At 41.0% G+C, this 985,102-nt stretch overlaps 3 protein-coding genes and 1 pseudogene across 11 annotated transcripts; 3 read left to right on the forward strand and 1 right to left on the reverse strand.

Moving 5' to 3' along the window:
* Window positions 1-25,612: 25,612 nt before the first annotated feature.
* PTPRM (protein tyrosine phosphatase receptor type M) lies at window positions 25,613-860,664 on the forward strand. Of its 9 annotated transcripts, XM_073331568.2 has the most exons (35): window positions 25,613-25,743; window positions 106,066-106,236; window positions 352,334-352,456; window positions 417,974-418,245; window positions 430,393-430,471; window positions 434,636-434,751; window positions 470,541-470,715; window positions 487,862-488,155; window positions 564,564-564,872; window positions 569,073-569,182; window positions 575,143-575,344; window positions 580,840-580,942; window positions 601,990-602,263; window positions 603,363-603,399; window positions 608,705-608,779; window positions 632,991-633,123; window positions 639,782-639,811; window positions 708,811-708,962; window positions 712,532-712,606; window positions 712,852-712,878; window positions 718,130-718,317; window positions 776,935-777,022; window positions 785,245-785,321; window positions 788,242-788,278; window positions 812,438-812,535; window positions 834,260-834,376; window positions 839,199-839,353; window positions 839,637-839,772; window positions 840,343-840,492; window positions 841,012-841,185; window positions 844,235-844,366; window positions 849,187-849,312; window positions 851,651-851,814; window positions 853,817-853,952; window positions 859,868-860,663. In XM_073331568.2, the coding sequence occupies exons 3-35, from the start codon at window positions 352,447-352,449 to the stop codon at window positions 859,919-859,921; spliced, it is 4,305 nt and encodes a 1,434-aa protein (XP_073187669.1). In that variant the 5' UTR covers window positions 25,613-25,743; window positions 106,066-106,236; window positions 352,334-352,446; the 3' UTR covers window positions 859,922-860,663. The 9 variants fall into 9 exon arrangements, with proteins under 9 accessions (XP_073187669.1, XP_073187668.1, XP_073187661.1 ...); XM_073331567.2 differs by lacking the exon at window positions 106,066-106,236; XM_073331560.2 differs by lacking the exons at window positions 25,613-25,743; window positions 106,066-106,236 and adding an exon at window positions 170,307-171,119 and having other exon boundaries at window positions 859,868-860,664.
* Window positions 29,222-30,118, forward strand: LRRC30 (leucine rich repeat containing 30). Its single transcript, XM_073331569.1, has one exon. It carries the CDS (start codon window positions 29,222-29,224, stop codon window positions 30,116-30,118), a length of 897 nt encoding a protein of 298 aa, XP_073187670.1.
* Window positions 426,661-426,929, reverse strand: LOC140906826 (small nuclear ribonucleoprotein F pseudogene; annotated as a pseudogene).
* A 45,626-nt stretch (window positions 860,665-906,290) lies between the features above and the next one.
* Window positions 906,291-939,911, forward strand: RAB12 (RAB12, member RAS oncogene family). The gene is made up of 6 exons (XM_073331575.2): window positions 906,291-906,627; window positions 921,169-921,229; window positions 932,612-932,750; window positions 933,301-933,390; window positions 936,172-936,276; window positions 937,761-939,911. Exons 1-6 carry the CDS (start codon window positions 906,390-906,392, stop codon window positions 937,872-937,874), a joined length of 747 nt encoding a protein of 248 aa, XP_073187676.2. The 5' UTR covers window positions 906,291-906,389; the 3' UTR covers window positions 937,875-939,911.
* Window positions 939,912-985,102: the final 45,191 nt, after the last annotated feature.

Consider the following 985,102-nt stretch of genomic DNA (forward strand, 5'->3'; position numbering starts at 1 on the left):
CACCAGTAGCTGTGGTAGCAGGAGACGCTGAGTTGGGGGGCGGGGTGTAAGTTCCATGTGGGGAAAGGTTGCCCAGCTCCTGAGAGGGTGAAATAGGGTAGCACTAGGCAGGGCTCAATGGGGCGCCTTATGGTCTCCGACGCCATCCGATGGTCCAGGGACATCTACATCGAACACATCCCCAGCCACCGACAGTACCAGGAGGTGTGAGCCGGTCCGACATCGTGCATCGACTACGAGAAAGGGACAGAGAGACTTTTTCCATTGGACCATATGAACTGGAACCATAAACTCACTGAACATTAAATCCCACCAAATGAGGGTAAATCCATCTTCCTCATCCTACCCACTGGTTATACTCCACACCTGAACATAGCCATTATATGAACAACATACCCCCATATCTCAATGTCTGTACTTTGACCCATTAACCTTTTACCCTCAATGGGGGAGATTGCAGATTATGTATTCCTTACGCCACCTGTTCCTAAACGAAACTTCACACCCCTTGATAATCTGTACCTTATTCCCTGATAACCAGAAGCGTCTATGCTTAAACTCTGTACCGTTTTCTTTTTACTTCAACATCTTAATAAAAGTGTCTGTAAGCCTCTAACTATTTAAGCTCAGCATCCCCTTTAAAAAAAATATATCATTTTACTCATGTAGTCAACAAGTGATTGCTAGTAAAATATATGTAATAAGTGTGTAACAAGGAGTAGAGTAATAAAGTTAAGAAAGGGGTCATTAAAGCTGAATATCAGAGAAAGCTTTCTGGCAATGAAATCTAAGGAACAGGAAATGGTGGAAACCCCGTTGTTTTCCACATGTAAAAATAGACTGGTTTCAGAATAGCAGATGTATTAGTTTGTATCCGCAGAAAGAACAGGAGTACTTGTGGCACCTTAGAAACTAACAAATTTATTTGAGCTTTCGTGGGCTAAAACCCACTTCATCGGATGCATGGAGTGGAAAAATACAGTAGGAAGATTATATACACACAAACGCACACAGAGAGAGAACATGAAACAATGGGTGTTATCATACACACTATAATGAGGTTATATAGACTGGGCAATGCAAGGAAGAATACACAGTGGAGATCAATCCTGCACTCAAAGGAAGTGATCTTTTCCATCAAAAATGTGTCTGACTCTTTGACTTACAGTACAGTGGAGCTCCTAACATTGTGACTTGTTTTCTTTTCACTACTTATTTTTTCACAAGATATGTTTTTCTATATTGAGATGTCAAATCAGTAATTAGGACTTCAGTGGTTTAACTACAGAAATATTCAGCTTAGTATCAAGATACAACAGGTCATTAACAATAGGACATTTAAATAAACTCTTTAAACAACATTAACATAAAATGTAACAAAGATGCCTTTATTATTATCATTATTAATAATAATTCCTAACATTTATGTGGCGATGGAAGTAATTTGAAGGACAGAACAATATTTTAAATATTTTACTATACACCTTTATTCTGCTGATTTTTAAAGAGTTTATAAATTAATATTTTTCTGATGTTCTTAATTTGGGACATTTAAATGGTCTTAAGTGTTTATTAGAGCTAGGACACAGTAACAGCACAGAGTTAAGGTTGCTAGAGCAGTTCCATTCTAAGACCCTGTCTTTCATTCATTCATAAATATATTAAAAGTTGCATTTTTGTGCTGTCATTTTTCAGGCATGGTCTCTGCCCAGGTGGAGAAATTCAGCCATTTTTAAAATGGAAAGGATATGAATAAATATTTTTTGCACATTACGAGGCTACTTTGTGACCTTTTATTGAACAGCTCTTGAGTAAAAATGGCAAGGTAGAAAAGGTTGAAAATGGCTGGGAGAAAATCCTAACTGAGAAGAAGACTCTTTGGGTATTGTAGTGAAAATCAGTTCAGATTTGGTTGAGCTATTTTAAAGATTGAAAATTGAATTTCTCAGATAGACAGTAATTAGGAAGTGATTCTTAGCACTTTTTATGAACATTATGCGTGAATAGTGGCTGAGCTGAAAATTCACTTATAAGATACCTGTTCAGCATGCACAAAACAGGACCTGTCCGCTAGTATACAGTTAAGGTGAGGTTGTGAGGGGTGTGGAAATATTTAACACAGCAGACTTTGCCTCCGTTGCAAATTATGTATTCTCATTGACAACCCAGGGTGGGTTACTAAGTAAAATAAGGCATAGTGGGAGGGATAGCTCAGTGGTTTGAGCATTGGCCTGCTAAACCCAGGGTTGTGAGTTCAATCCTTGAGGGGGCCATTTAGGGATCTGGGGCAAATATTGGGGATTGGTCCTGCTTTGAGCAGGGGGTTGGACTAGATGACCTTCTGATGTCCCTTCCAACCCTGATATTCTATGATCTGAGTTGCATAAGCAACGTCCAGGTTGTGCATGCATCCTTAATGTTCTCTTAAGAACATTAGGTGAGGGGGGGCATTGTAAGTGTGGTGGTGTTGTTGCTATGTTGTTCCACATTAATCATATCAGGCCATGAAGTTCAAGAATGAATCTTGCAACTTGTACAGAGTCCTTTGTAAGGGCTTGATCCAAGCTCTCCAATCCAAAAAGCTTCCCTTTTCTTACAATGTTACATTCAAAAGTATGGGCAGGTGTTAAAACATGTTCCACACACATCTCGCAGACTGCACATAACTTGGTCCCATTTCTATTGACTTTCATTCTTGCAGTGTGCCCTGTTCACACTCTCAGAATAATGGATGTCAGCTAACATTTTCCTTGGTAGGGTGACAGTATCATTGATGTTGTCATTCCAACTTGAGTTTCCAATCTTCTAATTTTTGCCAGGTCATCAGCTACAACACTCTCGTGTACATCAGCATATGATGGAAGCTGTTGAAAAGTCAATTTATTGCCTTGCTTTCTGATCCTCCAAGTCTCTTTTTGAATTGCATTGTTGAAAGCAGTCTGGTTTCTTCTAAAGTAACCAAGGACCACCACCTGCAACTCAACAGTTATTATGACATCCACCTCTATTTCCGCTCTGTTTATTTCTTGCAGTGCAGTGCGAATAGCTTTCAGTTCAGTCGTATAGTTTGAGCAGATAGATCCTGAACTAGTGCATTTTCTTGTATTTTCTCCATTAAACTGCTAGGTGAAGACACCACCATTCTTGAAAGATACGTCTGATGAACCATCAGTGTACATATGAATGAGTTTGCCTTGTGACTTATACTGTTGAAGGGTCTTTTCTACAATTTTCCTTTAGTTGGCAATCTGTGTGTTCCTTTGAACAAGATTCCAAAGGGAAAGATATTTACTTTTTTAAAAGCTCTTTTACTAAAGGTTCATGTGAAAAAATTACTGGTATACAAACTTCTTCACATACTTTACCTTCCAAATATCATCAAGTGCTTCTTTTTTCTTCAGTAGCCTTTACACATCTTTCAGAACAAGATGATCATTGCAGCCTTGATTTTGTTTTCCAGTTTCTGAGCAGATCCTGAACAGTGATGATATTCAGGTAGGGAAGGAAGATAATTTCCATATCAAATTAACTTTTCTAGGATTCTCAAGAGGTTGAGCATCAGACTCTTGTTCACTAATTGCTTTTGGAGTGGATCTTACAGCTCCAGTTATATTGTGAACTACAGACCTTGCACAACATCTTTCTTAGCAAGATTACTGGGAGCCTTATGTGACCATAGAGGTAAGGCATCTACAAGTATTGCGCGAAGTATCAAGCAGTATGTTCACATTCTAACACATGAACCCCAATTGGTACTAGCAATACATCACAGAAGATGTAATCTCTTCTTTGCTTTGGCTGTCATTTTTCTGACTTGTGGTCCAAACCTTAGTTCTGTATCCAAGGTCACTCCAAGGTATACTGGATTCTTCTCAATGGCAATACATTCTCCATCCAATGTCAGTTTCAAACTGTACTTATATCTCCTATGATTTGTGGTAAAGTAGTCTGACTTTGTTTTTGCTGGATTCAGCTGAAATGTATGTTCCTTTGCCCATCTAGTTACAATTTCTAAGTCTTCATTCAGTTCATTTTTCAATACCTCTATTTGACAACAAGTGATACGAAGCACAATGTCATCTGCATATATGTATACAGATGATTTCAAGTGGCATGACTATTCAGAGGAGGACAGCACAAAAATAAGAGACTTTAAATTGAGTCCTGTGGAATGCCTCCCTGAGTGGCCTTGTCTTTGAAAAAGGAAGATTTAGTCTATTATTTTCCCCAACTATATGAACTCTCTTATTCAAAGGTACATTTTACCACATTCTCATCTCACTGAGTTTAACTGAGAGCTTATCAAGCCAAACTCTATGAAATGCTGCACTGAGATTCAAAAAGACTATGGTGGCTTTTGTAGGAATCCATCAATAATAGTCTGACAGAAGGCCACCAATAGGCCTGTAATTAAGTGCAAGGGCCTGTATGCCATTTGGGTAGATTTTATTTTCCCTTCTTCTAAAAGCCACCACAGAAGCCTTGATTGTACCATTCTTTTCATTATTTTACAATGGTAACTGGTTAAAGATATAGATTGATAGCTGTCCAGAGAAGAGAGATCCTTGCCAGTCTTAAGAAGAGGAACAACCAAAGAAGAGGAACGGCTAAATTCCACTGATTAGGTACCTTCTCTTTTATCCACAATTTGTTTATGATGTCCAACAAGCTGGCGTTAGCCTTCTTCCCAAACAGCTTTATCATATGGCCACAGACGAGGTCCAGCCCAGGGGTTGTAAAAGGATTAAATATATATGTACTAGTGTAAACAAAGAAGATAAAAGAAACAGAAAACAGCATAATCATAAAATAAAGCTATTCATTATCACACAATATAGTGTACCCAAGATTATACATAGAAATGTTTAAATTCAAAACAAATAGGAAAAAATCAGTTCAAGGACAGAATAAAAGTATAAACAAAATTCCTATGCCTGCTATAAAATATTATCCAGGGCATTTAAGCCTAGGAATAAATAGTGTTCAACATCTGTCCATTTCAATAGACCAGTCATTTGCTAAAACCAGGAACGTCTTACATTTCAGTGCAGACATGAAGGAGGAAAGCAAAACATCCGTAGAAAGAAAAGTCAACAGATTTCCAGAAGAAAAGTGTCAAATGTCTTAAAATCATAGAAGCCAGGCTAAAGAATCCTCTGTGCAGGGCCATAAGCATCAGTTGGGGGCCAAGAACAAAGGACAAAATGTTGGTAAAGGAAAGAGGAGCATATGTGCAACATAAAGTCCCACCTGGTCACAATACTAAAATATATGTAAAATGGATTTAATCTTCTCCTCAAAATTCCAGCAGATTGAAGATTGATCTCTTAACAGCTATAATAAATGAGTCCCTGTTTCTTTCTTTTTAAGTTAATGGGCATCACAACATTCCAAATGAAGCTCGCTACTGCATATTGAGACACAGCTCAGAACAAAATTATCATACCCGTTACTGTTTTTTAACTAAGCATCTGTGTAAAAACCTTGCAACTGAAGAGTCCGGTTTGAATGAGTATATTTGTGTTTTTCAGTGTCTATTATAGTCATCTGCATAATACACTGATCCAAATCAAATTTCTCTTGAGCATTTAGCTCTGCTTAGATTAAAAACATAGCATGTTCTAGATCAGAGATTGGCAAGCTTTGGCACATGCCCCAGTCAGGGAAATCCACTGGTGAGCCGCCACGGTTTGTTAACCTGTACCGTCCTCAGGTTCAGCTGATCGCAGCTCCCACTGTCCAAGGTCAGACACATAGAGGAACATAAATTGTTGCGCAAAAGTCGACATGGTTTCTGCAAAGGGAGATCATGTCTTACTAATCTATTAGAGTTCTTTGAGGGGGTCAAACAAACATGTGGACAAGGGGGATCCAGTAGACACAGTGTACTTAGATTTCCAGAAAGCCTTTGACAAGGTCCCTCACCAAAGGCTCTTACATAAATTAAGTTGCCATGGGATAAAAGGGAAGATCCTTTCATGGACTGAGAATTGGTTAAAAGACAGAGAACAAAGGGTAGGAATAAATGGTAAATTTTCAGAATGGAGAGGGGTAACTAGTGGTGTTCCCCAAGGGTCAGTCCAAGGACCAATTCTATTCAATTTATTCATAAATGATCTGGAAAAAGGGGTAAACAGTGAGGTGGCAAAGTTTGCAGATGATACTAAACTGCTCAAGACAGTTAAGACCAAAGCAGACTGTGAAGAACTTCAAAAAGATCTCACAAAACTAAGTGATTGGACAACAAAATAGCAAATGAAATTTAATGTGGATAAATGTAAAGTAATGCACATTGGAAAAAATAACCCCAACTATACATACAATATGATGAGGGCTAATTTAGCTACAACTAATTGGGAGAAAGATCTTGGAGTCATCGTGGATAGTTCTCTGAAGACGGTCCATGCAGTGTGCAGCAGCAGTCAAAAAGGCAAACGGGATGTTAAGAATCATTTTAAAAGGGATAGAGAATAAGACAGAGAATTTCTTATTGCCCTTATATAAATCCATGGTACACCCACATCTTGAATACTGCATACAGATGTGGTCCCCTCATCTCAAAAAAGATATACTGGCATTAGAAAAGGTTCAGAAAATGGCATCTAAAATGATTAGGGGTTTGGAACAGGTCCCATATGAGGAGAGATTAAAGAGGCCAGGACTTTTCAGCTTGGAAAAGAAGAGACTAAGGGGGGATATGATAGAGATATAGAAAATCATGAGTGGTGTGGAGAAAGTGAATAAGGAAAAGTTATTTACTTGTTCCCATAATATAAGAACTAGGGGCCACCAAATGAAATTAATGGGCAGCAGGTTTAAAACAAATAAAAGGAAGTTCTTCTTCACTCAGCGCACAGTCAACCTGTGGAACTCCTTGCCTGAGGAGGTTGTGAAGGCTAGGACTATAACAGGGTTTAAAACAGAACTGGATAAATTCATGGAGGCTAAGTCGATTAATGGCTATTAACCAGGATGTGTAAGGAATGGTGTCCCTAGCCTCTGTTTGTCAAAGCGTGGAGATGGATTGCAGGAGAGAGATCACTTGATCATTACCTGTTCGGTTCACTACCTCTGGGGCACATGGTATTGGCCACTGTCAGTAGACAGGATACTGGGCTGGATGGACCTTTGGTCTGACCTAGTATGGTCATTCTTATGTTTGTCATTCCAGGCCAATAGGGGCTGCAGGAAGGAACGGCCAGCAAATCCCTCAGCCCACACCGCTTCTGGCATCCCCCATTGACCTGGAATGGTGAACGACAGCCAGTGGGAGCTGCGATTGGCCGAACCTGCAGACGCTGCAGGTAAACAAACTGTCCCAGCCCACAGCAGATTTCCCTGATGGGCCGCATGCCAAAGGTTGTTGATCCCTGCTATAAAGTTAAACTGAGAGACCAAGATTTTAGTACTGGTAGTGTAAACATGGCCTTCAGTGGCACGACTGCATAGACACTGCCTACATTGACAGAGGGTTTTTTCTGCTAAGTAGGTAATCCACCTCCCCAAATGGGGGTAGATAGGTCAATGGAAGATTTCTTCCATCAACCTAGCCAAGTCTGCCCCGGGGTAAGATCAGCTTATTACAGTGCTCAGGGGTGTGCTTTTTTTTCCCACACCCTTGAGCCATGTAGGCTAGGTCAACCTAAATTTTAAGTGTAGAGCTAAATAAGTGGCCTGTCTTTTTAAAAGTGCTGAGCACCCAACATCTCCCATTGATCTCAGAAATTTGGAAATCTTGTTTAGATTCTTGAATATGCATTTAGAAGCTTAATTTCATGCTTCTCGTCTTGAAAACTTTTAGTAATCAAATTTAAATTAAAGAGCCTATGTAATTTAGGGAAGAATAACATTCATAAGCCTAGCAATTTTTGAATTATCTTAATTAATGTTTCTGTGCAAAAAGTTCCTTGCTCTCGTTTAGGAAGCCATCACCCCCATCTGGCTTTTACCATTTCAACCTTTCCAAGCATTACGTCTAGAGATAACGAGAGGCTAACTTAAACTTCATCTAAAATTTAAAGGTTAAATTGGCTTCTCACAGTAAGGGGCAGTTCAGAGGTGCTGTGCCCTAGTGGGGGCTCCTGGAAACATAATTCCAGTACCAATGCTAATTCTGCTCCCTGTACCTCACTAGTTCTCTATATATAGGCAGAAGACCCTATCTTCCTATTCCCCCTCCCTGAGGTTACACCTGGAGACCCACTCATACCTCCACAGATCTAAGAAACCCTTGTGTGAGTCAACAGCTCAATCCAGAGGCCTCCTTGTACCCCAACCTCCCCCCATACTAGTTAGGCTCCCTTTTCTGACCACAAGCCACCCAAATAGGTTGGAATCCTCAGTAGGTTGTTCATCCTCCCTTGTCCACTACTCAGTCTACCTGTATCCATTCCTCTGATTTAAGCTGGATACCCCTACCCTAGAGAACAGTGGGGATTTTATTACAATGTAACAAAATATTGTCATGAATAGATACAAAGAGGCAGAGTTAAGGCTGGTGCTGGAACTTTAACTAAAGCTTTCTGGGTTTTTTTTTTACTTTTAACTTTTCAACCTTAACTTGCATTACTACAAGCTTATGATTGAAGGAATACTGAATTAAATACAGGTTGTCTGTAGGTGTATTAGTTTAGTAGTGCATTGAAGAATAACCTGATTGTCAAAACTGTAAAAAAATCAGATGTGTCCTTCATAGAAAATAAAAATTATGAGAACAGAGTTACCTACTACAGGACAGGCTCAGCAAAGAAAATAACAGAACGCCACTAGCCACCACCTTCAGCCCCCAACTAAAACCTCTCCAAGGCATCATCAAGGATCTACAACCTATCCTGAAGGACGACCCATCACTCTCACTGATCTTGGGAGACAGGCCAGTCCTTGCTTACAGACAGCCCCCAACCTGAAGTAAATACTCACCAGCAACCACACACCAAAAACACTAACCCAGGAACCTATCCTTGCAACAAAGCCTGTTGCCAACTGTGTCCACATATCTATTTAGGGGATACCATCATAAGGCCTAATCACATCAGCCACACTATCAGAGGCTCGTTCACCTGCACATCTACCAATGTGATATATGCCATCATGTCCCAGCAATGCCCCTCTGCCATGTACATTGGCCACACTGGACAGTCTCTACATAAAAGAATAAATGGACACAAACCAGACATCAAGAATTATAACATTCAAAAACCAGTCGGAGAACCCTTCAACCTCCCTGGACATTCAATTACAGACCTAAAAGTGGCAATTCTTCAACAAAAAACTTCAAAACCAGACTCCAAGGAGAGACTGCTGAATTGGAATTAATTTGCAAACTGGACACCATTACATTAGGCTTGAATAAAGACTGGGAGTGGATGTGTCATTACACAAAGTAAAACTATTTCCCCATGTTTATTTCTCCCCCCTACTGTTCCTCAGATATTCTTGTCAACTGCTGGAAATGGCCCACCTCACTACAAAAGGGGTTTTTTTCCCCTCTCCTGCTGGTAATAGCTCTCATTACAGTGTGTATGGTAACACCCATTGTTTCATGTTCTCTGTGTATATAAAATTTCCCCACTGTATTTTCCACTGCAGGCATCCGATGAAGTGAGCTGTAGCTCACAAAAGCTTATGCTCAAATAAATTTGTTAGTCTCTAAGGTGTCACAAGTCCTCCTTTTCTTTTTTAGAGTTCATATGAAAATCCTTTGTCACTTGCTAACGTGTGAAATTGCTATTTACACAGATTGGGGCTGATTAGCATTTTAAATTGCCTTTGCATTGGTGTAAATGAGTACAGAAGGTGTAGGGCAGTGGCCAGCCAATCCCAAAGTATATATGTCAAGGTTCCTTCCCACTCTGAACTCTAGGGTACATGAAAACCCCCCTAAGCTTATTCTTACCAGCTTAGGTTAAAACTTCCCCAAGGTACAAACTATTTTACCTTTTGCCCTTGGACTTTATTGCTTTATTTGCTTTATTGGACTTTATTGGACAAGCAGCTAACAAATATATAACAGGGAAAGAGCCCGCATGGAAATGTCTTTCCCCCAAAAAATCCTCCCAAACTCTACACCCCCTTTCCTGGGGAAGGCTTGATAAAAATCCTCACCAATTTGCATAGGTGAGCAGAGACCCAAACCCTTGGATCTTAAGAACAATGAAAAAGCAATCAGGTTCTTAAAAGAAGAATTTTAATTGAAGAAAAAGTAAAAGAATCATCTCTGTAAAATCAGGATGGTAAATACCTTACAGGGTAATCAGATTCAAAACATAGAGAATCCCTCTAGGCAAAACCTTAAGTTACAAAAAGACACAAAAACAGGAATATACATTCCATTCAGCACAACTTATTTTATCAGCCATTTAAACGAAACAGAGTCTAACGCATATCTAACTAGATTGCTTATTAGCTCTTTACAGGAGTTCTGACCTGCATTCCTGCTCTGGTCCCGGCAAAAGCAACACACAGACAGAGAGAACCCTTTGTTCCCCCGTCCAGCTTTGAAAGTATCTTGTCTCCTCATTGGTCATTTGGGTCAGGTGCCAGCGAGGTTATCTTTAGCTTCTTAATCCTTTACAGGTGAAAGGGTTTTTTCCTCTGGCCAGGAGGGATTTAAAGGTGGTTAGCCTTCCCTTTATATTTATGACAATATATATTCCGAATTGTTTATCAATTGAGTTAGAAACTATTATTAATTACAAAATTTTACTTGGGGGAGTGGGGGGAAAGCTTGAGAAGTTGTAATTGCATAGGTCCTAAATTGTCTCACAAGAAAGGACAGCCCTGTCCTTATAATGTTGTCAAAGTAAATATTACACAACTGATGGATGGGTTGATAAGATGGATTTACTCATTCATGAAGATAGTGTTTCCATGTAAACCAGGTTGTTAATTAGAGGCTTGTTCTGGAGAGAAAGATACACAATGGAATCAGTTTGAGGGGATAACTCAAGAGGTGGGTTTTCTACTTGGGGATTTATCAGTGATTCCATCAGGAGATGTCTGCAGTTAGACAAGTGAAAACATTTTCAGGTGTTTGTGAGTTATCTCTAAAGGCACTTGTCAGCTGTTTGTTTACCATGCAGAAATTCCTGTAACCTTGATCTTAGATAAAGTTCCTGGGTGTACACTTCTGATTTGCTCTGACAAAATCTGCTGCATCTAGGTGTGGAGGAGCCATAGGTGTTATCCTCAAGGCAGCAATTAAAATTCTTCCCCCTCTAAAAACCACAGCTGTACTTCCCTTGGGCACTTTTCCTTCCATCATCCTGTACATGAAATGGCCTAATCAGGAACATGGGAACTTCAGTTAAAGGGGCACCATCAACTTGAAAATCACACTTGCCTGAACCATTCTGTTCCGACTGTAGTTACAAAAATATTTTCTCTATTTTTTTCAGTTCACTTCCTTTGTGTATCTGAGAGCACTACAGACACAATCAGCTTCACTGTTTCCTCAATATAGTTAATTAAGCAATTTTTCTCTTTCTTAAAAGACTCTTATAAATATCAATGAGGAACGGGGGTTGGGGTGGGGAGAAAGAACTATAAATATTGTTACAGGAACCCAAAAAAGTAAGAACATACTAATTAAAGATGTTGGGTCAGACACTGATTTTTTTTTAAAACTAGTCACTTCCAAAATGTTCAAGTTGTTGTGATGTCAAGTTTATACAGTGGTTCCTCATAAATACTAATTATATTGTACACACTTTTATAGTGCCTTTCATCTTGAAGAATTACAAAATAGTTCATAAACTCAAACTGAAAATACCATAATGCATATAGCTCAATTAGCTGTTGAGAAATTCATCCACCACTGGGATGAAGCACAGCCAGAAACACAGGGGAGAAAGTAAAGAACAGTTACGTTGTAGAGATAGAAGCATACGGGCTCAACAGGTAGTGATCAATGGCTCCATGTCTAGCTGGCAGCCGGTATCTAGCGGAGTGCCCCAAGGGTCGGTCCTGGGGCCGGTTTGGTTCAATATCTTCATTAATGATCTGGACGATGGTGTGCAGACGACACTAAACTGGGAGGAGTGGAAGATATGCTGGAGGGTAGGGATAGGATACAGAGGGACCTAGACAAATTGGAGGATTAGGCCAAAAGAAATCTGATGAGGTTCAACAAAGACAAGTGCAGAGTCCTGCGCTTAGGATGGAAGAATCCAATGCACCGCTACAGACTAGGGACTGAATGGCTAGGCAGCAGTTCTGCAGAGAAGGACCTAGGGGTGACAGTGGACGAGAAGCTGGATATGAGTCAACAGTGTGCCCTTGTTGCCAAGAAGGCCAATGGCATTTTGGGGTGTATAAGTAGGGGCATTGCCAGCAGATCAAGGGACATGATCGTTCCCCTCTATTCGAAGTTGGTGAGGCCTCTTCTGGAGTACTGTGTCCAGTTTTGGGCCCCATACTACAAGAAGGATGTGGAAAAATTGGAGAGAGTCCAGCGAAGGGCAAAAAAAATGATTAGGGGACTGGAACACATGACTTATGAGGAGAGGCTGAGGGAACTGGGATTGTTTAGTCTACTGAAGAGAAGAATGAGGGGGGATTTGATAGCTGCTTTTAACTACCTGAAAGGTGGATCCAAAGAGGATGGATCTAGACTATTCTCAGTGACAGCAGATGACAGGACAAGGAGTAATGGTCTCAAGTTGCAGTGGGGGAGATTTAGGTTGGATATTAGGAAAAACTTTTTCACTAGGAGGGTGGTGAAACACTGGAATGCGTTACCTAGGGAGGTGGTGAAATCCCCTTCCTTAGAAGTTTTTAAGGTCAGGCTTGACAAAGCCCTGGTTGGGATGATTTAGTTGGGGATTGGTCCTGCTCTGGGCAGGGGGTTGGACTAGATGACCTCCAAAGGTCCCTTCCAACCCTGATATTCTATGATTCTATTCTATGATTCTATGTGACTTAAGAAATTTCCTCATTCTAATTTTTAGCTGCAGTTCAGTTTTCATTTTCTGATCATTGTAGTTAGGACAGCTGTGAAGAGTCTATTATAGTGTATTATTCTTGTGCTAGCATAGAATATTTTATTTAGTTTCACTTTCCAGGTCCTATGTTCTGTTTCTATCCACCCTGGAAATCTTATTAAGCATATAATTTCTGAAGATTTCGGAGTCTCATACTTAAAGAGTAAGTGCATTCTGGGAATGTAATTCTGCAGTTATTTTAAATGTCCACTAGATGGCACTACTAAACCGTAGCCTTAAAAGAACACTTCAAAATCTTTTTCAAAAGAGTACCTGTACCTGTTTTACTGAAATAATCATAACTAAATTATTAACATTGAGAAATTCCAAAATCCACTTACACATAACTGTCTAATATTGGTACTTTTTGCAGCCCGGGCAATGAAAATCAATGCAGTCAGCTTCATTTTTATTGACAGGACTACAGGATGTGTCACATTGGCCCAGAACCGTCTCGTCCAGTATTCTATACCTCATCTCTGATCGTGGCCAGTTCTAGATGCTTCAGAGGAAGATGAAATCATGCTAATGAAAAAATTATGAATTTGCTTGACTGAAGGGGAGTTTTCTCCCTACTGAACAAACAGCTGATGTCCTAAGCATGAGGTCTATAACCTTTGTGCGCTTTTTATCCAGTCTAATGTTCAACAAATGTTCTCAACATGCACATAAATGACTAAAGATTCAGAATTTGGAGCACTAGCTCCCCTTAGAGTGTCAGTCTTACTCCAAACGCTGTTCAGCAGGATTGCATCTTTGTAAGAAACTGTCCCGTGAAGGTGGGAGTAATGCAGATGGGAGGGGAATGTGGATGGATGTTGCAATTAGTGTACAAAACTGTCAATTACTATTTATAACATGGTTTCAAATAACATGCTAAAGCTTATGGAGATGCAGTAACCAGGTACTGCCTACCTGCTGGGCTTCATTTCATTAAAAGAAAATAGTGACTGCCTTCTTTCATCTCCATGTCACTTTACACATATCTTCCTGCATTGGTGCGGTTGTCATTCCCCAAAAACTTCTGCTCTTTGGTCCCTGCTGAAAATGGTTCTATGCACCATACTCAACTGGTATGTCAAGAAGGGGAAAGCTTAGGATTCATGGATGTAATTGCTTTGTAAAGATGTGTGTGGTTACTTTTGCATATGTCATGTATTGCTCACAGAGGACCCAATACTGCATTCCTTACTCCAGTAAACCTCCCAGTAAAGTGACCAGGAGTTTTACCTAAGCACAGGGTGCAAGATTGGGCCCAGAGTTGGTAATTATCACATGCCAGAATTTGCAGCAGTGATTTCAGTGAAGCCAAGAAATCTTAACGCATATTTTGTTTGAGATCAGAGCTTTCTGCTTACAGAAACCAGTTCTTATTTGTGCTAATAAAACCTCTCTGGAACCTAAAAAACCCCACCAAAACAAATATCAAGCTGTACACAATGTGTTTTTTCATAGATTATTTTTAAAAGCAAAGCTTGTTTGGTGGTGAACTACGTGAAATGGCCATGCAGGAGTGTCCACATCACAAAAGGCATCATGACAAGTGGCAATAATTGGTACCTGGGTTGAAGTTTCAGAGCGGGCAAGGAACTAAATGTAGATTAAATTACTCATTCACCCCTGATCCTCCTACATCAGGACTGAGGCACTTTGGAGATTGGTCTTGGGAAGCTTGCACTGCTGTTGCCCAGGCTGGACCTACTCTGTGGATAAATAGAAAAACTGAGTCTCCCATAGGTTTGCCAACTTTCTAATCACACAAAACCGAACACCCCTGAGGCACCCATTCTCCAAGGCTCCACTCCTGCCCATTCTCCGAGGCCCCACCCCTGCCCGCTCCATCCCTCCTCCCTTTGTCACTCGCTCTCCCCAACCCTCACTCACTTTCACCGGGCTGGGGCAGGGGGTGAGGGCTTCGGCTAGGGGTGCAGACTCTGGGGTGGGCCTAGGGATGAGGGGTTTGGGATGCAGTAGGGGCCTCTGGGATGGGGCCAAGGGGTTCAGAGCTCAGGAAGAGGTGCGGGCTCCGGCTAAGAGTCTGGGCTCTGGGGTGGGGCTGGGGATGAAGGGTTTGAGGTGGAGGAGGGGGCTCCTGGCAGGGTCCGGGGCTGGGGTGAGGGCTCTGGGAGGAAATTTGTTTGTGGGAGGGGACTCTGGGTTGGAGCAGGGTTGGGGTGCAGGAGCGAATTCAGTGTGTGGGGTCCTAGCAGCGCTTACCGAAACCGCCAAATCCCTGCAGCCCCTCGGTGCATGTGCAGCCAGGGAGGTTCTGCACATGGCCCTCGTGCCCGCAGGTGCCCCCCCTGCAGCTCCCATTGGTCATGGTTGCCGGACAATGGGAGCTGCGGAGCCGGCACTAGGGGTGGGGGCAGCCAGAAGCCTGACAAACCTAGTCTTCAGATAGGATTGCCAACTTTCTAATTTCTGAAAACTGGACACTACAGCAGGAGAGCCGCAACATCCCCTTCCCTATCTCTTCCCCAGAGTCCCACCTCTGCTCCACCTCTTTCCACGAGACCCCGCCCCGTCACGCACTGCTCTCCCCCTCCCTCTTCCTCCTTGCTCGATCCTGTCCACCTCCCCCAACCCCACCAGCTGGGCTCCCTCTGCTCCAGGGCGAGGAGCCTGCCTGCCCATGAGATGCAGGAAGGAGGTGGCCTCAGTTGAGCAGGGGCTGGTGTGAGTTGATGTCCCAGCCCCTCCTCCTTTGGCCTTGCCACCCATGGTAACTGGACTTTTGGTGTCCAGTCAGTACATGTGCCTGGACATGTCCCCTTTCAACCAGACTTTCCGGTTGAAGACTGGACACCTGGCAACCCTTTTCTCAAACCTCCATTCACTGTGTGGGATTTCCCTACAGAGAGGGGGAGAATGGCCAAGGAGTTGATTATGCTAGGGATCAGGGCCGCCCTTAGGTATATTCAGCATACGCGGCTGCATAGGGCACCTGAAAATTTGGGCACCCACTTGGTCTTAGTGTCCACACATCCACCTCTTCTTATCCCTGTTCTGACCCTCCTGCAGGCTCCCACTACAGCTGACTGCTGCAGCCTGGGGAGTCTTCCTCTGGAGGGGATCTAGTACTTAAAAGTGAAAAAGCCTTCCAGCCTGCCAGGCCTATTAGCACTGGTGCAGGGAATCTACACTAGGCATTTGGACCTGTGTAACTACCTGGATGTAGCTCAACCAATACAAATACCTTCCGGAGGGATGCACCCTAAATTAATGCTGACATTATCTGCCTTTAAGATAAGAGCAACCCCCAAGTCCTTCTCCCTTCTGTCCCTAGCACTCAGCCATCCTAGCTGTAGAGTCCAACATTTGTGAAGAATCACATGTAGGGCCAGCAGCCACAATGTAGTGGAAGTACCATTCCCTGCATGCTCTCTCCCCGGAACTGCCAGGTTTCTGTCTCCTTTTCCTACAGTGGTGAAGGAGACAATCTGGTCCTTAGTCAGGAGGGCACTCTTGATGATCAGATTAACCACTGAAGCAAGAGGTTGGTTATAAAATAAGAATGATTTAAATATAACAGTTGTTAAACTGAATACGCTACTGTATTCAAAATATGTTCGCTGAAAACTTACTTTCCCAGGGACCTGAATATTTTGTGTCTCAGTAAGTTTCCAAGTGGAATCATCTTTTGTAAATTGCAAGCTCTCAGCCACAGGGCAGATGACACTGACAAAGTTCAGGTTTCAGAGTAACAGCCGTGTTAGTCTGTATTCGCAAAAAGAAAAGGAGTACTTGTGGCACCTTAGAGACTAACCAATTTATTTGAGCATGAGCTTTCGTGAGCTACAATTTATTTGAGCATGAGCTTTCGTGAGCTACAGTGAGCTGTAGCTCACGAAAGCTCATGCTCAAATAAATTGGTTAGTCTCTAAGGTGCCACAAGTACTCCTTTTCTTTTGACAAAGTTCAGGCAACAGTTTTGGCCCCCAGGTAGCATCTCTTAAAGAAACAGTAAAAAGGACAATGTACACACAGTTCAATTTCTTAGATCAATTCCTCAAGCCAAAATAGCAATGAACAAAACAAAACTCATTGGGACTTGTGCTCTTAAATCACTCAGATGATATTAAACACCCTATCCTTAGTAACAGTCTGATTAAAGGAACTTTTAACTTTCTAATATTTGGGCAGTGTTCGAATTCTCCGACCTGCACTTTCCTCAATTATTTATTACCAGCTCCAAACCTTATTTCTTCCACCATGATAAACACAGAGCCATAGCTCTTCCTGAAAATGCAGATCATTGACATTTTAAACCATGTAATAATTATTCTAGATACAAGACAACATTATTAGTATCATACTTGCATCTTGTCATTAGATTATGTGACTGCACATATATTTTAGCATATGCAAGTAATTATTCTTAAATAATGTTTCACTCACTCCTTTGTGCTCCTCTGGGGAACTAGTGCTGAAAAACAGAAAGCATTCTGAAAGAAATTGTCAGCTCCAGAATTTCACAAATGCTTATGCTTCTACTCTGATGGTATCTTTTGCTTTTAAAAATTATTGAATAAGAGAGCATAACACTTTGATGTGATATTTACAATGACATTTTATTTCCTAGATTTAGTCAACCACCAGAAATTTTCAGTTAATAAATGAATAGCATAAATGCATAGACAAAATGGGTGAGGTAATATCATTTATTGGTCTATTTAAGCTTCAAAGCATGTCTCTTTCACTAACAGAAGTTGGTCCAATAAAAGATATTACCTCATCCACCTTGCATCTGGGACCAGCATGGCTAACACTGCAAGTAGCATAAACGAAATAAGTTTAGCAGTGCATTGAAATCTTCATCCAACAAACAGATGTGACTCATAAGCCCCTATCCTTGCAGTCTTCCCTGCCACACCAATTCAATGGGTGTTGAATAACTCTAAAATACTAAAAATATCAATTTTGTGTTAAAATAAGAGGAAAGCAGCTACACAGATGTGATTTTTATGTTATCAACAAACAAAGCAACATCCCCTTCTAGTGTCAGAAGTGTGGAAGTGAATGCTTATTTTAACAGATACCAATCTGATGACTTAACTGTAAGAGCTTGTGATAAAGTGCCTAGGTTTTTAACTTTGAGATTGTGAATGTTTTTTGAGATTCAGATCACTGGGCCAAATGTAAACAGGTGCAACTTGAAGCATCAAATGCATGATACCTGTTTACATTGGTTCTGAATTTGTTTTTTAAACCATGAGCCAAGTGGCTGTTAACTCAGGAATCAGAACACAAAATGCCTTAATCCAATGATGGAGTCCCCAGCCTACCTAACAGCCAGGGGTTATATTTAAAATAATAATAATAATAATAAATCATTGTTACTTTGTTCCAGTACCAAATACCAATTCATATTTTAACTTTCAGGATCAAGGAGAGACCTGGCAGTGATTTGAGTTTGCACATTAGACTTTTTCTGCTAGAGATATGGGTTCCCATCCAGTCTCAGACAAACAGGTGAAAATGGTTTAGGGAAAGACAGGCAGCTTGAATGTTCTCTATTCAGGGATTGGTGCAACCCCTTGCTTCACTGTCCCTACTCTACACTGATGTAGAATAGCCAGCATGCATATCTGCCTTGGCTATGCCTCATCTTCTTCCCTCATGTGGCCCACCTCTGCTCACCGTCAGCTTTGGAACATCTGAGGAGGTGACACAGAGAGCCAGAGATCTTTCCTGAGTCATTTTATGAGTGTCCTATGCATTGTCAACTTTGTCTAGGTCAACAACAAATCAGGCCTCTAATCTTTATTTTCCACATCACATAATTGTGAGTACCTGCTCAAGGTAGTTGCATGATTAGAGCAACGGGAATATTGTAGGTTAGAATGAAGGTGACCTAGTGGTGTTGTCTTGTGACAACATATATAACATATAATATAACATTCATAAGCTAGATCTACAGTCTCTTGCTTTCATGTTGCACTAAGGGCTTGCTTCTGAGAAGCAATGAGGGCCTCAACTCCCAGTGAAATTAGAGGAATCTAAAGTGCTCAGTACTTTACAAGAATACTTAGCATTGTACAGAATCAAGCACCCACTAGCTAAACAAAACACTTTAAATGTATGTTCAGTGACTGAACATCTGGAGACCTGGCGTCAAGCTGAAAAATGATGGAAAAAGCGAATGACTTTCAACAATAATGGTAAGGTCACAGTAACTGAAAATCACTGAATACAACAAGTTCTCACACCTTGCAAATTAGTTATAGCCAGCCAAATAAATGGTTAAACTTTCCATGCAGCACACATCTCATGTACTTGAAGCACTTCAGAAATATTGTTATTCATATTCTTTTTCTGTCAAGCACGCTTTTGGATTCTCGATGCCTTTCCATGCGAAAGGATCACACATTAGAAAATTTCTTGTAAAGAAACAAATACTTTTCTTTATCTGTGTTACTGAAAATATTTAGATGATCAAAACTGAAAAGTTTTAAATCCACTTTGGGTTTTTTATGCTTTGTTTATTCTTAAAATTTCTCTCTACTTGCACAATGAAAATCAGTTAAATCAGTTTAGCATTTTATTATTAATTACACTCTCAGCGTGTCATCTCAGCCAACATTATATTTCTTTAAAATGTGTAATTTAGAGAGAGAATTTCTGATGCCCTGAAGTCTCTCTAAAATTCTGCGACAGATTCTGCCACACTTACCTGCATGAGGACCTTATTATCCAACTGAACTACTTAAGGAATATGGCAGGGGTCTCAAACTCAATTTACCTTAGGGCCAGTGCCAGTCCTCAAATCCTTCCAGCGGGCCAATAATGTCACTGAAGATGGTGTTCAGAAAAGAAAACGTTTATATTGTATTTTTTATTTCGAATTTCTTAGAAATAATAAAACTGCCCTTCAACTTTCTACAATTCTTCTCCTGCCAGAGAGTTTTTAGCGTTTGCCAGACACCTGGCATCGCTTCAGTTCTGTCAGTTTGTTGATGTTTCGCCTCCATGACTGAGCAGTTGAAACCTTCAGGATTGTGTGTTCGGTATTTTGACTTGTTTATATTCATTCTGGAAAAAAGTGACGCTGCCTCCATGGCAGACTCTGCCCGGCAACTAATGATGCTGTCTCCATGGCTGATTCCCCCCCCAGCGACGAGTGATGCTATCTCTGTCCCTCTCCCCCAGCCAATGAGAGCTGCGGGGGCCGGCGCCTGCAGCAGACATTGGGCAGCGTGTCTACATGCATCTCTCCTCCACGGGCCATAGTGGGGGCTCCAGATGGCCTGCGGGCCGGGACTTTGAGACCCCTGGAATATGGCCCTGGAATATGGTATGCTTCAACAGGAGCAAAGGTATCAGAATCTTACAGGTTTCAGAGTAACAGCCGTGTTAGTCTGTATTCGCAAAAAGAAAAGGAGGACTTGTGGCACCTTAGAGACTAACCAATTTATTAGAGCATAAGCTTTCGTGAGCTACAGCTCACTTCTTCAGATGCATATCGTGGAAACTGCAGCAGGCTTTATATATACACAGAGAATATGAAACAATACCTATTCCCACCCCACTGTCCTGCTGGTAATAGCTTATCTAAAGTGATTTCCAGCACAAATCCAGGTTTTCTCACCCTCCACCCCCCCACACAAATTCACTCTCCTGCTGGTGATAGCCCATCCAAAGTGATAACTCTTTACACAATGTGCATGACAATTAAGCTGGGCTATTTCCTGCATAAATCTTACAGACACTCTTTTTGCTTTTTGCAAAACGAAAGGCCAAAATTTTGAAATGTAAGGAAATCTGACTGTAAGTAAAGCACCTAAATAGGGACATCTATGCATCTAATTTTAGGCACCCACAGTGGAAAACTTCAGCCTAAATTTCAGGCCAAATTTCAATGTATAATATAATTTTATGATGCGAAGCTCTTTTAGAGTCTTGCAAAACTTTTGGCCCTGCTATACTTATCCTATGTGTCTACTTACTGCTCCTGTCGCCTCTTAAGGAGTTAACAATTTACTGCAGCTTTTTCAAAATACAAACGTTTCATCTTATTGAAATGCCAATTCCAAGCCGTTATTATTGCTCTTGAGTGAGTTTAATTTGCAGGATAATGGTTCAGATTTCTATAGTTCACATTCACCTTTTCCCTCTCGTTCAGCTGTGCAATCTTGTTCAGCGTAAACATTCTACCGCTTATATAAGAATGAGCATATCCTTGACTTATCATCTATGATTTTTCCCTTGACAGGTGGAAAAATGTGAAACCCTATTTTCTTTAATGATTCCCTTACTATCTGAGGCTAAGGCTTTGTCTACACTGCCAATTGAACTACAAAACTTTTGTTGTTCACAGGTGTTTTAAAAAGGCCCCCTCTCCCCCCAAGACAAAAGTTTTGCCTTGGCAAGTGGCAGTGTAAACGGCTTGTTGTTGGCAGGAGTGCTCTTTTAAAGTTTTGCTGCTAAGATTTGTAGGCCTGAAATTAGACCTGTCTTAACTCTTAGAATGCTGGTGTTTGCTGGGCTGCTACCTAATCAAAGGGGGGTGTTCAGGATTGTGTCAAAGTGGCCTGAATAAGGGGTATGTAATGACCCCAGACTTAGCCCAGGTTCATAAACCAGTTCACCAGGGTTCATGAACGTTGAGCAAATCCGAATCCTGTTTTGAGTGAGACTTCTCTTCTCAGGGTTTTGAGCGGAAAAATCAACATCATTCTGTTAAGAACATCTCTTTTTGTCCTGTGATGATCTGTATTTGTTCAAACACAGAAACTAAAAGTGAAACCCATGAAAGGGGATCCCACACAAATCAACCAAATGTGCACATAGTGCTCTGTGAATAGAATCTGCTGTATTTTGCACAAGGAGGGGAGGGAGGAGTCGGCTTTTGTGTAGGGAGCAGGAGAGGTGGATTGGACTTTTGCCATGGCTGGTAAATTTTTCATGACAAATGCACAGGAGCTGCCACTAACACAGAGACTGGCCCTATTTTATCATTTCTGCTGCCAGGACTCCATGAAGTCCTTCTGAGCCTAGAAAACAAATGGAAAAGAAACCCTCTTATTTTTGTATGAGTGATTCATCCTTAGTTTTCCTTTTAAGCTGCATGTTCTTTCCCCCCTTTTGTAAAAAAAAACAACCCAAAACAAAAAACCTTGCCTTGTTGTTGGTTGACCTGGTTACAAGTTATAGCTCTTGAGACACCTATTTATTTCCAAGGCTGTTGAATGTACTCTTCCACCTCTGCTAGAATCATTAACTACAACATATCTTCCAAGAGTCCAGTCACGCTAATGAAACTCCATTGACTTATGCCACAGTTAATCATTTGTGCTGTTTTGCTGCAGAACAATTTCATATTCTATTTCCTCTCTTAGGAAATTGCTCATTTAGATGTTCTTAAAAAGAGAGGACCATTTTGGATAGGCCTTCCTTTTATTGTACTGGCTAAAGATGTGTTTGTTATTTTTCCTTTGATTTTTACTGTTCTTGCAAGTTATTTTTCACATTCTTAGGCCATAGTCTTTCTGTCTCCTTGAGGTTCAGAGTGCCCTCACCTCCCCTAACATACATGGAGAGTTAAAAACACACTGCACCTTGCAGGATCAGTCTCTGTATAATTTCATATAAGACCCTAACTCACTTCATGAGATTTCAAATATCAGTGTCATACCACTGACACTTAGATGTATTGGTCTGCTGATTCCTTTAGAACTTCTATTTGCTCATTCAAACCCTTTGAAGCCAAGTAGTCAATGTGTTTTTTTTAAGTTACAGCTCAATAATTTAAAAGTCAAGTTATTAACTATCAGCATTCAGTCTTCAAAAAATGGTGAAACACCTACCCTTTCATTTGATAGTGTCTCTGATAAATCAGAATTGAGTTGGTGGTATGCATTTTAGGGGATTTTAATTGGATTCTGTTTTGACATTTATTAAGCATATCAAAGTAAATGCATTGAGTTCCTTTTTATATCTGTAAAATGTGGATAATATATGAATCATTAATCTGGGATTAAGGTTCCACAGCAGTTTTGACTGAATTAATTTCTTGATTCTTTTTATAATCTTTGTTGTAATGTATTGGAATTGTAGTTGGAACTTCCTAAACCCCTTCAGACTGGGTCCAATTGATTTACAGTGCTGACTGCCCATTTTTGATCATAGCTACAAAAAAATTCTGGGGTTCTCAATTTGAAGAATATGCATTAGTTTTCAATTCAATAGCAGTCAGAACCAGATGGCTCATTTGGTATTTTATTTAATTTAATCAATTAGTTCACAGCTTTTTTTCAGTCCCTAGAGACAATACAGTGTGTGGTAAAATTTTCAGAAGCGCTTAAGCAATGTAGGAGCCTAAACCCCGTTTTCAAAAGTGATGTAGGCATTTAGCAGCTTAAGTCCCATTGACTTGCACTTAGACTACTAAGTGCCTACGTCACTTTAGAAAATGGAACATAGGCTCCTAAGTCAGTTAGGCTCCCTTGAAAATTTTTACCCCCATTCTAGTAAAATGAGTATGGTGCCAAGAGTTCTTGATCTGCAGTGTGGTCTTGAGATAGTTTCTTAGCGTTTCCTTGACTCGATTTCCCCATCTAAGCTACGGGGATAATGCTAGTTACCTTCCTCACAACGGTTTTGTAAGTTTACTAGTAAATGACAGTTTAACACATTGCAATGTTAAGTGTCGTTTTTGTGATGCCATGCACTTGTGTGTGAGGTCTATCTCCAAATATCAGCTCCAGCAATGCTATATGCCAAGGAGACCTATATCCCTCAACAGGAGCAGGACTGGCCACTGGTCAAACAGCATCTAACGTGAGCCAGCATTCAGAATGCACATAAAAGGCACTTTGCTCAAAATATTTATACTTTGTTACTATGAAAAATCTGAGTATAATGACAAGAGTTCTCCTCCTCCATAATGTGGAGTGGAGACTACTAACGAAGGCAACGATTTTCAAAAAGTAACTAATTGATCCTGAAGTCTTAAATTTTGGGATTTTCAACTTGAAACTCTTCAAAGGAGTCTAGTTTTCAGAGAGAGGGGCTCAGCACTTTCTAAAAATCAGGACTCTTTAAGGTATCCTAAGTTGGGCACCCAAATATCCAGGCCTTTGATACCATTACTTACTTTTTGCAATCTTAGTTGAAGATATTCTATGGAGCCCAGGGAGGGGCCTCTGCTGGGATCTTTTTTTAACCCTGTTATTTGGTGCAGCCTGAAATTCCTTTTCAAAAGTATTATAATAAACAGAGATAAAGCATCTATGGCGGGGATGATGTAGCAACATCCAGAGAATGAGTAACTATATCCAATGCAGGGAATTCACTTCAACGTTACCTTCAACTTGGTGGCCGAATTTTAACAATTGTGTCCTGGAAGCCCCACACCTGTAAGTTGGTAAGTACTTTGGAGTAAGATCTTTTGGTCTGGTTTCCCTGTTCCTTTACTTACTTCATGATCAACTAAAATTCTGTTAGTTCCCATATTTTAACAAGGAAATTGTTCCATCCCTATGGTATCTGTCACATTTTCAAAGCAGATGGGAAAACAAATAGTTCTAATGGCACTTACTACTTTTATATATTTATTGATAATAGGCAGGTAATATAATATAGTTTTTTCACAAATACGGGCATTCAGTTATTATAAATATTACTTCAGATTTCAATAGCTCTTCCACATGATGAGCTCAAATCACTTTACAAACAATAGTGAATGCATCTTCCCAGTAACCAAGGATGGGAGGTACTAATAGCCCCACTTTACATGTGAGGAAACTGAGGCATAGACAGATTAAGTGGTTTATCCATGGTCATGCAGGATGGGCATTGAACTCAGATCTCCTGACCTACTGGCAGTTTAATCTCAATTTTTTTTTTAACTTTTAAAATGCTATTTCAAATTTTAAAAATAGAAACAAAATGAGATATTATTCCCTGCAATGGAAGAGGCATTGTTGGTACCTTGGTTACCTGGGAGAATAGTGCCTTTGGCTCTATACAGAAACTCATTTGGATTTATTCTGTAGTACATATGTCCTGGATAGTCTGAGCTTAACTTCTGTAATATCAGCAAAAGATTTGGGTTGTCTGCCAAAGCTCTTGTTAAATGAGCCCCTACAAGGGAACTCATTCACCTCCAGTTCCAATTCTTCATGTGTCAAGGGAGCAGCCAACTTCCCATGGGATCTTAGTAAAACATTCCAGCAGGGATCCATAGATATATGGTTGTTAAAAGCTCTGAGCAGCACCACAATTAAAAACAAATTAACAGGAAATCTGAAATTGCCTTCAGAGTTGTTCCTTTTTTTGTGTCACCTCTCATAAATCGCAAATTGCCTTTGAAATGCGACTGAATATTCCGAATAGCTACAATATCAACAAACCACTGTAAAGAAGTCACAGAACTTGTGGAGGGCTGTAATTCCTTTTCTGGGATGTAAGACTTGAGGATAGCCTTGGCTGTAATGATTGTGTTGTGACTTAAAAAAAATTATTTAATGAACTGGAAAACAGGAGTACCGTGGTTCAGGGGTTGCTACTGTGTTTATTATGGACACATTCCTATTAACAATCATTGCTAGCATAGGCGTTCCCATGGTACAGCATTCCTAGTGGACCTGTAATGAGCAAGTAATGTTTACCTGAAAAATTCCACCTGTTAGAGAAAGCAGAGCCTGTTTAATCCTGATTTACTGAGGCTGGTGATCATTACAGCACCCAGATAATGAAGGAAGGTGAAAATGGATCTCTAGAAACAGAAGATCTAGAGTGTGGGCTGAACATTCATGAGGTAGGAATCCAGGAACAACTGAGCCTCTGGCAAAGGCTCAAGCTGAACTTCAGGTTATCTTATTAATGTATTTGTTAATAAAGCCCAGTCCAAGGAACTGGGTGAATTTTTGGCTTTACACAGCATTTTGCTTTACTTTGCTTCAAAGTAGGTTGAGAAAGGCATAAAAAATTTAGTATCAAAATACTACAGTGGTGGAGTACGGTTTTAGCACAAAATGTATAGTATTGAAATTTCCTTTAGAACATTGGCCTTTACTCAGTGTTTCAAACTCTCATCGTTTTATCATGTGTCTTTATCATGCTATTTAATGTTTTACTTAAAGCCCTGGCTCCTGCAGACAAGTGATTATGTGAGAATCTCAGCTTTCATTTGAAAACTAAGTACATTTTTAGGTCTCATGATTCCAAGAAAAGCTTGAAAATGCGTCTCAATTGCATGCTAACAGCTCAGAAACAGAAGGCAAAGAAAAAGAACCCAGCATTTATTTTTATTTAAAAACAAACCTAACTTGTAAGTCAGTCTCAGGATTTTTTGGGAACCTGTCTCACGATTTTTGAATGTTCAAGGTTGGCAATACTGCTTACTTTTCTTGGATAAAAAAACATATCCTAGTTACATACTACATCAGACAGTCCCATGATCAGGGATTGTCCTAGTATGCTCTTATTTGCTCTTCAGTTACTGAGATCTTTATCAACCTTTTTTTTTTTATCATGTTCTTACATCATAAAGATTCTCAAACCCAGCAAATTTTGGGACATTTCTTCCTCATGTGTTGATATTGTTGTTTAATCCAAAATCCACTATGGGCTAATTCCTGCTACCTTATTTATGCAAAACTTTCATGAGTGAAATTCATCCTTGTGTAGAGGGCTAGCATAAGGCCTGTAGGTCATTTAAAGTGTATTTTAAGAGGTGTAAATAGGTGTTAAGTGATATAGGCCTAGGGCTGGCCTTCTCAAGAGGGAAGAGTTTCACCCCATATGAGTATCCAATATAAGTAAAAGTATCCTTGCTGTTGATATGGAATAATGCATTCACCAGATAATGGGTGTTGAAGCAAAGAAGGGTTAAATTTGACCACATCTTTCTTATATTAATCCTGGAAAGCAATATGAAATTCCTCAAAATCTTTTGACTAGGACATAATAGTTTCCCTCCAATAGGAGGCATAGACTTGCCCCTTTCAAGCACTAACTTAACCATAATGCAGAGGAGGGGAACCAGGATCATGTTTGAACAAGAACATTAGGCAGGGGACAATTCTGACTAGAAATTCAGTTGTGGACAATACGGATGTGGCCATTGTTTTCTTATCCTCATCTCAAGAAAAGAACGTAATTCAATTATCTATGAGTTTCTTGTCTCCCTGACAGTGGGAGTGACAATTATCTATGATTCTGTTGGAGAATACAGGAAAAAAGATTATTATTATTATTATTATTATTATTGTGTTCAGTGGTTACATTACATTCAGAAGCAGGAACAGTGCTGGACAATGGAATCTGCTGAGGTGGATTCTTTTTATCCCTGCTGCTGCTGACTGAATAGTAAATAAAGGTTCATCAACATCCTGGCAGGAGTTATCATGGGAATGAAGTAGAACAGGGATTATAATGGGATTGTAACAGGATGGTGAGGTTCTTCTGTTAACCCACTGTGCTAGGTGGTGGTGGAACTGTGTGTGGAGATGCTCACTGAGCACTGCACGCTTCCTGGGCAGGTAGGTGCCACTCATTGGAGATAAAGGAGAAGGAGATGGTTCTCTGATCAAAAGAATCCATGGGGTAGAGCAGTCTTAGACCTGCGGAGGGAAGCTTGGACAGTACTTTGTGTTTGCTTTGTATTAGTTTTTTAATAAAGCCAAACTCCAAGAAGGGGTGAGTTTTGGTTCCACAATGTCTCTTGATTATTTTGAAGCGGGTGGAAATGCCACTTGCGTATACAGTTATGGGTTGCTGGTTCAAACTATTTGATTTGGGCCCAATTAGTAGTGAGGGAAAACTCTTATCAAATGGTTACCTGGGGATCGTGTAGAATTATGGAGAAGTTTCAGTCCAGTGCCTAGTGGACAAGTTTCCATATTACAAAATCACTACCAGGGCACCACAATGTTCATCCTCGTTGGCAGTCTCAGTAGAGAGGACAATGGCTGAGCAGTGAAACTGAACCACTCACTCGCCCCTTCTGGGGGGGTCCATCCTGTTCAAACTTCAGCACATTATTGCAACACTAAGAGTATGTCTTCACTACAGGGTTAATCCGGGCTCTTACTTGGATGTTGCCCATAACCCGCTTTGGTCCACACACACAGCCTTTCTCCCGAGTTCCAGGGTGCTTTCAACCTGAGCTACTTGGCACGGCTGGAGGTGTGGATTAGAGCTAGGCTTCACTTTCACTCAGGCTGATAATCCATCCAGACAGGCTAAATCACTCAAGTGTTGATAGTCCTCCAATGCCTTCCCACAATTCCTCCTGTATGCTCAGAGACAGACAAGTTCTCACATAATCTTCTGGGAAAGAATCAGAGTGGCTCAGCTTACTCAAGCACAAAAGAACCCAGAAGTCTTAGCGACACACATGGATGCATGCAGCACCAGTGACTGCACAGTAACTTGGGTAGGACTTTGACCCCAGATGTGAAGAGCTGTAATGCACCCAGGCTATCTGTAGTGAAGATATAGCCTAAGGGGCAACTCCACTTCTGCTATGCATTCTGTACCCTTTCTGTGGATAAAGAGAGGACTGTCATCATCACAGAGGGGAAATAGGCCAGTACCTTTCACAAGCACTAAATTCATTTTTAAAAAAAGCAATGGAAAGGAAAACAAGATATGAAGATTCTTCACCAGCCCTTCTGTGGAATGTAAAGTTTGCTCCAGGGTTCTAAGCTGCTTAATGAGGCCAGTAGGAGTCAAAATAACTGCTTTTCATCTGAATGAATTTGTTTGAGCTTTTCCCCCACCACACACACTTCTTGTTTGTTTGTTTATTTGGTTGGTTGGTTGGTTAGTTGGTTGGTTTTTTAAAGTCACTCTTGTTAATTATCCTGCATGCACGAGATATCCAAGAAAGCTGACATAGTAAAGTTATATACAGCATCTCGGTGACCTCTTTGCAATGAAGATAATATCTGTCCAATAAAGCCTTGACAAAATGACAGTGACAGCTGCATTGTGGTATTCAGTTTGAATTGAACAGGTCTGTTCAGCAGTGTTGGGAGCAAGCCTTTCATTACAATCTGCAGCACCAAGAAAAACAACTTAAACCCATCCTAAAAAAGTGAAATTTTCCCTCCGTGGCTGCAGAAGCTGGTTTGGGTAGACAGAAGCAGGTGCTTTTCATAGTCTTCTCCATATCTCTTTGGTCTGATCTTTCTTACTGTCTTCAAAAGGCTGCAATCCTCTCTTCACTACTGACTTTAAAAGGGAAGGAAACCTCACTTCTTTCAAAAGCAACTGCAGACTGGAGTGTTATGGGAGCTGAACACTCGAAGGACCAGCGTCCGAGAAGAATGCTTTTGCTGGGGAAAGGTCAGAGACTTCCTGCATGGGAAGAAGCTCTTCTCTCAGGAAAAGACCCAAAGTCACTGCTGAAGCGTGGGTTACATTATGTCAGTCTGAGCCTCATAATGAAGGGGATGACAAATGTGCCTGATTTTTTGTGGGGCTTGTCGGAGGTGCAGAAGCTGAACCTTTCACACAACCAGCTGATGGCTCTTCCTACAGCTTTGGGGAAACTAGACAGATTAGCGGTGCTGAACTTGTGTGGCAATCGCCTTAAGTGTCTGCCAAAAGAGACCGGGCTCCTCAAAAACCTGAAGGTTTTATTTGTCGATATGAACTGCCTGAGTGAAGTGCCAGCAGAGCTCAGTCTGTGCACAAAGCTGGAAGTTTTGAGCCTTTCACACAATTGCATCTCAGAACTCCCTTCAAGCCTCACTGATTTGACAAGCCTAAGGAAGCTGAATCTGAGTAACAATTGTTTCGTTCACATTCCCTTATGTGTTTTTGCATTGAGGGGTTTAGATTTCTTGCACTTAGGCTCCAACAGACTTGAAAACATTGCAGAAAGTGTCCAGTACCTGGTAAATTTGCAGATCTTTATTGCAGAAGATAACAATATTCGCACCTTGCCACGGCCTCTCTGCTCCATCGCTGCACTTGAGTTACTAAATGTAGCTTACAATTCTATTCAGACCCTTCCAACTGATCTCTATCTTCTGCACAGATTGCCAAAAATTGCTTGGAATCCAATGGATAAAGGGCTCCATATTTCACATAACCCATTGTCCAGACCACTGCCAGAGATTGTAGAGGGAGGACTGGATGTGCTCTTCAACTACCTTAAAGAGAAAAATCAACACAACTAAACTTGCACTGTGTTTGGGATTAACGCTGTCACCAAGACTTAATCAGTGGTTTCCATTTCAGAACACAGGGAGATGATAAAGACTAAAGATGTTTTTAGTAACATTTGCTGAAAGCAAGTGAAATCTGACTATCTAGTTTAACTTTGCATAGAGTGTATTTTCTAAAACATCCCTCTCTGTAAGTTTTTCAGTATTTGGTGTGTCTTTTAGGAAAAACTGTGGTCAAAATTTTGCTCTTTATTATAAATAAACAAATTAATGCAGGCCATTAGCATTGTAAAGGGTACATTTGTAATCTTTCAGCCTGCAGTAATATTAATATAAATGGGATTTACTGTATGTGGTGTGCATTTGCACTTTAATTCCTGTTCATTTCTTCCTACACAGATAAACCACTCCACAAACATGCACTGCAATCTAAGTGACTTTCAAGGGGGAACATTTAATTTATTCACAAAAGAGATTTGCTAATATGTCTCAAACTCTATTAACGGTCAGACATTACATTATTGGTGTAGTTCAGTGGTTCCCAAACTTGTTCCGCCACTTGTGTAGGGAAAGCCCCTGTCGGGCCAGGCTGGTTTGTTTACCTGCCGCGTCCACAGGTTTGGCCGATCGCAGCTCCCAGTGGCCGCAGTTCGCTGCTCCAGGCCAGTGGGGGCTGCTGGAAGCGGCGCGGGCCGAGGGACGTACTGGCCATGGCTTCTAGCAGCTCCCATTGGCTTGGAGCAGCGAACCATGGCCACTGGGAGCCGCGATCGGCCGAACCTGCGGGCACGGCAGGTAAACAAACTGGCCCAGCCCACCGGGGCTTTCCCCGCACAAGCGGTGGAACAAGTTTGGGAACCACTGGTGTAGTTCAACACCATATAGCTATTGACCAGGATGGGCAGGGATGGTGTCCCTAGCCCCTGTTTGCCAGAAGCTAAGAATGGACAACAGGGGATGGATCACTTGATTACCTGTTCTGTTAATTCCCTCTGAAGCACCTGGCACTGGCCACTGTCAGAAGACAGGATACTGGACTAGATGGACCTTTGGTCCGATTCAGTATGGCTGTTCTTAAGTTCCATTTTACAGCTATGAGCTAACCACTATAAATTACAGATAAAGTTTGAGGCAGTTGCGGGCTCTCCCAATTGTTTGGATCAAATGTCCTCAAAGGTAAACAAGTCTCCCACCCCACAACATGCAAACTTTCCCACAAAGGCTCCCAGGGCCCCTACACCAGTACATCACAGAAACCTGGCCTATCAGAACTTCTAGGTGGAATTCACACGTGCTTTCATGAGATGTCATCATTCTACCAAATGAAGATTGTCTGTCTGAATAAGATGTGACTAATATTACTAGACGAACAACTGCACTCATTTCCTTTCCACACTTCCCTACAATTTGAGCCATGAAGTAACTTTATTCAGGAGAACTGAATAACATTTTAGGTGAACTGAAAGTATTTTTCTATCAGGGAAGCACTATCCATGCCATCATCAGCCTGTGAGAGCCTCAAAACCAACTGCTTCTGTAATGTTCAGCATTAGCAGGGAGCATAAAAGTCATGTCTGATGTAGTTCTATATATTGATCTTTTGTAAATGACCTTCATTAAAATTTCATACTCAATAAGAGCAGGTAATACACGAGAGCTATTAAAAGCTGTTCAACCTAATTCTCCTGTCAAACCAGTTAAACAGGCTTAGCAGAATTCAATTTTAATTTTTTTAATATAATTTTGACAGAATATTACTTATTTTTAAGCATTTTTCAATTTTCATTTATTTAAATTTTCAGTTGCTGGAAGTTATGGGGGCATCAAACAATAATTATTTAATGACAGCAGATAGATTCAAAAAGTTAAAGCTTTATAACTGTTAAAACACAGATTGTCAACATCAGGTTTCAAAACATACAAGAAAATATCCTTAAACTCTAATACATTCACAAGTTCTCACTTAGCCTCGCTGTAAATATCTGTTATCAATGGAAATATTTTTCATTGGTTTGTATGTGTATGGCGCATTTGATATTTACTGATAAAAATCTAATCCTTCCAAGCCTTAATATAAATCTGGAGTAACTCCACTGAGGTCAGTGGAGACACACTGGTGTAAATCTGGTAAAAATGAGAGAAAAAGCAGGTCTATTGTTTTTTAAAAAATTAATTAAGAAAATACAGAAAACCTTTGAGAGTTTCACTTCTTATGTCAAATCTCAGAAATCACTGGTTCTCAAATTTAATTTGTTCTCCATCAGTAGTTGTGGGAGGTGGATCCTGCCCCCTCAGTGAAGTTAATGGAAAACAACTGACTGCTGTGAATAACCATTTGTTTTGCTGGCGGCAGGAACAGCCTAATATCAACAAACAATTAAATAATTTGTGGATAAACGCAATGTACTTTGTAAGTTGTGAAGCCAACAGCTTCAGCTGTTACTCTAGTGCTGAGGTACAAATGCAGTATTGAACATAGAGCTAAAGATTCTGCTAATTAAAGGGGTGAGAACTGGTTACCATACTTTTTGATGTTCGTATAGTTTGCATCTCACTTGGTTTTATTAACACAGGAATTTCAGTGCTATACTTAGCAATTGCAGTTTTCAAGTGTACAATTAAGGATTAAACCCTATGTTCCTAGCAAAGGGAGAAACCTTTCTAAAAGGCATTTCGGTTTGAGGAGTATACAAGAAAATGAACAAACCTGCTGTGTATCAGACAACAAAATGTAGTCATTACGAGATTTGTTAATGTAAAATAAGCTTGATGAATACGTTTACTGCATACCCAGGCTTTACACTTATTTATTTATTTTTACTCAAGTAACAGGATATATAGTAAGTTCTGCTTTTTATGAACTTTTATTGAGCATAAATTTGTGTTTCATACAGTGATAAGTGAAGCAATACTGCAATTATTAGTAGTGAAAGATAAATATAACCCCTGTTTTTATTTCAGGCATGGATTATTATATCTTTGAATGTCCATTTCACAAGCTCTAAATTTTCCACTGCATGTGAGTGTTGATAGCCATGCATTAGAGGTCTACAGGAAGGTTAAATGCCTGTGACATTAATCACCTGGAAAGTTTCTTCCTCCCCCTTCCCCCCCCATGTATCAGTAGGCAAGGATACTATGACACTAATTTGTACATGAGATGAATTGACTGGGATCACTATTCACAATAATGTATATGGAAGGTGGAGAGACAGGTCAAGATGATTTTTGCCTGAACTACAACTCCCATGAAGCATCACAGTGGCATTTCCAAATAGAAATTTTTGGATTTCAGCCAAAAGCTTTTAAATTTCAACTGAAAGGTTTTGAATTTGGGTTGAAAAATCTCAGCATTTTCTGTAAATTTTTTGTTTTGTGTTCATCAAAATTTTTCCACAGGAAAAAAATCATTTTCTGAGCAGCTGTAGTATAAATATGCAAAATCACATAATTGTATGGCCTTATTCATTTTAACCTGTGCTAAGGTATGAATAGCTTGCATTCAGTTCCAATTATTGTACTGTAAGTAATTTAATGAAAAACCAGTAAACAACAGACTTTTAGACTTTAAGGCCAGAAGGGACATTGTGATCATCTAATCTGACCTCCGGTATAGCACAGCCCATAGAACCTCACCCACCCACTCCCCTAGTAGGCCCATAACCTGAGCCTGAGTTACTGATGTCCTCAAATCTTGATTTAAAGAATTCACATTACAGAGAATGCACTATTCACTGTAGTTCAAAGCAGCAAGTGACCTGTGCCCCAGGCTGCAGAAGGTGAACTCCCCCATGACTTCTGCCAATTTGACCTTGGGATAATTTCTTCCTGACCCCAAATATGGTGATCAGTTACTAGTTAGACCCAGGGCATGTCCACGAGACCCACCAGCCAGACAGCTGAGAAAGAATTGTCTGTAGTAACTCAGAGCCCTCCCCTTAAGCTTATGCTCAAATAAATTGGTTAGTCTCTAAAGTGCCACTAGTACTCCTCTTCTTTTTGCGAATACAGAATAACACGGCTGCTACTCTGAAACCTATCTCCAGCTGTTGTCTAATTAGCTAATAGCAGTTGCAGATATATGGCCATATGCCATGGTAGGCAATCTCATTTTATCATCCCCTCCATAAATTTATCAAGCTCAGTGTTGAAACAAGTTAGGTTTTTCCCCCAACTGCTCCCCTTGGAAAGCTGTTTGAAAACTTTGCTCCTCTGATGGTTAGAAATCTTTGTCTAATTTCATGCCTGAACTTATTGATGGCCAATTTATATCCATTTGATCTTGTGCCAGCATTTCTCCTCAACTAAAATAACTACTCTCTCTCTAGTGTTTATCCCCCTGATGTATTCACAGAGAGCAATCATATCTCTCCTCAGCCTTAGTTTTGTTAGGCTAAACATGCCAAGCTCCTTAAGTCTCGCCATGTAAGGTAGGTTCTCCATTTATCTGATCATTCTAGTAGCCTTGCTCTGCACCTGTTCCAGTCTGAATTAATCTTTCTTAAACATGGGAGACCAGAATTGCGCACACAGTATTCCAGATTAGGTCTCACCACTGCCTTGTATGATGGTGATGACACTTTCCTGTCTCTACTGGCAATACCTCACCTGATGCATCGTAGGACTGCATTTGCCTTTTTCACAGACTCATCACATTGGCAGCTCATAGTCATCCTGTGTTGACTAATACACCCAGGTCTTTCTCTGACAGTCACTTCCAACTGAAACATCACCAGCTTATAGCAAAAATTCTTTTGTTTAGTCCCTAAGTGCATACCCTGCACTCCTAAATTTCATCCCATTTCCATTACTCCAGTTTTCAAATTGTCCAAATCCTCCTCCCTGTTGGCAATACCTCCCAACTTTGTCATCTGCAAATGTTGTTAGCACACTCTGACGCTTTTGTTGCCATGCTTTCCCATTCCCGCTGCTCAAAGGGGAGGGAGGGGTGGGTCACGTGGTATTGGCTCTGTGTTCCTGGGCTGCCCTGCTGGAGCCAGCTCTAGGGAAATTGCTCCCCTCATCCACCCACAGGAGCAGGGATAGAAGCTGGGGAGGGGGAGGTCACATGATGCCTCTACAGTGGCTGAGGGGGGCCTGTGTCCCTGTGCGGCCTGTCAGGTCCCTCACCCTGCGTGTGAGAAGAGAGGCTACGGGTGTACTGCACCTGCCACGGGAGCACACTGCTTGTTGTGTCCGGCTGCACCCCCTCCAATTCTGGCTTCTGGTGTGGGGAGAGTAAGGGCTTGTGAGGCCTTAGCCAAGGTACAGCCAGCAGGCCTGCAGGTGCCCGTTCCAGGAGCTGCTCAGCGGGACCCAGGCAGAACACCCAGTCCCTTCTGCCACATCCCTTCTCCCCCACCCCCTGAGGCAAGGCAGAAAGAGTCAGGGCACAGGTAGTAGGGTGCCCTCCTGCTACCGCAGGAGGGACCCAGCCCTGCCCTAATGGAGGCTGTGATGCTGGCAGACCAGGTGCCAGCTAATGTCCAGGCCCCTAGGCCTCACTGAACACAGACAAAAGCAGAGCTGCCACCCCATGTGTTAGTATTGTTAAAATAGATATTAGCGTTACGAGAATGTGGTTAGTGTTTAAAGTTTCAGAAGCTACCCAGAGCACATGCAATGTCTGGACTTGGAGACACCCTGTGGTGCATTGGGCCCACAAGAGGATGACAGCCGGATCTCAGTTGGGCTTCAGGACTGAAGCTGTTCTCGTTCAGAAGAGGCATTCAGTGGGATCAACCCATGTCACTTCTGCACACTCACTGACAGGCCAGGTCTGAGAGCCTACCCAGCCCTTGTGGCCAAAGCTAGAAAGAAAGTAAATAAGGGGTTCACCAAGATGTTCCTGGGAAAAGGGGATTCAGTGATACAGCACAGGGTCATTCATTACGATCAGCTAGAAGTTCTGAGGAATGATGGCATACACCTGTCAGATGGAGGTGCTGACGTACAACTGCAGTATGTGCAGGTATGGATGGGGCAAGTGTTGTGATACCAGAGAGTGTGGTTGGGTGAGAAGTGACCAAGCTAGTCGCTGGCACCTCCTGTGGTCGGTTTCCAGTGCAGTTAAGAGAATAAAATGAATAGTTCCCAGAGGTAAAAGACCTGGGATTTTGGTGATAGGCCTTGGCCTCATGTGATAGGGTGAAACCTTGTGGGCTTTGCCGGCCAAGGTCAGACCTTTTGGCCCTCACGGGCCGAGGTCCCCACCCTGCTGCACCCTCTGTCCCCCTGCTCACAGGGGGAGGGTGCTAGGACTCAGAGAGAACTGAGTCCTGGAGGGTAGGCTGCGGAGAGCCTACCCCACATTATGGGTTATAGGGTAAGGAGCTCTGCAACCCCTGCACTGGAACCAATTAAATGCCTGGCATAGAGAGTATGGGTGATGGGCAGGTAGTGCCTTTCCCTTATGTTACAGTGTAATGAAAGTTGCAGCCTGCCACTTAGCTCTCTGTGTGCTTCTGTCCTCATTTTGCTGCCGTGTCCACAATTAAAATGTTGGTAGTTCAATGTCAAGACTGGGCCTAAACCGTATTCAGTGCTGAATTCTGATGCCATTGAGTTTGCTGTATATTCACCAGTGAGCAGCAACCTTTCAGCACACAGTAAATTACAGAGAAAACATATCGTAAAACATAAGCAGTCTACATGCTGAGCTTACCAGGTGTCCCCATCTTCCATGGAGAGACTCTGGCAGGTTTCCAGTCCTCCAGGTGGTTGTTCTCTTAGTTACGCTTTCATGTCAGTTTGAAGATCAAATGTAGGATGCATCAGGTCAGGCTACCCTTTACACTAAAAGCCTGGTCTTTGTCTGTTGGGCCCCTTGACCGCAGTCTGAACTAGTACATGCAGTTCACCCCAGGGAGTGGTACTTCTCTGGAGCTGTTTAACTGTCCAAAGCCTTGCAGTAATTACCCCCCACTGATTTTAGATCTTGGAGGAAACCCTGTAGCCCTCCTTGTAGAGCTAGAATACAATCCCTAGCTCAAAAAGATTTTATATATAATGTAGCATTTATAGATACAAAAGTCTATGGATATTCCATGTCTATAGTGTCTGACACATCTCAGTATAATAGTCTATTGAATTTTCCATGATGCCAAGGTCTCACATCTGTCACAAGGCTGAAGCAGTACAACAAAATATTTTAGAAAAGACAATGATCTACTTTTTCACCACTGGGAAGGAGCAAAAGCAAGCCAGTTAGAGCCATGAGGCAACAGTGTCCAAAAAACCCCCGATTGCTGGCCTGATCTATGTGCTGAGCATGGTCTGGGACTTGCTCCCACCACCATTAGACACAACTCTGCCTTTGGCTGACTTTCTGCTATTCAAATAATGGCTTCTAGCCTGCTGGACAGGCAACCTTAAGCCTGAGCAGCTTTTTCACTCACACCTGTCACTCGAACATGCTGCTCAAAGGCGTTGCTGTGTATATGCTAGCTGGCTAACAGGCAAAGAAATGGTGCTGACGTGCAGCAAACCAAAATGGGAACCTGATCCTGTAAGCCCCTCAACCGTTAAACTCCCATTGAAGTCCATGGGTATTTAGTGCACATGGAGGGCATGGATCAGCGTTCATGTTGTGCTTCCCATCAGTACCCGGGCTGGTCCAGAAAAGCTAATGATCCAACCAGCGTACCAAATTCGGTGATGAATCCTGGTCACATGCCACCTGAGGCATGCTGTGCATATACTAAGAATAAGAGTGCACCTGAAGGGCTCCCAAGATTGGGCTCAAGGCATATACAGCACATTAAGACATGTTAGGAATTTAATTTACTCTCTCTGGTTGCCTGCTCATATCAGAGTCAAATGGGGCTGAGGATAGTGCTCTCATTAGCCATTGGTAGTCTAGTTGCAGTATGAATCTCACTGAGGTTGCATAAATCTAAGGACACTACCCCATAAAAGCTAGGTCAGATTTTTTTTTATTTTTTTGCACTTTGGGTAAGGAGAGAAAAGCTTCTATTCACACACCATGGTGAGACTTCTGATTTCAGGACCCTTTCAAGACTCAGAAATAGACCTGAACTGGTTATTCACTGTCAGCTGAATTTCCCTCCAGGCCCAAGAGAATAGAATACAAATTAAATCACTGTTTAATATAATAGAGGAAACTAAGGAAGAGCCATGCTACAAACAGTCTAGCAAATAGCATGACCAGAAGAGTAGTTTAATAAATTATAGCAGTAAGTTGGTAATTTGATGTCAAATATATGAAATATTAACTAAGATGTAACAATCCCTCCAGTAACGTAAAAATGATCACATATGTTAACCTAAAGGTTTCACTGTTAACACAGCGTGATGGTTCAACATGCTAGAAGGCTACTTTCTAAATCACAGTGTCCCCTGTGGTAAAAGAAGGAGGGATCTCAGACATCATGGAAGGAATGCTTTTGTGTTCTCCCTAGTGGCATTTACATTTTAGCCCTACAGCAGGTTGAGTCACTCTGCTGCCTTATCCATGATACTTCCTAAATTAACGAACACTACATTTAGGGATTCCTGGAAGGCTTATCTCTTGTCTAATATATCATTAGCTCAACATATAATTTCTGACATAATGTGCACAGCCCTTCTCAGAGAGCAAGTCTCCCACAGGTTAAATATGGCCTCATAGTGTAATTTTGTATCTGCCCGAGAATTACAGCTAAATACAATAGAAACTATTTACCTCAGGCCCCATCGTTTCTGTGCTTTCATCACCACAGGCTCATGGTGGAACTGCTGGTCCCTTTTGTCATCGTTTCTATTTGATACTATAAAAGAAAACACCCCCACCTTTCGATACGAAAGCTGTTATTTCAAAGTTAGGATAACTGTATCTATATCGAAAGCTCTTCTGGCTGTTTCATACACCTACCTTGTTATTACCTCCAGGCCAGTCATGCATCTCCATGTCCCTGGTCAGGATAGTGACAGGGAGCAAAGCAAAGAGAAGAGCTGCCGATAGAACAGTTCCCATTGGGAAATAGCTGCTCATTAATATGCCTTTAAAACAGTCCTATTTTGGTCAAAGGCATTTTCAACATTGAAAATCAACTATCCTTTCACCTCCTAAGCCTTTTCCACACTAGAAAATGTGACCCATCACTGATAAAAGATGTGAGCAACTGGAGCAGCTGAACCAGTACTGATGATGGTTGAACCACCACCATCGGTAAGTTGTGCCCAGCTTTATAAATCTTCCTTGAAACTTGGCCTGAGTTCACCCATTGCTCTGCTTCTGAAATAGAGCGATCCTGTTAGCACCAGGATGTCAGGCTAGATTCAGGTAACACCAGCTTCTGATGACTTAATCCCAGGCACAAGGCCATGGCAGCAGAAAGCTGTGTTTAGAAAAAAGCATCCTTTCCTTTCAAGGGGGATTCATGGAGGCCAGCACAGACCTTAAGGTGGCAATGCTGGCTGAGTAGGCATGGCTATAGTCATTCATCAAATGCAAAGGCAACCTCCACCATTGGGGTTCCTGTGGATATTTTAAGTTGCTTTCCCCTAGTAGAATTACTGGGGAGTGAGAGAGTGCAAAAGTTGATCCCTGATTAGTGGGGAAGTATCCATAGTCTGCACTTCCCAGCACCAGCAAGAGTGATTTGTCCATCGGCTATTAGGTTAGCCCTGGGTAAGAAGCCATGTCACCATCCCCTCCCAGCTGTTTAGCAATCAAGAGGCAAATGAGGCAAGGTATATTCTTTTATTATCTTTCCTGACTTACAGAGGAACATCCTTTTTTGGGGGGGTGGGAGGGGAGGGGAGGCTACCTTCCACCTGCAAAGTTTTTCCATCTGCTAACCTAGGTGACAAGCAAGCAAATCCATTTACAGGGCTTCTGTTACCTCCTTCATGAGTGGCCACCACTGACTTTATGACCATCTTAACAAAGACGTATTGAACTAAATTCGATCTTAGGGCATATCTACACTGGCAGAGTTATAGCACCAGGAGTTACAGCACCGCTCAGAGAGCACTGAAGGGAAACTGCTGTTGTGTGTTCACACTGTCAGTTACCTGTGCAATAGCGTGTTTACACTTGCGGCATTTGCAGCAGTCTTCAAAGTGGCGCACACTGGGCAGCTATCCCGTAGAGCATTTCTTCCTCTTCTGCCACTAAGAGTTGTGGGAAGACGGAGGAAGTCGTGGGGCATCCTGGGTCCTGTCCCAATGCCCCGTGATGCATTGCTTCGTATCCCAGCAATCCCTGTGCTTCCGTCCGCATTTGGCACCTTGTTTCAACAGTTTCTGTACTGCGCACTCTGCCTTTTCGGTCTGCAGGAATGGATCCCGAACCGCTGATTGGTATGCTGTTCGCTCTGAACAACACATCAGGAGTGGCAGTGGAGTTATTCCTTAAACTACAAAGGCAAGAGGAGTGTGACATTGATCTCGCCACACGTACTAGCTACACCACGAGATTGCTTGTGGTATTCATGGAGGTGCTGACCACAGTGGAACGCCGCTTTTGGCTCAGGAAACAAGCACGGAGTGGTGGGATCACATCGTGATGCGCGTCTGGGATGACTAGCGGCTGCAGAACTTTTGGATGAGGAAAGCCACATTCATAGAACTGTGTGATGAGCTCGTCCCAGCCCTGCCGTGCAAGGACATGAGAATGAGAGCTGCCCCGCCATTGGAGAAGTGTATGGCAATTGCACCGTGGAAGCTGGCTACTCCAGACTGCTACCAATTGGTCACCAACCAGTTCGGAGTGGGAAAGTCGATCATTGGACTCGGGTTGACGGAAGTGTGCAGGGCCATTAATCACATCCTGCTCTGAAAGACCGTGATTCTGGGCAACATGCGTGACATTGTGGATGACTTTGCACAAATGGGCTTCTCCAACTGTGGTGGGGCGATAGATGGCACACATATCCCAATTTCTGGCACCAGACCACCTAGCTATCGAGTACATTAATCAGAAGGGTATTTCTCTACGGTTCTCCAGGTGCTTGTGGATCAGCCTGGGCATTTGGGGGGAGGGATAGCTCAGTGGTTTGAGCATTGGCCTGCTAAAGCCAGGGCTGTGAGTTCAATCCTTGAGGGGGACATGTAGGGATATGGGGCAAAAATTGGCTGGATGATTTAATCGGGGATTTGTCCTGCTTTGAGCAGGGGGTTGGACTAGATGATCTCCTGAGGTCCCTTCCAGCCCTGATATTCTATGATTTCACGGACATTAATGCAGGCTGGTCCAGACTCATGATGCATGCATCTTTCGGAATACTGGCCTGTTCAGGAAGCTGCAAGCAGGGACTTTCTTCCCAGACCAGAAGATCACCATAGGGGAAGTTGAAATGCCCATTGTGGTCCTGGGAGACCCTGCCTACCCCTTAATTCCATGCTTATGAAGCCATACACAGGGCAACTTGATAGCAGCAATGGGCGGTTCAACTGACAGGCTGAGCAAGTGCAGAATGACTGTTAGTGTGCTTTTGGCCATTTAAAGGCCCACTAGTGCTGCCTCTATGGGAAACAGGACCTGGCCAATGACAATATTCCTATGCTTACAGCCTCATGCTGTACACTTCATAATATTTGTGAAGGGAAGGGTGAAAGCTTCACTCAGAGGCTCAGAGCCTGGAGGCTGAATTTGAACAACCAGAGACCAGGGCTATTAGGGGGTTGCAGCACGGGACCATAAGGATCAGGGATGCCTTGAGGCAGCAATTTGAAGTTGAAAGTCACTAATATTTGTTGCTATGCTCAGGAGTGCAGTGCTTGTAAGGCTTGGAGGTGATCGTGATTAGTGCAGACAATGCAATATGAAGGTTTAACATAATTATCTGTTGCTTTGCAGGGCTCTGTTTGCTTTCAATTCATAGAATAAAGATTGCTTTCAAACCAACATAATTCTTTTATTAAAAAACAACAACCAGAGGAGAGAGTCGAACAAAAAAAAACCTATCAGCAGTGAGGGGGACGGAGGAAGGGAAGGTCCCAGGAGGAGGTGGGGAACCGGGACGGCTAAAGATTTGTGTATGTCCAGGGATCATATCCAACCTTCTCCTTTGGATTACAATGCAGTGGCTACTGTATTTTAGCAGGGCCAAACTACAGAGAGATGGGTATTGAATGCAGTGGGTAGTAGGAGTACACAGTGCTGGACTGTGCGGGGGGAGGAGTTGAATGCTGCAGGTATAGTCTGGAGCCAGGAGGTTGATAAGAGTGTGTTGGCAGTGTCTGGAGGGCGCATGGGAAAGAGTTTTGCAACAGCAGCTGCAAGGGAGGGGGACCGCAGAGCTGCTCGGTTTGCAGAGATAGTATCGCCTGGAGCGTGTCCGGTTGGTGCTCCATAACATTTAAGAGCTGCTTCATTCAGGCGTGCCACATTCTCCTTTTGGTCCCTCTTCTCACTGTCCTGGCACTCCTTCAATTCCTGTTTTTCGGCCATGAAGTGCATCATAACATCGCACAGAAAGTCCTCCTTAGTTCTTTGTGGCCACCTTCTAATTCTGCTCAGCCATTCAGCCGGCGATAACAAAGAGGGAGGCTGGGCTCCCAAGGTCATCTCTGTGAAGTTTAAAGGCAACATTTTACAGAAGCAGTATTGTTTGCAACACACGGAACACTGATTCAGTGATTTAAAATGCAGCCAGTATTCACACACCTGTCACTAACTGGCTGACCCCAGGCAAGCACACATGAGCCACAAGACCCCCAAAATGGTGAGTAGCCGCAGGGGCAAGGTAAAACACTCTTCCCGGACCCTGCTGTATACTGGGCACTCTCTCTTGGGAAGAGCCAGCACTGTAGGGGGTGGCCTGATAATCATTCCTGTCCCCACATTTTCCACAGGCTGTGATCATTATGGAAGATATCTCGCTGCTGAGAGTGAGCAGGGAAGCAAGGGAGGGTCTTCTCCAAGGCTGCAGCTTCCACTCTGGCCCCATGCGGCTCTCCTGTGGCAGCAATGGTCCCACCCACACATACACGCACCTGTGACAGCACAGTGGCATGGGAAAGTTCCTGTTAATGGGGCAAGAAACAAAGCAGCTCTGCAGAGGAACCTGCGGCAGCGGGACTGCCCGGTATCTCCATGAGAGTTTCCTGGAGATCTCTGAGGCAGATTCCCATGAAGTGAAGGAGTCAATCAACAGCCTGTTCTGCTGCTCAGACTCGGCATGCCGTGGGAGACAAGCTGGTTTCCTGCAACCCTCCTGCCCCCAACAACTCGCTTCAGCGATTCCCAAAATCAAATCCACTTACCAGGGGCCTCCACTCCTGTTTGTGCTTCACCAACATCTGTTAGCTGAGACTGGCTAGCCTCCTCTGGGTTAGAAAAGAGCTCCTGGCTGCATGCATCTCTGGCCTCCGAGCCATCCTCTGCCTCTGGGTCCCCCTCCCACTACACATCCTTGTCCAAGATTTCCTCCTCCTGACTCGGTCCACACTCGACTGGCATGTGAGCCAACGAAGTATCCACAGTGGTCTTTGCAGTGGAGGTGGGGTCGCTGCCAGGTATCACATCCAGCTCTTTGTAGAACCGGCAGCTCCTGTGCACAGCACCGGAGCAGCGGTTTGCCACACATGCCTTGTGGTAGGCATTCCTCAGCTCCTTCACTTTTACCCTACACTGCAATGTGTCCCAGTCATGGCCCCTTTCTATCATGCATCGTGAAATCTGTTCATAGGTATCATAATTCCTATTGCTGGAGCTCAGCTGGGACTGGACCGCCCCCTCTCCCCAAATGCTGATGAGAGCCAGCAGCTCGTCATTGCTCCAAGCAGGGGATCGCCTGGTGCATGAGCAGGCATGGCCACCTGGAGAGATGCACTGAGACCACTGCATGCATCACTGAGCAAACGGGAGGGGACCTTTCAAATTTTCAAAGGAATGTACGGGGTGGGGATGAGGGCTGGTCACCTGAGAGCAGGGCAGTAGAGTTCAAAATCTCAAACCTCTGAAGATACCCACTACCAACAAAGCCTCCCATTGGAGACTTGTGGGGTTTGAAACATCCCCAAGTAAATAGTTGATGTGAAGCCTCAAGATTTGATAGCTACTTCAGTCTAAAGTCTTGTAAAGTACCAAGGAGTTAAAGAGACCAAGATATTGTCATGTGAAAGACAATCATTGGAGATATTTTTGGTACTTCCTGTAAGGCAACATATGCTGAGTCTTCATGTCAGGCCTTGTTATCCAGCTGATACACATAAAAATGGCTGTGCTGCTTCCCGGGGGTACCCAGGGTTGTGAGGCATCTCACTACTGTCTGCCCTTAGCACGAGGAAGCTTTCTCTGTGCCTGCCCTGGGTCAGCTCCCCTGACTCTCCCAGCCACAGGCAACACAAGCACCCCCCTCTCAGCCCATGCAGGCTTTGCTGTCCCTCTGCAAGTAAGTAATAGGCACACACCAACCCTGGAGCACTCTGAGTGTTTTTATGCCCTCCGCCAGTTGGCACTGGGTCACAGTGACACCATGAGTTAATGCATTAGTTATTATTACCTGTAGTGACCTTGCGTCAAATCCATTTGGAACCCAGATTACAAGTGAGTTTGATGGTCTTCTTGTTCCCGATGGCTATTTCTCTACATCACCTAAACTTCAGCAAAACAGTCTGCTTCTCCTCCAAATGAGGATTCAGTTTGTTCAAAACCTCTCCTGAAAGAGTCCTATACACAATGTGAGGCCTTTAAAGCAGTCATTGTTTTATCTCTGGGCAACTGGGGCATCATGCCACTGAGAAATTAAATTAAAGTAAAATAAATTTATCTTCATCCCAATCCTATGAGTCATTTGTAGCTATTCATTTAACAGTGTAGTACTTCTCCTATCTTCCCAATGGCCCATCCTGGAGGTCATTGCTTCAGTGTCCTAGACTGTGGAGTTCCAAAACACTAACTGAAGCAATGCCATGGGGGCATCCACACTTCACGGATGAGTCCAACAGCAAGAGAAACCAGAGAGGACACACCCAAATGACGGAGCAGACTGCAGATTAATAGAAAACTGAAGAACTTAATACTCAGTGGAAATATCTCAGGGCTCTTTCAAGTCTACATAATGAATGAGTGTGTGTATAACTGTTCATGGTAGCAAAAAGAGCAGGTATTGGAGGACATCTAGATTACATCTTCTGGTATCCCTTACAGTGATTTTTAAATAGGGCTGTCCAATTAGTGTGGGTAGTTTAGCAGGATCTATTGAGTTCAACACCCATTGTAGCCAAAGATCAAAACTATGCCTATGGGAGGTGTCTTTCATTTTTGGTTACACGCATTGAACCCTGTCCATGCCAGTGGAACTACTTGGGAAGAGGCTCAGGAGCTGGTTTTGACATTATCAAAACCAGCTCATTTTCCTAAGATTCTGACCAAATTCCATTACTCTTTGATCAGGGAGGTGGTTTAAAGCCCAGGGAAATGGGAAGAGTTGTCGTTTTAAACAGTAGGAAAAGACTGTTTGCAAACTTTTTTTTAACAACAGCTAAATCAGCTGAGAGTCTACACAAAACTAGTATATCTCATGAGTCTGGACAAGAGGAAAGAGCTCCTCAGGGATAACCGGCCATCATACCCAAAGCAATAACATGCTGGAGAAATTTGGGTATTTAAGCAAATCAAAGGGAGCAAGTCTCGTAGTGTTTAGAGCCCATGACTGGGAATCAGGAAGCCTGTGTTCTAGTCCTAGCTCTGCTCCTGACTCCCTTATACGATCTTGGGGAATTCCCTTAAATAGGCAGGGGCTTGAAATGAAACCCAGAACCCTACTCCCCTAGAGTTCAAGTCCAAGCCCAAATCAAATTTTGTGGCTTGGGCCAATCTCGATGTCTAACCTCCCCATGCCTTAGTTTCCCATGTAAAGTGATAAAACATACATTTGAGGAATGACGTGAGACTTAATGTTTACAGAGTTTGGATGGGCTGCAGGTAAGTATCATATTAATTACTAGTTATTTTATGTAGTTACAAGACAAAATAAGATTTTCTATAATTGTTTCAGGACACGTGTGATGGAGTGTACCCCTTACACGCTCCGAAGGGATTAATGTGGGCTTGAGAAGCCAATTATGTTACCTGGCTGCACCTAGAGAGAGAGAGATAGGGTTAACTGAACATGAACAATAGATCATAGAATCATAGAATATCAGGGTTGGAAGGGACCCCAGGAGGTCATCTCGTCCAACCCCCTGCTCAAAGCAGGACCCATCCCCAACTAAATCATCCCAGCCAGGTTCTCAACCTGTGGGCCGACTGTGGCCCAATCAGCACACAGCTGCGGCCCATGTGACATCCTCAAGGCCATACAGGTAGTACATATAGTGTGTGGATGTGGCCCACATAACATGTAGAGAGCTGCAAGTGTGGCCTACAATGGTAAAGAGGTTGCGAATTACTGATTTAGAGAATACTTAGTCCTGTCATGAGTGCAGGGGACTGGACTAGATGATCTCTTAAGGTCCCTTCCAGTTCTATGAAACCCAGCTAGGCAGGAACAGGCTGGTTATTATAAAGAGAGTAAATTTGGTGTGGATGTGAGCTGTAGAGAAAGGAATGGGTCTCTGGGAGCAGGAGGTGGTGAGAAGGAATCCCAGGGGAGAATAAGCCCTGGAATTCTAGCCCTGAAAGAAGGGTCAACTCAGAGAAGTTGTGGGGAAGAAATTCTGAAAGTGTGGGTAGGAAGAGGCATAGGGAAACAACAAGAATTTGGACTGTGCACATCTTGGTTGCTGGTTATAGGGTCCTTGGGCTAGAACCCAGTGTAGAGGGAGGTCCTGGGTTTTCCTACTGGGTGCTGGGAAAGTTGGCATAAAGCCCCATGATGTATGGGGATAAGGACACTCAAAGTCCTGAACCAAGAAGGTGCATAGACTATGGGACCCAGAGTTGAGTCTGAAGACCAGTTGTAATAACCTGGGACTGCTATTTGCGGAACTTTGTTACCCTGGAAGGAGAAGACCTGACCTGGCTGGAGGGCTGAGTCCTCACAAGGGAGTACCTCTAGCAGTAGAGAGAGTAGCTGATGGATGAGGTTGCCAGATGAGCTTAAAGCTAGTTTCCCAGAGGAGGCACTCCTGTGGTAAGCGAACCCCTTTACAACATGTAACATACATAACAAGTGCTCAGATACCATGGTTATATAAGTAGTTTTTATGCATTCAAGTAAAATACAGATCTAAAATAGCCCCAGCTTTCCATGGTTTCTGAAAACAAAAGCTAGCCCCTATTACAGAGTGACAGAGTTATGCACGTGGAAAGCAGTCAGCAGTTGTTTGGCTATTTGTGCTCTTGTTGGTATGTCTCTCTCTGAGGTGCTAATTTCTGGCTAAATTGTATTTTGTGAGGATTGAGAGGGTTTTTTTAATACACCTAGGGAAAGTAACTCGCTTCCATTAATAGATTATTGTTATTAAAGACACTTTTAAAATTTCCATATAGATTCAGCATCTTATAAAACTCCAAATGCCTACAGTAGGTGAGCCCAATACAAATTACTATGCAACTGCCGGTGGTTTGACCGTGCCCTGCAAAACTCAGTGTACTTTATTGCTATATCATCATGTCAAATTAGCTACTGTAAATGCACCCAAACTGTATAGCATAGCATTAAAATCTGCCACCTTCATATAAGATTGAGCAGCAGATGGTGCTCTTGCTTTAGGAGTCCTAGTTCATACTGTAACTGTGTTTTTTCCATTGTGGGAAGTTTTTCCTTTTGGGGTTTGTTTTTCCCCTTGCCTACTCCATTTTCTTTAATCAAGTTCATTTCCAATCCTACTGTAATGCTTTTCTCCTAGAATAGACAAGTCTTTTTTTGTGTGTGCATGTGCTTTTCTGTCCACAAGGCACTAGGGTAGAGATTCACTAGAGTGTTTAGCTAGTACTAACTCATAGTAGTTGCTTCATGTAGTGAAAACATATTTGCATAATTTATTCCCATTGGTTTCCTTGTATGCCCAATTTAATTAGCTTGTAATGTTTCAGTAGTGTTTTTCTTGGATGTTAATAATGTGCATGTTTCTGCCATGTCTCTTCCCCCCTTTCTCCCCCCCTTACAATGCTACCAGACATTTATCTGGTTCCACAATGTTGTTTCAGCACATTTCTTCATTTGGATTTTTATTTCAGAAGCTCCTGATGTTTATCTCCATTCACTTTACAATTCTTATGCACAATAAATATGAAGGGGGGAGGGAAACAGGGGCTAAAATTTCTATTCTTTATCATGAATTATTTAAATCCTAAATTAGTTTAGACTTTCTTTGGTGTGCTTTTTTATATTGGAGAGATTGGTTTTGTTTTATATTGATCACATGATCTGAGGTGGTTGTGGTGATCAAATACTCCATCCCAAAAGCTGTTGTGACCCCTAGTCTCACTAATATTAATGAGTGTTAGGGCACCCGCAACTGTCAAGATTAAACCCTTAATGAACTAATTAAATTGTGATTTTTGGTGTGGATTTTATAACTGAAGAGCCTAATCCAACAAACCCTTACCTTCACAGTCATTACTCATATAAGCGTACTTTGCACCCCAACAATGTAATCAGGTCATCCCCACCTGGAGCCCCAATGATTTCAAGGACTATACAATGAATGAAGCTCTGGCCAAGACTTGTAAAATTAAGCCAGTGGGGCTCTTCATGAGTGAAGGGGTTCACCTGTGTGGATCCAGTTGTGGGGACCAGAACCACTGACTGAAGTGGGAGTACTCAAATGATTAAGAGTTTTCAGGATCAGGCCTGAACTGGTAGAGAGCTGTGGTGCTCTCTTGGCAAAAGAATTCCCTGTCATTCTGTAAATTCTGTCCTTTTGTCTTTGAGTTAACTGAAATAGAATTTAGAGAGACTGGATGATCTAATTTCCCCATCTTCTTGTAAGTGCAGGGTTATCCATAGCACACAAATTGGTACATCTGCTCAACTGAAAGATTGTTCCTTTTGATATGTTTCTAATTAGTTCAGTCAGCATGGGAAGGGTTTCAAATGTGTGTGGTGGGGGAACAAATTACAGAAGACACATGAGGCCAAAAAGGGTTATACTGCGTTGAACAAAACTAACACTGTGGGTCAGGTGCTGCAGTCCTGACTGTCATAAGTAATACTATGGACTTCACTGGGACCTCTCAGATGAGTAAGGGATGGAGAATCAAGCCTGATACCTTTATAGATATGGTCCTTGATCAAAGAGTGGAAAACAATGCAGTCTTTAATGACATTTGTACGTTAATATAAAATGTGTTGTCTCTACTCCTCTAATATGCATGAAATGAGCACATCGGTCATTGAAATTAACCAATAACATCTTACGTGAACAAATAATGCAATGAATATATTAAAAAAGAGATTATGTCAGCTGGATAGAACTCTACCATAGACCATAGCCTCCATTTGTGAAACAAAAAAACATCTGTCAGTGCTGTAGCTGTGTTGGACCCAGAATATTAGCGAGACAAGTTGAGGCAATATCTTTTAGTGGACCAACTTCTGTTGGTGAGGACCTGAAGAGGAGCTCTGTGTAAGCTCAAAAGCTTGCCTCCTTCCCCAACGGAAGTTGGTCTATTAAAACATTACCTCACTCATCTTGTCTGTCAAATTGTTTGCTATAGCACTTTTGAAAAGTTGGATTCTGATCAGCTTCGAAAAACTTGTTCTCTGTTCTAGCCACTGAAACATCACTTAATAGGATTTTTATGCATTGGCTATACCTTTCTGACTAAGGTGGCTATTTAAGAAGTTAATCATGACAACATATGATCTGTCCACATCACCACCCGCTCATTTCATCCATAATGTCCATACAAATGGACTAAAATATTATTTTCAAGCCTCAAGAAGAGTTCTGTAATGTTTAGTTCTAAGGACAGGAAATAGTCTGGCTGGTTCTGATTTCATCTCAGGCAGTTTGCCCATCTCTTGTAGCAGGAAACGTTAATATTTCCATACCTCTCAAGCATACTGGATTTTGTGGGATGTTCTGTATTTTTGCTGAATCAGGTTACCGCTTCTACTTAACTGCAAAGTCAGACAATGTTCTGCAGAGAGAGACAGACTGAGGCCCACAAATTACCCTGTAGCTCACCTTAAGTGATCACTCTCGTTACAGTGTGTATGGTAACACCCATTGTTTCATGTTCTCCATGTATATGAATCTCCCCACTGTATTTTCCTCTGCGTGTATCCGATGAAGTGAGCTGTAGCTCACGAAAGCTTATGCTCTAATAAATTGGTTAGTTTCTAAGGTGCTACAAGTACTCCTTTCCTGTAGCAGAAGTAAAGGTACACTGGGCTGAAAGCCAGGAGAGCAAGAGTCTTTAAACCATTTCTATATGCTTGCCTTTTGTTGCAGACAAGAGCTTGTACCTGCAACCTAGAAGGCTGTTGGGTATTGCTTCTGATTTTACAAATAAATAGATTGCACAACGTTACTTCCAGCAGAGCTGGAAACGGAAACCTAACTAAAATTTTCAAAAAGCAATGAAATGACTTAGAAGCCTAAGTCCCATGGAAAGTCAATGTCTCTTTAGGCTCCTAAGTCACTTTGACACTTTAAAAATAATTTTATCCCATGACTTACATTTGACACATTCAATCTGAAAGGTAGTATGGCTGAGTGGATAAGATTTGGGTTTCCAAATGTATGTGTTTTGAGTATCCTATCTCTAGCTAAAAGACCAAATCTTCCTGCAGACCTAGGGATAGAACCCAGGTTTCTTGGTATCATGTAACTGTGCAACCTACTAGCAAGTATGTGTCACATCCTTTTCGAAGAGTCTGGTTCACAGTAGATAGCAATTACTGCTATAACTGAAGTGACTAAAAAGAAATTGTGCTAGTGATCTGAAGAATTATGGTTTAAACTGTACTGATGATTTATGAGGGGCAGGGGTTTATGGTTGCATATGTTAGAATTATTTTTGCTTTCTTTTTAAGAAAGTAGTTCAATTCATGCAGTGAGAACATCCTTTTAATTATAAAACCTGTTTTAAATCCATTATATCATGTGGAACACCTGTATTTTGTTGCATTGTGCACCATAACTTACATCAGCCATTTGTCTCACATTTTGATTGCTGGTGCTACACATTGGGTAAGCTGAAGGGTGAGGTGTGTGGCTATTTCTAATGTGGTAGGGACCTCTTTTCCTTCCATTTCTTAGACTATATCAGTTTGAAATGTCACTGGCATATAAGGTGTTCGGAGCATACTCTTTCATCTACATACCTAAAGAACAAAACAGTTTCGCAGTTACGATTTGTATACATGTAACTCACTTCAGGGATATGTATAGACTATATAGAATTAGATTCACAAGGGAAAACTAGGTTCCTAAAGCCAACATTTAGGCACAACTGGCATTCATAAACTACCACTCAGCTGCTGCCTAACCCTGTAGGCACCAAGGGACTTCAGGCACCATAGTTTTCACTATTTGTCCACGGAGTGGGGGCACCTAAATGTTAACAGCTAGGAATACACATAGCCAGCAAGTTCTGACACTGCCCTGCAGCTTAGTGCCTAACTCACACCTTAAACCCCAGTGAGATTTACAAATTGGGCATTTCCTCACCTATCTTGCCTACCGGGTCTGATCTGGTAGGTGTGCTGGGAGCATACCTAACTGTACATAAAGGATCTCAGAGGAGGAGCAGTCTCTCTAGTTATCTAGCAATTAGAGTTCTCGGGATGTTGGAGACCTTGGCTCACATCGCTGCTGTATATCAGGCAGAGAGGGAGTGGGGGGTTAAACTCAGGTTTCCCGCATGAAAAGACTAACAGTTGGGTTATTTGGGAGGTGCTATGTGAGTCCCCCAACCAGTGGGCTCTGGGTATTGTGGAGCAGACTTTTCTCATTTCTCCAATTGAAACTGTTCCACTGTATATAAAGAATTAATATTCATTGGAACAGGGCCTGGACCTGGGTCCCGCACCTGAATATCAAAACCACTGAGCTATAAAGTAATTCTCACTCTTTTTGGTGGAGTGAATAGTTAGTTTATACACAGTGGAACAATTCCAACAGGAGAGATGGAAGACAACCTATTCTAGAATACCTTATAGTCCAATGGTTAGGTCCTAGGAGATGGAAGAGATGAGTTCAAGTTCCTATTCCACAAAAGGGAACTTCAACGAGGCTTTCCCACATCCCAGGCTAGTGCTTTAACCAGTGGGTTATTGTGTATAACAGTGGGAAACTCTGCCTTGATTTCTTTTACCCACCAAAACCCCTGCATTTACTTGGTTGAAGGATCTAATTACAGAACTCTCACAGCTGTGAATTCTGAATGGAGCACAGAGCCTTTCTCTAGGCCAGAGTTAGGTGCCTAACCCTCTTTGAGGACAGAGTTTAGGCTACATCTCTGTAGATGGCATTTCTGACTGGCTACTGGAGGTGGCTCCCTGATCAGCTGGTTCCTCTGAATGCCTTGTGTTTAGGCTCCTAACTCTCCCCACGCCTGAGCACTTAACTCAGGATTGTTCCACTTGGTGACAGACTGCCTAAGTCCCTCTTATGAATCTAGACCAGGGGTGGGCAAACTTTTTGGCCTGAGGGCCGCATCAGGTTTCCAAAATTGTATGGAGGGCCGGGTAGGGGAGGCTGTCTCTCCCCAAACGGCCAGGCATGGCCCAACCCCCCCTGCTTCTCGCCCCCTGACGGCTCCCCCAGGACTCCTACCCCATCCACTGCCCCCTGCCGCCCCATCCAACCCCCCCCTCATTCCTGACTTGCCCCCCAGGACCCCTGCCCCATCCAACCCCCTTGCCCTCTGAGCCCCACCCCTATCCACACTCTTGACCCCCCCCAAATCATCTGCCCTCTATCCAACCTCCCCTGCCCCCTTACCGCGCTGCCTGGAGCACCAGTGGCTGGCGGTGCTACAGCCACACCGCCCAGAGCACCGGGTCAGGCCGCGGCTCTGCAACGGTGCTGCCCGGCCGCCCAGAGTGTTGCCCCAGCAACGCAGCGCGCTGAGGCTGCGGGGGAGGGGGAACAGTGGGGGAGAGGGGCCGGGGGCGAGCCTCTTGGGCCAGGAGCTCAGGGGCTGGGCAGGACGGTCCCGCGGGCTGGATGTGGCCCACGGGCCGTAGTTTGCTCACCTCTGAGCTAGACCTATAGTCTTTTCAGTATATTTTAATTTTTTCATAACCTTCAAGATAGCTTTCCTAAGCAATTTCATGATCATGTCATCCAGTTCCATCACCATCCTAGCGGATTCCCTGGCCTCTATTTAATGTTTGTCAGTCTAAAGTGACTCTTTTAGGAACTGTTTCCTCCACCATGCCTTTCCTGAGCTGATCCTTTAAATTTGGCAGAGCCCAGCAATTGCAGCCCTAAAGTGGCCATTTTGCAATGAGGTGTTGCTTGCTGCTACCCTCTCTCATTTCCAGGTGATATATACTTGTGCTTTTCCTTTGTTATTGCTGAGGAGATGGAACACTCCCAGCACTTTATGGTTAACTCTCTCCTTCTAGGTTGTCAACTTCTCCTATTGCTCTTGGTTAAAACTTTCAAAAGTGCTTGAGTAGTTTAGCAGGCCAAGTACTATTGACTTTCAAGCTCCTAAATGCCTACCTCACATCTGAAACGCAATTTAGACTTCTAAGACACTTTTGAAAAGTTTCCCCTTGTTTTAACTGAGTACCTGCCCCAAGGGGATACAATCTTAATTTTCCTTGTAAAACACGAAACAGCTGTGGCATTGTGTAAGAAATAACTAATAACCTTAATGTCAGGTTTTGTTCCTTTCAACTCACTTTTACTTTATCTTCATACATGTTGGGTCTGACTTCATTTGTAGTCAGATTATAATATTAACTGCAAAATGCAGCCTTGATTTGGTCCAAAGCCTAATATTATCTGAACAATTTTAGCAGAGAATGGGCAAAACTCATCCCATTAACTTCCATTGGCCTCCTGACTTTGCTGAGACTTCTTCAGCAATATCAGTGGTGACATTCCATTATGTCCTCTGCTTCTATGTATCTGTTGACTACTGTGTATCAGTTCTTTCATTATAGTCTGTAAAGGTCATAAATGAAGTTAATAATTATCCGAACAAAACTGGAATGTCTCTCATGCACCATGATGTTTAATAGTTTCTTTTTCTTTGAGTTCATATGTAGAGATGAGCCCACACGAGAATTTTGGTTCTGAACTTCCCCAAACGTTGGACTAGGCTCAAGATCAAAACTTTCCTTTGGGAAGCAATTTTCATGATGGACTAAAGCCATGAATCTTCTCCAAAGTTGAGTGGGAAGGTGGAGGAAAAGTTCAGATTCTAACTTCAAGGCTCAGGCTGCTACCTGTTTATAGTACATAGAAGTTTTGGTAGAAGGCAATGTGCTGCTGGAGGAGCTGTATTTCTACAGGATATAAAACTTGTGAACCTGTGGTCATTAAAGATGCTGGCTCTGTTGGCCTTGTAAATTTCCAACTAGGTATTTACAAGTGCAAACACCATACACAGGTGCTTGTTAGAATGAAGTTATTTTATTTAACAACCAGACTGAAACAAGCTTGCAAATCTGGGCTCCGGCATACACAAAGCATCTACTGGAAGCCCACTTAAGAGCCACATCTCTCCTGGCAAGGCCCCTTGGCCTCCTTACATTCCTGCACCCAAATCAAAAGGTAGTTATTCAGTGTTCCTGCAGTAACCATTTAATACTCATGTATTCTCCTAAATATTTGTTTGGTGTTGATTGTTGCCATGCACACACCAGACATGGTTTGGCATTAAACTGTAATATTTAGGCACTGAACAGGCCCACCACAGGCAGTGGCAGTGCAAGCTAGAAGTTACTTTGATTGAACAGTCAAACATTTAGTGAAAAGTCCCAGTTAACAAGTTGCAAATGTGTTTCTCAATCTTTTATCTTCACTACAATACATTCCGAGTCCATCTTTATCTACTAGGCAGCATATTTAGTTGCATAGTAAATTGAACTACTTTAAACTTTTGTGTGCCCTGGAGAGTTAAAGAAATATGGTCTGTCACCAAATGCTTGATGTATTAATGCCCTCTGGCTTTGACAATAAATTACCTTAAGTTTGGGCTGCCAAATGCTTGTTTCTCTTAGCACAAATAATTGTGTTCAATCAATGTGCTAATTTGCCTGTTTGTATAAGGCGCATTGCTACAAAATATTCTATTAGCTAGTTATAATTTTCAGAAATGTACATTAAATCAGGCAATCTTGGGGTAAAAAAAAGTGTTCTAAAGGGTTAATAGCTGATTGTACCTGCAATGGGCGTCTCCTCCAAGAGAAGACAGTTCTATATGAAACCTAAATGGCATCTCTGTAATTCACAAAATGTGAATTTTCATTTAAAGTATGTCCTTTCCTCTTATGTACTTCAAAAGATAATTTGACACTTAGATAATTTGGCATCTCTTCCTTAGCAGAAATAAAGGTCTAAGCGTATCAAAAGAGGCTGAACCCGAATAGTGATAAATTGAGTTGTTTTTTAAATTGCTCCACCAATGGACATCAGTGGAGTTCTACTTCATTCCTGTGTGAAAGTTTCAATCAATTCTGAAGGTTCATTAAGTTGTCCTAACACATTTTTTAATAATAAAACCAGTTGTATTAACATAATGTGCAAGATAATCCGTGTGAGTTAAGATGAGTCCAGAGTTCATTTTAGTTCATTAGAATCTGGAAATACATTTTCCACAATATGTTATATGCGTTAATCTTTCAAATTACCTATTCAGACCATATTAGTTCTATATTATAATTGTGACTTTCATATAAATATCAGTATAAAAAGGATTACTAACTTTCATCATCTATCACAAACACTGAACTGTACCTGTGGGAGTGATTATATTAAAGCTATTAAGCATATAGGGGCATAAAGATGCTTCTATTAAAATCAATTAGTTTTGCCATTAACGTAAATGGAAGCAAGATTGGACCTATGATCTTGGTAGGTAAAATGCATCCTTATAACTCTAGTTGTATTGAAAGGACACTATCAGTAGAGGGCCAATTCCTCCCTTCACTTAACGCAGATGCCACTCCCACTGAGGTTTTTTAAAAAATCTCTCACTAATAGAGCTAGGTGGAAAAACTTATTTTTTGATTCGCTAGCAGGTCCAAAAGAATCAATTTTTTTTGTTTGTTTTTTGGGTCAGTTTGTGAATTGAGAAAAATCAGGGGGTCAGGTGAAATAAATGGGTGGCTTCCCCTCTAAGTTTTAGCCTAGTGATTAAGGCACTCACCTGGGATGCAGGAGACATGGGTTCAGTTCCCCCTTCTGCCGGATGTGGAAAGATTATTTGAATGGGGGTCTCCCACATGGCAGGAGAGTGCCCCAACCATTAGCATAATCTGGTTTGAATCTTTCCCGTTGAAGTTGTTCTGTCTTCTATAAATCACTAAATGGTCACCGGAGAAGGGACTTGCACATGTTTCCTATATTGTAGGTGAGTTATTCTAATTCTCTCCTCTTTTCCCCTCCCCCCCCCACCCAATGACTATAATGGTCATTGTAAATGTTTATGTGGGAAGGGCACTCTCTTGTAATCAGGTAGTTTTCTGTTATCTTTTGCATTTTCTCTATTTTGGACAATGAAACTTCATTCATGTATTCAGTTGCCTTTCAATTTCCTGTTCTCATGCATTAGCACAATGATGCAGTGGTTGGATTTTTGAAGGGGATTTTCTTTTCTGAAAACAAACAAGAAAGAACCTTGCCTGTTTCCCCTGGGATTAAAAAAGAAAATTCATGGAAGTGTTTGTGTTGGTTTTAGACTCCATAAAAATAAAACCTCAATTTGGGGAGTAGTCTGGTCTAAAAATATGCAATGACCAAATGAAGAATAGCCCCATATTATAGATTCTTTAAAATAAGTGCTTGTAGGATGCTTAAGAAAAATCAACAACTTGTATACATTTGATGTTGGCATTTATATACTACATTTGTCATGTGTTTTCTGGTTCTATTCCCCCCCCCCTTTTTTTTATCCTGCAGGTGTCCCCATATATGTTGCATTATAAGCTGATAAATTTCATCCATTTTGGCACAAATCAATTTACAACTCAATTTGTTTTAGTATTATATTGCAAATCTGTTTTTCTGGGTAGGAAGGGATTTTAACTTGTTTTTCATCCCCCTCCCATCCCCCCAAAAAAGTTGCTTGCAGGCATATTTTCAGCTTTTAAACATATAATCATACATAGACAGGGACTTGCTATTTTTTAAAACCAAATGCCTAAAGCTGTCTAATTTTGCATAAAATTATTTCTATCTCAACTTTTGTCTTCTCCCTCAAAGGAGTAGGATTTAAAAAGCAAAAAGTATCATCTGCTGATGCTGTCTTTGTTTTCACTTCCTTTCTTTCTTCAAAACCATTTACATCTGCAGCTTGTAGCATCTTTATCCCCACCTTTCAGAGACTCTTACTGCTATCTCTGGAGGTTATCCCCAGTTTCACTGTGGGAGAGTTAAAAGGTACAGGAAATCATGTATCATTAGGAACAATACTAACTTTTTCTTTGCTGAACACTTAAGAAAAGTAAGACTGAGGGGGAGGATTCTCTCAGCCACTCCTCCTGATATCCCAGAAGAACAATGGAACATTATTGAACATAGACTGTACATGATGCATTCTAGTTACACTGAAAGCGCTGCCAAGGCATATAATTTTTTTGGCCTTTTCAGACCTAGGGTGTAAGTTGTCGATTATTTTTAGGAACAGCTTTGAGATATTTGGCAAATTGATCAAACCAACAAGTTGTGACTGCTGCTTCTGAGAACTGTATATTGTCACAGAGCTGCCTGTTTCATACTGGTGATGTACAGTAGAACCTTAGTTATGGACACCTCGGGAATGGAGGTTGGCTGTTAGTCTGAAAAAGAAGTTACGGACTTCAGCCACACAACGGGTTGGAGCTGCAACCGCAGTTGGGGAAATGGAGTGGGGAGTCAGGACTTGGGGGGAGGAGGTGGGGCTTCTGACTCTCTGGGCGGGGCGGGAAGGGAGGAGGTGGGGCTTCTGCCCCAGGGAAGCACTGGGGCTCAGCATGTTAGGCCTGGGGGGAGTGCTGGGGTTCAGGGATCCCAATGGCTCCACTCCAGGCTTCAGCAGGTGTGGAGGGGAGGGTCCCAGGGCTTGGGGCTTTAGTGCTGGGGCTGAAACCAGCACTTCCCTCTTAGCTAAAGCCCTGAGCCCAGCACCTCCTGCAAGGCTGAAACTGGGAGCAGAGCCACAGGCCTAAAGCCCTGAGCCTCTGTGCTCCCCCAAATCTAAACACTTGAGCCCTGGTGCTCCTGACCCTCAGAAGCCCTGAGCGTCCCTCCCCCACCCCCACTCAGAGCTGTGATTCCTCACCACCCACCCGGAGGCTGCAGCCCTGAGACAGTACAATATTTACTCTGATGTTTGTATCTTTGAGGGTATACTGTTTTGGGAATTTTTTGTTTTTTAAGAGTAGCAGCAAATCCTACAGCCCAGCTGACTACTCTGTGGAATTGTAACATGGCTATTGTCAGAACCAGGAGCAGGCTTGCACAGAATTCTTCCCCTGTTCTCACCACAATTGAGTCCTATGGCCATGGCTTTCACAGGGGCAAAAAGGCCAACCCCAGGAACTGTGAATAACCTGATATACATATTTATATTTTTAAGTGATCTTCCCATACAACTGAACACTTGGTTGGTTTTTTGTTTTCAAGATTGCCTTTGCAATGGAAAGGGCTAGACGCTAATTTAGATCAATAACGAAGATTCTCCTTTGTTTCCGCAAAATGGGGGAGAGGTGCCTACCCACAAGCTTTGAAGGCACCAAGAAGCCAGCTCCGGCTATTGTTGATAGAAGCCTTTGAAAACCATCGCATTGCTTTTTTTTGTTTTACTCTTGAGTTACAAAGAACATTGCCAGTAAGTGCCTTGTACGAGTGTGAATGTAGGAGAAACTTAGCAAGGCTGCTGTAAACATCCTTTTAAACCATAAAAGGACTCGGCATCATCAGGACAAAGCAGATCCATTAAGAAAGAAATGTCACTTCCTTGAAGTCCTAACAACATTAACCATGTGACACAAAAGCAATGTCCAGACAAGAATCTATTGTTGCAGCTGCTGCGGATACATGTGTCACTGCTCTGTTTGACTTGCATGTGGGACTGCAGCAAATTGAAAGGAAAATTGGATCAGGTTATGCCAAGTCAACCAAAGAAATGGATTGTCTCCTTAAATGCACCTTTTCTCGGTCCCACTTCTTTCTGAATAGTATCCAGAGCCTTTGTTACACTATCAGCAATGTCTATATTATGACTTTTGTAAGAGTCATGGTTCCATTGTGACATCTCATCCCTGTCAGGAACTCGGATGAAATTTAGCTTCATAAAGTTTGCTGCTTCTCTAGAAGGGGAGGTGAGTTGTGTATGACCTCTCCCCACTCCCGCCTCCCATTGGAGGGAGCTTTGATGGTAGACATTAACTTGTGCAGAGTATCATTTTATTGACATTACCGATATCTTTTCCAGCGACTATTTCTTTCATTAATCTTCTATGGTTCTTCTGCTTAATGTGACTTCTTATAGCTACTGTTTGTTGCATCATACAATCAATATTGGGAATATACAAAAGGCACATTATAAAAATTGTTCAGGTATTCCAAAGATCATTTATCTTCAGTCAGTTTCTCCAGTTGTGTACAGGGAATTGGCAACAGGGGATGGATCACTTGATTGCCTGTTCTCTTCATTCCCTCTGAAGCACCTGGCATTGGCCACTGTTGGAAGACAGGGTACTGAGCTAGATGGACCTTTGGTCTGACCCAGTATGGCCATTCTTATGTACAGTCTAGAGAATTTTAAAATGTAATTTCATGAGACTATTTTTAAAATGCCACTGTGGTGCAAACCGGGAATTGAGGCCCTCACATTTGGCTGAGGGAGCTGATGGTATGATGTAAGACCGAATCAGCTCAATAAGGAGGGGTAGAGATATGCAGAGGCTCGAGGGTTGCAACAAGAAGCTTTTGAATGCAATGCATTGCATAAAAGTAAACAGCAGACCAATCCTCCCCTGACAGTAAAGGCCCAGTTCTTCAAGGTGAGCAGCTTCCGGATCAAAGTGAGGGTAGACATGCAGTCTATCTTTTTTTGGGGGGGGGGGGGGGGAGAGATCTTGCATGCCTTGACTTTTGCCCAAATTAGACACCAGAAGGAGTCTGATTTTTTCCAGAAAATGCTGATCATCCACCTTCTCAACATCAGGTCCCTCCAGGCTGCGTCTAGATGGGGACCCAAAACATGAAGAACCTTAAGCTACAGGATATTTTTGAAAATCTAGGGTGTGCACGCAGTGGCCACAAGGAAATTATCTCCACCAGTTTGAAAGCTTTAACCTGCTTGAAAGATATTTCCTGTGTACATAAAATAAGGAATATCAGTGGCAACAGTAAAAACTTTCAAATGATGTGGTCTTTTGTGTCCACTGTGCAGGTGTATAATAGACAACACCGGCAGCGACATCTCTAGTTATGCTTGCCCAACACTGTCTGTTATGATACCGTTTTCAGTTACTATTAACTTAGCCAAACTTTAACCTTTCAGGCTGAAATTTTCCATGCCAGCTACCTGCCTCAGTCTGAATTTTTTTTTGAAATCTTCAGCTAAAACTGTTCAACTGTTTCCAAGAATGAGATCAGAGGAAAATGGCTTTGTCCACTGTAAAACAATTCTTAATTGTGAGGTTTAGAAGCTCTTGCGCCTCTGTGATTTGAAGCAAGGGCTTGAAACTTGCCAAGAGGCTCATTGTGGTGTAAGGGATGTGCCGTTTACCATCCCTGTGGAAATTTGGCCAAATTATAAGAAAATGAAGAAAAAGAAAAAAGAAAAGAAAAAAACTATGGAAAAATATCAATTTGTACATGCTCCATTTAGCTGCTGAACTAATCTATTCTTTACCATCTGAAGATGTTTCCAGTACGGCGCATGCTTCAGACAGACACTCCCTGCAATTGCTGCACCCAGTGATGAGCTGCCAAAATCTTAACTGGTTCCCTCCTCACGCCACGAGGGGGTCATTGCCCACCCCTGCCCCCTGGGACTCCTGCCACATTCAACCCACTGAGTTCCTTGATGCCCTTCCCCTGTCCCCTAACTGCCCCCAGAACCGGGCAGGAGAGTCTCGTGGGCCACCGTAGTGGGTGCCCACCCCGCCCCAAGAGCCAGAGGGACCTGCCAGGGGGCGAGGTGTGGAGTCCCGGCGGTGCTTACCTGGGGCAGCTCCCAGAAAGATTCCGGCAGGTCCCTCTGGTTCCTAGGGGCGAGGGAGCATAGCTAGCGGGGGAGCAGGGGGAGCGGCCACTCCCCCCACTGATCACATCAAAAGTGTGCCTTATGCGCTGACTCTGTGGGTGCTCCGGGGCTGGAGCATCCATGGGGAAAATTTGGTGGGTTCAGAGCACCCACTGGGAGCTCCCTGCCCCGTGCATGGCCCCAGCTCCCCTCACCTCCACTCTGCCTCAGCCCCTGAACGCACCGCCCCACTCTGCTTCTCCGCACCCCCTGCTTCCCATGAATCAGCTGTTTGGCGGGAAGCCTGGGAGGGCTGAGAAACAGGTGGCGGCTTCCTGCTCAGGCCACGGGTGGTGGAGGTGAGCTGGGGCATGGAGTGGTTCCTCGTGCTCCCTCCCGCCCCAGCTCACATCTGCCTCCCTGGGCCTGAGTGTGAAGCCGCCGCCTGCTTCTCAGCCCGCCCCGGCTTCCCGCGCAAACAGCTGATTCGCGGGAAGCCTAGGGGGGCAGAGAAGCAGAGCGGGGTGGCGTATTCATGGGAGGAGGCAGAGGGGAGGTGAGCTGAGGCTGGGGGTGTGGAGGGGAGGTGCCAGTGGGTGCTCTGCACCCACCAGATTTTCCCCTGGGGTACTCCAGGGCTGGATAACCCATGGAGTCAGCACCTAAGGCGCCACTTTTGGCCAGTTAAATTTAGAAGCCCTTTTAGAACTGGTTGTCCCTCATGGAACAACCAGTTCTAAAAGGGCTTCCAAATTTAACAACTGGTTCTAGCGAACCGGTGCGAACTGGCTCCAGCTCACCACTGGCTGCACCCCATTGACAGAAATATCTGTGGCCCTGGGGTGGGCATGGGAACTGAGAGCAAGGAGAGGGTCTCCTGTTTTCCCCAGTGTTCACCCTGCTGGCACCCAGGCAGCATGCAGGAGGTGGAAGCAACCCTGAATGCAGATAGTGTGAGGAATGGAGTGGGGAGGAAGGGTGAGGCTAGGAGCCGTGTGTGGGGACAGGACTGGGGGATGAGGGGTAGAAAAAAGCGTTGGAGAGGGGCAGAAGCCAGGGAAGAGAGATGGGAACATGAGCAGAAACTGAGGTGGAAGAGAGATGAGGGTGGGGGGGTTAGCAGTAGGATGATGGGAGGAACAGGAGGTGGGGACAGGAGCAGAAGAGGACAGGAAGTTTTGGGGTGGGGACGGACAGGGGCAGAAGGAGGTGTGTGTGTGAACATACATTTATTATAGAACATACATTTATTCCTTTGATATTCAACTTTATCTAGCAAATAGCTGTGAAATCTCTTGGCAAAGTGTCTCCGTCCCCCTTTAGTGTCCAAGTCACAGAAAGGATAACAGCCTTCTGCTGCTACAGTTACTCTGTTTGCCGAAGCAGTAGAGAACTATATGTTGGAGCTAAAGATCCCAACCCTGCGAATAAGACACTGGGGGGATAGGGGATGGTAATCAGTATGGCTTCACATGGAGGCTGTTTTGGTTTTTTGTTTGCAATGTTCGAGGTTTTTAAAAAACTTTTTAAAAAACTCTTAAGAACACTAAGGCTGCAAAGTCAAGCGCTCAAGTTAGAAAATGCCAGAATTAAGGTTGCCTGTGTAACCTTAATTTGGCCCCCTTGTGCAAATGTATAACGATAGTATGTGATCATGGATGAAAGATAATCTTTTCCACATGACCCCTGCCTTATTCAGCTCACAGGATGGAGAGTACTCATGGAAGGAATCAGGGTATGTGGTGAAGGAGACTGTTATCTGTGGGAGTCCTGCCTGGTTTGTTGCAAACGTTGAAAGATGTGGAATGAATGAAACTGGGGGCTGCAGGAGAAGAGAGGATGGCATTATGATTGAGACAGATGAATCCAGTTCTTCAGGGCAGCATTCTGTCTCTGCCACAGAGTTCCTATGATGTTGGGAAAGCCACTTAAACTTTTCACGGGCGGTCACTAATTGTGTCTTCCTCAATTTCTGATTTCTCCAGATTTCCAATTTGAAACACCTGGGCTAGACTTGCAGATGCACCAAGCACTTAGAGGTGCAACGGAAGTCAATTGGAACTGTGCTTTGAATGTATACAGTGCTATAAAAATGCAAAGTACTCTGAAAAATTGGGCCCTAGGCATCTGAATTTGGGCACCCAAAATTAATGGGCACTTGGCAGTTTTGTATCTTCATTTTCTAGCTGTAAAATGGGGAGGATAATACCATCTTATCTCACTGGAGTGGTGTGACTATAAATTCATATTTGTAGAGAACTAAGATGATGAGAGCAACTTAGAAAAGCCCATGAAGAAATTAATAATTCTGTATTCAGTGCACGGTTTGGATGGTGTGTAGTAAATAATGCATGGGGCCACGTATTGAACGATGAGGATAAAAAGATTTGTGAATAGCTATCCATTCAATGAGCACCAACAATCCTTTGCACTGAATGAATCAAGGGTCCTGTGGAAAAATAGTGTATGATCAAGTAACTAAAGACAGTAGCATAATGCAGATGCACAAGGGGGACTGAATTAAGATTGCAAAAACAACTGTAAAATTGGCAATTAACGTTGGAGTGCTTGATTTTTTTGCAACCTTTGTTTTTTATGTAACTTTTAATATAATGTATATACAATCAACCCATATTATTACTTCCTTGATAGATGGGTATATTCCTTTTTTTAATACAAGTATTCATCACAACCACTGAACAGCCCTGACCTCTGACTTTCAATGTCAAATGTAATAATCATTCAGTAAGTGTCCAGAACAGGGAATTTGGAAATTCTGTGCCTTCACCTAAGTATGACATAATCTCGTATTTGTCTCTCCTGCTTTTTTTCCCTGTGCTTTGTCATGACAGTCCTTTTAAAATCTGTTTACATAATATAATTTCAGCCTTCAGAACTCAGTTGCAGTCTGACCACTTTAATGCCATTGTTTTCTCTCTGGTGACCTAAATGTCATTAGTTCTTTTGTTGTTTTCTGGGTTACATTGCAAGAGGTTAACTTGTAGCCAGACAATTTTATATCTTCATAGCATCTCAATTCTGTTTCTTTTGTTTCCTCTGAGCCAGTACTGCAGTCATGAGAATCTTTTATGAAAACTTTTCTTAGCTCCATTAACTTGTGAGTGACAAAGAGGTATGTTGTGAAATATCGTTTGTTACTTTATGAATAATAAGCTCTTCCAGAAACAAATGGAGGTTGGTGCTCTGGAAGAAAAAACAATTTAATAATGCTTAGCACTACAGTTCTTAGACTCTCTTCATGTCTAAAACCATTCAGAATGGTACATTTAGAAATGCCCAAATGATTGTACTAACCACTTTGTGGTGTATTGAAAACTGTGTTAAAATTGCAAGCTCCTCAGGTTTCACCCTGCTTTTGCAGGCTAGCGGGTTCCATAGGTAAGCATGTGATCAATCAATCAGTTCTGCAGACAGCCTAGAATAAGATGGCATGAGTTCTGTTTTAGGGAGCAGCCTGGTTTTTCTCTTTTGGGTTCGTGTGTTCTGAATTCTAAGAAATATAGTATTACATTGACATCTTGTATCTTTAATATCTGTGTGTGCACTGTGAACTTAACACAATTCTCCAGAGATATTGTCTGTTTCTCAGTCTTCTCCCTAAGTACACATAGCATGGAATCCTTGGCAAAGTTTACTACAATAATCCTTCCTCTTTGACAGAAAATGCTAATCTGGTTTTGCTAGAGACAACTACTCAAACCCCTTTTAAATACCTTTCAATATCTGTTGGAGAAAACATGGCCAATCTCTTGTAACTCCCAGGATGGTAGGATTTCATGGTTTATAGAAGGCAATGTCCTGGGAGAGCCAAGGATCAATCGCATCTTTAAAATGACAATGTTTTAGCTGAGGTAGGAAAGATTGAACATTTCTTAAGGAAAATCAATCCTATTGAGGAGTGGGAAAGATTGATGGTGGTTTTTCCCAAACTGGGTATACATTAACAGCTTTAATACACGTATGTTTGTACATATTCTCATCTCATTTACCCCATATAATTCCAGAGTAATTCTAATTTCAGTAAAGTTGAATATACGCCAGTGCAACTGCGGGAGGGGGTGGTGTGTGTGTGTGTCTGTCTGTCTGTCTGTGTCTCAGTATCTCTCTCTCCCCAGAATAACAACAAGGATTACTTTAATGAAATGAAAAGGAGTACTTGTGGCACCTTAGAGACTAACCAATTTATTTGAGCATGAGCTTTCGTGAGCTACAGCTCACTTCATCGGATGCATACCGTGGAAACTGCAGCAGACTTTATATATACACAGAGAATATGAAACAATACCTCCTCCCACCCCACTGTCCTGCTGGTAATAGCTTATCTAAAGTGATCATCAGGTGGGCCATTTCCAGCACAAATCCAGGTTTTCTCACCCTCCACCCCCCCACACAAATTCACTCTCCTGCTGGTGATAGATGATAGATGAAATGATAGACAGAGTGCAATGTTTCTGATTACGCTAATACCAAACCAAGCGAAATCCTTCAATATCACATGTATATGAGCAATGGAACAACCTTTCTTACATGCATGTCAAACAGCAATTTCTTTCCTTTCTCTTACAGACAGGTTTAAAAGGAAAGATGATGAAACAAAATGACAGCTGAATCTGTAATGTCTGCATTACCCATCATTGCCGCAATGCCTATGCACTAGTAATAGGCATATTAGAAATGCCTAGATAGATGAGATGTATATTTGTCTGTTTTTATTTACCAAGTGCCCAAAACCATGCTTGGTACCTTATAAAAACAAGCTAAGGATGTGATTTCTGCCCCAAAGATCATCTAATTTGTGTTTAGGTACTAGAGTTCTGGAACAGTCTTCTAAGGGGAATAGTGGGGCTGAAAATGGAGGGGATGATATGAGATTTCCTGCCATAGCATATGGCCTATCCATGACTGCTATGAGCAAATATTTCTAATGGCCCAAAACAGGACACTAGTTGGAGATGACTGAGTTACAATAGATAATTCTTTTCTATGTGTCTGGCTGGGAGATCGCCATATTTGGGATTGGGAAGGAACTTCCCCCAGGTCAGATTGACCAAGACCCTGGAGTTGTTTTGCCCTTCCTCTGCAGCGTGGGGCATGGGCCACTTGCTGGTTTGAATTCAACAGTGGATTCTCTAACTTGAATTTTTTCAATCAAGATTTGAGGACTTCTGTAACTCAGCCCAAGGTTATGGGCCTCCTACTACAGGTGGGTGGGTGGGTCAGGCTCTGTGGCCTGCTGTATGCAGGAGGTCAGACTAGATGATCATGATGGTCCTTTCTGACCTTAAAGTCTGACAGGTGAGCAAAACATGTTGAGACCATTCACTTTGGCCTGGCGCGTGCCCCTTTTTGTGTTTGCTTCCTACTGATTTTGCCTTGGTATGGTGGAGCCTTACTCATACCACTTATAATGAATGTATTTTAAGCTTTCATGCACAAATATGTGCACTAGCAATGGTGTATTTTATATTGGATAGGAGATGGCTTGACACAGCAGGGATATAGGGAACCCAAATCCACTCACTAGAGTCCTTGCACAGGCAACTAAATGAGCCAGACAAGACTCTGATCATACCTCTTGCAGCCAGAACCATGTATTCCTATACACTTACTGTGTGCAAATACGATAAGACAAAACTAAATCCAGACTCAGCCAGTTAAATCTTAACACAGCCTAATTTTTCTAGAAATGATGCCACAGTCAAGGCTCATGTGTAGGGCTCTGTGTCTGTAATGAAGGTTGCGGAAGCCATAGATTCTGTGACTTTCCATGACTTCTGCAGTGGCTGGTGTGGCTGACCCCAGGGACAGCTGCACTGGCTGCTGCTGGAGCGGTCCTGGGACTGCTGAGCAGTGGTCCCCAAGGTGGCTGGAGCAGCTATCACTGCCCAGCGGGCCCCCTGGGCAGCCAGCCAGAGCAGCCCCCAGGCGCACCCCTCCCCCAAGATTTACTCACAGGTATTTTTAGTAAGTCATGGACAGGTCACAGGGAAGTGAATTTTTGTTTATTGCCTATGACCTGTCCATGACTTTTACTAAAAATACCTGTGACTAAATCCTAGCCTTACTCATGTTCCAGTAAGGAAGAGGATTGACACTGTCTAAAATTCCTAGAGCTTTGTTACTTGCTCTCTCTAAACTGGTAAGGCTTCTTTAGCTATTCAAAGCTACAGTGGCTTTTGTAAGCCCTCCTCCTGATTCAGATGAATTATGCTAATTCAGTTGTGGAATAGTAAATACCATGTGACTCGTCTGACCAATGACAGCTAACAGCTCAAACATGGGGTATCACAGCAAACTGTTCGTGATCAATCATGTGGAAAAATTTGAGTAATTTAAGGTAATACTTTAATTGGGGAAAACTGCAGTGTTTTTACAGATTTTCTGCAAATAGAAAAAGTTGATCCTGCAAAGATTTGTGCAAGTGCTTAACTTTATACACTTTGGGTAGTTCTTTAGAGTTGGCAAGACTATTCAGGATCTGGGCGTTAATTTATAAATTATTAGCTCATGCTAGATCTTAACTCTGTGCTGGTGAGAGAACAAAGACACTCTTCTTCCAAAGCCTGCAGGCTCTCCCCTTAGTAGTTAAGAGAATCAAAGGAGAGAATTGTGTAATGGCAGTCATCGCATTACGTCCTCAAACAAATATTGAGGATCATTTCTCCACCCCCCGACCTTGTGCATGTATACCCATAGCTAGCTAGTACGTATGGTGCAATCAGTAACACGTGCTGACAGAGTACAAGATAGAAGGTAGGTGGAAGTAAAGTGAGCTCTACAACATGTTCTATTACCCTGGCTGACTGAATTTCTTCACCAAAGGATGTACTGGCCAACATCTCTATTCTCCTTCACTGCAGAATTTTAGCTCACAATAATCACTGTTTGCATGTTTTATTACAATATTGACAGTAACAGTTCTATACAACTAATGCAAATTAGCATACTACACCATTTCTCTGTTTCTCCAAATTTCTTTATTCTCTTCCTGTACTGTTTTATCTTTCCTTCCATGTCTTCTTGCCTCAGTCATATTTTCTGGCTAATCAGTAAACTTTTTTTCTACAGTATATTAATGTCTTTAACAATGTCAGCGATTTTTCCTTCTAAGATTCTTTTCATTTCTCCAGAACACATTTCTCACTTCTTCTCTCCATCTCCATTACACACAGCCTCACCCACTTTTATTTTTCAATCTGGTTTAGTTAAAACTCCTCTTTTAGAGTAAAGAGGGGGGAAGTTTACCAGTCTCTGAATCTCACGTCTTTTCCATGCTCACTCTCTCTCAGCCGCCTCACAATCTTACTTTTAATCCTCCTTTCCCACTCTGACTTGCTGTTCTTCTAATAGGTCCCCATATCCCTTCTCCTTTTGTTCTGTGTGTGTGTTTCCAGACCACAATGTGCCCTTTAGATGGGTGGCAAAATCTTCTTGACTAATGGGCTGTACATTGAGTGCAGATTGAATTTCTGGACCATGACTTTCAAAGAAAGCTGCTCCCTTCTCTAGCGATACATTTTGCTGCTGCAGGTTGCTGCTATCTATTATACTTTTAATTACAGAGCCCCATTTGGGGGTGAAACAGTCTATCACTTCTATTACTTCAACTTGCTGTTTTTCTTCCTCTCTTGTGGCTCGATCCTGCCGACACTCACAAGCTTGTGAGTAACTGTCCTCATGAGTAGTCCCACTGAAATTAATGTTTGTACATCTTTACAGGATCTGGTGCTTGGCTACTTGCTCATGAAGACAGAAGATGCTGTTGGTCACAATCAATGCAGACAGAAGATCTTTGCTTCATGCAAATGGCATGGAAAAGATTACTTTTTAAAGGATAAACACAGACAAATGTAGAATTTACTCCCAGTACACATCTTACATGGTCACAGTACAGGGTTTTTTTGTTTGTTTGTTTGTTTGTTTTTAAAAGGTAAAATAACCTGCAAATCATTGACTATGCCCTTTAGCTTCTTTAGCAAAACTAATAAAAAATAGATTACCGGGAAGTCTCTCGAAGCTCTTGGACACTGAGTAATAAATAAATTCATTCAGTAATAAATGAATTAATAAATACATTAAGAACTGGACTAATGTATCCAATCGTTCTCAAACTTTGGGATCTGGATTTGTTGCTTGAGCCCGTCTCTATTAATAATAATTTGCACTTACATGGCATTTTTCAGCCAAGAATCACAATGTGCCTTCTAAATGCAATTCCATTTTACAGGTGGAGAAACAAAGGCAGTTAAAAGCTTCTCTCCGTATCAGGGTACATAGCATATCACAGTCAAATTGGACCCAGGACTCCTTTAGAAAAGACACTTTCACATTACCTAGCAGCCACTCTCAAATCTGTGCTAGCCAGTTCTGGGGGAACTGGGGTTTAGAAAACCCTTGAGACTGAGAACTAAGAGTTTGGCTAGTAATATAAATATGCTATTTCTTAGATCAGTTAACATTATTGATGATTACTTGTAGCACAGGAGTCTTTAGCTGGGCCTCGGTGCTAAATGCTGTACAAACACACATGAGTCTCTCTACCCTAGGAGTTCTCAAACATTTTCAAAGGGCGTCCCAGGAAAAAAAAGTTTGTCAGTGATGGCATGCCCCCTCCCCCTCCACAATACCATGCCACCCTTACTTCTCTGCTGCTGTTGGCAGCAGTTCTGCCTTCAGAGCTGCGTACCCAGCCAGCAGCTGCAGCTCTCCAGCTGCTCAGCTCTGAAGGCAGTGCCACTGCCAGGCCCACCGACAGCAATCCCAGGGCCCAATAGTCAGTGTGCTCCCACGCGCACACAAGCCGGGCCCACGTGCACAGGGTCTGCCTGACATTTTGGGCAGTGCTGCGCCTGTGTTGACCGGTGCCCATGCTCTTCCAGCACTGCCAGGGCTTCCACATGCCCACCCAGTAGGGTTGCCAATTGTCTAATCATGCAAACCCAAATACCCTTGCTCTGCCCCACCCCTTCTCCAAGGCCCTGCTCACTCCATCTCTACCCCCATCACTTGCTCTTCCCCACCATCACTCACTTTCACCTGGCTGGGAAAGCGAGTTTGGGTGCAGGCTGGGGCAGGGGGTTGGGGTGCAGGAGGGGGTCAGGGATCCATGCATACCTCCAGCGTCTCCCAGAAGCAACCGGCACACCCTTCTAGCAGTGGCATTGCTCCCATTGGCTGCAGTTCCCAGCCAATGAGAGGTGTGGCATCAGTACTTGAGGCGGGGGCAGCGTGCAGAGACTCCCCCTTCCTTCCCCCCAGGTGCCACAGGGACGTGCCGGTCGCTTCCAGGAGCGGTGCAGAGAGAGGTCAGGCAGGAAGCCCTGCACCCTTTTAAATCACCCAGGCCCCCAATCAGCAGGCCTGGCCGCTGCCAGCAGCAGCAGAGAAGTAAGGGTGGCAATACCATACCATGCCACCATTACTTCTGCACTGCTGCCAACATCAGCACTGCCTTCAGAGCTGGACCCCCCTCCACCCCACACAATACTCTTTAAACCGCTTTTGGGTTGGGGGCCCCTGTTTGAGAAACACTACCCTATCCAGAAGTGTTTACCATCTAAATAAAGGATAGTGGGAGGGGAGATAGGCACAGAGATTAACAGACTTGCCCAAGGTCATACACCACGTCAGTGGCAGAGTTGGGAATAATACCTCAGTCTGCTGTCTCCTAGCCCATTGTCCAGTCTACTAGACCTTGCTGCTTCCCCTAGAAATGCTTTATTTCAAGCACTCATTGTTTGCTGGTCTCCATGCAACTGACTGGGATGTAAGTGATTTTTTTTTCTTCTCAATGTTCTAGTCCAAAGAATCTCACAAAATAAAAACAGCTTTCAGTCCTGCGGCTAAGGCTTAAGTAATACACGGCCGTTATACAGAATGACAGCTTCCTGTACATGCATGCTGCTAAAATGTAAGAGTGAAAGATGACTTTGGAGATCCTCAGAAGGAGTAGCTCAAGCAGTTTGTGTCCTTCCACAGACAGAATGAGAAAATTACATAGTCAGGGACAAGGTGAAATCAAAACTGTTTTTTATTTGGCTCTCTCCTCTGTTGTTAGGATTGTCTCTACTGCCCTCAAACTGTAAACCTGGTTCTCCCCTCAGCCATGTCATTACAATGTTGGAGTTTTTTGTGTGGGGAGGGAGAATCTAACTTGGACAGAACAAAATGACAGACTGATATCATTGGTTTAAAGGGGAAAACTTCCTTCCTTTAAATATTATTTTCCTAAAATATACTGTATGGGGACAATCTAAAATTTGTGGTGGCTTTCTGGAATAAAAACAAGGGCTTAATTAAATATCTATCCTGGAACATATATTTGTTCCCTGCTTATAACAGTATAGTTACAGTGCTTATAAAAATATCAAGATGCTGTAAAAAGTTTCAGTTCAGGCTGTAATTTTTGTCCTCCCCACTCTGTGTAATTCCAGGAGCAGCAAAAACTGGCACTATGGTACTAAAGGATATTCATACTGGAGTGACAAGTTTAAAAACTATAATTAGAGACATTTGTGTGATAATATACAGTGAGTCCTACCAGCAGTGAAATGACACCTGAGCTTATCTTTGCTATTGATGGCAAAACCATATAAAGAGGGAACTTGCAATGTAACTCACCAAGGGTAAGATTTGACACTGAGAGCCACAAACCAAGCTGGCAACTTCATGGTCTGCATTACAGATTTTCTATTTAGCTGGACAATGGGAATCTGCTGTTACAATTATGTCCACAATTACAACACTCTTGAGTGTGCATTGCATTATAATGTACTTGTTTACTTTATCCTGTGCCTCTTGCTTACGGCAATAGTATATCAGTATGGCCAGGAGCCCAAGTCTAAGTAAATGGTTGCACCTCATTATTTGGTAGAGCTGTCCTTAAGATAGATGCAGGTGAGAGTCACAAGAATTTAGTTTCCCTTCTGAGATCATTCCACTGTAACTCATATACCTGTCTCCAAAGAAAATCCCCTTTCAGCAGAGCTCTATAATTCTATAGCAGATACGTCTGTACCTCAATCATTTAGTCTGTTGAGGATACTCAGTCACGTTTAGTAGCACAGTCATAAGCTACATAATGCAGCAGAACAGACCTTTTCCTCTCTTTATAGAAGATGAGCTGAGAAAACTACCAGCACATTCACATTTTTGAAAGAGGATAGGAAAAATATCAGCAATCTCTAAACAAAACTGCACCTATCCTAAGCACACTAGATAATCAGCTAGGACTTTGCATCTCTTAGCTCAGTTCAGCAGAAATGCGCCAGCTGTGAAATGGCCAGACAATCCTGGAACTTTAACGGGGAGCTCTTCAAAGGCACAAAAGGGATTCAGATTCTCCTCTCCTATGGAAAATCAATAAGAGCAAGACACCTAGTTCCCCTTTGTGCCTTTGAACATCTAACAGTTCACTTGTCCTGAAGGCTGAATACCAATAAATACATTGCTTTGTCCAAGATACAGTCTTGAAAATTCCACAAGACCTACAGAAAAGGAATGTATGTGGAGGGGACTTAGTCACTTTTCCCTTTGAATAGTAGTCAGCACCTCAAAGCTGGAAAGCCATGAAGTCCCTAATGAGACTTGATCATTGTGCTGAATTATTTATAAAATTGTGCAACCTTCACTTTGCTTAGTTCAGGTCAGAATAAAGTAGACCAGACAGGCCCTGGGACAGTAACAGGGTGGCTACTGTGAAGACAGTGGAGGTCTACAATGTGGATAGTTGCTAGATACAACTCCAGGCAAAGCAGTGGTTGGCATACCAGTGCCCCATTACAAACATTTTGTGAATATAAAGTGGTAAGGGGACCACAAGGTGATTTGGATGATCTGTTCCTCAGCTATAGAGCAGATCACATTGTGAGGCATATACTGTGACTATCTGTCACTACACAATAAATGTTAAATGACATTCTTATTAATGTTTTGCTAAGAAGTAATAGGAAAGTGCTGTTTTTACATAGTTGTATTCACTCTAAACTGTTACTTAATGTGTCATTAAGTCTGATCAAAAGCAAGTGTACATTAGTTTCCGTAACAGAGCTTATATTTGACTGAAAGTGGCTGGAATACACCTCCTCCCATCCAGCCATACCCGTTATCACTATTTTAGGGCTATTAATTCACTGCAGTATACTTTAATGTACTATAACACTCAAATATGGCACTTGGATGTGCAGTACTATTTTGCTCAATTAACTTATGGTCCCCCTCAGTGTGACCATGTTCAAAAGTAATATCATTATGCTATTTTCAAGTGACATTTTTTGTTCTTGCTGATAGGATGCCCTTTTCTCAGATATTAGTAACTCCCATTGAATCGTAATAACCCCTTTGTAGTTCATACACTATAATTCAGAGATGAGCCCAATCCCAACCTTACCTATTTTAGACCATACCGTGCTTTGCTGCACATTGGGCTACCCACATTTGCCATCCTTGCCTGTCAACTGCCCTTCTCTCCAAATCTTCCCATTTCATATTGAGGTGCTTGATGTCGTTCAGAACTGTTTGTTTCCATGTTATTCGCAGTCTTCCTCTCTTTCTTCTTGTGTTTTCTGACTTCCATTCAAGGGCAATATTTGGTAAGCATTCTTTTTCCATTCTCAGCATGTGTCCCAGCCACTGTTGTCTTTTGTAGATTATTTGAGAGGGTGCCTTGTCAAGTAATTTTTCTGACTTCATTCGTCTTCCTATCTCTATATGTTATTCCCAATATTCTTCTCAGACATTTGTGATGAAATGCATCCAGCTTTTGAGTATCTTTCTTGGTAAATTGCCATGTCTCACTGCTATATGTTGTGATGGCGATAACAATTGCTTTGTACATGTTCAGTTTTGTCTTGAGGGAGATCTTTTTGCGTCTCCTAAATGCAGCGTTTGCCTTCCCAATTCTTCTTCTTATTTCCTCAGAACTGGTACCATCTTGGCTGATGGTACTTCCAAGACACGTAAAATTGTCCACCTTCTCCAGTTTCTCTTCAGTTTTGATTTCTGCCCCAGTCCCAAACCCTTGATCAAACATCCTCAAACTCAAGTGTTTGAAATCCAAACCCAGATCCAGATGCCCATTTTCTAAATGACCCCTTTTTCTGTTTATAATGAACAAAAACCGACTACCCCAAATTTGGATGTATCAAATCTCATTCAAGTCCAAGCTTTACAACTTGAGGCCAGCTCACTATATATAAATTATTGGATGAATTTGACTATCTGTGGAAATGAGAAACCAAAGGGACTTGTTTGAAGCCTAGTATGGAGAAAATTGTTCAAGATTACCCAGATAATGTCAGTCTTAGGCAGCATACTCCTGATATTCCAAACCCATGCCTTTCCTGAGCAGAGACTTAGATTCCAAAGTATGTGGTGGTTTTGAAATCATCTTGATTTTTATGGGGAGTATACAGATTCATTTCTCTCATATCATTTTCTTTCTTTAATATTAATGTCAGCCTTTCATTACACGTACTTTTTTCGTGGACATCTAGAATGAAGAGCACAAACATGGTTACACATTAAAGCTTATCTAAAAAAAATACATAGAAAATATTTTTTTTACAGCGCAGGTGACAGAGAAGTGTGTGCACAATTGATTGATCATACCAGCCACAGATCAGAAAAATCTAGAGAGGGGGGCAAAATCCTGAAAACCTTTGTGGTGCTGAATGAAAGTCCGTGCAATGTGGTACACAGATGAGAGTGGTTTTCTGAATGATGTCAACGCATCATCAAAGATCTACAGCCTATCCTGAAGGACGAACCATCACTCTCACAGATCTTGGGAGACAGGCCAGTCCTTGCTTACAGACAGCCCTCCAACCTGAAGCAAATACTCACCAGCAACCACACACCACACAACAAAAACACTAACGCAGGAACCTATCCTTGCAACAAAGCCCGTTGCCAACTGTGTCCACATATCTATTCAGGGGACACCATCATAGGGCCTAATCACATGAGCCACACTATCAGAGGCTCGTTCACCTGCACATCTACCAATGTGATATATGCCATCATGTGCCAGCAATGCCCCTCTGCCATGTACATTGGCCAAACTGGACAGTCTCTACATAAAAGAATAAATGGACACAAATCAGACGTCAAGAATGATAACATTCAAAAACCAGTTGGAAAACACTTCAATCTCTTTGGTCACTCGATTACAGACCTAAAAGTGGCAATTCTTCAACAAAAAAATTTGAAAACCAGACTCCAAGGAGAGACTGCTGAATTGGAATTAATTTTCAAACTGGATACAATTAACTTAGGCTTGAATAAAGACTGGGAGTGGATGTGTCATTACACAAAGTAAAATTATTTCCCCAGGTTTATTCCCCCTCTCCCCATCCCCCACACTGTTCCTCAGACATTCTTGTCAACTGCTGGAAATGGCCCACCTTGATTATCACTACAAAAGGTTTTTCCTCTCCCCTCCCGCTCTCCTGCTGGTAATAGCTCACCTTACCTGATCATTCTCGTTACAGTGTGTATGGTAACACCCATTGTTTCATATTCTCTGTGTATATAAATCTCCCCACTGTATTTTCCACTGCATGCATCTGATGAAGTGAGCTGTAGCTCTCGAAAGCTTATCCTCAAATAAATTTGTTAGTCTCTAAGGTGTCACAAGTACTACTTTTCTTTTTGCGAATACAGACTAACATGGCTGCTACTCTGAAAAAAGATTCATTTCTAGGATACTGAATTCTTTTGTCATTCCTTTCAACAGCAGCTAGTTGACAATTGCCCTCTGGTAGGAGCTTGAAATTTAAGTAGGTTCTGTGTACTCAGAATATCCTGGACCAAATTCTGAACTCACTTACTCCTGATTTGAGGAACACCTCTGAGGTCAGTGGAGCTACGGACTTCACACAAGGGTAACTGACAGAATCTATCCCTCAGTAGATCTAATGAGCAAAATTTGACTCTTAGATCTACACACTGAATCTAAATTTTGATATTCTGCTCTCTCAACATACACTACTCTTGACACCAGAACAGAATATCATTGTCAAGATCCACCATGCAGTCTGAAAGGAGATTTCATCTGCAAGGATTTGAAACACAGGGGGTTCAACTCTGATCTCTCTTACGCAGGTATTTTAAATGCATGTCACTCCATTTACTTCAGTGGAGTTACTCCTAATGTCCGATACGAAGAGCAGAATCAGACCCAATAATTGAAAATATGTGCTCAATTGTTCAAGCATAACTCTTATTGAAGCCTATGGGAATTGTATGTGCACATCTAATGGCAGATTTTGGCCCAGGGTTTTGAGATCTTAATATTTACAAAACTGATTAAGTGCATGTCACTGACACAAATATATAGTTTTAATACTGCAGGGTTTTAAAAAATTATGTTCATGCATAGATGTGATATATCAGTAAAAGTGATAGAAGATCTTCCTAGTTACTGTGCTTATTTTCAGAGTACAATGACATCATTCAGAAAACCACTCTCATCTGTGTACCACCTTGCATGGACTTTCATCCAGCACCACAAAGGTTTTCAGGATTTTGCCTCCCTCTCTAGATTTTTCTGATCTGTGGCTGGTATGATCAATCAATTGTGCACACACTTTTCTGTCACCTGCGCTGTAAAAAAAATATTTTCTATGTATTTTTTTTAGATAAGCTTTAATGTGTAACCATGTTTGTGCTCTTCATTCTAGATGTCCAAGAAAAAAGTACGTGTAATGAAAGGCCAACGTTTATATTAAAGAAAGAAAGAAAAAACCATATGAGAAACATTGTCAGCAAAGTCTTGTTCGCTAGTACACATGTAGAACTCAGAGGAAATTCTGGGGTTGCATGGGTGTAACTGGGAGCAGAGTTTGGCTTAAGGGATTCATCCCATTACTAAGAAAACTAGAACGATTTGATAGCACAGATATGGAATATTGCATGTAGATGTGGAGATGCAAGATAAAAAGTGATAAGTAACATGGGGAACATGGGCGAATATCACTGAATGGCTGCCACATCACTCCTGCCTAATAGCAGGAGTAAGGTCCAATAGGGTTGTTGGTGATCCCTCGGAGTTCAAGGATGATTGTCTTCCATAAAATGATAGCCAGTTATCACTGGTGGATCCATAGGTGGCTAATGAGACTGATCTGGGATCCACAGATCTTGTCACAATTGGGGAAGACATTTCCCAATGGAAGGGGCAGGTCTCAGTTGTTGAGTTGGGTTGCGGCACGTTCTTTACTCCTTTCAAGTTTACTCTGTTAGATCTTGAAATACTGGGATCCTTGCCACAAGGTCCTTTTCCATTTTGGTGGGTCAAGGGCTTGGGTTTCCCATGAGTTTGTCAATATTGCACTTATTTGTGTTGGCTCTGAGGGTGTCTTTGAAGCACTTTTTTTTTTCTTTTTCTTTTTTTTTTTTTTTTGCCCGCTCCTTGTCCTTTGGCCATGCCTTTGGGAGTCAATTATCTGGCATTCAAAGAACATGACCAGCCCACCGGATTTGGTGATGGATGATCATAGTTTCAATCCTGGAGGTTTTGACTTGGGACAGAACATTGATGATAGTGTCAGTCAATAGGGTAATAACACAGCCAGATATCTCATTAGCATACGGATGATGATATTTAAGCCAATATGTCCTCAGATGTGCCTGATCTTTGGCCACTCTCCTCAACACTTGTGACTAAAGGGATGGGTACACTGGGATCTGGAAATTTACTTTCACTCCTTGTGAAGGACTATGCTCAGTATTTAACTTCACTTGTACTTATCTGCACTGAAAAACAACACCTTTGTGCACCATGTGAAGATCTGAGAGGAATCTCAAATTCCTGAGGTCAGATGGTCCTGAAGTTATGGCATTAGACGGGAACTTGGAAAATTTGGGTCCTAATGTATCGTGTGCCATAAATACTCTGGGTGATCTTGGACAAGACACTACGGGTACAGTTTTCTATTGCTCTGAGCCTTACACTCTATTTACATCAGTGCAAACTGAGTGTAATATACTGCCAAACAATAAAGGTAGCACTTTGCACTGATGACTACACAAAGTTCAAGACTATAATGAATGAGGCCCAAATCTATCTCTGCTTCAATTTCCCATTTCTCACATGGGGCTAATACGTCATGGTCTCTAACAGGGATTTAACATTTGTCATTTAGATAATATGGTGATGCGTGCCTTGGAAAGCATTATATATAATAAATTCCAGGGTCAAGGCTTCAGGATCTCATTTAACAGTGCCAGTCATATCTTTTTTTTTTTTAAATAGATTATGCATCTTCACATTTCTCATAACATCTTCATATGGTTTTTTTTTCTTTTTTCCCCTCAAGGTTCACTTGAGCTACCACCTCTCTATTCTTCCCTCTTCTAATTTTGTTCTCTCATCTCAGTTCTTTTTTTTTCTTCCCCCCTCCTTCACCTCTCCTCTCTTTTATCACCCACTCTTGCCTATGTCACCTTCCACGTCGCTTTTCCATTTTCATGCTTCTCTTCTTTCCATCACTTCATCTATCACTTCTCAAAAGCCTGCCTAATGTCCCTTGGGCTGGCCAGTGAGTTCCACAGCTCCAGGAAGGTGACCTAGCAGCTGTTAAATCTGACCGAAAATCTCCAACCAATGTAAACATGATTGGATTTGTGATTTTTTTTCTTTTCTTTTCTTTTTCCCCCTAAGGATCTAGGACCCAAGTCCTTAGCTGTAATGCAGCATACGTGTGTATGAAGAGGGCTGAATCTTCAGATAAAGTAATTCAGCAGTGTGCCCAAAAATAGTGTCTTAAACAGTGTAAAGTTATCTGTTTGCTAAAGTACCATAAGAGAGTATAATCCATGGATTCTGTAGCAAGTATAGATTTGAGCTCTCTTGGCTTATTGGAAAAAGGAGGCAGAATAATAGAATTTGTTCCGTCACAGAAGAGAGTCTCTTGTGCAGCTAATCAAATTCTGTGGCCAAACTTGCCATTGTGATCTGAGGCTTTAGCTCTGCCAACTCTTCTAATTATCTCTCTTCCCCTTCTCCTTTAGTAGCTTTTTCAAAGGATATGAGTTTTCACATTGTCAGATTATGTAATGCGGTGAATACCACACCATAAATACTTTACAAACATAATACAGCATAAATGTGTTACAAGTGCAGTCTCTTGCAATGGTAAGTGAAAGGAAAAATGTGGATGTTCTTAAGCTTCAGAGTTGTAGTTTCATGATGTAACCCTTTCCTCCCTTTTCCTCACAGGTTATGAGGTAGCAACAGTGCTTAATTTGTAATGAAAGAGATGCCAGGGCTCAAGTAATTAGGTCCCAGGGCTCAAGCAATTTTTTTTACATTCATACAGCAAGCTTAGAGGTGCTGGGGCTGTGAAGTGCCAAGCCTAGAGGTGCTTGGACTATGAAGCTCCAAGCTCTGGAACAAATTAAGCTCTGGATAGCAGATTTTGTGCTCTATGATTAGGTTAAGAACAATTAGAACATATGAGTGCCATCGTATCTTTTCATATCTTCCACTGACAGGTAGCACAATAATCCAAGACCAGTTCGAATACTCTTACCCTCATGCACTGTGTTATATTTCCCCGAAACTGCACTTTTCAGAGGCTCTACTACAGGGGTGGGCAAACTACTGCCCATGCGCTGGATACGGCCCACAAGCCATTTCAAGCCAGCCCACGAGCTCTTGCTGGAGAATGGGGTCTGAGGCTTGCCCACTCCAGCCAGGGCGCCAGGTTTAGGGTTGCACCAGGCAGCTCCCAGAAGCTACGGCATGGCCCCGCTCCAGCTCCTACAGACTCCAATGGGAGCTTCAGGGGCGGTGCCTGTAGATGGGTCAGCGTGCAGAGCCACCTGATCTGCACCCCCAGCCAGAACCTGCACCCCTTCCCCAGGCCTGATCCCCCCTCCCACCCTCCGAACCCCTTGGTCCCAACCCAGAACACCCTCCTACACACCAAACTCCCCATCTCCAGCCCCACCCCAGAGCCCACACCCCCAACCAGGGCCCTCATCCCTTCCCACACTCCAACCCCAATTTTGTGAGCATTCATGGCCTGCCACACACTTTATATTCCCCGATGTGGCCCTCAGACCAAAAAGTTTGCCCATCCCGCTCTACTAGATGTAATGGCAAAGCATCGGCCAGCAAACATATACAAGCATATAACCCAATTCTTCGAAGTTCTGGCTACTAGGAGCAACACTTTGAGGAGTAATCAAAATATAGCAGTACCCATGCACTGATGGTAGGTATCTAAGTACCTACTGTACCTTTGGGCCAGGATGTGATGGTATGATTGAAGGCACAATATCTGCTTTGACTAAAGGGGGATATAATGTATTTCTAAAAACTAAAACATGCTTCAGAGTTCTGTTTTATACATCACTGCAGCATAGCACTTGGGAAACACACAAGTAACACACTACAAACCTAAAACAGCACTTCTAGTGAGCAAAGAGATGATTCCCAAGAGAATCTGATGATTAGCTGGCTAAGTCAGGACATCTGCAGGATGTAAGAATAATAGAAGGAAGCTGGGGCTTTGGCTACCACGTTTATAATTAGCAATTGTAATGCTCTTAGTGGTGGTCTCCTGAAAGAACTTGAATATTCATGTTGAGGCATAGCATTATGTTTCAGTGCTTTTGTAACTATAGCCACTTGCATAGAGTCAAGCACCCACTCATATTAGGAAGTCAAAATGAGTGTTCCGAATGCTTCCTGTTGAAAATTGTAAGGAAAGTGGTTGTTTGTAAGAGGGGGAGAGAGCAGCATATCATCCAAGAGCTCATTTAGGCAGTTTGTTTCCTAAGTAATAGTGCTGTTTGTGTCCCTTTTCTCACTGTCTATGAAAGGTCATGCATTCATCCATCTCTTGTTGATTGGAATTTCATATGTAGCTACTTCTCATCCCCAGTTGAGATTATAGCTCATACAGGCTTGAATTGGTACCCCATTGAACTATGATCACTTAAAAAAATTGAAATGCCTTGTTTAGTTTTATTCCTTTCACAATTAAATAACATGCATATCTTGCTTCCTCGATCAGTGCCTCTGCCCTCTAAATTTGTCATGCAGGAGAGCAAAAGTGTACAAGACACACCCCACGCTCCTAACAGCAGCAGAAGGTGCATCAAATAGAAAGTACCAGTTGTGCCTCTGCGAAGTGGTGGAAAGGTTGCTACCCTATCTGCAGCTGATACACCAGCACTCCAAGTTGGATGCGGCCATGCAAATAGGAGTTGTGATTTGAAGGAAAAAGGCTGCCCTTCTTGAGGTCTTCTCTGCCATGTATAGTTTGTGCTCTCCTTTTGCCAAAATTGTATCAGGTGAACAGTGCTTTCCAGTGTGCTTGTCTCTTGTATATAAGGCCAGTAGACCCCAGGCAGAAGGTACCACAGCATAGTTAACTGCTACCATTGATGTATTCCTAACAGCTGCAGTTATGGTTGTCCATTGTTCTTATACTATTTATATATGTGAATTCAGGATATAGTACACCCTAAAAGAGGGATTCATTATCCGAGAATGGAAGGGTACCAGGAATCCACAGTGGCCTGACTGTGATGAAGAGGTATCTCATGCAGAACCACCCCACTTGTTAGTGCCATCTTCAGTGAGTGTTACTGGCATCCATCTCACAGAACAGCCAGGGTGAGACACATCTTACCAGTTGGCCATACTTCCTATGGCATTGTGAACCTACTGGTCCTGTATCCTGCACTCAGTCAGCCAGTAGAGGGATCTCCAGCTACAGCACTAGACCTATGTTGACACTATCTTTGGTCCTCTGTTGTCCAGGGAACTGACTATATTACTTGTGGAAACTCCTTTCTTTATCTTTATTTGACATGGAGCACTCTTGCTAGCCCATGCTCATGGAAGTCTCCATGCTTCCATTTAACTGCCAATCTGTATTTGCATGTCATGTTCATCACCATGATGTGAGTGCCTATCGTGCCCTGGGGAGACTATAAGGGTCAACTTCTTTAATATTGTGAGCATCTTTTTGTGTGCATCTTTCTCTCCTGGCTACATGTTTGCTCAAATGGATGAGAACCCAATATTTTGGACTCACTTGTTTTTGTCACAGTGAGCATCACTTGCACAAGCATCAATTGCAGACTCTCTTTTGCCTGTGCTGGGCCCTAATGTGAAAGCTGCTCAAGATGGGATCATTAAGCTCATTCCTTTAGCCATATTATTTATCTTAATATGCGTCTATGGATACTTGGTGGCAAGAGAAAAAATACCAAACGTATCCTCTGGCACCCTCTGCAAATGGTCTGACTCCTTCTGAAGCTATTGCCAATGATGCTTTGTAAACTAGACAGCCATTGCATTAGCTTTGCTGCTCCTCCCCAATTCACACTCCAGTCTTTGGTCTGAAGCTAATGGGCATCACCATTAGGATGCTCCTTAAGTCCCATCAGTTTGAGGACCAGAAATCTGAACGTCCACCCTTGCTCTGGGCTGGCCTCAAAGTCTACAGCATTGTGGTTCTTTTTACATTAGCACACAACATGTCTATTCTAAATCCCTCTGTCTTGCTCCAGTGAGTGCTTTAATGTCACAGGGATGGCTTTCCCCCTTGCCATTTGTACAACAGTATATTCTCCAAGATTCAATTAAATCTGAACTTCAAACCATACAGATACAGACAGTCAAACCTACTTTAAGTGAGGAAAGATCTGCATATGCAGAAAGGTTAATTAAAACCAAGACAACCTAACGACAGTTGAGGATGTTCAGCAACTCTGAAAATCAACCACGTATTTAAGGACCCATTTCAGCAAGTTACGTATGCACGTGTTCAGTTTTATGCATGTGAGCGTTCCCATTGGCTTCAAGGAGATTACTTGTGCTTAGTTTGCCACATGGGTAGATGCCTTGTTGAATTGAGGACCATGGTGTCCAACTGGATTTAGTTGCCCAACTTTAATTATCAACATTTTAAAATTTTTTGCTTCAGTCTTTTGAATGTTGGCTTGAGTAGGGATTATTTTTTTTAAAGCAGCAACTTGAAATCTGTAGCTTTACAAATCCACTTTTGAAAGTTTGGAAAGGACACACGAGTGAAAGAAGGCAGGGAAAAGTAATTTCTTTTTAGGAAAAGAAACTGTAGATTTTTATATGCAGGGAGAAAATGCTTTTTCTACAGTTCATACTTGTTCAAATTATAAACATTTGCAGATAAACATTAGCTTGGTGTTTGTTCAAGACTTACCTTTAATTCTAAAGTTAAAAGGACTTGACATTAAACAATATTTAAATTTTGGGTTGTGTTCATATATGCAGATTTGCAACAAGAGAAACAGTTTTCATCCTAAATAATGGGATGAAGCTGAAAGAGAGAGTTCAGAAATAACATGGCCAGATTCTCTATTACATAGAAGCTAACAATGTAAACAAATTAGGAAGTGGGATTTTTTTTTTCATTCAGATGAAAAAATTTGCACAGAAGAAAAAATAATCCGGAATTCTCATGGACAGCAACAGGCACGTAAAAAATCATTCTTGCTAATAACTCCTTTGAGGGCTAAGCCTAGCCTGTTGGGTGTAGCTGGAACAGCAAGTACAACTGCTGGGGAGACACTTCTTTCTCAGACAAATTCTGGCTTGGGGTTGGTGGAAGGAAAAGGAGTGGCATCCTGTCTGTGTGAATTTCCCTGAAAGTAAAGCAATGATGGCAGAGCCAGGAAAGATGCTTTTCTATGATAGATCCAGTGTTTATTGTTTTGTACAATGTGGTTAGGATTCCTAAACTCATCATTCATGCTGAAATGCATTGTCTTCTAGAAAATGTTAATACATGGATTTGAGTTGATAAATGGGTTTGCCCATGTGTGGGGGAGATGAAATCATTCCCAAAAGATGCTGTTTCATGTGCAAGAAAATAGTTCTAAACTAACACTTTCTATGTCATTTGTATCAAAAAGCTGCATAGTACTGTTGTGTGTACCTAAAATAACTTCACAAAGAATAAGGATGCATTTCACAATTCCAAATAACATAAAGACTGCAGCAAATGTGGTGTTAGATTCCTTTCTATCAGTATGAAACAGACAGTTGCCTTTTTGAAAGTATAGTATGCCTACAGGTTTTGTTGCTGCTTACACTCCACTATAGTTCAAGTTTGAGGAGAAAGGAAAGGCAAGGGAAAAAAGTGATGTCAGGGCCAGTTTGTTACGAGTAACTCCCAAATATTTGGATACAACCAAACCCTGCTTTGGCAACCCATGGATAGAGAAGTATCTTGTAAAAACACATACACACTACTTATATATATACAGACAAAATCATATCCTCTCTTCATTGGAGCTAGCTAAAACAGGATTTTAAGTTTGCAGGGAATTTTGAAATTTAGGTAGAACTTGCAATTTGTTGACAATTGGTTCAACCAAACTATTTTCATTAAATATTTCCCCCCATACAATAGCACTTTGACTAATGAGTGAAAGAGTGCATTGTGTAGGTAGGGACCAGGGGACATAGTGGTAGTACTCTGTGTGAAGAAGCAGAAGATTGTGCTTTGACTCCTGGGTTGCCAGTTTCTTGCTCCTTGAACTTGCATGATCTAGGAGGAAGAGAATGCAAAGGGAAAGACCATTTCACGTTGCCCAACAGCAAATTGCCTCTAAGTTCATCTGGGAGACTATTGAATAGAAAATAATTCACTCAATGCATTTACCAGTACCTATTTTTCTACCTGAAAACTGTCCACACAAAAAATCCCAAATTTTCACTTCTATTCAATTATTCAGTGAAGAACTCAGTGTGCAGATTATTCACAAGCAGTTAATTGTTAATTTTCCATATGTGAAATTCTAGCTGGTTTGATTGGGAACACAGATCATAGTATTTTTCCTTTTCTTGATTGAGCACAATCCTTTGAATCAGGTTTCTGTTATGAATATTCACAATTATGAATCTGAAATTTGCTTTCCATTAGGGTGACCAGGTAGCAAGTGTGAAAAATCGGGATGGGGGTGTGTGGTAATAAGCCCCTATATGAGACACAGCCCCAAATATTGGAACTGCCCTATAAAATTGGGACATCTGGTCACTCTATTTCCACTAATATTCTGCTATACTTGTGTAAAATACACGGTTTTGGCAAATGTTCCTGCCCAATCCTGTCAGAATCTTCATGGATGTGAAAACAAAAGAAATGCAAAGCAAACTTAATTTAAAAACTCAAATGTATATTTATGGAAAAATCTTGCAGTGTTTGCCTAGTTCTAGATTCCAATACTGTTCCAGGGTTAGAAGGATATTAGCCATGATGTGCTACTTTCAGGGAGTGGTTAAACACAGAACATAGGGAGTTCTCAAGGCTATGTCAGGGCAACAGCAACATCTATGTTCTGCTGGTTGTGTTGCAAAAATAGCTTTCAAAAGTAATGGTGTTTCATTTAATATGTTTTTTTTTTTTAATTCTAGCTGCTGTTCCCTGCATTTTTATTTTTTTTTACTGAAATAGATGTGGATTTGTTTCTGCATTTTAATTCTTTTGTATTCATATTGTCTCAAATAATACATTTTTCCAGAAGAAACATTTTAGAGAACTCTTCTGTTACATAACTGACAGTGAAGTACACTGGATAAATATCAAATTCAAACATGGGGGAATCAATACTCTTTCTCCTCTCTGCTCCATGTGTGGCCCTATGCCTAACTTACTCCACACTGTTCAAACCTTGCTCTGAATACAGATTTCTTGATCTTCATGGGTTTTTCTCTTATGCTTATCACTGTAGTATCTGAGTGTTAACGTTTGTGAAGCAAATATATTCTCAAAAACTCCTGTGAAGTTAGGGGGTGGAATTATCCCCATTTTACAGATGGGGAGCTGAGGCACAGAAATTAAGGTCAAAAGTGTTCCCCAATTTTGAATGCTCAATCTGAGAAATCTAGGACCTGATTTGTTTCAGAGTACTTGTCTTTATATAGCACTTTGTGTTCAGAGCACAGCTCCCACTGACTTCACAATCATAGCCTTAATCATGTATAATGATGCATAGGTAAAAGAGACCAAATTGGGCACCCTCTGTGGGGTAGCATATGCACAGTCTTCTCATGCATAGGAGCTGAGGGGGAAAAACTTGCCCCAAGCTCATTGCTAGAATCTCAATTCTTCAATACCCCCCCCACCCCCCGCAAAAAAGAGGCTTCTTGTCTCAACTCAATTAATAGCAATCTGCTCTTGTTAGTCTTTCATTCTTCTTCGAGGAGTCTTGCAACCTCTTCATTTCATTCCACTTTCTCTCACTCCTGAAGTAGCACATCCTCACACCAGGGAATCTGCACAAATCAATTTGCAATGATCCTCTTGTGGGCCATTCTGGCTGCTTTCTTTTGGAGCCTTAAAATGAAGTAACAGTAAAATGGGTGGTTATCACTACAAAAGGTTTCCTCTCCCCCCACCCCACTCTCCTGTTGGTAATAGCTTATCGAAAGTGATCACTCTCCTTACAATGTATATGATAATCAAGGTGGGCCATTTCCAGCACAAATCCAGGTTTTCTCCCCACCCCGGGATTTGTGCTGGATTTGTGCTGGAATGGCCCACCTTGATTATCATACACATTGTAAGGAGAGTGATCACTTTAGATAAGCTATTACCAACAGGAGAGTGGGTTTGTTTGAGGGGTGTGGGGGGGAGGGAGGGGTGGAGAAAACCTGGATTTGTGCTGGAAATGACTCACCTTGATTATCATACACATTGTAAGGAGAGTGATCACTTTACATAAGCTATTACCAGCAGGAGAGTGGGGTGGGGGGAGAGAAAACCTTTTGTAGTGATAACCACCCATTTTTTCATGATTTGTGTGTATAAAAACAAACATCTTCTGTATTTTCCACAGTATGCATCCGATGAAGTGAGCTGTAGCTCACGAAAGCTTATGCTCAAATAAATTGGCTATTCTCTAAGGTGCCACAAGTACTCCTCCTCTCCTAAATGTATCCTAAAGGTGTGAATAAGAGAGAATTGCCTGGTCTAGGATTCTGATACCATCCTGGGCCTGAATGGTCCTGAAGTTCTGAGTGCAGGGGGGAGGGAGAGGAAACCTCATAATGTTCTCACACCATGATTAGGGGGATGGGAGGAGATTGGACGGATTTTATCCCAAAAAGGTCAGTGTTAGAAGCAACATCACTCATTGTTCTGTTGGACAAGCCCCTCTTTCAGCTCACCCAATCACTGGACAAACAATAAAGAGTTCAGTAAGAATAAATGGCAGAAATGAACTCGTCAGTCAGGCCTTCCTTGTTCTTTTGCTAGACTACACAGTGATGAATAGCTGGCAGACCCAACACTTCATTTTAATTTAAACTTTTCACGGGTGAGTTTTGCTTGATGTCAGAACATAACTCCCACAAACACTATTCACTGTTATGTCTGGGTACCAAATATGCCCCTCACTGTCCACCAGATTGGTTTACTGCAAGAAAACAACATACACAAGCAATCTCTTAAATAGGGCAGGCTCCCAAGAGGGCTATGAATTCTCTTAACATTCAGAGAAACAGCATTAATAACCACCACCATAAACTAAATCTAAAAACTGCAGAAATAATAATAAAAAGATATTTATAGAGAGAATGCATGAGCTGCACTAGTAAAAGAGCCTCCCGTCAGATCATCAGCTCATGAGTTTTGTGAGCCTGAATAATGGGCACATATCCAAAATAATAAAATTTACCTCACACCTTCACGATCACTCGCTTTCCCCTGGCTTTCCTTAAAGGTGAATTGCATAAAGTGTACTATGTTGTAACTACAGTAGTATGTCTTCTACTACAAAAGGGAGTGAATTTCATAATACTGACTGGAAATCATTCCTTATTTTAAATTAATTTTAAAAAATGGTGATGGCAAACGGACCTGCCACGGTATATAGACAATAGCATGGTGCTAATTGACACAGCACCACAAGAAGAAGAATCTGCCAACAAAGGTGTCAATAACTAACTGGCTAACAGTGCCTCCACAGTCTTGATTGGTCATGAATCCTGACCAAGAAAATATAATAAGAGTACTTAGCAGTCTAATCATCAGCTTTGTATAACTGAGATTTTGTGGAAGCAAATATTCAGATCCCCACTTTACCCTCGCTGGTCAATTGCTCTTTAAGTCTTGTGAATTAGATGCATTGAATGCCATGCTTTCAGTTGGGACCTTAAAAGCAGACATAAGGAGCCTGATTCACCACTGATTGCTCCTTGCATAGTCATTTATACTTGTGCAAAGTGGGTGTAAAATGTTACTAATCCACATTCTTCACTCCCACCACTGGTACCATTTTACCTCTGCTTTACACAGGTGTAGGACATTAAAGTGTCAAGTAGCTGAAAACCAGGGCCCTTTTGTTTCTGCTGGGTGGACATTAAAGACTCCATGTCACTTTCTAAAAGAGTAAAAGGCTTTTCACTGGTATCCTTGGCCAATGTTTTCCCTACTTCCCAAAATTGTAGTGAGGTTTACAGTTAATGTTAAAACGCATATTACTGTGATGCCTAGAGGGCCCAGTCAGGATCAAGGCTAGATGTTTTACAAGCACATTCAGATCACTGTCACAAAATTTACACTCTAAGAAGACGAAATATGTGAAGAAGGGGAGAGGAAAGGGAGAGAAAGCAGTAAAATCTATAATCCAAACAGTTTGTGTGCATTTATCATCAGTATCATAAATAGACAACTATGTATCAGCTAGCTCAACCTGGACATCATTAACTGGATTTCCTGTAAGTGTCATGGTAGAGGTGAGTCTTGAGAGAGCTGAAGGCAAAGAGGGTAGGGTCTACCTGGTTGCAATCCTTCTGTCCCAATGGTCAGAGAAGTTGTCCCTTAATATTTATTGAAGTAAATGGAGTTTTGCCATGGATTTCATGAGCTTCAAGTCAGGCCCATAGTTCGTAATGTGTTTTGGGATGAAAGGAGCTATAGAAATGTCATTACCGTCCTTTCTGCTTTCTATGATTCTGGGAATCACCCAGCACCAGGGGGAGCTGGCCCTGGAATAATTATCATTAAACAGGATGCAGTTTAGATTTTAAAATGTAAATTGCATTAATTGCCAATAATGTAAGTTTTGCTGCCTTTGATAGTAAATTATTTAAAAAATAGTACACTTCTACCAGCGAACAAGTCCTGAACTTTGGGGTCATTCAGATCCAAGATCTGAACTTTGGGGTTTAGGCCTATCACCAAATAACACTAAACAGAAGGTAAAATAACACTATAAGCATGAAAGAAATACAAAAACAGCAACATATGGTACATAATGCAATTACAAAGCAGACCCCCACAAATCCCTAGTCTACCCCAATAAGAGAGCCCCAATTGACCTTTTAATAACGCCACAGTGAAAAAGCGGATATTTTGTCTGTTATTTACTTTGAGGACCTCAGGGTTTGTTAGTAAATCATCAAACAGAAAAACCATTACCAACACTTGTAAATCTAAATGTAATGGTTTATCTTGTTTAATGCTGTAAGTTACTATTTGTAACACCATATACAGTTCTAGCTTAATTCCCAAACTCAGACCAGGCAGTGTGGTCAAATCAGATGTCTGAAGAAGTTTGTCTACTCCAGTGCATTCAAATCATGACCTACGCTCTCCTCTATGAGTATATAAGAGGTGAATTAGAACAGCAGGAATGCTGTCATGAAGGATTTAAGAAGGTAACCAAGAATTAGATAACCAAAAAGGGAAATGAGTATTCATCATTTCACATTTTATAACACTGTATAGTACCAAACTGTAAAAATGTCAAACTTAGACAATCCTTCATTTGACATTTCTTCACTCTGTTCCCTTGTGAGGAATCTATCCCAGCAGGGACTTAAACCTGAGCCCTTTAGATCTCCAAAGTAGTAGTTCTACCTGCCGTGTTAAAGGAGACTCTTGGTTAGCTAATGACAGTGGAAAGTGCTGTCATCTTTTTTCAAACGTCAGGCCATAATAAGGAACAGACCATTACACACACATACACGCCCCTTTTTCTTCAACTACAACAGCAGAATGTTGCACTTTGCTGCAGCTCATGCACTTTATTGGTCCAGGTCTTCATTTGCTATTTTCTTTCTTTGGTTAACATCACAATTTACAAGCAAGTGCTAAGGTACAAAGTGAAAAGGTAAGGAGAGTCTGTGTTCTTTGACACTGGGAGCAGTGATCAGCATCAGTATGAGTTGCAAACTCTATAGCAAATAGACAACGTGTTTCATTATGGAGAAACACTAATTCTCCCTTAACTAAGGTTGCAGCTAGGATCCATTATGAGCCCAATTTTGAGCCACCTAACATTTTGGCTAAAAACTAAACCAAAGTGCCTGAAACTCCATTTGCAAGATCTCATGCCAAGGTAGAATTTTTGTGGAAAATCCAAGGTATTTTGGAGATGAATTGGAAAAGCAATATCACCATGCAACTTTGAACATTTACCTTTGTGTGTTTGTCTTAGCTGTGAATAGCCTGACTAATTTGTTTCAAGCTGCTTGCCTTGGTAAGGACTGGTATTTCTTGGGATGGGGAGTGGTTCAAGGTAGAATTATTTAGTTCTTAGGTAATCTATACCAAATTTAGGAGCTTTACAGAGTTCTCAAATCCACATATTAACTCTTGGAGCTTAGGCAGCCGAGAGTAGCTGAATGCAGGCTTCCTGGTTTTCTGTGATGATGCATGCCTCATTTTGTCTAACTTTACAGTGATGAAATAGCACGTCCAAACAGAGATGTACATAGATGCATTGTTTTTCTTGCATAACAAGCAAGACACTGCAGGATTTTCAAGATTCAGAGCTGAGCAGAGGGTGGTGTTTCATGACTGACCACACAGGAAGTTTGGAACCCTAAGCTACCACATATCTCAAGATCTTCATGGATATGAGCATGCCTTTAGAGGCCCATTGACTTCTAACAACTTCCCTCCTGGCCTCTTTCCCCAGGCAGCATGGGTCTTTCAGTAGCTAAGCTGCCAATAATTGCTTGCCCATGCAGCTATGCTGTATCACTTGCACAAGGAATATCTGCAATATCTTTGTCAGTATTACTGGGGCAATAGGAGTCTCAATCCTAAATATGTAAATCTCCAGTGGCCAGAAGGGGACGGGCACAGGCATGGAGATACATGCTGCAAAATGGCACTCATCCATTCCAGTCCCTCCAGCTGGATTCCAACTTCTTTGTCTCTCCTCTTTGCTCACAGAAGCAGAGAGGAGAATCTGTTCCACAGAGACCTGTGAGAAAGGAGGACAGAATACAGCATTACTTATGAGCATACTTCTCCCTACCCCAGCACTGGAATTTATGGGTCACTGACCCTTGAAATAAGGAATACAATATTTCCCGTATCGTGCCTCTGTTACTCACAGATGTCTCCGCTTTTCTTTTCTGTGCCTCCATTAGTCCCATACCTGTGCCAGGGGCCTCAGCGGTTTAGAAGCTCTCAGGTTCCCTGACTCTTGTGGGGCAGGTCCGAAAGAGAAGAGACATGGGTAGCAGCAAAGGTGGGTGCAATCTAATGGAGGGGGTGAAGTGGGAATATGGCCCCTAGTAGTCGTCCTCTGGGTACAGCTGAGTGGTGGCACAGAGGAGTTTTTCCCCACTGCTCTCTACTGGTAGAATGGAGCAGGAGACATTTACCCATGTTTTCCTGCTCCTGACCATCACTGCTACCCAGCTGTAGGTGATATTTGCCTGTCTCCACTCCAGTTCCCACTGCTGCTGTTGCCCAGTGATGGAAACTTAAAAAAAATACGTGTCAGTATGCACTGATGGCATCTGGAACCAGCTATACAAATCAAGTTCTGCAAGGGGCCACCACCAGACAGGCTAATGTTGACAGATAGTTGGATTCAGTATAAACAACGCAGGCAGAAGGTCCAGAAAGTAAACACATGTGCTCTCCTGCTTCATGTGGGATAATTGGGAGTACTCTTAACTTGAGGTTTTTTTACCTTGGAAAATCAATAGTTAAGGGCTGTGTGAATGGTTGCAGTATTGCCTTGTGCTTCCCTTGACTTACTAGAAAACACATCTTGAATAGCAAAATGAAGTTAGTGAGTGCTCTAAGACCTTTGTATACGTTTATAAGGGTGATCACTGAAGTTGTGTCCACTCTAAGGAGGAAGAATCCCTCATCACTTTGAATTATGCTTATTTTAGGCCAGGAGGGTAGGACTTGTTTTGGGCCTGGGCACCTACCAGTTGCTGTAGAAGAAACTCAGATCCCCGAATCTCTGCTTGGCAAGTAAATATGTGCAGTTGCTGTGTGTTTATGTGCCCTCCAGACACATCAGGCTGAGAAGCAGCGGGAGAATGGGTCACAAGTTGTCCACTTATTATTTTGCTCCACTCCAAAGTGCAGTGCCCCACTCCAAAAACAGGAGCCGTGGATGAGGCCTTTGGGAGGGTTGGTTTTAGGGGCCACCAGGGCTGGTTCTATGGTTATGCATGTACATTCTCATTTCAGTCACACTGGTGTCAATCCAGAGTAACTCCACTGAAGTTACCCTGCATTGTCACCAACGTGACTGAAATGAGAATTTGGCCCTCCGTTAGCTCCTCTTTTGAACCACTTTCTCCACAATTTCCAAGATTCGGCTCATTTTGTTTTAAGAGGTGATTTATTATTTTAAAATAAGCATATATAGTTACTAATTTGGCATCTTAAGTAGTTTTATAACATTTTTAATAAAAGCTTTTCAGTTTATCTTTAAGCAAAATCTTAAATTCCTTTTTGAAAGGATCAGTTTGTTTTATTTCTTCTTTGGGCTTGCTGATTATTTCTGGTGATAGCTGGTTATTAGCATTAAAATAAACTTCAGATACTACATGTATTATATTCTTTATCAAGCTGTTTAATCTGTACCTTAACAGCTACTCACCGGCAACTCTTTAATAAAAAATTTAATGGAAAAAGTAGCATATTAGTCTACATTAACGCTATTAGAAGAAATATGATAAAACTGAAAAACACAGCAGTTGTGTACTTAAAAGCAATTCCATAGCTAAGTGAAAAATAATTACATTCAACTATATTAAAGTTGTGCAAAGAGCTAGCTCTTCATATGTTGTGTTCTAAATACACTAATACATTTTTGTGGAGTTAGCAGTCTGGAAATCAAAGGTATTCTCATTTACTTTTCTGTATTTATACGTTTAACTCATCTGCAGACTTGTATCTAATTGAAGCAAAAGCAGAAAAGCAGTTATGCTGTGAATAAAATTGTCTCCACTACCCATTCCAGTGGTAAAGGCCTAACACAAAAAATATTACACAACAGTTGTTTAGAAAATATCTTATGTGCATTGCTATAAACCTGACTTATTTTCCTTGTATAAAATAAGGAATGTGATCTTAGTTGTCTTTCACAACACTGGATAAATGTATTCAACTGGACTTCAATGTCCCCCTTTAATAATAATCCTGTTGCTAGGTAACAGACCCCACAAGCCCTATCTCTGGGATTCTATTCATACTGTACCCAAAGCCCCTGCTCTGGCATTTGTGAAATTTTGCTTCCATTTTTCATTGTCTTCACTGCTATTTTTCACCATTTGTTTTTGCTTACAGAATCCAATTTTGCAAATGAGGTGGTACATATCATGTAACTAACCAGCTGTATAAAATGGAGACTTCTTTTAAATTCATAGCCTTGGTGTATACCAAAAGGTATTGCTGGAATAGCTTTTTCTTTCTTAGTATATGTCTCAGAGTGGGTGTTAGTATGTATGTGGTTGCATATGGTAGGTCACCATGTGTTAAGCATTTACATACATTGTGGTATTCCTGTGTAAAATTGAGTCCCCCTTCCCTTCATTTGACACATCAGGTATTCAGTACATTCCATTTATTGCAAGGCTGTGCCTAATTGACAACTTTTATTACTTTATCTGATGCTAATTTAGATGATTTCACTGTATGTGTGGATTTATTAGGGAGAAAAAAAGGAACTCTGTTCTCTTGTTTATTATGACTGTAACTAGATTGCACAGTATCCTGGAAAAAAACCTAGTAAAACCAAAATGATAATTATACTTTTATAATTGTATAGCTATGTCCCTAGCTGAGCTTGTTATTGCCTCTCAAATATAGAAAAAGATGCTTTAGAATTGATGAGTGTTTTTTGGTATGGCTTGTTTTACAAAGCACAAGTAACTAGGTTCCCTCTATAAGTCACGAAAGGTGGTAGAAAAGGTGGATTCAGCATTCTGCTAAAGGAGCAGTTCTTCAGTATCCTCCAAGGAAGTTTCTAAGATGCAGGATTGAGATTTAAAAAAAAAACAAAAACAAAACAAACTTCTACACTTACCCTGTTTAACCTTTTACATATCCCTGATTCATCACAATCTACAGAATGTTACTGGGATGCTTTTCCCTTACAGTATCAGACTTCTGACCTTGCAGTTGTTATAAGTCAATCACTATGACATAGCCTGATGTACCATGTTATAAATAAAGACGACTTGCTCATCCACTGTCAGAACTGCCAGTACCATTTGCCCTGATCGTGCAGTTCTTACCTGGGCAAGATTACTACTGAGTTGTGACTGTTTATCACAAATGGCCTGATTCTCCTCACACTGACAATGGTATAAATCATGACTAACACCAGTGAAGTCAATGAAATTACACTGGTACAAAAACAAGTGTGAGTAAAGAACCAGGCCCCTAGCAACAAAAAAAATGAAAGGACAAATTATCTGCTGCTATAACCCTGTTGACCTCAGTGGTATTCCATCAGCAGAGAATTTGGCCCCCAAGTGTCTGCTATCAGTGGGAATTATGCCCGTGAGAGAACTACAGTATTGGTTTAACTGGCAGAATTCCTGAAGAATTTTCAATCCTAACCTACCTACATTGTACATGATGTTGTTTGGTTTGTTTTTCAGTGCTGTATGTTGGTTCCTTAAACTATGTAATATTACATTTAATTGTATCACAGAGAGGGCGTTATTCAGGCCTGTAACAGCTCTTCTTCCCACAAAGAAAATTCCACTGAAAAGATATAGTTTTGAGGCAACACCCCGATAGCTCTTGCTATGGGAATGTTCTTATTATTTTGAAAGCAGGATCCTGATTTTTCTATTCCTGGTTATGGGCCTCAGATTAATCATTATTCAGAAGCCGAAAAGTTTGATTTGTATCACTAATAAGTATGTACTTGTATTGCTGCCAATGCGTGCTGTTCAGAATGTACAGTCGAGAGGCTGTGAATTGATATACACAAACTGTAGATCATGGTGAGTTCAGAAAGGGGACAACATTGTAAAACAAATCCATATCCCAGAGTGTGGTGCTGATATGCAAATCCCAGTGACAGTGATAACGGCCCTTTGCACAGTCAAAAATTGCCCAGCGAGTTTCCTTCATCCACTGGTTGATTGACTGGAAAACGCAAGCATTTTGTCAGATCTTGCAAACAAATCAAAGCACCACCTGAAAACCCTGGCTTCAGAAAAGACTAATTGCTCCACTGATATGGTTGTGTTTCGGTGAGGTTGTTGAGGTAGCAACATATTTATAAACCAATTCAAATACAGATTTAGGCAAAGTTTTTGTTTCCCATGGAAGGGCTGATCACTTCATTATTGGAATTAGTTTAAAGGTAGCAGCCATGTTAGTCTATATCTGCAAAAAGAACAGGAGTACTTGTAGCACCTTAGAGACTAACACATTTATTAGAGCATAAGCTTTCGTGGGCTACAGCCCACTTCATCGGATGCATAGAATGGAATATATAATAAGAAGAAATATATATACATACAGATAAGTTGGAAGTTGCCATACAAACTGTGAGAGGCTAATTAGTTAAGATGAGCTATTATCAGCAGGAGAAAAAAACTTTTGTAGTGATAATCCAGATGGCCATTTAGACAGTTGACAAGAAGGTGTGAGGATACTTAACTTTAGGGAAATAGATTCAATATGTGTAATGACCCAGCCAGTCCCAGTCTCTATTCAAACCCAAATTAATGGTATCTAGTTTGCATATTAATTCAAGCTCATCAGTTCCTCGTTGGAGTCTGTTTTTGAAGCTTTTCTGTTGAAAAATTGCCACCTTTAAATCTTTTACTGAGTGGCCAGAGAGGTTGAAGTGTTCTCCTACCGGTTTTTGAATGGTATAATTCCTGATGTCAGATTTGTGTCCATTTATTCTTTTGCATAGAGACTGTCCAGTTTGGCCAATGTACATGGCAGAGGGGCATTGCTGGCACATGATGGCATATATCACATTGGTAGATGTGCTGGTGAACGAGCCCCTGATGGCGTGGCTAATGTGATTAGGTCCTATGATGGTGTGACTTGAATAAATATGTGGACAGAGTTGGCATCGGGCTTTGTTGCAAGAATAGGTTCCTGGGTTAGTGTTTTTGTTGTGTGGTGTGTGGTTGCTGGAGAGTATTTGCTTCAGGTTGGGGTGCTGTCTGTAAGCGAGGACTGGTCTGTCTCCCAAGATCTGTGAGAGTGATGGGTCGTCCTCCAGGATAGGTTGTAAACGCTGAAGAGGTTTTAGTTTGGGGCTGAAGGTGACAGCTAGTGGTGGTCTGTTATTTTCTTTGTTGGCCCTGTCCTGTAGTAGGTGACTTCTGGGTACTTTTCTGGCTCTGTCAATCTGTTTCTTCACTTCAGCAGGTGAGTATTGTAGTTGTAAGAACACTTGATAGAGATCTTGTAGGTGTTTGTCTCTGTCTGATGGGTTGGAGCAAATGCGGTTGTATCTTAGAGCTTGGCTGTAGACAATGGATCATGTGGTGTGTCCTGGATGGAAGCTGGAGGCATGTAGGTAAGTATAGCGGTCAGTAGGTTTCCAGTATAGGGTGGTGTTGATGTGACCATTGCTTATTAGTACAGTAGTGTCCAGGAAATGGACTGCTTGTGTGGATTGGTCTAGGCTGAGGTTGATGGTGGGATGGAAATTGTTGAAATCATGGTGGAATTCCTCAAGAGCTTCTTTTCCATGGGTCCAGACGATGAAGATGTTATCAGTGTAGTGCAAGTAGAGTAGGGGTGTTAGGGGATGAGAGCTAAGGAAGCGGTTGTTCTAAGTCAGCCATAAAAATGTTAGCATACTGTGGGGCCATGCGAGTTCCCATAGCAGTGCCTCTGACTTGAAGGTAAATATTGTCCCCAAATTAAGTTAAGTATCCTCACACCTTTTTGTCAACTGTCTAAATGGGCCGTCTGGATTATCACTACAAAAGTTTTTTTCTCCTGCTGATAATAGCTCATCTTAACTGATTAGCCTCTCACAGTTTGTATGGCAACTTCCAACTTATCTGTATGTATATGTATTTCTTCTTACTATATGTTCCATTCTATGCATCCGATGAAGTGGGCTGTAGCCCATGAAAGCTTATGCTCTAATAAATTTGTTAGTATCTAAGGTGCCACAAGTCCTCCTGTTCTTTTTATGGGAATTAGTGTGACTGTCATTCATTAAAATAGGAGGACCTGCTATTTCACTCTGGGCCAAGTGACAAGACTAAATAGCAGCATGGAAAAGAACTATGAGAGACACTCCAGCTGTCCCTTGCAGCTTCTCCCATACTAAATATAGCTCTTCAGCAGTTTGTTTTAGTTTTCAAAAAGAATAGAAAATGCCAAGCTTTACATAGGGTGAACAAATTTAACTGGCAATTAAAAAAAAGCGTGGGGGGGAGGCAGTCTTGAAAGAGGTTTGTTTTCACAACACAGCACAAGGTACAGCATTTAAGAAGATGCTTCTGTGCAGTGAGTTAGTAAAAAATTTTAAAGACATAATTCAAGAAACTTTCTTTTCACTGTCCTCTTTCAAACCCTCTGTGTGATGCCTACAAAAACTTAACAGTTAGGCTGCTGGTATGCTGAGGCCACTGCCTGCTATTTTGACCAATATAGTCTCATCATGTCCTTATACTCATCCCTCTGCCTATCCATCTGTTGTCTCTTGTCTTATAACTAGATTGTAAGCTCTTTAGGGCAGTTACCATCTTTTTGTTCTGCATTTGTACAGCCCCTAGCACAATGGGTCCCTGACCCAGGGTAGGGCTCAGAAGCACTGCAAGAACACAAATAACTTTTATACACCAACCTCCCGTTGACTTCAGTTGAAGCTTTGGATAAGCATGAAATGCAGGATTTGGCTGCTGGAAATTTAAAATTCGACCTGTTTGTGTTGAGGGTTTCCTAATTTGTAAGAAATTATAATTGCGTTTACCAAAACAAAACTTTACTTTCTGCAGGGCTGACTAGTTTTAAGGTTCCAGGACTGTACATGTATCCTGATTCCAGTGCATTGTGGGTGTGGTGGTGTTGCCTCCTCCCAGACCTTACTGAATGAGCAGCTGTGCTGATAACGGAGCCACACAGATCACCAGTTCAATCTGCAGGGGGACCCCGTGCCTCCACAGCAGCTCCAACCCCAGGTGTTCTTCTGTTCACGCAACTCCACTGGAGCTGCACAAGTGGGGCTCCCCCTGGAGGGAGGCCCTGCATCAGCCCACAGAACTGGAGCTCTGTGAATCCATTGCTACCTAAAGGAAAAGTCTCGTATACTTCATGGTCAAGTCCCCCCGATTCCTAAGTTCCTGTACAGCAGGGGTCGGCAACCTATGGCATGTGTGCCAGTTTTTAATGGCACGCTGCTATCTGCCAGCAGCATGCCATTAAAATTCCTGCCCTGCCCGGCCCGTTCTTTTCCACCCCCTGCCCACCGCTCTCTCCTTGCAGGGCAGGCAAGCTTCCCCCTCCCCCAGCCTCTTCCCCCAGCTTGCTGGGTTCCTGCTCCTCCTCCTCTCCCTCCCTGGGGCCGATCAGCTGACAGGACCTTGCTACGGAGGGAGAGAGGGAAAGCGGAACCACAGCACGCTCTCTGCTCCGGGGACCTTGGGGAGCGGGGTGGAATCAGGACATATCCCCCCCAGCCCCCTGTCATGAGCCACTCAGGGCAGGGGCCTGGGAGCACCCCCACGACCCCAGCCCACACCCCCAGCCCTCTGCCCTGACTCTTGCATCCCCTCACACACACCCCTGCCCTCTGCCCTGACCTCTGAAGCCTCCTCACACAAATCCCAGCCCCGTGCCCTGACCACTGCACCCTCCCACAACCCCAGCCCTGACTCCGGCATCCCCCACACATACCCAGCCCCCTGCCCTGAGCACCAAACGGGAGCTCCTGCACACACACACACACACACACACACACACACACACACACACACACACACACACACACACACACACACACACCACATTCCCACCTGCACCCCTCACACCAAATGGGAGCTGCCCAAGTAAGCACTCCACACCCAAACCTCCTGCCCCAACCGAGAGCCCCCTCCCTCATTTTAGCTCCTGGCCAGACCTGCACCCCAACCTGCTCCTTCACCCCCAGCCCTGGTCTCAGTCCACTCCCACCCTCAGCTCAATGCAGAGTGAGAGGAAGAGAATGGGCTAGAACCAGGGAGAAGGTAGGTACCCATTCTGTGTGGACAGGGCCGGTACCCCAGACCGGCAGCGGGCTGAGCGGAGCTGGCAGCCAGGACCCTGGCTGGCAGGAGCTGGCGGACGGAACCCCAGACCTGCAGTGGACTGAGCGGCAGCGGGCTGAGCTGCTCAGCCTACTGCTAGTCTGGGGTCCCAGCCGCCGGCTCCACTCAGCCCACTGCTGGTCTGGGGTTCTGGCTGCTGGCCCCTTGCCACAGGCCCCAATCAGCCCATTGCCGGCCTAGGTGAATGGAAACCCAGGCCGGCAACAAGCTGAACGGGCCGGCAGTGTAAGATTTTTATTTAGCATTTTAATTTAATTTTAAATGAAGCTTCTTAAACATTTTGAAAATCTTGTTTACATATGACAATAATTTAGTTATATAATATATAGACTTATAGAGCAAGACCTTCTAAAAATGTTAAAATGTATTATTGGCATGCGAAACCTTAAATTAAAGTGAATAAATGAAGACTCGGCACACCACTTCTAAAAGGTTGCTGACCCCTGCTCTACAGCAGTTGGGATACGTTGCTGAGAAGGAGGCAGACTGGGAGAGGGAGATGAAGGTTTAGTGGGACGTATTCCATGGGGAATTTTTTGGAAAGCTGATCTGGTCAGAGGTTGTATCAACTTCCCTGCAGAGTGCCCTCTATGTTATGGCTCCTCCCAGAATAAGGCCCCAGGGCTCAAGGACCCAGGCCTGCAAAGTTCTTAGGCAGCTAGCATCTCCATGCCGCCACCTAGTAGCAACTGTAAGTGGTTTGTGCACCACTGCCCATGACCTGCTGTGGACAGAGACCATGGGAAGTCCCACCTGACAGACAGCAGCCCTATGGCTCCTGATTGGGACCCCGCTTTACATAAACCTAAGGGGTGTTCTAGGAAGTATCCAGGCAACAGTGTGGATCACTGTAGCTATCATGACCATTTCTTGCTCCTAAACTCCTGATTTTGCCTTTGGCTTGATTTTGACTTTGCCTTCCAATTCAGACCCTGAAGCCTGAGTCAGATGCTGGCCCTTGGTATCAACCCTTGCCTGGAGCCTCACTATGCACATCTCCGCTACTCCCTGTCTTAGGTTTGTCCCTGCTCCGACAGTTGATCCTAACTGCCTGTGTTGGGATCCTGACATCCAGGCAGAGTCATCCTAACAGTGTAGATCTAATGAGGTTACATTGTACGGGAGCTGAAGGATGGTCAGGGAGTCGCAGACCCTGGATGAAAGCACGGGACCTATGTGCAGATGGCCCTGAGATCACTGGAATTTGGGGAACGAATGCTCCTGATGGGAAAATGCAGAGGAAATTGCCAGAGGAACCGTGTAGTCACCCTCTTCTGAAGCCTTTTTCATAGGGGCATGAACTAATGCTGGAATGGTTTGCAGATGTCTGCACTGACATGCCACCTCTGTCATATTTACTCTAATAAAAGAAACGTGCATTCCCTGTGACTTTACCCTTAATTCTGGTGAGACTAGTTTTCACTTTCCAAAATGATTATAACTGGGAGGTTTCTGGTCCTCAACTAAGCCAAAGTGTTTGTCGCTGAAAAGGTATTAGGGCCAAATAGGTTCTGCCTTAAGATTTACATATCCATTTTTCTTTTCCACATTGCTTTTCTGGTAGTACAGATTCTTCCAAGAACCCTGCAGTGAAATAAATACAGGTGAGAGCATCAATTAATGCTGCTTGCAGGAGTACTAATTTAGGCAGCATAATTGCTTAGGGGTCTGATGCACAGGAAGGTGGCTTTTCTGCTTTCCATTCCTCACCTTGCCTCCAAAACCCTGAAAAATCCAAACTCCATCTTGTACCTGTATAGGATCTGTTGCCCTGTCAGGTGGGGGTGAGTCAATTAAGCCTGACCTTCTCCTCCTCTGATCCCCTGGGCTAGGATTCACCTCGTCAAGGAGAATCTTCTATAAACCATGGATCCGACTCGTGAAAGTTTACTGGCTTGTTCAGTGGACTATTTTTCTTGTCCAGTTAATTGTTCGGCTTTACAAAATTGTATTTTTGGTTCTACAATCCTAATTCCCATTTCTTTTGATCTTTACAGTCCTTCCTGTTATGAGCCAAATAGTAAAGATATTAAAAGCTTTTCTTCAGCATTCAGTCATTGGGAGCTTTGAATCTTATAGTGATAAAAGAAATCAACACAATATAAAATAGCCTCTTGCTTTTGCCTCTTGGTTTTCTCAGTTGAATAACCTATTACTCAGCAGTAGAAAAGGAACCCCTGGCTTCTATCTTGGCATCTATACTTATGTAAACAGCCCCTAGGACAGATCATTAGATTTTTTACTATCTTGCTGGCTGTTTCACTATCAATTTGTCACTTCATCCAAATTCAAGGGAAGCTGACCAGTCCTGTTTTCACCATGAATTCAAAGCTGATTACCTATTCAGGGTCATCACAAGCTACAGCTCTGAACCTGATGTTTTCCTGGAGGTGGCCTTATTTTTTTCTTGGAGGCTTTTTGTGTGTGGTTATTACTTTGGCAGACTTAATAAATAAGAGCCATCTGGAGGCATGGTTGACCGAGTTTGCACCTGCGTCTACATCTGCACTGTCTGGCCAAGTCAGGTGACTGTTCACTTAAAAGATCTCTGTTTGGAAAAAAAAATGAAAAGAACAGGAGAGGAAGGACATAAGACTCTTATTACCACCTCATTGCAACAGCAGGTGCACCAGATGGTTCACAAAGTAATTAGGGTGAAGTGGGAATGTCAAGACTTTGGGTGGTGTGGTCTGTAAATGATTATCAAATCAAACTCTTCATCAAAGATGGAGTTCTCTCTCTATTGGCAAATCAATACACATTTAAACTGCACTTCTGATCCGTTTCCTTACGTGCAGGAACCTTGCAGCCAGTGAAATCTGGTCAACAGACCACACTTACTAGGCAACCATCTGTCTTAACAGCCAGCCCCAAAGTACCTCCAGGCCTATTGAGTTCAATTATACTCCACATTTACGAGAAGACCATCTCTACTAAGTAACATTTTTTTCAGTTCCTTATGTGGTCAGTCAGGACAAATTTCACTGTACAGTATTTATGGTAAACTGAACAGAGCTTTCTAACAACATAGTTATATAGCAACACAACATAAACCCCAGCCTAATTTCCTCCCCAAGGTTTATTCTTCCTACAGTTTCCCTGTGTGTCTCTTTCGAACCTAACAAAGGTTAGTCAATGTCCTGCTTGGAGCCAGCTGGACCCACCTGCCAGCAGGCCAATCTCAATGTAAGGTTACAGCATTTCAGCTTAGGATGACTCAAAAGAAGTGTCATACAGAACACTAGTCTGCCACCCTGTTACAGGCTGATGCTACACAGATATCAAGTGTCCTTTCCCATATCCCGCCTTTTTGGGGGAACTCACCCAAATTAACTATTCTAAGCCATTCGATCTTCTTACTTCTCCCAAATGCTCACCTACGCAGCCCATGCTGACTTTGTCCCACATTTCAATTCCTCCATCACATAAAAGTCCCTGGTGCCTCTGCCTTACCTTAGAGCCTGATTCCTTCCCTTGTGGCAGTAGCAGCTAGAGCAGAGCTACCTGGGCTCCTAGGTCCCCAAGCATTACTGGAGGGTTTGATAATAGACCCTAGACTCTTGAACACTTTCATCAAGGAGATCAGAAAGAGCCCAACCCTTACTATCTGCAGGTTATGTTCTGGGACATAACTCTTTGCTAGAGTTTTCATTGAAAAACCATGGTAGAGTAACATCACGCTCAAAAGTAGCAGCCCACATGTATGCCTAGAATAGGAAGGAGCTCAATTTCTAACACTATACTCAGAATTATCTGCCCACAATTAGATACCGAGTAAGATGGAGCACCGTCTGCCCACCTGGGCACCTCTCATTTTGTTTTTTTATAGCATGCTTAGGAACTACTATGGTAGGTGCTTTAGAAAGACTTGCAGATAAATAGAGAGAGAGAAGTTTTCATGATGAAAATCATGTCTAAGATGAATGAACTATTAGCCTGTTGATATTTAATACAAAACTTCATTATTGAAGATGGTTTGACTGTCAGCTTACCTGCCAAATGGTCTCTTGCTACACTGCACACAGGAACACGGCACTTGTAATAGAGCAGTTATATGGTCTTGCGATTTACCTTGCCAAGTTCATACGCTTTGCACAAGCAGAATATAACAGCCACCAAAGGTACCAGAACCCTGTCTGCTATGAGACCTTCTGAGTGGGCCAAGAGAGGTTAGACATCTAAAGGTTTCAATCGGCTTACCCCTTACTCCATGCTAAAAGATACTTTAAGTGGATTGTAAATGGATTCCTATGCTGTTAGCTTAATTATGAGCCCTATACATCTAAATTAAAATAAAGGCGTAAGTCTCATTTCCAACTCCTTGCATCTATTCGACTAACTGCTCATTTCTGTGTAATTATCTAATGCCCTAATTAAAATTTTAAGTAGGAAGTCACATAGGTTATGCCTGCACACCTCCTGTGTGCTGGTAGCTATCCACTGGGATGCTTTTCTGCTACAGTCTAATTAAGTGGAGCCAATTTTCACCACAAGTACTTCTAAAATTCCCTTTGCAAACTCAACCCAAGCAAAGTCTCTTTTTTTTTTTCCAAAAGTGAGTAGGGATATAAGATGCTTTGTGTCCCATAGTTACTCATTTTGGATTCTGCACCAACCACCAAACAGGAGTCATAAAATGTTAACTTGATAAAACAATACGTTCTTTGAAATGTCTTCATTCTCATTTCCTTGTAAAATATGTCTGAGGCAATTTCTTCAGTCTCTGTGAACCAGTTTTTGAATAATTTTTTTAGCCTTTGTTTGTGGTATAGTCATAGGAACTTGAAAATACAAATTTTCCCTATTGCTTTTGACTAATTCCTTTGTAAACACTGAAGTTTTATGGGTTTCTGATGTAACAGAAGCCAACGTGACTTCCTGTCAACAAGCAGTATTAGTGATGTCAGCAGAAGGGGAGCATAAGCAACACTGGGAACAGTGTTTTTAGTCATCTATGGCTACTGAGAAGAAAAGGGAACTCATACATTACAGTTATTAGTCAGTGTAGATAAATCTGTAGTAAAAAGTAAGAAATGGGCCAAACCTTAGATTCAAATTAAAATTGCTTAACTTTTGGCTTTGTTCCCTAAAGTTAACCTAGGCTGACTTGTGTCTTTGCACCTCTTTGTTCTGTATAATTTTTGTTTGTGTTTTAAAGGTTTGGGGTTCTGCTTGTTCTCCTACCTTAGATATAACAGGAATATCAAATTTTAACTTCCATGGTTTTTTTGTTGGGGAACCCCTGGGAATACTAGAAAACTGGGCTGGGAACTATTTCATTACTCAGTGGAAGAGGCATGGAATTTGATTTGTATTAGCCAGGATGGGCAGGGATGGTGTCCCTAGACTCTGTTTGCCAGAAGCTGGGAATGGGCGACAGGGGATGGATCACTTGATGATTGCCTGTTCTGTTCATTCCTTCTGGGGAACCCGGCATTGGCCACTGTCGGAAGACAGGATACTGGGCTAGATGGACCTTTGGTCTGACCCAGTATGCCTGTTCCTATGTTCTTTTCTCACAAATGTTTGTTAGGAGTCTGAGTTAAACAAAAGAAGGCTAGATTCACTCTAGAATGCATGAGTGTAAAAACTGCAATCTGCAAACAAATGGGATGAATAAGTTATTAATAATGAAATATTTCACTTGGCTCTATTTGACAATATCTCTTCGGAACACACGATTTAACTAATCTATTCAATATGTTCCTACTTTGTTGGGGTCAAATCTTCCTACCGATGCTTAGATGGCCCCATCACTATAGTATCTAAGCACTTTAAAACACTCATGAGGTAAGAAAGTATTATTTATCTCCATTTTACAGGTGAGGAACTCAGGCATAGCGAGAGTCAGATGCCCGCACTACAAATATTTATGTATTTGCTTAATGTCACTCATGTGAATAGTCTCACTAAATTCAATGGGACTTCTTATATTAATAATGTTAAGCATACAAATGAGCCTTTGAAAGATCAGAGGCAAAAAGACTTGCCTCAGGTCAAAGCGAGAGACTATGGAAGAACCCAGTGAATTCAGGTCTCCTGAGGCCCAGTTTAGTACTTAAACCATAAAACTACCCTTCTTCTCTGACTTCAATGGGAACCTTTCCTGAGTATGGACTGCAAAATCAGGTCCTTATAATGTTGAAAAATAATTCCTTTACTAATAACTGAAAAATGTAAAAATCATATTTCCTTTTTTTCCTGCCCAAGGTCCCTGTTTGCTCTGCATACTCCACCTGAAGATTCTGTACCCTGTATATGTGTGGGACCGGACAAACTTAGCAGTGGGACAGAGCTGATGCCATTGCGAGGGCTGATTGAATCAATAACAGCTCAGCAGGCCAATAGAAGCAGAGCTGATGTAATAGAACTGAAACCCAGGTAACTACCCATCAGCATGAGACCTAGGGGAGACACCAGTTCTCTCTGGGGTGAAGCAGGCTAGTGAAGAAGGATTGCCACTCCTTGACTATCACTGTGTTAATTAGACCTGGGAGTGGGGCTTGTGGTGTGACAAAGCGCTCTAGACCTCAATAAACCAATGATTATTTCAACTGTGGGGCTGACCCAGCTCCTGATGAACTGCTTGGGTTTTTCCCCAAATAAAATTATACTTGTGGTTCCACGTTCCCAAAGTCTTGCTGAGTGCTTATGAGTAGGGAAGAATCACTGCAAAGGTGACCAGGGAGGTTTTGTTTCAATTTCCCATAGTTTTGTTTTTAAGTACCTGTATTGGACCTTGCCCTTGTTGTTTCCATTGACACTAGTCAGCAGAGTTGCATAAAAAATATTTTGAATTTTACCTCCATTTAGAGCTTCCTAAATGTTGTTATACTATATCCAGTATTCTCTGTCTTGGTTATGCTGATAGGTGGAGGGGAAAAAACGTAATGTTAGTTATATGGTTCTGGTTTATAGAGTAACTATTCATGAAGAAAAAAGCCTTGAAGCATTTCCAGAACTGGAGGCACACAATTTATTGTTCCTGCTGGAACCCAGAATAACTACTGCTTTGTGTCATCATTTTATAATGCTTATGTCAATAAACATAACTGTGGCTAGCAATAAAAACGATTCAGGCTCAGTCAGGCAGTGCTATTCTGGTGAAACAAACTTTTAAGTTGGTTAATATTTTTAATCATATTACAGAGATGACCTCAAAACCCCAACCATTTATCTGACCCTCTATCTTCTTGAACACTGTGTTGGGTTGGTGGGAATTCAGCTAAATAGAACCTGTATCTGAACTGGGCCTGGTCTTGGTTTGGGACTTAGAAACCAAAAACTCAACCAATGTGACTTTGCAGAAACTGTGAAGCTGCACTTGTACAGAGATGGGTCAAATGATATTGCAAATTTCAGAGACCTGTTCACATGACAACATAAAACCCAGGAAGTATGTCATATTTTTCCAGCCTGCACATCAATCACATACCACTGATGGTCCAAATCCCTCAGAGCACTAATCCAAATTGACTTTTAATATTGGGGGGACAAGATGGGTGAGGTAATCTTTTATTGGACCAACTTCTGTTGATGAGAGAGATAAGGTCCATTCTGTTTACACTGCTTCAGAAACTTCTGAAATTGTCTGGTCTACAGTATCTGTTACACATACATGATACACTGCATTTTTACTTTTCACGCATTCTTTTTATTGTTTACTTGTAAGATATGACAATGGCACTGACTGCTGATTAGTTCCATATTAGTAGTTCATGTTTGGATTATTAATTTTGGTAAAGATCACTTTTTAGTACTATGTGTGTGTGGTTACTGTGGAATGCCAGATAGTGAACAGGTGTTTTGACTTTTGCCTCTCCCAATACAAATTTGACTCTTAATAGCATGTGATGGGAATAGGAGCTCTTGGGCAATTGACAGGGCACATGCTTCTGCCTTGTTTTCAGTGCTGTGTCTAAACTGCCTAATCTTTGTAAAAGGTGTTGAGATGTGTAAAGGCTACCAGCTGCTGCTTAGGAAGGGCAATTACTACTGGAGAATTAGGAAGATAAACATATATGAACCCTTACAGTTCTAAACCTCTGTCATATGGGTTCCTGGGAGATGAAATCCAGTTGGAGTTCCTCCCTTCCCACATTGTCTGGGTCTGGGAGGGCAGCTGAGGTTAGTCGGTAAGACAGCTCATCAAGACAGGTGGTCTCTGCTACATTAACAAGCTCATTAAACCAGCTTCTAAAAATAAAAAGGGAGTGGGGGCACAGGGACAACACAGTGGCCAGATCCACATAGGTATTTAGGCTCCCAACTTCTATTTGTTTCAATAGAAATAAAGAGTCTAAATACCTTTGTACCTCTGGGCAGTCTCAGCAGGTCCAGCGGGTTGCCTTGTTTATGAAAATCAGATAAGCAAATCTTGTAAGAGGTTCCACCATTTGCTTTACTACTAGTTCTTGTTTGATGCATGAGACCAAACGACCCTCTTGACAGTCATCCTTGGAGTCATACAAGAAAATAACTGAAGCCCAAAGAAGAGATTTTTTTTCCCCTCATCTCAGCTATTTGTACAGTATATATGTTCTTGGACTCTGACAGAGACTATAACCTTCCACATTATCTCGGGTAAGCAGAGTCAGGATGAGCTCCACCCTGGATGTGGCCCAATTTGCTGGGGTGGGTCTTTGCTCATGGTTTGCTTGATGAACCCTAGTTGTGGTGTTTCCCCAGTTTAATGCTGATGTCGTTTACCTCATGTTGTTAAAGATTCTCTGCTACACCGAGACTCTGTGCTTGGGAGAGGGGAAGTATTGCCTCTTTGAGGCGCCCAGGGGTGTGTGTGTAAGATTTTCCCAGGTCACTGGGTGGGGGCTCGAGCCAGTTTTGCATTTGCTTTGATAAGAGGGAACCCCCTGTGTACTGAACCCGGCCCTTGCTGCTATCAACTCGGCCTGGCAGAAGGGTTACACTTATAATTTTTATTAGACTAAGTGGTATTAGGACAGGCAGAATGAAATGGTGCTTTTTAGAGATGGTGTCAGTTAATTGGTGAGGTTTGTGATGATTATTTAGGAACTGGGGTGTAATTGTCTAAAGTGATGGATAATGGAAGATTACCGGATACGTGAAAGTATATTTAGGTACCTGGTCAGGTGGGAGAGATGGATTGAATTTGAGCATTCTTGGGGCCTGATTTTTTATTTATTTATTTTTTACAGTTGTTAAAGACTTGCAGCCACCAATGAAGTGAATCAGAGTTGTATGTGCTCATCAGGTTTGAAATTCAGGACAGAAGATTGCTTTTTAGGCTGTTAGATGCTTTTAGCATGTGTATTAAAATTAAATATGGAACCAAGCAGGCTGCTGTACATTAAATTAGATTTCTGTGACTTTTTGTAACTCATAACTCTTTATGCGTTGCTTAAAAATGGATAGGGACTAAACAGCATTCACTAGAAAAATTAATGTACCTGAAAAAGTTTTTAAAAACTAAGTTTCCATTTCATCTAGAAAATTAACTTCAGGCAAATAAACATTAGGTGTAATAATAGAACATCAACTATAGCAAGAATATATCATTAATTTTTAGTAATTATAATGTCTCTCTGGGTTTGATTTGGAAGAACCCTTATGAGACTTAGGAGATAAGATACCAAGTTTTAAATGGGCATAGAAGAAAGACACACCTAATTAGAGATGCTATAGTCTGAAGTCTAAGGATAAACAATCCTACATTTTGTTTTCTTACACTACTGCAAGAAGGAGGCCATGCATGATTTTAATCAGTCATGATGATAGGCTAATACAGAGCAATTGAGAATCCCTGCACTTTTTACCCCATTTAATGAGCAGGTAGGCTAGCAAAGAGAACATAAGAATGGCCATACAGACTAAAGGTCCCTCTAGGCCAATATCCTGTCTTCCTGTCTCATCATATAAACTGATGAGTTCTGACTTCTTAGTCACTGTCTGAAATTAGAGACACTGTCAATTTAAGCTTATGCTCAAATAAATTGGTTAGTCGCTAAGGTGCCACAAGTACTCCTTTTCTTTTTGCAAATACAGACTAACACGGCTGTTACTCTGAAACCTGTCAATTTAAAAACATACTTCTATCTGAAAGTATTTGTTTTCTGAATCTGAGAGCGCTTTGTGTATCAGTTTCACCATTTGCTCTGTATGTTCCCTGTTGTTCGTGTGGATTTTTCACATAGAAACAGGAAGGGGGTGGTATTAAAGAAATAGGAAAACTTGATTGCAGAAACACAAAAATTTAACCAGTGGGTTTGGTGATGTCTCTTCAAGAGATAAGGGCTCTTATCAATATCACTTTTTGCTCTGCTGGCCCCTCAGAGCTGAGTGGGGGAGCAGCCAGAAAAGGGGAAAAGGAGAGAACTTTCATCACTCTTATGGCTGCCATTCTACATCTGCTTAAAGCCATGCATGCATCATACATACAGTCTGGACAAAATGACTGATGCAGTTTTCTTCAAAATCTGTTCCTGAAAGAGCAAACATTTTCCCAGTTTGCCCAGCTTCAGTTTCAGGGTGAGTTTCAAGTCTTACCCTTGCACATTTCCCCCCCTGCCATATGTGCTTTTCCGTTTTCCTTTTTCACTTGCTAGATCGTTCTTTGTTTTCTCCTTTTGAACATAACAGTAGTGCATTCAAAGGAAAAAAAAGCAAAAAGAGTGAAGACACCAATAAAATAAAGAATACCTCATTGAGTTTTTGCTTTTCGTTCTGTAGAACATTCCTTTTCCTTGTGATGAAAGCTTCAGAATTAAATTGAGGAGGACCACAATCAGAGTGTTACTGAGCAGACATCCAGCTGGAGACAAAACTCAACAACTTTATACATATACTGATTCAGGCCTCTGGTACATGAGCTCTGTCTTTCCCTTTCCTGCACAATGCATGTAACCCTGGCTCTTGTCACACCGACTGACCCAACAGATAGCTTGACGTTCATTTCACAAAATGCCACCTCCAAAACATATTTTCAAAACTTTATTTATGATTAGAGAGGAGAGCTGAAGACTTAACATCTGAACCAAACTAAATAGCTCTTTACTGGGTTTGCCCTCAACTGTCATTGTCGACAAATCTACGAGAAGAGTCACAATGGGTAATCTGAGGGAGTCCGTGTGCTGCAGGTTTTATGCTTCTGCAATGTCTTGCACGCAGTTTAGAACTAATCTAGGGCATCTTATTTTTTTAAAATAAATTAATGTCCTGTGGAATGTTCATTCCCTGAGTAAGTTTAAGGATGGAGTGATAGTTATGGAGTCCCTGGGGCTATGCATTTAACAGCAACAGTGCCAAAAATTTCATCATGTGGCTCTGTTCATGTGCCTTAGTCCCAATATGGAAGGACCTAGGCTAGATGTGTGGAAATAGTTCATCCTTCAGACCCATTTAGACTTTGACAGGAAGCTCTTGGTTGAAACTATTCTTTGTGAGCCGGACGCTTCCACTCAGTGCACATATATTCAGTTGAATAATCCACCATTGATAACTTGTTCTCTTCTGGTCTGTGCTGAATCTGAGCCACTGACTAAAAAGTGAAGGGTTACATAGTCCACAACTAATCCCTATTCTTTTGCATGAATACCTTTGTTCAGAATTCTGTACAAAAGATTTTCAAAACTAGGCTCCTAAATCCATATTTTGGTTCCTAAATGAGTGGCCTGATTTTAAAAATTGCTTAGCACAGGGGAGCCAGTGTGGTCCAGTGGATTGGGCACTGCACTGGGAGTCCGAGGACCTCGATTCTATTTCTAACTTTGGCATGGACCGATTCTGTGTCTGTGCCTTGGTTTTCCTTTCCACCCTTTGTCTGTCTTGCCTATATTGTAAGCGCTGTGGGTCAGCATCTGTCTCTTACTATACATTTGTATGGTCCCTATCATCTTGAGGCCTTTAGTTGTTACAGTATTACAAATAATAACTTAATTAGATGCTTAACTGTGGGTGTAAAAACTTAATTTCAGTTCATGATTCAAATTTGTCAGGGAATGAAGGGTGTTACACAAAGCTTTGCCCATCTGAGTTGGCAAATGAGATGCTTGCACTCATAAAATACAATCATGCATGCTACTGTCTCACATGCTTTCATGAGCGTTGAAATAGTTTACAATGTTGATACTTGAAAATACCATCTTTGACACCAACTCCACAGCTTTCAGAGCCATAGTTTCAGGCTTTGAGGACTCAGGTACATGTTACTGCATTTAGTTCACATTTTCAAGGTTTTCTTTGCAACAGTAACAACTAGAAGACTTTCTTGAAAGCTGAGATTCTGGAGCACAAGGTGGCAGAATGGAAAATGTGTCAGTATCCCATATCTGTGCATAACAGCCCAATTTGATCCCAACTTGAGTTTCCTATTTTTTGTCAGATATTGGCCAATAGCTTTAAAGATTGTGTTACAAATTAATACATATGGATGCAAATATTGCAACTGAGGTAAAATAATCCAAAACAAAAACTGATGTTCAAAATCATAATCTATATTCTGGATACCTTAGAGCAATAGTAAGAAACATCCTAATAAGAGAGGGGTATGCTCACACATAGAATTGATGTAAATGGAAACAATATGAAGTTGTGTATTTATACTAGCAATAACAATTTGTATACTGGAGATATTCACCATGGAAAAATTAAAGAAGGATGCATTACCATTTAACAACCAATGGTCATTAAAATATAGTATTCCTGAAAGGTTTTCCTCACAGAATGCTGGCAATTTGAGAATGAGGAAGAGAGGAAGGAAATTTTTGTATGGTTGTAGGCATAAATCAGTGTTCATAAACACACTGTAGCTATTAAATGGAAGAAAAGATTAATAGTTCTAAAATGGGAAATACATTTTAAATGAACTATAATATTATGTATGAATTTATTTCTAAATGCAAAACGGAACCATAGCATTATAAACATTCTGAGGTCTCTTACTACTACAGGTCATCTTGTACTAATAACACTGCTTAGCATTCAAACTCTAGTCAATATTTACTTTCTGTACCTCTAAAAGTACCAGCAAGTGACTGTTTTCTGTGTATATCTCTGGAGATTTATTTTTAACAGCAAACCCCATTTCTACAAATAAAGATTACCTAGTTGCTCCTTACATAGACACTCCAAATATGAGCAGTCATGCAATAAGGTGTTGTTTTCTTGGTGTAAGTACCATTTAAACGTATATTGCCTCTGAAGAGACTTCAGTTACCTTTTTCTCCTTGTAAGATAACCTTCTAATTAACTGGATGTTCTTTAAAACATGATGCTAAGTGTTACCAGACTGCAAGGCACATCAATAACAGGCATCTTAAACTGAAAACATCTGTTAGTCTTTAAACAAAAATAAAGCACCCTTCATGGTCATCAGTGCTATCAGGTGCTTGTTTACAGCTAAAAGAAAAGGAGTACTTGTGGCACCTTAGAGACTAACCAATTTATTTGAGCATAAGCTTTCGTGAGCTACAGCTCACTTCATCGGATGCATACTGTGGAAAGTGTAGAAGATCTTTTATACACACAAAGCATGAAAAAATACCTCCCCCCACCCATCCATAAGGAAAGCTAACTGAAACCTTGACACAATGATGGAAACTAAAATAGAAAATTGACTAGCTGCCTTATTTCATTTCCATTCTAAGTGGCTGGAGTAGCAGCACTATTCAAAGTATCTTCCTGTGTGAGATGGTCAAAACTTAACAATGGTGCATGTGGAAAACATTTAAACAATTTTTTTTTTATAGTTTAGACTATATATAACCATTCTAAAACAACCATGTTCAGCAATTTGTTCTTTTTTGGCAGATCTTTTAAAGTAAAGTTCAGTAACATGCCTGCAGCGTTTCAGTAGTACCTCAAAAAAATTTTTGGGGGGGGGTGTTTATGCTCCTGGTTTCATTTTAAACACAAGGTCATATGAAAGCAAATTCCTCAATTATCTCTTTTCTCAGTATTGAAGGAGAAGCCAGGAGGAGAAAGATTGTCAGTTTAAAACATTGGGAGAGTGTTAATGTCATTCCTTTACTTGTGTAGCGAACATCTGGAACATTAGGACTCTAAGTATTACATTGCAAGAAGATCTCAAACAATTCAGTGAAATGTCTATTATAGGATACTGTCTTTGGAGTCTCTACTGTAGCTGTTTGAATTCCTGAGTGACTGACTCAATTATAATAATCCTGGTGGTATTAATCATTGAAAGGAGCAAAGTAATTTTGATAATAAAATGGGCTGTGATTTATTGCCACGCTAATGTGTAAGGCTAGTTCGGGGATTCGTAGGGTATGTGTCGCTACACGCTGCAGGGAAAAGCAGGCTGCATCCACAATGGGATGTGTAGCTACATATATCAGTAAAAGGCTCTGGCAAGGGGGAGGCTGAGCCTTTCCTTGCTGCCTCCCTCCTCCCAGAGCCGTTCTCTGCAGCCAGAGTCTTTACCAGCCGCAGGGAAAAGCTCCAGCACGGGGGAAGCAGCTGGGAAACCACACAACTAAAAATTGCAGTGTACATAAGAAAGCGTGGCTTGGGCAAGTAGAGAGCTGGGTGGGCTGTGTATTCAGCTAAATATCCGCCCCCTTCAGGCGTATCTGTACTCTACCGACCTAAGCTGTGCTTCACTGTCTACCCAGCTACTTAAACCCATGATAGGGGAGCTACTAGAGTACACACTCTCCACACTTGCCAAAAGAAGCGTGCAGTATAGATGTAGCCTAAGGGATATTTTGGTTGGTTTTATATGTATATTTAGCAGTAGAGGATCAGATTGAAGGACGGATTTCTGTAGGGGGCTGAATTTTGTTGGTTGTCCTGAGATTCGCGGTCAGTATCTTTTGTTGTAATTTATGATGAGGCGCTAGTGTTTGAATAGGCACCCCAGCTTTTTTCCTATACATCAAAATAAAAAAATAGAAGTAAATGGGAGCTATGCACATACCTGAGAGAATAGAATTTGGTCCATATTACACAGACGACAATTTAAAATATACATGGTGATTACTAGAATACCTTTGGGTGTCACACTGAAACCTTTCACTTAAAAACTGGGAACCGGTATAGTGCTCAAACATAAGGAAGGAAAGCAATCTTCACTTAATGATATACATTGTAAAATATAATTCGAGCTGACGAAGAAGCACTAACTTAAAGACAGCAGTGTTAGTGAGTATTCTGTTGGGTGCTGTCAGAAGATGGTGATTTTGTGGAGTATAAAATGTGATGAGGTTAAATCCTTCTGGTCTTACATGTGCAAAATGCCACTGATATCAAATAGGAGGGTTGTCTGAGTCAACGAAGCAGAATTTTGGCTGGAAAAAAGTAAGGACTTCTTGCTTCCACTGAACGTATATTGACTTCAGCAAGAACAGGATTTGGTTTTAAAAAAAACAAGCCACAGCTGGTTAAAAAATAAAGATACAGAAGAAGCAATTTTTGCCTTAAAGATCACATTTCTTCAACTCCAACCAAATACTTTATCCCAGTACTAAGATAAAATACCCGCTAATCTGTCTAAGCAGCTCTCCATGGTTTAACCTAAGCCACCTTTGAGTATGTAACATGATCGTTACAGTTCTGTAAACAATAATAAACCAATACAAAATGCTTCTCACCGGGATACATAGTTCACCTTAACATCACTAATCAAAATGCTCAAAGCAGTTTTTCCTCTCAGTTTGAAAAATTAAAAAGCTGTTTGCTGTGTTCTTTGGTTCCACACACTCCTTTAGTGTTTTCCTCTGGTTCTGCATGCAGCAAGAGCTTCCTGCATTGCCAGCTCTACTTTAGGATGTGTGCAATGAAGCTGCAAGTTCCCCTTGCAATTTCTGACCTTAATACCATTCCTGGCATTGAATAAGCGGTTTGTAACATAAAGAGAGGGAAGAGTCCAGGAGTGGATGATGTTTGGCCAGAATATCTCAAAGCAGGGGAAGATACTCTCTTCAAAGCATTGGTGCATCTACATCAATAACAAGCATGTTCCAGATGCATGGAAGAAATCAAAAACAATACTATTGATGAAGAAAGGAGATCCAGAAGAACTGAGCAACTACCATCTGGTCACACTCCTCTCACAAGTGTATAAAGTCTTCACCCGCGTCCTACTCAATTGGATTAAGAAGGATCTTGAAATGCACAAAAGCATAGAACAAGCTGGTTTCCACTAAAGGTATTCAACAATTGATCACATTTACTCAGTTCAGCAGCTCATCGAAAAATGCAAGGAATACAAAATACCATTGTGTATTTCATTTGTCGACTACAAAAAGGCATTCAACTTGGTAAAGATTAACCCTGTACTCAACATGCTCAATGAAATCGGAATCGACCCGAGGTACATCAACCTGCTGGAAGAAATTAACCACAATTGTTCAATGGAGATAACATTATTCAATGTCCCCTGCATTATTACTCTACACAGAGGAGTCAAACAAGGTGGCACAATCTGACCGAAGCTGTTTGCAGCAGTACTGGAGTCACTGTTCAAGAAATTGAACTGGGAAGAAGGAATCAGAATTGACGGAGAACAGTTAACGCATCTTCTCTTCAGTGATGACTGTGTAATACTGGCAAATGACACAGCAGAACTGGAGAACAAATTGTAGCAACTACAAACACTTTCGTATGATATTGGGTTGGAAGTGAACACGTCGAAGACTAAGTAGAGCTGGAATGAGCATTATGCAGAAGGAATCATCACTGTAAACAGGAAAGAAATAGAGGAAGTTGACAAATATATTTACCTGGGTCAGCAGCTGAGCAGAGACAACTCATTCGAAGGGGAATGCAGTAGGAGGCAAAAGGCGGGGTGAGCAAGTTTCAACACAATAAAGACGTCTCTAATGGATGATGAGCTGCCCATGAAGAAAAGGAAAGAACTGTTTGACTCCACTGTTCTGCCAGCAATGATATATGGAGCAGAAAGCTGGTCAATGACGAAAGCAGAGGAAGAAAAATTTGCTGTTACCCAGAGAGCAATGGAAAGGTGAATGTGTAAGAGATTGCTCCGTGATCATATACCAAATGAGGAGATCAGAAGTGATCAATGTAGTCCAGGCAATGTATGGCACAAAGCAAAGATAGGCGGGTCATGTAGTCCGTAGGCAAGACAATAGGTGGTCAACCCACATCAGTAACTGGATCCCCAGAGACCACAAGTGACCACTGGGCAGACTGAAAATGCGCTGGGCAGATCCCATTACAAAACTCTTTGGCCAGAAATGGAAAGAACGTGCTTGTAGCAAAATGGAATGGTGTGGTGTCAACTTGCAGTTCGTGGGGGGACGGAGGGGGATAAGCCGGGCAAAGGTGAATGCCTTTCCTAAGCATTGGACTTCAGGCCTGGGAGATTGCAAAAATGGAATTGCTAGATGTTAACCCTCATTAGCCTTGACGAAAGCACTGACCTCCACTACTAACTTCCCTAACATGGTCATCATCAAACTAGACTCCCCTACCAACTGACCGAGGTATCTCATCATGGTCATTCCCTTATCTTCCTGCCTGCTTGATTCTTTAACTACAGTATACAAACCAAATATATACTTCCAACCTTCCAGGTTCCACTTTGCTGGTTCTGACACATTTTCTCTTTACTTATCCTGCCTGCTGTACCTCTTGAGACTCTGTTCTCTATAAAGCATGGGGTGGTTAGCATAAACGTTCTAAATAGTTTCTTGCCACCAAAGCTCTTGAGGCATTTTTCTGTTATCACATTAGTCAAAGTAGTGAAACAGTAGCCTCAAGGAAGGCTTTCTTTATCCTTGCATCAGCCATTATTTCTGCTGATCACTGATATTCTTTCTGAACCTGGCTTCAATATGCTGGACACTGTTCCTCCTGGCTCCTGTTTGTCCTTTGACTGCCATCTGACCGTGGTCCCCCATAGTTTTCAGCTGTGTTCATCCAAATGTTTTTTCTAAAATGTCAAATGCTGGCCTCCAGCCAGCATGATGTCTCTTACTTGTGCTATGGCCCAGACCTGAACCACTAAAGCTTCAACAAAAGCAGAAGAGCTCTGTCTCAACTGGAATAAAGTGTCAAAGTTTTCCAGAATGGAATGCTGGACCTTTTGGGGGGAAATCTTAACGTGTACTCTTTACCAGTTGAATATTAACCATTAACATTTAAAACAAGCTATGTTCATGGCAGGGAAGGAAATGGCTTTTGTAAGGAAAAATCTAAATAAACTCTAGGAATAGTGTGTAATTTTTTTTTTCTTGTACTTGATTTTATTTTATTAAAGCTACATATTTTTGCTGAAAGACAAAAGCAAATTATATTGTATATCTGATGGGGCGGCCTTTCAGCACTTTTTAGTAGTGTTCTGGGAACATGGCATAATGACAGCTGCTTGCACTTCAGTAAACACTCCACATGGCTTTTACTTGCAAACCTGTAATCCGCCGCCCTCCCCTGGCTCTCCAGGGCAGAAGGGGTTGTGAGTTCTTCCACACGTTTGTAAGACTCCTCTCTATGCAAAGATCTACATGCCCAGTGGAATGTCTGGCTTTTGCAAATGGTGCATACACAGTGGCAAAGTGTTTGCTTTTGAACATCAAAAGCAGAGCCCCCATTTTAACAAACTACTCTGCGATAAAGCTGTTACGCTCTGGGGAATCTGCTTCATAAAATCCTGTTGAGAGGGAAAGGAGGTTGAAACCCAATTATCTATGTGCGTATTACACTGTGAGATTTTGCTTGATATTACCATGAATTTACAAGTGGAAAAACTCAAATGAGGGGGGAGGTAAATTCTTTCCCTCACCTTTCGAAATGACATCTTTACTGCAGTATTTTTATATACAGTATTCCTAGCAAGCTTTTACAAGTATAAAGTGCTGCTCAAACATGATGATGATGACTATTTCCTCTCTTTGGCTCAGAGAAATTGGAAATGTAAAGGACCTCTGTTTGGGCCATTTACATTTACATGCTGGGGATTGGACCAGCGTGAATCCCTACACTATATGGTATATTAATTCTTTTTCCTCCCTGTGCAGTGATCATCATGAGTTCAATGTGAATGTGTGTACCCATGGGAGCAATAGGAGTGTGTGATGCATAGATTTTTTTCCTAAGGTGGGGGAAGGAAGTACTAGAGGTGATTGAAAGAGATGATTCAGGGGGAATTCATGGAAGAAAAGCCTTTCTATACGAATATGACATGCATGTTTATAGTGTGTGACATAGTAACATGGTTCAACTGGATGAATATGATTTAAAAGAATAGGTAGTGAATTTCTCCCTTGACCACTTTGAGAGAGGGAGACTGTTTTATGGTTTCTTCCTTTCCTTGCAACACGCTAATCTTTGCTACTTAGTTCTCAGAAATGTCTTGTTCAACATACAGTGGACCATAGTTTGTGAATCATTAGTACAATAACTAAGTTCAATTCATGAAAATACAATTAAATTGGTGAATTATTCCTTAAGATTTAGTTTCATATAGTGATTGTGTATAAAATTGGACCTGTTCTTTTCTCTTCCATGCTCTTAGATATTGTCCTATTTGATCCACTCTATATTTTATCTCTCTCTTGTATGGATTCTGGCACAAGCTTTGGAAGCTGCAGCTCTGTTGGTGAAGTTGATCTGTTGACTCCTGTATAACCCTCAAGATGTTCCAGTGCATCTTACTTAGCACCTTTGGGTCACAAATGTTGCTATTTCATATGAAGTTCAAGGATGATCATTAATGAAATTGAGGAACCTACTCCTGGTGCCAGGTGTCTAACACTGTCAGTGGATGAGGAAGGGAATAAATGTGTGGATAGGTGAGAGAAGATAGGTAGAGGACGAAACAGTTGGTGAGTGGAAAGGAGTAAGCGGGGGAGAACATAAAGAGAAATTCAGTGGGCAGAGAGAGACAAGGAATAGAGCTCACACTGAATAGAAACCAAAAGAGGAAGGCAGAGGATGTGAGAGCAAATCAGGTAGGGTACAGAACAGGAAATTGTGAAAATACACTAAATTAAATGTAAAGGCGTTGGGCCTGCAGGGACAGGCAATACATATGTGTCCACAGACATACATAAATATAGATAAAATGCATAATTTGTATTTGTATTAGGATATAGGTGATGTCTCTTAAAAAAATTATTGAAATGGGGTTATTTCACCTGAGACATTTTCAGTGGGAACCAAAATGTTCTAAAGTATATCTATAATATAGCATTTCTACTCCCTGAAATCATAGAATATCAGGGTTGGAAGGGACCTCAGAAGGTCATCTAGTCCAACCCCCTGCTCAAGGCAGGACCGATCCCCAATTAAATCATCCCAGCCAGGGCTTTGTCAAGCCTGACCTTAAAAACTTCTAAGGAAGGAGATTCCACCACCTCCCTAGGTAACGCAGTCCAGTGTTTCACCACCCTCCTAGTGAAAAAGTTTTTCCTAATATCCAACCTAAACCTCCCCCACTGCAACTTGAGACCATTACTCCTCATTCTGTCATCTGCTACCACTGAGAATAGTCTAGATCCATCCTCTTTGGAACCCCCTTTCAGGTAGTTGAAAGCAGCTATCAAATCCCCACTCATTCTTCTCTTCCTCAGACTAAACAATCCCAGTTCCCTCAGCCTCTCCTCATAAGTCATGTGTTCCAGCGCCCTAATCATTTTTGTTGCCCTCCACTGGAATTTCCAATTTTTCCACATCCTTGTAGTGTGGGGCCCAAACTGGACACAGTACTCCAGATGAGGCCTCACCAATGTCGAATAGAGGGGAACGATTACGTCCCTCGATCTGCTGGCAATACCCCTACCTATACAGCCCCAAATGCCATTGGCAACAAGGGCACACTGTTGACTCATATCCAGCTTCTCATCCACTGTAACCTCAGGTCCTTTTCTGCTGAACTGCTGCATAGCCATTCAGTCCCTAGTCTGTAGCGGTGCATGGGATTCTTCCGTCCTAAGTGCAGGACTCTGCATTTGTCCTTGTTGAACCTCATCAGATTTCTTTTGGCCCAATCCTCTAATTTGTCTAGGGCCCTCTGTATCCTATCCCTACCCTCTAGCGTATCTACCTCTCCTCCCAGTTTAGTGTCATCTGCAAACTTGCTGAGGGTGCAATCCACACCATCCTCCAGATCATTTATGAAGATATTGAACAAAACTGGCCCGAGGACCGACCCTTGGGGCACTCCACTTGATACAGGCTGCCAACTAGACATGGAGCCATTGATCACTACCCGTTGAGCCCGACAATCTAGCCAGCTTTCTATCCACCTTATAGTCCATTCATCCAGCCCATAATTCTTTAACTTGCTGGCAAGAATACTGTGGGAAACCCTGCCAAAAGCTTTACTAAAGTCGAGGAACAACACGTCCACTGCTTCCCCTCATCCACAGAGCCAGTTATCTCACCCTAGAAGGCAATTAGATTAGTCAGGCATAACTTGCCCTTGGTGAATCCATGCTGACTTTTCCTGATCACTTTCCTCTCCTCTAAGTGCTTCAGAATTGATGCCTTGAGGACCTGCTCCATGATTTTTCCAGGGACTGAGGTGAGGCTGACTGGCCTGTAGTTCCCAGGATCCTCCTCCTTCCCTTTTTTAAAGATGGGCACTACATTAGCCTTTTTCCAGTCATCCGGGACCTCCCCCGATCGCCATGAGTTTTCAAAGATAATGGCCAATGGCTCTGCAATCACATCTGCCAACTCCTTCAGCACTCTTGGATGCAGTGCATCCGGCCCCATGGACTTGTGCTCGTCCAGCTTTTCTAAATAGTCCCGAACCACTTCTTTCTCCACAGAGGGCTGGTCACCTCCTCCCCATGCTGTGCTGCCCAGTGCAGTAGTCTTGGAGCTGACCTTGTTCGTGGAGACAGAGGCAAAAAAAGCATGGAGTACATTAGCTTTTTCCAAATCCTCTGTCACTAGGTTGCCTCCCTCATTCAGTAAGGGGCCCACACTTTCCTTGAATTTCTTCTTGTTGCTAACACACCTGAAGAAACCCTTCTTGTTACTCTTAACATCTCTTGCTAGCTGCAACTCCAGGTGTGATTTGGCCTTCCTGATTTCACTCCTGCATGCCCGAGCAATATTTTTATACTCTTCCCTGGTCATTTGTCCAATCTTCCACTTTTTGTAAGCTTCTTTTTTGTGTTTAAGATCAGCAAGGATTTCACTATTAAGCCAAGCTGATCACCTGCCATATTTACTATTCTTTCTACACATTGGGATGGTTTGTCCCTGTAACCTCAATAAGGATTCTTTAAAATACAGCCAGCTCTCCTGGACTCCTTTCCCCCTCATGTTATTCTCCCAGGGGATCCTGCCCATCAGTTCCCTGAGGGAGTCAAAGTCTGCTTTTCTGAAGTCCAGGGTCTGTATTCTGCTTCTCTCCTTTCTTCCCTGTGTCAGGATCCTGAACTTGACCATCTCATGGTCACTACCTCCCAGGTTCCCATCCACTTTTGCTTCCCCTACTAATTCTTCCCGGTTTGTGAGCAGCAGGGTCAAGAAGAGCTCTGCCCCAGTTGGTTCCTCCAGCACTTGCACCAGGAAATTGTCCCCTACACTTTCCAAAAACTTCCTGGATTGTCTGTGCACTGCTGTATTGCTCTCCCATCAGATATCAGGGTGATTGAAGTCTCCAACGAGAACCAAGGCCTACGATCTAATAACTTCCATTATTCCGGAAGAAAGCCTCGTCCACCTCATCCCCCTGGTCCAGTGGTCTATAGAAGAGTCCCACCACGATATCACCCTTGTTGCTCACACTTCTAAACTTAATCCAGAGACTCTCAGGTTTTTCTGCAGTTTCATACCGGAGCTCTGAGCAGTCATACTGCTCTTACATACAATGCAACTCCCCCACCTTTTCTGCCCTGCCTGTCCTTCCTGAACAGTTTATATCCATCCATGACAGTATTCCTGTCATGTGAGTTATCCCACCAAGTCTCTGTTATTCCAATCACATCATAGTTCCTTGACTGTGCCAGGACTTCCAGTTCTCCCTGCTTGTTTCCCAGGCTTCTTGCATTTGTCTATAGGCACTTGAGATAACTTGCTGTTTGTCCTGCTTTCTTAGTATGAGGCAGGAGCCCTCCCCTCTCGCGCTCTCCTGCTCATGCTTCCTCCCAGTATCCCACATCCCCACTTACCTCAGGCCAGCCTTCCTCACTAGGTTAGCCAGTCTGCTTGCAAAGATGCTCTTCCCTCTCTTCGTTAAGTGGAGCCCGTCTCAGCCTAGCACTCCTCCTTCTTGGAACACCATCCCATGGTCAAAGAATCCAAAGCCTTCTCTCCGACACCATCTGCGTAGCCATTCATTGACTTCCACAATTCAATGATCTCTACCCAGACCTTTTCCTTCCACGGGGAGGATGGACGAGAATACCACTTGCACCTCAAACTCCTTTATCCTTCTTCCCAGAGCCACGTAATCTGCAGCGATCCGCTCAAGGTCATTCTTGGCAGTATCATTAGTGCCCACGTGGAGAAGCAGGAAGGGGTAGCAATCCGAGGGCTTGATGAGTCTCGGCAGTCTCTCCGTCACATAGTGAATCCTAGCTCCTGGCAAGCAGCAGACTTCTTGGTTTTCCCGGTCAGGGCGGCAGATAGATGACTCAGTCCCCCTGAAGAGAGAGTCCCCGACCACCACCACCACCTGCCTCCTTCTCTTGGGAGCAGTGGTCGTGGAACCCCCATCCCTAGGACAGTGCATCTCATGCCTTCCAATTGGTGGAGTCTCCTTCTGTTCCGTTCCCTCAGATGTATCATCTAGTCCACTCTCCACATTAGTACCTGTGGAGAGAACATGAAAATGGTTGCTTACCTGTATCTGCGTTGCTGGTACATGGACGCTCCCCTTTCTTCTTCTGGAGGTCACATGCTGCCAAATTTCTTCACCGTCCTTCTGTCCCCACTGCGTAGCCTGCTCTGAATCTTCAGAACATTGTGCCCGTAGGAGCATATCCTGATGTCTGTCCAGGAAATCTTCAGTTTCTTTTATGCAACGCAGGGTCAATACTTGTTTCTCCAGACCTTGAACCTTCTCTTCCAATATGGAGACCAGCTTGCACTTTGTACAGACAAAATCGCTTCTGTCCTGTGGAAGAAAGACAAACATGGCACATCCAGTACCATTTAAGAATATTACTTGAAGAATATTTCTTCCTATGATAACAAGATAAGAATGCCCTGAGAATTGTTTTTAGCAGCATTTCATTCAGTTCCTGACTGATAAAGATGCAGATGACATTCCCCATGGTACAACCTGGACTGTTGGACAGCTGTGTTCCCTTAACTCTCCAATTAGGGTGTCTTTAACACTGATTTGCTGTGAGAACAATCATTTCTGGTCTGTTTACACATAGCCTCTAGCATTGAAAATCACTCCCAGATGAATTATGAGTGCTTCTAGCCAGCCACTCCCAAATTATATTGCAGAGTGACACCAGCAAATTCCTAGTTCCAGACTTGTCCCCAGAAATGTGCATCTTCAACTGCCCAGCTCTTAACATTTGTGCAGTACAAACTTATAAAAGGTCCATCATTCCATTAATGGAAAATGATATGCACAAACCCTGTTATCTCAAATGGAGGTTTCAGACACTTCAGTCCAAACACACACTGGTTTAGATAAAACAAGTTTATTAACTACAGAAAGATAGATTTATAGTGATTACAAGTAATGAGGTATAAAAGTCAGAATTGGTTACAAAGAAATAAAATGTAAACACAAACTAATATCTAACATAACAAGCAAAGTGAATTCAAAGCAAAGATTTTTCTCACCAGAGGCTTGCAGCAGTCTTACTGGTTAAAAGTGTTCTAGCCAGAACTCTAACCCTCCCCCAGTTCAATGATGCTCCTTTTGTCTTTCAAATGTTGATGCTGTGAGTAGAGATGAGGGGAGAGAGATAATCTGTGTCCTCTGTTCTTCCTTCTTACATTATTTCTCTTCTTTGAGCATCATCTCCAGCTGGGGTAGAGGCAACAGCAAGTCTGTCTGTTAAGATGTAAATTTCTTGTTCACACACTTCCTGCCAAAGAATGGCCTCTCAACCCAATAATAGTTCAATTGATTATGTAGCTACCTGGCTGAGGTACTGGCTAACCTTTTGTCTCTGAAGAACTGGTTTGGGCTGCTTTTCAAAACTTTGAGTGTGTCTCAGCAATGTTATACTGAAAATCTTATAACCTTTCACAAAATGTTGCTACACACATTTTACCAGGACAATAAAGTTCAGTACATTGAGTTTTCAAACGATAACTTACAAGCCATATTTGTACAAAATGTATTAGTCTTGTAAAAGCGGTGAACATAGAGGTTCAGTCTGTCACACCAGAAAATTTATATGGAGTGAATTTTGTTTTGAAAAGTGGAAAAAGCTACATTCCTAAATACAGAAAACCTTTGCTTGAAATAGATGCTTTTGGCATTTGCAGGTGCCAAAGTTTGGCTCTTCTGCATGTCATAGTGTGCAAGTATCTCTGCCTTGTACAAGAGAGAATTTTCCACAAGGGTCTTCAAGAGGATTTTCTACTATCTAAAAATTCACAATTAGAACATGTGATTTGTCAGGGGCAAATAAAAATAATGGAAACAATTAAGATTTCCGTTATATTGTGGTCATAATACTTCCTTCTCCCAATTTTTTTGTTCTATTCACTAATACCGTCTTCTGACACTAGTTCCTCTCCTCTATAAAACTTTTCTTCTCATTTTCATATTCATACTGTTATATGCTGACTCATTATCTTCTCTGACCACACCATGTTCCTAATCTGGTGTGTTTTACTTACATAAAATCTGGCTGCACTAATAGGGATCCTTAACTAGATAATTTAATAACTACAATAGGAAACATGTCAAGTACAGTATAAACAGCACAAATTAATAACAGCATCTGTGGGGTTAAGTCTCTTAAGTCTATTTTCCAAGCATTTGATAATCCTTTCCTGACTTGGACAACATGATTCAGGAAAGTCACACCAAAATGCACGATAATGAGTTAGAGAAGGAGGAAGCTAAGGAAACAGCAGATTTTTAAAAATAAGGCTGCTTATGAATGTCATATGTTGAAAAAACAGAGAAATGTGCTAATCAAAGAAGATATCAAAATAACTATTATTCAGGGTGTTTCAAACATCTTTTTATAGCCACTCTTTTTCTACAGTGATTCATGTTTTTTTTCCCCTTTTGATTAACAGAAAAATATGTTCAGTGCCTCATTCTTGCTTATGAAGACTAATGCAATTAGATTTATTTAGTCACTGAGCACTGTAGAAGCATCTGAACACAAATGTAATGCTCAATTGAAAAGTAAGAAAACATATAGTTAGACCAGAACTAGATACTGTCCCAAAAAGCTTATCATTAATTCTGTATTAAACATTAAGAATAATATCTTTTGAGCTAGATTCTGGCATATGGACTCAAAATAAATAATAAATAAAACTGGTTTGTGAATTTTGACAAACTTTTTTTTAACCAAAAAAGTGCCACTTCATTAAAACCAAAATTGTTCACAAAACAAGGTCAGTTTTGATTAATTATACAACTAAAATAAATTTTGGGGGAAAAATGCTGAAACATCCTGTTTTGACATTTTTGAATTGGAAAGTTGCAGTTTTTCAAATCAAAAGGACTTTCCATTTTGAGATTTGAGTAAATTTATACTCAAGAGGGTTAAAAAGGGATCAAAATATTGTGTTTTGATTTTAAAGTAATCAAAATGACACATTTTGATCTACTGAAAGTGAAAATTTTGGATTTTCAGTTTGTGAGATTTTGACTTTTTTGTCCTGATTCAGGATGGGAACTTTTGATATCTCGAAAGTCTTCCCAGCTCTAAAAATATCTTACTCCAAAAGAAGTCCCACTAAATGTCTGGGAAAACTTGTGAAGTAAGGCACTACTCAGTCTGAATACTGTGGCAGAATCTGACCAATATTAGTAAAGTTTTTGGAGATGCTATTTTTTGGTAACTTAAAAGATACATAAAAAGAAAAGGAGTACTTGTGGCACCTTAGAGACTAACCAATTTATTAGAGCATAAGCTTTCGTGAGCTACAGCTCACTTCATCAGATGCATATCGTGGAAACTGCAGCAGACTTTATATATACACAGAGAATATGAACCAATACCTCCTCCCACCCCACTGTCCTGCTGGTAATAGCTTATCTAAAGTGATCATCAGGTGGGCCATTTCCAGCACAAATCCAGGTTTTCTCACCCTCCACCCCCCCACACAAATTCACTCTCCTGCTGGTGATAGCCCATCCAAAGTGACAACTCTTTACACAATGTGCATGACAATCAAGTTGGGCTATTTCCTGCACAAATCCAGGTTTTCTCACATCCCCCCCACCCCATACACACACAAACTCACTCTCCTGCTGGTAATAGCTCATCCAAACTGACCACTCTTCAAGTTTAAATCCAAGTTAAACCAGAACATCTGGGGGGGGGGTAGGAAAAAACAAGAGGAAACAGGCTATCTTGCATAATGACTTAGCCACTCCCAGTCTCTATTTAAGCCTAAATTAATAGTATCCAATTTGCAAATGAATTCCAATTCAGCAGTTTCTCGCTGGAGTCTGGATTTGAAGTTTTTTTGTTTTAAGATAGCGACCTTCATGTCTGTGATTGCGTGACCAGAGAGATTGAAGTGTTCTCCGACTGGTTTATGAATGTTATAATTCTTGACATCTGATTTGTGTCCATTTATTCTTTACGTAGAGACTGTCCAGTTTGACCAATGTACATGGCAGAGGGGCATTGCTGGCACATGATGGCATATATCACATTGGTGGATGTGCAGGTATACGAGCCTCTGATAGTGTGGCTGATGTTATTAGGCCCTGTGATGGTGTCCCTGAATAGATATGTGGGCACAATTGGCAACGGGCTTTGTTGCAAGGATAAGTTCCTGGGTTAGTGGTTCTGTTGTGTGGAGATTAAAAACCAGACATATTTCCTGGTTTTATGTAAGTGTTCTGGCCACTTGTAGACAAATTCATAAAACATACCTATGTAATATTACCTGGAGGCATGCAGGTAGGAATAGCGGTCAGTAGGTTTCCGGTATAGGGAATCAGATGTCAAGAATTATAACATAATTAATAATTATTAATTAACAATAATTTTAATAATTTAGACAGAGCAATATATATGATCTTTAAGGGTCTGATCCTGCACCCATGGAAGATAATGGGACTGTTGCTACTGACTTTAGCTGCGGCCTGATCGTATGTCCAATTTGCCCTAAGAGAAGGGCAATAGTGAACTCTGAGAACTGTTGATGGTTTAGGATGATCCTGATAACATAGGCAAAGCAGAGATGGAATGTGAAATGAAATTTAATATAAATTCATAGATATTAAGGTCAGAAGGGACCATTATGATCATCTAGTCTGACCTCCTGCACAATGCAGGCCACAGAATCTCACCCACCCACTCCTGCGATAAACCTCTCACCTATGTCTGAGTTATTGAAGTCCTCAAATCATGGTTTAAAGACTCGAAGGTGCAGAGAATCCTCCAGGAAGTGACCCGTGCCCCATTCTATAGAGGAATGCGAAAACCCCCCAGGGCCTCTTCCAATCTGCCCTGGAGGAAAATTCCTTCCCAACCCCAAATATGGCAATCAGCTGAACCCTGAACATATGGGCAAGATTCACCAGCCAGATACCCAGGAAAGAATTGTCTGTAGTAACTCAAATCCCACCCCATCTAACATCCCATCACAGGCCACTAGGCCTATTTACCATGAATATTTAAAGATCAATTAATTGCCAAAATCATGTTATCCCATCATACCATCTCCTCCATAAACTTATTGAGTTTAATCTTGAAGCCAGATAGGTCTTTTGCCCCCACTGCTTCCCCTGGAAGGCTATTCCAGAACTTCACTCCTCTGGAGGTTAGAAACCTTTGTCTAATTTCAAGTCTAAACTTCCCAATGGCCAGTTTATATCCATTTGTTCTTGTGTCCACATTGGTACTGAGCTTAAATAATTCCTCTCCCTCTCCGGTATTTATCCCTCTGATATATTTATAGAGACCAATCATATCTCCCCTCAACCTTCTTTTGGTTAGGCTAAAGAAGCCAAGCTCCTTGAGTCTCCTTTCATAAGACAGGTTTTCTATTCCTCGGATCATCCTAGTAGCCCTTCTCTGTACCTGTTCCAGTTTGAATTCATCCTTCTTAAACATGGGAGACCAGAACTGCATGCAGTATTCCAGATGAGGTCTCGCCAGTGCCTTGTATAATGGTACTAACACGTCCCTGTCTTTATTGGAAATACCTCACCTGATGCATCCAAGGATTGCATTTGCCTTTTTCATGGGTGCATCACACTGGTGGCTCATAGTCATCCTGTGCCAACCAGTATACCCAGATCTTTCTCCTCCTCTGTCGCTTCCAACTGATACATCCCCATCTTAAAGCAAAAATTCTTCTTAGTCGCTAACTGTGTAACCTTGCCCTTTGCACTATTAAATTTCATCCCATTTCTCTTACTCCAGTTTTCAAGGTTGGTCAAATCTTCTTGTATGATGTTCTAGTCCTCCTTTGTACTGGCAATACCTCCCAACTTTGTGTCATCTGCAAATTTTATTAGCACACTCCCACTTTTTGTGCCCAGGTCATTAATGAAAATGTCAAATAAGATTGGTCCCAAGACTAATCAATGAGGAATTCCACTAGTAACCTCCCTCCAGCCTGACAGTTCACCTGTCAGCATGATCCATTGTCTCCCCTTTAGCTAGTTCCTTATCCACCTTTCTATTCTTGTATTAAGTCATAGAAGATTAGGGTTGAAAGAGACCTCAGTGGTCATCTAGTCCAACTGCCTGCTCAAAGTAGGACCATCCCCAATTAAATCATCCCAGCCAGGACTTTGTCAGGCCAGGCCATAAAAATCTCTAAGGATGGAGATTCCACCACCTCCCTAGGTAACCCATTCCAGTGTGAAATAGTGTTTCCTAATATCCAACCTAGACCTCCCACACTGCAACTTGAGACCATTGCTCCTTGTTCTGTCATCTGCCACCACTATGAACAGCCTAGCTCCATCCTCTTTGGAATCCCCCTTCAGGTAGTTGAAGGCTGCTATCAAATCCCCCCCTCATTCTTCCTTCGGCAGACTAATTAAGACCAGTTCCCTCAACCTCTCCTCATAAGTCATGTGCCCCAGCCCCCTAATAATTTTCATTGCCCTCCACTGGACTCTCTCCAGTTGGTCCATGTCCTTTCTGTAGCAGGGGTCCCAAAACAGGACGTAATACTCCAGATCTGGCCTCACCAGTGCTGAATAGAAGGGAATAATCACTTCCCTCGATCTGCTGGCAATGCTCCTACTAATCCAGCCCAATATGCCGTTCGCCTTCTTGGCAACAAGGGCGCACTGACTCATATCCAGCTTCTTGTAATCCCCAGGTCCTTTTCAGCAGAACTGCCACTTAGCCAGTCGGTCCCCAGCCTGTAGCAGTGCATGGGATTCTTCCTAAGTGCAGGACTCTACACTTGTTCTTGTTGATCCTCATGAGATTTCTTTTGGACCAACCTTCTAATTTGTCTACGTTACTCTGGGCCCTATCCTCCAGCATATCTACCTTTCCCACCAGTTTAGTGTCATCCGCGAACTTGCTGAGGGTGAAATCCATCCCATCATCCAGATCATTAATGAAGATGTTGAACAAAACCGGCTCCAGGACCAACCCCTAGGTCCGCTTGATACTGGCTGCCAATCCGTTTGATACTGGCTGCCAACTAGACATCAAACCGTTGATCACTACCTGTTGAGCCCAATGATCTAGCCAGCTTTGTATCCACCTCATAGTCCATTCATCCAATCCATACTTTTTTAACTTGTTAGCAAGAATACTGTGGGAAGCCATATCAAAAGCTTTGCTAAAGTCAAGGTATATCATGTCCACTGCTTTCCCCATATCCACAGAGCCAGTTATCTCATCCTAGAAGGCAATCAGGTTGGTCAGGCATGACTTGCCCTTGGTGAATCCATGTTGACTGATCCTGATCACCTTCTTCTCCTCCAAGTGCTTAAAAGTGGATTCCTTGAGGACCTAGTCCATGGTTTTTCCAGGGACTGAGGTGAGGCTGACTGGTCTGTAGTTTCCCGGATTCTCCTCCTTCCCTTTTTTAAAGATGGGCACTATATTTGCCTTTTTCCAATTGTCTGGGACCTCCCCTGATCACCATGGGTTTTCAAAGATAATGGTTAATGGCTCTGCAATTAGATGCATTAGATCTGGACCCCGGGACTTGTGCATGTTCAGCTTTTCTGAATAGTTCTTAACCTGTTCTTTCACCACTGGGGGCTGCTCACCTCCTCCCCATACTGTGCTGGGGGCTGCTCACCTCCTCCCTAGTGCAGCAGTCTGGGAGCTGACCTTGTCTGTGAAGACAGAGTCCCATCTTCTCCAATTTAGCTAATAATTTCCCATGTGGGACTATATCAAATACTATACTGAAATCTAGGTAGATTATATCTACTGCATTTCCTTTATCTAGGAAATCAATTGTCTTCTTAAAGAAAGAGATCTGGTTGGTCTGGCACAATCTACCTTCTGCAATCCCATTTTGCATTTTATCCCAAATACTGTTTACTTCTATATCCTTAACTGCTCTCTTTCAAAACTTGTTCTACAACCTTGCGTAAAATTTGAGGTCAAACTAATGGGCCTGTAGTCTCCTGAATTACTTTTTTCTTCCTTAATTATAGGTACTATATTTGCAATTCTCCAGTCATAGAGTATATTCTATACACTATATTCTGTAGTTTACAGATTCATTAAAAATCATTGCTATTGGGCTTGTAATTTCATGTGCTGGTCCTTTTAATATTCATGGATGGAGATTATCTGGGCCCTCCAGTTTGGTCCCATTAACCTATTTGTTTGAGTTTGGCTTCCACCTCTGATGTAGTAGTTTCTATTTCCATATCCTTGCTTCCATTAGCACCCAACCACTGCTCCCTAGCTCCTCATTATCCTTATTTAAAACCTAAGGCGATGTATTCATTTAGGTGTTGGGCCATACCAAGACTATTTTTAATCTCTACATTGGATGACTATGAAATGGCATGTATCAATTAGCCACTGAGACCCATCCGGTGAGATGAACATCCTCTGAAGTGTTAAGTACCCTTAACTTCCACTGATCTGATTAGGAATTGATGAAAGTACCAGCACTTGAGCGATCAGACATGTATTCAGTTTTGTGCTTAGGACTTGTCGACCAGCCACCCTTTCTTGAGGTGTAATGTCTCTGCTCTTTAGAGATATAGCACCTCATGAACTGCTTGAGGAAAATGCACTTATAACTTTCTCTTCTTTTCAGCTTTAAGTGATGAGAATTGTGTAGATCTGGCATGTCCAGTTCGAATGCTGGGTGTAAGTTGTATATGCTTTTCCTTCTTCCCTCTCTCTCACTCTCTCAAATGTGCACACAAATTTCATGCCTTAGAATGTTAGTACAACAGCCATTTGTTGGTGGAGCAAAAACTCCATTAAAAATCTACCAATTTTACAACTTATTACTGGACACAATGAGAAAAAAAATAGTTAGCACCCTCTATAGAGCAGCTTATAATAACAAAATGGTCCTTGGCTGCACAGAAAGAAATAGAGGACAAAATACTAAAGCCGTCACTTAAAAATATAATAATTTTGCTAAACTACTGATCTTTACACACGCATCTAGGGGTAAGCAGCCTTAGCCACCTCTATAAGTACTTCATTAAATTAAAACAAGAATCATGAAGCCGAAAATAAATTGCTTTTGTTTATTTTAATTAAAATCAAAATCTTCAGTAGCAAAACAAAAATATAGAAGTACTGAAAATAAACGTAGACTGTTTTCTTATATAATTGCAACACTTTTTAAAAGTAACTTAAATAATGTTAGTATTACATGAAAAATGCCAATACAGTTTAAAAATCTGATTGCATTACAGATTTTTTTAGGCTAATAGCCACACTTAAGGGAACAAGTTCTGTAAAACTCCGTTGACTTTACTGGGACTAGGACATGACCCAGTGGAAGTTTTTGTTGAACAATGAATGAGTAAAGAGCACAATGTAAAGCTTTTGATTAACATATGTGGGAGAATGCTAGTTATCATAGCATAATTTTTAAAAACACTTCAAATATCTGCATATTTTATAAATGTATCTTTGTGTTCATTGCATTTCTTTTATAACAAGCACCATATTGCATGGTGGGATTGTGACGGGCTGGATCACAGAAACCCCCTTGGGGCTGCCAATTGAGGTAAATGCTGGTGCAACTTCCAGAGACTGGTCAACAGAGGGTTAAATGGTTTGCAGAATTATGCTAGGGCATACATAGATGACATTGCTGTATTCAGCAACACCTGGGGTGACCACAAAGTGCATCTGGAAGTTGTGCTATCAAAGCTCAAAGAAGCTGGGCTAACTACGAAGCCCTCTAAGTGCAAGATAGGGGCAGCCAAAGTCCCTTATCTGGGACACTGTGCGGTAAAATATCCCCCGACCCTCTTAAGGTGGAAGCCATTGTGAAATGGCCTGTACCCCAGACTAAAAGGGAAGTCCAATCCTTCATAGGCTTTGCAAACTATTACAGGAGGTTTGTGGAGGGGTTCAGTGACATTTTATCTCCAATCACAGACTTATGTAAAAAACATCAACCTAATAAGGTAATTTGGTCAGAGGCATGCCAGAAAGGCTTCAACAAGGTAAAAGCACTCCTGTCTTTGAAGCCTGTGCTAGCCAGCCCTGACTTTGATTTACCTTTTGAATTGTGTACTGATGCATCAGACACAGGGTTGGGTGCTGTGCAGATGCAGACAGGGGAAGACAGCAAGAAGCATCCGATTGCCTTCCTAAGCAAAAAGCTGTCTCCTGCCGAGCAGAATTACTCTGTCATAGAGAAGGAGTGCTATGCCATTGTGTGGGCCGTCAAATAATTAAGGCCTTACCTCTTTAATAGGAGCTTCAGAATTCTAACTGACCATTCACCTTTGGTATGGCTTCACCGGACTAAGGGCACAAACTCCAAACTGCTATGCTGGAGCCTGGTTCTACAGGAGTTTGAAATGGAGATTATGCATATTAAAGGAAAGGAGAACTGGATAGCAGATGCCCTGTCCAGAAAAGAAGAATTTTAGGTATACTGCCTTCACCATGGAGGAGTAAGTTCAGGAGGAGGGTGTGACGGTGCACCCTATAAGGCTTTATGGAAATATGCTTATAAGTGTATATATATGACATAACTGGAATATGTTTTATGCTACATATGCCATGTAACATCCCTATAAAGGTTATGATCTACTGAATCTATTCATCCTATTTGTAGGCATGTATCATCTTTGTATTTGAAGTTATGAATGTTGGCTGTGTACTTGCTTGATTTTTAAGTAGCCTTTGTAAAGCATCTGGTCAGCTTCTTGAGAAAGGAACGTGCAAATTAAGTGCCCAGTCAAGAAGCACTTAAGGGACAATGGATCAGAAGGTGCCAATCCACATAAGAAGTCTACATGAGGAGGTTCAAGGTAACTTTTGAACAAGCCTGTAAAAACGGAGTCATGCATGGACATGTGACTTGCCCGTGTGACTCAAAAACCCCATCTTGGAGCATAAGACTTTGCATAAGAGAGAGGAGGGGGATCTCCACCCACAAGAAAAAGTCTACTTAAACCCCTGGGAGACCCCTCCATTTTGTCTTCAGCTGGCTCTAGAGATAGCCTCTCCACCCCTAAGGATTCCTGTGTAGGACAGGGGTGGGCAAGCTTTTTGGCCCGAGGGCCACATTGGGGTTTCAAAACAGTATGGAGGGCTGGATAGGGAAGGCTGTGCCTCCCCAAATAGCCTGGCCCCTATCTGACCCCCTCAAAACCCCCAACCCATCCAACTGCCCCCCCTGCTCCTTGTCCCCTGACTGCCCCCTCCTGGGACCCCCCTGCCCCTATCCAACCGTGCTCCCTGTCTTCTGACTGCTCCAACCCCTATCCACACCCCCGCCCCCTGACAGGCCCCCCTGGACCCATCCAAACCCCCCCCACACTCCTTGTTCCCTGACCACCCCTTCCCAGGACCCCCGTCTCTAACTACCCCCCAGGACCCCACCCCCTATCCAACCCCCCTGCTCTCTGTCCCCTGACTGCCCCCTGCCAGAACCCCATCTCCTATCCAACCTCCCCTGCTCCCTGTCTTTTGACTGCTGCTCCCTGTCCCCTGATTGCCCCCCGGGACCTCCTGCCCCTTATCCAGAACCCCCTTCCCCCCCCATTCCCTGCCCCCTTACCATGCTGCTCAGAGCGGCAGGACAGGCTTATTGGAAAGTCTGGGAGATGGGCGGGCGCAAGCTGCACTGCCCACACGGCCGCATGGCTACGGGGGACAGGGAACAGCGGGTGAAGGGCTGAGGGCTAGCTTCTCCAGCCGGGAGTTCAGGGGCCGGGCAGGATGGTCCCGCAGGCCGGATGTGGCCCTCAGGCTGTAGTTTGCCCACCTCTGGTTTAGGCTGTAAGTTCATTAGGCCAAAGACCATGTCTTCTTCTCTATCTTGAACAGTGTCTAACCTGAAGCCAATGTTAAATGGTGTTGGCTGGGATTTTCAAACAGGTCTAAGGGAATTAGATTCCCAACTCCCATTCACTTTCAATGGGAGTTAAGCACGTAAATCCCTTAGATTTCCAACTGCTATCGTTATTAGTTGAGGGCTAGTCATGCTCTACAGTAGCTTAATCTGTGTAACTTTTGAAGTTAGCCCTGTGTAGTTCCCATTGCAGATAACCAATATGGAAGTCCCAAAGTGTGGTTCAATATGGGGTGGTCACTTACAAAACTTAGAGTAAAAGGAATGTGGGGCTTATAATGCTACCTGATTTTTCAGGTGTAAACGTAGCTCCAGAAGTAACCTCAGTTTGCAGAGATTATTACTAGTAAGGTAGGTGTACTCCAATCACAGGGGCAAATACACTTGTTATGACCTTTATGATCTCCCAACCAAATAGCATCACTTCCTCTTATCTAGACTGTTTCAGCCAGCTCACTCTTGTCCATGCTTTTATCTTGTCCAAGTACTGCAACAACCAAGAAACCTCACCATCTGGTCTGATATGGGGGAGAAGGAGGTGATCAGTACGCTGATGGTACTGAAGCCCAAATTGTCTCTGTATTCCTCTAGTGGCCTTCTCTGCGTTAATAGAAATCTGTGGGCCTGCAGGATAGGAAGGATGAACAATTGTCCAAAAACGTCTTTCTGAATTTCTTTCAGAATGGAATGAACAGAACCATTGATGCATGACTAAGGAGGGTGACTTAAGTCTATAAATGTTAGAAAGGTGTAAACGTTATGGAGGAAGATGCCCTAGCTATGACTGTAGTAGGTGGGGGATAATTTATATTAATTTTCTACGGTATTAATTTTGTATTTAATTTGTATAAATTTTCTAACATCAGAAAATAAGTCTTTCAGTTGGGACAAACCTAGAAGATTTGAAGGTGGCTTCCTAGCATTCCTTTCAGCATTTTGCGTTTTATTTTATTTCTTAAGATTGGTGTTTGAAAAAAACTAATCATAATTTTTTGTTAGTATCTTCTCTGTGGGAAGTATTCTCACAGTTCTTAGTGATCACTCCAGTCCTCAGGAGAGACTTGTTGGTTCATTTCCTTTCCCCAATATAACCTCATACTATTAATATTTGCCATGTAGTTCTTTAGGAAAATGTATATACAGTATACCTATTTATTTTTAATGGAGATCTGATTATCTTACAATTTCCTTACACAGCCTTCAATTGAAGATAAATCTAGTTTAAATTGTTTTTATTTCTTACAATTTTATAAATAGTATCAGTACAATATAAAAATAGAAACATAATTTATATTTTTCTTGCAATTGTGTGAAAGATTTAATCAAATTTCTTATGTATTTTAATTTTCCCCCCCATCATTCCCTTATTTTTTGAGAAATTAATATCTGATATACTTTAAATGGTGATCAATTAAAGGGAGATGCCTATTTAGAATCTTTATGAGTGCCGCCAATAAACTTATTTAATCACTGTTTGCAAAAAAATTTTGTTATAGAAATGTGGTTGAGAATAAATTAAGATAAACGGAATAATTGCATTAATTACAATTGAATTATCTGATGAAATAACAAGTGGGATAGATTTTTTTTTTGTTAAAAAGCCATTGACCTCCCATAACCAATTACTTTCCTGCTTCATTGTGTTCCTTTATTTTGTATAACTAATACCTTCTTTTATGATTATATGAGAAAATTATTTGTATTATCACAAACTTTTTGGTAAGGAGACTCTCTTTTTTATAATTAAAACATTGCTTTCTCTCTTGGAAAATCCACATTCTGAGAAATAATCCATTAACCTAGCTTTGACACTCATTCAGATATAAACCAGTGAATGCTTGGAACATAAAGCCTGGCTTTATGTTCATTATGGCATAGTAAGTTTGCGACTGGCTTTCTTTTAAAGCCATAATACTCCATCCTGTTTCAGATGCATTTGACTGAAATGTCCTATTCATGATTCATAAAAATGTTTCATTAACTGATTATAGATCTCATCTCTTCACAGGAAGAATGAGAAGTGCACTTCTTCTGACCTAAAACTCCCATTGCACAGACTGAGTGATACTCCAAGTGTTACATTCAGTAGCAACTGCACAGGGAATCGTTAGAGCTGTACAACTGAGAAAGGAACATTCCTTTTTAACCAAGAAACAACCATACTTTAAACAGAGGCTTTTTCCTAGTCCTCTTGAAAAACAGAAATGTTGGGATGTTTTTTAATGTACAGATTGCTATAAAAACGGACTGATTTTTCTAGGTAATTGCATTACAGAGCAAACAGATTTACATTAGTAGGGATGCTTGGTTATGAACCTCCCACTGGTGAGCAGCTATTCATATGTCTATTCCCGCTGAAGTCCCTAAAGGGAGTAAAGGGTTCACAGTCTGACACACATTGGACATTATGGGCTAGGCTGGGAGTTGAAACAACCCTGAGCAAGAGGTGCTAGCAGCACCAATCCAGGAGGGGCCCCAGGAGGTATTATGCTGTAGAGATACTCCTCTGAGTCATAATTCCTTCCCTGCTTTCTCTTTCTTCCCTGGGGTAAAGGGATAGTAATTTGCTGCTGGCCTACAGAAGAGGTAAATTACTAATCACCTAACATTCCGTGCTTGCTCAGTTATATAGATCTAAGGGCTTGGCTACACTTCCAGATGTAGAGCATTGGGAGTTAAACCAGCCTTCGGAGACTGCAGCAGGGAAAATGCTGCCGTGTGTTTACACTGTCAGCTGCAAGCATGGCCATGTTAGCAGCTCTTGCAATGCCACAAAGAGCAATGCATTGTGGTAACTATCCAAGTGTGCAAGTGGCTGCAACGTCCTTTTCAAATGGGGGGGGGAGTGGAGTGTGATAGGGAGTGTGTTGTGTGTATGTGGGGGGAGAGACAGTGTGTTTTGGGGGGCTGAGAGTGTGTCAGCATGGTATCGTCTAAGTTCAGACAGTCAGACCTTTCTCCCCCTGCCACATTCACAACAGCGGCATTCCACACTAATGGTTTGCTTTGTCCCAGGGCAGATAAGCATGCCGGCTGTCAGAAACGGAGCTCTGAAAGGGGATATCCAGCTGCCTGCAGCCAATTTCAAAACAATGAGAAGAGTGGCCACTTGACTTCAGGGGATTGTGGTACGTTCCCGGAGGCCAATCACAGCGCAGTAATGCAACACCTCATCCACACTGACACCCGGGCATTTTAGCCGGGCCACAGTAAGCGTTATGCTTCTCATGGAGGTGGATTACCAGGAGCGCTCCAGCTGCAGAGTCCAGGCGGTCTACGTGCCTTGCCAGTGTGGACACCTCAGGAGTCAGGCCACCCGGGGCTGCTTTAATGCACTCTAACTTGCAAGGGTAGCCAAGCCCTTAGTCACCGATGTAGGAGTATAAGCAGGGGCCAGGGGGAGAGGTTCTTACTCCGTTGTCTGTGTATGTAATCAGTCAGACTCTTCCCCTTAAAAATATATAGGGCCAGATTCAGCCATTCTTGCTCACCTTGAGTAGTTCCATTGATTGTCAATGTGGTTACCTGTGGGCTAAAATACTACTCAGCATGAGTAAGGGTAGCAGAATCTGGCCATATGTATGAAACACATATTGTATTTTTAATCAGTCCCATTCTCTGCTAAGCTAAACGCTCTGATACAACAAAAACAGCTGGGTCCAAAACGGTTGGACTTTACTGGTGCAAGTAGGCCCACTCCCTGAGTACTGAGTGGATTTGACCTTATTAGTAGACTTTTTAAAAACTAGAATCCAAAATCTAAACAGACAATAGGATCTCACAGCTGCTTATAGCTACCCCGATCTACAATACTGTGATGGTTTGTCAGCCCTGTGTTTACTTTAAAAGTTTCCTTTTAAGTTTCCTGCTCTGTTATATCACTGCAGCCCAGTTTACTTCAACAGAATTGGACCAGTGCAATTGAGACCATTTGACCAACTGTTACCAATTATTCTCAGGGAGATGACTGCAGGTCTTGTTCATATACTAAAAGTATGTAGCTTTTTCTTTTTTCTTTTAGAAGCCAAAGTGAATTTTAAAAATGGAATGGTTTCTTGGTAAATGTTTTGCAGCCCGTTGTGCCCTGATAAATTGTTAGGACCTTGAAGAAACTAGGTGAAACCACAAAAAGACAGACTATTCATTCTAATTGTTTCAGTTCCTGGAAAAATAGCTCCTAAAATGTTGCTTTTTTAAAAATCAGCAAAAGGGGAACTGAAATGTATAATATTATACAAAACTAAGCATTGCTCCTACCCTACGCAAGTAAGTACCAATTACTTTCAATTGATCCTGAATCAAATAAGGACTTCTCCTATATATCTCATGCCAAGAATTAGATAAGGTTTTCTCGGTCACAAGATCTCATAGGCAAAGTACTGTAGAAGTGCTTTCCTTCACAAAAAAAGGGACAGACAAGTTAAAACTGTGAACACAAGATAAAGAGGCTCATGAAAAAGGAATATATAGGGAATAGACATTAGGATTAATATCTATAAAGCAAGCAACCAAATGAAGTGCTAGTAATTAAGGATGGAGACCAGTGGTTACATATGATAAATTATTTGGCAGTGGCTATTTGGTTTAAAACACTCCCCCTTAAAGGGATGTATTTATTATTCCAGAAAGCTTATTTAGGGTCAAGGAGAAACTCAGGTTGAAGGTGAGATGCAGTGACTGGAACAGCTTCCTGAATGATTTATTTTGCAAAGGCTACATATTATTTCTAAATTGTTTATGTATATAGATTAATTTTTATAAATTATAATATAATCATAATTGTTTTGTTTATTTATTTTGTTTACAGTGGTTTCCCAGTTATGATTTAAATCAAATTCTGTTTGACTTAATTTTACAGATCGTTGTTTAAATTTTTCACTTATACAATAACTGTTTATGAATAAAGTGAAATATCAGATGGATCATTTGGCTGTTCCTACTACCTGTTATTCAAATTTACCATACTTTGAAACTGATTCAGCAATGATACATAAGACAGTCCAATTAAACTCCTATCCAGTTGCCAGAATTGTACATTTACTGAGCAGTTAGAAAGCATTCATAACTCACTAGGAGCATTTCTTTATCTTGAGATGACATCCCATTAAATAAGACTACTAAGAGGTACTTTTTTCATTTATATTGCAAATAAAGTTTGGAGGTATACTGCATCTTTTCATTGCTATGACTAAAACCAGAGTAAAGGTAAAAATATAAGCTAATATTTCCAACTGAGTTCACTGCCTCTTAATTCTATCTTTCAGTTAGGGAACAGGTACCTTCCCAGTAAGATCAATTTTAGGATACATTAACACTGAAAATCTCAATAAAACCATATTCAAAGTCTATAGAGGAAGCAATACTTACCAAAAAAGTATTGCATCTAATGAACTTCCAAACTGTGCATTTAAATACTTGTTCCATTTGTAACATTCATGTTCCATTATGGCTACATGTTTTCTCCCCCACCTCACCTTACAATCATTTCTCATATGAGAGAAAGGCCAGTTTCCTAATTGGGCCGGGGGGAGGGAGTAATATCTTTGTTGTTTAATCTACAGAAGCCCCTGATTGATAGTCTCACTCTGCATCTTGACTGCAGGTCAAGACTCACACCCTTACATTATATAGCAGCACTAAAGGCCAGCTTGGATAGGAGCAGCTGCTGGAAGAGGCTGCAGTAACTCTAAGAGGACACAGTGAGAACAGCAAAGATACATGCACCTGTATCTCCTTGACTCAAAGTGGCTTAGAGAATTTTTTTATCCATCTGTGCTCTCTTCCACAAGCAGCAGTTTTGGAATGCAGAGAGTAAAACCCAGGCAGCACCAGCCATAGCTTTCTCCCATTTCTGGGAGCGGGAGTCACAGCCTTAATTTTCTATAGAAATATATTTGTTAGGACAACACTTGTCAGCTTTCATTGCCTGTTTGTTCTTTCAACTTCTTCCTTTGTGCTGGCCCACCACAGCTGATGACATCCTCACTTGCTGGAAGCAGATACTTCTGTATTTGCCTCTTGACTGAGAGTGAGAATAATTTTTCCCTACAGTGCCTCTTGTCAGAGATTATAGGGTTTTTTCCTCTCTGGGATGTCGGCATGAAATTACTCATTCATTTTTTGATTTCTTTCATCATAAAACTTAATTTACAGACACACCCTAGATCCTCAACTAGTTCCATCGCTATTAAATTCTGTAATTTCATAATGGTTTGTTCCCTACTTCCTATAAATAAAACTAAATAGTTGAATAATTTTGAACATTTGGTTAATTAGAAAAGGGTTTTTTCACTTTAATATTCTGCTTTTTAAAAGTGAGGAGGCAGAAATTAATGTGTGTTTTGCTTTTAAAAATAACACGGAGCTGTGCCTAATTTTATGTGGCTGGCACATTGGACCTCAATTCTTTTAATTTTCTCTTCTCTTTGATTTTCTCTTCTCCAGTACCACATTCTGCAGTAAAGAGAAATGTCTATAGTAACATTTGTGAAAGAAAAGCTAGTCCATAAAAGATCTAAGAGTTTAGGCACCAGTTTCCCCTAGGATCAGGTCCCAAATTTACAAACACATTCTTATGCAGATGCTTAACTTTATGTATTGTGAGTAGTCTAATTCATGTGAATAAGTATTTGCAGGATTGGGTCCCCATCCTGGCTCTTGAAACTTGCTCCATGCTGGGAAAAATTTGCAGTAATGTGGCCTGCAGAAAACCACCCAGGAAATCATTAAGAGTATAAACCAGGGATCGGCAACCTTTGGCTTTGGTAAGCCCCCTGGAGGGCCAGGTTGGTTTGTTTACCTCCTGCGTCCACAGGTTCGGGCGATCATGGCTTCCACTAGCCGCGGTTCGCCACTCCAGGCCAATGGAGGCTGCAGGAAGCGATGTGGGCCAAGGGATGTGTGGGCCGAGGGTTGCTGATCCCTGGTATAAACTATTTAAACTTCCTTAGGTTTTTCTTTAACAGTCTCGAAAGAAGAAACTTGGGAAGTGAGGCACTGTTAATTTTTCCTTGTTTGCCTTGTTACCTCTGAAAAAATAGCTATCAAAATGTTTAAAATTAATGCATAATCATACAAGATGGAAAAACCTCTTAAAAACAAAACTGTTAAGGAATCCAATGTAATTCACCCATGAGCAAGGTGAAAGGTATTGACCCCCTTCCACATGATGTTAAACTGGGGTATATTCCCAGTTATGTTTTGTAATTCTGAGTAACCATTGCAAGCCTAAGTCTGAGTAGTACTTAATTACTGTAGGCTAAACTTCATCTGTGGATGTCTGGGTAAGACTCCCTTGGAAGTCAACAGGGAGCTGTGTTTATATCCAAAGGCCAAACTTTGTTTTAAGGACAGTTAGTTCTTCAGCATAAGGCACTTTGTGGTTTTAATTTCAAAATGAAGGTGAATATATGGCCACTGTAGAGATTTAATTGGTGGCTTTAATAGATGCAGATGAGAAACCAGCATAGCATACACTGTATAATTGTCTATATGCTTTTTGTTTAAAGCAGGAAAATAAGATGATACAAATGTAGCTACTAATTATTTTTCCAATAATTGAAACAATAAAATCAGTCTGTCTCTTTGGTGGTTAAGATGGATTTTTTTCTCTAAGGCTATATTAGTTTGCCAGGATGTACATCAAAAGAAGTTCATGTCATGATACTATATTTATAGATCTTATAAGTGAGGAGGACAGTCACAATACACAAGGCAAAAATCTTAAGTGAGCTATGATACCCCTTCCCCTTTCGATTTAACAGTGCAGATAAATATACTATCTCAGATCTCATCATGTTGAGAGTAAGATGTAAGTGCCATCTTTTTGCTACTGTTTTCTCACGGTAGCAAACCAAGAATAGATCACTATGGAAAGACAAGGGCCCTGGCTGCAACAGGGAAACTTTAACTTTCTTACAACACCATTGAGCGTAGATAGGTGGCTGATTTTTTTAACTGTGTATTTTGTAACGCTGTTCACAGAAAATTTATCTGAAACAATGGTAGCAGTGGCCTGCCTATGCTAGGGTTCTTAATGTTGCTAACATAGTAGAGTTGAACTGGTTTTAGCAATGGTGGGACGTTTCTTTAAAAATGTCCGTATAGCATACACAGAATCACAGATAAGGAAAGTGAAGATGACAAATAAAAAGAAACAGTTTTTTGGGGGGTGTTGAAGACGATGAATTAGTGCCCTCCATAAAAGGGATGGAGATTAGTCTTTCTGAATAATTGTATGTTTATATTATAGGTTAGTGCTCAGAAGATGTAAATTTTAAATCCATGGATGGATAGAGCATGTATGTTGTTTATACAGTGTTACTAATTACCTTATCCTAAGAATACTTAAAGAAAATGTCATAAAAATAACATAACAGTGATACAGATCAAAACAAGTAGATCCAAGAATTGTTGTTGATGATTGGACTGGAAAACAGGCCTTGAAATTTGAAATCTTATTATCCCTATCACAAGTTGTCCAATGCTGTGAGTCATCTAGAGCAATCTTTTTAATGTTTTTGACAATGGTGTTTTTGTCTTTGATAGTGCAGATCTGAAGGAGATAAACTAGTTTGGTTTCTGGTTGGAAAATGTTCAGGCTTAGTAAAAGGTGCACATCATGGTGGACCCTTCAGAATTTGCTTCTTTCAAAGGTCTTGAATCAAGCAAATGATTCCTCAGGAGCAATGCCCTTGGATCAATACAGCTTCTAAGAATGTATAGGGCTCTCTCTTTCCAGGGTCTGAGCAGACTGCCACCATAGCAAACCAGCTCTTGTCAACTAGGCACTGACTTCAAGGCCCAAACCTTACGACCACCCGTAATTGCAATTTAAAGTTTCGTAATCCTGACCATTTATTTTAAAAACTTGCATCTACATAGATTAAAAATACTAGAACACTAGGAATGAGACCCTTTACACCATGTAAAAGTGCCAGCAAAGCACAAAGAGCAGGGGCACTTCTACCAATTTTGCCGCTTCAAGCCGTTGCTGCCGAATTGCCGCCACCGCCACAGTGGCGGAGCTGCCACCCAAAAGCCACCACGGTGGAAAGAGCGGCGGAGCTGCCGCCGAATTGCCGCCACGGGACACGGACTGCCGCCCCAAGCATCTGCTTGGAAAGCTGGTGCCTGGAGCCAGCCCTGATAAAGGGGCCCTAAAAGAGCTGCTTGTAGGTTGGGAATGATTGCTTAGATACAAGAGCTGTGGTCGACAGCTGTAAGGCTGGCCTCCAAGGACCCGTTTGCAAGTCCTAGATGGTGCAAGGGTTGTGCCAGGGACAGAACCGGGGACAAGAAGGGTAGGTTGTGGCAGAGCCACCAGCACACAGTGCTTCTGAAATTCCGAGTGGTGCCGTAGCCTATATGGTAGCCCTGTGAGGATGACCCCAGGGCTTTAGTCAGGATTGGGATGGTTCAAAGTCGTCTTGTGTGCACTTGTGTGCATCCCACTTGTGTGCAAGTTCTGTGCTGCGCCTCTTAAAGGCGAGCACGGACTGTCACCCTTGGGCCCCAATCCAGCAAAATACTTAAATGTGCATAATTTAAAGCATGCACATAGTCCCATTGTCCTTTGGAAACTGTACAGTGGCCAGCAATTTATTTCACACAGACCACGAAACAAAGAGCAGATGATAGTATCTAAAATTCAGCCTAGACAAAGAGATGAGCCTTACTACTCTATTACCAGTTCTCTCAGCTCTCCAGTCCTCCAGCATCTTGTATGCTTCTTGGGTCCCTTTTTGATTCTCACATACTTTTCAGTATACTACTGTTGCAAAATGCTTTAGATATGATACATAATTTTCATTCTACAAATCAAATTCAATAGGCTGTTTGGCCCACAGGGCTTCAGACTTGTTGGCTATTTCCAAAAAGTATGTATAATTACATTCTGTCTCACTTTAAGCCCCATCTTACATATTCAGCTACTGTTGTCACATTCCTTTTCATCCACCACCTTCTTATCCCTTTTTCCTTCTTTCCCTTGTTTGTTTCTCTTTCATTTCCCCTTTTATTTTTTTTCCTGTGCCCTTTGATCCTCCTTATCCCCCTTGATCTTCACCCATCTTCTGTTCACATTCTTTTCCATTTCAAAACTTCATGTACAAACAACATATGTTTTCACACTCTCTCCTCCTTCAGCATGCTCCTACTTCTTTAGCTGAGTCAAACCTCATTCACATGGTGCCTGGTCCTGTTCTTCAGTACTATTTACACTGAACACTAGACACAGTATCTTAATGAGATAAATTCAGATAGAAGCAAAGCATATGGTTGGAAGGAACAGTGTGAAAATGTGGTTATGAAATCATCAGTATGAAAATTAAATTAATTACATTTTTCTTATCATTCTATCATCAAAATGATCATTTGCCTTGAGAATAACTTCCCCTCTGCATGTATTCCTGACACATACTTAATACAGAGGTTTGTGTCTCACATATGGAAAATCTTTGAGATTCAGCTAAATGAAATCAGAACAGCAGTCCACCAGCATTGCTTCCAGGCAGATGACACTAAGGCCTGGTCTATACTACTGCGGTAAATTGATCTAGGCCACGCTACTTCAGTTACGTGAATAATGTAATTGAAGTTGACGTAGCCAGATCAACTTACTACTAGTGCCCGCACTGTGCTGTGTTGACGAGAAACGCTCCCCCACTGACTTCCTTTACTCTTCTCGGGGAGGGTGGAGCACACAAATTGACAGGAGAGCTCTTTCCCATCGATTTAGCACACCTTCACTAGACCCTCTAAATAGATGCCGATTTAGCTCTGTAGTGAAGACATGTCCTAACAGTGAATGATCCTGCCAGGACTGGGCAGGTCACATCTATATCCATCTGTTTTGCTTACTCTCATATAATATGTATTTGTGCATGTGTATAATGTGAGAAATGCACACATGAATCTGTGTTAGTGCTGTTCATAGGTGTTACACACAACTAGCCCTATAACTCACTCTATGAGCACCAGTATGTTGCAATTGGACCCAGTTGCTCAAGCCCACTTGCTTCCAAACCAATTGGGTAGAGTCTAGTCTCTGTTCCTAGCTTAGGGACTCTAAGAAACACTCCTGGGCTGAAAAATCCACACCATCTGAGCAATGCAGTTAAATCGACCTAATCCCTGGGGTACACACCACTAGGTGAATGGGAGAATTCTCCTTTGACCTAAATAACCCCTCTTGTGGAGGTGAATTACCTATGTGTAGGGCTCTACCAAATTCACGGCCATGAAAAATGTGTCATGGACCATGAAATCTGGTCTCCCATGTGGAGTCTGGCTATTATAGGGGGGCTGGAGTACAGCCACCCTTACTTCTGCACTGCCTTCAGAGTTGGGCAGCCAGAGAGTGGTGGCAGCTTGCCAGGCACCCAGCCCAGAAGGCATCACCACCCTTACTTCTGTGCTGCTGCTGGCCATGGTGGCACTACCTTCAGAGCTGGATGCCCACCCAGCAGCCACCACTCTCCAGCCACCCAGCTTTAAAGGCATGGTATGGTATTGCCAGCCTTACTTCTCCACTGCTGCTGGCAGCAGTACTGCCTTCAGAGCTGGGTTCCCAGCCAGCAGTCACCCAGCTCTGAAGGCAGTGCAGAAGTAAGGGTGGCAATACCGTAATAGCCTTGTGAACTGCTATCAGGACTCCCGTGGTTTTAAGATTTAACACCATGGAATTTAAAATTTAAATATCTAAAACTGTGGAATTCAAGAATTTTAAAATGCTATGATTGTGAAATTTACCAAAACAGACCATGAATTTAGTAGGGCCCCACCTATGCTGATGGGAGAAGCCTTCCCATCGGTGTGGATAGTATCTTCACAGTGGTGCAGCTGCAGCATTTTAAGTGTAGACAAACCTTTCAACAAAGTGTCAAACCCCTTTGTCTGGAAGGCTGCATAATAGCCTTCCCTTGGGCAAGTCCAAACTAGTGCAGCCTCAATCCATTCTCTTCAACACGTAGTATAAACAGACTCCATGATTTAATATAGTTATACCTCCACCCTATCATAATACTACAAAAAATGTTTTCCATGTGCTATAGAAATCTTTTGTCCTGTTTATGCACTACTGACAGCCCTTTCTTAATATTGAAAGTAATTTTCTGCAACCTATTTTATTGGTACATGAGGCTGTCCATACAATTTAATTATTTAAGTATCTTAAATAGTTTGTATTTAACAATTTAATACAGTAATCAATATAAAATGAGTATTGTGCACCCATAACACATGATGGTTCATCTTTATGATGACCCTCATATTTACCTTTAATCCTGAGTGGAGCCAAGAGAATACCACTGGGGTATTTGCATATTTCTTTCACCTAAAGAACTTAGGGAATTCATAAAGAGAAATATCATCATCAGAGAACAGCAATCATATAAAGTTTATAAGCAGGGTTTTCTGTCCATTATGTCTGGCAGGGTGTTCTCTAATAATTTTTTCAAATGGTATGAGTTGAAAAGAACTATTAAATGTTAGGGAGGGGGGCAAGGGGAGGAATTATTTCAAAAATTATTTCAATTACAGTAGCTTCTAAATTGCATTGTTCTGTGTCAGTCACATCTGTTTCATGTTCCCACACTTCTTTATTCTAGGCCTTTGTTTCATTTCATTCATCCCTCTTTGATTCTGTTTCTGTCCCAGCTAGTTCCTCTGTCGTACACTCTTGCCCTTAATTTCTGTGATTCTCTTCCCCTGCTTTGTTTCTTTCTCTTTGGTCCTCACTTTTCTCTAGTTTCTCCATCTTTCCCCACCCCCACATCAGCTTTGTCAAAAGAAACCAAATCACTGAAAAGAATTAAGAAAAATGAGACAAATTACTCTCAAGGGCATCAAGAGCCGCCCAGAAAAGGTTCTCTTTCCTTGTAAAAACTAAATTGTTCAATGAATGTGAGGGACGTTTTCACTTACATTTATCTGAGATGGATATTACTAATATTAGTTTAGAAGGGCTCATGGCCATGTGACCAGAAACCGAATAAAGAAGCATAAGAACATTTAGGTAAAAAAGGCATTTGTAAAGATTAAAATGCAACTTATGTAAGCTTGCAGAGAAAAGTCTTGTATTTGGTTTGAAGAAAGTAATTTCCAGTGCGCAAAAATAATCTTATACTAGGACATAAAGTACAGGTTACTTGGTTACTCTTACAACTTGCAGAGCAATAGCTTTTTATTACAAAGCTCAATAGCAGCCATTATATTGAGTATGACAAGATTGTGACCTAAAATAATAGTACTTCACCTCCTATCTTATCAGTATTTTAAATAGTAACTGACATGGTGTCATATGATATACAAATTGGGCTAATAAACTATTAATCTATAAAATTTCAATCCCCTTCCCCAACTATTCCCAAATCCCATCTGATGAAAACATAAAATCAAAAATATCCATATACACACTGACAGGTTTCAGAGGAACAGCCGTGTTAGTCTGTATTCGCAAAAAGAAAAGGAGTACTTGTGGCACCTTAGAGACTAACCAATTTATTTGAGCATGAGCTTTCGTGAGCTACAGCTCACTTCATCAGATGTTTACCGTGGAAACCGGTAAACATCTGATGAAGTGAGCTGTAGCTCACGAAAGCTCATGCTCAAATAAATTGGTTAGTCTCTAAGGTGCCACAAGTACTCCTTTTCTTTTTGCATATACACACTGAAGATCATTGACAGGTATTTCTTGCTAAGTTGCTAATAGGACCACACACAAGCAGAATCTGAACTCAGATCTGACCAGATTTAAACAAAACCAGATGTTTCCTTTTGATATCCACATAGTATATGCTTAATAATGCTACTACAGCAAGCATTTTAAAACACTGAGCCCTTCACTTTGAAGGACATAACCTGTTTGTAAATGCAGAGAGGCAGGAACTGAGATGAAAGGCTAATGCAGACAAGACTCAGACGACCTCAGGCCTGCAGGGTTAGACAATACAATGATAAAATGCCAGAGCCACAGCCACATCTACATTAGAGCTACAGCCAGCAAACCTTCATTCTCTATGAATTATGAGTCTGAAAAATCCTAGAGTAGACAAGGTCTTATCCCACTAGGGGAAACTACACATGCAAGCATGAAAAAAGGAAAGTTGTCTGATGTTCCTTCTCAATTTTTTATAGTTTCTTCACCTCACATATTATGTCCATCTTTTAAAGCATTTAAGGAAACTTATCTAAACAAGAAGAAAGGTAGAAGCAGCTAAGTTCTGGTCCAGATTAGACTCTTCTTGCAGTGTTCAGCTCAGAGAACTTCTAGTTCAGATCCACTTCTATCTTGGAATGAAGATTTTTAGCTTACATTATCTGGGATCTGATTGTGACCCACAAGCACAGGTTGCCTAACACTTTCCATTTTAAAAATCCTTCCAGCTATATTCTGAAGAGCTCTAGGGTTTGCAGCAGAACCTTGACATTTGTCAGGGGGATAGTTCTGAGGTCAGGGAAGTGACTTTAAACAAGCAACCTTAATTGAGATGTTTCTTGACTTATAGATAGCTTGATTTTGAAATTTGAGTAGCATTCTTTTAATGTCTCTTTTTCTGTAATACAATATATAGTTTATAAATAGACTGGAGTTTATGGTGACAACATATTGCTTCTTGGGTATAGCACCTGCCACTCTCTGGAAATAATACACCCTTAGCTTATGGCTTCAGACAATAGCTGGTCAGGTTTTTAACACGAGGCAATAATTTTCCACAGTAACCCTTAACTCTGCTGAACATACCATTAAGAAGAAAACATAATTGTTTCATTTGCCACTGAGGTTCATCTCTCTGAGACCTGTAAATGATGGCAGAATTTGGCCCTTTGATTTTAGTTTGCAAAGGCTGAATGTATCTTAATAGATTTTCTTTATGCTGGTTCTGACACATGTTTAACCCTCATTAATACTGATGTGAGTTATACTTGCTTATCAAGAGGAAATCAAAAGACCTACCACTCTGTAGCCTTTCTGTGCACAGAATTCCCGTTGACTTCAGTGGGAGTTCTGCACAATAAATGGTTGTGGGATTAGCCCCAAGTTTGAAAAGCAAAGTAATACTTAATGATTTGCACATCTGCAAAGGCTTTCTGGCTTTTATTTGGCATTTTATAGGTGTTTGGTATTTTCTTTAGTAATCACTCTTGTTTCACTGGAGTAGTTATTTCAGATTGAGAGGAATCTATGCTAGCAATATGAGTTTTAGGGCATACATTTGTATCTATCATAACTCTTAATGTATAGTTAATAAAATAATTTAACAGTTATTATAAAATCAATTATTAAATAATAGGGTTTTTTTAGTATTGTTAGTACCATAGTGAATGCAGCAGGAGAGTAAATAGCATTCATGACCATAACAAACTGCAAGTTATCGTTCCAAACGGCTTTGACAAATCAGTGGAACAGCTGAATTCCTACTAGTTTTGTTATTTATAATTTGTTAAAAATTTTCACTGCATACAAATACCGTAGTTCTTCAACAGAGCACATTTCAGTTCTTGTCTTCTCCTGTGAAACATCTCCTTGCTTACTCAGGGACATACTATTTAAATAAACTCCCATTATTGTCAGTGGAATGACTTCCTATAGGGAAATATTTGTGTCCCTTCATTGGACATCTGCTGTTGGTCCTAAAGCAATCAAGGGGGGAAAATGACTTCATGAAGCACATTTAACTTTCATGCCTCTTCATCCTCCCACACAAGTGAACACCAGGCAGTGCTTCAATCAAAAGTATTATGGGAGGATTTTCCCTTCCTACCCTTAAAAAAGCAGTAATATAGAAAAGGAAGACAAAAATGGCATATATGATGATGATTGATGTTACATTCAGACAATTCAGTTCCAAAGAGCTTTACCCATCCTTCACTATTACCATTTTGCTTCCAAAAAACTAAGTACTTCCAAATGCAATGATCTTTTCTTGTCTACAAAATAGCACCTGACACAATTGGCATAATTTGAGAAAACCACAGGGTATACATCTTTAACCTCTAAATTTAGCCCCTCTCAACTTCATAAACCTTTTAAAATAAAATATAAAGTCAGTGCAGGTGGTGGGATTAAGGGCTGTAGTGACACCTGTGCTTCCTGCATTGCCTCTTTCATGGGCTTTGCATCACTGATGTGTCTGCTTGCTCTGAGTTGTTTTAAATTAGATGGTGGCACAGTGCTTTGCAATGTTATGAATTGCTGTTAATGTAGTGCTCATGGAAAAATCAATGTTTAATAAACGATAGGAACAAGATATAAAGTACACTTCCTTTACTGTTCAAATATAACAAAAAAACCACCTACTTCAAATTCCCATAGGACCCCATTTAATTACATGTCATACATCCTAAGAAATGATTGCATCAAACCAGCTTTAGAAACAGGTCTAACAGTGGTGTTGACAACATGAACCTAACATCTCTGGAGAAGTGTTAATCATGAAGAGATGGAAGTAACTTTCATTCTATTTGCCACAGAGTCAACTTTTTTAAACAAAAGAAAGAGAGACAGAGAGAGTTAGGAAGAGAAACAAAGTAACTGCATATTTTACATCTTGTATTTCCTAGAATTCTAATTAACCTGCAAGCTGTACTTTTTTGGGGGAAAAAACACCATCTTATGCCAGGCTAATATACAATGTTAGTTTAAAACTATAGAAAAAAATCTTTAGAAGTGGATAAATCCTAGACAAGTCCATTAGCTGAGCGCTAACTAATTAGTCTAGTGGCTGCTTAGCTAGCTACCTTCGTTATACATCTTAAATAGAATGAACCTCAGACACAGAAATATTTTTCTCCTGTCTGTGAAAGGAAACACTGCCTGAAAGTGATGGAAACCACTGCAAAGGTATCATCACTGTGTAGCGGGAACACAGATATTTGGAAAAGCAGTTTTCTTTCCGCACCTCTGGATTTTACCAATTAACGGAAGTGCTCCAGCCATTAGAAAACTGCAGAGAACTCCCCCTTAGATATAGGGATTTTTACTTGGAGATATAGGCTACTGTAGCTTTTGAGGAATAATTATGCTACTATAGTTATACCAGTACAACTCCCTGTGTGGGCACTCTGTTCTGGAATAAAAGTGACTCAGTTCCAAAATAATGATACTGCTTTGGAATTTTGAGAAGTCTGTTTATCTTATCGTGCTAATTTCCCAATGCTTTATTCTTTTCAGTCTCATTGGTTATGACAGTTGGAAGTAGAAACATTGTTAAGCAGTGATGGTGGCAAACCAAAGCTCAACTAAGCAGAAATGGGCAGAACAATGTAGAGCTTTAAATGTGGTGAAAAGAACTTAAATTTGTTGTGGATGGAGACCTGAGGCAGGGATGAAAAGAGGGGATTGATATGATCATATCAATAGGCAAGGTTATGACATTAGGGCCTGCATTTTGTATGGGCAGAAGAGGGGCAATGCCTGTGCTTGGGAAGCCAGACAGAATATTAGACTATGGTTCTGTGATATTTTTGAGACTGTAAAGGACAATAGACCAAGATTGGACTCTCACTCTGTGTCATGATAAAGTAGTTTTAAATAAAAAGTAAAAACCCACAAACCTGTTCAACCTTTGTAGACAGCTAAAGGGGCCAAAGAGTCCTGCCTTAAATGTAGGAGATCAGAAGGACAGAAAGGATTTGAGTTGGCAGTGGATGCAGCTTCCCTAAAACATATTCAACCAGGATCTGGTGTCAGGTAAATTTCTTACATCTTCATATACAGGGGTTGATTGAGACTACACTGGACCTGGATCAACCAAAAGTTTGCTCTGTAGCTGAGTTACTCATGAAAGTACCAGCTGCTGTTTGCTCACACCTCACTCAACCTCACCAAAGTTCTCTCAAGTCATATCATGAAAACCTGTGGGATGATGAAAGGGACTCTCTTGTTCCATGGTGCATTTCCTCTCTAAGTTATAAGCCAGCAGCAAACAAGAGTGCTTTGTACCACCTGCTGCTCACTGACCCACTCCTGCATCTGGGCCCTGTCTTAGGTCTGTAAGATGTTGATCTCCCCTGAATATTTCAGCTCTTCTTTCAGCTAATTTCTCCTCCAGAAAACTATGTGTTGGTAACAAGGAACTCCTAGGTTTCCAATGAGTCAGAGTTAAAGGTTGTTCCTCCTTGTCCTTTTGGGTGTTTTTCTTAAAGGGACCTCTATTTTTCACTTCAAGATTGAGACATAGTTTAAAAGTAAAGAAATGACAAAGGATTTTTCTGAAACATTTACAGGGCTTTGGTTTTTCATTAAAAACAAACAAACAGACCCCAATTTGTTCCTATCATCCCCAGACCTCACACTGCTCACATACCATCAAGAGGGAGTGAATAAAGAAAAGGACTCTTTGGTACAATTATGTCTTTCATTTTGCTTGCACAAATCATCATCAGTACCAAGAAGGCATCCAGTCATGTACACATGACAATATTTCAGTAGATTTAGAATCATAGAATCATAGAATAACAGAGTTGGAAAGGACCTCTGGAGGCCATCTAGTCCAACCCCCTGCCTAGAGCAGGACCAATCCCAACTAAATCATCCCAGCCAGGGCTTTGTCAAGCCTGACCTTAAAAACTTCTAAGGAAGGGGATTCCACCACCTCCCTAGGTAACGCATTCCAGTGTTTCACCACCCTCCTAGTGAAAAAGGTTTTCCTAATATCCAACCTAAATCTCCCCCACTGCAACTTGAGACCATTACTCCTTGTCCTGTCATCTGCTATCACTGAGAATAGCCTAGATCCATCATCTTTGGATCCACCTTTCAGGTAGTTAAAAGCAGCTATCAAATCCCCCTCATTCTTCTCTTCTGTAGACTAAACAATCCCAGTTCCCTCAGCCTCTCCTCATAAGTCATGTGTTCCAGACCCCTAATCATTTTTGTTGCCCTCCACTGGAATTTCCAATTTTTCCACATCCTTCTTGTAGTGTGGGGCCCAAACTGGACACAGTACTCCAGATGAGGCCTCACCAGTGTTGAATAGAGGGGAATGATCACGTCCCTCGATCTGCTGGCAATGCCCCTACTTATACACCCCAAAATGCCATTGGCCTTCTTGGCAACAAGGGCACACTGTTGACTCATATCCAGCTTCTCATCCACTGTCACCCCTAGGTCCTTCTCTGCAGGACTGCTGCCTAGCCATTTGATCCCTAGTCTGTAGCGGTGCATGGGATTCTTCCGTCCTAAGTGCAGGACTCTGCACTTGTCCTTGTTGAACCTTGTCAAGGTTCCTCCCCCACTCTGAACTCTAGGGTACAGATGTGGGGACCTGCATGAAAAACCTCCTAAGCTTATCTTTACCAGCTTAGGTCAAAACTTCCCCAAGGTACAAAATATTACCCCCGTTATCCTTAGACTGGCCGCTACCACCACCAAACTAATACTGGTTACTGGGGAAGAGCTGTTTGGACGCGTCCTTCCCCCCAAAATACTTCCCACCTTGCACCCCACTTCCTGGACAAGGTTTGGTAAAAAGCCTCACCAATTTGCCTAGGTGACTACAGACCCAGACCCTTGGATCTTAAGAACAATGAACAATCCTCCCAACACTTGCACCCCCCCTTTCCTGGGAAATGTTGGATAAAAAGCCTCACCATTTGCATAGGTGACCACAAACCCAAACCCTTGGATCTGAGAACAATGAAAAAGCATTCAGTGTTTTACAAGAAGACTTTTAATAAAAAAAATAGAAGTAAATAGAAATAAAGAAATCCCCCCTGTAAAATCAGGATGGTATATATCTTACAGGGTAATTAGATTCAAAAACATAGAGAACCCCTCTAGGCAAAACCTTAAGTTACAAAAAAGATACACAGACAGAAATAGTTATTCTATTCAGCACAATTCTTTTCTCAGCCATTTAAAGAAATCATAATCTAACACATACCTAGCTAGATTACTTACTAAAAGTTCTAAGACTCCATTCCTGTTCTGTCCCCGGCCAAGACGACTACAGACAGACACAGACCCTTTGTTTCTCTCCCTCCTCCCAGCTTTTGAAAGTATCTTGTCTCCTCATTGGTCATTTTGGTCAGGTGCCAGCGAGGTTACCTTTAGCTTCTTAACCCTTTACAGGTGAGAGGAGCTTTCCCCTGGCCAGGAGGGATTTCAAAGGGGTTTACCCTTCCCTTTATATTTATGACACGCCCCCCAAATCTCAGCTAGGGTGAAACACTGGCTGGGATTTCTTCCTGGAGCTCTAGGAAAACAGAGTTAATAAGACACATGCATCTCTAAATATACTACCAAGTACATAAAGACTAACAATATTTTCCACATCTCAAGGACGATTTTAACCAGTTGATTCTGGGAAACTTTCACGGGAGAGTGCATCAGCCACTTTGTTAGAAGCTCCTGAGATGTGTTGGATGTCGAAATCAAAATCTTGGAGAGCTAAACTCCACCGAAGAAGTTTTTTGTTAGTTTCTTTGACGGTGTGAAGCCACTTTAGTGCAGCATGGTCGGTTTGCAGGTGGAAACGCCGTCCCCAAACATATGGGCGTAGCTTTTCCAGAGCGTAGACAATGGCATAACATTCTTTTTCAGTGACTGACCAGTTGCTTTCCCTCTCAGACAGTTTTTTGCTGAGAAACACTACAGGGTGGAATTCTTGATCAGGTCCTTTCTGCATTAAAACTGCTCCCACACCACGCTCGGATGCATCTGTGGTTACTAGGAACGGTTTGTCAAAGTCTGGGCCCTTAGTACAGGGTCAGACATGAGTGTCGCTTTAAGCTTGTTAAAGGCCTTCTGACACTTTCCGGTCCACTGAACAGCATTTGGCTGTTTCTTTTTGGTTAGGTCTGTCAGTGGGGCAGCGATTTGGCTGTAGTGCGGTACAAATCGTCTGTAATAACCGGCCAAGCCTAAGAAGGATTGAACCTGTTTCTTTGACTTTGGGACAGGCCACTTTTGGATAGCATCCACTTTGGCCTGTAGGGGGCTGATAGTTCCTTGACCCACCTGGTGTCCAAGGTAAGTCACTCTGTTTAGGCCTATTTGACACTTCTTAGCCTTAACAGTTAGTCCTGCCTCCCTTATGCGCTCAAGGACTTTTTGTAGATGTTCCAGGTGGTCTGCCCAGGAATCCGAAAATATGGCCACATCGTCAAGGTAGGCGACTGCATATTCTCCTAATCCCGCTAGGAGACCATCTACAAGTCTTTGGAAAGTGGCGGGTGCATTTCGCAGCCCGAAAGGGAGTACATTAAATTCATACAGCCCGAGATGTGTGATGAAGGCTGACCTTTCCTTGGCAGATTCATCTAGCGGTACCTGCCAGTACCCCTTGGTTAAGTCCAAGGTAGAGATGAACTGGGCCCTTCCCAGTTTCTCTAATAGTTCATCTGTGCGTGGCATGGGATAGTTGTCTGGGCGAGTTACAGCATTTAGCTTACGGTAGTCCACGCAAAAACGTATTTCCCCATCTGGTTTGGGAACTAGAACCACTGGAGATGCCCATGCACTTTCAGAGGGGCGGATTACACCCATCTGTAACATATCCTGGATCTCCCGTTCTATAGCAGTTTTAGCTTGAGGAGACACCCGGTAAGGTTGGACCCTAATTGGGTGAGCATTACCTGTGTCAATGGAGTGGTATGCCCGTTCAGTCAGTCCTGGGGTGGCTGAGAACGTTGGCGCGTAGCTAGTGCACAGCTCCTGGATCTGCTGTCGCTGCATACGCCCAAGGGTCATGGAGAGGTTCACCTCTTCCACACCACCAGCACATTTCCCTTCGTAGTAGACACCTTCAGGCCACTCAGCGTCGTCTCCTCCCTGGGCTGTAAACTGACAAACCTTTAATTCTCTGGAATAAAAGGGCTTTAGAGAATTAATATGATACACCTTAGGCTTTCGGTTGGAGGTGGGGAATGCTATGAGATAATTAACAGCTCCCAGGCGCTCCTGGACCACGAATGGCCCTTCCCACGATGCTTCCATTTTATGGGCCTGGAGTGCCTTTAAGACCATGACCTGGTCTCCTACTTTGAAGGAACGCTCTCTGGCATGTTTATCATACCAGGCTTTTTGCTCTTTTTGAGCATCCTGTAAGTTTTCTCTAGCAAGGGCTAAAGAGGTTCGGAGGGTGTTTTGTAGGTTGGTTACAAAGTCCAGAATGTTAGTTCCTGGAGAAGGTGTAAATCCCTCCCATTGCTGCTTCACCAACTGCAATGGCCCCTTAACCTCACGGCCATATACAAGTTCAAATGGGGAAAACCCTAAACTGGGATGTGGTACAGCTCTGTAGGCAAAGAGCAACTGCTGCAATACTAGGTCCCAATCATTGGAGTGCTCATTTACGAATTTACGTATCATGGCCCCCAAAGTTCCATTAAACTTCTCCACCATGCCATTTGTTTGATGATGGTAAGGAGTGGCAACCAAGTGATTTACCCCATGAGCTTCCCAAAGGTTTTTCATAGTTCCTGCCAGGAAATTAGTCCCTGCATCTGTGAGGATGTCGGAGGGCCAACCTACCCTGGCAAAAATGTCTGCTAGTGCCTGGCACACACTTTTAGCCCTGGTGTTGCTTAGAGCTACTGTTTCCGGCCATCGGGTGGCAAAATCCATGAAAGTCAGTATGTACTGCTTTCCTCTGGGTGTCTTTTTCGGAAAAGGACCCAGAATATCCACAGCTACTCGCTGAAATGGAACTTCAATGATGGGGAGTGGCTGGAGAGGAGCTTTGACCTGGTCTTGGGGTTTTCCCACTCTTTGGCACACCTCACAAGACTGGACATAGGTAGAAACATCCTTGCCCATTCCCTCCCAGTGGAATGACCCCCCCAAACGGTCTTTGGTCCTGTTCACCCCAGCATGGCCACTAGGGTGATCATGGGCTAAGCTCAAGAGCTTGGCCCGGTATTTAGTTGGAACTACCAACTGTCTCTGAGGATGCCAGTCTTCCTGGTGTCCCCCAGAAAGAGTTTCCTTGTATAAAAGTCCTCTTTCTACAACAAACCTGGATCGATTAGAAGAGCTGAGAGGCGGTGGGTTGCTCCGTGCCGCCGTCCAAGCTCTCTGGAGGCTTTCATCTGCTTCCTGTTCGGTCTGGAACTGTTCCCTTGATGCTGGAGACATCAGTTCCTCATGGGATTGTGGACCTAGGCTTGGTCCCTCTGGAAGCGATATAGGGGATGGAGCTGTTTCTGTTGACTGTGAACCGCTCTCCGCTGGTGCACTATGTTGGGATTCAGGCTCCGGCTGAGCCTCTTGTGTAGGGTTATCGGCTGCTGCCAGTTCAGGTTCGGTGGGGCCCTCTGGTGTTGAGGTTGCAAGTACTGGATTCAGTGCTGACACGGGGTCTGGTGTTGGTTGTTTGGCTGGTTCCAGTTCTGGGACTGGTTCCGTCTGGGTCTCTGGGACTGGATCCACTACTGCTGTTGCAGACATTGGCCTGGGGTCCAGGTCCATCACCTCTGACTGGGTCCTGATAGAAGTTTCTGGAACAGAGCTAGGCCTCACGGCTTGTTTAGCCTGGTTGCGGGTGACCATTCCCACCCTCTTGGCCTGCTTCACATGATTGGCCAAGTCTTCCCCCAACAGCATGGGGATGGGATAATCATCATAGACTGCAAAAGTCCACATTCCTGACCAGCCCTTGTACTGGACAGGCAACTTGGCTTTAGGCAAATTGAAAGAGTTGGACTTGAAGGGTTGAATCGTCACTTGGATCTCTGGGTTGATTAAATTGGGGTCCACTAAGGAAGCATGGATAGCTGACACTTGTGCTCCGGTGTCCCTCCACGCAGTGACCTTCTTCCCACCCACACTCACAGTTTCCCTCCGCTCCAAGGGTATCTGGGAGGTATCTGGGCCTGTGGACCTCTGGTGTGATTCCGGTGCAATGAACTGTAATCTGTTGGGGTTCTTGGGGCAGTTGGCCTTTACATGCCCCAGCTCGTTACACTTAAAACATCGTCCAGCTGACGGGTCACTGGGGCGAGGAGGGTTGCTGGAGAACGGGGTGGTGGGACGATAAGGGGTCTGGAGGGTTCTTTGGGAGGTAGGTGGGGCTTTGGGCGGCCCCCGGTAATAGGGTGTGGTCTGGGGTGGTCCCTTCTGGTCTCCGCTCCAACTGCGACCAGTTTTCTTCTTCTCTGCCACCTCCACCCATCTGGCTCCAATCTCTCCTGCCTCAATTACAGTTTTGGGTTTCCCATCTAGGATGTATCTTTCTATTTCCTCAGGAACACCCTCTAAGAATTGTTCCATTTGCATTAGGAAGGGCAAATTTACTGGAGATTCAACACTTGCTCCTGATATCCAGGTATCCCAATGTTTTACAATGTGGTAGGCATGTCGGGTAAATGACATGTCTGGTTTCCACCTTAGGGCTCTGAACCTCCGACGAGACTGCTCGGGTGTTATCCCCATTCTGACTCTCGCCTTGGATTTAAACAGTTCATACTTGTTCATGTGTTCTTTAGGCATTTCAGCTGCCACCTCAGCTAAGGGTCCACTGAGCTGCGGCCTCAGCTCTACCATGTATTGGTCAGTAGAGATGTTGTACCCAAGGCAGGCCCTTTCGAAGTTTTCTAAGAAGGCCTCAGTATCATCACCTGCCTTGTAGGTGGGGAACTTTCTGGGATGGGAAGTGGTACCTGGAGAAGGATTGTTAGGGTTTGTTGGTATATTCTGCTGGGCCTTTATCCTCTCCATCTCCTCCACATGCTTCCTCTCTTTTTCCTTCTCCTCCTTCTTCAGCCGCATGAGTTCTATCTGTCTTTCATGTTCCCTTTGTTTTTCCTCAGCCTGAAATTTGGCTAATTCCAGCTGTAGTCGAGCTGAGGATTTGGCCATTCTAACCTCTCTGTTTTTAACTAACTTTACACCCGAGGTTTAGAAATAAACAAACAAAACTTGGCTGTAAAATTTTGCTGTGCTGGAATAGAATACCTATTCTCTGATAGTGATTGTCAGCCTACAGAAAAAGACAATTCCCTTGTCTCTGCTCTGGGCCCAAATTAAAGCAAAAAACCTCCAACTACTTGGAAACCTGCTTACCCAGCCCAAAGAAGAAAAAAAATTTCTTTTCAAACCTGTGTTCCTTGTAAAACAAAAAAAAAAAATCAAAATCCTAAAAAAACCCTGCCACTTTTGTCTCCAGGCAAATGGGTAGAGCACACACCCCCTATTTACTTTTAGGAAGAAAAAAAAAAAAAACCTCTGGGTTGGAAGACTGTGAATTTCCCTGCAGGAGTTAAGTACCCTGCCTCCAGGCAAAGAAAACCTGCAATTCACAAGATAATCCCCTTTTGTCTCTGCTTGGCCACAAAGCAGAGAGAAACCAAGCTGCTTTCAGTTTCAAAGCTGCTTCTGGACTTCCTAAAAATTCCTTTTTAAAATCTGTATTTCTAGTTCAAAAAATCTCAACTGGATCTCAAAATGATTTCAGGTTAATCCCACCACTGTGCCACCATGTCAAGGTTCCTCCCCCACTCTGAACTCTAGGGTACAGATGTGGGGACCTGCATGAAAAACCTCCTAAGCTTATCTTTACCAGCTTAGGTCAAAACTTCCCCAAGGTACAAAATATTACCCCCGTTATCCTTAGACTGGCCGCTACCACCACCAAACTAATACTGGTTACTGGGGAAGAGCTGTTTGGACGCGTCCTTCCCCCCAAAATACTTCCCACCTTGCACCCCACTTCCTGGACAAGGTTTGGTAAAAAGCCTCACCAATTTGCCTAGGTGACTACAGACCCAGACCCTTGGATCTTAAGAACAATGAACAATCCTCCCAACACTTGCACCCCCCCTTTCCTGGGAAATGTTGGATAAAAAGCCTCACCAATTTGCATAGGTGACCACAAACCCAAACCCTTGGATCTGAGAACAATGAAAAAGCATTCAGTGTTTTACAAGAAGACTTTTAATAAAAAAAAATAGAAGTAAATAGAAATAAAGAAATCCCCCCTGTAAAATCAGGATGGTATATATCTTACAGGGTAATTAGATTCAAAAACATAGAGAACCCCTCTAGGCAAAACCTTAAGTTACAAAAAAGATACACAGACAGAAATAGTTATTCTATTCAGCACAATTCTTTTCTCAGCCATTTAAAGAAATCATAATCTAACACATACCTAGCTAGATTACTTACTAAAAGTTCTAAGACTCCATTCCTGTTCTGTCCCCGGCCAAGACGACTACAGACAGACACAGACCCTTTGTTTCTCTCCCTCCTCCCAGCTTTTGAAAGTATCTTGTCTCCTCATTGGTCATTTTGGTCAGGTGCCAGCGAGGTTACCTTTAGCTTCTTAACCCTTTACAGGTGAGAGGAGCTTTCCCCTGGCCAGGAGGGATTTCAAAGGGGTTTACCCTTCCCTTTATATTTATGACAAACCTCATCAGATTTCTTTTGGCCCAATCCTCCAATTTGTCTATATTTGTCTGTATCCTATCCCTACCCTCCAGCATATCTACCACTCCTCCCAGTTTAGTGTCATCCACAAACTTGCTGAGCCAGTTTGTGAGCCGCACGTCAAGAAGAGCTCTGCCCCTAGTTGGTTCCTCCAGCACTTGCACCAGGAAATTGTCCCCTACACTTTCCAAAAACTTCCTGGATTGTCTGTGCACCGCTGTATTGCTCTCCCAGCAGATATCAGGGTGATTGAAGTTGCCCATTAGAACCAGGGTGTGCAATCTTGTAGCTTCTGTGAGTTGCCGGAAGAAAGCCTTGTCCACCTCATCCCCCTGGTCCGGTGGTCTATAGAAGACTCCCACCACGACATCACCCTTGTTGCTCACACTTCTAAACTTAATCCAGAGACTCTCAGGTTTTTCTGCAGTTTCATACCGGAGCTCTGAGCAGTCATACTGCTCTCTTACATACAATGCAACTCCCCCACCTTTTCTGCCCTGCCTGTCCTTCCTGAACAGTTTATACCCATCCATGACAGTACTTCAGTCATGCGAGCTATCCCACCAAGAATCTGTTATTCCAATCACATCATAATTCCCTGACTTTGCCAGGACCTCCAGTTCTCCCTGGTTGTTTCCCAGGCTTTGTGCATTTGTATATAGGCATTTGAGATAACCCGCTGATTGCACCTTGTTCTCAGTATGAGGCAGGAGCCCTCCCCTCTCACACACGCCTGCTCGTGCTTCCTCCCGGTATCCCGCTTCCTCACTTACCTCATGGCTTTGGTCTCCTTCCCCCGGTGAACCTAGGTTAAAGCCCTCCTCACTAGGTTAGCCAGCCTGCTCGTGAAGATGCTCTTCCCTCTCTTCGTTAAGTGGAGCCCGTCCCTGCCTAGCAGTTCCCTTCTTGGAACACCATCCCATGGTCGAAGAATCCAAAGCCTTTTCTCCGACACCACCTGCGTAGCCATTCATTGACTTCCATGATTCAACGATCCCTACCCCGGGCTTTTCCTTCCACGGGGAGGATGGACGAGAACACCACTTGCAGCTCATATTCCTTTATCCTCCTTCCCAGAGCCACGTAGTCTGCAGTGATCTGCTCAAGGTCATTCTTGGCAGTATCATTGGTGCTCACGTGGAAAAGCAGGAAGGGTTAGCGGTCCGAGGGCTTGATGAGTCTCGGCAGACTCTCCGTCACATTGCGAATCTTCGCCCTGGCAAGCAGCAGACTTCTCTGTTTTCCCGGTCAGGGAGGCAGATAGATGACTCATTCCCCCTGAGGGGAGAGTCCCCGACCACCACCACCCGCCTCCTTCTCTTGGGAGTGGTGGTCGTGGAACCCCCAACCTTAGGACAGTGCAAAGCTTGCTGGTTTGAGCATTGCACAGCCAAGTGAGAGACCTTGGAACAATTCCAATGCCAGCAGGCCCTGGTAGCAATGAGCAGGAAATGTGATCAGCCCTTGTGGGTGATGGAACATCTTGCATCACTCTGCTGAGCAAGGAGGGACCTTGGACTCTAAAAAGTGTTCAGGCTAGATGCTGTAACGCATTAAATAATATGAATCAGTAGACGAGAGACCTGAGACATTGTTGAAATCAGAGGGGTCATGCTTAAGTCTTAATGCAGAGGGCTTGGGGGGGAGGAGAATGAAAAGGTACAGCCAAAGTGGAATACTGTATGATTTAAGAGGGGTTCTGGGGCTGCTTTGCAATGGTCCAGATGCCCCAACAGCCTATATCCTTCATGCACAAGCGCGTGAGGTGGGTGGGTCTTTGTTAGAGGAAGAAGCCGCTGACATACTTCTTGTTGTTGTTGTTGACAAACTGTAACCTAACTGCACGTATACTACAGGGGCAACCTACTTCCCTTTTGACAAATCCCATACGCCTTGAACTCCATAAAAACCCACTTCAAACTGTTATTTTCAATTGACGTTTTATTTTACAACATGCCTTATTTTGTTCCCAAAACACGGTCTAACTTTTAGTGTTTTTTCCTAGCAAGATTTTGTAATTTGCTGAACAAATTAAACGTTCAACATTTTGCATTCAACATTTATCTGTTGGTTTGATGATTTCATCTAAAACGCTATTTGGGTCCTTGGCCTCTCTCACTTTGTCCACCAATTCTGCCCCTAGAGCTAAATCTCTATCTCTGCTCCACTGCCTCACAGATGCTGTTTTTGCTAACAGTGGCTTTGCTGTAAAAGCATGTTGTTTCAAATTGTCCTAGTTGAAAAATGACCAGTGTTAGTCTAAAACACAGGGGAAAATCTTTTTTATCACTATAAATTACTTTTATAAAGAGTTTGTCTGTGGTTTTAACCCTGGGATGGTTTCTGCATGCTAATTTTTTATTGAAACGCATGTGTAAAAGTGCTAAATGAAGGGATATGTCTTCATATAGGCTTGTGTTTTAAAATATTTATTCCTTTACAAGACTTAATATACCTTTCACTTGTATTTGTTTTATCTTTTAAATTTATCTCAGATTTTTTTATTCTTTAATAACATGCCAAACTAGTCCTTTAAAAACACCTCTCCTTACTAAACCTAACCAAAAATCTTTCTTTTCTTTAAGTTTATTTAATAACTTGCCTCTATTCTTTCAAACTAACCCTTTAAAAACAAAAATATTTATTTTTCTTTAAGTTCTCTCTTTCTAGTCTTTAATAACATGCCAAGCTAGGCCTTTAAAATCATCTCTCCTTACTAAACCTAACCAAACAATCTTTCTTCTGTTTCATAACCTTTCTTTCCTTTTTTCCTCTAAACCTAACTAAAGCTTTCTTTTTTAAAAAAACCCCCTCCTTTTCCTTTAAGTTCTCTCACTCTATTCTTTTAACCTTTTTCTCTAAACAATCAATCAAATGTATCAAAGCACAAGCATGCAACACACCCCCTATTCAAGCATAAAAAAAATTATAAAAAAATTCAAAATGGCTGATGGCACCAAACCTCGACACCAATGGAAACGGGAATGGAGGACAGGACAAATTGGAGAAAGTCCAGAGGAGAGCAACAAAAATGATTTCAGGTCTAGAAAACATAACCTACAAGGAAAGATTGAAATAATGGATGTTTAGTTTGGAGAAGTGAAGACTGAGGGGAACATGATAAGAATCTTCAAGTATGTAAAAGGTTGTTATAAAGAGGAGGGTGATAAATTGTTCTCCTTAACCACTGAGTTCAGGACAAGAAGTAACAGGCTTAAATTGCAACAAGGGAGATTTAGGTTAGACATTAGGATCAACTTCCTAAGTGTAAGGGTAGTTAAGCACTAGAGCAATCTATCTAGGCAGGTTGTGGAATCTCAGTCACTGGAAGTTTTTAAGAACAGGTTAGCCCAGGGGTGGGCAAACATTTTGGCCTGAGGGCCACATCTGGGCATGGAAATGGTATGGCGGGCCATGAATGTTCACGGTTCCCAGCCAATGGATGCTAAGGGGATGGTGCTTGGGGCAGGGGCAGCATGCAGAGCCCCCGGGCTGCCCCTACGCTTAGGATCCAGAGAGGGGACATGCCACTGCTTCTGGGAGCCGCGCAAGCCACAGCATGTGTGAAGCAGGGCAAGCTCCAGACCCTGCTCCCCGTCAGAAGCTCCAGGGCCAGATTAAAACATCTGAAGGGCCAGATGTGGCCCCCGGGCCATAGTTTGTCCACCCCGGGTTAAACAAACACCTGTCAGGTATGGTCTAGACCAGTGGTTCCCAAACTTTTTCTGACGCTTGTGCAGGGAAAGCCCCTGGCGGACTGGGCTGGTTTGTTTACCTACCGCGTCCGTAGGTTCAGCCAATCGCGGCTCCCATTGGCTTGGAACAGCGAACCGTGGCCACTGGGAGCCGCGATAGGCCAAACCTGGGGACATGGCAGGTAAACAAATTGGCCTGGCCTGCCAGGGGCTTTCGCTGCACAAGCGGCGGAACAAGTTTGGGACCCATTGGTCTAGATAATACTTAGTCCTGACTTAGTGCAGGGAACTGGACTAGATTACCTGTCAAGATCCCTTCCAGTCTTACATCATCACTATGATTTTATGTGCCAAGTTAGGTTAATTGTGTATAATTTGCATATGACTAGGGTGAGGTCAGAGTTAAAATGGTGTATCTGAGTTTGATTTTGGTTAGTCATGTGTTGGAACTGAAAGGGAGCACAGTGGATTGATTTAAATAATTGATTTTAATCATGAAAGCAGGAAACCTTGATTTAAATAATTGATTTGAATCTTGTTTTGCATTTGTACTTTTAAGTTATTTTCCAAAAGTCAATTTATTCTTTTTGGTTGTATAGCTATTAGAACATGCTGGTTTGCAATCAGATATAGCATTTACACAAAATTTGATACTTATTTTTGCAAACCAGGAGGATAGGCTGTATCTATACATATTTATTTAAGCAATTATATAGCTTAACATAAATTTATTCAGTTTCTTAGTTTTTACATTTTTATGTTAGAAAATAGTGAATGGTACATTTCTTATTTACTAGATGCTTTTAAAAAATCATGATTGGTATCAAGCTGCATTTGGATGAAAACTGGAATGAAAATTAAAAATTGTACAAAATTTTTTAAAATTATTTTATTAGTTAAATAAAACTATCTGAAATGTCCTGGATACATATTTTTTCTCTTATTAAAACCTATTTTCATTTAAAATTAAATGATATATTAAACAAATGAAATATTAATGGCAGTTAGTGAAATAACAGATTGTTTCCTGTCAACACAGGCCACATTTTCAAAGGTATTTTGGTGCCTAAAGATTGGCAATTCTGAAAATACCATTAGACCCTAACCTGCTTAAGTATCTAACTCACATTGAAATCAATGGGAGTTATGTGCCTAGACTGTTACAGGTCTTTTGAAAATCCCATTTACCACCTATCTGCATTTTTAGTTGCCTAAATATCTTTGAAAATCTGGCCCCATGTCCTTCAGAATTTTGGAATTAGTAGATCTGATATTTTCCCACCTGGTTTTAATTTGGTGCTTGGAAGAGAAAAACAAATTTTCATGGTTGTCTCCTCATTGGTTTCTTGAGTTCGAACTAGTCCAAATGAGTAAATAATTTAATCTTCACCTGCTGGCTAAACTGAACCCAAAAGTAATTAAGACAAAATCTTTTCTGCATAACAGAAAATGAAAGTAACTACATTTGGAAAAAAATGTAAATACCACTATTTGCTCCACTGTATAGAGTGAGAATAATATAATTAATGTAGTATATGACATTGTGACATTTATAAAGGTTGAGTAGACTTCAAAAGATAAGGTTTCTCTCTCACTCTGTATGTAACTGTATGTAAAAAACAGAACCCTTTAACTCATTACAATTTGAAACGGGGACTCATTGATGCAACATATTATTGTTTTTATTTATTTAAATGATTTTTAATAAATGTTAGTAAGTTTTACCCTTAACATAGGTTGTCACAGTTTCAAATTTAATTTTAAAAAAAGTACTTCATTGAAATTTTAAAAGTCCAGTTTAAATTTAAAAAATTGACTTTTTTTATATATCATCAATTTTTATCCACCCTGATAGGGAGTTTGCTGTAGAAAGGAGTAAAAGTGTGCTTGAGTATTATGAAATTAAAGTGGTGATGAATGCAAGTTTAGGTCGGTATAGATGAGAGATTGGATTAACAGGTGATTTCCTAGATTTTAGTGATTGGGTTGATAGCAAATGCATCTTGAGTGAATTTAACTGTAAGTTAAAGAACTTCTTTGGGTAGAAATGTCTCATTGTTTTCAAAAGCTATATACACAAATCAAAATACATACTGAAACAAGGCCAACATTTTCAAAAGGGGCCATTCCTTTTGGGTTTATGATGTTAGAGCCATTCAGTTTTTGGAGGTCAGAACAGACAGGATCTCTTTTGCACAACTGCTGAACTAAGTAGGACAGGTGGGTGAAAAGAACAGCGGTGTCCAGACAAATAGTCCAAATTATAGAAGCTACATGTGCTATTGCCAATTTGCTCAGAACCAGCCAAACATCAAAGTTTTCAGGAATGAACTGTCTTATTTTTTTAAAAGCTAGGAAAGTCCATACAAATAAGTGAAGAAAACACTCAGAATTCAGGTTTCAGAATGGTAGCCGTGTTAGTCCATATCAGCAAAAAGAATGAGGAGTATTTGTGGCACCTTAGAGACTAACAAATTTATTTGGGCATAAACTTTTGTGGGCTAAACCCACTTCATCAGATGCATGCAGTGGAAAATACAATAGGAAGATATAGCTATCTATATATACAGATATAAATATATAAAGAGAGAGAGAGAACATGAAAAACTGGGGGTTGCCATACCAACTCTAACGAGACTAATCAATTAAGGTGGGCTATTATGAGCAGGAGAAAAAAAACTTTTGTAGTGATAATCAGGATGGCCCATTTCAAACAGTTGACAAGAAGGTGTGATTAACAGTAGGGGAAAAATGAGCACGGGGAATTAGTTTTTAGTTTGTGTAATGCCTCTCCACTCCCAGTCTTTATTCAAGCCTAATTTAATGGTGTCCAGTTTGCAAATTAATTCCAGATCTGCAGTTTCTCGTTGGAGTCTGTTTCTGAAGTTTTTCTGTTGAAGAATTGCGACTGTTAGGTCTGTAATTGAGTGTTCAGGGAGGTTGAAGGGTTCTCCGACTGGTTTTTGAATGTTATAATTCTTGACGTCTGATTTGTGTCCATTTATTCTTTTGCATAGAAACTGTCTGGTTTGGCCAATGTACCTGGCAGAGGAGCATTGCTGGCCCATGATGGCATATATCATATTGGTAGATGTGCAGGTGAACGAGCTCCTGATGGTGTGGCTGATGTGATTAGGTCCTATGATGGTGTCCCTGAATAGATATGTGGACAGAGTTGGCAACGAGCTTTGTTGCAAGCATAGGTTCCTGGGTTAGTGTTTTTGTTGTGTGGTTGCTGGTGAGTATTTCCTTCAGGTTGGGGGCTGTCTGTAAGCGAGGACTGACCTGTCTCCCAAGATCTCTGAGAGTGAGGGATCGTCCTTCAGGTTAGGTTGTAGATCCTTGATGATGCCCTGGAGAGGTTTTAGTTGGGGGCTGAAGGTGACAGCTAGTAGCGTTCTGTTACTTTCTTTGTTGGGCCTGTCCTGTAGTAGGTGACTTCTGTGAATTCAGTTAAACACTCACATGCCAGGAATTTGATACAGTTAATGTTATTCTGCTGCCTTGTGATAGTTTTTTCAGTTAACTGCCTCTTCCCCTAAAATCTTAAATGCTACCCAGGGAAAGTACTGGACAGGGAATTTGTCAATAAAGATATACAGAACCATTAATTGTGATAATGACATTAGTTTATATATAAGAAGATGGGGAAAATGCAAGGTATCACACCTACACAAACTTGTAGACAAAACTGTATAATATATTAAATATTACATGAACATGTAACAAAAATATATTGTAACCTGCAATACATAAGGGGACAGTATTAAGGCTTCATCTGCAACCAGTGCCAGCCCTGCTAATTTGCATGTATGCGACAGTGAAGTCAAGTCTTTGTGTGAGTAAAATTATATATATGTGTTTGCTGGCTAAACCTCTGTGGCATTTTTGACTTTTTAATGCTTACCTGTGGAACCTTAAAGAATGTGTGTGAATTTAAATTTGGCACAACATTAAAATTTTGTATAAAGATAAAGCTTTTATAAAAACTAGGACCAATAAACATGTTTCCACAATAAAAAAAATCCATTTAAAAACATTTGTATTTAAACAAACATCTCCTATGCAATGTTTGAAATCTAAATAAGACACCAGGGAAAGTGAAACCGACTATAAACAAAATAAACAGACTTTCATTGTCAAAGCCAGAAATATGCAAGAAATAGAGAATGAATAGTGACCGGTAAATTGAATTTTAAAAATTCTTTCACTTTTAATAGTACCCAGTCTTGCAAACACTTAAGCAAGCACATGCTTAATCTTACTCTCATCAGTAGTCACACTAAAGTTAATGAAACTAAGCTCCTCGGAGCTGGAATGGTCTTTTTGTGCTGTGTTTGTACAGCATCTGGTGGTAATTTAAATATTAATAATAATACCCTCGAAAGTGGGTATTAATAACTAAAGTAAAGCAGCTGCAGAAATGATTGTAGGATTAGGAGTCTAGAGTTTTAGCAGCAGCCTACATAAAAAAATTTGTTTACAGCCTGGCATTTTTAGTGCATGGAAACACGTAAGACGTTTTAATATCTTTCTGGGAAGGACTGTTTGCTGTACTTAGAGGCTGGCATACACATTTGCAGTTTTGCTGTTTTTACATAAAAATGCGTGGCCTGGAACCAATTCTTCCTGCTGCCAGGATCTCCGTTTTTTAAAAAAAAACAATACTAGTTTTGGTTGCTTTTCTTCCACCCCCCCCCCCCCCCCCCCAGCTTTTGGTGGCTCGGAATCACACCAGCCCAGTGCATGTGGGGAAGGTGGAGACTGGCTCAGCTGTCAAAGGGCCAGGGCTTCAAGGAAACTGCGCAGCACTGCACGGGAGTGCGGATTAACTACTGTGTGGGATGTGTCCCCGACTCGTGGTGCGTTACGCTGTGTTAATCACCCGCATCAGTCAGTCTTCCGAGGGGGCGCTAGGAGGCACGAACCTCTCCGCACTTTTTCCTGGACGGTGCCGCGGCTGCCCTGGCGAGCGGCAGCCGAGGAGCAAGTTAATGAGGGTTTGGGGCCGTGCTGGACCGTGGGCTTCCCAATCCCACAGCTGAGGAGAACTTTTCAAGCCTTCTTGCCGGGGACCCAGGCGCACGGCAATCAACCCGGTTTTGGGGAGGGGGGAAACCCCCACGCCTTTTCCTCTCCGCCCCCCCGCAGCCGCTGAGCTCGCCGCCCACCCCCGGAGCTGCAGCCCGGGCAGCACTCGCCCTCTAGCGGGGGCCAGGCGGCGGCGGCGGCGCTGGTGGCTGGGCGTGACTTCAGCGCCGTCTTTAGCCCGCCTGCCGGGGGCACCGCGAGGCAGAGAGGGAGGCGAGCGGAGCGGAGCGCCGGGCGAGGAGGCTGCAAGGGCTGGGGCTGGAGGAGGCGGGGACGGGACTCCCAGGCGCGGGCAGCGGCGGGACTGAGAGGCTGCGCTGCAAGCCCCCTTTCCCCCCCCCCACTTCTCCCGAAACAGGAAAACAGCGCCCCAGAGCCAGCCCCTCCCCGCCGCCGCACCCCGCCCGGCTCCAGCCTGCCCCCGGCAGCCGGCTGGGCGGGAGTGGGGCGCCTGCGAGCTCCCAGCTGCTTTGCCCCTCGCGGAGCCGCGGGGGGAGACATGGGGAAAGTTGGAACTTGCCTGCTGACTTTGGCTGGACTTTTGCTGGCAGCCGGAGCGGAGCCCTTCACAGGTAAGAGGAGCCTCCCCATCTCCGCCCCCAGTGTCCCGCTGCCTGGGAGGCTGCGGTGGGGAGCTGGTTTGCCTGCGGGGAGTGAGCCCGGGAGCGGTGGTGGACGCGAGCCCAGCCCCGGGAGCCAAGGGAGAGGGCGGAGGGGAGCTCAGCGCCGACCGGTCCCGTTAGACCAGCGAGGGGAAGGTGTTGAGTTGTTTGGAGTCAAGTGGGACCCCTGGCGCACCGCATCTAGAGGCGGCGGCGGCGGGGGGGAGCGGGGTGTTACATTATTGTATTACTGGGGGAGGGGGGGAATCTTCTTTTCCTTGGAGTCTTTCCAAGTTTCCTGCCGCCCGAAGTTACTTGGAGGGGGCGGGGGGGGGGCGTGAGGGGAGTGTAAACGGGCCGTGTCTCTTCCAGGGCGCATCCTGGCCGGGCATGAGTGCTACGAGGTGCCAGGCAAGGGTGCAGCACGCGGCGCTTAGCGGAATGCTGGCAGCCGGCTGGGCTGGGGCCGGGCCGGGAGGGAGGCGGGCAGGGCTTGCTTGCGGAGTGGGTCGGAGTTACAATGGGCAGCCGAGCAGTCGCTGAAAATGTGGGAGAAAGAGAACTTTGGGTTTCCACCAGACAGGGCTGAGAGCCGCCCCCTACCTCCAGAAAACAACGGACAGAGGGGCAACAGCAGCGTCCCAGCACTCCCCCCTCTCCCCCCATCGCTCTTCCTCCTCCTCTCCCATCAGTTTGTCCCGTCATCAAAGCTGAAGCTTCATTATTAACTCTAAAAATTCGCACTGCGTTTAAGTGCGAGCGTGCAGTGACAGCGGGTGATCAGTTTAAAAAGCGGGGGACGGCCCCTTTTTAAAAGCACAGAAGAGTCTTCAGCCTATAGTGAAAACCCTAGGAAAGGGGGGAAACAGTGCGTGTCCTAGACATGCCAGGTTTTTACATCCATGGTGCAGCTCCAGAAAAGAATTCCTATTGATGCATGTCCTTTTTTGTTTTTAATTGCAATTTTAGGTTTGCCCTTCAGCATCTTCATTGGTCTGTGTTTTTCCTTCCCCATCCATAACAAAATCCGTCATATATTTTAAAATGTATATTAAAGAAACCTATAATTCTGGGTGGAAAGTTAGGTTGTGAAACAGTTTTGTACATTTATTTAGCAGGCATGAGTAACATCAGATCTTTTTTTATCTTGAAATTAGTGCATCTAAGACATCTGGTCTTCACTTCTTGCTAAATGTGCTTTCTGGTGGGGAGTAGTACTCTCTGCTTGTCTTATTTCTGAGGTTGCTGGGTGGTTTGTATTTTGTACCTTACATGTTGCTTGTATGCAGCACATAGTACAGCCAAGTTTTGTGCTTAAAGGATTTTTTTAAAAATAAACTTATTCTGGTTCAGTGTTACATTTCCCGGACACTGTATATTCAGGCTGTTTTTTCTCTCTCTCTTTTGAACATGTGCTCATAAGCCAGAGGGTTCCTTAGTGGGGGGGAAATGTTCCAGAGGATTGCATTAAGATGATATCTCTTCCAGTAATCTTGTTAGGATGAGGCTATCCTCAGCAGTGAGTTATAGAACTGAACTCATGTATATTAGTGCTATAACTCATTAATGTTGGAAATCTAGTGTTCAGACTTGATAAAATCATAGAAGTGTAGGGCTGGAAGTGACCTCAAGAGGTCATCAAGTCCAGCTCCATGCGCTGAGGCAAGACCAAGTAAATATTGACAAGAAGTCTCTAAATTTTTATGGTATCTCTAATTTTATTTTTATTTTATTTTTATATTTATTAATATAAAGCCATAATGTGCTCCCTACCTCCATGATCTTATCACAGTTTGTTTCAAGTTAAACTAGGGCAACTATCCTTTTGTTGAATTTTTAATTTAGTTGCATGCAAGGATGGGTTAATACTTGCATTAGGGTAAAAATTTAAGTGCTGTTCATCTTGCTTCAGTACAATCCTGCTTTAGTATTGTTGTAGCTCTTGGTTATAGTATTAGTTTACATTACCACATGCTGAGAAGAAGAGCTGTGATGTGGAACACAAGCAGTTCAGAAATGTCTTAATGTTGCTTTAATGTCCTATATATATAGTTAGTTCAACTGTATAATTGTATAACACTCTCTGTGAACTGGCTGGGTTTTGGAGTGTTGAATGAAACATGTTTTTTAAAAGTTTAATGGGCCAATATAACTGAGCACAGAATTTGGCCTACTCTGTATGGTTATTTTTTGTTTATATGTAAAGGTAATGCATAAATTACCATGCACTTGCTAAGAACAAAATTGATGCATTTTTCCATTGTGATACTGCACCATAGAAAGTGACTGGGGGTTATTTTTGCTCTTTGTATGCCCTGGGAAAAAATGGTTGCTGTTGCTTTTGTTAAAAGCTTGGTGCATCAGTCCCATTGATGATTTGTTTGTCTATGAGTTTCGTAGTTGCCTATCTCCTGCCACAGAAGTGAACTATGTGGTCAATGCTATTTAAAAAAGCAAAGAAACCATCTTTTAAGCAAAGAATAGCAATTGACTGAAAAAGTAATCTTTGCAAGTTATACTTTTATCTTTATTTTTGCACTGACTTATTTGTACAGAAGTTTGTTCTAATGTTGTCTTCAGGTGTTCATCTTCTTATCTGGGAACTAATCACCAGGAAAAAGCAGATCTTTTTGTTGTTTAAAGTCTTGACACTTTCAAGTAATCTTTTGATATTAGCTTAACAGTTAATAAAAATGGGGTTTTCTGTGGAGGTCTTAATTGATGAATCTGAAATTCTAGGTTCATCAATTCAAGATGACAATGATCTTAAGAACTAAAACTCAGGAAACAATAATGAAGATTTCTGATTAAAAAGAAAACACTGGTTATTTGGAGCAGTTGAAAACAAACCTAGGATTGTTAGGCAAAAGCATGATGTAAATGGTGTATTAGTCCTTACAGTAGTCTTTTTTGAGAAGCACTTTATTTTTTAAAATAATTACTTCCCTTAATAATTTAACAGGTTTTTCTTCTTCATTTTAGTTTGACTGTGTATTTAATGGCCCTTTATGAAGACTGATTTCTAAAATTATAAAAGTTTGTAAACGCTAAGATGTGGTTATATGAAATCCTAATTTGAATTCATAGTATTTCTTCTTTCATCTCTTTGGTAGATTACTCATACTAGAAAACACAAGCTATTTCTGAAAATGATATAGGTCAAGCAAAAATATGATGCAAGCTGAAGAGTTACAAGTGGTGATGTAAGCCTAAATGTCACCTTTTATATAAAATGAAAGGTCTAGACACGATGAGCTCTGTCAAATATAAAAATGCTTAATTGAAATTGAAGGTAGAGAGACGTGTAATAAAATTCAAAATCGATGCATTTTTATAAAAGCATCACATTTCTGATAAAACTAAAATACACGCATCCTTCTAAAATTGGTGCTTTTTGCTTCTAATGCAAGCTTGTCCTAGAGAGGCCTATTATTAGATTGTACAGTTCTGTTGTTGTTGTAGAAACTGACTGTAAAGTTGTATGTCAACTAACTTTTTACCTGTAATTGTTTTTTCACCTCTATCTGATGAGTCCAACTGCAATTTAAAACAACAACAACAAAAAGTCTGGCTGAAAGGTATGTGTAAGTAGGTCGGGGTAACTTATATGGTGCCAGTACTAACTATGGTTATGAGGAAAATAACTTGAAATAAAGTGCCTTACAAAAATTGGAAATTATTGCCTTTTATATCGTATTTTCAGTTCTTTGGGCAGGGACTATGTAAATAGGAATCTCAAATTTTTCACAATAAAATCTGCAACAATACACAGTAATCTGCACTCATAAGGGAACAGTTGGTTCACTGGGCTTTAAACTTCATACGGATAGTACTGGTTTGGTCACTGAAAAGATGGAAGGTATGCTCAGATCCATAGGTGCTCTTGTAGCTGAAATTAAAATTCTGGTACAGTGAAATATGTAGATGTTGACAGAACATTAACCTGATTTAAGATTTTTTGATTTTGTAAATTAGGCCAGGCCTACACTTGGAAGGCTTTACTAGTATGCTATACCTGCACAGCACTTCTGCTTTGGATGCAGCTTATACTGGCAAAATTGCACTTCTGCCAGTATAACTTATTCCAGTCCTGTGCCCGCTTGCCCCTCTTCCCATTCCTTATAGGGGAAATAAACTATACCAGCAAAAGTGTTGTTCTACCAGTGTAACCGTGTCTATGCTAAGGGTTTCTGCCAGCTCAGCTATGTCATTCAAAGATTGCATCTCACGACATACACCCTGGCCGACACAGCCGTGCCTGCAAAGGTTTGTAGCGTAGACCAGGCCTCAGTAAACCAAACCAAAGCCATTGCACTCTAGGGTCCTGCTGCTGTTAACATTAACTCAACATGTGTAATCTCATTGATTTCAGTGTGGCTACTCATGTGAGTAAAGTGGCAAATGTATGTAAGAATTTGGAGGATCAGGCCCCAAGTGCATAATTATTTTAAAAAAAATTGAAATCATAAACAAGTGATCTTGAGTGAAATAAACATAAATACATCTTTAGCTTCCCTGTAAACTGAAACAATGCTTGTGATGTTTCATATTAAATAATTATTTAGGTATTAAGCTTTAATATTTTACGTGAAAGAGGTATTTCTAGAAAAAGAAAGTGTTCATATTTTTCTAACTGTTATTGCCATTCTTACCTTGTGTGCATATTGTAAGTTAGTAATAAAACCATATCAGGCTAACTTTTGTGTTATTTATTAAAAATTAAAGCTTTTCTGTTAAGTCATTGATTAAGATGGTGGTATTAGTATGGTAATATAACGGGAGAAAGTATACCCTACAGGATATTACAAGGAGGTTATGACATTGAAAAATTCCTATAATGTCTCTTTGGTCTCACAATTAAATAATCAGAATCCATGGGAACAAAAATTACAGTTTCTTGAAACAAGCCAGCAGGATATAATATTTTTGAAAATAGTATTTTTAATGCTCATGGAAGCTGCTAGATTGACAGCAGTAGGGACTGAATCCTCCATCTAGCCACAGAATATGTGCAGGATGAATTGAGTAAACTTCTTCACACTCCTTCCTAGTCACAGTCAAATTACATTATTGGGATGTATTGAAGGTAGTTCATTTTCCATGCGTATTCATTATCAGCAGGGATAATGGATAAGTGTGCCACCCAGTTGTGATGCGTGTACCTGCCCTGCTCACTAGAAATTGGACTGAGACAATCAGCTCACGTCGCATAAATCATTGACCACGCATCTGAAGATAACTGGTTTGAATTTGATTTGGCAACCTGGAGAGGTAGTCTCCATGGACCTGATCTAAAGCCTATTGAAGTCAATGGGATCAGGACCCATACACTAGTCCTCTAGATCACTTGTAATTTTATATTAATGAATCATTTGAGAGAGTTTTTTTTAATTTAGGGGCTATTGGTATTGTCAAAATACTTATTTGATGTTTTAACAACCTTGCCTTGGGCAATGACAAACATCTAGAACTATGAGACTTCCAAAATGTGACATTAGCACTAAACAGTTTAAAAGATATAGCTTTGAAAATTATATTCATGGTAAGCTATTTGTGTATTGTTATAATAAAATTAAACCTTGATTTTTTTTTTCTTTTTCAGTTCACTGGTAGTATAACCTTACCAATGCATATGTTAAGGTCAAAATCTTTGACAAGTTTGGTATTCCTTTTCAAAAATAATTTATGTTAATAATAATAATAATTCTACTGTTTTACTTCTCCCACCCCATTATTTTCAGTTCCCCCCCTCCCTTTTCTGATTTCACCATGCAAAATTACTGGTAGTGTTTTGCCAGCTGTGATCTGTTGCTGATCACTAGGTGTAGCTGCATCTCTAAATCCACTTTTTCCAAGCAAAGAAAGATAAAGGATTGTAAACTGGGTTTTCTGAACAAGCTCGAAGTGTCGAATACAGTGTCTTTGTAACCATACAAAATTCTGATTTGACAGAAGTTTGCTAGCACAGGTTTGAGTTTATACATGTTAACTGTTGGTTTAATTTTGCAAAAAGGCAGCTTTCTTGGAGTATGCTCTAGTGATATTCTGCATTTGACTCAACAGAACACAGAGAATGGGGAATGAATGTGCCTGTGTAATAAATGCAGTGCCTATAATCAGCTTACAAAAAAATTCTGTTATTTGCTAGTGGCTTAAATGTAGTAGTAGTAACTGACAAGAATATCTTACATGTATGCCAGGGAAGTATTGTAAGGTTACATTTTATGCCTCCTGATTGATTCATAAATCCTTCTTCAATAAAAGTTTAAGTATTTGCTCAAAGTTCATCTTTTTTTTTTAAAAAGGTTGAGGTCCTGACAATTGAATTCTAAATTGATTTTTTTGGAATGGCTGTGGGGTGAATAGTGAGTGGTGTATGGGGTTTTCGTCATGTGAGTTCCATTAAGTTTACTAAGAATTGCATGGGTAAATCCCTGCCTGCACTGTGCTACAAAAAATGTAGAGAGAAATATATGTTTTTTGCTCATGTCTATGTCAAGGATTTTTTGCTGAAATTTCTAAGGCTAATAGTAGAGCAAATCCAAAAGAATATTTAAGCACTTTATGGAATTTGAATATCTGTTAGCTGCAGGGAATGGGAATAAGTGTCTATCACTCTGCAGTGATGCCAATTAAGGAGTGATGGTAAGGATCAGAGTCCTGTCCTGGTTTACTGATACAAAAGAATGGTCATGTTAAAGGGGAGTTCTACAGACTGTAGAATTAGAGTTATGAGGTGTGTGTGTGTGTGTGTGGGGGGGGGGGGGGGAATGTGAGATTTCCAGAGCTTTGTGAAGGAATTGGTGAGATCCACTGAGGATGAGGGGGAGGGGAGGGGAGGGGAGGGAAAGGAGAGTATAAAAGATCTCAAATATAAAAATATTATATAACAGCTAGGAAACATGCCTTGAAATGTTTCAGAGTAACAGCCATGTTAGTCTGTATTCGCAAAAAGAAAAGGAGTACTTGTGGCACCTTAGAGACTAACCAATTTATTTGAGCATAAGCTTTCGTGAGCTACAGCTCACTTCGTCGGATGCATACTGTGGAAAGTGTAGAAGATCTTTTTATACACACAAAGCATGAAAAAATACCTCCCCCCACCCCACTCTCCTGCTGGTAATAGCTTATCTAAAGTGACCACTCTCCTTACAATGTGTAGGATAATCAAGGTGGGTCATTTCCAGCACAAATCCAGGATTTAACAAGAACATCTTTGGGGGAGGGGGGGTAGGAAAAAACAAGGGGAAATAGTTTACCTTGCATAATGACTTAGCCACTCCACGAGCAGGAGAGTGGGGTGGGGGGAGGTATTTTTTCATGCTTCGTGTGTATAAAAAGATCTTCTACACTTTCCACAGTATGCATCCGATGAAGTGAGCTGTAGCTTACGAAAGCTTATGCTCAGATAAATTGGTTAGTCTCTAAGGTGCCACAAGTACTCCTTTTCTTTATGCCTTGAAATGTTTTTATTATACTTTTTACATATTTTTATTTTCTTAATTTTGTACAGACCTTGTCTTTTTCATAGTATATAAAATAGTCTTGAGGATTAGTCAAAACTTCATTTTGTGACAGCTTTACATAGTAGCAGTTGGTTGTTTTTTGCATGTGTCATGTGATAATGTTAATCATTAATGTGTAGAAAGCCATGAAAACAACGTCCTCCTTAAGAGCCTTATTTTCTGCACACATTTGGACTCTGTTTCTGAAATTTGGTGTCCTAATATGCAGCACCACAAGCTGTAGCTACATGAAGAGATTTTTTTTTCTGCATGCAGCTATTCTTATTATAACTGTCCTTTATGACATTCTTGTGTAAGGCAATAGCATGACATAGATATTACTTAGTTGAAAGCAAAAATACATAATTACTTGTTTCATCACCCTAGCCATCTATTTCAGTGTAATTTCTCCTACCAATTGCTTTATCTCTTACTATACTCATATATGTGAAAAATAATAACCATATGTATAATATATTAGCAGTTTGTACCATATTTATTAAGAGGGAGACTTCCTACGGGACTTGTGCTTCTAAAGTCCTTAGATGTTTTGGAAAATGTCCCTAATTTACTAATTTATATAATTCTTTGGCTTTATTAAAAAAAAATGGAGAGAATGGATTTGACTTTAAAGACCTTTTTGAAACTTTGGGCTGTAACTATACTTACATAGATTCCGTATTTATAATAACCGTTTGCAGTCATGCTGATTTTAGGGTAAAATTCTGCTCTTGAAATAAAAATAGGAAAATGTCTGAGAGAGTTTCAGCATACTTATGCACCCCACGAGAATAATGGAATTCTGCCCTGTGATTTTTGTCGTGGATCTGTTCTTGTGGATCAGCCTGTGGTAAATAATGAGGAGGACAGGTCACTGACTCAGAGCAATCCAGATAGTTTGGTAAACTGGGTACAAGCAAACAGTATATGTTTTAATATGGCTAAATGTTACGGACAAAGAATGTAGGGGATGGGGGATTTTATTCTGGGAAGCAGTGACCCAGAAAAAGATCTGGGGATTGTGCTGGATAATCATCTGGCCATGAGTTCCCAGTGTGATGCTGTGGCCAAAAGATGTTATCCTGGGATGCATAAACAGGGGAATGTTGACTGGAGTAGAGGATATTTTATCCTATATTTGGCACTGGTGCGATCATTACTGGAATTACCAGTTCTGATATCCACAATTTAAGAAGGGTATTTATAAATTGGAGAGGGTTCAGAGAAGAGTCATGAGAATGATTAATGGATAAGAAAACATGCCTCACAGTGAGAGACTCCGGGAGCTCAATCTAAATAGCTTAACAAAGAGAATGTTAATGGGTGATTTGATTAGTCTGTAAGTATCTACATGGGGAACAAATATTTAATAATGAGCACTTCAGTCCAGCAGAGAAAGGTAACACATGATCCAGTGGATCTGGAAGTTGAAGCTAGACAAATTAAGACTGCACAAAAGGTGTGAATTTTTAATGATTAGTAATTAACCATTTACCAAGGATTGTGGTGGATTCTTCTTCACTGACAATTTTTAAAATCAAGATTGGATGGTTTTCTAAAAGATTTTCTAGGAATTATTTTGGGGGAAGTTCTATGGCCTGTGCTATACAGGAGGTCAGGCTAGATCATCACAATGGTTCCTTCTATCTTTAGAATCTGATTGACTTTGACTGAATAAGTAATTTCCATTTCTAATACATATATTTCTGATACTTTATAGATCATTGTAATCCATACTCTGGTTGAGAGACTCAGATCTTCTAGAAACTGTGCCTGGTTCACGTTTTCCCTTAAGGCAAGCTTTTGCATTTCCCTTGATATAGCTGAAAGCCTTTTGGGTTTTTTGGAATTTCTTTGGTGGTGGTTTTACTTGTTTAAGTCGTCCAGCTAAACATCTAAGTGAGCTGATCCTTATAAATTACTTTATGGTGGTTGGTATTTGTTTGTGATCACAAAATAAACCCACAGTCACCAGTTTCAGATGATTGTATGAATACATCTTCAAGTTTTGCTGTAAACCGTTGTCTTAAGATCAAACCCAGGCTGTTTTTCAGGGTTTATCATATGGGAAAAAAGATATCCAATATTGGAGAAAGGCAGAATGCTGGCTGATGATGATTTAAATGCAGAAGTTGATATGATCTCTTCAAGATACATATTGTCGTCCATCTGCATTAGGACTCCCACTGATGTCAGTGGGAGTTCTGTACATTGGCTAAGGGTAGCATGCTACTCTCAGATGCGTAGCTGCTTCCAATTTTAATGAAGTGCAGTTCAGAGCTGACTGCACAATTTGGTGGCAAACTTCGAAGTACAGAATATTACAAAGGTTGATAGGCCCCTTTCTGTATCTGGATGCAATGCTTCATTCCAGATACAGATTTCAAATTACCGATTTCCTGCTCTGTTCTCTGACACATTAAAAATAAAATAAATTTTAAAAGGCCAGAAGCACAGCACTCACCAGCAACTCTACAGTCTGTTTATAGAGTGCTAGCAAAATCGAGAAAAAATATTTGTACAAGGTTATTTCTTTCACTTTGGACTTGCAGAGTGTTTGTGTACATACAGGTATAATTTAAATTATGATTACCTTGCTGTTACCATCAAATTAAGCACTAAAATGCAGTATCTAAAAGATTTTTACTACAGTTTTAGGAAGTTTGAAGTGCTACATGATGATAAATTATATAATCCCTCTTGTTTTATAGTTTAAGATATGATGTGAAATCCTGGCTCCATTAAAGGCAATGGGAGTTTGGCTATTTGCTTCAGTGGGGCCAGGATTTCTCACAGAGTTCTTAACTAATCCTAGACATTTTGTACTTGCATATGGGGAAATAGAAGAAGTACAGACTGAGGGTATGTCTGTATTACCCGCTGGATCGGCTGGCAGCGATCGATCCAGCGGGGGTCGATTTTATCATGTCTCGTCTAGACGCGATAAATCAAACCCCGAGCGCTCTCCCATTGACTCCAGTATTCCACCAGAGTGCGAGGCACAGGCGGAGTTGACGGGGGAGCGTTAGCCATTGACTCACTTCAGTGAAGACACCACGGTGAGTAGATCTAAGTACGTAGCTGAAGTTGTATAACTTAGATTGATTCCCTCTCTCTCCCCCCCCACCACCCCAGTGTAGACCAGGCCTGACTCAGACATATGTAGGAATTAAAATATTCAGTAGATTTGAGAATTACTCTTGTTTTTTTCCCTTTTACCTACCTACCCTTTTCTGAAATCTACTGAAAGAAAACTAAAGGGCTTTCCGCTGCTGCATTTGAACTGCATTTTCCCTTTGACTTCTCCTTCAGCAGTGGTTACTAAAACACAAGCCAGCCCTTCATTACAGAAGATGGATTTAATGGTGTCTTCTAAGGATAACTGTAAGGCAGGGATAGTCAATTTATTTTTTTTTGTCAAGGTTCAGATTTCTTCGTCAAGGTCCAGACCCCAGAGAAAATAATAATAATAATAATAATTAATAATACAAACATAACAATGATAACAATATGTAAATAGATTTCAGGGTCCATTCAAAAGTATCTGGATCCGGATTTGGTCTGCAGTCCTCCTATTGACTACCTCTGCTGTAAGGAGTTCTCCTGTTGGTGCCCTCTTTTATGTATCTCAAGAATGTCTTCTTTGTGGCATGCATTCTTTTCAGCACTGTCCCAGAAGACCCAACACAAGGTTGCTTGCACTTTTAAAACTGTTGGTTAGGGAGGTGCCTGCTAGTGGTTAACAAGCAAGTCATCCCCTGATGTCTTTTTAAAATAACAAACAAAAAACCCTACAATGAATGAGCAAGTACTTATTTAAAAACGAAAAGTTGAAAACGAGAAGTTTAGGGCCATAAAATGTATGATATGACTGTACTCTGTTTATGGTGACCGTATAGGACGTGGGTTGAGGACGGCATGCAAGGCCCCTGAGAGGTTTCATTTGTTTTTACTTTCAATATTGTCATTGAGAGTGGCATACATACACCTAGGGCAATAAGGGCTTTATGTAGATTAGTCTGACTTTTTCAGTTTTGGATTTTGAAGACGTTAATCTCTGCTTTGATTTACTCTATGGTGTTTTTAAGAAAAGGTAAGTCCTTTAAAATAAATATACTGTACATTCAAACATCCTGAGGTCTAGAAAGCCGTGGAGGATTAGCCACGGGGCTAATGGGGCCCCGGCCTCGGCCAGTTGGGGGGCCCCTGGAAAAATGGGTGCCCCTGCACCCCGGGCTGCTCTGCCTGCCCTCCTGCCAGGGAGTGGGGTCAGGGTGCAAGGGTGCTCCTGTTGGGGAACAGGGGAAGCCCCTGCATCCCAACCCCACTCCCTGGCAGGAGTGCAAGGCCGTGGAGATGGGGCAAACCCATGTACCCTGACCCCATTTCCCTGGCAGGAGCATTGGCAGAGTGGGAGGGGAGGGGCCCCCACTTGCTCTGGACCAGGGCCCCAGAAACCCCTAATCCGCCTCTGTCTAGAAGCCCAGGACTAATAGAAGTGTGATCTGGGTGAGTAAGATATTGGCTTTCCTGCCTGCTAGGCAAGGACAATAGGGGAGACTAGGGCAGGCTGTCTTGGGCTGTCTTGCCCATCAGGCACAGCAATATTTAGTGGGCCATTCAGAGAGAAGAGTGGTTGAAGGAGTGGAGCAGAGAATTGAGCTCTCAGGTATAGGAGAATAAAGGGCTGAGCAGAGCAACAGAAATTAGCTGCCAGTCAGAAGAACGAACAGGAGGCAGAAGGTCTGGGCAGAGCAATAAAATTGAAATGCCAGTCAGAGTAGAGGGAGATATCATATGCACATGTAAAGGGGGACAATAGGAGCAGGGCAAATGTGCTGCTGAGTATTCCTGAGGGAGCCTCAATTTCAGTGTGTTTTTTGTTAAATATTCACTAATCAGAAGTCTTTGGTGACTGGGGGAGGGGAAAGATTGAGGCTGGGCTTTCAGCTAGTCAGGTAGCTATCCTTGCCAGAAAGTTAAGCAAAAGTTTTAATTTGCTATCAAAGCTAGAGTAAGTAGTAAAATAAACTATCTGATTTCCTGCTGGTGCTAAACAACTGGATTGATTTTTAGGAGGGAGGTGTCCTCTTTCTAACACTTTATTACAGCCTTGCAACTGAAGACATAGTTGCTGATGTTTGTGCAAAAAAAGATTACTTTTAACATCAATCCTCAATTTGTCCACTAATTATCATACATGTTGTTACACACAGACTGTTTTAAATACATGTGTATAAAATGCGCTGTTGGATGATTTAAGAAATATTAAAAGTATTGAACAATGTTTGGAACATATCAATTTAACTAAACAAATATGGACTTGAATCAATGAAGGATCTTACTGAAGTCCTGCAAGGGAAGCATCAAGGGCATGACAAAGGACAATATGTGGGGAAACTTAAACATAAATGCATTTTCCACAATTAATGACAAATTAAATGTTTTATGTAATTTTCAGTAATGTATAGGAAACATGAAAAGCTTTCTGGTGTGGGCAGGCCTTTTGTAAGTGGATAGTACAATACCTTTAAAATTGATCCTTTACATGTATGTGAACTCTCTGCTGCTAGTGTGGCAGCAGAAAATTTCTTTGTCCACCTGAATCTCTTATGACTAGGTTGCTCTGTGAAATGAAACATCTGGAGAACTTAGTGTACAATCTTGTTTAAAACTGTTTACACAGTCACAAAATATGATTTCAGCTTTAGAGATTTTCTTTTTAAAATACTCTCCAATTTACAGAACACAGTTTGCCTTAATGGAGTCTGATTCAAGATTAACACCTATGGAGTGAAATCCTCTACAGTTGCTTACTATAGAATCTTAAGGCTTGTCTATGCTTCGAAGTTTACCAAAATAGAATCATAGAATACCAGCGTTGGAAGGGACCTCAGGAGGTCATCTAGTCCAACCCCCTGCTCAGAGCAGGACCGATCCCCAACTAAATCATCCCAGCCAGGGCTTTGTCAAGCCTGACCTTAAAAACTTCTAAGGAAGGGGATTCCACCACCTCCCTAGGTAATGCATTCCAGTGCTTCACCACCCTCCTAGTGAAAAAGGTTTTCCTAATATCCAACCTAAACCTCACCCACTGCAACTTGAGACCATTACTCCTCGTTCTGTCATCTGGTACCACTGAGAACAGTCTAGATCCATCCTCTTTAGAACCCCATTTCAGGTAGTTGAAAGCAGCTATCAAATCCCCCCTCAGTCTTCTCTTCTGCAGACTAAACAATCCCAGTTCCCTCAGCCTCTCCTCATAAGTCATGTGTTCCAGTCTCCTAACCATTTTTGTTGCCCTCTGCTGGATGTTTTCCAATTTTTTTCACATCCTCCTTGTAGTGTGGGGCCCAAAACTGGACACAGTACTCCAGATGAGGCCTCACCAATGTCGAATAGAGGGGAACGATCACGTCCCTCGATCTGCTGGCAATGCCCCTACTTATACATTCCAAAATGCCATTGGCCTTCTTGGCAACAAGGGCACACTGTTGACCGATATCCAGCTTCTCGTCCACTGTAACCCCTAAGTCCTTTTCTGCAGAACTGCTGCCTAGCCAATCGGTCCCTAGTCTGTAGTGGTGCATGGGATTCTTCCGTCCTAAGTGCAGGACTCTGCACTTGTCCTTGTTGAACCTCATCAGATTTCTTTTGGCCCAATCCTCAAATAGTTGTTCCATAATAAGTGTCCATGTAGGAGTTTATACCAAAATAACTTTTCTGGAATAATTGTTCTGGACTAACTATTTTGGTAAATTTTCAAGGGTAGACATGCCCTTAGGAATGCATACAGAAAGTTAAATGTATGACTGTTGGCTGATGGATTCACGAACAGATCTGTTGCTGAACAATGATCCGTGTGCATTAAATTTATTCAGGGAAGGAAACAATTATTTTCTTTGCTGGTATAGAAGACTCAGAGTCTGGGACAAATGATGGTAATACTGTGGGGTTGAAACAGCTTGAGATGCTGTGAACTTCAGAGCAACAGGGCCAGCTCTAGACCAAATGGCGCCCCAGGCGATGAGCGTTTTTGACGCCCTCCCTCAATTTGCTAAACTTTTTAATACCTTATTTTTGTATTACATTTGTAGCCCATTTCACAACTTTGATGCATGATTTATCCCTTTCATACAAGATACATTTGCACATTAGATCTGTAAATCTGTATTTATTCATGACATATATAAACAAATTAAAAAAATGTTTCCACTAAGCTTCTAGAAACTCTTTAATTTCAAGAATAACTGAAATGTACTAACATCAAGAATTTGAACTGAGCACTAACATTGGGTGGACCAGTGTTAAATAGTGTTATAGTAGGTGACAGCCTCAGAATGTTAAGCCTAGTTCCGTAGTTCAAAATGTTGCTTTTCTTGCCTTTGCCCTCATGAACTGAAGCACTGCATCAGAGAGATCCTAAGCAATAAAATAACAAGCAATGTCAGTCTCTCATCGGCCATCATCAATTGAAGATAGGTTTTAATGAGCCCGAGCTTCAAAAAGCTGCGCTCACCACTTGTGACTGTGACCGGCAGTGTGAACAGAATCCTCAAAGCTATCCACACATTAGGAAAAGTATCCTTCAGCTCTGCATCACGAATGAATTGGAGAACTTGGAATGGAGAGTGCTTCCTGTGTGGCAAAACATGATTGATGTTGTCCAATTTGTTATAGAAGTCTTTAGCACTGACGTCTGAACATTCCTCATGTGTCAGCCTCCGTTGAAGGTCTGTACAATTATTCAAGAGTGTTCTTCTGTCTGCTGGCAGCTTTTGAAGGTCATACAGTCCCCATCCCCCGGGTCTTTTCGTGGTGCTTCATTTAGCCAAATGTTTCTTCGATGGACACTCGAGCATTTTAATTTTTCTTCTGAGCTTCCCATCGCTTTATCTCTGCGCTTGTAACCAAACTGTCTCTTCTTCCGGTGAATACACATTTCCTTGAACACTGGCTCAACTCTTAAATTTTCTGTCATTTCTTTGGCAACAGTGATGGCATCTTCAACTTTGTCCCTATAGGCAACAATGAAATCAAGGCAGCTTCTCATCAAAGTAGTAGCGGTGCGATGACCATCAACTGAGTTTGTAATGCTTTGCTTACAACATTTACTTGTAAAGGATATCATGCCAAACCACAACTGGGACCAGAAATTTGAAGTCAGTGATCTGGTTTGCCAGGCTTTGTGCCTCATGTTAGATTTCGGCCTTGGCTTTACTCAGCTGCACCAGTTCCATCAGGGTGTCATAAACTTCAATCACTGATAATGCACTGGCCTTACGCTGGCAATGCGGCTTTCCCAGCAAGTGTTACTTAGTGGCTTCAAGGTCAGATTTGTAACCTTGTCTGTGAGTTATTCCACCTGATAGTTGATGCTGAAAAAAGGATGTATATACTTTGAAGAGAGATCCTGAATCTAAAGAAGAGGACGCTGCATCTGACACAACCAAGTTGAGGGAATGGCTGTGATAAGGCACAAAGAAAGCTCTTCGATTCAGCGCAAGGATCCTTGCCTGGATGCCATTGTTCATGTTCTCATCATTGTTGTAGCCTTGGCCAGAGCAGTCCCGAAGTTTTACCAAACCAAGGAAATTACCATTCTGTTCAGTGAGCAACTTATTGGAGTCCTGGAAAGCCAAATTATTCTTTGCAAGGAAGAGGGTAATTGAGATCAGATCCTCGAGCAAGTTCCTCCAGTGCTGGATTTCAGCATTAATAATGCAGTAGTTTTCTGCGTTTATTCAGCTTGAACCTGGACTTGACCTTCATCCATTTGGAGGAGGCTGTAAAATGTTCGGGTGACTTTTCATGTTGCTTCAGAGCATCAGCTCAATTATGTCAGTAACTGTTTGCAGAAAGCGGAAGGAATAATTTGACGTTCTTGTCAAATATCGTGAAACAAAACCAGAACACTTTGTGTTGGTTTCAAGTAAACTAGCTAACACCGATTCAGTTTCTCACCATTCTTGAGCACTCTTCCGCAGTGTGACTTCTACTCATTTACTGGAAATGTCATATCTGCGGGTTTGTGTTTTTTGTATATTTTTTTTGTGTGTTTTGCCCAGCTCATTCAAAATTGTATGATTAATATCAATGGAGTTTAGGATCGCCAGTCGTAAAGCAGGATCTGATGTATTGATTTGTGGTGTGCAGTTTTTCTCTCTGCTGTTTCTGTCATCATGCGAGACTAATTCTTCTTTATCTTTTCTCTCCTTTTCATGTAAACTAGATATTTCTTTGTCATTATTCTCCTTTTCATGTGAGCCGTGTTCTTCATCACTCTCCTTTTATGCCAACAGGAAAACTGAACGATTCTCCATCACTGTCTTCACATTGCCATTCCTTATCTTCAGGTAAATCTCTGCTAATTCGTTCGTAACAGGACTTCCATCATTTACACTTCGCTCCTCAATTTCTTCTGCACTGGGATGATCACTACTGCCTGAATTAACTTTCAGAATTAAACTAAATTGAATAAAGGCCACTTTAATTCTGATTAACTAACTGTGTTCCCCACACCAAGGTTTAATGCAGTTTAACCAGTCCCCTTCAAATTCACACCTTTAATTCAGATTCATTTTCCTGGATATATCTGTATAGACAAGCACTGTGTTTTATTTTGAAAAACTTTTTCATTTGTTTCTAAGTCTGAAAAGATGAGGGCATCTACAAACTCTTTCTAGTGCTCACTCTGAGCTATTTTGGAGGTGTCGGCCATGTCAGCTGCATTACTTGTTAGGTCAGAACACTGAAGGCAATGGCCTAAAAGTATTTTGTCTGTCAATCATTGTCTGGAATACATTGCAGAAACTGAGTCAGTAGCTGATGTAGCCTGAGGTAGGGATGTTGTTAAGAAGATTGACACAGGCATATTTGTTGATGTGTTTAAATCGCCATTGTGACTGAAGTCTCTTGATGTTTGAGGCTTTGCAAAAACTAGAAAGTGCTCTTCTGGAACTCACAGCAATAAAAAATAATCCCAGCCCTTATGTCTCTCAATTTGAAGGAGTACAGATTTCTGGACCTTCAGAGGCAAAGCTACAGAAAAATCAGATCTATATACTTTAAGCTGTCGTTAAACAAATGGATGCCCGATCCATCAGAAATCCCGATTCTTGTGATTTCAATGCTTTGACTCGACATAGTGGTCGAACAACAAAAGAAAGAATTGGCCATTATAGCAATCTGCAACAGGACTGTACGGTGGTTATGTGGTGGTGGTGGGTGTGAGGGAGGGTTGCTTCTAAAAGTGTGCATTAATACCATCTAATCCCCAGCAAATAACATCACCGTTAACCAGCAGGCCACCTTTTAAGAATATACTGGGTACACGTCAAGTTGTGTGCAGCTCAGTGTGTCTCCTATCTCCCCTAGCTCCCATTCCCTCAGTCTGTTCCCTTCTGATCTTCACCACCGTGCCAGCAAGTCATTTGTGCTGCTCCCTCCGTCTCTTGCTAGTTTGAATGTGAGTCAAGGTAACACTGAAAATAGAAGAGGCAACCCCCTATGCCTTCAGTGCTGGTGCTCTGAGCTACATTTAGCCTCTGGCAAATGGGAGGAACTGCAGGAAGGCTGTAAAGATCTCACATCCTTCTGAGTGCGTGTGTCCAGTGACTGCAGGAATGCATGACAGTACCGCCAAGTAAGTGATACTTGGCTACCCTAGTATCCCTAGTGAAAATAATGTTCTGTTGACTAATACCACAGTGATACAGCATGATTTTTCTACTATGAACTTAAATCAAACCAAGCACATGCAAGGATGTGATGCAGGTGCAAGAACGTATTCTTTATTATTTGTGTTCCCCTATAAATTAGGGGTTCTAGTCATAGACCAGAATCCCGTTGTGCTAGGATCGCTACAAAAGCAGAACCGAAAGATGGTCCCTTCAGTGTCTTCCATCCACTTCATTTTTTTTTAATTGCTTGAAAGGAACACAGCCCAAGTGAACACTGAAACCCAACAGCAGGCAGAACTAGTGGAGCACTAGACTAGTTACTGTAATGTATGACACAATCTACATTTCAGACCAGATGGACATTATTGGTGATGGTATATTTTCTTATTTTCTCTTGAACGTGAAATAAATGGACATACTGACAATTGACTGACGTGCAAACTCAAGATTGGTGGTAGTGGCATTTTTAATCGATACACTAAAGCAATCACAAAACTAAGCACATAAGACCCAAGTGAGAGTCAGACGCACTATAAACAGAATAAAAAAGTGAGGAATGCTCACAATAATCCTAAACAAAGCATGTGTAATGCATAAAAATGTCTCTAGACAATCACAGCAACAATATTATTTCATTCTAATATACCTGAGAGGATAACACAGACTGAAAATTCGGACAGCTACCTTTTGGACACCCACATTTGGAATCTTAGCTGCCTGTGAACAAGTGATCAATATTTTCCACTCTTCTCAACCTGCATTGAAAATTCAGTCAGAATTGATTTGAGGGTATGTCTGCACTACGAAATTAGGTCGATTTTTATAGAAGTTGATTTTTAGAAATTGATTTTATACAGTCGATTGCATATGGTCACACTAAGCGCATTAAGTCAGTGGAGTGTGTCCTCATTACCATGGCTAGCATGGACTTACGGAGTGGTGCACTGTGGGTAGCTATCCCACAGTTCCCGCAGTCTCCGCCGTCCATTGGAATTCTGGGTTAAGCTCCCAATGCCTGAAGGGGCAAAAACATTGTTGTGGGTGGTTTTGGGTACATGTCATCAGTCACCCCTCCCTCATTGAAAGCAACGGCAGACAATCGTTTTGCACCTTTTTTCCCTGCAGACGCCATACCACGGCAAGCCTGGAGCCTGCTGAGCTCACCGTCACCCCTGCTGTTTTGTCCTGGGTGCTGCTGTCAGCAGACGGTGCAGTACGACTGCTAATCGTCATCATCCACCAGTTCAGCTGCAACTCTACTCTCCTGGTGCCATGAATCCACCTTGCAGGTCCTCTCATCATTCTGTATAAATATCTATTCTCGTGGCATCCATCGTCATCCACTGCTTCCGCTGCAACTCTGCTCTCCTGCAGAAGCGATACCATGGCAAGCATGGAGCCCGCTCAGCTCACCGCTACTGTTGTGAGCATTGTAAAGACCTTGCACATTACCCTGGAGTATATGCAGAACCGGGCTAAGAGATGCCAGCACGAAGACGATTTTGATGAGGACATGGACACAGATGTTCCTGAAAGTACGGGCTGTGGTAATTGGGACCTCATGGTGGCAGTGGGGCTGGTTGATACAGTGGAACGCTGATACTGGGCCCGGCAAACAAGCACAGACTGGTGGGACCACATAGTGTTGCTGGTATGGGATGATTCACAGTGGCTGTGAAACTTTCGCATGCGTAAGGACACTTTTCTGGAACTCTGTGAGTTGCTTTCCTCTGCCCTGAAGTGCAGGAATACCAAGATGAGAGCGGCCTTGACAGTTGATAAGCGAGTGGCGATAGCCCTGTGGAAACTTGCTACGCCTGACTGCTACCGGTCAGTTGGGAATTAATTTGGAGTGGGCAAATCTACTGTGGGGACTGCTGTGATCCAAGTAGCCAATGCAATCACTGATGTTCTGTTATCAAGGGTAGTGACTCTGGGAATTGTGCAGGTCATAGTGGATGGCTTTGCTGCAATGGGTTTCCCTAACTGTGGTGGGGTGATAGGTGGAACGCATATCCCAATCTTGGCACCGGACCACCTTGCCAACCAGTACGTAAACCGCAAGGGTTACTTCTCAATGGTGCTGCAAGCACTGGTGGATCACAAGAGACGTTTCACCAACATCAAGGTGGGATGGCCGGGAAAGGTGCATGACACTCACTCATATCTTTAGGAACTCTGGGCTGTTCGAGCAGCTGCAAGAAGGGACTTGCTTCCCAGACCAGAAAATTACCATTGGGGATGTTGAAATGCCAATAGCTATCCTTGGGGACCCAGCCTACCCCTTGCTCCCATGGCTCAGGAAGCCATATATAGGCAGCCTGGACAGTCGAACGAAGCAGTTCAACTATAGGCTGAGCAAGTGAAGAGTGGTGGTAGAATGTGCCTTTGGACATTTAAAAGCTCGCTGGCGCTGTTTGCTGACTAGGTCAGACCTCAGCACAACCAACATTCCCATTGTTATTACTGCTTGCTGTGCACTCCATAATATCTGTAAGAGTAAGGGGAAGATGTATGTGGGAGGGTTGGGGTGGGAAGTTGAGGCAAATCGCCTGGCGTCTGATTTTGAGCAGCCAGACACCAGGGCGATTAGAAGAGCACAGCAAGGCGTGCTGCACATCGGAGAGGCTTTGAAAACTAGTTTCATGACTGGCCAGGCTTCAGTGTGATGGTTGTGTGTATTTCTCCTTGATGCACCCCCCCCCCCCCGTTGATTTTAATTTCCTGTAAGCCAACCACCCTCCCTGCTTCGAAATAAAGTAACTACTGTTTTGAAACCGTGCGTTATTTCTTTATTAATTAAAAAAAAAAAGGGGGGGGGGAGATACCTGACAAGGTAGCCCTGGTGGGGTGGGATGCGGGAGTTGGGAAGGACATGGCCACATTGCTTATTGTAGCCACACTACAAATCAAACTGTTTGAAGTACCGCCTTCTGTTGCTTGGGCCATCCTCTGGAGTGGCTGGGTGCCCAGAGCCTCCCTCCTCTTCCCCCCTCCCCGTGTTCTTGGTCATCTGGGTGAGGAGGATGTGGAACTTGGGGAGGAGGTCAGACGGTTGTACAATGGATGCAGTGGGGGTCTGTGCTCTTGTTGGCTTTCCTGCAGCTGCACCAGATGCTTCATCATGTCCTTTTGCTCCCCCCATTAGCTATAGCTTCGCGCTCACTTAAAGCTTTCCTAGCCTCTAATACTGAATGCCTCCAAGGGAGGACTGCATGAGTCCGTGGGGGGACTGCATGAGCTCGGAAAAATCACAAGTGCATTTTTTTTCGCATTCTAATCTGCGATAACCTCAGGGATGGAGATGATAGGGGGAGCCTAGAAACATTTGTACCTGTGGGGAGATAAAAAGAGAGAGTAAAATTTAAGATGATACATTTCTGAGAGCAAAAGGGAGACTCTTTCACAATGAATCAAGCAATTCACAGCAAACAGCACATGTGCTTTAGATACAAGGTCGCATTTTGCCTTTTATATTGAGCGCCTGCTGGTATGGTGACACATCACACATAGCTGGGCAACAGAATTTGGTTTCTGCAGCCATGGAAAGGCAAAGGGTACGTGGGGTTGGCGTCATACGCATAACATGTTGGAATGGTTTCAAACTGCAGCGCCATCCTTTCCCGTAGCAAGCAATGGGTTAAGTTTCACATTTAAAATGAGGGGCTGCGGTTTTCAGGTGGATGTATTCCCACAGTATTCTTGTCAGAAAGTTAAAGAAGTATGGGCTGGATGGATGCACTACAGGGTGGGTAGAAAGTTGGCTAGATTGTCTGGCTCAACGGGTAATGATCAATGGCTCCATGTCTAGATGGCAACCGGTATCTAGCGGAGTGCCCCAAGGGTCGGTCTTGGGGCCGGTTTTGTCCAATATCTTCATTAATGAACTGGAGGATGGTGTGGATTGCACCCTCAGCAAATTTGCGGATGACACTAAACTGGGAGGAGTGGTAGGTTCGCTGGAGGGTAGGGATAGGATACAGAGGGACCTAGACAAATTGGAGGATTGGGCCAAAAGAAATCTGATGAGGTTCAACAAGGACAAGTGCAGAGTCCTGCACTTAGGACAGAAGAATCCAATGCACCGCTACAGACTAGGGACCGAATGGCTAGGCAGCAGTTCTGCAGAGAAGGACCTAGGGGTGACAGTGGACGAGAAGCTGGATATGAGTCAACAGTGTGCCCTTGTTGCCAAGAAGGCCAATGGCATTTTGGGGTGTATAAGTAGGGGCATTGCCAGCAGATCGAGGGACGTGATTGTTCCCCTCTATTCGACATTGTTGAGGCCTCATCTGGAGTACTGTGTCCAGTTTTGGGCCCCACACTACAAGAAGGATGTGGAGAAATTGGAGAGGGTCCAGTGAAGGGCAACAAAAATGATTAGGAGACTGGAACACATGACTTATGAGGAGAGGCTGAGGGAACTGGGATTGTTTAGTCTACAGAAGAGAAGAATGAGGGGGGATTTGATAGCTGCTTTCAACTACCTGAAAGGTGGATCCAAAGAGGTTGGATCTAGACTATTCTCAGTGATAGCAGATGACAGGACAAGGAGTAATGGTCTCAAGTTGCAGTGGGGGAGGTTTAGGTTGGATATTAGGAAAACCTTTTTCACTAGGAGGGTGGTGAAACACTGGAATGTGTTACCTAGGGAGGTGGTGGAATCCCCTTCCTTAGAAGTTTTTAAGGTCAGGCTTGACAAAGCCCTGGCTGGGATGATTTAGTTGGGATTGGTTTATTCCTGCTTTCTGTAACTTCAAGGTTTTGCCCAGAGGAGAATTCTCTGTGTTTTGAATCTGAATACCCTGTAAAGTATTTTCCATCCTGATTTTATCGAGATGATGATTACCTTTCTTTTTTTTTTCTTTTAAATAAAATCCTTCTTTTAAGAACCTGACTGATTTTTCCATTGTTCCAAGACCCAGGGGTTTGGGTCTTTGATCATTTTGTAACCAATTGGTGAGGATATTATTCTCAAGCCTCCCCAGGAAAGAGGGTGAAGAGCTTGGGGGGATTGCTGGGGGAAGAGGAACTCCAAGTGGTCCTTTTCCCTGGTTCTTTGTTAAATCGCTTTGTGATGGCAGCGTTACTTCAACCCAAGGTACAAGGGAGAATTTGTGCCTGGGGAGTTTTTAACCTAAGCTGGTAAAAATAAGCTTGGGGGTCTTTCATGCGTGTCCCCACATCTCTACCCTCGAGTTCAGAGTGGGGAGGGAACCCTGACAGCCTCCTTTGTCTTTTGGTAGGCTTGCCTCAGCTCCTTAACTTTCACGTGACACTGCTGTGTGTCCCTGTTGTAGCCTCTCTCCAACATGCCCTGTGAGATTTTGGCAAATATATTTGCATTTCTTCTTTTTGATCGGAGTTCTGCCTGCACAGATGCTTCTCCCCGTACAGCAATCAGATCCAGTGTCTCCCTTTTGGTCCACGCTGGAGCTCGTTTGTGACTCTGGGGGTACTGCATGGTCATCTGTTCTGCTGAGTTCGCCATGCTGACCGAACAGGAAATGAAATTCAAAAGTTTCCGGCACTTTTCCTGTGTACCTGGCTAGTGCATCAGAGTTCAAAGCGCTGTCTAGAGAGGTCACAATGGAGCACTCCGGGATAGCTCCCGGAGGCCAATGGTATCAGTTTGTGTCCACAGTATCCCAAATTGGACCCAGCAAGGTCGATTTTAGTGCTACTCCCCTTGCCGGGGAGGAGTACAGAAGTTGATTTTAAGAGCCCTTTAAGTCGACAGAACAGGATTGGTTGTGTGGATGCCTTCATGTTAAAATCGACTTAACGCGGCTAAATTCGATCTAACCCCATAGTGTAGACCAGGCCTTAGAGAACTAAAGTGGTGGTAGGTAATATCTGTCTTATCTAAGTTTGGTATAGGTGGCCATTGTCTGGGCTCTATAAATATGGGATTTTTAATGTAACTTTTTATTTTTTCACAGAGAGGCTGGTGAAAAATCTAAGGTGGATATACCTACTACTTGTGTTTTAAAAATGCATAATAAATTTTGTATACAGACAATTAGAAAATTGTTACATTGTTACTTAGTTTTTATTTATGTATTTATTTTTGCAATATTACAATAGCATTTCTTTTAAGGCTAAAACATCTTAGGTTACTTTGGTCTGTGTTAGTAGTATGCCTTTTAAAACTGTTATGTCCGTTAGTAATACGTTCCATATTGCTTTTTAATTTGAAATAGACCTTTTTACAATATATATTTTGGCCAGTTCAAGCTGTTGCATTGATAGATGGGCTTGGGAGCTGCCAGTTTCCATGCAGTATAATCCAAACCATTAATGTTTCCCGTAATTACATGGTAAGTAGAGTAACAAGAGGAAAATATTGTTTCACAGTATTCTTTAATTGTAAAGATATTCATATCTGCCTGTGCAACAGAGGGAGCAATCTATTGCAGCATTCATGCTTACTCTCCTTTTTGAGAGCAGAAGATTTCCTCTTAATCCTCCTATTGGCTGGTATTTCTCTGGAATTATCTTTGCTGGAGTGTTAATGGACTGGTTAATTTGTGAGCTACATTACTAATTGTATTAAGGGTCTAAACCTTATTAAGCCTTTGTGTAGAATTAGATCACAGAGCTTTGGGAAGTTGAATACTGATTGGTCGAAGAATGGTGGAAAAAATAAGCCAGCTTCTTTTCTCTAATCAATGTAACAGCTAAGAAGGAGCATGAAGGGAGGTTGCTTAAAGACACTGCAGTGAAACCACAGCATAGAAACACAGTCTTGTTTTCTTAACTGAGTGAGTATAATGTAAATCTTCTTTTTAGGGAGTAGGAATGGGGGCTTAAACTGTATGGAAAGGGGTGGGGAAATGAGACACTACTATCCCTGAGGCTCCACGATGTTAAAGTGGAGCCTACACTGAAAAGATGCTATGTAAAAAATGGCACCTTGTGTATATTCAAGGTTCACTTTAATGATGAGGAAATTTTACTACCATATTTCCTGTAGAGGTGGCCCAGCTCTGAGAGAGCTAACTGAATTCTTTTGTTGACTCACACATTACTGACAAAAAGAAAAGGAGTACTTGTGGCACCTTAGAGACTAACCAATTTATTTGAGCATAAGCTTTCGTGAGCTACAACTCACTTCATCGGATGCATACTGTGGAAAGTGTAGAAGATCTTTTTATACACACAAAGCATGAAAAAATATCTCCCCCCACCCCACTCTCCTGCTGGTAATAGCTTATTTAAAGTTGTCATACATATTGTAAGGAGAGTGATCATCAAGTTGGGCCATTTCCAGCACAAATCCAGGTTTTCTCTCCCCCCCCTCCCCCCAAACTCACTCTCCTGTTGGTAATAACAGGAGAGTGGGTTTGAGGGGGGGAGAGAGAACCTGGATTTGTGCTGGAAATGGCCCAACTTGATTGTCATACACATTGTAAGGAGAGTGATCACTTTAGATAAGCTATTACCAGCAGGAGAGTGGGGTGGGGGGAGGTATTTTTTCATGCTTTGTGTGTATAAAAAGATCTTCTACACTTTCCACAGTATGCATCCGATGAAGTGAGCTATAGCTCACGAAAGCTTATGCTCAAATAAATTGGTTAGTCTCTAAGGTGCCACAAGTACTCCTTTTCTTTTTGCAAATACAGACTAACACGGCTGTTACTCTGAAACCTGACATTACTGACAGAATTGTAAATTCCAGTTGCAGGGTGACTTGGAATTACTTTCAAACTAAACTCTGTTTCCTGTAAAAAGAAAAGGAGTACTTGTGGCACCTTGGAGACTAACTTTTTTCTTTTGGCGGATACAGACTAACACGGCTGCTACTCTGAAATCTGTTTCCTGTGCCACCCCACAGAAAGCAAAAGGTTTTTCTGCATTTAACTGACGGCAAATTTTGAATATAGAAGTGTTGCACAGATGTCACTTGGGCAGTATTTGACCTGCAGAAGCTTTGGGCTTGTTCACGCACGCACGCGCTTTTGTGCAACTTTATGGATATGATTGTTCACTGCCTTACTGTGGTATGCAGTTACATCAGTACAGAGGTGCTTATGCTGGTATCACTCCCTACGGTAAGGGAAGGGAAATAATCTATATTGGTATATGGCACCTTTTATACCAATACGATAACTCCTCACTTAACCTCATCCCAGTTGACATTGTTTCGTTATTATATCACTGGTCTATTAGAGAACATATTAATTTAAAGTTGCACCATGTTTGCTTATAACGTTGTTTGGCCATGGGGGGCTTGGAACCAGGGTGGGCTGGCAGCTCCCCTCCACCCACTTCCCCAGTGCCTCCTGCCCACCGGTGGCCCCATGGATCGGCATCCCCCAGCACTTCGGAAAGAACAGCAAGAGCAGCAGCTGGATGATCCACCCTCTTTCACCCTATCATAGAATCATAGAATATCAGGGTTGGAAGGGACCCCAGAAGGTCATCTAGTCCAACCCCCTGCTCGAAGCAGGACCAATTCCCAGTTAAATCATCCCAGCCAGGGCTTTGTCAAGCCTGACCTTAAAAACCTCTAAAGAAGGAGATTCTACCACCTCCCTAGGTAACGCATTCCAGTGTTTCACCACCCTCTTAGTGAAAAAGTTTTTCCTAATATCCAATCTAAACCTCCCCCACTGCAACTTGAGACCATTACTCCTCGTTCTGTCATCTGCTACCATTGAGAACAGTCTAGAGCCATCCTCTTTGGAACCCCCTTTCAGGTAGTTGAAAGCAGCTATCAAATCCCCCCTCATTCTTCTCTTCTGCAGGCTAAACAATCCCAGCTCCCTCAGCCTCTCCTCATAACTCATGTGTTCCAGTCCCCTAATCATTTTTGTTGCCCTTCGCTGGACTCTCTCCAATTTATCCACATCCTTCTTGAAGTGTGGGGCCCAAAACTGGACACAGTACTCCAGATGAGGCCTCACCAATGTCGAATAGAGGGGAACGATCACGTCCCTCGATCTGCTCGCTATGCCCCTACTTATACATCCCAAAATGCCATTGGCCTTTTTGGCAACAAGGGCACACTGCTGACTCATATCCAGCTTCTCGTCCACTGTCACCCCTAGGTCCTTTTCCGCAGAACTGCTGCCTAGCCATTCGGTCCCTAGTCTGTAGCTGTGCATTGGGTTCTTCCGTCCTAAGTGCAGGACCCTGCACTTATCCTTATTGAACCTCATCAGATTCCTTTTGGCCCAATCTTCCAATTGGTCTAGGTCCTTCTGTATCCTATACCTCCCCTCCAGCGTATCTACCACTCCTCCCAGTTTAGTATCATCCGCAAATTTGCTGAGAGTGCAATCCACACCATCCTCCAGATCATTTATGAAGATATTGAACAAAACCGGCCCCAGGACCGACCCTTGGGGCACTCCACTTGATACCGGCTGCCAACTAGACATGGAGCCATTGATCACTACCCGTTGAGCCCGACAATCTAGCCAGCTTTCTACCCACCTTATAGTGCATTCATCCAGCCCATATTTCCTTAACTTGCTGATAAGAATACTGTGGGAGACCGTGTCAAAAGCTTTGCTAAAGTCAAGAAACAATACATCCACTGCTTTCCCTTCATCCACAGAACCAGTAATCTCATCATAAAAGGCGATTAGATTAGTCAGGCATGACCTACCCTTGGTGAATCCATGCTGGCTGTTCCTGATCACTTTCCTCTCATGCAAGTGCTTCAGGATTGATTCTTTGAGGACCTGCTCCATGATTTTTCCAGGGACTGAGGTGAGGCTGACTGGCCTGTAGTTCCCAGGATCCTCCTTCTTCCCTTTTTTAAAGATTGGCACTACATTAGCCTTTTTCCAGTCATCCAGGACTTCCCCGGTTCGCCACGAGTTTTCAAAGATAATGGCCAATGGCTCTGCAATCACAGCCGCCAATTCCTTCAGCACTCTCGGATGCAACTCGTCCGGCCCCATGGAGTTGTGCACGTCCAGCTTTTCTCAATAGTCCCTAACCACCTCTATCTCCACAGAGGGCTGGCCATCTCTTCCCCATTTTGTGATGCCCAGCGCAGCAGTCTGGGAGCTGACCTTGTTAGTGAAAACAGAGGCAAAAAAAGCATTGAGTACATTAGCTTTTTCCACATCCTCTGTCACTAGGTTGCCTCCCTCATTCAGTAAGGGGCCCACACATTCCTTGGCTTTCTTCTTGTTGCCAACATACCTGAAGAAACCCTTCTTGTTACTCTTGACATCTCTGGCTAGCTGCAGATTTATTTGAGCATAAGCTTTCGTGAGCTACAACTCACCCTCTGACTCTACTGCCTCAACCAAGTTCCACAATCATCCTTGCTGAGCACAGTATTAAATTGTTTGTTTAAAACTTCTACCGTATATGTATATAATGTCTTTTGTCTGGCAAAAAAAATTTCCCTGGAACCTACCCTCCTCCCCCCAAACTCCCTTTATGTTAATTCTTATGGGGAAATTGGATTCAATTAGCATTGTTTTGCATAAAGTTGCATTTTTCGAGAATAGAACTACAACGTTAAATGAGGAGTTACTGTATAATTGTGCCCACAGTTGGGGTTATACCAATATAACTGTTATTAATCATGCCCCTGTGTGTAGACCAGGCCTATATGAGTGTTGACAGTGCATAAACCAGAAAGAACACAGCTTGATTCTCAGTCCCCATGTGAGTTTAAAGACCTAGCAGCTAGAAAATACATTTGTATTTGATATGAAAATTATTATTGTGCAATATGTAACCTGAAAATGCCATTTTTTCAAATTTACTTTATAGAGTAGAACCACACTTAACCCACTGAAGTTTTTCTGAATTACTTTAGTTTGCATGCTAGAGATTTTACTGTACTATATGGTGCGCCTTACCATATGCTGCTTTGAACTTGAAAACAAAATTTTAGAATATTTTTAAAAAGACTGATCTGTACTTTCTGCATTTTGAAATAGCATTAATGAAATCTGCATGTGAAAATTCCAAGATCGGGGGGGCTACTGTGCCACAGATACACGGGTGTAACTCCTATTAATGGTAGGCATGCAGGTTATGCAAGAGGGATCAGTCGGGGCTCTTCCCTGTCCCTTTCTACAATTAACAAGTTAAGATGCAGCCTGAACAGTATCAGGCTTTATTAATGTTACAAAAAGATAGGAATATTCTATAACCTGTTGAGAGGAATAGTTCTCATTTACCTAAAATTATCTCTGTCCCACAAGCATTTAATACTTTTACTGTTGCAAGTTACTGAAATTAATATGTGGTGTCATTAAATGAAAATAATAAACAATGTAACTCATGTTAAATGAATTCCACATCTGCTTAAAGCTTCCTATAGTTATATATATATTTTTTGTTCTGAGTTTAGGCATCCCTACAGTGAGGAAGGGAAATGAGAAACTGCTTGCATGAAATCACTGGTTGGTTGGTTCACTTTGCCCTTGTGTTGGTTCTGTGAAATACATATAGTACATTTATACAACTGTAGGGATATCAGTGTGTTCTGGGAGCTCTGAACCAACTATCTTATGGCATCTGGCACAGCCAGCTTGAGCGAGGGCTTCACTAGGATGCCCATTTTGGATGTTCCTCAGAAGTATTTTGGAAGATGAAAGACTTAGAAATGTTGTAAAGTTGCCTAGGCTTAGTTGCTATTATTTCCTCTGCCAGCATGGACCACTTGCTGGCCATCGCTCTTACTTACGTGAAATGCCAGTTTTGGATCCAGTCATAGTCTACTAGCTTGTGGGTTGATGTAGGGTTGGGATCCTGTGGTGTGTGTGAATGCTTGGAGAATATCTGAATGTTTTAAGGCTACCCCTTACTATGTCTGCGTGAGGTATGGGTAGACTGTATAGTGAGAGTCTACCTTAATCTGATGTGTGATTCTCCTAGACAGGTGAACAGAGTAGAGCACATACTTAGTATGAGGAAGTCTATGGTCTAATGCTTAGACCGTAGACTAAGCCATTGTGCTAGAGGTGTGTATAAAAATAAAACCCTGTGAAGGCATGTTACTGTTTTTAAAAATACCCCTGAGATAACAGAAGGGTTTGAGAATTAATATACCTTCCCCAAGTGTAGTGAAGCTTTTGTAAGAACATGTGTTCTTGTTTTCTGTCTACCACACAAAGCACTGAAGTATCTTACCCAGAGAGCCTGCTACCTCATTGTGAGGAGGCTCTGATGGATCACAGAAGCTAGTTCTTAGGGTGACCAGGCAATGCAGATGACGCACACTTTCAGTGACTCAGGCTTATACAAAAGCAGAAAGAGACTCTTTCCTACCAGAAACCTTAAAAAAATTACAAGGTCTCTCTTCCTACTATGATTCTTAGAAATCTTGTTTATCCTTTATTCTTTTGGCTTATGATGTTAAATGTCATTGTTGAACAGTTAAATGTGCTTTTCAAGGCTGCAGATGAGGTACGTGCTTTATAAAGCATGGTGATGATATGATATTGATGTTCCTTGTGGTGTTTCACTATGGTGTTTATATATTTGTGAATCAAAGGGAGGAATACTTCTTCAGGAAATGGGATGAGCAGGCAGAAAGGGATTGCTAAATTTCCCCATAGAGAAGCATGAGGGATGCAGGCATCAATTCCTGCTGCTAGTCTCAGAAAAAGCAAATGTGATAGGGGATGCCATATGCCCATATTCTGTGGCTGTAGTGGAAGAGGAAGAGGGAAACTGTTCACTGACATCCATTGTCAATAGTAGCTGCTCTGGGCAAACAATTAAGCAATTTGTTAATTGATTTTAGCTCACTTCCTGATTATGTATGCTTGATTATCACATCATTGAGAGTGGGGCATGAAACTGCCTGTGGAACAGTAACGTTATAAGTTCTTTTGTATTACCCATCTTTGACATTTGTTAAAGCATTTCAGCTATGATGCATTTTACTCTGTAAATGTGAGACAGATTTGATAATGACTAACCTTGTGCTGAAAATGGGTGACACTTTTCTAGCACATTTGGATGAGGTCTCTCGGATTCAGAGGGAGAAATACTTTATAATTTGGACCTATTGAGTTTTTGAAATATCTTATTAATATATGCCCTAACAAAGGGTACAGGGGATAGTGGATAGCTTGAGGGAGACTAGAGGTTGTAAAGGACTTAAAGCAGTAGCTATATTAGAAAGTACTTGACTGAGGCTGGCAGAAGGCAGTGTTAGGCTGCTGTTACTGACTGTCTGTCTCTGCTTTATGTAGTGCTGTTATAACTATGTTGGTATAACAGGATATTGGAGAGACAAGGTGAGTGAGGGTAAATATCTCTTATTGCAGTTTTCAGAGTGGTGGCCGTGTTAGTCTGTATTAGCAAAAACAAGGAGTCCTCATGGCACCTTAGAGACTAACAAATTTATGCATCTGATGAAGTGGGTTTTTAGCCCACAAAAGCTTATGCCCAAATAAATTTGTTAGTTTCTAAGGTGCCACAAGGACTCCTCATTGTTCTTATTGCAGTGGCTCTCAACCTTTCCAGACTACTGTATCCCTTTCAGGAGTCTGATTTGTCTTGCATACCTCCAGATTGCACCTGATTAAAAAACTTACAAAAGTTACACTTACTTACAAAATCAGACCTAAAAATACAAGTGTGTCACAGCACACTATCACTGAAGAATTGCTCACTTTCATTCACAGCTCTCCCACAGGCTTCCTTTGTGACTTTGGACAAGCTACTCAAGGCCAGATTTCAAAAAGTGACACTGAGTTTGGTTGCCTCAGCTTTTGGCTGCCCCAAAATGGAAGTGCACTAAATAATATAAAAGAAAAGGAGTACTTGTGGCACCTTAGAGACTAACCAATTTATTTAGTCTCTAAGGTGCCACAAGTACTCCTTTTCTTTTTGCGAATACAGACTAACACGGCTGTTACTCTGAAACCTAAATAATATATTCCTTCATAGGGGATATTGAGGCATTAATGTTTGTAAAGTGCTTTGAGACCTTTGGGTTGAAGAATACAAAGTATTACTGTCACCATTCACCTGATACTATCTCATGTTTCATATACTCATGGCTCCTTTTGTGTTTGTTCTCCAGCTGAAGACTGCATTCTCTTTCTCCTTATTTACCTTTTAAATTTATTCTCTCTGGGCTTGTCTATGTGTTGTGTTAGTGCACACCAGCTGGGGTCATACATTACTGTGTCATACATTAACTGTCTGTGTGAACCCTGCTGATGCGCGCTAAGGGAAAGTCCACTAGGGAGTTTTTAGTGTGTGCCAATAGAGTCCACATGGGCAGTTAGTATGTGATACACTAGTGCCTACTAGAATTTACACCCTATGTGGTGTGCACTAATGCACTGTATAGATAAGTTTTCCCCCCCCCTGCTCCGCATCCTTCTTCAGAAGATTTTGCATTTTGTCTCCTCTCACCCTGGTTGAGCTGCAGCACTGACCTTTTCATCCGCTGAATATTTTGTCCTTTGATGACATCTTCCTTAAATTGAGGTATGATGTATTTCTCTTTTGCTCCCTTAAAACAGCTCTAGTGGTTTGGGAAAGGATATCCTGGGAGAGGGTCATCAACAACCTTCTCATTTGGCACACTGGTCTTCTGTGATGGCAGACATTCAGAGAAAGGGCATACAAAGTTTTTATGATAGCTTTGAACTGTTTAAATGTTGCAAGTTTGGAATGCAGCTGTTTAATACAGAGATATGGCTTTACAGAACTCTTTTAAGTGCTAGGTTTGGAAAATCAATAGTAAAATGCTGTGTACGTATTCCTACACTACATCAAATGGCAGACTGTTTCATTCATTGCCTGTAGCAATTGAAAGGAAAGAAGAGGAAAACAAAAATGCAGGCCATTATGGTAATTAAACTCTCCCCCTCCAAATTCTTTTTTTTATTTTTGGAGCTGTTTAAATTCAGTTTGGATGCTTGGCAAATATCTGTGTTAGAGGCCAATGGAAGAAGGTGAGAAGGTAATGGTGGTTCAATGGTAGATGTTGCACTGTAGAATATCTTTCTATCCACAGCCTTTAAATGGAAGTATCTTTTTGGTATTGCTTGAGGATATCCTGGTAAATTGTTTTTTAAAGATCATTACTGATACCCTAATTCATTGGAAGGGATATCCAATTACATAGGGACTTGAAAAAAAGGATGTTTTGCCTGTCTAATCTGATGAGGAAGGTGGAAGAGTAGCTCAAAGGTGTACTGCATTCACAGCAGGAAATTTGAGAGACCTGCATCCGAGGTAAATTCATACCTTCATTGAAAGTGTCCTGATCACACCTGTCAATTGTAATATTCTAATTACATTGATCAGTATTTTTAAGTGGATTGTTGGTGTCACCTGTAGAGCATACCGGAATAAATAGTTTTGGGTTTCTGAGTAGGTTTTTTAAAAAAATCCTTGTTTTTAACTCCATAATCATTTTTGTGTCAACCACAGCTGTGGGACAGTTAATGCAAATGAAGTAATCCATGGTTGCAGGAGGCAGTTCCTTCCTTGAGAATGATAGTAATGGTAACAATGGATCTGGGTTTATTGTGGAGGAAGCGATCTGATTACAGAGATGGAGTGTCAAGATTTACTGTGTTAATGCAATTTCTGAGCTGGTAAACGGAGCCCAAGAGAGATTCTGTGCTCTGGTTGCCATTTTGCCTCCATCAGGAAACTAGAATTTCATACCTCACTGGTGAGAATTTCAATTCATAAAATAATGTGTGGCCACCCAGTAACTCAGTTTTCCGTAGACTGAATAAATTTATCATCCCTTCAAACAAATACTATAAAAGTAACTGCTGTTCAGTTCCTTTTATGGAGGATCCCATGTCTCCAGCCTCATTGCAGATATCTTGTTACAGTCTGCTGACTCCATGACTCTTCTTAATCCTGCCCACACCATTCTCCTCCTCAGAATTGTAGCAGATGTTGATATCCTGGGTTGGCTTGCTGAAGGGCTTATTTGCCCGTGTTGCCCAGCATCTCATGGAAAGGGCAGGTGATGTAGATAGCTCTGGAGTCTGGTGGTTCTTCTCTTGGATTTGATCTTGTTCCAGTAATGCTTAGCACTACAGTTAGTGCTCAATTGCACAAGCTTCTTTGACACCACATTTTAGGTCTGGCTGCAGACAAAAGTGAGTTCCACCTGTGTTGTTTGAGTCGCTTCAGATCCCAAGCTGGGCTGTCGGATTAGCCAAAGATCAGTTTGAAGCTTGAGTCAGGTTTTTTTTTTTTTTCTCCACTGGAGCAGGTGATGGAGAAAGCCTCAGACAAGGCTATCTCTCAGAAATGGTTGCTGACAACCAGATGTACACTGTAGCAACCTGCAGGAGGCGCTGGATGTTCTATATTAGTAAGGCACTTCCTATTGTCACAGGCAGAATTGCCCCATGGGAAATCTGATGCAGAGCTACAGAGTGCTGAGAAGTCCTGACCTATATTGCTCACTACAGAATGCAAGGCTCTGAATTATGAGACAAAGTTAGAAGGACTGGCTGAAGCAGTGCTTCTGTAAACCATGAAGCTACACATCCATGATAGGGGAAAACCATTGCAGGCTATATTGATTCAGACAGAACTAAGCTAAAGTGTTTTTGTTCCAGGAGTTTTCCAAGAAACCATTATAATTTGCACTGGTGAAACCTAGGGACAATTTGTGTGTGGACACAAAGCACCATAGAAGCATTGCAAACAAATAGCTTTTCAGACTACATTGTGTTGTAGTGACTTTTTGCCTAATGTAGACATACTTATTAGTTTTTATCCTACGTTTAGACCTTGGGATGCTGAGAACTGTGGCCTTGGGAGGGAACAATTGTAAAATTTAAAAATAAATGGTGGTTATGCTAAATGACTTTTCAAGTGGCATTCCAGAAACAGGCATTCAGAGACCGGAATGTTTGGGGATAGAAGTGATAGTGCAGCGGAGCTGCTCCCTCCCCTTGAGGGCTTTGGGCAGGATGGAGAAGAAACAATGCATCCTGAAGCCTTGTTTATGGTCTTTCACTTACTGTTGTTAAAATGAGGATGTTTTAAAAGGTTTCCATAATTAAAATGCAATCCTTGAGTATGGCGTATGTTCAGAATAGTCTAAAAACCAATTGCCTTTCAAGTAGTTTAAATCATTATTTATAAGCAAATGCTGCAGTGGACTTGGTATTTTATCTCTGGTATTTTGAAGCTGTTTTTCATTCAGAAAGATGTTAAAAATGTTGGATAATGAAAATAGAACTTGTGGTGAAGCTGATAAGTGTACAAATTGACTGTTTAGTGACTAATTACCAGTGCAGAGATTTTTGTTGCCCTCTTTTTTTCTTAATTGGCTGAATATTTATAAATTCAGTTTATTTCTGAGACACAGCAAGCTTTAATGGATTTACGGAAATTTATCATAAAAAGCTTCAGAATTAACATAATAAATAATTATTGCTTCCAGGGTTTTTGTTGCTAAGATAATAAAATGTTAAAAAGCAAACCACTTGAGTAGAAAGTAATTGCACTGACAAGCACCACACAGCTAGCATTCACAATAAAGTAAACCTTCCCTCAATGTCAACCTGATTTGCTACCCACATAAATGCTTCCTCACATTATGGAAATGTGCTTTTCCTATCAACAGAAAAGAATAAAACTCCAGGCATCTAATTAATCTTGTCTGACATTTGATTTCATACCCAGGTTAAAGGCAAAAGGCAGGTGGGTCTGTGTGTCGTCTCCTGCCCTCTCCATGTGCATGACCACAGGCAAATCTCTCCATTAATGTCAAACTGCATCTGTGTGTCTCCATGTCGCTGCCACATGTCAGTCATTAATGCATTAGTGTTACTTGTATTCAATTCATATGCATCAGTTTTTCTGTCTGGAGGGCTTGGTAAATAGGGAACTACAAGCTGCAGTTATACATCACCTTGACTCTCCCTGTAAAAGAAGAGGGACTCTGCTCCTGAATAAGAGAAGGATTAGAAATTGTAATTTATGGCAAAGAAAACTAAGTTTGTGAGACTAAACAGAGAAGAGCAACAAAACCAATTTAGTTTTGTCATTTTCATTGTCTGTGTACATTCTTGTGCTGTACATGCTTGAGAACATTTTAATAATGGGTAATTCTGTATCACCCACAGTGTTTAAGATGTTGTTGAAAGGAAGGCTTTTATTGTGTGCATTACAGCATTGGACAACTGGTCAGATATAGTAAGGCTATTTTGTCATCTTCTGAAACATCAGTTAATAGTTGTTGTCAGAGGAAGGATACCAGACTTGAAGGGCCAGTGGTCCAACGTGGTATGCTAAAATCTATGCACCTCTGTTGTGAATTACTAGATATTTATTGTGTTATCTTAAAAGGACACTGTCAGGTAGGTAACTTCCAAATTATAGGCTTTGTCTGTTTAAAAACAAATCCTAATATTAAATGTCATCATGATATTTAAAATAAAAAAGCTTCAGTGATGAAGATTTTTTGCGTTAAAACATTCCCTTACAGCATTTGCAGCCCAAATGCTACAGTATTATGCTATTGCTTAAGAAATGTGAAAGTGACCTAGCAACAAACAGCTTTGTCCCATTGACTCTTCTGGATGAAATGCAAAAAGGAAGTGGTATCAGTTGTGAAAAGTAACTTAATTCTTTAACATAATTTTATTTGTAATAATCTAATATTACTCTCTAATATAGGTCAGAAAAGTGTATGCATGGGTATGTGTAATCTTCATCTTACTATTCTGCATATAGACACAATCGTATTTTGCGAGAAGTGTGTGCGGTCCCCTAAATTTGCATTAAAATCAGTGAGAACTGAGGGTGTTCAGCATCATGCATCAAGCCCTTACTGAATCTGAATACAAAGAGTGGATGTATGAGGTTGTCTTTGAAATGCTGTGAAGGTGTTGGGAAAAGGTATCTGGAGCTAGGCTAGGAACTGGTTTGCCTAGAAGGGGTGTAATGAGGAAACCAGGCAGCAGTTGGGAGTATGTGGAAGGAGGCGATGATTTATGACTATATTAGGGAAGATGTATGTGGGAGAGGGCATCTGAGGAATTTAGAGTCAAGCAGAGGTAGCAGGTGAGAACCATTAGGTAGGAAAAGGAGTCCCTGAAGCTGGGGAGGCATATTAGAGTGGAACTGGCCAGTGAGCTGAAGAAGATAGATGAACTCAAAGGTTAGTTAGCTGAGAGATGGAGCAGTAGGCTTGGTTTGGAGCTGGATTGAGATGACGGGGGGGTGAAGTTCCCTTAAGGAGATTTGAGAGTAAATGGCATAGCTAAAACGGGGTAGGGTTTTTTAAAAAAATTGTTCTATTTAAAAACAAAATGTATGGGAATCACATTCTTCTGAGAGGTGTCAAACTGAATTATGGAAACTAAGCCGCCTCCATGCAAGCTTTCCAACACTGCCATAGCAGTATGCTCCCTGGAGACTAGAGAATCACCTCTTGAGGTGAGGCTAATTCAGATTCAGTGACCATTACATTCTTCACACATCCGCTGAGATGGTCAATAAGAATGCCAGTTGTGGTGTAAATTTTTGTGGTGTAAACACCATGTCCCCTGAGAATTGAGACCGCCAGTTCATTTCACTGAGGCTATATGTTAACCTTCAGAGGATAGTTTCAGATCTCTCTTCTTCCCCCTCGCCCCCCCTTGGTTCTTACATGGTTACCTTCACCATAGTAACTGAGTGCCTCACTGTTGACCTGGGCTGTGTTTGAGCCTTGCATCTACCTAGAGTTCAGATTCTCTATCTCATTACCAACCCCCAGAACCAACTAGTGCTCACCTGTTTAGTTTCTATTAAATACTTATTCTAGTGTGAACACTTTTTAGTGTTCAGTTTTAGGACAATAAATCCATATCTGGCTTATTATTTCGATATAAGAAAGTAATATTTTACTGAGAGAACAGATTCCAGAGTATATTAAAGCTAAAAGTAAAAACCTCAAGGATTTGTTTGGATTCTGAGCATCTGTTGTGTTCAATATATATAGCAATGAACTCGTTCTTAATAGCTTTTTCCAGTGCTCATAGAATTATATACAAAAGCCCTAAAGGGTGCCAAAAAGTTACCTTTGAAGTTTATTTTTTCAGTCTAGTTTTGTTTGGCATAAATATGTCTGTACTAAAACCACCTCTTATAGCTTGTATTATTGTTTGAATAATGAATTGATGACGTGTCTTCTGTAAGAGAGTGTTCATTCCAGAAAGCAGATTTTAACTTCTACATTTTAAAAAAAAAAAAAACTTTGAGCTAAGACACATTTTTGCTTCTGAAGAGCAAGGATTCTCAGATGTGACTAATAGCAGAGTACATTCAGAGGACCACTCCAGAAATAATAATTTTTTGGAATACAATCTTTAATGGAGAAAAAATGCATTTAGAAAGTAAACAAGGAACAAATTACAAAACCCTGAAAAAGAGAAATATGTGCATGCTCCAGAGGAAAATTGGGGCATGGAGACCGTGGATTTCTGACTAATTTATTTTTGCCTCTATTACACAAAGGCAAGGAAGGAAGAGTTTTTTTTGGTCACTGTTTGCTTTGGGACTTCTACTCTGCTCTAAAAAAAAGCATTTATGGCTGTGGACAGGTTTTGTAAACAATGGTATAAATATATTTTCCCCTGTCACAGCTGTTCCAGTCAAACTAGATGTTGTTACACCATTCCCAAACACTTTTTTGTAATGTCATTAAATATTCTTGCTACAATTGGATTCTTCTCACTCCAAGAGCGAGAGAAGCCTAAACCTGCCTCTGTATATCGAGACCAGATTATTAAAATCCCAGAGGGGAAGGCCTGACTAGACTTGGTTCAGATCTGTGGCACACTGGAGAATTCAGGGTTACTAATTAATCTGGGGCTACTCCTCTTTTGTAATTTTTTTAAACGGTCTCCTTTCTCATCTACTTCCTTTTGTTACTATTTTCCTTCCGTTCACCAATCTCCTGGCTCACCTTCTGTAGTACGTTTGTTTCTCACCTAGAATGCATACAGTGATGGCACAGACTATGCACTTCTAGGGAATTACAGTTCACATTTTGGGAACTCTTCTTGCTTTTAGAATTATAGTCATTGTAAAAACATTTTTCTAGTAATCACTGAACAGTGAAAAGGTTATGGGTTATCCCACATTTAACTTAATTACCATGACAGATTTCTAATTAGGAGTTGGCATGGTAGCTGAGATTTCAGAAATGCATAAAATAAATTAATACAGTCTTTCTTTCTTCCTTTCTAGAAGCTCAACAGGGTCTGCAAAACAGACACATGAGTATCAAAACCTCAGATTCAGTCTGTTTTGCTTCTAAAATAATAAATATATTAAAGAAATGTAGGGAGGACACACCTCAAAACTGAGCAGTGCAGGCTAGTTTGTTTGTTTTCAGAGCTCTTTTAAACATTTTAAATTGGCTCTTCTTCCATCCTCTATCTCATGCTGCATATTTTAAGGGTTAGCCAACATTTTTATCTAATAAACATGTAAAATAGAGGTGAAATTATTACATGGCTCTACAATTTATTACATGGCTAGAAGTGTCATTGGGGTGGGTGAGTGGATGTGAGAAATTTTTATATTTACTTGACACAGTTTTGTATACGGTCAGTGCAGTGCAAAAGGAGATTGGTTTGGAATATGAATTTTATACTCTCAGATAAAGACTGGATTTTAAATAATAAAACATAAATTAATTTTAAATACACATTGAACTTTGAAGCAGTTAGAGTTGCTACACAAATAAGATCACTGACACAATTTTTTAATTTCCCTGCATATGTAGGTGTAAGCCATTTTACAGTACATATTCCCTCGTCCACCCACCCATAGGCACATACATTGCCATTACCAAAACTACAATACAATACTTACTGCAGCCTTAACTCTGCTTTCTTCAAGATGCCTTTCTCCAAACACCCAGTTATCAAGCTATCCTCTTTTAATGCTATTCTGGTATGTCTCCGCAGCAGCTGGGGGAGTGCTTCCCAGCACAGGTAGACACAGACAGCCATGAGCTCTGCTCAAGCTATTATGCTAAATATAGCAGGATGGCTGCAGGGGTTTAACTGCCTCATCTGCACCCCTGAATGATGCAGTTAAACCAACCTAACCCCTGATGTGGACAACTCTACGTCAATGGGAGAATTCTCCCGTCGACCTCGCTATCATCTCTTGGGGAGATGGGTTACCTACACCAACAGGAGAAGCCTTCAGTTGGTGTAGATAGCGTCTTCACCGAAGTGCTGCAGTGGCACAGCTGTGGTGTTTTAAGTGTAGACAAGCCATTAGTGTGGGAAGGGGAATAAGCGAAGAAAATAGTCAAAGTTGGTTGAATGTTCAAAGCAACCTAAGATGGAATGTCAAAGTTGGAAACTATAAAGAAATCCTTCAAAAAGTTATACTTTCTTAAAACAAAGGCAAGAGTTAGCTTCTGTCTTCAATGGACTCTTAGCCCAATTGATAAAATTAAAAGAGAGGCTTTCTGTCTTAATTTTTTCTGAGAGGTACTGAATTAATTTTTGTGTTAAATTTAATTAACTCCATTGTAGTAGAGAGCCAGATAAGTTGTGAACCATTGATTTCTTGATTTGGTCATTGAATTGTAATATATGATTAGTTTAGGGAAATAAGAAGTAAATTAGTGACATTTCTCAAACGTATATTTTATATTTGTTTGTTCTTTTAATAAAGCCATAAAAGCTCACTGGACTCGTTCTTCTCTCTAAATTTCAATGTGGGGAAAGAACCTATTTAGAGGTAAAGGTAAAAGTACTGAGTAGCTCCTGGCCCTGTATCTTAATTATTGGATTAAAATCCTATTACCACGGCAGCACTGTGAGGAAACAAACGTTGAAGACAATATGGGAAAATATACATCTCTTGTGTGGGAGGTGGGGGGGAGAAACTGAGTGAAGCAAGAAAGGAAAGAAGACCTAATCAGAGTAAGAGATATAATATGTTAAAATGCTATCAATTTATTAAACAAGTTGAATACTCTTTAGTCATAACATATTTCAAAGTTTGTACAGCTGTTTTTTTTTTCTGGTCTCTGTCCCCCCCTTCCTCCCCCGGAGAAGACATGGTGACATATGTATATTTTATTCTGGCTAGTAGGCTTAGTCCTGAGGCTAGTAAGTGTTAGGTCAATTTTTCAAGCCCTGGTCTACATTTCATTTTTAAAAGGCCATGTTTCATTATTTGGTGATATCTGTGCATGTTTGTTTTTGTTAATTTAGAATTATGGAATACCTTACAGAAGTCGGAAAATGGTTTTGATGCTTTTAAAAAATCCTTTTATGTTGGGCACACACTTTTTTTTTGTTTTGCCCTGACCAACACCCAAGTCGTGGTTTAACTGAGCATGAAATTATCATGGATTTCTTTACTTGCTTAGTTTGTGTCCTTCATGCTAACAATAAGTGTAATACAGCACTAGGAACAGATTGTGAGTTGACGCTGCATGTTTTTTTAATCTAGGCCCACCATAAACAAGAGTCATTGTCTCTTTTTTTTACAAAAAAGGGAAACATTTTTAAAGAAAAAAAAGCACTCAATCCTATGCTCAGTCAAATTGATATTCATTATTTACAGGTCAAATAGCTGATTTTTTTAATGGTAATCTGTCATTTGTGTATTTACCATTTTACTATTTGATTTCATAGAATCAAAAGATATTCTTCACTATAGCTAGTGGGAAAATGCCTCTTCTTGTGGGCAAATAGGAAAAAAAATTCATTTTCATCAAAATTTCCTCTTTAAAAATGTGAAAACCTGAAACTAACCCCCCCCCCAGAATTTTTAGTAATCTTTTTGGTTGTCAATTAAATTGATATTATCCCAATTTTTGAAAACCAAAATGTTTGCCAGAACTTTGGTTTTCAGCCTTCTTTTTAATCAAAAATTTTCCCAGTTGCAGTTTTTCATCTTCATTAAAAGTACTTTACAACATATTTTCTACCAGCCACACTAGTCTATTGTAATTAACCTGTGTGATCTGAAATTTTATTTAAATTAACTGCCACCTTAATGGCATCAATGAAAGACAGATGTCAGACTTATCTTTGAATTGTCTGATCTAATTCTTTTTCATAGTGTAGTTATTTTCCTATAGTTTTCATTTCTGACTTCATTTTAGTTTGGAATTTATAAATAGGATTAAAAGCTGTTTGTTTATGGAAGGTTATAAAATATGTGTACTACTTTCTGCCAAGATAAAAATACAAAATTGAGTAATAAAATCACCTATTGATATGCTTTCCGATCACAGGTTGTTTCCAGCCTGAAACAAGCTGTCAAACCTGAGTGAAAATTTTAGCAGAATTACATCCCAGACCCTCTAAAATGTAACATATAGTAAAAATGTAAAATACTGAAGTGGTTTCAGTTAGAATCCATAAAAATGTAGTGCTAGAAGAGACCTTGAGGTCATAGTTCATCTCCACCTGAGCTGAGGCAAGACCAACCATTCCTAGACCATCCATGACAGGTGTTTGTCTAACCTGTTCTTAAAAACCTTTAAGGGCTGCAATTCTGCAATCTTTGTTCCAGTGCTTAACTACCTTTACAGTTAGATTTCCCCACCCTCCCAATATCATGCCTACATCTCCTTTCCTGCAGATTATTTCCTGTTCTGCTCTTGGTGGACATGGTGAACAATTGATCATTTTTCTCTTTACATATTTGAAGAATTACATCTCCGCTCAGTCTTCTCTTTTGTGGACAAAAAATGCCCACTGCTTTCAACTTTTCTTCATAGGTCATATTCTCTAAACCTTTTCTCATTTTTGTTGCTCTTCTTTACACTCTCTTCAATTTGTGCACATCTTTCTTTAAAGAAGGTGTCCGAAACTGAACACAGTATTCCAGCTGAGGCTTCGCAAATACTGAGAAGAACAGGTCAACTACCCCCTTACGTGTGTCTTACGTGTGACACTCCTGTTAGTACATCCCTGAATGACACTTGCCTTTCTCACAGCCGCATCGCATGGTTGATTTGTATTCAGTTTGTGATCCATTATAACCTCAAGATCCTTTTTTGGAATACCACTGCCTTTCTATTTATTCCCCATTTTACAGTTGTGCATTTAATTTTTTCCTTCAGAAGTACAGTACTTTGCACTTACTATAGAATTTCATATTGTTGATTTCAGACTAATTCTCCTAATTATCAGAATAATTTTGAATTCTAATCCTGTCTTTTAAAGTACTTGCAACTCCTCCCAGTTTGGTGTCATTTGCAGATGTTATAAGCATACTCTCCACTCTGTCATACGAGTCCTTAATGAAAATACTGAATAGCACCAGACAGATGCTTGCATGATCCTACTTTGTGTCTTTCCACTTTGACAGGAAGCCATTGATAACTGCTCCCTGAGAACTGCCTTTCAACCAGTTTTGCATAATCTTTATAGTAATTTAATCTAGACCATATTTCCCTAGTTATTTTATGAGAATGTCATGGGGGACTGTCAAAAGCCTTACTAAAGTCTAGATATATATCATCTTCTCTTTCCTCCCTGTCAACTAGGTCGATTTACCCTGTCTAAGAAGGAAATTAGATTGGTTTGACATGATTTTTCTTGACAAATCCATTTTGGCGATTCCTTATTATCCGCTAGATTTGAACAAATTGATAAATTACAACAATGCAATTAAAGAGAGACCTATATTATTACTTTGCTTATAGTTTGTACAAGGCAAACTCAAGAAAAACTATTTCACACTCATGAACAACTGTATAAATCAAAGAAAAAACAACTTTGTTTGTATATATAGTCAGACTATGGATGCTGCCAGTAGCCCTTCTTGCATTGTGTAGTCTGACATAACAATTAACTTCTTTCTTAGGTGGAGTTCATATTTTCATTGTACTGTTAGCTGATAATATTGCTGACACTGAGTGAAACACATTTTTGGGTTTCACATAGATGACGGTGGAGTGGAAGTTTTTTTTTTACTTACTCTTCATTCCTCTGCAATGGCACATTAATCTACAGCGTTAAAACTAGTGTGTTTGATGCTAGTATGGTATTGTCCTTTTAATGGGTACATTTAGATGAAGTCAATTGGCAGGCAGCATTCTGTGTTTTGCAGAGTATCCTCTGTATATTTATGAATAAATTACCTTTTCATTTTAAGTATTTATTGAATACATTGGTTCTGCTGCAGATGCAATGGTACTAAGAGCAAGTAAGACTTATCTGAGAAAACTCCTCTGTGTGTATTTGTACATACTGCACATTCTGTTGTTTTCTCAAGCTTATCTTTATGATGCAATGTTAACCATACTGAGGTCCTGAAATACAATAAAATGCTCATACATCTCTTCCACATGTGCTGGCCTATCTCAAAATATTAACGGCGGTCACTGTTTGCACACACTAACTAGAATTGGCCTCATTTCCAGCCTTAGAAGAATCTTCATCCATACATAATTTTTGAGGTACAGATGCGAAATTCATATGTAATTCCCCTGTCACTAACATGTCTGTTCCTTTCTATTAGTGTGTTTCAGCCTGTGATTAATATGTCAAAAATATTATTTCCCCTTAAGATTGTTTTCAGACTGGTCATCTGCTCAGCAAAGAAAACAGGTGAATTTGAATCTCCTTGTTTGCTGTGACCTTGGCTTTGTTATTCACCAGGATAAAGATAATGCAACAGTTTCTCCTGAACACTTTCTCACCTTGTAGTTTGGCGAAAGTGGCCTTCCTTCCTTTAACTCCTGAAATGAGAGAGATGTCAGAAGGGCTTTAATCATGTATCAGAAAGTGACCTTAAACTAGAAGAGAGAAAAGATGGGTGAGAAGCTTTTGAGCCGCTCAGAGTTCTTCTTCAGGTCTGGGAAAGGTACTCCCAGCAACAGAGCATACTTTGAAAGGTCTCTTACAATGCCACTGGGAGTTCCTTTCCCAGACCTGAAGAAGAGCTCTGTGTATCTCGAAAGCTCGTCTCTTTCACCAATAAAAGTTGGCGCAGCAAACGATAATACCTCATCCACCTTGTCTCTCTAATATCCTGGAACCGACATAGCTACAGCAACACACAAACTATAAGGTGGTTCATGGGTACCAACAAGGTATTGAAGACTTCTAAGAGTCTCTGCTGAGTCCTAAGGATGCTGTTGGCATACTGCTATTTGTGCGGTGACAACTTCATGGGCTTAAAAAATGGGAAACCTTTCCCTAAGCCAGTTGTTTATGTATCCCTGAATGCTTTTTTTCTGTTACTATGGATTTGATGTGGAGGAGCTGTAGACCTCACAGACAGACAGTGCATTCTGGGGTCCATCAGGATTTCAGTTTCGTTTCATACTGTGTTCTGGGGTTTGGTGCTTCTGGTGGGGTTAATGCTGTCTGATACTGGAGAAAAACTGTTTATTTTCTGTATCCCATAATATAGCATCCTGAACATCTTGCTTCATTTGCTGTAGTGGTGGAAGAGCCAGGAACATCTTCAGTATTAGATTTTTGTAAAATATTTACTTTGTTTTCCTTATGCATTTGTGTGGGATTTGCTGATGCTTTGCAGCATATTTTAATAAATGTTTCAAACAGATTCAAAGTACTTATTTCATTTTATTGTGTATTTATTATATTCCACTTCACTTTTGCTGTTGTCATTTCCCACGAGGATTTGAATAGAATTTGTTGAGTTGGTCAGCCTGCTGGTTGTGGTTTGTCATGTAATAGTCGTCCCCCCCCCGCCCGTATTCGGCATTTGCTGGTTGGAGGATTGGCTAGAATTGTCATATTATGGGTGTCAAGGTTCCGTCCCCACTCTGAACTCTAGGATACAGATGTGGGGACCTGCATGAAAACCTCCTAAGCTTACTTTTACCAGCTTAGGTTAAAACTTCCCTAAGGTACAAACTATTTTACCCTTTGCCCTTGGACTTCCACTGCCACCACCAAACTTTATCTGGGTTCCTGAGAAACCCGTTGTTTGGAAACGTCTTTCCCCCCAAAATCCTCCCAGCTCTTGTACCCCACTTCCTGGGGAAGATTTGGTAAAAATCCTCACCAATTTGCATAGGTGACCACAGACCCAAACCCTTGGATCTTAGAACAATGAAAAAGCATTCAGTTTCCTTACAAGAAGACTTTTAATAGAAGTAAAAAAGAATCACCTCTGTAAAATCAGGATGGTAAATACCTTACAGGGTAATTAGATTCAAAACATAGAGAATCCCTCTAGGCAAAACCTTAAATTACAAAAAAGACACACAGACAGGAATATTCATTCTATTCATCACAGCTATTTTCTCAGCCATTTAAAGAAATCATAATCTAACACATACCTAGCTAGATTACTTACTAAGTTCTAAGACTCCATTCCTGTTCTGTCCCCGGCAAAAGCATCACACAGACAGACACAGACCCTTTGTTTTTCTCCCTCCTCCCAGCTTTTGAAAGTATCTCGTCTCCTCATTGGTCATTTTGGTCAGGTGCCAGCGAGGTTACTTTTAGCTTCTTAACCCTTTACAGGTGAGAGGATTTTTTCTCTGGCCAGGAGGGATTTTAAAGGGGTTTACCCTTCCCTTTATATTTATGACAATGGGATTTGAAGAAATCAAGTTAGTAGAAGTTAGTAATGATTTATGTTGCCAGAACCTCAGTCCTTTGGTGGAACATGCATAAACATTACAGAATACAGTCATTCTGTATTTTTACTGTATTAAATTAAACCTTCCAAGAATACTTTTTTCCTTCTTGATATTATGCAGTCCAATGCTGATCTCTTAAATTCATGTGCGATTAACTGGGATTAGGATGTACACCTCTTAAAGTACCTAGCTTTTATTGTACCCATTAGTCTGATCTTCAGATGTGTATGTGTAGAAATAATATTTTCCCCCTATTCAGTTTCTCTAAAGACCTCAGTGTTTTGTAAATATTAATTAAGCCATGCCATACACCTGTAAGGTACAATAACTGATCTATTACAGATCCAGAGATGGGGAAATTGAGGCACAGAGAGGCTGTGACTTGCCCACTGTTACACAAGAAGTTGTGGCAGAGCCAAGAGCAGCATCCAGGCCTCTTGCCTTCAAATCTAGCACCAAGTCCATCTGGTTTTTGCCACTTTTATCTGAGGATCTCAGGCACTTTGGCAAACATGAATTAGTTAAGCCTGTCATCATCCCCTAATATATATACATTGTTATATGGTCAAAGGTAACTCCTGCTTTGTTTCATTGACTGTGAAGAAAGCACACATCATCTGCATAATTGAAATGATTCTGTGTTCTGTTCCTTTATAAATGCATTACTGGATGCAAAGGAAAAATAAAACTTTTTCTCAAGATGATGATATGGGTCAAGTAGAATCTCCTTAGGGATCACTGCAAAGATCAGTTTCTAATTTATAAAAATAGGATTAAATTATCCTGGCTGTGCTAATATTAGTCACACCGAACTGCTGGTACTTTATGTATAGTTTTTAAATGTTGATACAAGCTGCTAAAAATAAGTGGTTTTTTTTAGTTCTTCTAGTAAACTGTGTCACAAGTAGCCACCACTGTGTTTATTCTACCAAATTCTAGGTTCTTCTTAATTCAAGTATATTAATAGGCTCTGAAGGCTCAAGATAGTTTATTTCAATTTCTAACTAAATTAAAAATGACCTTTCTCAAGCTTCAGGTACTTTTTAATTGAAAATACACACTACGTAAAAATGCAAATCTAGGATCCAGTCCTCCTGCTTTAGCAAAATTTAAACAAGGCAGAAATTTACCAATTGAAAATAATATATTCTCTTGGATAACAATACTTAAACATTCTCTTTCCCTCTCCCCGAATCCTCGCCTAAAACCTAGTGGAGACAGAGAGGTATCCAGAGGTTTGGGTGCTCATCTGAAAACCTGTGAAACCACTCAAAGGATTCTGTGATTTCTCACATGGACATACACATCCCCTCCTCCAAACAAGTGATTCTTGATAGCTACTGCGCTTGTGCAGGTGAAGGGGGCCAGTAGCCATCTGTATATCTCCAAATGGTTTCCTTAGAGGTGGGGAGCAGGGCCCATTTGTGCTTCTGGAATCTTTAGCAAGGATGGCAGGACTGTTCTCACTCTAGCATCTTAAGGGCCCACCCATTCTTTTTTCCTTATGTCTTTCCTCTAGATGAGAAAGACAGTTTGGGTATTCCACTAGCTCCATTTAATTTATTCTTTGTCTTGTTTCAGAGCTTCCATTTCCCTTTTCTTCCCTCATCTTGTCTCTGTCCATCTCTGCTTTCCCTACTTTCCGTCATTCACTGCAGCAGAGGAGGCATGGATAGTATGTGTGTATAGTTGTTTTTTCCACCACCCCCACCCCCGCCACTCTTCCGTCTGTGTGGTCCAGTTTTAGCCTCCAGCAGAGGACAATAAAGCTGAGGCAGGGAGAAGGGAATAATAATAATTAATAAATTAGGGCTATGATTTTTGTTATGGAAACTTTTAATACATTTTATGGCAGAGGTATGGGGTGGGGAAAGATGAGTCACTGAAATGGGAGGAGCAGCAGGCCCGGGGGGTGATGGGAGTTGGAGAGCGAGCTTTCCCTGCAGTGGTGGCTCCTGTTCTGCAGGGCTGGTCCTGGATTCCTGCTCCGGGTGTTACGATCTGGCAGGCATAGTTGGTCACAGGGCCGCTCAGGTTTAGGATGTCTGCCGCTACGTAGATGGAGATGCAGGTGTGGTAGGTCAAATTTGATTGGCATTGCAATCTAGCTCACATGGTCAGAGTGCCACTCAAATTTGGCCCTCTGTCTCCACCTGTGGAGTGGTGGATGTGCCAAACCTGAGTGGCATTGTGACCACGTGGGCCAGGTCACAGTGACTGGAGCTGGTCCCAGCTCCCCAGGACAGGAGTCGCTGCTGCAGGGTCATGGACTTTATTTAAATGATTACCGTAAACCCAGTGACCTCCACACCAAGAGAGGTAGTAATATTATTAAAGCTTGAACATCTTAAAGTTTGTTGTACCTTTCATCTTGAAAGTTCCAAAGCACTTGACAAACCGTACATTCAGGGCACATTTAGCTCTTCTGAGACACAGTTCCAGCTCAGGTGAAATAGGGCAGCTCTTTCTGTATTACAGCAACGTTATATTTATACTGGTAGCTGACCAGGTTTGGAGGAATTACAAGTGGAATATTATTACGAAGGTTATAAGATAGCCAGGACACAGGGGCTAACACTTCGACTATAACAAGGGATGTGACCATAATAACTATGACTGTAGACACTGATAGATCAAAACCACTTTCTGATTGGCTGGTTGGGGCTTCTTGATAATATTGCATTTATGCATAACCAGCAAAGCTGCACAGCTGGGACCTTATCAATGAAACATATACAAAAAATCTGTGCCAATTGAGTTAAATGGGGTTGGGGAGCAACTGTGATAATGGAGTCTGGATAATAATGCACCTGTAGAGTTGGGGAGGACGTACAGAGTAAAGGGTGGAAGGAAATTTTAAACATTTGAACTCTTTCCCCACAGAGTTCCAGATCTCAGTTTCAGCAGCAGTCTGTTGTTTGCCAACCACTTTTAAGCCACTTTCTAGTGCAGGGGTGGCCAATCTGAGAGAAGGAGCCAGAATTTACCAGTGTACATTGCCAAAGAGCCACAGTAATGCATCAGCAGCCCCTGCCCCCAACTCCCAGCGCCTCCTGATCAGCTGTTTCGTGGCATGCAGGAGGCTCGGGGGTGGGAGGAGCGAGGGCATGGCAGGCTTAGGGGAAGGGTCAGGAAGGGGTGGAGTGGGGGCAGGGCCTGTGCCAGAGCCAGGGGTTGAGCAGTGAGCAGCCCAGGCACATTCGAAAGTTGGCGCCTATAGCTCCAGCCTCGGAGTCGGTGCCTATACAAGGAGCCGCATATTAACTTCTGAAGAGCCGCATGTGGCTCCAGAGCCGCAGGTTGGCCACACCTGTTCTAGTGTAAGACCTAAATTGGAAGGTGGTCCAATACTCCAAATTTAGGATATTTTTATAAAACAAAATGCTGCTGAATGGGTAGCTAGATTTCTGGTTTTGGGGGGTATGTTGTGGACTCTAATGATGAAGACCTATAGAATTCTGTAGCATGGTTAAACACTATAGAAAAACTGTTAATTGTTATTTTCTATAGATTTTATGGATACTACTCGACTAAATTTCTGTAGTATCCTATAGTCAATATTCTTATTATACTCTATTGGACTTCATGTTATTGAATGGGGAAAAGGTCCAGTTAGTCCAGGGTACCTTTTTTTTTTTTTTAAAAAAAACCTGACAAATATATTGAAATAGAAGGATTTATAACCATTCCCCTGTTTTTCTTTCCCATGCTTTTTTACTAGAAGTTACTTTCATAGAGGAAGGTTATGTTGTATAAACCCTCTCAAACGTACTTTTATTTTTTAGTTTATGTAATGAATCTTGAAAATAAATGTTGTAGGTAGAAGACCAGATTTTATGGACTTCTGTTGTGTTCTGAGAACTTTTTTTGTGTGTGTGCTGGATTAAACTAGAAATTGTGTGGGAAGGACAGTGGTGGAATTATTAGTTTTGTTTTAATTGGACAAGTTGAGTTAAGTTGGATATAAGATTTTTTTTAACAAGCCTAGTCCAAAGTATTTTGCTGAATATTTTTACTCTCCACGTAGCTAGTGTGATTTACTAATCCAATATAATAATCATTCCTTATTGACAGAAAGTCCTGACAAAGAGATAACAAGGCTGACATGACTCAATAAGAGTGTTGGTTTTGTACATAGCAAGTGCTTATCCCATACTTACCTGGTGAAGTCCTGGTTTGCTTAAGAGGATTTTTCTGTTTGCTGAAGATAGTATACGAAAGCAGATACTTCTTGGTGTTGAACACATTCTAGAAGTTTTAAGATTTAAGTATTTAGAGTTGGACTTGATTAAATAATACTGTGGGCAAAAATACATTTTTTCCTAATATAGCTAAAGAATATTTCTTCCTTTCTTTTGTTCCTTGTCCCACAATATTAGTTAGAACAACAAAAAAAAGTTAAAGAATTGTTGGATTTATTTTCCTGCTGAAAAGGCTTGTGAGCAGCTCCCTTTCTACCTTAATAGAGCTCGATTAGGAGGTTGCTGAGGTACCCAAAGCTGGAGATGGCTGCTCTTTTATGTAGCTAAATCTGAGTAAAATAATAAATATTTCAGGAATGGCTTTTGAAGCCATACAAACAGGGATTTTCTCTTCCTCCCCCCCCCCCATGCATAGTTATTGGGATGGCTATACAAATCCTATAATTTGGGTGCAGTTATATCAAAAGTAACTTCATAGAGTACTTTCAGAAGGTCACGTTTTCTCTATTGCGGGAGGGGCTATATATTTTATAGAATCGTGGCAGGGAAAGGCTCCAGCAGCTGGGAGGCAGACGCTAACTACTAACTGCTAAAAATAGTAATATAGATGGGGAGGCATGGCTGGGGTGAATAGTGATTTAGTAAATTGTGTGTGTTTACTTGCCTAAGCCATACCTCACTAGCTACACTGCTATTTATATTCATGCAAGGGGGCTTCACACATATGTACACCACACGCACGCACCGCTGAAAGAAGCAAGCAGTGTAGATGTACCTTAAGTATTAACACCAGAAAATAATTTGTCTTTATTGGGCTTCTATATGAATGAAGATAGGATGATATATTACTAATCATATTTTACCTGCATGGAGAAGCACAGCTATTTTGTACACTTACTAAAGTCAACCATCAAGTTGTAGGAATAAACCATGTCCTAAATGGAAAAAATGTCATAAAGTAAAAAGGACAAGTGTGACTGTTTTGGTTTTTTTTGGTCAGGTTTTTTTAATTTCTTTTGGACATCTGAAACCTTTTTAATAAAGGAAACTAAATACAAATTATTAAGGCTTAGACTGGAAAACGCAAGACATCTCAGTGTTAGTTTCCACTTCACCCCATCATTTAATATGTGATACCTAGGTATTGCAGCACTCACTGTATGATTTATCCTAAGACCGCAGCAACAATTTAGCACAACAGCAGCAATATAAAACCTATATTTGGTCCACTGCATGAAGTAACACAGAACAGAAAATGACTAATTATTTTTAAGTGTCTTGACTTGAATAAAAAGAATAGCAAGTTTTCAGCCTATGTCTGATGGCTTAAAATAGGAAGGAGAAAATGCAGACCAAATGAATACCGGAGAAACCCAAGGCTCTCAAAGTTGCTCAAAGGTCTGTTGTGTTTTATGCTCAAATTAACAGTAAGCAATCGTTAAGAATGTAAGTATAACTATATTTGTAACTTGTGCATAGGTCTTTATAAAATTACTGCTTTAAATTCACTTTAAATAAAAGGCTACACAATGTTACCTATTATTTAAAAGAAATATAACTTGCCTCCCACTAACTATGGAAATTTCTTCAGTTTCCATGTTTATTTTCTTGGCCCTGTTTTGGATTATTAGCCACTCTCTTGTTGGGGAGTATTGTTAAAACGGCAGATTTCGCTGAAACTATTCACAGCTATGAAGAATATGAAAGAATGACAAAAAAATAAAAACTGTTTTGACAAGTTTGTGATCTGTGAGAATGAGCATAGGGTTGGAAGTCAGAAGGTCCTTTTAATCCAGGGTTTGCCACTGATTTGCTATCCACTATTGGACAATCCAGTACACTTTTCTTCAATTTCCTGAAATGTTAAATGGGAATAATTACCCAACAATCTCTCACAGAAGTGTTGAGCACGTTGTTAAATATATGTACTGTGCTTTGAATATGCGCAGTTCTGTATAAATGCTAAATATTAACTGCCCATTTCTGCTCTCTCCTACGTTCCATCCAGTCTACCATTGAAGTTAATGAGGCTGTATGAGTTGCAAGGGAGATCGGGATTTAGCCCTAAGTCTCAAGGTATAGCTAATCACTACCGTTTCTATGATATGTGGATATTCTTTCTTTTGTCATCTCAGGTAAGACCCTTAAGGTATCACCAGCAGTGTTTTGTCTTCAACACTGCATAAGATTATGGCAACATTGTAAAAGAATAGTTTTTGTAATTCTACCATGAGGCTTCTCTGGTCAATTAAGGCCTGTTGCAACAGAAAGTAATTATCCTCCCCCTCCCCCCCCCCAGTCAGTTGATACTTGTTCTGAACTCTTTCTTTAACATTGCTGAACTTTTGTTGACAGAAAATGTGGACTAGAAGATGAATATTCTTACGACATATGCAGTAGCTGTGTTTGCCATTCAGGGAGTGACAAAGTGAATGAATTCTTGAAAAAGCTTAATAATGTACATGGATATGAGTTAACATGGCAGAAAAAATTTTCACTGATACTTTCTAAAGCATGTCTAAAGATGCCGTCTTCAATCATCCAGTAGTTGATTTAACATATATATAGATTGCATAAAAGAAAAGGTTGGAACAACCATGTATGCAGTTGTTAGACTGGTGTTCTTCAGTGATAGGTCAGTTTTGTTTGATTTAAAAAGTTACTTATTGACCGAAAGAAACGAGGAATTGCTACTTTGGCTCACCTTAACCTCCTCCTAGGTCTCTCCCCAACATTACTAAACTTCCCGTTTGTGAAATCTCTAATGTGTATTATACAAAATATAGTTGTTTGCTAACCAGCTCCATAGACCTTATTAAGCTTTTGCTATTCAGCAGAGGCAGTAGCTCTGAAATACAGAAACAATTGCATTAAATCCTTGGCTGGCAATTCTGTGTGGGATTGAGTATTGAAATGCAGCAAAGCAAATAATGAAGGCATATGTTTACCTATAATTCTTTTTACCTTGGGAGAAGGATTAAATAGGAACACTTTGGTTGTTGTCAAATTCTTAACAGTTGCTTTCAAGCATGAAACAGTCCCCGGGCTCTGGGAGGATTTACTTAGCAGTTTGAATAGAGAGGTCTTTACTGCTAATGGAATTGAGATGGCAGGCTTAAGCAATGGGGTGCTTTATAGCCTCTTTAGCCACTTGAGAAGATGTAACATCAAATAGCTGAAATCATCCTGGTCTCCACTGGTGTTTGGGAAGTTGCACAAAGATTGTTGAATAAATAATTCAGAGTTGTAAGAATGTCTGGATGCCAGAATGTTGCAAGTATCTAAAAGCTTGATTCACAGAAGAGGTATTACCAGGGGACATGCTGTAGTTTTTACTTGAGCTTTGCCCGAGGGAACATTTACTGATTGATTTAAAAAAATGAAAAAAATACCCTCTGTTGGGATTGACTGAGGCTTGTACAGAAGTATTTTGCTGGGAACTTTCACTTTCAAAAGTGTTCTTCAATAAAAAGAATATTTTATCTTTTGTGGAGATTGCGGCCTGACAATTACTGTATTTTTCAGTTTTTATATGCTACGTATTCAGTATTTCCTTTTTTACACAAAGTATATTCACTGTTAAATTCCTGTTCTATATAATGACAAATGTAGTAAGCAAATTGTAATGAGCTCTTTAATAAAACATCTAGTAATGTAGGTAGGTAAACTATGATCAGGTATTCATCCCTGATACCATCTGGAAATCAGATTGCTACTTGTTTTAACCTTGCAGTTCCTTTTAAATATTTTTGTGCATACTTGGGGATCACAGTTCTGAAGAAGCTTGACTGCAGGAACTTGCTGGGCAATTAATTTGAGGTTACCTTGGCCTCCTATTTTTGAAGACTTGAAAGAAGGTTACATAGTCTCAGATAACCCCATCTTTTTCTACTGATAGTTCCTGTGTTCAGACTTGGATCTTATGCCAAGTGTATATTTTAGCTTCTCTGGTTCTACCCTAAAAGCCATCAGGTCTCTGCAACTGACTGGGGGTATTTCAGTGAGGCAAATATGTTGTTTCATAGGTTCATAGTTTTTAAGGCCCAGAAGGGCTGCTATGGTCATCTAGCCTGACCGTCTGTATATGTAGGCCATAGTATCTCGCTTAGTAGATTCTGCCTCTCCTTCATAACTTCTGTTTGAGCTGTAGCATATGTTTAGAAAGGTATTCAGTCTTGATTTAAAGACTCCAAGTTATAGAGAATCAATCACATCATAGGGAAGTTGTTTCAGTAGTTAATTATCCTCATTGTTAAAATGTATGCCTTATTTCCAGTGTGAATTGCTCTAGATTCTGCTCCCAGTCACTGGATCTCATCATGTCTTTTTGCACTAGATCAAGGGCATCAAACTCACTTAATATAATGACAGACCTGATCCAATACTCTGATTGACATAGGCCAGTGATCACCAACTGGTTGATTACGAAGGACTGGTCGATCCTAGAGGATCTCCCAGTTGATTACGATCTCCAGTGGTACAGAGGGGCTGCCGTTAAGGCAGGCTCCCTGCCTGCCCCGGCCCCATACTGTTCCCGGAAGTGGCCAGCACAGCCCCGGGGGTGGGGGAGGGTGTCTCCCTCTGTTTCCTGTGGAATGGGGAGCTGTGGCTAATGGGAACTGTTGTGCAGTGCTTGCAGAGAGGGGCAGCGCATGGAGCCGCAGGGGCAAATTGGCCCCTTCTGGGAGTGGCATGGGGCTAGGGTAGGCAGGGAACCTACACCATACACGCTACACCATGGACCGGGAGCCACCGTAGATAAGTGCTGCCCAGTGGGAGGACACACCCCGGCCCTGAGCCCCCTACCGGAGCCAACACCCCATACCTCTTCCTGCACCCCAAACCCTCTCCTGCACCACAAGCCCCAGCCCTGACCTCCCTCCCAGAGCCAGCACCCTGTACCTCCTCCTGCACCCCAAAACTCTGCCCCAGCCTAGAGCCCCTTCCTGCACCCAAACTCCCTCCCAGAGCTTGCACCCCCCACCCCCTCCTGTACCTGAACCCCCTGCCCCAGACTCAGCCCAGATCCCCCTACAACACTGTAAACACCTCGGCCCCAGCCTAGAGCCTGCACCCCCCACCCGAACTCCAACCCCCTACCCCAGCCCGGTGAAAGTGAGTGAGAGTGGGGGAGAGCAAGCGATGGAGAGAAGGGGGGATGGAGTGAGTGGGCTGGGGCTATGGGGAGGGGGCAGGGCCTCAGGGAAGGGGCGGGGTAGAATCATAGAAGCATAGAATACCAGGGTTGGAAGGGACCTCAGGAGGTCATCTAGTCCAATCCCCTGCTCAAAGCACGACCAGTCCCCAACTAAATCATCCCAGCCAGGGCTTTGTCAAGCCTAACCTTAAAAACTTGTAAGGAAGGAGATTCCACCACCTCCCTCGGTAACGCATTCCAGTGTTTCACCACCCTCCTAGTGAAAAAGTTTTTCCTAATATCCAACCTAAACCCCGCCCCCCCAACTGCAACTTGAGACTATTACTCCTTGTTCTGTCATCAGCTACCACAGAGAACAGTCTAGATCCATCCTCTTTGGAACCCCCTTTCAGGTAGATGAAAGCAGCTATCAAATCCCCACTCATTCTTCTCTTCCGCAGACTAAACAATCCCAGTTCCCTCAGCTTCTCCTCATAAGTCATGTGTTCCAGTCCCCTAATAATTTTTGTTGCCCTCCGCTGGACGTTTTCCAATTTTTCCACATCCTTCTTGTAGTATGGGGCCCAAAACTGAACACAGTACTCCAGATGAGGCCTCACCAATGTCGAATAGAGGGGAACAATCACGTCCCTCGATCTGCTGGCAGTGCCCCTACTTATACATCCCAAAATGCCATTGGCCTTCTTGGCAACAAGGGCACACAGTTGACTTCTATCCAGCTTCTTGTCCACTGTAAGCCTTAGGTCCTTTTCTGCCGAACTGCTGCCGATCCATTCGATCCCTAGTCTGTAGTGTGCATGGGATTCTTCCCTCCGAAGTGCAGGACTCTGCACTTGTCCTTGTTGAACCTCATCAGATTTCTTTTGGCCCAGTCCTCTAATTTGTCTAGGTCCCTCTGTATCCTATCCCTACCCTCCAGCATATCTACCTCTCCTCCCAGTTTAGTGTCATCTGCAAATTTGCTGAGGGTGCAATCCACACCATCCTCCAGATAATTTATGAAGATATTGAACAAAACTGGCCTGGGGGCACTCCACTTGATACTGGCTGCCAACTAGACATGGCGCCATTGATCACTACCCGTTGAGCCCGACAATCTAGCCAGCTTTCTGCCCATCTTGTAGTGCATCCATCCAGCCCATACTTCTTTAACTTGCTGGCAAGAATACTGTGGGAGACCGTGTCAAAAGCTTTGCTAAAGTCGAGAAACAACATGTCCACTGCTTTCCCCTCATCCACAGAGCCAGTTATCTCATCATAGAAGGCAGTTAGATTAGTCAGGCATAACTTGCCCTTGGTTAATCCATGCTGACTGTTCCTGATCACTTTCCTCTCCTCTAAGTGCTTCAGAATTGATTCCTTGAGGACCTGCTCCATGATTTTTCCAGGGACTGAGGTGAGGCTGACTGGCCTGTAGTTCCCAGGATCCTCCTTCTTCCCTTTTTTAAAGATGGGCACTTCGTTAGCCTTTTTCCAGTCGTCTGGGACTTCCCCCAATTGCCATGAGTTTTCAAAGATAATGGCCAATGGCTCTGCAATCACATCTGCCAACTCCTTCAGCACTCTCGATGCAGCGCATCCGGCTCCATGGACTTGTGCTCGTCCAGCTTTTCTAAATAGTCCTGAACCACTTCTTTCTCCACAGAGGGCTGGTCATCTCCTCCCCATGCTGTGCTGCCCAGTGCAGTAGTCTTGGAGCTGACCTTGTTCGTGGAGACAGAGGCAAAAAAAGCATTGAGTACGTTAGCTTTTTCCACATCCTCTGTCACTAGGTTGCCTCCCTCATTCAGTAAGGTGCCCACACTTCCCTTGACTTTCTTCTTGTTGCTAACATACTTGAAGAAACCCTTCTTGTTACTCTTAACATGTCTTGCTAGCTGTAACTTCAGGTGTGATTTGGCCTTCCTGATTTCCCTCCTGCATACCTGAGCAATATTTTTATACTCTTCCCTGGTCATTTGTCTAACCTTCCACTTCTTGTAAGCTTCTTTTTTGTGTTTAAGACCAGCAAGGATTTCACTGTTAAGCCAAGCTGGTCGACTGCCATATTTACTATTCTTTCTTCACATCGGGATGGTTTGTCCCTGTAACCTCAATAAGGATTCTTTAAAATACAGCCAGCTCTCCTGGACTCCTTTCCCCCTCATGTTATTCTCCCAGGGGATCCTGCCCATCAGTTCCCTGAGGGAGTCAAAGTCTGCTTTTCTGAAGTCCAGGGTCTGTATTCTGCTTCTCTCCTTTCTTCCCTGTGTCAGGATCCTGAACTCGACCGTCTCATGGTCACTGCCTCCCAGGTTCCCAACCACTTTTGCTTCCCCTACTAATTCTTCCCGGTTTGTGAGCAGCAGAGTCAAGACGAGCTTTGCCCCTGGTTGGTTCCTCCTGCACTTGCACCAGGAAATTGTCCCCTACACTTTCCATAAACTTCCTGGACTGTCTGTGCACCACTGTATTGCTCTCCCATCAGATATCAGGGTGATTGTAGTCTCCAACGAGAACCAGGGCCTGCGATCTAGTAACTTCCGTTAGTTGCCAGAAGAAAGCCTCGTCCACCTCATCCCCCTGGTCCGGTGGTCTATAGCAGACTCCCACCGCGACATCTTGTTGCTCACACTTCTAAACTTGATCCAGAGATTCTCAGGTTTTTCTGCAGTTTCATACCGGAGCTTTGAGCAGTCATACTGCTCTTACACACAATGCAACTCCCCCACCTTTTCTGCCCTGCCTGTCCTTCCTGAACAGTTTATATCCATCCATGACAGTACTCCAGTCATGTGAGTTATCCCACCAAGTCTCTGTTATTCCAATCACATCATAATTCCTTGACTGTGCCAGGACTTCCAGTTCTCCCTGCTTGTTTCCCAGGCTTCTTGCATTTGTGTATAGGCACTTGAGATAACTTGCTGTTTGTCCTGCTTTCTTAGTATGAGGCAGGAGCCCTCACCTCTCGTGCTCTCCTGCTCGTGCTTCCTCCTGGTATCCCACTTCCCCACTTACCTCAGGGCTTTGGTCTCCTTCTCCGGTGAACCTAGTTTAAAGCCCTCCTCACTAGGTTAGCCAGCCTGCTTGCGAAGATGCTCTTCCCTCTCTTCGTTAGGTGGAGCCTGTCTCTGCCTAGCACTCCTCCTTCTTGGAACACCATCCCATGGTCAAAGAATCCAAAGCCTTCTCTCTGACACCACCTGCATAGCCATTCATTGACTTCCATGATTCGACTGTCTCTACCCAGGCCTTTTCCTTCCACGGGGAGGATGAACGAGAACACCACTTGCACCTCAAACTCCTTTATCCTTCTTCCCAGAGCCACGTAGTCTGCAGCGATCCGCTCAAGGTCATTCTTGGCAGTATCATTGGTGCCCACGTGGAGAAGCAGGAAGGGGTAGCGATCCGAGGGCTTGATGAGTCTCGGCAGTCTCTCTGTCACATAGTGAATCCTAGCTCCTGGCAAGCAGCAGACTTCTCGGTTTTCCTGGTCAGGGCGGCAGATAGATGACTCAGTCCCCCTGAGGAGAGAATCCCTGACCACCACCACCCGCCTCCTTCTTCTGGGAGCAGTGGTCGTGGAACCCCCAACCCTAGGACAGTGCATCTCCAATCGGCGGAGTCTCCTTCTGTTCCCTTCTCTCAGATGTATCATCTAGTCCGCTCTCCACATTAGTACCTGTGGAGAGAACATGAAAACAGTTACTTACCTATATCTGCGTTGCTGGTACATGGATGTTCCCCTTTCTTCTTCTGGAGGTCACATTCGTAGATCCTGGGTTGCCCTTAAATTCAAAAAGTGATCTTGGGCGTAAAAAGGTTGGAGACCACTGGCGTAGGCCGTACTCAGCTGAAATATTAAAATGGAAATAGATAAACTAGATAGGTAATTACTTACTTATGTTCATCCTTGACTTATTTAAAATTTCCTTTTCTTTGACTTTGCTAGGTTGGGATATTGACTTTGCAGTTGGTGGGGAGATGCTCTTCGGAGCCATTTCACCTTGTCCACACAGATACCATTTTCTAACAGACTTATGCTTCTTCAGTGTCTCTTAAACACAACCAAGTGGTTCTACCCCGTATGTGAAGTTTTGCTGGATTGCTGCACCAGAGTCTGGACTACAGCGGTGTGATGTGCTCTAACCCCCTGTGTAGACTGTACTGGCATGCGCTAAATGTTCCTTAGTGCACATTGATGTAGTCCTGTTAGAAATATACTGCACAACAACTAGTGATAGTTAAGAGTCTGATGACTCCAGAAGTGAAGGGATTTAGGAACAACTCAAAATATTGAGCAGAGGAGTGATAAAATCATGAAAGTTGGGAACATTGTATCTGGCATAGGCACTATTCAGGTGTCTAACCAAGGCTACATCCAGTGTTTCGTCAGGCCTGGCTTGTGTCACCTAATGTGGAACTTTTGCCTGCTAACTTTGACAGAAATTGGAATCCAGTATCAAGTTCTAGCATCCTAACCTCTCTGCCAGGATTTATCCAGTTACTTTTTAGCAAAACTTACTTCCTGGGGAGCTGAAGCTGAGGTAGAATCTACAGTAATTTCAAAATTTTTCTTCCCTCTGAGAAAGGGCAATATTGCCTTAGGGGGGCACACTGAAGAAAAGGTGAATGGCTGCCTTAAAAGTTGTTGAAATCATTCATTTCTCAAATGTCCAACACTGCATGCACTTACGCTGCAAGGGCTCTGTCAGAATGGTAGGATAAATTAAAGGCCTCTGTGTGGGAGTGGGAAAATCAAGTCCTTCTTCCAGAGTCTGAGTCTCTAAGAAGCTTCTGCCTTTTTTAGCTTTTAGTTGCATTCATATATTTTGTGCCTAAATATAACCTTCCTTAGTGGCTTTTCACTGTGGAAGGGATGGCATCTTTGTTCAGGTCAGCAGACCTACTCCTGATATGTTGTTCTATTTACTTGCCTTTTTAAAAAGGAGTATCTCTTCAGGGATATTCTTGACCAAACTTTGAAAGATTTTGCTGAACCTAAGGATTACCTACCTACTGTTATCCAAGAAACCTTGTTCAGTGCATGTCGTCCAGTTACAAGCAACTTTTACAGGCTTTTCTTCTCATTGTAAAGATACAAGGGCACATTTTCCAGGTCAATTATTCCTTTTTTTCATCCTTTAGATGAGGCAGAGTCTTTTAAAGCTCACCAAGTATAAAATGGGACAGACTCCCTCTCCCTGAATCTTTTGGGAGCCATACAGTTACAGAAAGACTTGCCGCCTGCCAGTATTCCTGTAAAAGGAACAGGGTGAACTGCTCGTAATGACATGTGATACTATGAATAACAATCAGTTTGGAAGGGGATTGATAAATACTGGAAAAGAAATCCAGTTATAAAGTGGAGGTGGAGCAGGTCCTCAAGGAATCCATTTTGAAGCACTTGGAGAGGAAGGTGATCAGAAACAGTCAACATGGATTCACCAGGGCAAGTCATGCCTGACCAACCTGATTGCCTTCTATGATCAGATAACTGGCTCTGTGGATATGGGGAAAGTGGTGGATGTGATATACCTTGATTTCAGCAAGTTTTTGATACGGTCTCCCACAGTATTCTTGCCAGTAAGTTAAAAAAGTATGGATTGGATGAATGGACTATAAGGTGGATAGAAAGCTTGCTAGGTTGTGGGGCTCAAGGGGTAGTGGTCAGCGACTCGATGTCTAGTTGGAAGCTGGTATCAAGCTGAGTTCCCGAGGAGTCGGTCCTGGGGCCGGTTTTGTTCAGAGTCTTCATTAATGATCTGGATGATGGGATGGATTGCACCCTCAGCAAGTTTGCAGATGACACTAAGCTCGAGGGAGAGATAGATAGATATGCTGGAGAATAGGGATAGGGTTCAGAGTGACCTAAACAGCGCCACTTCCCGCAGCTCCCATTGGCCGGGAACAGCGAACCACAGCCACTGGGAGCTGCGAGTGGCCATACCTGTGGACGCTCAGGTAAACCAAAGTGTCTCGCCACCTGCCAGGGGCTTACTCTGAACAAGCTGTAAACCAAGTCTGGGAACCCCTGACCTAGACAAATTGGACGATTGGGCCAAAAGAAATTTGATGAGGTTCAACAAGGACAAGGGCAGAGTCCTGCACTTAGGACGGAAGAATCCCATGCACTGCTACAGGCTGGGGACCGACTGGCTAAGCGGCAATTCTGCAGAAAAGGACCTAGGGATTACTTTGGATGAGAAGCTGGAGATGAGTCAACAGTGTGCCCTTGTTGCCAAGAGCTGTAACGGCATATTGGGTGCATTAGTAGGAGCATTGCTAGCAGATCGAGGGAAGTGATTATTCGGCACTGGTGAGGCAACATCTGGAGTATTCCGTCCAGATTTGGGTCCCCGCTACAGAAAGGATGTGGACCAACTGGAGAGAGTCCAGCCGAGGGCAATGAAAATGATTAGGGGGCTGTGGCACATGACTTATGAGGAAGAGAAGAGTGGGGGAGGATTTGATAACAGCCTTCAACTACCTGAATGGGGGTCCCAAAGAGGATGGAGCTAGGCTGTTGTCAGTGGTTGCAAATGACAGAACAAGAAGCAATGGTCTAAAGTTGCAGTGCGGGAGGTTTAGGTTGGATATTAGGAAAAATTCACTAGGAGGGTGGTGAAGCACTGGAATGGGTTACATCCAAGGATTGCATTGGCCCTTTTGGCCACAGGGTTGCACTGGGAGCTCAGGTGATTATCCATCACGATGCCCAAGTCTTTTCAATCACCACTTCCCAGGATAGTTTATCATCCTGGATGTAAGGCCTATATTCTTTGTTCCTAAGTGTACCACTTTACACTTTGGATGTATTAAAAACACATATTGTTTGCTTGTGGCCAGTTTACCAAGCGATCCAGATGACTTTTTTATTGGTGACCAGTCCTCTTCAGTATTTACCACTCTGGTAACACTGTTACCTTTATCAGCCACACTTGTAAGCTCATTTAAAAAAATATCATTAGTTTGACAGGATCTGTTTTCCATAAATCCATGCTGTTATAGTAATAATATTATTCTTTATTAATCCAGTGCCTTATCAGCCATTCCATTACTTTGCCTGGGATTGATTGTCAGACTGACAGGCCTGTAATTACCTAGGTCATCCTGGGTTTACCGATGTAAAACATTTGCACTCTAGCTTTCTTCCTGTCCTCTGGAACTTGTCCCAGTGTTCCAACACTTATTGAAAATCAACACAGACACTCCAGAGAGCTCCTTGGACTGTTCTTTTAAATCTCTTGGATGTATGTTATCCAGACCTGCTGATTTTAAAAATGTGTAGTTTTAGTAACTCCTCTTTACAATCTTCTTAAATTACTATTGGAATGAAAAGTGTATTATCATTATCATCATAATATTAATACGTCATCTGATTTATGTAAGGTGGTTGTAACTTCCTATTAAGATTTTAAATGGAGGAAAAGATGGCAGAGCAGTTACAGAAACTAAAATATGATCTATAAAAACTAATTCAGTCTACTTTTATAACTTGGCATAGTGCTGTTACTGATGTTTTTGCTTTATTTTCTTTAATAAATTATTCTAATCTCTGGCTGTTAAAAATTTTTTTTGGTCAAATTCATTGGTCAAATTCTGACTGTATTTACACCAATGTAAATCTGAAATAATTGTATTAATTTTAGCCAAATTCCTCTGGATCAATAGTGCAGCAACTAAGATTAACTACATGGAGGTAAATGAAATTACTGTCCGGATTTATACTGGTGTAACTGTGTCAGAAACTGTAACTGGAATCTGTCTTAGTCTTATACCCTACTGCCACAAAACAATTTTACTTCTTTATTTGAACACAAAGGTCAGGAAATATTACGCATAATTAAGGATTATATTGGATGTATGCTTTTAAAATCTGTAGGATGAGAGCAAATTTGAGAGTTAGAACAGGAATTCTTTTTTTTTTTTCTAGGTTCTTTTCATATAAGGGAGATACTGAAGGTGAGATGCTGGCTTTTCAAAATCATGCAGTAGAGTTGTCTAGTCTTCTGATATCAAAGAACTCCAGCACTTCATTGTTTGTTTCATTCACAATTTTTGAAAATATATTTTTAATATTAAGAATTAATCAATGATAGGGACAAATTCTTAAAGCTCTCTGATTTAATAGATTACCATTATTGAGTTAATACCCTTATTTAAAGCAGATTATTTTTATGCCATGCTTTTTGCCCAAGATCACTTGCCCCAGGTAGTAAATTGAATATGATCAGTTGGTTCATCTGTCTTCTGTTTTTGTTTTTTGCTTTTAGCTCTAAATTAAAAAAATAGGATTAGTGAGTTGACAAAACATGTTTTTTATGGTTATGAAGGTCCAAATATCAATAGAGAAGGGAAGAAAACTAAATACACAGCAGCAGTTACATTGTTTCTTTTGGTCTTATCTTAGGAAAGTCTTATTTTGTGCATGTAAGGAAAATTTAGAAATGTTGATGGATGTGCATTTTTTTTTAAATACGGACAGAACTTCCGCTTTAGGCAGGAGAGGAAAAGGTCATCTAGCTTTGCTTCATAAATGAGTTATTTGGTGCCAGCAAGCTGGGCAGAAGCTGTAATGAAACTCTCGGATTAGCCTGAATTGGTTCCCTCTGTTTCAGTACTTCAGGTAATACTGAGTAAAACAAAAAAATTTGAGTTACTTAAACTGCTATTTAAAAGGTTAATATGTGTGGACCGCTACTATGCAGAGAGATCTGAGATGCCATAGCTTCCCACTTTACTTAGAATAGTAAATAAGTGCAGTGGCTGTGTGATATCAAATGGAAAATTTAGACTTTTTAATGGTGACCAATGTAAAATGCAGAGCTAAAACTCTCTGCAAGTTGCGAGTCAGACATGTCCAATACGCCAAAGAGATTACAAATACCTCTGCTTTGCTTTCAGTCTGCCATCGGCATGTCCATTCCAGTTCTTTACCTCGGAGAAAGGGGGGAGTAGCTGGAGTTTGCAATTTGAAGAGGCCCCTACACAAGGGGAATTCTCCTGTTAATCTGGCCTTAACTCCTAAGAGGCGTGAAGACGAATTCTCCAGAATACTGGATTCACTTTGTGCTGTTTTCGAAGTGCAAAATCATCTTAAACCAGCTGGAGATCCCACAGGAGAACTCTATCCTGGAGAGGGAATCTCTGCTGGTGTGAAGGTGGCATGCATTTCTTACACTAGCTTTCTTCTCCAACATCTCCAGTTTAAGCTGGAGGAAAGGGGGTGGGCATGGGAGCTGAGAGGGACAGGATTTAATGCAGCTGAACTCCAGTACATCAAATCTTATGCAGGCACAAGCTCCATTATGCCACTGGCAGAAGATAGAGTAAGCCTTCTCCTGCTCTAACTTCAATCAGGGTTGGGAGTCTCAGTATCAAGAAGCTACAACTGCCTCTGTGCACAGGCTACTGTCTGCTACTTCTGAGCACAGTTCAGACGTAGTGGCCACTTTCTCACCTCATCTGTTCTTTCTGTAGGTGTTCTCTTATCCACACAAATATAAACGTTTTAAACTGGTCGCTAAACTTTTTAAACTGAAAATCTACTGATTTAAGAGCAAGTTCTCTTAGAACTTTGCTAAGGGGTTGAAAAAAATTGTTTAATAGTATTCCAACCTTAATTCTATTCCTTCAGCTTTCTAAGCATTATTATAGCCCAAAACCACCACAGATAATATAGGGCAAATCTTTCCCACTTGAAAGGCCATGAATGTAGTGGAGTGGCTGATGTTCCGTTGAGCAGAGGGTGAGGCAAGATGTGGGGCGCTTGTGCAGGATTTTTGGTAGACAAGGCAACGCAAACAGATCCATAAGAAGATTCCTCCATCTGACCTCTGTGGAACTGCACTACATGCAGTCTAGGGCTCACTCAGTGATCAGGATTTGAACTGAAAAAAAGAAACCAAGTGGTGTTCTCTTGCACCAATATATGATTCTCAAAGGAGATACCAGTATGCAAAGTTAAAACAGCCAGGGATTACGTTCAGTACAACTTTTTTTTTTCTGGTTACCACAGTCTTGATTAGGAAATGGTTTAAAATAAAAGCACAATAACATTAGTAAATACTGTTTCATGCCAATAATGTTAAAGATACAACTATTTGCAAGGTTAGTATACTGTGAAACATATACATTATAGCAGTTTAATTTGTAAATTCTAATTTATAAAAAGCCAATACTTAAATGCAAAAATTAAAAAAATCCCTACTGAAATCTTAAAAAGTATGTAAAACTGTACAGAATGATGATATGATATATATAAAGGTTTGCAAAAAAAATTAATGATAGGCCTTATAAAAGTTCATGTTTCCTTGGTATACATTGAGAAATGTGAGCATATTTCTTAGCAGTTGCACTATGGAGTTGATCTGTTTAGATTAGTAGCTGTATAGTGAAGTATGTACTGTATTTTCCCCCTGTGTAATACACTCACACATAAACTACTAAAGCAGAATCTATATAATATAATAAAATAAAAATAGCTGTTGCCAAAATTCGTGTAAGTTGTGAGATGTATATAACCAGCTTTAGATACAAAATAGAGAACTTGCTGTTGATTCTAGAATATTACCCATATGCCATTTCTCTGCTTCAATATGCTGTTCTAATGCCATTTCTATTAAGGATGTACTGTAGCATGATGCATCAGAGGCTAATCCCAAGGTTTAAACAAATGATTCTCCATTATCTCTTGCTTTTAGAATGTGCTGCATCAGAAATCTGTTGCATTAATGAAACACTGCTACTGCTAATTGCTGACATAGGAGTTTTTGGGGCACTGAGGCAATCACAGGAATGGGAAAAAAGTTTTCATAGCTTCCATGTGCAGTGTATTTAATCAGTCATGCTAATTTCTAGAGTAAATAGTGCATGTCTCTTGTGAAAGATCTCTTCAAATTGTTTGCTCTCACTTGGTCTCAAATATAATATGCTTGTTCCACATTAAAGGTTGTTCAGGTTAACAGATGTACTAAGCAAAAAAATTGAAGCTTAAAGGGGGAAAAGGACAAAATGTTCTTGTGTCAGTTTCCTGTTACAGTATATTTAACACAATAAGAGTTATGCAGTGTAACTGATGAGAAGAGTCCTCAGCTGTAAAAAGGAGGGGCCCCGATCCTGAAAAATTGGGGAATAGTTGCATGAGTAAATTTTCAGGATCTGGGCATTGGTAACCATTTGTCCAGAGTAAACGTCTAACGTTTTCCATTAAACAAAAAAATGCTGTTTCAGTTCAAGTTGCATAGTTCTTGAAAGGCAAATGACTTTACCAAGGAGTGTAAATCCATATGAGCAATTTTGGTATTTTACAGGATCTTTTAGGAGAGTTTATATAGGGTTAAAGTACTGTGTGTGTGGTGTGTGTGCAAGCATGTACGTATATATGCTGCTTAATAATTATAGGCTAGGACTTTCAAGACAATAAGTGCCCGAATACAGGTTTTTCATTTAGAGTTGCTAAATTCCGGCTGGCACAAAACCGAGCGCCCTAGCCCCGCCCCTTCCCTGAGGCCTCGCCCCCCACCCACTACATTTTCCCCTCCCTCAGTGGCTTGCACTCCCCCACCCTCACTCACTTTCACTGGGCTGGGGGAGGGGGTTGGGGTACAGGCTCCGGGTTGGGGCAAAAAATGAGGGGTTCAGTGTGCGGGAGGGGGCTCCAGGCTGGGGCAGGAAGTTGGGTTATGCGGGAGGGGGTGAAGGCTCCAGCTGGAGGTGTGGGCTCTGGGGTGGGACTGGGGATTAGGGATGTGGGCTCTGGGGTAGGACTGGGGATTAGGGGTTTGGAGTGCACGAGGGGGCTGCAGGCTGGGGGGTGGGGCCAAGGGATTCGGAATGTGGGAGGGGGCTGCGGGTTGAGGCAGGGGGTTGGGATGTGGTAGGGATGAGGGCTCTGGGCTGTGGGTGCTGGCTCTAGGATGGGGCTGTGGATGAGGGGTTTGGGGTGCAAAAGGGGGTGAGGGTTGGGGGTGGGCAGAGGGATTTGGAGTGCAGGTTCAGGGTGTGAGAAGGAGCTCTGGGCTGGGGCAGGGGGTTGAGGTACAGTGGTGGTAAGGTCTCTGGGCTGGAGGTGCAGGCCCTGGGGTGCAGGAGGGGGCTTCAGGTTTGGGGCAGCTCTGGGCTGGGGGTTGGGGTGCAGGAGGGGGTACGAGCTTTGGGATGGGGCTGGTGATGAGGGATTTGGGGTACAGGAGGGGGCTCTGGGCTTTGGGGGGCTCAGGGCTGGGAGGTAGGGTGAGGGCTTACCTCAGGTGGTTCCCAGTCAGCAGTGCAGCTGCTGAATCTCCAATCAGGGAAGTATTGTACCCAGATTCTGATTGCATCTCCTCTTACACTTCGCCCACTTTCTCAGTACAGCAGATGTCACAAGAGGATAAAAGCTTCTAGCTTTTCTAAGGAGAGGTTTATCAAAGCCTCCAGTTCATCCATATATCTTCAAAATGGGCATGGTAATGGGCTGACCACTCCGTCTCTTCTTATAGAGTTCCTTCTCCCTCTTCTCACTCATGATCCCAGCCATATCCCTGCCTCCCTGGATCTTCAGAAGAAGGGTCATGTGCTGCATCACTTTTTGAGATAGGAACCATCTCTAACTCTGTCCTCCTCAAATTCCCCTTCTTGGTGACCATAGTTAGTTTGGTTACCCCTGCCGTGCGCTTTCTCTCTCAAGAGTTTAGATACCTCTTCTTCCTCTCTTGGGGGGCCCTGCAGAGGGAAAAAGGCCACTAGAGGTGCCCTTACCCACTGGATTAGAGTATTTATGCAGCACTATTCGTCTTTAGTTGATTTCCTGGGCCCAGAAAACCTTATAGTGCACCAGGGAGGTAACTACCTCCTGCGGGGAAGGCTTTTGTGATTTTGAACTTTGCTGTGTGGCCTTACAGAGCTTAGTTTGCACCTTCTTTAGACACTGCCAACTAGATAAATGCATGCTGATTTACATACTTTTTGGCTTCTATCACTTAATATTCTCCTTTTTTCAACTTTCCCACTCACTCAGAATGGTCATTCCAAGTCAAACCCATTTTACATTCTGGTGTCAGCATCATCAAAAAAGAAAACATTTCTAACGCGTTCTGGATGTTTTCTATACACAAGTATGTATACTCACCCAGGACATCCCAACTGATGCAACATGCTCAGGCAAAGAGGCTAGCTAGCTATGATTGTAGGGCAGTCTGACCAATTTTTTTACAGGTCTGGAAGTTGGATAAAGTGGTCTAGAGCAAAGAATTGGTTTCCTCCTTTCTTGGCTCCAGATTGGTTGCCACCTTTCTGCTAGATGAGAGAAGAGACCCATCTTGTACAATTATATGAATATACATAAATCCAAAATCTTGAAATTTTAATCACTGGAATCCTGGCATAATAGTTTTTTCCATTCCATGTAGAATTGACTGATGTCATGTCTCTCAAAATCCCTGATCAGCAAATCATGTATTTTAATTTAACCAGTAATTGAAACTTGGATCAAAATAGCAACAAGAAAATAAAGTAACAGCAGAATAGTTGGGTTATATGGTGAGAGAATAATTTTATTTCTAAGTTGCATCCAGGACAACTTCCTTCTTGAGTTCAGACTTCAGCTGCACTGGCTTGCAATTGACAAATTTCTTTCTCTACCACACAGAATGTTCCAGATGTTAAAGGTGGCACACTCACACAGTTGCCACAGTAATTAAATCTTAAATACCGCACTGCTAGTTCAGTTCCTCTATTATGGTTTGATATGGAAAATCTTCCTAATGGTGGTTTTTCATGACCAAAAATGGCTGAAATTCTTGGTCTTCATCAGTAGTAAATTACGTCTAATATTCATATAGTGGTACTGTAATACAAAAGTCTACTTTGGCAATAAGCACATTTTTCTGAGTTATATTTATTTTTTATATCAGAAGAATGTTGCAAAGGTCATATTAAAGGAATCTATTATCCGCTTTCAGTATTCCACAACAGAAACTTCATGTTACTTCTTAGTTTTTTTGAAGAGTTCTTCAAAGTGAAACAGATGAAGTGAAAATATCTGGTAACTTAACTCATCCACAGATGAAAAAGAATAAAGTACTAATGCAGACACAGAAGCCCCATATGTTGTTTTTCTCATCTGTTGACTTCTTTGTTGTCTTTGCTCTTACCATAAGCACCTATACTAAAATATTGCTTACATCTGTTTTTACATGTCTATTTTCCCATATTTTGCATTGTTCCAATAATGCAATCCCATTTGCTTGTTTCAATATCAATGAGATTTCATTTTAAATAATAGCTATTGCAGGATTAGAAGATATTGTCTCTAGATTAAAAAGCGAATTGATACTTTGTTATGAAAAAATGAGAGAGTACAATTACGTGTTGTGTGACTGTTTTTTAAGTGTGGACTGCTGTAGGTTGAAGAAGAACCTACAGGATTGTAACTTCATCAGGAATATTCTCCATACCAAAACTGATCCTTACATTTTTGTGTCGTGAAATATTTTATTTTCTTTTAAATATGGAAGTTTATGAAATCTCCTAAATGTCTAAAAATTAAAATTTGGGGAATTAATTGATGTTGTGAAAGCAATTTTCAAGCAACTAGAACTCCAGAAGCCCTACAGGTTGTAGTCCTGTTCTGCCAGTGAATAGTACCCCAGCAGGCTGGCTGACTTCCATAACAGGAGAATTGCTCAAGTGCCAAACCCAGTGAGAAATATTCCTGAGTTGGACACAACTCTGTTAGTGCATTCTAATCCTATTCACGCAGCACTCCTGAATACCAATCTTGAGCAGAGAATTCCAGATGTATGGTGGACTGGTGAAATGCTCAGTGGGTACAACAGGATGGCACTACTAGATCTATATGTCTGAAAGCAGTTTTCTAAACGTAAAAAAGAGAACTGAATGCACCACTCAAACCCTGGTCTGCCTTCTACAAAAACTACTATCCATGTAAGCTTGATTTATGTGATGTAATATCCAAAAATGAGCATTTGCAATCGATTAATAGAGAGAGAAGAATACAGTGGCATAGCCCCAGAAAGTGAAATAAACCTACTTGTCTTTCATAGAAACTTCTACTGTGGGCCTTTTTATCACATTTCTAACTAAAGTGTAAATCTCATAACTTCTAAAATATTGATAGTGCAGTTTTGTTAGATTAAATTTTGGAAAACTAGGCAGGAAATAAAACACAATAGTACACTTAAAAAATGCTGTGTTCTCTTTGGTGCTGCAGCATTTTACAGAAACCTGGGGAGGTGGCATGATCCAGTAGATCAGGCATTAGAGGGAGAGTCAGGGTGTGTGCGGGGATGTTTCCATTTTTTCCATTGACTAGTGATTTCATGTGTGACGTTAGGCAAGTCACTTGCCCTCACTACATGATAGGGATGATAATACTTATTAATCAATTTGTAAAGTGTTTCAAGATCTACAGCTGAAATGTACCATATATTGTTAAATATACTTTGTGCTGAATACATTATAAGGCTAACAACAGAGGGAGAGCGCAATTAAATAATATAGGCCAGAAGGAAAATATCTCTTGATTAGGATTTAAACAGGGATGAAAAGAGAAAGTAAGGTTCTTCCTTATGGCAGGAACCAGTGGAGAATAAAGACTCCTGCCAGCAATGTCAAAGCTGTGGAAAAGGATATTGAGGAGGCCCGTGCACAGTGGGGGTGGGGGAGAAATCAGATCTGAGGGGCAGGATCGAAGCACTACATGAAATATTTTATGGACAAGGCCAACTTTGAACTGGATTGTGATGATCATGGGGAGCCAGTGAATGTATTTGAAGTTGGTATGAAAAGATCATATTTCCTGATATGAGAAGCAAAAAAACAGTAACCAGGATTCTCCACATGTTGGAGAGCTGTCTTGGGCTGGTAACTTAGGAACATAAAATTAAGCATACTGGATCAGATCAGCAGTACCTCTTGTCCAGCATCCTCTCTCTGACAGTGGCTAGAACTCGATGTTTCGGGGTGAGCATAGGGACTCTACAGTAGACAGATGTGGAATAATCTGCCTCCCCTGACTCCTCAGGTTTCATGCTGATCTCTGGTAGTTACTGATTGGCATAAGCCTTGAAGCACAAGGTTTATATCCATTCTAAAGAGTTGTCCTTTTGGTTTTTGAGTATCGTTTGGCTACGGAGCAGGTGAATCACAGGCCATGGCTGAGCAAACTTAGTCGCTCTTCACAGGGAGTTTGCCTCAGTTCCTGGCTTCTGAACCCATTCAGTTTTACTAAAACTGCCAAAAAGGATGCTAGTTCATTTTTTGTATGTGATGTGGAACTGGGCAGAGAGTATTAGCTGCCTTCTCATAGGTCACCAAACAGCTTATTGGGTGTTAATAACTGTAGGTCATCACTGACCTCTGTCAGACTAGGTTTCCAATGGCCATTGTGAATGGTAACACACTTCTCAGGCCATACATCTGCTATAAACAGAATATACAGGCTGTCTGTCACCCACTTGTTATATCTGTCTGCCTAGAAAATCATAACGATTGTGATTGCAGTAGTCCAAGAAGTGGAGACGATTTGTTTCTGTTGTGTTGCCCTTTATTTGCAGATCCACCACTTGGATGGTTCTGAAAGGGATGTTTCAGAGTAACAGCCGTGTTAGTCTGTATTCGTAAAAAGAAGAGGAGTACTTGTGGCACCTTAGAGACTAACCCATTTATTTGAGCATAAGCTCTGTAGCTCACGAAAGCTTATGCTCAAATAAATGGGTTAGTCTCTAAGGTGCCACAAGTACTCCTTTTCTTTCTGAAAGGGATGTGTCATTCAGGACAGTGCTGTGAAGCAGTTTTGATGGCTGTTCAATTTCCAAACTCTGAAGAATTGGGGAGAAAAAATATAATAAAGTGTCTGGCGATATTTTAGATTGGGGTGGCCAGCCTGTGGCTCTGGAGCCACATGCGCCTCTACAGAAGTTAATATGCATCTCCTTTTATGGGCACCGACTCCGGGGCTGGAGCTGCAGATGCCAACTTTCCAATGTGTCGGGGGGGTGCTCACTGCTCAACCCCGGCTCTGCAACAGGCCCGGCCCCCTCCTGAGCCTGCCGTGCCCTCTCTCCTACCACCTTGCCCCCAGGGCCTCCTGCACACCATAAAACAGCTAATTGGGAGATGCGGGGTGGGAGGGTGAGGTGCTGATCGGCAGGGCTGTGAGTGGGTGGGAAGTGGGGGGAGGGGGAGAGCGGGAGCTGATGGGGGACTGCTGACTGCAATACTGTGGCTCTTTGGCAATTTACATTGGTAAATTCTGGCTCCTTCTCAGGCTCAGGTCAGCCACCCCGTTTTAGATGTACTAAGTATTTATTAAAAAAAAGAAATTGCTTATTAAGATAGTCTTTTGCACATCCAGTATTTTTTAAAAAAATGGGTGAAGTCCATCTCCAAGTGTGTTGGTCCATTTCCAAACACTGCTAATCACTTTAATAAATACATACAATGTACTGGACTATTTGTCTCAGAATTAGTCTCGTTCTGATTTTTAGAATAATTATTTTATCAGAGAAGATTTATTACAATTTGTTGCTGTGGGAACAATTATAGTGGCACAAACAGAATTATAACTTCAGTGCATGACTAAGCAGGCAGAGGTTCATTAATGGAGACAAAATAATTAGAAATTCTCAGGAAAAAGAATTAGAAAATACCTGAAAGAGAGATGGCCTATGTAAAGTGTCATTTAAATAAAAACTAGTTAACAGAGCAAAGGTATTGTAGTTTAGAGTACTTAATTAAAATGGGGTGCTTCGGTGCTTTTAGAAACTTCTGTCTCCTTTTTCTTTATTTTTCTATTCAACAAATAAATTAGATTAACATTCACAAATCTACTTCTGCATTTCTGGTAAACTTTCCATCTTATGTTGTTCTACTAATAATTTCAGCTAGAATTAGTATCCAAGCATAGGAAATTGCTCTTTGCAAATAGAGCAGATTTTCAAGGTTCTTTATAATTTTATTAAAACTCCATTATTTACCGTTATTCCCTTTTCAGGCTTTCTATCTTTTCAAACCATGCTCTAAGGGGGAAAAATACCTATTCCACTGGGAAACACTTTTATTAGCCTAAATCCAATTGTGAATACTGCCAGAAACATATTATTCCTTCTTGTTTTTAGTACTACTCCCAAAGAGAAATCATATCTCTTACTAAGATTTAAAATAGCTATTGGTAGTATAGTTTCTAGTTCCAGCTAGACTGGCTGCATCATGATTTGTAACAGCTTGTGAGTGGAATAGGGCCAACCCAATGTGGTTGTTCAGCTGTACTGAGCCAATAAATGTGCATGTGAGTCTTCAAATTTTTAGCCCACTAAAGCTTTTGAATTATTTAAAAATTAAATTGAATTTTTAGAGGACTTCTATGTAGTGTAAATCTTTGAATCTCTAGTTTTTGTTTAATTCTTTAAATTAGTATTGCAGTATTGATGCTTTCATTATTTGGACATCTGCTGATTTCTTGTTGATTTAGTTTTATTAATGGATGCATTCAGTGCCCCCAATTAATGACTTTTACTATTGACTCATTTTTTTTGGAGATGGTGGGCAAACCACTCACTGTTTTTTAGACTTCTGTGGAGCTTTTCTTTAGACTCTCATGCAAACTTACCATTCGCTTCTGTTTTATGAAATAAAAAAGTCTGCCCATTGCAGAAAAGAATATTATTCCTTTTCAACAGCAAATTAAACTGCACTTTTATTACTGGCACTTATAACCAGGTTACTTGTTTAATATTTTTTTGTTTTTTTGTCCTCTCTGTTCTGCCATTTTGGTGTTTACAACCTCATTTTAAATGTTTAATTTTTATCTGCCTTTTCTACTTGACATGCACATTGTATGCTGCTCTTGTAAATGTTATGCTGTTGTTACTGTCCCAGTATAGAGATATACCGATATACTTACAGTGATAAACCAGCTGCACTAGTTGGCGTTTGATTTCCAAGAGAAGTTTAAAATGTTGGTTCTGACCTGTAAAGCACAAAATATTTTTGTACTTGGTTACTTGATAAAACTCCTTCTCTTCCTGTGTAACTGTAGCAGGCATTTCTGTGGAGAATTTCTGAGTCTGCAATGGGTTGGGTTTCCAGAGCTCCAGGTTTGGTGACCTTTGTGAACAGCTGCAAAACACTCTAGTCCTCCCAGGCTTTTCCTAGGGAATGAGGGCTTATCTGGGAATAAGTAGATCAGTGGAAAGGGCTGTGCCTTTGATCTGGGAAAATTTTCTCTAGGAGTTCTGTCTTTATATGATTTGAGGTCTCTTTAATTTTTGTATATTAAATGTTTGTAATGCACATGAAATACTGGATAGGCACAACTTGGAATAAAGACGCTAAACAATCAGTAGCACTTTCTTCAAATTCTAATACAGGAAATATCCAGCTTTCCTAACGTATGGTTCCTGGAGGAACAGAGCTAGCCAATATACTTCCCTTGCTTTCACTGCCTTCTCCTGAAATTCAGCATCTAATCAGAAGAGGGAGTCTACCTCCACAAAGCAGGTAGAATTTAAGGATGCCTCTGTATATATATATCAGTGCATTTACTACTTGTACTCTCTCTGGTTTTAATGGGAACCCTAAAACAACAAAATCTGTGTAAATTAAATTGAGTGGAACCTTTCTTTAAGGTCTTTTTACTTTTTGAATTAATTGACAATCATATAATATGTTTCTGCCCCTTTTAAACCATTAGATTAGAAATAATGGCACCACTTCTACAAAGATGGCTGATGGGAGGCATATATTATTGTAGGGATACTCAAACTCCCAATCAGGATGTAATTGAGGTAGATGCTGTACAAATACTTCTGAAGATCCTTGTAATCTAGGAAAATGTGAGGTAAATTTGTGAAGGAAGTTTACAGTCTCCAACATAGGCCTCCTGGTGCGTCATCCAGTAGAGAACTTACATATTCCCATTGAATAAACAGGAGCACCTGTCTTATTCCAGACACTTCCCTGTACACCAACATCCATCACAATGATGCCATAGCTGCCTGCCTCAAATATTTACAAGAGAATAGATAACCCTGAGAGATCCACCCCAAACATTGCCAAACTCATCCATTTCATCCTCACCATAACCATTTTATATTCACTGGTCAGTATTGTCCAGATGTAATGTGTGGCAACATTGTATGTGAAGTTACAAGATTCCCCTGTATGATGTTATTAACACATGTTCCAAACCCTACAACCCTGAGCAAAAAGAAGTGGGCAAACAAGTCTGTCCTAAATAAAGGAATGTGTAATTGCCTTAATTTGCACTTAAGCAATAAACAGAGTCATCAAGCAGGGATGGAAAACAAAAAGTTCAAACAGGTGGGAAAAAACAACAGGGAGAATACCTTTCACATAGACTCTGTGTCTCTTGGGTCTCAGCTGGAAATGTTTTTCAAAAGGGGGACTGAAACTATAAAAAGGAGGGATAAACCTCCCAAGACACCCTTTTCTCTCTCCCTGCTATTGCATTCAGAGGGAGACAAAGGAAGCAGCCATTGGCTTTTGTGATAGGGGTCCTGACCTAAAGAATTTTGTCAATAAGACTGCTGAAAGCATATGGTGAAAGAACTTTTGATTTGAATCTAATGTAGTTTGTTAGGAACCTGTAAGCATTTTATCTCATTTTTCTTGTAACCACTTCTGACTTTTATGTCTTGTTACTTTTACTCACTTAGAATCTCTCTTTATAGTTAATAAACTTGTTTTATTATTTTATCTGATCCATTTTTTTCATGTTGAAGTGTTTGGGATCTCCACTTGGGGTAACATATTAATCCCTTACCGGACTCAGTATATTTGTATTGTGCAGGAGAGGGTTTGGCTGTACAGGATGTATGTTTCTGGGGAGAAAATCTGGGACTGGGAGTGTTAGGATCGTGCTGTGGTAATTTTTAAGAATGGTAAGAGCCAAGGTGTGGTTTGCTGGCTGCAGCATGCACAGACATAGCTGGGAGTGATTTACATGCTGGAGGTGTTTGTGAGCAGTCCTGGTTGGAAATTACAGCAGCAATGCATTGTAAAGGGCGCCCCAAGTTACAGGACAGGGCTGACCCAGCTACTGATTGGTCTGGATTGTACCTTGCTATGTCGCAGGGGTGAAAGCATTTCAGTGTTTTAAAATTAAATTTTCAGGGTTAATATACCAATTTTATTTCAACATTAAACTTTAATGATTTCTTCTGTTGTATTAGCAAGCTATAATTTTATTTATGAGGAGTTCCTGGCCAAGGCTCTCAGGGCAGTACTTAAACTTTTAAAAAAGTACAGTAATAATAACAACATAATTGAATATATTTTAAAAATCAGAGGGATGCTTTCCTAAAATCAGGCTAAGCATTTTAGGCTCTTGCAACCTACTCCTGCGAACACTTAGTGCTGTGCATAATGCTTATGCATTTCAGTGTTTTCAGGATGGAGCCTTTCTTTATAGCACTCGTACTGCTAGAGTCATCAGTTTAATTTATGCAGTTGCCATTTGGCATTTAAAAAGTGTGTGTGTTTGTATTTGTATTTTTCATGACTTATTCATGGTAAGAATGCTCCTTTGGGGCTTTCAGAGTGCTGGGCTGAATAGAACACTGGCATTTCTTATTAAGATTTCTTTTAAATATAATATCAGAATTAGTGAAACTTCTTTGCTTTCAAACCACTGTTTGTTAGTTTAAAAAATGTGAATTAATTTTACATGAAAAGAATTTTGCTGCCTAGAGAAAAATGAGTGGTATCCACCCTAATATTGCTGAATTTAGAAGGAACCACTGCGGAATTTGCTGCTTACTTAAGTCTTCTGTGGCTTTCATCTTCTTGTAAATTAATGTTGTCTTCTAAGATCATTGCAAGTTCAAATTATTTTAAAGCATTTTGGATGTGGTCAATCAAGCACGTGCTGCTGTTAGAGAGATACTGCTATGATCAGATAAGGCTGAAGCTCAGTTACTTTTGGGATGCCATTTATGCATGTAGTAATAATCCATGAAATGAGAAACAATTTTAAAATGTGCATTGAGAGTAAAGATCTCTCCGGCTAAGAAAATCTCTCCATCTCTTATGAATGGTTAATCAATAATTTCCTGCCATATACAAAATGTTCCATAAAGAAGTTTCCATTTTAGTAGAGTAAATTGAGAGTATTCCTTCTCTGATAGAAATTTTGTGTGATCAGTCTCCAAGCTGCTTTCCCCATTCCCCCATTTTGTTTCACATAAGACATGGAGTCAAGAAAGAAAGGAACTCTGAGAATATCCCCAGTTTCAGATTTTCCACAAAGGGGTATTGAGAGACAGTCAGGGAATCCTCTTAAGTCTCCTCCTATATAGCGGTACTTTTTTCAGAAGGGTGTCCTCCAGTTTGTAATCACACAATTTGTACCCATCTTTTTCTTTTCTGTTGTTTCAGTTTAGGATCTTATATGAGGTTCAGTTTGTCTCTTCAGACTGGGAGGCTGGGCCTGTCTGAAAGTACACACTTTTTCTTTTGGTCCGAAGAAAACTTCTATATTAACAGAGGACCTAATTTAACTAGAACTACTCCAGGATTTAAGATACTCCATTGCATGAGTACAGGTGGCAGAATCCGGTTCAGAGAAAGGTCAGGTTTACATCCTGTATTAGTCAATTGACTTATCTGATATCTCCCACTATAAACCCACTTGTTATTTCATAAAGGAATAGCAAAATAATACCAACATCTAGGAGTTATGTGTAAAATGTGCATCATTGTGTGCTGAGGCCCAAACTTTCTTACAGGTTGATGCCTGGGCCACACTTCAGGTCATCCAAGTTTGAGAACATGGTTCTCTGTATAATAAGGAGGTTTTTCAATTAAGTAAACCTCTTTTCCATGGAAGGTGATATGATTTTCAGCAGAAGCTTTTTTCAAGCTGGTGAAATGTAGCTTTACTTGTAATGAATTTATCTTAATCTGCAGAATCTTAAAGTTAAATAAAATATGTAGAATGCGAAAGGAAACTGAACCTGAACTCATCCGAATGCCATATCTTTAAGGAGGCACCAGAAGCAGCAGCATAGGTCTACCAGCCTTTCCAGGGCTTCCTCAATAGATTATTTAAAATTCAATAGCTGCCTCAGAACACTGTGTCCAAATGTGAATGTAGACAGCACAACATTCCTGCGTAGATCTTTATTTTTCTGTGTGGTGACTCTGGAGGAGAAACATTGGAATAGAAGATTTCATGTACCAACCGTGGGTCTCAAACTTTTTTTACTGGCAACCCATTTCACATCGCAAGTCTCTGAGTGCGACTCCTCCCCCACTAAATTAAACACACTTTTAAATATGTTTAACACCATTATAAATGCTAGAGGCAAGCGGGGTTTGGGGTGGAGGTTGACGGCTCGCGACTCCCCATGTAATGACCTCGTGACCCCCTGAGGGGTCCCGACCTTCAGTTTGAGAACCCCGATATACGACATTTGCTGTGGACTTGGAGTAGGTGGGATTCCTCTGTGATATGAGAGAGTGAAATTGTGTGGTCGGTGCTTGTAGGAACCAATCCCTGTACAACAAAGTAACCCAGCCAATCTCAAAATATGTGATGTAGTGTACAGTAAATGCAATGTAACCTGTAAATGTACATAAAGGAAGAGGTTTATTGTGTAACTTTAGATATATGGTATGTCCTATACCCGAGGATGGTATGTCCTGCTACGCTCGAGTCTGATCAACTCAACAATAGCCTTGCAGCATGCCAACTAAAAATGCCCGAATGACTATTCAGTCAAACTGAATTATTGGGAAGCTGAGTGGAAAGAGCTCTTGGAGGGAATCCCAACACATAGCCTATGATTCTTTAGCTGCTTGACTGATATCACCAAATAATAGGGATAAAATAGTTTGGGGAGAGGGGAGAGAGAATAATAAAATAAAATGTTATGTATTACCTCCCATTTTAGAATTTTGAAGCTCCTACACTTGAATATATGTCACAGATCCCTCCACTGATATACCTGTTTATAGATGAAACTCATTGTCCTTGTCTGTGTATGCCTGGACAAACAGTGCCTTTGGAATACTCCAGAAAGAAAGCCCAAAGAATAAGACAGTACTCCAATAACTATTTTAGCCCCTGTGTATTCATTTGGGGGGAAGGAGGGTGGTGGTTCATCCCGCAGGAAAGCATGCAAAAACATGACACGTCTTGTGAAGTGACCTGATAGGAAAAATTCAATAGACTCATTGGTGACAATATCAGATTTAAAGTGACTGCTTTTGCCAGGGTCACCTGTGCCAACAAACAATTAAGATTCTGGAGCCTATTCAAAAATCTTTTCTAGCTAACAGCCATAATTCTAATAACTGTATATTGGAGGCCTGTTGACTTTTGTCTGCCTGCCTGCATAAAACATCTGGTAATTGGATATGAATCCCCACAGCCAGAGCATTCATGTTTGTATTTTCAGCATCCATGTCACCTTCTTTGTTAAAGTGCCAGCATATGTTTGGGCTTCAGTGGGTTGATGTGAGATTGGAAGATCGCTAATTTTCCACCGGACTAGCAACCAGCTTAAAAGTGCCATCATCTAGTCATAAAAGTGCCATCTAGTCATAAATAAATGAAATGTAAAATGCAACATTAACACAATGAATGATTTGTGCATAGATAAATCTTAGGTGATTTTAAGTTAAGATTCCAAAGGCAGCCAGAATTCATCCCACTCATGCATTTGTAGGGTAGGATTTTCCAAAGCTACCAGTGTTAGCATAACTCTGCTTTCACTGATGTCTATGGGAGTTTTAACATCTCTAAGGTGCCACAAGTACTCCTTTTCTTTTTGCGGATGCGGACTAACACGGCTGCTACTCTGAAACCTTTCATTGACACCGGAGTTAAACCAACATTGAGTACTTATGAAAATCACAACCTATTTTGTATTGTTGCATATAGTGGAGACTTCTACACTTTGTGCACGTGTGTGTACACTGTATGTGATATTGAGCATAACTTTTAAAAATTCTTGCCCCTTCCGTGTTTAAAATGTCAAACTATGTATTTCTCCCTTCTGTATTTCCAGAATATATAAATTGATTGTACATTATGTGCATTATTTGCATGGGTTGAGTATGTATCCAGGTTTAATGAACTCACAATCCAAACTTTAAATCCAGTTGGACCTGTTGAGTTTCACCTGGCTTCACTTCACGTTAAAACCATGAGAAACTGCACATCTAGCACAATTTCAGTGCAAGACCACATTATGATCCAGAATCCTTTAAAAAGTTAGGGTCGGTATTTGGGCAACTTTTTGATGAATCTGGTTTGAAATATGAGTTTGTAACTGAAGATGAAAGCAGGTTAATTTCTCTTGTGTTGGTTATGATTTCAAATGGAGTAAGTGTAAGACTCACTATGTGTAAGAGTTACACATAGCAATACTTTATATGCCTCTTGCACTTAAAAAAACAACAACAAAAACCCCAGCTATAAAAAATGTTTTAAAACAAACAAAAACCAATAACACCCCATTCTCCATTTTTAAATCTCTCTTGTGTCTGAATAAATTGGATGTTAATCCACATCTTAGGGTGTAGGTTGGGGGTGTGTGTGTGTGTATGTTTTTTTCCCCCCTGCTCCTTTGCTGGATGTCCTCAGTAAGCTTATGTGGGGTATAAGAATTTAGAATTCTCTTTGGGGTGTCTTCTATATGCCATGTGCTCAGACTTCCTCTTCTTCCCACACCGTTTTTAAAAATACCTCTTCGGAATCACTAGACGTACCTAGCTGGGATAAGATGGTCGAGATACTGAACAAGTCAGTGCTTACATGATTTTCAAATGCTAGTACACCACTGGCTTTTTAATTAGCATTGTCTTGCTTCCGTGTGCTACAGTATCTCTTTGGACCATATAAAGCATACAATCCACTAGTTCTCCTCCAGCGTATAGTCTCTGTCTACTGCCAAGGAGACCTAAACTGACATGACAGCAACTTTACCTTGTTTAATGTCTCCTTTTTTTAAATCATCTTTAACTATGTCACTGTAAGCTTCTTTTATTCCCGTGCTATGGCCATTTCCCAGGGTGACTGCGAGAATGCTGAAGGCACTCCTGTTTCCATATTCTTCATATTTACATTAGGACTTCCTTTCACTTCCCAGACCATATTTTTATTTCATGGGCAGATGCCCATTTGGGCCAACCACCTCTGGTTAGTCTTTCAGCCATCACGAGTAGTTTTAAAGGACAGAGAAATGGGGCAAACCATACTCAGATATGTACCCCTCTCCCATGCTTTTATCCCTCTAGAAAATGCCTGTTCCATTGTTTATCACTTATAAAAGTGTATAGCCTATATTCTGAAGGCTACAAGTCACATCAGATTTCAATATCTGAATTTCACATTGACAGGAGGCAGATTGCAGTGAAGACCATAAACTGACAGTTTAGGGCAAGCATGCTGTTGCCTCAGGCAGTCAATGATGTAGCCCACTCCATCCATCCTTCTGACTTAGGACATTCATCCCTCCTGAGGTGCCTTGTCCTTTCTGATGATAGATTGAGAAAGACAAGCAGCACATGGGTAGACAAACACTTCACCCGGGCACTTGGTGCCATTTAACAGTTTCCTCCTGCTTTTGACATTTTCATTTCCCTTCTTCACCCCGCACATCACTAAATGTTTGTATCTTATTTTCTATGTACAGCACTAATGTAAAATGACAGAATACATATACAAGCTCCATTACTCATGTGCTTTATATTTTAACTAAATTACATAGTGAGTCTTACACTAGCTGAGCATTTTACAATTTTAATTGTACATTGGCTTCATGCAAGCATCATTCAAAATAAACTGACTTTTTAATAAAACAGAGCTGTTCAAAATATATACAGGTGTTCCATTTATAGCTTCCATAGCTCTGTTCTGATCTTAATTACTATCACAACATGCTTTATTTGAACACATACTAATCTTACAAGTTCTCATTCCCTTGTTTATTACGTGTAATTACTGTATTTGTATCCAGCTTCAGTGGGATTCTAATGGAGAAGTAAGAAATTGCAACGCAAAACAAATTCCTTGTACGACTTGAGACATGAGTGTGACTGGCTGGATCACAGAAACCCTCTTGGGAACTGCTAACTGATGTGCCAAGACTACTTCTGCCCCTGCTTTCCCTGCCCTCCCAGCTTGGGACTTCAGTGTCCTGCCTGGTTTGAGCCAGAGCCGCTAGCCTGCTGCAGACCCAGACCCAGGTCTGAACCACATCCCCCTTACAGCTGTAGGCTTAAACTGAAAGCAGCTTAAGAAGTGTTCCTGTCTTTAACACTCAGATGCTCAACTCCCAATGGGGTCCAAACCCTAAATAAATCTGTTTTACCTTGCATAAAGCTTATACAGGGTAAACTCATAAATTGTTCACCCTGTATAACACAGATAGAGAGATATGCACAGCTGTTTGTCCCCCAAGTACTTTGGGTTAATTAATAAGTAAAAAATGATTTTATTAAATACAGAAAGTATGATTTAAGTGGTTCCAAGTAGTAATAGACAGAACAAAGTGAATTACCAAGCAAAATAAAATAGAACACTCAAGTCTATGTCTAAGAAAACTGAATACAGATAAAACCTCACCCTCAGAGGAATTCCAATAAGCTTCCTTTTACAGACTACAGAGTTGCATCATACTGCATTTAACTTATGCGAATTCAACTATATACGCTCAGCAAAAAAAAGAAAAATAACAAGATACCTGTAAATAGTGTGGGCGATTCCACCCACCATTCCACTCAATGAACGTATGCCCCGGAGTGAGCATGAGATGGGAGACGTGAATCTGCTGTTCCCTCAGTCAGTCTCAGTTCCCGTGTGCCTCTCATCGAGTGAGCATCTCGCCACGCTGAGTGTGATTCTAGTGTTTAAAGATGCTTATTTTTCGTGCAACGTGGCCCCTAAATGCAAGCCAACTACTTCATCTGGTGCTCAACCGAAGAAACAGCGAACTGTTCCAATGCTGGAGGAAAAACTGGCTGTGTTCAACTTACTGAGAGACGGTATGTTGGTTTCCAATGTGGTGCGTAAATATGGCCACAACGAATCTAGCATCCGTGCCATCAAGATTCGAGAGAGAGAAATTCATCAAGCTGTGGCATCAAGTGCTCCCATAACTGCTAAGGTGACAAGCCAGGTGGTGATAAGATTTTAGTGAAGACTGAAAAGGCATTAAACTTATGGCTGGAAGACATGAACCATAAACGTGTGCCTATCGATGGCAACACGTTGCGAGAAAAGGCTCTTAGCCTCTATGCGCTGTTCAAACCTGCCACTGAAGAGGGACAGCCTTCTGACGAGAAGGAATTCAAAGCCAGCCAAGGTTGGCTTAACAGTTTTAGGAACCGCTTCAACCTCAAAAACGTGCCTACTACTGGTGAAGCTGCATCTGACAATGAAGAGGCAGCAAAAGCCTATCCCGAACAATTAAAGAAAATCATAGAAGAAAAGGGCTATCTTCCTGAACCAGTTTTTAATGCTGATGAGTCTGGGCTCTTCTGGAAAAAAAAATGCCCAACCGCACTTACATTTCGAAATCAGAAAGACAAGCCCCTGACTTCAAAGCATCTAAAGACCGTGTGACTGTGTAGTTTTGTGGCAATGCGGCTGGGCATTTTAATAAAGCCGGGCTTGCTCTATAGGGCTGCAAATCCCCGTGCCTTAAAAGGCAAGAATAAAAAACCCCTGCCTGTGTTCTGGCAATCAAATAAAAAGGCTTGGGTGACGGCAGCATTATTTCTGGATTGGTTCCACAACTGTTTCATTCCGGAGGTCAAGCAGTACCTCGAAGAGAAAGGACTTGACTTTAAAGCGTTGCTGATCGTAGACAATGCTCCTGCGGCACTCCGGTTTATGCATAATGACGTTGAAGTTGTTTTTCTCCCCCCCCAGTACCATCTCCATCCTCTCGACCAAGGCGTGATTTGCTGTTTCAAGGCCACGTACACGAGGCTTACGTTCTCATGGATACGTAGCACTATGGATGCTGATTCCAATCTTAATATGATGGAGTGTTGGAAGTCCTTCAACATTGCCGATTGTATCACTTATATTAAACAGGCAATGGATGCAATCAAGCCTGAAACAGTCAATGCATGTTGGCGAAACCTATGGAAAGAATGTGTGAATGATTTTAAGGGTTTCCTGACCATTGACAGAGAAGTGAAACACATTGTTCAGGTGGCCAGGCAAGTGGGTGGTGATGGCTTTGTCGACATCCTTGGGGAAGAAATTGAAGAATTAACTGAGAGCCATAGAGAAACATTGACTAACGAAGAGTTAGAGGAACTGATAAAATCGTCTGCAGAAGACGAAGATGATGATGACGAACAGGAAGAGCCAGCAAGTTGGAATCTTCATAAATTTGCTGAAGTGTTCCAAGCAGCGAAACACTTGAATGATTTAATTTCTTAATACAATCCCTCTATGGAGCGAAGCCTCAAAATCACATGTAGTATTATGGACGATTTGAAACCGTATCAAGAAATGTTTGAGCAGCTGAAGAGACAACAGCGACAGTTGCCAATCACCATGTTTTTCAAGGAAAAACAACCAGCAGCAGATGAGCCTACACAATCAACTTCTTGAGCTGAACCAGAGCCGATCACTTCGTCTATGACTCGCTCTCCGTCACTTCTGTTTCCCCATTCGACATCAAGCCCTGACGACCCCCTGTAATTACGCCCCTGTAATTAAAAATACAGTACTGTAAAATTATATTTTGCATATGTACTCTTTATATACTGTACATTACTGTATACATTAAACACTTATGCATATTACTGTACAGGGTTGTATACATAAAACCATGTACAGTATACTGTACTTTGTGGGCGATTTAAGGGATTTTCAAGGGTAATTTTGACTATATGCGACTTTCGCCTTATGCGCTGACTTTAGAACCTAACCCCCACGTAAGATGCAACTCTGCTGTAGTCTCCTTCTAGTCTGGGTCCAGCAATCACTCACACCCCCTGTAGTTACTGTCCTTTGTTCCAGTTTCTTTCAGGTATCCTTGGAGGTGGAGAGGCTCTCTCTTGAGCCAGCTGAACCCAAAATGGAGGGATCTCCCACAGGCTTAAATAGACTTTCTCTTGTGGGTGGAGACCCCCTCCTCTCTCCTATGCAAAATCAGTTCCAAGATGGAGTTTTGGAGTCACATGGGCAAGTCGCGTGTCCATGCATGACTCAGTTTTTACAGGCAGCAGCCAATGCTTACATACTACCTTGAACGTCCTCAGGTAGATTTCTTATGTGGATTGGAGCCTTCCAAGATCCATTGTGTGTTAAGTGCTTCTTGACTGGGCACTTAACTTGCAAATTCCTTTCTAAAGAAGCTGACCAAATACTAAGGTTTATTTAAAATCAAACAAGTATACAGCCAACATTCATAAGTTCAAATACGATGACACATGCATACAAATAGGATGAATAGATTCAGTAGATCATAACCTTTACAGAGATATGTTACATGGCATATATAGCATAAAACATATTCCAGTTATGTCATATATAATGTATATATATAATACATTCATAAGCATATTTCCATAAAGCCTTATGGGGGGCACCGTCATGAATTTTCAAATGTAACATTCTGTTGTGGATCACACTTGCTTTCTCTGAGGTCTCAGAAGATGTAATCTCATTTCAGTAGTTGCAGGTGTCTCGAAGAGCAGATTTTTGCATGTTACTTTTTTTTGAAAAGGTATGCATCTGTTTACTAACTTTATGTCATTTAAGTGGAACATGCAAAGCAAGGCTCAATATTTTTTATCAGCCATCTACTATCCGTAGACCATAAGAAAGGTGGTGGGCTGGGCCACCAACAAAGTCTAGGGACAGTGACTTGGTGTGAAGCCGATACTCCATAATTTTCTTAGGGGGTAGCTGCAGAGTGGGGGAAAAAACTAGTATAATTATGGTCAGTTTCACTGGTACCTACAGGGTTTGATAAGCAGCAGTAAAACTGGCTAGAGACTTCAGCTTCACTTTGCTGCCACTTGGGAAAGCCTTGAACATCAGCAGACAAACTGGAGGTATATGTTGATTAAAATCAGAGTGCCTCCGTTCATTCATTTCACATGTGGAGATTTATTTTTTCAGCCAAGTATGCTGAAATATATTTATTTTTAAAGGAAAGCTTAAATTCTGTGGAAACTGATGGTTTAGATCAGCACCCTCCAGAGAGGGTTTCCTACTTCACAGTGTTGAGGGTGTGTATTTCCCCTGCTCACCCTCCTTTTCTTCCCCCCCAAGTCTTGATCCAGAGACACACTGCTGCTGTTGGGAAAGAAAATAATCCTGATCATGGCTCAGAGTATTTGAACCACACTCCACAAAAAATTTCAAACGTCATTGGTAGTTGACCACTCATTCTGAATTCTAAGAAAATGCTTTTGATCCTGTTTTCTCTCTACTGCTCTTCTCTTCTTCTTTTGCTGAAATTCATACTGTGACAAAGTTTAGATTGTTATAAAATGTGACCATATATATTCCTGAAGTGTTTTAAAGAAGCTTGAATTAAGTTTCCTGCAGAAGCCTGGGGTGCCGAACATGCAGCCTGAGTGCCAGATGTTTAGTGTTGAGTCAAGATAATGGAGCAGATAATTAAGAAATCAATTTGCAGACACCTAGAAGGTAATAAGGTGATAAATAACCATGTCAAGCCAACCTAATATCTTTCTTTGACGGGCTAACAAGCCTTCTGGATGGGGGGAAGGGGTAGATGTGGTATATGTGGACTTTATTAAGGCTTTTGATACTGTCTTCCATGACCTTATCATAAACAAACTAGGGAAATACATCCAAGATGGAGCTCCATAAAATGGGTGCATAACTCCTTGGAAAACCATTCTCAGAAAGTAATTATCAGTGGTCCACAGTCAAACTGGAAGGTCATATCAAGGTGGGTCCCACAGGATTCAGTTCAGGGTCCAGTTCTGTTCAGTATCCTCACCAGTGATTTAGATAATGGCAAACTTACAAAGTTTATGGATAATACTAGGCTGGGAGGGGTTGCAAGTGCTTTGGAGGATAGGATTAACAAAAGAATGGCCACACTGGGTCAGACCAAAGGTCCATCTAGCCCAGTATTCTGTCTTCCGACAGTGGCCAATGCCAGATGCTTCAGAGGGAATGAACAGAACAGGTAATCAAATTCAAAATGATCTGGACAAACTGGAGAAATGATCTGAAGTAAATAGGATGAAAATCAATAAGGACAAATAAAAAATACTCGGTTTAGGAAGGAACAATCGGTTGCACACATACAAAATGGGAAATGACTGCCAAGGAAGAAGTAGTGTGGAAAGGGATAAAGGGATTCTGGGGACATAGTGGATCACAAGTTAAATATCAGAAGTGCAGATTAGGCCTCAGCTGGAGTATTGTGTCCAGTTCTGGGCGCCACATTTCAGGAAAGAAGTGGACAAGTCCAGAGAACAGCAACAAAAATGATGGAAGGTCTAGAAAATGACAATGAAGAAAGATTGAAAAAATTTGTTTTCTTTAGTCTGGAGAAGAGAAGACAGAGAGGGGACATACGTGTTCAAGTACATAAGAGGTTGTTACAAGAAGGAGGGAGAAAAATTGTTCTGTTTAATCTCTGAAGACAGGACAAGAAGGAAAAGCTTAAATTACAACAAGGGCAGTTTAGGTTGGACATTAGGAAAAACTTCCTAACTGTTAAGCACTGGAGAAAACTATGTAGGGGGGTTATGGAATCTCAGTCACTGGAGGTTTTTAAGAACAGGATAGACAAACACGTCGGGTATGGTTTAGATAATATTTAGTCCTGCCATGAGGCAGGATACTGTACTAGAAGACCTCTGAAGGTCCCTTCCAGTCCTACGATTCTATGATAAAACCCTCATTGTCTATTCCCTGTGAATGCAAGGATGAAGATGAAGCTGATCAGCTGCAGGTTTCAGATGCTGGAGAACTTAGTCAGTTTCTGTCCATCTTTTCAGGGATGATGTGAAAAAATAAGATAATTTTGTTAATTTATTTGTGTGTGTATACACATATATACATGTAAATAATATAATATGCATGTAAATTAGATGCATCCATAGGCCTCCTGCCAAGTGGGCAGTGTAGCTTTAAGAACATGAATAGCCACATGGGGTTAGACCAACAGTCAATCTAGCACATCCTGTCTTCTGATAATGGCCAGATGCCAGATGTTTCTGAGGAATTAACAGAACTGTGAAAATCTCAAGAGGTCTATCTTGTCACCCAGTTGTTGCTTCTGGCAGTCAGAGGTTTAGGGACACTTGGAGCAGGGGGTTGCACCCGACTATCTTGGCTAAAAGCCATGGATTAACCTATCCTCCATGAACTTATCTAATTCTTTTTTGAACCCAGTTATACTTTTGGCCTTCATAACATCCCCTGGCAGAGAGTTCCACAGGTTGACTGGGGATTATGTGATGAAATAGTGCCTTATGTTTGTTATAAATCTGTTGCCTACTAATTCCATTGGATGAACGCTGGTTCTTGTGTTATGTGAAGGGACAAGATGCATGTAGATACAATCATATACATTAGCTCATTTTCAGTGATGCTAAATTAATCATTGAATTAAATAAGAATGTTTTACCAACTTGCAAAAAATGATCAATGAAGTCTTCTTCCTCCATATATACCTAGACAGGACCAAATTATGTCAAGGCCTTAAGGAGGTGTTTTTGGATGAGAGGATAAGAAATATAATTGAGGTTAGTACATCCATTGCGTTACCAGTCATCTCTTACGTTGGTGTGTCTTTGTAATCCCTCTGCATGCTGACCTGCTTGGGGAGAGATTGTGAAAGTTGAGAAATGCTACAGTTAGTCTGTATTGTATAATAGTTTAGTGTGCCGGGAGGTTCAGATGTTAAACATGTGGATGATATATTCATTTATTTCTAATGCCAAACTCAAGAAATATTAGTTTCTCACTATGATGAAGCTCGTTTTGGTCAATATGGTATCCATTTTATGTTTCTTTAGAAATTGCTTGTAAGATTAAAATTCAACCATATTCAGAAGATGCTGCTAATGTACTTTTAGTATTTATCTAGAAAAGCTGCTTGTTTAAAGTGTGAGAATGAATGACTTGAATATTTACAAGCATTTCCCTATGAGTTAAAAAGGAGGGATAGATAGCAGGATTGCTTCAAGGAAAAAAAAAACTATTTGAAAATTATTCTTTTATAAGAAAACATGTCACTTATACGTTTTCCAATTTCTTTGCTATTTGGCTGTCCTACATTATTTAGAACATAAGTATTAATTTTAAAAGACTGATCTCTAGAGAGAGCCAACTATCCTTTCTAATAAACCATTGGAAGTACAGTGTGCCTAGCAGGAGTTTTTGCAGATAATATTTCTGATTTCATTAAAATGATTGCTGAGTTCAGGTAGCATTCATACAGACACTTGCACTATTATGTAGACATAAAAATCTTGCTTCAAGTTGAAGGATTTAGACTTCATTAACAAATCAACAGACATGGCTGTTTATACCATGGCTTATACCTTTACTCATGTTGAATAGCACCTTACTCTTTTTTAGCATTGTGTTTTATGGAGTAAGGTATTACTTGCCATGGATAAAGAGATCAGAATCTGGTCCTTAAAGAGGTCCTGTTAGCATAAGAATATTTGTAAGACCTTTTCCTTTGTTTTGTTACTAATACCAGTTCAGAAAATGTTTCTCTTTCCCATCAAAAAAGTCCCAGTGTTGACTTTTTCCTACCTTGAAATGTGTTTTTCTTCCCCACAAATATTTATTAAAATTGACGCAGCTTGCATATATGTCCTGATATTTGCCTATTCTTGGGTACTACAGTCATGGTCATGTGCTGCTCTAAAATCCTAGAGCATATGTACTCTGTCATTTTTCTCTTCCTTTTAGATTGTTAATGGAAAAAATTGAATAGTTGCTGTGTTTGATAAATTAATATTATATTTATAGTGTATGGGAAATATTAGCTGTCCTGTGGAAAATGTCTTCAGAAAAGACCCTTGAGGAAAACTCAGATTTTTTTTCATCATGGCGTTCACCCACAAAGCATTTGCTTAGGAAATTTGATGCCATCCTCCACCCTAGAATAAATAGCAGGTGCTAACCCCAACCATTGTGGATCCATCTAGATTTCTGTGGATATTGAACAATCCACTGGATGCTCTGTGCCGGCGCACCAGCATTTCTTTGAAATTCTGTTTCAGGGCCTCACCTGCAACTCTCTTTAAAGGAGGGTTCACCAGTGTGTAGGAGGCACTGTCCAAATATTAATGCAGCCTTAGTCCTTCCTAAATGACTCTCTGCCTCAGTTTAGGACTAGTGGGCTCTGGGTTCCTTGTGCTCCTTGGACTGATGGCAGGTGTCAGCCTTTAGCTTGTTGGCTGCTGGAGTTGTATTGGAATCATAGAATCATAGAATATCAGGGTTGGAAGGGACCCCTGAAGGTCATCTAGTCCAACCCCCTGCTCGAAGCAGGACCAATTCCCAGTTAAATCATCCCAGCCAGGGCTTTGTCAAGCCTGACCTTAAAAACCTCTAAGGAAGGAGATTCTACCACCTCCCTAGGTAACGCATTCCAGTGTTTCACCACCCTCTTAGTGAAAAAGTTTTTCCTAATATCCAATCTAAACCTCCCCCACTGCAACTTGAGACCATTACTCCTCGTTCTGTCATCTGCTACCATTGAGAACAGTCTAGAGCCATCCTCTTTGGAACCCCCTTTCAGGCAGTTGAAAGCAGCTATCAAATCCCCCCTCAATCTTCTCTTCTGCAGGCTAAACAATCCCAGCTCCGTCAGCCTCTCCTCATAAGTCATGTGTTCTAGACCCCTAATCATTTTTGTTGCCCTTCGCTGGACTCTCTCCAATTTCTCCACATTCTTCTTGAAGTGTGGGGCCCAAAACTGGACACAGTACTCCAGATGAGGCCTCACCAATGTCGAATAGAGGGGAACGATCACGTCCCTCGATCTGCTCGCTATGCCCCTACTTATACATCCCAAAATGCCATTGGCCTTCTTGGCAACAAGGGCACACTGCTGACTCATATCCAGCTTCTCGTCCACTGTCACCCCTAGGTCCTTTTCCGCAGAACTGCTGCCTAGCCATTCGGTCCCTAGTCTGTAGTGGTGCATTGGATTCTTTCATCCTAAGTGCAGGACCCTGCACTTATCCTTATTGAACCTCATCAGATTTCTTTTGGCCCAATCCTCCAATTTGTCTAGGTCCTTCTGTATCCTATCCCTCCCCTCCAGCGTATCTACCACTCCTCCCAGTTTAGTATCATCCGCAAATTTGCTGAGAGTGCAATCCACACCATCCTCCAGATCATTTATGAAGATATTGAACAAAACCGGCCCCAGGACCGACCCTTGGGGCACTCCACTTGACACCGGCTGCCAACTAGACATGGAGCCATTGATCACTACCCGTTGAGCCCGACAATCTAGCCAGCTTTCTACCCACCTTATAGTGCATTCATCCAGCCCATACTTCCTTAACTTGCTGACAAGAATACTGTGGGAGACCATGTCAAAAGCTTTGCTAAAGTCAAGAAACAATACATCCACTGCTTTCCCTTCATCCACAGAACCAGTAATCTCATCATAAAAGGCGATTAGATTAGTCAGGCATGACCTTCCCTTGATGAATCCATGCTGGCTGTTCCTGATCACTTTCCTCTCATGCAAGTGCTTCAGGATTGATTCTTTGAGGACCTGCTCCATGATTTTTCCAGGGACTGAGGTGAGGCTGACTGGCCTGTAGTTCCCAGGATCCTCCTTCTTCCCTTTTTTAAAGATTGGCACTACATTAGCCTTTTTCCAGTCATCCGGGACTTCCCCGGTTCGCCACGAGTTTTCAAAGATAATGGCCAATGGTTCTGCAATCACAGCCGCCAATTCCTTCAGCACTCTCGGATGCAACTCGTCCGGCCCCATGGACTTGTGCACATCCAGCTTTTCTAAATAGTCCCTAACCACCTCTATCTCCACAGAGGGCTGGCCATCTCTTCCCCATTTTGTGATGCCCAGCGGACTCTTAATGCACATTGGACTCTTAATGCACATTGTTGCTGCCTAGTTGCTGTGTGAATAAATTAATCTTTACAACCTATGATTTCTAGGGCTTGTAGAATTAAAAAGAATCTGGAACTATTCTCTCTCAAAAAGAAACATACTGCATCAGGGAAAAGGAATACTGTTAAATTAAAAGTTGTGCTAGGAATTGGGTAAAAAGGAGAAGATAGTTACTAAATAAACCCCACTATGATCATAAGACCTCCCTGACTAAAAATGTACCTTCACGTTACTGAATATAAGCAAGTGGTGAGGCTGGCAAACTCTCCTCTTCCTCTAGATATGGAGTCTGCGGGGGCTCTCCCTGTTGAGATGGGTTTGTGGCTGGTGATTGCTTGGATTCTCTCTCCACCCAAAGTCTTCTGCAAACAATCTGTTTCAACAGTAGCTACCTGGTAGGGACACTCCCAGCTGGGAGATAGAGGAGAATGAGCAGCATTTTGCCTGTAAAGAAGCCCAGCTGGCTCTGTGGAAGATGAGAGTACTGGAGTATTTGTTTACACAATCAGTGCAGGGATGGAATTTGCTAACCAGGCCATCTCTTAACTCTTCAGCTGATGAAAGATTTTAAGGCAGTCTCAGATTTCAAGCCCTTGCCAGGTTATGAGAGGCATATGCTGTTACTCTCTGCTTCTTTTGCAACCAACACAAGACTAGATTTTAAAATTATTTTATCTATGTGATGACAGATTGTTCAGGGGTGGTAGAAAATTGGTGTTCCAATGGCAAGCTTAGTACCATCAGCAAGCTTAGTACCATCTGTTTCTCTTGTCCAGCATAAGTTGGACTTCAGATGTTACATTTTCCCTTGCAGTTTCACAGCAGAATCAGGGAAATGTATACATCTTTTCTTGGCACAGATAATGCGGCGTCCTTCCTTTATGCAAAACTGAACTTTGAACTGCGTCTTGAAACATCCCTGCATCCCTTGCAGTGGATGGTTCTGTAGCTTTTGAGTTAATACAGAGCCTAGTGTATTGTTGGTACTGTGAAACAACAAATAATCATGTTTTGGAGAAGAATCAGGAATTTAGGTTTGATATCAGAATTTTTAGTTCTAATCTGAGATAATTTACTATTGTAATTAATAAATATTATTTCTGGGTATGTATGTTGTATCCAAATCATTCTGATTCTGCAGTGGCCTGCTATGGGTTCTGCACACCTACGGGTGAGGGCAAGGTAGCTTTATGCTCTGTATCCATTGGCTACTCTGAGTTTTATTGGTTTGAGCTATTGTTGGCTGGGAGTTTTCTGGAACACAGTGTTCTCTTGCCCCTTCTTGTCTTGACCCGTCGCCTATGCTACGAGGGGCTAATTACCAGCTGAGGATACCCCAAAGCATGGGGGAATCATCAGGTGCCCATTTAGCTGGGAAAAGCACAAAAGGAGGGGTCTAAGCAAGGAGCAGGATTGATCTCTAGTATGTTATGGATTTGCACTGGAACACTCTTCCTCATAATGCTCTAGTTGTCAGACTTTTGGTACTAATCTTGATCAATTTTTTCTTGCCCTATCTTGTCCTCCTCATTACCATATACAGCTTTGCTGTCTTATATCAGATTTGGGTGCATTCGTGTTGTTGTTGTTGTTGTTTGAGAATATACACTTTTTTATGTAAGTAGAATTTTTATCCTCCTTCAGTTTTCAAGCTTAATCTTCATTATGATTTTTCAGCATGTATGCTTCAGGATTGGGAGATGCATGCTTTGCCTTTTTTCAAGAAATGTGGCTTTGAATTAACATGTTTTCATGTAGTTCAGCTGGCATAAGGGCCCTGATTCTGCAACTAGTTTAGTCTGGGATGGGCCCCTAGAGTCATAATTTCTAACCAATTTAAGCACATGCCAAGGCATGAAGTAACAAATACTTATAAGATCAGATGTTTATTTGTGCAATCATTATCTTATCAAACTGGGACTCTAGTCCATTTCACAATCAGTGGAGGCAAGAGGGAACATTTAGAGGTAGCAGTCTTCCAAACTTGAAGATTCTAACATACCTGGAACTTTTATTTAGGATGAGTACCACTCCACACCCTTTCTCAGCAGCAATAGTGCTTCCTAACTTTTCAACTTGTTTGCTGTCTTGTTGTTTATAAAATCTAGTTTTTATTACATATTCAATAATTAAGAACAGCAGGACTGTGCTGCTCTGAACAAGACTCTTCATCTGATTGGTTTGGAATGTAGGCAAAACCATGTCTACTTAATATTTAGCTTCGTAAGGGGGCTTCAAAGGTATAAAGTTTCCCTACGTGGGAATCTATTTCAGCGTGAGTGGCAGACTGAGGTTGGGCCTCAAAAGGCAAGATGCTTGTCTCAGTCAGCCAAAATCCTGGGTAATAGCATGCTGAGGATATTCTGCTGGCAAATGGTATTACAGTGAGGGAAGAGATATTTGAGTTCTCTTTCCCCAGTTTGGATTGGCCTCATCTACTGCTTTCCTTCCTACATCCTGTGTTAGGGAATCAGGCACTGGGTTTCAGAGCCACTTCATCCTGCATGAAGGTGCCTGAATAGCAGCTCTTGTAAACAGTGTCTCTTGCACATCCAGGCATGCAATGAACATAACCTTTACTTGTTGTGTTTTTGGGTAGTTGCGACAAAAATCAACAACCTCAGTCTGAATTTGTTGATCTTATGGACATGTTGCCAGGCTTGTCTGCTCAACTGGACATCTTTGGAGGGCAGAAGCTGTTTTACTGGGATTTTTTTGCCTGTTGAGAAAATGAGGAGTGGATGGAGGAAGGAAAAGTGCTGCTGTTTTGATTGAGTTTTGTTTGTAATTTTTTTTTGAGCGGTATTTTAATTTTTATCAAGGACACCTCAATGCTTTGGAGGGGCATATTTTGGCATATGTAGCTTAAATTGAATAATACACAACAAAACAAATTGTAGGTATAAATTTGTTAATTTGACACAATTTGGAACCATAAATAGAGAATTTATACATGAAAACTTTAAATACAATGTTTCAGAGACTCTTTTGTCCAAGTTCTCTGTTTATACAGCAGTTCTCTTATGGTTAAGACTTGTTTACTTATGTTCTAATACAGAATATGGCCTGTTTATAAATATGTATGTTAGCTTTAAAGTAGAAGAATGTTTTTATTCCTCTTGTATACTTGCATAGTAACTCTTTTTTGTTTTGGGTTAAAAGTAGAACTCAAACTGTCTGCACTGCAGAAAGAGACCAATTTTCTTTTTAGTAATTGCATACAGTAAAATTTTGTAGCAAATGGGGTTTTCAATAGACAAATGGTATTAAATGGTTCTAATGAGTGTATTCATTCTGGCTGAAAGTAGAATATTGAAACTGATTCAAGTTTCTGTGCTTGAAATGATGCTGTACATTATCTATGTAAATAATGCAAAAATTCTCTGCAGAGCACTTTTTTTTTCAGCAGGATTGCTCAAAATAGTTTCAGATTTATGCTATATATCCTATTAAATCCACTGTTGGAAAAAGGATATTGTCTTTACCAGAATTCAGTTTTAAATGCCTCAAAAATGTAATCACTGTAAAGATCAATACATACAGTAGTTAGTCAATAGCTCCCAAAATGTAAAGGAAGTTTGGAGTTTCAGTACTTTAATGAATTATTGAATGGTACTTGGAGAGGCAGACTTAAATAAATTAAAATATTTGGCCTTTTTTGATACGCTTTTGTTAACTGAGTAAGACACTGAGTAAACCATCCGTAGGCTGGGAGGAAAAGACCATTTGCATAGAAGTCACTTACCAGGCAAAATGTGCCCCAGAATAATTTGGAGCAATAGTATAATAAATGCATGGACTTTCAGAGCTACATACAAACTGCCTGCAAAATGAATAATAAATGTATAATAAATTATTCATAACAGCCAAAAGGTATAATTATTCAGTGAAGTGAAAACTAAGAAAATTAGTTCCTTATTAATATTTGTTTATGGTGATGATTATTTTTATTTATTAATTTTTCTGCAAGATTAATCCTAAAATCTTTGGGGCCAGTTTGTACAGAGCATGTTCATAACTTACATGTATTCCTCCTCCGTGTTGTTGACTACAAAAACATGAAAGACCTATAAAATAGATATTCAACATTTTTGAACAAATTACATATTTTATTTCACTAGTACCCTGTTTAATCTTACATTTTCAAATAGCCACCTCATTTATCTCAAGTAGGTGGAGAATAAAGACTTTCCACATTCTGTCACATGCTGTAATGTGTAAGAGAACTGTAGAAAAGCAATAGGTGCAAAGGTTGATGTAAGTGAGGAACGCCAAACTGCAATGTATGAAATGTTAGCATAGTATAGGGAAAATAAAAAATCCTTTGCATAGACAAGTAGCACAATATAGCTTTAAGTTTTGAACCTATAAATACATATGCAGGTGAATAACTGACTGACATGAATAGTCCTATTGAATAACATTAATCACATGTCTAAGTGCTTGCATGTTGTGCCCTATATCATCCACATACCAAAAAAGTACATAATTTACTGTAGCGATTTCTCTACTGCATGTCAGGATCCTGGGTGAAGGTGGGCAGGACTAGTGGCAGGAGGTTGGTAGGCAGTTCAGAGTCAACATCAGGGTCAGTTGGAGCTGGAGACAGGTTGGCGATCAGGCTGGTGGTCAGTACTGTGTATGAAGGTCTGTGTGGGTATTGTGGCGTTCAGGTGGGACTCAAGGTCCAAGTCAGAGCTGAGGTCAATATTGGGAGGTCAGGAACAGAGAATGCACAGTGGTTGTGGCAGCTAGCTAATGATCTGCCTTATTGCCTGGGTGCTTCTTGGAATACCCATTGGGGTTATATAAAGGGGGAACCAATCAGATGCCATGTGCCTGCTGCTTGTTGAATTCCTTGAGATGGGACTTCCTGTGGTCTGTGTCCACAGTGGGTTGTGGGTAGGGGAGCACAAGCTGGTTCCAGCTGCTGCTGGGTGGCAGTAAGAAGGTGTTTGTTGCCTGGCAACTCTGCAAGCCTGAGTAGTCACTGGGATGCCAACCTGAAAAGCAGAAATTAATTGACAACATTCAAGGTTTTGTCTTAACTTTTTATGAACAAAATGTCAAACACAAGCAAGGCCATTAAACTCGGAGGACATATTGAACAAGAAAACATTCTACAAATACATTAGAAGCAAGAGGAAGACCAAGGACAGAGTAGGCCCATTACTCAATGAAGGGGGAAAGACAATAACAGAAAATGTGGAAATGGCAGAGGTGCTTAGTGACTTCTTTGTTTTGGTTTTCACCAAGAAGGATGGTGGCAATTGGACGTCTAATATAGTAAATGCCAGTAACGATGAGGTAGGATCAGAGTCTAAAATAGGGAAAGAAGAAGTCAAAAATTACTTAAAGAAGTTAGATGTCTTCAAATCACCAGGGTCTGATGAAATGCATCCTAGAATACCCAAGGAGCTGTCTGAGGAGAGGAGCCATTAGCAATTATCTTTGAAAAGTCATGGAAGATGGGAGACATTCCAGAAGGCTAGAAAAGGGCAAATGTAGTGCCCATCTATAAAAAGGAAAATAAGGACAACCTGGGGAATTACAGACCAGTCAGCTTAACTTGTGTACCCGAAAAGATAATGGATCAAATAATTAAGAAATCAATTTGCAAACATCTAGAAGGTAATAAGGTGATAAGTAACAGTCAGCATGGATTTGTCAAGAACAAATTGTGTCAAACCAACCTAGGGTGACCAGATGAAACAAAATATTGGGATACATGGGGGAAGCAAAAAAACAAAAACAAAACCACACACAAAAAAAGCACTGGAGCGGCTAAAGCCGCAATATCGGGACAAATGGTGTCCCGACCGATGCAGGACAAAGACCTAAAAATCATGACAGTAAAATCAGGACATCTGGTCACCCTAAACCAACCTGATAGCTTTCTTTGACAGGGTAACAAGCCTTATGGATAGGGGGTAAGTGATAGGTGTGGTATATCTTGACTTTAGTAAAGCTTTTGATACTGTCTCGCATAACCGTCTCATAAACAAACTAGGGAAATACAACCTAGATGGAGCTACTATCAGGTGAGTGGAAAACTGGTTTGGAAACTGTTCCCAGAGAATAGTTATCAGTGATTCACAGTCAAGCTAGAAGGGTATATTAAGTGGAGTGTCTTCATCAATGATTTAGATAGTGGCATGGAGGTACACTTATAAAGTTTGCGGACGATACCAAGCTGGGAGGGGTCGCAAGTGCTTTGGAGGATAGGATTAAAATTCAAAATGATCTGGACAAACAGGAGAAATGGTCTGAAGTAAATAGGATGAAATTCAATAAGGATAAATGCAAAATACTCCACTTAGGAAAGAACAATCAGTTGCACACATATAAAATGGGAAATGACTGCCTAGGAAGGAGTACTGCGGAAAGGGATCTGGGGGTCAAAGTGGATCACAAGCTAAATCTGAGTCAACAGTGTAAGACTGTTGCAAAAAAAGCAAACATTGTTCTGGGTTGTATTAGCAGGAGTGTCGTAAGCAAGACACAAGAAGTAATTCTTCCGCTCTACTCCACGCTGATTAGGCCTTAGCTGGAGTACTGTGTCCAGTTCTGGGCACCACATTTCAGGAAAGATGTGGACAAATTGGAGAAAGTCTGGAGAAGAGCAACAAAAATGATTAAAGGTCTAGAAAACACGACCTATGAGGGATGATTGAAAAAATTGAGTTTGCTTAGTCTGGAGAAGAGACGACTGAGAGCGGACATAACAGTTTTCATGTACATAAAAGGTTGTTACAAGGAGGAGGGAGAAAAATTGGTATCCTTAAGATAGGACAAGAAGTAATGGGCTTAAATTGAAGCAAAGGCAGTTTAGGTTGGACATTAGGAAAAACTTCCTAACTGTCAGAGTAGCTAAGTGCTGGAATAAATTGCCTATTGAGGAATCTCCATCATTGGGGATTTTTAAGAGCAGGTTGGACAAATGCCTGTCAGGGATGGTCTAGATAATACTTAGTCCTGTCTTGAGTGCAGGGGACTGGACTAGATGACCCCTCGAGGTCCCTTCCAATTCTATGATTCTATGAAGTCCTGGGTAGGACCGAGTTCTGTTCCAAGTTATGTCTGAGCAACTCTAGCTGACTTCACTGGTTTGAAACTCGCTAAGCCTTACGCTACCCAACAAAAGGTATAAAGAAATATTTCATCTTCATCAATATTTCATCCTCACTATTCTTTTATTAAACATGGGCCGAAAACAAGGCCACCATGTATTAGGAAATAATATTTAAAATTAATTTCAGACATTTGAATCTACAGTTTTCCAGCATGCTTTCGAGTCCTGGCAGTAAGCATGGGCTGTGAAATCTTTTCACATTTTCAAGTATGACTGAAAGCTAGAACTTTCTTTTAGATACGTGTCTCTACAAACCCAAGTTTTCTTTTTCTTTTTGTTTGTTTTCTTCTATTTGGATATAGCGTTCATCTGTATTTCATAAAAAATGTGCAGCATGCTGTTCTAGCTGAGATAAATCAAGTTATACATATCATAAGCATATGTATCCATTTATCATAACCAATTTTGATTATCCCATTCATTGGTCCTTTTGCAAATCAGTTCACTTCACTTCCTCTTTAGAATCAATATAGTCATCTCCAGTATCTAATTTATACGTAATATAAATAATAATCTTCCTTACACTACACAAGCCCTCTGAATCCATCCTAGGATTTTGGACTAATGCCGATCACTGCACTATCTTGAATTCTGTAAAACATAAATACACCAGTGCCTTTTCCTTTCCCTTCACCTCCATTAGCTTCCTAAATTGGTTAGTCTCTAAGGTGGCACAAGTACTCCTTTTCTTCTTCCTCCTCTGGTGGTTCTTAATTTTTTTGTGCACCAGAAAGCAAAAAGATTTAGAAGCTTAGCCTTTAATTATTATGTAATGTGTAATAACACAGTTGTTGCTGCAAAATGCCACAGTTGTGTGTTCATATTTGAGAATATTGAGTGATTATATATGTAATTACTCCAGATTGTCATTAACTAATTTGATCAGTATCACTCATAGTTGTATGTCTGACTTGCCATAAGTCACTTGTATAAATCAGTTGGATGAAGTTGCTATATCTGTTGGTCCATTATCATTTCAGATGCATAAAAAAAATCGTAAAGAATTTCCCTCTACAAAAATGCTTGTTTGTGAGATTTCAAAAATGTGTCTGAAACAAAGCAACTCATTAAAAATTTAGATTTTTCAACAACAAAAATCCCCAAATCTTACAACAACTTTGATTAAGATTCTGAGATGGGATTTTGGATTGGTCAGTATTGGTTGTCTCAGCCAACCCGGAAATGAAAATCACAGAGCCACAATAGCAGAGCCAATTTCAAGTCACGTCCTTTGGAAATGACCCTGTGCCCAGCTTTCTGCAGAAATAGCAGAAAGAGGGTAGAAGGATAACAGAAAGAGGGTTTTGAAATTTTCTGTCCCCTCTCTCAAATGCTGCCTCAGTGCCCAGCCTGGAGGTCACTGAAACTACTTGTTGGAACAGAAATCCATCACCAAACATATTAGATGGGGAAGAAGACTCCTGTTATTTCCCTAACTGACAGAGCCCCAGACATGCCGCTTCTACGCTGAGCTGCATGCAATTCTAGGGGGGGCTGCCACTACTACCCCACCCCTGTCCGTGGACTCCGAGGATGGGATACTCTCCACCATGGCTGAGGATTTTGCAGATGGGGAAGATTGAGGAGGAGGAGGACTAGCTTGGGGAGAGCACACAGCACACCGTTCTCCCCGACAGCCAGGATCTTTTTATCACCCTGACTGAAATACCCTCCCAACCCAACGGAGCCAGAGAAGGGACCTCGGGTGAGTGTACCTTTTTAAAAATATAATACGTGTTATAAAAGCAAGCGTTTTTTTTAACGATTAAGTAGCCCTGAGGACTTGGGATGCATTTGTGGCCAGTACTGCTACTGGAAAAGTCTGTTAACATGTCTGGAGATGGAGCGGAAATCCTCCAGGGACATCTCCATGAAGCTCTCCTGGAGGTACTCTAAAAGCCTTTTCAGAAGGTTTCTGGGGAGAGCAGCCTTATTCCGTCCTCCATGGTAGGACACTTTACCACACCATGTTAGTAGCAAGTAATCTGGTATCATTGCATGACAAAGCCTGGCAGCGTGTTTGCTGGTGTTTGCTGGCATTCAAGCAATATCTGTTCTTTATCTCTCTGTGTTATCCTCAGGAGAGTGATATTGTTCATGGTAACCTGGTTGAAATAGGGGAATTTGATTAAGGCGACATTCAGAGGTGGCTGTTCCTACTGAGCTGTTTGCCTGTGGCTGAAAATAAATCCTCCGCGCAGTTAGCCACACAGTGCGTGGGGGGGCACTGGTGCTGAGCTGTTCACGTTTGGCTAGCAGGGATCTTCCCGCAGTTAGCTACGCGGTGGTGGGAGGGGTAAAGCGATCATCCCAGAGAATTGGATGGGGGGAGGGGGTTAGTTTGGTTTCTGCTGCTGCACGTTAACAGGAAAACTGCAGCAGTAAATGGCCAACTCAACGGGCTTTGCTTGGTATGGGAAAGGAGGGGGCTGCTGTTATGAAGGTTGCAGAAGCCAAAAGACTATGGCTTACCACGGCCGCCTGCATGCCGAATTCTGTTGCCCAGCCCTGCATGTGTGATCTCTAACACCAAAGCTGCAGGTACTCAATATAAGATGCAAAATGCGACCTTGTACCAAAATCACATGTGCTATGTAATGTGAATAGTGTTGTTCACCGTGAAAGAGTATAGCCATTGTTCTGTAAAATGTATCTTTTTAAACACTTCACTCCCTTTTTTTTCTCCAGCAGCTGCAAATGTTCCCTTCTCCATCCCAAAGGCTATCTCAGATAAGGCGGCAAAAAAAATGCACGCACGATGAAATGTTCTTTGAGCTCTGGCACTGACAGAGCTGTGTGGAGGGACACAATAGCAGAGTACAGGACGGTGGCCGATGAACATGAGGAGAGGTGGCAGCAGGAAGATCAGAGGAGGCATGAGGAAATGCTGGGAATACTGCGGGATCAAACGGACATGCTCCGGCGTCTGGTGGAGGTTCATGAACGGCAGCAGGATCACAAACTGCCGCTGCAGCCCTTGCTTAACCGCCCTTGCTCCTCCCCAAGTCCCATAGCCTCCTCACCCAAATGCCCAAAAACGTGGGGGGGAGGGAGCTCCGGGCACCCAACCACTCCACCCCAAGCAACAGAAGGCTAGCATGAAAACCATGAAACTGGTTTTCAAAGCTTCTCTGATGCGCACCACTTCCTGTTGTGCTCTTCTAACCGCCCTGGTGTCTGGCTGCACGTATTCAGCGGCCAGGCGATTTGCATCAACCTCCCACCCCATCATAAATGTCTCCCCCTTACTCTCACAGAGATTGTAGAGCACACAACAAGCAGCAATAACAATGGGAATATTGGTTTCGCTGAGGTCTGAGCGAGTCAGTAAACTGCGCCAGCGACCCTTTAAACGTCCAAATGCACACTCTACCACTATTCTGCGCTTGCTCAGCCTATAGTTGAACAGCTCCTGACTACTGTCCAGGGTGCCTGTGTACGGCTTCATGAGCCAGGGCATTAAGGGGGTGGCTGGATCCCCAAGGGTAACTATAAGCATTTCAACATCCCCAACAGTTATTTTCTGGTCTGGGAAGTAAATCCCTTCCTGCAGCCGTTTAAACAGACCAGAGTTTCTGAGGATGCGAGTGTCGTGAACCTTTCCCAACCATCCCTCGTTGATGTTGTTGAAACGTCCCTTGTGATCCACCAGTGCTTGCAGCACCATTGAAAAGTACCCCTTGTGGTTTATGTACTGGCTGCCCTGGTGGTCCGGTCCTGAGATAGGGATATGTATTCCGTCTATAACCCCACCATAGTTAGGGATTCCCATTGCAGCAAAGCTATCTAGTATGACCTGCACATTTCCCAGAGTCACTACCTTTGATAGCAGCAGCTCAGTGATTGCGTTGGCTACTTGCATCACAGGAACCCCCACAGTAGATTTGCCCACTCCAAATTGATTCCCAACTGACCGGTAGCTGTCTGGCATTGCAAGCTTCCACAGGGCTTCTCAAGGTTCCTTCCCCACTCTGAACGCTAGGGTACAGATGTGGGGACCTGCATGAAAAACCTCCTAAGCTTCTCTTTACCAGCTTAGGTCAAAACTTCCCCAAGGTACAAAATATTCCACCCTTTGTCCTTGGATTAGCTGCTACCACCACCAAACAAATACTGGTTACTGGGGAAGAGCTGTTTGGACACGTCTTTCCCCCCAAAATACTTCCCAAAACCTTGCACCCCACTTTCTGGACAAGGTTTGGTAAAAAGCCTCACCAATTTGCCTAGGTGACTACAGACCCAGACCCTTGGATCTTAAGAACAATGAACAATCCTCCCAACACTTGCACCCCCCCCCCTTCCCCTTTCCTGGGAAATGTTGGATAAAAAGCCTCACCAATTTGCATAGGTGACCACCGACCCAACCCCTTGGGTCTGAGAACAATGAAAAAGCATTCAGTTTTCTTACAAGAAGACTTCTAATAGAAATAAAAGTAAATAGAAATAAAGAAATCCCCCCTGTAAAATCAGGATGGTAGATACCTTACAGGGTAATTAGATTCAAAACATAGAGAACCCCTCTAGGCAAAACCTTAAGTTACAAAAAAGATACACAGACAGAAATAGTTATTCTATTTAGCACAATTCTTTTCTCAGCCATTTAAAGAAATCATAATCTAACACATACCTAGCTAGATTACTTACTAAAAGTTCTAAGACTCCATTCCTGGTCTATCCCCGGCAGAAACCAGCATATAGACAGACACACAGACCCTTTGTTTCTCTCCCTCCTCCCAGCTTTTGAAAGTATCTTGTCTCCTCATTGGTCATTTTGGTCAGGTGCCAGTGAGGTTACCTTTAGCTTCTTAACCCTTTACAAGTGAGAGGATTTTTTTCTCTGGCCAGGAGGGATTTTAAAGGGGTTTACCCTTCCCTTTATATTTATGACAGGGCTATTGCCACTTGCTTGTGAACTGTGAGGGCTGCTCTCATCTTGGTATTCTTGTGCTTCAGGGTAGGGGAAAGCAAGTCACAAAGTTCCATGAAAGTACCCTTACGCATGCGAAAGTTTTGCAGCCACTGGGAATCATCCCAGACCCGCAACACTATGCGGTCCCACCAGTTTGTGCTTGTTTCCTGGGCCCAGAATCGGTGTTCCGCCACATGAGCCTGCCCCGTTAACACCATGATCTCCAAATTGCGGGGGAATGTGGTTTTAGAGAAAAGTGTGTTCATGTCCCCATCACCGCGCAGCTGTTGCCTCCTCGCCTGGTTTTTCAGGTGCTGGTTCTGCATACTCTGCACGATAATGCGTGAAGGTGTTTACAATGGTCATAACTGCTGTGGTGAGCTGAATGGGCTCCATGTTTGCTGTGCTGTGGCGTCTACTCCTGCTCGGGCAATCCAGGGAAAAGGGCGCTAAATGACTGTTTGCCGTTGCTCTGTCAGAGGGAGGGGCAACTGACAACATGGCTTACAGAGTTGGCTTACAGGGAATTAAAATCAACAAAGGGGGTGGCTTTGTGAGAAACTGAATGGCCGGCCCCCTCAAGGATAGAACTCCAAAACCTCAAGGATAGAACTCAAAACTGGGTTTAGCAGGCCATTGATTTCATGGAGGGAGGGAGGAGAAAATGAATACAAAACAAATCTGGTCTATTTCTTGTTTTGATCCACTTAATCTGTCTTTATACATCTTGCTGGCAGCAGACTGTGCAGTATGACCGCTAGCCATTGTCATCTCCTGGGTGCTCGGCAGAAGACGGTGCAGTATGACTGCTGGCCATCATCTTCTGCTGGCTGAGATTAAAAGACAGTGCACTGCCGTTAGGGCTGAATCGTCATGAGATGAAACTTAAAAGGGAAATGACCTGGCCGAGTCACTCCCATGTTTGCCCAGGCGCCCCGACCTCATTGAGGTCGGTTAAAAAAGCACTCTGGACTATGTTGACGACGGCTACCAGTCATACTGCACTGTCTGCTGCCAAAAGGCAATAAACTGTTGCTGTGTAGCAATGCAGTACCACGTCTGCCAGCACCCAGGAGACATATGGTGACGGTTAGCTGAGCGGGCTCCATGCTTGCCATGGTATGGTGTCTGCACAGGTAACTCAAGAAAAAAGGTGCAAAATGATTGTCTGCCCTTGCCTTCATGGAAGGAGGGAGGGAGGGAAGGGGGGTCTGACGGTATGTACCCAGAACCACCCGCGACAATGTTTTAGCCCCATCAGGCACTGGGATTTCAACCCAGAATTCAAATGGGCGGCGGAGACTGTGGGAACTGTGGGATAGCTACCCACAGTGCAACACTCCGGAAGTCAATGGTTGCCTCGGTGCTGTGGACACACTCTGCTGACTACATGCACTTAGAGCATTTGTGTGGGGACACACACAATCGACTGTATAAAAACGCTTTCTACAAAACCAACTTCTATAAATTCGACCTAATTTCGTAGTGTAGGGAAGGTCCAGGTCACAAAAGCATCCAAGCTCTTTCCAAGATTCCACATAGTTAGATTTACTTTTAGTTTGTTTATGTTGAAGCTGACTTAGAGTTGGTCTACTGGTTCTCAATCAATAATCAATTAACAATAATGGCCATTATGGACTTATTCTTGAATTTCCTTCCTTTGTGCTGTATAGCAGAAAATTCTGTTATGAAGTTATATATCTCCTTGTGTGGTTAGTGTGGGATCTGATGTAGATCCCTGTGATGCTTCTGGAGTTGGAAGCAAAGCATATGGAATTCTGGTCATTTTCATTCCCACACTAACCTTATCTCTCTCTCTTTGTTCATTTGTATTTGAGTCTGTGTATGTCACTATTAGAATTACATATATGATTTTTCCCTGTGGTATTCCGTCCTTCCCTGTTTTCCCTTCACAAACCAAATTGGCCTTCGAGGACTCCTGTTGCACTTAAGAATTAAGTTTGTAATGCAAAAAAAATGCAAAATAATTTCATGCTAGATGTGAAATTTGGAAGCACATCTGTAGAAATAGTATCAGAAACTTGGGTCCATTAAATATTACTAAATCCTAAATTTTGGGGACTCAAATGATATGGAACTTGTTTGCACAAGTAAATTTGCCAACCTTCATGGCAGTATTTTCGGCAACTTCAGCCGGCCCAAAATATCACGTCTAAGTTGTATAAATACCCCAAAGGTTCACTGTGAGCAATTTGTCATTTACCTTAATATCAGTGGTATTAGTATCAATAACTGGTGCTGAGTACCACCAGCACTAGAAAGTTGATGAGTGAGAGATTTAGTTTGATTCTGTGTCCATGGCTATGGTTACATGGAATACTCCATTCTGAACTCCTTTGCTTTTCAAGGACTGCCTTTCAGAAACAGTACAATAGTACAAGACTCTTTTCTTATCTCTTGACCGTTAGTCGATGTGCTGTTTTTTCCTCCTTTTCACCATTTTACAGAATTCTAAGTTTTTTGGTGAAAGTTCAGTTTCAGCAGCCTTTTGTGCATAATGCGCACCCAAGCGCACACACACAGAGTTGGATTGTATTTAGCTATATCTTTCCTAGTTTCTGTAACTCTTACTTTTGTTTTTGCGTTTAACTCTGCAGTGTAATGAATCTTGTTCCCTTGTATTTCTTATATCAGTGTAGATGGACAGCCTCCTTGGGAAGTTATGGAGTCAATCTGGCATTTAAAATGACTGCTTAATGCTAGACATATATATTTTTCTTGTCAAGGCTTTGGGGTTGTTTTTGTTTTGTTTTGTTTTTTTGCCAAGGGCGTTGTTTGTCATGCTGACTCTTTTGACAGATACACTTAAGAGTTCTATTGGGTATACCCAATATCAAACAGGCTCAGTGTGTTGAGGATAGTGTTGCATGATCGTACTTCTGTCAATTTTTCTTGGTCTTTCGGCTAAGATCCACATAGTACCAGTTCAATATCAGATTTTATTATATATAATATTACATTACATTACCAGGGAAGTGTATCCTCTATATTTGCAAGGGGGTGGACTCAATGATCGAATGGGTATTTTCCAATAAACTATTATGGTCTTTTGTGGCTCCCAAGAAGAGTTTTTAAAACATGAAAACCTAAAAATTGGGAAGCCAGGGTATACTGTTCTATGTGGGATATAGCTTCATGAAGAACTGTATTCTAAATTTCAGCCCTGTTCCAAAGTCCACTGAAACAAATGGGAGTTTTCCCATTGACTTCCTTGGTTTTGGATGAGACTGTTTTATGATGAAAAAGGGAATCCTCTTACACTTTATTTGAATTTCACATGTAACTTACATGTAATGTTAGAAATTTCACCTCTACCCAAATGTATATCTGTATGAATTAGGAATGTTCATTTAAGAACTCTGAATGGAACAGACTCCAAGTTATATAGAAAGAATGAAACCAATTTCATATTTTTTTCATAAACCAGAGCCTTTTAGGAAGAAAACAGACATTACAAAAGTAAAAGGTAAACTGACTGTTTCTAAAGTTTAACTAAATTTGAAAGTTCATCTGTAAGTCTTAAATTCTTACTATGTTGCAGTCTGGTATCTTTCATTTGTTGACTTATTTTTCTTTCCCCTTCACTTTAACAAGTGCGCACCAGCTAAATGTCTAATAAATCTCCAGGCAAAGCTGGGTTGTCTTGTGCGGGACTGACTTTAAAAATATTTGATGGAACATTGCTTCAGTCTCTGAATACTTGTCAGATTGGATTTATTACAGCTGCTCCCATTACAAAGATGTGCACTTTGGTCCTAAGGGATCTTTCTCTTTTGGTATATAGTCCTAGCTATTGTGGTGTCACAGTCAATCAATTATTCACTTTGACACTCTCAATGTGGCAGAACATTGTTAGAGTCACTTTTCAGAGTAACTTTACTTTCTTATTTTTTCTTGTATATAGAAATGTTTCTCTTGGAGCGGAGCCCATTTACATTTCAAAGTGGGTGGGTGCCTATTACACTGTAATAATTGGAAATGAAATCTCAAAGGCTTTTTGAAGAATCAGGCAGCGAATTTTGAAAGAAACGAATAAATCAAATGTCAGTCACTTTTTTAATACGTGTAATATCTAGGTTACGTTTGTGGTATAGTAATACTATGAAAATATTTTATATTTCAACCAGCAGTTCAGTTTTATGTCAGAAATATGAAATTGGTTTAGTAGAAGAAATAGAAAAATAGTGCCTATGACCATATTGCTGTCAGATCTTCAAAATGGAAATGGTTGGTAAGCAGCATTATGTTGGAGGTGAGATGAAACTCTCCCTGTTAAACTTTTCTCTGGCTCACAGCCCAATTATATGTACACACAGATGGCTAAGTATATAAAAATCATTGAGAGTTGGGTGAGGGGAGAGGTTGGAAGATCATCTAGAATAAATTATGTTAAGATCCAAAAATAATTTTCTTAAGGCGAGCTTGGCCTTTGCTTATGAAGATTTCAGCATAACATTTAGAATGATTCTGTGTAAAATTACAGCTAGTATGCCATATTGTTTTAGTAATTATGATTGTAAAACAATATATATATATATTTTTACTTTCTATAACCAGTTCCAAAATCTCAGCTCAGACTGATATCAGCAGGAAACAGCAGTTTTAGTCAAATAGGTGGAGTTGCCCCTCACAGGTGATTTCTCAGTAGCAAGCAGAAGTGATTGTATTCTTTGTGTGCGGTTACTTAATTAATGTTAAGTGACAAATATATACATTAAAATCTCCTCCTTCCACACACACTCAATGTAATTGTCTGTATGTGGAAAATATTTGCTCATTTCAGGGTGAAGGCAGTATACACTGTTTAAATTTAAAGCAACATTATTAACCCAAAAGACATATGGGAGCTTATTGATCTTTTGGTTTTTCTACACTGCCCCACAGTTGCTGTTACAGAGATCCATAGCAGTGCATACCAAAATGCTGCACTAACTTCCTCATGTGGACACTGTGGGTTCAAACTAAAAGGTTCCTAGTTCTCATAAATGTAATCTTGTTTAAAGAGGATTACATTAATGCAAACTAGGAAACTTCTAGTTTGCGCCCGCAGCATTCATACAGGGGAGTTACAACACAGCACTTTGGTGCACGCTTCCATTCCCACCCCCGTAGTCCAAAGTGTGGGGCTGTGCAGACACAGCCTCTGTCTGAAAAAAATAGAAGAGCTGATTTCATTTCAGTGTATCTATTGCCACATTTCATATCTTAGGAAGTCTCAAAACAAAGAGTCTGGGCATGGTTCAGGGTCAAATATGAAGTAAGCACGTTTGTTATTATCAGTAATAAAAAGGATATGATATGAGACAAATGTTACATAACATAGAGGCCTGTTTTACTTCCCCACCCCCACCACAAAATTCTTTTCTAGGCTTTTAGTCTTCAGAGTAAAGTCAAAACAGCAGAATCTTTTAGTGTTAGTGATCAGTGATGGTTTTTAAGGTTCTTAAAAGTGGAACCATGCAGAGCTGGTCATTTCCCAGTATAGACTGGACTGACTTAGCACTGTGAGGTTGGTCAAATGTTCTTTGACTAATTTTCTTCTGTTCCCTGCATTGGTGTAAAAAAACAAAAGTTGACTTCTTCCCAACCCTTGTCAGGCATATCAGTGCTGACAAGCTTGAAAGCAATTACGATCATGACACACAGCACTGAACCTCCTCTGCTTCATGATCAACTGCGATGTATATTGACCCACTTTCCCTTTGGATGGCAAATCCCTCATTTCCTGCTCATAGTCAGATAAATTGTTATAAATAATTGTTCATCTCAGCTTTACTAAATATTCATCAGCAAATATAATGATAAACCTAAAGCCCTCCAGCCCTCAATGGTCCTCATCCCAGAATGCCCGGGGAAAAATACTGATTTCTACATCATGTACTCTTGGCCAGAGCAACTATGAGGCTATCAAGAAGCCACACAGAACCTAGTGCATCTATGCTGCATACCTGGGTTTCAATGGTGGTTGCACTTCGTCTGTAAGGGGCACTGGTGTAAGAGCCACCAGCTCTTACAACTGCTTCCTACAACCTACCAACGCTATCTCAAACTAGTATTGATTCAAAGTTAATGTTGTTTTAATATGTTTGCATTTCTTTTTAAATTGAAGGAAATGCATGGTTGAGGCATTCAAATAATCTTAACTGTTCTGTAGTGATGCCATTCAATAACCATATGATTATAATTATGGCACTTTAGTATTTGTAGTCTGAGATTAGGTTAAATTATTTGCTGCCTTGATTTTTTTTATCCTTTTCCCCTAATAAAGTCACACCAGGGCAGAGGTGGTGTGGTTCTTAGTGCCTTAACTGTGTATTTCCATGCCTCAACATGTTTGGATTTCTTTAAATGTAATATTAACTTGGATAACACACACAACCCAGTAAATTCCCAACACACCTTGCTGATAAATTTGTTTCTCACCAGGCATTTACCCTTTTTTATTTGCAGTACCAGTTTCTAAGCATCTGTGGGCCAATGAAACTGTTGCAGTCAAGTTACATATACCATACGTAGCTGCATAAAGCACAGTGAACATGTTTTAAAACATCTCCACCTGCTGAACGGCTGAGGTTTCTCATATCCTCTATCTGTGATATTTAATGTAGATAAAGTGCTTGGGATAGGAGGGCAAAATTAAGGTTGTGTGGGCTATTAAATGCTTGGGTAGGGGAGGTAGTTGTTAGTTTGTTCTGTTTAAAAGTATAACCTTAACTTGAAATTTTCTGGTTTTCATATGTTGGTTTATTTTTAAAATAACATTCTATTAAGGTTATTTCCCTTACAGGGATATTGTAAACTTAAGAATCACACCTCTGGCTGCAAGTATTTTACCTACTATTGTTTAAAAAATAATGCCGTATTAAAATAATGCATTAAGACAAATATAATTGAAAGAGGTTAGAGAAAATTTTGTTCAGTTTATTTTGTACAATTAACAGCACTTTATATGTAGTCAGTCCTTTCGTTCGTGTGAGAGCTTGAACACCACAGTAGGGCACAGATAAAATCTTTTTTAAAAAATGATTGTAAAACCACAGAAACAGGCATTGAAAGTCAGGGAGAAGTGCTGTTGCCTAATTCTACTCTAAACTCATTTTTGTAATTTGCCAATTTTCAAGTTAACAATGACCTTCTAAATTATTGAGAGATTTACGTGCTGAACTTCATGTAATGAAATTAATCAGAAATTTTCTTCTTTTCTTTTTCCTTGTGAATGGTTGTGGGAACTAGGGGCATTTTGCTTCAAAGAAACTTTATGATCCTCTGCTATGCATAGATACACATTTTTCCCTTAGAAAGCTTACTTTGCCCAGTTCTAGGGCTGTCATCTTTTCTAGTATGGGTAAATTGCATACTTTGTGCATCTCATGTGGTAACAGGAGGCATTAAAAACAGAAGCTCTGCTGTGCAATTAATCAAGAACTATGTAGGCATATAGGTTTTCTTTCTTGCAAAATGATTTTCAAGAATGTTGAAAAACTCCTGTTTTTAGGCATGCCCTAATATTCTCAGCATAAGTGCTCCATATGTGGTAACCAAACATCAGACCTATTAATCAACAGCAGCATCCAAGAGGTTTTTTACTACTATTAAGTATATACTGGACTGACTCTTTTTTCACTGCTTACCCTCATAATTAATCTGAGATTAGAATATTTAGAGCACATTCTCTGCTGGAATGACTCATTAACTTCCTTGGAGTTACACTATCAGAGAGTCTCGCCCTTAGTTTTTAACTTTAATGGAGCATGGCATATCAACTTGAAAATCACACAGCTGAACTATGGTATGATGTTGATATTTCTACTGCTGTTTAATTTTCCATTACGATTTTGAATAAAAAGTTACACTTACTATGTTTTTGTAAGCTTTAATATTGGTCATGGTAAAGCTATGCATTCAAGCTCGTTCATGTTTTCTCTCAAGTGACCTTAGAGTTTCTGCACCATGTGATCATTCAGTATAGTGTTGATGGGTAAGGCTACGATTTTTGTCATGGATATTTTTAGTAAAAGTCGGGGGGCAGGTCAGCGGCAATGACCAAAAATTCACAGAAGTAGTGACCTATCTCTGATTTTTACTAAAAAACATCCCTGACATGGGGGAGGAGCTGAAGGGGGTATCCCGCCAGTGGTGGGGGTGGTGAAACTCCAGGGGATTTCCCCCCTCCCCCCCCCCCGTCCAGAGCAAGGAGCTGGGCGGGGGCACAGCATCAACCTCAGCCTGGACCAGTCCACACAAGAGATCCACTTCCTGGACACTACGGTGCTAATAAGCGATGGTCACATAAACACCACCCTATTACCGGAAACCTACTGATTGCTATGCCTACCTACATGCCTCCAGCTTTCATCCAGACCACACCACAGAATCCATTGTCTACAGCCAAGCTCTACGATACAACCGCATTTGCTCCAACCCCTCAGACAGAGACAAACACCTACAAGATCTCTATCAAGCATTCTTACAACTACAATACCCACCTACTGAAGTGAAGAAACAGATTGACAGAGCCAGAAGAGTACCCAGAAGTCACCTACTACAGGACAGGCCCAACAAAGAAAATAACAGAACGCCACTAGCCATCACCTTCAGCCCTCAACTAAAACCTCTCCAGCACATCATCAAGGATCTACAACCTATCCTGAAGGACGACCCATCACTCTCTCAGGTCTCGGGAGACAGGCCAGTCCTTGCTTACAAACAGCCCCCCCAACCTGAAGCAAATACTCACCAGCAACCACACACCACACAACAGAACCACTAACCCAGGAACCTATCCTTGCAACAAAGCCCGTTGCCAACCGTGCCCACATATCTATTCAGGGGACACCATCATAGGGCCTAATCACATCAGGCACACTATCAGAGGCTCGTTCACCTGCACATCTACCAATGTGATATATGCCATCATGTGCCAGCAATGCCCCTCTGCCATGTACGTTGGCCAAACTGGACAGTCTCTACGTAAAAGAATAAATGGACACAAATCAGATGTCAAGAAAGATAACATTCAAAAACCAGTTGGAGAACACTTCAATCTCTCTGGTCACTCGATTACAGACCTAAAAGTTCTAATGCGTCAACAAAAAAAGACTTCAAAACCAGACTCCAATGAGAGACTGCTGATTTGGAATTAATTTGCAAACTGGATACAGTTAACTTAGGCTTGAATAAAGACTGGGAGTGGATGTGTCATTACACAAAGTAAAACTATTTCCCCATCTTTACCCTCCCCCCCCACTGTTCCTCAGACGTTCTTGTTGACTGCTGGAAACGGCCCACTTTGATTATCACGACAAAAGATCCCCCCCCCGCTCTCCTGCTGTTAATAACTCACCTTACCTGATCACTCTCATTGCCGTGTGTATGGTAACACCCATTGTTTCATTTTGTCTGTGTATATAAATCTCCCCACTGTATTTTCCACTGAATGCATCTGATAAAGTGAGCTGTAGCTCACGAAAGCTTAGGCTCAAATAAATTTGTTAGTCTCTAAGGTGCCACAAGTACTCCTTTTCTTCTTTCGTCAATAAAGGTTCACGTTCCTGCCATTTCAGCATTCCACCCAGGAGTGGCAGGCCGCTTAGTCTTTGATGATGGGTTGTTTTCTTAAAGGAGTGAACAGGTTATACCCGCAAGTTGGGCAACCGATCCTGGCTTCGGACCTCAATCTGGTGCTTTCGAAGCTGATGGGGGGGCCCCCCTTCGAGCCCTTGGTGACATGGTCATTACTCTATTAGTGATGGAAGGTGGCTTTCCTGGTCACAGTAACTTCAGCTAGGAGAGTGTCAGAGCTCAAGGCCCTCACATCTGATCCTTGTTACACTCTCTTTTAGAAGGACAAGGTGCAGCTTCGGTCTCACCCAGCCTTTCTCCATAAAGTCGTCCCTCAATTTCATGCCAATCAGGACATTTTTCTTCCAGTCTTTTCCCCTAAGCCTCACGCTAACAGCTGGTTGCAGAGGCTTCACTCCCTGGATGTTTGGCGGGCATTTCCCTTTTACATCGATCAAATGAAGCCATTTTGTAAATCAAACCAGCTGTTTGTCGCAGTAGCAGACAGAATGAAGGGCCTCCCAGTGTCCTCTCAAAGGATCTCATCATGGATCATGTCCTGTATCCGAGCATGTTATTATTTGTCAAAGATACCTGCCCCCGTGCTGATGGCACATTTTACCAGAGCACAGGCCTCCTTGGAGGCATTCCTGGCCTGGGTCCTGAGCCAGAAGATGTGTAGGGTGGCGACGTGATCCTCGGTCCACACTTCTACTGCTGCTTATGCCATTACCCAGCATGCCAGGGACGATGCAGCGTTCAGCAGAGCGGTGCTTCGATCAGCGAGTCTATGAACTGTGACCCCACCTCCTATAAGGCTGGGGAGTCACCTGCTTGGAATCGACATGAGCAAGCACTTGAAGAAGAAAAAATGGTTATCTCTCAAACTGCTGTTCTTCAAGATGTGTTGCTCATGTCCATTTCAAGACCCACCCGCTTTCCCTTCTGTCGGAGTATCTGGCAAGAAGGAACTGGAGAGGAGGTGGGTCGGCAGGGCCCAATATGGGCACCGTGAAGGCACGACTCCAAGGGACGCCTGAGCTGACCCGATGGGTAATGCTAGGGAAAAAGCTTTCTGGTGACTGTGCAAGTGGCACGCACACACCTACTTGGAATGGACATGAGCAACACGTCTCAAAGAACAACAGTTACGAAAGGTAGGTAACAGTTTTTTATATGGACGTAAAAGTGCTTTTGCCAATAGAGCTTATTTCATTTGCTAAAATGGTATAAGCTATATCTGCAAAATCACTTTTTTGCTAGTATGAACTGAGTATACTAGGAGAGTTTTTCCTGTATAACTAAACCTGCAAAACCTTTTAAGTTCAAGTTAGGCCAAAGTGAGTTGCCCAGGATCATGTAGGAAGCCTGCGATACAGCAGGGAATTGAATCCTGGTCTCCCAAGTCCCCAGATAACACCGTAACTGCTGGACCATACATCCTCACCCTGGTTCTCTAAGTTGTTTGGCAGACCTTGAACCTCTGAGAAATGATGGTATTTGTATATAAAACAAATGTTTGTTTTATCCCTATAAACAATACACAGTCTTTCCTAGATTCATAGTGAAAAAGGAATTCTTTGGATATGCATCTTTCACCAAACTGTGAGATCTAAATTTAAAATCCAGTGCTCAAGGATATCATGTGGATTTGTACACTCTCCAGAGGATTGTGTTCCATAAAACAATGAAGAGATGACGCTTATCCATGCTTATTCCATCTGTGACAGATGGAATAGTAATAATATTTTTATTTAAGTCACCCAAGTATAATCCAATGCAAATGACTAATACAGTAGAAATAGTCTTCAGTTTATTTTAATATTTCAGAATACCATGTGTGAGAGAACAGAGCTGAATGGAAGTAACTTATAAAAATTAGAGGTTGTTGAGATAGCAGTGTTCGTTTTGGCATGTAGCATGACTTTCACTGAAATAAGACATGTCATAGAGTGATTCGTCCACCGAGCCATGTCACAGCCTTGGTGGCATGTCTGCCAAATAGTCAGCTTGCAATATGCCTTTTACTTCATACTACAAAATTTGCAGTGTTAACTACAAAATACTGTACAGTGAGGAGGGAAAAGAAAGGCACCAGACTAATCTCAGTTATCTCTGTATGAGAAATCCTCAGTAGGTGTATTGTTAGCATAGCTGTCTCTACCATCACCTCACCCCCAGTACACTTACCAGGATCGGACTCATGTTGGGGCAGGGAATGTGCCCTAGAGCACAATGTGCTCCAGCTGTCCTCAGTTTGCTGATGGCCCCTTGGTATAGTTTAAAACAGGTATAATTTGAAGCTGGGGTAGAACCCTTTTCTCCATATTTTGCTAGCTGTACATAACCGAGTATCTGGCCCATGGTATTTCTTGCTCATACATGTGTTTGGTTAGCAGGTTCAGCCAAAGATTTTTTGTTGGTAATGCTAATGTCAGTCACTATTGGTTTATGCTTATTTATGTTTTAGTCAATAAAGAAATAGTTTATAATCCCTATTTTGGATTGGAGCTGGTGGAGTGAGGTACATGGTGAACAAATGCATGTAATAGAAGAGTACTGTATTCTGTGTATTAGTTAAATATAGAGCATCTTAGACAGTGGTATAGGTACTGACATCCCATTATTGTTAGTGGAAATCATTTATTTAGTGTCCCAAATTTCCACATTGCTTTATAAACATAGTAAGACACATTTCTTTATCCACAGCAGTGTCCAGATAAAATGGCAAGATAAATTGTGTATACTGTGCTACTTTTATGATTTTAAATAATACATATTTTTCCCTTTTGATTTGTTTTTCTATTTGGGCCTTTTTAATTACAGAATTCAGATTTGAACCTTTAATTATGTTTGTATATTTTGGGAGTTTTGAAAAATTAGTATGATTTATAAACAATTTTTTCACTTATGGCTAATATTCTGATCTGAGAATTTGTGTGTCCTACTGTAGGTCCCTTGTAAGGGGATTATGAAAATGTATAGAGAATGCATTAAAATAATCCTATTTCTGTCATTTTGCAACAAAATATTTCTTTTTAAATTAACATGTGTGTCTAACATACATTGAGTTGACAGTTTATGGGTAAGCTATCTTCATGTAATAGCATTGTACCAAAAGCTGCTTTTCTTCATAAACCCTTATATTTAATCCCTTGAACCAGCAAGCAACATGCTGCCCAGAGAATTAACTTCAGATTGAAGATAAAGAAGAGGCCAAAGTTAATGACATCTAGAGAAAGGAACTGAAAGATGTAATATAATTCCAATAGGAGCATGACGGTTTTGTAAAGCAGATACTGTTTTGCAGAGAACAGCTAGTGTAGAATGAAATGTGTTGTTTACACTCATACAAAACCTTTTTTTTTTTTTTTTTTGTAAATCTGACCTTAACTAATGCTACCATGAACATATTTTGAAATCAAGTTATAGTGGTCATTCTGGGAGTGATACTGACCATAATGTTGCTGTTTGCACAAAATTGTTTAAACCTTATGATGCAATCTAAGGTTAATACAAAATAATTACAGTGGAGGGACTTATATTTTCCACTTCACAGTGTGAATTTTTTTTAAATAAAAGCAAAAAAAACCCCAAACTATAGCCTTCTGCTTTACTAGAGAAGTACAAAATAAATCTAACTTAGATTTGAAGTTTATGGTATCAGGTACCATATTATAAACACAAGAAAAATGTTAATATAATTGTCCCAAGAAAATATTCTAAGTTTTAGTAAGTATTCAGTAAACTATGGGAACTAAAATTTAAAACTGTTGTTTCATTGCTTTTCAATAACATTTGATTAGTATGTAAATCTAATCTCCTTTTGGTTCCCAATAATTGATCTGATGGCTGCAAACCTGCTAATAGATAAAGATGATAAATTGTGGCGGAATCTGCTATTGTCTTAATTGCTTTAGGAAATCTTCACAATGTTGAGTTTGTCTAGAATAATTTAATTTCAGCCTGATTGAAGTGGTATACATGTGTTAGCAACAAAGATGTTGAAGGATTGGCTAGAATGGCTAGCTCTTTCAAAATTGTTCATTTTAGGTTTGCTCTGCTCATATATATTTTCCCCAACTGTAACTAAAAGAGAACTTATTACATCTCTCTCTACTCTTTACCTTTTTTCATCCTGCTACATTTGATAAATGTATGTGATTCCACTGCTGCTGCCTGAGGAATCCAGAGCTGCATGTATCCTACAAAGTGTGCGAACAAAAACTTGACACCTGCCCGAAACAAAGTGCTCTCGCCCCTTCCTCTTCTTCCTCATCAGTCAGCATCACTTGTCTTATCCAGACTAATCTGTCAGTTTGGTCCCTTCCAAGTCTTCACTACTTTTAGACACTGAGACCCATTTATCCAGATGCTGGGCTATCTCCCACCTATTGTTAAGGCTAAAAACCTAAGTTCTTTGGACCAGGATTGTTTTTTATTCTGGTTTTGTGTAGTCCTTAGCACGCTGGGACGCAAACTGCTACTGGGGTTCCTAGCTGCTGCTGATACTATTAATCATACTGTCTTCTCCAAGTGGACATGTATGCAGAATAATAGAATGGCCCTCAGCTTAACTTTGACGTTGTCTGAGGAGGTTGTTGCAAGTCCAGGGAAAACTAAGGGCTTGTCCAGAGGTGGTGTGTAGATTGGTCTGCTTGGGATGGGGGAAGAGAGGAGCTCAGTCCTTCTCTCCCTGTGCCTCCCCACCGCATATTTGGCCGCTCTCCTTGGCAGCTGGGTTGGGAGCAGGACAGAACCGCTTCTGCCTGAGAGAGCCTGCCTGAGAGCCTCTCAGGCAGAAGCAGCTCCGTCCTGCTCCCCACCCGATTGCCAGAGTGAGCGGCCGAACGTGTGTGGGGAGGTGCACGGAGAGAAGGTCAAAAAAACTCTTCTTCCTCCCCTTCCCCCCAGGTAACGTGGGAGAGAGTGCTGCGGCCCTGGGCTGGGCGCACGGTGGGGGTGGGGGGTTCACTGGGCAGGGGAGACACATGGGGAAGTTACATGTCCTCCCCTTTAGCTTGTCCCTCCCGCCCCCCAGTATGGCAAGGCACCTGTCTGTGGGCTTGTCTACACTTCCCTGCAGTTTGTACGGGAGGGTTGTGAACAGCAGTGCATACCAAAGTGCTCCGCCGTAACTCCCCCATGTGGACGCTGCAGGTGTAAACTTAAAGTTTGCAAATGTGGGACCTTTTAAGATTGTGGCCAAAGCATTCGCACTGGGGAGTTAGTGCAACACTTTGTGCTTGCTGTTCACACCCTTGTAGTCTGAACTGCAGGACAGTGTAGATTTGCCCTAAGGTTGCCTTTGCAATACAGAGCTATTGAGAACCACTGAGAAAGGTCAGGAGTAAGACGGGCTACTTCCACACAGTTAGAAGTGGTGGTGTTTGTTTGTTTATTTATTTATTATAGCTGAGATGATAGGCAGAACAGACCTTGGTTCATCTCTCTTTGTTGTCTGGGTAGCCATTAAGGATGTGAAGGCACTTCTTGACAATAGTAGATGACGACTTTGGTATCCTGGAAACCTGCTTGACTGCTCCAGCTCACATATACGGGACTATGTGTGAGTTAAAGCTTTGGTTGATGTGTATTAATTGTGTTTTGCTTGTATGGGTCTTGCATTACTGATATCTGCTGTAAAGCATTGACCAGTAAAGCATTAGGAGGTACAATGAGTTTAAAAAGCACTATGCAAAATCAAATTTTAATTCTAAAAATGTGCACAAAATCCAGAAGTATAGTAAAACGATTATGTAAATACTTAAAAATATTAAAGTAATGCAGCTGTCAAGATAATATTGTAGATAGTAAGGCAAGAAAGGACACTAATATCATCCCATTCTCATTACTAAAAAAATAATTTTTTTTGTCCATTCAATTGTAACTCAGTACGAGAACTTGACCCTTAAAATACATGTATACCGCATTTAAACTAGAAATAAATCCTGTCTGTCTTCCCAATGGAATGAATAAATGGGTACTGTATTTTGGTAGGAATTGTCACTGTCAGTGAATGCTGTATGCTAAAGTGCCCACATTAGGAACATTGATTTTAATCTACAAAAATGTTACATACTTTAATCAACACCACCTAAATCTCTTTTGATGATAGATCTGCTACAATATTGAGGGTTAAGTAGGGCAGTTTATTAAAACACAGAGTAAGTGATCCATTGCGAGCTTTTTCAATCTCATTCAGTAGACTAGAGCTGGAATAAGTACTACACAAGGGAACAGTTTAATGACAGAATCCTCTTATCTGAGGAAGCAGGTAATAAAAATAGTTGTTGTCTGGATGCATCTAGTTTAGCCCTGCTGTTAAGTACCATGAATAAGAATCTGCTTTTTTAAAGAATAACTCACTTATTGTTCAATGTGATAGGTCCAAGAGAGTGGGAAAAAAGTGCTGCTTTTTTCTTGTGAAGGTAGCAGGGAATGCCTTTTTGGACATACCAGCAAATAGTTTATCAGACATTAGAGTGGAAAATGTTATGGTTTGTCTTAAAACAAAATTTTAAAAATTCTAAATATTTATATTGGAGCAGACCCCATTGTGGTAAGTGCTGTACAAGCACATATGAAGATATAATTGCTGCCCCTACGAGTTATCTCACAAAAAGCCCACTTGTGAAGTGCTGTATACCAATAGCACAGAAGTCCCCAAACTGTGGGGCGTGCCCTCCTAGAGGGGTGTGAATGAACGTTGGGAGGGAGGGTGCGGCAGGGCCCCTGTGCCACCCAGCTCCGCTCTGCCCCCAACCTTGGCCTCTAATGGCTGTCCAGCTGCAGCTTCCGCTCCTGCCCCTGGACCGCCATGGCTCTGGCCCCAGCCTTGGCCCCCGGCTATGGCTCAGTTCCGGCTTGAGACGAGCCCCCAGCTTCGGCCCCCTTAACCTCCCCGAGCCACGGCTCTGCTCCCCAGCCTGATTCTGTGGGGGGTCAGGGGTAAGGGGGAGCACGAGATGAGAAGTTTGGGGACCACTGTAGTAGCAGCATGTTATACCAGTGCTTCTGGGTCTGTAATAGCTGCCTATTTGTCTTTGGTGGCCTTGAAGGTAATAGGTTTTCGCTAGAGCTGGGTGAAATTTTTCAGACAAATAGTTTATTCACTGAAAAATGCAGTTTCGGATAAACTGAAAAACTAAACGTGAATTAGACACAGATTTGGCAAAGAGCTTTGGCCAAAACATTTGGAGAGGGGGCTAGGTTCACAAGGGAACTTAAGTGCCATTCGTGGAGGAAGAGGAGGAATTAAATATTCATTGGAGCAGGGACTTTAACCCAGATGTCCCCTAACCACCACACTACACAGTTATTCTCTCTCTGTCTTAGTGACTATTTAAGTATTTATTCACAGTAGAACAGCTTCAGCTGGAGAGAGAGAGAGAGACCTACTCCAGAATACCCTGTAGACCAGCCACTGACCTTGGAGGTGGGTGACCCAAGTTCCAGTTCTTGCTCTGAATCGGACAGAGTGAGGCTTGAACTTGGCTCTCCCACATCATGGGTGAATCCTATCCTGGGTCTCTGAGCCTTAATCCTTTTTCTTCTGTACCCCTTCCTCGCAACACAGAAAAACAGATTAGTAGAATATTCTGGGTTAAATAAAATCTTCCTGTCTCTAAAACGTTCCACACTTGCATGGTGATAGTAATGACAGTATGCATAGTACGTATTCTTCCTTCAGCTTGCTTTTAGGGACATCGTTCATGCCAACAAATTCCATAAGATTAGTAAAATTTGAAGTTTACAAAACTTCAGGCAATCACTCTGTCCATGTCCTCCTGGTTTCATTCTACTGGGGTAGCCAGTTTTTAAGGCATATCTGTTTTACATACACGAGTTACTCTCATGATATTTCTGTTTGATCTGGAAAACAGGAAGGCTTCCAGCACACAGAAGGGGAGCATGACTGGCACTAGGATCCAGGAGGTGGCGTTCAGCTGCAGAGTCAGCAGAGCCGAGATGCAGCCTCCTTCAGTGGGCAGCTCTGCGCTTGCAGAAATGAGGGCGGGGGCAGTGGCACATACCCCATGTACACCCCATGCCTTGCTTCTGGGGGGAACAATCCCCCCCCCAAAAAAAAACAAAATAAACCTACATCCATGTTCGTTCCCCTATAGTTTCCCTTTCCTTCCCTGATGTTTTCTGCGGGGGAAGGGGGAGGGTGTTTTCTGCGGACGTGCAGTCCCGCAGAATTCCTGCAGGTGTGATACATGTTAACCAAATGAACCTGTAGTTGCTCAATCCTTTTCATGTCTTGTAACTCTGTTACCTTTACATTAGGTATGCAACTGTACTCAATTGACATTAGATCAGAAGGCATGTTTTTAGCATTTAGGTGTGAATTTACTTAATGGAGAACTGTTTGGCTATCACATTGTGTTTACAAGACCTAAGGCTTAGGGCTGAAACATTTGATCTTCAAAGCAAGTGCCATTGGGACTTTTCACAGATTCAAGTATTTATTCTTTGTCAGAGGAAAGCACATGCGAGGATGGGTTTTCTGTGAAGACACCTGTCAGCTTGCTTTCTGTGTGGGAGAGTTATAAATATGGTGGATTCATGAGACTGATCCAACATCTCTGATTTGCTGAACTCTAAATGGGTGGAGTTTGAGCCAGTGGAGTGAGATCCACAAAAAAACATTTTGGGATGCGCTGAAAGGTTCATGGAGGGACGCAGAGACTTTTGGAGAATTTAGCAGACATTATAGCTAACAACTGGACTCATTCTGATTCCACAGTAATGTATTTTATCTGCTTTGACCTTTTAATAACTCTCATTTCTTTTCTTAGTTAATACATGTATAGTTTAGTTATTAGAGAATTTAGCTACAATGTTGTTTTTGGTGAGATCCTGAACATCCAGTGCCTGGGGTGAGTGACTGGATTTTGGGGACTGGAAGAACCTGATGTGTGGTGTATTTGGTTTTAATAACCTTACACCATAAAATCCAGTTTGCCTGAGTAATAAATAGGGGCTAGAATGCCAAGGGAATTGTCTGTATTCCATGGTAAAACTAGTGTAATGATTCAGGAGTTACACGTCCTTAATGGCTCGGAATATTCTACCATTAGATTCACCATCAGTTTGGGGTGACTGCCCTGTTTTTTGACAATCTGTCCTGAGTTTGGACATTCATTGTTGAGTCACTCAAAGCACCACAAAAGCGAAAACTGCGTGCATGTAAAGAGTGCAAAATTGAAGAGGTCATCATCATTGGAGCTTATCACTTCAAAACTGGAGCCAAAATCTGGTGGTGGTATTTGAGATAATTTGGTCCTCAGGAGTACAGGATGTTGACAGTGGGCACTGCATCAGGCTATGTTCAAGAGTTTGACTGGGCTCTCCACATTCACAGCTGGCATCATTCCTCAGCCTCCACTCTCCCTTGATTTAGAGTACCCCACTGTTTTTGTTTGAGGTCAGTGCATGGAGGGAGTTGTCCTAAAGGAACCAGATTCTCTAAGATCATTGCCATTTCCGACCATTTTGTTACTCTGTAGACTTCCACAGTAGTATTTTGGGGTAAAGGATTTTCAGAGGGAAAGCGGTTTCTGGACTTCAGCATCTGGATTTGTGGGATATGTCCAAGCAGTGGGTGTTTTGGATCATGTGCCTGGTTTTTTGTCTCACCCTTTTACTAAAGCATCGTGCCTCATTGGTGGTGGTGCAATCCCTGCAAGGCAGGATAGCAAGCGTGTAGGAGTCTGTTTCAAAGGCACTGTGTGATGATCTTACAAGATCAATTAAGTTCAGTATCAATTTTGTGTGCATGGCTCCAGTGTGACCACACTGGGGCACAGTACTCTGCAGCTTAGTACTAGTCTTGCCCTGTGTTACTCAACTGTGAAGTGCCCCAGTGTGGTCATGCTCCAGCCAATTAAAGAGGTAATAAAAAGGTCTTTATGAATTGGAGCAATTTCTATGCCAAATTTTAATTGTTAACCCAACCTTTTTAGTGCCAGAAAGTTTTTATTTTTAAAAAGCTATTAATTTATTCCAGGTCTCTCAACGATCTGCCCTGTATACTGTCTATGGAGGCATGTTGTTAACTTCAACGCTTTTTTAGGAGACATTACACTAAATATAGATGGGGGTGGGAGCAATACTCCCTTATAAGCAGTGTAAATATAGCTGTCATTTAGGTTCCTGTTATTCTAAACCACTTCTTTCATCTTTGGGCTTGATTGTGCTCCTTCTGAGGTCAATGGCAGAAATGTTTGTGACGGGCTGGACCCCCTGGGATGTCACCTGGTGTGCTGGGATGCCACTGAGGCAGACTATTCTGCCAGCCTGGACCCCCCTTTACCTGGTCTTGCTGGGCTAGGCTCCCCTGCCTATTCCAGCCAAGCACACAGGTAGGACCACACCCAGCTACACAGAGACAGAGATCCACTCTGAGAAGGCTCAGTTTAAAGGACTTGCCACAGCACCCAGATGTCCACCCCTCCCTTGGAATGGAATTATATGAAATTTGCCTCTTCCCTCAGTGTGGGTTAGAAATGTTGCCTCTTCCCCCGGGTTAGAAATCACATAAACTGGGTTATATTGTAAACCAGAAATTAATTTATTAACTATAACAGGTCTATTTTAAGTAGTTAAGGAGGTAGCGGACAGAACAAGGCAGATTACTAAGAAAATAAAACAGAGCACACAAACTAAGCTTAATACACTGGTTACATGTAGGTTCTCACCCTAAATGTGGTTCTAATAATCTTCACAGGCAAGACGCCCTTCCAGTGTGGGTCCAATTCTTTCCCCCAGTTCATAGAATCATAGAATATCAGGGTTGGAAGGGACCCCAGAAGGTCATCTAGTCCAACCCCCTGCTCGAAGCAGGACCAATTCCCAGTTAAATCATCCCAGCCAGGGCTTTGTCAAGCCTGACCTTAAAAACCTCTAAGGAAGGAGATTCTACCACCTCCCTAGGTAACGCATTCCAGTGTTTCACCACCCTCTTAGTGAAAAAGTTTTTCCTAATATCCAATCTAAACCTCCCCCACTGCAACTTGAGACCATTACTCCTCGTTCTGTCATCTGCTACCATTGAGAACAGTCTAGAGCCATCCTCTTTGGAACCCCCTTTCAGGTAGTTGAAAGCAGCTATCAAATCCCCCCTCATTCTTCTCTTCTGCAGGCTAAACAATCCCAGCTCCCTCAGCCTCTCCTCATAAGTCATGTGTTCCAGACCCCTAATCATTTTTGTTGCCCTTCGCTGGACTCTCTCCAATTTATCCACATCCTTCTTGTAGTGTGGGGCCCAAAACTGGACACAGTACTCCAGATGAGGCCTCACCAATGTCGAATAGAGGGGAACGATCACGTCCCTCGATCTGCTCGCTATGCCCCTACTTATACATCCCAAAACGCCATTGGGCTTCTTGGCAACAAGGGCACACTGTTGACTCATATCCAGCTTCTCGTCCACTGTCACCCCTAGGTCCTTTTCCGCAGAACTGCTGCCTAGCCATTCGGTCAGTCTTAGTTGTTTTCAGTGACATCTTGGGTGGGGTAGCAGGGGAGAACTGGTGACCTGGATTACCTCACTCTCCACCCTTAAATAGGATTCGCATAAGATGGGAGTCCTTTGTTTCCTAGTTTTGACATGCCCCACCCCTGCCAGCTTCTTGTGGAAAAGTACAGAATTCAAGATGGGTTCCAGTATCAGGTGACATGGTCACATGCCTCTGTAGGGCCCCTGTAGCCATTCTTCACAGCTGACCCACACATTCACAGGAAGACTAAGCTCTTTTACAGTCCATTGTGTCTTGCTGATGGGCCATCAGCAATGTTGGGCTTTTTCATTGTTGTACCTGAAGTGTTAGCAAGGGGCATCACCCAAAGTAACAGAGTTGAAATATAGATACATAGTCAATGTTCCTAATTTCAGATACAGAAATGATACATGCATACAAATAGGGTAATCATATTAAGTAAATTATAATCTTTCCAATGATACCTTACAAGAGTTAGCTTGCATAAAGCATATCTTAGTTATGTCATATTCCTACCACAAGCATATTTTCATAGAGAATATGGAGTATAATGTCACAATGTTGTTGCTTCATTTTAACGTTTTAAATGAAAAATGGCTTGTGCTGACTGGTAGGTTCTGAAAGTTACTATTTAATGCTTCGGTTTTATGTCACTGTGTTCATAATGAAATTTGATAGTCTAATTAGCATACTTGTGTAATTTATGGCAGAATTCACATCACTAGGTAATCATCATCATTATTTGATATCTTCACTGAAATGAATTAACATTGACAGGAATATTGACACGGCTCCTATCAGTGTTTAAGATCAATATGAAATACTGATTAATTTTTTAATATAAAATTAGTTCCTTTATACATTCTTTTCCATAGCCCTACATACAACGTTATTGATACATTAAAATTCCAGTGTCGGCAATAGTCTTATACTGATTTAATCATTTTAATGGTTAACTTTGACATTTAACGTGATCATTTAAATATCCTAGGAGAGTGTTTGATCTTCTTGAACAGATTTATTTTTCAGTCTGGAAACCATGCACATCTTTTAAAATATACTCTTCTGTGTTTGGCTAGCATAAAATCAAATCAATGAAGCTCAAGCCTTTTTTAATGAGAACAATTTAACTATTTTTTTCATAAACAGCTTTGAATATTTTAGTTTAATTGGCTTATAAAATTACTGGTATGTTTAGTCTGGAAGCCTGATTTTTCCTAAAAGAAATGTTAATACCCATCTTTGCTTGTCAAGACTTCTTGGTTTAAGACCAAAACTGCAAAGTTTAGTCTTTGATTTTTCAAAGCAAGAGATTTGTGTTCATATACAATACCACATGAGATTGATAACATTGGTAGTTATTTGAATTGTTTGTGTTTTATGGTGTCATGTTGATGATATATGGAAATATGTAGCTTCATCATCGAATGTAAGAATATAAATGCACTGTGTAGCTGCGATTTCTTTTTTCTCATAGAATACTGTATTTCCATATTTATCCTGTTTATGCTAATCATACTGTTGCCGTATTTTCATTTTAGCATATTTCTATTCAGTGTCCATACATGTGGCTGTTTTAACTCTGCAGTCTTTGTTCGCAGATGATCCATAGAAATACAAACAAGGCATTGTAGAGGCAGTATTTCATTACTAAAACTGAGAGGTGTCAGGCATAATTACTTAGACTAACATCTGGAATGATTTATTGTAGGGGAAAAATGCCAGGATGGTTAGCATATACAAAGCTGTATTATCCATATGTGTGAAGCTTTATAATTACTGCAAGTTAGGTGAGTATAGTAAGAAAAAAGGCATAAAAACTAGCAAAGGTAGTTTGAGTATGCCTGCTGCAATGATCTTTTTTTAGCTGAGCTCTGTAGAGTAGTTTATCAGAATCAAGGTAATAAGCATCATCCATCTGTAAAGGTGTTTGGTTAAAAAAGGTACAGGTGCACTTGTGCTTGCATTGGGAACTAATTTTCACAAGTTCTCCAAAGAGCTGCTACCTGTTCCTTTGGCCTCCCTTCATCCACTGGAAAAAAATAAGCCAGGTTTTACTTTCACAATTTTGGATGTGATACAACTCAGGACTCTGTTCAGAAGAAAAAAGATCTGCCGTCCGTGTGGGGACGGAGAACTTAGAGGTGAGCATCCCTTTGAATTAACCAGGAGAAAGCACCTCCATTTGTGGAGACATTTTTTCCCAGCTACATGATTGTTTACTGTACAGAACTTTTTGTGAGTTGTGGGGTCTGTTGCTAATGGGTTCTTTGACAACAGTTCCTTAGTGGCATGATCTAGAAAAATTAATTGACCTTTTTATAAATTCTGGCCTATACAACTCCAGACAGTTGTATGTAGTTTCTCACTACCAGCATGTGGGGACAAGGAAATGCCTAGGGATTCAATGTTAGATTGCAACAGTGATCCATCTTTTCTGTTTAATTGACACAGGATACGTGGGTATTGTCGCAGAGAAAGAGTGGAATGGTAGCCCATAAACAGTGTTCTGTGTGCCTAGCAAGGAAACCCTTTTTCTTTCCTGAATGAGATTTCCAGTCACTGAATCACAGAATTCTATGAACCTGAGTTTCTATTGAGCAAAGGCCTTGCACAGAAGTGTGCTTCTTTTCAAAATCAATCCCCAACACAATCAAAAATACGTACTGCCCTGTGTTCTATATAAGCGGTCTCTTCTCCCTTTAATGGCAAGGAATTCACATTGGCAACTCCCATTAACAATAATGTGATTATCCATGTAAATCCTCCACACCCCTAAATGTGTACTTAGCAGCATCTCTTTAAAGCAGTTGGATTAGGTTAATAAGTTATAAGTAAGAGCATTGCAGGGATAAATTGGATGTTTTAAATAATGCTGCTGTTTTTCCTCAACATTAGTTAAAAGATTTTTATGTTATCCTGCTTTATTTAACTCAATATTGTTGCAGGTATTCACTGCCTCTTGTGCTTTTTTCATTTGGATCCTTGGTCTGCAAGATGACAAACTGATTGACAGCGATGATATCAAGTACTTAGTGAGGTCAAATACTGCTTAAATAAGAAGAAAAAATAACACTGGCAATCTTCATTTTTTAAGTGTCAGCTCCATTCAGCTATTAATTAATTAATTCTCTTATTAAATTCTATGAAGTTTCTTTTCAAAATTTGCTAGTGACCGAGGACATGGAGTATTAAGTCATTCCTTTGAACTCACTGCAATACGCATAGTGTGATACTGGAATGTACAGAGAGATAAATTTCAGAGTAATATTTGGTCGCATGTGAATTTGCCAAATCAGCTTTCATAAAATTATAGAAAAATTATCTCCATTAATTTTTTAATTTGAAGTATCTGAAATATTCATATTATAATTTAACATGATGTAGGCTCACTGAGTATAGACCAAACATTTGTACTGAAACCTGTATATTGTCTTTGGAAGTTGCTGTGACTTAGCAGTTAAATAGTTGTCCCAGCATCCTCCTGGTTTGATCACTACTGTAAATGCATGTTTGCAAATCTGCCATAGCAGGGGTTTAATTATTAAGCACAAATATGTCACTGGGATAACTTCATTTATTCTATTGTATATGGAAGGGCTAGAGCACCACTTTGCAGTTCACTTAAGTTCCTCGCTTTCACCTGTTTCGCTCCCTTTAAATACATAATGGGAGTTTCAGTGGTTTTCCTAAGAAAGCATTTGTATTCAGTAAATAAACAGAAGAGCCCTTGAAAAATCTGCAGTCTTTCCAGTCAAAGACAAGAGTGCTTTCTAATATATCGAGAAAGTCATGTCTACATTATAATTCCCAAATACACAACTTCATTAAAATGGAATTAAGGTTGTTAATAGACCATTAATTTAAGACCTCTGTAGTAGAAAAGTGTACTGTTTAAAAAAATTGTCAGCGTCAAGAAATTCAAAGTCAAGCTTAAAAACCACAATTTGAAACTGAAGTACTTAAAAATATTCTCCTCTCCGCCCCCAACCAAAAAGCTAGAAACTCTGGACATAGACATTAGTTCTGCCCTGTACTCTTGCCTTAGAAGCGGGTGAACCCCCCCCTACTTGCCACATGAAGTAAATTGTCTTCCTTGTTGCATCCATAGATCATAATACTGTGGTCTATTTGATGAAATAATCCGTACTCTCCTGGCCTATATGAGATTTAGAGTTTCCAGGTTTTTCTTGCAGAGGCATGTTAGGCATTTCAGGTCTTCATGTGTCTATATTCAGGAAAGTACTGGAAAATTCAATCTGGCCTATATATTGAATGTGTTGTCTGAATAGTTTTGGGAATATGAAAGGGATATTTATCTATCCCTTAGTAGAATGGTGGAAAGGAGAAAGGTCTAGGATGGTTGTCACATTCTGGGGTGCAATCCAGACCCATGAGGCACCCTGCAACTGTGGTGCCTTCACTTTGCTGTTGTAGCTCTCAATCTGGGCTGCTCACAAACTTGTAGATTCCCCCCCCTCTCTCTCTCTCAGAGAGAGAGAAAGAGAGAGAGCGCACACCTGCAGCCCTGGTCCAGCAGCTCTGAACCCAGGAGCCTGTCAGCAGCACATCAGCCACACTCTGGCTTCCACCTGCCTTGGTCACTACTTGCAAGGTGACCCCAACACACCCCTAGTCTCGGATTTTCCCAAAAATTGTGTTCTGCACTATCTAGCCCTCTGCTGGGTGGTTCAGATATTAAAGTTCATTGCTCTTGTATGGAGTCAATATTCAACAGTTTGTTACTTAACTGGAGTTATCAAACAGTTCACTTTGAGCACAGCACTGGATTGGTTTAGATTAAAAAATAAAAATTTCATTAACAAAAGAGGTTAAGATTTTAAGTGAATTCAGGTGTAAGAGTTTAAATTAGAAACGGTTACAAGCAAATACAAGTGAAAACTTAATCTAGCAAATTTTGGTTCATTGCTTTATTTATGATGGTCTTTTTCTCTCCCATAGTCTTCCAGCAAGATGGTGACTGACCCTTTCCTTGGTCATGATCTCTTCCAGAGGTCCAAAGGTGTTGGTGCCTTTGTCTTTCTTAGGTCAAAGAGAGAATTTGGGGGTTTCTGCCCCTTTCTTTTATAGTCCAGTGAAGTTTTGAAGTGGATTTTTCTGAAGATTACTGCTCAAAGCAAACTTTATTCAGACAGTGAGGAAGGTGACATGGAGTCTAGTGATGGAGGCTTCATTGTCTTTCTCCCCTCCTGTGTTTGCTGAAATGCAAGTTTGCGCTGTCTCCTGCCATCTTTCCTCCCCTGCTGTCTTGCTGGCCATGTTTAGGATAGACCTATTTAACAGGCTTTGCCTCAGCAGGGCTGTAGTTTTGAACAGTGCTAATATCAGATAGGGCGATTTCATAACTTTACATATAACATTGCTACATACATTTCACCATGAAATTTTTGGCGAGGGAGTTATTAGTTTTCAAATGATACCTTTCAAGGCATATTTTGTACAAAGAGTATTGCAGTCGTGTGTAGGGTGTGAATACAGGGGTGCTTTTGGTCACAGTGGTTCATACAAGCAGGTAATATGTGTGGAGTAGAACTGGTGTGCCCAGTTTTTAGTAAGAAATACAGTATACATGAAGGTATGTGGCATTTTCAGTGTGATAGTGGTGCTCTGTGGTGCAGAGCTGGAAGTAAGGAATAGTTAAGAATACCTTTGAGATCTCCATGGAATATTTTCAGAAACTTTGATGTCAAGTTTTGTGAACTATGATCTGAATTCCTGCGAGTCTGAGAATTACAGTAGCTACATAATGAACTCTTGGAAGATGTTTATCAATCACTAGCAGAAAAAATGGGGGTATGGTACTATGGCAGTATCAAAAAGAATTCAGTGAAGACTACAGCGTAATAATTTGACTGGAGCTTCCCCTCTTTCAGTCCACGCAGTAGAAAAAGAATAAGTAGAATGAACCCTTGCTTTCAGAGCAGGTGAATCCCCTTTTGCTGAAAGGCTTTCAAGGATAAAAATGCTATTTCATTCCAGATGGGTGAATTCAAGGTAGAGACATAATTGATGGGTTAAAAAAATATTTTTCAAAAAGGAAAAAGTGAAAAAGTACTCGTACTATAATGGAACATTCAAGTGGAGGAAAAACAATCTGTGTTACCAACCAACCAGGACTGCAGTTGTTCTGAGAGCTGAAGGTAATATTTTTAGCCAGACCAGAGTGCTTTAAAACTTTGGGAAATCCTCTATGGTAATTAGGCAGAAAGGAGATAATCGTTTATGAATACAGTGTAACCTTGATTTTTACAAAGGTTTTGGAGGTGGCGTGGAATGAAACATTTATAGTAACACTGGTTTGGATAATTGGAATTCAGTCCTGTAAAGCTCTGCAACTTAGTTTAAGAGTTCCATAAGACACAGGCTCCTGCAGGAGAGGAGTTTCAATCATTGCAACCACAAGGGAAATAACTGACCTTCAGTTAACTGAAGAGTGGAAAATTAGAACTGAATTTTATGTCCAATTACATACTCCATTTATAAATAATCACAGCAGCTGTAAATAACTGGAATGCTCTGTCCCTAAAGTTGTACCTTTGTGGTGGGCAGAAGCAGATTCCCAGCTTTGGAATTCTCCTCTTTTCAAGGTGCACCAGAATCTGTTTCCTGGGTGGTGTTGGTTTTGGGTATGGTACAAGACAGATTTAAAAAAAAAATTGGGACCTGTTGCTGGGGTGGTGTGTGTACTTTTTCCATCAAGAGGTGGAAGTGCAAGACAACAGGGCAGACTTAATTTTGTCCTGTTGTAAATTTTTTAATCTGTTTTCATGTTTATAGTGTAGTCTCATATATCACAACCATAGGGATATCTTTCTTAAAATGTAGTATTCAGACTGATTTTTTCTTATATTTTCATTTTTTGTGTCTCTTTATTGTCATGGAAAAAAACCTGAGATTATTCTGTCAGGACAGTCTCCATGGACAAAAATGCAATCTATAATGTGGCTGTTTAGACTTGAATCTGTATTCTGAAATGGTACAAATCCAGTAAGTTTATGTTGCCCACAAATTTTCCTAGACAATTAGAAGGTTAAGAAATTGTTTTTATTACTTATTATCAAAAGTAAAGAAGAATGAAAATAACTCTCCCAAAAGCTTAAATAAAACACAATCCAAATACAAACTTATCACTTAAGCTTCCAAATGGAATTTAAAAAAACCCCTCTTTAATAACCCTCTTGTAATCCTTTAATCCTGTATCTTGGGCTTTGTTTATATTACCAGAGCAACTTTCTTTGATTACAGCATCATCAAAGAATAGCATTCTGATGTTCTATAGTACATAGGGGACATTAAGGAACGGGGGGGGTGTTATATTTATCTTTCTCTTGCTGTCTCTGCTTGGGCTCTTGTAAATAGTGGGTCCTTTTCAAATGTACTAGGAGGCAAGAGAAGAAGGGAGAAAGAATTAAGAATGGATGTTTAGAGGTATAGTTATGAGAATTTTGGGACTCGCATATCTTATCACTTCACCAAAAGGCTCTTTAATGTGGAATAGGATTGAGTTCTGGAAAAATGTCTTGTAAATCTAGTCTGTTCAGCTGTAGTCTGAGAGGTTTTCTCTTGGGTGTGATGGGACACAGTACAGTACTGTTGATCTGTACCAAGTTATTGGGCATGCTGATAGTTGGAGAAATGAGAACATTTTCAGTGAAATTAATGAAATTGTTAAGAGATGTTAAGAATTTTTTTAATGTGGAAACAGTGTGTTTATGATAGGTACTGGATATTTGGTACTGAATGCTTGTTTTAAGCATGATGGAAGCACTAGCTTTGTGACTATAGTAGATTGAGTTCCATTTTCCCCTTAAAACAGGGATTCCCTCTTTTTGTTCTGTATTGAAAAATACAGCACGTCCTGCCCAAACTTGTAGCACTGACAGATTATAGAATGAATTTTCTAATGATTCACAAGTAGACAACAGGATTGAGACCTGAAGGTGAGATCTCTCTGGGAAGAAGAGTAGCTGCCAATCATGATACTCTGGGACCTATCTAAGAGGAGACACAAGCAGCACTTCATACATAACAGTGTTAGTCACTAGTTGGTCTAACAGTATTGGCATGTATGGCCTGGCAAGATCATCCATCAGTGTAGCCAGCACAATCTCCATACCATACTCAAGTCTGAAGCCTGGAAGTGTTCTAAGATGGTGAGTGAGGTGAGGTGTTACTGAAGTTAGTTCAGTAGTCCCTTGTGTGGCACTTTCCTTCAAAGGGGATTGGATGCAGGATGGTTGTTAAGTATATTTAATGTCAAGTGGTGGTTTCTTGAGTGCCGCTTGGGTTGTTGTGTTTAAAAATGGTCAATAGTTTGCTTTCTTTGAGAGCAACATGAGCCTATTTATTTACTACAGTGAATGCATCGCTGCTCCTGGACTCCATACTGGCTTGAGCGAGCAAGTAGCTCAAGGAAATGGCTTCATTTCTTTCAGAACCCTAGTTTGCATTTCTGGGTTCAGCCGTTTCATATAGGGTGATAGGATTGTCCCCTTCTTTCTTGACTTTGTTTTATTGAAGCTAGAGAGACTCTTGAATTGGTTATTCTTTCTTGAGAAGAAGGTTGAAAGCTCCTCCTAAGGGGATAGATTTTTTTTTAAAACAATCCAGATTGATTGGGTCATTTGCTCACCATAACAGTTCTGCAAATTGGGAATTTTTATAAGTCTTAATAGAGGGGAATCCCTCCTTCACAGCTCTGATCTAGGATCGTACACTTACTCTTCCGTAGTATACGATACTCCGAGAACGTCTCACATTGTCTTTGTTCTATTTTCTTTCCTTCTGATTCATCTGTCTTAGGTCACTGTAGGGAGCATGTATGTTTTACTCGTATGTATCCTCTCCCTCTATCTCAGTGGCTGTGAACAAGAGATAGCTCTAATGTCCTACCAGCCTGTCAGTGAGGTACTGGTCTTGTGGTTGGACAGCTGTTTTCACCAAAGACTTCTGAAAATCCACTGGACCCAGGAATTTCAGAGAGCAGACTAGTTTCACTGTGGTTTCGCTTCCCAAAAGTGAGGGTGTGAAAGTCCTTACATCTGTTAGGGAAAAAAGTGATAGACTAGCAGGGGAGTATGATTGTGGTAACCCCCAACATCTACATGTTGAAAATATAGTCCATTGTGAGTCCAGCTGTGTATACTGTCCATCTAAGACAATCCCATGGCTGCCATTAAGGCCATGACACCTTCATCTACTGGTCTGAGACCTCATCCAAATAGATATTAAATTCATCCAAAGCAATGCGGGCGAGATATTCGAAGGCACATATGGTAATTAGGTGCCTGATGCTAGACACCTAGATTACTGACTGCCATTTGTGCCTTTTAAAAATCTTTGCCTCAGTGTTGGAGATTTCAGTATTAGGGCTTGTCTAAAGGTAGCGTTAGTGTATGGCAAACTGGGGTTGAAAATCTACTGCACGCTCGCCTGCCATTCACTGAGTGGCTGCGTGGATGCTGGACCACCTTCCCTGCTCTATACAGATCTGTGCTGTGCTCTGTCAGCTGGAGTGAACTGTGACATTGCAGGGTTTTGTGAGATGTCCAGCCAGGTGCTGGTGATACAAGCACGTTGTTCAAGATTAGAATATAGATGGTGCTTGTTTTATTGATTGAATAACCTTGCATTAATCAATGGGAGCCTAAGTGTTTTATGTTGTTCTCCTGTTGAAGTGTTATATGTGAAGTGGGAGGTGAATGCTTCTTTCTGCATCCTTGTCTGGGGGCTGCTCCCTTCCTGGAATGTCTTCCCATGCACATTGTGGCTAGGTCACTGAGGAGTGTCTTCAGTTCCCACTCCTAGAGTGTTGATCTCTTGGTCTGCCGTAGCCCAAATACAGGAAAGAGATACAGGAAACTTTTAAATTTTATTTCTCATGAACCTTTTTAGCAGTTGTACCCTATTAAATTGTATAAACATTTTATTTCCTTTCCTGACCCTTACAGTATCTGAAATGAAACAAAGTTTGGATTCCTAGGCTTTGCTTAGTATACCTTTATGGCCACAACTCATATACAGGATAACTGGCAGTAAGGAAAGCCCTTGTGAAAGTGAATATGCTTCAGACTACTTCATAATAAATTATCCTATTTTAAAAGACTGAAAACTAATCAAGTTATTTCTGTGTAATTTACTAGAGATTACAGTTTTAAGAGAATAACATCCTTTGCTAAAAGGCTTTTAACACATTGTTGACATAAAGTGCACTTTCCATCCTTTTGAATTAACGTTTCCAACCTAATGTTACCTTTTCTGGGCTTTTAACCTGTAAACTATTACAAGGACAGTGTAACAAGTATTGAAACTCATCCAGATTATTCAAAATGAGATTAAATTAACTGTGGCACCTCACTTGCCCTTAAGACGTAGGGAAAAAGTCATGTATTGAATGTCTGTGTAGAGCAGAAAGAATTTTTTCAATTGTAATAAAGCCCACATTACATGGGTTGGTGCTGAGAGTACAGTATGATTAGTTTAGTTCAAGATTAAAATAACAGAGATATTAGTGCATTTCTATGATAGTCTTTCTAGCTGGAAAATGTTCACTGCTGCTTTTTATATTTTTTGTTCCTTCATAATAACGTAGTAATTTTTGAGCAATCTAAGCTTATATTCAGTTTTATTGTCGCTAGTCAGTTGACCTTCTCCCCTCTTCAGTTTCCGTCTCAGGAAGAAAGGATGTAACGACTCTTTTTTTAGCATTTCTTGGCTCTTGAATTCAGCCACAGCAGAAGTTAGTTTGCTTAGGCGAACTGATGCAAGAAGGATGAAACCTTGCCCTAAATAACAATTGAGATAAACTTGCTTTGCAAGAACTCTGACCCATGTTATTTCTAAGCTATCACTAAATTTAGCACACTGTTCCAGGTAATCATTTTATTTGTTCCTTCACCGTCTGATTAACTTGTTGAGGATACTGGACCTTCAGTATCAGGGAGTAGGCAGAGTTGTAGTCCACAGTTGGATTTGGGGTGGGAAGTAACATAAATGTCACTCAAGAAGCAAAGAGAGAGTCTAGCATTTTCTGAACTTCTTCAAGTAGCTGTGAAAAGCAGGGATATGGCATATCCCTCTATCACCTACAATTTAAATACTGGTGCCGGTTACACAAGTGTGGTCAAAGATAGAAATGGTACTGTGATAGCATATCATCTTAAATAGTTAACCAGATCTGTGGCTACAAAACTTCCACACACCTACATTGTATGAGAGAGTCAGGTGTTGACTGGATTAAATGGAAAGTCTAGATAATGCCAGATGTTTGTCATCAGTCCTGTATTCTTCAAACAGTCTTGGCAAGTAAAAGAACAGCTTTGGCCAGTAAGCAGTTACAGCATATAGTTTGGAAAGCATTGTATTACAGGCTTGAACAGCAGCCCCCTTTGCTTGTTAGAAATTTATTCTCGGTTATTACTGCCAGTGGGGGGAAAAAAGTTGTGCTCATTTTGTCGGTAAAGGTTTACAGAGTAGCAATTTAAGCCCCCGTTTGGTCCTCAGTCTGCTTCGATCAGTGGCCCTCAGGATCCATCCATTAAACTAAATTGCATGTTCTTACTAACAAGCTGCTATATGTGCTGCCCCCTTTTCCCCTCACGCTATTGTTCTTGTAAAGCAAATGGTGAACTTGACCCTTTGTCTCATTATAACATATGATGCTCACAAGGGTAGAAGTATCAAATAAGCTTTGTAAGTGTTCTGTGTCCCTTAACTGGATGTATTTATCCCCTTTGATAGTGACTTATAAACCCATTACAGGTGCCAAGGGAACTTTAAAGTCACTATGACCAACATTAGCCTCTCAACTCTGAGTCAATGCTGTGCCTGAGCTCCACACTCCAGTTATCAAGCAGCATATTTGGAGTCTCTCTGTTCATGCTGCTCTTTATTTCCTGGATAGCCAGACTGCCAGGTTTCCTGGTGACTTACGTCCCAGTTGACAGTTGCTGCCTGTGCACTGAAATTCCAAAGTAAAACTTTGCTGCTAGCAAGTTTCACTTTGCCAGAGTCACCAGCTCTAAAGCGGTATGGAGGAGAGGAGCAGAACCATGTGTTCTCCTGTGCTGTAAGGCAAATTGAGACCTACTAGTAAATTACTAAATTTTACTTTGCAATCCCACTCTGTAGAAAGGCCAGTAGTCTGTATAGCACCTCCCAGCTGCCAATCAGCTGCCCACATTTCCCTTTGTCCATCTAATGGCTAAACAGAAAATAGATTTGGGGCAGAGGGGAGCGGCACACATGCATTTTGGGGCTTCTCTGATTCCCTGCTGTCCAATGAAAGGTCCATCCCTGCTAAAGTTGGTCAGAGGACAGTGGGAGGCTGAGGGAGTGATAGAAGGTAGTGGTGAGGTGTGGATGAGGGATGGAAGAGAGAAATGGGAGAAAAGGCTACACAGTTTGGGGAAGCAGGAGGAAGAGAGAAACCAGGCAGCTTGAAAATAGAACAGAGTGACTGTTGCCAACCATATTTCCAACTCCTACTGGTGATGTAGTGCCAAAGTGGGAAGTCAAATGCTGCTCTAAAAAGTGCCCTCTTAACACAACTTGTTTCTTTATTGACTCCCCACTCTGGCCATGTTGACCATTTTAAAATATCAAATACTATAGTGTCATAAAAATGCTCATATTTTTCTTCAGAGATGATTTTTTTTTTACATAGTTAGTATAGGCATGCTTGATTTTGAATGCATGTTAGCTATTCAGAAAAAACGGTGGGGTGTATCTCTTTTTTGACTTGAGTTTTTTTTCTCCCCCTAACTATCAAGGAAGTAACGATGACATCAGAAACATTTATAACAAGTATAGGCTCAGCTACTTAGGGTAAAGTAAAAAATGCAGCAATTTTTTGAGATCGCTACACTACATTCACATGTTGATTGTTCTATATATTGTTGAGGGACCTATTCTGTAGCATTTTTGGCCTTCGCCACCTTTATCATAATTGTGGGATGTCAGAATCCCACATTTATCCTTTATCATAATTGTGGGGTGTCGCATTGTTCTGATGGAGATTGATTTAGAACAATTGTTGATTGGATGTTTTTCATGAAACAGGGAGAGTGCATTGAAATTCAGTAATGTACATAATCCATCTATCATAATTTAAGAAGTGGAAAAGATGAAGACAAGTTGCCATCCATCATATCTATTTAACTGCTCTCCTGAGTGAATTAAATTGTATTTAACAACTTTTACCTTAACTGAGTTTGGGAATAATATAGAATAAATCAATTGTTTTCATCCACTTATTGCTTTCCGTTCATTGATTTACAGTGGAGAAACTTGTTACAAAACATTTCATTTATGGTAGGGTTTTAAAAAAAATTGTAAGTGTGGGGATAAAGTTTTTATATGTATAACTTATGAATAGCAGGAACAGAACATAGAAATCAGGAGCAGTGGTATTGTTAATACAAATAAATAATTGAGGGCATCCTTGAAATTTACAGAAGTTACTGTACAAAGATGAGGCTTTTACAGCTGTAAAGACAAGCATGAATTTTACTAGGCATAAGATAGTGAGCTTTACATCACATGAAAGCTTATGCTCAAATAAATTTTTTAGTCTATAAGGTGCCACATGTACTCCTGTTTTGAGAGTATATAGGGACCTGAATTCAACTTTTATTTTAAATGAAAAACAACATTTTAATTAAGGTGCCTTTCTCCCCTGAAAAGCGACAGTGTTTTTGTACCCAGCAGATCTGCTTCCATGAGTTTGCTGACAGTGAGATCTATTCATTTCTTCTGGGCAAAAATGGGGGATGTGGCCACCTGATTGGGTGTGGGGAGGTGCTCTACAGCCTTATGTGTTTTCTGCGGAGTGGGACTGAAAAGTAGAATTTAGTAATTTCCTAGTAAGTGTCAATTTGTCAGGCGTACACCTGGTTCTGGTCCTCTCCCCTGTACTTCCACTGCCACCAGCTCTAAAGCAATGTGAAACTTGCTAGCAGCAAAATTGTATTTTGGAATCTCACAGGGCAGGCAGCAACTGTAATCTGGGGAAGTAAGTAACAGGGAGAATTGGCAGTCTGGCTATGCAGGATGTAAAGAGCAGTATTAGGAGAGAGACTCCAGCTATGCTTCCTGATAACTGGACTATGGAGCTCAGGTAGAGCACAGTATTTATCTGGGAACAAAGAATGTAGGCCATACTTACAGGATGCAGTGACTCTGAAAAATATTTTGGAGGTCAGGGGGCCAGCGGACTATGAGCTCCCAGTGTGATAGTATGGCTAAAAGAGCAAATGTGATCATGAGATGCATAACAGGGGAAACTCAAAGTAGAAGTAGAGAGGTTATTTTTCGGGCTGTCAATTAATTGCAGTTAACTAAAAAAAAAAAGTAATCGCGATTAAAAAAAAGTAATTGTGATTAATCACACTATTAAACAATAGAATACCAATTGAAATTTATTAAATATTTTGGATGTTTTTCTACATTTTCAAATATATCAATTTCAATTACAACCCAGAATACAAAGTGTACAGTGCTCACTTTATATTATTTTTGATTAAAATATTTGCACTGTAAAACAATAAGCAAAAGAATATTTTTCAATTCATCTCATACAAGTACTGTAGTGCATTCTCTTTATCATGAAAGTGCAACTTACAAATGTAGGGTTTTTTGTGACATAACTGCACTCAAAAACAAAACGATGTAAAACTTTAGAGCCTACAAGTCCACTCAGTCCTACTTCTTCTTCAGCCAATCACTAAGAGAAACAAGTTTGTTTACATTTATGGGAGATAATGCTGCCCACTTCTTAATTACAGTGTCATCTGAAAGTGAGAACAGATGTTCGCATGGCACTGTTGTAGCTGGCGTCGCAAGATATTTACATGCCAGATGTACTAATGATTCATATGACTCTTCATGCTTTGGCCATCATTCCAGAGGACATGCTTCCATGCTGATGACACTTGGTTTTTTTGTTTTTGTTTTTTAAAGCGTTAATTAAATTTGTGACTGAACTCCCTGGGAGGGGGGGAGAATTGTATGTCTCTTGCTCTGTTTTACCTGCATTTTGCCATATATTTCATGTTTTAGCAGTCTCGGATGGTGACCCAGCTCGTTCTCCATTTTAAGAGCACTTTTCCTGCAAAATGCACAGAAGATACCAATGTGAAATTTCTAAAGATAGCTACAGCACTCGACATGTAATTTAAGAATCTGAAGTGCCTTACAAAATCTGAGAGGGATGAGGTGTGGGGCATACTTTCAGAAGTCTTAAAAAAACAACACTCTGATGCAGAAACTACAGAACCCAAACTACCAAAAAAGAAAATCGGTCTTCTCTTGGTGGCGTCTGACTTAAATGATGAGTCCACACTGATTTGGATAGTTATTGAGCTGAACCCATCATCAGCATGGATGTAGGTCCTCTGGAATGGTGGTTGAAGCATGAAGGGACATATGAATCTTTAGCGCCTCTGGCATGTAAATATTTTGTGATTCTGGCTACAACAGTGCCATGCAAATGTCTGTTCTCGCTTTCAGGTAATGTAAACAAAAAGCTGGCAGCATTATCTTCTACAAATATAAACAAACTTGTTTGTCTTAGCGATTGGCTGAACAAGAAGTAGGACTGATTGGACTTGTAGGCTCTAAAGTTTTACATTGTTTTATTTTTGAATGCAGTTTTTTTTGTACATAATTCTATGTTTTTAAGTTTGACGTTCATGATAGAGATTTTACTACATTACCTGTATGAGGTGAATTGAAAAATACTGTTTCTTTTATCATTTTTACAGTGCAAATATTTTAAATAAAAAATATTAAGTGAGCACTGTACAGTTCATATTCTGTGTTGTAATTGAAATCACTATTTTTGAAAATTTAGAAAAATATCCAAAAATATTTAAAAATATGGTTTTCTATTGTTTAACAGCGCGATTAATTGCAATTAATATTTTTAATCATGCGATTAATTTTTTTAATCGCTTGGCAGCCTAGTTATTTTACCTCTTTTTGGCACTGGTGCAACCACTGCTAGAGTACTGTGTCCAGTTCTGTTGTCCATAATTCAAGAAGGATGTCGATAAATTAGAAAGGGTTCAGAGAAGAGCCACAAGAATAACCAAAGGGTTAGAAAACATGCCTTCTAATCATAGACCGAAGGAGCTCAATCTATTTAGCTTAACAAAGAGAAGATTAAGGGGTGAATTGGTTACAGTCTGTAAGTACCTACATGGGGAACAAATGTTTAATAAAGGGCACTTCAATCTAGCAGAGAAAGCGCTAACATAATCCCGTGGTTAGAAGCTGAAGTTAGACAAATTCTGATGGGAAATAAAACAAATTTTTAGCGGTGAGAGTAATTAACCATTGGAATAATTTACAAAGGGCCGTGGTGGATTTGCTGTCACTGACGATTTTTAAATCAAGATTGGTTGTTTTTCTAAAAGAAAGATGCTCTAGGAATTATTTCTGTGGAATTTCTGGGAAAGTTCTGTGACCTCTGTTATATAGAAAATAAGTCTAGGTGATCTAGTGGTCCTTTCTGGTGTGTACAATGAGAGGATTTCTTATCTTTTCGATATAGGGCTTAGCTGCTGCCTCCTTTTCCCTTTTCTGTGCCTTGGTTTTCGTCTGCTCATACAGGAGTGTAGCTGTCTGGCCAAGCTAAGAATCCTTCCCCTTTCAGTGTAAATAGCGTCCAAGAGAGAACATCCCAAGCTAAATAGAGGGACATGTGTATCGGGTAGCTATTGACTATTTTTCTAGATTTGTAGAGATCCTCGTTAGATCAACATGTCAACAGGTCTTAGTTAAGGCAGGAGTGGGCAAATTTTTGGCCTGAGGGCCGCATTGGGTTTTGGAAATTGTATGGAGGGCCGGTTAGGGGTGGCTGTGCCTCCCCAAACAGCCAGGCGTGGCCTGGCCCCTGACCCCTGCTTCTTGGTCCCTCATTGGGTCCCCCCCGGGACCCCTGCCCCATCCACACACCCCCATACTCCCCATCCCCTGACCGCCCCTGGAATCCCCACTCCTGGCTGCCCCCCGCTGCCCCATCCAACCCCTACTCTCATTCCTGACTGCCCCCCCGGGACCCCTGCCCCCATTCAACCTTCCCGTTCCCTGCCCTCTGATCACCCCAACCCCTATGCACACCTCCGCCCCCTGACCACCACACCCTGAATTCCACTTCCCTCTATCCAACCCCACCACTCCCTGCCCCCTTACTGCGCTGCCTGGAGCACCGGTGGCTGGCAACACTACAGCTGTGCCGCCCGGCTGGAGCCAGCCATGCCACCGCTCAGCACAGAGCACCGGGTCAGGCCAGGCTCTGTAGCTGAGCTCGCAACCCCGCCGCCCAGAGCCTTGCGCCGGCAGTGCAGTGAGCTGAGGCTGCGGGGGACGGGGAACAGCAGGGGAGGGGCCGGGGTGAGCCTCCCGGGCCAGGGGCGAGCCTCCCAGGCCAGGAGCTCAGGGGCCGGGCAGGAGGGTCCCGTGGGCCGTATGTAGCTTGCGGGCCGTAGTTGCCCACCTCTGAGTTAAGGCATCTTCCCTTGTTCAGGCACTACAGAAAATAGTTGACACTAACAATAGTTACTGCAGTTTGTCACCTCTGAATCCTAGGCCTTGCTACATATATATTAATTCATGTATATTAATTGCAGACCACATCATCCACAATGGGATACACTGACAAGGTAGAGTAATACATACTATTGACAGGTTTCAGAGTTCTTTTCTCAGCCATTTAAAGAGATCATAATCTAACACATACCTAGCTAGATTACTTACTTAAGTTCTAAGACTCCATTCCTGGTCTATCCCTGGCAAAAGCAGCATAAAGACAGACACAGACCCTTTGTCAACATACTATTGAGAGGATACTACAAGAGAAAGAACCCGTATTAGCTCTGCTAGGCTGCAGAACAAACCCCACATCAGCTACTGGAGTTAGCCCAGCTTGTGGGCTGACGCACTAGAATAACATTGCCAACTACAGAGTTAAATCTTAATCCTGTGGCCATGTTAACAGGATGTGAAACACAACAAATGTAAGAACTCCAATGCTTTCGTCTTTAATCATTGGAATGCAACCCAAAGCTTATCTCTATGCTTAGACTTGGAGACCCACCCTTAATGAAGAATTTGAAGAGTCACGTATCTATTGGCACGAGTCTATACTTGGTATATAGGTAGTCAGTCAACTGAACACATTGTCATGAAGGCTAAAGTGTGATTAGACCAGGTTGTGTGGCAAAGCTGGTGACTCAGATGTATAATTTGTTCTTAAATATTAATTCTTGTTAAAGATTGCTTATACAGAAGTGAAAAAAGAAGGGAGATATGAGGATTTTTGTACTTATGTTTCAGTCTATTTCTGCAAGCCAGTCAGGATGGGATTATGGAGGTCTTTAGGCAGAAACTCTGCAGTGAAGCAAATGGAAACTGAGACAGAATAGCTGTAGGGATAATCCTTTTTTCTGTATTCTGATAAAGTTCCTCGTTTGGTGTTATAAGAAAGTGACTTTATGATATTTTATCATTGTCATGGGATAGATCTGCACCTGGAGTCATATTTTAGTTTGTATAAATCATATAGATCAGCATAGTTTCATGGGTTTCAGTGGATGACTGTGATGACTTGCACTAGCTGTCAATCTGGCCCCTGAAGTTCTAGGTGGAGCTATGTGTTCACCAACCATAATGCGCACAGATAGTTTTGTTTCTAAAATGCTGCAGTTGAATTGTGGAGTGGATTCATAAGCTATGATACAGTGCTGCAGCTCCTCCTTTACATTTTGGTCACGATGCAGAGCCCTCTCTACAAAACATACTAATTACAAGAGGAGAGAATTACAACTTGTGGGTATTTAAGTTTCAGTTTTTCTTGATCCTAACATTATCTCAATAAACTTGAATTAACATAATTTTGTTTCATCTTAACATAATAACACCATCCCCACAGACTTGCATTGACATCAACTTAGGGACTTTATGTTTTTGCCCCACGTCATTAAACTGAGTGCCAAATGAGCATTGCCATAATGAATATATCTGTATGAGAAAAGTGCCTGTGCATTTTCAGTAGATATTCGTGAAACCTCTTGTGGTGCTCTCAAAACATTTTTTCAAAACTTCAGGCTGTTTGTATTAAGAATCTGATCCTTCAGTATCCTGAATACGCTCATCTCTGTTACTGCAGTGGAAGTTGAGTGTTCAGCTCCTTGCAAGATCAGGCCTTGTGTACTTACTTTTTTTCTTTTGACAATTTAAATGTGCATTTAGTTACCATGAAAGGAACTGGATGAAGAACTCCAGAGTGCCATGCAAGCTTTTTGTTTCTCTACCAGTATTTCTCAAACCGAACCAGAAGCTCCACCATTCCAGAGGCTCCACCATTTCTCAGACCTGAACCAGAAGCTCCACAAAACAGAGTGTCCATTGTGGTGGTAATTTAAAAAAGTTAAGACTTGTAAAGGAAAATAGTTGTAAAGGTCTGCAGGAAACTTTTTGCCTCTCTAAAATTAATAAGCTTAATGGTTTTAATTTTTTTTCAAAAACCGATTTCAACACAATTTTTTGAAATAGGTTAAATATTACGTCTTGAAAATGTATTCCCATTTTACTCTCCCTGGGCTATTGTGACTGACGCCTCTCTTGGTCATGTACCTCTGTCCTTTTGCTCTCTCTCTCTTTCAATGAGTCATCTTATTCTCCTCTCCCTCTCTTCATAGGGATCCCATCTATAGTTCCCTTCTCTTCTCCTTTTACATCCTTTTCCTGGATGATCTCCTCTGCTCCTTCTTCCACAACTTATCTTTATGATGGTGACTCTCAAATCCATTTTTCTACTTCTTTCCTGTGTTCCTTAATCCAATCCAATTTACTATGGCCAAAATTGAATTCATTATCTTTCTTACCAAATCCTTCCCGCTCTCCACTTTTTTCTGTTGCTGTTGGATACCCCCATACACTGCGTCAGTAAGCCCTTGTACATAGGGGTACTCTTTGACTCTTCCTTACTCTTGTTGCATACATCCAAGCTATCTTCAAATGTTGCCACTTCCTCCTCTGTAACATTAAGATGTGATATTTTCTTTTTGGTCACAAAGCCACAACTCTCATAATTACTTCTCTGATACCCACATCACTTCTCCCTAGTCTGTTTAGAACTCTGCTGTTAAGGTCATCTTCCTTGCCTTTTGTCAAAACGATGTTACCCCTTCCCAATTTCAGACTCCTCCACTGGTCGCTCACTGCATCCAGTTCAGGCTGCTTCTCCTCTCCTTTTAAGTCCTGTCACAGATCTGTCCCTCCAACTTTGTCTCTTACTGCATCTCTCTAACTCTCTTCCCCCCGCTTCTTATCTGCCAGTGACGTTAGCTTTGTCTACCCACTGTTGGTCCACTTCTCCAAGATAGTCTTTGTGACTCCTTCCGTGCCCTGTAAGTATGGAACTTCCTCCCTGTACTTATCTTGAAGGACATTCTTTCAAAAACAAAAAACAAAAATAAAACACAAAACCTTCCTCAAGACTGACTCGTTTGTGATGTGTTGTGTTATATTTTATCCAACTGAATAGGTTGAGGGACACTCGTAGTGTAATAACTAGAATTAACAGAGCGCCTATGAGCCCTAGTCATGGTCCAAGACCCCATTGTGCTTGGTGTTGCATAAATAAAGAGAATGGTCTCTTAATAAAAGGATGGTCTCTACCCCAAAGAGCTTGCAAGCAAAGTATTAAGTTCAGAGACAACAGATGGGACAGTGGGAATAATGGGACAGTATTGGTCAGCATGAGAGGCAGTGATCTTAGCATATTTGCAGTCTGCTGTCAAGTTAATTGTAGACATCATGGCAAAGGAGAGTTTAAAGGAGAACAAGGAAGTGGGCTTTGCACTTCACCCAAACATGAGGTTAGGAATGGCGGCATGAGGGGGTGAAGGTGGTGTCGGGGAGAGGTGTGGGACATGGAGAGGGTAGGGAGGGAGGGCTAGGGCTCGGGCAAACGTCGCCAGAGATATGAAGGAGGGAGTGAGTGGATGTGAGATCTGGATTTGTACTGATGGGAGATTGGGATGGAGAGGGGAAGAGGAGTGGAGCTGTAGAGGGGAACACTAGAGGGGTGAGGGTAACAATGATGGGGACTTGGAACCAGTGTGGGGGAGGAGGTGGATGGATGTCATGATGCAGAAGAGGAGTGTGGTGAGAGCCCATGGGTCAAGGGTGCACTTGCACACACTCTCTGTGTCTCTTTCTCTCTCGTAGCTAGAATGCATTCTTACCCTGCTAGATAGGGCCAGTGGTATAGCTGAATGGATTTATTTCTTTAGAAAACAGCCCAATTTATATACATCTATGAAGTACATAAAAATTGCTCCCATTGTGTGCCTCCTTTCTACCCTCCATAAGTTGCTTGTTTCTTAGGGCATGTTTACACTAGAAATGTAAGTCAACCTATATTATTTCAACTTACAGCCACTGGAGCAATTACTGTGGTGGTGCATGGCCACACTACCCTCCTTGGGTTGGTAGAATGCGTCCTCACCAGGAGCCCTTCCACTGATCTAAGAGGGGCAGTTGAGGAGCTGACAGCTTGGTCTCTCAGCTCTGCTGGCAGTTCCCTGCTGGGAGACCGGCTGCCTCCCGCCGCTCCCCATTTCCTACCTTCAAATCAGGGCTGTAGCTCATGAAAGCTTATGCTCAAATAAATTGGTTAGTCTCTAAGATGCCACAAGTACTCCTTTTCTTTTTGCGAATACAGACTAACACGACCACTACTCTGAAAACTGAGTCCTGAAGGTATCTTAACAAAGGGATTGGTTTGTCCCCAGCTAAGATAATGCTGGTCAACTGAGAAAGCTTTTATGTATGCCATGACCAAATACAGCCATTGGGCTATTCCGTGATGAATAGGGACATTCCTCAGGTCAGCAAGGAAGAGCTGTTTTTGCCACCTATTTGTCTTAATATGTTTATCTTTATATTGGTGGTGTAAGATAGAGGATAGGGGATGGTATAAATACTATAGGTCGTCTTGGCCTCAGGAACAGATCTGTCATTTAAGAGCAGCGAAGGAGCCAGACATAGAATGAAAGACTTCTTTTTTTTCAAGAGTATTTAATATAGTAAACTTCTTACTTTAAGAAACTAATAGGTATTGGTGCAGTAGCAAGAACCAACTGAAAATGGACCAAAACACATACTTAACAGACTGGAAGGATAAAAAATGTCATGTGTACAAGGAAAGGATAATCAACATTAGCACAACAAAGTGATTGCTTCACCCTGTTGTCACTGTTTTTTTATTGCTGTTTGTTTACTTTAGTGCATGTATGACGGTTAAGTAAAAGTAGAAATGAGCAAGTGTTAAAACTCAAGGAGCCCATGAAAATATGGCTTTGTGTGTGTTTGGATTTTTTTTAAAGGCTCCCATGGCATCCTTGTGCTTTCCTATGAATAGGTCAGTCTACCTTAGACAGGATCTGTGATGATGCAGCACCTTCACATCTGTGAAGATCATAGATATGTTTTGCTAAATAGGACTTAAATTTATGGAATATTCTGTTAAAGTTTAAAGTACCACTGAGGTAGCATGGATGGTACTATCAGAACAAATAAAGTGGAAATTGGCAATTTTTCTGTAACTGCTTTTTTCAGTTTTGTAGAACAGAAACTTAGTATAAATCTCTTCTGAGGAAGTTCGCATGCAGAGAAGTTCCTGTCTGCATGAATGTCTGCTTAGTCTGTTATTTATTTTTAGTCAAGACCCATTGTAGTTCTGATGTTCATTGTTTGAAGCTCAGCACATTTATAAATAAATGTTTCCCAGAATATTGTTAATTCTTACCACAGATAAGTTGGTTGCGAAATTTTTTTTCACAGAATTTTTTTTGTAAAATGTGGGGTAGGGTCAAGAGGTCACATAATTTTAAGTAACAACAAATTGGCAATTGTTGAGATCAGTGGGGACATTGAATAGGAGTCACCTAGTTTGACAGGGACTGCATTCTCTTCTATATGCCCTCTGCTTTGGAACTTACTCTCCCCACCAAATCCCAAATTAGTTACCCTTCCAGGCATTATGCTACACCCTCTTTTTCCTGAGGCATTTTGGGAGTGAGTGGACAGACAGGTTGGGATGAAATGAATAGTTCTGCTCTGCTGTTTTGGCTGTTGTGTGGGTAGTTGCAGAACTGGTACAATTGCTAGTGAAATAGTGCCCAGTTTTCATATGTTTGAAAAATTGGAGAGGGTTCAGAAAAGAGCCACAGGAATGATTAAAGGATTGGAAAACCTGCCTTATAATGATACACTCCAGGAGCTCCACCTGTTTGGTTTATCAAAGCGAGGGATTAAAACCTTCATCACAGTCTATAAGTAACTACATGGTGAATAAGTGTTAATTACTTATGCTAAACTATGTGTTTGATCTTATATTTAGCTGTGACACTGAGCGTCTTTCCCAGACCTGAGGAAGAGTTCTTTGTGGCTCAGAAGCTTGTCTCGCTCACCAACAGCAGTTGGTCCAATAAAAGATATTACTTCACCCACCTTGTGCCTCTACCTGGGGAATAGAAATTTGATAGGGCTCTGCAGTAGACTAGATCTAAGGGGCACACCTTTAACAGTGAGGGTAATTAACCATTGGAATAATTTACAAAGGGTGTGATGGATTCTGCTCTGACGAACATAGAACAGCGATGTAATAATCTAAGAATACTGAGATGTAATAGTCTCTAAGGTGCCACTAGTACTCGTTTTCTTTTTATCAACACTGTGACCTGGCTGGTGATTTTAAGGTTCTGACTTTCATGTCTGGATGTTTAATCTGATTTAGTAGGGGGTAATTTGAAAAACAAGCAGGAAATGCAATAGCTGATGATAAATAACCTCCCATTGAACACGGCGGGGGCAAGTACAGGACATACTTTCAGGCCAAACTGATACTGTTCTGCCAGTGCTGGGAACGAAGAGATCAAACGGTAACAAATAGTTGAGAAGCCCAATGCAAGAGAAAAATGGGGGGCGGGGGATCAATTGTCAGGAGCTATTTAGGGGGCAGGCTGAGAGAGCGAGAGTTTAAAGAAGATGGGCCTTCTCACAGAGCCAAGGAATGGTAAGCCTTAGGTAAAGTGAGGCCTGAGTATAGACTAATTTATTATTTCAAGAAGCTTTCTCTGAAATTCTTTTGTTCTAAATATTTAGCTTTAAGAAGGCTGTTTGGTTACTGATTACCACTGCCATTGCTCCCAGAAGGAACATACAGGGTCTGAACATAAGTCAGGGTCTGAACGTAAGTCAGACCTGCTGAGGTAATCACAGTGGATTACAGCTCAGGACCCAGGCTAAGAGTGGAAAACCATGTGAGTCCACCCTGAGAGTGGTGATGGCTGAAGCCCAAGTCCTGAGTAGAGTGCACTCGGAGATGAGGAGGGGTTAGAGGTGCAGATAGCCTCTTAACTCTGACATCTCCATCATCTGGCAATTTTAAAATCAAGAGTGGATGTTTTTTCTAAAAGACAGGTTTCAGAGGAACAGCCGTGTTAGTCTGTATTCGCAAAAAGAAAAGGAGTACTTGTGGCACCTTAGAGACTAACCAATTTATTTGAGCATGAGCTTTCGTGAGCTACAGCTCACTTCATCAGATGTTTACCGTGGAAACTGCAGCAGACTTTATATACACACAGAAATCATGAAACAATACCTCCTCCCACCCCACTGTCCTGCTGGTAATAGCTTATCTAAAGTGATCAACAGGTGGGCCATTTCCAGCACAAATCCAGGTTTTCTCACCCTCCACCCCCCCACACAAATTCACTTTGTGTGGGGGGGTGGAGGGTGAGAAAACCTGGATTTGTGCTGGAAATGGCCCACCTGTTGATCACTTTAGATAAGCTATTACCAGCAGGACAGTGGGGTGGGAGGAGGTATTGTTTCATGATTTCTGTGTGTATATAAAGTCTGCTGCAGTTTCCACGGTAAACATCTGATGAAGTGAGCTGTAGCTCACGAAAGCTCATGCTCAAATAAATTGGTTAGTCTCTAAGGTGCCACAAGTACTCCTTTTCTTTTTTCTAAAAGAGTTGCTCTAGTTCAAACAGCAGTTAATTCAGGGAAGTTCTATGGCCTGTGTTATGCAGGAGATTAGACTAGATGACCACAATGGTCCCTTCTGGCCTTAGACTTTATGAATACCTCATAGTTTATTGCATATATATGTCATATGTTGGACTGAAACATAGTGCACGAATTGTCAGCACAAATTCAGTTTTCCAGCTCTTTCCATCTTCCACCATTTCTCAAATAAAGATCAGACAAAACCAAATTGTCATTAAGCTTTTAAAAATTGTAATAGGCGGAAAAATGCATCTCACTAACTTTAGATAAATTTTTGGAAAGAAAAGTTAAAAAACACTAAACAGAAGCTAAGGCAGGCAGAGAGGTATGCTGATGAGGCTTTCCGGGACCCTGTAGATTTGTCCCAGCTCCAGTCAAACAGCCCCTGCACTGTTAAGGAGGATGAAAGGCCCAGAGAAGGAGAGCAGTCACCGGGAGCAGAGAGAAACCTTCTCATAGTTGGGACCCTCCTTCCAGATGATGTTGGGGTGTCCTCTCTCACTGAGGTTACCTCTCCGGGGTAGAGAACTCCAGTCATCAGGAAAAGTAATGGGAGATTTGATCATTAGAAACATAGCTGGGTTTGTGATGACTGGGAGAGCTGTATGGTGACTTGTCTGCCTGGTGCACAGGTTGCAGATCTCTCGAGTCATCTAGATAGACTTATGTGTAGTGCTGGGGAGGAGCTGGTGGTCGTGGTACATGTAGGTACCAGTGACATAGGAAAGGGTAGGAGAGACGTCCTGGAGGCCAAATTTAGGCTGCTTGGAAACAGACTGAAATCTGGGACCTCTACGGTGGCATTCTCAGAAATGCTTCCAGTTCCACATGCAGGGCCAGGTAGGCAGGCAGAGCTTCAGAGTCTTAATTCATGGATGAGATGATGGTGTAGAGAGGAGGAGTTTAGATTTATTAGGAACTGGGGAAACTTTTGGGATAGGAAGAGCCAATACAGGAAGGATGGGCTCCACCTAAACAAAGTAAATCCAGACTGCTGGCACTTAACATTAAAAAGGTTACAGAGCAGTTTTTAAATTAAGAGATGGGGGAAAGCTGATTGCTGCAGAGGCGCACGTGGATCGGACAGAGACTTCTCTTAGAGGAGAATCTATTGATAGAGATTCTCTAGGTTTTAGTCAGGAGGAGAGGATGGAAGAGGATAAAGTAAGGGCCAGATCAGATGAGAAACATTCACATAAGGAATCTGACACATTAGAAAAGGGCAGACAAATAAACATTGAAAAGTTTTTAAAGTGCTTGTACACAAATGCTAGAAGTCTAAATAATAAGATGGGTGAACTAGAGTGCCTCGTGTTAAAGGAGGATATTGGTATAATAGGCATCACAGAAACCTGGTGGAGTGAGGACGATTAATGGGACACAATCATTCCGGGGTACAAAATATATTGGAAGGACAGAACAGGTCGTGCGGTGGGGGGGAGTGGCGCTATATGTGAAAGAAAATGTAGAATCAAATGAAATAAAAATCTTAAATGAATCCACACATTCCATAGAATCTTGATGGATAGTAATTCCATGCTCTAATAAGAATATAACAGTCGGGATCTATTATCGATCACTTGACCAGGACAGTGATAGTGACGATGAAATGCTCAGGGAGACTAGAGAGGCTACCAAAATAAAGAACTCAGTAATAGTGGGGGATTTCAATTATCCCCATATTGACTGGGTACATGTCACCTCAGGATGAAATGCAGAGACAAAATTTCTCGATACTTTAAATGACTGCTTCTTGGAGCAGCTGGTACAGGAACCCACAAGGGGAGAGGCAACTCTCGATCTAGTCCTGAGTGGAGGGCAGGATCTGGTCCAAGAGGTGACTATAACAGGACTGCTTGGAGATAGTGACCATAATATAATATTTAACATTCCTGTGGTGGAAAGAACACCTCAACAGCCCAATACTGTGACATTTAATTTCAGAAAGGGGAACTATGCAAAAATGAGGCAGTTAGTTATACAGAAATTAACAGGTACAGTGACTAGAGTGAAATTCCTGCAAGTTGCATGGATGCTTTTCAAAGACACCATAATAGATGCTCAACTTAAATGTATACCCCAAATTAAAAAACACAGTAAAAGAACTAAAAAAGAGCCACCATGGCTTAACAACAATGTAAAAGAAGTGGTGAGGGATAAAAAGGCATCTTTTAAAATTGGACATCAAATCCCAGTGAGGTAAATAGAAAGGAGCATAAACACTGCCAAATTAAATGTAAAAATGTAATAAGAAAAGCCAAAAAGGAGTTTGAAGAACAGCTAGCCAAAAACTCAAAAGACAATGACAAAATGTTTTTTAAGTACATCAGAAGCAGGAAGCCTGCTAAACAATCAGTGGAGCCCCTGGACGATCAAGATACAAAAAGGAGCACTTAAAGACAATAAAGTCATCGCAGAGAAACTAAATGAATTCTTTGCTTCAGTCTTCATGGCTGAGGATGTTAGGGAGATTCCCAAACCTAAGCTGTCTTTTGTAGGTGACAAATCTGAGGAATTGTCACAGATTGAAGTGTCACTAGAGGATGTTTTGGAATTGAGAAACTTAACAGTAATAAGTCACCGGGAGCAGATGGATTCACCCAAGAGTTCTGAAAGAACTCAAATGTGAAATTGCAGAACTATTAACTATGGTTTGTAACCTGTCCTTTAAATCAGCTACTGTATCCAATGACTGGAAGATAGCTAATGTAACGCCAATATTTAAGAAAGGCTCTAAAGGTGATCCTGGCAATTACAGATGGGTAAGTCTAACGTCAGTACTGGGCAAATTAGTTGAAACAATAGTAAAAAAAAAAATTGTCAGACACCTAGAAGAACATAAATTGTTGCGCAGAAGTCAACATGGTTTTTGTAAAGGGGGATCATGTCTTACTAATCTATTAGAGTTCTTTGAGGGCGTCAACAAACATGTGGACAAGGGGGATCCAGTGGACATAGTGTTCTTAGATTTCCAGAAAGCCTTTGACAAGGTCCCTCACCAAAGGCTCTTACGTAAATTAAGTTGCCATGGGGTAAGGGGGAAGATCTTTTCATGGACTGAGAACTGGTTAAAAGACAGGGAACAAAGGGTAGTAATAAATGGTAAGTTTTCAGAATGGAGAGGGGTAACTAGTGATGTTCCCCAAGGGTCAGTCCCAGGACCAGTCCTATTCAACTTTATTCATAAATGATCTGGAGAAAGGGGTAAACGGTGAGGTGGCTAAATTTACAGATGATACTAAACTGCTCAAGATAGTTAAGACCAAAGCAGACTGTGAAGAACTTCAAAAAGATCTCACAAAACTAAGTGATTGGGCAACAAAATGGCAAATGAAATTCAATGTGGATAAATGTAAAGTAATGCGCATTGGAAAAAATAACCCCAATTATACATACAATATGATGGGGGCTAATTTAGCTACAACTAATCAGGAAAGAGAGCTTGGAGTCATTATGGATAGTTCTCTGAAGATGTCCACACAGTGTGCAGCGGCAGTCAGAAAAGCAAATGGGATGTTAGGAATCATTAAAAAAGGGATAGAGAATAAGACGGAGACTATCTTATTGCCCTTGTATAAATCCATGGTACACCCACTCTTTGAATACTGCGTACAAATGTGGTCCCCTCATCTCAAAAAGGTATACTGGCATTAGAAAAGGTTCAGAAAAGGGCAACTAAAATGATTAGGGGTTTGGAACGGGTCCCATATGAGGAGAGATTAAAGAGGCCAGGACTTTTCCTCTTGGAAAAGAGGAGACTAAGGGGGGATATGATAGAGATATAGAAAATCATGAGTGGTGTGGAGAAAGTGAATAAGGAAAAGTTATTTACTTGTTCCCATAATATAAGAACTAGGGGCCACCAAATGAAATTAATGGGCAGCATAAAATTAATGTATTTTATTAAAACAAATAAAAGGAAGTTCTTCTTCACTCAGCGCACAGTCAACCTGTGGAACTCCTTGCCTGAGGAGGTTGTGAAGGCTAGGACTATAACAGGGTTTAAAAGAGAACTGAATAAATTCATGGAAGTTAAGTCCATTAATGGCTATTAGCCAGGATGGGTAAGGAATGGTGTCTCTAGCCTCTATTTGTCAGAGGGTGGGGATGGATTGCAGGAGAGAGATCACTTGTTTATTACCTGTTAGGTTCACTCCCTCTGGGGCACCTGGCATTTGCCACAGTCGGTAGACAGGATACTGGGCTGGATGGACTTTTGGTCTGTCCCAGTATGGCCATTCTTATGTTCTTAATTGTTGCCTTTTCTTGCGTAAAGTTGTGGGACCATTATAGTTAAGTGGAAAAGTCTGTGAGTTACTAAAAATCAGATGGTATAAAACAATGGAACTGTGCTGATTTACATCAATTGGCAATATGACCCTAAGATTTACCAAATAATCTTGTCTAGTGAGTGACATTTAAGAGCCCACATAGCGGGAAAGGTGATGGAGGACATGGCCTTCCAACCCCAGTGATGTCCTGGGGTCAGTGAGGTAATCCTGCACAACACCTGATTCTTTTACATTCTTGATACTCTCCTTGTCACCCCTCTGCGTCTTCCCAATAGTGTGGTGTAGTTGGGCAGTCTGTCCTGCCATGTGGGAGATTAAGTATTTCACTCCTTGGGCTAGCAAAAGTGTCAGTGTTGCGGGGAGGGTGTATTCAGAGTCTCAGGTTCATCTGCATCTCCCAGCTGTCCAGGCACTGTAGAAATATCAAGAGTTTCCTAAATTAATTCTTACATATCTCTCCAGCAGATTATAGATGAAGTAAAGTATAATTATTACCAGAGATAATGCATAAGAATGAAAAACCAGTGGCAAACTGAATTGAAAAATAGAATGTTATTTATACCTGCAGTGCTGTGGAAGCATGTTGTGCTGACTGATTTAACAAGGAGACTTGGAAATCTGGTTTGGGGCTGCTAGAGACTAGAGGTGGTGTTGATGTAGTGAACTAATGACCAGTGTGATGAAGTTGCCTAGTGGACTGTTTTTGACAGTTTTGTTGTTGTGGCATCTCCTGCTAGTTAATTCATTGAGTAGGAGAGGTTGTGGTGGGTGTCTGCTACAGACCACCAGACCAGGAGGATGTGGTAGATGAGGCTTTCTTCAGACAACTAACAGAAGTTTCTCTGGTTCTCATGGGGGACTTCAATCACCCTGACATCTGCTGAGAAGAGCAATACAGCAGTGCACGGACAGTCCAGGAAGTTTTTGGAGAGTGTTGGGGACAACTTCCTGGTGCAAGGGCTGGAGGAACCAACTAGGGGCCATTCTCCTCTTGACCTGCTGCTCAGAAACAGGGAAGAATTGGGGAAGTAGAAGTAGAATTGGGGAAGTAGAAGTGGGTGGCAACCTGGGCATCAGTGACCATCAGATGGTCGAGTTCAGGATCCTGACAAAAGGAAGATAGGAGAGCAGCAGAATACGGACCCTAGACTTCAGAAAAGCAGCCTTTGACTCCCTCAAGGAACTGGTGGGCAGGATCCCCTGGGAGGCAAATATGAGGAGGAAAGGAGTCCAGGAGAGCTGGCTGTATTTTAAAGAAGCCTTATTTAAGGCGCAGGAACAAACCATCCTCGTGTGAAGAAAGAACAACAAATATGGCAGGCGACCAAGCTTGGCTTAACAGAGAAATATTCAGTGAGCTTAAACACAAAAAGGAAGCTTACAAGAAGTGGAAACTTGGACAGATGACTAGGGAAGAGTATAAACAGATTGCTCGAGCATGCAAGGGTGGAATCAGGAAGGCCAAAGCACGATTGGAGTTGCAGCTGGCAAGGGATGTGAAGTGTAACAAGAAGGGTTTCTAAAGGTATGGTAGCAACAAGTAGGTGGTCAGGGAAAGTGTGGGACCCTTACTGAATGGGGGAGGCAACCTAGTGACAGATGATGTGGAAAAAGCCAAAGTACTCAATGCTTTTTTTGCCTTGGTGTTCACAGACAAGGTCATCTCGCAGACTGTTGCACTGGGCAGCACAGTATGGGGGCGAGGTGAGCAGCCCTCAGTGGTGAAAGAACAGGTTAAGGACTATTTTAAAAAAGCTGGACATGTACAAGTCCATGGGTCCAGATCTAATGCATCTGAGGGTGCTGAGGGAGTTGGCTGATGTGATTGCACAGCCATTGGCCATTATCTCTGAAAACTCGTGGCAATTGGGGGAGGTCCTGGACGATTGGAAAATGGCAAATATAGTGCCTATCTTTAAAAAAGGGAAGAAAAAGAATCCGGTGAACTACAGACCGGTCAGATTCACCTCAGTCCTGGGAAAATTCATGGAGCAGGTCCTCAAGGAATCCATTTTGAAGCACTTGGAGGAGAGGAAGGTGGTCAGGAACAGTCAACATGATTCCCCAAGGGCAAAGTCATGCCTGACCAACTTGATTGCCTTCTATGGTGAGATAACTGGCTTTGTGGATATGGGGAAAGCAGTGGACGTGATATATTTTGAGTTTAGCAAAGCTTTTGATACAGTCTCCTACAGTCTTTTTGCCAGCAAGTTAAAATATGGATTGGATGTATGGACTATAAGGTGGATACAAAGCTGGCTAAACCATCGGGCTCAATGGGTAGTGATCAACATCTCGATGTCTAGTTGGCAGCCGGTATCAAGCGGACTGCCCCAGGGGTTGGTCCTGGGACTGGTTTTGTTCAACGTGTTTATTAATTATCTGGATGATGGGATGGATTGCACCCTCAGCAACTTCGCGAATGACACTAAGCTGGGGGGAGAGTTAGATATGCTGGAGGATAGGGATAGGGTCCAGGATGACCTAGACAAATTGGAGGATTGGGCCAAGAGAAATCTGTTGAGATTCAACAAGGACAAGTGCAGAGTCCTGAACTTAGGACGGAAGAATCCTATGCACAGCTACAGGCTGGGGAAGAACTGGCTAAGCAGCAGCTCTGCAGAAAAGGACCTAGGGATTACAGTAGACAAGAAGCTGGATGTGAGTCAGAAGTGAGCCCTGGTTGCCAAGAAGGCTAATAGCATCTTGGGCTGCATTAGTAGGAGCATTGCCAGCAGATCGAGGGTGATTATTCCCTTCTATTTGGCACTGGTGAGGCCACACCTGGAATACTGCATCCAGTTTTGGGCCCCCCACTACAGAAAGGATGTGGACATACTGGAGAGAGTCCAGCAGAGGGCAAAGAAAATGATTAGGGGGCTGGGGCACATGACTTATGAGGAGAGGCTGAGGGAACTGGGCTTACTTAGTCTGTAGAAGAGAAGAGTGAGGGGGTAGCAACCTTCAACTAGGCTGTTGTCAGTGGTGGCGGATGACAGAACAAGGAGCAATGGTCTCAAGTTGCAGTGGGGGAGGTCTAGGTTGGATATTAGAAAAAACTATTTCACTAGGAGGGTGATGAAGCACTGGAATGGGTTACCTGGGGAGGTGGTGGAATCTTCATCCTCAGAGGTTGACAAAGCCCTTGCTGGGATGATTTAGTTGGTGTTGGTCCTGCTTTGAGCAGGGGGTTGAACTTGATGACCTCCTGAGTTCTCTTCCAACCCTAATCTTCTATGATTCTAAAGCCACCGGATAGAAGGAGATCTTGTCCTCTTTTCAACCAAGAGGTAAAGTGCTGTACTTAGAGGTGCTACTAAGGGAAGGTAACTTCATTCTTATAGGCCAGTTTGGATACCTAGAGTTGAGGCATAGGGCTGAATAGATTGGGATGTGCCTGTAGAAGCCCTTTAGCGTCACAGTCACACAGTGGAAAGAAACATACTTTTTAATTTAAAAACCAAAACAAAATATAAAATACCCCTCCCCCGCCAAACTAAATTCAGCCCTACAATTGGATAAAGAAGTTAGGGAGGGAACCTGTAGATTAAAAATTATATATGTATTATGCGTAGTCTATTTCAACAGGATTTTTATTTTATTTCTTTTGGTTTATAAAATTCTCAGATTGGCACCTGTTCTAATGGGGAAAGGGGATGGAGGGCATTCATACATTTTCACCTGTTCAAATACAATGGGCTGCTTAAAATACCCCCCACCTTCAGCAAAAACACTAGTAATAAAATATAATAAAATAACAAACATAACGGATACTAGTATTTACTGTAAACTTTGCTGATTTAGAAAGTATATTTTATTATATATTCTGTTTAAATTTGGACATAAGAAATATAAAATACATTATAAACATTGTGTATCATTTATAAAAGTATTTTAAAATTGTAGCACCCTGTAGCGCTCCTAAAATAGAAGGGGTTAAAAGCAGCCCTGGCGAGCTGATTGGGGAAGCAGCCATAGCTGGGCCATACCCCAATCAGGCCCCAGTTGGCCTGTATAAAAAGGCTGTGAGCCAGGGGCCCAAGGAGTCTCTCTCCAGGCTGGGAGAGAGCAGGGCATGGCTGCCTGCCTGCCTGCCTGCCTGCCTGCCTGCCTGCCTGCCTGCCTGCCTGCCTGCCTGACAGGGTACTGGGAGTGAAGCAGGACTGGAGAGGGCCAGGGGAGCTCCAGGCTGGCAACTCCCCAGGCTGCAGGGCCTGGTCCAAGACCCATAGAGGTACTGGGAGGAGGAAGGTAACGGGTCCAAACCCCCTTGCCTATGATGAGTGGCCTTCACACTGCAGTCTGCCCCAAGGAGCAGGGGCTTGGTGATGACTGGCATTAGCCTAGATTGAGGCAAGGTGGGGATAGTGGGTTTGGGGTTCCCCAGGATGGGGAGACCCAGAGGCAGAGTGTGGGGGTACTGCCAGGGGGCAGAACCCTAGAGAAAGGGGCACCGGGCTCTGTGAGGGACATGGTGGCCAGAGCTGTGTGGATCACCAGCCTGCAGAGGGCGCTCCAGGCTGGAAAAGAGCTAATTCCCAATGACCAGCAGGAGGCACTATGGGGTGAGTCCAAACCTTTACACACCCTTACTGGGGAAGTGTTTACTGTTTGTTTTTAATTGTAGAATAATTGAAAACCCTTAGACTAACAAAATTAATATTGCTTCTTTACTTAAGACTTGAAATGCATTCTGAAATGGTCTGGATTTCTCATCCCATTTTAATATGCTGTTATCTAACAGGATGCACTGAGTGTTCTTTAGCAACTGCAAAACTCATCAAGCAAATGGAGAAGATTACCCATGAAATCAAGCTTCAAACTTTTATTTTCTCACAATCGATAGGAGAGTAATGCACTTGGATTTATTATGATATCGAGATTGTCTGTTTAAATCCTTTTTAAAGTTCAAAGCATGAAACAGACTGTGTGCACAAGCGAGCCGCTGTGGAGCTTCTAAGCAGGGGCTTAGAAATTAGGTTAGTCTGAAATGCCCCCCCAGTCCCATATGGGTTTAACGGAAAGATTTCAGGCTCAAAAAGACAGGGTTTGGGGAAGCATCAGGCAGTGGTTTCAAATTACCTGAGATTGCTTTGTGGATTTTTGTCTTCTGGGAGACAAGAAGACAAGATACTCTTTAAAGATGAGCAGCACCGTAGAGGGTGACTTGTGGTTTTTAGCTTGAGGAGTTTAAAGATGAAGATATCTGTTTGAAAAGCTGAACTAGCAGATGATGAGAAATACTGCAAGATTTCTCATTGAAATACCTTTATATGTATATAAAAAGAAATTTCATACAATGTTTTTGACAACAGAAAAAAAATTTGATTCAGTTCAGAATGTCCTGTGTGCGAATGAAATGGCTGAAACATCATCTTGGATTTGATAGCATGGCAAGCCCTTAGTTCTTCTGTCTAGTAACTAATAGACAGTATTAACCTGCAATAAACATTGTGAAAGTGCAAAAACAAATCTCAGATCTCACACTGAGAGCTGAACTTTATCCAAGTTTGAAAATTCAGAACTTCTTTGTATCTCTTTTTAATTGATCTTGCACAAATAGATTGGAAATCTCCACTTTAAACATACGAAGTTGCATATTTTAATATAACCCACTGTACTGCTCAGTGAAGGATATGCGCCAATACATTATTTTAGCAGATCATACATTGTAATTGTTTTGTGACCACACGGGAACTGCCTGTCATTAATAGGCCATTTACCTACTACTGTGATGAAAGGGGTAAACAGAGATATTTTGACCTATAAAGTAAGATCTGTCTTGTCAGCTGGTTTTTAAACCCTATAATAAATTTAACTAAGATTTATGGTAAATCTGTTAAAGTAGCCCTCTTTTTCTTCAGTCAGAATAATTAGACACATGGTATGAGATCTGGCTGAAAACTAGTTTGTTGGGTGGAAAAATGGATGCCCAGGCAGAAGGCTAACGTGTCTCTGGTTCCGTATTGTTTATCATCTCCTTAGTCTTAATCTCAGCACATCCAGTGCAGCATCCATTGCATACTATGTGTGGAAAAACTGCACTTTAGGACACTGTATCTTCATCTCAAATTAAGTATTTGAGTGTTAGGTTTTAACAGTTAAATAGAAGTGGAAAGCTACAGTGTTACTAAATAGTAACTTCTCAAAAAGCAATATATTTTGAAAGAATTGTGATATTAGTGGTCGAAAGTTTATTTATATAACTTTGTGACTCAAGAGAGCATACTTTGAAAGTAAAGGAGGACTTGTGGCACCTTAGAGACTAATAAATTTTAAAGTGCCACAAGTACTCCTTTTCTTTTTGCGAATACAGACTAACACAGCTGCTACTCTGAAACCTGTTATTTTGAAAGAAGTTAGCCAGCGTCAAAATCTGAGCATTCTTTTTCACCATGCCCTGTTTGTGGAAAGCTATGGGATGGATGTGGTATATGAGTTCTTCCTGCTGCAAAACTTGCAGTCTTATTTATCCTGTGGTGATCTTAGAGAAGCATTATGTGGCCTTGTAGTTACAGTCTTGATTATTGTATTCTTCTGAAGTTCCATCGCCGAGTCTTAGATTGGGCAGGGTGTGGGAGGTAAGTGAGCCCTGATGTATGGTGGATTTTTGGATATGGGTTGTGTGTTTCAGCGCTACCTATCATTTTTAACAATAAATGGCTCAACTGTCTTCACCCCGCCCTCCCCCCAGGTATTTTTGGTTTATTCAGAGGCTTTAGTATGTGTAGCTTCCTCTCTCGACCGATGCCACTTTGACATTTCAGTTTCTCTCCCTCTGCTGCCAATCTTTGATGGATTACCCTATTTTATATTTTAATAATCTGTAGATTACTTTGAGCACCTTAGATGGAGTAGAAGGGCATAGGGTACACATGCTTTTGACTTATGAACTACTCATGTACAACCTCCAAGGCAGCTACTGGTGGGTGACGTGAAATTCGCCTTTCTACAGTCAGTCATCACAACTTCTTATGTCCTTCTTAAGTCTTATATTGAAAGCTTAATGGTGCATAGGCCTGGAGCTTGAATTTACTCTTTGCACAGGGTGGAATTTCACCTTGGTGAACACTAGTAAGAAACATCTTAAGTGTTAATTTTGGTCACATTTTGTTTTATCCTTTTTGTTATTAGGCCACTGTGTGCCTTCAGCGAAACAAAACAAGTTCGTGAAATGGTCAACTTATTATTTTGTTTGTATGTTTTCCTTTTTAATTCTAATCAGACCTACCTGCGAAGTGCATATTTTGGTGAAACATCTTTTCAGACAGTGAGCTGAAAGTAGAGACGGTGGTGAAATCAAAACCATAGCGAGAATGTGAGAGTATTCATGATGTAAATGAAAATGGCAGGACACTGCATAGGCAAAATGAATACCAATATTCAGTGGAAAGAAGATGTATGTGTATTTTGTCACTATAATTACTGAAGGACAAAGTGTTGTTGATCTCCACTTGAATATCATGACTGACTACTATATCTGACCAGAGCCTAACATGAAAGTTACCTTTCCTCTTCACTTTGCTTATAAACAGCACCAAAGAACAGTTGCACCCATATTGTACTTTGAGGTGAACACACTGATGTGCTCTTCCTAAGTAAGCAGGAGATGCAAATCGGACATGATTTTGCAGTTAAACACAAAATACATACATACACACACATTTTGGAAAAAAGAAATTCCCTTCACCTTTGTTGTTTTGATTTCTTTTCTCATCATTTTGGTTGGACTGTCCTTGTTGTATTCTGATTTTGGTGCAGCCACACTGTATTACGTAGGCTTCACTTTCTTTTCTTTCATTTGGCTTTATATACCTCATTACATTTTGGATGCAGTTACATTTTATAGAGTTGGATTTACTTACATTGTTCTTTTTCAGCTCTTAAGTTCTTTTGTTTCATGTCGTAATCATTTATGTGACTGTTCACTTTTGCTTTGTAAGCCTTCTTTATGATTTTCATAGTTCTTCTGATCCCAAAGGACCAGCCACCCACCCAGGTCAGTCTATAACTCAGGTCTTACCCAATAATCACTCTGTTGCCAATCCTTTAGTTTAAAAAATCTAAAGGTTTATTTATAAAAAGAAAAAAGGTGAGAGTTAAAATTGGTTAAAGGAATCAAATACATACCACAATTGCAAAGTTCTTGGTTCAGGCTTGTAGCAGTGATGGCATAAAACTTCTGGTTTAAACCAAGTCTCTGGTTACTTCTAAATCATTGGAAAGTCATCAGTCCCTTGGTTAGAATGCTCCCATTAGTATAAGTCCATAGTCCAGAAGTTTGAGCAGGAAAGAGGCAAAATGGTGGGGTTTCCAGGGCCTTTTATAGCTTCTGTCATGTGGAGGGAAATCGATTGTTTCAAACAAAGCCCTCAGCACAGCTAGTGGAAAATTACAGGTAAGAGATGGAGTTTGGATTCACATGGAAAAGTCACATGTCCATACATGATTTCACTTAGTCACAGAAGAAGCCATTTCCGATACCCCAGACAGAACGTTCATAGGATAGTCTATTCAGTGTAGATGGGTGTCGTCCATTGTGAGTTGTGTCCTTTTGATGAGCCACTTAACTTGAATAGTTCCTTCACAATGTGCTGGCTAAACACTTTGTTGGTGTTTCCCAGAACCAAACTCATTAGAAATACAGGTACATAGTTAATATTCATAACTTCAGATACAAAATGATACATGCATGCAAATATGATAATCATATTCAGCGAATCATAACCTTACCATAGACATCTTTCATGACCCATTTTGTACAAGGTTTGTTGCAATTATATAAAAGTAGTAGCAACAATGATCTATATAATCATAGTTTAATCAGATAATATCATAAGCTCCTAAAGTTAGACCTTTTTATATCAGAAGGTGCAGATAATTTGCATCCAAGAGGGGTTTTTTGTTTTTGTTTTTTTTTTAAGATTGGGCTGAGGAGTTCACTGCACTGTTAACGTTGATTTTTTTTCAATATGTCTTGGAACGCTAGGGAAGTTCCAGAAGACTGAAAGAAACTTCTCTTTTGCTGATATTGAAAAGGGGCAAATAGGATGACCTGGGTAATTATGAGCCTGTCAGTCTGATATTGATTCTTGGTGGGCAGTGGAGTGGCTGATATGTTATTGATTAATAATAAATTAAAGGAGGATAATAGTAATGTCAATCCAAGTGCATTTATGGAAAATAGATCTTCTCAAACTTGATTTTTTTGGATGAAATTACAAATGTGGTTGATAAAGGTGATAGTGTTGATGTAATATACTTAGACTTCTGTAAGGCATTTGACTTGGTAGCACGTGACATTTTGTTTAAAAATTGGAAAGACATTAAATGGATTAAAATGTGATTAACTGTTAGGTCTTAAAATGTAGCTGTAAACAGGTAATCATCAGTGCATGTGTGTTTTATCATTGGTGTCCTGTGGGTACTGGTTCTTGGCCCTAGACTGTTTAAGATTTTTATTAATGACCTGGAAGAAAACATAAAATAATCACTGACAAAGTTTGCAGATGACACGGGAATTGGTAAATAACGAAGAGGCTAGGTCACTGACGCAGAGCTATCCAATGAAGTGAGCAGTAGCTCATGAAAGCTTATGCTCAAATAAATTTGTTAGTCTCTAAGGTGCCACAAGTATTCCTTTTCTTTTTGCGGATACAGACTAACACGGCTGCTACTCTGAAACCAGAGCTATCTGGATTACTTGGTAAGCTGGGCCAACTAAAAATGTGTTTTAATACAGCTAAATGTGTACATTTAAGAACAAAGAATGTAGGCCATACATTAAAGAAGGGGTGGACTGTATTCTGGGAAGTAGTGACTCTAAAAGATTTCAGGGTCACGGTGGATAATGAGACAAGCTCGCAGTTTAATATTGTGGCCAAAGGGGCTGATGTGATTCTGAGATGCATAAAGAGGGGGATCTTGAGTCGGAGTATAGAGGATATTTTCCTCTGAGGCACTGGTGCAAATGCTGCTGGAATACTGTGTCCAGTTCTGGTGTTCACAGTTCAAGAAGGATGTTGATAAGTTGGAGAGGGTTCAGAGAAGAACCACAAGAATGATTTAAAGGATTTGAAATTGTGCCTCATAGTGATGGACTCAGGGAGCTCAATCTGTTTATCTTAACAAAGAAGGTTAAGGGGTGACATGATTACAGTCTGTAAGTATCTGCATGGGGAACAAATATTTAATAATGGGCTCTTCAATCTAGCAGAGAAAGTTATAACCTAATCTAACAGCTAGAAGTTGAAGCTAGACAAATTCAGACTGGAAATAAGGTGTACATTTTCAGTGATGAGAGCAATTACCCATTGGAACAACTCGCCAAGATCTTAGAGGATTCTCCGTCATTTAAAAATTGTCAGTCAAGGTTGGCTGGCTGTTTGTTTTGTTTTAAATATCTGCTCTGGGAATTATTTTGGGGATATTCTGTGGTAAGGGTGGGCAAACTTTTTGGCCTGAGGGCCACATCGGAGTTCCGAAACTGTATGGAGGGCCGGGTAGGGAAGGCTGTGCCTCCCCAAACAGCCTGGCCCCCACCCCCTATCTGCCCTCTCCCACTTCCCCTCCCCTGACCACCCCATCCATACCCCCCCTCCGCCCCATGACAGGAGCCCTGGGACTCCCATGCCTATCCAACCGCCCCCTGCTCCCTGTCCCCTGACTGCCGCCCGGACCCCCTGCCCCTTATCCAACTCCCCCTGCTCCCTGCCCCATTATCATGCCTCTCAGAGCAGCAAGGCTGGCAGCTGCACCGCCCCGCAGGAGCTCGCAGCCCCACTGCCCAGAGCGCTGGCGGCATGGTGAGCTGAGGCAGCAGGGGAGGAGCCGGGGGCTAGCTTCCCCAGCCGGGTGCTCAAGGGCCGGGCAGGATGGTCCCATGGGCCGTAGTTTGCCCATCTCTGTTCTACGGCATGTGCTATACAGGAGGTCAGACTAGATCATCCCCTCTGGCCTTGGAATCTATGAATCCATAAACAAGCAAAACATGCATGTTTACACGCATGATTTACCAGCTTAGCCTAAGATTGTAATGAATGGGAGAAGAGATAAGCACTAACCACAATGTTTTCCTTACTTTTCCTGTTTGTTAAAGTGAGATAACAGTCATGCACAATTGATGGAGTTAGGGAGTAGGAAGTAGTATTATCCAGTGGATAGATTTCCAGCTTGGAAATCTGGGTTCTGTTCTTGGCGCTGCCATTGACTCATTCTGTAATTTTTGTCAAGATACTTAATTTCCCTGCACCTGAACTTTGTACATCCAGGGGTAATATTTACCCATCTTCATAAAGCACTTTGAGATCTATTGATGGAGAGCTGCATAAGTGCTAAATATTAGTCAACTCAATAATTATTATATGAAGACTTCCCATAAAAGTGGAGGGATAAATTATATACTTCTGACAATAGCTTACATATGTGTGCATGAACAACATGCTTTTGTCATATATTATCTCCTGGAATTTGGTTGAGGAAGTTTGGCTTTCGCAGGAAGGGAACAAAGGAGCAGGTTTATGCGATGGGCTGGAGAGCATGATCCCTGATTTATAAGTTGTTACATGGGATTGAAGCTAAAGCATCACTGAAATGCATGTGTGTATAAATACAAATAGCAGATATGTAGTTCTTGAATTCAGGGAGCTATGAATCAAAATATTTTGTGGGGTTTCATTGTTCTTGGTCGCTTCATTGAAAAAAGATATTTAGGATCATCTTCTTGAGAAAATTCTTTTATAGGAACCATATAAGATCAGAGTCTTGCATGAGGCTTTTTTCCCCCCTAATGGCAGACTATCTTTTAACTTGTGAATTCTATTTTGCAGATATTGCATGATATTCCTCCTTCAGTTATTTGTAGCTTAGTGTTTTTGGTCTAAGCAATTGAAGCAATTTATGTAAGAGCTTTTTGTATCTGTGAAATATGGCATTGTCATTTATATGTAACAAACAAGATACAAAGCATAAGGGAAGCTTGACTTTGATTTAATCATTTTTGTAGAATATTTTTATCAGAACTGAATATTTTTGTAGTTTGGGACAATTCCAAAACATATGCTGATCACTTGCCTCCAGTTTGACCCTCCTATGCACGATTTTTTTTTTTACGTTGCCTACCTGTGTGGAGGGGTTTGTTTGTGTCTATCATCTATCTAATAATTATATTATATTATATTTGAAAGTTGATCTGCACCACCATCCACCCCCACCCTGGTGTTCTAATGGCATGACGTACCTGAGGATATTAACATTTTAGACAGCTTTCAGTCTTTGGCCATACAGAGGGGTTTGGTTCCTGATGGACTGCTTTGATAGTCATTTCCTTTGTAGAAAAGCATTTGCCAGTATATTTGTATACCTTCAAATCAGCGGCACTGCTATGGGCACCTGCATGGCCCCACAGTATGCCAACATTTTTATGGCTGACTTAGAACAACGCTTCCTCAGCTCTCCTCCCCTAATGTCCCTACTCACACACCACACACCAGAACCACTAACCAGGAACCTATCTTTGCAACAAAGCCCGTTGCCAACTGTGCCCACATATCTATTCAGGGGATAATCACATCAGCCACACTATCAGAGGCTTGTTCACCTGCGCATCTACCAATGTGATATATGCCATCATGTGCCTGCAATGCCCCTCTGCCATGTACATTGGCCAAACTGGACAGTCTCTACGTAAAAGAATAAATGGACACAAATCAGACGTCAAGAATGATAACATTCAAAAACCAGTTGGAGAACACTTCAGTCTCTCTGGTCACTCGATTACAGACCTAAAAGTGGCAATTCTTCAACAAAAAAAACTTCAAAACCAGACTCCAACGAGAGACTGCTGATTTGGAATTAATTTGCAAACTGGATACAATTAACTTAGGCTTGAATAAAGATGGGAGTGGATGGGTCATTACACAAAGTAAAACTATTTCCCCATGGTTATGCCCTCGTTTCCCCCCCCACACACTGTTCCTCAGACATTGTTGTCGTCTACTGGAAATGGCCCACCTTGATTATCACTACAAAAGGTGTCTTCTCCCCCCCCCCCCCGCTCTCCTGCATGTAATAGCTCACCTTTACCTGATCACTCTTGTTACAGTGTGTATGGTAACACCCATTGTTTCATGTTCTCTGTGTATAAAAATCTCCCCTCTGTATTTTCCACTGAATGCATCCGATGAAGTGAGCTGTAGCTCACGAAAGCTTATGCTCAAATAAATTGGTTAGTCTCTAAGGTGCCACAAGTACTCCTTTTTGCGGATACAGACTAACACGGCTGCTACTCTGAAACCTGTATTTCTGCTGTAGGTGTCATTTCTTGCAGAAGGTGTGAGGCTTTGATCACCATTTCTTTTCCTTATTGTTCATTTTGATTATTTTAGTTTGTATGTTCTTTGTTTATGTATGTTCTTACTGTGCTTTCTTTCCTGGTTTTTATTAGTCTCAGTGAGTTTCTTATTTTACATTTGTTGTGTATATTTTATATGTAAACTTAAGTTGTTTGGAGATCAATTTGTTTGACAGATATACTACTTTAAAAGTTGTAAAGGTTATATAGTTGCCACTGTATAAACAAGTAAAATAATTAAAATGATCTAAAGGAATAAAATTCTAAAAGGCTGTGGTGGCTTTTGTTTTGTACCAATAACTTATCTTTGTTAGTATTAACTTATAATTTTATTAAAAACCCACAAACTTATTTTAATAGCTAACATGATAGCCTTTCATACTATTAAGCCATAAAACTCTGAATAGATTCTGCAAACATCTGTTTTAATAATTCCTACAATACTAGGAAGAAACCCTATAAAGTTCTTTATGGATTTGAGGATCTGTCTATTTGCTTTGGTGCATGTTCTGAAAAACCCTTCATGGCTGACTACTTAGTATTGGATAGGTCTATCAATGGCTATTAGCCAAGATGGTCAGGGTACTCAATGCTCTGGGTGTCCCTAAACCTCTGACTATCAGAAGCTTGGACTGATGTCAGAGGATGGATCACTCAATAAGTTGCCCAGTTCTGTTCATTTCCTCTGAAGCATCTGGCACCAGCCACTCTCAGAAGACAGGCTACTGAGCTAGACAGATCATGGCCATTCTTGTGGCTGTAATATACAGCTTTACACACACAATTGTCAAAACAACTTAATAATTAAGGCTGAGAAGTCAAGCACTCAAAGTTGGGGAAATCCAGAATTAAGGTTGCCTGTATGCAAACCTTAATTTGTCATTCCTGTTCATAGGCATTCTGATATCATCTTGAATTATATGATTGCATATTTTTTTCCACAATAATTCTGCCTCATTCAGTACACAGAGCTCACGTAGTGAGCAGCCTTTCATCATTTCCTTTATCCTCAGTGTTCAGGGTATGGCCCTGTTCCTTATGTACAGCACAGTATTCAAACCATCGATGGAGAGGGAGGCTAGTGAACTGCAGCGTGCACTAGTGTGCTGCACTGTGACTCCCCCATGTGGAGGCTGTGAGCACCAACAAAAGGTAGCTAGTTAGCATAAACATAGTACTCTGTAAACATGGGGGAGTTACAGCGCATCATGCGACCATGCACAGCAATTCAAAACCCCTTTAATCTGAACTGTGGGGCTGTGTAGACAAGCCCTGAGTTAATCATTTCATTATGGGGTTTTCTGTGGCGCTGGTCACTACAATATCTGAGTACTTCACAGACATACATTAATTTATCTCTGCAACACCCTTGTGAGATAAGGTGGGGGGGCGGTACCAGCTAGTAAGCTGAGACACAGAGATTAAGGTAAAAAGTTTCCACTAATTTTGAGTGCTCAATTTGAGACCTGGTTTTTCAGAGTACTTATTATATAGCACTGCATATGTGCAAGGCACAGCTCTCACTGACCTCAGTGGCAGCTGTGAGTGCTCAGCACTTCTGCAAATCAGACTCTAGAGTATCAAGGCACCGGAAAGAGGAACACACTATTAGTGACCATTTCTGGAAAGTTTGGTTTAAACACAGGAACTCTGTGGCAGAGGGATGAAAAGAAACCAGTTTTCCTGAACAGCATTCAACTGTCTTAACCATGAAACCATCCTTTTTTTCTTCCTGCAATCTCTTACCTCATTCATTGCATACCTTCCAACTTGTGCAACAAATGAGGAAGGGGTCCTGCGTAGAAATAGCCTCCTTTATAACACAGCTCTGATTCATCACCAGAATAGATTCATCCTTTGCTCTGGGTGAGGCAGGAGTTTTGTGGGGAAAAATGCATACACACAAGAGGGCCAAATTAAGATGGCACAGGCAATCTGGAGGTTTAATTTCCTAGGGGTGTTTTTCCCCTTCCTAGGGGTTTTTCCTAGGTTTGTTTTTTAAGCAAACAAACTGATTTCATCATGGGGTATCATATTGGCATCCACATGGTTCATAAGAAGGAACAGAAACATTTGATTCACCAGACAGGCTTCTACCCCTTGAGATTATGGAATAACTGACAGCAGAAGTAGGTTGTTATCCTGTATATGGACCAACACAAGAGGGTAGTGAAATACTTCACCAGTGGGGTTCACAAATATTTGCTGATAGCAGGGGAATGGAGAGACTCAGGAATTTTAGTTTCCTTTTCCAGACACTGGAAAAATGTTTGTGCAGTGGGCATAGACTCTCCTACCTGTTTGCCCCAAGTCTGACCCCTTCTGCCCTGCTCCAATCCGTTTTCACGTCTTGTCTCTTTTCCACTCCTGGCTCTTTGTTCCAATCCCATTCTCCTGGCTTCCCCTAATCCTTAGGCTTCTTGTCACAGTTTCCTTGCCCAGCCAATCCTAGTCTCCCCCTCTGGGTTTCCTCTGAGTCCCAATCTCTCTTTCCCCCGTCCCCAATTCCCAGTCTTCAGGCCCAGCTAGTTGCTGTTCCCCTTTCCTGTCTCCCATTTCCCTCTCCTCACTGGCTCTCAGGCCTACTCTCCCAGACCAGGTGTGAGAAACCAATCTGAATCCAATCTGAGAATCCAATCTGAGTCTTCTCCCCAACCCCTTCTTTGGCTCCATCCAGTCTTCACCATTCCTGGCTCTTTGTCCCAGCCTCACTAGATTCATTGTTCTAGTCAACTCCATTACCTCCCCCTGGGTCTATTCTTTTGTCCACTCTGCGTTTGAATCAGACAGCTTCTTCTCCTATGCTGCCCGGATGCCAGCATGAGAGTCATTGAGAGCACAGGCTCCCTATTCTCAGTTCTGGGGCCTAGCCCACCCTGCCCAGGACAGCCATTACAGGGAAAGGCCATTTATAGGCAAAGGCCAGCTTCACCCTTGGGCTGGAACATGGCAGTTGCACTGTATTGAAGGTGCATTCAGTCTGATCAGCACTAGGAGCTGAGAGAGCATACTCGGTTGTTTGGTACATGCAGAGTCCAGTCAGCAGATGTGAGGGGATGAAGTATGCTTAGTGAGGGTGCAGTCTTCACAGATTTTAGTTGCTAAAACTCATGAAGTCTATGAGCATGTGCAAACTGATCTTTTTTTTGAAGTTTTATAGTAACTTGGACAAATTTGGGCAGATTTTCACAGGGGCTTTATAATTGGAACATTGCTGAAATATGGTGTTCCTTCTTAGTTTAAATGTTTTGCAGAGACATGTTGGTTTTGACAACATTTAAAAGGGCTGAGGGGGGTGTGTGTGGAGAGAACAGACAGAACAGCAACAAACGTTTGGTGAAAGTTCTGGGTTGTTTCTGAAGTGTCATCCAAACTTTTTGACCCTCTTCAATGAAGCATCAAAAATTGGATTCTCCACTCCATCAGCCACTGTGTGAAGCTGCCAAAACCTTTCTACAGCCTCAGAACAAGTCTGTGTCCACACTCTCCCACACACATACCCCAGTGCAACTCCCTAGCGTCTCCCAGCTGTGAAAGTCCTCCCACACCCCTCAGGCCAAAACTTTCCACATTGAGAACTGCATCCCAGGCTGACAAAACCCTTCCATGCACCTAGGACAGCTTTTTTCCCCACCCCACTCCTGCCTTTGTCAAAACCATTCCAAACCTACACGTATAGAATACGAAGAAAGGTGTCCCAATTTTTCATTTGAAAAATCTCCCCCCATATCCATATTATTCACTCACTATTAATCTAGAAGTAACCAGGTTTTTATTTTATTCAACAGATTTCTTTTCAGATTCTATAACAAGTAATTTATATTAGAGAATTGTTCACAACTCTGGACATGAGCCCATATTGCAAATTGAAGTTTTTGCATATTTTGAAACCACTTCTAGTTTGGGTTTATTTCGTTTCAAAAAGGATTTCTGCACATGCTTGAGACCTCTCTTGCAAAATGTTTATAAGGATTTTTTTTATGTTTACTTCATTGCAACAGCCTCAAATGTGCCAATACAACTGTAACATGTCTGCAGTTTGTTGTGAAAGCTATCTGTGAACTAAGACATCTGGAAAGTAGTTTTAACTTGATAGGCTATAATAGCACTGAAGGAATAGTTGTATCTTGTTTTGTCAAGAATCTGCATACAAAGAACTTTCCAAGTAGGTCAGTAAGCCACATACAAATACAAAAGTCTGTTGACAATTGCCCATTCATCTAGCCTTACTAGGACAATCTAAGGGCTATCATTGTCTTTGCAAATTTGACTAATGTAAATAATTTTGAATCGTGAATTTTGTCACCTCATCCCTTTCTCCATATCTTTAATAAATATATTAAACGGTCCTTGCAGAGAACCATGGGGCCCTGCACTGTTTTGCTATGTTGAAAATTGGTCTTTCATTTCTGTCTTAGCCAGTTTGTAATGTGTGACAGTACTTTACTTTTCACTCCATTATTGCTTAGTTTCCTAAGGGCCTTAGTTATTCTACAATTCCACAGTCACAGAATTTGCCTCACAGAATCCACCATATGTTGCAGAATGTTCTGCAAAATCTAAGATTTATTTATATATGTAAATGAAAGGTTCTAGTCCATTATGTGTGCAAATAACCCTCTAATTTTAAAAATGTCAAACAAATGTAAAGCAGTGAGTGCAGGCGCTGTCTTGTCTCCGTAAGTGGGAAATCCTAAACAATAACTGTGAGGTATGATTTGCCCTATTCTCTTCAGTAGAGCTTAATGATGGCACTTTGTCAATATTGTTAACTGTTTCCCTGCTGGTCATTTTAAATAAACTATTCAGTTAATGTTTGGCCCTCTTTGTTGAATATACTCGTGGATATTGGGACAGAGAGGAATGGGTTGCTGTCAGAAGTTGCTGAGATGGTATAATGGGGCACACTCACTTCTTGAATGCCTCAAGCTGATGCAACTGGTGCCCTGGGTAGGTTATCAACCTTCAGTGCTCAACCCTCCAGATGAGTCACGCAATCAAAATGCTTCTGGGGTAGCAAAAGTCCAAGAACAGTCTGTCTGCCCTATGAGGGTTTTCAGCCCCAGATCAGGCCCTTTTAAATTCAGCCCTTCACTCAAGCTTCCAAAACAGCTTGTCCCCTTCTCAGGCTTTACACCACATAATCAGTGGTCAGTGGGGTACACGGGGCTCACCCACTACTCCGGGTTCCAACCCAGGGGCCCTCTAGTCCAGTGGTCTCCAAAGTGGGGTGCGTGCAAGATGATCCATTGGGGGGCACAGCAGGAGGAGCGCCCCCAGAGTGGGAAAAGAAAAGGGGCGGCTGGAGGAGCGCCGCCCTAAGATTGGCCAGAATGCCGCCCCTTAGAGTGTGCCGCCCCAGGCACGTGCTTCCTATGCTGGTGTCCGGAGCTGGCCCTGCAAGTTATCCTGAGGGAAGAGTGGGAGTTCCACAACGCGGAGGTGTTGACAGTGGCATCCTCACTCGTTCATTCACTTTCAGCGTATTGCAACACGTTGCAGTTTACGTGTGCCCGGTTAAGTGGATTTACGGATTATATTATCTAGTTTTAACTAAACCAGGGTCTCAAACATGCGGCCCGCCAAGCTCCCTACACCCCCCATCTTCTTACTATATGTTACATTCTATGCATCTGATGAAGTGGGCTGTAGCCCATGAAAGCTTATGCTCAAATAAATTTGTTAGTCTCTAAGGTGCCCCAAGTACTCCTGTTCTTTTCACAAAAAAAGTAGTTCTTCGTGTATTTCATTATCGAAACAGGATCTAGCAAATACCATAAGCTGAGACATGTTAGAAACGTCTGTACTTTCATCCAACTGTATAGCAAACCTCCCACAATGCGTAATTTATTCTAATACTTGTTTGTTCAAATCTTCAGCAATGTTTTTTATACGTCTTCCAACAGTATTTGCTGACAAAGGAATGCATTTTAGTTTGTCGCCATATTGTGTTCTGTTCATTATTTCATCCACTTTTGCCGCAGCAGGAAAAACAAGTGTTTCCCTAATGGTATGTGGCTTTTTGTCTTTCGCTATTAAGTAAGAAACCTCAAAAGAGGCTTCTAAACGATTATCATTAAGTTTAGTGAAATTTTGTAAAGTACTGGATTGAGTATCTCATGACTTTAAACATAGCTGAAAAAATTGTAGAGGTTTGTCTTCATGTTCTGGATGCTTAGTTTTTAAATGTCTTGCTAATCGTGATGGCTTCATATTATCATTAGCTAATATCTCAAGGCACAATATACATTTAGGGCAAGGTTCATCATTAATGATAGTGGATGTAAATCCATATCTCAAATAGTCTTCTTGATAATTTCGAATTTTTTGGCAGACTTCTTGTCAGATCTATTAGATCGTCATTGTTTTTACCTCGTAATGTGGCTGACGAAGAGCTCGAATTAGGAGGAGAACTGTCAGCTCTGCCATTTTCTTGTTGTTCGCTTGTGCTCGCATTATTAGTATTATCTTCAATCCACTGTGTCTTTGCAGGACTCTTTTTAAGCCACTTGTCCATTTTGTGAGGGTTAGTTTAGTTAAAACTAGATAATATAATCCGTAAAGCCACTTAACTGGACACATGTAAACTGCAATATGTCGCAATACTCTGAAAACGAATGAACGAGTGAGGGTGCCACTGTCAACCCCTCCGCATTGGAGAACTCCCACTCTTCCCTCAGGATACCTCTCAGGGCTGGCTCTAAGCAACAGCATAGGGAGCACATGCCTAGGGTGGCACACTGTAAGGGGCAGCAGTCTGGCTAATCTTAGGGCGGCGCTCCTCCGGCCGCCTTCCCCCTCCTCCTGCCGCGCCATCCCAGTGGATCATCTTGAGCACCCCCTGGGGTATGTGCACCCCGCTTTGGAGACCATTGCTCTAGACAGCAGCCACATACTAAGCTTCTTCCCACCTGGCTCCTTTATCTTCACTCCTTAGCTCAGTGTTAAAGTTCTCAGGTCCCCTCTCTCTCTGTTTAAGCAAATGCAGCCAAAACCAAACTTTGGTTGTCTCTTGAGCTTCTGTGGCCAGCAAGGCACACCCTGCTTTGCCCCAATGGCCCTAGCCAGGAACTGAACTGCTTAGCCCCTGCAGTGCCTTTTAGCTGAGCCTGATGACCTCTGATTGCATCCATGCTGCCTCTCCAGGCAGGCCTGGAGGACCCAACTTTGCTGCTCCTTTCCTGGTGCAGGGTGTAGTAGGACTGTGGGGGCTGCAAGGGCAGGGGGCACCTGGTCACAGATAGGATTCCTTCTCCCCCCCCCCCGAAAAAAAAAAGTCCACTGGTCCTTCGCATCTGTCACTGAGGAAAGAGGAATTGCTTCCCCTCCTCATTACCAAAAGCCACCAATACCTCATGGGTGCTAAGAGCCCAAATTGCTTCCTATGTCTTCTCTTCTGCCAAAAGCCCCAAATATTTTTGAACCAGCTGTTAAAACCTCTGTCCCCTCCCCAACAACTCATATAGTGTGGTTATGTTTCGACAACACAACCATCTGTGCCACATTAAACCCTGAAAATTCGAGGACAACAAAATGTAAATTAAAATTAATATCAACTAGGACATAAATAATGCTTTACTTGTATTATTCATGTTCGTGTTTAATTCAATAAACTCAAAAACTGAGTTTACCTATCTCTGCCACAGAATTTTCTATTTGCTTTTCATAGAAGTGCTGCAGAAACCCAGAGGGCCTTATAGTAAAAATTGGATGTAATTTGCCACAGAGCATTTGCATTGCTGGTTATGGTGCATTGTATTAGCCTGCATACATTTCCCTGTCAAAGAAACTAACATTTAAGGCTGATACTCCTAGCCATAACATGTCCCGTTACCCTTACATTTTGTAGCATATATTTGGATGAAACACCACATAAAAATCTGAGATCCCTGCATTATGTAAACACAGCAGGATCAAGGCCAAGTATCTGGCTCAACTTCGAATTTCTTTGTCTTTGTTGGATTGTGTCACATTCCCAACCCAAATGTCTTTTTAACAGTCAATATTATGTTGTATCCTTTATACAGTAAGCCGAATGTAAAATAAATACCTTGAAAAAACGTAATTCTTGTTGGAAAAAATGAAGTCAGTAATAGCTTTCATTTTATCTTAACTTTCTGGCTGAATCCAACAACATATTCAAGATCTATAATAAATTAGCCATGTAAAAACAGAACATTTTTTTCTCAAGAAATAGAGTTCTACAGTGGCATAGAGTGAACTGGATGAAACACTACAATTACTGGGGACAATTTTATTCATTCTGAATGCCACAGCTTTTAATATCTACAAGAAATAATAGATCCTTTGTCCATAAAATTTTTCTCAAGAATCCACAAATTTGTATGAAAGCAGTACAAACCAGAGAACCTTAATGGAACAGATACATCCTATTTTCTTTAAAATATTTCAGTAAGTCTAGAAATAGTACTTTTAAAATATAGTTCAGCTTGTAGATATTTTAATGCCAGGGTAACATGGGAAAATTGCTTTGGTTGATTAAATTATATAGCTTTTAAAAGAATGTTTCTGCTGTGCTCAGTATCACTAAATGTGACGTGATTAAAGTTAGGATGCATTTTATACACCTTTATCATTTTTGTCAATTAAATTCAGAAGTGAAGTGAAAACATGATTTAGAGAAGGTGATATAGTCTGCATTTTAATTGTTAAAATAAACTCAGTTAAATAGAACAATAGTGATTTTAAGTAAAATGTATCAAACATTTGTAGCTGAGTTTAAACAATCCTCTAATTAGTTGGTTGTAAGCTTTTTTTTTTTTTTTTTTTTTTTTTTAGAACAGTGGAAGAAACATGAGGAACTAAGGTTGTTTGGGGATATTGATACATATTTTTCCTTGTTGTCTTGTCTATATCGTGTCCAATTAACTGAACATCAGTGCAGAAGGAAAGCATTCAGTTTTGATTTTGTGCAGATAGAAGCCAAGTATAGTAATAGCATTGTGCCAGAACAGGGAGTAGAAAGATGGAGAGCGTGACTAGCAATTAGTGTAAAGATATTGTTGTCAGCTGTTTTGGCCTATTTATGAACAGCTTTGCCACATTTCTAACTAAATTATATGTGAATATCAGAATTACCTGCAAACAAATAAAAGCCATTCAAACTGCCATGGTTCTTGATTGTCAATACTTTGTTCTCTCATTCTGTTATGCTCTCCAGCTGTTTCTCAAATATTTTCAGTGTTTTTAGTTCAGCTTATGAAACTTCCTGTGCACCCAGTATACATATGAGACACATTTCAGAGTAACAGCCGTGTTAGTCTGTATTCGCAAAAAGAAAAGGAGTACTTGTGGCACCTTAGAGACTAACCAGTTTATTTGAGCATGAGCTTTCGTGAGCTACAGCTCACTTCCGATGAAGTGAGCTGTAGCTCACGAAAGCTCATGCTCAAATAAATTGGTTAGTCTCTAAGGTGCCACAAGTACTCCTTTTCTTTTTATATGAGACACAGTTTTTTAATCTACAAAACACTTCCTAATAAGTCAATTTTTGTCTAGCTCAATTTATTAATCTGTTTTATCTTCTGAAAACCAATGCAGAGGTTAACATGGGTTGACATCTATGCTATTAAGGATCTCATGTACTTCAGTCAGTAGTTTTCTTACCTAACTATTTAAGGCTAGGCTATCTTACAGTGTGATAATCTGGTCACTGTGGCAGTGTAGAATGTAAAAGTCTTCCTCTTGCATATAGTCCATATGTGAAGATTAGATTAATTTAACTTTTAGAAGAGGTGTTATATATAAGGTGATGACATTCAAGTGTTCGATGGGTATAAATACAAAAGATGAAGAGCAGTTATTTGGGGAACACATATGGCCAGTAATAGGAAAAAAACAATAACAAAAGTTATCAGACTTCCTGATGTATGACTTTGCAATAGTTTAACATGAGAAATGATGGAAAACAGTAGAAAATATGTTGAGAAATGCTCCTGCATTGGCAGAAGAAGATGGCATGGATAGACTTGTAGGTCTTTCCCATCTTCTTCAGTCCTGTTTATCTATATTTCTGTGAACTTCATAACTGGAGAGAAGGGGAAAAATATCTAATGGCAATATAAAATTCACAAAATCTTCACTTTCACAAGTATTGGACTTTGTAGGAGCACTGTTCTTATCCTGGGTTTAGGAAGAACTGACATTTTTATGTGCCATTTCAATGCATAAAGACCTTTTCATAATGGAGAGAATTAAATTGATACACCATAAATTTTAACTGTAAACCCTAGCGTACTGCTAACTTTTTTTTTATTTGGTCATATGCATTCTTCCAGGATTTACTTTGTAAATCATCCCTTCAACCATTCCCTTGCTTTTCTCTGGATCTCTTTCTGAGGGACATTCCCTATAAAAATTCATGCATATTTTTCTCTTCAAATAGTGAAATGCAAGGTCAAGTCTGCTTTGTTCTGTGTCTGAAACTAAGCACCTAGATGAATTTTACTACATCAAGCAACATTTATGCAAACATTAGAGCATATGTCCTGCAAATGCTGCATAATAGTTTAAATCTTCTCACCACAAATGTTACAGATGTCGCTTAGTATGCTTTCAACAAATCTGTTTTATTTCTGAATTCGTTAAATTTGGTAAGAGTGACTTAAATCTGTTGTCAAGGTGAACGATTGAGTTTAGTGCTGTAAGTTCTTCAATGAGTTTTTTGGTACCCAGTGGACTATCTAATTGAGACTTGTACTCCTAAAAGTGATACAGAAAGATACAGTTTCCATTGGTGCTAATTTCCCTGGCATACCAAGAGCTAATGAATAAGACACTTCTACATGGCACAGTTTAGAACAGTGTAGGTTGACCTGTGCCTCTGAACTAGGACATACACAATATGTTAAGTGAGATTCACAATAAAAGGAAAGCAGATGGCAGTACTTGGGGGGGGGAGAGGGAAGAGATGCTTTATTGACTGTTCGTTAATGCAAAATGAATTTTATAGTTATAATTCTCACAAAATGTGTCTCATTCTCAGTTATGAGCCAGCAGTATGTAATAGGAAGGCAGTAGTGGGTTGTAGTAAGACTGTTTTGCTAATATTTTGGTTATTTTATCCATAACTCATTTATTTCCTTATAAAGTATTTTGGAAACTCTTTAGTCATGGATTTAATAATATTGTAGGAGCAATTTAGGGACTTCTTTTTAAGATTTTGTATCTATATTTTGTTTGAAGCTCCCTTTTCAGTGAAGCTTGGCAAATTTAGGTCTCTTATATCTGTACAGTCTGGTCTCAAAATTGAGGGTCAGCCCCCAAAGTTTAGTTTCATATGAACAAGTGCATCACCTGTTTTAATGTGGACTGAAGTATGCATGATTAGGGCTGTATTTTGTCCACAAAGTTTCATTTTCATGGAGTAAAATGACAGACTTCAGGAGGAAAGATAGCATTTTATAAACAAATTTTAGTAATTCTGTCCATACAGGCCATTTTAAGAATGCTTACATTTTAAGAATGAGGAAAGAAACAAAGAATTTCTATTTTCTTTTGTGGTTGCTGGACCCTTACTGTGTTCATAATGATGTATTCTCCAGGAGGTTGAGGAGTGACACTACTATTAACAAAATAAAGCTCTGGCAACTATAAAAGTGAGCAGACATTCTAGGTTTTCTTTCTTCTATATGCTTGATATTTTATTTTACTCTGCTCTGCCTTTGAATGGTGTAGTCCCCCGAAACAAGGATGCTGCTCTGATGATTGGACAACTGAGGAGAAAGGGAAGGAAAACACAGAAACAGTACTATTCCTTTTTGGAGAATTTTCTCCAGAGCCACCTGTTTTCTTCTCCCTTGCTTGCTCTCAAAGATGTGATCTTCAGGTTCAGGTCTGTTGGCTCCAGTCAGTGCTGAAGGAGTTCTCTTGGACTCCTTTTTTTGTTTGTTTTTTGTACTGGACGCCAAATAGTAAGTGAAACATTGACTGAAATTCTAAATTTCATGTTTGTCCCCTCTGAGATTAGATTTCCACAGCAAAAAGATTTCCTATTTTCTGTGAAGCTATCATGACTGTGACTCAAATTCAGCTTGGTATCCAAATGATTCGGAAAGGAAATAGAACTCATCATCTGATATTTGCTTGCTCGATTTAATTTGTACCTGTGCATTTATTTTACAGGAGGTTGTTCCTTTGATGAGCCATTTAGCTCCTGTGGATATAGTCAATCTGATGATGATGATCTTAACTGGGACCAGGTGAACACACTGTTAAAGCCCTCATCTGATCCGTGGATGCCATCAGGTTTGTTTTCAGTTCAAACTCCTTTTCTTTCATTTTGGCTTGTAGCACTGTGTGACAGTGCTATTGAGAGAACATTGCTTCATCTAAATCTTATTGCAATTGTAGTACTTAGCTCTTCGAAATGATTTGGGTAACTGTGTGACAGAACATTCTGCAAACTGAAGTTGTTTTTGTTATGCTTAAAACTGTAGGCAAAAGGTTTCAAACTTTGATACCTGTAATTAGGAAAGAGAGAAGAAAACTAGAATGAAGGAATAAAAATTAATATGTTGTAGTAGTAGTGGAAAGGAATCTTGTAAAAAGGAATATTCAAAGGGGAAAAAATCTTGGAGAGAAAACAATGGTTTTAAGTATTTTTTTTAAAACAAATTGAAAGGTAATACAAACTGTTTTGAAGAGAAACACTTTAAAAAAAAAAAAGACTAAATAAGGGGCCAGATGCAATATCTTAACACTTGCATTGCTTGCAGTACTACCTATCTCTTTCCTTCCACAAACAGGAAGTTTCCCAAATTTGGGGGTATTTGGACAGGTTTTTGCTGTCTACAATTTGATGAATGTACTTTTGAAGGTGTTCAGTTTCCAAGGATAAGAATCTAGTTAATGTAGGTAGTGTTATTGTTAGAGAAAGGAAAATGACTTGTGTGTAATATAATTTATCGTATGTCACTTGACTTGATTCTTTGTCCTCCTGCCTTCCTGTCAGAGTGGGAGATGAAAATCCTTGATGTTTTAACTTTCTGGTTATCTAGTTACATGGACATTTAATTTGGGAATAAATTGTATTGAGAGATTAGGGAGCTCTTTTCTCTCCATTCAGAAAGGAAGTGAAATGTTCTTGGAGTTCTGGACAAAGAACATGGACAATTGCTCTCTGATAGGGACATACATATGATGCTTTGAAAGGTCAAAAACCCCTTTGACAGCAGAGGAATTCTCATTTGACAAACAATAAAGACAACAGATTCAAGAGCAGAGATCCAGTCAAGTAGTATCAATTTTTCCTCTTCACTGGTGTAGACATTTTTTTTCTTTTCTTCTTGTTCAAATCATTTTCTTGACAATTTTAATTAGTTTTCAGTTAGCCTTGAACAATGAGTTATGAGAAACATTTAAAAAAATTGATTTGAAGTAGTTTGTCAGCAGTTTCTGAGCTACATATTTTAGAAAAACTAATTTCTGACGGTAATGAGTAGAACAACTTAGATTAATGGTTTGTGGGGAATTCTTGGCTTTCACAGCAAAAAGCTTTATGCAACAATATTAAAATACTAGACTAAAACAAGTACGCTCAGTTCAGTAGTCCCTTGGCAACAGCAAAATTAATGTATGTGACATGGCTAATTTTAGGCAGTATGCTTCAATGAGTGAGTTGATGTCAAAATGTAACATTTCATATTAATTAGGTGGCAGTGAGGGGAAGCATACCATTTAGTTCTTGAATTGGGTATTTGATTTATTTTACTCCACAGAGACTATTAAAGGTTAAGATAGCTCTACTTCAAATAGATAGCTGTGTTAGCTTTAAGCAGTAAACTATTTAAATAGGACCAAAAATAAGAAGTTTTATATGGCAAACAAAGAAAAAGGATTTTTAGAATGCCTAATATCTACCAAGATTCTTTTGTCAGATTTATGGTGTTTGTTGTAAGATCTTTCTGAACTGTATTAAAAATAAAAGCTGGAATAAACAACATCTAGCACAATGGAGTTCTAATCTTAATTGGGGCCTTGGTGTGCTACTGTACTGCAAACATAAATAATGAATTAATTTTTACTGAAAGAAATAGGAGCATCCACTGCCCTGTTTTATTTGGAAACTATCATCAATGTACTGTTGGTGTTAATCTGAAAATGCATAAGAGCAGACCAAGAAAGGAATGAAATTTTGTGCATTTATACACAAAATCATATGGCCTGAATATTTGTTAAGCCTCCACCATCTGCTTAAAGTGTTAAGAGTCAGGTGTATGAGGAGTCAGCTGGAATAAGCGGATAGTTCATTAACTTATTTCAGAAACGAAGTTGTTCACAGGATGAAGATCAATTAATTTAAACTGTAAATTTGACTTCACAATTACATCATTTTATTCCTGCACTTTAAAATGCTATAACAGTGGTGGCCATTCCTTCTTTCAAACCCTCCATCTCTCTCCTTACCTTTCTAAAGAACTTTTATCTTTTATAAATGATATCAGAAAAACAGATTTGATTAATAATCGTTAATTATGTTCTACTAACTGCATAGCCCGACTGAATTCCTTCCCATTGTTACTTTGAAATAATGGTACGCATACCTTAATGAAAATTATACAAAATATTAAATCCTGTTATAGCTGCAGGAAAACATACGAAGATTATAAAAAAAAATATTTTGGACCAGTGATCAATATCTGACCTTTTACTAGCAAACTGGGTTAGGAGCAGAGTTTTCGTTTTAGGTTAGTTGTCCTTTGGATGGGATTCCTGCTAATATGGTCCCTAGAGATGCCATCTCCTCCCCCCAATGCGTTTGTAATGAAATAACATTCTTTCTTCTACAGCCTTTCTTCATCCAATTACAATCTGGTCTCTGCCTGATCTCAGGCTCCATTCCCCTTCCCACACCCATTTACTCCTTTTCTCTTTCTTGCTTGTGTTCTGTTTTTGTCTCTCACATTCTAGCATTCCCTTTGTCCCCCCTCCTCCCCACCACCATGCACACCTTTAGTGATGTCCTGCCAGATTCATCATGGAGCCTCAGTGTTTGGAGCAAGCAGCTGTCTTCAGAACTCATTATCTCTGGAATTTTCTCGGAGGAGCCCCAGAGTGTATGGCATAATAATAATTCTAATACTTGGCCACTTTGTGGTGCTTTACATTATTGTCAAAGCAGAGTACAGAGATTCTTGAATTATCACATGCCCCTGACATGCATAGGAATGCACGTAATACATGAGATTTGTAAAGAGCAGCTGGCCCTGCAGTTATGAAACCTCACAATAACACTTGGTGGGTGGCCAGAAAAGTAGGAAGCAGGGGCAGAACTTGGATCAGGAAGAGAGAAGAATAGAAGAGGGGAGAGCAATGTAGGCATTAGCTGAATGGATAAAGAATGAGGGAAAGTTAGGATGTAGGCTGGAGTTGGGGGATCTATGTCAATAAGCTGACTATACTCAGACGGAGGAAGGGAAGCGAAGCAGGATCAGATTCTAGATCACAGGATTGAGAAGGAATTAGTAGGGATCTGGAGAAGAAGGTGGGATGAAAGAGAATATTCATATGGCTCAGATAAGAATCCAAAGTTGTTCAGGCTCTTCTGAATCAAATAATGTTCCCCTGGTATCAGTTTGCATGCTGCAGATGTGACTCTTGTCACTGATCGTGTTGTAGTGATAAATATATGTATAATTGTAAGTGAGAAATGGAAATATTACCAATAGTGTGCTTATGTGTTTGGCACTTCCTGTGTATAATTTTCACTGGTGTTCTTGTAATAAAACACTTAATTCAGTTGTGCGTCCTCCTTCACAGTCTGTCCTCAGTTCATTTCCAAAGTTTAGTGGAATCATTTCTTTTGTCTGCAGCAGTGGTTTGATGTTGATGAAAGAATGTAATTGAATTCACAGAGTGACTGACCCCTCTTTTTGTTGTGATTTAGGATTGCTTAAGATCAGTTGTAAATCATTCCTTTACAGGCTACCTTTTGGATACTCAAAAGGTTTTCGAAGTTTAACGACCCTCATGCTATTCATGAATGTGGTATTGGCCAAATATTGGGGGAGGAATTTTGTCTGTACCTTGTGAGATGAAAAATGTGATTTACATGGTTATATATAGTTTTGGATGTGGTTATATGCTTATTTGCATCATGTATGCATAGCACTGCTGAATGCATAACAATGCACATACAATTCACTGGTAAATTCACATAATGTTTGATGCAAATGATTATTTTAAGTAAGTGGCCTTTTGATGTACAGCTAGTTGATATTCCATAAAACAAGATAGTTATTACATTAAGTCTTTAATATTAAGGACCTTTAAGTGGTTAAAGTTAAAAATAAATATTTTTGTGTTAATTGTATTTGGGAATGTCATTATCCCTGTCTGGAAGGTGAATAAATCCAATAGAAATCAATTGATTAGCCTACTATTTTAAATCCAAATACTGTCTAACCATAAAATGGTTATGGTACTTTGCTTTGATTACAGGAACAGTGTTTTAGCATTTAATATATTTTCTCGGTAGGTTTTGTTTTCCTATTTAGCAGCAATGTTCCTGCTTCATTATACATCTCTTATGGTGAACTGTTTCTCCTACGTAATTTTAAATAGCTATGTTCTGAGGTTTGTTTAAATGTTATCCATAGAAAATGTAAATTAACATCAAAAGGTGGGATTTGTATGTGCCACATTCTCTTTGTTAAAGTTACATTTTATTTTTCATGGAATTTTTAAGATTTTACAACACAGGAAAATGAAGCATATTATTCTGTACATTAGTAGTACCCATGTAAGCTTTCCTGTATAACGTGAAACTGTGTGCCTTTCTAACATGCAGAAAGTAGTTCACTTTGCATATCTGTTCAATCTTTGGAGCCTCTGCTGAAACTGCCAATAAGGGTGCCAAGAACTGGCTGAATTTGTCATGTGATGACACACGAGTCATGAAGTATTGTTTTTGTGACCCTATCCAACACCTTCCCATTGTTTCCTCATTTATTTGAAGCTTGTCTACACTATAATTTGTAATCTGCTCAGGCCAGGACCCTCGTCTATCTGTTCTGGGACGTTTCTAGCATACTTTGGTCATTGTACAAATAATTAATCTTCTTCTTGTTCAGCCAATTGCTCAGACAAACACGTTTGTTTACATTTGCAGGAGATAATGCTACCCACTTCTTGTTTACAGTGTCACCTGAAAGTGAAAATAGGTGTTCTCATGGAACTGTTGTAGTCGGCATCACAAGATATATATGTGCCAGATGTGCTAAAGATTCATATGTCCCTTCATGCTTTAACCACCATTCCAGGGCACATGCGGCCATACTGATGATGGGTTCTTCTCGATAACAATCCAAAGCAGTGCGGACTGGCGCATGTTCTTTTTCATCATCTGAGTCAGATGGCACCAGCAGAAGGTTGATTTCTTTTTTGGTGGTTCGGATTCTGTAGTTTCTGCATCGGAATTTTGCTTTTAAGATTTCTTAAAGCATGCTCCACACCTCGTCCCTCTCAGATTTTGTTTTATTTTTATTTTATTTTATGTACAGTTTTTTTTACAGTTTTACATTTGTAAGTTCAACTTCCATGATAAAGAGATTTCACTACAGAATTTGTATTAGGTTAATTGAAAAATACTATTTCTTTTGTATTTTATAGTGCAAATATAAAGTGAGCCACTGTACACTGTGTTCTGTATTGTAATTGAAATCAATATATTTGAAAATGTAGACAATATCCAAAAATATTTAAAGAAATGGTATTCTATTATTGTTTAACAGCACGATTAATCATGTGGTTAATTGTGATTAATTTTTTTAATCGCTTGATAGCCCTAGTTTTAATGAGTCTGACTTGAGCTCCGAAAAGCTGCACTCAGCACTCGTGACTGTGACCGGTAGAGTGAAAAGAATCCTTAAAGCTGTCCACGCATTAGGAAAAATGTCCTTCAGCTCTGCATCATTGTCATAAATATAAAGGGAAGGGTAAACCCCTTTGAAATCCCTCCTGGCCAGGGGAAAGCTCCTCTCGCCTGTAAAGGGTTAAGAAGCTAAAGGTAACCTCGCTGGCACCTGACCAAAATGACCAATGAGGAGACAAGATACTTTCAAAAGCTGGTAGGAGGGAGAGAAACAAAGGGTCTGTGTGTCTGTCTTACGCTGGTTTCTGCCGGGGATAGACCAGGAATGGAGTCTTAGAACTTTTAGTAAGTAATCTAGCTAGGTACGTGTTAGATTACGATTTCTTTAAATGGCTGAGAAAAGAATTGTGCTGAATAGAATAACTATTTCTGTCTGTGTATCTTTTTTGTAACTTAAGGTTTTGCCTAGAGGGGTTCTCTGTGTTTTGAATCTAATTACCCTGTAAGGTATCTACCATCCTGATTTTACAGGGGGGGATTTCTTTATTTCTATTTACTTCTATTTTTATTAAAAGTCTTCTTGTAAGAAAACTGAATGCTTTTTCATTGTTCTCAGATCCAAGGGTTTGGGTCTGTGGTCACCTAGGCAAATTGGTGAGGCTTTTTATCCAACATTTCCCAGGAAAGTGGGGGTGCAAGTGTTGGGAGGATTGTTCATTGTTCTTAAGATCCAAGGGTCTGGGTCTGTAGTCACCTAGGCAAATTGGTGAGGCTTTTTACCAAACCTTGTCCAGGAAGTGGGGTGCAAGGTTTTGGGAAGTATTTTGGGGGGAAAGACGTTTCCAAACAGCTCTTCCCCAGTAACCAGTATTTGTTTGGTGGTGGTAGCGGCCAATCCAAGGACAAAGGGTGGAATATTTTGTACCTTGGGGAAGTTTTGACCTAAGCTGGTAAAGATAAGCTTAGGAGGTTTTTCATGCAGGTCCCCACATCTGTACCCTAGCGTTCAAAGTGGGGGAGGAACCTTGACAATCATGAATGAATTGGTGAACTTTGAGAGGGCTTCCTGTGTGACAACATGTAATGGATGTTGTCCAATTCAACATAGATGTCTTAATCATTGATGTCTGAATGTTTCCCACATGTCAAAGCCTGGTGAAGGTTAGTACAATTGTTAGTCTTTTCCTGTCTGCCAGCAGCTTACTAAGAAACCTCAGGTTTTTTCGGGTGCTTCATATGTCTGAATGTTTCTTTGATGGACATTCGAGCAGGGTCAATGAGCGAACAAAAAACTCCCTCTTGAATATTTCTTCTGAGCTTCCCATCACCTTATATCTGCCCTCATAACCTGTCTTTTCTTCTGATAAATACAAGTTTCCTTGAAGACCGGCTCAATTAGTAAGTTTTCCGACATTTCTTTGGCAGCGGTGATGGCATCTTCAAATTTGTCTCTGTAGGCCACTATGAAATCAAGGCAGCTTCTCATCAAAGTAGTGGAGATTGCGATGTCCATTGACTGAGTTTGTAATACCTTTCTTACAACATTTACTTGGAACAGGATATTGTGCAAAAACCACAGTTGAGACCAGAAATTTGAAGTAAGTGATTTGGTTTGCCAGGCTTTGCACATCTTGTCCAATTCCAGCCTCAGCTTTACTCAACTGTGCCAGTTCCATCAGGGCATCAGAAATCTCAGTCACTTGGTACCTTCCAAGCCTTACACTGTCAATGCAGCTCTCTCAGCGAGTGTCACTTAGCAGCTTTATGGACAGAGTTATAACATTGTCTGAGGATCTTCTATCTGATAGTTGATGCTGAAAACAGGATGTCAAGGTTCCTTCCCCACTCTGAACGCTAGGGTACAGATGTGGGGACCTGCATGAAAAACCTCCTAAGCTTATCTTTACCAGCTTAGGTCAAAACTTCCCCAAGGTACAAAATATTCCACCCTTTGTCCTTAGATTGGCCGCTACCACCACCAAACAAATACTGGTTACTGGGGAAGAGCTGTTTGGACACGTCTTTCCCCCCAAAATACTTCCCAAAACCTTGCACCCCACTTCCTGGACAAGGTTTGGTAAAAAGCCTCACCAATTTGCCTAGGTGACCACAGACCCAAACCCTTGGATCTGAGAACAATGAAAAAGCATTCAGTTTTCTTACAAGAAGACTTTTAATAAAAATAGAAGTAAATAGAAATAAAGAAATCCCCCCTGTAAAATCAGGATGGTAGATACCTTACAGGGTAATTAGATTCAAAACATAGAGAATCCCTCTAGGCAAAACCTTAAGTTACAAAAAAGATACACAACAGAAATAGTTATTCTATTCAGCACAATTCTTTTCTCAGCCATTTAAAGAAATCGTAATCTAACACGTACCTAGCTAGATTACTTACTAAAAGTTCTAAGACTCCATTCCTGGTCTATCCCCGGCAGAAACCAGCGTAAGACAGACACACAGACCCTTTGTTTCTCTCCCTCCTCCCAGCTTTTGAAAGTATCTTGTCTCCTCATTGGTCATTTTGGTCAGGTGCCAGCGAGGTTACCTTTAGCTTCTTAACCCTTTACAGGCGAGAGGAGCTTTCCCCTGGCCAGGAGGGATTTCAAAGCGGTTTACCCTTCCCTTTATATTTATGACACAGGACATACATCCTCTGCAGTAATTGGAAGAAAAATACTGAATCTAAAGAAGATGACGCTGCATCTGACACAACCAGGTTGAGGGAATGACAGTGACAAGTCCTGAAGAAAGCTCTTGGATCAAACTCAAGGGTCCTTGTCTGGACGCCACTGTTTCTTCCCTTCATGTTCACGCCATCGTCATAGCTTTGGCTGCAGCAGTACTGAAGCTTCATTTTACTCTCATTCAAAACATTCAGAACAGTTCTGTTAGGCATTTTCCAGTACTGGAAACAGATAGTGTTCCTTTACTTGGATACAGCCATCCTTGTTGTCAACAAATCTTATTTACTGGAAACGTCAAATTGTTGATTTTGCCCAGTTTGTTCAAAATTGTGCAGTTAATATCGGCAGAGTTTAGGGTCACTGGTCATAAAGCAGGATCTGATGTACTGATTTGTAGTGTGCAGTTTTTCTCACTGCTGTTAGTGTCATCATGTGAGGCTGATGCTTTATCATTTCTCTCCTTTTCACGTAAACCAGACTGTTCTTTGTCATTACTCTCTCTTTCATGTGAACCGCATTTTTCTTTATCATCCCTCTCCTTTATGCTGCCAGGAAAATTGGACTATTCTCCATCACTTTCCTCGCTTTTCCATTCCTTATCTGCAGGTAAATCTCTAATACCTTAGTAATAGGACTTCCATCGTTTACGCTTTGCTAGTTAATTTCTTCTGCACTGGGATGATCGCTACTGCCTAAAGCACAGTCTGTTTCTGATCTTTTACCATCAAATTTGCCCCTTGCTGCAAACTAGATTGCAACTGAGTTTTTTGCTTCTAATACTGAGCTCCTCAAGGCTTCTTCACGGGCATCTTTTTTTTCCACTGAGGAAAACAGACATTATTAGGAAGAGCAAAAGTCTTTGTTCCGCAGTCTTAGAAAGTCATCAGACATTACGCGTTAAGCATGGCAAAAGATTATAAAAGAAATACTGTTACTAGCTGTGTAAAGATGCCAGAGATATCTATTGAATCCCTATCATTAAATATGTCCTTTTATTAGTCACTACTTACAGTCTTCAAGTTGTAAAACGCAAGTACATTTTCCACAATTACACAATAAAACAAGGTTCACAATATCACAGCTGAGCTCTCACTTCACTTCAGTTCTTTCTTGTATCTCACTGACTGACTGGCGATGCTCCACCCCACCCCGCAAAGGCATGGCTGACAACCATCTAGGAGGTTTGAGGAAAATATAGTTCTCAAAAAGTTTGGGAAGTTCCACAAGATTCTAAAAAGGTCCATAACATTCTAGGAGGTTAGTGAAAAATGAATCCACATACAGAATACCTGAAACATGTTTCAAACATTCTATTTTCCCTTTTGTCTCTAACAACAAAAACAGTACCCCGAGCCTGGCACCCCCACCAAGTCTGGTACCCCTGGTTGGCTGGGTCATCTGTCCCTAAATCCAGCTCTGGAGCTCACGGAGCAGGAGTCACAGAACCTTGCATATTCAGGAGGGAGGAGAAATATCACTGTATTACCTGTTTACTAATTATTCTAGTGGGGAGAGGGGGGATCTTAATTCGTTGTAAGGCTTGTCTTTCTTTTTGCCACATTGGTTAGTCCCATTAGATTTCTTCTCATGGTTCCTTCCATTTAGAAATGAAGAAGGAATGGGCCAAAACCCTTCCAAACTAGATATGGCTGAAACTTGGGATTTTTGGTTTCCAGGAAATTTTGACATTTTGAAATTTCCCATGAACTGGAGATTCCATGAATTTTTCACTTTGTAAACACTGACACTTTTTTTTTCTAAAACTAAATATGCTCTAAGCCACCTTGGTATTTGTTGACTGAAATTGACATGATTCTTGTCAAGAATCATGTCAGTTTTAATCGGCAGCTGTCAGGGCTTCCAGAGTCTGTGGCTCCGAGGCAGCTACACTGTGGGGACTGTGCTGGGGTTCCCCGTGCTTCTGGGCTCCCAGGGCTTCCTAGCTACCCACTCTGTGGAGTTAGAAAGCCTGGTATGGGGGGGCTGCCCCAGAGCATGGGATACCCATAGCTTACCATGATTCCATCAGAAACATACCTGGTTTCATATCTGTGATTTGATGAAAGTTCACTGAACCGGAGAGGTTTCTGCAAAAATTCCTCACCAGTTCGATTCCTAACATCTACAAGTTTACTAAAAGAAGTGTGTAACATGACCCTGTACATTTCCACAGCTCAATCAGTTAAGACAGTTGTTCTAGATAAAGGGCATATAGTCAGTCCTAGTCATAGTCAAAATCCAGGTGAACAGAAGATGGACTCAGGCACTTTCCTTTACAAGCAATCAGTATGATTCTCCAGGGAGCCATTTCTTTGGCATATTATTTTAAGGCTTAGTGCAGAAATTAAAGAGGGAATTCTTGCCACAGTCAGATTTGTGGCTGATTAAAAAGATTTTGTTCATCCCTCTTTATAGCATTTAATGTGTTGATGGTTGACAGTATTTTGTTGGCATTTGGAGCTGTGGCTTTAGGAAAAGCAGCCAGAAAGTCCTGTGAGTTGAGGCAGAGGTCATTGGATGCTGCACCATAGATAGGCTAGGTAGAATTCCATTTTTATTTTTGTGTAATTTTGATGGATGGATAATATCAGTGTTTTTATTTTTAAACTTTTTTTTCTATTTTCATCTATTTCAGTTTTCACAGTTTTAGGAAATTATGGGTGGTGTCGTACAATGGGAGAGGGGCAAACAATTTTTTAAAGACAGATGTTGATATTCAAAAAGGTAAAGCTTTATAAATTTTAAAATGATTTTTCAAACATCTTATGTCAAAATATACAAAATAAATATTCTTAAATCAAACTCTAATTTCACAAGCAACATTTTTCTTTCTTTGCATATCTGTAAATTTCTATTATCGATGGAAATACTTTTTAGTTGCTTTGTGTGTGTGGTGAAATTGACATTTATCAGCACTTACTGATAAAAATCTAATCCTTCCAAGTCTAATCACAAAGCTATTTAATAAATTTGCCATTCACAGAGTGCTTCTTATTTTGGGTTGAATTTGATATTGCTTATCAGTAGGTTTCTATGTTCCCATTATTTAATTAACATGATTCTTTTTATTTGGTGTACAGTACCCTATATGATACTTTATACTCAGTAAAAATGCACAAAACACTATCTGTAAAGGGGAAAAATGTTAATTTAAAACATTTTCTTCACTTACTATTTGTGCATAAACAATATTTTTCAATTCCAAGTAATTGGCTCAGCCAAAATCACCACATTTAGGAGACTATATATATTAACTTTATAATATAATTATCTCACAATATCCTCTCTAAGCCTAGACTTCAAACTTTAGCTCAGCTCCCAAAGGCTTGATCATTAACATGGAAGTGTATCACGTTGAGTGTGTTCATGGTCTAGCTTAATGTTCACACAGAAGGGACCAATTTTGTATTAAATTTAAGTTACCTTGCATCTGAAACCAAGACATTTTCCAAAGTGACAAACTCTGAATTCCACTCTCCATGTTTGCAGAACTTCTCCAGTTGTGGAAGAAGCAATTAAAATGCTTTCCTGAATTCCATATGCTGAATTAAAGAGCTTAAAACTTTTGTGCTGTGTGTTAAATCAATGTAGTTATTTTCCCTGCAAACTGAAATAATGCAGTCTTCATCTAAAAGTCACAACATTTCTAATCAGCTGCATTTCAGTAGCACAATGGCAAGAAAATATCGTTTGGACCTCATGAAAAATGTAATGATGTACACAGCCATTTAATTACAGAAAAGCAGGTGCAGGTAATTATCCTAGTCATAATGTTGCGATAGTTAATAACGTTAAATATCTAATAATTCCACACATGCAATTCATATCCATAGTTCTGCTTCATGCATATTATGATACATGGCATGCATTTTTAAAAATGTGAGCAAATATGTATCTATATTAGAACACTGAAATTGCAGGTGTTCATTATAAGGATCAGGTCAATATATTATATTTCATTGCTGTGTGTGTATATATATGTTTGCATTTTTAACTATTAGAATTTTGAACCTATTTCAAAATCTCTGTATTTTGTTTTTGTTTCCCCCCCTTGATTTTGAGGGAAGGGACATCTTTATCTGTCAGACTCACCAGAGTCCTTTATTTTCACTCAATCCTATATTTCATACCTCTCTTACACTCCACAATCAACCATCATAACTATCAGATTTCCAGGGGAAGATGATTGGACGTGTTCTCCTTCAAAGCTCTTTAGTGCAACACTAATTGGCTAGTTTAATTGCTGTTGAGCTACATGAGGCACTCAGTTCTCCACAGCACTCCGAGTCCTTCAGGCCAGAAGAGAGAAAATAACACACAGAAATGAACTGGGGTCTCTGGCATTGAAGTGCAGATCTCTGTCACTGGGACGTGGTCAGCCTTTATCTGTTGTAACTGAAGCATGCACTGTTTCTGCAGACAGCTAAGGGCACAAATAAGCACTCATTAATTGAGCCATTGTGACGGAGTACACTCACCCTGCACTGGATGGGGGAGGGTTAACTCCTCACAATGGGCTGAGGAAGCCACGCACCCACATCCCTACTGGGCATGCTCGAGGCATAGCACCAGTATAAGATGGAGCAGCCCAGCTCAGTCAGGGCTGGCTATCTTAGAGGAAGAATGTATGCTGCAGGCTCCAGCCCGGGAGCTGCCAATGACCTGGACTGCAGGAGCCAGAGACACGGAGACTCAAGCAGGTGCCCAGATACCGCCCAATGAGCCTTCCTGTGGACACTTCAGCAAGAATAAGGGTAATGGCTGCCCCTGTGAGTCATCAAAGCATGTAAGGACATGAGATGCTCATGTGACCCTGCACTTCATTTTTAAGCCAGTAACTTTCCATGCACCTGCGCTGTGAGCTTTGTTTGAGCCGGTAAACTTCCAGGCACATAGCAAAGGGTATAAAAGATCCCAGAGACCATTCCATTTTGCCTCTTTCCTGCCCATGTTCTCTGGACCATGGACTTCCAATTAAAAGAATCTTTTTGAACTTTGGACTGAGGACCTTCCAATCTTTTGGAAGTTGCCAGAGAGACTTTACAAGCTAGCAGTCTAGTCCATCACTGATGGCTACAAACTTATAGAAACTTACGTATATGAACTTATATGAAACTTGAACTTATGTATATGATCTATTAACTGTTATTAATTCTCTTCTTCCTTTCTATTATTAATAAATCTTTAGTTTTAGTCACTAACGGATTGGCATTAGCATGATTATGGGTAAGATCTGAGTTGTATATTGACTTGACTGTGGGTTTGATCTCTTGGGATTAGAGGACCCTATATGAGATTAAATTGGTTTTCAGTAACCACTCATCATAGAGTCCAGTGTCCAGGTGGTGAGACAAGGGCTGGATGCATTAGGAGACTGCACCTTTGATTTCCTGTTAACTAGTATGGTGAGACAGAAGTTTACTTTTGTTACTGGCTTGGTATAATTTAACAATAGAATAACCACCAGTTTGGGGTGAGTCTGCCCTATTTCTCAGCAGTTTGTCCTGAGTCTGGTATTCTCAGCTGTGACCCACTGAGGCACAGAGACAGGAATGGGAGGTTGTTTTGAGGGATTACTTTTTGTGGAAGAACATCAGCAGAGGCATTTTACTTATTTGAGTTGCACCACATGCATCCGACAAAGTGGGTTTTCACCCACGAAAGCTTATGCTCCAATATGTCTGTTAGTCTATAAGGTGCCACAGGACTCTTTGCTGCGTTTACAGATCCAGACTAACACGGCTACCCCTCAGATACTTACCACATAAATAGTATTACTGGGAGCATAAAAAGTGGTGTTTCTCTTTTTTGTCTATTTAATACAGCAGAGGCAATAACTGTATAATTTAGTAAGAAATTTGTTATTTACCTAGTACTATTTACATAGAAGAAGAAAAAAAATATTCTGTTTTACAAGGAAGTATTACAATGCGTATTGAATTTAAAATATCCATACCGAAAAAGTCAGTATGTCTACTGCCAAGCTTATTTTTAAATTTAATGTACAGTGTTGGAATGACTGATCTTTAGGCCCTGTGTAAGGCTGTGGAGAAGCTGTTAGAAAATATCTTGCATGAGTTGTATGATGTTTAGTAAAATGAATGATTGGGATTATCATGCAAATAAAATTCATCTATTATGTTACATTCATATGAAGCACAGGACCTGAATGGCTTCTTAAAAACATGTACAGCACCATAAGTCCCAATGTTTTGGTATGTTAAGCTATAGGTTTCATTATGTGTGCACAACCCACCTCTAATTATTTACAGGAAGTGACTCTGAGTCACTTCCGGCTTTTCCAATAGAGGTGTCTCACCTCACACTAGCACATCCGTACTAACACAGCAGCAAGTAGGGTTGCCAGGCATCTGGTTGAAAAGGGACCCTGGTGGCTCTGGTCAGCACTGCTGAGCGGACTGTTAAAAGTCTGGTCGGGGCGCAGGGCTAAGGCACGCTCCCTGCCTGCCCTAGCTCCATGTGACTCCTGGAAGCGACCGCCAGGTGCTTGTGGCCATTAGGCACATGAGTGGCCAGGGAGGCTCTGCACGCTGCCCCTACTACTAGTGCTGGCTCCGCAGCTCCCATTGGCCAGGAAACGCAACAAATTGGAGCTGTGGGGGCAGCGCCTGTGGGCGCAATGGCAGTGCACGGAGCCCCTTTGGCTGCCTATGCACCTACGTGCTGCACTGCAGGGACCTGGCAGCCGCTTCCTGGGAGCTGCGGTAAGCACCACTGGGACCCTGCACCTCGAAACCCCTCCCGCACCCCAATCCCCTGCCCCAACTTCAAGTCCCCTTCTGCACCCAAACTCCCTCCCGGAGCCTGCTCCCTGCACTCCCCCAACACCCTGTCTCAGCCCTGAGCCCCCCTTCTGGACCCCAAACCCTCATCCCTGAGCCCATACTCCTAGCCAGAACCCTGCCCCTTCCCCCACACCCCTGTCCCAGCCAAGAGCCCTCTCCTGCACCCCAAACTCCTCGTCCAGAGCCCTCACCCCCGTTCCCCCAACCCCCTGCTCCATCCCAGAGCCTTCTCCCCAGCCCCACTCCAGAGCTCCCATCCCCAGCCGGAGCCCTCACCTCCCTCCCTCCAAACCCCCTGCCGAATCCTGGTGAAAGTGAGGGTGGGGGAGAGGGAGTGACTGAGGGAGGAGGGAATGGAGTGAGTGGGGGCAGAGCCTTGGGGAAGGGGCAGGGCAGGGAAGTTCAGTTTTGTGCGATTAGAAAGTTGGTAACCATAGCAGCAACCAGATCAGGAAAGATCTTTTCCGACATGGATTACTTTTTGAATGTTGTTGCCATGAACAACACATTGAAAGTTTATTCAATCATGTGCGTTTAAAGTTAGGATCCAGCTGCAGATGAAATACTTCGTAGTTAACCTTTTGGTTAATTTACCTTCTAAGTTCCAAGAAGAAAGTGGCCAAGAGTTTGTCATCTTTGCTGAAATACAGATAGGCTTTCATGAAGGCTTATTCTCCATCTGTTCTTTATTGAAACTGCAGAGCCACTCCTGGCACTAGAGCACTGCCATTTATTTGGGTTTTAAAACTTATAAATGGGACCAACACTGTTTCTTAAGGGAGCACAATATCTGTCAGGCAAGTGCATGGAAAGTACTGTGGTATAATCTAATTTTATTTTTCTTAAGAAGTCAAAGTGATTGAAATTATGTAACTAGAGGCAACTACTTTCTTTAGACCGTAGTGTGTCCTCCTTTAATGACTCCTTTAATCATGAAGGTACACATCATCGTCATTAAACCAGTGTCTTTTGAGAGCCAACTATTCTTGAGTGTTACAGTAAGGGTGATTATAGTGAAATCTAATGCAATTAAGAAGCCTAAACAGCATAGTCCTGTATTAGAGAGAAGTTTTCGATAAGAGATCCTAAAAATAAGAGCAGAGTTTAATTTTAAAAGGGCTATTCATTTTTATCATCTTCAGGAGTTTCTCTTCTCTGTTCACAGTTTACACACTTTCATGCTTCCTGAGAAGAGATATTTTGGCAAATGTTTCATGCTGTTCTCCATTGTCCATTTAAAAACCTGCCTGCTCTTGTGTGGTCAGGGCACCTTCGCAGTCTGGCTCTTGATTCTGCTGATTATGCTACCCCCAGACTTCAGTCTTTGCGTAAACTGTTATGTCTATTATTAGATACCATTTTTCTCTGCCTACTTTGCAGATTAAAGTTTCTTATCTAAAGTTTTGTGTTGATTTTCTGCATTTTAACATATCAATGAAATGGAGTCTAGGTAGCATGGACTGTCAAATTCCCTGAAGCATTCTGGGAAATCCCTGTTGGCTTTAGGTGGTTGCCTAAGCTTTGTTCTTGCCATTAAAATTCATCCCGTTGTTTCCCCTTATTTAAAGAAAATTTGATGGAACAGTCGATAAGACTAAAAAACCGCATGCATTGGTATTTATGGCTGTATGAATTCCAGCTCTGGAAAACTCGACTAATAATTGGTTGTAACTACACTGATTATTTTGAATATATCTGGCCATAGGATATTCTGAGCCAGATATTTGGCCTTACCCTGAAATGAACATGTGAAGCAGTTCAGCCATTTAAAGAGCCCTTACAGTTTCACTTTGCTTACAAATGTATTATTTACATTCGAGACAAACAGTGATGGTTTGTTTTTTGAAGGACATACTTCAGTACTCAGCACAAAGCTTCACAAGATGTGCTTGCTTCTGTGCCAAGGTCAAATTTGTGAACGGTATGGTTTTTAGTAACGGATACACTCTTTTTGCAATTTGTATTTAATTAAGTGGAAATAACAGTGGATAAGACTGAATTTTGTCCCAGGTCTGATATTGATTCTTTGTCTACAATGCTAAAGCTTATCTATGGCATTTTAATTGTACCATAATAATTAAAAGTATAATTACCGTTTTTCTTCAATGCATTCTTTGTGTGGTATCACAAAAGCATTTGCTACAGTTAGATATTCTCAGTCTTCTAAAAGAGCCAAATCTCGTTTTTGCGAGCAGAATTGCTAAATGAAAGTGAGTCTTTACAAACCCTTCCCCCTCCACTCCCTCGCAAAGGTAGGTAAAGCACTGTGTTGGTATGAAGTATTGTGGTACCATATTTTTTTCAAAAAAGTTAACTCTTCACAGGAACTAAAGAGTACCATAATATCCATGGAAATATGGAGACTTATACTTGAACTCTGTATGTTAATATTTCACTGAATTTTCATAGTACATTATAAAAAATTTAGGGCCCAAACCTGAATTGGGCTTACCGTCACAAACTGCTGTTGACTTCACAGGTCTTGATTATTGCAGAATCAGGCCATTAATTAATAATGCCAGAAACCTCAAGTACTATTGTATTTCCTTTTGTGTGTGTTGCTTCTACTATGTAAGAATGTACTTTTGTTTAATAGACCATGGCAAGGTGATACTTCTCCAGTAGACCCAAAAGCTAGAAAATAGACTGTTGTTCTGGGGTCGTGCTGGTTGTATTTACAAATCTGAACTGGACTTCAGACATGTAAATCTAACTTCCTGGTAGTAAATTACTTTTATAAAGAATCTTGAAATGTTGCTTTTTTGGGACTCACACAGGAGTATACTTCTCTTTTCATCTCAGTGACTTTGGGAAAAGGGAACTATTTTTGTTGTAGGTAGTTCTGAAAAGAACTACCCTACATATGTCATTATTCAGCATGCATGTCTTTTAAATGTGTCTTCTCTCTGCCTGTCTGGACAAGAGTATGTATTTGTTTGTTTTGACATCTTTCACATACCAATGTTGACACATGGGCAGAAATCCACATACTAACATTAGGACGCAGGGCAGAAACCAGTCTCTTCCCTCCCTCTCTGTCATTTGTTCTACAGAGTTGAGATTAACTATTCTGTCCTTACTGCTAATGGTCCTTCTTAAGGTTTCTCTAGTGCAGTCGTTCTCAAACTTGTTCCGCTGCTTGTTCAGGGAAAGCCTCTGGCGGGCGGAGGGACGTACTGGCCACCACTTCCAGCAGCTCCCATTGGCCTGGAGCAGCGAACCACGGCCACTGGGAGCTGCGATCAGCTGAACCTGTGGACGAGGCGGGTAAACAAAGTGGCCCAGCCCGGCAGGGGGTTTTCCCCATACAAGCGGCGGAACAAGTTTGGGAACCACTGCTCTACTGCAATAGTCCCCAAACTATGGAGTGCGCCCCTTTAAGAGGCACAGGGGAGCGAATGTCGGGCCCCTGGGCCAGCCCCCCGGGGCGGTGGAGAGGGAGCGCCTCCCAGCCCCAGCTGCACTCAGCCCTGTGCTCTCTCCACCTCTAGCAGCAGGTCTTCCCCCATCCCCAGTTCTGCCTCCAGCTCTGCCTTCATCCCAACCTCCTCTGCTGCGGAAGCTTTGGCTGTCCAGTAATGGAGGGGGGTGCAGACAGATTCCATTACTGGTAAGGGGGACAAGTCAGGTAAAGTTGGGGCATCACTGCTCTAGTGTGTCCTCATTTCTTCACAACCATTGGTTTCCATTTGATAGCTTCATGTGGGAGTCTACATGTTGACATCCAGAGTACTTGCCCCAGATATGTCCAGCACTTCCTTCTGATTCTGAGGGAAATGCGCTGGCTGATGATTTCTTTGATCTCTTCTTTGGTAATGAAGTATTTCTAACCACTGCCCAGAATTATTCATAGCCACTGATTATTGAAGGTGTCTAGTTTTCTGTCTGTTTTGGTAGATCTCGAGCTCTCACATCTCTATGTTAGCACTGAGATTACCTTTGAACTGAATATCTTTGGTTACCAAATGTTGTGGATGCCTTTCCTATCGTTGGTGTCACTTCCTTCTTGAGGTCTCTGTTGGCTAATATGGTGCTGCCCAGAAGGATGAATTGTTTTGTTTTACTTGATGTTTTTGCTGTCTAATATGATTTTACTGCTTGATGTCTGGGTTTCAAGAATATTTGTTTTAGTAGAACTAATTTTGAGCCCCACTTGGGCCAGCATTTTTGCCAAGTTGTCCATCTGTTTTTGTAGCTTTTCAGGGGTGTCACTCGCTAGCGCAATATTACTGAAGTCTAGTCTTCTATGTCTTGCCATCTACCTATGCTATATCAGTGTTTGTGTTTATAATACTACTTTATTATCCAGTCCTTTATTAGCCCTGTTTCACACCATAGTCCATGCTGAACCACTCTGTTTTCTAGTTGTTCACCCTTACAGAGCACTTCATATCCATGTACGTGACCTTGATGACAACTTTATCTGGGATTCCTTAGGACTGAAGAATATTCCATAGTGTCTGTCTGTTCAGATTGTCAAATGCCTTTTGACAATCAACTAAATTGATGAAGAGGGGAGCTTGCCATTCTATACAGTCTACTGTGGTGTTTCTTAGTGTGAATATCTGATGTATACAGAATTTCTTGGTCCTGAATCCAGCCTGTTCTTCTCTAAGCTTTGCATCCATTGCCTCTTTTATCCTGTATAGCATCACACTGCAGAAGGCTTTCCCTACAACAGAAAGTAATGTAACTCCTGTCCAGTTCTTACAGTTAATAAGATCGCCCCTTTTGGATATTCTGACAATGATTTCATGTTTCCACTGATCAGGAGGGGTCTCCCAAATTTCATTGACCAGCTCTGTCAATTTCATTACAGTGGTGATATCAAGTACTCTTAGCATTTCTGTTGTAATTTGATCATATGTTGCTGCTTCATTTTTTTTTTTGAGCTTTTCGACTGCAGCCTGTCTTCTGACATCTCTATTTAATGTATGTTAATGTCAAGTTGATCAGGGTCACGTGTTTAATCAAAAAGCTAAAGTGGGCCTGGGTCTATTGAAAACTTCTTTGACACGCTCTGCCCATCTGTTTTTCTGTGGTACCTCAGTTGTAAGCATTATTCCATCTTTACATTTTATTGACCCATGTCCTGTTCTGGAATTTCCACACACACAGGGTTTTAGTTGTGGTTTCCTATCATAGCAGCAGCTTCAGCTACTAGCTCTTCAACTTATTTTCATTTATCTTCCCTTGTTTTTCTTTTCACTGCTTTGTTTTTTTCTTATACTCCTCCTTTGTGTCTGCCAGTAGCTCATTGGGCTTAGAATTCAGAAGTTTTCCTTTCAGTTCTTTTATTTTCCTCTAGAGATGCCATGTCTCGTGGCTTGTCCAATTCTTACTCTGTCTATGCTGATATCCGACTGTGACAGCTTGAATTGCATTGTCTTTGAACACTGCCCATTTTTCTTCAGGTGCCGTCTCTCTCACTTTCCTCTGTCCCTGGCAGTGGCTTAAATCTGTTTCATAGTTCAAGTTGGAATTTCTCACAGTACTCTTTTTTTTGTTTTCAGTTCTGTACTGTTGGTTTTCTTTACTTCTTTCTGTTTAAAAATTGTTCTTTCTCAATTTTAATTTCAGTTTAGCAATGCAAAGATTGTGGTCACTGCTACCATCTGCTGCTCGATACAACTTTACAATTTGAATAGATTATCTGAATCTCAGGCTAATGTAGCTGTGGTCAGTTTGATTTTTCATTTTGCCAGTTGATGAATTCTGTATGAGGGAACAAAAGTTACTTGCAAGAATTAGGTTGGACACCAAGCAAAATGCAGTGATGTCTCACCATTTTGGTTGATGCTTCCCCTTTGCTTTTTTCCATTCCTTGGTTGCTACATCCTAATTTAGCATTAAAGTTGCCTATCACAAGGAATAAAGTCATGCTTAGGTATTCTTTCAGTCACACTTTGTGGAGCACATCTTTATCATCATCACTATGCTATATTCACCATGCTGTATTCTTCTGTTGGAGCATACCATGTTGTGATTGACACCTTTAGGAATCTCGTTTGGAGATTGGCATATATGATATATTAGTTTAATAGGTTCCCAGCTGATGAGTGATTTTTATTCAGAAACTGTCATAATGAGCCATGCTCCCTCTGAGTGTTTGTTTGTGACTACAACCTGAGTAAATAAGATGTTTCTTCTCTTGCTTGAAGCACTTCTTATCCTCACCTATCACTCTATCACTGTTGCCCAGGATTTAAAGGCTATAGTTGTCCATCTCCCTCATGATCTGCAAGATCTTCGATGTCTGAAACATTGTCTTCACGCTCCAATAACCAACTTTTTGACACCACCAAAGTTTTCAGGGTCCTGGCTTCCAGAGACTGGCTTTCACCGGGAGTCTTCACACAGCATGAGGGGTCAGCAGTGTTCATTTTTACCAGAATGGTAGCCTGGTTCTGTTTCTATTACCAGTGAGTGTTTTCATGACGGTAGGTGTGGCTAGCTGTGCACTCAACCTTCCCCACTTTATCTAGGCTTGGGATCAGCAGCCACATCAAGGTGAAGCAGGTGGGGTTATTGTGCCCCTAATGAAATACATGTCTCTTGTTCTCAGTTTAAATCAACCAATTTATGAGCCAATTTAGAGTTGCAGATCATCACTTCACACTAGTTATTGTCTCTCTCCTGACTGCAGATTTAATATTCACAGAGGCTCACCGTACAACTGCTCAAATGATATCTGTGCCCTATATTGTAGGGTGTTATGAGTGAGATTAATACATGCAGCAATTCACAGTGATTCAATAAAGTATTTCTTTTATTTAGCATTTGCATATTTGCTGAGCCAAGCAATAGCATTATAGAGGCCAAGTGGAGCTCTCCGCTGAATTTAGTTAGCGGGCACTCCTTGACAGTGTGTATCATTGTTTGAGCTGTGCCCACGCTGCAACTTGGATTGTCTCGAAGACCCCAACGGTACTGGCTCATTGCACAGAGGCCTTGACCAGTCCGGAATCGGTTAAGAAGGGCTCACTGATGATGTAGCAGGTTGAAGCCGGGTGGGCGAGCGGTAAGGTCTGTGACGAGGAACTGATTGGTAGTTGATGTTAAGCACCAGTCCAAACGCATTCTTATAATTCTAATACCTATTTTCACAATACTAACACACAGCTGAGCTAGACTGATTCCAGCTATGCATTTTTCAGCATTCAACTGAGGCATAGGCACCTTGGCATGAGCTGACACCTGGTCTTCCAACGTCATGCTGAAGAATTAGAATGTAACTAGTGTATCCTACTGTCAGGTGCCAAATACGTCCATACGCAGACCTTTTAAAAAACATCAAAACTTAAGAAGTAAAAACCCTCAATGGATTGTAAAGTTATTTTATAATTAAGCACCTACTCTGGCTTTAGCCACGATTACAAATTTAAAAAAATAATTAATATAGAATAAAAATCACAATACTGGAATATCTACTGTATATCCTATATGGTATAAGCAAACAGCAATGGTCCAGATCCTCAGCTATGTAAACTGGCATATCTCAGTGCAGCTATGCCAGTTTTCACTAGCTGAGAATTTGGCCTAGTAGTATTTGCCCACTACACCTATAAATACCTATGGGGCCATCCCATAGGGATGTGAAAGTATATTGAAGTGCCCTGTGCAGACAGATATGTGATCTTTTCTGCTGTTCCAAAAAAGCAAAACTGCATGGAAGATCTTCTTTGTAGAGACTTGATGAGATCTACAAGAGTCTTTCAACTTTTATAGAGGCACCAATAAGATGTTGAATTAAATTAAGTTATAACTTCTTTTTCTGGACATGGAAAAAAATATTGATCAGTAATAAAATTACACTTTCAGCTAAAGAAAGATTTACTTTTGGAGAAAACTACAAGTAAATATATTTGGTAGTTTAGGCATTTGAAAATGTTAAAAATGCCTCATTGCCATCCACTAGCAGGTCCACAGATTCTAGCAGTGGTTCTTTGGTCGCCCTTGCTGCTTTGGAGGCACAGATAAACTTGTTAGCTGTGGATACCAGCTTAGACCTTCCCACAGAAATACCAGGGCTGCACAGGACGTGATAATACACGTCCCTCTGCAGAGCATGAGGACCAGGAAGATTTATCCCCCCCCCCCCCAACTAAAATTGTGTTTAATTTTTACACTTGACTTCTAGGTAGTTTTTAAACAATGTGGCTTCAATTTCTGATGTGATTTTGTTGGCTTTTGAATTTCTTCATGGTGCTCCTGCACCTTTCCTTTGCTGCAGGAATGGGGCTTGCTGCAAATGGCAGACTTGCTCAGCAAGGAAACCAGGGGCAAAAAAGGCCTGTGTGCCGTGTAGCTTCTTGCTTTGTTTGCAACTGGGGAACCCTATCGGGCAGGGTACTGTTTTGACTCCAAAAATCCCCAGGTCTTGCTTAAGTCAGTCTCTTAAATCCTATCTAATGTGTGTGACTGATTGCCCCAAATCTGCCTACTGCATGGTTCTCACACCTTTCTCTAAAGCGTCTGGTGTTGGACGCTATCAGAGACAGAGTATTGGATTAGGTTATGATCAGGCTCCCCAACCTGTAGCAGCTGCCAGTGTGGGAAAAAGAGGCAAGTTGTTCTCAAACACTTCCCAGACTGTGTTCAAAACAGATCTTTTTTTCAGTGTAAGGCTTCTTAATTAACCATGTCATGTTGTAAAACACTTTATTGCTTAAGTGTGCAAGAATGATTGTAAATTACAAAACCAGCTTTTTTCTTAAGTGATGGAAATATTAATGAGATTACAAATAAAACATTCTCAGCACAAATACACTGATGTGACTTTACTAAATCAGTTCTCCTAATGAAACACAGGAATAATAACATAAGAACGTCCGTACTCATGAGATGAATAGTCCATCTAGCCTAGTATCCTGTCTTCTGACAGGGGCCAATACCAGGTAACCCAGAGGGAATGACCAGAACAGGTAATTATCAAGTGATCCATCCTCTGTCAAACCTAGGTAAGACAAACCTAGGTAAGAAAGAGAACTTGAGAAGGGAAAAAGGACAAAAGAACAGGTGCTCTGATTTATAGTCCATTGGTAGGTGGATGATTATTATTGTGAGCTTCCGGCCAGGATTCCGCTTACCCGAAGGAAGAGATCCTTTCTCCAACAGAAATCATGTTAGAAGGCTGGCTTGAGGATGCATATGTTTAAGTTTTTCTTTTCTCCTTGTATCGGAAATTAACAAATTTTGCCAGATGAGCAGACAAAGATCAAATTGTAGCCTGGTAAGGAAACATCAGGGTCTGTGGTCAATAGATTTAGTTGACCTATAGTTTGGAGTAGAAAACAAAGAAAAGGCAAATGAGTAGAATATAAGGCAAAACATCTAACTAAAATGGTGCTGAGACATTGAGTACTTGAGGTATTACTATGCATACATTAGTCCAAGGAAAACTACTAAGCTTTCTTGAGCAGCCCTTTTCAGGGTTTTCTAGTTGTTGTTGTTTTGTTTTTCTTTTAACTCAGATGACAGGGGCAGTGTCAAAATGTGTCTGTCTTACTGGTCCTGAAATATAATTTACAAACAGTCTGAAACCTATCCATGGAAGTTCAGTTTTCAAAACAAAGTTCCACAAGGTTCCAGTACGCGTTGGATGGTTCTTTTGTAATTTTACAAAAAGAATCACATTCTAGATGCTAAAATATAGGCTTAAATCTATTAATCTCTCTCCTGGAGGTAGGCCATGGCAGTGATAATTGAGCTACAATTAATTTTTAATGTAGGGAAGTTAAGACCGTGTTTCCAGAAGAAGATTAAGGATGAGCAGTTGCAGACTTCCTTCTTCAGTCTCAACTTTTTTGTAAAACTCTAGCTGTTATGGTTGCTGTGGAAAAGAGACTTAAGTTAACTTGAAGTTGTATGATATGAGTTGTTGGAGGAGGAATTATAGGATAAGTGTGGTTAAGCGCAGTTGTGCAATGGGGTATGTTGTGGTATGAAAACCAAATGAACATATGCTTCTAGGTGCCCACAGGCCTGTACTCCTGGACAGAAGTTCCACCCAGACTGCTTGTTGGACAGTTTTGGGGGTATTTAATTTGAAAGTCATCAGATGACACCTGTGGAGAGAGTGAGCAGTCACAGGGACGGAGTTAGACTGTGATCAGGAAGGGAAAGCACTGCTGGGCTTTTATAAGATTCGGTTTTCCCTCTGGGGTATGTCTACATTGCAGCTGGGAGGTGTAATTCCAAACTCACATAGATGTATACATGCTCTAGCTGGCATGCTAAAAACAGCAGTGTGCCCATGGAGGCATGGGTGGTGGTTTGGGCTAGCCACCAGAGTCCAAATCTGTTCAAAATCCTAGGTACGTATGCAGGCAGCTAGCTTGAGCTGCTGCCTGGGCAACTATGGCCACGTTGCTACTTTAGCATGCTAGCTTGATCAGAGCTAGCGAGTGTGTGTCTGTCCAGGCGGGGAATTACACCTCCCAGCTGCATTGTAGACATACCCTGGGAGTAAGAAGTAGAACAGTTACTGAAAACTACTGTTATATTTACTCTAGTTACATAAAAGTTTAGTGTTTTGTCAAACCCAGAAATTGCAGGTGTAGTCAATTGGTGGGCTTTAAATTGATCTGCAGGACCCTTGAAATAGAATTAGGAAAAAGCAGCCAGGATCATCTAATATTCACAGGCAAGTACCTTGAGAAGCTTAGGGCAGTGGTTTTCAACTTGTGGTCTGCAGCCGTGGGGGTCCGCAGACTGCCTAAGATTTCCAAAAGGGTCTGCACCTCCATTTGAAAACGTTTAGGGTCTGCAAATGCAAAAAGGTTGAAAACGACTGGCTTAGAGGGGAAAGAGGGCTGTACTGGTGACCCAGAGACACAGGTGTTCAACAAGGGGCGTGTCCAGGAAGGGGTAGATTGTGACAGTTGCAAAATTTTTGAAGTGTGAAGCAAGAATAACTGATGCAGAGGCTTCTGCGTAAGTTTGCAGGTGATCTGAAAAAATAGCTCTGAGCTGTGAACTGCCTTGTTCATTTCAGTGGGTGCTATCTCTTATTAATTTTTTCATATCATAGAATCATAGAATATCAGGGTTGGAAGGGACCCCAGAAGGTCATCTAGTCCAACCCCCTGCTCGAAGCAGGACCAATTCCCAGTTAAATCATCCCAGCCAGGGCTTTGTCAAGCCTGACCTTAAAAACCTCTAAGGAAGGAGATTCTACCACCTCCCTAGGTAACGCATTCCAGTGTTTCACCACCCTCTTAGTGAAAAAGTTTTTCCTAATATCCAATCTAAACCTCCCCCACTGCAACTTGAATCTTGCTAACTGTTTCACTGATATCAATCTTGCTAACTGTTTCACTGCTCATCAAGGCATGTAAAACAGGAGAGAAAGTATCATAATGAAGATCTACAATAGCATTTCCTACAGGTGGGCTGAGAAGATGTATAGGCCTTTAACAACACGTGGTGGGTTGTGGTGAGGGGGCATGATTGATTTCATTTTCTTAAAAAGGGACTCAGCTCCCAAAAGTATGGGAACACTAGGTTAAGGAGACAGTCCTTGGAGTGATTCTTTGCCATAGTTTCCACACATTTTCCACCCAAAATATTATACATGTGGTACACAGTTCTACAGCCATTCCATACCCCATTTTGTCACTTCCAAACACATATCATTCTTGCCTTGAAGTACCATATTAGATATTATTTCAATGGTAGTTCAAGAACTCCATTGTCTGTCTCAAAAAGAAGCCCACTTCTCAAGAACACATTCTCAGGGTGCAGCTAGATAAGTCCTAGGTTAATGAAAATTATGTAATCCATTAGAAGCTACATGCTCTTCATGCCGTGTGCTCTCTGTCTTCCACAAGTTTGTTTTCTAAAGACAGAAAATAGCTTACCTCCCTTTATTTTCAAAGATTGGTTATTTTACTGACAAGATGTTTCCTAGCAGTAGACCAGTAAAAGTATATTCTTACACCACACTTCCCTATAGTTGACATCTGTTCGACAGCTAAGGTCGTGCATTTCTTCTTGCAGCCTCTCTAATTTTAGGGTCATGCAAAAAAATAGTCAACTTACTGTCAGTACATTTAACCCTCCACATTAATGGTAGAGTGCATATAAACATCTCCTCTGACATTTTGTAACTTATCTGTCAAAGAAATTATAACAAGCCCTGGTAAATTGTAGGCTGAGAGGATTTGGATTTGTAACCGTACCATGTCTAAGCTCACAAAGGGTGGCATAGAAGCTTTTCCTATTCTATGTGAACTCTTTTTGACTCTTCTCCTTGGTTTTACAGTGAGACCTGAGGGCCAACAGCACAAATCTCTGGCCACATGTGTCTGTCTGTCACACATGTTCCTTTTGGTTTCCACTTCCACCATCACTGCCATTATTAAATTATCTCCCCCTGGCACACCAAACATCCAGTTAGTATTCAGAGAGGATAGTGCAAAATCGGGCTGTGCAGAAAGAAATGGATAAGAGGGTTTCTGATGTGTTTGAAGGGGGAAGTTTGGTAAAAGATATCCAGCTAGTCTGGCATCCCAAGAGTAGCAGAGTTAAAGTTGTGGTATGTGGTCTGTGACGCACAGTAATCATGGGTGGAGGAATAAAGTGTGTGTACTATTAGGTGGCTTAACTTATCTTTTCCTTGCTTTTGTGGTTGTGTGTGAGAAATGTTGTGTAACTATTTCATAACTAGTATATTAGTAAATCTAGAGGGTCATACTTTGTAGCTTCTGTAGGCCAAGCTCAGTGCACATACCATGGGTTCCTTGCATCTTTCCATTTTCCCTGCCTCCAAGCTCCCAATGTGCCATGTTCCCATCCCCCTCTCTTTAAGGAGTCCCTGCAAGTCCCCCAAGCTTCTCCCCGCCTGAGGTTCTATGTGCCCCCCATTCCCTCCTTCCCTCTAGGCTCTCTGAGTGCTGATCCTTTCAGGCTGTCAACATGTTAAACTATTTAGAGGATAAGAATGTTCTGCTGGAAGGTGTTAATGGGTGCCATAACCAGTTGTGGCTGTGCTAAAGAGATGATGGTCTCCATGTGTGCCCCATTTTTCCCACTTTTGGTTTTCTGATTTTCCCCAAATCTCTAGGGTTCTGGTCTTTGAGGCTTAGATAATTCCCTGAAATTTTGGAATTTGTCAGACATAGCATTCAAAAGTTGCAATGTTACAGACAGATGCCACCGAGTGGAGTATAAGGTCTTTGCCAGATCAGCTGGCCATTAATATGATTGGGTTGGAGTTAAAATGCACACAGAGTAGGAAACAGTATTGAGAGGGAGAAGCTGGCCAGCTAATGTTCACAAAGCTGCTCTTGCTGCAGTCCTGCAAGTGGAATTACTCTGGTGAATTGTAAGTTGTTCTGCTTCTGCTGTTTAATCCATCTTTGTTCAAATTAATGTCCATAAATGAGTGGCATTTACCCTTCTCACATAAAAGTTAGTCTGCATAATTTCCTTTTTTTAAGGAACTTCAGAAGGGCTGAGAGCAATGACGTTCACCACCTACTACAACTATTGTAGCCCAGTTCGTTGGCTCAGCAGTGTCTGCTGTGCCTCTGCGTATCCTTTTAGGGTGCTGAGGGCAATCAGTTTATGCATAAACACAGTCACGGTATCCCAATCCGGCTCTCTTCTAATTACCCCTTTTGTGATTACTCCAGATAGGTCTCCCAGTATTGCTGCTCCACCCACTCACCCACCTTACTCTTCTGCACTTCATTGTAGGGCTTAAATAGTGCCAAGGGTATTGTATGAGGCCAGTGAACCTAGGTGAATTTTCATGATATAAATGGACTACGAAAGACTTGAGTCCTGTATCCCCCTCATTGCTCTTCTAATGAGGAAATAACTTACTCCAGGAATCCAAACAATTCTTGGAACCTCATTCACAGAATGATCCATTTGGCATATCATTCACAGAATCCATTTAATATCATGGAAATTTTGTATTAGTACACTGGAATTTAATTTGACTCTTATTTTAATATGTTGTGAACATCTATCTGACGATGCATCAAATGATATGAAAATTCCTCTTCATAAGATTATTTGATGCTCTGTGGCATTTTTGATAGTATTGCATAAGAGAACACACAGTTTTTTCCTCACTGGAATTGCATCCTGAAGTGAAAAAGAGTTGTAAGGTTGTATATCGATATTGCTGTGTAAGGATTTATGCTTCAGCTTTAATGAAAAATATGTAGTGGATACATTAACTTGAAAATACAGTCCATTATTTATTTAGCTTTATCTTTAAAATAGCCTGTTCTCTTGCCCGATGCATATGTGTAGTAGAAATATAAACAAGTCATATAAAATAAGGCCATGAACCTTCAAACACTTACATAAACAGTAACAACTTTACAAATGTGACAGGTTTCAGAGTAGCAGACATGTTAGTCTGTATCCGCAAAAAGAAAAGGAGTACTTGTGGCACCTTAGAGACGAACAAATTTATTTGATGCATCCGATGAAGTGTGCTGTAGCTCATGAAAGCTTATGCTCAAATAAATTCGTTAGTCTCTAAGGTGCCACAAGTACTCCTTTTCTTTTTACATATGTGAGAAGTCCTACTGAACTTACATGTTCAATGTTTGAAGTAGTGGTCTTTTAATCATTTACAAAATACAAATTACATTTTTCGTTTCTTCCTATCATGATTAATAAATATCTCTTCTCTCCCCACTTCCCTATAATATCCATGTTTTGAGGAAAGTCATGTAAACTTTGTCATCTTGCTTTAGTAAATAGCTTTGTAAACTTTAAAACCATTAGTATTGTGTCTTAATTACTTTTGGACCGTTAAGATTCCTCTGCCAAATTTAAACATAAGTTTACTGTATTTTGAACAAATTAGACCCACACAGTTGAGATACTAATTCATTGTAGTCCTTGAGACTGATGTGATTTCTTGCATCAGCTTTTATTATTAACTATATCTAGTTTGTTTTTGGGGTTTTTTTAGACGAACAAACAGAAAATAACTAAAGCTGATGGTGACCATGATGATAACTTGGAATTAAACAGTATACAATAATATTTTTTAAACTTCTTTTTTACACTGAAAAGAACAGGAGTACTTGTGGCACCTTAGAGACTAACAAATTTAGTAGAGCATAAGCTTTTGTGGGCTACAGCCCACTTCATTGGATGCACAGAATGGAACATAGATACATACATACATACAGATAAGTTGGAAGTTGCCATACAAACTGTGAGAGGCTAATTAGTTAAGATGAGCTATTATCAGCAGAAATAAAAAACTTTTATAGTGATAATCAAGATGGCCCATTTAAACAGTTGACAAGAAGGTGTGAGGATACTTAACTTAAGGAAATAGATTCAATATGTGTAATGACCCAGCCACTCCCCAGTGTCTATTCAAACCCAAGCTAATGGTATCTAGTTTCTTAACTAATTAGCCTCTCATAGTTTGTATGGTAACTTCCAACTTATCTGTATGTGTGTATGGATATATATGTCTTACTATATGTTCCATTCTATGCATCCGATGAAGTGGGCTGTCGCCCACGAAAGCTTATGCTCTAATAAATTTGTTAGTCTCTAAGGTGCCACAAGTACGCCTGTTCTTTTTGTGGATACAGACTAACATGGCTGCTACTCTGAAACCTGTCTTTTACACTAGTATCTGTAATATTTGGTTTCAGTTTTTAAATAGGGAATATATCGTCTTTTTGCAAGGAACAGTAACTTTAGACTTGAATGTACCAAGAATGTAAGAATATTATATTGTTTTAATAGTTCTGGTTGTCCATCCATTTTTTTCCCTACTGATGAACCAATTAGAATGGACACTAATTGAAAGTTCATGTTCCACAGATGCCAGTGTCATTATTTAATTTGTCATGTTGGTCAGCTGGTGTCTGACCTTTCAGTCACACACATCACGTGGTTTTGTTTTTTTTATCAGGGTTATAACTAGTTTACTTTGCAAGTTGCCTCAAGATGAGTTTCAGTGATTAGTCTAGTTGATGTGCTAGTGGTGATCGGCAACTGGGGTTTTGAGTTGATTCTTGTACTGGTGCTGAGCAGGGCAGAAAGGCGCAACAAAGACATGGAAACGCTGTTAAATATCTGGATTCTGAAATATGATTTCACATGCAAAATAACCATAATTGGCACAACGTGGCATATTGATTGCCCTGTCATACAATAATGGCCCATCACATAACAGTCATATACTTAACACTTTGTATTTCTGTATTTGTCTGAGGATCTCAAAGGTGCTTTACAAAATTAATTATGCCTTAAAACAAACCATGAGATTCAGGTGTACTGTGCATGTGATACAGATGGGCTAACTGAAGTACACAGGTTAAGTGCTTGCTTGAGATCACACAGTAAATCAGTAGCAGAGCATGAAATAGAGTTCAGAGGTACTGATGCCAGTTCATGGTTCTAAACACTATAACACATTGCATCCCTCTCAGTTACAATGATGCTGTCATCCAGTGGCATACTGAACGTGATTCAGCAGTCCGTACTTCATGAAAACTCCCATTGACTTAATTGATCTCAGGGGAAGTATTGCCTGAGGATTGACTACAGAATTGGGATAATTATTTACTTGGTGTGAGAAGTATTTTAAAATAGATATTTTGCATTTACTGTTTGGTAATTACTCTCTAGAACTATAACAGAAATGTAACATTTAAATCTCGGTGCACAGAAAGCTTAAAGATCATTGGTTTGATTGTAATCACCTATTGATTGTAATCACCTATAATGGACTCAGATTTATTCTTGATTTACACTTATGCAAGATCAGAATCAGGCCTGCCTTGTCTTTGAAGAGCTTTTTTTAATTGCACTCTTGTTGTGTGAAATGGGATTCCTTAAATTGACACCAGAATAGACTGAGCTCCAAGTGAAATCCAGCCTTTCCTTTGGGGTCAGACATAAATCTTAATGTCCTGCTATCAGCTGCCAACAACACTTTGCTCAATCAGGATGTATAAGCTCTCTTTGAAACTTTAATGAAACAAACAAAAAGAAAACCACACTACATATTATTAATAAAATTTATTAATTATAAAATGATACTTACATAATTTGTTTTAAAATATAAAATAAGGGGTAACTTGTGCCATTTAATAACAATCCAAACTGAGGGGCAGTTTGAGCCACACAATGCCAAGAGGAGTTGCTTGCTATCACATCCATTTTGTGGAGGTATCTTCATGACCCCACATTTGTGACCAAACATTATCATGGGGGAAGGAGGCAGTGCAAATGCTCTGTTGTTCTATGCTGCCTTGGGGGAGTAGGACGAGAGAAGTCCTGGTACTTTGCAGGGTGCCCGGTCTGCAGTTCTGTTTGACCATTACCCTGGCCCACAAAATGTGAGGGGAGGCTCCTTACGCTTGTGCTGCACCATTGTGCATCTGTTTAAAGGCCAGGCAGAATCTGGCTGTAACATATGGCAATAGAGGTTTCCATTTTTGTGGTTTTGCAGGTCAGACAGCTTGCTATACTCACAGCCCCTTGCTCACACAAGGAGAACTTGTTAAAAGGCTAGAGAGTTACCTCTACTGGGATCTTCATTTTTTAACTCTCTCCTATCTGAAAGACTCTGCAAAGAGAAAAAGTCTCGAATCCTGCAAGTGACTCCATGCAGGTGGACACATGCACCAGTACATAGTCCCGCTGACTTAGTTGGTGCTCTGCACAGATGTAGGAATCTACCCATGTGGAGTCAATTAAAGGAGTGGGAGCCTAGGAGTCCTAAAAGAACATAAGGATGCATGGGAGACCAGGATATGACATACCTTCTTCCCCAAAACCTATCTCACCTCCTAAGTGAGTGTGTTTGTTTCCCTGGGTCATCTGACTGACAAATCATCCTCCTCCTACTTTTAATTTTTGGATTGTGTGTAAATACTAGAGCTGGGGTGGAGATTTTTCAACAAATTTTTTTCTGAGGGGACATGAATGCCATTTCGTCAAAACTGAAATGTTTTGTGGAAACATTTTGATGAAATTTCATTGGAAAGGGCATTTCTGCTCAGAATGAGAAAGAAAGAGAATGTGGCTTTCTAGCATACTGGCTAGGGCACTGATTTGGGATATGGGTTCTCCCCCACTGCCCGCGCCAATGCAGAACAAAACAAAAAATTTCAAAACTTCAACATGTTCTGTGAAATGGAATTTTTGTTTTCTAGCCAGGTCTGCTAGACTTCAACACTCCTTAGGAGGTTTTTAAAAAAGAGAAGGTGGGGTCTGTAGGTTGCAAACGCTTCAGGGTTGGTTAAGCTTGGGTTCTACCCAGGCACTAAGATATTAACTTGATGGGAGCCATATCAATACCATGTGAAATTGACTAGGACAGCTAGCCTACATGTATCCTCCTAACTGAGATAAATGGAGTGTAATAAACAATCAGCACAAGTAGAGTAGCAAATAAAAAAAATAAATTAGGCTTCTGATTTTTCTCCTGATTTTAATAGTATTATGTGTTGGGAAGGGAAGGTACAAGTGAGGGAATGTGTGGGTTTGCTTTTTTTAGATATGATCTGCAACCTAAATTCCCTTGTAAGGGTGACTAGGTATCTCAGAATATTAGTTACTTCTGGAGGTGTGTTTTTTTTAAATTGTTAACAAACATTGTTTCTATTGCTAAATGTGTGTAACATGGTTGGAGAGAATAAATCACTTCCCATTCTTTCCTTTCCTAATTAAGCAGTAGTGATCTATTCATGCTCTTTTGAGAACTCTTAAGCAAGTGTTCTACCATTTTCACCAAAATCTGACAATACACAGAGTCTTGAGCTTTTTCTGATGGATTGAACTGGTGAATTTATCTTTAAAAAGAATTTGCCTTTATCTTCCATAAAATAAAATTGATGCTATAAAGATTGAGAGCTGATGATTTTGTAGATAAATTACTATATTTATATGTTTCAGAAAGTCATTTGAGAGTCCAAAGATATGTCCAAAGATGGTCATTCTCTAATCCCTAGTAGAAAACAGGTAATCTAACAGATGTTTCATGTGTAGTTTAGCACAATTTATTGGTAGACTGGTAATTGATGGACTATGTGATGGGATGACCCACTCAGCACTAGGATGGCTTCTCCTTCTGGGGATTAGCTCGCAAGGTTGACACCCCTTCCCGTGGTTACACGCCATTCTCCATTGCTCTGTGTCTGCAGCTCCTCTCTCGCGACATGAGCAGCTGCTGCCTCTTGTGACTCAGCCTTCTGGCCAGGTCACTACACATGTTGTCCCCTTCTGGGGTATCAAAGACTTCCTTCAGCAATCCTCTGAAGCCTACCCGTTCACTGCCACATAGTGCCACTCTCTCAGTGGCTGGCAGGGGACCCTGGGCCTGTCCTGTATTCCAGGTTCTGGCTCAGGGACGCTCTAACCAGAAATCAATGTCTGTTCCCTTCTAGACCTTACTGCCTTTCCCCTGAGCCTTTCTGATCTTTCCCCACTCTGGGTTTGCCAGCCCAAACATACCTCCCGTCTCCCTGGAAGTGATTGTAGACTACCTTCCTGCAGCCCCCTTTCTGCTGCCAATTCCCTGCCTTTATAGCCCCAGCCCAGATTGTTCCTCCTCAGCTGGGCTCCCTCACTCAGTCAGGGAATAATTAGTCACCTGATTCCTCTCAGCTGCGGCCAGCTGGGTTATTTAGCCTCCTCTTGTCTTCATTTAACCCTTTCAGGGCAAGTGTGGGGTGAACACCCCATCACAGATTGTGTGTAACAGATTTGAACATTAAAGTAGTAAAAATCCTTTTCCTCCGGGGGCCATCCCTCCATATTTGATTTGGATTGTTATTTATTTTATGTTAAGCAGTGGTGCTCTGGTATTGTATAAAACGTACACTTGTGCCCTAATCACTTTCAGTGGGAGTTTACAGTTGAAGTCCCTGATCCTGCAGTCGACCTGCCCAGCTGTGTGTTTCCATTTGTGCAGTCTCATTGATGTTGGTTATGGCTTTCTGCAGTCTCAGGGGTTCAACCACATGGATCCAGTTGTAAGACTGGGGCCAAAAAGATGAATATTAAAGACACATACATAAGAGACAGATAGTAAATATAATTTTTCCCCAGTAATTTTTATGGAAATTAAGATGACAATGATAGATCTTGACAAAATCCCACCTGTTTTTCGCAAGTGGGTTTGATTTGAATAGTGAAGGGGACAGATAGTGGTGCACTGATATAGGCAATTAATTTCAGGCTTGGAAGAAGACATGAAGGTAGAAGTAGAGGGAAATGAAGGGGGAGTGGTTGAGTCTGGCATAAAAGGTGGCGTTAAAGAAGTGAGGTAGAATAGAGTATAAACTCCTCGGGACAAGGACCATCTTTTTGTTGTTTCTTTATACGGCATTTAGCACAGTGGGGCTCTGTTCATGACAAGGAACCTTAGATGCTATAGTAACACAAATTAATAATAATGTGCTAAGATAAGAATGATGATATAATGGGGAAGATTTGGGAAAGCAAGGGTGAAAATTTTAAACTTCTTTTGGTAAATGTAAAATAAGTGGCAATCTACATTAGAAATAAATACATTCAGATAATAAAATTGAGTGGGGAGAATGAAATACTTGGAAGTCTGATCCCACAAGCACTTTTTGTCAGGACTTGCAGAGTGTTTATAGGAACTTTCTTTTCCATTTCTGGCTTTGATTTTTGCTTTGAAGGATCTGAAAGTGGTAGTTATATACAGAGATGACACATTACCATAGGTGAAATGTTTCCCCAGGACTGTAAGACAGCCAAGACAATGGCCAGCTTTAATTCAACAGCAGTTTTTCAAATCAAGTTTAAAAATTTTTATATCAGTGAAAACTTATCTTATAAATTGTAGTCATTTTTTCATTCCAGACCTTCCTTTCACTTTGAGATGTGTGGCTGAGAAGAAAGAGAATTACAGAGAAAATGAACCAGTAAAATGATTATTCTAGATCTACTAGGGCTACACTGCAAAGGCATATAGAGTTAGTGCACTGACCATTGTTTAGAATGCATTTCAGTATTTTTTCCCCTTTGATTTTTGACAAAATATAAAGAGAATCCCAACACATTGCTCTCATTCACCAAAAGAGGCTGAAAGTTAAATTTTATATGAACAAAATAACCTCCACAGCTAAAGGAAGTGCAAGATGTAATTTTAAAAAATGTAATAAGAACTTGCCTCCCAGTGACATTTACAGTCATTGTCTTTTCCCTTTCCCAGTGTGACCTCTGAATTTTATTACTAAAATACAATAATAGGTGACAGAGCATTAGCAAAAGATGAGAGGAAGAGGTACATTTGTAAGACCAGTCTGGTACTCATTCTCCCTGACCTCTATTATAATAATTGTATCAGCCTGTCCACCCACTGAAGTGATAATGAAGTAGAAGTAATGAGGATTTAATAAAAATCTTATGTTTTTCTTTTAGCAAATTAGTGTAAAATTTTTAAAGCTCAGTGAGTTTTACCTCCTGTATCATGACAAATCTTATCAAAGAAGATGAGCACGGGTGAAAAAAAGACTAATTGCATTTAACTGTTAATTGCTCTTTGTGGAGTGAAGGCTGTGTGACTGCTGACTAAAAGTCTAGGAATAACAAGTTTGAAGTTACCTCCTAACTGGGGAGCATTCTTTGAAATAAGCATATTTTCAACTGATTCTAAAATGAACATCTGTATTTGTATTAGGACCTATACTGGGAAGTGCAAATGCAAAATATTTTTTTTATCAGGTGGTATTTGTTTATAAGTACCCAGGGTCTATGCAAATTTTACTATCAGAAAAATAAGATGTCTACATGTTTGCTTTTGTAGAAGATCACACATCTGTGAATAAGTGGGCATTCTGTACTGTGCCATTCCGAATGCTTAGCACGACAACTTCCATATCCCAGCAAACAGTTTCAGAACATTAGTTTAAAAAAAATCCATAAATATTAACTTCCTTTGGTAGTTATATGTAACAATATATTTTAAAGTATTTTGTATTTATTCTTAAAACCTAGTCACTGACCTGGGGGATTCCACAATCAACCAACAGGTTGCAAAGATTGCTGACATACCAAAGTGTGCATTAGGGGTGTCTGTGGCTTTTCCACTTGTGCTTGACAAGCATAAAGAGGGAATGTAGAAGAGGAGGAGTTGGAAAGGATGACAAGAAACAGGGTGGTGGCAGGGAGAGAGAGGAGAGATGGACACACAAGCATCCATAATTATTACAGGTCATTCTTTGAGACGCATCTTTCTTGCAGTGGCTGGCCCTAAGGAGCAGAACGCTCTGCTGCAGAGCATGCTGCTAGCAGGCACACAGCCATCAGTCAGGACCCAGCCATCTCCTTCATCCCCTGGACAATATGGGGCACTGGGAACACCAGCAAATGTTCCCTGTTTCATCCCTGCTGCCACCCAAAACTCAGTGCACTGAGAACAGTCGCACCCGGGAGCGGCGCTCTTTTAAGTCATTTGAGTCATCCCCCGATAACTTCACGCCCCGATGCTCAACACTGAAAGGCCCAAGAACAAGAAGAAGCAGAGGCGAGGTGTGTATCTGTTTGCAAATTGGAGCTCCCACTCGTTGCTGTGTTCTGCCTTCCGCTGCACTGTGTCACTTTAAAGCTGTATGTTATTGTTGTTTTAATTAAAGGTTTATTTCTGCTTGCTAGATAATAAATTGTTGTTTAGTAATAAAACTCATTAAATTGATTCTTAAAGAATTTGCAATGCATTGTATACAGAAAATCTGTGCCTTTTGCATAAATCAGATTTTTTACAACAGTATAAAAGCACAGACAAGATGAAATAAGAAGTGGCTACTTCTACCACCTTGTGAAGGTGTTGAATCACTTCTAGAGTCTCAATGGAGCCAGGCATAGCTGCTCTCGCTCCATCAGGGTACCTTCTGCTGACGATTGCTGCAGCAGTCAGTCTCTTCCTGTAACTTGGCCCTCCAGCTGGATCACTTTAAAGTCTCTTCCCTTTGGGATTAGCCAATGAATGGAAAAAGGAGAATTAACACAAATGAATTGTCCCAAAATTGGGTCAAGGCTCTCTTCCATCAGAGGGTGCTTGTCGGGCTGTGGCCTAAACTAACTTCACAAGTAACAGAGGGGAATGATTCTCTCTCAAGGTGGCCTGAAAGGAAGGGGCCATGTAGCAGTATTCATACCTTCAGTCAGCCCTCTTTCCAGGAGTGTAAGACTGAAGATCTCCTCTCCTCCTAGGTCTGCCATTACCTGAGCTGAATTTCTCCCTCTTAAACACCTCCCTCCAATTCTGACATCTCTGAGGTGCGATGTGGTAGAGACACCTGAGCCCATATTAGCTCATTAACCCTTTGTTGTCTGGTATGCGGTGTGTATACCCCATCACGTACCCATAAAAGCAACTTCAATGTTCACAAACCATTTCTCCACAATGGGATAACAGCTGGAGGTACAGCCGCACATTTACAGCCCTGAGACTCAAAGTGAGAGCAACAGGCATCCCTGACCGTACTGTCCTGGCGGTTTCCATTTTGTAGTGGACACCTCATTGGCTGCTCAAACTACTAAGTAGGTCTCTGTGGCCTCCCATCCATTGTTACAGCTTTCTTCTTTCTTCTTACAAACTCTATGCAAAATACAACATGCAACTATAATCTTAGGCAAGTTTTTTGCTGCAGCTTCTAACCTAGCCCATGGACAGTGCCACCTTCCTGTCAGAAGGCCAAATGGACACTCCAATGTCTTTCTGCAACTACTGAGGCAATAATACACAGTTCCTTCCTTCTGTCCAAGTGGCTGGTCAATGGCTTTGTTAGTCAGGGAAGCAGAAGCTAAGCTAGATTTTTCAGGAAAACTGAAGCAATCTCCACTCCATTAATATGGATATGGGGGTTTCATTAAGGTAAATAGAGCTGAATTGCAAAAGATCCTAGCATCATGGACCTTGCCAGACCACCTTGCATTTATGTTAGTGAACCTGGCAAGATGGTCAACCAGCCCTTGGAGCACCATGGAGAAATACCCCTTTGTTTATAAACTCCTAGCCCTGGTGCAGAGGGAAAATAATAGGCGCCTGGGTCCCATCAGTTGCCCCAGTGCAGTTTGGGACCCTATGCATACAAAGCCATTCATAATCTCCTGAGCATTGCCAAGTTTCATAACCCAGCGCAACATTATCTTTTGCATGGCATCACACGCCTGCATAACAATGGCCCCAACAGTTGATCTTTCTATGGTGAATTGGTTGGACTGATAACTTTTGGGGTCAGTTCCCGATGGCAGTAGCAACCCACTTCTCCATTAGGATAGGTCATTGCAGGTTGGTAGGCTGTCACTGCAGCTCTGGAGCCAGTTTAGTGCGGAAATCAAAATTGCCTTCACCATCCTGAAATTGTCCCACCACTGCTGATCACCCAGGTCTAGGATGATCCTGGTTTTCTGAGCTCAGAAACTGCACTGCACTGTGTGACGCTGCTCCAGGAAGAGCCTGTGTAGTAGCAGCTGCTCGGGGTCATCCTTGTCCTCCTTCCTCTGCTGCTGCTGGAGGAGCTGCAGACACATCATCTGCTTGGTGGTGCAACAGGTGAAGTCCAAACCTGAAACTGATCGGTGTGAAGCTGACAATTATTCACACAGGATTTTCATTTTCCTTTAATATTTGAATGTAGTCTGGTTTATTATGGCTGTGTTTTTCAAGTGACAGTATAATATTTTTTAAAAATTTGTCTTTCATCAGCATTTTTATACAGCTTATTTAGATTAGATGAAAAAGGCTTTTAAAATAAAAAGGAAAAAATCTACAGTATTTAGGAAGTTCCATTAAAATGATTTATATTTACAGGAAATGAATGGAGGTATGATGGAATTATGCTTTAAAGATCTTAGTTCACTCAAACTTAATAGACTAAATTACAATCAGATGCAGTGAATATGAATCAGTTGGTAAACTACATTTTTAGTTGAATGTAAAAATACAAAACCATTATTTGATCAATCAGTGGTGCATAGAGTGCATACTATTAAACTATTTTCTACATTATTTGTTTTTTATGGTTACCAGGATACAAGACTAAACTTAACAAGGTCTGCTTGTGCATAGCAATTTGTGTGTCATATTAAAGGGGGTCTGAGATCCAAGTTATTGATTTGAAGCAGCTGTTAATAATGAGTGACAAGCAGGTGCTATTAAAGAAAATTCATATTGAAAACTTGCTGCACATACCATTGTTTTGGTCAACCTTGAACTCTCTGGTGAAATCCATTGCAAGGGGACAAATTACTTGGCCACTAAAAAGGTTTCACACTATTCATCAGCATTTCAACAGTCATTACTTAGAGAAATTGACAGTTTAAACTACAACTTAAAATTCAAGCACAAGTTGTGGTTTATATTTAATGAAGTCTGGAATTGTTTATTAGTGTTGCCAATAGACAACAGCTGTTCAGTGGCAGGATACCAGTCCATCCATCCTTATGACCACAGAGGCTACTAAGAAATAGGAAAAATCCAAAGCTATTTGTTGTTCTTGTTGTTTGGATTCTCCTTGTCTCTAGTAATCCTGTGTATATTTTAACATTTTAAATACATTATCTATAGGCTAGGAAAAGCTATTTAACCCCTCCCCCCCTTTTTTTTTCAGATTTGCCCAAATCCCCAACTATTTCTTTTGAACCTAACGTTTTACAACATCTGAACTAATTAATTATAGAATGGGTGAAATTTTCAGAAGTACCTAAATACCATTTTCACCTACTCTATTTCAAATTGGAGCTAGATTAAAGTGCATTACGAAACTGTCAGCTGGGTGCACACAGGCAGTTAGTGTGGAGCCAGTTGGGATGGGGTAGATTCACACCCCAGTTTTCCATAAACTAAATCTTTGTGTAGACAAGCCCTAAGTGTCATTGGAAGTTAATGTGACTTAAGTTGCCATATGCTTAAGTTTCCTCTGAAAACGGGATTTAGGTTTCTAAGACACTTAAGCACTTTTGAAGATTTTACCCTTGATCATGATAATATTTAGTTCTGGAAAGGTTAAACTGGATGTGGAATTTAATGTTCCTACAACAGCTATGACTTAGGACCTGATTTCGGAAGCATCCCTGTTCAGGAAGGCCTCTTAGGCACATGCTTAATTTTAAGTCCCATTTGTGTTTAAGTCCTGTATAAGTCAAATAAAGCATGTGTTTAAGTGCTTTCGTGAATAGCATGTTTCACATAATTAAATTCTTGCTTCAGTTAGAGCCTTAGGTCTTGATTCATCAGAAAAAAAGCCTTTCCAACTGCTTTGCTGAACAGACTTCTTCAAAATGAATATATATCTTCAGGGCTCATGAAGTGTGGCAAATGAGTAGATTAATATCTTGCTGAATCATGTCCAGATTAATGTACTAAATGTGTTTTTCTCCAGCAAACTAGGACCATATAAATTGACATATTGAATAATATGATTGAGTTGCACAGAGAATAAGCCAATATGTAATCCCATAATGTAGATATTTCCATATCTTCATGTAAACTGGTTACATGATTTAGATTCCTCTTAAAAATATTTGTTCCATTAAGGATGGGCCCAAATTGATTCTCAGTGAACTGGGGATTGAAACAAAAGCATAACAGGATAAGACTCTCTAAAGTACTCCTGCAACGGCTGGGAAAAATCTCCCAGAAAGATTATTGGATGAGAAAACTCATGGTTTATCGGTACTCAGATGGCTGGTGAAAGCCTGGGATGTTGCCTCAATGGTGTAACGTATTATGTGAATAAACATATAGATAAAGTGAAAACCTGGACAGCGTTGATCATGTATGGTTTAGGAAATGATGTAATCTCTGCTAGATAAGAACCTGTAACATTTCATTGTACTGTAATGATTAAGGTATCTGACGAAAAAAAGAACAAATAGTTACAGGGGCTCTTTTTTCCATTTACTTTTTGTGGTGATGTTTTCTGTAAATAGATTTTTATGAAGTTTAAGGGTGACATTTCAGATTGTTGTAGAGTCTGGAATAGTTCACCTAACCTTATTTCACAATGTGATAACATCCTCATTTATTAAATTAATTTTTTCTCTCTATATCCTGTGCTTAACCCTTTTCCGTTGCATATTATGGCCTACATGCTGAACAACAACTAAATTTGTATCTTTTTACTTGCTGTATCATCTGGAAGATAGTACAGGAAATTTGGAATCTGAACTCTTGGTGTGTCTCCCAATCCCCCTTGTTGTTTTCCCTCTGCCCCATGAGAATACACACCCAGAAGGCACCTTGTGCATGTAGTTCTGCACTTTTTGGTATATAGAAAGTGGAGCCAGCTGCTTTTATGATAAAGGCGTCTGTACATTGGGAAAGATATAAGGAACCCCAGGCAGGGAGGTTAATTGTCTCCCCCATCCCTATGGTGGCATATCCAGCTATGTTACCTGCCCAGTTTCTTTGTTGTTTTGCATTGTAGTTGCTCGAGTGAGAGCAGAGTGAGGGAAGGCTAACTCAAGCTAAGTGTGCAGTGAAGACCAGCCCTTTAGGCTCCTAAAGTCTTCAGGCAGAGGTCCTGAGGGAGGCATGGAGGAATCTTGGTGGGAGGGCAGCACTGGGGCCACCTATCTCCTCCTCGCCCCCAGCACTGCTTGTGTCCCCAGCTGCCGTCCGCAGACTCGGTGTGGCCGGGGAGCCATTTCAGATGGGGGGTGGGAACTTTAACCATGAGTCCAGGGGCTACTTAGGCACCTGAAAACTCTAGAGGTTTTTTTTGTTTGTTTTTTTATAATAATAACTTATAAATTAGCTGATAAGAGCACTGTATCTAATTCCTATATTAAAAAAAAGAGAATTAAATAAATATTAGACCGCTGAGCTCGAATACTAACGTTCTCACATATTGTGTCAAGTCACTTAAAGGTTGCTAGTTAGGTTTAAAATTTTAATGTATATTTTTACTTTGTTACCTACTCTTGAATACAGTTGAAACAACTGTAGAAAAATCTAGATTACTTTCTATCATTTTTTTGCAGTTTACCAAGCTTGGATTAGATTTTTTAACTTTGAAAACATCCTACTAGGGTAAGGCCCCGTGAGTTTATACTGCAATTTCTCGCGGCTCTAGGGGTGTTACCTCACTACAAATAATAGACTAGAAACTAACCTTAAACAGGAGTGAAATGGACACTTTCAAATCACTTTCTCAGTATTGCCAATCCCAAATGTTCAAAAATCATGAATCAGGCTCACCAAAAATCATGAGATTGGCTTTAAACTCATGAGATTATGTAAAAATAATAGATTTGGTGTTCTTTTTATTTGCCTTCTGCTTTTTGAGCCTTTAGGGTACCCTGGAGTCACATTTGGAAGCTTCCTCTACAGCCATGAGGGTTAGAAACTTCATTTTTCTTTAAGGATGAAGGCTGATATTATCACATCTCCACTTGACTCCAGAAGCTGGGGCTTTAAGGAAAACAATAATTATCATGAGACTAATGACAAAATCATGAGAGTTGGCAACACTGCTTACTTCTTTTAATGGCCGAGTTACTTTTCAGAAGGCTCTTAAACACAACACTACAGTGATGGAGTTGCAGTTCTCACAGGAGAATATTTAAAACCACCCACCAAGAAAATTCCACATTTTAAAGTTTGAGAAAAAAAATTGAGACTTCTGAGGTATATCAGGGCCACTGCAGGCAGGAAAGGAAAATAAGCAGGCACAGGAACTCTGGGCAGCTCTTCCTCTTGAAAGAAAGTTGGAGGGTCAAATCTTCTAGACCTTAATGCAGTAAAACTTCTATTGCCATCAGTGCCTCCACTCATAGATATTAATGTGTGCTTAATAACTAAAGTATCTGAGCCATCTTGTACCAAGCTGTACTGGTACAAGCACATGTACACTGGTGTAACTGCACCCACACATTATGTCACACTGAATGTTAGTGTGACATAAGCTCATAAATCACTTAGTTACTTTGGACATTTTTATCCAATGAATCTTAATGAGTGTTTGTAAAGTGTTTTTGAATTTTTGGAATAAAAATACCATAAGTTCCAACTGAGTATTGAGTTCTATTAAGTAGTATAAAAGTTAGTTTAACTGGGAAAAATACTTTTACACAGTAGTCTAAAAGAATAATGCCTTTAAAAAAAGGACTTTACAGATTAATGTTAGTAATTGTAGAACTATGTACGTATCTAAGCAATATCTAACATAAACAACATATCTAAACTAAAACAATCCTTGTTTGCAGTGTTTCTGTAGCTATACTGGTCCCAGGATATGAGAGACACAAGGTGGGTGAGGTAATATTTTTTTTTTTTTGGACCAACTTCTGTTGATGAAAGAGGCAAGATTTTGAGCTACACAAAGCTGCTCTTCAGGTCTGAGAGCTGAAGGTCTTCTGGGTAATAAAACCACCACGGCTGGTCATGTCAGCTGACTCAGGCTTGTGGGGCTTGGGCTGCAGGGCTATAAAATTGCACTGTATTTGTTAGGGCTCAGGCTTGAGCCCAGGCTTTGGGAGCTACCCATTTTGTGGGGTCTGGAACCTGGGCTCAGAATGTTGACACTGCAATTATGTAGCCTTGCAAGCCCGAGTCAGCTGACTCTGGCTAGTGGCAGTGCAGTGTAGACATACACTCTGAAACACAAGAAAAACTCTGTGTAACGCAAAACTTTCTCCTTCATCAACAGAACTTGGTCCAATAAAAATATTACCTCGCCTATCTTGTCTTTAAAATAATCTTGACTTTTATATGCTAGTTTGGGGGTGGTGGGTGGGCAGGCAGGGGCTTAACCATGAGTATGCTCGATGTATCAGAAAAAAGTGGTAATTTTGGTTCAAAGAGAAGCGTTAAGCATTATATTATAGTCAGAAAACTAACACTGATAAAAACCTATTATAAATCTATGAAGCATGTTTTCATTCCACCTTATTTTTTAATAGATGGGGGAGATTTCTTGTGAGTTATCTTTGTTCAAACTCATAAAAAGGTAGTAAATTACTCCTGTATCAGAATGGCCCCTGAGGCTAATATGCTTATAAAGTTACTGATATATCAAACAAGATTTTCAGAAGGCTTTGTATAGTTGTAGGATTTAGTGCCACAGACAGCCATTGTGTTTTGTTCCCGTATTACAAGCCAGTGACAAACTGTCAGCTATTGAGTGCTTGTGGAAGTGGAATTCAAAAAATGGATGTCATTTTAATGTGCTATGTGTTGCAAATACTAATCTGAACAATGCCTTATTAGTAGTTTATACACCTGACAGTATTATGATGGCAGTCTGCCATTATCAGTAGTTGGGAAATTGGTAATTAGCCAAGTGACAGTAATCCTTCCATGGATACTATCAGCAGAAAGCATAATGACAGCCTGCTCCTGAATGAATAGTAACTTACTCCTGGGGTAGTTTGAAAACTTGAACAGTATATATAGATAAAATCATTAGTCAAATATTAACCCAGGAACCCTAAGCTGAAACAAAATTGAATTTCTATAAAAGTTGTAAAGCTCACTGTCTTCCTGCCTCAAGAAGCTTTTTGTATTAACCTCTGTGTTTAACAAAGCTTTCAACCTGTCATTGGGAAGGGAGGGAAATAACAATAGCACTTAACCCCATTCTTGAAGATGTCCCCTTTTAATAAGGATAACATGCAGCTTCATTCCAGGTACTTTTGTTATTTCCCCGAAGGTTGTACCATCTTCTGAAAGAGTGAGTTTGCCTTAGGAGCTCACCTGGTACATGTTAAAAGCATTTTGTTTGATTTTTCTCCCAGATGTATTGTTTAGTAAGTTCCTTGCTTGGATGATTTTCTTTTCTTTTCTTTTCTTTTCTTTTCTTTTCTTTTCTTTTCTTTTCTTTTCTTGTGAAGGCATTGTTATGATGGAACAATGTATATGTGCTGCCGCTAGGAGAGAATGTGAGATGGTGTAGCCTGCAGTATTACCATTATGCAGCGGGTAGTCAGCTCTACAGTATTTATCCTTGAAACAGATACTGGAGAGAAAACTGACTCATGTTATAAAAGCAAAATATATGCTGATTAGTAGGGGAAAACCTTGGAAAAGATGGGCAGGAATTGTGCTTGCATTTCTTATTCTGTGCGGTGTATAACCCACACAGGCCCTGAAAGGATAAATATTGGCCTGAGGGGCTAATCTTGCTACCTGGCTGTACTTGGAGAGTGGGCCAGGTTTAACTGCTGATACCTCCTCTAACGATACTTCAATCTGTGACAATTCCTCAGATTTGACACCTACAGAGGATGGCTCAGGTTTGGGAGTCTCCCTCAGCCGTGAAGACTGAAGCAAAGAATTCATTTAGTTTCTCTGCAATGACTTTATCGTCTTTAAGTGCTCCTTTTATATCTCGATCGTCCAGGGGCCCCACTAGTTGTTTAGCAGGCTTTCTGCTTCTGATGTACTTAAAAACCATTTTGTTATTACCGTTTGAGTTTTTGGCTAGCTGTTCTTCAACTCTTTTTTGGCTTTGCTTATTACATTTTTACACTTAATTTGGCAGTGTTTATGCTCCTTTCTATTTACCTCACTAGGATTTGACTTCCACTTTTTAAAAGATGCCTTTTTATCTCTCACTGCTTCTTTTACATTGTTGTTAAGCCATGGTGGCTCTTTTTTAGTGCTTTTACTGTGTTTTTTAATTTGGGGTATACATTTAAGTTGGGCCTCTATTATGGTGTCTTTGAAAAGCATCCATGCAACTTGCAGGGATTTCACTCTAGTCACTGTACCTTTTAATTACTGTATAACTAACCACCTCATTTTTGCATAGTTCCCCTTTCTGAAATTAAATGTCACAGTGTTGGGCTGCTGAGGTGTTCTTCCCACCACAGGAATGTTAAATGTTGTTATTATTACAGTCACTGTTTCCAAGCAGTCCTGTTATAGTTACGTCTTGGACCAGATCCTACGCTCCACTCAGGACTAAATCGAGAATTGCCTCTCGCCTTGTGGGTTCCTGTACCAGCTGCTCTAAGAAGCAGTCATTTAAAGTATCGTGAATTTTGTCTCTGCATTTCGTCCTGAGGCAACATGTACCCAGTCAATATGGGGATAATTGAAATCCCCCACTATTATTGAGTTCTTTATTTTGGTAGCCTCTCTAATCTCCCTGAGCATTTCATCGTCACTATCACTGTCCTGGTCAGGTGATCGATAATAGATCCCGACTGTTATATTCTTATTAGAGCATGGAATTACTATCCATCGAGATTCTGTGGAACATGTGGATTCATTTAAGATTTTTATTTCATTTGATTCTACATTTTCTTTCACATATAGTGCCACTCCCCCCACCCCCACACGACCTGTTCTGTCCTTCCAATATATTTTGTACTCCGGAATCATTGTCCCATTGATTGTCCTCACTCCACCAGGTTTCTGTGATGCCTATTATATCAATATCCTCCTTTAACACGAGGCACTCTAGTTCACCCGTCTCATTATTTAGACTTCTAGCATTTGTGTATAAGTTGTAGGGAGAGAGAGTCTGCAATCATTCCCTGGGACATAGTGATGAGAGGAGGAGGCCCAGGTGGGGAGAGTTAGCCCTGGGGACCTTGCTTGACTAGTGAAGGCAAGCAGCCAACAGAGATGAAGCAGTTGCTGGGAGTGGAGTAGGGCTCCAGGGGGGTAAGCCCTGATAAAAGGGCTGGATTTGGACTGACTGTGTTAGGGTATGCCACAGAAGGGCCCTGAGAGTCCTGGCCCAGAAAGAAGAATGAGTTTAGAGAGGGCCTGAGAGATGCTGAGTAAGAGAGAAGCCCAAGGAGGCAGCAGCAAAGATTTGTGAGGAGTTGACTTGGGCTTTAGGATCTCTGGGCTGGGAACTGGTCCATGGGAGGGCCTGAGTTCCCCTGCTAGCCTTGGTGGGAAAGGTGTCATGAAGCCCCCCTATATAAGGGGTAAGGACAGTGGAAACCTTGGGGAAAAGGGGTGCAAGGAGCATGGAGCACAGACTTTATAAAAGGACACTAGACTTTTATTTATGGGACTCTGTTACCCTGGAAATGGTGTACTAAATTTATGACCTGGCTGAGTCACAGGAAAAGGCGGTCCACCAGAGGACCAGAGAGGCCATTGTCGGGTCATAAGATGGGGAGAGATCTGCTATGCCACATCTGGCCATGAGGAGGCACTCCAGCTGTGAGTCCATCCCTTGGCTAGTCTTTGCCAAAAAGATTTACAGTCTCTGGATCATGCTGCAGCTAGCCTTCTCCATGGATTAGGGTTGCCAGGTGTCCGGTTTTTGACGAGAACATCCAATTGAAAAGAGACCCTGGTGGGTCTGGTCAGCACTGTTGACAGGGCCGTTAAAAGTCCAGTTGGCATGGGACTGGCAGGCTCCCTATCCGGCTCCGCACAGCTCACAGGAAGTGGCCTGCATGTCCCTCTGGCTCCGAGGCATGGGGCGGCTGCTGGGGCTTTGCAGGCTGCCTCCACCCTGAGCACCAGCTCTGCAGCTCCCATTGGCCGGGAACAGTGGCCAATGGGATCAGTGAGGGTGGTGCCTGCAGGCAGGGGCAGCACGCAGAGCCGTTGGGCCAGGCCTCCACCTAGGAGCCAAAGAGACATGTCACCACTTCCCGGGAGCTGCCTGAAGTAAGCACCGCCAGAGCCTGCAACTCGGAACCCCTCCCACACCCCAACCTCCTGCCCCAGGCCTGAGCCCACTCTGGATCTTCAGTTGGCAACCATAGCTTGAAGGTTTTTAAATCTAACATGGAGATAGAAGTTGAAGATTTCGTCTCCTGTGGACCTCACCACAGCAATCCGTGGCTGTGACCTTTCACCCAGATTTGTGTGTGTTCTACCTGGGACTGTCCTTGGAAACTTATTTGGAAGCTTCAGCTATTCCTGGGCTACTTTGAGCAAATAACAGCAGTGCTTCATAATAGGTGCTTACTTCCAGGTGTAGATTTTGGTGTGGTTATTGCCATAGTTTCAGGGTAACTGTACCTGTATTTCCACGCTTGGTTCCTCAAGGGCACCCATTTAAAGTTTCTGGCTTCCAGCTATCTCCTTTCTTGGGTGGAGACCCATGTGTGTCTCCCTCCTGAACAGGGGGTTTTAAGGCTGCACAGCTCTCTGCCTACACTGTGATATCTCCAGTCTGCCTGAAGGCCAGGGCTTGTGCTTTGCTTTCTCTCTCAGGTCTAGGGACAGTGTATTACCAGCAGTTACAAGTTACCAGCTCTTTCTGAACAAGCCCATTTATTCTTAAGGTAAAAGCATTACAGAAAAAACATATCACATCAAAACAATAACTGTTCTTATATGCATGATAAAAGCTCACCAGAGATTACCTATCAGTCTTATGGTGCCCTATTAGGCCAAAGTCTTTCCAACCCTTTTGCAAAGGGAGACCCTCCATTGGACAAAAGGTTCTGCCTTTTTTGCTGGATGAGCAAGAAGGCTCCGTGTCAGGTTAAGCTAATCTTTTTATACCCAAACCCCTTTATTTGTCTTCTAGTCTCTGAGAAATCGAGCTTTGAACTGGTATATGCAAACAACTCTGGGGGTGGTACACTAGGGTTTTGTAGTCTCGATGATGCCCCTTAATAACCTCCCACATTTTAAAGTTTCTGTTGGAGCTGTGGTAACCCTCCCCCATGGAACAGAACACTGTTATTGTAACTATTCATAAATGTAATACTATATGGTCTGCAAAGACTTAGCATGTGATTGCAATATCTGTCACAGTTATATATAAAGCCCTAAATGGTGCAGGAGCCAGCTACCCTTGAGAAACTCCTTCTCCACCCTGTTTTCAATCATATTGGCTGAGATCTCTTGGATTGTTACTACTGTCTGTTTCTGGAATTGTGCTGATTAGGACTGTTGGCTGAACTGTATTGACAGGGCTGATATGTCAGTTTCTGGAGGGGTAGTGGGAGGAGGTAGATCAAGTATCTAGAGTACTATGTCCTGCTTTGAACAGGTGGCAACTTTCTTGACCTTTGTGAAATCTCTGATGACATCATCATGTTTACTGCTTGCTATGTGATATGCTTCTGAAGCGGCCTGATGTCTGAAGAACAGCGTTGCTGCAGGGGGGAATTGAAGTCACATGCCAAACAAGACAGACACATCAACTGCTCTGCAATCTCTCCAGTGGTATTTTTAGAATTAAGATTTTTTGAAATCTATCTTTCTGCTCTCGTCTCCCCATGCTAAGACTCTGCATTTCCTGCATCCTGGGGTTCTCCCCTGTCAAGGAGCCTAGAGTGTTATGCTTCTCTTCCTCTATCGTGACTCCACTGAGAAATGTTTAGAACTCTTCTGTCAAAGATGTTAGTGCTGTGTAGAACCACGGGTAGCAAAATGTACAGTGAGGAAATTTTCTTTCTTCTTCCTGTAGGAGAGGTGAATGCACTCTAGGCCAGGCTCTGAAATTACTGAGTTGGCTGGATTGGTATGATGGTTTGCAGAGCAGTCTTTTGTGCCCTGTGAGAATCTCCGTGTAGATACAGTAATTCCACACAATGCAGCTCTCAGATACTAGTGTTCTGACTAATTTCCTTGTATCCGTAGGAAATGCATGTAGTTGTGTTGTCTAGATTTTGCATGGCAGGTTTATAGATTGCAAAATGCTATATTTTTTCCACTAAGTGTTTCCCTCTCTTCCCCATTGGGAGTGCTGTCTTCAGCTCTAGGAGAAAGATTACAGTTAAACTGGAGAAATTGGTACCCTTTGTTATTTGTATAAAATCACTGTGCTGAATTTTGATCACATGCTATATATTTTGGATACCATTTTCAAAGAATCAGTTGAGTATGCTTGTAGCATCACCTGTCAGCATGTTCTATGCCCCTAGAATATCTGTTGTCAAAAACTCTGCAGGAAGTGAGAAAATTACCTCTGGGAAAAAAGCATATCCATTTAATGAGAAAAATGATCTTACTAGAAAATTTTAAAGTTCATTTAAATGTGTAAATGTTACCGAGTGTGTATACATTGTTATGCTGGCAGTGTTGTTAGTTGCCAGCAACTGAGCTTTGATGTGTTTGCAGTTGCAGACTTCTTGAAGCTGATGGGTATGCTAGCCACTTTTCATTAAATGAAGGAGCATTAGATGCTTCTTTTTTATGATGCTTCTTTTTTTTTTTTTTGCCACCTGAAACAATAGAAGCCTCTGTTGAAAGCACTGGATCATTTGGGAAGGCCTGGGCAAGAACTAATGCAGGTAGATTAAGAGGGGTTCCATATATTGATAGAGTTTCAGGCCAGAAGGTATCATCAAGTAGTTTGACCTCTTTTATATCACAGGCCATTAAATTTCACAGTTACCAATGTATTGAGCCCAATAACTTGCATTTTGGCTAAAGCATATTGTTCAAAAATGCATCCAGTCTTGATCTGAAAATACTGAGATGGAGAAACTACCACTTCCCTTCCAATGCTTAACGACTCTCACTGTTAAGTGTGTGCCTTATTTTTAATTTGTCTGGCTTCCGCTTCCATCAATTGGTTCTTGTTTTCTCTGCTAGTTAAGAGCCCTTTAATCCCTTGCATTTTCTCCCCAGGAAAGTATTTATACAGTACAATAAAATCATGTCTCGGTGTTCTTTGTGATGAACTAAACAGATTGAACTCTTTAAGTCTCTCACTTTAAGGCATTTTCTCCAGTCCTCAAGTCTTTTCTGCACCCTCTCCCATTATTCAACATCCTTCTTAAAATGTGCACATCAGAACTGTACATAGCATTCATCTCACTAATGCCATATGCTGAGGTAAAATCACCTCCCAACTCCTCTTTGCTACTCACCTGCTTATCTAAGACTCACAGTACCCTTTTTGGCACATTATCACAGTAGGAGCTCATGTTAAATTGCTTGTCCACTATGATCCTTTTCAGAGCCACTGCTTTCCCCGTCCCCCACTCTGTTGGTATGGTCTGCATTCCTTGTTCCTAGATGTATAACTTTGCATTTGGCCGTATTAGAATGCAGTTTGTTTCAGAGGGCACAGATTACCTAGTGATCCGGTGGCTCCACGTGACTGCCCTCATTATTTACCATTCTGCCAATCTTCGTGTCATCCACAAATTTTATCGCCTGTGATTTTATGTTCACTTTCCAATCATTGATAAAAATGATGAACAGCTTCGGGACGAGTACCAATCCTTTGCTTCGCCACTGAAAACATCCCTATTTGATAATGATTCCTATTGCCAATTACCTTTTTAAGGTCCGTCAGTTAACCAGTCCTTTATCCATTTAACGTGTGCTTTGCTGATATTATGTAGTATTAATTTTAATCAGAATGGTGTCAAGTGTGTGACATCTACACCTGTAACCTGTATCAACCAAACTTTCAATCTCAAAGAATGAAATCAGGTTTGTTTGACAAGTCCTATTTTCCATATATAAATGTATAAATCCATGTATTAATACTAACACTATATGCTTTCTTAGAGCATCAATCTTATTGCAATCCTTCAAGATCATAAACATAAAGCATGACCTTGGGACCTCATTCTGCTCCTCAATACTACCCAGATTGAACCCTTGTAGAGGTGTTGTACTTCCTATCACTTAGAATAAGCCTTCTGATGGCTGTTATCGCCAATTAGATGAATTTTTAATTTGGAGTTTGGAGCTTTCTTTAATGCAGACCCAGAAGTGTACTTTGAATTCAGAGTGGCAGTCATCGCAGTTTTCATAGAATTCATTCCCTACGTAAATTAAGAAATATTCGTCCTTTGCTTAAGCATCATAGTCCAGACCTTAGGAACACTGAGGGTCTCAGGGCAGAGTAGTCATGTCTCCTGTACTGCGATCTGCTAGATGGCCACGTACCCTCAATACATAAGTTCATCAAGTTATATACAAATGCACAAAGCCTTGGAAACAAGCAGGGAGAACTGGAGGTCCTGGTGATGTCAAGGAACTATGACGTGATCGGAATAACAGAGACTTGGTGGGATAACTCACATGACTGGAGTACTGTCATGGATGGTTATAAACTGTTCAGGAAGACAGGCAGGGCAGAAGAGGTGGGGGAGTAGCCCTGTATGTAAGGGAGCAGTATGACTGCTCAGAGCTCCGGTACGAAACTGCAGAAAAACCTGAGTGTCTCTGGATTAAGTTTAGAAGTGTGTGCAACAAGAGTGATGTAGTGGTGGGAGTCTGCTATAGACCACCGGACCAGGGGGATGAGGTAGATGAGGCTTTCTTCCGGCAGCTCGCGGAAGCTACTAGATCGCATGCCCTGATTCTCATGGGTGACTTTAATTTTCCTGATATCTGCTGGGAGAGCAATACAGCGGTGCATAGACAATCCAGGAAGTTTTTGGAAAGCGTAGGGGACAATTTCCTGGCGCAAGTGCTAGAGGAGCCAACTGGGGGGGGCGCTTTTCTTGACCTGCTGCTCACAAACCGGGTAAAATTAGTGGGGGAAGCAAAAGTGGATGGGAATCTGGGAGGCAGTGACCATGAGTTGGTTGAGTTCAGGATCCTGACACAGGGAAGAAAGGTAAGCAGCAGGATACGGACCCTGGACTTCAGGAAAGCAGACTTCAACTCCCTCAGGGAACGGATGGCCAGGATCCCCTGGGGGACTAACTTGAAGGGGAAAGGAGTCCAGGAGAGCTGGCTGTATTTCAAGGAATCCCTGTTGAGGTTACAGGGACAAACCATCCCAATGAGTCGGAAGAATAGTAAATATGGCAGGCGACCAGCTTGGCTTAATGGTGAAATCCTAGCGGATCTTAAACATAAAAAAGAAGCTTACAAGAAGTGGAAGGTTGGACATATGACCAGGGAAGAGTATAAAAATATTGCTCGGGCATGTAGGAATGTTATCAGGAGGGCCAAATCGCACCTGGAGCTGCAGCTAGCCAGAGATGTCAAGAGTAATAAGAAGGGTTTCTTCAGGTATGTTGGCAAGAAGAAGAAAGCCAAGGAATGTGTGGGCCCCTTACTGAATGAGGGAGGCAACCTAGTGACAGAGGATGTGGAAAAAGCTAATGTACTCAATGCTTTTTTTGCCTCTGTTTTCACTAACAAGGTCAGCTCCCAGACTGCTGCACTGGGCATCACAAAATGGGGAAGAGATGGCCAGCCCTCTGTGGAGATAGAGGTGGTTAGGGACTATTTAGAAAAGCTGGACGTGCACAAGTCCATGGGGCCGGACGAGTTGCATCCGAGAGTGCTGAAGGAATTGGCGGCTGTGATTGCAGAACCATTGGCCATTATCTTTGAAAACTCGTGGCGAACCGGGGAAGTCCCGGATGACTGGAAAAAGGCTAATGTAGTGCCAATCTTTAAAAAAGGGAAGAAGGAGGATCCTGGGAACTACAGGCCAGTCAGCCTCACTTCAGTCCCTGGAAAAATCATGGAGCAGGTCCTCAAAGAATCAATCCTGAAGCACTTGCATGAGAGGAAAGTGATCAGGAACAGCCAGCATGGATTCACCAAGGGAAGGTCATGCCTGACCAATCTAATTGCCTTTTTTGATGAGATTACTAGTTCTGTGGATGAAGGGAAAGCAGTGGATGTATTGTTTCTTGACTTTAGCAAAGCTTTTGACACGGTCTCCCACAGTATTCTTGTCAGCAAGTTAAGGAAGTATGGGCTGGATGAATGCACTACAAGGTGGGTAGAAAGCTGGCTAGATTGTCGGGCTCAACGGGTAGTGATCAATGGCTCCATATCTAGTTGGCAGCCGGTATCAAGTGGAGTACCCCAAGGGTCGGTCCTGGGGCCGGTTTTGTTCAATATCTTCATAAATGATCTGGAGGATGGTGTGGATTGCACTCTCAGCAAATTTGCGGATGATACTAAACTGGGAGGAGTGGTAGATACGCTGGAGGGCAGGGATAGGATACAGAAAGACCTAGACAAATTGGAGGATTGGGCCAAAAGGAATCTGATGAGGTTCAATAAGGATAAGTGCAGGGTCCTGCACTTAGGACGGAAGAACCCAATGCACAGCTACAGACTAGGGACCGAATGGCTAGGCAGCAGTTCTGCGGAAAAGGACCTAGGGGTGACAGTGGACGAGAAGCTGGATATGAGTCAGCAGTGTGCCCTTGTTGCCAAGAAGGCCAATGGCATTTTGGGATATATAAGTAGGGGCATAGCGAGCAGATCGAGGGACACGATCGTTCCCCTCTATTCGACATTGGTGAGGCCTCATCTGGAGTACTGTGTCCAGTTTTGGGCCCCACACTTCAAGAAGGATGTGGATAAATTGGAGAGAGTCCAGCGAAGGGCAACAAAAATGATTAGGGGACTGGAACACATGAGTTATGAGGAGAGGCTGAGGGAGCTGGGATTGTTTAGCCTGCAGAAGAGAAGAATGAGGGGGGATTTGATAGCTGCTTTCAACTACCTGAAAGGGGGTTCCAAAGAGGATGGCTCTAGACTGTTCTCAATGGTAGCAGATGACAGAACGAGGAGTAATGGTCTCAAGTTGCAGTGGGGGAGGTTTAGATTGGATATTAGGAAAAACTTTTTCACTAAGAGGGTGGTGAAACACTGGAATGCGTTACCTAGGGAGGTGGTAGAATCTCCTTCCTTAGAGGTTTTTAAGGTCAGGCTTGACAAAGCCCTGGCTGGGATGATTTAACTGGGAATTGGTCCTGCTTTGAGCAGGGGGTTGGACTAGATGACCTTCAGGGGTCCCTTCCAACCCTGATATTCTATGATTCTATGATTCTTCAGTCTTAGTATTGCATCTTTTCTTTTGGCAGAAGTCTTCCCCTTGCCTTACTGCCCAGAGGAGTATAGAGGTCATGTTTCTATATAATTAACCTTATTTTTGGATGCCTACATTTAAAGGATGATCCTCCTTCTCACCCTGTAGGCAACACTACTGTGAAAATCACATTGTACTGGACCTGTGGCCCTTAACGTGAAGAAGAATAGGAAGATATAGAATCATAGAAGATTAGGGTTGGAAGAGACCTCAGGAGGTCATCTACTCCAATCCCCTGCTCAAAGCAGGACCAACACCAACTAAATCATCCCAGCCAGGGCTTTGTCAAGACAGGCCTTAAAAACCTCAGAGGATGGAGATTCCACCACCTCCCTAGATAACCCATTCCAGTGCTTCACCACCCTCTTAGTGAAATAGTGGTTCCTAATATCCAACCTAGATCTCCCCCACTGCAACTTGAGACCATTGTTCCTTGTTCTGTCATCCGCCACCACTGAGAACAGCCGACTCCATCCTTTTTGGAACCCTGCTTCAGGTACTTCCCCTCACTCCCCCCCAAAATGCCCCCTCACTCTTCTCTTCTTCAGACTAAACAAGCCCAGTTCCCTCAGCCTCTCCTCATAAGTCATGTGCCCCAGCCTCCAATCAATTTCATTGCCCTCTGCTGGACTCTCTCCAATTTGTCCACATCATTTCTGTAGTGGGGAGCCCAGAACTGGACACAGTACTCCAGGTGTGGCCTCACCAGTGCCGAATAGAGGGGAATAATCACGTCCCTCGATCTGCTGGCAGTGCTCCTACTAATGCAGCCCAATATGCTGTTAGCCTTCTTGGCAACAAGGGCACACTGCTGACTCATATATAGCTTCTCATCCACTGTAATCCCCAGGTCCTTTTCTGCAGAACTGCTGCTTAGCCAGTTGGTCCCCAGCCTGTATTTCCTCCAGTTTCTCTAGGTCACTCTGGACCCTATCCTTACCCTCCAGTGTATCTACCTCTCCCCCCAGTTTAGTGTCATCTGCGAACTTGCTGAGGGTGCAATCCATCCCATCATCCAGATCATTAATAAAGATGTTGAACAAAACCGGCCCCAGGACCGACCCCTGCTATTCTCCGCTTGACATTGAGCTGTTGATCGCTACCCATTGAGCCCAACAATCTAGTCAGCTGTCTATCCACTTTATAGTCCATTCATCTAATCCACACTTTTTTAACTTGCTGGCAAGAATACTGTGGGAGACTGTATCAAAAGCTTTGCTAAAGTCAAGATATATCATGTCCACTGCTTTCCCCATATCCACAGAGCCAGTTATCTCATCATAGAAGGCAATCAGGTTGGTCAGGCATGACTTGCTCTTGCTCTTGCCCTTGGTTGACTGTTCCTGATCACCTTCCTCTCCTCCAAGTGCTTCAAAATGGATTCCTTGAGGACCTGCTCCATGATTTTTCCAGGGACTAAGGTGAGGCTGACCCGTCTGTTGTTCCTTGCGTTCTCCATTTCCCTTTTTTAAAGATGGGCACTATATTTGTCTTTTTCCAATCTTCCAGGACCTCCCCTGATTGCCACAAGTTTTCAAAGATAATGGCCAATGGGTCTGCAATCACATCAGGCAATTCCCTCAGCATCTTTGGATGCATTAGATACAGACCCATGGACTTGTACATGTCCAGCTTTTCTAAATAGTCTTTAACCTGATCTTTCACCACACATGTCTGTGCTTACCTGAAAATTTCCTTTTTTTAGTAATAAAGTCCACAAATCTAGTCCACCTTGGAGGCAAATGGATTTTCCAGAATAGAGATGGAAATTTACATCCAAGAATTTGGGTTTGTTGTTAACAGATGGAATTTACCATGCTCTGCAGAAGGGAAAAATGTGCTTTTTACTCAGAGTATATTTAACACAATCTATAATTTAGGAAAGTAGATCTGAATAATTCTGTTTGTGGAAGTTACCTCAATTGGGAGGGAACTTCAGGAGGCAGGGCATTCTCCTGCTGGCCGTGACTCAGGTTTGTTTCTGATTCCGAGCTGCAACAGGTTGAAGTTATAAACAGACAGATTATAAGCCATCAACCTCCCCAGACCTGCTGGAAATGTAACTGCTTAAGTGCCTCACTAAAGACATAATTTGGGACTGATATGATAGTCCCATGTGGGCAACCCTCTCCGCCTATATATTAAAAGCACTCAATCATTCTGTTTAAAATCTTTGTCTTCAGTCTGGATGTGGGCCTGATCTATATTCCATCTCATCTTGCCTTATATGAAACAGTGTTACCGAGACAATGGAAAGACCTGCATCCTCCCCCAGTTTCAAAGAGTGGAGGTTGGATCTCTTGTTGAAATGGAAAAAAAAATCACCTACACTAGAAGAGCCAACCTGAACCTGTCCTCAGGGTCCTGGGAGATGGTGCAAGACATCTTCCCGTTACAAAAGCCCTACCAAGATCAGACAACATTTTAGGTTTGCATCTCCAGACTTGTGGGTCTCGTCACTTGCTATCCTTTCCCCGATCTCTTTCTTCTCTCTGATTTTTTTCATTTCTCTTCCACTATGATCTTCATATTCTTTTTTCATTTTTTAATTCTCACAGAAAGGTACGTTTTATTAATTGCAGATCATTAACTTTAGATTATGAGCTCTTTGGGGCAGGGACTGTCTCTTTGTTTATACAGTGTCTAGCGCAGTAGGGTCCTGGTGCCTGAGTAGGTCTCATCGGCATTATGATAATAATAAAAAATACAATACATTGATACTCTAATGTGAGGTACTCTTACTTTTTTGGGGGGGGGCACTACTAGAATTCTGTGTCAGTTTGAAACTTTAAATGCTTCCCTCTAAGTTTATCCACATGCTGTTATTTTCTTTCATAATCAGAGTCTTTGCACAGACTTTGTCCAAACTACTTTTTCTATAAATGTTTACAGTGTTTGACTAGAAGAATTTAAAATCCCCTTGGAAGGTAAAAGTAATATTAATGTCATAAGAAGCACTGAGAATGTAAACAGTCTTCAAAGAGTAAGGGAGGTACATGAAGAAAATAAAACAAAGGCTATTAATATAAACAGTGAAATTCTTTACATATATTGGAGGATTGAAGAAAAGAGAGATAAACATTGGATTTATTAAGATGGCAGTAAAGTAAGGAATTATTTGTTACTTAAAAAAATGACTAAAGACGTACATGGTCATTTCTCATTTGTATTTGATCAACATGTTAACAGTGCATTTATGGAAGATATGTCCTGTGTACTGTTGAGGATAAAATGGAGGAGATTGAGATTACTGGAAGTAGTAAACAATTATTTGGCTTAAAATCAAGATAAAACAATGGGTAATGATGGATTGCTTCTGTGTGTAGTATAAGTGATTCAAGATAAAATAGTTGAACTTTTTTAATTGTTTAGGAAAAGATTTAGTCTTTGAAAAACTGAAGGATGGTAATTTTGAAAGCTGGCGAGGAGATGAGTCTCAGCTTTGTAGGCTTGGTAATTAATATTTTAAATGTATTATACAAGGTTATAAACTGTAAATTTATTAAATAGAAAAATGGTACAAAAATAGGGGGTAGTGTTTAAGAATCAGATGGTGTATAAGTGTTTTACAGGATAACAGTGATAGAATAGGTGTATATGAATTGTACCAGGACAGATCTTGAGTGGAGATATACCAATTTAATCCAGCTGAGGATTTGCTGCACGGTATTTCAGTGGAAAGTTAAGCTCCTGAGTAGAAATAATGTCCAAGCTAAATATGATTTAAATAACACTGAATTAGTTAATACTTGTCTCAGAGTAACAGCCGTGTTAGTCTGTATTCGCAAAAAGAAAAGGAGTACTTGTGGCACCTTAGAGACTAACCAATCTGTTTGAGCATAAGCTTTCAAATAAATTGGTTAGTCTCTAAGGTGCCCCAAGTACTCCTTTTCTTTTTGATAATACTTGTCGTATTTCTTGGTGTGGAAAGGAGAGGGAGTTTCAACATTGAATAATTGTTTTGATTACACACTGCAAATTTTCTTTTAGATTTATGTTGTTGTGTTTTTTGTGTGTGAAAAACTGACTATTTAAGTGGCAGCTTAAACTTCTTCACTTACTGCTACCCTACATTTTGACCTCTGCTGTGCTGCTGCTAGAACCACATTTATTTAAAAAAGCTCTGTTCTGTTGTAACAAAGATCTTGACTTGAAATGCAGCAGTGCAGAAAGTTATGTTTTAGAACAGTGTTTGTTTTTTCCAGATGACAGTACATTGCATAGAACTGAAAACCAAACAAAATCTAACCTACCAGCTTCTTGAATCTAACCTTTTGTAAATCCGGGTCTCTGACTTGACTTCTCTGCAATGCCACCACGATGTCAGACATTTTTATTAAAGATAATAATGAATAATTAGTAGTAGTAATGCTATGTATTTAATGAAATGAGACCATTTTATTTATGTAATAAGGTAGCTCAGCATGCGTGATTTAGTAACATCATACTCACCAGCCTGATCTAGACCCTTCATAACAAAATATTTCTGAGTTGAAGTCCGTATATGAAAAAGTATCTGAAGACCAGGTCTGTTTCTCTGTTGTATTTAACACTCTTCTTTTAAGTATTGAGAGCCAAAACCATCATTTGATCATGCGTGAACAAATGATACCCTACTATTTCAGCTACTGCATCACCGTTTCAGTAAAATTATTTTTGCAGGGTAGATTACATGTATTGTCATGGTCCAGAGGGAAAACTGATCACTGTACAGGAGTCATGAAAAACCAACAAAGCAAATTTCTCCACTTAATAGGCATTTTTTTCTTGTGTGAAAAATGATGCTGCATTCAGTTTTATTGGACTTGACATGCCAAATATAAGAACTGTCTTTCAACAAGTTGATGTGACACTGTGAGAACTTGCAGAAGTGACTGAAAAATATCTCTTGTGCCATTGTCCATCATGTCTGTAGGCGAGTATATTACTATTCCAGTTGTCAGATTATCTAGTACAAACTAGACCCATTCACTGTTCTTGGGCTACTCCATCTTTTGGTCATACCTTTTTATGCAAGAAACTCAAGCTAAGCTTCTGTAAATATAATTTATTATTTATTACTTGGAATAGCTGGTGAAATAAAGATTACAGACAGGGTCTTTCCTTCCTTTGGTACTTCTCTCACCTAAAACTCCCATTGATGATAATGAAAGTTACAGGGATGTTTTGTGTCTAGAATAGATGCTTTTGTTTGCTCTTTCTTTAGTTTTTGTTCTTACATATCTTTCACCTTTTTGGAGGTAATATTTTGATGGTTTTCATATGAAACACTAAACTTTTCAGTGCTGAATGAAGTACCAAGTACTTGCTGAACTACTGCTGTATCATATGCATGTTTTGAAAACAATTAATTGTTCAACCACTGATTTATGTTTTTCTGTTTTGTGTTTTTAAATTAATCTATTATTTAATTTATTTAGACTCTCTGGTCAAAATGTTGACAGGGATGACCAAAATACATGGGTGACTAATATGTACACCTAAATAAAAGCAGTCTGATTGTTCACAGATGCTGAGCACTCCTGTTGGCTTCAGTGGGAGCTGTTAGTGTTCAGCACCTCTGAAAAGCAGGCCACTTTCATTTACATATAGGTGCCTAAATATGGATTTAGGTGTCTCGTACTAGAAACCACATTTAAACTTTTTGACTTATATTACCATAATAAACCTCATATTTAAACATGAGCATTATATCTAAGCAAATAATTTATTGTAAACCAAGCACTCTGTAGCTGTTGGCACATTTGCAATGTTTTTCTACTAAAAATGCACATTGAGTATTATATTTTTCCTTTTGGTAACCCAATAAATTTCCTATTTTCTTACAGGTGATCTCTTCTTAATAATGCATGTTTCTGTCTGGATGATACTGATGAGCAGTCACATTAATTTAATGCAGTACCATTCTCATATTGCATCTTCTGTATACTGTACAATATGTGATAAACCTTTCTGTAGAGCTGAAATGCTATCTCTCTTGCAAAGAATGCCATAATTTTTCATTCTTTGTAGCTGAGAAAGTCAAGACTGTTTTGCTTTTGCAGTCAAAACAAGAGTGTTTATCCACTAATTTATCTAATTTATCCACATGCACAATATTTATATAACCATCTGGCAGAGCAATATTTTAGCAATCAATGTAACAGATGAGAATACTAAAAGTTGATAGGGAGAGAGAGAATTTCTACATGACTTACCTTTGAAGATAAGTTGATTAGGTTTTGAAAAGCTTAATAGAAAATGTTTTAATGGGTTCAGTTTGCATTTGTCTTTCCCGTATACACTGTCTATGTTTTAAGAAAAATGTATTTAATGTTTTCTGTCCAAACTTTGCCAGTTTAATAGTATGAGATTATTCTGATGGGAGATGCAAGATTTAACTAGATATACTTATTAAGGACCAAACTCAGATGTGTTGTCCATGGTTGTTCTTGCACTGATTTCAATGGAGTTGCTTCTGTTTACCCCTGATTTTAAATTTGTTGTATGTCATTTTGCAACCATTGAAGGTGATTTTTTTCATATCAGAGAAGGTGCTGATAAAAAATTTGCACTGTACAATATCAATAATACACATATTAATAAAGATAAAGACCAGCTAACTGACAGATCTCAAAAAGTAGTTGGCAACTGGAAGTCATCAACGAGAGCTGTTTTGGGGAAGGGGGTTACACAGGGATTGGTACTAGGCCCAATGTTGTTCAACATTTTCATCAGTGATCTGGAAACAAATATAAAGTCATTGCTGATAACATTGGTGTTATCATGTCCCTAAACTCATAGATTGGCAGAATAGTAAATAACGATGACAACAAGTGATCTGGATTGCTTGGTAAGCTATGCCCATGCAAATAAAATGCATTTTAATACTGCCAAGTGCAAAGTCACATATCTAGGAACAAAGCCATACCTACAGAATTGGGGATAGCATCCTGGCTCTGAAAGAGATTTAGAGGTCATAGTTGACAAGCAACTCAACATACTATCCTAGTGTGATGCTGTGGCCAAAAGTGCTAATGTGATTGTTGAATAAATGGGGGAGTAGTGATTAAGAGTAGGGAGATAATTTTACTGCTGTATATATCATTGGCAAGACAAACGGGAATACTGTGTACGGTTGTGGTTTGCACATTTTAAAAAGGATGTTGAAAAATTGGAAAGGCTGCAGAAGAGAGACACAACAATGATTTGAGGTCTGGAGAAAATGCCTTACAGTGAGAGATGTAGAGTTCAATCTGTTTAGGTCATCAGAAACAATACTGAGAGGTGACTTGATTAGTGTACCTTCCTGGGGAGAAGATATTAAGTACTAAAGGTCTCTTTTATCTAGTAGAGAGAGGCATAAGAAGAACAGTCAGACAAATTCACATTAGAAATAAGGCATGCATTTTTAGCGGTTGGGTGATTACCCATTGGAACAAATTACTGAGGAAAGTGTTAAATTCTCCATCTCTTGATGTCTCCAGATTGAGACTGGGTGCCTTTCTGGAAGATAAATTTTAGTCAAAAACAAGTTATGCTTTAGTGAAACACAAGGTGTTTGGTGCAATACAGGGGGTAACTGAATGAAATGTAAAGGCCTGTATTGTACAGGAGGTCAAACTAGACAATCCTCATGTCCCTAAACTGTTTAAATCTATATAAAAAGTTTGCACTGTGAGTTTGTATACTGGTCCTTGAACAAAAAGATGGCTTCCCCTTCAAAGTTGTTGGTCATTAGGACCTTCACAGGTCGCAAATCAAATAGTCCCAAAAAACCCTTCTGAATCAGGCTACCTGTCATGGCTCTATTACACCACTTGTATCTCATTTCCTGAAACCGTTAATCAAACAATTTAAAAGGCTGAATTTATTTTATTCTCAGCTACTTCTTGCCTCATGAATTAGAAAGAAAATTGCCAAATATTTTTTAGATAAGCAGCTAAAACAGCTCATCTAAATGTCATACTATAACTTAATTTAGTTTTCATTAAAGATTCACTTTTCTTATAAAGAGAATCACATCCCTTATCTAAATGGAACCAATAGGATGACTTCTGTTTACTGGAAAGTTCTTTGTTGCTTGCTTTTTTCCTTTTAAAAAGTTGGCTCTCAAAGGTCTTTTTCACTATGGGTTGACAGTATCTCTCTTTTCTTAGTCCAGTGATGATTGTTCATGTGTTTCAAGTCATACATAACTCATCTACTCAAGCTTTGGAAAACTAAGTGATTCTAATGTAGTCATATAAGAGTTTTATGGTTCTTAATACTTGAATGTAGAAAACTGTGAAACTGTGAAATTATAACCAGATTTTTTTTTAATCCCAATGACTTCCATTCATGTTAATAAAGCAAACAGGCCTTGGCCCAATGTGTAAAAGTATTTACTATTACATGATCATATTATGCAATAATAGTTTATAAGGAGTCAATAATACACAATCAGTTCAGATCCCTCATTATTGCAGCTTATAGTAGTTTTTATCAACTTTGGAAACTGTATTCTTTTTGTCTAGGGTGAAAATGATTTGAGGATTTTTGCTTCCAGAATAGTTTAACACAGCTAGGAAACCAGGTTCTTTAATCTGTATATCTATGTAAGACACATGAAAGATCTGGAGTAAAGTTTCCACGTGTGCCTAAGTCCCATTTTCAAAAGATTACTTAAGGAGTCTGTCTCATTGAGATCAATGGAAATTAGGCTCCTAAATTCCTATAATCGTTTCTAAAGATGGGACTTAGCCACCTGATTTGCTTAGGCAAAATGAGTCCTAGTTTATTTTTGTGAAATTACTTGATCGTCCGTTTACACCTCAGAGTTTCAATGACATATTCATTTTCTTGTTTGGGGGGAACATAACGGAACTTAAATTATCTTAAATGATCTTCAGTCACTTTGTCCTCTACTCAGATTATTCATTCAATCATATTTGAAGTCCATCCTTGGAACAATAACATAAGTATTGGTAGACAAGCGTCCATGTAGGGTTTAAGTTTTCGTTTCATTCAGAAATATGAATTTCTGAAAAAAACATTGGTATCATTTAATCAAAGAGCTGTACAGCAGTTACAGTTCTGTATCTATTCATCACTAAACTGATCTCTTCCAATTTTTGCTTCAATGGAATGGGTTTGTTACTGATGAAATGAAGAATCTTTTTGCAGGGTGATTAAGATCATGTGAATGCTGTTTTAATTGCTTTAGGAGTGCAACCTTTACACTTTACTGATCTGTTAGTTAGTTTGTTTTTTACTTAGAAATTCAAACACAAACCACTTTTTTTAAAGCTTAATTAGCATGTCTGATCTTTTCCTTTCCACAGTCTTGGTAGGCCAGAAGCGTCACCTCGATGAAGGTCAAATTTCATCAGTCTCAAAAATGGCAGTGTGGTTTGGTGGTGGTTAGAGCAGGGGCCTGGGATTCAGGAGATCTTTGGCCTGATCATCCTGTCATTTGTGCATGCATAATTCACCTTGACTTCAATGGGAGTCATGTACCCACACATGATGCAGTGACTGGGACACTGGATTCTATTCCTAACTTCCATTGACTCATCATGTGGCCATGGGCAAGTCAGGTAGCCTTTCTGTGCCACTACCTGTCAAATCAGGAAGATAATACTTACCATGCTTCTACAATACATACGACACTTGGAAAAGGTCCTTCAGATCCTTGAATGAAAGGCCTGGTATAAATGCAAAGTGCTATGATTGGACATAGAGCAGAATTGTTATTTTCCGTATTTAAATAGGGGATGATGGTGGCAGCAAACAGACCGAACCTGTGGCTGAGACTGTGGCTGTTTGTTTTGCAGGATCTTTCATGCTGGTGAACGCTTCTGGGAGGTTTGCTGAACAAAGAGCTCACCTCCTGCTACCCCACCTAAAAGAAAATGACACGCATTGTATCGATTTCCATTACTACGTTTCAAGCAAGAGTGGGTCCAATCCTGGTTCTCTGAATGTTTATGTGAAGGTCAATAATGGTCCGCTTGGTAACCCCATCTGGAACATGTCCGGAGCAGCTACTGGCACTTGGAACAGAGCAGAGCTGGCAATTAGCACCTTTTGGCCTAATTTCTATCAGGTACATTTTATTTGTTAAATTTTGTTTCTCACATTGAACAGATTTGCAGCCTAAATTTACAACTTGCTTTTTGTCATCAGCAAGACTGAATGCAGGCTAAGATGACCTGATTAGTGAGTAAAAACGAATGTATGTTATGTTGGTCAGTTTGTTTTAATTAATCTGTTTTGTGGTTGATGCTAAATATATATTTGCATATTTTAATGTTTAAGAATGGATGATTTGTCATTGTTTTCAATGGCCCAGGATTTCACCCATTACCTGTACATCAGGAACATTAGAATTTAGTAACGGAAAATTTTACAGTGTTAGGCTTGTTTGATTTGTTTTATATTGATAACGCTCAACTGTGGCTCTAGAACCAGATGCGTCTGAGTTCACAGGCCTGAATTGCAATTTCAGTTTGTAATTTTAGTTTTTGAGAACACCTGATTACAGCAGCATTCTTCTGATTAGAGCCTAAGGGTGAAGTAGTAGGAGCTTAACATTGCCATTTCTTAAGATGCTACCCCTCTGTAGGAAAGTTTACCATGATTCCACAATCACACACATGTACACCCCACACCCCAAAAGGATGTCGGGGGAAGGGGATTTTAACAAACTTCTAATAAAATATTCCTGTACCATTAGGATGAAGCTAAAATGCCATGTTGATAGAGATACAGGCAATATCAGAAGACATTTATGTGCTCTCTCTATCTATATAATCTGCATCAAATTTCAGCTAATATATTTTAGCTAATTGAAGTCTGAGGAATCAAGACACTTCCAAATAGCCTTTCCCACTCCTCTGGGACCAGTTTAACAGAAGCCTGTAGCTCAGGCTCCCTAGATAACTGCAATCTGGCTTTTCAGGCTTGGTCACAGCCTATGGGGAAGATTCTCAGCTTTTGTAATTTGATGTAGCTCCAATGACTTGAATAGAGTTACTCTGATTTCACCAGCTGAGGATCTATCTCTCTGTCCCCAGCTGCTGCGCCATCTCCTGCCTCTTTGGTTGCATCCGCTTCCTCAAGGATCTCTGACACAGTCTCCTCAGTTTCCCCATCACAATTACAGTCTCCACAGCTGTTTCTGTACTCATCACTGCCTACCTTGGTCCCACTGCTCTTAAAGCTTCCCCTCTAATGAACTCCTTAACCTTCGTTTTTTGTCACAAAGTTCCCGGGGAATTGAGTCTTTCACATCCTATCCAGAACTTGAGTGTCTTTCCCAGGGACCACTTATTACTTACTTAGCACTTATTACTCCTCACAAGGCGTCAGCCATCTTCTCTCTGCCCCACTTCCTGGAAAGAATAGGGACAGGAAAAACCTCCATAGCAGAATGTGCAGTGGTCTTGCAACAATAGTGATGGAAGCCCATTATTTGGCATATATAAAAGATGATGGGACAATCTACAAATAAATAAGAACTGCAGGAAAACATCCTGCATTGATAGGGATGGACTAGGTAATGTAACAATAGTTTAGTTTTTTTGTTTTTATAATTGTAGCAATACCCAGCTACATGACAGTGCTATACACTTCCAGTCCATTAATAGGACACCCACAGGGTACCTACCAACAAATAAAATCAAAATGAAGACAGAAATATGAACACAGGCTACATGTTTTAACATGCTAGTGTTTTAAAGGAATGGTATTTGTACAATGCAGATCTCTTAAAAACATTTTTGAGTCTATTTTCCTGATGATCCATGAAAAATGTAGGCAAGTAACTCCCACTAATGCTAACTGAATAAAAGCAAGACTGATTATTGTGGAGTAAATCCAATTCTAGTCCAACATTTTAGTATTTATTTGGTATTTAAAGTGGTTTTATCTTGCATATTATTAACATAAACAGAGGCAGAGCATTTAAAAGATTTAATAATTAACATTTTATTATATTGTATTCCTATAGTTATTTGTGTTATTGGTACCGTTTATGTCAGGTTTCCATTTAGAAATGACTTTTTACTGTGCTCAGAGCCTGTACTTGTAATCATTTTAATACATTTTCTTTGTACCAGGTAATTATTTGTGTAGGTTTCACCCTACATGGCAAACTACTGTACTAGATATATAAATGGTTTCAGAGAAGCAGCCATGTTAGTCTGTATTCGCAAAAAGAAAAGGAGTACTTGTGGCACCTTAGAGACTAACCAGTTTATTTGAGCATAAGCTTTCGTGAGCTACAGCTCACTTCATCGGATGCATCATGCTGTAGCTCACAAAAGCTTATGCTCAAATAAACTGGTTAGTCTCTAAGGTGTCACAAGTACTCCTTTTCTTTTTTTAGATATATAAATAACATTGATAACCTGCATCTGCCAAAACTAATTGTAGGTTAATTACTTGTCATTTAAACTTAAATTGTCAAGTATTCTGATTATTAAGATATATTTAATTCCTCAATTAATTCTTGTTCTAATTGCTGCTACTTAAAACCTGCCCCTCCCTTAGAGCTGCACCAGTCAGGAAGTATTGCTTACGTGTTTTCAGCAGAGGGCAACAGAATAAAAGATCTGGTTTCTTTAAGTATATATGACCTGCTTGCTACCTCTTTAATAGGAGAAAAATCTGTTATTTCATAGGGTTATTTTATGTTGTCAGATCAGTGTGGAGTATTAAAATGTGCTTTAATTTTTTAAGCATAAGGAATTGTACAACTCCACAGATTGTGAGATACAATGCCCCTCCCCCTCCGCTGAGTTCAGGTTGGTGAGTTTCTCAGCTAACATTGCAAATTGGCAGTTAGACATAACTGCTAAGGCCTTGTCTACTCTATGGAATTTTGTCAATCCAAGTTACCCTGACAATCAAAAACTGGTATAATTACATCATTTGTTCATTGTATAGCGGCTAGCCGAGGCTCGACCCTCTCTGGGGCGGCGGGGAGCCACACCAGCTCACAACACACAGATAATGTTTGGAGAAATTAGTCCAGCCGCGGGTGTCTCCCTTGGCGGCCCTTGCAGCAACTGAAACAAGCACCGTAAGCCCGGACCCTAGGTCAAGGCAGGGCAACAATAAGTCAGGTGCTCAGGCCCTCCGGCAGGGGCTGAGCAGTAGCAAACAGTATGTAGAAATAGGCCCAGTATGTAGAAATAGGCCAGTAGCTCTGGCCCTCAGGTAGAGGCTGAGCAAACAGTTCAATAGTAGCAGGCCCAGGCTCTGGATCAGGGCGTGGCAACCAAGTCAGTAGCTCAGGCCCTCAGGCAGGGGCTGAGCAAACAGTTCAATGTTAGCAGGCCCAGGCCTCTAAAGGACCTGGAAGAAAGGGAGACTGCCACCCAAGGGTTGGGTGGCAGGGGGGACTCAGGCCCTCCCACTCTACTGCATCCCAGCCCGGGGCCCTAGCAGCAGCTGTGTCAGTGGGGCTCCTGGCCGCAACACACTGTCATAGGTTCTGGCAGTTCCTTAGCCAGACTATGGTCAGCTGTCCCCGCTACTTCCTGATTCCTCCTCTTGGGGTACCTGGGTCCAGATGGTATCCTCCAGGGCATCCAGTACCAGGGGTTCCTCAGGGTAATGGGCAAGTGGCAGGCCCGGCAACTCCTCCGGGTAGCGGGCGCAGAGCAAATCGGGCCAGTCCTGGCGTGCACCTTGGGCCGCGGGGGCTTCCCAGTCGCGGGCCAGGCTGGAGGCATCTGGCCTCCCCAGCGGCTGGGCCCCCAGTGAGCTCTGAGGGTGAGCTTTTATACTTCAGGTCGCTGCCTTACCCTCTGAGGGCCGGGCTCAGAGCTCCCTAGCTCTGCCCACTCCGGCAGCTGGATGGGCTCATCCCTCTCCAGGGTAGTGGGGAGCCACACCGCCTCACTACACGCATTTTTACACAACGTTCCTTCTATTGGTGGAGCACATCCATAGTTAGTGCTCTAGCGTCAACAGTGAGAACCGTGCACTGTGGGTAGCTATCCTACTGTGCTGCTTGCCACCTTCTGCAGCTAGGAATTGTGGGAAGGGAGAGTGGATAACAGTGCATCATGGGTGTGGGCTCAAAGTCCAATGATGCAGGTTTTTTGGTCCCATCATTCCATGGACTGCGTTTCATGGCATTTTTCAATGGAAGTGCACCCGCCATCTCTTTCTGAAAAGATGGATCCTGCACTGCTCTCTGCTGTTGTGGTCACTGTTATGAACACATTTCAGCTGGTCATACAGTATGTCACGAGCTCCAAATGTGAACAGGAATCAGAGACGCCTGACCTTCTGTGTACCATGGAAAGAAACAACACCAGATTACTTTTGGCATTCACAGAGTAGTTGCACACTGTGGACCGTCATTTCTGGGCTTGTGAAATAAGCACTGAGTGGTGAGATCGCATCATTATGCAGGTCTGGGTTGACAAACGGTGGCTGCAGAACTTTTGGATGCGGAAAGCCACCTTCCTGGAACTGCATGCGGTGCTTGCCCCAGCACTGAGGTGCATGGACACCAAAATGAGAGCTGCCCGCTTGGTGGAGAAGTGCGTGGTGATCACTGTGTGGAAGCTGGGGACTCCAGACTGCTACCAGTCAGTGGCAAATTAGTTTGGAGTTGGGAAGTCCACCATTGGGACTGTGTTAACACAAGTGTGCAGAGCTACAAAGGACTGTGACTCACAATTGTGTGAAATAGTGGATGGGTTTGCACAATATGTGCAACTGTAGCAGGACGATAGATTACACGCATATCTCAGTTTTGGCCCCAGACCATCTGGCGACTGAGTACATCAATAAAAAGGGGTACTTCTCTATGATATTGGATGGTTTGTGGATCACTGAGGGCGTTTCACTGACATTAATATGGGGTGGTCTGAGAAGGTGCATGACGCATGCATCTTTAGGAACACTGGCCTGTACAGAAAACTGCAAGCAGGGACTTTCTTTCCAAACCAGAAGATTCCAATAGGGGATGTTGAAATGCCAATAGTGATCCTGGGAGACTCAGCATACCCCTTACTTCCATGGCTCATGAAGCCTTACATGGGAAACCTGGACAGCTGCAAGGAACACTTCAACAATACGCTGAGCAGGTGGAGAAGGCCTGTATAATGTGCCTTAGGCAGATTAAAAACAGGCACTGCCTTTATGGCAGGTTAGACCTAAATGAAGAAAACATTCCCATGGCCATAGTAGCTGGCTCCATAATATTTGCGAGGCTAAGGGTGAAAAGTTTCCCCTGGAGTGGAGCGCAGTGACGGATCACCTGATGAGTGATTTTGAGCAGCCAGATACCAGGGGTATTGGCGGGGCACAACGACGGTGCTATTTGAATCAGGGAATCTTGAGGCACCATTATGACAATGAGCACCAGTAATTTGTCGTTCTCTACAGCACTCCTCCATATTTTGTTAACTTGCTGCCTTCCATGAAAATTTTGATGATTCCTGACCATGATATGTAGTCAGCAAATGATCAAATTGCAACTGCGTATTAATTTCAGCAGGAATCACCGTGTGTGGGAGACCACAAAGACTGGTTATCTTTCAGAGAGTATGTTTTTATTAAATACCAATTAACAGCACATACAAAAGGCTTGATGGGAAGGGAGATAACAATGAAGGGCAGTGTGGGCTCTTCCAGTTGTGTGTAAGTCCAGCTATCATTTTGGAAGCTGCCCGAGGGGGTGGAGTGAACATGGTACCAAGATGGGCTGGGAAGCTGCAAGGAATGTGTGGGAGGAGTTTGAGCAGGTCCTGGAAAGCAGTTCTGTATTGGCTGCAGGGGGGGCCGAGCATGCATGTATTCTGCCTGCAGCATGATTAGGGACTTCAACATCTCCTCCATCACTTTTATAATCTGCTCCTGGCCCATTAAAATTTGCTCCTGGCTCTCCTGTCCTGTCCTGTCTGTTTTATAATTTTCTTTTAAAGTGTCTCTCCATGCCCTGCATTCTTATCTTTCTACCTCTGAGGATAGAAGCACCTCTTGAAACGTGTCCTCCTTGTTCCTCCGTATTTGCTTCCTAATCTGGTGTAGGCACTTGCAGGTGTGTAGGAGGTTCCCCTAAAGGACACATCTGCAGAAACACAAGACACAATAAACAGAAGCATGATTGTTAGTGCACCTCTTTTTAAATATGAATCAGTTTCTCACTGTCCCTTGGTAAGCACACAGCTTGGCAAATGCCCTAAACGTGGTGAGTTTGGCCCGGGGCTGCCTCAATATAGGACAAAGGGCCTAGAAGGTTTTTAAAGAGGATCATTGCAGAAGACTAGGGACAATATTGTAAATTCTGCCACCATTTCCACAGGCAGGGGTCATTGAAACCGATATCTCATTCCTGAGGATAAGCAAGGATGCATCTCCTTATGCTGCTTGCCTGTGTGCCACTTTGGTCCTTACACAAGTGACTGCCAGTTGACACGGCAAAATTTCCTACAATGGGGGAAAGAACAAATCAGCTCTGCCAAGGAACCTTCAGCAGAGGATTGACAAGTACCTCCAGGAAAGTTTCCTAGAGATCTCTCAGGAGGATTCCCGTGAAATCTCGGTGTGCTGTTCTGCTGCACTGTTCTGCTGCACTGCTTAGCTGCACAGGGGAATGTGAAGCACACTCAAACACAGCTCGTCTTGTACATTTCTATCTCTTTACCCACCTCTAGAATATACAAAGCAAAGGACAGCTTTACCTCATATAACCAAGTAGCATCAACTCAAAAAGATTACTTACCAGAGCTCGCCTCTCCTGCATCATGAATGCCAGAGGTGGCCTGCTGAGACTGGCTAGACCCCCTCCAAAGTGGAAAAGAGGTCCCAACTTGCCACACCACAGGATGACCCTGCCATGTGCACTGCATTGTCCTCCAATTCAACCTCCTCATCCATGACTTCATCCTCGGGGTTGAGTCTGCTCTCCACTGTCTCTAGCCCCGATGAAGTATCCACAGGGCTTTTGGTGATGGAGGTGGGGTCGCTGTCGAGGAGGTGGACACCATGCTTTATAGAAGCAGCAGTCTTTGGTGCAGCACCAGAGCGACGGTTTGTCTTCCTTGCCTTCTGGTATGCCAACCTCAGCTCCTTTATCTTCGCACAACACTAATGTATGTCTCATTCATAGCCCTTATCCAACATGCCATGAGAAATCTGACCGTAGGTATCAAAGTTCCTATGGCTGAGCGGAGCTAGGACTGCACAGCCTCCTCTCCCCAGCAGACCCAATAATTCAGGTGTACTCCTAGCAGGAGAGTGTTTGCTGCATGGAGCCACCATGATCAGCTAAGAAGATTTGATGTGAACTCTCCACGCTGAGGAAACAGGAAGTGGAATTTCAGAAATTTCCAGGTCCTCAAAGGAGGAGGGGCAGATGCCTATGTACATGCTTGCAAGGCAGTGGAGTTTGAACCGCTGACCAGAGCAGTCAGGGTGGGCATTGTGGACACCTCCTGGAAGCCATTTATAGTGATATAATTAAGTGCCATGTCTACACTGTCATTTTGTCAATCTAACTTTGTCGCAAAAAGCTCTACGTCTCTTGTCAGGGTGGTTTTATTTTGTCAGCAAAGCGGTTTTGTCAATGGAAGGAGCATTGTAGTGTATAAACCGCTACTATTTTGTCAACAAAATTATGTAGGGCAGACAAGGCCTTAGTTATACTCACTGCCCTCTTTTTGAATGATTTGCTTTCTAATTCATTCAGTCTGGAAATGCAGAAAAAGGGCTGTAATAAAACTTGATTTAAAAAAACTAACAAACATCTTTTTAAAATAAAAAATGAAATTTGAAGAAAGATACAAAATATTTTTAGTAGAGTACACTTGTCTTTAGGCTATTGTACTTTATTTAAACATCATCTCTTAAGTAATTTGAAGGGCTGAGAGGGAATAAGAATTCTGTGGGAATTCTAGATTTCTTTCTAGTAACCACACACATGAGTTTGAAGGTATAACTTTACACGAAGTTGGCTTTTACCCTTTTTACTGTCCAATACCTTTCCCTATAAATGAGGAGTTTAGGGAATATAAACTACTAGATCCATCCTGTTTTTCCAAAACTGGCTGAAATTGTCAATCACATCATTACCTGAATGTACTGTACTTGGTGCTTGGGAATTTGGTTCAGACCCTGTACTTTAGAGTTTATCAGGAAGGACAAAGAGTGAAGTTTCTTGTACAGTAAATGTCACACTCACATTCACATGTGGCTTATATGTGGCATCGGTTGGGCTTAATACATTTAAAACTAGAAACTGATACATTTTTTAAGTATTGCCCTATGTCCCAGGGGCTAAAAAAAAATCCTTGTTAAATTATGTAATTTATTACTAGAAATTCTGAAAAAGATGCATCTCTGGCTGGGTCATCCAAGTTTTAAAAATTGCTTTGTTTTAAACTTTATATGACAGGGTCAGCCCAGATGGCTACAGGAGACTGGTGGGTTGTTTATTTTTTGTTGTTGTTGTTTTTTATGTGAAAAACTGATCTTTATTTTCGAGAAATCTACAAACTTATTCTGTCATCTCCCCATCATCATCATCATAATCATCTTCTTCTACTCCTCTGATGTACAGGACATTGATACATCTTATCAAAACTTCACCAATGTGTCCTGACAATGCACCATCTATGTATTCTTCTGTGTTTGCAAGCTGCATGTTCATGTAGCCGTCGAGAGACACCAGGTAGCCCTTGTACTCCATCCCCCACTTCAGCTTCACTATCACCGGCTTCTCTGTCAGCCCATTCAGGAAGGGCTTGGGTTCAGGGGCAAGCTCATGGTAACGCTGCCTGGCATGGGCAGCGGTAAAAACAAAAATTCCTCACAGGGCCGCATGTGCGCCCGCTGGAGTCTAAGAGAAAGGCGGGAGTGTTAGAAAGCAGATATATTAGTCCTAGATTAAGCAGGTCCATTTTCCCTGGGTAAGGTAACAGGGACAGTTCCGGAACAAGAAGAAACTTGCTGGAACAAATTCAGGTAGGCAGGCTAATTAGGACACATGGAGCCAATTAAGAAGCAGCTAGAATCAACTAGGGCAGGCTGGCTAATCAGGGCACCTGAGTTTAAAAAGGACCTCACTTCAGTTTGTGGTGTGCGTGCGAGGGGCTGGGAGCAGGATGTGCAAGGAGCTGAGAGTGAGAGGGTGTGCTGCTGGAGGCCTGAGGAGTACAAATGCTATCTGGCATCAGGAGGAAGGTCCTGTGGTGAGGATAGAGAAGGTGTTGGGAGGAGGCCCTGGGGAAGTAGCCTAGGGAGTTGTAGCTGTTACACAAGTGTTACACGAAACACTGTAGACAGCTGTGATCCACAGGGCCCTGGGCTGGAACCCAGAGTAGAGGGCAGGCCCGGGGTCCCCCAACTCCCTGTTGGATATAGGAAGAATTGACCTGAACTGGGGGTCTCACCAGAGGGGAAGGTCCCTGGCCTGTCCCCCAACCCACTAGTTGGACCTGCAAAGACTGTGGGGATTGTTCTCCTTCCTTTTCCCCATGCTGGCCAGTGATGAGATTAGCTGAGTGAACGGCAGGTTTGAGCCAGTAGCAAAAGTGGCCAAACTGAGGGCTGCCGTGAATCTCTGAGGCAAGCAAATCTGACAGTAAGCTCAGGATCCACCAAGGCAGAGGGGGAACTTTGTCACATTAGTTACATGTCCAACAGTAAGCAGACATTTGACCCAAGTCATATCAGTAAGATTCTGTCATCAACTCTGACCTCCTTCCCTTAAAATCAGAGTTGCTGGGCAATTGTCAGAGAAATAGGACAAAATAATCTGCATAAATACAATTAATTTAACTAGCTTTAAACATTGTAAGCCCCATTTTCAATGTTTGGCATGGAAAGACATCCTTATTTAGATTGCTCAGGTTGGCAGTAGGCACTTAAATTCTACTTTATGTGCAAATTTGGAAGCAGGATGGTAGTAGTAGGGGAGAGTGATGGTGTAAAATACAGTCAAAGAAGAGAGCTATGGGGAGAAGAGTATACTATATACATAGGGGAGAAGTGAGGATGTGCTGTAAACAAAGAAACCAATACCTGCCCTGGGATGTAAAACTAATAGAAATCTCTGCAAGATTATTGATTTTTTTCCTTCTTCTTCTATATCTTTACATTAAGTAGACTTAATATACTTTATTTCCTTCTCTTTTTCAAATAGATATTTTTAAATTATGTGAATTACAAAGTGTATATAATGAGGTACGGTCCACCTTTTGACTAAAAGTATTGTAATTTCTTTGTAACAACAAAGGCAAGAAGTGAGTAAGTGAGGTTATGCATTAGAGATAAAAATTACTTATTTCTTTTGTTCTTTGGAACTGGCAAGTTATCTCCAACAGCACATTTTCACTCATAAGCATTATGATGGTAAGCAAACTCCGTTTCTTTGTTCACATATAGAAGGGGAAGTGGCAGAAATGAAAAGTTAATTTTGCTCTTCACTGAAGCAGGCAGGATCAGGGACGGAGGGATGTTAAACCGCTTCACTATTTCCTGTTTGGCAGGCATCTGAAGAATAGCCTGATGTAAAATATCTCTCAGCCAGACATTCAGCATAGTGTTTCATGAGCAACTGAAATCAGTGTTTTAACCAGTTGTTTCCTGACTGATAAGGCAGCAAAATAATTTCCAAAGAAACAAAGGACTATCATGTTTAGTGCAGCTTGCTGCGCTAGAATGTTGTTTTATTTGGACTAATATACCTCATGTATTGTCTTCAGATGTTGTGTCAGCTGTGATGAAATGGAAAGTTGAGAGCCTAGAGTGAAAATGTTTACATTCTTCAGATCAGGCAACTCATCAAGTGGAAAATGATGAAAAAACTGTACATGGTTTTCACAAGAAATACAGGATGAAGGAGTTATAATCTGCTTCATGAGGTTTTTTATGTTTGTTTTTTTAAATGAGGTTGATAAAAATTCAGAAATAATTAGTAATGGTGTAAAAATACAGCCAAAGAAGGGAGCTAGTAGGGGAGGACAAGTGTAGTAGAAAGAATAGGGGAAGGGTGAGGATGTGCTGCATACAAGGAGAGCAATACCTGTCCTGGGATATAAAATTAAAATCCCCTACAATTACCATGCGGTTTCCATTCTGCATTCAGATTTTCACTTATGCATATAAAGCAGCATTTAAGTGTCAGGTGCCAATAATTGCAAACTTTTTAGATACACAATTTGAATACTGGGCCAAATTCTAATCTCAGTTACACTATTGTAAATATGAAATAACTCCACAGAAGTCATTGTAAATTTCCACCAGTGTAACTGAGATCAGAATCTGACTTACTGTGTTTAAACCTTGTCATCTAATGAAGGCATTCACCATCAAATGCACATGCATAACTGTGGAGTAAGCTGGGTCCTTTCAGTAGCTCCTTCACAAAATGACCCCCCAGAACATGTATGGGGGTACACTTGTGTTTTTATGGAACTTCTCCAAGGTCAGATATAGAGTATACCTGTGAAATGTCTTCCAAACTTTTTTTGTATGCTTCTTGAGCACAGTAGAGAAAAACAATTAGGGATAAATTTCCAAAGAAAAGCAGTATTTAAAAAATAGCAGGATTTGAGCTAGCATGTCCTGAGCGTTACTTTGAGAAAGTACCCATTAATGCCACTGGCATATTTTTTTCCTGTTCCGCAGAAACAGACTTGAGTTGTTCAAAGCAAGGGCTGCCAAAGTTTGGAGACATTTACTTTTGAATGCTCTTAATTCAGCTGACAAGAGCAGTCCATTTATCTTGTGACCTATTTATAGTCATCAAACAAACTCTAGCCAATGATCTGCTTTACTTAACATAGTACAGTAGGTGGAAGATTAAGAGCATGTCTAATGCACTCATGAAAATAGCCATGCATATGTCTGATACACTTCACTGCAGAAATGTGGCTATACCGTATAATTGTCATGTATTAAATATAAACAGGTTTATACTATAAAGGGCAGAAAATGAAAAGTTAATCTGACTGCTTTGTAGATCCAATATCTTTTGGAGTCTCTTTAGTGTGTTGTTTAACCCAGTGGGGAATAATGTTGTGAAAATGTTTATGTTCTGTTTATGTTCTGGTCCTAAATTTTTTGAAAGATGCATTCTTGGCTTTTTATTATGAGTTCTCAACATATTATTTAAATAAATACTTAGTTGTCTTATTTTTCCATAGTAATTTAATGGATATAAGAGACTTTATTTCCACTGTGTAATTACAGAGTTGTAAATTGAACTTCTCTCTTCACTTCTCAGGTTATTTTTGAAGTGGTCACTTCAGGTCATCAAGGATATCTGGCTATTGATGAGGTGAAGGTTTTGGGACATCCGTGCAGTAAGTGCCTATATTATTTTGGAACCATCTTTCTAAAATGTATTTGAGACAATATTCCAATATATGTCTGTCAAGGTTCCTTCCCCACTCTGAATTCTAGGGTACAGATGTGGGGACCTGCATGGAAGACCCCCTAAGCTTATTCTGACCAGCTTAGGTTAAAACTTCCTCAAGGTACAAACTTTTACCTTTTGTCCCTGGACCTCATGCTGCCACCACCAAAGTGTCTGACAAAAATAGCAGGGGAAGTGCCTACTTGGAAATGTCTCCCCTCCAAAATATCCCCCCAAACACTATACCCCCTTTCCTGAGGAAGGCTTGATAAAAATCCTCACCAAATTGCGTAGGTGAACACAGACCCAAACCCTTGGATCTTAAGAACAATGAAAAAACAATCAGGTTCTTAAAAGAGAATTTTAATTAAAGAAAAAGTAAAAGAAAAATCTCTGTAAAATGAGGAAGGGAAATACCTTACAGCGTAGTCAGATTCAAAACATAGAGAATCCCTCTAGGCAAAACCTTAAGTTACAAAAAGACACAGAAACAGGAATATACATCTAATTCAGCACAACTTATTTTATCATCCATTTAAACAAAACAGAATCTAGCGCATATCTAACTAGATTGCTTACTAACTCTTTACAGGAGTTCTGACCTGCATTCCTGCTCTGATCCTGGCAAAAGCATCACACACACACACAGGACCCTTTGTCCCCCCCCCCCCCCCTTCCAGCTTTGAAAGTATCTTGTCTCCTCATTGGTCATTTTGGTCAGGTGCCAGCGAGGTTATCTTAGCTTCTTAACCCTTTACAGGTGACAGGGTTTTGCCTCTGGCCAGGAGGGATTTAAAGGTGTTTACCTTTCCCTTTATATTTATGACCATGTCTAAAGCAAAGGAAACAGGAAATGTCAATAACAATTCCAGTGTTATAAACATTTGTTGACTGTCAAGCAACTATTGTAAGCATTAAGATGCTGTACATTATAGCTGTAGAGATGATTGCTTATTCAAGTTCTGTACAGTGCCTAACATGATGGGGCTCTCAATCCCTTATTGGGGCCTCTGTGTGTTACTCCAGTGCGAATAATAATAACGCTGACCCATGCCAACCCTGCTTATCAAAGATCACAGATTGAGGTATGTGGCTGCAGGTAGAGTAGCGAAGAAATGAACACGTGTGATTTCCTTGAGACCTTTTCAACCAGAACACTTAACTGGCTGTGGGTTTGTTGCTTTGTTATGCAACATTGCATAATATACTTTGCACAGCACTGTTGTTTGGGTCTATAGCGTAAAGTTCTGCACATTTTTATTTGTTTAAAATGAGTTTCCTGTAATATTCTTCCCCAGCTTAAAGATTTATAGTCCATACATATACGTAAGTGCTTAAAGAAAAGTGGCACTGTAAGAGTACTACAAATAAAATGCTTTATATGTAGTAATTTGTCATGACTTTCAGCAAACTGCCCAAGTAAACTAAAATTATTTAGAATTGTTAAAGCTTATTAAATTCAACTAAAAAAGATATATTAATATTTAATCTTCTGAATTGACGATTGTAACCTATTATTGTGCATAAGGTTGATGGGGTGGGAGACTGCATGTAACTGGCAAATACTATTCCTGCAGGTATCCTTAATGGTTTGTAAACAGGCACTGTGTCATTTAAAATAAAATGTAGTTTATTGTTGAGTATTGGAATGCCTCATAAAAATGGTTTTAGAGTTTAGTGGCAGGAAGACATAGAAACATCTTGAAATGTGAAGATGGCTATGCAGAATCAGCAGCTCTGTTATTTCTGATTCACTTAGTTCTAATAAACGTAGAAGGCTCTCATGTTGCTTCTACAGTATTTGTGCTTAAACTGCATTTTGAATTTGTATCTGTAATTCAAATAGGCTAAGTAGTATTTTGTCATGTTAATAATTTTGCCTGCAAAATATTTGAGTTTTGATCTGTGCGTTTATAGTGATCAATCCTCAAAGCATGAATGTACTTATTGTTAAAGCAGAGAGCAGAATACACCCCACAGTGTGCAATGTACTAGCATAACCAATGAAATTCATGTTGAAACCTAATTACTTTAATGAAACAATTCTTTAGTAAAGTAATTAATTTAGGATATGAAGAATTCATTATAAACATCAAAACAGTTATAGTGTATACTAAAAAATTAAAAATATCGTGTTAGAACTGTTAGTGTCTAAATTTTTTTGCAAAACCGATAATGCTGTGCATACACTCTCCCAAGTTTTACAATGTTGCCAAAATAAATAAACTAAGAGTGATTATCTTCAAATTTTTAAACAGTTCCCAGAGACCATGAGGAGAGGTACAGCCACAAGGATCCCAAGGACCCTGCTCCCCATAGAAAGTCCTGGCTTTCTGGTTGTGGCCCACCCTCCCCACTGCTTCTCTGCCTTCAGGCAGGTTTGCTGGGCTGCAGCAGGCAGGAAAGGCATGTCCCAGCGCTTCCTTTCCTGGCTGCTTCCTCGCAAACCTGCCTTCTGCTTATTAGCAGTAGCAGAGGCAGTAGCTAGACCGACGAAAGAATTCTTTGGTCAAACTAGCACTGTCTACATTGGGGGTTAGGCTGGGATAGCTACGTCTCTCAGGGGCATGGATTTTTCTCACTGCTGAGCAATCTGTAACTACACTAACGTAAAAATCCTAGTGTAGACTAGGCCTACATCTTTTCCTTTGAATTCCCCTCTCCACGCCTGACATTGGCTACACGTTAATGGTCCAGGGTCAACTGGGTCTAAAGGCTCTCTTTAATTCTCTCATTGCCCATGTGGAGACTAGCTGCCCCACTGGTCCCCTCATTGCTAGTGTGGGGCCTATCTGTTCTTTACCTAGTCTGGTTTTAAAGGGATGTGGTTCCACCACTTTGCTTGTGAGACAAGTGCTTGATCCTGCACCATTGAAGTCAATGGGAATTTTTCCATTGACTAGAATGGGAGCAGGATCAAATCTCCATTACGAAGTCTAATAGATTTCTCCATAGAGACATTTTTCATAGTATTCATCCAAAATTTCTCCCCATTATTGTATAATCCCTTGTGTGACCCTTAAATGAGTGTTCCTCTTGAATTAATATAGATCTTTCTTATATCCCCTGTTATGCTTATGGTTCCCCAAGTTATGCCTACAAAGTTATTTTAATGTTGTTTTTTAAGTTATCACCTTAATAATGTTGGTCATCTGGTAGGTCTCTTCAGTTTGTTGAAATATTTCTAGTACTGAGGTGAGTATAACTGAAAGCAGTATTCTAGGCCTAGTTCAACTACCACAGTAGTCAATGGAAAGATTCCTCTTGACTTCTTTGGGAGCTGGATTGTTTGGAACTATTGTCTTTCTCAGAGAGAATACTCTCTCTAATTTCTGGGTTTTTTTTTCTTCAGTGCAATTGACTTTTTCTAGTAAAAACAAAAAACAATATACTACATTTATCCAGGTAGGTGAAATTGAGATATTTCTTCTTTATATAGGTGTCTTACTGAAAGAGTATTTGCAGACACATTGCTTTTCTGTTATTGTGGGGTGATCTCCAAGTGTAAACTGGAAATAAGTTTTACCATGCAGCAGCTACTGTGTTTTGTTTTCCTACGCTATTCTTCAGAAGAGCTGTCTTTAAAGAACATAGCTCTTCTTGGTGGAAATGTTATGCTAGAACTTTAGCATACCAAACAATCATGCTAAAATGCGTTATCTACTCACATTGTATCTAGTTAAAAGGAAAAAGTAGTTTCCTTGACAACATAATTTAACTTTTCACTGTTCTGGTCTAGTTGCTGGTATAAATAGCTAATATGTTTTTGTTCAAAACATCAATTAGATTTCAATATAATCTTTATTAATATAGAAGTGTTAATACAAGAAGGCTGCTGAGCTAAGATAATTTGCACAGCAGGAACAATAAGAAAGCACCCTTCTCTTTTGTTGTATCCCAGATACATGCAAAAAGGAACAAAGCTCACTTAACAGTATATAGTATCTTCTACAATTAGAATCAAATATTTAGAACACTTGTTAGCATGTTTTTCTCAAATGTAAATTTATTACTGGAACATTTTAAAACAGTATATATGTAATAAACCAGTATGAATCCATCCCAGTCACACTGTGTGCTAATAACTCTATCCTTTTTTCTCTTCCGTCAGCCAAAACCCCACATTTCCTGCGTCTTCAGAGTGTGGAAGTCAATGCCGGACAGTTTGCCACTTTTCAGTGCACTGCCAATGGTAAAACGAATACAGGTGACCGGCTGTGGTTACAGGTAACTTCTTTTCTTTCAAAAATCTCATTGTACTATGAAAGTATGATTCTGTCATCCCAAGGAGTGGCACAAGAGGAGATATTATAGCTCCTGTCTCATCAATACTAGCCTTAATAATGGATTTGAACCTTTCCATGGTATTTGTTCTTTTGAAGTATCTGATATTTCCTCACACATCAATTATGAGTGGGTGAACACAGAAGGAGAAACACTGTGGTAGCTCTGTTACCACTGTGTGGTAATTAAGGGTAAATGCTCACTTTTTCCATAGTAACAGCTGTGCCTTTTGTCAGCAGCTGCTGTGACTGACCAAGCTGTAAGTGATGATGTTGGATTGCATCTTTTAACCAGAATGCTCTATAGCACTGTCTATATCCAACATAGGATGCCCTATGTTAAAACAGAATTACTTTGAATAAACTCATATATTTTAAGGACAGAAAGTACCATTATGGTTATTTAGTCTGACCGTCTGCATATCACAGGCCATATCTCCTCACCTCAGTAAACTCCGCATAAGGGTCATAACTTCTGTTTGATTTATAGTGTATATTTTAGAAAGATTTCCAATCTTGATTTAAATTGTGGACTTTTTCCTAACTTTGCTTTCAGTCCAACCAGCCTTCTCTATTTGTATATGTAAACCTAAGTCAAACAAAAATGTTCTGCACTTGATCTCTTTCTCTCCCACTGGGTTTTCCGAAGCTAGCTGTCTGCATGATGCCATACCTCCAGAATTGTCCCTTTTCTGCTTCACACATCAGTCTGAATTTGAACCTTGAAGTGGGGAAACACCAAAAATCTAAGTTACCTCAGGTCATAATGGCAACAGTGACACTCTGAGACCTTGAGTGCTAGAGGGAAAAGACAGTGTCTGAGATAATCAGATAAAATTGCAGGATGGGGTAGGGAAAATTAAAGTTATAGTCGATGGCGGGGAGAGAGATGAACTTCGGTTTTAGGGAGGTTCTGTCACCAAACAATTTCAAACCTTTTATGTTGTGTATCTTTAATTTATGAAATGCACCAAGTGTGTGGGGATTTCAGAAAAAATTAAAATGTGTGGAGTGTGGTAAAAAAGGTAAAACAATCTCAATGGAAGAGAAGGTTTTACCTGTGAGTAAATGGCTAACCATGGCTGACACCCAGAGAAATCAGTTAATTCGTTTTAAGAAAAGGAGTACTCGTGGCACCTTAGAGACTAACAAATTTATTTGAGCATAACCTTTTGTGAGCTCACGAAAGCTTATGCTCAAATAAATTTGTTAGTCCCTAAAGTGCCACGAGTACTCCTTTTTCTTTTTGCGGATACAGACTAACAGGGCTGCTACTCTGAAACCTTAATTGGTTTTGTATTTCTATCGGAGTGAACAATACTCATGCTTCTAGGGTTTGAGCCCAAGCCCCAAGAGCTATGTGATTACATCAGAATCTCAGCATTCATGACACAAAAAAAGAAATCTAACCCTTCTTGTTATGGGGAGAAGTTTGAAAGGATTACCAGACTATAACTGATGCAGTGAGATAGTCAACCGTGAGATGGTCGAGTTCAGGATCCTGACACAAGGAATAAAGGAAAGCAGCAGAATTCGGACCATGGACTTCAGAAAAGCAGACTTTGATTCCCTCCGGGAACTGAGGGGCAGCATCCCCTGGGAGAATAACATGAAGGGGAAAGGAATCCAGGAGAGCTGGCTGTATTTTAAAGAATCCTTATTGAGGTTACAGGAACAAACCATCCCGATGTGTAGAAAGAATAGTAAATATGGCAGGCGACCAGCTTGGCTTTTCAGTGAAATCCTTGCTGATCTTAAACACAAAAAAAGAGGCTTACAAGAAGTGGAAGATTGGACAAATGACCAGGGATGAGTATAAAAATATTGCTCGGGCATGTAGGAGTGAAATCAGGAAGGCTAAAGGACACCTGGAGTTGCAGCTAACGAGAGATGTTAAGAGTAACAAGAAGGGTTTCTTCAGGTATGTTGGCAACAAGAAGAAAGCCAAGGAAAGTGTGGGCACCTTACTGAATGAGGGAGGCAACCTAGTGACAGAAGATGTGGAAAAAGATAATATACTCAATGCTTTTTTTGCCTCTGTTTTCACAAACAAGGTCAGCTCCCAGACTACTGCACTGGGTAGCACAGCATGGGGAGGAGGTGGCCATCCCTCTGTGAAGAAAGAAGTGGTTCGGGACTATTTAGAAAAGCTGGATATGCACAAGTCCATGGGGCCGGATGGTTGCATCCAAGAGTGCTAAAGGAGGTGGCGGATGTGATTGCAGAGCCATTGGCCATTATCTTTGAAAAGTGCCGGAAGACTGGAAAAAGGCTAATGTAGTGCCAATCTTTAAAAAAGGGAAGAAGGAGGATCCTGGGAACTACAGGCCAGTCAGTCTCACCTCAGTCCCCGGAAAAATCATGGAGCAGGTCCTCAAAGAATCAATTCTGAAGCACTTAGAGTAGAGGAAAGTGATCAGGAACAGTCAGCATGGATTCACCACGGGAAAGTCTTGCCTGACTAATCTAATTGCCTTCTATGATGAGATAACTGGTTCTGTGGATGAGGGGAAAGCAGTGGACCTGTTGTTCCTTGACTTGAGCAAAGCTTTTGACATGGTCTCCCACAGTATTCTTGTCAGCAAGAAGTATGGGCTGGATGGATGCACTACAAAGTGGGTAGAAAGTTGGCTAGATTGTCGGGCTCAACGGGTAGTGATCAATGGCCCCATGTCTAGTTGGCAGCCGGTATCAAGTGGAGTGCCCCAGGGGTCGGTCCTGGGGCCGGTTTTGTTCAATATCTTCATTAATGATCTGGAGGATGGTGTGGATTGCACCCTCAGCAAGTTTGCGGATGACACTCAACTGGGAGGAGTGATAGATACGCTGGAGGGTAGGGATAGGATACAGAGGGACCTAGACAAATTGGAGGATTGGCCAAAAGAAATCTGATGAGGTTCAACAAGGACAAGTGCAGAGTCCTGCACTTAGGACGGAAGACTCCCATGCACCGCTAGAGACTAGGGACCGAATGGCTAGGCAGCAGTCCTGCAGAGAAGGACCTAGGGGTTACAGTGGACGAGAAGCTGGATATGAGTCAACAGTGTGCCCTTGTTGCCAAGAAGGCCAATGGCATTTTGGGCTGTATAAGTATGGGCATTGCCAGCAGATCGAGGGACGTGATCGTTCCCCTCTATTCAACATTGGTGAGGCCTCATTTGGAGTACTGTGTTCAGTTTTGGGCCCCACACTACAAGAAGGATATGGATAAATTGGAGAGAGTCCAGCGAAGGGCAACAAAAATGATTAGGGGACTGGAACACATGACTTATGAGGAGAGGCTGAGGGAACTGGAATTGTTTAGTCTACAGAAGAGAAGAATGAGGGGGGATTTGATACCTGCTTTCATCTACCTGAGAGGTGGATCCAAAGAGGATGGATCTAGACTATTCTCAGTGATAGCAGATGACAGAACAAGGAGTAATGGCCTCAAGTTGCAGTGCGGGAGATTTAGGTTGGATATTAGGAAAATCTTTTTCACTAGGAGGGTGGTGAAATGCTGGAATGAGTTACCTAGGGAGGTGGTGGAATCTACTTCCTTGGAAGTTTTTAAGGTCAGGCTTGACAAAGCTCTGGCTGGGATGATTTAGTTGGGGATTGGTCCTGCTCTGGGCAGGGGGTTGGACTAGATGACCTCCTGAGGTCCCTTCCAACTCTGATATTCTATGATTCAGTGATGTCTGCCTCAGTCTGCAGAGAGACTGCAACAATATCCCTGAGAGCTGTGAACATCCCCATTGAACAGTATGGAGGTTTAAGTCCAAAATGCCGCTGCTTTGGGGGGACGTCTAGCACGTGTGTGCACACACATAGTAAGGTGGCCACCTGGTGACTACATTTTAAAATTTAAATGTGCAGGTTTCATTAGTCCTTGCCATTGGAGGGAGGTTTCTGCATACTGTACTCACCCAACTAGTACGCAGAACCCTCCCTCCAATGGCAAGGACTAATGAAACCTGCACCTTTAAATTTATAAAATATAATGAAGGTGTGAAAACGTTAGCAGGTGGTCACCCTAACGCATATCCAAACAGAGGACTATACATGTAGCAGGAGGAAAGTGTAGCAGGTCCAGCTCCCACAAACAAGCAGATAAACCCCAGCCGTTGGGATGAGTACACAGGGCCTTCCTCCCCAGCCACTCTTCTGAGGACTAGGGGGCACTCTTGGGGTTGAAAAAGGGGCCTAATGCTACTACACCAGTCTTCTTGGGGCTATAGTGAGCTCGGGGCCATGGAGTGAAGCCAGTAGGACATTGTTCTTTGGTGTGCTTAGGCCCCAGTTTGCCTCAATCCAGCTCTATGTACTTCGCAATCTGTGCCAGACAGAGCACTGACTGGTGCCCATGACTCATTGGCTTGGCCCCTGACTGCCATGTTCTCCCTCTAGGACACACATGTTGTGTGGGCTGGGATGGTCTTGATGAACTAAGAGAGCTGTTGCTCACGGCTTTGCCTCAGTGAAAGCAGCACAGGAAGAGGAAGCAATAGCCAGGTCTGGCAAGGCAGAAAAAACAAAATATTGGGCACCTGGCTGTAGCAAAATGACAGATTCTAATGCCAAAAATGGAATTCTGTGACAATTGGGCAAAACAGACAAAAACGTATCCTTTTTAGAGAGAATATAGTTTGACAAAAAAGTTCCCATAGAGCTCTACAATGGATTACTATTATCATAGTTGATGCTGGCTGTACATTATCTGACAGAAGAATTAATTTCATTTAGCTATCTGACTGAAAATATCCTTCATTGTAACAGTACACTTTTGTTGTAATGCTTATCAGTCCTTAGGTTTGTCCCATATTCTGTGGCTCACACTTTTATATTTTCCTTTAAATACGGTAGAAAGACTTTTTTTACCATCATTCAGACTGCAATGGTGAATTTATTACTGCCATTTTCTTTAAGGCCCTGACCTCATAGAAATTTGTGCACATGCTCAGCTTTATGCTGTGAATTTCCTATTCGAGTCAGTGAAACCAGTCAATGGGTGGAATTTTTCCATTTATTTCAGATGGGCCAGGATTTCACCCCATACCTCTGCATCAAGTTGAGCATGTGCAGTCTTTGCAAGATTGGAGCTCAGTTCTTTATTATTTTACTTTGTCATAATCATAATTTCCATTCAATAAAATAGCATGGACTATTAGTTGCACTGGGGTAAATCTAGAGTAACTATACTGAGTTCAGTAAAGACACTTCTGATTTAAATCAGGAGAAGAATTTGTCTTCATATCCAGGATAAGAAAACACACCAGTAGGTCTTCTGCCTCTTATTTTCGAATGTCCTCTTTTCAAAATGATGCATGTCATTTAGCCTCAGCAGAAAACTGCAGTTCCTTGCTGTTGATAGATCAGGAATCATGTAAATTCCAAATGTGTTTTTGTATATGAACTTTACAAAGTTGACAGGAATATCTGAAATGTTTGGATTTGATTTTTGTGCTTACCTCCCAGCTTCCGTAGTTGCAGATCTCTCTGCTGCTACATACAATAACCATGATCCAAACGCAGTTCCAGTTCTGGGAGGCTGTAACATAGGCATTTGCTGTGTCATAGAATTTTTCACGTTACAAATTCTTAAGTAGTTAAGTATATTTATCATAGTACAGTTTTTCTACCACCACAAGATAGAAGGTCCCAAGTCTGTTACTCAGCTGTCACTATTTAACTTCTGATTGTGACAAACATTTTTAGATATTTCGAGTTTGAAAGCCGGTATATAAAAACTGATTCCACTTTTGCCTTATGGTATAGGAATGGACAAGGTGATCTGCTTAAGTAAGAAGCAATCCACACCTTTATCCCAAATGTTTTGTATGTATGAGATTTAAATGTGCTATTAATTTAATTAAAGATTATTCTTTTTTTCTGCTTGGTTCTGGCCAGAACTGAAAGTACTGCAGTACCACAAGAAAGGCTGCTCTTGGAGAATTTCTGGCCTGACTGGACTTGGGCAGTACCAAACATTTAATGAAATAACCTACTTCCCCTTTTCCTCTCCCCCCCCCCCCCCCGACTCAGTAGGCTAGGGTAAGATTCAGACAAACATCTACAGTGAAATCTTGGTCCTATTGAAGTTGATAGCAGTATTGTCATTGACTTTAATAGGGTTGAGATTTCATCCTGATACTTTTCCCTACTTATCCAAAATGTCTTAACGTTCACTCATTGCGAGGGTTCAGAGGTAGGATTCACAGGGGGAAATTATGAGTTGCAGTTCTCAGCACCTGACTGAGGAATTCCTAACTCTGAATTAGGTGCCCAGGCTCCAATTACAATATATGGGGAGAGTTAAGCCCCCAGAAATGGGATTTACAAAAGTTAGCATGCTAGGCAGGGAGCCGCTGAAGTTACTCAGTAGGAAATGCCAAAGAGAGCCCTAAGCCCTGCACCTAAAAAGGAGTCAGGTGCCTAAATCTGGACTGGAAGGAGATGCCTATCCACACTTGGATTCACAGCCATGAGCCCTCTCCTGGAGTTGTGCACCTAAGCCAGGTCAGTTGTTTTCAAGAAAAATGGAGAGGGAAGAAGGGGTGTCTACTGTGACAAAGTTCCTCCTCTGCCTTTGTGGGTCCTGCGCTTATTGGTGGATTTGCTCACCTCAGAGATTCACGGCAGCCCTCAGTTTGGCCACTTTTGCTACTGGCTCAAACCTGCTATTCACTCAGCTAACCTCATCACTGGCCAGCATGGGGAAAGGGAGGAGAACAATCCCCACAGTCTCTGCTGACCCACCTAGTGGGTCGGGGGATAGGCCAGGGACCTTCCCCTCTGGTGGGACCCACAGTCCAGGTCACCTCCTCTTGTCTCAAATAGGGAGTTGAGGGGAACGGGGGAACCTGGGCCCGCCCTCTACTCTGGGTTCCAGCCCAGGGCCCTGTGGATTGCAACTGTCTGCAGTGTCTCTTGTAACAACTGCGAGACAGCTGCAACGCCCTGGGCTACTTCCCCATAGCCTCCTCCCAACACCTTCTTTATCCTCCCTACAGGACCTTCTTCCTGATGTCTGGTAATGCTTGTACTTCACAGTCCTCCAGCAGTATGCCTACTCATTCTCAGCTTCTTGCGCCTCTTGCTCCCAGCTCCTCACACGACTCTCATTGACTGAAGTGAGGTCCTTTTTAAATCAGGTGCCCTGATTAGCCTGCCTGTCTTAATTGAGTCTAGCAGCTTCTTAATTGGCTCCATGTGTCCTAATTAGCGTGTCTGCCTTATATGGTTCCAGCAAGTTCCTGATTGTTCTGGAACTGCCCCTGTTACCTTACCCAAGGAAAAGGGATGTGCTTAACCTGGGGCTAATATATCTGCCTTCTATCACTCTCCTGTAGCCATCTGGCCCGACCCTGTCCCGCTACTTATAACCTTTAACCCAGTGGTCAGGGCACTTGCACAGGTTGTGTGAAACCTGGCTTCAATTCTGTCCTCTGCCTGTTGTGGAGGGGGTATTTGAACTTGCTTCTTAAACGGTGGGCTATCGGGTATTCTGGGGTGGGTCTTGCACAGTCTAGTCTATTGAAGCTGTTCCAGTGTGTGTAAATAATTAAATATCCATTGGAGCAGGGTCCAGAACCTCTCTCTCCCATAACCCATTGGAGTGCCCTAACCACAGGGCTGGAGAGTCATTCTAATTCTCTTTTTGGCCCAATAGCTGTTTATCCACAGTGGTTCAGTTCCAACAAGAGAGATTGAGAGACTATCCAGAAAATTCCACAGTTCTGTGGTTAAGGGAATTCCCCATGGTGGGGACAAGACCCAATTCGCTACATTAGGCAGAGGGGATAATTGAACCCATGACAGCCCTACCCACTGGGATAAAACTGTGTAGCAGGAGGCAGCACCTCTGAGCATGCTCTGAGCACATCTGGCTCTGAGCATGCCTACCACATCTGACCACACAGGTGAGAAAGGTTGGGGAAATGTCTTATCTGGGAATCCAGCTGTATATATAAATATATATATATATATATATATATCCAGCTGTAGATATAAATTAGGTGTGAAGCTGCTGGGTGGTGTTGAGACTGAAGTAGCTGTTTGAATTCCCAGCTGCCAAAGTGTAGGCCCCTTGGGGAATTCAGTGGCAGAAACTTAGACATAGGGACTTTAGGCACCTACAGGATTAGGCAGCAGCCAAGCAGTGGTTTTGGCACTTCAGGGTATGTCTACATGGCAATGTAAGCCCAGTGCTAATAGAACATGAGTTAGCATGCCCTGGGTTTGTTAGCCTAGGGATTGCATTTCTACAGTCATTTGTAACCCCAGGTTATGAAGTGTTGAACCCTGAGTCCTAACCTGGGGCTCCAGAGTCTACACTGCATAGCGTGGGCCAAGTCCAACCACCCATATCCCAGGCTTCCTAAAATGTGGCCACGCTAGCCCTTTGTTTGTGGTGCAGTGTAGGAAAACTTGACTGTCCAGAGGACAAAGAAAGTTTGGCCTGTAGAACTGTGGAATACGTTTGGTGAACTCCCAGAGCATAAGTCCAGTAGAGTTCTGTCTGCACTGCAAAGTAATAGGGCTTGAACCCTGGGTCCTAGCTTGACTCAGGCTTGGACCCTCCACCTCTGTAGAATCCTGGGTATGAGCCCTGGGTTAGCAAAAATTTGTCTGTAGACGGAAGGGATGTTAGGCTTGAGCCTGACTTTGTACCCTGGATGTATATTGCTGTGTAGACATATCCTGTGCCCCCCTTGTGACTCGGTCTCTGAGTTGTGTTTTCCACTGCTCCTGTTCCAGATTAGTATAATTTTGTCCTTCTTAATTGTCTTGGATTCTTTCTTTTTTGGGGGTGGAGAGGGGGGCTGAGGAGAGGCAGTGAGCTGCTTCTTTAGAAATAGGGATTATGTTTGTCTCGTTCTCTGTGTACTATTTTTGTTCGTCTTCTGAGTCACTTTGTTCTCCTTGGCTTTGCTCAATAGTTGCTACCAACTATGCTAATTGTCTCCAGTTAAAGTTCAACAAGGCTTTAGAGTACTCTAGTAAAATTCCTGGGGAACACCAGTTCCATTTAAAGTACACCTTGTTGATACGGGGTTTTATATTTTAGATGTGATGAAGGTGAGGAAAAACCTGGTGGTCTAGAGGATGCCAATATTTTTCATTCCATATTAATTACATTATGTCTGAAAGATAGGCTGTGGCCATCAGGTGACAAATACCCAAATCACAAATAAGAAATTATTGTTTTTGGCATTATGACTGTGTACTGAAAACAGAAAATGAAGAAAAACAACTGACCCAAACATTTGAAATTGAGATCCATATCCTCAGTAGGTGTAAGGTGTAGAGAGCTTCATTGAAGTCCATTGTAAATTGATAACTGGGGTAGTTATTATTCATGCACTTAATTTTTTATGGGTTATTTGAAAACATTCATAATGCGAACATTATTAGAACTGCAGAAGTCTTATATCAACTGTTCTGAAGAACTATCTTGAGATATTTTAAAGCACTTACTTCCACGCACAGTAAAAAAAATGTTTTCTTTAAAATTTCTATTAGGATGTCTCATATGGAGATAGAAATTCACATCACATAATGCCATGCAACCCCACATAAAACCATGCATGCCTATTACAGCAGTGTGTGGGAAAATATATATAGTACTCTTGTTAGCTGGTATGTGGGATGCACACCTAATTGCCCCTGCACCGTGCTAAAAGTTTCCTTGATACAACTCTCACATCATAGATAGTAAATTATTTCCACAGCTTGTAAATTCATATCTATCTTTGTTCACTGACTATTCAGCGGCTTTCTATAAGACTTTATGGTAATAGGCTGCCACTTGTGTAATAGCATTGATTGTGAAACAGAATAACACACATTGCCTTTTTTCAGGAAAATGCAGGGCATTGGCGGAAAGCAAATGATGCCCATTTAGTTTCTTAAATATGCATGCACCTGTAATTGTGGGGTTAAGTTGAGACCATATTTACACAGCTCCCTAATGTTTTGGAGTTAGCCATTGTTGAAGAACATTGGATTTCCTTCCCAAATCAGACCATTGGTCCCTCAAGTTTGTTTCAAAACACTTGCAGTGACCATCATCCGATGTTTCAAAGAAAGGGGGACAAAAAGCAATTCATGTAGTCAATTGTGCAATGATTTACATGAAGGAAAATATACTCATCCTGACCCCTTTAGAAAATCATCATGTACCCTGAAGCACAAGACTTTACTTGCTGTGCATGCAATCACGTGAAGATAAATTACGAGTAACTGAGCCAATATAACCTCCGGTTAAAGTCAAATGAAGGAAATCATGAATATATGGAACCATATCCAAGTTCCAATTGTTTTTCTTCTGTTGTCACCAGCATTTAGTTAAAAAGGTCATTGGCTAGATTGTATGCACTATGAATTAAATGTCCTCATTAGCTGATGCGTTGAATGTAAACGCACCGCAAAAGTAAATCTGATGACACTAATGAAGGAATGTTTATGATTAGCAGATGTGTCCCATCTGCTTACATTTTCTTTGTCACATCTGTGGACAACATAGGTTATTGCTGGTATGTAACTAGGTTTTTTTTGGCACTGAAAGAGTAAACAAAAATGTGATTCTTATGCATTCTATTTGAGATTATTTTTGTATTAAACCATTCTCTTTCAAAAGTGAAGACTTCAAGAGTTAGCACCAGAGTTGTTAGATATATGCGTGTAAAGCAGTAGGAGAGCCAAAAAAAAGGAGAGAGGGTGACAAAAGGAAGACATTTTTTCTTTTCCCTCTGCTAAGGTATATTTCTAGACTGAGGCAACGTTTCACATGGGGAAGAAATGAAGATGCAAATAGATGACAGTGAATCAAAAAACAAAGTACAAGTAGCCTGGGCATCATCTTTTGAAAAGTCTATATTATTATTAATATTAAGTAAATTGCCAGTAGAAATACCAGTCCTTATTGGGGCTGAGGGGTGGGAGACGTGTGTGTGTGTGTGGGGGGGGGGAGTTTTAGAAAATACCTAACATTTGGTGCAATCTAGCCCTTTCTAAAGGCATGCTTCTGCTTTCCAGAGCTACTTTTGAGACAGAAATGTAAATTTTAACTTGCATGAATGAATTAGCAGTAAGCACAAAAGGGGTTGTGTGATGGTGCCCCCTGTAAGGCTTTATGGAAATATGCTTATGAATGTATGTATATGACATAACTGGAATATGTTTTATGCTACATATGCCATGTAACATATCTCTGTAGAAGTTATGATTTATTGAATCTATTAATCCTATTTGTATTCATGTATCATTTTTGTATTTGAAATTATGAATATTGGCCGTATACTTGTCTGATTCTAAGTAGGTTTTAGTGAAGCAGTTGGTCAGCTTCCTGAGAAAAGACTATTCTCAGTAAGTGCCCAGTCAAGAAGCCCTTAAGCAAACAATGAACTTGGAGATGCCAATCCACATCTGAGCTTTCCAAGGAATGTGGGTTGGCTGATAAGGAATTCAGTCATGCGTGGTCATTTGACTTGCCCAGGTGACTCCAAAACTCCAATTTGTAGCTGGACTTTGCATAGGAGAGAGGAGGGGGTCTCCACCCACAAGAGAAAGTCTATTTAAACCCCTGGGAGACCCCTCCATTTTGTTTTCAGCTGGCTAAAGAGAGAGCCTCTCCACCCCCCAAAGATACCGGAAAGAAACTGGAACAAAGGACAGTAACTGCAAGGGGTGTGAGAGATTGCTGGATCCAGACTAGAAGGAGATTAGTCTGTAAAAGAAAGCTTACTGGAACTGGTGAGGTTTTATCTGTATACAGTTTGATTAGACATAGACTTGCGTGTTTTATTTTATTTTGCTTGGTAATTCATTTTGTTCTGTCTGTTACTACTTGGAACCAATTAAACCCTACTTTCTGTATTTAATAAAATCACTTTTTACTTATTAATTAACCCAGAGTATGTATTAATACTTGGAGGGGGTGTAAACAGCTGTGCATATCTCTCTATCAGTGTTATAGAGGGTGAACAATTTATGCATTTACCCTGTATAAGCTTTATACAGGGTAAAACAGATTAATTTAGGGTTTGGACCCCATTGGGAGTTGGGCATCTGAGTGTCAAGGACAGGAACACTTCCTGTGTTGCTTTCAATTAAGCCTACAGCTATTAGGGGACGTGGTTCAGACCTGGGTCTGGGTTTGCAGCGGGCTAGCAGGTCTGGCTCAAACCAGGCAGGGCACTGAAGTACTAAGCGGACAGGACAGGAAAGCAAGAGCGGAAGTAGTCTTGGCACATCAGTTGGCAGTTCCCAAGGGGGTTTCTGTGATTCAACCCATCACAGGCTGGACTTAATCAGAGCCAAATAAATCGCTACTCTCTAATCCCACCTTGTATTCAAACAGTGATAACTCATAGAAATTTAGGGCTGGAAGTGACCTTGAGAGTTCATCTAATCCAGTGGTTCTTAAACTTTTCCAGTCACATCCCCTTACCAGCAACAGAATCTGTCTGTGCCCCGTCCCCATTACTGCATATCCAAGGCTCCCTCAACAGTGGGCTGGAGGTGGAGCCGGTTTGGGGGCAGAGAGGGAATGAGCACAGAGCTGAGCAGGGGGTGGAGGGGAGCTGCGTCTGGCGACAGAGCTGGTCTTGGGGGTGGAGAGGGAGTGAGGCAGAGTTGTGTCTGGAGGTGGAGCAGGACTGGGGACTGAATGGGGTTGGAGGCGAAGCTTGGCTGGGGGCGGAGCGGGGCTGGAAGTGTGGCACTCCCTCCCCGCCCCCCGTGGGAGCAGGGGGTGCCGTTCTGAACATGTCTCTGCAGACAGGCCAAACCCGTGAAAAAAATGCAGAAATTGGGCTTGTTTTTGGCTTAATTGGCTTGTGAGTTGCTTGTTGGCTAGTTTTTGGCTTGTAGGTTGTGGCTAGTTTTTGGCTTGTAGCTTCTTGCTTATTGTAACTTGTTGCTTTCTTTTTTTGATCAGCTCCCAGCAAGCAGTGGCAAGGGGTAAGCAGGGACAACGGGGGGAGAGAGTCAGAGGTGCACAGTGGGCCCACCACAGTCCCAGACTGCATGGCAGGGGGATCTAGTCACATAAAATGTTGGGGTTCTTAGGGATTGGCTTGTTTTGGCCTTGTTTTGAAATGGGATTCGTTTGATTTTTGGCTTATTGTGAAAGTCAGGGTGCCTATTTACAGAGTGAAAGTTGGCAACTATGCCTACACCCCTCTAGGGGAGTGCACCCCACACTTCGAGAACCACTGATTTAGTACATCCTCTGTGCTGAGGCAGGACCAAGTATATCTAGACTATCCCTGACAAGTTTTGGCGGGGTGTGCGTACCCTGGACAGGGCCAGAAGGGGCTAACCCCACACTATAGGCGGAGAAAATCCCGGCTCTCAGACTGTACTGGGCATGCTCCAAATGCTATGCTAGTATAAAAGGGAGCAACCAGGCTCAGTCTGGGCAGACTGCCAGCGAGGGAGGACCTTTGGTGAAGGCTCCAGCTGAGGAGCCATCGCAGCCCTTGCCTCTGGCAGCCGGAGACCCCGAGATCTGGACTGGAGATCTGTGGCCAGCGGATCCCCAGGGAATTACCCATACCAAGTAGCCCATAGACACTGATGCCTCATGGACTGCAGCTTCAGGAAGCATTGTAGGAAGTGACCCAGGGAGGGTGAGGGAGTGGTATCTTCCACCTATGTGAGGTCAGCATGTTTCAGTGGGATTCCCCACTGACGGACCACTCCACCATTGTTGGGGCCAGTGGAGTCATGTGGGTCCAGGCCCAGCTACCTAGGCTGCCACCTCCCCCATGGCAGTGGCCCCTCGGCTATTGGCCACTAGGCCACGCTGTCCTGAACTCAAGGGCTGCTGTATTGACTCCGGCCATTAGGCCTCACAGCCCCAAACCTAAGGGCCGCTTTGACGCTGACCCTTGGACCTCAGTGTGGTGAAGCCCAAGACAGTCGGGTAGACGTTAACCACAGTATCTGCACACCCATTATCCCCCCAACAGGAGACGGGATGTGCATACACTGCCACAAAAGTGTTTGGTAAAAATCTGTTCTTAAAAACCTCGAAGCCCATCACTGTACTTAACTATCCTTTTAGTTAGAAAATTTTCCTAATATTTAACCTAAATCTCTGTTGCTGAAGATGTTCAATTACTTCTTGTCCTGTCCTCAGTGGGCACGGAGAGCAATTGTTCCCAGTCCTTTTCATAAAAACTCTTAATATATTAGAAGACTGTTTTCAATCCTACACCCCCAATCTTCTTTTCTAAAGATTAAATATGTCCTTTTCTTAACCCTGCCTCATAGGTCAGGTTTTCTAAACCTTTTATCATTTTATAAAATGTGTGCCTATGTCTGCGTATGTGTCTGTATGTAAAGCTGATCAAAACTTGGAATTTCCATTTCACAGAAAATTTTGATATTTCTAAGTTTGTTTTTGTTTCAAATTGGAACAAAAACAATTTTGGTTTTGGAAAATGTGTATAGGAATTTCAATTTTTAAATTTTTTTATGATTCTTACATTATTTCATGACATGACAGTAGTAACAATGGTGCACATTGTGCCTATTAAGAGCAGCTGCTACATTGTATTGTTTGGAAGATCTACTCTAGAGCAAAGGAGTCTTTGCACTCACTAAAGGAATTCAGGGTAACTCTCCACTTCCTGGGTATTGTGGCAAAGCTCTGTCCTTGTCTCACTGGATCCCGTGCTTCCTGGTGGATTTCGCTAGCCTCAGAGGCTCACTGTGACCCTCCACGTAGCCCTTCTCTCTCTAGAGGCAAGGGTTACAGCCTACTGAGCCATTTTCATAATAAGCCAGCAAGGGAGGTGAGGAGAAAACACCCTCCCTCACGCAGTCTCTGTTGTCTCCCAGTCTCAGTGATTAATTGGGGACGGGAGGGGGGAGCCTGGGCCTGCCCTCTACTCCGGCTCCAGCCAAGAGACCCTAATAGTAGCAGCTATGGTAGCTGACTTTTTGGAAGTAGGACATGTACAATTCCCTAGGCCACTTCCCCACAGCAGCCCCCACTCACTACCTTCTTCACCGTTACCTCAGGACCTCCTTCCTTGCGCCTGATATGGTTTGTACTGCTTAGTTCCTCTTACAGCTCCTGACACATGTGCCCAACTGACTAACTGAGAGGCTTTTAACTAGTTTCAGCCAGCCCCTAATTGGCTTCAGGTGTCCCAATTAATCCAGCTATCCTCCAGTGAGGAGAGGAGACTTCATTCCCTAAATGTGTGACAAGCATTGGCATTTTACCTGACGAGAATGAAACCCGTCAGAAAATCACCTAAACTATTCATGGCCATTGCAAAATGAGTCTGAGGTTAAGCTGTATCCTCTGACAGTGTCTCTAAATGGATCTCTGGTTGTATCCTACTCTGTTATCAGTTGGCAGAGCTCCCTCCACTACATGGTGCAAAGGGTCTCTCTACAAGGGCACAAGAGGCCTCAGTAACATTGCTTCAAGAGGTACCCTTGCTTGACATTTGCAGGGCAGCTACATGGAGTTCCATCCATCCATTCAGAATACCTTATGCGGTGGTCCAAGACTCTACTGCTGTCTTATCCTTTGGCACAGCAGTTCTACAAGCAGTTTTACCACCTGTATTCTTGCCCCCTCCTCTTCTCTGAGTCCCCCACAATAGAATGCACATAGGGACCAGCACTCAAAGAAGAAGGGGAAGCTACTTACCTTATTGTAACTGGAGTTCTTCAAGATGTGGGGCCCCTACCTGTATTCTAGTACCCTTCCACTCTGCTTCGAACCATGATTAGATATGTACTAGAGAAGGAACTGGTGAGGTGGTCAATCCACCCTGCCCCTATACCTTGGTGTAGAGCATGAGGATAGCAAGGGCATGGGCGCAGACCAACGGACACTGCTTGCAATAATTCTCTGGTTTCAGGCACATGGAGTATATGTGTGTTCACAATGGAATACAGATAGAAACCACATATTGTGAAGAACTCCAATTACAAGGTAAGTAACTTTCTGCTGCAAAGAATGGGGGTGCTAGAGCTTTTCAAATAAAAGGTCACCAAAATGTTTTAGCATGGACAAAATGTATTTTCCCATAGCCTCGTTCTTGGAAATGGCTGAAATCCCCCACCCCCCAAAAAAATAAATAAATTAGTGTGTGGCAGACACCTGGCATGGAAAATTTTATTCCATATAATTAAAGTTTACCAAGTATAAGCAACTGAAAACAAGGTCTTATAATGGGAACTTGGGGCAACTTTAACAATAGGCGGTAATACCAGTCCCACCTATAATAATAATAATAATTAATAATGGGATAATAGTGGTACATTGTTTAATGGAGGGGGAGGAGAGGGTCAGAGTCTTTCATGGCTTCTGTTTCACTTTCAGAACATGTGCTGCTTCCATAGTATCTGGGATACCAAGAACAATTTCAGTCTCATTTCCATTTTCTTACATTGTTTCCAAATAATAAATTACACATTAATAAAGGATTTTGCTTTCCTTTTTGCCTTTGCTGTCCCTCACCTCAGTTTTCAAATATCTAACACTTTCCAGTGAGGATGGAAAAGGATTGATATATTCTATTTGCATCATCGATAACTGCTATAGAAGTGTTGTTGTTGTTATTATTACTGAGAAGTCTTATGAACCATTCCTCCCTCAGAGATAGTTCTGGAAAGCAAATTGTTGCACATCAAAGTACACCAAAGATAGGTATTGAAAAAACAACCCCAGTAGAGTATAGCACAAGGGGTTCTTATCCTCCTGGCATATTACTAAATGGTGTGTGTGGGGAAATATATATGAATATACCCTGGTGCAGTACACCAGTAGAAGAAGCAACCACAAGTTAAATTTTCACAAGCATTATGTGCCATTCAAGTTCTGAATTTTCAGGTCTACTCATAACTTTTTGAAATGTTCATCCATATAGTTGAAATTTTCCTGGATCAGTCTTGAGACATCTAACCAAAACTGGTTCAACCATTTTTACTGAGAGAGTGGAACAATGCCATTTTCCCTCTTTATAAATAAAAACTTGTGCAATCTTTTTTGAACAGTTTAGTAACCCAAATGGGTGGCGACTGAAGGTTGAAATTTGTATTGGAAATAGTCATAAGTGAGAAGTTCTTTTGAAAATTTTAGTTAAAAAAGTATTTTTGATCAAATTTGATTTGTGTGCTGCACAGTTCTTTCTTCTCTGCTCGTAAGGTATTTAATCTTACAAAGTGCTGAGCACTTTTGCCTTGATCCAGCAAACTTTTCTGGATTGGGATCAGATTGATAAGCACCTTTCAGGATCCAAGTCCAATGTGTGCAGCTAAGGAAGGATATGCAGTGCATTGGGTGATAGCTATCTTTGCTGCATACCTGAAAACGTAGTGAATTTGTGTGTGGGGCCAGAGTTTTTGGAGATCATTGCCTTTGTTGGTGTGCATGGTAAATTTTCATAGGTTTCGTTGACTTCAATGGAGCCAAGGCAGTGTGTGTCCGTTGAGGATTTTGCCCAGAGTATATCCATAGCAAAAGTTCTGATTTCTTTTTCTTGTCTGTTGTTCAAAAGACCTGCAGTGGCTCCACTGTTGGAGGGACCTCTGGACCCATGTAGAAGTGGGGAAAGTTTGGGCCTAAGTGAATAAAAAAAGAGTGGAAATCTTAAAATTTTCTTAAATACTTAATGTTATTTCAGTTCAATTTTTGTATTTTATTCCCTCTGTTTTTTCAATGGATTATTCTATACAGTCTGTGTTTTTTGCATTCCATATGTTTTTCTATTGGCATCATTAACTACATAGTATTCTTATTGCATAATGAAAAAAATAGCTTGTTTACATTTGGGTAATAAATAACTTGCATGTAAATTAACACAATGCTACTGTGCAGTGATTATCTTTTAAAATGCAGTGATCTTTAAAATCAGTATTCAGATGCTGTTACATTTTATAGCGTAGCTGATAGGAAATAAGTATTTCATAGGGGTTTTTTTGTGTTTATGTGGGGGGAGGAATTTAAGAGGTTGGTTTGTTGCCTTTTCTCTCCCAATTTTAACCTGTCTGACTATCCTGCTGTTAATTCCTATTTGTGCCACTGCTGAGTGCTTTTACACCCTCTATTTCTTATTTAGTTTCTGTGTCAGACGCAGAGGGGAAGAAAAGGAAATGCTTAGCAATCAGAGCAAAAGGGAAAGATCAGCAAAGCAGAGGGGATAGGACTTGGCTATCAATGAACACTGACCTATTAAACCTTGGATCATGTTTGAATTTCAGCAATTTCTGTAGGAGAATAGAAAATAGCTAGGAAAGTTTCGGAAATAGCAAGGCCTTTGTTAATGCAGAAGGTACAGCGCTCTACTGAAACTGAAGTGACAATGTAAAAAGGGGAAAAAAAGAGTCACTTTCCTGATGATTGGTGAAAGTGAAATAAATAAGAACGATGAACAAGTATTTATGAAGCATTTATAGTGCAATGTATTTTATTATCTGTATATTCTTATTCCTCACTCAATTTTATTTTATATTTCAAATCATATCAGCAGTCACATGTAACAGTCTCATATTAGTTTTTTGGTTTATGTTAATGCAAACTATGATTGAGATTTTAAATGCACAAATTAAATGTGGTCAAATTACTTTCTCTGGTGAGAGTAACTGCATTTTCCGTTCTCTGCCCCCTCCAAGCCAAAGAGAGGTATAAAATAGATCAATGTAGCGGATCAAACACTTATATTAACATTATTGAAACTTCGTGTGGGTTTTTTTTAATATAAAGCCGTCACAAATTGAAATTGCATGTCTGTTTTCAGAATTTGTGCAATTGTTGAAACATTGGTAGTTTTATTTTTTCAATACATTGAGCTCTGAATGCAAGCATATGTGTATATTTGCTGAAACTTTGCACCTCAATAGAGTATATTTAAAAATAAATGAAAAGTCACATGCACTTGACATAACTTTCAAATACTCATAAAGTTACTTTTAAATGTAATTGTGAAAAAAGTCAGAAACGTATTCTTTCTTGAAGACTAGTGGATGCTGTCCTTGTGTGATGGAAGTCCTGTAATTATTCACAAAAGCTAATGCATGGACAGCAGCAATGCAAGTTTCAATATGGTGCCCTACCAATGTACCCAAATCTTTACCTGATTCTTATTAAGAGGAGAATCCAGTCTATGTTTAATTTAGTGTCTGTCTTCTCTACCAAGAGCCCTGGCAATAGAATCCATTTTTTTTCAGTTCTGAATGAGAGATTTATGAGACATTTGTGCATTAGGTATGCGATTCAGTATAGCTCATTTCATAGAAGCCACTAAGTAATTCTCAGTAACAAATTTTAGTCACTACCAGTTTGAGCTCTAGACTCGGGGCCTAATCCACTGCCCATTGAGCGAATAGAAATTTTTTGTCCCCTTACCAAATTTTGAGTCATTGATTCTCGAGAATTTGAAACCATAAAAATAAGCTGTTTTGAATAATCCACAAACAGTTTTGAAAAATGTCTTTATATATTTCTCCTTCATCTGCAGAAGATGTTGATGCTAACAACATTGGGGCAGTTATAATACAGTAAGTTCACCCTCTGTGGTCTTTCAGCCAAGTTCTAAACTACAAAAGGATAACCTAGACTCTGGTATTGTGGCTTGATACCAAGTAGGAAGTTTGGGATAACTTTTGGTCCCTTGTAGGTCCACTGCTGGGCTCTGACTCTGTATGAACTTATCTCTGTAATGAAACCCAGAACTCTCTTTGGCTCTGTGCCTCTAATATGTGTATCCTCAGGGTAATTGGAACCTTCTGGTTACTCTCCTAGATAAGAGAAAAGATTTTCACCACTTTAACATTTCAGTGCACCACAACTAATCTTTATATAATAAAATTTCAGGAATGTCACTCATATCGCTCAAAGCCTAAAATGTATGTATGTGTGTAAAGTAATGGAAACAGATACAAGCATGTAGGAGAGCTCTCTTTGTTTAAAATATCACCAGGTTAAATCATCATGGCGATTCATGGTCTTTTAGCATCCAATTTTTAAATTCTCAGCCATTTTCAGCTTTTTTACATGTGTCTTACAAATTACACCTGTGTGATAACACAGGCATTCAGCTGCTAGTTAGATTTGTATGTTCTTTGGGGCAGAAACCTGGTGGCTTGTTCTGATCTCACTATCATCAAATAATAACACTACCTTGCTTTCTCTTCAGAGACCGCTAACAGGTGTAATCGCTAGTTATAAGGTACCACACAATACTTCCTAGGCAAGCCGACTTAGTTCTTAAGGTCAAAAGCATTACAGAGAATACTTATTAAAACCTATAAAAACCTACACACATGCTAGTTAGCTAACCAGGCCTCACCCCAACTCGCACATGGGCTCAGGTAGGAGCAGTCCTTCAATACCCTAGCCTAGCGGTTTCCTCTGTGGTCACAGATTCATCACAGCCTCTTCTCAGAAGTAGCACAGTCTTATGGGGCCTCAGTAGGCCCAGTCCTTCCAACCCTTCCCAAAGGATTGGGGCCCTGGGGACTGCAGGGTAAGTAACCGTTTTTTCAACATTGTTACACCCTCTGTCTGATAAACCCCTACCAAAGTCCCATGGCAAAGCACCCTGTTCTTATAGTCCTTTTTCTCTGTTGAAGTCTATAGATTTTGCTGTGTCAGTTTCTGATTGGTTACTCCTTGATTGGTGTTAACATTCCAAAGCACCTCTGAGAGGGTCATCCTGTCCTGGTTTCGATTTAATCAATTGTCCTGTCTTTAGGGGTGCTAGCCTTCACCTCAGGGTCCTCAGTTTGCCCTTCCTTCATTATGGATGCGCATTGATGATTCTCTGGTGTCGTTAACTCTCTTTACTCCTTCTTCCTTGACCATCTGGCTATAACAATGGCCTTCACACCTTATCTTTTCCTGATGCATGCATTCCTCATTCACACAAACAATCTTTTACAGAGACCTTTGAGAATACAAATAGTGTCAGTTTATTTTGAATCTCCTTAACATAGACACAATACAAAATCCTGTCTCTTACTTACTAAACATTAAAACAAAGAAATGTATATTTAACTGGAGTGCCTAATTTGTAATACATATAGGAAACCATAGTAGACATTCTAATTTATCCTAAAACAAAAGGGTGACCATAATCAGTCATAAAGATTGTTGTGGTCTGTCCCTGCCTTAACATCAGCACAGACTCTGTCAGGATGAAATCAAATCGTACATTAATTCTCATAGTACAATTATAAAATCCTTCTCCTACACTATGATTATTATTTTTACAGTGCCAGCATTGTCCTAGGTATTATTGTCCACCTCTGGACCTGTCTTGCTTTGGATTAGTCAGACATCTAATTTGATAGATGGGGATGGAGTGACCAGTACCTTTGCTCCTTCCACTCCAAAAAGTCTCTTTTTCAGGAGGCAACTGGGTGGCTTACTGTTTCCCAGAATGTGGATGAACAGCATACTCCATATGTCTGATTTATCTTATTGTTCCTTGTACTACTCCCCGTGCCCCCACTTTGTTACATGAGAACCCAGTAGCGATTTTGATGGGTCAGCTACTCTGATGAGAACTTGCATATCAGAATATATTAAAAGGTTCGAATGTTCTCATCCCATCCCTCCTTCTCTTCCCAGGAAGTTAACACTTCTTATGTGAAGAGGCTTGGGATGTCAGGTGCACCACATTTTAGCTACCCTGTGTTGCACTTAGATGGAAGAAGCAGGAAAACATCTGCAATATTCTATTTAGCACTATTCTAATGAATGAAATCTTTAGCAGGAAACCCTTCCCTCCCCCGCACCCCCCCAGCCTTTCATGAAGTCAATATCTATAGAGCGCCAAAGAGGACAATTATAAATATTTTTTTATTTTATGCTCGCTTCCTAGACAGGGGCTGGTCCCAGTTCTCAACATTTTTAATAAGGAGGTGAAATATAATGTGTATTATATTTCAGAGAACCAGCCATGACTTGAAGTGTTGACTACTTATTAATGGCATTTTATTAGCTGAACAGATTTAGAAGTGGACAGATTATTAAACCTCAGAAATGTTTAAAAAGATTATATTCTGTTTCTGCTCCAAAGGTACAGAACTGCTGCAACAGTTTTCCTTGCAAAGAAGCACAATGCTTATCTTTGGGTGGGGGGTACTTTTACTAATTGTATAGTCTTTCTGGATAAGCTAGAGTTATTGACATGTGGGTTTACTTCTGTTCTCTCATGTTCTATTTAAAAGTGATGGAAAGAGGTTCTTTATAATTCTAATAAGCATTAAACATTTAAGAAGTTGTAACACTTTTCAGTTATACTGACTTTTTATAGACAAAAAATTTAAGTGCTTTTTTTAAAAAACACAGGGTAGTAATAAAAAAAAAACTGGCTCTTGTCAGCATGATACCAAGGAACTTTAGTACATAAACTCAGAGCACCTATTTTGTGGAAATTACACTTAGCTTAATGACTCCAGAAAATGCAAGAAAGCCCTTGATACTTTCCTTCTGTCTATTTAATTTCATCTTCACATAGGATGATTGGGATCACAATGTCGTCAATAAATATTTGTTAATCAGACTGCTAGATATGTAACTTGTATAGTATTATCTGATTGCTTTATTGAGCATTCATTTGCAGATAAAAAACACAGACTTACAGATAGCATTGTAATTTGAGGAGAAAGTTCAATGACCAAACATTAAAATGTTGGAATTTGAAATCTTCGCTGTATAGTTCCCCAAAATAATGTTTGTCTGAATATCTGATAATTGCACTTGCAGAATGCAGTTCCAGCTGGCATTTGAAATAGACTTACCCCAAACAGGACAGTAATATTTAGAATTTCCATCTTTCAAGGTTAGCCTCATTAGCTAATTGAAATGTATTTGTTAATATATGCATGTGGAATAAGCATGGAATAATCACAGGATCTGGTTTTTCTATCTAGATCGACAAACATTTGTCTTGGTTATGAAAGCAATTCTAGACATTCAGAGTTCCAACTATCTTAATTATTAGAATGAAAACAACTCTAGAAAGCAATTTCGCTGAGGAATTCAATTACTGCTTGATTTATATTATATGCATGGTTTAAACAAAATTATTTCCGGCACTACTGCTGTTAGTAGTGATCCCAGTGGTATGAATTTAATAGTCATTTTACAAATGTGCATATTTGAAAGAAGGATAATGCAGACTCTTTCTTTTATTAAATAAAGGAAAAGCTGCTTACTCTACCTGTATGAATATAAATTGATGACCTAGCTTTCCTTTTAAGCCTGAACTGGCAAAAGAGTTTATTAAAAAAAAAAAAAGCTTTGAGATTGATTGATTTACTTAAATTGCTGGAGTTATCATCCTAGAATGTCAATGTCTTTACATTTATTTCTCTGATTTTTGTTAAAACTTTCCGACAGGTTTAATGTATATCTTGTTGCTGGTAAAATGCTGTTCATTTACATTAATTCACTGCATAAAGGAGACTGTAAGTCTAATTTAACCATCAGACTATTTTGTCTCATTCTAGCTTGGCCAAATTGAAAATTGTGTGTGTTCCATTTTCCTTTTGTGTGACTTTAACATGTTGCCACCATTACATTTGGGGTTTCAACCTGTGTATGTCATAAAGTTAAATATGATGTTTTCCCACAACCATGAATACTAAATAATGTATGCTGGAGTATTTGGTTTAACAGAAATTCTAGTAAGTGACTCACCAGTTAAAACTTAGTCATCCAGGGTATGTCTACACTGCATTGTAAACCTGGGTTTGTAGGACCCAGGCTCCTAAGCTTGGAGTTTCTAAGCCCATACTTGAGCATCCACACTGTATTGTAAACCTGGGTTTACAATTGCTGGACTTGGCTCTCCTGGCATATTCCGTACTGCACTATGCAGACCTTCTGACTTGGGTCTGAAGCTTGAGCTGTGTCCACACTGCAAAATGACAGGGCTTGGACCCAAGTCTCAGTGGGACTCTGGCTCTGATCCACCCCTCCTCCCGCATTAGGGTCCTAAGACCTTGATTCTGAGTATGGCCCAATCAAATTCACAGCCATGAAAAAGAGTCACGGACTGTGAAATCTGGTCTTTCGTGTGCCTTTACCCTATACCAGAGGTTCTAAAACTGTGGTCTGCGGAGCACCAGTGGTCTGCGAGCTCCATTCAGATGGTCCTCGGATAGTTCCGTCTAAGGTGCGCGCCTGGGTGGCTGCACACGAGAGAATGAAGGGCCACCCAACTAGTTAGTGGAGCCGTGCAGGCATGTCTCTACTAATTAGGTGCCTGGAGAAGACGCACGTGTAAAGTGAGGTGGTGGCCTTGGGGGGAATAGGAGGTACGTGGGAAGGGGTAGTGGGGTGAGAAGAGGGGGTGGGGGGAATTTGGGACTTGCAGGGCCGCACCAGCCAGAGAAAGGTGACTTTCCCCAGCTCCAGAGCTGCAGCTGCTGGGACGAGACGGCCCTCCTTCCCAGCCCCAGCTCGGGGGCTGCCGTGGCCGGGGGAGGGAGAGCACATCCTTCACATTAGAAAGGAAGACTACTGATATTAAAATATGAGTTGTGTGCTTCTATCTGTAGAACAAAAAAAGTTAATTAAGGAGTTTTTTTATATATAGTGCTTTTATCCAAAGCACTTTACAATAGCTAGCTAACAGTACAAACAACATTTGGAAAGATCATTAAGTGGTCTGCTGAGACCCTCAGCAATTTGCAAGTGGTGCGTGGAAAAAAAAAAGTTTGAGAACCACTGCCCTATACTATACATGTTTCACAGGGGGAGACCAGCATTTCTCAAATTGGGGTTCCTGACCCAAAAGGGAGTTGCAGAGGGGTCACAAGATTATTTTAGGGGGGCTGTGATGTTGCCACCTTTACTTCTGCATTGCCTTCAGAGCTGGGCAGCTGGAGAGCAGTGTTTGTTGGCCGGGCACCCAGCTCTGAAGGCAGCATCCCGCCAACAGCAGTGCAGAAGTAAGGGTGGCAATACCATACCATGTCATTCTTCTACGCTGCTGCTGGCAGCAGCTCTGCCACTGCTCTCCAGCTGCCCAGATCTGAAGACAATGCCACCACCTCAAACCTCCCCCACCCAACCTTGCGATCCTCCCACAACTCCTTTTTGGGTCAGGATTCCTACAATTACAACACCGTGAAATTTCAGATTTAAATAGCTGAAATAATGAAATTTACTATTTTTAAAATCCTTTGTCTATGAAATTGACCAAAATGGACTGTGAATTTGGTCGGGCCCTAGTTCTGAGTGCTTACTGACCCAAGTCAGACTGATTTGTGTGAGGACAGAAAGGAGGCTTGGGCTCAAACCTGAGTCAAAGCCTGCATGTAAAGGACCAGGGTGCAGCCTGTTTGGCCTCGTGGTCATTGTTGGGCTGGTGTCAGAGTCAAGGACAGCCTTGAGGTGGTAGTCAGTGAGCAGGGATCAGAGTAATGGCCAGAGTCTAGGTGAGGATCAGGCCAGAATCAGAGATTGGAGATCAGAGATCAGGAGTAGTTACCAGGTTGAAGTGAAGAGGCAAGAGTCAGGCCGGGGTCAGAGACCGGTGATCAGAAAGTGAAGCAGGACAAGATCTGCAGTTCTAGCAAGCCGGAAGTCTGTATGGTTGCCCAGACTACTTCCTGTGGCACCCTCCAAGATTAAATAGTAAATGTGGGCCAATCAGAGGGCGACAGGGTCGCTCTGGCCCTTCTGGAGGTACTGCCTGTGGCACCTTGCCTCCACAGTGCTCCGTGGGAGGTGGCTCTGCGTGACCTCCCAGTGGCCCAGGTGCCCCAGGTTTTAGTCCCTAATATCCTTTCACCTCGCTTAGTGTGCAGTGTAGACATACACCGATTAGCTTAAACAGTGTTTCTGAGTGACATTTTTTTTATTGTGCTCTCTGAACATTTGTCCAAAAGGGGATCCTCTACATCCAGTGGAATCTAATTTTCACCACTTTTGCATCCCCTCCTCTCTGAAGTATTGTGTTATCAGAATCCGTCTAGCCTAATAGGGGTAGACTCATCTCCCTTTGGAGCCAGTCAGAAGTTGTCTTTCATTGCCCAAAGGGATTAGTACTCAGTGGTGCTGGGCCATCTTCCCCTTTTCAGGGGATGAGCATCCTGTCCCACCGTTCTCCCAATCTCAGTGGCATAGAGGACTGGAATCCTTGACCCATAGTAGAACCTGGATCTCCCACGTGGCACTACTGAGCTACCAAGTGAGATGAAAAGAAATATATTTATCTGGCTGGTGCTGCGGGAAGTTGTGTGTGAAAATTTTAGACAACACAAAGTTGTTGAGGCAACCTGTTATAACAACCTATTGAAACTCAATCCGTTACCTTAGTGTATCATTGTAAAATGTAAATTTATGTGAAATGTAAATGTATACAGTTTTATCAAAATGGGATTAGCAAACTACAGATTTTGTCATAATTTTCTGAGAGATGCTAAAAAGATTCAGATTAGGGTTCCATGCAAAAAATGTTTTGCCATTTAAATAAAGGCATTTATTTTAACAGGATGGGAGTAAAGCTATTCTCTAATGACCAAAGTGGTTTAACTTAAGTGATCTGGTTGTGTTTATTTGTGGGGTTTGTGACATACCAGGGTACAATCCAGACTAATGAGTAGCTGTGTCACTCCTGCCCTTTAACCTGGGGTGCCCTTTACAATGCTTTCCTGTTGTAGCCTGAAGCCTGGACTGCTCACAAACAGCCTCCAGCATGCCAGCTATGCCTCTGTATGTACAGCAACCAGCCAGCCACACCTTGGCTCTTACCATCCTTCATTAAGCTGCAGTGTGACCCCAAAACACTCCCAGTCTTAGATTTTCCCTCAGAAACGTATGTCCTGTACTGCCCAGCCCTCTCCTGAACAATACAAGTTTATATAAATGCTGTTAATTCTTTAATAGAAATAATGTGCGTACAACTTGCTATCATAAACAGAGTTTCCCAAACTCCAGTTTAAACACACTGGTTTAGATAAAAGAATAAAATAAGTTTATTAACTACAAAGAGAGATTCTAAGTGAGTATAAGTAATGAGGCATAAAAGTGAGAAATGGTTGCAAGAAAATAAAGGTAAAATGCTCTTGGTGCCTGGCTTAACAAACTGTATCAGATTCAAGCAAAGTTTCTCAGCAGTCTTACTGACCAAACTCTCTATGTCAGGACCCCTCCTCTCAGAATCCAATGAAGGTTTCCTCTGTTGCTTCAGGTGCAGAGAATCGATGGGCAGGGACAGTGGGGGTGTGCCTTGGGGTGTTTGTCCCTCCTTTTTACAGTGTCAGTCCCCCACTTGAAAAACATTTCCCACTGAGATGCAGGAGACAAAAAGTCTGTGGGTAAGAATATTTCCTGCTTCTTTTTCCTCATGTTTGAGCTTCTTTTGTTTCCCCTTCCTGCTTGATGACTCTGTTTACTGCTTCAATGCAAATTAAGCAGAGCGCACATTCCTTTGTTAGGACAGAGCTGTTTGTTGGGTGGCCAACTTCCTAGTCGCACAAAACCGAACACCCTAGCCCTGCCCCTTTCCTGAGGCCCAACCCCCCACTCATTACAGTCCGCCTCCCTCAGTGGCTTGCTCTTCCCACCCTCACTCACTTTCACTGGGCTGGGGCAGGGGGTTGAGGTACAGGAGGGTGTGAGGGCTCCAATTGGGCGTTCAGGCCCCAGGGTGGGGCCAGAAATGAGGGGTTCAGGATGAGGGAGGGGGTTCCAGGCTGGGACAGGGAGTTTGAATGTGGCAGGGGCTAAATGGCTGGCTGGCACCGTGCTGCATCCCAGAAGCAGCTAGCAGGTCTGGGGGTGGGGCAGAGACTCCATGTGCTGCTCTTGCCCTCAGGCACTGCTCCCCCCCAGCTCCCATGGGAGCGTGGACCCAGTACTTGGGGCGGGGGAAGTGTGTGGAGCCCTGTGGCCCCCTTCGCTAGGACCCAGACCTGCTGGCTGCTTCTGTGGCACAGCGCGGTGCCAGCCAGGACAGGTAGGGACTAGCCTGCCTTAGCGCCGCAGCACCTTTAACGGCCTAGTCGGCGGTGCTGACAGGAGCCGCCAGAGTCCCTTTTGAACTGGGTGTTCCGGTCAAAAACTAGATGCTCACCAAGCTGTTTGCCAACCTCAGTTTGGAACATGTGTTAATAACACCACACAGTGGAATCTTATCACTTCAGTGTTGCCACACATATTTTGAGGACAATATTGACCAGCAAATTATGAGTTTTCAAATGATACCTTTATAAAATCTGCTTTGTACAGAGATTATTACAATAGTGTGTATGGCGTGGGCGCAGGTACATTCTGTCATTGGTTTAAAAAAGTAACATTTGGGGAACTCAAGAACCCCACCAGAGCATTTAGTTTATTTGCTTTTTTCTGAACTGTGCTGAATGGAATATATTTGTAAATAACCACACAAAAAAAAAGTCTGCAGTGTTTTCAGTAGGGAAATATATTGTATACTTCATTTGTTAATTGTAACTAGAATATTTCAAACAGTCTTGGGATCCCATTGTATCATCATACAATGAAATGATTTTGGCTGTTAAAACTGAAATAATGTAATATGCAAGTGTGCCATACTGGGCCTGTGTTTAGCATTATATCTGGAAAAAAGAAATCTGATTCCTCCGCCTTTTCTTCAGGTTTCAAAATTAGGGTTAAATTTCCCTATATGAGTGACCACTGTGTTACCTGTACAGTTTGGTGATGATTTTGTGCAATGGCTAGAAGTGTGGCTCACATTTAAACAAAAAGGAAGAGAAACAAAATAGGGGCCCTGACCTGTCCATGGACAGTACAGTAAAAAAGGAGCCTCTTGTGTCCATGCACCTCTGTGTGAGCATCGTTGTTTCACAATTAATGTAAATCTTGAGTGAAGCAATGCAAAGCAAAATGCACATGAAAGTGTCAATGAAGTAAAACGTATTTTTGATTTTTAGCTCCTTTGAGAAGTAAGCTACTATATAAAATTATCCACTCTCAGATAAAACTCCTTTTCTCCCCTGCCCCCCCCCAAAGTAAATTCTGCAAATGAAAACAAGAAACTTAAAAAAAAAATGTATTGCATCATTGCAACTTGAACTTTTAACCCACATTTTTAATGTTAATAAAACCTGGAAAAGAGTCTACATATAAACGGATGAGTCTGTTTCTCCATATAATTTTCTCAGTGGGCTGAGAAACTTGTTTCAATTCTGCTGTAGTGAAACCTTGAAACAAAATGTGTTTAAGCCATATAAAGAAACTCTGATCACACTTTTGGACCTTTTCCTCCATTTTTGGTTGTTACAGTGACTGATTTTTGGCTATAGTAATAGGCAAAATGCCTGAAGGTCCCCCACAGGATTATGAAGATGTCTGTTGTAATAAGAAGAACTTCATGCTATCTTCATTTACCAGTAATGATACAGCATAGCTGTGCTAAAAGAGAAGAATGTTAGGTACAGCGAAATGGTTAGCACTGTCCATCGTTAATCTAACTCTTCTTTATACCATGTACAGAAATACTGAACTATGCCTATCCATTTAGCTGTTGCTGAAGGAGGGCTCTTTTCTTTTCTTTTTTTTTAATACTGTGGTCTGATAAGTATTTAACTCATCATATACTTTCATTCCTTACCAATCCTCTCTGTTCATGCTGCATTACACAGAATAACCCTCTTTTCCATTGGCTGTTGCCTCTTTAGGTCAAGGGTTGGGAGGCATAGGGGAGATTACTATCTCTGTACTGTACTTTTTCTTTGGATGACAGGAATGGTGTTCCCTGGGACATCAATCTAACACCATTCACTGACACTAAATTTCCTTTGATATTTTGATGATTTTTCTAAAAGGATGAAAATGAAAAAATGCTGGGAGGGGTTTTCTGAGATCTACAGTGGAATCTCATGTTAATGATTTATTTCATCACTGTTTGAGTTCTGCCAGTCTCACTAAACTGGTGACTTAGAACTAGAGCTCTTTCAATAGGAAAAAAAAGTAAAAAAAAAACCAGTTAAGGTTAATGATTACTAATATCCTTTTAACAATAGTCAATAACTGTCTTAATGTTCTTCAGTAAAGTTAGCAATAAATAAGTCTTGTTCTGGAAGTCATTTGTGAATTTTAGAGCAACCAGAAACAACCTATTTGCTGAACTCTGTATTCTTAAGGGAGCTGAAAATGTGAAGAATCATCTGTGGCAAAGGTGTGCTCCATTTGATAAGTTTCACGTATAGTGTTTATTTGAGCAAGAGAATGGACTAGATTGCACTCATGAAAATGTGCTCCATGTGCCTCTAATTTCAGTCAAGATTATTGATATAAGAATAGCTTTTGCACTATTCTTATATCAATATAGGGCTAAAAGTTCCCACATAGAATAGGGCTAAAACTTCCCACACGTGATCAAACCATTTTCCCTTTTTTGGGGCAGGAAGTGGGATATTAGAAATCAGGCAAATGAGCTTGTGTATGAGAACCCACCAGAGGCTTAAAGGATGGCAGGATCCCAGTGGAACAATAGGTTATAAGTTATAATAAACTCTGCAGTTAGTCTCTCAAATGCATAAATCATTTTAGTTTCTCATTTTACATATCCACAGAGATATCAAATGTGCCCTTTAGAACCAGATGTAAGACAATTTTCTTCTTGAACTTCCCATATTTTACTTTAGGTATGTCTGAACCACAAAACAAACAAAAGGTATGTGTTGTTGTCAAGGTTCCTTCCCCACTCTGAACTCTAGGGAACAGATGTGGGGACCTGCATGAAAACCTCCTAAACTTACTTTTACCAGCTTAGGTTAAAACTTCCCCAAGGTACAAACTATTTTACCTTTTGCCCTTGGACTTATCGCTGCCACCACCAAATGTCTAACAGGGATATAATTTGGAAAGAGCCCGTTTGGAAATGCCTCCCCCCCCCAAAAAAAAAATCCTCCCAAATCTTACACCCCCCTTCCTGGGGAAGATTCGATAAAATTCCTCACCAATTTGCATAGGTGAACACAAACCCAAACCATTGGCTCTTAAGAACAATGAAAAAGCATTCAGTTTCTTAAAAGAAGAATTTTAATAGAAGAAAAAGTAAAAAGAATCACCTCTGTAAAATCAGGATGGTAAATACCTTACAGGGTAATTAGATTCAAAACACAGAGAATCCCTCTAGGCAAAACCTTAAGTTACAAAAAGACACAAAAGCAGGAATCTACATTCCATTCAGCACAGCTTATTTTCTCAGCCATTTAAAGGAATCAGAATCTAACGCATATCTAGCTAGATTACTTACTAAGTTCTAAGACTCCATTCCTGTTCTGTCCCCAGCAAAAGCATCACCCAGACAGAGAGGTTTTGTTTTTCCCTCCCCCCAGCTTTTGAAAGTATCTTGTCTCCTCATTGGTCATTTTGGTCAGGTGCCAGCGAGGTTACCTTTAGCTTCTTAACCCTTTACAGTTGAAAGGGTTTTTCCTCTGGCCAGGAGGGATTTTAAAGGTGTTTACCCTTCCCTTTATATTTATGACAGTTGTTAACTCAGGTTAGCTAACCTGTGTTAGCTAATTTGGATTAAAATGACAGTGAAGACACAGCGACTCAATTCAGCGCTCACATGAGCAGCTTGAGTTAAAGCCTCTATGGGTATGTCTACACTGCAGCTGAGCAATGTGATTCCCTGTTCAGATAGACTTGTGCTAGCTCCACTTGACTTAGTGTGCTAAAAATAGCAGCGTGGACAGTGTGGTAGGATGGCAGCTCGGGCTAGCCACTCCAGATCAGACCTAAGGGTGGTTGGGTGGGATTGGAGTCAAGACGCCAACCTGAGCCACTGCCAGTACTGCAACATCCGTGGTGCTATTTGTAGCTGTTAACCCAAGCTCAAGCTGCTCACCAAGTTAAAAGATGAGTTGCCATGTTTTCATGGCTATTTTAACCTGCATTAACAACACACCTTTTTGTGCAGTATAGACATGCCCTTTGTGTATATTACGATCTAGTCTGTATTGCAGGAGGAATGGAGTGGCACAACCCCAGGAAGACCTCCAAGGGGACCTGTCAAGGGACAATCCTTTCCCAGTCCTGGGAGAAAGGGGAAGACTATGCAGTATAAACCACGCTTTTGCCTGGTCTAGCCGTCTCTCCTCTCTGTTTTCTAGCTGTGCAAATGGATGTGAAGGTTATGTAAAGTCATAGCGCCATCTCTCCTGACCTCCCTTTGGAGTGACTTGTGCCCTTGCAATAGGAGGGATTAGGACCTGAGCGCTACCAAGTACGGGGAATATGAATGTGACTTGATCCTCCATGAGGGCAAAAGGCCAGTGGTTGGGAGTTTCTTATGACCCTTCGCCCGCTTCACAGTTGCAAGGACAGGGTAATCTAGCCGTCTGTTTCTTCTCTACTCCTACCATCTAAAGTCAGTGAGTGAGTAAAATGTATTTTCTCCTCCCAGAGGCTAAATTGCCATCCTTTTGCTGTTTCTCCTGCAAAACAAACTGTTCATCTCATTATGCCATGAAGAAATACCATCATGTTAGCTAGAAATAATTTTCAATATACTTCAATAGTTCTGCAGTTCTGTTGTAATTGAGACAATCCAATAAACTTCTGGCTAGTCAGGACCATGAGTCTAAGCCCGTTATCTGCTTTACTCACAACGCTCGCCTACTCTTAAAGAGTCCCAAAGCAGTCCACAAGATGAGTCTTTCAGCCTGTTTTTTTTTGTGCCTGTCTGTCTTGTGTCTAAATTATATTTTTCACATTTTTTAGTAGGTTAGAAAGGAAGAAGATGTAGGTGCTGCGTACACAGAACTCTACTTGAAATCAGTGGCAACTCTTATTGCTCAGCAACTCTGATAATTAGGCCTAAATCACTGACTGACTTGTGTTAAAAATGAAATTAGTACTGCACTTCAAACATTATTAATTCCCTGAATTCCAAATTAAACTTATCTGCTAACTTCCTAGTCTTTGTGCCAGAATGACATCACAACTACCATAAGCAAAGGGAATGAAAATAATGGTTTGGCTTGAAATGGTTCTTTCTGAGCTTTGCTTATAGTAATTGTGATGTCACTCCGGCAGGGAAAAAGATTTCTAGGAATTTTAAGGAGCTGGTAATTGCCTCAAGTCGTGCTCAGATACGGGGATAAATAATTTTTAAACAATGGCTCTCTCAGTTTTCCACTTTGGGAATCGTACATACTTCTAAAATTTTAAATTACAATGCTGTCACCACAAATTTACATTTAAAAGAGAAATGACATTATATTACCGTACTCATTAAAATAATGCAAATCATTATTTTCTGTGTAATATCCTGCTACATTGGCATTAATACTGTGATTAACATTGACTCTGGCTTCATGAATTATGTACAATAACCAATTTAATGTGACTATTATTTGCAGCTTTCAATGGCTATTAACAGTATTTTAAGGTTACTTTCAATATGTTTCAGAGTAGCAGCTGTGTTAGTCTGTATCCGCAAAAAGAAAAGGAGCACTTGTGGCACCTTAGAGACTAACAAATTTATTTGAGCATATGTTTTCGTGAGCTATATATATTATATTAACATATATATATATATATAAATAAAAATTCTTAATAACATTCAAAAACCAGTCGGAGAACACTTCAATCTCTTTGGTCACTCGATTACAGACCTAAAAGTGGCAATTCTTCAACAAAAAAACTTCAGAAACAGACTCCAACGAGAGACTGCTGAATTGGAATTAATTTGCAAACTGGATACAATTAACTTAGGCTTGAATAAAGACTGGGAGTGGATGTGTCATTATACAAAGTAAAACTATTTCCCCTTGTTTATTCCCTCCTCCCTACTGTTCCTCATATATTTTTGTCAACTGCTGGAAATGGCCCACCTTGATTATCACTACAAAAGGTTCCTTCCGGCCCCCGCTCTCTTGCTGGTAATAGCTCACCTTTCCTGATCACTCTTGTTACAGCCTGTATGGTAACACCCATTGTTTCATGTTCTCTGTGTATATAAAATCTCCCCACTGTATTTTCCAGTGAATGCATCCGATGAAGTGAGCTGTAGCTCACGAAAGCTTATGCTCAAATAAATTTGTTGGTCTCTAAGGTGCCACAAGTACTCCTTTCTTTTTTCAATATGTTGACAACTAAACATGATAATTAACAAACTGAGCTCAGCATTTCCTTACTGGATCTTAAATTTTGCAACACAAACTACAAATTCCTAGGATAGAAAACAGAGAGGGCTAGCTGTCTTAGATAGTTCATACAGTTTTGTAGCCTGCTCTGTGTTCTTAAATAAAGTCACAGGAACATAACAAAAACAACAAATACAGTTAAATGGTATAGGCTGCTGCATGCCCCTCTGCAGAAAAAATGGCACCGAGGGCCTAAAACGCTACAAGATTCCTCTCTGGGTTTTCTGTGAATTCTTCTGCTAGGGGAATGATGTTTCCTTTCAATCCTGTAGAAATTCAGAATAAGAAAGGGTTCAGTTCTCAGAAACTGCAGGTCCCCCTCCCCCTGAAGCCTAAGAGATTCATTATGAGGCTCTGTGCCTCTGCGTCAGTCTTGAGACTCCAGTTCTGACAGGATCACTGGAAATTTGGTGGTAAGTGGGATGCTCCACGGTTCAAAGGAGCACATAGTATGGGGAATAAATAGTGCTGGGCAGAAAACAAGAATTCCATTTTGCAGAAAATGTTGAGGTTTCAACATTTGTTTTCATTCCAGATTGGGACACTGAATGCTTTTGACAATTTTCTCAAACAATATGACAGGCAGATACCTCCAGGGCCCTTCCCCCCAATAACCAGTAGTGTTAGAGCACTCACGTAAGAAGTGGGTATTGCAGTTCAAGTCCTTCCTTCCTTTGGAGCAGAGGTTTGAACTAGCGTCTCCTGCAGTCCAGGTGAATAACCTAACCACAAGGCTATTCGCTAATCTGCAAGGGATCTCTGTCTCTTTCTTTGGTTTTGACCAGAAATTCCAACCTGGACCTGGAAAGCCTTTCCATCTTTCCGATTACAGTTATGTTGAAACTGACACATTTCAGAAAAAAGTTTCGCTTTTGACGAATAAGTATTTTCTGGCAAAAAATGTTTTGTTGAAAAATTCATGACAAGCTCTAGTAATGTAGCCTGAGCCTGTATTAACTTTCTTGACAATTTCTTGCTAGTTTACAGTTAGGATAATCATAGAATCATAGGACTGAAAGGGACTTTGAGAGGTCATCTAGTCAAGTGTCCTGCAGTGGCAGGACTAAGTGTTATCTAAAGTTTAAACTATCCCGGATACATGTAATGATATGTAATGCATGTACCTTCTTTCACCCCAGTTGTATGGATACCCAAATCAAATAGTGGCTCTAGGCAAGGACAGGGCCATGAGAGAAGCTGTTTCCCTTACATGCAGGCTGGGGAAGATCCATGTGCTTATCAGCAGGTCTGGGGAAAGGAGGAAAGATTTAGGGCATATTGATTTGCACATCGCTTTAAAAAAATTCTTTAATATCTTGAATACAAATAAACCAAGCAAATAAGTGCTATTGCTCTTAAATCTGTGTACTCATTCATCTATAAAGAGTACAGACGAGCAGCCTTGCCAGTTGTTCCAGGTGAATGATTGCCTACTGCTGTTGTTTTAACCCTAATTGGAATAGAACAGAAATGTTATATGTTGGAAATGTCTTTAAATTTAACATTTTGTGACCTCTGCTTTTCCCCCCTCTTTTGAGAGAGTTGGAGAAATAAAGTTGTTTTCCAATAAATGTTTTTATTTTAAAACAACATTTTTACTTTTGTGTCTTACTCTAGGGCATTTATGTAAGGGATGCACCTTTGAAGGACATAAAGGTGTCTAATGATCGCCGATTCGTAGCTTTTTTTAACGTGGTGAACGCTACAAAGCGAGATGCTGGCAATTACCGCTGCATGATTCGCACAGAAGGAGGAGCTGGAGTATCAAGCTATGCAGAATTGATAGTCAAAGGTATTTCAGAATATCATATGTATTTATTTATAATATGTACATGTTTGGTGTATGAAATAAGAGCATGCAATTGCAATTTAAGTATGTCACCCATTGCCCATTAAAGTCAATGAGAGGCTCAGTAAAAAAGACCTGTGAATCAGACCATTTTTATGTAAATCTCAAGATTCTGTCCTGCTCTTACAGACTGGTGGGAAATGCCATCCTGAAGGGTTATTTATTAAATACTACTACTGCTTGTGTACGAAAAGCATTATTTAAAAATATATGTATTTTTAAATGTACATTTAGATGATTCTTCTGAAATGGAATGAATGTTCCTGGCAACCTATCTCCTATGTGGAGGCTGCATCCTAAAAATGTATTTAGTGTGAGGTATGAAAAAATAAAGGAAAACTCTTAAAATATAAATATTCAGCATATGGGAGGTTTTAAAAACGTCAGAAAAAGTTCAAAATGTGAAATGAATGTATACAAAGTTGACCAATTGCATCATAGAAAACAGTGCTGATACAATTATATTGCATTCTATTTAAATTACATTTTGCTTACTTCTTTTTATATCCGGTTTTTGAGAGAATACATTTGGGATCTTTTCAGAGAAATACAGATTCTATAGCAGCTGGTTCTTGGAAGCTCTGTGGGGTACTCTAACATGGAGGTTGATCCTGAGTCTGAAGAGTACTTACCCATAACAATGGCCATCTAATCTGTTCATGACTCCCACTTTCTAAAGGGAGTAGTCACAGATGAGGCCAAATGCTATAGATAGTGAACAGGAACCCAACAGCTAAAATGGGGTGGGGTCAGTTCTTGTATGACTTGTATGATATGCCATTAACTGATATGTTTTATAAAGCTCCGCGCCACCTAAACGTGTTACATCTCTCTGGCTGACAGCTCGATACTTAGCAGACAAGAAGAGGGCCTGAGACTGAAGACTGACTTATCATCTTTCTTTCCTTTCGCCTCCAAAGAAACTAAAATCTTATTTGGTGGGTGAATGGGGACATAGGGAGTGTCCCCCCACCAAATCCCCCAGAAGTTGGGATCAGAACTGGTGAGGGGAAAGGAACCCCAATCACAATAGCAGATTTTTAAAAAATAGCATCCTCTAAGCTAAAGAGGGCCCATCTTTCTCTTCTTTTTGAGTCAGTATCATAACTCACATGAGCTGTATGGCCCCAGTGTTGCAGCTGATGTGAAAGAAGAAGAAAAGTCCAGAACAGGGAGTAGTAGGGGAAGGGAATTTAATTTTGATAAACTCTGCTCCCTTAATCTGTGATCAGGGCTTTTTGGCCTTAAGCAACAGGTTAACACTTCTTCTGAATGGATCCACTAGTTAGTTATGGAGAAAATATGCACAGCTCTGTAGCTGTTCATTTGTATACTGCTCTAAACATATGTGGTACTTCACAGAACTTATTTAAAGACATACTCCCTCACCTGAAAAACTTGTAATATTTAGAGGAATACAATATGTGGCACAACAAATCAGACCTGGGAAAACATTTGAGGTTCAAGAACACTCAAGAGACCATGTTTCTGAAATCAGCATAGAAAGTCTATGCAGAAGACACTAGTTTTAAGGAAAAAGAAAAGGAGTACTTGTGGCACCTTTGAGACTAACAAATGTATTTGAGCATAAGCTTTCATGAGCTACAGCTCACTTCATCAGATGCATCAGTGGAAAATACAGTGAGGAGATTTATATACACAGAGAACATGAAACAATGGGTGTTATCATACACACTGTAACGAGAGTGATCAGGTAAGATGAGCTATTACCAGCAGGAGAGCCGGGGGAGGGGGAAGGGGAGAACCTTTTGCAGTGATAATGAAGGTGGGCCATTTTCAGCAGTTGACAAGAACGTCTGAGGAACAGCGGGGGTGGGGTGGGGAATAAACCTGGGGAAATAGTTTTACTTGGTGTAATGACCCATCTGCTCCCAATCTTTATTCAAGCCTAAGTTAATTGTATCCAGTTTGCAAATTAATTCCAATTCAGCAGTCTCTTGGTGGAGTCTGTTTTTGAAGTTTTTTTGTTGAAGAATTGCCACTTTTAGGTCTGTAATCGAGTGACCAGAGAGATTGAAGTGTTCTCCGACTGGTTTTTGAATGTTATCATTCTTGACGTCTGATTTGTGTCCATTTATTCTTTTATGTAGAGACTGTCCAGTTTGACCAATGTACATGGCAGAGGGGCATTGCTGGCACATGATGGCATATATCACATTGGTGGATGTGCAGGTGAACGAGCCTCTGATAGTGTGGCTGATGTGATTAGGCCCTATGAATAGATTAGTCCCCTGAATAGATATGTGGACACAGTTGGCAACAGGCTTTGTTGCAAGGATAGGTTCCTGGGTTAGTGGTTCTGCTGTGTGGTGTGTGGTTGCTGGTGAGTATTTGCCCCAGGTTGAGGGGGCTGTCTGTAAGCAAGGACTGGCCTGTCTCCCAAGATCTGTGGGAATGATGAGTCATCCTTCAGGATAGGTTGTAGATCCTTGATGATGCGTTGGAGAGGTGGGTTTAGTTGGGGGCTGAAGGTGATGGCTCGTGGCTTTGTTATTTTCTTTGTTGGGCCCATCCTGTAGTAGGTAACTTCTGGGTAATCTTCTGGCTCTGTCAATCTGTTTCTTCATTTCAGCAGGTGGGTATTGTAGTTGTAAGAACGCTTGATAGAGATCTTGTAGGAGTTTGTCTCTGTCTGAGGGGTTGGAGCAAATGCGGTTGTATCGTAGAGATTGGCTGTAGACAATGGATCGTGTGATATGGTCTGGATGAAAGCTGGAGGCAGATAGGTAGGCATAGCGGTCAGTAGGTTTCTGGTATAGGGTGGTGTTGATGTCACCATCGCTTATTAGCACTGTCGTGTCCAGGAAGTGTATCTCTTGTGTGGACTGGTCCAGGCTGAGGTTGATGGTGGGATGGAAATTGTTGAAATCATGGTGGAATTCCTCAAGGGCTTCTTTTCCATGGGTCCAGACTATGAAGATGTCATCAATGTAGCACAAGTAGAGTAGGGGCATTAGGGGACGAGAGCTGAGGAAGCGTTGTTCTAAGTCAGCCATAAAAATGTTGGCATACTGTGGGGCCATGCGGGTCCCCGTAGCAGTGCCGCTGATTTGAAGGTATACATTGTCCCCAAATGTGAAATAGTTATGGGTGAGGACAATGTCACAAAGTTCAGCCCCCAGGCCTGCCGTGACATTATCGGGGATAGTGTTGCTGATGGCTTGTAGTCCATCTTTGTGTGGAATGTTGGTGTAGAGGGCTTCTCCATCCATAGTGGGCAGGATGGTGTTTTCAGGAAGATCACCGATGGATTGTAGTTTCCTCAGGAAGTCAGTGGTGTCTCGAAGATAGCTGGGAGTGCTGGTAGCGTAGGGCCTGAGGAGGGAGTCTACATAGCCAGACAATCCTGCTGTCAGGGTGCCAATGCCTGAGATGATGGGGCGTCCAGGATTTCCAGGTTTCCAGTGTATATAAATCTCCCCACTGTATTTTCCACTTAATGCATCCGATGAAGTGAGCTGTAGCTCATGAAAGCTTATGCTCAAATAAATTTGTTAGTCTCTAAGGTGCCACAAGTACTCCTTTTCTTTTTTGCAGATACAGACTAACACAGCTGCTACTCTGAAACCTAGTTTTAAGGAGGGATTGGAAGGCCAGAAAGAAGGCACGTGATCAGATAGTATGGTAGATAGAGTCTAAATGCATGGAGTTGTATGAAAGAAGGATTGTAACCAAAAAAAAAGGCCAAAGAATCAATTAGGAGAAAAGATGAGGCAGAGAATGAGATAGGGAGTTTACTATGAGATCAGATGCTGAAGGTGAGGACCAGGAGTTTGAATTTAGGCCAGATGGAAAGGAGAAGTTGGTTGAGGAATTGATCAGCTGGACTATGAGAGGAGAGGAAATGGGAGAAGAGCATGTTCTTTGGTGGATCAGAGAGGAGTGGACGGGAGGATGTGGAGAGCTCAGAGAAGAGTAGGATGACAGTATTTGAAGTACAGATACCCTAGGTGTGGACCATTTTCCCAATGCAGGAATATAAACTGGAAAGGGGAAAGACAGCCTGAGGTAAGGAGGCTGCTGTAAGTGTAGCCTGTGGATAAACAGGGCACTTGTAAGATATTGTGTTGGTGGGTGCGGTATAAAACATATCTAGGTAGTTAGAATGGACAGATGGAGAAAAGGAAAGAATACAGCAGAAGAGGTGGGAGTCAGCACAGACATGTGGGATTGAATGAGCCCACGGGGGAAGTAAGTAGAGGAAGAAGAGGATGTGGCCTATAATGGAAATATGTAGGACTCCAACAAAGAGAGGGAGGGACTGGAGAATGAGCCCTGAAGGAAATGCTGAAAGCTGGGTCAGTAAGGTAAGAGGAAGTCATGAGAGTATAATGCCACAGAAGCTCAGTGAAGGGGGCATGAGGAGGAGGAAGTGATCAACTGTGAATGGAAAGAAAAGGGAAGGTGGGAAGGGTGTACAGGGCAGGGGAAAAGTGGATAAGAGGAGCATGTAAGGAGTGACACTTAGGTGAACAGATGGTGAGGGAGAAGGAGGGTGAGGGTTGGTGCAAACAGCCAATCAGCACAGGGCAGAGAAAATCCAGGCAACATTGTAGAAAGCTCTCTGAGTTTCCAAGGGTCCCTGTTTTGGCTGTTTCTGCCTCTACCATCTGGAGTCTGGCTCCTCTACACAGTTTTTTCCCCAGGCCATGTGGTGGGAGGAAGGCACCATCCAGGCCCTAGTGCCCCCAGAGTGGGGGAGTTAATGGAAAGACGACTAACTCCTTTGGGCTGGGGAGCCAGTCATGGGAGCACAAGAACTGGGTTTGTGCCTAGGGTTGCTAACTGTCTAATCTCACAAATCCCTGCCCCTTCTCCCAGGCCCCGCCCTGCTCACTACATTCCCTCTCCCTCCATTGCTCGCTCTCCCCCATGCTCACTCACTGTCACTGGGCTGGGGTAGGGGCTTGGGGTGCAGGAGGGGGCTTGAGGTGCAGGCTTCGGACAAGAGGTGCTTACCTCAGTTGGCTCCCGGGAGGTGGCTCAGTGGGGCTAAAGCAGGCTCCCTGCCTGTCCTGGCTCTGCACCACTCCCAGAAGCAGCTGGCATGTCCCTGTGGCCCCTGGGGGGAACAGGGGGCTCTGTACGCCACCTACGCCCGCAAGCGCCACCCCCCAGCTCCCGTTGGCCACAGTTCCCAGCCAGTGGGAGCTGCTGAGTCAGCGCTGGTGGCGGGGGCAACGCGTGGAGATACCTGCCCCTCGCCCCCGCCTCAGGGGCTGCAGGGATGTGCCAGCCGCTTTCGGGAGCAGCACAGGGCCAGGGCAGGCAGGGAGCCTCCTTTAGCCCTGCTGCGCCCCCAGACTTTCAGTACCTAAAACGTATGGTTTGGCTTCAATAGCCTCAGAGGTAGGGCCTGATTCTGGGAGACTCCTGGTGAAACAGGGAGCGTTGGCAACCCTAATTGTGCCTGGCCCATGTGCCGGGATAGAAAAGCTCCTTGCATCCTTACCCTAAACTTGTGTATCTGAGCAGAGATGGGTGTAATATAGCCTTTAGTATATGGGGGGGAAAGCCATTAAAGAGCTGCAATTAACCCCCAATGGTACGTTATTGTTGTACATTATTATTATGGTAAATATGAATATTGCCTGGTTAGTGAACAAAAAGTTTGCCATTAAATAATGTATCAGGTCTCCACACATCAAGAAGAAAAGACAAAGACTGTTGTTTGTACATCTTGTCTGTCTTTTATATGAAAATGAATAAAAGTATCGATGGCTTCATTTAAATGAATCCTAAAAGGAAACTTTTCAATTTACCTAACTGTTTATTCTGATGGAAAAGACTGAACTGAGTCAGTGACTTGTCATTTTGTGTGTTCAGACTACACAATATCCTCATCTGTTTGTCAGGGAATTGGATTGAAATGTCACTTTATCTTTGTCTAATGTGAGCCATGAAATTGGTCTTGTCAGATCACCTGCTTATTGTAAAAAACAACAGCTCTTTTCTAATAGGTGACATAAAAGTAATCAAACACTGAACAGAAAGGAAAAGAGTGGGGTGGAATTGATTAAGTGTATTTCGTAAAGTAAATTAGTCTTCTACATATGGTCCATGGGTTGAACTTTTCTAATAGTGGTCAGATCCAACATAGGTTCATTCTGTTCTCCTAAATTTAATCTTTCTGAGAAGGGCATCAGATTATTAGAATACAAACTGCTTATTGAGTTCAAACAAGGTAAACCTAGGTTTCAGACTGGTTAGAAGGAGATCTGCTGGGTTTTTAAGTAAGGGCATAGAAGGGAAGCCATCTGTACCATCGGTAGCTCTTATTTCTGCATTTTGTCAAATGGAAGATTTAGCACCTTGAATAGAGTTGAATGTGTTTTGGATCTTTAGAAGAAAGAGTGTGTTCCAAAACTGAGGGCAAAATCATTTTGAGACCAGGGCAAGATTTCAGAAATTATTAAAGACTTGTCATCAAGGGTGTCAACAGTTGTGAAATCGTGAATGCTTAAGTATATCTAAGTGTTTATATTCTCTTTATATGCCTGCCTGCCTGCCTGTGCCTGTTTTTCTCTCTCCCTGGCTCTCTTATAAGGAGAGCTGATAGCACTGCCTGACACTTTCCAGTATAAGACCCTGTCTTCAGTTGCTTATAACTTTGCCAAATGTTAACATTTTGAGCTAAAATTTTCCATACCAGTTTATTAACTACAAAGAGAGATGTCAGCCTCTGCCTCTGTGTTGATTTCTGAGCCTAAATCAGATAACAATCTAGAACCATTACCTGCTACACTTGATCCCAGAGTTGTTGGGCTGTATTGGGACTGCTCACATATTCATAAAACTGGATCTGTGGGGAGCTTAGAATTACTTCTGTGTCTGAAAGGGACAACCTCTTGGAGCCTTATGGCCATGCTGAATATTTAGTAATGCCATTTGGACTGACTAATGCCCCAGAGAGGATCCAACACTTAATTAACGATGTGTTACAAGACCTATTGGACCAGTTCTTGGTGGTATACTTAGTCTGAGAAGATCAATGTATTATCTATCTGGACCAAAATGCCACTCACATCCACACAGTTCTGGAGAGACTATAACAACATGGTCTCTACATTAAATTTGAGAAGTACACATTTGATCAGACCTCAACTGAGTTCCTGGGTTTCATCCTGTCCCTGGAAAGAATCAAGATGGACCCATGCAAGGTTCAGGCTTTCTGCGAGTGGATATGCCACCACAATGTGTTTGACCTACAACAGTTTTTAGGCTTTGTAAACTTCTACCGGAGGTTCATTTCAATTTTTTTGAAACAAGCCAAGCCCCTTGCTGCCCTATTCTGGAAAAACACCAAGTTCCATTGAGTGCTCAAGGCCTAGGATGCATTTGAGGAGTTGAAACTTGCCTTCTCCACTCCAATATTGACTCCCCCAGACGTAACGCAAGCTTTTGTTGTAGAAGCTGACGCCTCTAGTATGGCAAATAGGATAATCCTCTTCCAAAGGCATGGACGCAAGCTAATGCTGCACCCTATTGATTACTATGCAAGGATGCTTACCCCCGCTGGTCAAAACTGTGAGATCTTGGACAAGAAGCTCCTGTTAATTAAGACCCCTTCCAAAAGTGGTGACACTACTTGGAAGGGGCCCTCAATTCAATCCAAGTGCTTACCAATCATAAGAACTTGGAGTACCTGTGCAGGGCCAAGGCCCTAAATCAGAAACAGCTTTGTTGGGCCCTACTCTTCTCCCAGTTCAACTTTACCTTGACCTACTGTGCTGAAACTCTAAATGGAAAGGCTGACACCTTGTCCCAAAGATGAGGCTTCAGGCTTAGGGCAGCCTGCATTCTAAAGTCCCATAATTTCCTTAGAGCAGCTTGCCACCAGGATCTGCTCGTGCTCATCCATTTTGCCTTTGTCTCCAGAGTTCCATGCACATTGGCCATTATCAATTAAGATCCACACAACACTCAGGAAGGGTCATGTTCATAAGGGACTGCATCTGTGTTCTCTAGAACTTGCAAGATTGGCAGGTCTATAACCATGCCTTGACTCCACCTTGGCAGGACACTTAGGGCAACATAAAATCTAACAATCGATGTCCCATTTCTTCTGGTGGATTTGAATGTACTGTGACAAAGTTCCTCCTCTACCTTGGTGAGTCCTGCGCTTATTGGCGGATTTTTCTCGCTTCAGAGATTCACAGTCCTCAGTTTGGCCACTTTCGTGGCTCAAATCTGCCATTCACTCAGAAAACCTCATCACTGGCCAGCATGGGGAAAAAAGGAGTAAGAACAATCCCTGCAGTTTCTGCTGATCCACCATGTGGGTCGGGGACCAGCTCAGAGACCTTCCCCTCTGGCGGAAGCTCCTGTGTTGGGTCAGGAGTTGGGAAGTTTGGGGGGAACCTGGGCCCACCCTCTACCCCGGATTCCAGCCCAGGGCCCTGTGGACTGCAGCTGTCTAGAGTGCCTTCTGGAACAGCTGCGCGACAGCTACAATTCCCTGGGCTACTTCCCCATGGCCTCCTCCCAACACCTTCATTGTCCTCACCACAGGACTTTCCTCCTGATGTCTGTTAACGCTTGTACTCCTCAGTCCTCCAGAAGCACATCCTCTCACTCCCAGCTCCTTACGCACACCTCACTAACTGGAGTGAGAGCCTTTTTTAAACCGGGTGTCCTGATTAGCCTTAATTAATTCTAGCAGCTTCCCAATTGGCTACAGGTGTCCTAATTAGCCTGTCTGCCTAAATTAGTTCTAGAAAGTTCTGACTGTTCTGGAATAGTCCCTGTTGTTTTACCCAGGGAAAAGGGACCTGCTTAACCTGGAACTAATGTATCTATATTCAATCACTCTTTTGTAGCCATCTGGCCTGACCCTGTCACAGTACCCCATAATAAGAATATAGGAATGGCCGTTCTGGGGCAAACCAAAAGTCCATCTAGCTCAGTATCCTGTCTTCTGACAGTGGCCAATGTCAGGTGCTTCAGAGGGAATGAACAGAACAGGTAATCATCAAGTGATCCATTCTCTATCACCCATTCCCAGATTCCGGCAAACAGAGACTAGGGACACCGTTCCTGCCCATCCTGGCTAATAGCCATAGATGGACCAATCCTTATAAGATCGAGATCTTTGTAGTGTGACAGGGTCAGGCCAGATGGCTACAGGACAGTGATAGAAGGTAGATATATTAGTCCCAGATTCCTCCGGTCCCTTTCCCCTGAGTAAGATAATGGGCTTTTCCAGAACAATCAGGAAGTTGCTGGAATCAATTATGGCAGGCAGGCTCATTAGGACACCTAGAGCCAATTAAGAAGCTGCTAGAATCGATGAGGACAGGCAGGCTAATCAGGGCACCTGGTTTAAAAAGGACCTCACTTCAGTTAGCGATGTGTGTGTGCAAGGAGCTGGGAGCAAGAGGCGCGCAAGAAGCTGAGAGTGAGAAGGTGTACTGCTGGAGGACTGTGAAGTACAAGCATTACCAGACATCAGGAGGAGGGTCCTGTGGGGAGGGTAAAGAAGGTGTTGGGAGGAGGCCATGGGGAAGTAGCCCAGGGAGTTGTAGCTGTCATACAGCTGTTACAGGAGACACTGTAGACAGCTGCAATCCACAGGGCCCTGGGCTGGAACCTGGAGTAGAGGGGGGGCCCAGGTTCCCCCATCCCCGCAACTCCCTATTTGATATAAGAGGAGTTGACCTGGACTGTGGATCCCACCAGAGGGGAAGGTCTCTGGCCTGTCCCCTGACCCATTAGGTGGGCCAGCAGAGACTGTGGGGATTGTTCTCCTCCTTTTCCCCATGCTGGCCAGTGATGAGGGTAGCTGAGTGAATGGCAGGTTTGTGCCACTAACAAAAGGGGATTGCTGTGAACCTCTGAGCAAATCTGCCAGAAAGCGCAGAACCCCCCAAGGCAGAGGAGGAACTTTGTCACAGTAGCTTCCTGCCAGGTTTCGGCCTGCACCAAGATCTCATGCCAAAAACCTTGTGAACACTTCCAACCTCTGGGCACCCCATCTCTGCTCTGGGAGGCCATTTTATTGAACTTCATGGTGGTTTCATGACCAGTTTCACAGTAGTAGATTAGTTTTGTAAGATGTCTCACTTCATTCCCTGAACAGGTTTACCCTCCGTGGATTAAACCACCTGGCTTTGAATAAACAACATAATATATCTTCATGGGCTCCTGGATCACATCACCTATGACTGGGGGCCACAATTTACTGCCTGCTTCTGGCCTGAAGCCCTGCATTTGTGCGCACCTGTCCTCTGTCTACCATCCTCAACTGACCAGCTAAATGGGAAAAAATCAATGAGATCCTTGAACAATACTTACGATGCTACATCAGTCATCACCAGGATGACTGGTCTTCACTGTTACTCTATGCAGAGTTCTCTTACAATAATGTGGACCATGTATCTGCAGGCCACAGCCCCTTGTTTATCAACTATGGGTACCACGCCCGATTTCACCCACAACTACCCACATTCTCCCCCAACCCCTCTGACTCAGACCTAATACAACACATCCATAATATCCAAGAGGAGGAGGTGAAGGGACACCTTGACAAGTTGTAGGGGGAATACAAAAGGCACATGGACAACAGGTCTCCATCTCCCTCTTCACAGGGAAAAAAGTATGGCTTTCAACAGAACACCTCTGTAGTCAGACAGTCTCGGAAACTAGACTACCAGTTCCTTCGCCTGTACTTGATTTGGCTACAAAACAATATAGTCACCTTACAGCTCCAGCTCCTTCGATCCCATAGAGTCCACCCCATATTTCATGTCTTACTTCTAAACCTACGCTAAGAACACATTTCCCCATAGAGCCCACCCCCACTGTTACAAGTACAGGTCAGGAGGAATACATTGTTCACAAAGTCCTTGACTGTAAGATCAAGCAAGGAAAATTATGGTATCTAATTGATTAGGAAGGTTACAGCCCAGAGGAATGCTTGGGAGCCTGGTGAGAACGTTCACACTTCTGCCCTGGTTTGGGCCTTCCAAAGGAGCTACCCTGAGAAACCTGGATCCATGTCACCCAGAGGGTGCCCCTAGAGGAGAGGGTGATGTCATGACCCCTGGGTCACGAACCTGGACCTATGCTCCAGTCTTCCAACTGGCAGCCTATAGCTTGATAACTCTGCCCCAAGGTCCTATTGGTGGCATCCCATAGCGGCTGACTGGCCACTGGCCCTATTTAAACCACCGACAGGAACAGGAAGCTGATCGAACAACTGGGTTCCACTGGGCTCTGGACTGTGTGCCTTTTGCTTCCTGCTCCTGCTACCCATTCCTGCGACAGTCTAACCATTCCTGCTTCCCTGGCTTGATTTCCTGGCATCCCGACATGGCTTCACTTCTGGCATCCCAACCTCCGGTTTGTCTCCTACCTCTGACCACTTGGTAGACCAGGGATGCTGGAGCAATTTGTATAGTGGGAATGCTGAGAGCCATTGAACCAAACTGTAAACCCTGTATATAATGGAAACCACTTCAAACTAGGGGTGCTGCAGCACCCCTAGCACCTCTAGTTCCAGCACCTGTGGTAGACCTGACCTGACCTCATTCTCATTCTCACTTCATGGCTCTGATCTCCAGTTTGTCATCTGCTTCTATCCTCCTGGTATTCTGACAGAGCCAGCTCTTGACTCCTGTCTCATGGTTGCACATTCTGGCTATGACTATTATGGTATGGCCACCCACGGACCAGCCATGACACTTGAGCTGTATTTTTCTGGAAAATTTAACACACCACAGTTGAATAATTTTTGAGAATGAGGCCAGGAAAAATACATTGTTTTGCCCATGTTACAAAATTGTGGTGACCTTTTTCTTTGAAAAGCTGTAGCACCTCCAAGCTTCAGAGAGGGACTTGACATTTGGTGAGATCTCAGCTGAAGTATTGTGTCCAGTTATGGGCCACACACTTTAAAAGATGTGGAGAAATTGGAGAGAGTCCAGAGGAGAGCAAGAAAAATAAGAGATTTGGAAAATATGACCTGTGAGGAAAGGTTGAAAGAATGGGCAAGTTTCGTCTTGAGAAGAGAAGCTCAGGGGGACATAAGTCTTCAAATATGTAAAAGATTGCTATAATGAAGATGATCAATTGTTATCTATGTCTGAGGGTAGGACAAGAAGTAAACATCTTAGTTTGCAGCAAGGGAGATTTAGGTTAGAAATTAGAAAGCTTTTCCTTAACTATAAGAATAGTTAAGCACTGGAATAGGTTACCCAGGGAGGTTGTAGAATTCCTGTCATTGGAGGTTTTTAAGAACAGATTAGACAAACAGCTCTCAGGGATGGTCTTAGGGATACTTAATCGTGCCTCAGTGCAGGGGGCTGGACTAGATTACCTCTTGTGGTCTCTTCCAGCCCTATGTTTCTACGATTCTGTGATCAAGGTGAAAAATTGCAGGGCTCAGTGAGAATATATCTGTAATGTAGCTTTGACCACCTCACCTGCTCTCTACCTCCTGAATCATCTTGATGGAACTAACTCTGAAATTCAAATCTTTGAGCTTCTTCAACCAGTTGCTATTTAATTTTTTTAAAAAGCCTGTTTAAGCCCCAGAATGTGCAAGATTCCATACTGGGTAGTAACAGCTTCTCTTAACACAAAAGCGTGACTGCTTTGAAGTCAGATATCTTGCAGTCCTGGAACAAGCCGTACTAAGTAATCAACAGACAGGAAATGTCTGTTTTTAAGAGTGTGTAACTCATTTAAATCTGAACAAATTTTCATGAGGACAGAAAAGGCAACTCTCTGATTGCAAGGCTATTCTGCCTGCCAAATTTCAAGTCCTTATGGAAAACCAGGGAGGTGCTAGAGCTCTTCCAAAAATGTTCAGAAGAATTTTATAATAAAAGTGTAAGGCAGCCTAAATATAGGGATTGCTGCCTCTCTCTATGTATATGTAAAAAGTGCATATCTGTGCATGTATTTAGTATTTTACTTTTTTGCATGTAACTCCTTTAGGATAAGCAAAAGGCTACTTTTCATTTTGGGTGAACTGTTTTTTTGTTCTCATTTTTACTTTAATTGTTCCTTTGGTGTTGGCCACCATTATAGCATCTATCTAAAGCTTTCCATTGATCTGCCATCAATGGACATTAACTTCTGGTGCTGTAACAGGAGAGTGTTTGGTATTTCCTCTTCTTATTTGGACATGCCCCATCACCCTCACACCACTGGTTTGGAATGCCCCAACTGTTCTCATGTCCAGAGTTGTTAAACCATTAAATTTGCTCCATGAAGAAACAAACTTTCTTTATCAAGCTGTATTGATATTTTAATTTTAAAAGCCAAACTGAAAAGGGTGTTGCAGTATTGAATAGCTTGGTTTACTTTACATCCATAAGAGTTAAGTGAGAAATAACCTTTTCTAACTTAAACAGTTTTATTGCCCTGATATTGCTACCTACAAACTCCCCACACCCCACAAAATAAATTAGTGTATCCCTTCGTAAATATACATAATTACTACAGCCATTAAAAATGTATCATTTTGGTTAAGCCAACTGTTTTCAAATTAGGATATAGTGCACATATATGGCATAGATGGCTGGGAAAATATAGATCAGAAAATAACTAGGATATTTAGTGAGACCCTATTTGATGGCCACCACTAAAATTGCCTCCCAGGGAAAAAAGCATGCTGCTGCCAACTGTAACATATGCAGAGTATGGTATTTAATTGAATAATTGATCCAAACTCTTCATTGTCATACCTAGAAATACCCCTTTTAGTGAAAAGGAGGAAAAGCTAAACTATATGAAGGAATAACTTGGGTAAAACTATGGTCATTCATTATCAGTTCATTATATAAAGTTTAATATTTTACAATATGCAGTAATAATATAGCCATTTATCTTTCATTACAGTATCCTTGACTACTTCAATTATTTTCTATTACACTATATACTTAACTTCATGACCCTTATTTTTTAGCCAATTGTCAGTTAAATATAAGTGCAGTATGTATGATGATAGATTCGTTTTATACGTGTTCAATCTTTAGCTGGAAGATTACCTTCAGAGTAGAATCATGGTATGTGCAGGCTTTTGCTGGAACCACACAACTGAATTTAACCTATTTTGTACTTTGGTCATAGGGGAATGAAAAAATACCCCAGGGGATGAAAAAGCAATAAAATAATGTCTATTTCAAATACTTGTAAGACTTTAAATGAATTGGTGTAACTACTGACCTTTATGACCTGACTCCTGAGTTTGCATTTTGATGGCAGTTGAACAGCCATTACTAGCATTTGAAACTTGAAAGTAATTAACTGTTCTTTCAGCATGGCTGCATAAATGGCTTAGAATGCTCTATAAAAGTTCTATTTCACATCCTGGTTCAAGAAGGAGCCTAATGATTTAAATTGATGCTTAATCATTTTGAATTAAGTCAAAACTATTTAAAGATATACAGTTTCTGCAGGAAGCCATCGTTTATATATTTCAGAAACAATAATGTCAATAAAACTACACTAAATTTCTAATCCCCAGAAGCTGAAGCTAGAGTTTGTCCTATATTGATGCTGACATATAATATAGTTTTTCTTGATAAAAATTAAAGGTTTATAGGCTGTTGCTGTACTCTACATGTAGTAGTTTACCACTATATTTTAAACTGGATTTGTGTGTCTGTAGTAAGTAGTAATAATTAGTAAGCATCTTTGGAGAACTTTTGGACTGTTGTCTAGTTTTACCATGTTTTTCCTTACGGAGTCAGTGGGAATATCTCATTAAAGTGAAAATACGTAATGTATCTTGTATCTTCCCATGATGTGATGCCATACTTTAGCATGGCATTTACTATCCAAGTGCACTCATTGTTATTGGCACAGATCTAGGCCTGGCAGTAACATATAAAAAGGGGTTAAAGATTGATTGCGTCTATTCACCAATAAAGGTTTATAGATCTCTTGCTTCTCAGTCCATAGGAGAAAATAGACTTTTAGTATACTTAGTGTACATCAAGTGTTCTTCAGTAATAAATTAAGTATACTTATCTTACTTTTTGTAAGAGAAGTCCATGTTTGTTATCGGGGCCTCATCTACATTACAGTGTTAGGGTGACTAAAACACCTTATATCAGGCTAAATCTGTCACTGTCTTGATTCCACTGACATAAGTCACCCACTACATTGACTCAATAACTTCACGTCCATGAGAGGCGTAGCACTTAGATGAATGTAGTTAGGATGATGCTACTTACATCGCTTGTTGGTTGTCAGCCCCACAATCTCCCCGTGCCCCGGCACTAACAGCCCAAGCTGTGAGCCCCGCATGTGGCTCAATTTCCTAACTGGGAGCCTATGAGCAGAGAAATTGACATGCTTGTCAGTGTCACAGCTGTTGCTATTTCACATTTTGTCTCTGGCTCAGACTGTCAGACCCAGAATGAGGGTGCTCCAGCTGTGAGCCTGGTGTCAGCTGGAGACAAAATGTGAAATAGCAGCAGCCATGAAACTGACAAGAATGTCAATTTCACAGCTGGTAAGCTCCCTGCTCTGCAATTGAACCCTGCACCAGCTCAGGCGGTGGGCCCTGGGGCAGGGGAGGTCCAGCCGTAAGCCCTGTGTGGCTGTCAGTGCTCCACGCTCTAGCACTCAGTACTCCAGAATGCCCCATTTCAGTCGGTGCAAGCATTCATAGAATCATAGAATATCAGGGTTGGAAGGGACCCCAGAAGGTCATCTAGTCCAACCCCCTGCTCAAAGCAGGACCAATTCCCAGTTAAATCATCCCAGCCAGGGCTTTGTCAAGCCTGACCTTAAAAACCTCTAAGGAAGGAGATTCTACCACCTCCCTAGGTAACGCATTCCAGTGTTTCACCACCCTCTTAGTGAAAAAGTTTTTCCTAATATCCAATCTAAACCTCCCCCACTGCAACTTGAGACCATTACTCCTCGTTCTGTCATCTGCTACCATTGAGAACAGTCTAGAGCCATCCTCTTTGGAACCCCCTTTCAGGTAGTTGAAAGCAGCTATCAAATCCCCCCTCATTCTTCTCTTCTGCAGGCTAAACAATCCCAGCTCCCTCAGCCTCTCCTCATAACTCATGTGTTCCAGTCCCCTAATCATTTTTGTTGCCCTTCGCTGGACTCTCTCCAATTTATCCACATCCTTCTTGAAGCGTGGGGCCCAAAACTGGACACAGTACTCCAGATGAGGCCTCACCAATGTCGAATAGAGGGGAACGATCACGTCCCTCGATCTGCTCGCTATGCCCCTACTTATACATCCCAAAATGCCATTGGCCTTCTTGGCAACAAGGGCACACTGCTGACTCATATCCAGCTTCTCGTCCACTGTCACCCCTAGGTCCTTTTCTGCAGAACTGCTGCCTAGCCATTCGGTCCCTAGTCTGTAGCTGTGCATTGGGTTCTTCCGTCCTAAGTGCAGGACCCTGCACTTATCCTTATTGAACCTCATCAGATTCCTTTTGGCCCAATCTTCCAATTGGTCTAGGTCCTTCTGTATCCTATCCCTCCCCTCCAGCGTATCTACCACTCCTCCCAGTTTAGTATCATCCGCAAATTTGCTGAGAGTGCAATCCACACCATCCTCCAGATCATTTATGAAGATATTGAATAAAACCGGCCCCAGGACCGACCCCTGGGGCACTCCACTTGATACCGGCTGCCAACTAGACATGGAGCCATTGATCACTACCCGTTGAGCCCGACAATTTAGCCAGCTTTCTACCCACCTTATAGTGCATTCATCCAGCCCATACTTCCTTAACTTGCTGACAAGAATACTATGAGAGACCGTGTCAAAAGCTTTGCTAAAGTCAAGAAACAATACATCCACTGCTTTCCCTTCATCCACAGAACCAGTAATCTCATCATAAAAGGCGATTAGATTAGTCAGGCATGACCTTCCCTTGGTGATTCCTGGTGAGGATGTGCATCACTGGCAGAAGGAGGGTAATGTGGACACCAAAAGCCAATTTAATTACTGCAGTGGCTGTGGGTCAATCTAGCTTTTTAAGGCAGACTTCCAAATATGGTTTAGTAAAGATTGTTGTTTGAATGTTTTGGAAGTAGAAACAAATATTGGTAGAATAACTTTTTCCAATTCTTTTTGTTACAGAGCCACCTGTTCCCATTGCGCCACCTCAGTTGTCTTCAGTTGGTGCAACCTATTTATGGATAGAGTTGAATGCTAATTCCATCAATGGGGATGGGCCGATCATTGAGAGGGAGGTAGAGTATCGCACGTCAAGTGGAAGCTGGTATGACAGACAGCCAGTAGACTACACAAGCTACAAAATCGGGCACCTGGATCCTGATACAGAATATGAAATCAGTGTGCTGCTTACAAGACCGGGTGAAGGAGGTACCGGATCCCCAGGCCCAGCTCTCAAAACAAGGACAAAATGTGCTGGTGAGTACCAGAAGGAAGCCAGAAAATTGTAAACAGTTTGCTTGGGTTGAAACCAGCAGGCTACTTTACTAACAGTTGTCACTGTATAGCTTGAACCTGCATGACACAGAAACTAAGTCCAGAATACTTATAAGTATAAACCATTTAGCTTTTGTGAATGGTGACCTTGAAGCCAACCTACAGAGTCATGGTACATTAAATCATACCTGTTCGTGACTGGTAATAATTAGTGCAGAATACAGTGCAGTTTCACTTTCGTGATGTACAGCACACTGTTGGGCTTCATTTCATGATATCCTACCTGCATCAATGCTAGCTTTTTTTGTCCATTATTTTCTGAGCTCACATTACAAGCTATTTTTTGGCATCAGTAGCAGATTCATAAGTCTATAGATGATGTGGAAAAATAGACTTCATAATAGCAAATGTGTTTACTGTTGTGTCTCAATTAATATATGGGATTCAACTAAGGGCAGCTTTCTCAGATGGCTGTCAGTGAGTCCTTTTGTTAAATGAGGTACAGTGATTTATCTTGTTGTATAGAGAGTTTGGCTCTTATATTGTTAAGTGGTAATCAGTGGTGCTGATGTGCTTGTAAATGGATACAAAGCAGGGCTATCGTAGAAACACAATTATATATAATAATCCTGTAGAAAAGTAGCAGTGATATTAGCATTGTTATTAATTTGCTATTCAGCTGTACGAAGAATAAATGAAGGATTGTGAGATACAAAACATTTTTGATGTCAGCATTTTCATTATCATTTTTTATGGAACTTAAACATTTGTTTTAAAACTGAGGAGTTTTCTAGGGTGAAGTTAAGACTAGGGGGACAGATTTTGAGAATCAAATTTCCCTTTCAGAACCTGAATTATAGTAAGCAAATCTGATTTACACACGTTTGTTTCATGTGAACTGGACTACATGCAGATTTGCATATAACAGTATAGTGCCCCATTTGAGTTTGGCCTAGACATATTTCATATTGAGTCTCTACTAACACTGGAGATGAAGGAGGAGAGAAGGACATACAATGCAATGGGGTTTAAAATTTTTAATGTGAATTTCTCCCCCAACATTTTTAATCCCCCTCATGACAGTAAAGCTGGCAGGAGACAAAAAGAAAAGCTTCTGAAGAAAAGGAAATGAAATCATTGGTATGGATTAATTTATACTAGTCTTCAAAGAGCTGATGTATACATTGATCTTTTTGAAAAGATACGGAAAATAACTAGGCAAATCTCCACTGGACTTCGGTGATAGTTACTTCTTACATAACTGTCCAGGCACCAGCAAGTGATTAAACAATGTATTACAAATAGAAACAGTATCCAACAATGTGCAGATTATTCTGTATGTGATGTCAAATGTAGACATAGTGACTTTTTCAGCTTCCTAGTAATATGCTATTGTGTCCAAACTATATTGTAAATAGTGGCTGATTTGTTATTTTTTTATGTGTTATTTGTTGGTTTGTATGTTTTTTTGCTTAGAATGTTTAGGGGTTTTTTTTACAATCTCCCCCCCCCCACACACACACACAAAAAGGACTAAAAAGGCAACACAAAGTATCTATGTATTTCTTATTTCCGAGATTTTCCTCATTAGAATATAATGATTTTAGGACAGTAAATATTTTGGCATAAAATCCATTATAGAGTTCCTTTAACAAGGGCCTCTAGTCCAAGATGCCTTTCCTAAGTGAATAAAACATAATTATCTTTCCAGGTTATATATACTCCTTTCAGGCTCACTCCAAGTACTTTAAAACTAATCTATTTTTCTTTATATTTTGATTTCTTGTTCCTATGAGTAGACACCATAGTGTCAGATGAGTTAGTGTGAATTATTACCCAGAGAGTTACAGGGAGAATACAGAACTTTAATTACGTGTAAATTCATCATATGTTTTCTGCGGTCATTTCAGTGGTAGGTATTATGGAGCATTAAGACAAAAACCCATTCACATAAAATATTATTCACTGAAAGTGTTTTATTATCTGGTAAACTATTGTAATATATCCCTATTATTTGTGATTTCATTAAGCTAACCAGTAACCTGCTGCATTCCTTTCTCAAATGAAATGCATAAAGTGGAAGATGAGTGAAAAATTGATTTTTTTTATGTCTGGAGACACTGCTTTGAAGGTGTAGTAGTTGTTGGTTAACTACTAGTGAGCGACATGCTAATAACTGGTTCAAAGGGTTAAAAAAGAGATGCTGATAAACTAATAACAAAGTAATTAAATTGGGTAGGAGTGAAATGATGCCATTCTCAAACGTGTACCGTAAAATGAATAATACAGGAGGCTTTTAAGAGAAGAACCACTGTATCTTTGTAATTGCTTTAATAATTGTATGCTGCTTGCCTGTTCCCTTGGGGTCTAGAGTACTACTTTGAGAATTGAAGCCACATGTTAGACATTCAATAATCATAACAGTTCTCCAAAGTGCTTGAACTATGTTTTTATTTTGGCAGAATGAGATTTCAGGGGCTTATAATAGACAAGTGCTGTCTCTAGCTCTACTAAATAAAAGCATCTATAAATAGAATGGAAAGAAAATAAAGAAAAAAATCTCTCTTAATTTGGCAGTATCATCCACAGTGGAGCAGTATTGGTACACTTTGAAAAGTCCTTTGTTTCCTTGTGATGAAACAGAATATAAATGCAGATGATTTTTCTGTCAAGTGGGTTGAAGAGATGATGATGATGTTTGGACTTGGATTAGGGTTAGGAGTTCAGATTGGAGAAGAGCAATGGTGAGGGTTCTGGGTGTATGGCTCTGAAATCTCTTGAATTTCTCTCTCAAGCTTTCTACATTTGAATCAGATCCAGAAAAAAGGCCCTTGTTAGTTTTGGGTCTGACCTGGTACCAAAACCTATAGGGGTGAGTTTGGAATTTAAAACTTGAATCATAAGCCACCATACTCCAAAAATTTGACATGGGCGGAATGGTGGCTGCTGCTAAGAGAGCACCAACTATATTATTTGTGAGAACACTTCTGTTATACTGTACATCATTGATTATTCTCATGCTTTCTGTCTCTCTCTCTCTCTACACGTGCACACATACACACCCCTATACATCTATGGAATGTGGACCAATTATTATTGCCCTGAGAATTAACATTAGTTTTGTGCCCATATCACAGTGTTGAGGAAATTTAAATAAGGCAAAGTATAGTGAATTTACTGAAAATACATTGCATAATGACAGGTTTGTTAGTCTATAAGGTGCCACAAGTACTCCTTTTCTTTGTTCTCAAAATACCTGCACATAGTAAAGCAAAATATATGGCCACTAACGTTGCCCCTCATTGTGCTTGGATATTAAAATACATGCTATCTGTTATCCCTTCCTTGATTGCATGCTTTTTTTGGGTCCACAACTATAATATTATTTATACATGATTTGTTTTGATTTACTTTTTTACATGTTTGTTTTAAAAAGTGTTGTTAACATACAATATCTCCCATAAAACAGCAAAGAAATCCTAATTCCCATCAAATACTTAAGAAAACAAGGCGCATAATCATTACATAGCAACGTGAGCATATATTAGATTTTGTTTCTTTAGCATTGTGCCATATTGATTCTGTGTATTGAATACATTTGAAACAACAAAAAGAAACAATCCTAAAGAACTAGTTAAGGTTTTGGGTCATCTGTTTGAAATGAATCCCATAAAGTTGATGTCCCAGAAGGTCAGCAACATATAAAAGTTCCATGCTGATAAGCCAGATAGTTTAAAAGAGGGTAAATTTGCTCTGGTTCACAAAAGGGAAATGAGAATAAGCATTCCACTGGCTAGCAGGCTATGGGGTTTCTAGGCAGCATTTTCTCTCCCTTTTTGGAGGACAAGGGCTTGTGGCTTATTTTACAAATGAATAGTGAATGCAAGAAGAATTAGTTCTGATTTACAAAAAAAATTCTCATTTAAAAAAAAAGCTAAATTATGCACTTTGTATTTTCTGTTGCTGTTCTGTGCTTTAAGGTAAAAATCCACACTTCATTATCAGTGTGGGGAAATTATTTGGGTGCTGGGGAGATGCTGTTGGAAAGAGCGAAGGTGAGGAAAGAAATCTTCCTCCCTCCTCTCTGTGATCATCCTCCCCCCAGTATCTAATGCAGTAGGTGCTTTTAAGAGGCTGCTCCCCCCCAGTATCTAATGACCCTAACTTTACTGGTCAGACTCTGGGGGTTAGAGCCATTTTCTGTCCATTTCCATCTCCCAAGGGAGTAGAGAGGAACCAGCGTCTGCCCTGTGGCGCTCAAATTCTGCCTGGCCCTCATGTGGGCCACACAAATGTGTGGGGAAAGATTCCATGTGCCCTCTCCCACCAGTAAGCCTCACTTCAGTACCGGGCAAATTGGTTGAAACTATCATAAAGAACTAAATTGTCAGGCACGTAGATGAACATAATTTGTTGGGAAATAGTGAACATGGTTTTTGTAAAGGGAAATCACCAATCTACTAGAATTCTTTGAAGGGGTCAACAAGCATGCGGAAAAAGGAGATCCAGTGGATATAGTGTATTTAAATTTTCAGAAAGCCTTTGAGAAGGTCCCTCACTAAAGGCTCTTAAGCAAAATAAACAGTCATGGGATAAGAGGGAGGGTTCTCTCATGGTTTGGTAACTGGTTAAAAGATAGGAAACAAAGGGTAGGAATAAATGGTCAGTTTTCAGAATGGAGAGAGGTAAATAGTGGTGTCCCCCAGGGATCTGTACTGGACTCAGTCCTAGTTAACATATTCATAAATGATCTGGAAAAAGGGGTAAACAGTAAGGTGGCAAACTTTGCAGATGATACAAAACTACTCAAGATAGTTAAGTCCCAGGCAGACTGCGAAGAGCTCCAAAAGGCTCTCACAAAACTGGGTGACTGGGCAACAAAATGACAGATGAAATTTAATGTTGATAAATGCAAAGTAATGCACATTGGAAAACATAATTCTGACTATACATATACAATGATAGGGTCTAACTAAGCTGTTACCACTCAAGAAAGAGATCTTGGAGTCATTGTGGATAGTTCTCTGAAATCATCCACTCAGTGTGCAGCGGCAGTCAAAAAAGCGAATAGAATGTTGGGAATCATCAGGAAAGGGGTAGATAATAAGACAGAAAATATATTGCCTCTATATAAATCCATGGTACGCCAAAACCTTGAATACTGTGTGCAGATGTGGTCGCCTCATCTCAAAAAAGATATATTGGAATTGGAAAAGGTTCAGAAACAGGCAACAAAAATGATTAGGGGTATAGAACGGCTTCCATCTGAGGAGAGGTTAATAAAATGGGACTTTTCAGCTTGGAAAAGAGGCGACCAAGGGGGGATCTGATAGAGGTCTATAAAATCATGAGTGGTATAGAGAAAGTAAATAAGGAAGTGTTATTTACTCCTTCTCATAATACAAGAACAAGGGGCCACCAAATGAAATTAATAGGTAGCAGGTTAAAAACAAATAATGGAAAGTATTTTTTCACACAACACACTGTCAACCTCTGGAACTCCTTGCCAGAGGGGGTTGTGAAGGCCAGTACTATAACAGGGTTCAAAAGGGAGCTAGATAGATTCATGGAAGATAGGTCCATCAATGGCTATAAGGGGGGAGGGATAGCTCAGTGGTTTGAGCATTGGCCTGCTAAACCCAGGGTTGTGAGTTCAATCCTTGAAGGGGCCATTTAGGGATCTGGGGCAAAAATTGGGGATTGTGCCTGCTTTGAGCAGGGGGTTGGACTAGATGACCTCCTGAGGTCTCTTCCAACTCTGATATTCTATGATTCTATAAGGCAGGAATGGTGTCCCTAGCCTCTGTTTGCCAGAAGCTAGGATTGGGTGATAGGGCATGGATCACTTGGTGATAACCTGTCTATTCATTCCCTTTGGGGCACATGCCATTTGCCACTATCAGAGGACAGGATACTTGGCTTGATGGACCTTTGGTCTGACCCAGTATTGCTGTTCTTATGTTCATTGCACATCTGCATGAAGTCCAGGTGGAAGCTAACCCATAATTATATTAGGCTGATTACAGACAAGTGAAAAAGCTTGAATATTAAGAATATAAGTATGCAAATGTCAATTATCAAAGGCAATTGAATATGAACACAAGAAACCGTAGTACAGAATGTAAATATGGAATACTGTGTTAAGAGAAAAGTGTGATCCACCAATAGAAATAGGGCTGTTAATAAGGTTATGACTTAGGACTGGTAGATTCCAGAGCCAATGTAATCTTGTTCCTCAGATGATCCTTTTAGAATGAGTACATGACCATTCATCTAAAATATTCTTAACACCTAGATTTTCAAATTTATAGTACTAGCTACTGGTATCTGAGTTAAGCCACATTTTCATATCTAATCTCAAAGTGTCTTTGTAGCATCCTTTTTATTGTTCTAAGAACAACAGATGTTAAAAAAAAAATCTGAGTGTCTGCCCATATTTGTCACTGCGTCTCCTTAGCTGGATTAGATTTCTTGGAAGGGACAAATTAATGTAGTCAGGAAGTGTTTTGGGTTTGTGTAATTTGTTTGAGTGTTTTGGTCCAGAAAGGATGTTCTGGAAAATAAATAATGTTTACATTGGACTTTGTTAGCTGCTAGCACTACGTATACTGAGAAAATACATTTAAAACGAATGTAGTAACTATTTAATCAGTCTTGATTGGCATTTTGGATATTAAAATTAATGCATTGTGAAAATAAAAATCAAACTATGTGGTCAGCTGCTGTTAATTTTAACAATTTCTAGAGCGATTTTATTTGCAATCCCCTTTTTTTAAAAAGTCTGTTCAGTAATTCACTTCATTACTGTTGTACAGTGTTCATTTTTAAGAAGATGACTTGATGTATAACTGGCATGTTTGGCCACGTAAATGACAAAATATAACTTTTTATGACCTGTGCATAATTATGGATTGCTTTGGAATGACAACTGGCTAAACTTCTACTATAATTACATTTCCATTATAAAAGTTTCATCTTTTTATCTGACATGTATGGCTAGATTGTGAAGAACATTCATTTTTATAAGAGAGAGAATTAGAGAGCTATAATTTATAATTCAAGATTATCAATATAAGCATTTATTCTTTCAGAAGAACCTTTCACTGCCAAATACCACTCTGCATTGTTAGTTACTTAAAAAGGAAAGTGCCAATTCCTTAGGCATTTATTTAATTGATTATAAAAGCAGATGAAAAAGTATTGGTTGTTTAATCATGGCATACAGTAACTCAGAGTGACACTTTGCAAATAGATTTCATTTTTTTACGTGAGCCTGGTCTCTGTCCCTCTATCCACAATTAATGCTCTTCAACCAGAAGTAGAATCTCTGTGAGGGTCCTCTATGGAGGCTCAGGAGACCTGTGTTTCTACTCAAATTAGAGAATCAAAAATGTCTCCTTAGTCCAGACAGAGATTAACCTTAGGAAAAATTCTGATTCCAAAGATTGCATTCTACATTCTTGTCTTTTCTCCAGCATTGCAACCTCATGACATTCTTCCTTTGGAAGTTGCGTGCAAGTGGTATCTTTGGATAGACATCAAGTGAATATGATCAGGAAATACAGGCTCTCTCAGGCTACCGGTAAGCAAGGTGCTCTAGGACCAGGGATTCTTAAAAAGCTAAGAAGAAGTTTAAAATTGAAAAAGAGGTAAAAATGAATGACTACAGAGTATGGTGTCTTCGTATGATTATCATAGGATTTTTTTACTAGAGTTTTTATAGGGATTATATTTATATCCCTATATATAGAGAACACTACAACAGTGGGCATCTCAGATACATGGTGGGATAATATGTGTGACTGGAATATTGGTATAGAAGGGTACAGCTTGCTCAGGAAGGACAGGCAAGGAAAAAAGGGAGGAGGTGTTGCCTTATATATTAAAAATGTATACACTTGGACTGAGTTTGAGATAGAAATAGGGGACAGACTTGTTGAAAATCTCTGGGTAAGGATAAAAGAGGTAAAAAACAAGGGTGATGTCATGGTAGGCATCTACTACAGACCATGTAACCAGGAAGAAGAGGTGGATGAGGCTTTTTTAAACAGCTAACAAAATGATCCAAATCACAGGAGTTGGTGGTGATGGGGGACTTCAACTATCCAGAGATCCGTTGGGAAAATAAAACAGCAGGGCACAGATTATCCAATAAATTCTTGGAACGTATTGCAGACAATTTTTTATTTCAGAAGTTGGAGACAGCTTCTTGGGGAGAGGCTGTTCTAGATTTGATTTTGACAAATAGGGAGGAACTGGTTGAGAATTTGAAAGTGGAAGGCAGCTTGAGTGCAAGTGATCATGAAATGATAGAGTTCATGATTCTAAGGAATGGTAGGAGGGAGAACAGCAAAATAAAGACTATGGATTTCAAGAAGGCAGACTTTAGCAAACTCAGGGAGTTGGTAGTAAGATCCCATGGTAAGCAAGTCTAAGGGGAAAAACAATTGAAGATAGTTGGCAGTTTTTCAAAGAGACATTATTAAGGGCACAAGAGCAAATTATCCCCCTGAATACTGTCCCAAATAACTAAGCAATCAATTTGCAAACATCTAGAAGATAATAAGTTGATGAGTAACAGTCAGCATGTATTTGTCAAGAACAAATCATGTCAAACCAACCTGATAGCTTTCTTTGACAGGGTAACAAGCCTTGTGGATGGGGGAAGCGTTAGACGTGGTATATCTTGACTTTAGTAAAGCTTTTGATACTTCTCATAAACTAGGGAAATGCAACCTAGATGGAGCTACTATAAGGATGGTGGAAAACTGGTTGGAAAACTGTTCCCAGACAGTAGTTATCAGTGGTTCATAGTCATGCTGGAAGGGCATAATGAGTGGGGTCCCACAGGGATTGGTTCTGGGTCCGGTTCTGTTCAATACCTTAATTAATGATTTAGATAATGGCATAGAGAGTACACTTATAAAGTTTGCGGACGATACCAAGCTGGGAGGGGTTGCAAGTGCTTTAGAAGGTAGGATTTAAATTCAAAATGATCTGGACAAACTGGAGAAATGGTCTGAAGTAAATAGGATGACATTCAATAAGGAGAAATGCAAAGTACTTCACTTAGTAAGGAACAATTAGTTGCACACAAACAAAATGGGAAATGACTGCCTAGGAAGGGAGTACTGCGGAAAGGGATCTGGGGGTCATAGTGGACCACAAGCTAAATATGAGTCAACATTGTAACACTGTTGCCAAAAATTCCGCTCTATTCTGCGCTGATTAGGCCTCAACTGAGATATTGTGTCCAGTTCTGGGCACCACATTTCAGGAAGGATGTGAACAAATTGAAGAGAGTCCAGATAAGAGCAACAAAAATGATGAAGGGTCTAGAAAACATGACCTGTGAGGGAAGATTGAAAAAAGTGGGTTTGTTTAATCTGGAAAAGAGAAGACAGAGAGGGAACGTGATAATGGTTTTCAAGTATGTAAAAGGTTGTTACAATAAGGAGGAAGAAATTTTTTTCTTAACCTCTGAGGATAGGACAAAAAGCAATAGGCTTAAATTGCAGCAAGGGAGGTTTAGGTTGGATATTAGGAAAAACTTCCTAACTATCAGGATGGTTAAGCACTGGAATAAATTGCCTGGGGAGGTTGTGGAGTCTCCATCATTGGAGATTTTTAAGAGCAGCTCAGACAAACACCTGTCAGGGATGATCTAGATAATACTTGGTCCTGCAACGAGTGCAGAGGACTGGACTAAATGATCACTCGAGGTCCCTTCCAGTTCTATGATTCTGTGATTCTATGTCCTGATGGGGCTTCTAGACACTACTAGAATACAAGAAATGCCTCAGTAGGGCATCTAGTCTAGTCCAGTCCCCTGAATTCAAGGCAGGACCACGTATTGTCTAGACCATTCCTGAGAGGTGTTTGTCTAACCTGTTCTTTAAAACCTCCAATGATGGAGATTCCACAATCTCCCTTGGCAGTCTGTTTAAATGCTTAACTACAGTGACAGGAAGTTTTTCCTAATGTTCAACCTAAACCACCCTTGCTGCAATTTAAGCCTATTGCTGCTTCTCCTATCTTTAGAGGTTAACAAGAACAATTTTTCACCCTCCTCCTTGTAACAATCTTTTATGTACTTGAAAACTGTTATCTCCCCGCTCAGTCTTCTCTTTTCCAGATGAAACAAATCCATTTTTTTCAGTCTTTCCTCATTGGTCATGTTTTCTAGATCTTTAGTCATTTTTGTTTCTCTCCTCTGGACTTACTCCAATTTGTCCACATCTTTCCTCAAATGTGGAGCCCAGAACTGGACACAATACTCCAGTTGAGGCCTTATCAGCGTGGAGTAGAGTGGAAGAATTACTTCTTATGTCTTGCTTACAACACTCCTGTTAAAACATCCCAGAATGTTGTTCACTTTATTTTGCAACAATGCTACATATTTCGCTTGTGATCCTCCTATAACCCCTAGATCCCAGTCCGCAGTACTTCTTCGTAGGTAGTCATTTCCCATTTTGTATGTGTGCAATTTAGTTTTCCTTTCATCTTGAATTTTACTTGGAGGTGACTTGCTATCCAATTCAAGGCACACAGTACTGATTATATATGCTAATATTGACTCCCCTAGAGCATGATATAAGAAGATGCATTCTGCACTAGATGAAGCTTCCATATACCTTCAAAGGTCATCCTATGTAGAGCACAACCTGAAGGTGATCTAATTGTGATAAGGTCTTTATCAATAAGGAAAGGCATCCTGTCTAACCTTAGATGAGGGAGGGGGAACTTAAGAGTCACAGGCACAGATGCTACTTGAGAATCCAAGAGCAATATTTGTTCTAGCAACACGTCAAGATGAAAAACCTTGTTGTTAAAAGGTCCGACATCTTCAGTAGAAGGCACCAACACAGCCCATGACCATTCTTCCGTGTTTTGCTGTACCAACTACCAGTGCTTCTGTCTTATCTGGAATGAACTTCATATAGCTGGTTCTCATAGAAATTTTGATCTTGGAGCATTGCAGCTCACAACCTTCCTAGGGAGATTGCATACAGATTGTATATATTGTCTGGATGACCAGATAGAATCCTGCACCTCAGAGCCCTTGGAGGGGAAGAGTGATAATCGGTACTGCAGTCTGGGATCTCATAGAGGAAGGAGTGAAGCCATTGTAAGACCACCCCAGGCATTCCTATAAGGTTTTGCAAGTGTGGATGTGTGCAAAACATCTGAGTCAATAATTTCAAAGATAGTTTATGATAATGTCATATTCTCAAAGTAAGAGGTCAAAAATCACTCATTTTTTACAAAAGTATATTTAAAAGATTGTCATAACCAAAGATCATTCATATACATGTATGTGTGTATATATATATATATGTGTGTGTGTATATAGTATGTATAAAATGCATAAATGTATATGAATGATCTTTGGTTATGACAATCTTTTAATACACACACTCTCTCTCTCTCTCTCTCTTTACAATTTAAAGGAAAAACTTTATGCCAATAAAGCTCTAATGTCAAAAGAAGATTCTTGCATATGTAGAAAAGTTGTTCTTTGATTCAGTATTTTCCTATTTTTGTGTGTGTATATATATATCTATTTCTGTGCTATTAGTATCAGAAAATAGTTGAGGGTGAATTTTCCAGTTAATTTATTTTGTCCTGTATTACAATGTTACAGTCTGTGCTAAACTGCTAAAGTGCAATGTATTGCGCAGTACACTGAACAACTGATTTGAAAAAAGACTATTAACAGAGTGATAACTTTCATATACCGTCTAGTAAATTTTTAATGATAAATTACTTCTGCCCCTACTACCATTCTACTGTTAATCTTTTAACTAACAAATCACTGCTTATTAAGCTGTACAATTCATGTTGTCTTTCCTCTGTTGTGCCATCATGATGGATTTTAAGATATTACATGAGCTGAAGGCCTTGCAGATTGTTGTTCTCTTTACCTTAATGACAAAATTTGAAGGACAGTTTTTAGCAATTAAATTTTTACTTTTTTAATCTCTGCAAGTTTATTTATTACAGGAAATACCTTCAATACTTCAAGTTCAGATATTACCTAATTGCAAATGCTTAAATCCCAGTTCTTCAGGTGGAGCCAGAGTCGGTGACCTGGATCTGATTGCAGGCCTCAGTGATAGTGACAGAGCCTGAGGTACCAAAGACAACTGGGAAGTTTTAAGGGCCACTACTAGAGTTAATTGTCTGTTATCTTCTGTAACAATGCTCATCCTACGCACAGCGAAGAGAGAGGCCAGGTTGCAGGGCTCCTATTTGATTTTAGTGTGTGTTGGATCAAACCCGTGCAGTCCCAGGGCCATGGTTTAGCTCCTGCTACAGCATATGCCTCCCCAGTTACATATGGGGCCATAAAGGAGTAAGACCATCCACCCAGGGGAATTTACCCTGTGCTGGGGCAGCATAGGCCAGTGGCAATAGCCCTACACTCTTCCCCTTACATTTGTGGCTTAGGGTTGGGCCATGTGCGGGAAGGGACATGTCTACTACAAGAGAGGAAAGGCTGAACTGAAGTATATCTTCCAAGATCTACTGAGCATGTGCAAATGGTGATTTTTTTCAGTCTTACAGCTGTTACATCTGGGCTGATTCTCATGGGGACAGCAGAAGGGACCTTTCTCACCGAGGACTATTTCCGTGACAAATCTAAAGTTCCTGATCCAAACCCTGGAGAATGCTATAGCTCTTAAAAAAATGATTGGAGGGGAATGTTTAACATTGACACAATGTCCCCCAATCTCATTTCTTAGAAACCCCTGAACTCTTTGCTCAGTCTTTCAAAAAATATCCAGTCTGAGGCAGAGGTCAAGCAGTCCAAATGTTTAGTGTCTGGCAAAGTATATAAGCGTCTAAAAACAAGTAATAGGCAAACTTAACCATAGGCACTGTTACAGCTCTCTATCTCTCTCATTAATACGTATCTAATGAGATAAGATGGTAAACTTAAAAGTGATTTTTGTATAGTAATATATGTAATATGTATAGTAAAATATGACTGTATTATGCAAACATCAGTTTCAGGCTTAGCAACTTAGCTCAGCAGATACTTGACAAAATACATGTAGCTGCTATGCTTTCCAGAGAATTTTGTGATGCTAAAGTAAAGTAAAACAATAAGATAAATAAAACATTAAAAGTTATCGATGAAATTCTATGCTTCTATTCAATATATGGTGTTAAGAGAACATGAGATGTTGAGAGATTCCTATGTGAAATTAAAATAAAACCACCCAGGTTGGTAGGTGCCAAATGTAGTTTGATTTTAAAATCTGTATATGTTTGGACAATCTAATTTTTCCCCAAATCAACTCTTAATTGCTCATCTATTGGTTAAAACAAAACAATGCCCGTGCAGTCCTACAATAATAAACCAGTATGCACACGAGATAGAGGAAAATTAGTTTTGCTAAGGTCTGATAGGTTTCAGTTCTAGGCTTCCATGAGCAACAGTGCTAAAATCTGTTTTTTAAATGATTTTGGGGGGAAAAAAACCCTTGACAGTGTTTCAAGGCTGTCATATTATATGGGAGGTTGTGGCTACAGACTCATCTTCTCCCACAAAGACAGTAGTAGCAATCTTGTGTTGTAACACAATGCTGAGGCATTGCCCTGAAGCACCACAATGGAATGACATTGTATGGGTTCAAAGGAGGATGTGGGAGCAACCATGGGCAAATAAGTTTTGGGTTTCACCCACTCAGAGCTGAAGGACTGATATTCTTTTAAACATTTGTCCTAAAACTTGATTAAGAGAAACAGAGTAGAAGACTCTCAAAAATTGAGTAGCTTTTCTAAAATTAAAGATTGAGATGGTCTAAAGTGGGAGTGGGGGAGAAGGAAAAGAATGAAGGATTGTACTAGTTTTATATGAGAGTTGGCCATTCTCAATGGGAAATTAGAAGACCTGAGAGAAAATTATAAGCTTCTGGCTTTTCTGAAGCTCACCAACCCACTATAATTAATGGAATGTAGTGGAATCTCCAAGTCATATTCTTTAAATTTGTAGCAAGAGGTCTGTGGAAATAGGAGACATTCGGTAGTTAACTAGCACTGTAGTAGTTTCTAGGTTTCTTTTTCATTTGTGGCCTGGGCTACAAAAATCATGTGCCTTCTTCTCTCTCCTCCCCACCCTCCCACAAAAGTCTTTTGATCTCTTCACATTCCCCTTTGTAGCCACAAGTTTGGACAGCACTCCGTGTACAAGCAATAGCACACAATAAGATGTGTAGTGTTATTCTAGAGCAGCAGCATGCTAATAACTACCTGAGGTATATGGTTACATGTGCAGTATTTTTCATGATATTATATTTTGTGACTGGATAATGGTGTGTCACAGAAAAATCACTGCTGAGGAAAATTGAAAGCATTCATCAAAGATGAACGTTAAAAGGAAGCAGAAATTTTTGGTTTGAAAGAACCAGAAAGTAATCTGATTATCTGATATGCGCTATATTGATGACATCTTCATCATCTGGACCCATGGAAAAGAAGCCCTTGAGGAATTCCACCATGATTTCAACAATTTCCATCCCACCACCAACCTCAGCCTGGTCCAGTCCACACAAGAGATCCACTTCCTGGACACTACAGTGCTAATAAACAATGGCCACATAAACACCACCCTATACCGTAAACCTACTGACCGCTATTCCTACCTGCATGCCTCCAGCTTTCACCCTGACCACACCACACGATCCATCGTCTACAGCCAAGCTCTGCGATACAACCGCATTTGCTCCAACCCCTCAGACAGAGACAAACACCTACAAGATCTCTGTCAAGCTTTCTTACAACTACAATACCCACCTGCAGAAGTAAAGAAACAGATTGATAGAGCCAGAAGAGTTCCCAGAAGTTACCTACTACAGGACAGGCCTAACAAAGAAAATAACAGAACACCACTAGCCGTCACCTTCAGCCCCCAACTAAAACCCCTCCAACGCATTATTAAGGATCTACAACCTATCCTAAAGGATGACCCAACACTCTCACAAGTCTTGGGAGACAGGCCAGTCCTTGCCTACAGACAGCCCCGCAACCTGAAGCAAATACTCACCAACAACCACATACCACACAACAGAACCACTAACCCAGGAACTTATCCTTGCAACAAAGCCCGTTGCCAATTGTGCCCACATATCTATTCAGGGGACACCATCACAGGGCCTAATAACATCAGCCACACTATCAGAGGCTCGTTCACCTGCACATCCACCAATGTGATCTATGCCATCATGTGCCAGCAATGCCCCTCTGCCATGTACATTGGTCAAACTGGACAGTCTCTACGTAAAAGAATAAATGGACACAAATCAGATGTCAAGAATTATAACATTCATAAACCAGTCGGAGAACACTTCAATCTCTCTGGTCACGCAATCACAGACATGAAGGTCGCTATCTTAAAACAAAAAAACTTCAAATCCAGACTCCAGCGAGAAACTGCTGAATTGGAATTCATTTGCAAATTGGATACTATTAATTTAGGCTTAAATAGAGACTGGGAGTGGCTAAGTCATTATGCAAGGTAGCCTGTTTCCTCTTGTTTTTTCCTACCCCCCCCCCCAGATGTTCTGGTTTAACTTGGATTTAAACCTGGAGAATGGTCAGTTTAGATGAGCTATTACCAGCAGGAGAGTGAGTTTGTGTGTGTATGGGGGTGGGGGGGATGTGAGAAAACCTTGATCTATGCAGGAAATAGCCCGACTTGATTATGTAAAGAGTTGTCACTTTGGATGGGCTAGCACCAGCAGGAGAGTGAATTTGTGTGGGGGGGTGGAGGGTGAGAAAACCTGGATTTGTGCTGGAAATGGCCCACCTGTTGATCACTTTAGATAAGCTATTACCAGCAGGACAGTGGGGTGGGAGGAGGTATTGTTTCATGATTTCTGTGTGTATATAAAGTCTGCTGCAGTTTCCACGGTAAACATCTGATGAAGTGAGCTGTAGCTCACGAAAGCTCATGCTCAAATAAATTGGTTAGTCTCTAAGGTGCCACAAGTCCTCCTTTTCTTTTTGCGAATACAGACTAACACGGCTGTTCCTCTGAAACCTGATTATAGTAGATAATTCTATTAACTCTACTGCTGTTATTCCAAGCAATTTTGTTTTAAAACACGAAAATAAGCCAATGAGACCTGGCTGATTTTGGTTTATACTAGTAACCCAAACTGGCAACTTTTCTTGGATGTTTTATAAGAAGCTTTGGGCTAAAATATGTCCTGAAACCCCTTGCAATCCCACTGACTTCAATGAGGCTATGAGTGATGTGAGAGCAGAATTTTGCTCCTTCTCAAGTCATGTCAAGAGCTCCTTGACCATAGTATATAAACCATTATCTGTGAAATTCTTCACTATACCATATGAAAGTTTTCTTGTCTTTTTAAGAGAGCTAATCTCTTACTGTAAATTTCAAATTGAAAATTTCTTTTGATTAACTCCCATCTCAATCTTCCTAGGGCTTCCATATATATATTTTAGACGATGATGTGCTAATGTTATAGTAGAGACAAAACCTTTTGTATGAAACCATTTGACACTATTTTTTGGAGATTTTTTTAAAAGGATGGTCAAGGCTTGTCCAAGTTTGATTTGACTCTCTTCTCTTCTCTTTTCAAATCTGATATAAGATAAGGTTATATTTGATGGCTCAAATGGAAATAAGATTAGTTAGATTCGACTCTGTTCTTCTTTTTCTTATGCAGTGTCTCCTTTACTGAAAAGTTTGCAACCTTGATATCCCATTCTGTGGGATCCTCTACTAACCTCTTTGTGATTCAATAGTCCCCTTGATCCATCCAAGGTCTTCTTTTCTTTCCTCGTGTTTTTGGCCATCAGCTTTCCCTCCTGATGCCTGAAAATATGCATAGCCCACTGAACCTTGCAAAACACACCCCACAAATCAAATATTTCATTTCATGACATGTCTGACTAGGATTTGCTGACTTCCAATAATCACCAATATTTTTTCACTGGTTATGTGGTCCCTTCTGATCAGATGTTTATTCTTCCAGAATGTCTTTTCTGCTCTTGTTATTATGGTGCTAACTTCAATATCTGATCTTCCATCTTCCGTAAGATGCTTCTTATGTAGAAGTAATTTCTCACGATGTACCAGTTTGCAGTTCATAGGAATCTTTCATGTTTTCCCAGAATCCTTACATACCACCATTGTTCTTGTCGTGCCCACATTCAACTCTAGATCATATTCTTTGCCATATTCATATATAATCTCCACCAGCTTCATCAGACCTTCTTCTGAATCCACCAACAGTATTGTCTTCTGTATAGCAAAGGTTATTAATCCATTCTCCATTCATTTTAATATCTTCTTCTGTTTCTTCATTAATTTCATCAAATGCTCGTTATAAATGTTGAATAAAGTTGGTGACACTATACAACCTTCTCTCACTCCTCTTGATCTCTATTAGATTTTCATTTTCATCTACCATTACAATTACCTTCTGATTCCAGTATAATTGTTTTATTACTTGCAGTTTGCATCCATCAATACCTACAGATCTTAATTTGTTGGATAATTTGCAGTTGCAGATTCTGTAAATGCTTTTTTGGAAGTCATTAAAACACAAATATACCATTTTCCTCATTTCAGCCGGTCTTTGTAATATGAACTTCAAGTTCATAATGGTATTTTCCATTCCCTTGCCACATTTAAAGCCTTGTTGTTTGTGTGTTTCCTTGTATTAAGTCTGAGCAACTTGCAAAAATGCCTTAGAGGCATGCTTATTCAAGGCTGATTGCATTAGGAAAATGTGATGGCTTTAAAAGAAATAAGATTTATTATATCTTGTGGGTCAGATTTAGTTCTCAGTTACATCAGTGTAAACCAGTGGAATTGTTTATGGAAGCTAATGGATTTATCTGAGAAACCTGTCTATTTTAGGACACTGGGTACTGATGTTCATAAATTAATTTTTCTTGAAGCGGAAGCTTTCACTCATGGAAAAACATGCTTTCTTACTATTAATATAATAAAGATTTAGTCTGCTGTAATTTAAAAGTATAGCTCTGGTTCAGCAAACACTTAAGCACATAAATAACTTTATGTATGTGAGTAGACCTATTATATTCTGTGTGGTTTTTGTTTATTTGTTTTTAATTGGGCAGTAATGGGGAAAGTTCAGTGGCACTGCTCCCATGTGTAAAGTTACTGACATGCAGGATCTGAGCCCATATTTTTTAAATTTTATAGTAGACTAAACGTGTTATTTTAAGAAATCAGTAGCACATGTGGCATTTCTAAATCCTCTGAATAAAAAAAAAGTCATCCAAATTTAGAACCTACTGATGGCATTTCATCCCAGTTTTAGCTGCAAATATCAAATACACCTGAAGAAGACTGACAAGAAAGGAAAATCTCAACACTTGAAAACAGACAGAATTATGAGCAGTAAATTGCTATAGATTTCATGCAATGAAGGTGAAACACGAGGAAAGAGATCAGTTAGCCTCACTTGCTAAAGTGTAAATTAGCAACAGTGATGTAACAGTAGAATTACATCTTCTAGACCAAGGGTTCTCAGGCTTTTTCTTTCTGAGGCCCCCTCAACATGCTCTAAAAACTCCCCGGCCCAGCTGTGCCACAACAACTGGTTTTCTGCATCTGAAAGCAAGGGCCAGCATTAGGGGTTAGCAAGCAGGGGAAGTGCCTGGGCCCTCACACCACAGGGGCTCCCACAAAGCTACATTGCTCAGGCTTTGGCTTCAGCCCCGTGCAGTAGGTGCTTCGGGTTTCTGCCCTGGGCCCCAGCGAGTCTAATGCTGGCCCTGCTTGGTGGACTTCCGGAAACCTGCTCACGGCCTCCCAGTGGGCCCTGGATCCCTGGTTGAGAACCACTGTTCTAGAAAACTGGGGTTTTAATCAGGCAAACATAGTCTTATTACTTCGTGGGTTATTTTTGCTATAACTGTTTTTACTAGAGAAGGGTCTTGTTTTTTGTCTGTTAGATTTAATGAAAAAGACTAAAAGATGCCCCAAAATTATAACTGAATTGCATGTGGTAAATATATATTAAATTTTACTGCGTTCAGCTGCCCAATTGAAAACTGCATTTCCTCTTAGTGTACCAATAGTTTATTTATATATGTACACATCTTTTTAAAGGTGTGTTCAATCATACATGGTTATGCACTCAAATAGCTATGAAAATATATTTATTGCAGGCATATATTGTTGCTTGCCAAATTAGACTGGAAATTACAGTGACTATGCTAAGGTGATTGACCTGTTTTTTATCTTCTTGTAATATAGTCAGTTCAGCTCAAATGCAGTGATTTTCACTTTACCATGTAGCTGACACTGGGAAGAACAAAGCTGTGATTTCAGCCAGTTTTCCTCTAATAAAAGTGGGTCGGGGGAAAAGCCTGCAGGGGCTAAAGAAATAAGTATCAGGAGAGGGGAAGAGAAGAGGGACTGCAAAAAAGTGAATGAGGTTTCATTCACTGTATCTGTAATCCTGATTTTAAAAATATAGTGCCAAAATCTAGGAATTTCTTCCTCTGTGCTGCTCATTTCTTCAGTTCTTTCTCTCTTCCCACTGCTTATTTCTCCAGTATCTCTTAGTTTTTTCTCACCCTCCCTGAGGCTCATTTAGGCCCTGATTCAACAAAGCATTTGGTCATCCATCCTTCTTCAGAAGAACTTAAGTTTGTTCCGAAGTCCCATTGAAGTCTCTCGCTCACATTCTCTATCTGTCTTTCTGTCTCTCTCTCTCTCTCTCTCTCTCTCTCTAAGCTATTTATTTATTAAGATAGGCCCAATGGAATGGCCACGTAAAAGTACATCTTTTAATTTAAGGGATCAGCCATGTGGTTGCTTTACTCTCAATTCCCTTTTTGCCAGAAGTAGAAATGCTAGTAATACATATATTGTAGAATGGGGGAAGGGAAAGAAGTTTTTTTTAGGAACATAATTAACATTTGTGTAGATGGGAATAAAAATTATAGACTAATAATCATATCCAGGTAATTTAATAAAGTATTAGAATCATTTAAAGAAATTCTTTAAAAATACATTTCTTAATATATATCTTGTTACTTTAAGAGAAAAAGGCCAAGTGTACTAGAATCAAGGTAAACGCAAGATTGAAAAGGAATACAGGAAGGTCGCTGATAAGTGCTTTACCAGTCGTCCTTATGGTCAGGTGATCCATGCATCTATTCAGAGGTATTCTGAAAGCTGGGTAAAGACTAAATAGTTTTCCCTAGCCATTTGTTTGCCTCCATTCTGAGCAAGAATTTAGTCTTTTGTCCTTACATTTTAAGTTTTAGGCTTACTTTTCAGCTTACAGTGGTGGTGGTGAACAGTGCAGAATATCTTCTCTGCCACACTGTAGTCTAATTGCCATTCCTTTATTTTTAGCCTCAGTTAGTTACGTGCTGGCTTGGGCTGAGAGGCAGAATTATTAAGTATGGGTTCAAGTAACAAAGCTGGAATTCGGTACTGGTCAGATAAATTAAAAAACCCTGTTGTATTCCTCCCTTCCCCTTCTTTTCTGTAAATTTTGTTCCTATATGATATATAACTTGTAGTAATCAATATAAACTTCTCAGAGCAAAGCTTGTGTATTTTTCTGGTTGTAGAGAGCTTAGCACATTTTATATTTGTTACTATAAATAATAATATTGTATACCATTTTGTGGGCTTCTTGGCATAGTGTGAATTTCTGAGGAAAAACTATGGATAATCCACTGAAGGCCAAGACCAGATGTCCTGGTGCTAAAGTAAGCTGAAAGACACAGTGACCTCCTATTTAAAGTATTCTACCAATGAATAGCACTGCTAAATCACTAGAAAAAACAAAACTGGAACATATCCAGTTGGCAGCACAGGACAAAAAGGGCACTTGACCTCATACAGAGCATGAACTCAGCTTGCAGAACATGAACTCAGTGATGCAGTTCTTCATCTCCCTTCATCGGCAGATGACCCTTCCCCAGGAAGTGTATGTACTCTGGAGAAGTCATCACCTGCCAAAGTTTAAGCCTCACTGACAGTATCTTCATGAGTTGCAGGCACTTCTGCTGATGTCTTGTCACAGAGTGGCTGGCCCTTCAAGGAGATTTGGGACCAGCCCCACATGTGACAAATCAGCTGTCTCCCAGCTGATGCTCTGAGGCTAGGAATCAGGTGGCAGCTTGATGATTGCCTGGTCCTCATAACTGATCAACCTACTGTCTTTTAAGCTGAAGAGCGCAGAAAATAGGAAGCCTTCAGCAGTAGAAGTCCGGTATGGACAAATCTTTCCCACAAAGACTGAATATATGGGCTGTGGAAATAGCCCCACTCTAGCGCTACTTCTTGAGTTGTAATTTTTTAAAAAGAGGCTGAGATTCAAAGTCCTTTGTCGGATACTGGATTCCATCCCCTCCACCAGGATGGAAACGTCAGTCTTCATCTTAGGCTCCAGGAGACTTCCTGACCTGAACTGGTTTGTCAGATTCCTATGCACACGTTTCCAGACTGAAAGTTCCTCAGAACATGTATTAGACTCTGCCCTTTGGTTTCTGTAAAGTCCCAAGGGTTTGCAGGACAATTTGGTACTTGTGGTTGTGGACTTAAGGGAAAAAGGAATTCACTTTGTTCCATTACTTAGATGACATTTTCATCAAGGTATCATCCAAGGAAGACGTAATTCAGAGTGCACTCAGCGTGATTTATGAGCTCTATGCATTGATTTGGCGTAAATCTAGACAAAGCAATCTCATCCCCAGCAGGGCACTGACTTATCTATGGGTTCAGATAAATGCCAAAACAGACAGAACTATTCTTTCAGAAGCCAGGTTCAGAAAATTGAAAGGTACTACAGCATAGATTGCCAGAGATACATTGTATTCTAAGGTCAGTGGGAATGATGATTTCAAGCATAAATAGTATACAGTGGACTATATGACACGTGCAACAGCTTGAACATTGTTTTTTTCAATGAGATCACTCTGAGAAGTCCATGAGTAGATGAGATTCAATGCATAACATTCCACCGCATCAAAGCCCCAACTGTCTCTGTGTACAGAGAGATTCTATTGGCAGACTCCAGCATCCTGGGATTAGGAGCATATGTGGAAAAGTGGTAGTACAGTAAAAGCTGTGTTATCCGGCACTTTACCAACTGGAAAGCTCTAGAAACCAGCATTTTGGGGTGCTGGATCCGGGTGGCACTCACCTCGGGTGGCTCCCCACAAGTGGCAACATGTCCCTAATGCACCCAGGGGGAGGAACGGCCACAGGGAGTCCATGCACTGCCCCTGCCTTGGCCCTAAGTGCTGCTCCGCAGTTCCCATTGGCTGGGGACCATGGCTAATGGGACCGGCGCCTGTGGGTGGAGACAGAGCGCAGAGCTGCCTGGCTGTGCCTCTAGTTAGGAGCAGCAGGAACATGTTGCCTCTTGCGGGGAGCCACCCGAGGTGAGCACTGCCCAGATCTGACACCCCAAACCCACCCCCACTCCCTAGCCCGTCCTGTACCCAAACTCCGTTCCTCCATTGGTAAGTGTAACTCTTAGTTAACTGGAATTTTTGACTAACCGGCACCCCACATTTCTTCAACATGCCAGATAACAAAGCTTTTACTGTAGTAGGAATTGGGACAGCATTAAAAGAAGGCTTCAACATCTGGTAGCTTAAAAATCCCCATTAAATCTCTGAGAAAAGTCCCTAATGAGGGGTCTTTCAGAAGATAGTTCCTTGGTTTGAACTTCAGCTAGTTAATTTCTGCAGAAAAGGACCAGATCCAGGAATACAAGCAATGAATAATACCCTTTCCCAATCTTTGAAAAAACATTTGCTATACCCCTCACCTCCAATTCCCCTTCTGATCAGACTTCTATAGAAAAACAGAGTTGAAAATAGCATATAGCTGGTCAGAAGATCAAGGTAGCTATTAGATAGCTATCCATTTGAGAATTAGGCAAGATTTTGGCCCAGGGCTTTTCTCCTTCATCACTGCTCAGTTTCTTTTCAGTCTAGTTGCCTTGCTTTTGAAAGGGAAGCTTTGAGGAAGTTTGGATGTTCAGAAAAAGTTGGTTTTGCTATCTAGTTGTCTTGGATACCTCCCTCTCCCCTTTTATTATTCGGTAATGGGGCAAATGCTGAAGGACATTTTCACTCTTTGTAAATCCTGTGACCATATGGATAAGAAGCCCAGGATCCTCTAGGTTATGAACTGAGGGCTTTTTGATATAGCTTGTCAGAAAATACAAAAGTGATTCCTAAATACTGTAATAAATAAACGTAACAAATTCATTCCGCTGCTTCATAGGATCAGATTATTTACTGTCTTAGTATTTGCATGAACACCAATTTATAAGGGTTTGCAAATCTCAAATATGTCATGCATTTTAGCACAAATGTATCCAGTATATAGTTTTTCAGGATACAATTATACATCATTTGGCTGTAATTTGAGGATCACTACTAGCAGAGGACCAAAGGGGCAATATGGTCCCATTGTTACTGTAAGCTGCCAGCCATAGTATTTTCATATCACAAAATCAACATTCTGATACACTCAGAAAGCAAATAAGCCCTTTGTGTGTTAGTTGTAATTTCCTGTTTGGAACACACACCAAGCTTAGAGTAGTTAAATGTTTCATGGAACTCAGAGAGTATCTATTGCCATCTCCTTCATCCCAAAATTGACCTATGAGTTCAAAGTTTGCATTCCAGTTAGATGCTCTTTCTGAGGGAGATTGTAATGACCTTCAGACCACTGAAATATCTAATTAATCCTCAGTCACTCCACCATCTCCTGCAAGTAGTACAAAGTAAAAGTACCACTACTTGCATTAACCTATACACTAGTTCTGCAAAACTTCCTGAAGTTCATTCATTAAGACTATTGTTATTGTAAGATCAGATCATCAAATTGAGACCCTTTGTATGTTTCCCTGATGGCTAGTCTATGGTTGGTAGACCTGCAAATGTTTCTACCACCATAAAAGAAACAATTCCTTAACTTTAATGATGCCTGTAGTTAAATGTGGTTCCAAAACACATAGCACTAATGATGTAGAAACTACTTACAGATATGCTAGATATGACTTTCCTTTATAACTTTATATCTTGTATAATAGGACCAACAATGTTTTAATTCTGGATCTCATTCTTATGTGTTTTTATCATGCCTTGCATTGCCATCAGCTCATCATTTTCTTTTTAATCATCAGGTCTCTGATGTTTTCATGTTGTGTTGTCTTTTTCCTAGCCCTCTAATGAAAGAGGTGGTTAGTGCTCCCGACTGGATGCATCAGCACATTGCAGAATATCTAGGGCCCAGCTCTGCTCTCCCTCTAGGATACCTCCACTGACTTTAGTGAAGTTACTTCTGGTGGTTTTGGGAGGAGAATCAGGTCCTAATCTCCAATGGCCACTAGTGCAATATAGCTATTTTGCCTCTAGTCCAGATCTCAATAATGAGCATCTCATGTAACGTGAACATTCGAGCAAGCAGAAGAATAATTTTTCATACCACTTTATTTTTAATTGGTATCCCTAGAACAATGACTGACAAATTTGTGTATTGCTTGTACAGTTTATTTCATTTTATAGTTTTCTCTTAATTTTATATTCATGCTTCATAGAAAGCAGGAGGCTAGAGTTCTTTTGTCTTTTAGTTTTATTATATAATGAGCCATATGTTAAACATGAGAAAAATGAAAGGGACGAAAAGAGTGAAAAAATTTCTGATTCTCTCATATATTTGGATAAAGGATTTAGTGATTTTTGTGGAAAGGTAAGGTATATGCCAAAATGTTGTTAGCTGCATGAAATCAAACTTTAAAGAACTTGGAAGAGTCTTGTAATATCTTATGAAATTATATGTGCATCTGGTCGTTATTGTATTGTTTGCTGTGATTTGAATTCAGGCATGAATTGACTTGCAAATAGACAGGAAAATAGAAAAACCTCTGATAGCCCCCCCCATCAAAAGACAAGGCAGAGAACAACTGTTTTGAGGTCTCTCTCTATCTCGCCTCCATCTCATCTCCCACCCCCCCACCCCCACCCCCGAGGCATATCAACTGGTTTGACCAATTCAAGGGACCAAGGGTATACACAAAAGGCTGAGGTTGAAGAAAGGGACACATTCCCTGCAGGGAGGAGTCAGAGAGGTGTGCTCTCTCTCTGCTAGAAAGCAGTTTGAACCCCATTCCCAGGTCAGGGTGCATAAACTAGGCCTACCTAAGCTTTAGGTAAGACAGTAGGGTTGCCAATTTTGGTTGGATGTATTCCTGGAGATTTTATCACATGATAATCTTTAATTAAAGACTAATCTTTAATTCCTAGAGACTCCAGGGCAGTCCTGGAGGACTGGCAACCATATAAAACAGCTATGCATGCAGATTGTTGTGTAAAAACCATTTGGCTCTTGTAATGCTTTGTTCCTACTGCTGATATTATACAGTTCTTTGTTTGTGAAAAGGCAGTATTCACACATTGGTCATGTTTCAGAGTAGCAGCCTTGTTAGTCTGTATTCACAAAAAGAAAAGGAGTTCTTGTGGCACTTTAGAGACTAAAGCTCATGCTCAAATAAATTTGTTAGTCTCTAAGGTGCTACAAGTACTCCTTTCCTTTTTACATTGGTCATGGCTACTGAAGTGAAGATGGCAGGCTTGAACCCCAAGGAACTTGCTGAGGAATCACAGTTGGTACACACAGTACAGTACTGCAGGGTCTGGTGTGAGAATCACAAAATTCCACCCTGGGAGAGGTTGAGGTAAAAGGGCCTGTCACATGAGGGGGGTGCTTATGCTCCAACACGTCTGTTAGCCTATAAGGTGCCACAGGACTCTTTGCTGCTTTTACAGATCCAGACTAACACGGCTACCCCTCAGATACTTGGTTATTATATAGAAAGCTCCTCCAGTTAAAAAGTTCTCATATATACAGGCCTTTTCTAAATTTAAGATAAAAAGTACATGCAGGAACTACTGGGCATAATTTCTGTTCATTGGTTGACAGACAAAATATATGTTCTGTATTGGTAATGGTTGGTTAGCAGGAAGCATTTAGATATTTGTATTGTGAAGTTTCCTGGCTAGCCTTCCTGCAATTTGGTCTATTCAAAATAGAGGTTACAATATGTACGGAACAAAGCGGTGATTAAAAGGAAATACCACCATTGTTAGAGTGTTTTATGTGTCCAGTGTTAAACTAATTTTATTTTAGAGACAATGGGACTAAATATTTTCAGAGATGAAGTATAATAGATCCTTTTTGAGTGGCATCTGGTATCGGGAGTATTCAATAATTTGCTCTGGGTGGTTTTAAGAATGGGGAAATTGAGCTGTAAATCATTTGAGCATGATATCTGCTTGGTGAGGAGGGGAAAAGGTGTAGTTGCTTCTAAAAAACAGATGAAAATTTGGAGAGTGCAGATCTGCTGTGTTTGTATTTTGTGACGCTTATAAACTGAGCAGTGTATCAGTAAAGTTAGATCCAGATCCTGCAAACACTTACGCCGTTCTATTGGAACAAAGGGGGACTAACGTCAGCTGAATAAAGTTATAGACCTGTTTAAGTAATTGCAGATTCAGTCCTTACAGTGCAGTTATGCCGTCTTCTGCATTTCTAGTTTGCCATAAATATGTATTTAAAAGCAGGTTTTCTAAAGTAAATGAAACATATCCTCGACTTTTATCCTCGACCATGAACATACAGCATTGTTTATACACGTGAGTTTCGTATTCAGAATTGTCTGGTTGTATTGGGAAAAAAATCATCGGAAGTTTAACAGAAAGTTTCTAAGTAATCTCAGACTGAACATGCAACATGTTTCATAAAACATCTACACTGTTTTGAAAGGATCTGTGCTGCAGCTGATCAGCATGGGCAGATCCCCACTAAATTTAGTGGGTTTCTACATAGACATAGGGCTCCATCTCCACAGTCAGATTGTAGGGCTAGGGTTTTTGCTAGGTAGAAGCTGCATAATAGAAGAAAAGATTAAATTACGAAGGGGAGAGCAAGACTGACATAAAATAGAATTGTTAGGTTCCCAGTTCTTACATGTTACAGGTTGTGTTAGTGACACCGTCTTTTTTAAAAACAAACAATAATTTGGATTTAATTAGGTTGTCCTGGAAGTGTGAATCATTGGAATGGCTGTGGAAAGAAGCAATTTGATGTGGGAATTGGAAGGAAGAGTGGGATGTTGCATGGCATATCGGATGTGGGATGAATTCTAGGTGTAGTGGGCAGCATATTATTATTCATTTAAAATATTGTTCTCCTTTGGGTTTCTTGCTTCTGAAGTAATATTTCCATGTAATATTAATTTAGATAATGTGTATTTTACAGTGTACGTTGTGAGAAGAATATAAGGTATTTTAATATGTGCTCTCCAAAGAAGGCTGGCTGGCAGGATAAATTAGGGCCTGCTTACACACAGGTTTCAAAGGTTTAGCTAAAGATCTGTTTTTAAACTGATTTAGTTCAGCTATTTGCACAAATTAGCTCTTATTTCAGTTTAAATCAGACTTATAGTGCTTGGGGTGTGCTATTAGACCACCAGGATCTGATTTGGATATGGATAGAGACCTCTTTAATGTTCTTAATTAAATAAATACTACTGGAAATTGTGTGATTATCGGAGATTTTTAACTTCTCAGATATAGATTGGAGGGCAAGTGCTACTAATAATAGTAGAGCCCAGATTTTCCTGGATGTGATAGTTGTTGAGCCAAAAAGAGGTGATGCCATTTTTGATTTGGTATTGGTGAGTAGTGAGGATCTCATAGGAGAACTGGTTTAGAGGACAACCTTGGTTTGAGTGATTATGAGCTAATTCAGTTTAAACTAAATGGAAGGATAAACAAAAACAGATCTACAATGAGGATCCTTGATTTCAAAAGAGCTAACTTTAAAAAACTAAGGGAATTAGTTATGGAAGTGGACTGGACTGAAGAACTCAATTATCTGAGTGTGAAGGAGGCTTAGAATTAGCTTCTGCAAGTTTGACTTAAAGTGTCTGAATCCTGCATCCCAAGCAAGAGGAAAAAAATCTGTGGAGAAGAGTTGCAGACCAAACTGGAAGAGCATCTCAAACAGATGATTAAGAGAAAGTAGAAGGCCTATAAGGAATGGAAGATGGAAGGGATCAGCAAGGAAAGCTGCTACTTGGAGGTCAGAAAGTGCAGGGATCAAGTGAGAACTGCCAAAAGCCAAGCAAAGTTGGACCTTGCAAATGTAAGTGGGGGAATAGTCCCGCTATTGTGGGGAACTTTCCTGGCTTCTGCACTACCCCCATGAAGTGGGCTAGCGAAAAGATCTGAGTCCTCGCACCCACTTCCTTTACCCAGTGGCTCCCCTGCCCTTGAGGGACACCCCTTCCACTCCCCTGTCTGGCAGAGTCCTCGTAACCCCAACAAGGCTGGGCCCAGGATTCCTGGGGGGGGCTCGACCCCCAACCCTGCTGTGGTCACCTAGCACAGGGGCTAGGGTGTCCCCACTCCGGGGTACTCTCTCTGCACTGGGCACTTCTCTGACCCACTGACCATTACATACAAGTTAAAGCAAATGCAAGTTATTTAATCAACGATTAATTTTAAAAAGAATAAGGAAAAATGGGAAAGGTTAAAGGAAACACATCAACTCGCTCTGTGGCAGGGAACATCACAGTGTCTCTGGAATGTCAGGGCAGTTCACAGTCTGTTCCTTGTAAGTCCCAGGCCTTCTTCTCAGGCCCTGGCTGCGATGCTGTGGATTGGACACTTGCTCTGGGGGTGGCCACCCGCTCTCAGGCTCTAAGTGGTAGGACCCTTCTTCCCAGTGTTGCCCCCGCCCTGTCGGGGTTACGATCTAAGCCTGGCCTACAGAGCCTCTTGGCTGAGGTGCCTCCCTGTGCTGGGCCTGCTGCCCAGGGTCCCCCTCGCTTTCCCCAGCTGCTCACCGCACCCAGCTCCGGACTGCTCCAGCCCCAGCTCCACCACTCTGTCTCTGCCCTGCTGCTGCTGCTCTGCCTCCAGCTCCCTGGGCTGCTTCTTTGGCAGCTGGGACCGTGCTTTCCAGCATGGGTAGACAGACACCCACCATCTCTGCTTGAGCTAGTACAGTAGAAATAGCAGTTTACCCAAAGGTAGCACAGACAGTAGCTCGAGCTAGCCACCTGAGTACAAATCTGCCCAGGCCACTGTTTGTGCTACCCCAAATACACTTCTATTTTTAGTGTGCTAACTAAAGCAGAGCTAGTGCCTGTCCTTGTACCAGGAATCGGAAGCATGCTCCCAGTTGCAGCACAGACACATTCTTAGATTCTTATACACCTTTTCTCGCACAGAGAGAGATGGAAAAGTACCAGAAACTGTGTCAGTTCACAGTACTTCATGAAAAGAACAGAATGCAAGTCTTCAAGATTTGTTTTTCCAGAAAAGCAATAGGAAGTTTTGGAATTACTACAAGGATATTAAATAAATTTCTTCTGTTTGAAGTTTCTTAATCAACATAATCAAGATCTTAGAATGAGGTTTTCTGCTCCTTTTTCTTTAACTAGCTGTTCCAAAAACACTATCTACAGACCAAAAAAATGAAGAGGGCTTTTAAAAAACAAACAAACTTATTTTAAGCTTAACAATCCAACATTTCACCACCTTTCTCTGTCACCCTTTAATTTTCCTATAGTGTGTCAGCAGCTGTTTATTGATTTCTTAGACATCTATTTTGTATTGTACTGAACTGTCGACCTCCTACTGTACTCATCTGATACTCTGCAATTTCCATGATATGTAGGAGGATGATCTGATATTGGCTGTTAACAGGGCAGCAATATTAGCATCTCATTATGTAGGCACAAACTTCTTACATAATGTCACTCTGCTGGTTTACCAGATATCCAAATTATAGCAGTGTCAAAACAATTAATCTGTATTTTATGAATCACTTTCACAAAAAAAAATTTGCTAATTCTCTGAGGGGCCCTGCAGGGCATTTTCCATCTAAAACTCTTGCAATCCATATAAATCAGGTTGAACGCTAGGCAACGGTGCAAAAATTTTCCAGAATGGTACAAAAATAGTACATCTTCCATGCAGATTATAAAGATATTTCTAGACAGCATTAAAAATTAGAATGCTTTACCTTCCTAGACTATTTGTATCATAATTGCATTAGCATTTTAGAGCCCCTTCCAAGTGACATTGTATGGTTGGCTCATATGCCCCTAGAGTCTTAGACTAATACTATCAGTTCAGAGGCTCTAAAAGTTGAGACTTCTGAGGAACATATGACTGTGCCCTTCAAGTAAACTACTGTAGTTTGTGTATGCAGGGTAGAATGATTAAGGTGATACAGTTTTATTTTGATGATGTACTTTTTCATTTCTTAATTAAAACACATGGGGAATTGAATCTGATTATATTCTGTGATTATGGAACAGACACAAAAGAGGTAGACTGATAACAGTATGCTTAGCTCTATTCTGTGCCATCAGGTTTGGCAAACAAAAAGCGCCTGTATACACCTGCAGAGCAGAAGCTGTATAATCCTGATACCCTCTCCCCTCCTCAGCTGCCATTTTCAGTTTGCTGCTTAAAAGGAGGGAGATCCCCAGGGCTTTTTTGTAAACTGCAGAAGCATATTTGAGCAAAGGCAGTGCTTGAATATAGCTCTTTTAAAAAAAAGGAAAGCAAGCTTTTAAAAGCTTTAAAACAGCCCCCAAGTACTTGGTCTTTCCTCAAAGGAATAAATCCAAACAGGTGGATTGGATTTCACAGCTCATACAAAACCATATAAAACCTTGCATTTTGTTTTGCTGGTCTGTGACACTTTAAAAGCAAAGATATTGTCGTGTGGACAGGCATTATTTAAGTTTCCACCCACATCTTTTTACAAAATACCTCAAACTTTATTCCAGTTTTGATCCAGTTCTAACCATAGACTGCTAATAATGCCAGGACATATGACCAACTGTGGAGGCAGACAGATACCCTCTGGCAACAGGATAAGACCAAAGTGGGTCTATTTGTGACTCATCAGGAAAAAATGTTAAGCAAGGGGTTATCAACACTCAAATTTGCAACAACTCAGTAAAACCAGAGCAAGTCCCAGGGTGGATTCTCCTGTTTCAGCTTAAGCATGGCATACTTTGGTTTAGCTCAAACCTGTTCCTAATTGACTTAAGCTAAACTGAAAGGGACTCAGACTCATAGATTTAAGGTCAGAAGGGACCATTGTGATCATCTAGTTTGACTTCCCGCATACTGCAGGCCAGAGAACCTCACCCACCCACGCCTAACCTGTAGCTGAGTGATTGAAGTCTTCAAATCATGGTTTAAAGACTTCAAGTTACAGAGAATTCACCATTTACTCTAATTTAAACCTGCAAGTGACCCATGTCCCATGCTGCAGAGGAAGATGAAAATCCCCCAGGGTCTCAGCTAATCTGACCTGGGGGGAAATTCTTTCGCAACACCAAATATGGCGATCAGTTAGACACTGAGCATATGGGCAAGTCCCACCAGGCAGATACCGGGAAAGAAAGAATTATCTGTAATAACTCAAAGCCCTCCCCATCTAGTGTGCCATCTCCAGCTGCTGGGGATTTTTGCTACTGGCAGTTGCCGATGGGCCACATGCCATCGTAGGCAGTCCCATCATACCATCCCTTCCATAAACTCATCACGCTCAGCCCTGAAGCTAGTTATGTTTTTTGCCCCCCACTGTTGCCCTTGGAAGGCAGTTCCAGAACTTCATTCCTCTGATGGTTAGAAACTTTCATCTAATTTCAAGGCTAAACTTGTTGATGGCCAGTTTATATCCATGTGTTCTTGTGTCCACATAGGTGCTTAACTTAAATAACTCTTTTCCCTCCCTAGTATTTGGGCCCACTGTGCGTCCCCCATGCCAGCAGCTTCCCCAGCATAGCTGCTGTATCATCCCCAGCCCCATCCTCTGGCAAGGCTGGCTGCTTTACAGACAGAAGATACCCTGCGTGGAAGGGCTGAGGTGGTACAGCAGATGACAGACAGAGCTCCCCCTCCCCAGGTAAGGGACATGGATCATGGGGAGGGGACTGGGAGAACGTGGGGTCCCTGGGCGAGGGGCAGGGTGGGGAGGAGTCACATGGAGGGTCACGTGGGGGGGCACCAGGAAGAAATGGATTCCATTTGCACCACTGCCCTTCTCTGCATCTGTTCCAGTTTGAATTCTTCTTTCTTAAACATGGGAGACCAGAATTGCACCCACTATTCCAGATGAGGTCTCACCCATGCTTAGTATAATGGTACTAACACCTCCCTGTCTCTACTGGAAATACCTTGCCTGATGCATCCTAGGACTTTTTCACAGATGCATTACATTGATATTGATGGCTCATAGTCATGATATTGATAGTCCTAGTCTGAGTCCATCACAGGGACACATCACATTCTCAGCTGTGCAGAAACATGTGACTAGGAGGAAAGTCTAGTGACAAAATTTTGCTCTTAGATCTGTACTCCTAAGATGTGTGGAACTCCCATTGGGACAGCAGTTAAAGTTCTGCAAAATGAAGGAAAGCAGCGTTTCAGAATAAAGCTCCACCAGGGGGATCTCAGAGCATATTTTTTTAGTTATGGCATCATACCACCATATCTGGATCAGGATCCCAAAAGCCAAGATTAGAAGCAATTGGTTCTTTTTGAAGCATGTTTGGAGATGGCTAAAGCAACGAGGGTGGGGAGAAAATACAGCCATATCAGAGCATCTAGGTATGTTTTGACAGTTCGTTTTATTGCTGCTTTCCAAACAGGCAAATCAAAAACCTGCAGAGAGCAATTTGCATGCTCCCCAGTGCATTTTCTTTAAGGGATGTCGGATTGACGTACTGTGTTTGGAATCAAAGTTCTTCTTTGTAAGCAAAGTTTTAATACCAATGAGATGAGTGTGAAATACAATCATTTTTAATTGCTCAAAAGACCAAGAAAAAAGTGTGGAATTCATATTCACTCCTTATCAAATTGAGAGAGATGAAAGATTGCTACATTTGAAATATAAAAGTAACTGCTCTCTCACTTTGTCATTATGTTAGTGTGTGTCCATTTGCACACAATATTTTCTCATTCGCACCTATCATTTATTTTAACAACATACAGTCAGAACTCTATTTTGCAAAGGTAAAGCAAGTAATTAAAACATAAATAATAATTTTTCTGATTAGTGTGGAGGCCATTCTTTCATTTGCCTTAATGTTTTGGCGTGAGTGGAGACAGAGTGGAGAATGGAACTAAAGGAAAACTAGATAAAGAAGAGAAACCACAGGTTAAGGCACGTGAAGAGAGAAGTTTGGAGACTGGTGATCCTCTTGGTGGTCACTCTTCTTCCCAGTCACTTTCCTTATACTTACACTACTCAGTTCCCCCATGGCATGTCCACCTATCACTTACATGATAATAGACCAGGAACGGGTTTGTGCCAGTGACGATGAAGGTCACTCAAATGAGAATGCATTATTTAAGGGTTAAAGTAAGTAAAACATCCCTGGCATAATTGTTCACTTCATATTTTTTCTTTCCTCTCCCCATTGCTCACATACTACTAAAAAAAAGTACGAAGTCTGGGTTTTCAGAAGAGTTAGTGTGCTAAGGTAGTCAGCAGCAATTCCACTCTATCCTTTTTGAGATAGGCCATCCAGAACTGGATACAGTATTCAAGGTGTGGGCGTACCATGGATTTATATAGTGGCATTATGATATTTTCTGTCTTATTTTCTATCCCTTTCATATTAGTTCCTAACATTCTGTTAGCTTTTTTTAGTAGTAACAGCTATTTTAAAACCTATTGTTATATATATATGTAGCTGGGATTATTTTTCCAATGTGCATTACTTTGCATTTATCAACATAGAATTTCGTCTGCCATTTTGTTGCCCAGTCACCCAGTTTTGTGGGAGCCCTTTGTAACTCTTTGCAGTCGGCTTTAGACTTAATTTGAATAATTTTGTATCTGCAAACTTTGCTAGTTCACTGATCACTCTTTTCCAGATCATTAATGAATGTGTTGAATGTCACTGATTCCAGTACAGATCCTAAGAGGGACCCTCCTGTTTTCTTCTGTCATGAAAACTGACCATTTATTCCTATCCTTTGGTTCTTATCTTTTATCCAGTTACTGATCCATGGAATAACCTTCCCTTTTATTCCATTACTGCTTACTTTTCTTAAGATCCTTTGATGAGGGACCCTGTCAAAGGCTTTCTGAAAATCCAGGTACACTATATCAACTGGATCACCCTTATCCTCACGCTTGTTGACCCCCTATGATGGGTTCAGTCACAGAGACCCCCGTGGGACTGTCACCTGATGTGCTGAGACTACCTCTGAGCTTGTTTTCTGTCAGTTTGGGCCTCCAGAACCCTGCCTTGTTGAGGCAGACATGCAAGCCTGCTGCAACACAGACCCAGGGTCTGAACCACACCCCCAAAGCTGCAGACTTAACTGAAAACAGCTTAAGTGCTCCTGTCTCCAGCACCCAGACACCCAGCTCCCAATGGGATCCAAAACCCCAAATAAATCCATTTTACTCTGTACAAAGCTTATATAGGGTAAACTCATAAATTGTCCGCCCTCTGTAACACTGATAGAGGGATGCACAGCTGTTTGCTCCCCCAGGTATTAATCACTTACTCTGGGTTAATTAATAAACAAAAGTGATTTTTATTAAGTATTAAAAGTAGGATTTAAGTGGTTCCAAGTAATAACAGACAGAACAAGGTAAGTTACCAAGTAAAATAAATCAAAATATGCAAGGCTAATGTATTACACTAAGGATCTAGTTACAAATACTAACTTCTCACCCTAAATGTTATCTGAGGTACAATTCTTTTCAGACCAACGTTGTAGTTTATGGCCTGGGTCTAGCAATCAATCACACCCCCGTAGTTACAGTCCTTTGTTCCAGTTTCTTTCAGGCATCTCTTTGGGGTGGAGAGGCCATCTCTTGAGCCAGCTGAAGACAAAATGGAGAGGCTTCCACGGCCTTTTATATTCTCTCTCTTGTGGGGAAACCCCTTTGTTCTTCTGTACAAAATCACAGCAATAAGATGGAGTTTGTAGCCACCTGGGCAAGTTACATGTCCATGAATGATTCAGCTTTTTGTAGGCCGACACCATTGTTTACATGTTAGTTTGAACGTTCCCAGGAAAGCTCAGATATGGATTAGCATCTCCCAAAGTCCACTGTAAATTAAGTACTCCCAATTACTTGAATAGACCCTTCACAATATGTTGGCCAAACCTCCCTTATGTGTTTCCTACAGCAAACACTTCAAATACAAGCATAGAGCCAAAGCTCATAACTTCAGATATAAAAATAATACATGTATACAAATAGGAGGAATATATTCACTAGATCATAACATTTGCAAAGATATGACACATGGCATATCTAGCATAACGCATGTTCAAGTTATGTTATATTTACATTTATAAGCCTATTTCCATAAACATATAGAGGGCAATGTCACACACCCCTCAAAGAATTCTAGTAGATTGGTGAGGCACACTTCCCTTTATAAAAGTCATGTTGATGCAGGTCACGTTTATCTATGTGTCTGATCATTCTGTTCTTTACCATAGTTTATACCAGTGTGCCTGGTAATAAAGTTAGGCTCACTGGCTTGTAATTGTCAGGATCGTCTCTTGAGCCCTTTTTAAAAATCAGCATTATGTTGGCTACCTTCCAGTAATCTGGTACAGGAGGCTTGTTTTACCGAGAAGTTACATACTACCACTGGTAGTTCTGCAATTTCATATTTGAGTTCCATCAGAACTCTTGAGTGAATACCCTCTGGTCCTGACCGATTACAGGTTAATTTATCAGTTTGTTCTAAAACCTCTTCTGTTGACAATACTTCACATTTGTCCTCCAAAAGGGATAACTCTGATGTGGGTATTTTCTCCACATCCTCTGCAGCGAAGACCGAAACAAAGAATTAATTTAGCTTCTCTGCAATGGCCTTGTCTTTCTCGAGTGCTCCTTGGCCATGAAGCAGCCCAACTGCCTGGTTGGCAGGCTTCCTGCTTCTGCTGTACTTAAAAAAATTCTTACTGTTAGTTTGTGCATCTTTAGTAAGCTGCTTCTCAAATTCCTTCTTGGCCTGTTTTATTATACCGTTACACTTAAACCTGCCAGAGTTTGTACACCTTCTTATGACCTTCACAAGGATTTGAATTCCAAATGTTAAAGGCTGCCTTTTTGCCTTTAATGACCTCCAGTACTCTGCTGTGTAGCCATGGTGGCATATTTTTATCCTCTTATTGTCTTTTCTGATTTGGGGTATACACTTAGCTTAAGCCTCTGTTGTGGTGTTTTTAAATAGTCTCATTGCTGCTTGGAGGCATTTATCCCTTGTGATAGCGCCTTTTAATTTCCATCTGTTCTTATGCAATTCCCCTTTTGAAAGTTAAATGTAAACCTGAGTTGGGGAGGGGTTAAATTTTATTACATTATGGTCGCTTTCCAGGTGGTTCAGCTATAGTTACCTTGTGGATCAGCTCCTGTCTTCCACTTAGGACTAAATCAAGAATTGTCCTTCCCCTTCTGGGTTCCAGGACTAGCTGCTCCAAGAAACAGTCACTTATGGTGTCTAGAAATGTTATCCTTGCATCATGCCCTAAGGTAACGTTTACCTAGTGAATACGAGAATAGTTGAAATCACCCGTTATTATTGCACTTTCATCTTTTGTAGCCTTTCTAACCTCCCTTAGCATTTTGCAGTCCCTGTCACCATCCTAGCCAGGTGGTCGGCAATACATTCCTATTGCTATACTCTTTATTCAAGCTTGGAATTTCTATCTATAGAGATTCTATGGTACAGTTTGTTTCATGTAAGATTTTTACCTTATTTGACTCTATGCTTTCTTTAACATAATGCTACTTCCCCACCAGCACAAACTATTTTGTCATTCCTAAATATTCTAAACCCTGGTATTACAATGTCCCATTGATTATCCTCATTCCATCAAGTTTCTCTATTGCCTATTATATCAATATCCTCATTTAAAGCCACACACTCTAGTTCACCCATCTAAGTATTTAGACTTCTAACACTTATGTAGAAGCACTTGCCAATATTCAGTTGCCTGCCTTCATGTGTTATATCTAAATGGGACACTGTTTTGTTCCTAAACTACTGCGTTGAAGGGTGTGATTGAAGGTATGTCTACACTGCAGTTAAAAACCCATAGCTGACCTGTACCAGCTGACTTGGCCTTGTGGGGCTCAGGCTAAGGGGCTGCTTAACTGCAGCATAGACGTTCCGGCCCAAGCTCTGGGACCTCCCACCTCGCCGAGCCTAGAGCCCAGGCTCCAGCTGAAGCCTGAACATCTACACCACAGTTAAACATTCCCTTAGCCCAAGGTCTGCGAGCATGAGTCAGCTGGTATGGGCCAGCTGCAGGTTTTTAATTGCAACGTAGACAGTACCCTGAGTTATTTGTGTTGCTAACTGGAATTGTATTGTCTGAATGTGTTTATTTTTTTTATTTGAAGTTTTGCTGTAGGGGTGACATTTTGTAGGGGTGACATTTTGATAGATTAGTGGAGTGTCTTAGACTAGCATCATCTTTTTCTTAGCTTTTTTCAGGGAAAAAAATACAAACATTTGTATGCGGTCACTCTTAATGAAAAGAATTGCAAGTTTATTACAATTAGAACTGTTAAGATAAGTGTCTCTTATGGGTATGTTGTACGTCAGTTGTTTACTGCTAAATTAAATGTAAAAAGTGTATATCAAAGTGGGCAATAATGTAAATAAGAGATTTTTTTTTGAACTTGCAAAACTGGACTAAATTAAGACATCCGTCTGTTTATCTATCTGAAATGGAATATGTGAAACACTGATGCAGATCTGTACATACTGTCAAAAAATCTTCTGTGGCAAATATATGCCATTCTCTGTGACTGCTCACCCTTTACATTGCATGTATTTCTGTGAATCCAGAGAACATTTGTCAATTACAAATATTCACTTCACATGCTCTGGTTGCCAACCAGTGCCTTATAGAAAAGGGCTTTACTCATCTCTGTCCTTCATGTTTCATTTCTAAGAGTGTTGTGTGGTTTCATCTGCAGAACTCATTCTGATAAGCTCACTGAACTGAAGAAATTGTCTCCTTTCAGTAAATCCACACTTACACATGTTGTTTAGAGCACCCACCACTAACTAAATCACAGTATGAAAAGGCATAAAATTTATACAGGATAATGAATACAGTGTATACATTTCCTTCTACACTGATCCCAATCACTGCTTTAACAGAATGGCCTACCTCCCAGAGATAGCACATTCTAGACAAAATGAAAAATCGTTGTTCCCAAGCTCTCTAGTTACTTTTTCCCCCATTTCATTTCATTCCCAGGAGAGAAAAAAGAGATTAAATAGGTCTCAAACCTTTGGCTGGTATATGTTAAATAAAGTTATTCCCTTGTCCAAATTACCCTCTTAATGTCAGTGTCGTATAAAAGCAAACCAAAATTTGACCAATAGAAACTGGAGGAGACACATATATCATATTTTGGAGCTGAATCGATGCCAATTTAACCTCATTTGACAGTGGAATGAACTGAAGGTCAGATTCTGCAAATATCAATCTGAACCCAATCAGTGGAACTTAATCAGTGGAACTATTTGCCGAGTGAGGTGCTGCTCAACTTTATAAAAGGACTGCAGAATTTGGCTATATGTATTCTAAGTCAGTAAATGACTTTTGTAGAATTTGTCCTGTTTTCTTGCAGAAGATCCATTGCATTAAAGAACAGAATACCTTGATTTCCTATTTGAAACATTTCTTCTCTGGATGCTTACTTGCTTGAAAATAGAAACAGTGCTGATTACACACCACAGCTGCATCAGACATTTCTGAGACAGAGAATGTACTTTGACATCAAAGGGGCTTTTTATCAGACTCACAATATATATACATACATACATACACACACACACACACACTATCTCTGAGGAAAAATGATTGATTTGCTTCAGTTATCATGGAGGCAGAAACCCTGTGAGGATATATGTATAATTTTGTTCATAAAGCCATATTTAAATCTGGCCACAAAGCAAACATTAAAATCTCGGACATCAAGTGGACATTTCCTGGAGGATCGTTTTCAGGTGGGCAACTTGTTACAGGTAAAATCTGGTTTCTGTGATATGTTTGTCAAGCAAAAACTATAGTAAATGTATTGTATGTTCCTCGTATCATTACAGTAAAATGCCTAAATTTTCAATACACCGTATGAGGGAACTCAGTGGAAAGGGCACTCACATCCCTTTAAAACAGTTCTCATCAAAGCACTGAATGGGTGGGAGTTAACCACTGTTGAACACCTTCTGTTACTTCTCCATCTCTTCCATATTCTAGCTGGTGTCTGCATAGCTAAAATCTGTGACAGACAGAAGAATTGCAGCAGTAGTCTGCACTCTATTGCTATAGCTGCTGTGTTAGGGTTCCATACTTTGTCAACCCATTGAATGCAGGGAATCATAAGCCTATGTGAAGATGAAAACACTTTTTTGGCTGCAGACTGCCATATCTTGGTTCATATTTTACATGTTGTGCTATAAGAACGATGTCATTGCTTCTTTTCTTGGACGATGATGATGGGTTTCGTTACGCATATCTCTTTTTTGTATAAAGTATCTCTGTGATCTTTAGGGTGATAGTGGGAGGATGCTGTTTGTGGTTTTCTACCATCTATGAGACTTGTACCTTTTTGTGATAATATAGTTTTGCTCTTCAGTGTTTAGTGATAAAGAGCATGAATTGATGAAAAATAGTCCAGTTGGTATTTAATTTGTCATCTGAAGACATGTGGCTGTTTGGGCAAATGTTCCATAAACAAGATATCCATCAGTACCTAATATTTTGACCAGTCTTATCAGTGTCAAGGCCAGTTTGTGTTTCACATGAGTGGAAAAATGGGAGAAATGCATTTGGTTTTGTTACATTGGTCAGTGTACCAGGTGAAAAGGGAAGGAAAGAGTAGTTTCGTTGGCCCTAGAACCAAAGTTTCTGCACAGGTAGATCCATAATATCCACATTCAGTAAGTGGAAAGGAAAGATTTCCAAGTGAGATCTACTCTTATGTAGAGAATTGCAGTCAATAAGGGGATCTGTGCATGGATCTCCTTGGTGGGAAGATTTTCCCTTATAAAATATTTTTGCTAAGTGTTTCACTACATATAGAATGTTGTTAATTAGAAAAGTCCCTAATGGATATATTTTATATATATTCTCTCTCAGCCTGGACATTTTGTATATGTAACCTGTTTAAATCCTTAAGGCATCAATGGGAGAATACTACCCATTCTCTTGAACGTTTAATGACCAAACATATCTATCATTTTATTTAAATAGTGTCATATATTGAGGGCAGGCTGCTGTTGAAAGCCATGTTACGTAGATATATGTGACTAGTTCTTTTTAAAAGCCTTTGTAGAGGAATGTTTTCTATGAAAGATTTCAGTCATTTTGGGTAGGTTTGTTGCTTTTTATTTCTGTTTATACACTAGTCCATTATCCTCTCTGGGAAACCAGTGTTGCATTTTAAACCAGTCAAGTGAGTCTACTAGATTTGACCACGTACGTGTGTGGAGGGCTTGAAGAGAATGGCAATTGATTCCTTGTATTTATCTCCATTATCCCTCTTCGCTATTGATAGATGGCCATTCAGAAGATGACTAGTGGGTGAAGACTTCAGTGAAATAAAGTGCTAATTGTTAAGAATATTAAAGGTCTCTGTAATTGTTTTTAGTATCCAGTCTCAAATGAGAAATTATTGATGTCATTCAAATGGGCTATAACTAGAGGTGTACAATTTGCATAATACAGCAAAGTATCAGAAATTTTTAGCAAGTAGCAATGAGGAAATGTTTATGTTGTTGGGTTTTTTTCCACTCCTCTTTGTCACAGAACATTAAACGTCTTTTCCTCCAGGCAAAAACCAGCCACCTGCTACTTTGGCCTACTTATGAAGAAATGAAACTTTTCGTGACATGACATTTTTTTAAAGCTTCATTAGAATACAGGGAAAATATTAAATTGATGGTTTTCAGGATTTCACTAACTTTCTAGTTTCTTCTTAATAGAGGGCAGTATTGAGCTGCAACGGGGCACTGGAAGCCAATTCTCCTCTCCTTACTCTGGCCTTTGTGGGAAGTCGGATGAAGACTGCATTTTTGCTTTGGGGTTGAAGGAACCAGAGTGTCCCTTTTTACTCTTGCCTCTCCCTGGGAGAGAAAGGAGAATGACCTTGGCACAAGTCAGGACGACCATGAAGCAGTGGCATTAACCAGGTTTCAGAGTTAACAATTTACTGACATGAATGATGCATAATGCCCCTCTGAGACATTGTATTAGGCAGTTGGCATGCTCAGAAAGACAACACTTCATCTGATTACAGCTGTTCACAGGTTAATGGTTGTTTTCACAATTATAAGGTCTAGAAGCTTTTTATTAAATATGAAAGCTTGGATTCTGGAACTCAGTTCTGGCTAGGAGCGATTCTGTGAGTTTTCCCAAGACCTGCCATACACTCTTCTTACCAGATTGGAGTTCTTCATTCACCCAGTGTACCATAATCTTCAAGGAGTTCATAACATTTACATATAAAACACTGCTTTCAAGTATTTCCAAGAAGAAAATACTTTTTACTTTGTTTGGATTGTACAGATTATGGGTAGAGTCTATAATATCTGTATTTCAATTCTTTGCCTTCTTACAAGAACAGAACAAACAACAACAGTGATGGGACAGTTTTAGTCAAACGTATGTACTCAGTTTCTCGTTCTTTTACTAAAATTCTTTGTGAGCAAATAGGATCTTATTTTTAGGGGCTAATCCTCTCCAGTGCCTCTACCTGAAATTGTAATCTTAAATCTGTGGCATAATGATCATCTGCACAGCAAATAACTTTTGACACAAACAGAAGGGATAAGGCCTTTTAAAAAAAAATTCAAAAGAGGTGACAATGCGTGACTTTGACTGAGGAAATTTACATATGACATGATCCTTTTACTCATTGACTGAAATGTGACCCTCCCTTTTATAACTTAAACATGACCCAGTGACACAGTATTTTTAGACAGAATAATATCTTTTTCAAATGCTGTAAGCAACAGAGCGATATCACATCAAAAGTAGCCATATCCATGTCAATTATTTGAGAACACCAGCCCTCAATTACAATGCTGTATTGGTATATGAGCAGTTACAGTACTTCGTAAAAGCCATAAAACTTTTCAACATCAATGGCTTGTAAAAAAAAAAATTAGTATTCGTTTTACTCAGTTTTAGGGTAGCACATTTTGTTTATCTGGAAAGTGAGAATAGTTTTTCTGTCGAGATATGATTGACATTTTCAAATGAACAGCATTAAGATTCCAAAAACAACCCAGACTCCTTAAACTCCTTAACTGTCATAAGCTCTTAATAAAATGGAAACTCTTTTACAAGTTTTATAAAACCATGAGAATTTCTTAGAAAATTATTTTTGAAAATAGAATGCCCTCTAGGGATATAAAAGTACACTGGGTTTGGACACTTTGACTTAGCTAATTGAATTACTCCATAGACTCTTGGGACCTACTTAATATACACAGTTCAATTACATTTTTCTGTTTTTGTTTTGTTTTTCCCCCTCTTGAGTTGGGATATTGATTCTATGCATTATTCACAAGAAAAATTTCAATGTTATCCAAACATAAGACTTCAGGAGCTTAGAAGAATAAAGTAGAGCATAGGGTATATACAGGCTGCAATATATAATGCAATACATACCATACACGATAGGAGTGGTAACTTACCTCCTTATCCTTTGTTTTCAGTATGAGTGACAGAACTTTAAATACATAACTTTGACAAGGGTTTTAGTGCAAGTAAGCAGTGCAAATAACATTCACATATCTCTTTTCATGTGTACAAACACACACACACCATAAAATATAATACAGTTTGTTTCTTCAAGGTTGCAGTAACCTGTGCACTTGCCACTTTCTATTTTATACTTTTCACTCATGCAGTGCAACCACATTCCACCTTATGGGTCTGATCCAAAGCCCATTGACCTCAATGGGTTTTAGATCCAGTTATATATGAGAGTTTGATAATGTTGACTAGAGTCGGGCAAAACTGAGTAGGCACTATGCAAATCTTCTCACAATATTTCAGTACACCTCATTTGTTAGTCATAATACTCTTGTCAATGATTTTTTAAGTCTCATGAGTACAGATGGAGACAACCAGGTTGAATTATATGGTCCTTGTATCGTACTACATTTAAAGTTGTATTATGTACTGTAGGAAATATAGATTACAAAAATGTATAAGTGAGAAAAATGCAAAAAAGGTATTTACTTCCATAAATGTATGATTGGGGTGCTTTAGTTATAGCCATATCAGTCACTAATTGAAAACCGTGCACATTGGTGGCACCAAAATCTTTCTCAAAATTAGTTACATATGGGTAAATTTATTTTACAAATTGATGTTTAGAACATGAGTGGTAATTGTATTTGTTTCTTATCCTAATGAGAGCAGGTTAGATGTAATACAAAATTCTATCTAGTAAAAAAAATGAGAAGTCCTTGTGGCACCTTAGAGACTAACAAATGTATTTGGGCATAAGCTTTCATGGGCTAAAACCTACTTTATCAGATGCATGGAGTGAAAAATACAGTAAGCAGGTATAAATATTACAGCACAGGAAAAGATGGGAGTTTCCTTACCGAGTGGTTTAGGTGGGGGATAAGTAATAAAAAGAGAACAGAAAAACAGGGGGAAGAGTGTGTAGTGGAGTGTAAGGAAGTCTAACAAAGTTCTGATTTTTCCCATGATGACTACTTTGATGCTTTTTTTTAAAATATGAAATAATTTTTTTCAAAAAAAAAAACACAACTTTTTTTGGTGCCCCCTGCTTTGCTGGTGTCCTGAGCACGTGCTTAGTCTGCCTGTTGGGTAATCCAGCCCTGCTCGTTAGCACTGACCCCCCCAACTCCCGTCTTTTCATGTAATATTTATACTGCTTACCGTATTTTTCACTCCATGCATCTGATGAAGTGGGTTTTAGCCCACGAAAGCTTATGCCCAAACACATTTGTTAGTCTCCAAGGTACCACAAGGACTCCTCGTTGTTTTTGCTGATACAGACTAACACAGCTACCACTCTGAAACCTATCTATCTAGTGTGATTTATGTGTGATTTTTCTCAAGAATGAGGGTTGGGTATCAACTCAAGTGTAAACTCTGGGAAGTCCAGTAGAAAAGTATAATAAGGCAGGCCAAAAAAGAATTTGAAGATCAACTAACCAAGGACACAAATAGCCATTTTTTAAAAGTATATCAGAAGCAGGAAGCCTGCTCTACAGTCTATGAGGCCACTGGATGATCGAGATGCTAAAGGAGCACGCAAAGAAGAAAAGGCTGTTGTGAAGAAGTTAAATGAATTCTTTGCATCAGTCTTCACTGAAGAGAATGGAGGGGCGATCCCCCCACCCAGGCCATTCTTTTTAGTTGACAAGTCTAAGGAACTGACCCAGATTGAGGTGTCAATAGAGGAGGTTTTGGAACAAATTGATAAAGTAACTGCAGTAAGTCACCAGGACCAGATGGTATTCACTAGAGTTCTGAAGGAACTCAAATGTTAAATTGCATAATTTAAATCAGCTTTTGTACTAGATGACTGGAGGGTAGCTAATATAACACCTATTTTTTTTTAAAAAGAATCCAGTGGTGAGCCTAGCAATTACAAGCTAGTGAGGCTAACTTTAGTACCAGGCAAATTGGTTGAAACTATAGTAAAGGACAGAATTATCAGACACACAGACAAACACAATATGTTGGTGAAGAGTCTACCCGAAAATGATTAGGAGAATGGAACAGCTTCCATATGAGGAGAAATTAAAAAGACTGGGACTGTTCAGCTTAGAAAAGAAATGGCTAAGGAGGGATAGGCTAGAGGTCTATAAAATCATGAATGGTGTGGAGAAAGTGAATAGGGAAGTGTTATTTAGCCCTTCACATAACAAAAGAACTAGGAGTCACCTGATGAAATTAATTAAAACAAACAAAAGGAAGCACTTCTTCACACAACACACAGTCAACCTGTGGAACTCATTGCCAGGGGATGCTGTGAAGGCGAAAAGTATAACTTTTGGTGTGGCAGAGCTCCGACCTTGTCCCCGTGGGTCCCGCACTTCCAGGCGGTTTATGCTAGCTTCAGAGGCTCACTGCAACCCTCCACATAGCCCTTCTCTCTCGGGCCAGGGATACAGTCTACAGAGCCCTTTTCATCATAAGCCAGCAATGGAGGTTGGTGAGAGAATTCCCACAGTCTCTGTTGCTCCTACAGCCTCATGCCAAAACAGTTTAGCCTCCTGTCCTGACAGGGGCCTGTTTTCCCCTCCCAGGAGGTGTTTCTGTAGTGGTGGGTTGGGGGGAAACCTGGGCCCACCCTCTGCTCTGGGTTCCAGCCCAGGGACCCTAATGGTAGCAGCTGTTGGCAGCTGTTTTACTGCCAGAGTTGCTACATTTCCCAACAGCTCTCCTGCTTCTCCCTTACCTTAGGGCTCTCTTACCAATGACTTGAGGGTGTCTTCATTAACTAGCCCTTCAGCCACTCTTCCTCTCCTCTGACTCTTCCCTGCTTTACTGGACTGAGCCCTTTTATATTATCAGAGGGGCCTTAATTAGAGTCAGGTGGTCACACTAGCTTAATGGCCTCACCTGACTCTTTGCAGATTAATTGGAGTCAGGTGTTCTCTGCTCTGGTCAGTCAGGGAACAGAAAACTGTTAATCCAGTGGCCAGTATATCTGCCTTCCGCTACTCTGCTGTAAGCAGTGGGCGCAGTCCGGGGTTCTCTGCTCGGTGTCCCCGTCCGGTTCCCTTCGTTTGACCCTTTGACTGCACTCCTGTCCCTGTTGTTCATTAGTTGTCCCCTGTAATTATTTGGTTTCCCAGGTCCTGTGGACCCCCCACTTAGGCTGGGGGGGGGATCCTTTAGCAGTGGGCGGGCTTTGCCCGTCCACTTCCCAAACCCCAATAGGGCTACTCTGCTGTACCCAACTGACCTGGGTCTATCACACTGGGTTCAAAAAAGAATTAGAAAAGTTCATGGAGGATAGGTCCATTAATGGCTAATAGCTAAGATGATCAGGGGCACAGCCTCATGCGCCAGGTTTCTCTAAACCTCTAGCTGCCTGAAGCTTGGACTGGATAACAGGGGATGGATCACTCAGTAAATTGTCCTGTTCTGTTCACTCCCTCTGAAGCATCTGGCAACTGTCAGAAAACAGGATACTGGGCTTGATGGACCATTGGTCTGACCTGGCATGGCTATTCGTATGTTCTGTAGAAGTAGCCTCTGTGCAACATTCCTGGACTACTTGGTAACACTGGAAGGATTCCACTCCCTGCCTGTTTCTTGTCCTAGCTATTAGAACTGGGTGTTAATGTTATGCGTATTTGGTATTTTGAGCTTGTCTTATGTACCATTAATAGATACTTGTTCATTTCAATTGCTCTCTAAAATTTTGTTCGAGTAGATACTATGCTTTATTTTTCTTTCTCTTTGAACTTAAATGCCTACATGAGAAGCTGGATGTTAGTGCATATTTTACTCAACAGATGTTAATAACTTCCTTACATCTTCATCCTCTTGAAGATAGTGTAATGTAACCAACTGGAAATGGAGGCTGTAAATTTACAGGAAGGGATTTCAGTGTTGCTGTAATCAATATTTTGCTGATAGTGCTAACAGTTTATTTTTATGAAATATGTTGGCTGTATGGTGGAAAATCAATGTCTGAAAATGAAAAAACAGTGTCAAGTTCAACAGGGACATCATATGTCTGATGTTTGGAGGCCAGAGGGTTCTGTCAGCAAACACAGCAGTAATTCTGCCAAATACAGTATGCCAAGAATTAATGAAAAAATCAGGAACAATGTATCCTCTGAGCCTGAGTTCTTCAGTAATGTATTGATCTATTCTTGTTATTATCCCACATCCCTTATCCCCCATTTACTTTTAACCTGCAATTCATAATACAAAACATATAGCCTCTCCCTCCCTCCTCTATAACATGTTCTGAGAGCTGATTTTGTGTAATCATGGAGTGAGGCAAGCAAATGTAGTCTGCTTAGTCTTCTTCATGAAAGTTCTTAGTCAAAAGAGAGCTAAAACTGTAATATCAAGCATACTGAGTAGGCATCAGAGAAGAAACTTTAAAAATAGCTGAAGTAGGCTTTTCTTTGCATGCATAAAATGGAGTAATGCCCAAACGTAATATGAAAAACGTAGCAGACTTTTTGTAAAACCTCTGATCTGAAACAAATAGGCAGCATCTCCAGGATAAATGTATGCACACTCTGAGCCATAAATGTATACACACTTCTGAGCCATAGGATCTAATTGAGAACTTAAATCAGATCTAAAAATGTGATTAAAAGCTGAAGAAAAAAAACAAAGACAGGTTGACTTAAAGATAGAAATTAATATTTAATGGATCAAAGTGATCCAATTTTGCCTTATTCAGCTTCTACATGTAAAATGAATGGCATTAAAAAAAAAAGCAACTGTACCATAAGGCACCATTCATCTTTACCGTGGTATTACCTGTATTCCTATTTTCAGAATATTATGGTAAATGTAACAGCTGTGGGCGACAAGTATCCAGTTGATAATGGAGTATAATGTATGCGTAACAATTTCATTACGGGAAAAAGTGCGCCCTTAAAGTAAGCTCTGCCAGGCTCCACTGCTGGTGTGGCAAATGGCATGGATAGAGTTCTGACAGTCACAGAACAACTGCTCAGACTCCTTTTCTTTGTGCAGTCATGCACCCGGAGCGCAGCCTCCATCACCTGCCACAGTGGTGGAGTCGAGCATGTAAAGGGAGAAGGGAATGCAGCCATTTCTTCACTGCCAACTACTGGGAGCCCTCAGAGCTCTGCCTCCACTACCTATGGCAGCTGCGGAGGCTGTTATCCTCAGCTCTGCAGTGGGAGAAGTGTCAAACCAAGGCAAAAACTCCCTATCAGCTGAGGAGCACAGGTAGAAGACCTGTAAATTATCCTCCCCCTAACTAAAATCAGAAGTTCACATTCATGTGCACCCACTAGGAAATGCAAACACACTCCTCCATGCCACACATATGTTGATCTGTTACTCCAGTTTCACCTTTACAAGAACTACTGTGCAAACTCTTGACAAAATTTTAGCACAGTGCTGCCAGGCCCTTGAAATCTGTAGGTCTGGAATGCCTGCTCCTTCCATGGATCTGGGTCACAAATAGACTCCCAGCTGTTACTAACATGCGGAGCTGAGACCTGAGAATGCTATCTATGCCTGTGGGATAGCCCTCCAAACAGGCACATGAGGCTACTTCTCCTAATATCCTTACCCAAAATACCAGTAATTAGGGCAGCAGAAGCATCAAGTTCTGCTGATGAAGCCGGAGCTGGCCACCAACAAAATCAGTATCCTTTGTAAACAAGTTCTGGATCTTTCCTGCCCTCTCCAACCATGTTCTAGTTGATCTAGTCCCCAAAGGAAATTAAGGAGAATACAAGCCAAAAAAAGGCCATAATGAGCCAAAAAGAAGAAAATAAAAGGTGGAGTATGATTCTATAAATATTCTTATTTATTATTTGTACTACCAGAATATCTAGGAGTCCTACTCATGGATCAGGACCCCACTGTGCTAGGCAATGTACAAACGTAAAACAAGAAGACAATCCCTGCCCCAGAGCACTTACAAGAGACTATAGATGGATATGGATTGGCCAACAGGTGAATTCAAGGAAACAGTGAGCCAGTATTTGGTTAGCATGATAGGCAGTGGTCTTAGCACACCACTGGCCTAACTGTTATCAAGTTTTTGTAGGGATCCTGGAAAAGGAAAGTTCTGAAGAAGCATAATGAGCTTCCAGGTGAAATGAATCCCAAACATTATTTCTTAAATCCAGGGAAGGGAAAAGATCAGAAGACTCATGAAATCTACTGGGGATCTCGCTACGCAAATCTCAGTTACCTCGGAAGCATACGTTTACATTTTACCGTGCTACAGAATACACTAGTATTATATTAGTCTATTCCATAGTAGAGAGAGAACTTAAGTTTTTGTTAGTAAAGGAATCCAACTGTTCCACAATAATTTGGAAAATCTATATTCCTACAGAAGAAATTCAGATGAACAGGTTGCTTTGAAAAGCCACACACAACTGTTCGGGTATGACATGTTAGATGCACACACATTATTTTGAATTATGCTTTTCTTGAAGATAATGCCAGCATAATTTTTGTTCCATTCTATAAAGTGTACCTAGCTTAGTTTTAAAGGCATAAAGCCTTCCTGATGTATGTACAGCCCTTACTGGAATATCCTAAACCTGCAAATCCTTGGAAGTTTTCTCTGCAAGAGCTAAGTATTCACTACATATTTAAATAAAGTGGATGCTGACAATATTTTATCACACTAGGAATCATCAATATGAAATATTAAATAAGTTTAATGTACAGTAACTGGAAGCCATCAAGTGAAAATACATGTAAAACAGTTAAGTGAATGGGAAAATATTCTGAAAGCAGGGCTATACTATAGATCTAAGGACATCCAGTTCTTTGTCTTTCTATGTTACCACCAGTAGATGAACAGTTTGCAAGAGGTTCAAAATCCCCTAGTGGTGTAGCTTTGTCATTTGTCTTTTGTTAAAAGGAGAAATTCATTTCTTTTTGCATTCATATGGCCAAATTGTGCCCTTGGATATGTGCATGTGGCAGCAGTTTGCCTGAATCAAGGGCCAGTGTTTAGTCCGTAGTAGGTAATATTTCACTATAATGCAAGATGTAACTTTTAGTTTTTAGTCATTATCCTGGACACATGGGAAAAAAATACAAGATGCAAGGATGTGGTTTAATTAGGTCACAGCTTTATTCACTTAACTCGTCGGGGAACTATCTGGTAATAGCTCATACCGTGCACTCCATTATTCCTTCCTTAATTGTTTCTACCTGGTGGAGGGCAGCTCCCAACGTTCCACAGCCCACTGATGGGACCTCACTACCTTTCCTTCATATGAGGGTTAAGAGGCTTTTGAAAAGGTATTGTCTTCTCGCTGTACCAGACATTAAAACCCCCAACTCCCATTTCCCGATTTCTTTAGGGGATGCCTTCACCACTTTTAATTCCAGTTTATCAAGGAATAGGATTGACAGGCATCTGGTTTTTGACGGAATGCCCAGTTGAAAAGGGACCCTGGTGGCTCTGGTCAGTCTGCTGACCAGGCCGTTAAAACGTGGTGCAGCGGGGCTAAGGTGGGCTCCACGTGGCTCCCAGAGGTGGCCGGCATGTCTGACCCTTAGTCTCAGGGGCTGGGGAGGCTCCACGTGCTGCCTCTGCCCTGAGTGCTGGCTTCGCAGCTCTTATTGGCCGGGAACTGTGGGGGCAGCGTGCAGAGATCCCTGGCCCTGGCACCTAGGAGTCAGACATGTCAGCCACTTCCGGGAGCTGCACGGAGCCAGGGCAGGCAGGGAGTCTGCCTTAGCCTCGCTGCGCCACTGACCAGGAACCACCTAAGGTAAGCACCGTTTGGCTGGAGCCCGCACCCCACACACCCTTCCACACCCTAACCCCCTGCCCCAGCCCTGAGCCCCCTCCTGCACCCATACTGAATCCCGGAGCTTGCACCCCAATCCCCTGCCCTAGCCCTGTACCCCTTCCTGCACCCCAAACCCCTCATCCCCAGCCCCACCCCCGAGTCCGCACTCCCTGCCCCAACCTGGAGCCCCTTCCTTCAGCCCAAACCCCACACCCCCAACAGGGAGCCGTCACCCATTCCCGCACTCCACTCCCGCCCTAGCCTGGTGAAAGTGAGTGAGTGGGGGGAGAGCGAGCAGGGAATAGAATGAGTGGGGAGTGAGGCTCGGAGAAGGGGCAGGTTGGGGTGGGGCTGCAGGGCAGGGGACGGGGCAAAGGTGTTCGGTTTTGTGCAATTAGAAAGTTGGCAACCCTATAAAGGAACCAGACCCAGGAATGAATACCAGCACCAGATATCAGCCACCTGCTAAATTGTGACAACTTGTACCTTGTCTCCTGGCCTACCCTGCCAGGTCCCTGAACTGCTATGTGAGGAAGGTGAAAAATCCCACCCCAGCCAATTGGGTAGCAAGGGAAAAATTCCTTCCCAGTCTATAAAGGATACTAGTGCAATGCCACCAGCAGACCAAAAAAATTGGTCTTACTCTGATTCCAGGGATGGGAGGGTGGGAGCTGTTAATCGTGTGTGAGGAGGTACTCAAGCAGAAGAGACAGGAATTATATACCCTCCCCTGGGTCCTCAGGAACCATTGGCTTAAGTGATCGCCACTACTCTGCCCCCAAGCTCAGGTGATGTCTTCCTCCAACTTCTATGGTGGGTGGGGTGGGGTGGGCTGCAGGGGGGAAGGAAATGGGACCTCTAAAGGAGCCACTACCCTTTTTTCCTGCCAGTTCAGACAAAGCTCCCCTGCTTTTGAGGTTGTGGGTGTTCCATTAGGTAAGTCACTTGCCATTTGATGGAATTATTTGCATTTTTGCTGCAACTAAAAGAATTTCAGTTAAAAACCCAATTATTAATAAAATCTTTCTAAACAATTGTCTGTATTTTATCAGATGTTGATAAGACATAAAGACAACAGAGAGCAGTTTGTTTTATCCAAAGGATTTCTCTGTTCTTTGCTTCACACATACTCCATTAAAAAAGCTTTTTACCTCAGTAACAGCCTTTGAAAATTGACTTTATTTACAGCAGCAAAGCAAAAACCTCTTTGCTAATCTCTGTCTGCATATGAAGTGGGTGAGTAAGATCATCCATTCGCTCTTCAGATTAGGGTGATGAAAAAAAAAAGCTATTGTTTTCTCCCCAGAAAATACAGTCATCAGGTACTGCTTACAAACCTTTCTATGAGGAAAGAGGATTTTCTGTCCTTTCTGGAATCTGAGCCCACTGGCCTTATCTAAACACCACCCGACTATCTTCTGTTACGTTTAAATCACATTCTTTGTAGCAAAAACAGTCCCTTGTAAAATGCTGATTGTGGCATGAGCTAACTAACCCTCCCTCCCCAGAGATTGGGAACATTACATCCAGCCATTACAGCCAGCCTGAACTTCTGCTGCCAGACCATCAGGATGACTTTAATATTCAGCATATAATGTTTTAGGGGCCAGATCCTGCTGAGTGCTTTCTCACACGTATAGTCCCATTTACTTCAGTGGGGTTACCTGTCAATAAGGAAACTCCTGTGAGAAAGAATTGAATAAATCAAGCCCATTCATTTGGTTTGGAGCAAGGAGGTCATGTTTCCAATATATTTTGTGGAAATTTAGTTTTCAATAGAAACAAAACTGCTTTAAACTTGAGGTTAGTAAATCTCCTATTCCCTGTTCAATGACTTTTTTATTTCCCTTTCTTCTGGGCCCTTTCTTTACCACTTCAAGCAATGGAATTTAAAATCATCTGTTCTTTTAATAAACTAAGAAATTACTTGTGAAGCTCATGCTGCTCTCAGTAGCGATTTATATAGTGGCTGTGGTATTTAAATAACATAATTTTATTTTGGAGACAAAATTAGGTGTATCAGCATATTCTAATCTTAAATTTTGTACAACAGAATAGAACATGCCTTTTATATTAACACAGCAACTGTTAGTGTTGTACAAAGCATCATGCTTAGTGAACAAATATACTGCTAGCATAACCCTACTTTTGAAATCAATGTTGTATACATTACTTTTCAGTTTCTCTACCTGGAAAATATACAACTATACTAATTTCTACATTTAATATTAAAAAGCATTTAACAGATAACACAAGAGTGTTAAGTTGGGGTCAGAATTGTTTCTTTTGATTACTTTTGTTTTTAATGGACCGGATCCTCAACTGGTATAATCAGCATAGTTCTATTGACTTAATAGAGCTACAGCAATTTGTGCCAGCTGAGGGTCTGGCCCATTGGTTTTTAGTGATGTATGTGATCACATGCTTTTGTTTTGAATTACGATTAGCAAACTTAACTCTGAGTTAATAGTGGAGTGTGTGTGTGTAATAATTTGTTTTTAAACCACTGAATATTGCATTGAATACACTGAGCTCTCTGTATGACACTGTTTTAGGTAGATAGCCTCCAGAGTATTTCAGTTGCTCTTCCTTGATTCTTCCTCAGCTGGTTGAATAGAGAGAGCTCAAACAAGCTGATTTTCTGGGACATTTTAAACAGTGCCTTAGGCAAGAGTAAAATATTTGCATATATATTTAGTGCATCCTTTATATATGCGTGTGTGTGTATATATATGCATATTTTGTGTGTATATATACAGTGTCTCTATTAAAGTGCACTAAATTCATGTTTCTGTCTTCTCCTTCTCTGTTTTTAGAAATACCCTTACATTAAGAGAAAAATAACTACTTGCCATTTTTAAATTTGAAATCAAGTGCAAACTGTGTGAAAGCAAATAGAGACTTCTACTGGTATCTTTGAAGAGATTTGGTTTGTTTGCGCTGACAGGAAAAATATGTCAGCATCTCACAGCCACACAGCTAATAATATAGCCTGCTCTACGTACTGTAGGAATAATGTATTCATAGCAAATAATGCGGTTTTAATTCCATCAAGAGGTTCTAGCAACATCATAAACAACAAGAATGAGACTTGGGTCATTTGTTCATGTCATCAGGTGCCATGGATGGAATTACAGCCTTATTTTATGTGGATTCCTGGGAGACCCTTTTCTGTATGGATCATGATAAATGCTATGAAGCTGCCATTTGCAATTAACTTGTGTATGTGTTTTTAAACTTGCTATTGCAAATGTATCTAGAGATTTATTCTAGGTGAACAGTATAAACTGAAAAATAAATATGTTGGACCCCATTTTTGGATTTCCCCCATCTGAAGATGGAATCTTCATGGTCACATTTGCAGACTTTAAAAAAAAAAAAAAAAAAAAGGGGGGGGCAAGCAAACAAAAAACTTCCCTATCATAGAAGCTGTGCAAAATCTGTAACATGTAATATTATGATACTTCTCGCTGAGGATTCGTTATGCAAAGGGAAATTGTGAGCACTGCTTGTCTTTCTTACCTATTTGACCTACAGTAGTAGTAGTACATCCAAACTATAGGTCTATTGAGGGCAAATCCTGTTCTCCTACACTTCCCCATCACTGATAGGTTTGGATTCAGATTTAACTGGTGAGGTTCTTGTGCATGGGGGGAGAGGGCTGGTACAGGGAGCATGTACAACACAGAGCCCTGCGTGAACTCACTGTGCTTCCTCATATTGGGGAGGACCAATGGATTTATAACTTCATGGATCCACTGGCTGTTCCCCCTTGTATTGGGCCACTATGCAGGAGTAGCCACAGTAACTCTTCTACTACCCCATGGCTTCTGGAAAGGATTTCTCTCCCTCATAGAGTCATAGAAATGTAGGGCTGGAAGGGACCTTGAGAACTTGTCAAGTCCAGCGACTTGCACTGAGACAGGACCAGTCCAACTGTTTTTAAAAACCTTGAAGGATGGGGATTCCACAACATCCCTTGGAAGCCTATTCCAGAGCTTAAATATAATTATAGTTAGAATGTTCTTCCTAATATCTAACCTAAATCTCTCTTGCTGCAAATTAAAACCATTATTACTGTACTTACCTTCAGTGGACATGGAGAACATCTTAGCCCAGAAACCATGTGTCAAGCCTGAGTGCACATTTATCTCAGGCAAACTGATCTGGGGCTTTCTAGACGCCTTTTGCATCTCTTATTGTCCCAATTCTGTAAAATTCTTTGTCAGTGACACAAACTTCTGTTAGGGAAAAGCTTGTGCAGGGAACTTGTCCCTTGTCTTCAGTGCCAAAAGACATGTGTGTGTGTTTTATATTCAGATAACTATCTCAGTGTAAAATCCTAGTGAAAACAAAGCACACAGGCAGTTTTTACTTCAGTTTAGCTAGGCAAGGTATAGGGTTGACCTTGACACTCCCTTGTCTACATGAGAACATTCCCTTCCAGGCCGACATTTATATGATTCTGTAGTTAGCTATCTAGATGTAAAAACACACTTTTTTGCTGTTAGACATAGCCTTATACTTTATTCCCAACATGCAAACATTTTTAATAATCCTTTAAAGATGCCGCAATCCATTCAAATGCAGAAATAATAAAACTCTTTCAAGTTCAGATCATGTACAGAACCAGTTACTGTGAATGGGATGGCATCTGGCTCCTGCATATTCTGATATCCACAGTAGCTCTAGCAATTGATGTGTTCCTGCCAGATGGACATTTCTGAGGGTACATCTTCACTTGCCGGTAGATAGGCACTGTTGCAATTGATGCAGCAAGTGTCGATTTAGCGGGTCCGGTGAAGACATGCTAAATCGATGGGAGAGCACTCTCCCATCAATTTGAGTACGCCACCTCCCCGAGAAGCGTTAGAGAAGTTGATGGGAGATGCTCTCCAGTTGACACAGTGCAGTGTAGCCACTAACAACATCAACTCCAGTTACATTATTCACGTAACTGAAGTTGCTCAAATAGATCGGTTTACTGCGGTAGTATAGACTAGCCCTGAGAGTCCTCATTTCTATCAGAAATAACTTATCTGGCTTGATTTCACAAAGGAACAGATGATCGGATATTACAGAGAGGGAGAGCAGAGTAACTGTGTCATTTAAGTCAGTGGATCTCAACCTTTCCAGGCTACTGTACTCCTTTCAGGAGTCTGGTTTCTCTTGTGTACCCCTAAGTTTCGCCTCACTTAAGAACTACTTGTTGACAAAATCAGACATAAAAATGCAAAAGTGTCACAGCACAGTATTTCTGAAAAATTGCTTATTTTCTCATGTTACCATATAAAATAAATCAATTGGAATATAAATATTGTACTTACATTTCATTGTATAGCATACAGAGCAGAATAAACAAGTCATTGTCTGTATGAAATTTTAGTTTGTACTGACTTTGCTAGTGCTTTTTATGTAGCCCGTTGTAAGACTAGGCATATATCAGATGAGTTGATGTACCCCCGGCCTAGAAGACCTTTGCATACCACCAAAGGGTGCACATACCCCTGGTTGAGAACCACTGCTTTAAGTTACAGTCAACTAGCAATTTCACTTTCAGTGCGAGTCCATTCAGGCCAGGGATACATTTGGTCCAGTCTAAACAATGTTAACGCTTTACATAATAAGCTGTTGTTTGGATTTCCATACCTCATCTGTGCGTTATAGCTTTTTCTTGCTAAGCAAAATAAACTCTCTCTATTTATTGTTAGACTAAGTGCTTACTTATATTTATAATGCTTGGTTGGAGGTGTGTACATAGCAAGTAGGTTGAAGTGGAGTTGTATGCTACATTGTGTCATGAGAGCATCTTGTGCCTGAACTCTCAGAAGGCCTGATTTTGCCACCATTTCTCACTTGGGACTGACTGTTTCTTGAGTAAGGTACTGGTCAGTGTGAGTAAAGATAGTAAAACCAGGCCGCACTCTTAAGCGTTTGTTGGTGTTAATATGTATTAGGACTTTGAGGCTCCTTGGAAGTCTTACTCACTTTCCGTTCCTCAATTAATTATTTTTTTTATTAGAATAATTATTCTGTAGCATCTGTACCAGTGTAGTTAACAGAAATAGAATTTTTCTGCATCCCTACTAACTTTGCAGACCCTCAGAAATGTTATCAGGAGAAGTATTTTCTTTCTCAGGTACTGGTTTCTTAGATGTATGAATTGTCTTTTCTAATTTTTAAGAGACTATTGTTCTATATATGTATAAGTAGGGGCACAGCAAGCAGATCGAGGGACGTGATCGTCCCCCTCTATTCGACATTGGTGAAGCCTCATCTGGAGTACTGTGTCCAGTTTTGGGCCCCACACTACAAGAAGGATATGGATAAATTGGAGAGAGTCCAGCGAAGGGCAACAAAAATGTTTAGGGGTCTGGAACACATGACTTATGAGGAGAGGCTGAGGGAACTGGGATTGTTTAGTCTGCAGAAGAGAAGAATGAGGGGGGATTTGATAGCTGCTTTCAACTACCTGAGAGGTAGTTCCAGAGAGGATGGTTCTAGACTATTCTCAGTGGTGGAAGAGGACAGGACAAGGAGTAATGGTCTCAAGTTGCAGTGGGGGAGGTTTAGGTTGGATATTAGGAAAAACTTTTTCACTAGGAGGGTGGTGAAACACTGGAATGCGTTGCCTAGGGAGGTGGTGGAATCTCCTTCCTTAGAAGTTTTTAAGGTGAGGTTTGACAAAGCCTTGGCTGGGATGATTTAATTGGGGATGGGTCCTGCTTTTGAGCAGGGGGTTGGACTAGATGACCTCCTGAGGTCCCTTCCAACCCTGATATTCTATGATTCTATGATTCTGTTTAATTATCAGGGGAACATGCTACCACTTGTTCCTGCTGAAGCAGCTTTTTAATTGACTGGCTTATACTACAATACTTACTAAACTGTGCACTTATCAAAAATTAAAAAAAAAACTGTTTACTTTTTAAATGCAGATCTCTGCTGGATTGTAGTCTTCTCTACTTTAGTCCTGATCCTACAGTCCTCTTGCAGTCAAAACCCCCACTGCGAGCTGGATCAGATATGAAATACTTAAATGACCTGAAGCAATCGTAATTCATCTGCTCCCCTAAATTAAGTCCCTTGTCTTCTGTGACATAAGTTGTTGTAGCCACCTCATTCATTCCTTGGCAGCTGAGTTGCTTAAATTTACAACTCCTGTATGTATCAGGTTGACATGTTCTTGGTGAAAAGTATTCATCACTGGAATGTATTCCTGCTCTTCCCCATCTGAGAGACCCTGGCTTTTTGGTTTTTAACAATATTTATCTTTTATATAAGGTTTTTCATTAGTTGATCTCAAAGCACATTGCAAAAGGAGGTCAGTGCCATTATCCCCATTTTACAGATGCGGAAATTGAGGCACAGAGGGGTGAAGTTACCTGTCCACGGTCATCCAGAAGGCCAGTGACAGAGTCAGGAATAAAATCATCACAGTCAAGTGCTCAATCCACAAGGCCGCACTGCCTCCAGAAAGAGTGTCCATTTACCCAGCTATTTTCTGAAGGGTTGGTTGAGGTTGTTGAGGAGAAAGAGGTTTTAGTGAGTTGGATTCTTTTTCATGTTGACAGTATATCAGTTTAAATATTTATCTATGTGTTTGTATGCACCTAGGAGTTGCTCTTGTATAGAGGGTCCTCACAAGGCCCTATGCACCACTTACATTATGCTCAGGGTCTCATATGGGCACCTCTTCATTGGTGTGAATTTTACCCCCAGAGCTTAGGACAAGGTGCATTTTAGCAATGTACGTAAATAAAATAGCCTAAGTGTCTTCAGTTACAAACAAATGTTTCTTTGTATGCATAACATGGGAAGAAAAATATAGATTGAGGTCCTTAGAAGTTTTTAGCCTTCGAAGGCCACTGTCTAAGTGGTCTTAGTTAAAAAAATACCAGCAAACAAAAATATATGTTTAGGGACAGATGGATCAGGATATACCCCATCCACCCAAAACCTTAACAATATGGAAATAAATTAAGAGGAAAGGCTTGTACATTCCTTTCCACCTTCATCTTGCCTACAGTGCTATCAGTAACACACTCCAGCGCTCCACAAGATTTTCACTTCCATCTCCAAAAAATACTAAAAAGCAATACATACCCCATCTTCATCAAGCTTGTACACAAAAATAAAACTTTAACAGTGACATTGTATGCTTTTCTATCAATTGTATCAACAGATTAGCACCATCTAATTATCCCACCTTTCATGTATTTGGGATATTACTGAAGTCAGTGTTAAGATATTCGATACATCTCTTTTGTTTGTTTGGGGGGTTTTCCCCCCTGGAAGTGAATGCTGGCATTTGAACTACAGCAGAATTGTTGTTAGACTCAGCGGGTTCAGTTTGGTGCACAGACTTTCAGTTATGGCAAAAAAGTTATACAATGCTTTATAGGCAAACATTACTGATGTATGACTGATGATCAAACAATCAGAACACGAGAAGTAGCAGTGTGGATGGACTAAGTGCAGATGCCAAAGTGTTTTAGATATTTTGCTAAAGGTTACAAAGAAAAGAGAGATGCTCCCATGAAAAATTGCTAAAAGGGTGATTTTTGAACTCTTGTTATTCTCTCTCTCTATCAATTCATTTTTCATCAAACCACTATGAAAAATTACAATAGTGCCCAAAGTTTATAATCTCTGTTTTTTCCTGCCATTTCAATGATTTTTTTTTTACAAATAAAGGTTTAAAGCTCCTGTTAAACTGAACACTTCTGATTCTACCTTAAATATGGACCAAGACCTCTGTAATTAATTCTGCACCTTATGTGGTTAAATGCTTAGAATATGTCCCACCCACCTCCCCCATTCTCTGTGCATAAATCCCATTGATCTTAATGGAAGTTATGCTCCAGTGTAAAAGCAAAAGCACCTAATTAGCCCCTGCCCAGTCAGCTCCAATCAGGGGAAACAGATGGGGATTGATGGAAAAGGCCTGATGCTGGCCTGAGGATTGGCAACACCTGCTGGCCTTACAAGCCAAGGGCTATAAAGGCTGGGAGGGAGCCAAAAGGCTGGGGGGCAGCCAGGGAGGAGTGGGTGGATCGGACTCACTCACTCACTCCTAACTGAAAGCTAACTCTGCCTGTAAAGGAGGTGACTAATCCTGTCAAGCTTGTATATAGATAGATGCTGGTGGTGGGATAACCTTAAGTAAATAAAGACACAGGTGTTGCACAACCTGAAGCCTCTCTAAGCCTTATTGGGGGCAGCAAGTGGGCCCCAGGAATAGGGGTGGGTCATGGACCCTGTTACAACCAGCATAGGGAGAAGACTGGACCTTAGAGCAAAGTTGATAAATATAATACAGAGTAATATTCTTCTTTGAGTGGTGTCCCTCTGGGTGCTCCACTATAGGTGTGCTTGCATCCCTGCATGGCTGATTGGAGAACTCTGGTAGCAGTGTCTGTTCAGCCCGCACATGCGCTGTTCCCTGCCTCATGCCCCACCAGGAGGGTAGTCAGCGCACGCAGGTGAACCCCACCCCTCAGTTTCTTCTCAACTGCCCCTGGCTAGAGACGAGTCATTAACAGTCCATTTGTGATTGTCATAAATATAAAGGGAAGGGTAAACCCCTTTGAAATCCCTCCTGGTCAGGGGAAAGCTCCTCTCACCTGTAAAGGGTTAAGAAGCTAAAGGTAACCTCGCTGGCACCTGACCAAAATGAGGAGACAAGATACTTTCAAAAGCTGGGAGGAGGGAGAGAAACAAAGGGTCTGTGTCTGTCTGTATGCTGTTTTCTGCCAGGGATAGACCAGGAATGGAGTCTTAGAACTTTTAGTAAGTAATCTAGCTAGGTATGTGTTAGATTATGATTTCTTTAAATGGCTGAGAAAAGAATTGTGCTGAATAGAATAACTATTTCTGTCTGTGTATCTTTTTTGTAACTTAAGGTTTTGCCGAGAGGGGTTCTCTATGTTTTTGAATCTAATTACCCTGTAAGATATCTACCATCCTGATTTTACAGGGGGGATTTCTTTATTTCTATTTACTTCTATTTTTTATTAAAAGTCTTCTTGTAAAAAACTGAATGCTTTTTCATTGTTCTCAGATCCACGGGTTTGGGTCTGTGGTCACCTATGCAAATTGGTGAGGCTTTTTATCCAACATTTCCCAGGAAAGGGGGGGTGCAAGTGTTGGGAGGATTGTTCATTGTTCTTAAGATCCAAGGGTTTGGGTCTGTAGTCACCTAGGCAAATTGGTGAGGCTTTTTACCAAACCTTGTCCAGGAAGTGGGGTGCAGGGTTTTGGGAAGTATTTTGGGGGGAAAGACGCGTCCAAACAGCTCTTCCCCAGTAACCAGTATTAGTTTGGTGGTGGTAGCGGCCAGTCCAAGGACAACGGGGGGAATATTTTGTACCTTGGGGAAGTTTTGACCTAAGCTGGTAAAGGTAAGCTTAGGAGGTTTTTTTTCATGCAGGTCCCCACATCTGTACCCTAGAGTTGAGAGTGGGGGAGGAACCTTGACAGTGATCGTTATCTTTGCTCTCTTCATTAACATTTTTAATAGCTGGTTAATCTCCTTCCTTCTTAGTTGTAGATTTTCTTTATTTTCTCTTTTAAAAAAAACTTTTAATTTTTTCTCTTTGTTGTGGATCCCTACCCCCGTTGGGGTATGCCTGGCTCACCGGGCTTCAAGAAGTGCCTCTCGTGTGAGGAGGACATCCCTGTGGTGGATAAGCATTCTCGATGTATACGCTGCCTCAGGGAATGCCACATTCCTCAGAACTGTGGTCTCGTCAACAGCATAAACCCAGGTCAGGGAACTGACACAGAAAATTCTGCTGATGGAGGCAGCCCTTCTGCCTTCCCTGGATCCGTGCCAGGAATCACCCAGAAGGTGCGAATCTTCCCCACAGCCCTTGATATCCAGAGACTATGGGTCAAAAAATCAGTCACAGACCCCTCACATAAGGCTTCTAAAAAATTGCTGAGAGTCCCCCAGAATGAGCCCCAAGCTAGCCAAAAAATATCGCTGGCATGCTCAATATTGTCAGTACCATTAGAACCAAGACTGTCCAAGCATGGTACTCGTAGCTCACGAGGGTCTGGAGCAGCAGGTACCACTGATGCACCTAAAGACCTGATGGGCATAGGCACCGAACCAATGGTGCCCATGGATAAGGACTGGAGCAGGGAGCACATTGGAAGATGCTGTAGCCATGAAGGGTACCTTCGGCACTACTCAGCACTGGAGCGCTTAGTAGGGGGGAGATCCCTGACTCCCTCCATACACTATGAGCACCGGGTTGGTTGGCACCACAAGAGTTCTGGCACTCAAGAGAACTATCAGAACAGCGCTTCAGTCAGCCCTGAATGCAGCCGACACAGCAATCCGCTCCATCTCCACTGTCGTGATTATGCAGCGAGCATCTTGGTTGCACTAAGGAAGTGCAGATGGCTATAGAAAACCTTCCCTTCGAAGGCATCAAACTGCTCACCCTAAAGACTGACGCTTCCCTTCATACCCTTAAAGATTCCAGGGCCACTCTCCTCTCATTAGGGATTTATACTCTTGAACAAAAGAGAAAGTTTAGTCCACAACCTCAACATAAATCCTGCACTTAGCAATTCCCAACCCAGCATTTCTATAGACTATAACAGGGTTCAAAAAAGAACTAAATAAGTTCATGGAGGATAAGTCCATTGATGGCTATTAGCCAGGGTGGGCAGGGATGATGTCCTTGGCCTCTGTTTGCCAGAAGCTGGGAATGGGCGACAGGGGATAGATCACTTGATGGTTACCTGTTAGGTTCACTCCCTCTGGGGCACCTGGCATTGGCCACTGTCAGAAGACAGGATACTGGGCTAGATGGACCTTTGGTCTGACCCAGTATGGCCGTTCTTATGAGTCTCAGAGAAAGAAATCCAAAGACCCATCAGGTTACGTCGCAACTATCTACCTCAAAACATCAGTTTGATGTTGGTTGAGACCACACCTCTCAATCGCTGCAGCTGACCAATGCATTGCATCCATTCAGTTACTGACTTGCCCCATTCAGCAGCATGTTGTTGTGACAGGGCATGGGTGGGAAACAGCGCATGTGTGGGTGGATGGACATTGCTACCAAAGTTCTCCAATCAGCAGCACAGGGACACAAGCGCACCAGCAGTGGAGCACCCATTGGGTACACGTCTCGAAGAGCCATCATTACTGCATGAGGTGAGTAATTTCTTCTTCATCCAAATAATAATGCTTACACATATTTATATAGCATTACATATTTTGAAACCAGCTGTGGTGTTTAGACAGTAGTCAAAATTGTAGTCATCATTTTGTTCACCTTTGTCAATATTAGATCTGTAAATACTTTCTGTACTTGAAGCAATCAGATTTGTAATTGTTTCAAATGATATTTTCTGCTACACAGACTGAACAGAGTTAATATAGTTCAGAATTCATATAACAAAGTAGACGTTGGTATGAGTAACTTTAGAGAGTTGGACGAGCAATTAATGTTTATAAAATCCCAATAAATATGTAGGCTAAGGTTTTCTCCATTGATTGTTAGCATAATGATATTATGAATATCATAGTCACATTTATAGTGAAATGTAGCTCTATGGAATTATTTGTTCCTGCAAATGTAATTTTTTTAAAGATTATTTTTGCTAATAGCAGATTTTTAAAGCTTCTGTTGTCATAAAGCAGTTGTTTGGTTGTCCAAAAACATCAAGTTCATGTTGGCTATATATTATACTAATAACTAGACTTTGTGTGCATGTGTGTACTAAATCCAGTTACACCATTCTTACATGCACATAAATTGCTGAGAAGAAAAACAAGCATCTTCATCATGATGCAAGACCATAATAGGATATTCTGAAAACATTTTACAAATGCAAAACCTAAAGCTTTTCTTGTCTCTCCCATCTTTGAAGCTATGGCTAAATTCTGCATTACAAATAAGAGCTTATGTACAATATTGCACAAGCAAGAATTTCAGTACATTCTGTGTGCAGTTTCTGAGTAAATACTTACTCAGAAAATATACTTTTCCCCCTTTGATTTATATTGGATATCTTATTTTAATTTAATTCTTAAAAATCATAGGCCAAATCCTTGGCCACTCTGTGGCACAAAGCTGTCTGATCCAGCCACTTCAGAATTTCCCGCTGTAAAGAGGAATCCCCAGATGATATAGAGCCTCGCTAGTGGTTCCTACACCTGCAGAGCTGTGGTATTGCTGGATAAAAAGGGCACATAGCCAGGATACCCCTCACAATGACCTGAAGCAGCCAGAAAGGCCTCTTGGGATTGCTGGCAACCAACAACGTTTAGAGCAGCCTTCAGATTGCTTTGATCTTCACTGGGACACTGGATGCCACCACACAGCACCTGTGCCCACCTCCCTCCTGATCTGCACTATGTACTACTCAGTTGCAGCTCATGATCTGACAGATTTGTTTTTCAGACAAATGTGTTATTTATTCAGTATGCATAAATAATATTTATTAAATATTAAAGTGTTATACTTTGCACATCTGTATTGTCTTGTATCTAAAGATTTCAGTGCTCTTCACAAGCATGTTAACTTACCCTCTCAGTTCCCCTATAGCGTAGGTAGATTTTATCCCCTTTCTACAGATAAGGAAACTGAGGCACTGACTCATTAAGTGATTTCCCAAATATGGCAGGGCTGTTGCATAGCTTGGGGGGAAAGAATCAGGCCTTTTTTCTTCCCAGTCCTGTATCTTAATTTACAAAATTTCCATTCCAGGTTTATGAGAGGAATGCTAGTTCTTAATGAATAAATGCTGCAAAACTTCAACAACGGTTGGATTTACTCCAGAACTACACCTGACTGAGATTTGTAGCGGTTATCTTGAAGTTCTTGCCTGGATGATTCTTGCATACATATCCTACACAGGCAGGAGAAAGCCTGTGGTCAAAAACCTCTTCTAGCAAAAGAAAAAAATAATTTGCAACAGATGTCAGCAATGTATAAGTTGAAAATAGAGCAATATAAAAATAGCCCCTTTTGTGAAATGTTTGTTTTTGTATTACTTCATAAGTGGCCTTTTCCTGAGTAGCAATTACTTTCCATTAGTTTTGTTCAATTGAGGAAAACAGTTTAATGGACTTTGGATCGTGGGTCACTGATGATACAATCAGACAGTTGCCAGCATTATGTAACCGCTTTCAGATACAGTCCAGTAGCTCCAATACACCAGTCAAACCTTGGTGGCTGTGCACTAGTCTCCCCTTCCACCCTTTCGTCAAACTGTACAGGGCTTGTGGTCAACCTGGAGCTGCTTTTATCAAAGGGTCAAGCACCTGTCAGTCTTCAAGCTATTAAACTTCCTGCTAACTGTAACCCAGACCTGGCTTCTTTCCTCTTTTGAGGCTTCCAGGTACTTTTTTTTTTTTTTTTTTACCAACTGAGTGTATCCCCATTCACCCCCACTTTTCTGAATCTTCGACTGCTGCTTCATGTCTTTCTCTGTCAATACACGGTATGGTTCTAGAATCAATCCAACCATTGTTCAATTTATTTGACAACACTAAATTTGGAAGGGTAGAAAACACACAAGAGGACATAACCAACTGCAATGTGACCTGTAAAGATTTGAGCAGTGGAGGTTTCAGGCAACAAGGGGATATTTGGTCTTAATAAATATTAATCTTACACCAATAGGGAAGAAATAAACAACACAGGTTCAAGACTGAGAGTGCAGGACAAGAAGGGCATTACCTAACTAGCGATACACATCACATGAAAGCAAGCTTATTTTCATCTGTCCTCACATTCTTTTGTGAATGCTATTTTAATATTACCAACTCTCACTATTTTATTATGAGTCTTAGTATTTTGGTGTTTTTCTTCAAGTCCCAACTGCTAGGGTACGTCAACACTGCAAGAAAAATCCCATGGCACTGAGTCTCAGAGCCTGGTCAATTGACTCAGGCTCACAGGGCTCAGGCTGCAGGGCTAAAAATAGCAGTGTAGATGTTTGGGCTCAGACGGAAGCCCAGGCTCTGAGACCCACCCCACTTGCTGGGTTGTAGTCCAAGCCCGAATGTCTACACAGTAACTTTTAGTCCTGCAGACTGAGACCTGCAAGTGTGAGTTAGTTGACCCAGGCCAGCTTTGGCAGTGACGTGGGTCTCTTATTACAATGTAGACATACCCCTAGAGTGATGTGATTATATGGTTTCAGAGTAGCAGCCCTCTTAGTCTGTATCCGCAAAAAGAAAAGGAGGACTTGTGGCACCTTAGAGACTAACAAAGTTCAGCCACCAGGTTTGCCGTGACATTATCGGGGATACTGTTCCTGATGGCTTGTAGTCCGTCTTTGTGAGGAATGTTGATGCAGAGGGCTTCTACATCCATAGTGGCCAGGATGGTGTTTTCAGGAAGATCACCGATGGATTGTAGTTTCCTCAGGAAGTCAGTGGTGTCTCAAAGATAGCTGGGAGTGCTGGTAGCGTAGGGCCAGAGGAGGGAGTCTCCATAGCCAGACAATCCTGCTGTCAGGGTGCCAATGCCTGAGATGATGGGGCACCCAGGATTCCCAGGTTTATGGATCTTGGGTAGCAGTAGTAGTAATCTCTAAGGTGCCACAAGTCCTCCTTTTCTTTTTGTGATTATGTGGGAATCTCAACTTTACTGATAATATTGAGTGTTAGCATAGCATTTGATATATATACTGTTAGTGTCCATATCATACAACAGTATAAGTACGTACGAGCCATTTCCATCTTCCTGTGCGCTGTGGATGGTACAATAAGAGCTTTATAAAACAGTGTATGTTGCTCCCATGAGTGTTCTCAATATTCCTTAACATGTGGTGAGTTTAAAGATGTGTGCCTAATGAATGCGCAGTGGCAGGGGGTGAATGGCTTTCATAATTGTGGACTCAGGGCCTGCATTATCTCTAGTATAGCTTGAATGGTTGTTTCTTTATTTCTAGCTGCTTTCACATTTTGCCAAAAGCCTTAACCCAGAGGGTCAGCATCAGTATTTGTCAGTCAACAGAGTTTGACCCGAAAGGGCCAGATCCTCGGCTAGTGTAAATCAACATAGCTCCACTGATTTCAATGAGTCTATGGCAGTTTACCTGAGCCAAATCTCTACTGAAGACTTGGCAGTCATACTATGTATGTATGTACTTGAGCAGTGGAGTCACCTTTGTGCTGTAATAGTTCTTCCTAATTTGCGCTGAGAGAGAATTATCAGAGCCTTTTTATTTGTTGGCAATTTGCATATTCACCATTGCACCAGGGGTGCATTTGGGGTAAATTGTCACTGACATACATGTGAAGTGAAAAGTATATGTCTGCACTCCTTTATTTTTCATTTATCAGTTAGACGCCTGTTTCCTTCAAGCAAAAGAAAGAAAACCATAAAAGCACATGCTTGTCTGTCATTCGAACTCTCTAGAATTAGCTTGTCATGAAATGTAAAACTAATGTGTACTTGTAAAAACCACTGCAGCATTCTCCTCACTACTGGCTGATGTCTAAGTAGATTTGGAAATGAAAGGGCTTATTATAAAGTGATTCTGAATAGCTAGGTATGTCATTTTAAACAAGCAGCTAAATTCTGTGTTACAGATTCAAAATGTAATCTTGTTTGTATCATGCATAGTTAAAACCTGATTTTGATTGTAGAGGAGCAATCAAGCAATGGAGGTAATTCGAGAAAAATATATTAAATGATGTTTTTCTTTCATTCTTTATTAAAATACATTAGAATTTAAATGAGTCACTCTGTAAAATATTACTATAAAATGGAAATAGCTAAATAAATATTAGAATCACTTGGCTTTGGTTCATATTTAAATTCTACTGTAGACTAAAAAGTCCTCATCAAAATCAGTAGATGTCTGATGGAAGAACATACTGAAAAGAAATGACATATATGAAAATACTGCTGACTTAAAAAGGGAATTATTGATGAATACACCATTATTTTACGACTGCAAATTTCAGCCTGGAGGACACATGCCTTAGGGGTATGTGCAGCCATGAATTGGAGGATGTGAGATGAAAAAAGTTAGAAAAGCTGTTTCTTGCTGGGATTTTTTTCACTCTTTCATGTCTCTCTGTATTGAGCAATTTTGGTGGTATATTATTGGATGGTGCCCTTCAGATATAACATCTGGTTTTTTTTAGTAAAGGGCAATCTCAGAAGCTTGGATGCTTACTATGTATCTCTAATGGGCCTTCTATACATTGCGAGACATCTTGGGGAGACCAGGATTCTGTCATCAGATTTCCTGGACTTCCAGCTTCCGGCCAAGCTAAACATACAGTACTTCAAGAAGAGTCCTCCTTGTGGTGTGTCTGCATTAATGCTTCTAGTCCAGGATGGAGAAAAGAATTGCAGAACCATGTGATAATAAATGTTTTTACAACTTTTTTGTTCAAACTCTTTCAAATATCAAAGATCAGTTCTCAGGCATAATAAGTGAAGATTCCAGTTGTCTCTTAATTTATGAATTTTACTTATTTTTTCAATTGGTATGGCTGAGCCACAAGTGTGTATTTTGCCACACTTTCTATCCCTAGGTTTTGGAACTGGCCAGTCCTGGGTATATACTGAAAGAAGTCTATGTGGGGTGCTAAATTCTGGTGGGGAGAGGATTCTAATCCTTGTTCTGAAACTGTCATGCTTTGTGACCTTGTGCAAATCATTTAGTATCTCTGAGCCTCCATTTCCTTATATATAAACTAAGAGTAATCATATTTCATTACATCATACTGTGTAGTAGGGGTATAACTAAACTGATGTTTGTAGATCATTTCGGTGGCAGATGTAGGAATATATTGCAGGGATTTCTGGCTCCCCAGCATAGAGTCCCCACATCAGCAGCAGTGTTGCGAAGGCTGCCCTGGTTAGCTATGGGATGGGCAGACAGGAGGAGCTGGCCTCTGCTCCCACAGAGCCCTAGTCAGCTAGAGATCTGGCAAGAGATCCCGCCCCTGCTTCCCAGTTGCCAACTCTATTCCAACTGGAGGACAGGATTGCCATTTTGAGAAGGGATTGTGTGGGTTGCAGGAAGAGTGAGGGTCATGCTGCTACTACAAGGACAAAGCAGGACAAGAGTCTGAGCTTGAAGATGGGGCATTGGTCCAGGGAGAAGCCTGAGCATGTAGTCCTTATGAGACTGCCCTGCACGTTAGAATCAGCCACTGCTCAAAAAGGAGGAGGTACCCTAATCAAGGGCTGAGGAGCAAGGCCGGAGGAACTGTCAAGACTGTTTATGACTGATGAAAAGAGAGTTCCTTTGGGGCATTTTTGATTTACGCCATACTCCCATTAACTAGTGTGTTCGTTTGTTTTCCCAGTGACCATGAGGCTTCTGCCCATGCTAATAAAGGCGTTGGTATAACTCTGTGTATGAGAATGATACCTGAGTGAGTTCCTGCCTCCCCAAATGTTGTAAGGGTCCCCCGTAGAGAGGGATGCTCCCATAACACAGGCCTCCCCTCAGTAGGGTGACCACCCATCCTGAATTGGGCAGGACAGTCCCAAAATGCAGAGTTCAAGTCCCGGTCTCTGTCTGAATGACTCTGGAACAGTGTTTGTCCCAGATTCCCTGTGGCACCGCTCCACACCTGCAAAAGGCTCAGGAGCGGTGCCCACATCTTCCTTAGCCCCCTCATCGCCACAAGGCCCCGCCCCTTGCTCCTTCTCTTCCCCCTGAGGTGCTCGCCAGGCCAGAAGCCGGAGCCTGGCTGTAATAAGAGCCACCCAGGGAACCCAGGCCGCTGTGGGGAGCATTCAAGAGCATGGTGAAAGTGAGGCACTTGGCATTAAAGTAGGAGGAAAGGACAATGGCTGCATTTCTTCTAGATCTCTACAGCAAGAATGTTTGAAGCAGTACTTTTTATAGGTATGTGTAAGAAGTAAAATGAGGATCTTGCTTCTGTGTTATGGATTGAGTGCCAGTGATTTTTGTGTGTTCTAGTGGGGAAATCTTGACATAACCATGGTATGTAGCCCACAATAATGGGATTGGTAAAAGTCATAGAATATGTTCACTGATGCAGAATGATTTGCTGTGTCAGGGAGGTGTGTCCTGTTGACACACAACTTTATCTGGAATGGTGAATTTGGGAACAGTTTTTACTATACTGTGGAATAACAGAAAGAAACAGTAACCGTTGCTGTTTATTTTGCTAAATCAAATCCATCTTTTTTGCTCCATATGAGATTCAGCATTGTTAGCAGACTTTAAGTCTCATGTCAGGGAACTCTGAAGATGAAGGACAGTGTAATATCCCTTGCCCACACTTTCCAGAGAAGCAGTGATAGGGGATGGAATAACAGAAATCCTTGTAACTGGAGAAACCATGCTAAAGGTTAAGCGGTGAAGACAGAGAGGGGATAAAATAGGTTTGAAAGAGGAATTGTCAGATTTTGTTCTTTCCATTTTGGCAAAATAGTCCTAGGTAAAAGAAAGGGAAAATGTGATTTGCAAAGAAGACTAACACTACATTTCATGTTCCTGATCTCTTAAAATAAAAGACACTAATTAACCTCTTTAAGGTAGCACTCATCCTATTAAAATCCTCTTATAAGGTATCTGAGATGTAATTCTTCCAAATTAATGACCAGATCCTGCAAATCCTTAACTGACTTCTTTTGTAAGTACTGTTCACATGAATTTGCAGAATTGAACCCCAAGGCCAGATATTCAGCTCGTGTAATAGTGGTGTATTTCTATTGAACTAAATAGAGCTATGCCAGTTTACACCAGCTAAAGATATGGTACATTATTTCATTTCCATCCTGCATTCTCTGGGCTTCCTTGACAGATTAAAAGGGCAGGAAAACCCAAGTTTCATCATAAGAGCTGTTAAATCATGTACTATTTTAAACAAAGGAAAGCTCTTTTTAAAATGTCTTGTTGATGAACACACACAAGAATAATTACAGTATAACAATCAGTCCATCACAGTTGAATGTGGTCTTTCATGAAACCATTCTCCCAGGTTTGTAAACAATTTCAAACATTATCCTTTTCAAGCATGTACAAGTTAGAAAAAGTCAGATTAGAGGAACAGTGAGCAGCAGCTAGCAGGATCAATATTCAAGACCAAGGTGTGTCTCTGCTTATCTCTTCCTCCCCGTTCCCCTACCCCCAGAATTCTAGCATCTGAGTGCCATACAAAGATTCATAAAATTATGCTCAGCACCCTCTGACATCCAGGGAAGCTTTATTTCCCCCCCATATTACAGGTAGGGAACTGAGGCACAGAGACATTAAGGATATCTCTACATTGCAATAAAAAACCCACACTGGCCAGTGCCAACTGAGTCAGGCTTGCAGTGCTCGGGCGAAGGGGCCGCTTAATTTCAGTGTAGACGTTCGGGCTTGGGTTGCAGCCCAAACTCTTGGACACTCCCACTTTGCAGGATCCGAGAGCCTGAGTCTGAACTTCTACACCGCAGTTAAACAGCTCCTTAGTCCAAGTCCTGTGAGCCCTATTCAGTTGGCACAGGCCAACCATGAGTTTGTAATTGCAGTGTAGACATACCATGAGAGACTTGTACATGATTATTCAGAGAGTCTCTGGCAAAGGCAAGGACTCCAGGATCCTATTCTTGTGCCTTACCTGTAAGACCATCTTTCCTCCCTGCATGGGAGCTTTTCCCCTGGTTGGTTTGAAGAGTAAGGGTATTCATTTAACAGGAGGCTTAAAGATAATAATGGTGATAATTTTTAAAGTATTTTGGTTTTTATAGTCTAAAAGTGATTAAAAAAATAAAAAGTGGCTGTCGTGTGTATCAGGTGCTCTTGATGGCCATTAAGAATATAAATCCAGCAACCCATTCCCCATCTCCTTCATATAAAAAGCTGAAAAGTAACAAGCCAACCAATACAAGAAACAAAATAATACAAACCCAGCCATTATTCCACTCAGACCTCCTCACAGCACCAACACACTCCACTCACGCCTCAGCTGTCACAAATGAAATCAGATATGTGTTTGGCTACCAGTGAGTGACAGAATTTTCCAGAAAGTTCACTTATAGACAAATGTAATTCTAGTTGCCCCTTTACTTCCCTGATAAATGCCAGCCTGAACACAAGTTTATTAAATTATTAAACAGGGTCACACGAATATTTTGCCTAGACAAGAAAAATATTTTCATTTCTGTTGTAAGAGTAAGGACTCTTTTTCAAATGTACCTGTCTAAGATGTATTAGTATCTGTTTAAATCCCATTTGGTGTTGGAATATAGAGGTATTGTGTAAAAGTAGCCTACCGTTTCCTTTTCTATTCTTTTATTTCAATAGGCCTCTGCAGTCCATGATGACACAGAAAAGAGAAACCTGGCAGCATGAGCTGTAGTTCTAACCCACGTTTTTGATTATCAGTGACAGGACACTAAAATTATAGCTAAATGTATTTCTCTGTTACTGAAAATAACTGCACCGCACCTTAATGAGGGGTGGGGGACATTGTCTGGACTTGCCAGAGGAAGGTAGCAGTGCTTTCTGGGGGGCTGGGTCAGGAGGAGTTAGAAGCTGATGCAGAAAGGTGGGGCAGGGAGGGGGTCAGTGTGGTGATGCTAACTCATCCCCTGGGAATGTAAGTACACAAGGCTTTAAAAGGGGCAAGCCTGGACATTAGCAGCCCCTTCCTCCACACAGCAGACAAAACAACACCCATCCTCCCTCTCTCACCTTGAGTTAGAAAATGCAAGGTTTAGTTAGGACCTGCTGTGGGAATTGCGCTAGTCACCCCTTTTTAGGGGGTCTGGGAAGGAATTTTCCCCCCACCACCAGATTGGTCTAGGTAGAGTATGTGTGTGGTGGGGGGGCGGGGTTGCCTTCCCCACAGCAGGTTTCAGGGAGGACTTATTATGGTGAGGAGGAAAGGGGGTTAAGTAAGTGTGGGGCAGACGTCCCATGCAGGTACTCCATAGGGAAGGCATCCAGTGACCAGATAAGTGGCCTGGGAAAGAACTTGAAAAGGAACAGAAGGGAGGGGGTTGAGGTGTCTATGAACGGTATGGCAGGGAGCAAACCCCCCCATTCTTATAGTCCACCTTAAATCTTCTACAAGGGAGGCGGAGGGAGGGGGGTCGATGGTAAGGTCCCAGACATGGGCTGGCTGGGGTACCTGGATGAAAAATGAAGGGCGGGCTGGCGGAAGCCCCTGGACAGCTATTGAATGAACACGGAGTTGCCTGCACTGCACACTTTGTCTGCCAGGTAGTCTCAGACATCTAATAATAAAGTTGCAGCCCGATTAAATCCATATCAAGAGTCTCCTGTCCTTCTTTCGGTAGAGGCAGACAAAGTGCTGTTGCTGTAATAGGAGGTAAAGTTTGAAGCTCCAGAGAAATGAGCAGTGAATTGAACCTGCAATGGAAATGGATCCTATCAGTCAGTTTCTGCTCCATATTCTCAGGAAAACAGAGCTGAATGTAGAAGACGCTAGGATCACTGATTAAATGGGATGCTAAAGCGCCACGGGCTAGAACTGGGCTTGCTGGTCCCTCAGGTCAGAGCTGCAACTGTCAGACCTCACTGCTTGATACCCAGCTGAAACTGGCAGAAAGAGAGCAGTATGAAAAATGCTGCAGGCACCATCAGGGGAATTGGTAAGAGCTGCCTGACTAAGCTTCAGGCATGACAGACAGTGCACTCCTCAGGGGAAGCAATCCTACTCTCTCATCATGAGTCAGTAGACCCAGGTTGTCCCAGCTGGCCTCATGATTCATGCCAGTGGGTCCTATCATAATAGCCAGTATACTGAGGAACAACAAAATGTCCGTTTATCCAGGGAGCCGCAGTGTGAGCAGAAGGGTCTAGCTTTGTAATCTCCACAAGAAGAGTTTTACCAAGTGCGAAGAAAACGAACGTTTAGCAATTAGTTGTAGTCTTCTATTTGTGAAAATATAATTAATTACCCTATTACCTAACCCTATGAGATTTATATGTTGCATATAAAATTATAGTAATGGCATGTAAAGCTTATGTTGTCTTCTAATCTAAGAAATGTGGTTTGAATTCTGATTAGCACTGTGAATTATGAAGTTGTCAATTTATACATACATTGTAGTTCTAGGACAATGGCCTTCATGTGCTGCAGGGATCATCAATGCAGCTGTCAAGAGCACAAAAGCAAATGTCACTAGTGAATTTCTAATTCGTGCTGTTTCACTCCATTTAAAGTTGGGAATTGACCCATCAGAAAGAGTGAATGTAAAAATTCCATTGAAAACTAAAACAAGATAGGATTATCATAAAATCTTAGTTAAATTGAATCTTAGTTTTACAAAATAGTGTAGCAACAAAATTCATACCCTGATTCCTCTTGACTTACTGCACCAGGGTGCAGCAGTCATTCTGCTAGTACCCTGCATACCTTTTACTTCAGATATCCAAAGAATAAAGTGAACACACTTCCATATTATTGGAAGCCATGTGCTGTGCTTTAGGTGTTAGTACCATATAAATGAAAATGTTATTTTAGGTATATACAAGGTAGGGCACTTGCAGATTAACTTAGCACCTACCTGTTGGTCAGACGGAGGCTCATTTTTGGATCTTTTGATAGAGTAGCTGTTGTCTTTGACCACTGTATCCTGGTCCACATTTTAGATAACAATAAAAAAATTGATCTGACTTTTTGGTTAAAACACAAAGTGAAACCAAACCCTAGTTTCCTTTGGAGTTCAAAAAGTTCTAATAAGCATTTTCTTCTAGTTTTTCATACCTATTGTGTGCACTTAGTTGGTTCCAACCACAAATGGCAATGGAAGTTTCAAAATGTCAGAAGAAATGCTGTTCTTTCAGGATTCCCAGCCCAATTTGAATCAAAATGCTGGAAACTGAGCTAGGAATTAAGAGAAGAGCACCTTTTCTCAGTAGTAGGCACAAAAGTTTAGCAAAATGTTCAAACTGTTGGGAGCTTGTTCAGACTGAATTTTGGGGGGGGATGGGGGCGGGGGAGCAGTTACTTCTCACTAGTCTTAATGTGGTAGCATACAAAACGTAAACCCCCCAATGGTCCAAATTCACAGCTAGAGTAAATGACCTTAGTCACTGAGTGAAGTGAATGGAGTCATACCAGCTTTACACCAATTGAGGATTTGGCCCAATGAGTCTAGTCACTGGATGTGAGGTAATGAATTATTTAGTTAAATTCATTCTGGTGTCTGGTTGCCAGTTGACAGATGCAATGTGAAACTTATTGGCTGACTACATTAAAAAATATTCTGCAAAGCTAGTCAAGACTATGTAGTTCATCCACAATTAATAAATGAATATCTGAAAGATTTAAAGGAAGCAGGGGTTCCTTTAAATTTATTTTTTCATAGCAATAAAAAGCGTGAAGGAAAAATATTAAAATCTTTGTAGGTTATACAGAGAGTATGCAATATCTTAACACCTTTTCTTCAAGGAGTTAAGGTAGAGATGAATAATATCTTTGAAGAAATATATTAAGCATGCAGGGATCTTATTAACAGGTAAAAGTGATGAAACTTTGAGGAAAGTGTTTAGAACATTTTTGGTAAAGACGTGTTGATTAATAAAAGTAAGAGAGGGGAGATGCATATTAATTTGTTTATGTATGAGAGGTTTCTAGCTCATTAAAACTCTTCTAAGAATTTAACTAGTGAAGCAATAGATAAAGCTAAACATTGGCTTTAATCTTTTTGAGGGCTCCAATATGAAAAAAAAAAAAGATTATTGCTAAATATGTGTAATAGCTCCACTAATGACGTGTTTTGCATACATAGTTAATTCACTAAAAATGAAGGGCAAGTGCAGGCCAGCGTAGTGCTGTTCTGCGATGGAAATTTGGGTTCATTTCCCATCTCAGTCTCTCATTGCTTGTGGCAGTGTGAGTGGAGAGAGTGTTGATCCTCTAAGCAGCATCCTTTGATCAAGTAGCAACTAGTCTTCCTCTGCTTTGCATACAGCCATATATCCCTGGGCTATGATCTTAGCTTATATCTGATAAGAAAGGTTGGTCTTGTCCAGATGTTGGTTTGGAGACCCAAGGGAAAACCCAGGTGTGTGACTCAGGTTTCATATGTTTTTCCCTCTGAATCTTTACTGAACAAGTGTCCTAAAATGGTATATTGTGCTGCTTGATTTACCATCTTTTGGGTGAGCTATAAAACCAAAGCCTTGACTCCTTGTGATCATGAAAGAAACTATGGCACATTTGCAAGAAGTAGGAGTATTAGCTTTGGGTCCTAACCGGATTGCTCGTTGATTAATTGCATTCTGTCTAACTGATGGAAAAAAGAGAAATGAATAAAGAAATTACTTTTAAAAATCAATGGTTTTCTGTATAAAAAAACTCTCCTTGGGGAACAGTTTGTCATTTACTGGAAAGTTTCCCTTTAAAATTACCTTTTGCTTTATATATTTGCTTTACTTTTCAATGTCTTTCTTACTTTAAAAGTGCTAGCACAAATATAAGAAAAATGAATGTATTAACGAACATACTTCTAAATTCTGGAAAGGGAATTTGACATCATAGAGGTTCTTTATTAACATTTGTTTCTCAATTTTCATCTTTTAATTTAAACATGTATTTAAAGGTTTTTGTTATACTCTCTCTTTTTATCTGTCTTGTACTGTATCTTCTCTTGTTTTCTTTATCAAAGATACTTCTCCCTTCTGTGATCAATGATTACTTTGATTTAAAAAAATCAAAATATAATAATCAAATCTGGTTTTATTCTCCTTTCACACTGTCAGAGAGATGTATATTCACAAGAATATAATACAGAACTGTGCATCAGTTTCCTCTTTTAGACTGTAACATGCACAAATAGTACATCAGAATCATATGGATATTTTCACAGATCCCATGCGTGGACCACGAAAACTAGAGGTTGTGGAAATCAAATCCTGGCAAATCACTATTCGTTGGGAGCCATTTGGATACAATGTAACTCGTTGCCATCGATATAACCTCACGGTCCATTACCGCTACCAAGCTGGAGGACAAGAGCAAGTCAGAGAGGAAGTAAGCTGGGATACGGAAAGTTCACGCCCACAGCACACAATTACCAATCTGTCACCCTACACAAACGTCAGTGTAAAACTGGTTCTCATGAATCCGGAAGGACGAAAGGAAAGTCAAGAACTTGTAGTACAAACTGATGAAGACGGTGAGTTTTTGAATTTACTACTTTGAACAAATATATTTAAAAATATATTCAGCTTCCAACCACTAGATCTTGTTTTACCCTTTTTTGCTGGATTACTATCAGAAATCTTCCATATGGGCACTTACACACCATGGTCAAGTCAATTCTCTACCTTCTATTTGATAAACTAAAGAGATTTTCTTTATCTCATTATAAGGAATGTTCTCCAGATCTCAAAATAATTTTTGAACCTCTTTTCTGAACATTTTCCAATTTTTCAACATCCTCTTCGAAATGTAGACACCAGAATTGTACATAACGGTCTTGCTAATGCCCTGAGCAGAGGTAATACCATCTCCTTAATCCTACTTTATATTACCCTGCTTGCATCCAGGGTTTGCATTAATTCTCTTTGCTACAGCATGCCACTGGCAGCTCATTCTCAGCTGTCATCCACCATAGTTCCTACATTCTTTTCAGTGTCACCATACTCCAGGATATAGTCTTGCACCTTATATGTGTGAACTGCATTCTTTGTTCCTAGATGTATAACCTTGTTTTTGGCTCTATTAAAATGCAATTTGGCAAGTGACCCAGAAAGCTTTGTATAACTGATCTGTCCTATCATTATTTATGACACAATCAATTTGTGTGCCATCTGCAAATTTTTAATGCAGAGATTTTTAAATTTTTTCGAGATCATTATAAACATTACAAACAGCTATTGCATTGGGCCAGAAACAGATACCTATAAGACTTCACTGGAAGCACCCCTAATCAATGATGATTTCCCATTTACAATTAATTTTTTAGATCTACCAGTTAACCAGTTTTTAGCTATTCAATATATGCTACAAAGATTTTGTATAGTGCTGTTTTTTTAATCAGACTGATGAAAGGCACATGACATTCTACGTATATTATGTCAAAATATCTATATCAACCAAACTTCTTATCTCATCAAAAATTATATCGTTTGTTTGACCAGCCCTATTTTCCATTAAACTTGTGTTGATTGGCATTAATTATGTGACATTCTTTAATTCTTTACTGATTGTGTCCCATATCAGCCATTCTATGATTTGTCCGGGATTACCAGCCTATAGTTACCCAGGTCATTCAGTTTACCCTTTTTAGGTATTGACATAACATTTACTGATTTCCAGTCCTCTGGAACTTACCCAGTGTTCCAAGTCTTGTTAAAAATCAGCACCAAAGGTTGAGAGAGCTTTTCAGCCAGTTCTTTTAATCATTGGTGTCATATGAGGACTGCAATTATCATGACTCTCTGTGGTGGTATAGTATTTGTGCGTGTATTTTTGCAAATACAGTTCTAAAAACATGGCCCTAGAATGGATAAAGAGAGAGAGAGAGATCGATAGACATTTTCAGTAAGCTCTAGTGACTACTCTGTATAAATCCATCTGTAATGCAACAAGGAATATCATTAGCCCAAATCATTATCATCATTGTACTGCTCGGTGGTGCATTTTTAAAAGAGACACATGATTGTTTCCCATATTTCCATTTATATGAATAGCTTGCCTTTTAACAGAGGAACACTAAAACATTTTTTCTGGCCAATCAGTTCACTGCAGAATTGTAAAAGTCCTCTTATTTCTCAAGAAAATGTGGTTGTTCATGGATGAATTATTCTGTTGTCTTGAAGTAAAGCCCCTTTTTTCTTGCAGTCAGGATACTTTACATATTATGAAGACCAAAAAATTACATATATTTGCTGTTTCCAAATATTCTTAGTTAGAAACAACTAACAGCAGAAGACTGAAATGTTTAGATCCTACAAAACCAAATCAAAAACATATATATCTATAATTATGTCAGGAAAGTTTTAGGGTTTGTGTAAATCAAGTTAATTCCTAAACCTAAAAACAAAGACCCCACCCTTACTAATTTACTGCAGACCTCCTCTGCCCCCGCCTCAGAAGGCCAAAATACTATGCTGTCTTTTTATTGACTGCTGCATGCCTTGGCAAAGACAGGAACTGGAGGAAACAGAATTTAAACTGTTTCAAAATGTACAATTATCATGAAATGGAATAGCCCATAAAAGCCCTGATCTTCGAAATTGTTCTGCAAAGGGGAACTTCTGCTCCAATATGGAAAAACGTAGAGATTGGATCTTCCGTAACTGCAAAGAATATACTCCTTTTTCTTTTCGCTCCATTGCCCATGCCCCAAAAAGAGATTAGAAAGAGAGAATCCTTTAGTTTAAGGATGAAATGGCCCTTTTTCTTATACAGCCATTTTTACATCATGTTATTTAACATGTTGTTTGACAAGATTCAGCACTCTTTGATTTTCTATTACAAATCACTTATTGAAGAGAAGGCGTAGAAGAAAGGTTTGTATCTACACTGAATTATATTGTGCCATGCATGTTGATTTTGCAAGCTATTTTCACATGCACCCGCATATTGGAGTACAGGAGCAAGTTTTTACCTTGCAAAAGTAGTCATGTTCCAATACCTAATAATTTTCAACTTACAAAGAGTCATGCACTTCATAGAAACTGGAGTTAGGGCTTGTCCACAGAGACTCTGCGTGGCAAGCCAGTGTGTGAATGGACTGCACTGTAGCCTGCTGTGCATTAAGGTTGCCATGTGTACCCTGTTACTGGACACTAAAAGTTCCATAGGGCACTCTGCAACAGCACTATGTCAAAGTGCACTATGAAACTTTTCTTATGTGGTACCAGGGTTCACTCCTCGACTTAGTGCATAGTAAACTAGTGCTCTGTAAGTTCACACTGTGGCTTGCCACGCACTAACTCGCCATGTGGACAAGCTCTTAGAAAAGACATACTCCTCTAGTCCATCTTTCTGCCAATACGGGACCATTCGTTACAGTGTATTTTTGAGTCAAATCCAGTTAGTTTTAAATAACCCAATGGAAATATATAATTAATTAATTATGAAATAGGGTCATCTCAAATTTTTCTTTTCTTGCTTTAATCCCATTACTCTTAATTAACCCCCCCCAAAACATAATTTATCCCTCTTCTTGGGATTTACACCCTTCAGACATTTGTAGATGGTTGTCATACTGATTTTCTTTACTCATAATTTAGCCAAGATATGTGTAGTTCTGATCTCTTTCCCCAGTCACTCTGACTCCAGATCTTAATCAGTTTTGGTGCTGTTCTCCAAATTCCCTCCACTTTGTCAGCAGGCTTCAGGTAGTCAGCTGCCCATACTGAAGTCAGCATTATATAGATGTGCCTGGCACAGCTACTTAGGTTGGACTCTGGATGTGCTGCATAGAGGAGTGCATATACCCTGTGTGCATTTTCCTACTCGGAATACTGTGTTCTGGGGGTTCTACTAAGGTGAGTGTGGGAAAGCAAACCATTGCAGAGGTACAAGGAGATGATATTAGAAACCTGACACTTCTGATAATGCTGATTCTTCAGTCTTGGGTGTCTCATGTAATAAGAGGCCTTAAGAAAGGTGCCAGGTCTTCGTATTGTCATCACTGTTTCCTACCACCCACTCTGTTGTAAGGCTTCAGTCCTAATGACAGCCAGCATCGCTGTCCAAATACTATGTATGACACCCTTATACAGGCTAATTACAGTACCTTAATCTACTAAAACAGTGCCTTATACCTTAGTATATTTATATGTGTCATAGATGAGTGTTTCATATATATTTCTAGTTTAGGAAATGTGTAGGATAGTGGTTAAGGAAGAGGTACTGAAAATTGACTTGTAAACAAGACACTTCACTTAAATCCTAGCAAAAAAGCCAAATTTCCCACCTTTTTCATCAATGACATTTTACTGGAGAAGTCTTATGTTCCCTGTTGTTTCTCTGTTTTAGACTGTAGTGTTCTGCAAGTGACACATATGTTTATACTTCTTCCTTAACAGCTGTATCCATTAACAGTCGAAAACCACATTGATAACATGTTAGCTTTGTTCTATGGGGAAGAGATAGTGACTGTTATTTCCTAGCGGGCACGTAATCTATTATACCCCTGTTATAGCCAGGGAGAAAGAGAGAAGAGAAAAGGGTTGCATAGGATCTGTTTAACAATTTGCCAAAGAATATTTATATCTGCAGAATGTAAACTGTTATACTGAACAGGGGACTGACACCTGATGAACTGGTATCATGCCTAGAGAATGTAAATGTTAGTTTGAGCATTTCTATATGTTACTTTCCAAAACAGTACTTTTTTCTTTTCTTTCCTTTTCATTAGTCCCTAGTGCTGTACCACTTGAATCAATCCAAGGAAGTACTTTTGAGGAGAAGATTTTTCTTCAGTGGAGAGAGCCAGTGCAAACATATGGTGTGATCACTTTGTATGAGGTAGATATTTTTTATCATGGTTTCTCAAACACACATTTTTATCATGGTTTCATTTTTACCTACAATTTTGATGTATTGGCATCCTGTTGATAAAAATACTTTGTTAAAAATGTTTGTAGATTTCATTTTCCAGACTCCCATAAAAAATTGTGTAGTATGTACACAACAAATTGTGTTGTGCTTGGTTGATTGTCCACACTGCATGTCGGACTGAGGCACATAAAGAGGCAGTGTGGTCTAGTGAACGGGGAACACTAGGAATCAGAAGACCTGGATTCTCTCCTTGGCTGCCATCAACCTGCTGTGTGCCCTTAGGCACCTCACCTGTCTGTGGCTCTGATCCCACTCTCCCTTCCCACTGCTGTCTGTCTTGCCTATTTCAATTGTTAGCACTTAGGGGCTGAATTTTAGTTATATTCTGTGGTTATTTATTTAGTCCCTGATACAGTAAAGCAATTAAACATGTTCTTAAGTCCCACTGACTTCAGTCGAACTTAAGCATCCTCAAGTCCTTTGCTAAATCCGGGCAACAGTTGATAAGAGATTTAGAAATGGGAGGAAAGGCACTAAATAAGTTTAAAATATTACTTAGGCTGAAACGAAACACTTTAAAATACTGTATTTCTTTGAGAAATTTGGCCCTGTCTTGTACGTTTACAGGAAACAATGCAAAAATTAGAAGAAGAGCATAATTGGTATAAGATAATTAAAAATTAAATGTTTCTTTGAAAATTGTCACAGTTAGAACACAAGCTGACATCACAAATAAAATCTAATGCAGGAGAAAATTACTGGAAATGAGGATGGCACTGGGTTACTATACCTGAGGATGCCACTTGCTAAACCTGTGAGGTATATTGTTCTATTTAGTAATATAGATAGATCTTAGATCTTAGTAGATCTTAGAGTGAATTGTTAAAAAGAAAAAATGGAAGAGATAATAGTAGTGACAGTCATCATCACATTTATATGGGACTCATTTCAGGAAGCCTATTGTAATAGAAACAAGCAGGTGCAATTTAAAAAAAAGCTAGCATTTTTTAATGCAAATTCAACAAAATTACATGTTGTTAGGTTTCTAAAAATTGCTGTTCTTCCTCATATGAAACCTTTGCCTGAATACCTTTCAGAAAAACTGACAAAGGACTGCACAGATTAAGCTGTCAGACAGTAATCATTGTTAAACCTCTTACCTGACCTTACTTCTAAATTGGTATTGAAATGCTTGAGAGACAGAGGGAGAGAAAGATACAGTAAAAGAAAAGAGTTAATTTGAATGCTAAGCTACTGATGCTGTTTTGCAGGCTGTTTTATTGTGAAAGATTATGATAATGTATGGCTTGGTTTTGGTAGAGCTAACTTTCATAATGTCGCAAACCAAACAATTCGTCAATGATCAGACTGTTTTAATTGATACATATTTTAGTATCTTTGCTGATTTTAGGCCTGACTTGTACAAAAATGCGTATTGGCAAACTTTCTGCCTAAAAACACACAGGCATAACCTTATTGCTGAGTAATTTGTGCCCCGTGGCATAGCTCTCTCCTTAATACATGCATGTAACTTACATAAACTGTTGTAGGAGTTGCAGAGGTGCATTCATTGAGAGGAGAATAATAGACCAACTCTGCACTTGTAAGGATTATGGGAAATTTCAAGCTTCTTTCAAAACAACTCAGAATTCTAACAATGAGAAAAAGAAATAGCTCAAAGAAATTAATATTAATATCTTTCCGTGCTTGATGTTAATCAAAAGTGCAGTTACAGTGGGAATAGGACAAGCAACAGAAATCAGATTACATTTAAAAAAAGTCAGTTTAAGTATAAATACTGATATCAGCAGTTTGATTCAGTCACACCAGGTCTTGATCTTTCTGCAAATCCCAGTTAAGGTAGTGGACCTGATCAGGTGGCTGAATACAAACTACAACTCACGAGACACAATTGAAGGCTCCTATTTGCTTGCCTGGGTCTAGTTCTGTGGCACGCCATCCTGTTGCTTATGAGCCTGAGATATGTCACACTGGGTTTTTAATCATCACAAGGTGTTCTGTTCCTTAGAGGCACTCAGTGGATCACAGGGGAGCACTGTGCCTGATGTGGCGGCGAAGAAACTTTTCTTAACCCACTTCTGGGACAAAGGGAAAAAACACAGAGTTATCTTCTTCCTAGATACCAATGACGGGAAGAGACTGGAACTCCCACTATAAACAGCAGGACAGAGAAAAAGTATCGTGTAGATTAATAAGATCTTCATGATTCATCAAGCTTTTATGCAGTTGGAGATATGTAATGTCTTCAAAAATACTGTAGAACCTCAGCGTTATGAACACCTCAGGAACTGAGGTTGGTTGTAACTCTGAAATGTTTGTAACGCTGAACAAAATGTTGTGGGTTGTTCTTTCAAAAGTTTACAACTGAACATTGACTTCCTATACCTTTGAAACTGTACTATGCAGAAAAAAATTGCTGCTTTCTCTTTATTTTTTTTAGTAGCTGTTTGGCACAGAACAGTACTGTATTTTCTTTTTTTTTTCTTTTGCCTCTGCTGCTGCCTGATTGCATACTTCTGGTTCCAGGTGTGGGGTTAACTGGTTAACTGGTCAGTTCGTAGCTCTGGTGTTTGTAACTCTAAGGTTCCACTGTAAAACAAACCTGAATCTGCCTTTAAACTAGGTAAAACAATCTGCAACTCCCAGGTAGCCACTTATGTTTCTGGTGGGGAAAACTGTGGAATGAAAGTATCAAGGGTCCAGTTCACCACTAGTGTAATTAGGTGCAAATCCACTGATTTCAGCAGGGGATTTGCACCTAATGTGTTTGAAACCCAGAACCTCAGTGAGTAAGAGACAGCATTTAGAGGACAAAATGGTACTAACATGTGTAGACTTGTCTACATAAAGCTCTTTTTGTTTCTGCCCCATTTCCCACCATTGCCAACATCAGTGCAACAGTCCAGTTGGTGGCAGTGAAAGGAGCGCTAGCTGTATGCAGGATTCTAGCCAGCCCACCAGCATTTTAAGCAACATTACCTAAATCTGGTAAGAGTGAAAAATTGCGGTCACTCCTTTTTCATTGTTAACCTTCCCACTGCGGCTGCCATCTGTAAAGGTGCCCTGGTCTCAGCAGTGTTGGGAGAATTTTCAGAAAAAAAAAATCTTGAGTAGGTAAAGCTTTACTGAATGATAGCAGGAGCGGGATGTAAATACTATGAGAACAAATGTATGCTTAGTTTGCCCAAGCAAGTCACTTTTTGTTAAATGAACATGTTGCTTATGAGCTATGAAAGAGCTTGTGTTTTTGAGGTGCATTCTCCTGATAGCTATAGTTCTACCTCGGGGAATCACAGAATCTGTGACCTCCTGTGTGTTTTAAATAAAACTGGGGTGAGTCATTGGGAAATCCAGCTAAGAACCACCATATCTGGTGGCTCCACCACTCTCTCTGCTTCCCCACAGACTTCATAGGAGCAGTTTTTTTAGATCAGTCCTTGCTCAGGGAATTTCAGGAGACTAGATTAGTCCTAACAAAAGTGTATCAAAGTTTTTCTTGGGCACTAATACCTGTCCTCAGCATTTTATTGATACTAGACTAGATGTATTATGTACAACTACATTTTTCACTGATTCAGAGATTTTAGGAAATTATAGATATTTAACTGCAATGGGAAGGGTTAGTATTGTACCTGAGTGAGTGCCAGTTCCCCTCACAGGGATATTGTGAGCATAAATACATTAAACATTGTAAAGGGATTTGCGAGCTACTAATGAAAAGCACTATTCATGCTAAATAGGCCCAATGGCCTGTGATGGGATGTTAGATGGGGTGGGATCTGAGTTCCTACAGAGAATTCTTTCCTGGGTATCTGGCTGGTGAATCTTGCCCACATGCTCAGGGTTCAGCTGATCACCATGTTTGGGGTCGGGAAGGAATTTTCCTCCAGGGCAGATTGGAAGAGGCCCTGAGGGTTTTTTGCCTTCCTCTGTAGCATGGGGCACGGGTCACTTGCTGGAGGATTCTCTGCACCTTGAAGTCTTTAAACCATGATTTGAGGACTTCAATAGCTCAGACATAGGTGAGAGGTTTATCGCAGGAGTGGGTGGGTGAGATTCTGTGGCCTGCGTTGTGCAGGAGGTCAGACTAGATGATCATAATGGTCCCTTCTGACCTTAATATCTATGAATATAAGGAATAATATTATTATGATGTACTGTATCTGTCTTTCAGGCCCTTGTTTAATATACACAGTATACACATTCTTAATGTTTCTATCTAAATATTCCTTCAGATAAGTATGATAATGTGCTATAAATATAACAATGTCAATTTTCATTGTATATAATAGCACTGGAGGTATGTATAAATTGCAACTAAATCTACTTATTTAAAAGCAAAAAAAGGGGGGAATCATTTTTACATTTTAATTTTTTTAACGAGTTCCTTGTTTTTAAATGATCCTGTTGTTGTTATAGGTGATAGATGTTAAGTTACCAGTAAAAACACTGTACAGTTGTCATAAATATAAAGGGAAGGGTAACCACCTTTCTGTATACAGTGCTATAAAATCCCTGCTGGCCAGAGGCAAAATCCTTTCACCTGTAAAGGGTTAAGAACCTAAGGTAACCTCACTGGCACCTGAACTAAAATGACCAATGAGGGGACAAGATACTTTCAAATCTGGAGGGGAGGAAAAAGGTTAGTAAGTAATCTAGCTAGAAAATGCGTTCGGTTTTCTTTGTTATGGCTTGTAAATTTGCTGTGCTGGAGGAAATGTGTATTCCTGTTTTTGTGCCTTTTTGTAACTTAAGGTTTTGCCTAGAGGGATTCTCTATGTTTTGAATCTGACTGCCTGTAAGATTATCTTCCATTCTGATCTTACAGAGTTGTACTCTATCTCTTTTTTTGTTCTTCTAATAAAGTTCTGATTTTTAAGAATCTGATTGGGTTTTTTGGGTCTTAAAAATCCAAGGGGTTTGTGCTCATCTTGTTTTTCTCAAGCCTCCCCAGGAAAAGGGGTGTAAGGGCGTGGGGGGATATTTTGGGGAAATAGAAACTCCAAGTGGTCCTTTCCCTGTTCTTTGTCTAAAACACTTGGTGGTGGCAGCGTTTTACCTAATCCAAGGGCAAAGACTTTGTGCCTTGGGGAAGTTTTAACCTAAGCTGGTAGAAATAAGCTCAGGGGGTCTTTCATGAGGGTCCCCACATCTGTACCCTAGAGTTCAGAGTGGGGAAGGAACCTTGACAACAGTACTTTACTGTGAAGTTGTATTGCTGTTTTAATGAAAACAGGTAACAGTATTTGAAAGGAAGGAACGAAAAATGAGGGATCTATTTTGCTGATATTTAACATATTTTTTCCCAAAATGGGAATCTGAGTTTCGTGCAATGCAATCACAACCGGAAGAATTACAATGCAGCAATAATAAGACATGAACTCGAGACTGAAGCATAAGGATCACCCACTTTGTGAAGCATTCACTTAAAACTGCCCTTGTCATCTAGTAAGGCTAATCTTATTCAGTGCAAGGTGTAATTATATTCAGACAGCTTAGAAATGAGGCTACACCTTTTTCACTTGCATATCCGTTTTTGCGAGTTGTGTTTTTGTTGTTGAAAACCAACAGTAATATGGTTTCAGAAAAATGACATTGTGAAAGCCAGCAACTTAAAGGTATTAACTTAAGCCTGAACCCATCCTTTACAGTTGTAATCTAGCTGCCTTTAAGTCCCTGTATCCCATGCTACTCTGAAACCTGTATCTATAAAAGTAACAACTCATAACAGTTTTGGCTGAGTTCCTGTGTCCCTTCATTGGATTCAGGATTTGAAGAGTATAAGGGAGTAAGATTGCTTATCATAAAATGTCTGACAGTGCATACATCAGAAGGGTTTATGGGATAAAGATACAATCTTTGTCCATCTGCTCAAGATATTTTATAACTTCCTTATTCTTTTGCAGATCACCTACAAGGCTGTCAGTTCCTTTGACCCAGAAATAGATTTATCGAATCAAAGTGGACGAGTTTTAAAGCTAGGAAATGAAACTCATTACCTTTTTTTTGGACTGTATCCTGGGACCACCTATTCTTTTACCATTAGAGCCAGCACAGCGAAAGGATTTGGACCTCCAATCACAAATCAATTCACAACTAAAATATCAGGTATTATATTAAAGTAATTATTATTTCTGTTTTCTTACAATGGTAACCATTATTTTCTTTGTTATTCATCTCTCTTTTGATGCCTTACCAGCAGTTTGTCAGAAAAATAAAATCAGTTTTCTTCCTTGAAAGTACCAGACAAACTGATACACATTTATGTATTTGAATAATTTTCAGGTGCTTGAAGATCAGTTAGAACATGCACAGTTTTTGAAGTACTGGTTCAAAACCAGGCAACTTATCACCCAAGAAAACATATGATTTATATGCCTTTGGAGTCAGTCCCAGCTGCTTCTTGTTGCAAAATTTAGCACAGGGTTTTTTTGGACATGAATCTGAGATAGTTTCATTCAAAGCTCATTCAGCCTCAACATGATTCTAAATTAGTACAGTAACAGTGCTGGAAAATCTCTTTAATGTGGCATGAACAATTGAGAGTACAGCAGAAATGCTACATGTCTAGCACTCACTTAGGAAGTATAGCAAATTGCTACGCTGCACACATTCCTAACAGACATGTTGACTGAGGCAGATTTGAAACTGCATTAGACAAGAACATCAGGACCTGTGGTTTTCAGAGAGCGGGAAGACACAGCTTCTCTAAAAGCCCATGCACAAAAGCCCCCAAAGACTGAGGAACATTTTATTCCCTTCATTGATGGAATGCGATCCTACTGCATGCTCTAAAACACCTATATAATTGATGACAAAATGTATTCCAAATCTGTAGTGGAGGTGTCCTTATACTCAGCTTCTCTACCATGTTTCTGTGAATTAAACTGACAGTCAGTAACGAACTTGAAGCATGGTCTCAGAACAATATTCACTCCCAAAATATGCATTAGCTATCTTTCCCCCCAACTCTCCTTTTTGGAAAATATAAAGCAAGCTATTATGAGTACTGTTTTTTCATCTTGTGTCCCTGTTACTCCTATTCTCCCTGCATCTCATTGTAACTTTATCATCTTTGTGGTAGAATGAACAGAGAGCAATGCAAAAGTATTAATCAGAAGCACAGTAAGGAATTGAGGAAGGGCAATAAATGCAAGTTGGGAATTTTTGTTTTTACTGTACCTAGTAATTGTAGGGATAAATTCATTGAATGATTATCAGCTAAAAAGCCTTGAACATAATTGGCACTGGAATGTAAAGACTAGGGATCCAATTCCCCCACCCCACCTCCCATTGTCTGAAAGAAATCAACAGGACTGCTTGCATTGTAAGATATTACTCAATTTGAGTGAGGGTGGCAGAATCAGGCCCTATGAGAATAGAGAGAAAGAACAAAGTAGTGGAAGAGGAGAAGAATCTAGAGAGTTAGGAACAGTAGTGAAAGGTTAGGATAGCTATTCTCTTTTAAATAGTGGTGTTAATGGTTAAATGGTTAACATGAATGGGAATTACACACATGCATTGTGGGTAAGATATGCCACATGAAGCCGCACCAGCTGTTTCCATGAGCACATCAGATCTCCCCCCCTCCCCCACCCAACAATCGGCAGGATTAGGTCTCCCCTCCCCCCCTCCCCCCGGCACGGTGAGGCCTACCCCTGTGTTTTGGTGGGACACGAACAGGGAATGCCTATCCCTGGGATTTTCAAAGGAACCCAAGGGACTTAGACACCCAGTCCCCACTGAATTTTAAATAGGAGTTAAGCATCTATTTCTTTTAGGCTTCTTTAAAAATTCCAGCCTGAAGTGGTGGGGATGATTCAGGAAGTGACACTCTTCCCTCTGAGTCAGTCCTATACCAGCGTTCCAGTGTGAGGTTGGAGGACGCTTTGTGCTGTCAATACCTTTCTCTAGTGAGATGTAAAACCAAAGTGCTAAGATCTCCTAAGACATTTTACAATTGTTCTGGCCAATTTCCAATTTGTGTAATTACATTTTAATCTCTTAAATCTATACTGCATTTTCAGTAGAATAAGATATACTTAACTTCCTATCCTAATAGCGTTGTTATGCCCTGGTAAACAGATGCCATGTTTCATCACAGAATTGGCTGTTTGTCAGTGATGGAAAAAGTGATTCCTTTGTAAATTTGTGGTGTTTTAGGCAGGGCTGGTAGCACCACCTACTAGAGTTGCCTGACACTTCCCATTATAAGACCCTGTTCTCAATTGCTTATAAGTTTGCTAAACTTCAACTGAGCAGGCTAAAATTTTCCATGCTGTCTGACTCAGACTGATTTTTATTATTATTATTAATTTCAGCAAACATGGTTCAGCCATTTCCAGGAACAAAGTTAGGAAATAATACATTGGTTTGCTCAAGTTAAAAAATTCTGGCAACCACTGTGCTTAGTAAATTGAAATTTGGCAGGATGGGTATTCTTTGTGTCAGGGATGTGCCTTTTACCATCCCTATGAAAATCCATCCACATTTGGCCCAAGTTATAAGCCTTTGAAAAATCACAGTTCATACATGCTCCATGGAGACTTGCTAGAATTTAGCAATTAAAGTCTCTAAAGAGTCTGTCCTCACTGAGCATACTTGAGTCTGTCATAGTTCCTTGTGCTAACCAGACTGCTCATGGGCCATTCCCAAGGAGTAGCTGAGCATGCTCCAGTCCAGGCTGTGGGGGGCTCAGAAAGACTTTCTCTGTAATGTCTGCACCCAGCTGCTCCAGGTTAGGGTGGAGCCAGGCACCAGAACTGAGAACAGGAAGCCTGTCTCCCCGTGCTCTCAGTGACCACCCTGCTGGCACCCAGACAGCATGGAAGAGGAAACCATCTAATTGGAATACAGAGAGAACAAAAGATGGAATGGGGAGAGGGAAAGGAGTAGATTGGGATTAGTAGTCTGGTGAGACTGGGGCTGGGGTGGGGGAAGAGAGACTAGGACTGGGAGTTGGGGAGATTGGGAGGCAGGGACTGGGACCAATAGAGAACTGGTGATAGGGGACTGAGAGGGGAACACTGAAATTAGACAAGGAGCTGGAGGGAGGAGAGAGTTTGGGACTGGTTGAGCAAGGAGACTGGTACTAGGAATGGAGCCAATGGTTCCTGAGTCTCCTCATTTCTCTGCTGTCAGCACATATCTGTGAAACGTCTGGCAAAGTGTCCCATCCCCATAGTACTAGTCTACATAGAGGATGGCAACCTACTACTGCTATCAGTTACTTCATTAGATCAAGTAACAGATATCTGTATGGACCATCTGAGGGATCCAACTCTGCTGAGAGGCCACTTGGGAGTCAGTATGATGCCACATGGTGGAACTTCTGTTTTTTTCAGTTTGCTTTTTTAAAACCTGGGAAATTATATCCATGACAAAACTATGCTAAAAAAACATTAGTAAGGTTGCAAAGTCAAGTGTTCAGAAGTTTGTAAATGCCAGAATTAAGGGTGCCTTTGCATCCTTAATTCAGCCCCCTTGTATATATGCAGTATGATATAGTCTTTAATTACATGATGAAGTACTATGTTTTGCAAAAGACCTCTGCCTCATTCAGTGCACAGTTGGACCTGTTCTAGGGACGAATCAGATGGTGTAGTAATGGAGACTGTTACCTGTAGGACTCCTGCCTTATTTTTTGCAGAAGTTGGAAGGAGTGCAATGAATGAGGTTGGGGATTGCAGGAAGAGAATGGATGGTGTCATGGTTAAGACAGTTAAAGTTTGCCCTGGAGAACTGAATTCTGTGTCTGCCTCTGCCAGAGTTCCTGTGTGATACTAGGCAAGTCACTTAGACCAAACTTTTCAGAGATGATTACTTAACTGTATGTTCCTCATTTTCTGGTTTCCTGACTTGCGACCCCGGGACATTATTTATAGAAGTGCTGAGCACTCACAACTGCAGCTGAAATCAATGGGAACGCTGCTTGAATATATAAAGTGCTATATGATACTGGGTACTCTGAAAATCTGGTCCTAGGTGTCTCAAACTGGGCACTCAAATTTAGTGGATACTTTTGTTCTTAATCTTACTGGTCTCAGTGCTCTGTCTGTAAAATGGAGATAATACCATCCACTCACCTCACAGGACAGTTGTGAAGATAAATTGATTAATGTTTGTGAAACACTCTGATACTATGGTGATGAATACCATGAAAATCCCATGGGGAAATTAATAAATTTGTCTTCATAGCAGGTTTTGCGATGATATGGCCGAAAGAGCTAATGTGATCCTTGGATATATAAACTGGGTAATCTTGAGTTGCAGAAGAGAGATTATATTCCCTCTGTGTTTGGCAATGGTGCAACCACTACTGAAATACTGTGTCCACAATTCAAGAAGGATGTTGATAAATGGAAGGGGGTTCAGAGAAGAGCCATGAGAATGATTAAAGGATTGGAACATGTGTCTTAGAGTGATAGACTAAAGGAGCTCATTATGTTTAGTTTAGCAAAGAGGCAGTTACGGGGTGACTTGATCACAGTCTGTAAGTAGCTACATGGGGAACAGAAATTTGATAATAGAAGGCTCTTCAATCTAGCATACAAAGCTATAACAAGATCCCAATGGCTGGAAGCTGGAGCTAGACAAATTCTTACCTGAAACAAGGTGCACATTTTTAATTGAGAAGTTAGCCAGTGGAACAATTTACCAATGGTTATTCTCCATCACTGGAAACGTTTACATTAAGATTAGAAATTTTGTTTAAGATCTGCTGTAGTTCAGTGAAGAATTAATTCAGAGAAGTCCTGTGTTATGCAGAAAGTCAGACTAGAAATCACAATGGTCCCTTCTGGCCTTTTAACCTATAAATCAATGAATAGTGTGCAGTAAATAAGGCCTAGGGCCAAACATTGAACAGTGAGGATAAAAGAAAATTTTGAATAGCAATTGAACACTGTCCAGCCTATGCACAGAATGAGGTGAAGTCCTTTATGACAATGAAAAAAGTAACAACCACCACCTAACTAAGCCTTGTCTACAGTGGGATTTCAGGCACCAGTGTAGACAGTTTGCACCAGCACAGTTTACTCTGGTTTTAAACTGGGATAAACTGCACTAATGCTAATCCTGTTGCACTGTTGTAAATGGTGTCTACACTAAGGGATGGCCTCACTAGCTACATAAATGACTGAAATGTCCGTGGTGACAAGATCTGAGGGTATCTCTGATGTTCATCCACCAGCAAGAAAGTTGAGCCTCCGTTTTCAAAAGTAATTGGTGATTTTGCATTCTTCAATTTTTGGGTGTTCAAATTGCCAACTAAAAAGAGTTTTGACCTATAAAGGCTGGGTTCTTAGCACTCTCTAAGTGTCAGGCCCTTTGAATGTATATCAAGTTGGGTATCCAAACTGACTAGTTGCTTTTTGAAAATGGCCACGAAGTGTGTTTTTTCTGTTTCATTTTTATTGTAGCTCTGTGTTTTGTTTTTGTTTTTCTGAATTCATTTACTTAATTATCTGTTGTTTAACTTGTGCTGTTGCACTAACTCTGTATTCTAAAGAGGTCTTTATATGTGTCAAATCCATTTTTAAAATAAACTGTTAAAACAAACCTAGAAATAATTAGTCTATTTTGCTTCTTGTTTTTCCGCCTAGCACCATCTATGCCACCCTATGAACTGGAAACACCTTTGAATCAAACTGACAGTACTGTGACAATCCTGCTGAAACCTGCACAGAGCAGAGGAGCTCCTGTCAGGTATAAGGGGGGAAATCTTTACAAAATTAAAATTAAATGGATTAATTTCTTGAATGTGTTTTCTGGGGATTTTCTACACAGAAACCAGAGTCTAAATCCATGTCTGTATTAGTGCTAATTAAATTAAATAACTGAAGAAAATGAAAGTGCTTTGATGTTGTGTGTTCGGGTATTGTTTAAAAGATTTGATCGAGATGCAAGTGGCTTGTTCTTTGAAGATAAGGAACAAAGCCACAGTGCTGTTGTGTGGGTGGCTTCTTTTACTACTTTAAGGTAATTGCTTACTACAATGTTATGAGTTCAAGGACATAGCACACTTTTTATCCTGACCTGCTATGTTTTTATATCTGCTCTTCCTGTTTACCTCAGAATTTACTTACAACTATTTAAGACTTTTACTAAGTTAAATAATACCAAAAAAATGGATTATAAAATTAATGAAATTTAACATTTAACAGTTAGACCAGTTTGGCAGGAAGAGGAAAGAACACTGAAAAATCAATAGCTCAACCTGTTTAGATTTTTCTACTACTGATTTACATGGATATAACTTCCCATTTTGTAATGGTTTGTATTCCACAAGTAGGTATACGATTTTGTGTAAATCTTACAATGTTTAGATTAAAAGAATTTCATTCTTTACAGAAGGGAACAGAAGAATGACCTGATAGCTTTGAATGTAAACCACTGAGGAGCTCAGCATTCTAAATACGTGTAATTAAAGACTACAGAAATAGATTTTTGCAAGATTAGGCTCTTTACTTTTGAATTATCAGATAGAGTCTAAAACAGTAAATCCTATTGTTACTGAAAGAAAGCATTAACATCCATAATTAAGAACTGTCAAGGCACTTTGATGATGTAGTTTTTGATAATTTTTGTCAGTTTCAGAAGTATGGTTCTGATATATCCAGACATGAGTAAATTGAACTATTCCACTGCACATTATTATTTAATATAGTATTACAGCAAGGTATACTACCTTTAATTAGATTATTTTCTGTTTTCTGTAATATAACGTATCTATTTTTGAAGGCTGAATCCAAAAGAAGGAAGGTGCAACCTTATTTACTGTTAAGAATTTTTTGAATGAGACTTTTTTTTTGGGAACTGTGGCAGGGTGCTGCAGGAGAAGCCCTAATCAGGTCCTGTCACTCCAGCCCCAATCAGGGGAAATGGGTTGGAGCTGGACCACTAGCTAGGACTGGCCTGGAAACTGGCCGCACCTGTCAGCCTTGTTAACAGAGGCTAAAAGCTTGGGAGAAAGTGAGTCCAAAGAAGGGGGCGGAGACCAGTCGGGGAGAGTAAGCTGAGAAGGAGCCAGGAGCCTACTACCCTGTTGCCACTGAGGCCTGTGCTAGGACAAATTTATACATAATCTGTAAATAGTTGAAGTCTGGTGGTGGGGACCGGACAGAGGAATAAAGAGCATGGATGTTGCACCAGCTTGAAGTGGTCCTGACTCACTGGGGAGTCGGGCTAGGAGGCCAAACCCCGCGGGGTGCGGTAAGCAGCCCCATTGCAGGAACATACGAAACAGTTGAGAAAAAACTGAAAGCAATAAAATCAGATTTTATCTGAACCGGCCTGTTTTACAGATTATACTAGAACTGGAATCACATATATTTTCCCTCTTTCTAGCTTTCCTGTTTCAAACCATTTTATTAAATAACTTTGGTTCATCTCATCTTATTTCTCAGTGTTGTAGTATGGTCCTGAATATAAACATCTGGATTAAAATGGCACAAAGTAGTTATGTTACTATATAAACACAGGCTTGTTAGACCATAGCTAAAGAACCAGTTCAATTGCTTTTATCTAGCCTACTGAATTAAATACAGTTTGACTCCTGGAAGTTATCGATAGGTTGAAAATCTCACCCACAATACAAAGGCGCTAGTTGGGAGATTTTAAAATGCCAAGTAAGGGGATAAGCGGGTAGGGAAATAGAAAGAGGGATTTAGAGTAACATCAAACTACAGAGCTGACAGAATCAAATGAACACATGACAGCAAATTTACAAAGCTCTTTTGCAACAGCACCTAAAATAAAATAGGTGCAGATGCCAAACTACGAGTGTAAATAATGAGTGAAAGAGGAAATAAAAATTAAAGTTAGAATTCCTTTAATATTATTTAAAGTTTTATTGTGCATTACACACTCAGATATATTGTCACTGCATCATTTACAGAACATGTTCTGGGAATGGATTTTATTTTTTTAATCTATATTCACTGGGTGTTGAAAATTCAGCTATACTTCATGTATGCACTTCACTAAGTAAGATGGTTGTCTATTGATTCTGTTATAAGCACCCTGCTTCGTTAATGCAGATTCTTGGAATTGCACTAAACTTTTCAGTGTAAATTGTTGTTGTCATTTTATTGATCAACACATCAGCTGCGTCATATACAATTATTTCATTCCTGCAGTGGGTAGGGAAAGTACAGAATCTGGTATGCAAGTCAGTGATGCCGATACTTGAGGTAACTAAGAGCTTTGGTTTCTTTTCCATGATTAAATATTTTTCTTTAGTGAAATATAAAAAACTTATTTTTTTACCTTGTTTAGAATCCCCTCACCCATAATCACAATATACAAAAGAAATGCTTATTGTTTGGCAGTTAAAGGAAACTTCAAAAAGTAGACTTTGTAGACATGTGCAAGAGCCTCTATTTGCTACAGTAAAGTTCATGTTAATCAAGGAGACCAAGCTGTACGTCAGTTTTAAAAGAATCACACAATTTAATATTGTTAAAATATATTTTAACAGTTATAATACAGTAAAATAGTATAGTCTTCTGTGTTTTATGGCTGTTACTTTGTTTATTTCCAGGTGATTATTTTGTAGTTATATTTCTGTAAAGAAATAATACATTCAATAGTAATTAATATATTTACTTAGTTATCTGTTGCTTTAGCTAAATTGGTGTTTAGAATATTTGTGATTTACAAGATTTTTTGTCCTTTGAGTTTCTAAAGGCTTCTGGTTGAGTGGAAATTGTCTGAATATGTTTATTATATATATGTCTCTTTCTGCAAATTGTGTGTGTGTTGTGTTATGTTATGTGAAAGCAAGTACATTATAAAAAGATGTATAATATTTTAAAACCATACCCACAAGTATCAGAGTAACAGCCGTGTTAGTCTGTCTTTGCAAAAAGAAAAGGAGTACTTGTGGCACCTTAGAGACTAACCAATTTATTTGAGCATGAGCTTTCGTGAGCTACAGCTCACTTCATCGGATGCATACCGTGGAAACTGCAGTAGACATTATATACACAGAGAGATCATGAAACAATACCCCCTCCCACCCCACTGTCCTGCTGGTAATAGCTTATCTAAAGTGATCATCAAGTTGGGCCATTTCCAGCACAAATCCAGGTTTTCTCACCCTCCGCCCCCCACACACACACACACAAACTCACTCTCCTGCTGGTAATAGCCCATCCAAAGTGACCACTCTCTTCACAATGTGTGTGATAATCAAGGTGGGTCATTTCCAGCACAAATCCAGGTTCTCTCACTCCCTCACCCCCCTCCAAAAAACCACACACACAAACTCACTCTCCTGCTGGTAATAGCTTGAAGCCTTCCTAATGTTCTTTTAATGTGGCTTTTTTGTGTGTACTTTAAATTATATTTCAGTCTAAACAAAAGTTCACAACAAAGGCTATCCATTCAGAACTTTACTTGCCATTGAAAAATCCCAAAGGTGTGCCAAAACATAAATTGTCCAAAGCAGCAGCATAATTCTCCATATATAAATTATCCACCACCCTACAAAAAGTCTTCTAATATAGGACCATTGTAGCACCTTTAAAAGAGGGGAAAGTGACATAAAATCTTAAGGCCAGATTCTGCCTGGCTCTTATGAGAAGTTTGCGGTGTGGAGGGAGCCCCTTTTTGCACCCTCTGCCAGCCCACTCAGAATTGCAGCCTGTTCAGTGGCTGCTCCATATTTACTACCCGGAAGCACAATGTTCCCTGAAGGTGATAAAAAGGAGAATCCCCTACATACACACTGGCCAGCACCATAGGCTGGCCAAATGTATACAAGTAAATAACAACACACACAGGAGTTGGGCCGCAGCCACTCTGTACCCAGAAGGTATTCTTGCTCCTCATGGCAGAAAGCATCTTAGTTCTCCCTTTGGGGTAATGGAGCTCCTCCTCTCTTTAGGGCTATGCCTAAAGGGCACTGTGGACCCCTAAAGAGGGGGGGAAGAGAGAGATACCTAGGTCCAGCTTTACATGAAGTGAGGTCAGAGAGCAGGATGCAGTTAGATGGACCCTGAGTTTGTGTTCTCACTTGTGGTATCTGCAGACACAAACTCAGGGTCCAAGCACGTAAGCATTTAGACATTTGAATACTGAATCGCATAGTCAGAGGCCATGTTTGCACACACAGTTGCCCAGTTTATATGCAAAAGTGTAGTAATAGTACATGCAGAAGAAGGCACCCAAATGAATGCAGTTTTAACTCTGACCTATGGCCCTTTACAAGCTTATCTATGCTACCTTTACTGATTTATTTATTTATTTGTAATGTTACACCATTCCCACTGCTGGCAGTGCTTGAGTGTTGGTGCAATGGTGATAAATCTCTTAAAAAATGCTAGTATAGACATAGCTGAAGAGGGAATGACATAGACCCAGGGCGGGAGAGATATAGACACCTAAGGAAAATAATTGGTAGTCTCTATAAGATCTTCCTATTAAGATGGGAAGCACATTTCTGCCTTTTACAAAGCACACTGAAAAACATTTTAGATATCAGTTGACAGATAATGACCTGGTGACGTTCAAATACTACTACTAAATTACTAAAATTCTGAAATACAGTATTTTAAGAATGCTATATGCTGAACATACGGTAAGACTCTGCAGTCTAACCAGCATCAAGTGAGTTTGATTTTCCTGTAGAAATGTCTGTTCTCTATTTGCCTATCGTAACCTTCCTTCTTGTTTATATTTTATTTAGAATGCATAATTTAGGAGTATGTAAAGGTGTGTAGTTGAATGCTGGTCTGTGGGCTCAGCTCCTGCTACTTGCCGTTGTCTGCAACCTGTATTTCCAAATCATAGTTTTACAACTTGTAAGTCAGCCAACAAGCTTGCTTGAGCAAGTTTGAGATCGAGAAATGATGGAGCTTTATTGAAGCTCATCATTGTCACTTCTTTATGGCAAACAAGTATTCTTCTTTACAGCTGAAGGGTCAATCTCAGTTTAATTGAGGGAGCAGTGCAATAATTGCTTATGCTGTAAAAATGTTGTAATCCTTTTTTGTTATGCTATAGAACTTGCTTTGAATTTTTACTGTGACTGGAATTAGAATTTTTGGTCCAAGTTGCTTAGATGATTTTACAGAAGCTTGTGTGCTAGCTTGTTTTGAAATTGGCACAATGTTTTTACTGCAGCTAGTCCCAGGATCCCTTGGCAAATGAGACTTTGATTCCTTAACTCCTACAGGCAGTGCCAACGGTCACTGACAACCCCACCGATAATGGTACCTGTTAATGTCATCTATTAACATGATTATTAAAACCTAATCCATAACAATTAAAATAAGAGAGATCTTAAGCAACTCCAGTGTTAGAACAGGATGGGTAAAGTACATCTTAAATCTAATCAGATAACTTTTCTGTTTCATAGAAACCTATGAAAAGTCAGAGGGAAGGGCAAGCCCAGGGTTGCGGGCTGGGGACTGCTCCCCTTCCCCTATAGTAAATGACGCGCCTTTGATTTGTTGTCTCTTGAGTGTTAAAGGGAGTAAAAAGTGATAAAAACATACTTTGTCCATTATAGCGAGCAGATCAGTCTCTGAATATATGCACACGGTAGTGCCAGTTTTACAGTCACTCTTCAGAATAGGACCATGCTTTAAGCACTGAGGCATTACAGCCTACATTTTTAACAGTGCGCATACACTTCTGTGCCAGACTTCCATGCACACAAGTCCACTGTTCAAAAAACATAGTGGAAAGATGCTGTTGCACTGTGTTCCTGCATTTGTCGAAGTAAAGCCGGGCTTCGTTTTGTTTTTTACGATATTATCTATAAGGATAAGGCTGTATAATTCAGGTGTTCCCTAAGTAGCTGATGAACAGGATTGCATGGGAATGTATCTTTCAACAATATTTATTTGTTTGTTTTCCCCCTTTTTGAAGAGATTTATCGCACTAACTGTTTGTATCATGAAAATTATTGTTGTTGTTTTGTTTATTAATATTACCATGGCTCCATTCAGAATTAATGCCACGTTGAGCTTAGAACTGTCAGACATATAGAGTGATATGATCCTTGTCTTGAGCAGCTTTCAGTCTGTTAATGTTACTATATAACATGCATGTGCCCTCTCCCCAGTTGAGCAGTGGGATTTTGCACAGTGTGGCTTATGTCCCACGGAAGCCATCTTTTCCATAAAAACAATGGTAGCCAAGAAAATTAACTTACTCTTTACCATGCAATTGTTGTTACCTTATTCCACAATGATGGGAAGAAATAACCTGGGTCACTATTTAATTTTGTTACCCATAACTACTTTTCTTTGTTTTCAAAAAATTTTCCTAGAGAGGTTAACTTTACCATGGTTTGAATCTCATTAGTTTTTCTCCTCTTGAGGGTCACATTCCAAAGTAAGGTGACGTCCCAAGTGAAAGGAATAGATCAGTTTCTAGTGAGCATTCATCTACTTCATAGAATCATTACTTGGCTCAACCTAGTCAGTTATATTTGGAAATCATAGCAGGCTAGGCACTGAGGTGTTGCCCATCAAGGCCCATATGCATTGGCAGTATTATGTAGAGATGTTCTCTTGTCTTGTTTGACTCTTGCAGACTCAGTTAGTTTTCATGAACATCAACACTGACTGAGCATTTTAAAATGAAGAAAGAGAAAAGTTTGATTACAGTGACTGTGACTTAAAGCAAATGCATTGTACTGCATTATGTACTCTGAGATTATCTGACAAAATGTCTACTAATTCGTACATTCCAAATGTTAAGAGAATTTTAAAATACATTTGGTGGTAAAAGTAGATCAAGTGACTGAGGAAAACCGTGGCAACAGGTTCACACAGCACACGGTCATTTTCACCATCAGGCCCAAAATCTTGTGTGATTTTCTTACTTTCAGGTTCTATTACACAACCCAAGCTCTAATAATTACTGAGCATTAGGCTGAATTTCCTATAGGTATTTGTCCTTCTACAACGGCACATTTGTCTTCTACAAATAATTATTAAATGTTTATTTTGTTTTTCATTAGTGATAGAGTGCAGTGTTTGTGAGTAGAGTGCTCACAGAGTTTGCTGGACTAATAACCTTGGCATCAGCCAGGCACAGCACAAGTCTTCCCTACTCATGGGCCTCAGATTATCAGTTCCAGTCCTGAATCTCTTGACTAGAAAATATCACCCTTGCGTAACTGTGCAAGTTTCTTCATTTTAAAATGCTCAGAAGCTATGCTCAAAAGGATATTAAAATATGGCCACCAAACACCTATTTGCTTATGACTCTGACAGGTTTTTTCCCTCAGGAGAGCCCCATTTCTAAGTGAGAATAAGGTTGACGGGCAGTGCCCAGCATCAGTGTAAAAATCTTGGTTCAGGCTTTTTAGTGTGCATATAGAGCTAGATTATGGCATTTAGCCATGGACCCACACTGCGGGCAATGCAGATTCACATCACTACATTGCTCTGGGGAAGTTATAAAGGGATTGTGCCTCCTATGTTTAGGGGGAGGGCATACACTACTTCATCCCTTTGGAGGCTGCTATGAATAAACCAAGCACACCGCCTTTTATTCAACTGCTAGGGGCTGTCTTCATAGATCCAAACATTCCAAGGCCAGAAGAGGCCATTGTGATCAACTAGTCTGATCTTCGGAATAAAACAGACCATAGAACTTCCCCAAAATAATTTCTTGAACATACATTTTAAAAAAATTATCTAATCTTAATTTAAAAATGGTCAGTGATGGAGAATTTACTATGACTCAATGGTTAATTATTCTCACTATCTTGCAGAGGTCTTGTGGAAAGAATATGTCGTCATGTAACTAAAATTAAAGACAATCATAATGCAAACCTGTAAGGAGGCAGAATTAAGGTTGCAGGAGCGAATTAAATTCTGGCATTTCATCACTTTTAACCTAAATAACTTTATTTTATATAATTGTTTTGTCTGTAATTGTATTAAAGTAGCATCTTGAGCAGACATTCCAAGCAAACAAGTCAGTGTCCTCATCTGATCACAAGTAAAATTAGGAAGGAGAGGAGAAACTCTATATGGAGGGAGAAAAAATTAACTATTAATGTGCTCCCAATTAAACATTACCGTTGTATGCTGAATAATGTCTCATTTCACTGAACATTAATATGAAAAGCTTTCTTTTCACAGTACTATTCATTTAAGCAGGTGGAGGAATCAATGGCATTTCCAACAAGTGTCATGACAGTAAAACATTACTAAGTAAGAGCTAATCTGCAAAACCAGTTTACATTAAATGACATAAAGAAACATTACAGCCACTTACTGGACTGTACTACTGATAACATCTACTATTTAGAAAGGAGCAATAGAAATGCTTCATCTTAACATAGATGTCAAGAATGGTAAGATCGATGTCTAAGGCACTACAGAAGTGTTGAATTTGGGAAGAGATTACTGTGGATGATGGGGGTAAAGGGATTAACTACATTCTAACCTTTAGAGTTTAAACTGTTTTCAGGATTAGCATTACAGGGCAGTAGCAGCACAAGGCTAGAACCTCATCTGTATTTAACAGCTGTTTTGATCCTAAATTATGCAGAAGCTCTCATCTAGCTGGAAAGAGCTGTAAGGGGTCATGCTGGCAAAAACACCTCTGCCCCTCATGCGTTCCTGCCTGCAGAGAGAGACTACAAAGTCAGCATTAACTTACCACAGATGACATGCGAGTCTGGGGAACAGGAGACAATGCCTCAAAGATTAGCTGTTCCCCTGGACCTGCTTATCTCATTTCACGCTGCTGGCCAGTGCCCTGCAGACTCTCCACAGAGGAACACTGTTAGACTCAAAGGAAAGGGGAATGATGCCACAGAGATGGCAATCTCCTATTCCAGTTTCCTGAGCTGGGATCCACTGGCTCCCCATACTCTCCACTTGTGGAAACAGAAACTATGATATGGCCCTAAATTGAATAGAGGGGAAGCTGTGGATATGTGTACACTGCAGTTAAACACCGGTGGGCTGGCCCATGTCACCTGACTTGGGCTTGTGGGGCTCAGACTGTGGGGCTATATGGTACATAAGGAGTTTGATCCATCTGCATGGGCATTATTTTGCATTTACATGTATGTCTTAATAACTGCCATTGGATATGTCCAATTTCCCATATATATAAGTTTGGATGTTGTAGCATTTGCAAAGCTTCTATATCTCATGTGCCTTTCCCAAAGCACAGTTGTATCACTGCAATAGTTTTAGTTGTTGAAAAGCACAGAAGTAAAGCAGCAGTTACTAAAGTCTGTTTCTTAGAGGTGGCACATTCTGAGTATAATGGGGTACATCAGATATTAATACTTGTTGTACTATAGTAACTTTCGTCAAAAGATCTGAAAACATGTTGTTTGAGAAACAGTACCATCAATTCATCTAGGCGAGTGGTATCCCATCTCTTACAGTGTCTACTACCAGAAAGGTGGGGAAACAAAAAAATACCTGTAATGCAACCAGTCACTTGTGCATGATCTGTGACTGAAGATACTTCCTGTTTCCTTAAGACCATCACTTTATTTCTTAAACCACAATTTGCACAGCCACAGATTTTGTTTGCATTCTTCAAATGATCCAACCCCTTCCCAAATCCAGCCACAATATGTAATTATCTGACCTCCAGATTTTAGGGTGAATTCCTTAAATTGATTACAGTGTAAAGTGGTATTTCCTAGAGATGTGTACAGATCTCAAAATTAATTATTCTGGAGGTTTGGATTTGTGACCAGGCACATTCATCCTATTTAGATTAATGAAAAAAGAGAGCCTCCCTGTTGATTGCGGGAACTTATCCTTTGTTCTCTTAGTAGACCCTGAACACTTTTTCTCTTCCTAAAGTTGGAGGGGAGGAAAAGTGAGTCCTTGTTTAGTCCCTTCTATCCCCCACATTGTGGAGGTAGGGGGACAGCATTGAGGAAAGAAGACCTGATGGGCTCCATCTCCATCTTCATTTTCCCTAGCTTCTGTGGTTGGAAGGAGGTGGGAAGAGGCTGATCACTTGAATGCCACTGACCTTTTTTGTTAGAACAGGAAATGCACTGGCTGCACTATTCAGGCTGAGCTAATGGAATTCCATCTAGTCTATTTAGCAATGGATCTCATGGTCTGAAGTTGTCCCTGGGCCTCCTTCGGCATGAAAGGTAGTCAAACTGACTGCCCCACCTTGTGAATGTTGGCAAACATTTGAGAGTTGAACACCGTGAAATTTCAAATTTAAATATCTGAAATCATGAAATTTTCTTTTTTTAAAATCCTGTGACCGTGAAATTGAACAAAATGGACCATGAATTTGGTAAGGCCCTACTGAAAATTCACTACTATGCATAGGATTTAGATGTTATATTGTTTGAACTGATTTGGGTAACTTCTGCTCATAGTTACCCCAGTTTATAATCTAGCCACATTCTGTTAAGGCCCTTATAATGCTAGTGGATTCTGTACCCACACATAAATCTCACTGACGTCAATGATTCTCTCTACAGACTGAAGAGTCCTTCTGCATAGATCAGATTGCATCATGGGGTCCCAAGTTAGAGGGTATATTAACATATATTGTATTTTTGGATTGGAAAATTAGAGACATTAATTTTCCATTGTGGACTGTGGGGGAGGTGGGAGATTAATATACTGCTACATCTGTTTGAAAATTCACTTTGAAGGTCCAAATTTTTCAGGCTATCTTTAATTATCATTCCAGGTGTTAGGGGACAGCATGGAAGAAGGCACAGAAATAAGACTGGGAGGAGGAAACAAAGGGAATAACAAAGTAGGTTTTATTATCAGAAAGGGGGAAGTAAGGATCATAAGATACGAGAGCAGATCAGAAGTCAGGATAAACTGAAAGCTCTATAAACCTCTGAACTTGGGGTTGGTTCTTCAGACCTGACTGAGAAACTTTTGTGGCTCATCCGTCAGTAATAATAAGGGGCCTGATCCTGTGAAGTGTGAATTTATGAACACCCTGAATTTCGATTGAAGTAGCTCTGAGTTCAAAGAACAAAGCACCTCAAAGTAGTTTTTCAATATCTTGTGGAAACCTGATAATTTCTCCATTTATATTTAGAGCAATAATGCATATCACTTGCATGTGCTGTACAAATATAGGCTAATTTTCACAAAACACTTGTAAATTACAGTCCTGGGCCCTTAAAATTTCTCTTCTATGGGGATTTTCTGTCTTGTAGGATGAATTTTATTGTATGACATGGAGTTTTTGTAGAATAGTTTTGTAGAATTGAAGGGCTCCAAGGTTGAATGTAGGTGGATGAGTTTATTCATGCTATATAGATAGGAGAAAAATGAAGCAAAGGGGCTTGCCCAAGGCAGCAAAGCAAATCAGTGGCAGAGCTGAGATGAGAACTGAGTAGTGGTTCCTTACTTCCAGAATCAGTCCAGCAAACCCTGTTGTATACATTATTTGTAAGGGTGAATGAAATAGAAAAACTCTCATTAAAATAAAAAAAAATCTAAAATTTTCCACTATCGATATTTTGCAAAGTAATCAGGCTTTTTAAGAAGGCAAAACCACATTTGCTTCAGTTCTGCAAGGAGCATCAGCCTGAGCTGACAGGATTAATGAAGTTTTATTTTGGGCTCATTTTATTTGTTTTATTTCATTTACTGTGACCATTTTGGATAGAGTGTACAATGTTTGATGTTTAATTATAATTGGTATGTCCTTGTGTTTGTTACATAATTTAAATTATTGAATTATGATGACTTGAAGGGAAAAATTTAAATGCACAGATAAAGAAATCTTTAAATTAGTTAAGAAAATATCAACAGAAAAGATCTTTCATCCAGGGATAATTTACTTGAAATTCTATGCCTGATGTGAAGATTAATAGTAGATTGCCTTTTAGGGAGCTCTCAGCCTGATTCTAATGTCCCAAGTTGTTCTTTTATTATCCAAAACCTCCATAACTAAAGGATTTTTTTCACCCTGCCCTTTGTTCATAATATGGGACTGTAATTGAGTTCATATTTCTCACCCAACCTCTCAGCTGTAATTAATATTTTATTACATCAGATTTTATCACTAAATAGCCTAGCAGCAGAGTACTGAGTGTCACATGCTCACAAAAAAGGCAGGAGTGACTTATTGATGCCAGGCAAGTTCCTTATAATGAGTTATGGTTGAGAGAATACAAAATACATTCTCAGTACCCAGCTAATATTCCCAAGCAATGTATGACTTATCTTATTTTGATCAAACCAGGACAAAGAAAAATTAAAGTTAGGAAAATGGAATATTCAGCCAAGTGGATCTATTTAGGATATCAAATATGTGGAGCACCTAACAAAATTGTCTGTGCAAGACCAGGTATCTGTTTTCATTATTACATTTTATGGACAGGACTAGTATATGTCATATACTTTTTGTACATTTGAGGTTTTCTAAGCTGTGTTAACTACCTCTACAGTGTGAGAAATGTAAAAATCTGAACATTGAGTGTTCTGCCTGTTGTTCATCTTTGAGCTGGTGTAAACCAGAATGAAGGGGAAGGTGTTTTTAATAAGGATTTGAAAATGTAAACTGTTTTTTATTTATGAATAGTAGTAAACAGGACTGGGGAAAATTGAGTCATTTTTGTTGCCTGAAATTTAACAACTTTGGTGATCAATGGTTTTCATCATAAAACCAACCACATACTTTGGGCATAATTGACATTCCCAGCTCAGGGGAGAGTCTGCTGAGGCACTAATATCTGTATCTCTGCTGTGAATAGGTGATTGCTGAAAAAAGTCAAATTAAAGATAGAGGTCTCTGGCAGAACAGATCAGAAGAAGCTCTGTGCTTGAGAATAGACTCTTAATTCTTTGATATCAGCACAAGTATCCACTCCAAAATGTATAACTGCAATAAAACTTTCTTCTCTTTTTATATTTGTACACCAACTGGCTAGCCCACAGGATAACGGTGTAAGGCGTAAACTTTCCTTTAGGCAAAGCTGTGTGAGGGCAGTTTGTAACTGTGTCTCCACAGCAATTCCTTCCATGCTTCTGCCTTGTTTCCAGGAGAAGTCATCTGCTATAGCCCCTGAATAGGCCCTGACCTACCTAGGGAGGTGGTAGAATCTCCTTCCTTAGAGGTTACCTAGGGAGGTGGTAGAATCTCCTTCCTTAGAGGTTTTTAAGGTCAGGCTTGACAAAGCCCTGGCTGGGATGATTTAACTGGGAATTGGTCCTGCTTTGAGCAGGGGGTTGGACTAGATGACCTTCTGGGGTCCCTTCCAACCCTGATATTCTATGATTCTATGATTCTAATGTTGGATGGATGGTCTAGTGGACAGGGAAATGGACTGGGATGCAGGAGACCTGGGTTTTCTTTCTGGCTCAGCTACAGACTTCCTTTGTACTCTTGGGCAAGTCACTTAATCTACCTGGTGTCTCAGTTTCCATCCACAAAATACTTCACTGTCTCACATGGATATGTGAGGATAAAAATAATGATCAAGAGGAACTCAGATATAGGGATGAGTGCCATATCATTTAGCTTAATAGATAGATTACCAGATGCAGATTACTTCCACTTCTCCCTCATTCCCTAACATGCCAGCCAACAAAGCTCTGCTTTGGAGAGTATTGGCTCCATGAACATTCTTTTCTACCCCTTCCTGGTCCCCACACACCTGAAGCTGTGATAGGGGGAGGTTGCACAAGGGAGTGGGAGCAATCTTACGTCCTGCACAACCATGTACATTTCGGAAAGCCCTAAATAGCTAAAGCCCACTCTGTTCTACTTAGGGTTCAATCCTGCACTCATTAAAATTAGTGGGACTGCTCATGTGCTTAAAATTAACTGCTTACATGCTTTGCTGGACCGAGGGTAAAGCGCTCATCACATTGTGGGATTGAGTTCTTAGCTTGTATGTAGTCTGAGTAAAAACTTTAGAGAGGTAAAACTAAACAAACAACCCTCACTGACTTGCCTACTTAACCTGTGTGCAATTGCATACCAAAGATAATAGTACATAAACTTTCATCATTGCATTAAAATAGACAATTACCTTTGATTTTTAGAACAAGTAATTCTATTGGAAGGTAGTAATGCCACATTGTTTCACTTTGTGAGTAATCACCTGTCTCTCTAGATCAGCATCTGGTAAGAGTTCTAATGTTCTCATACCAAAAATTCCATTCTGCCCTTGTCTGTGTGTAGGGATTACAATGCCTTCTGTGCCAAACCATATTGGAAAGACTAAGGTGCCTGATAAACATAAACAACTTTAATGTCTCCCTTAAGAGGAAAAAGTGTGTGGGTTTTTTTAGACACAAAGCACAAATCCAAAAATAGACTGGTGTTATGTGTGTTAAAAGGGAGATAGACCTCAGGGAACTATTTGTGAACTAGCAAGTGGACTAGCAGATGTGAGGAGCCCTATGAATATATTTATTGAGCAGCCCAAAAAGTATTAAATAAGTCATCCTGGGTACTATTGTGGGAGTAGTTCTTGGGTAAACTTCCCAAGAAAATCTTTTGAAAAATATATGCCATGGTGCAGTTGTAACCCACACACTTCCTGAGTGTGGTGTTCTGTCCCATCTAGTGGCACCGAGACCACTTAAAGAGTGATAAATGAGTCTACTCTACAGCCTTAGCTAAGAGCCTTCTAGCTTTTAGCTCATGCGGTAGAGGCTCATGCACTAAGCTCCAGAGGCCCCAAGTTCAATCCTGCCCGCCAAAGGGATCTGTCAGCATTACAGGGCAACAGAAAATCTATCCCAAAAAGTACACATTTCCCTGATACTTGGGATATTGAGGTACAAGGAACAAAACCTTTAGGATTCATTAGCAAGTGTGAAAAGCGCAAGCCATGTCGAGGACATCTGAGTGGCTCAAAAGTGATTAAGGGGACTTGAATCCTTGTGACCTGCGTTCTTTGACACCATCCTCTTCCTTCAGGTGAAGAAAGAAAGAATGAATGAGAGAGCTTACCTTTACCATAACAAAGCAAGAGTATGTGTGCTCAGAAGGTGGGAACACTATATCATAAAGATATAGTATTTGTATGTCCTTCTTATGAATATATAATTGTGGGGAGAAAATGTTTATTTGTTGGATAATAGTGATAACTACACAAGGAGAGCCTAAACCAACATAACATACATTATTAAAGGTTACCTGCGGTAGAAAGGAAAACAGAAAGAGAGAAAGAAAAGGATTTCACCGCTTCCTGAAGCATGAACTGGTCGGGGTTCCCAGGTGATGGTGGTAGCTCAGGGTCCTGAGTGCAGGAGGCAGGCAGAGCCCCCAGCACGATCAGTCAGGAGATGGAGTCTCAGTGGAACTGATGCAGAGGTTGGGTCCATCCATCAGAACACTTACTTGGGCATAGGTAGGGGGTTTTGTAGAGAAAATACAATGGTTCAAGGGAGAACACTAGATTTGTTTATGGGTAAACTGATGACTCAGGGGTTTTCTTTAGGCTATTCAATAGGAGCTGATCACTCTTGGCTATGGGTGGTGTTTTCTTCCAGGGAGCTGACAGTGCAACTAGGCTGCTTCAGTATTTTGGATATCAATCAAGGATTCATTACTAGAATTGGTTTGATAACTGCTGAGCTGGGTGTGTGCAGGCGTAGGTTCATTAACATCTGGAGCAGAGATCCCCCATGATGCAGTGCTTCCCTGCTTTTCTGGTCCCAGAGTTCAGTTCGGTTCTCTGTTCTCCATTCCGTATGCTAATGAGATGAATCCCTGTCCCATCTTTCATGCAGATGAGGCTAGGGGAGTTGTCTCTGTTCTCCATTCTGTATGCTAATGGGGATTTCTTAATCTTGTCACCCTTGTCAGGAGGGGTCTAGGTGTGTCTCCCAACGCCCTTCACTGCTCTCTGCAGTCCTTTTCTCTGATTAGTTTTGGTTCAAGCAGAGACTGGTGGGGGAGGGGAGTGTCTTCCATGAGTCAGAGAGGCTAGATACTGTGCCCTGGTTCCCCAAGAACACAGAGCTGACTGGTATCATCTTAGGGATTGTTCAGGGTCAAGATCCTGCCATCAACTTTGAATCCTAGAAAGTCTAAACTTGGAAAAGGGGCTAATATAAATATTTCTGTATTTAATGAAAACCTTAAAATTCATGGCAGATGAACTGTGGCCAGAATATGCAGTCTTCAGAACTCCTCTGACTCTTCTGTAACTAAGATATCATCTAAGTAAATAAGCATTTTCACTCTCAGGGCCCTTAGGAGATGAATAATTGGTCACACTCTTGTAATGAATGCCCTTGTAGCAATACACAGGCAAAATAACTTTACTTTCCACTGATATAGTACTCCTCTACAGGAGAACCTTAGGGATTTCCTGTTTGTATGCATAGGAAAGCTTTGCTTGGATCTACTTTTGCCAGAAAATCCCCTTTGTAAACCGTGACTTTTAAGTCTTTGAGACTATCCATGCGAAACAGTTTGGCAGTCATAAAAAGGCTTAAGGGTTTTGTATTAAAAACTAGATGCATCCCTAGTGGACTTGGGGCTGTGAAGATATAGCTTATTTAGGCCACCTGAGAATTAACTTTTGGCAGTATCTCTAGGGTCTCAAACTGAGCCTTCTTTTATCTCCTCAATTACGGCTATTGAGATATTTCTGCCTATGACTCCTCGCACTATAATGTAGGTGAAATATACCGTTAGCCCTCTGACACCCAGTGTAAGATACAGGGAGATTTAGTCTTTCCCAGATTTGAATAAAACAGTTCAGCTTTTCTGCTGTTGCCTGTAACTGCACTGGCCAAAGATGAGGAAAGACTTGCTGCAAATGACTGCAGAGAGGCTGCCTAGAAGGGGCTAAGAAGGTTTGAGTTGCTTATTTTACAAGTAAATAAAAAAACACTATTTTCCTGTACCATCGTTTTGTTATAGTGGGATCATTCTGTTCAAAACTCAGCAGGTGATTAGCACTGAATAGCATATTTTTTAGTCCCTCTCCTGCTTGTCATGGGGAACCAACCATCCTATGAACACAGAGATATGACCAAGCCTATGGAACCTGTAACTTCTGTAAATCATCTTATTCCTCTTTTTACTTCAGACATACGGACAACAGTGACAGGAATTTAAAAATGCACATCTTCAATTACAGGAACATCTTTCTTCTCAACAGACAAAAATCTGATCGATTCAACCCGTTGAAAACATTGAGGCAGGTTAAGAAATTGGGAACTGACATTCAGTAATAGTGATTGCTTACGCTTTTTAATTTGTAATTACTTTGGACTGAACTGGAACTGGCAGTTCCATAGCTTTCAGGTGACATAAAGCTCGACTGGTAAATTTTAAAGACTTGTATTAAGGGTCCGTAGTTTCATACTAGTATAAAAACTGCTTCCTTGAGTAGAATAAGTACAGAATAAGTTTGCCACTTTGTAATATAATTTTATCATTACGATTTGATTGATTATGCCTTGCTAAGCTTTAAGGCCCCTGTTTGGCAAGGTACTTGAGTACATGCCTAATTTTAAGCACATGAACTCACATGCTTAAATAAAAGCATGTGCTTAAGTACCTTAATGAATTGGGACCCTAGTTCTTTATTTCAGTCTTCTGAATATTGTCAATAATATCAGTTGTTGTGTTTAACCTCTTTCTCTTACTTCTTCTTATACTTGATATTCGGTTTTCATTGGTAACATTTAGAAATTTAGGAGAAGTTTTGAGTGTCTACTTTAGTTTAAGCAACCCAGAAGTCAATAAATTTGTGAGAAGCCAAATAAATTAAAATGATCCAACCAATAAGTATTTTATACAATACCCAAAAGGCCACACAAGACCATAATGTATCTAATTTAATTGTTTAAGTTTGGAACCTGTTTGGGGGTATTAAAAAAAATCAAAATTGCAAGAATTGTTTTTCCCACATTTTTCAAAATTGTACATAACATTTGAATCCTCAAATTAAAGAAAAATCTCAGATGCTCTTCTCTAGATTGAATATCATGTCATTCTGCTTAAAATGAGATTTTGAATTCTACTTACTGAGGCCTTAGAGTCTTGTAGTAGAAAAGCATAGCACAAACTAAACTTAATTAAATTTCATTCCTCAAGAAAGTTCCGTTTTAGTTATACCAATATCTAGTATATTTTTTGCACTGTCTACTTCAGTGTAGGTTTTATTTTCATATCACAGGTAGATAGATTGTATTCGAGTTAAAATTTGGCTGTATGAATGGAAAAGGAATAATGCAACATTAAACAAATGGAAAATATGACTAATATATTAGAGGAAAAATAGAGTTCTGATTCAGTGCTTACTCAGTTCACTAAGATTGAACCTTAAGATCCCTTTTCAGCATTAGCAATTCAGTTGTTACATATTAAAAGAAAGCAGTTTTAACCGTAAGATTTTGAGCAAGGTTTTGGATTATAATTGTAATTGGTGACTTTATAAAATTCGTTATCAAGATGATCTCATTTATACAAATGTAATACATTACTCATAAAGTTCTGTCAGGTTGCCATTGACCCAGGTGCTTATAATGTGTTAATTTACAACAGAGAGACAGCAATGTGTGGCAACTGGGCAGCAGATAGGATTTAGATATTTTTCATTAGCACTTGGACTTTGATAAAGGGGAACAGAAAAGAGCTGCTTGACCTTTCAGTTCTTAAATTATTAAAGAGCAAATAGATTTGAGGTCTGGATGCTTGCAAATCTAATTTGTCTTGTGTAAGGATGAAATGACATTTTGGGTTGGAAATTGCTCCAGTCAACTTAGTTCTTTCTTTAATATATCTGAAGATGAATAGATGGAAAGCATTGAAAATGTAATATACATGGAGTAGTGCATGTGGTATAACTAATACGAACTTGCCAGAGTAAAGACACATGTGAATGACAATTTTGTTTCTAAAACATTTAAAATTTCCAGTTATAATTGCTGTGTGGAAAATGAAAAGAATATTTATTTTAAACAAAACTCAAGCAGGCATTTAAAATTATCTTGGCCCGAAGTTCTGGATTTCTTGGTCCTGGACTTCTGCAGAAATAGAACTGTTAGACTTAAGGGCCAGAACAAGTGTAAGGTCCAAAGCTTTGCAGTCCATCAGTAACAGCATATCAGACATCATTGAGAACCATGGATGCTTACCTTTTGAAATGGTATAAGGCATGAATTTCTAACTTCCAAGTAGCATAAAGCAATGATCTCTAACTATAGAAATTCATATCAATTGCTAAATCATGTCAGAAATTAAGTTGAGGGAAAAGCAAGATTGTAACCAGAGTCATGTGATTTTAAAATGTGACCAACTCTCAGTAGAAATCCTTTGGTGGTTCAATACAAATGTTTGCTGGTCCAGTTTAAAAAAAAAGTGCTGGTCTTAAACTAGTAATCAGCTGTTTGGGGCAGGGACAGCACCTAAAACAGTGGGGTCCATTATGAGGATCCCTCAGTGCTATAGTAATAAAATTATTAATAATCAGAACAAAATATGGTATCATAATTTATCAGGGAGACTGTACCCTCCAAAAGCATATGTAATGTTGTGGCTTTGTAGCAATTACATACTTGAAATGTAATTCATGTGTTAATACATACAAACTACACAAGAAAATGCCAGTCAATTATTACATTTTAGTTACCCTAAAAATACTCTAGCTAGCCTTACCAACTCTCTTCCTGCAATCTATGATCACTGTCCTTCTCATGGAGATGGATAATGATCAAGAGTCATTAGTCCCCAGGGAAGCAATAAAGTTACAACCAAATCCTCTTTAGAGAGATGGGTTTCACATTTGAGAAATTTAGAAGCACTGTTTTGAACAATTATAAGAATGTTATGATTTCACTGTTTTCATGTATATTCAGAAATAATGTTTCCTCGGTTCCTGTTTGAATGTCCATGAGCTTTTACGTTTGAGGAAGACAGGCAGTTTCTTCTAGGCCCTGATTCAACAAAGCACTTAAGCACATGTTTAAAGAGAAGCATGTGTTTAAGTCCATCTGTATTATGCAAAGCAGTTAAACATGTGCTAAAGTGCTTTAATGAATCAGAATTATGACGATTATACAATTATGAGAATATATGCACTCACTATTAACAGAAAGTTTATGCAGAATTAGGCAATTAGACTATTTAGAATTTTGTTTCTGTTTTGCATTAGTGAATGGGATTTCGGTTTCCCCACTGTTATCAGAGTTACAAAATTTCAAATATAACTAACAAAATAAATGTAAAAAAACTTTTGTATTTTAGCCATCAGAAAATATATTCTTTTTCCCGAATAACAGTCTGCTACCAAAATTTTAAATAGATTTTCACTTTATTATGTATTTCATACACAATTGTAATGCCAACAGTTAAGCAAATATGATTCCTTGGCTGATTTTTTTTCTATTTATCTCGCCTTTCTTTGTCCGTATTGATAGTTGTGCTTTTTTTTCAAGCAAGTTAACAGGTTAAAGGATTGAATCCACAGCCTCTTATCTACTATTTGTAAACAAAAAAAATACTTGTTCAACATTTTAATACTCATCAAATATGTTTCTATGTATGTTCCAACTAGGAAGTATTCTGTGTTGTTTGTCATATAAAAAGTCTTAGATATTCACAGCCAATTTTATTTTCCAAAGAGAAATGAGGTTATTTGGGAGGAGAAGGGGATGTGTACTGTAAATTTATAGACCTGAGTATTGACAGTGTGTTTTTATGTCCTTTGCCTTCAGCTGTCATCACCTTTTCCATAAATATTTGTTGGTGTGCTGATGTGATTTCATAATGAATTGGCTGATTCAAATGTCTTAGAATAACCCATATTTTCTCTCATTCTTTCTTTTCCAATTTCTTAGTGTCTATCAAATAGTTGTTGAGGAAGAGCGCCCTCGCAGGACCAAAAAGACAACTGAAATCCTGAAATGCTACCCAGTGCCCATTCACTTCCAGAATGCTTCGCTTTTGAACTCTCAATACTACTTTGCTGCAGAGTTTCCAGCCAACAGTCTTCAAGGGGCTCAGCCTTTTACCATTGGTGATAACAGAACCTACAGTGGTTTCTGGAACACTCCTCTTCTACCTCATAAAAGCTACAGCATTTATTTCCAAGCTGCTAGCAGAGCCAATGGGGTAAGTCTTATGACAGGTATAGTCTTATGCAATATTAGTGTGTAAACAGATTGTTGGTTCTGGACTGTGTATTGTTCAGTGTAGTTGCTAATGAGAGAATGAAGAAACCATGAAATTTAACAAGTTGAGTTTAAAAAATAACAGTGTTGCATGATAATTAAGGACGACAGAAAAGGGAAAGGAGGACACCACATACTTTTGTCAATGGAGAGTGGGCCTGATAGCGCATCATTGCCAGAAATACCACTGTTCTGCTTTATTTTCATTTCTTACTAATGCTTCCAAAAGTTGGCTGGTGTTTCTGTTTAGCTGCCTTTTTTAAAGAGGGAAATGCCGTGGCTACTTTGGTGAAGTTCAAGCCAAACTTGATTACTGTTTCAATAGCATATGTATTCTTGGTCTGTCCAATCATATTACCTTGGTTTATAATATTTTGAACTTCCGTTTTCACTTTTGCTTGTCTTGACTGAATTAGAAACAGAAAAACAGTAAAAGAAAAATAAGTAGATGGAACTGAAATGAGAAGTATGCACAAAGGCCCTTGGAGATCATGTTTCATCTGACTGATTCTTCCTGGATTGTTTTTCATTTCCTGAGCAGACGTACCCTTCAATTCCTGATAAGCTTTGGCTTTCTCCGTTGACAGCCTAGAAATGTTTTCTGCCAGATACCATAATGGCCACTTTTTCACAGTACACTGGCAGTACAGAAATGTGAACACCACTGATTATTTTCTTTCTTAAATTGTCTAGTATGATTCCTAGTACTGTACTTACTCGTAAGAAAAAGAAAAATCTCCTAAAGTCAATGAATAACCAAAGAAAATATGCTGCATACATCATGTCCTATACGTTTATTTAATCTTTTAGTGAATGTTAAGTGAAGTTTTGATGGCACATGGCCAAGTGTATTGTGTTTTAGTTGTCCATACCATGAAAAGTGCATTGGAGTCATTTTGGAGACTGTTAAACGTGTGATCAAACACACAGAATGGACAATTTTCTTAGATCTTATCAACAGTTTAAGAATAGAACGATAGATGGTTTTCTTTGCTTTGGATACAGCACAAGAAATGACCTTTCCTCTTTATTTGACACAGGAAACCAAAATTGACTGCGTCAGGGTGGCCACAAAAGGTATGATTAAATTGAGTCAAATTTTCTGGATATAAATCTGTTGACCTCTCTTTCATACATTTATGCCTTCCTCCAGAAATGTTTACTTGGCTAAAAAGACATCTCTGAACCTGACACTGTATTTTAAAGTAATCACTCACATGTCTAGCTGAGACTTAGGAAGTTTCCTACAAAAGCACAAATTTATTGTACATTTTTAGTTGCCTACATGAACAAGTGTTCTTTTTAAACATACTCTGTGGTTTTTATATGATCTCAAAATAAGTATTTTTGACATTTGTATATATAATAGGACTGTTAAAGTGCTGATAGTAGAGTACCCACTAGCTGTTTGCACACATGAATAGTGAAAAATTACCCTTTCCTTATAAGCAATTCTGGTGTTTGAATTGCTTTATAAAAGAAAAGTGGAGGGTGTTCACAGACCAGCTCTTTCTACTGCAATGCCAGTACACTGTACTGCCCAGTAGGAGATACGAGTTCAGACAGCAATAGCTGTAATCCTGGTCCCCAAGTAGAAAAGATTAGTCATATTGCTCAGGTGATATGCTTTAGCTTTGGAGACTGGGAGTGGTTTGTGTGTATCTGAGTATAGCCACATTTCTTTAGTACCTCCACTGGATGACAAGACAGATCTGAAAGAAAATTTGGGGGTGGCAATTTAGAGGTGGAAGGGTAGAAAAGGGAAGGGAAATGTTGCCTTCTAGTTTGGGTGCCTGGACAGCCTGCAATAAAAATATTTCATAAGCAATTGGTCATAGTCCGTTTTTGGAGGATCACACATCTCGGGTTAAGTGACTCAACATAACCTCATGCAGAATCAACATGAGGAGATTTTACAATTCAGCAACCACAGGTGTCCTTTTTTCACCATACCTAGATAAGGTAGATGAGACCCTTATTATTTTGACATGAGAAATGTCAGCATGTAGCGCCTCACATCTGTGCCTGAAAACTTAAACTGAGGGTGGACTGCCAGCCTCCCTAATACAATAAATGGAATTTTGGTCACTTTTCTCATCTAGTTCCCAAATATCTGGAAATGAAAAAAAAATCCCTAGTTTTCAAGTTACTGAGCCCATTGCTTAGTAAATAATTACTAACTTTCAAGTATCTTCATTCTAAGCAGATGAAATATAGAACAACAGATGAATTCAGTGGAAAGTAAAACACTAGACTGTTCTCCAGTAGCATACATGAATCCAGCAATTGATTAATTTACACCACAAATCATGATAAACAAGTTTTTTAAATTATTTAGAGATTTTTATTTGTAATTGCTAATGAATGTTCAATCATTTGGACCACTTGATGGAATATTTGTAATGCTCATTTTGAGATGAGAATTGCTTTGTGCAATGAAATTGCTTTCATAGCAACAGACCATTTCAAAGTAATCTATTTGTTGAAAGGGACATGAGAAAATGGAGCTCTTATTTTAAACACATGTCAATTTGTTTTATGTTTTGAAAACATATTTCTGAGTACTTTGTAATATCTTTGTCAAGCCTATAAGATTGTTAGAGAGATAAGAGGTGAGGACTTTGAAACAAGAATTCCCCATGCTGGGCTTTGCAATCCTAAATGTTCCAATTTCAATGAGGTGCTGCTGTAAAGCATTGTTTCCTGTGCCACTAAACTTCTGATGACATAATACAGAGCAATTTCACTCGTTGCTCAAAATGACATGCAGAGTCTGTTTATATTTTAATTGTTCTATCTGTAGTTTAAAGGTCAGATTATGCCTGTATCTGGCAAGGTTGCTTAAGGAGCAGTGAGCCTTTCACCCCTTGGGTTTCCCACAAGTGCTAAATAGAATAGCAGGACCCCTTATCTTTGAGGTGCAAATCATCTCATTTGCCACGGGGAAGAAGGGGGGCCATGACCCCACACCCATTCCCCTCTATACTTGTCTGCTGACTTGGTTGACCGTACGCTGGGGATCTGTGTGAACCATCCAAAGGGCTGGTGCAACGTGTACACTTTCCCTACTCTGAGGAAATGAGAGGCCTTTATGACAAGAGGCTCTATCTCTGACCGTGATCTCCCTGGGTCAGTAAAGCTTTATACTGCTTGTAACTATACAACCTGATGTGATTATTTTAATGCATATAAAGTGCTGTTATTAGACAATTATAGCTGTGTTCTGTGGTTGTGTTGCTATATGTATTACAGCGGGCACTTGTGCTTCCCATAGAAAAGGTTGCAAAACAGTCTCCATTATCACATTTGTTTTAACATATTCCTGACTTTCCAAAGCATTTGTATTTTGGGCTGAAATCATCCTTAAGGACTGAAATTTGAAGATTTTTAAAGATAGAGCAAAATCTCTTCATTCATTAATCATGAATATAGGTGGCAGAATCTGGTTCTTAAGTGAGACCTAATGTTGCAACCATTTATAGTTCTTACTACCCTGCAGACTGTCATATACTTTAAGGCCCTGATCCCGAAAACACTTGCATATGCACTTAACTTGAAGCACATTAATAGTCCCATTGACTAAACTCAGGCTGCTGATGTGCTTAAAGTTAAGCACATATTAAGTGGATCAGGGCCTGTATCATAAAATGTATCCTGTAAAACCCACTAGCTGTGCAGTACAGCCAAGTTGCTGTTTTTCTCCTAAATTCCACCCGAGTAGAAAGCTTCTGCAGCTCCACTCTGTGGAATTTGAGTCGTCCAGGGAGCATGTCAATATACTCCTCCAAATTCTCATTAGCCCAGGTTACCCACTGATCAGCTGAGCCAACTGGTTTTGGCAAAGCCACCTGGTTGTCTACACTCAAGGAATGTAGCCAGCAGGTTTTGAAGTCTGCACCCATAGGAGGAATCCAGGACTTGATTTGAGCATGGTCTTTAAAGCCTTTTAGTTATTTCCCACCCTCCCCCTGGTTGTCTCAATTTAATATTAGTCAAAAGTTTTGTGTCCCCCTCAAGACATTCGTGCAGTTGGAATTGTGGTAGAACATGGATTGAGTTTTGCAGTAGTTAATCCATGGTATGTTGGATGCTTTTCTCATTTTTGTACACTTTGTGGGAAAGGTTTCTTGCCCTGATCCAGCAAAGCACTTAATCAAAGACTTAACTTTAAGTACAGGTAGTCCTGAATGAAATCAACGGGACAGTGCATGTACTTAAATTTAAGCAAATGTTCAACTGCTTTTCTGAATCCAAGCCAATGTGCTTAGTACCTCACATGAACAAGCTCTGTAGAATCACTGAAATGTCAGCATAAGCAGGAGAAGAAAATGTCTTGTGTGCAAAATATCCTTTTACTTGAAGGCTTTCTACAAAAGATGGCCTTAACCCTGTATAGCCATACCCAGGTCTATTCTGATGCAGGTTCTATGTCTGTATCTGGATAATACTTGGTAATTCCATTATTTTAAATCCTCAGTGCATAACAGTTGAAACAAACGTCTTGTAAGCATTAGCTCTTTACAAATGAAACCGATAGACTTTCAGAGATCATATAAAAATCTTGATTGCCATGATTATAATGTTGTTTTAAGATCAGCATACTGGGTTCTGTATAACTGAAGCGCCCAGTGCTGCTCCTTTAGAAATCAAATGGAGCCTTGCCACTGGCTGCGCTGGGAGATGGACTGGGCTCCCTGTTTCTTTTTATCTGAGTACGGTGAAGAGTGTTCTGGTGCTGCAAAATAAGGCTTTTGTTATTTTTATGACTATTCAAAGTGCATACAAATGTGAGGACTGAAGGGGTGCCTCCTATGTGAGATGAGATAATTAAAATAAAAACAGGATAGATTTTCATGCAGGTAACAAAAATGGCTTTCATATGTCTGCTCTTTCTTTAAGCTAAATGATGATAAAAATCTGTGAAGGGGAGGTTGAAAAACACCAAAACATGCTAACTATACAATTATCAACATTGTGGTGATTCTTGATTATATTAAGAATGTATTTCCTGCTATGACTTGTTACAATGTCTGAATAGTGACCATTTTGGCATCTCTTAAGAATCCAATTCTCAGACCAAACAGAAAGAGAGGTTATTATTCTGCTCTTGCAACATTGGGAGGCTTTCATTAATTATGAGAGAGAAAAGGCTATTATAATATTTTAAATCCAATAGCAACAGTACTCTAGTAGCTACTAGCAGCACTGTGTTGCAGAGGGGTATTTCAAAATATTATGCAGCAGCAGTTTTGAGTTTAATTGTCTACAGATGGTTGATGATCTATTTTCCTCACTCGTTGCCACATTTCTAATAGCACCCAGGCTGTTCTATGTAAATTAGCGATCTTTCATATAATCTTATCTTTAATTTTCCAATATTTTTCTTTGCATCATTTTCCAGCTGCATCATGTCGGATCTGACCTTTTAATTTTTTAAAGTATTTCTTAATCTATATGTACCATACTGTGCTTAACCATTTAATGACAACCATAGTGCTTCTGGCAAACAAAGAATCAGAAGATTTCATTGTGAACCAGAGTAATACTTATCTGTTGGTACAGCCCTCCAAAAACAAACACCTGCCAGGAATAGTTTAGGTATACTCGGGCCTGCCTCTGTGCAGGGGCCTTAACTAGATAACCTCTTGAGGTCCCTTCTTCCGTACATTTCTGATTATATGAAGAAGAGTCAAGATACTTTAGGTGTGTAGGCAATTCTGCTTTCACCTTTCATTGTTTTAGTGGGAGACTATAAACTTGTTTAGGCCCAATCTAGCAACTACACACATTTAACTTAAAGCATGTGAAAAGTCAGTAGTACTGCTCGCATGTGTAAGTGTTTGCGTTTGCAAAATTAGGACCTCTATCAGGAAGATTCAGGAAAAAATGTGTATTAACTATAATTGAAGAATATTGTACAGGAAAATGATACTTTAAATAAACAGAGGAAAAATGTACTGTGAAAGTTTAAAAAGCAAAAAAGAAATTGGTGTGATTTACCTTGACAAATTAAGGTTGGAGTTATGTGAATAAGCACTGAATTTTTGCAGATTAAATCCAATGATGTGGCCAATGGAGCCAAGCCTCAATCTTTAGTTAATCAGTTTTGTAATTGCTAAATAGTACACTTTGATTCCTTTTTCTGGATGAAGGTTACATACAAAAGCTTATTAATATCACAGAATAACCAAACTAACAAAATAAGAAAAGCTGATGATGAAGAGGCGCTTTCGTGGTTTTTTGTTCATTTGTTTTTGGTTTTGGGGTTTTTTGGTAAAACTTTGAGACAATAATATTGACCAAGATTCTTCTTGCTAGCATAGCTTCAGTCTGGCTTTTTCTTCCTCATGCATGCTGACCTGGAAATCTTCCTTTGCCTTAGCTGCGATAATCGTGACTCAGCTTACAACACCATACATTCGCATCGCCCCTGCTGCAGGCGACGACCAGCTAACAGGTCAGACATTCAAGTATAGACAAGTCATCTTGCACATTTCAGAGTCATTTTCTTTGTTTCGTTTTCCCTCCATGTGTTCTTCATTTTCTGCTCATAGATTGTTTACCACTATGTAGGGTTTTTTGGGGGGGAGGGGGTTTGTCAGCTATTACATCCATTGAATTAAGTTATGTGCTTGGCATCAAAGACTTACACACTTATATCCATGTATGTAAAACAACTCCACTGCATGTTTTCATTGTGTGTTTGATCTTTGGGATGTTCCTTCAAGAAATATAGCTGTCCTAGCTTTGCAGCAGTTGTAACATCAGTCAGGGTTTTTATATAAGTATGTGTGTGGGTGTGTGTATCTATTTTTTCCTGCATTATTAGATCAAGGCATTGTGGTTATCATCTTGTTGATTTATTTGGGGTCAGAGAGGGACACTTTCATAAATCAGAAAATATTGTGGTTGGTTTTTTTAACTGCAGAGTGGTTTGAAGATAGTTGTATCTAACAGAACTTCAATGTACATAACATTAAAGATAAAGAAATAAAATAAAAACATTGATCACTGATGGGTCTTCGATTTAAAAGAAAAAGGCCTACAAAGTGACATACAGAAATGCACAAAGTTATAAGGTTTTTAAATCTAATTTACAAAATAAATTCAGTACACATGTGAGACCATTATTAGGCTATGGTTTGCCCAAGGCCAGTTCAGAATGTAGCAAAAAATCCTTATGAATATGGGGAAATTATTCATTTTCTCATAAAATAAACACACTCATAAAGCTTTTGAGGAATTTGGAAACCAGTGTATTCTGAAACAGAAGAAAAGTGCATTAAATTATTTTAAGGTGAATTTGATGGAATATGTAATATAGGAAGTTAGATCTGCTCCATCAACATGTGGTGCTATGATAAACCCATAGCCATTTCCAAAATTACTAGCATAATTACTTGGGAAGGATCCAAATGTTGCTGTTGGAAGGGAAGAAAACAGTTCAAATGTTTTGGCATCTGGATACTGTTACAGCCAACCAGAGAGAGAGAGAGTTAAATGATATCAACATAACATAGAAAGGCAGATGATCCACCATTGTTGTGTATATATATTTATATATTATTTATGATTATATAAGACTCAAGCCTTCACTTAAATTAGTTTGTTTGTAGTTGACAAACTGTTAACTGATTCATATACAATTATTTCTATTGAAAATAAGGAGAAAAATGTGGTGAGAAGATGCAGGGGGTAAGGGAAATACAAGCTAAATATCTTATCTCTTTGAAGCACTGTCCACAGGCATTTTCAAAACTTACATTCTCTGGGTTCTTTTCTGGAGAATAAAAGTAAAGCTTTGAAGAGACAAGGAAGGTCTCTTCCACTTACTTCAGCAAGTTCTGACGACTTTGGCACAAGAATGAAATGTGCTTACGTAGACATTCTCTATTTTGAGGATTAAAGCTTTTTATTGATGCAAAACTTAGTAGCTACAGAAACTCAGTGAAAGATGTCCACTTTGCAAGAGAGAAATGTTTACAAAGTTAACACAGAGAACAGGAGATATCATAGTTGTAAATACCAAAGTACTTAATTTGCTGCTTTCTCGATGGATACTTCATAACAAAACAAAAGTGGCTAAGGCCACTCCTAGTAACCCTCATGCTTCAACTGCCTTCAGATATGCTGCTTTTACAGTTTTTCAAATTTTCAGTTACTGCGCAATAATAATTTGTACAGTAAAAGAAAAGACATCAAATAATAAGTGGGCAGCTAAAAGGGAAGAAGTATCTGCTCAGTTTCCCTGAATAGATCCCTCCCTAATAGTTCTGCTGCAAAGAAGAGTGAGGGACAAACAAGCAATGGACCCTGACCACAAACCCTGTGAATCCCAAGACAACAGCAGGAGGCCAGGCTCATCCACTGAGATATGTATGCCTTCATGCTTTCTCTGGGTCTCCAGCAAATTCCCCTCTCAATGGCAGTGATTTGACTCTAATAGAACCAAGTTATAAAGACTTATGCTCCCAGTTTTCCCCTTAAAGGGAATTCCCACTTTTGAAGGGGGTGAGTCCATATTTAATTGCCTCCCTCACCAACGCTGGGCATGAGGAAGCAGGGAACGATGTGCGTACTCCTTTGGGACATCCATTGCCCATCCACTGCCCTTGTACCGACTTCTGGGTTGTGAAGGTCCCTCTTTGGATTGAGAGGAAACACTGTCAAAGAGGTGTTTGAGCACCCTTTCTGCATGGAAGAATTAGCCTGTGGAGAGTCTTCTCCATGGGGGGATTTTAGTGATATGATTGGATTATTGCTTACTGTGAGGCTTGCATTGTAAATCAGGTTGCATAGCATTTTCTGTTATAACACCCTGTTTCCCCTGCTTGTATATTTCAACATATAACTTTTGTGATTGAAAATGTCCCTGCTTGTTTCCACCCAAAAGTGATTTCTGATTTTTAACACCTTGGGGTGGGGGGGAATTTCCATTTGTTTTTGAATTGTGGGAAATGGAAGGAAAATGCTTCTCCCACAGTTTAAACTAAAAATCCTGACCACCTTCCTAAACACTGGTAAAGCCAGCTGCTCTCCCTGCTCAACTAAACCAACCTGGTTCAACTCAGCTCTCAGTACAAACCTTCCCCAACTCAGCTCTTTCCCTCCTCTGTCAGCAACCTGTCCTGGCACTCCCTGATATTGTTTGTCTCTCATCATTAGTCTTTCATGCTGTCCTTCCCCTCTCTTCCCCCCTTCCGATATATAAAAGAAGAGGACTGCAAGGTTTAGGAACAGCCCCCCTTCACCTTACAGCCTCTCCATGGCCTGGATCGTACGACTGGAGGCAGCCGCAAGTGGCAGTTCTCCTTTGGCTGCTGCTAAATGCCTTGGATGAAACTGGGACTACGTTAGTACCACATAGTGGGTTGCCGGGGCAACTGTTCAGTTTTGTCAGCAACTGGGGAAAATAGGCAAATAAAGCTGACAGAATTGATCAGTGAATATATTATTATCAGTAGCTGGATGATGCAGGGACTTTTTTTTCAATTTGAACATTACAAAAATAATTAACTTAGTTCACCCATACGGTCAGAAGGATAGGGAGATAGTTCAGTATATTGTATCTGTCCATCGTATGCCAGTAGAATTGACTGCATATACATGGAACAGAAAGTATTTCTTACAGACCAATTACTATATTGTCTGGCCCTGATTTTTAGACCATAACATGGGCTCCATGTTTGCACCTGCAATGGTTGGCAGATGTGATTGGTGTCATCTACAGGTTTAACTACCTGTTTGTACCTGCGTATTATGTAGCTAAGCGTCTAAATGGCATCGGTTGTACTTGCCGTTATTTGCAAATTGGGGGCACAAAAATCCAGCAAAATAAATATATTATTATTATGAACTGGATTAAATCTTGTTATGGGTTGAGTTAAAACCTCGCTATGTGTGAACACACTCTTCATTTAAGTTAGTTGTCAGAGGCCATTAAGGGTCCATACCTAAAACAAGGCATAATGGAGTCTGGCCAGAAACTAGCACCATGTAGGCATAGGGTTTCGCTGCGTGTTGTTTTAACCATGTGCATGTATGTATCTGTGGATGAGCAAAAAGTCTAGTGAAGTTGTTGGGAGCGGGAGGAGAGACGAAGAGCAGACAACAAACAGAGAGGCTTGGAAGCAGGAAGTAAGCCAAGAAGCAGTCTGTAAGAACGGTGTGACAGTGGAGAAGTCTACAGTAAGGTTCCGAGTCTGGTGCTGGTTAAAGAGGCTTGGGGCTGTAAACAAAGAAGCTATCCCCTGTGTTTTGGTTCCTCCTTCATTTGGAGAAGAAGGACTTTGTACATTCTTTGTAAATAAACATGCTTGCATCAAAGAAAATACCAGACTTCATCATCCATTTCTGCTCCGAGCTGAAACATCCCCAGGGCCCCAAACTTTGACTAGCTGCACAGGTTAAAAAGGGGCAATACTGTGAACATAGTAAAACCCCATTTTCCAACCACCCTTAACCAAAACTCACTCATGTGTGAATCTAGAGTAAGCTCCCTCATTGTAAATCACTTACCTAAGCCACTCTGGATGTTTAGATATTTTGAAGTTCTCAAAATATTTCTGGTAGACAGGTTTGTATTTATATATATTTTTCATTTGCTATTGAAAGTTGAAGATGAAATTCATATGTTCTCATACTTAGGGGAAAAAATCAAGGACAACATGAAAAATGTCGTCTGAAAATAAACACACAAGAAATTAGTACATACATTGTGTATTAGAATAAAATAAGAATTATTTTGGGATTAAAGCAGAGTGACACATAAGAGACGGCTGTAAGATACTGCACCTTGCTTCACCATTTTGTAAGACACTTCATTCAACAGTTTCAGAATGTCCATATTTGGTATTCTTTGGGCCCTCATCTCTTTTCCTCCTTCCAACATTTTAATGAAATAACATGCTTGGAGTTAGGATTAAAATGTTTCATGTTTGAATGCATGTTCCTTAAGTGTTGTAAAGTGTGTGGGCTACTTACTTTTAAATTAAAAAATTTTCATTTATGATTTAGTAGCACAGATACCTACTGTACCAGATACTATTCAGATTGATTTCCATCAACACACTGTTTCTGTCAACCACTGTTTGTTACACATGCAGCTGGAAGGCTAAACTTTGTGTTGCAGTGTCTTTGTAAATGTGATGATTCACATTCAAACAAGATACATCAGAGGCTTTTTGTAATTTCTCGTTAGAATAAAAATACTTTTTAAGATTAGAAAAACTAAAAAATAGTGACACTCATAAAGCTTAAATTAATTACACTGTAGATAACTGAAGGTCTAGATAAGCAGTGTAGTTTAGAACCATGTTATAAACTGATACAAAACTAATCCCAATTGTTTTGTTTTTTTCTGCCTTATGGAATTATTGGCCGAATAACATTTAGAGATTTATCAAAATGTGAAATTTACCACATGAGAGTTATTGGAATACACTGGGCCAAATTCTGCTCTCAGTCATTACAATGTAAATCTGGAGTAAAGTCATTGACTGACTGAATTGAGATCTAGATTGATTTTTTTGTGTGTGTGTGTCAGTGGATTTACTCTGGATTTACACTAGTATTACTGATAGCACAATTTCGCATTAAATGTTTGTTAAAACAAACTATAGCATTGTGAATTTGGGAAGGATTATTTTCCCATTTATCTGTGTCATTAGACAGGACCTCCTAGGAGGAGGAGGAGTGACATTTTTCCAATAATTGTGATACAAAGTCTAGCTGCTAACAATAATAAAAAGAAGTTAATTTGTCATTCTGTTTAAAATGTTGATCCTCTACTGGAGCATTAAGTAAGCAGGTCAGGGAATCTACACAATCACCAAATGTACCTTCCCTTTTCCCTGCAATCCCTCCAGCAGAGTACCGTCCTAGCAGCAAAAATGTGATGGATCTTAACTGAAGTCAAATGCCATCTATATAGTAATCATAAAAAATGTCCTTATGAGTGACACAAATTGAAGCTGTATACCCCCTTTCCCATATAGAGACCCCCTCATCCAGATCAGTTTCTTTGTCTGAATCCTCCTCCCATCTTTTCATCTGGGTTGTTTTCTTATCAACATCTTTTTCAGTCAAAAAGGTGTGTAGCTCAGACATAAAACTTTTTGTTCCAGCTTGCATCTTGGTCAACTCCTCAAATGTGGTTAATGGTGTAGATAGAGCTGCCTTGTATTCAGATTTCACAATAAAATATTTGACTTGTAAATATTTAAAGTACAGGATCTTTATATTATTTACATTATTACATATATCTTGGTGTGATTTCAAATCAAGACCAAGGAACAGCTGTCTCTAAGGTGTCACAAGTACTCCTTTTCTTTTTGTCCAAATTGAGTAATCTCAGCTCTTACCCACAATGAACAGTCACTTTGCTTTTTCCTTGGGAAAAACTTTGAATTATTAATGAAAAGGAAGAGGCCTCAGCGATAGGAATTTAAAAAATTTATCCAAAGCTGCTAAGGTGGTCTGGATGAATGGATGATTCTTTTATTTTTGGAGACATAGATATCTTTTTAATCCAACAATTACTCTGAATAGCTACATTTGGGTTTCAGTGTTGTTTGAGTTTTACCCAGTGTGTGGATGGTTTATTTTAATCCAATTGATCACATCTTTTAGTTGAGATGTATAACAATAATAAGCCAAATTAGGGAAAGCTAGTTCACCCCACTTTGTAGACTTATACAGATCTATAGAATACACCCTTTGTCTTTTGTGTTTCTCTCTGAATTTTAATACTGCAACCCGCCATGTTTTTAATATTATGTCAGGGATACCAATAGGGATGCACTGAAACAAAAATAACTTTGGGAGGACAAAAAGAAAAGGAGTACTTGTGGCACCTTAGAGACTAATTGAGGCTACCCTACCTGGCCAAGAAATTTCATATTTATCCCATTCCTCCATTTATTCCTTTTATTATTGTGTTCCACAGTGGGGGGTAATTGCCTTAAAATGCAGTTTCTACACCATATCTATTCCTACATATTTTAAAGATTCCTTTATCCATTTAAATGTATGTACCTGACAACAGTTAGATGTGACTCTTTTGGGAAAATTAATTCCTAAAGTTTCAGATTTATCATAGTTTATTTGGAAGCCTGAAACCTGACCAAATTCAATTGTCCTGTAACTTTTAATGAGGCTTCTGGATCCTGCAAATACAACAAGGCATTGTCATATACAACGCTGTTTTGCATTTGGATGTACCTTACCAAGGGGCTGTTTCTCACCTTTTTTGCAAAAGACTCCATTGCCAAAGCAAACAGGGGGGCTAACAAGAAACCCTGTCCTGTACCCTAGACCAGTGGTTTTCAAACTTTTTTTCTGGGGACCTAGTTGAAGAAAATTGTTGATGCCCGTGACCGCATCAGAGCTGGGGATGACGGGTTTGGGGTGTGGGAAGGGCTCAAGGCTGCGGAATGAGGGGTTCAGCGTGTAGGAGGGGGCTCTGGGCTAGGGCAGGGGGTTGGGGTGGGGAGGGGGTCAGAGCTCTGGATTGGGAATGTAGGCTCTGGACTGGGGCCAGGGATGAGAGGTTTGGGGTGCAGGAAGGGGTTCTAGGTTTGGGGGGCTCAAGGCTGGGGCACAGGGTTGGGGTGCGGACTTACCTCCTAGGCAGGGGGGCCATGGGGCTCCGTGCACTTCCTGCCTGTCCTGGCACCGCAGACTGTGCTGTGCCCCGGAAGCGGCCAGCAGCAGGTCCAGCTCCTAGGCGCGGTTCTGCACGACTTTCGCCCCCAGACACTGCTTCCCCACACACACACACACGGTTCCCATTGATCGGTTCCCGGCCAATGGGAGTACGGAGCCGGTGCTCGGGGTGGAGGCAGCTTGCAGAGCCCCGTGACCCTTCCGCCTATGGGCTGGACCGCAGCGTGGTGTCGGAACAGGTAGGCACTAGCCTACCTTAGCTGGGCAGCACCGTCTACAGGACTTTTAATGTCCCGGTCAGCAGTGCTGACCAGAGCAAGGCGATCCAGTGCCTTACATGCCGTGACCCACGGTTTGGAAAAACACTGCCCTAGACATATTAAAAGGGGGAGATTGATGTCCATTAACCAATGAAAAGGTCGAGAATCAGTATATAGGCATGATATGCCAATATAAAACTGATTTCCATAACCAAACCTTGTCCAAATCTGTCTGAATTACTCCCACTGCAACTGGTTGAGAGTTTTTTCAGTGTCCAAAGAAAGCAGAGTGCAGGAAAAATAGCCAGAATTAACATCATAGATCAAATTCAGAGTTCTTTTGATATTATCAGATAGATGACTATGAACAACGAACCCAGATTGGTCAGGGTGAACATATATGGGCAAGATGACAATCCATTTGCTAGTCTTTTAGCATCACATTAATTAAAGAAAGAGGTCTGTGATACATATCAGGCATGATGAGATTGTTATCTTATCTTTGAGTTCACGTATTCTGAAAATTTTCCACCATCGATGACCTTTCTCCAAATTTGGAATGGTTATGATAATTCTGAAGTCAAACTTACTTCAGGAGGGGAGATCTGGGTCTCCTGCTATTTTGTTATTAACTTCACCTGTAATATAAATTGCAGCACTAAATTCAGTGTAATGTTGTACCCATTAAGTATACTTTATTCACATAGAGTAAAATATCCTGGGGGCTATACAGCCCAGTTTCCATTTAACTGTATTCCTTTATCATTGTAACCACATGACTATAATATCCATTATTTATTGAAATGTCTTAGCAAATCATTTTCTTTGGGATCTGGACTGCTTCTTCTGCTCTCATTTCTGTCATGGTGTCTTCCTGCTGCATCTGTTTCAAGCAATTCCATTTCTCTTTGCTCTTACCAATTCCCAGTGATTTGGTGGTGACCTGTGGGACCGATGCCTTTGATCCCATTCAGATTGTTCTTGAGCTGATTTGTCTATTCCAGTGTCCATAAAAGTACCTGTTCCCCTTCTTTTGGATCTGAGCTGTACATATTTGTACATTTAATGGACAGTCTGGATAGGAACCCCCATTTGTATCTTCTATTGTTCTTTCTAAGAATTGTGGTCACCTGGCAGAGTTTTCTTCACTTCTAAGGGTTGAGGTTGCAAGATCAGGGAAAATCTGTATTGGCTGGTTTAGAATCATCTGTGGTTCAGTTCTCTCCCTCATTGCCCTCAGTAGCTTATCCTTGTCTTCATAGTAGTGTAGGCCGACGATCACCTCTCTAGGTCTGGAGCCTGCTGGGGGTCTGGGGAAAAGGGATCTGGAAGCCTCTCAATATGAATATAATCCTTATTGCTGAGTTTTAATATGTCATGGAAAATATTGTTCAATGTGTCCAGCAATTTCTCCCTTCAATCTCCTCTGGAATACCTTTAATCCTTGTGGTGCTCTTGTATTCTCTATTTTCCATGTCCTCCAGTTTTAATTCTGTTTCTTTTTATCTTTTTTCAGTTATTTGGATTCTTTCATCTAGGTTAATAATGCTGTCTCATTGCTTGTTGAATTTCTGATATTTTCCAATTAATCTAATTAATTTCATTTTTTATATCGTTAATGTCAGCCTGGTACTCTTCCCTCATCTCCTTATTCATCTTTTTGATTTGTAACAGCAGGTCTTCAGGTCAAATGTAGTGACTGATGCTTCTCCACTCATCTACATAGTTTGTTTTGCTGGAGGGGGAGTTACTCCCTTTCGTGGTCATGTCTTTGTTACGTTTTTTTGGAGGAAGGGGCATGGGGGGGTCTTTAGGTCTACTTGTCTTTCCTCTGTGCTTGTTACACCTTTCTCAAGATGCTGCTCCCACCCTCCCCGATTCACATGTACTGTGACACGATGAAATCTGAAGCACTGCTTTGGGTAACTAAGAACCCATGCTTTGTTGACAATACAACACCGCTATTTACAGATGTTACTGCAGGATGAACACAGTCATGAGCTTATTCTTGCCTTGATACTTCGACATAGCTCCCATTGACATCTATGGGAGTTGTGCACAGTTGTCAAGAAGAGACTGAACACCTTCTGTTGTGAAATGTCAAAGTAATGTACAGGGTCACTTCCTTGCATGACAAGGAAGCCATGTGAGAGAGGATCTCCATACTGAAATTCCGATCCCGTTTTTTTCCTTTAGAGCTCCAACATTCTCATTTGTTATGCTGGTAGTAGTTCAAGGATTCTGATCCTCCCTGTTCAGCTGGGCAGAATGTAAAGTGAGAAGAACATTTTCTACTTTCTGCAACACCCGCTGAGTGCATTTTAATGGGCTGGAGTGTCGCTTGTGATTTATTGCCCTTTTTGTTCTTTTATGTGTTTTGCTATGGCAGTTTCATCTATAAAACAAAATAGTTACAAGAAAATGTTAAGGCGTGCCATGGGAGCCACCTTTTTCTTTTTTTGCAATGTACTACTGAGGTATTCTCAGGGTCAGGTATTCTCCTTCAGAAACAGTGCCGCAAAAGCAAGTAGTATTTTAAACATAGGCAAGTTTTCCATGTGTAGCACAAACAAAGCAGCTAAAATTAAAACAATTATACTGAGGGAATAGAATGATAACACTGATGGCTATTTTCACCAGAAGTGCTGAAGCACAGAATCCAACTGTAAACCTGCTCCATTTGTATAAAAATAGGAATCTGAATTGATTAGAAGTCAATTGATAGTGTGGTAATGTCCACAATATTAAGACTTTTTTTTACTTTTTTTTATTGTGATAAGGATTTGTGGGAGGTTCTGTCATCAGAGGAATCAATACAGTTCTGCTGCATGGTTAGGAGAGTAGGGAACAAGATTTGGAGAACCCATGCAAGGAATCCTCCTTAGGTACTGCATGCATATAGTCACCAAAGGGGCAGATTCACAGCAAGGGTAAAGAAGGAATCACAAATCTACCAGCCATTCTCCCTACATGGTGGAGGCAACCAGAAACAAGCCTACTACTGCAGGTCATAGAATGTATCATCAGGAGCAGATCCACTGCTGATTTGTGGCCTGGAAGAAGATGGTAATTCTTCCCCAGCCCCCAGAAAGGACTCTAGGCCACAAACCAGTTATTTAGGCTTTGTGCTGGAAAGTGAGCATTAGTGCATTTGCTCAGAAGAGCTGAAGATTGATGGGTCTCATAATCAGTATGGAGGCTGTTTTCAATCCCTTAAAGACACAGCTAACTGATCTGGAATTTTGTGGATTCCAGACCAGGTCTAAGAGAAGAATTTGGCCTTACATACTTGTAAAATGTCTGTTTTTGGCACAAAGGTAATTGAAGCCAGCAAAACGTGCCCATTTTGTCCATTCAAATTTGGAAAAAAAAAATCAGTTCAGTCAGTAATTTGCAATCCAGTGTGAAAGCAGTTGTTATTTTTTTCCTTTCTCATCATTTTGAAAAATGGAAAGGTAAAAAACTTGAAGTAAAAGCAAAAAATATGAATGAGCCGAGCACAACAGTATAAACTATAACAAATTAGATAAATCTCTACCATTTGTATGGTACAGATTGACATTGTATCTCATCCAAAATGTGTGAGCTTCAACAACAGACTGGAGTAGCAGCTAGTACAAATACAAGAGCATAAAATCATGAATTAATTTTTAGAGAATGTTTATGTATCATGTAGTCTGCAGTTTCACTGTTTATGTGAAAAATTATGCCTCTGATTATTGCTTTCCAAAATTGAACATGGTCTGCATTGCCCCACAGTAGAAAATTAAGGAGAGGCAAGGGAAGAGTGAGAAATTCTGAAGTGTAATCAGAATATAAAGAAAAGAGTGTGAATTCAATTTTTTCCATCTGTAGTTATTGACTATATTAATAAATTGTAAACAATAAGAAAGGCAATTTAAAGAGAACTTTGGACTTGTTTGGGTAAGATATGTAGTTCTGAGGTGATGCAAATCTGACAAGATTTGTCACTGAATTATAACAAATGGGTAATAGAACATTATAATATTTCATTGAGGCATTTAAATTACTATCAGTACAAAGCATTAAGAGTGTACTACAATAAATAGAGGCTATAGTGTATAGAAAGGGACAGCAAGCAGGAGGGCATTACTCTTTTGCTGTAACCAAGAGGACCAAAGTGCATGCCACTTTGGCAAAATAATGTTATGACAGAGTTAGCATATCACTCACATGGCTTCTGGACTCCATGAAAAGAATTAAAATGTTAATACATAATATCTGCGGCAACGTTATCCCCATGCATTATACTGAAAATGTGCATCTTTAATAATGAGAGTTAGACTGTGATAATGGATGACTTTAGAACACTGTAATTGTTAGGGTGGTAATTAAGTGTGTGTGTGTGTGTGTGTATTTTCAAACATATTTCTCCTAAACTTTGAACTTCCATGTACTTTTTCATCATTTCACCTCCCATTATTGCTGATAACTACGAAGTTTGTATGTAAATAGAAACATCTCAAGTGAGCCAGGGCTGATTTACAGTTTTGCATCAAAGCCATATGGATTTTACAGACTCATGGTTCTGAAGACAAACCAAGTAAAATGCAGCAATTTTGACTAAGTTCTGCTTTCATCTTTTCTATTAGTTCAGACTTGAAACTCAAAGTGAAGCACAGGAGGCGATGCAAATTTGTGTAAGTCAGAACCAAAGAAATTATACATGAAAACCCTGTGAAACAAAGTACCCATATTTCATACAAGCCTAGTTTTGGTATCATTGAATAAGACAGCTTCTGTTTATGACTAATTATTGTGATAATTAGCAGTGAAGGGAAAGGAGCTATAGGAAAAAATTACTATTTAAAGTATTCTTGCTAAAATGTGATAGTTTAGAAAGTTTCCCCTGGTCCCTAAAAGACTGCAACCAATTTATGAGAAATGAAGTGTAAATCAGTAATAAGCAATTATGCATTCAGAGGGGTCTATTCTTGTTGATACGTTTAACGTTGCTTCAAATTGGACAGTTCTTTTATTGCCAAAACTGCAAATGTTTCTGATATTTGCACAAATACAACATAAGTACTGTAATCTAGCTACGGAGGCAGATTTCTGTGGAATTATTTTTCCTCCCTTATACTTTTTAACTCCAGTTTCCTTTCCCAAGCTTCTCTTTTTCTCATCCAAAACTTGGATGAAACCTTCTACAGCTATGTATTTCAAAGCTGAAATTGAATGGAAATGAAAAGAATAATGAAAAGATATTTTGTCTTTTTGTCCAACATTTTAAAAAGGAAGTCTCTTGCATATTTTTATTCTATCACAGATAATACTTCTTTGCTGTTGTAATACTGTGGCTTCCATTATGCCCTCCTCCAAGGAAACCCAAAAGTGGTGAATGGAAGAGTCAGGGAATTATGAGAGACTGACTTGGCAACATTGCTAGTGAAGCCTCTTAATAGATGGCAGGGAGGCTGGGGGTGGTGGTTGTGGGGTAGACAAAGAGTGCAGGCTTTCAATCTATACATGGGGAAATGATGACTTAGATCGGAGATGAAAGGCTGTCCAGTTTTAGAGCTGGGGACTGAGCTCTGCCCTGCCCTGCCCTGCCCTGCTGCCTCCTGCTACCCCCCTGGCAGCACAAAAATAGAGCTTGCTGCCATTGACAGTGGGATTGAATGCTCTTTGGACTTAACTCTCAAATGGCAATCTGCAGGGGTATGAGAACCCCAACTCCCTATCCACAAAATCCCAAAGAACTCCAGTTAATCAGCTTCTGTTGGATATCAGGCTCTTTGCCTGTACTCCTGAGGCAGATCTGCAGGACCTTGGACTCTTCTGTTCATGGAAGCATTGGGAACAATCCAGCTACCTGTGTCCATGCTAGCAGAACAAAATGTCAAGTGTCTAGTCTTGACCAGTTAAGTTTCAGTCTGTGCAGCTCACTGAGTTTCCAGAGGTGTGGGAGAACTGCATTCCACAGCCTGTGATCTGGTCACATGTGTTTCCCTCCTGATGATGGCAAACTGGGATAGCAGAGCAGAGGGTGAGCTCCTATTGGGGATTGCTGTTATCTCCCCTAAAGAGAGCAGAGTGCCAGTTATCCTTGAGGAAGCTCTCATGTCCCTGAGCCTCAAGACCCATGCTCTTGACACTGACAATCTGGCTAGCTGTAAATTTATTTTAAATATTTGTCTGTGAAAATTGGGGAGAGGTGGAAGCAAGACAAACTCATAGGATGTCTGATTTCCTTGACCTTTCATTTCAGGCCTAGGGTTGGCGCAGAAACTTCTTTTGTGTGTTGGTCAGTGATCTCCCCCAGGCAATGGGTGAAGATCAGGTGTCCATGATGATGATAGTTCCAACCACTGCCTTGATAGCACTGACCATAAGGTGGTGATGGCTTGCCCGTGGACCACAGAAGGAATGGGTGGGGTTACTCTGGACTAAAGTCGATTCCTTTCTTTTACAGGTAAATTTGGGATGATACATTTCTGCCCCAAGAGGTCATCTAGTCTAGTGCCCCAAGTTGAGGGAGGATTAAGAATACCTAGACCATCCCTGAGAGGTGTTTGTCTAACCTATTTTTGAAAACCTCCAGTGATGGGATTCCATAACTTCCCTAGGTAACCTATTCCAGCACTTAACTGTCCTTACAGTTAAAAAGTTTTTCCTACCTAAATCTCTCTAGCTGCAGATTAAGCCCATTACTTCTTGTCCTAACCTCTGTGAACATGGAGAACAATTGATCACTATCCTCTTTATAACAACCTTTTACGTATTTGAAAATTGTTATCAAGTCTCCCCTCAGCCTTCTCTACACTATACACGTTCAGTTCTTTCAATCCTTCCTCATTTTGTTTTCTAAATCTCTGATTATTTTTGTTGCTCTTCTCTGGACTCCCATTTGTTCATATCTTTCTTAAAATGATGTAGCTGAACACTTTACTGTGCCTTGGAGCAGGGCCTCTTGTACACAGAATAGGGCCAAATTCTACAGCAACAACCCCTATGTTTCTCAACATTAACTTATTTTATTATCTTGAAATATCCTCCCCACTGGTCCCCCATGCCTTTGCTCTCCCACAGACACACACAACTATGGCTCACAGGTGAAAATGCTAACTGACATACAATTTGTCTTTTCTTCTTGAGGATGGAATGTTTACCCACGGGAAACTCAGCTACCTGGGCTGTGGTTCCTATGATGTTACCCAGGTAGTTTAGTCTAGATTAATCTCCCCATATGTGCCAGGCAAGTGGGGAGCTTGTAGCTGGCAGCAACAGCACATCTCCCAGGCTTCTCCAGGTCCCAAGTGATGTGCTGTTCTCACGCCAGCCTTCCTCACCAGTCTGTACTTCTGGTTTACCCATTCCATGGGTGCATGCTGGACTCCAGCTCTGGTTGGGGCCTGCAGTGTGATAAAATTAGCTTCCCCTGTGGAGAAAGCTGGACAGCAAGAGGCAGGCAGATGCTAGGAGGACAGGGTGACTGGAAACAAAATGGCTAGCTACAACAGACTAGCAAAGTTTATGGGAAAATTGCTGAATTCCATACTATCTTGGTCAAATGCCAAATTCATTGCTTACAGAATCTGAGTCCATAGGGCAAGACCCCGATTAAAATGAATAGGGCAGTTTACACCTCTCAGAGCTGTTGTTTCAAGCTATCAGCAGACTCACTTGGACATCACAGTGACAGTTTGTAGGGTGTTGGTGTTTGAGTGGTTATCTTCGCAATTGAAAGAAACATTTATTTCTAATAAAAGCTCAGATTCTAGATTACCATTCTGTGGAAAGAGGTGAAATCCATGGCAAATAATGTGGCAGTGGAATCATGTAATGCATATGGCCTGGCATTTGGAGCATGACTAAGAGCTAGCTACCTAAGTCTAAACTGATGGAAGTGCATTGTCATAACCTCCTATTGCCGTTCCATGAGCCTCCTTGATTGGAGGCATGATCTCACCGTACAACTCATGTGATTGCAATTCATGAGGTCTTGTTAGACTTCTGCTGCACTTAGATGACCAGATAGCACCTGTAAACCCAACTGCTTCTTTGCATATGCAGTTGGCCAAGAGGCTTTTAACTTTTATTTCTGATATGGACTTCGCTGCTATAACCCATGTTTTTGTCACTTTAGGATTAGAGTCCTGTAGTGTGCTCTTCAATGGCTGACACTTTGGCCAAGTCCACCCAAGAAAAAAGATATGTTTTAACACATGATAAAATGCACTTTTTTCCTTGGCCTTTAAGGCCTGTAAAATTATTTGAAAATTTAAGCTTGTGGAGAATGGGGCTTCCTGCTTCTTCAGGAAGTTATCTGTACAAGAGCACAGTACATCACAGCTCCATGCTCTGCACTGGCTGCTTATTAGTTTTCTGGTGTAGTCTAGGGTGTTGATTATGACCCACAAATCCCTAATGGTCTGAGGTCTGGCTACATGAGAGACCAGATCTCCCTCCTTGTACCCCCTTTCTTCCAGCACAGGGGAGCGTTTGGGACTATTTTATCACTGTGTGAGGAAGGGAATCTTTCATTTTTGTTAGGTTTTCTTAGTTAAAAAAAGGAGCTATTGGAAAGTAATTTCTTCCCAGGAGGAAAGAGGCATTATTGTGGGGCATTTTGTGTTTGCTTACTTTTCCACCCTGTCTTAAGATTTGGCAATTGTAAACCAAGAAGTGTATCAGAGATTCTATTACAGAGGGGTTTTAGTAAGAGTGGAATAAGTTTTACTTTTTTGGTGCTTTGTTGTGTGGCTGGTTGTTTGGGGTTGATTCAGCTTGAGGGACTGTTTTAATTTTATTCCTTTTCTTTTTTGGTTTTAGTGGATTGGCTTTTTAAAATTATGTGTAGGCACCTGAGGTTTTAAGGAGGGACTTTAAAATAAATAAATAAATAAATAGCCCCGTGACAGGCAATACTGTATAGCTAATCACAGGAGTGTAGATCAGGGTGAGGCCAAGGGATGTACATCATATTGGCAGTTTGGTTTGGTTATGGCAACAATGAATGTTATTTCTTATGTCTACCAAAAGTATGAATGTTTAAAAAAAAAAAACAACCTACTTTGTGCTCACATGCGCTAAAATGAATCACCCAAAAGTGAGTTTACAATTACAACTAAATTGAAAATCAAACAGATTTGGCATATCCATCAGTGACAGTTTTTTTGCATTTCTTTTTGTGCTGTTCTCCGTTCTTTTTTTTTTATGTCTTTGCATCAGTGCGGAATGTCATAAACAAAGTTGTTAATTCATAATTAGTGTTAGGCAGTGTGCTGTTATTTTGATAGACCTTTTCTGATAGACTCCTTCTGCTTGGGGACTCTGAATTAAATTGTATCACATGACTCGATACCTTTGTTCATAAGACATATTTTTATGAGCATATGCACGTGCGCACACACACACACACCCCAGCATGACTTTTACTAAAGTAAAAACTCTGTTAATGAAGGAAAGATAACTGAGCACCAGTATATAGTGTAAAATAATCACAAATAAAGAAGCAGATACTCTTCCATGAAAATTAGGGCCCTGTTCTCCCTATACAGTGTGTGAGGAACTGACCAAAACAAAAAAGATTGAATGGGAATTATCATGTTGTAGGCAGGGTGAATCAGGATACAGGGATTTTAGCACTGACAGTTGACTCAGTACTAAACAAAACACAGAGAAAGACACGTTTCCTGCCCAGCAGAGAATACCATCTACAACTGAGCATTTGGCAAGGGAACAGCAATGGAGAAAGGGGAAATACTGTAAAAAGAAAATAGACCTTAAGCCAGTGAGTTTACAAAACTAATATATTCAAGACATGGGCTAAAAAGGGGGGGGGTGTGGAAATTAATCAAAACCACCTCTGTCACAAATTATACCCTGCCCAGGGTCTATCAACACCTCATAACTTCAACCATATGGACAAAAAAGCAGTACATTTTTCAAAGAAGAAATAAGGAAGTTGATATGAAAGCAACCAGTGAAATGTGTTGGAGTGGGGGGGCTTTCTACCATTGCTGGAATTCTGCCAGGAGTAATGAAACAGAGACTTTTGTGAGCAGAATACATGCTGGTTAGCAGATGAGGACTGAATGTCAGTTGTTTACAGTACAAACAGAGTAGTTGGGGTGGTAATTCATTTAATCTACAAATTTGTATGTCTTTTGGATCTTCTCCAGTACAGTCTAAAATCCTGGCATCTGAACCAAAATTTAAACTCAGATAGCAAGTGCTTTGGACTTGCTTGTTGTATCCTTGTAGCAGTGCCTCTGCTGCCACAGCCTTGGAAATTGGAGCTCAATCATTCACTCTCATGGAAAAACCCATCTGAGGGGGAAGCTGGCATGGAGTTTTCAAGCCAATATCCCCCTCAAGGAGGGAGTTAGTTTTTTATCAGCCCATGGACAAGAGTTGGCCTCCTAAGAATATGGATTCCAAGATTCAACACGGATCCCTACTCTGTCGATCTCTTTGCATTCACAAGGAGGACCTACCTCTCTACAATGTACTTTTCCCTTTCAGCAGCATAGCTCAGTCAGGAGAAAGCTATTGATATGCTTTTATATTTTATCACAGCCTAACTCTCTACCACCAACAGCAAAGTTACCTGGTTGTCTGGTTTTCACACAAGCATCTTCACTTTCCTGCCCTCCAGCCTTTATGCATGAAGCAGCCTCCCAAAACTCTTCCATAAAGACACTGCCCTGTACTCCTTCAGACCCCTCCTCAAGACCTACGGTGATGCTTATGGAAGTGCCAAGTCATAACAGCTAGCTGGATGGGCAGAAAGAATTATTTATACCCATTGTGCCCTGTGTAAATATATTTTCTTATAATTGTTTCCCTTCCTCTCCCATTTCTTCTGATAGTTTGTGACATTCACTTGTTACAGCTTGTCTTCATTAGACTGAACCTCTTTGGGGCAAAGGCTTGTTTTGCTCTGTGTTTGAATTGTTTTCAGCACAATGGGGTTCCCAATCTGAGCTGGAGTTTCTAGGTGCTACTAAAATATCAGTAATAATAATAATACCTTCCCCACTTACCCTTGTGCTTTGCTGTGTCCTTGGAAGCCTTGGGGGTCTTGAAAGCCAAATTTTCTGATCTTTTCAATCTTGTTGCTATGTGGCAGTGACAGCCCTTGGAATGGATAATCAATGGCAGCACCACATGTCTGTGCTTCCCATTTTGCATGATTCCAACTGCCTAATCACAATGCAGCTGTCACACAGGGGTATAACATTTCATTTCCCTGACCTGCTCTGTGAAATGAGTTAAAGGTAGGTGTTGAAAAGCGGTAATACTTGGATCATGCTGCCTGCATAATAATTTGATTGCATGCCTCAAAAGAGTGTGAAATCTTGTAGGTGTGATTATTAATTTTTCCCTAGGGAGAAGCAGATGGACATTTACCAGTTTCTGTGTAACACAGGTCAAATTGTTAAAGAAAAAAAATCACGGGCTGGTTAATAACAGGAAAAGTAAGTTTCATTGGAGATTGAGATGGTCTAGACTAGCTGTGTTATTATCTAGGAGGCGTTTAAACTTATCCATTACATCAGTCAAGGTAACGCCTGTAAATGAAATTTAGCTGGAAAAAACTTGGGAATGACTTATTGAGCAAGTACAGTTAGAGAGCATAAAACTGCAGAGTGGAAGTAGAGACACCCAATTGGTCAGCCTTGAGTGGGAAATAAAATAGATTGGTCTCCACTTTAATTAAAGCAAGGGATTATTTGTTGATGTAAATAAACAGTAGAAAAATCTTAGAGGTTTTGAATGAATTGCTTTTGTCAGAACTGAAGTTGTTGGGGCAGTTGTTTTTATCCCATTCCTTTGTTGTGCTTGTTTGTAAATATGACTGTAGGCCATTGGGATGGGATTATTTTAATGATTGCTTATTCACATACAGTGACCCAGTTATCTCTCTTATTAGATATTTCATAAAAATCCCAAAACAAGCAAGTTCAAGCTTTATTAATTTAAAACAAACATAGGGTGTGTTCTCTCTCTCTCTCTCTGTCTCTCTCTCTCTAATATTATTTTGATTTTATCTGGTGGGGGAGCTCTTTTATTATTCAAGAAAATTATCAAATTTGACAAGCAAATTCAAACAAGCTTACATTCTATTTAAAAGAATTAGATTATATTTTCAAGTTCATTCAAACAATTTTCTTAACTCCAATTTTAATAAGACATACACTACTTTTTGTACCCTTATTTTACATGCAAGAGGCTATTATTGGTTATCATTATTTATTAACCTCCAGCACTGTGTTTGTCTCTTTACAGACCACAGGGAATGAGGCAGCTCCTGCCTAAATAGATAAGCAAAATTATTCAGACACAAAGGGGCAAATCCTTCCCATAGCACCTAGACAGAGTAACTCTGCTGGGCCCTGGGAACTCTGTTGAGAGAAAGAGAGAGGAATTTTCCACCAACTCCTTCAAGCCATGAAGCAGTCACAAGATTGTTTTGCAGGGGTTGATTCAAGAATTAAAAGTAGCTGAGCCACTAAGTAATAGTGGCCATAGCATTATTATGTTCAACATCCTAATGGGAAATAAGATACCAAAAAGTGACACTAAACTTGATAAAGGGAGACTTTAATAAAATGAAGAGGCTAGTCAAAAAGGCCCTAGAGTCAAAAGTAAATGAAGTAAAATCCTTACAGGTGGCATAGACGCTACCTAAGAAGACAATAACTGATTCCTACAAGGCATGTGTACCACTGAACAAAAACAAAGTCAGGAAGCAAGATGTAAACCAGTCTGCCTAGATGGCAAATTTTGAGAGGTTATTTGAGCCAAATAGATTTCAAAACCTAACCCCAGTGAAACCAATAAACAGCAGGCAATATGTAAAAGGGAAATTAAGAGGGATAAGATGGATTTTGAAGAACAAATGGATATAAATACAAACATGAAATTATTTTAATAGATATTTTAATAGATAGGAAGCCTGGGAAATAAACTCACTGGGTTCACTAGATCACCAAGGGAGAAATTAAGGAATAAAAGAACATTGCTCACAAGCTAAATGATTTATTTGTATCAGTCTCCACCACAAAGGATGTTAGGGGATATACCGATACTACACGTTTCTGGTCATAAAAAATGAGGTACTATCACAGATTGAGAAGTCAGAAGAAATTGATAGAGCTAATTGATAATTTAAAAAGTAATAAGTCACCAGACCCAGATGCTATAAATCTAAGAGTTCTGAAGGAGATTATGTATGAAGTGGCTGAGCAACTAACAAAAATATGCCATCATTAAAAACAGCTATGATGCTGGAGGATTTGAAGGTAGCAGATCTTGTAACTATATTTTTAAAAGGCTCCGGGGTGATCTGGGCAATTACAAACTAGTAAACCTTTTACAGTATCTGTACCTGGCAAACTGGTTAAAACTGAAATAAAAATAGTGTAATAAAATGCCAGGACTGTTAGATCGTGATATATCCGAGTATAACCAGCCCAGGTTCTGTAAAGGAAAATCATGTCTCACGAATTTCTTAGGATTTGTTGTACTTGTTGATGAAATAAAGGATACAAGAGAACCAGCTGACATAATTTATTTGGATTATAAATAGGCCATTGGCAAAGCCTCTCACAAGAGGCTACTAAAGAAACTAATAGTCATGGGGTGAGAAACAATATATTGTCATGAATCAGAAATTGATTAAGAGACAGGAAACAGAGTAGGAATAAAAGGGCAATTTTCATCATGGCATATGGTTAGCAGTGGGGTAGCAGTGGGGCACCTAAAGGTACCATGGTAGATCAGTGGTTGCTGAATATATCTGTTAATTCTCTGGAAGGGTGAGTGAGCAGTAAGGTAGTAAAATTTTGAGGTGACACAAAGTTATTTAGGTTAGTCATGTCCAGGAACTTCAGAGGGACAAAACGAAACTAAGGGAATGGGCAGCATGATGACCGATGAAGTTCAGAGTTGATAAATGCAAAGTAATGCACATTAGAGAGAAAAATCTGAACTACTCACAAACCTGACATATTTTGGTGAAGACCTCTGCTCAGTGTGCAGCTATAGTCAAAAAGAGTAAATGAGATGTTAAGAATGGGATGGAAAATAATACAGAAAATGTGATAATTCCATTATAAATCAATAGTTCAGACCTGTACAGAATAGTGAACTGATAACTCTTTGCTAAAAGGATCCAGAATGAAAGGGGGTTCAAAGAAGGGTGACAAGAATGAAAAGGATTATTACATTGATTGGGATAGTTTACCTTAGAGAGGTGAGAAGGGGCATGATAAAGTTATAGAAAATAATGCATGGTGTACAGAAGATAAAACAGGAGTTTCTGTTCCCCCAGTAACATAACACGAGAACAATGGGACATTCAATACAATTGAAAAGTGGGAAAGTCAAAACTGATAAAAGGAGTACTTTTTCACTCAAAATGTGGATTAGACCAGGCACTTATTGCCACGTGATGTCACTGACTCCGAGAACAAAGTAACAGTCAAAGAGGGATTGGACAATTATAGGGGTAACAAGAATATCCAGATTTAGAATAGCTCATGCTAAAAGAGTTTAGAAAGGGATATAAAACATTATGCTTCAGGGTTTAAACCAATCTCTGACCAGTGGAAATTAGGATGAAGCCATCATGGGGGGGCAGTTCTATTCCTCATCTGCTTTCTGAAGGGGTTTCTTGCCTCGTCCTCTGAAGCACCTCATGCTAATGACTGAGACAGGACACTGGTCTAGATGGACCATTGTCTGAGCTACTATGGCAATTCCTATGTTCATATGTCCCTACTTTAGTCTCTGGAGCTCCCATGTCCCTTCTCTATGTGTGAAAAGCTCCATGTGTGAGCTGGAGCATCTGTATGATGGTGGATCCTCCTCCTCACCCTTCAACCCCAAAAGGCACTGCATACAGCCATGCAAAGAACCCTAAAAGAGATGATCTCCATGATATGCAGAATATGTGAATGCTTTGAATTGGCTCTTGGCATTCTTCCCTTTCTTGCACATTATAACCAGAGTGGTTCCATTGTGTTGAGGGCTGTGTGCTGTCATGGAGGGAGATAATAGATGTTGAGAAAGGCATGTTGGATTGTGCAGAGCTCTACCTCAGAGTATAGCAAGATTTTATCTGTTTTTATTGGTAGGCATGTGCATTTATTATTTTGTTGAGTTAATACAGAAAATATGCTAGCTTTCATAGAACGAAGGAAATTATAAGGAATTATTTGAATTAAGGTGGTCACCTTGCACACTAGAAGATGGTGGGTGTTCCAGTCAGACTAGCCATGTGGAGGAGAGCACAAAGATGAATGTGAGAAGAATAGTTTGAAAGCTTAGATCTTGCTATCGTTTGAATTCTCATTTCCCCTTGCTACAAATTGCATATCTTCCTTTGTCATTTATAAAAAGAAAAGGAGTACTTGTGGCACCTTAGAGACTAACCAATTTATTTGAGCATGAGCTTTCGTGAGCTACAGCTCACTTCATCAGATGTAGTGAGCTGTAGCTCACGAAAGCTCATGCTCAAATAAATTGGTTAGTCTCTAAGGTGCCACAAGTACTCCTTTTCTTTTTGCGAATACAGACTAACACGGCTGTTCCTCTGAAATTTGTCATTTATATCACCCTTGATTCAGTGTTTCCTACCTGCCATTTTCAGCTCAACAGCTGTTTTCTGTATTAAGAAGGTACTGTAGGCCATTAATGAAACCAAGAGACTGGGATGGGAATGCCAGTTCTAAAATATTATAGTTTAATTGCATTTTACCTCCCCTTCTTTCCCCATCCAAAAAAAAAGCTGTAATAAGAAAACGGATAAATAAATTCCTATTTCTAGGACTATCTGTCCACTTTGTAAAGATGATGTGGTGCCTCAAATGATAAATATGTGATATTTTGATTTTAAAAGGTGTAAGTTCTCAAAAAATATATATTCAGTTTAGTGAGTTGAACATTATGTCCTTAACATTTTTCATCCTGAACTCATTTAGTGGAGGAAATGGATATTTCATCAGACACGGATTTGACGTTCCATCACATTATACAGTAAACAGTACAAATGGTGGGTTTTTTTAAATGGGGAAGCTGGAAAAGCTAAGACAGTAGCTGCTGCAAGGCACTGGTTATCTCATTTAAACAGATATTAAATATGGGTGCCAGTGGTGTGATCATCAGCTGCTTCCCACTTTGTGAATAAATTGCTTAGAAGGAGTCTTTTGCCTACCAGATGTGACCTAGATTTAGATTTCCAAAGGCAAAAAAAAAAAAAAAAAAGGTCTATTGTACAAAAAAACAATTGCTGGTAAAGCGTGTGGTAAATGAGCTTATCTCACTTTTCCAGGTGTTTAAGCTAATATGTTAGGGAATTACTGCTTCATTTTGGAAAAATAATTAAGGAAGATGTTCCAGCAAATCAAATTTGGATAAAGGCTTAGGATAGTTATTGTGGTGTTAGCAAATTTTTAAATGGCAGGAAGAACAGGGAGCCAACACAGATAATAAAAATACAGAAAATTGTATGTGTGAAGAGGGTCTTATAAAAGGGTCAGGTGTGGGTGTAGTATCCAGCTTGTGTTGTGGTTTAGCAAAATATTGTAGAACAATATGAACAATTACATTCCTTCCAGTATATATGAGACCTTTTTTTTTAATCAAAGCGTTGCTGTCTGTCAGCTCTGATAATGCTTATTACTATGTATGTTAAATGTAACAGGAGAAGAAAGTGTAATGTCTTTATTCTTTTTCTCCCCTCCTCTTTTGAATCTGCTACCTTCATAGGAGCTGCTACTCGAAAACCAGACCCAGAGCCAGAAAAGGAGACAGACCATACTGTTAAAATCGCTGGAGTCATTGCAGGCATCTTGCTGTTCGTTATTATATTTCTGGGGGTTGTGTTGGTAATGAAGAAAAGGTGAGCAGTTAATATATGTTTTCTATGTGCATATTTGTGTCAGAGCATCTCCTACAGCAGTTTTCAGTGTGATTCAGGTAAATGTATCCAGCCACCGTGCTGCCCTTTACCACGGAGTTAAGGAAATGCTGCTTATTTTCCCTGAAGCCTTGTGGCATTTTATGAACTGTGCTATATGAATTTTTCCTCTTGCAGCGCTTTTTTGTGCATTAAGGGTTGTGGCTTTGTGATAAAGGAAAAACAACTGAAGGTTAATGATTCTAGCATTGTACGTATTACTACTGTATGATGGGCCCAAATAATGTAAGAACTGTACCTCTGTCCCAGAAGGGCAAGCCTCGTCTCTATCTAGCAGCTCAGCTGAAAGTTAGATATTATATGATTCCCCACAGAAATCTGAGTAAGTTGCCCATCTTGAATATAAAAGAAATGCTTGGTCTAAATAGAAAGGGGATGGGGGAGCTGAGATGAATTGTGGTGTGGATTAAGTCTATATTGTTCTGTGCATATTTCATTCCATAAAAACAAATAAAACGGTTCTCTTGCAAAGACGCTGGATGTTTCCAAAAGTAGGTTTAACACACATGCGTTTGGGTTTTGTGCTTTGGACATCATTAGAAAAGTGCTATAGCAATAGAGATAGCTGCCTGTTTTTTTAAATGGAAAACCCTGCTTCCTTTCTGAATATCATAACAGTGTAAAGTGTGGGGAAGGGAGAAAACTGCAAGTTTCTAGCAGCTTGGACATTGGAAGGCTGTTGCCTATGTTGGGGAAATTTCAGTAGTAAGCTAAATCAAAGTTTGACTATCTATTCTGAGGTATGAAAGAGTTTGCAGCTCTGGTGTTCGGGTTGGGGGTAGTTCAAGGAGTGGGTGAATAGGGTTTGGCAACTTGAAGACAAGTTGGACTGTGAATGTTTGTCCTTTGAGTGCTCATCCCTTACCCTTTCCTTCCAACCTTCCTTCACTTAACTTCCCTGGAACTTACCTCTGGCCTCCCAATCACAGTCCAGTGTTCCCTTTCTTAAAGGAAATTCAGGCCCACTTGTGCTGGCCCTACTGTGCTGCTTGTAGGCTGGTGATTGAACTGTGTGCATACCAGTAGTGTGTAATAGGTCTGGAGCACACTGAGCAATTGTGATCGTGCCAGGCTTGGAGCACCTCAGATGCACATTTAAATAGCTGGCAGGCAGGTCATGCACTGGGTTCACAACGCAGAGCCAGCTGGGCGCCAGTTTTCTTTAAGATAGAGGGAGGGGCAGTAGAGGGAAGAAGAAGGTCCTGGAAAGGGAATTGTGAGCTCCCCCAGTGGAGGGGGAGTGACCACTACAGGAACTAGACGAGGCAATGGGGGACCATCACAGAGAAGAGAGGAAATTTGAGTCCAATCTAAATAGTATCTGGGACACTGGAGCAGTCCTGGAAAATCCAGACATTCCCAGTAAACTCCAGGGTTTATAATCCTGTGTAGCAAGAGTACAATCTTTTCTGAAATGCAGTACCTTCTCCTTCCATACGTTTTAATTCTTTGCTGCAATCATACTTTCCATTTTAACCGCTCCAGACATAATGCTGGCATGCAGAGAGTAAGGCGCTCCACATTGCTTTGCCAGTCCCGCATCCTGACCTACATGCAACACCCTTCTTAGTCCAGTTCTGAGCCTCTCCTGAGCCCAGATTCGCACAATTTGTTAAAAAATGGCAAAGTGTAGAGTAATTCCAGTTAAGAGAGAGACTCCTGCAAAGGCTCTTCTTGCCTCCCAGGGAGAGCTACCCAGGAGCAAAGAAAGGGTTGCTAGGCTCCTGCTCCCTCCATAGTCTTTCTCCGAGCAGGCAAATATTGGTCCCTCAGCTGCTCCAGAGGTTGTTGCTTTGCTGTGGCCTTTTATAAGCCAATCCGTGGGCGGTGGGAAGGCTCCAGTCCCATGTAGTTGATGGCAGGTGTGGGTAGGGACTTGGTTCTCTTCTCCCCATCACAAATGTTCTTAGTGTTTGAGACATGTATTCTAGTGATTAAATGGAAACCACTAAGGCCTATTTACAGTAACCTTGTCCAGGAACTCTGTTACAAAATGTTGTCCCTTGACATTCTTAGAACATAGTTCTGTCTTGTAGTGTAGATGGAACTTACAGATAACTAATTTTTAACCATGTCCCTGAACCACACTGTAGCCTTGAACAGAGACTGTAGAGTACAGTTAGGACTCATCTACATTACAAGATGTAGCCAGCTTTTAACCAGATACGGGGATGATTGTGTTTTGTCCAGGTCTCCTAACATATAGTTGTAGCATAGACAGGCCCTGAAATGGTTGCACTTATGACCCAAGTAAAACTTGAACCAGTTATTCAGTAGAGTAACAACTGACTATGCCACCTAGGGTCCCTGTATTTCACCTAGGTTCAGTTGCTGTGTATACATTATGCATTCAAAGAGAATTTATAATTGTTTTGCAAGCTAAGTACAATTGTAATGTAAGGGCAATATCAATATGTCATAAGTTTTATGGTACTTTAACTACTTCTGAATGTAACAAACTTATCAATATTGTACCATGTGATGGTTATACTTCTTGATAATTGGGAATCAGTTACTTAACTAAGTAATGACTTAACTAAGTCCTGAGACTGTGTCCAAAAATAGTACCTCGCATTTCTGTGGAATTTTGCATCCAAGAACCCCAAAAGCACTTCATACCCTATATTAATTAAATCTCCCAATACTCCTCTAAAGTGGTTCTTAATTATTATTCTCATTTTACAAACTGAGGCACAGAGAAATTAAGTGACCTACCCAAGAGCATATAAGGAATCTGCAGCAAAGCTAGGAATAGTGCCTAGACTGTTGTCTCCTAGTTTGATGTGCCAACCACTAAACCCTTCTTCCAGCATAAAGATACCGGTTGCTCTAATGGCTATTACAGTGGGTGGAGGGACTTGGATCATGATTGCGATATCAATTTACAGTGATGTCCGCAAAATCAGAATCAGGTCTGTGGCGTGATCTGCTCTCAAATATGATCTGTCTGTCTCACTTAAGACTTGGTCCAAAGCCCATTGAAGTCCGTAGGAGTCTTTCAATTGACTTGAATGGAATTTGAACCTAGCCCTCATTGAACAGTTTCAAGCGACTTACCCAGTTTCCCCCTGCCTCCAACATTCCTGCACTGAAAATTGCAGGACCTCACTGACAACTACATACATAAAGAAAGTTTTGCTTTCATTGGCAAATTATAAAAACAACAACAGTGGAATGAAAGTGATAGCAATATTCCTGTAATGTTTGGTAAACAATAACAATAAATGGGAGTGCTTTCCAAAATTGTATTAAGGCTCTTGGATAATAGCGGGGAAGGGGGAGGGGTGGATAGACAGATAAAAGGTATAATTCAATCTACTGTATTGTCTATCTGTTCTTTTCTTTTTTTTTTAATTATTGTTATTTCAATTAAGTTTCCAAAAAGTTTGGAGGTTGAAAAATTCGATTTAACGGGAGAGGTTTGCTTGAGGGTATGTTCATTTGGGATGCAGCAGTTCCAATTTGTGCTACGGGAGTTCAGTAAACCAGTGGCTATTAATATTTGATTTTGTCAGAAACTGCCTCAGTTTTCCACAACCATAAAGGGTTGTTTTCTTGTGTGCTTCTTTTGTTTTTGCTCTGCGTCACATATACACCTGAGCCTTCGAATAGTTTCTAATGTATGTATCTGTTTAAATGGGTAAGGAATGCTTAGCGCTACTCAGGAATGCCCTTTCCACTCGCTGGTGCTGAGCTTGCAGCGCATTAGTCCAGGGGTTCTCAACCTTTTTCTTTCTGAGCCCTTCCTTCCGCCCCCAACATGCCATAAAAACTCCACGGCCCACAACAACTGTTTTTCTGCATCTGAAAGCCAGGGCCGGTGTTAGGGGGGTAGCAAGCAGGGGAATTTCCCAGGGCCCCACACCATAAGGGGCCACACAAAGCTGTGTTGCTCAGGCTTCAGCTTCAGCCCCCAGTGGTGGGGCTTGTGGCCCTGGTCTGCAGTCCCACGTGGCGGGGCTTTGGCTTTCTGCCTTGGGCCCTAGCGAGTGTAATATGCTGAAACCTGCTCGTGGTCCCCCAGGGGCTACGGACCCCTGGTTGAGAACAACTGCACTAGTCCACTCCCTTGATGTAGCTCAGATTGTTCTAATTTCTACCTGCTGCCAACATTTCCCAACAGTCAGCATGGAAACAAGGGGAAGACCCAACCAGGCCCTCTTTTCCCTTTGCCATGCCCTCTATGCCAGCTGCAGAAGAGGGGTGGTGCAGAAGCCAGTATACTAACTATGGCACCTGGGTTAACCTCCACTTATAAAACATGCCAAAAGACCTATCCACGTGTATAAAACGTAAAATGGAACTCAGTTTTTAAGGTTGCATTTCTAAAACTAAGATTTTTCCAAAGCATGGACAGTGTCTTTGCTAAATGATCTGTTTTTGTAAGTCTTAGTTTTCTATTTCTTAAATTACCCAGGTTTAGAACATTATATTTTTATAACAAATTTTCTCTTTGTAGAACCTCAGAATTATTGGGAATTTAAAACTATAGAATCTAATTTTCAAGGAGTCTCACCTGAAACCTCTTGATCATATTATAAGAACTCAATATAAAAATAACTTGAACATGAGACATTTAATTTTTCTCCTGTTATATCAAATTGTAATTTGATGTATTCACACAAATTAAAGCACCTGAGTTTTCAACATTTTTTAAACAGCATAATTTATCTCAATAACATGTTTGGCAGAATTATGCGTACAAGAACCAGCCGTGCTTCACTGATTAATTATATTTATTGTTGTTTCTAAAATTGCTATACATCTTTTAGATGTATGAGAACATTTGTACTAATTACATTAAATCTCTGTCGTGGCAACATATGGCAAGGAATAGGGTTTGCGGTGTCATGAGATTCTAAATGGGAGCTAGAGAATGAGTAATTTCTGAAAAGAGAAGGAAAAAAAGATAATTATGATTAGACCACATACCAAAACAACCTCCTCCCAACATAATATAAGTAAACAGAACCGTTTTCATACAGCCCAGTCCTGCACCCCTCCTGCAGGCACTGAATGTAGTAGAAGATATACCCGAGTAAGGAGTGCACGATTTTATCCATAGCCTTCCTGTTACCGTATTCTTGGCTCTTTTTTTAAATCCAATTTTAACAGGTGTGCATTTTGCAAATGTGCCACATCTGATTAAATATTCAATACCTAGCCTTTTGTGTTTAAACAATACTTTTAAGTATCAGAAAAATGGGAATAAAAACTGGAAAATATTTCTGAAGGCATCCTCAAACAAAGAAGATGAGAGAGAAAATGTGATGAAAGCCTAGTTTTCAAAGGGATGCCTGCAGCATGTAGCCTAAGGCAAGTTAGCATTAATGGTAGTCCTTTGCCGGGCCTGTTTACAAGTTTTTGCTGTAGTCAAAGCGCTGTAGCTGTGTGCTGTGAGAATTACAGATGCCTACCCAGTTTATTTCCGTCTTTTATCTTACCAGTACATTAACATTATTTGTAGCTATGGCGAGGTGATGGTTTTGGAGAATTAGCTTCTTTTTAATTAGAATCAATATTTTGTATCTGACCAGGGTGAAATTCATCCCTTTGCGGAGGGCTTTGCCCCTCCCCGCTTCAGGATCAGGGAGGGAGAGAGGTTCAGCAGCAGGCAGAGCAGCTGGGCAGGAGGCCCTGTGCACTCTGTCCATTGCAGCAGTGGGTTCCTCACTGGCTCTGAATGTGCTGAAGTGGAGGGAATCATTGTGAGGGAGCTCAGGTAGGAAAGAGTACTGGGTCCATGCATACATGGATGAAGAGGTTTGGGATCCAAGTGGCCTTTTGTAGTATTCCCAGGGGCAAAAATAGTAGAGGTGCAGGATTCTACCCACAGCCTGGGGATGGATTCTATAGTCTCACCGCCAGCAAACCTCCACTGTGATCCCTGACTATAGCCCTTTTACTTGGGGGAAGAGTGAATTTCAATCTTTGTGAAGTAATCTAACCAAGGTTTCTTCTGCAATGAAATGCCTAATGAAAAGTGGAAACATACTTCGAGAGTTTGTTTGGCTTTCTGGAAACAAGTTTTGGGTGACAATCTAGGGTAATCATATCCATGGTAGGTTAAGTTTTAATGTCTCTAAGGAACGAGAGCAACTAGACAGAGCCTCCAAAAAAACTCCAAAGGAAGAGAGGCTACTTAATAAGCATTCTAAGACTTTTAATTCCTACACTTCTAACTAATGCAGTAGAGATGTCGTGTCCTTCCTAAACCAATTAATACAATGTGAAATAAAATCATGTTTACGTGTGTGTGTGTTTGTGTATGTATTATATGGATGTATATGATACATAACTATTATGTTACTTAGCTTTTACACTTGTTTTAAACTGTCAAATTTAACATTTCAGTGAGGTATTATGTATTTTACTGCTTAAAATTTTTTGTAGATTTATGTCATATCTGGAATGGACAGATATTGCATGATATGCCTCAGATGCATTTGTACTACCTTTCATTTGTGTCACCACTTCTGGTCTCAGTTCATCTTGATTTTTCATACATTAATATTTGGCTTTTCTTTCCTTCCATTTCATCTTTTCCACCACTGCCTAAATCCTTCCACCATCATGGCAGAAGAAGCTATCACTCCTACACTTATTACCTGTAAGTAACTTCTTTGTGCATCATCAGAGACATGCTTTCTGCCATGTTGTTCAATGTGTGAGTAGTGAATGCTAATGATGGAACTTCCTTTGTGAAAGTCAAACACTTTGAAGTTTTACAGTGCTAAAAACAACATGGTTAATAATTTCATGTCATTTTAAGCAATTTGATATTTTCTTATGGCTTCCTTTGCCTCATACTGTGTGTTTCAGTATTTTTGAATACAGTAATGTGATTAATTTTTTAAATTGAAAAATAGTGGTAGGCATCATAAATCTCACTGGCATTTTACAAATATTTTTGGAAGACAAATTCTTTTTAGGACTGATTTAGGGTTTTCCTTCTCATTTGTCCTGCCCAAAATATTGTGATGTTTAGACACGTGTACACGGATTTGCATCCATTTGCTCTGCACATTTTCCTTTTATTTCATAAATAAAGATGGTGCATAAATGTCATGAGTTGCCATTGTCTCAGTGGATCTAAAAGGCACAATATTGATTTAACAGGAAGTGTATGGGCCTCAGGAAGTATACGGGCCTGCAGAAAGATAGTTTTCTGTATATAAAGATGTGTTTTGATGCAGTCTTTAGTAGTGTAATCACATAATACTTTTTTTCACAGGACCCCTGTTTCATTCATTGCATCCAATGAATGGTGAATGAGATAAGGTTGTGCAGTGCATGAGGCTATGGCCTGTAGGAATTTTGACTCATTCTCAACAGAGGTTGGAAGGTGTGTGTATTGAATGAATCAGAGGGCAGTTGGATGGTCTGGTTATTAAGGCACAGGTTAAGACTGAAGAGACTGGATTATATCCATAGATCTGTCACAGACTTCCTATGTGATGCTGGGCAAGTTGCTTAAACCATAATTTTTGGAGACTGTCAATAAATCTGTGTTTTTCAGGTACCCAATTTGAGACATGTGGGGCCTGATTTTCAAAGTGCTCAACACTCCGCACTCAAATTGAAACAAAGTACCCAACTCAGCACCTTTGAAAAAAGCCTTAGGTGTCTGAAGCTGGGCACTCGCTGAAGTACCCAAAATTAGTGGACTCTTCAACAAATTTTGGCCTAAACCTCTCTCTGCCTCAGCTCTCTATCTGTAAAATGGGAATAAAAATAATACTTTCTATCTCACAGGAGAGTTTTGAAAATAAATTCATAAATACTTGTAAGATATTCAGATATTACAGAGATGAGCACAATAGAAGAGTTCATGGGGAAATTAAAAAAAAATCTGTATTCTATGCAGGGAATGCAGAGGACAGAAAGAAATGCTGAACTGCTGCTTCATTCACTGAGCATCCTGTACATTAATGGATGCAGGGGATTTGTGCTTAAAATATTATGTAACTATGTAATTAAAGATTGTATCATAATACACACAAATTGCATAATTCTGTCATTACCTAACTTCCAAATGCTTTACTTTGCAATCCTAATTACGATCTTTCAACAGTTTTTGGTATGAAAATAAGCACAGTTGTGATGTACAGTGTGTATAATAGAGATTTAGTACACACGTATGTCTGGTTGGGTTTACAAGTATATATGAATTACTTAAAAGAGGGATTAAAGATGGGACCACTCTCAAAGATGGTAAGCCAAAATTATTATTACTTATTATTTTACCTCCAAGTGTGCCAGGCCCTTGGCAAAAGGCACACAAGAGATACATTGCTATCCCAAAGATTTTACAAGCCCTGATCCTGTAACTGGGCCCATGCAGGCAGACCCTTGTGTCCACATAGCTCCAATTTCAGAATAAGGACAAGTGAGGATATAATATACACACAGAGGGACAGTATGGGTATATTATGGATATATGTTTGGGTGATTACTCAGCTTAGCCAAATGTATGTCATGACTGAAAAGGAGTACTTGTGGCACCTTAGAGACTAACCAATTTATCTGAGCATAAGCTTTCGTGAGCTACAGCTCACTTCATCGGATGCATACTGTGGAAAGTGTAGAAGATCTTTTTATACACACAAAGCATGAAAAAATACCTCCCCCCACCCCACTCTCCTGCTGGTAATAGCTTATCTAAAGTGATCACTCTCCTTACAATGTGTATGAGTGCTGGAAATGGCCCAACTTGATTATCATACACATTGTAAGGAGAGTGATCACTTTAGATAAGCTATTACCAGCAGGAGAGTGGGGTGGGGGGAGGTATTTTTTCATGCTTTTGTGTGTATAAAAAGATCTTGTACACTTTCCACAGTATGCATCCGATGAAGTGAGCTGTAGCTCACGAAAGCTTATGCTCAAATAAATTGGTTAGTCTCTAAGGTGCCACAAGTACTCCTTTTCTTTTTGCGAATACAGACGAACACGGCTGTTACTCTGAAATATGTCATGATTGTTCATATATTTGCTTGTAACCCACAAATGTATGTAGGCTCTGCTGCTGAAGTCGGTTTTTAGACTTTAGAAAATGTTGACCTTGAAATTGTCCATGTAAGACCTAGTTTCCTGCCATGTTGTTTTCTTTTATGTTCATACACAGTACAGAAATGTATGTAGAGAAAAGTGAGCACTGGGAAAGGACCAAATTGTACACTGCTTTACAGCATACATAACTCCCACTGAAATCAGTGGGTTGCAAGTCAATACTGAATTTGCCATTTTTCTTAACTGATCTAGGAAAGTGGAAGTACATATGAATTTTAGCACATGGTTTATTTTTAAAAGAGTCCTCCAAGAATCTGAGTTGAAATATGGTGCCATCCTTAAGTTATCATCAGTGTTCTGGGCATCATATTAAAGCTGCTGTTAGTGATTAGACATTGCAAGCATAGGATGTGACATCCAGCCAGTTATATCATCCAGGAACCTATGTATTAAAATAGATATCATTGTCTTGCATGCAGCAAAGTTTCCTAGTGTGCTGGGGCTCTCTCTTCCTAATGGCCTGCCACCTCTAAAACTATTCTAATATTTTTCAAAAATTGGCAGATAGCTTGCACTGCTGCTGGATTATCAGAGGAGTTAGCTACAGCTGTGCATATTTGACACACAACTATATCATTTTATCTTGTATTTGCTGGGTAGCCAGTCAAGAGATGTCACACAGGAAGGAGTTGAGCACTGCCATTAATAATAATCTTTCTCCATAATAGCTTTGGTGCTTATGCCAGAGCCATTCCTCCCATTATTCTCTTGGCCAAGTCACTATTGTATACCATTCACCACAATCAGGGAGCAGATTGTTTGGGCTGGAAGCAAGCCGTTAAGTCTGTGAGTTCTTTTGTTCATAAAATTACAGAAAATTCTATAGTAGTTAACTTTGCAGCAGTTCTCTGGACTTAACTGTTTATTCCATGTGGGAGAAGTAAGAATAGATAAGCTGCTGTTAGTGATGTTCATGTATAATGACTGGTTTCCTCAAGATGACAACCAGCACAGACATAATTCTGTTTTCTCCTGACATGATTTGATGGACAGAACCCCGGTGACATTGGTGAGAACAGTAAAATTACATTAGTAGCTTATTATGTAACTCCAGTTTAGCTGATGAACTAGAAAAGCCTGTAGATCATGTAAGAACAGTGTCCCATTGTTCTGGCCATAACCATGAACTTTTTAAAAGCCTTTCATTTTGTTTGAGATTAGACCAAGGCCATATCTATCCTCTGAGTTTAGCAATAGTGGCCAGAAGCCAGGATAACTGCACTGGTGCAAACCCAGCAGTAGGTAAGGAAAACTGTTGCGTTTACCCCAGTTTCTGGCTACTGAGTAACTGGGGATAGTCTCAACTATAGATGAGGCCTGAGCTTGGGGACAGAGTAGTAACTGATTGCACTAACCAACTGCAATGAGTTAGGAAGATATAACATCACCAGGTAGCCACAGATAAAATGTGTTCAAAATTCAAATGACAGGGTTGCAAAGGCAAAGTTTCTTGTGGTTGTCCACTAGGTTGAGATTAATATCTGAGATGATTTGTTTTGAAGGTGATTTTAAATTTAAATTTACTCAACATGATTACATAGCACTGGATGGTTGGGGCTTTTTGGTTTCTTGCTAAGAACTGTGCCTTATCACAAGTCATTTCTGATATTGTAGGTAAATGGAAATAAAATATTTTCCCAATGTGCCTAAAATGCAAATCATGCCGGGCTTTAGATATTGGGCCAGTGATTTTCAGCTTATGGGGCATGACCTAAAAATGAATTGCAAGGGTTGAAAACAAAATATAAAACAAACAAACAAAAAAGAAGAAGCAGTATTAACACCTCCAAGAACTCAAAAATTGTAAGTCAAACCTCCCCCCAAATAACGAGATTTAAAAAACAATAAATGTTTGGTTCTTTATTTGCCTTCTTTTTGTTCAGCCTTTACAGTTCACATTATCAAGGGTTTTTTTCTGCAGCCATCAGAGCTAGACACTTACTTAAAAATGAAAGCTAATATTCTCATGTAATCCCATAAATGCAGGAGTTGGGACTTTAGGAAAAACACCAACTATTGTAAAAAGAAAAGGAGTACTTGTGGAGTCCTTTTCTTTTTGCGAATACAGACTAACACGGCTGTTACTCTGAAACCAACTATTGTGAAACTCAAATAAAATCATGGGAGTGGGCATTACTGGCTGCATCTAAATGCCATGGGCAGTAGGTCCCATCAGGGATAAGTAAAGGAGAGAGAAAGAGAAGTTCTCTTCCTTTCTCCTGCAGCCCAACATTGCTACATCTTTTCCCCCTCCCATCTGCCTACATGGTTCTCATGGGGGGAAGAGGCACGTTCCCCATAGCTAAACATTGTGTGAGAAAGGGGGGCAAGAGGGAAGAGGACCCAATTTCCCCACCTTGGGCTGGCCATCCCCTATTAAGAGCAGCACAACTCCCACCAGCCCAGTACCTAGCAATGTTCTGCACCATGAATACACCCAGTGTACACCTTACAAGTCCTCAGCCCCCAGCAACTCTCCACCTAGAAGCCAAAACCAATCACAGTGTGATTTAGTGATTTTTAGTCACACAATTCTTTGCCATTGGCACTGGCCACTGTCAGTGACATGATACTGCACTGGATGGATCACAAGTCTGGTCCAACATGAGAATTCCTATGTTCCAAAAATAGTTCTGTATCTTTGCCATGATAGTCTTGTTTGGCTCAAAGATGGTCAAAGCTACTCACCTGTAAAAATTCAGCTTCTTCACTCACTCTCAAAAGCATTAATAATAGTTAATAAAAACATGAAAATCACACCTTGCCACTCATAAAAATAGCATAATAAAGAGCCCCACTAAGACACAATTGTCCTCTGTTGCCTATTTGAGCTCCACAGCCTGGGAGGTTGTTCCTTATTGAGAAGGCTCAAAATATCCCCTCTCTGCCATATTTAAATGCTAGATTTAGGCCTTCTGCATGAGACCTCTGTACAGAAGCCAAATCTGTGACTCTTCCTAAACCTATCATGACTGTCACAGTATCTGATGGCACAAAAGACAAAAATAGTTGACAGAAGACCTTACAATCTGCAGTATGAAAATATCCAAAATGTGGCATTTAAGATCTTGGGAAAGACATGAGGCAACTGACTGAGCATTTTAGGAAATGTACAGTGGCCACACTTGAAACCTTCCATTTATGTAGAAAATTTCTACTGGTACTGAAGTCAGTTCTATATTTCCATGCTCAGTCACACATTGGACTTGCTCCTAGAACTCCAGCTGGCTGCAAATTCCCTGGTGAAGGAGAGAATTAGAAATAAAAATACTGGCGTGTGGGAGGAATTTACATGAGCTAGCATCCCTCTAACTAGCTATAAAACTTGTTCCAGAGAAGAGAGGTTTTGAAAGAAATTACCTCCTGAGGTTAGAAGAACATGAATATGTTGAGCTGACCATTAGATCTGTTATACCAGTTGTATATTTACTGTGTCCACTTAGAACCCCTGTAAGACGCCATACAAAGTTTATAGATATTTAAGTTTGGTTCTTTAAGGACATCTCTGTAGCCACAAAAAAGGTGATGTAAGTGGTCTGTGAAATCATCAGAATCCTGTCTTGTAAGCTAGTCTTCCAGGATTTGGGGATGTTGTCCCATACATTTTGGTGCAGATGGCCACAGATGTCTATAATGACATAAATTGAAGTCGGTGTCTACAATAACAAATGAACATGTTTCAGAAAATCCTAATGCCTACTGCAAGGAAAAAATACATACTTCTGGGCTATTTGCTGTGTGCTTTCTATACAGAGGCACAATATCTACTTTAAATGCAGTTAATAAGAAATCTCAAAACTAATATGTTTTTGTAAATTAAAAAATCACACGAGTCTTCCTTGCTTTTTCTCTTTATATATATTTTCTTCCTTCTGCTAATTCCTGGCTTCTTCACCATTCCCCCGATCAAATAATTGGATTGTTTTACAGCCACAGTTTACATACATGTTCCCACACAGAAAATATACACAAAAGAACCAACCAAATGCCATTTAAAATTCAGAATACTATTAAATAAAAGCTTGTTTTCTTTAAGATCTTTCTGAATTTTTTAGCAAGTTTTCTCACCCAGAGCCACGGTTAGACAAAATGAAATAGCTTTTATGAACTGGTACAGAGATCACAAAATGAGCTGACTTGGAGGAATAAATTTGCTTTAGTTCATCTTTTCCAGGGAACCTTTAGATTCATACTCTAAACTTACCCCTTTTACATCAACAGGTAGGTGGGCACTGCCATTTTCTGGAGGTACTCCTCCAGACTATCAAAGTATTTTAGCCCAGTTCTCTTGAATGAGAAACATTAATCTGCAGTATGCTAGATTTTTGTCATACTACAGAGAGAGTGAGGAGAGATATCAGAGTTGATTGATTGCTATGCTGGTCACACAATTACATTTAGTTACAATCCTTGCTCCCTCAGTGTCAAGCAGTAAATTTTCAGATGAGCTGAAGGTGGGTTTTTTTCCTCCTCTTAAAGAGCCAGTGTCAGTTTACATGTATTTTTTTTTGTATGTACGACAGATTTAGAAACTAAACCAGTATGTTTCTAGGAAAGGGACTTCGCAGTCTATATTGTTTGTTCTCTTCTCATTAGTCAAAGATGAGTCATGTCTTTCAATCCAGACTAATGTACAGATTTGAGTTGGTTTCTGGGGCGTACACAGGAGATGTCTGACACACTGTAGCTTGATGCTGAAAGACTAATTGAATTACACCTAAAGGGCTGGTGAAATACACTCCCTTTTCTTTGGGGTGGGTGCGGGGGGAGAGCAGATCTTCCCAGTATTTGATGGACAACTCATCTCTGTTCTAGTGGCTGTGTTTCCTTCTTATAATTGAACTTGGCTCAGTCGGTCTCCCCACTTCATCAGTGTGGGCCATGCTCACTGTAAAGGTGAGGTAGAAAGGACTAAATACATACTTCACTGTTCCTGCTGGCGGTATTCAAAGTTTGCTAAGACTTTTGGTTCCCAAATCACTCACACTTACATACAACATCAGTCAGTCTAGGCAGAGAGGCTTTGCCACAATATACCAACTTTTTGTTGAATAATGCCTTAAAAGAGGACGTTATACGCTGAATAATATTCATTCATTTTCCTCAAGGCTAAAATAGAAACACCTTTAAGGTAAAAGGAAAATTTCATGCCTTTCTCTCTCTGACATTTTATTCTGGATTCATAGATAACTAAAGCACAATTTTAAAATCTTTCACTGCAAATCTCAACGGTGCTTGGAGATTTTTTTTCCTGTTTAGTATTGGTGTTTACTGTCTAAGAAGGGTAATGTCCTTGAAAACGGGTGCTCCTTAATCCCATAATATGCTACAACAGTGATGCTATAAATGTCTTAACACCAAATAGGCTATACTGCATGGTAAAACCACAGTTTGCTAAGGAATTTTTGTTGCTTAAGGACTGTAGTTTTCTAATAGATTGATTTGTTAGCTTGCAGTGATTTAATGAAATATTGACCCAAGTGCCATCAGGTGTCTGCCAAGAGTAGGACAATGAGGTAAATGTTGCTTTGTGTGCAACTGAGACTTCTATATAAAATAAATACATAAAAATAAAAAGGTGGGGGGAAGTAATATGGTGAAACCAATCTAAAACTTCTGTTCGTTAACATACCAGAGATTTAGTCTCTTGTATTGTACAGCAAAGAGCATCTATAACATGATGTTGCTGTCTCTTGAATGATGTCAGAATAGGGCACTAAGTTTCTTTAATCATTAGTATTGTATTAGCTTTCCTGAGTAATTATTTTTTGTTTGATCCTTTTAGTCTTTAATCCATTGAATACCCCTTGAGTCCCATAAATGATGCTTTGGCTGAAATACTTTTATTTGACCGTATCAGAAGGGGTTATGACTAGATTAATGATAATCTGTCTCAAGGTAGCATCTCTCAGTACACTCTCATTTCCTCAAGGAAAATCTTCTCAGCATAAAGAGTTTGCACATCCTTTTTCCCCTTCTTTTCCACTTTTCTTCCTTGAGCTTCTTCTCTACCATAATGCAACTGAAAAGGATACAGTGCTACTGCAAGACCCTCAGTGAAGGACAAGGGCCATTTGCTTTGAATGGCATGCACTTGCTGTTTTTATCTCTTTCATTTTTCTTTGCTATTATTTTCCTGCGATGAAATGTCTTACTCGGACATGGGAGAATTTAAAAAATGATTCAGTCGCCCTAATCTGCTGCTTTCACAACAGTTGTGTTAATTTGTCATGCTAACTCACTGCTTCCGTTGTGAGCAGATACTTCAAGGTTCTGCCATTAGTGAACAATTTGCTAGCCCATTTCAAGAAAATGGTCCAAACTCATCCAAAGCGGAACTTTGGTGAAGTCAGTGGAAGTACATCAGAGATGGAACTGGCCAAATTGCCGTTCGCAAGAATTAAGCAGGAAAGCATAGTGAAAGGATAGTGCGGTGTGGTCACAAATCAAGACACAACTTTATAAGTCTTATCAGCCTTGACAAAGTGCCCCAATAAAAAAAAGAAATAACTTTGGAAGAATTATCATGGTTGTTGGAAGCAAGCTTATTTTTTAGTTATGATATACGAGGAGAGTGAATTTATCAAATACTTTATTTTACTGCTGATTTCAAATAAGCTACAGAAAGAAATTAATATTACTGTCAGAAGAATCTTGCATAGTTCTGGTTAGTTCCTGTGCCAACCCAACAGCAGCAATGATCCAAATAAAAGGAGCCAGCATCTGGAGTAGAGGAGAATTTTATAGAGTTAATGCCAAATAAAACCTGCTACTGCCTCTGCTGAGCTGCAAAGCATTTACAGAAGCCAATTTATTTTTCTTTTTAGTGACTGAAGGTCAGAATGGCTTCTGCTGAGATTTCTCACGCTAATTCTAAAATCTGAGATACAACAAAGTCAGATAGTGGGCCACGTGCTTAGGTGTTCCTAAGCTGCACTCAGCGCACCTGCGGGAGGAGATAATTTTTCTCCCTCTTTCTGGTCCTCTGATCTTGGGGGCACAACTTAGAGTAACCCCAAGGCAGTTCTAACTTGTCTGAAAGAGACTCGGTACACCAGAAGAAATCATTCTCTAGTCATGCTCTTTACACAGGTTGGAGGATGGGAGGAGCATGTGGTTAGTGCCATTTGAGCTGGTTTAAGCCCGCTCAAAGATTAACCTTGCAAAGTGTTGCCAGGCAGTACAAGCAGCCAGAATAGGGGCAATGCATCTAGCCCACTGTGTTAATGCTTATCATAATATGCTTATCAGTTACAGTAGAAAGAAAAGGAGTACTTGTGGCACCTTAGAGACTAAACATCAGCCACACTATCAGAGGCTCATTCACCTGCACATCTACCAATGTGATATATGCCATCATGTGCCAGCAATGCCCCTCTGCCATGGACATAGGGCAAACTGGACAGTCTCTACATAAAAGAATAAATAGACACAAATCAAATGTCAAGAATTATAACATTCATAAACCAGTCGGAGAACACTTCAATCTCTCTGGTCACTCGATTTCTGATCTCAAAGTGAGTATCCTTTAACAAAAAAACTTCGAAAACAGACTCCAACGAGAGACTGCTGAATTGGAATTAATTTGCAAATTGGATACAATTAACTTAGGCTTGAATAGAGACTAGGAGTGGTTGAGTCATTATACTGAGTGAAACTATTTCCCCTTGTTTATTCCTCCCCTCCCTCCCCCCCCCCCCACTGTTCTCAGACGTTCTTGTTAACTCCTGGAAATGGCCCACCTTGATTATCACTTCAAAAGGTTTTCTCTCCCCCCACCCCACTCTACTGCTGATAATAGCTCATCTTAAGTGATCACTCCCCTTACAATGTATATTTTTTCATGGTCTGTGTGTATATATAAAATCTCCTCACTGTACTTTCCACTTTATGCATCCGATGAAGTGAGCTGTAGCTCACGAAAGCTTATGCTCAAATAAATTGGTTAGTCGCTAAGGTGCCACAAGTACTCCTTTTCTTTTTGCGAATACAGACTAACACGGCTGCTACTCTGAAACCAGTTACAGTAGGTAGCTGATTAGGATAGACTTGCATTTAAAGTCTTTGTTGACCTACTACAAACATTTCCTAGATTATTCAATATGTATACAGCAATAAGATTATCATCATTTTCAGGCCCAATTTTGCATCAGTGTCAGTGGGAGCTTGGCCTTCAAAAGGACTGCAGGATGATGGCCTGTAATATTCTAAAAGGATCAGATGAAATAATGAAGTGGTTGACATTTATTTAGACTGTAAAATGCTGGAGGCAGGGACTGTTACGTGTGTACAGTGGTCCTTGATCCTTAGTAGGGACATCTAGTTGCTTTCACAATACAAGTACTACTGTTACTACCAACATTCAGACATCATGGACAGTATTTTAATATTCTATAGTCTGCAAATTATATACCAATTTTAAAAAAAAGTAAAATGAAAGTCCAGTGAGGGAAACCAGCTCTTGTTGCCTATAGAGACTGAACATATGCTCCCAGTAGGAATATACTTAGATGTATGTTGAATAAAGTACAGCAACTCTGCCTCCCTTTTGTTAGATTTAGAACAGTAGTACTCCAGTAAGACTGGAGTACTGTACATTGGTTAAATGTTCTTTGCAAATATCACTCTTCATCTACAAATGAAATTACTTTGTGTTCTAATTTACCTTTAAACCCTACCTTTGTCTCCCTCTTTTCTCCAGCTTCTTTTTCTCTTTCACCACAAGTTTCACCCTCCTAGTCTTCAATATTCAAGTTTTCCTGCATCCTATCTTGTTGACTTTGTCTCTTTTCATCTTCTCTCCTCTTGGTCTCCTTCCTCCCTCTTCCTTCTCTTTAGCTGCTCTCTTTCCTTGGGCTCCTTTCCTTCTTCCTGCAATTGCTGTCATGTTTATCCTGATTGGAAAATATTACCTTCAAACCCACCTCCTTCTCTTACTTCCATCCTTTCCCCCTGCTGCCCTCTGTCTCCAGAGTCTTAGAGTATGCAGTCTACTTGTGCATCCTCCACTTCCTTCCCTCCAGCTCTTTCCTTGAGCCCTTCCAAACTGACTTTTGTCTAAACATGACATCCAGAAAAAATGACTAATTACTTCTTCCCAGGTTGGGACCCCATTGTGCTAGGCCCATTGTGCTAGGCCCAGCGTGTGTGTGCCCCAAAGAGCTTTCAGTCTAAAAATACAGGTAAATAGTTGGAATAAGGAATTATTAATATTCCAGCTTTACAGATGGCTACTGAGGCACAAAGAAATTAAATTACTGGTCCTAGGTCACATAAGGACCCTTGGGCAGAACTGGAAATTGAAACAAAATTCAAAACCTCATTTAGCCACAGGATCACCTTTCTTCTCCCCTTATTCTTTCTGATCTCTCTCTACTGTAGTTTGTTGTAACAAAAGAGGGTATTTAAAAGAGCATTAAAGTGAAAGGAAAATATTTTACTTAAAACAATAACATGGGAAATGTAATTATTTTTACTATATACTTTTGAATGTCGTATACTTATTTTTAATAAAGTAGAATCTCTATTGGATAGGTACTGCTAAGAATATCTCTGAAACCTAGAAAAGCAAGAAGATATTCAATTGTCACTTGCGTGTACACTCTGTTTACTCTCAACATATGACATGTAAGAGATTAGTGTGTAATATATGTACTGTGGACCAAATTTGCACTTGCAGGCATGGAGCATTTCTCTTTGCACTCTAAACATGTAGGGAAAACTGCCTGGGGAAGGGGGAATTCACCTTGAAAACTGCCAGGTGCCAGGACTGCTACCATTCGCCCACAGATTCTATTGTGGGAGGTACAACTTGTAATTCTGACTGAGGATTTTAGAGCCCAGCAATGTATCTCCCAGTCAGCCTAGACTCTGTGGTGAAATCAACTCCCATTGACCTCCTATTTACTTCAATGGGAGCCTTGCTCAGATAGGAAGACTTAGTTACTGTCAAACGCTGCTTACAGGAGGTATAATGTTTGCTGATTATATTATGTGCACCATTATAATATTGCACCTGCCTTCTCCAGAGTAATAACAAGGACTTGTGTCTCCAATGCAATAAGTCCATCAATTTTCATTACCTATGTAAAAGAAACCTGTAAGATGTCTCCAGATAACATTATTTATTGCCTCACTTTTTTTGTATCATGTTGTCACCCATTGGCTTGTATTGACACAATAGTTATGTGGCATGCAACAACACTACGTGAGTTTAAGCATTTAAAAGGAAAAAGAGAAAAAATTAAGAAATATTTTTATAAATGATTTCTCCTTCCTTGACTTACTTTAATCCCCCTCCCCTTTCAAATTGGTAGAAGAAATAGTCCTCAGAGAGTAATACCTTATCGGAACATTTCATATGCGCTATGGTATTTATGAACTAAAACCATAACATCTATAACTCTGTAGATATATATAAATATTTTCACATGTATTATCATGAGTTTAGACAATACAACAATTCAAATGTTTGTAGCAAAAAGCAGCAACATAAATGCAGTGTATTCACCCTTTCATGATGAAAACTTACAAATTCAAAGTATACTCCAGCTGCTTCTATAGGAATCAAACATTTGGGGTATTATATGCGGACACTAACACATGGTGATAATTAACATAGAATTTTACAAACATTGTAGCAAAGTAAGCAGTGCATAATCAGTAAGGGTCTTTTAGAGAGGGCATTTGCAAATAATTTTGCAACATTATTTACTAATTTAAGCATGTCAGGCTACATCTTGAGTCTGGCTAAAATCCACTCAGCAAAGCAAATGAAAGGGGAGGGGGGGGGCGAGCAGAGTTAGGACTACTAGGGCCAGATAGGGGCTGGTTTGTTTCTCAGAGTACCATCAGTGCCGCTCTAAATTGGGCCCCACTGCAATAACTGTATGAGGGCAAGTCAGCCCCAGAGAAACGCCATGATTCTCCCCTTCCCCCAGAGCCTTCCTTCCTTTTGGGAATGTGGAAGGAAAGCAAGTGTGGCACAGGAGCAGCATCGGGGAATCCTTAGGTAACAAGCTTTTGCCACACAACCTCTCTGACTAATGTCATTCCCAACCTCCTCCTCGGATCTGGCCCTCAACAGTTAGGAGATGAAAAAGTTCAGTATTCTCACGGTGAAGTTAATTTAGCCACATGCCCATTCTCTCCATTTTTAGGTACATCTCTAACAGCATAATCTTTATTATAAATGTATGTCACCCAGTCACACCAACACTGAAACACATGAGGAACTTTACATACAGGAAAAATTCTGTTGAACTTAATTGGTCTGTTCACATACCATAAGTGTTAGCAGCTTAGAGTTTTATTAAAGGGAATGTGCAGAATAACCCCGTCAATATTACTGTGGGACCCTTAGCTCATAGATGGCCTGAATTTTGAGCAGTAAATTTATACTGTAAACATGCCTGTAATGTGACATTAACATATGTTGTTGCATCTTAATTTCTCTGTTGATTTTTAGAAGAGAAAAATGTCCTGGGTTAACAGGTCTGAGAAACTTGCAGGTGCTTACAGAACTGATGTGCAGCTTATGAGCTTTTTAAGGAAATAAATATTTCAGTACAGAATCTGTATGTATTTAGAAACCCACCTAGGGGAAACTTTTCTACTGTGAACACTTTCTACAGGTATATTAGCTATCCATTCAGCAGAGTGACCCCTGTGTCGTGCCCATTAGCTCCATTGAGAGTCTGCATGGATTAATAGGGACTGTTAGTGGAGATCAGATTGCATAATTCTGTCCCAGTGCTGGAAGGTGCTTGCAGTTAGTCCTGTCGCTGTGCTGTCAGAAAAAGGATGACTGCCCATGTGGAAAACTTGAGTTCTCAAACTTTTATGGTGGGATTATCAAAAAGCATTCACATTGCCCAAACTCTGCTCTCATTGAAGTCAGTTGTAAAACTCACCTTGACTTCAGTCCAAGAAGGGCAGCACTGGGCAGTTTTGAAAATCCCTCCCTTATTTTGTGACTTATTTTAATTTTTTCCCCCTTCAAATTGGTAGACGGAATAGTCCTCGGAGAGTATTATCTTATCGGAACATTTCATATGTTAAAGTTAGGGGAATTTTGAGCTATGGTATTTATGAGCTAAAACCATAAAATTTTCTTACAGTGGGAAAAGGTGGGCTTGTATTTTTTCCATCTTTGCCCACTGAAAGCAGTTTAAGGGACTTTGCTCATATTTTCAAAGATAGTCACCTCTGAGTTGAAACTAATCATGGACAATTTTGACTCCAAAAAGGAGAGTTTTTCAGTTTAAGCCACTGAAATAGGGGTTATAATGAAAGCCCTGATGAAACATTAACTATGACAGGTACAATCAGGAGTCCTGTAATATATGTTTACTTCTGTTAGAGCAAAACAATGCCTACATATTAAGACTAACTTTCTATTTTATGAGTCCCTGTTATTATTTGAATCATAGCCTTCACTATTTCTTTTATTCAAGAGAAAGGCATGAAACCCAAATACTTCCTGAATGTGCCTGCTGTGTGAAAGCTTTAATTAAATCTACAAGTAAAGCTTTAAAAGAACAAGAATCAAATTAATTGCAACAAGGGCCATGCATTTGTTTCAGTGACAGTCCTTTGCGCTTCGGAGAAAAGTCAATCTGTGTACCCTTATCTGAATTAGTAAACTCAATATCACTTTTCATTAGGATGGTAGGTCATTGTCATGTGTTTTCCATCTGACACTGTTTACATGTTAATGACCTCACAAATAGTCTGTTCCAACTACTTTTCGGTAAGATTCCAAAGCTGTAAATCCATGAAGTGGAATAACTGTCTTCTGCTTTCTGCACCATTGGGTTTTGTGAGTTCTTCCCTAGATTGAGCTTCACAATTAGGCAGCAGCATAATTAAGGCAAATTCAATAAATGCAAATAGGGCAAAAGGATTTATAGCTGATTATGGTTGTTATGCCATACTTGAGATTAATTAATTTATAAGCATCATTATTATTTGACTTTTCAGTGATGCACAATCTAAAATTAGACAATAATATTTGTTCATCAGAAAAATTTCATAGCTAAAGTTGGTGAGTGCTGGCTCATTTAGAAAATAATGGAGAACCCATACATATTTCCAGACAAAGATTCAAAAGAACATGCTGCTTCTGTTGTTTAGTGTATGATGGCTTTGAATCACAACCTGATGAAGAGGATGAGGTTGACTGATTGTGTCTGTGTATTTTCCTCCCAGTATAAGATAATCAGCATGCTGCCTAAAATCATATCCTTGAAAGGAAATGTCATATTTACATCCAATAATTTGACTTGACAAAGGAAAGCTTTACTGCCTTAAAATCTTGGGAGTAAAACAAATTCTGCAGGAGAGCTTAGATCTGATTACTTAAAAATATCTAAAACAAGGGCCCATTCCTGCACCATGCTAAAGTATTTCCAGAAAGGTGCTAAGTGCCTTGAATGCCCATTAACGTTAGTGGGCATCAAGGCTACTCAGCACCTTACAGGATCTGGGCCCAAGTTAGTGTGGCACAGCTATATTGAAACAAGAAGAATTTGGAAGCCTGTTTTACACTGGTCTCTAAAAGGATATAATTAGTATTGCAAGACTTACATTTTATGGATGTCCCTGTAGAAGCCTTGGGAGTTGCTTCACAGGCAGAGAGTAATGGTTTCTACTTTTCTTGCTCACCTAATATGCAAAACAAGTTTAACTATGTACTGTCCTCTCCATTCTGCTGTGTATTCTTGTACTTGCTTTTCACTTGCTAGTTACTGAAGGTTAAAATACAGGAATCCATCCTTTCTGTGTCTATTTAGCGGCAGACTTCTAGTGTGTACCGTCCACCGTAAAATAGAGTCAGATATTAATGATACTGTCAATTGGATAGCATTGCTGGGGCTCTCCAAAAGCAAACGATGTAAGATTAAGGTCTGGGGGACTCTGAATTTTCTTTCAGCACAGCAGAGCATTAATAAATCACTGTTTTGGGGTATGTAATGAATTTCCTGTTGTACCGCATTTTAAACAAACGAACATTGAGCAGGATGTACGTTTGATTTTATTGTGTAAATTAACATTGCTTTTATTTCTTGTATTTAAACATTAAAAATCATCCACAGCTCAATTGTACCCTGTCCTTCTGCAGACAGAGAGTATGTTGATCTGATAAAAAGGGTTAGGCAGAAGCTCACTTCCACAGCATTGTTTCCCCTTCTTGGGACCCCAGTGATATCTGACTGGGAGTTAACGTTGCTTGAAGCAGCTTTTAATTCCCGTTGGATCTCTCCATGACTACTACTATGCAGCCACGGGAGGAATTAGCCAGTAGTTGAAAGAGCCATACTGAAAAAGGGAAAGCCAGACCTTTCTGTGGACACCCCTGCTTCTGTGGGACTACAGCTGTCCCATAGGATCCCTGCTTTCTAGAGAGTTCTGATCTTCTGCAATCTGCACTTTCCCCCAAAACCTCTTGCACCTGAGTGGATGATCACTTAATAATCCTCCAAGGTTGACCTTTTGGAGTTTTCTGGTCTCTCTGATCCTCTTCCCTGGGTTTCTTCATAGATTCATAGATATTTAGGTCAGAAGGGACCATTATGATCATCTAGTCTGACCTCCTGCACAACGCAGGCCACAGAATTTCACCCACTACTCCTGCAAAAAACCTCACACCTATGTCTGTGCTATTGAAGTCCTCAAATTGTGGTTTAAAGACTTCAAGGTGCAGAGAATCCTCCAGCAAGTGACCCGTGCCCCATGCTACAGAGGACGGCGAAAACCCCCCAGGGCCTCTTCCAATCTGCCCTGGAGGAAAATTCCTTCCCGACCCCAAATATGGCGATCGGCTGAACCCTGAGCATATGGTATAGGAGATCTGTCTCATACTATCATTGCTTTTCAAGTGAGTTTACAGAGAAGCAGCATGTTTTAGTTGTAAATAGCATGAGACTAAGAAGCAGCAGTTCTAGATTCGTTTCTGGTTCTGCCACCAGCTCCCTGACAAGATCACTTACCCATTTAGTGTCTGTTTCCTCATCTGTACCATGTTGATAATACCCCACCATAAAGGAGTCTTGTGAGGATTAATTAGAGCCTGGTTTTCTGAAGTGATGAGCACCTGTAAGCTCCCGTTGACTTTAGTTGGGGTTGAGGGTGCTCAGTATTTCTGAAAAGTAGGCCCTTAGGACACAGTTTAGATTCCTAGTTCCAGTCATGTTGGGAGGCTAGAAAAGACTACCACCACCTGAACAATAGCATATGGAGACATTATACATACTTAGGGGAGAAACGGTTAAAAGTGCTTCCAGGGACACTATGCACTTGCTAGTAGCCCTTGCTAAACCTTTAGGAGAGCTTGTGTTCCATCCAGCTCTGGCTACTTTGCCAGAAAACCTCTCAAAGGAGGTTTTCAATACAGGACTTCTAGCTGGTACACCCCCTTTGACTAAAGTGCACTGACTGCATTATTATAGCTGCCTCCTTCATGAGAGCATTAGAGGAGAGAGGTTCTATATATATTTTCCCCCACCAGGAGCAGTTATAATGTGGCCCTTTATGTTTGTACACTTTGAACATATAAAGTGCTATATAAATGCTAGATGGGTTATTGAAACCCATTCAGTGGTGGGCACCTTTAGATATAAGTATAATAATAATTAATACAATAATAATTTAACCTACTCTCTTGTTCATGTGTGCATAAATAAACACATTAAATGTAGTATACCATTTACAGGCTAATAATTTGCTATCAGATTTGAATAAATCAAATAGCCATGGGATGAAATTAAGATGGAAAAAATCATATGAAATTAGCTACATTCACATAGGCATTACTTTTAAAAGATTTTGCTATGATTAGAGAAAGACCTGCAGCAAGTCAAGCAAATTAGATCAAATGACCCACAGAAAAGAGAAATTAACCTCAACAATAAATAAAAGGTTATTATCCACTACGAGCACTTCAAGACAAGCTGCTCTTGATTAGTCATATCTTTCACTTCCGGCTATAGGCCATGATTATAGCTGCCATTCAGGTTATGGATGAAGGCATCTTAATGTAGAATACAATACTACTGCATATTTACCCCTTTCTTTTAATGTGTTTTCTAGTATCTCATCTAGTCCCATTGCTTTTGTCACCATTATCCTACCAAATTCAGCGCTATTTCTATATTTTTTGGCAAACAGATTTGTCTGATGCTATTTTCTATCATATTTAATCTGTGGTAGCTGTTTTTAATCTCTCTGCCATTCCAATGGGTTAAAAAAATTGCTTAGTACACTTTAATTCATTGATTTTTTCCTCTTGGGGGATCCCTGGGACCTGAGTATTGTTCAGTTTTCCCCTGCTTCTCAGAAGTGGTATCACAGTAGAGCTCCCAGAAAATGTCTGAATGAGATCTTTTCTGAAGCCCAATGAAGTCACTCCTTGTATCATCCAGAGCAGGTTGCTAGAAATTATTCTGCTCTTCCTTTTGTCAAGAGGTGATCACACTAATCATATTGTTCCCATCCCCTGCATAACACATCAAAAGCAAAGAACTCATTTTTTACAATACCTCCACATGTGGTACCACTAAAACACCAAGCAAGCCCTTAGAATGCTTTGTAATACTACACAATTTGCAATACTCTATCTTACTTATAAATAAATTGACTGTTCCAGCAAAATTGTTCTCAAAAGATCAGCAAAACTCTTATTGTGAAGAAACAGAAAAGCATACAGTAAGAAGTCTGGGTTAGACAATGGAAATAAAGTGTATGCTTAGCAGTACTGTGAAGTACTGTTCCATAAGGAATACATGTAGGAAAAGTTTAACCTATTTGGTTTGGTCTGCAGAAACTCTTTAGAGAGAATTTTCAGTGTAAGGAAGCGCTGTAAACACACAACTCCTCTTGCCAAGAGTTAGAGATCTGCTTGTGTATTTGAAGATGGGTATATATTGCCTGCACTTTTGCAACAACCCCTACAATGGACAGGACTAAGAATCAGGAGGTTTTTATTAGGCTCACCTATCTTTCATTTTAGAACAACTTTTCATCACATTTTCCCATCCCTTCGTTTCACCCATAGTGATTGCTACACTCATTTAGCATCTTGAAATAGGTATTACTGAGTCTTTGTGCACTTAGTAATATGGAAGTGATTAATCCAGTTTTGATGGAATTGTCTGATATGAATGTATATTTGCTAAGTAAAATAATAATTTTACTAATCTAAAAATTATATTTTAAAAAAGTAATTAAAAAGCATCTGTGTTCATTTCGATTCTATGTTTAATGTCTGCAAACTATATCACTTCTCAGATTTCAGTAGGAAATCTGCTTAATTTTCATAGTGCCAACAGAAATTTTAAATAAAATTAAAGCAAATATGTGGCGCTCTGCCTTGTCACACACTCTTTAACAAACCGGGTTTTAGAGAGCCCTAATTCTCTGTGTAGGTGGCTTGAGTTTAGAAACAACAACAAAACATTTACTTTAAATGGCCAACCTCTTCTCAATCAACCAGGAGCTTCTCTCTCTCTCTCTCTCTCTCTCTCTCTCTCTCTCTCTCAAGGTACCTCTCCACTGCAATTAGACACTTGCAGCTGTCCTGTGCCAGCTGACTCGATGGCAGAGGGGAGGGCGGAGGGGACTTGGGCTGCGGGACTGTTTAATTGCAATGTAGACTTCCAGGCTTGGGCTGCAACCCAAACTCTGGCACCCTTCCACGTCAGAGGCTTGTTTTAACCTTGGCAAAGAACTCCAAATTATATTATTTATAGTCAACAAAAACTTTCACTGTTTTTGAGGCATTAGCTCAGGGAATCATGTGGGCTCTATCTCTGGCAATCTGCCACCAGCATAGTTGGATCTGGTGAATCCATTGTATTTCCTGTAGAAAAGTTGTTTTTTTTTTTTTAAATTGCTGCCCTAAATGTGTTAGGTACAATGCAAGGTACTGTCCTTGCCCAGTAGAACTTACAATGTTCCCCCTTTTTTTAAAATCTTTAGTGGTCCAAGAAAAGGTTGTGTAGTCTTGTTCTGTGTTTCTGCTGTCTTTCATCACCTACCGTTTGTGGGCCAAAATATTCATATATGTTGGGGTAGCTAGGGCAAAAAATTGCAGAAGGAATGTTCCTTTTGTGGTTCATGACCTTCTGATTAGTCATCAAAAGCTCTCAATCAAAATTAACTAATTATCATCTACCATCATTTATTTTTACTCATATTGACCTCCAAAGTATTCATGCTACAGGACCTCTGGACTGTGAACTCCCCCATAGGTACTTATACAGTCCTGCCTGTTTGTGAAAAGAGTGAAATTCTGTGTACACTGTGCTCTTTGGTTAACCCTTTCACCAGTTCTTTTACAAGCTCCCAGATGCTTGGTTTCAATACAGTTTTCAATAACTGGTGGTCTAATTCTTTGAGAAATTTCCACTTTACAGATATTACAGTCAGCTTTAGCAGCATTACTTTGCCTCATTGCGGGAAATTACCATACAGTGCTTCTCTTTATTGCTTATTCTGGCCTTAGAGCAGAGATGGGCAAACTACGGCCCGCGGGCCACATCCAGCCTTCGAGCTCCTGGCTGGGGAGGCTAGCCCTGAGCCCGTCCCCCACAGCCTCAGCTTGCCGTGCCATCAGTGCTCTGGGCGGCGGAGCTGCGAGCTCCTGCCGGGCAGCACAGCTGCGAGAGCCACCAGGTGTAGTGTATGAAATTGCTCCCCATAGGAATGTGCTGCTTACAGAGCACCAGGACTGGCAGTGAGTGGCACATTCCTACGGGGAGCAATTTAATACACTACACTGGCCCTCCATACAGTTTCAGAACCCCGATGTGGCCCTCAGGCGAAAAAGTTTGCCCACTCCTGCCTTAGAGCTTCAGCATAGAGGTCTTGCACCAAATAGGCCAAAATAGCTGTTTTTAAACATTGAATGATCAAACAAGAGCAAGACACACACACAGGACGGAAGATAGATTTGCACAGCAACAAGAAGCAGTCCAGTGATTATCCAGGATTTGTATATTTTTAGGAGTTGTCATTCACCTAACTCTGAATAATCCCCGAGGAGCTGGATTCATGTACCACTTTTAGGTATTGCTGGCTCTTCACTTACCAACAAAATATTCACAGTGGCCATGCTCACTTCTCCAAAAGCACCTGTTTTGTCACTCTGTGTCCTAGAATGCTCATTACCCCCTTTATAAAATAACTTTTTGTCCTGTCGTGGGTGCGAGGGGGACAAAGTTACACATGTGCCAGTTTTGTGTCATGTGTACACAGACCATCACCAGGTAGTCAGATGTCAAGGCCAGGTTAAATAGAAAAATCAAAGCTCTGGAAGTTCAGGTATGTAACTTTGCTCCATCTAGCAAAAGTGACTTAGCAGCTGCACTTTGTAGTTTCTTACTTTTGGAATGTGTGATTTTGCTTTGATACCATCCCTTAATCTATTATTAATGCAGTTGTATGTAGATCAAAACTGAGATCCTTAGTCACATCAGAAAATAATTCAGTCTATTTTTACATAATTTGATGTTCAATCCAGAAAGAAATGAAGTGCAAGAACACTAATGTGGGGTATTGTAAATCCCCATTTCTCTTTTACAAACTGTAATCTGTGACTCTGAAGATGAGCGTTTGTGTGTGCTGTCCATGTGGTACAATAACCCTCCTTACATTTTTATCGGGAGAACTTGTCGGTGATAAGTGTCTCCTTTCCACCCGCCTCCCCATGGTGAGTTGCAGCTTTTTTTCAAGCTTAAGCATCAAAATCTGAAACTTTCTTGAATGACATCTAAATAAACTTTTTTTATGCTAAAATTTTCATCATTAGCCCGTATTCATCAGCTTTTCAACATTAACAGGGTTGATTCAGTCTCTCAAATAACATCATTATCATATGTAATTATAGTAAGGCTGTTCATGACATTGTAGGTAACGTTATGTCAGCACTTCCATTCTAAAACCTCTTTTTCCATGGGTTTACGACTGAGCCATAAAATTTTGCTCCACGAAGAAGTTTGGCCTACTACAGTTTCACCTTTGAACAATCATTCTGTTCTTTGTTTGTTGTTGTTGTGGATGTTTTTAGTTTAGGCATTTTGTTCATTTGTAATTCTGGAAAACAAGTTGCTCATCCCTTTAAACTGCACTTTTGTAACTCAACACTTACAATTTTAAGATGAAAATTTGGAATACCCTCATGGATTGGATTGTAATTAGATTTTAATTTTGCTTTTTTAATAATTATATATCAAGGCATATAGCTTATGGAATAAATTTTGCCAGCTTCCCTGTAAGAAGCCCTTGTAACAACACATACACATGAGAAATTAAAGATGGCAAGCTGTTAATGTCTGAAAGTTGGCAATAGCACAGGCCTAAATATCCTGTTCATTATGGACCATACCATCAGTTGGAGGTGTGAGCCTTTCCTGTAGTGTGCCCTCTCACTGCTTCCTATGTGCTGACTCCAATTCCCTGCATAGACACACTCAGGAGCCCAGGCCTTTCCTTTCACCCTCTAATCTGCCTTTCTCATCAGTACTCTCTTCTCCTGCTGATTCCCAGTCTAACGAAGATGTTGGTATCTTGAAGTCCTGGGAATCAGAGCACAGTGAGAGGAAATATCCGGGACATGGAGGAGATGTCTACTAATGGAAGACAGGTCCATTTGAAACTTATTGCAAGTAAAAGTCTCCATCTGACCCTGTTCCCAGGCCAGAAAACTTCTCTCCCAGGAAATAATTAGCCAATATGCTGTGTGTAAGCAGGGGAATTGTCCCGCTATTGTGGGAACTTTCCTGGCTTATACACTACCCCGGTGAAGTGGGCTAGCAAAGGGATCTGAGTCCTTGCTCCCACTTCCTTTACCCAGAGGCCTACTTGACCCCTTCCACTCTCCTGTGTGGCAGAGTCCTCATAAACCTAACAAGGCTGGGCCCAGGATTCCTGGGAGGCTCAACCCCCAACCTTGTTGTGGTCACTTAGGGCAGGGGCTACGATGTCCCCACTCCGGGGTGCTCTCTCTGCACTGGATGCATCCCTGACCCACTGATCATTACATATAGTTCAAAGCAAATACAATTTATTAAACAGCCATCATTTTAAAAAAAAAATGGGAAAGGTTAAAGGAAAACACATAACCCCACCCTATGGCACGAGGACATCACAACCGGCATCTCTGGAATGTAAGGGGAGTTCAGTCTTTTCCTCACAAGTCCCAGGCCTCCTCCTCAGGCCCTGGCTGTGCTGCAGGGATGCTGCGGGTTGAACACTTTCTCTGGCGGTGGCCACACGCTCTCAGGCTCTAGGTGGCAGGACCCTTCTTCCCAGCATCGCCCCCTCCCTGTCAGGGTTACGATCCCCCTCCAAGTCTGGCCTGCAAGGTGTCTTGGCTGGGGGCGTCTCCCCACACTGGGCCTGCTGCCCAGGGCCCCCCTCGCTCTCCCCAGCTGCTCACCTCACCCAGCTGCAGACTTCTCCAGCCCCAGCTCCACTCTGTCTCAGCTCCAACTCCACCACTCTGTTTCAGCACTGCTGCTGCTCTGCCTCCAGCTCCCTGGGCTGCTTTTCTGGCCCCTCTGGCTCTGGTTGCTACAGCTCTGCTCCCAGGACAGGTCTGCTCTGCAGGCTGCTTCTGTGACTCTGCTCCCAGCACTGACCTGCTTCCTGGGCTGCTTCTCTGGCCCCTCTGGCTGGCACGGCTCTCCTCCCCAGCTCAGCTTGGGCCCCTGCTCTCTCCTTAGCTCGGCCCCACTCTGACCCAGGAAATTCCAGATCACCCTAAGGATGGGACCCACCCTCGCCTGATTAGCCTGCCTGCCCTTGTCAATCAGGATGACCTGGAGCATTGGCCTCTCCCCATTGTTCCTGGGGACTGTCAGCCTCAGGGTCCTGATTTCCCATCAACCCTTCCCCTTCCTTTTGGTACTGGGAGATAGCCAGCCAACCAACCCCCGCCGCCCCCGAGTTTGAGGAAGGGTCCAACAGTCCCCTTACATATGGTTTAAAATTCCTGGTGATTAAGGAGTAAAGATGTGCTGTGGGAGGAGAGATAGTTTAAACCTTTCTTCCTCTTCCTCAGATCACTGTGGCCTGGCTCAACCCATGCACATCCACACAAAGTGCTGCAGGCCAGCCGACTGACACTGTTGCTGTGAATAGGTTGGCGTGGTGTGAAACTAAGACCTGTGGCCCAAAGGTCATGATTATTTTATGTAACATAGACCAGTGGAAGGCAATGAGGTGTTGCATGGTGGAGTGCCAACTCAGTTATAATATTATGGATGTCTGAGAATTTTCTACAGTAGCTAATTTACCAGTGAAATACATAAATTTAGCAACATTTTTTTCTGTTTGCATTTTGGAGCTTGTATGCAGATGGCAATTTTATGCTTATATCTAATATCTATAAGAATTTTCCTCTGCCTGATTTCTTTTCAATGTCTCTTCGCAAAGTATGTCAGCTTTTCATCTTGGAAGCTAAAAATAAATGTTATACCAGAATCAGAGGAGATTGAAATTAGGGATTGATTCATAAATAGAAAAAAGAAATTACACAAACTTTCATTAATTAGTCTATGGGTATTTTTTTGTTGGTGGGAATGGGTGATTTGAGCATCTAGTATTTTTTCTAAAGAAAGTAAAATATCTAAAGATATGTGATTTTGCACATTACATCTGTATACTCCACCATATGGACTATCTCTTTTAGTGTTACAATGGTAAGAGAAGACAGAATATCCACAGCTGGAATTTTTGCTCCCCTTCATTGTGGCAGCAGCAGCTGTTGTCTTCCTTTATAGCATTAAAGCAACTCATAATTTCGAAGTAAACTCTGCCAGAAATGTGAATGTGAATGACGATATTTTATACTGAACGGGATCTCTAAGGCTTTCTGAACATCAGGGCAGTGTGTTAGAATGCAAAACCAAATGGTATTCTCACATCGCTGTGGTTTCTATGAATTGTTTATACTTTACGTCTAGAATAATAGAACAGCCTCCTGTGAGACTTACAGGTGGTAAATGAGTTAACAATGAAGACATAATAAAGTGGGCATTACCCTGTGCTGGTATCCTATTAGTGAGGTTAAAAGCAGAGGTGCACTGACCAATGGTTTCATTTCCACAAATAATCTGATGTGACATCATAAAAGGTTGCATTTCTATAACACAGCAGTTCTCAAATTGTGAGTTGGGACCCCAAAGTGGGTCGCCACCCCATTTTAATGGGGTTGCCAGGGCTGCTGTTAGACTTGTCAGGGCCAAAGCCCAAGCCCCACTGCCCAGTGTCACATCCAAAAACAGAACCCAAGAATCTAGAATCTCCTGCTCAGAAGTGCAGCCTTTTAGCCAAGTGTGACCCACAAACTTCTACAGTGAAGCACTTTGCTCCCCACTCAACTTGTTTTATATGGAGGTGTGGCCTGCAGATGCTATTAGTCCTGACATGTAATGCTCCACTTTGATCCAATAGAAGATCATTTGAGTCCTGATGAAGCATTGTGTACTGAAACCCATAGTATCAGACCATCGCACCTAACTATTAAATATCAAGGCAGCTACAATCTGCTTCGTTTTATTCAGCCTAGGTGCAGCCATTATTTGTGTATACCTGGAATAGCATCTTTTGCAGACATTGTTAAATAATCGTTGTTTAGAATCAGCCGTGTTATTCTCACATATATGATTATGTCAGATCTAAGAGTAAGGTAAACAAAACAGAACTGCGTAAGAAGCTGGCATTCAGCTAGTTCTCTGATAGGTTACTTTTAGCAAACTAGCCTTCATTCAAAAAAGACCAATCAAATTGAAGAAAAGCTGACTTCAGCTAAAACAGCTTCTTATTAAGAAAAGCAACCTACCATGGCAATTTTGTAGTACTAGTTTGTTATGATGCCCCCTATTGCTCTCTTGACAACTGTCAGTGAATTCATGTTCACGTGTTTTTACTCTTATTATTCAGCTGGCAGTTAAAAGGCTATTTCTGATAGGCAACTATATCTCAGCTTCCAACTCAATTGAACCCCATTCCTTATGCCTTTTGTTTGCGGAACACCTTGCTTCACATTGCAGACGTTCAGAACGTTTGGTGATACAGTGAGACAGACTGCAGTGTGATTTTAGAGAGATTTTTTTTTAATTTCCTGAAAAACTGTTAATCCCTTGAAGACCAGTTGCATAAATGAGATTTTTGCAGCAAGTATGGCCGTATACTCATGCCAGCCAAGTGGAAAGTGAATTTTTAATACAGTTCTTTTGTTGTGGAGACAGATGTCAGCAGAAGAGTAACAAAAAGTGAACAAAACAAAATAAATCGGATGGAGGATGTTGCAGACACCCTATACTGAAAACAAGTAACACAGCAAGGAACAGGATGCTTTCAATCTGTTGCATAATAACCTACCGGGGCAGAGTGTGCTGGAGAAAAGCCTAGAAATAAACATACTTTATGAATAGGAACTTCTTGGCTCGTGGTAGCTATGGGTATTTATTAGGCTTTATTTATTTGTTGTGACTATAGCACAGGAGTGATTTTTACCTACTCCGTCTGGATATATCGCAGGCAGGAAGTAGCACAGCCAGAGCCAATACATCCAAATTATTCCATCTGTTGAGACTAAATGTAGAACTCCACTCCATGAATAACATCTTTATGATGCTTTTCTTTTAATTTCATTCTGTTGAAATAGTGCTTTTCCTATGCTAGTGTGTGCTAATAGCATGTGCTTAAAATGATGCAGTGTTTAAATGTGGCTATACTCAGGTTGTTTTCTCTCATTTATAATATTCCAGCAGCAAGAGCTTCCCATCCAGTCAGAATATAGCTTCCTCTCAAATGCATGTTTCGTTCTGACATAAGTGTTGAAAGGAAGAGTCAATTTATTTCTTATTTATCTGTCTAATCTATCTCTTTATACCGTATGTATCTGAGTGCCTCTCCATTCCTGATAGAGATAATGCCCTTGTTTTTGAAGGAAAACAAATTTTCAATCTAAGTGTATCTGTACTTCTTTTCTGGTCACATAAAATCCTTGGGTGTGAAGTCAGTCAAAACAAGATAATATTCATTATCAGGACATTTGAGGAGAGGAGGAATGGAAGTGGCCTCTCTCTGAGTCTCTGGCTCCAGAGGGGGTGATATACCACCTGCAGCAAGTTCCCACTGAATATGTAGATCCAGGGAAGAGCATAGCCGTCAGGGGACTCCTTCTGAACATCCTTTTTCAGAACACAGTCTTCTTTTATACACATGTGGCCTATAGAAAGACTGTTTCTGTATTGGATGTAGCCTGCTTTCTCCATTCATATCATATAAACTCTGGCCCAGAGCCTCAGCGGGTGCAATCAGATGTAATTCCATTGATGTCACTGGGTCTTTTCTGTCAGAGCTGTGTAAGACATTTGGAGGTGCCTTTGAGAGGGAAACCACAGTGCTCAGAATCTGGTACTGGACCCAGAAGCAAAAGAGATGCTAGAGAGCTGTGGTGCCCCACAGGGGGAAGCAAGATAATGGAGGAGGCCTAGGGAACCTTATAGGCTAAGTCAAAATACAGAAAGAAGGGGATGGCCTTTAAAAGATTAGTGGGTTAAATAACCTTCCAAACATTTTGATTCTTACCCAAATCTCTGCACTTTTTGAAGTTTGCTATCACTAATGGTATCATGAACCCTTAATTTATTTATATAATTATTCCTGCTGAGTAATTTCATCAGTTTGTAATATCTATGGATATCAATTACGTGGTGTTTCTTTGGTAAGTGAATCAGTGAGGATCTAGCTGCTTCTATCAACTGTTGCAAATTCTGGATCAAATCCTCATTTCTGGCTAAGTTACATGCAGTGCAGATCAGGGGAAGAGTGTGTGCAAATGTGCTGTAGATAACAGCTTTGCACACCCACTATCCTGGGCTGGTTGCTTTCTGAGTCAGTTCCCTCCCCTGGCTTAAGTCAGAGCACCCTGAAGTCTACTCTAAGTTATATTGCTAGTAGCAGACCCAAGTGGGTGAGGTGTAGGGATTCCCTGGCCATGTCCACTTTGCTCCAACTACACCCAATACACCAGCACTAGGATTGGGGATAGCATCTTATGCTGGCATCTTATTTCTATTGCCAGAAAACACACACACACCCTCCATTCTACACTGGGGCAATTGTCCTATAGCTAATTATGCTAACATTAAAGATAGATTCCCTCAGCAACATAGCACAGAGTGATCAAAGAGTGGTCACTAGTTATCTTGCCTGCTGAGTCAGAAAATCATGAAAGCCATCTTGCCAGAATAAACAGAGAAGGATTACAAGGAAATCCTGTATCAGTTCTGTTAAATATATTCAGCAGAGAGTCCTTAAACAGTTACAATACCACAAGGAGCTGGCATGGTCTAAGAGCCCAAATTCACTCCTAAGTTCTCCTGCTTTTGACTCGCTCTGTAACATTGGGCAAGATGTTACAGTCGTGGTTAATTTACCGCAGCAGTTAAGGTACTTTCCATTCTCATTATATGGAATATCACAAACACTAAAGTAAGCATCAATTTTTAAAGGTGTTCACTGTACATCCCCCACAGATACGTTGTGAGGAATCATCCATTAATCTTTGTCCTGAACTTTGAAGATAGTTACCACTCACATAATATTTTGCTTTTTTTTTTTTTTTTTAAAATTTAATGCTGGGCATGGCTATCAATTAAGCATATGTAAGTTAGAGCGAATTGTATGCAAGGTTAGATAAAAGAAATAATTTTGTTTCAATTAGATTAGGGCCTTCAGTGATTCAAAGAAGGTTCATTACTAACAAAGGCTATTAGTTTTCACTATAAATTACCAGAGTTTCATTCACCAACCCTGCTCTCAGTGTTCAGCTAAACACCCATTTGTTGTTATCGCTAAAAATGCCGTAAGACTCTTTAGTTTAATTGATTGAGTAGTCATGTGTAGCTGGCATAGTAGAATGAGACGCCATACTGGTACATGAGGATATTGACACATTATCCATTAATGTGTGTGCTGAAGGGTGTTTAAGTAGGTAACACAATGTGCAATACAACAAGCTCAGTGAAATAAATTAAAGTATTTGCCAGTCTTCACTTTGACTCTTTGACTTCGTGTAACAGCTTGAACATTTGTTAAACAATTGTGTTGCCTGGGATGTGCAAGTGAATGAAAGATGGCCACTGGAATGGATTTTAAGTGGCAGGTCACAACTTTATTAACTTCACCCCGGGTAGGAGCAGTATACACTCACCCATTTCACATACCAGGCATTTCATTGGGTAAAGTACATGGTTATATGGCATACATATTACCAATAATGTGGGGTGAATCCCTCAGCCTAGCCCTCGGCTCACTTCTGAATCCTCTAACCCTCCCTTTTGTGAGGGACGTACGGGGTACCAAAGATGGACCTCAGTCTCTGAAGACTTCAGGCCTCCCCTCTTCTTATAGGCACAAGGCCCATCAGCAAAATCCCAGGTCTCATTTGTCTCTGGGAGCTGGCCCTTTTAGCCATTATTCACACTGGGCACCAATCACAAGTTGTGACAAACTTTGCTTCCTGTAGGAAGAGACTGGAGCAACATGGGAAAAGATTTAAATTGTTGGGGGCAAGAGGGGGAGAAGCATGGGAATCAGTCAGCTAACACCCTCCTCCCCCATCTGGCCAATGAGATTCAGTGAATCTGAGGGAAGCAGAAGGGTGGCTCTGGCATGTACTCCGTTCCTTCCCCCTTCCTCCTGGCAGCAACACATCCCTTTTCTTTCCCCCAACCAGCAATGTTCCCTTGACCTGGTGTGGCAAGAGGTGAGGCATTTTCCCCAGCCAATGGCTCCCCTCACTGCCCACTTCTCTTCCAGGGAACATTTACCCTGCAATCCAACCAAATGCTCCCCGCCCCTCTCACATTTTGAGACAGGCTATTTTGGGTACGGATACCCATATGCTTTGAAAAAAGGTTTTATAGAAAATAAAATCCTGCGGCAGGCACATCTTGTAGTCAGAAAAGCTAAGGCACAAAATGAGTTACACCTAGCAAGGAACATAAAAAGCAAAAAGAAGAGATTCTTTAAATACATTAGGAGCAAGAGAAAGATGAAGGAAAGTGCAGGTCATCTACTTAGCAGGGAAGGAGATCTAATAACTGATGATATCTAGACTGCTGAGGTGTTTAATGCCTATTTTGCTTCAGTCTTCACTGAAAAGTTGACCAAAAACTCAACTCAGTTAATATTAACAAGAAGGGGGAAAGAACTCAAGCCAAAATAGGGAAAGAACTGCTTTAAGAATATTTAGATAAGATAAATGTATTCAAGTTGGCAGAGCCTGATGAAATTCATCCTAGGTTACTTGAGGAATTAGCTGAAGCAATCTCAGAACCATTAACGATTATCTTTGAGAGATCGTGGAGGACAGATGAGGTCCCAGAGACAGGAGAAAAGCAAACATCGTGTATATCTTTTAAAAGGGGAACAAAGAGGGCCTGGGGAATTATCATCCAGTCAGCCCAACTACAATATCTAGAAAGATACTGGAGCAAATTATTAAGCAATCAGTTTGTAAGTATCTAGAGGATAATAAGCTTATAAGAAATAACCGGCATGGATTTGTCAAGAACAAATCCTGGTAAACCAGTCTAATTTCCTTCCTTAACATGGTTATTTGTCTAACGGATGGGGGGAAGCAGTAGATCTGATATATCTTGATTTTTAGTAAGGCTTTTAACACAGTCCCTTGTTACATTCTCATAAGCAATCTAGGGAAATATGGTCTACCTTAAATTACTTTAAGGTGAATTGAATAATGGAGCAAAGAGTATGCTTATAAAATTTTCAGATGACACCAAACTGGGAAGGATTGCAAGCACTTTCCAGGATAGGATTCTTGGGAGAACTGGACTGAATTCAACAAAATGAAATTCAGTAAAGGTAAGTGCCAAGTACTTCACTTCGGAAGGAAAAATGAACAACTACAAAATGGGAATAACTGGATGGGTGGTAGTACTGCTGAAAAGAACCAGGGGGTTATAGTGGATTACAAATTGAATATGAGCCAATAATGTGATGCAGTTGCGAAAAAGGCTAATATTGTTGTATTATTGGGTTGTATTAACCAAGTGTTATATGTAAGAAACAAGGGGTAATTGTCCTGCTCTACTCAGCACAGATATACTCAGCTGTAGTACTGTGCCCAATTCTGGGCCCCACACTTTAGGAAATGTGGACAAATTGGGGGGAATCCAGATGATAAAAGGTTTAGAAAACCAGACCTGTGAGGAATGATTGAAAGAATTGGGCATGGTTAATCTTGAGAAAAGAACACTGAGGAGGGACCTGATAAAGGTTTTCATATATTGAAGAGGACTATGATCCATGCTTCTCCATGCCCACTAAAGGTAGGCCAAGAAGTAATCGGCTTAATCTGCAGCAAGGAAGATTTGGGTTAAATATTAGGGAAAACTGTCTAACTATAAGGGTAGTTAAGATCTGGAATAGGTTTCCAAGGGAATGTCATATTTGGAGATTTTTAAGAACAGGTTGGAAAAACACCTGTCAGGGGTGGTCATGGTTTAGTTGATGGTTCTTCAGCTCCGGGGCTGGACTTGATGACTTCTCAAGGCAGGACTAAGTATTATGTACACCATCTCTGAGAACTGGTTGTCTAACCTGATCTTAAAACCCTCCAATGATGGAGATTCCACAACCTCCCTAGGTAATTTGTTCCAGTGCTTAACTACCCTTACAATTAGGAAGTTTTTCCTAATGTCTAACCAAAATCTCCCTTGCTACAGTTTAAGCCCATTGCTTCTTGTCCTGTCCTCAGTGGTTAAGGAGAACCATTTATCACCCTCTTCTTCAATAACAACCCTTTACTTACTTGAATACTATTATCATGTCCCCTCTCAGTCTTCTTTTTTCCAGAGTAAACAAACCAAATTTTTTCAATCTTTTGTTGTAGACGTGTTTTCTATACGTTTAATCACTTCTGTTGCTCTCCTCTGGACTTTCTCCAATTTATTCACATCTTTCCCAAAGTATGGTGCCCATAACTGGACAAAATACTCCAGTTGAGGCCTTGTCAGTACAGAGTAGAGTGGAAGAATTACTTCTTGTGTCTAGCTTACAGTACTCCTGCTAATACATCCCAGAATGATGTTTGCTTTTTTGCAACACTATTACATTGATGCGTCCGATGAAGTGAGCTGTAGCTCACGAAAGCTTATGCTCAAATACATTTGTTAATCTCTAAGGTGCCACAAGACCTCCTTTTCTTTTTGCGAATACAGACTAACACGGCTGCTACTCTGAAACCTATTACATTTTGAGTCTCATTTAGTTTATGATCCATTATAACCCCCAGATCCCTTTCTGCAGTACTCCTTTCCAGGCAGTCATTTCCTATTTTATATTTGTGTAATTGATTATCCCTTCGTAAGTGTAGTGCTTTGCATTTCATAGAATCATAGAATATCAGGGTTGGAAAGGACTTCAGGAGGTCATCTAGTACAACCCCCTGCTCAAAGCAGGACCAATCCCCAATTAAATCATCCCAGCCAGAGCTTTGTCAAGCCTGACCTTAAAAACCTCTAAGGAAGGAGATTCCACCATCTCCCTAGGTAACCCATTCCAGTGCTTCACCACCTTTCTAGTGAAAAAGTTTTTCCTAACATCCAACCTAAACATCCCCCACTGCAACCTGAGACCACTACTCCTCATTCTATCATCTGGTACCACTGAGAACAGTCTTGATCCATCCTCTTTGGAACCCCCTTTCAGGTAGATGAAAGCAGCTATCAACTCCCCCCTCATTATACTCTTCTGCAGACTAAACAATCCCAGTTCCCTCAGCTTCTCCTCATCAGTCATGTGCTCCAGCCCCCTAATCATTTTTGTTGCCCTCTGCTGTACTCTTTCCAATTTGTCTACATCCTTTCTGGAGTGGGGGGACCAAAACTGGACACAGTACTCCAGATGAGGCCTCACCAACGTCGAATAGAGGGGAATGATCATGTCCCTCGATCTGCTGGCAATGCCCCTACTTATACAGCCCAAAATGCTGTTAGCCTTCTTGGCAACAAGGGCACACTGTTGACTCATATCCAGCTTCTCGTCCACTGTAACCCTTAGGTCCTTTTCTGCAGAACTGCTGCCTAGCCATTCAGTCCCTAGTCTGTAGCAGTGCATGGGATTCTTCCATCCTAAATCCTAATTTGTTCTTATTGAACTTCATCCTGTTTATTTCAGACCATTTCTCCAGTTTGTCAAGATCATTTTGAATTCTAATGCTGTCCTCCAAAGTTCTTGCAACCCATTCCAGCTTGATATCATCTGCAAACTTTATACATGTATTCTCTGTCTTGATCCAAATAATTTATGAGGATATTGAATAGAACTGGACCCAAGACAGATCCCTGAGGGACCCCATTCAATATAACCTTCCTCTCGATTGTGAATCATTGATGATTACTCTCTGAGTATGGTTTTCCAACCAGTTGTCCACCCACCTTTAAAGTAGGTTCATCTAGGCTGTATTTCTCTGGTTTGTTTATGTGAGACATATCTCAACTTTAGTAAGGCTTTTGATACTGTCACATCTACTGCTTCTCCCCTATCCCCAAGGCTTGCTGCCCTGTCAAAGGAGAGGATATTAGGCTATTTTGACATGCTTTGTTCTTGACAAATCCATGTTGACTCTTACTTATTTTATTTTCTTCTAGGTGCTTATAAATTAATTATTTGCTCCATTATCTTAAGCTGACTGGTCTATAATTCCCTGGGTTGTCCCTATTCCCCTTTTTATAGATAGGTACGATATTTGCCCTTTTACAGATCATGGGTACATCTCCTGTCCTCCACGGGTTCTCAAAGATATTTGCTAATGGCTCAGAGATCTCTTCAGCCAGTTCCTTAAGTATTCTAGGATGTATTTAATTGGGCCCTACCAACTTGCAGACATCTAACTTGTCTAAATAATACTTAACTTGTTCTTTTCCTATTTTAGCATCAGATTCTACCTCATTTCACTGATGTTCATTGGGTTAATTGTCCAATCACTGCTGCCTATTTTTGGTAAGAACTGAAACAAAAAAGACATTTAACATTTCAGCCATTGCTGCATTTTTTGTTATTGTCTTTCCCTCCTCATTAAGTAATGGTCCTACCCTGTCCTTGGCCTTAGTTTTATTTCTTATGCATTTGTAAAATGTTTTCTTTTTACCCTTTATGTCCCTAGATAGTTTAATCTCATTTTTTGCCTTGGCCTTTCTAATTTTGTCCCTATTTTCCTGTGTTGTATTTTTTATATTCACCCTTTGAAATTTGTCCTAGTTTCCACTTTTTGTATGACCTTTTTTTGAGTTTCAGTCATTGAAGATCTCCTGGATAAGCCAGGATGGTCTCCTACCATGCTTTCTATCTTTCCTACACATTCAGATAGTTTGCTCTTGTTCACTTAATAATGTTTCTTTGAAAAACTGCCAGCTGTCCTGAATTCTTTTTTCCCTTTGACTTGCTTCGTGTAGAATCTTACCTACCAATTTTCTGGGTTTGCTATAATCGGGCTTCTTGAAGTCCATTTAGTCCAGTCTTTATTCTGCTGTTTTCCCTCATTTCTTAGAATCATGAACTCTATCAATTCATAATCACTTTCACCCAAGCTGTTTTTCACCTTCAAATTCTCAGCTACTGTAGTTCCTCCCTGTTTGATGGAATCAACTGTAGAACAGCCTCTCCCCAAGTCACTTTCTCCACCTTCTGTAATAAAAAGTTGTCTCCAGTGCATTCCAAGAACTTGTTTTATAATCTGTGCCCTGCTGTATTATTGTCCAAACAGGTGTCTGGGTCCCCCATCACTGCCAAGTCCTATGTTTTGGATGATGATATTTGTTTTTTTTTAAATCTCATCCACCTCTTCTTTCTGGTTAAGTGGTCTATAGTAGACACCTACCACGACATCACCTTGTTTTTTTTATGCCTTTTAATCTTACCCAGAGACTTTCAACAGTTCTGCCTCCCACTTCTATCTCAACTTCAGTGCTATACCAGGCAACACCTCCTCCCTTTTTCCCTGCCTGTCCTTTATGAGCAATCTGTCCCCTTCTATACCAATATTCCAGTCGTGTGAACTATCCCATTGTCATGGTTGTGATTATTCACTAGTATTTCTAGGCCTTCCTGTTCATTCCCCACACTTCTTGCATTAGTATACGGACATTTAAGATGTTCATTAGATTTCCCCTCTATATTTCCTCTTATCTCTCCTTTGTCCCTGCTGTGATTATCCATGTCTCTCCCCCCCTTCCCCCCCCAGATTCTGACCCATCATACAGGTCTCCATGTTTTGGACTTATCTATGGGCTTTTGTCTCCTGTCCCCCGCAAACCTAGATTAAAGCCCACCTGACTAGGTTAGCCAGTCTGCATCTGAAGATCCTCTTCCCCTTCCTTGGTAGGTGGATTCCATCTTTGCTCAATAGTACTTCTTCTCGGAACAGCATCCCATGCTCGAGGAAGCCGAAGCCCTCCTGGCGACACCATCCACACAGCCATGTAACAATGTGATTGCATTATTTCCTGATGAATCTGTAGGTACTACTGATCACTGTTCTGAAGTTTTTGTTTTTATTTGTAGAAGAGAGTTAGTTCTCATAAGGCATTCAGGGTCATGTTTTTCTCTGTTGAAAGTTGATACACTCATAAATTTATAATCCACGTGGTGTTCCAGCAATATGTTAATGCTGAGTTCATAAGATGAATCAGGCCACATGCTGTCTTGTGGTTCCACTAATACAGTTTTGAGTAACATCAGCATTTTCACTCATTTCATTTGCAAACAAGAAACAGCCCTTGCATGACACTACTTATGTAAGCAGACATCACACAGGCAGATATTTTGATCATTGTTTAATTGCAGAAGCCTGAAGAAATAATGGCCTGCAACTGCAGTTGGTGAATGGGGTAATATCCTTATGTGGTGAAACACTGCACTATCTCATATATACATTAATTTTATAAGTATGGAATTTGTCACCTAGCCAAAAAAAATTTCTTTGGGGAGACAATTTTTTTTTTTTGCAGAAGATCTAAAAGTTCACTGTATAACAATTAAAAGTAAGCAAAAAAAAAAAAAAAGGACAGTTTAAGAGAGCACTGAGTTTGGAAATGTATGTACCTTTAGCAAAAAGAACCTCATTACAATGTTGCAATTAAGGACAAAACAAAATCCTAAGGAACAGATTGACTGGTATACTACAACTGCTTTTGGGACACTCTGGTGATACAAATGGACCATTAACTCTATATAACTTCCCAGTTAAGCCTAGTTTATGGCTGCTTTGCATTGCAACAGTAACACAAAGCAGCTGATGCATAATAGTGGACTGGTCCTAAATGTGCGAAGAAAATGAAATTTAGGGTTAAGAGTTAACTATGACTTTTGTCTGCTACAAGGCCACGGGGGATAGAGGGATATTATCCTGGGTACCAGGAAGAGGAGGTTCTCTTGAATCTCAGGAAGAACTTAAGAAGGTAAATTATGCAATGTCTGTGTGCTCAGCTTTGTAAATTTCTTGAGTACTCTATAGTGGTCAGCAGGTCTGTTACAGCCTGGTGTAAAACTGAGAGGATAATCAGACTCCAAAGGTCCAGCTACAGGGAATGCCGTTCTGTTTTGTGCTTTGTTTCAGGACTGGTGGACACCATTTTTTTATTTATTTTACAATGACTAAATCAAATGAATCAAATTTACGGCCTCATCCTGACGGATATTGAGCACCCACAACTTCCATTAAATTCAGCTGAGGTCAGCAGGGATGTCAGATAGTCAGCATCTCTCAGGCGTGGGTCCTGAATGAGGAAAAATATTATTCAAACTAAAAGACAGTTAAGACCCAGGCAGACTGTGAATAGCTACAAAAGGATCTCTCAAAACGGGGTGACTGGGCAACAAAATGGCAGATGAAATTTAATGATGATAAATGCAAAGTAATGCACATTGGAAAGCATAATCCCAACTATATATATAAAATGACAGGGTCTAAATTAGCTGTTACCACTCAGGAAAGAGATCTTGGAGTCACTGTGGATAGTTCTCTGAAAACATCCACTCAGTGTGCAGTGGCAATCAAAAAAGCGAACAGAATGCTGGGAATAATTAAGAAAGAGATAGATAATAATACAGAAAATATCATGTTGCCTCTATATAAATCCATGGTACACGCACATCTTGAATACTGTGTGCAGATGTGGTCACCCCATCTCAAAAAAGATATATTGGAATTGGAAAAGGTTCAGAAAAGGGCAACAAAAATTATTAGAGTAGAGGTATGGAATGGTGTCCGTATGAGGAGAGATTAACAAGACTGGGACTTTTCATCTTGGAAAAGAGACGGCTAAGGGGAGATATGGATCTAGACTGTTCTCCGTGGTAGCAGATGACAGAACAAGGAGTAACGGTCTCAAGTTGCAGTGGAGGACGTTTAGGTTGGATGTTAGGAAAACTTTTTCACTAGGTGGTGAAACACTGGACTGTGTTACCTAGGGAGGTGGTGGAATCTCCTTCCTTTGAAGTTTTTAAGGTCAGGCTTGACAAAGCCCTGGCTGGGATGACTTAGTTGGGGATTGGTCCTGCTTTGAGCAGAGGGTTGGACTAGATGACCTCCTGAGGTCCCTTCTAACCCTGATATTCTATGATTGAGGTCTATAAAATCATGACTGGTGTAGAGAAAGTAGATAAGGAAGTGTTGTTTACTACTTCTCATAACACAAGAACTAGGGGTCACCAAATGAAATTAAAGGCAGCAGGTTTAAAACAAATAATAGGAAGTATTTCTTCACACAATGCACAGTCAACCTGTGGAACTCCTTGCTAGAGGATGTTGTGAAGGCCAAGACCATAACAGGGTTAAAAAAAGAACTAAATAAATTCATGGAGGATAGGTCCATCAATGGCTATTAGCCAGGACGGGCAGGAATGGTTTCCCTAGCCTCTGTTTGCCAGAAGCTGGGAATGAGCGACAATGAGTGGATGGATCACTTGATGATTACCTGTTCTGTTCATTATCTCTGGGGCACCTGGCACTGGTCACTGTCAGAAGACAGGATATTGGGCTACATAGACTTTTGGTCTGACTCAGTATCATAGAATCATAGAATATCAGGGTTGGAAGGGACCCCAGAAGGTCATCTAGTCCAACCCCCTGCTCGAAGCAGGACCAATTCCCAGTTAAATCATCCCAGCCAGGGCTTTGTAAAGCCTGACCTTAAAAACCTCTAAGGAAGGAGATTCTACCACCTCCCTAGGTAACGCATTCCAGTGTTTCACCACCCTCATAGTGAAAAAGTTTTTCCTAATATCCAATCTAAACCTCCCCCACTGCAACTTGAGACCATTACTCCTCGTTCTGTCATCTGCTACCATTGAGAACAGTCTAGAGCCATCCTCTTTGGAACCCCCTTTCAGGTAGTTGAAAGCAGCTATCAAATCCCCCCTCATTCTTCTCTTCTGCAGACTAAACAATCCCAGCTCCCTCAGCCTCTCCTCATAAGTCATGTGTTCCAGACCCCTAATCATTTTTGTTGCCCTTCGCTGGACTCTCTCCAATTTATCCACATCCTTCTTGTAGTGTGGGGCCCAAAACTGGACACAGTACTCCAGATGAGGCCTCACCAATGTCGAATAGAGGGGAACGATCATGTCCCTCGATCTGCTCGCTATGCCCCTACTTATACATCCCAAAACGCCATTGGCCTTCTTGGCAACAAGGGCACACTGCTGACTCATATCCAGCTTCTCATCCACTGTCACCCCTAGGTCCTTTTCCGCAGAACTGCTGCCTAGCCATTCGGCCCCTAGTCTGTAGCGGTGCATTGGATTCTTCCGTCCTAAGTGCAGGACTCTGCACTTATCCTTATTGAACCTCATCAGATTTCTTTTGGCCCAATCCTCCAATTTGTCTAGGTCCTTCTGTATCCTATCCCTCCCCTCCAACGTATCTACCACTCCTCCCAGTTTAGTATCATCCGCAAATTTGCTGAGAGTGCAATCTACACCATCCTCCAGATCATTTATGAAGATATTGAACAAAACCGGCCCCAGGACCAACCCCTGGGGCACTCCACTTGACACCGGCTGCCAACTAGACATGGAGCCATTGATCACTACCCGTTGAGCCCGACAATCTAGCCAGCTTTCTACCCACCTTATAGTGCATTCATCCAGCCCATACTTCCTTAACTTGCTGACAAGAATACTGTGGGAGACCATGTCAAAAGCTTTGCTAAAGTCAAGAAACAATACATCCACTGCTTTCCCTTCATCCACAGAACCAGTAATCTCATCATAAAAGGCGATTAGATTAGTCAGGCATGACCTTCCCTTGGTGAATCCATGCTGGCTGTTCCTGATCACTTTCCTCTCATGCAAGTGCTTCAGGATTGATTCTTTGAGGACCTGCTCCATGATTTTTCCAGGGACTGAGGTGAGGCTGACTGGCCTGTAGTTCCCAGGATCCTCCTTCTTCCCTTTTTTAAAGATTGGCACTACATTAGCCTTTTTCCAGTCATCCGGGACTTCCCCCGTTCGCCACGAGTTTTCAAAGATAATGGCCAATGGCTCTGCAATCACAGCCGCCAATTCCTTCAGCACTCTCGGATGCGACTTGTGCATGTCCAGCTTTTCTAAATAGTCCCTAACCACCTCTATCTCCACAGAGGGCTGGCCATCTCTTCCCCATTTTGTGATGCCCAGCGCAGCAGTCTGGGAGCTGACCTTGTTAGTGAAGACAGAGGCAAAAAAAGCATTGAGTACATTAGCTTTTTCCACATCCTCTGTCACTAGGTTGCCTAGTAGGGCCATTCTTGTGTTCTTATGTTCTTTAAAAGAATGCTAATGATCTACCACTCGCTGGTGAAAAGATAAACCATGTTCACCATTTAAAGGTTCTATTCTGATCTTTCAGACAATGCACACAGACATGTTGCTTAGCTTCAGGAGTGCATAATAATAATATACCCGATGTTCTGTGCTTTAGGATACGTCTATACGGAAATTAACTCCCACAGCTGGCCTATGTTAGCTGACTCAGGCTTATGGGGCTCGGAGAGGGGACCCCATGAGGGGAGAGACTCCCAGAGCCCAGGCTCAGTACAAGCCCAAACCTCTACACCTTAATTAAAAGCCCCATAGCCCAAGCCCTGCGAGTCTAACACAGGCCAACTGTGGGTATTCAATTGCAAAGTAGACATACCCTTAGAAAGCATGTACTGAGTTCAAATGTTGTCAGTGAACCAGCTTGATTTTTGGTTTTGTCTTCTACTGACCAGAAAATTATGATCTGTCTGGAATTCTATGCTGTTTATCACATAGTGCTGTATACATTGCATTTGAGTGTGAGCCTTTTTGGTTGGAATAGGTGACAGGAGAGAAGTCACATGATGGAATTGGTAGTTTGCTTCTGTCCTTGACCAGTTGAGATCTCTCATGTGATCAAGATGGTCAGTCTGCATTATAGGGTTTACTCATTGCTGGGGCACCCCCTTATGACAGTATCTGGGGATTAGCTCTGCCCAGTCTGACACCACTTTCTTTCGCTCGCTCATGCTGTGGCCCCTCTTGCTCTCTAGGAATTGCAGTAATTCCTCTTCATGCAGAGCCATAACTAGGCATCTTAGCACCTGGGACAAGCAAGCATATTTGTACCCCCTATCTTTTTTTGTCATTTTTCTGCACGCTCCCTGGCTTTGAGCCCTGAGCAGCTGCCCCGCTCACTGCATCCAGGCTACGGCCCTGTCTTCATGGCTTATCCTTCTAGCCAGGTCACTCTACAGTTTTCCTCTTCCAGGGTAAAAAAGTCTTACCCATCAGGACTATGCTGCTTTCCCAGTAGTTAGCAGGGAAACCCAGGCCTGCCTTCTGCTCCAGGTTCCAGCCCAGGGACCCTACAATCAGCAGCCAAGGTCTGCATTATCTCAACCCTCGCTGCTGTTTCCCTGGGCTTTTTCCTACACTGCTGGCTTTCTTCTCTCACCACCCTTGTGTGTAAACCCCTCCCTCAGGGTCAGGATCCCAGGGTATCTGCTCCACCCCCACCCCGGGGTTCCTCCTCCTCTCCTCACTAGCACAGAGAGTGATTGCAGACTTCCACGCTGCAGCCCCCTTCTGGTTTATATAAGCCCTGCCTACTCCTGCCCAGAAGGGCTCCATCTTCAATTAGGGCTTGTTAGTCAAGCCTACATCTACCCCTAGGTTCAGTCTGCAGGGTTCGTTAGCCCCTTCTGTGCCACCTTAACCCCTTTGGGGTGGATTTGGACTGAACATCCCATAACATTCCAGTTTGACATAAACCATATTCAGTTTTTCCTTTCAGGTGAACACTCCTATCCTCCTGTAAATGTTTGTGGGCATGGGTGGAAATCCGACTGGCAAACCAGAGACCTAGTACATTATTTATACCTTCTCTAAACCTCCTCCTTTTATTGGATACTCTCATTATTACTGATATATAGCCTAGTGCTGGAGTCCTTATCCAGACAAAATGACTAAATAAACACTGTAAGACTGACACTATAAGACTGACATTAGAGTCTAGATAAAATATATCAGATGTATTTATTTTGTTGCATAATTGCAACCTTAATAGGGCTTTTCTGTGAGGAATAATAATTATATTGACTGTCGAGCTCCGATCACCCCAGTGTCTGTGCACCTCACAGCCATAAATGAATGTATCCTCAAAAGGCACACCTGTGAGGTAGGGGTTATTATCATACCATATCATTTTACTCATGGTGAACTGAGGCAAAGAGAGACTGTCTTGCCTCAGGACATACAGGGAGTCTGTGGCACAGTCAGGAATTGAACCTAGATGGTGCAATTCCAGTGCCTTAACCACACGTCCATTCTTTCTAAGATATTGCACATATTATCAATGTTTTTTAAAAATACACAGTCATTCTATTAATGGTTGGTCTGGTGGTGAAGAGGCAGCACAATATGCTAATTGAGAGTGTGGTCCTTAGATCTCTGGGAGGTGAAGGTGTGGGACCATGGTTAGTGCAGCTCATCTTTGCGTTATCTTGGAGAAACAGTTTTCACCATGAAGAGGAGAATAAAATGTAACTTCTACGTTGAGATAGATCAGGTCCGTTTCATCTCAGACCCTGCTAATTTAGCTGATGTGCACCCTTCCTTGTGAATAGCCATTTCTCCCCTCTCCTCTCTGGGCGCGCACACAGTGTGGTACGAATCTAAAGCAACCCAAAAGCTAAATCTTCTAACAGGAGAACAATAACCATGAAATATCTATCTTGGATGGTTTACAGTATGTGGCTTATTCATTTGAACAACATGAAAATCATTATTACACAATGCAAATAATAATAGAATATTTTCTTAAATGGTATAGTATATGTACTGGAAACACGGTGGATAAACTAAACACCAGTGTTGAAACCACAGTTTCCAACTAGAAGTGTTGATGTAATAAATAAGCAACTAATTAAATACTCTAAATAACACAGAGAATATTTCTAGCTGCTAACGTGCCGTCTTTTCATATACCTCTCCCCCAAAACCCCATCTTGCAGATAGTTATAAATTGTGATTTCAGAACTAACCTTCATTATATTTCTAGGGGTGATTTATTCTTTTTTTCCTCTTAACTGTCTATGAATTTTATTCACAGTAAACATGCTGTTATGAAAATGAGAGGAAAAGACACACAGGAATTTCACTGAAGTTGAAAGTGTCCTCTTCAGATTATTTTACAATCATTCTCTCCAGCATAGAGAGACTCTTTTTCACAAATAAGAAGGGCAGGGGGGACCTAAAAACTTCAGACAGTCTCTGATCCTTTAAGCTGCCATTGCTACTTTTTCTGAAGCACCTAAACACAAGACAAATGCAATTAATCTCTGTTGGGTGCCTAAAAAAGATGATAGTGAATTTGTGTGTGCGCGCGCACGTGTATGTAATTACTATAATTAGTGCCTACCTCTTACTGCTCTTCCCCGAGTTTCATAAATAGCCATCTCCCTAAATATGACATTTTTGATTCGTAGTCACTCACAACACTCCTGGATGTATTTTATCCTCTTCTTTGTGTGCGCTGAATAGCATGGAGGGGTGAATTGAGTCTTGACATTTTGCAGTGAAATAAGGTTGGTGGGGTTTTTTTGAATACCTGTAGTTGTTTAGTGAAATGCTGCAGCTGAGTTTTGTATTATTCTTATTGATATATGAATAGAAGGAAGATTAGTTTTGAAAGCACAATAGCCTCCTAGAGAATACAAAATTTGGGGAAAAACAGGAAAACCTGCACTTTGATGTCAGTACCAGCTTTCAGGAGGGAAAAGGATTCAGAAATGAAAGGAAATGGCCCTCAGCCTAATAGCTGCAACAGTGAAGTGCATCATTAATGGTATGAGAATGGAAAGTATTGTGATAAGGAAGGTAATTTTTCTGTAGTTCATTTCACTTAAAACTTCTCTAAAACTCAATTTGAACTCGATTCAGAGCAGTGATTGGATTGAGAGCTTCACATCCATAAGACGTACTTGACCCACGTATGCTGATTATTCCACCTATGCTGATTTATTCTTTTAAACATTATTTCATCTTTTATCCTACATTACTTTTACTCCTTTGTATTCCCTCAAAGACTTCCTTGTGCTCTGTAATGCTCAACGCTAGTAATAGTAACAGCCACTGTACTTGAAGCATTTTCCAAGGTTTTATTCTGGCTTTCTTCAGTATTTGACAACACACAATGAAAACTTTAAAAATTATATCTAACTGCTGAAGTTGCTATTAAGTATACCACATTTTTTATGGAGTAGTGTTTATGCTATTATTGACCAAAACATTGTGTGGTTAAATGGTTCCAGTTTATTTAATTTGCTTGTCAATCAGATAATCATTAAAGCCAGAGGGACAAAATTTATTCAGTGTAGAGAAATTTTAAGACTGTGCTGTAGCATGAGATATAAAGGCATCTAAAGAATGAAAATTTGGTAGGAACCCCTTCCATATAACAATCTCGGGAGTAGTCATTTGTTATTGAAATAAATTCTGCTACTGTCTGAAACAGGCAAAATGAAATTTATCAAACGTGACAATTTTGTACTATTAAATCAGCATTATCTGCCTAATGATTCATCCATCACAAACATTCACGTAACATATATACAGCGTACATTATTGACAACTGTTTTGCAAAATTCTGGCTCTTTTTAACTGATTAAGTGCCGTATGCCAAAGAAAAGTACAAAAGAACAAGCACTTTAGAAATCCCTTCATCCTTTGGGACTGGAGGAGACTTCTCCTAAATGATTTAGTCAATCCCTCTGCCCACAGCAATTCAGAGTGCAAAGTCTGTTTCTCTTATGCACGATAATATTTTAGAATTATACAGCACCATTCATCCCAAAGGCTCCCGAAACTCACTAGAGCTGCAATACAGCCACTTCTTGGATGGGACACAGCAGCTAATTGATGCACCTCAGAGTGTATAACATGGGATGAAACAAGGGGAAATTTTGGCTTAAGATACTAGGGCAAGCAGCTATACTTTATGTAAAGTGCCATGCGAGCTTGTTGACAGTGTGTCAGTTATTAAACCCGCACATAATTGTTCACTACTTAATTTATCTACTTCAAGGATGGTGGTGTGAGGAGTCTACCAAGGTGGAGTTTGAACCAGCTGTTCTAGGGACACCTGGGTATTCCATTCCCAACACTTACGTTAGTAAATCATCCTTAAGAAAGCACATCAGTATTTTTTCCCATTCCAAACCAACCTAACTGGATTTGCAAATAGATTCCAACGAATAATGCCGTATAGGAGGGATAGTTCAATAATACTTGTTAACAGACAGCTACTACAAAAGCAAATTCCATCTTAAAAATTTGGAGTCCATATTCCTGCAGAGAGTTTACATGCAGAGATTCTACTCATGTTACTGAAATCACTGATATAAATTTTCCACTCCCCCTGAATGTCAATGGCAGAGTCAAGACTCTGTCAAGACTACTTTTAGTAGCTTTAGGGGAAAAAAGCAATTTACAATATAATAAGGTGCTAGAGCACACCTGAGTTTGTGAAATGAAATTTTTGAAATGAGGCCCTGAGCAGCCCCACGTTGAATGTGAAGTAGTAAGTCAGTAAACTGTGGCGTCTATAGTTTGCATGTAGTGTGGTTTTCAATGAGAAAAAGTTGATTTTAAGGTTCAATATTAGGCATACAAAATGTCACATCACAGCATATCGTATTATATTGCACTGTACCATTAGTCTGTGGGATGCAACATGGTAAACACACACTGTCAATTATTATATATGCATTCCAAAATAATTTGACTTGTCCAAAACAAATACTGTATTTTTAGTTTATTGCTAGACTACCAAAAATTAATTCTTCTGTTTATTCACAGGTAGCTGTCATAAATAATTGCCTTTCTGCTCATCTCTGGACATAATTGTTGACATGTACAATATGATGTAATCTCATTTTAGGTATATAATGAATTTAAGTTTCCTAAGTGGAGTTCATATTTGGTGACATTTTCCTTCTTCAGAAAATTACATTTCTGAGAGAAGGTTTATGACAAAAGATTAGAAATCAAGTTTAGATTAGTCAGCTGTAACAAAATATTTGCAATGGCTCACAGTTAAGAAGTATACTAGATGTTTTGATGGAAGAGTCAAACAGACTAGACTAATAAGGTTCTATCAGTGAGACTTTCATAAGTCCTTGAATACCCATGACTTCTGTCGGCTAGACTAGACCTCAAGACAGTGATACACATAGAGCAATGAACCCATAGGACTGCCAAGAAAATATTGCGTTCTTCTTAGTTAAATACAATATAGGCAAAACAAGAACTTTGTATTAAAACAAAATCCAGCACACATTCTATTCACTATAACACTAGCCTTAGTGTTAAAGCTTAAATGCTGGAAAAACCTTTAACACCATGCAGAGGTGTGAGCATTTCTGGCAAACCCTTTCTTCACATGAGACATTTAAGACAATGTCTGTTCTATGTCTGATGACTGTCCAGATGGATGTTAAACTCTCACGTCACTTCTTGATAAGACTAGGATATAATACCACATCACTATTGCTGTGCAGGGACTGCTGCTCTCTTGCCTACAACAGTTTTCATAAACCCAGTTCCTCTCCTATCAGGCCTAGGAAGATGGGAAAGTAAGAGAGTAGTTAATAAATATAGCCCAGCTACCAAAATTTATTACTTGCTTCCCTGTTTATTCATGGAGACACACATCACAGAGTCCTGTGTGGGTGAAGCATCTGTCCCAGTGGTGGTAAAGCTCTCTTCAGCCTGCTTTCGCATGAACAGAGAGATGTTTAGGGAGATCACGGCCATGCTTTTCATATCTGATATCAAATACAGGAATGCCTCATGTCAGCAAGAAAATGAATAGAGGTTGTGCACCTGGTATGTGAAGCCTAGAATAAAACAATTGTGAGTGACCCTCGTGATATACAACCACACCACAGAATTCCTAAATGCCCTACCCAAAATGATGGCAGGCCTTGTATTGGAATCTCCTAGACTGACAATTAAGGGGGACTTCAAATGGCAAACAGAAAACAACAGCTGTGACCAGTTTCAGTAAAACTTTGTGACCCTCATGTCAACCAAAAACTTACAACAGATATCCTTGAGTCCCTAAGACTCAGAGAAGGCAAACTCCACCTAATTTTTGATCTGGGGGAAAACAGAGGGGAACAGTGAATGCTCACGTTCTATTTACCACCTCTTCCAAAAGGAGGCCATGACTCCATTTTCCCATTAGAATATAAGACTTTTCCCATTTGGTCTCCATAAGGAGATTAATAGATCCTATGGCATTCCAGAGCTCACTGGGGAATAAGTTCTCCCTTTCCCTGATCCATAGTGAAGTTGGTCTGGTGAGGCACTGTCACTGATGTGATGGTTTCCAAATACTCCCTCCCTCCTAACAGCCCAGGTAAGTCACCTTGGTTTACCAGTGACCTTAGGCAGATGAAGAGAGAGGGAAGAAGACTAGAGCCTTACTGGTTGAGTTTCAGAGAGGTGTTTGTTCCCCTGCAACTTAAGTTTGCTATTGCTGCTGTGCCATGGTGGATGCTCTCCTCTTCTACCATTCCAAATCCTATTTCAGTTGTTAAATCATTTTATGGAAGGAGCTGTTATCAGGTGTGGTCAACCTCATAAGGAATCAGGGTGATGAGATCTGAGCAAGTGTACTCAGCCTCATGCAAGCTTGATGCAAACACAATCTGGCTGTTGAATTCCTGTAAGGAATTCCTAGGCCATCTACTAGGCAGGATTGGCAATGCCTCCCACAGAGAAGCCAAACTGCTGTCAACCCTCATGCAAGACATAGTTGGAATTTTGCCAAAGAAACTACATTTGGGAGCCAGTGGAATGGCCAACTGCTTCTTGGTCTCTAACTTCCCACTTCTGTGAAAGATAACTTAAATCCTTTCATTATGAGTTATTTCCTTCCTTTCTAGAAAGGAGTGATCACATTCCCGTAAAGTAATCAAATTAAAAATTGGTTCAGAAATTAAGTGTAAAAATACATAGTACTATTTTTAGTATTATTCAACAGTTTTATATAGTAAAGTCTAATAGTAAAAAAAAACAACAACAAAAAAACCCAAACCCTTCCATGGATTTTGTCAAACATCTACATAAGAATGAAAAATAAAAGTTGGAGATGTTTTAGATCAAAATGGATTACGGCTATTTGGTTTCAAAGAAATGTGCAGTTGACATATGGATCTTTTCATTATGGCAAAAGGTTAACAATGAAGTGTGTCAAAGTTCCATACGAAGACCAATGTTGTTCTGTATATCTATTCATGATCTGGAAAAGATATATACAAATTAAGTGCCAAAATTTGCAGATGACACAAAATTACTACGTAAGTGAAGTCCAGGGAACACTGTGAAAGGGTTTCCATGGGACATAACCAAACAAAGTGAATGGACAACATGGTGGCAAATGGATTTCAGTGTTGATAAATGAAAGTAGTGCACACTGGATGGAACATTTGAAGTACTCATATACTCATTGTATACATCTGTTCAGTGATGAGCTCAACTCAGTGTGCAGCTGCTGTCAAAATGCAACAAAATGTTAGGGTATGTAAAGAATGGAGAATTATATGGAAAATATTAGGAGAATTATATGGAAAATATGCCAATTATATAAATCACTGGCTTCTCTTCATCTGGAATACTGTGTTCAGTAATGGGCACCGCTTCCAAAAATGGATATTGCAGCCTTAGAGAGGGGTCAGAGATGGGCAACAATAATGATTTAGGAGTATGGAAAAAAGCTCATATGAAGCGAGATTGAAAGATTGGTATTGTTCAGGTTAGAGAGGAGACAAGGCAACATGATAGAAGTGCAACAAATAATGAATGGTATGAGAAGGTAGATCAGAAGTTTTTATTCTACATGACTCATAGTACAACCATCAAGAAGACAATCAATGCAATTAAAATGAAGCAGACTTTCCTGGGGGCTGGGGGCAGACTGTCTCACATCTGCATTCTGTGGAGTTTGTTGCATTTTCCTCCAAAGAATCTAGTTAGCACTGGCCGCTGTCAGAAACGGGATATAGGATTAGATGGGCCAGTGGTCTGATTCAGTATGGCAAGTCTTAGGTTTTTATGAATAATGAGGTTGGCTGATCAAAAACTGTGATTCTGAATTGTGTGACTGTAGTGATTATCTCCATAATTTACCAGTGTTCATAAACCACTTTCATAATTTTGTATAAATAAAATGTAAAATCTTGTAACTTTCCATTTTGAATGCTACTTACCTTTTCAAATATTTACTGTCAACAAGGACATTCAGATAATTTGTTCACAGAATCAGATTGCGCATCAACAGAGCAGCACTCTTTTGAAGTGCTATACTGCCATTAAGAGAGTTTTTGTATGCAAACATATCTTATGAAAGGGGGAAAAAATCTGAAATTTTGTACTGAAATTGTGTGGCTTATACAGACATCCTTCCATCTAGAGTTTGAACCCCTGCCCTTTCTGGAGACTCTGCCTTACAAATGTATTTATCTTTCATTTAACACCTTGGCAAGGTCAATAATATTTATAGATATTTTTTTGTCTTGTTTTGAGATGCTAGCATGAGTCAGGACATGCTAGCTTGGTGTGTTATAAAATGTTCCAGTTTATCTTTAGCTTAGCCTGTGATAACTGGAGACTGTACTTTTCCTTTGGGAACTAAATGTAAAAAAACTGAACCAGATTGAAGTTGGCAGTGACTAATGAAGTCTTGTTAAAGAGTCAGGCAAGTCGGTGGGTTACTACATAGCATGGATTGAGAAGAGAGTAACAGCAGGCTTTCAATTAAGTTTGTAAAAAGAAAAGGAGTACTTGTGGCACCTTAGAGACTAACCAATTTATTTGAGCATAAGCTTTCGTGAGCTACAGCTCACTTCATCGGATGCATACTGTGGAAAGTGTAGAAGCTAACCAATTTATTTGAGCATAAGCTTTCGTGAGCTACAGCTCACTTCATCGGATGCACACTTTCCACAGTATGCATCCGATGAAGTGAGCTGTAGCTCACGAAAGCTTATGCTCAAATAAATTGGTTAGTCTCTAAGGTGCCACAAGTACTCCTTTTCTTTTTGCGAATACAGACTAATACGGCTGTTACTCTGAAACTTGTAATTAAGTTTATGTTCTTTTTTGGCATTTTAAGTGTTTTTGCAGAAAAGTTTAAGAAAATATTTCCAGATACATATGTCTAACCCTTCCCCCTCCCTCCCACACACACAAATTTGTTACAGTGGAGATAATTCCAGGCTTCCGTGTTTAATGAGCCAGTCTGGTTGCCTACAGGTGTTCAACATAATAATAATGTTAATCAGTCACACAAAATTTATGAAGCTGGAACACCAGTTGAAATTAGCATGAGTTATAACTTCAGTCATTTATTTCTCTGAGAGCTCCCCCTACTTCAGCAATTAGACTCTGTGGCCCCATTGTCATATGCTCTGACACAGGAAGTCATCAGTACTATAAATACGTAGGCTATGAGGAAAAATTTACATACAGCACAAATACTGTGGTTAGAAAAAGTTGCGGTTTTGGTATATCATTTATATATGCATAAAATTATATATATGTATGAGTGTGTCTTTGTGTGTCTATTTAGGGCTAGCGCAGTGTTTCTCAACAACTGGTCCATGGACTGGCGCTGGTCCCTGAGATCTCCCTGACACATTTTAGGAAGGCAGCAAACCGGTCCCTAGTATCAGAAAGATTGAGAAGTACTGTGCTAGAGAACTGTGGTCTATGCAGTGGAGTAAGGAGGAATACAAACACTTCCACCTCGGCTAACAGCTTCGAGTTCAGGCATGCAGGAGAAAGGAAGTGGTAGAGCCAAGGCTCAGTCCTCCTAGCCCTCACATCCCTCAATGGCACAGCTGAGCCAATGCAGGAATTGCCATAATTCCTGCTGTAGGCCACCAACAAATTACTGCCTCACCTCACCCCACCTGGAGCAAGGAACTAATTGGCAAAGCTACAGTGTAGCGCATAGTCTGTTTTTTCAGCAGTGCCATAGCAGTTCAGTAAACTACAGCCGTGGTGCATTACGTTTGGTCTCTAATGTCCGTTTAATTAAATCTTTATTAAAAAACCTTTTAAAATATTTGTAGATGACAGTATCTAATGGTAATATAGAGACTTTGGTTGGGACATTTTATGAGCGAAAGAAACTGACTCAAGCTCTCCCTCCAGTTTAACTCTCCTAGCCTGCATGCACAGAGAGCAGCAAGATTTGTGTTTTCCAGCTCATTAAACTGACAGCAGAAATTAGTTTGTGGTATTAAAAACTGAAAAGTTAAATTACATCTACACATGTCCTTTATGCAGTGGGGCATGTGGAAATGTTTGATTTTAATGTTTGCTATAATGGAGAATTTAAATTACAATGTTTGTCAAATCTCTAATCTTTGTTGCAGAGTGGAATATTAATTATGCTTTTAACTATGAGAGGTAAATAAAATGAGCATCCACTGCCTGCCTAGGGGTAAATTGCAGATTACTGACAATGTGACATGGCGTACTAAATGTCAGTTTTGTCAAACAAATTTAGAGGAACAGTTAAACTATTAGCTTCCTGTTGTTAGAGGGGTTTTTTGCCGTGAATGGCTGTTTCAAGCAGCAGGGGCACTGTACCATATGGAACACTAACAGAGTTAAATTGAATAAGCAAGATGAATGTGGAGATACCACTCAGCCACACTCAATTAGTTTATAACTGTCTATTAACTTCTGTTGGGGGTTTTGAATAAACAATAGATTAACTACTACACACCTTTCCACACACACACACACACACACACCCCCGATTTCTAAAACCAGCAGACAGAGAAGTGATGACGGCATATAATGAAAAGAAAACTAAACACAGCTTCTTTTATTTTTACCACTTTTGCACAGTGTTTCATGACTCAGCCTGTGTAGTGTTGGCAGTAGGCGTGAAAAATAAAATGGTTCATCTTCAAGAAGCAGATCAAAATAATGCGTGTGTGTGTGTGTGTCTAAACTCGCTTTGCAGAATCACATTGTCTGTTTCTTGGGCCCTCATTTAATTGTACCCAGGACACGTGCCTATCTGTAGGGTAGCACCAGCATGTAGGTGCTGCAGGAAGTGGGGATGGTGAATCATCTGGCACTCAGAGGGAAGCGTTAGGGTTCTAACCACTGCTCAAGAAAGAACTTAAATATTTAACTACTCTGTCTATTCCATACCCATCACTACCTTAAACAATTCAGGGTTTCATCCAGCAGTCCGACTGTATCCAGCAAAGCACTTTGCGTATGTTTAATTTTAGGTCTGGGCTTAAGTTCAGTTGAAGTTAGTGGGATTTAAGGCCATTATTGGTATATAATTTAATATTTATACTGCAGTAGTGTCTAAAGGCCTCAGCCAAGTTGGGCCAGTCTGACACATGGAACAAACATAATAAATGAGAGTCACTGTCCCAGAGAATTTACAGTCCAAAAAGACAAGACCTAACAGGTGGAGGAAACAAACAGGTGTGCTGGAGTGAGGTTGGGAAAATGGGATAAAAAATATAATAAGATGTGCCCATTTCTTAGCCAGTCAGTAATGGTGACCACATCCTGCCTCCTGGCTGTCCAGGTTGCTTACATTTCAGCATGAATACTGAATAGGCTTGGACTTAAGTCTTTCCTTAAATGCTGTGCTTCATTGGGACCAAAAAGTCTGTTCTGAATCAGTGCCCTGGGAAGGCAGTAGGTTCAATCTGCTGCTTGAAGTGCCATCTTTTGGATGAGATGAAAAAAAGTGAAGTAACCGCCACTTGTGGTCATTCAAAATTTCATGGCAAGTTTTGAAAGTGTAAAAAGTTCCATTATCCTGACCAAATTTCCATTTAGGTAATTCGACTCTTCTTGATTTAAACACTCCCTGCGCTTGAATATGATATTCATCTTCATCTGCCTGTCCTTAACTGGCTATTGTATGACATTGCTCTGCACTTTTAAACAACTGCTGCGTTCCAACTTCTGTGTATCCCTGTACCTCACAGGGTTTGACATGAGGCTTAATTAGCAAATATCTATAAACCATTTAGAATTCCCCCAATTAAAGAAGCAGTGGTAGTGCATAGTCTTAATATCATTACTGTCTTAAATTGCATAGAAACATATACTTCATGTATCACTATGTCTAAATCATTTCAAAGTATGGGGAAATGTTTAATTCTTCAGCATGCTTATGGCTTACTGTGATGAAGCATAGAAACTGCCTGCCAGCATGGCGTGAGTTAAGGAGAGCCTTTAGGCCCAGCTAGGCCTGGCCCGTTATACCTGCAGTCAATGCCAGGCCTGGGGGGAGAAAAAAGAGAGAGCCAGGCCCAATTCAGGACTGACTGGTGAAGAGGCAGGAACTAGCCACCACCCTGCCTGAAAGGAAGGATTACAAGCCTGCTAGCCGATGCAGACACCAGGGAGTACGTTCTGTTTCCCAGCCAAGGGATACTGTGGAGGAGACCTGGGAGCCTCCAGCAATTGAGGTTACTGACTGACCAGAGCCCAGAGACATTCTGGGGTTTAGCTGTCCTGCCCGAAGGAGCCCAAGATCCACGAGAGGGAACTACGAGTGGAAGGCAAGCCACCCCAGCAAATTGGATGATAGGGGCCATGCCCCAAACTGAAGGGACACTGGTAGGAAGTTACCCAGGGCAGTGGGTTTAGACTCCCTGCTCGGAGTGCCCCCTGTTCAGGGGTCAACTCGCATATGGCCCTGGGCTGGGACCTAGTGGAGTGGGAAGGCCTGGGTCTCCCTACCCCCACTGCCTGAAAGACTGAGGCACCTTGACCAGGGAAACAAGGGGCTGGAAATCAGGCGTGCCAATCACTAGGTCTCCAAGTACCCTGTGACATTTACTAAACTAAATTGTGCAGTCTTAACATGATTGTACTGTAATATGCAATATGTGCACACTTCCCTACCTTTCAAAAGCAGCTATTCTTCTAGTGAGGAAGTATCATTCTTTCGCTGGTTGGTTGATTCGTTTGCTGAAATTGTATCATAACAGACAAAACAGGTGTCCATACAACTTCTTCAACTTGCATTTCACTGAGCATTTGGATACTGCAAAATTGTCATTTATCTGGCCCTTTTTGTAACCAGGGGTTTGCATAGGCACCTGTCATTTTGCATCTCTTGGAAACCAAAGGGTCACACAGCACCAACTACCATTACTAGGGAGTCACCCCGTAAGCTACTCTAGTAGAAATTTTTTTTAAAGAAAGCCACCATGTAAATAGGCTACATATGTCTTTAATTAACTGCACAGATGTCCATTCGTGCTTAAATGAATAATTTATTTTCTGGTTATTAAAGAAACCAGCATAATACTCCTCCAGTGTTTATCACTCTAAATGTTACCAGTAATTGTTACAAATTACTGTCAGATGGACTCTAATAAACACTGTACACAGCAATTTTTGTATATGGTTTAATACAACTCTTGTAATTACCTACAGTTCAGAACTTACATAATCTTTTCAATAGGAGCAAAAGATTAGCTAATATATTAAAATATGTTTAGTGAAAACTTGTTTTCCATGTCATGTTTCGCAAATGTTAACCTAGAGTTGTCCATTTTATTCTTAAAAGAACTCTGCACTCGTTCTGCTCAGCATGGTATTGAAATTTCACAGTCCTGAAGTCCTCATTCAGGTAAATCTTCCATTGACGTTAATAGAGAGAAGTAGTTCTTTTACTGTGTAAAGAAAGAATTGTATTTGGAAGATGTCACTTTTCAGCAAGATGGCTAGACAAAATAGGAAATGTCAATTTGAATTAAAACAGAAATTGAATCAAAAATACAGTGTTCAATTTCTGTCTGCCTGGAAAGGTGTTTTGACACATGACCTTTCAAAATTCTGTCCTTTGAACCGAATGGGAAGTGAAAGGGACACTGTCTAGCCTTTTTATGTTAGGATTGTGACATGTTTGAAGTCATGCATTCTTATTTATTTAGGTTTAGAAAGAAAACAAGCTCCCACCCATCTCATCCTCTTGGTGCTTCCCATCATTTAATTTTCCGAATGAATAACTTAATAGATCGCACATCCCATGCCAACAATAAATATACAAATATTCCCCCAGAATGCATAAAATGACATAAAACCTCTTCCATAGCAAGCACAATGGTATTTTTAAAATCCCTCCAGTCCTTATCCCACTCCCTCTTCAAAAGCCATGAAAAAGATGGCTTTTGTAGTCTGTGATAGAGTTGGCCGAATAACTGATTTTTCAATTGGCAGAAATAGTTCTGAAAAATTTTTAAAAAAAGAAAAAAAAGAAATCAGTTTGGATTGAACCAAATCCAAAAATATATATATATATATATATATTTGGTGAAGTTAAAAAAGCAATTTTGGGTTATAGTATCAGTCACTTGCCTCCCATAAATAAGATTCAGCATCTCTTCCATCTACCTCTCCCAAAACAGCAACATTATCACATTGCTGCTGTCCTAAGGAATGACTCTTTGTTGCGCTTGCTCCCCATTTTTTACCTGGCACCTGTGTTACATGGCATAGATCCAGCTACAGCAGCTTGAAAAAGCGTAAGTGTATTTGGGGAGGGGCGGGGGGGGGGAATAAAGAAATGAACATGTTTTCATTTAGTTATACATCTCTAAATGTACTTATTTTTTAATTTTGGAAAAAATAATTTTGGTGGAAATAAACACTTTCACTTTTTAAAAGCTTTTTCTGGTGGAAAAGTTCAAAACCGAGAGAAATTGGGTTTATCCAACCACTTTTTTTCTCTTACTGGGAAAACAAAGGGAGGAGACATCAAACAATAAAAGAGTGAGATTTTTCTTAACAATACAAAAATTGTTGCTGAAAATTGCTGAAATTTTCTTCAAAAGGCTGAAATATTACTAAAAAACTGGAAATTCATGAAAATGTACATTTTGTTGAAAAGTCTTTTTTTTTTTTTTTTGGTCAAAAAATGCACTAGATCTAGATATGCCAGACAGACACCGCTTTCCCAATGTTAGTGGAATCCTCAGCCTGCATAGCCAACTTTGCAGCTGCTTTGTGCTAACAAACTATTGCCATCTTCGTTCATTTTCAGGAGGAGATCAACACACACAACCAGTACAGTTTTCTACCTATGACGCAGGCCCGTAACACTGATTGACCAAGGTCAAGAATATCTAAGGTCTTCCCAAGCCACCAGTTCCCTGGCCACCACCTTCTCAATGAGTTTTCCTCTCAAAAAGGAAATGACAGACCTTCCTTGTAAGGAATAGCGTTACAGGTTTGCATGTAGATGGGAGGGAGGAGTTATCAGTATTCACAATACTAATAAGAAAAGCTATGCAGGTGAATTATTCAGAATTGGAAGGATCAATTGAAAACACTAGATTGCTACAGGGGTCTTATTCCTTATTTTAATATACAAATTTAGGAGGCAGATTATGCAAATTAACCTATATTCCAATGGCAGTCTCACTCCGTCACTAAGGGGTGACTAAACAATCTTGCTAGATTGAGCAAATCATTAGGGTTACTCACATAAAATGATACGCAACACGAGTAGGGATTATGTAACCTGGCCAAAATAATCTGTTGAACGTTCTACATTTTAAAAAATAACTTTGTAATTAGATCTGCATATGGATCTGCATTTCTCTCCAAGATGTTTCTGAGGTGTGTATTGCCAGGTTATCTAAACATCAAATGGAAGTCCTATAGTTTTAATAGAAAATTTAAACTTTTCTACGTTCATTTTGCAATCATTTTATGGAATTTAATAGAGGCCTGCAAATCCACGGATCTCTGCTTTATATCTGCAGATGCGGATATCCACAGACCATTTTTGCGGATTACAGCTCGGATGCGGGTACAAATTTTGTATCCATGCAGAGCTCTGCAGCATGTGCTCACCAGCATGGAGTGGCTGTCGCCCAGCCCTGAGGCTGCAGCTCTGCTCTCTGAACCATGCAGCGGCAATGGCCCACTGGGCATTCTGGGAGTTTTAGTTCCCAGGTTGCTCAAATGGAGGGGAGTAAACTAAAACTCCCAGAAGGGAGCTTGACCATGTGCTCCTGCACAGTGAACCAAACACAGCATGTGTTAGAGCTGCCGCAGATGTGTGGAGGTATCCAAGCCCCCCACTTGGAGGGCGGTGCTGCACACGAGGGCCCAGAGCAGGGAAGGAGGGGCGGCGGGGCAGAGTAATCAGTGGGAGGTCTTTGGGGAGAAGTGGAGGGCAGTTGGGGATTTGGCGCTGCCCTGCATCACTGTTGTGCGGTGACCTGTGGAGCTCTTAGTAGAGCGCTGCAGTCCGCAGACAATTTATGCAGCTCGCGGATCGGAGGCAGATATAAATTTTTGTATCCGCACATTCTCTGTTAATAGAGAATCATATACCTCATACTATTCTCTATTAAATTCTGTAGGCTTTACATCCTTGTTAAATTGTTAGATTTTTTTTTCAGTAAAGGAAGTGTCACTTTTTTCTTGTAACGGTCACATTTTGCATCCTTATTCTGTAAATATTTAGAGCGTTATTTTTTAGCACCAACACATTCTCTTTTTAATACATGAGTGGAAAAGGAGTAGTTTGTAATGGTCACAGCAGGCAACCGTGGCTGCTGGATTCTGTTCTTGCCTGTGCTGCTACCTCCATACAAGAGTTTGGGCAGGTCACGTTAACTCTCTGAGCCTCAGTTTATTCATCTACATGACATAGGTGTTGTGAGCTTTAATATTTTAAGAAAATGCCAATTATTATTGGTACAGTAGCACTTCAGAGTTATGAATACCTTGGGAATGGAGTGTTCGTAACTCTGAACAAAATGTTATGCTGTTCTTTCACAAGTTTACAACTGAACATTGACTTAATACAGCTTTGAAACTTTACTGTGCAGAAAAAAAATGCCTCATTCCCTTAATTTTTTTTAGTAGTTTACGTTTAACACAGTACTGTACTTCAGTGGTTCTCAAAACCGATCCGCCACTTGTTCAGAGAAAGCCCCAGGCGGGCTGGACCGGTTTGTTTACCTGCCGCGTCCGCAGGTTCGGCTGAATGCGGCTCCCACTGGCCGCGGTTCACCGCTCCAGGCCGATGGGGACTGCGGGAAGGGCGGCCAGTACGTCCCTGGGCCCACACAACGGAAATTCTGAAAAAAATTATTCAGAAACATAAAAAATATTTCATATTGGTAATGTCAAATTTTTGTTTCGAAAACGTTAAAACATTATAATACAAAATATTAAATATAATAGTAAAACTAATCAGGTAATGTAATATAAAGGTCAGAACTAAATTATATTAAACTATAAAGGCAAACCAACACGTTTTGATGTTATAAGAATGAAATGTTCCAACAGTATTGAAACAAAATGGGAAAGTCAAACCAAATTATTTTTAAATGTTTTCATTGAAAATTGCATCAAAATTGACATGTTCATGCAAAACATTTTGATGTCAATGAAGCTGTATTTTCCCACACAAAGTTGTGAAGTCAGAATATTTTCAACCAGCTCAGCTCTTTACGCTAGTAGGGTGGTTGTAATAGATGGTCTAGATGGCAGTAAACTAAATTACTAAACAAGGCATGTATCTAACATTATCTCAGAAATTTCATTTGTATGTTGTTTCTTTGGTGCGCTCTCTCTCTCTCTACCCTGTTTACACTCTATACCTGCCAGAGTAAGTGAGGGCTGTGTGTTCTGTGATTGGAAAATGCTTAGCAAACGTTGGTCTCTGCCACATTCTAAATGGCCCCGATCCTGCACACAATTCTGCACGTGCTGCTGCTCCGCGTTTAAAGTTCAGCATGAGCGTAAGTCTTTGCAGGATCATGGCCTCTATGTAATGCAGTTGTGTTTTCTAAAATAAAGTATTGAAATGCATTCTAGCTATGGATTTTCACTGCACTCTTTTGGAGTTTAACAAGGCCTGCTGACCAAGTTAAATATTTTACTTATTAGGTTCTTGGTTAGTCTTGGAATAATGACCTCACTGCACTTTAAGTGGTGGGGCTGTTATCTGGCTGATCAGAAAAGGTGTGCTCCCCTTTAAGGACTAGAGAGCCGGAGAGTGATTTGGTGCAGCAGCTTCATACTGGGAACCCCAGGTGACCAGAAGTGAGAGGGGGCTATGAATGTCCATACCCATACAGCAAAAGCCTTCTTTTACTTGGACCAGGTGGAGCAGCACCCACCCTCCCACCGAAGGAAGTAGTTAAATACCAGATTTTGTCATGATGTGCTGTGGGCATTACACTAGTTGTTCCTTTCTCAGGGGGCTGGGAAGGAATTTTTTCTCTCCGCACCAAACTGGCCAAAGTGGGAGAGGGGGTTGCTTTCTCCACAGTGGTTTAGTTGGGGCAAAAATGAAACAAGGGTTAGGCTATGATGTCACAACTCATTATGCAAGCTTGGGGCAGATGTCCAGTGCAGACATTCTGTAGGGAAGGGTTATGGTGATGAAAAACAAATGGATTGGTAAAAGATTTAAAGGAAGTATTCTTTAAAGAAGTGGAAGGATGGGGGTTCGGGGCTCCTATGACTGATACGTCAGGGAGTCAACTCTCCCCTTCCCTATAGCTCCTTCCCCCCTCCGCAAAAAAAACGCATTCAAGGGAGGGTGGCAAGGTTTGCTGGGAACCGGGATGGGTAAAGGGGGAGGGCTGACAGCAGTCCCCCCCCACCCCCAGCCCCAGGTTTATGTAAATGATTATGGACTTACCTGCACAGTACCATTTTATCTGCCAGTTACTCAAATATATTTAGGAATAAAATTGCGGCCTAATTAAACCACATCCACTGTCTCCTGTCCTCCTTCAGGCATAGCTGCCAATAAGAGATGGGTGGCAGTAAAATAACTAGTGCTCTAGCTTTTAACTTAACTTTTAGATGTCACGTTTCCATTAATTTTTTGTATTCCATTCATACAGCTCCCGCCTGATCATATTTGTTGTTTTTCAACTGGTTCATTTCAATAAAAAAGTAAATATTGCAGCTTGAATTGTTTTTCATTGTGAGCAAAATCATTCAGTTAGTTGTGGGCAATGCTGAAAAATAAAATTTGTCACTTGTCATTATGAACTTCGTGCAGTTTTCCCATTTCTGAGTTTATGGGTGAATTTCATTAAGTGCGTGCTACGAGCAGTGTCTTGAACCAGAAAGAGTACAGGCAGGAGCTGTTCAGACATTCACACTCATGGCTCTTCAAATGTTTCGTAAGCCTTTTCTTCAAAATCCCTGCCCTTTTAACCCCGGATCTTTCATGAGTAATCTGTCAATCAAGCTAAAATGTATGGTTGTCTTTTTATGTGGGCAAAAACTAAGATGTGACCACGACATTCATTTTCACTGTTACCTAAGTCAGCAGTTGAATTCGTTTCAAGTAAAGGCTGATTTACCACTCCCGTGCACCACTATCACCAGTTTGCCCACTCTCTTTGAGACAGTGCACCAGTGTTCCCACTCAGGCGGACGTTGCATTAGCAATGAAAGAAGAGCTGTCAAAGTCATAAGGTCAGTGTGGGCCTAATCCTATAACTTCTTTAGGCAAACTCAAATGAGATCAGATGCCATGGGTGTTTGTGCAAGGTAGAGATCTGGGCTTTGGAAGAAAACAGCCCAATTTTTAATGATGTCATTACACATCAATCTCAAGATTGTTGTGAGTACCAGGATCTCAGAATTTAGTGGGACCAGGACAAGAAATAAAAGTAAGGCCCATCTGTGGGTTGTTTACTGTTGCAGTTATGCCACTTCCTTTCTTTTTTCCCATGGTTATCTTCCCCCCATGGTGTTGGAACAACTTTTATAGTGGGGGGTGCTGAAGATGGAACCCATGTATTTGGGTGGTTATTACTACTTGAAGCCAGGGGGTGTGGCAGCACCCTTAGTTCCAGCACCTGTGTCTTCCCTTCCTGTGTTTCCACCTGCCACCCCCCTTATTTTCTCTCTCTTCTTCCTGTCCCCATAGTTCTCCCAAGTTACATTTTCTTAAGTCATACATTATTTTGCACATGCATGCCAAATAAAAATTTTAAAAATAAATAATATTGTAACACTTTATTCCTTTTTCTTACTAAGTTTCTGAGAATTTATCTAGCATTAACATAGCCTATTCATTCAATACAGGCAAAGTGTGCAAAAGATAGCTAAAAATCTGATAGGTGATGTGTAAAAAGGCATGAAGTGGTAAAAATAGAGAGCCAAATTCTGTCCTCAGTGATGCTGGTGTAAATCCAGAGTAAGTCCATTGACTCAAGAACTCATTTAAACAAGTCAGTACTCTTTTTGCACTTTGGAAATTAACATATTCTTGCTGCTCCATAATTTAAGTATAATCCTCATGCACACACCCTTTGGCCTGTCAGTTCTTGTTCTGACGTGAATGAATATATTTCTTTGTCAGCGTGGCATAGGGAAACAAAAAAATGAAGATGGTAGTATTCTTGAAACACTACGGCTGTAGAAATACTGTATTTCAAAAATATAGTAGTGGTATGGCAATTTTTATCAGAGAGATAGCATGGCAGAAATGAAATGAGCAATGTTAGCACTTGCTGTGAAGCAGGAAATTGATAATGGAAGAGGGGACAAGGCATCAAAAATATACAATAAACTATCACATCTCTGATATCTGTCAAAGACCTGGTCACTGTCAACCTCTTATGTTCTGTACTACTGAACACCATGCTGTTGGAACGTTGCTTTGTTATAATGTGCATATATATGATATGAGCTGGACTTCATAGGATCAAGGTTGCTTAAATGATCTAGTAGAAGATTACAAAGGAGATCCTAAGTCAGGGACAAGCTTCTCTTTGTTTAGTTTTTGTTAACAGGCTTTTGCTTTTCTTTGTTTAATTTTTCTTGACTACTACTCTCCCTGTGGCTGTTCTGTAGAAACATTGTTCCCCTGAGGGTGGGAGAACTAGTAAAGCACTTTGCAAACCTAATCACCAGATCTTGCTGCAAAATATTGTGCCTTTAAAAAAATGTTTCTCCTAACTCTCTTTATTTGCTGTCTGATAGAGTGTTGACAGTACACAGTTTAATGTCAGTGTGAAATAATATTTCTGAGCATATTCCATTTCAATATATAGCCTATAAATGTGGAACTGAACAGCGTAAGTTTGTTATGAGCAGAGCTTCACTATCATTGATGTCAAATTATTCCACCTCACTTGATTTCACCTGCTTCATATTTCTGTCTCTGTCTATAAAACAGTCTATCTGGAATTTTAGTGTCTCGCTGAGAAACATAAAGCTGAACAAAAATATTTATTACTTATGATGGGAGATATTGTTTCTGTTGTGTAATGCTTAAAAACCTTCACCATTTGGAACCTGAGCACCTAACTTAATTTACCCCAAAGTTTTGCTTTCTGGAAGGAGCCTCTTAAAATAAGCAGCAATCTAATAAATGTAGATTGGGAAACTGTTTGCAGCTGTTTATATATTCAGGGTGTGCCCCGTTTAAATAATGATAGGGTGATAAGGAATTCTGCAGATGGAATTATTATTCCGTAGGTGGTGCTTTTAAAACATTTGAGCAGGTTGCTTTTAAAATTGCATTTATAAATGCAGTCTGAAAAATGTTTTTAAAAAAACATTCTTTGGAATAATGTATAAAATAATATTTTTGTAGCAACTCACAGGATTCTAAAATATTAAGCCAAGATCAATTCTGGTGCAAGAAAATGAAGTTCCAATGGCTTCAATGGAGTTGCACATATTTAAGCTCCCATTGAAGTGAATGGGAATCTTCCATATAACTGCTCCAGGAATTAATTTGGTCCAATATCCTTTGCATGAGTCTTGCACTGGCCCAGATCTCTGGAATTTTTTGTATAATATAAAATAATCTAATATCTCATTTAATTCAATGTATCCACATGTCTGTACTTTTCTGGATCAGAGCTAGCGTATTCAACACCTGGTTGGATTGAGCCCTGTTAAAAGCTTTCTCTAGAGCTGATGTGTCTTTAAATCAGGAAAGAGGAAATTTCCATAAAGTGTGCAAGATTAGTGTGGCAGAGAAGTGTTTGAAATTTTTAGGTTTTGCTTTGTGGAATTTTTTGTTTGGGGAGGCTTGCTTTTGTTTGTGCTCTAAAGATACAGATTTTGGTGTGAAATTTTGTATTTGTGACTTCTTTTCACCTTATATAAAACAAGGTGAGCAGTAAGACTTATAAATATGAGTCTGAAGAAATATTTGTCTTGACAAACCACCTATTTCAGGGGATTTTATGGCACCTCTTCCCTACATTCTTGTCTTATTAGTCCTCAACTCATTACAAAGACTAGTTGCATATCTTCCAGCATCCTGCCAGGTGGGGTCCACCTAAATGTCCTGACCAGCTGTTGTCATCTCCTCCTTAAAAGTAAACCTCTCTTGACTTCAGTAGGAGCTACGTATGTCCAAGAACTGTAGGATCATGTAGAAAAAAAAGCAACAGAGAAAAAGAAAATTAGTCCTTTCATGTACCATTCCCCACATATCATCTCTCTCTACTGGCATTTATACTATAATACATGACCTCTTCTTACTTTGATTTAAAATCATATTTTTCTGAAGTATTGACATCGAAGACTCTTGACTTTGCAAGAGTTTCTGACTTTTGAGGCTATGTGCTGAAGGGAAGGTCCCTCTCCTGTAGGTTTCCACGCCGGGAAACCTCCCTCCCCTCTTCTACCCCCCACCCCCATCCGATTTATGCAGGGTTTATATTTTTATTTCTTTTGTTTTGAGGAGTGGGTTCAAAATACGTGCTCCCCCACTATCAACACTAACTTGTCGCCTCTGCCTTGTGTAATGTTTGTCATTTCCTCTTTGTTGATAGTGACACGGCTTGTGGGGTCAGTTTGTAATTTTTGCTTTCCTTGTGTAATGTTGCAGAATTTGCTTCCTGGATAATTAGAGTGGAAATTTGCTTCTGTGTTGCTTGTCTCCCTTGTTTATTGCATTCTCTACTCTTCTCTGAAGAAAGGGGGGAATCTTTAGAGACTAGGCATGAGGTTACTTTGCTGTAGAGGAGTTCATAAAACATTCTATCTCCTTTGTCTCCACATTTAGTCTAGATCTAAGAGAGTGAGGGGTGAATGGTTATATGAACCATCAGGGGTTTGTGTATTTCTTACATCTTGTGTAGTTAAAAGCTCCTGAGATTCATGTGGCTCTATGCAAATGATATGAGATCTGCAGAGATTAAAGCATTAGGCAAGATCTAGAGTACCTGAGTATAAAATTTTTATGTTCAGCTTAAGTTTACTTGCTTGAGTCCAGAGGATTTTATTTTGCTCACACTACAAAAGTCTAACTGTTATATATCAAATTCTTGAAATAGTTGTTTCAGCTTTGATGTTTTCCCACAAAGTCTGTATTCCAGCATTAGATTCAGAATGTTTTTATGATAATAACAACTGTACAGTACCTCTCAATCTGTCATAGCCTAAATGTGGAACAAAAACTTAAAATGAAGGACTGAGAAAATATTAGTGCAAGAAGATAATAGTGTCTTGGATTCATTCTCAAGGAACATTATCTGTTGTAGGATGTCGAGTTCTACTGTCAAAACAATAATACAAGTGAGAACTTCAGCTTTCTTGGGGAAGGATGCAAATTTCAGTCTAAAATAAAGGACTCTCTTATAATGGCAGATGATTGTGATGTCACTATCACTATCAATCAAATCTCTTTTTATAATGCTGATGAGTAACCAGAGTCAATGCTGTGACTGTCAGTTGCAGATATGGATCCATATCCCTGGAATGCAGTCCCGGCCAGTCATATTGCGTGGCTTCTCTGGGAAATTTTTCTAAAAGCTGAGAAAGTCTTGTGGCCCTGCAGTTACTCACCACCATACAAGAAATCTAGATTAAGTGCTGAGCTTGGGACGTTGGCAGCAGTTAAGGGCTTTGGTGGAGATGGATAATGCTCACCACTCTGGTTATGGGAAAAGGAAGATGAATGAGACTATCTAAAGAGATCGATAATTATATTGATAATTGGTAGAACAGTACTGGAGTTCACTCACTCTATCTTCTAGACCAAAATCATCTGCACATTTCAAGGCCTGTGCAGAAGTAGAGAAACAGAGAACTCTTCCATTGTAGACCTGGTGTTGTGTGTTCTTCGTCAGGAGTATTTCCCAGTGGTCTGAGTAACACAGAAATAAAGAGAAATATGGCTTATTAATGAAACTGCAGAGGTCAAATTTAGACACCCTCATTGTTACCATCTAGGTTGTGGATTCAGGTCCCGGCCTGGATACTTGGAGAGTGCACTCTGGCCAGGAAGGAGGTCTGTGCACTAGTAGTTTGGGGCTAGAGAGGATGTGCAGAAGGAGAGGCAATGACTGCCCTGCCTACCCTGCTGCATCCTTGGGTGAAAAAACAGAAATCTTTTCAGTAGTAGTCGATTTATTATGGTGGAGCAGTCACCAGACCATAGTTTGGGTTAATCAGGATTTTAGTTTCTCAGGGTAATGATTTCTTAATATTTTCTAAATCTTTAGGGAATGATAAAATTTGAAAAATAGAGATTATAGTTTTGAAGGAGCTCTAATTTTCTATGTATCTGTTATATATGTGACTCTTTTCCTGTGAAATACTGTTTAAAAACAGGTCAGAAAATAGATTTGGGATCAAAGTGTTTCATCATTTTTCAGAACCTTTTTTTTTGTCAGCATGCCATAGGGAATTTGTACCAAATTTAATTTACTAATTAGGATATGTGTGGAATCATCTCCAGTGTGTATTATTTCGAAATGTGGGTATTTTTATAAACTGCAAGGAGATTCAATTTCATACCGTTGTGTTTGTAAGTCAGCATTCTTTATAAAGAAAAAATTGGCAAAGGAGAAAATAGATGCCATTTTCATGGGTGATCTAAGGACTTCTATTAAGTTATTAATGCATTAGGAAATAGATATCCCAAAATAAATAGATTATAGTTTGCAAGGAAAATATTTTTCTTTTCTTATGAAACGGCGGGTGAGGTAGGAAATGCAGGGATATATGTCAGTTTCCTGCTGTTGTGTTTATAAGATACTCTGATGTCATTCATAAAGGAATTTCTAGATATGCCAACAATAAATTAAAATTCAGAAATGAAAACTTCATTTTAATATGAGGTTATGATTGCTCTTTATCAAACCATAAAAATAATTAAGAAATAAAATGTAAAGGAGTAAATTTCAACTACAAGTTTAGAATCGGGTATGACACCTCATATATACTATCTTTACAAATCACACTCACATCTAAATTCCATCCAAAATATTTAATAAATTTTAGGGGGGTTATCTAATAATAAGCATGCTTGGAACAATTATGGTTAGTGATTAGCATATTGTTAAAATGGGTGTTTTTACAATTAGAACTGATTTAACTTATAAATGGGACTGCAGTCCTCTTTCTAAATCATATCAAAAGGGGCACTGGCAAGAACCATCCTAAACACGAGGAGGTGTGAACAACCCAAAGGGAACTAGGTTCAGTTATAGAAAGTTAAAGGTATAACAATATTTCTTCATACCTGGAATACTTGGGAGAGCTTATAGAAAACTTTTGTTGGGAAGGATAGATACAAAGATAATTTTTATGCAAGTCTTGATTTAAATCTTATCGTTTTAATAAGTACCTTCAGTTATTTCAATTTGTATTTTGGTAGAGTTAAGGATGGGAATATGGTTTTATAAAGACAATTAAAAAATATGAGTTGTCATGTCCTATTCCAAACTTGAAGTTTAATCCTTAACTTTGTATTTCCTAATTTTTTATGGGTTGATAGAGAGCAGCTGGGGTCCATAACTTATGTTTAAACAAAGTGTTTTGTATCTAAATTTTAATGAAAACATATATTTGTGTGGAGTATATATTCTGTGACATTTGATTAGTTATTTAGGACCAGATTCTTATTCCTTTACTAAGACTGAGTAGTACCTTTTTGGTGATTAACTCTACTGATTTGAAAGGGACTGTTTGAGGTACCTCCTAGTGTAAGGGTGACAAACCTGGCCCTTAATTTGCCAATTTATTCTATAACTTTAAAGCAATTAAAGTTGTTTAACTAACAAACATAAACCATATAAATAAGCTCTGCCTTTAGTTCTTCCAAATAACCCACCCATTTTAGTATGATCTATTATTAAGGGCTAATTTCAGACACTTTTTCTCAAGCTGAATAGCATCTTACTTCACAAATAGTTCCATTGGCGTTCAGGGGACCACTCATGGAGTAAGGGTATCAGAATCTATGTCAAGATTCCACTGCCCTTACTCACATTGAACAGCACCTTACTCCCGGAGTAGTACCATTGGAATCAATGTGACTGATAGTGGCAGAATCGACTTCTTATAGCCCATGTCACTTTGAAATGTCACTCAGTTGTGAAAACCAGCATATGTGAGAGTAGACTCAGGCCCAGGGTATATGATCTAAATCAGGGGTGGGCAACCTATGGGCCCGGGGGCCGCATCCGGTCCTTCAGACGTTTTAATCTGGCCCTTGAGCTCCTGCCAGGGAGCGGGGACTGGGGTTTGATCCGTGTGGCTCCCAGAAGCAGCGGCACGTTCCCTCTCTGGCTCCTACACATAGGGGCAGCCAGGGGGCTCCATGCACTGCCCATGCCACAGGCACCACTGCCATAGATCCCATTGGCCAACCAGATGGGGGACATGCTGCTGCTTGAGGTAAGCACCGCCCGGAGTCTGCACCCCTGATCCCCACCCACACCCCAATCCCTTGTCCCAGCCCTGATCTCACTCCCGCCCTCTGAACCCCTCGATCCCACCCTCCTGCACCCAGCCGGAGCCCTCACCCCCCCACACTGGCACCCCAATCCCCTGCCCCAGTCCAGCCCCCCCTCCCACATCCTGAACTCCTCATTTCTGGCCCCACCCCAGAGCCCGCACCCTCAGCCGGAGCCCTCACCCCCTTCCGCACCCCAACCACCAGTTTCGTGAACATTCATGGCCCCCCAATTTCCATACCCAGATGTAGTCCTCAAACCAAAAAGTTTGCCCATCCCAATCTAAATCAATGGTATATATTTATCACTTATTTAAAAATATATACTGATAATAGACTGAGGCTCGGGAGCCGCAAGTGGCTCTGTAATGTGTGTCCTGCGACTCTTTGCAGCGTGTGATATTAAAACACTGTGTGATTTAATTATTAACCATTCAGGTTGCTTTTACTGTATTATTAACCAATTGTAGTTGGTAAAATAATAATACTCTATCAGTCATTTTGCTGTGAGAATTTTTATATATATTATGTTTATAAATATATATATATATTTAGTTTTTATAATATTATATAACTATATAATATAATAAAAACTAAGTATTTCCTGTTTCATACAGTATAAACATTAATATATAGTACTATAGTGAATGAAACAATGAATTCACACAACTATGGCTCTTTGGAGCAATGTTCATCGCTAATTTGGCTCCTGAACCATTGCAGTCTGAGTATCACTGCTATACACGGTCCAATTTTTAAAGTAGCCAACCAGTTGTATCAATCTGAGACCAAGACTGTCTTTTGCCCCCAGATCCAGTTGGTTTCAAGATCTTGGTCACTAAGGGTTTGTCTACACAGAAAGGAAAAAGAAAAAACAACCCTGCAGCAGCAAGTTTCAGAGCCATAGCTTTTTATAAATTTATTATTTTATTTTCTGTTGTTGAGGCAAGTTTCTGTTACCCTAACTCAGCACTTTACGAATAGCCCCACTTACATCAATGGCATTTCCCCGGAACCAGGTGCTGTTCTACACATGTAAGAGTATCAGAAGCTGGCCCTTGATTAACAGATGATATTTAATAGATGTTAGGTTGCTTAAAATTGTCTGAAATAACACTAGTGATTGTAATAAGTTATTCCATAAAATAATTACAAACTATAAAAAAACAGCTATTCTGTGTGTTCTTACCAAGTTTTATTTTTCCCCCCAATGTTCATTTCTTAAGAAAATTGGCTAAAAAGCGGAAAGAGACATTGAGTAGTACCCGGCAGGAAATGACAGTGATGGTGAATTCAATGGATAAAAGCTACACTGAGCAAGGCACCAACTGTGACGAAGCTTTCTCTTTCATGGACACGCACAATCTAAATGGAAGATGTAAGTTCAAAATGCTTGGGGATGCAGCAGTCTCTTTTATTTTTGAAGGGGGAAGGAGGGTGGAAATGGTTCTTAAAATACTTCTCATTACCCAATCAATTCAGCGGACAGGTTATTCATTTGTGGAAAATCCATGGGATCTAGTATCTCCCACTGTGCAACACATCACAGCATGTATTCTAATGAGCAGGACTGTCAGACATCAAGAATAGGCTTCTTTAAAAATAATAAGGATAACTGAGCTTTTCTGTCTTTCCTTTTCTTCCACATGAACAGCAGAGACATTCTGCAGCAGGTGTGGATTTGCATTTCCCCATCTGTTTATTGTGCTGAAAGTTTTATATCCTTTATGCTTCCCCCACATCCTTCACCCTCCTCCCCATTTTATTTTTTAAATGTCATCACTTAGTATCTTTGGTTGTCCCAAAGCTCAGTTTATCCGTGTTACATCTGTCTTATTATATCAGGTGCTGGATGATGCTTTCTCACTTGTTAGTGCAGAGAAAGAGCTAACTGAAATTAATCAGTGTGGAGTTTGATAGGCAATTCTCCAAATGTCTCATGTTTGTGATATATCCTGAAAATGAAATTTTGGGGAGTGAAATTTCACACATTGAAATTTGTACTCACCTGCAGACCTTCATTTGGGGGTAAGAACTGTGCAAGGGCCATACTACAAATAGAACAGTTGTTTTCACAACTGCTGAACAGGAAGAAAAAAGAGAACCAAAAATGTTTACATGAAGGAACACAGGAAAAAGCTTAAACAAAAATCCCATTTGTTGGAGTTTTGGGGCGGGTTTTTTTGTATATCACAATGTTTGCACAGTTTGCGAATTTATCAACATTTTAATTTTGTTCCTCGTATTAACATTATACAGAGAGTTGTTTCTGCTTTTCAATAATATGCTTAAGATTTTATCTTTAAAGAACTCAATTGTGCAAACACTTTCTACTAGATTTATGCAATGAGGCTTCTCTTGATAGTGAGTATCAGGTTCAAAGTTTGTAGCTGTTAATTTACAATTTCATCTCTGTTTAGGACTTGCTTTAAAATAGCACTTTTGGGGGGTCCAGTCTTAGTTGCATTGCTCATGGGAACAGCCCATTGCAGTCTCTGAGATTAGTTATAGAACTGAAGGCCAGAAGGGCTCACCAGATCATCTAGTCCAGAGGTGGGCAAACTATGGCCCATGGGCCACATCCGGCCCGCGGGACCATCCTGCCTGGCCCTTGAGTCCGGCCTGGGGAGGCTAGCCCTCAGCCACTCCCCCGCAGCCTCAGCTCGCCGTGCCACCAGCGCTTTGGGCAGCGGGGCTGCGTGAACCGCCAGGTGTAGTGTATGAAATTGCCCCCCAATAATTAAATTGTATTAAATTACGGAGCACCAAGACTGGCAGCCATAAGTAGTACACCGTAGGTAGCACATTCCTACAGGGAGCAATTTAATACACTGCACCCCCGGAAAGGCTGTGCCTCCCCAAACAGCCTGGCCCCTGTCCGCCCCCTCCCACTTCCTGCCCCCGACTGCCCCCCTCAGAACTCCCGACGCATCCAACCCCCCCTGCTCTTTGTCCCCTGACTACCCCCTTCCAGGGCACCCTGCCCCTAACCTCCCCCCCAGGATCCCACCCCCTATCCGACGCCCCCTGTCCCCTGACTGCCCCAACCCCTGTGCACAGGCCCCCTGAGACTCCCACACCAATCCAACCGCCCCTGTGCCTTGCCCCCTACTGCCCCTGGGACCTCCGGCCCCTTATCCAACCCCCCCCACTCCCCACCCCCTTTCCATGCCGCTCAGAGCACCAGGACTGGCAGCTGTAAGCAGTACACCGTAAGTAGCACATTCCTACTGGGAGCAATTGAATACACTGCACCAGCCCTCCAGACAGTTTCAGAACCTGGATGTGGCCCTTGGGCCAAAAAGTTTGCCCACCCCAGATCTAGTCTGACCTCCTGTATATCACAGGCCACCACCAACACCCAGATCCCATACTTTCCTCAAGGGAGTAAGGGGATCACGGTTTGGCTGTATCTTTATTCACCAAGATATATTTTTGCTGTGGAGCTATTAGATGGTCACAAAAGCAAAAGTACATCTTATAGTCCAGGAAGCAATAAGTACTTGAGGCCAGATCCTCATCTTTTGTAAATCATTGTAGCTCTGTTGAAGTCAATGGAACTCTGACATTTTATACTCACTGAGGATGAACTTTAAATGCAAACTTGTCATAATGAATGTGGCTTCCACAGGAACCAGGCTGACAATGTAAACTATTTGTATTGATCTTTTATTAAGGACTCATTCCTATGAGGGGCTCAGAGTATCCTCCACTCTCATTACAGTGTGTGGCCGAGATCCTGCCTTGCATTAGGGCAGTTTTTTGTTCTGACCAGTGTAGCCAGCCCCCAGCAGAAGGGAACCCTTGCCACTGCTTCTTGACTACTGATATAGGGGTGCGACCACGGGAAAAGGGGAGCAGTCATCCCCAGCTGCACGGAACATTGACAGCCAGCATAAATAGGAACAGCTTTCAGGTTGCTCCATCTTATGCAAGGGACAGGCACCTGGCACCTGGAGGGTCCAAAGACTCGGGAACAAAGATGGAGCTCAAGCTAGCACTGAAATTTCTCTGCTCTGTAGCTGCATAGTCTCCACATTCAGATCCTACCTTGCTCAATATTTAGGTCTCTGAACTTCTTGAGAGGTTACTAGGATGCCCAGAATATCCTTACATCTAATGGAATAACTGAGATGGAGCGCGAGTGAAATGCACCACAACTTGCATCAGCCACCAGGGTTGCATGTGCAGTAACCTTTGCTTAAAAGTCTCTGATGGCTCTTTGGCTGAATATCCCTAGATGTTTTATAATTAACAGTCTGTTACCCACTGATTATTTCTGTCCTTTTAATGGTAATGCATGGGTTGTATGTCATACTATGGAATTAACTCAGCTTAGATTGTTTCATTTAACACCCTTATAAAATTACCAGTGTTTACATCTTTAAGTACTAGTACCAATTCCGAAATGTGAATCACTGGTTGAAAAACACTGTCAGAGAAAAGAATAACCTTCAGGAAACAGTACTATCTGCATGTATGTTACCCACCGATCTGAACTGTTAATAGTACAGCAAAGAAAAAAATGAATTGTAGAAGAATATTTGGCTAACTTATTTGTGGTATTGTTAGGTAACCCTTTTAATTCTCAGAGCTACTGTCAAAAGCAATTGCTGTCATTGTTCCTTGCTTATTTGAAGATCTACATTCAGTCTTACCTTCGAAACATAAAAAATATGCTAGCCATCAATGGAAAACTTCACAATGATCAAATTGCTTTGTCTGATCAAAACTATTTTCAGAAAATTGGTCCATATTAGCTAAACCATTCTAGTAATTACCCAGCATACTTTCTGCTTCCATTAAAATCATTGGGAGTTTTGCCATTGCCTTCAAAGGGGGCAGGATCAGGCCCTAAATTAAATCAATTTCATATGCGTATATTTCCAATCTGAAACAGCAACATTTCTCTTTGCTGCCACTGACTAAATTTTCTTCTCTTTACAGCTGTATCCTCCCCTTCTTCATTTACAATGAAAACTAACACACTGAGCACAACAGTGCCTAATTCTTATTACCCAGGTAACCATTTTTTGTCTTTGTTTCATCCTTTCATAATGCAATGCACCAGTTTCCCTCCTTAAAAATCAAAATGTATACTGTTATCATTTTATTATACATTGCCATAGGAGCGTTATACATTGTAACATATTATAAGTAGTTGCTTAGTGTGGCTTTCTGCAGGAAAACTGGGGATCATTTATCAATCATTTACTGTTCTCTCTCTTTTTACCTTTCTGCATTGACCTGCTTATGATGTATGACAGATCCATTTGTGCCAACTGCAATTTTAGGTGAGAACATTTCCCTTTATCAAAGTTTATTGCAGAAATAATTTTGAAAGGCGCAGCTCTGGGTTACAGAACATAGTATCTAAGAGACCAGAGCATTAGGTTTTTGGGATGGGGAGCAAGCTTTTCTGCAATGAGAATGCTCAGGACAGTTATTGGACTGGCTTCCTACCATCATGGTGCAAAGTTGGGGGATGGGGGAAGAGAAAAATTGCTTTCACATGTGGTTTTATGAAGAAATGTTTATGCATGTATTTGGAACGACACAAGAGAATTTGATTATCATGGCAATTAAAATAGTTTCTCATTATTTTCAGTTTTATCTGTGAACTGAAGATGTCACTTTTGTAAAAATAATGTTTTCCTAATTAAGGATGATATAGAAAATCAGTCAAAATAAAGGTCTGGCCATCTACCAGCTATCATTTCTTCTTACAATACCACACAGTTTACTGGCATGCCTGTCACCATGAAGTTTCAGAGAAGATGGTGTTTTGAACAGCAAAATGACAATATGGCACTTTATAAAAGTATCGTTTATTATGTATCAGTTGTCACAAAAATGAATAAAATGGTAGCACTATAGGACTAAATGCAATTAAAGTATGAAACATTTCCACTAGGAATTTAGAAAAAACAACAACCTCCTATTTGTGCAATATAAAAAGAATGAAGGAAAATGGCATTTTCAAGCTGTTATAATAAAAGTAGCATGAGATGCTATTGCATTTCCATTGAATAAGTAACAAGCCTGTCTTATGGCTTGTTCTTTGTTACTTCCACAGTACTAACCTTCACCTAAATCGAGATTTTAAAAAATTAAATAAAGGTATAACAATGCACTGTAGCAAGAATTCCAACCCAAGTGTTATGCTGCTTCTTGAGCTCTGTCTTTACAATGGTTTATCTTTACAATACATATTTTTCTTCCTCTTCCCTTTTCTCCAAATCACTATGAATTTGTATATAAAGTATAATACTTTCCATGTCGTTTTCTGGCTTTAAGCAGTTGCACTGAGGTAAAAGAAATTAAGTATAGTTAAGTGACAGTTACAGGGAGCTGCACTTTAGGAATGTGATTTCTGAAAAACTAATGCAGCAAAGTTATTGTGCTGGAGGGATAATTAGGAAAGCTCATTTAAATATGACATCCAAAGGAAAAAGATCTGTGCATTTTTATATTTTGTGTACATCAGGGAGAATGTAATGGTAGTCACTGTAACAATGTAATAATCTGCATGCAAATGAAATTTGCTGAGCCTTTTAACTGCCTGAGATTTTAGATTACTTTGTGCTTTCCATTCATGCAGCAACTCATCCAGTAGATGTTCTGACCTTGTGGTGGTCAGGAAGAAAACCTTTGTTGCCAGGAGAAAAATTTAGATATTTCCATCAGGATTATGATAAGCTTTGCAAATGGATTCTCAGAAACTTTTTCAGTCATTTGTTGTACCATAATGACGATGAGAAATCTTTTGGTAGGTTTCTCTAAGGAGAAATAATATTTAAACAAACATTTCTGATATGAAAAAAGATGCACTTTCGGTGTCAAAATCTCCTTCTCTGAAACTGTAAGAGAGAAGTTCTTGAGTTAGCTAGCTAATGTATACAATCTGTATTTACTCTCCTCAGAAGTCCTCCCATTATTTTGTTGTAGAAAATAAATATTTTTGTTGCTTCACTTGTTAAAGGTTAAGTTAACACCTTTTGGTGTTCCATTCAAACAGAAGTAATCATCAGAAAGCTGCATACATACATGTACTGGGCTAGAGCTTTAGCTGGTCTACATCAGAGCAGCTCTACTTCAATCAGTGGAGCAACACAGATGAGGATCTGGCCCATGACATTTTAGAACAACAATTAATTTTGAAGTCCATATATTTTAAGACATGAATGGCTGGCTTCTTACTGCATGTAATGCCCAATCCTGCAGTCCTTCCTTATCCAGTGGGAGTTTTCAGGACATAAGGGACTGCAGGGTCGAACTTCTAGTTGGAGTCTACATGACCTACTGGGAAGTCATATGACTGTGATTATTGTTTAGTTTTCTTACTAAAGGGGTCACAATACACTTACATTTTCCAAAAAGTCATGAGAGGAAACTCAGGGCTTGTCTTCACTTCTGTGCTAAATCGGTGGCTCTGCCATCAATGCAGCAGCGTCGATTTAGCAGGTCGGGTGAAGACATGCTAAATCGATGGGAGAGCATTCTCCCGTTGACTTCAGTACTCCACCTCAATGAGAGGCGGAAGCTATGCTGACAGGAGAGTATTTCCTGTCAATATAGCGTGGTGTAGACACCGCTTTAACTCCATTTAAATTACAAAACTTATGTAACTTAACTAGCATAAATTAGATCAATTTACAGTGTTAGTGCAGACAAGGCCTTAGACTCAACATGCAAATTAGCATCTTCTCAACCTATTGAAACAGTTGACTGAATTAATACGAAACTTTTTAAATGAAACAAATGGCAACAATCTGATTTCTTCTCAACAATTCAGTATTTCAATATTCACTAATTTTCAGACAATTGAGAGAAGCTTCTTGTTTAACCTAACACCTTAAGTGAAATATTGACAAACAATCCCTTAATATTCCTGGGTTGTGTATGCCTAAATTAATCTTCAGAGAGAGGCAACTGGTCTGGAAAAGGCAGGGTAGGTAATGCCTGCCTGTCCTCCTGTGTTCTGAACAAAACTCAAAAGAAAAAGAAAAAGTAACAGAAGAAAAGACAAGGAACTCAACCCAGATACTCCACTGGTCTTGCAGATGTCTGCAGCACCCATGTTTCAGATAAATGCTGACTAAATATGCATTTTAATAGTTCTCAGACAGTACTGGACAAATATATTGGAATCAATAACTGGATAATATAATGGGGGTCAATAACTATAGTCACCAGCTAAACTAAATAAGCTGCATGCTGTGGTGCGTCCACCATGTCAGCTGGCAAAAGCAATTGACTCTTGCGTCGGAGATTCTCTGTCTTGCTATCACTTTCAAAGGCAAAGCAGGAAGATAGCAAATACTGTATTTCTGGTGGATTCATATTGTACCATCCAAGCCAGGGAGCATAACCTTTTCATTTAAAGTAACTTTAAAAGATCAGTCCCAAACATAGCATAATAGTTTTAGTCTTGAAAGGGTGGGAGCTAGATGAGGCAGAGAGGCAGTGGGAGGGAGGGAGGAATGAATGTTCCATTTAGTCCACAACACAGAGAAGCCCCCTGGAGCGAGAGGCTTATGGGCTGAACTGTCTCACTTTCACAGCCCAGAGACCCTGACAAGATTTGCCATCTGAATATTTAATAGGAATTTCAGAGTTATGGTGATACCTTCGTTTGAACAAAAATAAAACCTATAATCTAACTCTACATAAATTTTAAAAAACCATACAATCAACTTCTACACTTTTTTTTGTCTTTTGTGTCTTAGCCGCCTTGTAGTATTCGGGTGCCATTTCAACAACAACATGCTGTAACTACACATGTATATCGCCTTTCATGCCATGCATCCCAAGGTGCTTTGCAATACAGTTTTACTGCATGTTAGGCAAAAGTAGCCAAATTTATTTATTAAAAATGTAAAATTGTTTTTGCTATATTGGATGAGGTTAGTAAAGTGGCAGGAGACATAGTGAAATATCCATATTCATATCCATATTGCTACATATTATTTTAAGTTTAGGTTTAGGTGCATTGTTCACATTTTAAACTCTTCACTGAGGACCAGATTTAATCTCAGTTTCATCAGTGTAAGCTGACTGTGACTCCATTGACCTCAGTGAATAACTCCCTTGACTTTAGTGGAGTAACTTTTAATTTACACCGAGATCAAAAACTGGCCCTTGATGAGCAGATGTAGCATTTTGGGTGTTTGTGTGAAATCTTCGGGCCTGTTCTTAAAGAAAGTGTTGGGAGCTCTATACTATAATAAATTTAACTAAAGAATATGGAAATCGTATTATTTTAGCAATCCCCTTTTATATAACACATTTTACATAGCAGTCATTGTTACAATATATTAATTTCATTAACCATTTCCCACAGTTAGTGTGCGGGCATTGCAGAGTATTTTGACCAAATTAAAGCACAATTTTTTGTTATTTCAGTTAGCTAAAACAAAATACTCTTTGAGAAATACAAAATTTTGGTCTTCGGTTTTTTTTCAGCAAAGAAAATATTTATGATGATGCTTACTCCTCAGACTTTTGGGGCTTTTTCTTGTCAAGTATTAAACAAAATAAAAACTCCATGAAAACAAGGGGAAAGTGATAGTGCTTCTTGAATCGTGCCCTCTTTCACATAATCTGTGACTCAGCTAGGATACCAAGCTGTAAAAGTTAAATTACAAATATAAAATTACCTGTAATTATTAATGTAGTACTGTTGCTTATGCCCTGTTTCCTTTTTCTCCTCCTCTTTTTTTCTCCTGATATGGTTCTTCTTAAAAGTGCCAATAAATGGTAAGTTGCCCATTTGCCCCATCAAAAAGGTGTGGAGGGGGCGGGAGAGTGTGTGTTTCATACAAATTTTGAGCAACCCAGTGGGTTCTGTTGCGTGTTGGCTTGCATGTCAGTTGACATATAACATTTTATGCCTAATGTGATGGCCCATGATATTTTGTGAAGTTGTTGGTTCTGCAGCATGCTAAACAGCCAATCAAAACATTTACCCTAAGCAGATGATCTCTTGCATATGTCCTCTTGTATTTTGTTTCAAAGTGTTGTATCAGATCTACATTTTCATTGCAGTCCTAGCTTAATGAACCATAATCCATTTTGTGCATTTTTTTATTTTGCTCACACCAAACATTTGTTCTGAGTTCACAGTGTAAAATCTAATAGTCCACTAATCTAAGAAGAATACAAGTCCTATTTTATTCCAGTGGGACTTGATGAAGTTTCAAGATGAAACTTCTCTACAGCTTATAACTGAATGCCTAAAGAATTTAAATATTGTTTATAATCAGTTAGTTTTCAAAACAATATTTATTTATATATATATATTTAAAACAGTATATAGTTTGGACTGTTCTGCAATGCTTACATTGTAGAAACATGGACTTTGCCTCATTCCAATCGATCTTGAAATCTCCCTGGATAATTTACTAAATGGATTTACCTTTTTTCTGGCACAGCCCTGATAAATAGTTGGTTATATTAAAGTTGGTGATATCAAAATCATCCTTGTAGAAATCAATTTATTTTATACTTTTAATAAGTGGAAACAACCTGGTTTTCTTTTCATAGATGAAACCCACACGATGGCCAGTGACACAAGCAGCTTGGTCCAGTCACACACCTACAAGAAGCGAGACCCAGTAGATGTGCCATACCAGACCGGACAGCTTCATCCAGCCATCCGTGTGGCTGACTTGCTGCAGCATATCACGCAGATGAAATGTGCAGAGGGCTATGGATTCAAAGAGGAATATGAGGTAAGTGCCCGGTCTAGTGGCCTGATTGTTTTGCCTTCTGTGGTGTCAGCTCTCCCCTTTCTGTTAACTGCACCACAGAACAGGAAAAATAACCACTTCACGCAGAAGGCCCCCTGTAGTGTGAACAAAGGATGTTTAGAGAAAGGCACCGCTCTGCTGTGCTAAAAAGGCACTGACAGTATTTTATGAGTAACAAGTCAGAATGAACAGTGAGATGTAAAAATACAGCTTTACATTCTGTATCTAATTCCAGTTATCCATGAGTATATTTTGAAAAGCCCCAGGCCACTGTGTGCTCAAAGAGCCCTCTGTTATGAGTTTTTATTTTCTCCTGAGTAAAAGTAGCGTTTCAAAGTGTGACATCATAGCACTGGCCAATCAGAGTTGTCCTGCGATGTGACACTGTGATTTGAAATACAGGTTCCATGGGCTGGTCGTGACTAGTGCATGCCAGCAAAGACTGTAGAAATATAGCACATCATCAAGGCTATGGGAGTGCCTGCAATGCCAGCTCTATGTTCTTTGTGAGATCAGTGAAAAGGGCAAAAAAAAATTATTTTCTGTCCAAAACAAAGCATTATAAATAACTGCCTTAAGCTTAGCTATGCTCTAAAGTCACAAGAACGGTACTCTCATGTTCCAAGTCATGTGGACTTCAATGATCAGAGATTTCTCAATCCAGAGTCCCCTGTTAAATGCAAGCCCCTTTGGGTTCCTTTATATTCTACTTTGTTCCATAATTTAGTGTCTAGGTCACAGAAATGAATTTCCTTTACACATTTCCTTCTGCCTTTTTAGGACAGAGTTTAAGGGGCTGATCCTGAAAACTCTTATTCATGTGAGTAATTCTTACTTATAGTGGATGGGATAACTAAGAAGACTAGAGTTATTCACATGTTTAAGAGTTCAAAAGATTGAGCCCTAAGAGCTAGCAGAAGTAAAAACATGAATTCAGGTGGAACAATTACATATAGGTTTGACAATAAATTGGTATCAATAAAGGTCTGAAAATAGCTAGAATATGAAATGAATCTGTCACTGAAGTGTATGAGAATTCATGCCGTAATTTGCATTGAGTGTTGAGGTTGTATGGTGCTGGGCACAAAATGCAAACTTAAACAGATGTAGATACTGCTAGGCAGGTGAGTTCTGAAGCTGTTATGGTCTATTTCAAAATACTCTGTGAACTTCTAAATACACAAATGATGGCCTGTTTTGTGACCCAGCCTAATATGGCCCATAATGGCCATACAAGAGAGTAATACCCTAGCCCTCCCATATTCCTCTCCACATCATGGCTTAGCAGAAGGAAGGAGAACAGAGGCTGTATGCCCAATACTCATCCCCTCACCCCTACGAGTAAGTTGGCAGAAAGGAGCAGAATGATATAGGCGAGGCTTTGGCTTCTCGCCACCCCAGCCAGCAGAGCTGTGGTGTTTTGAAGGAAGGAAGCTGCAGTTCATAAGGGTCTGCAGTAAATTACTTTTCCCCACCCATGCACCCACATCTCCTTCTCACAGCTCTTCTTGGGGTGTGCAAATCTATGCACTGCCCATAAAGGCTCACTCTAGCCCTGTGTAAATATAATACACAATGTACCATATTTAGGCACATTGAAATTATAGGTTAATGTATTTACCTAATAGACTATTACAGACCCTTTGAGTAAAGACCCATCTACTGATGTAGAGTATGCTTTTTACAAAAGAGCAATGGTCAGTGCCCTGCCATGCAAAATGGTCGGTATGACAGCTGTTTTTAAATAAAATATGTTTCTGATCCTGCTGTTTAAAAATGACAATTGAAAAAAATCTTTGCCTTCGGAAAAAACTTTGTTCCTCAGCCTAGACCTTGTATGCCAATTTTAAGTGCAGAGGAAACCTACAACTAATTTATAAAAAATACCGTGAAATGGAATCTATAATGGAACCACTGACACAGCTTTAACTACAATGGATCAAATGATGCTGCTGAAAAATGGTTTCCAGGAAAATCACTTAATTTTAAACTTTCCAACCTGATGGATGACACCCAATTACAGGCAGGAGGTGTAGTCATGACTAATGTCTGTAGATAAAATACATCAGTGGGGTGCACTGGAGATGGTGGAGGAGTGGAACTTGAACTATTGCAGCACTAGTTGCAACATTTCTGTTTCCATGTGGAAATTGTTTATGATCAGAATAGACCATAACAAGCCATGGAACAGTCCTTCTGTTGTTGAATTTCTTGGGATCACTGACACATAATTGAAGTCTTAGGCTGCCAAACCTATTAAAATATTTACCTTTGTCTTGAAATTATCTACGGAGATAAATGCATACTGTGTGCATAGATCGTGCTACGACCTAAGCAATAGAACTGGCTTTCTGGAATCTCTTTTCCATGTGCATCAAAAAACTATCCAGAACTTCCAGTCCTGCTGAGACTGAGGAGCTCCCTGTTTAATCTGATTTTCAGACTGAGACCTCTTCTCTTTGCCAAGGCTGATACAGGCATATGGAGGGATTTATTACCATTAAATTATCAGAAAGAAAACTGTCCAAATGAAAAGAGAGAAATATTTTGGCAGGAGATTTGTTTTGAATGGACTTTCATAGATGATTTTCCATCTAACAAGATAGCAGGATTACATTCTCTCACCAGGGAAACAACTAGATTCCAAAGACATTCAGTCAGAATTCCCAATGAAAATAAATACGTTGAACTGAGCAGAAAGTAATGTAGCACATTATCGGCTAGTAGCTGCTTAAGGTAATAAAAGGGACCAAAGTATTAACTGGTATGCTTAGTTATAAGTGCTTTAAAATGAAATTTAACAATTAAGGCCATGATTCAGCCATGTGCTTAAGCACATGTGTAATTTGAAGTCCTATCAATTTCATCTAGAAGTTTTTGGAGTGACATAATTGATGTAAGGGAAAGTGTTGATTGGTCACCTCTAACCTCTGGTGCAAGCTGTTCCTGTGCATTATTGATTAATCAGTCGATTGCTTGACCACACTTTGTTTCATTATTTCGCTATGAAATGTACTCAAGAGACCAAATAACCAATGCCAGTCAGGTTTATTAATATGGTACAGGAAAAAGATTCTGTATGATACCAGTCTCCAAAGAGCAGTCTAGTGCAGCAGTGTTAAATTCACCTTTTTCAGAAAGTGTTCTCCTTACAGTTACATCCCTAAAATCATCTTTTTGTACCCTACTTGTTTACCAGTAAATGGTACTATATATGTCACCTGAAACTGGATTCAGTTATCAGCTTTTTACCTTGTTTGTTTGTGGTACAATGGTGTACCCCTTTATCTTCTGTTCTGAACCCATACATTCCAGGTCACGATGCACCCTTATCTTTGTTCTCAACACATGCATTCCAGGTACTAAGGAGCATGAAGACACTCCCCTTGGTCTGTGAGGGTAACTCCCTTTCTGTTGCTATGAGGAAACAGTTATATGTCCTGACACTGACAGTTTTCCTATCTACTTAAGCCAAAGCTTTCTTCAGCTAATGAAAGGCGTTATGAGATATTTAGCATAAGTGAACAGTACTATGGTATAGGCCAGTTTAGGCTATATAACTGTACAATATTTATGCTCAATGTTGTCGGTGCTTAATGCATGCTATTATATGATATATATTTATACGTTAGTCAACCGCATTTTGGGCATGATCTTGCAAGATGCTGAATGATCATGTGAGATGCTGAGCATCCTCAAATCCCAAAAAACACATTGGGTGTTTGAGGGTTTCCAACACCCTTTTGCCCCAATCCTGTGACGTGCTCAGGCTCCTCAACTCCCATTGACTGTTGGCTTTCAGCGGCTTGCAGGAATGGGCCTTTCATGATTATTTATGAACAGACATACGCTGTAAGGACCCAGTCCTGTTTCTGCTCCAGCCAGCGGCAAAACTGCCGTTGACTTCACTGGTGCAGGATCCAGCCCTGAATCCCCTAGTGATTCATTAGGACAGACGTGGGCAAACTACGGCCAGCGGAACCCTCCTACCCAGCCCCTAAGCTCGCCCCGGCTCTTCCCCCACTGTCCCCCCTCCCACGCTGCCAGCACAGTGCTCTGGGCGGCCGGGCAGCGCAGTTGCAGAGCCACAGCCTGACCCGGTGCTCCAGCCGGCGCAGATGTAGCACCGCCAGCCACCGGTGCTCCAGGCAGCACGGCAAGGGAGCAGGGAGTGGGGGGGTTGGATAGAGGGCAAGGGAGTTGGGGGTGGTGGTCAGGGGGCAGGGGTGTGGATACAGGTCGGAGCGGTCAGAGGGCAAGGAAAAGGGGGGTTGGATGGGTCAGGAGTCCCGGGGGGGTAGTCAGGAATGAGAGGGAGGGTTGGATGGGGCGGCCGGGGGCAGTCAGGGGTGAGGAGTCCGGGGGTGTTCAGGGGACAGGGAGTGGTGGATGGGGTAGGAGTCCTGGGGGGAGCCGTCAGGGGGCAAGAAGCAAGGGAGGTCGGATAGTAGGTGGGGGCCGGGCCATGCCTGGCTGTTTGGGGACACAGCCTCCCCTAAGCGGCCCTCCATACAAATTTGGAAACCCAATGTGGCCCTCAGGCCAAAAAGTTTGCCTGCACCCTGCATTAGGACTATGTAAGGGTGAGAGCCAATACAGACATGTCTTTAACAGTACATCTATGACAACTTCACTGTCTAATTTCCCTTGTGTTTCTCAAGTTTCAAACCTTTATTTATGGTCTAGTGGAGTGTAGATGATTGTAAGGGATTGTGCAGAAATCTTTAAACTCAGGAACCATTGATACATATTTCCAAACAGTTTAGTACACAGTAGATCTTTAAAATCCTTTCAGTCCCCGTGCCGGACTTTAAAAAACAGAAAGTTGAGATTTTGGTTTGGTCTGGCAGTGTCAGACAGTGGTATGGTTTCCTACTCCAGCACAGCTTTATTAGAGCTCAGCAGTTCTTGAGTAAGAGGGTTATTATTTACCCTTGAGGAGTCTCTGATTCCTATCCCACTCACTCAGTCATCATTTTTACTAATTCTCTCCTCTCCACATTACAACAACAAAAGATAAGAGGAGTGAAAATGATCTCTATTTTATTCACTGTGCCTTTGTCCTCCTCTTCTACTTTGACTTCATAGTTCAATAATACTTTACACTTGCATGGTGCCTTTCATCTGAGACTGTCAAAGTGCTTTAACACATTAAGCCTCATAGCACCGCTGCAAATATTGTATGGAACTGCTCACTCCATCCTGAGAAAGTAAACTTGTATCCATTACAGGAGCCCAGCACAGACTAGTAGTATTGGTAGGAACTTAAGACTCCTCTAAACACAAAGTTTAGTTCAATTTTAACCAAAGTGGTTTTAAACCCCTTTTGTGGATGTTCTTAAATCGATTTAAACTTGGCTTGTATCTTCTCAATGTAAGTTGATTCCTTACCAAATTAAGCTAAATTGACATAAGCCAGGTTTAAATCAATTTCAGAACGTCCACACAGGAGTTTAGACTGGTTTAATTACATTGATTTTAAAACACAACTTGAACATAAAGTGCAGCTTTGTGTGTAGACAAAACCTTAGAAAATCAGGACCATATTATACTCAATGAAGGGAAGTTCTGAGCTCCCATTGTCTGAAAGGCAGAGGTTCCTTTAAAATGCCAGGACTTGTAAATGGGACCCTTTTCAAGCCTCCCTCTGTTCCTAACACTGATGGAATTGCATTAGGGTTGCCAGGCATCTGATTTGGAACCAGAACGCCCAGTTGAAAAGCGACCGTGGCAGCTCCGGTTAAAAGTCCGATTGGGGGCCCAGGGCTAAGGCAGGCTCCCTGCCTGCCCTAGCTCCGTGAGGCTCCTGGAAGCAGCCGCCAAGTCTTTGCAGCCTCTAGGTTCATGGGCAGCCAGGGAGGCTCAGCGTGCTGCCCCATCCCTAGTGCTGGATCCACAGCTCCCATTGGTGAAGGTGGCACAAGGGCAGCATGCGGAGCCTCCTTGGCCGCCATGCACCTAGGGGCTGCAGGGACCTGGCAGCTGCTTCCTGGGAGGATTACTGAAAACCTTTTTCATCATATAAGAAAGTTCTGCCAATCCCAAAGCATCAGACACATTACTTCCCAGGTTAATGAATATTCTAGATCTTACCCAAATACATGCTTACAGCCAATTCTTATTAACTAAACTAAAATTTATTAAAAAAGAAAAGAGAGAGAGTATTGATTAAAAGATCAGTATACATCCAGATATGAGTACAGTTCTGAGATCAGATTATAGTAAAGATGGTGAAAAAGTTCTTTCAGAATTAGTCCATAGGTTATAGTCCAGTGTCCACATTCAGGGTGATCCAGTTAGGACTGGAGATCTCAGCCTTTTCACTTAAGCTTCCCTTGCATGAAGCATCAAGAAGATCTGAGATAAAAAGGATCAGGACCCAAGGAGTTTTTATAGAGTTCCAGGCCTTTTCTTGACAGGTCAGAGTCCTCAGGTGAACAATAGGCAATCGTGGGGACTTTGAAGTAGACCCATTTCCTAAGCATCACTGGTAATTAGCTACACAAATTAACATACGGCAATTGCTTGTTTTCCATCATTCACAGGTGATTTGCTATACATTTCAAAGAGAGAGGAATACAGTGATATCCTATGTTTACAGTTCAATTAAATGTTAAGATCTCTGAATTAACAGAATACAGTATAGACAGGGACTGTTCGATTACATTGTTAAACTCTAACAATATCTGTGTAAACACACAAAAACACAAACATTATCAACCAAAATATCTTTCAGGGTTGAATTTGGGTCAATTAGCCTGCAAGCTGCTTAACGCTTTCTGGCCATGCATCACACTTTGTATAAGATTCATTGCAATTATATAACAGTGGTAACAACAGTGATTTGCATGGTGATATTTTAATTAGATAATGCCACACTGCTCCAGCCTTGACCCCCTCCTACATCCCAAGCCCCACCCCAGCCGAAGCCTGCACCCCCTCCCACACTCCAAAGTCCTTGGCTCCAGCCTGGAGCCCCCTCCTGCACCTCCAACCCCTCATCACTGGCCCCACCCCAGAGCCTACACCCCCAACAAGAGTCCTCATCACCACCACCACCCCCGCAGCCCAACCCCCTGCCTCAGCCTTGAGCCCTCTCCCATACCCTGAACCCCTCATTTCTGTCCCCACCTGGAGCCCACACCCAGAGCCCATACCCGCCCCCCTCCAATCCCCTGCCCTAGCCTGGAGCCCTCTCCTGCACCATGAATCCTTCATTTCTGGCCCCATCCAGAGTGCACACACCCAGGCCAGAGCCCATACTCCCCACACCCCAACCTCCACTCCAGCTCGGAGCCCTCTCCCACACCCCTCATCCCCAGCCCCACCCCCAGAGCCCGCACCCCGAACTGGAGCCCTCACCCCCTCCCACACCCCAACTGCCTGCCCCAGCCTGGTGAAAATGAGTGAGCATCGGGGAGAGCGAGCAGCGGAGGGAGGGGGATTGGAGCAACTGGGGGGTGGGGTCGCAGAGAAGGGGAGGGGCATGGCCTGGCCTTGGGGCAGGGGCAGGACAGGGGTCTTGTTTTTGTGCAATTAGAAAGTTGGCAACCCTAAATTGAATCAATGGGAGAATTTAAGAAAAAAAACTTGGTATAGCTTCAACTCTCCTGGTCCACACATAATTTTTATACTAATTTAGCTATTTCAGTTAGGAAGTTATTTTATACTAATATAGTTAAATCAATACAATCCCTAGTGTAGCTGCAATTATAGTGGTATAATAGTAAAATATACCAAGTTTAATCCCCTTTATACCAACAGAACTGCATCCAAACTAGGGGTTGCACCAGTTTAACTATATCAATTTCTAAACCAACATATTTAAAGCAGTACCAAAATTATGTCTATACAAGCTCAAAGGGGTAGTTGAGGCCAGGAAAATGAGGTGTAGTTAGCAAACTTGTCAGTTAACACATGTTAATGAACACATTTTTTAGCACCCGTTAGCACCGAGTGTGGACAAAGACAGAAGTGTTTCATATGCGTTAACTGGTTCTGGTCAATCCTTAAAATTCTGTGTTGCAATCTGATCACCCCATCACAAAGATAAGATAGCAGATTTGGTGAGAGTTCAGAGATGGGCAGTAAGAATCACTGGGGTATAGAAAAACTATCATATGAAGAGAGATTTAAAAGTTTGATATTGTTTATCTTAGCAAGAAAACAAATAAAAGGAGATGTGATCAAAGGAAATAAAATGATGAATGCACAGAGAAGGTAGATTGAGAATTTCTGTTCACCCTCCTTCTTGTTAGGGAAACATTCAATGAAATTGAGAGGTGGCAAATGTAAAGAAAATTCAGATGGAAAATGCTAACAGGTCATATGAAGAAATACTTTTTCACAAAGTGTACGATTTGCCTGTGGAACTCATTGCCACAAGATATCATTGAGGCCAAAAGCTTAGCAGGATTCAAAATAGGATTTGACATTCATGTGAGTAACAATATATCCTTCCATAGCTCTGGATATTTTTAAAAAATTAAAACTAAGACCTTTGGAAGAGCTATAAATCCTCATGCTTCAGGGCATAAGCTAACTCTAAATACTGGAGGTTAGGAAGAAGCTTTCTCTGGGTGACAGGCTATCCCATATCTGCTCGCTGCAGGCTCTCTCCCCTGAAGCATCAGGTATGGGCCACTGTTGAAGAAAGGATACTGGACTAGAAGGCCAATAGTTTGATCCAGTATGACAGGGCTTATGTTCGTCTTTCACATTAGTGCGTAAAGCAGAACATAACCTCTTTCCTACCTTCTTTGTCCCTGCGCTCCATTCGTAACTCTTCTTCCTGTTTGTCTTGATTGAAGGACACACATGCTGCCAGAGAACATTTCTGAGTGTTGTGCATCTAGGACCCTTTTCTGAAATCCTGAAAAAAGTAGTATTTTTTGTTATTGTTAAGCTGAAATAGCAATTGACAGGACCCAGCTGGTGCTTCAACTCTACGTGCATTCACTGTGACAGAGACAGCCCTTGTCTCTCTCCAACCTGCACGTTTCACATGCTATTTTCAATTCTGATTTTATATTCTGCAACACCAGCTGAGTCAATCATAGCTACAATCAGCGAAGGTTATTCTCGATCCCACAGGATACAAATAACAAAACAAAAAAACATGGGCACATAGAATAGGAATGGAGATATTGGCAAGCACTGCAAATACATTAAGGACAACAGCAGCAGCTGCATCTTGCAGTGTCTGGAGAAACCAACTGCTTTTTTGCTTGATTTCTCCCCCTTTGATGATGATGATGATGATAAAATCCATCAGAAAAGTATGGAGACTTGTCTAAAATAGTGAGAATGTGCCCTATTATTGTGAAAATTATTCTGAAAATTGTCAGCAATACTTCTCCTTAAAGATCATGCTTTGGTTGTTCTTTGTTTTTAGTTTCCTGTATATTTTTATTACTTTTTATCTGTAAATAGAACATATTATGCACCCTACTTATTTAAATCACGAAAGAAAAGTACATCTTTCCAGCTCTGTATCTATCATATTAATCTTTGTGGAATCTCTCATCTCTGAGAGTGAATGGTTTCCAGCTCTTGTTGGACTTTGTTCATTTTTTTTTCATAAGTCCCAAACATTAGACCTATCAGCCTGTTTTGTAACTGAATCTCTGAGGCCTAGTCTCCAATTGAAAGTTATAATGGTCTAACTACGTCAGTTAGGGGTGTAATTTTTTTTTTTTTTTTTACTGATACAGTTATCCCAGTAGAATCCCTGTGTGAACACAGATATACTGGTATAAAGATGCCTTATAGGAGTATAGTTATTCCCCTTCCTATTTGGGAATAGCTGTACTGGTTGGAGCTCGTCCGGAATTCTCCGATGAAGCAGAGTTTCATTGGAAAATATCTATCTGTCATTCTGGAAACTTTTCATGAAAACATCCCGGGCATGGCAAACTTTCATCAAACCACAGGCATCTGAACTCTACCTGGTTTCCTGGTGGGCTGCTTGGGACTCTGGGCTTCCAGGGTTCCTTGCTCCATAGAAGCCCCACCAAGCAAACTGCTCTAGGGCTGGAGATCTGGGACTTCCATGATCTGCAGCAGGCCCACCATGCCGGAGCATCCAGGCTCCCCATTGAGGAGCCAGGAGCCTGAAACTCCTGTGAGCCCCAGCTATAATTGAGGCTCAGCTCTCAACTTCACAGCAGGGCATCTAAAAGCCCTAAGAACCTCATCTTGAGCTGAGGCTATCAGGGTTTCCAGTATCCTTGCCACAGAGCCAAGAGCTTAGAAGCCCTGGGACAGGCTTCCCCACCATGTAGACTGCTCCAGGGTTGGTGGCTATGGAGCAGCCTTGCCATGCAGACTGCCTTGGGGCCAGGGATCAAGAGCTTCCAGGGTTGATAGGTCCAGGACAGTACTGCCATGAAGACTGCAGTGGGCTAGGGACCCCAAGGACTTCCATATTCCTGAGCTAGTTGGCACCGCAGGATACCTGACTCACTGAGTAGCTGTGGTGAAACTGTAAAGAATGTAGTTTCTGTCAACAGCTGCTAGGGTCCTGGGTAGCGTATTTCATCTCAGAAGCCCCATTTATTGGTGGTTTCAAAATAATAATTTTTTCACAATTTCCAGTTTGTGGAAAATGTTAAAATATTGAAATTTCCTGTGAATAAGAAAATCTTGAGTTTCAGCCAGCTCTAATTTTGGTGTAAAGTGCATGTTTATCAATCTAACTGCGTCCCCACTAGGGGAGTTGTACTGCTTTAACAATACTGGTATTTTTCAGTGTAGACAATGCCTAATTCTCTTTCTCTTTTAATTGTTTCTTTTTTAATAATTGTTCACAACATCGTGGATAGTTTCTAATTCTTGCAGCACAATAAACATTCATTGCCCTCAAAGTTTCATTTTTAAAGCAGTTGATAAATGTCTAGTTTGTCTTCAGTTTGGAGGATAAAAAGTCCTTCAACTTGCTGAATTTCCATTAGCTGCTCAGCCAGTTTTTGGGGTCATTTTGCACATGCAAACACAGATCTTTGCTTGCTAGATACGTATTTTCCTTTATAATCAGTGTGTGTGTGTGTGCACGAACAGCGAAGAACCCTACAAAGTTATCCGTGTCTTTACACCATTCATAACACATTGCCTTCCTGCATCATGGCTGCTGTAGCAAACTGTCCAGTGATCTTCTTTAATACTGAACAAAGTAATTTATTTGAATAAGGAAAATATTATTTTCCCTAAAACCCCTCTCTCTCTTTTTTCCCTTCTCCACTGTTTAGCTTCTACACACACCCTTTCGGGATTCCCTGTTCCACTCTCTCTCTCACCTGCCTTCCTGCCACAATGTCAAATAAAGTGTGTATATATATCCCCACAGTTTTCTCCCTTTGTTTTCTGTATAAGCAATTTTAACAAGAATTCATTTTTAGCAAGAAACTATAGATCCAGACTAGTCACTGGCTTCACTGCTTGTCACTACTGGTCATCTTCTAGCCTTGATAAAGGTTTTGTCCACTTGAGTCACTTGGATTATATAGTTGTAGAGGTGTATATTACCATACCATAACTCTAGGACTCTTCTCAACAGAGCTGTCTCCGTTCACCAGTGCTGCAATGTGTGTACCATTGCTACTAGTTTGGGTTTGGCGCCATCAGAAAATGCCTCCTATTCTTCCATAATCAGTAGCTGGAACAGTCTCGACCATCTAGGATCATGAGCAGCAAACAAGCCCAGGGATGATAACAGCTAGTTTTGGCCAATATTTTCTTCACACAATTTTATCAGGTTTATGCTGAGATAAGCTTTGGACCGCATTCTGAGGTTAAAGAGGAAAGCCTGGGATCTGCTGAATGTAGCGGCTGTCATCCTAATATCCTTTAAGCAGAGACACTTACAATGAAGATTTACCTGTAAGGTTGGCGGTGTTGGTCTGTTCCCTCCTTGATGTGTAAGAGTTTTGGTATGCTGATAAGTAAATGGACCAATTTTGTCTGATACCCAACTGCAAACTATACCCAGATTTATCAGCACCAGAGGCTATTTTAAATAGTTCTCATTCGTGTCGTGAGGCTGGTTAGCCAACCCAAAATGGCACTCTTAAGTACTTCCATGTTATTCTAAATTATCAGTAAGGCTCCTCAGCTAAGCACCAGCCACAACTAAGGACATTCCTGGTGCATATTCTGCATTAGACTCTCACTTACCTCACCTACCTTATTCATAGATTCATAGATATTTAGGTCAGAAGGGACCATTATGATCATCTAGTCTGACCTCCTGCACAACGCAGGCCACAGAATTTCACCCACCACTCCTACAAAAAAACCTCACACCTATATCTGTGCTATTGAAGTCCTCAAATCATAGTTTAAAGACTTCAAGGAGCAGAGAATCCTCCAACAAGTGACCCGTGCCCCATGCTACAGAGGAAGGCGAAAAACCTCCAGGGCCTCTTCCAATCTGCCCTGGAGGAAAATTCCTTCCCGACCCCAAATATGGCGATCAGCTAAACCCTGAGCATATGGGCAAGATTAATCAGCCAGATACTACAGAAAATTCTTTCCTGGGTAACTCGGATCTCACCCCATCTGATAACCCATCGCAGGCCATTGGGCCTATTTACCATGAATATTTAATTACAAAACCATGTTATCCCATCATACCATCTCCTCCATAAACTTATCAAGTTTAATCTTAAAGCCAGATAGATCTTTTGCCCCCACTGCTTCCCTTGGAAGGCTATTCCAAAACTTCACTCCTCTGATGGTTAAAAACCTTCGTCTAATTTCTAGTCTAAATTTCCTAGTGGCCAGTTTATATCCATTTGTTCTTGTGTCCACATTGGTACTGAGCTTAAATAATTCCTCTCCCTCTCTGGTATTTATCCCTCTGATATATTTATAGAGAGCAATCATATCTCCCCTTAACCTTCTTTTAGTTAGGCTAAACGAGCCACGCTCCTTGAGTCTCCTTTCATAAGACAAGTTTTCCATTCCTCGGATCATCCTAGTAGCCCTTCTCTGTACCTGTTCCAGTTTGAATTCATCCTTCTTAAACATGGGAGACCAGAACTGCACACAGTATTCCAGGTGAGGTCTCACCAGTGCCTTGTATAACGGTACTAAAACCTCCTTATCCCTACTGGAAATACCTCTTCTGATGCATCCCAAGACCGCACTAGGTTTTTTCACAGCCATATCACATTGGCGGCTCATAGTCATCCTATGATCAACCAATACTCCAAGGTCCTTTTCCTCCTCCGTTACTTCTAATTGATGCGTCCCTAGCTTATAACTAAAATTCTTTTTATTAATCCCTAAATGCATGACCTTACACTTCTCACTATTAAATTTCATTCTATTACTATTACTCCAGTTTACAAGGTCATCCAGATCCTCCTGTAGGGTATCCCTGTCCTTCTCTAAATTGGCAATACCTCCCAGCTTTGTATCATCTGCAAACTTTATTAGCACACTCCCACTTTTTGTGCCAAGGTCAGTAATAAAAAGATTAAATAAGATTGGTCCCAAAACCGATCCTTGAGGAACTCCACTGGTAACCTCCCTCCAGCCTGACAGTTCACCTTTCAGTAGGACCCGTTGTAGTCTCCCCTTTAACCAATTCCTTATCCACCTTTCAATTTTCCTATTGATCCCCATCTTATCCAATTTAACTAATAATTCCCCATGTGGCACGGTATCAAATGCCTTACTAAAATCTAGGTAAATTAGATCCACTGCGTTTCCTTTGTCTAAAAAATCTGTTACTTTCTCAAAGAAGGAGATCAGGTTGGTTTGGCACGATCTACCTTTTGTAAAACTATGTTGTATTTTGTCCCATTTACCATTGACTTCAATGTCCTTAACTACCTTCTCCTTCAAAATTTTTTCCAAGACCTTGCATACTACAGATGTCAAACTAACAGGCCCATAATTACCCAGATCACTTTTTTTTCCTTTCTTAAAAATAGGAACTATGTTAGCAATTCTCCAATCATACAGTACAACCCCTGAGTTTACAGATTCATTAAAAATTCTTGCTAATGGGCTTGCAATTTCATGTGCCAATTCCTTTAATATTCTTGGATGAAATTATCTGGGCCCCCCTATTTAGTCCCATTAAGCTGTTTGAGTTTTGCTTCTACCTCAAATATGATAATGTCTACCTCCATATTCTCATTCCCATTTGTCGTGCTACCATTACCCCAAGATCCTCTTTAGTCTTATTAAAGACTGAGGCAAAGTATTTGTTTAGATATTGGGCCATGCCTAGATTATCCTTGACCTCCACTCCATCCTCAGTGTTTAGCGGTCCCACTTCTTCTTTCTTTGTTTTCTTCTTATTTATATGACTATAGAACCTTTTACTATTGGTTTTAATTCCTTTGCAAGGTCCAAACTTGACTTTTAGCCTGTCTAACTTTATCCCTACATGTTCTGACCTCAATAAGGTAGCTTTCCTTGCTGATCCCTCCCTTCTTCCACTCCCTATATTCTTTCTGCTTTTTCTTAATCACCTCTCTGAGATGCTTGCTCATCCAGCTTGGTCTACAACTCCTGCCTATGAATTTTTTCCCCTTATTTGGGATGCAGGCTTCCGATAGCTTCTGCAGCTTTGATTTAAAATAATCCCAGGCCTTCTCTACCTTTAGATCCATAAATTCTTCAGTCCAATCCACTTCCCTAACTAATTTCCTTAATTTCTGAAAGTCAGCCCTTTTGAAATCAAAAATCCTAGCTGCAGATTTATTTTTATTAATCCTTCCGTTCAGTTTGAACTGAATTAGCTCATGATCACTTGAGCCAAGATTATCCCCTACAACCATTTCTTCTATGAGGTCCTCGCTACTCACCAAAACCAAATCTAAAATGGCATCCCCTCTAGTCGGTTCAGCAACTACTTGCTGAAGGAATCCATCAGCTATTGCATCTAGGAAAATCTGAGTCCTATTATTATTACTAGCACTCGTCCTCCAGTCTATATCTGGGAAGTTAAAGTCTCCCATGATCACGCAGTTTCCATTAGTATTTACTTTATTAAAAACATTAAAAAGGGCTCTATCCATATCCAAATTAGATCCCGGCGGTCTATAGCACACCCCAAGCACTATCCCAGGGGAGGCTCTAATAGTTTTCTTCCCCAATTTAATTTTTGCCCAGACGGACTCAGTCATATCCATTTCATCGCTTCTTATTTCTTTACATTCTATCTCATCATTGATATACAGTGCTACTCCACCACCTTTACCTTTATTTCGGTCTTTCCTAAACAGCACATACCCTTCAATACCTGTAGCCCAGTCATGACGACTATTCCACCAGGTTTCTGTTATCCCTATAGTGTCTGGTTTCACTTCCTGCACCAGTAGCTCTAGTTCCTCCATTTTGTTATCTAGGCTCCTCGCATTAGTGTACAAACATCTTAATTTTTGCTGTTTGGCCTCGCTCACATTCTGTACCCTATTAGGCACGGTCATTTTACTACCAGTATAACCTATTAGACTTGTATCTACACTGCCCTTCCTCCTACCCACGGCTGTATCCACTCTTACTTCATTTTCTTTCCTCTCAATGCTAAAATCCGGCGTGGAGATTACCTGGACATCTCCCAACCATCTCCCCCTAATTCCTAATTTAAAGCTCTCTGAATCAGTTGTGCCAGCCTCCATCCTAGAAGTCTATTTCCTTCCCTACTCAGATGAAGTCCATCCCGAGAGAACTGTCCTCTATCCATGAATGCCTCCCAGTGGCCATACATCCCAAAGCCCTCCTTATAGCACCACTGCCTAAGCCATCTGTTGATAGTCATAATCTTGTCACACCTTTGTTGCCCTTCTCTAGGAACAGGCAGAATCCCACTAAAGATCACCTGAGCCTCAATTTCCTTAAGCGTCTTCCCCAGCCTAGCATAGTCTCCCTTAATACTTTCCAGTGAGAATCTAGCCGTATCATTTGTACCCACATTAAGGGTAATTAGGGGATTCTTTCCCACTCCCTTTAGAATCCTTTTCAACCTCAGGTCTACATCCCATATCTTAGCATCTGGAAGACAGCACACCCTCCTATTCTCTGGATCAGCTCTGGTTACAGGCTTATCTATTCTTCTCAGTAAAGAGTCCCCAATCACATAGACCTGTCTTTTCCTAGTGACGGTGCTATTCTCCAGTCTATCCCCTGTTCCCTCTGGCTGCAAGTTCTTTCCATTCCTGTTCTCCCTTGTAATCCTCTTCAACCCATCCTGAATCCTCCTGGGGCTCATATTTGGTGTAATCTCCATTAACTTTTCCCCTTTTCCTATAGGACTAGCCGCTCTTCTCTTCTTCCTTGCCCTTCCACCTTCAGTGACTACCTGCTGAGCCCCTTCTTCATTTTCCAACTCTGAATACCTATTCTTAAGCTCTATTTCTCCTTCACTAGCCCATCTTTTCCTCTGCCTGGTTCTTTTAGTCACATGCTTCCACTGACCACTTTCCTCACCCAGTCTCCCCTCAGAATTCCCCAGTCCTGCTTCCATCTGCAAGTCTGAGCTTTTCCCTTCAGATACCTCATGTCTTTGCTCCATAATCTGCTCAAACTCCTTCCTAAACTTTACCAGACTTTCCATCTGTATCTCCAAACCTTGGATCTTTTCCTCCATCAGCTCTATCAGACGGCACTTTATGCAGACAAAACTCTTACCAGCTGCCCCCTCCAGGATCATGTACATACCACAGCTTCCACATCCAGTCATCTTCATTGTGTCTTCCACTACATGGTTCACTCCCTCTGCTACCTTTGTATCTGTCATTGCCTTCCCACCTAAATCCTGTTAATCTGGGAAACACAAACCACCACCACCCACAGCAAAAAACAAGCACCACAAGACAAACTCCCCTGTTTACAGCTCAGTTTGCTAGCTCCTGTGCCACTGCCTGACTGGCTGTGCCACTCCTGTGCCACTGCAGCTGTCTGTGCCACTGCCTGACTGGCTGCTACCTTTTAGGACCCCTAGTCAGAGAAACCCCGCCCCCTAATCAGGGCTCAGTTTCTCTCCCAACACAAAGCCCCTACAAGCCTCTACAGATACAAATACCACCAATACAAAACCAAACACAAATACCTTCTCCTCCAACAGAACTCCTACTCAAACTCCCCTGTTTGCTAGCTCCTTGTCTCTAAGCAATCTCTAGAATTTGAAGGATATCTTGTCTAAGTCTTTACTAAGTATTAACAATACAAGTGGCTTGTGGTCTTTCAATGACCTTGAAATTATCAAGGCCCTGCAGATATCTTGGGAGCCTCTCCTATGCCTCTACACCCACCAGACATTCCTGCTTTAGGCACATCTGGTATCAGCGTTTGAAAGCCATGTGGAGCAACAAGCTCCTCAGCTTTTTTTCCCGTTCCATAATGAGTCAATTTTAAGCAAATAGGTAGTTGTATTTCAAGTGTAGCATTGTCTTTTTATGGACATACCATTGCCCCCTCATTACCTCATGTCCCAAGAATCATAATTGCATTTCTTTTAACATACACCTTTCTTTCCTATTAATCTTGTAGCCTTAACACTTGTTTTAATTTTGCTGTTTTCGTACTCAGGTGTCTCGTAATCTAAAATGCCACCCACAGAAACTTTTAGTCCCTTCAGACCATATAGAATCTTGCCCAAATATCTTCCAAACTGCATTATGAAAATTGTCAACGTGGCACTGAGAAGAATTTGTCAGAATCCAGTATCTGCACAAAGTAACTCCAGTTATCTTGGAGATTATATCTTCTGCAGTGGGAGAATAAACCTTTTCCTCCTTCCTGCTTCTCCAAGCTCTTTAGGTCTACACCCATGCAAATGCTAACCCCTCCCCTCTCCCACATCCCACTTTTTTTTTTGTAACAAGCACCAAAGAGAGACACCACTCAGTTGGTTCAGTAATCTAATCTATTACACACATTTACTTCTCCATCCTATCTGTTTTTCCTTCACTTTGTTCAACCTACTGCTTCTCAATCTCCCAACTAACAACACACATGGGGTACCCCCCACCATTTTATAGATCTAACACTGGTCCTTCTTTACGCAGGTCACTTTTGCTGAACCAACACTCGCTGGGTTTTATTCATTAGTGTTAAATTCATATTCCTTGTCTTACAGACTAAGGTGGGTTTCAGATTTACCCAGGCAATCTTGTGTGTCCTCTCAGGCTGTTGAGCACTACTTTAAGGACTAGGGTTGGGATTCACAAGGATTTAAGCACTGCAGTGCTGAGCTTTTAGGCTCCCTGCTACCAAGTGGAATTCATGATCCCGAGTTAGACATCTAGGCTCCCTGAACAATGCCTGGGGAGAGTTAGATGCCTGAGAAGGGGATGCACAAAAGCCAGCACGCTGAGCGGGTAGGAGTTGCCTAAGCTAGCCAGTAGGAAATGGCAAGGAGAGGGGTGTAGGCTAAACCTGCCCCCTCCAGAGGGAGTTGGGAACCTAAATCTAGGCCAGGAAGAAGCACTTATCTCTGTTCACAGCCCTGAAGCCAGGTCCTTCTTCAAGAAAAAATGAGGAGAAGGAGGTGTTCCCCCGCCCCCCGACCTTGTAATGTTCATCCCCCATGGTTAAAGTAGTCACCCGGGGGAGGACAGTCTGCAGTATTCCTAAAGGAAGTCCATTATACTCCACCCTGCCTGGCCAGCTAGATCCGTTGGCGTGTGGTGGAACATCCAAGGTTATGTCTACTCCCCCACTTCTTTGGGAACGTTCCACCCAGCATATCAAGGAAGTTCCTTACTTACTTACATAAGAAAGGCCATACTGGGTCAGACCAAAGGTCCATCTAGCCCAGTATCCTGTCTTCCGACAGTGGCCAATGCCAGGTGCCCCAGAGGGAATGAACAGACCAAGGCAATCATTGAGTGATCCAACCCCTGTCATCCAGTCCCAGTTTCTAGCAATCAGAGGCTAGGGATGCCCAGAGCATGGGGTTGCATCCCTGGCCATCTTGACTAATTTTTTTGCCATAGGATGGTACAGAAAAGCATAAAACACTTTGTGCCTTATCAGTCATGAATCTTTATTTCCAATGGATAGAACAGCTCTTGGTAAAACCGCCTATGACAGGTTTGATCACAGAAACCCCTTGGGGGCTGACAACTGATGTGCCAAGACTACGTCTGCCCCTGCTTTACCTGCCAGCTTGGGACTCCAGCATCCTGTCTTGTTGAGTCAGACACGCCAGTGGGTCTGAACCGCGTGCCCCAAAGCTGCAGACTTAACCGAAAGCAACTTACGAAGTGTTCCTGTCTCTAACACTCAGATGCCCAACTCCCAATGGAGTTCAAACCCCAAATAAATCCGTTTTACCCTGTATAAAGCATATACAGGGTAAACGCATAAATTGTTCACCCTCTATGACACTGATAGAGAGATATGCACAGCTGTTCCCCCCCCCAAGTATTAATACATACTCTGGGTTAATTAATAAGTAAAAAGTGATTTTATTAAATACAGAAAGTAGGATTTAAGTGGTAACAGACAGAGCGAAGTGAATTACCAAGCAAAATAAAATAGAACATGCAAGTCTGTGTGTAATACAGTAAGAACTCTGAATACAGATAAAAACCTCACCCTTAGAGGAATTCCAGTAAGCTTCCTTTTACAAACTAGACTCCTTCTAGTCTGGGTCCAGCAATCACTCACACCCCCTGTAGTTACTGTCCTTTGTTCCAGTTTCTTTCAGGTATCCTTGGGGGTTGGAGAGGCTGTCTCCTTAGCCAGCTGAAGACCAAATGGAGGAGTCTCTCACGGGTTTAAATAGACTTTCTCTCGTAGGTGGAGACCCCCTCATCTCTCCTATGCAAAGTCCAGCTTCCAGATGGAGTTTTGGAGTCACATGGGCGAGTCACCTATCCATGTATGACTCAGAACTTATAGGTGGCAGCCATGGTTCACATGCTTCCTTGAACGTCCTCAGGTAGACTTCTTATGTGGATTGGAGCCTTACAAGATTCATTGTCCTTTAAGTGTTTTTTGATTGGGCACCTAATTTTCACATTCCTTTCTCAAGAAGCTGACCAAATGTTCTACAAAGGCTGCTTAGAAATCAAGCCAGTATTCATAACTTCGAATACAAAAATGATACATGCATACAGATAGGATTAATAGATTCAGTAGATCATAAGCTTTACATAGATATGTTACAGGGCATATGTAGCATAAAACATATTCCAGTTATGTCAAATATATATTCATAAGCGTATTTTGATGGGGCACCGTCACACCACCCATAATGGATTCTTATGGCAGACAGGAGCTCAACCTTTGTCACCATCATATAGCATATAAAAATGAATATTTGGTGTCTACAGTATATAAAAGACTTCAGGGGCCTGATAGTGCTTCCACTGCAGGGAAAAAAATTCTGCTGTATTGAATAAGAGGACTCAATTCAGGAAAAAATCCTCATTGAAGAAAGCTCCTAAGTATGTACCTAAGTCTGAACGAAGTCATTCGGACCTAAGCATGTACTTAATCATAAGCATGTGCTTCTACTTTCCTGAATCAAGGACTAAGTTAGTGTTTAGATTTGGGAATTAAGTTTGGGCTCATCTCTACTGCTTAACTAATCATCTAACTAGAGCTGGCTGGGAGATAACAAAGTCCCATGAAATATTTGGAAATTTCAGTTTTTTCTCTATACCAAATCAGGACATGGAATCATAGAAGGTCAGGAGGTCACCTAGTCCAACCCCCTGCTCAAAGCAGGACCAACCCCAACTAAATCATCCCAGCCAGGGCTTTGTCAAGACAGGCCTTAAAAACCTCTAAGGATGGAGATTTCACCATCTCCCTAGGTAACCCATTCCAGTGCTTCACTACCTAGTGAAATAGTTTTTCCTAATATCCAACCTAGACCTCCCCTGCTGCAACTTGAGACCATTGCTCCTTGTTCTGTCATCTGCCACCACTGAGAACAGCCGACTCCATCCTCTTTGGAACCCCCTTCATGTAGTTGAAGGCTGCTCCTTTTCCTTTATCAAATCCCCACTCACTCTTCTCTTCTGCAGACTAAATAAGCCCATTTCTCTCAGCCTCTCCTCATAAGTCATGTTTCCCAGTCTCCTAATCATTTTCTTTGCCCTCTGCTGGAGTATCTCCAATTTGTCCACATCCTTTCTGTAGTGGGGGGCCCAAACCTGGACATAGCACTCCAGATGTGGCCTCACCAGTACTGAAGAGAGGGGAATAATCACTTCCCTTGATCTTCTGGCAATGCTCCTACTAATGCAGCCCAATATGCTGTTAGCCTTCTTGGCTACAAGGGCACACTATTGACTCTCATCCATTTTCTCGTCCACAGTAATCCCCCAGGTCCTTTTCTGCAGAACTGCTGCTTAGCCAGTTGGTCCCCAGCCTGTAGCAGTGCATTGGATTCTTCCATCCTAAGTGCAGGACTCTGTACTTTTCCTTGTTGAACCTCATCAGATTTCTTTTGGCCCAGGCCTCCAATTTGTCTAGGTCACTCTGGATCCTATCCCTACCTTCCAGCGTATCTACCTTTTCCCCCAGCTTAGTGTCATCCGCGAACTTGCTGAGGGTGAAATCCATCCTATCATCCAGATCGTTAATTAGGACGTTGAACAAAACAGGCCCCAGGAAAGACCCTTGATACCGGCCGCCAACTAGACATTGAGCCATTGATCACTACCCATTGAGCCCGACAATCTAGCCAGCTTTGTATCCACCTTATAGTCCATTCATCCAATCCATACTTCTTTAACTTGCTGGCAAAAATACTGTGGGATACCGTATCAAAAGCTTTGCTAAAGTCAAGATATATCACATCCACAGCGCCAGTTATCTCATCATAGAAGGCAATCAGGTTGGTCAGGCATGACTTTGCCCTTGGTGAATCCATGTTGACTGTTCCTGGTCACCTTCCTCTCCTCCAAGTGCTTCAAAATGGATTCCTTGAGGACCTGCTCCATGATTCTTCCAGGGACTGAGGTGAGGCTGACCAGTCTATAGTTCCCCAGATTCTCCTTCTTCTCTTTTTTAAAGATGGGCACTATATTTGCCTTTTTCCAATCATCCAGGACCTCCCTCAATCGCCATGAGTTTTCAAAGATAATGGCCAATGGCTCTGTAATCATGTCAGCCAACTCCCTCAGCACCCTTGGATGCATTAGATCTGGACCCATGAACTTGTGCATGTCCAGCACCTGCTCTTTCACCACTGAGGGCTACTCACCTCCTCTCCATGCTGTGCTTCCCAGTGCAGCAGTCTGGGAGCTGACCTTGTCTGTGAAGACCGAGGCAAAAAAAGCATCGAGTACTTCAGCTTTTTCCATTGTCTGGCACTAGGTTGCCTCCCCCATTCAGTAAGGGTCCTATACTTTCCCTGACCTTCTTCTTGTTGCTAACTTACCTGTAGAAACTCTTCTCGTTACCCTTCACATCCCTTGCTAGCTGCACCTCCAATTGTGCTTTGACCTTGCTGATTACACCCCTGCATTCTCGAGCAATATTTTTATACTCCTCCCTAGTCATCTGTCCAAGTTTCTACTTCTTGTAAGCTTACTTTTTGTGTTTAAGCTCACCGAAGATGTCTTTGTTAAGCCAAGCTGGTCACCTGCCATATTTGCTATTCTTTCTGCACATCGGGATGGTTTGTTCCTGCGCCCTCAATAAGGCTTCTTCAAAATACAGCCAGCTCTCCTGGACTCCTTTCCCCTTCATATTAGCCTCCCAGGGGATCCTGCCCATCAGTTTCCTGAAGGAGTCAATGTCATAAAGTGAAAAACTCAAGAATTTTCACAGGACTGAAATTTCAAAATATCCCAAAGAAGAAATGTTCCAGTCTGCAGAGCTTCTGAAACAAAATATGCTCCCCAGAATCTCATGTTCCTTTTGCTGGCTGACTCTTCCTCTGCCTTCCTGGCAGGCTGTCCCGTGTTCCAGGTTGCTCATCTACCTGCTGAGTGAGCTGCCGGGCTGCCCCAAACCCTATGCTCCATGGGCTACCTGCCTCCCCCTCTGCTGAGCTTTCCATCTGTCTGCCTGGCAGGCCCCACTTCCCAAGCTGGTCAGCTTCCCATTTGCCTGTGTGGTGGGCAGCCAAGCGGCTCCAACTCCCCTGCCTCCCCATCTGCCCATTAGGCTGGGAGACCAGGTAGCGGGGCAGCTCACCAGGAAGGCAAATGGAAGCTGGGAAGCCCGCAGCCCACTGGGCTGGCAGATTGGGAAGACAGGCTGTGAAGAAACCAGGCACTGTTTTCAAGTAAAAATTCCCACAGAATCGATATTTCCCACGGAAAGTTTCAGTTCTGTCAAATCAGAAAGTCTGACGGAAAAGTGTTACATAAAATTTTCAACCAGCTCAACATCTAACAAACTGATTACGCAAGCACTGGAGGAAATATAAATAATAAGTAGAGGGTGCCAATTACAAAAGCGCTTTACAAGAAGCACAAGGCAGCAGACTGTGTAAGGGAACACATTTTCAAACCCTGTGTAGGCTTACCAAGATTACTTTAGCTCATTTAAAACAAATCCGTTATACAGAAATATATGCATAGTTTAGGAATATAGTAGATGAACTATTGCTAAATTAGAACTCTTTTAGCAGCTAAATTATGTTAATTTGATTTAAAATGTGTTTCTCTAGCTTTTAAACAGCCAAGAATAATGTTCTGGTCATGAAATTGGCAATGGATTAAAATACCTAATTATATATAGTGAATAAATACAATCCATATAAAACATGCAGGGTGTATTTATAATAAATAATGAATATGTTATAATTACATTTAACATTATTTGCATAATTTAAAATGGAATAAATACATGAATGATTTTCATGTCCTTTTAAAGGGCAATAATAAAATATAAAGGAAGTTCTACGCTTATATGAAGTAAGAAGTAATGTATAATATCTTGAACATTAAAGTACAGTGTTTTAATCTGTGTGCTTAAATTGGACCAATACATTTTCACAGGTGCAGAAGGAAAAACATGTCAGCAGTTTTAAAATAGTAAATAATTACTGAAGAAAGGATTATGGATTCTGATCAAATATTCAGTATTTTATTTGAACAATTAATACATCTGGGGCACATATAGAGTACTTATTTGGCAATATTTATAAAACATTTTCCCCCATTTAAATAGCACATGTCATTAGCATTTAGAGTTTTGGCTAAAATTGGGAGTATTGAGCAGGAAGGTGGTTTGGTAGAATTTTTAATCTGGAGATGTAGGTCAGGCGTGAAAATAAGTTTGATGAGCTCATCCTATGGTGTTATTCACAAGAGGGACTTATGCGCCTGTCATGTTAGATGCCTACGTCCAACATTTAGATGCCACTGGCATTCACAAAACCGTCATTCACCTGCCGCCTAACCCTGTAAGTGCCTAACGCCCCTAAGCCCCTACGTTTCCACCATTAAAATCCCCAACGTGCCTAAATTTCAGCAGCGGGGCACATGCACAGCCACCTCAGTTCTGATGGCACCTAAGTCATGCCTAAGCCTCAGTGGGATTCACAAATGAGGCTATCCCCCACGCCTATGTACTCTTTGGGTTTGATCTGGGAGGTGTGCTCAGCTTTTAGCCCAACAGTAGGGTACTCACACAGGTTGTGGGAACCCAAGACTCAATTCCCCCCTCTGCTTCATTGGAGAAGGGATCTGAACTTGAGTCGCCCCCTTCCTAGAAAAGACCCTGACAATTGGGCTATATTTCCCCGGCACAGTCGCAGAGCTCCAAGAAGTAGTCTCCTTTCAGAATACCACCCATTGCTCACTTTGGAGTGGTGCAGGTCCTACAGGGCACAGTACAGTCTCCGTACGCCTCAATTCAGCAAGGTACTTAACCATATTCCTCACTTTAAGCACATGAATAGTTGCTTTGAAGTCAATGGGAATATTTATGTGCTTAAATACCTTGTTGAATCGGGCACTTAGAGTTTTGACATGAGAGAACATCAGGTTTAGTATTTGGCTATACCTATGGTTGTTTATAGGTTGTTTTACGTAGCAGAAGGTGATGTATCAACAAAGTTTGAATTTTAAATAAGACAGGCTGAAAATCAGGGACCCAGTTGTGCAATTCTTAGTCTGTTTTTATGCAAACTCCCATTGATTTTAATTAGCTCAAGCACAGCTGCAGGATCCAGCCCCGAATTAACAGGCAGGAAGGACAATGGGAACTGATGGGAAAATTTTACAGTGCAAAGCTCTTTAAGGTTCTTATGCCCTTTCAGGATGCCTCTGAATCCATGTATAACTGTCAAGTTGAGACATTTCCTTTTAATCTTGAGAAAGAGTGGATACAACTGTTCCGCTGTCTAATGTGATATTGCCCTTCAAAGAGCTGTCAGCCATTATTCATTGCCAGGATGTTTTAGTGTATTGTGTGCATTAGACGTCTTTCAGAAAGTACCTGGTGGATTTAGATTTTGATGTCAATTTAGCTATGGTTCACTTACCTTTGCTTTTTGTTTGTGACTGTTACTAAATTTTTTGGCTGTGTATTTGGTGGGAATGGACAAAATACTACATGTAACCCCCCGGAGTGTTCCTTCGCTGTAGCTGCCTCCCTGGTGCTCACTACTTGGAGTGGCTTCTTCCCTCTCCTTGCATGAGTTGGGTCCTGGATTCTTTTTGTGGGGCCTGGTGCCTCCACCCAAAGTACTTCCCTTGGGAATAATGAATAATGCTACCACTGCTGGCAAAAAGTATAAAATCCAATACATGTGAAACAATAAGATACATCAACACAAACTCTAGCAAAAGAATGACACACCCCAAAATAACTGTACAACAAAGGGGGACTTTATTGAGAGCAGGAAATATAGGATCGGGGTGGGGAGGAAAGCATTAGAGTTAACTAAGAAGTACTAAATATCAACAAATCAACCTCCCAGCCCTCACAACTCTTCCCAACAGTTCACCTCCCAGCCCTCACAGCTCTTCCCAACCCCAGCTTCCTCCCTGGCTCCTTCTGAGGAAGATGGTATGCTTAGGTGGAGGCCTACAGCACTGTGAATGTTGGCTATCTTAAACAAACAAACACAAAAAAGTGGGGCTCTTACAGCATCTTCGCCCTTAGGGTAGGGCAGGGTCCTCTCCTGGGACCGGGTCTCAGCTGGCTCTTGGTAGCCAGTGCCATGTTGGACCTCTGCAGAGGTGCTGGAACAATTTATATAGTGGGGGTGCCAAGAGCCATTGAAGCAAAATGTAAACCCTGTATATGATGGAAACCACTTCAAGCCAGGGATTGCAGCTGCAACGGCCCTAGCACCCCTAGTTCCAGCACCTATGGACCTCTGCCACTCTGGGCACTCGTCTCTGCAGGGCTAGATCTCCCTGACCCATGCACTAGATCTCACAGCAGTTCAAAGACTCTCTTTGGAGGAGGAGTTAATCAGAGACTCTGTAAGCTTTCTGCTCCTCTCCTCACTCCCAAATTCACAGCTCAAAACTGAAACTAAAGGCTAGTCTCTTTGTCTCCGAGTCAGGCTGTCTCCTTCCATGCAGAAGCCTCCCTATTGGCCTCAAGCGGAGTTTCTGGTCCAGTCTCTTCCCACCCCTTACTCCAAGCAGGCTGGGAAATAAAGTCATTACTGTTGTAGTCCTTAGGGTAGGGGCTGTAACGGGTTGGGTCACAGAAATCCCCTTGGGACTGCCACCTGATGTGCTGGGACTACCTCTGAGCCCGTTTTCCCTGGCAGCTTGGGACTTCAGTACCTTGCCTGGTTGTGCCAGACACGCTAGCCTGCTACAAACACAGACCCGGGTCTGAACCAAGTCCCCCAAAAGCTGCAGGCTTATCTGAAAACAGCTTAAGAAGTGCTCCTGTCTCCATCACCCAAATACCCAGTTCCCAATGGGAGCCAAACCCCAAATAAATCTGTTTTACTCTGTATGAAGCTTATGCAGGGTAAACTCATAAAATGTTCGCCCTCTGTGACACTGATAGAGAGATATGCACAGCTGTTTGTTCCCCCAGGTATTAATACTTGCTCTGGCTTAAATTATAAGTAAAAAGTGATTTCATTAAATATAAAAAGTGGGATTTAAGTCGTTCCAAGTAATAACAGACAGAACAAAGTAAATTACCAAGCAAAATAAAATAAAAGATGCAAGTCTAAGCCTAATACAGTAACTAATACAGTAAACTAAATGCAGGTAAATCTCACCTTCAGAGATGTTCCAATAAGCTTCTTTTACAGACTAGACTTCATCCTAGTCTGGGTTCAGCAATCACTCAAACCCCTGTAATTACTGTCCTTTGTTCCAGTTTCTTTCAGGCATCTCTTTGGGATGGAGAAGTTATCTCTTGAGCCAGCTGAATACAAAATGGAGGGGTTTCCCAGGGCTTTATATAGTCTTTCTTGTGGGTGGAAACCCCTTGTGTTTTTCTGCGCAGAATCGCAGCTACAAGATGGAGTTTTGGAGTCACATGGGCAAGTCACATGTCCATGCATGACTCAGTTCTTTACAGGCCGACGCCATTGCTTACATGTTAGTTTGAACATTCCCAGGAAAGCTCAGATGTGGACTGGCATCTCTCAAAGTCCATTGTCAGCTTAAGTGTTTCTTGATTGTGCACTTATTGAGAATAGCCTTTTCTCAAGAAACTGACCAAATGCTTCACTGCTGCTACTTAAAATCAAACAAGTACATAGCCAATATTCATAACTTCAAATACAAAAATGATACATGCATACAAATAGGATGAATATATTCAGTAGGTCATAACCTTTGCAGAGATATGTTATATGGCATATCTAGCATACAACATATTCCAGTTATGTCGTATTTACACTCATAAGCATATTTCTATAAAGCATTATGGGTGCAACGTCACAGGGGCACAATCCAGAGTTCCAAGAGCTGGCAAAGGCCAAGTGGAGTTACATACAATATTTAGTTTTACTGAAATTGTTTGTTTTTTCACTCATTGTCAGGTTCTCCAATAAGCTGTTCTGCATTGCTCCTACAGTACACAGCAGCAATAAATAAACCTAGCTTAACACACCACCCAAGGATTCCCCTGAGTGGGAAAATCCTTGGATAGCAGCATGGCACCTCCTGTGCCGCCACCCTCCAGTGCAGAGGGCATAGCTGGGGGTTGGAAGTGTGGCTAAGTTGTAAAATTGTTGCTGATCCCAGCTGTCATAAATGTCCCCTTTAGGCTGCAGTTGTGCCAGGGATCAGTGTAGACTCTGCATTGTTAACAGGAGTAAAATGTAAAACACACAAATGGGTTCTATATACACACAGCAAGCAGACATGTGGTGTAAAAAGGTGTTGTTTACACATACCCTGGTGGAATGTTGTGCAGCCCTAACATCACTTTAATTTATAAAGAACATGAATAGTTCTTTAACCTTAGTGAGGGAATTCTCCTGTTTTTTCACTTTCTTCTGTTAAATTAATGCACTTTTGATTCACAGTGTTGCCAAGACATCTAGGATGGTGATTTGCTAAAGGAAAAGATATAAGACAAATTCAGCAGTAAACTGGTTTATATATAAAATGCATATGGCTCCCTAACAGCCTGATCCTGCCACTTTTGTGTTGAGTAGTGCCTCAGGTAATTTCATTTACATTAATGGAGAAGTTTAAGAAGCATGGTGCTATTTAAAGTAAGTAAAGCTGTCAGAATCCAGCCCTGATGTAGCCAATGAACCCTTTCCTACTTTTTGGAGAGGAAGAAGCGGGCAGCCATATCACTTTAGAGATTAAACGTAAGTCAAGATTAGGCTCCAAATAACAGGAAAGCTTTCACTTGATATTTGGGCAAGGGCAGGCATTTCAAATCTAAGCAAGTTTGATATCTTACTGTTTTGCTAGTCACTGTATACACATTTCAGTTTTACAACTGAGTTTTTCACTGTCTCTTCCTTTTGCAATATCATCACGTTGAATTTTACATCATGATGGTGACATTGTGAATCAAGTCAACAGTACTGACAGTAAGCAGAACACACAAAATATGGTTAGATCCATGCTAAAGTTAAAGAATTATTCATGGGGTTTTTTATAAATTAAAATGTAGATCTGGTCAGAGAATGATATGTGTTCACTCCACAGATCCGCTGTGTGTATATTCTACTTGTAGGGCCTACCAAATTCATGGCCATGAAAAATGCATCATGGACCATGAAATCTGGTCTCCCACTGTGAAATCTAGTCTTTTCTGTGCTTTTATCCTGTACTACACAGATTTCACAGGGGAGACCAACGTTTCTCCAACTGGGGTCCTGACCCAAAAGGGAGTTTCAGGAGGGTCGCGGTATTGCCACCCTTTACTTCTGCGCTGCCTTCAGAGCTGGGTGGCTGGAGAGCAGCGGCTGTTGGCCGGGCACCCAGCTCTGCAGGCAGCAGCGCTGAAGTAAGGGTGGCAATACCATACCATGCCAACCTTACTTCTGTGCTGCTGCTGGCGACGGCTCTGCCTTTAGAGCTGGGCTCCCAGCCAGCAGCCACCGCTCTCCAGCTGCCCAGCTCAGAAGGCAGCACCACGCCCAGCAGCAGCAGCACGAAAGTAAGGGTAGCAGTACCACAACCCACACTACAATAACCTTGCAAGCCCTTCCCCCCCTCCCCCCTTCAAAAAAACTTCTTTTTTGTCAGGACCCCTACAATTATAACACTGTGACATTTCGGATTTAAATAGCTGAAAAAATGAATTTTACTATTTTAAAAATCCTATGACACTGAAATTGACCACAATGGACCGTGAATTTGGTAGGGCCCTACCTAAGTGCTGACTTTGCTAACGTTTAGACTTTACATACGTTAAACTATCTCAGAATTTAAATGTTTCTGTAAGGTTTTATTGTTTTGGGGAAACGTATTTTTTGGTTTACCTTTGATTGAGCCTATGTGTTTGGTTTTTTTGTGCCATACTTTCAATACTAGTTCATTCTTGTTGTAAGTTGATTTGTTTATTTATTTGCATTATTGAGGTACAGGGCAAGCACACATAGGAAGAAAACTGCTTTCTTGTTGCTGTAATAACAGCATGTTATCTTTTAGTTCAGGTAAACTACAATACAGATCACAGAATTGGCATACATATTTTACAAGAGAATGAGTGGCTGGATCTTATTAAACAATAGCTCTGCATTGTGTATTAATCCTTCGGACACTGCAGATAAGCCTACTTGTCTGAAGCTTCTGATTCTTTTAGCAGCACCCCAACCCAACCTTCTCTCCCATCTACAGAACTCAACCACTGCCTACTGGATATTTGCACTCACCCAACCCACTTCCCCAATGCAGAAATGCTCCCACCATTACTGCTTCCTACAAGATATGAACCCAGAACCCTCCAAGCTGTTAAAATCTTCCCTTCCTCTGCATTCTGTCCTGGATGTGGGCATGGGATCTCACCCACCTATTAGCTGATTGATCTTCGAACCTTAGCACCATAGACTCTCAAACTAAGGGATCATAATGGAAACATTGGTAGTCCCGTAGCTAAAGAAGCAGTATGGAAACATCCATGAGGAGAAAAGGTAGATAAAAACCAAAACTACCATAGTTATTACTTCTGATCTGATACTTTGCTATATAATAATCAGCTTGCACATTTCACAAAGCTCTTTTAGAGTGGCTAAATGGAATGTCCATATATTGGTGCGCTTGAGAAGGTTAGTAATGCAGTAATGTAAAATGAGATGACAGGGTAGCTCTCCTCCACACTTCTAGGCAAAAAAATACTAAAAATATTCTAGGTAATATCATAGCAAAAAAGCTACCAGTAAAGAGGTCCCAAGTTACGGGGGACTTCCGTAAACTCTGTCGTAAACTGTTCCATATACAGTTCTTGTTACCCTTTGCAAATAGGTCTATACTTTCTAACAGGTGATGGTAGTATACACACAAAAAGCTGCATCAATTTATGCCAAAACTCTGGCTAGCATCAGTCCAAATATTTGCTCATGTATAAATCAGTAGAAGTGGGAAGTCTAGATACCAACAGTGATGAGTACAATATAACTACCTAAAAGGAAAGCTCAAAATTCCACTTAACAGTCACCCAGTACCAAAAAAAAAGCATATCAATGCTAACTTTGTTGTTCTGTTTCAGATATAGCTTTAATTAAGTGCCATGCACAGAGCAATCCAAACGTTGTTCCTCTATATTCTATTATATAGATTTGCAAGTCTCTTACAGAAACTACATCCCCTTTTCTATGCTGAACTTGCATCCACAGGTGAGGTAGGAGTGAATATTTCAGCCTGTGTTTTTACAGTCAGATTTGTGGTGTAATGATTAGTTTGTGCATATCAGAGTTAGCCACTCTGTGTGCACAATTGGTTTCTTTTTGAGGCTTGGGGCATCCCCTACACTCCAGGGTGGGGCCAGAAATGAGGGCATTGGGATGCGGGAGGGGGTGAGGGCTCTGGCTGGAGGTGCAGGCTCTGGGGTGGGGCTGGGGATGAGGGGTTGGGATGCAGGAGGGGGCTCTGGCCTGGGGCAGATGGTGTGGGGTGCAGGCTCTGGGAGGGAGTTTGGGTACAGGAGGGGGTTCTGACCTGGGTCAGGGGGTTTGGGGTGCAGGCTCTGGCTGGACAGCGCTTACCTCAGGCAGCTCCCGGTCGGCAGCACAGCGGAGCTAAGGCAGGCTCCCTCGGTGCGCTGCTCCCGGAAGTGGCCACCATGTCTGGCCCCTAGGTGAAGGTGCAGCCAAGTATTTGTGCAGTGCGCACTGCCTGCCCCCGCAGCTTCCATTGGCTGCAGTTCCCAGCCAACGGGATCTGCAGAGGTGGCGCTCGGGGCGGGGGCAGCGCGCAGAGCTTCCCTGATCGCACCTGCACCTAGGGACCGCAGGGACATGCCAGCCGCTTCTGGGAGCTGCGCAGAGCCAACCAGACTTTTAACAGCCTGGAAACCCTAGCTTTCCCCTGCAGAGGGGCGAGGCAGGGCGAGCTGGCGCTCGTGGCTCCAGCCTTGCAGTGGAGCACCGAGGTTCGGGGCTTCTAGCCTGTGGCGCAGAAACTTGCCATGGGCTGGATGAAATTAGGCAGGGCGTAGGTTCCCACCCCTGCTCTAGAGCCACCAGCTGAGTCTGAGTCAATGTCAACTGCCTATGATTTCCCTCCCTCTCCCCCATTATACATCTGAATAAATTGTGCATGAGGGATAAGAACAGGGACATATTTTTTTCTTAATCTTTATCTTATATTAAAATAAATATCCTACTAAGACATTTGAAAGTTCACAACCCAAATAGTGTTAGTTTCAACCAATGGAACAATAGTACAACATATAAAATACAAGATCACTAGAGCCCTGCATGGATACAAAATTTGTATCGCAACTGATCTGCAAAAACGGATGTGGATATCTGTCAATATAAAGCAGATAGCTGCAGATTTGCAGGGCTCTAAAGATGACCACTATTTTGAAACCCCTTTTTTGCTTTTTCTCAACCACCTGAAAGAAAGTAAGAAATGCAACAAAGACAATCCAGAACTATAATTAGCTTAATAAAGTATCCTTTGACCATATGGGAAATAGTAGCAGAAGTTCAGAGCTCCAGAGGTGCCAAACAAAAGGTTGCAACGCCTCATTAACTAGCTTATCCCACCATTTATTTTAATTGCAGAGGGCATGGTGTTTAAATCATCCAGTTTGGATATTCACCTGCATACTATGGAGTTTATCTAAAAGAATATCTTTAAAATTAAAGTACTCACGGCAGAATTCTAGAAAAATATGTCCACTTTCCACAACAGTCTGATATATAGAGATTTCCATGACATCGTGCAGACTTCTGTGGAAGTTGATACTGTACATGTGCATGTATGTGAGGGGACATCTCCAACATCCCACTGCTTTTCTCCATGGATTTTCTCCCTTCAAAGGCCCAGTAGCAGGCCAACCTTTCTTACTGGCCTATATGGACTGGACACTACATCTTCTGGAGTTTATTAATACTGCTCCTGGGTCACTTGCATGGACAGCGGATATCAAAGGCAGGGGAAGGCTGAGCCTACCTGAACTGCCTTTATGGCTCCGCCCACACTCCACCCCCAGGGCCCTCCTGCTTCTCTCCACACTCTGCTGCAGCTCTTCCTTCCCCTGTGGCTGGGGCCCCAGGCCAGTGGCACTGGAACAAGGGGGACTTAAGGGGGCCATAGCCCTCCCACTTTTTGAAAGTGGATGGGCCTGGCCCGTCGACTTTTTTCTGGGGTAGACGCTTCTCCCTTCCCCCCATCTTCCCCCCAAGGCCCCACCCCCAGCCAGGCCAGAGTGGGGAGTCTGAGAGCAGCCCCTGGCCCATGTCGCCAACCCCCGGTCTTCCCGGCCGCCCAGGGCAGGAGGAGGGTCCACAACTCCACGGCAGCTCCCCACAGCTACCCACATGGCTCTCCCTGACCTGGCTCTGGCTGGGAGGGGAGTGAAGAGGGCCTCAGAGTTGCGGCCCGGCCATGGTAAGAGCCACATGGGCAGCTGTGAGGAGCCTCAGAGTCACTTATCATGGCCAGGCTATGGCTCTGAAGCTCCCTCCCCCAGCCAGAGCCGCGGAGGCAGCAGTGGGGAGCCTGGGTCCCTCCACCTGCCCTGGGCAGGGGGCTACTTTCGCCTCCACCTTGGGCGGAGGCCCCCGCCCTGGGCTACGGTTACAGGGGGCCAGTGCGCAGCCAGGGACTCCAGGCGGCTGGAGCCACTACTCGTACCACCTGCCCATCCAATGCTCTGGGGCTGGGGGCTGTGCTGCCCGCCAGCCACACTGGAGGCCATGCTCAGCTGCCTGTCTGCCGACTGCTCCGGGGGGCCACACTGCCTGCCCCGCCCACCCACCAGGCATTCTGGTGCAGGCAGGGGGGTGGAGCTCTGGGCTCCAGCGGGGGAAAGGGGATGGGGCCCTGGGCAGAAGGGGCAGGCCGGCTGGGGGCTAGCCTCCCCAAGCCTGTGGTTCTTTTTCGAGAGATGTCCCTGTGGGTGCTCCACTCCAGGTGTTGGTGCGTTCCTGCGCCTTCACTCAGAGATTTTTACAGTAGTACTCATACCGGACATGCACGCACAGAGCCTGCCGATCCCCTGCTCTGAGTGTACCTTAATAGTACGCGTGTGCGACCGATCTCCTCAGTTCCTTCCCTACCGTCTCCGGCCTGAGACACAGCTCAGCAGACTTGTTAGAGAATTTCTTGTCTCCTTTGTTCAGCTTGTTTTCCCACTTAGTTTAGCATACCAGTAATAGATAGGTACCCTTTTTCCTTTCTCTTCTCTTTAAAAAAACAAACAAACAAACAAAAACTTTTTTGTTCCTGTCAGCGCAGCCATTTCTGACATGGCTGGCTCTCCAGGTTTCAAGCACTGCTCTAACTGTAATGATGCCATTCTTCTTTCAGATGGCCATTCTAAATGTATTAAATGTTTGGAGGAGTCCCCAAAAATGTACCCATTGCAGCAAGTTGCAATCTAGGGCATGCAAAGACAGGGTGGTAGAATCTCCTTCCTTAGAGGTTTTTAAGGTCAGGCTTGACAAAGCCCTGGCTGGGATGATTTAACTGGGAATTGGTCCTGCTTCAAGCAGGGGGTTGGACTAGATGACCTTCTGGGGTCCCTTCCAACCCTGATATTCTGTGATTCTATGATTCTATGATAGGGAGCTGTGGCTAAAACTGCTCTGCTGCAAAAATCTCTCTGACCAGCCTCAGACCTGGGCTCTGACTCTGCTGTACACCGCAGCCCCCCTGCTTCAAAGAGACTAAAGAAAACTTAAAAAAAAATCAGAATACCAAAGGGTATTCGCAGGAACAAGTCTTCTCCAGGGACTGCTTCCCTCCCCGCGTTCCCCCGGCTGAGTTCCCTTGATGCACTGGGCTCCTCCAGCGCCATGCAAAACCCGCCTGCAGCTGGGGCGGTGGTGACGGTCATGCTAACCTCCGGTGCCGAGGCTTCAAGCTTTCAGTTGCCTGCCTCTCACATGGCACCGTTCGGCACTGCAATGGAAGTGGTGCCGATGCATACTAGCCTGCCTGACCCCCCGCAGGCTCCTCTCACTCTCCCAGCACTGTCAGCCTTTGAGCTAGCCGGCAGTAACAGAACGCTCGGGACACTGGTGCAAAGAAATCCCTCCTCGCAACAAATTCCTCTCGCTCAGCCCTCCCCTCACAGAGGCACTGCGGCACCACAGTTCACACACTCAAGGGACCTGGTGTCACCTATCTTGCAGTCACCCCTAATTAACACCTACTTCTCTCCAGACCCTCAGGCAAGGTCCGCACAGCTTTCCTCCAGTGATGAGGAATCTGGGCTGCAGGGAGAATTTTCACCTTATCAGATCTCCCATCCACAGACCCCAATCAAGAGAGGTCATAGAAAAGCTACTTCATCCTACTTCGAGGGTCCTGCCCCATGGTGCGTGAACCCCTGGATGGCACCACCCATGTCCTTCCCACCGCAGTGGCAATATTGGGCTCCATGGGCTCCTTATACTCAGGACCACACTCGTTATACCAGTGCTGCCAGGCGTGAGACCTGCTCGGTACCACCAGCTGACGACCCTGCCATTGACTCCAGACACCAGGCAGTCCTGTCACAACCACAAGAGCAAACCCAGCCTGCCTCTAACCTGGACGAATCAGTTGTTGCGCCTGATGAAGCATTGCTTCCTCCTCCTCCGATGTCTTCAGACGACTTCTCAAAATTTCAAGACCTGTTGAAAAGAGCTGCCATTGAGCTACGAATTAATCTGGAAGAAATTCCTGAACAGCAGCTGAGCTAACTGACATCCTGCAGCCCTCTTCTTCTTCTAGAATTGCATTACCTATCAACGCAGCCCTTTTAGAACCTGCCAAGACCATTTGGCAAATCTCGGCTGCAAGCCTGCCTACCTGTAAGAAAGCGGACCGAAAGTACTTTATTCCTTCCAAGGGCTCAGAATTCCTTTTTACTCACCCAGCGCCAAACTCGCTGGTAGTAGATGCAGTTAACCAAAAGAAAAAACACCAATTTTTCTGCTCCACCCCTTCCGACAAGGACAATAAGCAATTAGATCTGCTCGGATGTAAGGTATACACTTCTTCCACATTGCAGTTTCGCATTGCTAATTATTCAGCCATTCTAGCAAAGTACGACCACAAAAATTACAATAAATTCATGGATTTCATTGATCACATTCCAGAAGGTAAGAAACAACAATTTACAGCTATAGTTTCCGAGGGACAAATCATCTCCCGCACTGCTCTTCAAGCTGCCCTTGATGTGGCTAATACTGCTGCACGGTCCACTGCCACAGCAGTTGTGATGCGCCGAGGGTCCTGGCTCTCGTCCTTTTCCTGTCCCTGGGAGGTTCAGAGTACCACCTTTGACGGTGACAAATTATTCGCCTCCAACATAAATGACATACTCCACTCCATGAAGGACTCCAGGGCAACTCTCCAGTCTCTAGGAATTCAAACCCCTATGACCAGAAGACAATAATATAGATACCAGCCTTACCAGCGACCACGCTATCCCACATACACGTAGCAACTCCAGAGATCTCTCGAGCAACAGCAATGCCAGAGATCCAGACACCAACGCTGCCGTCCCAACTCCTCGGCAGCGTCTCAACCCCCTCCAACCAATAAGCAAATTTGAAGCCTTGGTCGAGGGTATAGAAAACAATATTCCCACTTCAGCACTTACACCGCCTGCCCCTATTTTCGCTCACGTCCATTCTCCCATCAATGGCAAAATATTACCACCGACAAGTGGACTTTAGAGGTCGTCACAGTTGGCTATTCTATCCCTTTCCTCTCCCTGCCTCCTACCTACCTACCCTCCCCGTCCCTCTTCAGAGACCCCTCTCACGAGCAACTGCTCCTCCAAGAAGTACAACATCTTCTTCAGTTGGGGGCAGTGGAAATCGTGCCCGAACAACACAGAGGGAAAGGTTTCTACTCCCATTACTTCTTAACAGAAAAGAAAATTGGGGGATGGCAACTGAGGCGACTAAACAAATTTATCAAAAAGCAAAAGTTCAAAATGGTGACCCTCACCACCATAATCGCTGCACTGGAGCAGGGCGATTGGTTTTCAGCCCTCGACCTACAGGACGCTTATTTTCATGTGACTATTTACCCAGCCCACAGACATTTTCTTTGTTTTACCCTCAGTTCGACACATTTTCAGTACAGAGTGTTGCCCTTCAGCCTATCTACTGCCCCCCCGAGTTTTCTCCAAATTCCTAGCCATGGTTACTGGACACCTCAGGAAACAGGGGGTTATAATATTTCCATACCTCAATGATTGTCTCCTCAAAGCCTCAACGCTCGACGAAGCTCTTCAATCCACGCAGCTTACAGTCGCTTGCTTCCTTTCCCTTGGCCTGCAAATAAACAAAAACAAAACCACCTTATCTCCTATCCAAAAACTGGAGTTCATAGGAGCGCATGTTGATTCCCGAACGGGAATAGCGTCTCTCCCACTTGATGGTTTCAACACCATAAAACTCCTGGTTACAAAACTTCGCAACAGTCCCCAGGTCACTGCATGAGACTGCCTGCAACTATTAGGCTGCATGGCCTCGTGTACTTTCGTGGTCTAAAATGCACGCCGATACATGAGGTGCTTCCAAGCTTGGTTGGCCACAGTTTACAGACCAAACATATATGCTCTAAACAAGCCTCTATCCATACCATTCAGAATCAAAGACTCCCTCCGATGGTGGACAGTTCCTTCCAACCTCTGCTCAGGAGTCCCTTTTCTCCAGGACTCCCCATCACTCATAATGACTACCGATATATCCCTCTTGGGATGGGGAACGCACATGTCCCACCACACAGCCCAGGGGCTATGGTCTTCCACTGAAGCCTCCCTACACATAAATGTCCTAGAACTGCGAGCCATGCGCAATGCCTGCCATCATTTCATCCCATTATTCAGAACGAACATGTTCGGATAATGACAGACAACATCGCGTGCATGTTCTGTGTCAACAGGTGGGGAGGGGCTCAATCTCACTTGCTTTGCACAGAAGCCATGAAGCTCTAGAATTGGTGCCTCACGAGCAAAATCCGGATATCAGCCGCCTATCTTCCCGGGACCCTGGCTACCACCATGGACGAACTAAGTAGACGCTTTCCCTGGGATCACGAATGGGAGATAAATGACACGATCATACGCAATATATTCCATCTTTGGGGCTATCCAACCCTGGACCTCTTCACAACTGCAAAGAACAAGAAATGTCCCGAATTTAGCTCCAGAGCGGAACTGGGCAAACATTTCCTAGGAGATGCATTCCTGATCTCATAGGCTCAACACTTAATGTGTGCTTTTCCCTCAATACCGGTTCTCCACCAAGTTCTGACAAAGATACGAACAGAAAGTCATGCCACTGTAATTCTGATGGCCCTGTCGTGGCCCAGACAACCATGGTTTCTGTTCCCCACCAGAATGTCAATTCACCCACCGATTTTGTTGCCCCTCACTCCGAACTTTCTATTGCAGCCACATGGCCAATTTCTTTACCCCAAACTGTCCATGCTTCAGCTCAAAGCTTGGTTCCTACTTGGTTCTCCCAAAATGAACTAGCATGTTCTGAGCAGGTTCAAAGAGTGCTCCTACATAGCAGAACACAATCTACTGGCATCACCTATCTCAGAAAGTGGAAGTGATTCAAACAATGGTGCTCAACTAAACAACTTCCTCCTACTTCTGCACCTCTTCCACCCATACTTGACTGCCTATTAGATCTTAAGCAATCTGGCCTTTCTTTCAGCTCCATCAAGGTCCGCTTAGCTGCTATTACAACTTTTCATGACAAGATCGACGATACCTCTGTTTTTGCTCATCCAATCACCAAGCGTTTTCCCAAAGGGCTCCAATCCCTATACCCGGACATTAAACCTCCTATCCCTCCATGGGACCTTCACTTAGTATTATCCTGTTTAACTCAACAACCATTCGAGCCCCCAGCCACTTCTTACACCTCTTGATGAAAACAGCATTCTTAGTGGCAATCACCTCTGCCAGACGTGCAGGAGAAATAGCAGCTCTCATGGTGGACCCACCATACACACTACTGTTCAAGGACAAGGTTACCCTCTGACTACACCCCAAATTTCTTCCAAAGGTGCATTCATCATTCCGCATCAATGAGCCAATACACCTACCAACCTTGTTTCCTAAACCACATGCAAACTCTTTTGAATCCACAATGCATACGTTAGATGTATGCAGGGCTTTGTCATTCTATTTGGATAGAACTAAGCCCTTTAGAAACTCTTCTAGACTCTTTGTCTCCATTGCGGAGCACTCCAAAGGGACACCAATTTCTACCCAGGGACTTTCAAACTGGATTTTTGACTATGCTATCAAATAAAGAAAGTTACGCCTCCGGCCGGCATCAAAACTCACTCCACTAGATCTGTGGCTACCTCTGTGGCTTTTCTACGCAAAGTTCCTCTGGCTGACATCTGTAAAGTGGCCACTTGGGCTTCTGAACTCACATTTGTTAAGCATTTTGCCCTTACTCAAGGCCCTCTCTCTGATACACAATGATAACTGACATTCTTCGAGATGAGTGTCCCTGTGGGTGCACCACTACCCACCCTCCTCCCCTCTACTTCAGAGTTGGGGTAGCCTCCATTGTAGAGAAGGAACTGAGGAGACGGGTAGTGCACGGTATTAAGGTACACTCAGAGCAGGGGGACAGGCTCTGCGCGTGTGTGCCCGGTACGAGTACTGCTGTAAAAATCTCAGAGCGAAGGCTCAGGGACGCACCAAGACCTGGAGTGGAGCACCCACAGGGACACTCATCTCGAAGAACGTCAGTTACTGCACAGGGTGAGTAACCTCCTCTTCACCCACCACCCATGGTTACTCACTCAGATGGGTTTCTTATGCAACAACACAAAGCTCATCCTTCTTTCCGTGCTGTTGCAAGCTTGGGAAAAGAGGGACCCTTGCTTTTTTAATTTTTTTCAGATGTATTTTTAAGAGTATTTGGTAAGTTGTTCCAGGGTTTACCTCTCTTTGAATTAGAGGGTTTCATATGAGCAGGTCAGATATCAAAATAAGGCCATTCAATTTTTCAGTCCAACAGACTTCTGTCTGCTCACTAGACACCCACTAACTCAGGGGCGGGCAAACTTTTTGACCTGAGGGCCACATCGGTTTTCTGAAATTGTATGGAGGGCTGGTTAGGGGAGGCTGTGCCTCCCCAAACAGCCAGGCGTGGCCCGGCCCCTGCCCCCTATCCGACCGCCCTTGTTTCTCGCCCCCTGACAAACCCACTGGGACCCCTGCCCCATCGACCCCTCACTGCCCCCCGCCGCCCCATCCAACACCTCCTCTCATTCCTGACAGCCCCCCCACAACCCCTGCCCCATCCAACCACCCCTTCTCCCTGACTGCCCCCCCGGGACCCCTGCCCCCATTCAACCCCCCTGTTCCCTGCCCTCTGACCACCCTGACCCCTATCCATACCCCCACCTCCTGACCACCACCCCTAACTTCCCTGCCCCCTATCCAACCCCCGCTCCCTGCCACCTTACCGCACTACCTGGGGAGCCAGTGGCTGGCAGTGCAACAGCTGTGCCGCCCTGAGCACCAGGACAGACAACCGCACCGCCTGCCTGGAGCCAGCCGCGCCACCACGCAGCACAGAGCACAGGGTCACGCCGTGGCTCTGCAGCTGCGCTGCCCAGCAAGAGCTTGCAGCTCCGCCACCCAGAGCATTGCGCTGGCAGCGCAGTGAGCTGAAGTTGCGGGGGAGGGGGAACAGCCGGGGGGGGCTGGGAGCTAGCCTCCCAGGCCGGGCAGGAGGGTCCCGAGGGCCATAGTTTGCCCACCTCTGCCCTAACCTGTATGAGCTGCAAGTAGCCTTGAGGATATATAGAAACATTATAGTCACATGTTGTGAACTGGGTATATTTTAAAAAATAGTTTGTGCTTATTTTTATTCTGATTGTTTTCGATATACTCTTAAATATTTTTCTAAATTATAATTGTGATGGGGTTTATCTATAAGGCTGATGAGGAAACCTCTAGGACCAGGGTTTTCCTCTGAGTTTACACCTGTTGGACACGGGACACAGTTTCTGACTGAGAGGAAGAGATCTCAGGGCTGCAGTGGGAGGGAAACCCAGACTGCTGACTTTGTTCAGAGTCTGAGACGGGAGTGCCAAAAGCAGGATTGGATGGATCACTCCTCTCACTGTTGAGCCATCCAGCTGGTGTCGTGGGCTTCATTTTTCTCCTCCGACGAGAAGGGCAGGGCAGGCTGGAAATTATAGTCACTAAGGCAGATAGGATGGTAGCCCAGATTTTGGCAAGACCTGTTGAGAAGGAGGTTGGTGTATAAGGATCTCTTTTAGAAGCTCAGAAGGAGCTGGAGAGGGTGAGAGGTCTCTCCAAAAGGAAGAGGCAAGTATCTCTGCATACTCACACCAACAAAAAAGTGTGATTGCAAACACTGGTGACTTTGAGGCAGACCCCTCTGGAGATGGCCACATGGAGAGTAAAACACCGTAGCAGCGAAGCGGTTTTATTTGTTTCTTTGAAAGAACACTGCAAGTGTGGCCCTTGTGTGTCTTGGCCTGTCACAATGTTCTTACTTTTCCTTATAATATGCAACATAATGTATGGGAGAGAAAACAACAGAATGTGCATAAAACTCTGTGGTCCATATGTGAGTTCCAGGGAACCCAAGCTTTGCTCTTGTGGTTTATTAGGATGTCACGTCTCCCCTTAGCAGAATTTAAAACATATTATGCAAGCTTGTTTTTTCCTTCTTGTTTATCCTTTCTGTATTACCTAAAGGAGGCCATGTATGTGAGCCCTTGTGGTTCATTGAACTAGCAATCTCTGGATAGTGCTTTATTGGTTCTGAAAGTTAAGATCAGTTGAAGGTATGTTAAAATTTAGCTGAAGGTAGGAGTCTTTCATATTTGCTTTCCAAAACTCGCCATTTATGTTTGTTTTTGTCTCCTACTGCTTTTTTGTTTCTTTTCTCCATAAATGTTTTCTGAGCAGTGTTTTCATTTTGTTGATAAAATCAAAATAAACAATATTAGGACTTTCCTTTGGTTTATCTAGAAATGTGTCAGGATGCAGTTCTCTCACAAATTTATAATGTACTATTGTAGGCCACAGCACTGACTCAGTATTACTCGCCCAACTAGAATTGTTTTCCCTCACATGGGGAGGCTCTCTAAGAAGCAGATCACAAAGGTGCACAGCTATTATAAAAAAGGGAAGGATCTATTCAAGTAAACCTAATCACACAAAGTAAAATATGGTGAAAGGTTGCGTCTATGACCCAACATCTATGACCCAATGCAACTGCCTTTGAAGTGAATGGGAGTCTCCTGCTAATTTCAGTGGGAGCTGCATTGAGCTCATTCAGTTCATAAATTAATAAAGGAATATTGTACTCATACTTTATGGTTATATCCCAAACATTAGCAGCCCCAAAAGTAATAATTATTACAAAAAAGTATTATTCAGATCTCACAATTCGAATTAAATACACACTTTTGTAATGTTTCTTTGCTTACTAGTTTAAAAAAAAGCTTTATTCTAATTTTCAAAATTATGATTGTATTTTAAACCCATTGCCACCTCTTCCTTTTTATTGTATGGAGGAAAAAAATTAGTAACTCCTTGTATACTTTTTCACAGCACATCGTAGCTTCATGTTCAGCTTTAATGACATTTCATTAGCTCTTCGAAACAGTTCCCTCAGGCAAGCTTTTATTATTTGTAAAGTAATTCAAACATTACAGTGCAACTCTTCAGGGATGGGGGGAGAGACTAGAGTACAAAAAAATATTCAAAATCTTCTGTCAGAATTTGTCCTGGAGCTGAAGCTAAAATGCTTAGAAATATCCAAATTAGTCATACCAAAGAGGAATTCTAAGATTTTTAAACATGTTTTCTGAACCCACTTATCAGTTAAGATTCCGGAATTTAATATAGGAATCTGAGAACCAACAGATGTTTGATTCCCAAGAACTGCTCTGGAAGGAATGCTTTGCTTGTGTCAAAGGCAATTTGAAGACCATTTCTAGTGGAAAGTATAGAAATGTAACAGACACAAAAGGTTTTCAAATTCTCACAGAACATGTATGCACATGTGCAAATACACACTCTGACCCACTGAGCATAAATGGTGACTGGACCCATAAGGAGGAAGGGTGCAGGCAGGGGGAAAGAGGATGAACAAACTGCTGCTGAGATGGTTTTGTATTTTAAGGTAAAATATAAATCCATTCCCCTTCTCCTGCAAAGTCTGACCCAGCCTTAATACATACTACGGAAATGATGAGCCTCAGTTCAGCCTTAATTAATACTAATACCCACTGTGTTATTAGAATCAGCAGCACATGGCAACATCAGCCAATGATGTAGATATTATCAGCTGAAGTTCTAGGAATCTGCTACTGTGGCTACTTTAAAAAAAATCTGAAGCAAAACAGACTAGAAATTCTAAAAGCACTTTTGCAGAACTCAAAAGGGAAGTGATTTAAACCTACCTGACACACTGACAGCAGTTCATAAAGCTACCATTTGGGAACTACTTTGGACATTTCCTCCCCTGACTGGGGTAGCTGAGGTGGCATTTCAAAGATGGCACTCTTGGAGGATTAAGGGAAACAGAGAAAAATGTCAGCTAATTTTATAAATACATTCTACTGCCTAATTTAGAGCAGGGTGTTAGCATCAATTTTGGAAGATAATGTTCACCTTCCTAGTTGGATAATGAGCAACTGACCCCTGGATATCTGTGGTTGAAGTGTACCCTGCTACACACAAAGCTAAGTTTCACTGGACTAGGTGTGAGGTTGGCCCCTCTCCCTGAAGGTGACTAACACACAAAATGGGGGCTTCTTCAGAACTGCTTTGTTTTTTCAGGTGAGGAATAGTACACATCTTGTGCTGTGAGATCATTATTCTCATAAACTAAGCAGGGCCAGGCCTTACATTGCTGGAGCAAGTGGTTTTAGTGATTCAGCAGGTGCCCCTCTCCCCATTGAGGCAGAAGTGAATTAGTGCCCAGCACTGCGAGCCAGACCATGTCCCCAGAGCCACACGAAAAAGGGAACTGCCACACGTAGATCTTCCCCTGCCCACGTGAAGGGTGTGAGGCCAGCACCTCTATGGCACCATCGCCTTGTCTCTGACTCACACAGGGCCCTCTAAGGAGGAAGTTAAAGATCCACAGGATGGTTGGGTGAGGTTTCATCATATCCCCCCCACCATCCACTCAGAGATTGCTTGGGGTAATAAATAGAGACTGGTTCAACTTTCCTGTTGAACTCCCTTTAAGGCAGTGGGGGGAATTTCAGGGGAAGCCATGGACAAGGAGCTAGACTAGGCAACGACTCCAAAGTTGAGTGTGGGTGCGCCTGGCCTTTAATAGATAGTTAATATTTGTTCTGTGCTTTGAAGATGTAACATGCCAAGGATTATTAACGAAACTCTGGAGACCAAAAGTGAGGTAGACAATAGTTCAGACAACCCCATCTGCAGTAGTGCTGTTTGATGTGGACCTGGAAATAATGAGATACAGACACCATAATGTGATTAAATACAGAGGCTTTTATTTAAACTTGTTACCTAACTGAGGTAACCACACAAAGCTACCCAGAAGAAGTATTCCAGTTTGGTTCTCAATGATCACCAGTGGCCAGGTGACCCATAGAGTTGATGGCAGGCATGAAGGCCATGCCCACCACCACTATACCCTGAAATCTGCCCAGGGAACTTGACTGGAAGACAGAGTTCCAACCTGCTCCCCTCCTCCATGCCAGGGGTCGGAGACATAGAGGCAAATCTCACCACCGTGGGATAAAAGACAGAGGCAAATCCCACCATCGTGCATCACCATGCCCAGAAGGTATGCCCTAGCACCCCACTAGGTTACAGGGACCTTAAATAGACCCTTCCTAACTCACTGGCAACACTGGAACCTTCTAAAGTTGAGACAGTTGTAACCTAAACTCCAAAACCAGACCTCCTGGATGCCAGGAGAAAGGTGAAATAATCCATATGGGAAAAATCTCTTCCAGATCCCTGGCAGAATACTTCATCATGCTCCGCCACTAGATAGAAGAAAATTACCCAGCCCCACCCCCACCACCCCATGACAACAGCAGAGCTCAGGCACAGCATGTGACACTCCACGCCATGGCCCTTCAGCACGAGGAAGGGTTAGTGGAGAGAAAAAAAGCAGCCCCCCCTACCCACACACACACAGACTGAAGGCAAGGTGGGGGGGTTACGTGGAATACTGCCTCAGCTTCTGCCCGATGAGATCTCTCCGAGCCGCGAAGGGTGTTGCCACAATTCTCGGCTCCATCAAAGCTGCAGCCTGGGTAGCAGGGTGAGCGTTTCTCTTTTGTGCCCAGTGTAATTATTTGAGTCAATTTATATGTTATTCATTTGAAAGAGGTAGAAAAATGTAGATTGAAAGTGCCCCTAAAACATTTACCCATATAGCTTGAGGTATATACCGTGCATTATATGTCATCTTGACTCCTGCACCCTTGTGTGTAATGATAGGCGGGAGCTGGGAACTCTCATTTAAAAAAAAAATCTCTGCACCATTTTGAAGTCACATACTCTTGGGTTATGCGATTGAGATGTGTAATTGCATCCTATGGAAAATAATATGGGGAGGGGGAAGAGGTTATAGAATTGCAGAACATGTTTCTTATGCAGAAAAAACTGATAACATATATGTGAAGTTCAATTTCTTTCTGCATTGCACCCACAGAGGATGTTTCTTCTCAAAATGCATCAGTAGTTGGTATTCACGGGAGCCTGTGCAGTTTCATTTGTATTGTTTTATAGATATTTTACTGCCATGAGTGGTGTCTAGGTTCACTGCCTTTGTCCAGTGTGTATTAGACAGGATAGTCAGAGACAACACTTTTAATTACATATTAAGCTGAATAAAACCAGGAGTTATTTATGAAAATCCCAAATACAGTACAGAAAAAAATCCACTCAAATCCCCTAAAAGCATGAATCTAATTTTATCAGAGGAAATAAGTACTTTTTGAGACTAACTAAATTTTATGTACACAAATTGAAAATATATCCTGTACATTAGTTACAGTACAAACGTGCATATGGTGCCCAGAGGGTTCTTCCTATAAAAGAAAGATCATAAAATCCCTTCAACAGACTATATTCAGTGCATTAGCAATAAATCTGGAAGATGAATTATGTTAAGTTACTGCTAACTAGTGCCAGGGAGTACGTTGCTAAATTAGAATTTTAATTGTGCTTCCTATTGCAGTCTTCACATTAATTCACACTGAACATCGTTTCAAAAACATCCTAAAGAATTTAAAACGGTATGAAGCTAATGGGTCCTATAAACCTTAAATACGATTCTATGGAAATTACTCCAAAAATCTACAGAATTTAATAGAGAATGCTCTCCTTATCTACAGAAATGTTAAACCAAACAATAAAATTTAATGAAAATTATATTGCTGCTGTTGAATCCTGTAAGAAGTGTCAGATACTAAAGCAATAGCACCAGCATAAGGAACTAGATGCATAGATAAGTTATTTTAAAAATTGTGTAGAAAGTGTATCAGTCTCTATTAATTTCTATCGGATTATGATTGGATGCCTGGGATGGAACACACTGAGAATGCCACACGAAAGGCAGACTGCAAGAATCAGGGCAGACAATCCCGCAAAACTGGCGATTTAGTCTATAATTAGATTCACCAAGCCAGTAACAAAGGAGCTTCTGCAGTACCACACTGGTTAACCGGAAGCCAAACACAGTCCCCCTTAGCCATTCCAGCCCTTGGCTCCCATCCAGACAAACAGGTCTAATATAGTGAGAGGTTACTGAAAACCCAGTTCACCATATGTGAAGTTCTGCTAATCAAAAGGATCAGACACTTTCCCCCAGGTCAGTATGTATCGTAGATCTTACCCAGATATCATGCTGTCAGCCAATCCTTAGTAAACAAACTAAAGATTTATTAACAAAAGAAAAGGAGAGTTATAAATCGCTAATACGTTCTATACATACAAATGATTGCAAGGTCCTCATATCAGGTTTGTAGCAGTGATGGACTAGACTGCTGGCTTGCAACATTCTCTCTGGTAACTTCCAAAAGATTGGATGGTGCTTAGGCCATAGTTCAAGATACTCTTTTTAGCTGTAAATCCATTGTCCAGAGAATTGGAGCAGGGAAGAGGCAAAATGGAGATGTCTCAGGTGTCTTTTATATCCTCTGCCATATGCATGGAAATTTACTGTCAGAAACAAAGCCCACAGCACCTGTGTATGGAAAGTTACATGGAGTCCAGGGTCACATGAGCATATCACATGCCCCTACATGTTTTGCTGAATCACAGGGGGTGGACATTAGAGTTGGTAGTTAAAGGAGAGAATGTAGTTCTCCCGCAAAACTCTCATTCTTCTTCGAGTCGTGTCCCTGTGGGTGCTCCGATTAGGTGTCAATATAAACCTAAAGTGGAGCACCCAGAGGGACACACATCTCAAAATACCTCCGTTACTGCACAAGGTGAGTAACTTTCTCTTTTTAAAATGTTAATACTAATGAGGACTATGAGGATTAATGCTCTAAAGAGTTGGGATTTTTGCTGTCTTCCTCATTAAAGTGTTTGTAGACTAATTGAAATATGTCTGGCCTTGACAAGTTTGTTTCGTAGCTCAGGTGAGTCTACGTCTAAAATATGTGCAGTGGACATCATTTCTTTTGAATCAGACCACATAGGAACAACCATACGGTGTCTCTCTGTAATTAAGGTTATAACCGGGGGTCTGTTTAAGACTGATTTTCAGCTCCGCTGGTACTCCAAAAATAAAATGCTAACATTTTCAAAATTGTATTAGAAAGTCTCAGCAGGTAGAAGAATTTTCCCAGAAAATGTCACAGATGCTGAGGATGATTTTGAGAAGTATCAATATATTTTATTTGCTATCTTCAGACAGCCATTATTGTTTTTTAATCCATGTACACACCTCAGTTATAATAACATGGTGATAAGTGCTTTATAAATGATGATAGGTTGATTAGGTTGATTACACAGATTTTTACATTGGCTTGTGCAACAGACAGTTTAAGGACAGTCATAGTAAAATATTTAAGAGTCTCATTACTTGAAAACTAGACATGGATTCTCAGTTATTGGAACTGACTGAAAAGAAAAGGCGGAAAGTAAATATATTCTCCTCTGGCCCCAGCTCTGAAAATTCTCTTTCAGTGACAAAAGCAGAGATAATGGAATGAACTATTGCTTGTGCACAGTGGGGCTGCCAACACCGAGAATGTGTGACATTCCTCACAAACATTTGGGGTGATGTACAGCTTGTAGACAGTCTGTTTCAATAAACTCTTTCGTCAAAGCTACTTAAGGAGTATGCATGTTGGTTTTTAAAACACGTTTTAATAAAACCAACCAACCAATCTGGGAAATTCCAAAAAACTTTCTTTCAAAATCCAGTTGAGGTTTTCAGGTGACAAACGTACTTACCTATTGCACTATTTTCAAACCTCTGAAAAACAAAGAAATGAAAGGCCAAGAACATCATGAAATCTGTACTTGCCACATAATTACTTAAACACCCTGATCCTGCAAACACTCATACACCGGCTTAAAATAAACCACATGTATGAGTTTTGCAGGATGTAGGCCAGAAAGTATTCTTAATATAAAAGAATATTCTATCATGAGACCATAACCTTAACTCTGACTCAAAATAAATACAGTTCTGTCATCTGTGATCTCAAAATACAAGCTCAACAGCTGTCCAAATAAATAATATAAAAATTATATATGTGTATATGATCCTAAGAGCACCCCAGTGCCAGACAGCACACTGTTGTAATGCTGTGTACACAAAAGGTAGCATGTAATATATCACTGGCAAATTAATAAGTCACTGATCATTAATATTTTTTGTGATTTCTGTACGGTTCCTCCATAAAATAACTTTATATATGTTGTGGTGATATGTGAGTAAAATGTGTTTCAATCAGACATGTCAGGGAGAGTTGATAAACTGGAGTTGATAGACCAACACCTCAAACCAGGCATGGCCAAATTCATCAGGCTATTCATTTGTATTGGAGGTTACAGGAAGAGCTCATTTGCATAGTAAAAATCACCAGGAGGGGAGAAACCAGCATGGAGTCTAGACCAGACAGCACAGCATCTACACCTAACAGGGAAAAGGAACTTTATCTGGGAATACCCTTTAGAGCAGTGGTTCTCAACTAGGGATACGCTGAGGACTTCCGGCGGGTACATAGACTCATCAAGATATTTGCCTAGTTTTCCAACAGGCTACATAAAAAGCACTAGCGAAGTCAATACAAACTGAAATTTCATACAGACAATGACTTGTTTATATTGCTCTATATACTGAAATGTAAGTACAATATTTATATTCCAGTTAATTTATTTCATAATTTTATGGTAAAAATGAGAAAGTCAGCTATTTTTCAGTAGTAGCGTACTGTAACACTTTTGTATATTTATGTCTGATTTTGTAAGCAAGTGGTGTTTAAGTGAGGTGAAACTCTGGGTTACGCAAAACAAATCAGGGTCCTGAAAGGAGTACAGTAGTCTAGAAAGGATGAGAGACGCTGCTTTAGAATAATACTGGGCTATACAGAGAGGAGACAGAGTCCCTAAGTCACCCTTCATCTGAGGAGACAAAGAAACTGAGCTCTTTGAGCTCTGTGAAGGATGCTGGCAAGGCGCTGTGGAGAGAAACATGTCTTTGAACGAGACAGTCTAGTTTTGTTAAATCAGGTTTTAGTTTTAGAAGTGTATATGTACTTTTGGGTTTTTTGTTACCCTTTCCATCTTTATTCCTTATCCTTGGTATCACTTAAACCTATGACTTTCTAATACACTTGTTTTACTTTTACTGTAAACCATTTTAGTGTTTTGGTTACAATACAGTGTTTGTTGACCCCAGTTAAGGTAATAAGCTGCTGCATGCTATCTCTTTAAGGAAGCAGCAAACGTAATAGCCTCTGAGTATTCACTGAGAGGGCAGAAGACTGCAAGATACATCTCTGAGGAACTTGGCAGTTGGGTTTCTCTGATTGCTATCTACTAGGCCAGCAGTTTTCAATCTTATTAAATTTGCGGACCCTTAAAAATTTCTAATTGAGGTGCGGACCCCTTTGGAAATCTTAGACATAATCTGCGGACCTCCACAGAACACAGGTTGAAAACCAATGTCCACTGCTAGGCAAAGTTTAGACTGGCAGAGTCTGAAGCGTTTGCTGGCTGGGCAGACAAGCTGGCGTGTCAGGGAGTTGACACATACTTCAGCAGCAGCAAAACTCTCAACTGCTGAGTCTGAGATGTAGCACAGTAACGCGCAATTCCAGGAACCCCACCTGGTTGTCACAGTGTACATTGTGAGTGGCACAATAATCAGCATCAATGCAAGTCTACATATATGCATGATTGTATCATATATAACAACATTGTGCACTTTTCTGTTAAACTACGTATTAACCTTATTATCAAGAAACAGCTGTGTGAAGTACTTGACCAAAATTTTGTTCTGTCAGTTGATTTAAAAAAAATGTACTGATATTTTCCACTTAACAATATCACTTTTAAAAAATCAGATACAAAAAAAATTGATTTAATAAAAAAATCTTACATTTAAAAGCAAATCGGTGGATCAGAGTTAAAGCTGTGCTGTAATGAAATATGCATGTCTTTGTACTTGTTGTGAATAATGTGTTTGTTATGCAGGCAGCATAAGATTTATGATGGCCTTAACTTTTCATTTCCTTGCTTTTCAGTACTTTCATTTTGTAAATGATGTGCTAGGTACTTACATTGTTGTCACCTAGTAACCCTAGTTATTTTTTTTAAAGTCTTTCAGCTTTGTAATAGTAATAATAATAATAATAGTCCTGTAACATTCTTCACTGGAAGATCTCAAAGCACTTACAAGGTAGATTCATTTTACTGCCCGTATTTTACAGATAGAAAAAACTGAGAGAGAGAGAGAGCGAGTTGCTCAAGGTGACAGAGTCAATGACAGAGCTGTGAATAGTACCCAGATCTCTAGACTCTCAATCTGCCCACAAGACCACACACCCACATCTCTATCTTCCAACCCCAACCCCTTCCAACCATATTTTTAGAGAGGTTCCAACATTTCTAGCCCTAGGACTTTCTAATGACATAGTTAAAAAGTCATCAATAAAAGTCAAAATTTACAATGGTTATCTCACACTCTTATCTGAGATATTGCAATTGTTTCTTAGTGTGAGCAGCACAGTGCATTAACTCTTGGCAAATGCTATTTTTTAATGTTAACCATTGCAGCATTGATTTAAAGCAAGCAGAAACATCCTAGATGGTTGCTGCTTTATTGATCACTCCATATCCATGTTACATTCCACCATATAGCTGCTACATTTTCAATTTTTTAAAGAAATCATGTGTGACAAAGTTCCTGCTCTACCTCGGTGGGTCTGGCGCTTATTGGTGGATTTGCTTGCCTTGCTTGCCTTCACGGCAGCCCTCAGCTTGGCCGTTTTTCTGAACCCACAGTCCAGGTCGACTCCTCCTGTGTCTGACCAGGAGTTGGGAGGTTTGGGGGGAACCCGGGCCCACCCTCTACTCCAGGTTTCAGCCCAGAGCCCTGTGGAATGCAGCTGTCTAGAGTGCCTCCTGGAACAGCTGTGTGACAGCTACGACTCCCTGGGCTACTTCCCCATGGCCTCCTCCCAACACCTTCTTTATCCTCACCATAGGACCTTCCTCCTGGTGTCTGATAATGCTTGTACACCTCAGTCCTCCGACAGTCCGTGTTCTCACTCTCAGCTCCTAGTGCCTCTTGCTCCCAGCTCCTCACACGCACACCACAAACTGAAGTAAGCTGCTTTTTAAAACCCAGGTGCCCTGATCAGCCTGTCTTAATTGTCTGCGGAAGGTTCCTGATTGTTCTGGAACCTTCCCTGTTACCTTACCCACAGAAAAGGGACCTACTTAGCCTGGGGCTAATATATCTGCCTTCTATTACTCTCCTATAGCCATCTGGCCCGCCCCTGTCACACATGTTTTTTCTTGTTGGTGAAAAGTTACAAATTTGACATTTTCATACTGAAATTTTCACTCTAAGAAAAGGTACCGGTAGTTTTTTGCATAGGCAATGCATAAGAGGGGCATGCAGGGTCAAGTCCTCCCCCCCCCGATTTCTGCTTGGCCTGCTGGGCGCAAGGGGGGGAGGGTTGTCCTCCTTCTTCTGCACCTGCTCCCTGGCATGCTCAGCACCTGTCCATGGCAGCTAGGCCAGGTGGGGAGTTGAAGGAGTGGGACCAGCCACTTCTCACACAGGCTGCTCAGGGTCACTGCTCTGTGCAACATTGCGGCTGTTAAAGAAAATTATTAATGCTGATGACTTATTAAGATGGACAGCTGCCGTGATACCCTGTGCACTTCAGTGAACTTTTGTACAACTCTGTCCTAGGAGGGCAACATGCTTAAAAGACACTGGGGGGGGGGGACCACTGGAATGAAGCTTGTATTTCTCACAAGTAATTAAAGATCTTGATAGAACACTTGTGAGTGATTTGCTCTTTCCTTTACCTGTGGGACAAATATGATCTCTTCTAATTCAGTATGGATTATTGCTCTGTGTCTGGGTTTGTCTACACGGTGGGATAATGCTTTAGATGGGGGTGTGATTTCTGAATAACCCTAAAGTGTTACACGTTAATTGGTCTGTACAATCCCTGGTGGTGTGCACTAACAGTTGCATAGTGCATTTTAGTGTACTGTTTCAGATACACTACATTAAAGCATACCAGCAGGGTCCACATGGACTAATTAATGCACAACATGTTAGTGCGCATTAGAAATCACACTCCTCACACAGCACATTTTCCCCCCTTGTAGACAAGCCCTCTGCTTATATATAGTAACGTATTGGGAATCTAAGAAATTGTACTCCAGCTGCCTTGTGCAATTACTGTGTTTTTTTTCTGGTCAAGCAGTGCAATAGTTACCTCTTTCTTCCATTTATCTCACCTCTCCAGTCCTCACCATAATACTAGAGCAACTCCCAAGAAAAAACTTACCAGGACAGGGTCAGCATAAGTGGACATTGTTCTTCCATTTTCCTTAGAAGTTGCTTGCTTTTTATTTTTAATTTTTTTAAAAGAGTAACGTTTATGGAAGAGAAAAACAAAACCCCAAAGAAAACATTTTGGTTTATTTGTAGATCTTTTTTTTAAAAAAAATTAAGACAATCCAAAGCAGTTTTAAAAATGTAGATATTTAATATAAACATGTATTACCCACAATGGAAATAGATTACAAACGCTCATGGTAGGAATCAGGATTTCACAGTGTGATGCAAAAAAGCCTCTTGTCACAGGGCTAAGGAGACAGCCCTTTGTATCTCCACAGCAACTGTCTAAATTCAGCCCTTGGGCAAGGGGATAAAACTCCACTAAAGCCGCTGGAATTGTGCTTGCTTACGTGAGGCATGAATTTGGCCCATTGTGTATCTATCACATGACTTAATAGCTCTCTAGGTTATTTATTCAAAGTGCTCATTTGGGAGCTGAAAGTTCTGGTCTCCCATTGACTCCAGCAAGAAATTAAGAGCTTCTTTGGACTCTTCCTCCCTTTACTAGTGTAGTTCATGAAGGATTTCATGGATTACATGCTTGAAGTATGAAGGAAAAGGAGACAAATGGTAGTCCATTTGATTAAACTGGTGCCCCTACGCCCCATGGCATCCTGGGCTCACATTTGTATTTTAGATAAGGCTGGTCTTTTCAAGGATTTATTTTAAAAACTATATGTCTGAAGATCCAAGCATTTAAGGCTAAAGATGAATACTCAGATTGTGCATCTAAAAATCTATGCAAGCTATTTTTAGAGACGTGATTTTATAACTTCAGCAACATACTAATGAAATATTTTTGAAGCAAATTTTAAACTAAGGTCCTGTAGACTAACATGTTCTGAGTAAATATTACAGTAATGAACAACTATTTTGGGGTATGTCTACACTGGCAGAGTTACAGCGCCGCTTGGAGCAAAGAAGGGAAACTGGTGTTGTGTGTTCACGCGGTGAGCTACCTGTGCAATAGCGTGTTCATAGTTGCAGCACTTGCAGCGGTATTTGGAGCGGCGCACTCTGGGCAGCTATCCCACAGAGCATCTTTTCCTCTTCTGCCGCTAAGAGTTGTGAGAAGGCGGAGGGGGTCGCGGGGCATCCTGGGTCCTGTCCCAATGCCCCCATGATGCATTGCTTCGCATCCCAGCAATCCCTGTGCTTCCGTCCACGTGTGGCGCCATCTTTCAACAGTTTCTGTACTGCGCACTCTGCCTCTTCAGTCTCCAGGAATGGATCCCGAGCTGCTGACCAATATGCTGCTTGCTCTGACTAAAACATCATGAGTGGCAGTGGAGTTATTCCTTAAACTACAAAGACAAGAGGAGTGCAACATGGATCTCGCCACACGTACTAGCTATGACACAAAATTGCTTGTGGCATTCACGGAGGTGCTGACCACAGTGGAACGCCACTTTTGGGCTTGGGAAACAAGCACTGAGTGGTGGGATCATACCTTCATGCACATCTGAGATGACAAGCAGTGGCTGCAGAACTTCCGTTGAGGAAAGCCACATTCATAGGACTGTGTGATGAGCTCACCCCATCCCTGCGGCGCAAGGACACAAGAATGAGAGCTGCCCTGCCATTAGAGAAGCGCATGGTGATTGCACTGTGGAAGCTGGCTACTCCAGGCTGCTACCGATCAGTCACTAACCAGTTCGGAGTGGAAAAGTTGACCGTTGGACTCATGTTGACGGGAAGTGTGCAGGGCCATTAATCGCATCCTGCTCTGAAAGACCGTGACATTGTGGATGGCTTTGCACAAATGGGATTCCCTAACTGCAGAGGGGTGATAGATGGCACACACATTCCAATTCTGGCACCAGCCCACTTAGTCACTGAGTACATTAATCACAAAGGGTATTTCTCAATGGTTTTCCAGGAGCTTGTGGATCACCGTGGGCGTTTCACAGACATTAATACAGGCTGGTCCGGAAAGGTGCGTGACGCACACATCTTTCGGAACACTGGCCTGTTCAGGAAGCTGCAAGCAGGGACTTTCTTCCTGGACCAGAAGATCACCGTAGGGGAAGTTGAAATGTCCATTGTGATTCTGGGCATTTCTGTTGCTTTGCAGGGCTCTGTTTGCTTCCAATGAATAGATTAAAGATGGCTTTCAAACAAACACAATTCTTTTATTAAAAAACAACAACCGGAGGAGAGAGTCAAATAAAAAAAACACATCAGCAGTGAGGGGGATGGGGGAAGGGAAGGTTCCAGGAGGAGGTGGGGTCCTGGAACGGCTAAAGATTTGTGTATGTCCAGAGATCATATCCAACCTTCTTCTTTGGATTACAATGTAGCGGGTACTGTACTTCAGCAGGGCCAAACTGCAGAGGGATGGGTGTTGAGTGCACTGGGTTTTGGGAGTCCGCAGTGCTGGACTGTGAGGGAGGAGGAGTCGAATGCCGCAGGTATAGACTGGAGCCAGGAGGTTGATAAGAGTGTGTTGGCAGTGTCTGGAGGGCGCATGGGAAAGAGTTTTGCAACAGCAGCTGCAAGGGAGGGGGCCGCAGAGCTGCTCGGTTTGCAGAGCTAGTATCGCCTGGAGCGTGTCCGGTTGTGCTCCATAACGTTTAAGAGCTGCTTCATGGCTTCATTCAGGTGCGCCGCATTCTCCTTTTGGTCCCTCTTCTCGCTGTCCTGCCACTCCTTCAATTCCTGTTTTTCGGCCATGAAGTGCATCATAACATCACGCAGAAAGTCCTCCTTAGTTCTTCGTGGCTGCTTTCTAATTCTGCGCAGCCATTCAGACAGTGATAACAAAGAGGGAAGCTGGGCTCCCAAGGTCATCTCTGTGAAGCCAAAACGCAACATTTTACAGAAGCAGTATTGTTTGCAACATACACAACACTGATTCAGTGATTTAAAATGCAGCCAGTACTCACACACCTGTCACTAACTGGCTGACCCCAGGCAAGCACACATGAGCCACAAGACCCCCAAAATGCCACAGGGGCCGGGTAAATCAGTATTCCCAGACTCTATTGTATACTGGGCACTCTCTCTTGGGGAGAGCCAGCATTGTAGGTGGGGCCTGATAATCATTCCTGTCCCCACATTTTCCACAGGCTATGCTCATTATGGAAGATATCTAATTGCTGAAGGTGAGCAGGGAATCAAGAGAAGGTCTTCTCCAAGACTGCGGCTTCTGCCCTGGCCCTAATGTGGCTTGCCTGTGTGCTGCAATGATCTCTCCCCCCCAGTGATGGCACAGTGGTGCGGGAAAGTTACCGTTAATGGGGCAAGAAACAAAGCAGGTCTGACAAAGAACCTGCGGCAGCAGATTGCCTAGTATTTCCATGAGAGTTTTGTGGAGATCTCTGAGGCAGACTCCTGTGAACTGAGGGAGTCAATCAGCAGCCTGTTCTGCTGCTCATGATGGTATGTTCATCATACAGACACAAGCCTGCTTTCTGCAGCCCTCCTGCCTCCAACAACTCACTTCAGCGATTCCCCAAATCAAATCCACTTACGAGTGGCCTCCTCTCCTGTTTGCGCTTCGCCAAGCTCTGACAGCTGTGACTGGCTAGCCTCCAGAGTAGAGAAGAGCTCCTGGCTGCGCGCATCTCTGACCTCCAAGTCATCCTCTGCCTCTGGGTCCCCCTCCTCCTCTACATCCTAGTCCAAGATTTCCTCCTCCTGTCTCGGTCCACACTCGACTGGCACACAAGCCACTGAAGTATCCACTGTGGCCTTCACAGTGGAGGTGGGGTCGCCACCGAGTATTGCATCCAGCTTTTTGTAGAACCGGCAGCTCATGAGCACAGCACCGGAGCAGCGGTTTGCCTTCGCACCTTGTGGTCAGCGTTGCGCAGCTCCTTCACTTTGACCCTGGACTGCAGTGTGTCCTGGTCATGGCCCCTTTCTGTCATGCACCGTGAAATCTGTCCATAGGTATCATAATTCCTATGGCTGGAGAGCAGCTGGGACTGGACACCCTCCTCTCCCCAAATGCTTATGAGGTCCAGCAGCTCGGCATTGTTCCAAGCGGGGGATTGCATGGTGCATGGAGCAGGCATTGCCACCTGAAAAGATTCGCTGAGACCACTGCATGCATCACTGAGCAAACAGGAAGGGATCTTTCAAAATTCCAAAGGAATGTACGGCGTAGGATGACCGTTGGTCACCTGAGGGCAGGGCAGTAGAGTTCAAACAGATGACCAGAGAGGCAAAACAGGCATTGTGGGACACCTCCTGGAGGCCAGTCGCAGCCCTGTAATTGACCAGGGTTTTCTACACTGGCACCGCAGCACTCGTCGGGATGGGGTTTTTTAAAGCCCTGGAACCTGCGCAGTTTCTGCACACTAAGCGGCTTGGCAGTGTGTACTCCTCGGGAGTTACAACACAGAAAGCTGCTTTACTGTGCAGAAACTTGCCAGTGTAGGCAGGGGCAGTAAATTCAGAAACTGACAGTATATACCTGGGGGTTGGCAAATGCCTGTTAAATGGCTTCATTACCACTTGAATGGCTCTTTTACAGTTTCAATGTTGTGCTAATAGGCCTGGCAGGCTGGAAGCCTTTTTCACTTTTAAGTACTAGATCCCCTCCAGAGGAAGACTCACCAGGCTGCAGCAGTCAGTCCTGGTGGGAGCCTGCAGGAAGGATCAGAACAGGGATAGGAAGAGATGGAAGGGAGGACACTAAGACCCAGGGGTGCCCCAAATTTTCAGGTGCCCTACACAGCCTTGTATGCCTAAGGATGGCGCTGACTTTTATGGACACAGTGTACCCAAAAACACTGGGAAAGTCATTATTTTAGAATCCGAACTGCACATGAAAAGTGGACAACAGACGGTTGTTTTTCTTATGCCAAGTAGTGTATTTTGTTAATATAAAGAGATATTGTTAGCATCTTTCATCTAATATTCACCCAGCCTCTGTACTGTATTTAATAAAACTAATACAAATAATAAGATTGTATTTTTCATAAAATTACATAATTTTTCTTTGCTGACTATCTAATAATCTTGGTGGTTTTGAAAATAATGTTTTTAATAAAAGGCCAATTGAATGCAAATTAAGAATAATGCCACTGTGTGTTAAGAGACTGAATAGCCACCTATCACCAGGTAAATGTGAAACTGTTGGTAATATATTATTAACACAGGGTCAAATTTTGCTATCAGTAATATCACTGGGTTTACTCCAGTTTTACGCTGGTGTAATAAGGAGCAGAATTTAGACAATGCACGTTAATTAGTCAATTATGCTTAGCATTACAAGCACGAAACTTTTGCAAGGTTAACTAACTCTTCCTTGCACAAAAATCATTCTTGCTGATACACACTTTATTCTTGTGTCAAACTCTCCATGTGGAACATGGAACTGAAAGAAAAGTGCTGTTCAAAGAAGAGCCTGGTATCATTATCAGATAAGCAAATTAGTTGAATGTCACTTTAACAACTGTAATTTTGGCTGTTGTAGTATTTCTTCCATGCTCCATTGCTTTATTCTTTACTCTTAAGGTTCCTGTTGCTCCATACTGAATTTCTTAATGTCACTTTCTTTCTATCTTTTTTTTAAAAAATAGAGTTTCTTTGAAGGACAGTCTGCACCCTGGGACTCAGCTAAGAAAGATGAAAACAGAATGAAGAATAGATATGGGAATATCATTGCATGTAAGTGTTGGCAGCATAATTGTAATACTTTGTTAACTTCCTTTTAGCGTCTGGGAGACAAGGTGGGTGAGGTAATATCTTTTATTGGACCAACTTCTGTTGGTGAGAGAGCCAAGCGTTCCAGCTACACAGAGCTCTTCCTCAGGCCTGGTAAAGGTACTGAGGGTGCCACAGCTAAATACAAGATCAAACAGATAGTTTAGCATTAGTAGTTAGCACATATTCTAAGGGACCATTCAAGGTGAAGTGGTTACTGGCTCCAGTGACAGAGAAGATAATAGTGTTGTCCACAGTGATAGGAAAGATCAAAAGCTCAACTTTTGACCATGTTGAGCTTGAGTTGACAGCTGGACATCCCTGAGGAGATGTCAGAAACACAAGCCACAATTTTGGTGTAGATGACAGGAGAAGGGTAGATCTTTGGGTCATCATTGCAGAGATGTTAATTAAAGCCTCATTTGTGAATGAGATTACCAGTATGGAGGAAGAAGAGGAGGGGCCAAGTACAGAGGCCTGTGGGAGCTGAGTGACAGTTGGGAAGAGGAGGATCCTCCTAATGAAACAATGAAATAATTATTAGAGATGTAAGAGGAGAAACAACAGAGGGTGGAGTTTCAAAATCCTCCTCTTCCTAACTGTCATAACATAAATAACACTTCTTTAAATTACACTATTATGCAGGACCTTAATGCTGACCTGATACTTCTCCATGGAAAAATAACACACATAGGTCCCTGGTGTATAGAAGACTAACAGACATGGCTGTTGATGTTGCTAAAGACAGAGTTTTATGTTACAGGGTGTAAAAGGGTACTCACTTCTTGAGTCCCTCCGAGAGGCAGGGTGCAGTACCACAGTCCTTTTTCACCCCTGGCACTTTCTGCAGGCTGACCTCGGTGGGTCTTCAGTGGCTTGGCTTATTGGCCAAGTCACAAAGTCGAAATGAACCTCTTCTGGCATATTAAAGAGTCTAATAACTAAATAGTCTTTTTGCCCTCTGGTCTTCAGCCCTGGCTTTGGAACCTTTAAATTCATCCCTTTGTTTGGGATCCCCAACAGGATCTGTCCCCTTCTTGGGGTTTACACCATTTTACCTGTGGCTGGTTGGGAACCTGGGCCTACAAACTATTCTGGGTTCCAACTCTGGGACCCTGTACACAGCCACTCACTCCAATCCATCACTGCTGTTTCCCTGGGCCTCTTCCTACCAGGCCCTTCTGTCTATAGTCCTATATCAGAGCCAGTTTCCTCAGGTTCTTCTCTATCTCCATGCCAGAGAAGAGCACTCTTCTCTCCTCTGATCCCCACCAGGAACTGACCTGCTAATGCCCTGCAGCCTCTTTTATCTGAGCCTGCTGGGCTCTGATTGGCTGTTGCTAGCCCTTGGAGGACCAGGTCTTTCTAGCTTCCCAGATGGCTACGTCAGTGAAGCCACTCTAGGCAGGCCTTGAGAAACCACCTTTGCTGCTCTTTTCTTCCACCTCGCTCTTCCTGGGGCAGAGTTTAGTAGGACTGCAGGGCCTTCCACAGGGAGTCAAAAAAGCCAGCTACATCCCATCACACAGGGTAATTGACACAAAGGTAGTTTGGGTATTGTCCTACTGGACGTGTTGGAGACCTATGGTACTTCTTTATAGATAGGGGAAGCCTGTTAGTGAAAATAATGAATGTGATGTTTAGAAGGATACATTAGCTGCATATTTCTTTGCTTACAATGTTTGTGTAGATGGATACCCTTAAAGAATCCTAAATGTTTTTTTAACAAAATTTTTCTTTGTGAGAGTATGTTGCGTAGAAATATATGCAATTGGTATAATTATTTAGGTATAAAAATGCCCAGAGTGCAAATAAGAACAGGTTCTTAATAACAGAGATATGGAGATCTGTATGCCTTCTGTTCCTTTATAAAATTTTATCTCCTGACGTGACAATAGATCCACATTTTTAGTCAGAGTTTTGCTGCATCAGGCACCTCTTTTAATGTGTTCTAAACAGCCTGTCATTTTGGGTTCCCAGCTGAAATAAGTAGAAGACTTGTAGCACTACAGATCTGGGGTAAAGAAGTGATGACTAGCAAAGGGAAAACAAGTAAAAGATACTTGATGCATGAAACAATTATAATTACAAGTAATACTGGAGACTCTCTAAGGGGGCAAATGTTACTTTAGATTGTTTGCATCTCAACTTACTTTTAATATGTCATCAATATTTAAGAAACAGAGATAGTTGGATGGAGATGAGTTGTTATCAATAAAACATACTATCTATGTGGCAGTAAGAATTTAGAATAATACAAATTAAAATTACAACACATTATTTCTGTTGGGGGCAACATTTTTAAAAGAGCCTCTAAAATTGGGCCCACAAATTTGCTGTATGTTAATTAGTTTTATGCAAATGGTGTAGTTACTGATTGGAATTACCTGAATCGTACATGGGCTTTGTGTAAAGAAATGGGTACGTGGCAAAATTGGGGAGAATAATTTTAGAGGTCTACTTTTAAAATTGAATCCCTATGTTATTATCAAAATATTGGCTTCTGCTTTTAAGGCATTTAAAAAAGCCACCTCTTTCTACATGGTATTTAAGAAGTTAAAAGTACTATAGATGGCTTAGATGCCATATATTCTAGGTATATTTTTTGCAGTGAAACATATGTTGTTTTAGAATATGAGTTTAATGTAGGTTTTTCAGCGCTTTTATCCTCTCTGTTTAAATCCTCCAAGATGCCATCATTATGCTATTGTTTGTAGTCAGTATTGCTTTGTAAGGAAATTAAAGCAATAGCACCAAGCTGCCAACACAGAGGGAGCTTGTCAAAGTAGCAGTGTACATTACATTATCCAGGTGATGTAAATTTAATTAGATACAAGCCTGCCCCATTCACAATGAGAAGGTGGCTACAGCAACTTGTGAGCTGCTTCATCATTATGCTAAATGCTGACCACTATCTAATCACCTATACAAAATGTGTTTCTTCTTTATTAAATGTAAATGTCTTCTTTTATGTTGTTTCCACGTTAAGAACCAAAAAATGGCTTTGAAACTGTTAAATGAATCTTGTGCTTGGGAACATTGTTGTGTCTGTATTTACTGTACAGTGGTTACTTATGGGCGTAGGTGCCGTAATATTCATTTGTCCCTTAAGAAAGATTTCGGTTATCTATAATAATTCATTTTTAACTTACTGCGGCCTGATCAAATGAGAAAATAATACTGACCAAGATTTTCAGAAGTGACATGATTTTGGGTGCCCAACTTGAGATGTCTTAATTAGGGGCCTGATTTTCAGACACAGCGCTTTCTGAAAGTCAGGTATCCATTCATGTGTTTTAGAGGGAAAAAAGGGCACACAGAATCACTCATCACTTTTGAAAATACTGGCCACAGGCTGGTGTGTATGTGCATGTGCACATGCATAAGGAAGGGGCAGGATGAAATGCTCATGTTCATACTTAGAAAGAAAAATTAATTTCAGCATAAGAAATTTTGAAGATTGAAGTGGTTGGTGGTGTGATCAGTGCAAAAATAGGTTTGATATCAATAGAGGGTGACTGTAACACACTGACAATGAACTTGAAATGAGACTGTTTAAAAGCTTTGAGGAAAGTAGTTAACAGCAGACTGAAGGATAAAGGAAAAATGTAAAAACTCAGGTAGTCAGCCTCGAGGCTATTTAAGAACAATGTGTTATATGCACATATAGCTTGTGTATCTCTGAGTCAAAAAGCTATGTGATTAAGCGCACACAGAAAAAAGTGCCTGTTTTAGATTTGTTAAAAAAAATCCTTTAAAAATAAGAAAATGGGCCCAAACCACACAAATACTGGCTGGGACTTTCAAAGAGATCAAGGAAGTTAGCCACCCAAATCCCATAGAAAGTGAATAAAAATTGTGTAATCCTCTTTCTTCAGCTCCTGTAGTATTCCTAGCCACTGTCCATGGAGCATAGTACTACTAAGTAAAATGCAGATGTGAAGTAACAAGGGGAAAGAGATTATATGAAGATAACTAAAGATATGAAGCTAAATAAATTTTTTAAGTCTTTAAATCTGAAGCTGCATGTGTGACTGAAAGCTGGCCATCATGGAGAGAGTGGAGGAAAAGAAAGCAATGAAATAGCAGAGAAGTTGATGGACATTTAGCATTGGACTTTACCAGGCTTTATCACTTGGCCTGTAGGGAAAAACAAGGAAATTTATATTCTTAAAATATTTATTTATTTATGAGAAATCTAAGTGTGGCCTTCGCAGAGATTGAAATCATAGAGGAAAAGTCAGCAGGTAACTTGAAAAGCTTGAGCAAAGGAGGTCAGTCGAGTGGCAGGTTCTCTTGACGGTGTTTTAAAGGGAATAAACATGAAATCATGGAGATACGGAGGAGGATATTCAATACTAGTCCAATCCAACTCCCATTGAAGTCAATGGGAATCTCTCCATTGACTTCATTGGGAGCAGGACCAGGTCCAAAATCTATAAGCCAGCAAACGTGCCTGAAGATTGGAAAGTTGTTAATGTGGTATCTTTTTTAAGCAAGATCCTGGGAATTAAAGGCCTATGACCCTCACCTCAGTTCTGAAGAAACCAGTTAATAGCGTAATTAAGTATACAATAGCACAGCACCTGGATAAATATAACTTGATAGGTCAAAGAAGGATGGTTTCTGAAAGAAAAAATCAAGCCTCTTCAGATTGTTAAATTCCTTTGAAAAAGTGAATAAATGAGCGGATAAGAATGACCTGATGAACATAACTGACCTGGATATTCCAAGATTTTTTGATAAGCTCCCCCCTTGGAAACTATTAATTAGAATAACAACATAAAAAGGACAAATGTGTAAAAACTAGCTAAGTAAGAATCAATTGTTGGGAACCTTGGGTTGGAATTTGGTTCAGATTTATTTAATATATTAGGACTAGAGAGCCTCTAGGGACAACCCGTAGCTCCAACACCCTAGGTGAAGCGCTGAGAAAGAACTGTGGCTGTGAGAATCACCAACCCTCTTCGCTCCAGGGGCGCAAGATGGGAAGGAACCAAGGGACTGCCTACTCCCTGCCATTCCCTGTCCATTCTCTTACCTTAGCTATCCCTTTCCCACCCACTTGCCCTGGCAGGAGGAGGTAATATGGGACATGAATCCCTGCTCTCCCCTGATACTCAGAGCCATAACCCCAGTGAGTATTCCATTGTCCTGCAGGGTGATGAGCTTGGATCCTGCTCCTTTCAATAGCCACATATTATTTCATTATTTATTTCTTTATTTCTTAACTACAGTAGAGATCGCCCATACAGAAAGCATTAGGTGCCCTAACAATCACTTACACTTACAACAACCTTATGATAACCACCTAATAGCACTACGTACTCAGATACAGCTAACACAATAACTTGGCCAGCAAGCAGCACTCATTAATAACCTTACAGGTAACACATTAACTCAGATCGCCAATAAATCCAAGCAACAGAAGAGCCCCTTTCAACCCATTTCCACACACCCCAGGATCATACCCTCAACTTTTCCTCAAAATATTGTTAAGCAAACAGCTCTTCCAGCCTGGCCAAAAAGTCATCAGGTTTGGGATATTTTGAACTAAGAGGAGGAGCAGGTTCCAAAGTTGCAGGGCCCTCACAGAGCACACCCTGCCAGCAGTTTGCTCTCTTTTGTAATGAGGGGGGAATCTAGCTCAATCACCTTGCCGACTGAGGAAGCATGGAGACAGATGCATTGGACCAATGCATAGCTGAACCCTCAGAGATTTGGGTGGGGAAATGGATGGTAAATTGATGAAGTTTGCTGATGGCCCTGAAGTGGTTGGGCCAAATACAGAAGGCCTCAATGGAGCAAACTTCAATGGAAACACATTGTTTTGTATGACGAACAGCATTTGGACCAGTGTACATAGAATTTACAGCGGATTGTGATGTTGTTTAGATGCATTTAAATTCATTGGACAGTTGGATGGCAGAGGAAATTCAGTTTGGATAAATGCAAGATAATGCAAAATAGGATAAAAATAATTTGAACTTACATAAGTGACATAAACTAACAGACTCTGAATTTTTGGGGTTGACTTAGGAAAAAAAAGCCCAAGAACAGTTCAATGGAGATGTCTTCCAAATGTGCTGCAGATGGTTTAACGACAGATAGAATGATCGGGTGCATAATTAAAATCAAAATAAAACCGTACAAAAAAGTGTAACGTAATATTGAACTATGGTCATGTCTTGTCCAATTTTGTCCCCTTGTTTTGTGAAAAATATCCCTGAGAGTTAGGTGAGAAGGTCCAGCGAAGAGTAGCAAAGAGAGTTAGAGAGGCGTGGCAGCACTTGCATATGGTGAGACTGCAAAAATTAGTATTAATTTGCCTAGAAAAGGCAAGAACTTTTAGAGACTCCATTGTGACTGTTGTAAATTATGAAAGGGCATACTGGAAAAAATCATCAGCTCTTTTAAAAAAAAAATGCTATCCCACAGTATAAGAACAAGGGAATACTTGTTTAAATGTGGTTCCGGTCTGGAAAGTAGCCATGTAAACATGGCATCTTTTTACTCAATATCTTTTAACTCCACCCTTTTAGTATATTCAGAGTCATATTTGCTTACTTTAATGATCAAAGTATGTGTTTATGGGGGGAGAAGAATGGTTTTTGTTTGGGGCTTTGGGGGGTTGTTTTGTTTGGTGGTTTTTTTTAACTTCAGTTTGGCTTGCAGAGCCAACACAACTAAAAGAGAGAGAGTGAGAACTGAATACTATTCCATTTTGTGCTCCATGATCAACTGAAATATGCTTATGCATACCCACTGAAGGCAATGGGAGTTTCATAGGTGTCACTAAAACAATAACCTGAAGACAAGGCAGCTGCAGAAGTGTCACTGTTAATTCTGCAGAACTTTCTCACTGGTGATGATGCCCAAAATAGGAAGACCCCAGCCTGCACTCTTAGAGCACAAACTAAGATTACTTGTTTAATCACAAACTGATCACATATGGAATATGAAATTCACTGAAAGAAAATAAGTGTGCAACTCCACAATATCTTATTTGCTAGGATCACTTTTCAGAGTAGAATCTCACTTCAAAATTAATAGCTGTGGCATTAGAATAAAGAAAAGGAAATTCTCTTTTATACTGTGGCAAATCTGTAGAACTCATTACCGCTAAAGGGCAGTTGCTGTACTGACAAAAGGGCTGGATAATTTATGACCTTTAATAGCATATCAATAAAATAAAAGCAATCAAATCTCAGGATTGCTTTTTTTTCTTTTCTTTTTTTCTTCCTCTATCCTCTGTTGCATCAGTTGTTAGCTCTGGCCAAAGGTGAAGTACTGAATTTGATTGATCTGTTCTGGTATAGCAAACCCTAAGCTCCTCTCCATAGGGAGCAAGTGCCAGATTTGTTTCCCTGAGAGATGTCTAAATTTCTCTCTAATATTCTAAATTATTTCTTCACGTGTATGTCCCATTCATGGTTTAGGTTGGAAATGCTGGCTCCACCCCCCTTACTGTTAGAGTAAGTTTGAATAGTTTCCAGAGTAATCTAGCATTTCTCACCCAGGAAAGGACAACCTCAGTTGAAAAATGGCATGGGGGAGAAATGGGATATTATCCAAGATCTGAAAGTAGGTAGAAAAGTCCCTTCCTCAGTTCAAAAGAAATCACTGAAACAACATATAGAGGGAGTGAAACTGATTTTTCTTTAAGAATATATATATGATATACCAAGTTATTTTTTAGCCTTGGTTGTTTTGTCTCTTCAAATAATGATCTCCCACAAGACCTTGTTATATTCATTACATAATCACTTTGCACTAATAATGGGAGAACTTTGCAAATGACTGAGCTTTTGACAGTTGAATGCAGTTAAATGTATTAATGAAAGGCAATTTGACTGTTGCAAAAACTGTTTCACATCCTCTAGGAGGAAAGGGAAGTGGTGGCAGTGGTTTGAACATCAGATGTATTCAGCTCCAAAATCATTGGGAATTATGGGGTTCATAAATGATTGAAGTGCAAAGTGGAAAGGTTTTACTGTATATATAACATCTGATAGCTCATTTTGAGCCAAAACCAAATGACAGGTGCAACTTGAAAAGTGCAAACTTTGTAATTGGACTTTAAAGTAATATGTGTATTAAGGGTTTCTTTCTGAATGTGACCTTATATTTTGTGACAATTAAAAGCACACCAAACTACTTTGTTTTATCTGTTGTTCCCATTTCAGATGATCATTCTCGAGTGAGACTGCAGCCAATTGAAGGAGAAACAAACTCAGATTACATCAATGGAAATTATATTGACGTATGTATACTGATGTAGTAAACAAAGTTAACATCGCTGTTCAGCTAAACATGGTCCATGTTATCTTTACACTTTATTGACCATTTCTTATAGCTAGCATAGCTGATCACAGTTTTGGCTGCCAAACATTACTGGAAACCACAGTCATGGGAACCCACATATGCAATAAAGAAAAAATAAAACACCAAATATTTGCCAGTGAGAAAATGAGTTCAGTCATTTCTTGAAACTGCCACACTCTGGAGTGAAATTTTGCCACCAACATTACGTGGCTATTTTGCCTCCTGATGCTTATGTGGACCAAGGAAATGTTATTTACATTGTCTGTCAACAACTTGGCATAATTTCACATTTAAAAGAAAGCTGTTCGCATATTAATGTGACAAAACTCTGTAATTCCTAATTCAGTGATTTGCAATCTCCTGTCATTGCTACACTTTTAAGTTGCCTTCAAAGTATAGTCTGCAGCTGTTAACCAGTACTTCTAATGCAAGCAAGACATTTCATTAAATATGTAGGGTCTTTAATTATTGAAGACTGCTTCTTTGTTCATTCTGCATCATGTTAACTTAATGTTTTACATTAGAATAAATTCTTTAAGAGACAGCATGGGTTTTGGTTGAAAGGATCAAATCAAAAGTAGAATTGAAAATCAAGAAAAAGTCAACACTGTCTAAAGCCTGAAATCTAGAGATGGAAACTTCAGTAATTTTAATGTTCATGGGGAACACTAGACATGAGAGTACAGAACAACTGCTGATTCTTAGGCAGGCAGCAGCCTACATTCAGTGATTTCTTCTTCCCCAGTGACACCTTTTAATGAAGGTGTCACAGTCTCCGGTTCAGACGTGTCCACCAGGTCTGACAAGGGAAGTTAGTAGATTTTTTTCTCATACAATATAGAGCAACCAAATTAATCCTTATTCTTATATAACAATCTTTGGGTTATCTCCTTCTAATGATAGTTAGTAATATGTTTCAAAGGCAGTCAGATTAGGGTTATATTTCTACCCCATTCTTTACAGTTTCAGAAACTTAACACATTAACCATGAGGTAAAGATAAAAACAGAAACATTTCCATTTAAAAGAGTAATAAAATTGTAGACAGAAATTTGTGTAATAAAAAGTAGAGCTGGACCCAAATTGAGGGGTTGGATTGGGATTTAAATTCAAACTTTTTCCAAGGTTCAGGGTTGTTCAGACTTCAGGTTCGGGGTTTAGTTGCTTATGTATAATTCAAATTATGCTTTGGATCCAGATCTGAACATCCACAAAATGTGGCGGAGGAGGGTTTGGATCACGTGCTCTTGTTCAAGACCCTGATATAATGGCTTCATATCATGTCTTCCTGTGCCAGAAAAAAAAAAAAAAGCAGAATGAATTTAGTGGGACAGCTGTGGGAGCACAGAAGACACTACTGGTGAGGGTTGTGGGCCTAAAGCTTCCCATTCCTTAGAAGATAGCTGTAGTACAAAGCATCTAAGTTTCTTTGGATCATCAGAAATCACTAGACAAAGTGATCATAAACAGGGAGACACTGTGGTTGTTTATTAGCAAGAAGGTATTCAAGATTCGGTTGTAAATGGCAATTTGTCTGTCCTTGGTTTCACAGATGCAGACGTGCAGCCTATCTCATGCAGGCAGATTGTAATAGATGTCATATCAGAACAATGGAGTTACAGTGGGAATGGCAGCTTCATAGGCATTGGCATGGAAAAGGCTCTGTTTGTATCACGAGACATTCCCTTGAACTAAATCTCCCAGTGTCTGTTTTGTTGGTAGTCTGAATGAATCCAACCCCGCAGCTAGTAGATGATGCTCGGATAGAGAAATGCCAACTCTATCCACCGTCATACAAATAAGTCTCGATCCTTAGGCACTCAAAGTTTGCCTCAGAATGGCATATAAAGGAACCACTTCAGTAGTTCTTGTAACATTTTCTGTTCTCCAGGGTTCTTCAGATTACTTCAGTCTTGGTGCCTCACTTCACTCCTTACCTTTAACACACTCTGCACTGGCAAGTTGATATGGAGTATGAGCTATAACTTTATATTTCTTCCTTTTGTTAGTTGGTGTCATAACCTAACCATTATTTAAAGCTTTTGGTATTAATATTGTTATGACTGTCTATAATGATGTACTGTTACATGAGTTAAATCCTTGGCAATAATCCTGTAGCATCAGAAACAAAAATACTATACAAATTCTGTTGTTTCTAGTTTGCATCCTATCAAGAGCCAATATTCTTTGTTATAAAGAATGCAAAAGTTATTAGTGCTGATTGCTCAGCCAGCATGTGATTAAGTTTCTCTTGCCTTCACAGAAAGAAACCAAGAATTACTTTTCAGTGTAATTCCTATTTAGAGCTGGACAAACTGTTTACACCAAGACATTTCTTCATAGATTTTACCCTTTTTCTGTTCAGAAATAATTTGTGAGCAGACCAGAGGGCACAGAGAACCTCTTCCCTCCCTAGCACACACACGCAGCATCCATGCTGACTATAAATCTAGTGTTCTCTTAGCTGCTAAGCAGGGAACTAGCATTGCACTCAGCAGCACTTCACAGCTCGAGGGCTTGGGGATGTGTCCAGACTACCAAGTGCACCTAAGTTTATGTTGCTCCTTTTCAGAGAAGCCAGTAAGGAACTTCCAAAACATACTAAGTCAGTCCTCTACCTACGCACTGCGCAAGCCAATAGCTATGGGACCCTCCAGTCCAGACAACATAGCTGCTTCTTGTGCCCCCGCAATATGCCTTTCATTGGAAAGGCCAGAATTTGCTCCTAATATGTAACTTTTGTTGTTGTGATATTCAGAAGGGTTATGAACACTAGTCTCTATGACATGACAATCATACCAGCACATGATGGTGCATTGCATTGCAAATTGACTCAAAACTTTTTTTCCATTTTTTTAGGGTTATCACAGGCCAAATCACTACATTGCTACTCAAGGTAAGCTAATCTCACTTTATATATTTCTTGCTGGTTGTGTGAACAAAAAACTACAAACATTCTTGTATGATGGTTTATACTCTGTAATACATATTTTTGCCACAATAAATACAAAATTACTCTATGAACCCAGATATGGCAAGCAGCTTTAATTCAAACTCTCCAAATTTAGTAACTCAACTTTAGTGTTGAGTTGTATATCTACCCTTACTTTTGGCTTATGTTACTCAGTAGGACTTGCTAAAGGACAAATAAGTAGTGAAAAAGATGACAGGCAAAAATTTCAAAAGTGCCTAAGTGACATAGGAACCTACTATCGGAGTTAGGTGCCTAAATATCTTTTAGGATCAGGTCTCTATATCCTATTGAAAGTCAATGGAACTTAGACTGCTAAATGAATTAGGTGCTTTGGAAAATTTTACCCAGCAGGTTTTAATACAGGACCTAAAAACGCACTAGACTTGCAACACTTTGAAAAGAAAATTGAATTTCTGAAAGTCAGATAAAAGAAAAGGAGAACTTGTGGCATCTTAGAGACTAACAAATTTATTTGAGCATAGGCTTTCGTGATCTACAGCCCATGTCATCGGATGCATTCAGTGGAAAATACAGTGGGGAGATTTTATATACACAGAGAACATGAAACAATGGGTGTTACCATACAGACTGTAACAAGAGTGATCAGGAAACGTGAGCTATTACCAGCAGGAGAGTGCAGGGGGTGGGGACCTTTTGTAGTGATAATCAAAGTGGGTCATTTCCAGCAGTTGACAAGAAGGTGTGAGGAACAGTAGGGGGGGAAATAAGGGGAAATAGTTTTACTTTGTGTAATGACACATCCACTCCCAGTCTTTATTCAAGTCTAATTTAATGATTACTGGTTCTGTGGATGAAGGGAAAGCAGTGGATGTATTGTTTCTTGACTTTAGCAAAGCTTTTGACACGGTCTCCCATAGTATTCTTGTCAGCAAGTTAAGGAAGTATGGGCTGGATGAATGCACTATAAGGTGGGTAGAAAGCTGGCTAAATTGTCGGGCTCAACGGGTAGTGATCAATGGCTCCATGTCTAGTTGGCAGCCGGTATCAAGTGGAGTGCCCCAAGGGTCGGTCCTGGGGCCGGTTTTATTCAATATCTTCATAAATGATCTGGAGGATGGTGTGGATTGCACTCTCAGCAAATTTGCGGATGATACTAAACTGGGAGGAGTGGTAGATACGCTGGAGGGGAGGGATAGGATACAGAAGGACCTAGACCAATTGGAAGATTGGGCCAAAAGGAATCTGATGAGGTTCAATAAGGATAAGTGCAGGGTCCTGCACTTTGGACGGAAGAACCCAATGCACAGCTACAGACTAGGGACCGAATGGCTAGGCAGCAGTTCTGCAGAAAAGGACCTAGGGGTGACAGTGGACAAGAAACTGGATATGAGTCAGCAGTGTGCCCTTGTTGCCAAGAAGGCCAATGGCATTTTGGGATGTATAAGTAGGGGCATAGCGAGCAGATCGAGGGACGTGATCGTTCCCCTCTATTCGACATTGGTGAGGCCTCATCTGGAGTACTGTGTCCAGTTTTGGGCCCCACACTTCAAGAAGGATGTGGATAAATTGGAGAGAGTCCAGCGAAGGGCAACAAAAATGATTAGGGGACTGGAACACATGAGTTATGAGGAGAGGCTGAGGGAGCTGGGATTGTTTAGCCTGCAGAAGAGAAGAATGAGGGGAGATTTGATAGCTGCTTTCAACTACCTGAAAGGGGGTTCCAAAGAGGATGGCTCTAGACTGTTCTCAATGGTAGCAGATGACAGAACGAGGAGTAATGGTCTCAAGTTGCAGTGGGGGAGGTTTAGATTGGATATTAGGAAAAACTTTTTCACTAAGAGGGTGGTGAAACACTGGAATGCATTACCTAGGGAGGTGGTAGAATCTCCTTCCTTAGAGGTTTTTAAGGTCAGGCTTGACAAAGCCCTGGCTGGGATGATTTAACTGGGAATTGGTCCTGCTTTGAGCAGGGGGTTGGACTAGATGACCTTCTGGGGTCCCTTCCAACCCTGATATTCTATGATTCTATGATTCTATTCTATGATTCTATGATTCTAATGGTGTTCAGTTTGCAAATTAATTCCAATTCAGCAGTCTCTCATTGGAGTCTGTGTTTTTCTTGAAGAATTGCCACTTTTAGGGCTGTAATCGAGTGGCCAAAGAGATTGAAGTGTTCTCCGACTGGTTTTTGAATGTTATCATTCTTGATGTCTGATTTGTGTCCATTTATTCTTTTACGTAGAGACTGTCCAGTTTGGCCAATGTACATGGCAGAGGGGCATTGCTGGCCCATGATGGCATATATCACATTGGTAGATGTGCAGGTGAATGAACCTCTGATAGTGTGGCTGATGTGATTAAGCCCTGTGATGGTGTCCCTTAATAGATATGTGGACACAATTGGCAACGGGCTTTGTTGCAAGGATAGGTTCCTGGGTTAGTGTTTTTGTTGTGTGGTGTGTGGTTGCTGGTGAGTATTTGCTTCAGGTTGGGGGGCTGTCTGTAAGCAAGGACTGGCCTGTCTCCCAAGATCTGTGAGAGTGATGGGTCGTCCTTCAGGATAGGTTGTATATCTTTGATGATGTGTTGGAGAGGTTTTAGTTGGGGGCTGAAGGTGATGGCTAGTGGCGTTCTGTTATTTTCTTTGTTGGGCCTGTCCTGTAGTAGGTAACTTCTGGGTACTCTTCTGGCTCTGTCAATCTGTTTCTTCACTTCAGCAGGCGGGTATCAGCAGGCGGGTATTGTAGATTGACAGAACCAGAAGAGTACCCAGAAGTTACCTACTTCGTTGCTTAGGCTTCGGTTTCAGTCCAGGACAATGGGCTCGGGCTTTGGCTTCAGTCCTGGGCCTCAGTGAGTCTAATGCTGGGCCTGCTCTCTAGCTTATTTTGGCGGACTCCCTGAAACCTGCTCACGGCCCCCCAGTGGATTCCGGACCTTTGGTTGAGAACCACTGTACTACAGTAGAGCTTCTTGTACTTCCCTATGGATTTGAAACAGTTTGAGTTACATCTGAGTACCACATTTATTTTAAGGTGTACATGCTCTTTTCAGAGCACCAGCTAGGACAAAAGGTTTAATTTCCCATGTATTGGATTTAGAAAGAAATGTGTACCTTTTTAATGACATACTGTTGAGACAGATGAAGATCATAGCCAGCCACCTCAAATAAGCGTGCTTCCTCTGACTGCTGCTGCCACTTGAGGAGCCCAATCTATGCAGCCTCCAACCCCTAGCCCTTGGTCTTACCAAAGGGAGGCTCTTTCAACTCTTCCCCCCATCTCCCCGCCCCCAAACCCACTATTGCTAGTTCCAAATGTTCTGCTCCTTCATTGCAGTCTCCAGGGTGTGAAATCATTGGGACAGGGTACATCAACTTGACTCCACCCAGGAAAGTGTGATCGCCACTGGCCTTAACATCTTAGGGAACCAGGGGAGGCCATTTAAACTTGCCACTGCGGCCACCCAACCACAGTGACCTACAGCCCCTAACCTCCCTACTGGTGGACTGGGGAAGAGAAACAAGTATTTTCTGGTGTTGGTTGTTAGGGCTAGTTTTTTATACCGCTCTGCAGGAGAGTTCTGTTTGTCCTTTAATTTATGTTACTGTTAGTTATTGTCTCCTAAAAATGGAAACAGCAGCAACTATGGTTGGCATTTTATTTGCAGTCCAGAGTATAGTTGCTTTCAGCAAGGGAGCAACTGGAAGGCCTTCCTGGGAGTTCATTACAAACCATTCTGATACTGAGTCACTCTCTGAAGCAATTTTAAATGCTGTTTTAACTGTCATTGCAGTACTTGAATAACAAGTACTAAACTTGAGACCTTTACTCAATGGGCTTTCAAAGCAGAGAATCAGACACAAGAATGTGAAAAAAACTATACAATTTATTAAAGAAAATTATGGTAACTTGAATGTGGGCTGGCTATAAGTGTCCTTCCACACCCAAATCCCACCCAATAAGGTGGTAAAGAAAAATAGTTAGAGAGTGAGGAGAAAGAACAAAGACAGTGAAAACAAGTCTTTCAAAATTTAAAGAAGAAATGACTATTTAGGGTGCAATCTCTTTAGGGCAGGAACTGTCTTTTTGCTTTGTAATTGTGCAGTGCCTAGCACACTGGGGTCCTGGTCCGTGATTGGGGCTCACAGGCACTGCTGCAATACAAGTAAATAAAAGTAATGTAAAAAAAATCTTACCAAGGAAGAAAGAATAGAGACCAACTTGATACAACTTGGTTTTGCGTTTGGATCCGTTGGGTTTTTTGTTTTTTTTTATGGACGAGATCCTCTAAAATCTGTTTCTCACATGAATTTGGACTAGTTTTCCAGCATCCTAACTTCAAGCCAAAACCTCAAATCGCTAGTGTGATATTTTCTCTTCTTAAAATAATTCAACGGAAGGTGTGGTCTTGATTTTTAACAGTGTTGGCAAACATGCTGAAACCCATCTTTTACACTGGATTAATTACAATCCTTAAAAGAAATCATATAGAGGGGAAAAGGCATTTGCTCCATATGTTAAATTTTCTGTTTCTCTTTGTCATTTTCAGTTGTAAACCTGAAACTGAGCTTAGCTCAGCCAGAGGTGTTTATATTCTGTCTTGGAACAGTTTTTCTTATAGAAAAGTACAAACACGTGGATGTGATACCACATTTTGAACTGCATGTTTAATTCCGCAAAGATACTTCACAGCAATTTTAGCAATCCAACCTCCCTCTACACTACATTATGTTTTACAGGAAGATATCATTAAAGAAGCCAATTCCATGTGGAGTTAGTATGATTGATATTTAATTGTCCTAGTATTTTTCTTCAGCTGCATTAAACATATCAAGTGTTAATGAGCAAATATAATTGTATGCAGCTAAAAAGTGGAAAATGTAATCAGTTCATAATAGGCTACCAATCTGGTTTTAACAGAGCTGGGAGTTCCATAATCACCTGTTTATTAGAGTATTACCATCTTCCAAAAGACAATGTGGGTGAGGTAATATCTTTTATTGGACCAACTTCTGTTGGTGAGAGGGACAAGCTTTTGAGCTACACAGAGCTCTTCTTCAGGTCTGGGAAAGGTACTCGGTATCACAGCTAAATACAAGGTAGAACAGATAGTTTAGCATAAGTAGTTAGCACATATTCTAAGGGACCATTCAAGGAGAAAAAAGAAAAGGAGGACTTGTGGCACCTTAGAAACTAACCAATTTATTTGCGCATAAGCTTTCGTGAGCTACAGCTCACTTCATCCGATGAAGTGAGCTGTAGCTCACGAAAGCTTATGCGCAAATAAATTGGTCAGTCTCTAAGGTGCCACAAGTCCTCCTTTTCTTTTTGCGAATACAGACTAACACGGCTGCTACTCCGAAACCTGTCATCATTCAAGGAGAAGTGGCCCATTAACACCCCTGTAGACCATCTTCCATGTGAACCAGAGTTTGGTTTACAGACCCTTATCTTCCAGCCTGGAAATGCATATACCAGTGCTGCTATTCAGTTGATTAGGAGGCAGATGCATTTTTGTAAGAGCTAGCAAATGGAGTGTGTTTTAGTTAATATCCAATCAAGGGAAATTCTTACTGCACTTCAAGTGAAATAAATTCAAAACCTGCAATTTGGATTAGAAAATCAGCATCTCTTTCTCTCTCTCTCTCTCTCTTTTTTTTTTCTTAATGCCATAAGCATAGTGGGACTGATGGGCTGAAATTGCCATTAATGAAGACATTTTGTGGTCTGCGTAGTTGGCCCCGACAGTTAAAATGCGCACTTGGGTCACCTGGATAATAAAGAATCCTTTGTCACAACTCAACACAGTGGGTCATGTAAGGCTAACAAGCAGGTGCAATGTACAAATCACCGCTTGCTTTTTTCCCTCCCTTTTTTTTTTTAACGTGGATTTAATTCTGTAAACTGTACAATTTACTGGAATCTAGCTCTGTTTGCAGGAGAGAGATATTCAAAGAATTTCACAAAATTCTTTTAATAGGAGCATAAAGCATGAATTTTTATACAGTATTTGGTCACTCCCATTCTCCTCAGTTTTCATACTGCCAATGGACCATATATGACCCCGATATGCAGGAAAAAAATGACTATTGATTCCTTCTATTTTGTATTTAATTATTTTCTGTCCTGTGAAGTTCCTATTAATAAACTTAGTATTAACAAAGCTGTTTCTAACAAGTCTCTAGCAAAGGTTTTATAATGTTTCTTCAGCTAAAGCACTAGCATTACATTCTGAATGCCAAATTCATGTTAGTATAGTTCTTCGAGTGCTCATTCAGGTCAATTCCAATCAGGTGCGCACGCGTCACATGCACAACAGTCAGACGATTTTTTCCCCCTAGCAGAATCCATAGGGTCGGCATCGGCACCCCCTGGAGTCGCGCCTTTATGGGGTCCAGCCAACCCGACCCCCCCTCGGTTCCTTCTGACCGCTGGTGACAGCTAGATGGAACTTCCCTCTCTTTTGCTTCTGCAAGCGCCTTTAGCAGTGTCCCACTGTGATTTGTATAGAGTTAGTTTTCTTCGTTTCTTAGTTAGTAGTAGTAATGTTAGAAGTTGTTTCTCTAAGTTTCCATTACGGGGGGTTCTCCCCACCCCCGTTTTGTTCCCCAACACTAGGGCATGCCTCAGTTGCCGGGGTTCAAAGCGTGTGAAGTTTGCGGTAAATTGATGCCAAACAGTGACCTGCACACTTCTTGTTTAAAGTGCCTTGGTGAGAGTCACCAAAAGGACAAGTGCCACATTTGTAAGGGGTTTCAGCTGAGGACTCTTAAGGATTGAAAGCAGAGACTCAGAATTATCCTCATGGAGGCAGCCCTCTGCCTGCAGTCCGACCCTCCAAACACTGTGCACTCCAGTACTGTATAGCTCTTCCTCTTTATATCACTGAAAAGGGGAAACTCCTACTGTGTATTGTAAACAGTGGTAGCCATTAACAAGTCAACATTTGTCAACAGTTACCAGACAGTGGTATCTGAGAGTTGCAGAGTTTTTCCCATTCTATACTTAAAATCAGGGATAACAGTAATAACAGTGTGAGAGCTTTTGGTATTTTAATGGTTTCCTGAATAGTCTAGTCCTTGTGCTAATAATCTAGTGTGATTGTTTTGTACACGCTCTAAAGGATCAAATGCTTCCCCCCTTCTTTTCTCAGTTGCAGAAGCCCTAAATGTAGAACCTCTGACAAACCGTGAGGAGACTGTGACAGGGTGATCTGCCCCTTTAGAGTCAGGGGGCAGCCAGCCCTATTCTGGAAAGAAGCCCAGCAGGCAAGTTCTGGGAACCAGCTGACCCTGCTGAACAGCATCTAGTGATTGATTGAGTCTGACGATTCCCAGCTGAGGGATATAAATGGGGGCCCCAGCACCACAAGGCAGCCTGGGACTAGGAGAGGATGGGAAGTGCACCTTCCTGTGGCTGCAACAGAAAGCTATAAGAGGAAAGCCAGGCCCTGTGGACCCTCCTTGGCTGGGAATAGGGTTGCCAATCCTCCAGGACTGGCCTGAAGTCTCCTGGATTGGCATTGATCTCCTGGTGGTCATTGAAAGCAATCTAGGAGATTTTAATAGGATATCTAAAGAAAATTACATTACATAGTGTTGGGGGAAAAAATCTCCCGGAATAGCTTCAGTCAGAGTTGGCAACCTAGCTTGGAAAAGTCTAAGCTCACTCAGCTACTGGAGGCGAAAGGGCCCCTTGAACTCAGTTGAGAACAGGACTGTTGCTTTTTCTTGTTGTTCTACATTTCTTTTTGTTTATGTGTTGAAAAATATACAGAGCCCTGAGATAAAGGCTACAAACAGAACTGGGCATGGTTGATTGTTTGCCCCAGGCTGACAATTAAGTCTACCAGCGTCCAGAAACCACCAGTGCCTTTCCTCAGCTCAGTATGTGTGGTCAGAATGGATTGTTACCATGGGGGAGGAAAGTAGCCCTGGAATCCATCCCGAGGTAGAAACTTTAGCGCCCCCAAGCATATGGGTCCAAGAGGCTTCAAGAGCCCATGTAAAATGTGGATAATAATACTTCTGTGATCACCTTTTAGAGCTACCATGGAGACTTAAAAAATCTTTTAAAAAGTGATTTGAAGATATGAACAAGCTACAAACGTGCTAAAAATTAATAATTGATTATATATTTGTGAGGGATGAGTTTCCTGTCTCAGACATGCTGTTTCTTCTATTTGATTGCTGGTGTTTGGCTCATGTGATATTGAAAACAAAAGCAGGCCCTCCTGTGAAGAACAATAAGGAATTGGAGGAGTACAAGTATCCTGGCAATATTTATAGATCCCTGATTCAACAACATCATGTTGCCTTTATTTTTCTGTTGTGAAGCCAACCTAGAATACTGAAGAAAGATTCTTACATATGAACTTACTCCATGACAGAATTGTGTAGAGAAATATACAGGATCTAACTGTTGACTAGGAGGAAGCAGCTTTTCAGCTGAAAGCAATGAGATTGTTTTGTCATATCATTTACACAAAGGGAGATGATTCAAGGCTCTGGAAAAAAAAATTCACTGTTACAGAAACTAGAAAAATATTTTTGTGAGAAGTAAAATATTTTAAAATGAGACTATTTTCTTTTTGCAGTTTTTGCAGGCAGATCATTTACTTTTATGACTTCCTGAAACCTAGATAGTGAGCTTGTTGTTGGTCTTGTGAGCCAAGGCCCAAATAAACTTTAAAAAACAAAATCATTGGCAGACTGTACTTCTTGGTTCAGAAGCCTCTCAAATCCCTAGTGAACTAGCACATGTCCTGTAGTATTTCTTTTTGGCTGAAAGTTTTGTCCAGGAAAGAATTGTACAGCGTGGAAATTTAGGGATTTGTACTACTCTAGATGTATCCATGAATTTTCTGAGTGTGTTTCATGAAAAACAACTGTCTGATTATTTGGTTCCCCTCCTGGCTAAAGAATGCTGCCCTATTTTGGGATTGATGAAGGAAGGGACGGAAAACTCTTGGTGCAGTACTACTAATGTGCTTATCAGTCATTATGTGTTAGGGCATAGAAAGGAGTAGAGAAAGGTAGCTTGTGCAGAAATCATAAGCTCAAAACTTCTGCTTCCCCACTGTGTTCTCTAGGACCCCTCTGAATCCTAGTTTCTAGCCAGGCTTCAGCAGTCTAGAGGAAGCCTGGCACTTGATGTGAGGAGGCCTTTGGTCACCTCATTTCCTGAAAAACAAAAGTTCATTGAGTTCAAAAACAAAATGTATTTCCTTTTCCAACAACAAATACAACAGTTTTTCTGAACCTGAATCCAAGCCTCTGAAACGTCATTTTTTTTTTTAATTCTGCATCTTTCCATGGCAATTACATTCTTCCCAAGTTGTGATAACCACAGTCAGATATAGCACTTCGGGTGACATCAAAACACTGCTTTTGAATAGGCTGATTGGATTAATGTTGTATTTCCTGATGCATCTGCATTATGTCTTCTGTGCAGTTGCATGTTGAGATGTAGGCTTTGCAGAGATTCCCTCTGCAGCTACTAAGTCTCATTCCTGGGCAGGTATGCTCATTTAGTATTTTCTGTATAATGCAGTACTATCCAGGCTATCCAATTAGAATGGTTCCCCGTATTTAAACAGCACGAGTTTAAAGAAACAAGCCACCTGAACACATAACACACAGATTTTGACTACATCCATTCACAGTGTGTTCTTTTGGACAAAATTTTGGAAAAAACATAAGAAACAAATAGCCAGAATGAAATCATATTGCTGAGTTAAAGAAAAGTAATTTTATAATTATCCCCTAATGCTTATGCTTGGTTCGACCTGCTGAATAAGTTAAAACAAAAACAAAAAAGAACAAAAGAAAAGAAAACTCTTAGAAGAAGTTGTATTGTCCATTCCCCAACGAACCCCTCACTGTCAGAGGGGACAAAATGACCTAAAAGCTCACATCCATTGTTAATATCGATGCGTCTCCATTACATGCTGGTACTAATTCCCCAATCCAACAGATAATTTACTCTCAAACTACATACATGTTGTGTGCAACATCTTCTTTAGAAAATAAATTCCTTGTCTTTCAGAATCTTCTAGTTCTCAGACTTGACCATTTGGAATATGTGGAAGATCAGTAATTACCCAGAACTCAATACTTTTTCTTCTGTGAATTACTATAATTGAGACAAATAGATTAGTAAGAGTCGAAAAAAGACTGAACATTTATTATATGAATAAGTAGAGATTCTGCAGTTATGCTAGCCAGGATAAATTTGCAAAGGCTGAAATCAATCACCATCTAAGGTCAGAAGCCGGAAACTTCCTTTCGTAGTCTAATTCAGCACAACTGGCCAGGTATATTATGTACAAAGCTTTTATGCCTTCACCTGCATCCAACATTGCCCACTGTCAGAGACAGCAGCTCTGGATTAGCTAGACCACTGATATTATTGGCTTTTGCTATGTTCCCACAGTACAGTGTTTCTTAGTAGTCAAAAGATATTACAGAGAACAGCAGTTTGTTCTTTGGAAAATCATATGACATTTCCATTTTATTTTGTTGGTACAGAACAAATAGAGGCGGTGTTGTCTTAAATAGCACCTGCCAAAAGTGCACAAGCAAAGGCTGGCCTTGGATTTAATAATATATCTAAGTGCAGCTATGACTTGTGTGTGAACTGGATGGAAATATTAATGTGGGCCAGGGATGGCTGATATTGCCATAAATGGCTAGGGAGTTGGCATGTGACTGCTACACATTATACCAAACCTAGTCTGTTCACTCCAATTCTGTTGCCTCCTGTCATGTGCTTAGATTGTAAACTCTGTGGGGCAGGAACACTCTTCTTCCTTTAAGTTGTATACAGTTGTATGCAGTGGAGTCCCAATCCCCAACTGGAGCTTCTAGACTACTGCAATATAAACACACACAAATAATTAGTGAAGAGAAATTTGTGATATTCCTGCATCTGTTTGTAAATTAGAGGTGGGCAAAATATAGGAAAAAATGTATCTATGCTTTATTTATATATATATAATGTATTTATGTATAAATGTATACATATATATATACCTAGTTTCGTGAATTGGGTAAATATTTTTTTTAAGGATTGTGAAATTTGTTGTATAAATTTTTCAGGAGATGTTGTTTCAGTCACTTCTATTCTAAACTGCCAGGGAATTCAAAGTAGCTATTTAGTTAAGCTAAAGACCCATTCTAGGGTGAAGTGAAGACAGATGCACACATTCCATGAACCACTGGTGCCACAGCTCATAGCTTCAGTACATTGTAGAAGGCACATTATGGGCTAAATCCTTCCATGTTCTCACAGAGTTGGGAGGAGAGGCAGAGGATTTAGAGAACCACTTCCCTAATTCTGTGTAAACTCTAGTACAGAATCCCTGTATTGACACAGAAGGAGCTAGTGCACTGGCCCGGGCCATGCTCCGTGTCCAAATGAGTTGCAGTTGGGGAGCCTTAGTCTCATTGAAAGTCAATGGGCCTTAAGCTCCTAGATTACTTAGGCTGGAAATTTAACCCTGTGTCTAATTGCCAAAGCCAATTAGCCAACAAAGGGTTCTGGCTAGCTGGTTAGTAGTATGTAGGGCTTGGTTCCTGCCTGATAATCAGCAAAGTACTCTGCACAGTGCTTGGCTGTCATGTAATCTTGGGCTGGTCAGAAGGAGTTCTCTTCACAGAGGGTACACCAGACAGTATCTCGCTGCACAGTTCAGGGCATTTACGTTAGATGTTAAAATTGCATTCAGTGTTTTCTTGAAACACCATGTTAACAAGATTTAGTCAAATCTGTTTCTTATTAACAGTCCATATAGGGTGTGCAAATCATGAAAAATTCAGCTTAAAATTAATAAAGTATAAATCCTAGTTAATTCATCTGAATTGGATCAACTGCTGTGGAATTGTGGTATTACTGTTTGTTTTTTCTAACATTGTAAAATAGGAGCGGCATATCATTTTTAAATATCAAAAAAAGAAACTGGTGACTAAATACAGTTAAAGTTATGAGAGAATTTGATTTGTGATAGAACATATTTTAATGCCCAGTTTCAAACTAGAAGTAAATGAATCTGGAGAAAATCTGTTTGATTATGGTTTATGTTATGATGTTCTGGTAAAATCCTAACTGACAAAGCACAAACTAGTACATATTAGAAAAGAAATTGAATCCATGAAGAAGGAAATATGTTTCTTAAGTAGTTCTTTTGCAGGGGAAGGGAGGCCTGAAAAGATATTTCTCTAGTGTAAAGCTCTCTGAGGCAGAGACTGTCTTTTTTCCTGTTTATTCAGCACAGTCACATTGTGGATGGTATTGGAAACAAAAAATAATTAATAGCCAAGTGTGCCTTCCACAAATTCAGCAATTAATAGGTAGCACTTTAACTCTTAGTCATTACTTAAGGCCGAATTCTGCCACATCCTGTGTAAGTACAGTTGGACAAGACCATATGAATTACTATACCAGATAGCATCAGCCCTATTTGAGGGCTTACGTGGGACTTAAGAGGTGCACCGGCCTTGTGCTGGGCCTCAGCACAGAAGGGAATTTCACCCTTTGGGACTTCTTAGTAAACTCTTGTGAGCTCTTTGAAAGTCCAAATTATATCAACCAATTCTTCTTTATCCACTGATGGGCTGACATCCTTAAAAGAATTGTAGCAGATTGGAAAGATTGCCCTGTATGCAAGTTGATAACCATTGTGTGTACATGTTCTACCTGGATGGGCCATCACAATTTAATGGTATCTCAGACTGAAAAATTCTCCACTATGTGAGGAAGGGAAGGTACAACAGTCCCCATGTAAATATAGCCTTGTATACTTGTAATATTCGTAAATATTTAATTTTTAAATAGTTTGCTTATGTCTAGTTTAATTAGTTAGTTAGAGTTATGTGTGGGGCGGGTTCCTTTCTCTCCCTGACACCAGAGCATTATGCTCAGGATTCTGTGCTTCAAACCTTGCCTTTCCTGTCCCCAGGTCTTTCCGATGAGTGACCCTCATGACACTTGCCTTTGCTGTTTAGGGGAGGCACACATCCCATTTAAGTGTGGGATTTGCTGTTTGTTTCCCCCTCGCACCAGGCAGGCTCAAGAGTTCCAGCTGTGTCGATACCTCAGAGCTAGCCTGGGACCTAGAGTGAATCTGTGGGCTCTCCCATTCTCCAAGTCATTGCCAAGGACCTCCAAGCAGTACTCCATCGGCACTGGCAGAACACCTCGCGAGGCTGAATAACTCCACCAAGGGTAAGGAGAAGTACTTGAGAGCAGAGAAATCTGCTCATAGTTCCTGAAAGAAGAGAGAGGCTTTTCCCCTTTCTTCAGGTTTGAGCAAGGCTCCGTGCCCTACACAGGGTTTCACCTGGCGCTCATGGTGAAATCGGGCAGACACTGATGGTACTGGGAGCTTCTTCTTCTCCAAAACTCCTCTGAGCAATGCAAAGATAGTAATCAGCACATGCTCTCTACACCGGCACTATGGCTTCACCATCGGTCCAGTTGCTGAAGACACCAGTAAAACCAAGGAATGCTCTTCTGGAGGATCTGATGATCTACTCAGCTCCAGAGTCCCTGATCCTGATAGACCAAGTGTTAGTATGATACATCAAAACGTCATCCATCCACCACTTCCCAATCCACATCTGCAGCAGAGCTATGATATCAGGATGCTCTCTCTGGCCCAACTCCAATTGTGCCACCATCACACAGGTGACGCTAACGACTTCACCATTTGAGTGAGAACAGTTCTTAGAAGAGAATCAAGAGATGGACCTGTTCCAACAAGGGACTCACCACAACAACCTAGCCCTGATAGGACTTCCAGGGCTTCATAGAGACTCTCCCATACCCAGGACCCATATTCTCCACTGAGGGAGCGCTGGTACTCATCATACGGTCAACCTACCTATTGACCATAATCACATTGGGGCACATTGGACCCTTACCACTGGGTCTTGGAATTGGAATGCTACAGATTCCAACCTCAATCTCCAATATTTAGAGAGGAAGCTCCTGGTTACAAACATCTGAGGTCCCTAAAGAGATACAAGCAACAGTGCAAAGCCTTCCCTTCGAAGGGAATGCCTTCTTCAGTGAGAAGACAGATGAGGCACTCTCCTCACTGAAAGATTCTCGCACTAGCCTCTGCTGATTGGGTATATATACCCAATCTTCATGGAGAGAATTCTAGAGACTACAATAATAGAGATACTAACTACCGCCACAGCCATTGTTCCACTAACGATCCTATGAGCCACCAAGAAAGCGCCAAAGACTACAACAAGGCAAGCTCACTGGTCCATCACCATCTTCCCTTCAGACTCATCAGCCCTCTAAAAAGGCATTTTGACAGATGGCCCATGAGCTGACAACCAGTTATTTTGGTAGCAACTTTCCCATCATTCAGCCATCACCTAACCCATTTCCTTTCATGACAGATCTTAACTTCAGACAAATGGGTTTAAACGTTACTTCCACTGGCTATGCCATCGAGTTCTAGTCTATCCCACCTCCCAGCCCCCTCTTTCCCTCTTCTGGGACTCCTCTTATTATTTTAAATCACAGTTTTTGACATATTTTCTGAGAAGGTGTTTTACTACGATCCCAATTGCTATATAAAATTGCAGCATGGTTCAGAGAAAATGTAGAAAGTACTTATGGGATAATTATCCAGTCAGATCATGGATTGGCAGAACATTAGTAATCCTGTAGTTTTGCATACAAGTGGAGCCTCATGCTGTGGAACTGTCCTTATTCTATATGGAATGTGGAACATTATTCTATTAACACTTGGAATGTTGCATTTTAAGATTGCATCAGGGAAAGACACTTTCCTGAATTTTTAATTATACAACTTTGAATCTGTCATTTTGTTGCACCACTAATTATTTTTGTTGGTTTTATACTAAATTGTCAAGACACCTTGGACTGTACTTTTCCTATTTCTGATAGGCATTGTTTCCTTGTCAGAGCATTTGCAAATATTCATCTTTGCTATGGAGTCTCGAAATCAGAACTGTTCATTAGAAACACTGTAGAGTACATTGAATTTACCAGCAGGGATCACATACCTTTAAAGAAAGAGGGCCAAAGTGTGAGTGCCCGAATGCACATGTGTTAGATGCTAATGATAGTGTAAGGGACTGTTACTCTCTAGTGTGTCCATGCAGTAGGCAACCACAGTGCTGCAGCCCGTTTTCCTTAAGTGAAAGAGGGAATGCCACTATTGCTGCACACCCAAAGCAGAAGGGCCAAGGATACGGTGTGAGTCATCTCATGCCCTATGTACCTGGTATCGCATAGAGGCCAGCACTGGGTGGGAGTAGGTTCATTGCATTTCTTTTAAAGGTGTAGTTTGTGCTCCTGCTGAGCTGTGAGTCTCCCTACTGGCTTCTGCCCGGTCAGGCCCAATGCCTCCAGCAACATGTGATAATAGCTACGATGTCCCATGTTCTGCCCCTGGGGAGCTGTCTGAGCTAAATGGTATCTTCTTAATCTCAGCACACTTCCAGCACTAATATCCGTAATTTAATTCTGTTAACCTGGGCACCAAATGTTATGGTGTGAACTTGCTGTTGTGTTAGAGGCAAATGTTATAGAAGTTAACAGCAGCATTTTTTTAAGAACATCAGAAGCAGGAAGCCTGCCAAACAATCAGCAGGGCCACTGGATGATTGAGATGCTAAAGGAGCACTCAAGGAAGACAAGGCCATTGCAGAGAAGCTAAATGAATTCTTTGCATTGGTCTTCATTGCAGAGGCTGTGAGGGAGATTCCGACACCCAGGCCATTCTTGTTAGGTGACAAATTTTAGGAACTGTGCCAGATTGAGGTGTCAGTAGAGGAAGGTTTGGAGCAAATTGATAAATAAACAGGAGTAGGTCACCAGGATAGATGGTATTCACCCAAGAGTTCTGAAGGAACTCAAATAAGAAATTGCAGAACTACTGACTGTGGTGTGTAACCTATCATTTAAATCAATCTCTGTACCAGATGTCTGGCAGATAGTTCATGTAATGCCAATTTTTTTTAAAAAGGCTCCAGAGGCGATCCTGGTAATTACAGGCCGGGAAGCCTAACTTTAGTACAAGGCAAATTGGTTGAAACTATAGTAAAGAACAAAATTATCATACACATAGATGAACATGATATGTTGGGGAAGAGTCAACACAGCTTTTGTAAAGAGAAATTATGCCTCTCCAGTCTATTAGAATTCCTTGAGGGTATCAACAAACATAACATATGGACAAGGGTGATCCAATGGCTATTGTTTAACTTGGACTTTCAGAAAGGTTTTGACAAGGTCCTTCATCAAAGTATCTTAAGCAGAGTAAGGAATCATGGGGTAAGAGGGAAGGTAATTAGTAACTGTTTAAGAGGTAGGAAACAAACGTTAGGAATAAACGTTCAGTTTTCAAAATGGAGAGAGAGAAATAGAATGGTGCCCCAAGGATCTGTAGTGGGAGTAGTACTATTTAGCAAATTAATAAATAATCTGGAAAAAGAAGATAACATTGAAGTGGCAAAGTTTGCAGATGATACAAAATTATTCAAAATAGTTAAGTCCAAAGCAGACTGTGAAGAGTCACAAACCTGGGTGACTGGGCAACAAAATGGCAGATGAAATTCAGTGTTGATAAATGCAGAGTAATGCACATTGGAAAACATACTCCCAGCTATACATACAAACTGATGGGGTCTAAATTAACTGTTACCACTCAAAAAAAAGATCTTGGAGTCCTCATGGATAGTTCTCTGAAAACATCTGCTCAGTGTGTAGCAGCAGTCGAAAAAGCTAACAGAATGTTAGGAATCATTAGGAAAGGGATAGATAATAAGACAGAAAATATAATAATGCTACTATATATATCTATGGTATGTTCACAGTTTGAATACTGTGTGCAGTTCTTGTCATCCCATCTTAAAAAAAAAAAGATATATCTGAATTGGGAAAAGTACAGAGAAAGGCAAAAAATTGATTAGGGGTATGGAACAGCTTCCAGAAAGGAGAGATTAAAAAGACTAGAACTGTTCATCTTGGAAAAGAGATGACTGAGGTGGGATATAATAGATGTCTATAAAATCATGAATGGTGTGGAGCAAGTGAATAAGGAAATGTTATTTACTCCTTCACATAACACACGAACCAGAGGTCACCCAATTAAATTAGTAGGCAGCAGGTTTTAAACAAAGATAAGGAAGTACTTCTTCACACAATGCAAGTCAACCTGTGGAACTCATTGCTAGAGGATGTTTTGAAGGCCAAAAAATAATTACATAATTTCACGGAGGATGGATCAATCAGTGGCTTTTAGCCAAGATGGTTAGTGATACAATCCATGCTCTGGGTGTCCTTAAACAGCTGACTGCTAGAAACTGGGACTGGACGATGGGATGGATCACTAGATAAATTGTCCTCTTCTGTTCACTCCCTCTGAAGCATCTGGCACCGACCATCAGCCAGCGTCAGAAGACAGTGTGCTGGGCTAGAGGAAGCATTGGTGTGCCCGAGTATGGCCATTCCTATGTTCTTATTATTTATACTGTATCTTTTAATTGCTTATCTACAAAATGAAAAGCCACTAATATGAAATTACAAGCCCCAGTATGAATAGAAGTTGGGGAAATTTCTGGTTCAGCTCGAAACTTTTGTTTTTAAAGTAGAGAATACAGCTGCCCCTTTTCTTTGTACCAAAATCCCAGACCCAAATCCTGTGAAATGTGTGGGGAACTAAATTCCAGGTGCAAATATTCCATTATTAGAGCACTCTTTACGAGAAACACAAAACTTGACAATCCCAAATCACTGCAGTTGTATTCATGTCTCAGAAGTAGGCTTTATGTAAAGCTTGTGAGGCCACTGGCTCCATTTGCTTTTTATATCCATACAGTTTGATACCAATTTACTTTTTGCTTCCATTTCTTTCTGAACTTCAATATTTCACATTCCAGGTCAGTTTATCTATTAAACTGTTCACCTGACTCAGTGAAAAATATCAGGTATAGGAATTGGATCATATAATACCAAGCAGGACAGAAGAAAAATGTAGAAAGTCTCTGTGTACAGTAAATCAGCTGCTAGGGTTTAAACTTTTTTTTAAAGCACCTTGATTTTTTCACCTCGTATTATGTGTTTATACTTCGGGGCCTGTCGCTACTACTGGTAATATAGAGAATGGTAATTTTTCATAAAATTGCTTATATCTTTCAGTTTTCTTCACTACTTCATTTAAATGTTTGTTTATATTCTTACTTTCCTTTGCTTTGCACCTTCTGGTTGCGTCAAGCAAGAGCTCAGTTGCTGATTTTCTTCACATTAGAGATCTTTGATACCAACTACAGTATTATGTAGCTAATGTAATGTGCCAGAGGCTTAATGTTATAGAAATATAGTACCTTCCATTCAGACCTTTTAGACCACAAGGGGGCAACTGCTGCCAAATAACCTTATTGCCTATTGTGCAAACATCTAAACTTGATGCTGATAACAATGATAGTATCTCTCTCTCTCTCTCTCTCCCCCTCCTTTACACCCCCCCAACCCCCCCCCCCATCATGAGTCTCTGAAATAAAATTGTGCAGCTCTTGATGACAATAAATTCTACCCCCCTACTTGGCCACTAATGCTTTTCAGTTCTGTCTTGCGACAAGTGACAGAGTAATAATTTATTCAGGTGTCAGAAAACAATTTGAAAAATGTCAAGAAGGAAAGAAAAATAGGGTAGGAAAGAATTACTTTCAAAGACTTTTAACTAGGTATTCCCTTCCTCCTCCCCCTCCCTGTCCCACCCTACCCCTCGCCCCAGCAATGTCCTGAATCTGAAAGAAGTTTGGAGGCTGGTTGGGTGGATGGATGTAACAGGAAAACACTTATAAGAATAAGCTGACTCCACTCCCCCACCTCTTACTATGACAGACAAGATGGGGAAGAGCACACCTGACATTGCAGAAGAAGACATTTCTTGCAAGAAGAATGTAAGGCTAAAACTAAGATCAGAAGAAGCGTGAATGAGGAAAACATAGACAATGAATTACGTTTGGAGGGAAGATTGATCCTCTTCAATTCATTCTGAAGCCATAGTTGTTGTCATTAGCATTCTTGTTCTCATGAAAACTTTTTTCAGCCTCATTTCTTTTATGATCTTTACTTCCCTCCTTCTTAAGAACAGAAAATGAAAAAATTTCAAGACGTAACTGGTGCTTAGGATCTATTCCTTGGCTTGATTTGTGAGTTCAATACCTGAAATACAGAAGTCTTGAAACCCACAAGGAAAACTCTGGTTACTGAGAAAAAGATTCAAGTCGAGAACAAATAGTTGCAAAATATCCCAGAACTGTCAATGAGCCACCCTTCCAGACTATGGCCCAACGGTCCTCTGCCACAGATGATCCTGTTGAAGGGGAAAAACTATTCTAAAAATACTCTGTGTCTTCCTGGGTCACAGCTTAGGTTACTCAGGGATGGTGGCTTCACAGAAGGGGAAGAAAACTGGTTACTTAGACAGAGGATCTGTAACTCCAAACCCCACAGCTCCTACCAGGTGCAGAGAGAAGGTAAACCACTGCATGATCTTGAGGCATCCCATTCTCTTACAACAACAGCATAGACAGCTGCTATGCTGGGCTTCCATTTACTCCCCTACCGCTAGAGCTGGTTGAAAATTGGAATTTCTGTCCCGTAGGAAATTTGGATATTCTGACATCTGTTTTTTGCCCTGACTTGGGACACACACAAAAATGAAATATCAAAAATGTTTTCATGGAATGGAAATTTCAGAAAAAATTGTTTTGGAAATGTTGAAACATTTCATTTTGACATTTGCACTTAAAACAAAAGGTTTCAGCATTCCTGAATTGAAATGTTTCATTTTGGCTCAATTCCACATTGAGCCGGTGTGGGGTTTCATGGAATTTGTAGGTCAGGAACCTTACATAGCATTCTCTTCTGTAGGCCAGCCAAAGTGTCCAAGGCTGCACCAGGCTCACATGATTCTCATGGTGCAATGTGCAGTGGTTTGCCCCGAGGTTCAACAGGCTGAAGTGTTTCAATATGAGTCAACCTGACCCAGAACGAGCTATTTTGATCCCATTTTCCCAACAAAAAATTGAAAAATTTCAACAAAATTGAAATTTGCCTTTGAAAAATTTTGGATGTCCAGAAACTATATTTTCCCACAGATAAAACATTTTGGTGGAAAATTTCCAGCTATCTCTACCGATTACAGCTTCCCATTGTGATCCCTTCTTGGGGAGCGAAGGCCAAGAGCGGGGATCAGGTGAGATCAGTACTAACTAATATCTGTTATAACATGCCCGATACTCCCTCTCACCTTCTCCCAGCTAGTCCCCATTGTTATTATGCCTTAGGGCATGTCTACACTGCAATGTAAGCCCACGCCTAGTAGAAGTTGAGTTAGCAGACCCTGGGTTTGTTAACCTAGGGCTTGAGCATCTACCCTCGTTTGTAACCCCAGGTGAGGAATTGGTGAACTGGGGATCCCAACCCTGGGGTGCCTGCACCTATAGTGCGTTATGCAGGCCCAAGTCCAACCCCCATATCCCAGGCTTCCTAGGAGCCTCCCAAAATGTGGCCACTCTAGCCCTTTGGTCATGGTGCAGTGTGGGAAAACTTACCTGTCCATCAAACTTACCTGTTCACAGAGCAAAGAAAATCAGCCCATGGAATTGTAGAATACTTTTGGTAGACTCCAAGACGACAAGTCTAGAGAAGCTATGTCTACGCTGCAAAGCAATACTCTTGAACCTTGGGTCTTAGCTTGGCTCAGGCTCAGACCCTCCACTGACATGGGGTCATGGGACCCTGGGTCAGCACAGTTTGTGCGTAGACAGAAGTGGTGGTTTGGCTTGAGCCTGAGTTTGAATCCTGGACTTACATAGCAGCCTCGACAGACCCTGCAATGTATATATCCATTTTAAAAATGAGGAGCTGACAGATGGAAAGGTTAAGTGACACACTGAAGTCACAGAGACAGCTGCTGTCAGGGGCAGGGGAGTGAAAGGGCAGAGGGACAGAAAGAGGAGTGAGGGGAGGTACTGAGACTTAGGGGGAGTGGAGCTGAGTCCAGACTAGGAAGGAGAGTTCCTGGAGTTCCTACCTGCTCCTGGGCCCATTCCAGCCCCTCTGGCTTCCTGCTCACTGTTCCTGGCCCAATTCTGGGCACTGCAGGAACCACTCCAGACCCTCTGTGTCCCGCTCTTGCCTCCACCTTCCTTCAGTGATGCACAAATTTACATGAGGATGAGTCCCCACAATATTATCATTGTAGGAGCACTAGCCCCTATGTCCTTTTTAACTCCTGGGTCTGCCACCACTGGCTGGTGTCAGGTCAGGATTAAAGCTCATGAATTCTTGGACCCTTCTCCTGTACTCAGACAACTAGACCTTGCCTCTAACAATGAATTACAAGTCACCCAGCTAAGATGTTGGCTATATCCCTTGGAAGAACGGTAAAAAATCACGTGGACAGTTGATGAATTAAAGATATTTGGAACTAGGGCTAGATTTGTTTTGTTTCATGTCACAATGCGCTTCGTGTTATGGAGGCACCCTAGCAGGATTCTATAATTAAAACTGCATTGCATTTTCCTTTGAAGTGGGGATTAAATCTTCTAAATAAACAAGAATTCTAGTAAACAGAGAAAATAAACCAAAAGCTGTCTGGCCTCAATTATACTAAGGTCATAGGCACTAATGACATTGGGCTCAGTCCTCAAGTGTGTTGAATTCACGCTCGGCATAGCTGACAGAAATGGGGGAGGCAAAAATTACTCTGAGTTACTTTTATGCCTCCTCCAATCCTGAACTTGGGAGTGGAGAGACTGAATTGGCCCATGACACATATTACAGCAACCACAGGACTGCTCTAATTTACGCTCATTGAAACAATTCCTTAGGGGGCCATTCCACTCGGTAGGGATTGGCAGAGCACATCACTCTCCAGTCCAACCCCCTCTCTGTTACCAGCCAGCTATGAGGTGCCCCTGGTCCCTTGGGTATTCTTAGTTGTGCCATTAGAGAAGCTCCTAGGTCACTTTCCACCCCTCCAGCAATACAAAGCAACTTAATGGAGTCTGGGATCAGTCACATTATGTTTTTGTTTTGTTTTTGTTTTTTTTGTCTAAAAGGCTATATTGAATCTTATATTGCATAAAAATACAAAAATAAAACAAACCAAAAATTCACCCATAATGTACACTATCAATGGAACATAAGAAAATGGAATACAGATCAATCTTGAATAATATAAAGAGGATATTTATGAGGGGAGATATTCAGCTTCAGGATTCCAAATGCTGAGGAATAATTTCAACTTGTCATGTTCGAGAACACAGTATATATCAAAAGTATCAAATGTTCTGCATTTTAAATTAAAAAATGGACTTGAGTTTGGAATCTAGCACAGTTCAAAACCTGAAGTAGAAGTAAATAGATTCAGGTGCTACACCTGCCTCAAGACTTCTGGTGCTCTTACAGTCACATTTTCCTATTATTTTATGCCTTTTTCTCCTGTAACGTTATGTGAAACATCTTCCCAAGTAAAGGGAAAACTGACTGGCCCTGGGGAAAACAGTGAAACTGACTATTCACAAAGTGCTGTCAAACGCACAAAGCAGACAAGGTGCAGAGAAGTAGGAAACATTTTTTTAAATCATCTCTGTGTATTAAAGAAAATAATTATAGTGCTTTTAAATGTCACATGGAAAATTAAGTTTTAAAAACATTATACAGAGAAGTGTGGTTTTTAACTTGATACTGTCTTTGCAAAACATTGCACTCTAGCTAGTCCACTGTGGTGTGATTAAGTGGTATTTCAATTGCTGTAAAATTATTATTATTTTATAAATATGTTCCAATTCTGAGTGCAGGAATGACAACACTTTCCAAAGAAGCTTCATACTGTCAAAACTTATCAACTGGACACAACCCTTTAATTTAATTGAAAATTAAATAAATAAATCAAGGGCTTTATTAATGCTTCAAATATGTACGTCTCTCTTTTTTGGAGAGGGAAAGTGGATAAATTTGTGTATTTGTCTCTTAATGAATAGACTAATGGCACTCTCCTGAATAAGTAACTAATTGCTTACTGCAGTATAGAGGTTCAGTAGAGTAGATGATTCACTGTGGATGCGAGGTTTTTAGTAATTGACAGTATTTTATAACTGTTTATTCTCTTTGCATTGAAGTGGTTTCAGATCCAGAAGTTGGGATGAACACCATGGGTAACAGAAAAGATGTAGAAGTAAATGAAATTAGTGACGTGGGCGTTCCAGCTTTTTACATTTCTGTCATTACTATTTACAATACTACAATGGATTGACTCTCCACTATTAGCACGGTGCTGCAAGACCTGAGCAATGCAGGGTTTTGAATTCTACAGCACACTGATTTTTCAAGGTTATTCCTCAGAATAAGTTCTGCAGAGTAGACTGTTGTCATGTCATGCCAGGGATCTTTACCATTTCCCCCACTATTTGAAAAATGATATACTGCAGGTCAAAAAAACTGTAACTTCTGCTTCACTTCAGAAAGTACAATTTAGGTGTTGGACTAATTTGATAGTTTTCAGAGTAACAGCCGTGTTAGTCGGTATTCGCAAAAAGAAAAGGAGTACTTGTGGCACCTTAGAGACTAACCAATTTATTTGAGCATAAGCTTTCATGAGCTACAAGCTTATGCTCAAATAAATTGGTTAGTCTCTAAGGTGCCACAAGTACTCCTTTTCTTATTTGATAGTGAACACTAAGAAAAATATTTGAAACCTGAAAAGTCAATATAGTCCATTGAGGCTCATTTTATTTCATATATACTTTCCCCAGAATATCATCAAATTGTTACCAGAAAGAGTAATATTATCCAGTTGTCTAATGCCACTTCTGGGTATTATGGTGATAAATATCTAAATGTTGGAGAACTAGCTTTCTCTTACAGCACTATTTCAGGGGGAGAAAAAAATAACTTAAATACTGGTGGGCTGGATAGTGAGAGAAATTCAACCCTAAATGAAAAATATGACAATACTGATATGTACAGATAAAACAGTCTCTCAAAATTTCCTGGAGATAAATTTCCAATCCCAAGACTTTCAGAAAATAACCTTTCCTTTGATATATTATTTCAGGACCAATGCAGGAGACGATATATGACTTCTGGAGAATGGTGTGGCATGAGAACACAGCCAGCATAGTCATGGTAACAAATCTAGTGGAAGTAGGAAGGGTAAGTAATTTTTGTACTTAAAATGATGAAAGACTTTTGAGATGTTTACTTTTGGATATTAAATAACAGACCCCCAAGATACTTGTACACAGACTATAGCACATAAAATATTTACCACTTCTTCTACTAAAAGGTGTATCATTAATTATTTTTAAAATGGCTTGAAGGCTTGGCTTTGATAATATTTGATAACATTTGGCCAACAGAGGCAAAGTAGTATAACTTTATGTGCATCTAATTATTAATAATTACACTAAGCATCAAGGAAACCCTTCTCAGGCAACTTACATGGTCTATTTTCAGATTAATTCTAGAACTGATTGTTCAAACAAGAGGTTAAACTTTGAGACTGCACATGTTGCACAGAACTGTGCTGTGATACGTTAGATAAAATCCATCGTGCTTTTATTCCCACCCCCGTAAAAAATGGCACACCTACTTAACCAGGAACTTAATCAAATTGCATGTCCAGGTCATAGTCCTGTGCTAATTTGAGCTTCTAGGAGTGGCTCAGCACAGATATGACTTAAATTTGCTTGGATGTGGGAGTAATAAGAAGACGCTGTTTTACCCTGTGCTCTGTAAATGGAACAATTAGCACTGAAATCAGAAAATAGAGTCAGTGTGCTGACCAGGAGGTTTTATTCAGGAATTGATGTATGAAGAAAAAAGTGGAGTTAGCCGCTTGATACTTTACCTTTTTCCATACAGATTGCCTCTGAAGAAGGTTTCCTGGTAGGGTGGCCAGGTGGCCGGTTTTCAACCGGAAAGTTCGATCAAATAGGGGACCTGACAGTGTTCAGTCAAAATCTGCTGACCAGACACCCAAAGTCCAGTTACTGCAGGTGGGAGAGATGGGGAGGCGCCAGGTCATTACCTGTGCCAGCCTCTACTCAGACGTGGCTGCCTCCTACCTGTGTTGAGCAGCTGCAGCTCACAGCTATGGCTCATAGGAGGAAAAGGAGGGTCCTCAGGGGAAGAGGCGGGATGGGGGAAGTTCCTACACTCCTGCTGGAGTTTTTAAATATTACAATGTTGGCAACCCTATCTCCTGGTCATGTCTTTGTTGCTAATATGGTTTTCAGCAGGTATTCAAAAGAGGCCACTCTCTTTTTAAAACACACCAATAATGGACCCTTTTATTTTACTACTGGGCCTCTGCACTAGCATCAAATCTGAGCTAGGATTTTCTAAGGGAAATTCAGTAAGAGTAGGGCACCTAACTCCCCTATGTCTCATTGAAAATCCTAGCTGAAATCAGCAGAAACATTGGCTACTCTAAGTCCAGCATTTTCATTAACTGCTGAAGTATAGGGAAACAGTTCATATATTCTGATGTGAGCCAAAATGGTTTTGATGCATGTTTTTAATTTCTTGGTAATGGGGTGGTTGACATGTTCTGCTGAAAAATGTTTGTATTATAGGGAGATCCATTTTTAGATATTATGCATCAGATTGTCAGATCTAGGCTTCTTGTTTACATTCTCAGTTACTGTACCTGTATTTTGAGTCTATGGTTAATTGTTAGTTTAAATCCTACTGTTCAGACACCTCAGTGCCTCAGTCTGCCCACAGATCAAGTACCAGTACTGTACTTAGACATCAAAATGATAGGATTTGTGACTGCAATTAACACCAGCTACAAAAACACAGGTACCACTAATTGCAGAGGCAAAAAGAAAGACTAGGTTGAGGCCACTTTAAAAATCCAGTCCCATGAATCAAATATAGGCTTAAACAATGTGACAGCCACACTTACATTCAAACCAAAATGAAAGAAATATATTTGTAATAATAGTACACTCTTAAGTATACTTAATTTGTTAGAGCTTTATCTAGAAATACCTCAAGAAGGGATATTTTAAGGAAATAGTCCTTCCCCCCCACCTTAGGGCTTGCCTACATAAGGATACCCAGAAAATTAATCCGAATTAACTAAAACTGTGAATTTGAAGTAGATTAAACTGCATTAAATCCCTGTATGTACACAGTTAATTCAGAAGTAAAATGGCCTTAATTTGGTTTAGTTTAATTCACGTTGGAAGTCAATTAAACTAAACTGAATTAAGGCCCCTTCATTTCTGAACAAGGGTTTTCACAGGGGGGATTAATGCAGTTTAACTAACCCACTTCAAACTCACACCTTTAGTTAATTTGTATTAACTTTCCTGTATGACACCATGTAGACAAGCCGTAAGAGGCAAAAACATTTTATCAGATGAAACAGTATATTGTTATCTTAGAATCAACGTTCTGAAGCATAAACTCAAGTGGACTATCCAGTTTCACCCAGAGGAGAGACTGAAGATCTTGGTCATAATCCTTCAGCCCTCAACAACAGTCCTTAACACATCCCCTCAGCAATTTCTACTGTCAGGGGCCCTATTGTGTTTCTGCACAGGTCAAAGCACAAATCCCAAAGGCAGGCAGGCTGCAGTGCCACCATGCATCCTACATCATGTGAATCCCACAGGGCTACAACTAACTGTCCAGCTGGGGGACACAGTTGCGGCTTTCAGAGATATATATCCACTCATTAAGGGAGCAGTAATATTATTTTTAAAAAAGGAATTAAAACTGTATTTTAAGAACAGTGAAATTAATCACCCCTAGGCTTTGGCCTATAAGTGAGCACATACCCCATTCCCAAAATGGGGCTGTCATCACCAAGGAGTTAAATTACAAACATGTCATCTGTCTTTCAACACCTAGCACAAAGGGCTGTGCTACCTTGATTAGTAATGATTTTAATGGGGCTCTGTCCTTGAATTGTGGTCATCATTTTCTGTTTTGAGAATAGGTCAGATTCCTGCAGGGCAAACCCAGTAACCTTTCCTGACTTCAAAGTTTTACTTTTTTGTTGCAGTTGCTAGTATTAGATTTACAGGCCTGTTTACAGACCACTTGTCCTATTTAAGTTGAAAAGCAAAGGAAAGTACCCTATTTTTAAGGAAAGAAGAAAAACGTATTTAACATGTTTGTCACATAATGTGCGTCCTTCATGAATTAGTCATTAAGAGGGTGTATGTGTATTTGTTTACCAAGACTGGCTGGATAGTCATTAAATCAGTACTAAGGCACTTGCTTTTTGCCCTGGAGCATTATGCATCAGGGCTGTTTTAATTGCTGGTGGAGGAGCCACCATGAGGCTTTCCCTAATGAAAGCGCCTGCTGCAGATGACTCATTGTTTGCATTCCCCTCCAGCAGGGTCTGGGTACATCTGCCAATACCTGTCATTATCTGAGACACATTTGTCAAAACCGTGCATCCCTTTAAGCTCCTGTGTGTTCCAGCAAGGGACCCTTGTCAGTTTTTCTGGCACCTGCAGACTACTGTGCACCTGGTATTTAAATGGCACAGAAATGTGTTTTGATTGTTTTCCCTCTTTAATGAACCTACTTAAGGGACATTTAGCTCTTTATCTAGTAGCCTGTTACCCAGTCATTCACATTTGCATTGTTTGTGTGGAGACTCAAAACTCACTTGTGTTGTTATATCAATCCATCTGCCAGAAGTCTTATAACAAACTCTGCAGGGCTCCCAAAGGAGACTTTTGCACTTGTAAGTTAAGCTAATGATTTCGAAACATATTTAGTCAGTTTTATGAACACCTCATTAGAATGTAACTGTTTATTAAAAATCTAAATGAGATCTCACAGTCATTTAGGAAAATCATTGTTGAGTTGCCATGAATAGTTCTCTGATAACAGGTGATGAAGTGGTTTGAGGCAAAGAGAGGTTGAAGCAGATGTGAGAGCCTCGACCAAAAAACTACAGGTTCTTTAATAGCATGGATAAAAAGGTCTGTTTCCTCGGTAGGTTGGTGTTGGCCAGATTTTCCATTTAAAATGAAGTTTTGCATAAAAGAAATTACAGTCTGCTTAAGGAATATGATGCACACAGTTTAAGTGCCAGATTCAAAATTTTCTGGGGTGAAAAATAAAGCCAAGACTACACAAAAGTGCTCCAGAGAGCACTTACTATTCCAAAATAGTAAGCTGATCTGAGAGACCTCTACTTCTCTGTGTATAAACTGTATAATTACTAAATTGTTTAATGTGAATCAAGTTATTTTCCTGAGTTGGAGGAACTAGAAACTGGTATGTTTATCCAAAAAAAAAAATATATGGATGATTGGCAAACATAGACAACAAATCATCATTGCCAGTTCTCAGAGACTACATGTAAAGCTTGATCCTCCCATTGAAGTCTATGGGAGCCTTTTCACTGACTTCAGTGGGAGTTGGATTAGGCCCTTACATCAGAATCATGTTGGCCAAAGTCCCCTTCTGATTCTTGTTGGAGACCTGTTTAGAATCTCATACCTTGAAACATCACTTCCTTCCCAAAAGCTTTATGGTGAAGATTTGGAAAGCTGGTGAGTTCTGCTCATGTAGCTGTATCATTTTCTTTTCACTTTCCTCCTTTTCACTCACTGAACTGTTACTGATTTTTTGTTGGGCACCTGGATTCTGGTTTCGCTTGTCACATCACTTTACATTAGATTCTTTCAGGAGTCACTTTCCACACCCTTTTGCTTGATGGAGGAGTTTGGAAATAAATAAATGATGAAAGCAATGCTGAAACCCAACAGAAGCAGCTGATATATAAAGTCACAGCTAGTCCTCATGTTTTTCTATCATTATTTTAGTATCATAAAATATTTACCAACAGGTGGCAGCAGAAATAATTATGCAAAATAAAACCAAAGCAGAAGCATCATATTAGAAGCCTAATAACTAATTATAGTGTCACAGTTATTATCAAGAACTAAAACCAGCAAGTTCTGACAATATTAATATGCACAAAAATTAGTTTGGAAGCAGGCAGGGTTGCAATAATGTAACATACCTGAGACAAAAAGAAAAGGAGTACTTGTGGCACCTTAGAGAGTAACAAATTTATTTGAGCATAAGCTTTCGTGAGCTACCGCTCACTTCATCGGATGCAAATTTGTTAGTCTCTAAGGTGCCACAAGTACTCCTTTTCTTTTTGCAAATACAGACTAACACGGCTGCTACTCTGATAGCTGAGACAAACACACAGAGCAAGGAAATGAATAGTTAAGCCAGTAAAGTGCATTTCTCCTTCATGCACACCTTATCCTTACCACAGCTACTGAATACAACAGACTATGCATTGCAACCTTAATTCTGCCCCTTTTCCACACACATGCACGCACTCCTTTATTGGATTATTTTCCCCCAACAATAGTAATTGTGTTGTTTGGTGTAGTAGTTGGTTGTATTGGGACACAGCAGTTTAGTGTTTGCAGAATGGCAATTAAAAGTGACGATGAAAGGCTGGCATCCTTGTGAGCGCAAAGTTAAGGTTGCCCTACATGGTCTGTGTTGTGTGGTAGTTGTGGTAATAGTAGGGTATGGAGGGAGGAGTAGAGAGTATGTGCAGTTAGGTGTTTTAACTTTTCATTTCCTTGCTGTTATGGATTTGTCTTGGGTATGTTAGGTGTGTAGCAATCTTAACTACTCCACAGAAATGTGTTTGGGATATTAATATCCTAGGATTTTTCAAAGTGTAAGAGTGGGTACATGGATGAGGCTAGGCAGACATGTATGAAGGTAGAAGATTTTACCTGCCAGCAGCTGCGCATGAGCCCTTCTTAACCAGTGGCTGCCCAAGAAACCATTGTGGGGTAAAATCTGACAAGAAAGGGTGGTTCCTATTAGAGAAGATTTTATGTATACCCAGCCCCCATCAATCAAGTGTCCATGCACTTGGCACTCATCAATCAAGCTTGGGTGCACAGCACGTACATTTTAAATTATAATGTGAATAATGGTTAAAAATGACCCCAAGTCCATAATCTGGTTTTTTTTTAATTCATAACACCAGATCTACACATATTTACCATGTTTAGGCAGACATTGGTTTATAAAAGATATCAGTCAACAGTGAAAAGTAGGACTGCCAAGGACAAATATCAGCCAGATCCCAATTCCAAAGACATTATATTATAAATGTATAATGAGAAACCAGACACAAACTATGTGTAAAATTCAGTGGGCATAAAACTAACCATGTGTGAAATTTCACACCAATTAACCACCTACTTTTAGAGTAAAACAGGAATTTATAGTCCACATTTGAATAGAACTCTAACCGTAGAGCTGCTACCAGGCACCTCCATAATATTGCATTTATATTGCATTTCACATGCAAACCACTTTGAATACTTACCACATAGTATGTGCAAACTATATGTGGGATTCATTTAATTCACTACTGAAGTGCAGCCTCTGCTGGGGTGAAACACAGTCACTGTTGAACAGCACACAAAATTCTACATTAATATTTAGGATAAAGTGTAGAATATTTTATCAAATTGAAACTGCAGGGAAATTTAATAAGACTTATAATTACACAGGTTGGAATTAGTTCTGGACATTGGGGTTAATACACTTGTTCTTATGAGAAGTGTCATGGATTTTTTAATGACCATCGGTGACTAAGATTTCTTTTATCTCTGAAGACAGAAACCAAAATATAGAGATGGGGAAATCACCAGATGCATTAAATCCAGTCCCTGTCTCCAGGCCCTCTCTAAACTGTGCTCTAAGACTAAAAATATTGTAATTCCCCATTTAGTGTTTATTTTATTCATAAATATATTTTTTCCTGGTAACTTCTACACATACTCGGCGGTGGTGATAGTTGTTTTTAACAGAAAAGGATGGCAGATATGCTTTTTAACAGAATGCCAAACAAAAAAAATGATAAAATCTCATAGTTTAAAACCTTTGTTAATCTGGCAAATCAGTGAATAACATCATATGTCTAGCAGTCAAAACACATTTCTGCTTTCTAAATTTATAACCTGAAATAACAAGTTGGCCTTATTCCATCATGCATAGCAGGGGAAGAGTCCTAAGAGGAAAGAATTGGCTGTTATTCTCCAGGAAACTAGAAGGACTCTTTTAATAAAGATGTCCACAAATCAACAACGTTTGCCTTATTGAACAGAGCAGCAGCATATATGTGCACAACATTGCCCGGTGTAACTTCAAGCAAAGATGAATTCAGTTTTCAGAGTTTTGTTGCATCCCCTGTTTGCAGTAGAACGGATGCTCTAGAAAATATTCCTCAATTGAGATTAATATCTTAATTCACACTAATCCAATTTAGACAGATCGATTTGAAAAGTAAACACAAGTGGTTTAAGGAAACACAAATATGTGGATAAATGTGTTGGGGCAGATGTTTGGATACAACCCACATGCACAGAGCAAAAGTTAAAGGATGTAAAGATGGCTTGAAAGCTCACCTTTTCACTGCCTTGAGCATCTGTTTGTCTTAGGTACTTTTATGACCCTTGTCACCGTAAAATATCTTCATGTCTTACAAGCTTTAATGTACTTAGCTTTATAACACCTTTGTGAAATAGGGAATTACTATTGTCCCCATTTTTCAGATGGAAAACTGAGGCCCAGATCCTCAAAGGTATCCAGGCATGTAATTCCTGTTGTTTTCAGTGGGAGTTAATTACTTAAATACCTTTGAGGATCTCGGCCAGAGAGACTAAGTGACTTGCCCCAGGTCACACAGGATATACCACACAGTCGTGGTGGAACAGGGAATTGAAGTCCCGGGCTAATGGTCTAACCACTAGACAATCCTTCCTCTTTCAACTGGACTACAATCCATAAATGTAATTGTCCATTGGACCATCTTTCCTTATGCTGCTGCTTTGTGCTTGACCAGTTTCTCTAGGGCCACTCTTATTTGCATAAACTTTTAATGGCCAGAGGGGACAAAATCACCCCAAGATAAGCAATGACATAGAGGCATCCAGCCACACCAATTTCTTCATGCTGTACAGCAATGGGGAGAAGGCATGTGGCATATGAACCCTTTTGTTAGGGCAGCCAGGGCAGTCAATCAGAGGAGACTGTCCTGGACAGGTGTTGAATTGTATTGAATCTCACAAGTGAGCTGCAACTGTCCTCCTATACTGGTACTGCCACTTCGGGGTCTTTGTTGGCCAGTTCTGGTCCCCAGTGCAGCAGAGGTTGGAGGCAGCTTTCAGCCCTGAGTCCTCATTCCAGGCAGACTGGAGGAATTTGTCTGCCACCATGTGTATGGAACCTGCACCAGCAGAATTCATAGAGAGAATCTCACCCAATATAAGAGAACAATAGAAAGAATAGAAGTACTTGTGGCACCTTAGAGACTAACGAATTTATTCGTGAGCTACAGCTCACTTCATCGGATGCATGTAGTGGAAAATACAGTGGGGAGATTTTATATACACAGAGAACATGAAACAATGGATGTTACCATACAGACTGTAACAAGAGTGATCAGGAAAGGTGAGCTATTACCAGCAAGAGAGGGGTGGGAGGGGGGGGAAACCTTTTGTAGTGATAATCAAGGTGGGCCATTTCCAGCAGAACATCTGAACAACAGTAGGGGGGGAAATAAACAAGGGGAAATAGTTTTACTTTGTGTAATGACACATCCACTCCTAGTCTTTATTCAAGCCTAATTTAATGGTGTCCAGTTTGCAAATTAATTCCAATTCAGCAGTCTCTCACTGGAGTCTGGTTTTGAAGTTTTTTTGTTGAAGAATTGCCACTTTTAGCTCTGTAATCGAGTGACCAAAGAGATTGAAGTGTTCTCCGACTGGTTTTTGAATTTTATCATTCTTGACGTCTGATTTGTGTCCATTTATTCTTTTACGTAGAGACTGTCCAGTTTGGCCAACGTACATAGCAGAGGAGCATTGCTGGCACATGATGACATATATCACATTGGTAGATGTGCAGGTGAACGAGCCTCTGATAGTGTGGCTGATGTGATTAGGCCCTATGATGGTGTCCCCTGAATAGATATGTGGACACAGTTGGCAATGGGCTTTGTTGCAAGGATAGGTTTCTGGGTTAGTGTTTTTGTTGTGTGGTGTGTGGTTGCTGGTGAGTATTTGCTTCAGATTGGGGGGCTGTCTGTAACCAAGGACTGGCCTGTCTCCCAAGATCTTTGAGAGTTTTAACATTTGAATTATAACATTCAAAAACCATTCGGAGAACACTTCAATCTCTTTGGTCACTCGATTACAGCCCTAAAAGTGGCAATTCTTCAAGAAAAAAACTTCAAAACCAGACTCCAACAAGAGACTGCTGAATTGGAATTAATTTGCAAACTGGATACCATTAACTTAGGCTTGAATAAAAACTGGGAGTGGATGTGTCGTGGATGTGTCGTTACACAAAGTAAAACTATTTCCCCATGTTTATTTCCCCTCCCCACTCCCCCCGCTGTTCCTCAGATGTTCTTGTCAACTGCTGGAAATGGCCCACCTTGATTATCACTACAAAAGGTTTCCCCCCACCCCCAGCTCTTCTTCTGGTAATAGCTCACCTTTCCTGATCACTCTTGTTACAGTGTGTATGGTAACACCCACTGTTTCATGTTCTCTGTGTATATAAAATATCCCCACTGTACTTTCCACTACATGCATCCAATGAAGTGAAATGTGCCTCACGAAAGCTTATACTCAAATAAATTTGTTAGTCTCTAAGGTGCCACAAGTACTCCTTTTCTTTTTGCGGATACAGACTAACACGGCTGCTACTCTGAAACCTGTCAATAGAAAGACTGATACCTTGCATTTATACTAAGCCTTTAGTATGGGGATCCCAAAGCACATTGTAAGCATTAATTAAGCCTCATAACACGAGTGTTCTTAACTATTTTACAGGTGTGCAAAATGAGGCACAGGTAGATAAATGACTTGCCCAAGATCAAACAGCAAGTTTGCACCAGAGCTTGGAATATAACTCAGATATCTTGATTGAGATTTTCAAAAGAGTCTAGAGATTTGAGATAAATATCTAATTATAATTAGTGGAAGATATTTGTCTAAACCCCCTAGACTCAGCCCTCAGTTCCCTGTTCCTTATTCTGACCACTAGAACCTACGTACTCTGACCATTCAGAGCAACATACTCACAAATTAAGACAAGGTACATATTTTGGAAAAAAGAAGAAAGACTGGATTTTATTTTCTCTCAAATCTACAAATTTGAAACATGCTTAATCACGATACTTTTTTTGTTTCAAATTGATTTAAAACAAAATTCTTACACTTATTTGATCTCCTTGTTCTTCAGATCAGTAAAATAAGAGTAAGATTAGTTATCCTGATTTACAGCAGCAAAAAGCATAAAAAGTTTTCACAGGTGACTTTAGATGGCTATTTCATTTTACTTCCATGAGATTCCGTTTCAAATTTTATGTCTATTTTATTATCTTTACTTGGTTCAGGGTTAATTTTAAATTAGATTGTATAAACCTGTTCTGCATTAACAATAAGCCATGCAGTGCATGGGCAATAGCTAGCTATATGACATCTTGTTAAGGATATTTTAGACTCAAAGCAAATTAGGAAATCTGAATGATCAGTGTTATTTAAACTGCTGAATACTAACTGTGAGGTTTATTTCCCTGCCAGTTCACATATCAGTTCTGTAATGTTTCTATTCCAAAGATGAGTGAATTCTCGTTCTTGCTTTTCATGGCCACAGTTTCAAAGCATGTTACTTGCCTAAGGCCAAATACACTGTTTTAAAGCAATCAAGCTTAATCACTATTCCATTTCACTGTTTATATGCTTCCCATATTGTTTGCTATATTTACTAGTGAGCACAACTTGCCACCCTTATCTTTATCTTTTAGGCTCTAACTTTACCCCATTTTGCTGTCTTTGAGATGTAAGTAGATGATGATCTGCTTACATATCCCGAAAGCTATTAGTAAAATAAATACATATATAACAGATGGACAAGTGCACCTGGGGTTTTATGCCCATAGAGCTGTCATAACCTCCCTCCAATCATACTTTTACCTTCTAAGGGGAGTACATCTGTATTTTTTGGCAATGGGATTGGAAACAAATGTGGTATAATCTCAAAGCTACCTCTCAATCTTTGTTCTACTTATATGAGCATTGAAAATTGTATTCTCTATCTTGTGGCTGACATTAATCAATGTTTTACTGGTGCAAAAACCTATTGTAATTGTTTTTTTTATTTTGCTGTGCAAAAACCAATTATAATACATTTAATATTTATTTTAACTATATATACATATGTAGAGAGGTTTACGTATATGATATAGATATATCTGTATCATATACCTAAACCTTCTGTTTGACTTTTACTTTAAAATACGTTCCAAATATTTATACAAAAACCAAAGAAATGTATCCAGATGCAGTAACTGAAGAGGCTCTGTTAAAATTTTTGATGTACACATTTTGGTATTTTTACTAGCCTCCATGGGGCAGAGCTGCATGGGGCACTGAGGTTCGTAACCTCTGTGCAGGACCTCCAACCCTACCACAACTGTTCCATTGGGTCATCTTAAATGAGAATTCAAAAGGAAACAAAATCCAGCCATTAAGACAAAAGAAAGGGGAAGTGTGCATCATGAAATCTGCCACAGAAGTGGACTTTTTAAATGTCCCTATTCCTTAATCATAATCCAGGCTGTCTAAACTGCACCTGTGACGTGAAGAAGAGCTCTGTGTAGCTGAAAACCTTGTCTCTATTCACCAACAGAGGTTGGTCCAATAACTTTGTCTCTCTAGACTGCACCAAGTTAGAAACATGCGTGTTTTCCTTCAGACCCAAGCAGTTTAGGTGAATCTATATTTTAAATAGTTTATTTTACTAACCTCAGCTGTTTTGAGATGGCAGGCACCCATCTGAAAGGAGCTGAGCTAAAGTTAGAAACATAATGCTCAGTAGTGGTGTTGTGACTGTGACTGCAGCTGCTTCCTCTTTCATACGTGCCTTGGAAATGTGTATGTGTATCAGATTTCACCCATGAAAAAGCTACAGGCAGGAAGAGGAAATTAAGGTCAGAAAGAGGGCTGTCAGTAGGCTGTACCAGTCTGTTGACAATGTGAGGAGGTGCTTACTCTGCACAGGACACAGGAAAACATCTTCACGCAGTGAGGAAAAGGCTATTTCAAGTATTTCCCTAACAACAAATGTAAAGGTTTACTCAGTTTGAGTCAGGGATTTGAACAAAACCAGTGGCCTGGATTATCAAATAGAACAGACAGACAGATAAACAATGAACCTCCAATATGTTTCTTATGGCTTCCCTTTTCCTAACTTCAGGGCTTTCGGAAAATCTTCTATGTGGAATTTTTAAAAAGAATTATAGACAGTAGAATAGGAGTACCAGCACTATGAACTGCATGCAGCTATTTTTAACATTTTAAATGGTGTGTGTTCATCACTGGCAACAGATATTTAGATACATTTCTCTAGTGAAGAATGAGACTAAATATAGTGCCTATTTTTATTCCTGTTCTATTCATTTCCAGTGTAAAATGTGCAGTTACTTTTATAGATTCATAGATTCATAGATATTTAGGTCAGAAGGGACCATTATGATCATCTAGTCTGACCTCCTGCACAATGCAGGCCACAGAATTTCACCCACCACTCCTAAAAAAGACCTCACACCTATATCTGTGCTATTGAAGTCCTCAAATTGTAGTTTGAAGACCTCAAGGAGCAGAGAATCCTCCAGCAAGTGACCCGTGCCCCATGCTACAGAGGAAGGCGAAAAACCTCCAGGGCCTTCCAATCTGCCCTGGAGGAAAATTCCTTCCCGACCCCAAATATGGCGATCAGCTAAACCCTGAGCATATGGGCAAGATTCATCAGCCAGATACTACAGAAAATTCTTTCCCGGGTAACTTGGATCTTACCCCATCTAAAAACCCATCACAGGCCATTGGGCCTATTTACCATGAATATTTAATTACCAAAACCATGTTATCCCATCATACCATCTCCTCCATAAACTTATCGAGTTTAATCTTAAAGCAAGATAGATCTTTTGCCCCCACTACTTCCCTCGGAAGGCTATTCCAAAACTTCACTCCTCTGATGGTTAGAAACCTTCGTCTAATTTCTAATCTAAATTTCCTAGTGGCCAGTTTATATCCATTTGTTCTTGTGTCCACATTGGTACTGAGTTTAAATAATTCCTCTCCCTCTCTGGTATTTATCCCTCTGATATATTTATAGAGAGCAATCATATCTCCCCTCAACCTTCTTTTAGTTAGGCTAAACAAGCCAAGCTCCCTGAGTCTCCTTTCATAAGACAAGTTTTCCATTCCTCGGATCATCCTAGTAGCCCTTCTCTGTACCTGTTCCAGTTTGAATTCATCCTTCTTAAACATGGGAGACCAGAACTGCACACAGTATTCCAGGTGAGGTCTCACCAGTGCCTTATATAACGGTACTAAAACCTCCTTATCCCTACTGGAAATACCTCTCCTGATGCATCCCAAGACGACATTAGCTTTTTTCACAGCCATATCACATTGGCAGCTCATAGTCATCCTATGATCAACCAATACTCCAAGGTCCTTTTCCTCCTCCGTTACTTCTAGTTGATGCGTCCCTAGCTTATAACTAAAATTCTTGTTATTAATCCCTAAATGCATGACCTTACACTTCTCACTATTAAATTTCATCCTATTCCTATTACTCCAGTTTACAAGGTCATCCAGATCCTCCTGTAGGGTATCCCTGTCCTTCTCTAAATTAGCAATACCTCCCAGCTTTGTATCATCTGCAAACTTTATTAGCACACTCCCACTTTTTGTGCCCAGGTCAGTAATAAAAAGATTAAATAAGATTGGTCCCAAAACTGATCCTTGAGGAACTCCACTGGTAATCTCCCTCCAACTTGACAGTTCACCTTTCAGTAGGACCCGTTGTAGTCTCCCCTTTAACCAATTCCCTATCCACCTTTCAATTTTCCTATTGATCCCCATCTTATCCAATTTAACTAATAATTCCCCATGTGGCACAGTATCAAACGCCTTACTAAAATCTAAGTAAATTAGATCCACTGCGTTTCCTTTATCTAAAAAATCTGTTACTCTCTCAAAGAAGGAGATCAGGTTGGTTTGGCACGATCTACCTTTTGTAAAACCATGTTGTGTTTTGTCCCATTTACCGTTGACTTCAATGTCCTTAACTACCTTCTCCTTCAAAATTTTTTCCAAGACCTTGCATACTACAGATGTCAAACTAACAGGCCTATAATTACCCAGATCACTTTTTTTCCCTTTCTTAAAAATAGGAACTATGTTAGCAATTCTCCAATCATACGGTACAACCCCTGAGTTTACAGATTCATTAAAAATTCTTGCTAATGGGATTGCAATTTCTTGTGCCAATTCTTTTAATATTCTTGGATGAAGATTATCTGGGCCCCCCGATTTAGTCCCATTAAGCTGTTTGAGTTTCGCTTCTACCTCAGATATGGTGATGTCTACCTCCATATCCTCATTCCCATTTATCATGCTACCATTATCCCTAAGATCCTCTTTAGTCTTATTAAAGACTGAGGCAAAGTATTTGTTTAGATATTGGGCCATGCCTAGATTATCCTTGACCTCCACTCCATCCTCAGTTTTTAGCGGTCCCACTTCTTCTTTCTTTGTTTTCTTCCTATTTATATGACTATAGAACCTTTTACTATTGGTTTTAATTCCCTTTGCAAGGTCCAACTCTACTTGACTTTTAGCCTGTCTCACTTTATCCCTACATATTCTGACCTCAATAAGGTAGCTTTCCTTACTGATCCCTCCCTTCTTCCACTCCCTATATGCTTTCTGCTTTTTCTTAATTACCTCTCTAAGATGCTTGCTCATCCAGCTTGGTCTACAACTCCTGCCTATGAATTTTTTCCCCTTTCTTGGGATGCAGGCTTCCGATAGCTTCTGCAGCTTTAATTTAAAATAATCCCAGGCCTCCTCTACCTTTAAACCCATAAATTCTTCAGTCCAATCCACTTCCCTAACTAATTTCCTTAATTTTTGAAAGTCAGCCCTTTTGAAATCAAAAACCCTAGTTGCAGATTTATTTTTGTTAATCCTTCCATTCAGTTTGAACTGAATTAGCTCATGATCACTTGAGCCAAGATTATCCCCTACAACCATTTCCTCTATGAGGTCCTCATTACTCACCAAGACCAAATCTAAAATGGCATCCCCTCTAGTCGGTTCAGCAACTACTTGCTGAAGGAATCCATCAGCTATCGCATCTAGGAAAATCTGAGCCCTATTATTATTACTAGCACTCGTCCTCCAGTCTATATCTGGGAAGTTAAAGTCTCCCATGATCACACAGTTTCCATTAGTATTTACTTTATTAAAAACATTAAAAAGGGCTCTATCCATATCCAAATTAGATCCCGGCGGTCTATAGCACACCCCAAGCACTATCCCAGGGGAGGCTCTAATAGTTTTCTTCCCCAATTTAATTGTTGCCCAGACAGACTCAGTCATATCCATTTCATCGCTTCTTATTTCTTTACATTCTATCTCATCATTGATATACAATGCTACTCCACCACCTTTACCTTTATTTCGGTCTTTCCTAAACAGCACATACCCTTCAATACCTGTAGCCCAGTCATGACTACTATTCCACCAGGTCTCTGTTATACCTATAATATCTGGTTTCACTTCCTGCACCAGTAACTCTAGTTCCTCCATTTTGTTACCTAGGCTCCTTGCATTAGTGTACAAACTTCTTAATTTTTGCTGTTTGGCCTCACTCACATTCTGTACCCTATTAGGCACGGTTATTTTACTACCAGTATAACCTATTAGACTTGTATCTACACTGCCCTTCCTCCTACCTACAGCTGTATCCACTCTTACTTTATTTTCTTTCCACTCTATGCTAAATTCTGGCGTGGAGATTACCTGGACATCTCCCAACCATCTCCCCCAAATTCCTAGTTTAAAGCTCTCTTAATCAGTTGTGCCAGCCTCCATCCTAGAAGTCTATTTCCTTCCCTACTCAGATGAAGTCCATCCCGAGAGAACTGTCCTCTATCCATGAATGCCTCCCAATGGCCATACATCCCAAAGCCCTCCTTATAGCACCACTGCCTAAGCCATCTATTGATAGTCATAATCTTGTCACACCTTTGTTGCCCTTCTCTAGGAACAGGCAGAATCCCACTAAAGATCACCTGAGCCTCAATTTCCTTAAGCGTCCTCCCCAGCCTAGCATAGTCTCCCTTAATACTTTCCAGCGAGAATCTAGCCGTATCATTTGTTCCCACATGAAGGATAATTAGGGGATTCTTTCCCGCTCCCTTTAGAATCCTTTTCAACTTCAGGTCTACATCCCGTATCTTAGCACCTGGAAGACAGCACACCCTCCTATTTTCTGGATCAGCTCTGGTTACAGGCCTATCTATTCTTCTCAGTAAAGAGTCCCCAATCACATAGACCTGCCTTTTCCTAGTGACGGTGCTATTCTCCAGTCTATCCCCTGTTCCCTCTGGCTGCAAGTTCTTTCCATTCCCATTCTCCCTTGTAATCCTTTTTAACCCATCCTGTATCCTCCTGGGGCTCATATTTGGTGTAATCTCCATTAACTCTTCCCCTTTTCCTATAGGACTAACCGCTCTTCTCTTCTTCCTTGCCCTATCACCTTCAGTGACTACCTGCTGAGCCCCTTCTTCATTTTCCAACTCTGCAAACCTATTCTGAAGCTCTGTTTCTCCTTCACTAGCCCGTCTTTTCCTCTGCCTAGTTCTTTTAGTCACATGCTTCCACTGACCACTTTCCTCACCCAGTCTCCCCTCAGAATTCCCTAGTCCTGCTTCCATCTGCAAGTCTGAGCTTTTCCCTTCAGATACCTCATGTCTTTGCTCCATAATCTGCTCAAACCCCTTCCTAAACTCTACCAGACTTTCCACCTGCATCTCCAAACCTCTGATCTTTTCCTCCATCAGCTCTATCAGACGGCATTTCATGCAGAGAAAACTCTTACCAGGTGCCCCCTCCAGGATCATGTACATACCACAGCTTCCACATCCAGTCATCTTCATTGTGTCATCTGCTACATGGGTCACTCCCACTGCCACCTCTGAATCTGTCATAGCCTTCCCACCTAAATCCTGTTAATCTGGGAAACACAAACCACACCAAAACACCACCACCCACAGCAAAACCAAACCCCACACAAGCACCACAAGACAAACTCCCCTTTCAAACTCCCACTCAAACTCCCGCTGCCTGACTGGCTGCTACCTTTATAGGACCCCCAGTCAGTGAAGCCCCGCCCCCTAATCAGGGCTCAGCTTCTCTCCCAGCACAAAGCCCCTACACATACAGATACTAACAATACAAAACCAAACACACACACAAATACCTTCTCCTCCAACAGAACTCCCACTCAAACTCCCCTGTTTACAGCTCTGTTTGCTAGCTCCTGTGCCGCTGCAGCTGTCTATTCATTTCCAGTGTAAAATGTGCAGTTACTTTTGTATGCAGCCAATCAAGAATTGTATATTTATGCAAAACTACATACTTGCATATATTAGAAGATTAACATTTAATTTCCCCTTGGTGAGAGGAAGGGAGAAACATCATGTGTAACAGATACATAATAGATGCTGGTCCTATCATTTAATGCACTACTGGAACATGCCCAGATACAAAAGTGATGGTTGTGAGATAAGAACCTGACAAGAGAAGAACAGAAGTTAAATATATAACTAATCAATGTGTAATGTTCCTCACCAACCATCTCACTGACAAAAATTGGAGAAGGGACAATTTTTCAGTATTTACAGCTACATGTTTCTTCTTTGAGTAGTGTCCCTATGGGTGCTCTACTTCCGCCCCCTGCTCCTTTGATCGGAGATTTCTCATAGCAGCATCCGTTCAGTCCATGCATGCATGCTAGTCACTCAGCCTCGTGCCCCGTGCTGTTGTTATATAGCACTGTGCAGGTGAACCGCCCTCAGTTCCTTCTCAACTCATACCTCAGGCTGAAAATGAGCTGTGGAAGTTGAGATATCTCAACTTTATTCTAGTATTTAGTTTATAGACGTTCTTAGTGTAATTAGTAAGTAGTAGTAGCTTTAGCTTCTTCTTCTTCGAGTAGTGTTCCTACGGGTGCTCCACTGTAGCTGTATCTGACCACCCCCCACCCTCCCTCCTGGTCTGCCTCAGGGGTATCTAGCGCTGGCAAGCAAACCGCCCTCAGTTCCTTCTCAACCCCCCTGAGGCTGAGATGGAATGAGTAGCAGTCCAGTTTACTTATTTACTTTATATTTGATAGTGTTAATTTATAATTGTTCTTAGAGTTTCCATTCTTTTTTGTAGTACCTGTAAAGTTTCTGTTCTTCAATTCTTAAAAAAAAAAAAAAAAAGTTTTTTTTCTTTCGACCCCTTTCCCCACCTTTGTTGTGGGACTTCCCCCCCAGAGGGGCATGCCCGGTTCCCCCAGCTTTAAAAGGTGCCTCCCTATGATGAACAGGCACTCTTGCTGCATCTGACATCTCAGAGAGGGACACATCCTGCAGAAATGCACCTTCTGCCAACAGCTGAAAGCTAGGTACCAAAAGAACCAGGAGCTAAAGCTGAAACTCCTCCTCATGGAAGGCTCTCTTAAACCGGCATCTGGCCCCAGTCCTGAGTCCTCTCCAGGATGCAGATCATCCCTGGAGTCATCAAACTCCAGAAAGGGAGAATCATGGAGGAAGTTGTCTGATTCCCTCCACAAAGCCTCCAGGAAAAGGGTCTCAAGGCCTCAAACAGAGATCCTGACCAGCCAGAGGAGACCCCGGCGCGTTAGGTCACCTCAGCACTGATGGCTCCAAGGCACGGTACCCTAAAGAAACAGGGACCCCCAGGTGCAAGCTCTGCTGCGATACCTAAAGGCCCAAGGGGCACAGGCTGTGAGACAGTGGCACCACCTGCCAGAGACAAGAATAGAGACTGTACTATCTCTACTAAATTGGCACCCACAAGAACATCCCCCATACCGACCTCTTCAAAGCAGCCCTCTTTGGAACATGCCTTCCATAAAATAAGCTGTTGGTGCCAATGAGTCAGCACTGACAATCCCTGACAGTACGAAGCACAACAACAGTATCGCAGGAAATCCGCTTCTCTGGGGGCCTTACGATCGTGGAGCACCAGAGTCCCTGCTACTCAGTACAGAATTCCAGTACCAAGCACATCTCAGTCCCCAGAATCACAATCAGCACTGGGGTACATGTGTCCAATGACCCTGTTGGCCCCACCCAATTCCAGCAGGGAGTCAGACAGTAATCAGGGTAACAGTTTCTCTCTGGTCTCACACCACAACCCACCATTATAGCATCTGAGACCTCCTCGGCTATTCCCACGCTCCGATCCCCATTCTTCCTGGTGTGGACACCCATGCCCTGCCCCCTTCCCCAGGGGCTGTACTGGGATCTGTGGGCAACCTACAAGCCCCATACTTCTTGATCTTCTAGTATCTCCCACAGGGTACCCACCAGACATTCTTCTGCAGCCTCTATCCAGAACCTCAGACCCTCAGGAGGACACTTTTGAGGAGCAGAAGGCCAGACTACAGTTGGAAACCACTCCACTGATGAACATCTCCTCCTCACCGGATGAGGCAGTGATGCCCCCTCCTCCATCATTAGCTGATGAGTTCATGCTTTTCCAGTATCTCACTAGGAGGTTGGCTGATGCTCTTCAAATTTCCCTGGAAGAGGTGAAAGACTCTCACTATAAATTGCTGGACATACTACACACATCTTTCTCTTTGAGAATTGCCCTCCCAATCAGTGAGGCACTTTTAGACCCTGCCAAGGTCATCAACCAGATGCCAGTCTGTATTCCACCAATATATAAAAGGGCTGGCAAAAAGTTTTACAGGGTCGCCAAGGAGGCAGACTTTCTTTTCATGCACCCTCCCCCCCACTCTGTAGTAGTGAACGCTGTTAACACCCAAGGAAAGCAAAATCACACCAAATCAACCCCCTGTGATAGACATTGTAAGAGGCTTGACCCGTTCAGGTGAAACGCATACTTCTCTGTGACTTTACAATTCAGAGAGTCAAACTACCAAGCCCTAATGGCTAAATATGACTATATGAACTATGGCAAACTCAATGCCTTTATTGACCACTTGCCAGATACACAAAAAGAGCAATCGCAAACCATTATCCAAGAGGGCTAGTTGGTAGTGAGAACAGCACTACAAACCACGGATAGTTCAAAAGGATCTGCAATTTCTAATCAAAGATTTTCCAAGTGGGTATCTGACTGCATTCAGTCTTGCTACGAATCTCATAATATTCAAGCATTTTTGGACATATGAACTCACTATACAAGGTCCATTTCCACGTGTATGGCATTTCTTGAAAACGTGCCCATTATTGAAATATATAAAGCTGCTATTTTAGCTTCTATACATACGTTAGCTGAACATTACGCAGTAACTCGTGATGCTGCTTTCAACGCTGTGTTTGGCCCAGCTCTACTATCTTCCCTATTGGACTTGACTCCAAAGCTCCCTCCTCCTTAAAGAGAACTGCTCGGTAATCACCTGCAGTGGGGCACCTGTAGGGACACTACTCAAAGAAGAAACAATGGTTGCTCACCCTGTGCAGTAACTGTAGTTCTTTGAGATGCCTGCCCTATGGGTGCTCCTCTACCCACCCTCCTTCCCCTCTGTTTCGGAGTTCTCTGCTATAGGGCTTTGCAGTAGACAAGGAACTGAGGGCAGTTTGCCAACACAGTGCTATATAACAATGGCACGGGGCATGAGGCTGACTAGCACGCATGTGTGGGCTGAGCAGACACTGCTATGAGAAACCTCTGATCAAAGGCACTGGAGGCATAAACGCACCTAGTAGGGAGCACATATCTCGAAGAACTACAGGGTTGAGTAAGGGTGAGTAACCATTTCATCAAAATACACAACTCTCCTTCCCCCCCCCCCCCAGAAAGGTGACTACCACAAAGATGCTTCACATTTTAATTTTACATACTTTGTGAAGGTTGTGCTAGGCTGCACTAAGGCGCACCAAACCCCGCCAACTCCTGAATAGAGTTCATGCAAGCCACCTCCCCTCTCTCCTTTCACTGGGACAAATTCCCTAAAGCCCACTGAAGTCAATGATTGTTCAGAGTCACACAGAGAGTCAGTGTTAAAGCCAGGAATAGAATCTCCTGACACCCAGTCCTGTGCTTTAGCTATATGACCACCTCTGACCAGTTCTTTTGAGAAGTTAATTCTAATTGAGAAAATAGATGCTTTTTCTTTCCAACATTAGACAAACCCTTATGTCTACAGCGTGAACTGTCATTTTAAAAGAATGCAAGATATTTTTGGAACAAGTAACAACTGCAGGTGGACGAAAAAATCCAGAGGAGCTTGAGTTTATTCAAGCTTCTATTTGTAGCTTTTCCCTCTGTATACTCCCTGACTTGGAAAGAACAAGAAATGAATGGTTATTGTAACTGAGCTATGCACAGTATAAACATCCTTCATGCTACATAGAAATTTGCCTTATTTTACTGAATATTATTCCCACCTAGAACCCCAAAACTGTCTTTTTTAAAAGGTATGTTCTTTAAATTAGCTGTTTAAAGTGGTTAAAAAGTGGTTAAGAAGAAGAAGAAGAAGTAGGATAATTAACCAAGCTAAACTATATTCCCAAAATGAGAAGTTGGCAAACTCCATTTACCCATGTTTACCCTGAGCTACACTGCTGCTTTAAATACATGGACCATTTCCTTGTGTAAGCAGCCTGACTGTTTTATGTGTGGTTGAATTTGATATCGTAAATCATTGCAAAAGGTACAGAACATATTCAGATGCTGAAAAATATGAACCTTAATTTCTTTTGTATTTTTAAAAGGTCAAATGTTGTAAATACTGGCCAGATGACACAGAGATATATAAAGACATTAAAGTTACCCTAATAGAAACAGAGCTCCTGGCTGAATATGTGATTCGAACATTTGCAGTGGAGAAGGTAAGTTTGGAAAACTGTATTTTCAAAATATGATGTTGTTTTCCCATACAAGTTAAATACATGTAATTTTCAAAAAGAAAAGGAGTACTTGTGGCACCTTAGAGACTAACAAATTTATTTGAGCATAAGCTTTTCGTGAGCTGTATTAGCTCACTTCATCGGATGCATTCAGTGGAAAATACAGTGGGATTTATATACATAGAGAACATGAAACAATGGGTGTTACCATACACACTGTAACAAGAGTGATCACTTAAGGTGAGCTATTACCAGCAGGAGAGTGAGGGTGGGGGGGAAAACCTTTTGTCATGATAATCAAGGTGGGCCATTTCCAGCAGTTGACGAGAACATCTGAGCAACAGTGGGGGGAGGTAAAGGGGCGAATAAACATGGGGACATAGTTTTACTTTGTGTAATGACACATCCACTCCCAGTCTTTATTCAAGCCTAAGTTAATTGTATCCAGTTTGCAAATTAATTCCAATTCAGCAGTCTCTCATTGGAATCTGGTTTTGAAGTTTTTTTGTTGAAGAATTGCCACTTTTAGGACTGTAATCGAGTGACCAAAGAGATTGAAGTGTTCTCCGACTGGTTTTTGAATGTTATCATTCTTGACGTCTGATTTGTGTCCATTTATTCTTTTACGTAGAGTCTGTCCAGTTTGGCCAACGTACATGGCAGAGGGACATTGCTGGCACATGATGGCATATATCACATTGGTAGATGTGCAGGTGAACGAGCCTCTGATAGTGTGGCTGATGTGATTAGGCCCTATGATGGTGTCCCCTGAATAGATATGTGGACACAGTTGGCAACGGGCTTTGTTGCAAGGATAGGTTCCTGGGTTAGTGGTTCTGTTGTGGGGTATGTGGTTGCTGGTGAGTATTTGCTTCTGGTTGCGGGGCTGTCTGCAAGCAAGGACTGGCCTGTCTCCCAAGATCTGTGAGAGTGATGGGTTGTCCTTCAGGGTAGGTTGTAGATCCTTGAAGAAAACAACAGAACACCACTAGCCATCACCTTCAGCCCCCAACTAAAACCTCTCCAACGCATCATCAAGGATCTACAACCTATCCTGAATATAGACAAACACGGCTGCTCCTCTGAAACCTGACATGTAATTTTGTCACTTTGAAAAGATCCTAGATTTCACTGGGTAACAGGCAGCTCATTTTTCATAGCAAATTACTTTTGGGTAGTCTTCCAGTGCTCCCTTATGGAAGATTGGATTTTCACTTTTCTTTAAATGTGGATCCTTTCTGCCTTACCCTGGTCCAGACTTGAAATGGAAACAGAAATTCCATTCCCTTGGGGCACTAGAGGAGGAGAGGGCTCTGACCCATCTATCAATTAAACAGGACATTGATGTTGTTTTCCTGTCTTCTATTCACCACAATCAAGTCAGTCTATGTCAAAAATAAGTCTTTTTATATACTACTATTATTCAGACGTCTAGCATGATTATAACTGCTGTAATCCACTGGTCCAATATATTTCCTGGTCTACAGCAGAACTGTTTTATAATGAAGTAATTTTTTTAACAAGACTTTAAGCAGGGGAGGTCCTTTACAAGCACAGTTACAAATGCCATATTGTATCGTCTTTTAGTTGATTTGAATAATGCCATTCATTGGGTTGTCACTTAATTAACAGGTATTAAAATCAGGTTGTTGTTTCAGATGATTTACAGCCTAGAGAGACAATGTATAAAACTACCAACAGGAGTGCTGGAAGCAGTGACAAAAGTAGCATGGTTCAATGCTGAGATTTAGCATGCATCCTGGTTGTTCCATGATTTTTGTTCACTCACTAGTATGTCTTGAATATCAAATAACTTAAGTCATTTTCAGCTATGTATTCTTATTTGCCATGGCATCAATTTTCTTTAAACCAATGTTTTAAAGGTGTTCCTATTAAGTTACTGAATCATCTAATCTCAGTTTGTGTTAGAGCATCTTGTCCATGATCTCACAATGCATGACAAAGGCAGATCCAGAAAGATGAGCAATTAATTTTTCCTATTACATTCTTCAGCCTAATTGTTAAATATACACCAGTCCAGCGAATGGAATCTAATGTTAGTAATACTTTTTCCTCGGCTCACTCAAACCTGTTGTCTCCAACTATTTAGATATTTTTTAACACACAGAGATGAGAAGGGGGTGATTAGACTTTGAAGAAAATGTGGTTTGGGTGATTTCTGTTCATGAAGTTCGAAGGTCATGCTTTGAAGTTAGCTTTTCACTTCTTAGTCAGGACTGTGAAAAAAGACTTGGAGGATTTTACAGTTACTCATGACCAAAAGCTCATGAATAAGTGAATTGAAACAGATAGGGATAAACAATCCTAACTATTTTATTTCAAAAAAATTTCTCCATTTGAAAATACCTCATTTAGACATTAGTTTTTTAACAATAGGCAGCTTTTCAATAAGCTGATAATGCAGCTTCTGTGTGTTCAGAAAGGAATGTGTTTGTTTTTTCCCCCTCTGTTATTTATTTTTTTAGTTTTCCTTATTGTGCTGAACAGTCAAGGCTACCCATATCCTCTTTCCTGAATTTAGATTGTATAAAATGTTTCTGACCCACTTAGTTATTCAGGTCATTTTTTCTATATGCTTCTAAAAGAAAACTAAGAAGTTTATTTGTTGGGGAAGGAGTTGATTGATGCATTTTTTAAAAAGAAATGACAGTTTAGTTAATGTCAGGGTGTGGTGGTTGTAATCCTGCTCCTGTGTAATTTAAAACTTAAAGAGACTTAGGCCCTGATCCTGCAAACACTTTCATATGTGCTTAATTTTGTGCACATGAGTAGTTTTTCGGGAACTACTAGTCAATGGGACTACTCATTTGTGCAGGAGTAAGCAGCTGAGTAAGTGTTTCAGGAGCAAAGCCTAAATTATGAACAGTCTAGGGACAGTTTATAATATGACAGAGTTTTCATCCTTTTGATTTCAAGGAAAAGGTGAAAAATATTGTCTATCCAAGATGAGCATATGCTTTCATGATTCACACAGTTGTGATTCTGTTTTGCGTATAAAACCCAGTAGAGAGGATACAGAGAGATGAAAATGGGTCTTTGTAGATACAATAAAAAAACTCATTATAGCAATATGCTATATGCAAAATCTAGCACAAATGGTAGACAAAAATTACACTTGAAATATTTAAGTGTGAATCCGGTGGGTGTATACAGCTCATGTTTTGAAGGTACATTGACAGCACTTGCCAGACAAGTAAGTGTGCTTGCAGACAGGCAATTACATGTACATCTACCTATTCTGCATGTGCAAATGGAGGTTTTGCATGTGTAATGGATGTACACTTAAATTTTGGAGGTGCAATTTATGTGGTATGTTGACTAACAAATGTTAAAATCCTTGCGTAGACAGGGCAATTTGTATTTTAACACGTTAGGTGGTAGGGCATCAGCCTTCCTGTTAATGTGTGTAAAAATATAAATTGCCTTGTCTACATTACGGTTTAAACATAATTTAAAAATCACATATTTTTTCCAGTGAACACAGCCTAAAACAGAACACATTCCAATTTGGATATATTTTCCTAACCATTGCTTGTTCCTGTTGCAAACATACATGAACATTAGGTAATCACTCAAAATGATCCATTCTCCTTAATTTCCACATCTCTGTCTCCCTCATCTTGATCCTGCTTCCACTCCCATTGAAGACAATTGAGGTTTTGCTATTAGCATAAGTGGGAACAGGAATGGGCCCTCTGACACGTTGCTTATTTCCAACAGCCCCTTTGAGATACACATTTCCTAAGTGTTGGAAATCCCTGCCCTGGTTCTTGCATACTATTAATAAAGCTAAATAACAACTTTATACTACTTCATTACCATGCAAATAGAGTTAGGCCTTTTATATGCAAAGCAGTTCAAGACAGGGAAATATAGCCTTAAGAAGAAGAAACACAGAACACCAGTTATTAAAATCATCAATATTTATTCCACAGCTAACCTTTATATCTGTCCAAGCTGGACACTACCTGTCATAATATTATTTGCTTTTGAAATGTATATGGTGGCCTCTGGTGTATAGGTTTGTAAAAGACTATATTATACTAACAAATAAACAGTGCTGCAATTTTACAGAGGAAAAAATAGATTTAATAAAATCCGTCTATTTACCTAGATGCCCTACAGGTTGATATTGTAAATGACAGTAGCATTTGGTTTCTCGGCAAATACAATTCCAGTAGGCCCTCTGTAGGTTTGTCACCATATCCATATACTACAGGTATTAAATTACTAAGGGCTAAGTGGTGATTAGCTGAGCAGTGGAGGGGAAGTAAAGAGCCTTCTCCCATCTCCAGTGCTTCCCTTTGTGGTTGGAGGAGCACACACAGGTGCTGCTACTACTGGTTTGCTTACCTGGGAACAAGGAATGAGAGAAATGAACATCAGAAGTTCTAGGGTGAAATCCTGACGTCAGTGAAATCAATGGGAGTTTGCCACATGATTTCTGTTCCTGGCTTTGTTGTTGACTTACTCCCTTAGGAGTGAATTGTTAAAGCTGTTTAGGTGCCTAAAGATGCAGGTGGGCATTTAGTGGGATTTTCAAAAGCACCTGAGCAGTTAGTATTAAACCAACCTATTTTATGCTAAGGTTTTGGATCCAGTTGAAAATCCACACCTCATCTTGCCTTTTAAAGAACTCCAGTAGTTTTTTTAAGCAAGGCCCCAGTTGTTAAACTCATGTTCAAACAAAGTCTCTCTCCTAATTTCTTCCCCATTTTCATTTCTACATTATTTTTTTTTCTTCTTCTTCTTCTTCTTTATTTGTTTATTTGATTCTGGACAGAGAGGTGCTCATGAAATCCGAGAAATCAGGCAGTTTCACTTCACAGGCTGGCCAGACCATGGCGTACCATACCATGCAACAGGACTGCTGGGATTTGTACGGCAGGTGAAGTCCAAGAGCCCACCTAATGCCGGCCCACTGGTTGTACACTGCAGGTAAGCAGAATGAAAATGTCTGCTTTCCATTTCCCCACTAAGACTCTGGGCCTAATTCTTCCCCACCCTACATTGTGTGATCACTCCATAAGTAATTGAAGCCATAGGAGCTACTCATAATAAAGTAATAAGAAAAAATGGCAAAATCGACCCTGCAAACCCCTATACACAGAACTCTTGTTGATGTCAGTAAGTATCCAACACCTGAAGCACTTGCAGAATCAGGCTCAAAACCTTATATTTTCTAAGAATTCATTCAGCGTGGACTGTGCTTTTATTTTAGTGCTGGTGCTGGTAGAACCGGATGCTTCATTGTCATTGACATCATGCTAGATATGGCAGAAAGAGAAGGTGTCGTAGATATATACAACTGTGTCAGGGAGCTTCGATCTCGAAGAGTTAACATGGTGCAAACTGAGGTATGGGCATCTTTCTTGGACTGTTGTTGTATCATTTGCCGTAAAAGTACTGCTCTTTATAACATACGCTACCTGCCACAATACATGGAAAATACTTCATATGGTGCAGTGAGGAACAATAAAGCCATTCAATATTTATACAAACAAACATATGGGTGGTACCTTACTGGTTTCTGATTTTGAGGGTGATAAATGTTTTTAAAAAGATAGTCTGGGTGATATTGTTTAGTCAGAGTTAAGATCCGCCACTTTGGATCCCATTTATGAGCAGAAGTGCCTGTGGAGCTGTGCAAAAAGAAAAAAGCAAGATGAGGCCACTATAAAACCTTTTTTTGTGTGTGTGTACAGGTTGGTTGGCTTATTTATCATAACTGACTGGGCCCAACCCTTCCACAGCTTTTTCTGTGGAATATAATAGTATATTTCATTAACTACTTTTGCTCTCTACAGGCTCTACTCAGTGTACATTGATGTTAATGTGAGCTTTATAGGTTATTTACTGTTTACTTGAGCACTAATACTTAAGAGGTGCTCCCTCTAAGTCAGTAATTGTGTTGATTGCTTTACCAGGAGCAGTACGTATTTATCCACGACGCAATACTGGAAGCCTGTCTTTGTGGAGATACTTCTATTCCAGCTTCTCAAGTTAGGTCTGTGTACTATGAAATGAATAAACTGGATCCTCAGACTAACTCAAGTCAGATCAAAGAAGAATTTAGGGTAAGTCATGGACAGCACAACGTGGATACATGCAATATGGCTCCTCCTCCCATACCTGTTGAAGTCAACAGAGACCCTCCATTGATTTCAGTGGGGTTTGGATCGGGCCTGTGAGGAAAGAACTACACAACAGGGCAATAATATGTCACAAATTTCTGTTGAAATATGTGAAGTAATAAAGATATCCAATGGAGTAGTTGTAAAGTTCTCTCTTTCCTCATAAACAGAGGTTTGAATCCTATGTGGTTTCCCTCCATGATCCTTTGGCCAGAATACAGGTAACCCTGCAACCATCTTTCAGGTTCTTCCTTCATATGTGCTCATGTTCAGCAATCCAAGGTTTTTGCTTTTGAACCCAGCTGTTCATTCATTTGTTTGTTTTTCTTTTGATTTTTTACATTTGTAAATTCCCTCTGAAACTGTATCCCAAATTGATTTGAAATTCTATTATTTAACTATTTTAGGATTCGTTCACTGATGAGCTAACCTTGCTCATGTATTGTTTATTCTTTTTCATAGACTCTAAACATGGTGACTCCAACACTGCGTGTAGAAGATTGCAGTATAGCACTTTTACCCCGTAATCATGAAAAAAATCGCTGTATGGATGTTCTGCCTCCAGACAGATGCCTCCCTTTCCTCATAACAATAGATGGGGAGAGCAGTAACTACATTAACGCCGCACTGATGGATGTAAGCCCCATTATATCATTAATAATAAAGCAGGAATAAACTCCACACTGGAAAATCCTGGGAAGCATAGTCAGCACCAGAGCACTCAAATCCTTCCACTTCACTTTCAAAAAATGACACAAAATCTTTAAACCCCTGAGTACATTTAGGATCCCTCATATGTTATGTCTCAGCCAAGGTTCCAAAACCACACAGAGAAAGCCCGTCAGGGAGTACTGACAAATTAAAAATGTCTGCATTTCTCGCTAGCTCTTGAATTTTTAACCATCTGGCCTAAAGAGAAAAAGAGTTACCTATTAAGTCACCCAGGCAGCTAAATGGGATAATAGGGTTTGCAGCAGTATTTTAGATCCCTTTCCTTCTAATTTACACAGTAATTAACAGAAAAAATAATTGCCTGTCAGCACAGATAGCACACAAGACATTACTCCAGTCGTTCTATTTATATCTGTCTGAGTGAACATTTCCTGTTCAGCTGATGAAAAAATGAATATTTTAAATGCAGTTATGGTAATTTTAATAGTGCTAATAGGATATCAGTAAAAAGACACTTAAATGTGTTTTACACTCTCTAGAGATTTATAGTATATCTCTGACATTTTAGAACTGGGGTAATTAAAATTGTGACACACACACGTACGAGAAAATAGTGTTTAGGAAAGAATGAACATACTTGAAATATTCTTTCTGAAAAGTAAAGCTTCAGTAATAATAATAGTTTGCACTCATATAGGACTTTCCATCCAAGATCTCAAAGTATTTTATTCATGTTAGATAAGGCTCAAAACTAGGTGTTGTTATCTTTGTTTATATGAATAGGGAAACAGACAAGCTTAAATGGCTTGTCTAGATTCACACAATGTCCCGGGGCACACAGGAAGCCAGTGACAAATCTCAGATTGTAATGTCTGCTGTCTTGCCATTATACCGCATCCCATCATAGAGAGGTCAATATTATTTTGTTTTGTAAATAAGTACTGATCAAAAAAGATGATTCCTTAGTATTAGCTTTTGCAGCTACTTATCTTATTATGAGCCATTTACCTTTGAAATCAAATTGTTGGGCTGGATCCTAAGGTGTACCTGAGCCATGGTTGGTGCTCCAGGGCAGGGGAGTTAGGTGGCTTTCTGCCACTTTTCCATCCTCCTAATCTTGGAGACAGCTGGTGCTTGGTTCAGCGACTCCACCTCCCTGCAAACATCTTAGAACAGCCTTGGGACTCTTATAAACTGTGCTGGCTGGTCTGGCCACGTGGGGGCTGATCCATTTCCCCAGAATCATTGGTGCACTGTGTGCTCCAGCCATGTCCCCAGAATAGTCCCTACATTAGGGGCCAGGAGCAGGTGGTTTGCTCTTTCTCATACCCTAGTCTATACCCATTAGTGGGTCAGGTGCTCAGTTGCTCTCCCCTCCCCTTGTATCAGTTGAGATGGAAATGCAGACCTGGGTGTCATCAATGCACTTAAAGCACCATAACCTATGCCTCCTCATTAACTCCCCCGATGGCACCGTATATGCTTTGAATAAGGGGGGTGAAATTTTGAATCGTGCATCACGCTACACAAGGGTGAGTTTGGTGAGCAGTTGCTCAATACAGCCCTCTGGGACCTTTCAGCCAGGAAGGAATGGAGCCATTCAAGAGCAGCCCCCAGTTCCGCACATGACTTCAGGCAAGTCAGCACCCTCTCATGATCATTGAAGGCAGCTGATTGATCTGATAGTTACAGCATGGATATCTAATGATTATCGAGTGCTAAGAAGAGATTACTGACCAAAGGAAAGAAGAAGGGCACATCTGGCACCATATTCAAGTCTGTAACCAGAACGAAAAGCTAGATTCTGTGAGAGTCCTCTTGCCCCATTAACCTTCTCAAAAAGAAAAGGAGTACTTGTGGCACCTTAGAGACTGACTAATTTATTTGAGCATAAGCTTTTGTGGGCTACAGCCCACTTCATCGGATGCATAGAATGGAACATACAGTAAGAAGAGAGAGAGAGAGAGAGAGAGAGAGAACATGAAAAGGTGGAAGTAGCCATACCAACTGTAAGAGGCTAATTAATTAAGATGAGCTATTATCACCGGGAGGAAAAAACTTTTGTAAGGATAATCAAGATGGCCCATTTAGACAGTTGATAAGAAGGTGTGAGGATACTTAACATGGGGAAATAGATTCAGTATGTGTATGGCTGGGTCAAATAAATGTGTTAGTCTCTAAGGTGCCACAAGTACTCCTGTTCTTTTTGCGGATACAGACTAACACGGCTGCTACTCTGAAACCTGTCATTAACTGTCTCAGTTACCCAAGCAAAAAAGGAAGATTCAAATAGCTACCCAGATTGCCAGCGTTTAGACATAGTTTCCTGAGCATACGGGTGCGTACAAGCTTCCTTCAAAGCAGACATGCCCTTCTTAATGGAGATATTGACAATCCTCGACCGATAACAGACTAAGTACTTCCATTATGGCCTTCAGCAGCAAAGAAGCGTCTGGTTCTAAATCATGGGTTGTGGATGAAAGTTCACCCAGTGCCTCCAGTCAGTGACATGGGCCAGTGTTTAAAGAGAGAATGAACCTTGTTTTTCCCCCTAAAGATATTGCTTTGCTGCCAGTTAGACTAGGATTTGAGCAATATTTCTTGGAACAATAACTGGGTATCACCTTACACAGGAATCATTCACATTAACAATCAAGTACAGTCAACATAGATTCATCTGTCTGTCAACAACTCAGAACAAATCTACCTCTCGAGATTTTATGGGTGGTACATTGGAAGCAAGAATCTCTTTTTTTCTCCTTCTGTATGCCCATGTCATAATTTTTTTTAAAAATATGATCTGTTAAAGCCATATTGTCTCCAGATGTAAAATTACAGTTTATTAGATTACAAGCAAGCATCTCAGGGAAGATCTGAAAACACTGTGTGAGTAATCTTCAAAATAACAATAATACTTATTTTCCTAGGGTTTGGGGCCATTACTGACATTTTGCTGGATGGATTTCTTCTCTTATCACTTTTAATTTTATCTTCTGTTGCTATTGTTTTGCAGAGCTATAAGCAACCCTCAGCTTTTATAGTTACCCAGCACCCTTTACCAAATACTGTCAAAGATTTCTGGAGGCTGGTCCTAGACTATCATTGCACATCAATCGTTATGCTGAATGATGTGGATCCAGCACAAGTAAGTCCTAGAAACTGCTCCAATCAAAGTACTTTACAGAGTAATGCTTGTGTTTAGGTAGTACATGTGTGCTTCAGAACAGTGTTAGGACATAATTTGGGTTATAAAACAGCATTCACAAACACTAGAAAATTGATTCATAGCTCGTGGATAGGCAAAGGGAGGGAAGGGAGGAAAGAATGAGGCCATCATAAGTTTGTCCACCATTATGTAAATACACACACACACACCCCTAACTCCTTGGGAATTGGTAATAGAATGTTGAACCTTTCAGTTCTAGGACTTGGCTCAAAGTTTAAAACAAGTTCATAGTGGCCAAAAGTTAACAGAAATTCACAGCTTTCCCGTGTTGCTTGCCTGAAATGAGTCTGTGGTCTTGGTCTACCTAGACAGGGGGAGGGATAGCTCAGTGGTTTGAGCATTGGCCTGCTAAACCCAGGGTTGGGAGTTCAATCCTTGAGGGGGCCATTTAGGGACCTGGGGCAAAAATTGGGGATTGGTCCTGCTTTGAGCAGGGGGTTGGACTAAATGACCTCCTGAGGTCCCTTCCAACCTTGATTTCTATGATTCTACTAGTGGACAGTCATTCCCATCACAAAAATCAGCATCACATTTGGCACAAATTGGATCTGTAAGTGGCAGCCTCAGTGGAGAGGACAAGAACTAAACAGGAATGGAGACTGGACTATCTTCTCTCCATAGAGGGGCTCTCTCCAGAACAGAGATGAAGCAAATGTATGGGGCATTTTTAATTAGCTTACAATATAGCTGCTCATTGTTCGTTAGAAAGATATATCTGTTCTTTAAAAAAGTAGAGAACTTGAGCCATTCTGGGCTTCTGATATGGCAATTTCCTTAAGCACTGACTTTACTTTTTAACACTGGCATTAAACAGGAGCAATGCAGTAAACAAGACCCTACTATGTAAATGTTCTAAAATGCTTTTAATATTTGGTTAAAGTAACGTCAAAATTAATATGCTGTAGTATGCTGCATCTGATATTTATTCCTGATGTGTTCAAGAATCTCTTTTTTAACAAGTTTAAGTCATACATAGAAAAATGCTCACATTTATTTCATGTTAACATTAAGATTTTGTTTTAAAAAACATAAAAGTTTTCAACCTGGGCTTTCAAAAAAGTGCCTACAAATTCCAAACACTGTCTTAAATACTGAGCTTCTGAATCCCTAACCATTCTTACTTGTCTAGAAATTAAAGAAAAAACTTTTATTCATGAGTCTGAGGTTATTTTCAGTGTGAATGAGGAAACACTCTAGGGAGTCAGACTTTTAGTAACTGCTACACAGAGTTTGTGAATTTGTAGGCTGTGTTTTGAATGTATAATAGTGTTTGGCTATTTTAGGCATTTATTGGCCTTACTCACTATTAAAAGCTATTGGGATATATAATGTGTCAGGTAATACACCTGTCTTTGCAATTCATTAAACTTTTTTCTCAAACGTAAGTGACAAGCTTTTCATTAGGAATAAATCTCAAAACTCAAAAAGCAAAAAGAAGGAAAAGAGGGCTGGTTTATTGAAAACCATTATCATTCAGCGTTATTACTAATTATTGTCAAAATAGTTATTTATTTATTTATTTATTTCTATATAATGTATTTACATATTACTGTAATACATACATCAGATACTCTGTTAGAACATTAAATAACATAGGTGAGAGGAATCAACCCTGGTGCACTTCTGATTCTGCTGAAAACCAGCCTGTAGTACAGCCATTGACCCTCACACAGCTAAACGTACCATGGTAGTTTGTCCACTCTGAACATTAAGTCCTCAGGCACCCCATCCTGGTGTGTCATTATTCACAAGGGTGATTGGTGCACTGAGTCAAAACCAGCTACAAGGTCTATAAACATGGTGTTAACTGTCTTTTGTTGCCCTAGGCGTTTTTCAGTAACATTTCACAGAGCATATATAGCATAGATTGTAGATTGGCCAGTACAGAAACCACATTAGTTATCTGTCATTTTTGGTTTAAGGCCCAATTTCAGTCAGTTCAGTAGTATGGTCATAAACACTTTCCCTGACACTGACAGCAGCATTATTCCCCTATAATCTGAGCAAACTAATCACTCTCCCTTTTGGAAAAAAGGGATGATACAGCCCCTCTTCCAATCCAAAACTGATTGAGGCCCAAGTAGGAGTTGCAAAATTTAGGATCTTGAGTATGCAAATGATATTTTCTTACTTGAAATGCCTATTGGCCAACTACAGCTAATGCTGGAAGATCTACAAAAAAATTGCAAAATCTGTGGGACTTAAGATCAATGGTGATAAAACCAAAGCTATGCATGCTTCCTGTAAAATGGAAGTGAATGGCCTGTGTGTAGATGGCAATGACATTGAATGGGTAAATGGTTTCATCTATCTGGCTAGTTGGTTGAGAGCAGGAGGTTGTATAACCAAAGAATTCACATGTCGAATTGATCTTGCATCAGTGGCATTTCAGAATCTTCAAAGGCCTCTGTGTGGCAGGATATCTCTGTGACATCTAAGATACGAGTGTTCACCATGATAGTGACGACAGCCCTGCTATGTGGAGCAGGATCATGGCCATTAAAAATAAAACATAGGAGGGGAAAATAAATAGTTTTAGTGACAAAAGTTACGGCACATTATTAACATATGTTGAGATGGTTTTGTCACAAATGAAGAGATATGTAGACGATCCCAGGAAGTTGCAGTCTTACCCCAGTTGAGAACAGGACAATTGCAGTGGTGGGGTCATGTCCAGCATGCAGAAAAAGGTATGCTTTTATAGAAAGTTTGTAGAGCTGAAGTCGAAGCAAGTAGATATGGGGCCAACCACAAATGAAGTTGGAAGATGCAATTTGGAGAGATTTGAGAAGTCTAAATCTTCTCATACTGATTCTTGTCAAAGGAAGATTTGCAAGTAACCATTCAAGATAGTCCATTTTATGAAGGACCATGGCTGCTACATGGTAGCCATGTGGATCTGCTGCAGCTGCTGTATATATACTCCAGTTTAGGGGGAATTCCATGCCTTCCTGAGAAATCAAACCCTAAACATCTACCCTAAAGAAGTTGATACATCACATACATCCAACCACTCACATTCACAAAAAAACCCTCAAACCAAATGTCCTACATATTTGAAAATCATGGATTCCTACAACTGCTGTGCCAAACATCTTAGCCTTTATATGATCTTTAAGTATTTTTCAAAAAGCCATTGGAATGGTATTACTACATAATGGAAGGACTTACAGTGAGTTGTACAGCATGTTGGAAACCTACATTAGCTATCTATGTTCATTGTATTTTGTTACTCAATACAGATAAGTGTATTTCATAATGAAAACATAATTAAGATTCAGAGCAGAGTCTAAAAGTAATTTGCTCATCAGTGTGAGCTGTGAATGTAGAGTGTTTTTAAAAAAAGAAAATACATTATCCTAATTGGATTTTTTTGTTTTTAATTTGTTAAATTGAACTGATATGCAAATCAGACTTTGTCCTATTTTTACTCTGTTTTAAAGGGCCACATTTTCGTAAAATGCAGTAATTTATGAGTGGCTCTGTTGAGGGATGAGTGTTATAAAGAAGTGCAAAACAACAGCTGTAGCATGTCTGATTTGTCAGCTCAGCTGTGGATCGCCTGCAACAGAATGAAGGCCACTGCTACTTTTTTGAATAAAATGAAGTTTTAAAATATGAGATCAATGCTCCTGCAAGCAAGCGTTAGTTTGCTCATTCTCATACTTAATTTTGCTGCATGCCTGGCCATGAACTGCTATAGGTATCCCTGGTAGGTGAGGTAGTATCTTTTATTGGACCAATTTCTGTTCGTGAAAGAAAATCTTTTGAGCTTATACAGAGCTCTTCTTCGGTAAGCTTAAAAAAGTGTCTCTTTCCCCAACAGAAGTTGGTCCAATAAAAGATATCACCTTGTCTCTCTAATGTCCTGGGACCAGGACAGCCACAACAACACTGCAAACCTAAATATCCCAGAAAGTGAACACACTGTATAGAGGGCAATTCTGAGAATCCCCATCAAAGTGTTGAATTAATCTTTAAAGTATTAGGGGTAGAAGACCAAGAGTCAGGTGATTCATTTCAGGATTAAGCCAAAAAATTTTTATTGGACACTTAAACTGTTCAAGATACATATTCATATTCTTCTGTGATCTCTAGGTCATATTTTCTACTGTAAAGTGGCATTCACAAATGTAAGACTGACTGGTCACTGAAAATTTCAAGCAGTGCTTATTTTAGCCAGTTCACTAGTCTGGAGCTAAACTGAGTCCAGAATTTAGGCACTGGAGTTTTGAGAATAGCTCTACTTTTATAACAGCAATAACACATTGCACTGCGGTTATGAACTGGTATCAATACACTTAGAACACTTTAAGATATCAGGCCTTTGGTCCTCTGTTCACAGCACACTCTAAATGGGATGTCGTTCAACAGCATCCCCACATCCCATCATATCTGAACACTTAATTGATGTTGAGTGTCAGAAATGTGTGACTCCAAACACCAAAGAGTTAAGAATACAGCAATGAGCCATATGAGGTGCAGTTACTTAAGAATTTATTTGGTTAAATTTGTTCTGCAAAAGTAAAGTTGGAATACTGAAAAAACTGGCCTGGAGATTGGGAAACTACAATTTTATAATAATGTGTGTGAGAATTTTAGTAACACTTGAAAAAGAGAAAAAATTAAATGAAATGATCCATATTAAAAGACAAGAAAAATGCATTCTCCAGGGATGTTCCAGGATATCAATGTTCTTATAAATAACTGTGCTTGTCTGTGATTTTGATCTCCTGTAGTTGTGTCCCCAGTACTGGCCAGAAAATGGGGTGCACCGACATGGTCCCATTCAGGTGGAATTTGTATCAGCTGATTTAGAAGAAGACATAATCAGCCGGATATTCCGAATTTATAATGCAGCAAGAGTAAGAACCTTATTCAGTTTCTCTCTTTTTTTTAAACTTAACCATTTCGATTGACAGGGGGGAAATGTTAACTAAGAAATCTTTCCTCCAAATATCCAGTTAGTTTTAATCAGGACTATATATTAATAAAATAAATGTGTGTATATCTGTATAATAATAATGTGTGTAAAATTGAAGGTAATGAGCAAACCTTACTGAGGTTATAAAAGTAAAGATTAAACAAAAAGTAAAGGTTAAACATGCAAAAGCACCTCACACTCCGAAGTCTGAGAACAAGCTTATAGATATATGGTTCATACATAGAATCAGAATAAGGCTATGTATATGTAATCAGAATAAAGACATTTTTCTACCATGTGCCTTTGTTATGTTTATTACATTCACATGAGAAAAATACAGCATTAAGATTGTACTGTTAACCAGGAATTGCAGAAGTTAATGTTGTTACAGCAGTTAGCCCACGTTGCATATTTTGTTGTGCATAATTCAGTTTATGTTTTAAAATACATTGTGTTAGTTTATTGAATAAATGTAACAAAAAATAAAAACCAGGGGCTTTATGAGCAACATTACTTTGATGCAAGAATCATGGCCTAAATTTTCAAAAATGAGTTGTGATTTGGGGTACCTTAACTTTGAAGTTCCCAACTTTAAACATCTTAAAGGGATGTAATTGCCAGAAAGCATTGAGCACCTAACCCTGAAAAACAAGTTGGGCCCTCAGAACTCGTGCCTCAAGTTGGGCCCCCAGAACTCACTAGGTCATTTTTGAAAATGGAAGCCTTTAACATCTGCATTTTTTTACACTTGTACTTGAAGAGTTCAGCCTTATCATAATCTGCACTGAATGTCCTGGCGCTTTAAATAGAAAAAAAGGCAAAATGCACCAATACCACTTCTTTGAGAGAGAGGTTTGCTTCTTGTAAATACTGTACCGGGATCTCTATGAAGTGCACAGTCCTTTAAGTGCACCTTTTAACATACGTGCGTTTCAAAGAAGTGAGCACTTTATAAAGATACTAATGTGGTGTGATAATATACTTCACCATACCTCCTGAAGCCAGCAGACATCCACTTAAGCCAGGTTGAGAGAGACATGAAGCAGATCAGGCATCCCATTCCATCCCATCCAGGCAAAGAGGGCCCAGCAAAATGGACTTGGCACTTCCTCCCAAAACTGAGGAGACATTGGAAAGAATGGGCAGCACTCCCTAGTCGGTCAGTGAGGTCATGGATTGCACTGAGGGCCAGTCCTCCCCAGGACAAGCAAAGACAAGTCCTGTGTCCTGCTCCCGCAACAAGAGAGGAAAGAGCCAAAGAGGTACCTGGGGCCCTACTTCCCAGTCCAGAGAGCCAGTGAATAAGCCTTCACTTCCCATTCTTTCAGATTTCTAGGGCCTTGAAGTCCCCAGTGATTTTTCATGAGTAAAATCAAAAAACCCATGAAATGTTAATAGGATGTGTGATTTAATAATCGCTGATCAATATTAATCCTATTTTGAGGGGAGGGGCAGTCAGATGGAAAGGACCAGCCAGGGGTGCAATAGGTTCCAAATTTTGACAGAAAGCAGGCAAATCCCATATAAGCCTTGAGTGCAGGGGACTGAACTTGGTGACCTATTGATGTCCCTTCCAGTACTACACTTCTGTGATTCTATGACAATCAAAATTTACTCTGCCTCAGCTCTGCTGTAGTCCCTTCTTTTGTTAATCTGTCACCCTCTCTATTACTACTGTGTAACAGCAATAACAACAACATTGTCATGTAAACATTCTGGGTTTTTGTTCCATGCATTAATTGATATAGTAAAGCCTCTCTTCAGAACTATTTCTCTTGAGAGTTTGTGCATAGCCCAGTTAATAAAGTGCATGTTTTAAACATGTTTATTTTTTTCACTCCTGCTTTCCTCATAATGGCTTGAAAGATTTTGCTCAAACTTTCTTTTTAAAATGAAAGAAACAGGACATTTCTTCCAAAAAGCTGAAAGTTATGAGCATGTGAAAAACCAGAGGTTATAATTGAAATTGTATTGTGACTTTCACTTTGCTATCGAGTGACTACTATAATATTAAATTATCATTTACTTGACTCTTGTAGCTGTAGCATTGTTCTGCTCTAGTCTCTTTGTATATCCTGCTACTTAAAACATTGTGTGCTTAATAACTCTTTTGGAGATTAAAAGCCATAACTCTCAAGGGCAGCTGAAATTACTTTAGTAATTTGTAAGCAGTGATGTCCTTTAACAACTTTGATGAGAAAGTTTAAATTGTATGCCATTTGAATATAGTGTAAATAATGCCTTCGCTTTTTTCTTGCTTATTGTTCGGATCTTTGCAGCCCCAAGATGGGTATCGGATGGTGCAGCAGTTTCAGTTCCTGGGATGGCCCATGTACAGAGATACTCCAGTGTCCAAACGTTCTTTCTTGAAACAAATACGTCAGGTGGAGAAATGGCAGGAAGAATACAATGGAGGAGAAGGACGTACAGTCGTACATTGTTTGTAAGTATTTGAAGGTAGGAAAGCAAGGGGGTGGTATAAATATTTACTGTACTTTGGGTTTTAAAGGATTTGCATGAAGGTAAGAGGCATCCTTGTAATTATCCCATAATTTGGAATTGAATTACACAGCACCTCGTTGAAAAACAGTGGAAGCTCATGAAGGTTTTTCATTTGTGGGAAGTTGGGTTTTCCATTCATGTTCTTTGGGAGAAATCTGAGAGCCTCTTTCCTGAGGGTCATATATACATGCATGAGGGCCTCAAGTTTACATGGCTCCATGTGGAGGTACAAGTTCTTAATCTGCCCACTATTCCTCTCTTAGGACTTAGAACCTGCCATGTGCTGTTTTCCCTCAGCTCTCACAGAGGATTGAGTTCTCATGAACTGAGGCTGCAATTCAGGAAACATTCCTGTTCAATTAAGCATTGGCTTGAGTGCTGCCCTGATTAGTGATGGAATTACGCACACCCTTAAGTGCTTTCATGAATTGGGGCCTAAATTAGAAAATAACGTTCTGACCGTTCTGTTTACATTTAATAGAAATTAGTAACTACAGATAAAAACTGCAAGTTTATTACTGTTGCCCATTTACACTGACCTTGCACAAGTCACTCAATCTCTTTGTGCTTTAGTTTCCCCATCTGTAGAATGGGGATAATGATACTGACATCAAAGGAGTATTGTGTGGTTTAACTAATTAATGTTTTGAGATCCTCAGCTGAAAGGCCCTTTTGAAGTGCAAATTACTGTTATCCCTATAGTTACTGATGATATTAAATAGTTATACCACATCACGCACGCGTCACTTCCTGGCAGTAGAGAAAAGAAAAAAGCTCTGACATAATCCTTTTAAATGACTTTAGTTTAATTAACATTCTCAAAGAGTCCCACAATATCAGCCAATGTTTTGGCAGCAGAGAGCATTCTTTTCATACTGCCTGGATGTGACAGATGTGCGATTTCATAGCTTCCTTTGAAAATCAACCATTTGTGAGTGCTGGTTTGAAAGACCCGCTAGCTAACTAGTCTTCACTCTGGTAATTATTAAGGTTTATTATTTCCAATGAAGTGCAGCCTAAAGACTCTGATTGGAATAGTTGTAGAAATAATAGGGTTTCTGGAAAGAGATTCTCTTGAAGATTAAAAATAGCTGAAGATAAAGCACTATTAAATACTATATTTGATCATGCCTATGAACATTTATGACTGGCTTTTAGTCAGCAAGTTAGTGTGGGTTCTCATCTTCTGAAACTATGGATGATGGGGGAACATACAGTTGTAAAAGCACTCATTCCCATGCAGTGAGTGTAATGCCTGTACCTAATGCCACAAGGTACAGGTAAATGTAGTGGGATATTGCAGCACCACCTAATGGCTATGTTAAGAGTACAGTTATCAATACAAATTATAAGTTGGGCAGGGCTCTTTTACTGTTACCTGAGAACCTTTGAGTCCAGAAATAAGGCACCATAACCTAGAATAGAAAAACTTGTAACCAGCTCAAAACCAAACTCCAAAATCTGTTTAATGTTTTAGCATTTCTGAGTCTGAGTCTCGTTACACTAAGGTTGCTATATAAGTGTAAAGGGGCCTCAAATTGAACAGAAATGTAATTTACCCCACTTTAAGGCTCCTTTGTACTGCCAGAGCAAGGGAACGGAGCCTTAGTGTGAATGAGAATCAGGCTCCTCTGTCTCTATTCTATTTTCCAAATAGTTACTTTGTTCTTCAGATTTATGAATTAATAGAAAAGACTAGTGCAAAATTTAAACACTCTGTTACCCTCAGGCTTCCAAGCTGATGGATTCTGTAGCATACATGTTGGATAATTCAGCCTATTCATTTTAATTAGAAATTGCATCCTTCTTAGAGTTCAGAGGCATTAATAGCCATTGGTTCACCAGTATTTGCATTGCACGTCTCGTAGAACATTCAGACACAGTATGAGAACTAGTAACATACAGTCATGAGTAATGGAGCCATTTTATCACTTTTATTGTAGAAACGGAGGTGGCCGCAGTGGGACATTTTGTGCAATCAGCATTGTTTGTGAAATGCTTCGGCACCAGAGGGCAGTTGATGTATTCCATGCTGTGAAGACACTGAGAAATAATAAGCCTAACATGGTGGACCTTCTGGTATGAGCTTTTTTAACTGCACCACTAAATAGAAAATGTTCCCTTTTATCATAAGGTTTGGGGAGATTTCCAAGATTTTCAGTGGGAGTTGTTGAGAAAGCATGCAAGTCGTTTTCAAAGGGGATAATGAAATCATTTCACTTATAAGAGTATTTTTACACTGCTTTCTTCCCAAGGAGACTTTGTCTCTGTTCATTTGAATTTTTGAAATAGTTTAAAACTTTCAACAGAACATCTTTATTAATTTGCCTTTCTGGCAGTGTGATCCATGAGGAGAGCAGTCATCGCACAGCAGAAATAATAATAATGTAAAATGAAATGCCAGATTTTCAAATTATATATTTTATAAATAGCTTAATTGCCTAATATTTATCAAAGCCGTGAATTTCAGTGTGACATCCAGAATATTGCATTTAATTATGGTTGCTCTACCTCATAGAAAGATTAAAGGAGTTCGGAAACAAGGGGCCATGTGCAATTATTTTCTTATAGAGTGTTTTATTGAATCTTTTAGATGTAGAATTGCAGAAACACTAGTGGCTATGACACAAGAGCTGTAGGACAGCTTAAATCAGCAGGCTCTTATGTTCTGCTTATAGTTCTGTATTGGGAGAAAGATGTACAGTTCCACCCAATTCAATGTGATGGTCTCAGACCTTCAAAACCTCTGTAGAAACAGGCTATTGAATTAAGGGGGACAGTGCCACTGTACTTTATGGCGGGGTGCCTTAAAAGCACTGCTTTTAGAGTCTGACTTTTTGAAAGCAGATTAGCTTCAATGACAGATGTAGTATTTGGGTAATTTCAGGAATCATAACCCAGTATGAGTTAACTGTGTAATCTATGGACAATAGGGGATTGGTTAATTGGGACTGAACTGTGTTTGGGCATCTTTTCTACCCCAAAATCCCAAGGAGGAGGCAGGGAGATCCCACAGAACTGTGACACCCTCCACCCCTGTACCCTTAGGAGAGATCTCCACTCCCAGTCTGGCCTCACGTGTTGAACACCTTGAGGAATAGTGAATGCTAGTGGGTTGGCCAAGCTACTTAGGGGTGATGTGCTAGGAAGATGGAGGGTTTCTGCCTTCTATGAGGTAGGACCAGGTCCATATTTTTGGTTGCAGCAAGTCCCAGTATGCCCTGCCTCTCTTTTGAAGAAACCCCTTCTCCTCAGACCTACCAAGGTGTCCCACCTCCACTGCTGTGAATTCCTGTCCCTCCCTCAGGCCAGGCATCAGTAAGAGAGAGACATCGAGCTGGGTCCTTAGGTGAACCAGCACCTTGCCAGCAGCATGAGATGAGCAGGGAGTTTGAGGCTGCCACTCTGAGGAGGCAAGCTAGCAATGTAAGACTGTCAGTCATCTGGAGGTGAGGGACCTTCCAGCTTTCGTGATGTTGGGAGTGGGCCATTCATTTGGCTCCTGTCTCAGGACACTCCTAATTTTTTATTTGCTGGATGTAGAGAGAAATGTCCTACTTTTCCACTCAGTCTGTGTAGATGCAGATTTGTACCTGGCATGCCTGCTGTTCTCAGGTCTCTGTGAGTTTAAGTCAGAGGTGACTGGTAACTGCTGATCGGGAGGGGGGGCGGGGGGACACAATTTAAAGGTTCTGGTGGTATGCAGCAGGGTTCAGGGCAGGTACTCAAGAGACAAAAGAGTTTTGATTTCTAGAGCTACTTTTGCTGTTCATATTTTATGATACTATATAATAGCCAATGGAGATTGTGCTAAAAGAGAGCTACACATGAAGAAGCTCTGGATTGCACTGATGTGTTATATCAATTTGAAGAACAGAGATATTTGCAAACCAATCAGCACGCAATAATTATGTCAGGAATCAGTTCTAATTTAACCTTATAAAATTATTTTTCCTCTCCATTTGAATCTGCTTTCTCTTCTGGGTTTACAAGGAGACATTGGCTCTCTTGGGCACCACAAGTACCAGAAATCTCATGCTAAACTGCCTGGTGGCTACGATGTCTCTTCTGGCATCTGACTATTCTGGTATCTATAGTACCATAGAATGGGGGATCATTAGCAAACTGGGAAAAACAGATTTAACGGCAGGCAGACAGTGGTTTGAAAAACAATCTGGAAAGTAAATTAAAACAGTTTTCTGTGATCAATCTCCTATGCCCAGCCTAGTTAGCAGGGACATTCAAGTCATGTTTCTGAGCTTGCCTGCAGTTCCATTTTCTCTTTACAGTTCACTTTTAGCTAGAGATGGACCCATAACTAGGACACAGAATCCAAACCACTCAGAAACATGAGGAAGATCAGATCTAGGGCCTGATTTCAACATCACAGCTCAGGTTTATTTTTATAATTGGGCCAGTTCAGAACTCCAGATCCCATCACTCTTGGGAAATGGCTTTGGTTTGGACCGCTACTGAGCTCCCACCCACCTTCCCATCCCCCACGGCCCCGCTGCCTCTTCCCCAGCCCCCCACGAATTCGCCCACCCCTGCGCTTTACTGAGCCCCTCATCCATCTCCCATCACCCTGGCCCCCAATGCCTCCCCCGGGCTCTCCACCCACCTCCCTATCCCCCTGCTGCCTCCCCAGGCTCCCCGCCCATCCCTCATTGCCCCTGGCCCCCACTGTCTGCCATGGACTCCCCACCGTCCCATCCCCTCACTGCTCCTGCTGCCTCCCCCCTTCATTGCCCCAAGCTCCCATCTATAGCCTTGCACACACCCAAGCGGGCTCCACTGTTGAGCCTACTACCAGCCTGATGTCATTTCCCTGCTCCAGGCACCACCTAGCGGAGCTCAGTGGGAGCGCATGATGTCGGTGCCTTTCCCCAGTACGTCCCCCAGGGCTTTGCTCAGCCCAACTCCCAGCCTTGGCAGAATCATGCCTTGGCAGATCATGTGACCCCGCGTGTCCCCCCCATGCATCACCTGTGGATAAATTCATGGATCTCAGTTTTCAGAGTAGCAACCGTGTTAGTCTACATTCTCAAAAGGAAAAGGAGGACTTGTGGCACCTTAGAGACTAACAAATTTATTTGAGCATAAGGTCACGAAAGCTTATGCTCAAATAAATTTGTTAGCCTCTAAGGTGCCACAAGTACTCCTTTTCTCTTTTCATGGATCTCAGTGATCTCTGATTCATTTATTTCACAGGAATAAAAATAAATGCTCAGGATTGCTGAGTAAATATTGTTACACATTTTCTCACTGGATTAAGGATATTCTTTGTGGTGCGGATTTACAGATTCATCTCCTAATTTCATTGAACCCTTCCAAGTACAAAAATCTGAGTGACACATTCATCTAAAAAACAGAAAATTCATGAAATTCTATAGTCATAATATACAAGTAACATTTAGCACTAGGGTATCTTTACTGAAGCATGTCAACGAGTTTCATAATAAACATTACTGGGTCTACCAATATGTGCTCCATATAAATATTCCTCTCTGAAGCTAGGTAACATAAAAAGGTTTTTAATATTTATCATCAAACAAATAGTAAAATTTGCAAAGGACACACAGCAGTGAGCATGGGGGAACAATAATGTCTATTCTATAAGGCAGTTATCTAGGGCTTGCATTTACTGGAAATGTCAGTTATTCTGCTAAATCAGTAAATCACTATGAAATGAGCTTGGAAGAAATGAGAATGGCTGGCTGGTTGATCATTGTCCCAATGTGTGTTCCATAATGATAACATGACTGTGATTTAGTCACCTATACATATGCAATAAAAATAGTAAAGATATAATTTACCCCATATTTCTGGGTTTTTTTCCTCGTTCAGAAGAGATCCAAATACACCACAGTTTATGTGACCCTACAGGATCTTAAAGCCTTCAGTACACTCGCTCACAACCGTGACGGTTTAAGTCCAAACAACTTTGTTCCTTAACTTTTAAAGTGGCAGCTGCAAAATGAAGGCTGCAGGAAAATGCATCTCTTTGTTTTAACAATTGCTGTTGGCTTTTTTTCTTCTTCTGATTCAAAAGTAGCTATTGAAATCATTCAGGTACATGTTGAATAATTAACATGTGACTTGAGTGGACAATAGACAGAATCCCTTCAAATGTTTGCTTCAGGCAAAAGAAGAATATTGCTGAAGTATAATCATATCCTACCTACTTATGGTGTTCAGCATAAAGGTAAAGGCTGAGTGCTGTCAGCCAGCTAGCTATGTCATTATTACTGTCACGTTTTATAACTTAATTAAAGTGCTTATGATAGAGGCAGTGCTTACTCCATTGATAGAAAATGATAATCTAGTTGGCGGTACATTGAAACTTAATTTTTGGAAATCAGAACAGCTAACACTTAGATTTAATGGAATAACAGCCATGTTCTCTTCAGCTTTTTGTTACATTTAAATGTTTATCATTTTACAAAATAAAGTCACTGATCAGCAGAAACATAAAAAGAAGTGGACACAAAACACAGAACCCTCAGAGTTACCTGCCACGCCTTGTACAACTGCTCAGAAGACTAGATTGTGCCTTGCCCATATGTGGATGAGCAGCAAGCAGGGAGGTATAAGAGCCAGGCCTTTGCAGTCCCTCTGTGCCCCTGGAGGTGCAAAAGGGAAGTGCAAAGTGGTCCTATCTCTTCCTCCACCTCTGTGACATGCACACACCATTTGCTCACCAGGGCAGGAGCGGCAGGTTTGTATCATTTTTGGTGGTGCCCCCCACGCGCACACACACCTGCCTAAGGCTCTGGGAGGGAATTTGGGTGCATAGTGCAGGCCCTGGGCTGGGGCAGGGGTTCGGGGTGCGGGAGAGGTGAGGGTGAGGGGTGCAGCGCTTACCTCAGGTGGCTCCCGAAAGCTACCCGCAAACCCCTCTGGCAGCAGCTTCTGCGGGGGAGGGGGCAGGGGGATTTCATGCACTGCTGCCTGCAGACACCGCCCCCGCAGCTATTGGCCACAGTTCCCAGCCAATGGGACCTGCAAAGTCAGCGCTCAGAATGGAGACACTCCCTCTTTCCCGGGACCGTAGGGCCATTCCAGCCACTTCCAGGAGCAGCCCAGAGCGAGGCCAGGCAGGAAGCCGCCTTAACCCCGCTGCACTGCCAGTGGTGGCGACGGCAGCCGGGGCCCCCCCCGGCCTTTTTAAATTGCCCAGGGGCGGAAGGCGGGGGCGGGAGACTCTCTGGGGGAGGCATGTGGAGGGGGGAGGCGGGGCCAGGGAAGAGACCTGACCCTGAACATTGGTGGAGCTGGGCCCCCAGGCCCTGCATATTCCTGGAGCATGAGCACCACGGGCCCATATAACTAGCCACTCCTGCACCAGGGTGCTTCTTCAGGGATTGTGCTGGATTGCTCCCCTAGTTCCAGATGGCCCCACTTCAGTATAAACACAGGCATGTGTGCAAAGACAGTTTGGTAGCTGAAAATACCCCTTATGTGACAGTAAAACTCAATACCTGATGTATGTGCTCTAGTGTGAGAGGAAAAATAACTGGAGTGTGGGCTTGTGGGGATTTTGAATTAGGTGTAGAGGAGGAGTAATAAAGAAACTGAGTGAGTTCATAGACAAAAATAAAATGAAATTTATGAACTGGAAAATAGTAGTAACCAGGCCTATTTTAACATCAATGTTACGGCAAAGGAATTCCAATATCTACTGGGCATGAGTTTTTTGACAGGTTACTAAAGATTTACAAGTCAGTTTGTTTACTGGTTTCCAAATGTCCCATTATAGAGATGTTTGCATAGCTAAATATAGTATTGTTATTGTATGATCAACAATGTCAGTTACTGTATGTACTATTGAATTATTAGTGTGATGCTTTTCTTATCTAAATACAAATTGCTTTTGCAAACTCATTCACACTGACTGATAGTAAATAATTTTAATAGAACAGAAATACTGAAGTCCTTAATTAAATTTCTTCTGTGAATAACTTTGTGGGGGGTTGTTTCTGTTGATTTTTCAGGATCAATACAAATTCTGCTATGAAGTGGCTTTGGAATACTTGAATTCTGGGTGATTGCACAAACAGCAGTGATAAAGCTCCTCTCACCGCCACAAACAAAGCAAGTTGTTTCATGATATTTGTGTATATGAGATGAAGACTTCTCAGTGTTATGCTTCTATTGCTCTGTATAATTCGCTCTTTTTAAGAGCTGGAGAAAGTGTTTATAAAAACTGCTTGCACTGCCCAATTTCCACTGTAATGCCGCTGCTTGACACACATACAAACACATGGTGGTTGTTGGATGCTGCATTTATGCAAAACCATCAGTTTGATAGAGCAGCATAGTCATCTGGTAAATTAAAGAGCACAATTATATTCTGATGAAGGAATTTGTATTTTTCTGTTATATTTTGTTGCCTGTGATCCTCTGTTATTGTCACAGCCTAGTGTACATTTCTGTTTTGTGGAGAATGCTGTCTAACATTCTGATAATATATGATTTTAGTTATATTTGTATTCTAACACATGCATAATAAATGAAGCATATGTAGCTTATTTGAACTAATGGATACACATGTAACAAACCACATTAACTTTGCTGAGTTGCAGTTTCTGTCCAGTTTGTATCATTTCAGAGGCAGTCTTGATAGAAATACAGTTAGAAAATGCAAAATACAGGATGCTCAGATTAATATATCCAAAGCTTTTTTCATTTGTCTATATTGTAAATATTTTTTGATTTCATCAAATTATTTATTCATTAAAAGAAAATTTTTTGTGAAGCACGGTGAGTGACAATCATTTTTATTAAGCCCTGGAAATGCTTACTGTATGATATTGTAAACATTTGTTTACCTTCTATGGATTCTCAGCTCAATAAATAATTACATACATGATAAAATCTCGTTTAATTTATAGTATTTCATGGCATGTAATTGCCTTGTGTTGAACCCCATAAAAGGCTAGGTTCTCAAAAGTGCTGAGCCATCTCTAAAGGTAATTTGGCACATCAAGAAGCAGTAACAGCAGTCAAGCCCCAGTGACTGTTACGCCCTATCCAAAATAAATAAAAATAAAAATATTTTTACAAGGCAAGTGCACACATTAGAGATCTGAAAACTGGCTCACTTCATAAGAGGAAGGAGGGTACTTGTGGTTCAGTTCTGAGGGCCTGCCACAAGCTTCTTATGTGACCATGGTCAGTCACGTAATTGCTCTGTACCTCAGTTTCCCCATCTATAAAATGGAGACGATAATACATCCCTACCTGGCCACAATGAGTATTGTGAGACTAAATTAATTCATATTATTGAAGTGCTGTCATATTATGATTATGGTTAAATAAATAAATAGAGCTTCCCTGTTAATTGGGTCACTGCCTGATCTGCCCCAACAGCTTTTTGTAATTACAAGTCATTACTTTCATCGCGCGGGCTATGGCTGGTTCCTCTTCGTCCCAGCTACCCACCAGTGTTTTCAGAGGGATGGGCTGTAGGGAGCTGCTGTGCATACATGGATGACAACCACACATTAAGTGCAGCAGAGAGCCAGCAAGAGGGGCTAATTCAAGATGGAAAAGGTTCCACACTTTACTGCGCCACACGTGAATCGTGAGTCTTTCTCTTCCTCATCAGGGTAAAACAGACATTCCAGGGTAACTTACTGATTTATACTGAAGTCTTCCAAAAACCTAAGCTAAGCAACAACTCTGTAGGAATCATGATGAAGGAAACTGGCTGGCTGCCTTCAAGTGGCAACATTTTAGTCCTTAGAAAAGTGGTCCCTGCTAATGAGCTAGCCGTCCTCAGGGCCCCTGTGTCTGTGAAACAACATTTATTTTGCATCTTGTGATTCTAAAAGATCCAGATTGGACAGAATGAACCACAGGTGGTGAACACCCAGATCAAAGCCAGGGCAAAATTCAGGTCTGGAGATTGCATGGGTGGCCCTTCTCCCCAGCTGGAAATCATAAAATCTAAAATGAAATCTCATAAAAATCCAAAAGCAGCCAACACAACCTCCCTAAAGAAAATTTTTACCAAATATATGGTGGCACCAGAGAAACAGTGTTCGAAAAACACACTAGCATCGTGAAGGATGATACCCAGGGCCTTACCAGGGAGATATCTCTACTCTGATAGCTCTGCAGCTATTGAAGAGTTGTATGACAAAATGGAGCACCTGATGTACTACAGTTTAAGCTACATACTATAGTTTGTGTGTATTTTCATGTAGCTATTCTAATCTGCCATGAAACAATAACTTCATGGGCATAATCCTATACAAATAATGTATTGATGTTGTATATGCACTTTTTGCATGCCAGCTCATTTTACCAGAGGTGCAGGCCAAGATAATACACACACCAAGGACATATGATTATAACGGTTGTGAGGGGACAGTTTTGTTTCCGTGGTCCATTCATCCCAAGGTACATGTGTATATCCAGTTTTTATTGGAAGTTCAAGAGAAATGTAAGTAAGAAAATGAGTGTGCTTAAAGGATCATAAAAGGACAAAGGTGGTAATGAACATTGGTCACAAATAAGAATCGCCAAGAAGCTGGAGGGAGTGGGTGGGAGGAGAGTTATACAATTCTAACTCCAATACAATTACAGGATTTGTACATAATAGTGCTAGTTTGGGGAGCTGATTTCTCCAACTCCTAGGATGTAAAAGATATATAAACAGATGGAGAGGTTTAGTAATGTTTTTATCCATATTGCCAGATTTATGGGCTTCCTATGATGTGAGAGGTGGATGATTTTGCTAAGCTTTCTGAAACTGGTGATGATGAGGTGCGAAGATGGGGTTATCAGAGGCCAATAGCTATTTCTGGTAATTTTTTCAGCTACCTGGGCTCCTTTTCAGCAAAAATGGGCAAATCCATAGCATTTTTGTTTGATGTGGCACCTATCCAAAATGTAGAAACTGCACAAAATTAAATAACATAAGGTAAATATCCCTAATAGAATTTAAATTCAAATATAAGGATGCCCCTAATATAGCCCACAAAAACATATACCACAATCATCAGGACATCAATGTGCCCATGAAGCTGGCCAAATCCCCCGTTTTTGTTTTGATTTCTCTGCCTCTGTTGGGTATGTTTCAGTCAGTATATTTGACAACATTGCTTCTTATTTCATTGTGATGTGTGTTTATTTCCCTCTCTTTAAAATAAACATACCACTGTATAGGCCCATTTTATTTTCTATTGACAAGTCCTTTAATAAAGTGAAATAAGAATTGAATGCATTTTATTCTTTTCTTTGTGACAAGATTTAATAAGGACAAGTAGAATCTGGTACCCATTCAGCTTCATTACATATTAACTCAAAAGCCTAGTTTTGGAATTATGTAACGTTAAATATCAAACCAAAACCCTAACACACAGACTTATTCATCCCAAAATATTCATACCAACAGGAATCACTGAAATTTAAGTACAAGGTTCAGTTGAGTCTGGGTTGGTTATTGTTCTCCTCTGAGGATGACTAAATAATAGCGAGAGAGATTTCAGCTCTTATTTGTAACTTTACTTGTGGTTTAACAGCTATATTAGTTCTGTGAGTCAAATGCGATTTAGCTGCTCTGCCTCCCATGAGTAACATCTCATGTAGTATTTTTGGCTGTAGAAAATAGAAAGCTATCGAGGTAGATCACCGAGAGAAGATGGCAGTGTCACTGGATTTTCTTCTGCCTTAAGCACAGTTTTACTTTTATAGCTGTTTTTAAGACTATTATATCAGACAGGAGCCTTCTTGAACATAAAAACGCTTTACACATTTTTTTTAAAAGCTTGCAATACTCCAATAGAAAGGAATCTGATTGGAGCTTTTGAGGAGTAAATTCCCCAGGTGGGATTTCTGAGAACTACTTAAACGATTACGCTAGAAACAAACCTGTTTTTAAGTAAATAAAAGATATTGGGCCTGATTCTATTCCCATTTACTCTAGTTTGACACTTGTGGAACTCCATTGAATGGAGCTTACTCTTGATTTACACTAATTTGAGAGCAGCATCGGGCCCATTTACTGTAGGTCTGACTTTCACTGGTGCATAGAGTAGATCAGATTTTCTAAAGAAGAGTAAAGTCTAGGTTTCACGTGCACAGACTAGTATTGTTGATTTGATACTAGTCAAGGATTTATCAACCACGTAACTTTTATACAAAGTAGCAGTGAAGAAAATATAAAAGCCAGCAGAGCAAGTGGACAGCACCTGAAAAAGAATGCACAGTTCATTTGCATTTCTAGATCACTGGTTCTTCAAGACTTGCACTGAGGCCTAGTATTCACACCTCCAACCCCAGCCCTCTTCTGCAGTATCTTGATATCTGACTTTGTAAATCTGTCATAAATAGTTATTAGAGTAAAAAACACCGCACTCAGCCCTGCTTTTGCAGAACCTGACAATTGCAAGCAGGCTTTTATGTGGGGGAAAAAATATCTCCAGTTTGATCATTTGTTTATGAGAAGTCAGTGGATCAGCTTTTTGGTTGTGGGGGTTTTTAAGCACAGAAGCATAAGAACATGAGAATGGCCATACTGGGTCAAAGGTCCATCCAGCCCAGTATCCTATCTACCAACAGTGGCCAATGCCAGGTGCCCCAGAGGGAGTGAACCTAACAGGTAATGATCAAGTGATCTCTCTCCTGCCATCCATCTCCAGCCTCTGACAAACAGAAGCTAGAGACACCATTCCTTACCCCATCCTGGCTAATTGCCATTAATGGACTTAACCTCCATGAATTTATCCAGTTCTCTTTTAAACCCTGTTATAGTCCTAGCCTTCACAACTCCTCAGGCAAGGAGTTCCACAGGTTGACTGTGCGCTGTGTGAAGAAGAACTTCCTTTTATTCGTTTTAAACCTGCTGCCCATTAATTTCATTTGGTGCCCCCTAGTTCTTATGGGAACAAGTAAATAATTTTTCCTTATTCACTTTCTCCACACCACTCATGATTTTCTATACCTCTATCATATCCCCCCTAAATCTCCCCTTTTCCAAGCTGAAAAGTCCTGGCCTCTTTAATGTCTCCTCATATAGGACCCGTTCCAAACCCTTAATCATTTTAGTTGCCCTTTTCTGAACCTTTTCTAATGCCAGTATATCTTTTTTGAGATGAGGGTATGACATATGTATGCAGTATTCAAGATATGTGCATACATCTTGATGTAGTATGATTTTTAGCTGTCTGTCACTTGTTAAAGCATTGAAAAGGTTGGATGTCAGTCACTAACAGAGACCCCCTGTTCTCTGTCCTGTCTATGCAGTGTGTAAGTGGAAATTAATATTTCAGGCTTATTCAGTCTTTTAAAGCAATAGCTTTTTGACTCCTGAAATTGTTAATGTCCGTTTGTTTAACAGCAAACTGATGACTTCTAATTGTATCTGTAAAATCATACTAGTTCTGCTAATTATTATGCATGTTAAATAGTGCAAAAAGGACACAACTGAGATCAAAGCCCTGTTTTGCTAGGCGCTGTACAGGCATATAGTAACAGCCATTTCCTGGCCAAAAGAGCTTACAATCAAAGCCTCCAATCCTGCAACCTATTATGCATGTATTCAATTACATGTGAGTAGTCCCATTGAGGCCAGTTTTACTGCTCATATACATAAAGTTAAGCACATGTGTAACTGATGGGGACCTGAGACACTTTGGCCCCAAGTCAACAAGAATCAGAAGAGTCCAGAACTGAATTCAGCACTGTCATGATATTACACTCCTCATTACAAGCCATTTGTTACTTTTAATCACACAATTGAAGATCTAATGAAAGGGAACGAGGTTCAGCTAGCAGAAAGCGTTCGAGGCAGGAATCTGTCATATTCTATGTCTATAAAGTATCCAGAACATTTTAGGTGCTATATAAAAATAAAAATTACTACAGTTAACAATTGTTTGCCATGGTGGTCCCAGGATTTTAGAGACATAAGGTGGGTGAGGCGATATCTTTTGTTGGACCAGCTTCTGCTGGAGAAAGAGATGAGGTTGTGCTGGTTATTTTTAGTGTCTAGCAAAGCTGTCAATTTAAGATTCCAGGCTCATTTTTTGAAGGTGGTGTTCAGGTTTCCTGTGAGGATGAGGACTGAGCCATCAGGCTTGGAGTGAGCATTTTGTGAAAAGCATTCATCCACCGGTGATATTGTATTTATCATGTCTCTGTGTGAGTTCATTCAAGGGCATAGTGATTGTCTGATTTCACCCACATAGTTGTTACTGGGGCAGTTAGTGCGCTGGATGAGGTACACGGCATGTTGTGATAGGCATGTGTAGGACCCCTGGCTCTTGAAAGATGTGTTCTGGGGAGTATTAATCACAGTAGCAGTGGAGAGGTGTCTACAGGTTTTACACCTGTTGTTATGGCAGGGTGTGGTTCCGCTTTGAGTTGGTGGGTCTGTGGGGATCTTTGTTCTGATGACCAGCTTGGAAAGGCTGGGGGAGGGGGGGCTGCTTGAAGACCAGAAGGGGTTTGGAAAAGATTTCTTTCAGGCTGGGATCCTCATTGCGTATGGGTTGTAGTTGTTTGATGATATCCCCATGTTGGTTCCAGTGTGGTGTGGTAGGTAACACCTGAAGTGTGTAGTCAGAGGGGAGTATTTTCTGTACTGAAGCAGGTTTTCTCTGGGTATTTAGATTCTGGGGCCCTATGCAGCCCCTCCTCAGCGGGGCGGAGCTGGCTTGGGGGGAAGAGGGGAACCACCCCCCCAGCACTCACTGGCGGCGTGGCTGAGGCCAGGTCACTGAACTCCTGCTGCCGGTGACTGCAGGCCCAGCGCGGCTACAGGGCTCAGGGGAGTGGGGCTGGGGCTGGGCCTGCACTCACCGGCAACAGGAGTGCAGCGACCCCACCTCAGCCATGCTGCCGTGAGTGCTGGGGCGGGGGGGAGAAGGCTGGGGCAGGTGCCCAGGGGAAGAGGCCAGGGGGCAGGGTCCTGGGGAAGAGCTGGAGAAGCACACAGCTGTGCAGGGCACCAGGAAATTTGGTGTCCTGAATTTCCTGGTGCCCTACGGAGCTGCGTGCTTTGCGTATGGGTAAGGATGGCCCTGTTTAGATGGCCCATTCCATGATGTGAGCTACTTCCCAGGTGGAGCGTCCTTGTTTGGTGAAGCCAGTTTTAAATGTGTTAAGGTGTATATCCTGGACTTTTGCCTAGGAGCACATTCTGTGGTATCTGAGTGCCTGGCTGTAGACAACAGATTTATTGGTGTGTTTGGGCTGGTTACTGGATCTGTGAAAGTAAGTGTGGTGATCCCTAGATAACAATTTTACATTAAAAAGTAAACACTTTGTCCGAACCATGGGAACAGCCATGGATACTAGAATGGCTACCCAATATGCCAACCTCTTCATGATCCAAGCTGAGGAATAATTTCTGGATAAATGAAACCAATGATATACATAGACGATTGTCATAAATATAGGGGGAAGGGTAGCAGCCTTCATGTATGCAGTAGTATAAAATCCATCCTTGGCAGCTGTACTGGATTGCTTTATCTGTAAGGGGTTAAGCAGTTCAAATAACCTAGTTGGCACCTGACCAGAAGGGCAAATGAGGAAAAAGATACTTTCAAATCTGGCAGGGGAGATTATTTGTTGTTCTCTTTTGTTGTTCCCTCTCTGGACAGAGGGAGAAGCCAAGCAGATACAACATCTCCTGAAAATATACCTGGAATAATCCATCTAAAACAACAGAAATTGTAAGTAGGGCAAGGAAATGCGATAGGTTATCTTTTTTTTTTGGCTTGTGAATTTTCCTATGCTATGGAGGTAGTTTCATTTCTGTTTTTATAACTGTGAAGTTGAGCCCACAGGGGAATCCTCAGTGTTTTAAATCTTTTTATTACCCTGTAAAGTTACCTTCCATCCTGATTTTGCAGGTATGATTCTTTTACTTTTTTCTTTTAAATAAAGTTCTTCTTTTAAGAACCTGATATATTTCAGTGTCCTAAAGAGAAAGGGTCTGGTCTGTGCTCACATTGCTAAGGCAATTGGTTGGCATATTATTCTCAAGCCTCCCCTGGAAAGGGGGTGAAGAGGCTTGGGGGGATATTTTGCAGGGATAGGGATTCCAAGTGACCCATCCCTGAATTTTTGTGTAAATCACTTGGTGGTGGCAGCAATACCATCCAAGGACAAGGAAAGGAATTTGTGCCTTGGGGAAGTTTTAACGTAAATTGGCAGAATATAAGCTTAGGGGGTCTTTCATGTGGGTTCCCACATCTGTACCCCAGAGTTCAGAGTGCGGGTGGGGGGGAACCCTGACAATGATATTTTCATCCTCTGGACAGATGACCTAAACTCCCTCATACATTTCCACCACAACATCAACATCCTTCTATCACACTCTCTCTAGAACACTCCCACGCCAGCATCAGCTTCTTGGACACCACAATCAGCTTCAACAAGGGAACCCTACAGAGAATTATTTACAAGAAACCCACAGATCCCCACACCTACCTTCACAGATCCAGGAACCAGTACAAACACACCAAGACATCTGTTATCTACTGCCAGGCACTCAGATACCACAGAATATGCTCCAAGGAGACCATTAACTACAGTGAGAGTTTGCACACCATGCAGGACTGGGGACTCAGTGCTCGTTTCTTCCATTTGGTGTAAGAAATCATAGTCTTAAAATAGTTACGGGAATATATCTGTTCCCAAGTTGTTGTGTTTGCAACCTTTTTGAGGTTCTGCAATGTCTGTGGTCAAATTTTATGGTAGGCTCTACTCGGATTGGACTAGTCCTTTGTGTTATCCCTGAGCAATCCTGATTTATAGTGTGTGGCAATCAATATAAAATATACAGCCCACTGGGTTTGAGAAGTCTTGGGAGTGAATTATATATACTGCCTTGCCTTGCCACATGAGAAGGGAAATGAAATTTGATGTAGGTCCTTGAAGGCTTCATTATCTGCTACTCTTTCTGAGTGTTCTTTATACTTTGCAATTCTGTGTGGACTCCTGTGAAACTCCTGCAAGCAAGACTTTAGGAGAATGACCTTTGCTGGTTATATACAGTAACTTTCTGAGTAGCACAAACAACATAAGACTAAATTTATCCCTGTTGCATCTCTGTTAACTTCAATGGAGTTACAAGAGGGATAGATTTGAATGCAGCCACCTCCATAGATGTTTTGGGTTTTATTAGATTAAGTAAAACCATTAGAACTAAGAATATATAAAATAAATGGACAATTGCAATTCTTCCATGGATAATTACATAGATCATTAACCATCATGTGTTCCTCTTACAAACTACTGAGTTAAAATGACTCATTTGCCCTGTGTTAATAGTGAAATGTTAGCCTTAATGTCTGATGAGACCCAGGTCTTCAATCCTGTTCTAATCAATAATTGGTATTATAGTTAAAAGACATTAAATAATTTCATTACAGGAATTCTGAGGCTGCTGTCTTTATTTTGAAAATTCAAAGTAATCACATAACAGTACACAGTTCTGTCATACTTTATACAGTCTGTTACCTATGAGCTTCAAGGCTGAATTTTCTCTTCTTTCCACTAACATGGAGATTTCCCTCTTTCTGGATTCAAACTTGTCAGTAATTTAAAGCCCTTCTCTGGTTCCCTAGAAATGCAAAAGAGCAACTTTCATTTTCCTTTCCAAGTCAGGGATACTCCTGTGTGGAAAACAATTAGCTCCCTAAATAACACCAAATGTTGGCATTGCTAAAAATGTCTGCTCTTTGCTTGTAACTCTTTTCACACATTATATCATATTTTCCCATACAATGGTCTTGTCTCCACTGAATGGGAACTAACAAAAGCTATTCCATTACACAAAATTGGAGATTCTTCAGATCCCAGCAATTATCGTCCCCAGCTCTGTCCCTCCAGCTGTGTCTGAAATCACTGAGATGATAGTACCTGGACAAATCTATAATCTTTTCAATAAAAACAACCAAATGAATCCATACAAATCTGGCTTCTGCCGCCTTTATGCAACCAGTGTTGATCTCTGCTTTATTTCTACAGATAATGCCCACTCAGTTCTTGAAAACGTCACTCTGTAGAAGCAATCTTTATCGATTTGGAAAAAAAAAAAACTTTTGATACACTAAACAATACAGTCTTACTGTCAGTACTCAAAGCCTACTGTCCAGCTCATATTTCACTTTCATTTTTACCTTTCCTTCCTTTCATTACCAAGATGGTTTTTTGCAAAGTTGTTATTTTGAATATCTTTCTGTATCACAACAATCACTTCTTAGCCACCTTTTGTTTGCACGCAGGCTAAGACTCTAATTTATGACGATGGCTTTGTTCTTATTCCTAAACTTCTTTCCTTTTGTCAGCAATATCCTGGGCCAGAGCTTCATCTGGAATAAGTGAGCATGGCATCGAAGGCATTTATCCTCTGCATTGTTATATCTAGCATACACCTTGAAATCTTTCTTGCCAATGCTATCTTTCAACATTCATATTGATTACATGGGATTTCTGCTTTACTGAATCTCTTGTGAAGAATTACACACTGGCTCATAACTAGTACTGCTAGTAGAATTGTAAATTAATTTGTTACACTTCATCTGGACTAGTGGGATATTATTTGGTCCAACCTTTCACATAAAACCATTAAGTGCTCTTTATAACCACACAGCCAGAACAATACTGCAATGCAATTTTCATGCTCAGCATTGTAAAATGTATTAAGGCGATGCTTGTTACTGCTGAGAGGCAGACAGGCAAGTGCGGCATCTTCCCATTACAATTTATAAATGTTGACACAATGTGGCACCAAATTATTCAACAGACAAATTAACTTGAAATATTCATGCATGCAACAGTAGGCCAAATAAACTGTATATTCTAATGCTCCCGGGTAAACATCGAAAGTTTGTTTTTGCTTTTAGGCTACCCAGTCTTTAGACAACTTTCAGTACTTCCAACAGTCTGATAAACAAGGTACTGGCAGCATTTAAACAGGATCTTCATTCTTTGCACAAACAAAAAAGCATTGCCCCACCTCCTCCATGGGCCAGTGCTTACCAAGCACAACTGAGTCTATTTTCAAATGAAACACATACACACTTAGCGATGAGTAAATTTAAAGTATATTCATCATGATAACGATAACTTTAACAATGAGGGACATTGAATGATTTTTTTTAAATATTAAATTAAAAGTGCTCTTATCAATTAATGGGAATTAATTGATAATAGTTATGCCTGGATAACTTTAACTTTTACCAGGTTTCCTAACTTTGGTCCACTAAGTTTTTGAACAGGAATGATCTTTGAGAGCTGCTTTTTAAACGGTGCTAGTAAAGGGCAAATTTAATTCTTCCCGCAAAATGAATACACAGTTGGAATCAAATCTATAACTGTGGTGCTTCATGGGAGCCAGTAGGCTAAAAAAATGACATGAAATGATATTGCTTGGAAAAGCTAATTTTAAGGTCCTTTGTTCTCACTCATTTGTCTGGTAGTTGTGATTTAGATTTGAAACCTTGAAATTTGAAAGTGATTTAGATTTGAAAACTGGAAAGGAAATTACATTTCCAGTTCTAGAAAGGAAATGTAACAAGGAAGAAAGCCTTTGGTGGTGAGAATGCAATCCCCACCACCCCAGGACGAGGGAGGGCGGGGGTTTTGTCTGGATTGGTCGGGTAAAGGGGCAGTGGCTCCTTTAAGGCAGTGGTTCTCAACCAGAGGGACATATATCCTGGGGGTACACAGAGGTCTTCCGGGGGTGGGGAAGTGATCCGGGGGTGATTACATCGACTAATCAAGATATTTGCCTAGTTTTACAACAGGCTACATAAAAAGCACTAGAGAAGCCAGTACAACTAAACTAAAATTTCATACAATTACTTGTTTATACTGCTGTATATACTATACACTGAAATGTAAGTATAATATTTACATTCCAATGGATTTATTTTTATAATTATATGGTACAAATGAGAAAGTAAGCAATTCTTCAGTAACAGTGGGCTGTGATACTTTTGTATTTTTATTTCTGAATTTGTAAGCAAGTAGTTTTTAATGGAGGCAAAACTTGAGGGTATGCAAGACAAATCAGACTCTTGAAAGTGGTATAAAGCCACTGCTTTAAGGGTCCAACCCCCCTTCAGAACTTGGGAGAGAGATGGTGAGCTGGTGGGCTGGGTGCTGGTACTCAGGTAAGCCACTGGCCCCAGTGCATTTGGTGGAAAGTATATAAACTCTTTCCCCTCAGCCCAAGCCCCCTCTCGCAGCCGATTAGCAGCTCTCACCCTTCCCCCCCTGGAGTTAGCATAATAGTTGCGTTTTGATCTTCTGTTGACACACTAGTTGTCTTTTGGGGGGATTAGGAAGTAATTTTTCCTTCATCACTAGATTGATGAGGGTAGGGTGGAGTCTTTTGCCTTCAAGGTTCAAGTTATCACAATTTAGGAGGTGGCAAGTGTCCAGTGCAAGTATTTGCTTCAGAGAGGGCCCAGGTCCCTGAGAAACTGGAATTGGTCATGACCTTAGGGGGAAGGCATCTCCTAAAGAAGCTGGGGAATGGGGTTGGGGGCTCTTAATGACTGGTACAGTGGAGAGACAATGCCCTTTCCCTGCTTCATTAACCCTTCCATGAGGGGAGGGTTGATGGGGTCCTAGCAATGGACTGTGGTCCAGCTATGGAGGGTTGGGGGGCTAAGAACAACCCTCTCCCAGGTGGAAATAATTAAGAAAGGAACCATGACCTGCACCATATGAGTTATTGCATATAACTCTGCTACGTTAATAAAGTTGCAGTCAAATTAAACCATGTCCCTTGCATCTTGTCTTTCTGTGTGTCCAGGACAACAGAAGCCAAGTTCTGAGTAACAACAACTGGGGTAAGATTGCTCATATAAATTCTGTGTTCAACAGGTGGAAGGTGTGCTTGTAATTTCATCACTGTATTTGCGTCTTCCCTTCACTTGATAACCCAGCTGTATATAAATGCAACATAGGTATGAATATAGCCAGTCAGGAAGTGCCATTTGTGCTCAGAGCACTAAATTCATTTAATAATTATTATGCAATACATTTTGCCAGCAAATATACATATATGAAGGGCACTTACATCACAAATCACACCTGTATATGTTATATGTTTAATTAAAATTCACAGGTGTGGGGATATGAATAGATTTTTCTTGATAATGGTGTATGTCCATTAAAATTATTTTCTGTTTGAGTCAACTGCCAGAAAAGTAGTTAAGCCTGTCCTACTAAAAGAAAGGGCCAGTTTCTCCACTGGCATGCATTCCCAGTGATATCTGGTTTTTGGATGCAGTGATCCAGATATGACTTTCTGCACAGAGGTTACAAGGAAGCCAGGGCCTTGATTAGGAGAAGTGAAATATCCTTCTATCCCCAAATCTGTACTTATGCATAACTTTTTATAACTTACAATACAAGAAAGAACCCCAGGTAATCTGGCATAGTTGTTGCACGTGACCTGAACTGCTCTTTATGCGTGATCTTTTTAACATATTTACCAAATGCTGGCCTTGGGAGAAAGAAGTAGAGACAGGCCTGTAGAGGGTAAGTGACATTGATGGAATTTCAATGGGCAGCCAGTGCAGAATTTGGCCCCAGGACACAGAGTGAATTTCCAAGCAATGAGGACACTTGTAAATCCTGATTTCCCTTTTGCCATCCAGTTTTGTGTCATATAAATACTGTATGTAAAGGGTGAAAATAAGTTTGTGGTGCAGACGACTTTGTAACTGTTATGATTTTGATTTCTATACTGCATCTTTTAATTTCTGTCTGCAAAGACAGCTACCATTTTGTGGGACAGAACTGATTCAGCATGATCCAGAGGAGACACTCTTTGTTCTCTCTCATGGACATTTCAGATTCTAGCTGCACCACTGACCCCTTCAGTGGTCTTCATCTGAGTGAACCCCCTCCAGGTCTTAGGCCAAGAGCCCTTACCTCCCTGGTATGGAGACGAGTTTCACGATTCTTCTGTTCTATGCCCAGCTGCTGGACTACTGTACCCTGAGTATCAACTGTGACTACTCAGCAGGTCTGACTGATTTTGGGTCAGAACCTGCAGTTCTTTCCTTCAGGAGCAGTGACCAGTGGTGAATACAGTGACCCTTCTTAAAATAAAGTATTGTTTAATCCCAACAGTAGGAACAAAGCGTAACAAGAGAAAAGGTTTTTTAAAAAACAACAAAAGGCCTACATGAAGGTTTATGTTACCTAAAGTTTTCTCTTCTCTTGACCGAGACCCTACACAGGCTAAGCTTCCTTGACACCCCCCAAACTTTTGAGGTCTGGGGGACAGTTTCTCCCCCCATAGCCCTCTGAATTCTTGAGAGAATGTGTCTGTCTCTAAACCCAAGTGAGTCCTTTGATCTCCCTCTCCTTTAGGGTTCTCAGATATTCCAGGAGAAATGTGTTTAGCAAGCCCAGAGTGGGCTTAGGTAGCATATCACAGCAAGTGACTCCAGCATTGTTCCAGTGTTTTCCTGCATATGTGCATATCAGGAATCACACCCTTTCCTGGGTACATTTTCTGACAAATCTGATAGCAAATTAACCAAAATACACATACAGTAACCAACACAATAACCCGTTCAAGACACAGCATTTATAAATTATTACAGGCAACTCCAATTCCATCACACCCAAACTCTGCAGCTTCCGTGGAGCCATGGAGTTCAGTGTGCTCTCCCCTTAGGCTACATGAGACGGTGTTGGTGTGTAGAGTGGTCAGGCACTGGCACCAATATAAAAATATAAACAGCAGCTGCAGGTAACCCTACCAGCCTTTGATAGCTTTATGGCTGGACTCTAGCAGCCCTCTGTAGCCAAGGAAGCACATCAGAACCAGTAGCTTTGCCATTGTCTCACTGCCCCCACTGTGTTCTGCGACTCTTCACAAAGCATGTACTGGAGAGAGGCAGCATTAACTCTCAGCAAATTTTCTTTCACTTTGTGTGGGTTCATGCCACTTAATTCAGCTCTTCCTGGTTCCTCCTCACCTTGAGTCCCACCTGCTTCTCTCACACAGCCCAGGAGCCATGCAAATATTGCGTGGAGAGCCAGGACATAGCCCACTTAACCATTGCAAGGGACCATATAATTTCCTCCTAAAATTCCTCTTAGCCACACCATTGGGCTAAATTCCTTATCTCCAGTGCTCCATATAAGTGTACAGATCTATGCTGGCAAGGTGACATATGGATAGCGTAATTCTATTCCATTATTTGCTGTCAGGAAAGGTACTGGTAGACCAGCTCAAAAAAATTCTCTCAAAATGTTTTTTTTCAAGAAAAAATTGATTGTCAACAAAGGTGGACATTTTTGCCAAAAAAGTCAATTTTTGTTGTAATATTTTTATTTTTCATTGAAAAACCAAAATCTTGAAAACTACAAAATGTTCAGCTTGCAGTTTTTCAATGAAAACTTGAAAAGTTTGAAAGAAAATTTTAATTTTCATTGAAATTTTGCACAGGAAAAAAAAAATTTCTGACCAGCTCTAGTGACTGGGCCCCATGCTTAGGTTTCTGATATCGTTTCCTATCAGCCGACTCAGAATGCCTGTGATACCATGATACTGAAACAGAACCAGCAGCATCTGGCTCACACATGTTCACTGTATTAAAGAGACTTAGAGCTCTGTCAAGCTTAAAAGTTCAGTCTTTATAGCTGAAGAGCATTTAAAGTGGTACCCTCATCAAGCATTCCTGTTTGTGCAACTTAAGAAGTTTTGGATGCCCAGGGAAGAGAGAGAGAGGCCAAACCGCGCCAGCCTTTTTCATAACATGACTTTTTCTCCCAGGCATTTGTAAATGAAGCCACACACCCCTCTCCTCCGCTGGAACAGTGAATGTTATTAACTGAATGTTAGCTCTCGTTTGTAAGAACGCTTCAGTCTTCCAACAAAGCATCCCTCTCCATAGCCCCTCCACAATGCTCCAGGGCTTCCATAAAATGCTTTCACTTTTTGTGGCACGAACGCAAGTTGAGGAGCTCGTTTTGTTTTTGACACTCCAAAGAGTAGGACTCACTCTTCCAAACTAAATCTATTGCAGCAGTTTTCTGACTCTTAAAAAAAAAATTGTCACCACAAAAGTGTCCTGAATTTTGATTTTGGCCACCTCAGTCATAATTTCAGTCAACAACTATTTCAAATTGCCGAAGGTCCATTCTTGTACTGTATTTTCATAGAATCATAGAATATCAGGGTTGGAAGGGACCCCAGAAGGTCATCTAGTCCAACCCCCTGCTCAAAGCAGGACCATTTCCCAGTTAAATCATCCCAGCCAGGGCTTTGTCAAGCCTGACCTTAAAAACCTCTAAGGAAGGAGATTCTACCACCTCCCTAGGTAACGCATTCCAGTGTTTCACCACCCTCTTAGTGAAAAAGTTTTTCCTAATATCCAATCTAAACCTCCCCCACTGCAACTTGAGACCATTACTCCTCGTTCTGTCATCTGCTACCATTGAGAACAGTCTAGAGCCATCCTCTTTGGAACCCCCTTTCAGGTAGTTGAAAGCAGCTATCAAATCCCCCCTCATTCTTCTCTTCTGCAGGCTAAACAATCCCAGCTCCCTCAGCCTCTCCTCATAAGTCATGTGTTCCAGACCCCTAATCATTTTTGTTGCCCTTCACTGGACTCTCTCCAATTTATCCACATCCTTCTTGAAGTGTGGGGCCCAAAACTGGACACAGTACTCTAGATGAGGCCTCACCAATGTCGAATAGAGGGGAACGATCACGTCCCTCGATCTGCTCACTATGCCCCTACTTATACATCCCAAAATGCCATTGGCCTTCTTGGCAACAAGGGCACACTGCTGACTCATATCCAGCTTCTCGTCCACTGTCACCCCTAGGTCCTTTTCCGCAGAACTGCTGCCTAACCATTCGGTCCCTAGTCTGTAGCTGTGCATTGGGTTCTTCCGTCCTAAGTGCAGGACCCTGCACTTATCCTTATTGAACCTCATCAGATTTCTTTTGGCCCAATCCTCCAATTTGTCTAGGTCTTTCTGTATCCTATCCCTCCCCTCCAGCGTATCTACCACTCCTCCCAGTTTAGTATCATCCGCAAATTTGCTGAGAGTGCAATCCACACCATCCTCCAGATCATTTATGAAGATATTGAACAAAACCGGCCCCAGGACCGACCCTTGGGGTACTCCACTTGATACTGGCAATTTTCTGTGGCACCTGTGCTGATTATCTGTTCACTTCACCTTTGCAACGTATCCATCCTGTACTGGAGAGCAAGAGGCAGGGACTAGAAATTGAACCTATGTGTCTCACACAGCAGTGTAGCAGGGTACAAACACTGTGTCGCTGGATGGTAGCGCCAAATGCTGAACACTTCTGAGCCAGAAAACTGTTGAGTTTAAAAGTTTAATATATGCTGCTGCATAATTCTATTGGCTGTACTATGCAGGTGTGACATTACTTATTTATTTGAAAACCAAAGTGGTAAATTAGAGGAAGTAGATTTTAATCAGAGAGGAGCCACTGGCAGGGCCGCTCTAGAATTTTTGCTGCCCCAAGCAAAAAAATTTTTGGACACCCCTGCTTTTTTTTTTGTGCCCCCCCCACCAGCTCCACCACAACTCCACCCCTTTCCAACCCCTTCCCCAAATCTGTGGCCCCGCCTCCTCCCCCGGGCTTGCCACATTTCCCCCCCACTGCTTCCTGCGGCTCCCCCCCGCAACCTCGTGCCCTAGCTCACCTCTGCTCCACCAGCTCCCCTGAACATGCTGCCACTCCACTTCTCCCCCCTCGCTCTCAGGTGAGGGAGAGGCAGCGTGTTCAGGGGAGCAGGCAGAGTGGAGGGGCGCGAGGGGGGGGAGAGCGCAGGAAGTAACGGGGTGGGGTAGAGGAACCGCTCCCTGCCCCAGCTCGCCTCCGCTCCACCACGGCTGCCTCCCCTCAGCGCGCTGCCCCTCGGCTTCTCCTCCCTCCCTCCCAGGCTTGCCGCGCCAAACAGCTGTTTGGCTTGGGGCAAGCCTGGGAGGGAGGGAGGAGAAGCGGAGCAGCGGCGGCACACTCAGGGGAGCAGGCAGAGGCGAGTTGGGGTGGCAGGGGCACATTTCTAGGGGTGGCATGGCTGGCGCTGGAATGCCATCCCTAGAAATGGGCCACCCCAAACACCTGCTTGTTTTGTTGGTGCCTAGAGCCGGCCCTGGCCACTGGAATCTTAAGAGAGCTCAAGTTAGCATCATACTGACTATGCAATCAACACAGAACCCTCAGCCCCCTGAGCAAGATGGCTGCCCACAAAAAGCTGCATGTCTTCTTGACTTTGACACCAGCTCACAAGTTTTTAACAGCCCAACTTTCCCTTGGAGGCTCTTAAATCACACACAGCCATCATCCCCTCCCAGCATAAGAGTCTCATCAGATACCAGCACAGCCTTGGCTTGTTCAGCACCCTACAACTAGCTGCTGAGTAAAGCACTTCTAGAGAGAGAAAGTGAACAATGGTCTGGAGCATTTTTCTCCCAGTGTCGTCGTAAAGTTCATCAGCTAAGAGAATTCTTTTGTATCCAAAAAGGACTCCCAATAATCTCTGTAACAGAAGAAAATTAGTCCCTTTGTGTGGCAAGGTTTTACTTATCACTCATAGTTTGCTGCTGTACTTGCACAGAGATCTGTAAACACCTGAAAAATGAGTAGCAAAAGGTGCACGGTCTGTAGAACACAAATTGCTATGACAGTTACACAAGAATAAAAGGCATTCTCCACATCTGCAAATGGCTGTAATCCATAAAATTGCAGGTTAAACGCTAACAAAAGTCAGATTCTGTGTGAGAAAATTGTGATTTAAAATAGACATGAAAAAGCTTGGGTAGCTTCATAGTCCAGTGGCTAGAGCCCAATAGGAGGACTCGGAAGACCTACCTCCTGTCCCTGGTTCTGCAACTGCCTTACAGTGGGGCCTTGGGCAAATTGCCTAACCTCTCTGCACCCATTCTTCCACTTCCAAATCAGGGATAACAACACTTCCTCAGTTTGGTAAAGCACTTTCAAATCTCCTGATGAAAAAGCAGTATATATGCTAGGAAGCATTATTTATTATTGAAACCAAAGGGAGAGAGTCAGAAGCTGTATCTGAAGTGAAGTCTCCTCAGAGCTCAGCAGAGAAAAGTTCTTACCTTCCTGTTCTGTAATGTGGGTCCTCTGTATGTGCAACCTAAAGTCACATTAATTTTTCTGTACCATGTGCATTGCATATTTAATTTCCTCTCCATAATTCCCACCTCTTCAAGTCTCCTTTGGCAGCCCAGCTTTCAAGTTATTATTAGTGACTCCCTTCCATTAAATACTGTAGACTTATTTTGAATTCTCTTTTCAAATGTATTCACTTGCAATTGTTCAGGATGATTTTACTGATAACTCCTGCACATATTTGTAACCCAGATAAGTCCCTTTCTAATATTTCTTTATTCCTACAAATGCTTATAGCACCTTCTAATTTAATATTACCTTCACATATTATTAACAGATCATTGAGATGTTAAATAAAACCAAAACAAACACCAATCTTTGCAGAACCAGACACTAATTCATTGCCAATTATCATTAGCCCTTGTTTATGGTCCTTTGTCCTGTCTTCAGTCAACATGGCAGTTATCTCCAAGCTAAACTGGTATTAATTTTTCAAATAAGACTTTGTGACTCATGTCAAATGCTTTGCTGAAAGCAAGATCTATTTAATCAGCTAAGATCCTTTCATCCACTAATTTAGTAATTATATATAAACAACCAATTTAGTGTGTGCGTGTCACTATTTTGTTCTTTATAACCCTGTGCTTTTTTCTCATAGTTTTATAAATGTCTGGAAGATAATAGAAGTTTTTTTCCTGTTAGTATTCCATTATTTAACTAGGAATTGAAATTAGTCTTACCAGAGGGTATAGTCCTACAGCGTCAAAATTCCACTGGTCCAGTGGGAAGATGGCATCTTTCTAACTGGAATGTAATGTTATTCAATGGAATTCAGTCTTCAAGGCATGTAATGTTCTATGGGACTAGGACTGTAACTACCAGGATCATTCTTCCTACTTTGTTTAAAACACTGGTATCACATACACTTTTCTCCAATCTTCTCGTACTTCCCTAGTTCTTCCTAACTTTGCTAGTGCCTTCAAAAATCCCATAGTGCAGTCCACTGTACCCCACTAGGCCTTTTCTTAAAAAATTCTGTAGATTAATATGTTATATTTCCAGAATGGTGATGTCTTTCAATAACATATTGTAAATGGAAAGGAGTACTTGTGGCACCTTAGAGACTAACCAATTTATTAGAGCATAAGCTTTCGTGAGCTACAGCTCACTTCCTCAGATTCCTCAGCATCTGAGGAAGTGAGCTGTAGCTCACGAAAGCTTATGCTCTAATAAATTGGTTAGTCTCTAAGGTGCCACAAGTACTCCTTTTCTTTTTGCGAATACAGACTAACACGGCTGTTACTCTGAAACATATTGTAAATGGACACTCATTTGCAGTATGGTTGTGTTTCCAGTGGGGTCCTAAGTTAACTTGGCCCTACGTTATTTAAGAATTTTATCAATGACCTGGAAGAAAACATAAAATCATCACTGATAAAGTTTGTAGATAAGAGAAAAATTGGGTGAGTGTTAAATAATGAAGAGGACAGGTCACTGATATAGAGCAATCTAGATTGCACAATCAACTGGGTGCAAGCAAACAATGTGTTTTAATATGGCTAAATGTACATGTATACATCTAGGAACAAAGAATGTAGGTCATACTTACAGGGTCCTGGGCAGCAATGACTCTGAAAAAGATCTGGAGATTCAGCTGAACATGAGCTCCCAGCACGAGGCTGTGGGCTCATATGATCCTGGGATGCACAAACAGGCGAATCTCCAGGATTAGAGAGGTTATTTTAGCTCTATATTTGGCACAGGTGTGACCACTGCTGGAGTTCTGTGTTCAGTTCTGATGTCCACAATTCAATAAGAATGTTGATAAATTGGAGGGGGTGCAGAGAAAAGTCACAAGAATGATTAAAGGATTAGAAAACCTGCCTTAGAGTGATAGACTCAAGGAGCTCAATCTATTTAGCTTAACAAAGAGAAGGCTAAGGCATGACTTGATTGCAGTCTGTAGGTATCATCATGGGGAACAAATATCTAATAATGGGCTCTTCAGTCTGGCAGGTATAATACAATCCAGTGGCTGGAAGCTGAATCTAGACAAATTTAGACTGGACATAAGGTATAAATTTTTAACGGTAAGAGTAATTAAGCATTGGAACAAAGTATCAAGGGTTGTCATGGATTTCCCATCATCGGCAATTTTAAAATCAAGATTGGATGTTTTTCTAAAAGATCTGCTCTAGGAAATATTTTGGGGAAGTTCTATGGCCTGTGCTATACAGGAGGTCAGACTAGATGACCACAGTGGCCCCTTCTGGCCTCAGAATCTATGAATTGATTAACTTGATCAAACTTCAATCTGGAATGGAATTCCAGCAGCCAGCAATTTTTAATACAAATATTTTTTGAGAAAAAAGATTTCTTGTTTCTTTCCACTGACAGCTGTTGTGTATTAGAACAAACTAAATATGCAGAATGTGCAGAGATGTTTGGTTTTGTAATTGGGAGGAGTGAAGTTCAATCTTAATCAAGCTGTTTCCTCAATTTTTGCATTTTGTACAAATGAGGCAACCATAAAAAAGAATTCTATGGTGGCTGAAATGATCGATGAATTCCAAATATGCCATGATTTTCAGTTCACATGACTGTAGCTTTTGCAATCGTATGTGATCCTTAATCTTTTATTTCTTAAGCAGTTGGGTTGTTTGGCAGATAGGGTTTTAGACTGTATTCACCAGTTTGTAATTTTATCTGATGTAGTTCAGTTTGATTTCACCTGTGCTGATCATTGGGGCAACCTTAACTTGCCAAAATGATCACTGAGCATTAAGGGGCTATTTCCTTTGAAAGCCCATAGAGAACACAAAATGTGATTAACAATTTTCAAATCCAGTTATTCAAGTGGCAGGTCTGAAATTGAACTTTTTACATCTCCATTTAGGAGCACTAGCTGATCCCAGCTTTGCAGATGGACAAACTCAAGGTTGGGATATGTTTAGCATCTTGCCAATGGCGGTCTTTTGTACAAAGGGTTGCAGGGAGCAAGGAACTTTGTATCAGGGGAAATTTCCCCTTGAGCCAAAGGTCACCTGCATCATCCTGCCTCTATCCCCCCTCTTTAGGGCCATTTAAGAACTCACCCAGTTCAAAAAGAGGTTCAAATAAGCCCCAGAAGGAATCCTTTAGTCTTCTGGGTATGTACAGACCCAGCTCCCAACCCCACTTCAGTCTCTCACCCACTAGTCCAAAATAACTCAGTCTTTGAAAAAACAAAACACAAACTCATATATAGTCTTTATCCCAATTTAATCTAGGCACAGCCCCCTCCTCTCTCAGCGTCTATCTGTCAAATTCTCCCCTACTTCTTGGGTAGGGTCCTTCCCTACCTGGAGAGCTTTCTCCTGCTTGTTGTCCGGCTCAGCTATTGTCTCAACCAGTCTCCTCCAGCAGCTTCCTGCTTCCTTTTTACTAGACCAGATGATTCAACCCTGGTTCCTCAGCCCTTGGGACAAGCCACCCTGTTACAAATTTTATTTGTGATGTCTCCTATAATTTTCTCCGTATGGTGACGAGATCACTTTAGTACAAGGGAAGAGCTTACCCAAAGACTGAGGAAGTAGACTAGGATGTTAGAGGAAAGATACAGGATTTAGCTCTTTAATGCGTGTTCTCAACCTGGAGATTGTGGCAGATTTCAGGGTTTTGTGATGACCCTCCCTTTCTATATGATTAACTGGGAGTGGAGGGGGGCAAAATTTGTATATGTTGTTACATGGGATCACAATGTGGAAAAGGTAGAGAAAACCACTGCTCTGTAACAGCAAAAATAACGAGGAGTCCTTGTGGCACCTTAGAGACTAACATTTATTTGGGCATAAGCTTTCACGGGTTAGAACCCACTTCATCAGTCCACTGCTCTGTAACACTCTTTGCCCCTTTTACTCCTTTGCCTCTCTTCCTACAGGAGCTTGCTCTCCATTCTCATTTAATCTCCTCAAATAGATGACAGGCCCCTGCCCTGAATACTTGTACTGCAGAGAGCTGATTCCCTGAAATCTAGTCAGATCTAAGAGGTAGTCATGGATACTGACTAGAGACTGATGCAGTTGGAAGAACAAATGTAATAGCAAGACGAAAGAGAAAGGACTTGGAATACGGAGATTTTTGTAGTCTTGTTGCTATAATAATTGGAATAAGATGAAAAGGGGATAGAAAGTTCCCTTGAAAAGACCTGCCAACAATTTTTTCCAGGTTCATTTTTCTCTAAATTTTATTGTGACAAGACCTGGGATATTTCATGTGAACTGTAGAGTCTGCGATTACAGATTAGGATAATGCTCATGTGCAACACCATGTTTTATTTCTACATATGTTGTCTCATCTTCACACAGAGAGACTATCAACACCTGTGTACAAACCACAGGCCCCAGCACAGCTGGAATTCCAGAGATGTTAACAAATATTTAACCTCCGATGTCTTTGCCAGGAAATTCTGAGATTCAGTGTAAATACCGTAATGGCTTATGTATGTTAACTCTGATGACAGCGGCTGATACCTGGCTGATGGCTGGATGTGATGTGATGTTCCTTGTGAGCTTGTGTAAAAGGTCCCTGTTGGGCAGGACACAGCGAGTCTCTTCCCTGATTTCTTTGTCTTGTTAACCAGGCTCTCAGTCATTTGCTTTGCAAAGTTCTTAAATGACATCTTTCTGCATACTTATGTAGCATCACTGCAGCCATTTTGGGAAGCTAAATCTATTGTCTGCCATCCTGCTTCTCCTTGCATCTTTCCCAGTTGAAACGTGCTCTTAGGGCAACAAAAGCCATCCTAGATTTGTGAGAGTCCCGGGGGTAACAAAGAGCATGCACTTTTCTTTCTCCACTGCTTGAACTCTCTTTCCCCTGCAGGCTCGGTTCCTCAATACATGGCTTTCATTAGTGCTGCCCACTGTGCTAAGAATTTTGCCCAGAATGTACAAAAAGATGGAAGGTGCTCATTGCTCTTAGAGTTAAAGGTAACAAACCATCAATGTGTGGATTTTCCTTTCTTGTGCTAGAATGGCTAGACTTGGTACTTGAAATGATGAAGATGATTAGTGTGTCCACTAAAGCATTTTCTACAGGTTTTCCAACTGGATCCCATCTGATTTTTATTTAAGAAAAAATAAAATAAAATAAAAAATCCATCATTTGGATGGCTTAGAATGAGGCGCTGATTTATATTCATTTTAGTAGCAAAATCCAAGCCTTTATGAAGGGGATAAAATCCCACTGAGAATGAGTGACAGATCCTCACATAAGAGGTTTTAACATTTTATTCATTTATAAGTATGTATTTGAATTCACTGTAATTCCAAACAATTCCAAATAACCATGGTGATTTTAAATATGCCATTAGTAAAATAGAGGGAATATGTTAATAGAAGTCTATGTGTAGAAATACAGTATTTGGAACATTATCTATGCACATAACTGTCTTCCAGGGTTATTGTATAACCTGTCATTCTCCCAAAGGGCATGTTATAATGGTTGTTGACTGGCTACCCACAATAAAACACCTAGTCTGAAACAGACTGGAAAGTTGAGGCTATTTGGGTAAAATTCAGATATGAAAGCCAAGTTCAGATATAGCCTGGGTGCAACTCCATTGACCTCAGTGGAGGTGCAACCAGTTACATTTTATTAGGTTCGAATTTGGCTCATAGTGCCATGCAAGTTTCCCCATGCGGTTCTACCAATGTATCTGTATCCCAGCTTTCAATAGCTCTGTTATTACAATCCTGGGCTGCTTTTGTTCAGCAATTGCCATTTGTGCAGTTTGTTTTGTGATTAAATAAATATTAAGGACTAGGATAAGAGACCATAATCCTAAATTTAGGTCTCTAGGGGTGAGAGACAATACACTAACCTGCACTGCCTCCTAGTGCATTGAGTAGGGTAAATTTGAAAAAATGAATGGGATAAATCAGGAAAAAACAGCATTTTGACATATCAACCATATCTTCAAAAGTTCGTGCACCGGTCTTCTACATGCACAATTGATGTGTGCTTGCCAGTCAGTTGTGTATGCAAATCCACATGCACGCATAGATGCTGAGTTGTGTACATGCATTGCCTGACCCAATTCCTGGTGGCCAAAGGATGAGGCTTCAACCAACTCTAATGTTGCAGAACATGGGTAGATGGCAGGAGATTGGTCTATGGGTCCAACAAAAAGAAGAGACCGTGGAGCCAGGAAAGCTAGCTATTCACAGTGAATTGCTTGTGACAAGAAGAGAGAGGATGTGGATACTTAACAGCACCTTCTTTCTCCAATGGTAGGATTTTCAAACAGTGATCAGCACTGCCCTAACTCTGCTCCCATTGAAAATCCCACCCCAAATTTCTTTCTCTTCATATTTACATTCTTAACTATAATTTACATGTGGCTCTGGTACCTGATGACAACACGAGCTGGATACATCAAAGATAACAAGTAATTTTAAATAGTGAGTAAATGAAATTCTTATATATCTGCTTTTCAAAATGCAATCAATAGTTAGAGTGGCAATTTGCTACTATTTTTTCTATTTAGAAAACTAGCACTTGTGACCATTGAATTGTGGACTCATTAGCCACTGTACACGTGTGTTTTTTATAAATATGAAAAATTTAGTAATTATCACTAAAACTGTTTGTTAAAGTTTGAAAGGAGATAAATGATTAATAGGAATGTCATTTATTCATTACAGTTAAAAATATCACCTGCTTGTCACCTTGATGAATTCTGTTCCTTGTCTCATCTCAGTTTATTGACATCACAGATGAAAAGAGCATGCTCACTGCATTCCCATTTGAGTTTTAAAACATATACAATGGTTTATTGATGAACTAAATATTTTAAAAATCAAGCATTTTGATGCTTAATACCATAGTGACAATAGCGTTTTGTTTTGTTGTTAAGCTAACAATTTGTATGGCACTGTTGATAGCTCAACATTAAACAAATCAAATACATTTTTTACTATTGTAATTTAGAACAGAATTTTGTTGAAAATTCTACAGTTCAGTGGGCTCAGTGTACAGCTTTCCATCAATGTACTAGCAGTGCTGTAGACTCCATTCTGTTCAAGGCAAAATTTTTCCAATGAGGTCCCAGAAACCTGGTCTTTGCCGCTTTATGGTACGAATATAGGCTCTCCCCAAGGCTGAAAACACTAAGGCACGTGCAGGGCCGTCCCTACCCATACACAAAGTACGCACCAAATTTCCTGGTGCCCAACGCAGCTGTATACTGCTCCAGCCCCTGCCTGCTCTCTTCCCCATGACCCCTGTCCCTGCTCCGCCCCAGCCCCGCCCCCACTCCCCTGAGGACTACAGCAGGGCTGGGCCTGCACTCACCAGCGGTGGGAAGTGCAGCAGCCTGGCCCCAGCTGCGCCACCGGTGAGTGCTGGGGGGTGGCCTCCCTGCCCCCCAAGTCAGCCCCCCCCCCAGAGCTCTGGGTGGGGCTGTGTAGGGCCCCAGAATAGCAACGGACAGCCCTGGGCATGTGAGTAAATTAATCTATGTGAGTAATCCCACTGAGGACTGCTTACTTGCCTGAAGTTACTCATGTGCCTAAATGTCTGTGGGACTGGCGTTGTTGGACATGCTATACCTATATTTCGTAATATACAATATAGAATACTACTACAGGTGCTTGAAAAGATTTTTTTCAGGTGTTAAGACTGCTGCCTAAAATGCATCTTCACTGGAAAATAAATGCAAAGCTGATGAATATACGATATATATTCTGGCATTCCACTGATTTCAGTAGAACATCTGAAAAATGTTGCAGAACAGCAGTGACCTAGCAAAACCATTCCTCCTGGGACACCGATATCAGTAGTTTAAAAACATTGCACTGAAGGTAGGTCTAAAAAAATATGTAAACATGAAAGTTAGTCTATGGATATGAAACCAGAGGAGCAATTCTATTTGATGCACAAAAACTACTGTGTGTCAGTGAGGTGTAAGGGCTGAGAATTTTGACCCCCAAAAGTCAGTGAATTCAAAATTATAATGCCCCCAGCAAATATTACTTTGGGCTGCTGTAAAAATGTCAATGCTACTAAATGTATGTTGTATGTGCAATTGGCAGGATGCACTAATGTAGTTTTTTGCCTTGCATTTCCTTGGTTTTTAACAATATACATCACTCCTAAAGTGCCTCATACATATTCCGAGCTAATTTCAGCCTTTTCCTAAGTGGGTATATTAGGGAGAAAGATGGTGCAGGGAGCCTTTCCACAGCCCATCACTGTGCGTTCGCTCAGGACCATCATTCCCTAAGCACTCAGGAAAGAGGGGCAGTTGAGGACATCTGATGATGAATCAAAATGGCATTTTGACCTTGGTATTTTACACCTTGATCTGAACAGCATCAAGATGAAGCTTGCCAAATCTCTTCTGGAAAGGAGTTATCGCAGTCCCAATGCCCAGTATGATTGGTTCCCTGTACCTGATAGTCAGAACCTGGACCTGTCCAGCAGCATCATCTCTGTGAAGCTGAATTGTCCCTGTAGACTATCCCTGCGCCACTGAAATCATCATCAAGATTAACTGTGTGTTACATTCTTCAGTTACAATTTGACATGTCTTGGTGAAACTCTCAGCTGTAAAAATATAAACCCTCATGGATAAAGCTGGGTCTTCAGTGCTACATCAGCTGCCTAGAAACATAACCTCACCATGTGGAAAAAAAAGCCACCTCTCCTAGCATTGATCAGTGGGGCAACTGCTAGAAACAGCTAGAAATATTTGCTTTGACAATCCACGCATACATACATACATAACCAAGTATGCAGCCTTTCGGTGAGGTGTATGTGGATTAATAACATCACTCCACCGACATGAAATACATTGGCTGTTGCTTTGATGCCTTGAGAACATTATTTACTACTCATATGCTGAATACAGGCTTGACTATATGGGGCATTTAGGAAAATTAATCTGAATTAACTAAAGCTGTAAATTTGAAGTGGATTTTTCAAACCACATTAAATCTAGGTGGGCGTTCTGCTATTCAGAATTAAAGTGGCCTTAATTTGGTTTAGTTTAAAGCCACTTTACTTCTGAATGAGGATGCAGGGTTTTAATGCAGTTTTACTAATCCCCTTCAAATTCACACCTTTAGATAATTAGGATTAAGTTTCCTGGATGCCACCATGAAGACAAGCCTTCAGTCAATAGAAAAGACCAAAAAAGTACATTTTTTGTCAAATATATAATCTCTGTAAGCAATGGAATGCATATATTGTTTTATTTCCTGCTGTCACATCTTGCAATATTAAATGTTGTATCTTTTTTTGTGTCATTTTCTTATAGGATAATGGCCACTCAGTGCTTTATGATCAAATGGAGTTAAGAATATCAGTGGTGAATCCATGCAAATTACAAATCTCATGATATAATGCTGATGTCTGAATCCCTAAAGGACACTCCTATTGCTTTTTTTTTAATTCATGTACAATTCACTAAAATTACAAATTTTTGAGCATATCCAATTTGTACTGTAATATTGCTGTTCACTATGTATTATTATTATTTTGTGATTAATTCAATCACAAATCAATCTATAAAAGATACCGACCCTCTATTTTGACCTGCAAAGATTTGGGCAGCATAACCTAGCGTGGGATCATCACACCTGTACTATACCCTAATCCCTTCCAACAGCCTCATTGACATACCAAATGTAATGAAAACTTGACAGTCCAGAAACATCTCTTCCTTAAGGGGAAATCACTGGATTAACCTGCTGAATGGACAATTCAGGCTATAAGGCTTTACATGTAATTATATGTTGTCCAATATTGTAGGAAATGTTATTTTATTTAGATAATGGAAACCTTTGTTACTCGCCTGGAAAATTTAATTCGGTGTTTACAGTGCAGTAGCAAGAACTTGTTGTGCACCCTGAGATGTACAGTTTGTAGTTTGCTGTGCAGGAAGATGTGGTGGTATTTCTATAGAAATGTGTGTCTTTTAGATTTTGCCCTAGAGAAATTTTCCAACAACCTCCCACTCTTACTAACACACTGGTGGTTCAGCTCCATTGGCAGTTGCATTGTTGGGAACTTTAGTGTTGATAAGCCACCAGTGTTAGGGGGCTTATTCCTTCACCCACTTACGTCCCTGGTCCTTCTCGCATGAACAAAGAGCAACAATACCCGAAGTCCAAAGGTGCAAACAATTCGATGTTTATTGGGGTGAACTTCCAGCAAGCATGATTCCAGTTTCCTTCCTTAGTGTCCCCCTTCCCAGCTCTGACACCACAGAGCGTTACACCTGTGTCCCTGTTCCCATTCCTGCCCTTAGCCAAACATGATTCCAATTTCCCCACTCCCATTCCCTGTTCCCATTTCCCCCCCACACACACACCCACACCCACCCCCTCACTTCCTGATTGACTGCAGACTATATAGTAAAACTTGAGTTCGGCTTAGCTATACCTTAACCAATCATTTTCCTGAAATTTAACTAACCAATCCTAACATATTGTAACATGATTATGTAACCAATTATATCCCACCACCTTAATTAGTTTACACCCAGCAAAATTAATTATACAGCAGACAGAAACAATCACAGAACCAGACAGAGATTATACAGACAAACAATAGCAAAGTGGGAACTATAATGACAAAACAATACAGAAGTGAGGATTTCACATCCCAGCTATTGATAAGTGAGTTCTTGCCAGACAGGATGCTATCAAATTAAGTTTCCTTTTACATTTTCTAGGCACTTCCCTTTCTCTGGAGGTGATAGGCACTATCAGGGCAGGATTGTATTCCTAACAGCCCAATAGCACCTTCTTTCAATGTGACCAGTTTGGAATGTGAGGATGTGACCGTTCACTTCCCAGCTTAGGGCTGCCTCTGCTGCTTAGCCAAAGGCCTTAGCCTAAGAACAGGGCCTCAGACTGTCTCAGTAAGAGAAGGACCTTACACTGGCAGACAGTGATTTTGATTCTTTCTTTTATACCTCTAACTAGCCAAGTGATAAGAGTACACCTAAATTCTTAAAGTACAGGCCTTTGCAGACAGGCCTGAATATCTATATCCTAACAACCAGTATTTAAGCACTATGTCAATCAGACCTGCTCTGAGCAGAGTTCAATGACACACTTGCAGCAGTCCTTATACACTAGAGCTCCCCATTGGAGCTGACCAAGTATTAGCAGTAATGGGAAATTTTGGTAAAATTAGACAAGGCTTTTGCACACATTGCTACTTAGGTTAGGAAGGAGCACTATTGTTGTGTCCTCTGCTGAGATTGCTGCTGCCAAAGAATGACCCTAAGCAGGAGCTGGTGCCAATGACAACAGTGCTTATCATAGGGTGTGGGTGAAAGGAGAAACAGGCTCATCTCCTTATCTTCATACTCAAAATGGGGTCTAATGGAAAGGAACTTGCACAGGCTAAAGAATCCCGCTCATCTTCTGAATGTGTGATGAAACGATTTCAGCAGGCACAAGGTTCTATGTGCAGGGGTCACCCCAGTAAGAGTTTGCACTGACAGCCATGGGACCTGTTGAGAAGGAAGTAGACAGAGCATATCACGTGATTTCTTGTAGGCTACCAAACAGCCAACAGGTCGTTACAAATTTCAGGCATTACCTACCTGATGGCAAATGTCTGTAACCTCAGTTTCATGATTCTATTTCTTTAACATAAATAGTTTGCAGTAATCAGAGATATGCCCAAATTAAAATCCCTGATCCAAACACTATACATTTTGGAGAAATCCAAATCCAAACGTTTTGCAGCTGGGACCCATCAAAGACCAGTTATAAATCTGAGTCTAAGGCAGTGATCCTCTTGGATAGTCCATTACCAGCAATATGAGCCATTAAGAGCAGTGTACATTAGATCGATGGCTCCCAAGAAATGACTGCACAGTTCTAATGATGAGGAACTAAAATCTGAGAACTGACGTATGCTTTTAAACTTTGATCCAGGTATTTCCACGGAAGTGCTGAGCCCTGTTGTTATGCTACTTGTTAATAATCTGTTGGGTGAAGGACAAAAAATGTTTTGGCAAGTTAAAATTTTGTGATTAATCCCCAGCATGTCTAATGCATGCCTCTTGAGAGACCACCTTTATTTAATTGGGGAAGCAGAAGCAGTGCCTATGAACATATAATGTGGACCATATTTTTATTGTGCATATTTTGTGCACGTGCAAATTCTATCCCCACACTTATACATGCATGCAAAACCTGCATTTGTGCATGTAAATCTGGAAGTTAAATTTATAGATTTCTAGCCATAAGTGTGGGTTTAGAACGTGCCTATAGTTCTTCCAATCTGAAAGTATAGTACAAGAAATATATAAACAAAATCTGGAAGTTAAAGACATAATTAACAGATTTCGGTGCACAAATATGGGTTTGGAACATGCCTAAGTTCCTTTCAAACTTGTAGTAGAGAACAAGAAATCTATAAACAAGGACCAATTACTCAATAGCTTCTTGCCATTTACTGGATACAGATTACTCCAGAACACTAGTTTGGCTATAAATTTCAGGAAGTGTCCCTTATACTATCACTCTGCAATTTAAATAAAATACATATAACATATGCTGTAAAGTATAGGTAGCTTTGACTATTTAATGTTGAACCTTTATAAGGAACTGTTTTACATTCTAGTTTCTCCCTTAACTTAGTAACATTATCCAGTGATATCTCAGATATCTTCATAATACCAGATATGAGTAAAATTCTCTTCAGTTACAACAGCACCACGTGCTGGTCGCTGTGTGAACTATATCCAACTACTGTACATTTTTCAGTGACTTATTTTATCAGCTTTTGAACTGACTGCACTAGTATATTTGTTATTAGAGAGCCATCTTGTGGTACACTATGTTGATACGCATCATTAAAGTACAAAGTTGCTGCTCAATAATTGCAGGTTTATCAGTGGGGGCTCTGGTCTCTATAGCCTATATATAGCTGTTCTTCACAAAGCCCCTTCTGAAATGGAAATGACCTAATCTCTAACTGCATTTCTGAATGGCAGTAATATTTATTTAGGAGTCGGGAAGAGGACATATTTTTATTTGACTTTATTATTATTATTATTATTATTGAATTGAAAGGGCTTGGCATTCTAATAAATATCTATAGTGTATAAATATCTATACATTCAGCAGATTCACCTGTTCCTTGACAGTTAAGCTGTTGGTCAAGACTGGGGGCAGCTGGTTAGCTTTGTCAGTGGAATAAGTGTAGTTTTTCCAGCAGCAATAAGACCCTTTAAAATTGTTAGCAATCACTTAAATTCAAGTAACACCCGCTGTCACTGGAGTTATATGAAAAATTTGAGCTTTAAACAGAACACCAAAACACATCTTGGAATTCCAACTGATTATGGAGATCACCAGAGCTTTATGATAGCTGGAATTTTTAAAATGCTTTAAAATGAGGCCCAGGACTAACGTGATTTTTTGTCAGCAGAACAAGTCAGGAAGTGGTATTATTTATCTGGGAAAGATTTCCCTTCCCAAAGAGCATGAATCCATATTGCAGTAAAAATACATAAATAACACACAGTTATTTAAAATTATCACAGTCCTTTGGAGGACTGGCTTCTAGAGGAAAAACAAATCTTTTTCATAAACCAAGATGAATCTTCATTTTTAAAGAATTTTTTCCCTAAAGGTTGAAATAATCCCCTAGTATTTTTTTTTCAACATGTATATTACCATTCTCCTGTCCTTTTCTAAGCTATAATTATCTATTGTCTTTTTATTGAAAAGAAAAAGAACAGCATGTTAGCCAAAAGATCATAATTGATCCATCCTCTGGCATCAGTTGAGTCAGAGAATATGAAAATGTAATTATAGGGGGTCCTTAAAGAAGCATATAATAATTAACATCTTTTCTTAAAAGTTCAGTTTTATATTTAAAATAATTTTATTTTTCAGCATAGTATTATGCAAGTGAGTTCTGCTGGACTCACGAGGTAAATCGCAGCTTGTCTTTCTTACCTTAAGTTTGCTCTAGAGATGGACGATAGGTTTTCATAACAAGAAAAGGGAGAGGATGCAGAGTTACATATTGGGACGAGGTTTAAACCAGCTGGGCAATGATTAAGGTGGAAAAAGACGAAGGAGGGGAGAGGGACACTGCAGGAAGAGGAGAAAAACTGTAGAGGAAGTAGAAAACCACTATGACACAATGTGGGAGAATCAAAGGAGTTGCCAAAAATCACAAACACTGGACATATTTGGCTAATAAACTACTGCTGAATATTTTTAGCCTAGATTTGTCCTAACCAGATAATAAATTGTCCATCCTGAGGGGAGCCAGGATCACAAGTCAGCGTTCCTATTTTTATGCTGCCTGGCTTGAGCCACAACTAGTCAGGCATTATGCTCCTTTCCTCCATCCTCTAGGGGAAGACAATAACCCAGGCATTCATCTTGTGGCCCTCCTCACCACCAAGGCTTTAGGTTGTAATAGCACCCAAAACCCACATAAGAGCTGGGGGAAGAAGCAGCTATCTTGTCTGGGTAGGCCTCTGAGCCTCTAAATGGGAGACCTTGGAGGAATAAGAGAGCTGGCTAGCTGCTGACAATATCAAACACTAGTGGATTTACCCTCCTCCTCCTCAAGGAGACAACTAAAATGAAGGAGGAAAATCAAGGAACTGCTGAGGGAAGAGAGGTCTTGTGGAGAGGGAGTGGTCCTTCAGGATGGATGATATTTGTGTTTGTGGTTTTGAATAGCCAAATACAGTGATCCCCAAATACAGACATTACCCCAGTCTGAATGCTGAGATATTTCTCCAGCATTACAAAGAGACTATTTGAGCAAAGAAAGAAGCTGCGAGGAAGTGGGGGATGTATTAAAAAAATCTTTGTATGAACTACCTTTCCGGATAGTTTAGCAATAGCACAGGGCTAAGACCCTTCACTAAGGAGCCTTTCTCCAGAAACAGAAATGGTGAGAATCCTGAGACAACAATACCTTTCATTTGAGGTCAGGCACCACCCAGGACCTGCTATCTGCAGAAGGAATATCAGAGGAAACCAAATTCAAGCAGGTAACCCTGCCTCAGACTTCTACCATTCATATATGATCAGCTTAATGGTCCGTGGGTGGGGGTCTACTATATGAGCCATAAACAGGCACTTTGGTTTGGAAAAAATGGCTATGTCTTTGATTTGTTTAACTGTTCCCACAGCTCATTTTTTTGTCTTAAGTAAAGCTCAGTGTATTAAAAACACGTTCACATGAAGGTACTCATAAACTCATAACCACAGATGGTACTTTGATGGGGTAATATAATAGTGAATATAGATTTTTCTCCACAGTGTGATAGAAAAAGAACTTAACTCTTTCCCTCTGGCTAAGGGAACCATTACAGTTGCCTGCCCTCAGGGCAGGGATTAGCAGCATTGCATAGCTGGGCAAATGAGGAATCAATTAATTTTCAATAGCAAAGGAATAGTGTTGGAGGGATTTGGGGGTTGACTCTGGCAGTCCAGAACCGGGGAAGATGTCTGGAGCTGAGAGATGAACCAGGATGTTTCCCTCTTCCTCTGGAAATAGACTGAGTTTCAAATTAGAACATTGCTTTGTACTTGGCAGGAGCATGCCACCTTTTAAGAGCCTCAGCTCTTCTCTGGACTCCATAGAGTGGCAGCAAGGCTGGTCAGAGGTGGAATCTGAGCACATAGTACTGATCCTCAGCCAGTGGAATGGCCTCTCTGGGGCTGCTGCAGCTGGCATAATTTAGAACAGAAGTTACACTGGCACCCATCTTTGTCCCTGACAGCCCAAGCATCAGGACTTAAGAATTCCTTCCTTCTTCCTCATTCAGCTGTCCCAGCTATATGAAGTGTGACCAGCTAAGTTCTATGAGCCTGCCAAGTGTGGCTATTTGCTCCACTCATTTTTTATATCAAGGCAAAGTACTTGAAGACTACAGCCCCACATACAATGTTCTACCTTCACCTCTATAGAAGCGAGTCAGCTCAAGACGAAGCATTGCATGGTAACATTTTGTCATCTCCTCAGATTGTGCCTTCAGTAAGAGGCAAGTAAGAAGGTGCCTGCATTTTGCTCCATTTTAATACAAATTAAATGTAGCCAGTAGATTCCTGGGATGTTGTCAGGACAGCCTTCCGTTAGACAAAGCCTGGGCACCCTTGACATTGTGAAGCCTGTGACTGAGGTTTAAGAAAAGAATGAATCAATCACAGTATAGTGGTTATTTGTAGTGTGTGTGTGGCGCATGGCTAGAAAGGGTTAAACATCCTGCAAAATAAATAACCCTCATAATACATGTGGGGAGATAACGTTTGTGTTTTTGTGTATTTACATATGTATGAGTGGAGGCACAAGCAAATTGCCTTCTCTAGCTTAGTACTGGTGATGGACCTCCTTCAAAGTCATGCTAATTACCTTTTGAACTCCCAACTTGTCAAAAGACATGAAATTGTATAAAAGATCCTTGGGACCTGATTCAGTCATCTCCGATCTGCTTAGGCTTCTTCAGGGAAAGTTTGAGTCACAAGATTGAGGTCCCAGTTATACTGGTAAGCCCTGAATATGAGATTTGGACATTGAACTAAACCTATGAACTATTTCTGAAAACTTTTTGCAACTACAAAGCTCACCATCTCTGCTATGAATCTGAACCTCAACGAATTGAACTCATGTCTGTATGTATCTTGATCTTTTAACCATACTCTCGCTCTTTTGTTTTTTAATAAATTTTAGTTTAGTTAATAAGAATTGACTGTGGTATGTATTTGGGTAAGATCTGAAACATTCATTAACCTGAGAGGTAATGTGTCCGATCCTTTGGGATTGGTAGAATCTTTTATTTTATATGACAAAATAAGATTTACAGAAATTTTCATCATATTTGACATGGGTACCTGGATGGAGGCCTGAGGCTGGATCACTTTAAGGGAACTGTGTTGTTTGGACTTCTGAGTAACCAGTAAGACAATAAAGAATCTGTTTTATGCCGGCTTGGTGACACTGTGTATTGGAATATCCACCAGCTTTTTGGGCATTGTCTGCCCCATTCTTTGCAGTTCACCCTGATTGAGTGACCATAGCTGGCTCCCCGGTAGAACCCGAGTCACAGTGCTTGGATACACATTGCCACAGGTTAATTGGGTTTTTGGAGCAGAACCACACACTTGTCAAAAATTTAATTTTGATATTGGAGAGTTTAAGGGTTAAAAATCAGTTACAGTGAAAAGAAAAGGAGTACTTGTGGCACCTTAGAGACTAACCAATTTATTAGAGCATAAGCTTTCGTGAGCTACAGCTCACTTCCTCAGTTACAGTGAGTGACCCGTGATCAAGTTCCTGACAGAAAAAAAGCCTGGAAGAATTGTGCTCACAGAGGAGCTTGTCTTTTTTTAAAAAAAGGCCCCAGAGCAGGAACTGAAAAATCTGTTAACTGCCAGTGATAAGGAAGCAGACCCAGCGAAAATGCTTGCAGTAAGAAACCATCAGCAGTTTGAACTTGAACAAAAAATAGCTGGTATGGAAGGAGAAGCTGCTGAAAGAGAATGCCTGTGTTTTGAACATGAACAAAGAATGGCATATATTCGATTGCAGGAACTAGAAGCTAAGGCAAAAGTAGACAGACTTAAAGCTCCAACTCAAAAAAAAAAAAAAAAAAAAAAGGAACAACAGGAACTGTACCATCCTGAAAAGCCAGCTCCTCTCAATAGCAAGGATGGGGATAATATCTATCCAGTTTGTAACAATGTTGGTATGTTTGTCTCTAAGCAGTTGTCTGTGTGTAACCAAATTTATCCCAGTGCTTTTACTGTAAATGCTTTTACTGTAAGCTCAGGTGAAGGTAACCCCATAAGTTGTGCAGAGAATTTAAAAGTCAATGGTAAAGGCTGTTTAGGGTAAATTACAGCTTCTAACATCACACTTGTTAAAACAGATCTTGTCAAAGAGGAAGATTATTTACCAGATAAGAGTGTTAATATTGTAATTCTCTCTGAGTTTACTGTAAGTGTACCTTTAGCCAGAATCCATCTTGAATGGAATGGTGTTAAACATGAAGTTATAGTTAGTAAGGAAGTTATTGCCTTAGGATCTTTTGATTGGGGATGATATTAAAGCTTTGTTCAGTCAGGCTTACATAAATTAGTCACAGGAAAGAAATAATCCTGAACTTGTGTCTACTAGGGGCAAGGATTTGCCTATGGAAGGTTTCTCCAAATGTTTGTCTGAGGAAGAAAGCTGTTTATCTGTGCAAAGAAGCAGTGCATATGTGGAAGAAATTTCTGAGTGTCTGTCTGGTATCTCAGAAGTTAATCAGGCATTAGATAGGGCTCAGGGAAATGTTTCTCAAGAGCAAATTAAAGTTGGTAATCAGGTTGAAGCCGTAATTGAGGAAGAAAAGGGTAGATTTTTTATGGGTGATGAATTGTTGGCGAGTAAAGTTTGTGAAAGTAAGCCTGAAAAAGGTAGAAATGATTTGTTTAAAGCAGCTCAGTGTAGTGAGACACTATTTGTGATAAGCAACAGTTTATCTGTTGAAGGAAAAACTGTTTCCAATTGTTTGTCTGTTGCAAATAGCAGTGTGCCTAATGAATGAGAATGTACTTCCAGTCTTTTGTCTGTGGAGTGGTCAGAAAGTTTTTCTCAGTTTATGCTACTTAAGAACTTGTCAGTTGGCCCAGAGTTGGTTCTGGATACAACTAAGGCCCAGGAAGGGAATAGCTCCCAGAGACCAAGCGATTCTGATGCTTCTATTTTGCCTGTTGTTAGTGTATTGCTGGGTAAAGATATGACAACCTTGTCTGATCAGGTTAACGTAGCCACGGCACAAGGAAAGCATGAAGGTGATTTGACTATGTTCCCCTTTTGACTAAGAAGTCTAGCAGTTTCCCTGAAAGGGGGTTGTGTAAAAATTCTCCTGTAGGGCCAGAGGTGATTCTGGATGTAAGTGAAACTCAGAAGAAGTTTGGTGATTTGTCTGTTATGCCAAAGTTGGTTCTGGACATAAATAAAGCTCAGAAAGAATCTGTTGCAGTGCAGGATATTGCAGAAGGAAAGGAATTTCTTGGGAAGTCTTGAAAGTCAGTGAGAAGGAATTGTTTCCATTGACTCTTAATGGGCCATTGTTGATAGTAAACAGTCTCTCTCCTGAAGAAAGTGTGTTGGTGTCTAATGGCCAAAGTCTTTCAAACATGTATGAATCCACTGGCCTTGCCTTAGAAAGACCCAATGTGGATAGCTTTGAAAAGATTTCAGATGAAATAAAAATTGTTAGGGAGTTTAAACAGACCTATAACCTTAACCAGCTTGTTGGGGAGACAATGTTGTTGGAACATGAACATCTCTGTGTTGATTCTTTAAATAAGCAGTCTGTGACTCAGATACTGTGGAAAGATCGAGTTACTAGTTTTTCAGAGCAGAATAGCCTTATAACTGAACCCACAAGGATGCAGGGGAGAGCAGGCAAACTCTCATCTCTAGATATTTTGGTTTTGACTTGTAGTCTCTTAGTGGACTTGACATCTGATTCCATGTGGAAGCAGAGGTTGGTAATGGAAGGACAAAAGAAACTCGAGTCTAACATGCTACTGAAAATGGATGGTATCTCTTTAAAACAGAGTCCAGCCTTGGAATTGGTAAAGCTTGAGGCTCTGTAAGCTAGTAAACAAGCTAGTGTCTGTGTTGATGCAAATTACCTGACTGGGGGGAAACCGATTTGCCTGTAGCTGTTAGCAAAAAGGACACACCCAGCCAGTCAGTGGATGCTGTTAAGCAAAAGAGCTCGGATTTTGACTCTCCAGAACAGGAAGGAAGGGAATAAGTTTATTATGCTAATGGAAGCTACAGGTTAACCCTAAAATACCAAAATCCCAAGGAATGGTTAAACTAAAATCCTACGTTAAGGAAGACCCTAAGGTCAAGAAAAAGCTACAGAGGTTCAAAAGGGATATTGAACAAGCTGACCTAAAGAATGATTTATCTAAACCAAAGATGTGGCATGACAAAAATGATTGTAAATGTACACTTGTGATAAAACTGATGCTATTGCTAATGATTGTAACTAACTTGTTGCTGATACCAAAAACTGTAAAAATATACAATGTTCATGGTCTTTTGGAATAGCCCTTGAAGATTTTCTCCAGATCTGTAACCATTCTTGCTTTCCTTCATCATGATAAATAGGTTTCATGCACCATTAGTTATCAGGCTTATTTCTCAGAAAATGAATATAGAATTAACATGGGTACAGTGATTCCACACTGATATTTTAAATAATTAATTTTCTAAAATGCAACCAAAATGGAGAAGAAAAATTAATTTACAAATGGGATAGTTTAAAAAAAACCGGTAAGCATTTTCCTCAGCATACAAATCTCATGTGTGAGCTAACTGCACTGGAACAGAGTCCAGCCCTTCTCCACTGAAAAGAATGGGAGCAGATCCAAACGCAACATTTGAAATTAAAGTGGCCATTTCTGAGCCTGCTGCCAATGCAGACCACCTGGCACTTGGACACGCCCACCAAGCAGGTCCTGCTGTCGAACAAACTCTGATGAGTAACTGAAAAAAATCATGCTAGAGGTATAACCAAGATGCTTTCAAGCTTTTGAAATTCCAGGTTTCCCGTCTGGCAGAAGATTTTCACTGCTAGCCACAACCAGATTACATCATTATTCAATGCATCCTCTGGGCAGCCTCTGTCACCAGGGCTCCTAGGTACAGTTTAAAGTGGTCTTTCCTGGTGTAACAGCTGGAAAGGGCAGTGGTGCAGTGCAGATAATTCTTGCCCTCTCTGAAGCATGAATTCCTTTTAATAATAAGCTGCCCCCACTGGTGCTAGAAGGTGCAATTTGCACATCTCTATGTATTTGGGGTGTGTGTGTGTGAACAGACCATTGTGTTAACTTGCCACCTTGGTTACTGCACATCCAACATATGCCATTATCTGTTAGTCCACATTCGTATAAATGTTGCAGGATCCAGTAGATCTGAGTGTTGGGATCCACTGCTCAAGCCCTGTCCTGCACAGGGTGGGGGTACATCTGCAACGAGACCACAGTATGTGTGTGATCCCTAGCCTGTGGTCCCTAATTGTAGTTACCAAACCTAAGAAACCAAAAGTTTCAGAAACATTAATATGAATGCTTTGCTTGTTCCACACAACAGATACCTGCCCTTGTTAACCACCCAGCAATGAAACTGAAGGTACAGCTCACAGAGGCTGTTGTTCAATCCTGGCCCCATTGAAATCAATGTCAAAGCTCTCAACAGCTTTAATGGAGTCAAGATTTCACATGGTAAGTCCCAACATGGCATGCTTTATTTTGAGTCAAGTGTCTTTCTCAGTTTGGATCATAGCCTCTTTTTTGGTATGTGTAAGCTCCATGCTTCCATCTTCTTGCTAAAGATGAGGGAGGCTGAAAATTATATTGTATGCTTCAGTGGGCTGCATATAACTCTGGTAACCCTTGCTTTAGGGTTACTTACAACCAATTTGTGTCTTGAGAATATATCTCTTAAAGAGTTCCACCTTCCATACAGCCTTACTAGACCGATTTTTTCCATGTTAGTTTGTAGTCTTCATATAGAGATAATCAAACTTATTTCATCATTTGCTTCAATAGTTTTTAACATTTTAAGACAATATGGGGCCAGATTCTCCCCTTATGTAACTCCATGACATGGAATTACCCCGGGGATGAATTTGGCCCATTTGTTTAATAAAGATGTTTGACTGTGGATCCAGTGGGCTTAATTCTTGGTCAAAGTAAATGGGCTAAATTCTATTGAAGGCAATGGAGTTGTGCCCATTTACTAGCAGCTAGTTTGATCCAGAATCCAGGGAGAGAGATCGGAATTATAATGTCTAAACTTTACTGTACAACTTTTGACAAGGTCAGCCGCTCCTTCTGCATTGCAGTCTAATTTCTGTTTTTCCTGCAAATAGAAGCAAAGATCCTCTTTACTCATGGATCCCTGCATGCATGGAAATCCCTCCATGATCACAGAGGTGTGAAATGCTGCCATGTTGGCTGCTGATCTTCCCCACCTTCTGCACCTCTTGGCATCAATTTTTTAAGCAGAACTCCCCACTGAAATCAATGAGGAGTTGCGCTTAAAAATCAATCACCTATTTCAAAAAGTCTGTTTATAGTAGGACATTTTCTAATTTTTTGGTTTTTGATTTAATCCTACTTGATCTGACATGTTACAATCGGATGATGAATGTTCCATATGTGTACAGAAATGTGAACATAATGTTAGTATTGGATTTGAAAAAGAAAAAAGAGATTAAAAACAAAAATGATGGCTTGGTATAATCCAAGATTATTATCCCTTCAGGTCTGGATATGGGAGCTGCTGACGCTATTGGCTCAGGAAGCTAGTTCTTTCTGATACAATAAGCAAAATATTCATGTCTGGAAACAAAACCAATTAAAGTTGTGGTTTTGTTGCTTAGAATAAACACCAGTCAGTCTCAAATTTACAAGGGAACAGTAGTATTTAATAACTGCAAAAGAAGAAAAAAATATAGTGTTAATGACGTTTCTCAGCAGATGAAACAGACATTTGCTTGTCCAGTGTATCCAGTGCTTGTCCAGTGTATCCAGCCAGGTACAATTGTGAAGGCGTCTAGTATTTCACATTTTCTGGGGTAATACATAGCATAGAAATGGGATAAATCCAGTAAATGACACCAAAAGACTGTACTGTACTGTAGAAAATAAGTGAACTTCATTTACTTTTGGGGAGCAATTTTCGGCTATTCAGAATGTAGAGGTTTCAGCTCACGTTGGAAATGTGTTACATAGTAGTCATGGCCGTCCTCAGTGTGAAAATATCTTAATCAAATCCAAAGTCAAACTGCCACATTAGGATGAAGTAATTTTGAAAAATCTTATCAGACAAACTGGACAATATACATATACTAAGCCAGATCTGTAAGAAAGCACTAATTGCCATATAAAAATAGTCTGCAAGGAAGATCCTTCTACAGCTAGAGATTACCTGTGCAGCATGAGGAAATGGAGAATCAACAATATCATAACTGAAGAATATTGGCTTCAGAAAACATATTTGGAATACCATTTAAGTGAGGGAAATAGGTATCTAGTAGAAGAGATGCCAAAAAGAAAGAAATATCTATTAAAGATCCAATTCATTTACACAGTAACTATACTGATTTTAGACTTCAATTGCTAAATATTAATATTCTTAAAAGGATTTTGCCATGATGCACAGTATTTAGAGTACTAACTCTCTTATGAAAGGAACCTTCATTTCACACAGAAAATGTAGAAATGATCATCTGAGACTTTTGAAATCAATGTAACATTATGCATGATCAGATATTTCAGGGCCAGTTCCTCCCATATGTAATGCACTCATTGTGAAAGGTTAAACATGGCATGCAAGTGTTATATGCCAAAATGAGGGGAAATGTGCGGGTAATTTCCCTTCCCACTAACGCTCAGAAGAGCCCTGTTTGTGGTTTTACAATTCTAGGGAGGCACACTGGAGGCTGAAACCAAAGCCACTCTCCACAAAATCATCTCTCTCTGATAGTCTGGCATACATCATAGAATGTTCTATGATGCCAACTTTTTGCTTAGTGGAGATCTAGAAAGGGGGAAGAGGGGTTCATTTAAGCAATAATGAGCAATCTACCAACTGGTATTTACCAGTGAGCAACTTATGGGGGTGTAGTAAACTCTGGGATACATACAACTTTAGCTGGTCTACATCTTATTTTTCTGTTATTATAGGTCTCAAACTGCAGGTGGAATTGGTATCATTGCGGTTAAAGCACTAAACTTGAGCTCAAGAGACCTATGTTCCATTCTCAGTTCCACCACTGACTTCCTGCATGACCTTGGGCAAGTTACTGGGCTGGAGTTTCCCATCTGTAAAAGGGGGATGATAATACTACTTTACTGCTTCACAGGGGTGTTGAAAGAGAAATGAATTAATGTTTGTGAGGGGCTCAAATACCAGGGTGAGGAGAGTCACAGAAAAGTCTTAGCATATAAACCAAGTGCTGTAGTTGCCATAGGAAGGTGTGGGACTAAAAGGGTGGTTGGGGAATTGAACTTTGACAGGATTTCTGCCTTAAGGAATGGTCTATAATAGGAGAACGTATGAAAGCTGTCGTATGTCTGTTCATTTTCAAAAATTCTGTTGGCATTTTAAAAGTTCAGAAGTCCTTGTTCTGCTCTTCCAAGCTGCTGTGCGAATGCTGTCAACTCTGCCCCAAAGCTCTTATCTGCTGTCCAGTACTGATTTGATTTGTAATGACAACAGTGCTACTCGCAGTGTAAGACCCACTAATTTATTGATTTTTTTCCCACCAAATAATTACAAAGAAATCAAAATTCCATCCCTTCCTCTGCATTTATTTGGTTTTGGTCTCATATTTTTTTCAGGGCCTGGGATTTTGGTTATTGTATATATTAAATATTTTAGGATTTTAAAGTGTAAATTATTGTCCTTGTCTACACAAAAGTTCAACCACTTTACCTATACTAGTATATGTAAAGTGGTACAACCTACCCTAATAGGGCTGCAGTTCTACCAGTACAAAAGTACTTATACCGGGTTCAGCTTGTTCCTATACAAGGGGAAAAGGGGAAAAGCCATACTGGTACAAGGCACCTATATACCAAAGTAGCTATGTACACACTAGAGACTGAACTGTTATAACTATTTTGATTTTAAAAATTACACCCCTAACTGAAATAATTATAATGGTACAAAAACTGTGTGTAGATCAGGCCTTAGTCCTTCATTCCTCCCATCAAGACAAATTTTAAAATTCTTAAAAGTCAGAGAAACTTTCCTGAGCTAACACAAACTGATTTAAACTCTAACCAGAACTGAGTTCTAATCCAGATTAATCTATTTTCTGGAGCCTAGCTTTATAAGTTCCTTGGCTCCATCTAACTTTGGCCTGGACAACCAGCTCCCTTGTACCGTTCCATGTCTTTTTGTAATCATTGTAACTCCCCTGCTACATTCCTAGTGACAGATGGTGCTCTGTGAGGATAAAAAAGCAATGGCATGCAAAGCCCCCTACTTCTCCTGATCCAAAACGATTTCCACCAGCAAGTACTGATAGCTTCTTCTAGGTTCAAAAAACCCCAAACAAACAAAAAAACCCCTCACAACAGGGACATAAAGACAATTCCACTTCTGAGGTAAGAGTGCGTGTTGTTTTGTAGTATAAGGAAGGATGAAACCACATCTCCAGTGTACCCTCTCCAGATGCATTCTCCTTCTGTCTTTACCTGGGTGTTTGATGCTACTGATTTTAACATGAGTAGGATACCTTACCATGTTACTCCTTTAATAGCTTTCCCTATGGGGATCACTCACCTGCAGCATTGGATTGTTTCATCACATATTAAACCACACATGTGGTCTTGACAGCTGTTTGCTGTTATCTTGCCATTGGGCTGCTCCATCCCTGACAATATTCAGCATTGGAGATCATCAAAAATTCAGAAATTTTTCATAATTAATTGTTAAACACTTTCACTGAAATGTCATATGTTTGAAAGATTTCATCCACTGTATAACCTGGATGCAAAACAGCAATTTTTTTTCTTTTTGTAAAAATTTTTTAAAATGTTGGCAAAAATTCAAAAATTTTCGAGTTCCATTAACTTCCTTTGTTCACCTCAGCCTAGCCCATCTACCAGAACTATCGCTATATTCTCCAAGAATGTGGCTCTCGACTGAGTGTTCCCTTCTCTGTGAGCTATCTCATGATTGTATTCAGTGTTGTTGTAGCTGTCAGGCCCAGGATATTAAAGAGACAAGGCGGGTGAGGTAACATCTTTTATTGGACCAGCTTCTGTTGGGGAGAGAGACAAGCTTTCGAGCTACACAGAGCTCTTCCTCGTGTTTTGGAAGTTCTTGAAGCACCACAAGGTTGAACAGATAGTTTAGCATGTGTGCTAACTTCTTATGCTAAACTATCTGTTCGGCCTTGTATTTAGCTGTGACACATTGAGTACATTTCCCAGACATGAAGAAGAGCTCTGTGTAGCTCAAAAGCTTGTCTCTCTCACCAACAAAAGTTGGTCCAATGAAAGATATTACCTTACCCGCCTTGTCTATCTCATGAATAATTTTCACCTTCTCTTCTGAATATTATATGGTTTAAATGTGGAACTGGGAATCAGGAAACCTGGCACAAAGGGTGAATCTGCTGTTGCTCTTGTCCTCCTGCTCCGGAAGGATGCAGGTTACCATGAGAAGAGAGGGTCCATGGCATTCGGCTAGAAGTTGTTGAGGATGGGATCACAGAGGCAGACCATCTGGAGGGTACCCTGGGAAGAGTGGGGTGGTTGCAGACTGCTGGCAACGTGTTCTTTGGGATCCAACAGCTGCTAGAAGGAGAAGTGTATGCAGTACTTGCCTGAGGCATGATGAGACATCTGACAAGCAACTAGGGACTGTTTCAAGACAAAGTTTGGGAATCACAACCCTGCAGAGATCCCATAAAGAGACTGCAGACTGACATCTCTGGATGTGAATGAGGCTTGGGGACAGAATAACTGCCAGATCAAGTTGGAAAGGAGAATTTGGAATGAGGATACAGGACCACCTTATCTTTATAAAACACAATGTAGGGAGGACTGGCCACCAGACCTGTCTTACTGCCTCCAGAGGCTGATGTGATGAGGAGAAATGCTGTCTTCACACACAGCTCTTCTTCAGGTCTGAGAAAGGTGGGAACAGATTGTTTATCTTAAGTAAGGGCCTATTCATGGTAGACTGAGGCCTTAATACCGCCGCAGTCATAGGACAAAAAGAGGGTTAGGGGGTCATAGGCTGTTGTAATAAGCCATAAAATCCAATGTGTGGATTTAAGAGCTGTGTGGCTCCAAAGCTTGTGTCTCTCCCCAGCAGAAGTTGTTCCCATCAAACCTCACCTACCTCCTTTCTCTCATCTCCTGGGACCCAGGTGGCTAAAATTACAGGGCAGGTGCACTTAGCCTAGATGGGAAATGCTGATCCCCAGCTCTGGCTGCTGCGCTTCCAGCCAGGGCCAGGGCCAGGACCCGGACCCCCGGGGCTAGCTGAGCTCAGCGCAGGCCGCGCCGAGGTACCGTGCCGGCCTGGCCCCCGGCGTGCCCCCACGCTCTTAGCCACACACACGCAGCGGCGCCTTCGTTCCCTTCAGCCCCCGCCGGCACCGAGTTGCGGCGACGGCCGGTTTCCCAGCTCGGCCCTCCCGCGCTCAAGGGGGCGCTGCTCCCCCCGCTGGCGGGCCCCGCTGGCTGCTGCGCGGGCCGCCGCTCGTTGTCCGGGCGGCCGCGGAGTTCCCGTTCCCCTCAGGCCCGGGGCAGCGGAGCGCGCGCGCTCGCTGGAGGAGCCGGCGGGGCGGGGTCGCGCAGGAGCCGCCTGCGGTCATGGAGCCGGGCTCCGGGCTGCAGCGCAGGGGCGGCGGCGGCGGCGCGGGGCGGGAGTTCGCGGCGGGGGGCTCCCCGGCGCTCTCGGGGCCGCAGTCCCGCCGCAGGAAGCAGCCGCCGCGCCCGGCCGACTTCAAGCTGCAGGTCATCATCATCGGCTCGCGGGGCGTGGGCAAGACCAGCCTGATGGAGCGCTTCACCGACGACACCTTCTGCGAGGCCTGCAAGTCAACCGTGGGTAAGGGCCCCGGGCGGGCGGGCGCCGGGCTCTCCCTCAGGCCCGCCTCCGCCCCCCGGGAGAGCGGCCTGGGCGGGCCCACGGGCCCGGCTCTTGTCGCCCGCGCTGCAGCGAGCGCCGCGCCTCCTGCGTTGCCCCCGCGCCAGCTGGGACCGGGCTCCGCCCGCCCGCCCGCCCCTCGGGCCGGTGCCCTGGGGCTGCAGCGCCCCCCGCCAGCAGCCTGTCGTGCCCCCTCGCTGCTGCTGCTCTGTCCACAGCCCCCCTCAGGCCCTCTCCGCGGCCCTGCCGCAGCCCTCCTCAGCCGCACGCACGTCCCCGCCGCCGGTCGCTCTGCCGACCTTCAGAGCAAGGGAGGGGAACCACAGAGCCCCTACTTCCCTCCTCCTGCTCCAAGCCTCACGCCTCTGAACTCCTCCAACTTGGGCGCCTCACCTTCGGCCCCAGCAGCCCCTGGAAACGTAACGTGAGCGCTGAAAACAGGAGAAAGGCCAGTCACACGTTAGAAAACTCCCAGAGAGCCTCTTCCCGGGGAGTGTGGTGTGTGTGTGTGGGGGGGGGGGGCGTTGTCACTGGTGTTGGGAGAAATGTAGAGCCCTGGCTCCTCAGGATAAGGCTGGCACATGTTGCGATCGGTTACAGACCATTCAATTTTATTCTTAAAAGGCGCGCTCAAGCCGGTAATGGCGCTCTTATAATAGGAGGTGGATGTCAGGGCCTCCCATGTTGCATGTAAAAAACGCAAGTATTTTAAATGTCAACAATTAAAAAGGTACCTCAATACACAGCAAACTGAATGTGGATGAAAATATTGGGTCAGGGTTTATGTATGTAATTCACTGTCTTGGACAGCAGATAGCAGAGCAAACAATTTGTTTTATAGCAAATCTTTCTTTGCTATTAGTTTAGTCATCAGTATGCACCCCTTCAGGTGGAGTATTTTTTTGGTACAGGAGGGTGAAGGATGAAGGGGAGGAAGAATCAATCCTAGAGCAACCTGAAAACAAATTTTAGTCTGCCTTGTTATTACAGGCTTATTTTTGGAGCTGAATTTTCCGTGTTGTGACAAGGTGGTTGTTATGCTAAGGCTATCCTTCTGTAAAATGTGTGCTTAATTGCAGCTTGGAGCCTGAAGAGTTCTAAACATCTGATGGAAAGTAATAGTGCTGCTTTTTAGAAATAAAGAGGTATCTTCCTCTGACAAATTAATTCTAAAATGGTTGCTGTTACAGTTTATGTTTATTTTGACAACTCTTTTATTCCTTGCTGGCTTCTTTGAAAAGCTAAACGTGGTAGTGCTTATTGTTTTCTGTTAACAGCTGTTAATATATATGAAAATACATTGTTCTGAAGTTAGGAGCACAGGTTTTGCTTTTTGTTACAAAACCTGAAATGTGCAAATAAAAGTGCCAGAGAGATATCACCATCTAAAGAGATGTTAATATAGATTTGATTTTGGTGGTGGTATGAAGAAACACTGTTAGTTTCCATAACCCATGACAAGCTTATTTAAGGTTAAGGAAGTGGGACTATGATTGGAATTTATCCTCTGTAAGGCTATGCCTACATTACCACTTTCAGCGCTAAAACTTTAGTTGTTTAGGGGTGTGAAAAAACACCCCCTTGAGCAACAAAAGTTTTAGCGCTGAAAAGTGCCAGTATAGATAGCGCTGTATTGCCAGGAGCTATCACTGCTGGTTCGGGGTGATTTTTTTTTTTTAATCACCAGGAGAGCTCTCCCTGGCGATAAAGCATGTCTAGACTGTCCATGTCACAACTCTGTGACATGGGCAGTGTAGACATACCCTTAGTCTCCTCCATGATGAACAAGGTGTATGCAAGAAAATTTGTTGTTGACCTGTGTTAAGCACTCTTTCTGGGTGGGATTAGCAGTAAAACCCTGTTGATCTTTCATGATGATTAAGGGCATGCAAAAAGTACTGGAGGGAGTTGTGCTCAGTTTTTATCTGAGTAATGAGCAAATCTGATTTGCTAGATAAACCAGTGATTCAAGCACACAAGCTTCCTAATTTTAACAAAACAGGAAATAAATGATGGTGTGGTTACAAAAGATTTGATCTAGAAAGTATAGCAACATCAAATGGGCATAGGAAATCTACTTGCACCAAACTACATGTAGAAATACTTGAAAATAAAAGCATTATTTTAAGTCTTCATGATTAAAGTTTTAAAGTTGAGAGCTGTTAAGAACTCTAAAGTTAGTAGAACATGAAGAGCTTTTCCTAGCCCCAAATTAATATACTAGAGTTGCCCCTTAATTCTTCGTACCATCTAGCACGGAGTCTTCGACTTGGAAAGAAAATACAAGGTAGAATAAACTCTACTTTTATACTGATGGTGTAAATCCAAAGTAACCCCATACTGAAGTTAAACTTAGATCAGAACTTGGTCTTCAGTTGTAATCATAAAGCACCTTCCTATTTTTCCCTGTTATCACCTGTCCAGGGAGAATGATTTTCTGGCATTACAAACAAAAAGTGTGGTTGAAGCGGAAGTGAAAATCTTGTGACTGATCCAGCAGGACGTGCTTCCCTGTTTTTGGGGCGGGGGCAGAAGTTCGGTAAATTGAATGTGCTTTGAGCTCAAATTTGGGAGGAGAAAGCTAGATGTAACTGAAGAAACAAATATACATGGGGAAAGGGGTTTAGTGATATCATTGTAAATCTGTATTTAAAATAGTTTGAACACTAGAATAAAAATTCTCTCCTTTTTTACTTGATATTGAAGGTCTCAGCCCAGCTATACACTAATTTTTATATTTAGCTGTACCAGTGTAAGCCAAACAGACCAAAGTTCAAAATGTTTTCTTTAGCTGCTTAATAATCTAAGTGAAACTTGTAGGCTGTTCAGGGCACCAGGCTGACACACAGGATTTCAAATGTGATTGATAAAATGCTTGGGTGTCTCAGGTCTGTAGGAGCCAATGGCTGCTCTCTGCCCCTACTGAGTGATGTTATGGGCACACTGGGCAAGTGCATTTGGAGGGGAGGAAGTGATTCATTTGAAAAGATAAGGCATTTTAGTGCTTGTTTACATATCCCACAATGCAAAATTAGTTGACTAAGTTATAAATTTCTGTTGTTATAAATAATACAAAAAATCTCACCTCAAAAGCACACTACTTCTGTGAAGACTTTCAAAAATGACCTGTCAGATTTCAACAGCACATCCTCACAGCAGCATATGGTGTACTATATATCTATAGTGCTTTGCTGTTTTAAATAATAAACTCCTTGGATAGAGCATTGTTTCCTTAATTTTATATTTATATAACAGGAGCTTACTGGATCTCAAATATTTACTAATTTTGGATACTGTTGCCAAACGAGTAACAAAAGGTTGCTGTGTAGAATTTTGTAATGCCAGACCTGAAGATAGTGGCTTTTAGTTGGTCTGTAATCTTACTATTAGACCACAGCTTCTATTTGTACTTTTAGGTATTTTGACAAAGATGCTACAGTATTTTGTTTAGAAAAGTCATTCTCTTCATGTATGCACAAACTGATGGTATAGTTCTTGCTATCCTTTTAGGGATAGCATTGCCTCTTTCCACTGACACCAGAGATTACTGTAACTGAAAGAAAATAGAGAATAAAAGTATTGATCTTTCATAATAGCACATTTGACAGTATTGTAAAAAGAAAAGGAGTACTTGTGGCACCTTAGAAACTAACCAATTTATTTGAGCATAAGCTTATGCTCAAATAAATTGGTTAGTCTCTAAGGTGCCACAAGTACTCCTTTTCTTTTTGCAAAGACAGACTAACACGGCTGTTACTCTGAAACTTGACAGTATTGTGTAATTCAGTTTTCATTGTTTCCCTGTGTAGTCAGTGACTTGTTTAGGAGTTCCTCACACTACAAGAGAGTTTGGTGTGTGGGGGGGGGTTTATAGGAAAATTTGATCGGAAAACAACAAATTGTCAGGATTTAGGGGGTCTTTTAGGTCTTCTACATGAAAATACATTTAAGTTTTGTGTAGGTGGTTTTTAACTTAAAATCGAGTCAATTTTTTTAAAACATTTGTTCCTTTTACTTATTAGTAATACTTGGTATTATCCTGAGCTGAAATCTTTAGTCACTGGATAATTATGATAAAATATATAGATACCAAAAATGGTTTAAATATTAACATTTTTAAGATTGCTATATTTCCCCCCAGCAGTTTGAGGCAGCAGATGATGAAAGACCTGTATTTAAATCTCACTCCTGCCGTTTGGAGTTTTATAGAGGTGACATGCTTTCAGAGGCCTTCTGCCTGTCTAGCTCATGGGTTGGATTTTTTTGTGTGTGTCTTGGGGGGGATGCAGAGGTCTAGATCACTTGCTCTCAAACGGAAATTTGGTGAGTGGATTGAATACAGTTTTGTGTGACTTGTTGCTATATGACAGGCAGAAGTGCAAAGGGCTCTCCAATAACTGATGTAATTGTAGCTGTGAGCTAAGAAAGAAGACAGTAATTCTCTGTGAGTTCAGAGAAGACTTGCAGTAGATGAAGAGTACCTTTTTAATGAAAAATCAGCTCAGTTTACATATGAATACGTTTACTCAATTAAGCTTGATTCTAGAAATGATTTATATTTCTATAATGTGTTTGATTTGACTACTTATCATATTAATCTGGGTGTGTAATAAACAAGTGGTGCACCTGGTAGTATGTTCAAATAATGTTCAAAGAAGCCACTTGCATTTGCATGCAGTCAGTTTTATGCCAGAAGAAACCGTGTTCTCAACTTTTCTTCTGGTAAAATCCAAAAGTCCAGCAGGAGATTGTTCACAAACAGAGCTGGTGGCATGCTTACTGCAAAAAGTTTAATCAATACTAGCTGTTGTACACTTTGTGATGCAAGTAATCTACAGAGAGATGTTGTCATGGTATTTAGGAATGAGTAATGCAAGGGTTAAATGTGGGTCCCCCCCCTAAATAAGTACACAAAATAATTGGTTCTCTTTAAAAACCTTTCTTGTGTTGGTTATATTGGCACCATGGGTCAGTCAGAACAACTAGTAGCCCACAATTGGTACATAAATGAGAGCATGTAAGTAAACCAGCAAACCAAGTTTAGTTCTTATTGTAATGACAGTAAGTATAGGGGCTCTAGGTTAGCAAGAACTGTGGAATGCAGCTGTCAGACTCAGTCCAGGCTGTGAACAGCTGAGATAATGTCAGAAGCAACAAAACACGCAGATGATACTCAATTATGGGTTTGTATTTTTATCTCTGGAAGCTGAGAATTATATATGGTGAAATTTTTTTTTTAACCCATGACTGAAATGTAATAATCTCTGAGGTGAAACCTGGCTGCTGCTTAACATGGCAGCAATTCACAATTTAGGACAAGAAGTTAATAAGTGTATGATAACCAGCTGAAAGGAAAAATGTACGTACTCCTGTCTGAATTTGGCCAGAGTGTTGGGGCAAGTCTCCTCCACCATATTCTTGCACAAAGTACCTTGAGATCATTTGTGACAAGTATACCCAGTTTAAAAAAAGTGTATTTTAAATGTTAGATTTCAGATTTAAAGTATTGAGTTTATGGCATGAATAGTTTCTACTTTTTTAAAAGCTGGGCAATGCAGTTGGCTTAAAAGTGTCTTGAGTTTTCTGTTTGGTCTACATATTGGGAACCCAGTAATTTATCACAGATGCAACTTCCTCCATCACAAGTCTTGGAAATACAAATATTCATTCAAATTAACCCATAAATCTAGTTAATACAGGAAGTCTGCTGCTCATCTATTCCCGTTGCCAAAATGTTGGTACACTTCTTAGCCTGAAGCACTGTAAATCTACTTCTGCCCACTGTTCTGCCATTGCAAGTTAAAAATGTATTTGAAGATTTACTTTATAAAAAGCTGTTTAATGATTAAAACATTTTGGAAATCAATTACAACTTTCTGGTGCCAAAACTGATGCAGGTATAGTTAATGCATTAGTTTTCATCCATGAATCATTCTTGATCTTTAACCTGTTTGGTGCTCTGTGAAAGCGGTGGCTTCACTTTGAATTTATTTTAAAAACAACTAATTAAAAGAATCTTGATAGAGCAAATTTTTTTTAAAAATGGGCATACCATTTTACATTCCATTTTACATTTCGTTTTAAAAGGTTTCCATATAAGTTTTTCTTCTCCTTTGATTACATGAGTCATTTCAGTAAAGAAGAAAGTAAGGGCCTGATTCAATGCTCCTTTAAGTCAATAGGAGTCTTTCTATTGACCTCGCTGCACGTTGGATCAAAGCTTTAGTATGGTTAGTTTATAGGCTTTAAAATTAATCTGTTCAAATAATTTTGAATTCACCTGCTCGGTTTGTCTGTTTTGTTGCTGCTTTCCTCTCCTGCTCCTCAAAGTCACTTGTGTGCTGAAATGACTCGGACTGCCTCTTTCCTTTAAAAATCGTTTTCAGTAAACCTTAAATAGTAAACGTTTAACCAGAGGAGCTCCCCTTTGTCCTTTTAAAAAACTAAACAAATTGTTATACTTTAACTAGGGGGAACTACCCCAACTATATTTTTTCCAACTATGTTTTTCAGTTTGTGCCTTGCTTGAGAATCTCCTTGCCCCAAGCCAGAATAGCACATTTTAATCTGCCTGGGGCCAGCCTTTGGCGCTAATCAATCTGTGTTATATGTAACAGTATCAAATGATTTTTCAATAACAAGATGCATCATACTAACCATGCTCACTGATTTACCCTCATTTTGGCTGTCACTAATGCACTCAATGATTTTCTGCAAATTTCACACGCACGCTGTTACTTTTTTTGACCTATACAGTCACTTTTTAAAAGGATACTGTCAGTTTGTTTAGTTCCACACATAACATGCCCATTAGAAGTTGTACATTGAGGTATCCTAAAACCTGATCAGTTCTTCTTAGAAATGTGATCATTGCAAAAGGTTTTATGGTAACGAAAATACAGTATGTTTTTTAAAAATGCACATGTTGATCAGTTATAGGAATCGCTTTAATACAGAGTTCACATGTTTATTCTATCAGTAATAAATAGTACATTCTCTGTTAGGTTTTGAAGGTTTTACAGCATGGCTTAATGCATAATCTTGTATTTTTATATCAAATATTTTAATAAGGGATTGCTCGAGCTTTTAATCATATTTTGACAAACACATTCTATTTGCAGGAAAAATCACTTGCTTAATAGACTTTTCCAGGACAGCACATGTTACGCAAGTTTCCAGAAAGAAATACATTGAATCAATACAATGTGAGAACACTTAATAATTAATAAATATAAATCAGAGGCTCAATTCTGCACTCCTTACTCATGCAAATCGTCCTTTTGAAGATCCTAAGAGTCTTGAATGTGTAGGCAATACAGATTTGGACCCCAGTGGGAGGCTTTAAGATGGCAAAAGTGGTGCTGGTGTTTGTGAAATAAGGGCATCCAAAACACACAGCCCTCGATTCCAACTTGCACACAAAGAAAAGACATTTCGGGATTTTTCCTTTCAGTTTTCAGAATGAGTAGCATGGTTTTATTTTAAACATATTCATTGCTTGTGGCACACTGAAGACTTGGTGTGGGAGGAGGGATTTTTTTTAAAAAGGAAGGGAATTATAAAAGCCTGTTGGCTCTTCCCAAAACATCATAAGCTAGCACAAAGTTCATGCCTTATTTCAAAGTAAGAGTAAGCAGGTGCACCTGCCATCTCCTAACATAGTTTGCATACATTTGACCACTGGTTTATGATGACTAGCATATTAGGCTTTTAAAATACAGATTGGGTAGAGTTAGGATCCTGTCTCCATATCTGGGCACCTTCTTAGTATATGTGTAACATGCCTTTGGTGTCATGTGACCAGGATTCATCACTGAATTTGGTCTGCTAGTTGGATCATTAGCTTTGCCAGGCCAGGTACTGACGGGGAGTGCAACGTGAACACTGATCCATGCCCCTTTTTGGGCACCTAAATAAGCATAAGTGGCCTCATTTTCAGTAGTGCTGACACCAAACAGCTCCCTCAATGGAATTTAGATGAGTATAGTTAGTGGCATAGAGAGCTTACATGAACTCCTTTTTTAAAAAAAATCTCATTTAGATTTAATACACTTTTTAACACTAAGAATTATCAAGTGTTCTGTTTTATCAGATTATATCCTGTGCAGTTCAGTTTTTGCAGTGTGTTTGCATAATTAAGCACCTGAATGCTGAGGTGGCAGATTAAATTGCAGTTTTTATTGATGTCTTTTGACGCAGGTCATGTTCTGATCTGTTGCTGCTATTTCCTCAGGTTTGGCTGCATTTGTCTCCTGTCTCTACTCCTTCTTCAATAATATTTTTGATACTTAGGCTACAATTAAAAAAAAGGTTGGGTATACCATGCACCTTTGCATGTGCCAGTTATTTTATTTTATTTAAGGTTTGAAGAATTTTCTACTAAACGCAAAATATGTGGTTAATTCTGCTCTCCTGAGATTGTGTGATGGGGACATTAGAAGGAGCCTGTAGAAATCAGAAGTTAATATTCTGTTTGATTTCCTATTTCAGTGATTAAAATTTAATTAGCAAAGACGTTGTGACTGATCTTTGAGGAGACTAGGAATGATTTATGTTGTATGCTATCCTTGTTCCCTTATTGTCAACATGAGGTACACATACCCTGACAAAAGATATTTTAAACAACATTCTTGTAACAGTACTATTAATGTGGAAAGCAACCAATAAATCACAGAACTGGATAGTTCTCCCCCCCCCCCCTTTTTTTTTAAGTTTGCTCATTCCGAAATTTTGTCTTTGTTAGTTAAATTAAAACTTGCTGTAGTCAGTGATTTGAGTTATGCAAAATTTGGTCAACATAAAGGATTCCTGAGGTTTTAATAAAATTAAATGTAGTTTTAAGATAGTGTTCAAATTAAGTGGAGAGCACTGGAGTTGGTTAGAAATGCCAGAAGTTCTGTGGGAGACAGCTAGATGTACTGCTAGCAATACTGATTTTGCATTTCTGTGCTGTATTAAAAACAAAAAATCAAGCCAGCCAAAACAAGACATTTCACTGCACATGCTTCTCCCTCTAGGGAAGGAGAATGTGAGAATAGACACATAGATGTGTAGTCACTTTGCTTAATGCACTGCAGGATTGTGCTCATATACAACAGTAATGAGCATGATATAAAAACCTATTTAGACTACAGCAGAAATTGTAAATTAAGCTGTTTCCAAATAGTTTTCTAAGGCCAAAATTATCTCGTCCTAATTTACATTGGCATACAGCCACCACAGTTATTAAAACACGTGTGTGTGTGCGCGCGCGTGTGTGCATACTTGACCTCTTGTGTCGGAGGTGTACGTCCTCACCAGGAGCACTTGTATCAATTGTATTGTCAGCGTGGGGCATTGTGAGATGGCTTCTGAAAGCCAGTAACAGTCGACAAAAGCAATGCAGTGTCTGCTCTGACACTCTGTCAACCTAATTACATCAACTTTGAATCCGTTCTGCACGAGCAGGTGGTGTTACTAAATTGGCGTACAGAGGCACTTATGTCAGTGGGAGTCAAATTTAAGTCAAGACACTTCTACAGCTCGGTTGATGAAAGGCAGCTTATGTCGACCTAACTGTGTAGTTTGAGTGGTAGCTGTATTAGTCTATATCAGCAAAAAGAAGGAGGAGTACTTGTGGCACCTTAGATCCTAACAAATTTATTTGGGCATAAGCTTTCATGGGCTAAACCGCACTTCATCAGATATATGGAGTGGAAAATACAGTAGTAAGAGGATATACTCACACACACACACACCGTGAAAAGATGGGGGTTGCCTTTACCAACTCTACTGAGACAAATCAATTAAAGTGGGCTATATTATTTTTTATTACAAATATTTGCACTGTTAAAATGTTAAACAAAAGAACTAGTATTTTTCAGTTCACCTCATCCAAGTACTGTAGTGCAATCTCTTGGTCGTGAAAGTGCAACTTACAAATGTAGATTTTTTTAATTTTATTTTATTTTGGTAACATAACTGCACTCAAAAACAAAACAGTGTAAAACTTCAGAACCTACAAGTCCACTCAGTCCTACTTCTTGTTCAGCCAATCACTCAGACAAACAAGTTTGTTTACATTTGCAGGAAATAATGCTGCCCGCTTCTTGTTTACAATGTCACCTGAAAGTGAGAACAGGCGTTCTCATGGCACTGTCATAGCTGGCGTCACAAGATATTTATGTGCCAGATGCACTAAAGATTCGTATGTCCCTTCATGCTTCAACCACCATTCCAGGAGACATGCATCCATGCTGATGACAGGTTCTGCTCGATAACAATCCAAAGCAGTGCAGACCAATTCATTTTCATTATCTGTGTCAGAGGCCATAAGCAGAAGGCTGATTCTTTTTTTTCGTGGTTCGGGTTCTGTACTTTCCGCATCAGAGTGTTGCTCTTTTAAGACTTCTGAAAGCATGCTCCACAACTTGACCCTCTCAGGTTTTGGAAGGCACTTCAGAGTCTTAAACCTTGGGTCAAGTGCTGTAGCTATCTTTAGAAATCTCACATTGGAACCTTCTTTGCGTTTTGTGAAATCTGGAGTGAAAGTGTTTTTAAAATGAACATGTGCTGGGTCATTATCCGAGACTGTAATAACATGAAATATGTGGCAGAATGTGGGTAAAACAGAGCAGGGGACATACAATTCTCCCCCAAGCAGTTCAGTCACAAATTTAATTAATGCATGATTTTTTTAATGAGCATCATCAGCATAGAAGCATGTCCTATGGAATGGGGGCTGAAGCATGAAGGGGCATATGAATGTTTAGTATATCTGGCACATAAATACCTTGCAATCCAGCTACAAAAGTGCAATGCAAATCCCTGTTCTCACTTTCTGGTGACGTAACTAAGAAGAAGTTAAAATTTTACATGGTTTGATTTTTGAATGCAGTTTTTTGTACATAATTGTACATTTGTAAGTTCAACTTTCATGATAGAGATTGCTCTACGGTGCTTGTATTAGGTGAATTGAAAAAAACGATTTCTTTTGTTTTTTCCCATGCGAATACTTGTAATCAAAAATAAATATAAAGTGAGCATTGTACACTGTGTATTCTGTGTTGTAATTGAAATCAGTATATTTGGAAGTATAGAAAATATCCAAAAAAACATTTAAATAAATGATATTCTATTATTCAACAGTTCAGTTAATTGTGATTAATTTTTTAATTGTCTTATTCATCATGAATAATTTTTAATCACTTGGCAGCTCTATAAATAACACTTTCTTATTGTAAAAACACTTGTAATAAGTATCAAATTAACTTCTGAATTAGAATAAATTAGCATGTACCTTTAGAGTACCTTTAGAGTTTGTCTACACATAATTTTGGAGCCTGCAGGAATGAGCTTGCTAGCCAAGTTGGGTGAACAAACTTGGGGGCTAGCAGGGCTCCCATTGGCTCTCTAAAAACAGCTGCAGAGATAATGCGTGGAAGCTGTAGCTCAGGCTGGAGCTTTAGCTCTGAAGTCTTTTGAGGGGGCCCAACTAACTTTTAAATGTTAAATCACTGGAATAATTCTATAGGGGAATGTACTCCTCCACTGTGCACTTCTGCATCCTGTCACTTCTTTCCTTCAAGACAACAACTTACAAAGCTCCTGCTTGGAAAATATGATGCACTTCAACAATCCAGCAGCACTGTGTTCCTTTTGCTGCCTTTGTGATTTAGAACAGCCCCTGCTACAGGTGTGAATGATAAATGCTAATCTAGCATTTGGCTCCTCACTATGAGTTTCCTGGTCTCCTTTTCTACTCAAGCACATGGGTAGATTCTTGTAGTGTTAGGCAAAAAAGTTGATGTACTGTTCCATTTCTCAGGATTGGGAAACACTGAATGTTGAAATTAAGAACTCGATTTAAAGAAAATTCACTAAATGGTATATCGTGACTAGAATGTTGCATACTAGACATCATGGTTGGATTGGGAGTTGTGTTCTAGATAAATTTAAGCCAAATTTCCTTGTTTCTTGAGTTAGATCTTTGTATGTTGATGTAATATTTTAAAATTATTACGGAATATTTCTGTAGCACCCTAATTATCCTCTACAGACAAAGTAATGAACTTTGGATGCTTACATTTTGCAGATTAAAGAGGACTGTCGAGAAATTATATTTTAAAAAGTAACTTCTAGCTGTGTTACTAACACTTTTTTTAAAAAAATTGAAAATTTTTTGTTGTCCTTTTGTACTTCACGTACTTTGGACACCATATTCAGACTAATCAGTTCCATTTTCTTTTACTTAACTCTAGCATAATGTTATAATTAGGCTTCCAAGAATGCAGAAAAAATCATTCATTAGTTTTTAATCATGTTTCATTAAAATATTCTGAATTTTATGAATCCTTTTTTTAAAAAACCCTAAAGTAGGGGGGTTATAAAGTATTTGACAATGTCTGCTTAAATTTCAAGCCGCATATTGTATTTCATCTTATTCCTTACTGCTTGTATTGCAGTAGTGTCCTGAAGCCCCAAAGAAGATTTGGGGTCCATTTTGTTAGATGTAAACATGAGAAGTCACATTCTTTGCTTTGAAGAACTTTACAATATACCTTAAGATGCAGTGAGTGTGCTAAATATTTGGAAGCAGGTGGGAGGAAGTATAAGGGTAAAAGTAAGAGGAATACTTGGGTCTGTAGTCTACTGTGTTTACAGTTTGATATGAAAATTTTAAAATATGTGTGTGTGCTTTGTTTAAGCGAATAGATATAGTCTATCCCCCTGGTTCTCAGCCTAGCCAGACTAAAATAAGGTAGACTAAAATAGAGTTGAGGGGATCCTTCTTGTTTCTTAAAATTTAACTTTGTATATTAAAATTTGGTCACATAATTATATTTGGCCTCCCTGTTCTGCAGCAGTGTAGCTAAATCAGCTAAGGTAAACTGCTGTTGACAGAATAGCTTTAAAACAAAGCTCCTAACTTTAGAATATATTCCAGATTTGCTATGTAACAGGTTTTATACCATTAGTCATGAAAACCAATGTTAAAATATTTTAGTGTGTGTAGAAGTCAAGTGCTGTAAAACCAAAGGGCCAAATTCAGCTTTTTTTTAAATAAGCCACTCCTCTACCAAGCACTAGTAGCTGGACACTTGGCCCTTAGCCAATGCGGTCTTTAGAAAAACAGTTTTCCAAAGTGTTTTATCTCCTCTGTGTTTCTGTTGTTTTACCCTACTGGTTTACACTGTGATGTGAAATAATGTGTGTGTGGCCGGGGCGGGGGGGACGGGGGACGGGACGGGACAGGGGACATGTTCTGACAAAGTATACTTCTGCATTTCTATGTAAGTTTAATTATATTAGTCTGAACCATCCCTTCCTGCCTTTTCTTTCTCTTAAATGTAGTAGTATTTTTTGGGGGTGTGGGTTTCAAGAGTAAGATTCAAAGGAAAATATCTTCATACAACATGACATTAAGAGAATGGGACTGAAACTGACAAACAAGAAAATGTATGTAAAATATCCTGGAACACTAAGCATATTGGCACTTCACATAGTTGAGGAGGTATCCTTGTGTGCTTGGGTTTTATGGATTTATGGGGCATTTTTATGTTGTCAATTGCCTGTGATTTTTCTATAAACTTAAATTTTATTTTGAAATATTACTTTGCATATGAATGTTTTGCTTGGTTTTATCGTTAAGTAATATTTAGTGTGCACTCTAAAACTTGGCAAATGTTTTGGATAATACTGCACCACAAGGCCATATAACCACTGTATATCAAAGTACTGTTCTTTCTAGTTGATTTGTGAGAGATCACCCATAGAAATTGCTCATTAACCTCTTCACAATATAACAACAAAAAAATTGAAACTGGAGTATTTTCATCAGAAGCAATATTTTTTTATATTTCATCCCCAGATATGTTCCTGCACAAAGAAAGTATGGGAAGCCATATTTCAGAGTTTAGCAACGTCTACAGAATATACATCTGTCAAATTTATGACAGAAACACAGATGTAAAAGTCATTGATAATATTTTAAACCAGGTACAACTCCAGGATAAAATCATAGAGCACTTTCATCTTCAGAGTGCTTTACAAATACTAAACATCAACACCTGGAAATAGCTATATATTATTCCCATTTTACAGACAGGAAAATTGAGGCAGAGAGGTTGACTCTGTTCATGATATGGGAGGAGTCTGTGACCGAATCATAATTTGAGCTTGGTTGTTCCTGGCAATCACTATAAAACATGAATAGAGGGGAAGGAAGTGATCATACCTTTTTTTTTCCTATTGTGTCGTTAGAGCTGCTAGTGATAATATTGCATAGCTTGAAAAACATTTTCAACCGTGGGCTGAATAGCTCAGATTATATGAAATAACTCTATTCCCTCCCCTCCCCATGCTGGCCCATAGTGGTGTAAATCCCTGTTTGTTCAAAGTGTTGTGAGTGTATTAGTATAACACACATGCACAGGTACAAAAAAAAATCATTTTAAATTACACCCTCATTGCTTTTGCTTCTTATTCCTCCTTTTCTTTTTGTTTACTGTATTTTATTTATAGGTGTTGATTTTAAAATCAAAACAGTAGAGCTAAGAGGAAAGAAAATTAGATTACAAATCTGGTAAGTAAAACAAAAATGCAACCAGCAGTATGTTTTAATTTTTGTGTTTCTGGCATGGATCAATATGCTTGTTTAATATGATTAATTGTTATAAGCTGGTTTAGCTCTTATCCTTCTGCTCCTTCCCTTACAAATCTGTTAGCCATTTATTTTTTTTCAAGAGCAAGAGGGGGGATGATGGATGATGTAATAAATGTAATATTACTGTGCTGACACAAATATGCATGTTACAGAGGTGTCAAAGCCTTTCTTTAGACAAACAAAATCAACTATCTAAGAAAATAGCATAGGAGTAAACAAACACAAACAAATCAACCCCCAAACCCAAAAGTTGTAAAGATGATCATCCACTTTCTTCATAGTAAACATGAGGAAGCTACTAGAAGGAAAGGAGGGGAAAAATACCTCTAGTTTCAATTTTATTCACTCATGTGGAAATCACCTCAGTTATAACTGCCATCCTAGAGTAAATGAATCTATTTTAACCTTTTCTGAACTCTTTATCAGAAATTTCATACAGCAGGTGCTCTTTCTGTGACATTACATGTAACAATGTAATTACAAGTAAAACACTCATTTACAAACAAAAGTATGTGTTAACTGTTATGGTATTAATGTCCTACTGTGAAAATTCAGTTTGGAATGCACATTTTTTCTGTTCAGGGGAAGGTTGCATATATCTTGGAAATGATTGCTCACGTTATATTATTTATCAATAATGATTAATACAGTGTATTCGATTAGAAATTGTTAGTTCTGAGAGGTCCCTTATGATGCACAATAGCATGATACAAATCACAGTTAGGAGAGAGTAAACCAGCTATGTTAATGTAGATTCTAATCCTGTAAATTATCTAATAGCTTTGGTGTATTAACAGTGCTTGATGCATAATTGGCATTAGAGATCAATTGTTATAGATGCTAACAACCCATAGAAAAAGCAAATCAAAGCACATAGGTTGTTGAAATGACACCAGTGGGACGTTCTGGTAGTATTTCATTTTTAATTACATAGATGAAGTGAGTTTAGCTTACTAACGCCTCTTGGCAGGTCACCATCAACTCTGTTTGTTGCACCATGTGTTTGTCTTGCTTCCCTCTGAGTTAACTGCTGCTGCATCTTTGGTATCATCAGTCATCTAACACTTGAATATTACTGGCATGTCTTCATCCCTCATCTGCGTCCCTGTTTGGAAACCTATGACTACAGAGCTGGTGGGTGAGCCACCATTGTTAGCCAGGGCCTACTGAAGCTGACAGAGGTAATGCAAATTTTTTATGTCAAGATGATGTTGTAGCACTGAATGTGAAATGTATATAGCTTGTCAGACATGTTCTTAATGTTGAATAAATGTTTTACAGTTTTTTGTCAGAAAAGATATCCTAAAACTCCTTATCATTCCCACTTATTAAGCATATCTTTGTAGACTTTTGTTTGAAAATAATTAAAAAAAAAAAATTACAGGGATATTAAAGTGTGGCCCTTACTCAGTTGCTGAGGCATGCCTAAAATGGTTACATAGCATGTAATTTAATGTAGAAATGAAATACATAAGAATTGGTTAAGTATCTGAATTTATACCAATATACATCAGTCATTACAAGGAAACATCAATACACGTAGTCCCAAAGTGTCTTTCTCCTTGATTCTCACTATTAAATGTCTTTGCTGTAATTAACCCTTACTTAAAAAAATAAATAAATCTCTGGACATACATATAAAATCATGTTGGAAAACAGTTGTTACATGAGCAAAGAGAGAAGATAAATTGACAGTTGTTTTCTACAACACATTCTCGAGTGCTTTGCCTGTCTGTCCATAAATTACATTAAAAAACCCCTTACATTTGAAGAACATTAAGGTTGCAAACTCAAGCCCCCTTGTGTGTATGCATGATGATACAGTCTCTTACTATGTGATCACATACTATTTTTTTTTCTTCTTACAGGACCCCAACCTTATTCAGTGAACTGGTAGCAGAGGCAACACATAACTGTTGATTGGAGGGGTGACACAATTTAAAGGTTGGGCGGGGCACTGAATCTAGAACACCTCGTCTCTAAACAGAGATCTAGAACAGAGGTTGTCAAACTGGGGTGCGCTTCCCTAGGGGGACGTTGAGGAATATTCGAGGGAGCGAGCAGTAATTCCAGATGGCTCAGGCCAGCCCCATGTGGTGGGGTTCAGGGAGGGATCGCCACCTCCACCCCCTTGCTACCTTAGAAGTTGTAGCTAAGTGGAAGACAGGGCAACTCCTACTGCAGTGTGAGGGGGGCAGTTTTCCCTGTGCAGAGCCCCTGCACTGCTATAGGAGTGGGAGAGCAGCTCCTGCCCTGGGAATAGCCACAGAGAGTTCACCCCACGGTGGTCTGCAAAGCAGGCAGTGGGAAGTGCTGGGCCTCCAGCAGCAGGGAAGGAGAAGCAGCCCCGTGTAGCAGGGGGTGGGAAGGCTTAACCCACAGCCAACTGTCCTTCTGCTTCCTCCGTCCCCGTGCTGCATGGATACATGGTGAGGGGGAGTTGCTGCCTCCTCACTGCTGGGCCTTCTGGCAAGAGGCAGTCGAAGGCCTTGCCTATTCTCCCCTTTGCCCTGTGGGGCAGAGTCTGCAGCAGCCTCTCTGGATGAGTTCCCGTTGGAACAGTTAGCTGTTGCTAAATGAAAGGCAGAAATCTGGGGGGAGGAGGAGGGGCATGGGACCTTGCATGCCCCCACATGTGTTGCCTCTGATTGGTAGTTGTGTTTTGTTTTTTTTATCCTCCTTGTACTGTGTGTGGCCACAGGCCTTATTAATGCACAGTTTCCATACCCTGCACTGACTAAAGGATTATTAATTTCATCCTGGGTGTTGATCAGTGTCTTAAATGCTTCACAAATATTAATGAATTTTTCTTCACAATGCCAGCAACCTTAATTCTGCCAATTCCTAGCTTTTGAACGTTTGACTTTGTAACCTTAATGTTCTTTTAGCATAGGATTTTTTAATACAATCTCCTACATATAAAAAAAACCTGAAAAAACAAAAGTTTTAACATGTGGAATCATATTGACCTCCAACTTGGGTTATCAGTGGGTTCAGACCTTCAGATCTACAGCATAGACCTCTGCCACTTGGCCTTATGGAGTAACTGGTAGCAGTAGCAGGTTGAGTATGTGGATCAGGCATTAGAGGCAGATGACGTACACCCTTTGCCAGTGGGTTTCAGAGCTATTTGGTGACAACAGAGGAATGTGGAGACTGAGAACGTCTTTATTTCTCCCTTCCTCTCATTTATCACCCCCTGCATCCCATTCCGACTGCGTCTTCCTCCTCTTCCTGCCTGGGCATAAGCAGAGTTCAGGAGAGATTATCTCCCTGGTCTCAGTTCTGGTGCCTGAAACTCTATTGGCCCCCTCAGCTACAGAGAGGAGCAGTTGCAGGGAAAATACTTCTCTATCCATACAATCCTGAAGTGGGACATGCTCACTCTATGGAAATGGGTGTTATATGTAGTCCAGTGAGTGTGCAGATGCTGTGAGGAGATGGAGCATGCCCAGTGCAAATGGAATCTTCTGGGAATTTAGCTGCCAAATGCTATGAGACTCTTCTGAGCATGTGCAAACAGTGACTTTTCAGATTTGGGCAGATTTTCACCCAATCAGCAAAAGGCACATCCCTGACATCAGTGAGACCCCTCTGCCAAATTTCAAGTTTCTACTCCAGTGGATTGTAGACCTGCTCATTAAAATAGCTGTATGAATTTTTTTAAACATGGGCAAACATTTTCCCCTAAACTTTTCTTCTAAATGGGTGAACCATATTAGCTGAAATGTCCCCCCAAAAAGTTCAGCCTGGGCAGACACCCAACATGGAAAACGTTAGCCTGGATGGTTGCTTTGGCAAAATTATAAGCAACTGAAAATGGGGTGGTCTTATGGGAAGGATCAGGCTACCAGCTCCACCTACAATGACTAGATCAGTAGGGCTTTCTTCACTTCCCTTGGCAGGTAAATTCAGGGGCTAAAATGTTGGGGATTGGAGGGGATTATGGTAGTCATGAAACCTTCAGAATCAGGGTCCCATGTACAAACACAAGTTCCCCACCTTGAAGAGCTCACAATCTAAATTGCTGTTAAGAAACTTTTCTTGATACGTAGTCTAAATTTTTATTTGCAGTTTCATCCATTACACCTATCTGTACATCCACATGTGCTACACTGTACAGTTCCTTTTCATCCTAGGTGTAAATTTAAATAATTACCCTGTCTTTTCACACAGCCCAGGTATATGTAATTAGTGAAAATGATCATTATTACAGACTTCGTAACTAGCCATTTCATATTCCTTATCCTGTCCGCAAGTGTTGGCTTTAGCAAGTGAATGTGTGTAATAGACAGTAAGAGAGGTAGAGCTGGCTGGAAGATGAAAATTAGAAATTCCTTCCCATGAATTTTTTTTTCCATTCCAAATCAGGACAAAAACCTCAAATGTGTTGGGTTGTTTTTTGTTTTTGTTTTCTTTTGGGGGGGTGCGATTTTCAGAAAAACTCCTTTCAGGAGAACTGAAATCTAATGTTTCAGCTTTCTGGCTGCCCACACGGAGGGTGAGTTGTGGGCTGTCTGGGAACTAGCCAAGTGGGTTGCCAAGCAGCCCAAGAAGCAGGAAAGCCTGAGAGCTGGCCGGGGTGGAGCAGGGTATTTAGGCAGCTGGCAAGCCAGGTAGGTGGGCAAGCAAGCTGGTAGGAAACCAAGCAGTTTTTGAACAGGTCAAATTCCATAAGTTTTTGATTGAATTGACATGGTCAGTGTTGCTTCTGTTGAGTCAGCCTTTTTTGATTAGAAAACTGTTCCATCAGAAAACTTATGGCCAGCCCTAAAGAGAAACCATGTGCTGAAAATACTTCAAAATGCTCATAGTTAGGTAGGTATGAAAATAAACAAGCTATGGTGTAACATAAGTAAAGCTTATCAGCCTGTTCTGGGTTTTGGAGGGGAGGAGATGGTCATTGGGGGGAAAAAAGTTTTTTGTTTTCATATGAACCCAATAAATACACCACTTCAAAAATCTTCTCTAGCTAAAGATTTTTATTTTTCATTACCAAAAGAGCACGATGAAGCCCATTTTTACTTTTGTTAAAATTACTTCCTTCTTCCACTGCCATTCGGTGCTACCCTCAAAAAAATGTAGTTGGGGTGTGTGTGTGTGTACGTACACATGGAGTGCATTTGTATTAAAACCAAAATAGTTGTATGATCTAAGCCATTAAATCCAAATTAAGACTTTCAGGGGTTTTCTAACAATATCTGATTTACACTTCTAAATCACTGTGTATGTTACATTAATGAATATAGAAGGGAAAGAAGTAAGAATCTTAACAGCATTTGGACATTGCTTTTATGTTTTAAATTTTCCCTTGTATGACATCTCATTTGCAGGATGTCCCTCATTTTTATGTCATTAAGCAGAAAGACAATGACAGGTGGATTCATTATTTGCAAAATCATAAATAGTTAAGGAATAATTTTACAATACATATTTGTGGCTGCATGTTGGAAAAGAAATACATTTTTCCCATTCTCACAACTTTTTTACTTTGGGATGAGGAGCTGGAGGTGGAGAAATAGCATTATATACACAAAGCACAACATTTTAAAGTATAATAAGTGAATTCCTTTAAAAAAAAATAGGGACACCAAAAATTTTACTTAGCTAGCTGCAATAGCAATACATGCGAGGTATAAAAGTACATAGATGTAAAAGCAATATTTGAAATCCAGAATGTCTCAGCATGTTCAACAAATTAGACTTAATTCAAGACTAAATTCTTTGTAGTGTGAAAGCCTTTGAATCCTGCCACCAACACTCAAACTTATTACATTAGACTATACATATGTGGCTATTTGGACTTTTGTTTAATTCCTGAACCCTAGACTTACTCTATTTGGAATTTTAAGATGATACTGTAATTGAGAACTAGCAATTCGTGTTCTTATTGTTTATTACATTGCATAATATTAATAGATCAGTAATCTCATGAATTGGGGATTGATCATGCTAATGCTTTATTGCCACTGCCCATGGATGGTTTGCTAAGTCTTCAGACTAAAATAATAAATACCTTATTAATTATACCATGTGTTAATACTTCTTATGATTGGAGTATAAAATGGATGAGAACAGCAAAACAAAACTGAATTGCTCTAACACATCATAACTGACTCATCATAAAAGGTATCTCGATGGCAGAGACACTATTCATTATAAAGCAAGCACTGTGGGTGTTTTATCATGCTCGCGGAATTTGTACACCCTGAACTTTTGGGAATATAGCATATCCCTGAGAGAGAAGGCCCTACCAAATTCACAGTAAATTTTGGTCAATTTCACGGTCATAGGATTTTTAAAATAGTAAATTTCATTATTTCTGCTATTTGAATCTGAAATTTCATGGTGTTGTAATTCTGGGGGTCCTGACCCAAAAAGGAGTTGTGCGGGGGGGTTGCAGCACAGCTAGCCTTACTTCTGTGCTGCTACTGGTGGTGGCACTACCTTCAGAGCTGGGCAGCTGGAGAGTGGGGGCTGCTGGGCGGGAGCCCATCTCTGGAGGCAGAGCAGCAGCAGCACAGAAGTAAGGGTGGCATGGTATGGTATTACCACCCTTACTTCTGCACTGCTGCTATCAGGGTGCTGCCTTCAGAGCTGGACGCCTGGCCAACAGCTGCCACTCTCCAACTTGAAGGCAGTGCAAATGTAAGGGTGGCAGTACTGCAACCCCCCTAAAATAACCTTACGACCCTCCTTCAGCTCCTTTTTGGGTCAGGACCCCTAACTTGAGAGATGCTGGTCTCCTTTGTGAAGTTTGTACAGTATAGGGTAAAAGCACAGAAAAGACCAGATTTCACAGTCCATGACGTGTTTTTCATGGCCCTGAATTTGGTAGGGCCCTACTGATAGAACATTACAACATACGGAAAATAATCTCCCCACCTGGCATTTGGGATCCCTCAGCATTTTGAAATAAGTTCTTCCGAACTCAAGAGGCAAAAGACAATATTCTAAACTTACTGCTTCTTGAGGTTACATTAATTCTATTTTTATACACTCTCACTTGTAGTAAGGGGAGAACCCTGTTAATAGAAAACTTAGTAGATTTTTTTCATTAAGGGAACTGCAGAAATCCAGCACACCTTTGAAATCTGAATATCACTTAGATAGTTCCATCATTTGCATGAACTTATTCAAAGTGCTATTACAGAATAATTGTGTAACAGTGTTTCTCTTCCACTGTACACGTTTTTCCTACTTGAGAATGGGTTCTCACCAATACTTCCGAAGTACCACTGACTTAATGATTTGGTGAAACTTCCCTTTCTTTGTTCTCAAATTATTAAACCTCTCTAGTACTGTACATTATTAGACAGTCAAGTGAGTACATTAATTCACTTCTTTCTGTGCAGGGATGAGGGACACTAAAGGAAAAGGAGGAAAGAATTCGTTTGCAGCATGCTTTAGAGACAGTAGCTATGGATGTTACAAATGAACATTCAGCTTAGACATAGTTTTGCTATACAGAGGTATAATGCTAGTTTCAAGTATAATTCCCTGCAAAATTAATAGAAGTGGACATCATTAGTTTCATTCTCCTTTGTTGATATTTTAATATTGGCATCAAATTTTGGCACTTGCATTCTTGCTAATTCATGGTATAGTTACTGAAAATAGGACCAAAATTCAAAGAATAATTAAATGCCACAGTTTTTGAGTTTTATTTTTTTTAAGCCTGATTCAGCAAGGGACTTACTTACATGCCTAACTTTAAACATATGGAACCATTTATGTGCTTAAAGTTAGATGTATGTAAATACCTTGTTGATTCTGGGCCTTGGTACGGAATTGTATTTGTGTTCCATCAGAGTGCTAATTATTAGAATAACTGTTTCTCAGGGTTTTAATATTTCCACACTATATAACCTCTTTCCTTCCTCTTCCCATCGTTTTAGCTCTTCGGAGCTTGTTTTTTTTGGGGAGGAGGGGGCTTATATTTATATGGTTGTCCTGGATCACCACCTATCTAACGCTTGAATTTATAGAATTGAAGGATTGATAGAGCAGGAACTCCGTGTTCAATTAAGTGAACAAATGCCTTTTGAGATAGCTAGAAGAGAACATGCAACTACTTGGGTTAAAAGAAAAGGAGTACTTGTGGCTAACAAATTTGTTAGTCTCTAAGGTGCCACAAGTACTCCTTTTCTTTTTGCGAATACAGACTAACACGGCTGCTACTCTGATACTTGGGTTAAGTGATTCAGTGTAGTAGTTCTACAGGCTATGATTTAAAGAAACCCAGAATGTGTATTTTTAAAACCACTCAAGTCTAGCAGGACAGTGTTCTGCCACAAATACCATATCTTAACTGATCAGAAAATCTTATCTTTTGCCAGTTACTATCAGCTGCCAGCTCTAACCATATAGTAACAATAATATTTCTCTACAGCATTCCTGCCCTCCCAGCTCTATCCTGTCTGGCATTCAATGTGATGGAACTAAAAGGGATTCCCATGTACAATAAACTTAATCTGTAAGCTTGTTTATTGACATCAGATGAGAGATGCAATTCTACAAGAGAGACATTTGGAGAAGTCTCTTCATAAGCTTTGAGATGATGTTTTCCATATGTGGAAATTCAACAATCTTGACGGGCATTTTAAAGTGTTTCCCATATTGAAATGTCACAGGGGCTTTGCGAAAAATAAATTTGACCCTGGTATAAAGATAGGTGAACTTAGAATAGGAGAAAATAAACTGTTGTAATGGTGAATAATAGCTGTATGTAATTTCAGCTGTAGAATATAGAGCACTTACATTGCTTTAATTAAAATGTGTCATTAGTGAAAAGAAAGCAACCAATTAAACATAGAGAGGTAGTCTCATGTATCATTGGAACCAAACAGGTAATATGTTTTTGCTTCTTGCGAGGTATCAAAGTTTAGTGTGGGTAAATTTAACTGTGGATTTTTTTTTATATATATAATCAGGAGATAGAAATAGTAGAAGACAGAACTGATTTTTTCCCCCCTCACCATTGTATGATTGTGCCATCCTCCAGCTACGAAATACTGGTCATGATAATCTAGCAGTTTTATTTTTTCACAATTCTTGGTGTAGCCTGTCTGAAGCTGAGGCTTCAGTGAAGGATCGTCTGCATCATGAAACTATCTGTACAGAGTTGATGCTAACTGGTATCGTGGCAGTTACAGAAGAAAGGCCAAGGATTGTCTTGACTGAGCATTAATGCTGAATTACCTGTCAGCCATAGGTGTGATCCATGGAGGTTTTGTTTGAGACTGGGCAGGGGAGAGGCAGTTTTCTCTACAAATGTATGTCCAAGGAATATGCTGTGGATAAATAAAAATTACTTTCTCCAAGACAGTCAATTTGATCATGTGAACCTGAAACTTTTTGAAATACTCCAAAAAAAGATCCATCCATGTTATTAAAAATGTTTTGCTCTCTAAGGCGTCTCATAATGAAGTCATACAATACTTGAGTACTAAATAGAGTTGGTCAAAGGTTTTCATGCTGGAAGTCGCCCTCTCCCTCCTTGGAAAATACAAGTTCATTAAAATTTATTTTTATATTTCTAATTGGTTAGAAACTTTTCATGGGAAAACTAAAATATTTCTACAAAATAATTCAAATAAATGTTTTTAATTAAGAAACTTCTCACAAAAAGAGTTTCTAGTTTTGACCAGCTGTCATACTAAACCTTAAAAAATGTCCACTAATTTTGGAGACCCCTGTTGAAACCCCTAAACCTTGAATCCATTAGAGCATTTTGTAACCTACGTTCCAGTAACAGCACTAACAATGAAAGTTCTGGGGTAGACAAGCTTCAGGCATTTTTATCAACTTGTCATGAAAAATCTGCTCGAAGCAGGCTTTTTGGTGATACGGTTGAAAATGGCTCAGAGCAGGTTTTCATGATACAGTGAAAACACCCCGAGTCTTGACTACACAAGCACATAAACTTGCTAGAAGAAGGACAGCTGCTAGTAAGTGAACCCTAATTGAAGCCCCCATCACTTTTGATAGCCAGGCCATGGGTCTGTCCAGTTGGGCATCCTGTGGTGGGGTATTTAAACACCACACTGGAGAGCAGGGGATTAAGGACCAGCTTTGGTCCCACCCAGACTCGCCTGCACAAGCTGGAGGCAGGGCTTTAAAAAGAGGAGTGGAGCAGCTCAGAGACAGGGTGGAAGGGAGCAGGCAGCTGCTCTGAAGGGAAAGTAGTACTCAGGAACTCATTGCCCAGACCTGACAACACAGACCTGTGCAAATCTACAAAGAAGAGTCAGATGACTGAGTGTGCAGGTCAGAGACTAGATTGAAGTGATTTATTCTGTGAAGCTAAAGATGACTGGGGTAGGAAGTGGTCCGGAAGTGGGGGGGGAGAGAGGAGGAGGAGGGCTGCATAGTACCCCAAGGTGCTGAGTGGAGCTGCCTATCATTGGGCCCTGGACTGGAGCCTAGTGAAAAGGGTGGGCCCAAGAGGACATTACAACAAGAGCCTTCATGTACAGTGAGAGGCCATCTGGAAAAGACGTTGACTGTTCAAGAGCCCAGTCCCCAAGATCCCCATTCTAAAGGGGAGGTCTGGAAATCCTTGGGGTGGAAGCACTGAAGGACATGACTGTGTTTCAATGGAGAGACAACTTGCCAACTTAGTCCTGGCCACTAGGCATCGCTGTCGGTGGATGGGCACCATCTCCTCACTCAAAATAAGTGGACACTTCAAATTTAGAACTTGGTCTTCAGGCTCACACTGTACTCAGCCATATGTGTGCCTCAGAAAATACTACCATACATCTTCATGTTATTGGCTTACTTTGATCAATAATTTCTGCAGTTATTTTCTGCATTGGTGTTAAAAACATGGCTTAATTTTTTTGGTTGATACAAAAGCTCTTAAATCTTGTTAATCTGTGAATTGCTGCTTTTATAGTACAAAGTCCAACAGTGTTAGCTTGATGAGCATGCATCCTTTTCTTTTTTCACTCTTCCAGGAAATATTGTGTGTAATTTTTTTTTCCATCTGTTGATCTGTTTTCATTGGACAGTTCCATTATCAAGGACATGTAAAACTGATTGGTGGCCTTGCCTTTCTCAGTGAAGTTAGTGTGGGACAAATAGGTTTGATACAGAATTGCTTACTTCTTCTGATCCAGTTGTTAACCCAGCTTACCTGGTGATGTCTGAAATTTGTATTTATAGACGGAAATGAAAAATATGGACTATGGCTGTAGAATGCATGATGTGGTTTTTTTTATTAAACTGCAGGTTAGCCTAGTCTATGCTTTGTGATCTGGTAAAATACTTCCACCAATGTTTGCTGCTACTCCTTAGGGACACAGCAGGCCAGGAGAGATTCAACAGCATTACCTCAGCTTATTACAGAAGTGCCAAGGGAATCATATTGGTGTATGATATCACCAAGAAGGAGACGTTTGAGGATTTACCAAAATGGATGAAAATGATTGATAAGGTAGGCTCCAACTTCTCTGAAAATAGAAAATACAATATATGTAATGCTTTATGAAAGGGACACTATTAAATTACATTTTTACAGTGTGGTTTTGTAATAAACCCTTAGAAGACTAAAGACTTAAATTCTTTTGCTATAGAGTTCCACTTCATTCTTTTAACAAGCATTTAATTTGTGTGCTTATTCTTATTCTGCTGACTTCTGTGAACTAAACTTGCTGTCATCAGTGTTGTCAGAAATATGCTAAGATTTGGGCACCCAGCTGTGCACTGGAAAACCATGCGTTCCATTTACCTTCTTTGCATTAAGGCTACAATAGTCCTCCTATGGGAAACATAGGTATATTTCTCATGCAGTATTATGGAATGTGTTTAGAAGCAGATATTATCTCAAGGATATATATCCTTATTTCTGGTTGTATAGAGCTTTGATGATACAGAACTCATGCAGGTACATAAGTATTAGTGACACAACTGATTTTACCAACAGTGTAAAAATCTTACGTTTGTGGATGTAGTTAACTAGAAATACCATATTATTCTGTATTCAGTATGCCTCAGAAGATGCAGAGCTTCTACTGGTTGGAAATAAGTTGGACTGTGAAGCTGACAGAGAGATTACTCGACAGCAGGGAGAAAAGGTAAGAGCAGGTGGAATCAAATCATTAACATCCTTTAGTGATGGTGAAAGAAGGTGGTTGTGGGCTTATATTGGAATTGTGAAGAATGTACAGCTGTAGGTTTGGGCTGTGCTGACTCTTGCAAGTTTGAAATAAATCTAATGATGGCTGAAATTCTAAGCCAGGCAAGCACTGAGTGGAAGCACATTGCCCCTTGAAAGATACGTGACTATTTGAGGGGAGAGGGCGAAGTTAATTAGGTAAAAAAGGAGAAACTTTTTTTTCTAGCCTAGTATTTGATTAAAAATAACAGTTGTACTGCCTTTGCTATAAACAAATACCTACAGCTTTGATGTTGCATGTATGATACTACTCTCTGTCATACCCTTAGTTATAGAAGATATACAGTGTTTAAGCATACATTATTCTACCAAAATCTGTTTTAAGCTTATACTATGTATTACAGAACATGCCCGGGTATATTTCTTTAGTGTAAGGAATATCATCTTGCCCTAAAGAAACAGAGGAAATTAGAAGTTACTAACTTGATCCTCAGACCCCCAAAGTAGCATAAACTGTTGGAAAGCTTCTCTGAGAAATCAGCTGAAGATTCCCCTCACATCCTCAGCTGGTGTAGAACTGACTATAGACTGCCCTTTCCATTCCCTTGCAGAAGGGTGGGGAAGGAGGGAGGGAGGCTGCGGCACCTTGTGCTCTGGGCCAGCAAATGACCTCTGGGTGCTGTTATAGCAGGTGTAGGTTAAAGCATCTATTAAACTGCTTTAACTTATATGAGGGACCAAAGTAGCTCCTGACTGTCCCGAGATTAGTGAAGCACAAAATTGGCTTTAAGCAACTTCTGTACTGAGCACAACTTGGCTAGACTCGAGAACTGGCTCCTTGTCTGGATCATTATATACCTATTATTAAGTCAAAGTAATCGTGATCCATTTCTTCCTCGCTGGCATGACTTCTCCAGGAATCTTAAACTCCAAAAAGGAAGAGCATTTTCTTCTGTAAGAACAAGTATAGGTGAAGTAATCTAATTTTCACTGTAATAATTTTCTGAGGGGGACTTATCCATTGCTGGACTTCTGCTTAGGTTCAATCTGCTATTTCATCCTCTTCCAAATTGCTCCTGATCACTTCAAGCTGTGAGAAAACCAGACCATGAAATCAACCCTTGGCATCTCTTCCAGTAGGTTACTATCCAGGAGACTAACCATATGTACCCACAATGCTCAGGGTCTGTAAGATTTGTTTTCTGTGGAAGAGAATCATTTGCATGTCTCCTGAAATTCTGGAGACATCAGACCAACCTGGGAAGATTTTAGGAATGTAAAGACTGCTTTTCAAAAGCAAGGCTTTGACAATGCACAAAATAAAGATTATGTAACCTGTCATGCTATCCATGTGTTGGAAATAAGCACAATAGTGCTGCTGAAAGCTAATGCACTGTTGACATTGGTTCTCCATATTTGTTAATTGGGGGGGAAAAGAGTTCTTGTTATAATATGTAAAGTATTGTCATGGCATGACTTCTGGAGGATACTGTGGACAGAGCACTGGAGGGGGAGAGACATTTCTAAAACAGACTGCAGTAACCTTAGGGAAAATCCAGATAAATACTAGCTGATAGCTATTCGATTTAAAAAAAGAAAAAAAAATTTCGGCTTGTGTTTTTACTTGAAAAACTCCTCTTCTGATATTATGAAATTGTTTAGGGGCTAAGTATGTAAGTGCATGATGTGAAGGCATAAAGGGACATATGAACAATCTGTCCTTTGGCACGAGTTAAATATGTACCCAAATATTGTCTGAAAAATTGGTGTATTAATGCAGCAGACCATGAGCGCTGCTTAGCTCAAGGCACTAAGATTGAAAACCTCTTTATATTTCATTACCAACTTATATAAAAACAAAGTTAAAGGGGTATTCTTAACTGAGCATCTTCTAATTGATTAGAATCTAATTTATTCTAATTTTGAAAATGCTTTTTCTCATGTGTTTGAACCTCTGTGTGTGTTTTTTCTACATGGATGTGTTATAGAATAAGAATTGGTAGGCATGGTGTTAAGGTGAGATGATATGAAAGTTCCAGTGCATGGAGTCCCTGAGAGCTTTGCATTTTTCCTTTTGAATTACGTAGAGCTGAGTGGAGGTATTCCACTTCACAGAGTATTTTGCTATTTCAAAATCTGATTTCATTCCAATTCAGAACAAATTCCCACAATTTTGAAATCCTCCATGGAATGAGATGGAACCATAGCCCTGGGGAATTCTGCCTGGCAAGCTGTTCCAAAGCCATGGAGTATATATGCTTGCATTAATCCTGGCATTTTCTAGTGCTGCTATTTACTCATTTTCAAGAGCATCAACTTCATCTAAAAGCAAATGAAAAGAAATAAAACAAAACAAACATAAATATATGAACTGAAATGTTCTCTGTATGAGTTGTGTATTTAGCACTCTGAGTGTCACATTTTTGTATGTCTGGTTTCATGGTTGAGCAACATTTCTTTTCATTAATGACATTTCATTTGGTTTTCAGTTATTTCTTGATTTCGTCTTGACATGGTAAACTAATGGAATGTATTAAAGACAACTTAAATTTTTACACACTGATTACACTCTTCAAAACAGAATGGGAAGAGAAAAATTATCTTGCAGAACTGAAGTTGACTCAAATGGATCTAATGTGACACTAGATTCAGTTTTGCTCCTATTTTGTCAAGTACAGTTTTCCTTTTAATCTCTTAAAAACATCCAGCTTCATGTAGTTACTTTATTTTTTTCCATCAGTTTGCACAGCAAATAACTGGGATGCGGTTCTGTGAAGCAAGTGCCAAGGATAATTTTAATGTGGATGAAATATTTCTGAAACTTGTAGATGACATCCTGAAAAAGGTAATATGTATGTACTGTGGAGATGGGGACTATATTTAACTACTGCTGGTACCAGTATTTGTTCAGAGCACATAATGGCAAGTAAAATTTTGATTTAGTTTGGAGGGGCCAGCATGCTGCTTGAGGACCAGCTGCTATCCTTCAGCTCTTCAGTAGCTGCTGAAAACCGCACTGCGGTTGAGATTTTTGTGTGTGCTTCTCTGCACGGTAACTTCATTTTAGACTAAAGTTCAGTAGCTGACTGTGCATTTGCCTGCTTCCATTTGTTGCCATACATTAATTGAGACTGAATTGGGGAATTGGCTTAGGACAAAGCAGAAATAAATGTTCATCCTTAAATTGAAATGAGAGATAAGAACTACAAAGAGCTGGGAAAACAAGTAGTTGGCAACTTACATGTCAACTAACGAGAGAGAAGCAGCCCTGGTATGTTTGCAGACCAAAGCTTCTGTCTTCAGCATATTCCAGAGGCTAGAGCAGAGAATAGAGACCCTGTCTTCTGTTCACTGCTGGCTTCAATATAGGAGAGTCTTTTAACCTCTTTTTGCCTTTGGTTCCCTATCTATACAATGGCTATAACAGTTATCCACCTTCAGAAAGGGCTGTGCGGTCCTGGCTGAGCAGTGTTATGTAAGTGAGTATTAGTATCCGTGTAAATCATGGTGAGCTGTATTTCAGAAAATTATGGTCACCTTGGTAGAAATCAGATGCTGTCAAACTATGCAAGTGTTTAGTCTTTCTCTATGGGAGATAGCCTCATTTGTATTAAACTATTCTTAAAGTCTGAACCACTTCATTAACATTAGAAGGCAACAACTTCATTTTATGTATATTACTTATTAGTGTACCTCTTTAAACTACAAGATTATTTGTGATCTTGAATCTTATCTATACAATCTGTCATACACACTTCCTTATAGGTGGTCTACAATACTACCTAGCACTTCTAAAAGAGCTATAGAAAAATTAATCCATACCCCAAGAGGTAGGCAAGTAGTATTATCCCCATTTTATAGATATGGAAACTGGGACACAGGGAAAACTGAATGATTTGTCCAAGGCCACTTAAATTTGAGGAAAAGTTAGGAATTCTGCATATTTAATTTGATCTCCCAGCATTATGTTTAATTCAATAAATTGTACATGCTTCACATAGATAAAGCATCTGGAATATTAAAAACTTTTAAATACATTCTCTATTTTTGACAAACTGGCTATATGGAAACTTCTCCCCAAATTAAGTATATTTCCTTCATAACATATGAATTGTTCCATGCTTCTATTTGTCAACAGAGCAATACTGTTTTTTTTTAACACTGATTTGTAACTTTTTCTTTCTCTTTGAAAGTGGTTCTCGAAATACTTTGATGTTGGGGTCCTTACTATTTTAGCTGAGCATCAGTTCTGCAGCATTTCTTTTCAATTAAAATAAACTAGAGAGTTCAGTGCAGGTAATCATTTATAGACTTTATTTTTTTTTTAAGATGCCTCTGGATATTATGAGGAATGAGTTGTCCAACAGTATATTGTCCCTGCAACCAGAGCCAGAAATCCCACCTGAACTGCCTCCGCCAAGACCACATGTCCGTTGCTGTTGACTTGTTGCTTCATACAGAGTGGAAAAGATGAGTGGGGGAGAGAAGAAGGTGTCTGCACTACAATCATTTGGCAGTTTCATGTTGCACTTTGTTTTTAAGTCAGAGCTACACACTAATTTGTAAATATGCAAATATGCAATCCTGTGTAAGATTCAGTTACAACAGTTAAATATTACCCCTCTTCCCCAAAATAGTATATTTCATTCATCACTGTAGTGCTATAAATATTGTACAGTATATGGGGAACTGCCACACTCCTAGTCTAGGAGGAGGAGAAATTAAATCTATACTTATTCTTGACATAAATATTGTAATAGTCCTTGTTATTATAAACAGGCAAGCAGAAGCTCTTCTTGTATGAAGATAAGTATATGGTGCTTTGCTAACTATTTTAAAGAGGAATTTTTTTAAAACTGAAAACTTTATGTACAAAGCTTCCATAATCTTCATTGTTTCTTTTAATATATACAGAAGATTTTTTTTTAGGGAGGGGGTGGAGCTGTAGCATCTTTAGCTGACTAGATCTACAGCAAATTTCTACTACGTGTAGTAGATCTACGTGTAATTTCCAGCAATCTGTCTTATTATTTATTATGTTTAATAGTAGACCATTACTTTGTGTATTAAGACATCACATTTGGTGCAATTCTAAGGGTGCAGTGTCAACTCACATAGTTAATTTTCTGCTTAAACATAAGGTAGGTTGCAAGAATCATTAAGATTGAGTAAAAAGTGGAGATGTGTATTGAATTCTAAAAGATGGTATGAAAAGCAATGCTGCTGTCCTAGACAAATTCTTTTAAAAAGGAATTTAATACTTTTTCTTGTGTTGAGGGAATATATATGTGTATTTGTCTGAACATCTAGGTGGGTGGGAGGGGTTTATGGAAAACCATTTTTTTCCCTAATGGTGGAAATTATTCCCATCAAGCATATACTGTGCTAGGTTTTTGTCTGATAATGACTTTGTGAACTATATCTTTGGTATATCTTTTATTACAATGCACTGTTTAGTTTAGTCGTGGTAAATCAGTAGTTACATATTCGAATAACTTGGTGTGTCCTGAATGTTGTGGTATTGAAAAGCATTGTGGTCTTTCTAAACTAATGAAATGCAAATAAAATTTTGTATTTATGAATGACAGTGGAGCTGCACCTGTTATTAGAATGGCAAATATACCTGATGGTGGATAAAAGGTAAAATCAGTGATATTGAACAATTTAAAAAAAAAAAATCTTTATAAAGATCTGATTCTCAGTCTTGACATTTATTTTTCAAGATAGGAAAAACAAGGTGCATAAATAGCTTGCCTTGAATACTGCGCTATTGGGATGATCTAGTCAAATTGGCATCCTGTGATGGCATGTGACTGCTTTTCGTGACAACTTGGCAGGCAGTAGCAAAACTATTTGTGACCCATGGGGACACAAATGTAAACAAGTCTTCTGCAAAATATAGCTTATCACTATGTTTTTATTCTCTGGTGTCGGAAATATCTTACCAGTTTTGCCATTGTTCCACCCTGAACATTTACACAGATATCATAATGTATACCACGGACTTCTCCAGTTTGTCATGAGTTTTCTGGAAGGAACAAAGCATTCAGAATAATTCGTGGTAATTTATACTTTGCCCAATAGATATTAGAGGTGTTGGGCTGCTGAATAAGTTATTATATTCTGCACACAATACTGTGCAGGGAACACATCTTTGGCACATACAGTTTCAACTAACAAACTAAGGAAGCCTGGTTGAAAATTGTACTTATGTCTTCTGCCACCTTGTGCCTAAATGGTTAGCTGTTTTTACATAGTGAACTTGTGGTTTACTCGAATACTAACAGATGAAATCCACCATTTTCTATAGCATTTGTAGGATTTCTGATGGTACTGTGGGCAATAGCAAGGAAGGGAAAGTTATGGAAAAATAAGTTTTAACCTGACAATTATTTCAGCTGACTTGTTTTTACGTGTATTTAGAAATTTGTTGTGAATTTTTCTGCAATTTTTGAATTTAATAAAAATTAAGAAAACTGACTTAGATAAACTTTTTTTTAATCTTGTAATTATGTGCTATTGTTTCTTTATGTAATGGAGGCATTTGAATACAGGACTGTCCCAGTTGTGACCTTTGAGGGGTAACTGTAATAAGAACTTTTATTTATTAATTGAAAATGTTTCCTGAGCATTTGACTCTGATTTTAAACTGTCTGCGTTAACCTGATTGTTACAGGGAGGACAGAAAGGACACTGCCTCCTACCGCTTCCTCTGTAGCTTTAGGAACACTTCTGTGAGTCAGGAGCCCTCTAAGCCAGCATTTTTCAAAGTTCGGATTGTGACCCAGTACTGGGTCGCTCTGGTCAGCACCGCTGACTGGGACGTTAAAAGTCCCGTTCGCAGTGCTGCCCAGCTAAGGTAGGCTAGTGCCTACCTGTTTCGACACCACACTGCACCCTGGAAGCAGCCAGCAGTGGGTCTGGCTTCTAGGTGCGGGGCCATCGGGCTCCATGTGCTGCCCCTGCTCCGAGCACCAGCTCTGCACTGGGGGAGGGGGGGTGCAATGCTTATGGGCGAGAGTCGCATGAAGCCGCTTGCATGCCTCCGCCTAGGAGCCGGACCTGCCACTGGCTGCTTCCAGGGCACAGTGCTGTACGCGGTGCCAAGACAGGCAGGAAGCCTACCGCTGCACCCCAGCTGTGCCGCTGACCAGGAGCCACCGGAGGTAAGTCTGTGCCCCAATCCCCTGCCCCAGCCCTGAACCCCCCCCAAACCTGGAATCCCTTCCTTCACCCCAAATCCCTCATCCTCGGCCCCAACCCGAGAGCCTGCACCCAGAGCCCTGACCCCCTCCTGCACCCTAACCCCCTACCCCAGCCCAGAACCCGCTCCCACACCCTGAAATCATCATTCCCAGCCCCACCCCTGCAGCCAAAACCCCTCATCTGCAGCTCTGTTGGGTCGCAGGAATCAACAATTTTCTTCAACTGGGTCCCCAGAAAAAAAGTTTGAAAACCACTACTCTAAGCAGCTGCTGTCCCTTCCCTGCTCTAGCTTCTTAGTAGATCCTCTGCTGGCTGGCTGTCGCACTGGACAGGAGGGAGAACAGAATTGATGGGAACTTAACTGGTTCTGCGTAAGCCTAGCTGAGCACCTAAAGGAGCAAGTCCTTTTTTCCGCTACACAACTACCTGGGTATCCTGAATGGAGGAGGGGGAAGAGAAGCTGGGAACCAGCTACATGTCCCTGATTCTCTCCTTCAGACCCCTTGCTGGTTAGAGCAGCTTTAATTTGCATCAGCTGATTCATTTCTCAAGGAACCATGCACCAGCCTTGACTAATTGGGGTCAAGGCACATGTTGCCATTTCTGCTCCCCTCAGACACCTCTCCACCCCAGTATATTCTCTGCACCAGGTGCTGCAGGGAGGGGGGCAAGGGAGCCAGTTATGCTAGGTCTTTTGGCCACTGGGGATTCGTCCATGCTGGAGGAATCAACTAGTACAAAGGCAGCAGAAACCCACCCATGAGGGCCACAAAAGAGGGCAGAGAATCTGCCCCAAAATAATTATGGCCCCTTGACCTCTTTGTAATAATGGGTTAAATCTTGGGCCAATTGAAATAAATGGGGCTTTTGCTATCAACTTCAGTGGAGCTAGGATTTTGCCCAACATGTTCTACCTTCAGACTGAATCGAATGCTCCTGTTCTAATAGCATTGTAAATCTCACTCTGTGATAACTGAAAAACATGTTCTGAGATAGACGCAACATTTCATTGCATTTACTATAATGGACTTACAAATTAGTTGCCTAGTAGGTGGTACTCAGCCTCTGGCTTATTAATACATAATTTCTTTATATCTAGATGGGAGGAGAGTCCTGAATCTGGAAAGGTGGTCCTGAAATTTTTGTTGAAGCAAGGGTCATGGTATGGAAAAGTTTCTGAATCACTGGCCTATCAGATCTCTAGTGACAATCACAGCTATGCTGTATAGGCATAGACTCTGTTCTATTAAGAGCATAAGAGTGGCCATACTGGGTCAGACCAAAGGTCCATCTAGCCCAGTATCCTGTCTTCTGACAGTGGCCAATGCCAGGTGCCCCAGAGGGAATGAACAGAACAGGTAAGCATCAAGTGATCCATCCCCTGTCGCCCATTTCCAGCTTCTGTCAAACAGGCTAGGGACACCATCCCTGCCTATCCTGGCTAATAGCCATTGATGGACCTATCCTCCATGAATTTATCTAGTTATTTTTTTTAACCCTGTTATACTCTTGGTATTCACAACATTGGTTAATCTATTGGAGTTCTGCTGGAGGAATAGAATGACAATTGCTCCAATAAGACTTCAGTAACAGTTAACATGGCAATATGCAGTGTAGATATAGTTGTCGGTTCCAGGATATTAGAGAGAAAAGGTGGTTGAGGCAATACCTTTTATTGGACCAACTTCCGTTGGTGAGAGAGACAAACTTTTGAGCCACACAGAGCTCTTTTTCAGGTCTGGGAAAGGAACTCTCCCAGCATCACAGTAAAATTGTTTATCACAGTGGTTTTCAACGTTTTTCATTTGTGGACCCCTAAACATTTTTGAAGGAAGGTTTGGACCCCTTTGGAAATCTTAGAGGTCCACGGACCACAGGTTGAAAACCACTGTTCTATGGTAATGACAGCCTTTCATGGACCCCTTAGACCAGTGATACCCATTGGTTCAGGAGCCAAATTCATGATCAACATTACCCTAAAGAGCCACAGTATGTGAATTCATTGTTTAATATATTCTCCCAGCAAAATGGCTGACCCTATATTAATATTTTATCAGCTACAATTGGTTAATCTAGTAACAGTATCCTGATTGTTCAATAACTTAGACTGGTTAATAATTAAATCACACGGTATTTTAATATGTGCTGCAAAGAGCCACAGAAGACACATTGAAGAGTCACTTGCAGCTCACGAGCCTCAGTCCGAGTATCACTGCCTTAATCCATACCTACACTACTACTTATGTCGCTCAGGGGCGTGAAAAAAAACACACACACAGAGTGACATAAGTTTTGCTGGCGTAACTGATAGTGTGCACAGTGCTATATCAGTGGGAGAATTTCTCCCACCAACCTAGTTACTGCCGCTTATTGTGGGTGGTTTAATTGTCGATGGAAGAGCTCTCTCCCGTCAGCATAGAACAGCTACACAGGAGATCTTTCAGTGGCATATCTGCATCAGTACAGCTGTGCCACTGTAAGCTCTCTAGTGTAGACAAAGCCTTAGAGTCTGCGGACCAGAGACTGAAAACCATCAGTTTAGTGTAAGTAGTTAGCACATATTGTAAAGGACCATTCCAGGTAGGCCTGTTAACACATGTAATCATAGGACAGAAAAAAGGGGTTGTTAGTGGGTTACAAATTGTTGTAATAAGCCATAAATCCAGTGTCTCTATTCAGTCCATGGATTTTTGGTGTATAGCAGAGTAATGAATTTAAACTCCTCTCCAGTCACAGGACAAAAAGAGGTGTTCACAGGCTACTCTACCTTGAATGGTTTCAGAGTAACAGCCGTGTTAGTCTGTATTCGCAAAAAGAAAAGGAGTACTTGTGGCACCTTAGAGACTAACCAATTTATTTGAGCATAAGCTTTCGTGAGCTACAGCTCACTTCATCGGATGCATACTGTGCACAGTATGCATCCGATGAAGTGAGCTGTAGCTCACGAAAGCTTATGCTCAGATAAATTGGTTAGTCTCTAAGGTGCCACAAGTACTCCTTTTCTTTCTACCTTGAATGGTCCCTTACAATATGTGCTAACTACTTAGGCTAAACAGTCTGTTTCACCTTGCATTTTGTTGTGATACTGGGAGTTCCTTTCCTGGACCTGAAGAAGAGCTCTGGCTGGTTGGAAAGCTGCTCTCTCACCAACAAACATTGGTCCAGTAAAAGATATGTTGTCACCCACCTTGTCTCCTTAACATGGCAATAAGTAGTTCCCAGTGGTAGGCAAAGCGTTTGATCTTTACCTTCAGTAAATCAATTCCCAGTCTCACCTAATCAAACATGAAAGAAGGATGAGTTGATTTTAACTGGTGGTATTTCCTCCCTAAATACACAGATGTGGGTGTGGGGAAGTTAATGTGGAGCATATCTGCACCTCCTCTCTCTTTCCCTGACCTGCCTGCCCTCCTTTCCCTCCCAAATGCACCAAGCCGAGTTCAGGAAGGAAATCAGCTCATTTGGTGGAGTGCAGAGAATACTGAGGGCAAGTCTACACTACAAAATTGATGCAACCTAAGTTACATCGACATACAGCCACTGCAGTAATTTAATTGGTTTTACACGTACATGCTACGTTCTTTGTATCGGCAGTCTATGTCCTCCCCAGGAGCACTTGCACCGATTTAACTGCCAGTGTGGGGCATTGTGGGACTGTTTCCGAAAGGCAGCAACAGTCAATGTAAGCATCACAGTGTCTACCCTGACACTGCGTCAACCTAACTACTCTTGGAGCTAGCGTTAAGTCAGTGTAGTGGGCAAGTTACGTCAGTGGGAGCTACAGTTTAGTGTAGACACTTTAGAGTTAGGTTGATGTACAGCAGCTTACATTTACCTAACTGTAATGTAGATCAGGCCTAAGTTTAGACTGGGAACAGGAATCTGTTCAGATGTTCCTTGCACTCCAGTCTCTTCCCCCTGGAAAAAGTGGGTCCATTGCAGATTCTCCTGCCCTAGCATACCTTATGGTATATGGAAAGGCAGAGGCACTAGCTGAAAGGACTGTGATTCTGGCATCAAAAGCTAGCAGTACTGTCCCACCAGACAACAGATACAGCCTTTGTTAGCTGGGTTAATCCTTGGATTCCAGGACATTTGGTCTGACTAAGGAAAACTCCTTGCTCAAATCAGGGTTGCAAATTGGAGGATGGCCCTAAGTATGTGCTTCAAAACTAATATTTTCCATTTAGTAGTACTAGTAAGTCTAAAATCAAAATATTGCATATACAGCATGGACCTTAACACATCAAGTTTCTCATTGTTACCATGGCTAGTTGTCAATATACTATTGCATAAACATAGGCCTTGTTCAAGAACACATTTATTCTTTCCTTGTGTCTGTAATTTCCTAAAATATAGATATGTTCCAATGACAAGTGTGTTGTCGGTCTTCGGAAAGTTGGTATCTTTAATCAATTGTACTTGTTAGGTTCTTGAATGTGAATTATAAAAATGAAGTATAGAGCTTTAAGGAAATTTAATAGGACCAGACAACATAATAGGATAAAACGTAAAGCTTTTAACAGTACCAGGATAACAAATTAACATTTTGATTCCAGAAGGGAAATAAGCTTTGAATGGCATGTGCACTAATGCAGAATGCCCATTAGGGGTCACTGGAGTGCTACATGTAAAAGCCTGTACAACGCACCCTGTTGAACCAGGAGCTGGTTTGTACTTTCTTACTACTTTTGAAAGCAAAAGTTTAGATGCTTTGAAAGAAGAATATTTGATAATGTTTTTTTAAATGTCAAAGTAGTGAACATGTGTAAACTCTGAAGATACTATGGCAAAAACAATGCAAGTGTTGTAGTGATACAAGGAAACTTTTTTTTTTTGAGAAACTGAAAGTGAAAAGATCCTTTCTATAAACAAAGAATTGTGTATGCCTCTTAAAATATCTCCTCTTGCTGAATAGATGTTTTTAGCTAGTTTCCAGTGAGCTGTTTCCTAGATGCCATTATTTTAATGCTAAATTAATGAGTATACTTGCTGAAGAGTAATTTTTTGAACTTTTCTAAAATCTAAATTGTTTGATCCTTCTCTGCTTCTTGCATTTCCTAATGCATGAATCTACCAAAAGTGAACAATCCTGCAAATGACTTAAGACTTGTGATTACAAAATAATAGGGCACAAATTGTCTTGATGATGTTTGTTGCTCACTAAAGTCTCATCATTACACTTTTAGGATTGCTACTCAATGTGAGTTAGTAGTTATTGGTGGCTTTTTGAAACAGTGTTTTTCTTTTGGCTATCAACAAAACATGAATAATGTACTGAGGGTGAAGGATGCCATTCCATAAGAACACAAAATTTAAATGTGTGCTTTGCATTAATTATAGGTACAGTAAAACCCTGCTTATCCAATTTAATTGGGACCAGAGCCAGATCAGATTATCAAAAATTCAGATAATCAGGAGAATGGGCAAAGTTTTCTATCTGTTATTTTAAGATGTGGAGTTGCTTTTAAACTAGCTGAACCCTCCTGGAAAAACATTAAAACATACCCCCACTTCTTATCTACTTAACACAATATACAAACGATTAGTTCTTCTTCAAGTGCTTGTTCATGTCCATTCCACATTAGGTGTGAGCGTGTCGCGTGCACGAGCGTCGGAAACTTTTTCCCTGAACAGCTCCCGGCGGGCCGGCGGGGCCCCCAAGTGGCGCCACTGCCCCGCGCATATATACCCCTGCTGCCCAACCCCCTTGTCATAAATATAAAGGGAAGAGTAGCCACCTTTCAGTATACAGTGCTATAAAATCCCTCCTGGCCAGAGGCAAAACCCTTTCACCTGTAAAGGGTTAAAAAGCTAAGATAACCTTGCCGGCACCTGACCAAAATGACCAATGAGGAGACAAGATACTTTCAAATCCGGGGGGGGGGGGGAGAGAACAAAGGGTTCATCTGTCTCTGTGATGCTTTTGCTGGTAACAGATCAGGAATGCAGTCTCAGAACTTCTGTTAGTTAGTAAGTAAGCTAGCTAGAAATGCATTTGATTTCCTTTTGTTTAATGGCTGATAAAATAAGCTGTGCTGGATGGAATATATATTCCTGTTTTTGTGTCTTTTTGTAATTTAAGGTTTTGCCTAGAGGGATTCTCTATGTTTTGAATCTGATTACCCTGTAAGGTATTTACCATCCTGATTTTACAGAGGTGATTCTCTTACCTTTTCTTTAATTAAAATTCTTCTTTTAAGAACCTGATTGATTTTTCATTGTTCTTAAAATCCAAGGGTTTGGATCTGTGTTCACCTGTGCAAATTGGTGAGGATTTTTATCAAGCCTTCCCCAGGAAAGGGGATGTAGGGCTTGGGGGGATATTTTGGGAGAAGGCGTCTCCAAGTAGGCTCTTTCCCTGTTCTTTGTTTAACACGCTTGGTGGCAGCATACGGTTCAAGGACAAGGCAAAGTTTGTACCTTGGGGAAGGTTTTAACCTAAGATGGTAAGAATAAGCTTAGGGGGTCTTTCATGCAGGTCCCCATATCTGTACCCTAGAATTCAGAGTGGGGAAGGAACCTTGGCACCCATCCGGACTCTTCTTACCGTCCTTGACAACATTGAAACAAACTCTCTCTCTTGTATGAGAGCAGTCCCTTAGCCTTTCTCTTATAGATTGCTAACTAACTGATAACAGCTTACCTTTGTTGTGGACACTTAAGTGATTAGTTTCAGAGTAACAGCTGTGTTAGTCTGTATTCGCAAAAAGAAAAGGAGTACTTGTGGCATCTTAGAGACTAACCAATTTATTTGAGCATGAGCTTTCGTGAGCTACAGCTCACTTCATCGGATGCATACTGTGGAAACTGCCTATGCATCCGATGAAGTGAGCTGCAGCTCACGAAAGCTCATGCTCAAATAAATTGGTTAGTCTCTAAGGTGCCACAAGTACTCCTTTTCTTTAAGTGATTAGGTGCTTGGAGGCTTCCAGCTCCTGGCCCCAAGCCATGGGCCCACGGATTTAAGGCTTGTGCTACGTGCCGCAAGCCTATGCCAGTTAGTGACCCTCCCACGGCTCACGTCTACATTGCCTGGGGGAAGAACATCAAACTGAGCGGTGTAAGATTTGCAAGGCATTCAAGCCAAGAACAAAGAAAGAAAGAGACTTTTGTTTAAAGCAGTTGTTGATGGAAGCTGCATTACAGCCACCGGGCCCGGAGTGCCCGACGTCGGGTCCGGCTTCCTCGGTGCACAGTGCCCCGGAGCTGTCGGGAGACTGTTAGCCGACGGCCAAGGATGTTTGGTGAGGTGCCAGCTATGCCCGTTTATACCATCCGTGACTTTAACCGCTAGGACGCACTGTCCCTTCGCGGTGGGCAGCCCGGGCTAGGCTGACGGATGCCCCAAGGTCCTAACCACCCGTGACTTTAACTGCTAGAGCTCAGAGCTCCTTCGCAGCGGGCAGCCAGGATTGACTGACAGGTGCCCCAAGAGTTTGCCCCGTGGAGGCGGCACAACTCAACGCTAGGCTCTTAGTACTCTCACCTAATGGCCAGGCTTTAGAGCCAAAACGGCTGAGGTTCTTTAATTGTGTTGGCTGCTTTACAGTAAACCAGAGAAAACAAGTCAGGCTTATGCATAAATGGTTACCAAAATTTATTAAGCTAGATTCTAATCATGTGGTTACAAAATTGCTAGTGCCTACTTATTTAAATGTAGAGATGTTACACACACAAACAAGTTACAAAACTGAAGCCACAATCCCAAAGAAAGAAAACAAAGTATAGAGCTCTATTTCAAAATATGTGTACACTAAAGATAGGAGATCAGGTGTGGGTGCTTCTTACCCTCCTTGCATCTCTCGATTCCAGCGGTGCCAAGCCAGGATCGGTCACTTAATTCCGCGGAAAGACGAATAAGGGACAAGGCATAGGGACCCTCTTAGCTGCAGAAGCCTTGGGAGGCTGTCACTTATCTGACCAGCAGATAGATAGTGAAAAGCACTCAAAAATCATGGTGCTGTAGGTCCCCTACTTATACCTCTGTACTCCTTTATTCTCTTTCTCCTTTCTTATGCCAAATTGAGGCTGGTCTGTCTGGGTGACGCCAGCTTTCGCAAGAGTAGTTTACACTTGCAAAGGAGAGAAACAATAAGTTTCGACTACTGGACATTTCTTTTATCAGGGTAAATATTTTCCCACCTAGGATGTTGGGGTGTGTGTGCATCACGCTATTTAGTAGGGGCTAAGAGCCATGTCTGTCACAGGGCCTCTGCCTGCTGGGAGCTTAATCGTTGTATCTGCTCCCAGAGGCACATTGTAGCAGCACACCTGTGCTTTCACAGCTTCAAAGGCTGTGCTGGAATATATGTTAAGTGCCCTGTTCCTGCTTCCTCCTGTGTTTCCAGCAATGCTGGTCTGAGGGTGGGGGGGGGCTGGCTGTCTGGCTACAGAGACCCAGCACCGGCTAAACACCAAAAGCTGTTGGCCCCACAGCGCCAGACTAGGCCCCGGCATCACTCGTCCTCCCTGGTACCGCTTGTCCTCCCCGGTGTGGCCCACGGTGCATCCAAAAGGAAGGCGCAGACGTTCCCCGCGTCGGAGGCCAGCGCCTTCCAAGGCCCCGAGCGCCAATAAGAGCGGGAAGGCTGCTGTACTGGTGCTGGCATCGGCGACTCCAGCACCACAAGTCCCACCGAGCCCAGGCCTAAGTGAGCCCAGTGTGGACGATGGGCTCGAGGACTTAATGGATCAGCCCTCCACGCCTGGCACCTTTTGAGGCAGCAAAGGACCTCATTGAGCTGTCGGCGACAAGCCCCCTCCCGTACAGGGAGAATCCTCTGGCACCCATGCCACGGGTGCCGTTGAGGGGTAAGCTGGCAATGGTGTGCCGTTCGAGGACACCATCCTAGCACTGGTCCCAGTTGAGCTCCATGTCTGCAGACTCCCAGTTACCTGCGGCTCAGAAGAAAGTTGCGGTACCGGGAGTGGGTTAGCGTAAGGAAGTAACGGACAAGGCACGACGATCCCCAGCACTGATTAGAGACCGGCACCGGGAGGAGTTGAGACAGCCCTTGCCAGAGGACTCCTGCAGGCGCCGATCCTAGTTCCGAGAATGCCAGTCCCGGTCCCAGTCCAGATCCCGGTTCCAGGGCTATCAGTACTGGTCTCGCTCCTGTTCCGTTAGGAGCTGCTCTTCGACCTCCCGCCAGCACAGATCGTCGGCGCTGCCGTGGCCTTCGCGGTCGGCGTTGCCGCGGTCCGGTTCCAACTCTGGCTGTTACAGTTACTCGCACCGTGCTCCGGACAGCAAGAACCCTCAGACGGGGTGGCACCCCCAATGGCGGCCGCCAGGTCATTGGCCCTTCTGGACTCCTTGGGCCTATCAACACTGCCAAGAAGCCCTGTCCAGGGCAAGCTATACAGTGCAGCAGTCCCGGTCCCCGCACCGATGCCCGACGGCGCTGGAAGCTACAGTATCCAGGCCTCCAGCATCCCCCCAGGGTAAACCAGAGAGACCAGCACCGAGTCCGGTGCTGCCACAAGGTCTCCCACCCGGCCCAAGCCGGAGGCCCCTCCCGGGGAGAAGGGGAGCAGGAGGACCAGCCAGAGGGGGTTGAGCAGCTGCTAACCTCCTTGTCATCCCCGGTTGAGATGGTGGTGGGAACAGCAGTGTCCAGCCCTCCACTCATAGACCACAGAGCCCACCAGGAGCTACTGCGTAGGGTCGCCCAGAACTTGGGGCTGCAGGCCGAGGAGACGGTTGAGTAGGAGGACCCCATGGTGGATATTTTGAGCCCCGAAGGTCCATCTAGAATAGCGCTCTCGCTCATTAAGACCATCCAATCGAATTATAAGACTATATGGCAGACCCCGGCCTCCAGCGCTGCAACAGCCGGGCCAGAACCAAGGTCAGCAAGTACTTTGCCCCATCAAAGGGCTATGAATTCTTATTTTGCCACCCAAGTCCGTGCTCCCTGGTGGTCTCGGCGGTGAACAAAAGGGAGCACCATGGTCAACAGGCCCTGGCACCTAAGGACCTTTTTGGCAGAAAGGTGTACTCGTTGGGGGGCCTTCAGTTGAGGATTGCTAACCAGCAGGCCATCCTCAATAGGCATAATTTTAACTCCTGGGCAGCAGTGGGGAATTTTAAAGACAACCTCCCGCAAGGTTCTCAAAAGGAGTTTACGGCCCTGGTTGACGAGGGCAAGGCAGTGGCTAAGACCTCTCTCCAGGCCTCCCTGGATTCAGCAGACACGGCGGCCAGAACAGTTGCGTCGGGGATGGTCATGAGGCGCTCGTCGTAGCTGCAGGAGTCAGACCTGCCGCCTGAGGTCCAGAGTACACTTCAGGACCTCCTCTTTGAAGGGTCTGGGCTTTTTTCAGACCAGACAGATGCAAGGCTGCATAGCCTCAAGGACTCGAGGGCTACACTTAAGTCGCTGGGTATGCACACCCCAGTGACGCAGAGGAAGCCCTTTAAGCCTCAGCCTCCCCTTCAGCATCAGTACCAGCCTCGTCATAGGCATGAGTCTTACCGTAGGCGAGGCAGGGATAACCGGCGATGGCGCAATAATAACAATGATAATGCACCGGGCCAGAACCAAGGTCAGCACAAATCCCAGCCAGGCACTAAGCCATCCTTTTGAAGGTGCGCTCAAGGACAGCGTACCAGACCAGTCACCGGATCCATCCCCTTGTTTCCTGAACCGCCTGGCCCGTTTCTCCTGTGCGTGGTCCAGCATTACGTTGGACCGTTGGGTCTTACGCACAGTATGGAACGGGTACTTGCTGCAATTCTCTTCCCTTCCCCGTTCCTCTTCAGGGACCCCTCCCCCGAGCATCTCCTAGAGAAGGAGGTTCACTCACTGCTACAAGTGGGGGCGGTGGAGGCTGTGCTGCACGGCCTAAGAGGAAAAGGTTTCTACTCCCGGTATTTCCTCATCCCCAAGGCCAAAGGGGGCCTTCGTCCCATTTTAGACCTGCGAAAGCTCAACAAGTTCCTGGTCAAGGCCCGGTTCCTCATTGTCTCTCTGGGCACCATCATCACTTCCCTGGATCCGGGAGGCTGGTACACTGCCCTGTACATGAAGGACATGTACTTTCTTATCGCCATCCACCCAGCTCATCGGCGGTTCCTGCGCTTCACCGTGGGTCAAGAGCATTACCAGTTTGCGGTTCTCCTGTTCGGTCTAGCCACGGCCCCACAAGTGTTCACGAAATGTATGGCGATGGTGGGGGCCTTCTTATGGAGGCCCGGGTTTACCTGTACCTCAACGATTGGCTCCTGGCGGGTCTATCCGAAGCGGAAGTGCGGGGCCACGTGGAGGTGGCCCTGAGATTGTTCCACGAACTGGGGCTCGTGGTCAACGTCCCCAAGTCCACTCTCATGCCCACGCAGAGGGCAGAATTCATAGGGGCAGTCCTGGACGTGGTGCAGGCCAGGGCAAGCCTTCTAGTATCCCGATTCTGGGCTATCCAGCAAGCAGTGGCCTCCCTGCACCAGTTTCCAGCAACAATGGCCAGGTGCTGCCTGCGGCTGCTGGGCCACATAACAGCATGCACGCACATGGTCAGGCATGCCAGACTGAGACTCAGGACTCTGAAGGCATGGCTCGCTCAGGTGTACCTCCCAGGCAGGGACTCGCTGGACTTCATAGTGACAGCCCCAAGGGACGTGCTGGACTCCCTGCGGTGGTGGCAGTCCCAGCCTGTGGTTTGTGAAGGCATCCCCTTTGCTGCCCAACAGCCGGACATGGCGCTGGTGACGGAATCGTCAGACCACGGATTGGGGGCTCACCTGAGGGACCTCAGGACTCGGGGCTTGTGGTCCAGAGCAGAGCAGTTGCTCCATATCAATGTGAAGGTGCTCAGGGCGGTTCATCTAGCCTGCCAGACCTTTCACGCCACTCTGAGTGGTCACAGCGTGATAGTTCTGACAGACAACACTACTGCCATGTTTTATATAAACAAGCAGAGTGGGGCCCATTCCTCGCCAGGCTCTTTCGCGAGGCTCTCCTCCTATGGGACTTTTATATAGCCCCCGCCATTCTCCATGAGGCATCATATCTCCCAGGGGTGCGAAATGAGCTGGCGGACTGCCTCAGCAGGTCGTATCACATGCACGAGTGGACGATCAGAGTGGACGTCATGCTTTCGCTCTTCCGCAGGTCAGGGTTTCCCCAGGTAGACATGTTTGCCACCAGGGCCAAAGCCCAGTGCCCATGGTTCTTCTAATTCCAGGGCCACAGCCTGGGTTAAGTCGCAGACGCGTTTGCGATCCCGTGGGGAGTGGGCTTGATTAATGCGTTTCCCCCGCTCCCCTTGGTACACAAGGTCCTGCTCGAGGTATGCAGGGACAGGGCAGCGGTGGTCCTCATCGCCCCAGCGTGGTCCCGCCAGCACTGGTATGCAACGCTCCTAGAGCTGTCAGTGGAGGCCCCAGTAGTCCTGCCCCTACACCGGGACCTCATCATGAAGGACAGTGGGCGGCTTCTCCACTGCAACCTGCAATCACTACACCTGATGGCGTGGAAGCTCTGTGGCTAAATGCCTTGGAGAGCCAGTGCTCCCTTCCCATGCAGCAGATTCTGTTTGGCAGTAGAAAGCCCTCTGCCAGTGAGGCCTATATGGCCAAGTGGAAAAGGTTCTCCTTTTGGTGTGAGCCCTGACAGGTGCAGCCATGCAAGGCCCCGGTGCAAGCCATTCTCAAGTACCTCCTGCACCTCAAGCAGCAGGGGCTGGCCCCGTCCTCACTCAGAGTGCACCTGGCAGCCATCTCCGCCTTCCATCTGGGGGCTTGGTGTTTTCCCACCCAATGATGGGACAGTTCCTTAAAGGATTGGAGAGGATGTTTCCGTACTCATGCCCCCCAGTCCCTCCTTGGAACCTTAACTTGGTCCTCTCTAAACTCATGGGACCCCCGTTCGAGCCCCTCACTATCTGCTCCTTCCTCCACCTTTCCTGGAAGGTGCCATTTCTCGTGGCCATTACCTCAGCCAGAAGGATGTCTGAGCTGAGAGGTCTCACCTCTGAGCCACCATGTACTGTGTTTCACAAGGATAAGGTGCAGCTCCAACCGCACCCCAAGTTTCTCCCTAAGGTGGTCTCACAATTCCATTTGGGCCAGGACATTTGTCTGCCGGTGTTCTTCCCAAAACCTCATACAGACCCAAGTCACTGCAGCTTGCACACCCTGGATGTCCGTCAAGCGCTGGCGTTCTATTTGGAGTACACCAAACCCTTTCGTAAATCTGCGCAGCTGTTTGTGGCCATAGCTGAGAAGATGAAGGCCTCCTGGTATCGGCACAGGGGATCTCATCTTGGATAACAAGCTGCATCCAGGCGTGTTTTGAGCTCACAGGTGTTCCAGTCCCGGCAGTCACAGCCCATTCGACCAGGGCGCAAGCGACTTCCATGGCTTTCCTGGCACAGGTCCCGATCCAGGAGATCTGCAGAGCAGCCACCTGGTCCTTGGTGCACACCTTCACGACCCACTACGCGGTCAACCAGCAGGCCAGAGAGAACGCGGCAGTTGGCAGAGCGGTCCTCCGAGCAGTTGTTCCGTGACTCCTACCCTCCTCCAGAAGTAAGCTTGTGATTCACCTAATGTGGAATGGACGTGAATAAGCACTCAAAGAAGAAAAAACAATTACTTACTTTCTCGTAACTGTTGTTCTTCGAGATGTGTTGTTCATGTCTATTCCACCACCCACCCTCCTACCCTTCTGTCGGAGTCGCCAGCAAGAAGGAACCGGAGGGGGTCGGGTGGCAGGGCTATATATGCACAGCACAATGGCACCACTCTGGGGGCCCCACCGACCCAACGGGAGCCACTAAGGGGAAAAGTTTCCAACACTGCGCGCACACCTAGTGTGGAATGGACGTGAACAACACATCTCGAAGAACAACGGTTAGGAGAAGGTAAGTAACAGTTTTTTCTTTTCAGAGTAGCAGCCGTGTTAGTCTGTATCCGCAAAAAGAAAAAGAGTACTTGTGGCACCTTAGAGACTAACAAATTTATTTGAGCATAAGCTTTCGTGAGCTCACGAAAGCTTATGCACAAATAAATTTGTTAGTCTCTAAGGTGCCACAAGTACTCTTTTTCTCGTTGCGTTTTTTCTTGTGAACAATGTTTTGGTCACTTGTTACCAGGAAAACTAATCTGAGTTTTTAACAAGTTGTATTGATTAGTTTTACACTCTTTAACCCTGAACATTATAGGAACCATTGACAAAGTTTGTTTAATGTTACACAAGTCACCATCGCTATTTAGCTTTTTAACACACAACATCAGTAAAAAAAAATTTAAAATGCAAACATGATGATCATTACAAAGCATTAAAACATAGCCCCCTTTATTTACAGAGTACATGAAGCGTCACTTCCAGTAAAGAGCACCAGCTTTAAAAATGCACTAATGATCTTTTTAAATTGCAACAACAGCAATACTAATGGTAGCAACTACCAACAATAACAATATGTAACATGCATAACGTATCCAATTAAAATACAGTACAGTGTACAGCATTGTGGGAGGTACATCAGCACTCATCTTTATAATGGCTGGAAAAAAATCTGACTGTTTGTGTTGTTTTAGTTGAGAGGTTCTCTTCTTCACGAGCGTGGAGTCGGTATCAGGCTGTTGTTCCAAGTACTGAAGGAAGAGGTTTCCTGCTATTGCAGCATCACCATGAGAAATTTTTTCCGTTAATTCTTCCTCAGCAGAATCTTCAGCTTCAGCATCACTGTCAGCATGTAGTACAGTCTGATGATTTAAGCATGATCCAATAACTGACGGCCAGGGTCATTAGCATCATTTTCAAGCCAATCTGCAACATCATCTTCATCAACTTCTGTGCAGCCAGTAGTCTATGGAGGAGGTCAACAAATGCACTGGTCTCTTCTTCAGCTGCCAGTACTGCTGTTGCAGCTGCAATTTCACTGTCCTGAGCATCAGCAATAACTTCAGGCCTCAGATTTTTCCAAGATTGACCTGGGGATGTCTTCCTATGCTTCTGCAACCCTGTATATAGCATCCTTTGATACTGATATTTTTCCAGTGCTGCAACATGTTGTCTTCATTCTCAGATGCTTCATCAGACATCAATAGTCGAGTAAGCAGATGCTGTTTATAGCACTGTTTTATACTCTCCAGCATACCTTGGTCCATAGGCTGCACAAGAAATGTTATGTTTGGAGGGAGAAAAAAAACCCAGAAGATAAGGTCATCTAGGGAGATAAGCCCCCTGTCATTAGGGTGAACAGGTCCATTGTCCAGCAGTAAAAGAGTTTTTGGTGGGATGTCGTTCAGATGAGCCCGTACATTTCGTACAAAATTTTTAAAAACCACTCACAAAACAAAGCACTGTCCATCCGTGCTTTTCCCTGTGGTTGGTAAATGATGGGCAAAGCATTCGTGTTTGCATTTTTAAGCATATGTGGATTCATTGCTTTACCAATGGCAGTTAACAGGAGCTTGTGTGTACCACTGGCATTAGCACAGGCCAGGATTGTCAAACCTTCTTTGCTCAATTTGTAGCCAGGTGCAGATCTTTCTGTTCTGGCAGCAAGTGTTTTTGATGGCAACATCTTCCAATACAAACCAATCTCGTCATCATCACAGTTGTAAACTTGTTCTGGTGGCAAGTTGTGCTCGACTAAGATATCTTGCAGCTCTTTTTTTTGTTTGTTTTTTTTTTTGACAGAAATAACTCCCGAATTGGCAGACAGCTTTTCCCCAGTGACTGTTAGTTGTCAGATGTCCTAATACTTTTTAAACCAACTGAGCCATCCCTGACTAGCAGAGAAACATCCGTCCCCACCTAAAGTTTGATTAAAGCTCTTACCCTTCATGCATAGTAAAAGACCGTGAATAGGAATGCCTTCCTCTCTTGCCTGTATAACCACCAGTAAAGGGGTGTCCTTCAGTTGCTTTGTGGGTTTATGGGATGCAGAGTTATTTGTGCTGTGTTTAAGAATTTGCTTGGCATTGTGTTTGATGTCTGATACTGTGCTTTTTCTAATGTTATAATCTAGGGCTATTTTTGCCAGTGATTCTCCTTTTTTTATTTTATTAATCATCTCTATTTTAGCATCCAATGACAGTACTACACGTTTTCACATAGTAGTTGTGGTCATTTTACAAGGCTGAAAAGGCGTGACTCGTACAGTAGCATTGCCATAGAGGGAATGTCAATTTCCCGTATTCCTGTATGCGGTGCTGGTTGTTCAGTTAGTATGGAGAGCTGGATAATGGAGGCGTGGATAAACAAGGTTCCACTGTATTTGGAGATGTCCCTTTCTGTACCTTCTTTTGTTGTTCAGCAGTGTGCTAAGAGACAGAGTATTATATTATCATAGAAGTTAGATGCAAACATTTTGTCACCACAGCTGGTCTGGGTAGAAAAATATAAATATGTGATGCCAACCCATTTAAGATCAGTCTCAGCTGAGGAATCCAGTGCACTCTAGTCCCCTTCCGGTAGAATAGCTATGAAATATTTAACTAATTTTTTCTGAATGCTAATTTTATATTTTCTCATTTAAGATTTTAGTTTCTTTCAGAGGAGTTGGCTTGTTCACTGTGTCTCCATTGTCTGTGTCACTAGGGGGAGGCGAATCTATTTCTTTTTGGCATGAAAGTTGCTATCTCTTTGCTCATAAAGAGTTTCTCCTGCCAACATTGAAAGCAGTATTTAATCAGGAAATTGGCTCTCACTCTAAAGCTCTCTCACCGGGTTCCTACAGTAAGGGTAACATCAGCCATGGGTCCCTCTTGACATATAAGTGTGGACAATACTTACTACACATCACTGTCCTAGTCAAGCTCCTCATCGGATATTCACCAGGCTGGTGTGTTTAGATCCCCCTACACTAGAGCTGTGTGCTCTTAAGAGCTGTGCTTAGTGCCTCTGTACTGTTTCGTTCTTTGTTGTCTCTGGCACACAATTATCCATCCACAGAAGTGGAATCTTGCAATCCAACTACGTTAAATGTAAATGCCCCCAGGACCAGTGTAGTCCCACCACCAAAAGACACCCTAGTTGCTTCTGAACAACCTTTCCCAGAGCTACAACCTTGTGGGCACTCTGATCTACAAGGACAGGGGACAGTTAAAACACCTAAATAACACACACACGTTGCAAGAGGTTCCAAAAACAATCTCACTTTATTTTAGACAGCATAAGAAATACACAGATCGAGACAAAACAATTAAACCCCTATATCATAGAATATCAGGTTTGGAAGGGACCTCCGGAGGTCATCTAGTCCAATCCCCTGCTCAAAGCAGGACCAATCCCCAACTAAATCATCCCAGCCAGGGCTTTGTCAAGCCTGACCTTAAAAATATCTAAGGAAGGAGATTCCACCACCTCCCTAGGTAACGCATTCCAGTGTTTCACTACCCTCCTAGTGAAAAAGTTTTTCTTAATATCCAACCTAAACCTCCCCCACTGCAACTTGAGACCATTACTCCTCGTTCGGTCATATGCTACCACTGAGAACAGTCTAGATCCATCCTCTTTGGAACCCCCTTTCAGGTAGTTGAAAGCTGCAATCAAATCCCCCCTCATTCTTCTCTTCCGCACACTAAACAATCCCAGTTCCCTCAGCCTCTCCTCATAAGTCATGTGTTCCAGTCCCCTAATCATTTTTGTTGCCCTTCGCTGGACTCTTTCCAATTTTTCCACATCCTTCTTGTAGTGTGGGGCCCAAAACTGGACACACTACTCCAGATGAGGCCTCACCAATGTCGAATAGAGGGGAACGATCATGTCCCTTGATCTGCTGGCAATGCCCCTACTTATACATCCCAAAATGCCATTGGCCTTCTTGGCAACAAGGGCACACTGTTGACTCATATCCAGCTTCTCGTTCACTGTAACCCCTAGGTCCTTTTCTGCAGAACTGCTGCCTAGCCATTCGGTCTCTAGTCTGTAGCAGTGCATGGGATTCTTCCGTCCTAAGTGCAGGACTCTGCACTTGTTCTTGTTGAACCTCATCAGATTTCTTTTGGCCCAATCCTCCAATTTGCCTAGGGCCCTCTGTATCCTATCCCTACCCTCCAGCATATCTACCTCTCCTCCCAGTTTAGTGTCATCTGCAAACTTGCTGAGGATGCAATCCACACCATCCTCCAGATCATTTATGAAGATATTGAACAAAACCGGCCCGAGGACCAACCCTTGGGGCACTCCACTTGATATCGTTTGCCAACTAGACACGGAGCCATTGATCACTACCCGTTGAGCCTGACAATGTAGCCAACTTTCTATCCACCTTATAATCCATTATTTGCCATTCCAGGTCTCCATTTCTTCACCATTCTTCAGGATTTGGGACAGTTTCCTTTTAATAATCCAGGTCCCCTCTCGGATCTCTCTCCTCATGGCTTCTCATCTGGAACATGGAATCTTCCCTCCCAGTCTTCAATCAGCTTCGTTTGACCTTGGCTGATCCCAAAATAAAAGTCCTCTGCCACCAAAAGCCTGTGCCTTTTGTCTCTTTAAACCCATGCTCTGATTTCTGTCCCTTTCTTCTCTTCCTTTGGGGATTTTCCACATTCCCCTCCCTGAAGATAAACATGGACAAACTTTTTTTTTTTTCCAGCTCAGGCAGCCTCCTTAGCGTTAATCCCAGAGCCCTGGCAGTGATATGGGTACCAACTTCTTTTGTTGGTTTCACGGCTTCTTTGAGACAGGATGCGTGATGTGTCAGGGACCTTTTCAGCCCATGGATGACTCAATGATGCAGTAATTTCATAAAATTAACCAGAATTCATAAATTTTATACATAGGTTCCCTGAATTGTCACACTACACATGCCACCGTCCGTTGATAGGAAGTCCCAAAGGTGGCATAGGATCATGGATCCTAATAAACTGCCTGGAACCCAAAATCTGTCAGGTTCTACTGTATTGGGTCCAAAATTCAGAGAAAGTAGTATGCAATATTGTGAATACAAGGAATTAAGTAATTGAGCAGGACAATCACAGTGCTGGGGTCTGCCAAGGTAGAAAGAAACCTGGTCTTTGACAACATTGAGATAGCCAGGAATCTAAAAAAACAAAACAGGCCTATTCTCCAGGAGGCCTGGGGACTGCTCCCATTGGTGTTTCTAGTTATACACCAGAAGCAGGACTTATTCCAAGTGGAACTGTTAGCCACCTAGGGAAACTAAAAGGTCCAAAGCTACATCTGCAGATCCATAGACTTGCTGGCCCTCAGAGAACTGTGGCTTTGTTGCTTCTGTAACATTTTGGTTAACTTCCTTCCTTCCTTCTAGTCAAGAGTGCCTTACAGAAGATGACGTCTTGGCCTTAGTTATCCTGCTGGTCTCACACTGATCAGGAGACCCTGCTAGCCAGAACTGCTAGACTTCTATAATTCAGTTGCTTTTAAAATTCCACCTGTCCTGCAGAAAGCTGTTTTCCCTTGTCTCCAGGAGCTCTGGGTTCAGTGCAATTTATGCTAGAGGACAGGAAATCTTTAGAGGCAGGCAGAACTTTATGGCTCCTAAACTGTACGTAGTCTAGGCTTATAGGAAAACACACAAGTTGCACTGGCTTAACTTAAATCAACTTAAAAACAGCATTAGTTTAGTTAAACTGGTACAAATCTCTGTATAGCCATGTTTATTGGTTTGAAACTGGTTATATCTGTTTACCTTGTACCAGTAAGCTTAGGTCTCGTCTACGCACAAATGTGCACCAAAATAACTATGTTGGTTGTAATTCATGCTTTCTGCAAGTCTGCGTGTGGACACTTATTTTGGTTTGAGTGTCTTATTGATTTTATCCTGTCCATTTTACTGACTTAAGCTAAATCAACGTAGTACACTTTTACTCTGAAATAAGTGTCCTCATACAGAAGTGCCCTGAAATAACAAATGGTGTGAATTACTACCAATTTAGTTATTTCTTTGCAAGTTTATTTGCAGACCAGCAAGCTAAATAAGATTAAAATGAGGGGAGGGGGGTTGTGATAGTTTCTTTTTTTTTTTTTTTTTAATTTCTTCACCTAGGAAAATCAAACCATGGTAGTGAGATAGATATAAATTTTTATTTATAAGAGATACTTGGAAAAATGGAACACACATGAATTGTCCCATGTGGATGGTAGCAGTGAGGAAGTTATCAAGCAAACTTATTCTAGCTCTAAAAAATATTTTGGAAAAGTCATAAAGAATTGTAAGGTTCAAAAAGAGAAGAGAAGTACACATTTACCCTCTAGTAAGTCAAGCTTCAAACAACTAATTATCTGAGAAAACACAACACTAGCAAAAGCAACATTGTTTTATAAAGAATAATACTTTTTTATAATTACAAATTGGCATAGCAGACATTCCTGGATTTTAAAGGGTAGAAAGATCTTGTCAAAATTGGCATGGATACAACGATGGTTTAATGGAATGAAATACTCTATAAAGAACAATAAACAAAAGGTTCCCAAGTATTTACCCATGTAGAGCCCATGTCTGTTGTGCAGGCATATGGGGTGGGATTCAAGGAAAGTAACTGCTTTATGATGAAGTATCAAGGAGGGGGATGATTCTGGGAATGCCATAGGCCCTTATCCTGCAAAGATTTAAATGCGTGTCTAATTTCATAGAAGTCAATGGAACTACTCGCGGAGCGTAAAGTTACGTACATGCATTAAGTCTTTGCAGCATCTGGATCATTTTGATCAGCTGTAGGTTCAGTCTAATTAAATATAAGAGTAAAAAGCACACCAATGAACTGGTAGGTATTACTGTGAGGACTGATGAGATGCGACAGCGATACCTGGAAAGGTGTGAAAGCCGGGCAGGACACAACAAACTGAGATACAAACTTGAGCAAATGCAAATAAACTTTGCCAAATAAGATTTTGCAAAACACTATAAAAATACACGCCATTGATCCACTAGGAGGGAGAAATTTGGAAAGCAACAATGCTGAGAGAGACATTTAAATGAATTTCAAATTGAATCTTATTTTGTTAGTTCCGGTCCTTATTTGTAATTTCCCTTGATCCCTTCTTAACATTTCTATCGTCACATCTCCCAAGTTGGAATGATGTGCTAATATGCATAAAATGCTACTGAACATCTTAATTGATGATCTGAAAATCAGGGGAAAAGAAAACGACCTAAATCTGTGTCACCCTGCTCAAAACGTCCTATCCACACAATATATTTTAATGCAACAATAATAATTCACAATTAACTACAATTGTGGACTTTCATTTCTAAATTATAAAATATTGTCTTATATTCTACGAGCTCGTCTATGTAACTTCTTGTTCCTACCACTCTGATTTTGTCCTCCCTTCCCTCTACCTCTTATACATATACCCTTTCTCCACTGGTTTGGTCAACCCACTTTTTGCATCTTATCTCCATTCAGGTTGTAAGCTTTGGGGCAATGGATTGTGTCTTGTGTTTTCATAGTGCCTAGCACAATGGGGCCCTCCTCCTCCTGGCAGTGGCTGCTGAGTGCTACTGTGATACAAATAATTTTATCCAGGTGATTGATTGCCAACAGGGCATTAATGGCCATTTAAGAGGCTGAGGTTAATGAGTGAACTTAGCTGTATGCTCTTTTTGGCCATGGGAGGCTGAAGGGCAGCACATGTTTGGAAAGGGAAGAATGCAGTTAATCCGCAGTTGTGCTAGTCCCTGTTGATGCATAACATAGCTGCCTGCTAACGTTCATGCTGGCACAGGTAATAAAAACCCCAAACTGGGAAAGAGGTAGGAGAGCTTCTGTGACCGATTACATTTCCCACGCCCTGGGAAGTGGGAACCCCACAACGCTAGTCTAATAAACCAAAGAAAAGACCCACACGTCTTTGCAAAAACTTTCAACGTCTTATATAAAACTGATTTTGAGACTTATAATTTCTTCTTTACCACTATTCAGGAAAGAAAGGGCTAATCAAGTATCTCCTTGAGTTGTTTTCCTGCCAATCCTATCTTTTGTCCAATCATTTGGAAGGGGTAAACTCATTTTTTTAACTCTTGTACTGTATTTAATTTTGACCATAAGCCTTGCAGAAATGGGAGTATGCATAAATTACTGAGGTTTCTTGACAGAAACATTTTTCTCCTTGGAGGGGTGTAGGAACTTCTTGTGAATCCCAGTAATAATTAGTGGGACGATGATGACAATCCCCTGAACTAGCTGCCAACTGATTGGAGTGCTGCTGCTTTTGGTGTGCATAGATAGTAGCATCCAACCACCCGGGAGTGAGGCAACTGGGCAGAGCAAGAGTTGCAACGAGGGGCTCACTATGAGGTCCAGCAAAGTGAGCTGGGCCAAGAGTTCCTTTGTGGCTGGTGGCCCTTGAAAGCACATATCCTGGGATGGGAAGCAAAAGGCAGGAGTAGTAACCTAAAAGTTCCATACAGTGGTAACAGCAGCCTCCAGGGGCCCCAGCAGAGCACCAGAGGAGGTGGAGTGAAGGGCAGCAGGCCTGAGGGAGCAAAGGTTTCCTGGGAGTGGGGACAGAGATTTGTGGGGAGATCTGGGGATCAGGGGCAGAGATGTGTGTGGAAGTGTGTTTCTGTAGGATATGGGGAGAGAAAGGTGGTGTAAGGGGCTTCCTGAGAAGTATGCGGGGAGGGGCAATCCTGAGAAATGAAAGGATAGAGCAAATATATTTGAATGGGCAGAAAATTACTGAAGTGGAGGCAAAGAAACTGGAGAGGCAATGAAGGGGGGAAAAGAAGAAGGGAATGCGGGGGGATGTTGAGGAAGAAAAGTGAGAACACAGAGAAAATGAAGAGTGAATGATCTCAAGTCTGTTAGCAGATGTAATGGACAGATGCTTCCAGCCATTTGCTATTTCAATCCAGCCATTCTTGTTCTGTTGTTGCTAAACTATAAATGCAAAATGAATTTTGGGAAGAGGAGCAAGAATCTCCAACTTTACTTTTAATAATTATGTCTGCCCAAGACAGCTGCAGGGTTTTCCATCCCTACATGGAAATATACAGCTTGGCAATCTTTCACGAGGTGCCAGACAACAGATTCAGAAGAGAGAGATGGCTTAATGTAGATCAGAATTTTCTACATGGGATGAACCTGTTAAAGCCATTACATCTCAACATCTTATTCCTCTGCCATAGATGCACAAATACCTAAACATATGCCAGATACTTGAGAAATGTGACCTGCAGTCAGAAGGAAACGGTCCTGGTGCAGTCACCTCTGGTGTATAGCTATTATTAAGGAATTCCTCTGGATCATAATAGTCAGAATGGGATCATAAGAGTTTATGCTTTTCCCAAATTATTTATACACCAGGGTTAACACAATAATGAACTATCCTGGAGAGGCTTCTTTTGTTATTTCTTGTTTTACTTAATTGCTATCCATATTAGCTATCTCTGGTCTCAGTATGTGGTCAGACACAGAAGTGTTCTAACTGGTGTCCAATAGTCATTTTCCCATTATACCGACATTTCTAAAGTGTCGATGGGCTCTCTCTATGACTCTGACTAAATTAGTGCTTGTAATAGTATCTGAAACAGTTCTCTCTAACATAGTAACTGCCAAACAGTTTGTACACACACAGAATGCAGTTCCAAACAGTGCTGCCACCACTTTAAAGTGACAATATTCCCCATATGATATACTCCAAATGACTGGTGCCAGACATCACACCAGCAATCCCCCAATGGATTGGTGGTTTTTTCACACTGTGGGAGAGTGGATTCTGGATCATGGTTTTTGATCAGTGAATTTTGGATCAAAAATTGAGGCTGAGATAATTCATAGATTCATAGATATTTAGGTCAGAAGGGACCATTATGATCATCTAGTCTGACCTCCTGCACAACGCAGGCCACAGAATTTCACCTACCACTCCCTACAAAAAAACCTCACACCTATATCTGTGCTATTGAAGTTCTCAAATCGTAGTTTAAAGACTTCAAGGAGCAGAGAATCTTCCAGCAAGTGACCCGTGCCCCATGCTACAGAGGAAGGTGAAAAACCTCCAGGGCCTCTTACAATGTGCCCTGGAGGAAAATTCCTTCCCGACCCCAAATATGGCGATCAGCTAAACCCTGAGCATATGGGCAAGATTAATCAGCCAGATACTACAGAAAATTCTTTCCTGGGTAACTCAGATCTCACCCCATCTAATATCCCATCACAGGCCATTGGGCCTATTTACCATGAATATTTAATTACCAAAACCATGTTATCCCATCATACCATCTCCTCCATAAACTTATCGAGTTTAATCTTAAAGGCAGTTAGATCTTTTGCCCCCACTGCTTCCCTTGGAAGGCTATTCCAAAACTTCACTCCTCTGATGGTTAAAAACCTTCGTCTAATTTCTAGTCTAAATTTCCTAGTGGCCAGTTTATTTCCATTTGTTCTTGTGTCCACATAGGTACTGAGCTTAAATAATTCCTCTCCCTCTCTGGTATTTATCCCTCTGCTATATTTATAGAGAGCAATCATATCTCCCCTCAACCTTCTTTTATTTAGGCTAAACAAGCCAAGCTCTCTGAGTCCCCTTTCATAAGACAAGTTTTCCATTCCTCGGATCATCCTAGTAGCCCTTCTCTGTACCTGTTCCAGTTTGAATTCATCCTTCTTAAACATGGGAAACCAGAACTGCACACAGTATTCCAGGTGAGGTCTCACCAGTGCCTTGTATAACGGTACTAAAACCTCCTTATCCCTACTGGAAATACCTCTTCTGATGCATCCCAAGACCGCATTAGCTTTTTTCACAGCCATATCACATTGGCGGCTCATAGTCATCCTATGATCAACCAATACTCCAAGGTCCTTTTCCTCCTCCGTTACTTCTAGTTGATGCGTCCCTAGCTTGTAACTAAAATTCTTGTTATTAATCCCTAAATGCATGACCTTACACTTCTCACTATTAAATTTCATCCTATTACTATTACTCCAGTTTACAAGGTCATCCAGATCCTCCTTTAGGGTATCCCTGTCTTTCTCTAAATTGGCAATACCACCCAGCTTTGTATCATCCGCAAACTTTATTAGCACACTCCCACTTTTTGTGCCAAGGTCAGTAATAAAAAGATTAAATAAGATTGGTCCCAAAACCGATCCTTGAGGAACTCCACTGGTAACCTCCCTCCAGCCTGACAGTTCACCTTTCAGTAGGACCCATTGTAGTCTCCCCTTTAACCAATTCCTTATCCACCTTTCAATTTTCCTATTGATCCCCATCTTATCCAATTTAACTAATAATTCCCCATGTGGCAGGGTATCAAATGCCTTACTAAAATCTAGGTAAATTAGATCCACTGCGTTTCCTTTGTCTAAAAAATCTGTTACTTTCTCAAAGAAGGAGATCAGGTTGGTTTGGCACGATCTACCTTTTGTAAAACTATGTTGTATTTTGTCCCATTTACCATTGACTTCAATGTCCTTAACTACCTTCTCCTTCAAAATTTTTTCCAAGACCTTGCATACTACAGATGTCAAACTAACAGGCCTATAATTACCTGGATCACTTTTTTTCCCTTTCTTAAAAATAGGAACTATGTTAGCAATTCTCCAATCATATGGTACAACCCCTGAATTTACAGATTCATTAAAAATTCTTGCTAATGGGCTTGCAATTTCATGTGCCAATTCCTTTAATATTCTTTGATGAAGATTATCTGGGCCCCCCGATTTAGTCCCATTAAGCTGTTTGAGTTTCGCTTCTACCTCAAATATGGTGATGTGTACCTCCATATCGTCATTCTTATTTGTTATGCTACCATTATCCCTAAGATCTTCTTTAGTCTTATTAAAGACTGAGGCAAAGTATTGAAGTGGTGGATCACAGAGGTGGAAATCAAACTCAGACAACCTAGTCTTAATGGGACTAATATTCTTGGATAATCTCAATCCAAGTGTAACCCTTCTGCCCATCAGAGTTGGCAGCAACAAGGGCCGGGTTTCAGTATCTAGGGGTTCTGTTTCAATAACACAATGCAAAACCGTCTCGAGCCCCGACCCAGTGACAATTACATGCCACCCCCCTCGGTGCCTATAAGAGGAAATACTTCCCCTCTCACAAGCACAGAGACTGAGTGTAGCAAAAGCCTTTTAATAAAGGAAGAAAACAATGCGGCATTATGTTGGGGAAACACCACAAACAGGATTCATAACACCAACCATGAGCAAAAGACCCACCTCCAAGTAAGTTTGGCAGTGTCCTTTTCACCTCAGGATCTTAAATCCAGCAACCCAATAGTCACCCCCAGAGTAAAAGAAGTTCACCTGCATAGTTTACCTCCCAGCCTGGGTGGAAGTGGAGGGAGGTATGGGGGGCATCTTACATGCTCCGCTGCTCGGATCCACGGCCCAGTGCCACGCCTCTCCGTGGGGTTTTGCTGCAGTCTTCACCACCATCCGCGCCTCTCCATCAGCTGCCCTGCTATCCGCTCCATGCCTCTCCGTCCTGCTGTCCGCTCCTCTCCGCCAGCCGCCCAGCTATCTGCTTCGCTCGCCAGCCGTCTGCTCACCAACTTGTCTTCAGCCCCCCCCCCCCCCCACACACACACTTAACACAGCTCCTAGCAACTTCAGCTCTTTAGTGATTTCAGCTCTCAGTGATTTTTAGCTGGTAGTGGGGGGAACCTTAGTGCTGGTGCACCGCTAGCCCAAAATAGGTCTAATGCTTGGACCTAGGTATCAGTGATTTCAGCTCTGCAGCATGTAACAAGACTCCTTATGGAGCCATAATTAGCTCTGTTATTACACCATGGAGAGAGAAGGGGTTAAAGTAGTGATTAGGGCCCACACTACCATACATACCGGTCCCCAGCCTCTCAATTCCCTGGGGTTTGGAACCCATGTCCCTTGCCAAGCGAGTGCTACTTAGTTGAGGGCGAGTCCCTCCGTCATAAAATGCCAAGTACAGTTCTATTGTCCTTGATTCACATAGCCAGCATAACAACCCTTTATTACTCCTGCCCCAGAGAGACTGGGGATCCCACAGAAGCCAAAGTGACCATTTGGGCAAGCAGTCCACAATGCTTGGCTTGCCCATGCTAACAAAATCTGTCCCTGAAGTCCTTTTCCACAGCTCACCACCAGATGTCAGGGTAGAGCTCATTCTGACGGCTTAAACAAGAATATTAAAGGAACTGGCACATGAAATTGCAAGCCCACTAGCAAGGATTTTTAATGAATCTGTAAACTTGGTGGTCATAGCCTCTGACTGGGGAATTGCTAATATAGTACCCATTTTTAAGAAAGGGGGAAAAAAGTGATCCAGGAAACTACAGGCCTGTAAGTTTGACCTTGGTTGTGTGCAAAGTCTTGGAACAAATTTAAAGAGGAAGTAGTTAAGGACATAGAGGTAAATGGTAATTGGGATAAAATACAACATGGCAACTCATGACAGACCAACCTGTTCTCCTTCTTTGAGCTGATAACTGGGTTTTTTAGACAAGGAAATGCAGTAGGTCTAATATACCTGGATGTCAGTAAGGCATTTGATACAGTTCTACATGGGACATTATTAGTTAAATTGGAGAACATGGGGATTAATATGAGATTGATAGGTGGATAAGGAACTCCTCAAAAGGGAGACTACAATGAGTCCTACTGAAAGGTGAACTGTCAGACTGGAGGGGGGTTACTAGTAGAGTTCCTCAGGGATTGGTTTTAGGACCAATCTTATTTAACATTTTTATTATTGACCTTGGCACAAAAAATGGGAGTGTGCTAATAAAATTTGTGGATGACACAAAGTTGGGCGGTATTGCCAATATGGAGAAGGACTGAATATCATAAAAGAAGATCTGGATGATCATAAACACTGGAGTAATAGAAATGGGATTAAATTTAATAGTAGAAAGTGCAAGGTCATGCATTTAAGGACTAACAACAAGAATTTTTGCTGTAAGATGAGGAGTTGGAAATGACAGAGGAGGAGAAATACCTGGGTGTATTGGTTGATCACACGATGACTATGAGCCACCAATGTGATGTGGCCATGAAAAAGACGAATTTGGTGAAGGTTTCTAACCATCAGAGGAGTGCTGTCCAAGGGGAATAGTGGGAGGAAAAAAATCTAACTGGCTTCAACATTGAGCTTGATAAATTTATGGAGGGGCTGGTATGAGGAGACTGTCTACAATGGCATGTAGCCAATATGTGACTGCTAGCAGCAAATATCTCCAATGGCTGGTGATGGGACACTAGATGGGGAGGGCTCCGAGTTACTACAGAGAATTCTTTCTGAGGTGTCTGGCTGTTGGGTCTTGCCCACATGCTTAATGTCTAACTGATCACCATATTTGGGGTTGGGAAGGAATTTCCTCCTGGCCAGATTGGCTGGGTTTTTTTTGCCATCCTCTGCAGCATGGTGCAGGGTCACTTGCTGGCTTAAATGAATGTAAATGGTGGATTCTTTGTAACTTGAAGTCTTTAAATCATGGTTTGAGGACTTTGGTAACTCAGACAGAAGTTCTGGGTCTATTACAGGAGTGGGTGGGTGAGGTTCCGTGGTCTGCAATGTGCAGAAGGTCAGATTAAATGATGATGATGGTCCCTTCTGGCCTTAATGTCTATGAGTAAGATCTTGGACAGCCCCATGAAAAGCAAATGCCCATTTTTTGCTGTTAGTGAGACTAGTTGATGCCAAAACTTAGCTAGAGGCTCAAAACCCTGGATATAGCTCTGGGTTCATATCCAAGTTCACACTTTGAACCTCCCTATAACTGACTAATTTTGAACAATGAATCCGAACCCTAAGCAGAGTTTCAAAGTGGGATTTTGAGCTTGAATCCATTCAGACGTATGTGATTGGGCGTTCCCAATTATAAAGGTATGAAGTTCATATCCTGTGTGTGCCTATTTCTTCTCCAGACTATTTGAACATATCAGCTTTTGGTGCTAATCCTGTAGAGAAGCTAATTTCACCCCCTTCTCCTCAGAGGGTTAATACAATCTCATAAAAATTGAGGGGGGTCACATGGTCTGGCTGATAGAAAAGCAATGTGCATCTCAAGCTCCCACTGACCTAGGCTTAGGAAACTATAATTAAGGATAATTTAGCCTGCTGAACTTTTCAAAAGGGCACCATAATGTCTCAGCCTGATCTGTGGCACACTGCTGAAGAACAAAGAAACCTAAAGAAAGCAGAAAAGAAAATGTCTCAGGAAACATCAGATACCAAAAGGGAGGAACTGCAGATGAAACCAACAACCAAGACAGTAATTGTTAAAATCACAATCAACCTGTCACTGTGGCAGGATGCACACACTGAAGAACTTGAAAGCAAAACTCAGAACATGGGTTACAGAGTTAATAAAATAGCCAAAGCAGTTAAAGCACCAATTTCAAATTTGGAAGACCTAATAGCAGACAACGGGATGCAGAAGACTAAATTAGAGGATCATGAGAACCAAGGTCAATATCAGATTATAAGAATTATAGACCTCCCTGTTGCCACAGAGGAGAAAAACTGCATTGTTGGGTTTTTTTTTTTCAAACATGGTGAGCAGCTACATTGGGAATGAAAACTAAAAATGGTTCTGTTAGAAATGAATGGACCCCCACCACCACAGGAAAACAGCAGCAGGTCAAGGGCTACCATGATCCATTTTCATAATGGATTGGTCCACAATGGATGTGAGCATCTTGAAGGATGAGGAAAGATGTCAGGAATGTAGGATTGGGCCACCACTTCTTTGTCTTGCAAGTGAGTATCTCCAAAACACAAAATTAAGTTTCCAGATACAAAATGTGGTTCCAGTTTGTTCATGGAGATCTAAAATTAGTAAATATTTTTTGTAATTTTATTACAGTCTCTCTCAGCTGCGCTCATGTACAAATATAGCATTTCAAATTCTCTGGGTTTTTTTTAAGGGATTGCCTCCTGCTTCTTCCCCAGGCACCCAGGAGACACTGCTTCCCTATGTTCCCCTCCCATGCATCAGCATGCTGCCCCTCACAAACCCAAACAGGGCTAGGGATGAGGGGCTAGCCTCTAATAAAAATACAGGGTGATCAAAGCAAATCTGTCATTTTTCAGTCAATATTGGGAGCCCTGTTTCAATTCTAACCATGTGCCTGATCTTTTGACCCTCTGTCAGTGGGCCTGATTTTGATTTTGCATACACCTGTTTTTTAAACCAGTACAAAATTCTTGACATCAGCAGAGTTGTTCCTGATTTATCCCAGTATAAGTGAAATCAAAATCAGGTCTAGTGGAACTACTCACAGCAGTATTGACTACCTACATGCATAAGAGTTGTTTTCTTGGGTCCTGCAGCTCACTCTTAAGAGTTCACACTTGCTTTATAGAAAGGAAATATATAAACAGAACCCCATCTTTCTCCTTCTATAGACATCTTCTCTTTAGTAACACATCTCCTACGTCGTAATGCACATTATTGGCAAAACAGCAAGAAATGTTATCAACTGTTTTATCCACGATCTCTTTTATATACACACTTTAATTCTGGTACAATTTCAATGCATACACAGAACTGAGAAGTGGCTCAGTCAGCAGTTGTATGAAATCATAAATTCCAGTCAACCTCTTTCAACGCCAACTCCAGTGTGAATAACAAATGGAGGGCAATCTGATTATCTGGTGGAGTGGCTTACAAGAGACAGCCCCGACCCCATTATACAGGGACATAAAAAAAATATTAAAATTATAGAAGATAGATTAGAGATTGAGGAAAATACTGCATGAACAAGGGGAAAAACATTTCCCCTTTCACCTGAAAGTAATGCATAGTAGATGGTACAGAAGTATAGCTTTGTATTTATCTAGTTGTTACAATTTAATGTTCTTTATCGCAGCCTGAGTCTCTTTGCCCCCATCACCCTTCCACTGTCATCAACTAGAAGAGACAGCGATTAAAACAAGGGTAATTTCCCCATGGTCTTTGCTTGGCAGTATTTTTGCCTTAGTCAACAGCAAGTTGAAGTTTAAAGGATGCACTGTCACTCCAACTAATTTCCCCATACACCCTTTCTTACCAGGGTTAACCACTCAGTCAGCTAAGAAACTAGCATCCCCCTCTCCCTTGCTTGTGCTACCATGCAGGCTCAGACTGAAAACCTCACCATAATCTCATTAGGACTTTGAATTTGCAGCTGGGGCTTGAATTCCCATCACAGAAGGGCAGTGGGCTAATGCAATCAAAAGGAAATTAGCATTTTGAGCCATTGCATGCTGTCCACCTAGAGCTCTGAAAACAGACTAGACAGCTGCCCTTCCTCCTGACCCTCATTATTAAAAGAACACTTGCAGAATGTGCACAGATGGGGAAGCGATTCAGAGAGAGCAATACTTTAATTCTTCCTCAGCGATGAAGATTTTTTTTTCAAATGGGGAAATAATTGTTTATGTGGCTGAAACTTTACATTTTGGGGGTTTTCTCTGTTTGCTGACCTTGCCCATTTTTTTCAATATTCCCGTCACATATTGGTTTTGATATATAATTATTTTATTTGTATAGCAGCAACAGTGTTCTAAGGGTTTGACAGACAAGTGTGAAGCAGAGCCTCAGATTAAATAGATCTGCTATTTTTCATTTGCTCTGTTGTACACAAGCAGATACTACTCTATGCCATATGTTATCATGTATTTGTGATTAGAAGAAGGCACACAGAAGGACTCAGAATGTGTCCTCTGTTTTAAGTTCAGAGATTTGGAGCATAGAGAGCCAACTGTGTGACTAAACGTGTCACACCAAGCAGGCAAGTTCAAAGATGCAGCTGTGCAGAATTTTCTGAGTAGTATACTGAATATTCACTCTATCATCAGTGCTTGTGTCTGTTCAGTAACTGTGGTGATGGCCTTCCACGTCTGGCTTACAGGTTGTGTTGCAGAGTCTATGGAAGCTGGAAGCCTCTAGAGGATCAAAGCGGAGTGTGCCTGAATAAAACCAGACTAAAATACTAACTGTATCAGATGAGGGTGAGGTATTGCTACAATCAGAAGCTGTATTGAAATGGAATAATTTACAGAGAAGGGGACAAAACCCCTCTCTCACTATAAAACCTAGGGAATTAGGAATAACTTCCTGCAAGATCTGTTGCAGTTACATGCTATTTAAAGCAAAATGCTGCATTTTGGAGACCAAAAAAATTACCTTTCTTTGTCTTTAGGGTCCAGGGATGAAAGTCAGCTTTGGAAATGATGGTTTATCAATATTATTATTACAGCATTGGCAATCCATTCAAAAATCATGAGTTTAAAAAAATGCTGAACTTGGAGTTTTATTTATTAGCCTTCTGGTTTTTTAGTCTTTGGGGAACACTTGGGTCATGTTTTCAAGTGTGTTTTAGCAGCAACAAAGGCTGGAAATATTATTATTAAAATTAAGGCCAAGATATTCACCTAATCACAGGCCTCCAGGAAGTAGAGCTGCAAAAGAAAGACCAAATGTTATGAAACTTGCAATAAAATCAGAGGAGTTGGCAACAGTACACTCGGATGCTAGGAGCTTTCCACATTTACTGCAACTTGGAGGCAAGCACTGTAGGTGATTCAGCAGCTAGGCCTTATAGGTGTTAGCCCTAGTGGGTCCCAATAACCACTCAGGCACATGGCTACGAGAAAGGGTATTTTACTAGGGCTGGCAGGAAAGGGAAAGTTTTTAGATACCCTAGATGCAGAGGCTTAAACAGTGACCGTTCAAAGTGAACAGTCGCAGTTCTTGTTTGGGTCTCTGGGGAAGTCCTGTTGAGAGTCAAGGATCTTCATGTCTAGTGCCTGGCGGGCCATCTCCAGTCTTGTCTCTAGTCCAGCAAATAGGTATTTGCAGGTTTCCAGGCCTAATGTTTCTCACAGGGGCCCCTCTGCACTGGCTCCCTGCCCAGCTGCTGCTGCTCCCCATAAGTCCCACAGAGACCTGCAGGGAGCTGTAACATACAGCAGTCACAGTCTGTTCCACAGGTGGCTCTGTCCACAATTCCCAGGGCTTCACTCCAGCTTCCTGGTGCCAAACAGAGCCTGAATACTTCCTGGTTCAGGACCTTTCCCCTTACGTGGCCAGGGGAAAGTGAAGTGCAGTGGGGGGGAGCTGAAGGGAGTTGTAGCTCCCTCCTTTGCAGATGCATCGCATGAGGTGACTTCACTTTCTGAAGAGCTGTTTTTTCTGGTTGTTGACTTCTACAAGAAGAAACAAATATGGTTAGTAAGTCTAATCCCTTTGGCCACATTGGAGACTTGCACAGTTTGAAACCCCTGTTAGCCAGATTCTCTTATTTTTATAGTAAATAAGTGCCATGACTTAAAAATGTTCCAAACTTTCTGAAAATAATTCAGACCTATTTAGTGATTCCCTGCCAATGTAAGTCAATGGTAATACTTCTGTTGACTTAAATGGGGCAGGATTTCACCCATTGACTCTGTCCTCTGGTGATGCCATAGAGGGAAAACTATGAAAAATATCTAACTTGTTTTAAAAAATCAATTTAACCAAATCTGGGATCACAAATACTAAAATGTTCGTTTATGACATTACTACAGGGCAGAGTTAAGGTTGTTTGGGTATCTTAACTATGCATGTTTTACTTTAACATGTTTGGATTTTTTTAAGTGCAACCTAAATCCTGAATATCATGGTTTCTAATACTTGGATATTATGCAAATACTTGGGTTTCAAATAATTATAACATCTCTAATATATTCTACCCTTAAGTCACAGATATATCACTCCATTTTAATGCAGTTTTATCTGAAAATGTCCTTAGTTTTAAAAAATTGTTTAAAAGTTAATGTATGAAAACTAAACAAGAAACCCAAAGACAATATGACCATTTGGTATTTCTAATGATCTGAAGACATATAATATCAACCCTCAATCATTTTTTGTTAACTTTTAAGGGCAAATTGTCCAGTATACCAGAGCAGCATAAAGCAGCCAGAGGAAGACCATATGAGACTGCCAGGTGAGAAGTAATTCATTGCTGATTTGAAGGAAGTAGTAAGAAATGAGAGCAGGGATGGGTAGAGGGAGTTGATCTGCTCCCTCTTCTCTGTGCTTAGAGTCCGTGGCAGCACTAAGCCTCATAATGCTGCTGCTGCCAACCACCTGAGAGCAGGTGGGGTCAGAGTCAGCTGTGGGAAGGAGCTATAAGGCAGGGATTGAGAGCAAAATTAGAAAGCAGTGCTGCAGGGGTTTCCCTGGCTCCCTGTCTTGCCACTCTCCCAGTCTCCATGGCAGATCCAGCCCTTCTGGATCCAGATATATTGGTTGATGATGGGCACTTTCCCAGCCCAGTGCCCAGATCTAGGAAACCTGCTTAATTCACCTTTGGTGGGTATAGAAGTAGGAAGGGCAAAATTATGCAGAACCTTGAAGGTGAGGAGGATGTGAAGCTTCAGTTTCATAGGGGAAGGATGGGGAGAGCTAGTGTAAGGATTCTGAAGATGGTAGTAACATGGTCCAAGTGGTGCATGGGGAAGATGATTTTTTGGATGCAATGTTCTGAATGGGCTGGAGTTGAACAAGATGGAGATCAGGGATGCAAGGGAGGAGCAGGAAGAGGAAGAGATTGCAGTAGTAGCAATGAAGGGATAACCAAGGAGTTGATCAATTTTTGAGCTAGAGAGACCGAGTACCAGAGTAACACAAACCTTGCACCAGAACAGCTGCCAGTAATGCTTTTTTTTTTTGTAGTTCTGAATGTTGAGAAGAGAATTTAATTTCCCTGATGTAATCACACAAGAAAGACGGATATTAGGCTAGAATGCAGGATACATATCATACCTTTTTAATACATTTCTGTTTCTTTAAATTAAAAGCTCTATTTTTGTTGTTAAAAAGGTCTGACCTACAGAATCTACAATAAAGGGGTTTTAAGTTACAAATGATAGACTTAAAAACATTACTGACAAGCTGGAATTTTAATACATACTAGAGATTTTTCTTGCCCTTTGAAGACAAGAAGAAGCAGTTTCAAAAACTGATGCACTTCTCTAGAGTGTGAGGATATGGAAGTTTGCTGATTATCATGATTGCCATTCTTGGCCGGAAGAACGGAGAATTCACCTCTCCCAAGGTATGCAGGAGCAGTACAAGACCATTGACAATGTACAGCGGACAGATAGTAATAACAGGTCAGGTATGTACTATTCTTTGTTCCTACAATTGTTGTCATAAGAAATTATTCATGTTGTTGCATTTTCAATTCTTGTACAGAGTTTGTCACTACAAGGAAGCGTCTGAATTTTAATATCAGCGCTTTGGATGGCCCTATTCTCCTCTGTTTATGGCACCAGTAGTAACTCATGTGAAAGTAGAAATGACTAGTATTCAAAATAGAGAATAAAAAAGGTCAGTGTTGGACCACTACTCTTTCATGTGAAGAAAAATGTTATGCATCATGAACATGAAGACAGTAATAAAACCAGAATCGGTCCAAAATCAATCCATTTGCAATAGTGAATTAAAAATGAGAAACCGGACAAACTTAACTTGTTCTTGGACTCAGACTGTAATACTGTGGTCCTCCTCATAGACCAAATTATGCTTCCATACCCAGGAACAGTGCTACTCACCGCCTAAGAGCTGAAGAGCCACTTTCCCAACTAATGGGAAACAGAGAGGCACAAAATAATCGTGCCGCAAAGGCCCGTATTGTGATGTGTGTATCTGTACAGTTTGAGGGCGTGTTGCTCCAACAAATGGCAACAGGTATTGATGCAGTGTCACAACGTAACATACTCAGACCTTCTTGCTCTCTTCGCCCCTTCTCCCCTGCCGACTCCGCTCCCCAGTGCTTAATTTAGCCCTGGCACCTCTAGGCTTGGCAATCTATAGCCTGACACCTCTGGGCTTGCTGCATCAGTTATGAATGTAAAAAAATTCCTTGAGCCCTGGCATCTAATTGCTTGAACCCTGGCCCCTCTTTCATTACAAATTAAGCACTGCCCCGCTCCTACTTAAAAGGGGTATGTATGGGGAGGAGGGGCAGAGAAAGAGGTTGAAGTGTCTCTGGTTACTAAGGCTGCAAAGCAAGATCTGCCCAGCCATGCGATAATGCAAGGGGCATTGTGGTCATGAATGACTTACAATTGTTAGAGGTGTTTGTTTTGGAGGCATGCATAACCCAAATAGGCTTTGCTTCACTTTGTCCACAGCCAGCTACTCTTTGTGTCTCACCCACCAAAATGTCAGATGTTACTTGGTTTTACTTATACTGTTCTGTGAATTTTGCCTAATTTTACTGTGACAAAATTGTATCTATACTTATGATACAGGGCCAGTTGGTCGCAATGGCTCCCAAAACTGTCCTTTTCCATCCAGATCTTTGTAAAAAGACAATATCTGAGCCTAGGTCTTCATTACCAGCATGTGTCTGGAAGCAGTGCCTTTGGGATAGGATGACCAGATAGGGATATGAAAAATCAGGATGGAGGGGGAGGGGTAATAGGTTGCTTATATAAGACAAAGCCCCTACTATCAAGATGGTCCCGATAATATCGGGACATCTGGTCACCCTACTTTGGGATGACTAGAATGCCAAATGTTCGTTTTCTACACTTTGTTGTGCAAAGTATTCTTGGCTTCTAACCCACAGGATGCTTTCTTTTTAAATGAGGCCAAAAGTTGTGTCCATAACCAATGATAACTTCCTGCCAAAACTGCTGAAAGATTACTGTTACCACTGTATTCCCACATTTCATTTTGGACCTTACAAACCATTCAGCTTTCTTTCTTTGAACGTTCCTATGTTTTCTGTTTCCGTTTTTTCCGAGAATTTTATTTCTACTATGAACCACATTTTTTTATTCTTCCTGTATGCTATTCTTATTCACATAATTTTTAATGCTTTTTACATCTTAATTAACTATTTGTCTCAATAATAGCCAGGTTAATTATATGATGGATAATAAGTATTTCATTTTTATATTTGTAACATATTTTTGTTGCCTTTTGTAAAATACTTTGAGTTTCCTCTTGCATACTAGGGGAAGGGAACAGAAAGGCTCATTCATATTCTGTTATCTTTTATTGTTCATTATACTTCCATCATATCTCCTCTTACATGTTCCCAGACTTGACTAGACTTAATCTTTTAAAATTTCTCTGAGTTTGCAACTCTGTGATTGGAAAGGAAGTGCGGTTTTGTGGTTAGAGCGTGGAAATCAGTCCTCATTTCTATTCTCGTGCTTGCAACTTTACCAACGTGGGATTAGAAGCAATGCCATGTGATTTGTGTGTCTATCAAAACCAAGCACAGCTTGAATTTCAGATATGGCATGTTTGCCACAAACAATCTCTAAAACAAGAATGGTTCGGATAAATTATTTGGTGAATAGTTTTGAATAGAAAATCATAAGCTGCTCTTTGACAATTTGCAAACATATAAAAAGAAGCTAAATGTACTGAATACATTATTTGTAATGAACTATTCACTCTGTTCTAGTGCATTATCTTCCATGAGTCAACAATGAATTGCATCTACTCCAGTATTGCCTATTACCTAATGTCATTAGGGTCATTGTAGAGTTTGTCACAATCATCTTGAGCAATCTAAATCCAGTCTTGAGCAATCTAAATAGTTTTACACCATTATCTAATTTGCTGCTTCATTATTGACCCCCTTCCTCTAAAGTTGTTAATAAATACATTGAAGAACAGAAGCCCTACTACAGTTCTATGGGGGCATCCTGCTACTAATCTATTCCCATGCTGAGACCTAGAATCATGGAACCACTGGGTTAGAAGGGACTGCCAGGATCATCTAGTCTAACCCCCTGCCAAGATGGAGGATTTGTTGGGTCTAAACCATCCAAGGCAACGTCCAGTGAAGGAGCTTCCACAACCTCCTTTGGCAGTCTGTTCCATTGTCCTACTGTTCTTACAGGTAGGAAGTTTTTCTTGAGATTTAATCTACATCTGCTATGCACTAGTTTGAACCCATTGTCTCTCGTCCTGCCCACTGTGGCAAGAGAGAACAACTTTTCTCCATCTTTCTTATGGCAGCCTTTCAAGTATTTGATGCTCGCTTATTCCTACACATTTCCTATCAGCCTGTTTTTAATCCATTACAGCAGTGTTTCTCAACCAGGGATCCAAGGCCCCCTTGCGGGGGCGTAAGCAGGTTTCAGGGGGACCGCCAAATGGGGCCAGCATTAGACTCACTGGGGCCCAGGGCAGAAAACCAGGGGCCATGAATCCCGCGACCTGGGGGCGAAGCCGAAGCCTGAGCAATATAGCTTCGTGGGGGCCCCTGTGGCATGAGGCCCCAGCCAATTGCCGTGCTTGCTACCTCCTAACACTGGCCCTGGCTTTTATAGGCAGTAAACCAGATATTGTGGCACTGGTGGGCAGTGAAGTTTTTATAGCATGTTGGGGGGGAGGAGGGGTTGAGAACCCCTGCATTACTGGATTTTACCTCTCACCCTTTGTTTATCAGAATTCATTTACAGCCTCTTGTGAAGGATTTTATCTAAACCCTTTTGAAAATCTAAAAAAAAATTATATCCACTGGTGGTTCTTGCTACAGTATTTTGTTAACTCATACACGTTAGCAGCTTAGCAAGGCATACATCATGCCTAAAGAAGTTATACTGGTTTAGTTTCTTTATATCTTCTTAGCATCATCTCTTCTATAATTAAATAAACTTTTTGAAAGAACTAGCGATCAGCCTGCTACTCGAGACATAATGGGTGTGTGATTTCAACTCCAAGTAGAAGTCCCCATTGATAGGCTGGCCCAGAACCTCACTTCCACCCTGGCACAATCTTCTGTCTTCTTCAAGCAGTCACCAATCCTGCCCATTCAGTTAGTATTACAATGGATCTGATTTTTGCAGCAGAATAGATATCAAGACCATTGCACCCTCCTTCATCTACCACAATGTGCAGACAGAAGTCAGAACATCACTCTTCTCTTTTTATGGGAGGATCGGAATCCAGCAGCTGCAATCACGGGAACACAGTCCTGATCTATTTTTTCTTTTGAGGTAAGATAGCATCGTGTCTTTTTGTTACTTCGTTGACTCCAGTGGAGCTCCACCTGTGTTACTGAGAGATGCATTTGACCTAAGAAACACAGCCACGGATAAGTGTCTGATGCTGGTAGCACTTCTAGTATCTCGTGTGAGTAACTTGCTGCTAGTAACTAGCCTGAGGCTAGAATTACTACCAATATATATCTGCCAGGGGGAGCCCTGCTAAAATTGCTTTGGGGCAAGGTGGGAACGAAATTAAAGTAGCAGGGGGAGGAAGAAAGGAGAGTGGCAAATGTGAGGCAGGAAGAGTAAGAGGAGGAAGAATAAGAAGGGGCTATCAGAGACAACAAACAAGGAATGAATGCAAAAAGCTCAAAGAAAAGACAAAGAACATACTTCCTATCTGAGACAGTGCACCTTAACAAGAAGCGTTGCCCATCAAAAATTTTTATCTAGGTACTACCTCCCAGTGAGTTATGAATGTATGCTCATAACACCCAATTTTACAGAGGAGGAAACCGAGGCACAGATTTATGTGTATTTCCCAAGCTCACACAAAGTCTGTTGCAGAGCTGGAAACTAAACCCAGATCATTTCAGTCCCAGTGCAGAGCTTTAACCAAAAGATCATCTTTCCTCCCTCAAGAAGTGACAGGAGCAAGAATGTAGAGTCAAAATAGTTGATATAAAGTTAAGAAAACAACCTGGGATATATTACCCTCTAAATATATTGCTCCTGTTACTCCCCCCTCCTTGTTGTCAGTGGGGGACACTATCCTACTTCAACAAATATCTTAAATAAACCCTAACAGCTGAAACATGGAGCTCTGATTAGTTGTCAGATGTATCCTATTCCTTTAAAAAATGTATCCTTTTTGAGTACTGAATGATGCAAATGGTTGGTTCAAACCAAGCTCAGATCTGAATAGCTTCAAACTTTGGAAAAGTCTAGTTTAGGGTCCAAAATGTACATCTTGGACTAATCTCCAGTTCTTGTTACAGAACTGTAACCATTTGGTGCTAAGTCTGACATTTTTTTCAGTGGATCCTACTCCTGATATAGTACCAAGTTTTGTTGCTTTGTCAAAATATTTCTGTTGAACTTTAACTGTCTTTTTATGAATGACTCCGTTGTTGGGCCACTCATTACATGTGCAGGAAAGACTGCATATAATGTCTGGGCCATTCGTATTTCTGTAGAACACAAACTGCTGTCTAATGAAAACTGCATGAAAAGCTAATAGCCAAGCAAAACTTGTGCCCTTTCCTCATGGAGACAAAGCTACCACGTTTGAATTCACAAATAGGTGCAAGGGGCTTAAATTCCTTGCTGGAATAGTGTGGACCACGGTTCATCTATCACTGATGCTAACTTCCTGTGAATTAGATGTCTCTGTACTCAGATGGCCCCTATCACCTTAGCACTTGAGCACCTCCTAAACAATGAATTTGTCCTCTCCGCAGCATATGGAAGGCAAAGTTACTTACCTGTAATGCTGCTTCTTTGAAGATGATGTCATACAGGATTCCCACTGTTGGGTTTCTACTTCCTAGTGTAAAACAGATTGGAACTCCCCAAGGTTTTAGATTTTTGGTACTGAGAGGCACTTACAACTTGGCACGAGTTCCCATGTTCCAATCTAACCACCTCAGCTCCTTCTAGAATCTTCCCAGTCAGCTCTAGAATGACCAAGAAGCAAGAGCTCCCCTGAAATGCCAGCTGCACAAATCACAAATGTGAAATCTCCAGAAGTCACTCTGAGACAATCATCTCAAGGGTGGGAATAATTCAGGCCTTGGCAGTAACACACCATTGTAGTACATAACCCTAAACTCTGAGGGGAGGTGTGGGAGTGGGAACTGCCTGCGAGGATACCATTAAAGAAGCAGAATTACATAAGCAAGTTTCCTCAGCCCTGACAGAACAACAGGTGCATTGAGGACTAAGCCACTTTCCTAAGCTGTCACAGTCAGAATACTTGGAAGAAGCAATTGTTCTGGACTTTCACAGACAAACTAGGGATCAGCTGCGGCTAAACCCAGACTTAACTCAGCAGGAGGAAAAATACCCCCCCCTCCCCCCCCCCCCACACACATACACACAAAACTAAGGCTTTAAAGGAAGAAGCCACTAAAGCCTGAGACCAAAGGCTTAGCAGCAACTGCAAACAGATTAATTGGAACTATTGAAGAGGGAGAGACAAAAGCTTCCTGAAGTACAACTGCATCCTAGAAGGAGCTGAAGCAGGAATGAAAAAAATCCAGGGTGTAGTCTGTGGGGAGCTCCTTCCCAAATGTTGGTCAGAGAGGAACTGATTGAAAAGATTTTAGGGTGAGATGAGGATGTGATAGCTGGAACAAAACAATGAGGGAGATTCTGCTATGTTTGCTGTAAAATATAGCACAAATTTAACCAGGGAGTTAATCGTATTGAATGCTTGTTCTAAATCTTTTATTTGTTAACCTTGGACATATATTTTCTGCACCAGTAACTTTCTTCAGTCCAACTGCACATCAGTAATGGATAATTTATTATGATGTCCTGAGAATATTTTGTTCACTGGGAACTGACACTTATCCCTGTTGATTATCCAAACTAATAACAAAGTCTACTTATACTCCTCTGCTGTCAGGCTTTTAAACATATGTTCCATAGATCTGTGAAATATTTCAGGTGCTGATTACCAGATTATAATATCCAAAAACAAAACTTTCCAAACAGTGCATTCAATATCCATATCTTCACATCCTCATTGTGAAGCTTCAACTGCCAGACTCTGTGAAAAGTGTCTGCCTTCAGTAAGTAACAAGCATTAATCTTTCTCCTCATTTGAGTATCTAGTAAATTAACTCTTTCTCTGTATGTGAGCATTCAGCTCCTTAGCATTCATGAATACAAAAAGCGCACCATTTTTCTTTTTGACATGCCAGATTTAGTCCAGTCTGTGACTGTCACAGTGATTCTTAAATTGTATTCAGTCTCTCCATTTAAATGTAGCCAAAACCACCAAAAAATATTTTTGTACTAGTCAATTTTTGGTGTTGTGCACTTCCTCAAATGCTGCTTACTATTTGTTGTAGAACTGAAGGCTTAAATGCATCTGTTGTGGTATAGATTTTTTTTATTTTTTGCATTGCACACTTACACAGCATTTAAAAAAACCCAAAACATTATTTTGCAGGGTAACAGAGTCACTAGATGACCAGTTCAGATTCAGCACAGGCTAGTAGACCAATTATCTGTTTAATGTCTGTTGAATACGCTGCATGGAATGTATTTTGTGTTGTCACTCTATTTCCCAGTGAATATTATTTATTTGAAATTACACAACAATTTTTTTATTTTGTTAACACGAAGGCTTGATCGTGGCCACTAGGGATTGAGCATTCAGATATCTGAAAACTGAACTATTGGTTGGTTTTGACTGGTCATATGGCTTTTGTTCTCTTACTGAATAACTGTTGTTTGTTTGCATTATTGTAGCTCCCAGGAAGTCCTAATCAAAGAGCGGGGCCTTTATGTGGTTGGCCTTGTACAAACAAGTAATAAAACACCCCCTGCTCCCGTGAAGTCAAGATATCAGTATAACTCCTTTAATCCAGGGGAAGGCCTAAAGTCACTGGGCCTTTGAATCTCTCAGGAACAGGGAGCAGTTTAGGAAAAGATTGAACAAAAACTGGATTAGAGAATTTTAGAAAATGTTAAACTTTCCTTTCTAGGCTACACACACATTATTATTATTATTTTTTAAATTTTATATTATGTTAGCACTCAGAGGTCTTTATTGGGATTGGTAGACTTTTGTGCTAGACAATACAATTGACCCGTGCCATGAAGAGTTTACAATCCATGAAGAACAGCAACATATAGAAGGTAGGTGTTAGATTGTTTATCAATCTAATCTATCTCTCTATACATACACATCCACTTACTTTTTTTGTAAATATTAATGTTCTCCAACTAACTCTCAGCCTCGCTGGTTGATTTCTTGTGTTATGGCAGAACACACTGGCTGGTTGATTTCTTGTGTTATGGCAGAAGTGGATCCTTAATAAAGACTTGAAATAGGAGATGGTAGTAACTTTGGTTTCTATTACTAAAAGATGTACTGGCCGGGGGCAGAGTTTACATTTAGTTTTGTCTCATTATTATATATAATACAACATAACTCTAAACTTTTGTGCAATGGCTCCAGCTAAGGGATTAGGGAACCTTGCAACCCTGTGGTATCAAACAATATCTGGTGTGAATGGTCAGGTGTAAAATTCACTTTCCATTTTCACTTTTGTGAGTAAAACTGAAATCCTCAAGTGTCTGCATAAGCCAAGCACACAAAGAGCTCCAACACAGAAAACAAATTCATGGTTACATTTTTATGATTGTGTATTTGAATTACAGTGCCACCTAAAGGCCCCAGTCAGGATCAGAGCCCCATTATGCTAGGTGCTGTACAAGCATATAGTAAGAAAGTCCCAGCCCCAAAGCGTTTATAACCTAAAACAAAACAAATGGAGGGCCTGGGGGAAAAGAATAAGAGTGAACCTGATAGGAACACATAATTTCACAGATTTGCTTTGTGCATTATTAGCAAGTTTCAAGTAAAAAAATGGTTTGATATAATAAAACCTCTGATCTATGATATCCATAATCCTTACGGGGCATCTACCTAACCAACTACACATAGACAGATTTGAGTTGTATGCACCTAGCTCTAGTATTAGGATCTTACTCTTATTCACACTAAGGGCCATTTACACCACTCTGGCAATGTAAAGCCTTAAAGTGGGCATTGCATGCACAGCAGGGGAATCGGGATTAGGCCCTAATACTGGGATTAGGCCCTAATACTAGAGCTAGGCACACACCACAAAAATCTGCCAAATGTATTCAGCTAAGCAGGTGCTCAGTAAGGGATTACCGATATTGTATTTCTTGTTTATTTATGTAATAGACACCCACATTAAGCCCTTTGCACTGCCAGAGCAATTTAAACAGGTCTTGGTGTAAATGAAAAGTAGGCCTTTATTGTAATATCTGTCTGTTGCTTTGTTTCATTTATATATGCTTTCTGCTCCTTCCTTATTTTGTTTGAATAGTTTTGTAAACAAATCTCATTTTGTCACCCAGTTGATTTTCTGCTGCCTGTAAATAGAAGAGATAACTACCGGTAGTCCAATTTTACCCTTCTGTGACAGATGACGTTATTACAAGGCAAGCTGCACCTCTGTTCCCTTTCTGAGTGCACCCATCAGGCCTCATGTCTTTACCTCTCCTGGGGTGGAATTCTGCAAGTCTCACATTCTTAGAGTGGGCCCTGGGCTATAGTACTATTCTGTACGCTGGCAGCTGCAGCTCTTCTTTTCAGGAGTCTGTGACAGTACTGAATACAGTGACAAAAGAGCCTTCTGAAACCAAAGTATTGTTTATTTTCACAGTAGAAACTAAGCATTACAAGGAAAGGGATTTTAAAACAATAGTCCAGATATGTTTGGCTGGTGGAGGGATAGCTGAGTGGTTTGAGCATTGGCCTGCTAAAGCCAGGGTTGTGAGTTCAATCCTTAAGGGGGCCATTTAGGGATCTGGGGCAAAAATTGGGGATTGGTCCTGTTTTGAGCA

This window comes from Lepidochelys kempii, chromosome 2, assembly GCF_965140285.1.
Source record: "Lepidochelys kempii isolate rLepKem1 chromosome 2, rLepKem1.hap1, whole genome shotgun sequence".
Classification (NCBI taxonomy): domain Eukaryota; kingdom Metazoa; phylum Chordata; order Testudines; family Cheloniidae; genus Lepidochelys; species Lepidochelys kempii.

Excerpts from the sequence above, each read along its gene's own strand:
- RAB12 (XM_073331575.2), top strand. The coding sequence starts at position 906,390 with ATGGAGCCGGGCTCCGGGCTGCAGCGCAGGGGCGGCGGCGGCGGCGCG. Across the intron at positions 921,230-932,611 it reads AAAATTAGATTACAAATCTG|GGACACAGCAGGCCAGGAGA; the intron begins GTAAGTAAAACA and ends GCTACTCCTTAG. Across the intron at positions 932,751-933,300 it reads GGATGAAAATGATTGATAAG|TATGCCTCAGAAGATGCAGA; the intron begins GTAGGCTCCAAC and ends TTCTGTATTCAG.
- PTPRM (XM_073331560.2), top strand. The coding sequence starts at position 171,047 with ATGGGGAAAGTTGGAACTTGCCTGCTGACTTTGGCTGGACTTTTGCTG. Across the intron at positions 712,607-712,851 it reads GCCTAATTCTTATTACCCAG|ATCCATTTGTGCCAACTGCA; the intron begins GTAACCATTTTT and ends GATGTATGACAG. Across the intron at positions 844,367-849,186 it reads ATGATGTGGATCCAGCACAA|TTGTGTCCCCAGTACTGGCC; the intron begins GTAAGTCCTAGA and ends GATCTCCTGTAG.
- LRRC30 (XM_073331569.1), top strand. The coding sequence starts at position 29,222 with ATGGGAGCTGAACACTCGAAGGACCAGCGTCCGAGAAGAATGCTTTTG.